General features: G+C 38.5%; 2 protein-coding genes and 1 pseudogene across 6 annotated transcripts; 1 reads left to right on the forward strand and 2 right to left on the reverse strand.

Annotated features, from left to right (window-relative positions):
* The first annotated feature begins 13178 nt into the window (after positions 1–13178).
* Positions 13179–549274, forward strand: FGF12 (fibroblast growth factor 12). 5 transcript variants are annotated; one of them, XM_058662113.1, is made up of 6 exons: positions 13179–13315; positions 13496–13634; positions 353246–353356; positions 382183–382286; positions 533078–533276; positions 546678–549273. In XM_058662113.1, exons 2-6 carry the CDS (start codon positions 13622–13624, stop codon positions 546794–546796), a joined length of 546 nt encoding a protein of 181 aa, XP_058518096.1. In that variant the 5' UTR covers positions 13179–13315; positions 13496–13621; the 3' UTR covers positions 546797–549273. The 5 variants fall into 5 exon arrangements, with proteins under 5 accessions (XP_058518096.1, XP_004577847.1, XP_004577846.1 ...); XM_004577790.3 differs by having other exon boundaries at positions 13236–13310; positions 13492–13634; XM_004577789.3 differs by lacking the exons at positions 13179–13315; positions 13496–13634 and adding an exon at positions 193949–194599.
* On the reverse strand, positions 87855–88466 carry LOC101535508 (protein lin-28 homolog A-like; annotated as a pseudogene).
* A 114564-nt stretch (positions 549275–663838) lies between the features above and the next one.
* Positions 663839–750457, reverse strand: LOC131479867 (filamin-A-interacting protein 1-like). The gene is given in 5 exon segments (XM_058661347.1): positions 663839–665978; positions 666957–667035; positions 669970–670095; positions 748732–748782; positions 750428–750457. Coding segments are annotated over 5 exon segments (1854 nt in total). The 3' UTR covers positions 663839–664410.
* Between the last annotated feature and the right edge of the window lie 388983 nt (positions 750458–1139440).

Below are 1139440 nucleotides of genomic sequence, written 5' to 3' on the forward strand. Positions count from 1 at the left end.
TATCCTGCTCCAGTTCTTCTGAATGTAGATGTTTAGACACAATTGGCACAATTGTATGAGCATTTAAATTGACACAATTTCTCATGTTCATTGTAGCAGCAACCTCTAAAAACTGAACAGAAAAAGGAAAATTTAAGATTTGAAATTGCATCAATGAAGTAGTCACAGGATATGGTTAAGAACTTGCATTTATTTTTAACATATTGGTTACTCAATTCTATGTCAATTAATTCCGTAACATTATAAATTGTTGCTGATGTTATGTTGGAGCTTTTAATTGATCGGGATGATACTCTGCTGGCTCTACCTTCAGACCAGAGAAGGTCTCCCCAAGAAGCCGTTGAACTTAACTGGACAATAAGATGCTGGACTCTATGCTTGGTATATGCTTGCAATGAAGGAGTCTCAACTGAACTTGAACTGTGGTTATGCAACAAGGTGGAGGAATCCACCATGGGGGGGAGGGTTAGGACAGGGGTAGGGGGAATCCCAGTACCTATGAAACTGTGTCACATAATACAATGTAATTAATAAATAAATTTTAAAAAAGATTTGAAATTGCAGTGGGAGCTTAGTGTTGAAATTAAGTCTATCAATAATTAGTAAATTCTGTCACATGTTAAATTTAACCATTTTTCATAGCTCTATTTATTTTGTTTTCATCTTGTGAATTTTAGGAATTGCCATTCACGAACGTGAAGATAATACATACTGAGTGTGTAGAACATAGTGTGTGATTATTTATCAGACTGCATGTGAAGTTGTCTCTAGACCTTTGCTCTAGGACAGGAGAAGTGGAAGAGGGACGCCAATGAGATTCCTCTGGGAGCTGAAAAGGCCGCATGTTCTCATTCCTAAGGTTTATTTAAGAACTCCTGGAATTAAGGAAGAGCGGGAAAAATACAACTGGAAGGAAGGTGAGGTCAGAATCTGGTCTTGCAACGTGCTGATTAAGGAGATGAACCTCTTAATTCAACTCAGGTGTGAAGTTGCCAAAGAGACAGAAAAAAAAAAAAATCCAGAGTCAAATTGCTGAGTGGGTGCAGTCAAAAGATAGACTCCAAACTATCATGTGGTCCAGATTTGTTTTTGCAGTCTCAACAACTTGGAAAGTCAAGGTTGAGTCTTTAAAAGAGATGCATCAGGAAAATCAGGTCTCGGGCAAAACACATGTGCCAGATTCAATCTTGCAAGTCAAGGAAGTAAATCTGACAGGACAAGTATGTATGAAGAAGGTCAATGTTAAGTGTAAGGGAGAGTGTGCCAATGGCTTTAATAGAAGTAAGTAAGTTATACTGGAAGGCTCCCATCAGCCTGGCAACGCTTCCACTCCAATGTTGTATTAACTATTCCAAAAAGCCCCAGGCCACTGGCACAAAAGTTAAAATTGAGCTTCCAGAGATGGCAAACCCTGTGTTCTACTGAAATTCTAGGAGTGCTAAGCTTTCGTCTTTGATCCACATTCAACACCCTCATATTGTTTCCATTCCAAGATTAACAGAATCACCTCAAATCACCCTACACTCTCTCTTTTCGCTGTGTTACATACTGAAGCTTCTACCAGAAATGGTTTTCTCTCCTTCACTAGAGGACTTACTCATCCTTTGTTATTCCCTGCTTCTTCCCTCATGAGGAGGTTTATGCACTCCCTTTCCTGAGCTCCTGTAACACAAGTTTGCACAAATATTAGTGGTAGAATATGTGTCACCTACCAAGTACTTGTCCTTGAGGAATATGCACAGATCAGATATTTAAATTCTGCAAGTAGTTGGTTGGGTTACTAACTCCACAGCCCCTTTTTGTGTATTTTTGGCACCTTTTGGAATTGCAATTAGTGTTATTATGGAAAAGGAATAAGATTGTGGAAATAAAAACCTCAACATCATGTTAAACAAAAATTGGAATGTTTCAATTGTTAAAGTCAGTTATGGAATTTATATTATAAATAAATTTAAAACAAGCCACTCATGTACTTTACACTATAGGAGCCTCTTTCAGTTTACAAAAGTAGATCATGTGTTAAAATTTCTACTGCTTCTTTGATACATTCTCTGATATTAACAATAACAACTAATTCTCTTTTCCTGAGAACTTTACTGTTTTGTCACCTTCTTTTGGCGATAAAGTAATGACCTTTTAATTGTATTTGATGTAAAACTACAAGAAAATTATTTAACTTAATTTTACAATTTTACTAGATTTTTTTCAGTATTGATTTATTTTATAAATTCTTTTTTTTTAAGATTTGTTTATTTTTATTGCAATGTCAGATTCATACAGAAGGGAGGAGAGACAGAGAAATATCTTCCGTCCTATGATTCACTCCCCAAATGACCCCAACAGTCTGTGCTGTGCTGATTCCGAAGCCAGGAGCCCAGATCCTCTTCCGGGTCTCCCACACTATTTTATAAATTCTAAAATTAACTCTATAATTGAGATATATGAACCATTGCATATTTCCTTGTTTTTAAATCTTGATTATGATCAGAATTTCGTACTTGTCTATTTGGTTGTCATCTACCAATTCCACTCCTGAATTTGTATTCAAGTAAAATGAAATCACTCAGTGGAAGAGACATCTGCAATTCCTTATTTATTGTATTACCATTCCCAATGACCAAGAAGCAGAAACAACCTGAATGTCACCTAACTGAGGAATGGATAAAGAAAATGTGGTACAAACATATGGCGAAATACAAGTCTGCCATGCGATCAATGAAGTCTAAGGAAATAGGGATTATCATATTAAATGAAACAAGTCAAAAACTGAAAGACAAATACTGCATGATCTTATTCATACGCAAAATCTAAACATTTGGTGTCAAAGAAGTCAGTGTAGAATAGCAAATACTAGAAGATGGCGAGACTAGGAGGGAGGTAGGAGAAGAAAAACTGACTGAGGGATGCTAGGCTATACTTGGACAATAGTAAGAAGTTTGCATATTCTTTTGCATAAAATGGGGACTAAAAATAATGTTAATATTTCTCTTAAACTAAAGAAAGGATTTTGAATGTTGCTACTATGAAGAAATGCTAAATGTGGGTAGACAAGGTATATTTACCAAAGTGGATATAATATGATATAAAAATGTTATTAAGTTACCACATGATGAGGTGGCACTATGGCACAGTGAGATAAGCCACAAGCAGAGGACCAGTAATTCCTAGGGGCATCAATTCAGACCCTGGCTGCTCTACTTCCTATTCAGCTCTCTGCTAATGTGTAGTAGAAGATAGCTGAAGGGTTTGGGCTGGCACCCATGAGGGAGAACTCAAAGAAGCTCCAGGCTCCTGGCATGACCTAGTTTAGCCCTCATCATTGTGACTAGTTTAAAAATGAACCAATAGATGGAAGAACCCTTTCTCTCCGTGTAACTCTGCCTTTCAAATAAATATTTTCTAAAAATATCACATGGTATTATATAAATATGTATGATTCTATGAAAAAATAAACAGAAAGCAAAATCCAAGTGTAGCAAAAGCATCATTTCTGTTGGCAATTTTCCCATCTCCATCTGTGCTGCCCAAGTATCTACTTTGTATACTTACAAGATATTAGTTCCTTGGCACTACTATCTGGAGCAAATAATGCTGAATGTAATAATAGCAAATGGTCTGGCATGTGCATCAGTGTAGAATTAAGGTTTGCAGATGCACAATAATGCATCCTAAAAGAAGACATCATCTTTAAGATGTGTTTCTTGAATATGCTTCTTTTCACTTGAGAAAACACCACATCCATTATTAGAAAGGTAGAGCGCCTCTTCATATTCTGCGAGGATTCCTAAGATAACTGATATATTTAGCCATGAACACTAACACTTCACTAATAGGGAAGAAACTAAAATATTTGAAGCATCCTTCTAGAAAGAAGAAACAATAATTGGAATAAACTAATGGAAGTCAGTAACAGGAACAAACAGTAACACTCAGCTTTATTCCAGGGTCTGAAACATGAAAATAAAGATTTATAGAATATTTGTAATTCATGTGGGGTTTTTGGTTGTTGTTCAAATCATTTCTTTTTCTCCTGACTCAGTTATAAAAGTCCATGTAATATATAAACAAATTATTCATCACTGTGTGTGTGGGGAGGCATGTGTAAGTTCTGGTGGTGGTGAAACAGGCATTTCAGTAGTATAACACCTGAAACAAGAGGGAAAAGAAAGTTAAAAGTGACAAGCTCAAGTCTGAGAAGCCACAAGTAGGAGAACTTTGTTTCTCCAACCTGGAGCTTCAGGGAGAAAAGATTGAGAATAAAACAGTGTAGAACAAGCTGCTGTTCAAGGTTCAATTTCTTGTAAATATTTATTTATTTTTATTGGAAAGCAGATCTACAGAGAGAGAGAGACAGAGGAAGATCTTCTGTCCGATGATTCACTTCCTAAGTGATGACAACAGCCAGAGCTGAGCTGATCCGAAGCCAGGAGCCAGGAGCTTCTTCTGAGTCTCCCATGTAGATGCAGGGTCCCAAGGTTTTGGGCCGTCCTCAACTACTTTCCCAGGCCACAAGCAGGGAGCTGGAAGAAAAGTGGAGTAACTGGGACATGAACCGTTGCCCATAGGGAATCCCAGCACATGCAAGGTGAGGGCTTTAGCCACGAGGCAGAAACACCCTGGGCCCTAACATTCATTTTTATTTACTCTTGGGATGCAGTGAATGAATCAACTGATTTTACAGCTCCAGGGATTGAATAAGGTGTTTGGCACAGCAGTTAAAACCTCCCTTTGATGTCCACATTCCACATCAAAGTGCCAGATTGTGGCCCAGTTTGGTTTCTCTGCTTACAACTCAGAATTTCTGCTAATGCACATCATGGAAGACAACAAGTTATGGCTCTAAGAACTTAGGTCCCTGACACTGTCCTGGGAGCTCCATTTTGGGTTCCTGGACCCTGGCTTTGGTCAGGTCCTGTCAGGAACATTTGGGAAATTAACTAGCACATGGGAGATCTCTGCCCATCTGTCACTCTATCTCTGCCTTTCAAATAAAATAAAAATAAATATATAGAAATAAAAATAAAGCTCTTGGGACAATAATGGCCTTCATTTCTCTAATCACTCATGATGAATTCATTAGTGAATAAAGATATACCTATTCAATGTATGCAGTGTAGAGAAGCACATGTTCTCTCAGTCCATTCAGCCTGCTTCAAAATTAGGCGCTGAAAGATTTGGTGTCTGGCAGGGGGTCTGCATGTCCTTTCTAGACAAAGTCGATTGTAACTTCACGTGAAAAGACAAGCAAGGTAGTACTCTGGGGTCTTGTCACAAGACACTGATTTCAGCATGATGGATCAATCACCTCAAGTATGCATCTTCAAGTACCTTGACATTTTGTTAAGATTTATTTATTTTTATTGGAAAGTCAGATCTACAGAGAGGAGGAGAGACAAAGAGGAAGATCTTCTGTCCAATGATTCAGTCTTCAAGTGGCTGCAATGGCCAGAGCTGCACTGATCTGAAGCCAGGAACCAGGAGCTTCTTTTGGGTCTCCCACGTGGGTGCAGGATCCCAAGGTTTTGGGCCATCCTCGACTGCCCTCCCAGGCCACAAGCAGGGTGCTCAATGGGAAGCGGGGCTGCTGGGATTAGAACCAGTGCCCATGTGGAATCCTGGCACGTTAAAGGCGAGAACTTTAGCTGCTAGGCTACCGTTCTGGGCCCAAGTACCCTGACTTTTGAGAAAAAGTTGTACTATGTGAATTGGCAGGGGGGTTGTGGGGAGTCCATTTGGCCAATAGTGCTGAATTTAGAAAGATAGAGATAAACAGTTGACATAAACAAAGAATGTTGAAAATGCAGTGTCTAGAGCTGATTTTTTAGAAGATGCTTCAAATGCATTTTTAAGGATTAGTGGAGTTTTTAAGACTGAGAAAAGAGTGAACCAACCCCAAGAGTCCATCCAGTTCTGTAGCTCAGTAGAACTGTTTGTCTTCCATCCATTCTTTTAAATCATGTATAAGCTTGTCACTGGTGTGGTGCTGGGGTTTGATAAGAAACAAATGGTAAAATATGAGAAAGGGATAGCAAGGCAAGAAGAGGGAGATTATTAAGTTTATTTATTTATTTATTTATTTATGAATTGACTTAGAGAGGTGGGGCCAGAGGAAGAGAGAGCAAGTCAGTGAGCAAGGGAGAAAGTCTTCCACTTACAGATTCTCTCCTCTAATGCCTACATTAACCCACCTAGAACCAGTGGGTGGCAGGAAACCAATTCCTTGGATCCTCAATACTCCCACCCAGGGTCTGCACTAGAAGGAAGCTGGAGTCAGCAGCTGGAGCCCAAGACTGAATTCATCTATTTGGATGTGGGGTGTGAGTATCTTAGTTGCTAGGTGAAAGGCCTGCATCAAAAGGAGACAATTTTGATGGGTGTATAACCCTTCATTGAGAGATTGAGTGGCATTAGTGGGCCTCAAAATCTACTGATTCTTCAATTTGTTTTTAAATTTTGTACCCAATTACTTTGTACTTGATCAATGGATGCAATCGTCAAGTGGTGAAAACATAGTATGAGATACCATGATTGAAAATACTGGCTTTAGATTTGAGTTGTTCAAAAAGCCCTCTGTCTCTAACCACAAGGGCTTCAAATAAAAACTAAATGATTTGGACTACTGCAACTGCTCTTTCAGCTCTGACAGTGAAAGGAATGGAACATTTTTTCTCCAAGAAGTGATTGTGGTCAAATACAAAAATTTCTAGTGTTAGGGATGGAGGGGGACTTACAGGCTGCTTTGTCTATTTCCCCTTCCCCACCCCCCTTTTTTGTAGAGAAGGAAACCAGGGTGATGCCTCAACTTTTTCTAATACCCTGTTTTATGTCATATCAGCTGTTAATTATTAATATCCTGTGATTCTTCAAAAAGAGAAAGATGTTTACTGAATGAAATTAGAAGAGGTAATAATGGTTTTGCCAGGCATACTGCATAGGCATACTTTTCAAATCAGATGAAAACATTTTCACCTGATTTTTTTTAATTAAGAAAGACTGAAAACGGCTCATGGGGGTTCTAGAATAATGAGCATCATTGTCTTATAACTCCAACGCCCAAAGTCCAGAAAACAAAGCAATTGCCTATGCAAAACAGCATTTGAGGCTCTATTACTAAGTATCCTTTCTGTCTTTCTATCTTAGTAGTCCAGTGGAGTCACCCCCTACAGGACCAATAATTAGAGAAAAATTGTAATGTTAAAAGTCTAAAAGGTGCTTTAAAATTCCTTTTAAAAGACAATTTTTATAGGTGATAAATATAGAATTAATTTGTCTCAATTTTGGTGTACTGAAGAATGTTAGTATTATCAGAAATAGTAGTCCAAGTTCCTGCTAATAATGCCCCTGTGCGAATACACCTGTGGGCTTCTATTATGATAGTGTATTATTTTGCTATTATTTAATTTCAGTTGGCTGAGATCACTCATTAATCTTTTCCTACCTTTTTAATAGCAGGGCTTTTGGCACCAGTAACATAGTTAATTGCTTCATTTTTGCATTTCACTTTGCCTGGGTAGCCAGAGCTGCTTTGTGAATTGAGATTTGAAAATAAACATAAACCAGAAAGATTTTCACCAAGTAAGAACAGTGCTAATGAAAGTAAGGTTTCTTATTATTCATCAGGCAAATCATACATTTGTGCCATACATTTGTGGAACACATTTAGTAGTTCTTTTTTCCTAACCCTTCAAGAACTTGCAGTTGTGATCGTGAAATAAAAGGAATGCAATTCTTTGTTTAAAGATTTATTTATTTTACTTGAACATCAGAATTACAGATTGAGAGAGAGAGAGAGAGAGAAACAGAAATCTTCTATCTGCTTATTCACTCCCCAAATGACTACTTTGACTAGAGTTGTGCAAGTTGGAAGCTCGGATCCAGGAGCATCTTCTGGGTCTCTCACATTGGTGTAGGGGCCCAAGGACTTGGACCATCCTACACCGCTTTTCCAGACCATTAGTGAGGAGCTGTATCCTAATTCAAGGAGCTATGACACAAATTGACATTCAATGTGGAATCCAGGCACCACAGGACAGAGTATTAGCGTGCTACGCTATCATTGCCAGCCTCCAGAATACAACCCTAAAACAACAGCTCGCAGCACAACACAAATAGGATAAGTCCTACAACCATCAACTGCACCCAAATGGTTACCAGATTTATGAAGTGTGTTTCTGCTGTGAAACACCAATATATACTAAGAATCCTCAGACAAACGGTATATCCCCAACACCTAGACTGCTACCTGGCACGCAGTAGGTTCTCAATGCATATTTATTCACTGAGTGGGTTAAAAACTTTGGTTATGTTTATTAGCTTTACAGGGAATAATATTCATGAACTATTTTTACCAAAAAGAGTAAGCATCCATGTATTTATTTGTTTGTTTATGTATTTATTGAGAGGGAGGGTATAGAGTGAAGGAAAAGCTTCACTAAAATGCATTCTTTTGAAGCTTCCTGTTTACAACACCCGTTCCAAATGAAACATGGAATGCATCTGGTATATTGTTGGCATTAGAACTCACGGATTGGATTGGTCATCATAAACATCACAAGTAGATTCAAAAAGTTACTTGGCATTTTATTTTGCGAGGTTATTTCCTACTTGCAGAATGAAAAAGGACACCAGCTCAGAAGTGCCATTTCCCAGTATCCTGTTTGGACTGATTATTTCTACCAGTGTCAACTTGAGACTTAAACATTAATGAGATTGGCATACCCTGTTTTAAGTGGGCATTATGCCAATGGAACAGATGGATCTTGAAACTGTTAGCTGATATCTTGTGTATAAATCCCTAATATTGTCAAGTGGACAAAGTCCTTAACAAGAAATGTCAAAAATGTTTGTCAGTTGGTGTCCAGATGCCTTGTCCACGGATCATTACTCAGCTGCACCCACTCTACTGTTCTCTTTAGACTCCTGGTAGACCTTAAAGATATCACAGTCAAACTGTGTGATCAGGTAATCCCATGGCAGTGTGTTCTTCAATGATGTGCATCTTTGTTGGTGCTTGTCCTCCTGGAGCGTACATTTCCAGCACAGTTCAGAACTGATATCCTTAGAAAAGAATGTGAGCCAAACACGTATCCTATTTGATAGTGAGTAGAGATGAATTGACCTTAGTACCATCACGAAGGAGTGCTAAATGGTTATTAGGTTTCTAAAATAATACAGCATTCTTTATCAAAGAAATAGTAAGAAAATAATTAGGCACAAAGAAGAGGTCATAATTCCTTTCAATTTTTGTTCGACATTTGGGGAAAAATTGGGGTGAGTGGAGGGGCAATTGGTTGTTGATTAAGAAGGTGTTTTAAATTAATTATAATGTGTTACATTCATGTTAACTTACCTGAATGAGTTATATTGTTTCTATACATTCTATAAAGAACTGCAGCAGGAAGAAGCTGAATATGCACACTTAGGCATTCAATTACATAAGTCAACCAGAAATAAGTGTGGAAGGTACTTTCAAATGCCTGTGCTGTATATATCTCTGTATACTATTGCTGAATCCAGAAAGAGTTCTTAATCAGGGAAGGAAGGGTATTTCAAGAATCTAATAGGTATAAAAGGGGGACAACTTGGGAAAATCAGAACGTCAGGTTACTTCAGAGTACAAAAGAATCTAGTGTCAATTTATTCTCAGCATTTTGAAAGAGCAAATTGTCTTGCTGCTGGTCTCTTTCTTTGTTACAGGATTATCCTCAAGAGACATCACTACTAGTTCTGATGATTTCTTAGGAACAGTTTTATGAAACAATTTTCCTTTAAATCCTCTCCAGCTATTGGATAGGAAAGTTTAGGTACTTTTCGTGTAAAACATAACGTGTGTATGGGGGAAGATTTGAGGTTTGCCAGCTACTGATCCTAGAGTCAAATGGGTCTCAGATCGCAATAAATGTTGAGTATAACATATTTAGTGATGAGTACTGTAGTCACTTCTAACTATGTTGGGGACGTTGCCTATAGCATTTTTGCTTAGAAGATGATCTTACATTGCTAGATGCGGAAACTAGGACCATTGAGTCATAATGGACAAGCTGCATTTAAGCCTATGCCTACCTGGTTCTAATCTCGTTTTCTTTTCATGATTCTCTCTGGTCTCTCCTCTCAGATTTCTAGCAGAAAATTCAGGTAATAACAAGAAGTCTAATTTCTTAAAGGCACTCTGGGATAGCAGCTCTGGTATCTGATCAATATGGAATATTTCTCTGCCTCCTTCTATGTCCCTCTTCCACTTTGGAGGTTCATATCTGCTGGAAAAACTTGACACTGACAATACCTACTTCTGTTCAAAAGCACTCTTTGGAGACTCATGGGGTCCCTGTCTCCGACCTCAAGCCACCCAGGTCTCAAGAGCTAGCTCAAAGTGTTTTCCTGAGGAAATGTTCAAGATCTCTAAGTGGCTAACAGCAGTGGCATTTGTACTCCAAACGTGCTCTGTCTTACACCTACTATATCTTTATAAATCATTTATGTCTCTATCACCTTTAATATGTTTTATGCTTGTGCAGGGAAGAGGTCATGTTTTATTCATACCATAAATTCTCTGTGCCTCAGATTTTTCATCTTCACAACATACATAAAGAACACTCACCTCATAGGGTTTTATAAATATAAAATTAGCAAAGAGTACCTGGCATATAGAAAGATTTTAGTGTTAGCTGAACATTGTCATCATCACTATTTGTTATCATAGTTTTTGTAGTCCATATAACATAGGAAAGTACACAAAAACATGCATGCTGGATATTCATTCATTCATTCTTTATTACTATTTCTATGTTCACAACACTCTGTAGACCACAAAGGTAACTAGGAGCCTAGTTTTAAATGAGGGTGAGAAACAAGAAAAGTATATACATATGAACTAACTATGATAGTTAGCAAGAAATACATGATATAAGACAGGTAAAGATACAAATAACTCATGTGCTGAATAGGGAATAATTTGGGGCTTAGAGAACCATGTGGGATGACAGGGTGAGAAGAATTTTTGTTGGTTCTTGAGAAAAATATGAGACTTGGATACGCAGTCAGTTGTTATAGTGGTATAACAAGGTGAAAATATTTCAGCACCAACTATGCATATAATAAGTAAGACAAGGTATGGAAAAGGAAAATCTTGAAGTTTACTTAGGAAAACAGCAACTATTATCTAGAATTTTGTTTGATATTTTTATTTATTAGAAAGAGAGGGGGAGAGAGATAGAGAGAGTCAGTGTTTTCACCTGTGGATTTACTCCTCAAATGTATGTGGTGGTTGAGTCTGGGCCATGCCAAAGCCAAGAACCTGAAACTCAATCCATTTAGGCGGCAGGGACCCAACTATTTCAGCCATCATGTGCTGATTTTCAGGACATGCCCTGGATCCCAGGCACAGCCAGGGCTCATGCCCAGGCTCCCCAATAGGGTGATGTGGGCATTCCAAACATCGTTTCTATCTATGTCTAGGAATTGAGCTTGGAGAAGAGCAGAATGGTCTTGCATGTCACACTATGGATTTTGAATTAAGTTTGATTTATTTTCTATTTAACAAAGCATCTACATTTTCAAAGTTATGAATTAAAATAAGGAAAATTCACTGGCTAGGAGGTTCTCCTTACTCTTGTGCACTGTTGATAGAGGGGAGGCCAACCTATAGGATACTGACGTGGGGTAGATGGATCACTTCAGCTTCCAAGGTAAGAGTTTGCATTCTGAGAGTTTCTGTCCCACCATGTGAATCCTCTCAAGCCAGATTCTTCCACAGATACTCAGTTTTCCCCTCTGTAAGACAATATATGTTGAGGTTATGAATAGGTACACTGTCTTTTTAAAGTTTTGAGAGAGACTGAGCATAAATCGGCACACAGTTACAAGAGCAGAAATCAACTCAATGAAATAGGCTATTCGTCTTGAGGAACATGTCTACTTGCTCACTCCTAGCTTACATTTCAATGAGATCCTGAATTTTGTGATTCTTCCAAATATTTATTAGGACATGCTTTCATAGAGATTATTTTCCTAGACATTGGCAGACCCTGGGTGGTGGCCTTTGCAATCCTACACTAGAGTATTCCATCCTCTGGTACTGAAGGATTAAAGGTTCAGCTAAACTTTGGCTGCCCATCAGTGAGAGCCCTCCCTAGTTAAGTGGCCATGTCTAGCTGAACCATCATGATTAATATTTGTAAGGCATTGGGTAGACCCAAGATGCCTTCTGCATTGCCGAAAGATTAAATAATACTTAGTATTGGGTTTTCCAGTGTTTAGAAACTGGGGCTCCAAGTTAACCATGGCAGGATCTTTGGTAATAAGGAATGTGTGACTGATCTGCTCATCTATTTTCTTATCCAGTTCAGACAACTGAGTTTCCCATTTGATTTCAAGCCCCACGAACAATGTTATTATTCTGAAGAACAGAATCTCCTTTAGGAGAACCTGGACAATGCCAATATGAAAGCAGTACTTCAGATCTTCTCCTTGGCATCTTTTTTGGAGTCTTGTATCAGAAAACCACTTCCCCTGCAACTTCCATTTGACAGTACTTATTATCAGCAAGACGCTACACCACTTTTGGGGACTTTTCTTCTTGATAGGCTGTTGGAAAGATCCCTAAAGGAGTGCCTTAAAATGTTCTCAGCGGTTGTGTCTGCAGAACTTTCAGAAACCTTGACTGGGCTGGAGGACAAAGGCACCCAGCAGTCTGAACAGCTAGGAATCCAGAGAATCTCAAGCTTTAACAGCCCCAGGGCCTCTACCCCCCCAAGCAAACAGCCAAATCAAAGAAGGAATGGAAGGAGAAATAGGAAGTCAGTGGAGAAGAAGGGGATGAGAATCCGAAGCTGAGAAAGTTATCGCTGCAACCAGGAAGGGAAACTCAAACTGTGACCCTTAAACCACAGTGCTAAATTCCTCTTGCTCTCTCACCTCTGGCTTCTGAGAACAGCGGTACCCAGCTCGAGAGCCCTAGCTCCTCTAAGGCTTCCGTAATTCTTGCTGGAAAATCGTACGGGAATGATGCACAGTTCAATCCATTTTCCAGTTTGCAGAGGCAAATCCGGTCCGGTGTTTATTTTTAGCAGCATTTCTCTGTGACCGAATGCTACAGCTCTTCAGCTGGGAAAACTGGGGACGGTATTGGGGAGCGAAGCGAAGGGGGCGGGGATGGGAGGCGGTGAGAGGCGGGAGGTGGGGGTACGCCCTGCGCATGCGTGCCGGCGCCCATGCAAATCTGCTGTACATCCAGAGCAAAGTGGGATGATCTGTCACTACACCTGCAGCACCACGCTAGGAGGACAGCTCCCGCTAGCAGCTTCCAGACTCAGGTAATGTAATAATAATAATACATATCTATAAAGGAATAAAGGAAATCGCAGCCAGTACTATGCATGCTTTTCTGTATCAGATCGGCGTCGCAGCCTGTCCTCTGTAGAGGCAATCTGCTGCTGCTAAGTGTCCTTTGCTGGCTGATTGCAGCTTCAAGGTTTAAAAAATCCCATCTTTCAGGAAGCCTGAAGGGAAGGAAGGAAGTACAGGCGAATTCATCAGATTGGCTTCCCAGGTTTGGGAATCTGAGGCGGGCCCATATCTTCCGGCCAACTTCCATTGAACTTCCCAGCACTCAAAAGGGACCGAAATGGAGAGCAAAGGTATGTGGCTGTCCCCATCAGGGGACTTCCCGCTGCATGTGCGTGTGGCCAGGACAGTTCTAGGCGAGGGGACTGCAGTGCCTGGGGAGCCAGCAACCTACCAGGTCGATAGGCGGAGGAGATGCCGTGTCCCTTGCCGCACCGGGGAAGTGTGGCAGGAAGGCGACTTCTTTTCAACTCCCACAGCTTGGAAGGCAGTGTTTAATACTCCATCAGTTGCGTAGTGAAGTGTGATGAGTTCCCCCTGCCCCCATCCAGGGGGCAGTCCCTCCTAAAATGGAGGGGTAGTAGAGATGTGTTGGTAGAGCAGTTTATTTTCTATCTAATGGATGGACTCGAATAAATACATTTCATTTGCTATAGGTTTGCTAACAGGCACGTTTGTATCTGATATTCAATAATGCATTGCTTAAAACAAATGTTTGGATTCCTCCACCCCCAGCCTTTGAAGATGGTATTTCTGGGTGTGTATGACCACATCCTACTGCATTTTGAATATGTATTAGCAGATAATTTGGGTCTATTTGAAACAGCGTGCGTTAGAACTGACCTCTAAGAAGAACAGTGTATCGGAAGATTGCTTGGCTCCTTAGCATGATGCATTTACTAGTTCTGTACGTGTAAACATTAATATTCTCCTCATAAACAGATCTGCCTGATGTATACATACCAATTGGTAAAGCAACTGTAAAAAATCCAACTTCTGGGTGGCATATTTCCTGCACATAAACAAAATGCCTGTTAGGATGGTGCGATTGGAAATCCCTTGGTTTTAACCCCCATCTTCCTCCTCCTTAAAACGCCCACCAGGCTGTGAGAGCTTTAAGGATGTGATTAGATATCCAGTAGGAATACTGGTTATTTATTTCTCGTGAAATCAGGAGAAATGATGTCAACTTTTATGAAACTATATTCATTACCCAGAACTCCAGAAGCTATATTTGAAACAAGGTCTTATTTTTAAACCAAGAATGTCAGTCATTGTGGTAATGTGCTTGGGCTTAGGGATGGTGATGGACTCCCTATTTTTGGGCTGATTAGTGAAACTGGAGTGTTGAATGACAGCAGCTGTATGCTCAATAAAAGTATTTTTTTAACTATTTAGTTACTAAGCAAAGTATATAAACCCAGTTAAGCATTTAAAGAGCAACAAAACCTGGGTTGACAATACATTAAGACTAGCATATGACTTTCATTTTACACAAATCATTCTCACGACACAATAATGAGATTCTCTATGTGTGTCAGTGATGTGCGTATCTGAAATAATTCACGCCTATGAGTATACATGAGATATACACTTACTAATTCTAGGTTCAAGTGAAAAGACAAACTTCTGTAACTCATAAAGGTATGCAATAATCTGGTTAAATATTTCTTGACCACAATGGTATCATTTTTCTATTCTTAAAAGATACTTGGTATTTGATCATTAAATTTGTTTATTTGGCAGGTTTTCCCTCCCTGCCCCAATATTTTTGCCTGCAACTTACCTGCTAATTTCTGGTCCTTTTAAAATGAGGACACATCTCTCAGCCATGAAATTGTATTTGCCTTCATTGCCCAGAATATGCCAAAAGTCACAGAGGAGTTTTATCTACTTTGCCAGTTTGGGGGAGTTCAGGAAGAAAAAAGAATCTCAGAAATAGATAAGGATCAGGACAGAAGTTCCATGTTGATCAGAAAGTGGTGGTATGGATCCCACAGCACTGATCTGTTGGCAATGGAGGCTTTTGCTATAGTCAATATGGTAGGCATTTTGCACAAGATTTATGATTGCCCTGAGCAAAAGATATGATGGAAGTTTTTATGCAGGTTTCTTTCTGGACTTCCTTTATGTAGCTGAATTAGCCAGTTAGCAATAACATTAGGCATGGCTAAGTATTTATACATTGGCTTCACTTTCTAAGTCGATGCAGATGGCACAGCTAAAAATTATAATTCTTCTAGAGCAAAAAGAGGTATTAAAGGGAATGTGTATGCATATTCCCTTCTAATTGGTGCATCTTATACACTTATGCTGTCATATACAAACATATTCCCCTAACAAATTCAAATCTAATTCTAAGAAGATTTTCTCAAGTATAAGTAAGTAGGATTATTTTTTTTATCAGAAACCTTAAAAATATAGTAAGAGTCATATCATATGAATCACTTAAGGGTTCAAGAGTTCTCTATCTTAGGAAAAAATTCAAATGATCTATTTAATCTTGAATCCAGTGATCAGCATTTGAGAACCTTCATGCTTACCTCTGGCGTTTGAAAACCTTTCTTAGATCATTTGTTCAGGTTATCTAGCAAATGGAGCTCCATTACTAGTGAATAGATTTTTTATTTTGCTTTCTTGTCACTTTGCTTTACTTTTTGTCATGTAGGTTAAAGAGGAAAAATAAAATCAATTGGTAATTCATCAGTTCAATTCACAATATAACTTTAACAATCTTTCTGTACCATGTTAGATTTGAGTTGTTGTATTGTCTGAGGAACTTTGTAGATCCCAAGTACTTGAGAATCTTAAATGATTTATGGTACTTACTATTTAGGCTGTTGTTTCACAATGTGGATGAACATTAGAATTGTCTGGTATTCTTTTATATACCTCATGCCAATTAAAATACAAAATTGAGGTGGAGGGAGACATAGATATTTTTTAAATGATCCTAGGTATAGCAATATTGGATACTACTGATTCAGACTCTTCATAATCAAAATGTGGGTTGCTTAATAGGCATTTAGAACTGTAGAATCTTTTCTTTAGATTTATTAAGACAGAATCTGATGTTTCACAGAATCTTTAGGTATTTTACATGCACCACAAAATTTGTGAAGCATTTGTATAGAGCAAAGAGGCTCAGTTTATCATCTACCACCTATCTCTTTACCTATTTATATATCTCTTTAATTTTCTTTTTTCTCATTCATTCTTTCCTACCTGTCTCAAGTCTTTCTTAGGTCCTAACTTCCATGGTGTAGCACCTGTAGAAGCACTTGTAAAGTTTTACAGCTATAAAATTTCTGGGGCCGTGCTCCTAGAGATTTTAGTTTAATTGATTCTAAGACCTAGGCACAGGTCATTTTAAACATCTTCCCAAATGATGTTAATGAACAGTCAGATTAATGATTGATTTAGGCCTTTGCTACTGGTGGTCCATGGACAAGCAATATGAGCAACCTCTGTGAACTTGCTAGAAAAGCATAGTTTGGGGCCCTATGAGTTTACAAAGTTAAATCTCAGTTTCAGCAGCTCTGTTGCTCATTTGTTTGCATGTTAAAGTTTAACAATCACTAATTTAATATTCTAGAACAAATTGTATATGGGAATAGTACCACTCAGGCACCTCAGTAGAGAAGATTTGCTAATATCTGACTATTCAATATGAAGGCTTGTGGGTATGTAATCATGTGGTAGTATTCTGGTTGCTTTTGGAAATAATGGAAAAAGATGGAAAAGAATACCTTAGAGTAGGATCAGAAAGTAGGGGATTATTTAATAAATTATTTGAGCGAGATTGAGAACTAGATCATGTCCATCTGTTCACTTCCCCAGTGGCTAGCATTGGGCCAGTCAAATGCAGGAGTTGGGAATTAAACTAGGTCTCCATTTTGGTGGCAGGGTCACAATTACTTAAGGTATCACTTGCTTCCTCCAAGGTCTGCATTAGTGAAAAGCAGGAATTTGGAGCATTGCTAAGACTCAATCCCTCACATTCCTATTATGGTATGCAAATGTTCTAAAAGAAGTTTTAACTACTATGCAAAATGGTTGTCCCTTGGGCTCACTTTTAAACACTCTCCCTACTCCTAATCCGAGTATTTGCTTTCAGTCTCCATGATCTTAAAACATTTATCCTCTAAATTCATTTTGAGTTCCTGGAGAGGTCCTGCTTATTAGACCATAATAATATAATGCTATTAGAGTGCTTAAATTGAGGTACATCTTCACGGAGTGGGTACGGCTTTACCTCTTCACCTTGTTATACATCTATGGTCAACTGTAAGAAAAGTTACTTGACATAATCCTTGCTCCATATAATTTTCTTTTGATATTCTCAACATTAACTTGACATTTTATTGTCATAATTTATATATCCTAAGTATTTGTTTGTCCTTCACATACTATACTTTTTTATCATCAGCACTGTAGTGTTATGGTATTTATTCAAACAAGTATATTTGAACACCTGCTATTTGTCAATGTGTTTAGTTTTGTGAATATAAAGAAAAAATTGGATCCTTAATATTAATGATCTAATATTCATAGATTAAATTTATTGTGGACCTTATCTGAAGCTCAAATGTTCCTACAGTCACCCAGGTGACTATCTCAGATAGAAGATATGTAAGACTGAATGGTCTTAATTAGGTTTTAATGCCATACTTATGCATCAGTAAGACTTTAAATTGGGACAGATGAAAGAAGTTTGGTTTTACTAAGAGGGCTCTCAAAGACAGTAGCTTTATTCCAGAAAGACTCACACTGGTTTTCCCAGGGAAGATTCTGTTTTTGGGCTTCATCCCAGGTATCACAGTCCAGCTAGAAATATGAAGCAACAAAGAAAGAACAGACTGTTCTTTGACGTGAGGATATTTCAATCTATGGACGAGAAAGGAAGTGACATGCAGCCATTAGTTTAGAAGAAATAAAAAGTTATTTATTAAGCAACAACAACAACAAAACAAGCAAACAATTTTGTGGCTAAGCAGCAGCAAGAACCTGGGACATTATGGTAGAATAAGTAAAATATAGTACAGTAAATTCATAATATAGCATGATGGGTATTGGGCTTAGGAGATTTATGTGTTTACCCCAGCTCTAATGGTGGGACACTGGGAAAATGACTTTCTTCTTTGGGTTTTAAGCTTCTTAAATATTAAAGGAGGTTCAGTTCATTTAATTCAAAATACTTACTGAATTGCCACATTGTTCTAGGCACATTATTAAATGCAAGGGATACAAATATAAATAGGATATTGACTTATCCTCTAGGAATTTAAAGTCTAGAGATACTTGAGCAGTCCCAAGAGCTATCAAATTCTATCACTGTATTTGTCTCCTGCATTCATCTTTCAGAATGAGAATAGGTTAACCCAGTAGTCTATCATAGCAAGTCTTGCAATAGTTAGTGACCTCCAAAGAGGTACTTTATATTCAAAAGTGACAATACTTGTTTTTGTATCATTAAGTAAACTCACTGTATGAAAAAGCATTTGTACTGAAACTTCAATGTCCTTTAAAAGCTGTTCTAATGGGCTAGTTAGAAATTGTCTGGGTAAGGTGGTTATTGCCAGGCCTATTGGTCTTAGTAACAAGTTTGGTGGCTAGCTACTTATTTGCTCTTATTTCCTTGTGTGTCTGTAAGCTCGCAAAGTATTGATGTCTTAGGTATGGTGTTTTGGACCTAGAGAGTGAGAAGCGGAAGTTTCTTGCATCTGTTAGTATGGGACTTCCCAGCTAGTCATTTATTAGCAGCCTTAAATCATATTCAGCAGATGCTTTCTGTTTTCTATAAGAGAAAGATACTAGTGTGTATTATTTACCTCATAGTCCTATGAATTATTTTCTTAGCTACATATTATAGATAATAAAAACATCTGTTCATAAAGTCCTAGTGATTTAGGCACTTATCTTTGTTTCCCAGTAAAATAAGAATACTGTTCCCACCCCATAACGTCATGTTATCATCAGTATGAAATACAACTCATACTGTTAAAGCATTGGAGTTCTTTAGAAGCCAACCATTGTTTTTCATCATTAGCTGTCAATTTATTTCTTTGTTCTGGAATAAGAGATCCTGGAAGGTAGACATTGCTGTTTCGCCATTTTTGTCATTCTAGCAGCAAGCATTCTGCATACACAGCTTAAATAATCTTCACTGACTTTGGCAATGGCTTTCATTCAGGTATTTCTTTTGTGTTTATTTTACATTTTTACAGTAACGGTTAAGATATTGTAAAAATGTTGATTTTTATTTATATTATGTTCTAAGAGAGAGAGAATCTTCCATTTGCTGGTTTGCTTCAAATGGATGGAAAAATGAGGATTGGGCCTGTTGGAAGCCGGGAGCTTTCACTGGGCATGGGTCCAAACATTTGAGCCATCTTCTACTGCTTCTTGGAATGTATCAGCAGGATGCTGGGTCAGAAGTAGAGCAGGCAGGCCCCAAAGTGACAGCCCAATATTGCATGTGTGCATCCCAAGCAGTAGCTTAAATGATTGTACCTCAATTCCTGCCCCTGGTATCTGAATGTATGTCTGTTATTACTAGAACTAGTTTTTCTCTTTGAGAAAACAGAAAACATCTCCTGAACATTATTTAAAGCTGCTAATAAATGACTAACTAGGAAGTCCCATACTAACAAATGCAAGAAACGTCTACTAGTTTGGTTGTTATGTAGCGGCTTGTGGGGTTGGGTATGAAGATATGCTGTGCCAATGTTTATGCCTTGAATGGGCTTACATTCTGGCCTACTAACGTTGCTTCTCAATTAGTGGCTCCTGTTGGAATCACAGTACTCCACAATATGAGAATCAGCTATAAAGGAAGCCCTGAGGTGATTAGGGACTGCATCTTTGATTGTAAAGGAATGCATAAGCTGCACAGAAGCTGTTATTAAGTTACAACATGAATCAGTGATCTTTATCAGGGACACTGCTGGACTCCTATGGCAGGAGCCTTACCTTTGTTTTGTTTTTTTTTAAGATTTATTTATCATTATTGCAAAGTCAGATATACAGAGAGGAGGAGAGACAGAGAAGATGATCTTCTATCCAATGATTCACTCCCCTAGTGGCTGCAAAGGACTGAGCTGAGCCAATCTGAAGCCAGGAGCTGGCGGGGGAGGGGGGCGGGGGCGCTCTTCCTACTTGCAGGGTCCCAAGGCTGTCCTCAACTGCTTTCGCAGGCCATAAGCAGGGAGCTGGATGGAAGCAGGGCTGCTAGGACACGAACCAGCACCCATATGGAATCCCAGCGAGTGCAAAGTAAGGATTTTTGCCGTTAGGCTACTGTGCAGGGCTCAGGAGCCTTATCTTTTATTATTACTCAGTTAACATTAAGAAAGTGAATGTGTAGAAAAGAGGTTTAATTCTAACACTACAGATTTGGGATAGAAAATAAATAATATAAAATAGGTGACGGTATCCAGGCTAAAATGGAATGTCATTTTCCCCCAACATCTTTTAATATTCTCATAAGCATCCTTGCATACAGGGCATGACAGGATTTTCCCCCAGGTACTGTGTAGTTAGTTCTAATTTAAGTTTCTCCAGTTGCTTTTGAAACAATCCATGTCTCTTTGTCTTTGGAGATGTGGAGCTCTCACTCAGGAAAACCATGTTAGTTCCATCAATGTAACTGATGGTGCCTTGGCAGAAGTCCCAAAGGATGCCTGTTGCCCCTGCATGGAACCGTCTATTTTCTTTATTACAGACTCTTCCTGGATTTCTGCCTCAAATAAATACTATCAACAGTGATCTGGACAGCACAGATAACTGAAAGTGAGGGTTTATACTGCATATAAGAAATAAAAGGAGACTAATTTTCTGTGGTAGGGTATTTTTTTCTTTTGTCTTGTAGGCTTTCAGCCCAAGAAGCAACTCTAAAGGAATATGCTATAAAAAAAAAAAAGCAACGAGAAACTTTCATTGAAAAGATAACTAAACATATCAAAGATTGTCTTAATAGGCAGTAGGAGATATCAATACCAATCTCTTTCTATCCCATTTATTCCTATAACTATCATCTTGTGGAAACATTAAATCCTCAGATCCTGATAAAATTCAAGCAGGTTGAACACACCTCAACACAATAGAAGATTGGACACTTCCTTTTCAGCTGTTTGGAGATGGAAAATCAAAATATTTTCTGGCTCCCAATTATGTTGATTTTTTTTCTGTCAGCCTCATTCACTTGTTGTACTGGATTTAGGTACTCTGCAAAAAAAAAATGACAGACAAAATTTAAGGTGCAATCTTTTAACTGTTAAAATGTGAAAATTTAAAAATCATTTAGCTTTCTCCAAAGGTTCTTTTATTTCAAAATATTTTCAACATTTCCAACACCATTTAAAATTGAACTTAGTTTTTGCCTCCTCTGGGACATAAAGGAGAAATATTTGCTAAGTGTCAAGATAAAGGTTGCCATGTAAGTGATATTTTATTTGAAGTCTGCGAATAATTGAAAAAGAGCTGATACGGGACTTGGTGTCTGCTTCAGTCTATAATGCTAACTGATGATGCAAAGGGAGCAATACCTCAAAATATTGAGGTGACAGAAAGAACTAAAGTGATGGTGTAAGACTCAGTCTTTACTTATTATTTTAAAATCATTTATTTCATTTTATTTTTAAAGGGAGGATAGGAGAAAAAGATTATGATAGAGAATTTGTTGTCTGCTGATTCACACTATAGTGTCTGCAACAGCTAGGTTTGGGCCAGTCAAATTCAAAGCTCGGAAGGGTAGTAGGGACCCATCACCTGGTACCTCTCAGGGTCTGCATTAACAGGCAGCTGGAAGTCTACGCCCTCTGGTAAGGGAAGTGAATATCCTGAGTTCATTCTACACCAAACATTAGTCCCAGTATTGGTGTGTTCCTTCTTAAAGATTTATCTGAAAGGAAGAATTACAAACCACACAGATACAAGAGCGAGATCTTCTATTTGTTAGTTTACTCCCCAAATGGTCACAATAGCTGGAGCTGAGCCAAACATAAGTCAAGATCCTGGACCTTCTCTTGGGTCTTCATGTGGGTACAGGGGCCCAGGTACTTGGACCTTCCTTCATTGCTTTCCTAGGCACATTTGTATAGAGCTGGTTTGGAAGTGGAACAGCCAGGACTTAACCTGGCATCCATATAGGATGTTGAAAATGCAATCAGTGGCTTTACCTGTTATATCACACCATTGAACCCCAGTATGTCTTTAAAAATAGTTAATTGGATGAATGATCCTGTAAATTATAGGTTTTAAGCATTTATTAATTTGTTAGATGTTTTTAGGTTGAACTTTTCAACTGGAGCATGCATAATGGAGGGTTTATGAAATTACATACACTGAGGCATAGAATGAGCACAATGCATGTTCCAATGAGAAAAGACCTACTATTAGATTAATTGATAGAAAACCAAGATTCTGGTTCTTATACCTCCAACATGAAGGAACATTGGGAAAAATCTTTTTCTGCTCCTTTGTGCTCAGTGTCCCAGACCTTTTTATAGAAACTCCTGTTGCTTTTTAATTTCTTATTTCAAAGAAACTGCCTTTTCAGTTTTTTATATTCTTTCTGCTTGCTTGTTAGATTTGCCTTCTATAGGAAATAAAGCAAAGTGGCCATAATTGCCACATCAACTTTTTAGATGGGATTGAGGAGCTTTTTAAGACTGTGCATTGTGTTATTAGAGATGTTGGATGTATAACGGGATTGAGCAATTAATTTGATTCTGAGTAAGAAACCAATTAAACTAGAGCAAGTTGCTACATCACTGAAAATTATAGATGGCCTGATTGCGAGTACACATAGGTCATGAGTAGGTGTTTGAACTGATGGATAGCTTCAGGGGTCTTGGGGAAAAGACACTGACTTCTGAATCTGGAGATCTGGGTTTGAATCCAGATTCTCACCTCAACTTACCATGTGAGTTTGAGCTAGTCATTGTTTCTCTGGCTTTGTACTTCACTTGTCAAAAAAGGGTGGATCAGAGAGGCAAGATTCTTCTCATTCCTGGGATTGTTTCAATTGTGGGGTATTTCTGCCAGGACTACAGTGGATATGTTCTGTTCAAGGATTTATGGTTGGCTGCCTGTTCTGTCATATCTATTTGCCTAACACAGTGGCATTTTTTTTTTGCTCAGCAGATTGTGCATTATATTTTTATAGCATCTTTTTTTCATCCGCATATGTGTCCTCTTTACAATTAAGATTAGTTTATTTATACATCAGTCGTATGTGAAGTTGATTTGGTGGAAATGGTTTTGTTCTTCCACCCAGTCCTAATCAGTACATCCTTGCTGAAAAAAAAAAAAAAAAAAAAAAGAAAAAGCTAAATAGAACAATGCCAAGCAGTACAAATGATGAATATTTACTGATAGTATAGAAAATTTTGATTTTCACTTAGTGTTTTATTAGTAATATTATTCAACATAAGTGCATTCCATCATTTTTGTGTCCACATAATTTAAAAATGAATAATACCATTTCCCAATGTTTGATTAGGAACTGGCCCTTTTAGATAGAAGACTTTTTTTTCCCAGAAGAAAGTTGTCCAAAGTCTAATTTCAAGGGTAACAAACTAAATTTATTGCATTAAGAGATGAAGGATATTTAGCATGAGTTAATATGTGTATGAACATGAGTTCCAATCAGGTGTACTTATAACACGGTAATCATTATAGACAAATATGCAGCATAGGTGGATATAAGACTGTAATAATGTGAAATAAGCATATGTGTGGACAAAAACATGGTGAAATGCAAAAATCAACACTGTCTGGAAAATGATAATGGAATTGTGAATTTTTCAAATCTTTCTCAAAATTATATATTTTTTCTAGTAAATCATAGGTTCACGAGGTGTTGGATGTAGTTTTATACAGTTCAACAGGTCTACTTTAAAAGTATCCCATGGTTCATGACTTTGTGATTTATTCATGTCAAATATTAGAAGACTAGTCTTGAAAGATTGATGTATTTTTGAAAAATAGATTGGCAGAGAAAGAGAGAGAGAAAGAGAGAGAGGGAGTTTTCATCTCTTTACTCCACAAATGCTTACACCAGCCTGAGTTGGGCCAGGTAGAAGTCAGGAGCTAGAACTCCATCCAAGTGACTCGAATAAGTGGCAGAGAGTTAAGTACTTGAGAGAATTACTGCTTCCAGTTTGCCCAAAGTTGGACCAGAAATCGAGGAGTCGGCATTTGAACTAGCCTCCCAATAAGAGATGTGGGCATCCCCAGCAGTTGCTTATCCACAATTCCCACTCTTGAAACAATGTTTGAGAAGATATCTGGGTTTTTTGAAACAAAGCTTTTGTAGCTGTTTTATTGCACAATTGGGTACCGTGCTTTCGACACATTACCTCCTGTTGACACATTACCTCCTGTGTTCTTCACGGCAAACCAAATAAGAAGGCATCATTGTTATCCCTGTTTTAGAGACTTGACAGCCCAGAACCAGAGCTTTTTAAGTAACTTGCCCAAGTCACATTGCTAGTAAGGGGAAGATTGGCTGCTGAGTCTGTGAGCTTAATCAATAGTGAATATCTAAAGCAATGCATGTTCTTGTCCAGGAAGCTAATAACCCTCCCTTGTTACTGAAAAACTAATTTAGCTGTTCTGCACACAAATTTTCATTTACCTTCATGATACCTTATCTGCGGCCTAATTTTAGCAAATGGTGGGCTCTGCAAGAACTAGACTTGGGGAGTACCTGCTTGCTATCAGATGGGTTCAAAAAGAACCGTAGATGTATTAAATTGTCTTCTAGTACCAAGGCTTAATTTAGTATGGGGATGCAGCTCTTCATTTTCTAACCCTCATGCTGAATGACAATCCTGCTTGTCTGGGAAACCCAGCGATATAATGGAAAGATCACAAGCCTTGAAATCAGATACGTAACTCCCAACTGTTTAATCTCTCTAACCTAAGCAAAAATACACTTTTAATTTATGCCTGTCTTTCAATGTTAGTGGCTCAATATAGAAAATATGCATGAGGAACCACACATGAAACCAACAATTAGTATTAAGTGATATTATTGTTATTGCTGTTGTTTTATACCCAATTCTGGTACTTACTACTATCTTTTGTTCTTCACGGAGTTGTATTCTTGTCTTAAATTCCTTACTCTCCTGTTAGTCCTCTGCATGGAACTACATGCAGATTTTTTCATTCTTTACCCCACCTCATGTGAACATGACTGATGTGTGACAAGATCCCTGTCACTGGAGGCCATTGCTTGATCTTATTACCATATTTCTTCCTTTTGTGTTGCTTCTTTTCTCTACTTTGACAGGGACAATTATTGCTCTAACATGAGCTACATCTCTTGATTCTCTAGACTGCTGACTCTTGCTGCTCTTACAACATTTCTCCTTTATTGTACCTCATTGAATGCCATATATTTTTCTCTGGATGGACTGTCAAGAATGCCATACAGCTGAATTACACAGTGAAAAACATAGTTGATTCCTACTGGTCTAAACTGTGCTGTGAAAATTAAAGAGCAATGGCATCAATGAGTTAAACCTCTAATCTTTCTGATCAAAATTTTACTAATTTTCTCTCATTTTCTGGACTAAAATGAAGTCCACTTTTCTCAGAGCTGGACTTTGACAACTGTGGCCAATAGTGATGACATTATTGGTTAGGTTTAGGAAATATTGCATTGTTTCTTCCAGGTCAAAAGAGTGAAAACTACTTTCTGCCTGGTTGTTTCTGTCAGGAATTTTGAAAGTGTGCATCGGAATAAATTATGCAGCTGTTAAAACTCTGTCTTCTTTGTCCAGAGATTCTGGTTTTTAAATAAATTTACAGAGAATGCTGGTGTTTCTGCTTCTCCGACAACATTTTGAGAACTACCGTGTTTGTTGCTCAAGCTTAATGGTATAGGACAAGAATGAATGAACAAGACAGAATTGCTGCCATCTATAATAACAGATATCAAAATATAATCTGTGGACATAGAGATAAAGCCTAGATCTGAAAAGGAGCTGGCATTTGCGTTTATTCTTGCAAAAACGATAGAGTAAAATATTGGTGAAGCATTCCAGTCTAATACACTTGGATAAACAGAGGTAGAGAGGCATTGAGGTATAGGCAGTAGCTAGGAAAAGATTAATGTGTCAGTTCATTCATCCAGCAAACATTTCTTGAGCTGGATGTTGCTTTAGGTGCTGATTCTAGTAGTAGTAAGAGTCCCCACCTTCATGTGTCTCTTGTAAGACTGACAAGAGAGTATAGGGGAAGACAAACCAATCACAAGATATCAAACAGAAATTAGAAACAAATTGTGGAAACAATAATGCAGGTAATGATTTCTTTTATGTTGAATATACTAGAAATATGTTGGAAATTAAATATATTGGGTTTTTAGGACACAATTCTACCTACAAAGCTTTAGTTATTCACCAGCTTTTCAAGAACACATCTAATGTGCAAAGCCTGCCTAGGAGTTGCAGTGCTGGGGCTAGAGGAAATGCTGGATCCCGTATTTCACTCAATGGCCTTTGCCAACCTCTGCCGCTGACACATTTCCTTTGCCTAATGGAACAGCGGATTTCATTTCTGTTCACTTTTGGCTCTCAATTCTATTCTAATACTAAAACATACAGATTGATATTTTAGGGGAAAGGCCCTTAAATCTTTAGAAATGCATCAGATTTAAAATTTTTATCCAGATTCAAACTGTAACAGGGGGATGAAACGATGTAAGTACATTTATATATATTTTATTTAACAATATTAGCAAATAGTTGCAAAAATTGTTGCATAATGCACAGAATTCCCATGTATTCTTTTTCTTTTTTTTTAAGGATTTATTTATTTTTCTTGAAAAGGCAGATTTACAGAAAGAAGAAGAGACAGTGAGAAAGATCTTTCATTTGTTGTTTCACTCTTCAAGTGATTGCAATGACGAGAACTGAGCTGAGCTGAAGCCAGAAGCCTGGAGTCTCTTCCAGGTCTCCAACGCAGGTGCAGGGTCCCAAGCCTTTGGGCCATCCTCTACTGCTTTCCCAGTCCAGAAACAAGGAGCTGGATGGGGAGTGGAGCAGCTGGGACCTGAACCAGCACTCACATGGAATACCAGCATGTGCCACGTGAGGATTTAGCCATTGAGTCATCATTCTGGGCCCATGATTTCCATATATTCTTCACCTCATTTTCTTTATTAACATTTCATATTAGTATCTTTGTTGCAACGAAGAAACCCTACCAAACTTACCCTGTTTTTAAATTCAAAACCTTTTATCTTTCCAGTTCCTCCCAACTTCTAATGATTAACATTTTGTTAACACAGATCAACTTATTTTTTAATTGGCTCCTACATATAAGGGGGAACATGTAGTGTTTGTCTTTCTGTGTCTGACTTATGGCACTCAACGTCTCTTTCTCCATTCCTTCCAATATGGTGCAAAGGTGAATATTTGATTGTTTCTATAGAGGAACAATATTCCATTGTGTGTATGCAAACCATATTTTCCCTGCCAATTCCTCTGATTACAGAAACTGATTGGTTTCCATATTCCAGATTACCAAATAATGTGAATACAATCATGGTGCAGCAATTTGATTCATTGAGTTCACGTCTTTTGGGTATATACTCAATAGTGGAGCTGCTGGATCGTATCACAATTCCATTTCTAGTTTTGAAAGAAATCTTGATACTGTTTTCCACAAGTGGGTGTACTAATTTACATTTCCATCAGTAATGTACAATAGTAAATATGTACGCAGATTTATGTAATCATGTTAAGCAAAGTCCCTCAAATTTTCTATACATAAATATTTGAAAACTCCTGTGAGGAATCTATAAACAACCTCAGTGATGCCCTTTCCATGATATCCCAACTATCTTTCCCATAGAAGATGAAGCTAAAGGTCCTGGCCCAATAGCCCAGTGGCTAGAGTCCTCACCTTGCATGTGCAGGGATCCCAAATGGGCAACGATGCTAGCCTGGTGGTCCCACTTCCCATCCAGCTCCATGCTTGTGGCCTGGGAAAGCAGTCGAGGATGGCCCAAAGCCCTGGGATCCTGGACCCACGTGGGAGACCCGGAAAAACCTTGAGACTCCTGGTTTCGGATCGGCTGAACTGTTGTGGCCACTTGGGAGTGAATCAACTGACAGAAGGTCTTCTTGTCTGTCTTTCCTCCTCTTTGTATAGTTGATTTTGCAATAAAAATAAATAAATCTTATAAAAACAAAGAAGATGAAACTAAAAAGAAAAATATGTGAGCCCAATGTTGGATTTGTGTTTTGTCTGCCCGCTTCTGAGTTAAAGACATTGGGAAGGAGTCACTTTCCCCCTAAGGTGCCTAATCTCTTTAATCCTTGACTTTCTTATCTATATACCAGAGAAAATAATGACACCTACTCACAGAATTATGGGGAGGGTTCAATGTAATAATGTACTAAAATGTTCACCACACTGCCTGGTGAGCACTTACAAAGTAAGCACTCAATCACATGTAGCTATTATTAAGTACCACACTTCAAAAGCGCCTCATTATAACTAAAGGTACAAAATTGTAGTCGTGGGATTTCATTGCATCTGATTATTTTGGGTGTGTGTAATTGTTTGAAGGAACTCCAAGCGTGATATTTGTACCCTGACCCGTTAGATGAAATCTAACATAGATCAGAAAAATACAGATACTGGTTTTGAACCCAAGTTTTCAGACCATTACAGTAAGACACATCCTGCCAAACTGGTTAGCTATAATCAAGGATTCAGACCTAGACTAGCACCAGTCATAGAGAAGTTGCCAGTCTGACAGGTGAAAGAGTTATGAGCAAGATTTTGAAAGGAAGGCTAACAGCTGATTTTTATTTAATAGCCATAAGGACCATAAGGAAGTTAGACAGATGGCAGGGGCTGCGTGGTCTTCACTTTGAGCAGCCTCTTTTGATCTCCAGTGGCCACTGAATCATGTCTTAGTAAAGATGGTGTGAGGGTGGCAGGAACACGCTGCAGCCTCCAGTGGTGCTCATTCCTTAAGACACGCTTCCAGAGCAAAAGCAGCATAAAATTTATCTTCCTTTCTTAACATCAGTGATGATTTCTTCCTTTTTCCTTTCCCTTTTGTGTACTCATTATGTTTGTCACATCTATAGAAACCATATTAGTAAACACAGTGGCTTCTCCCTTCCACTTTTCTTTGAAGATAATCACTTTCAATTATTTTGATACTTACCTCCATATTCCTTTTTTAGAAGATTTATCACATTGTTATTGGAAAGTCAGACATACAGAGAGGAGGACAGACAGAGAGGAAGATCTTCCATCAGCTGATTCATTCCCCAAGTGGCTGCAATGGCCGGAGCTGCACTGATCCAAAGTCAGGAGCCAGGAGTCTCTTCCAGGTCTCCCACATGGGTTCAGGGTGCCAAGGCTCTGGGCCATCCTTGACTCGTTTCCCAGGCCACAAGCAGGGAGCTGGATGGGAAGCGACATATGGGATCCAGGCACGTGCAAGGCAAGGACATTAGCAGCTAGGATACCGCAACTGGCTGGGCCCCTACCTCCATATTGTACTAGACTCCTGTCTCTCAGTGTCTCTGTTCTGTTTTGGATGTACCACCAATGAAATTAAGTCTTAAGCTCATTTTCATTGTCACATTCTCAGCGCATGATGGATCTTCTTGATCCACTCTCTCCCCAAGATTGTTATACTGTGATTTGACTGTATCAATATTTGGTGGACATAACATTATGATTATATAAAAATTTTTCCTAAGACAAATTAAATAGTTTTCTCAGCTTTACATAGTTTTATTATTTGGTTCTATGTCTCTGACCTTGTCCATATCTCATGTCAAGACCTTCAGACACATGGAATTCGTGGCAAGTTTGTCTTGTTGAAGTTCAGCTCCTACAACCTTATGACTGTGTGCTTTTCCTTTGTGCACTCTGTGCTTTGGGTTAATGTTGGGAATCTTCCTTTCCATAAGCCTGGATACATCTCTGTGATCTGTTTGTTTGGAATTTCTTGTTTTCCTGTATCCTCTGTATCATTTTTGGTTCACTCCCATATTTTGTTGTTTTCCATTCTCGAGTTGTTTCCTCTGAGAAAGGACATGGAACAGTTAAATTTCCTGGTCGTCTACACGTCTGGAAACATCTTCATTCTTTCCTATATTTGAAAGTAATTATTTGAAGTCGAGGTTTAAGATAATTTTCCTTATGAATTTACATAGCACCACTTCAGTGTTTTCTTTCTGATTTTGTGGTTTTGGCTTATTATTCAATTTTTTTTGTAAAATCCCCTATTTTGTCCTCTTTGAAAATTTGTACAATCTAGTCTTCTTCTTCTAAAAAGTCTGAAAATTGAAATGACTTAACCATTTTGTTTCATGTCCACTCATCTTTTCAGGGAATTACTGTGGAAACTCATATTCTTTAATTTTGCAACACTTTAATTTCTAGATAATTCAATATTTTTCTTAATAATTTCTTTTTTTACTGTGTTTTGTTCCAGCTTTCTGTAAATCTTGTTACCATAATTTCGGAAAGTAAAAATTTTCATATTTCCTGTTCTCAATCTCTGCTTTTTCTCTGTTTTCCAGATATTCACATCTGTCTTCCACACTTCCTGTTACTTTTGTATGTAATTTTTGGTTAAACATTTTAGCTCCCAAGAGCCATACTTGTCTTTCTTTGATTATTTTATCTTATGTTATGCTGCCATATTCCGTAAGAGCAGTGTTTTCTAACACCTTCTTGAAATAATAACATTATTTTCAAGACATTTTACCCCTTTCCACAGCCCATTTTCATTAAGATAGTGTTTTGTTAGCTTTTATTTCTGCTTTTCACATTAAAAACTTTCTCCAGGTTTTTGAAAAATATTGATTAATTTACATGAAAGGCAGAGTTATGGATGGAGAGAAGAAAAGAAACCAGAAATATCGATCTTCCCTGGACTGGTTCACTCCCCCATGACTACATGAATATGGGCTGGCTTAGGGTGAAGCCAGGAGCCAAGGACTCCTTCCAGGTCTCCCACATATGTGCAGGGGCCTGATTATTTGGTCTAACCTCCACTGTTTTCCGGGACCAGAAGTGAGGGGACTGGGACTCAAATGGGCACCCATTGGGATGTTTGCTCTGCAGGCCATGGTGTACATGCTACACCACAGCATCCACCCCCTGCAATTATTTTTATATTTTGTTGCTTGTTCATAATTAAGGATGATTGCAGGGGGCGCTATAAAGGTGCCCAGAATCTGTGTGCACAGGAGTGGGGTTTGTTGTTGACAATGACCTTCATCATAGAGTCATCTAGGTGAGTTTTTGCTATGAAGCTTCTGCTGTAAGTTTGTTTAGTTCTTACCTATGCTCTTTGCAAGGTTTGTTATATGAGTCCCTGCTGATCATGCCTGGGTAGCAAAGTTCTGGTTGTCAGGACTGTGGATGTCAGCAATCAGTATAAAAGTTAACTTCACTTTTTTAAAAAGATTTATTTATTTTTATTACAAAGTCAGATATACAGAGAGGAGGAGAGACAGAGAGGAAGAACTTCCGTCCGATGATTCACTCCCCAAGTGAGCTGCAACGGCCGGTGCTGTGCCGACCCGAAGCCAGGAACCAGGCACCTCTTCCAGTTCTCCCACGCGGGTGCAGGGTCCCAATGCACTGGGCCGTCCTCAACTGCTTTTCCAGGCCACAAGCAAGGAGCTGGGTGGGAAGTGGAGCTGCCGGGATTAGAACCGGCGCCCATATGGGATCCCGGAGCTTTCAAGGCGAGGACTTTGGCCGTTAGGCCACGCTGCCGGGCCCAGTTAACTTCATTTTTATCTTTCCAATGAAATACTCAGTCTACTGTCGCATCCTCTACGAAGACCGAACTGCTGGGATTGTGGGGACTGTAGTCTAGATGTTCAACAATTAAGGGAGGATTTGAGACTATAACAAACACCATCTTAAAAATAAACTTCCCATCATTCTTGCATCTTTTATCCCTTCTCTTTTTACCTCACTTCTAGAAATTAAACAAACTAAGGTTTGGAAGACTGTGCAATCTAAATTAAGATGTTCGTTGGTTGTTACCATTACTGAATTAGAATTCAGTCAGGGTGGCCATATTGTTCTTATCATCACAATTTTGATTTCCAGTTGGAAATTTTGTTGCTGTTTGTTTGATGTTTACTTTGCCTTTCAAAATTTATGCAGCATACACACCTTAACTATAATTCTTATGATGCTTCATGTCGGAATGAAAGAAAAAGAAACTGTGTGCTCAATCTTTCAGAGACAGTAAATAACTGGAAAGATCATTTCAGCATCTTGTGGGGTTTGGAGAAGTCCCTTGGTCCACTGCCTCAGTTCAACACACATTGTGATGTCAGATATCAGCATCATTAGTGAAGTCTTCCCATGAAGAGTACCACCTTGTAACTAATTTAGAAGAATTTTTGGATTCAGAGAATGATTGTCCCCAGACAATTTTTGAAGTTGTTCTGATATGCTAATTCATTTGTTCTGCTTATTAGATGACTATTGGACAATATCCTGAACTATTCAGATAGCTGAGAATTAGAAAATTGGAATAACAAATTAAGAGATGTTTCTAGACTTCAGGCGCCTTCCATGCTAGCCTGGAAGATAGACACAAGTGCCCAAGACACAATTTTATAAATGTCATGATGTAAATCCTCACAAGTGCTAGAGGCTCAGGAAGTGGGACTGATTAAGCTTTCCATCAGAATTCACAATTGGAAATTGGTTTCAGGTCTCAAGCAATAATTTCCAAGAAAAATCCTTTTACCAATTTGTAACAGGCAAAGTTACTAACTACTCAAAACTGCCGAAGAGTCTCTGTAATCAGAAGGAAACTTTCAAACTATTGCCTTGTGTGTTTTATCTGGAAAAGCTGCAGCTGAAGGGGGATGTGGCTCAATCTTGCTCTAATCGGGGCTGAAGCTCATGTTTCTAGATTCCTGTGTGAATGCTCTTTCCACCAAAGTGTTACTGAGTTCCACCTAAACCCTGGTTACCCATGAGTATGATTAAAACTTTAAGGAGTGACTCTGAGTCTTACGGGTCTGGGAGGATCAATTTTCTAAACACCTGAGGATTTCCTCAAAAAGAGTAGTATTTATGAATGAATTGTGCTTTGGACATACAAAAATATATTACATGAACCTTACAAAGTGCATGGGAAAATGAATTACAAAAACAAATGCATTTTCCACATACTTCTTGAAGCACAGTTAAGTAATCTGGTTTCAAATTATTTCATGTAATTCAAAAAGAATGGCTTAGAATTCTCATTGGTTTTTTTTATTTAAAGATTTATTTACTTTTACTTGAAAGCCGTAGTTGAATAGAGAAAGAGAGGGAGAAATCTTCCATTAACTTTTTCACCCCCCAAATAGCTGTAATGGCCACAACTGGGAGCCAGGAGCTTTTTCAAGTCTCTCATACGGCTCCGGAGAACTTGGGCCATCCTCTGCTGTTTTCTTAGGTGCATTAAGAGGGGGACTGTATTGGAAGTGGTTCAGCTAGGACTAGAACTGGTGCCCATTTGGAATGCTGGCATTGTAGTGGTGGATTAGCTTGCAAGCCACCACTCCAGCTCCCTCATTGCCTCTCTTGAAAGCAGAACCATAAAGAAGAAGGGTCATTTTATTTGGGGGGTTAATACTGAGTGAATTAAAGTTAACTCAGCAAATTTACAGGACAATTTCCCCAAAGAAGCTTTCATATGGCATTTTGAAATGTATTTCTGAGATGTTTCCATGTTTATGTTGTCTGGAGCACCCATAACAGATGTACAAATATAGAATTTAAACATTTTGAGAGGAGGAGAATGTGTCTTTAGCGAACACTTAAGAATATAATGTATTCCCTTAAATTTATGGTTTCATGATTTAATTAATGTTTAGGAAATGATATATTATAGGGAAGCTCAGAACTATAAAAAGCATATTGTTCGACTGTCAGTTCCTTATCAGCCATGTAGTACTAGTGATAATTGCATTACTCATTAAATGCGAAACACAACTAGAAAGATATTGTACACTCTTTGTCTAAAGTACATTACCTCTTTATAGCCACAAATACCTAACTTGTAGTTTCCTGATTGAGCAGTTTTCCTTCTGCAGGAAGCTCTCCTGCAGTGTTGGTTTCTCTCTAGCCTACACTGTCGTTCCTATGATCATCACTTCTTGTCTGGGCTGTGAGCTTTAGGAAGGCAAACAGATGTCTTCCTTGTAATCCCAGAGACCAGCTTTGTAATAAGAATATAAACGTGTATGATTGAATTAAAAATACAAAGCCCTCCATGTCAAGATTTGTTTATATAGAAATTAGTTTTTCACTATATCCAGGCATAAAGTAGCTGAAGACTTAGGAGAGAAGCACATATAACATACATGCCTCAACTTTGCTCTTTTTCTCTTTTGAAACATCACTCTCCTTTACCCATACTCAGGTATAAATATGAATCATATTCTACATTATGAACAATATTCACTGTGACTTAACTTCCTCTTGCCTGTGGAGTCTCAACCCTTGGGAAGTCAGGAGTAAAATTCTACCTTTTTTACCTTGGGAGAAGCAGTTTCTCAACTGTTTCTAAATGCAAGAAACAGAGCAGTCTCTTCCCAGTGGTTCTCATGTTTGAACAATAGGGAAATGATGTGATTCTTCATTGTTATCCAGGCAGTTGTCACCAGTCTTCTGGTCCTGCCTGGTGTCTGAGCCCAGATGTGCCTATCACTTGCAGGAAACCAACTCTGACCACCTCTTATATCCTAAGTGCTTTCTTGCCCTGGGTCACTCACTGCCTCTAGGGTACAGATTGTACTCCTCCAGACATTTTGTCAGTGCCTAAAAAGAGACTTCTGTATCAGATCAAAAAGGCATCACATCTGAGTTGTGTCTCACATAAACATGGCTCTTTAGGATATTCTCAAATTTCTGTTTTATGCAGATTAGTGGTAGAGGTGTTTCAGATCCTTCAGCTCCAAAGCAGAAGCTGGAGTAAGTGGGTCATAAAGCTTTTTTTGTATTTCATGTGTAAGTTGCTTTGCTGAACAAGCACATATTTTAGTCATTGTGCTGTCCATGCTTCATTTTTTCTTCACTAATTCATTGATTGCGTTTGCATGGGCTACTCATTGGATTGGTATTAAAGTTCTTTGAGAATCAGCCTCTATTTTCACAAACTCTTCACGAAGTTACTAACGAAGGCCCTTCAGCAACTTAGCTTAGTGGATGCAAAGATTATAGTAAATCCTTCCTTTGATTGTATCTGTGAAACAAAAACTGCTGCAGATTTATGTACAGAGGACTAGCTTTATAATAAGAAAGTTTGGGTTCAAATTCCACCCTGTGGCCTTTTATATATCAATATGTTTCCAAGCCTTAGTTTGCTGTAACTGGATGTAAATATCCTTTTTTGGGGCTTGGGGAAAGTTGCAAAGAGGCAAAGTATATGGAAAGTACTTTGTAAGCTATATGATCTATATAAAAGCAAGTTCTTAACAGAGAGCTGACTATTGCCAATCATTTTTGCTTGGTCAGTTAGTTTTGAATGAATACATCTGAGAGGACAGGAAGAAAGACAACAGCACCGGACTGGGAGTCTGGTGACCGGGAGTCCATCCTGCTGCTATTCAGCACTCAAGCACTGACTCAATATGACCTTGGCAGAGTGGATTCAGGTCTTTTGTCATTTATGAGAGAAGGTGGGCTAATAAGATCTAACAGAAAAAAAACACTGTATTTTAAAAACCTAGATAATGAGATCATTTCTAATTTGAGTGCCATTAAATTTAGATTATTAAATCTGAAGTCCGATACAACCATAGTCCTAAGTAAGATTCTGAAAGCATAATTTTAAATTATTTTGAAGAGCGATGATGGGTAAAATATTGTAGTTCTAACACATGAATAAGTCTAAAGCTCTAACTATAGTATAAGAACTACAGCTAATAATATTGTTGCAACATACTGGAAATTTGTTAAGAGTAGCTATTTTAGATAGTGGGAATATCAAGTGGATAACTGTGGAAATTATTTTTCCATGTGTATAAAATCAACATTTTATATTACCTTAAATTTACACAACAAAAGAAGCCTAACTTACAGTGAACAGGATTTCCATTTTTCCTAAACAACAATGAAAATTGCAACAAAACAACCAAAAAACTTGGTCTTGCTGAAGAACAATACTGGGACTTAAATTGTGGTCTCTTGGATCACATTCCATGCCACTGTACATTGATAGAGTAAATACATCAGGAAAAAAAAAAACTTCATTTTGTATGGGTGTACCAAAAACTGTCTTGATCTCTTTTGCAGATGGCACAGTAGTTTTCCATGAATTACTTTTAGGATAATGCTATGGCCAAAGTAGCTGTTATTGAGTAAAACTAACACATCATGGAAATATGTGTAGATGTGATTATCTTGTGACCTGAAATGCCTTTAAAAGTGGAATTTTTTAAGTATAAGAAGGGAGTCCCCATAGTAAAGCATCAAGAAGGCGTTGGGAGAAGTTCTATGATAGTTTTCTTAAATGAAATACATCTTTCATTTTGAGAACACATGCTTTAATTTGTGTTTTATTGACAAGTAACAATCTAACTTTATTTAGCACATTGAATACAGTGAAGCTTGAATTTTGAGAATCGTTAATGACAGTTCAATTTTACTTGTATCATTTTCTGAAATCTTGAATGTGATCTATATTATTTGTAAATTTTCAAAGTACTGTTTTCATTTTCAGACTTCAATATAAAAAATTGATGAAAAATGAGATAGTGCATGTGAAATGAATACTTAAATTACTGGCTAAGGGGATTGAAGTTACTTGCCCTGGAAAGGTGTGCATGCTCTGGAAATTTGCTCCATACTGTTGTTGAGCGTCTGGACAGATTTGATGAGGGGTGCTTGGCTTCCGTTCCCATCGAGAAAGGGAAGTTTGAGTCCTATGTGTGTTCATCGCAATGGAGCAGAACAGGAAGAAATCAGAAATGGAGACTGTGATTCCCATTCGTAAAGAGCTTTGAAGATGAGAACTGATGGTCACTGAGTTTTTAAGTTACCTTTTCTTATGTTTGAATAAAATGATTTATCAAGTTATCTTTTAGTTCTCCTTTAGTGAGTAGAAATGCAAACCCATTTGTTTCACAATAAAATGCTTAGGTACAATGAAATATCTGGCTGAAAGGACATGGGGAGTGTCCTCCAAGATTTTAACCTACACTACAGGAGCTTGGAAAAAGAACATACATCAAGAGCTTTAAACCACATTATAACCAGGCTCTTCCATCTCTCTGTATGACTTCTTCTTATTTACTGCATGATCCAAAGGGATTTGACCAGTCATTGCACAAAGATGAAATGAAAGGTCAAGCTCTGGATAAATTGAAAAATGAACTCTAAGTACTGCAGGTGGTTATTATGTCAGATTAACAGTTTTCTGACATAATACATACAAAGTAAAAATCTATTTATTGAAATTCTAGGTGATTTTGTATGTGGTGGTGGGTTAGAAGCAAGAATGAAAAACATACATTTGAAAGTTATGAACTTGCTATAGGAATTCATCTGGAAACACTGATGGCAATATTTAGGGACTAGGACAAAGTTATCATACATCTCTTTAGACAGGATGAAGGAAGTCATCTTTTTTCATGACACATAATCTTCTTACACCTTGAATATTAAAAATTTTTTCTGGGAGAACAAAGATACTAATATTTTAAACTGGAGAGAGCAATATGATGAATAGCTGAATGTTTAGAGGCTTTTCTTTGAAAAATGGGAATGATTGTCACCTTTTGGGAATAAGAAGAAAAGGGTAAGCTCTCTTTTACTGTTTGATCATCTTTGGAAAGTATGTAGCCCTTTCAAATTTCCAGAACAAACAGGTAAATCATGGGTCTACCAAGAATATTAGAATGCTCTATTTCTGCTCAATCCAAGAATTTGAATTCATATTTAATGTCTCATTACGTTTGTGTCTTTTGTCTCCCTCCTACTGGGAGGAAGTCCACTTTGTGGAGTCAGTGTCTTTGATTAGCCATCTTTACAACCTTGATGCCCACAGGATGGTGTCTGACATACAATTCACCATGTGTAATGTTGATGTTAGGTATGAAATCATTGATAGTGTTGTTTGTATTATTAAGTAATGTGGGTATTTGGAAGAGGCTTAGAATCTGGTGCAATTTCTATATTTTACAGCAGAGACCAAAGCTAAGGAAGAGGCCTATTTCAGTTTACATAGCTACATAGCTATGTAACATAAATGGAACTGAAATATACCAATTTTGTTTATCTTCTAGCACAGAGAACTAAATTTTGCTTTTATTATTTATTTATTTGAGAGAGAAAGCAAGAGTACTCTCTGATCTGTTGGCACACCTGTAGTAGTCTGCGCTGGATGGGCTGAAGTCCAGAGTGGGGAATTTAGTCTGGGCCTCCAACTTGGGTGGTAGGAATGCAATTACTTGAGCCATCACTTGGTGCCTGCCAAGGTGGATATTAACAGGAAAGTGGATATCAGGAGCAGGCCTGGGAGTCCAGTCAAGGCATTCATACATGGAAATACCAGTGGCTTTAGCACTAAGCCAAGCAATGGCCCCAGAATGCTAAACTCTAAGTAAACAACTTTATTAGAAAAACTCATAAAGATAGTTTTGATGAGCAGCCACATTAAGATTCAATAATTTAAAAATCTCATTATTGATGAGTTAATTAAAATAGTTATTTCCTTGCCAATATTTCTTGAAACTCATTATGTGAGCACTGGTCAACATAGAATAGTGATAAAGCCAATGGAATTTCTTGGTTTAGTGGCGTTTACCTTCTTTGGTGGTGGGAGGAGGGTAACACATAAGTAAAAGGTCTTATAGCAGATATTGGAGATCACCATGGCGAAAAAAATAATCATGGAGAGTGGATGCCAGGAGACATTTAGAGTTTAATTTGGAGTTTTAATTAGATAAGTCTCTAGAAGTCATGGAAGGTCTCTAAAGAGGCGACATTTCAGCAGAAAGACAGAGTAAATGCTGGGAGACAACATTCCAGGTCAAAGTATCAGCAAATATAAGTGCTCTGAGGTGGGAATGTGCCTATCATGCTTGCCCAGTGACGCCTGGGAAGGCAGTGGTGTTGGAGATGAGGTTTGGTGACGCCCTGGTGCATCTGTATCCTTATGTCACATTTGTGCTGAAGACTTGCTTCCATCACAGCCAAATCCCAGTGGTGCAAGTTAATATCCTGAGGCTAGAATATCCACCTCTCCCTGATGTTAGGTGTTTTCTTCCTCTGCCAGTGTCTTCAGATAGCATCAGAACCTTCTTCTGGCTTTAAATCGTGAGCGTTCCTGGAACTCTGAACCAGGGGCTCAGAGTCAACCTTCTATAGGTCCTTGCATACCAGAAATTCAGGATGGTACCTATAACTTACCCTTAGAAAATGTGCACACACCTACTGATGTTGCATGAGCCTCAGATTACTGGCATGGGAGAGAAAAGCAAATTGATTTGCAATAGCAAAATTCTCTCTATCCCATTTCCCAAAACAAGCAAGTCTAGCAGAGGAGTTGTTGTTGATTCAGGCTGTTTCATTGTAAGGGAGCTGTGTGTTTTTCCACAAAGCTCAGAGCCCCCAGGAGCCTTTGGGGAATCATTGCATTGCTAAATCACTGCGTTAGCCTGCTGCCTCTGTAGAAGGTTGGTCCCATTGCTTCTGTCAGCAGAAGTCAGCTCTGGGGCTGGAAACTGTAGAAGGACTAACTGAGGTGAGGGGATGGTGAGATAAATAACAAGTTCAGATCTTCAGGGTGGGAAGAGAGGGCAAGAGATCCTAGATTAAAGAGAAAGCACCTGTTTTATCGCTGCTAATCATGCCAGACTCTAAAATATGTTACAGTTGATAAAGCAGTCCCCTATTTCTTGCTGTATTTCTCCTTCAGTCTCCTCTTCAATCATCAATGGGCTTTCTATACAAAATTATATACACCAGCATATCTGTATTCCTCAGGAACTTGCTAGAAATGCTTTTCTATTACTGAATTTATTGATATTTGTATTTCCTTAAGAAGAATTGTTACAAAGTCTACAGGACAGTCATTTCTTCTGGTTACAGTTATGGAAATAGAGGATCAGAATGACTGGGTGGCTGACCCAAGAGCATCCACTCAGCAAACAGTAAATGGGTATCATATGGCTTTGTGACTGTCCAACAATGTTCTGGATTCAGTCACTTCACATTCCACAATCCCTTGGTGCTGTGCCTGTGGTATACCTACCTTTTTTCTGAACTCAGATCACCCCCTCTTTTTATATTCACCAGCTACTCTCACCTGTTTACTGTTTTTTCCTGTGTCTACTGGCTGTTACCAGCAATACAAATGTGCTAGAAAGCTCTGGAACATTGATCATACAGAGCCCCGTAGTGAGTGATCCGAGAAACATGGCTGTTATCAGTCATTTCCTCTGGGTTTCTCTGCAAAAAACTTTTCAGTTTTGCTGAAAGGAAGGGTGCCAGTTCAGCATAAGACATCTGAGCAATATGGCTGGGGCACTGTGGGGAGCACAAACAGATTTCCTGCTATTGCTTACTGCCATGGAATGCCAGATGTGATCAAGTTTAACAGTACAGAAAACACACGTGCAAGGAACTCCACACCCTGCCATTCTCCACGGCCATAGACCTAGCAGCTTTGCAATTCCCATTTTAGGGATGCTAGAATCCACCTAGAGGTCATGTTGATGGTATGCTTGCTGATTGAGGGACCCCGCATGTGGCAAGATCAAGTTGCCCAAATGAATAAGTCTTCATATACAGGAATCACTAGCTCACTGGATTCAAATGGAATCTTCATATTTCGTAAATGGTTTGCTCAGTGAAAAAATAACAGGAGACATTTTCTGTGAACTTACTATGTATATACAGACCATAAATAGTAAGTAGTAGGAAGGGTTCACTAATAAATGAGATATTTTGTAACAGGCTGCAGTTATTATAATGGACATGATTGTATATTAAAGACTATAATGGGGGGCCAGCGCCGTGGCCTAGCGGCTAAAGTCCTCGCCTTGAACGCCCCGGGATCCCATATGGGTGCCGGTTCTAATCCCGGCAGCTCCACTTCCCATCCAGCTCCCTGCTTGTGGCCTGGGAAAGCAGTCAAGGATGGCCCAAAGCATTGGGACCCTGCACCCGCGTGGGAGACCTGGAAGAGGTTCCTGGTTCCCGGCTTCGGATCCGTGCAGCACCGGCTGTTGCGGTCACTTGGGGAATGAATCATCTGACAGAAGTTCTTCCTCTCTGTCTCTCCTCTCTGTATATCTGACTTTGTAATAAAAATAAATAAATATTTTAAAAAAGACTATAATGCGACACAAAAGGACATTTCTTAATGGGTAATTCCTCTCCTACCGCCTGCTCTAAGGATTAAAGATTCAGTCTAGGAGTGGTGGGAGCTCAGAAGATGGACTTTGCAGATTTAGAGTCTGCAAAGTAGAAAATACCATCAAGGAGGCAGTTAATTTAAGAAATATATAAGATAGGGCCCAGCACCATAGCCTAGTGACCTTGCATGATCCAGGATCCCAAATGGGCACCAGTTCATGTCCTGGCTGCTCCACTTCCCATTCAGCTCCCTGCTTGTGAAAAGCAGTGGAGGATGGCCCAAAGCCTTGGGATCCTGTATCCATGTGTGAGACCCAGAAGCTCTTGGCTCCTGGCTCCTGGCTTCAAATTGGCCCAGTTCCAGCTGTTTTGAGGTCACTTGTCTGTGAATCGAAAGATTTATAGACATATCCATTCCATTATTTATTTGTTGCTCCAGATATAAACTTTGTACTTTTATCTTATATATTTCTTTTTAAAAAAAGATTTATTTATTTTTATCGGAAAGGCAGAGAGAGGGAAATATAGAGTGGAAGATCTCCTGCCTGCTTGTTCACTCCCCAAGTACCCACAATGGCTGGAGCTAAGCCGATCTGAAGCCAGGAGCCAGGAGTCTTGATTCTATCTGCAAGAGGATTCTTGTAGTATTTTTCACATATTTCACACAATTTGTTTATCTACTCATTTGCTGACAATTTGCTTTGTTTTTAATCATGACTGTTGTCAATGATGCAGTAACACTGGGGGATATGCTTTGGTATATGGATTTCACTCCCTTTGGCTACACCTCAGAAGGGGATGACTGGGTGCTCTATCTTTTAGGTTAAATAACCTCCATATAATTTTCCGTAAGGACTGTATAGATTTTTATTTCCATGTGTATAACGACTTCTCTTTCTCCACAGTCTCATCAATATTTGTTACCTCTGTGTTCTGTTTTTGGGTACTCTAATAGATGAGAGGTGATATCTCATTATAATTTTGATTTAAATATCCTTTGTAATTCATTAATGTCAGTCTTGGGTGCACGTGTGGGAGGGCCAGACCCTTGGGTGGGGCACCCAGGGAAGCAGCAACTGTCTTATCTGCTTTACATGAAACCAACCTAAATCTGCCTTTGCATTTCTGTCACTGGTAGTAAATTTACTGAGAGTCATTATTGGATCATATTCCAGACACTAGGCAGAGTCACATGCTTCCTGGGTGTTATGGGTCTTAGGGCAGTTGTGATTATTGGCCACTGTTATAGAATATGAGAATGCACTGCGGCACGAGAACCTTCCCTGCTGCCAAAAGCTATCATTCTGTTTCAGCTCCTAACGAAAGTCATTGGTTCTTTCCCTCCCCATACTGCTTCTGGTAGGCTCCATACTGATATTCCCAACTCACCCTCCATCAGGAAAGAAACATCTGTACATACTTAATCTAAAGGAAAATATTTGTCCTATCCAGGTGTTATTAAGGGATATCTTTCCCACACATGTCCCCCATTCCTCAAATCTATGTAAACTATTCAATGAATTTAATCTCTTCAAAAAGCTAAGATCTTCAAAGAACTTTTACTTTTTTCCTTAATAAAAAAAAATCCCTAAATTAAGGAAGTACTATCTTAAATTACCCACCTCAAGTTACAAATTAATAGATGAGAAACGTATCAGTTAGTATTTCAACAAAGAACTGTACCAAACTGAAAATACCTGGGGAATAAGGTTATAAATGTAGAATGATGGGTGCCCAGAATAAATACACTTGCAGTATTGGAAAGGTGACTTCAGTGAGTCCCATAAGATTTCAAAGGTCCATATTTGGTTCTGTCTCCCCGCATTCTAATTATTCTCATCATGTACATGGACCTGACTTTGTGAGTACTTTTCCCCTTCCCACTTTCTTTTTTTTTTAATGTATTTTATTTATTTGATGGTGATTGCAGGGTTGATAGGGTGGAAAGGATTAAGGATTAGGGAAAAGTGGATGAAATCATTGTTTCCTAATTCTCCATTTCTTCTTGTCTCTTGGGGAAGGGGAGAGCTAAAGGGGGAAGCCACACCTGTCTCCTTTTAAACTTGCCCACATCTCTTACCCTAGGTCGCACCACCTCTAATGTGATGGGCAATGCTGCGTCAGCATTTGCTCCAAAGGCTCTGGTGCTTTCATCTCTTTCCTTTTTGACATCTCAGCTTATCCACATGCTCAAATCTATCCTTCATAGAAATCAAATCACGTGAAAAGATGTTGCCAATGTCCAGCCCTGGCTGTCTCCTTCCCTCACAACCTCATTCTTCATAAAATTTTTGTACATGTTACTTTTGCCTCCAGGACTGAGTGCCTGAGAACAGTTTTGAAGACAGATGAACTCTCATTCACAGCACATTCTACTTGAGAAATACAGTGTATTCTATCTAAGTCTCAACTCCTTAATTTCTAAAGTGATAACATGTGAGAACAACCTTGAAATACCATTGTCACGAATTAAAGAAATGTCAGGAAAAACTTTACTACAATCCTTGTATGTATAGTCTCCATACCCTGCTTCAGGACCTGACACACTGTGTTCATTCAAGTGCCTGTTGAATTATAACTTTATTTCCAAAAACATTTTAACATGTGCTAGACAGCTTAGCAACACTAACTTGTTAATTTGTATAATAAAACTATGATGAAGGCTATTATTTTCATCCTACAGATGAGGAAACTGAGGACCTGGAGGACTAAATTGTCAAAGGCCAGCCATAGCAGCCTAAGACTGCCTGCATTGCCAGCATCTCATATGGGTGCCAGTTTTAGTCCTGCTGTTTCATTTCCAATCCAGCTCCTTGCTTAGGGAATGGGAAAGCAAGAGAGGATAGCTCAAATCCTTGGTCCCCTGTACTCACTGGGAGTCCTGGACCAGCTCAGCTCCTGTTATTATGGCTATTTGGGAGTGAACCATTGTATGGAAGATATCTCCCTCTGTCTCTTTTCTTATTGTAACTCTGCCTTTCAAATAGCAGTAAGTCTCTCAAAAAATTATCATTGGCCACATAGCAAGGACAGGAGAGATGTGAACATAGCCCGTACTGCTTTCTGGATTGTCTGCCTGGCATAGTATTATATGCCTGCTTGGTGGAAGGGTTGTTTTATTATGCAGGCATTAGCAACCTTTGTAAGCTGAAAAATGCTGAATGCATAAGGAAGATAAAATGTTTGATTTATGCTAAAAGTGCTCCAAAAGTATTTCTCATGGCAATAACTAAACACCAACCACACTTTACAGAAATTTGATTGCTATCATTACTTTTTTTCATCCTGGTTTTAAATTGCTAAAAGGAGGAATTGCTATCCTTATTTTCTTTCCCATCACAGGGAAGCAAAACATGGAAGATATTTAATGTGTCACCTCTAGAGCATGGCTCCACAGTCATTTTTCTGCACAAGGACCAGATCTACTTGTGAACAGCTGTTTAGAGCAGATGAACTTCCTAAAATGGCCCAGGAGAGAGGGCGAGAAAAACACACAGCTGCTTGACCTTTTTACAACAGAAAAAAAAATCAGTTGGTCTTGATTGGCATGTCAAGTTGAGTCAAGGAAATTTTGATAAATTTTTTTACAACAAATTATTTGTGATGATTACTCACTGCTCACCAATATCATGCCATCGATTTTCTGGTGGTCTGATTTGTGTTTCCGTTTTAGTTTCATTAGCAGTCAGCTGTGGACTGCATGAGCTGGTTCAGTGTTGGTGGTGACCTATGGAGAAAAGCCATACAGGGTGTTTCTATAGGTTGGCTGCATCAGCATTACATAGAAGGGTTAAACCAAGAACATTTATGGGATCTAAATTGGATCTACCAATTCAGAATCCCTGGAAGAGGATCCTACGTAGTTTCCTTAAGAGTAAGTGCTCCCTTGTTTTTTTTAACATACTGGTTACTCAAAACCATGTCAATTCCATAGTATTGCAAATTGCTGTTGATGTTATATTGGGACTCTTAATTGACTGTGATGATATTATACCAGCTCTGACTTCGGACCAGAAATGGTCTCCCCAAGAAACTGTTCAACCCATCTGGACAATAAGTAGCTGGACTCCATGCTTAGTATATGTTTGCAAGGAAAGAATCTTGATTGAATTTGAACTGTAATGCTGCATCAAGGTGGAGGAATCCACCAGGGGGGAGGGGAGGTGGAGGGGTGGGGGGATTCCCAGAGCCTATGAAACTGTCACATAATGCAAAATATTAATACAAATATATATATATAAAAAAAGAGTAAGTGCTCCCAAGACAACCCTTAGAGGCACAGATTCTGGGCACCACTGAGGTGAGAAGATAGCAAAGCAGAAGGAGATGGTAGCTGCAGAATTTAATGTGAGTTTCCCTGAAGAATTACAGATTTGTTCAGCTGCTGGTTGTAATCAGCTGATGACTGAACTGAGTTGGGGATGGATTGAATTGAGTTAGAACTGAAAGCTATTCTTAAATCTGTTTTGGTTCAGTTTGCACCAACTATTTCAATTTTATTTCCTGTACCTATAGGAAAGAGTAAAAGGAATGAATTTTCTGGATGACCAACATTTGAATTGCCCGAGAACAATAAAAATCAGCCCAATGGTTGTCGTAGTTAAAGGCATGATATATTAGGCAGGGTTTTAGTCAATACCTGAATAATGTAGCTGCTCCCCCTACCCTCCACACTGCAAATTCTTTTTTCAAACTTTGTAACAGCTGCTTAATATAGCAGAGAAATGTTTCTTTTTAAAGTCCTGTTAGGAGGTGCCAGTGCAGATGAGCGTGTCCTCTTTGTTATCTTGTAACAGTTTTTTCATGTCATTTATCACACCAGCATAGCATGACTTAAACATGCTGTCAGCAGCTAATCTCTTGTAATCACACAACACCCTCATGCTGCTGCCACCCAAGCAGTCCACTCACTGCACATCAGAGAGTTCTTGTAGAAGGTGTTTGGGGTCCCTTTCTTTGTCAAAGAGCACAGGCCAGTTATAATCATTGCTCAATACTTATGTTGTGTGCAGTGCTGCAAGTGAAGTCTAACACGAAACCCTTAGATTTAGCACCAACCTTATTACCAAAGAACACAGTCTTCAACTAAATTGCATTGACTTCAGATGCCAGCTGTATGTTCAGAAGCCTATAGACCACCTTCATGTTCTCACCAATTCACTACCAATGCAGTAGGGAGTTTCCCATGACCATGTAAGGTTAACTGTGCTTAGGATCACAGTTTTAGTATAAAGAATAGAATTTCGGGCCCAGCGGCATGGCCTAGCGGCTAAAGTCCTCGCCTTGAACGCCCCGGGATCCCATATGGGCGCTGGTTCTAATCCCGGAAGCCCTGCTTCCCATCCAGCTCCCTGCTTGTGGTCTGGAAAAGCAGTCAAGGATAGCCCAAAGCCTTGGGACCCTGCACCCGCGTGGGAGACCTGGAAGAGGTTCCTGGTTCCCGGCTTCGGATCAGCGCAGCATCGGCCGTTGCGGTCACATGGGGAATGAATCATCGGACGGAAGTTCTTCCTCTCTGTCTCTCCTCCTCTCTGTATATTTGACTTTGTAATAAAAATAAATAAATCTTAAAAAAAGAATAGAATTTCATACCAGATAAGGAGAAAGACAAAATGGGTGATATTGGAAAGTGTCTCCATTATGGAGCATTTATGCCCTCGTTCATGGAATTTGTGTATGTCTCCCTCCTGGCCCATCAGTGTGTTCCCCAACCAGCATGCTCACCTGAGTCTTCATGGCTATAGCTTTTTTTTTTTAAGATTTATTTATTTTTATTACAGGGTCAGATACACACACACACACAAGAGAGAGAGATTGAGAGAGAAAGAAAGAGAAAGAGGAGGAGGAGGAGAGACAGAGAGGAAGATTTTCCGTCTGATGGTTCTCTCCTCAAGTGACCACAATGGCTGGAGTTCCACTGATCTGAAGCCAGGAGCCAGGAACTCTTCTAGTTCTTCCACACCATAAGCAAGGAGCTGCATGGGAAGCAGGCCTACCAGGATTAGAATCGGCAGCCATATGGGATCCCGGCGTGTTCAAGGCGAGGACATTAGCTGCTAGTCTATTGTGACGGGCATGGCTATAATTTTTATGGGGGTGTTAATTACATAGATATAAATGAGGGAATCACTGGCTGCAGCACTGAGATCAATCCCAGTTTTCCTACCCTCCTGACCTGTTACACAGAGTCTTATCTCTAACATGATTTATCCTTTTGGAAGGACCAGCTCCCATCCAGAGTCATATGCTTTGCTTAAATTCAGGTGTGGTTCAAAGACATAATAGGAGTAAAAACAAAATAAATTATTTTTTTTAATATTTATTTATTTTTATTGCAAAGTCAGACATTTAACAGGGAGGAGAGACAGAGAGGAAGATCTTCCATCCGATGATTCACTCCCCAAGTGACCGCAAGGGTCAGACCTGAGCCGATCCAAAGGTGCAGGGTCCCAAGGTATTGGGCCATCCTCAACTGCTTTCTCAGGCCACAAGCAGAGAGGTGGATGAGAAGCAGGGCTTCCGGGATTAGAACCGGTGTCCATGTGGGATCCTGGTGCATTCAAGGCGAGGACTTTAGCCGCTAGGCCATGGCGCTGGGCTCTAGGGTTTATTTTGTTTGTTTGTTTGTTTGTTTGTTTGTTTTCACAAAATTTGAAAGTCTATTCCAGGACCCTAGGGCAAACAAAAGGCAAATTCTTTGTTATACAGTAGCCTAATTTCCACAAAATTGTACTTCAGATTGAGTCAATCAACTATCAGAATAAGATGAAGTTAAAAGCAGAATGAATTCTACAAGTAGGTTACTTCTAACAAATGATAGTAAGTGCAGAAATGAAGGCGAATTTCAAGGTGAAAACTCAGTAAACAGCAGACATAGAACTAGAATCAGATCAGGTTTAGGTTTCTGTATCTCAGGTTTTCAGATTTGGGATCAGAGTGACAACTATCTATCAATCTATACAGTCATGTGGGAAACAAGGAAGATTGAAGGAAAGGAAAGGAAGGTGTGCAACCACGATGAATGGGCTTCCGTGAGCCTGTGTGGGTTAAGGAGCTCGGGATACAGAATAGTGGACATCTGCTGTTTACGTTACTTGTACTCAGGCTGCCACATGCCTAACGAAGGGCTCTTTCAATCACTGCGGGGATAATTGCTGAAGCGTGAAACTTGGGAGGTCTGTCATTATTTTTCCTGGCCTAAGGAAAACATGTAAAAGAGAAATCAAGAGCCTGGGTTCTGATTCTGTCCTCTTAGTATACGCATTGAAAAATGATGGGAAATTAGTCTTCCCAGTGTCTCAACTTCTTCAGTTTTATGAACAGGAGGGAGAAAAATAGCATCACAATCTGGCACTATGAAATATGCTATGGCTTAAATATTTGTTCCCTTGAACTCAGGAGATTAGTTCCCAAAGGTTTATGTTAATGGTCCTAAAGTGGTGAAAACTTAATTCAAGCATGTTACTTAGAAGTCTGGTCTTTTGGACACTGACGGATTAGATTAGGTCACTAGGGGTGGTGCCATCATGATGGTGATGATGGCTTCCTAAGAGACATACATGAAATGTATTTTTATGTCTCTTGTCATGTGATGTTTTACACTGACTGTGGACTCTGCCAGCAAGGAAACCACCAAAACAGGACCTTAGACTTTGAATCTCGGAACTGGGAGCCAAAAAAAAAAAAAAAAAAAAAAAATCCCCTTTTCCTCTATAAAATTAGGCTGCCTCTGTTGTTTCAGTACAGAACTGAGCTACTGACATACAAAATACCTGCAAAACATTCTGAGGTTTATTTTTCTCAGGCGTAAATTAAAAGAAATGTCAAGTGGACAAATACAACCATGGTATGGTGACCCTGGGCATGTACCTTTTATCTGGTTCCATACTGTTAGAGAGAATATCTGGGTAGTCATCATGCTTCCTGTATTTCCATCTGCAAGACGAGAATATAGATATTTGCTTAAAATAAAAGGAGGATTTGCGTAATACTTGGGAAAGAAAAAAATCTTCCAGCTAGCTGACATTTTTCCCCCTTCATGCACTTTTTTTGATTTCTAAATCGTTCTGGCTGGGGATAAACTTTTTAAAGCAACTATCTCCTGCTGTGAGGCCTTGTCTTTTTGCAAGAAGGGAAAGGGAAGATGAGACCTCTCTCTAACCCTTTGCTCTTGGAGATATCATCAAGTCCTTGTCTTCAGTTGCCTGCTGGATTCGTCTGACTAGACGTGTACTTCTCCGGTTCAGTGCTTTTCTCTGAATTTCAGATCCCAAAGCACTTCAAATTCTACAGATAAACTCAGCTCTTTATCTTCTCCCAATAACTCCCCTTTCCCTGTTTTCTTGGCTTGCCACATGACACCACATATTACAAGCAGTCACTGCAGAAGCCTGGAGTCATCTTAGGCAACCCTTTCTCAGCTGGTTTGAGTACATGTGACTCCTCTCATCTCCAGTTAAAATGACGTAATTTTAGCCCTGCTAACTCTGTTCACATCCTGCTCATTCTTGCCTTATCTTCTTGATGGAAACCTGTCTCCCTTTCACTTGATATTGCCCCACCTCCCTTTTACCATCTATAATAAAATCAAGTTACATGTGTTGTATTATATGTTAATCCAGACTTAAAGTAAGGAAGAATATGGATGAATGAAACATTTTCCAGGTGCATGCTTGACTTGACTACGTTGCTGAACAGCAGAACAACCAGAGGATGTCTTCATCTGAACCCAGCACCAGGCCCTTACCAAATGTTTTTGTATCAATAAATTGTTTGACCTAATTTTTGATAGATCCTAAATTTTCCCATTCTCTGACTTTGGCAGCTCATGAATCCAGCTTTTCAAATGTACAGACAGCTTTATTTATTACTGGGCATTTAAGTAACTGGTAAACCACAGATGCTTAAGTACTTGTGAACTGAATGAATACAAAAATATGATTATTGAACTATAAGCATGTATTTGAGAGTTAGAGGGACCATTGGAGGAAATTTAATGGAATCTACTTGTTTACAAATGCAGATGCTCTGGCTCAAAGAGAGAAAGGACATCACATCATGATACAAAGCTTGAATAGCTCTATGTTGTCCTGGTCCTTTCTATTGCTGAGATATTTCTATGCCTATACCAGATCTCATCATATAGCATGGTCTCTTGAGCGTTCTCCCTGGAATGACTTGAATAACCCTGTAATAAACCTTTGATTAATTTCTGATTTCTACATTACCTCCCAACTATAGATCCCTGTCCCTTGCTTTACTGCCTGAGTCCTTTGACTTCTAGCTCCTCTGTCTCCTGGACCTCTAACATGAGCCTTGAGCATTATCCTAGTGCCCACTGCACCTTCTCCTGCAGTAGCTGTCTGATTTCGCATCTAGCTGTGATTTGAATCTGCTAATCTCTCCCAAGTCCTTCTAATTCTTTGTTTGAGACAGTGGGCGTTATTTTCAGGTTTGTCACAATTTCTCCACTGTCCTTGCTTTATCTTTCCTTCTGCCTTTTAAATGCACTCTCAGCATTGAGGAAGTAAAACACATGGACTAAGCTATTTTTTCTACTTAAGCAAAAAGTCCTCAGTACAGAAATCCTTTGCCAACACAGGAGCCAAAGAAAATGTTTGTTTTTGTCATTTCCATCTTCTAAAGTGTGATGTTTTACTAGCATGCATGCACCTGGTGGCAAAGGGAGTGGGAGAAAGAAGTTTACACTCCTCTGGCTGAGGAATAATCATTTTCTCTCACTCCACCACTTTGAAATGCAGCTCCTCAGCCTCCAAGATGTTCAGCACAACCGCCTTCCCCTAAGACTTTTCACAGCTGTATGGAGCAGCTGTAAAAAACAGTAATGACAAAAACTTCAGAATGATAAGGTGTTTGGAGGCTAATTTTAATGACTGGATTTTGAAGTTGAGGATCTAGGACCTCCTTGCAGGAAAAAATGAATGCAGATCTCCTAATGACATGATAATAAGATGAGCTTATATTTTGAGACAAGGTCATACTTTCCAACTTGTCTTTCCATGCCCCATTCTGTACCAGTCACACAGCATGTTTACTCAGATATTCCCCTTACCCAGGTCAGCATGACCTCTCAGGACTCCTATATTTGTGCCATACTCTTCCATTCCGTCACGAAGTTTCTTACTTGTCTATTCATTGCTTTCTTAATCAAAATAATTTAAGAAGATTTATTTATTTTATTGGAAATGCAGATTTACAGAGAGAAGGAGAGACAGAGAAAGAAACATCTTCCATCTGCTGGTTAACTCCCCAAGTGGTTGCAATGGGTGAAGCTAAGCCAATCCAAAGGCATGAACCAGGAGCTTCTTCCAGGTTTCCTATGCAGGTGCAGAGTCCCAAGGCTTTGAACCACCAACCTCCAATTTCTCAGGCCACAAGCAGGGAGCTGGATGGGAAAGTGGAGCAGCCAGGACATCAACAAGCCCATATGCTTTCAGGTGAAGATTAACCAGTTGAGTCATCATACTGGCCCCCTTAATCAAAACCTTACTGGAACAAGTGTTTGTCACTTGTTTGAGAAACCTACATTCCATCTCAGAGTACCTGGATTCACATCCTGGCTCTGCTTTCAATTCCAGCTTGTAATGTGAATCTTGGGAGGTAATAGGTGATGACTTAAGTGCTTGGGTTTCTGCCACCCATGTGGGAAGTCCCCAGATTAAATTTATGGCTCCTGACTTTGGTTTGTCCTGGTTCTGGAAGTTACACATGCTTTGGAAATGAATCAAGAGAAGAAAGATCTTCCTCTGTGTGTGTGTGTGTGTGTGTGTGTGTGTGTGTTTTAAATAGTGACAAGTCCAAATCTATTATTCTTATATTTAAGTATAACATGACATTATAGGTATAAACAATGCTAGAAAGTCCAGTATTCTTTTTTCAAGATATGTTTAACAGCTTCATTGGGAAGCCATTTTTTATTCAGAAGTAGAGAAGCAAAATGAGTATTTCCACTACACGGTATACTTGCCTCTATTATATAGTTTCTCTAGATAAATATATGTCTTTCTATCTTTCAAATGAAACCAAAAAACTAACAAAATAATTGTAGTAAACAAAATATTGGTCTTCAAAGCTAGATTATAGAGTAATGTTTCTTAAAAGTATGGTCTCTTTACTACAGAGTGTTTAAGAAAGAAAAGTAGGGCCCGGCGGCATGGCCTAGTGGCTAAAGTCCTCGCCTTGAACGCCCCGGGATCCCATATGGGCGCCAGTTCTAATCCCGGCAGCTCCACTTCCCATCCAGCTCCCTGCTTGTGGTCTGGGAAAGCAGTCAAGGATGGCCCAATGCATTGGGACCCTGCACCCACGTGGGAGACCCGGAAGAGGTTCCTGGCTCCCAGCTTCAGATCGGCACAGCACCGGCCATTGCGGCTCACTTGGGGAATGAATCATCAGACGGAAGTTCTTCCTCTCTGTCTCTCCTCCTCTCTGTATATTTGACTTTGTAATAAAAATAAATAAATCTTAAAAAAAAGAAAGAAAAGTAGATTTCTGTCTAAATCTACTGAATTAGAAATTTTAGTAAGGGCCCAGAAATATGTGTTTAAATACAAATATATAAATATATATAATATTATATATGCATATGTTATATTTTTTATATATCAAATTATGTTGTTATTATTATATATAGAGAGAGAGAGAGAGGAAGAGAGAGGAGAGAGAGAGAGATCCCTTCTATTGGTTCACATCCCAGATACCTGCAGTGGCTGGGGTTGGTTGGATTAAATCCGGGAAACAGGAACTCTGTCCAGGTATCCTACATAGGTGGCAAGGATCCAATTATTGTAGTCATTGTCAACTGCATCCCAGGGTTCCAATAGGCAGGAAGCTGGAATCAGTTCAGTAAGATGGATCCTGACCTACTCTCAGGGAGTCCCTGGATTCTACCTCATGATGTGCTGCTGAACCCATTTTTTTCTCACTTCATCAATTTTTATGGAGATAACCTTACTAAATGCTATTGGATATGGTGGATTTCAGTGAAATGAAGTATAGCGTAAAATATACACATACCTACAAGGCAAAAATTGGCCAAATGATTTATGAAGAACTGAGACAGTTTAGTGGAGGGTGATGTGAATGAGTCTGAGTCATTCAACAATGATTTTTAAGTTCAGATGACAATTGTGTAAGGCTCTGCAACTGATGTTGTGTGTCTACAGTGTAACTAGCTTTGTCCCTGAGTCATCTACTTAGCCACTGTGTCTTTACCTCAGTCCTGTACTTGCAAAGTGGGAACAATAAAGGTACGAGTACCCCAAGGTTTTTGTGAAGGTGGCTACTGTAACAGTTGATAAACATTTGGAGCAGTTAGCCTGGCACAAACTAAGTACGTGTTAAATAGTTTGTCATTATGTGTTGTGATAGTTTGTTACTGAAAACCCAGAAGTGTGTCACATGAGAGATTTGCAAAACATTCATGGAGAAGTACATATTACGAAAAAGCTATGCACAATTTCTAAAATTCAGTTGCACCAAAATCAATTTATCCTTTGATTTCATTTTTTTCTGTAAACTTTCTGATGTAGCCTTTTCTCTCATAACTACTCTTAATGCTGGTTTACTCATGCTGGCATGATTTTAGAAAACCTTTCGATCCCCAATTCATCTGATTTCAATGGAACTGTTTTGTGTTTGGTTAAGTACACAGTTCCAGGAATTAATCTGAGAATGACTCTACTGTTTTCTGTTTTGGTAATTTTCTTAGCCTGCTTCTGGCTAACAGATATCCACTGCTTCATTCATTACTTCTGAGGCCGAGAGCCTGCTCAGGTAACATCCTCTGCGAGATGGAAACCACTGAAGTCACACTGTACCCCTCCTGTCAACCATTCTTCTCAGGCACAGAACAGTGCTATTTTATTCCACTTCCAAACTTAGAGTTTCCTATTCTTTGGAATCATTTATATTTTTCCTGTTCAAAGGCAGATTAAAAAAGACAAAATAGCAAGTAAAATGCTCAAAATGTTATCCATATTTTAAAAATTAGAAACACAGCTCCAAAAGAAGAAACATTAGCTATGTGCGCCTGTAAAGAATGTCCTGAACCATGATTCTGAGGGTATCTCAGTCTGTCCTGAAGTTCATGAGACAGAGCTTAGCCATCTACAGAGGTGAGATAAGGTACAGAAAAAAGACGTGAGGTCATCACAACCCTGAAGTTCACCAGTGTCTCTGAATGCTGGGCTCAGATGGACTTACGGATCTGGAATCTACCACCTGTCACTTTGAGAGTTGGGGAAATTGACTGGAAACTAAGGAAGGAAAGAAGGCCAGTGTATGGCGTGCCATCTTTCATGTGTGTACAGGTTACAGATTTGTGACATTACCAAAGCAAGCCATCTTGCTGGCCTGTGTTTAGACTGGGATTTTGGAGATAGTCTACTGCTACTGAATAAGCATGTTCAAACTCTGCTGTAATGCTCACGGGTGGGTTCTGCTGTCTAGCCTGCCAGACATGTCTCCTAGCCTCAGCCTTTGTGTGCACCAGTAGACAGCAGGTGATGCCATTTAGCCCAGCCTAGGTCTCCCATGAGGGCAGGTACCTTGGCTTGACCCAGACATGCCTTCTAGTTTTTGCCTTCTAATCCACTCAGCTCTCTTGTCTACCTCTGAGTGCAGTGGTTGGGTGTGTGGAAGCCTCCAGAAGTCATTCTTCCTTTGTCAAACATGCCCTCAGCCAGTCCCACTCCCCTGGGCAATCTTCAGTCCCCCACAATACCCCAGTCTGGGACCAGAGTGGCATGTTCTGGCCCAGAGTTCCCCACTCTCCAACATCTGTAAAAAACGGAAAGGGGAGTAGAATAGGTAACTGTATTGACACACTGGCGTAGTTCCTACAAACTTGAAATTAACTGAAATGCTCACCATCCTTGGCTGCCTTTTTCCCCAAGAGCGTAACACTTGCCTAGGTACAAGGCAACCTAGGCCTACAGCTCTGGACTTTATTTCAATTATAGTCTTCTAAATTCTGCTTTTTCTCTGAAGCATTCCTGTCTTATCTCTTATGTTGTTTAATGTCACAATTGACCTTTTGGCTTGTAGTTGTAAGAGCTGGGGCAAGAAAAGAAAATGCCAAGAACTTATTATGAGTAGTGGGCAGATGCAGAACTACTAGTGCTTTTATTCTGAACTTAGAAAATCCTCATGTGGGATTCTTAGTAGATATTTGGTGGTTTCTGGAAGGGTTTTTATTCTCTCCTATATTTTCCACACATATACGCTGAGTCAAAAGTGTAACCTCTCCAGTATGACTTTACCAAGTATACAGAGATCTTCATCAAGTTCATGGAACATGCATATCATGAAAAAGTTATGCATGATTTGCAAGTAATATTTGTGCCAACATAAACACCCTTCAATTCCATTTTATTCATGACATTTTTTAAGTAACCTCTTATATCAACCTGAATCAGCCTGACCACTAGAAGTAATATCTTATGTTTGCAACCCCTTTTAGAATATAGACACTGATGGATCTCTCTAAACCTTCACAACCAATACAAATGCCAGTCACCCCATCCAAACCATTGTTTTAAATGATGAACTTAGCTGTTCTCAAATGCCTTGTGATGTACACCTGAAGCCAAGTTTTTAGCAATGTTTTGGTAACATTTGCCTTTCAAGATTCCTCAGTGCCATTCTTGAAGCATTTTAGTTTTTCTCTGTGTCTTCAGCATGGTGCTTCACTCTTTGGAGCATCACATTCCTCTCAGAGAAACACGTGTAAACATCTCCACTCTACTCCATTATTTAGATTGTGAAAATGGATCAAGGGAAAGGGTAGATGCTGAACAAAGGATTTCACGGATGGTGCAAGACTATGTGAACTGTCTTCTTGAAATTGTGTATCTGTGATGCACGAAGTCTCTTCCCTCTAAATTAGTAATTTTTTGCCAAAAGACTATCACTGAATCTTTTGTGGTGTGACTGACAACATTTCATTTTACTCTCAAAAAAGTCTGAGTTTTATAATCTATGACTATTTTATAAAATGATAAAAGTAGAAATTATTAATTTTATCATTCATGTCAGAAGGAAGATGATCTTGAATTCTGATTTCTTAGTCTGACTTAAATGAAAAGTTTCAAGCTTTTTTTTTCTTGGCTCAGATTCAAGAACAAAGCAACCCCCTTATTACAAGAGTACTTTAGAAAGTTTATGGGAAAATGGAATTAACATGCATGTTTATTTTTTGATACAAAAGAACAACTTTAAATTCCATATGCAGCTTTCACATATATGTGCATTTTCCATGAAGTTTTTAAATGACCCCATATCTGAATTTCCTACCTTTATCAATTAATGTAATTGACGTTAGGATGCTGATGCATTCCAGCCGGACCCTATCCCTATCCCAGGGATGGCAATAATTGGACCATCTACAGACTTAGCCCGCTCAGGTGGTTTTGCCACTTATTCTGTCTCCGAGACTGTTTACAGGGTGATACCAGTTTCTATAGTTCTTCTCTTCTTTTTTCATTACTAAAGAGAAGGAGTCAGGTGCTGTTCAATTGGAGCACAAAACCATTGAACACACTGTAGACAGCCAGCAGTAAAAAGAATAAAAACATAGACTACAAAGCATAAGGAAGGTTGCCATGTGGCTACAATGGCCCTGGTCTGTGTTTTTCTGTATTCTTGCTGTGATAGTAATTGCAAATCCAAGTGGGCTTCTGTTCTGCATTGTTGCCTGAGACCTGCACAGGTACAGATATCCCATTCCATAGATTCCGTTTTCTCCTTTGAGAAAATTCACATCCCCTTCAGTCTTGACCCTCAATTGAGACTAAATAATAGGTTCTCTGTTTCCTCTGAATGAATAATTTGTGTCTTTGAGGATTTCCAGAGTATAGAGTACTTGTTTGAAAGAAACTTTAAAATCTTTAAAATTATTTTTTTATTTATTGGGGAGATACATATTAATGGAGGGGAGAAAGAGAAATACAAAGATGGGGAGAGAGATAAAGAAAAAGAAAAAGACAAAAAAAAGTCTGTATCTGTTAGGCATGACGGAAACTCAGCTACCTGAGCCATCTTTGGCTGCCTCTGAGAATACACAATGGAAGAGAATTGCAGTTGGGAGCAGAGCTGGGGAGGACGTTAGCATCCCATCCAGCGGCTCCACTGCTAGTCCAAACGTCTGTTCCCCTCGAGACTCCATTCACCTCACTACATATTCTTAATATTATTATTCAAATTTTAAGCTGCAAAAAAGAAAATTTAGGAATTATGAAATCTACTCTCTCCTGCTCCTTTGTATAGTAAGAAAATGGATGATCAGAGTATAGTCGCTGTCTTTAATACAGATCTGCCTCCTGCAGATCTCAAGATACAGATTTCTTCCTTACATACTAGTTAGCCACTTGTTTATCCATTTGCTTTTATAAAATGTATCAGAATGTGTTTGCCAATGAGCAATTGAATCATGGGTAGATTGCCTGGTTTCTAAGTATGGTATCCTGAGAGCTAAGACACTGGATAGGCAGCCCATTGCTTGTGAGGATCGTAACAGTCAGATTTTGATGTCTGTGTTTTCAGTATTCCCAGTGTTTTGATTGGTTGTAGAGCAGCTAGCTTAAGTTTCTAGCATGTTATCATTTTTCATAGGGCACTAATAATCACATAGATTATTAGGGATTAAATGAGATAGGACATGAAAAATCCTGAGTACACATGTGATTATTTTTTCTGCAAAGCTGAATGTGTGAGTGATCATTTTATGAAAGATGTTAATCATAAAACATGCAGTGTTGACATTTGAATGATTTGGAGTCAATGACTGAGTAATTTGGAACAGTCCCTGGATGTGATTTTCATGATTTTAGGTAATTGTTGAGTATGTAACTAATCTATTTTAGTGTAATATTTTTCTTACTTTTATACCCCTAATGCAACAGGCCTCTCTGTGGTTTTTCTCTGGTTCTCCTTGAGGCAAATTACTCTCTTGAGCATATGATGCATAGATGGTATATTATTGGAGAGAGCACTTCTTGCTCAGAAGGTCCAGGGAGGTAAATCATGAACTCCACAAAACTACCCTACAAATCCTCAGTTTCCTTTCAAAGTTCGTTCAGGCAGTACTTTCCACCATGAGGCTTAACTTAACGTGCTCCTTCAATCTTCTAAGCCACTGCAGTGGTGTCTCTCTTATGCATACCGTCTTGCTTTAAAAAAAAAAAAAGATTCATTTATTTTTATTGGAAAGGCGGATATACAGAGGAGGAGAGACAGAGAGGAAGATCTTCCGTCAGCTGATTCATTCCCCAAGTGGCCAAAATGGCTGGAGCTGAGCCAATCCAAAGGTAGGATCCAGGAACTCTTCCAGGTCTCCCACACGGGTGCAGGGTCCCAAGCTTTGGGCCGACCTCGACTGCTTTCCCGGGCCACAAGTAGGGAACTGAATGGGAAGCAGAGCTGCTGGGATTAGAACTGGTGCCCATATGGGATCCCTGCTCATGCGAGGCGAGGACTTTAACCACTACACAATCACGCCGGGTCCACCTTCTTGCTTTTAAGAAGATTTCTGCAGGCTATTTCTAATTTTTTTCTGTCTCACTAAGCATGTTTTAAATGGAATCTGGCAGGATATAGGAACGAATGTACACTGAAATTTGTGCTAAGATGAGAGAACCCCAAAGAGCCAGCACTATCGTTTATTTCGAATGCCATACTTCAAGTACCATATTTTACCATAGGTCAGAAACAAACTATCTGGAACTCAAACCAGGCACTCTGAAATGGGATGTGGGCATCTCAAGTGACAACTTACTTTCACATCATATGCAAAGCACTATTTTTTTAAGATATTTATTTTTATTGGAAAGTCAGATATGCAGAGAGGAGGAGAGACAGAAGGGAAGATCTTCTGTGAGCTGAATCACTCCCTAAGTGGCCACAATGGTTGCAAGCTGAGCCGATCTGAAGCCAGGAGCCAGGAGCTTCTTTTGGGTTCCTAAGCAAGTGCAGGGTTCCAAGGCTTTGGGCCATCCTTGACTGTTTTCTCAGGCCACAGGCAGGGAGTTGCATGGGAAGTGGGGCAGCCTGGACACAAACCGGTGGCCATATGGGATCCCACTGCATGTAAGGTGAAGACTTTAGCCTCTAGGCTACCATGCCAGAGCCTCTCAGCCCTATTTCACTTAGTTTTTCTGTCTTGTGTTTCTCAATTCAGCATGGATGAGATATTTTTAACGTTTATTTTGCCATTTCTACCCATGCATCCATTATATTTTCTACCCATTTCTACCCATCCATTCACTATTAAAATGTGTCCACATTTATTAAACCAATTGCTTGTTCATAGACATTTAGGATCTTCTAGTTTCTTATTATTACAAACATCACAATGCTAAACATTTTATAGTAAAATATCTCCCTATATACATTATTGTATCAGTAATTTATGTTTTTAGAAACATCACTGCTGGAGATTTTCACTTTTTCTTTATTATACATGTCTATGTCATTCTACCTTATACCACCCCCCTTTTGTTCATTGTGTTAGGCCTGAAGTCCTAACTTAATAATGTGTTGTTATTAATGTGTGAAGGTCTAATGCCTACTGACCTTTTCAGCCTCCTATCTTTCTTTCCTACCACATTTGAAATTCTGGTGATATGCTACATTTGTTCACTTCTCTTTGCCTCTGTGCTGGCCCCTGTTTCAGGATATTTTTCCATCTGTGTAATCTCCTATGCAGTGAAACAACTACTTAGATAGAACAACTTTGTGAAGCCCTCTGTGACCTCTCCATTAATGTTAGCTCATTTATTCAAACATTTACTACATTTCTTGATGTGCTTGTCCCTACTTTTAGATTTGGGAACCCCCAAATTAGTATTTGAATCTGGCACTTGGCACAGCGCATGATATGTAGATACTACTTGCATGTCTAATTGGTAAATGAATGATATTATGTAACTTTGTGAGTTAAATAATACTGAATCATGTACTTTCTTGTAGTTGGCGCCCAAATAATAAATTTGTTTCTGATGGCAACAGGGCCATGATAGTCTGTCAGTCTACCCATGTATTATCCTACTATCTCTAACTTCAAAATGCTGTGTCAACCATGTTATTGGTACACTGTAAATATTTACTGTTTCATTGAGTATTAAGCAAAACTCCATTTTCAGTGAAGTTGAAGAAAATTTACTATGGAGTTCTGCTACATGAGACTGTCAGGATATATTCTATGAATATCTACCTTGGACAAACTAAGCCTCTTTCTCTTTCTTAATTTCCTCAGATATAAGCAAAGGCTTTGGACTTAGCCACCAAGTTAGCTTCCAGCACTAATTGTTATTGTTATTAATCATAATTACAAGCATATGGCCCAAACTCGTGCCTATGAAAACTAAGTGAAATCCATCTTTCATTACAGCACTTTTTGGAATTTTATTTTCAGAGTGCTAAGAGCCCATGCTATTTGTATTTATGCTTCTACTTACATCTTGGGAAATGACTTATCCAACTCCTGGGTAGAAGTCTAGTAAATCATTCTTTAAATGGTCTGAGCATCCACGTATGTATCTAGTGAATTTGAAATTGTTAGCAAACATTATAAACTGTTATAAAAATTATAAACTCTCTGAGGTTTTCCAGATAAAGTATTTGAAGTGAAAACAAATTCTTTTAAGTAAAACTAAAGTTTAAAGTATTTATACTCGAGAGGATCTTTAATTGGTTTTTAACTACAGTGACATTTAAAATAACATAGCTTCTTTTTTCTTTATGTTTATTATTAGTATCAACCAGAAAGCTACTATTTTGGGTTCCTTTACTTCTAAAATTATTTAGCACTTCCACTTCATGGGTGGTTTATATTATTTTGTCTTAATTGCATGGGAACTGAAGAGTATCAATTAGTACAATTAAAAATGATATCTGAAATCAGCCAAAAGAGAGGGAAGAGAGGAAAGAAGAACCGAGGAGGCATTTGATAATCAACTTAACTTCACTGTTATTGAATATTCCCTCCTTATGAGAGCTCTTATTTCATAATTAATTAAGCTGAATACTGTGAACCAGAAATGTGTTCCAGTGCTGATTCCACTTGTTTGAGACTTTAATATAGAACTCTTCATTGGCTTTAGATTTATCATGCATGGTGATGATACAGTGGTGAGTTATCTCATTTTGACTTATCTCTGGCTCAGTGTTGATTTCCTTCCCTTTGCCTAGAGCTAGTTTACAAAGCATGGCTTGGTTGATTTTTTTTCAAATACCTAGTAAATTTTAAGATGTTCTAAGAGAAATTGTACTTAGCTTATTTTTGAGTCACTGCTCACCCCTATCCTAGTACTACAAATACAGCACACACGTGGGAAATGACAGCACCTGAATTTCAGTAGAAATCATGAAGATTGATAATGCCTAAAAATCTTATTTCTTGCTCTTCTTAGACAAAGTATGGATTTTCAAGAGAAAATTCTCACTGAACCCCAGGGAGCTTTGTGAATAGTTCTTTTCCTTCTGTACTTATTTGAGTTTCCTAATTATTTTATACTGATAAGTATTAGGCAAAAGTTAAATGTTACTAAATTTTTAGAAATCAAATACATAGTTTGCATTATGTATACACACATATATAAATCTGGTGGTCACTTCAGTGCTCTCATCACAGACATAGGATCTGCAGGCAAATCATAAAACAAACAGGAGCAGTAGATAAAACCTCTTGGCATATCTGGCTCATTTAGAAAAGGCAAATGCAGGCCCAGCACTGTAGCCTAGCAGCTAAGGTCCTCACCTTGAATGCACCGCAATACCAAATGGGTGCCAGTTTTAATCCCGGCAGCTCCACTTCCCATCCAGCTCCCTGCTTGTGGCGTGGGAAAGCAGTTGAGGACGGCCGAAGTGTCTGGGACCCTGCACCCACGTGGGATATCCGGAAGAGGCCCCTGGCTCTTGGTTTTCTGGATAAGCTCTGCTCCGGTCATTGCATCCACTTGGGGAGTGAATCAGCTGATGGAAGATCTTCCTTTCTGTCTCTCCTCCACTCTGTATATCTGACTTTCCAATAAAAACAAATAAATCATTAAAAAGAAAAATCAAATACTCACATTCAGCACTGCTCAGTGGTGTTACCTGCCTGATTCACATGGTCATGATTTAAATAGACGATATATCTTCATGGTATCCTAAAGATGTGTTTTTTACATCACATAGTAAATCTGTTTGTTTGGCACAAAGTTCGTGTATGTTACAATGACAAGGATATTGCATTAATTTCATAATCCTAGCCACTTTCTTGTCCAGGTACCTTAAGAAAAGTGGGTGATTTTCTTTTAGTACTGGGAGGAATTAGAACAGCTCATGTGACTTCTTTGACTCTCAGGGACTTCCTGTCTGATGGAAGGGTATTATTGTCTGGTAGTATTATATCATGCACAAAGAATGCTAGGTTAACTGCAAAGCACATGACAAATGAAATGCGTCACCATTGTTGGAAGATCTATGCGTATGCATGGGTAAAAGTGAAATCCTTAGAAACAAGCTGGCAGTTGTTTCTTTCTTTAGCATCTCTTTTTCCAAAGACATGTATTGATTGCAGCTGGAAGGAAACCATCCCAACAAGGAAAATAATGTTGAGTAGGAGATAGCACCTGCTTAATATTCAAGAGCTTGAACATGTTTCTTTATGTCTGATGATAATGAAAATTTAACACTTCTCTGGTTTGAGAGCCCACTAAATAATGAATGTGATACATTGCTGAAAGGCTGTTTGTGGAGGGAAGACCAAGAAGGGACAAATGGAATTAGTCACATCTCTTTGCAGAGGAGCCTCATCTGCCTAAAACCTTGATCTTTAGGGAAAGACAGTTCCGCAGCACGTGAAAGAGTAGAGAACAAATCACTTACATGTTTGAAACACATTTTTGAGTCTCAACTATGTTCTCCAGCCCATCAACCAAGCAAACAAACAAAAACTTTTGACCTTTGACTCCCAGGACAAGGCTGTAAGGTGAGCATTTTTGCTTTACTGAAACTTACAGGAACGTTGATACTCAAAATGGTTACACAGTACCCAAATTATGGCCAAGTAGTATAATTCTAAATGCAGTTGCCTACCACCCCTATCGGCATATAATTGCATTATTAGCTCTGCATTTACCAAGTATTTCCACACAAACTACCTCCCTGGACCAAACCTTTCTCAACTCCCAGCCTTTGCAAGAAAGTTTTGCTTATTGTTCCTGGTGGCTTTTAGGTTCTGGTGGCTGCCCTGAAAACAATCAGCACATTTGTCTTGCCTCTTTCACGAGTTAACTTTCTGGTCTCCAGCCCTGAAACGGAAGGGGTGGTTTCCAGCATAGTTAATTGGTTTAGCAGTCCAGAGCACAGCTTGAGTTTCTTGAGCATCTGACTGAACAGGGACTGGCATTGTGGTACAATGGGTAGATCTCTCTCAGTTTCTCCATCTCTCTCTCTCTCTGTAACACTGTCTTTCAAATAAATAAATGAATCATATCTCACTTTACCTTTCAAATAAATAAATCTCTAACAAATGGGATAGGCAAAAATTCTGGTAGAAAAAGATTTATTTTAAAACTTTGATCTGACTCTGGAATAAAAACGGTACTAAGCGCAAAAGAGAAGAAGCTGTTCAAAGTTTTCATTTCTTTCCAAAGTCTTAACTATTTACACTGGATCTGTACAAAATGTAGATGAATCCCAAGCCATAATGGCAGCTGAGTATGAGGCTCCAGGAAATACCTCCCTGCAGAGAAACAGATGTGAACAGCTTTCTACACACTGTGATGCTTCCCAATAGCTATGGAGGCCAGGTGAAAGGCCACAGTACCTTGTCTTGTTGAAATATTAAGAAGGGTCTCATTGAAGAAACCAAGAAAGAAAGAATTGCCTGCACCACCCCTCCCCAGTTTAAGAGTGTGGCATAGAGAGGTGCCTTTTGCATGGGGAGCATGAATGATCTGAATCTATGACAGGCCCATTCCAGAAAATTCTGTTTGGATTGAGCCTACCAGTCCTTTTTGACAGACCCTTACCCAAGGAGTGTATATTTGGAGCTCCAACAGCCAGACAGCCTTTGCCACCACTGCTGTTTCAACCACCAGCAGAAAGTGAGGCACTCTGTAGATAGTCCAAGAAGAGGAGCTAGGGCCATGCTTTGGAACACATAGCTGGGACTCTACCACCCAGCTGGTGCTCATAGACAGAGCTTATAGATTTTCATAATGTAGGTGGATACCTGTATGCCAGAGGGTTTGGGTCATATAGGCCTATGTCCCTACCACCCTGGGTTGAACCTGGAGTACACCATTGGGGGTTTGTAGAAACCAAGGATTACAGAACCTAGATGTGCTCACCCTTGGGAGCCAATCTAGGAAGCTGCAAGGCTGCCTTTAAAACTTTCCTCCAAACCTGAGCAGACAGCAAGAGACCAAGGGACTGTGTCTCAGAAATCAATGCCAAACAGGCAATGCCCAACACTGGGCAGATCCTTGTGGTTTCCAGCATGAAATCTCAATATCAGGTAGAGATCTGCACCCTGGTGAGATAGACTTGTTTTGGTGTGTAACACAACCAGATTACACAGGGCCTGGTGGCTGTGAGACCTAGGTGTGATTCCCTTGGAAACTGCCTAAGTAGCTGAGGAGTTGACAAGTTACTAAAACCCAACAGTACATAGAGGCGAATGGTTCCTCCCAGTAGGCAATTAGCTGCAAACAAGACTTCTGGACCCACCTCACAGCCCAGTGAAGTTCTGTTGTCCTAATTGAGCAGACATACACCCTAGCCAGCATCACTAGTGGCAGATGGCTGCAGCACTGGGCAGTGAGCCTACCTCAGCAGATCAGGCTGCTTAGAATGTCTAGAAGGACAGCCGCAAATGAAATGAGAATACAAAAGCTAGTCCTTCAATGAGCAAATGATGTCATATTGCAACAAGCATCAGGAACTTCTAGGGAACCATGAGCTCACTTAAAGAGCAAAATAAGATGCCAGATAACAACAATCTAGTAATTGAAATTTCCAAATTCTTCCATGAAGATTTTAAAATAGCTGTTGCGGGCATGGTGCGGTCGCCTAACTGCCAAATCCAGGCCTTGCACACCCCAGGATCTGATATGTGCTCTGGTTCTAATCCCGAATGCCCGGGATTAAAAGAGACTGGAGCAACATATTATAGATTCTAAAACCAAAAAATTGTCGCCCAAGGATAACGTACCCAGCAAAACTTTCCTTTGTCTTTGAAAATGAAATAAAAATTCTTTAACAGTAAAGAAAAGTTAGAAGAACATGCCTCTTCCGTCTTGCCCTACAAATGATACTGAAAGTTGTTTTCTTGTCAGAGAAAAGGAATAGCAGCCACCAAAATGAAAGGCAAATGTGAAGAACATCCCAGTAAAGTAACAGAAGACTGAATCAATGAACAACCCATTGCTAAAATGTTAGAACCAAATTACCAACCATTCATATTAACCATGAATGTAAATGGCTTAAACACATTGATCAAACATCATAGATTAGTAGACTGAATTAAAAAAAACAAAACCCATCTATTTGTTGCCTACAGGAGACACATCTCACCAACAAAGATCTCATGGAAACTGTATCTCATGGATTTTGATTTTTTTTTTTTAGTTTCGTCTCACCAAAATACCTTCCTTCTCATTAAATTCTTCACTGACTCATATATCATACAGTAGCATCATTTTCTTTAAGAAGGTTCTTGATTTTTATTTCTTCAGCAACATATTAGTCATTCAGTAGTATGTTATTTAACTTCATGGCATTGCTAATTTTTTTCTTTCTGTTACTGATTTTATTTTGTGGCTTTTCATTTTAGGGGATGTATAGTAACTGTGTCATGGAGATTATCATATCCAAATATGAGAATACAATGCACTATGCATCTCTCCTTCCAGATCAAAGATGAACTGCCAATGAAACTGTTAACTATATCTTGACAATAGGGTGCTGGACTCTTTGCCACTGGCTGTGCCTGCAATGATGGACATATGATTGTTTATAAAGAGCTATACTATAATAATAATATAGGGGAACTGAGTGTGGGGGTGGGGAGAGAGATTTATGGAGGGGGTAAGGGAAATCCTGGGCCTATAGAACTGTATCATACAATGATAATAATAATAAATAAATAAATTGGAGAAAAATAATAAGAGATTAAACTATCACATTATAGAAAAATCAATAAACCACAAATGAAAATAGTAACTTAAGAACAAAGAAAGATACCACAATAAAAACACAAAATATGCGACATGTATCAGAAGTGCAGTAATAATAATTATCTTAACGTCAAAGAACTAAATTATTGAATTAAAAAGACATAGAGAGCCTGGTACAATAGCCTAGTGGCTAAATCTTTGCGTTGTATCCTCCCGGACCCCATATGAGTGTCAATTCGTATCCCGGCTGCTCTGCTTCCCATCCAGCTCCCTGCATGTGGCCTGGTAAGATAGTAGAAGACAGCCTAAGGCCTTGGGACTCTGTACCCATGTGGGAATCCCGAAGGAAATTCCTGGCTTCTAGCTTTGGATCAGCTCAGCTCTGGCCATTGTGGCCACTTGTGAAGTGGACCAGCAGATGAAAGATCTTTCTGTACCTTCTTCTCCCTGTAGTCTGTCTTTCCAATAATAATAACAACAATAATAATAACGACATGGAGTGATCACCTGGGTTAAAAAACAGAACCCCACTATTTGCTATTCACAGCATTTCTGAGTACACATGTTGACAGAAAGTGCAAGCTGGAGTTAGCTATTCTAATCAATTAGAACCCAAAAGGCAGCAGACACAGCCATACTCCTATCAGATAAATAGATTTTAAATCAAAATCAGCAAAAAGAGGCCGGGAAAGTCATTTATTATTATTTTTTCCATTATGCAGTTTTGTAGATATAGGGCTTCCCTCCATGCCTCCCTTTCCTCCCTTCCCATCATCCCCATCCCATTTGCCCCGTATTTAACAGTAGTATCTCCTTCAGCTGCAGTCATGATTCCAACGTTCAGCTCTTCACCTTTATCATGACATTGTAGGTATTGGTAATGGTAGAGAATCTAGAACCTTCTCATCAAGGTATATTTAGCAGTTTCATTGTAGTTCCTTCTTTTATTCAGGAGTAGAAATGCTTACTACAGTTCCTCCCTCCATATTCTAGTCTCTATTACACCATTTGTTGATGAAAATTTAAGCGTATACATGTTTACTTATGTATCTGTTTGTTTCTATTCTGCATGAAGTTTGCCTTACACCCGAAAGAACACAACATGAATTTGTTCTTTTGGGATTGACTTATTTTACTGAGCATAATGATCTCCAGTTGGGAACACTTAGTGGGCCAATGGTAGAATTTCACTCCTTTTGGTAACTGAGTAGCATTCTGCAGAGTAGATGTACCAAAGTTTCTTTATCCAATCCTGTTTTGACGGGCATTTGGATTGTTTTGCTATAAATATAGGGATGCAGGTTTCTTTCTTGTATGGAGTCATTTTAGAAGAGCTGTTCATCTTACATGTTTCTATTGGTTGGTACCTAATATTAACAATAAAATCCATAGATTTTTTTAAAAAGGGTTTTGATTTTTTCATTTGGAACACAGAGAGAGGCAGGGTTACAGGAAAGAGAGAGAGAGAGAGAAAAGGCAGTGTTACAGGAGAGAGACAGACACAGAGAGAATATCTTTCATCCACTGTGCTATAATTTTCAGGGCTGGATCAGGCTGAAGCTAGCAGCCAGAAACACCATTCAGGAATCCCATGTGGGTAGTAGGATCTCAAGTACTCTGGTCACCTTCCACTGCTTTCTGGGTGAAGTAGCAGGGAGCTTGCTCAGAAACAGGGCAGCTGGGACCTTAGGCAGCATTTATCTGGGATGCCAGCATCACAGATGACAGACAGCTTTGCTAGCTGCACCACAGCCTAGCACTGAGTGCAACAATCTTGTGGTGGTTTTCAAGCCTGATTCACCCTGTTGTCCTATGGCCTACTGAAAGCAGGAGGTGAGGGAACAGCTCAGCATCCAAGGTATACACTAATTCTTATAATGCATCTTTATGTGGTACTTGCTTTGTAAAGGTTCTATCACCCAGGTTTCTAGAACATGCCAAAATGTGATTTCTGGCAAGCAAACACAGAGGTACTTGAAGATATCAATGGGAAATACATTTTCAGTTATATCATCCGTCCATAAGTGGATACCTTTTTAAATATGTACCTTGTGAACTTTTTTGGTTTTAACTGCAATGATGTTTTTATATTAAATCCTCCATGGGAGAAATTAGTTCTTTGCCTTGGAAAACTGTTAAATAAATTTGTCATTTAAGAAGAAAAGCTTATTTTTTATTTCTTCATTGGATAATCCTCTATTTTCCAAATCGTGAAGTACAGGATTTTTAGGCTAAAGTTAAAACTGTCTAAAATTTCACTTACAAGTTAGCAGGCTCCAGACTGTACTGTACTCTGCTCTCCACAGCCATCTCAGTGCGCCGGCTGCAGCTTTCTCAGCTTCGCAAAGTCACTGAACAATGTCATAAAACTGCTGGTAGCAGCATTTGAGTACTCAAGGGAACATTCTTGCAAACCAGCAGCTAATCTTGAGTAGAAAAAGGCAAGCAGTGAGCCAGTGAAACAATGCAGCAGTCTGACACAACAAGTTCTGGCTCTCTGACCACTGGCAGTTTCCATATCAGCTTTCAGCCTGCCAAGGCATGGATCCAGTTTACCACCTATTTTGCTTATGTAACACTATGTAGGAAATCTGTTTCAGTGTGATTTTTACAAAACAATGGGCTGGTTGCCTCTTTCACAGATTTGTCATGGTTTATCTGCAGTTTTCAAGAATCACTGATCTGCCTTGTTGTATTATGTCCTAGCTAACTCTCACAACATTCTGGTAAGTGCACCATTTCGCATCTGCAGTTGCACAGTGCTGATAAGCTCCCTCTCTATTCTCCTAAAGAGCAATGACAGAAAGAAATCAAACCGCGAAACGGTCCCTTGGGCTTCATTGGAGAGACAGTTTTCCCCAGATTTAAAAAGCCTTTGAGTTTTTTCTTACCTGGCCACATTTATAACTTCTTGTTTCTATTTTGATCCTTTTGCTATTAAAGCAATTGAGAGATACTTATCTATAAACTAAATATTATTGCTAGGCTATAACTACAAAATTTAGTTCTATTGTACATTTCTGTTTAAGGGTCAGCAGAGAACAAAGGACACAAATCTCAGTATAATACCACCAAATGTAGGTTTTTTAAAAGTTATTATGATTAAAATATCAATTATTACAGTACTTCATGAGGTCACAGCTCCTAGCTGCAACCAACTCATCAAATAGAAGTCAGCTATAAACCAGAAAATTCAGTCAAAAATAATTTGGGACAGATAGAATTGAGTCTCCTAAGCTTATACCTGTTGTTTTCCACCGCCTTCCCCCATTCTCACATGCATGAATTTGTTTAAGATCTTATTTTGGGTAAATTTCTCATAGTCCTGATAGTGCCTATCCATTGTTATCATCCCATTAAGATTGTAAGTGTCTGACAATAGTTAGCAAAATGACTTTAGTTAAAATAGGCAATTCCAGCTCTACCAGGTAAGGCAAAACAAGAGAAAAGACAAAAAGCACATACAACACCTCTAAAAGCGTTAGGACCATGTCAGTGAAGACACTAGAAGACCTACACATTGAAGTAGATCCAGAGAACAAGGCAGTATAGGGCAATGTGGAGGTTTGTCTTAGCCATCCTGGCAAGTTAAAATTAGACTGTTCGGTGTGGTACATCAAGCAAAGAACAGAAATGTGTAGCACATTTCAGGAAGTATTGTGGGCAAAAGAGCTACTGTTTTTATGAACTTAAAGAAAAAAAAAGTCACAGCTCAGTTTGAAAAGAGTCCTTCTAAACAGCAGCTGTTCCGTGAATGCACTAGAAGCTCTCTGTGGTTAGTGCGCACTGAGATACCGTGTTAAGTGCTGCGACCTTGGACACAACCTCTCACAACTTCAGAAATCTCTTCTGTGAAACGACTGTAGTAACACGTCCCTTCAGGGATATTTTGTAGATTCAATAAAATGCTATTTGTAAAGGTGTTTTTTAATATATGCCTGCCAATTTAATAATTGTGGTATTTATTCATTTCAAACCTTGTATGAACAAGAATCTATATTGACATTGAACAATGCCAAAGATTACAAACCATGTATCAATTTTAATGATTTTACATTTTTATATATTTTCCTGTTAGATACTCTGAAATAGGTTATTTGAGCGAAAAGCCTGTCAACACAAGGGAGATTGTGCTGAACCTTTAAAGTAGGTGGCAATGTTACTGGATTTCGCAGGCTTAATTCTGTGCTTAGGGAATAGAGTGTTGTTCTGTGCTTTGCAGGATGTTTGGTCAGCAGCATCCTTGGTCTGCTTAGTTGCACCTCCACACCAGTTCTAACTACCACAAATTTTAGACATTGATGAATGTCCCTGGAGGAAAAATTAACCCTGCTTGAGACCTACAGTGTTAGAAAAGCACATGTGTGAATACAGAGTATGTAATTTTAAATACTGATCATAACTTACTACTGTTTTAAAATTTTTGTCCCTCTATACTATTGCAATAATATAGGGGAGGGCTCGGCAGCGTGACCTAGTGGCTAAGGTCCTCGCCTTGATCCCATATGGCCGCTGGTTCTGATCCCGGCAGCTCCATTTCCTGTCTCTCCTCCTCTCAGTATATCTGACTTTGTAATAAAAAAAATAAAATAAATCTTTAAAAAAAATAATATAGGGGAAATCAGTAGGGGGAGGAGGGGTCTAGGAAGGGGGAGGGAGGGGAACACCTAGAGCCTATGGAACTGTATCATAACATTAAAAAATTGTTGTCCCTTTGTGCTATGAAGTTTGATGACCAAATTTACTTTATTGCATTTATTTAAGGTAGGTGCATTTTTTTCTCTCTGATAATGTAGAATTCCTTTAGTGACAGTGAAAGTGAGAAAAGATCAGGACAAAACAGTGTATGCCATGCAGGCTTTTGAGAGGCCTCCCATACGAATGAACTTCAGTCACTTACTTTTTTGGGGGTGGAGACGGCTTTAAGTCAATATACATTTATTGGACTCCTATCCTTGGAAAAATTGCTGTGCAGGTATTGCAGAGGTTAGAGCATTTTTCTGAACCACCGGGATAAAGGAATTTGTTTTCTAATGTGTAGTATTTTCTTTCGCTCCCACATATCGGCAGACTTGTTCATCAGCCACTCTAGTCCCAAACAACTTGTCCTTCTAGATCTATGGGGTTTTTTGCCCTAAAATCATCATGCCCTGATTCGACTCTCCACCCTCTTTTCCATTTCTATCACATCATTATGCAGGGTTTCAAATTTAATCATATTTCTGGTGTGACTCAGACTCCTGATAAAGTTCCATTTCTGGTTGTCTCATTTAGGAAAAATCAACTTCTCTTTTCAGCCCACATTAATGTGGAACACTGGTCCATCTATTACTCAGTTGGTCTTCATTTTTTTAAAATGGAGGCATAATTATCATTTTCTGAATTTATATCCTGTCCATACTTGGGATAATTGTCAGTAATGATGAAAATGATCAGCTAGTAATAGATACCTGGGATAGCAGTGGAAATTTAAATAGAATTGAGGTTTTTGTTAGCAAAGAAACCGAGACAGTTTTACAGTGATGCCATGACTTCATGAGTTTCTCAGTTTTTCTCCATCCCGAGCTTCGGTTACTATTATATAGCTTTACACCCTCAAAGTCACTTTATGGTCCTGAGCTGTCTGAGCCTCCATTGCATCTCCAGACACCATATCTGCATTTTAGCAATAGAGGTGTAAGAAGAGAGGGAGGGAGATTAGGTAAGAATTGCTTGCCAATGCAATATTTACACTTTCCCTAAGACCCTCTAATAATTTTTTAATGTTCACACATGTCTACAAGGGTTTGCGATGTGCAGTTGGCAACATTGCTGCTGCCAACAATGCAGGGAATATATTAAGAAGGAAGTGAGGGCCTGGCATGATAGCCTTGTGGCTAAATCCTTGTCTTGCATGCACTGGGATAGCATATAGGTGAGGTTTCATGTCCCACCTGCTCCGCTTCCCATCCTTACTCACTGTTTACACCTAGGAAAGCAGTAGAGGATAACCCGAAGCCTTGGAAACCTGCACCACATGGGAGACCCGGAGGAAGCTCCTGGTTTCTGGCTTCAGATCATCTCAGTTCTGGCCATTGGGGTCACTTGGGGAGTGAACCAACATTTGGAGGATTTTTCTTTCTGTCTCTCCTTCTCTCTGTAAATCTCACTTTCCCATAAAAATAAAGAAACACTTAAAAAATAAAACAGAAGTGTGGCTAGATATTACATTAGTGAGGCAGCAGTAATCTGTGCAAACGGAATTCTAGAGAAATTCATTTCACTGATGGTAGTACATGTACTATATATGAAGTGGAAGTTCAGTAAGACATTTCATGTTCTGTGCAATAAACATTTCTTATTATACAATATTGAGTTATTTCTCCTAACATTTGTTTCTGTGCTTAAGTTTGCTGGAGAGATTATTGACCATCGTGCCTGAGAAAGGAGTAAAAAACTAACATTCTTCCAAAAAGTGAGAGATGTGATGAATCCATCTAATGGTCTATTTTTGTCTCTACTGATTTGTCAGCTATGGCTGACTAGCTGCAGGCTTCTGCCTATGGTTTGAGTTTATCAGCTTTAGCATCAGCAGGACACACATGTGCCTATAAAGCCGTAAACAAATTTTTTAAGTGGGATAATGACTTTATTTTTTTTTATTACATTGTATTATGTGACACAGTTTCATAGGTACTGGGATACCCCCCACCCCTCCCCACACCCTCTCCCCATGTTGGATTCCTCCACCTTGTTACATAACCACAGTTTAAGCTCAGTTGAGATTCCCTCACTGCAAGCATATACCAAACATAGAGTCCAGCATCTTACTGTCTGGCCTAGTTCAATGAAAGCCGTAGACAATTTTAACATGTAAAGGAGGGTCTCGTTTTCAGGTTTGTCAAGTAAGTCAGTGTGATAGAAACTGTGTTCAGGAAGACTCTGCTGTACTCCATCTTGCCATTTTCTTGGTCTGTTACTTTTTTTCACTAACTCTCCAAGGAAACATTTTCCTCCCGTAGAATGAAGGTGTTCTCTCTTTTCTCTAAGATGTACTGAAGGCCTACCAATGGCAAGTTACTAAGGCAGAATTACTACAGGCTCTAAATGAAATATCATATAGAAAATGATATGTAAATATAAAATGCTGCTGTTACTGAAGCTGATTCTGTTTATTCAGATCTTTATCACATTTTAGCCATCTTAGGCAACGAATAAACTCTGATTCTCTAAAAATCCTGGTAGCAATCAAATTTTTTGAAAAAAAAAAAGATGCTGCTGTCCTGCGTAATAGTTCACCACATATTACCAATTAATATTAATTAGGGAAGATGTAGCAGGGCATAATCAGATAACTCCCACTTTATTCCCAATCTTCTAAGTGTCCCCACCGACTTCCAAAAACCATTAGATTAATTTGTTCCCCAACTCCACACCTAAAATTTTGAGGTAACAAATTTTTCATCTCCTTTTGCAATGACAGAATCCTAGGATCCTTCATACATTTTTAGGCAAGATTAAATATTTGGAAAGTCTGGATAGCATGATTACCTAAGAAGTCCAAATAAGGAAGAGATATTGAAAAAAAAATTTTATAGATTTGCTTTTGTTTAATGAAATTTTAATCCATCATCTTTTTATTAATTAGAAATCATTTGCAGTAAGACTTTCCTACAGGGCAAACAAGAACTAATTAGAATATTTTTAATAATCCATATCTGTATTATCTTTCCAGAATGCCATACAACTCTGTAAGAGAAAAATAATTTATTGGTACTGTCTGAGATAAGCTGTGCTTGAGGAAGTGATGTCATTTCAACTTGGCTTTGACAGCTTTCTGTGAACACAGAAAGTGAGTTGAGTGAGTGTTACAGGAAGAAGTCAGTAAGGAGGGACAAGAGAAACTCAGGGATGACTGGGCAAATGTATGAGAATTATTTTTTGAACACACCAAACACATAGACTAAACTCTCTGAAAACACAAATTGTAATTTATTATCCATCCCCACACTTTGGTTGGTCATGGTGATGACATAGATTTGGTAGATTTTATAGTGAATTGCAATCAGTTCTAAGCCCAATTAAAAGATTGCCGAGACATGGCTGTACCCAACACCTCATCCCTATCTCTGTAATCATCACTCTTGAATATAAGATGGGTATTCCATAAACAGTATTTGTTAATTCCTGTTTGTCAGTTACTCAAAATATGATGTTATAGAATGGCAATGTTGGGACCATTCTGTCGACTTAGGTTCATGTTCCGACATGCCATATGTGTGCTGGTTTATGTCCCTGTTGCTCCACTTCTGATGCCATTAGATATTATTTTCTCAAATCATCAATGGATTCTTCAGTCTTATCTCAGTAATCTCAAGATGTGGTGACCATGAACCTCATTATGAACAGCTAGTTCATACCTTAACAGTCCATTTTACCTCTTGTCATAAGACTAACCTCCCTATTGCCACCCATCTAAACAAAGAGTTATCTTGAAGAGTACAGGGTATGAAACAGGTAATCTGGTGTTAGAACTGATATCTGAATTTTCAGAAGAGTCTATTATCACCATTTTTCCAGACATTTACAATCATCTGTAGGATTTATCAAAAAACAGATTCCTAAACTTCGTTCATCCCAGACATTTTTGATTCGGTAGATTTGGGAACAGGCCAAACAATTTGCATTTCTCCCAAATGATGCCAGTGCTGTTGATGTGAATACCACACTTTGAGGAATGTTTATTAAGGATATTCTAAAAGCAACAGTAAGCAAGCACATTCTCTGGCAAACGTTGGAAAATACAACCAAGGCAAGGTATTTTACAGCCTCAGGGTGGTGTGCCTTTCCTTAACCAATGTTGGTACCCACTCAGACTTCATCTTACTATTCTGGATAAAACAACTACTCTTCTGGGTGAGTCTTACACATTCACCTAACCATCATTCATATTCTTTTCACATTGGCATGCCTTTTCTTCCCGTGTTCACCTGAAGAACTTCTTGCTGCTCAAGGTTCTGCCAAATGCCACATACTCTCTCTGATTCTTAAAAAACACAGTGATTTGTTCAAACACCGTGTTTTCAAAACTCCCCACTTAGAACTTTAAGTCACACTATCAGAATTTGTCCATGCAATGCAGTTAGTCTTACCCAACTCAATCCCTCTTGGAGATGTAAGGGCTAGAAATCCAAGGAGGCAGAAAATTGGTGGGGTTTGATTTCTTTTTTCACAACTAGGAAAAACCACTTCCATCTTCCAGGTTGTAATGGATGGTAATAAGTCAAGGAATCTCAATATTCTGCTTATTTATCAGTCCCAAGACTGATATTTTTAGCATCCAAATTCACCCAAGAAATATGTATTTTTTGGTATTGAAGCATTTTATCTGAATTTTCCATTTGAACCCCCACACGGTTGTCTGTGTCTATGAGTATGAAGAGCAAAGATAAGCAAACTTCATCTGAAAACTCCTAGAGAATTGAAACATTCACACACAAAGTTTAGCATCTTATTCATCGTTCAGGGTTAATGAAAACGATTATTTACTTAAAAAATTTGTTATTTATATTTCTTGCATAATTCATCAGAGAGGTCCAATGATAGGATGTAATACATAAAGTAGCAATTGTCCTTTTAGACATATATTCATATGCCATGTATCATTTATCTTAAATTTTTTTGAAATTACAGCTCTTTTAAAAGAGAAAAATTTTATCCTTTGGAGCCTGACTATTTCAGCTTCATGGAGAAGTGTTACAGAAATTTTTTTAATGCCGAGAACTGTGCTGGTAATTAATAACACAAAATTTAAAAGTACACAGGATTTGTTTAGAAGCAACCTAAGAAAAAGTAGTCAGAAACAAGTTACAACTACAATATATAAGAAATGCACCAAGGGGGCAAATAAATAGTAAAGGATTGGCACATGCACACGGGAGTGGGTGGCTGTTTGGGTGGCTCTGAAAAGCCTATACAGATGGGAACTGTATTTCAGAACGAGTAGGAGTTTATCGAAGTGGTGACTAGAAGGGGTGTCAGTTCTGGCAGCGTAAATAGCAGGTGCACAGGCATGCAAATATGAAACAGTATGGCACAGCTGAATGGAGATAAGTCAGTGATATCGCTGAAACACAGACTTTGTGTGAGTTGGTGGTAGAAACTGATGATGAGAAAAAGAAATTTTCATCACTAGTAAATTTCCAGAAGACCTGTGAGGGTAATTAGAACATTTGAACTTTATTCTACAGTCAAAAACATTTTGAAAATGTATAATTTTGGAAGTGTGTAAAATGGTCACATTTATACATAAAAAGAGATTTTACTATCTTTATTGATTCTCCCATGACTCTCACTGATTCTTCTTCTTTAGAATTGAATAGCAAAATGAAAGGTGGTCTCCTATGAGAACTATGAAAGAGGACAAATAGGTTTGCACGTCATCAAATTATCAGTGATAATCTATTTTCTTCCAAGTTTTTTTCTGAAATTGGTAGAAAAATAGGAAAAGTGGCACATAGCACAGAATAATCTTAAGCTACATTGTTTCAGTCTATCATGTTAATAATTCACAAGTGAAAACATTAATATATTGAGATTTCAGTATAATTCTAATGACACAAAACAGAAAATTTATTGCAAATTAAAGTTACAATAATAACAACAGATTGTCAAGGCAATTTATGAAATAAGAATTAAAATTGTTATTAATTAGGCAGCAGAATTCTAATGAGAATATTCATTGTTAATGAGATTTGCTTCACTATGATAGGCACAATCTCATTTTGTCCATAGTAGGCATTATCATTTAAGTCCTCCTACTTACTGCTGTTTCTTCCTATCATGTGGAACCTGAGATTTTGTCTTTGGAGGTCAATGTGTTACTGATGTATGAGGTATAGATGAAGTGGGTGTTTCTGGGTCACAGAAACATTTTCACAGCTGTAATATTTTCAGTTTAACCAGATAGTGGTCCCTAATAGGTGTGCTGTGAGAACTGAGATAATTGGAATTGGATGGGTCATTTGAGAAGCCGTCAGCTTTGACATCATCCTTGTGTATCAGTTTAATACCATGCAGGAGCTTCAAAATCACAACTGTCCCTCCTCTCTTCTCAAAAAACATCTATTTTTCCTCTCCATAAATGGTAATGACTGGAAATAATATCAACAATGAGCTTATTGATTTAGTTGAGAATCCATTTTGGGTAGTAGCCTACATTTTCTTAATAAAGGGCCTGTCCTCTAGAGCTATATAGTAATGTTAGCTCATAATAAGTTGATACTCAGTTGAAAGTCTTATTTCAAGAATCAAGTATTTTACTTTCTTCAGACATATAGTTATTATTTTTCCTAGTGCTTTTTTTCCTTTGTATTGTTCCCTTATGATGACATTTCTCATTCCTTATATTTATCTTGGATTTCGTAGTGCAATATTGTGGCTGATCGTGGTTGAAATAAGTTTCCAAAGCAATTATCAGCCATATAGTTATATAATTGGAGAAGGGAAGCCATCAAAAACTGGAAACATTTTTTTACTAGTTTGTTCCAGTAACAGAGGATATATATATATATATATATATATATATATATATATATATATATATATATATATTGATGTGAGCATTTGCAATTTCAAGAGATTTTTGAAAATCTAACTATTTTTTGTAACATGGATGATTAGGACTTGAACATACAGTGGGAACATATTGATCCATCTTCAGACTTTGCTTTTCCTGATAAATAAACAAAATCAAATATAAACCTCAACAAAACAAACAAAATCAAATATTGGTCCCCAAATATATTATTTCTGAAAGCCACTAGTCAGTTTATATACCATATACTTTTTTGTTACATAGTAAAGTATCATTCATTTTCTGCCTGATATTTGTATGTTATCCCATCCAGTGACAATGAAAAAGCCATTGGCAATAGTAAAGACAATGATAGAATATTATATTATGTCTTATCAAAAATGTTGTATTAATTTCAGATTATTCGACTTGGAAAAACTGGATATGACTGTTACTGATGTAGGATAGGAGTGTGCACAAAATGAATTTTCCCTGCTAAACCTAACTTTGTCACTCTTAAATGGGCTTGTCTTTATTCAGGGTTCATTTCACAGAATGGAAATCAGGATCAACTCTGTTAACAGATTTAATAACACTTGATATTAAAATATAAATTGTATGTATGAAGTATATATGTATATATATTTTTTCTGCAGCAGTCTATAATTTCTAAATGTCAAGCTGTGCTTTCCAGATTGGTATAACATCCAGTTAAGCATTCATTATTTGATTATCAACTGTCAATAGAAAATTGAAAAATCAGTGCCTGCTTGTTTCTCAATAGTTCCTGAAAACTCATCATGTTGAAGATTAAGCATCTTAATAAGTCACTTAGCTTTGTAAGTTCAATATACATATAACCTTGACTGTTTTCAAAATACTGGATGACATTAAATCTCTTTCTGTATTCTTGATGGAAATAAATTAGTACATGAGTGCTAGAGAACAAATTGAGTGCAAAACATATCATCTGGTTATTGATAAATATTTTATGTGATATAGACTAAAAGCCTCACTAGCTTCATCTTAAGTTTCATAACTCTTCCTCATTTTTGATCTATCAAATTTAGCATTCAGGATAGTGAAAAGGCTCCTTGATAGCACTTTCACCGGGAAATAAATGCCCATGCTTTCTAAGATGCATGGATTCTGTCATCTTTATGTATTGATGTGACAGATTACTGAAAGCTTTTCCATATTTTCCCCAGTAAAAATATATTCTTATTAAACTGAACTTCCAAACACTCCCAAAGTATTATAAAAAATACAGATATAATTCATTCAGCCACCATCAAAGAGTCATCTCTAGCAAAATTTTATAGAAAAAAGTGGCTGTAGATCTATATTTTTCATACATCAGTGTGTCATCTATTGAGGTTTGTACTACACAAGATGATATCCCACAACACTAAAAACATCAGCTTTGTTGATACATAATTCATACTTCACATATCATGAAGTGTACTCTTTAAAATATACAGTTCAGTTGTTTTCAGTATATTCATAGCTACTGTAAAATTTCAGAACATTTTCTGGGAAATTGCAATAGAAATGCCTGTGTTAAGTAATCATTCCCCACTTCCCTCTTCCTCCAGTTCCTGGCAACTATAATCTACTGTGTCTCTAAGAATTTTCCTATTCTGAGTCTATAGCATGGGATCGTAGAAGCATTTTGAATATGACTTCTTTTACTGAACATATGGTTTTTCAGTTTCATCCATGCCATAATACATATCCGTATTTTATTTCTTTATTGTCTGAATGGTATTTATTGTATTGTGTAGGTATATCACATTTTGCTGATACCATGATCTCTTTATTCTCACCCAACTGCCTCATTTATTCCTCTTCCTTTGTCTCAGAAGAGAGCTCTTTGGATGCAGAAATGAGGCAAGAATAATGATTCTTTTATTTCTATTAATTGTAAAGAAGGAGATCATTAGCAGACATCTTATTGAGCTGTGAATGATCAAAATCCAGTTTCTCTTTGAGGGTTTTCTTCTCCTGTGGTCTGTGTAGTATGCTGATCTCCTGTGTCCTACATACTGCTGATTTTGTTAGCAGTCACAAGCTGTAGACTTTCCCCGGGTGAAAAGATCTGCTTGAATTTACCCTTTTGTACTTCTCACTCTCACTTTGGTTTTGTGCCTTATGTTCCAATCTCATTGACCTTGTTCCGCATCTTGAGTACAAAACTGTTTGGACTCCTACTTGGAGTGTTTGTCTCTAACTAGCCACTTACCAGGCTTCTTAGTTCTTGGTCTAAGTATCCCATTATCTCAGGGAGGCCTTGACAAAGTCCCTGCGTCTCCAGTCTTGATTATACCTTTCACGTTATTCTTTGTAATTGTTCTCTGCTTTCCCTCCCTGTTATTTAGCATCATTCATGATTGTGGATTTATCTGTGCTCTCCAAAATATAATCTCTGCTAGATTGTTGGCTCCTAGAAGGACAGACTTTCAAAAAAAAAATGTGTTTTATTTACTGCCATGTCCTCAGCATCTCGAATAGTTTCTGGCACACAATAGACAATAAATATCTGATGAACAAACAATTGTCTTTCATTACCACCTGTGCCCTGATGACTCCCTCCTCGGTGTCTCTCCAAGACCAATATCACACTTCATTCTGTTGTGCACTGCTCTCCTGACAGCTCTATATGAATGCTTTGCACGTACATCAAAGTCAGCAGTTCTAAAACTGGGTTCATTATCTTTATTCTCCAACTATGCTTTGAGCCCTGTTTAATGGCTTCAGACTCTTATTATCTAAGTCAGAAATCTAAGCATCATCTTGGGATCTTTTCTTTCTTTAGTCCTTCATGTGTAATTGATCATAAGCTTCATTTGATTCAGTGTTCTAAAATTTTTTGATACAATTAAAAATTTTTTCACTGCCACTACTATCTTCCAGGTAGCTATTTTCTATGCTGTATCATCGTGAGCTCTCTCTCTCTCTTTCTCTCTCTCTCTCTCTCTCTCTCTCTGCGACTTCTGCTCTTTCTTCAAACCCATACTTCGCACCACTAACAATTTTGTAACTGTCACTGGCCATGTCACTCCTTTGCTTTGGAGTCTTCAGTGATGATTTGTTTCCTACAGGTAAAGACTCAGCTCTGTTGCTTGGTTAGAAATTCCCACCTGCCTCTTCAGATTGTATAGTAGTCATGCACCACTCATTCTAGCCATGCCAGATAACGTTCAGCCCCACTCCCTCCAAATATGCTCTTTTAAAAACTATGTCTTTACTCAGCTACTTTGTCCTGTTTGCAAACCATAGATAACCTTTAAGATACTGCCCAAATACCATATATTTTTTCCAAATATTTTTCTGACTGTCCTTAGAATACTTAAAGTTTTTTTCCTCTATGTTTAATGACACCTGTACCTATCTGAATAGTCATTTGTACTTCATTGATTTGCATTGTGATAGATTTCTCTGATACTAGAAATGAGCAAAGCATATTCTCAGAGGATCTTGGAATCAGGTAATGGCAGACCTTCTGTCAAGGGCCTTGAGAGAATCATGCTTACATTTTAAGTAAAATGTATGTAAAATATCTAGTTGAGTATCTGATCTATGCTAGATATCAACGTAATAAAGATTATTACTTAGTATTCAAAGTTAGGGCAGCCAGTGATGTTTGGTAAAACTACCAGTGGTTGAATCAATTATTGGATAAAAGTTTATTTTATTTTATTTTGGTGACCTGATCAAGCTATTATAAAATATACTAGAGATAAGCATATATCATGAGCTGAGTGTAGAAAATGTAGGTGCACAAATATTAGTGGGAGAATTACAGCCAAAGTGGCTTACTAAAGGTTAAGTGGTTAAAGAGGGGAGTGGATAAATCAGGTTCTTCTTTATCCCAAGGCTGCATAAGGTCAGATTTGAGCATTTTATAGAATTTGGATGCCACACATGGAAAAACATTATTAGGAGAAGCAATATAATGGAATGTGAGATGTTTGGGCACAAAATGGCAGAAGACTGAGGTTATACCTGTGGGTAAAGTTCTTGACCTCTCCTAGGTCTCCATATTTTATGTACAAGGCTAGAAATTTGGCCTGACATGTTCTCTAGGTTACTGTAAGTGTAAAAATTCTGAATTTGTTTGATATACTCTTCAAGTAGGATATCAATTATTCCTGAAGATTAAGATAATCAAGAAATTAAGATTCATTGATTTCATGAAAACTAAATAATGTTGGGCCCAGCGGCGTGGCCTAGCAGCTAAAGTCCTCACCTTGAACGCACCGGGATCCCATATGGGCGCCGGTTCTAATCCCAGCAGCTCCACTTCCCACCCAGCTCCCTGCTTGTGGTCTGGGAAAGCAGTGGAGGACGGCCCAATGCATTGGGACCCTGCACCCACATGGGAGACCCGGAGGAGGTTCCTGGTTCCTGGCTTCGGATCAGCGCAGCACCGGCCGTTGCGGCTCACTTGGGGAGTGAATCATTGGACGGAAGATCTTCCTCTCTGTCTCCCCTCCTCTCTGTATATCTGACTTTGTAATAAAATAAATAAATCTTTTAAAAAAACTAAATAATGTTACTTATTGCATTGTAGAAACTCAACTTTTCATCTGCTTTTGTTCATCAAAATTAAAATATCCCAGTTTCTTATATAATAGTGTAAAATTACTTAAAATATATTCTAGCAACAAAACATGTAATCTATTCATCATCTTATTACCCAAGTAAAATGGTGAATATTAAGAGGATGAGTGGGTACAAACAAGTGCCACTGGAAATAGATAACAACAAAGTTCATTATGAACTCCTAGCAGGAAGTGTATAAAACACAATGCAGCTAGTTTGGGGCTGGGGTGAAGAACTGTGAATCCAATTTACTTTAAAGAGAGCTGATGATTGTCAGAATCAAAACGTAGGTTGAGACCACATTGCGGGCCAGTTTGATCTATACCTAACCTTTATGTGAGCTATTCACACTGGACAGAAATCACCTGTAGGTGTAGTTTCCTCGTTGGTTAAGTTATCTGGATTAGTTGATTTGTAATAGTTCATCCAACCAAAATATTTCATAGTTTTAAAAATTTTAAAGCAGGTCAAGCTCAAAAACTTATATATATATATATTTATATTTATAAAATATATATACATATATTCAATCTACAAATAGAGAACAAGAGAGAGAAATAGTCTTAAATCTATTTATCCACTTATTATCTATCCAGTTATCTATTTTTATCCATCTTTCATAAATGATATTCAACTGTTGTAAGATTGGAACAGTCTTGGTAATTTCAGCTGTAATTCTGAGTTATTTTTAAAAATCATGCTTGCCAACTATATGTTGACAACCCTTTTACATAATAATTCTTTGAAAAATATATTAATTGTGATATACTGCAAGTAATTTTCCAACAAATATAATTGACAGCATCTTATTATTAATCAAAGAATTCAGTAGTAAAAAGGAATAAAAAGAAAGACAAAAGGTGTACTCCAGATAGAATAGGCAGAATACTGTCAAACTCCACCATCATCCTGCCTGCCAGTGTTGGCATGGTGACAGAAGGCAGTGATTAGCTCCTTCATTTCTTTGTGCTACAGGTAAGTGGCCCATCAAAGTAGACTTGGTGGCAAGTGCTCTGCAGACAGATTAACATTTTAGTGGAAATTCTTTTTTCCTGGAAACTATCTGAATCATTTGAAACCTTTCCTCAAGAAGGAAAATGCAATTGCTCCTTGACAAAAATTCTTCTCGCATATCCTTCCAAAGATAACCATGAAAACAAAAGAGCACTATTCTGTTTCTGTGATGTCACCCATTGCATTTTTCACTTTTCTAATGTCAGGAGTGATGTGTTTCATCATTAGATGGATTGTCGTCCTCCTAGGAGCACCCGGGTAAGGGTGCACATCTTTGCACATAAGATGATTTCTTGAATTCTCTGCATGTGAGTTTACCTCTCTATAGAGAAATAGCAGTTCTTTCCAAGGACATTTCATACAATTTTTGTAAAACGTTAGTGAAATTGTAGATGTGAAAATGGCTTAAACTAAAAAGACTTACATAACTATGGTTTGAGAACAAAATGTTGGTTGTTGAGAAGCCAGAAAAAGCTTCAGTAATTTGATACCATCAGTGAAACACTTGATAATTTCATGGATAAATACACAAAACACACCTGAGTTGAAATAAAATTCTGAGTATCTGTAGTATATAAGAAAAGGATATCCATCTTCAGATACATAACAATATGTTACACATACATTGGGATAAATATTTTAGAGAAGTTAGCAAACTTTTCTTGTAAAAGAATCAGTTACTAAATATTTTAGGCATTTGAACTCTGATTTTATTACCAACACTCATAATATGAAGGTTTCCATTGACAATATGCAAACTGGTCAGCATAGTTGTAGCCCAATAAGACTTTATTTATGAATATTGGTGTTTCCATTTCCTTATAACTTTCAATTACCAATGGTGTTATTATTATTAATAATTATAAATTTAATTATTTATTTTTATTGGAAAGGCAGGTTTATGGAGAACAGAAGAGACAGAGAGAAAGATTTCTGTCCATGGGTTCACTCCCCAAGGTACTGCAACAACTGGAGCTGAGTTGATCCAAAGCCAGGAGCTTCTTTCAAGTTTCCCACAGGTGTGCAGGATCCCAAGGCTTTGGGCCATCCTTCACTGCTTTCCCAGGTCGCAGAAGGAAGCTGGCTAGGAAGATGAGAAGCCAGGACATGAACAAGTGCCCATATGGGATCCCAGCACCTGCAAGGCGAGCACTTTAGCCACCAGGCTATCATATCAGGTCCTCTTTTTTATTTTGAAGTTCTTGAAAATACAAAGAATGTTTTGAGCACAATCCATACAAAATACAAAAATGAGCAATAGATCTTATTTAACTCATAGTTTGCCAATCACCAGAACACTGCTTTTTTTCAGTACCAGTAAGTTTTGATTTATTCAATGTTATTTTCCCAGGGAAAGGAGAAGGGGTGGGGAAGTCAGTATATGTGTTACAAAGTGATTAAAGAACGGGAAAGTACAGCAAGAATCATCCAGTACAGAAAATAAATCAACCTTCAAAGACACTCACCCAGGGATGAGGTCCCCCAAGCCCAGGAGGCTTAGTCTCCTGCAGGTTAGTAATGAGGAAACCTTGAAAGGATACAAGCTTTCCTACCCTCCCTCCTCATAAATTCAAGATTTCACACAAAGCTTCGGTTTCTGGCAATAAACATGGAGTTACATTAGTCTGCCTCCTATCAAACAATCTTGTGGCCACTTTGACACAAGTTTCTTGCACTTGCATAAAAGTTCCTGAGTTAGAAATACATTCATTCATAGTTCCCTTCTTGGTCTCCAAACCCCACTTTCTGCACAGAAGGTCTCCAGCAGCTTCTCTTCTTTAGGATACAAATTAAATAGGCTTGATTCATCCAAAGACATCAGTGTCTTAAATTTTTGGCATGTGAATCACACACGAGGAAATGGCCTTGACTCAGGAGGTTGGGAACGAGGGATTTTCTTTAGGATTTTGGCATGAATCCGCTAGCGGTGTGGAGATACCCCCAAGAACTTATGTGTTGAAGGTGTAGGGTTTTGCTTAGTGGGTGGAGGAATGGAGGAGAGGGGAGAATAGGTATCAACTTTTAAGAATAGAAGATCCAAAATAGGATAGGGGTGGGGGAAACACAAAAGGAAAGATAGTTTGAGATCCCCACTTAACGTTTCAGAATCCTTTGGCTTGGTGCAGAACCTTCTGTTAAAGCCACTTTGGCTACTTTTCTCTCAGTACGAAAAGAAGCTTGTAAACAATTCAACCCCACAAGAACATGGAGAAAGATCAACACATTATATTTACACAAAGTAGGCCACCTAGCAATCACCAACTCAGAAACTCACTGAAGTCCTACCAAGCCCAAATAACTAAAGGGGGGCAGCATGTGGGGGAGACAGGAACCCCGGGATCAGACACACAGTCCGATGCATCCTATTGCATTTGTTCCCTTTCAACAGTGAGGTAGGCTTGTGGTGATCTCTCAGCTAGTAAACGAAACCCCCTTTTTCTCCTATAGTTACCAATAATCATCACTACTGACTTAGGGCAGGACACTGGCTCCGGATGCCACAGAGGCCCTCCCTTATGGGTCTCTCTGGAAACCAAGAATTTGGGAAAGTTAAGGGTTTTCAGTCCTGGCAGGACAGCATAGAATGAGAACAGGGTTTTGGTTTTCAAATTCATCCTTACCAAATCATTTCTTTTTTACACACATGTATGGACACATGTGCACATGTACTCTGTTGTGTGCCTGGCCTAATCTGCTAAAGGATGGATTTTGCACATAAAGCCAAAACCAGTGGTGTTAGGATCTGGTAAGTCCAACCATGGCTTTTTTCTGTGGGCTTTCCACCTGGCTCAGCCTCTGTTCTCTGCACCACCTTTTCCTGTTCAGACTAATTTCCAGTCTTCCAGAAAGAAGGAAGCGATCAAGCCCCAGAGCAACCCAATTAACATCCCAGGAAGCATTTTCAAGGTGGAGGGGCTCAAGAGGACACTATGGCAAACAAGCCAGCTCTAATTAGCAAAATGAGGTAGTTCAACAGGCTGTGCACTCCAAATAGTTGCTCTCTGTGATGATAAAAACCAACAAAACTCTTCCCGCTGTGCAGACCTGGAGCTGCTGCCCACTTATCCCTGAGCTTGCTCATGTACCTGAGAACACAGCACAGGAAGAAGGGCCTGAGTTGGCATTGTGGAGAAAGTGCGACCCAAGGTACAGTTATCCAGGGGAGCAAATAAGTAAATCACATTGGCCCAGAACAGGGTGAGGATCTGCGGCGGTTCCCTCATCATGTCCTCCCCCCACCCCGGCTTCTTTTTTTGTTTGTTTTTGGGGGGCAGGTCATCACAACCCACTACTTGGATTATGAATTAACAAAATATGGAAAAACTCTGTCTTACCTGTGAGAGGCCCCTTCCCACAGAAGGCAGAGACTTGTGGGATAGATCCCGTTATTTGATCCCACAGCCAATCTTTGCACCCTGGAAAGGGAAGTATTCTTCCATATCCTGCCTTGAGAGGAAAATAACTTTCCCATCTTGGCTGTTTCCTGAAGCTGGAGATTTTAAAGGAGGAACCTCAGATAAAGCAAACAGGTTACAGGGTGATATCCCTCCCCAAAGCCCCTTACTTGCATTTGGATACAGCATGGTTGAAATTCCTTTGCCTCACTGCTTCCTTCCACCAAGAGGGGAAAAGGGGTGATGGTCCGAACCCCAGCCTGAGATTCAAGGCAGTGTCAGCTACCCCCCAAACCACCCTATCCCCACTTTCTCCACTCTGCAGTTGATGCCTGCTCCTTAAAACTTCCTGCTAGCAGGACAGCCCCCACCCACTGGGTCTCAATTCTGGGCCTCAGGGAGCAGGGCAGGGATGTGGATCTCTTCTTCATCCTCCCTGAAGTAGGCTGGCTTTCCCTGGGAACTGGGGGCCTGCTGGGTCTTTAGGGAACACGAGGCTACCATATGGCTGATGCTCTGGCAGAAGTGGCATTTCTTGGGCTGGGATGGCAGCTTGCATTCCTTGGCATGATGGTCTAGACCTCCATAGTTGTAGCATCTGTCTCCTTTAGATCTGCGCTTCTGCAGGTTCTTCCCCCTTGGCAGCCTCTCACTCCCAATGTAGAACACTCCCCGGGGCCCAGTGACACAGATGGATCCCACGTCCTTGGCAGACTTCCCGAAGGTGAACTCCACTGCTTCCCCTTCCTTCAGGCTCCGGAAGCCCTCCTTGTGCAGCTTTCTCTGGTGCACGAAGACGTCCACGGGGGTGGGGGAGGCGGGAAGGTGGGATGGGGCGTCGAGCGCCCTGCACAAGCGGTCATGGACAGGAAGCAGAACCCCATGCGCACGTTGAACGCATGGGGCACTAACCACCTGGGCCGCGTCCTCCGACGCCTTCTCCGCTTCGTTGGTGCAGCCACCTGCAAACTGCTGGTTGGACACGGAGCCCATGATCGTCCACAGAGCCCGTGGCCCCAGGCCCCTGGTCGGGCGGCTGATGGCCCTAGAGAAGTCCGGAAGCAAAGGGGTGGTTCGAAGAAGAAGCAGCTACATCTTCCCCTGACTAAAACACTCTTATAGAAAGAAAATGAACTTTCAACAACCTAAGTTTCTCATTACTTAAGCTTTTCATATATTCTATGTAACACTGACCCAAGTTGTATAAGAGGGGGCCAAATATGTAATCTGAGCCTTGCTCTTCCTCCTGTAAATCAGGGGAGATACTATTTTTTCATTTTTTTCTGAGCTTTCTTTTGCTGACGTTTTGTGGCTTACTGGCTAATCTCTCTCAGGTGGACTCATTTGTATTTATAAAATCTGCAAAAGCTACTCTGCTGACAAGCTTTCATCTCCTGTTTTATTTATTCTTAGCTTGATTAAAATATTTTCAAGTAAATTTTATAGTGTATATTTAAGATACGTTATGATATCATGGAATGCATATAGAAGCATAAAATGTATTATGAAGCAATATCCATTATCCCACATGCTTTACCCATTGTTTTGTCTTTCTGTCAAGAAAAGCTAAAATTTCCCATTCAGCAGGAATCCTAAATATGGGCCAATGTTACGAACTGTGTAGTTCCGCGTTTTACATGAGACCTCTAGACTAATTCATTCTGCATGTCTGCTACTGTATAATCTCTTACCTATAATTCTCCTTGCTCAATTCCATCTCTGGTAACCACTATTTTATTCTCAATCACTGTACATTTGACCATTTTTAAAGGACTCCATATGTAAGATTGTGCAGTGCTTTTCTTTCTGTTTGATTTCACCTAACTGAATATCCTGCAGGTCATCCACATTATGACAAATGGTGAGATCGCCTTAAAAGGCTAATACTGCACTGTATATATTTACTACATTTTCAGTGTCTGTTCTTCCATTGATGGACACTGAGATTGCTTCTGTATATTGGCTGTAGTAAACAGCATTGCAATGAACATGGATGTGCAGCTTTCTACATGGTAGGATTTCATTTCCTTTGGATTTGTATTCAGTACGATTGTTGATAGTTTGGTTTCTTTAGAAACTCCATATTACTTCCCATAATGGTAACACAGATCTATATTCTTATCAGCATTGTACAAGGGATCCCTTTTCTCCACACTCACGCAATGTGTATTATCTCAACTTTTTGATGGTACTCGCCCAAGGGACTAAAATATCTCACCGTCGTTTTGATTCACATTTTCCTCACAATTTATGATACTGAGCTCCTTTTGGTGTATGCCTATTGGCATTTTTATATCTTTGTAAAAAAATATCTTTTAAGGTCTTTGTTTCTGGACTAATTTTTGTTCTGGTATACTATTGAGTTATATGAGATCTTAAAAAAAAATGTTTAAATAGCCCTTCCTCAAATATATGGCTTGAGTATGTTTCTTTTCCCCTAATCTGTAGATTGCCATTTCAGTTTGTTGATTATGTTCTTTGCTATTTAGGGGCTTTAAATAAACTGAGAATCAGGGATTGATTTCTGCATTTTGCTGAGTTCTATTTATTTGGACTCTCCAGTTTCTTGATACTAAATTAGATGGTTAGGATGTTCATTGATTCTCCATCTGGGTAGCACTTGCGACACTGCCATTTTGTAACAGCCCTGCCCAGTGAATCTGGCTGCCTTATTTCAGTGGAATTTTTCCAGTTCAATAAACTTATGCATGTGGACTGTAACTCACAGTAAATGAGCACATCTTATAGCGCAGAGGACAATACCTAACTGTGAACATGTGGTCAAATTCGACTAGTTAACGCTTCTAAAGAACTTTTAGCTCTGAGAATACAATGTATTACTCAGTTGCTAGGAGATATTATTGCTTATTATTTCCTCGAGTACTTCTCAGTAGGTACTTTGCTATTAGTATGTAATGGCAATGATTTTAAAATAACCTGGTATTGCAGATTATTTGCAGAAGACATGAGGTATAGATAAAATTTCAGTGAAATATTTTGCTCCTCCATAAATCATTAGGTACACACTTACTCTTTCCTTATCTTAGATGTTAATACCATTTCTAAAATTGAATAGTGACACCTGTATTTGTATAAAAAATCAAATTAAAATATTTTCAACTAAAGTCGCATGACTTAGCAGCCTATCTATGTTGATCAATTGATGATCTATTACATATATATATTGATCAATTTACTGATGCTACAGATATATGTATGAATGTTATGTATCTATGCATAGATATATAGATATAAACAAAAAAGAAACAGTAGTTTTAGTTGATGATTTAGTAATGGGAAATTGATCTATGTTGGTCAACATTGGTGACTGTAAGTCACTCTTTCATATTGTATAAATGAGATAAGAAATAGTCTTCCACTTATGTATTTAGCTCCTTTTTATTTGAAAGACAAAGAGACAAAGGTAATGGCAAAGACCTTCAATTCCCTGGTTCACTCCTCAAACACAAACCCAGGGCTGAGCCAGGATAAAGACAGGCTCAAGGAGTTCAGTATAGGTTTCTCATATGATGACAGGTACCCATGAACTTCAGGCATCACTTTCTGCCTCCTGGGTTTAGTTTAGAACGAAGATGGAATTAGAAGCAGTGTCAAATTCTAAAACCTAGGTTCTAGTGGGGATGCAAGCTTCTCACACACAAGTTAACAGCTGTGTCACACCACTGCCCCCCCCCCCCAACATTTGGAAACGGGACATATTTTAATGCACATCTAAAAACTTGGGAAAGCCAGTCAGTGCTATTAGAGCAGAAAGAGCACTAAACTGAAGAAAACCACCTTTGTAGGAACTCAGTTCTTTTCCTTCTTAACAAGTTTCCTCTCATGCTAGGGTTTAGATTCCATTTAAAGTTGGAGTGGCATTCATTTTCAAGCTTAGAATTTAAGGCTTGGAGCAGATTCTTCAGGGTTTCTACCAATCGCCACTAGTTTTCTACAAACAATGAAGATCTGTGTGTTTGAGGAGGCCCTTTATTATTTTCTCCTCATGTATCTTGAAGTTTCTTTAAACTTTGCATCCAAAGCGTTCAATTACTTCAGAAAAAATTCAACCTGGGATGCAAATACCGCTTCTAGCTCTGACTTCCTAGGATCTTTATTTCAAAAGAAGATAAATGTCACACACTCTTGTGCAAACAGGCACACACACAGCTATTAAAAACAATATTTGGGGCTCGGCGCAGTGGCCTAGCAGCTAAAGTCCTCGCCTTGAACTTGCCAGGATCCCGTATGGGTGCCAGTTCTAAGTCCAGGAACCCCGCTTCCCATCCAGCTCCCTGCTTGTGGCCTGGGAAAGCAATCAAAGACGGTCCAAAGCCTTGGGACCCTGTACCCTCGTGGGAGACCCAGAAGAAGCTCCTGGCTCCTGGCTTTGGATCAACAGTGCTCTGGCCATTGTGGTCACTTGAGGAGTGAATCATAGGATGAAACATCTTCCCCTCTGTCTCTCCTCCTCTCTGTAGTTTCCAATTTGCAATAAAAATAAGTAAATTTTTAAGAAATGTATAGTCTTTTAAAAAGCAATCTTTGAAGATTTCTATTATAGTCTCCAAGAAAGTTTAAATCTTGAGGTTTAAGAACTATAGAAGCCATGTTAAATAAATAACAATTCAATAAGTAAATAAAAAGCACTTGAAAAACACTCACTGTGAGACTGCTACTGGAATGCTTGGCAAATTACAAAGCACTTGGTAATTTATCTTTGTGTCTTATTCCCTATTAAGTACTAGGTATAGTGAAATTTTAATTTCCAAAATCTCTGGAATCAATTAGTCATGCACCTGTGGCTCAACCTGCAAAGAACTGTACCATGTCTTCTGCAGTACCTGGTGTCCTGGGGAGTAATGTAAGGTACAGAGCAGAACGAAACTGAACAATTTATTGTTTATTAAGCTCTTTCCATAAACCAGGTAGAGACTTTTAAAAAACCAGTTCCAATGTTTTTCTCTCCATCCTCTATGGAAATTTCATAGTTCCAATCCTATAAAATTGTTTTCGGAGCAAATGCTAAAATCTGGGTTTGTATCTTTCTACTGCTTCATAGAAGAGAGAGGAAGATACTTACACACACAAAAATATTATAGAAAAACAGTACTGGGCTGCAAGCAAGCTAACTTGTCATCAATTAGTGAGTAAAATGCTAAAGAAGGATTGAATGTTCAGAAATGTGTGTTGACGCTCACTGAGGTGGTGATGATCTTGTATGCTCTGCCTTGAGACTTCGCAACAGCCTTCATATTTTGGATGACACCTGAAGCTGTGTATCTCAAAGCAAGGCTTTCCTGTGTGTTGTAGGCATTGACTGTTATTTGAGGAGACGAATTGAATTCAGTGACAGTATGCCACTCTGCTACTGCTAATGGTCTTTATGATGAGTGGCTAGTACAACAAAGAGAATCCTTCACCTGACATTTTCTACCACAAAATGCCTGTGCTGAGCTCTGCAAAGGACTTTAGGCAGTTTGATGAAAAACGTGCCACTGAGGAGTTACACTTCCAGTGTGCCTATTAATTTTCTTATATATAAGATTTGGAGGTTATGCAACAGGACATTTAGGGTTTATCTTATCACCAAAATATCAATTATTAGATATATCCAAATTAGAGCAGCTCAGTTTAGTCTGTCTTTAGTTAAATGTCTTTAAACATAATTATTATGACTGTGTGTCTTCCATTGTCACTGCACTAAGATCTTTATTCTCATTATCTCTTAAATTATACCATGTGGGAAAAGCTTTTGGCCTAGTGATTAAGACACTGGTTGGAGTACCGACATGCCGCATGAAAATGCCTGGGTTTGAGCCCTGCCTCCGTTTACAATTTTGTTTTGCTAGTGTTGAACACTTTGCACTACAGAAATGATGGTTCCATTAGCTGGGTGCCTGCCAGCCAGATACCCACACAGGAGACCTGGACTGTGCTTCAATCTGGCCCAATTCATTAATGTAGTCATTTGGGGGGAGTGAGTCACCAAATGAGAGTTCTTTCTCTGTCTCTCAACATTTCAAAAGATTTAATTAATGGATTAAAAATTAATGCAAAAATCCTAATACTTAAAGCAACTTAAACGAATTTTACTATGATTTCCTGAGGGCAATGTCATCACTATGCAACAGAGAAGGGAAAGGAGAGGCAAATTAGCAAATATCAGAGTGGAAACTTAAGCCTAGGCATTCTGATTCCAGAGTCTAAAAATGCCATGGCAGTGCCAGGTTGCTGACAGACATCTGAAGTATCATACTAGGAAGTGTCAGGGGCTTCCATGACAAGTATGCTATAGTTATTATCATTCCAGAGCTTACAATTGTGTCCAAGCTAAAAAGCAAATATAAATGAAGGCATTAAGAGAAAGGTCAGGCAACTTGTACACTGGCAGCCAAAGAGAGGTGCAAAACATGGCTATTACGGGAGTCTGAGAAGAGAGTAATAGGATCTTGGCATCACTGAAGTGTCATTATAAAACCAGCCAAAAGCAGTGTCAGCATTCAGAAAGATTTCCATTTTTTTTTCAATCCAGAGAAACAGGAGAAGGAAAGAGATGCTATGAGAGGAACAAAGGAAACACCTATTTATCAGCTGTGTTCTCAGACACCTTGCTTGACTCAGCTGACAGCCTATGATAATCACGTGGAAGCTGAAGTTGCCAAGTAATGTTTTTTTGCAACCCAATTCGTCTTTGGCTTCTTGCCACCTCCTTTCTCCTCACTTTCCTAATCAGTAACACTCTCACTATTGTCATTGCCCTTCTGCTCTCTCTGTGTGTCCTAACACCTTGGCTACTCTTTATCCTTCTGCTCTCAATTCTGGATTATACAAGCCTAGACTATTCAAATATGTATCCCAGATAACATCTTTACTATTCTCCAGAGTGTATTCTGAAGTCACCTCTACTGACCAGCATGACTAGGTCATCTTGTGGTAGAAATCTCAGCCTGCAGAGAAGCCAATAATTATAACTCTTATCCCATTTCTGCTCTTATTTTCGTTCACCCACTTGCAGCCATACTCACTTGCAGACGACCAGCCATTTTCATATTCCTGACTCATGAAAGGAAGCAGGAATAATGATGTGACATATCACTTAGAATCCATTTGTGAATTTGTTCACAAATAAAAATGTGTATTTTAATTCACAAAATAAATTTATTCACAAAAATAAATTTGACCTGTCCAACTTTCAGCATGAAGAACTCATGATGTTTTATATTATTTGTTGACATTTTGCTATGCAATCTAATAGACATTTCAGCAATGATGAGGATATTTCATGAATGCATCACCATGCTAGTCACCAGCAACATGTGGTATTCGAAATATGAAGTGTACAACTTAACATGAGACAGAGGGGATGAATTTAAAATTCATTTGTTTGAAGCAAATTTATTAATTTAAGGAGTATGATAGTGATTTTTCTGTGAATTACTGTGCTTTAGTAGAAAGCTTATAGGTATATAAAAGATTCAAATTTTATGAACATTATGAGTGCACATGTGCCATTTATTCTTTAGAAATTAACCTCAGTGCGAGAATCATCCTCAGTAGAGTGTCAGGTATCCCAGGTATCGGTAGGTTGAATGTTTCTTGATAAGAAAGAGAAAACTTCTGAATCATAAAAAAAAAAAAAAAAAAAGAAAGAAAGAGAAATCTGTTTGTCTCCACTGAGGTGCCAGAGGCAAAATGTGTGATACAGGCTCAATTAAGACTCAATGATTAAATGATCTCTAAGGCATTATCACAAGGCTATATTGTTCTGTAAATTAAGACAATTCTTTTTTTTTAAAGATTTATTCATTTTATTATTTTTTTATTATTATTTTTTATTTTTTATTTTTTTATTTTTTTTAATTATTTATTATTTAACTTCAGTAATTACTTTGTATTATGTGACACAGTTACATAGATACTTGGGTTCTCCCCACCCCTCCCCAAACCCTCCCACCATGGTGGATTCCTCCACCTTGTTGCATAACCACAGTTCAAGTTCAGTTGAGATTTCCCCATTGCAAGCGTATACCAAACATAGAGTCCAGCATCTTATTGTCCCATCAAGTTCAACGGCTTCTTAGGTATACCCTCTCTGGTCTGATGACAGAGCCAGCAGAGTATCATCCCAGTCAATTGAAAGCTCCAACATACCATCAGCAAAAATTTACATCATTATGGAATTAATTGACATAGTAATGAGTAACCAATATGTTAAAAGTAAATGCGGGTTCCCAGCCACCTTCTGTGACTACCTCACCTATACTTCAATTTTAGTTTATACACAACATATAACATTCAAAACATAACATGTTATACATAACATCATATCATCTTAAATTAAGGCAAACATGTGGTATTTAACCTTTTGGGATTGGCTCATTTCCCTTAGCATTATGGTTTCCAGTTTGGCCCATTTGGCCACAAAGAACTGCATTTTGTTTTTTTAATAGCTGAGTAGTATTCCATGGAGTAGATGAACCATAGCTTTCTTATCCAATCCTCTGTTGATGGGCATTTTGGTTGTTTCCATGTTTTTGCAATTACTGATTGTGCTGCTATGAACATAGGAGTGCATGTTGGTTTCTCATAGAACAAGTGTTCTGGATATATTCCTAGGAGTGCTATTGCTGGATCATACGGTATGTTGAATTTGAGTTGTTTGAATATTCTCCATACTGATTTCCATAGAGGCTGTACCAGCCTGCAGCCCCACCAGCAGTGGAGTAGGGTTCCCTTTTCCCCGCAACCTCGCCAACAAGTGTCGTTGGTGCTTTTATTCATGTGGGCCAGTCTTACTGGCGTTAGGTGGTACCTCATTGATGTTTTAATTTGGATTTCCTTTATTACAGCCAGATATACACAGAGGAGGAGAGACAGAGAGGAAGATTTTCCGTCCGATGATTCACTTCCCAAGTGAGCCACTACGGGCCGATGCGCGCCGATCCAAAGCCGGGAACCAGGAACTCTTCCGGGTCTCCCACACGGGTGCAGTGTCCCAATGCATTGGGCCGTCCTCAACTGCTTTCCCAGGCCACAAGCAGGGAGCTGGACGGGAAGTGGAGCTGCCGGGATTAGAACCAGCAACCATATGGGATCCCGGCGCTTTCAAGGCGAGGACTTTAGCCGCTAGACCATGTAGCCGGGCCAATTAAGACAATTCTATATCTCATAAACTATCCGTTGCAGAAATTCAGGGATGAAACTACATTTGTAGATGCTGAGTGGATAATACTCTGCTAGTAATTAATTCCTTCTCTCCACAAAAAAAGCAAAAGTGTGCAATAAGATTTTTAAATAATCAACTTATTGTTTTCAATAATATAAATAACTGATGGCTCTCATTTGTTTCCTACATAATGTATGCATAGTCTCAGGCCAAATCATGATTATTGTAAAAAGTAAATTAAGGTCAAGCACTGTTAGGTACTGGCTTACCTAGAGATTCAATGTCAAGTTATCAAGAGTTGTAAAGTCATACAGCAAAGTTAAAAGGGATTTCCCAGGCTGTACTTAAAGCAGTATTGTCTGTGATAAATATATTAATGTTATCATCATAACACACATGTTTATATCTGTTTTAGAGATTTTACAGTGATTTTTTAACCACAGCCAGGATTAACTTAAGGAAGAAGAGCTATGAGTGAATGTACTTAAAAACATTCTTGCATTTTAAATGCTGGAACAGAGGTCACATGATTTGGACAGATACTAAAACTGTGTAATAACAGTTTTTTGTATCTTGGGAATAGATACTGGACTCTGCTTTGTCCATGCCCACAATGAGCTTATATTTAAAGTTGATTATGTATTTTAAATCATTAAAATTCTCTCTTCTTAATATATCAACATTTATTTAATTTCAACCAATTAAACTTTTTTTTCAAGACTCATTTTTATTGGAAAGATAGACCCACAGAAAGGAGCTACAGAGAGGAAGATCCTTCATCAATCAGTTCACTTTCCAAGTGGCCAGAAGGGCCAGAGCTAAGCCAATCCAAAGCAAGGAGCCAGAAGCTTCACCCAGGTATCCCACATGGGTATAAAAAGAGATTAACAACATGAAGTTACATAACATGCAACTGAATGACTAATATATCACGGAAGAAATAAAAAAAAATCAAGAACCTTCTTGAAGAAAATGATGCTACTGTTTGCTGAATCAGTGAAGAACTTAATGAGGAAGAAACTGTTTTGAAGAGATCAAACTAAAAAAAAAAAAAAAAACATGAAATATAGTTTCCACTGATCTTTGTTGTTGTGTCTCCTATAGGCAACAAATAGATGTGTTTTTTTTTAATCCAGTCTACTAATCTATAAAGTTTGATTGATGAGTTTAAGCCATTTATATTCAGGGTTAATACGAATGGTTAGTAATTTGGTTCCGTCATTTTAGTAACGGGTTGTTCATTGATTTAGTTTTCTGTTATTTTACTGGGATGTTCTTCACATTTGCCTTTGGTTTTGGTGGGTGCTATTCCTTTTCTCTGTCAAGAGAACAACTTGAGCCCAGCCGCATGGTCTAGCGGCTTAAGTCCTCGCCTTGAACGCCCCGAGATCCCATATGGGCGCTGGTTCTAATCCTGGCAGATCCACTTCCCATCCAGCTCCCTGCTTGTGGCCTGGGAAAGCAGGAGAGGACGGCCCAATGCATTGGGACCCTTCACCCATGTGGGAGACCTGGAAGAGGTTCCAGGTTCCCGGCATCGGATCGGCGCGCACTGGCCTGTAGTGGCTCACTTGGGGAGTGAATCATCGGATGGAAGATCTTCCTCTCTGTCTCTCCTCCTCTCTGTATATCTGACTTTGTAATAAACTGAATAAATCTTTTAAAAAAAAAGAGAACAACTTTAAATATCATTTGTAGGGCAAGACTGAAAGAGGCATGTTCTTCTAACTTTGCTGTGGAAGAATTTTTATTTCATTTTCAAAGACAAAGGAAAGTTTTGCTGGGTATTATTCTAATGAGACAATTTTGGTTTTAGAATCTGTAATATGTTGCACCATTCTCTTCTGGCCTGTAGAGTTTCCTTTGAGAGGTCTTATTTGAATTTAACTGGCATTCCTTTATATGTCAATTGATTTTTTTCCACTTGCACATTTAAGGATCTTTCCCTTATGTTCAATCGAAGAAAGATTGATTATCATGTGTCCTGGTGAAGATCACTTTTGGCCAACCTTATTGGGAGTTCTGTGTCCCTCCTGGATGTTGTTTCTCAATTCTTTCTGCAGATTAGAGAAAATTTTTCTTATTATTTCATTGAGTTCATCTTTAATCCCAGCTTCTCTTTTTGCACCTTCTGGGGTTCCCATAACTCTTAAATTTGGCCTTTTAATAGTGTCATTCAATTCTTGAATACTTTGTTTAGCTTGACTCAGCTCTGCTTCCAGCTGTTTTTTTTCCCCTGGTGATAGTAAATATCTTCCAAATCTGAGATTCTTTCTTCTGCTTAATTCGTTCTGTTTTGGAGACTCTCCACTGTGCTTTTTATTTATTTATTTATTTATTTATTTATTTATTTATTTTTTATTAATTATTTTGCATTATGTGACAGTTTCATAGGCTCTGGGAATCCCCACACCCCTCCCCACACCCCTCCCCCCTGGTGGATTCCTCCACCTTGATGCAGTATTACAGTTCAAATTCAATCCACTGTGCTTTTAATTTGCTCCTGTAAATTTCCATTTTCTGCCTGTTGTTGATTTTGTATTGTAACTTTTCAACTTAAGAGAACATATAGTACTGTGTAATGGAGACTGTCATATCCAGATGTGAGGATACAATGCAGTATGCATCTCTACTTCGAGACAAAGATGGACTGCCAATGAAACTGTATCTTGGGAATAGATACTGGACTCTGCTTTGTCCATTTCCACAATGATGGACATATGACTGTTTTTGAAGAATCATACTATAGTAATAATACAAGGGAACTCAGGGGCATGGAGAGAACTTGGGAAAGTCCCAAGGCCCATGGAACTATATCATAAAACGATAATAATAATTAAGATAAGTAAATAAATTAATAAATTTATTACAGTTTAAATGTATAAAGCAATTCATTCATCAATGGTTTATTATATACCTTTCTAGCACAAAATATGATGCAATAAACTGTCTCAGAAATAGCAAGAAATGATTCTTCATTTTTCAGTGTTTGTTTTCTACTTGTGAAGCTAGCTGTGCTTGTGTGAATATATATGAATACTTGTATGTGTGTTATACGCATGTGTGTAGTGATTACTTGTTACCAGAAGACTGCTTGCACGATTGCCACAGACACAAAATCTACAGATGCCCATGTTCCATGAACAAAATGGTGAAGTGTTGGTGTACAATCTGTGAACACCTTGACGTATCTTAAATCATCTTTAGGACACTTGTAACACCTAATACATGTAAGTACAATATAAATAATCCATATCATATTTTATTTAGTGCAGATATATTCTTCTGCATAGTTTCATCCAAAGTTATTTGAATCTACACACACAAAACCCAAAGACATACATGGCTAACTCTACATATGTACACATTAAGATGCATGCATGTATAAAAGAAGGAAGAAAGGAGAATGAGAAAGAAAGGAGGAACAGAAGGAGAATAGGAGGATTAAAGAAAGAGGGGAAAATGAGAAAAGGAAGGGAGAGAAGAAACATGGTGAACAATTCAGTTTGGGTTAGTACTAGTTTGAAGCACGGAACACTACTAAGAAAACTGAGGTGAGAGCCCAGCGCGATAGTGTAGTGGTTAAGGTCCTCGCCTTGAATTCGCCAGGATCCCATATGGGCACCAGTTCTAATCCCGGCAGCCCCGCTTCCCATCCAGCTCCCTGCTTGTGGCCTGGGAAAGCATTCGAGGACGGCCCAAGGCCTTGGGACCCTGCAGCCGCGTGGCAGACCCGGAGGAGGCTCCTGGTTCCTGGCTCCTGGCTTTGGATCAGCAAAGCTCTGGCTATTGCAGTCACTTGGGGAGTGAATCACTGAATAGAAGATCTTCCTCTCTGTCTCTCCTCCTCTCTGTATATCTGCCTTACCAATAAAATAAATAAATCTTTAAAAAAATCTGAGGTGAAAGCTTTAAAATTCTCTGAGCTTTATGGGTGAACTTGGACTTAAAATTTGCTATTGTAGTCAGAGAGTGACTTGTCTTCTCATTTCCATAAACGTAATCTTTTCAATTTGTTGTACTGTGTTATTTTAACTCAAAGAACACAATATATACTTAAACTTTTTAAACTTCATTTATCGTAAAAATGAGAATGATGGTTTTCACCTCCATGAAAATTAAATGAACCAGAATGAAACTATGCAAATTTTTCAACAATAAAATGTACTGTGGATATTTAAAATTTTAACAGCACTTTTCTAGAGTTTTGTAGTATATCTAATAATTTCTGAGCTTTAACTATGTATCAACCAGAGGATCAGACTCACTATTCCTTCTATCTCATGCTAGATTTAACATTATTTGGTTGTCTCATGTCATTTTGTCTCCTTGGCATTTGAAATTAATCACAGTAAGATTTTGTAGGATTTTACTTATTAAGTTAAGAAAATGAGTGATCAAAGTGAAATGGTTAATGCATTTTATTTTCTGACAGTTCTAATTTTAGTGTTCAGTTAGTAAAAAGACATCTAAACAAAATTGATATGATACGCTATAATAAATAAAATACATACATTGATGTAAAATAAAACTAGGTGGATTTTTGCATTCTATGTATTCATTTCCAGTCACTACTCATGTTTTCCCTAGGAAAATCGCTTCTACGTACTTGTGCTTGATCTGGATAAAATACGGGGGAGCCGAAATGAGCAGCTCCTTTTACCATGATTTAAATGCAATCTGGAGTCACAGGAGAAAATGAATGTGTAAAGCTATTTAGCTCAGCTCATTTTCAAATGATTTGGTAAATATTGGCTAATTTGTTCACATTGCTCTCTTGAGAGAGCAAAGAGTTGTGTTCTTTAGTAACACAGAAGTATAAATGGAGCAGTTCAGTGCTACACTGAATGAGAAAAACTGCTCCTGGGATTTTAGGATTCTACATGCTAGTAAGTTCCACCAGAAACATGAGAAGAGCTCAGGTGACCTTAAACCTCCTTATAACTCCTATGCTTCAAGTGATGGAAAAAATTTTCCAGACTTGCATTCCATTATCTGTTACAAAACTTGTAAAATTATTTGTCAAGACTTCCAGATTCTATTTCACGTACATGTGGAAATAAAGTGATATGTAAAATAAAGTGATATAAAATAAAGTGTTTATATATATGTATGTGTGTGTATATATATATATATATATATATATATATATAATGTTTCCTGCCTCCTGTCTTCAACATGGGAATAGAGGCAGTTGAATCATAACATGTGAAGTGACATGTTGTTTTTCAGAGTGCAGATTTAGCCACACATGTTTACTTACTTGCAGTAAATCTGCCTTTCCAATAAAAAATAAATAGATCTTGAAAGGAAGAAAGACAGAAACATATGACATTGTGAACTTGAGGATGCAAGATTGGAACTGATTGATTAAACTGCATCACAAGGCAGAATTTTGAGGGAAAACAGGATCAGAAACAAGATGTGAAACATAGACATAGCCTTAGACATGGGGTTCAGGAAGAGTTACGATCTTTATAATTAGGCTGGGCCTTGTGTGATTTCCTTGAAAAAAAAAAATAAGAAAAGTAAAGCATTTTTGAGACCTTGTGTAACACAGGATTTACTATCATCTGAAGGGTGGTGAGAGTTCTAGTTCAGTTTTTATGTTATTGAGTATATTGCCTTGACTTCTTTTTGCTTTCTGAAAAATGAAAATGATGGTACTACATTAGTAGCTCCCCAAAGCACAGCTGTGGCTGCACTGGGTTGCTAATGGAAATCATCTGAAAAACTTATTCACAAAATGGACTCCAGGGCTGCACTCTCTAAGATTGTGTTTGAAATAGTGTGGGGTGAATCTTGGAAAGGTGTGCTTCTCATAGGCACCCACTAGCATTCTGATATACATCTAGATGAGCTAATGTTAGGCTAGCAACCCTGAGATCTCTTCAGCGTTCTGATTTTATTATTTTCTTTTTCCATAATTTGTCTTTCTACCTTTTGGTGTTCATGAAATTATTTTCAGAGGTTGAATAAAAAGTTTGTTGGCACACTGTTTTCAGCAGATACTTGAAGCCTGTGAGTCAAATGTTGCACATTTTATTGCCTTCTCAGCCCCAACAGTGGCAGAAACCAGTTTGTAGAATCTGACCTCTGAGCCCATTTTTGCAGACACAACGTTTTAGCTTTTTTGAGATCTCTGCCATCATTCCCCATGCTACAAGGCTTCTCTGAAGCCTAATTAGTAACATCCACTCAGCATTTTAAATTCTTTAGAGAAAAAGAAGCATCCACAAATAGAGATAGGATGAAGTCATTATGGTGATTAGGTGATTGCTACTGCCAAGCAGGACAAATGGAAGACATTCTTGAAGTTGATCGTAGATGAAGTAAATCAACTTTCTGCATTCAGTAGGTTACTTTGGCAGAAGCCCATTCAGTATCTGATTCTCCAGAATGATCATTCCCTACTCAGTGAGTAAATGAATCAGCTAGGGAAATCTGTGCCTATCACATATTCAAATGGAGAGAATGGTTAGGAAGCTTGTAGATTTTAGAAATCATGTTCCAGAGAGAGGAAACGACTTGATCAAGATCACTCTACCATCACACAATGAGTGAATGGCAAGCTCAACTTGGTTCTTACTAAGTGACTAATAAAAATATCCCCCATATCTGTATTAGTATTCTCCAGGAAAATGAAACCATAGGCATACGTGTTTGTGAAAAGATATTTCTTTTTTATTTTAATGATTTATCTATTTTTATCAGAGAGGTAGATTTACAGAGAGAGGAGAGCCAGATATTCACAGAGAGAGAGAATCTTTTTTCTGTTGGTTCTCACCCCAAATAGCCAAAACAGCCAGAACTGAGCCCATCTAAAACTAGAAACCGGGAGGGAGACAAGACTTTCTATGTCTCCCATGTGGGTGCAGGATCTCAAGGCCATTACTTTTCCAGGTTATAGGCAGGGATCTGAATCAAGAAGCGGAACTTCCAGGACTTGAACCCATGCCTGTATGGGATGCTGGCGCTGCTGTAGGCAGAGGATTAGCCTGATAAGTCACTGTTCTGGCCCTAAAAAGAGATTGCATAGCATCAGTTGACTTGCATGATTGCAGAAGCTGACAGATCCCAAAATCTGCAGTTCACAATACTGCAGACTTGATAGTGTTGCTCGGTTCAATGCCAGTTTGTATCTCATGTTGAATTGGAAAGCAGTAAGGAAGTTCTGTTACTTAAAGTAGGGTTTGCTTCGCCAACCCCTCTTCGGTCAAGACTTCAACTAATTAATGACAACCCAGATTCTATAAGACAATCTGCTTTACTAAGTCTTCCAGTTTCAATACTAATCTCAACCCAAAATATCTCAGACACTCAGAATGATGTTTAAATGTTTGGGCACCTAGTGGTCAAGTCAAGTGGACACAGAATTAGTCATCACAGCATCTGTCAGAATGGCCTGTATAAAAAATGACAGGACCAAATGCTGGCAAGGAGGTAGAAAAAATAGATCACTCATACACTGCCGATGGGAGGAAACTGATACAACTTCTCTGGATGTCAGTGTGACAGGTATTATAAAATTAGACATCAAATTACAATATAATATCATGACTGTACTCTGGAGTATTACTCCACAAAAGTTGAAACTGTGTTCATACAAAAATGAGCATACATTGTTTACAGCTATCATTAGTAGCCCCAAACTAGACATAGCACAGGTGTTCTCTAACAAGTGGATGGTGTAACGCAGTGTGGTACACCTTTATCAGGGAATAGCACTCAGCTCAATTGAAACTTTCCGCACAGATTTTTTGTTTTTTGGATTTTTGAGAGAAACTTTTAACTTGATTATTTACTTTGTAATTTTTTTGTTATATTTTTATTTTGATTTTTAAAATTCTGTGGTACAACTTCGTATAGACTGGAAATTTAACGTTTGTGCATAAAGAATATAAGCTGATCTTTAAGAAGAGAAATGAAATGTTGAAAAACTATTTAGTGTCCATTTTGGATGAGACCATTAAATAGCATATGCTAATTGTTTTTAAAAGTATGATATATGAATACTGGTGACTAGAATTAAGAACTCCAACCTTTTACTGGGTCAGGTTATGAAGCATTTAATCATTTACTTCTTCTTGGTGAACATTTTATATGCCTTTAAAACAGTAGCTGTTATAGCAGCCAAGAGTCATTTTGTGGTCCTGACTACTCACATTAGTCTCAGAAAAGTATGACCTTGAGTAGCAAGGAGCTACAGAGCACATGTGAGGAGGCACCATCTCATCTGTCCAAAATTTCATCCAATTCATTTTATGTCACTCTCCAGGGTATCAATCTCGCTGCCTCTCTGTCGCCTTTTTATTCCCAAACTTATGGTCATAGGAAAGGTTTCTATTCATAACACTGGCAATCTCAAATTTTTAATCATTTTCTCCATTATTTAATCATTTTTGTCCACTATTCATTCTTTTCTTTTTTCTCATGTCCTTTCCTCCTTCAATATGCTTTAGATTCTTTTTTTTAACTAAAAACTTGAACATTTCCTGAAATAATGTAGAATCTGATGAGAAAGTATTCAGAATAACAAGCCTTTTTGTTTAAAGAAAAAATGTTTTCTGAAAATATAAATTGTTTCTTTTCCATTGTCTCTCAAGCTTGAAAATCTAAATTCTTGTTAGGGCTGGCACTCTTGACAACTAAAAAATCAGGGCAAAGACACTGGAATTTTTCTGTGATCTACTGTTGCTTCTTGTAAGGGAATTGGCACATACTTGACATGACCAATGTTTATTTGGTTGACCTGAACTCTGAGTGACACTGATCATTCATTTAGAGGGGACAGTTGGGCAGGCATAGGTTAGTATAAAACAAATTGACTGTATTTCTAACGTATTAATCTCCTGATTCAATCCAGAAAGGTTGGTTAGTTGCCCAGATGAGGCAACAAAGATACTTTCAAGCATGTATGTGTGTTGCATGCACACGCAAACACACACACACACACACACACACACACACACACTAAATAGGACTGAGAAGCCTGTTTAATTATAACTATTGAAGTGTTTTGCTGCTTATGAAAGCATCTTATGTTCTTCATCATAGTATTTGATTTTGACAACTGTATTAGAGTATTTCTCTAGCTTATAACTAATAACTAAAAGCCTAAAGTTAAGAGCAGTTAAATGATTTGCCTTAGTTCTCTAGTCAGTAAAGGACTGGTCCCTGGAATTTCCCTTTCCAAGAAAGGGTAAATATGATGTTCTGAGTAATCTGAAAGCTGTACACATTCCTACTGAGTGGTGATCCCTGCTTCCTTCTTCCCTATGCACTACGCCCTTGAGACAAAGTTGCAGGGAGTGTTAGATAGGGTGAGGATTCCTAGTATGGCACCTTCTGCTCAGGACATTTTCTGTCTGTGATGCCTGTTTTCTCCTACTTCAGCAGTAATTTTAAACCATGGCTAGAGGTGATGTTAGAACCGGCTCCTCACTAGGTAACTCAGCTCCAATCTGCCCTGTGTTTCTCTTTGGACTTTCCCATTTTTCTCCTTTCTCTGGGTTGTTGCATTTTGCTTGGTGCTTTGAGATGAAGGAGGGCATGCTGTGAGAAATGATTACATCCATGGGCAAGTTGGCACACAGAAAACACACTGTGCATATTTGTTTGCACCCATGCCATTTGACAACTGTAATACTTAGTGTTCAGTTTGCCTTAGTAAAGGATTGGAAAGGAGAACTTTTCCTCAGTGGGTTACCCACCCACAGCTGTAAATACCTGAGTTCCTAAGGTTGCCTGGCTGTAACTTTTATCATGTAAGTTCATGTTTTTATATAGTATAACTATTTGGGGTGGGAGAAATGTACCCATTTTCCTTATCACTCCAAAGAGAATTTACACATAAATTACTACCATTATCTTCAGTGCAGTGTAATACCAAATATCTTGCCAATCTTCCCAGATTTCATGAAGTTCCTATAAGTCTTTGATTCTTAGGGCTTGAATCAGAGGTTTTGTGAGTATAAGATCTCTCTGTGTGTGTATGTTTTGCTTTTTCATTTGTTTCTATCTGATTTTGAATTTTGCCTATGCTTTCTTTGTTTTTTTTTTTTTTTTTTTTTTTTTACTCTTAGACTGCTTGAAACTGGACACATGATTCATTGATAAGAATATCCGTAGCTTTTTATTTTGAGTTTTGTGCTTCCCAAAACACAATGGAAAAAGTGAGGAACTCCATTTGAACCCTGTTGTTTTAACATCTGTTGCTTTTTGTGTACTTTTTTTTGCACAGCTACGCTAAATAATATTAGCCTTATGAAAGAAAAACTTCCGCATAGTAGCTCTTTTCAACCTACTATCCAAGACGGAAGAATCTGAATAGGAAAAAATGTTCCCATTAAAACAAATAAATTCTTTCTTTGAAGAAAAACAATATAGTCTAAATTTATTCAGGAGCCAAGTTTAGGCTAAGACACAGAATAAGATGTCCATGCCTAAATGGGCTTTGGTGTATTAACCAGCTCTTCTACCAGCTCACCTTCCCGCTAATACAGACTCTGGGAGTCAATGTTAATGGTTCAAATGATTGGGCTCCTGCTAGTCATGTGGAAGAAATGGATGGGGTTCCTGATTCCCAGCTGTGGCCCCTAGCCTTTGTGGGAGTGAGTCAGTAGAAGACTATTCTCTCTCAAATCAATACTTACCAGATTTTTTTTGCAGAAATGAATTTGTCTATAAAAATTAGCTCACAGGAAATAAGAACAGTGTATGTATATGTGTAATTTTGGAAGTGAGTTAAAAACAGATTTAAAGCCAACAAGAGATTGCTTAAAGACAATGTGGTTTAAAGGAAGTGATGCTTGGGGCTCAGTGCAGTAGCTTTTTGGCTAAAATCCTCATCTTTTTGCACCGGGATCTCATATGGGTGCTGCTTCATGTTCAAGCTGCTCCACTTGCCATCCAGCTCTCTGCTTGTGTCTTGGGAAAGCAGTCAGGGACCATGCAATGTGTTGGAGTTCCTGAATCTACATGGGGGACCAGAAGGAAGTTTCTGACTTCTGATCGGCCATTGTAACCATTATGGAAGATCTTTCTCTGTCTCTCCTTCCCGTGTATCTGACTTTCCAATAGAAAGAATAAAAGAAAGAAAGAAGAGAGGAGGGAAGAAGAAAGAAAGAAAGAAAGAAAGAAAGAAAGAAAGAAAGAAAGAAAGAAAGAAAGAAAGAAAGAAAGAAAGAAAGAAAGAAAGAAAGAAGAGAGGAGGGAGGAAAAAAGAAAGGAAGAGAAAAAGGAAGGAAGGAAGGAAGGAAGGAAGGAAGGAAGGAAGGAAGGAAGGAAGGAAAGAAGGAAAAACAGATGCTTGAAAACACCTCGTCACATAGTCCTTCAGCTCCCTGGCCAGAAATACAGACTAGGATGTGATAGTCACATGCTGTTGGGGTCCATTCTCCCAACTTTACAGATGGCTGAGAAGTTTATGGACTCACAGCCCACAGATGTCTCTATAGACCCTGGACCTGGGGTTATTGATCTCAAGCCGGGTCCTCTGTAAGGTAAATTCACCATGTGGACGATGGATGAATGGTTTGTATCCCAACCCTGGAGACTCCCGGATCCTCACCAAGGACTAGCAGCAGTACGGGCACCAAGGAATAACTCCCAACTGCCAAGGAGACCACGGGGAATTGGAGTGCCTCCGGAGGCCTAGAACTCTGAGGTCATCCACTCCCGTTCCGAACTCCCACATGGGATGGAAGAAGCCCAAATCCTTCCTCGCAGGATCCAGTGTCATCGGAACAACAGCCAGTAGCCTTGAGTAGTCTGCAGAAACAGAATAACAGTAAACTTCCTTCGGGACTAGGGAGAGGAGCTTTCTCTGGTCCTTACTTAGTTCCAACTTTGGCTCTCCACCCTCTCCTGCAATGACCATTAGGGTCACTCCGGAGCTCCCCCCAAACAAAACAAAACAAAACAAAACAAAATTAGAATAGATAGAGTACAACAAGGTAAGCTTAGAACCAGACAGGAAATGGTCAGCGTGGACTTACATATACCTTACTAGGTAGGACAGTTGAAATTTTTAAATTTAAGAATGTAACTGAACATGTGCGAACCAAATGGGCCTCCTAAGTAACATACATGAGTGTATGAGCTAATGCTTTTAGGGAATGATATATCCAAGGGGTGAGAACATTAGGTTACAAAACATGAACACTAACTCATGTGGGCTCTGGGATCTGCACCCTGTCTGATGAGGAGCCTGGACAGTAAGTTGGTGGCTTGCCGGTTTGCTTCAACAGCAAGACGTTTTTCCTGCTGTATGGTTTTTATGCAGAACATGTACTGAGGAAAAGATTCTCAGAGAGAAGGATGCTGATTATTTCTTAAGAATGCAGCCATTGGTTACCCCGATGAAATATGGGCCCTGGAAGTGGCTTGGCAAACACTTCAATTACTGTGAGGAGTGATACAAAGAAAAAGAAAGGAGTTTTTGTTGCAATCTGCTGAAACTTTGCAATATTTTTGCTTCATGTGTGTGTCTGTGTTTGTATCTGTGTTTGCACATATCAAATTAGTGTTGTTAGGATGAGTCATGAATTTGTTTTCTTTAAATTCAAGGCCAGTATCTAATTTATTTCTTCCTCAGCTAAGGGAATGGGGGTGAGGTGAACAAAAATGGAGTGGTAGCAGGAAGCAGACACCAAAAACAGTGGGTGTGTAGATAAAATGCCCTTCTCATTCACTGAAGGCAACCACAGAGCATTCAGTTCTGAAATAATCAGTGAGATTTTCAGCAGATTATCATAGTCTTGCCCCACCTCCACCCTCAATCCATTTCAACTACCTGTACAAAAAAGGAAAAAAGTTGTTTCCTGGCTGGCTTGAGACCTGCTACTCCCTGTTGAGACACTCTTCTTCTGCCCTACTGAAAATTCTCCAAGCTGAGGATAGCTTTCTGATTTAGAACATGACACAAAAAAAGGATAGCTCTGACAAACCTTCCCAATTGCTTTCTGAAAATGGTAAGCATTTATGGTCAACTAAGTTTGCAGTAGAGCAGTATGTCTCAAACTTCTCATAAAATCACAAAAATGAACAAGCAAAATCAAAGGACTGGCAGAACTGTTTTTTCCACTTGGATTTTAAAATCTTTGCTTGGGAGGGAGGGAGGAGGAAGGAGTCATCCCCAAATTATACCATGCACAGGCTTGCCAATAAAACTTCCACCTCATGACTTCCACAAAGATGTCAGCAGGAGGGATGTTATTTCAAAGAAAACTGGGCAAAAATGCCTGCAGAGGATGTCAGTCAAGGTACAAGTGTATTGATTTAGTCTTTGGTGCCAGTTAAGGCCAACACATACTTCTTCCGCCTCACACTGCAAGGCTACACACTAACCGAGGCCTCATTTCCCAACTGCTGCTAGTGTCCTCACCTCTTTGTGTTTTTGTATATTTCTTATGACTGGAAATGCCTGTTTCTTCTTCGAATGCCAGATCCAATGTCCCTAGAGAACATTAGGAGAACGAGGAGGAATAGATTTCAAGATCATATTTATAGTTATTTTTTTAAGATTTATTTATTTTTATTGGAAAGTCAGATGTACAGAGAGGAGGAGAGACGGAGAGGAAGATCTTCCGTCTGATGATTCATGCCCCAAGTGAGCCACAACGGCCGGTGCTGCGCCGATCCGAAGTCAGGAACCAGGAACTTCATCTGGGTCTCCCACGCGGGTGCAGGGTCCCAATGCATTGGGCCGTCCTCGACTGCATTCCCAGGCCACAAGCAGGGAGCTGGATGGGAAGTGGAGCTGCCGGGATTAGAACCGGCGCCCATATGGGATCCCGGGGCATTCAAGGCGAGGACTTTAGCCGCTAGACCACGCCGCCTGGGCCCCTAGTTATGTTTTAAACCATTAGCATATTTTGCCATTTTAAATTTGGATATTTGGTCATAACTTCTGTCAGACTACAAGACAGAGCTTACCTATGCATCATCAGTTTCTAGCAAGCACGGTCTTGGTAAACATTTATTTTTGAGGCAAATTCTTGAAAGTCTGCTTAGTCAAAAGACAGGTAATCTTGCCATGTTCTAGTTTGACTTTGTGTTTTGTGAACGCTAGTGAAATAGTCAAGTTCTAATCCATGGCGGAGGAAAAAACATTTGTATTTGGATGGGTCAATACTTCTCCTTTTTTCATATGTGACTCGGATCTGAAATATTTAGCAGCTTTGACTGAGACTGCAACCAAGATTTTGAAGCCTTCAAATTCTAGCCCAGAGAGTTAGGAAGAATATTTTTGGTTCCAATGCTATGGAGAATATTCAAATTTGTCATTAACATGGTGTCATTCTCATAAATTAACTTTTCATCTTATAATATGTTCTTTAATGTTTCTTTTCTCCTTCCTCTTTCTTTCATTCACCTGCAAGTGATATTTTGCAGGAATCTATCCATTATCTTTCCTTAGATAAAACAACATTAGTGTTGTCAAAAACTGTCAAAAACTGAATGGATTCACATAAAAAGTTCTGGGACGCATATTGAGTTCAAAAAACCCTACTGTTTGGAATCCAATTCTTTGGTTAACTTACGCTAGGCTTTATTCTTTGCGATCTTCACCATGAATTTTCTCTAAAACATGTGCTTTTTTTCAGATCCTTCTGTGGGTTTTAACAGTCGAATAGGAAAGGTCCTTGACAGTCATATCAAGGGCTCCTCCAGCATTCCCGTGGCAAGGAATCACTTTGGTTCAGGATGAACACCTCCAATGAAAATAATTTTTATCTTCCAAATTAGCATATTTCTTTTTTAGTCAGATTTGATTCTTCTTTGTTAACCCTGGGTACACAGATGAAATCATGCTTTTATCAACAACCCAAAGGTATTGTCCTTTCACATACATGTATGACATTTATAAATGTATATATATTCTAAAATAACTAGAATGACTATTTCTCATATATATGTTCTAAAATACCTAGAATGGAGCACACTCAGTGTTTCTGGGAGTGTCTGGATGGTGGGTGGCGGGTAGTTCCTGAGTATTTATAAACTATCATGTGGAATTCAGATCTGGTTCAGCATCTTCCCGTTCTACCTCTCCCACACTGGCTTCTCCTTGTCAGTGTGCTTATCAGGCGAAAACCTCCGCTAAACTCATGTCATCCAGTCACTGAGTTCTAATGTTGTCAAATCATCTGAGGCCGTTTTGAGTGATGAAATCTTCAGTGCTACCTCAGATCCCCCACATTGGATCGACTTTTTAACAAGTCCTGAAGTAACAGTCTCATATTTAAGCTCGAGAGGTATTGCTTCATCTAGAGAGTGCTCTAAGAGGCCTGAGGTCTTGCTCATGTACTGCTAACACCAAAAGTAGGACAGAGAAAGATACTGATGCATGATTTCAAATCCAATCTCATTGAGCATGACCTCTCCAATTCTATGAGTCAGCTTGGTCACTCATGCAAGGAGGGTCTTATGCAGTCATATCTTGAACCCCATCGCATACAGGGACTCTTCCGTAATAAGTCTATATCTACAATGTCAAGACACACATAAAGAGAAGAATGTTGGAGCTGTGATTGCAACTAAAGAACTGTGTTATTGTAAAATATAGGGGGAAATGGGAAGGGGAGAATTGGCAGGAACGAAAGGGAAGGAATGGGGGTAAGACCTATACCTATAAAACTATATAATGAAAACTAAGAATAATTTTATAAAGTTTCTCTTTAAGTCTCCACTTTGCCGAGTTCATTATTAAGAAACTCAGAAAAGTAATGCACACCATCACGACCTTCCCAATGAGTTTTTCAAACTTTTCTGCAGATTCCTAAATACATCCCTTCCAGTCTAAAATAGGAATGAGCTAATTAAAAATCAATACATATCGATAGACATTTTTGTGGGATTCCAGTTTTCTCTCTCTCTCACACACACAGTTTGAATTCTCATCAGATCAACTGGGCCATCCCCTAGTCTCCTAGTTTTATATATTAAGCTGACATATAACTTTCAAAAACTTTCATATTTTTACAAATTTTATGAAGATTTTATAACTTCTAAAACCATGAAAAAATGTTTTTAAATTCTCTTCCATATCTGTTTTTTTAGTGTGTTTGAAGGACATTTTTACGTCCACACTTCTCAAACCTTTTTCATTTCTACGCTATTTTCATTTATCTCACATTTTTTCATCTTTGATTTTTTAATTATTTTCCCAGAATTTAATTAAGCATTCTAAAAACAGGTGCTATAGACTGATCACCAGATAAATTGATGACCAGTAGTTGGACATAAGGAAAGGCAGACAGTCATATCAGGGGTCACTCCTGGTCACTCCTGGTTGCCTCTATGGAAATGCAGCAGAATACTGCTGCAAGTGTCAAGCTGGAAATCAATACATGACTTAGTAATTCTTATGTATTGGGTGGATGAACTGTTTATATTCTCTTTTCAAATATATTGTCCATGTCACTTATTTTAGTCAGTTTTATTTTATGTTTTATTTTTGAAGAGCTTATTCCAGGAGTATTCAAACAATAAAATTCTGGGAATCTATACCTGAAAAGTTCTGTGTGTCAAGGGCTACTCGATTTACCGAATAGAAGAAACAATAAACGTAAGATTCATGAGCAAACTGGATGTGGAGATGAGATTTGTTGCTGTAGCTGAAGCTTTGGATGATGAATGCATAGCTAAGGAAACCTGAATTAAGTTTGAATCATATAAACAATATTACTTCTTGTAGAGCTTTAGGAAAAAAAAATAAAATAAAAACAGTAACACAAAAATAACTGAAGCTTCAGTGAGCTTGGAATTACCATGAAGCTGTAAACATGTGGCAAAACTTCTTTTCTTTGAGAATGAATAAAATAATTGAATAAAACTTAAGTTAATCCTTCCAGTATAATTTGCTCAACTGGAATAAAGAAAATACAGACAATAATAAAATATATTACATTTCAGTGTATTATATTTGAGGTTATATATGTCCTATTTTAAAACATGAATTTTTTCTAAGAAACTATTACAGGATTTTTAACATCAAAATTGATTATAATCATAAAGACACTGTTATTGCCTGTAATCACTTCTAAACAGATGGCATTGTTTCAGCATGCTGGTTCCCCTTTTTCTTTAACCAATGATTTATATGAACTTAATGATGCTATAATTGATGACCACACACGTTATCAGTAAGCTAGATCCTACTTGGAAGAGCCAGTTCTCAAGCCAGCACTCTCACTGATACAGAATGCAGTTATGCCAAGCAGCAACTAATTTGCAGTGCCAAATACCTATAGTTATACGAATCTCCATAATGTCTAGGGTTTCACTTTGTCCACAAATTAAAATTTCATTGCTTTACTTTTTAAAAATATTTATATAAACTGTACACATTTCATGTATTTCACATATATAGTGTTTTTTTAGATTTATTTATTTATTTAGAAAGTCAGATATACAGAGAGGAGGAGAGACAGAGAGGAAGATCTTCCATCCATTGATTTACTCCCCAAGCTGTGACAATCCAAAGTTAGGAGCCAGGAGCTTCTTCCAGGTCTCCCACGCGGGTGCAAGGTCCCAAGGCGGGTGGCTTTCCCAGGCCTCAGGCAGGGAGTTGGATGGGAAGTGAGGCTTCTGGGATTAGAACAAGTGCCCATATGGGATCCTGGTGCATTCAAGGCAAGGACTTTAGCTGCTAGGCTACTGCACCTGGCCCCACATATACAGTTTTAAGAACATATTGCTACTTCCCACTCTAGCTTACCTTACTCCTTCACTCCTCCTGTCCGATTTCCTTCTCATTTTCCTCTGATTTTTACGATGGCATACTTTCTTTTTTTGAAAGATTGATTTATTTTTATTTGAAAGACAGATTTTACAGAGAGAGGAGAGACGGGTAGAGGTCTTCCTTACACTGATTCACTTGCCAAATGGCTGCAACAGCCAGAGCTGAACCAATCTGAAGGCAGAAGCCAGAGGCTCCTTTCAGGTCTCAGGTCTGTCTTCGGGGTGCAGGAATCCAAGAACCTGAGCCATCCACTGCTTTCCCAAGCCATAAGCAGGGAGTTGGTTAGGAAGTGGAGCAGCCAGAACACGAGTTGACAACCACATGAGATGCTGGTGCTGTACAGCAGTGGATTAGTTGCCGTGTCATTGTGCTGGGCCCCCATGTAATACTTTCAAATTATTTTGTAATCACAACCTTAATCCTCCACTAAATAAAGAAATCAACAAATAGTAATCAGAAAAAATATTATTCCTTAATGAGAGGGCATTGGAAGGGTAGGTATAAAAACAGAAAATGAATTTAATGTATTCTCAAGGAAAAAATATAAATACACATGTTAGTAAATCATTTTTGACTTTAGCTATTAATTGACTTAAACACTCTAAAATGTGACTTTTACCATGGGAAATAGTCTTTTATAATTGTAGAAAAAGGAGAATTTCTAATCATCTCATTTCTTAATAGAAAAAAAGTACGTGCGTTTTAGTGTTAAGTTTTTGCACAACACTGTAATCATTTGTAGATTTAGAAGTTGCTCAAAGAAGCTCAGCATAGCATTCTTTTCCCCTGTGCCCTATCAGGAAAGACTCCAGAAGGACACAGACAGCACTGTTTGAGAAAGTTGGTGCCTGAGTCCTGTGACAGATGTTTGCAATGATGTAGTGTTTCCTTTTAAAGTAATTCTAATCAGGATAGTTTCATGGTTGTTAAAAAAATAAATAAATGAAGAAAAAAAAACCCTGAACATAAATAAACCAAGATCAGATCCTCAGGACCATTCTAAAGCTGAAGTTCTTTGAGGGCTCCAACGAGATGCATTTTGAACTAGAGGTTATCCATTTCTTAGTATTGTTCAGTTATTTCTCTTTGTTTGAAAACAAGTTAGCTGAGACCTTGCTTCTCTGTTCTTTTTCCTTATTGCAGCATGAAAAATATTCACTAGTATCCTTAGAAGTAATTTTTGAATTTCAGTCTAGAAATACTGAGAAAAAATTACCTAGACTCTTATACCTGTGGCTGAAAAGAAAAATTTATTTTTACATGTATACATATATAGTAAATGTAAACAATAGCACAGAAAAAAGTAGACAAATAGTGTTTTAATATTACATCTTTCTGTATCTGGAAGGTGGGGTGACAAGGAGAGAGGGAGAAACAGAATGAGATCTGCTGTCTGCTGAGATACCACTCTATATGCTTACAACAACCAGGAATGTGGAAATGCAAGTGGGACTCTCAGATGGGTGGCAGGACTCAAGCACTAAAGCCCTCATCTGTCTGACGCCTCCCAGTACATACACTTGGCAGGAAGCTGGTTTCAGAGGTGGAGTTTGGACTGAAATCCAGTTACTCAGTTACGAAATACAGAAATCTAAAGCGGCACTTCAATCTCTACACCAAACACCATTTCATTGCCATTAAAATATGCATGGAAGTATGGGCTTCTTCCTTCCAATTGCTGGTTAAAATTGTTCTGAATATTGAGATGCTAATTTCCTGTCTTCATTCTAGCGTAAAAATACAACGGTAGGTGAGCAAAAGATCTGTACAGAGGATCCTGTCCATAAAATAGTTAAAGGATATTGTTTTGATTTTAACCACAATGATCATTGAACCTTTGGGGAAAAAATCCATAAAATACAATTAAAAAGGAAGGGAAATAGCCAGAGAGAGAGAGAGAGAGAGAAATGAAAATTAGAAATAGAGTGACTTATGCTAGGAAAACATAGGATGCTGTCAACACACCTTCTCATGTCACTTCCTCTAGGTAGCAACACCACATATTTGGAAGAGATGAGTGACACTGTCTTTAGTGCATTGAAAGAGAAGGATAAGATATATCAGGGGATTGCATGCCAGTGTGACTTTGATCCCTAAGTTGCAAATCCAACATTTCAAGGTTGATCATTCTCATTGCTTATAAATGAATGAATTTACATTCCTTTGTTTGATGGCTTGATTACAATTGTGAATTCATAAGTGATGTTTTGGGATCTTATGCATAATTACTGAGAAAAATTTACTTGGAGCCTGCATACAGTGTTGGATATTTTTTTTTATAAATGATTCCATCTTTGTGCGCTTTTAATAATAGGAGTATTTGTGAGGTGGTGTCTTTGTGAATTCTTTATTAAGTTCATTGGGGCTAATTTATCTTCTTGACGTATCCTAATTAACAAGATGATGATCGATGAAATTGTTCATTATTTGTTTTTCTTTGAACATACCAAACTTTGGGGGAAATATTTGTAAATTTCTGCAATATTTTCCTGAAGGTTTATAGGTCAGAGTATCTGCTCCAAAGAAGACAACTTTAGGATAATTTGTTCACTTGTGTGGCATATATTCAGAACCCAAGCATGATCAACTAATTAGATTGGGAGAAGTGAAGTGGGTGGTGCATTGTTTTGTCCTTACTTTGCAACATCATCTTTGTATAGCAAACACCACCTTGTTACACTATTCCAGAAAAATAAAACACACCTAGGTAGAAGTTGTCTGTTATTTCCTCTGTTGTAAGAACTTCTAGTATAAAAGTATTCACCAATAAATAAATAAATAAATAAATAAATAAATAAATAAATAAATAAAGTCAGTCTTGGGACAGAATTAATGAGCACACATTATATAACAAAGTCACAAATCTCTTTTCACAGAAATTTTTCAGCAAGGAAATTGTGCAAAAGAAGTCTTCAAGGTATAATTGGCTTCAGCCAACGTTGTATTAATCAGCAAAACCTTTCTTGCTCGAAAGTAAAAAAAAAAAAAAAAGAATAAAATAAAGGAAAGCAAAAAAGATCAGCAAAATAGCAGTGAGAAGCAGGGATACTTACATTTTTCCAGTGGGGAAAAAAAGAGCAGAGAAAGGTCACCATTTTGCATTCTCAGAGTAATTTTTTCCCAAATGTTTTATCAGCATTAATTAGTTTTTCTTTAAGACATCTAGAAAAAAAAAACTTTAAACTCAGACCAGCTATGGCAATTCAAATCTTATTTAGGCAAGAATAAAAATGTTTCTTAGAAGTGAGGCATACAAAGTGAAACTGATTTTATTTATTCAATTTCACTTAAAAAGTAAAAAAAAACATCAGCCATAAACAATTCTGTTTTTTCCTGCCTTGCAAGTAATATATATTACAGCTTAGGAGATTTAAGAAACATAGATAAGTAAAAGAAGAAAACAAATACCCATTATAATCTTATTCCCAAAACACAGCTTATATATCTTTCCATGTATTATAAATGACTTCATAACTTCCATCCCACATTCTTCTGATAATATTTGAATGCTTAATCATGATATCTATAATTCTGCAAAAATATTTTATGATATCTATCCAACAAGTTATTTCATCAGTATCTTTATTAGGAGTTATTTCTTTTCTGATTTTAAAATTTTGAAACATAGCATCAAAGGAATTGGATGCCTTTCAGGTCAAACACAGTCCTGAAATCTATACATTATTTGATTCCGATTCCAACTTAGCATAATAAATAAAGCCAGGTTTATATTTCTTCCATATAATTTATTACATTCTAAAAACAGATAAAGGAAGCAAAACATGAACTTAATAAGGTAAAAAAAAAAAAAGCAAAATATGATTCAAGAAATGGAAGAAAAATACAACGAGGTAGATATTTAGGAGTTCCCAAGGTTCATGGAAGTTAAGCAGAGGCTATTTCATCCAATACTGTGAGCTTACTTAAAAATCCTAGTGCTATCGACCTTTCACAAATGATCGCTGTTTTGAGGAACACAGTTTGGGGACACTGCTCTGACTACAAGTCATCACTCTATTTTTTGGTACTTCCCAAGTTTTTTTTTTTTTTTTGTATGTTGCTCTTTCAGTATTTATCCCCTTTGCATTAGAATAGTGCTAATAACTGTGATACACATTAGAATCATCCAGGATGTATTTAAACATCCTTTCTATTCTTCAGATATTTTGGAAGGAGATCTTATGTGCTGGCAGACTTACCTGGGCAATTCTGTTATGCAACTGTGTTGATTCTATACTTTTCTTAATCTATTCTAAAGGATGTGTTCAATGCAGCCTCAGAACCCTTTAAAGCTATTCATGAACCTTAATCAATATTTAAGAGTAGTTCCTTAAAGTATGATAGTGCAAGCAGTACTGAAGTGTGACCAAAGAATCAAAAATTGGAAACAATCACTTTATTTGCCTTCTTTTCTTACTGCTGGATTTGTAGGTTTCACAAGCTAAGAAAAAAACCCAATATATAGTTGTAAATACTTCCTAAAGTTATGGCAATTTCTGCAGAAACCTGAAGAATTTTAAATTATTTCCACAGGTAAAGAAGATACAGGAACCTATGCTGTAGACCTGGCTTTCTGTCCTTTCTACTTTTTCAGAATTATCCAGGGCGTGATACTAATACACACTAGTTTAGGCTTCGAGAACATGAGAATGATCAAAACAGACTAACGTCTTTGTTCTCATAGAATTTGGAATACAGGTGGGGGATATAGCATAATATAATGTCATGTAACAATATAACATGATAATGATGAGAACTGAAGCAGAAAAACCAATGACTGAAAAGGAAAATGAATCAGAACTGAAAATAACCCAGCAAAATGGTCTCTTCAACAAATGCTGTTGGGACCACAAGATACCAGACTGCAGAAGTAACAAACAAGACCACTTCTGCAGTCACCTTTCACCTTTTACAGAAATCTGGATCAAGGACGTAATTCTGCACCTAGAAACCATCGAATTATTACAGGAAAACATAGTGAGCACTCTACAAAATATAGGTATTGGTAGACTTCTTAGAAATGTCACCAAAACCACTGGTAGTCAAAGCCAAAATAAGCAAACGGAACTGTATCAAACTAAGAAGCAGCCTCTGTACAGCAAAGCAAGCAACAAAAGGAAGAGGCAATCAATAGAACAGGAGAAGATATTTTCCCACTACACAACAAATAGGGGCTAATATCCAAGTTTTACAAAGTGCTTCAGAAACAACAACAGCAAAACTAACAACCTTGTTAAGAAATGGGCTTGGGAAACGAGGAGGCAACTTTTCAAAAGAACAAGTTCAAATGGTTAATGGACCTATGAAAAGGGGCTCAGGCTCCCTAGCTATCAGGGAAACACACACAAAAAAAGTCACATTGAGGTTTCACCTAAATTCAGTGAGAATGGCATGCATTCAGAACTCTGCTAGCAATACCTGATGATGTGGATATGGGGAGAAAAGTACCCTCCTTCACTATTGGTGTTTACTATACAACCACCATGGAAGTCAGTATGGAGAGTATTCATGCACTTCTGGGAATATATCCAAAGGAAATGAATATGAGAAAGTGACATGCAACCCTAGATTTATAGCAGCACAATCCATAATAGCAAAACCATGGAAAAAACCCAGAATCCCATTGAATTAGGAATAGATAAAGAAACTAGGGGGCAGTTACTCTATGGAAAACAATTCAGCCATTAAAAAGGATGAATTTTGCAACAAAGTGGAGAAGACCACTATGCTCAGTGAAATAAGCCAATCCCTAAAGGATAAATATAATATGTTCTCTGTGTTATAAGGCAACTTTCAGGCAAAATACAAATGTATGTATGTGAACAAGTATATATGTATGTTCTCATAGATGAACCATATAATTGAGTCTTGCATACCAGGAAAGTGAAACTATGTCCCGAAAGAAGGACTCCCAGTGAAAGAGTTAAATGTTCCTTGTCATTACGATACTAGATTTTCTATCCTTCTCTATACCTACAATTCCATGATATATTTAGATAACAGATTGTAAAACTTGTAACTGTCACTAAAGGACTACACTGGTGCAATAATATGGGGAAAGTGGTACTAGGGAAAATGGGGACGGAGAAAAGGAATGGAAAGAGGAAAATCCCTATATCTACAAAACTGTAATGGAAAATAAGAAAAATAATTTGAAAAAAGAAAGAGAAAATGAGCCTGGAAATGCTCTGGGAAGCTGTACTGAAGTCACAGTTTTAAGTGGATGATCTGACGTTAACCTTTCTGTCAAGGTGTCATTTGAGTACACAATAGGAACTAGTGAAATAAAGTCTGGGAAACAAGGTTTCCACGCTGAGGAAATAAGAGCAGAGGCTGTAAGGCAGGAGCACATATATGATACACTGGGGACACAATCAGACCACTAGGTGTTAGGAAACCATCAATGAAGAAATGCAGAGGCCAGGGGCCCAGCACGATAGCGTAGTGGTTAAAGTCCTTGCCTTGAATGTGCTTGGATTCCGTATGGCCACTGGTTCTAATACCGGTAGCCTCGCTTCCCATCCAGCTCCCTGCCTGTGGCCTGGGAAAGCAGTCGAGGACGGCCCAAAGCCTTGGGGCTCTGCACCCACATGGGAGACACAAAGAAGCTCCTAGTTCCTGGCTTCAGATTGGCTCAGCTCCAGCCATTGTGACCAGTTGGGGAATGAATCAACAGATGGAAACCTTCCTCTCTGTCTCTCCTCATCTCTGTACACCTGCCTTTCCAATAAAAATAAACAAATCTTAAAAAAATGCCGAGACCAAACTGAAGTGATCTCTGCATTAATGGGACAAGACTGGGAAGAACATAAAATTTCCTTCCTCAACAAGTCTAATATTCAGATTTTCCTGGAACCCTGTGTGAATTTCCAATGATTCTCTTTTATTATATTTGCAAAAAAGTAAAATAAAAATGGATTCATGTTCAAAAGTCCTCAGCTTTGTTTTCTTAGATGATGACTCACCAGTTTATGGATGACTCTAGAGAAAGGACTTTTGTATCCAGCAGATTTGACTGGAAAACAACCAAACCAGGCATGCATCTTGGGGAGTTTGGAAAAGGGGTGTTACTCTAGGTGACTTTTACCAAAGGTTGTAGTTGACTGCTGTCCTGGGACATTGCTAGAAAACATCACCAGGTCAACAGCATTTTCTAACATCCTGCAAGCAACCACACTACTCTAAAGCCTGGGGAAGGATGTAGCTACCAAGGTGCAGGCAGTGTGGAGACCAGGAAACTATAAAATTGTTGTTATAGCTTTATATGCTGCATGATTCAGACTGTAAGTGCAGAGTGTGGTCATGTAAAAGGCATTAAAATTATTTGGGATTGGTTTTGTGGCATATTGGGCTAAGCCTTTGCCTGCCCTGCTAACATCCTATATGGGTGTTAATTTGAGTTCCACCTGCACCATTTTTGATACAGCTCCTTGCTAATATGCCTGGGAAATCAGCGAAAAGTTGACCCATTTCACTGGGTCCCTGACCCCACTGTGAGACCCAATAAAAAGCTCCAAGCTCCTGACTTTAGATCAGCTCAGTTCCAGCCATTGAAAACCATCTTGAGGAGTAAGCCAGTAAATGGGAGAGTTCTCTCTGCTCCTTTTCTTAGTAACTCTGCCATTAAATAAAAATAAAACAAATCTTTTAAAAACAATAAACAAAAACCCAATTATATCTTGTACATCTTTCTTATTTCTCTCAAAACGTGAGATCTGATGAAGTGTGATCAAAATCTGGACATCACTTCATTCAGAACTTGAAACTGTTATAAGAGTATCATTATTATTCATAGTCAACACATTGCATCTCTATATTGGACACAGAGAATTGACAGAATTTCATTTTATTTGACCCATTTGACTTCGATCATTAAAGAGTCTCAGAACCAAGAGACTGATAAAAGCTTCATCCAGAAGTAACACAGAACTCTCTACCTCCCAAAAGCTAAAAAGGCATCTACAGATTCTATATCTTAAGCTGGATGCTCATTATACTTCAACTGATGTTTCTTCTTCTTTAAGCCTGCCTCACTAAGCTGGTTACATGCCAGACTATGTGGACTTGACATGCTATAATGGACTTCTTCAGCCTTAAATCTATCAGAGCTGGTAATTTAGCACAACCTAGAGAGCCTTGTTATGTCTGTACTGCTTATCAAATTGGCATAAGGGTTAGACACTTAAATCCTGGGACAAGATTTTCCCAGAGGGCTGAATTATTTAATGGTCAGCAATTTTGAGGTTCATAGTAAAGTAGAAATGATAGAATCAATCTGCATCTAAATGTAGGCGCCTCCTTAAGAGAAGGTCGGATGACAATTGCAGCTTTTCTACATGCTGGGTTATCTACACCTTGCCCAACATGAGTTGTTTATTTGACCAGGAATGGAAGAAAGTGCTGCTATAGAACTACGCTGTGTACACTCAAAAGATAAGGTCTGTGTATTGCAAATGATTTCTTACTAATGGCCAACTGGACAAACTTGACATGTATTTCTTGCATTCTGACCAATATTCATCCTTGTTGCACGGACATATGCCCTAAGCCTTGCTTTTACCACCTAGTAGACTTGAGCAGCTCCCAGACACTTAATGTTCAGTGCTGCAGTTTCCTCATCTGGAAAATGGGAGTGATCATGCTCATCTAGCTGGGTTGTTGGGATGCTGAATTCTGTCTCTTAGAGAGGTGACTTGCTCAGAGTAGAAGCTTAGGAAATATTGACTATTTTTATTTGAAGATATTGAAATGGAAAAGAGCTAATGAGAAACTTTCCACAGCAAACATTTCAATATTTTTATGTCAAAGTTTAATGAAGTCAGTGGAGAGCTGAAATACAGTTAAGGGAGTATGCACCACAGTAACCAGAGTAATCACCAACATGTTTTTGAGAGTTGATTGAAAATGAAGAGAATCTTCTACTACAACAAAAGAGCTAGTGTTTTCTGGGCATGAGCTCCACGTCAGGCTTGCACAACCACAATGATATCACACTGAGCCTTCCCCTTCCCCAATTGCGGCTTTTTGCATTTTATAAAGGTGCTAAAAATCTAGTTGGCAAAATTTCTAATCAGCTCTAGTGACTGATGGAATGAAAATTAGTCTGGTATATCTGAAATTTTTACACTTCTGCCAAACCCATCCTTCTTCCTCCTGCATGTCTAAGCCTCAGTGTTCCTATCCATGGTGTGCCGGACTCTGTCTCCATGTCCCTTTCTTCATTTTTCAGTGGAACTGACTTTCTGATTGAAGCCTGATGGCTCTAATCAGGTCTCCTGGTTGCAGGTACATTCCACAGAAATTGCTGACAGGTGTGGCAGTGGGGCATGCATTTTCAGTCTAACAATAGCTGAGTAGTAGGCCTTTAAGGTCCAATAGTCAGTGGCTCAATCGTGATTCACACGGTAGTCTCACAACAACGATGGCATTTGACAAGTTGTGAAGAAATGGTCAGAAGAATAACAAAACTGTATGTGCATTTGTGTGTTCTTGAAACAATGTCTCCACATTCTCATTGAGTTTCAATATGAATCGTTTATATCCATGTGGTTACTGAGCACAATGTTGTGATCTCTTTAAAATAAGTCATAGGGTTTTGGACTGAGGTATTTATAATTTATAGCCATGAGCCAGAAGTAAAATGGATGTCACAGAGAGAAGGTTCCTAATTAGAAGCTATTTGGTATATTGGACCTAGCAGTACTGTGGACCTTGCTCTCGGTTTTAACAACCATCGGACTTTGGATATTTGCCCAGTTTTCTTAACCTCTCAAACCTCACTTCTCCCTGGATAACAGGAGAATATCCTTCCTAATGTTACAAGGATCTTTGGCACAACCAATAAAGCAACAAGAGTCAGATACATTTCACACAGGTTAGTGTGCATTGATTTAGACAGAAATTCTCAGTACCATGGGAAGCAGTGTTTTCCTTGAGTCCCACACACTGTCTACAAATGCCCACTGGATTCTTGCTCTTCTGAAATCAAATTGCATACACACTGTAATTACAACTTAGACACACTCAGAGTGGATGCTCCTCTTTATTATTCCACTCCACTCCACAACTCAGAATACACATAACATTCAGCATACAACTTGAGGAACAGGTTTACATGCTTGGCTCTTTCTCATTGTTCAAGTTTCCCACAGTTTCCACTTACCTCCCAGGAGGGAACTTCCTAGATCAACATATCCTGAGTACCCCTCATACTACCCAGCAACTGCCAGCTACTCTCTGTCCCTTTTCTCTGCTTTGCTTAGCTATTATCTAATAATAAACTTTACTTTATAAAATACATTCTTAAAAATTACTTATTTTTATTGGAAAGGCAGATCTACAGAAAGAAAGATCTTCCATCTGCTGGTTCATTCCCCAAGTGGCCAAAATGACTGAAGCTAAGCTCATCTGAAGCCAAGAGCCAGAGGCTTTTTCCATGTCTTCACCTGGATAGAGAGTTCCAAGGCTTTAGGCCACCCTTGACTACTTTTCCAGGCCACAAATATTGAGCTGGATGGGAAGTGGAGCAGCTGGGATATGAACTGGTGCCCACATGGGGTCCCAGTGCATACAAGGCAAATACTTAGCCACAAGTCTACCATGCTGGGCCCTATAGAATGCTTATTTTTTCTGCAAAATGTGATAGTAAGTTGCCATTTATCACTCCATTTTTCCTACACACTCAATCTGTCTTTCTGGTAATATCCAAACCAGACCAGTGGATTTATCACAATGCATTGACCTGTCATTATTGCGCAAATCCATGGTTCATGTGAGGGTTCACTCTGTGTAACACTTTGCATGGATTTGACAAATACAGAGTAACCCATGTCCATGATTTCAGTGTCACACCATACTGTTTCGCTGCTCTAAGAAGCCCTTATAGTACAACTATTCACCATTCTATCCCCCTTACTTCTGCCTACCACCGATCTTTTGCATTTTCCAGAATTGTGGTTGAATGTTTTATTTTTAGAAGGAATTAATCATTGTTTTTTACTTTTTTATTGTGTTGCACGCTCACTGGAGTGTCCGCTCCATGAAGGTGGGGGTGATTTGCTGATTTTTTTTAAAGTGCTAGACTATGACAATCTCAGAAAAGCCATTAAGAGACATTTATTTGTTTAGTGCTCAGTTCATGTCCCCCATTGAAATCACTCTCATGCTTCTACTAATGTTAGAAACTGGTAATCAGATACTTATACAAATGGCAATAATCATATCAATTGTTTGTTTCCAGTTTCCAAGCAGTGTGCTATGAATTCTAAGTTTGTTATCTAACTTAAATCTAGATAGCTACTTTCTGAGGTAGGTATTTAACAGTTGACAAAGGTATTAGATAGATGGCCCAGTCATTTTTGCAGATAACCAAGTGAGGCTCACAGAAATTAACTTAGCCCATGATTGCACGAAATTTGTAAAAATTTGTAAAAGTTAAGGTTGTTCAAAGTGACATCTGTAGAATCTCAGAGCTGGTGGTTTTTTGTTTGTTTATTTGTTTGTTTGTTTGTTTTAGCAGGGTGATGCTTTAGAGTCAGATTAAACCTCATAACTAGTCCATCCCATTCTTGGAGCTTGAATATGGTTGTTTAATCCAAGTACCTCACTGCACACTCTGGTCTTTTTAACATTTATATTGCCTCCACTCCTTGCTGTGCCTTGCGCTCCAGGACATCACCTGGCTATTCTTAGAAATGCAGACTCTTCACTCTATTCCAGACCTTCTCATGCATAATTTGCATTTTCGCATCTTCAGGAGATTTGTGGGAAATATGAATGTTTGAGAAACACTGCCCTCTAAGGGATAATGAATTCCAAAACTCCGATGTCCTTAACTAATCCGGGTCCCTGATTTCAAAGTTATTTGTACTATGGAGGGGGAAATAGTCATCAGGATGAACACTTATCTTATTCTCTAGCATTTAACAAGTAAACATTCAAATTACAAACAACACAAGGAATGAAGTATCATCAGATGAAAGGACCACTTGGAGGTGAAGGTGAGCAAGCTGACTTCTAGCTCCCAGACAGAACAAAAAGATTCCCTTTCAACAATCCATATAAAATACAGTTTGCCTTTCTCTTCCTGTAAGTCTACTGTAAGTGGGTATCTGGTGACCATCAGTTTTTCTAGAAGTAGTTCAGTGCATGTCTGTAACAGTTTTAGCTGCAGCACATATGTATTCATGCAGCACAGGCACTGTGAAAGACACCGTATTTCCACAAGGATGGTTTGGCTGGTCAATTGTTAGCACAACATGAGGCTGCTGTGTTTTTACAGTAGTGAGAAAAAAATGTTGTCTGCTTTCTAATTCTCTATTCCAACCAAACTCAATCTTCATTACTCACTTTACTTGTTTATCCCAGGAAAAATGAGTTTTGCTATTCCAGGTAGGCCAGCTACCTCACAATGGTCTACATCACAATGCCAGGTGGCCATCCGGCTGAGGCTCCATTTTTCTTTGTTGTAAGTTGTAAATGAGACTGAGGATGAATTCAACACTTTAATCAGTGCATTTGTTTTCTGCTTTGTCATACACATAACTGGCAAATCTGGCCAGGGCACTGCTGTTTGCAGAAGAAATCTTCCTGTGCCTGGAATGCAGAGCTGCCAGTTCCTCAGATTTTGCTTCTTTCTCACTCACCCAGATCACCCTTTCCATTTGTTCCTAATTCTATGCAAGCTACAATTATGTATATTTCCTTTCTTGCTTCTTACAATTGTATAACATTTGTACATCCAAGATGAATGCAATTCATCTCATTTTCTCTTTTTTTCCATTTGTAACTCAAGCTGTTGCCTTGTTCTCTCTCATTGATTCCTGAACCACAATGCAGTCAAATAAAAATACAATATGCTGCACATAGCCTCCATTTCAATTGCCATAGTGCAAATAGATACTGAAGATTTCTTAGTGTAGCTGTCAATGATGAATTGTAACAGCACTGCAATAATACGCTTGTATTAGCTTCTCTTGGAATATGCTGTCATTTGATGCATGAAGAACTCAACAAAGTTGTGAGGATTCAGGAAGAACAAACAACCTACATTTACTAAACTTCATCCTTTATGTTCAAATCTTAACGATCTCAGCATATTATTTTCTTTTAAGTTTCTTTATTCATTTCAAAAGCAAGGTTACAGGGAGAGGAGGAGGGAGGGAGGAGAAAGAGAGGAGAAAGAGAGATCTTCCATCCATTGGCTTACTCTTCAAATGGCAGCAACAACCAGGGATGGAACAGGTAGAAACCAGGGATCTATAGCTTCATGCAGCTCCTACTAAGGTGCAGGTGCACAAGCATTTGTACCATCTTCCTCTGCTTTCCCAGGTGCATAAACAAAGAGCTGGATTGGAAGTGAAGTAGCCTGGGCTCCAACTGGCACCCATATGGAAGGCTGTGCTGAAGTCATGGCCTAAACTGCTGTACCATAGCACTGATCCCTCTCAGCATATTATTGTGCTTATCCCAATGAATTAGCAAGGGAAGAACTTGCTCTTACTGGGAATATTTGGTGCTTACTGCTCCAGGTACTTTATATAAGCCTAGCTAGTGGTGAAATTTCTTAAAGATTGAAATTCAGGTTGTGTCCAGGTTCCTAGTTGATCAGTGGTGCTCATGACCTTCTTTTGATTGGTTGCTGATGACACACTTTTTAAGGAAATTATGATGGCCAAGTGGGCTGCAGTTGATCTGTGGGATTACATGTGAGTGGCAGTTACCTTCTGCCCCAGACCTGGAGATTCCCTGTCTGGATCTGGAATTCCCCTAAAGAAATCCCTCAAAACAGTGCTGGCCAGCAGAGTTTTGTTCAAAAAGCAAATGACTTTAAAGTCTGATTATTCACATCTGGTTGTGCTAGGTGTATCATTCTTTCAATTCAATGAATTCATTTTGACTAAGGCAGGCAACGATGCCGGGAGCTAAGCACGATAGGGAACAGACTGAATCCTGCCATTACATTATAGGGTTCTGTGTCAAAACTAAAGGATATATAGAAATGCATCATTGTAAGTTCTTAGTTGTATACCAGGTCAGGCTATGAACTGATGAGAGGCACTGCACCAGGAAACAACTAGGATTGGTTGCCTGTCAGGAGTCTGAAATGAGTCCAATATCATTTTCCAAAAGACAAAAAAACTGTCTTTTAGTGACTTTGTCAAAGATTGATTGATCTGACTAACAATAAATTAGTTCAAAGGAGAGACATTTGTGCATTGGCCAGGATAAAGAAAGCAGAAATAAGATGAAATTCGTAACAAAGCTGCCTAAGAGCCGCTAGGGAAATAAGGCTGTTACCTAGAGGGTTTTTAATTCTACTGTACAAAAATAATTTACAATCAATCAATGTTCTACAAGTTAACAGCTAACTTTGTGATCTTAGCACTAATCAATAGCAACAGTGAATCACACCATATTGTATCCCTTAAGTTTAGGGCACAAACAATTGGACAGACAATGTGCTATTGTGTCTGGAAAAAAATAATGAATCTTTCTGCCTTTCCTCTAAGGTTTGGATAATTTCATTTTTAAAGGACAAGTGTAGCAGGAATTTCACTTTTCAAAAGAAACTAGGATTGAAATCTTTTTTAATGTTTTATTTATTTGTTTGAAAGGAGTTGTTTCAAAGAGAAGACAGAAGAGAGACCTTCCATCTACCAATTTGCTCCCCAGATGGCCAAAATTGTCAGGGTTAGGCCCAGCTCAGGCCAGGAGCTTCATCCTGCTCTCCCACATGGGTGCAGGGACCCAAGTACTTGTGCTAACCTTCACAGCTTTTCCAAGTATATTAGCAGGGAGCCGGATTGGAAGTGGAACACTCAAGACTCAAATCAGCACCCACATGGGATCCTGGCATTACAGGCAGTGGCTTAAACTGATATTCCACAAAGCGGGCCCCCTGATGTTAGGATTTAAATGTGAAACCTTTCCATGCATAAATACCAACGAAATGAAATATACTTGTGGAGTGATAACAGTGGATTGCTACCTTGCAACTCAAGTGTAAATCATCATTGAATTTGCTAACTCCAAAAATAATTCTCTTCATTACCCAGTGCCTCTCATTGGATTCCTTTTGTTCATTGTGTCCTGTTAAGCACTCTCTACTGCATTATTAAAGCCTATTATCCAGCTTTGGAAATTCGAGCTAGCAGGGCAGTGGTTACCTGATATATCAGGCCTCCAACTCCTCTGTTTTCCCCAGAGGATTTTAGCTCTCTTGCATAACTTCAGCTTCAGAGACAACAGCCTACCCTATCAATATTTAAGAAAATCCTGGTGAGACTGAAAATGGAAGCAGTGTCTTAGCAAATTCAAACAAAATCCATTTAAATCTTTATTACAATATTTTTAGGAAGAGGGGTGTGTTTGAGGATTTTTATGAAGAGGATTTTTCTTCCCACTATTTCCTCTGGCTGTTCCAGTCTTCTATTCATTGAGGTAGTTGCTTTCACACCTCAGAGGAAAGGCTGATAGAGCACAAAGCAGAGAAATCAATGATCAGCTGAGAGTTTCAAAATGAACTTTCTAAAGTACATAACAAAGGATGTAACATTGAAACTCAGTGTAGGTCTTTTCTGCACTTTTTAACACTATGGAAAGATTGACTCTGTATAAAAAAGCCAACAGTGGGTGGGCTGCTAATTTAGAATTAATTCATTAATTCATTCATTTGGACCCTTTCTTATTTATTGAACATCTACGAGTCCCATACAAGAGTGCATTCTTGTTCTAATGGAGTTAATATCCTGGTGAGTAAAGGTGAGTAATAGATACAACATCAAATAAATGATTTGTCAGGTGGCCATAAGTGCTATGGAAAGAGAAAGGCAGAGAGAAGAGACCAGGAAGATCATGGGGAAGGCAGATTTGCATTGTGGGAGTTGATCAGACTAGAAGGTAGAGAAGCAAGGCCATGCAGACTCCTGAAGTGTGCAGGGGCTTAAGACAAGAGGACTGGAGCAGTGCCAGAAAATGGGGAGGAAGAAGGTCACAGGTCAGTGCTATTACCTTGAAGTTTACTAAGACTGAAAAGGAAACCAAATGTGAGGGCTTTTAGAACAGAAAAGCAGTGTCACAAAACTTGTATTTAAAGGGATCACTGTGGCTGATGTTTTGAATATGGACTCTAGAGAAACTAGAAAGGATCCCTGAAAGACCAGTGAGAAGACAATTGGAACAGCATAGGTGAAGGATAACAGGCTCACACAGCCATGGTGATGGTAGTGATGCAAAGAATTACTAGCTTCTAGGTTTATTTTGAATGCAGAACTTATAACACCAAAAGAGGCAAGACTGTGACTGATGAACATAGAGGAACAAGTGGAAAAGCCACACATAGAGTTGTTATCTCCTGAGTCTCCAAGAAATGCTCAACAACCTTTGCTTGAGGCTATGTTCTGGAGGTCCAGAAGACAAAAATTAAGAAGATATGAAGATAAGATAAGGGGCAGATATGGGTCAATCGGTTAATCTCCCACCTACAAGCAATGGCATTCCACATGGGCACCGGTTCGGGTCCTAGCTGTTCTACTTCCCATCCATTCTCTACTTGTGGCTTAATAAAGAGGTAAAGGATGACCCAAAGCCTTACATTTCCATGTTAATCTCAGCACTAGGGCTTGAAGATTCTGATTATCAGCTGTCTTGTAGGAGTGCTAATACAGTAAAGTAATAAATATTTCATTGCTTTAATCTCTAAAACAAACACAACAATTTCACTTTTGAATAAACATTAATCTTAAGAATTTTGTGATACTTTAATTTTGTGAAACATGAACTCAAATCTGAGACCTGGCTATTAATGCTGTTTTCTGCTTTCTAGCTGTGCAGCTTTGAGTAAGTTGATTTCATGAACCCTAATATTTTCTTTTTTTATTTGGGGTAATAATCTCTAAATTCTGCAATGCTGCATGGATTAAATGTGTTAGTAAATGTAAACTAACACTGTAAAGTTTGAAGTGCCAAAGTGTTATTATAAAAGAACAGTCATTTTTGTTCATAATAGCATCATTATTAAATTCCTCTTTTAAAGATTTAATTATTTTTATTGGAAAGCCACATTTTCAGAGAGAAGGAGGGAGAGAGAAAGATTTTCCATCTGCTGGCTCACTCTCCAAATGACCACAATGGCTCGAGCTGAGCCTATCCAAAGGCAGGAGCCAGGAGTTTCTTCCCAGTCTTCCATGCACGTTCAGGGTCCCAAGGACTTAGATCATCCTCCACTGCTTTCCCAGGCTACAAGCAGGGAGCTGGATGGGAAGTGGAGCAGCTGGGACATGAACATGTGCCCATATGTGATCCCGGTGCTTTGTGTGGGAGGATTTAGCTAAAAGAGTCATTGTGTTGGGCCCCTTATTCTTAATTTCTACCACATAATGCAAAATGCAGAATTTCTTAATGTGTCTTTGTTTTTAAAACATGCTGTAAGGGGCTGGTTTTATTGCACAGCCTTTGAACCACAAGTGGTGAGTTCATCATTCAATCTTTTGGAATACTTGTTTGAGTCCCTGCTGCTTGACTTCTGATTCAGCTCCTGGGAAAATGATGAAAGATGGTCTGAGTACTTGGCATCTTGTTCCTCATGTGAGAGACCAGGATGGAGTTCTTGGCTCCTGGCTTTGACCTGGTCCCACCTCAATTGTTGCGTCCATTTCCAGAATGAATCAGCAACTGCCATCCTTTCCTCCTCTCCCTCTCTCTCTGTGTCGTTCTGTCAAGTAAAAACATAAAAAAGTTTTTAAGATAATGTTTTATTTTTATTATTTTCTTTATTGGAAAGTCAGATACAAAGAGAGGGGGAGACACAGAGAGGAAGATCTTCCATCGAATAATTCACTCCCCAAGCTGCTGCAATGGCCAGAGCCAAGCTGATCTGAAGCCAGGAGCCAGGAGCCTCTTCCAGGTCTCCCATACAGTTGCAGGGTCCCAAGGCTTTGGGCCATCCTCAACTGCTTTCCCTGGCCACAAGCAGGGAGCTGGATGGGAAGTAGGGAGACCAGATTAGAACCTGCGCCCATATAGGACCCCAGTGCGTGCAAGACACGGACCCTAGCCGCAAGGCTACTGCACTGGGCCCAAAAGTCGAAAATTTTCTAAGTGCTCACAGGCTTAAAAAGAATGAAATCTTGTGTTTTGGAACTAAATGGATGCAATTGGAAACCATTATGCTCAGTTTTATAAGCCAGGCCCCCAAAGAAAGCTATCATATGTTTTCCCTAATCTGTGATAACTAACACACAGACTGTAAGAATATAATCTATAGGTGTGAGAATGACATTCTGGTGCTTGAGTACAGCCTTTGTCCACCCAAGAACAAAGTGGGTTGTTCTATTTTGTTTTGTCTCAATCTTCTTGGGGTTTTTTAATTATTATTTTCTACTGGTCAGTGTTAAATATTTTTACCTAAATGGCACGTTAAACCTGTGGCTACAAAATGAAATGAAAATTTGCTCTTATAAAAACTAGAGGAAAATGGAGGAATCAGGGCAGTGTGCGAAGCATCCATGAGCTCCCAAAATGCAAATACATGAAGGATTTCACATAAAATAAATACAAAAAAACCTTAGATTATATATTTTTTAAAGATCTATTTATTTTTGTTGGAAAGGCAGATACACATAGAGGAGGAGAGACAGAGAGAAAGATCTTCAGTCCAATGGTTCACTCCCCAAGTGAGCGCAACGGCTGGAGCTGAGCCAATCCGAAGCCCCGAGCCAGAAGCTTCTTCCAGGTCTCCCACGCGGGTGAGGGGTCCCAAGGTTTTGGGCCGTCCTTTACTGCTTTCCCAGGCTACAAGCCGGGAACTGGATGGGAAGTGGGATCAGAACTGGGGCCTATATGGGACCCCGGCGTGTTCAAGGTGAAGACTTTAACCACTATGCTATCATGCCAGGCCCAGAAAGATTATATTTTTAAGCTAACGAAAGAAGAATTGAAAATAAACTAAAATCAAAGCTGGAAAAAAGTGCTCAGTAAAACGTATGGAAACCATAGTTTTCCAAAGAAATTGTACAACAACCAGGAATATGTTAATTAAAGGACTGGTTTTTAAAAAAGAAAAAGGGGGCCCAGTGTGGTAGCCTAGTGGCTAAAGTCCTAGCCTTGCACATGTTGGGATCCCTAATAGGTACCAGTTATACTCCTGGCACCCCTGCTTCCCATCCAGCTCCCTGCTTGTGGCCTGGGAAAGCAGTTAAGGTTGGCCCAAAGCTTTTGGGACCCTGTACCCACGTGGAAGTTTGCTTGGTAGACCCAAAAGAGGCTCCAGGCTTTTGGCTTCATATTGGCTCAGCTCTGGTCATGGCAGCCACTTGGGGAGTGAATCAGCGGAGAGAAGATTTTCCTCTCTGTATCTCATCTCTGTATATCTATCTGACTTTGCAATAAAAATAAAATAAATCTTTTTTTTTTAAAGTAACACAAAAACAACTTTTTGTAATTATTTTTCTGCCATACATTTGAAGTTGGCATCCAAGTTTTGGTACTGAAAACTACTCTCTTCGCTTCCTTTTTTCACCACTGTCTTGAGCTGATTCGTCACAGGCAAAACTAGAACCTATATTTAGATGCCACACACCAATACTGCTGTCCTACCTGTAACAATTTAAATGTGTTGATACTTGGCTTTCTTTGTTTTACGATTTGTTTATTTACAAAGGAGAATTACAAATAGAGAGAGAATTTTATTCCTCAAATAGTCACAATGGCCAGGGCTGGGCCAGGCCAAAGATACTACCCCCACATGGGTAGCAGAAGCCCAGGCACTTGGGCTGCTCTTTGCTACTTTCACAGGCAAATTAGCAGAGTTGGACAAGAAGGAGAGCCACTGGAGTTTGAACAGGTTGCCGTGTGAGGTGGGTGTCTCAGGTGGCCAACTATTGTGCTGTGCCACAAGACCAGCCTTGGTGTTGTGCTCTTTGAGAGAATTCTGAACACCACCACCTCACCAGGAATACCCTTCATGAACCCTCTAGATTCCAGGAAACTAAATGACCTCTGGGAACTTTGGTCAACACAACAGTCTGTCTGCTAATCAAGCTCATTTAGACCCCTAAAAACTAATGGGAAAGATTCTGATTATCAATCTTGTACATATCCTAATGAGGGTATGTCAGGAAGTTCATAGAAAAGAGGAAGTAAAAAATAAGTTTCTTTTGGAGTGAACATTTTTTGAAATCTCTTCATGGTTGAAAATTCCTTTTGCAATGAAGACTGAGCAGCCTCATTACTGTTAGATGCTTGTTTCTATGCATGGAGAAAAATACCACAGGGAGAGGATTTTAACTACACTTTCCATTCAGATCCATTGCTGACATTGATTGCGAGCATTTCATACTATTCTGAAACATGATAACAATGTCCGTGCAGGTATACCAAACATGCAAAACCCAACATGGATTAGACACTGCTGATAAGTATTGGAACTCCTGGTAAGCTTGGGAGTCACTTAGTCGGCCTGAAGTTTATTCTGAGAATATTCCTTATGGTCAGTGACTCTAAAAAGTGTAAGAACTTTTCTCATACTTGTTGCATCCTTTGTGAAATTATATGTTAGGTTTACAGAGACACAGAGGACATACATGCAGATGACAACTGGACTAACAACATCAAAGCCAACAGCATTTTAATGAAAACAAAAGCTTTAATACTTGAGTGATTTAAAAAAGAAGTGAAAGTTAGCATGCTCTAATCTGCTGTTGGACACAAGCCCATTTCCAACAGAAAAATGAATGTCTGTGATGTCGCTGATATTAAAGCTATATTTACTGAATTTTTTTTTGTATTGAATAGAGAGTATGAAGTCTGCTGTTTCATACCTACCCTTGGGAGAAAATGCAATTCCTACTTGTTAGCTTTCTGCCCTTACACAGTTCAAGTAAAGTCATATTTTAACAGAGGACATCTTAGATGCAACCAAGGTCTTCCTGGTAATATTAAGGTCAATGATGCAAGCATAATTTCTGAATGAATTAATAATAATAAAATCAGTAACAAACAGCTAATTGTACAGCTGCCATTTACTATGTTCTAGGCACTCTACCAAATAAGAACTTACTATTTCTCAGATACCATACCAAAACTTTCATTTAGATGGTTTGATTTAATCATCATAGCAATGCACAAGATGGGCCTTATTGTGTCCCGTGTAAATTGGTGTCAGAGTCTTAAAAATGTACCTAAATTTGCAGAGCAAGTCATTAAGTGCTAAAAACCCAATGGAAGGAAGATGCTGTATGCTACTATGTAATTTATCTACCCTTGCTTGCCTCATCTGGCTTGTCTCCCACATGCCTAACTCTTCATTGAACTTTCCAGTGGTGACTTTTTATGTGCTTGGTAAATGTGGTGGACAGTGATCCCAGCAGGAAGTTTTCCCCCTTTATGAACTACTTCACAGTCTCCAATGTTAATTTATTTTCTTTTGATGATTTACACCAATACAATATTTTCTCTTTGCTTACGATTACTGTTACTATTATACACTTTCTTCACTGTCTTAAACATGCTACTCGATTTCAATTAAATGCATATACATATATTCAGCTGGATACAAGTAAGCATCAGATTTTGTCAACAAAGATGAACTCTTGGACAGAATATTACATTTCCATGAGCAAAGTTAGTGTGCCTCCCCACCTCTACATTAGTCTGTTGACTTTAGTCTTCCTCCTGCAGCTTTCTCTGGCTGTGGACACAGGTGGGCAGGAAATAACAAGCAATTCCTTATCAGGAGATAGGATTGTGAAGAGTGCATTTGGGAATCCCCACAGTTTCTACAGGTCCAAGCTGGTGAGATAGGTATTGGAATTACTCATGGTATCTACAAACTCCAATTGCCACTAAGCCTATGTTCTTTATCAGTGGGAATGGCGAGGGTGCCACTAGGTGGTGCCAAACTACAACTGCTAGTGGAGTTGGACTTTTTAACCTGGATCCCTGAAACTGCCCCCCCTCCGCTCCCCGCCCATGCATGTATCTGGCCAACTTTATAGTGAGGCATATAAAGAATTCTTTTGTGTTTTATAGGGATCACAGAGATTTGAAATCAGACATACTTGCGTTATATTCTTTTGCTTCCAGAGTTCGTGTGAGATTTAAAACATGATAGTAAAGTCCATGCAGGTGTAATGATTGTTGCAGAACCCTGCACTGATTAGACACTCCAGATAAGTGTTGTTTGGCTTGGAAATAACTGAGTGGGCCTGAAGTTTGTTCTTAAATATTGAATCAGCTTTTACTGCTACTGCTATTACTTTTTTGAAAACATAGTAACCTTTCATCACACTTGAGGTCAACTTCAACAGAATCAGTCTGTTTCTAGAATGAGAATTATTTGTAAAATATTGAACCACGTTTTGGTTTTTAAGTCTTTGGCTTCACCAAGGTACACAGTTAGGGCCAGGCACAGACTGCTGAAAAACATGTGTCAGCCAAGAGATGTCTGCAAGTGGGAACGGCATTCATGGTGGAGGAATTGAATTTTCCGGGCAGTTTTAAAAGAATTTATCAATAGAGGGGAAGTAATAGTGAGAAAGAAGCCAAAAGAGATGTGAGTCAGAGAAGATGCTTTGGCCAAACCAAGAAACAAAATGAGTTTAGACGTTGGAAACGAGATATCTTGAAGAACAGATGGTACAGGACACTGTGGCACAAGGCAGAAAAGTAGAGGTCAGCATTATGACAGAAGGGCAGAGATTTAAGTTACGTAAGTTTAGGAAACGTGGCTGGCATCTTAGCATACCACTAAAAGAAGCCAAAGCCCTCATGTGAGATTTCTGAAAGAATCCAGGACAACAGCAAAGTGATGTCTGTGAGGTAAAGAGCCCCCGTCTCTGAATCCACAGCCTGGTTCTGGACCCAGAAGTAACTCTGGTTTTAAATGAGATCTTGGAGTATCTCCTCACCACTTGGGGTCTCTATGTTCCACATGGATCTCTGGTGTACCTTCTAGATAAGAAAATTCTTATACTTGGTATCTTCATGAGGAAGAATAAAATTAAAAATAGTATTTTTTTTTTACTTAAAATGATGCAATTTCACATAGGATAGAGGATAGCTGACAGACAACAATGGAAATTGTAAACTTTTCTACGTGGGAAATGTGGGATCTACAGTCATACCCTCAACAACTGGCTGGAAGTTAGAAAGATTACCCAAAGTAGAGGGAAACCATAACTTATTATGGCTAATCTTCCAGCCTGTTTAAAATTTCTTTTACTTCTGAGTGAAAACAAAAGAAAAGAAAAAAATATCAGGGAAAAAATAAATGTGGGATAAAGCTGGTCCCTGATATTTTACATGGTTTTGTACTGAATTCTGAGACACTGGAATCATTCAACTGCATGATTTTGTGGTAGATTGTGTTTGTGTTCCTGAGTGTTTCTTTTTTAACATCCATTTATTTGTTTGAAAGGCACAGTCATCGAGAGAGACAGAAAGACAGAGACAGAAATATCTTTCATCATTGGTTCACTTCCCATGATGCTTACGATAACCAGGGTTGGGTCTGGTCCAAATCAGTAGCCAAGAGCTTCCTCAGGGCTTGCTGAGTCTGTGGCTCATTATTCGCTGCCTCCCAGGCTGCATGTTAGCAGGAAGTTGGATCAGGAGCACAGGCAGGATCCAGTCCCCAAGACCGGAATTTAGGATGCCGCTGTTCCAAGTGGCAGCTTAACGTGCAATGCTCTAGTGCCTGCCCCTGATGTTCCTATATTTCTAAAGAAGATTATGAGCTCAGATTTTTCTTAAGTCCATAGAACCTTGTTCTTAACTGCAGCTTAGCAGGCTTTTTGAAACTAGTCAGATCAAATTTTTCACAGGATTTAAGTCACCGGATAAAAAGACAAAATGATGATTTCAGAAAAAATTCTTTAAAGCCAATTAAACAAGCTAAGCTGAAATTCCGGGTTAGGAGATAGCATCATTAAAGATGGTCAGAGAAACAGAAATGCAGTCAAGAATACCTCTCTCCTGGTCAGCTCTCTGAGGAGGGGAGCACCAGGCGAGTGGGTCAGATGGTCAAGGCTGTGACCTGGCTTTTCAGCCACAAGCATGATAGAGTGAAGCCTCTCAAACTTAAGGATTTTTGTTTGTTTGTTTGTTTGTTTGTCTCCAAGATCCATTTTACAGAGAAACAAATTTCCTACTTTCAAATATAAAACTGCTTTGGTCCGAATCCGCTATATGTGCCTAAGTATCGTGGTCTTATATTTTTGAAAATGTTCTTACGATTTCAGAAGGACTGAAAAATTAACACTCAAAGCAAAGACAGGCTCACATTCACTGCCAAAATTAGCCTTTTAAGATCCAGAGTTTTCTCCCAAAGAAAAGAAGATCATATCATAAAGAGGCTTTGAAAAGCATAAATTTTCTAAGCTAAAACGTCACTAAATAATCAACATATGCTAGTTGGTATTTTCTGATTTTCTGTGTTCTCCAAGTATGCTAGGCTCTGTGAAGAGAAGTGAGATGATGTTTACCAGTGGCTTGGAGAAAAATTAAATTTGCATGTTACTTGGGACAGTGTATACTCAGGAAACTGTTACATGTCAATTAGCAATCTGTAAAATACAGATTTGGTCTTGGGATAATTTGGTGAGGATAATTTCATGGAGACGAGACATGAGCTAGTCTTTGAAGCAAAGGGACAGTTTGGAAAGACTGGTTATCAGAACGTCTCACTAAGGCCGGGAGATCGGTGTGAGGTCAGAGAGCAAACTCTTCACTGAGGAATGAAGATCGTAGAGCACGCAGGATGTGTTGGGAAAATGAGAAAGAATAGGATGTCAGTGTGAAGGTACCCACCAAGATCTCAGGCTAGGTCAAAAAAGCTTAGCTGCCAGGCAGGTGCCTTTGAACTGATTTATATACTTTCGTTCTCACAAGGACAAGATAAAGATTTTCTTACATTAGCTATGGATAACTTTCCTTCTCTAGCTTTTAATTACTAACTGACCATCAAGACCAAACTTCTTTTAAAGCTTTTCAAGCCATTTTAGCTTCAGATCTTTAGGGCTGTCCTTGCTTCTCAGATTGTTACTTCAAGTTTCATTGGTTTCTCCATTTTGGGACTATTAGATAATGTACTCAGTGGCTGGAAGGTTTCATCTTTATAAAATATCAGCCCGACATCTTCATAATTTACTAAACTATCTATTAAGCTGGAAAAATTGTGACTCAGGAATAATAGCCTCTGATTTAAGAAGTCTAATTTTAAGAAGTTGAACTGCTGGGGTAGACATTGTGGTGATACAGATTAGGCAGATTCTTCAGATACCCACATGTTCAAATCCTGGCTACTGCTGCCAAGACTGATGGCTCAACTGGTTAATCCTTCAACTCAAGCGTTGGCATCTCAGATGGGCACTGGTTTGTATCCTCACTGCCCCACTTCCAATCCAGCTCCCTGCTTATGGCCTTGGGAATGGATAACCCAGGGCCTTGGAACCCTGCACTTGTGTGGGAGACCCAAAGGAGGCTCCTGGCTTTGGATTGGCTTAGCTTTAACTGTTGCGAGTATTTGAGAATGAAGCAGTGGATGAAAAATTATTTGTTTCTGCTTTTCTCTGTAAATTTGCCTTTTCAAGAAAAATAAGTAAATCTTTAAAAAAGAAAAGGAAGGAAATCGTCATAAGGTTATAGATATGTTTGAAAGAGAGCAGAGCTTTATCAAAAAAAAAAAAAAATTCTTGGCTAATGTGCTTCTCGTTTAGCTTCCAGGAGAGGCGTTCCATCTACTGATTCACTCTGCAAATAACTGTTCAGATTGAAACCATGAGCCAGGAGCTTCTTCTGGGTCCCCCACAGGTGTGCAAGGGTCTAAGCAGCTGTTCTGTCCTCTGCTGCTTTCCTAGGCTCATTACAAGGAGCTAGATCAGAAACTGAACAGCCACAACATGCATGAACTGGTGCCCCCATGAGATGCCAGCACCTCAGGTAGAGGTTTAACATGCACGCCATAATGCCAGCCACAGGGGCGGGGGGAGAGGAAAATATATATGTATATATTTTTATAATACATAATTTTTTATATATGCAATTTTTAAAAATCTCATGTGTAGGGTACAGATCAATTGAACCTCAGCAAGGAGAAACTAATTTGGAACTATCCTTAAGGTTCTAGATCCTGAATATTATGGCACATTTGCTTAGCAAACCTGCTTCTAAAGTTCCACAGTCACTAGGAGTTTCCTAAAACATCTGTGAGTTAGACTTTAGGGATAGCCTGAAGCACTTTGAATCGATCATACCCGCCCCCTGCTTTTTTTTTTTTTTTTTTTTTTTTTTTTAAAGATTTATTCATTTTATTATAGCCAGATATACACAGAGGAGGAGAGACAGAGAGGAAGATCTTCCGTCCGATGATTCACTCCCCAAGTGAGCCGCAACGGACCGATGCGCGCCGATCCGAAGCCGGGAACCTGGAACCTCTTCCGGGTCTCCCACGCGGGTGCAGTGTCCCAATGCATTGGGCCGTCCTCAACTGCTTTCCCAGGCCACAAGCAGGGAGCTGGACGGGAAGTGGAGCTGCCGGGATTAGAACCGGCGCCCATATGGGATCCCGGGGCTTTCAAGGCGAGGACCTTAGCCGCTAGACCACGCCGCCGGGCCCGCCCCCTGCTTTTTTAAATGGATGTTTCAGTGACACTGCAAAATTCCGAACTCTTGACACCAGGACAATTTTCAGTAACTTATTCTAATACCGTACATTGGCAGTCACCTCTGCAACCTCATGGTTTGCACCCTGGAATTTGAAGTGAACCAGTATATCTTGCACACCTAAATATGTGAATAGACAAATCGGTAGGTGGCATTATTGCATTAATATGATATTTTTTAATGAAAGAGGGAAGTGACTTAGAATTTAGAATCAGAAGGCAGAGGAGTATCTGCCTCCCTGCTCATACTAAGCTTCTTGAGGTCACAGGGTATGACCTGTCATCTCAGTGTCTCCCCTTTGCCTGTGAGTGTGCCCAGGAAATGACACACAAGCTGAACAGATGATAGAATAGCCATAAAGCCCAAAACTCAAAGAACATTGTGGTTTACAGCTGCTTGGACGTACTCTTGCCCATCCTCACCTTACCTACCCAGGTGAGATGTTTCCATGGAGAGAGATGTCATGCTCTGCCAAGGATCTCCATGCAGTCCCTGGCCTGGGGATATTGGTGTACAATTGGTTTCCAATAATCTAATCATATCTTGAGAAAATTATATAAATGCACAATTTGATCTTTTCTGTATCCTTATGCATTATTTTTTCAGTGTTGTCATAAATAAAGTTTTGTATTTTAAAAAGAAATAGAAATCCTAATTTTCTTTTTGGAAGCAGGTTTAATATGAGGCTGAAAAGTCACCATTTCCAGACAGTAACAATCTTCCTCAAAATGAAGATGTTTCACAGATTGGATTAACAACAAAATCCTGAAATCTGAATATCCTTTTATGTTATAAAACACCGTAACGATGAAATGTTCGAAATTTCAAATAGACTTAGTGAAGACTGTTAAAAAGAGAGAGAGAGAGAGCAAAAAAGAAGGCGCAGACTTACAGAAGTGTTGGAATGAAGATTTGGTGATAGACATTTTACAAACCATGGCAGCGTGGGAAGTCTTCAATTTATATTTTTAAATGTGAGCAGATGGGCTGAGCATGCTTATAGAAAGTGGATGTGTGTGTGTCTCTGTGATGAGAATGTAGTTCATTTTCAAAGGCTGTTCCTTTGCAGGTGGGAATAATACTAGCTTACTCACTTTGCAACGGTAGAAGAACTAAACTCGAATCTTCTAAGTGTTTCACATATGGTGACCCAGTGCATTTAATTTTCTGATTAATTTTTATTTTTTTGCTTTAATTTTTCCAATGTCAATTTAAAAGACAACGTTTTCTTTAAAAGTAGAGATTGATTTATTTGAAAGGCAGTTACAGAGAGATTTTTCTGCCTGCTGGTTCACTTCCTAATTGTCTGCAGTGACGAGGGCCGAACCAGCAAAGCCGCGATCTTCATTTAGATCTCTGACATGGATGGCAGGGACCCAAGTACACGTGTTATCTTCTGCTATTTTCAGTCACATTAGCAGGAAGAGAAACAGCTGGACTCTAACTGATTCCATATGGGATGATGGCATTGCAATTGCAGATTAACCTGCTGTGCCATGGCGCTGGCCCTGAAAGTTAGCATTATCTAAAGAAAGCTGAATGACAAGCACAAGAAGGTTAGGCGTGTCACGGCAGGGAATTTCTTCTGTGTGTGTGTGTGTGTGTTCAAAAGAATCCTATGATTTTTTTTTTTTTTGAAAGAGTAACACTTAGAGGAAGAGACAAAGATTTTCCATCTACTAGCTCACTTCCAAAACAAACAAAAAAAAATCCCCCCAAAACCAGAGCTGTGCTAGGCCAAAACCAGCAGCCAGGAGCTCCCCCCATTTCTCTTACAGAGGTGAGGGGGACCCAAGTATTTTGCCCATCACCCCTTGTTCTACTCCATTCATTAGCAGGAAACTGGGTTGGAAGCAGATTAGCTGAGATGAGAAATGATCCTCTGATATGAAAAAGGCTGGCTTCACAAGTGGCAGTTTAACCCACTGTGACTCAATGCCCCACTTGTGTCGTGCAGATCTGATGGTACTGGGTGTCAGAAAGATTTAAGGAAGCTACAAGCAAAGACACATTTCTTGCTTACAAATCTAATTTGAAAGGAAAAACAGCAGACTTAAGGAATCAAAGCTATTAATAAACAAACCTGGATAACATGCATAGCTGATGTTATTACTGTCAGTATTGTCCCTTGAAAGGCAGTGGAGTATTAAGAATAAGATGTCAGGATTTGAATATTGGTTCCCATACATCCCAGCTGTAGCTGCAGACCTTTCTGCAAATCACTTGAATCTCCTTAGTGAAAAGGAAGAGATGAGGAGGGAATAATTTTACCTATTGACCAAGAAGTTACAGAGGATTAGATGAATATATTCAAAGCATTTTAGAACGATGCTTAGACATGATAATTGCTGTATAAATACAATGGTTTCCTATGTGGCGATTTAGATAGTTCTGACATATAAGATTGCATTTCTCTTCCAGATATGTGTACCCAAATTTTTTGCTGTTATTAACATGGAGAACATGTTTATCATTTAAGAGCTGACTGCACAATGCTGATATTTTCCAATCACTCTCCTTTTACCATAACCTCACTTACCAGGCCCTAGAGTCTGCTTGTGTCTTGTCTTTGGAGCCAAGTATTTACTCATGTTTAATATTTATTATCAAAGAAAAAGGAATGATTTGTTTTGTTTTGTTTCAATTGAATTATCCTTTTAGGGTTCCACCTAATGACCCCACATTAGAGTTTAAGATGTATGTGGCAAATTTGTGCTTATGCAACTTGTAAGGTAAAAGGCAATTTAGACATCTACTATATGCCAATAGCATATATATATCATCCTGAGGCTAGGAAAATGAATAAAACCATGTTATTAGATACATTAAATTATAGAGGGAGTCAAGCATTCACAAATATAACACTCATCATTTTAGAAAGCTCAATCACAACCTGTTAGTACTAACTGATTTTCACTTAAAATTTAATCTTAGAAGTTTTAGTGAGCTCCTTTATGCCATACGGCAGAATTTCCTCTTCCTTTGTTCTCTGTCCCAACTTTTTCTCTAATCAGTTCCAATCAGTCTCTAATCAGTTTCTAATCAGTCTCCCCAGCATTGCCAAATTGTGTGCGCAATCCAGGTAAATCTGACAAGATCATGGTTCTACTTGGTTACAAATATTCTTCGTGAACACTTTGGTGTTAAAACTGAATCATACAGCATCATGTGCCAAATATTTCAGATAACAAAGACCCTTAGAATACTTTGTTCATTTTTTAAAATACTTTTTCTTGTATGAAGGACAATATGTGTATCTTAGTTTATAGTTAGGAGAGCAGAAAAAAAGAAAAAAAATCCACTAATAGACTCAAAACCAGAAAGAACATGGCTACTGTTAATACTTCGATGTGTGTCTCTCTGGTCTTCTGCTACTTAGCTCTGGGAACAAAACCGTTGCTCTTTTCCAAGTTAATATCTGAGCATGCACATTTTTTTTTTTGTTCTTAAGTATTCTTAAAGGAGCCAGCTGATGGGTTGTGTCATGATTGATTTAATCCTTGTGCCTTTGTGAGCAGAGGCCCCACAACATTCAAATGAAGCACTGGCCTCATTTTCCTTCCTGAGTCACACAGTACTTCTTTATCTCATGTTCTTTTTTTTTTTTTTTTTTTTTAAAGATTTATTCCACCTTCATTACAAAGTCAGATATACCGAGAGGAGGAGAGACAGAGAGGAAGCGGAGCTGCTGGGAGTAGAACCAGCAGCCACATGGGATCAAGGCAAGGACCCTAGCCACCAGGCCACACCACCAAGTCCTATCTCATGTTCTTTTTAGACCAGTCTTCCTCCTCAAACACTTGAATATTATTGAAAATGTGCAGTATTGAGAGTCAGTTGTTTCAGTGCTGTCTGTGTGGTACTTGACCAGTCATTTTGCCTGACCTACCTTTGCCCCTGAGCTGTTGGATAGAGTAATGGGCCTCTACTGTGTTACAATACAGTCACTGTGTAGAGGAGATGAGCTGCGAAATGTGACATTGCCTGATAAATCGTAAAATGAGAGCTAGTTTCTCCTTGTGCTTGAATTTTCTAACTCACAGACAAAATTGATTCTTCTTTCTTTTTAAGCAGAGAAAAGGCTGTGTTAAGACACCAAAAAGAGCATCACCCAACTTGCTGGGCTCCCAGAGGATTTATTAATGTTTAACCTTAACATAAACCTTTTTTTCAGCTACCTGATTGACCTCACACTGTACATGAAAGGTTATTTGGGTGTGAAAGTGCAGCTCCAGAATGTCAGCGACAAAACACAACTCAGTTGGTGAAATATAACTTTAGTTCTTTATAAACTTTTTAAGATTTGTTTGATTTTTTATTGGGAAGTCAGATATGCAGAGAGGAGGAGAGACAGAGAGGAAGATCTTCCATCCTATAATCCTTCCCCAAGTGGCCGCCGCAGCCAGAGCTGAGGTTATCCAAAGCCAGGAGCCCGGAATCTCTTCCAGGTCTCCCATACAGGTGCAGGGTCCCAAGGCTTTGGGCCGTCCTCCACTGCTTTCCCAGGCCACAAGCAGAGAGCTGGATGGGAAGCAGGGCTGCCGGGATTAGAACAGGTGGCCATATGGGATCCCGCTGAGTGCAAGGTGAGGACTTTAGTCACTAGGCTACTGTGACGGGCCCAACTTTAGTTCTTTAAGTATATTTCTTATCCTTAACCTAGACCACAATGCCTATACACATTAATAATACTAATAGCATAATAATTACAATCCATTAAGTACCCATATAGTGTCAGCTAGGTGATTCAAATATTACTTCGTCTGATATTTAAACTGTTACTCAGATATCACTTTAAATCATCTTAATTCTGCAGGTTATTTGTTTAGATGACCAGCCCATTTTAACACTAAAATCATTCAGAAAAGAGACCCAGAGTAGATCCCCAAAAAACATTCATAAGAGTAGTTAAACTCTTTTTAAGGAGAGATACGTAAGGCAAACCCAGTGACTAACTTGAACCAACACAAGAAAAAGGACAAAAAAATCGAAAAGGTTTCTTTTACAGAAGTCCTCTAGAGGCAGACAGATAGCAGGAGACTCTGTCCTTCCTCTCCCTGTTCTCCTGCACTTCTCCTCTTCCTCATCAGTGTTGGCCTTCTCGTGACGCTGTGGCTGTTGGCCAAGTGAATGTCCTTCACGCCAGACCTGAGTGCATTCACACAGGACAAATGCCAATGGCTTCATTAAAAAAAAAAAGTTTTTTTTCCTACTGCTAAAGTATAATTGACAGATTATGAAATATTATGAACACAGTTAAAATACAAAATTTGATAGGTTTTGACATGAAACGTTTATTGCAGTTACACCTCTGGAGTTTTACTGTATTGCACTGAATTTCTCCTTCCTTTCCTTGTCTCTTTTTCTTTCCTGGGCAGTTGCTGCCTACTTTCTGTCACTGTCAATAACACGGTCGCTCTTATGCTTACTCCACTCAGAGTTTGACATTTTCAATACAGTGCATACATCAATAATTCACCCCTTTTGAGTGGGTCATTCATGTTTCATTGTATGACTGTATCTTAGTTTGCTTAATGATAAGCTAATTTTTGTTTAATATGCATAACAAATTATCACAAAACTTGGTGTCTTAAAACAATAGCAATAGAAAATAGTTATCTCATAGTAACCAGACATTTGAGGATGGCTTAGCTGGGTGGTTTTGATTTAGGGTCTAATGATTGCTGTTTCAATCTTGGCTGAGGTCTTCAGTCATCTGATGGCTTGACTGCACTGGAACATTCCCACTCAGTGTAGCCATTTGTAGTTTCTTCCCTACCATCTTAACTACTAATAATTTATGCAAGTGTTTGAATGAAGAATGATTTGATAACCTATATTTTACACAGAAGTCTTCAATGAGAGAAGGTGGCCCATTTTAGAAGTTAACAAGCCCTATCCCAGTGGACAGCACCACTCGGAGTTTGGGGGTTTTATTTTCTTGTTTTATCATTTAGGTAAATGTCCCAGCAGTAAGGGGTCAGAATCATGGCCATTCCTACAGGGTGGGCACGGTGAACCATCTCACCACATTCTTTTGCATTATTGAATGTTTAAAGATATGCAAAGAGTTCTGTCTTCAGTACGTATATTAAAATTGGAGGCCTGCTGATGTGTGCTACATGGGACAGACAGTAGAACCTCCCTCCATGAGACTTGGTTTCCTCATGTCCAAAGTGCGCAATATTGCCTAACTAGCTTCTGCATGCTCCAGAGTTGTAGGACAATGTGTTTAATTGCAGAAGAGTTATCAAAGTGTAAGCATCCTTTATATCAAACTGCAAAAATTTAAAACTTCCCAGAGTACCTATATTGAGCATTAGTTTTGTGGATCAAAGTTAACATTTAATCTGGACAAAGCTTCTCTCTCAGTCCTGTTATTCCTTAATAGAGTATGCCTAGGCAGAGGCCTTTGCGTCAGGTGCGCCTTAGGGTAGAGAGTTTGGGAAAGAAGAAAAGTAGGTTAAACCTATTGTACTTTTGCTCCAAACTCTGATGCAGATTAAGTGAAACTTACTGAATATGCAAGAGGTAGGACTTGGTATGACAGCAACCAAACGTTGTTGACACAGCAATAATGTTAACATTTTTAAACTCCTTGCCCTAGGTTATTGCATGTATCTTTGCATATTCAAATTTGGTTGGATTTTATTTTCTGTTACAGGTATCACAACAGTAATATGTACTATAATAGTCAGGGTTCTCCAAAGAAATGGACCCAGTAAGAGCTTTGTTTGTGTATTTATTTGTTGTAGAGTTGACTCATGTGATTTTGGAGACTAGGCAGATGTCTCAGCCTGCAGACCAGCAGGTTGCCATGAAATAGAAAAAACTAGTTTTCCAGTTCAAGGGCCATTAGGTTGGACATCCTATCCTACTCCATGAGGGTCAGCCTCTTGATCTAGATACACCTTCAGCTGATTGGATGAGGCCCACCCACATTAAGGATGGTCATCAGCTTCACTCAGTCTACCTATATAAATGTGAATCTATCCACAAGCACTGTTACAGGATTGCCTAGAACAGTATTTGACCAAACATCTGATCACTCTGCAGGCAGGTAAGTTGATACAAAAAATTAACCAATGCAGGTATATGACTGACTGTACGTTTTATCTTTTAAACCATGTAGGAGCCCAGGGGTGAGTAGGTTCATGACACAGAGGGATAAGCTGCCACCTGTAATGCTGGCATGGCATGGCAGAGTGCCAGGTTGCATTGTGATTGGTCCTCTTCCGATCAGCCCCACTGTTAATGGAACTGGGAAAGCAATGGAAGTAGATCCAGCGTGTAGACCCCTGCCTCCCTTGTAGGAGTTTAAGGATCCTGGTTTCAGCCTAATCCAGAACTGGCTCATCTGGAAGCCTGGACATAGGCCATTAGAGAGTGAACCAAAAGATGAAAAAAACTCTGGCCTTTTCTCTCTCTGCCCCTCACTCTGTCACTCTATCCTTCATATAGACAAATCTGAAAACAAAACAAAATAACTACATACGGCATTACCAGCAGTCCCTTCCCTGGGTTCTGTTAAAGGCAAATGCAGAAATATATTGCATGAGCATTTGAAACCCTGATTCTGTTCAAGGGACATTTTCCCAATCTGACCACTGAGCACAGATAAGGCTTTCAATATAAGCCTTTGCTCATCACCTTGGGGCTTAACTGGATCAACAGTGAAACTGCCTGTCTTAAATGCTAGGGTTTCCTCTCTGTTGCCATATCATGATTGTCCCTCCTTACCACGCTCTCTCTATTCCTCTAGCACATTTTAAATATCTATTTTACATAAAGTAATTCCAAGGGTTAGCAAAACTCTGAGGATGATTCTGAACGTGTGCCTCTATTTTCTCTGTAGGCTTTTAAAATATTTCATAAAGTGACAGTGATGTGATAATAGTGAATCCTCCCACCTTTTAAGTTTTACACAAGGAAACCCAAATTGTTTGTCTGACTATTGTGAACAGGCCGCAAAACAGATTATATTTCTCATTAAAGCAGTCTAGTTAAATAATTCCTAAAAGAACCTTAGGGAGAGACTTGCAGCATTATGTTACATTCATTGGCATATTTTTTTAAAATGATTTGCTTTACTTTTTTTGAAACTGAGAAAGAGAGAGAGGTGACAGAGACAAAGATCTCTTTCATGTGCTGATTCATTCTCCAAATAACCACAGTTGCCACAGTGGGATGAGGTAGAAGCCTGGTGCTGGAACTCCAATTGGGTCTCCCACATGGGTGGCAGGGGCCCGAGTCCTGGGCGATCATCAGTTGCTTTCCCAGGTACAGTTACAGGAGCTAAGCCTCGAAAGGACCCTCTGACATGGAATACCAGCATTGCAGATGTTAGCCTAACCTGCAGTGCCAGAATGACGGGCCCCCCGGTACACATTTTTAGCAATGAATGCTTGGATTTGAATAAGGGGCTAAAATATTGTTCATGGCGCCTTTGCGTATTTGTGGATCATTTTTAGGGTGGGGTGTTCATTATAAGCCATTGCATCCTTCGGATGGTATGCTTTTCTTCACCACGTTCCTTTAGTGAGTTTTAATGGGCGCTCGTTTCTCCTAAATCACCTTCATGCTCATGAACATCCTTAAAGAGCGAAGCACAAACAGAACTTGAATCAGTGTATGGTCATGGTGGACTTCTCCCTTCCATGAGGGTTTTTCTAATGGGCCCAAGGAAGAGTAATCTACGTGTTCTCAGGGAGGAAAATCTAAATGTTGAAGACAAAGAAAGATTTTGACACAATTGTCAGTTTTGTGGTCTGAAAGGATGGGAGAAGAGAAAGAGCTTAATTCTGCAACTAAAAATTTTTCTCTCTTAAGAAAAAATGAAAAATAGCAAAGAAGCAAAAGCAGGAGTTATGTTTGCTAATTGTTCATCCCAAATCTGCTGGGGTCACAATGATTCCTAGTTACCTAATTCATGCTCAATACTCTTACTCATTTTTTTCACTGAATTCATTGTCTTCTTTTTTTAAGAGTTATTTTATTTTTGATGCAAAGTAAGATATACAGAGAAAGAAGAGACAGAGAGGAAGATCTTCTGACCGCTGATTTACTCCCCAAGAGGCCACAACAGCCAGAGCTGTGCCTATCTGAAGCCAGGAGCCAGGAGCCTGTTCCAGGTCTCTTTCGTGGGTGCATGGTCCCATGGCTTTGGGCCGTCCTCCACTGCTTTCCTGGGCCACAAGCAGGGAGCTGGATGGGAGGCGGGGCTGCCAGAATTAGAACAGGTGGCCATATGGGATCCGGCATGTGCAAGGGAGGACTTTAGCCACTAGTCTACCACACCAGGCCCTGAATTCATTATATTCTTTTTTTTTTTTTTAAAGATTTTATTATTGGAAAGCTGGATATACAGAGAGGAGGAGAGACAGAGAGGAAGATCTTCCGTCCGATGTTACACTCCCCAAGTGAGCCGCAATGGGCCGGTGTGCGCCGATCCGATGCCAGGAACCAGGAACCTCTTCCAGGTCTCCCACGCGGGTGCAGGGTCCCAAATCCTTGGGCCGTCCTCTCCTGCTTTCCCAGGCCACAAGCAGGGAGCTGGATGGGAAGTGGAGCTGCCGGGATTAGAACCAGCGCCCATATGGGATCCCGGCACGTTCAAGGCGAGGACTTTAGCAGCTAGGCCACGGCGCCGGGCCCAAATTCATTATATTCTTGATGCTGTGACTAACTCTGCAGAGAACAGCAGTCACTAAGATTCATGTGTTACAAATAGAATCTAAAGAGGATTAAGGACCAACAGATCACCAAGAAGTGCCCAGGAGGCCACAGGGCACTGTGAGAATAGGCTGGATTGAACTCACCGACTCTATTGGTGAGGACGGTGTCAGTGGGTCTTTGGGCATTGAAGAACCCCAGCTAGTGCTGTGGGTTGTGGAGTAGAAATGTGCATAAAGCTAAATATCCACCTTGGCAAGAAAGCCTCAAAACATGGACAGATCCAAAAGCCCTATCTGACTGTGATAGGTTCTTTGAGCAAAGCCCTGAGAATCTTGTTGAATTGTTTTTCCTGGAATTAGCCTGGTAGGAAAGGCCTTGCTTCCTTGAATGGGACAACTGGGCCCAGAGGGCCTGATGGTTGGTGGCAGCTCCCGCCTGTTGATGCAAGCTGCTCGCGTGCTGCAAGGCTCTGGCAGCAGTCCCGGAGCTGCATGAGTCAGTTTTGTGCTGAACCTCGGCATAATGGAGAGAGGTGCTATTTTGGGCGAACAGGCATATGATCAGCTCTTTTTGGGGCAGATCTCACAGGCTGCGATGTTTGCAGAAAGAGTGACTTTCCAGAACACCTCGCTTTCTGCTGGAGCACAGAGAACAATTTCAAGAAGTTGTGGCCTCTCCGCAGGAGTTTCATTTGACACCAATTTTGGTGAATTATGTGAACAGCGATATCCACAGCGCGTTGGAGTAGAAGGTGCTTGGGGGTGGTCACAGGCTGCCTTCTTCATCTCACGATAGAAGTGAACGCAGAGACTGGTTGTAGAGCACCTCTGAAGTACCAGCAAGAAAATGGGATTGCAGGGCCCTACTGGACAGAGTTGGGTCTGTCTTCCTTAGCCTTGCAAGGATGCATGGCACTTAGACTGGATATCTAGAAGGAATATGTTGGGGTTACATGCTGCTTTACTTCTTTTTTTTACAGATAGCATGAACACAACATTTTGGTAATAAGCCAGAAATAAAAAAATATTTTATGAAAGGGTAAATTTAGGAGCTGGCATGGCAGCATAGAAGATTAAGCCACCACTTCTGAGACTGTCATTCCCCGCTGGAGTGTCCCTTGCTGTCCCAGCTGCTCTGTTTCAGATGCTGATCCCAGCTAAGGCACCTGGGAAAACAGCAAGTGATAGCTCCAAGTACTAGGGTCCCTGCCAACCACAGAGAGTTATGACTGGGGTATCTGACTCCTGGCTTCCACCGGGCCCTGCCACAGCTCTAGCAAACACCTGAGACGTGATTCAATGGCCTGAAAACCTCTGTCTTCCCCTCCCCTTTATCACTTCTTTTCTGTGTGTATCTGTTTCAAACAAATACAACTTAAAAAAAGATAGATGGACTACGTATGTATATGTTGCTTTCTTAGATCATAAATTTTGAGCAACTGAACGTGAGATGGGCTGCCTGGCGCTCTGAATACGAGGAGTCGGAATCTCCAGCAATGATTTCCTTCCCGATGGTACACACTCGCATAGTGCTTTTGGTTTCATAAGCCTGTCATGTTTGAGGGAATCTTTTGGATTCAGTCCTTTATCAGATCAAGAAATCAAAGGAATTATGGTGGAGTCTGTCTTCAAGGACGCAGTAAGCGTCTGTACCCCATGAGGTTTCCCGCATCCTTCAATGCCATTTTTCCCCCTTCCTCCCTGGCAATTTCATCGTTGACATGATTTGATCTTCCACATTTGTGTTTGTAAAAAATATTTACCTTGATAGATTGGAGATACACAGGTCTAAACATCTTCTGGAATTCTCAAGAGTGGCTTTCTACAAGCCATTCAAACTCAGCCTACTTGGATTCGAACCTCACTTGTCCCCCCTCCTCCATACACTGACTGGAAACCAACAAACGCGGCTAGCCTGGCGCTTATCGCCAGCCTCGGGCAGGAGAGACAGTGCCTTCGTTCTCCCAGTGGCCCACCTGCTCATCGCACTGCTCTGTTAATTTCATCCCTTATAGCCACGTGTTTTTTTAAAACTCATGTGCTCTGAGTTTTGCTTGGTTTTTAACTGATGCCTCCCTGCAGTTCTCCCTGCCACCGTCCTATTTAGGACCTTATCATTTCCTTCCCAATAATCATCATCTCACTCTGCTCACTTCCTCAGCACTGCCTCTCTCAAACACTGCTGTACAGATGTGCTTTTGAAATGCAAAAAGGAATTGTATTTTCCACATGACAGCCTTCTACTGTCTCCCTGTGATCTGTGAGATAAAGGCCAAGTTCATGTGCACAGCAATGGGCATCTACAAAGAGAGCTGCCTTCAACCTGCTGCTCTGCCACTTCACCAACAGTGAGCCACTACGCAGCTTCTCTAAGCCTCAGCGCCCACTGCTCACTAATGAAATAATTGTAGCTGCCTGAGGTAAGGTTTACTTCAGCTTCCCAGTATTGGCTTCTCCTTAATTCTGTACATTACATTTCTCTGGCTCTTGAAAGTAAATGTGTCCCAACTGCTTGCTTTAGCCAATGAAACATGAGCTGAAGCGATATGTGTTGCTTTGGTGTGAAAGTTTTAAGCTTCTGGTACGAAGCTCCTAAGGAAAACTTTGACGAATGCAAAACACATGGTGGTATGAAATTTCCATGGAATTAAGGAGACAGAATGCTGAGCCTACGTGTAACAGACAGCCATCTTGGAGAGTGACCCAAACCCACAACAGACTGTGCGCATGAAAAATAAACTTTCACTCCACAACAGACCGTGTGTGGATGTGGAACAAAGCACTTGGGACATGAATCGGCTCAGATTTGCAGGTTGTTTAGAACCTTGATTCAACTTGGTCCACACTGAGAATCTACCACAAGGGCTATTCTGAGAAATTATGCAAGTTATAAAGGCCCTTTCTATAGAGATTGGCATAGAGCAAGTGTTCAGGTCACAGTTACCTTTCCAAACAATGCGTTTCTCCTGCCTTCCATTGGCACCTCCTATTGAAAGGCACAGATTCCCTTGCTGTTTCTCCTAATAGCCTCCTGAGGCAATTACTCTGTGTGCACTACCTGGTTTCCCATCTTTCTCAGCTGTTATGAAGCTTTACCTAATGCCTGCATCCACCTCCAGCCCAGGCTGACCATTTGGCTATCCATGCCGATACACACATAGGGTCTCTTTTTAGCATTTGACCACTGGTTGAGTGATCGTTCTGTCTCTTTTCCCTATTGGGTTGTCCCTGGGGCAGGACTCTGCCTTGCTGACTCAACAATCAAAATCTAGAGCACTGTCACAAAGTAGTTATTTAATAAAATCAAGTAAAAATAAATGTACTCTGAAAACCAAAGAGGGAGACAAGACAACCAGTCCCACCACAAAATGACGAACGATTAGCAGCAAGCACAAAGGTTCGTTTTTCTGAAGCACCCATTGTTTTCCTTTCATGCTGTTGACCTTGTTACCATTAGCTCAGCCAGCTTTCTAATTTTACAGATGGAAGAGACAAAACCCAAGGACAGGACACAGAAATCATAGCAAGAAGCTGTCAGACTGAGGAGGTGAAATCGGGCATCATGGTGGGGTTGGGAGACCACAGCATGTCTGTAAGTGAGCTGTCCACAGGCCTGTGGGGAGGAGACAACCAGGGCAGTGCAGTGGGCTGAACAGAGGCCCTCAGAAACAAAGGTCCACATTCTAAATTGGGGTACAGCGAGTGTGATATTGCCTGGAAAAAATGATTTTTGCAGATATAATTCTACAGAGGAGATGATCTTGGATTGTCTGGCTGAGTGAAAACTCAATGATAGGCGACACGTTGAGGAGGAGACCACGACAGACGGGCGTCAGCACCGGAGACCACAGCCAGACAGGCGTCGGTGCCGGAGGCCACAGACAGACGGGCGTCAGTGCCGGAGGCCACAGACAGACAGGCGTCGGTGCTGGAGACCACAGACAGGCGTCGATGCTGGAGACCACAGACAGACGGGCGTCGGTGCTGGAGACCACAGACAGGCGTCGGTGCTGGAGACCACAGACAGACGGGCGTCAGTGCCGGAGGCCACAGACAGACAGGCGTCGGTGCTGGAGACCACAGACAGACGGGCGTCAGTGCTGGAGACCACAGACAGACGTCAGCGCTGGAGACCACAGACAGACAGGCGTCGGTGCTGGAGACCACAGACAGACGGGCGTCAGTGCTGGAGACCAAAGACAGGCGTCGGCACTGGAGACCACAGACAGGCGTCGGCGCTGGAGACCACGGACAGACAGGCGTCGGCGCCGGAGACCACAGACAGACAGGCATCGGCGCCGGAGACCACAGACAGACAGGCGTCGGCGCCGGAGACCAAAGACAGGCGTCGGCGCCGGAGACCACAGACAGACAGGCGTCGGTGCTGGAGACCACAGACAGACAGGCGTCGGTGCTGGAGACCACAGACAGGCGTCGGCGCTGGAGACCACAGACAGACGGGCGTCGGTGCTGGAGACCACAGACAGACAGGTGTCGGTGCTGGAGACCACAGACAGGCGTCGGCGCTGGAGACCACAGACAGACGGGCGTCGGTGCTGGAGACCACAGACAGGCGTCGGTGCTGGAGACCACAGACAGACGGGCGTCAGTGCCGGAGGCCACAGACAGACAGGCGTCGGTGCTGGAGACCACAGACAGACGGGCGTCGGTGCTGGAGACCACAGACAGACAGGCGTCGGTGCTGGAGACCACAGACAGACAGGCATCGGTGCTGGAGACCACGACAGACGGGCGTTGGTGCTGTGCCCAAGAAGGCCTGGAGCAAGCTGACATTGCAGAGACAGGGGACCATCGTCCTGGAGCCCCCCCCCCCCCCAAAGAGCACAACATGTTCACGCTTCGATGTTGGACTTCGGAGCTCCAGCACAGTGGCTATGACAACTGCCCCCTGCCCCCCACTTGTTAAGGCTTGTTCCAACTGGTCTGGTAGTCTCCAACATGTGCCATTTGTTGATAAATGCCAACGTTCCTCTTAACTTTTCTCTCGTTAAACTTTCTATAATAATCTGAAAGATTTTCATTCTTTAGCTTAAAAAAAAAAACAAAAAAAACCCTCAAAACTGCTTTCCTTCTCTAATTTGAAGAAAAAGTCCATATAATCCTCTACCTCCAAAATGTTCCTCGGCCCATGCTAGATTTCTCTCCCACTGAAGTTGGACGCGTACTGTCCGCGTTCACAAGAGAAGCAGGAGCACAGTTCCAGCTTTGCTTCAGTTGGTCCTCTGAGGTCTTTCTGGCCTTGCCACTGAAGGTTTGTTCCTATCCCCTACAGAATTCCTGATCGGCCCACTTCGCAGAGAGCTGATAAGCAAGGGGAGGGAAGCATCTCTGAGAGTTTGGTAAAGTGTAAGGGGCTACCTAGAAATGATGTTGTTAATGTGACAACTGCTGCCCAATGTCTAGGAAGTCCATAAAATACGTGAAATTGGAAATCAGAGCGTGAACAACAGATTCCCACGGGATAGCTGATCCTGAGCTAACATTGTACTTTGCTGCCATCGTGTGGGCACTTTGGGAGTTGTCTCTGTGACTGCTTTTTTTTCTTTTTTTTTTTCAGTTAAAAAATATTTTATTTTGTTTTATGATTTAGTTCCATAGGCTCTGGGCTTGCACGTGACCTACCCCAAGTTCCCTCCCCACCATTGATTTCCCCTCTAGTTTTACAATGGATGTCAATTATGAACAGCTACAAGTCAATCATTCTGTTATTTAAGTGTTTCCTGACAGCGTAGGCATGGACATCGTCAGAGAGTCCATTATCTTACTGTTAGGATAGTTCCAGTTGTTTTACTGAGGGTCCATCTCTGGTCTTTATGCATGGATACATACAGCACTTCGTCTCCATATCTGAACAGTCCCTGTTACAGCTTTTTATGTTCAATAGTTTCTTGAAGACTGGGAATGCGACTCTGAAACTTGCCAATGCCCTGCTCTTTACTAAGTTTGGAGAACATATATTGGAGATACCATTTAAATAATTCTAGCAAGTAAATCAGTAGCTTGAAAGATTCAGGCTAGTTACAGACTGTTCATCTCAGTAGATTACAGAAATAAAACACTCGTCCTATCCAAGGGGCACTCATCAAATTCTGTTACTGGAACCTAGCATTTTCTGAAAAATTTCCTGGGATCCCTATATGTACTATATGTAGTGAAATCTTGCTGCCTTACGTCTGCAAACACTTTCGATTCTTTGTTATCTAGGTTCTATGTTACTGTTTTTTTTTGTGGTTTTTAAAAATATTTTTAGAGGCCAGAGTGGTGGATAGTGAACTAATGCTTTGCCTGCAGCCCAACATCCTGTATGATAGATGCCAGTTCTTGTCCCAGTTGCCCCACTCCCAATCCAGCTCCCTACTTATGCACTGAGAAAGCATCAGAGAATGGTTCACGACCTTGGGCCACTGCACCCCTGCTGGAGACCCATGAGACGCTCCCTCTTCATGACCTTGAATGGGCTCAGCTTTAGTCTTTGCAGCCAGTTGGGGAGTGAATCAACAGACAAAATATTCTGTCTGTGTGTGCCTCTCCTTCTCACTACCACCCGAGCTTTCCAATGCCCTTTATTTTTAATTATAAAAATAAATCAATCTTTAAAAATATCTTTAAAATATGCTTATTTTCAAATTATTTATTTGACTTACTTTTAAAAAGCTTTTACACTTGAAAGCCAGGGTTACAAAAATAGAACAGGAAAGACAGATAACAATATTCATCTACTAGTTCACTCTGCAGATCCCCAAAACTGCCAGAGCTAGGGCGATTGAAGAGGGAGCCAGGACCTTCATTCTGGTTTCCCCTGGCTACAGGGGCTGAAAGTCTTGTGCCACCCTCCACTGTTTTCTCTGGCACGTTATAGGGAGCAGGATCAGGAGCACCACATCTGTAGCTTGAACCAGTGTCCGTATGGGAGGCTGGTGCCACCAATGGAAGATTAGCTTGCTACACCACCACACTGGCTCCTTCAAAAGTGAAGAGATGGATGGAGGGTGAGAGAGAAAGAAAGAATAAAATTGAGCTTTCCTTGGCTGGTTCACTCCCCAAATGCTCTCAACATTTGCTCTCAAAGGCCTAGGTCAGGTGAGAGTGAGGAAGTTGGAATGAAACATAGGTCTTCCATGCAGGTAGGAGCGACTCAGGCGCTTATGCTACCACCTGCTGCTGTCAGGACGCACAGCAGCATGAAGCTGGAGTTGGAAGCAGAACCAGGACTCGAACCCTGGCACCCTAACATGTGATGCAGGAATCTGAAAAGGCGTCTCAGCTTTTACACAGAACCATCTGCCCTGTAATTGCATGTTTCTGACCCTGGTTACTTCTTCCTCTGAATAATTTTTAAAAGAGTTATTTAGCTTTTATTTGAAAAGCATAGTTACAGGGAAAGGTGGGGTGGGAACGAGATCTTGCATCTGCTGGTTCACTTCCCAATTGGCTCCAATGGCAAAACTGGGCCAAGAGGAAGCCAGGAGCCAGGAGTTTCATCTGGGTCTCTCTCACAGGTGGCAGGGGTTGAAACACTTGAGTCACGTTTGGCTGCTTTGTCAGGCCCATTAACAAGCACCCTGATCGGATGTAGAGCAGCCAAGACTCCAACTACTGTCCATATGGGATGCTGGCACAGCAGGCAGCAGCTCAACTTGCTAGAGCCTAACTCTGGCCTTCTGATCGTCTTAGTACCTTGTTGTCCAGCTCTATCATCTTTGCTGTTTTTGTGTCATGCACACACTGTTATACTTTAGAAACAGTGTGAAACAATGACTGAGAATGGTATCTGGAGCCCGCCTGGCTGGATTTGAATCAAACTCATCAGCTGGACTTTAATAGAGCAAACCAGTGCAAATCACATACAATTATTGCATGTTAAATTTTCTTACATGTACTATTAGTACCTATTTCATTGATTTCTAATCAAAAGAAAAGCAGTGAATTGACATGTCTGTGCCTAGGATCTAGCTATTATTCAACTACTATTGCAACCATTAGTCCTTTGTACCAGGATATGTGTCACTTTGATTACAAGGCTTTTTGCATGATCAACTTCATAACTATCTTTTAAATTGTAATAATTTGATGGCATTTTTTAATATAGAGAGGATCATTACATTGTAATAAGTGAATTCGATTTTGGGACTCATCCTCAAAAAGTGCCTATGGAAATGCCATGATTTGTGCGTGCAGCTGTATATGCGTATGTTTATGCTTTATGTATGGACCAGAAACAATGATTCATTGAGCATTTACTCAATAGCATTCGGCATATAGACGGTCGCTCTCCCTCTCTCTCCCTTTCTGTCTATAACTCTGCCTTTCAGACAAATGAATATTTTTAAAAGGTAAGGTTTGTTCAAAAGTCTTTTTATGAATACTTTTATGTAGTATTACAACAGCTTTGAAACCAGTACCCTCCCAAAGAGGGAGTGGCCAAGTCCTAGAGTGGTAGTGGAGACTGAGTTATAATCAGCACACTTTGTCTCAGGAGTCGATGTTCTGGAGTGACGTCCAAGCTATAAATAAATTCTCCTTAATGCCTGGTTGCAATTCTGAGATGCTGTTTCTGAACACCAAATCACAGAAACGTTTTTGAAATTCCAAACCTAGTAGGCAACAGACAGCCAGACTCACTGCCAACACTGATGTTGTATCAGGCCTTAACCTGCTATAGCCTATTTTGGAAATAGCACTCCATGTGATAATGAGCTGTGATCACTGCCTTTGTTGTTTATGGATCGCTCTAAGTGAGGAGATAGTCTGGGGACCACCAGGGCCAAGTTCTTTTAAACTATTTTTGCTGGGGGTAAGGCAGTGAAGCCATTCGAGCAACATATTGTCAAACATTATCCCAAGCCACCTGCTGTTTTAATGCTGGCTTGTGTTAGGAAGTTCTCCAGAGAATTTGGCTTCAAAGTCCAAACCGAGGCTGGAAAATGCAATTCTTGAGTTAGTTGGAGCAACTGAACCTGCAGATGTTCCTAATAAGAGCATGTTTGCACATGGCTTAGCTTTTACACGTTGTGTCTACCATACAGAGAAAGTGTCAGCTTCGAAAGTGGCAGACATGCTATATGGTGCGCGTGTTTTGAAAATACTGACACGCACATGCACCTTTTATCTGCTGCTCTTGAGAGGAATAACTAATCAATTATTTGTAATAATTCTATGATAAAGGTATTTTTATCATTCACACTTTTTTATTTTTAGAAAAGTCAGGAGCCAAAAGCTTCTTCTGGGTGTTCCCTTGTGGCCGCAGGGTCTCGATGCTTTGGGCCATCCTTCTCTGCTTTCCCAGGTCATAAGCAGGGAGCTGGATGGGGGCAGTCTTGTCCCTGTTCAATAATTTTCATTTATACTCCTTTTTGAGAATATTCTATTAATTTTAGCTAGATCACAATGTGTTATTTTCAATGGAAATTTCTTTACTTTTAGCTGTAATATTAGGTACCGATTCTAAAACTCCTGGAATCATGCAGATAAGTCTGATCTTTCATTGCCCATATAAACCAACTGTATGTCCAGTTTGGGTTTTCAATTCTTAGGGTCCTTTGAGTTCCTTCCCCATCACCCCATTGGGAATTTAAATGATAAGCTGTTGAAACAAAAATTTTCGTTTTATTGGAGAATCAAATGTACAGTTGCAATTGATTTTGGCTATTCCTTTTCCTTCAAATGTGATTTCTGGAAATTTTTTTTTCAATTACATAGTTTTGTCTTCAATTACATAGTTTTTGTTTACAGTTTTATTTATAGTTTTTGTTTACAGTTGTCCGTATCTCTCAATTGGGTAAAACAGAAAACTGCTTTCACATTAATTCAGTTTTTTTGTTTCTTTATTGTTGATTGGTGTTATTATAAACAGATTTGATAGGCACAGTTCCAAGAAGATAACCTACTTTCCTTCTGCCATCTCTCCCTCCCTCCTGTCTTCTTTTCTTTAATTTTTGAAAAAATAATAGTTGCATTGCATTTTATACTCACAGGCTTAATGTTCCACTAACCATAATATTTGACAGATAAAAAGCATAAAAACTATAGTCCCACAGGAGTGTAAACAAGGGCTAAAAACAAAAATCAAATGACAGGATATTCCTTTCAGTCGTATGTACTTTTTTCTCTTATTTTATATTAACTGTCATGAATCAGAGAAAACATATATTTATTTGGGGGGGACTGAACTCATTTCAGTTTGAATTTTTTTGTAATTAGAATTTTTAGTAACTTCATTACTCTTGTCATTTAGGTTAAACTTCCTGATGTGAAAGAACATTGTTTATAAGTATAAAAGCGCCCAGATTCTATGAGGGGACTTTGTACAAATTTTGATAAGAGAACATTGAAGAACACGGACACTATGTGAGTAAGACAGGGAGCTGTGTGCAAACAGAGGTTAGTAGAAGGGACAGTAAGCCTCACAGAGGTAGAATTGATGACTCGCATCTTCATCAGTTTATCTTCTGTCCTAAAATTTGGTTACTGGTTGGCATAACGAATGGTGTATGTATTTACAGATAACTAACATGTTTTGCAAAAATGATAGATAATTCAAGACTGTTCTTTATCCCCGGTGACTAGATTTTTAAAATTCTATTTATTACCTAGTACGAGCTATGTCTACTATTATTCCAGCTCATTGTGAATTTCTATTTTAATTTTAGTTTACATCGCTGTAATAGCTAATGAGATTGATCATTTGCCTACTTCTTATCTGGGTAAATGCCAAAGGAGTACATTTACTACACGATGTGGTAAAAGCATATTTACTTCATTAGAAACAGCAAACTGTCTTTTTATTTATTTGTTTTTGATTTGTTAACATTTTATTTGACCTTAAGAATTTATCTCTCATATCTAGGAATACTTTTGACCTTGCTGTTCTTTATTTGATTTAGTTTATGTATTTTATTATCCCATGATACAGTTCCATAGGCTCCAGGATATCCCTTATACCCATCCCAAACCCTCAGCCCCCACTGATTTCCCCCATGTCATTACAGTGGTATAGTAATTATATTTCACAATTGGCCATATGTCCATTATTCTGCTATTTAAGTGCATCCTGACATTGCAAACATAGACAATGGCGGAGTCCAGCATTCTATTGTCAAGATACATTCAAGAGCTTCGTTAGGAGTCCACCACTGATTTGGAAGTATCTTCATGTTTGTATGTGATAGTCCTTGCTTTAAAAAGACTTTAAAGATTTATTTATTTTCATTTAAAAGACAGATGTACAGATAGGAGGGGAGGCAATGATAAAACACGGTCATGCACTGCTTTCCCTCCAAATGGCCACCATGGCTGGAGCTGAGCAGATCCGAAGCCAGGAGCCAGAAGCTTCCTCCGGGTCTCCCACATGGGTGTAGGATCCTCTACTGCTTTCCCAGGCCACAAGCAGGGAGCTGGATGGGAAGTGGTGCAGATGAGACCCGAATCTGTCTTCTGAGGTGGGTGTAGCATTTTGCGTGACTACCAGCAATACATGAGAGTTCCCGTAGCCATACATTCTCAGCAGCACTCTGTGTTTTATAGGGGTATCTAGTTCTTTTTATTTACAACTCCCTAATCACATTTGATGTAGAATAATTTTGTATGTGCTAACTTTCCACACATTGGTGAGGTACTCTTCATGTCATCTAGTCATTTTTAATTATGTTGCTTATTAGTTTTATGGGTCTTTTATTTTTCATTTCCACTGATACAGAGAACAGGTTTCACATATTTCATATGTATAAGTCTTTTACAAATATGTTTATTAATTTTTATTTGAAAGGCAGATTCTACAGAGACAGAAAGAGAATCATCCGCTGGTTCACTCCCCAAATGGACGTAACAGCCACAGCTGAGCTGACCCGAAGCTGAAGGGCTGAGCCTCTTCCCGGTCTCTCACACAGGTGCAGGTTCTCAGGACATGAACAGTCCTTTAGTGTTTTCCAAGCCATAAGCAAAGAACTGGATTGGAAGTGGAACAGCCATGACATGAACTGGCACCCATATATGTTGCTGACACTAACATGCAGAGGATTAGCCTGTTAAACCACCATACCAGCACTCGTATGTGCAATTCTAAGAAAAATTTCTTCCCTCAAACCTCTTTCCTTCCTACTTCAAATTTTTTTCCTTGGCTAAACCATAATTTCAGTCTACTCTATCATCACAGGTTTAATATGCAACTAACCATAATATTCAACAAGGAAAAAGTAGAAACAGCGCAGTTCTGTGTGAGTCTAAACAAGGGATAACAACAGCAATCAAAAATGTAAGCTGTTTCATTTCTATACTTCTTTTTTTTTAATCAACCATTGCATATCAGAGAAAGCATAACTTTGTCTTTGGGGGACTGGCTTATTTCCCTAAGCATGATGGTTTTTAATTGCATCCATTTGGTTTGCAAAAGATAGGTTTTCATTCTTTTTAATGATTAAGTAGTATTATTTAGTATCTATGCATTTGTGTGTGTCCCATATTTTATTTATCGAGTCATCAGTTGATGAACATCTGAGTTTATTCCATGTCTTAGCTGCTGTGAGTTGATCTGTGACTCCATACAGTCTTCCATATTGGTTTTTCCAAATTGCATTCCCACCAACATTGTAATATGATACATTTTTTCACATCTCCAGCATTTGCGAGTGTATATCTGTAATTAACTTTTGGATGCATTTCTAACTAGAATAAGGTGAAACATGGGTATTTGCGTTTCTCTGATGCCTAGTGAACTTGAAAATCTTTTCATTTGTCTTTGGGCCAATTTGTATTTATTCCTTTGAAAATGCCTGCTCAGGCTCAGCACAGTAGCCTAACGACTAGGTCCTCACCTTGCATGTGCCAGGATCTCATTTGGACTCAGGTTTGTATCCTGCTTCCTTCACTTCCCATCAGGCTCCCTGCTTGTGGCCTGGAAAGAAGTCAAGGATGACCCAAAGCCTTGGGACCCTGCACTCGTGTGGGAGACTGGGAAGAAGCTTCTGACTCCTGGCTTCAGATCAGCTCAGCTCTGGCCATTGCGGTCATTTGGGGAATGAATCATTGGATGGGAGATCTTTCTCTCTGTATCTCCTTCTCTCTGTGTATCTGCCTTTCCAAGAAAAAGAAATAAATTTTTAAAAATAAATGTCTGCTTATATCCTTAGCTCATTTCTTAATGGTACTGATTATTTTTGTTGTTGTTGTTGCCGTTGGTAAGTTTCTGAAGCTCTTTGTAGATTCTGCATATTAATCAATATCAGTTAAATCATTTGTAAATGTTTTTCCGATTCTGTCAGTTGGCTTTTGTTGAGTCTTTCTTTTGCTATGCAGAAATTAGTTTTATGCAATCCTATTTGTCTATTTTTGCTTTTATTGCCTGTGCTTCTGGGGTCTTTTCTAAGAAGTCCTTGCTTATGTCAATGTCTGGAAAAGTTTCCTCAGTATTTTCCTCTAGTAATATGATGGCATCAGCTTGTAGCGTTAGATGCTTGACACATCATGACTTGATGTTGCATTTATGATGGAAGGTAGGAGTCTTGTGTCAAGGTGTTAAGAGTTCTTTACTTATTTTTGATAGCAGTTTGTAAAATATGTCTTTTCAGATTTTTTTATTTTTTTTAATCTATTTTATTGTATTGTTGTTGACAATCTTTACATAGTTAATTACAGTTAAAGAAAGAAAAAGAAAAAAAAAGGTTCAGGGGGATACGGAAGTGGGTAATACTATTATGTCCATATTGTTTCCATCATGTATCTGAGGTAAAGGGGGATATTGAGGGAGAAGCCCCACCCGGTTTCCCGCCCACCCCAAGTCCCGGATGTGGGGCATGCTCTGAGATATGTGCTCGAGTGGTGTTAATAGTTCTCCGGTTATGAATCGCTGCCAGTTTCGCTCGATGAGGTCGTCCACTGATTGATATGGTCCATCATAAAGTGTCCGTTTGCCCCATATTTCGCTGCCAACATATAGCTGAGATGAATGATTGATCTGCTCTGTCTTCTGTCAGATATTTTAACCCAATCCACAGTTTGTCTTCTTATTGTTATTTGTGGAACAAAAATTTTCAGTTTTAACATATATGGATTATCAGTTATTGCATGGATTGCACCTTTAGTATTACATATAAAATAGCATAATCATAATCAGAATTATATAGATTTTCTTCCATGTTGTCCTACAGGTGTTTAGGAGCTTTTATTTATCTTTAGACTTAGGAATTATCTATCATTTATATTTTTACATCTAGATACCCAGTTATTCCAGCTATTCCTGTTGTATATAGTTGGTTAAATTTACATAACATTTTTGCTGTGCTTTTGTAGTTAGTAATGTGTTTTAAGTTTCAGCTGCTCATTTCTGGTACTTAGAAAAATAATTAACTTCTATATATTTGCCTCAACTCTTGCACACTTGCAAGACAATTTATTTGTTATAGGGATTTAAAAGACTTCCTTATATAGAAAAGCATGTATATGAGAACAAAAATAGTTTTATTTCTCCCCCAAAATGTAGACCTTTTAAATCCTATTGTCTTACTTAATTCACTAGAACTGTTAGCTTTCTTAGAGTACCGATCCCTGTAGTGTTAGGTAATGCTGTAATATACTTTTTTATCGCTAGTAACCTTCTTGAATCTGAAATCTGTTCTATCTGAAGTTAATAAAACTACTCCTATTTTTAATATAGTTATCACAAGTTCAATTTTTTGTTGTCTTTTTGTTCTATTAAAACACTGAATGTAACAATAGTATACACTTCTGGTAAATGAATTACTCATTGCTGTATTTAAGTCTTATTTTCAGCTTTGTGTATTTCAACATTACACACGTACATATTTCTAATTGTTGCTGATTTCTACTAATTCAATCACTTATCAGTATAAAATGATACCTTTTATTTCTAACAATACTCTTTCATTTTATTCAAAAATTTAAAGACTTATTTTGAAAGAATAACAGAGAGGAAAAAGTAGAGAGTGAAAAAGAAAGCTTCCCTCATCAAATGCCTATAAGAAGCAGTGTTGAGTCAAGCAAAAACCAGGAGCTATGGCTACATCCAAATCTTTGGGCGGTCTTCTGTTGCGCACTAGTAAGAAGGTGGCTCTGAACTTCAGAGCAGTTAGGACTTGAACCTGCCTTCTGATATGGGATGTGACTGTTCCATGTGGGGATTTAACCAGCTGTTCAATGTCTACATCATAGTCCTTAATTTTAGATCTATATTCGCAATATTAATAGTTACTCCAACATTCTCCTATATAATCCCTTACATAGTATGCATTTTCATTCATTTTCTTTTAACTCATACTTATGCTTAAAGTGTATTTCTTATAGATTCTATAAAGATAGTTGTTACTTACACAAAGAAAGAGATTTGCCATGAGGAATTAGCTCACATGATGAGGACCAGGAATTCCTCAGATCTTCAGACTGCAGAATAAAGATCCAGGAGGCTGAAGTGCAAGAAATGCTAATTAATGGTATAAGTCCTGATCAGAAAGTGGGCAGGTTCAAGACCCAAAATGAGGTGATGTTTCTGTATGAGTCTGAGTTACGATGAAGATTGATGTCTGTACTAAAAGCAATCAGATAGGAAGAATTCTATTTTATTTTACCTCTCTACGTATGAATCTTTGATAGAAGGAAGGTGTCTACCACACGAGCAAAACAGACCTCCTTTACTTGGTTTACAAGTTGAGATGTGACTATCATAGAGACAAAATTAGAGATGAACCCAAAGTTTGGACAAATGCAGGATTATCTCATGGGCAAGCCAGTTTGACACAGAGTAACCGGCATGATTTCCTTTTTCCTGTTTCAATATTAGTGTATCCTCCTTTTGACTATTCCTTATATATGGTACATCATATTTCTAGTATGATTCATAATTATTCTATTACAAAATTTTTAAATGTCCAGCTGGGTCTTTCTTGTAACTTTGAGCTCCTTTGCACTTAGCATGATGCCGGGAAACTGGACGGCATTGCTTCTTTCTTTCGTTTCATATATTCTGTTACCAATTTCTGGCCAGGCATCCAAGTACATTTTGTATTTTATGTGTTTAATTCTTACTTCTTGAAAGGCCAAGAGACAGTGAGATAAAGACGTTCCACCCACTATTTCAGTAATCCAAATGCCTATCACAGCTGGTAATGTACCTGCTGAAAGGCAGCTGCCTAGAGCTCAGACTGTGTCTCCCACAAGAGTTGCAGGGTTCCAGGTATTTAAGCCATCATCTGCTGCCTCCTAATATGGGCATTAGCCAAACACTAAAAACTATGGTGGAAGCATAAATAAAACTAGGTACTGGGATGTGGAATTCAACTGTCCCAAGCAGTATCCTAGCTATTGTACCCAAAACCCACCCTTATTCTCTTCCTTTTATTAAGACAGTTGGGTCTTAATCTTTATACCAGAGCTAAAATAATCCTTTTGAATCACAAGTTTGCAGAAAATTGTGGCTTAAAATATTTCGACATCTGCAAAATGATAAAATGTCGTTTTCCTAGACTGATCATCCACTTTAAGACATGTTAAGAAAAGTCAGGCCTAGCGTTGTAGCCTAGTGGTTAAAGTCCTCGCTTTGCAGTGTGCCCATATGGGTGTCAGTTCATATCTTAGCTGCTTCACTTCCCAAATCAGCTCTCTAATTGCGGTTTGGTAAAACAGTAGAGAATGGTCCAAAGCCTTGGGACCCTGCACCTCTGTGGGAGACCTGGAAGAGACTAGTTGCTCCTGGCTTCAGATCGGCTCAGCTCCAACCTTTGCTGCCATTTGGGGAGTGAATCAGCAGACAGAAGATCTTTTCTCTCTATCTCTCCATCTCTCAGTAAATCTGACTTTCCAATTAAAATAAATAAAATCTAAAAAAAACATCATGGTGGTTTGTAACAGGAAAGTAGTGAGAGAATTTATGAAAGACTTTCCTGATGAAATTAGTCTATATGTATTTCTGCAAAAATTTGTAGGAAATTGTCACATTTTAATAAATTATTGCTAGAAGAATACATTATAAATCAGCTATGGATATTTTCTTTAGTTTTTATTTTGAGTTCTTAGGTTAATGGTTTCAATTTTTTTAAACGCATTTTAATGTTTTTGGGGAGATGAGTATCAATGTAAGTGTTGGGAAGAGTGTAACACTGCCACTCAATGAATGCGTATCTATCATTCCTTGTGTCTCATGGATCAGAAGAGAGACCTACCACCCTAATTAATAATAGAAGAGCTACCACCCTAATTAATAATGATGCTCAGACAGAATCTGACTAACACATACTTTGACCAATTTGACCCCATTGCATGTGTAACCGGTGAGTTAAGGAAAATACAGGTGACAGCCACAGTTGGTAAACAGTAGGAAATCCAGAAACTATAAGAAAAGGAATTCTAAAGTGAACAAGGTAATGAACATTCCAAGTTAGTTAACTATGTTGTTGATTGCCGTGATTCACTTCCTTTCCTAGTCCTCAGTTTTTACATTTGCACAACGAAGGCATTATACCGTATATCTGAAATCTTTGTCAATTCTAGTTTTCTTACTTGCAATTCTCACTTTATGCTTTACAATTTAAACATGCATGTCAATACTTTGAAAATTAAGATCTTGAAATTATTTCATGCTGTCTGTTTTCATCAGTGTAACTGTCAAGAACTCTAAGATTCCTGTTTATTCATTAGAAATCAAACCTCCTCCCACCATTCCCTAGCATACTGGGACACTTAGAAAACAACAGGAAATATGAATATTGGATATATTTCAAATTGATTCACTTATAAGTCTAGCTAAGGAACTCATGATCAAGCCCTGTGGTAATTTACAGATTCTTTATTTTTTTTTAATTTCTATTTATTTATTTTATGTACTTGAAAGAAAGAGTGGGGGTAGGAAGGGAGAGCATGAAGGAGAGAGACAAAAGACAAGGAGAAAAAGAGAGAAATCGATCTTCCACATGTTAGTGAACTCCCGAGTACCTATATTAGCTGGGGCTGAGACAGGTCAAAACCACGAGCCAAGAACTAATTCCAGGTCGCCTGCATGGGTAGCAGAGCCTGAACTCCTGGAGCCATTCCTTGCCACCTCCCAGGTGCATATGAGCAGGAAGCTCTTCCTGGGAGCAGAGCTGGGACCCAAATACAGTCAGTCTGATATCATGTGCAGTTGTCCCAAGCAGTATCTTTTTTTAAAAAAAAAAGATTTATTTTTATTTGAAAGGCAGATTTTTACTGAGAAGGAGAAAGCAATATAGCATTGTCCTCTAGCACGTGGTGATGAAAATGGGCCTGGCTGGTGCTAAGATGAAAATACTAATTTCAGTGGGTAAGTTCTTGAATTATAAACTGAGATGAATTTATATGATTGAGAATGTTTACTAGTTTTGGATTCCATTTCATATTAAACAAGCTGTTTGAAATCTAATTTTTCTGTAACTGATTTTACTGCAGTTTAATCAAGATGTGTGTGTGTGTGTGTGTGTGTGTGTGTATTTCAAGGTTTGTAAACTATGCTATGCCATTACAAAGACATTAGCCTATGATAAGATACAGTCTCAATTAATTAGGGATAACTTCCCTCAATTAAGTTAATATAGTCGAAGTGATGATTAGAGAGACTGGCAATTTACTGATAAAGTAATAATGGAAAAAAATCAAACCAAATAAAAAAGAGTGAATTGAGTGTCTTTGGAACTCACTGTTGTTTGATTAGAGCTTCCTGTAACATGATCAGAAACAAACCCATGGTTAATTCAGATGCCAGTGAATACATTCATTGGGGAATAGATAACTGCTTTATTTATGTTGGAAACTGCCAATCTGTTTTCCATAAAGGCTCCCACATATAGTTTACTGGTATATGTGAAATTAGCAGAGCAAGAGTTGGTTGTATCTACTGAATAGTTTTGGAGGATGTGTTTGCATTTTCGTATTTTGTCTTGCTCCAGTGACTGTGAATTCTCACAACTATTAAGTACAGAGTAGATACATTTCTTCTGTATCCATTGATTTGTGGACAAAAGTGTATTGAAAATATGGGCCCTCACTGTGATGTAATAAGTAACACTATTACCTGTGATGCTAGCATACCATATAGGTGCCAGCTAGTGTCCTGGTAACTCCACTTGCAATCAAGCTCCCTGCTAAAGGTCTGGGACAAGCAACTGAAAATAACTTAAATGTTTGGGCTATAGCCATCCACATGGGAGACTAAGATGAAACTTCTGGATACTGGCTTTAGCCCAGCATAGCTGGCCATTATGGCCATCTGGAGAGTGAACTAATGCATGGAAGGTCTCTCTCTTTGTTCTTTCTCACTCACTTAATCTAACTTTCAAAATCAGTTAATAAATATTTGAAAAATGTATTGAATATCTATTCTGTGACAGATTTGGAGTGTATCATACTTAGAAATACGCTGCTGTTTCTGCTCATAACGCTTGTCCTCCAGGTGAAGGGGCCTAGAAATTAAGCAGAAAAGTATAATAAACTCCTTGTCTTCCAGTTGTGGTTTGGCATGTTCTTTATCTGTCATAATATCCGTATTTTTTTAAAGCTGAATTTTCCCATGATAGACTGTTACATCGCAGTCTAAAATTTCCCCTCTGTGAAGGTATCTTTGCAGATATGACCCCATGGATTCTAATTAAACTATTAATGATAATAAATTCATGAATTATTTCACTTTTATTCAAGTCTAGCATCGTACTAGGTATTTCATACATGATATTTCACAGTCTCTTTAAAATACTCTTCAATTGTACGTTCTTATCATGTTTACATGAGGTAACAGAAGCTCAAAGTTTACTTCAGTTGTCTAAGGTTAGGACTGATACCTAATACAACCAGGATTTGAATCCAGATTAGACAATATCAGCCGTCAAATACTTTCCCATTAAATCACTCTATTCGTTATTTCCAAGACAAAAGTTATAGTCAACTGATTGCATCTGGTCGCAAGTTATAGAAATTACAATTCTTGGTTTTGTGGGATCCAGGCAAAACACGGAAACCCTTATGCTTTTAATCAGGCTGATTGGATCACTATATTCTCAGAATTTTTTATATCTAATCTCTCAGAAAGCACTGTCCTGTGGGCTGACTTCGTTTGGTCAAAACTTGAATATCTTCTGAAGGAGACAGGTTGGGCAGTACTAGCTGTGCTATAAGTAGACACAGGTGACAATAACTTTGGACGGATTTGAATTACTTTTTGTGGAGTTGAGAATTTCTTCCTTTAAGCAGCAGTACTTTCCCCTCAGTATGTTAGCAGGCTACCTCATTGAATGGTTACGCTTTTGTGACACAGAAGATCAGGATGCATATTTTATGTATGATTTGATTTTCTCTGGGAGCTACTTTTTCCAGCCTCGGCAATCTCAATGACGTCCCCACCTGTCCTCTGTTCATTCTTTAGGCAGAAAGCAATTGGATCTCATACGTGAAAATGGAACATTCCATAAAACCCATGCATATAATCTTAGAAGGTTTTATGTGGTAGAGAAAGATCAATATTCTTGCAGGAAAATGGTTTCCCAGACATGTAATTATCCCAAACATTGCTGAAGACTGGGTTCTTCCTATTGCTCACTGTATTTCTGTGGGAATACATAGTAAATGCCTCCTGGAATTCAGTGAAAGTGAAAATACATTTGTCATGATGAACTGATACATTTGTCTTGATAACTGAAGTTAATACACAAGCCGTTGTTGGACCAGAATCCAAGTGTTAGATTGCTATGTACGCAAGTGAGACTCCTGTAGTATTTGATTCCTCAGGGAGCAGTTCTGCTTAGAGGTACACTGTAGATTTCTGCTTCTGAAGACTGTTAATGATTCTTGTGAAGCTTTCCCTGACAGGCAGAAAATGAAGGTAGGAGTTTCTCTTGAGCATGTCTCAGTTGATCTTTGGTGAATCTTTGTGTTTTCTCATTGAGGAACCTATCCCAGCTATCCCATTTCTGGGAATATATCCAAAAACATGACATCTGCAAATAAGAAAGGGATCTGTAATCCTATGTTTACTGCAGCACAATCTACATAGCAAAGACAGAGAAACAACCTAGATGCCCGTCCAAAGAGGAGTAGATAAAGAAACTGCTACATCTACTCTATGGAATATTACTCAGCCATTAAAGAGAATGAAATCCTACCATTTACAATCAAATGGTCCCAACTAGAGACCATTATGCTCAGTGAAACAAGTCAATCCCAAAAGGACAAATACTATATGTTCTGTCTGATATAAGGCAAATTTCATGCAAAATGCAAGACCAATAATCCTTTCAATACTGTTTTTGCTATATCTCAAGGGATTTGTTATCTTTGTTATTATTTTCACTCATTCATTCAAAAAAAGATTTTGTCTTTCTTGTTAATTTCCTCACGGACTCATAGGTTACACTCTAGCAATGTTTGCTTCAGGAAGGTTTGAGTTTTTTTTCCACTTCTTCAGTGACACACAACATGTTATTTAACTTCATTTTGTGGTAAATTGTATATCTTCCTTCCTATTGTTCATCTTGTTTCATGCCTTTTCATTTAAGGATACTTATAGTAACTATGTAGTAGAGATTATCACATACAGATGTGAAGATACAATGCAGTGTGCATCTCTACTTCCAAATCCAACATGGACTCCCAATGAAACTCTTGAATGTATTTTGAGAATAGGATGCTGGACTCTCTGCCATTGTCCACTTTCGCAATATCAGGATACACTTAAATAGCAGAATGATGGCCTTATGACTGATTGTGAAGACTATACTATTGTGATGACATGGGGGAAATTAGTGGAGCCTGGGGGTCTGGGGCGGAGGGGGCAAGGGAAATCTTAGAACCTGTGGAACTGTATATCATGGAATAATAAAATAAATAAATAAATTTAAAAGAGAAAAATAAAAATAGTAACCCAAGAAAAAGCACTGTTTCTTACAAACTTTTTTTAAATGCATTATCAAATCACATATTTTTAAGACTGTGAATCTAATTTTACAACTTTTGTTGATTTTTTCAGGAAAATTGTTTTAGTAGTAACTACTGTATTTCACTGTCAAAATTTACAGTACTGCTCCAGCAGTTTGTTAAGGTGTGTGATGCTAGTTGTAGCCATAGAAAATGATGCTAGTGTTCTGAGTGCAAGTATGTGATTCTTGTTGACTTCTTTAGTTTTAGATCTTAAAATTATCTTTCACTTAAAAAAAAAAAAACGGTCTGTTTTAAGTTGACTCTGGATCAGAAGTCAGAGACAGGTAGTAAATATTTTATCCTTTGTGGACCATATGGTCTCTGTCACAATCATTCTGCTGTACTGCTGTGACATGAAATTGCCAGATAAATGAGAGTGTGTTTGTGCTCAAATAAAGCTTTAGCTGGCTAAATTTAATCTTCGGGCTGTAGTTTACAAGCCCCTATTCTAAACTAGTCATATGAAAAAGAAATTAAATTATCAAAAATGGAAATACATATTGTATAAGAATTTAATCTGACCCTATAAAAACATATGAAATTATGTGCCAAGATGTTCCAACATTCTAGATGCTTAGCTGTCTTTCCTTCCTTTTATCATTTCTTAAAATTTTCTATCAGATTTATATCTTCGCACTAGAATGACTGCATGTCTGTTCTTCATCCATAGCTAAAGTTATGTATCAGTTAATACCTAGACAGGATTGGTTTGGTCACCATTGAATGAATTTTGGTTAGCTCCATGTCTCACTCCTCACCAAAATTTTCTTTTATAAATAAATAAATATATATATATATTTGATAAATATAAAACATATAAATAAAAATAAAATGTATATATATATACAGAGAGACAGAGAGAGAGAGAGAAGAGAAGAAAGGAGAGGAGAGAGATCTTGTATTTCATTGCCCAGATGCTCACAACTGTAGGGCTGGAGCAGGCCAAAGCAAGGAACCTGGAACTTCTCTGGGTTCTCCCATGTGGATACAGGGACCCAAACACTTGGCCATCTCTCAGTGCTTCCCATGCACATTAGCAATGAACTGGATCAGAAGTGGAACAGCTGGGACTCAAACCAGCACCCATATGGGATGTCGATGTTGCAGGTAGAAATGTACCTTTCTATTCCACATCACCATTTTTTTTTTTTACAAAAAAAAAGTCTCTCAGACATTTCAATTCCTTAGACTCCAGCATCCTACCAGATTATAGAGCTTTCCATGATTCTTTCCAGAAAACATACAGTAACTCCAAATTCTTCTCATTTTTCTGTGCAAATTAATTCCATTTTCTTCCAGATTTTTCGTCTCTTTTGTACATTAAAACAAAAAAGCTCATGTATTTATTTTTATCTACTTGAAAAGCAGAGAAAAGGAGAGACAGAGATAGAGACAGATAAAGTTAGACACACACACGGAATCCTCTGTATACTAGTCCTCTCCCTGTATTTCTGTCATAGCTGGAACCATGCCAGGCCAAGCATGGAGCCCAGAACAACTTCAGTCTCCCACAGGGATGTCAGGAGTCCATGCAGCTGAGCAAGATTCTGCTTCCCAGGATGTATTAGCAGGAAATTGGCTGCACAAAAAGGACAGATCTTCTCTTAGTGAACTTCATTTTTTTTAAGGGAATTTTTAGAAGAGAATTTTTAAGAAGGGAAGTTTTAAGAAATGTTTTTCCATTTGGATGTGAAGGATGATTGATCTGATAGCTGCATTGCAAGAGACATGTTACTCACTTTTGCATATTAGAACCCATATGTCATATGAATAAAAGTAGGAAAGTCATAAAGCCCACAGTCAGCTTTTTATATATGATCTGGTGGCATCTGAACAGTTGTTTTTTACAAACCCGTATCCCCAATTCACCTAATGTACTATTTCAGTTATTACTGGGAACTTCAACTTATTTTTAGCTTATTTATTATAATTTACAAAATATCCTAATAACGATTTTCTAAAAGGGAGCCAGAAATATAGTTTCATATAATAGTGGACATAAGCAAAGTAGAGTATATGATCATAAGCAGCAGAAGATAAAAATTAGTCTTGGAGTCACCATCTTATCCACAAGTTGAAATAATAGATTGATATTTCTGTCTGGAGAATTGGTACTGAGCCATCAGCATTAAGAATAGTTATTCTTCCTTTCATCTACAATATTTGCTATTAAATTATTTATCCTTATGTAAAATGTTCTTATTTGAACACTATTAATTCTTTAATATTTAATTTTCTGCAAAGAGAACTGCAAAAATGTAACACAAGGAAATACATTTTGAATTGACTAGGGAGTTTAAAAATTGCTTCTGGAAATGGTATAAATGTCATAAAACTATTTTCATAAAATAATGTAATATGTGACAAAGTTAGATTTTTACTTACATTTCTTGAGGATTATATTAATCTAAAGCTGGTTTCTCAGAAGCCAATTAAAGTATTGAATTCAAATAAAAAACTAGTAACTATACTATTATACCTTTTCTTCAAACTTTCTGTATTAAGGGTTTGACCAGGAAAGCTAAATCCTAAATGAAGCTACTTAAAAAAAAAAAATCAAACCCTGTCATCTTGTGAAAACCCACATTTGTGAAGAGGACTAGAGCTATGACACTGAATGCTTTGCACTTGTTCTGCTGACATTTGTACTTGCAACATTCATGCTTCATTTCATTCACTCACTTGAAGGAAACAGACTGTGGAATCACAAAGACCGACTAGGCACAGAGCTATTTCTTATAGGTTTTTAGTCTCCCATGCAAGTTTAACCAGGCTGACTTCGCTTAGCTTTAAGATCAGGTGTGTTCAGGGTGGCATAACCTTGGACAAGGGTTTCAAGTCCCCAGAGGTAGCTACCCCCGCAGGCAGCACCCTGGAAGGGCAGGCTGCTTGAGTTCAGGCCTCAAGAAAGGGTTGACATTGGGCTGGCTGGGGACAGTTTTGCAAACTAGAAGAGACACAGAGGATGTTCTTGGTTAAGGAAAGAAGGAAAGACTCAAGAATTCAGATCTGTAAGTCCAGTAAAGCGTGTCTGCCATGTTTGATTCTTGGATGCAAAATCATTGCTTTTTTTTCTTTGACACTTAAGTTTACAATAAATGTAATTGGTGCCATGACTGAATCTGAATTGGCAGAGGACAGTTTATAATCTGTATCAAGACAATTTATAATGGTTTTTGTAGATTTTGTTCCAGAAATACCCATATTCAGGTTCGCGGTGCACTGATTATATTACCTGTTATAAACACGAACTTATTCCCCAAAAACTTGAATTAGAAAATGCAGCAGTAGCTGTTTTAGAAAATGGATTGTGGACCAGAAATAATTATCAGTAAAGGGATATAGTAAAGAACATGGCCCATAATCTAAACAGACTTTGTGTCTGTCCCTGATTGTTAATTTATGGTTGATGGTAATTTGACTCCATAATAGATTTTTGGAAGAAGATAGTTAAAGTATTAAAGATATTTTATCAACTAGATGTCAAAGGTATCTATCCAAGTCGTCTTGTATTCCATACTCTTTTCAATTTCTTTCCCCAGTGTTGAAATTATATTTTTCTTTGGATAAGATGACAGCGGAAATGTCTTTTTGAAAGTACATGGTCATAACTCTTTTTTGTTTTTGTTAAGTCTGTAAAACAGGGATAGAGAAAGTTTTTTTCTTTTCTTTTTTCAGACTGCAGCATGCTACGCGTTCTACCATATAAAGATTTTCACGTTTTGATGTCCCCAAATGACTCTGCTTTGAAAATATAATAATTGCTTCCTGCACGATACAGGAAACAAGCAGAAAAAAAAACATAGAAAAAACCAGGGATTTATTTCATTTTTATGTTCCCTTGCTAAAGATATCTGATGGAAAATTCAGGGTAATCTGATTGTGATGACTTTAAGGATATTGAGAAATTAAAAATGTATGTGTGTTGCTCCTGCTAAGTCTTGAAATGCTGTTGTTAGATACAAATAACAAAAGTTTGGCTCTTAGAGAACTGACACAGAGTGACCTCATCTCAGTTTCTCTCTCTACAACGAGGATGGTTAGATAGCTGGTCAAGCTTTCCTAAGCTCATCATCATTGACATTTGAACACCACAAAGAAGAGTACATTTGATTTCATCCTTTGAAAGGTGATTTAAGGACCAGGAAGCAAAAGTAGCCATATGTAATGAAATGGTGACTTGGTACATTTGGTAGCTGCCCTGGTAGCTGCCTCCTAGAAGAATGACTGCACCCCTAAAAATTTGTGCAGAAAATCAGACAGTTCCATTCAATTTGTAACTGATATTTTTCTGTGAATTTCTGCACTTTATAAGAATAGAAATAATAACAATGGTGTTAAACATTTTATGGTTTTCATTAGAATCCATAGAAGTATTTTGATACTTGAAATTGAACAATGATAATCTGAATATTTGAAATTTAATTAAATTTTATTTGCAAAATAGTTGATATTTTAACCCAATATTTTTATCATTGTTAAAATAGTCAAAATTAATTATAGAAAAATGGCAATATGTAAAGGAAGAGATAAAATTTGCTACTAGGGCCCGGTGAGATGGTACAGCAGCTAAAGTCCTCGTTTTTAACACGCCAGGATCCCACATGGGGGAAGATTTTTATCCTGGTGGCCCCGCTTCCCATCCTGCTCCCTGCTTGTGGCCTAGGAAAGCAGTTGAAGACAGCCCAAAGCCTTGGGAGTCTGCATCCATGTGGGAGACCTGGAAGAAGCTCCAGGCTCCTGGCTTCGGATTGGCTCAACTCCAACCGTTGCGGCTGCTTGGAGAGTGAACCATCAGATGGAAGATCTTCCTCTCTGTCTCTCCTCCTCTCTGTATATCTGCCTTTCCAACAAAAACAAATAAATCTTTAAAAAATTGCTAGTAATACTAAATATCCAATGAGGTTTTCAGTGGTCAGTAGGTACTACATCTCATGTTTTACATGCACAATCTAAGTTAAGCTTTATTCTATGATGTATTATTGTTCACATTTTATTGATTGCAAAAATGATAACCGCAGAAACTAAAGAACTTAAAATAGTTTAGCAGAAATCAAGGCCAGGATGTTCACCTCCAGAATGCATGCTCTGAACATCTGGAATCTACTGGTTGCCCATAATTGGCAGTTGCTATCAAACAGTCACTGAGAAATAACCAGTCATAATACCTGTGTTTATCTTTCAATATTTCTCCTATGTATATACATATATGTAAAACACAACACCTTCAGTCATGCTTTTTAATTCACATTGAAAGACCTGCACATTTTTAAAAAGATGATTTATCTATTTAAAATTTATTTATTTTTATTGGAAAGGCAGATTTACAGAGAAAAGCGGAACATAAATGTATAAGCAGCTCTACTGGCTACACCACAACTCTGGATCCAAGAACCATGAATTTGAAAACCATTGAAAGAGTGACCAGTTTGGTGCTTCTTGCCAGGTTCTGACTATGAAGCAAATAAATAAATAAATAAATAATCCAAATGGAGGTGCCCAGTATTCACATCCTTCCCCAAAGAATCAAAACAATAAATGGTTGAAACTCAAGGTGAGTGTCCCAAGAAGGTCACCATAATTCAGAGAAGGATAATGGGAACCCAGGAGGACATGAACATCTGAGATGGCAGCATTAAGAAAGGAGAAAGTTAAGCAACAACTGAAACCTCAGCCCAAAAGTTTTGAATACTTGCAACTGCAATGATGGGAATAAACAGGAAAGCCTCACCAGAGCCCTTAAGCAGAACTGCCCTGGCAGACAGTCTTTGCTACAGGAGTGATCCATAGGCACATGGTACAGAGGCCCAATAAGGTAGGCTGCCTGGATAGCTCACGATTGATTGTTTCCACTCAGAGAAGGAACTAACATTAAGTCCTTGACAGCAGCCGGAACACAGGTGGAAGCAATGTAGCACCATCTTTAGAAAGGATTCATTGGTGAAATCCTGGTATCCCTAGACGAAGAAGTCCCTGCAACTTCCTTCAGGTTCTCATAGATAACCCACCATTCATTAGGGAGGTGAAATGGAGGGTAATTAGAGGGAGGTGTGAGAAAAGAAAGAAATACCTGTGACCTCATGAATCCCACCAGACCCGAATGAGCAACAGTGACTCCAGTACTCCAGTCCATGCAGCTTTCTGCACAATAGGAAAGCCAGTTGATCCTGCCACCAGTTTCCTAGAAGCAGGGTGTTCCTGTTCTGAAGCCTGCTACCCGCCCTCAGAATTGTGCTTATTCCTCTCAGCTTCTTTCTCCTCCCCGCCACTCAGGGTGTCATTCAGCACTACTTGGACATGTGTACACTGGGGCTTCCAGTCTGGGTTCCTTTAATGCAAGCCTGGTCTGCCCACTACTTCTCAGCACAGTGTATGATCTTATAACCAGACTCAGTACTGTGCACATGACTGACCTGCTTACAGGGCCAAACTGCTTTTGTCATCTTTGGCCCAAGCCAAAAATTTTAGGGAGTGGTGCATATGCCTGATTATCTGCATGTCTTGCTCATGCAAATGCCAGATCTCACAATTTCTGTACAGCACCATGGACAGTGGCTGGCAGAACACCAGCAAGCCAACTGTACCTCTAGGGTACTCTTGACTCCTGTCATCATTACCCTCTCTTACAGCGAGAAAAGAGAAGGTAGAATACACCACCATTTTCATCTGGAACTAAAAACAGTGCAATATACAGTGCCAACACCACTAGACACATCTTCAGAAAAATTCTTTCAGCCTAGAAACCCATTCACGTGTGGAGCCTGGACTGAGTTTCTCATATTCACCCCTGGCTGTTGAAGGTATTAATGAACCAGGACATAGGAGCTCTGTATCTTTAACTCTCTCTTTTGCTGCCTCTCAAATAAATTTTCAAAAAAAGACCAAACTAAACCATCATTTATTATTAATATCTTTGAATGTAAATGAACTATGAGATACAGTCTGGCTGAACAGAAAAACAGACATGACCCAAAAGATATGTTGTCTGCTAAAAACTCACTATTAAAGGCACACAGAGAATGAAAGCAAAAATTAGAAAAAAAGATTTTCCATGTAAATGGAAACCCAAAGCAAGCAAGACTAGCTATACTAATATAAGAAAACACATACTTTGACACAAAAGCTGCATGTCTATTAAACAGTGAGATAATTCGCATTATTTATGTCAACACACAGAATGTCCTCAAGGAAACCATGTATTAGGCCAAAACCAAGTCTTCACACATTTTTAAAAACTGAAATTGGATTATGTGTTTTTCTGACTACAGAGGATTAATATTAGCAAGCAATAATGGTATTAGTAATCAACAATAATAAAAAGCCCTGTGGAAATTACATGCTCCTGAATAAAAAAATGGTGACAAAGACACACATATGTATGATACAGTATGACTCTGCTTTAAAAATTAATGCAGAAAAGTGAATAGAATCAGAGATCATAATGTTAAAGTAAACTAGCTAGACACATAAAGACAAATATTATATGTTCTCTTTTTAAAGGTATATTAACTTTCAAATATAACAGAGGAGAAGGAGAACATGTGTATATATATATGGAGGAGAAAGAGATGAGTTTAGGTAATTATTACTTAAACCCAGTTGTGTGGGTGTAATAGGGTTGTGGGGTTCTTCAACACCGTGCAGTGACTAAATCTGATGATAATACTGATGTGAAGGACTAGAACAGATAGTTGCACTGGTAGACTCCATGCGTCCCCCAAATAAGGGAACAGAAAAGCAAATTCTCTAATACAACAGTTTTTGTACTGTGTATGTTTTGAAGTATTATACGATATGCCTTAAATGCATGGATATGTCATGTTAGTCCCAAATTTACAAGTAATAACAGTTCCAATCCTCTTAAGCAAATCCAAAAGTGGACCTCTTCTTAATGAGGAGTCCCCTAAAGCAGAACTTCCTAATAAACATTTCCTTTTCTTTTCAGTCACAAAGATTCTGCAAGGGAGACTGTAAACTTATTTTGCAAGGTTACAAAAGTGTAACTAAATAAAGGTTAGAAATTTATCAGTAAATACACAGCTTATAAGTGGTAGTGCTGGATTTGAACTCAATGGGATGTAGCTCTGAAGTCTCAAAAGTTCATCTAATATTTTGATGACAATTACTGAGCAATGCTCAGTGATTTAAAATTTTAGATACACTTTGGCCACCATTAAGTTGATCCTTATAAAGTTTGTAAACAGTGTAGTGGTGTTTAGCAATCAAGCCCTGACATTTTTATAATCCATGCCCCCCAATAAACTCCTTATGTTTTAATAAGTTTTATTAGCTTTGATGAAGCAAAAACTTTCAGAAACTTTCTTCTACAAATCCAGTTTTCTTGGATTTTATTTTCAGAAGAATGGTTGTCACTTATGTAGATTCAGAAAAGGATATTAAATAACCTCCAATAGCAGATAAATCATATTGCTATTATTGAATAGGTTTTAAGAATCAAAAGGTACCAAAACTTGCAGAAGTTAATGAAATCACATTAGCACCATTTTTATAATTGAAACTGTGTTGGGGGCACCTACCATTTGGAAGGCATTACGCTGACATAGTCTATCTTAATTAATTCTGACAACAATTCTACCAAGTAATCTTTAATATTCAATTGTGCAAACAAAAATCAAAGCTTTATATAATTTACAGTTGAGAAGTAAATTGAAGTCCAGTTTGATTTGAGAGTACGATCTTTAACCACTGAAATCTACTAAAAGTAGATACTGCACTAAAAGTAAACATAGATTTCAAAATTAAAACAACACTCAAGTCTAAACAGAATATTTACACAAGTGCAGGAAGCTGAACATGGCTTTCCAGTGCTGATTCCTGGAAACATTATCCTACAGGTTAACAAATCCAAATGAGTGTCTGCTTGTGGTGTATGCTTTTTTTTTTTTAATTAGTGTATGCTTGCTTAGAACTCTAGAAACCAGCTCTTTCAAATTCCACCAATCATTATGTAATAATACCTATAAAACTGAAAATAAAAACAATTTTGAACTCTACAAGTATGAGAACCTCCAGACTGATATAATGAAAACCTCGTCTCCCAGGTTTTTTTCTGTTATTGTTATAAAAGCACACAGTACACCAGTCAATCAAGATTCCACAGCTAAATTTCCCTTGGCCTAACATTTCTGTTTTGCTTCTTTGAAAATTGCCCTTATTTTTATCACATTTGAAACCATGAATTAATCAGGAAAGACAGAACGCACAGCACATGCTATGTGTGCACATAAGTGAAATGTAAGGTAATGATACATGCGATTAAGATCTTACCATCAATTGAATGATACGCTTCCCATAGATTTATAGGGCACAAAATCATGCTGCATCTCTGTACGAAATATTTGATTACATTCAGCAGACTTTTTTTTTTGACAATTTTCTATGTTTTGACTGCCATCTGTGTATGGGGAAGCGTGGCAGTGCTGATATTTTTACTGAACAAATCTCAATCCTGTGAAAAGGAAAGAGAGAGAGAGAGAGAGAGAGAGAGAGAGTGTGTGTGTGTGTATTTCTACTTCAGGAGATTAAATGTATATAAAACATTTCTGATTAATTTTACATAAGTTAAAACATACAAGTGCCTCAGTTTCTTCTGAATCTTTTAGCTGAATTAATACCATTCTTTCTTTAGATCTTGCAGAATCACAGTCTTCATGTTTTCTGTATTTCAGTTGTAGCTATATATTAGATTTATACTGATTTAACTGAAATTTCAAGTATTATTTTGGATCCCTCATTACTCTATCAAAATGAAAGGTAATTGATAAAACAAGATTTGAGATTATTATGTGAATGTTTTATGCTGGAAAACATTATAGGTGAGCCATTAAAAGGGCATTTAACTAGTCAGCGAAGGCTTCTTGTTGCTACTGACACTGGATTCAGTGTGCAAAGATGGATGCGTAGTCACTGGAAGAAGTAAGAGGGTAGGATATTCCAAGCAAATGGAACATTATGTACAAAGACTGTGGACTTGAACAAAAAGAATAGTGTAAATCAAAGATCTGAATCAAGTTCATAAAAAAGTAAGGAAGACGGTAAGATAAATCATCATGGGTGTTATATGCTGACCTTAAATTATCTGCATTATGTTGAATTCTGTGAAAACTTGCTAAACAGAAAAATTATTCAAGGATTTGAGTTTTGATCTTGTCTTGGCAATGTGGAGGCTGGATAGAAGATAATCAGATTTTTTTTCATAAAGGTGTTGTGGAGAATGGATAATAAATAATGAATGTTTAAAGAAGGCCAATAAGGGGATGGACACTAGAAATCTTATGGAAATACTGTCCATAGTCCTTTATGGCTGATTTGAGATAAGGTAGCTAGAAGAGACTGGGATAGCTCACAGGGTTTTGAATTTGGAAACTAGATGCAGTTATTCACTGAAATCTGGAGCCTGACAGATTTCTGCTTTTTGGACAAAGAGATGTATACAGTTGTAGATATCACTGCTTTGGACATTCTTTGTAACACGTAACCTACAGAGTGATCCGATTAACAGATGTAGATCTAGAAGTCATTAAAATGGTCCAAGGATTTTAATAGGTAAAAGGATGCCCAGGAAAGGTCATTTTAAAACAGAGAGAAAGAAAGAAAAGTATGGAGTCTGTAACCTTTCAGAAGCAGCAATTCTTAGAAACTAGGCAGAAGAAAAATGATATTGGTATTAGGAAAATACAAGAAAAAGCAAGAAACATACAAACAAAAGAAAATGGTGTCTTTGAGTAGAAGGTGGAAGAGTTTCATGAAGCAGCGATTAACAATTTTGACATGCAAATTACAGTTTTGCATCTAGGACAGAATGTGTTCATTGATTCAAACACAGTCTGATTTAGGGTAATTTGATGAAAGTGAACTTAAGTGGGATTTTGTGAGCAAAAGACAGAAGTGAACAAGTTTGGGAAAGAGCAAAAAATGCCTTTGTGGAGATGGTATATGTGAACTCCTCTTTGGAAGATGTTTGTGTGTTTATGCAAATGAAGAGGGAGTGAGAACGAATGTACAACCTAGGCTGGATATTTCACATTCTTCATAATACCCTTGCTTGACACATTCATGGATCTATGTTCTGTTCAGGCATAAAATCTATGCATATATAATACGTACAACATATTTACATGTATGGATTTGTGAACACATTTATAAGTAGGAAAAACATATTGTGGCCTAAATATTCACTCTCAATTATTGCATCTTCAATGAATCCTAAGTATGTTCTGCTCAAAATCTCTTTTTACCCATTTGCTAACTGCATCCCCTAACTGTAGACCCATGACCACACACAGCAGCACAGAGCTTGCCAATATGATAGCAGGTCCAAACCATGATCTTTTCTGAAGTTTAATACAAAAGTCTCATTGTTTGCCATCAAGGCAATACTTATCTTTGTCACTGTCAAGTTTTTAAATGGATGATAGTCATATTCTTCTAAAAAGCAGAAAATATGCAGAGAAAAAAATATTCTGAAATCCTGTCTGTACATATTCTGAAATAAGTTTGATTCTGATGCTGTTGAAGCCAGATACAGCACCACTGTGTCTTTTTACAAATATGGCATGGAATGGGCTTGTCCTGGTTCATGGAATCACATCTCTACAACTTGGAGCCTCTTGACTTGTGGGGAAAATCACTGCTTCTTCCCTGCACTCTTTTGTTGTTGTTGTTGTTGTTGAAGGATAGGGCTAGATAATATATGTCTATCATCATTTGACTTGAAATTTTATTCTCATGCTCCACATCTGGGACTTGGGGTGGGTGGGAAACTGGGTAGGGCTTCTCCCTCAATATCCCCCTTTACCTCAGATACAAGAAGGAAACAATATGGATATTATAGTCTTACCCACTTCCCTACAGCCCCTGAACCTTTTTTTTTTTTACCATAATTAACTATGTAAAGATTGTCAAAAATATAATAAAAATAAAGAAATATTTACTATAGAAAATTGTATTCTCCAAAATCCTGAATGCAGTCTCCAAAAGTAAATCTGCTTTCACTCCTGTGTTTTAGAAAAAAACTACTTCTTGACAAATGTCATCATGCTGGGATACGTTTTCCCTTAATTTACATCAGTCCTATGCAAAGGAATATGCTTCCCTCATCTGGGCTCCTCTGACAATTTCTACACTTTCTTTTATCAATGTAGTTTGTATAGAAGTTTGTTTTTCCTCTACTGCACTTAAGAGTAGCGCATTAAGAGCAGGAACATCAGGATTTTCTTATCTTTTGTTCACGTACCCCTTACATCTTAGACACTAGGACTCATCAATACCAAAACCAGTTTTGTTACCAACATTTTATTATCAGCACTGAGCAAGTATGATTATCACCCAAGTCTTCTTACTCCTAGGGCATCAAGACTTAAACAAAAAGCATACATAGTTCTTAGGAGTTTCTTTCGTGTTCTGATTTTTGTATTTTAATCAGGTTTAGTAATATGCACTTTCATGCTTAATATATGATTTAAGTAGTAATATATAAAATGGTATAGGGTTTTAAAATTGTAAAATGAATTGCAGTTAAAAAGTCTGCCTTTTGTTTTCTCTGCTGTGTTCACTTTATCCCTCACCCTCTCCCTAGGCCAACATGTGATCCCAGGGTTTTGATACACTTCCAAATGGAGCCCACCAGTTTATAAGCATAAATGTAGACATAAATGTATGCATTATGTTATACATTTTTCTAGCATGCAGATTTTCAAATAATATATGTTTGTCACATTTAATAATAGATTTTACAGATCTACTTAGATTACTACATAAAATGTTGATTCAATTATTTAAAATTGCAGCACATTCATGTGTAGGCTTGTGCTAAAATTGAAATAGTACCACTGGGATCAAACAGTATTATCAGCAATGTTCTACTGCCTGCAGTTGTGCAGTTGTTATAATTATAATCTTGTGTAGTGATATCTGGAAACTACATCAAAACAAGAGTTACACGAGGGAGAAATGTTTTTTAAGTTTTTGAAAGCTAGTGATAAATTATCAACTATAAAGCCATCAATATTTACTCTTTTCAAGAAAGTATGAGTTTCCAATTACTCTATATTATCTCTAGTACACTTAGTTATCAAAATTTTAAACTTTGGTATATAACTATGAAATAGTATCTTACTATAGATACACCTTGTATTTTCCTTATCATGAGTGATTCTTATGACTGTTTAAATGCTTAGAAGTGTGTTTTCATATGTTTAAAAGTGTCTTTTCTTTGGAGTTTCCAGTTTTATAATTCTGTGGGTTATCGTTTTATAATTTAATGTGGAATTGAAATGTTTTCCCAAAATGGAAAACCCACGAAACAGTTGCCATTCATTCCATTTATATACATACAAAAATCATTGCATGCTCTAAGTACTAAGATATAAAAAATGCCAGATATGGACATTAGCAAAATTTGCAGGTAAAAGGACTCATACAGGAAAATATATATGCATGTGACTCTATCTAGCTAGCTATCATCCATCTATCTATTATCTATCTATCTGTCTACACACACATAAGTATGCAGGCAAAGTAAACGAGAGCTTAGAAGTTGTGCGTCACATGGGTTACTGGGAAAGATGGCATGAGAGTTTTCAAGAGATGTGCATGCGATCTATCACAGATATTAAGGGATATGTGGAATATTTACGATCGGAGAAGTGTTCAGAGACTAGCAAAGATGGGTGGGAGTACATATTTGAAACTGTGCCTCTAATTTGGTAATGAGTTTTGACTAACGAGCAAATGTTTTTTTTTAATTGAGAATCATAAGTATTAATTATCTTGGATTGAGTGACTTCATATTTTTCACGACAAACAGCTCAGACTTGGCTATGATGAAAAATATCTTCCTTCCATTTGTCTTGACTGAGATAATTCATTTTTAAGTGCTTCTAATAAAGACAAGAGCTCTATGTTTATTTGAAATAACCTGTTGAAGTGCTGTTAGAGAAGAAAATAATCCAACTGCAGCAGCTAGCCTTGGACATATTACTGATTTGAGGAAGAGTGGTTGGATTGGGGAAAAGAATTCCTCATTCAACTGACCTCGGTATGTTTTCTCAGGAAAGAACTACATTTTTTTTCAGTTTGGTAAGATTCAAGACGCATACCTGGTACCATATTTATTGCTCCTTAGCTAGCGATGGTGTGATGGAACATCAGACATGCTTGGAGGAAAACAGTGTCACTTCTGGGTACTGGCTCAATCTACAAGCAGAGTTTTATTACAGGTGGCTAGAAAGTAAAGTTGTAACATTAAGCTTTGGGCATTGTATATTTAAATACAGGTTATTCCCTTAAACATACTTCAAGTTTCTAAATTATTCTTTGTAGAGCTTTTACTAATAGCTTACTTCCCACCTTCAAAATGCAGAATGGACTGTTTCCTTTTCAGTTCCTTCACTGACGTCTGTAGTGAGACCAGTATTGAAAACCTGTGTCTTACTTGAATTTGATAGTTTCCTAGTTTTTACAGCAAAAGATTAGCTTTGGTTTGAAATATTTGTGGGGAGGGTGAATGCAAGGATGGGTTAAACACACCTGGACACTCTACACACTTTCTAAATGGTAGCAACATTGTTTTAACTAAAATAGTTTTAAAGTTAATTGAATACAACTTAATAACGCTACAATTTCTTTACTACTTTGGCTGTTTAAAAGAGAGTTTCATGGGGCTGACATTGTAGCACAGTCAGTCAAGGCAATGCCAGCATCCAGTATTTGAGTGCTGATTCAAGTCCTGGCTGTCCCACTTCCAATCCAGCTCTCTGCTGGTGCACCCAAGAAAACAGAAGATGACTAAAATACCTGGGACATTGTCACTCATATGAAAGCCCAGAAAGAAACTCATGGTTCCTGGTTTTACCTGGCACAGCCCCAGTTATTGTGATTATTTGGGGAGTGATCAAGGAATTGAAAATCTTTCCCTGCCTTTTGCCCTCTCTCTGTAATTCTGCCTTTCAAATAAATAAATAAATATTTATGAAAAATTACATAAAGGTAGATTTTTTTAAAAAAGCATTCTAATAGACAAACAGGAAGTGATATTAGATACTTCCCTTCCCATAACAAATTTTCCAGTGATACAATAAACTCATTAATAATTAAAGACATGTAAATTCATGTATTACAAGGAAATGAACAAAAATGACAAAGAATAATAAAGTTATTGGTGAAGCTCTGGCAAAATTAACACTGGCATGTTGTTGGTAGAAATCCAAATTCATATAAACTTTCTGGAGAAACTCGTCAATATCTAATCAAAGCATCTGGACACTTTGACTCTGTGTTTTCATTTCTTTGAATCTATCTTGAGACCACACCCCCAATGTGAAAATATTATATACAAATTTGTTTATTGCAGCATTGATGGCAATGCCATAATATCAGATACAATGTAAAAAGCCACTATAGCAGAGAGGGGAATGGCTACATGTCTGCAAAGGAAACAGTGAAAATAAGATAAAAACGTTGGTTACTATAGAAAATGCTAGGGAAAGAAACAGTCTGGATGCTCTGGGAGTAATACTTGCTGGAGAGCATATTTTTGCAAAATGTATATTTTTGCAAAGCACCATGCAATGTTTTGCATATCAAAATATTTATTAAATAATTAAAGATGTTTTTCATTTTGATTAGACAACAGACAACAAGGAGGAGTAACAAATAGAACAAACTGGATTACAAGCTTAACTGCCCAGAAGATGATGAGCAAATGAAAAAGTGACCTGAGACTCTTTACATAATAGTACTTTAATTGGACTCCCTAAAGCTAAAAGCCACAACAACTGCATAACTTCATCCTGTAGAGATTTGGTCTCTATTCCTTCCCTCTCCTTTCCCCACCACGGAAACAGAAGGAACAAAAGGAAAAAATTAAAAGAGACCTGAAACATTTATCTCCCCGTCCTTCCTCCAAACAGTGACCCTCCCCACCCTAATCAAAGGTTCAGAGGGGCATGTGTCCCTCTCAACCATGTAAAAAAACATTAAAAATAAATAAAAATTAAAAAAATAATAGTATTGATTAACAATGTTGTATATAGTAGAATTCAATAAAGTGAATAGACTTGCAAAGTGAATATATCATAAGTTATAAATCTCAGAGTTTTCATTTTAAGGAGAAAATTTTACAAATAAAGAAAAAGACAAAAATGAAATCTAAGGTCTTGGCTTGAGATTAGATGTGTCAGCCATCTCTGTCTCTATCTTTATCTGATGTATTTATCTATAGTTAAATCTGACGGGGAGAAATATAGTATATTAGCTTTCTCCATAGAGATGACCTAACAGCAATGATACCCCAATAACCATAGCTGCATTTATATCCAAGTCTTGATTCCTGGGTACCATTCTGCAACAAAAAGAACTAGGTAGGACTAATTAAAAATGTGTTGATTCAGGAACTATGAGAGAGAAAATGAAAACAAACCGGAACAACATGTGACATCAAAATTTAGGGAACTGCTAAAAAACAGATGTGATATGTCAGAAGGACATACGATCCAGCTCAAAGGAACTCGCAATGGTCACAGGTGGAGCAATTTGATTACAGAATAAATAGTAACAGTGTTGAATTACAGTTCATCAAATAACTGTCTGCTCTAATGAATAATTGAATGAGAAAAATAAAGGAGTGGGAAGAATTCTTACAACAGAATTCCCATTGTTGCAGAAAAATTAAGGATATAAAAATCATTATTAGGCTTACAATTCAGTAATAATTTTTGCAAACACGAACCACAGTGGAGGCTAAAAGTCAGTGCATAAAAGTTTGAGGAGAAATAAATCACTGTGGTGTCAAAGTTTCTTCCTTAATATATTCATCAGTTATAAAAATGAAATGCGTCTTTACATACAGAAACACAGCAGACACTACAGTAACCAAATGACTGAGGTTACTCTCACTGGTTGAAATCATAAAAGCTTCTTCCCCCAATAATGATATGCTGAGAAGGATAAAACATCACTTTTATGGAACTCTATGTACAGTAAATAACCTTAGCCTAATTATTACATATTTGAAAGCTACCACACAAAATATTTGATTAGTACCCACTGGAAGTGTGAAGGCTCTGAAACACGAGAAGGGGCTGAGCAATGTCACATATTGATTGAGACTGAAAAGCACAGCAACTAAATGTGCTCAATTGTGAAACAGAAAGGGTGTTAGAGGAAGCAGTGAAAGTTGAATCAGACTTGTGGTTTATTTTAACACAAGGTACCAGTGAAGATGGTCAGGCATTTTATATGTATACTGATTATACTGTTATTAAAAATTAAAGTGCACACATGAATTGCCTTGATTAATTTAAAATTGAAAGTTTAAGAATACATAATAGGAAAAGAGCAACAACAAATAACAATGAACAACATGAAGAAGACAAAAACACACACATAGACTGGAAAACATAATTTCTCCAGGTCATTTGTCATTGATAAAACTGAATAGCAGTTGATGGCTGGTTTGTCATACTATCTAAAGAAATTAGTATCATTGCATGTCCAGTTTAGAGTTGCAGATGTTTCTAAGCCACGAGTTGCAGACATGACTGGTCCCTTTGCAGTCAATGGATTATAAATGTGGCAAAGAGAAAATACACTACATTAGATAACAGAATTGTTTCAATCTTCTAACCTTTGTTTTGTAAAAATAAAGTTGCTTTTCATCAAGAGACACTTTAAGATTAAGATCGTTATTAAAAGTTTGGGAAATGGCAAAAGTCTTGCATATATTACAGATTCTGTGTAGGCTTCCAAGCAGACAAATTGTGCAGCTGATGCCAAGAGTTAACAGCTTCTGTATTTAATAAGAACAGAAAATAGTGTAGATAAGTCACCGTTTAAAAATCTCAGAAGTCCTTCAAATAACTATTAATTCCTGCATACAAACTATGAGTAGATGGCTCTTACAAAAAAAAGAAAAACAGAGGTAGGAGGGATTTTAACAAATTCACTCCTCGTCATGTACCAGACTTCCCATTCCTTCTTGAAAGGTGCTAAATTGTTTCATTTTGAAAACTCACTGGTGAGTCATTTGCTAGAAGTTGTCCAAGGTATCTAAGTCAATTAGAAAACAGGATGACTAATGTTAAAATGTAATTAGATTCACATAACAATTTATTTTTTTATTTATTTGAAAGGCAAGTAGATAGAAAAGGGCGAGAGAGGGAGAAGGGAGAGGGGGAATGGGAGAAGAGGAAGAGACAAATGGAGAGGGAGCTCTCGTTCTTCTGCTAGGTCACACCCTCAATACTCCAAACAGAGGGGGCTGGGCCAGGCAGAAGTGAGGACAGGAGGAGTTTGGGACTCAATCTGGCAAAGGTTTAAACACTTCAGCCACACCTGCTACCTCCCAGGGAATGAACTAAAGCAAGCCGCAAAGGCAAGCCAGAGTTGTGAAAGCGAGCGTTCCATTCTGGCATGCATATATCCCAGGTATTGTGTTAATGCCCACATTGGTGTGCCACATGCCCACACCAATAATGCTTTAATATTTAGATATTAATAATAACACACCTTACATATAAAATACAAAATATTATTTCAAGTAAAAATGTAACTGATTTGTGGATAATTACAGAAAGCTTAATTTTGTTTATATTAAAATATTGCATTTCCCTAGCTCCACGTACTCCTGATTATCACATTTTGTCTTCATTTTGCCTTGTGTTAATTTTGAATGCTTTGGTATGTGCAGAAATTAATTCATCTAAAATACTGCTGAAAAATCTGTAGGGAAACTGAGATAACTGTGCGTAACTATAAAAACAGACAGCAACCGTAGTAAGGAGTGTTTTCTGAATTCTGATAAAATTCTACTGATCATTTTGATCAGATGTCAGTAACATGTAAAAAAAATAGGTTTCAAAATTCTTTCTCATGCCAAGATCACGTTTTCCTTTAATTCTATTTTCCACAAATATTTTAACCCTATGACATATACTAAAAGCTATTTTCCATTAAAATATGTGCTCTTCTCAGTGTCACCGGAACTCTTCTGAACGTTCAGTCACAACAACAAAATCGAGTGTGATTCCTGCATTTATTTTTTTTCAGGTTCTCTGATGACCCACTTTTCCAAAGCTAAACGCACTTGTTCATAGTCATAACTGTGACGGCCATTTAAGAATTCAGCGGGCCCCTGGAATATTAATTATAACTGAGTTGACTTTCTTGCCCTGCCTTCTGCAAGCTTGTAGTCTTGCTAAGAAGTCAGAAGATTCACACTTCATGCTCCCTATAATCAAATCACAGAGCCACTGTGTTAGGTCTTAGTGATCTAACACCTAGAACACATGGACGGAAGTGACAGTATCTTCCCTTACACAGATAATTAAACCTATTAAAGAACTTTCACCTCATTGAGTCCTTGCAGCAGCCCTGACAGTTGGGAAGACAGGCTCATGATGGCTAGGAAAGTTGATGCTTAGAAAGTCATGTGTATTTTAATTTAATGCATGGACCTGTCAATTCTGCTCTAGCTCTCCTGAGGGAACAAGTGTCCTATCCTACTCCCTTTTCTGTTTTTCCAGCAACAGCACTCTCTCAGGGCAAAAACAGAAACAAACAAAATAAAACAAAAAACCAGTGTAGGCCTTACATTCTAGGGAAGGAGAGCACTACTGGAAAACTCTGTCTTCTGCTGCTGCACTAAGACTATTTTTAGATGTTTTCCTTTTGCTAATTGTCTCTCCTTCCTTTGGGAATTTTGATGGGTACGTCCCCAGATGAGCCAAGTTTCTCACTAATTCCCACAGAGGCTGAAAAGATGAAGTCTGCATGGCTCAGGTGGCCCCTGGGCCTCAGAACGTGCCTGGTGATGACAAGGTGGTGACCTTATGAACACCTTTAAGGACTGTGAAGAGCTGAGCACTTTGGTGATCCCACTGAAGAGCAGGATTACAAAGTGAGAAGAGAGTCCTCAGCTCTTTCTTGGTCTTGAACCCCACTCCAAATGACTTCCTGTACTTCAGTTCTGAAAAGGGAGTGGCTGTGGGTTTAAGCTACACTCCTGGTGCTTGGTTTTCTTTCACAGCTTTTGAAAAAGAGACTTCTTCTGGACAGTTTCAACCTTCACTTCAACCTAGAGGTGGCATCCGAGGAACTTGGCAGGTTGTAGAGGAGAAAAGAGGAAGGGGAGCTAATAGCCCTTTTTACTCCTTTGGGGAGAAGGGCTAACCAGTTCGTGGGAGGAAACCAGGAGTTAGGAGATGTGAAAAAGAGGAAGGCAGCGTTTGGCTCCATCTCTGGCTAATCCTTCTAACAGTCTTTATTCAGTGAACCACCTAGGAGCTGCTGAGGTGGGGCAATGAACTATTGAATCAGAAATTTGGATAACTGTACGGTTCAAGCCCTACAGGTCAAGACTAAGTCATAGTAATTAGCACTTAACTTCATACTTTTGTTGTTGTCGTTGTTTGTTTTTTCCTGATCCTCATCAAGGGCTGGGTAAGGCAGATGTTAGCATCACTTCTTTCTCTAAGTGCAGAAAGGAGACATGGGGATGTTGAATATCTTGTAAGCCCTCCCAATCAAGAGGAATTTGAACTTGTACTCTCTACAAGTTCTGTACTTTGAACAATGATGTACTGTTTCTTGCGTTTGCTTAAGTCCCTTTTTTCCCACTGAGATGTCATCGGGTCCTGTCCTATTCCATGGCCCTCATCCTGTGCATGCTTGCTTCATTTATGGCCTTTGGGACTCGACGGCATGATGTTGCTGATCTTAGGGGGAAACGGGGTTGCAATCGAGACTGTAAGCCCAGGGAAAAGATTCCTGATCATCTTCACCATCTGGCAAAGGTAGAGCCCAGCAGAACCCTCTCACGCTTAAGCCCGCTGCTGCTGTTGGATTTCCTGCCACACCTGTCTTGCCCTAGCTAGGTCTGTCTTCAGTTGCGGGCACATAGCAGGATGCACCCGGGCTAAGCTCTTCCAAAAACCCTCATTTCCGCAACCCTTCCACACCCAGAGACGGTAAGTGACTTAGCCAAGGTCATACAGTCCCAGCTGGAAAAGACCAGGCGTCCAGCCTTCCCTCCTACGTTCTTAAGCTCCCCTAGGCTCTCCTCGCCAGAAACCCCAGAGCTTTCCTTATTGTAATCCCTCCTCCCTGCCCAGCCCCCGCTTCCCGCGAGTCGCTTCTGACGCTCGGCAGCCTCCAGGGTCCAGTGCTTCCTGCCGGCGCGTCTCTTCCGCCCGATTCCCTCGCTGGAGCCACCCCGGCTCCGCGCACAGCCCTCGGGAGCGCAGCCTTCCGGGCTGACTGGGCCGCCCGCCCTGACCACGCGGCGGCCCTCTCCTCCCACCGCAGTTCTGGAAGGCAGTGGGCCCGGAGGCTGGAGGGCCAGCTGGGTTTCCCGCCCGTCGCTCCGGAGCCAGAGCAGAGGAGCTGCCCCAAGCCCCTCGTCCTGAAGGAAAGGGGACGCCTCGGGACCCTGTCCCTGTCCCTCCGGACGTCGACACCTGCCAGGAACCCCTATCCTCGGTGACGTCCTCCGCCTCTTCCGTCCACTCACCCGCGCGCTGACGAGCCGCCTCCTTCGGAAAGTCCCAAAGTGTCAGGGAGCCCACAGAGGTGGGGCGCAGCCTCTGGCTCCCGTGAGGGCTGGCCCCGGTGGAGCGGTGCTTCCTCCCGCCAGCCCGGCAGCGGCGCCTGCCGCGCTGGCTGCTCGCGCCGGGGCCCTGGGCGACCCATGTGCGCCCTACCCTCTGCCTGGGACGCGCGCACCATGGACTCACGACCCGGCTTCCGAAGGGAGGCCGCCTCTTGGTTGGACAATTAGCGCAGGTGGGCGGGGAGTCGAGAACCCCACGGGCGCGCTTCTCCATGAAGATTCTTGGGCTTTCTCTGAAGAAAGGAGTGCATATGCTGCAGTGCCTCTGTGGAAGGAGCCTGAGGTCCAGCCACAGCCCGAGCGGTGAGCAGAAGCCCCTTCCCAACCCCCACGCGCCCGAGGCCCCCTGGCCTGCTCCAGGCCCTTTCTCCCCGCCCCCTCGCCTTACTCAGCGCGCCGGGTGTTAGAAAGGAGGCGGTGCCCCCCCACCCCCCGGGTGAGGGGTGGCTCCACCGGCAGTTTTGCCTTGGGGGTGCTCGCTTCCTTCCTTTTTTTTTCAATCCCGGAAGTCCCTTTCGCTCCCGGGAACGCGTTAGCTGTCACCGAGCGCTGACTTGGAGTCAGGTCCCCCTCTGAGGGCGCTCGAAGCGACCTGCTTTCCACTTAACTCGCGACGCTCTGTTTGAGCCTGCAAGGGCGGCGCGCGACGTGGAGTTGTTCAGTGTCCCCTCCGAGAAGTTACGGGTATGTCTGACAGGAGAGGGGACTTTTAAAAACAGGTGGTCAACAGGACAGGTGTCTTTTCTGATTCTTGCTTGGTCCGAAAAGTAGGCGTCTGGAGGTCGTCTGGAGTGCGTTTTCCCCAGGGAGCAAGTGATTTCTGTCCTCGGTACTGAAATGGGAGAGTTCCAATTAGCCCTACGCTTAAGCAACTGGCTCCCTCAAGAGAGGCCCTGGGAAGGAAGGAAAGATAGACCCTTGCTATATTTAAAATAGTAACAATAACAATAATTATTATTTAAATGAAGACATGCCAAATTAGAACCAGACAAATGTGATTCATTTCTCCTGAAGCCTTGTAAGTGCTGGATTGTTTCACTGCGTTTCCCCTCCCTCTACTGTTCATCTCTGCAAGGCACAAGTTCCTGTAAAGTGATTGTCTATTAATTTTTCCATTGACAATTCAGCTTTTGTGTTTTTTGATATTTCTTTGGCAAAAGGGTGTGTATGTAAAGATAGGGAAGGCACATTGTGGTGCCTTTGTGGAAAAGAATGCATTGTTTTGCTCCAGAAGTTTCAAATAACTTTAATTTTCAACATTTTAATGACGTTGTGATAGATTTTGTACTCAAAACTTGGTATGTGATTTTGGAGAATCTGATTCATTTCGTTCGTTATGCCAGCTGTTTTCATTTTGTTCTGGAGCAATGAAAATTATATTTGGGGAGATTAAAATATATATAGGTTTCATCCATGCTTCCTTTAACTTTCTGGTGATCAAAATGATGCTACTTAAATAGAACTAATTAGTTTATCTGAGAATGCATCTTGGAAATGGAATGAGCAATGACATCTCATAGCTGTGATTTTATGTTACTCAAAATATTGTTTCCTTAGTTTTTCTTGGCCACCATATTTGTAAGTGTTAGCAGATATCATAAAGATAGATACTGTATTGTAAACTGATGCACTTGATGTTGGAATGTGTGTTTTTGAAAGCCAATAGAGTTGTGCTGTTTTTATTCTGTTATCCTGGCTTACATTAAATACATTTTGAGTAGGTTGTAACTTGAATGGGAATGAAAATTTTGGGCAGTTTATATGGTATTTACCAAAGGCAGGATACTGACACTTGAAAAAGAAAATAAAGTTCATTTGCTAACAGTGACTTTCCCAAATAGTCACCGGCTTAGACCAAAGGAATAACCAATGTGATTGGACAGCGTAGATTATTACAAACCTGGAAATTTGAGTTTAATTATCTGGTGATAAGGTGGTCACATTATTGTGTCACTGAAAATATTTGAAACATTATTGTTATCTAAAAATAATGGGAATGATAGCACCTATAACCTGGTCTCCATGACTGACTTTCATCTAGGCTTGAAGAAACCATTTTCAAGGATTGCACTGCATTTGTCTAATTGTGGATTTTTTTTAGTACAGTTAGCATGACCGTATTTATCAATTTATGGTTAAATATGCATGATTCCAACAATAGTACCTACCTCATAGATTGTTGTAAGGATTAGTTAATAAGAGTCAAAATAATTAGTTATGTTTTCTTTACATGCCAGGCATTCTTCTAAGAACTATATGGCTGTGTTTAGATTTTGCTATTACGTTTTATGCTATAAATATTTATCTTATATGGTGTCTGCCATTATCATGACCTTACACTCATTCTGTATATACCCAATGTGCACATGAAAAACTGTGGTGGGCTTGGCGGCGTGGCCTGGTGGCTGGGGTCCTCGCCTTGATCCCATGTGGCCGCTGGTTCTAGTCCCGGCAGCTCCACTTCCTCTCTGTCTCTCCTCCTCTCAGTATATCTGACTTTGTAATGAAAGTAAAATAAAATCTTAAAAAAAAAAAAAAAAAAAAAAAAAAAAAGAAAAACTGTGGTAAAGACATCATAGTCTTGAAAGCTGGAATAAACCACTCTAGATTTTTTTTTTAACCTTTACCTAAAGAAAAATATTTTGAAAATGTCATACATGTAGTAGCAGACTTATGCCAACTATTCCTTCCTTCCTTCATTGTGGGAGCTTGTGGGAGTGACATAATTTGTTATGAGTTAAAGATACTCCCAAACACATTTTTGAATTTGGAATCATGAATATTTCAACATCTGATTTAGGTTTTATTATGTAATTGGGGCTAGAGAACTGAAAATTAATCCTTGTTTCAACTGAGATTTTAAATAAAATATTTATTGGTCCTATTTTTCATCTGCAAAAATTGATTTTTTTTAATAGTTTATCCATGGTACTCAACAGATCCTCTGCACTACCGTGTGATGGAGACGGAATGAGCTGCCAAGTGAAAGGCAGTTTTAAACATGTCCTAGGGACTTTAGATAGTCCCTATCCCTTATGTTTTTTCACTTCTCCAAATGAAATTGTATTTTTTTAGTATGGGCCAGTTCATTAAAAACAGATTAGAAATTAAATACTAAGAAATTCAGTGAAGGATATCCGCCTCTTTTGTCAACGTGATAAAACACAAAGGTTTTACTTCAAAGGGATAGTGAAGCAGGCTCATTTGCCTAAAGATGGAAAAGTAGTGACTGAAACAACGTTGGTGCCTGCTGACTTTCTTCCTAAGATAGAGTTATGAGAAAGTCAAAGCATTCTATCAAAGAGTGGTTTAAGATTGCACAGGAAAGGCCGTTTGAATGTTGTGGAAGAGGGATTTTTGTCCTGATAATCAGGCTCTTGAGCAGGCTGAGGAACAGCAAGCAAGAAGAGAGCAATGCTGCGGTGTTAGCTCCCTGTTGTAGTGGTAGTGTAAGTGTGTAGGTGCATTTGTGCACATGCGTGCTTGTCTTATCCCTTTACATTATTCAAGGAAGCCACCTTCTTTACTTGAACATGTGTGACTTGTCTCCACTGTCAATTAGAGGTGGAGCTAAACAATAAAAAAAAAAACTCTTCAATCTGATTTAAAATGTGCAATTAAAACTCAACCATACCACTATTTTCAAGCACAACACAAGCATTTAGTTGAAAACCATCCATTACAGCCATGTTTCATCACACACTTGTGAATCTGTTCTGCAGACTGGTCAAGGAATGTCAGAGAGTGACTATACATTGCAAGCTTAATTTCCAGGAAACAATCCTATACTAAGATGCTAAACAATTACCCAAAACTGTATCTTTGCTTGTAAATATCTAGATAATAGATGCTTTCCCAAACTGGGACAAATGGAAAATTAGGATATGTTGAATTTCAATTCAGTTTCAGAAATGTACCAAATCACAATATGAGTGATAAAACTACACCTTATAAAGGAATGTACTATATTGAGTTACTCACGTTTTTGCAGTTTTGAAATATGGATGATATTAGTGTAAAATTACCTCCAATTATCCAATCTTGGATAATTTTAGTGAAGGGTAATTAGTGATATTCATAATAATCCATAATTATTAACTTTATTGTAGAATTTTTCTTTGAGTTGTTTTTATGCCATAAGCTCAAATCTTTTCATTGTTTCATGATGCTCCAATGGCTTAACATGAATATGAACATGTTTTCAGTTCCATAAATAATTAATAAAACCTTGTCAATTTTTATAAATATTGGTGTGAATGCTTTTGTGTAGAAGTAACTCAATATAACCTGTATTATTTTTAATTATCATAGCATCATGCCACATCAATTACATTTTTTATGATTTTTGTTTTCAAAGAGACTTTTGTTTTTTAACAGGAGATTTTACAGGGTTAATGTCAGAAGATTAAAGATGTTAGTGCTCATTATAACACTTTGTTGTACTGTTAAGTGATAGATTTCCTTTTTTTTAAAGACTTATTTGCTTTTTATTGGAAAAGGCAGATCAGATTTATGGAGAGAAGGAGAGACAGAGAGAAAGATGTTCCATATGCTGGTTCACTCTGCAAATGGCCTCAGTGATGGAGTTGAGCTAATCTGAAACCAGGAGCCAAGAGCTTCTTTTGGGTCTCCCACGTGGGTGCAGGGTCCTGAACCTTTGTACCATCCTCTGTCATAAGCAGGGAGCTGGAAGGGAAGAGGAGAAGGTGGGACACAAACCAGTTCCCATTTGGGATCCTGGTACTTGCAAGATGGCTTAGCCATTGAGTAATCATACTGGGCCCAAATGGTGGTTTCTACTATGTGCAAATATACTGACAAACCTCGTTTTTAAACATTGATATTATTACCTTAGAAAATTTTAAGTTCATAGAAAAATTGATAAAATGTACAGATATTCCATAAATTCAATACCCCACAATGCATAATCTGCACTATTTCCCATGGCCCCCATCTTGCAGAGCAGTGTATTTGTTACAGAATCTACATTGACACACCATTATCACCAAATGTCCCCTGTTTATATTAGGGCTCACTCTTGGTCTTGTCTATTCTACATATATTAATAATGACATATCTCTCTCATAATAGTTACATTTGGGATATTTTCACTGCCCTAAAAACGTTCTGTACTCCATCTGTTCCACCCTACATCTATTTATTCCTCCATTTTTAGCCCCTGGAAACTAATGATCTTTTTAATCTCTTCATAGTTTTGCCTTTTCTAAATATGTTATGCGGCTGGAATAGTCCTTCAAATAATTCATAGAAAGTTAAAAGATAAGTTTATTTTCTTGCAAAATAAAATTTATGCATCCAGTGTAGTTTCAGAAAGTTCATGGAAAATTTGCATTATGAAAAACTCAACAAGGATTTCAAATTCTCATACAAAAATAAGTTTGTCCAATAATCCCATTTTCCACAAGATATTTGAATTATTTTATGTAGTGTGTTATTTTTGAAACATTGGACTTTTTGTTTTGTAAGATATATTTAAATTTTCTCCATGTGTTCTTATTCATTGATACTGCATTTTTTAAGCACTTTATCATATTGCATTGCCTGAGTAAATTACTGTTTGTAATCCATTCATTCACTGAAGGGGACTTGATTCTTCAGGTTTAGAAAGTGGTACATAATTTTTTAATAGATATTGATCTGAATGTCATTGTTTAGAAATAGATTTTTAACTCATTTGAATAAATAATAATGAGTTGTTCTGTATTTAGTTTTGTAGCAAATTGCCCAACTGTGTTCCAAGATAGCTCTATGGATTTGCTTTCCCACCAACAGGGAACTCCGTGGAACTCCGTGTTCTCATCACAATCTGATGATATAAAAGTATTGGATTTTGAGTACACTGCTATCTCACTAACTTCTTAGTTCACAAACCCCTAATGGCATGTAACACTGAATATCTTCCTGTGTTTGCTTCCCAACTTTGCATTTTCTGTGGAGAGGTTTCTGATCATGTCATTTGACTACAGTTTAGCTCATTTTCTTTTTGTTGAACTTGTTTTTCACTTTTCTCCAAAAATTTTGAGTTACTTTCTTCGGCACGTTGTAGATTGTTACTATTTCACTCACTTGAACTTAGATTATTGCCACATCATTTACATTGACAGATGAAATGTGTGAGAAGTGACACTCTTTGACATGTAAGTTTTAATGGTCACAGCACATTTCATATCAAGGCTCTTTGCTGCTGCTCATGCACAAAAGCAGTGTTGAATCCGCAAGCCTGTGTTCCCGAGCGTGTGTTAAGAACACATCCTTGCCGTGTGACCTAAGATGAGCACGTCATACAAAGGAGTAGTGAAAATCTCTGCTAGTAGCTTCAATTTCTATGGTAATTCCGTATCTGGATGCCAGTTGACTGTAGTAAGGATAGACTAATTTAAAAATAATACAACTTAACAGAAGGTTTTTGTGCTGTTTAATATATTTTCCAGGCAAAGCACTCTGATTTCTCTGTTATGCCATTTGTATGTGTTGGTGTCTCTCTGTTGTCTGTTTTTGCTTATTTAAGAAGTTTAAAACACCAACAATGGTCAGAGATAGCCCTGGCGGAAACAGAGATCTGGAAACTCAATATGTGTTTCCCATGTTAGTGGCAGAGAATCAGCAACTTGAAACATCATCTGGTGCCTTCTAGAGTCTGCATTATCCCAAAACCTGAGTCAGGTCTGGGGTTGGGAATTGAATCCAGATGCTCTGATGTGGGATGTGAATAGCTCAATTGACAGCCTACACACTAGGTCATATACACACTCTGTCGTTTAGTAGTTAGTTAGCACATCAAGTTGCACATGTTTGTTATCTGCTTTCTACTAACTCGCCTGAGTCAGGTTGCCAACTTGTGCTTTAAATGGTTTTTTAAATGATGGGATAAACTTCTGTTCATGTTATTCAGCAAATTGAAATTATTCTTTCATAGTTGTGGTTTAATTGAAAGAGTGTTTAAGACTGAGTTGCTCCTTTATACTAACCCTGAAATATGGAAATTACCTGTTGTTGCCCTCAGTCACATCTGCAAAACAAAATAAAAAACTTTGTTACCTGAAAAGCAGTGACAATGTGGTAGCTCCCATAACTATTGTAGTTTTGCCAGGCAAATGAAAACGGAAATAAAAACTGCTTTTTTTTTCTTCTTTTACCTATAAAATAATAGTTGTGTTCATTGAGAAGAAAGCCAGGGTAGTCCTTTATGCTGTAGAGATTGAAATCCATGCCTGAGAAATCCACGTGTCTCACTTTTCTATTCCCATGTAAGAGGCAGATGCATTCTGAAGCCAACGGTGCTTGCATCATGCCAATTAAGCCTCCCCAAATGGCATCTCTCGCTTCTTTGTCCCCTCTTCAACAGAAAGTGGAAAGGTAGAAAAAAATATATATGCATACACAAACACACATATATGTATATCATGTGTCAGTGACTTCAGACGTTGTATTATTCAATTGAGCAAATAATCCTTGAGGTCTAATTGCATGCTAGATTAGAAGTGAGGTATCTGGAAGTAAAAGTTACAATATGAAGCAAGGTACGATCATGATAAAAGTGACGTATTTGAAAGCCTTAGCCTGTTTTGGTTTAACATATCCTTACCTGATTGAACGGTGAATGATAAAAACTTTCCCACAAAAGGAACAATTGGCGTGGGATTTATGTTCAGCTGTCTCTGAGCTTGAAAAGCACTTGGGAATTCAAAAGGATGTTTTGAGAGATGACATATGTAAGCTGAAATAGCAAAGAGGAGGACATCTGATATTTTACTGGCAAATAAAAAGAAGATAAATATGTATGTATATATGTATATATTTTTGAACAAAGATAATCACTCCATAATTCAATTCTAGTATAATTAGAATTGGTTATGTGTAAATATATAGACTAATTTTCTGTATTTTACCCTTTCTGTTCCTACTTGAATGTGAATCCATTATTCACAGCCAAATATAATGCATCGACTTCTGTGATATAAAAGTTATAAAGGAATAACCAGAGTTATCCAGGGAATAGTTACAGATTTGCTTCCCCAAAGTCTTGGAAGTATCTTAAAACAATGGAACTCTTTGGCCTTGTTCAACTTAGTGTGTTGTAATTGCTATCTTTATGCACTTTTTTTTTCATTTGACAGCGTTAATGATGTCATGTCTGAATATTTTTTTAAGTCTGTTAAATGCTGGACATTTTAATTTCATAGATTGCTGATCAAAAAGATTGTGTGAATCTGCCAAGACAATCTCTTATTGAAATTATGCTTCTTATTCATACATAAGCTAGTACCATCTACCCCCTCCACTCATTACTGTTTATAGAAATGATAGCATTGCAGTTAGTGTCACTGATTGCCCATGTCGTTGCTTCAATGAAGCCAGCTGGGATGCGATTGTGTGGTCTTTAAATAAAACTTAGTGGCACAAAATGAATCCTTTTTATAGGGGAGAGGGGTTGTTGCTGGATGTATTCTTTTCTAAGGCATTAATTATTTGCTCCTTTTGGAGGAACTTGAGATCCAGTGAATTGGCATGTTTGCTCAGGGTATGACCTTGGCACTAAGGAACTTGTGAGTAAATAGCATGGTTACAGTCTTTATGAAGCCAAGCTCACAATGGTAGCAGTGGTCTCCTTTCCAGACCATGCTCCAGCACTCTGTAAACAGTTCAGTGACTGGAGATATATTCAGTGTGCCAATGGTTGGAGCTGCTGAATGTCTCAGGCCAGAAGAGTATGTTCAGGAATTCTGGGCATATGATCTATGCCTTCAGGTGCAAGAGGACTACCTGGAAGTGAGGAGAAATAGAATTTGTTTTGTGGCTTTTCATTTAAGGGGATGTACAGTAACTGTGTAATGGAGATTATCATATCCAGATGTGAGGATACGATGCAGTATACATCTCTACTTCCAGATCAAAGATGGACTGCCAATGAAACTGTTAATTATATGTTGACAATAGGATGCTGGACTCTCTGCCATTTTCCATGCCCACAATGATGGACATATGACGATTTATGAAGAATTACATTATAGTGATAATATAGGGGAACTTAGTCGGGGGTGGGGGACTTGAGGAGTAAGGAAAATCCCAGGGCCTGTGGAACTGTATCATAAAATGATGATGATGATGATGATGATGAAGAAATTAAATAAAAGATAAAGTTGGTGATGCAGTTTAAAGTTTCCAGAACATTAACAGTGGAGGGCACCAGTTACTGCCTTTGATATTTTGATGTGAAAGTGTTCTTTGAGATTGATGCAAGGATGTCTTTCCTTACAGAACACAAATCATTAAACTAAAGATTCTCCATGCGAAGGTATCTAAGTTTATATAAACTCACTCACTCACCTGAAAAAATCTTTAATTTATCTATATCCATCTAAAAATGTTTTTTCAATGGGTAGGTGTATGATGATGGATTCCTTTTCTAGTTAAAAACAGTGATATATATGTAATGTATGTTTCAGGTTATACAGCTGTTCCATTCATAGCAGAAAACACTGAAAATGTAAAATCAGTGTATAGAAATAAAAACATGTCTTAGCCTATTCTCTGTTTCTGCAACAGACCCATATCTGAACATTTTATAAAGAACCAGTTTGGAGATTCAGGAGCATAGTGCTACCATCTTTATGGCTCTGGTGAGGCTGTCACAGGGGCATGCGTCAAAAAGGCAACACAGCTTGCAGAGAAGAAGTCACTTGGTGAGACAGGGAACAAGACCAGAACGAACTTCCAAACTTTCTCTGCTAAGAACTGATCTACTCCTTCAAGGCCAGGAGACAGCACCAGCCATTCATGAGGGCAGGGTCTCCATGACCTGTCCGCCTTGCCCTAGGCTCCACTTCTCAACCACTTCAACACTGACACACTGGGGATCCAGATTCCAATACATGAGCCTTTGAGAAGCAGGGAAAAAATACTATCTAAGCCAAAGTAATACATATAATTGCAAATCCCCTCCCCTTCTTTTTAAGGCAAAGAAATTATAAAAGCCTGTTCTTGAGAGTTCTGTGGAGAAAGGCGTGCTTTGTGGAAAACGGGAAAGGAGTTTCTTCTTTTTTAGCACACACTGACTTTATCTATAAATCAGGCTGGAGATAATGAGGAAATTGTGGAACATCTATACCATGTTTGTAAAACTTGATTGTGTTCAAAACTCTAATGAAAGTGCTGTTTTACAAAAGATTATTCCAAATATGATTTCAAAAAGTACTGTATTTATCAGTGTACTATCACTGCATATTTAGATCACATCCATTTTTTTCCCCAATGCCACAGTTTCACAGGCACAGGGATCCACTCTTCCACTCCCTCCATATCTACCTCCCCACTGTTTTTCTCCATATTATTACAATAATATAGTGGTTCGGTAACAGTCACAGTCCAACATTCTGCTATTTAAGTGTATCATGTCATGGTAGGTATCTAGTATCCTGTTATCAAGACTTATTTAACAGTTTCATTTGGCGCATGTTTGTATTTGGGAGTAGAGAGGCAACCTGTACTGTATCTTCACTTCCCAGTACATTAGTCTCCATTCTACAGTTCATTTGTGAGAGTGTGTGTTTATACGTGTTTACCTGTGTATCTAGTTATCTTTCACTTCACATGAAGGTTGTCTTGTATCAGAAAGAACATATGGCATTTGTCTTTTATGGGTTGAGTTATTTCACTAAGTATGATGGTCTGCAGATAGGACAATGCTTAAGGCCAGAAGGCCAACAGGTAGTCCTCAGAGTTTGTATTTGCAATATAGTGGAAAGCAGCATCTGTGTAAGTTATGGAAAACTTTTGCAGACAAAGTAGAAATTTACCTTCTGGCTGTAGCATGACTGTGTTACTGTGGCTTATGTCATTTTCCTATGCCTCAGACGTGAAATGGGACTTAAATGTTGATACTGTTTATAGAATTTTTCAGAAGATTAAAAGGTATCAATGTGTATAAGTTTCTCAACTTTCCCTATCTTAGTTGTAGTGCTTTAGTCAGTGCTTAGCATTTTCTGGTGTTCATTTCTTGCCTTCCTTTTTTCTGTGTTGTGAAATGCGGAAGGAATTCTTTTAGTAGTATATGAATTATCCTAATTGATTTTTTTCTGGTTTATGGCATGGAAAATGTGCACCAGTGATGGATCTTTGGATATATTTAACGTTTTCTGCCTGTTGTTTTTTGCCCATTATTTAAGGCAGTCCTTTATTCTAACAAAATGCACTAGGCGTCTATGTCTAGCCAACTTCATCTGTGACGACTCCTGCTTGTTTACATAAAGTAAGAACCACCATAACACTAATAGAATTATAAAAAATTGTGATTAGTGATGTCATGGTAAAAATAAATGTAAACTCACATTGGAGAGTAATTTGGCTGTAACAAATATTTTGAATTATATTTTAAGTGATTTTGTTTAGCTGAATTTCTCTAATTATGCACAATTAGTTCTGCTTATTATTGTATAGTGCTCACTTTTCAACTCTTATGTTGTTAGATTAGTTAAAGGATCAGGACAAGAATATAAAAAAATCATGTTAAATTTTAATGTTGTAGAATCGGTAAAACTGAAAAAATTCCTGACCTTATCAGCCCACTACTGAATAGTAAGTGCACTGTAACATTCATGTTGGGATAGCTAGGTTTATTTGGTAGACTGCTAATTTTCTATTCCTTTCCGTTGCTTCACTCATGAAGTAATTGCTAGGAAATACTAGTATTTGCACATTGCACCAATTTTTGCTTGTGTTTATATAACCTTTCTAATCAGACTTCTTTGCTCTGAACTACTGAAATATAAGAATTTTGGCACTCCTCCCAATCTTAAAAAAAAATCTAGACTCTGGGCCATTAGACTAATTTACTGGATCTTGAGGAAAACTGGAATATGCAACATTGCACAGAATGAAAATCTTAAGACAAGTATTAGCTCTATGTCCTTCCTTCGGAGAGCCCCCAGGCCACTTCTCATTAAGATCTAGTGTGTCTTTGCATAATAGGTATATATTTTTTTCTTATTTTCAGCAATCGTCCCAATGCTAGGGTTCATGAAGTTATTCCTGTTCTAATTCTAAAGGTAATTTTTTTCTTATTGCAGAACAACTGACAAAGGAGCATTAAAGTCATTGAGGAGAAACACTTCCACCACAGGTTACAACCTGGCCACTCATAGAAAACAATCACTGTAGTTATCAGTACATTTCTAGATGCTTGGGTTATGGCATATTAAGTGGTAATTAGGGAAGAGTAAGAGCCCAACTCAGGTAGCATTGTTCCCCTCTAACATCTTTCTGTAAGGTAGATTACCAAATGGATCTCACATGATCTTTTTGGCACTATATGTTCCCACACACTTTATGGATAAGTAAGACAGGACTAAGAATATAAAGATCTTCAAATAGAATTGAGTTAAGTTTGGGAAGACTTCTTTAACTCTGTATGAACTTACTGTTGCCCAACATGTATCCCATTTGAACTACTGAGCAAAATAACACTTAGGGTGGAAACATCTGCTATTGTGATGGTGGTAGTAGGATTTCCAGGAAAAAAAAAGAGTAGAAAAATGATTTATATTGGTGTGATTAGGTTGTCCCTCTCAAATAAGTTTCTATGTGAAAGACAAATTCCAATCTTTTTATAAGGGAGCAAAAATTACTTACACACACTCAAGTTGTATGTGTGTAGTTATAAGAGTTTAAGGGAATGGCCAGTGTAGTGCAGGAAGTTAAGCCACTGCTTGGGACATCTCCATTCCAAATTGGAGTCCTGGTTCAAGTAACTGAAGTCTTGCTTCTGAACCAGCTTCCAGCTAATTGTATGAAAGTCAGTGGTTAGTAATGTAAACATGTTGGTCCATGCCACTCACATGGGAGAACTAGATGAGGTTTGTGAGTCCTCTCTGTGGCCTGGCCCAGCCCCTTGTGCTGCCACTATTTGCAAAAATAACTAAACAGTGAAAGAAATCTCCCTCTTTTCTCTCTTGCTTTTTCTCCAATTTTTTGGGCTCTATCTCTCTCCTTATAAATCTCTTTCCCCCTTTCCCTTACCATCCTTCAGTGCCTCTGTCTCTTCCTCTGTCACTCCCTCTCCATCACTCTGTTTTTCAAATAAATGACTAAAACATCTTAAAACAAATTTTAAAGCTCAGGCTCTTTGGCAATGCTATTACTTGAAGAGTGGAATACTCTGTTTAGAAAAGCAAAGACATTATGGAACATTGATTCCTTTTTTTTTTTTCAGCCAACATTACTAACACATACATCATGTATAAAGTGCATAGATGAACACCGTTGTAAAATCACTAATGTTTTGGTGAGATATAAAAATATGCCCAACTGATCCTAAGAGAGGCATCAGTAGTTTCTAAAATGTGTTGTTCTTCATCTGCATTGTCATTTCTGGAAGAGACTGCTACATGTGCAATAGATTTAAATTTGCCTGAGTTTATTTTTCTTTTAGATTATCTTCTCTAATAATTACTACTGGTGACTGTGATTGCCTGCATATTTTCAGTTCAAGTTCTAAATGTATAAATTAGGTAATAGCTAGTTTCCATTACTCTCAGCTGAATTACTCTAGTAGTAGTTAACATTAGGCTCACCAGACCTAGATGAGTCATCATTTTTATTTTGTTTTCTAAGATTTCCGGAATACTCATGGATTCCATGACCTCAACTTGAAATGATGTTCATAACACTGGGATTGAGAAGGCACAAGAGGAAAAGGAGATAAAAAAACATGTAGACTATTTTCAAGATGAAGATATGGTCAGAGAATAATGTAATAGTACACTGATGATGCAGAATGAAAGAAGTAATAACTTAATAGCATTGTCATTTATATGTTTTAAGTGAATGGAACAGTATCAATACAGTTAAAATCATTGCTCTCAACCCTACTCCTGTCCCAAATCTTGTTTTTTCAAGTTACAGGGATATTGATGTGTATGTATGTCTTTCAAAGTTTGTGTTGATGTTCTGTATGTTTATCATACATGGTTTTGTTATGAACATTTTATATTTATGTAAATGTTATTCAACTATACTTCTCTAAATCTTATTTTTTCATGCAATTTTGTGTTTTTGAAGTTTATTCGTGTTCATATTAAATTAACAGTTTGAAAAAATATACTAAAAAAAAAAAAAAGAAAAGAAAATTTTGCTTTGTAGCCTGCTGTGGCGACTGGGAACGTGGGCTGTGGAGCCAGACTGCCTGGGCTGGACCTGGTTCTGAGGCTTACTAGTTTTGTGATCTTGAAGAAGCACGTTTGTTTCCTCATTTGTAAAACAGCACCTACCTTACTGGAATTGTGATGAGGAGCAAATTAAATATATCATGTGTATTTCACTTATAAATATCTATTAACTCATAGTAGGAGAAATAGCCTTGTTTAGTTGATATTTTTTGATCTTTCACATCAAGCACCATACTGACTAAAAAACAATGCGATGTCCTGGGTTGGTTTAGTCAAAGAGGCATTTGGGTATTGAATGTGGTCAAACAGGAAGTAACTGAAAATGTGGAGGTACAAGAGTCAGTAACAAAAAAAAAAAATTCCTTTCAGTTTAGGCTATTGTACAGTGCAGTAGCATACAGAAAAACTGCAGCATCTATTGAAAAATTCTTTGACTTTTTGGTGATGGAGTTTGGTTTTGCTTTTTAGCAGTTTCATAGACATGATTGTGAACAGACTTAAGTTCAATTCTGTTTGCTTTTGATTGTATCATACACCTACTTTTCTCAGAAAGTTAAATATGTGTTCTTTGTCACTGTCTTTTTTACATTGAGAGGAAATGGTTCATGCCTCAAGGGAACCAGATGAGTATGTGACAAAAAAAACAAATCCCTTTAAGGATATAAGAAGAAAAATAAATGAAGCAGAATAGGTGAAATAGAGAATGCCTTGTATCTTCAGAACTGCAGCATTTCTGCTTTCTGTCCACCTGAGCCTCCTTACACTCCTTGTGAATGAAACTAGCTAGCCCTTTCATGAAGGTGAAAGGGCATTCCAAGACAGATGTTAGGGTCCAAAGCTATGGTATGATGGATAATGCCACTGCCCGCAGTTGTAGATCTTATCTAGGTACCCATTCCTGTTCCGTCTGCTCCATTTCTGAACCAGCTCTCTACTAATGGCCAGGGGAAAGCAGCAAAAAAATGTCCGAAGTGATTGCTTCCTGCTATCCAGGTGAGAGAATGAGAGGGAGTGCCCAGCTCTGAGGGCTTCAGCTTGGCCCAGCCCTGGCTGTTGAGGTCATCTGGGGAGTGAGCCATTGGACGTAAGAGCTCTCTCTCTTGTCCCTCTATTTTGAACAAATAAATGAATTTTTCAATAAAAGACAGGCATTGGAACTGTTTTATAGCTTTGTCTTGATTGATTTCTTCATCTAGTGATGCTTTTGGCACGAACACTTTTCCACGATTTTTATATCTCTTGCTGTCAGTATCACTATAAAGACATTGGAAAGTAAAAGAAATACCCGGATTGTGACCTTCTAGTGAGAAGAGATCAACTATAATATTAGACATAATTATAATATTTGGGATCTAGAAACAATTGAAAGAATTGAGCATTCCTTTTTATTTTGTGAAGAAACCAAGGTCCAGTAAGCTTAAGACAGCTCTTCAAAGCCCCAAGTCTGTGAGGAGTGGCTAGATTTTTCATTCAAAGACTTTAAACTCAGTATACTTGGAATTTGGAGACTGATGGCCTGAATTGAAAATCAGTTCCTTCATTCACTTAATGCATAACAATAAACAAGTGTCCTAGACTCTAGGAGCTTTGCATGAAGTGATTAAAATCATCCTTGTATCATCACAGAACTGCCATTGAAGTTTAAATGAAACACTGTGTTTGTGAAGCATAAAAAATGTAGCATGGCTATAACTTACTGATTACCAAGGTTGTCATAGTGGATGCATTTATAATGAAGTCTTCATAAGAAATAAATCTCCATATTATGCTGTCTTGGAGAAAGAATTGATGGCATCAGCCAGTTACACAAACATGGATTTTACCATCTTTTGAATAGATTTTATGTAGTCCAATAGCTGTCTTCTTGCACACAATTTTTTCTGGTCTACCTTATTGTTGTGATGCATAAAAATAGCATGATTCCCATCAACTAAATGGAACTTTAATTTTGCCTTCTGAAAAGTAATAATGTGACTGAAGTTCAGGCATTTTAAAATTGACTTAAGCTTAGGTCACATTCTTCCATTGGTGATTAGTAACTGGTGTCTTGTAAAGTGACTGGTAATGGACTCCAGCCTCCACACTAACTTCTGTTGTTAAGGGCTTGTGTCACTATTTGCCAGTCAGTTATGAGAAACTATACACTCCATCAGAGTTTAATTTCTGAGACCTTCAGGCACATATATGTGGGAAGTGGAGAAAATAGATGGGCTGCTTTTAGGTTGCAGTAATCACGATAATGAATAGCACCTGCCAATGAAAATAGCATGGATATAGGGAAATAGTGAAAAACAAAAACAAAAAACCCCCAAAACATCTCACATGAGCACTAATGATCATTCATCTGTTGATGGAACTGAGTGCCTAGAACATGCTGGGCTTTGAGCATACAAAGATAAATCAACTCCTCTCTCCAAGGAGTTCATTGTATGGCAAAAGGGAAAATTGTCAGATTAAAGGATGGAAAAATTTACTGTAAAAGCAAGGAGACATTAAGGAAGTTCTCTCTGCATAGTGATGTTAGATGTGTGGGGGACAAGGGAGTAAAGATGGAGCAGAGGTGAGGGCGTGTGGGTGTTGGTGTGTACATATGCCCACATAGTCAAGGGGATTTCTCTGGGTATATGTCATTTGAGTTACATTTTAAGGAATATGCAGGCAGCTGCCTGGCATGGCAGACGATGAGAACGAGAATTGTAGTTAAATGGAAAAATACACATCAAGGCACAAAGACAAAAAACAGCATATGCTTCAAGCTAATGAATTTGTTCATTCATTCTCTTATTCATTTATTGATGACTTCATCTTTGCCAGGTACTATCCTAATTGCTGTGGGCCAGCGGTGAGCAAGAACATTGTCTATTTTGAGTGCTTACTTTCTAGTGCAGAAGTAAAATAATAAATAACTAAACAACTAGCATGCATATAATATAATGTCAAGTGGTTGTAAGAGGCTATAAAGAGAAATAAATGCGCCAAGGGATTAGAGAGTGAAAGGAAGAGCTCTTTAGCTAGAAGAATCTTATCTCAGAGAATGGCTTTTTAGTAGAGGCAAAAGGAAGTGAAGTAGCAAGCCTGCAAATAGCCAGGGAAAATTTGGTCACAGTGGGAAGAGTAGCAAAAGCTGGAGTCCGAAGCAGAAACAGTGTTTCATATTCAAATAGGAAAGATGGTAAAGCAGAATCAAAGTGAAGGGAAACAGTAGGAAGTTGTGTAAACAGTGACAAGTACTTTGGAATTTTTTTGGAGTGTTATGGGATTACACAAAGTCATAGAAGGTTTGAACAAGTCTGCAATAGCTATTCATATTTCTTTAAAGGTTTATTTATTTTACTTGAAAGTCAGAATTATGGAGAGACAGAGAGAGAGAGAGAGAGAGAGAGAGAGAGAAAGAGAAAGAGAGAGAGAGAGATCTTCCATCTACTGGTTCACTACCCAAGTTGCCACTATAGCCAGGCTGGCAGGCTGAGCTGGTCCAAAGCTGGAAACCAGGACCTTCTGGCCTACTACATGGGAGTGCTAGCATTTAGGCCATTCTCTCATGCTTTCCTAGGCCATCGTTGAAGAGCTGAATCAGAGATGTAGTCAGGAAGCAAACTAGATCCCATATGGGATATTAGTGCCTAAGGTAGAAGGATAGCCTGCTGCTCACTGCACAGGCCCCAGCATTCATATATTAAGAATGTATGCTAGTTGCCATTTGAAAATAGAGGTAATGGGAAAACCATTTGGTGAATAAGTTGGAATAATGTGGTACATGAATTCAGGATATGCTATGAAGGTGTGTTTGACAGAATTTGCTACCAAATTTGCTTGAACATAAGAATAGTACCCTGCATTCTGAACTGAAAAGCAAAGTAGACTTACTTCGATCTGAGGAAACTCAGGTCTTATTTTGAATTTGTTGAATTTGACAGAGACTGGAGACAATGGATGTGTAAAGGAAATTTTGAAATTTAGAGCTGCGGATGTGGAATGTGTGATTCATCAGTGTACACGTTGCATTTAGGTCCACACATTTGTAATTCATTTAGTGCTGAAACAGAAGAGATTTACAGAACTCGAATTCTCTAAATGTGTTAATTCTTTCCATATAGAGTTGTGAAAATCAAATAAGTAGAAATATTTCATATAAATAATGAAGATTTGCATATATATGTAATTATTGTGGAAATTGTTGTAGAAAGCAGCATTTTGTAAACACAGTTTTATTCTATTTGATGTGAATAGTTTGGGGAAATTATTCACAATTCCACTGCTTGTGATGTGAAAGTAAATTTGATTAAAACAGGCGAGTGTTGCTGCGGGTCGGGTCAGACTGCAACACCTTCTCGTGTTCTGGAGGACCATGGTAGATGTGGGATGAACTAGGCTGGGTTTCAACCATGTATGTGCTGCTATATGTGGGTATGGACGAGCCATGACTGGGCTGAAACATCCAACAGCAAGAACCAGTATGGGTTGAAGGCCAGTTAAGAAAACCAATGCTCCTGCTAGGACAGGAGGTGAACTGAGTAGGGCTGGCTCATGGACCCACTGGTAAGCACGAAACCTGACACCAGGAGGGGTTTTGATGGAGGAGCCTGAGCAACTCCTCTGACAGGACACGGACCCTACAAATAAGTGCAAAAAGCATGGAAGGAAACAGCCCAGAAGAGGTCATGGAAAGTGTCCCACTGGCATACATTTGGCATGGGTTGGGGGCGAACCAGGCTGAATCAGTTCACGTCATCCACTGGCAAATCCGAACGCCGGAGCAGAGTGCAGGTCGAGCCAGGTTCGGTCACGACAAAAGCAGTACACAACACAGAATGCCAAGGTGAGGTTGCCTGTGCCAGATGTGACCACAGCACCCAACCAGCACACGTGAGAATCAAGAAGGGAGGGGCAGTGCCTACAGGGGAATCAGGGGTGGTTCCCTTGCTGGATAGCTACTCCCACTGGAGAGCGTGAGCTGGGATGGGGACAGACCAGACTAGGCAGGGCTACAGCATGTGGCCCAGATCAGGGAAGAGCCAAGATGGGCGGACTGTTCCTACTGGTGCAAACAAAACTAGAATGGGTGAGAGCTGTTGGGGATTACCCGTAGCAGAAGCTGGCACTAGGGGCTAATACTGTCAAGTCCAACCACAGAACCACTTGGAGAGAGCATAGTCGGGGAGTGAAAGAGACCTGGGAGGGAAATAGTGGGCTCCTCCCTCTTGAGTTACCACTCCCGTGGGAGGGCACAAAATACCTAGGACAGGGGATGGGGTGGCTAGACAGAGGCACCCAACAACATCTGTGAGGGCTGGATAGTTGAGCTGGTTAGATGGAACTAAGCTTTAATACCCTTTGACATTTACGAGAGCCAAATGGGATGTGGGGCAGACTGGACTAGTCTGCTACATATACTGGCATACCAGGGTAGGGGGCGGGCCTGGTGGGGGTTATTGTGGGTCGCTCTGACTAGGCTGCAGCTCCCACTGGTTTATGTGATGGCCGAGTATGTGATGGGCAGAGCCAGGCTGGACTGCAACACCCACTGGTTCCAGTGGAAGTCAGGGCTGAAAACTGAACCAACCCAGCAGTTGCAATCACCAGCTGATTGTGGAGATGGACTGTGCCAGGCCCTGTACTTGCTAGTATGTGTAAGAATGTGGTCTGGGAACACCTCAGAGTTTCTTTGGGGATCCTCTCAACCAAAATGGCGGACTCAGAACCTTAACCAAGAAAAGATAGAAGATAGAACAGGCCAATCAACCACCACAGCTATATGTTGACAGCGAAACACTGGACAAAGGGAGACTCTATGTTGGGCTATGTCAATCAGTGGATTCTTCAACAGCCTCATTGTGCCTGGAGTGGTGAGATTGGCAGCGATGCATAACTGGTGCACTACCAAAACCACTTGAGCAAGGATTTCAGAGCATGCCCCACATCCGGGACCTGGTGTGGGTGGGAGACTGGGTGGGGCTTCTCCCTCAATATTCCCTTTAGCCCTTGTAACTTTTTACCCTAATCAACAGTGTAAAGAATGCCAAAATATAATAATAAAAAAACAGGCGAGTGTTAATGTGTATATTCCTGCAAAATCCATGCATATAATGCATTTGTCGGTATTTGTCTTTTTTCAATACTACTTTTCTTACATTTCTGCAGATATTAGAATGATTTTTGGATTATGGTTAACAAGACTGTAGAAATTATGTGTTATCCTTGGCCCCCAAATTATTTTCTCTACAAGTTTCAACATTGTAGAGAAGCTCTGGTCATCACAGGCATCTCCCTCTGCACACTACTGAGTTTCACTCTGTCCCACAGCCTGGGGAAGAAAGCTCACGTGACAAGGGGAAGCGAAGGATGCAGCGGGCTCTCATGTGGTACTGCATGCTGATCACAAAACCTTTCCATGTAGGAAAGAGACAATATCTGGCCTTGAGTACAATGATTTCAAAGGGATGTAAGCCACACAGAAATGTTCCCTGGAAATGATGACTGATGGGTTTTGAAAGCATGACTCATAAGGACTATAGAGATATGTAACCTAGAAAACAGAGGTTGAAATAGAATATGGTGTTCTGATTTCGAGGAAGCAAAATTAGGTTTGATTGATGAGTTTGAAAGGCAGCGTTGGACTCAACAGGAAGTCCAGTGACAATAATTGTAGAAAACACACAATGGATGTTGTGACTGCTTATCTCTTCCCAGTTCCTGTGATTATACAAGCAGATGTTGAATATAGAGTTATTTCAGAGGAGCTTAAGCATCTTGTGTAAAGCAGAAATGGTTGATCTATGAAATCTCTTCTAGCTGCAAAACTTGGATTAAATAAAAGATTTTGTGAGAGAAAGAGCTTGTGCGTTTTTGACCTTTAATGGAGGTTGCAAGTGCGTTAGAAAGGATATCAGTGATGTATATATAGTGTGTATATATTTGTCATATAACGACATGGATATACTGAATGGTAGAAAGAGTGTTTAGTTTAGAAGGTGGCTAAGAGTACGGAATTTGATATTGCAATTCTCATGTCCGTAAGTCACTGACTATGTGTTATTCTGCTGCCCTGTTCTAATATAAGGCATCAGAAGTATGTCCTCAGTGTATAGCTTGGTCACTTCCAGATGAGAGAAAACATGTCAGCTTCCGAGGCCTCATTGTATCTTCCTTCATGGGGTAAATTTGCTGTAAAGTAATAAAACTTTTAGCACACAACTCCAAATAAGTGGATAAATTGAGTGGAAGTAGCAATAATTTCATTCATGGTCATTTAGTTAACTATAAGTCTATTGGACATGCTGAGCAGGTAACTGTGCTGCTGATGCAGAGTTAATATTTTATGCGTTGACTCATTGATTGATGTTGCTGGAAGGAACTCTGGAGAAAATTTAGTCCTTATATAGATGGGCAAGCTGAGGTTCAGAGAAGAAACCTTCTAATCAGCACATAGTCTCAACAATTAGACTAAGACTCTGGACCCCTGGTGCCCGTTGTGAGGGACATGCTGAATTCTCTGTGTCCCCTTTTGTGTTCTCAACTTGTAATTCACATGATGATATGTTGAAGTGATTATTTTTTAGTTATCTTGAAAATAAATGTATGTATAGTTTTGGTTTTTGTCTCTATAATCCTGAAACTGAATTGGGATAGTCTTGAAGCTGACCCAGAGGAAATTATTTCTTTCGAGATTTTTCTTAGGCCAATAAATATGAGAAGAACAAGTATCTTCTGATGCAGTAGCCCAAACTAAAGGCATGAACCACCTGTATGAAATTGGCATCTCTGAATGCTCTATGTATTTTGAATTTTATTATAAATCAACACACTTTATTTTAGAAAAATCGATTTAATAGTATAATCCATTAGTAACAGTATGATGGAACTTCAAAGAGTGCTTAATGTGATTAAATTAAAAGAGAAGGTTGTCTTGGAGGAAAACAACTTTGAAATCCATGAAATTCTTTTTATAATATTCATGTCCATAAAATATTTGGAGGCCCATAATATCTGTAAAATGACAAGTTTAATATACTATTTTTAAATATAAAACTTACCTTAATATAGCTTTAAAAAGTTTCACTGAAGTGTAACCTACAATCATTTTATATACCGTAACTTGGGAAATACTGAAGAAGTGATAAAATTTCAACAAGTTTTCTGCTAATGTATAATAATAATTTTTCTTCTTTATCCTCCCTCACCTGATTACCAATTTCTCAGTAATTTAAAAGAAAGAAAACCGAACCCTTCCCTTGCATATGTACTCACACACGCAAAAACATATGCATACATACATACATTCATACATAAATGCACACATACATACATTTCTTCATCAGGGTAAATGAAGTAAGGAGGGGAAGATTAAAAATAATTTATTAGGAGCTGGTGTGGTGGCCTACTGGTTGAAGCTGCCACCTGCAGCTCTACCATCCCATATGGACACTGATTCTTGCCACAGCTGCTCTGCTTCTGATCCAGCTCCCTGTTAATGGCCTGGGGGAACAGAGGAAGATGGCCAAAGTGTTTGGGTCCGAGCCACCATATGGAAGCCTTGGATAAAGATCCTTGTTCCCAGCTTCAGCCTTGCCAAACCTTTGCTATTTCAACCATATGTATAGTGAATCAGTAGATGAAAGATCTCTCTCTGTCTTTTCATTTCTCTCTGTGACTCCGATTTTCAAATAAAGACATGCATCGAGAAAAAAATAGTTTTTTTAGAAAGTGGGTCAGTCATGTTATATTTATACATAAATTTATGATAAGAATTTCTTAACTCAAAAAGGTAATTAAAAAGTGTGACAAATATGTATTTCCTTCCTCATCTTTTGTTTGCAAATTCATTCTCATCAGGGATAGAAGTAAAAGCTACCTGAAGAATTCTTTTTGGTGACAGGAAGATACACGTCAACACAAAGTGACAGAACATTCCAAATTCAGGCTTTAAATCTTGAGCCTGTAGTATGGAGGCTCATACATGTTGGGTTCCACATGATACTTGAAGCAATATCTCTCTTAGATCTTGCCACTCTGAACTGCATTTACAAAAAAGAAATCCCTGTTGCTTGATGGTGAGAAAAATCTTGATCCCATGAAAGAACCAGAAATGTTTAAAATTATTAGGGAAAGACAGACAGAGAGAGAGAGAAAGAGGAAGACAGAGAGAGAAAGAGAGATAGAGAGAGAGAGAGGAGTGTGAACAATCCCGCTCTCTGCTGCTGGCTCATTTGCAAACACTGGCACAGACTTGACCGACGGGCCAAAGCTGGAAGCCATGAATTCAAACCAGACCTCTAATATGGGTAACATGGAGGTGATTATTCTACTGAACCCACCATCTGCTACTTCCACAAGTAAACGTTACTAGGAGTCTGAATTCAAGAGCTAGAAAAAGGAGGTGAAGCTAGATGTAATTCATGGGTCTCCTAACCAACAGCTTGACTCCTAAACAAAGCACTGGAGCCCCAGCTAGATTGCTTTAGAGAAGATTATTCCAATCAGTGAGCATTGTTTCCTGTAATCCAGTCCTAAGAAGCCTTATTTTATTCTCTTACCATCCAATAATTATGGTGTGCCAGATGTGCAGTGACATGTAGACTAGAAGACACTAGAAGACAATGAAGATCCATGCCTGCAATTTATACAGTGCTTTGAATTTAGGAAAACATCAATGTAGACCAACCTTAATGTTTTGGGAAATGTAGCATTTATGTGAGGCAAGCATTACCATTCTCATATATCAGAAGCAGTGAGTAGAGAGTAGAAGTAGTAGAAGTAGTGAGGCTACCTGTAGAAAATTCCACAGCTGAAAACAAAATGAGATAATAACTTGCAAGTAAAATTCATTAGTTCTAATTCAATGCACCTTCTATTTTGTTTTTCTGCCTCAGAATTTAAAATATTTATGTCATTAAATTATGAAAGATATTTGGTGCATTGCAGTATAAGACCCCTCCATTACAGCCTTTGGATTATGGAGAGCTGAGAGATTTCCATGTACAAACATTTTAATACAAAGCAGGAAGGTATGTGTGTTATGGGGCTTGTATGGAGAATTACATGATGGAACAGGGAGAGAAAGTAAATTTGAAACAGGAAGTTCATAAGAATAGAAATTGAATTGTGCATGAAAACTGTTGCTTTGAATAGTTATTACATATCACATACAGAGACATGCATAAATCATAAATACACAGTTTGGTATAATTTCACAAGGTAGACACACTCATATAGTCATCACAGAGGTTAGAAAAGAAAACATCACACGCATCCAAGTCGCTTGTTTTATGCCTCCTTCCTGTCATTACCTTCCCAAGGGCAGCAATTATCTTCTTCTGAGCCACGGCTTCATTTGCCTGTTTAAATGAACAAAATAATACAGCACACCTTTTCGATCTAGATAGCTTCTTTGAACATTCTGGAATTTAATTTGTTGGTGAGTACATAATAAATATGAGTTTCGGAGGGGACGTGTATTTTGAGAAGTGGGTTTGCTGAGTCATGGGATATACCTATGCTCACAACCCTTTGGATGGAGGAAAATATGGAAGATAAAGAACTTCACTGAGGGAGGAGGAATAATTTACAAGGAGCTATAATGACTGCAGAGAGGATTCACACTGATGCTCAGTTGGGGTAGCTGGGAAACGCCGTGCTTGAGTGTAATTGTGGCAGATAGTTTTGGAGAGAGACAAGGTAAGAGTATTTCTGAGAGGACTTGTGCTATTACAGAAAGACAGTTGCATCAGTTTGGCTCTCATCCAGGTACTCACCTGGCCCGACCCTGCTTCGCTTCCGAGATTAGACGAGATTGGGCACGTTCAGGGTGGTATGGCCATAGACGGTTGCGTCAGTTTGAAAGGCATTCAATTTTGTGTCACAGGAGACTTCAGTCTTATTATGATGGCCATTTTGTTCGCAAATATGAAGAAATCTAAAAGTAAATGTTTTGTTGGTTTTCACACAGAACTCAATAATCAAGACCGAAGTGATGTCTTTTTTTATTTTTCAAGATTTATTTATATTTATTGGAAAGGCAGATATACAGAGAGAAGGAGGGACAGAAAGGTCTTTTTCTGCTGATTCACTCTCCAAGTGGCACAGCCGCTGAAGCTAAGCTGATCCGAAGCCAGGAGACAGGAGCTTCTTACGGATCTTCCATGTAGGTGCAGGGTCCCAAGGCTTTGAGCCATTCTCTACTGCTTTCCCAGGCCACAAGCTGGTTGCTGGATGGGAAGTGGAGCAACTAGGACATGAAACGCTGCCTATATGGGCTCCTTGCACATTCAAGGTGAGGATTTAGCCACTAGGCTATTGTGTTGGGCTCCTAAATGCTTTCTTTTTAACTCTGATAAACTTAGCATGTTACCATTGGCATTCTTATTTATTTATGTATTTATTTTTAGATTTTCGTATTTCTATTGGACAGACAAATTTATAGAGAAAAGGAGAGAGAGAGGAAAATCTTCCATCTGCTGGTTCACTCCCCAAGTGATAGCAATGGACGGATCAGTTGAGTTGATCTATAGTCAGGAGGTATGGTCCTCTTCTGGGTGACCCAAGTGGGTGTAGGACCCCAAGGTTTTGGGCTATCCTTCTTTGCTCTTCTAGGCCATAAATAGATCTGGATGAAAAGTGAGCACCCAGGATTTGAACCAGCATTCATGTTGAATCTCAGCACATGCAAGGGGAGAATTAGCCAATTGAGCCATCATGCTTGCCCTCTCTCTCTCCACCGCCCCCCCCCCCCCATTTTACTCAATGTTTTATAACCTCAAGATAGTTACCTCGGTTATGGACACTAAAGTCTAAATTCAAAGTTGCAGGAAAGTCGTCAGGGTGACATTAACCGTATCAGTTCTTATTCATCAGAAGAGCAAAGATTCCTTATATCATTCTGAAGACTTTTTGCCAGTTTTTAACTACTAAAAGTAGAATACTCCTATGTAGAAGTAAGACGTCAAAGTTGTAGCTATGACATTATTAATTTGGGTGTGATCTGACTGATGCATTTTCTAGACCCAAGTACGTTGTTGCCCAGGGATGAGGAACTCACTGAAAAAAAGGAAATCATTATATTTCTTTGGACTATCATAACAGTGATGACCTGAGAATGAAAAATGGATTTAGGGTGGAATTTCATGTAACCTGAAATTTTACATTCATATACTGAATTAGAAAAATTGAAATTGTTATGGAGGAAATTAGTATATTCTTCAACTTGGTAGCTTATAATTTTCTTTTTATCATCATACTGTTGTCACTTTTATTGTTACTAGTGACATGCTAAACTAACAAGCAGATGTCTTGTCTTAAAGTGAGTTTGCCCCAGCACATTATCAGTTACATAAAGTGACTTTTTGTAAGCATTTCCAGAATAAAATGAAACCTTAAAAGCAGACAAGCATTGTAACCTGTTGGCAATTACAAGCAGAATGGTGTAGAGATTTCTATGATGCATAAATTAAAACATCCTATCATGACGTTAACAGATCCAGAATAACTTGAATTTCATCTTTCATGTGGTTTTATTTCTATATTTTATATGTCTGTATTCTATTTTTCTATATTTTATGTTTATTTTATTTCTATATCTAACCTGCAGTTGTTGATTTCTGTCAAATTAATGTGTTATAAAACTATTTGAGGTAATGAATAATCAGCCAGTGCATCAATTTAGCTATTGTTTCAAAGTTTCAGATGTATTGCTGGACAGAAAAAATGTTCATATGAAAGTTTTGTTTTAAGAAAAATTTTAAAATGAGGTCAGTCTATAAATTCAGACTTGTGACAATTCACTCCTGACAAGCAACAAAATAGGATGTTGGTTATTAAGCTTCATGAAATACGAAAATATCCCTGTTTCTTAATGTTCAGTATTTTATTTAGTGTCATAGGAGCTGTATTAATTTGTTAAAATATAAAATTTTTTGTTTTAAGTGGAAATAAAAGATCAAAGCCATAACTATTACCACCAGTGTGGAATGAATATATATCTAACAGAGACTCCACGGAGTATAATGAGTGTTCTGCTCAGTAAGTTTTGCTCAAGGAGAAGAAAAGGGAAGGGATTTGAATGTGGTTTGAAGACACGGATCAGACCAGAGTTCTTGCAACATTTTGACAACTGTTTTTCATTCATGGTTATTAGTTGCTAGTGCTGTATTTCCGTAATAGGAGACATTTCTCACATAGTTTCATAATTTCATGATTATTGTGCCTGTGAGTGTGTGTGTCAAGACTGTGTAAGGAATCCATAGAAGTGTAGTTAATTAATAGAGTTGGTTAATAAGCAATTTAATTATTTTGACTGATATTACAGACAGAGAAGTAATTATAGGCTTAGGAAAATAACTTGTGATTGGAAGCCATGCCTCACGCTGTTAAGTAGTTAGGTGTAATTGGGGAGGTAAGTTTTCTGTCACTTTCTGTTTCATGATGTAGTTTCACATGTCAAAATTACAATGTTGGTCTGAGAATTGATGGCCTGACTTTTTACCCATTAATTCAGAAAATATTTACTGAGAAGTTTGCCATATGCCAATGTTTTTGTTTCAGGGGTGGGGGGAGAGCAGTGGACGAATTAACATTCTCTACAGTACTTCAGCTGCACACAGTATTTTCTTTTTTTTTTTTCTTTAATATTCATTTATTCATTAATTACATTGCATTACATGACACAATTTCATAGGTACTGGGATTCCCCCCCCTTCACCCCAAACCCTTCCCCCATCATGAATTCCTTCACCTTGATGCATAACCACAGCTCAAGTTCCGTTGAGATTCCCTAATTAAAAGTTTACACCATACAGAGTCCAGCATCCCACTTGTCCAGTTCAAGTTCAACGGCCTCTTAGGGAGGCCCTCTCAGGTTTGTAGGCAGAGCCAGCAGAGCGTCACCTCGATCAATTAGAAGCTCCAACATATCATCAGCAACAGTCCAGGTATGATGAGGCTGGTGCAGAGTCCACTGATTGACATAGTCCGTCTTAGGGTGTCCCCTTGTCCAGTTTTCCGCTGCAAGCATAAAGCTGAGGTGGTTGATTCATCTACTCCATTTTCCATCTTTTTTTGATTAATGCTTTGATTCCTCCATTTTGTTCAGGGGAATCCCCCTATAAAAAACTTTGAGGCATTCCCAGTCCAGGCTCCTACATGTACTACTAGTAAGCACAGTGCCCGCCACCGTCCATCACTCCGATCAGCTGATGGTTTTAACCCCTGGATTAGTTCTCTTCTGAGCCCCGACCTCTATTTTAACCAATGAGTATCGCATCTCTCCCCGGCTCTGCCCATCACACTCTCGTCCCTCACCTAAACCAGTGGGAGGAGTGCTGGTCGGGTGTTGCATTCCCTACTAGCACAGGCCATTTCACCTTGGCATTTTGTGTTTTGTACTGTTTTTTTTTTTTTTTTTTTAATCGCAACCAAACCCGGCCAGGCCCTCACACAGTTTCAGCACTTGGGCTTGCCAGTGGATGACGTGAACCGACTCAGCCTGGTCTGCCCCAACCCGAGCCAAGTGTATTCCAGTGGGTCACATTCCAAAGCCTCTTCTGGGTTATTTACCTCCATGCTTCTTGCGTTTATTTGTAGAGTCAGTGTCCTGTCAGAGGAACTGTTCAGGTTCCTCCCTCCGACTCCTTCATGGTGTCGGGTTTCACTCATTCCAGCAGGTCCTTCGGCCAGCTCCGCTCTTCAATCCATTCTGGTTCCTGCTGTTGAGAGTTTCAGCCCAGCCACGGCTCGCCCATACCCACGCGTATCTCATATATGGCTCAGATGGGGTTGAGGCCTAGCCGAGCCCATCCAACGTCTATCCTGGTCCTCCGGAGCACCAAACTGTGCTGTGGTCTAATCCGGCATGGTGCGTCAAAGCCGAATTGATATTTGTGCCAAGGGATTACAACTGTGACCCGACCAGAACTCAGCCTCCCTCCAGTTCCTGTGCCCCTTAGTGGTAGGCTCCACGCAGCCAAGGCCTCCACCACGCTCTCCAGCCAGGCCTGTTGCCAGCCAGTGTTAACTATGCCAGAGGTTGCTCTGGTCAGCCCAGAGCGTCCTATAGACTGTCATGCCTCCTGCATAGACTCCACCGGCCCTTCTAAACCATCCAATGGGGTCAGAGTGTCAGGGGATTGGTCCACGCATGCTTCACACATTCTAGCCCCGAGTATGGTTCTTGAATGCCAGTCAGTGTCATAGTCCTGCCTTCTGTGACCCCTCTGCTGATCCCTCATCCTATCAGGTAATGGGGCATACTGCTGGACAAGCCCGGAATTTTGCCTTTTAAGTGAGCTGATGTTGGCGATCGGCACTAGAAAGTGACTACAGGTTCTTCAGAGGAAGATTAAATGCCTTTGAAAAGCTTAAGGACTAATACATATTCTCAGAGTACTGTGGGTTCAGCACGGAGCGTCTCATGCAGCATATCAGAGAAACCAAATTCCAGAACTTCCTGGCCGGTTGGCCAGCAGGCGAAGCCTGGCGCCAAATGGCGCACTGGCCACCCGAGAGCCTCGCACCCCATGTACCTGCGCAGGTGGTGGAAAGCTTGACTGTGTTAGGCTGGAATCATGGCAGGGACCCTCGCACCCGGGCCGCATGGCGGCCCGGGGCCAAGCTGCTTGGGCCCCCGCCTGGATCGTGCTAGCTCCTCCCCCACTCCAACCCCTGGCATGGCGGCTCAGAGGCGTTCCCAATCCGCTTCTCAGGGTCCTGGCGTTTTTTGGTGACTTAACCAAATTGAAAAGTTTCTTTTCTGTCTTAAACTCTTTTTATTTTTTTTTCTATCTTTTAATGATCCAGTTACATAGGCTCAGGGATTTTCCTCTCCTCATTCCCATTTTTCCTCCCCCTGAAACTGATTTTCCCTTATATTATAGTATAGTCCTTCAAAAACAGTCATAAGTCTATCATTCTGCTATTTAAGTGTATCTTGACATTGTGGTAACAGACAATGGTAGAGATTCCAATATCCTACTATAGAGATATATTTAACAGTTTCATTGGGAGTCCAGCTTTTATTCAGCAGTAAAGATGTGTATTGCAATGTATCATCACCTGGTGATGAGAATAAAGAAATACAACTAGAAATGGGCTTAAATTAATCTCAACACAAAACATTGTCTTTAAGATACAATAAGGATCATTCATTCTTTTTTTAAGATTTTTTTTTACTGGAAAGTCAAATATACAAAGAGGAGGAGAGACAGAGAGAAAGATCTTCAGTCCAATGGTTCACTCCCCAAGTGGCTGCAATGGCCAGAGCTGAGCCAATATGTAGCCAGGAGCCAGGAGCTTCTTCTGAGTTTCCCATGTGGTACAAGGTTCAAAGGCTTTTCGGCTTTGAAATCCTAGACTGCCTTCCCAGGCCACAAGCTGGGAGCTGGAAGGGAAACAGGGCTGTTGGGATTAGAACAGCCCACATGGGATTCTGGCACATGCAAGGCGAATACTTCAGCTGCTAGGCTACTGTGCCGGGCCTGGATCGTCCATTCTTTACTTTTAAATTGAGAATCAAATTATAAATAAAGCATTTAAAGCAGTATACATTTTGGCTAAAAGTTTGATCGGATAATTGTGCCCCTCCTCTGAAAGTCCCAATACTGACCTCGGTAGTAGACATACATAGTGCAGTCTCAAAGTGCAAATGAATCAAAGAGAAACCTGGTCAAAGAGGGAAGCTTGAGAGCTGGTGTGATGGTTCAAGTACTGTAGCTAAAGCCTACTCTGCAGATGAGTCAAGATTAGTCCATGTGCCATATCTGCATGTGATCTTGGAAGGACAAATAGACCCATCAGTCTGGCCTTGATGAGCTAACAAGCATCAGGTCTAGATAAGAGTCAAGTTAGGCATCATCTCTGCCAAGATGTGAGGCAGCACTGAGACAGCTCAGGGGCTGACTGTTGCTGTAGGCTCTGTGAAGAAGGGGAAAAAAAAAACAAGAAAAGAATGTTCCTAGACATTTAGTACAGATGAGAGGAGGGAACAGGCTGGTTCTTATGCCTTAGGGAGTTGATCTGAGATAGAAACTTCAGAAGGGAAATGGAGGGGCTGCTCTGGAGCTCTAGACAGTGTTTCTAGACTGGAGTGAAGGCTCAGTGTTACAGAATCTTTCAGAAATGATGTGGTCAGGCAGCAAAAAAAAATCCAAAAAACTCCAGAGGTACTGAGATTACAGATATTTTTAGGTAAAACCTCATAACTCTGAGTATTGAAAACTTAAAGCGCAGTTGTGACCACTGCCTTGGCTGTGACTGCTTTGTGGTACCTTGGGTTTACATGAAGGCTGTATCCTGGTAAGTCCGTGAGTCTTTGATATTTATATCAATTACACTTCTTATTATTTTCTCCATTTCAGCACAATTTTCTTAAAATATGAACTAGGTCATGTCTTTTACAGCTCATATTCTTCAGTGGCTTCCCAGGTAACATCTTTGGGATTTGGCTTTTGAGACCCTGAGTGGTGCATGGTGTTTACTTCTGCCGCCTGATCCCATGCTGTACTTGCTTGATACATGCTGAACACATTGCTCTTTGACTACCTAGGACACTCAGAATTTTCCTGAATTGAGTTCTAGTATTTGTTCCTATAAGCACAGTCTGTCCTATTCTTTGGTGATGAAATCCTTGAGGGTAGGAACCATGGTTATCTTGATCACTGGTGTAAACTCACTTCCTAACACAGAGAAGATATTCGATAAATATGAGTGGATGGTCACTGCAAAAGGCCACCTGGCAGATTTGTGTGTTTTGTTTGATGTTTTTGTGCTGCATTCTTTAGATCTAAATTATCTAAAAAACTGTTTCGCAAACTTAACTAAGGTATTCACATGAGCTTCAAGTTGCATAAGTCAAATTACTGACTGTGTCTGTAGACCAGTCTTGAACCATGTGGACTCCAAATAAAAACATAAATAAGAAGTTGAAATGCCCCTTAGAAAATAAATTAGCTGTCTTTGAGCTGAACTGTGATCTGGAGAGAGAATACATGTTTGACAGTTCTGGGGACACCATTCACTGAGCTTCACGGAACTGTGTTACAAGACGTTCTGTGTCTATAAGTACATTATGAATAGTGTCGCCAGGGCTGTGCGATGTGGGCTTGCACATTATGATAGGGAGGTTATAGAATGTTCACCCACCTCTCTTCCTTTTACTCAAAGAAGCCCAGACCTTTCTCAGTCTACCTGTCACAGTCATTTTCTACTTTGATGTACTGTGAGACATCCTCCTCACAGAGATATTCACACCATGAAAGTCTTACCTTGTCCATGATAAATATTTTGATGTTACAGTAATGAAGTAGAAGAGTATAGGCTGTAGTTTACTTTTTGTGGGGCTGTGTATATTGTGTTCAGCAAAAATGATGCTTTAATCACCTGACAACTGGACTGAAAAGTCTCTAAAGTGTATCGGAATCCACATTTATGTCAGATAGTAGGGCAAGGTCTAGATCACTCAAAGCTGATTTTTTTTTTTACAACAGTAGAATGGATAGCCTTCAGTTCAAAGGGAACCTTTTCCATGGAGATCAGATTTTTTATACCTCAGTGTAATAATAATGTGCCTAACAGTATCAGTTCTCCCTGTGGTACCATTTGTCTTTGATTCAATATGCCCAAAATAGAGTTTGCCATCTTCTCTACTTAGCTGGGCCACTTACAGGTGTAATTCATGCCTCTGAGGATTGTAATGTTTCCTAATTCTCTATGCTTAAATTCTTGAAATCACTTTTTATATCTAACTTAAATTTTCTTTGACACTGACAATTTATTTAAAAGTAGCACTTTTTTGGTGTTTAAAAATGTAACCCCAAAGTTAATAGAAAAAGCATATAATGAAAGAATTATGAATGGATTTCATTTTTTTAAATAAAAATAAGCCTATCTTTGTTTTTTTTTACAAATCATTTGAAGAGTCCTTATGTTATGCTTCACTGGCTACTATAAAGTGTAATTGTTCCTTCATATCCATGGTATAAAAGCCAAAAAGTATGGAGCCCATCTGGCTTTACAACAATTTTTATTTTTGGTTCCTGCCCAACAGAATCTATGTGATTGTTAGATGGATGACTTTGTCACAAATGAATTACACTTTTTCCCTAGGCTACTGCTTCTGTTTAGCCTATGTGGAGTGCATTTCAGCTTTCTTCCAATTAATCCATGTACTGTTCTTCCCTTAAGCTACACCTGCACTTCAACAAGACTTGCTGCCAGTTGACACTGGAATAGTATTCCTTGGTTTAAATTATTCCCATTTGTTTATACATGTGGCTTACAACACACATTTATCACTGCATTATAGCACACATGTACCCCTTCTGTTATTTATTATTTTCTGAGATACTTATTCGTGAGTTGTCTTATTTTAACATCTGCCATAAATGGATATGAGTTGTGCACCAGGGGTTGAATTGGAGGCAGTCTCCTTCATAGAGATGTGGTGACCTTGAAGAGGCAGGCCTGGTGGAGATGGTTGAGTCACTTGGAAGTGTGCCCTCAAAGTGGTGGTATGGTGGGACCACAGTCTCTCTCTGGCTTCCTGTCTCAGATTATGAGCTCTTGTTCTTGCTTGTTCTCCCACCATGATGACATTTGTCATGAGGCCAAACCATAAAGCTGCCTCCTCTTAAACATTCATCATCCAAAAGTGTGAGCTTTAAACCTGTTTCATTCATCAGGTTTGCCTGTCTTAGGGATGTTATTATAGAGTAAAATAATTCCTTCAGGAAGTAGAACCGTATCTAACATAATCTGCCCATGAAGTGTCCACAATCCAGTAAGTGAAATAAGACAATTTCGTGTGTGTTCATATTTCACTTTCTTTTGCTTCAAGAGTCTGGAGAATAGAAGATTACAACTAGTGCTTGTATGTGAATTCATAGGAAGACTGTACGCTGAACTGAGCTTTAAGATATAGGTAGTCAGTTAAAAATAAATAATACAGGGCCTGGTACTATTGCTCAGTGGCTAAATCCCTGCTTTGCACATGCTGGGATCCCATATGGGTGCTGGTTTGTGTTCTGGCGTCTGCCAGATCAAAAATAACAAGAATAATTTTCCCTTTAGTAAGGAGTTGTTTATTGTCTTCTGTTTTAATTACCATATATTAATCAGAATTTACAGTTTTTTTCAAATTTCATTTTTGATGATTACATAGTTGATCAGGGTGGGAAGGATTGAGGACCCGTGGAAAGTGAGTGAGACCACTGTTTACACATTTTCTTTTTGTTCTTTCTGTATCTGTGAGAGTGGAGGAACACAAGTAGAGAAGCCACACCCGGCTTCCCAACAGCCTCAGTATCCGGGATGGGGAACAGCCAGCCACCTGATGTCCTTTCAGGGTCCCCATTGTGGAGCGTGTTCTGAAGGTTCTTCTCAAGCATTTTAGATATTTCTGAGCTGCTGTTGATATCGCAACTCCAAGAATGAGGACAATTCTTCCAAGGTCAATTGGCTAACATAGTCCACCTCCATTCACCCAAAATTTGCTGTCAAATCAACTGGGATAGTTGATCAACTTGTTCTGCCTTCTTTCCTCTGCAAACCGATGGGTGCTGTAGCCCAGCCTAACCCACCACACACTAGTCCCTCACATACACCAGGGAGAGCTACAGTCCAGTCAGAGTGACTTCCAGTAACGCCCACTAGACCGGTCCCTAATTCTGGTTCTGTCTTCCAGCATGTGCATTGGATGAGTCCAGCTTATTCCACATCCCATTCAGATCTCATATACATCATTGGGCATAAAAGCCTAACTCAGTACAACCGACTCCACTTGCTTATGCTGGCAGGTGCCACCACCTGTCCAGCCAGGCCCATCCCAAGTCCTGGTTGTCCTGCTCACCAGTGAAAGTTGCAGCCCATCAAAGAGGTGCCCACAATTTCCCCACTGGACTTATACCATGCCCTAGATTTTGCACTCTGCAGGTGGTTCTGCTGTCTAGTTCCACTGGACTTGCCCCCAGCAAGTCCTGCTATAGCAAAACCCGAAGTGCTTACCTTTACTCTGGCTCATGCCTGTACCTGTCGATATAATTAGATAACCCAGCCTGGCTCTCCCCCTAACCCAGTACACATGTAGACCCATGAGTGTTGTAGCTCGGGCCAGCCTGCTCTGCCCCCATTCCCAGCTCTCACGCTTACCAGCAGGAGTAGTGGTTCAGCAGGAGAGTTGCTACTACTCCCCTACCAGATTCAACTGTCCCCTGTACCCCAGTCTTACATGTGCTGGTGGGTGCTGTGGCCCAGTCTGGCATGGTCCATCTTGCCTCAGCATTTGCTGGTTGGTGCTGTAGCCTGAGCCAAGCTGTTCTGCCCCCATTCCAGCTCTCGCTAGCCTGTTCCTCCATAATAAGAATAATTTTTAAAGGAAAATGCATAGATTTTAGGTAGGGAAATAAACAGTATTGTTGAAGTAGGAGTAATAAAAAACTGGACGCTAACTATGAGATACAAAGGATGGTTATCTAGGAATGCGAGTCTGCAGGTTCGTTGGCAAGCAGAGCTGGGAGTAGAGAAGAGTAGTGGGGAATGCAGATGGATGTAAACACCAAAGCCAAGTTGTAGAGGACTGTGAACTCTAATATCTGGATGTTCCTTTGTGTAGTTGCATTTATTTATTTGAGAGAGAAGCAGAGAGCAAGAAAGGGAGGAAGGAGAGATGGATGGCAGGAAGGAAAGATGAATGAAAGAAAATTACACCATTTGCTGAACTATTTGCCAAATATCCAAGGAACACCAAGACTGACCAGGCTAGAGCAAGGAGCTGGGAACTCCATCTGAGCACATCATGCCAGTGCCTTCGTGGGCACACTAGCAGGAAGCTGGGTCAGAAGCTGAGTAACCAGGCTCTGAACTGGCACTTCTGGGATGCCACTGTGGCAGCTTCATCTGTTACTCTATAGTTCCTACTCCTGCACACAAGGAGGAATCAGAGGCATCAGGAGGAACCTGATCAGCGTTTTACTATGCATGTTTAATCTTTCCAAAGAACTTGCCACGTTTGGAAGAACCATATGTAAATAACTGTTTATTAAACTCTTCTGGATTATTGCATGCCCTCAATTCATAGCCTGATGGGGAATTATACCATTATCATTGCTTTTCCTGCTGAGGGGAATTAGCCTCAGAAAGCTTGACTGAAAGATACAGGTCATAAACCTTCACGGCTCAAAGTCAGAAATTCAGTATGTCCGAAGCTGCATAGCCCCGCCATCCACCCTCTCTGCTTTATTTCTTAATCACAGTGTTTGTCCTGTCGTTTGAGTTTTCCTTTTAGTCTTCCAGTGAAATCTTTGATCCTTATTTAATTAGAAATCTAAATAACATATGAATACATTAATATATACTTAGTTAATATTCCTGTACTCCTTGTACTTTCTTTTTTTTTTCATAGACTAAGCTTTCAGTCTCTTCTGCTACTGAGTTTAGGTCCCGACAGTGGAATCTCTTAGTGATCCTTTTGTTGGGTGACATCTGCTTGCCATTCTCCACAGTGATGACATTGGTTGGTGTTAATAATAGAACATTAAACTTTCAGCCCCAGGAGACACCATTAGCTTCAACTTGTAAAAGCTTTCTTGCCTTCTTCATGTGACCTCTTCCTTATCTATTTCTTGTAAGATAAATAAAAGTATTCTAGTATATTCAACATTTTTATTACCTTTATTATTTTTTTAAGTGTTACCTTTATTATTATTATTTTATTACCTTTATTATTCAATTTCTTAGTTTCTAAGTATCAACTTGGTGAAGAAAACACACAAGGTAAAATTATACTGATATCTTTGAGAGGAATTTACAGAAACTGGAAGTCGATCTAGTTTTAGCTTCAGGGGGGTTATCTGATTCATGTTACCAGGAAAGTCCCACAACTTCGTCATCAAAACCTGATTTGTCTTCACTCTTATGCTAGCTACCATCCACATTGTTACTGAGTTTATTCCTGGGCTAGGTCCCCTTTTTAGCAACAGATAAGATGTTTCCTGGGGGTAAGAAACACTACATCCAGTGGTTCAATGTTAACAGGACTCAATAAATTATTGGTTCATTGATTGGCATTACCTAGTCCACTTTAAGTTGTGTAAGTTTGCCTTTGTGGATGTGGCTTAATCTTCCTCTACCTGCAGAAAGAGGTAAATCTTTTGAAACACAATGGCTGCTTCTCAGTGGATATTGAGAAAAAAAATCAAGATGCCTCAGGATCATGAACTCTGTTCAACCATTTCAGCCATTGATGTACTTTAGAATTTCGAATAACTTTCTTTAGAAAACTATGTCAACATGTTTATATCAAATCAATTTTGGCGATTGATGATGAAGCCAGACGTCTCAGAGGTGGAATCTCTGTTATTTCTAGTCCACTGAGTGAGGCATGCAACAAATGAAAAATTGCGTCTGTCAACATTTATAGTTACTCATCCTGGGGGAGGTTAAATTCAGCATGCTCTTTTAGAGAAACAAAGGAAGTATATGGAGCATGAAACAGTGCTACTTTAATCCTTGCCTCCCTGATTAAATCTAACCAATTACAGTTCAGTCTTCTTTGATTTAATTTTAACTGGATATTGAAGTGATTAATCTGTGTTAACATAGCATGGAGACAAAAAAAACATTTATCAATCAGTGGTCGTAGTTAAACTGTCACAAGATAATGCAATTAAGCTGTTTGGGATTTTGTTATGATCTTCAAAATACTGATCCACTTTTGATTTGTTTGAGGATAGCTTGTATAAGACGTTGGACTTCAGATGATTTTGCACTGTGCCATATTGGTGTGATTGGAGCTTTGGACAGGGACTTTTGTGCTGTTTTATGTTAGGGAGAGTTGGGTAAAATCTCTTGCTGTTTCCTCACTGTGGTATATTTGCTTTCTGGATTTAATGATTATTCCATTCTGTGGACAACTTCATTTTGCAGAGCATCTTGGGTTTTTTGTTTGTTTGTTTTGTTTTGTACATAGCACACATTAGTCTCAGAGACCATTCGGAGAGAAAAATCACCTTTTCTAACAACCAGCAAGCATATCCTTTACCTACTGGCCAGAAGACCAAACATTTTTCTAGTGATTATCTGGAAATAACTTTGGGTCCATGTAACAATATTGGATGTCTTAAATTTTACTAGAGGAGAACTGAAGGGTTTGATTGCTGAGATTTAAAAATGATTACATTAAGCCCAATGTTTGGGATCTAGTTTTGGTTTTATCAATAAGAGAAAAGTGTGGGTTTTATGGGCAAGGGTGCGAATGATTTTTTTCTTCTTTATTCTGTATGTTCCATCATTGACATCTAGCATGGAGGTGATTTTAGTTGGATCTTCAGAAGGCACCTTTATTCTCTTTCTTCATCATTCTTCTTTAAAGATACATTTATTTTTATTGGAAAGACAGATTAATAGAGACAGTGATAGAAATATCTTCTATCCACTGGTTCATTGCCCAAGTGGTTAGAAATGGCTAGAACCGAGCCGATCCAAAGCCAGAAGCCAGGAGCTTCTTCTGGGCCTTCCATGTGGGTGCAAGGTCCCAAGGCTTTGAGCTATACTCTGCTGCCTTCCCAGGCTATAAGCTGGGGACTGGATGGAAAGTGGAGTAGCTGGGACACAAACTAATGTCTGTATGGGATCCCAACATATGCAAAATGAGGGTTTAGCCACAGAGTCACTGCGCTGGGCCCTTCGTCTTCACTGTAATAGAGAATAATTCTGCATGCAGATGCTAGTCAAGTATTTTTGGAACATAGTAAATCTCTGTTTTTATGTTTTCGTCATTTACATGGAAACTCAAACTTTTTCTCCATTGTCTTCTTGCATTCACATTCTGTGTTTGAAGCTCCTGGTGCTGCTAGCTGTGTCACAAAAGCTCCAAAACTCTAGGATATAACAAGTGCTTGATTACATATGCTACAGTATTTTATTTTATTCTTAATCATCCTAATTTTATTTTGATTCTGTTTCATATTATATTATCATTTTATAAGTATTATTAATCTCAAAATTCTGAGAGTATGGGACAATGTGTCTTTTGGAATCAACTCTTTGCAGCAGGGTGCATTATGATGAAAGAATAACGCTTGATTTTCTCTAACAAGACTAGGACAGTAGATTTATTTTCCTTTTTTTAATCCATTTTAATCATACACATCAGTAAGAGTAAGGAATATGCCTGTGTTTTGGTTCACAGGGGAAGGCATGTGAGTGTATACACTGTTTTTATTTTCTATTTGGCTTGTTTAAAGAAAAACTGGTGATGCTTTAAACTTTCCGGAACGTTTTTTAGTTGGATACTGAAATAAAGAAATTGATTATTGTTGATAAGCCACCGTTTGTAATTTTTACTGGGTCACATATAGCAGCAACATCTGGCCCAGATGGAGGCTGAGACTGTGGGCTAATGGGCATTGGTGTGGGGACCCAACCCACTGCTCTGTCTCTCTTGAGAGCTGCTGCTTCCTGCTGGGGGAATGCAGGTCTAAATATAGATTGTGCCGATGAAGTCTCTCACCATCTTGAAAGAAACTTGGAAGTGGAGTTAATTCTCTTTAGACACTGGTGAGAAGGAGATGGGAGGACGACATATTTTACCCATTAGAAGGGGATGTGTTTGCTGTATACAGAAAACAAGTACAAGACTTGTGTCTTGAGAACAGACATCTGCATATTTCACAGTGTTTTTCAAACAGCATGTCTCTTTTAGGCTTCCACATTTCAATCAGCATGTACATCTGTAGATTTATTTTGGTTTAGTAATGTCTATTCCACAGAAAATGTGCTGAGCAGGTTCTGAGCTCAGAAAATTTGTAGTAAGGGATAACACATGTAGCAGAATACCATGATAACATTAATACTCTTTTGCATGCTTATTGGAATATAATAAACTTTTGAGTCTATGCAATTTAATGACTGTACTAAAATAGTAATTTCATTTGAAGAGTGACTGAATAAATAACTGATAATCATTGTTTGAACAGAATTTTTTTTTCAGTTTTCAAAGCTTTATTTCTCTTTCAGCCAGTGTTCACTTCAAATATGTTGTTTCATGATTTAATATTTGGATTACAGGAAAACTTAAAGTTGTTAATATTTGATAAAGACATTTGTATGAATAATGAGTAATCTCTGAAAAATTATACTTAGGTAAAGGTGATTTAATATACTATATAGAACAAATATTTGTACCTAATGTAATAGTTTACCCCTATATGGCATTTCAACATATGTTCTTACATTCAAAGATGTTTATGTGATAAAGACTTTTGTGATAAACAAGGAAGATAAATATGGTGCTTGAAAAATAATTTCTTGGGGGTAGGCCATAGTGGCACAGCTGCTAAAGCTGCCATCTACTGTGTCAGCATCCTGTAAAGGGGTCAGTTTGCTTCCAACCTGTCTCACTTTTGATTCATCTCCTTATAATGACCTGGAGAAGGAAATTAAAGATGGCCAAAGTGTTTGGGTCCTTTCTGCCTGCCTGAAGACCTGGAACAAGCTTCTGGCCCATGACTTAGGCCTGGCTCTACCCTGGCCATTGTGGTTGTCCGGAGGAAACTAGCAGACAGAAGCTCTCTTGCTCTCTCTCTCTTCCTCTCTAACTGCAACTCTTTTCAACTAAAAAACATCTTTGAGAAAGAGAAGATAAACATTCCAATGTGTGTTTTCTAGGAGAGGTTAGATAGGACAGAGATACTTGTTTATATGGATTAGAACACTTGTCCATGCTGCGAGTACTTAAGATCTCAGGCCTGTTGCCCATCATGGATACTTTATAAGTCCTTGGCAGAGATAATATAGACCTTTGGCTTACATTTGCCAGCAGCATACAAGGGTAACCAAGAGTTTTCATGTGCAAAGAAATGCCTTAATAGAGGAGAATCAAGATGGTGAAAGAGGGTAAGGACACATTTAAACAGGCGAAGAAACATTAGCTAGTGTGCAGCAGAGAGAACACATTCCAGGAAATGGGAGAGGACGCAACGACAACAGAGGGGCTCCTGGAGACTGACAGACACAGGAAAGAAGTGGACACGATGGTGTGGTGTTGCAGTGACTGATACCACAGCATCATTTAGCAAGTGGCGATCTGAACAGTACCGGCAGCAGAATTCCACCAGCAGGAAGGTGGGAGGGGTTGTTTACCGGAAGCTCAGGAGATGAACCTAGAAAAAGAACTGCCTAACTTGCTGGTCTGTTTCATTCGACCAAGAGCAGGGACAGAGCAGCATGTCCCAGATGGGCGGTGTGGGAACAGGGTGAATTTCACAGTCCAGGTTGCCATAAAGAGCCAAATTGGGAGTCATTTTGTCTAGAGAGACAAAAGCTATGGGACAGGACTGAGCATGCACTGAGCTGTGAGTGAACTCATTTCTGGCTCAGTGAACTGCAATAACGTGGCATGTATAGGTTCCACCCAAGATAGGTCCAAGTAGTCCTCAGACCTGCTGGCCAGCAGATCAAGAACTCCAGCAGTGGCATATCAGACACCATCTTGTACAGTGTGGAAAACTTTTTTTTTAAGATTTATTTTTATTGCAAAGTCAGATATGCAGAGAGGAGAAGAGACAGAGAAAGGTCTTCCATCTGCTGATTCATTCCCCAAGCGACTGCAATGGCCGAAGCTAAGCTGAGCTGAAGCCAAGAGCCAGGAGCCTCTACCGGGTCTCCCAAGCTGGTGCTGGGTCTCAAGACCTTGGGCCGTCCTCCACTGCCTTCCCACGTCATAAGCAAGGAGCTGTGTGGGAGCAGGGTTGCCGAGATTAGAACTGGCGCACATACGGGATCCCAATGTATTCAAAGGAAAGATCCTAGCCTCTAGGCTACTATGCTGGGCTCAGTGTGGAAAAACTTTAAGACTTCAGAGACAACAGGGAGCTGCGCATGCACTGAGCTGGGAGTGAACTCTCTGAGCTCACTGCATTGCAGTGGTCCCACAGGGAAAATAATGCTGACTTTGGCATTGTACGGGTCAAAAGAGGTCCGTGTGGCCCTCAGATCTAACAGCCAACAGGTTTCTGCAAGATCAGCACTACCAACAACAATCTAACTAAATAGGACACTGGTGTCTCCCTAATCCTGGGACCTGCTCCAACCGAAAGTGGGAGAAAGGTTGTGCAGACAACGGTGCAGCCTCAGCATGGGATCACAAGAGGTGGAGACTGGTGAGCCAGGAGCTGGGGCTGTGGAGACCATGGCAGAAATGTAACATAAGAACGCAGACCTGAAACTCGCTGGACAGAGTGGCACAAGTGACTGTAAATAAAGAGCCGTGTACTCACTGAAATAAGTAAAATTGAACTGTAGACCTGTGGGTGACACACTTAGAGACCTGCCTCAAGAAGAATCTGATAACTCAAAGCACAATGACCAAGAGCAAAAGAATAGATAAAGGCAGCATGAATATTACTGAAGACTCCCCTGCAAAGGAACAAAAGCCTTAGCCAACTTCAGAGTTAACTGAGGAATACATCAAGAAAACAGAGATACAGAATTCAAAACACCTGCTATAAAGCTTCTCACCAACAAGGAGAAGCATATAATACAGGAGTTCAAGAAATTTAAGGAATATGTCACAGTGGAAATGAATCAAATGAAAGCTGATGTGCCAGAAATGAAGAATAATACAGTGGAGCAAATTAAAAGCACAGTAGAGAGTCTCCAAGATAGAATGAAGCAGGCAGAAGAGAGAATCGCAAAATTAGAAGATATGCCCTGTCACTAGGTGGAAACAAACAAAAAGCTGGAAGTAGAGCTGGATCAGGCCAAAAAAGTATTCAAGAATTGAAAGACATTGTTAAAAGGCCAAATATAAGAGTTATGGGAGTCCCAGAAGGTGCAGAATGAGAAGCTGGGATTAAAATGTACTCAGTAAAATAATAAGGGAAAATGTCCTAATCTGGAGAAAGAATTGGGAAACAACATCCAGGAGGGGCACCGAACTCCCAACAGGGTTGACCAGAAGCAATCTTCACCAAGACACATGATAATCGAGCTCTCTTCAGTAGAGCATAAGGAAAAGATCCTGAAATGTGCACGTGAAAAAAATCAACTGACATATAGAGGAATGCCTTCGCTACAAAGTCATTCTGGCCAAACATGACAAGATGGCCCCTTCCTGGGTAACTATGTGGCACAATTCCTGCTACTCTTTCTCTTCTTGCCCCTGTAGGATGGAACTGCTCTGTTCCTGCCGCTTCTCCTTTCTCTAACCCTGAAATCCTCTTCTGTAATCAGTGCCTTTGTAGGCAAACCATTCTTAAATTGTCCTATTTTAAGGCTGCAATATGTTTCCTTCTGGGAATCCAACATGAACCCATTTCTAATCCTTTGAAAGCACTTGCTAGCTGCATTCTTCTTTTAAAAAAATATCATTTTATTTTTGATGTTTTTTACATAGTGGATTAGGATGATAAGGGTCAAGGACTCTAGGAAGGTGGGTAATATCACCATTTCCACAGTCTCTTTTTTTTTCTTCCTGTACCTGGGGGAAGGGGAAAGACAGGGAGAGAGACCACACCCAGCCTCCTAAATGCCTCTGCACCCTGGGATGGAGGACAACTCCCCAACACCTCCCCAAGATCCCTTATGTGGGACATGCTCTATGGGTCCTGCTCATGAGGTTTTGATGGTTCAACAGTTCTGAATTACTGCTGATCTGGTCACTCCAAGCATGATGAAATCTCTCCAAAGTCCACTGGTTGACATAGTCCATCTTAGAGTCTCCGTTTGCCCAGATTTTCACTGCCAACACTTGGCTGGGGTAGTTGATCAATTTGTTCTGTTTTGTGGTACCAGATGTTCTCTGCAGACACCAATCTCCTTTCATGAGTATGGTTCCTGTCATACAACTTCTTCCCTCTGAAAACAACCAATGGCTCTTCATTGCCCTCAACACCAACATGGTCCAAGTCCTTTAAGAATATGACTTTTTTCTTTCCTCCCATTTGCCTCCTTCGTTATTGAAAAACTAGACTTACCGGGCCCTGTGGCGTAGCCTAGCGGCTAAAGTCCTCGCCTCAAAAGCCCCGGAATCCTATATGGGCGCTGGTTCTAATCCCGGCAGCTCCACTTCCCATCCAGCTCCCTGCCTGTGGCCTGGGAAAGCAGTCGAGGACAGCCCCAATGCATTGGGACCCTGCACCTGCGTGGGAGACCCGGAAGAGGTTCCAGGTTCCCAGCTTCGGATTGGCGCATACCGGCCCGTTGCGGCTCACTTGGGGAGTGAAACATTGGATGGAAGATCTTCCTCTCTGTCTCTCCTCCTCTCTGTATATCCGACTTTCCAATAACAATAAAATCTTTAAAAACAAAAAGAAAGAAAAAAGAAAGAAAAACTAGACTTACCAATGTTTCTGTGACCCTTAGCTTGTCTCCTTAGGATCATTCCCTGTGTTCTCTGTCCTCAGAGTACACACTCTAATAGTCTCTCCTGGACGTTTCCATTGTGGGTGTGCCTGTGATGGTCATTCTGTGAACAGTCACAATGATATTTAGTAACAGCAAAATACGGGACATAGTGTAAATGGCTTTGGGGACAGAGCACACAATGCGGTTGGTTCATTCATTCATTCATTCATCACATGCTTATCAAGTACTTCCTCTGTGTTGTGACAGAATGGTGATTAATTCATCGGGGAACTGTGAAATGTAATTGTGATCAGGCATTACAGTCAAACACTTGTGTTTCTGTCTGGACTGTATCACTCGCTAGTTGAGGGACTTTTAATTACATTCTCTTCAACTCTAAACAAGTTTACACACAAGTTCTTGGACAGGATCAATTTCATGACATGCTCCATTTTTGTCTGTGAAACCCAATGGTTGAGAGCTGCTTCAATTCGAATGTTATTCAGCAGTAATTCTGAGTTCCAGATGCAAAACCTCAATTAGAATTTACTGAAAGCAGAGTGGATTTTGAGAATAGTGACAGGATTATACCTAGTAAGAAAAACAAAACAAAACAAAACAAAACAAAAAAAACCTATGTGAGTGAGGTTAGATGTAGGCTTTCAAGGACTGGGCAAAGGACTCAAGAGCCGTGAGCACTCTCTCTCAACTTGGTTGGTCTTTTGCTCTGTTGGTATTGTTCCCTTTTTCTGAAGTCTGCTACAGCTGTGAACTCAGGAAAAAAAAAAAACGGTGTGAATTTTCTCTAACCACTTTGGTATATGAAAATGTGAGAAAGGTTCTGTCACCATGGTCACATGTCTATGCATGTACCAATCGATCCCTGCAACTGAGAAAACGAGCTGCTATTGCTGGCCAAATCTGGGTCATGCACCTTCTCCTGGAGTCTGCAGTCCTACTTCCTACACTAAGAAGCCGTACGTGAATCACTTGCCCCTTAAATGGGGTGATGTTGTCACTGGAACAGAGTCTGAACCGACATAAACAGCAGATGTCCAACACACGAAGGGAGACTAATTTTTAAAGTTTTCATTGCTACAAAATTAAACAAAAGCTGTTTTGCCTTATTATCATTATATGTTAATGAAAAATGTTTGTTTAGTGCTTTCAACATGCCAGGTCACAGAAAGATGAATATGATGTTTTCTACCCTTAAATTTAATGTTTATATTTCTCCAGTATGTTGCCCAGTGTCATGCATTTCTTTCTATGTTCTTTGTAACAGTCAGTTGTGAGATTCACAGATATCTAATTCATGCTCCTATGCTCTGAGTGTTGCCAGGCATGAGTGCTAAGGTCAGTGTAATTCCAGTCACTGTGTCATTTCTTTATTGGATGTACTCTGAGAGATAACCTCTAAAGGGTTCTCATGGCAGAGTGCAGGAGCACAATAGGTTCAGGCAAACCATGCACTTATGTTAAAAAAAAGTTTAATCCTGACCAGCTCCCCTCAAAGTTCTTTAGGCCACAGCAGAGCTTATGGGCAAGACCCAAATCAGTAAGGCGGATGTGTTCTTCCGTAGAAAGTGTGAGAAGTCATGACAATGAGTATTGAATGAGAATCCTGTTAGACAGGGTCTCCATGGTGACGGCTCACAGTCTAAAGTGATACACCACACAGAGCACCTTCGGGTTTTCTGTCGATCATTTGGTAGGTGTTTGGAAATGAACAATTGGTGACTAATTCATAAGGCCATTATTCTCATATCTAGAAGGTGACATCAGAGCACAGTTGCCTGCCATTCCTGTATTTATAGTTACCATCTCATCTTGATAAAGAAATTCAAATAATCAAAGTTGGTGTAGTTGTTGGAAGCAGACACAGGAATGGATTAGTAAAAGCACATACAGACCATGTCTCAGTCGTTCCTGAGGACAAAGCAAACGCCTGCGGCTTTAGGAAGGATTGTAGTTGGAAATTTCTCTCCAAAAGTGAGTTATAGCTATTCCAGAACATACTGTCTGGCATTACTTTCTTCCATTACAGTCACACAAATATACATTCATTGAAAGAACATACACTAAGAAAAGATTACAAAGAATAAACTTTCAGGGCCTACAGTGAAAGAAGTCACAGCAAGTAGAATGAAGAATGAGTAAACTCTAGACATTATTCAAGTACAGAAATAGCCTGGAGGAGGCAGTAACCCTCTCAGGCATCTGTGGAAGTGAGGAGGGACCTCCTGAGCAGGTGAATGCTTGATCGTATCATAAATAATGAACAGAAAATATGTTAGTAGAAACTGCTTTGTGCCAAAGATATTCCCAATGTTGGCAATAGTAATAAAGTCAAAAAGCAAAGGCTTTCTTTGCCTGCTTGTTTGACAGCTGTCCTTGGATGGAGGCCACAGGGTGGATAGCAGGAAGGAGACAGGTGTCCACGCAGGCGTTAGAATGAGAGTGGGAGGACATGGGGCCGCTCCTCTTTCTCTCCTCCTCTTTAGGACAGCTGGACAATCTGTGGAAGTTTGGGTTGTTAACCATCTGGGAGATGCTGAAATATTTTTACATTTTCAAGTTTTTATTTGGAGACCCCGGATTGTGGGTTTTGCTGGATCTTTGGAGTCCTGGAGGTGGTGGAAGTCAGCGGGGAGCCTATGTGCGGGGACAGTTGGGTAGCATGAGAAGAGTGTAATCAAGGGCAATGCTGTTTGCTTCTAAACATTTGAGCCTGCGGAGTGTTGTAGCCAGAAACGGTGCCTGCAGAGGCTGTCCTGGGGCAGGTGGACATGAGCAAGCACGGGGGGAGGGACGTGTATTGTCAGCGTGTGCGGGCAAACTTTCAACTGTGCCGGTGATCACATTTTCAACAGACTTTGCTGCAGCTGCTTCCTAATATAGGTGTGAGCTCAAAGTTAGCACACTTTAAAATTACTCTCAGTCTTCCTGGGTATTTAAAGCAGGGTTGTTTATTGCATTTTTAAGGTACTATGGAATCTATAATATGCATGTTCTTGGTAGCAACATCAGGAAGAATATACTTTATACTTAATGTAACACAAAAAATAAATATTTAATAATGTCAGTATTGTCTACCTGTTGAATTACTTTTGTTTATGCTTTAAGGATATGACACATTTCCTTCACATGCAAATAAAATGAAATAACTTCATATTTAATTTATTTGTTGAAAGAGTTATAGAGAGACAGAGAGAGCAAAAGTCTTCTACCTGCTGTTTCATTCCCCCAAATGGCTGTTGGTTCATTCATTCATTCATCACATGCTTATCAAGTGCTTCCTCTGTGTTGTGACAGAATGGTGATTAATTCATCGGGGAACTGTGAAATGTAATTGTGATCAGGCATTACAGTCAAAAACTTGTGTTTCTGTCTGGACTGTATCACTCGCTAGTTGAGGGACTTTTAATTACATTCTCTTCAACTCTAAACAAGTTTACACACAAGTTCTTGGACAGGATCAATTTCATGACATGCTCCATTTTTGTCTGTGAAACCCAATGGTTGAGAGCTACTTCAATTTGAATGTTATTCAGCAGTAATTCTGAGTTCCAGATGCAAAACCTCAATTAGAATTTACTGAAAGCAGAGTGGATTTTCTCTGTCTCTGTAACTCTCCCTTTTAAATAAATAAATCTTTTTTAAAAGACATCCAAGCATGACAACAATGGAAAATGCTTGTTAAAGAGAAACTATGATGATATGAAATACTTTTAAATCAAAATGAATGTATCTTTTCATTCTATTTTCCTTGAACTTTTGGAATTAGCTTCCACGCTCATCCGAGTCTGACATCTGTGGAATATCTGCGATCCGCCAGGCTCTGTTCCCAGTGGCAGTCCGTGGAATACCATGCATTCTCTTGGGGGGAGAGAGGAGCTGATTATGTAGCATAGAATGCTTTAACATGGGGGAACCAGTGATGAAGGGGGGAGGTGGCTTAGATGCGACCACGCAGGGGACTTGTAAATGTGGAACGGAAAAGTGCAGCCAGAATGGTCAGCTGGAGCTGAGGCACCAAGAGTCAGTGCTGCCCAGGAGGCCCGGGGGACCGGCCTAGAAGTGAATACGCAGATGAAGAGACGTGGTTCCTAGTGCAGGGAAACTGACTTGTCAGCACCAAGAAGGGGGGTAGGAGCACTCTGAGGTGGTGATGGATGTTCGCAGCAGTTAAACTCTAACGATAAAGCAATGTATTACACAATAAGTGCTTTTATAGGCGTGATTTAATAATACTTAACACTTTAACAGCCCTGGAATATGCTATGAAATTCACACAGATCATGTGGAATTAAAATGTCTCCAGTGCTGAATTAAATATATATATATATATATATATATATATATATTTCTTGCCCTGTAGCTTCTGGGGCTTTGGATGACAGTAGATGTGAGTGAGCCCAGCTTCCTTTTTATACAGTTCCATTGGCTTGGCCAATGGAACTGCACCTTTGTCTTTGATGAGTGTATTTAGAAGATGTAAGTGGTACCGTGCAGCAGATACAGCCGCTGCCAGCATAGCATAAATCCTTGGGCTTTGCCACCCATGTGGGAAGACCTCGGTGATGCTCATGGTACCTGGCATCAGTCGGGCTCATGCTTCGCGACTGTGGTCACTGGGGAAGTGAACTGACAGAAGATTTCTCTCTTTCTCTCTGTAACTCTGACTCTAAAATAAATAAATGCATCTTTAGAAAAGATAACAAGATTCAACATGTCACCATACGGTTTAGTAGCTGGGCAAGCACACAGGACAGATGCGTGCGTGGACAGGTGTCAGCTAGTGCTCACAGACATCCTTAGATCCTTTGAGAGGCTCGAAGCCACTCAAGGTGCAGGGAACACACTTTGCAGCCAGATCGTAGGTCCCGCCAAGGAGCCAGGACACTGGTGGCTCACTCAAAACAGGTGCAAGCTTAGGCAGGAGCGGGCAGCTTTGCCTGGAGAGACCCTTGATGTCAACATCTGGAACTGTTTGAGCCAGAAGAATAGGCGACAATGGCACAGTGTGATTTTATTATTATTATTATTATTATTATTATTATTTTTTTTTTTTTTTTCAAAAAAATTCCTTTGTACGTTTGAAAGACATGGGAACATAAGGGAGACCAATCTTCCATCTTCTGATTGACTCTTCCAATGCCTACAAAATCCAGGACAACGTCGCTGTCTGAGCCAGGAGCTCAGAAAGCAATCGGTTACTTGGGTAACAAATCCAAGTCCCAAGCCATTACCTGCTGCTCCCCAGGGTGTGTGTTCCCACAGCAGCTGGAGTCAAACCCAGACACAGATATGGGATGATCAAATGCCTGCCCCTAGATTCGGATGAATAAATATGCAAGATCGTGAAAGAAAAGGAACGCTAGAAGACCTGCTGTAGATGGGGAAGAGAAGGAGTGACGAAATGAAAATGTGATTCGAGGCACTGGGTGTGACTCTGGAATAGGAACATGCCGTAAATGAGCAGTGTGCTGAGAACATGCCGTAAATGAGCAGTGTGCTGAGATCTGAACGAGATCTGTAGTCTGGTTAGTCCGTTACAAATGTGAATTTGTTTCTTTTAAAGAAACGTTGCTGTGCTTGTGTGAGTGGATATTGCTAGGGGAAGCTGGAGTCAGCATGTACAGGAGCCCTTCATATTCATTTTATAACCTTTCTGTAACCTTAGAATTAGACCTAAATAAAATATAAAAGGAAAATGTCACTGAACACATTAGACAAGAAACCGTGACCTCTTCTGTCACAAAACTCCACATGTTTATACGCTAATGTAAGGGTGTTGTTTGAATCTCTGTGTTAGATTTGTCCTCTCTCCAGCATGCATCCTTGCCTGTGAGGTGCCCAGTGACCACTGCAGAGGGCTGGGGCATACGGCTTACCTTGATTCCTCTTCAAGTGCCAGGCCAGAGGTGTTTGCCGGGAAAGCGTTGCTGTGTGCCCAGTTAAGGATTTTGGCCCAGGAGCCCAATTTTCAGGGTTGGACTCCAACATTTCCCAGCACTGGGGTGCTGAGCATACAGTGGGTTCTATTTTTGCAAAGTATTCATATCTTTTCAACAGGCCTGAAGTTTGTATTCAGGTGAATTTGTGATCCTTTCGTTCTGTTTTACATTTAAAAAGCAATACACCTTCTGTGCTTGTAGCTGTCAGAGTCAGCTATGCTGTGAATGCTTTCTGCTTAATTAAGGTAATTACAATGTAACCCTTCAGTGTTCTCAGAATGCTACCCAACCATATAGTAGGTAGCTAATGTAGAACTCTGCTTCCCTCTTGTGGCCAAGTGTAGGCACTGCATGGTCAGGAAACAGAGCCCTTTGGAACGTTCTTTTTTTAAAAAAAAATATTATTATTATTGTTATTGTTATTATTATCATTTTATGATACATTTCTATAGGCCCTTGGGATTTCCTGTATCCCCTTCACAGTTCCACCCACCCGAGCTTCCCTGTATCATTACTAAAGTATAGTTCTTTATACATAGTCATATGTCCATTATTGTGGTCATGGACAATGGCAGAGACTCCATCATCCTATTGTCATATAGTACACAGTTTCATTGGGAGTCAATCTTTGTCTGGAAGTAGAGATGCATACTGCATTGTATCTCACATCTGGATATGTTAGTCTCCATTACACAGTTACTGTACATCCCTTTAAATGAAAAGCCACAAAAGAAAATCAACAACAGGAAGAAAAATAGATATTTACAATGCCATGAAATTAAATAACATGCTACTGAATGACTAATGTGTCACTGAATAAATGAAAAAGAAAATCCAGAACCTTCTTGAAAAAAATGATGCTACTGTATGATCTATGAGTCAGTGAAAAGTTTAATGAGGAAGAAAGTGCTTTGAAGAGATGAAACTAACAAAAAAGATCAAAATCCATGAGATATAGTTTCCACTGATTTTGTTGGTAAAATGTGTCTCCTGTAGGCAACAAGTCGATGGGTTTTGTTTTTTAATCCAGTCTACTAATCTATGATGTTTGACTGATGAGTTTAAGTCATTTACATTCAGGGTAGAAATGAATGGGTGGTGATTTGGTCCTGTCATTTTAGCAATGGTTGTTCATTGATTTAGTCTTGTCATTTTACTGGGATGTTCTTCACATTTGCCTTTGGTTTTGTTGGGTGCTATTCCTCTTCTCTGTCAAGAGAACATCTTAAAGTATCATTTGTAGGACAGGTTTGGAAGAGGCAAATTCTTTCAACTTTTCTTTACTGTGGGAGAATTTTATTTCATTTTCAAAGGCAAAGGAAAGCCTTGCTGGGCACATTATCCTGGGCCAACCATTTTTTCTTTCAGAATCTGTAATATGTCACTCCATTCTCTTCTGGCCTGTAGAGTTTCCTGTGAGAGGTCTCCTGTGAGTTTAATTGGCATTCCTCTATATGTCAGTTGATTTTTTTTCACGTGCACATTTCAGGATCTTTTCCTTATGCTCTACTGAAGAGAGCTCGATTATCATGTGTCTTGGTGAAGATTGCTTCTGGTCAACCCTGTTGGGAGTTCGGTGCCCCTCCTAGATGTTGTTTCCCAATTCTTTCTCCAGATTAGGGACATTTTCCCTTATTATTTTACTGAGTACATTTTAATCCCAGCTTCTCATTCTGCACCTTCTGGGACTCCCATAACTCTTATATTTGGCCTTTTAACAATGTCTTTCAATTCTTGAATACTTTTTTGGCCTGATCCAGCTCTGCTTCCAGCTTTTTGTTTGTTTCCACCTAGTGACAGGACATATCTTCTAATTTTGCGATTCTCTCTTCTGCCTCCTTCACTCTATCTTGGAGACTCTCTACTGTGCTTTTAATTTGCTCCACTGTATTATTCTTCATTTCTGGCACATCAGCTTTCATTTGATTCATTTCCACTGTGACATATTCCTTAAATTTCTTGAACTCCTGTATTATATGCTTCTCCTTGTTGGTGAGAAGCTTTATAGCAGGTGTTTTGAATTCTGTATCTCTGTTTTCTTGATGTATTCCTCAGTTAACTCTGAAGTTGGCTAAGGCTTTTGTTCCTTTGCAGGGGAGTCTTCAGTAATATTCATGCTGCCTTTATCTATTCTTTTGCTCTTGGTCATTGTGCTTTGAGTTATCAGATTCTTCTTGAGGCAGGTCTCTAAGTGTGTCACCCACAGGTCTACAGTTCAATTTTACTTATTTCAGTGAGTACATGGCTCTTTATTTACAGTCACTTGTGCCACTCTCTCCAGCGAGTTTCAGGTCTGCGTTCTTATGTTAGATTTCTGCCATGGTCTCTACGGCCCCAGCTCCTGGCTCACCAGTCTCCACCTCTTGTGATCCCATGCTGAGGCTGCACCGTTGTCTGCACAACCTTTCTCCCACTTTCGGTTGGAGCAGGTCCCAGGATTAGGGAGACACCAGTGTCCTATTTAGTTAGATTGTTGTTGGTAGTGCTGATCTTGCAGAAACCTGTTGGCTGTTAGATCTGAGGGCCACACGGACCTCTTTTGACCCGTACAATGCCAAAGTCAGCATTATTTTCCCTGTGGGACCACTGCAATGCAGTGAGCTCAGAGAGTTCACTCCCAGCTCAGTGCATGCGCAGCTCACTGTCGTCCCTGAAGTCCTAAAACTTTTTCCACACTGTACAAAATGGCACCTTACAGGTCACTACCAGAGTTCTTTGACCTGCTGGCCATCAGGTCTGAGGGCTGCTTGGACATGTCTTGGGTGGAACCTGTAGGATGCCATGCTGTTGCACATTGCTGAGTTAGAAATGAGTTCACTCCCAGCTCCATGCATGTACAGTCCATAGCCCTTGCCTTTTCCTCCTTAAACAAAATGGCCCCCTATTCAGTTCTAGGGGAGTGGAATGGGCTGTGAAATCCATGCTGTTCCCACACCACCTATCTGGGATCTGCTGCTCTGTCTCTGCTCCTGGTTAAATCAACCAGCAGGACGGGCAGTTCTTTGGGTTCACCGCCTGAGCTCCTGGGTAACATCCCTTCCCACCTCGTTGCTGGTGGGGTACAGACCGTGGCTTGCTTGAATCCCACTGTATCAGTAACTGCATCACCACACCGTTGTTTTTGCTGCTTTCCTGTGTCTATCAGTCTCCAAGTACTCCTCTGCTAGTGTTCTGTCCTCTCCCATTTCCTGGAGTGTGCCCTTTCTACTTCATGTTGGTTAATGTTTCTCTATCCGTGTAAACGCATCCTTACTGTATTCCGACATCTTTATTCTGGAACTTTCTTACTGTTGGAGTTAGACAGTGATTTTCATTTGTGCTACTTGGTGACCAGCGCTAGACGTAGAAGCAAAATTTAAGCCAGCATGGTAGAGATACATAGTTCAGATGTATAAGATAAAGGCAAATAAGATTCCAAAACTGAAATTTGGCTAACTAGAAAAATTCTAAAGCTTTTTTGGAATGGGTCTACATAGATTTGCCTTCCATATTTCAGTCTGTGAAGACTAAAAGTCAAGAATTATAAATAGGAACAGCTACTATCTATTATGCATCCACGCTTCTAACTAATGGCTTTTAAAAAAAAAACAAAACTAGGACTATCTGGCTGTAGATTCGTGTTATGGCTTCCCTTTTCCTGTGTTCCACCAAGAGCTGTTCTAGTGCTGTTGGCAACCCCCCTGTGAGGGCCAGGAAGGACTCAAGTGGCCAGGAAGGGGAGGACTGGATCTGAGGCCAGCCTCTCTCCGCGCTCCAGGAATGCCACCAAGCACAAGGACTCCCTCGCCCTGGGCTTCTGTTTCTTCATTTCTATCCACCACTGCCTTCCTCACAGGAGTTTTGTGGAGATTAAGCAAGAGGATTGAGGAAAATGTGAAAATCGCACGGCACAGTGGGTGTGCTCGTTATTCTGTTGCAGCTGGGGACAGAATTGAGGTGAGACAGCAAAATGCATCTGTTGTGGACAAGGGGAGCCCCTCAAGCTCTCTGTTCCCTCCTGGCGTCTGGATCTTTGCCACTGCCTTTGACCTCTTAGGAGAAGCCCAGCGCCCCCTGAGCACTCGTACTTGTCACTGCACATAGGTGCGGCCTTCTTAAAGGTCCTAGAAAAGCCCTCTTAAGAAAAAAGGATGCACAGTTTTCAAAAAAACATCTGACTTAAAATAAATCTTGTCTTTTAATTCCATTTCACCAACTGTTTGAAGCTCCGTGATGTGGATTTATTACATGCTTAATTTTTGTCTCTGTGTGTGCTTTGGTATGTTTAAGTGCCAGTAGGAGAATCTGGAAGACAACCTACCCAACTCTGGGCATTGCTTGGAAGAGCCTGCTGTTGGCTGTGCTTCCCACAGGGTGTGGCAGGGAAAAGATTCACGGTAGTGTCTGTCGGGGGAAACAGGTGGACACCATGGGAATCCCTCTGTAGGCGTCCCATGTTCTTCCTTCTCTGGGGAGGACAGCAAATATGTTTTTTTTTCCCCAGCAGGAAAAACAAGGCAGCAACATAGGAACATGTGTGCAATGTTTTTCCTTAGGACTCCCTTTCAGCAACTGGGCCCCTGAGGATTTTACTTGGTGGGGGACCGAGAAGGGCTGGTTACACATGTTCCCTGTCCACTAGCAAAGTACAAGACCCTTAGAAGGAACGCAGGCTCTCTGCATAAGCCATGCTGCCTGTATAAACGGCCCCTGGTGCCAGTAATGGAACATCTCCAAAGCCAGTTACCAGAGGTCAGCCAGGGGCTGATCTTGCAAGCTAGCCTTTCTGGAGGTTCTAACCTCAGCGTGCTCTGTGAATTTGCTGTTCTGCACAATACTCTGAACTGAGGCAGCCTGGTCGAAAGTGTGGCAGAGGTTCCTAGAACAGAAACATGATGCTGGCATCCCAAGTGGTGCCTGCCCCTCAGCCAAATGCCTACAATAAATACCCGGCTACTGACGACTGTAAAGACGAAGGAGAAAGTGAAAAAAGAAGAAATGCAACTTGAGGTACGGCAGATGGCTCTGGAATTGGAAAAGTGTGTGACCGGGAAGCGTGGTACATTTTGTCTGGTCAGAAGGGTCGCGGTTTGAATGTTCTGGTTTAGAGACTTTGCTGTGCTCGCGTGAGTGATCATGGGGAAGCCGAGTTCCGCCTGCAAATCCCCCCAAAGGTGTTTGATAGTTTTTCTGTGACTCTAAAATTAGCCCTAAACATAACATAAAAAGAAAATACCACTGAACCCATTAGAGGGGAAGCCCTGTTTTCTCAACTTTGTCAGGCAACTTACTCATCTCCCGTGTGTGTGTGTGTGTGTGTGTGTGTGTGTGAATTTTCAGATTCTTACCTGTATTGTTTCTTGGTGTGGTGGTGTTAAGAACTTGGGATCTGGAAAAAGTGCTGTAAAATATCTTGCTGATGCTGTCGTGAAAAGCAGAGTGAAGACCTGTGAGAACTTCTGTTATTGTCCTAATTAGCTCGTATCTCCCTCGAGTGGAAGTTGCACAGTTCTGAATTTCTCCAATAACGTTTCTCAGTCGATTGGGACTCTATCTGATTTAGATGCCAAGGGCAACAAATGTTAATGTCACCCACGAAGTCATTGCTCTCTGATAGAAATTGCCTGTATTCTGTTGGTTGTAACTCCTGCGATCTCAAATGAGGAGACAGAAGTCCCTGGAGCCGTGGGGGCCTCTGCCCATGGACCCCTGGGCGATCTTCTGCCAGGCCAGGCTCTCAGAGATGCTGCACTCACTGCTTCCACTGCTACCCTTTCACTGTCTTTTCACACAGGCTGGCAGCCCCGTCCCAACCTCAGGGTCTTCTGGCCATTGCATCTTCCTCTCCAAGTGATTCCCCAGCAGGCTGAATGCTTCCAAAGCCAAGTATGCACTGCATTGACTCGGGAGGTTGTCTGAGGTTCACCGGAACCTGTTCAGGGCGACCCCTAGAATCCATGATGCTGACTTTCCAGAATGACTCAGTAAAGCACACGACTTCATTTCTCCAAAGGTAAAGCAATGACCAGTCTTTTCAGGGAAAGAAAACAAGATTTGCTTTTTCATTATGGAAACTTGATCATTTCAAGGGACAACCACCTCTTTCAGCCAGAATCCGTGATCTGCAGTACTGTACTGGATTCACTGTAGTTCCTTTGAGGTTACTTGGCTCTGCATGGCAGCATTTTACTATAGCTGCAACTTTTAAGCACGCAGCAGCCTAGGCTGACCCCGTGTTTTCACAGACTCTCCCCGGGCCCTGCAAGCTTTTCATATGCCCTTACAGTTACGTACATTCTGCAAAGTACTTTCCTTATTTAAACTGCTTCAAGTATATGTATAATTAATGTGAATAATCATGCTCCACTTTGTACATGAAGCATTTCTCCTATTTCTCCTGTAGATTTCCTAAGTCAAAAGTTTGGGGTGTTTTATGTTTAACCTTTTATTGGTTGTTAGTGATTTTTAAAACATAACTTTTTGATTTCAAAGGGAATTCATGATTTTATTTGCTTCAATCCCTTATATTCAATAAATGTTAAAGAATATATTCCCTAAAACATGCCTCTCCTCCTATGGGAAATGTACTTCTTTTAAGCTCAGTATGAGCTTTGGTATCACTTAGTTGTATAGCTCATAGAGATGAAAACATAAAATTTCATTAGGAAATGAAAAGTAAGAGTATAAAAATATGAGTTAGAATTTGGTAGACTGCTGTTTGATATTCCCTTTAGAAAGAAAATACCATTTCAAGCACTCTGCAGGCCTCACGGGAGCCTTTTGCTTTGCTTTTCCTTGGGAGATTGAACGGAGATTTGACAAGCTCCCTGGAGCTGAGAGGTTTTGGTGGTACAGTGCCAATGTCTGCTGTTGTCACTCTCATTGGTAGGTTGTACTCTTGGAACACTCCCTTTAAGCATTCTCTCCTTTTTAAAAAAGATTTTATTTTTATTGCAAAGTCAGATATACAGAGAAGAGGAGAGACAGAGAGGAAGATCTTCTGTTCCATGATTCATTCCCCAAGTGGCCGCAATAGCTGGCGCTGAGACAATCCGAAGCCAGGAACCAGGAGCTCTTCCAGGTCTCCCACGCGGGTGCAGGGTCCCAAAGCTTTGGGCTGTCCTCGACTGCTTTCCCAGGCCACAAGCAGGGAGCTGGATGGGAAGCGGGGCTGCTGGGATTAGAACCAGGCACCCATGTGGGATCCCGGGCATGCAAGGCGAGGACTTTAACCACAATGCTATCATACTGGGCCCGCATTATCTCCTTTTGATCTCAAGTCTGAGTTGTTAAGCTGAATGGATGTAAGTAGGCCATGCCCTCTACACTTCAAGTATGCTCTACCTATGTAGCTCACATTTCTTGGTATTTAAAATAAAACAAATGATTTACAGTGTTAATCTTCAAAACATCTCCTTGCTTATTTTATTGTATTTTTCCGTAACAGCTTCTGCCTATAGGAAACTATTCTTTCTGTCATTTATTTTAAAATAGTGAGGAAACATGAAATTCTTGAAGTGGAGATCAGAGCTGATTTGTTTTTTAAAAAACAACATTGATTTATTTTTATTGGAAAGGCAGATAAGATATACAGAGAGAAGGAGAGACAGAAAGAAAGATCTTCCATCCATTGATTCTCTCCCTAAATGGCCACAGTGGCTGAAGCTGAGCTGATCCAAGGTCAGGACCCAGGAGCCCACTCGGGGTGTCCCACATGGATGTAGGGTCCCAAGACTTTGAACCTTCCTCTACTGCTTTCCCAGGCCATAAGCAAGGAGCTTGATGGGAAGTGGAGCATCTGGGACATGAACTGATGCCCACGTGAGATCCCAGCACTTGCAAATTGAAGAATTAGATTTTGGGACATCGCGCCGGGTCTAGAGCCGATTGATTTTTCAACTCCATCCTACCATGCCACTTAGCACAAACACTGAAATATTGCAAGTCTTACATAAAAGTTGGCATTTTGATGGAAAAAGTTAGTGACAACTGTGTGTGCTAGGAGACACACAGGAATTAAAAATGCTTCATGCTCCAACTCTACTGAAGTGACCTCTGAAAAGTCATTTAATCTCTCTGAGCTGGGTAACCCTGACCCTGCGAACTCAGAGTGCTCTCCAAAGAAGTGAGTTCAATAACAGAGGGAAAGCAATTTCCAAGCACAAAACACTGTTGAAATGCAAGGTGGCTGCTTTTCAAGGATGAGAAAAAATGGTAGTCTTCAAATACTCAGGCAAGGGGGAAAAAACTTAGTTCCCTCTGACTTTTATCATTAGATTCCTCAGTCACTCACTGATGCTAGAAAAAAGATACTGACTTGAAATTCACAGTCCCTGAACTCTAAAAGCTCAGAACCTAGTGGGAAGGATGCAGTATTTCTGAACTTACGTTCTTGCTGTAGGCACAGGGCAAGGGGAACACTGCAGGGCTGACTGTAGGGCTGTGGGAGGAGATGAGGAGACCCTCACAGCCTGGGCCCTGCTGTTGGCAGAATGCATGCCTTGAGGATCATCCAAGCCTGGAAACCTGAGTTTTGTAATCCCTTTTCTTGTCTACATCAAGTTTTAAGTGGGCATCCAGGCCATGCTGTTGATCTGAATGGCTTGGTATTGAGCTGATTCACTGAGGCTGTTTCAGTCCTGAAAGCTTGTGCTCTTTCCAGTTAATAATTCTATCATCTGCTTGCAAACATTCCTCTCTGCACACGACAGCAGGTGGCACTTTGACGGCTGAGGCTGCTCTATCTGTAGCTACTTCTTATAGGTTTAAAATCTTATGCTATTTACCACTTGCTCCAAAACAACAGCAACAACAACCAAAAAAATTATATATATATATATATATATATATATATATATATATATATATATATACACATATATAGAGCAAAATGCATGTTCTAATTGTCTGTCATGAATATATTGGGGATTCTGAAGTTTCCTGCTGTAGCTTGTTTTCTCAATCAACTTGGCTGAAAAACTCATGTCCCAGGGATGGAAAGTAGAAAAGGCTGTTGGCAGACTATAGTGGCAGACAAAAAGAGAGCGTGTTCTCCTCTCGAACATGGTTCTACTTAACTAGAGCTTTTGTGATTACCACGCAAAACTTGTCATTGGGAAAAAGAGGTCTTGAGAATGAGGACGTTTGTTGAACACATGGAGAAGACGATGCCCAGTGTAACAGTAAATGGCAGAGTTTCAGTCCTGGCTCCAACATCTACACATCTTTATGACAAAACTGGTTTTCCTTCCAGCAGGTTGCATTTTTAGAACCAACCATTACTCAAAATATTGAATGCATTGCATTGTTAGCAAAAAAAAGCTCATATGAAATTAAAGCTCGTGGCTGCCTTGGATCAGTCTGGGTTACGGTCCCTACAATTATTTGCACAACTGCAAGTCAAGAGCGCAAGATACATTCTGGTAGGAGCTTGAAGAAAACATGGATCATCTTCTCTGATCAAACATGGTTAGAACTAACCGTACACTGAAATTTTAGCTTTGGTGTAAGTAAGTATCATCTACAAAACCTGAAATAAGACCCAAGACAGTGTTTTTCTTTGGGTCTCTTTTTTGCATATAAAATTTACTTAATGTGTCACGAGATGAAATCAAAAGTGGGTGCTTGGCCCATCTAGACTGGAGTGTGGGGGTTCAATTTTCGGCCTGTATTCTGCCAGTGTACATCATGGAGCACTTTGGTGAAGGCTCAGGTGATAAAATTCTTGTCTCCAAAGTGCAAATGAGCCAGAGGCTGGGCGTTCTCTTCTCGCTCTCTGTCTTTCTCCACCGCCCCCTGTGTGCGTGTCTGCCTCTCAAGAATGTGAATAGACATTTAAAACAGATTCAAAAGAAAGGATGAAATGCTGGGCTCTGGAGCATTCTCTGGATGACGTCAGAGGACATCCTGAGCTTCCTTATCGTTCCTCTGGCTTGGTTCCTAGGCTTCAGGCAAGACTTGGAAAGAAAATTCCAGCAGGCTTCTGGATTTAGAAAGAACTTCCTCCTTGTTTCCAACTTTTAACATGAAGTGAATGAAACGTGTGTGACCTGCATGGCTGGTACAGCCAAGTCTTTAGGAAAAGGAGGAGTTCAGCAAGCAAGAGGGTGTGGGTTGCGTTTCATGCTCACTTTTCTTTACCTGGGCCATCAAGGATTCGATGCTTGCTTTCAGTTGGTCCCTAACAGTGGTAAAAATGGCCCTTAATTCTCCTCCGAACACAAGAAAGAGTTGAATATGTTTCCTCTTACCCACACACATGTCTTCTGTTTGTATTTACATTTGCAGTTATATCTGTTTACCCTTAGGATTTGATCATCTGATTTGGTTTGGTACATGTTTGTATCTTAAATATCTAACTCAGCTCCCAACACACACACACACACACACACAGAGTAAAAGTTGTTGAATGAATGATGTTGAATCAGTCCTCTCTCTCTCTCTCTCTCTCTCTAGTTCTCACATATGAAAAAATATCTTGGGATTATTAAAACTTCCTTCTAAAAAAGATGTGTGGTTCAGATTGTGATGTTTGAACCAGCTGGGTGAACACAAGTGTCTGCACATCTTGAAAACATTCAGTTTTTCCTTTTGGAAGCTATGCAGCGATTCTATACTTGGTTCTATTATTATTCTATCTCAGTACTTGAATCCCTGTGCATTGTGGGCCCAAACAGATGGTTTACACATGATGGTAATTTTTCTTTTTGAAAACAAACACATTTTAGACATGTCTGGTGCCTATGGGAATGAAGCCACAGAGGCAGCAAGCGATGAAGTAAGAGTCACTGTTTGGTGATTGTTGCCCCTGAAGAGTATTTGCCCAACTCCTTTCAGTTTTCACGGAGCATTCAGCATCAGCAGGAATGGAACAACCTTGTATCAACAGCTTCTGTGGTCCAAGTGCTAGGTGATCCCTTTGAAATGTGTGTAGAAAATGCCAAGGATTTGGCCTTGCCGTTTAATAGTCTCAGAAATCACTGAGGCTAAACTTTCATGCCTGATGGGGAGTTCATTAACTTAGCCAAGTTATTGAAATCAAACAGACGTAGTGGTTGAGAACAGAATTCTGATTTCATATGGATTCCAGGAATCATCTGAAAATAAATCAGATGGGGCTTGTGAATACGTAGACTACCTGGCTAAATGCCTGGGGAAGATGAAGGCCAACAGGACAGCACTTCTGGCCCAGCAGTAGGGAGGCGACTCTCCTCCATGGGTGCAGCTCCCCGGGACCTGCCGAGAGGGACTGACGCTCTTGTACATTCACACAAACCTCCTCAGTACTGTTTGAGTTTTGTCGTTAAAACAGCTACCTTTGTATTTCACAATTTATGAGCAAATGGAAGCAGGCTTGACTTCGTGAATGAACACTTTGGATTTTGTTGGTAGTTTGATTGTAAACTCAGAACTGGTCTATTCTGTTCTGTTTTGTTGTTTTTTTTTAATTTACATAATTGTAGAGTCAAGTTTACGCAACACTTTCCCCAGCTGCCTCAGTGACTGGGCACTGGGAGGCCTTGGCCTGGGTTCTGGAGGACAGTGCTTCTGGGAGTTTGCAGAGTCACTTCCGGGAGAACTCAGCAAACACACATGCCTTCTCCACAGTGCAAGCCAGACGCCAGCGGTCATCAGCGGTCAAGAGATACTCACCCTGAATATCAGCATTTGTATTTTAGCGAAGAAACAAGTTTCATGGTGGGGAATTCTTTCACTCAAATTTGTGTTTTGAGGAAATTTTTTTGTTTTGTTGTTTTGTTTTTGGTAAAATATTTATATATTATAGTCTAAACTTGAGACTCCAAGATATTTATTAAGCATCTGAAACAGACAGGAGTTAGAGCTATGACTTGTAAGGCATAGTGCCTGGCTTGCAGTGGTCATTTATAAATAATTCCTAGGCGACTGTGAGAGACAAAATATAAACTGATTGATCATATAAGTTAGAGCTGTGTAAGCTCCAGGATTGAATTAGAAAGCGCATGCAAGGTGATGACCATGCCTGAGACTGCCACTGGGATGCCAGGATCAGTCCCTGGCATGGATCGGTGCAGGCTCAGAAAATGCTTGTTCTGTGTAGGGTTATTTTGGTGTGATTTTTCAATTATTTTTACTAATCAAAGAAATATTTTTAATATTAAAAATAAAATTATTTTCCTCTGCAGTTGATCTCTTAGTATCATTCTACTTACTTTAGAATTGACTGACTAGAATTTCACATTCCATAACAATTCAATAATTGATCAATTACGTTATGAAAATGCATAATTTTGAGAGAGAGGAGGTCTAGTATATAAAATGTTGACTGTACCGTTATATAACTCTCAGTGGTTCAATTTAAGTGATTTCATTGGTTTTAAGAATTTAATCTTTTAAAACTTCTAATTACAAAAGCTTTGAAGATGTTGTTATGCTTCCAGCTTGATTTATTTTCTTCAGAATTATCTTAGATGTGGTGGCCCTTCTGCAACTCTGCATGAATTTTAGGAGTGCTATTTTATGACCCTGTGAAGAATGTGATTGGTGTTTTGACTAGAAGGGATTGAATTAAAACCATGGATTGCTCTAGGCAGTGTAGACGCATTCATGAGATTAATTCTACGAATCAGTGGTCAAGGAATATCTTTTCCATCCTTTGTGCCCCTGATGACTTCTTTCTTGAGTAGATCTCTTACTCTTTGGTTAAACCTATTCCTAAATATTTGATTTTTTTGTGGCTTTTGTGAATGGGATTTCTTTTTATTTTTGTCATGTTCATTATTGATATATAAAAAGCTACTATTTTGTGTGTTGATTTTTTATCACTGTGTATAAATAAATATTTATCTTCTCAAAGTATATTATTTTTTCAAAATGATCAAATTGTGATTATACAACATCTGTTTGTTGTACTTGGGACTGGAGTTCCCGGTTACACGTCTCTGAATTTCAACCAAGCTTCACCTCCTAATTCCAAGTTCTCTCAAGGAAACAACCAACTGGTTTTTCCATTTACCATTTTGTACAGCTCTGGGAAACCAAAACTACTTTTTCTCTGATAGATGAACATATATAAATATAGACATGACAAAAACACATTTCTAGCTCTAGAACAAAATTAAATTTCAAATTTTTGATATTCTATTTAAGACACCGAAGTTTTACTGTATTTTTGACATGAGTTTTTTAAAAAGTCAGAATTAATGAGAAGTGATTGATCAGACCATGCTTATCGTGTTTTGTCTCCATGTACTAGAAGTCACTGTTGTCTCATGTTCCTTCTCTGAGTTTAGATAATGTAAATCATGCTGGATTGATGTCATATTATGGTCCCAAAAAACTAATCACTCGATGGCTTGTTGACTCTTGACGTCGAACCTGAGCATCTCACGAGGAGTTGTGTGATGTGGTTGCATCTTTGTGGTTTTTATTGCATATGTAGCAAATCTCATTTCAACTTTGTTAAGAGTGTCATGGAGGCCTGTGCTCATTCGGAGTGCATTTGCAATTATCCATTAATTTTTAAAAGAGAGTCTCTAAATTATTTGTGATAATGAGTCCTAAAATAATTTAAGTGAGTAAAAGTAGGGTAAAAGCTAAGTACATTAGAACAGCTTATTGGAATACTATTCATTTTTTTTTTTTTTTTACAGATCTATTTGTTTAAAAGATTACAGAGAGAGAGATGGGAGAGAGTGAGAGAGTGCTCTTCCTTCTACTGATCCACTTCCCAGCAGGCAGGCTCTAGCCAGGTGTAATCCAGAATCCAGGGACTCCATCCTTGTCTTCCACCTGGTTTGCAGGTACCTAGGCCATTTCCTAACGCTTGCCCAGGCTATTTACAGGGAGCTAGATTGGAAGTGGAGCAGCTGGGACACGAGCTGGTACACATATGGGAAGCTGGTATTGGAGCTGGATGCTTTTAACTACTATGCTACAATGCCAATCCTTATTCCATCATTTATAATGTTATAAAACACTTATAGTGAAATATTTTATTGCAGAATGTTAAAAAATGATAGAATGTTAGTGTGCTATCTGTTGTCATAAATACAAACTTTATAGCAATTGAGTAGAGATCATGTGAGAGGACGGTGCCAACTTTTAAAAAATTTTTTACTTCTTATTATTATTGTTATTAATATCATTTTATGATACAGCTCCATAGGTCCTGGGATTTCCCTTATTCCCTTCCCAATTCCATCCCCCTTAATGGGTTCCCCTATATTATTACTATAATATAGTTCTCCATACACAGTCATATGTCTGTCATTGCGGGCATGGACAATGGCAGAGAGTCCAACATCCCATTGCCAAGATATAGTAAAGAGTTTCATTGGGAATCCATCTTTACTCTGGAAGTAGAGATTCATAATGCATTGTACCCTCACATCTGGACATGATAGTCTCCATTACACAGTTACTATATATCCCCTTAAAGGAAAAGCCACAATACAAACCGACTAATCAAGGTAGAAATTGACTTGAGTGTGAGATTGGGAAATTAAATGCCAGCAGTTGTTTAGGTAAGAGAACTGTGTTCAAAAAGTAGAGCCTCATAAAAATGTCAGAATGGTCATCATAGGCCATTAGCATTCCATGACTTACAATGCTTTTCTCTCTAAATTGTAACTCTTCCCTGAAATAAAACAATCACAGTGAAACATCTTTAATCTCTGAAGGAATCAGAGTGCTTTCCCTTTTACCTGGTTTGGCTACAGCCAGTTTTAAAATGTTTTCCTGTTGTGAAGCATAATACATATCTTGCTGTCAGACTAGCAGTTCTAATGTTTTTCTGTTCTCTCAGCTCTCCCCCTAAACCCTGTAATTTAAAGTGGCATGACCACAAACTGTAGGAAAGTCAAAATGTGAGAATTCTGTTCCTGATAATTCTCTACACCTACTACAGTGAATTTGGGAAAATATCCAGATATTTTCATTGGACACTGTAAAGGTGGAAACCATTGTTTTAAAGGCTTTTTTAAAGATTTCTTTATTTTTATTGAAAGGTCAGATCTATCTATATCTATGTATCTATACATATATATATATGGAGCCATGACCTCTTCCGGGTCTCCCACGTGGGTGCAGGGTCCCAAGGCTTTTGGCTGTCCTCGACTGCTCTCCCAGGTCACAAGCAGGGAGCTGGATGGGAAGCGGGCTGCCAGGATTAGAACTGGCACCCATATGGGATTCCGGTGTGTTCAAGGAGAAGACTTTAACCACTAGGCCACCATGCCTGGCCCTTGATGTTTTGATAGTAAATCAGAAGACAGTCTCTAAGAGTCTTCCAGCTCACCGAGAGAATAAAGAAATGCATACTGGAATATGATGGTAAAGCAAACTTAATACTATCTTCATAAGGAAATCACAAAACATGTGATGGGGTTTCCAGAAGAGATGAAAAAAAAAATAGCTTCAAGATTGAGAGTATGTTTGATGGAAGAATAGCATTGGGTATAATGGAGCGTTGAAATAGATAGCAAACTGCAATCCAGAGACATGCATTTGATATACATTCCTGAGGCTGAAGAAACAATAGGTGTAACATAGAAATGCATATTTCACATTAGGTAGATTTCTGGAGGTAGGCCAATATCATTGGAGTTAGGTGGAACCTCAATGTGGTTTTTATTTGCATTATCCTAGTAACTCAGGAGCCTGAGCATTTTTTAATATGTACACTAGCCATTTGAACTTATTGTCTTGAAAAATGCCTGCTCATTTCCTTAACCCATTTTAAAGATTGATTTATTTTTGTTGAAAGACAGATTTTACAGAGAGAGAGGAGACAAAGATATTACAACCACTTGTTCATTCTTCAAATGGCTGCGATGGGCAGAGCTGAGCTGATACGGAGTCAGGAGCCAAGAGCTTCTTCCATGTTTCCCACACAGGTACAGGGTCCCAAAGCTTTGGGCCATCCATTGCTGTTTTCCCACGCCATAAGCAAAGAGCTGAGTGGGAACAGGGCAGCCTGAACAGACACTAGTGCCCATGTGGTATCCCAATGATTGGAATTGGAGGATTTAGCCTATTGAACAATCATGTTGGGCTCTTGTCCATTTCTTAATAGTGTTCTTTGTTTTATGGTGGTTGAGTTTCTGAAGTTCTTTGTAAATCCTGGATATTAATCCCTTATCTGTTGTGTAGTGTGCAAAGATTTTTTCCCATTTTGTTGGTAGTTTCTTTGCCTCTTTGATTGTTTCCTTTGCTGTATGGAAGCTTCTTTGTTTGATGTAGTCCTATACATTTATTTTGGCTTTGACTGTGCTTTTGTTGGTTTTTCTGAGCCTTTACTGATGTATATATCTTGTAGGATGTTGTCTATGTCTTTTACTAATGGTTTGATGGTTTCTGGGTGCGGATTTAGGTCCTTGGTCTATTTAGAGCTGGTTTTTGTATAAAGTGACAAACAGGAGTCCTGCTTCTTACTTGTGCAGGCTGATACCCAGTGTCCCAACAGCATTGTTGAAGAGACCAGATATTTTCCCTGAGTTATTTTCGGTTCTCTTGTCAAAGATTAATTGGCTGTACGTGTGTGGGCTCGTTTCTGGGGTTTCTATTCTCTTCTACTGATCTTCTCAGCTGCTGTACCAATACCAGACTGTTTTGATAAACACTGCTCTGTAGTATGTTTTGAGGTCTGGAATTGTGATACCTTCAGCTTTATTTTTATTCTTCAGGATAGCTTTAGCTATTCATGGTCTTATGTGTTCCCAGACTAATTTTTGTACCGTATTTTCTATTTCTGAGAAGAAAATTATTTGGTTTTGATAAAGATTGCAATGCATCTCTGTATTACTTTTGGTAATATGGGCATTTTGATGATGTTAATCTTGCTGATTCAGAAACATGGTAAATTTCTCCATCTTTTAATGTCTTCTATTTACTTTTTAAATTTTTTTGTGATTTTCATCATAGAGGTCTTCTATATCTGTGTTTAGGTATTTTTCAAGGTATTTAAGATTTTTCTCTGCTATTTTAAAGGGGACTGTACTTACCAGTTCTTTCTCAGCCATGTATATTAGCATCATTGATTTATGTTCATTGATTTATCTTCCCTGTTCCCCTACCAAACTCTCATGAGTTCCATTAATCTCTTGATTGAGTCGTTTGATTCTATGTAAAAAATCATATCTGTGAATAGGCATAATTTTAATTCCTCATTTCCAATATGAATTCATTTAATTTCTTTTTCTTGCCTAATGGCTCTGGAGAGGACTGCCAGTACTATTTTGAATAGTAGTGTTGAAAGTGGACATCCTTCTCTAGTTCTAGATTGTAGTGGAAAAGATTCTAGTCTTTCCCTTTCCAGTATGATGGGTTTCTGTGTACTGCTTTGATTATGCTGTAAAATGTTCCTTCCATACCTATCTTGCTTAGGATTTTTAGATTGAAGTGGTGTAGGGTTTTATCGGATACTTCTCTGCATGTATTGAGATGATCACATGGTTTTTTATTCTTTAGTTTCCCAGGATCACTCCATTTCTGCTTCTCTTCTGCTAATCCTTATTAATCTGTTTTAGCATGCCCTCACCTTATGCCCCCATGTTGTTCTCCCTGCCACACAGCAATTTAAAATGACAATGTTGAATGGCCAGTTTTATAGCATAGCAGGTTAAGTCTCTGCCTGTGGTGTTGGCATCACATGTGGGTGCCAATGTGAGTCTCCATAGCTTTACTTCTGATGACCTAAGTGCTGGGGTCTCATGTGTAAAACCCAGAAGAAGCTTCTGGCTCCTGATTGCAGATCTGCCTAACTCTTCCGTCAGATGGCTCGCTCCCCAAGTGGCCTCAACGGCTGGTGCTGAGCCAATCCGAAGCCAGGAGCCAGGAGCTCTTCTGGGTCTCCCATGCGGATGCAGGTTCCCAAAGCTTTGGGCGGTCCGCGATTGCTCTCCCAGACCACAAGCAAGGAGCTGGATGGGAAGTGGGGCCACTGGGACTAAAACTGGCGCCCATATGGGATCTCGGCCCTTGCAAGGTGAGGACCTTAACCACTATGCTATCGCGCTCGGCCCCCCAGGCATATTTTGAGAGGGCAGCATCATGGCTCATTGGCTCATGGAAAAGTCACTGAAGCACCTCAATTTGTTAGAAATGTGGCTTCTGGGATAATGATAGAGCAAGTGACTGACAAGTGTTGCACCTTAAGGCTTGCTGCAATTACTAGTGTTGGTGTTGGAGGAAGCACCTCGGTCACAGGCTCTCAAATGCTGCAGGATCTAGGAGCTGAAGAAGCCTCCCTCTGTAGGAATAGAACGTTGGAGAAACTGAACTCTCAAGAAGCTCATGCTGGAGAAAGGATAGGCATTGCAGGAACCAAGCACTGGCATGCGGACAAAGAAAGCTGGGACTTGGGAGCTTACTCACCTGTAGAGTGCCATCTGTAAACATTTTGTCTACAATGCATGATCCATTGCAAGCTGATCGTTGAGCGGGGATGAGGGCCACAGACTTCCAAAGGGATTACACATTTTTTGGAATGTGGTTAATACAGAGCAAAGCTTCATCTTACTCACAAATTGACTGCTGTCATGTAGTGGGAATAACAAACGATTCATTACAGAGTGGTAGTTCCCTGGAAGCAGAAAAAAAGATTTTGTCTAGTACCCTCTACTGACAAAACTTAATACTGCATTTGCTGCAAAGGAGAAGATGTAAAAGATTAAACTCCATTGTCACGAATCAAATGAAGATGGATGGATTTGAATTTGGATAGGAGAAATCAATAAGTTATACAGTTGAGGAACAATCTTGGAAGAAATCCAAAGGATTGAATTATGTTTAAATTGAAAAGCACCTTGCGTACACGGAAACAATACAAAATCGACTCTTGCCATAGTGTAAGCTAACATGATACAGACACACATCTAAAGAACTAGAGTTGTGTCAGTCAGATTTTATTACAGAAATTCATATATATATATATAAAGCATATATATAAACATTTAAACCATATATATGTAAATATATATATATATATATTTATTTATTTATTTATTTTCATTTCAGTCAAGCCATGTGCGTGGCCTTTGCTGCCCATGAACTTAAACTTATTTGTCCCTCCTGAGCTAAGATGAACTGTGCATTAGTGTTCCCCATGAAATGAATGTAAAAATAATACGTGTTGACATGTAATTCCATGATAGGCATTACAAATAAATTTACATCCTGATAACAGTATCTAGCCGTATGTCTTAAAATTGCATTAATTTGTAAGACACAGAGAAAGAAAGAGAATGAGGTAAGAGAGACAGAGAGAAAGAGAAAGAGAGATAAAGAGGGTAAAGAGAGAGATCTGCTGCTAGCTCACTCCAAAGAGATGAAGCAGCTGGACTGGGACCTGGTCCAGGCCCACCCAGGGTGCAGCTGGGGTAGCCTGTCCCTGCTCAGCTCCCGGAGCCACGCCTGTTTCTACATGGTGAGGGGCTGGAACTCAAACCCAGGTGTATCAATATGGGATACAGGTATCCAAATTGTGGTCTTCATTGCCACGCCTCATCGTTTTTTTTTGTTTTGTTTTGTTTTGTTTTGTTTTGTTTTTTTGCAGGCACAGAAACTTGTCATTTTTATTTGGGCAACAAAAGGTCTCCAAATTATACTGAAAAATAAATCCTAAGTATCACTGTTGTAAAAAGATTAACACATTCCTCACTCACAAATGATTTATGTAAAAGAGAAGAAAAATGCATGATTTTTATAATATCTTAAACCTTTTTATTCCCTACCATAGGCAGTAATTTTGCCTTTTGCTTTCTTTCAGTTTTCTATCATTTCCAACATGTACTGTATTTAATCTGCTAAAGACAGTAACCAAGAGCTTTCCTAAATCTAAGGATTATGTAGTTTTAGTATAAATATCTATCATATATTTTCGCAAAATTTTGACAGAGCTTTTTAAGCTTCCCTTGTTTCACATCCATGCTTCTTCCACTGTTTATATCTTAAAAAGAGAGGAGCTTCTGTGAAAAGAAGTAGTTAACAGAACTTTATAGGTTAAAACTCAAGTTTTCCTGATTCTAGAACTTGCACATGTAACTCAGAAGGAAATTACAGCTCATTCCAAACCCAGAACAGTGTTAAAGGGCTGTGAAATGGGTAAAAGGCACACTTCCTTTGGACCTTTGGTGTCTGTGTGAGGCTTATCCTCCTGGCAGGCAGTAGCCTTTCCTCTTTCTTCAGCTGCTTCTCACTAACTCACATACTGCGGATGGTAGTAGGAAATATTGGAGAAGCAGACAATGTCTAGCTCTCCCTGTAGAAAATGACTTATTTGGAAAACAGTCAAATGAACTATGCTTAGCAACAAAATTATCCACATTTTCAGTGGATTTCTGCAATCTACTTCACAGAGAAGTTTTAATGCTACGCCAACATTAACTAATTTAAATGGAGTAACCACAGAAACTTATCTGCAATATCTCCAACAAGTAAATAATCCAAGTGTCTGAACTATGGCATAGATAAAACATGATGTATTTTCACAAAGAAATACTTTAAGGTTATTAAAGTGAATAAGTTATTACTGCATATGAAAGCACAGATAAATCTTATAAACATCATATTGAGCAGAGGAAGTCCAGAATATAAGAGTGTAAAGTTCAAAAACAGGAAAAAATACTGATCATGCTATAAGTCAGAATAGAATTAACTTTGAGGGGATTGCCTAGGGATAGGCTGAAGGTAATCTAAGTTATTGTTAATAGTACTTGATCTGAGTAATAGCTCTATTGGGGTAGAATTATAAATTTCATAGAGTAGAAAAAGGAAGGCAGGGAAACTTATATTGTCAATAAAAATTTGAAATGGATAAAACCCCAAGTTTGTAAAAAAAAAAAATAGAAGGTGGTAAATAAAAAAAGTGGTATGGTAATATAGTCATTGCATAGTTTATTATCAATTTTCAAGTAAGAAAAAAATCACCCTACATTATACTGTTGAGAAGAAACAAATTAGAGTTCAAGTTTGAATGCATTCTGTTATGTGCTCTCTATAGACAAATGTTGTAAAAAACTACCAGAATGCAATATTAAAAACTGCAACATTACTGTAGAGATGATGTTTTCTTTTTATTTCAATATATTTTTTTTAGATTTTTTTTGAGTTGATTATATAAATATTTTTAACGATTAGATACAACAGTTACTTTTCTGAGAAAAAAAATTTTTTTCATATGAAGAATATTTTCAGTATAAAGACCTCACTGTTTCCCATTACAGAGAGAATAAGCAAAATGTCATTTTCTGAGTGTTCAAGTGCCCAAGCAAATGGTTAAAATGGATGTGTAGTCTGTGGTCTCCCTGTTTGTCGCTGCTAAACATTCTCTATTCTTTGACCACACTGGACTTCACCATTTTTTTTTAATTTTTTTTTTAAAGATTTTTATTGTTATTGGAAAGCCAGATATACAGAGAGGAGAGACAGAGAGGAAGATCTTCCATCTGATGATTCACTCCCCAAGTGAGCTGCAACGGGCCGGTGCGCGCCGATCTGATGCCGGGAACCAGGAACCTCTTCCGGGTCTCCCACGCGGGTGCAGGCTCCCAATGCATTGGGCCGTCCTCTCCTGCTTTCCCAGGCCACAAGCAGGGAGCTGGATGGGAAGTGGAGCTGCCGGGATTAGAACCGGCGCCCATATGGGATCCTGGGGCATTCAAAGCGAGGACTTTAGCCGCTAGGCCATGCCACCGGGCCCTTTTAAAATTTTTAAAAAGATTTATTTATTTTTACTGGAAAGGCAGATATACAGAGAAGAGGAGAGACAGAGAGGAAGATCTTCTGTCTGGTGGTTCACTCCCCAAGTGGCCACAATGGCTGGCGCTGAGCCAATCTGAAGCCAGGATCCAGGAGCTTCTTCCAGGTCTCCCACGTGGGTGCAGGGTCCCAAAGCTTTGGGCCGTCCTCGACTGCTTTCCCAGGCCACAAGCAGGGAGCTGGATGGGAAGTGGAGCTGCTGGGATTAGAACCGGCGCCCATATGGGATCCCGGGCATGCAAGTTGAGGACTTTAACCACTATGCTATCGTGTTGGTCCCAGACTTCATGATTTTATTTATTAAAAAAAAAAGAAAAAGATTCTTAAGCGTTTCTTATTTGCCAAGCATTCTGGGTATTTGGCAACAGACAAGAGCTGTCAGTGTTTCTGTTCCCTTAGTGTGTGTTCTGTCTACTGGGAAGTAGAAAGTAGTCATCTTACGAATTAGCTAGGTTGCAGATGGGAAAAGAATTAGTGTACTGTGAGATCATCTGAGCACAAACCAGGGAGACCGCGGGTGCAGGTTTGCTTCTGGTAAAGCAAGTTTGTTTCAGCAAAGATTCAAAGAGAAGGCTACAATGCGCAAGTGAGGGACTGGTGGTGGTCAGCGGTGGGGAGCACGGTGGGCTCGGGATCTCCACAGACTGAGTGTTTCTTGGAAGTGATAAGGGGAAGTGGCGCAGGGAAAACAGGAGGTGAGGCCGACTGCTTGTGTCAGGTCAAACTTCAGAGGTTGCGCAAGTCAATGGATGCGGGTCGCTGGGTGGGATGGAGGGAAGTGTCATCCCAGGTGAGGATGCGAGTGTTCTGACAGGTGAGGCAGGCTAGATGGCACCTGCGAATGTTTGCGTTGCTAGAAGGTGTTGAAGGACCAGCTCTCCTGACGGTCGTTCGTGTGATTTCCTCTGTCTCGACTACCTAGACTGCACATTGTGTAAGACTCACATACGCATAACGCATTCCTGAGACCATCCCTGAGTTGTTCCTAGCTTTTAATGGCTCATGCATGAGTTGCTGTTCAACGAACACTGGCTTAATTGAATCCTTCTCGTGGTAGAAGCAGGCATATGGGGCTGAATAAACCATGCATTTAACCTGAAAATATCATTAAGTTACAACAGCTAAGGAAAATTGGTTTGGCTATTCTGAAAGCATTATTTTTCCAGAGAATGGCAACCCAAGTCTTGTTTTTTGTGTGTGTACAGCAATATAACTTAGAGGAAAAAGTTTCCATATATTTTTGCTAAAAAGGAAGAAAACTGTGGCCTTTAAGTAGTCATTGCATGTTCTTGCTTCTGATCTGTGTCCGGCTGTAGTCTTGCTGCTTTTTTTTTTTTTTTGTAGATAAGCTTGCAACATCAAATGACTTGCACGATTTCCAGACAGATGTCTCCAATGTCTGGAATCAAGACAAATTATATCACTTGGCTGTCACAAGAATGCCTCTTTTGATGTTATGGAGCAATTTATTTAATGACACAATTGCTAGGCTGTGGGACAGATGACTGTCTCCTTTGTTGCTCAGAATTTCTGGGGCACTGCAGAGAGCCTGGCCGTAGCAACACAACTGGTGTGTCCGCGTGACAGCAGTCCCAGAGCTCTGGTAGCGGACGACGGGGACGGCTCTGTTCTCCTGCCGACGGGCGGCCTGCTGCTCCCAGAGTGGGTGGCACTGCAAGCCCTTTCAGCAGGCTGATTAGATGGCTTCTGAATGTGGTGTTGTGGTTGTGGCCATGAAAACATGAGTGAGAGCCCTCATCTGTGACCTCTGATGAAGTAAAGTAGGAACGTGTAATACGTTGACTGCTGTCGAAGGATGGAATAGGTGTGAAGGCTCGGAGGAGAAGTCATTGCTTTGAATAGTCTATAGAAGATTGAAAAAGCTTCATGTCAAAGTACTGTAAGAAACTGGGATTTGAATGGCTGGTCATAGAGCAGTTCTGTTTATAAACTGATTAATTTCTGGAGTTTAGGCAGACATAATGGGATTTCTGACTAATGAAGTAAGAGGCTCACATCAACCATCCTTGGGATTTTCAGCCCCAGAACTCCTCATTCACTTGATCTTGGGTAAAGCCCCTAAGAAGCTGCACTTTAAGGACAATTATGGATGACGTCACCACACATGACCCTCTGGAGCCCTACAGACAATTGATGATCATCAACATGACATGGTAACTTAGTTTGCAAGTGACTGATACTTGCAAGGGAAGAAGAGACATTTTCAGTAAGATTCAGCAGAGTAGTAATTAGTGCTCCATGTGGTGACATTTACTGCTCAGGTAGTATGCGGATTTTAATTTGAATGTAATATTCATAGTTAGTGCTTTTTCTTTCTTGGAATGTCTGACCGCTCTAAATCGTTTGCTAAGGAAGAGAAGCTTAAGTCGTCCTTCACCTTGTATGTTACCTGAGAAAAGATTCATTGAACAGATATTTCTGCTGTTTCTCGGAGAATACTCCGGATAGAGAATTCATAAATTCATGCTTCGCTTCAGCGACTGGAAGGTGTTCAAGCCATTTTAAAATACAATTCTCTTAAACGTGTTCTGAGAACTAATCTGAAGACTGTCTAGTTTGGAGCGAAGCAGTTTGCTCTAGAGCCCACCAGATGGCAGTCTCCCTCCGTCTCTGACCTTCCGTATCTGCCAGGCAGTCTGTGAGACCGTGATGGTAATGTCTGAAAGCAGAGAATCCGGGGAGATCCTGTCAGCATTATGGCTTGAATTATTCTTGGAACACGGAACGACAGTATTCTCTGCTGCTTCTCCATTTGTTACCGTCTTGTCTGCATGTTTGAGGTCACATTATCCTGTTCCTGAGGCACAGTTAATATCAATCGGCTAAAATGAGGAAACAAAACAGCCTGACCAAAAGAACAAGAGAAAACAGAAGGGGAAAAGAGGTCTGAAGGTCCCACTCATACAGTCACTGGGAGGTGAGAGATTAGTGAAGTGCAGCAGCTGAAGAATTCAGGTTTGGCGAACCAGATGTTTCTTTTTCTCCCCAAGGTCAGCTCTCAAGGTCATGGAGAACTAGAGGAAATGCCGGCGACGTTACAAGCGGTGGCATACTGGGACTCATTTTAGGATTTGACTAATGAATTCAGGGCAGCCAGTCTGATGGTCATTTTCAGATTTCTTCCACACAGTCATCTTGTTCAACTTCACACAAATGTCTGTTAGGCAGCAAATTCATCGTACTTTATCTGACACTCCGGGGACAGCTGGAAATATAGGATCCTGCATTTCCATCTTTGCGTTAGCTGCAAGCCTGGCCTGGCGCCAGCACTGCACCTGGCAGTACCAGGGCTTCCCAACCATTGTGTCTGAGCACTGCCCGTATGCCAACTCCACTTGCTGTTCTCCTTATGCCTGTGAGCTACAGAGCTCTACAAGTGCATCACCGAGTTAGCACTTGGCTGGGGTGGCTATTTCGTGTGAGGTACACAGATAATTGGGAGATCAAAGTCAAGTCTGGCCCCAAATTCAGACCTTGCAGAGTTAGAGATGATCTTTATTATTTTTTTATTTATGGTTTCTAAGTTTCAAAGTATGTTGGGAGACATTTTGAACTCTGGTCCTAGCCAAGACATTAAACTAAATAAAATCATTAGGTGCAATTCATACTTGTTTTGTAAAATCTTATTATAAAATTAATACTAGACCAAGTAGGCAAAGCTTTCTCCTGGTTTCCAGTTTGATTTATGACTACTGACGTGTAATACTTTGAGTTATTTATATTTTCATTAAATATCTACCTGATACAGCATTATCTGTTTTAGGATATGTTTATACAAAGCAAAGAATATTCCTTTCTGATTGTGATATCCCAGGGCTGATTCAGATCTGGATTTAGGAGCTGATGGGATAGAGTTGAGCAATGGAAATCTCATGTAAGGTTCTCTCTCGTGACTGTGGTATTTAGACTTTTCCAGAGAAGATGACTATTATTGCAAAGGCTGGATTTTCTCTGCCTCAAGTCTCTTCTTAAGTCCAGTCTTCCCAAACACAGCTCATTCTTTCAGCTTAAGGAATGACCCCATTAGTAAAGATGGAAAGCACGTGTCTTCTCTGATAAAAAATTTAAATAAAGTAAAAGTAATGGGTTGCTGAAGTAGGGCTTATCTCAATCCCCTGACACTGTGATTCTGGAATCAGCTGAATAAAATCATTTAGTTAAGGATTGAGATACTGGTTGTATTAAGGGTTAATTTAGAGTTGATGCTGCTGTATTGGCTGGATAGTCACATTTCCTTATCATCTTCTCTCAAAGAAAGTTCATCTGTGTGTGTACCCTGTCTCTTCATAGCCAGGTAGACAAGTCTGTGACTGTTGGACACTTTTAAACGACTTGTCTTCTTTAACACCTTAAGCTTACTGCACCCAGTAAAAGTCCATAAAATCTTAGCCTATCCTGAATCTACTTTGTTTTCTGTTCTAATCTTGCTGGCCATAAAATATAGCATGCATTGATTAAACAAATAATCGCAAAGGATCATCAGACAAGCATGCTGTGGCTTCCATATTACTCTTCTTGAAGAAGTCTTCATTTAAGGACTTCATGCTTAAAAATTTTCACTGTATAACCAATAATCAGTCAGTCAGATGAACATATAGGGATGCAGGGATGAATAAGAGCCTCGTGGAGCCTGCTTGTTGTTCTTCAGTGCCAGGGTGATGCCATAGATCTCTGTGGCTCATTCGCCTCTTGCAGCTCACTGTGCATTAGAGGCCTGCTCTAATATTTGTTGATTCATATTCGAAAAAGAAAACACCATTCAATATCACTCTAATTTTGATCCGTACAGTACATTGTAGGTAAAAACTAGGTTTCAAAAAATTATAGAATATGGTGCAATTAAAGCAAGTTGGCAGAAAAGGTAGATTTTTATTGTCTTTCTCAAGGGTACTTACACTAAATTGAGTTAATCTAATCTAGCGAATAAAAGTTCTGTTACAGCTGTGGGCCTCTGAGCAGGGAAATTCTGTCCTGGTTGAAGCTGTTCACCTAGAAAGCAGGCCAGTCTTGACAAGGTAATTGGTATCCGTTCCTCCCCGGCTCAAAGGGATGCAATTGAGGTAAGAGCTTCCTTCTGCGGCTCCTTGGCTGTTGGGCTATAACAACAGCGTGTCAGAGACAAGTAGCATCAGTGGAAGAGAGGCACAGGTGTGGTCCTGATACACAGAAGGTGCAGGCACTGACTCAAGCCCAGACAGTGAGTTTCAGACCTGAATCAGAGCTAGGACCCTAGATTCCCCTTCTTCCAAGCACATCACTTCTCTGCAGGACTATATCCTGCCTCAGGTTCACTCCATCAGTTATTTGTTTGCTCATGTCCTCAACCAAGGTCAGGATGGATGTCCTTGATGCTGTGATAAATGCTGATGAGATAAGTATCTCATTAGGTGAATCTTAGCAATTTATGATAGAGGTGGCTGAAGCCCAGTAAAGTGAATTACGGTATCCAATTTGATATAGCAAAGTGGCGATAGTGCTGTTAAAACTCAAGTTCTGGGTCCAGAGTAGAAGCCTTGGTGCTACAGTCCTCACCCTGCATGTGCCGGGATCCCATATGGGCGCTGGTTCTAATCCCTGTGGCCCTGCTTCCCATGCAGCTCCCTGCTTGTGGCTTGGGAAAGCAGTGGAGGATGGCCTATAACCTTGGGATCCTGCACCCGTGTGGGAGACCCAGAAGAGGGTCCTGACTTTGGATTGGCTCCAGACTCCTGACTTCGGATTGGCTCAGCTCTGGCCGTTGAGGCCACTTGGGGAATGAGTCAATGGATGGAAAATCTTCCTCTCTGTCTCTACTCCTGCTTGTATATCTGATTTTCCAATGAAAATAAATAAATCTTAAAAAAAAACCCTCAAGTTCCTGATTATAGATCATATGCCATGATGCCCTCACCAGTACCCACCCACCCACTGCCTGGGAAATGTGCAGTGTTTATTGGATCTAGGTACTTTACCCTAAGTCTTTTTTATATAGTGAGGTAGAAAAGTAAAGTATACACCCTACTGTTAGTGAATTTGCACTAAATTTTGAAAGAGATTTTATGTACTCTAAAATCTAGGGAGCCAGATTGTGGCATAGCATATTAAACCATCACCTACCTGTATCCCATGTGGGTGCTGATTCGAGTTCTGTATGCTCCACTCCAAATCTGGCTCCTTGCTACTGTGCCTGACAAAGCTGCAAAGCTGTGCCTGACAAAGCTGCAAAGGATGGCCCAAGTGCTTTGGTCCCTGCATCCCCAGTGGAGACCGGCTCCAGTCTAGTCCTATCTTGGTAGTTATGGCCATTTAAAAGGCAAAATGATAGATGGATGATCTCACTCCCTCTCCCTCTGTAACTCTACCTGACAGACAAATAAATAATCAACTTAACCAAAGTAAGACTATAAGCCAGATTTTATGGAATTGAGAAGATGTTACCCATATGGTGAAAGCTGATAGAAAAATGAGTTAAACTGTGGCTGCAGAGTAAGGTATCAGTTGTTTTACTGTCAATTTGTTGAGTGATTAATACGTATAGAAAAAGTAAATAGAGTTAGATTTTCAAATGTGGCAGATGTCTGAAAACCTCAGACCATCTGGAAAAAAGATTTTAAGAGAAGCTGTCCAATATCTTTGCACCCTTATTTTTTAATTTGTAACGATTCCAGAAGAAAAAAATTAAAATGTGCTTTTTAACTAGGAAAGAGAAGAGAGGCTAGGTAGGAAAATCGAAACTCCAATAATTCAAATTCAGACCTATGGTCTTATCTTCATGGTGTGTGTGTGAACACTGTAACCCCATTAAGTGAGTGGGGTCAGGACTATCTTATCATGTAAGAAGACTGGAGATCAGTACCTTTTGTTGGTACTGTCCCAAACCCATCTAACTAATCATTAATTGTTTAAATGCCAAGACTTCCATCTTATTTTTTTTTCCACCTGGAGTAATAAAAAATATCTCCAGCAGTTTGCCTTCCTCCACTAAATGAACTCTCCACTTGAAAATTTCCTAGATTCCAGAATGACCTCTTTAAAATGTAAGCTATTTTTCATAGTCACCCACTATTAAAACCTTTGAATAGATCCTATTGCTCTTATAAAAAGGATCCTTTCCTCCAACTGTCCTCAAAGACAACTGTTTTTCTTCCAGACTTTTAAAACAATTTCCTCTTTTAATCTACAGAGTCTACTGTTTTCAACATTAGAAAATATGTTTATTTAGTATTTATTCGCTGGTTTTAAAGTCAGAGTTACAGACAGAGAAGGAGGAACAGAAAGAGATCTTCCATCCACAGGCCCACTCCCATGATGGGCACACCAGCCAGGGTTGGACCAAATGGAAGCCAAGAGCCAGGACTTCTTCCAACAATTCTGTGTTGGCAGAAGGGGCCCAAGAACTTGGACTATCTCATACTGCTTTCTACAGGACACCATTGGGAGCTGGATCAGAAGTGGAGGAGTTTGGACATGAGTTGGTACCCATATGGGTTGCTGGTACTGCAGACAGCACCTTCACTTGCTGCGCCCCAACACTGCCCCCTCACTGAGGTCCTTGGTTCTTGGACTGCAGCTGAAACTTGCCTCCTCAATAAAACCATACCCCTCTACTTCTATTTACTTAACTTGTGTAATCCCCATGTCTCTCTCTCTCTCTCTCTCTCTCTCTCCCTCTCTCTCTCTCCTGTTAAACTATAGGCTCAGTTGAGGAATGAACATGGTTTGGTTTGCTTCATCAGTGTACTCTCAAACACTGAATAATGCCTGGTACATAGGGTGAAACTGATAAATATTAGTTTGATGAATGATCCTAGCAAAATGGAAATATTTTGAGCTCAGAAAGGGAGGATGAACTTTGTTAAAAGCATTCTCACAGGAGGCTGTGTTCTTTTTTTATGATTTATTTATTTTCTTGCAAAGTCAGATTTACAAAGAGGAGAGATATAGAGAAAGGTCTTCCATCCACGGATTCACTCCACAAGTAGCCACAACGTCCAGAACTGAACTTATCCAAAGCCAAGAGTCAGGAGCTTCCTCTGGGCCTCCCACACGGGTGCAGGGTCCCAAGGGTTTGGACCATCCTCGACTGCTTTCCCAAGCCACAGGCAGAAATCTGGAAGGGAAGTGGAGCAGCCAAGGTACGAACCGGCGCCCGTATGAGATCCTGGTGCATGCAAAGCGAGGACTTTAGCCACTAGGTTATGGCGCTGGGCATTTTCTGCTATGATTAGATTGGGCGAAACAACTCTAAATTGTGTTGGGTATCAAGAAATATTACACAAATTAGAAGCGGACACTCTGAAATCTAGGTTACTGGTGCAATGGCTCAACTGGCTAACCCGCCGTATGTAAGTGCCAGCATGCCAAATGGATGCTGGTTCATGTCCTTGCTGCCTCACTTTGCACCATCTCCCTGCTTGTCTCTTGGGAAAGCAGTGGAGGATGAGCCAAAGCCTGGGGGCTCTGCACTCGTGTGGGAGACCCAGACAGTGCTCCTGGTTCCTGCCTTCAGACTGGCCCATCTCTGGTTGATGAGGCCATTTGGAGTGGAACCTGTGGATAGAAGGTATTGTCTCTGTAACTCTTCTTCTTTTCCTCAGTTTACCTTACCAATAACAATAACAATAAATAAATAAATAAATGGTGGTAGTAGCAGGAGAGTGCACAGATGAGAAAAAAGTTGGGAGGCATTTCCTAATATTCCTATGATTGTATCTGTTAAGCACATGGAATCTGTTCCTTTATATTAACAAAAAAAATTTTTAAAGCAAATGTGTACATCTAAGGAAAAGAGCATGAAACATGTTGCTAAGTTAAAAAAATTTAATTAGTAACAAAAATTTCCCAGAATAAACTTCTTGTTTGAGTTTTAGTCTTCAGCTTGAAGCCTGGTTGTTTTTATAATCCTTCCTGTGAATGTGACAAAGGCAGACAATGTGATGTTCACGATTATGTGTTCTCGAAGACTCTGGAAGACCAACCACTAAAAGTACCATCCTTGTGGCTTCGTGCTGAAATTTTGAGGCACATGCAATCACCTTCACAAGTACTAATGTGAGCTAATTGCCATACCTGAATTTTTATTCTAGCTCGGAAATTCTGCTCAACTGACTTTAAGATGAGTATTTCCTCCCTTACTGGTATCTGCCTGATAACAGCAGCAACCCTGATATCTTCTCTGGGTACTCTGCTTTGGCATTTGCTGTAATGGAAGAATTATTAACTAGTGATCTGACAGTACTAGGAATAGTCAATAAAAAGGTCAGCGATCCCTGCTTGTGGTTTTTGACTGATAATAGCAGGCAAATCTATTTTCCAATTCCTCTGGAGTTGGCTTGTTCCAAGAATACTTAAAATCAGCTCTTTGTTGCGGCTCTTACCAGTCCACATAACTTTTAAAAATATAAACATTCGAGTTTCAGCTTGCAGATATGCAAGTAAGCAAGATAAAACCCTTCTTTTCAATTATTTTAACATGTGAAAGAAAGGAATAGAAGATAATAAGCTGTCATGCAATGGTAAAGGAAATAGACATCTCAAGATTGAGTATTCTATGGAGTTCAAACTAGAGATTCTTTAATAGAATATTTGAAACTTCTTTAAAAAAAAGAATGACACCATGTCATTGGATGAAATGAATAAAATGGTATTTTCCAGTTTAAAAGATGTCTGTGGACCAACTTGGAAAATATGTCTAGAAGAAAACTGAAAATGAGAGGTACCAAGTTAGGGTATTTGTAAGTGTTTGAGATAGGCTTCATTACCATACAACTTTTTTTAAGCCAGCTGAAGAGATATTTCTGCCAAAGGAGAATAGAATTCAGAGAATGCATTTTTTTCAGGGACAAAGGAAGGAAAAAGACAGGAAATGGAGTTGTCCAAGGCTGTCCCATACAAGGAGTGGGAGGGAGGCAGTGTCCAGGTTATAGACAGGCTGGAGAGATGGACTTGGAGCCAGGGTTACAAATTCTGTTGACTTGTACTGAACATTTCTGGGTAAATGGCCATCCTGCTATACAACTTGCTCTTTATACAACAGTGTATTGTTTTTGTTATAACCTTATAATCCATGAACTCCTCTTAGAAATGATGATTGTGTTTTCGTTTTCCTAATGATCTGGAGATTGGGATAGTCAGTGTTTCCCTGCAGTCCAGGAAGCTGTGTGGCTCTTCCGCTATGCTTCTGGAATAATGCCAATTTTTTTCTTCGAGAGAGAGAATTCTCACCTCTGATTACCTAAGTGTGAACTTTTCTTCCACCGGATTTGCTCCAAACCCCCTAATGAATCATGAACAATGCCAGTTCCTTCTCATCCTTATAAACTTCTATAGCCTTTAGTTTGAAGGAGAAAGGCCTCAGTTCTTTGGCACAGCACAGAGAACTCAAAGAATGTTCTCTTTTATATATAAGAAAATTAACAAGTTACTGAATTAAGCTTTGTGTCTTTTGGCAACTACCCAGTTTGAAACAGGTCTCCATCTTGGCTTCTGCAGCATCTAACATGATGTTGAAAGAGAAAGGACTTGTATGCTGTTAGCAATGTAACTACATTCTGGTCTTTTCTGGGAAATGTCACTTTAAGCATAAATTTACCTAGACATTTGAACCAACAGGACAAGAAATAATTTCTCAGACAAGCTACTAAAAAATACACATTATCTTGAGTATTCCCTGTAAGTACAATTAGTTTGGGAAAGTCACAACCTGCTAACTAACCCTGGAGTGGCTCTCCAGCCTGGCTGCAAATCAGAAACACCTGGGGAACTTTTTAACATCATTCTAGACTCATTAGATGAGCGTTGATGGCTGCTCAATGCGGGTGCCCACTAGCAGTATCAGCATCGCCTGGAAACTTGTTGGCGTTAAAACGCTCAACTCCACTCCAGAGCTTCTGAATGATAAACCTGAATGTGAGGCCCAGCAATCTGTTCTTTAGTGAGCTTTGCAGGTGATTCTGAAGTGTGTGAATATTTGATAGCTACTGACTTACAACTCTACACACTATAAATACCATTGCACCTGACAGGCAGACATGGGTGCACAGGAAAGTGTTTCTGTTACCTCATTACAGTAAAATATATAATTCTGATTGCTAGAAGCTTCTACTGTTTATTATTTTAAGTGGGGTCACCATCTGCACTGACAGTGAGCTAGAAGATGGGGACTATGGTTATCTTGTTCACTGGTCGTGTTTTCCTCTTTCCGTCAGAACTCCAGAACCCAGCCCAAGATCTGATGTCAACAAAGTGGTCAGGAAAGGCGAGAACAGGATAACTTCAAGAAGTAGATGCCTTAGTTATGGTGTCGTGTTTTCCCTCAATTATGTTGTCAGAAAAATATTCTTTCAAATAAATATTTTTTTCGAAAATGCCAGAGAATTATAAAATCTGTTGAAGCAAATGTTATTTATCATTTATGCTTCTGAAAGTGTGATTAAGAAGCTCAGCATGGTAACACATTGAAAATTACTCTGCACAAGGAAAACGACAGAAGCAGATTGTATCGTCCGAGCCCAAACAGAAGATCAAGCGAAGGGATGCATATTGTGATTAGGCTTGGTAGACTTTATCAGCAAAGGCTGTTCCTTATTTCATTCTTCAGAGCAAATTACCTTTTAGAATACAGTCTTTGTGAAGAGAGAGATGTAAGGAAGTGACTAGGTGGCTTCCTTTCTTCACAGATGAAGGAAGCAAGACTCACCAGCCTCCTGCCCAGTCCCCAGGCTAAGGAATGCTGTCTTGGAGTGGAACTTGGGGTTCCATATTTTCATTTGTCCTCCCACTTGGTCAAAATGGATCACAGAAGTCTTGAAACTTGGCAGGAAACCAGATGGCTAGGGCTAGGATCTCCTTTAACTAGTAATTGACTTTTAATCTGAGGACTGAAATTCTGTGTTTCCTCTAACAATAATGAAAAATTCATTCTCCATTTCACATTGAAAGAAATCAAGTTATTATTTACTTTTTAAATGCAAAAGAGTTTTGAAACAAATCCAAAATGTACCTATGACTTCACAGCCTTGGATATTTTATCTCCTGAGACTTTCTCTTCATGGACTAAAGAAAAACACAGAGACTGTCTGCTTTACCGAGCATAGACCACTGGAGCAGTTCTACAATCACTTATCTCATTGAAGAAACTGAGTTCAAGAGGGGCACAGGGGTTATCTGAAGAGACATGGACAGACTCATAAAATAAAAGGAGACCTAAGCCCTTCCTCCTAATCCCTTCATCAGTGCTCTTTGAACCTTTCAGTGGCTGTTATGTCACCACTGTAAATTTGCTCACGCGTCTGGAAAGCGATTGGATGAAAGTACAGCTGTCCTCCTAAATGGGGAAAGCAGTCATCATGAATGAATTCATCCTTCTTGTTTTGATATTCTGATTACAGGGTTTTAACTGGCGTACCATGTTCTAGAGAAAGGCTTAAGATAGGCTTTCTGATCGCTGCCGATTCAAGCTAGATTTTGTGTAAGCAGTGTCTGCTCATTATGATGCCCAACTCCAGTTTCCATTCCTATGGGCTATCACGGTGTGAAATACAACGAAGAAGGACAAAAGAAAAGCAACTCCATGTTAACTGTAAACACTTTCTTTATGATCTGATTACTACATATATGTTTACACAGAAACACACACACCTGCATGCACAAACATATGCTCAATGTCAAGGTTGCTTCTATGGCATTGTGTGCGGCATAGTAGCAAAGTGTGTGAGAGCAAGGTTCAAGCTGGCTAGGTTCAACCTCACCTATGACCTGTAGGTGGCATGAGATAGGAAGTTATTGAATCTTTGCATGCCATGTTTCCACCATTGCACAAAGAGCTTGGTGTTTGGGTAAGTTGATGCATGTACTCTTTGCAAAGTTCCACTGAATAGAGGCATAGGCTCCTGACTTACTCCTTCCAGGAGAAGCCCCAGCAATGCCTTCAGATGTTCTTTTCTTTTTTTTTTTTTTCGGTAAACTTGCAGAAGTAAGATATTTCAACCACAATTAATTAAGGTTGTTATCTTTTCCCACTCAGTTATTCTGTCATCACTCTTTCTCTGCTTAATGGGGGTAGTATGGCCATTACCATTTTGGGGCTAAGAAAAAATTGAATTGGGGATGCATTTGCTTTGGGTTCATTAGTAGTATTATTTATGGTACTGTCATTCCCTCATAAATCATTGTGAGCCTCCTGCCGTCAAATGGTCAGGAATGCCCAAATTGCCCACTGTGCAGCCTCAGTGGGGGACATGACGCAACGTGCCAGGCCAGAGAATACATTCACATATTCCAAGTGCAGGAAAAAAGTACAGACAGTCACTGGTATGAAATTTTTACAGATTTCATAGCTTCTACGTAATATGCAGTTTATTTTTAGGTTGGATTTGACACCAATTCTAACTCTTTTCAAGGCATTAACAATGAGTGGTCAAGCTGAATGTAACATTTTTCGTGTACTTTTCTGAATTAAAAACAAATCAATCAAGCTGGAGGCAAGACTGAATCATCTATTTTTCTCCTGAAAATATGGCAAGATTCTTATATAAAGAAAAAGCAAAGAAATATACTGGTAAAATTATAGCGAGAAGTATTAAAAGCTGTCTGAAAATTGTACTGATTTGGCAAGGATTAGAGAGAAAGCTCTCCCATCTGCTAGTTCAACCTCCAAAAGGTGCCTGAATTTGCGGATTTTATAGTGTTTTTGAAAATATGTGTTTTTGGTCTATCTTAAGACTTTACTTGGTAAGTCTTTTGTAGTTCTCATTTTGTACCATTCTGTTTAAAAGCAGTTTCTCAAATTGCTTGGGTTTTGAGTCATACGAAGCTTGCCTGTGCTCCCTCCCATTGGCTACTGAAGGAATATATGAAGGTGTTCTGATATCTGTTGTTTCTGCTTATAAAATAAGGGTGGAAGACTAGATTGTTCCTGTGGATACTACCAGCCCTGAAGTTCTGTGACTCTGACTACAGCGACTGGTGTGCTAGAGTCTCTAGATTGCCTGTGAAACGAGTTAATTTAGCAATGATGAATTGTTTATTTGTTTGTTTTAGAAAATGCAAGTTCTTAACCACATCCTATAACTTCATTGACATCCCAGTTTTAGTTTACACATAACCAATTGCTATAAGCCTTAAAATGGTTATAGGGTACTATTCAGCTGTCTCATGTCTTTTTTCCCCTTTTTTCCCTTCATATTTATATTTAGCAACTTATAGTATTCAAGTGTGATTTTTACTTAGCTTCATGAATTTTAGGATAGTCTAAACAGGCCCGTAACTCTAACAAGCTATATGTTAACTATTGAGGAGCAAAACAGTTTTAGGAGGGGTGTGCAGAGAAATCTTCAATACCTTAGTGAGGAATAACTGATCTTTGTGTCCTACCTAGTAAGGTATATGGGAGCCCAAGCTGACCATTTCCTGTCTGTTCTAAGCTTTCCTTATTGGTTTCTCTTTGATGAACTGATAGTTATTCTGGAATTTCCTCAGTAGACTGTATCAGGTGATTGATGGCAGCTTGATTCTCATGTTGGGGATCTGAAAGGCACCATTCCCAGGACCACGTGGGAGCATTTTTAAATTTATGTGATATTTTCAGGAATCTCCTACACAGCAGCCAAGCTCATTTCACTGGGGAAAACTATGTTTCTTTCCTCTTTTGCAAAATACATTATCAAAAATTGAGTGGCCTACTTGAGATCGTTGTCTATGGATCAACAGTGTGGGCACATCTGAGCTAAGCTATCTCTTCAAGGTCTCACAAGATCACTCTGGAGGTGTCAGCTGTGCTGTGTTTCTCACATGGAGCACATGGTCCTCTTCCAAGGTCATCCAAGTTTCTGGAAGAATTCAGCTCCATGTGTATACACGACTGTGGTTTGTTTTCTTGATGTCACTTACTGTATTCACAGCCTCATTCTCTGTCCAGGAAAGCAGATTGTATAGAGAGTGTGGTTACCAGAGGACAAGTATGCCTAGATATCTTAGAATCCTGTGAACCATAAAATGAAAGGGCAATAAATGTGAGTACTACCCATAAGTACTTTATAATTTCTTAACATAACTCTTTGGATGATTGTGTTTATGCTGTCACATTTCCCACAATAAAGATGTTGATACTTGGCATAGATATTAAAATGCAATTTGGAGGGCCCAAAGTGATGTTTCAATGACTAAATCCTTGCCTTGCACATGTCAGGATCCCACACAGGTACCAGTTTGTGTCCCAACTGTTCCACTTACCATCAAGCTCCCTGCTGGTGGTTTGGATGTGCAGTGCAGGATGGCCCAAAGATTTGGGACCCTGAGCCTACGTAGGAGACTCAAAAGAAGCTCCTGCATCCTGCCTTTGGATGGTCTCATCTCAGGCTGTTGAAGGCAATCTAGGGAGTGACCAAGTGGATGGAAGAAATCTTTCTCTTTTGTTTCCTTCTCTTGGTAAATCTGATCTGATTTTCCAATAAAAATAATCGATGAAAAATGATGCCATATGGGATGGTTGTATCCCATGTCAAGGTGCCTGGGTTAATGTGCCAATTCCACTATTTTGTTTCAGATTTCTGTGAATGTATAGCTTTGGAGCAACATGTAATCAGAGACCTGGATCGAATTTTGGGCTTGTGGCTTCAGTCTGGCCCAGCCCTAGCTGTTGCAGGCATTGGAGAGTGAAACTGTGGGTAGGAAGTCTCTGTCTTCCTCTCCCTACTTTAGCTTGTCTCTCTGTTTTTCAAATAAGATGAAAATAAATCAAAATACTTGAGTTATCTTTTATTGCCCTCAAGTATACAAAATAACAGGATTGGAAGTGGAGGACCCAGGACTTGAACGAGGCACAATAATGTGTAATATCCCAAACAATAAGTTAGCTGCTGTGTCAAACGTTCACGTGTAAAATCTAACAGACTAGTGGAGCCATGAAAAGTGCTACAGAATCATGAGGGAAGTAAAGATTATCTTTGACTTGGGAGCGTCAAGGGATTTTTTGCATAAGGTTGGTCTGTGACAAGTCCTATTCCTTTTGATTTTTTCACCTCTGATGTCCAGTGATGATGAGATAATCCATAAAGACGAGATAACCCATAAAGACGAGAATCTTGTGTCTTTTCATTACTATTATTGATCCTCATGTTTTGACTAAGTACTCTTAACATTTAATGAAAAAAAAATCATGAGCTGCCAATGATCTTACCCAGTCTTGGCAAATTAATGCTTGTGACCTTCATTCAGTGCCTCTGCTGCACTGTTGGTCTTATCTTTTGAAAACGTGGATAGAGAAGAAGTGATTTAAGTTTCAGTTTTGGCATGTTTCATTCTTTAAACCATGGCTTTACTGTCATCTCTTCTCCATTTGAATCAAGATTCCCATGGCACTTTAAACAACATCAGTTTTGGTTTACTCTGCCCTATGGAATACTTACTTAGGAGGTTCTTTTACCTACACTGTATTTTCAGCTAGTTGGATCAAAGACCATCATTCATATTTGAATCTCTGTTAGCACTTAAGGCAGTGCCAGGAATACGATTTGTGTCAGCAAACACTGACATCTGGTTGTTGAATTAAGTCCCTTGAAGAACAGGAATGAGGAGTGAGAGCAACAGACAGGCAGACTTGATCTATGCGGCGCTGCCCAAGTGAGTGCTGATCGAAAGATGGAATTACAGAGAGGAGTTAACGAGGGGTCTTGGTGAGGATAGCCATGAGCCAAGCATGCATGTGTGTGGTGTGCTTGATGTCTGTGATGGAGAGTTTGTTATCAAAAAGAATGTACAGTGTGTCCTGTTTAATGTGATTAGGGCCATAATTAGGTAAGCCAGGTGCCAAGTTAGGCTGGTTTGACATATTGAGCTCAGGGTTTCACTCACATTCCCAGATAACAAAAAGATTAGGATAAGTTATGCTTTCTAATATCAGTATAGTGCAACACACAAACATAAATCCTTTGTAAGCTTAGTAAGAAGTGAAAAAGATGACTCATTTTAAAATACAGGTGAATTAGGTAGGAGTCAGGGTTTACCTATGTGGAGGCAACAGGAAGGTTAAAACCAAGAATAGGGTTGCATATCAGAGCTCATTTTGGTAGAAGCCAGAGTGGTTCTGGAAGATTCAGCTGAGGCAGCAAGGGACATTTTGCTAAGAGACAAAAGGAAAGAGGATAAAATTACTCTCTGCCAAAAGCTGAAATTTGTCCTGTCTACTGCATGCTAGAATGCTTCTAAGTGCACCAAAAGCGTAGAAATAGGGCCAGATTGAGATGTGTTTTCTTTAATGTTAGGACAATCTTTATAGTCAGAGCTGACCGGAGATGAAAGAAGTGCCTCAGGTCACTGCTGAAGCATGAGGAGTTGGGTGACTTCGCTTCCCAGCCCCAAGATCCTGTGATCCTATCACAATCATTTTCTCTTCCACAGCAGTGATTTCTTGACTAGATGTGTCACATTGCCCTGCCATTTCGATTATAGCATGTACAATTAGAGTGTAAAAAGATCCCCTTGGTTTCCATGATCTTCTAGTCATGCTGACAATAGAAATACAGGAATAAAGTTGTACATACTTTTAAAATTCTTTAATAATTTTTCTTTTTAGTATGGATTTGTCATCAGGGACTAAAGCTATTTTGCGTCTTCCTTTTAGCAGAGATCTAATCAGACCCTTTCTATTTTCGCTTCCAAGGAAATCAATCTGACACCTTAAATTGAAAGGTTTCGCCTACTACTGCTTATGGTGCCATTAAAGTTTCTCTCTCTGTCCAGTCATCAGCCCTGTGTAAGAAGCATGAGACAATCTCTTAGATTCACTTTGCGTGGGAAGATTTCACCTTTGTTAGTGTGCACAAAGCAATTTCTCTATTCTTATCCCATTTGTATTGGAGTTTTTGCGATATCTTATAGTATTATTGATTCCTTCATTCTTTTAGCTTACAAGACTTCATCAAATAATGTCTGGTGCATGGGGGCCATGTCTTGACCTCATTTTGATTTGGGGCTGACATGAAGTTCTAAAATGGGGAATTACTGAGTAGAACTTAAAAAATGTTTTAAAAGCTTAAACTGAATAATTCAAGTATCCAGATAATACATACACTCCCCAAATATTAGATGTAATATAGAAACATTTTTTTAAAAATCTGAATCATTAGGAATCTTTTTCCTTACCTGTGCTCAGTGTCGACCATCTAGCACTGATTTTCTGATAGTAATTTCTATTTAATTCTCAATCACTAAATTATTTCTTTCATCCCCAAAACAAATGCATTCTATTAGACATAAAATGAGCTCAAGACATTGAATTCCTTCCTGGAAATGGACTTACTACTCTGAGAGTATTTGTACATTGTGAAGCAGTTGTTGGAGAGTGGTATGCAAGCTAAAAGATGGAAGTGGGATTGAAATTGTTACATTTGCTTCAGGGAAACTCTGATTTTTAAAAATGTAAAATACGTAAATTTTAGCCTCTACCATTTTTAAGTGTATAGTTCAGTACTGTTAAGTACACCATAGTGCACCCTGTTTCTAAAATGTTTTCATTTTGAAAAATGGAAACCCTTTGCCTGCTGACCAGTTCCTGCTTTCTCTTTCTCAAGGCCCTGGAAACTCTGCTTACTGTATCTATAGATTTGATATTTTAGATTCCTTATATAAGAGGGGTAATATTGTGTGTGTGTGTGTGTGTGTGTGTGTGTGTGTGGTTTATTTAACATAGGCCAGTGTTCTCAAGGTTCATCCATGCGTGGCATGTGAGAAGATTCTCCTCCTTTACAAACTGAGCACTCATTCATTGTTTTTATATACCATATTTTCTGTATTCATTTATCTGTTAATGGACATTTGGATTGTTTCCACCTTTAACTGCAATGACCATGCTGCTAAAAATGTGGTCATGTGGCTCTGAGGGAGATCTCTGACATATGTATATCCAGCTATGTATTTTTCTTGTCCTTGTAAGTAAGATCTTAAGTGCATTTCACCTCAGGTTTTTTTATAGTATTTGCTCACATAGTACACCAGTAGTATTTTGTTTTCAGAATGACATTAATCAGTATTCTTCCAAATCTGTAAACATTCTTATCTACTTCAGCTCATTTGTAAAAGTAAACAAACACTAACGAATTGGATAATTTCCGACAGAAGTATCCTACCTTTAAGCATCACGATGTGATCAGGTCTTCCTTTTTTTCTTGTTTTGCATGGTAGTCCTCATTGAAGAGCACATGGCTTTTGGATGAGGTGCAGGCAGGTGGTAGTAGAACAAGAATTATGGGTATAGACAGCAGAAAAAATGTCACAGTTTAGATTAGGACCATCAATGCTTTATCGTCATAGAGGGGAAAGGGAGGTGAAGCACATGCTGACAGAAAGGCAAAATAAGAGGAAAAAAGAAGCATTTAGGGGAGGAAACAAAGCACTGTGCCATGGATGATAAACTCTCCTTCTCTCCTTCCCGCCCAAGTGAAATCTATTCTTTCTGTGATCTTTCACAAACATGCCCAAAATAAGGCATGACTGTTAATAACTTTTTAGCCTAAAATTATTAGTTTGTGAGAGATGTTATAGACAAGAATCATATATCTGAGTCATATATCTGAGACTTCAAGAAGAGATGACCGTGGCACCGTGGCCTAGTGGCTAGACTCCCTGCTTTGTATGCGCCGGGATCCCATATGGCTGCTAGTTCTAATCCCAGCAGCCCAGCTTCCCATCCAGCTCCCTGTATGTAACCTGGAAAGCAGTGAAGGATGGCCCAAAACCTTGGGACCCTGCACCCTGTATGTTAGAGACCTAGAAGAAGCTCCTGGTTCCGATTGCCTCAGCTCCAGCTGTTGCGACCGCTTGGGGAGTGAATCAGCAGGTGTAAGATTTTCCTGACTGTGTCTCTTCTCTGTGTATCTGCCTTTCCAATAAGAATAAATAAGTCTTTTATTTTTTACAAAGAAGAGATGGACATGGCCAGAGTTGCTTCTCATGTCTGTTTTAGTGAACTTGAATTTTTTAAGTTAAATTCAATATTAATTTGTGACGTTCTGTTTTTGTGATGTTAGGTACTAGATGCTTGAGGGTAGACAGGGTACACATTTTCTGCCCATAAGGGATTCCAGTGTGTTTTGGGAAACAGCTGAGTATCACAATATAAATTAAGGAAGGTTTCAGGAAGGATATGACCTTTGAGTTGGGTCAAGTACAAAGGAGGCAATTGCAGACAGAGGGATTATCACATGCAGATCCAAGGAGCTTTCTGAAAAAGGGGATGACTTCAGACTCACTATGAAGTTGAGATGCTGGAATAATAGATTCCTAACATGTGTAAGACTACATAATTTATAGGCATTGGATTTTTTCATATATATATATATGTTTTGTTTTTCCTCTTATTTTTTCCCTATATTTCAGCATTTGTTTCAGAATTTAGCATTATCACCAGGTTGGAGAAGTGTGAGACTATTCTCATGTTTGAAGTCCTTCTACCATATCCTGAGGTACTGCTCAACTATAAGACTGACTTTCAGGTTACATACCCTTTAAGTGTTGATAGCCAAAGTGGTGCTCTTTTCTTTCTTTCTTGTATTTGTTTTCCTTTAAAAAGCTTGATCATATTGTTATTTTGTAATTTTGAAAGGAAGTCTTGTCTGAATTATTTGTCACTGCCCCTAATTTTAAAGTCAAGAACATTATTGGAGTGGTTGTTTTATGTCATAGAACCTTACTCCTTTTATTCTCATAGGAAATCCTCCACACCCCTACCTTCTCCTACTTTCTTCTTTTTGACAGCATTTAATTAGAACAGCTGCTTGTAAAATAAGGAAGTTCAGTTCTTTACCTTCAAGGAAAACATAGTCTCATAAAAAAAAAAAAAATCAGACACAACTGAGGAACAAATCAGTGTGTGTGTGTGTGTGTGTGTGTGTGTGTGTGTGTATGTGTGTAGGCAGCTTTTTTTTTTTATGACAAAGTCAAAATGTGACTTAAACATTTAGAAAAGGGAAACAATCCTGTTAGGAGTCAGCAGAAGGAATTGTAATTAGGATAGACCTTGAGGAGCTTGAATAAGGCAAGCATTTTTCCACCTGACAAATCTTCTACAATATCAACACCCTTTAGTTTTGCTTGGAAAGGCACAGGTGAGATCCTGAGACATTCTCAGTGGTTGGTATCTTGAGTGTGTTGAATCTTCAGTCTGATCTGAACAAAAACAAAGCCAAGAAGGATATTTTCTCAGATGCCCGCAGGCATAAGAAACCACATCCCTCATACCTGGTTCTCTGTAGGTGGCTGCAGTTATGTGGGCTTCTTGAAAGAAGCATAGGATACTTTCCCTGCTGCTGCAGCTTAGTTACCTTGGTGTTCTGTCAGAACAAGCCCAGGTAGTACATTTCAAGAGCTGTTCAGTATCTCCTCTCAAAATTAATTTTTCTTACTGCATCTAAAAACAAAAAAAACAAAAAAAACAAGAACTCATATACTAAGGGCCACTAATTAAAATGATATGAAATAACTGTATATACCACTATTCATATATTTTTTCCCAAATGAGAGAGATGTCCTCCACATTAATGAAAATTGACTTCAGATTTGCTCTACATTTTTCCCAATCTAGATAAGATGAATTATGGATTGAGATTTCAATGCTAATTTAACATTTCATTTATGATTTATGCTTGTTGAAATTAGACAATTTGAGGCACATAAATCATACGAAATGCTTTAGTTGATCTCATCTACTCTTAACAGCTCTCAACAAGTGCTATTTAAAAGTTTGCAACTGACTATCGTAATAAAAATAGCTGCCATTTATTCAGCACATAGCGTATGGCCTGGGCCCCAATAAGTAATTACTTTTATTTATTTTCTTACATTTCTTCCAAATAACTGTGAAATAAGTTTTTTTTAATCCCCAAACACTGGACCAAACTATAGAAAAAAATAAATTAGTAATTAACTTCAGGTTATAGGTACTTAGTAAAAAGAATTAGAATTTAAAATCAGAATTCGTATTTCAAGTCAAACATTCCTTTATTCCTGAGACATTTGGTTCTTTTGAATCTTGATACTTCTTATGTAAGTGTCTTTCTTTAAAACATAGCTAAGGATAAAAGTAAATGTACACACTGTCTCTCTAGCTCTTAATATAGTTACTGGGTGTCACCATGTTTCTTTTGTATTACATCTTTTTTAATCTGCTACAATTATCAAGGTACAAATTTAACAAAAAATTTTGCTATACATACTGGATTGCCCTTCTCTGAAATGGGGTCATTTCTGGGTTATAATGAAGCATCTGTTTAAATATCAACACAAATTTTCAAATTTAAGATAAAAGTATTTTCAAATGCAGGATTCAATATAATTCGGCATTCTTGTGTACCTTCCTGTTCTGTTGTGGCTTGATATCTTTGTTCAGTTTTAGATGAGTAAAGAAAGAGATGTGTTTTATTTTTCCCTCAGTAAATACTACAGTGCTTATCACTCAGGAACGTATGCCCTAGTGCCCTACTGCGCTGTGAGAACTGAAAGGGGTCATGTGTTCTTATTCCAGAACCCTCACTGGAATTCCGACCCCCAGAGTGAAACAAGACCATGGAGGACACCAACCATCTTCTCCTTTTATGGAGGAGAGCTTTGAAGACCAGAAATGGGGATAAAGGCGTGGGATCTTAGAGCATGTTAAGCGTAAAAGAGGACCAGATTTGAATCTTGTACTACACACCTTGTGCTATTTTTCCTGGGTGACCCTAGGAAAGCTTCTGGATATCTTTTCTGGGTATCCTGTTCAGGAAAACAGACAGGTGTAGCTACATGAGACTTCTCAGTAACATATGTATAGAACTTTAAGAGCAAACAAGAAGGGTAATATTTTAGAACTTGACTATGTCTTAGAGCTTTGTCTCATGTGCTACTTAGATTCATTTAAGAAATCTGTCATAAGACACTTCTATCGCCATATAATTTTAATGTATTGAATTGTAGTTTAACATCACTTAATTTTCCTGTAATGAATTGAATCCGATTACTACTAAGCCTATTCTACAACACTTAACTCAATCACTTTTATTATAATCTGCTATAGTACAGAACATTATAGGCTGAACTCTATGACTGTTCTTTTTCACATACTTTCAGTAGCTCCCTGTTGCCTTCCAGTGAACACAAATTCCACAACAATATATTAAATTCCCACATTGATTGTCTCCAAACTTTCCCTGAAAGCTGGTTTCTATCATGTACTTCTACACATGGTATTTTCTGAACCCAAAGAACTCTCAACACTCTCCAAGTATTGTTTGTTCACTTCTTGCTTTGCTTGATCATTTCGATATTATTAATATTTAGCTTGGAACATGCACATGATTGATAATAATGAGTAAGACTCAGTATTGCTGCCCTGGTGGACATCACAGCTTGGTAGTGCTCTGGTGTTGGACTCTGCTGTGCTTTCCTACTCTTCTGTTTAGAAGGCATTTGTTAACTTACAGGTATGCATGGGAACCAGGGTAAGGGGCAGGCCTGCTGGGGGTTTTGGGGAGTCGCCCCAACCTGGCTGCAGCTCCCACTGGTTTGCGTGAGGACCGAGTGTGAAGTGGGTAGGATTGAGCTGGACTACAACACCCAAGTGGAAGACAGGGCAGGAAACAGAACTGACCCAGCAATTGCAACGACCAGCATGTGCATAAGCTGATTGTTGCGATGGACAGTGCCGGACCCTGTACTGGCAAATTCACACAAGTATCAGGTTTGGGATCATCTCAGATGAAGTTTCTTCGGAGATCCCTCCAACTGAAATGCTGATCTCAGAACCCCAACCATGAAGGGATTGTCAGCCTGTGGATTCTGAATAGGTTTCATCGTGATTGGAACGATTAGATTGGCAGCAATTCAGAACTGTTGAACTATCAAAACTGCTTGAGCAGGACCCTTGGAGCGCTCCTCGCATCGGGGACCTGGGATGGATGAGAAGCTGGGTGGGGCTTCTCCCTTTGTTTCTCCCTTGACCCCAGATACAGGGGGAAAATGATGATATTAGTGTGTAAACAATGGTATTACCCACTCTCCTATAGCCCTTAACACTTTGTACCCCAATCAACTAAGTAAGATTATAAAAAAAAAAAAAAGAAGAAGACGTTTGTTAGCCAATTTAGGCTACAGCCTACTTACCCATGAGTAAACAATTCCTATGTTACTTCGCAATGGAGCATTGCAACAGAAACCCTTCTCTCCTGAATGTTTCAGTACAGAGATCATTATTCAATGTATATATATAATTACATATATGTATTTCATTGTTATCAAATAAGCTGTTAAGCACATCTACTACACAGTAAATGTTAGAAATCATGTTTCATTTCCTATGTCTCTCATTTACTAGGTGCCAGTGACTAAGGGAAAATAAAAGCTGTATTCATGTTAAGTATGTGTGCATGTGTGTAGCAACACAGACATATATCCAGCGTTTATGAAGCATATATATGAGCTATATATGTATACATTTTGTTGTTTTATGTGTATGTTATGTATGAATGTTTATATGTACAGAACTTTAAAATGCTAGGGAAAGGGGACTGGTGAAGGAATCTAGTTTGATGCCAAGATTATTTTATGTAAATGAAGTGAGTTGTTGCTGAGAACAAACATGGCTGTGTACAGACTCTCTTCTCTGCGTGTGATTCAAATAGCATATGCTCAAGACAAAAGCAAATTTATTTTTTCTACTGACTTTTCCCTAGGCAATAGTTATTTTTTTTTAAGTTAACTTGCTAATGAATACTCTAGCAACGAGTTGCAAGTTTTGTGTTTAATTGAATCTTTGAAGCCAAAGAAGCACAACGGGTGAACTAATTAAAGAAATTATTTATGTGACTATCAGATGCCGCAGCATCTAATACATATATTAAAGGAAACCACTGTCTTGAAATTACATGGTGGAGAGTATCCTGGGGCAAGGTTAGTGTCCCACCTTTCAGCTCCTATGTATTCTTGGCATACTACACTAGAGAAAGGTTTTGCAAGCAGTACTACCTATTGAAGAAAATTCTCATTAACATCTCAGAGAATTCAGTGTGCTGATATTTCACTAGTTGCAAAGAGAATTATGACTATTTTACTATATGCAATAAGCCAGTGAGAAGATTTTAATTGTTTTAAAACATCTTGCTGTATTTGAAGGCAGATGCTGGATGAGTAAGAGGAGGGTCAATGAACCATGAAAAAGATGACTACGTATATGCTGAATGTAAGCATTTTTGGAGAATCATTGATGGTGTTTTATGAAGGTTTGTTTATTGTTATTATTTTCCAAGATACATTTGTGTGGGTGTGAGATTCCATCCTTCTTTCCCCTTTCTCCCTATCCATTTTCTTCTCCTACCATTTTGACCCTTATTTAGTGCCGTAGTGTAGGCTTTTAATAACAGTTACTAGTTTATTTTTGTTACTTAAGTGTGTCATGGCATTATGCGCATAGCAAAGGTAGAAAGTCTAGCATCATATTGTCAAGTGTATTTAGCTGTTTCACTGGGAGTCTTCCCTTGATTTTGGGTAGAGATACTTTCTGTGATATATCTTTACTTCCCAGTATGCTAGTCTCCATTTTACAGTTAGTCTGTAAGAATATATTTATATACATGTTTACATATACACCTACTTGTTTTGTATGTTGTGTGGGTGTTGCCTTGTATCAGAGATCATATGCTATTTGTCCTTCTTGGATTGGCTTATTTTATTGAGCATGATGTTCTCAACTTAGGACCATTTTGTTGAAAATAACAGAATTTCATTCTTCTGTTTATTTATTTGCTTATTTTTTTTGAGATTTTAAGAGTTTATATTTAGAAATCCAACATGAGTCCCATATTATAGGATTCATACTAGTGTTTGTAGTTACTGCAAATTTTATTTGAACAGGTGAATGTGTGCTACCCAGAAAATCTTGGGAGGAAATGCATCGATCATATATATGCTTAGTCACAACAAAGATTTGTAATAAAGTAAGAATACTTTGATATGGAGAGACCGTTTTTTTTTGATAATCCAATCACAGTTTCATCCAGGAGCATATTTACAACTTACCCGTGACAAACCAGGAAAAGGATGCTTAATGATCAACATTCATAATTTTTAGAACAGGTTGATTTAACTTAATTTAATCTTCTCCTAAACTTAGTTATGCCTTCCTCTCACTAGTAAATACTAAATCAACAGGGAAATTTGATTTCTCTCTCCCTTTTTTTTTGTTTTTGTTTTAAGTGGTATAAGAAACATTTTATTTTAAGAGTTTAGACACAATGAAATTTTAAAACACATTTCAATTAATTCCCTGACCCTGTTAGGGATCAATCGTGGTCTAATATATTTACATATCTCAAAATACTACACAACTTTGTGACTCAGGAATGACTTCCCTTGTTAACTTTCTGATAATCCAGTGTTGCCTGTCTTTAGCATTGATTTTTTCTGTGTATTGAAGGAAAACATAAATTGATAAGTAAGAATAGCTCTCCTACTGAAATGTACTTCAGAGATGAATACAAACTGCCTCTAGTCAAGACAAACATTAGCAGTTAAATTCACAAAGGGTTCTTAATGGCTGAGTAGTATTCATCAGAATAGATGTACCACAGTTTCTTTGTGCATTCGTTTTTCGATGGGCATCTGGGTTGTTTCCATGTCTTCACCATTGTGGATCGCTTGATCTTATGCAAAATAGTACAGATTAAAAGGATAAGATGAGAATGCTCACTTCCTCAGCACTCTGTGAACTTGTAAATGCCTCTATAAATCAGGCATATAATAATTATAATGTATTAGATGGTTCTGAGGATTGAATGGGCAGTACCTGTCAGTGTAAGCTATGACATACTGTATGTATTGCTTCTATTAATCTTTTTGAAAATAGCAACAACAAAGATTAAAACATGATTTGTAATTGAAAATTAAGCTTTATAATTGGGAGACTGCTGACCTTAGAATCAAGAAGCCTAAACTGCATTTTTGCTTGAGCCACTATGAGCCATGTGTCCTGAAGAATGTCCTGCCTTCAGTTTCACAGTCTTTAAAAGGAGGCAAAGGTCTAGATGATTCTTAGTGTTCTTTCCAGTGTAGTTTTTGTATTTGGTGATTTTAAATCTTTTGTCATAAAAATCTACTACATTCATTTCCAAAATGATCCAAAGAAACAAAAACATTTAGCTGCTTGCCCAGGCTTTCTCAACAAGCTAACAGCAGTTACACATTAAAATGCAAAACTCTAGAACTCATTGACTTAATATTGAGTTGTTCCACTAAGTACATGCTTATACAGTGGTTCGCTAAGACTGAATTCTCTGAAAAGAAAATCAGAAGTTAACATTTTTATGGATAACACCAGAAGAGTTTTCTTTTTTTTTTTTTTTTGAATCTCATATACATTTTTTCAGCTTTAGAATTGATTAACAAAGCCATACTGACTTAAATTATAAACATTGTGCAACAAAGGGCTCTATAACAGAAGAAATTAATGAGACACAGACGGGATGATTCTGCTTTAGAAAGAAGGTGAGTCTTGTCTATAGGTTTGCAAGAAGGTAGAAATAAGGTGCTGTATTTTTAGATGTCAGACTGAAATTGCAGGGTGGTGCTAAAGTTCCCTTAAGATTCCCAGGCATTTAGAAGGGAAATATATATATGCCTGCTTCCGGCCTTTCCTTGTTGACAACATTCTTCTTATCAGCTTCTCACCTTGCCGTACTACATCTTCTCTTTAAATATAGGATGCAAAAGAAAGGCTGCCAAATCCAGCCTCAGCACCATTGCTGGCAACGCTTCTGCCCTCACCCCATAACTGACAGGTGACTCCAAGTGAAGGCTGCACCCAGACTTGCCTTTTCCAATCCAGATCATTTCTTTACTTTCTGTATAGCTTTAAGTTGTTTCTCTGCCCATTGATACTAATAACAATGTCCATATCAGAGAAATAAGTTGATATGTATTAAGTGCTTAGGCAGCTGTAAATTACAAGCACTCTAAAAATGTTTGTTTGACTAGTATTAATGATTTTAATTATTCAGTTTTATAGAGTTGTTTTTTCTGGTGGAAAATACTCAATCAGTTTTAGTTGCTATGGGATCCGAGGACACCTAGCCAGTAGCCCAAGGGATGAAGAGTAACTGATCATTCTTTTTATTTTGTGTAATTACCCAACATCTACTTGAGAAAAAGGAGTATTCTTGTACATTTATTTGGGTAGGGTGATGCTGGTGAGCAATGTGGTGACTACCCCAGAATTTTAGAGCAAGAGAGCAATAAAGCAATCATATTGTTCATATAGTTGTAACAATTAGCAAATGGAATCTCAGAGACTGGAAACTCAGCAAGAGGGAATAATTTTATTCACTGAGTAAGCTCAGGCAAGAGCACAAGTCCATGAGGGTGTATTTCCTCTGTGGACTGTCTTCCCTGTAGACCTCCCTTTTCGTTTTATCTGAATTATTATAGAACATTTCATCAACAGTCATCTAAGATTTCCTGACCTATTTAGAAATTTCACTCAGGAAAAACAGCTTCCACAGGGAAAGAAAAAAAAACAAACAAAGAAACAAACCTTTGAAGTACAATTACAATGGGGACAGATTTAGTTTGTTTTCTCTCATCTCCATAATTAACAGATCACTTCATTATCTATGCATTTTCCACTGGCACCTTCATTTATTCCAAGTTTGAACTAAAATTGAGAGAATTCAGCAGCTTCGCAGTCTCCTTGAATCCTGAATCAGTGCTTCTCACTGACAGCCCTTTCTGTAGTTAGCAATGCTTTCATTTTCTAACAAGCAGTCATATTGAAAATTGATTGTTATCTTTGGTTCCAGGATTCTTCCAAAAGTAATCCTACACTAGAGGACTTTCAACATGAAGAACATCAGTTATTGTCACAGTTTCCGTTTTGTAATTGAGTAAGCTGATACCCAGAGGTTGACTGATCCTCTGTACTCATCTACGATGGGATTCAGGCTTATTAACCAGTTTTTACCATAATACTGTTTAGGCAGTAAGTTAAAATTGCCAAGCTGCCTTTCAAAATCCCTAACTTTGCAACCTAGTGATTCGCTCGCTCTCTCCCCATTTTGCATCAACATTGTGCTTTATAACATGCATTTGAGAAAACACTTTGAGGAAATTTTCTGTTTGGAGTAAGTTATCTCAAATTGCTTTTGAGATTTTCAGAATTGTGATTCTCCTTTTCTCCTGCTTAAAAAAAAAGTGAAATTAAAGCTGCCATATTAAAATCTGTGAGTGTGTACATAACGTATTTCCTTCTTTGCACAATACATTGAGTCCCTGGATTTCTCCATGATTACTGTTAGTAGAAATGGAAGCTCTTGTAGCACGCAATCACAACTGCAGGCTATTTGCTTTTAGCACTTTCTAATATGAGCCTGACACTGTCTGATGTGTCAATGTGACGTGATAAAGGCATAGGAACCCTAACAAAACTCCAACGTTTGCACTCAAGATCATTTTCCTTTGGATTCACCTCCAAGTTCATCAGTTTTAATTACTTTTAGGCCTCTTGCCTCATACTGGGATCTTTCCTGCACAGGAATTAAGAAGAATCAATGACCAACTTCTGTGATTCTGATTAACACCGTAGGCATTTTAAAAACTGGGCTTTCCCACAGAGCTTTTCTCACATTTTAATGGGTGTCTAAGTTTTCTTCATTACTGTGGATCACTACATCCAGAGGAACATTATCATTTAATCTGTCAAGTGTTCCTTAGGAAGCTCTTCTGTTAGTTAGCTGTACCAGCCTTTGGAACATGCATCAGATGTCATAGAAAAGAAGTATTTAGCATGATGTTTTCTTAAGGTTTATATTAGACTTGATTTACTTTCTTGATTTTTCAGCTTGAATCTTTTATTCTCTTGTCATATTTCTCTTAGCAATCAGTTTCACCATTCACTCACCCTTACTTTTTTTTTTTTTTTTGCCATTTTACTTAAAAAGACAAAGCTTTCTCAAGAATTATCTTGAATATAACCATTAATGATTCTGATTCCCTCCCTATCCTTTGAGTACTAGAGAATACCCATCTTCACTCTTGGAATGATCTTTCGCCTTGTGTTGTTCCTGTTTTTAAAGAATGAGTATGTTGAACTTACTTCTTTAATCTGTGACCCAGTCTGTTCCATGGGTGAGCTGTCTTTTAGTATCTTCACTGGGAACACAGGCCACATGTTTCTGTTTTCAGTTAGGACTCTTCAGATGCTTAAAGGCCAACATCCCTTTCCTTTATGTCTCTGTCCCTGACTCTATTAAAGTTGTGTTTCAAATGGGACTGTGGCTTTCAAGGAACATACAGCATGGATATCTCTGACTAGGGTTTTGAATGGCATTAAAATACAGGTTATCTTAATATTTTAACTTTCAAGGATAGAAGTCATTTTCTTATAACTTGATTTTGCAGCTTTTTCCTGTAAAAATGATTAGGAAGACAGCTTTAAATTCAGTGTGATCTAACCTAGATTTAACATTTGAACGTGACCTGTATTTTATGCAAATAATTAATCTTTCTGCTCCTCAAGTTTCTCATTGTAATGTGTGGATAATAATGTTACCTTCACGGGATTGCTAGGATTTGGTGCAGTAGCTTGCATAGAGCACAGGACTGTGCTTACAACATTTCAGGTGCCCAAGAAATCTTGGTTTCCCTTCTATCTTCTAGCACTTTCTCCTTTTCATAAAACATTTATCTGTACCCTAAACAACACTTTTTTGGCATCTTGTAGTGGCTCAAAGCTAGAAGCATTAGATTTGCCTGTGATGATATAAGAGCTTAGAAAGACTCATTGACTCATTGGCTGCAATCAAATTGTAAATATCCATCAGTGTTAATGAAGAAACATGTCTCAGAATGAAGATTCTCATCCAATATGTTATTTACGCGGAACCATGAAATAAGTGGCTCCTGAATTGAGCATTGATATAAAAGTTTTACAGTAATTATAGGCAGCACAAGAGAGACTGAGCAAGAATATTAAAGAATTCACTGTTAATAAAGAAATACATGCATATTACCAAGAAATCTGCAACTGGAGAATAATCTGAAAGGAACATCAGTCTAACTAGATAGAGTTTACTCTCCAAAGACCACAGCTCCAAGTCAACTCTGGAAGATCCCATGTGAGATCATTTGTCAGCTTCTCTCTGGGAGAAGTTATCTTTCCTTGGTTCCCAGAATAGCTGTAAGTGTGGATGAACTACTCAAACTTCGGGTACAAGAGATCTAGGTGCATCTTCTTCTTGAGTTTTAGATGAATCTAGATAAAGGATTCTTCTTTTAAAAAAGATTTTATGCACTTATTTATTTAAAAGTCAGTGTTACATGCACACAGACACATGCACACACACACACAGGGAGAGAGAATCTTTCACCTGTTGAATTACTCTCCCCAGATTACTCCCCAGATGGCCACAATAGCCAACACTGGGCCTGGCAGAAGGTGGGAGCATATTTGAGGTCTCTTACATGGTTGACAAGGACCCAAGCACTTGGTCCATCTTCTGTTGCCTTTCTTGAGCCATTAGCAGGGAGCTGGCTCGGAAGTGCATCAACCAGTACATGAACTGGCACCCTAAAGAGTGCCCTCATCACAGGCAGTTGTTTTACATTGCTATACTACAACACCAGTCTCAAACATAGGGTTCTTTCTAATCTGATGCCAGAAAATGTGACTGTATTAACATTGGGTACAATCGTCCCTTCTGTAGGGTGGTATAGGTTTCCCTAGAATGGTCTGTCAGAAAGCTGCACCAGAAATGGGAGTTAAGCATCAGTGTTAGATGTAGAATGGGAATAGTAATAATGTTTTTCTAGATTAGGAATACATGTTTCTCACAAATTTTATCATTTTTTTATTATGGGCACTACTTATATGACCTATCACAGATCAATTGGCATGATCTTATTAATGAGAACATGCATCAAATTTTATTTAAAACTTGAATTTTTTCTTGCTTATTCAGAACATGTATTATTTTTCAGTGAAAATCAAATCAACAAACTATCTACTTTACTTAAAATACTACACTAGGTCTTGAAGTCAACATCCTTACCCTGACTTTTGTCCTTAGGAGTACTACAGGTTTCTGGTTACTTATATTTTAAAGGCCAACTGTGTTTATTTGCTGTCTTGTTCCTTTCTGGGGATAAGAGAAAGATTGTTAAGATATCTTAAGTGAGAGAATTTTCTTGCTTCTCTTTTGCTGTTTTTCTTGCACTCAACCAACCATGTGATAGTTCTGCCTCATTTTTGGAGAAGTCTCTTCTCTTCTCCAGCTGATATCATTGAAGTGGTCAATGCAGTAAGGTGCTGTTTGTATGGCCTGCATCCCGAATCAGAGTGCCAGCCTCAACTCTAGCTGCTCCACTTCCAATTCAGCTTCCTGTTCATGTGCCTAGGAGGCAGCATGTTGTGGATGGCTGTAGTACATGTTGAGAGGTAACGGTGTTCCTGCTTTCTGACTTTACTGGTCCGGCCCAAGCTAGTGTAAGTATCTGGGCAGAGAATCAGCAGATGGAAGATCAGAGTCTTTTTTTTTTACTGATTTCTCTAGCTATATAATTGTTAATCTTTTAAGTAAATAAAATTTAGAAAGATATATGTATGATTTAGGCTCTTGATAAGCTCATGAGATTTTTTCCTAGCTAACCACTACATGTTTAATGCGATTATCATGTCCAAACAATTTCTAAAATATTGCTTTTCCTGCCCCAAATGTTGTTAAAAGAAATATTCTTATATGATTTTCTTATTCTGCTATTTCTGGATATCCAGACACTGAAATGTGTATCTCCCTATCTAGTCTGTCTCTTTTATCTCTTTCTCTGTCTTTCTCTGTGACCCTGTCATTCTTTCAAGTAAATGAAAATCAAAAAACATTTTTAGAAAGCTGTACACTATCTAGACTGGGATGATGAACACAGGAGGTTTTTTCCCTAGCTAACACTGTGCATTTAATTACTATGAGCATCTTGTCAAAAATGTATTGTTCATTACTGCTCTAAATGCTGTTTAAAGAATATTCCTATATAATTACTTATCCTATCTTTTCTGAACATGTAAGCATTGAAAAATCTATCTCTGTCTCTTTTTGGATCTGGATAGTTATTCTACATTTAGACTTTTGATTTTTCATATACATAGCTATCTATAGTAATGTCATGTTAAATATTCTGGATTTGGTGGAAAATTAGACGCAAAGGAATATAGTTTTACATGCAAATGAGTTTGAAGTGAGTTGGAGTTTTATTAAATGGTTCAATTTACTGGTTAGAATTTTTTGTGTTTTTTTTTTGTTTTGTCCCTTCTGTACAGTGAATGCAATTTTAAATATTTAAAATCTATTTTTATTTTTTCATATTTTATTTGAGCTCTTTTTATTGACCTATATGTTATTTGTCAGTATTTCATGTTCCCAATAATCAATCAACTAACCTGATTCTCCACTTATTCCTGCATTGATTAATATTTTTCCTTATTTCAAAAAGTATTGCTCTCTTTTCAGTATATTATTTTAACTAATTTAGCTTTTATAGAATAGTGATTTTATAGGTTGGTGAATTTGGACTTAGCAAGACTAAATAGTTTTTTTTTTTCAAAGATTTATTTATTTTTATTGCAAAGTCAGATATACAGAGGAGGAGAGACAGAGAGAAGATCTTCTGTCTAATGATTCACTCCCCAAGTGAGCGCAATGGCCGGTGCACGCCGATCCGAAGCCGGGAACCAGGAACCTCTTCCAGGTCTCCCATGTGGGTGCAGGGTCCCAAGGCTTTGGGCCGTCCTCGACTGCTTTCCCAGGCCACAAGCAGAGAGCTGGATGGGAAGTGGAGCTGCCGGGATTAGAACTGGCGCCCATATGGGATCCCGGGGCGTTCAAAGTAAGGACTTCAGCTGCTAGGCCACGCCGCCGGGCCCAAGACTAAGTAGTTTTTAGTGGGGCAAAATTATTTTCTCTAATTTGTATACTCTTTCAACTTTATATTTCAGTTTTAGAGACTTGTAAAATCTTAGGATCAGAAGTAACCTTCTTAGTCACTGTGTACAAATTACCATTTGATGCCCTAATGGTTTTTTATTTGTAACAGATTATGTGTTTCCATTATTTTGAATACAATTTTATTCGGTGTCAAACACTGTGAACACTGGATCGGAGATATCTGAGCACTATGTCTACACAGAGGAAAAAATTTTGAATTTATTGCTATTTTAATAGTATATTTGTGTGTTAGTTGCTGGGTATTGCAAAAAGTTACTGTTTTAACAAGATTTAGCCAATGAAAATTAAAAACAAGAGCAACTAGAAATGGCCCATGGACAAAACAGCATATTTGAGATGGGTAACAATAAAAATGTTTGGATCATCAAACTGTTTTAAAATAATTTCAGTCATATTCTTTGACTTTTAAAATTGGCTAGTTGTTTTGCCTGCTGTTTGTGTCTGTATACTTTATTACTACATTCATTTTTTCTATGAATGCATCATGTGTGTGATGGGCAGGGGGTGGGGTTTAAAATATAGCCCAAAAAATGGAGGAAGAGGGTTGATAGTAGTAGAAATGTCAGTACCATGGACTCTCTAGGGCCATTGTATTCTAACACATAGATTGAATTTAAGCAGAGAATTTTGGGGAGACGTTAGGAAAATATAAACTTGGAATTGTGGAGTTGCCCTTGATTTCACTGAGTTTTTGTGTTTGAAAAATAAGTGTTTTATTCTTCTTTTGGGTATATAATTATTTATTTGACTGAAAAAGATGTGTGAAGATAGGCTAATTAATTATCTTATTTAAATATTATTCGAGGATCTTCTATGTGCTAAATTCTGTTGTAGACGTGAAGAGATATGGATGTCAGCAAAATAAATGTGCGAAGTCCTAAGGGATTTAATGGACATATTCTAGTCACATTGTCACATTGTGGTCATATCTCAGCCACTAGATGGCACAGGTATTGGAAGAGAGTTAAAAGGATAAGCCAGCTGAGGAACGGAATTCATAATATCCTCAAATCAGATGGAAAAGAAAATGACTAAGTACCAACCATCCTTTTGGCTGAGTATGCCAAACTAGTGTACATTTCTAGGAGCAAGAATGAGGAAATGTAAATATATTTCCTTATAAATTTCTTTGTGTTTTGCATTTGTTTCCCCACAGATTTTTTTTATGAGGCTCAACTTATGTTTATGAAAGGAAGAAAATGTTTGGAGGCTACACACTAAACCAAAGAGAAAAAATAGCATCTCATGGTCAAGAGTAGAAAAACTATCACCTTTAGCTTCCAGTTCTGTAACAAGGTTCAAGCTTTAGAAGGCGAGTACTTGTGGCACTTACATCCCTCTTCCTTCCAACACAGAACACCTTCAAGGTTATTCAAATACTGTGAGAAACCTGCTGGAAGCTACTTAATGGAAGGGCATTTTTTTCTCCATTTGACTTTAACTGGCACAAAAGAGAGCAAGGCAGAAGAGTGGGATTAAGCTCATAGATACTCATTGATTGAAGTGACTGAGAGATCATACTAGTCATCATAGTCCTAATTTGTAAAGTGGGGTTGTTATGAATTCCCTCAATTTCATCACAAAGTTGTTGCAGAGTCTTAGGTAATGCATGGAAGGTTATTTTTAAACAAGTGTAGTGATTATGTTATTGTATTGATTTTGTTACATGATTGCAATTATTCATGTGATTATGTTTTTGTTGGCATATGATATAACAGAACTCTGGGATAAATCTGAGTATGAACTCTCTAGTTTCTTAACTGGGTTACCTCCTTTTAACAACTTCTCTGCATCAGTTTCTTCATGTATAACAAGAGTATTTGACAGAGCCAGCCTCATAAGGGTTGATGTGAGGAGTCAGTTTAATGCAGGTGTGTAGGGTACTTAGTTTTGACTCACATTAGTTTTGTCTTATATTTCCTGTCAAAGGAGACATTTTCCAAACTGTGGGGATTTCTTCCTTTGGTCATTGAGGATACCACCCTTCATATATGTCATAAAAATTTATTGCATCTATTCAACATTTCGATAGGTGACCAAAACCAAAGAGAAAGATTGCATGAATAAGTAAAGATTGCCTGTGAATAAGTAAAAAAAATTGTTAAATACAGCACTATAAATGGATTTCCTATATAAACCAAAGCACAAATTTTTATAAAGTAATTGTGTATATTGTTTTTGCTAACCTATTTGAACTGACAAGCTGACAGAGAGAAGCAAATCAAAATACTGCCATTGTATAGGATTAAACTCGCGAAGAAAAAGTTCCCTTCCACCCATAAACCTTTCTGTAGCAGAGTCCGCTGATGAGCTCAAGCTCACAAGGGCCTGATCTCACAGCAGGATGATGTATGAGCAGAAGTAGGCTTCCTTGTGTTTCCAAGAGACAAGGACATTGACAATATTCCACTAATGGAAATTCTGTTTGCCATTACAATATCAAGGGTAATCATTCACTTCAAGTACGTGCTCAGCCTTTATTAAATACATTATGTTCAAAGGTGAATGACGATGTGTGTGAATCACAAGGTATGTTTTCTTGGTTTGGCATGTCTGTTTTTTTTATAGCAGTAAGGTGGTTTAAATGAATGTTTTAACATCATGCTCATTTTCATACTTTACATTATTATCACCTGTTCTTTGAGTCTCACAGGAGCCAAGTTAGGAAGGTACTTCAGGGTCATTATCATGTATCTATTTTGCAGATGTGGTTTAGAAAGGCTGACAAACTTGTTCCTTAGCATACAGCTCATGGGTTATTAAGATATGGGCCACATTGGATCATCATGCTGTGATCTCTGAGGTGGTTGAGGACAGACAGAAAGTAGAGGTTTACAGAAGCTTACAGAGTTCCTCTTGGTGTGTAAGGTTCCAGGCTCTTGGTACAATCTTTGCTCTGTGCATTATTGAAAGCGATCGTGTGAAATAGTCTTAAAGTTAGATTTAACAGCTGAAAGACAGCCTATGAATAAGTAAAAAACTATTAAGTTTTCTGTGTGCTTTTAACTTTAAAATATGGAAATGAGTAAGATTGTTCATATTTTATTTTTGGTTGGAGGTCAGAAATATAACTATATAATTATGTTTCTGATGTGTATCTGGCAAATTTCTCCAGAAATAATTAAGTCTTATTCAGTCATGATGTCTTCAAAATTGGAAAGAAAAAATTGTCAGGTTGCATAAAGCAAGAGCACGTAAAAATTAAAAGTCTAGCTATGCCTGAGTTATCACCATTTAAGATACCTGGTTGCTTAACCTAAATCATCAGTAGGTTGACCTAATTATTTTTGAAAGAAAATTTTAGGTCCTTATTTTACATCAGTGTTGAGGGTGGAAAAGAGGAACATAGAAACAGACACAGATCTGTTCATTGGTTCATTCCCTAAATGCCTGCAACAGCCAGGACTGGGTCAAGCTGAAGGAGGAGCCTGGAACTGAATCTGAGTCTCCTGCATTGTCTCTGAGATTCAGCTCTGCCCGCCTCCTCCCATCGCCTCCCAGGTGCATCTAAGTAGGTAAAGGGAATGAGAATGAGAGCTGAGGTTTGAACCCAGGTGCTGAGAGGCGGGATGCAGGCATTCCAAGCTGTGTCTCAGCAGCTGAGACACACGTTTCTTTTTAAAAAATTCATTCTTGATCTCAAAATGCAAATATTTTGAAGAATTACTGGATTAAGTGTCCCATTCAAGTTAATAAACTATAAAAATCATTTATATAGCACTTCTGAGCTCTACAGTCATGTGTTTAGGTTCTAGATAATTTCTCAAATTTGTCCTTTTTTTTAACTTACATTTTCTTCTCACTGAGGAAATGCAGTGAATAAGGCTAATGAAGATTTAGAGGGCCACACAGTTTAGAAGTGTAAGAAAGAAAAATAGTCTTTGTTGTCTGATCAAATCCAAAACACCATGTTCACTTAATAGAGATCTAAAGAAAAAAGATTATTGCTCTCAGAATGCTGGCATTGATTGTTCATGGTTAATGATGTTGTTATGTCAAGGCAACTTCATACAGCGATTATTAGTTGCTTTCTCATCTCTTCCCTAATTACCTCCTTTTTTCCTGTGATTTTATATTGGCCACCTTCTGTATCACACCATCTCAATTTTCTTCTAAGCCTATAGGAAAAAAAAAATCAGTAACTGAAAGATTAGAAATCACACATCTCCTTTCCAGGCCTTTTGTGGGCACAGGACTGCAATTTTTGGGAAATGTGCCAAATTTTTGAGTCTTGAGTTTACATCTGTCTTCTTGTTTTATCTACAATGCATAAATGTATATTTACATATATAAATCTCCATATGCATGTATATATATTCATAAATGTGTAAGCATATTTAAAATGCATATTAAAGTTTCCAATGGTGACACCTGGAGATCTTATTAAGAATTTAGATTCTGGGGCTGTAACCATAGAGATTTCTGCTTTACATTTTGAGAGCGCTTTAGGAATCTACTCTTTTCATAAGCATCAGGTGACGCTCATGCATTTTTTAAAAATAATAAACACTGACTTCATCTCTTTTACACATTTGGCATTTTCCAGTTTTTCAAACGCTTGTACATTCATACTCAGTGCTATGAGGTAGATGGAAATGATCATCTTTATTTTGAGGATAAAAAAGAGACTCCCAGTTTAGCCATGATTTCCTCAAGGCCTTGTTGTATATTCTTATCTTGCCTATTCCTCTGGATACTTCTCTTAGCTGACCCTTTTTTTCTGTTTGGGCATTGACTTGCCAAAGGCAGGGAGCTCCTGAAGCTGGCCAGCACCATCTGTGCCTATCTTGCTCAAGAATGAGACACGTCTTTTTGTAGCCAAAGAACAGAAATTCTATTTATTTGAATAATGTGAACATTTCCCTAAAGGACAGTGTCACCAGTTGATTTTCAGCAATTCCCTGATTCCATTCAATGGGTTTTGAAAATGCATTCATCTTCACTGTTGGAGAGCAGGTGTGTGTTCTCACTTGTCTTGTTCTGCGTGTTGGACTTCCAAGGGTCCGTCCACTGTCCTCATTCAGTCACACCACATTACTTCAGGGAGCGTGTGCGCCCCACTGTCAGTGGGATTCCCCCACTTGCTCAGGGTGTCTTGCCTGGTTAATCCTGCTTCCCGATGTGCTTCTGTCTGCTAGCCTGTATTGCCTGTTGACAGCCTGGAGGGTCCAAGAGAAGGTAGGGTCTTGGACTCAGTGCTAGCTTCCCATAGCCTTGCTAACCTTGATCCTTCTCATTTTCAAGTGAATCCTAGGGGTCCTCAGGGTTTACAGCCGCATCTGCAGTTCCTGATCCCCACCCAACGCTAGCACCTCGGTTTCCACAGTCCTGTGTTTTTCTTGCCCACCAGTAGGTTTTCCAACATACACTTGTCTGTACTTGAAAATCATCCAGGGAACGCTTTGGCATTACCTTTAATGCTTAGAGAAGTGCCTGTGAAGGGAAGTAGTAAGGGGTACTATGAGACTAGCAGAAGAGAACTTGTAAATCTAACTAGTGGCTGTTCTCGGACCTTTCCAGGAGTGAAAGGTGACTGCTCCTTCTGCGATGTGCATTTCTCTCTTGCGGTGTTTCAGCGTGGATGAACCTTAAATTTCTGAACTCAGCTTCCATCACTAGCACTGTGGAGACCAGGTTACACTCCAGAGTCAGCTGCTGACTGTCCTTGCTCCTGTCACTCCTTCCGCTTCCCCTGCCCCATTTACTCCACTGCGGGTCACTCACTGATCCTTCTTTTTAGGGACTGAGTAGAAATCTGTGCTCTAAGCCCAGGAAATTCCCTGTTATAAAATGAACGGAACTTAGGGCCCAATAAGAGGGCCCTGGAGGACATTGTCACTTGACCCAGTGAACATTTCCTTCCTCCCTAAACATGGAATTTGAGCTCCAGCTAATTGGTGATCTCTAACCTTTCCCAGGAGCCTGGAACCAGACCTTAGGTGTTTCTCTCTGGGGGGAGAGATCCTACATAATAGACCCAAGCTGCAGTTCTCTCTCTCTGCCTCTGAGAATTTCTCATCCAAACCTCAATCACGTAGGATTGCGTAGAGAGGAGAAAAGGGGAAAGACAGAAGATGGGATGGCGGGGCGGTGGGGGGAAGGAGAAGGGTGGCGGGAGGGAAGGCGGAGAAGTCTGAGAGCAGAGGTGGCAGGGAAGGGGGCGCCGATCTGAGCGCGCTGCTGTTTCCCAGCAGCTCAGCCCACCTGGACGCTCTCTCGCTTTCCTACGGGAGGCAGAGCTGTGCCGGAGGAACTAACTGCCGCCGGCTTCTGGTACCACCCGCCTTCTTGGTGTCTGGTGGCTCCTGCCTGGAGTTTCCTGCGGAGCTAGCTAGCGCTCCAGTGGAACCAGCCAGTGGGGCGGCGGCGGAGTGGGTGCGATTTGGCGCACTCGGAGCCCCAACCCTTGAATGGGACTCCGCCCTGAGCGCCCCCTCCCGGACCTGGGGAGGCAGCAGCGAGGGGAGCCCTGCAAACCGGCGACTCAGAGCGGCCACCCTTACCGCAAGTTGGGCGAGTTGGCCGCCGTCTGCACCTGCCTTCTCGGTCCGGGCCCCAGAGTCGGCGTACCCACCCAAGGGCTCGGGTAGCGCGCTCTGCAGCCTCCGGCTGTCGCCCAGGGCGGCCTAGGGCCGCAGCCTGCGCCCCCTCGCACCTGACCATGGTGGGCAGCTCCAGACCCGAGCCGCAGCCGCGGGGAGCCGACGTCGCCCTCAGCCAGCCCCCACCCCACCCCAGCAGCAGCGCGGGTGTTCGCGTCGCGCGGGTCACTTCCTTCCTCTGTCGGGATGGGCCGCGCGGGACGGTGTGATCGGCATCGCGTTGGGCGAGTAATCCCTATCTGATCTCTTGCCTGTGAACTGCCAACTGCCAGGGCGCATGAGGCTGGGGACTGGGGCGGTGGGGCGATGACCTGATCCGGAGCCCGTCAGGGCGCCCCTCTTTGTGCCCTCCACCTCCCTTCACTCCCTGGCTCGCTCCCTGCCTTGCTCCCTCTGAGCCTGTGCGGAGACCTGCTCGGTGCGGCGCCCCGGGCGGACCATGGCGGGGAGCTCCAGTTAAAGGCGTGTGGGCGCCGAGCTGGATAGGACACCTTCGGCTTCGCTGCCTTGGAGGGGGCTTATTTAAACGACTGAGTCATTCCAGATTTAGGATTCCCTAAATAATCACCAACTGTGCCCATCTCGTGCCGGAAAAGCCAGCGGAAAGCGAAAGAGCTCCCGCTCCTGGGACCCCGCGGATAGCCTGTCGCGCGTTTCTCCCCTGGGGTTGCTTGGCCCTCGAGGATCTCCTCCCTCCCCCTGTTTCCTCCCCCTCGCCGCCGGCTCTCTTTGCAGTGCGACTGGCGGCGAGGCGTACGCTCCACCGCTGGACACAGCTGCCTGCGCCCAGCGCGCCTTCCAAGACCCACTGGCTGCTCCCACTGGGCGCCTCTCGGGATTCCAGAGCTGGGGCGGCCAGCTCCGGAGCACAGCAGCCGGCACGATGCATCCCTTAGATGGCCTCAGCCTGCCGGGACGGACCTCCTAGTCACCAGACCTGCGGGCCGCAGGGAGTTAAATTGCTGCCTTCCTCTCCTCCTCGCCTGCGGTTGGTGGGTTGTTTTCTAAAGGAACGTTTGCTTCACTTTTTAGTGTTTCCCACCGGGGACACGCGGCCCGCCTCGGTCCACACTCTGCTTTGTAAAAGGGTTTTTCTATGTCTGTGTAAATCTACTTCGGACACCTTACAACGCTGGCGCCTCTCCCACAGGGACAAGTGCTTGTTGTTTTGGACCTTCTTCCCCTCCACTTGGTACCCCGAAGGCAGTGTGAGCAAACTCCCCACTGCCCCCTGGACGCGGATCGCCGCGGGGTGCAAGTTTGAGGTGCCAACGTCTACTTCACAAGGCCTGGGACCGCCCCGTGCCCGCCGCCAGCGGTCGGGGAAGTTTACATCTGGATTGTCACACATTCTGTCGCCACTGCCCAGACTCTGTCTACCCTTGTGGGCACTGGGTTTTCAGCACTGCAGCCTCCTCAAATATTAGCACTGCCTCCCCTCGTCTGCCCTGCCTCTCCCAGCCGCCGAGGTCCTGCCCTCGCCCCGGCGGAGTGGGATCCCGAGAGAGCAGTGGACTCTGGGCCTGGGGCGGCCCGCTCTGAGCAGCTATGGCTGCTGCGATAGCGAGCTCCTTGATTCGGCAGAAGCGGCAGGCGAGGGAGTCCAACAGCGACCGGGTGTCGGCCTCCAAACGCCGCTCCAGCCCCAGCAAAGACGGGCGCTCCTTATGCGAGAGGCATGTCCTCGGGGTGTTCAGCAAAGTGCGCTTCTGCAGCGGCCGCAAGAGGCCAGTGAGGCGGAGACCAGGTCAGTAGAAAAGCGGACAGTGGGCTCCCCGGAGACAGACAGTGTTTGCGTCTTGTTCAAAGCGCCTGAGGTTATCTCTGGCAGGGAAGTGGGATCCCTCTTTCATTCTGACCCTTCTGCTCTTATTTCTGGACATCTTGCATTTCAAGTACGCTCCGCCAATTCATAGTTTTCTGGTTCCAAATTCAGGAAAGCCCCTTTGGCTTTGATTCGTCTGTGGAGTGATGAGGGCGAGGGTATGGAGCCACCTAGTCCGGAATAGCCTGTGGAGTCCTTGAGGGCAGTGACCATCTCATTATGTATTTAGTAGCTCTCCCTTTCTCTGTCCCTCCTTCCATTCTTTCTCAACCATCAATCCATTCATGCAACCATCCATTTATCCATAAAGTACTTGCGTGTCCTGAGGACCAAAGGGCCATAGCATTAGAGGATCGGCACTTAGCAGACACTGGATAAACTTAAAGTTGTTTTTCTAACTCTTCGTTCAGCCACACATGGTGTTGCATCTTTCAAGCATCCCACTTAATTTCTCACCTCTTCTTTTTCCCACACTGCCCTTTCACTTCCTTTCCTGTAGTTCCTCTTCTTTCCATTTTCTTCTTGCTACTGCTGTGGCTTTGAAGCCTCTGCTCACCAACTTTTCTGTCCTATTACCATCTTCTGTGCATTCACTTCTACTTTAGGGACACTTGGGGAACAAGATGGCATTTGAAGCTTGACCTGGGCATTGAAAGGGAAACTGTAAGATTTCACAGTGATGCTTTTGGTCTGACCATTTCCAAGTTGATTTTCTTCGGTGGCCCTCAACTCAATGATTTGCTCAAATCTGCAAAGAGTAATTGGATACCTTGGATTTCACTGTGATGATTCCCAGCCTGAGAGAAAGAAGGCAGAATAGCCAAAATCTGGGCTTCTTCTGACTATTGATTCCCTGGGAGTGGCTGCAGGGTCATTTGCAATCTGCTGATTCTCTCCACTTACTTGAGACACCTGGCAGGAAATACTGTCTAGAAGGGGAGTTTGTTCTGTGATCCTCTGATGCATTTGAGTTAGGCTTCTGGTTTTGTTTACTGGGATGAGTGTCCTGGGTTCCTGGAATGAGGTGCTGGGACTAGATTCATTGGAGGGGTGGTAAGAAAGACACACAGGATGTCCGGACCGGAGGGACTCAAAATTAGCTTAAAATTTTGGGAGTAAGGCTTGTGAAGATACTGTATTGTTTTATTGGTATTTTGCAGGATTTTTCAGCCTGCAGTGGGGTTGTTTTGTAATTCTGCAATGATGATGAAGTAGTAAATTTTAGGGGTAAGCAAAAATAATCATGATCCCAGTAGGAAATGCTAGTAAAGTCTCATATAAACCTTTTTTCATGTAAAGTAAGAAAGATTTATGTCTGCACAGTCATTCATATGAGGGGGAAGTGAGCTCCCTTTTTTCTTATTCACGCATCAGTTCGGGGGCTTCTTCTCTGGGCTTGTGTGTGGTCCACAAGGAACTTCAAGGTTCTTAACTCAAGGGGATTCTTCACCCCAGTCTCTGAAATAGATTCTGTTCTCTAGTTGGGATAATTTTATGTTTATTAGTTGAACCCATTCAACTTACTCAGTTAGAGACAAGGTAATTGGTATGATTGGTAGATTATGTTTGGAAATGGATAAGGTAAATTCATTGGATTTTTGATGAAGTTGATTTGGCAATAAGAAGTTTGAGGGCTTATTTTTGCTTGGGAAAGAAGAAATTTCATTCACTGATTGTTCTGGCACTTAGCTTTGTATCTCACTAGAAAATTGAGAAATTGAGGGAATTTCTGAGTCTCTTGTTTCCTTAAGTGTTCATTTAATCTGCTTCTCTTTTTCATCTATTTAGTGCTCATCTTGGCTGGGAGACTCCTGGCTGGTGACTTCATTTAGCTGAGGTGTCACAGTAACAATTTGGCAGAGCTGCCGTAGGACCTGTTAAGACATTCCCAGTGCAGGGACACCATGCCTGTGTTCGTACAGCACCGACTTCAGCTCGTTCCAAAGCTGAGCTCAGAAGAATGGGAGTGTGGGGTATGGAAAAGCTTTCTGGAAAGGTGGTAGCCGGCTATTATCGTTACTAACAAAGCCAGATAATCTTGCTTTGCAGTCGGGAACCATGATTCACATAGCATGGGATGAACCTATTTATAGAGAGATAGCACCTTCTACATCTCAATTCCAGAGAGGATTCTTCAGCTGGATTGGTAGGAAGTTGCTAAACACCAAAAAGAAGAAAAAAAATTATTTAAGATAATCTGTTTTATATGTACTTTGATGTTCACTTAATATCTGAGTTATTCCTGAAGCCACTAGTCTTTCTAAGTCATGTCATTATGAATTGAATCCTGAGTCACTAAAGCAGAATGGTGAAATGAAGTCAGTTGCCCTGAAAAAGATCCTGTTCTGGATGTCTGCTATGGAGACACAAGTTCCCTTGACCAAGCTTTCTAGGAGAATGAAGCTGAGGCAGCAAGGCTGAGTCGATTGCTTGATGGGAATTGCTAGGATTGTATTTCAGGGCTGACACATCATCTCTTGATTTCTTTTCTTTGTTCACCAAGTTTTGGTATGTATTAAGCTGAAACTTTGCAGACACAGTGAACATCCTAAAATGATCATGGCAAAGCACTTCTGTTTTGGAATTATGCTAACACAAAATGAAGCCATGGAAATTGGAAAGGCAGGACCTTATACCATGTAGTTCTAGGGACTGGAGTGCATGTTATATGCTTCATGAATGCCATATATAGGGTATAAATTGCTGGTACACCCTAGGGTTGTGCTGCAAAATCCTTACAATTAAAGATGATAATAGAGCGCCTCACCAACACTGTGGTTTATGAAAACATACACCGCAAGATTGTGGCAGAACGGAGACTAGAACTAGATTCTGTTTTTTCTTTGATCTGTGCTCTTGGCAACACAGCATAGAAAATACTATTGTGAAGAAAAACTGGCTGTTCTCTGTCAAAGCATGAGAATAATTTTGGGGGTGTCCAAGTATTTACCATTTTGGAGTGATATTACTATTATCTTCACCATCATTATTTTATGATCGAGACAGTAATAGTGTTAAATGGAGAAGGTGAATTACAGGGGGTGTCACAAGCAAAGGTAAGCCCTAGTTATTCTAAAACAGCCACCCTAGAATTTAAGTAATTGTAGTAATGAAGACCAGTAGAAAGGACAGAGATAGTTAGCCTTTAGGCGCTGCATGGCCTGTGGTCCTTTGGAAATGAAATCCTAGAGACCTTAAAATGGGTTTTTGGCTGAGGTACACTTCCTAGTACATAACAATACACTCGTGAGGTCATTATTCATGTCATTTTTATGTGTGAAATATCTGTGTGAGCCAGGCCAGAACATTTAATTGAATATTGATGTACTTAATTTGCTCTATGTAGGCTGTTAGTATATTCACCTGAATCACGTGGCGTATTCCTTTCCGTCACTCGCTTTGTTTTGGAAACTCCTTCAAAAGTGATTAAGTCCCAAAGGACTGTTGTTTTGGCTTAAAAGTTATGTTAGTGATGGGTAGAATTGATGATCATGAAGAGAAAGATGTTTAACAGAATGTGATCATGTCAAAGTAGTCATGAACCTTACAGGTTTTATAGTATCACTGATTTTCAAATGAGAAAAGGAAACATTCAGAATAGTTACACATGCTAAGCAGCATTTTCAGTGATTTTGATGTTTTCTTCTTTTTCTATGTACTTTAGTTCATTGTGTTAAACTAGAAATCAAAAGAAAATCATCAATTTTGTGTTTGTATGACTTAAACATTTGGTTTTATATGCTGTTCCATCCAAAATCATGAGGAAGGGTAATAATAGTAAGTGAAAAAAAATAAAGTCAAGATTTGACTTTAATTTTAACAAATTTTTTGAGTTTCATTTATTATATTTCTCTGAATCCTTCTTTCTGAAATTTTCCTCTTGCTTTGATGAGTGTATTGTATATATTAGTATACTCATTCAGCATTTTACTATCGAATATATCCTTGAATGGAGGAAACCATCACAGAAGAGAACCTTCAAAAAGTAAGATTACAGCCAAACTGATAGAGTGCTTAACCATGTTAAATATGGAATATAAGACCCATTGTTATAAACAGAAATGATTCTGGGCAATATATATATCAAGATGGATTTTTTTATTACAGGTGACATTTTACTTCTTTTAGCAAATATTTTTATCGTATTTTCTCTTTCAAAAGTATGACTCATGTCAGAATATTACCCTTGATGTTTGTTAGAAACACACACACATACACACATACTTTTCTTTTTAACAACCCACCCCAGTGCTTAAGCTGATATTTTGTATTTTTTAATCCTCTTTTTCTCTATAAGTCTACATTCTCATCAACAAATTACGTTTCCATTGTAAGACAATTTTAAAGTAGTTGTGATCTCTTGATTTCTTTTATCCCACAGAGATCTCATCAAGCCATAATTCAGGTTTAAGTCTTTAGATTTAATGAAGTTAATATTCTTGAACAGAATTGGAAAAACAATTTGCAGGAAATGAAGCATTCTCTACATTTAAGAAAGAAAGAGGAATATTTTTGGAAGATCTTTGGATACTAAAGTTCTGCCTCATCAAATGTGTTTTAAAAAAAATTCTGAGCTTGCTAGCTTAACATTGTATTGCATAATTCTTGGTTAAAACTATTTGTGCATGTATATTTCAGTTTAGATTTGATGTGGGAGATTTGTTGATGGTGATTATTTTTTCTTATCTAGTTTTTTTTGCATAATTTGTATTTGCTATTGCTTATTCCTCCAGGAATTATTATAGATTTTATGGGGACTCTCAAAGATGACTGTGTTAGACATAGACGACATTCTTAATATGCTGTTTTTGATTTTATCTGATGGCTTACTGATGGAACCATAGTGTTTTCCCTACAGTCCGAAAAAGACGCAGTGTATCTACATGACCCTGATTCAGGCAGTTTGCAAAATTTCTATAAGTTAATCATTATAATTGAAAATTTAGGAATAATTTAAATGCCACCATATGTACAGGTTTATTTACCACTTTCACTCCTTTTATTCGTTATAACAATTGGTGAAGATAATTTGTCTAATCTTATGAATTAGTAAACTAAACCTCAGAGTGCCAGGAGTCTGATTCAAATTCATGGAATCAGAATCTGAGTAAGTTGTCAGCTGGCCTATGTTTTCCACGATACAGAACATCTGTCCTTTTTATTTACTTGTCTGTTTAAAAGGCAAAGTGACAGAGAAAAAGGGGGGATTAAAAAATAGGAGTAAAAAGTTAGGATAAAATAAGGATAAAAAATAAGAATAAGAGAGAGAAGGGAAGAAGAATTTTCCATTTGTTAGTTCACTGCCCAAATGAACTAAGCAGCCAGGCCAAAGTTGGGACCTAGGAAATGAATCCCAGTCTTCCTTGTGGGCAACAGGGAATAAAGTACTTGAGCCAGCACTCACTGCTTCCCAGATGCGTTACCATGATGTTGGCTTGGAAATGGGGTAGTCAGGACTGGAACCAACTTTCTGATATGATATGTAAATGTCTCAAGCATAACTCAATCCTCTTAATCCTCTAAGTCCACAATGCCCACCCCAGTTCATCTGTCTTTATTTCCCATCAAGCTCAACTAAGAAACAGTGAATCCGAATAATGCTGATTTGAAACTGAGAAACTATTGCTGGGAGAGAGCTGCCCAAGTGTCAGAGAACCAGGGATCATGATTACGTGTTTTGCTCTGTGTGTGGGTCAGACTTCCCAGGCAGGAGTGAAATGGAAAAGCTAAAGGAGATCTCCAGGCCAACACTACCTTGTTAGTTGTGCTCAGACTCCTGGCTGGGCTATCCTTATCTGCAGTCACAAGCCTCAGGGAGATCTGGAGATGCCGTCAGGGGCATTGAAGCAAGCCACTGGGAAATTTGAGTCCAGAGAGGCACACTTTCTTGACTGTAAACATCAATAGTTGCTTCAGATGTTTTCAGCAGTAAGGAGGTTAATGTCAAGTTCAGGAGAGCCCAGTAGGGCTTTCTAAAAGTTACCATGCAGGTGATAGTGTCATACAATGATAAAACATACAGACTTTGGAGTAGGAATGGACTTAAAATTCTGGTACATTATTTATAAGAATTTACTTAGCAAGGTGGCAAGTTTCTTTTCTTTTTTTCCTGCCTTTTGTTTAAGACCTCTCTCTCTCTCTCTCTGTCTTCATCTGTTGATAAATGTTGATCTGTCTAAAGTGCAGGGTGACAGAGAGGGACAAACACACAAACACACACACCTCTGTTTACTGATTAACTCTCCAAATGACCCAAATGTATCAGGGTTGGGCTGTGCTAAAGCCAGAATTCTAAAGCTCCATCCACGTCTTCCTCATGTGGGGGAGGGACCCAGACACTTGGATCATCCTTTGCTGCTTTCCCTAATTAGGGAGCCAGACTGAAAACAGAGAAGTTGGACTCAAATTGGCAGTGTGGTATGGGTTGCAGGGTTACATGTGTTGGAGTAACCCACACGTGGATAGTGCTGGCCTCAAACACACTTCTTGAGATCCTTGTCCCTCAGCTTGCGGACTAGTAAATGAAGATACGTTCTCTACCATTTCATTAGGAAATGCCTTTCTGAGGGGGAATCATCAAGTTGACCTTTAAAGGAAGAGACTATCAAGGAATGAGGGAAGACATTTATGGCAGAATAAGACCTGTGTGAAGGTTACCGTGACATGGAGCTTGGTGTCTTTGCTGAAGTTGAAGCAGAATAAGAGAAATGAGAACAAGAGGGGAGAGGCACAGGAGAGCCTCGGAAATCCGACAAGGGCTGACTTGTGCAGGGTAGCAAGAACCCAGTGATTGCTTTGTATTTTAATCTAGAATCCATAAAATGGTTTTCAACAGGGTTGGCGTATTGTGATTTGTGTGTTTATGTGAGCCCTTTGCTTTGAGGAAGAGAATGGGTTGCAAGGGAGGCAGAATACAAGCAAAGAAACAAGAAGGAAACTACCACCACCAACAACAATAAAAACAAAACTAACCAACAAAAAGACTAGTGCACATCTGGGCCAGGGGTTCTCAAGGCGCAGTGCGCAGATCCTGGGAGCTCCTTTTAAGGCCTTTCAACGGGTCCACATGATTAAAACTATGTCCATAAAAATATTTTAGAATAAAACTGTTTATTTGCCCTTTTCATACTTTCCATTATGGGTGTTCAATAGCTTGCCAGAGAATAGATGCTCTATTTTGTTATCTGAAAATTATTACAAAATTACCTCTCATGGGGCCAGTGCAGTGGCGTAACAAGTTAATCCTCTATCTGCAGGGTAGGCATAGCATTGAGCACTGGTTCCCAGATGCTCCACTGCCAATCTAGCTCTTGTCTTATGGCCTATGAAAGCTGTAGAGGTTGGCTTGGGCCACTTTGAGTCTCTGCATTCATGTGGGAGACCCGGAAGAAGCTCCTTGCTCCTGGCTTCAAATCAGCTCAGCTCTGGCCATGAGGGCCATTTGGGAAATAAACCAGCAAGTGAAAGCGCTCTCTCTCTCTCTCTCTCTCTGTCTCTCTCTCTCTGTGTGTATGTATGTTTGTTTGTGTCTCTTTATCTCTGGAAATCTGCCTTTCAAATAAAAATAAATAAATCTTTTTAAATATTCCTCCCTTTATAACCTTATTTGTATATGAGACTAAATTGAATGTAGAAGCAAATTTGAGATTCCAGCTAACTTCTATTAACCAGACATTTAAATATTTGTAAATATACCTATAGCTAGTCTTTTTGATAATTTTTTGGTTTTGAAAATGAAGTTATTTTATGTTAAAACACTATGTTAACATTTAATGGGCTTCTTGTTATTTCTGTTAACAGATATCTGATGTGTTCTGTCATTAATTTCTAAATGCAATAAATTTCTAGGGAATTAAGCTACAGTAAGAAAAGCTTTTTGAGCCACTCAGTAATTTTTAGGAGTGTGAAAAATGTTCTGATCCTATAAGGTTTGAGATCCATTGGTCTAGACTATAAATGATGTTGACATGAAATAAGATCAGTATGGCTATGAAAAGACTAGGTGCAAAACTTGATAAGAGATAAATGGTGAGTTCAGAGAGGAATGTGCCTGGGTGATCACGGGCTGAACAATTCAAGAGTGAGCTGTAACTTTGCTGATATAGAGGAGTGCTGGGAAAGAGGCAGAGCTGATATGGGTCAAATGTTATAATTGCCATACCATGAGGTGCTGAGGTAAGAACCCAAGTACTATTTATTTATCATTTAGTAGTTTTTCCATAAGCTGAAGATCTTTAATACCCATTTATAAAACTGTGTATTCTGGAACACTCAACGCAACGCTTATAAATACTTAAACTCTTCCATCAATCAAGAGCTACTACTTTGCAAGAGCCATCCTATCAGTAAATGCTGAACAACTTTAGAAAGTTCATAATCCTTTATGTCTGATTTTATTTTGTTGAAATAACTTTTTAAAAATATGTGAATCATTTTATCATAACACTTATCTTGATGCCTTTTTAGAAGTCCCTTCACAGGTATGATTTTTTTAAGATTTGTTTATTTATTTCTATTGTAAAGTCAGATATACAGAGAGGAGAGATAGAGAGGAAGACACCTCAGTCTGGTGATTCACTCCTCAAGTGGTTGCAGTGGCCAGGGCTGAGCCGATCCAGAACTAGGAGCCAGGAGCCTCTTCTGGGTGTCCCACTTGAGTGCAGGGTCTCAAGCCTGTGAATCATCCTATACTGCTTTCCCAGGCCACAAGCCAGGGAGCTGGATGGGAAGCCATACCGCTGGGACACAAACCAGTGCTCATAGGGGATCCTGGCATGTGCAAGGTGAGGACTGTAGCCACTAGGCTACAGCGCCGAGCCCATAGGTATGAGTTTTTGTAGATTTATTTATTTTTATTGGAAAAATAGATTCACAGAGAGAAGGTGAGACAGGGAAAGGTCTTCCATCCTCTGATTCATTCCCCATATGGCTGCAATGGCCAGAGCTGAGCTGATCCAAAGCCAGGAGCCAGGAACTTCCTCCAGGTCTCCCACATAGGCGCAGGGTCCCAAGGCTTTGGTCCAGCCGTGACTACTTTACCCAGACCACAGGCAGGGAGCTGAATGGGAAGTGGAGCAGCTGGGACACGAACCGTAGCCCATATGGGATCCCGGTACATGCGAGGCGAGGATTGAACTACTTGGCTATCATGCCAGGCCCACATGTATGAATTTTAAAGGATAGTTTTGCAACAAAATAATACTTTTTATTTTAGTTTTCCATGATTTGGGGGGGGGGCAATACTCTAATACATGGTAGGCAGACACAAATATGTTCATTAATGGAAGTAGAAAACATAAAATCTCTCCATTATTTAAAGTTGAGATAAAACATTTGGCATCTAACAGGCATTCAAAGATGTTTGACCTTATGGTATCCTTAAATGCATGTTTCAAAATGTTTTAAATGTCATGGAGAGCTGATGCCTATTTGGATTGGTAAGTTTGGAGAAAGCATATTTACTTATGCATAGCCAAGTGTCTGCCAAATTATTTGTAGTATTTATTCATCCCCAATCTTGTTTCTAATGACATATAGTACTCTTATTTGGAATTTGGATATATACAGTTCTTCTTAATGATGTTTCAGGAATCAGTAGGGAGTCTAAGACTACGAATAGGGCAAGTGGGATCCTTACACCAAACCACAAAATAGTAAAGCTTAAACTCATTTGGGTCAGTGGTCCTTTGCTCTGCCTACACAATTTAATCAATTGAGAGTCTTACATGAATATATGCTAATGACATTCTCAGAATGTCTAATTTAGTGGTCCAAGGTGTCCTTTATTGGTTTTGTTTTTAACCCCTAGGTGAATAGAATGTACAACTGTTGTTTACAACCACCAATCAGTTTTGATCCTGCATGTCCTACTCTGTGGTCTCTAAATTTAAAATATGTTAACTTATTACTGCCTTTAGGAAATACTTCTGATGGATGCCTGAAAACTGAATCTAATAAATTTATCTTTAAAATATTTTTTACTTATTTGTTAATTTCAACGACAAAGCCAAAGAAACACAAAGAGTGAGAGACAAAAAAAAAAAAAAGAGAGAGAGAGCTCTAAAATGTTGGTTCACTCCCCTGATGCTCACAATTGCTTGTGATAGCCAGGTTGAAGCTAGGTGTCAGTAACTCAGTTCAGTTCTCCCACATTGGTGGCATGGAACCAGCTACTTGATCTATTACCTTCTGCCTTACAGGATGTACCTGGCAGAAAACTGTACTCAGGAGCTGATTCATGATCCAAACTCAAGAATTCTAGTGTAAGACCTGGGCATCTTAACTACTGTGCCAAACAGTTACCTCTAATTTTATTCATGGCAATGATTCCTTTATGTTAGTGAATTCAGCCTATTGTAACAAGTTGCTATGGACTGGATAGCTTGACAGTGTTTTTCACACAGTTCTATAAAGAAGATTCCGTTTCTGATAAGAACCAAATTCCTGGCTTGTAAGTGGTTGTCTTGCTGCTTTCCAGAGGAGGCACAAAGGTGCTGGTGTTTTCCTCTTAAAGGCATTAATCAGCAGAGCCCTCGGGACCTAATTACGTTACCTTCCATTATCATCACATTGAGGGTTGTGATTTCAAAGCATGGATTTGAAGGGGAGGGCAAAGAACATCCAATCAATAGCACTTTCCTTTTTTGGTTCTTGTTGAAGTTTTCAGGAGTCTAACCTCATCCCCAAACTGAGCTGTGTCATGTGTTGTGTTGTACACATCATATTTCTGCGGAGAATGTGAGTCCTTATGTGCAGAACATTCAAGAGTTACGCTCTGCTCGGCACCTTGGTTCTCTATTGCTAACCTGTTGGCGCCACTGTGCTTCTTCAGCTGCGGTTAATCAGTGAGCAGGTGATGCACCAGCTCACTGGACAACATCAGAACAAGCAGAGTTCTGAAGCCAGTATCTTCGCTTCTAATGTAGGAATACTTAGGCTCTGCACAATCGATGTTACCCAGTTTCTAAGGTCTAGTTAGAATTAGATTCTGAATTTGAAATCAGGTTTGTTTTTCTTAATCTTAGTATTCTTTCAGCTGTGCAGGTGCTGGAAATGGATCTCAGTTTCTTTGTAAAACAAGAAGACTATATTTAAGGATATGTAAGGAGTTGTTTACCTGGGAAACCCCTTAACTATTGCTCCCTTCTCCCAAGAGATTTATTCATGGTTGAAGACAGGAAACAAATCTATTCTCTGCTTCTTACTTACACAGGAAGGGTACATTTTTTTTTCCTGGAGTTATGTTTTGGATGTTCCCAAGTACTGACCCTCGTTTAATAACCTGTAATGCTCTAGTAAACATATCTTTGTTTAAAATATACTGTCTTTATTTCTTTTGACCTCATCAGGTTTGTTGTGTTCCCTAAAGATTGGGAAGTAAATCCAATGTGCTGCAATATTTTAGGTTTCTAATGCTAAGGTCAAAAGAAGGATTGAAATGAAGTGTTAATATGATCCATGAAAACAAACTGTGGGATTTTGTAGGTTATTATAAAGAGTGACTATAAGCAGGAATTTCCTAGAGATTTTAAAAGTTATATTGTTAAATGTTGACTTTTAATTTTGGATATTCAAAAGTGCCCATGACAAAGTGTCCTCAAATCAGATTATAGTTCATCAATATTTAAGAAAAGGGTAAAATTTTAAACAAGTATCACATTCGGAACCTATATTCAAATTGCCTACCTTAGCTAAAGTATCACATTTCAACTTCAGAAAAATAGCCATAGCTGAACTATGTAAATTGTTTTTATTTGATATGTTAGATTGTGTTTAAGAAAGGAAAGGCAGAGCTGACTTATAGCTCAACAGGCTAATCCTCTGCCTTGCAGTGCTTGCATCCCACATGGGCACTGGTCCTAGCCCCAGGTGTTCCACTTCTTATTCAGTTCACTGTTTATGGACTGAAAAAACAAAGGAGGATGGCTCAAGTCCCCAGAGAGCTACTCCCACATGGGAGATCCAGAGGAAGCTTCTGGTTCCTGCCTTTGGATCAGCTCAGGAGTGTCTCTTGTGGCCATGTGGTGAAGATGAAACTAGCTGATAGAAAATCTCTTTCTGTCTCTCCTTCTTTCTAAAAATCTGACTTTGAAAAAATATATATATTTTTAAAAGAAACAGAAGACATTTAAAATCACCCACATGGCTGAAACAAAAAGTGTTTATCCAGATCTGAGTGATTGAATAATCCTGGAAAATAGAGAATTTCAAATTCTGAAGAATCCTGTTTTGTTGTGTTTTGTTTTTTCACTGTGAAGCCTGTTAAAACTGTGTTTCTACCATACTTATTGTTTCAAAGAAAGTGTGTGCTGAATTTTCACAATCAAGGGTAGGGAAAGGTAGTAATCTAGAAGCTCCAAATTCTAAGAAAGGAGGTCACATTAATTGAAGCCTGACAGTCTTTTACAGCTTACCATGGAATAGCCCTCTGAGTGACTAGAATGTTTCTTTCCCTCAGAAAACTCGAAAGCGTTCCCGGTTGCCTTCTGGCCTCCCTTATCTGTTCCTGACAGAGCCTAGGCCATATTTCTCTGCAGTTTTTGCTTAGGGTAGGAGTTGACAGATGGTGGTTGGACCGCCTCCACATTCTGCAGCTTTGATTTACAAGCAGCCTGTGTGTTCCTTTTCTCCACCTAGAGGTAGGTCATGAGAAAGATGAAGGCCAAGAAGGCAGCTTACTTTGAACTGTGCTCTGCCTTGTGTTTGTAAAAGATCTTTTTCTTGGCCGTGTTTCTATGATTCGTGCTCTGGGTTATCGTGCAGCCTCTTGGGTTAGAGTGCCATTCATTGGATTTTGCAAATGGAAACCACCATTTGACTGGGGACCTGTCTCTTCAGGGTAGTTATTGGGACTGATTAAGACAAGAGGTGGAGGTTCTTTGGTCTTATAACACTTTCAGCTACACTGCTATCTTGGTGTTTTTCTTTTTCATGCTAAGCCACATTCAGTCTGAAGTTCCTTTGTTTTGTAGTCACTACTGTGAGGATTGGGGAGCAGCCAGCTTCATGCTGGGGGTTCATTGATTGAACCCAGGCAGGTGTCTGAAGTTCTCATGAAAACCTTTTCCTAGCATTGGCACTGTGTTTAGGATCTTTGTCTCATCTCATTGTATAATCTGCACCTGAGTCTGAGGCTGAGTATCTCTAACATCAGCCCTGGGAGGTCTACGTAGTAGGAAAGACAATTTGATGATGGGCTTACATGAGAAAGTATGTTATAATCAATGTGTCCAATGCATTGAAGAGGGAACTGAGACTCTTTTTTTTTTTTAAAGATTTATTCATTTTATTACAGCCAGATATACACAGAGGAGGAGAGACAGAGAGGAAGATCTTCCATCCCATGATTCACTCCCCAAGTGAGCCGCAACGGGCCGGTGCGCGCCGATCCGAAGCCGGGAACCAGGAACCTCTTCCAGGTCTCCCACATGGGTGCAGGGTCCCAATGCATTGGGCTGTCCTCTACTGCTTTCCCAGGCCACAAGCAGGGAGCTGGATGGGAAGTGGAGCTGCCAGGATTAGAACTGGCGCCCATATGGGATCCCGGGGCGTTCCAGGCGAGGACTTTAGCTGCTAGGCCACGCCGCCGGGCTGGAACTGAGACTCTTAATGGGTAATCACTGTTGTCATATTGTATCACACTTGTTGAGTTTCTATGTATTATGTGCATGGTAGTGGGGTATGAAAAATAATGCAAACCATCCTTTTTTTATTTAAAGATGTATTTATTTTTATTGGAAGGGCAGATTTACAGAGAGAAGATATAATAGAAAGATTTTCTGTCTGCTAGTTCACTTCCCAAGTGGCTGCAATGTCTAGAACTGAACCAATGTGAAGCCTCCTGGAACCCAGAGCTGCTTCTGCGTCTCCCACTTAGGTGCAGGGTTCCAAGTCTTTGTCCATCCTCTACTGCTTTCCTAGGCCAGAAGCAGAGAGCTGGATGGGAAGTGGAGCAACCTGTGCCTATATTGGATCCCAGTGCATGCAAGATGAGGATTTAACTATTGAGGCGTCTTGCCGGACCCTTTGCCTTTTCTTGTAGGGAAACAATGCAAGATTTGCTAATTGCACAAATTTGTATTACCAACGAGGTTGTAGTTTTGCTGTATTCTTTTGATTAGTTTCTTTTTTAATGTCAATATTTCAGGAAAACTAGTAATTTCCTTTTTAAAAAAGATTTATTTATTTTCATTGGGAAATCAGATATACAAAGAGGAGGAGACAGAAAGGGAAATCTTCTGTCTGATGATTCACTCCCCAAGTGACTGATCTGAAGCCAGGAACCTCCTCTTGGTCTCCCACATGAGTGCAGGGTCCCAAGGCCTTGGGCTGTCCTCTGCTGGCTTCCTAGACCACAATCAGGGAGTTGGATGGGAAGTGGGACCGCTGGGACATGAATCAGCGCCATATGGGATCTTGGAGTGTGCAAGGCAAGGACTTTAGCCACTGGACTACTGTGCCAGGGCCAAACTAGTAATTTCTTAAAAATTAGATATATTCTATCCTTTTAAAAATGCTTATGTGGTTCAAAGCCTGGCCCAAAGCAAATGGTATCATTACTGATCAGTGTCAATAAGCTGTGCAATCAGGCACTTGCTCCAGGCTCCCCCATTGCGGTAGCCCTCCCTAACATAATTGATACTTACGGGATGTTTATTTTTTTGCCTCTGTTTCTGTTCCTTTGTTTAATAGGTTGTTTCTTTTATTCTCCAGGAGAGACACCGCTAACTTTCGCACCTAACTTGCACTTTCCTAGACAGTTGCCCTCATTTGTTCACTGTGTTGTGGTCCCACCATGTTTTTGAAATCCAGCTTAATTTCTTTTTCTTTCTTTCTTTTTTTTTTTTTATCCCTAAATCTTCTTAGATGCTGGCAGGTAGAAATGAATCACTGCCTGTCCCAGGCTTTGTGCCTTTATTATGTGCAGTTCCGTTTGCCTTGTCTTGTAAATTCTCCTACCTGTCCCTGCCACTGGCATGTCAGTTCCTAGAGGATGAAGCCCTGTCACTTCAACACGTTTTTCATAGTGGGTGATCGAAGTGATCTTATCAAAGTGAAATTAATCCCAATGGTGATTGTTGTGCACATGGCATCAGTACTAAATGAAATCTAAGGCTAAGGAATTTCTGCACACCTGTGACAATGTTCACAAATGCAAGAAATGAAGTTAGTGTTTTAGTTTAAAACTATTTTTTATTTGATATTAAATCATAAAAATATCTGGTTCATTTTCTTCTGATTTTAATTGATTAGATAGGTGTTTGGGACCCCATGTCTTCTCTCTCTCTCCAGCCAACTTCTAATTCAATCCCTGTTTCACTAAGTGTGTATTTTTCCTATTAGCTTCTGACCTTTGCTCTTTCTGAAACCACCTCTTGAGCAGGCAATGTCTCTGTGTATGTTAACATAGGGAGCACCCTCATACTGATATAATAAAAATATATAATATGGTTTAATAAAACTGATACAATTGAAAATATTTTTATATCTTCATCTAGAAACCTTAGGAAAATATGTGGTATAGTCAGTTTAGAAACGTACCCATTTCTGTATTGGCTGGATGAAATCACCTTTGCTATTGATTTACAGTATAACCCTGCCTGGTCCTTACAGTTACAGTTGAGATCAGCAAAGTCATTTTAGTGTTAAGGACTCTTATGGAATATGTTTACTCCAGTTTTGTGTTCTAGTTTGAAGCTGTAAGTGATGGGGGAATACAATATTGATTGGCTCTAATGAAAAGCTTCTTTGTGTCAACTCTTACTTCATTGGGTCTTCCTCTTTTCTTTTCCTCTTACATCCATTGATAGCTGCAGTAAGTCAGTCTTCTATGTATGCCACAGACTTCTGTGTTTTTTCCTTTGGCTTGGTTTGAAATCCAGAGATTTTTAAAGAAGCTATGGATAAATACCTTTTGATTCAGTTTAAGGCACAGTAATGTCATAGCAGTAACACTAGGCCATGGATCAGAGTGATCTTGAAGTGGGTCCTTTCTCTTTAGCTTAGTTTCCTCATTTTCAGAACAAATGATTATGACAATAAAGTTTCTGAATGATCTCTCAGTTTAATCCTTCTCCCTGTATATTTGGTGTTAATACTTGTGGAAGTTAGCTAGAAGGGTTTTAAGATGCATTGTCTTATGAAAAATAGCTTAATGATGTGTTTGACATGAAGTTCTAGAAGACTTGCTATGCATATTAAATGTCATAGTAGAATTTGGCAAATTTATTTTGTAGTTCTTTCTTTCATATTATTTATTCTTAAATTACAGAGTAGAATTAAACAAATTTAACTACTTGATTGTATTTAATTAATTTATTGCATTTCTAAGAATTTTTTATTATTATTTAGGTTTCCAGTATTCCTATAAGCATTCAAGATAGGTTTGTCATCTAATTTTGAATATTAGCGCTGAAGTGATTTAATAAAACTACTGAGCCACTTTTTGAAATTTTGGGAAGATATATTTATTTATGTACTTGTGTAGTCTCAGAGTAATGGCAATTAGGAAAAGTACTTTGTGATAATAAGTAGAAATCAGAAACATTTCTGAATAAGCTAATGTAGACCCAGTATATTCAAGGTACTTGTCAATTAGAAAATGGAGACATGGCAAGTATACTGTAAGTATACTGTAAGGTACACTAGAACAGAGGTAAGACATTCCTCAGTTTTAATGTTTCTGGGTTTGGTGGGTATTTGGATACACGGTTTAGGTATATTTAAGTATATTTATTAGAAGACTTAGAATAGAAGGATATAATTAAGATTTTCTGTGATTTTACTTATATATATTATTCATATGTTCCTATAAGTATTTGATTTTTTTCTTTATGTGTTTCTCTGTGCAGTGTGATTGTAATAATCATAGCAAAATTCAATTTTATTTTGAATCATTGTCCATGTTATTTAACCAAAACATTAGCTTGGCATTCTGTACGATTTTAGGTCTAGCATAAAGTCGGTTGCAACCATTCCATGAGAAGAGTTCTTTTTGCCTCTAAAAAGACTGTCAGTAGACTACCTCACATTATAATGTGATAGCATTGACCTAGCATGAGAAGTAATTAAAGAAACAATTGGATGGCTCTTATGTATTATTTCTCCCTGTGTAGTTAGATGCTGAGTGTGAATGTAGGATTGGCTGGCTTATGTTTTGATTAGAATATGTTTTCAGTAAAATAATTTCTTGAGATGAGTTTTTAGGTAGAACATGGATGTTAATCTCTTTCACTTTAAGATAAAGATCCTAACGTGTGGCTTGACTGATAGATGTCACATAAAATGTCTGTTGAATCAATAATATCGCTAATGTCATAAGCCTAAAAAAACCACATAAATACAAATTACTCTTTCTGGTGGAGAGGGAGAGCAGGAAGCACTCAACAGAGCTCTTTGAGCATAGATGAGTAGAGTCATCTTATACGGGATGTTCCTTTGGGAAGTTTGAATTTCTCTGATAAAATTTTATGATTCAGTTCTGTGACACACAATGGTAGCAAAGTTATGTTCCATTAACATTGTAATCTAAGAGTGGCAATATTATAGGAGACTTTTAAGGTCATGTAACTTCTTTTTTTACTTTGATCACATTGCCACTGTCCATTCACTTACGTTTTCAATTATTTAACAAATATGCCTTATCTACTTATAGTAGATCTAGTACCAAAGTACAAGTCAACAGAGAAAAGAGGTGCAGGTCTTTTTTTTTTAATGAAGTTGGGAGTTAATAAAGGTATAGAACATAAAGAGATTCATATGTGGGCCTTATTTTAGTGTTTCCAATCACTGCAGCATGCTGTCAGCTCTGACGATTGCATTGTTTATGTTTCCTCGATTCTTTTTCTTCTTTTATTTAAGAGTCAGAGAGGCATATAAACAAAGACATAGAGAAGCAGACATAGAGAGATAAAAGAAAAGGAAAGATATATCTTTCATCAGTGATCATTTTCCAAAATATCTGCAATGAACAGGACTAGGCAGAACCAAATCCGGAGCAAGAGCTCAATTCAGGTCTCTGACATGTATGGCCGGAAACAGCCACTTGAGTCATTGCCCACTGCTTCTCAAGTTCTGCACTGTTAAGAAGCTGGAATAAAGAGGCTGGAGCTCAAACCCAGGCACTCTGCTATGAGATGTGGTCAGTCCTGACAGGTACTAAACTGCTGGACCAACAGCTGCTCCATCCTGTATGCTTATTGATTCATATATTCAAGGGGAACCCAAACCCAAACTAGAAACAAAAATGAAAGGGGGAAAAAAAACAACAATTCCACTAACCCTTTTTTGCCTAATAATGCTTTAGATCAGTGCTTCTTTACCTTTAATGTGATGAATCACCAAGGGAGCTTGTTAAAATGAGGATTCTGATTCAGCAAGTCTGGAGTGGCACTGGGATTTTCTCCCAGGAGACACCAGTTTTGCCAACCTGATGACTACACACTGAGTAGTAATGCTACAGAAATGTTTAAACTGCAATGTGCTACATCTCCTAATGCTGTCTCTTCATTTTAAGTCTTAACACATTCAGATTGTGTCTTTCCTACATTCTTAGTTCTTTGATAGAATGTGGCTTCAACCCCTGCTGTAGAGGTGATATGGAAAAAGTTAACAAACTTAGAAACTGAAAACCTATAATATCTGAAACTGCAGCACATATAGGAGGTATGTTGACTGTCCTTATTAGCTACCTGTGTACAAATTCAGTTTATTAATATCACTGTACAGGGTGTATTTTTTTATTTTGAATCACACGTAATAATTCAAATTTGAGCTGCAAAACTTAGAGGGCAACACCCTCAGTCTAGAGTTGAGTTTGTGGGACGTCTTTGAGAGATCATTTTATCCTTTATTACAGTAATATTTGGTTAGCTGTCCTTGCAACTGCTGTTTATAATGTGCTGTGAGAAAAGAACTTTATAATTTCACAGTAGGGATTTTATTATTTTTATTGTTAGCCAAACTCTTAGGATTTTTTTAAGAGGTTTTTTCTGCATTCTGAATTAGGTCTTTAGTTGGTCTAGGCCTTATCTGAATTGATTCAGGCACGTTCACAGGTAGATTTCACAGCATGTGAGCTCTTTGCTTGAAAGCCTGACTGTGTTTAGCGTTAAGAGTTCTGTGCACATTGTTCGCAATTTCACTGTTACAGTCAGTGAACTAATGTAATGAGGGGATCGCATTTTGCTAATGTTGAAATAGTAGTACTCTTTGTCCTCTCTGTACTCATGCAAGTTCCTATTCATCACTCAGACCCACTTCCCAGGTAAAATACCTTACTTTGTCCTTTGTGTACTCACTTACTCAGCAGATGCTTTGTCATAGCAATTGAGCCTCTTGATTCAAGTTATTTACTCCTTACAGTTTCTCTGCTGCTAGTTCGTGCACTTGTGAGAGCTGGGCATCTTTGAAGACATTATTGCCTACTCAGTGGCAATAAAGGTATTCCCAGTTTTGTCTGGTTTTTTCCTTCTTCTTCTGAGTATTCTCCTTGGCTAAAGCTATCTGTATTAACTTTGCCTGTCACCTCTGTATTTGTTAGAGACATAAACCCTGTCATCTGCTGCTTCACTCCCCAAATACCTGCAGTAGCTGGCGTTGGGCCAGGCTGAGGCAGGGTCTTCCGCTGGTGGCATGGATTCAAGAACTTGAGCCATCACTTGCTGCCTCCAGCAATGCGCATCAGTAGGAGACTGGAATGAGCAGCAGAACAAGGACAGGAATCCAGTCAATTTGAGAGAGTATGCACATACTAGTTCAGACATCCACTCCGTCTCTGTTTCTATCCTGCAGATTAACATATGAGCTCTTCATATAACTCTCCAATGCTATGCTATATGTCCCAGGCAGTTGTTTCACTGTAACTCAAATGCAACTCTGTTCATTTTGTATTTCATTTTATCTTATTACAGATTCCAATCTGCTTTGTATCTTAAGTTTCTCTTCTCCGTAAATAGTACTACTGGTTTGAAACACTTAGTTATTTTGTGACAGCAAACTTCTGGTCTGTCTAGTTGGAACACATTTATTTTTATTTATTCCCATACCCTTATATACAGTCACAAACCACATCAATTTAATGTCTGTGTGCTTTGCTGCTTATTCATCCAGCACTGAGAACTTTCGGAAAACTGTAACAAATATAAGATGAAATAGACACAATCATTGACATAACATAGTTGTCAAACTTTGTTTCATATTGTCTGTTTTTTTTTTTTCCAACCATCCTGCCATTTTAGGTACTTGTTACAGCTGAGGTGTTTTGGAATTCCTTACTTAGCTACTCAATTTCACTTTTTTTCAATCCCTGATCATTTTTTTCCTCTCTTCCTCCCTCTCTCCTTCCTTCCTTCCAAGATTTATTTATTTTTATTGGAAAGATCACATTTACAAAGAGAAGTACAAACAGAAAGATCTTCCTTCCATGCACTGATTCACTTTCCGAATTCCCACAATGGCTGATGCTGTCTCAATCCAAAGTCAAGAGCCAGGAGCTTCTCTGGGTCTCTGACCCAAAGGCTTTGGCCCATTCTCTACTGCTTTCCCAGGCCATAGGCAGAAATCTGGCATGGAAATGGAGCTTCTGGGACGCAAACTAGCTCCCATATGGGATCTCAGAACTTACAAGTTGAAGATTTAGCTATTGAACCATCATATTGGGCCAGACGCCCTCATCATTCTCACACAGAATTTTCAAACCATACTGTCTATCATGCTAGATTTCTATCAAATAAACAGAGGTTCCAAACAGCTTACAAAAGTACCCTTAAATGACTTTTACAATGACTGTGATTCCCCTAAGATCATTTTCCAGCCAATCTCTTTATCCTCTCTCTCTTGGCATATTTATCTTCAGCTGCCCCTCCCTTCCCCTTCCCCTCCAGCCAGGTCAGGAAGGTGAGAATTTCAATAGGTGTTACATGTAGGTGGCAAACATATGAACAAGTACATGGAAATGGGAAACTCTATGGTTGTGTGACTCAGCACTTAATGACAACTTAGAAATGCCCAGCACAAAAGAACTTTTCCCTGTTGTCTCCATTTTGATATTTTCAAATAGTCTGTGATCTAGGTAGCCATTTTGGGCATGTTATGAGGAAGAGGAACTCGTGGGAATTGGAATGTGTTCCATGAGCTGATTGAACTCATAGAGTGGTTATGACTCAGCCCGCAGCACAGCTCTTTCTATATAAACCTGGGTCACCACAGGATCTCTCTTGGTTTAGCATAAGTATTTTGAATTCAAAATCAGAACCTTAAAACATATTTAAGTAGAGGAAGTTCTTTTTACTGCTCACATATTATAGATAATGGTCTTAATTAGATATATAATACTTATTTCACCATTTATTCCTTGGTCATATTCTAATTTAATTGTGGCTTATTTCTGACATCACTGGTTTATAACCTCCTACAGAAATTATGTATTTTGAAAAGTGAATTGTACAATTAGTACCTCATAAGAGAATGCCTGCTTATTAAACTTATGTAGCAAATAAATGTTTAAATGTCTTTTTAATTAGAATAGAAATAAAGTAGACTTGACCTGAATTTCTGCTTTTGGGTTTTTTATTTTATTTTTACTAAAATCTAGGACTGCTTAGAAATCTAGGTCGGGGTCAGCATTTTATGCAGCAGGTTAAGCTGCTACTTATGATACATTCCATATCAGGTGCTGATTAGAACCCTGGCTGTTCCACTTCTGAGTAAGCTTCTTGCTAATGTGCCTGGAAAGATTACAAATGACAGGTGAAACACTAGAGCCCCTGCTAGTTCCTGGCATGGTTTGCCCCAACCCTGGCTGTTGAAGCTTTTTGGGGATGGAATACCCCGCCTCAACCCTCCATCTCTCCTTCCTGCTTCCCTCTCTTTCTCCATTTCTTGGTTGCTCTGCCTTTTAAGTAAACAAGTAATAATCTAACAAATATGTAGGATAGAAAGAAGGATGTGAAGAATAGCATTAAAATATATGTGAGCGGTTTCTTATCTGCCCCTGAGAAAATTCTCAGTTCAGAATGTTCCAGGTTTCAGGGGAAATTGTACAATATACCTTGTTAGTTTTTCAAATTTTGTTAGTCATTCAATTCTATTTCATCATAAGATGTTTATCTTTCTTGACTACTTTGCTTCTTTGTTATTTTTCTCCCTTCCTACTCCCTAAATTACAATTTGGTGTCATAGTTTTAGATATCAGGAGAAAATAATAAAAATTTGACACTGCTTTGTAGTTCCTAAGGTAGAAGTGAAGTTTGTGTTCTTTTACGTATATTTCATTAAAAATTAATATTTTAAGTATATTTTAAATTTAATACTTATAATATTCTTCAATATCATGTTTATACTTCAGTATGGTGTAGAAAAATATGAGACATATTTGGAATATAGATTTATTATGATTTTAAAAAACAAGGTGTAGAGTATCTTCTATACTCTTTATTTGCAACTCTTATTCCCCTGAGCACTGCATTGAAATTATGTGCTATTAAGTTGCATATCTGTGTAGTTTGGATTTTTGGTGTATGATCTGTATCTGATATCTAATGATAACTGTTGCAACATATGAAAAAATATGTGAAATGTTATTATGTTCCAATAGACCAAGAAGAAAGGAAAGAACAAGTACACATGTCTAACGTGGAGATACTTCAGAAAATTAGTAGGAAAAATTAGGTATATATCAATCTTTTTACCTTCACTCATTTGAATGAAAATGCAGTAGAAATTCTCATTTTCTCCAAAATATTGCTTCCTTGTGAAGGTTGAGATTTAATTAGTAGTTAGATTGTCTTAGTCTTTATTTTCATAAAAAACATTTTTTGTATTTTTAATTATATAAAATAATTAAGAGCAGCTCCAATTCAACATTAAGTCATGGCATTTCTGTTTTCATTCTATGTATTAAAAATGGCTGTCATGATTTATTGAAACAGCAAAAGTATTATATAAAATAAAACTGCTCATCAAATTACCAGATATTATCTAAGCAAATGTGGCTTTCTGAATTAGTTTGTCAGTCATTTTCCTTTTTTGAATCAAAAAACAATGACTTCAAATGTCTGCTCACCTAACTAGGTAGTTAGATAAGCTTTTCATTCATTTGAGGCTTAGCATTCTGAGCTCCTTAGGCTTGCCACATCTCTTGTGTGAAATCCCAAAAGGGCCCACCATGAAGTGTCTTTTCCTTAGGTAGCATAAAATATGAACCAGTTCCTCTGCAGGGTGTTCCTAAACGCAAACATGCCAGAACATGTTGATTCACTGACAGTAATGTATTCTGATTAGAATCTCTGGATTTGCAGTACAGTGATACTATGGATGATAATGGAATACTGAGAGCCTGCCAGCAATTGCCCATTGTGTATTCATATTAGTATTATTTTGTATTGTTTTTCACAGAATATGCGTTTTAGTCACGGGGGAGTACCAGGCAGGTTAGTGCCAACCATCAATGCAAGGTTTAGCACACTTAACTTCAGAGTAAACAAAAACTCTAGCCCTGTGCCAGAAACTTATAAGTGCTTAATGAATTTTAGTTTCTTTTTCTGCCCTCTTAGTTTTTGACAATCTGGTGTTTTTTATATAAGAGATTATTGTCTCTCCCCATTGCCTTCTTGTTAGGTAGGCTGGAAATAGTTCTATTTCTGCACACACATAATGGATCACTTTCAATTTGTGTTCTTTAGACAGTTCTCTATTTCTGTGCATGAATCTCCATGTATATAGAAGGAAAGTAGAAAAAACTAAACTTACATAAATCACTATAATGATGATTTTATCAGATCTTTCAGTGAACATTTATCTTCATTTTTGTTCTTCTGGATTCCACCTGGGTGATTGAACTTTATGTTTACAGCAAATTTATGGAAACATGTGAAGTAATTTTTGATGAGATTTGAATACTGTTTTTGGAAGTTGAGTTTCTAAGCATTGTATCCCTGAGTCATACATCAGTTAGAACTGCTGATGGTTGAAATTGTTGTAGGGATGATCAAATAATGAAATGGGACTTAAAATGGTGATTTTTATAACACATGTTTACAAAGTACACTTCAGCTAACATATGACATACATGTATATGTGTACACATATATACATGATACTGTTACCAACAAAAATATAAATGTGTCACTGAATGAGCTATCAAGAGGAATATTTAAAATCAAGAAGGAGTCACGCAGCAATGCATAATTAAATCAGCCTGACACTGTGGAGTTAGATAGTGAGATGAAAAGAGAAGGCTGTTTTCATGTCTATACAATACCACTAGCTTGGAGTGTGTTATTGCTTCTTCATTTGTTTATTGTGTTTTGGAAACTCACCATAGTCTACTAATTGGGCTAGGTAACAATTGCATAGCCTTTCTGAGCCTCAATGAACTTTAATGTCAAGCAATTCAATATAGAAAGTGATCACTTTTTTACTTTCTCAGAGGGTTTTTTTCTTGGACTCTCTGCTTGCCTTCCACTATACATGTCCTTCTCCATGTGGCATTGAGTCTCCATTGAGTCTCCATTTGCCACTTTGTTCATCCTTCTAGCCTCTCTATACAGTCCCTGCTGAGTTTTTAAAAACCTAGATCAGATTATATTATCCTTAGACCTAAAACTTTTCAGTGACTGCATTATTTCTCACAAAAGTCAAAAGTAGGATGATTTCTGTCTTCCAAAATTAAGGACAATATGTTTACTATTGAAAGAACATGACTATCACAAATCATATAATTGTAGATGATAAATGCTGCATAACTGTAACTTATTTAGAATCCAACTAAACTAAATTTGATTACTGGGTCTAGGTTAGTAACAGCAATGGAAGAAAAACAAATGCTAGTGTTTGGGTAAAGTAGCTGTTTTATTCACTTGATGAGCGCTTTTCTTTTTGGTAGTGTGCTTCAGTGTTGGTATAGGCAATAGGGACAAGTGAGTTATTGAAGGATAAGTTTATGTGGTGCTATTTAGTTTTTTTAAAAAACTACATGTATTTGAAATTCTACACCACTTGGCAAAGTTTGGAACATGAGTGGATCCAAATTGACCATTGTGTCAGTGTTAGAAGAATTATGACAAAAATGTTGCCTTGCTTGCCTTTTCTATGTGTTCTGTGTGTTGTCTGCTGTCCCACCCCGAGCTTTGCAGAAGACTTTGCTTCTTCTCCTATGGTTTTTAATATTTGTAACAATCAGGAATCACCTTGCTGTCTTCCTCCATATGCTTAGTCTGTAAACTCTAGCTAACTTTCAGTTATTTGAACTAACCAAAATCTCTTTTGCTCTCGAATCTGTGAGTTCTGCTCTTGCATGCAATGTTAGTATTTTTCTCTTTCTCACATTTCCCTACCTACCCTATCCCTCAAGCTCATTCTTCCTTGCTTTCCTTAGTGCTCATTGTCTGTATTATGGCCGCGAGACAAGTAATTTTTTTCCTTCTAGGAAATGTAATATCCATCTTCCATAGAGGAGTACTCATCTATGTAAGTGATTAACTGTGCAACTACTGATTAAAATCATCTGTTTTGAGCCAATCAACCTCTGTGGGCATTGAACATAACTGCTGTAATTATGGATATATTATTTGCCATAGCACCAAGACTAGGGTATTGGTGAAAGGAAAGATTGATGAAAGAATGGAATACGTGAGGGCAGACAGGCAGTAGGCATATGATGTAAATTTTGTATTCTACTTTTTGTTGATACTTTTTTTAAACATAGATAGTCTTGAGTTACCTATACTGTGTTATTCTTAATATTTAGATTATTGTTCTGTATTGCTGGTTATTAGGTATAACTAGGAGAAATACGTTTGTTAGGATGCAGAAACATCTAGGGTTGTATTATTCATTATGATAACCACTAGCTATAAGTAACTCCTGAGTACTTGAATGTCACTAGTTCTTGTGTTTATAAAATATACAAATAATCTGAGTGCTTAACATTAACAAAATTAATGTGAAAGAGCTCAGTACTTTTTATTTTGATGAATCTTTGGAATTTTTTGTTAAAGAAAGCATTATGAAAGCAATTTAGCCTATTTTCTTTTTCTAAATGTGACTACTAAAAAAATTAAAAATCCTCTATGTAACTTGCAACTTGTATTTTATGACTATTAGGTAGTACTGCCCTAGGAATCTAATGCAGCATTTTTTTCGCCTAGAATGTGGGGCAGGGAAATAGGGTAATTGGTGGAATGGGTAAATTGCCTTCAACAAGGAGATGCTAAAAAGTCTGTGATACACTGCGCTACCGCTTTCTTGGAAATCGATGTTCCCATCAAATTGGAATATCTAGACCATTTTTTAAAATACTGTTGTTACCAGAAATGCCCGGTGGGTTCTTTCCTCAGCTTAGTATAGAAATAAAAAGCCGGGAATCTGTTGCAGACAGAAAAGTTTATTTGCGAAGGGACCAGGTGAGCAGGGAAGGGAGGGAAGGGGAAGCACCTCTGGAGAGAGAGCCAGGAGGTGGGGTGCTTCTTGAAAGAGGAGGGAGAGAGAGACACCAAAGGTTTGAGGAAGGGTCTTGGGATTTTAAGCCTTCCTTGACCCCTCCTTGTTGGGCGGGGACCTACAGGTAAGGTGTTCCCCATTGATGGTCTCTTAATTAATTAGAAAATGGGTGGACAGTGCTGGTGCTACCCACCTGAAGGTGTGGCCAAGACCTCAGCAGGCCTGGATGGTCTTAACCATCATGAATACTTTTTGTGATCTTTTATAGTTTATATCTTTTTTTTTTCTCTTGTGAATTTGTCGTCTGGTAGCCACCATCTGTATTTTGTTTACAATATTCTAGAATATGGTTTGATGTGTTTTCACTTAGGCAAGTGAAAGTTGATTAAATTCTCAGGCCTGATTTTGCCCGATAGTGAGGGGATGCTGCTGTGAACCGTAAATTATCTCACTGCCACTATGAAGTTTCAGAACTCTGAATTCCAAGAAGATGCCAGTCCATTAAACAAATGAAATATGCTTTGCCTATACATTTATCTATGGCATAATTAAGCTTAATTCTTGATACAAGAAAGGGGATTTGGGAACCTAGAACTAAATTTACTCATTACTGAATTATTAATAGATATTAATTATTATTGCTGAAAGTTGAAAGTGATTTAATGTTTTTTGAGGTTTGTGGCACTATCTATCCAACTGCTTTAACCACACATGAGAAAAATGATTCCTGCTGAGGAACGGAGTGAATTGCTGAAGCAGCAAAGCTGAGACAGTATTTTAAGCCTTTTAACTTCTAGTGCGGTGTCCTTTCTACGCATTTCTGCTCAGCAGATAGTAGGGCCAAATGGTTGTGTGTAGAAATTGATGATGAAAACTGGGTAAATAAGGCAGCATCTGTACATATGTGAAGTTCAAGAAAAAGCCATCATTATTGTCTTGTGTATATGAAGGTAGGTGTGGATGAATGTGTGTGAAGGTGAAATTTTTATGTAGTTCTGAGACCTGAGCATTTACAGATTTCAATGCTTTGTTCATTTTCAGAAGGATTTAACATTTTTTAAAAAACGCTCATTATATCTTTGTATTTCTTCCTCTTGGTGCAGAATACATAAACTTGTTTAGTGAACTTCATTTTTTAGAGTTATTTATTTATTTATATATTTATTTATTTATTGTTTTATGATACAGTTCTATAGGCTCAGGGATTTCCCATTTCCCCTCCAGGTCTCCTCTCCCTCCACTGATTTCCCCTAAATTATTATACTAGTATAGTCTTTCAAAAACAGTCACAGGCCCATTATATTCTGCTATTTAAATGTTTCCTGACATTGTAGGTATGGACAGTGATAGATAGTCCAACATCCAATTGTCAGAATTGTTTAACAGTTTCATTTGGAGTCCTTCTCTATCACACAGTTATTATACATCCCCTTAAATGAAAAGCCATAAAACAAAATCAAGAAGAGAAGAAAAATAGAAAATTTACTAGAACATGAAGTTAATGTGCTACTGAATGATCAATGTATCTTTGAAGAAATGAAAAAGAAAATCAAAAAGATTATTGAAGAAAACCATGCTACTGTATGACCTGTGAGTCAGTGCAGTAATTAATAAGAAAAAAAAAACTTTTTGTGAAGAAATGAAATAAAACCAAAATATCAAGTTTACAGTTAAATTGAAATGAAGGTATAACTTTCTTGCCCTTGCAGAGACATTTTGAGATTTTTCTAGGTTATCCCAAAACATAGGTTTTCATCTATGCTTATTAAATTTATCAAATAGTCATACGTACACATATTTATCACATACTCATAGAATAGATTTTGTTTCAACACAAATATTTCTTTTGACTATTGCCTTGACCAAATGGTGCATTATGGAATAACATTAAAACTGCAAGGACTTGGTTTCCATAACAAATGCTTAGGAGATAAACATACTTACATTGACAATAAGATAATAAAGAATAAATAAATGTTATTTTTTCAAAATTTTGAGTACCAGAAACTTTTACTAAAGAGCTGTTTGCATCAGAGTAGAAAATGAATCCTTGCTCTTTTACTTTTGAAAATCATCAATTTAACTTTACTAAAATTTATTTTAAAATAATTTAATATTTTCCTATTCAGATTTCCAATGTCAAAAGTAGTTCTATTCCATGTTTGCATTTCCAGAAAACTAGTTAAGAGAAAGAATCTGATTGGGTTTTAATTGTTATATCAGAAATATAAAAAAAAAGGTAAAATAACTTATTTTCTTGCTAGAGAGATGACGTTTCCTCATAGTAAAATAAGAAATGAGGGGGCCATTGTGATCTGAATTATTACAGAAGGACACTGCGTCCAACTTGAGATAGATGACTCTTCTGGAAAGAGTATGAATGAGCTTAAAAAGTTTGTGGAAAGAAAAAACTGAAGATGTTTTAATCAAAATAAAAAACCATGAGACCCATTTATACAAAGAATTTCTCAATAGTTCACTGGAAATATAAATTATGAGAAAAAATTGTCAATGTATTTAAAATTTTTTTCGGAGAAACTTATTTCTTAATTGACTTTTCTATGAACTTTCAACAACGAGAACTAAAATACATAGTTGAGTTGAAAACCAAAAAGGATAAATATCCAAGTGCCAGAAATGAAGAGGGAAGTTAAATTTCTGCAAATGAGCAGGAGTTCATGTTTCATGGCTCAGTTGGGACACTAGGCTTAACTCTTACGTAAATTTGGATTGAGACCTTGGTCCTATGTCAGACAGGCAGGAATTTAGCATAGAATACCCCTTAAGAAATGGTGACATGGATAGAATTCCCACCTGTTGAGCTGATCTGAGAGACTGATGTCTGCCTAGAACAGTAAATGTATGTACTGAGGGGGAAGCATTCAAGTTAGGGGTCAGTGTGAAGAACTAGAAAATCAAAGCTGGACTATTTTCTGGATGAAGTCCAATATTCATCTCTCTGATCCTTGCCATATAGAAATAAATTCTAGCTTGAAAAGTTAACATAGAAACTTTTCTGCAATTGGTTCATTTTTCTTCTTTCTTTCTTTTTTTTTTTTGAATCATTTTCATAGACTCACAGATTTCCCTTCCAAACTCCTCATTTCCCCTTCCCCCACTGATTTCCCTATATTATTGCAATAATATAGTCCTTTAGAATCAGTCAGAAGCACGTCATTCTGCTATTTAAGTGTATCCTGACATTTTAGGTATTGATAATGCTGCAAAGTTCACCACCCTATTGTCAAGATATACTTTATAGTTTAATTGGAAGTCCATCTTTTGTTCAAGAGCAGAAGTGCCTACTGCAGTGTCTTCACTTCTCAGTGATGTTTGTCTAAAGAAGAGTGGATAAAAACTGTGGTACACCTTCTGTATGAAATACTACTTAGCCATTAAAAAGTATGAAATACTATCATTTTTAACAGTAGAGACCTTTATGCTCAATGCAATAAAACAATCCCAAAAGGACAAATATCATATATTCTGTCTGATATAAAGCAACTGGACCAGATTTTGAAAGTATTACAAAAAGCCAGTGCAAAACTTTCCTATGGCATTGCAAACTCAACAACTGTATCCTAAAGAAAATCTCACAGTCCAATAATTGAAGTCATACAAGGATATCTCATCAAAAAGGAGCTCAAGACAGAAAGATGAAAGTTAATGTCTCTCATTCTGTATACTAGAATAGAAAATTTTGTGGGCAAAGTAGGCTAAACCATCCCCTGCAATACTGGCATCTTGTTTGAGGGTTGGTTAAAACCTTCACTGCTCCATTTCTAATCTAGCCCATGCTATTGCACTTGGGAATACAGTGGGAAATGGCCCAAATACTTGAACCCCTGTCACCCACCTGTAAACCTGAATTGGGTTCCAGTTTTCTGGCTTCTACCTGTCCTACCTCTGCCGCTGCAGACATTTAGGGAGTGATTCATCAGACATAGGATCACTATATCTCTTCTTTGCTGTTCCTCTTTCATTTAGTCTTTCAAATAAATGTTTTAAAAATAAACTAGTAGGAGTGGGATCATGGGTCTCTCTCCTTGTTGGGGACCTGAGGAACTATAGCCGGAGCAGAAGGGGTTCCTGGGCCCAGACGGAGAGACAGCAAGAGAGTGGCAGAGGGAGGACTGGGAGTGTGCTGCGATACCAAGGAGGACAGTGGAGGTGTGCTGGCACATCATGGAGGACAGTGGAGGAAGCGCCAACAAGAACACTGGGAGTGGGATGTGGTGGGGAGCTAGGCTGGCTTTTTTAGAGTGGGCAGTGTGGGGTACTCGCACCGGGATTTGGCCAGCATTGGGTTAACTTGCGTGAACCCTCTGTCTCCTTACTGAAATGTGGATCCACAGTATCTTGTATTGGATACAGGTTAGTTTATTTTACTGACTGGAGTAATAAAACCCGGGGCAGGTTCAAGCTGGCCTTTTTCACCATTGGAGGATGCTGCATGACAGGGACTGTTTTTGGGGAAATGAACGGTATTTGGTTAAGATTGAAGGAAACCCCAAATTCCCAGTACCTATGAAACTGTGTCACATAATACAATGTAATTAATGAATAAATTATAAAAAAAAAGATTGAAGGAAACCTATGTGGTAGTTTCGATGCCTGTCTCTGGATCCTAACTTGTCAGTTTTGTGCTGTTGTAGACCCTGGAAAAGAGCAGAGGTGGCTCATAAAGTTGGGTTCCTACTGCTTCATGTGCAAAGCCTGGACTGAGTTTTTAGCTCCCAACTTGAAACTGGCCAAGTCCTAGTTAGCTGTTGTATTTGGACAGTGAACCCACAGGTAAAAGCTCTTTCTGTCATTGCTTCTCAATGAATAGTTTTTTAAAAATTGCTGAATATGATGTGTGGCATGATACTTTACATGTAAAAATATACAGTACACAAAATAGCACCGTATTGTTGTATTGTTTTGATCCACATATCTAGAAGAAGTAAAGGCAAGTGCATGAGTGTTTGAGAGGCAAGGGAGAATGGTAATTTAAGCTGCTCTGGATCCAGGTTTCCTGGACTGAAATCTTTACACTCCTTTTATTTATAAGATGCAAGATCTTGGGACAATACATCATTCCTTTGTTGCTTAGTCTCATCTTGTGTATGAGTGTGTCACAAATGAGGGGATTTATTTATAATTTAAAAATATTTCAAAGGTAATATCTGATTAACTTCCTCGGTGTGATTCAAGATTCATTAGCTATGGATAGATCAATGCAGGAGCCTTGTTGAACCATGAAGAACGCCTCTTGCAGCTGGCCACAAGAGGAGCAGAGTTTTGGCACATTGGGGTCTACAATTGGAACAGCCACCCTTGGCGTTATTGTCTTGGTACTTGGCTCTGAAACCACTGGTTCATTTCTCTAGTCATGGGATCTTAGCATCTATGTCATGCTACTTCGTTATCAGTCCCAGTGTCAGATCTTTACCTTTGTGATTCTTTTGTTGCTGGGGCTTTCAGATAGATTTTGAGTTATAGCTAATAGTCTACATTTTCAACTCAAGTGTGTTATCCTCATTTGATGAATGTTTCTGGTTAACATTTGTGGTATGATATTAAGTAATTAATTAATTATATTAATATCATTTATGCATTTACCATTTAATTGAAGTTTTAGCAGTCTATTAATTTGTGGTGATGATTGGTATAATGTATTATAACACTTACTCTATTTTCAGTTCTAATCTACTGAAAACGCCTATGAATATCCATCTCTAACCTTGAGTGTCTTAGGTTTCAGGGCTTCAGTCTTGCAGCCATGAAACTATTCCAATATAGTCATTGTATAGATGAAACCCTAAGCTCAGAGAAACAAAAGTGATTTATTGATCAAGTGTGGCTTTGCTTCCTGTGTTGTCTTGGTAGATGCTTGTATATGATGATAGAGTCTACTGTGGCCTCATTCGAACGGATCTTGTAGTTATGGGAGGAAATTGGTAGGTGTTAAACAATAAACGGAAGCAGAGATTTAGTTACACATTGAGATTCATTTTAACATGTGGAGGAAAATGGTATGCTGGCCGAGAATATAGCTTAGCTATGTATATGAGACAAATTTAGATCAAAGGCCCAGGTAAGCCCTCTATGAAGTGATACAGATTAAGCTGTGACTTGGATTCATTTTGGAAAGAAATCTATCCAGGCAGAGGGAAATGCATGTGGAAAGGTCTTTACGGCTGTGAATAGAGAAAACACATGTGCCTTAGAGCTTAGTGAGCCAGGAGAGAGTAAATTGAGATGGTTATGGGATGCTAGGCAGGAGCCAGATGGTACAAAACTCTCCAGGCCATGCTAAAGGTTTGACGTTTTATTGTAAATGAAATGGGAATCTATTAAAGTATTTAAGCAGGAGCTTGGCATGATCCAATTTATATTGTAAAATATTACCTCAGATGCAGTGGAATTTACCTCCTTAATGAGGAGGTACCCTGGTTGAAGGAGGTGACAGGGGATGGAGATAAGATTTTAGATGCCCTGGCCCATGCATGTATCCCCCTGCACTGCATGGCTTCCCTTGAACCTGCTATGGCGGGTGAATGTGCTCCTGGAAACTTAACTGTTCTGTTGCAGAAAGTGTTATTCATACTGGACTCATCTGCTTGACTAGCAGTTTTTCTTGGTGGACACAGTGTTCTAGAAAAAAAAAAAGAATCTTATAATAATTACATTTTGCATGGTGACTTTTCTGAAGATGATTTAGAACTGTGATGTATGAGGGGATCACTTTGTCTTGTCACTTAGATGAACAGATCTCTTCTGAGATACAGGAAAGTTTCAGGACAAATCCAATATATCTGTAACTTTTCTGACAGCAGGAACTGGCATGCAGTTCTCTTCAAGATAATGTATCCTTTCATAGATTTCTGGTGCCAAATTGTGTGTGTGTCTGTGTGTGTGTGTGAGAGAGAGAGAGAGAGAGAGAGAGAGACTATTTTATGGTCAATGAGGTTGTTTTTGTTGTGGAAGATTTTCTCTGTGTGTCAATATGTTATACCCTGCACACTCCTATAGTTTTTTCTAGGAGGCCAAAAGCCATGTTTTCAACTTCCATTTAGTGCTTGCTCTTTATTTATTAATGGTACCTTCCTTGGCAGATTTCTGTAAGTTTTTCGTGGACTGAGAACAGTTAAGGAAAACAAAGCATGTAGTATCGTGTTTTGTATTAACGTTTATCCACAAGTTAAAGAGTTCATTGATAGACAGTTGATAATCAACAGTAAGAAGGTGCAAAGAGCAAAGGAACCTGGCTTCAACTCTGTGATTTAATGTGTTCACCAGTTTCCTAATCTAGGGAATGAAAGCCCATGATATTGCTTGCCTGAAATTATTTCTGTAAGAAAATCTGTAAGAAAGATTTTCCACATATTGTACCCGGGATATATTCAGAGCCTGACACTTGCTAAATGTTAGTCCAACTCAGGAGTTTATTTGCTCATTGCTATTGATCCTAACCATGTCTGCAAGCTGACTCTACCAAGTGTGGTTATTACTTCCAGTTATACATAATAATGCTTATTATAGTGTGCATTATTAGTTGTTCAGAACACCCTTTAGATATAGATCCATATTATCCAAATAATTTCACAAGAAGTTAAGTGTCAGCCCATGAAGAGATAAAGTAGCTTTCTGGATACCATGAAACAGACTTGAGACAAGGCCAGGATTTCTCAGGGATGCACAAATATCTCTTTTCATTTTAAGGAACACAGAGTAGAAAGATCATGATGTATTTTTGTGAGTTGTGGCTCCCGGGCTTGAGATGCACATCTACGGAGGCTTCCCTGCTACATGATGCTTTGTTAATGCGTCTATAAAATATATTGTGAGTTGGATCATCTGGGATAGATTTTCTTGCTTCAAAATCTTCATATTCTACGATTGCCTTCATGTCTAAACTATTTTGTAGTTTGCATTCTTGAGCTGCCAGTAAAGCCATGTTCATTATACATCTACTTTTTAAAAAAAAAAATTATGGTACAGTTATATAGGGTCTGGGATTCCCCCCTCCAAATTCCCATCCCCCAGTGATTTTCCCCATATTGTTACAATAGTATAATCATTCATAACAAGATATAATTCCTTCAGTCTGCTATTTCAGTGTGCCCCGACATTGCTGGCACAGACAATGAATCCAAAAGGACAAATACCATATACTCTTTGTAATATAAAAAAATCATCATGCAAATTAGACTTTTGTGTTGTCTTTTCATCACCCATGCATTGGTTATTCAGTGGCGTATTTTTTCGACTCTGTTGTTGTTGTTTTTTTATCTTTGTTTTAACTTCATATCTGTTGTTGACCTTATTTTGTGGCTTCTAACTTAAGGGAATGTATAGTGATGCAGTAATAGAGACTACCGTTTCCAGATGTGAAGATACAATGCAATATGCATCCCTACTTCCAAATCAAAGATGGACTCCTAATGAAACTGTTGGACATATCTAGACAATGGAATGCTGGACTGTCTGACACATCTACTTCTGATTGTACGAGAAATATCAAGCAGTTGTGTTCCAGTGAGATTTAGCAGAGTGAGAGATACTTCCATGAAGAGAGATTCTTAGGAAGTCAAGAAATTATTTAACTCTTTAGGGATATCTGCATCAAACTTTGTTTAGTGACAACATAGAATTTTGTTTTATATAAGGCTCATTTAAGAGTCTAATGGTGAATTTAGAAGGGGGAAGATCACAAATCTTGCTATAACTGAAATGAGCCCATACATCTGGCTGTCATTTGAATGACTGAAATGTTAGGGCTGTAAGGAATTAAGTCCCTAAGCTGGTATCTTTCTCTCCCTCTCCACTACCACTCTCTACGGGAGGCCTTTATTGCAGAGAATAACTTCCTATGTGACCCCACTGACAATTGCATCAGTTGTCTCAGATGAAGTTTTTTCTGTTTTTACCCATTTTAGCTTTCAAAATTTCATAATTTCATCTCCTGATTTAAGATCCCTCAAAGTCCCCCACTACCTAGTGAATACTGTGTTTTCTGAAGTGTGTGGGGGTGAGAATGTCTTTTGGCATGTGAAAAGAAAATTTCTGTTGAGTATCTCAGTTAAAATTGCAAGCTATAATATGTGCATAATTTGCAGAGTAATCTATGCATATGATTTATGCATAATCCTCGTGTGTATTTGAATGTGTTTGTATAAACTGTAGATTTAAATTTTTTACAGATATAAAATTATAATCAAAAAATTTGAAAATGCTTGATTTGAAGGATAAAGTAAAACTTATTTTTAGGCTTGTTCAGGACCTCAGATGCTCCCAGCTTTGTTTGCTTTCTCTGTCCCATCCAGCCGCTGCATCTGCCCCCTTTTGTTTCCACAACATGGCATCTGCTTGCCCAGCCCATGAACATGCTGAGCACATGTGTGCTGCTACTCCTGCTGAAGCTACTCAAAGCAAAATCCTCTAGTCTATTTCTAGGCTTAATCTAAAATGCTGCTTAATCCTCAAAGCCTTTCTTAACTGCTTTTTATCCCAGAACCCACGATCCCAGGTAAAATTAGCATCCCCACTCCGTTATTCTGTGGCATTTTGTTTGTTCCTATGTGACAGTGCTGTTCATGTTCACTGCTATAATGATGAGTTGTGTGTGTGTGTGTGTGTGTGTGTGTGTGTGTGTGTGTGTGTCTCCCTGATGAGGCCGTGGGTGCCTTCAAGGCAGGAATTACATCTTACTCATCTTTGTACCCAGCACCTAGAGTTTGTCGGAAGTCAATAAATGGTGTTTGAGTTATTTTAAATTTTCATGAGCATGTTACAGAGAAGCATCTAGGAGGGGGTAAAATTGGCTCTGTACAAAACTCCCATCCCTACTGGCATTTCACATCTGATCTCAGTTTTCCTGCACTGCTTCTCTTATCTGTCCAGCTCAGACAACCCCAGTGAAGAAGATACTCCAAAAAAGCCTGTCTTCTTTTTCCATTCAGTTTTAAATCAGCATGAAGGTGAAGGATTGCCCATCTCAAGGTCACTTGATTGCTGTTGAAATGTGAGGCATCTTGGGGCTTTGGAGACTGCAGTTTATGGAGCATGCTGCTGTGCTTGTCAGACTGTGTTCATCGTGGAAGGGGAAGAGAGGAAACACTGTAGGCTGGAGGCGTTGTATGAAAAGGCTGTAAACAGCTCCTGTGAAAGTCATAGGTGACAGTGGAAAATGCCAGATAGGACTTCTCTCATTCTTTTCTTCAGTATAGCAAAAGCTCCTTATTTACTCTGAGTCTGGTGCTGTGTTAGCTGCTTGAAAAAAGTGATGAATTATTCAAGGTCATTGACCTTGAGGAGCTTATGCCTCAGGAGCAGGGACAGACACATGAGCAAGCAGCTGTAACCTAACAGGGTGAGTCTTCTTCTAAGCTGTGTACCGCGGAACACTGGAGAAGGGTGGATTAATTTTGTTAGGGGTGTCAGTGAAAACCCTCTAGGACAGAAGAGGAGGGCAAGAGTTGTAGTTCAGATATAGGTAACTACAGAAGCAAGGGTCTAGAAAAAAGATAGGATATTGTATTTGTAAAGGAACTTGTTGTGAATATTTTAAGCTTTGCAGGCTGTGCGGGCTCTATTACAGCTACTCCTCACTGCTGTTGCATGAAGACTTCCACAGTCAATGAGCAAATGAATGGGCAAGCCTGTGTTCCCATAAAGCTTTACTAACAAGATCTGTCAGACTGAAGTTTACAGAGTCTTCACCTAAAGTGCAGATCTTCAGAGAGTCTCAGCTATAGTTGCTCCTAGCCATTGGAAGGATTGCATTGCTGAGTTTTGATCATGGACTGCTCCTCTGATAGTCATTCTTGATAGTTTCTTCATGCTTGTCCGTCTGAACACTGTGATCCTTTTGGCACACTCATCTTCTATGTACTCTGCCCTTTTTATTGCTTTAATCTTCATCATGCTACTCGTATGAAAAACTTCGTCATATGCTTGCTTGTCTGCTTATTTTGTCTTTTTTGCTAGGAAATCAGTTCTGTACTTTATTCTGTTATATCAGTGATATTCTAGAGTTGGTTATGTTCATCTTTTTCCACTTCTACCTCTGAATCTCATGATTCCAAGTAATATATAGTAAGAATATTCACATGGGAGAGTAACCTATGGAAATCAAGTTTTGGGTTTTATTTTCTTTCTATTTTGGGGGGAAGTGAACTGGTTTACCAGCATGTAACTGATTCTTCCCTACGACTAGAAGAAAAATTGCCACAAAATATGACTCTCAATGTATTTTACAATAAAGCATGCCATGAATATTTATTGATTCAGAGATAATTAAAAATCTACAGATGCATAGTCCTTTTGGAATTATCCACATTTCCTGAGCAGATGCATGGAAACTTTTGTCAGTATCCATCAATTTTCTTTAAAAGATTGGGAGATTGAAGACATCCACGATGTTAGGACTCTTTAGTCAACAGGACCGATTCTTCTAGGGTACCATAATACAACTTCTGCGTTGTACTTTCAGTCCTGCAAGCACTGCTCTGGGTATTCATACTATAGCTTATCGAGTGAAAGAGAAAATCTCAGACATGCTAGTCTTTTAAAGTGACTCTTTTCCTTAAATCTATTCACTTATTTGAGAGGCAGAGAAAAAAAGAGACCTTTCATGCTGCTGCACAGTCTGTGCGTAACCAGTTCACAGGGAACTTTGCCTTTTCATGGTGCCTGGTAAACCTCATCCTTAATTCCCTATCCTCAGCAGAAACTAAGGGACCATAAATTTGAAAACATACTTAATGAAGCATCTGGATAAGTCAAACTTTATAGGACAACAGAGTAAAAGAGGAGTTTACGTTCTCTAAGAATGTCATGGGACTTACAGATATCCATGTCCTTCATGGGTGCTGTGACCTGTAGTTTATGTTTTTCTTGCTTGATTAGATCCAGTGTAGGAAGCTCATTCTTCCCTGAGGCAACTTGTCTTTTTGACAGAAAGTTGCTTTTATCTGTTTCCCTGCGACTTTCACTCACTGGCTCTGGTTCTGACCCTTTGGAATCCCGCAGAACAAATTGGCTTCTTTTTACTGGTGTTGGCTCGCAAGAATGAGGAGCCATCCTTTGCATTCCTTTGAGTCTTCCCTTCTCTGGGCTGCATATCAACTGTTCATTCAGCCATTCTTCGTATGACAGTCCTTTCAGCCCTCTTTATTTGGTTCCCTTTTACAGGGACATGTTCCAATGTGCCGTTGTCCTTATTAAAGTGACTGAAAATGGTTAGGACTATTCTAGGCTCCTAAGCTAGATCTGCTTCTCTGTGTGCAGCTCTGTAACTTGAAGTAAGCAATTTAGTTCTTTGAATCTCAATAATCTCATCTGAAAAATGAGAAGTCTCTCACATGTTCAGTTTTTGGCAGTTGTATGTGAACCTTAGTAGAATAATCAAGAGAATGTTTGGTACATATATGGTCATCTTAATAAATTCCATTAATTCTCCAACTATGGTATCATTAGTATAGTTTTCATTATAGATTGTTGCCTAAATTTGAGTACAGATGTTGAATACTCTGGCCCTAAATAAATACGACCCAATTTCAGTATCTGTCTCTGTTAATGTGTCCTATATACAGATTCTCATAGCCGTCTTTATTTATCACTCTTTTTACTCTCATAAGTGATGCAGTACTAGGTTCTCTTTATCCTGCTGCTTTATCCGCCTCTGCCCTTTGCTCTCAATCCAATGTTTCCTCCTTCCTTCCTTGCTTCCTTTTTTCCTTCCTTCCTCCCTCCCTCTCTCTCTCTTTCCTTTCTTTCTCTTTCGTTCTTTCTCCCTTTTTCTTTTCTTTCCCTCCCCCTTTTTTTACTCCTATTCAGCTCCCTGTAGCCACCTTTCCATGTCACTGCCACATTCTAGTACATGATGCAGTTTTAGATCGTTTGTATTCTTCATTTTAACCTGGCTTCTCTGCTTTCTTTGCTCTCCCATTTCCAGTTTGAATGACATGAAAATTTGGCTTGATATACTGCTTTGGAAAGGACAGGACAATATCTATTCTGCATATAGGATGTGAATTCTTATTCTCATATGTCTATCAGCTGGCTGACTTTGAGAAAATATTTTCCCTACATGCCTCAGGGAGTTTTGCTTGTTATTTTAATCCTTGAACATGCTAAAGAGAGATCTTCCTTTTCTGCAATCTACTGTTCATCCTGAGATATGGATCAAGGGCCCTATGACTGTACGTCTCTCTGGGTTTCCATTGTATACTTAGGTAACTGCTCAATGCCATTATATGTTGACAGGAGGAATGTCTGGTTAGTTCCTGCAGGTGTGGGCTATTGTGAGTGGCTTTTGAGTCAAGCCTTGTGTTGGAATTTCCCTGTTGTCCTAGAGAGAAGCAGGGTTAGACATGAGCTCCTACCATTTGCCTTCTTTTTCACTCCACATTCTTGAATATAACATTTATTTGAAATTTTAGATGGAATTATTTTTAAAAACCCTTTTATTTTACAAGTATTTTTCATTTTCAAAAAGTTAAGATGTTACAGAATTTCTATATATTTTATACTCAGTTTTCCTCATTAACATTGTACATTGGTTTAGTACATTTGATGTCACTTTCAAAAATCAGTATCAGCGTATTATGGTTAGTAAGTGTCCATGTTTGATTCCGATTTCCTTTGTTTCTACATAATACTAGTTTCACTTCCAGGATCTTATCTAGAATTCCACATTTTGTTTTGCTGTTAGGTTTTTGTAGCCCCCTCTTTTCTGTGACATCTTCTTAGACTTTCCTTTTCTATGACAACTTTAACAGTTCTGAGGACTACTGAAAGTATTGTTTCAGTATTTTGTAGAGTGACCTCCAATTGGGATTTTCTGGTGTTTTTTTCATGGTCAGAATGGGGTTGTGGGTTTTTCAGAGGAAGATTTCAGAGGTCAAGTGCCATTCTCATTAGAGCATATGGGGGAATACTGTCAGCATGATTTAGGAAGAATGAGGCTACCCATGTCCACCTGGCTGAGATAGTGTTTGCTAGCCAACTTTTCCCTGCCTCCCTTCTTGGACTCTGCAAGGAAGTCTCTGTGTGCAGACAACAGAAGCTCTGTTCTTGTTCACCTCAATCTTAAAAGCTGTTATCTTTTCTCCATCAGCTTCACTTTGACATCCCTTAGGGCTTTGTCATCTTAATCCAGCTAGAAACAAGGAGAAGAGAATGTGGAGGAGAATGTTTGCTTTTAAAAGCCATGGCCTGAAAATGGCACACATCACTTCCACTTACATTCCATATGACACCCATTCATCTGCCAAGCCTAACTGCAAGGAAGCCTAGGACATATGGTCTAGCTGGGTGCCCAGGAAAAAAGAGGAAATGGGTTTGAGTGAAATGTTAGCAGTATTTGCCACACCACTTTACAGCACAAAAGGTAACAAACCAATCTGATCTAATAATGTAATGATTATTCTATTTTAAAAAGACTAAATGGAATAACTTCCTTTTAGAATTTAAGGGAGCTAAACAAAAGGGAAGAACAGCTTAATACAAAACTTACACCATTGAATGTTTTTAGTAACTCACTGTTGATCTGTGAACATATGCTAAGAACAGGTACTTGTGTGTCAGCGTTTGAGAAGCACTGCCCTATATTCTGCATGTTCCAGACTGCATCATCCCCAGACTCAGCCATGTTTTTGTCTGGAATGCCCTGCCTCTGGTTCCCTCCCTATGAGGAATCCTCCTCATCCTACAAGTCACAGAGGGGATGTCTTGGCCCATTTTCCAGACAGAATCTGTCACTTGCCCTTCGATTTTATCATACAGCTCTGCTTCACTCCTTTATATAAGAGCTATACCACACTAGTGTGAGGTACAAATATGCTTTGTGAATTAAACTGGGTGAGCCTCAAGGGTAGGGCAAGTTTTATTGGTCTCAGGTTCCCAAGCATAGCTTGGCAAATAACATGTGTGCCTATTAATGTACCTGATATTCTACCTGCATTAATAACAAAATATATTTTTAGCCTCTTTCGTTAAAGTACAGTAAAGCATGTTCTTTGGCTTGCTCAGTTAGGAGAGCCACACATTACTGAAGGTGGTCTTTTTGCACTGATCGTGGGAGGGTAGGTAGGGTGTGTAGATGGTGATGGGGCTACAGCATGCCAGACAGGCTATATAGATAACATCTTAGATAAGGGCCTTTATTCGATCTCCTTTGAAGCTTCTGTAACACAGGATGTTCACTTTCATAGCTCATCATATAATTAATCCTGACTCTGAGTTTACTGCAGCCCTTGTCTCAGCAGTGAGGGTTGTTATAAAAATCTGATTCTCATTATACTGAGCAGGAGTTACCAACCTCAATTCCCAGAGCCCAAACAGGGAGATACTTTCATAGTGGCGAAAGAAGTCTTTGATTACAGGTACAGAAAAAGAAGCATGAAGAAAACAATCATTTGCAGGCTTTAATGACTAAGCTGCCATGCATCCCATTACCAAAAATGTATGACTTCTTAAAGGGACTTTATCAAATATATTGGAGATTAAATATGAATGTCAGAAGGTTGTCTTGTTTTGTCATTTTTGATCCTCTACTCTTTGCTCATTGTTATCTACTTCATTGGCTTATGAGCTCACTTAACTAAAACAGGTAATGGGAGAGTCTGTTCTCAGAATACTCCAACTCACACTGTTTCTTTAATTTTCTTGGTTGAAAATTAGACCTTAGTTAGGATTTATATTTTTAGAGGGATTTCTTGTTCATAATGTTACATCAGTATTCACGGGAAAATTCTTGGTGTTTCCAGTTAGAATATGAATTAATTTTAGCATTATGAAAATACAAAAATGGAGGCTCAGGTACTAAATGAATTGCTGTGGACTACACAATATGTGTAGTTTCAAGCTGGGTCTTCTGACTTTACATGGAGAACTGAGTGTGTTCCATCAGAAGCTGCCTGCCAGCCCGGTGGCCTGGAGCGAGAGACTGTGCTTCTCCTGCATGTCCTAGGCAGTGGACTAGGATGCACCAGGGAGAAGCAGCAGGGAAAGTGACTCGGTGCCTGAATTGACACCATTCCCCGGGGTAGAGGATTCTAATGAACTCAGACTGCATACAGACCCACAGAACAATCCTGAAGAGCATTTAGTTTAATTTCTAGATTGTATTGATAAGTGACCCCACAAATTAAATGGACTGAATTTATTGAACTCATAAATATGTTCATACTTAAAAAATTAACGGGAGATGTACATTTTGAAGAATTTTTATGCACTAATTTCAAAACTGGTGTGCATTATAATATACACTTTTTTTTAAATTTTTTCCTCACACCCTTTCTGAGAAGGCTTTACTCATAACTGTTTCTCAGAATACCTGATTTCCAATTCGGTTCTTTTTTCATTGTCCTGTTTTCATGTCAATTTTTGGCACTCCCTTTGCTTGTTAGTATCACTTTGAAAAGATGTATTGATGGCATCTTATCCCCAAATGTATATCAGTTCGTATGTGCAGAAGCACAACTATAAACATTTGTTATAGGGAGCAGCCCATTCTCAAAGTGCCAAAGACATTAATCCCTTAAGAAAAATCTAAATTAGATCAAAATATCAATAAATATGCTCAACACATAATATTCAGTCTATTTTCTAATAGTATAAAGAGATACTTAAAAATAAGCATTGGTTGAACAGGTGAATGAAGAATGAGATTGACTTGAAAAAGTTCTGTAATTGTTGCTGATTTTGCAATCATGTGATTTCCAGTTTTTCTTAATTTTTATCACAATTTTTGTATCAATTTTTATCTTTGTCTTTTCATTTGTATGGAATAATTCGGTGTATAATGCAAGAATAAATTTTTACCCAACACTAGAAACAGAAAAATAGTGCATCTTGTGGAAGCTAGATTGGTGCTGGCAGCTAGCAGCACCTTTGTGAGAAAGCTTTAAATATTCATATTAGCTTATGTATAAAATTCTAAATGTGTAGGCAGGTGTTTAGCCTAGTGATTAAGATAATGCTTGGGATGCCAGGATCCTAAATCCGAGGGGGTGTGTGTGTTTGAGTGCCAGTTCCACCCTCGATTGCAATAGTCTTGCTAGCACGTATCCTGAGAAATAGCAGGTGACGGCTCAAGTACTTAGGTCACTGCAAACCACGTGGAAAACTTCAACTAGGTTCCCAGTTTCTGACTTCCATGTACCCAAGTCCTGGTCATTACAGGCATTTTTATAATGATATAGCAAACGTAATCTCCTTTGTTTGCAGGTACATAGTTGTTTTTTTTTAATGAGAACTACTTAATGTAGTCTAAAGCAGAGAATACGTGTCTTAGTTTTTTTTCCTGAAGGGATTACTTTTAGAGTGCCAGGACTTCTCTTTGATGAGGTATGTGTCAGTGAAGGCAAAGTCTGCTGTTTTATATACTTTCGAGTGACAATTTTGCTGTTGCTGGTTATTCTTGCCCACTAGACTTAATCAGAATTTCAGTACCAAGAATTTCCAATACACATTTGACATCCAGTAGAAATAGAAATTTTTTAGGACTTTATTGTGACAGTTGGAAGCTTAGAGATTAAAATAGCATTTTGGTGCAATGACTCTGGATCGAGCCCACAAACTCAGTGAAATCTTGTATTCATACAGCAGTTGCATAAGGAAGGTAAAGAACTCACTTTTTGACATTCCTCTGCCTCTGTATTTTCCAAATCATAATTAGCTTTTGTTTATTTGCATTTGGTTCCCCGCTGGATATTATTATGGCTTTGCCTGTAGAAGGAAGGAGAGTATGCATAAATGACTGAAACGCCCCCTTGTAAACACTTCTTTCAGTATTTATGTGCTATTGACATTTGTGTTTTTACTTACAGAATGTTTCCACGAAAGTGTCTTCTTATAAACAAAGAATGTTAATAATTATTTCATTTTGTTTTGCAGAACCCCAGCTGAAAGGAATTGTGACAAGGTTATTCAGCCAGCAGGGATATTTCCTGCAGATGCACCCAGATGGTACCATTGATGGGACCAAGGACGAAAACAGCGACTACAGTAAGGAAAATTAGCTTGCAATACAATTACGAATCAGATGTGTGGCCCAGCATAGTTCTGTTTTAAGGCATGGACGGATTGCCTTTTTCACTATGTAACTATTAGGATAAGCCAGTGTTTTTCCCTTTATGCTTGGTCTGATTCACTACAGCAAGGTGGCCAGATGGGAGAAAGATTAATTGGACATTGGATAAAGTATCTTCTCAATATAGTGATTTTAAAGATGATGTTGCCTACTCAGAGGAACAATATAGTGTCCAGACAAAAATGCTACACATCATGATTGTTCTACAACATAGTTTCTGAGAGAAAAATTACTGCTAAAGTAAACATTGAATGTAGGCATGTGCATCTTATAAATTACTTCTTTTAATTAAGGATAAAATTAATGATTTTAAAGAGCAGTGTATTTAAATATCATGATGATATTTTATAACTAAAAATAAAAGTGGAAGACCTGAAATAGATTCAAATTTTTTGTCAAATAAAGAGTACCAAATAGTAAGAAGTTAACAGTAATCCCACAAGAAATATTGTTCAACGAATCAATTTAAATTTAAAATTAGCCAATTAAAAAATGAATGCAGTTATCAGGATATGATAGTATATTTGCATTTTATAATAATTTTAACTGTAAGAATCTTAGGCAAAAATGATAATGTTCATATCATTTAAATTCTGCAGACCCACATACTTATACTCTGGGGAAAAGTTGTGTTACCCCAAATTACACAGGTTGCCATGTTTTTTTTAAAGCTTATATGCACTGTTAAATGTTTAGCATTGGACTCATGGTGCTGCTACATTAAATACCTATTAAATTGAGTTGTGATTCTGCTGGATATGGTTTTGTTGTCAGAATAATAGTCCACCAAAATCCATAAGGGAATCTAGGAAGCTGGATATTTTGTAGTGAAATATTTTTTTGAAATTAACAGTATGGTTTGAGGAAAGATTCATTGTCTCTAAGTGTGAAAATATTCATGCCTACTCTTTCTTCTTTCTTTTGGTAATATATTACATATTGCAAAATGTAAATTACAAAAATGAATAGCATGAAAAATTTCATTCTTTTTTTCAGAGTAGTAGATAAGATTTTCCTTGTCAGTTTGCATTGGTGTTAATGTGTTTTGTAAATAATTTGAGATTTTAATTCAGTGCAAAAAGAATTCTTCCATGTGGATATGACATCTGTTGCATTCATACTTGCATGTGGAGCTGGAGAAGCTGCACGTATACCTGGGAAACAACAGGGGAATGAATGATTGTGACAGTTGTACTAGCACTGATATATCTCTAGGTCTCAATGTTTGTCCTATAAAGTATGAAATGATGATGGTATCAATATCCTCTGGTGGCACCATCCACCCAACATAAAAATTATGAATGAAGGAAGGTAGATTCCATCAATAAGTCAGCAAAATAGCCATACAAGCAGTTTTACTGGATGCTACTTTACTCTGGTCAGTGGTCCTGTAGGTGGAGACACTAATCATTGGGTAGGGAGGAAGGTGGGAATGTAGAAATACAAATCCTTTCTTCACTGTGTCTGGAAAGAAAATTAAAAGTGCATATTCGTTAATACTGTGCCAGTATTAGTGTAAATTGACATGCAAATATACATGTATACATTTATACATGTTTGTATATGTATAATACTCATTCACTGAGGATAGTACATTTTTTCAGTGTAAGAAAATGTCTCAACCCATATGCTGAAACTGACTCATTTTTTTATTTTAAACTGCTGTATGTATTTTTCATAAATTGTTGCAAAATGATATAATTTAAGATACAAAGATTAACTCATGATCATCTGGATACCTACTAATAGATCAAAACTTAATTAAGGATATCAGGGGCCCTGCGGCGTGGCCCAGCAGCTAAAGACCTCACCTTGAACGCACTGGGATCCCATGGGGCGCCGGTTCTAATCCCAGCAGCCCCACTTCCCATCCAGCTCCCTGCTTGTGGCCTGGGAAAGCAGCCGAGGACAGCCCAAAGCTTTGGGACCCTGCACCCTCGTGGGAGACCTGGAAGAAGTTCCTGGTTCCCGGCTTTGGATCAGTGCAGCACCGGCCGTTGCACTCACTTGGGGAGTGAATCATCGGAAGAAAGATCTTCCTCTCTGTTTCTTCCTCCTCTCTGTGCATCTGACTTTGTAATAAAATAAATAAAATAAATCTTAAAAAAACTCAGTTAAGGATATCAAACATGGATTTTGTATCTGATGGAGTCCTGCTTCAGTTTTTGTATTTCGGTGCAATTTTTAAAATATCTTTAAGATATATATATAAACTTATATATAAACTTGAATCACTCATAATATTGTTTTATATATTGTTAAGCTTCATAAGGGAGGACATTGCTGTTTATTTCTTTTAAATATTCACTCCCAATATGTGGCTAATGTAGTTGATTTACTTTATTCATTTTGATTCAATATTCTGCTCTATAAATATACCCAATATGTTAGTGTATTTTTCTTTTAATTAATCATTCTCATTTCCGTTTCAAGACAATTCTACCAAGATCCTTTTCACAGATATTGAAGTCTTGACTGACCATCCTTTTTTCATAATGACTTTATTTATTTATTTATTGAATTTTAATATTTCATTTTATGACACAGTTTCATAGGCTCTGGGATTCCCCCAACCACTCCCCATGTCTCCCCCCATGTTGGATTCCTCCACATTGTTGCAGTAGTACAGTTCATATCCAGTCATGATTCCCTCATTGCAGGCATGGACCATGCAGAGAATCCAGCATCTTATCGTCCAGATAAATTCAACAGTTTTATTGGGAGACCGTCCTTGGTCTGAAAGTAGAGCTGGCAGAATACCATCCCCTTCAATAAAAACCACAACACAACTTCAACAACAATTTACAACATCATGCAGTTAATTAACATGTTATTGAGTGACCAATATGTTAGAAAGTACAAGTTGTTAACCATATCCTGTAACTACTTCACTGACATCTCAACTTTAGTTTATATACAACCAGCGTCTATACCCTTAAAAATGGTTATAGGGTACTATTCAGCTATCTCGTGTCTATTTTCATTTTTATATTTAGCAGCTTACAGTGTTCAAGCATGAATTTTACTGAACTTGGAAAACTTTAGAATAGTCCAAACAGGCTTATAACTCTAATCAGCCATACGTTGATGGGGCACAGAACAGTTTTACTCCTTAGTGAGGAGTAACTAATCTTTGTGTCCTACTTAATAAGATACATGGTAGTCCAAGCTGACTTTTTCCTGTCTGTTCTAAGCTTTCCTTATTGGTCTCTGTCTGTCTATTTGATCTAATTTGGGGCACTCTGGAGTGATCCTGAAGGTCATTGCAAGAGAGGGTGGGGAGCCAAAGTTGGAACTAAGTAAGGAGCAGAGAAAGCTCCTCTCCCTAGTCCCGAAGGAAGTTTACTGTTCTTCTGTTTCTGAGGACCGCTCAGGGCTCCTGGCTGTTGTTCCAATGACATTAGATTCTGTGAGGGAGGATTTGGGCTTCTCCCTTCCCGTATGGAAGATCCGATAGGAAATGGATGACCTCAGAGTTCTCGGCCTAGGAGGGCATTCCAATTCCTCTGGTCTGCTTGGCAGTTGGGATATAGTCCCTAGTGCAGGAGGACAGGAGGAGGTTTGCATCCTATCCCTGGAGACCCGTACCTCACCAAGGATTATCAGTATGGGTACCAACTCTTTAAAAAATTACACATCTCAACTTTTCACTCTATTCTGGGACCCCACTTTACTTTTTATTTATTTTTTTATTTATTTGTTTGCTTGAAAGAGAGATGGAGAGAGAGAGAGAGAGAGAACTCTCGGTCTGCTGGTTCATTTCTCAAGTTCCCACATGGTTAGGCTGGGCAGAGGCTGGGAGTTATAGAGCTAGGAACTCTCTTGGGTCTTCCATATAGGAGGCAGGTATATAACTGCTTGAGTCAGCACATGCTTTCTCTGTGGTTATGTATTAACAGATAAATGAAACTATTGCTGAAACTTAGACATTCCAATATGTGATGTGGGTGTCCGAACCAGCATCTTAACTGAATATTAGAGGTACTAGGCCAAATAAATACCTACACCCTCTGATTTGATTTCTATTTATGGTTTCTATGATCACCTGACATTACTATTTTGCTTATTTGTGCTATTCTTCCAGGAGAACGCATGTTCCATGAATGAATATACTTTTTTATCCTGCATTTTTAATTAGAACCTAGAATAGTCTCTAATACATTGTAAAAGCTCAGTATTAATTTAAGGAGTGAGTAAATAATGTCTTCTTACTAATATGTGTAAAATTTCTTTAATTTGTTGGCTATTTGTACCCACTGACATTTTTTTCATTTTCTTTTGAAATAATTCTAAACTTCAAAAATATTACAAAAAAAATTAAGTGAGCTCTTACATGCTTTTATCCCACATATGTTAATTGTCCTATTTTACATAACAATGGTGCAATTATCAAAACCCAGAAAAGAACATTGGTTCAATATTATTTAACAAGCTACAGCTTTCACTCAGATTATACACTTTCCAGCTATATATTTTCTTCTGGCCTTCTCAACCTCCAACACATCTGAAAACATCTAATTAAAACAAATAATTTTTATATATAGACTTTCAGAGAAAGGTTAGGAGGAAAAATATCAGAGAGAGGTAAATTCTACATAGTTAAAAATAGAAAAATTATAAGCTTCTGCGTTATTGAAATCGCTTCCTTCTTTACTTTTGTGTGTGTAGAAGTAAATGCATTTGATTATATAAAAAATATCTTGTTGCTATGAGCATCTGCCAGAAATGTGTTATTTGGTTCACTAGACATCATTAGGTCCAACCAACCTTATCCTGAAACCCTGAATAGAATTGATAAAGACACCTGTTCTTTTGTTCATGAAGAAAAGAGTAATTATATGTAATTGAGTACAAATGCAAATAGCTTTGTCACCAGTAAAAGATAAAAATCTCTGCGAATGTAATGACAACAAAAATTACAACACTGTGTTGGAACACATACAAGACATGCAGTTTGGAACGAATTAATAGGAGTAGTGAAAGGGTAAGCCAATTATTCTGCTTTATGAGTTACCAAGAGAGAAGACATTTGATGAGGTCACTGATGAGAAGAAAACAATGAAGATATTATCACCAAGTGCATTGTTCTTTTTTCCTCTGGGGGAAAAATATTAAGAGCCATTTGAGTAGGGAACACTTGATATGCTAGTACAATGGTGAAACCAGAACCGCTTTCCAGCAAGTGGTGTAATGACATGTACAGAAACAGTAGAGAATAATCAGAAAATCTATTTAGTGTGGGAATAGGAAGTAGATTGTGTTTAAATACTTTCAGTCTTATCAGTACGAGCACCAAGGACTACATCCCAACTACTAAGGAGACCATGAGGAATTGGAGTGCCTTCGGAGGCTAAGTACTCTGAGGTCATCCACTCCCGTTCAGATCTATCTACTAAATCCTTCCTCGCAGGGCCCAAGGGCATCAGAACAACAGCCAGGAGCCCTGAGTGGTCTGCAGAAACAGAAGAACAGTAAACTTCCTTCGGGACTAGGGAGGGGAGCTTTCTCTGGTCCTCGCTTGGTTCCAACTTTGGGTCCCCACCCTTTCTGGCAATGACCATCAGTATCGCTCCAGAAACCCCTCAAAACAAACAAACAAAAACTCTGGAACAGATAGAGAACAACAAGGAAAGCTTAGAATCAGACAGGAAATGGTGAGCGTGGATTCACTTATACCTTACTAGGTGGGACACAAAGATTAGTTGCTCCTCACTGGGGTATTGAAGATTTCTCTGCACAGCCCTCCTAAAACTGTTCTGCACCTAAACTGTTGACATATGGCTTGTTAGAGTTACAAGCCAGTCTAGACTACCCGAAAAAAAGCCAGGTTCAGCAAAATTATGCTTCAACGCTATAAACTGCTAAATACTTAATGAAAATAGACACGAAACAGCTGAATAGTAATCTATCGTCAATTTAAGGTGTATAAACTAAAATTGAAATGTCAATGAAGAAGTCACAGGATGTGGTAAAGAACTTGCATTTTTTTTTAACATATTGGTTACTCAATACTATGTCAATTAATTCCGTAACGTTATAAATTGTTGCTGAGTGTCCCGACCTGCAGGACACCACGCTCAAACCCTGAGGGTGGACTGGGAATGCTGGGCTGCTGGACCAAGAAACACATGGACACACTACTTGGTAGAAAAGAGTGCCTCTTGCTCTTTATTTTACTCCTCATATATATACCTTCTTCTCTAGGGGAGGAGGAAAGGGGAGGAGTTTCCTGGAACTAATTATCTTCATTGAAGCAGGGAAGGAACTAATCATCTATATTGAAGGAGGGGAGGAACTGATAATCTGAACAAGAACAAGGGGGAGGTTCTATTCTGCTTACTCTACACAGGATGTTCTAGCCTACTATCCTACTTGCTGTGGCCCTGCTTGCCCAAGGCAGGCTTTGCAATGCAACAGGCTGTCAGGTAGGCCAAGTCTAAGGCCCATAAGTCTGTGGCTCCTAACAGCTGATGTTATGTTGGGGCTTTAATTGATCAGGATGATACTCTGCCGGCTCAACCTTCAGACCAGAGATGGTTTCCCCAACAAGCCATTGAACTTATCTGGACAATAAGATGCTGGACTTTATGCTTGGTATATGCTTGCAATGAAAGAATCTCATGTGAGCTTGAACTGTGGTAATGCAACAAGGTGGAGGAATCCACCATGGGGCGGGGATTTGGGGAGGGGTGAGGGGGAATCCCCAGTGCCTATAAAACTGTGTCACATAATGTAATGCAATTTAAAAAATGATACTATTAAAATGATAAACAGAAAAAAAATAGTTTGTCTTTACTGGAACTATTGCTTTTAAGACCTTGCTTTTAATATCCCTGGAAGTTCTGAAATTACTTTGAAAATAAGTTTTAATAGGTAAGACAGGTAAATAATACAAAAATATAAAAGAGAAATGTACATAAACCTAAGAACCAGCAAAATACACGTTGGCAACCAAAAGCTGGCTTAATATTCCCAGTAGTGCTTATTGTGTGTTCATATGAATGTAATGTTTCACAGCATACAAATTAGACAAAGTCACCATGATGTGATGCATCAAGATAAAAGTAAGACCACTGTGTACTAATTTCTGAACAACAACAACAAAAAAAAAACAAGATAGTAATTCAAACTGCAAAACAATCCGATATTTCTATCCTGGATTATGTGAGTGGCGTTTGCTTCTTTACTAAATTCAGCTTTAACCTTCTCCATTCTTCCTGCCTTTTAGTTAAGAGTGACTACGATAACCCATCATAGAATAACAACTGCTTTCTTGGAGCATTTGAGTGTAGCAAGTCTACATTTCTTCACACTTTTCCTAAAAGCACTTTTAAAAACAGTCAAGAATCCCTTCAATCTTTTCTCATATTCTGTTACTAAGACTTCCAGTTCTGCAGTGGCGTATATTTCCCCTCCTTGGTGTAGAGTCATTATGTTTGACTTTGTTCAGCCAAGAGCGTGTTTCTGTTATTCCATGGGGAGAAAACAGACACAACCAATAGCAATTTTTTTTTTTTATTTGGTCCTCCTCTGTCATCTGACTTCATTCTTGTGTTTGTCCAGGTGTTTTCTTTGATTTCTAAAGTATATAATAGTACTTGCATATTAATCATATAGTTCTGTACTCCTTTTAAAATTTAATATATTTGCACATTTTTTCATATTGATGCGTATTTCAAGGGAGTTAAAACTTCTAATTTATTGCTCATGAACATTTCAGTTCTCAATATTCTGCTAACAAATACACTGCTGTAAAAATATCCTATTATGTCAGTAATTTATCGTATATACGAATGAATGTGTAGGCTAGAATAGAAGTAGAATAGCTGGGTCAAAGGTATATGCTTTGTAAAATTTTAATGATATCTGATTGTATAAATACAGTTGCATACTTTATAAATTTGTGCTAAGAATCTCTGTTCTTATTATCTACTCAGCGCAATACGTTATACAACTTTTGTCTTTATGTTATCTAAAACAATTTTAATTTTGTTGTTAAACACTGCATCCTTTCTTATCTATCAACTGTTGGACCTCATACTCCAATTTTCTTGTAGGAGGAGGAAATCTCTATGTATGACCTCACCTGTTTGTTTTATGAGTTCCAGTTGCATTTTGGTTGATTTTGTTATCTTTGAGTTATTTCCATGTATTATTCTATTCTATTTTAAATATACTTTTATCCTTTCAGTTTGCCTTTCCTATTTAGAAAGACTACTCATTGAAGATAATGAAATACAATTTTTATTTTCTGTTTTAGTAATGATTCATTTGCATATTTAATAATTAACCTGAAATTTAATTCTTAGAATCTTTCAATTCAGACTTCTAATATTTGTGTTACTAAATATAAATTAGCAATACAAATACATTTTTCAGAGTTGATGAATGTGTTAAATTCAGTACAGAAACACCTATTTTAAAATGCTCTGATCTTTAGACATCCAAACAGAAATGTAAAACTTGCTGATTAGTTATGTTTTTTATACAATACCAAACATATGATGTTTCGATTACAGTACTCTCAAGTATGTAGACAGCCAAAGCCAGCAAAGCTTGTATTGCTAAACTATGAACCAAAACATGGTCCAAATAGAGGAAATTATCAAGGAAATCTTCTACTTCTTGGAACTTCAAGGAATTATAAACATGTTTTTGCTGTAACAGGGTTTTTTTGTGGCCAAGAAGCTCATGTCTTTCACCTATTCAAGGATACACTTAAGGATACATACATTGGAGAGTGTAGAATGTGCCGGTTATAGAATTATTATTTTCTTCCTGTGTCATCTGTATTACAAGGAGTTGTCATGATTTTGCATGTGTTAAATCACACTTAGTTGGTTTGAAATAAGAAACTACATGTGTTATCTTAGTGATTTCCTGTAAGCTAGGTTATTTTCATAATTTTGAGCAATTTTTGGTACATACAATGTTATCCTTTTGGCCTATCTTTATCTGAAAATGAGAGAGTAAATGTGTGAGAGAGAGAGGAAATAAGAAACATAAAAAGAACTGCCATTCATTCACTCCCAAATGCCCATAGTCACTAGCATGGGACTGGGCTGAAACTAGCAGCTGGGAGCTGGGCTACTGTAAGAGTGAAAGGAATCCAGTTACCTGAGTCATCTCCACTGCCTCCTAGGAGTCTATATTATCAAGAATGGAACAAGGAGTCCTTAATATCAAACTCTGGTACTCATATGTGGCACATGAATAGTGTGTTAGATAGATGTATAAATGTTTGCAGTGCCATTTAATTTTTTAAGCTTTATTTATTTTTATTGGAAAGTCAGATTTACAGAAAGGGGCTACAGAAAGATCTTCCAGCCATTTGAAGATCTTTCACCTCCCAAGTGGCCGCAACAGCCAGAGCTGAACTGATCCAAAGCCAGGGGCCTGGAACCTCCTCCTGGTCTCTCATGTGGGTGCAGAGTCCCAAGGCCTTGAGCTGTTCTCTACTTCTTTCCCAGGCCACACACAGGGAACTGGAAGGGAAGTGAAGCAGATCTGATATGAACTGGCACTCTTATGATTTCCAGGCATATGCAAGGCAAAGACTTTAGCCATTAGGGTACAGTGCCAGGCCAGTGCCATGTATTTTTAGAAAGCAAAATTAATCTTTGGCTTTAGCTTTGAATGTAATTACTTTCCTTAATACTGTTAAATAATTTTAAAGTGTTAGTTTGGGGGGGGATTTTTTCATTTTTTTTTCCAAGAGAGGGCAAAATAGGGAGAGTGCCCATCTGCTGGTTCAGTTCCCGAATGTGACCCTTGCGGGACTTGGGACTAAGCTAGAGGTTAAGAATGTGATCCTGGTCTCCCACACTGATGGCAAGAATCCAACTGCTTGATCTGTTATTATTCCTCCTGTGGCATGCATAAACAGGGACGTGGATGAAGGACCTAGGGCTGGAAATTGGATCTGGGTACTGTGATATGGCACACAGTTATTTTTACTGCTAAACTTAGTGCAAGCCTTTGGCTTTGAAATTTAGATGTCTCAGGCAATTGTTAGAACTTGATTTTGTTGACAATGTTCAATTTTTAAAAGAATTTTGAATTATTTCCCATATAAGCGATGGACCAGTTTCATGTATTTCACAATAAAAATCAGAAGCATTACCATCACCTCTACCCATGTTATGCACCCACTTTCTTCCTTCTTTATTTTTATTTGTTCCTAAGTTTTATACTGGTATGTTTTTAGTTGCTTTCAAAATTACAGACTTAACACTTGATTATGTAAAGAATTCAATAAACATTAAGTAGAAAGAAAAAAAATCATGCTGTTCCTTAACATTGTAAATAAAGACTATAATCAACAAATAACTCTCAAAAGGTCAGTTTCAATAGTGTAGACTACTCTGTAGTCTCTATATATCCACAGGCTCTGTGTATTATATTCCATCAGTCACCACAGATCAGGGAAAGCATATTTGTCTTTTGACAACTTCTTTATTTCTTTTTTAAAGATTTATTTATTTTATTGGAAAGGCAGATGTACAGAGAGGAGGAGAGACAGAGAGGAAGATCTTCCGTCTAATGATTCACTCGAGTGGCCGCAACAGCCAGTGCTGTGCCGATCCGAAGCCAGGAGCCAGAAACTTCTTTCCGGGTCTTCCACGCGGGTGCAGGGTCCCAAGATTTTGGGGGTCCTCGACTGCTTTCCCAGGCCACAAGCAGAGAGCTGGATGGGAAGTGGGGCTGCCAGGATTAGAACCAGCATCCATAGGGGACTCTGGTGTTCAAGGTGAGGACCTTAACCATTACGCTATCTTGCCGTTCCCAGACAACTTCGTTATTTCACTAAGTATAATGATTTCTGGTTGCATCCTATTTGTTGAAAAAAAGAGGATTCCATTTTTCAGGTTAAGTAATATTCCATAGTGTATATTTACCACAATTTCTTCATTCAATACCCAATTGGTGGATATCTGGGTTGATTACATGCTGTAGCTATAATGAATTGGCCAGAGGTATAAAATAATATCCTCATATGATAATTTCATTTTGTTTGGGTAAATTCTTGGGAAGTGGGATGGCTGGGTCAGATGGTAGATGTATTTTCAGATTCCTGAGTAATCTCCACATTGTCCTCCATTATGGTTGTATTATTTTACATTCCCACCAACAGTGCTATAGGATACCTTTTTCTCTACATCCTCATCAGCATTTTTTATTATTATTATTTTTCAGTGATAGTCATTCTAGAGTGAGGTGAACTCTCATTGTGGTTTTTATTTGTATTTATGTGATGGCTAGTGATCTCGAGCTTTTGTGTGTGTATGTGTGTGGGTATATGTGTGCGTGTCTTTGACCTTCTGTATTTTATTCTTTAATTAATGGCTTTTCAAGTCCTTTGCCCATTTCTTAATTGGATTTTTTTTGTTTTATTGCTATTCAGTTTCTTAAGATGTTTATATTCCTGGGTGTTAATTTTCTACTATATAATTTTTACATATTTTCTTCCATTATATTGATTGTCTTCTTTACAGTGTAGAGACATCTTAGCTTAATGTGATCTCATTTGCTTATTTTTTGCTTTGCTTACCTGTGATTCTGGAGTCTTTTCCAGGAAATCTTTGCCATGTCTGTGTCTTGCAGAGTTTCCTTGATGTTTTCCTCTAGCAATTTGGTGGTATTAGTTTCTAGATTAATATTCTTGACCCATTTTGAGCTGGTTTTTGTATAAGTATAAGGTTTGAAGTTCTGTTTCATATTTTTGCACATGTAGTCTCAATTTTCCCAGGAATATTTTTTGAACAGACTGTCTTGTCTCATTGAATTTACTTCAGATGATTTTTCAAAAGTCAGTTGACTGTCAGTGTCTAGTATCTTCAAATAATATTTCTAGAAAACTTGAGCAAAGACAATTGCTTTTTTTGTATAGGTTGTTATTTTGCATTCAATCATTAGAAAGTAATTCTCCTTTATTTAACCATTTCCTATCAGTGTATATTTTTTTTGTATTAAAATTTTTGGTGTTTCTAAGATTTCTGCTCCCATGTGTGCTTATGGTCAATGAAGTGAAACATGAACCATTTACAGTTGTTCTCTTGTCTATTTGTTCTGTAGTTATTGATGATTATATTTATAGGCAAAAATGTATATTGGAGAAATGTACTTATGGGAGCTATTTACCCAAGGACCTTCTTAAAATGAGCTGAGGACCAATACTGTCTTTAAACTACTCATGACTGTGAGGTGAAACGTATACTGGCCTGGATGAGTTACATATTCTTAGGATCATGCAAGCTAAGATCATATCAAAGGAGATAAATCATCTTGAAAATTCTGACAGATTTTCCTTTCCCTTTCATATGTAAAACTATGCTTAGAACTCTTGATTGGCGGTTTCCATTTCTGTAAATACCATTTGTTTTGAAAGGTATATTACCAGCAGGCAGAATTTTTCTATCCAGCTTGCCAAACCAATACGATATTCACCAGATGTGTGTAAAGATCCTGAGAGCTATTCACTTAAATGATAGAGCCAGTATTTTAATCAAGGCTACCTGAATTGAGATTCTGTGTCTTTCGTCTGGTTACTTAGCTTATCTGCATCTTATGTGTTAAATGAGACTAATAATAGTATTTAAATCATAGGGCTGTTGTACAAAGGGCTTGATTTATGAAAAATGCTTAAAACAATCCCTACAGAAATAATAATTCTCAATCAGTCTTATTTGTTTTCCTGTTATTATCTACAGTAGAATAATAGATTGCTTGTTCATTAGGATTTCACTCAGTGCCCATCTTTTTTATTTAAACTATTTTATTTTGTTTTATGATACAGTTCCATCTTAATAGAAGTAGAGCGACTGCAGTTCTGATGCAGGAGGTGAGGGAACTGTGTGTGACACCAGCATCTCACACTAGTGTTGGTTAGAGGTCTGGCTGTTCCTCTTCCAATCCATCTCCCTGCTAATGTGCCTGGAAAAGCAGCAAAAGATAACCTAAGTGCTTTGGTCCCTGACACCCTCATTTGAGACCTGGCTGGAGCTACTGACTCCTGGGTTCAACCTTGGTAAACTCCACTTGCTGTGATTATGGAGGAGTGAACTGGTGGATGGAATATCCCTCCCATTACTCTGTCTCTAACGCTGCCTATCAGATAAACAAAATAAAATCCTTAAAAAGAAAATCAGAAGAAGAATTCTTAACTGTGCAACTATTGTTGTTTGAAAGACTTTGAAGCTGTTTCTGACGGAGAATATTAAACTCAGTCGACCACTAAATCTGTATTCCAGGAGTGGGGCTCATGTGTCCCATGGGTTGTGGAAAGCCAGAGATTTAGTGTGGCCCACTGGCCATGCCAAGTAAACAGTAGGAGGAGCTCAAAATCCAACAAATATTTAGCATTCTCATTTTGAAGTTGATACTTTTGTGTGGCTCCTGAATGATGTTATAGATATACAAATAGCCTGCAACTGGAAAGAAGGTTCTCAACCCCTGCTTGTAGTCCCTGAAAAAGCAGCATCAGTATCCTCCAGAAGCTTCTTAGAAGTGTGCTCTCCAGTTTTACTCCAGATGTGCTGAGTCAGAAACACTGGGAATGCGGTGCAGCAATCTGTTTTGGTGTAATCCTGGGCATTACAGTCGGTGAAGCTGGGGACTCTACTGTGCCGCTAATACTTGGAAAGCTCGCATTTGCTAATGAAGGCAGTCTGTGTCCTGGAACTGTGCTAGCTAATTCTGTGGTTACTTGACTCCTAAAGTACCCTGGAAGTCATAAATCTTCCATTCTAGAAACTTAAACTCTGGTATCTTCAACCTATATGGAATCTTCCATTCTGACTTATTACCTGGAGAGGTTTGCAATTTATTTTCAGGTGGATATGTGATCAAGCATGTTTTGGTGGTTACAAAATACATATATAATGATACAGGTAAGCCTAAATCACACAATTTTATGTGACTCTTTCCCACTACCAGTATTTTTTCCTTGGAATGTGTTGACCAATTTCTTCTAAAACCTTTTTCTCCCTACAGAATCCTCCTCAATATTATCTCCCTCTCTTGCTATCATCTGCCCCTCAAAACTCCATGTTAGTCATTCACATATACTTTAAAACTGCACAAATTGTGCTATACTGAAATTTCCCTGTTAAGATATGGCTCTCTTATTTATAATTTGCCTAACATAACAATGGGCATTTTCTAAGATACCAAGCTGGAGGGCTGCAAGTGTGTTTCCTTTAACTGGCATACTTTCTGATAATGTATTCAAGCATTGAAATCATCTACTTTTCCTGTATTTCCCTCCAATCTGCTTAGGATCTGAAGACTTTTCTGTTTGGGATACCTTTGGCTCTCACTCAGTAGTTGCAAAATAAAAATAACTGAACACAACATTGAAAGAACAGTATTTATCCCTTAAATATCTTTGTAAGACAATATTACCTAAGGATGTATGTCAAGCTGTCTTAGTTTGTAGTTCAGGTTCTTTCTTGAATCAATTAAGTAAAATCAACTGTTGAGGTTTTTTTGTTTATTTGTTTATTTGTTTTCTATTCTGTAAAATGAACTGTTTGGAAAAGATTTCTGATTTTCAACGGCCTTAACATACACGCCCGTAAGTTAACAATTTGTGAGCCTGTAAGTTAATAATGATACTTTTTAATTTTCCCGTTAAACACATTATTAAAAAGGAGCAAAGTTGTAAGATCAGATTGTATATTAATTATTGTATTGAATTTTAAATGGCAAAGAATTAATTTCTAATTTTATTCTTACACAAACTTGGCACATTATTCCTGTTTTTATACTTAGTCCAAGTTATTCCTCTTTTAGGACAATTGCTTGTTTACATTGCTCGTGAGTTTTATCTTTGTATCCTAGGGTAGTATATGAGGCATATTAGGTATTCAATATTTGTTGGATAAATTAATGAAAATAGCAACCCTACCATCAATGAGTTTAATTTTGTGAAGCAACACACAGCTTGAAGGAGTGATACAAAATGAATAATAGCATTTTATTTTGAGAATGATAATTTAAGAGAATTCAAAGGATGGGTGAGGAAATTAAGAAAATTGAAGAAAGTTGATTGGCCCAGTTTAGAAATGTGAATACTGCTATTTCATTTCTTCTGTGTGCATTGTATGGATTTTTCTACATTTTTAACTAAAGAGAGTGAATTTGTTATATATGCTTGACTAAATTAGATCCTCAGACTATGGCTATTAACTAAAAAGAGGTAAAAGTCATAAATTTATTGCTCATATGGATTGCTATATTTCATGGAATGCTATGACGAAGTACAAAAGAATACCTTTCTTTGAGTTTTTACCAAGAGATTTGGAAAATGAATGAGTTATCTATGTGTAAAGCATTGTTTCCTATATATGAGCATAGAACACATCAGATAATAATGGCCAATATTTACTGAATGTTGATTACACATGTGACAACTTTATAAATTTTGTCATTTAAATCATGCAGCAGTCCTACAAAATAAGTATTGTAATTATTCAGTTTTTAAAGATAAATAAACTGAGGAATGGCAGGTTTAAATATCTAGAACATATTCCAACATGTAATATTAGAGTTCAGTGAATTTAGCTGCAAAGTTAATAACCTTATTCAGGTTTTACCGTTACCCAAATTTCATTTTCTAATTAATATCTCTAAGTTCATTATAAGCATCCCAATTCAATTGCAACATTGCATTCTTCTGACAGGCTCTTAAAATATATTCAGCAGGGAATACAGTTTACTTACAAAATGTTTTATGGTGATTTTCTTTGGAAAGACTTAACATGAGAGGATTTCCTTCAATATTGTTTGGTGTTTTTAAACTGTAAATTAAAACATATTTGCAATAATAGACCACTAGATAATAATTTGAAGGTTTAAATAATTGAGTTGCCCATTCTGTCTTTGACCTGGAAGGTTGAGATTTATAGGCTGTGTGTGTGTGTGTGTGTGTGTTTATGCATCATTTAGCAGGCTGGACGGAGTGCTATTGAACAGACATTCAGCCAAGATCTAGTGAGGTTGCACTTTGTACATCTGCTGCTTCTGAAACTTTAACAGTATGCATAACACATACCCATGTCAAAACATGTCAGGGCAGCATAATTAAGTCCATTCCATTGTATTAGAATTGAACTTTAAAAAACATCCTAAGGAGAACTTCTCTTTGCTCCCTTATGTTTAGGTATTATGTTAGAAAGTACTACTTTTATTGTTCTTTTTAGGTACACAGTTATGGGTATTAATGGACACTTCTCACCAGCTGTGAAAACTTGGACGATTAGTTGCCAGTTTGAATCCATAGCTTCTCATCTACCTGATTTGCATTATGGATGTAACTCTGAAAAAGTTAACATCTAATTTATCTTCCTGGAAGGAGGTGCTCTGAAGATGCAGAGCAATCTCTGCTTGCTTAGTAGTGAACAAGAGTATTTTTGGTAAAAATGGAGAATTTGCAAAGAGCTTAGGTGAGTTTAGTGAAGCCCTTTTCTTTAACCTTGTCTACAGTATCAATACTCTTTGCACTCTAGGGCTAGTATTTTCACTTTTGGAAAAATAGGTGCAGTCTAATTTACACATGACTGTATCCTGTTACATTTACGGTTCTTACCTGCAGGGGCTGGAATGGGCACGGCTACAGAGGGTCTCCTTTTAGTCCTGGTCTGATGAGCTGAGCAGGGGAGAATTAGACCAAGATGCAAAGGAAGACAGGACACATCCTCTCACATATCCAAATTTCCTAGAACAATCATCCAACAAAACATTTTGCACAGTACAATTACCTAAGTAACTTTAATATCCTGATACCCAGGTCCTACCCAAGAACATAAAAATCGGAATCTCTGAGATGAACAGATCCCAGATGATTCTAAAGTGAAACCAAATGTAAAAATGGTGATGTTTTGCCTAGAATTTCGCTCTTCCTGCTTTAGCATGCATTATAATCTTCAGTACTTGCAAGACTACTGATTCTTGGGCCTTAAATCCAAGAGTTTCAGGTTCAGCAGGTCTGGAAAAGTGGGTGAATTTCCTCAGAAGTCAAAATTCTCAGTTCTTGCTTTAGAACTGTTGCTTTAGAATAATTCAAAGCTCACATGTCTAAGAATGACCCAGAGATCTTGTTTAAATGTAAATTTTTTCTCTGTAATTCTTGGATGGAGCCTGAGAGTCCACCTTTTCAACAAACTCCAGTCATGCATATGCTATTTACATTTAGAGTAGCAAGACTTAGGGAGTTTTGGGAAATGTGTGTACACCCAGGAGCTTGTTAGAACTATCCCAGGCTGTTGAAAATAAAATTACGTTTCATTGATGCTGCATACAGGAATCATCTGAGGAGTTAAAAAACAGTGCTGATCTTCCGTTCTAAAGATTTCTATTTAATTGGTTTGATTATGGCTTGAGCAGCAGAATTTTTTAAAACTCCTTAGAAGATTGCAGTGTATGACAGGGTTTGAGAACTAGTGAATTAAATTATCTTTGGCGTTTTTTTAAACAATTATTTTTGAAGTTTGTATTCTGAATTTGCACTATTAAAACCTTGAGACCGAAACAATAAGCTATTTATTTAAAGCACAGTACAAATCATTGTTGTTATTTCATGGAATGTTTGTTGATAGTTTATTACAAATTATGCTTTCAAACTGGAGATGACAATTAGATGGTGCAGTTACCCAATCCACTGCCCCACCGCCGTGCCATTCTTGACAGGCATCATCAAGCTCTCACAAGTTTCATTCTTGTGTAGCTTAAAATACCTTTTCAATGAATATTTTAGGGAACTCAAACAAAATGATTAGTTTTCCCATATGCATGCCACAAGTATTTGATTTATAAAATGAATCTATTACAATTCCTATCTTCTGGTTGTTTCCAGAAAAGTAAGAGACACCAGAATTTTATGGAAAACCAACCTTAATTTGTCTCTGATAATATCAAGTGTTTAGAAGAGTCACCAAGTTTCAGAGGTCAGGCACAGTCCCTAAAGCTCTGGTGCTCAGAAAAAGTTGGTTTAAAATTAAATCTTGGAGAACAGAAACAAAATACATAAGCTGAGATTAGAAGGACTGCATTTCAGATAAGAAGGCACAAAATCACACAGGTCAGAAAACCAGCCATTTTATGAAAAAAAATGAGTCAACTATTTGGATGAAGCAAAGAGATTGTGTGGAAGTGTCATGGGGGTCATATTTCAAAGTACTCAAACTCAAATTTAGTGGAGTTTAAACTTCATATTATAGGATGTACCGAACCTATGAAAGGTATTGAGGAATTGCAGTTGACTGATAGGATATATTCAGGGATTTGGAAATATTGTGTAACGCGAAATGATGGTAAAGTCAAGTTGAATGAGGGATATTATGGCTGATAAAAGTAAGGACACTGTCACTTAGTTTTAAAATTCACCATTTCATGCCTTTGTTTCGAAAAATACCATGTTTTATTCATTTGTATAAATGTATTCCTGGAATATATTTAAATGAGCCTGGTATATATTCTTCTTTTGGTTACTAATGAGGCACAAAGCTCTGAACATATTAGAACTAATTCAAGTAAGCTTGCTTATATTGACTGTATAGCTTTAGCTAAGAAAAACTAAAGGTTTCTTTGTATCTTCTGAGCAGAATACTTCTGTTTAACTGAAAAACTCTATTTAAGACTACCAAATCATTTCCCACTCTCTTCACAATTACTTAGATTGCTGTTATTATCACAGTTTTTCTTTTATTTTCTAAGAGCAATTGCATTTTATAGCCTTACAAATTCTAGGGTTTGCATCATGCCTCTTCTACTGGGAGACTTTCTGATCCCAGGGAAATCACCTCTTTGAATTTTGGTTCCATGAGCTGCAGAGCTACTTACATGGTACAGAGGTGGAATTTTTTTTTTTAGTGTGTGTGTGTGTGTGTGTGTGTGTGTGTGTGTGTGTTAGAATCTAACTGCTATAGAAACCAGATACCACGTCTCTTTTATACCACTGCAATTCAGATGCCTGGCACAGACTCTGTTATACATGTGATGAATTGATGAATAGATCTAATAGGTCACAGCATTAACTTTGGTATCATAGATAGAAGATTAGAAAAAGTTACAGACAGATTTAAGAGCTCCAAACCATGCAGTGATTTCTTTGGGGGATGGTTGTGCCCATTGATCTGAAGGGTTGACATCTGTACTACTCACGCAATTCTTCCAGTGAACTGTGAGACAAGTCTTCTGTGGAAGACAAATTGGCCACACAAGATGAATGATGATGAGCATTTGCTTTCATTATTGATGGTGATGTGCTTCATTTTTCATTTTAAAGAAAAAAAATAGTCACATTGAATTGACTTGTTAATTGTGCAAGTTTATTTTTTCAAACATATCTGAAGTATCATGGTAAAGGGTATATAATATTAGGATGGAAAGCCAATAGTAGGGTTTCTGTTAAAGTCAAGGCAAGCATTTCTTTTGTCAAAGAAAGGCATTACTGTGTTGTTCATGTTTTTCTATTCTGAAAATCACAGTGTCAGTTGATAGCCAGTGCTCCAAAGAAAAATTTTAGTCTCCCAGCCCCAAACCACTAATGAGTTCTATAAGTCAAGAAACTCAGTGGTGAAAATAAATCAGACTGTTGCAGTGTTCGACTGATTGTTTGCAAAGTAGGGCTTCAGACCAAGAAGCTGAGCCTGTTTCAGCACCACCTCAAGTATAGGTGTGTTGTTGATGTTTACATTATTACAAATTGTCTTGCTTTATTTAGGTTTTTAAATTTTATTTTATGATACATTTCCATAAGCTCTGTGATTTTCCCTGTTTGCCATTCCCTGAACCTCCTCCTGCCAATGATTTCCCCTATATTACAATAGTATAGTCCTTTGAAAACAGTCATATGTCCATCATTCTGTTATTTAAGTGTATCCTGACATGGTAGGTATGGATAAACGCAGAGGGTCCAGCATTCTATTGTCAAGATATATTTAATAGTTTCGTTGCGAGTCCGACTTTAATTTGGAAGCACAGATGCATACTGCATTGTGTCTTCACGTCTTGATATGATAGTCTCTACGATATAGTTTCTCTAGATGGCTAAATAAATATATGTGCATGTTTACCTATATATGTATTGATTTTGTATTTTGCATGAAGCTGCCTTATATCAGAGAGAACATATGATATTTGTTCTTTTAGGATTGACTTATTTCACTGAGTAAATTATCTTGTTTTAAATACACAGTTGCTTTTACTTAACTGGAATTTTTGTAAGATAAGACTAAACAACAGCTTTTTTTTCTCATCATATTTTATGAAGTCTAGATTGAAATTTGACATAATAGTGAGTTCCTTGCTGCTTCTCCTTTGTAAAAGCCATAAATCTGTAGATACAACAGCATTAATAGCCAAGTAAGCATACCAACATGATGCCTTGTGTATCTTACTTTCATAATTTAAGATATTAATTGCTTTTATTTTATTATTTTAGTTGATGTTCATAACAACTCAGTACAGCATTCAGAACAACGAAATAACACTGAGAGATTAGCTTACTTCAAAGCACTCAAGGTTACAATTATAATAAAGTTCATACCTTGGGCTCATAACCTAAAACATTATTAATTGGAGTAAAGTTTAGTATTGATTCCAGTTTACTTTCCTTGAATTGTAGTTACAGAAAATGTGGTACATATATCCCTTAATTTGTGTAAGAAATTCAGTAATAACCATTGTGAGTCTTCTACTGTACAATATATTCTGGATGCAAAAAAAAAAAATACTTTATACTCCTCAGCATCTCATAGTTTGCATGGAGATATATAAATATGATAAAGCTATGTTCTGTGTGTTGTTTATGCACTGCTGTGTGGCTGGAATAAGAGATGAATAATCAGTTTGCTTTGGTAAATATTGTTTTGCTTTGTACAATAATTTATAAAGTCGCTTTTGTATATGAGGATTTTTAAAGCTTATACCATCTCCTATTTAATACATTTAATTATAGCATTTTCTTATTGTGAATAGGGATGGTGAATAACTGATTTTAATAATTGATAAATGCCAGAAATGAATTAATTCCATAACTATGGAGAAACCAATAGAGTGGGCTTCAAATAATAACAATGTAGATATTACAATTCAAAATATTATTACAATAGACTGTAGAGATTATATGAGTAAATGATTTGGTACCAGCTTATTTTAAGATTGTGTATGCTAAGATTAGCAAAGTTTCTTAGTTAAGAACATTTTAATCTCTTTAAAAACCTTGTTTATTTTTGGCACACATTAGATGAAAGTTGGACTTGATAATTTAGGTGAGTTTCAAACCCAGACACTCCATTTATACAGGTGGATACACCAAACAGGGTTTTTAAACACCAAGAAAAATGACAACTGCTCTAGAAAAGAATGAAATGTGGGAGATGATGTTGCCTTTCTTACTTTTCATTTTTTAATTTATATTTTAGCCTAAAAAATCAGTTTGGAGCTGATTTAAGATGTGCAGATCCTAAAGTTGGTATTTTTTTTTTAACTAATCCACTGACAAATAAACCGAACATAATAAAACAGTGATATGCACACTAGGTACAAAGATGAGCATTCATAGCGAGAAAATTAATACTGAAGATTGATTGTAAAAAATTGAAAACTTCCACAAAGAATATGAAATCCAAGAGTTAAAGTATTTTAGTTCAGTATTCAATGGCTAATTTCTAAGTATACAAATTTCTTTTCTAAATGCCTTTTTAAGTACTTTATAATACATTTTTCCTGTGGAACATATGGAAAGATAATCCATTCTTTCTTGTAGTATAATTAATCAAAATTGATCCTTAAAATATTAGACATATTTACTTTAGGTCCACATCCCAAAATCATGGAGTCAACAATGACTTCAACCATCTTTTCAAATATTTATTTGTTTCTACAGGGCATATAATTTTATGCAACAAACATTTAGTGTAATGTTGAGCATAAAAAGAATACATACCACCCCACAAATACTCATTTTCTCTCCTTCTTTCCTCTCCACATCTCCATCTCATCCATATTAAATGAAGTTGGATTAGGTCTGATCCATATTTTAGAGTGTTTATCATATAGTTGTGATAGGGGAACAAAATGTATTTTTAAAGGATGGATAGTTTATATTGCTATAAATATAGTCAAAATCTAGGACCAGGGCAGCTGAACAATAAAGGAAGCAGTTGACATTTGGTGTGCCATTTCAAGCACAGTAGAGATTTTAGTGTAACAATATGAGAGAGTGACATTCCAAGCAGAGTAATATAGTACCTAAAAACAATGTAGAAAGCAGGAGGTGAAAGATATAACTACTAGAAAGAGTAAATAAACATACTAGAGTGAATAATGCTAGGTAGTAGAAATGTATGTTATGACTGAACTTTGGTTTTTCATGTAAAATGCTTTGAGGTGCAATTTTATTTCTATTAAGAAAACCAACATTATTTATCCCAAAAAGGAAACTTAAGTTATTGGAAATAATATATTCTTTCATTGCCCTTATAATCAATAAAATTTACTGTATATAAGCTATCTCACCTGACCTAGACATTGGGTTGGCTACACTGAGAGAGGAATGCAGTTAGATATGGAGGCTCATAACTCTGGTGCTGTGTTGCAAAGACTGTTATTTAGAATGTAAATTAAATAAGCAACTCCAAAAAAGAACTCTCAGCAATTAATGCTGTGTGTAGCTTAAGGTTCCCGCTGCGACCTATCGCTCTTCCAAAACCCTAAAAGCTCCTGATGTTCTCCAAAGACAAGCTGGTTTTAGTCCCATTCTAGGAAGAGATCTGATCATCACCTACTCTGTGCTAGTCCTGATCCTATTACAAGAGCAATCAATGTCTGCACAGATGGATTCAGAGAAAGTCCAGGGGTCGTGCCTTGCTTCATTTTAATGCGCACATGTCTTCTCTGGAGGAGCCTATACCTCATTACCATAACATAAATTGTATTTGGAGGATGTTTGTGCCCTGTGCTTGTATAGACTTGTACCCACGCCTATATGTGCTGACAAAACCTCTCCTCTTGCATAGTAATTTGTCCCCAAAATAACAGATGCTCATTTCTCCTGTTAGAGACGGCTTTGTAAATCATCCACTCTGACCTTTTATTTGAAGAAAATAATTTACTTTTTGTCACAACTCATTATGATACATTCACTGGGAAAGGGGCCTGTGATATTGCATAGATAATGGGGCTACTTTCTTGGATAGGTTTGGAAAGACTCACTGGAAAGTTAGAGGTTGATGAAAGTTGGCTAAAGTTAGAAATGGAAGTTAGAGTTTCTAAACAGAGACAGAATATGAAAATTAAAGATTGAGAGGGACTTGGGGAATGGCAAAAAAATAATAAATAAATAACTCTATGAGCCAGCAAAACATGTAATTAGTTGTCAATGTAGGTTGATAACATATTGGAAAGGATATAGTGCAAAAGGGAAAATTACTAGACGAGAGATGAGCTGTTGCCAGGGACTTGAAGAATGGTATGAAGTCAGTTATACAAGTTTGGACAGTGATTTTGTGGTTGAAGAATAAGACCAGAAATTCTCTCTGAGTAGTGAATTGTTCCAGTAACCTGAAGATAAGGAGAGATAACAGTAAGACAGAATTTTAGTAGACAGATGAGGGCACATTCATAAAGAATGTTTTGTTAGTTTTTAGCACTAGAAAGACTCATGCCAAATTACTTTTACTAATATTTAAATATTTATCAAGGCTTCCAAAGCATTCTAGCTAAAAGCTTGTAATTCATAAAAAAAAAAATGCTTTACACAGGTTTCTGCTTTTTGACCTGCAGTGACAAGTAAGCTGGAAGGAGTTAGTTGTGTGAAGCAGTGGCAACAGTCCAGCTTTCAGTTACCAACATCCAACTCTTATGTGAAAAGAATAAGTCCTTTTTTATGTTTTGCCTACATGAACCACTGGTTGTAACGTTTTTTCCTTAGAAGTCTAGAAAGACACCATCCAAACACAGTTTTGGATTTAATTATCCTACCTTAGGGGAATTGTCATTGAACTTGATTTACAATATATAAGCTCCTTGGGCCCAGGTGATGCCTTACATATTAATTCTGCTTTCATTAGCAGTCTGTATCACATAGGATTAAGGCTGGTTCTGCACTGCACAGACTAAAACAAGGACTTATTCTTTTCACATAAGAGTTGGATGTTGGCAATTGAATGCTGGACTGTTGCCACTGCTTCACACAACTAACTCCTTCCAGCTCACTTGCCACCGCTCACTTGGGAGTCATACTTGCTTACAGTGTAATGGTGACATCCAGGCATCACATTCTCAGCCAAAGAGCAATATGGCAAAGGTTTGAGAAGAGAACATAGGACATTTGCAAACTATCTTTAATCAAAGATTCTTCAGACATATAACGGCCTGTCTGATTGCATCCCCTTGGCCAAATTCTGAGTTCATAAGAGGTGTATCTAGCTGTAGGATATGTGGTTAAATGTAGCTAGATTGTTAGTTCGCAGAAATCAAGCACAGATATTGAGGGGCATTAAAATTTTTAAAAATGGAGGACATGTAATACAAAGACAGATAATCATATCAGTGAGCCATAAAACCTTGTTTACATAAAATTTCATCTGGGTTACCTGTCTGAATTTATCCTAAATGTTAAGATAATCTTCCTATCATCAGTTCTTCATAGTGTTTGTCATTGGGAATCATATTGAACTGATGCATTAATCAACATTTTGAAAATTAAATGATGGACAAATGAAGGTATTATTTTTTTAATTTATCATACAATTCTGTGTAGTCTGGGATTCCTCTTTCCCCAATATCCACCCCCAACTGGTTTCTTTCCATAATGTCACAACTCTTCATAAGGAGTTTCAGTTCCATCAGTCTGCTATTGGAGTGTGCTCCGACATTGCTGGTACAATGTCAGACAGTACATCATCCCATTGCCTAGATATATCCAACACTTTCATTGGGAGTCCATCTTTTGTTTGGAAGTAGAGATTCATGTTGCATTGTGTCTTCACATCTCGATATGATAGTCTCCATTACTCCACCACAGCACATTCCAATTTGCATGATGGATGCCTTATATTAGAGAGAACATATGGTATTTCTCTTTTTGTGATTGACTTACTTCACTGAGCATAATGGTCTCTAGTTGGGACCATCTATTTTCAAATGGTAGAATTTCATTCTTTTTAGTGGCTGAGTAATATTACATGGAGTAGATGTACCACAGTTTTTTTATCCACTCTTCTTTGGATGGGCATCTGGATTGTTTCCATATCTTTGCTCTTGTAGATTGTGCTGCTATAACTATAGGATTACAGATCACCTTCTCATACGTAGTTTTAATTTCTTTAGAGTATATTCCTAGAAGCGGGATAGCTTTTATCAAACTTAAGCATAACACTGAAAATATAATACTGAGATATTATATCAGTTTTTCTATCAGTGCTACGATACCTCTATTCGATGAGCAAAGAAACCAGGTATCACTGATATATATTAAACAGAAATGATCCATTTATGGTTATGAGACATTTAGGAACAGTGTTCTATACTTAGCTCTTCCCTCAACTCTTTGTAGCAGGAAAATGGTATAAGTGTAAAGGAATGACTCATAGCCTTCTTAAATCTGGATAATGGGCTTATACACTGTGCTGTCTTTATATTTCTAATACTCTAAAATATTTATTTATTGTTATTTCTGCTTTGAAAGTCATAGGCAAATAGACAGATATCTTCCATCCACTGATTCACTCCTCAAATGTTCATCTAGCTTGGGCTGAGTCACGTTGAAGTCAGGATCTGAGAACTCAAGCCAGAGACTCACAGCCCTGAGCCATGACTGTTGCCTCCTGGAATAGGCTTTGGTACAAAGCTGGATTGGTAGAATTAGAACTCGAACCCAGGCCCTCTTATGTGGGAGACATGCAGGTGTCCTAAAGCAGCCTCTTCACTGGTGTCAAACAGCTGTCTTCCTCTCACAGTCTTATAATCTGTATTGTTGCTCCATTTCTTATGTATGTCTTGGTTCCCATTTGGCCAGAGAGGCAGACTGTCTGTTGTTTGTCACTACCCTGTTTACACAACATTCTTTCTCATTTCTTCTCAATTGGAGTCAACTATTCCATCTGCTGGAGTCTTCATAAAGAGACACAGCATTCAAAAAGCTACCTCACATCCTGTCCAACTAAAAATGTCCTCTTCTTGCTTGCTTAACTGCTTCCCCTTTTTTAAGAGTTAGCTGAGTTGAGCTTCTGTGTGAGGCATTTCCTAAATGCTTCAGACCACCCAGATCTTGCATTTCTCTGAACTTCTGCAACATAGTATATACATAGTATATATTACATTTAAATATAGAAGTAAATTATGCATTCTATCAGGTTATTCCATATGTCTTAGCTTCTTTTAAACTAAACTTCAAGGTCTTATGTGAGAATTTCTTAAGCTCCTTTGGTAGCACAAGGATAATGCTTAGAACATAGGAAAAAAAAACTAAGCTAATTCAGATCTCAACTGAACCAACAATGGTCAAGCAACAACCAAAGTATAGTGTCAAGTTTTATGACAAATGAGGAAAGAAGTTCAAAGATGTACTAAGACTGAACTAATGTCCTCAGATGGCAATCAAATCCTGCTGCACTAGACTTGTGGTCTATGGCTTAATCTTCTACAAGTCTCACTTGAACATCTGACTGAAAGTTGAATAGAATATGTGTGAGTGTCTGTGTGTTTCTATCTTACTATCTAGCTCAAGTTGAAAAAACTCCAGAAAAATGAAAGAATTCCTGAATAATGGTTAACCATTAGCTTAGTTTGTGTGTATCTCATATTCAAAATTGAGAGGACTAGAACTGATGGAAATTTTACAGTAGAGAAGCAGATAAGAATTTCTAGGTATATTAAAATTACAGAAATATTCTTTTGTGTGTGTGTTCATGACATATTTAATTCATACACACATTGCCAGATCTGGGCTCTAACTATGTGATTGTTTTCCTCCCAAATGTTACTTTATTTTTTTCAGATAAGATAACATTTTCTAGTTATGCTCATTTTTTAAATTTCAACAGTAGCTGGACTTGTGCCAGGGATATATAATTTGTATAAATGGTATATGAAACAAATGAAAAAATATCTTATTTATCTTTTTTCTGGTGCATGAATTGATTTTCCAAGTGCACTTATTGACTGTGCAGTATCATTATCTATTTTCTTTTTGATGGACAGTGAAACAGATAAAGACAGGGATTGCTCTCACATTCTTGTTATTTCCCCAAATAACTACAGTGCCTGGGGATAGCAAGGTCATATCTGGGAGCCAAGGATTCCGTGAGGATTTCCTCCATGGGTGGCACAGACTCCATTGCTAAAGCCACCCCTGCTGCTTCTCAGGGAGTGTTAGCAGGGAATTGGAATCTGGAGCTGAGCCAGAACTCCAGCCTAGGCACTGGGTCATAGGGTGTGGTGAGGGAGTCCCAAGCATTGTTGTAGGAATAAGGCCAAACGTGTGTCCTGATTGTTAAGCATTGTGGGCCACACCGATACTTAAAGAATACAGATGTGTTTTCATTGCATCTTAAGTTACTGAATTAATGTTTTCTTGAATAAAAATTGTTAAGTTACTTTTTAAAAGTATTTTCTTGAAAATCAGAGAGAGAGAGAGAGATCAGGATCTTCTGTTTTCTGATTTACTCCCCAAATGCCAGAAACTGGGGCAGGGGCAGGCTAATGCCATGAGTCTAGTACTCCATGCAGGATTCCCTTATGGGTTGCAAGATCTCAAGAACTAGAACCTTCATCCATTGCCTCTCAGGATGCACATGAATGGAAAATTGGATTAGAAGCAGTGTAACCAAGACTCAATCAGGCATTCTGATGTAGGATAGGGGCATATGAAACCGAGCTTAGTCTACTATGCCATATCATTCATGCTCTGAATTACTTTTTAGTAGTTTTGTATAATAAGGCATTTTCCATGGCTATAAAACATTTCCATTATGGCTGAAGTCATTTATCTATCTTCATTGACATGCAGAAAACTAAAAAAAAAAAACTGTGCTGTTCGTGCTGTTCATGAGTCAGTGATTTTTACATGCATCTGTGTTCAAGACCATGTTCCAGGTAATGGGTAGAAGACTGACAACTAAAAGTTCTTGAAGTGGGGCCAGCATTATGGCATAGTGGGTAAAACCACTGTCTTTGTTGCAGGCCTCACATAGAGGCCGTGGTTGGAGTGCCAGCTGCTCCACTTCTGATTTACCTGGGAAAGCAACCAAAGATGGGCCAAGTCTTCCAACACTACACCCACTGGGGATACTCGGAAGAATTTCTGGCTCTTGGGTTTGTACTGTACAAGTTAGAGCTGCTGTGGCCATTTTGGGAGTGATCTCTCGCTGTCACTCTCATTCTGTCTCTGATTGTCCCTCCCTCTCTGAAAACTCTGCTTTCCAAGTAAATAAATAAATCTTTAAAACAATAAAAGTTCTGGCAGATATCTTGTTATTTTATTAAAGTTTATTTATTTGAAAGTCAGAGTTACTTACCCACACACACACAGTGAGAGAGTGAATGAGAGAGAGAGCTTCTGTATGCTGATTCACACTCAGATGACTGCAGTGGCCAGACCCATAATTTGAAGAAATCATTTTATATTACTCTGTTTGAATATGTATGTGCCCAGTAAGAATCAGGTAAATGCAAGGTAATTTACTCAAAATGGTATTGATTGTTTCCTCCCCATCTTCTTTTTCTGTCCCTTCAGCTCTCTTCAATCTAATTCCCGTGGGCCTTCGTGTGGTGGCCATCCAAGGGGTGAAGGCCAGCCTCTATGTGGCCATGAATGGCGAAGGCTATCTCTACAGCTCAGTAAGTACCCGTGTGTGTGTGTGTGTGTGTGTGTGTGTGTGTGTGTGCGTGTGTGTGTGTGTGTTGAAGCAATGTTTGTATCTTCAGATTCAGGGTTTTTTTTTTTTAGTTACTTTGATTGATTTACAATTTAGAATGTTGAAGAGCATTTCCTGTTGAATGAGAAAGTGCCAGTTACTCTCTGTGAGCTATAAATTCTCACATCTGGCTGTCACTTTAGAAGATACACTGTTTTTTGAGTCTTACCTCTCTTTCATTCAAAGAATTAGACCTTTTTTCTCTCTTATCACCTCAAATTCAAGCACAGAGCAAAATTTAAGAAGAAATTTTTTGTCAATTTGTTTGTGAATGTTGTAGGTTTCATTTAGGGGATCAAACTGTAGATGGTGATCATGTTTCTATTTAATAAATTGGTATACTACCTAATACACACTATTCTTTGAGTAATTTAAAAGCACCGAGTTTATGCAATGAGCTCTGGATTTTGAGGCAGGGATGTACAGGCTGTACTTTCATTTCAGTTACTATTTAGATAGTTGACAGGCTAATCACCTACAGTCTTTGAGTGAAGTTCTAGACCTTCGAAATGGAAATATTGAACACCACACTGAAATCATTTTAAGATCATTGGGTGTGTTACTAGCACTGTCTTGCTCTCAAAAGCATATTTAATGTATTGAAAGAAAATAAATGCACTAGATGTTATATATATGTAAGTTTTGTGTTTTCATAATGGCATGGCTTATGTGTGGTTCATGAAAAAATCCTTGAAAATAATGATTTCAGATTTCAGCCCTTAGTTTCTATGATCTCAGTAGGTAACACAAAGTTGTTTAGTAGGTTCATATGACCCTCCATTCTAATGTAGTTAATAAATATTTTTTATTAATCTGTTTCAATATTAAATTAAACAAATCAATAGAGCATTATACTTGCTTATTATTGAGACATCTGTCATTCATAACGGAAAGCTTAAGTTACTATTTTAGTCCTAAAATATTCAAATTTGAATGTGTGTGTGTGTGTATATATATATATATATTCTATATATGTACATGTACTTGACAGTTTCTTATTAAAATAACATTTAAAGATACATACAGCTTCAGTTATAGTCAAGAAGTTTCATTCTTAATTCATCATAGTTCTAACAGTTCTTAAAATATTATCATTGTCAGTTCATTTTGAATGTATATTAAAATAAGAAAAAGAGCAAGTTCTAGCTAGTCACTCTTTTACAAATTATTTTGAATGCATTAAAAATAAATCATAGAGGCAATCTTACAGTAGTATTAATTTTAGGATTGAATCAGTGATCATACAAGCAGGTAAAGACTATCTGGTATCTACTTAAATGGTCATAATTCGTGGCGTTGTGGTTCCAAACTGTAGAGTTGCAGAGTTTAGGATGTGATTTTCAGCTGCTTTCCATAAGCCCAGGAAGACAACTCTGATAACAGTATTTTTAGCAGTAGATGAGTGTGCATGTGTGTGTGTGTGCGTGTGTACGTGTGCATGTGTGTAGGGGGTGAAGCAACAAGGAGGAGTGAAGATATCTCCTCTGCAGGCTGTTTGTAGGGGCATTTTTCTGTTCTTGCCTAGAGCTGGATTTAAGACCCAGGAAGCTGGAGCTCAACAGGAAGGGTTATAAGAAACTCTTGGCTAGATAATTTTACTGCAGGAGCTCTTTGTAATTGAGATGGCACTTGTGTAAATGCATGAATCAGTTTTGGGATCACTTGTTTTGGGACTTAAATTTCTGTTCTGTCTCCATGGACAGCAATCTTGTCTCATGCCAGGACTCATCACTCTTCCCCCTACTGTGCTGTCATGAAGGCACAAGACACTGTCTTCCTATAGCTACATGGGTTGTGAGAGCCTAACTTGCAGAGTTACCCCCTTTCTGGATAGAACTAATGGATATAAAACCTGCTTTCTAATTTTAAACAAGAAGTGTAGGCCTGGAACGTTTTTTGCTGAAGGATTAAAAGAGGCCATTAGTAGGTAGACAGACCTGAAAGAGAACTGGGTGTGAGAGATACCATCACAACTTTTATTGCTGCTTATTGGGGCTCTGCATCCCAGCTGGGGAACAAAGCCTTATGCAAAGTTAAAAACCCGTTGTTACGCTCTGATTTTTAAGCTGTTTTTACATATAATAATACAATGAAATCATTTGCAAAGCAATTTTTTATTTCATGTAAAACTGTGGTTGCCAGCACATGGGTGATTTGGGTCCCTTGGTGGAAGGGAAAGTGAAGGGGCAAGCTAATGAGGTCCTAAAAAAGATAATTCAGAGTTCAAGAGAAATTTACACACAGCATCAATTACCTATTTTGTTTGTACTTAGGCTAGAAATTTCACTCCCTGTTTCTGGTTTCTCCTGATTCATCGAGAGAAAGGGAAAGAATCTTAATGATGGAATGATTGCTAGGTCACATTGAAGCTAAGTTTTTTTTTTTTTAAGATTTATTTATCTTTATTGTAAAGTCAGATATACAGAGAGGAGAGACAGAGAGGAAGATCTTGCATCTGTTTTTTCTCTCCTCAATGCGGCTGCAATGGCAGGAGCTGAGCCAATCCGAAGCCAGGAGCACAAAGCCTCTTATGGGTCTCCCACACAGGTGCAGGGTCCCAAGGTTTTGGGCTATCCTTGAATGCTTTCCCAGCCACAAATAGGGAGTGGAATGGGAAGCGTAGCCACCGGCATTATAACTGGCGCCCATATGGGATCCTGCCGCGTTCAAGGTGAGGATTTTAGCTGCTAGGCTACCGAGTCAGGCCCAAACCTAAGTTTTAAGATCTGTTCTAGAAAGTGTGTGTGTGTGTTTGTTGTTGCTGCTGTTGTTGTTTTTTATTTTTTAATCGATGTGACTTTAATCCACAAGCATTTGATGAGATTACTAATATGCTTGGATTTGTTTCTAGTAATGTAGTTTTTAGGTTTTTAAAATATCTAAATAACTTTTCTGCTGAGTTACTGAAGTTTCTATCTGTTGTGAAAACTCTTCTGCTCATTTGTAACCTTTGGTTGTAGTTTTGAAAGTCTTGATTCTTAGTTGTAAGAAACATACATCAGTACATAGTCTACTAAATATTGTTAATGCTTCTGTCTTTCTAACAAAGAGTTTAGGGAATCTTAGGCTGTTTGTTTGCTTAGTACATACTATTGCCCTTCTTACCAATCTGATTATTTGTACTTTAAAAATAAAATCAGAGGCAGGCATAGAGCCCAGTCGTTAAGGAATTCAGGTATCTGTGATCCATATTAGGGAGCCTGGTTTCCATCCTGACTTAAGCTTCTCTTAACTTCCCAGATTTTGAGTGTCAACAGAAGTGGTTCAAGTAATTGGACTACTGCCACCCCTGTAGAAGAAGGCATAGAATTCCCAGATTCTAGATTTGGCCCTATCCCAGAGTTGGCTCTTGAGAGCATTTGATATGAGACAGGAGCATGGGAATTATCTCTCATCTGTCTTACTGGATCTAAAATAAACAAACTTTACAAATCAACAATAAAAAAAAATCTAAAGTGATGAGAATGGCAATTTCATAACAATGATTAGATTAATGATATTTTGGCAGGCTGATTTATTTATATGAAAATGAGAATTACAGAATGTGAGAGAGTGAAAGAGAAAGGGAGAGAGGCATAGAGAGAGTGAAAGAGAGAGAGAGAGAAAGAGAGAGAGAAAGAGGAAAAAGAACTTTCTATTGATTTACTTCTGTTAAGGCCACAATGGACAGATCTGGGCTAGAACAAGGATGGGAGCTGGAAGCTTCATCTAGTTCTCTGTTTGATAACAGAGACCTGAGTACTAAGATCCACCCTCTGGTGCTTCCCAGGCCACTGACTGTGAATTGGATCAGGATTGGAGCAGCCAGGACACACTAGTACCCAATAGGGCTGTCACTGTAGCAGAAGGCAGCTTACCTTGCTCTACCACACTACTCTCCCCAAATTAACAATTTTTTAAATAATTCTATGGTAATATTTATGCTTGTGTTTAAAATATGGTCACCCAGAGTCTTATGTTTTCTTTTAAATTAAATGATTATTTTGTGTATAAATGTTGGCTTTATTTCATTTGGAATTCATGCAATTTTTTTCTTTCATTTGCACTCTCATTATGATTCCAATGGTTGTAAAATTCAGAGTACATCAATGTTTCCTAAGCAATTGAAAAAATAATGTTCTACTGTCTTCTCTGACATCTGTTGTTGACTATTAGAAGTTTTTTTGCCACTTTAATATTCCTTCTTTTGCAGGGAACTTTTATGGAAAGGTTTACACAATTTTTATATTCCATGTTTTGAAATACACTATAATGGCTACCTATAAATGGATATTTTCTTGTTAGCTATTTGGAATGAACTTTTAGCGCAAAGAATCATATTTCTTCAAATCTAGATGTAGTTAACTGTAAACTTTTATACATTTAATTTAAATTTCCAGTCTCTTATAGTCACATTAAGCCATGACTTCCGCATCAATATGTCTTTTACATAAAATAAATAAGCTTTTTAGAAGAAGACTATTTCAAGCTTCCTCTCCCTGAATATTACTGAAATTAGGGCCAAGGTTCAGTTACTCCTTGGGAGGCTCCTTTCTGTGGCTGCGTCTTGGTCAACTCTGACAGCATCATTTTTATTCCAGTCTAAGAGTGGGGGCAGGAAAACTCTATCTAAGCCCTGATGTCAGCAGGCTCTTCATTCTGGTCTTCCTTTTCTAATGAAAAGTTGATATTTCCATTGACCAGTGATACAGAAACTTTGGATGATACCACTTGCTTCAGAAACTTAAAGTCTGACCTGGTTCCAGTGGCAGCTTGCTCGGTGTTTTGTTTCTGTTTCATAGAGACACTTAGCTTATTTTGACCTGAGTATGTTCTATAAACTTTACATTTTTGTATTTTATTCATCATTGCTATGGGATTGAACAGAGGGAGTATATTGTAGCTGGAATCCATGATGCCATTTTTCTTTTTTACTTGTAGTAAAACAGCAACAACAACAACAAAAACAAAAATTAAAAACCACACAACTCAGAATTTATTGTCTTTGCTTTTAAACATACATTATGACAGTGGTAAGCATGTGCACTTTGTTGTTTCACACGTATCTGGAATGTTTTTCTTCTTGCAAAACTGAAATTCTGTAACCCATGAAACAGCAGCACCTGTTTTCCTACTCAATCCAGCTCTCATTTCACTTATTTCTCGGTTGGATTGGATTATATACTTCATGTGAATGCAGTCAGGTAGAATTTGTCTTATTTTGTGACTTGCTTAGTTCACTTAGCATAATACTTCAATGTTTATCCATGCTATAGTAAGTGACGGGACTTTCTTGTTTTCTAAAGCTTAATACATGCCTGTTGTATCTAAGATTTTATTTTAGTTAAAGTGCACTGTAACACATACACTGCAGTTTATCTATTCATTTTGCAACTTATATTTTGGTTATATATATTGATCACACCTTGGCTATGTGATGAGTGCTGCAATGAATAGGAGTGCACAAATATCGCAGAACTTATTTTTAGTTATTTTAGAAATATACTTAGAAGTGGGTTCGTTGGGTCACATTGTAAAACTATTTTAATTATATTTAAGAACTGCCATATAATTTTTGTAGTGATTATGTCATTTTACATTCCAGTCAGTGGTATACAATACTTAAACTTTCTCCATTTCCTAGTTCTGATTTGTTATTTTTCTTTCTTTACTTTTACTTCTTAGAAAATGATCATCCAAACTGGTGTAAGATTATTTCCCATCATGGTTTTTCCTTACGATTCAGATAGTTAGAAATTTGTGTATTTTCTTAAAAATATATCCAGTTTCTTTGTTCATTTTTAATTAAGTCATTTGAATTTTGTTATTGAGCTGTAGAAACGCTTTATAATTCTGGATATTAATCTATTACCAGATACATGATTCGCAAATATTTTATTCTATTCTGTAGTTTGTTTTTTAAATAGATTGATTGTTTCCTTTTTTGTGTGAAGTTTTTTTTAAGTTTGATATAATGCTATTTGTCTATTTGCTTTGTTGCCAGTTTTGATATCCTTTCCAGAAAATCAGTATCAGAGAGAGGAATCATGATACAATTTCCCTGTGTTTATTTTCTAGGTATTTTATAATTTATTGTTTAATATTTAGGTTTTTAGTTCATTGTGAATTAATTTTTGTGCATGATATTCGGTAAAATTACAATTTATTCTGACAGAAGTTTGATAAAATTTTAAAGATTTAGTTTCCAGGTATTAATGGAACAAGTTGCATGCAGTAATTGGACAACCTACTGTGATGATAGAGGTTAATGTTTTACTAGTGGTCTTATAAATCACTTCACAAATATTGCTTTATTTTCACAACTAAGCTCAAAAAAATCTAAAATGTATTCATCATATAGTTATTGAAAATATATCATATATGAGGTGCCAAACTATACTGAGCACAGAAAGGTACATAAAAAAGCTCCTTATCTTTTTAAAGTTTCAATTTATTATGCTAATTAGCTGTTGTGAAAGTTTGGCCAATAACAATGTTATAGAGCACAATTCTTACACCTACACTTACAACATTGACTATAAGTTTGGGAGGTTCACAAGCCATTTTCTAGTTTGATGAGTTACTACAGTAACTCCCAGAACTCACTGAAACTGTTGTTAGTATACATATGGTGGAAGTTTATTATGGGGAAAAGATATGGATTAAAATCATTCAAGGGAAGAAGCTCATGGGACAAACAATGTAGAGCTTCTATTGTCCTCCTACAGAATTGAGTTGTATTTATTACTCTTCTGATATTAGCATGTGACAGCACACAAGGAGTATTACCAACTCAATGCTCAACCTCCATGATAAAGAGTTTTTATTGGGTGATCCATTACATAGGCCCATTGATTTCCCACATGACTGATTTTAGTGTATAGATAGATTGATATTAAGTGAGCCACAGCTTTCCCCTAACTGACTTTGACTTAGTATATGTTCTTTAGGGGAAAAAAAGTTGATACCCTGAAGTAATGGCAGACCTTGCCTGTTTTGGGGCAAGGTTTAATTTTTATGTGCACACACAAATAACCAATTGAAGTAGAAGCAGTACTCCATTAATGTACTACTCTAATTCCTGTCCATATTCTCTCCTCGTGATCTAACATGTTTATTCTTGTACAAGTTTGGAAGAAGGAAAGACTAATTTAAAAAAGGTAATGATAACTTCTGGCACAGCACTTGGGAAATCAAAATTTAACCCAGTAGTTTGCACAACTTGGGAGCCTTGTTATTGCAGCTGAAGAAAAAAATAATGATACTTATAAGGAATGTGTTTTGAGTAATTAATGATGTGTCTAGAATTTGTGACTAAGCAAAATCCTTTTGCTGATTATAATAATTTGGTGAACTTTGTTTCAGTGATTTATAATAAAGTATTTTCCATAGGTTCATTTTTTGTGACTACAGCTGTTATTTGTTTAGTTTATAAACTTCCACATCTGAATTAGTTAATGTATTAACTAATGGAGATTTTTTTAACTGAAGGATAAACTAAAATCAAATGATAAGCACACATTTTTATTTGAACACTGCCTTAATCCATGCTAACTACAGTTGAAGCTAAGTCAGTGATAAAGTTAGCCATTACAGTCTAGCTATATTATTATGAGTAAGTGATATTATAAATTGTCATCAGAGAAGTTGTAACAATGACAGTCATAGCAGCAGTCTTAATGACTATGCTGGTACAAATAACATATTGTTTAACCTTTATGGTTTATGAAAGACTTTTAGACTCATACCTAGTTTTTACAACATTTCTGGGAGGAAGAATATGAATGAACTGTTAGTTATTGGTGAAAATCTAAGACTCAGAGAGATTGTTAACTTAAACCCATCCTAGTATGTGAGGGAACCAGAAGTTAAACGTAGGTCTTAACTTCAAAAACCGTGAGTTTTTCATGTCAAACTGTCCTTGGTGTTATAGATAATGGAATATTCACATTACCCACAGTTTCTTTTTTTGTTGTTTGTTTTCTCTGTACAGTCATACAATTTGACTCATTTGACTCTTGAAATTACTCTGATATCAGTTTAATGGTAATAGATTGACTGGAAATCAAGTTAATAAAATGATGTCACTTGCTATAGGTGAAGGTTCAGATAAAGGAACTTCTAATTCAACATCCATTCCTTTATTCAACATTGATTCTGTTTTTCTGTTAAAGATGAACCTCTTTATACTGTTACAGTGTTGTATCTAAAGCATATTTCTTTGGAAATCAGGGTGGCCTATCATCTTATTTGTGATGGGTTTTGTCTGAAACATCAGTGACAATATAGCGAAAATGAAGGAGGGGTTCCTTCAGTGCTGTAGTTGTATTGCACCATGTATAATTCCGTATTTTACTCTGCCCATACAGACAATGTTATGGTTGTGATACAATACTGCCTTATAATGAAAACTGAGTCAAGAGTTACTGAGAACAAGAGGCAATCTCTAAAGCAGAAGAAAGGAGAAAGCCACTAATAGGACTATCAAGAAAAACCTTTTTATACCCACCAGGTGATTGAGAGGAGTGTTTTGTTCATTTGAAAGTGAGATGAATTAAGAGATAAAGGGACAACAATTTCCCATTTCCTTTTTCCCTCCCCAAACGTCTGCAAAAGGCAGATCTCTGACCAGCTAGATCAAAGCTGGAGCCAGGGACTCAATCCAGCTCTCTTACGAAAGTGGCAGGGACCCAAGTATGTGAGCCATCATCTATTATTTTCCAGTGTGCTCATTAAGGAGGAAACTAGAATTTAAAAGCAGAGCCGAAGTTTGAACAAAGGCAAACCAATATGGTTTATGGCTGTCCCAAGCAGTATCTCACATGCCATGTCAAACACCTACCCCAGAAACTGTATTATATTGTACTTTTTAAATTATTTTTGCTTCTCCAATATCATAGATGTTCAAATTTTCCCATCACTCATGATATAATAATTTTTTTCACAATTTGCAGTAAATATAATCTAAATAGCTGTATATCCCCTTCCTTTTCATAGAATTGTTCCCATGCTCCTTACTGTTAGGGGCATGTCTAAGGTAGACAGATATCTCTAATAGCACTGGGAAATTCCCATGGAAAGGCATCTGCTGAAATTTTGTTGAATGAGTTAGTGGACGCATTACACAGTTTAATTCTGACAGCGATCCACTAGCTCTCTTGTCTTGGTGTTCTATGTGATAACTTTTATGGTCGTGACTATTTATTTTCCAATTTACTTACTATGTCACATTAAATGGGATGTGACTGTTTTGTTCCTCAGTAGTAAGTGGTTTAGTTTAATCGCACATCTTTAAAATGTAAAATGTTAATATCTAATATTTCAGCTTCAAGCTGGTTTTAATTGTGAAAATTAGCAGATGCGTTAGTAGTCACTTTTTTACTGAAAAGTAAAAATAAGATTTGGTTTCTTCTCTGAGCACACTAATGAGAAACTTTGGTTGAATCATTTGCAAATGATAACAACTTTATGCCCTTTTTTTGTTTACATCTTTCCACAAGGCAAATAATGCAACAGGTGATCATGATGCCAAAATTTTTAGGTTCTGGTCCTTGAGCAATCACTGAATCAGACAGTATTAAGCACTGTTACACAATGTGAATTTAATAAAACAATTCGAGTTTGAATCATAATTGTATAAATGAATTCTGTTGTGGAAAAATTGAAAAAGGTATTTACTATTTTAGACTCAGTTTTCTTCTATGTCAGATGGGGATAATGATGATAATGCTTGCCTTGTAAGATTATAGGGAGAATGAAAAGGAAAGACACATCTAAAGCCCTATCTAAAAAGTCAACCACATCTAAAGAATCAATCAGCACTTACTGTAAACAGCAGTTTAAGCAACAATGGATTCTGATCTTCACCATCTATCCACAAAGTTTATGTAGGGCGACCCTTAGTTTCAGGAGTGTTCGCAAATCCGTATCAATCAGGATTTGTTATAAAATGTTTCTCATCTACTTAGAGACAATTACTTTCAACCCCAAGATTCATGCTTAATGGAAGTTGCCATTTTAAAAACAACTGGGGAGAGACTCGCAAGATGGCCGACATAGGAGGAAGACTGTGAGAGAGCTCACAGACAGAGAGGGCTAGAACGCGACAAAAGCGTAAGTGGAGCAGCATAGAACTACAGGGAGAAGAACGTGAAGTTCCCTGGACAGTGTGGAGCCAAAAAAATCCACACAACTCGGAAGAGCAACCAGGGAAAAACAAAGCAAAGGACAGGGAAGACGACTTTCCGCTCCTGACCTGCTGAGTCACCTCTGAGGGCAGACGCTGAAAGCCGCCGAACCCACCCAAAGACCGACCTGAAGACGCTGTGGCCGTGAGGACCGGAGGTGATTGGGACCCGCTGGCATCTGCTCACCCTGGTCACCAGGACTCGCCAGGACCTGCCCCGCTGCGGACACCAGGACCCTGAATCACCGGGACCCGCCGGCATCTGCCCACCCTGGTCGCCAACCCCCGGGACCTGCACCAGCCGCAGCCTCCAGGCTCCATCGCGACCCGCGCGGAGACCAGCAACGGACGCAGCAGTCGGGAGACGCACTGGCGGCCAGGATTCCCACCAGAGGAAGAGGCAGACTGCAAGAACCTGAGGTTTGAGTGAGTTGGGTGGGGACAGTGGTGGGTTGGAGGCTTCGGGAGTTGGCCCCCCAGGGGCACGGACAGAGCCTGAACACAATTGGCCTCCCCGCCCCTCCCCCCCCCCCCCAGGCTCCAGCCTCTAGAGACACAGGGCGAGTGCCTTGAGACTGCCAAAACTGTGTCTGGGAGAAAGGCAAAAGGCACACTGGATACTCCCCTGTGCCTTTGCGGTGTGGCACTCAGCTGGGCGGTGCTATCCCACAGGAACCCAAGCACGCCTCTGGGCTGGGCAGTTCCCTGCTAGCGCAGGGGCGGTCGGTCCCCTGCAAGTGCTGGGGTGGGCGGACCTGCGCAGGAGGCGTTTCCAGAGAGCACCTGGAACACGCCCTATAGTCCCTTGCTCCGAGCCCTGTGATCCAGTAAACAGGGTGCGCGCACAGAGAGTGCCTTCACTCCCCCACGCCCTGTGGTAGCATACCTGTAGGGGACGAGCTGAGAGTGTGCTTTGAATCCGCTGGGCCCTGGAAGAGGCGCCCTGAGGTCCAGTGTTCTGGAGACGCACCAAAAGTGCCTTGAAAATTCCCACACCCTGCTACTCCACGCCTGCAGACTCCGATCTCTACAGGATAGTGCTTGGAGACCCCTCAGCACACTGGTGCCTAGGTCTCTCAAAAAAGAAACACTAACACAATGGGAAGAAATACCAGAAAAGGTAATGATCCAGATGAGAGTGCCAACACCCTACCAATAAAGGATCGAAAGCCAATGTCTATTTCGGAGATGCGAGATGAAGACATAGAAGATCTACCAGACAAGGAATTCAAAAAAATAATGTTAAAATATGTCAGAGACAATGAGAAGAATTGGGAGGACTTCAAGGAATTCAAGAACCACATAGCCTCAGAAATACAACAAATGAAAAGTAAAATCCTTGACTTAGAGCACAAAATTGAGAGCCTAACCAACAGAACAAATACAGCAGAAGAGAGGATCTCTGAAACGGAAGACACACAAAACGAACACACCCAGTTCATGAAACAGCTGGAGACAAGTCTGAACAAAGCCAATAAGACCATACAAGAAATGAAAGACAACCTCAGAAAATCAAATATTAGGATTATTGGCCTTCCTGAAGGAGCGGAAAAAGAATCAGGAATGCAAATGGTGCTCGACGAAATTATACAGGAAAACTTTCAAAACACTTGGAACATGAATCCAGCTCAAATCCAGGACGGTCAGAGGACTCCCAGCAGATATGACCCAAAGCGATCTTCACCCAGACATATGGTGCTCAAGTTCCACTCCAACGAAGACAAAGAAAGAATCCTGAGACAAGTACGAAGCAGAGAAAAGATCACATACCGGGGAAAACCAATCAGGATCACGGCTGACTTTTCTGAAGAGACCTTACAAGCAAGAAGAGAATGGACAAAGATCTTCCAAATCCTGAATCAGAACAACTGTCAACCAAGAATATTGTACCCAGCAAAGATCTCATTCGTATTTGAGAACGAAATCAAATACTTCCACAGCAAAGAGAAATTAGAAGAATATGCCAGCACAAAACCAGCTCTACAAAATCTCCTTAGAAATGCACTAATTCCAGAAAAAAAGGAGGTGAATCATAAGCAAAGATGGCAAACAGGAAGGTCTCCCCACTAAAGTCCACACAAGGAAGGGCAATAACACAGATATCAACACCCACAAAAACAAGTATGGCAGGGCAAAATCACAACCTCTCAATTTTAACTCTCAACACAAATGGCCTGAACTCACCAATCAAAAGGCATAGATTAACAGAATGGATTATCAAACAGCACCCAACTATCTGTTGCCTACAAGAGACACATCTAACCAGAAGAGATTCAAAGAAGCTGAAAGTGAAAGGTTGGAAACAGATATTTCATGCCAATGGACGAGAAAAAAAGGCTGGGGTAGCTGTCTTAATTTCAGATGATGTGGACTTCAATCTGACACACATCAAAAAGGACAGGGAAGGACATTATATATTGGTGAAGGGACTGATCCATCAGGAAGTAATTACCATTGTGAACATATATGCACCAAATTCAAACGCACCTAGCTACGTGAAGCAATTACTCACGGACTTAAGGGGAGACATAGATATGCACACAATAATAGTGGGTGATCTTAACACCCCACTAACAACTATAGACAGATCAACAAAACAAAAACTCAACAAAGAAACAACAGAACTCATACAAACAATAGAACAACTGGACTTGGTTGACATTTATAGAATTTTTTACCCTAAGGCCACAGATTATACATTTTTTTCAGCAGTACATGGCACCTTCTCCAGGATCGACCACATGATAGGACACAAAGCAAACCTAAATAACTTCAAAAAGATAGGAATCATACCATGTACCCTCTCAGACCACCACGGAATGAAGCTGGAAATCAGCAATTCAAACTGCCCCAGGAAATACAGAAACTCTTGGAGGCTGAACAATATGCTACTAAACGAACAATGGATCAGAGAAGAAATTAAAGATGAGATCAAAAAATTTATGGAAACCAATGAAAACTCTGACACAACATTCCAAAATTTGTGGGACACTGCCAAAGCAGTGCTACGGGGTAAACTCATCGCAATTGGAGCTCATGTCAAGGCCCAAGAGAGGCGCCAAATACAGGAACTAAACACACACCTCCAGGAACTGGAAAAACAACAGCAGAAGAGCCCCACACACAATAGGAAACAAGAAATCATCAAAACAAGGGAGGAAATCAACCAGATAGAAATAAAAAAAACCATACACAAAATCAATGAATCAAAAAGCTGGTTTTTTGAGAAGATAAACAAGATAGACACTCCACTGGCCCGACTGACAAAGAAAAAACAAGAGAAGGCAAGAATTAACAGCATCAAAGATGAAAAAGGCAACATAACAACAGACACCGCATCCATTAAGGCCATAATCAGAAATTACTACAAAGCACTGTACTCCAACAAATCAGAAGATCACCAAGAAATGGAAAAGTTCTTAGACTTCTACCACTTGCCAAAACTTAGCCCAGAGGCAACAAACGACCTGAACAAACCCATAACTGAAGTAGAGATTGAATCAGTGATTAAAGACCTCCCAACAAGGAAAAGCCCAGGCCCAGACGGCTTCACTCCAGAATTCTACAAAACATTCCGAACAGAGCTGACCCCAATCCTCTACAAACTCTTCAAAACAATAGAAAAAGAGGCAACCCTTCCAAACTCATTCTATGAAGCCAACATTACCTTAATCCCAAAACCAGACAGAGAACTAACAGAGAAGGAAAACTACAGACCTATCTCTTTGATGAACATTGATGCTAAGATTCTCAACAAAATCCTAGCCAACAGAATTCAAAAACACATCAGACAGATCATTCATCCAGATCAAGTAGGATTCATCCCTGGAATGCAGGGATGGTTCAACATTCGAAAATCTATAAATGTGATACACCACATCCAAAAACTGAAAAACAAGAATCACATGATAGTATCAATAGATGCGGAAAAAGCTTTCGACAAAATCCAACATCACTTCCTACTAAAAACCCTAACCAAGGTAGGCATAGATGGAAAAATCCACAACATAATTAAAGCAATATATGAAAAACCCAACGCCAGCATCATACTGAATGGAGAAAAGCTGGAACCCTTCCCACTGAGATCTGGAACAAGACAGGGATGTCCACTTTCTCCACTACTATTCAACATAGTCCTAGAGGTACTCGCTGAGGCCATAAGACAAGAAAAAGAAATCAGAGGAATCCAAATGGGAAACGAAGAAGTCAAGCTCTCACTATACGCAGATGATATGATTCTTTATGTAGAAGAGCCAAGAGACTCAATACAGAGACTGCTAGAACTTGTACGAGAGTTTGGTAGAGTGGCAGGGTACAAAATTAATGAACAAAAATCAACAGCCATAGTGTATGCGAACAGCCCCAAGATGGAAAAAGACTTAACCAGCAAGATACCATTCAAAATAACAGAGAAAAGTATGAAATATCTGGGAATAAATCTAACCAAAAATGTAGAAGACTTATTTGAAGAAAACTACAATCTGCTTAAAAAAGAAATTGAACAAGACCTCAAAAGATGGAGTAATATCCCATGCTCCTGGATAGGTAAAATCAATATCATTAAAATGTCTATACTGCCAAAAGCAATATATACATTCAACGCAATCCCAATCAAATTGCCCAAAACATTCTTTATGGAACTGGAAACAATGATCCAAAGGTTCATCTGGAAGCACAAAAAACCACGGATAGCTAGAACTATCCTGAAGAACAGGAAGTTAGCAGGGGGAATCACAGTTCCGGACCTCTGGACATACTATAGGGCAGTGGTTATCAAAACAGCGTGGTACTGGCACAAAGATAGAGAGGAAGATCAATGGAGCAGAATAGAAACGCCAGAAGGAAACCCACACAGATACAGCCAAATAATCTTTGACAAAAAGACAAACGACAACCCAGGCAAATGGGAAGGTATGTTCAATAAATGCTGCTGGGACAACTGGTTGATAGCCTGCAGAAACAAAAAAATAGATCCACATCTCTCACCATACACTAAGATCAGATCTAAATGGATAACAGATCTAAACCTACATCCAGAAACCTTCAAACTTTTGGAAGAAAATGTTGGAAACACACTGGAACACTTAGGGGTAGGCCCTCACTTCCTAAAAAAGACTCCAGATGCAGTAGAAATCAAGACCAAAATAAACAATTGGGACCTCATCAAACTAAGAAGCTTCTGTACAGCTAGAGAAACAATCAACAAAGTAAAAAGGCAACCCACAGAATGGGAGAAGATCTTCGCACACGACATAGGTGATAGAGGGCTAATATCCAGAATATACAAAGAGCTACAAAACAACCAAAATGTCAAAACAAACAAGCCACTCAAGAAATGGGCACGGGAAATGGGCAGACACTTCACAAAGGAACAAACCCAAATGGCAAATAAACATATGAAAAAATGCTCAAGTTCCCTGGCAATAAGGGAAATCCAAATTAAAACATCAATGAGGTACCACCTAACGCCAGTAAGACTGGCCCACATGAATAAAAGCACCAACGACACTTGTTGGCGAGGTTGCGGGGAAAAGGGAACCCTACTCCACTGCTGGTGGGGCTGCAGGCTGGTACAGCCTCTATGGAAATCAGTATGGAGAATATTCAAACAACTCAAATTCAACATACCGTATGATCCAGCAATAGCACTCCTAGGAATATATCCAGAACACTTGTTCTATGAGAAACCAACATGTACTCCTATGTTCATAGCAGCACAATCAGTAATTGCAAAAACATGGAAACAACCAAAATGCCCATCAACAGAGGATTGGATAAGAAAGCTTTGGTTCATCTACTCCATGGAATACTACTCAGCTATTAAAAAAAACAAAATGCAGTTCTTTGTGGCCAAATGGGCCAAACTGGAAACCATAATGCTAAGGGAAATGAGCCAATCCCAAAAGGTTAAATACCACATGTTTGCCTTGATTTAAGATGATATGATGTTATGTATAACATGTTATGTTTTGAATGTTATATGTTGTGTATAAACTGAAATTGAAGTATAGGTGAGGTGGTCACAGAAGGTGGCTGGGAACCCGCATTTACTTTTAACATATTGGTTACTCATTACTATGTCAATTAATTCCATAATGATGTAAATTTTTGCTGATGGTATGTTGGAGCTTTCAATTGACTGGGATGATACTCTGCTGGCTCTGTCATCAGACCAGAGAGGGTATACCTAAGAAACCGTTGAACTTGACGGGACAATAAGATGCTGGACTCTATGTTTGGTATACGCTTGCAATGGGGAAATCTCAACTGAACTTGAGCTGTGGTTATGCAATAAGGTGGAGGAATCCACCATGGTGGGAGGGTTTGGGGAGGGGTGGGGAGAACCCAAGTATCTATGTAACTGTGTCACATAATACAATGTAATTACTGAAGTTAAATAATAAATAATTAAAAAAAAAAAAAAAAAAAAAAAAAAAAAACCGGATTTGGAGCTAAGAGAATAAAAAGTCTGCATAATCATCATAACACTGCAAAGATTTGAGATTCATTCCAACATTAAGAGAATAGGAAGTCTGGGGCAAAAAAAATGGGTGAACCAGGTCTTATTCAAGTGCTTTGAATTTGTGAATGGAGACACGTTTGGAACCAGTTCCAATTCGAAAGGTTCTTGATTCAAGAACAAAAATTGTTCTTTGTGTAAGCCAGCTTTTTTTTTTTCCTTAACCTGATAAACTACTGGAGATGGTTCACTTTGTTAGTAGTTAGGCTTTTCTGAAAGCCTGGAATTTCCTTTACTCTATGTTTCCTGTTGTCCCTGACAGGAAATTATCTAATTATCTTCTAAAAAAGGTTTTTCTTTTGTTATGGATTTCTGGACTAGCTTGATTTCCAGATGACACTCCTTGTCCTTCCTATGTGTCTTACCTTCCTCGCCTCCAAAACCAATATAAAAATAAATAGATCTCATATTTGATGCTCTTGAGTTTATAGCAAGACTGTTTTCAAAAGATATGGCTCAATTACTTTTTCTTTTTTTCCCTTTAGATCACCTAGTTTTGCAAGTTCTGGCCACCTGCCTTCCTGCTATAGAAGCAGCAGGGTTTTCAGTGGAGATTTAATTTTTTATTATTATAGTTGAGTTTTGAATAGCATGGCAATGTCGTGAATCGGAGAGTAGAAGCAAATTATTCTTATAGCCCAGTGTAAAAAAAAGATGTTATGTGGACAGACAGCACTAAAAACTTTAAAGAATCAACATACATATAAGGGATTAGTGATAGGTGTCCAAGTAAAAGTATTTGCGGATATAGACTTACCACAAACATGCCTCATTATCTTCCATTGTGCATCCTGCTGTGTTTTCGGTAAGCATAAAGATTAGTTTGTATTCAAAGTAAGTTAAATCCTAGCAGGTAAGTTGAGAGAAAGGATTGTGCACATTGAAATGTGACATATATTTTAGCCAGCACCAGCAATAAAGAAAGGAATTTTATTTTGAAGACACTGTGAACATCAGTTTCCAAAGGGAGACTATACATCCTGGTCAACCAGAACAGTTATAGCTTATACCTGATGTTGCATTGTAATTAGTGATACTGTACATTTAGTTATCAAGCATCCTATTATAGGTGAGGATGTGGAAAAAGTGGACCACTTACGGATTCTTGATTTGAATGTGTAGTTCTGTGAGCATTAATGAAAACAATATGGAGGTTTCAGTAAAAAGTAGATTTGCCATATGGTACAGAAATGTCACCACCAGAGCGTATACCTGAAAGAATTGAGCACAATATATCAGAGGAAGGTGCGCCATCATGTTCATTGTTCACAATAGCCAAAATTTAGATTCCGCCAAGGTTTCCATATAAGGTAAAGAAGCAAAAGGTATTATATATATAAGGGATTATTATTTTTCTATATAAAGCATGAAATTCTACCATTTGCAGCAAAGTAGATGCAGCTGGAAGACATCATGTTGAGTAAAATAAGCTGGATCATTAAAAGCAAAGAAACCATAATTTTCCTTATATGTGAGAACTGCAATTTAAAATAAGCAAAAAAAGAAAAAAAAAATCCATGGGTATCCATATTGCTGCATATGATTTTTTAAAAATTTTTTTTATATTTTTGTTAAACCAGTGGTTAAATATGTCATACTACTACAGTTTTAATGATCTGTGATTACTTTTAAATGTACTGTTAGGGATGAAATAGTCATTTTTCCATTAAAATGTTTTTCTACCTGCTGTCTGCATTCCAACTAAACTAGAATATTTATGCTTTTTACTTGTTATACTTCTTATTCAGTGAAGTATTAAGTCTTTTTTACTGAAAAATCTATAAGCATAGAGAAAGGGAGTAGAAAAATAGGTGAGTAGGGAAGAGAGGGGGATGGAGGAACAGAATATCACTATACTCTTAAAATTCTATCTACAAATCACCTTGGATGTTTAAAAAACTGAATTTAAAATAAAATAAAAAGAAAGAAGAGTCATGCTTCTGCATTTGGTCAATAGCTATGCACATACTTACTTTGCATAAATCTTAAAAATGGTACTATATATGGGTTAGTGAAGAAATTTGAGATATAAATAGAAGTATGAAATTTCCCTAAAATGAACATTTTTTTCTTCTGATTTCCCTTCTCAAAATCAACTCTTAATGAGGAATTTCTTGATTTCATTTTTCTGTATCAGCCAGGTGTTAAGTGTTTTTGCTCCAAGTAAAGGTGAGGCCCATTGCAATAGTCACAAGTGATCAGAGATTCAAGTTTCCACACAGAATCAGAAGTGTAGAGACAGACAGTTAATGTTGTTGATTCAGTGTTTGACTTGACATGCCTATTAGGGCTAAGACATTTCTGCTTTTAAGCCTTTTTCTCATGGTGCAAGTTTGCTGCTGTTTGCCCAGCTGACAGGCACACATCTAGTCAGCAGAAAGAACATAAGAAAAAGATTGGTGTCTTTATAAGGAAAGTTATACTATCCCAGAATCTCCAGCAGATCTCCTCCTCCATGCTTGAGTACAAGGGTGGGACATAGAGAACTCTAGGGGACAAAAGAGCAAGGTCATGCTTACTTACGTTTATTTTTGTTCCCAACTTGAAACTGTATACTTTGACATATTAATTAAAACCAGGGCTGTCTTAGCTTGGACTGCTATAGCAAGTCAGTGATGTCAGGGTGGCTTAAATGACAACCTCTGTTTTATCATGTTTCTGGAGGTTAGTGTGTCAACCAGAGTGCCAGCATGGTTCAGTTTGTGTCAGACCCTTTGACTAATTTTTGATTAGTTGTTTGCTTAATCTGTCTGTATATGGTAGAGAGCAGAAAGAGAAGAAGCAAACTCCCTCCTTTCTCTTTCTATAAATTCACCAATCACATTTATCAAAACTCCACCCTCATAAACCAGTTACTTCCTAATATTACCTTTTTATTTCAAATTGAATTTTTATTTTTTTTCAACTTTTAGGAATTTATTTGTGTTTGTTTGCAAGGCTGGTTTACAGAGAGAGAAGGAGAGAGAGAGATCTTCCAATCCACTGGTTCTCTCCTCAAATGCTGCAATGGCTGGAGCTGGGAAGGTCCAAAGCCTGCAGCATGCTGCTTGCTCTGGATCTCCCATATGGGTCATCTTTCACTGCCTTGTATTGTACATTAGCAGGGAGCTGGATCAGAAGTGGAGCTTCTGGGACTTGATCATGCACCGATATGGAATGCTCACCCTTAATGGTGAGGTTTAACCTATCTGCCATGGCGCTGGCTCCCAAAATCAATTTTATTGCATCCAAAACACTAGAATTAACTGTAAGTAATAGTCTTTTATGTATATGTATACACACAGTTTAAGTTATAGGGCATAAGGCTTATTTTGGCAGTGTTAATTAAGTTGCATACATTACTAGCGTTAACTCCACATCCTTAATTAGGTATAGATGTGACTGATTTTTCTTTGCTTTCATGTTTCATACAAAACCACTACACCTAAGTTGTTTTATAAAAGTGATAAACTGACAGGTTTTTTTAAGTGATAAGTTGAAAGTTAGCATTATTGTTTTTGCTTACTCTCTGCTTCCAAACAAAATTTTCTTCGGTTTCCTTTATGTTTAGGTCCATTTCATCATCACTTTGATCCACGTGTGGATCATGAGCCAGATAAATCTACTCTAAATATCTCTTCTGTGATTGTACTTCAACACATGCATTTTGGAAAAGATAGCTTCAATTCAGAGAATGAATTAGCTAATAAAGATTGAGAATAGATATAGAATAGATACCAGAGAATATTCAACAGTCCCCTGACTGTTCCAAACCGAAAATGTAACTGTGCACCGTGTATGACTTTAGAGAAAAGCAGAGAGCCAGAGAAAAAAGGAGCAGAGTAACGCCCTGATATGCATATGTAGTCACTTCATTAGGTTACATAAGGTTTTTTGGATCCCCATAAATATTAGTTGATGAGTTTATGAACTTCTACCAGGAAGCTAAATATTGAACTCTAGAGACTAGAGGAAAGAGAGATTAGGTCTAATTTTATTCAGCTCCAAATAGATTACAATTCTTCTGGGATTTGGAGACAGAAGCTTTCTGCTTGTTGAGATTTCATGGCAGATTGGTGGATATTTCTTTTGCAGTGTTTTTCTATAGCTCAAGTAAAAATGAATTCACATTAGTACCTCTACTTTCATCCTTTCATTAGATGGGAAAACACTCTCTGGGGAATTTAGAGAGGTTGTGAGGAAACTGAAAGTCATCTTGGAGAAAAATAGCAATGAATTTGTATAGTCATGTTTGCCTGTGGTTTCACTGTAGTTGTTCTAGAGAATACAGAGATCACTAGGCTTTCCATGATTTCTTTTGTACAGTTACTTATGTCTACTTATTTACAATTAGCACTATGGTACATTTTATTTTAGATGCTGTAAATAAAATGAAAATGCATTCACTGAAGTGGGGAAGCAAAGCTGTGTGTGAACAAATAAAGACGTACATTTACTATTTGTGATGACAGCTATCAAAGAGATAATCATATTTTTGTGATAGAGAACAGCAGAGGAGACTAATTTGGAAGGCTTGAGATGAAAAGGATTAAGGAAGATTACATGTAAGTTAAACTGTAAACAGTGAATAGGAAAATGACACAGAAAACTAGGAAATCTGTGATATTAGCAGAGACATAAACAGTGGAAACGTATAGGAAAAAAGTGTTTGTGAAGCTTACTGGCGTTTGCTTCTCCTGTTAGATTTTTTAGCTCTGAAGAGCCAGTTCAGACATTCCTTTATTTTATTTTGTTCCTATGGTAAATGTTGAATATTTATTTATTCCTATTTTGTAATGATAGCTGTTATAATGCTGTAATCCTGAGAGAGGCAAACATTATGTTTTCATAACATAAAAAATATTTAATTTTTTAAAGTGTCACAAATGAGAATTAGCATCATACAAGCATAATACTTTTTTGTTTTGGAAAATTTTAAAAATTTTCCAGTGAATAGCATCATTAATTTCTATTATTTGTTTCATCTTTGTATTATGACTTATTCATAATATCTAAGATAACTCGTATATATGTATATTTTTAATTATATGATATGTAACCAAATGCTTTCTTAATTTTTAATATACTTAAAGGATTTCCAGGAATGTTTTTAGCTATGGCAATTTTAAAAATGAAGCTTTTGGCATTAGCCTGATTAGTAGTATACTGCCAAAAACATAATTCTGAGGACACAAATTTGAAAAAAAAATAGCTCAAAATGGATCATAGACCAAAATCTGAGAGTTATGATTCTAAAACTCTCAGAAGAAAACAAAGTGAATTTTGATGGCATTATATTGAGTAATGACTTCATAACGAAAACAAAAGTAATGGAAATGAAAGGAGGAATTGCCAGGTTGGATTTCATTGTATTTAAAATTTTGTGCTTCAAAAACATCATCAAGAACTGAAATGTTAACCCACAAAAATGGGAGAAAAATTTGAAATTCACTTATCTATAAAGAAATGTACCTACCACTTATATAAGGAATCCTTAGATCTCAAATTAGTTATTCTAGTTTTAAAATTTGATACAGTCTTCGTCAAATACAGCTCAAAAATTAAATGTGTCCAATGGGAGCAGGCTTTTGGCGCAGCAGCTGACACACCTCTTGGGATATCCTCATGGCTTTGTGTTGTGCCTGGAATAGAGACTTGACTCCCTTGCATTCCCAGCTTCTTTCTAAGGAGCACCCTGGGAGACTGCAGGTGACAGCTCCAGTAGCTGCATTTCTATCACCTGTGTAGGAGGACTAGCTTGAGTTCCTGTTTCCCAATGTCTACCTGCCCAAGCTGCTGTCCTGCATAATGGGGGTGTTGAGACAGTGGATAGGGGATCACTGCTTGCCTGTCTCTCTTTCTTAAAAATAATTAAAAATATCTTAAAATACTCAATACCTTTAGCAATCAAGGAAATACAACAAAGAGATTCAATCTTACACACACACTGTAATTGCTGTATTACAAAATATGTCAATTGGTCCCGGCGCAATGGCTTAGTGGTTAAAGTCCTCCCCTTGCAGGCACCTAGATCCCATATGGGCACCATTTTATGTACCTGTTGCTCCACTTTCTATCCAGCTACCTGCTTGTGGCCTGGGCAATCAGCCAACGAAGACCCAAAGCTTTGGGACCTTGTTCCCATGTGGGAGACACAGAAAGAATCTCCTGGTTCCTGGCTTTGGATCGGCTAGGCTCCTGTCATTGCAGCCATTTGGGTGTCAACCCGAGGATGGAAAAATCTTTGTCTGTCTCTCCTCTCTATAAAGCTGACTTTTCAATAAAGCAATAAATAAATGAATCTTTAAGAAAATAGGTGTATTGACTTTCATTGTCAAGAAATTAGAGCCCTCAAACACTATTATCAAGTATGCAAAATCTGTAGACATTTGGGAGAGCAGTTTGTCAGTTCCTCAAAAGAGTAATTAAAAAAACATGATCCCACAACTTTATTATTAGGAAATTCCAAGAAAAATGAAAACATATGTCAACCCATTTATATGATACAGTTCCATAGACTCAGGGATTTCCCCTCCTCACTTTCCAAAACCCCTTTCTCCACTGATTTCCCCATTATTATTACAATAGTATAGTCCTTCAAAAATAGTCACAATGGTCCAGTGTGGTGACCTAGTGGCTAAAGTCCTCTTCTTGTGCACTGGGATCCCATATGGGCACCGGGACAATGAAAGCATTCTAAAGGAGAATTAGATAATGACTCTATAATTCTGTAAACATATTAAAAAAAATTCAAGTTGTAAACATTGGATGCATAAATTGTATTCTGAGTAAATTAAGATTCCATTAATGCCAAAAGGCAGTTTTCACTTAAAATGCCAGCTTCATCTTGGTATGGTGATTGAATGATACTTTTGTTCCTTTTCTTTCTTTGTTCAATATACATTAATTGAATTGACATTTTTTGTTTTTTTAGTGTAGTGTAAAACAGTACAGCATTGTGGCATTGCAAGTAAAACGGCTGCCTGTGACACTCCAACATCACATGACGCTGCTTGTTATGTCCTAGCTATTTGATGCTGGGTTCTAGCTCCCTGCTGATGGGCTGAGAAAGCAGCAAAGGTGAGCCAGTGGCTCTTGTCTCTGGCTTCATCCTGGCCCAGCTTTGTCTGTTGTGGCCATCTAGGGAGGGAATCAAAGGATGGAATATTTCTCTGTGTCTCTCCCTCTGTGTAATATGACTTTCAAAATAAACAGAAATGGAAACAGGTATGTCTTTTAAAATAGTGAAAATAAATGAAGTGTTGTGGAAATGTGGATTTTTCTAACACCTTGGAGAGGTAAGCCAAAATTCTAACACAGTGATGTTGGAACAAACTTTGGGTGAAGTAAAATGAATATTGACAGATTCCATGGTGTGTGTGTGTGTGTGTGTGTGAAGCTATATCCATGGGCTCTGAGAAGAGAGTGTATCTAAGAAGATGAACATTTGGACAATTAATTAGGATGGACAATTAACTGTACATCCTGAATTTGAGCTTAAAAAAATATTGTGAGAGCATAAAACTGTGTATTTAATTTTGTTAATTAGGTGGTATGTTGAATGAATCCATGGTTAGGTAACAGCATTATTTTTTGCTTTTTCTTTTTAACTCAATTTACAAATAATCAATGAAATGTTTTAAAATATTTGGTACTTTAATTTTTTTGGTCTAAATATCAAAGTTTATTGAAATGAAATATAATCTATATTATAACACTATATGTGTTACTCACTGGTTCCAGTTGTAGGTTAACAAACATCCAACATTTTAATCCAGCAATGACACTATCCTTGTAGAACAACACCAAACAGAAAATTAAATGGTTAGTACTACTGAATAATTGTTGGAAATATTTTATATATTCTCATCTAAGTTCAATATGCCTTTTTAAGATATCCTCAAAAAGGGCCCGGCGGCGTGGCCTAGCGACTAAAGTCCTCGCCTTGAATGCCCCGGGATCCCATGCGGGCGCCGGTTCTGATCCCGGAGGCTCCACTTCCCATCCAGCTCCCTGCTTGTGGCCTGGGAGGGCAGTCGAGGATGGCCCAAAGCTTTGGGACCCTGCACCCGCATGGGAGACCTGAAAGAGGTTCCTGGTTCCCGGCTTTGGATCGGCACACACCGTCCCGTTGCGGCTCACTTGGGGAGTGAATCATCGGATGGAAGATCTTCCTCTCTGTCTCTCCTCCTCTCTGTATATCTGGCTTTGTAATTAAAAAAAAAAAAAAAAAATTAATAAAAAAAAAAAGATATCCTCAAAAAATAATGCTTTTAAAACTTGCTTAAGAGTCAGTTATTAGAAATAATTTTAGCACGATTACCATTTAAACTAACACAATTATTTCATAGAAATTAAGATCAGCCCTAAGCTGGCTTGATCGCCACCATGAGTGAGAGTGTTGGCAAGTGCAGCCATTATGGAATGCAGTATGTATGTGTGTCTATATATGTGTATATATATATATATATATGTTTTATATTTTGCATATATGTTGCCTTATATCAGAAAAAACAAAAATTTGTCATTCTAGAATTGGCTTATTTCAATGAGTATAATTGTCTCCAGCTGTGACTATTCTGTTGCAAATGGTAGATTTTCATTCTTTTTAGATGTACCACTGTTTATTCCTTCCTCTTTTGACAGGCATCTGGATTGTTTCTGTGTCTTCACTGTTGTAGATTGTGCTGCGGTAATATAGGGTTACAGGTCACTTTCTCATATGCATATTTCACTTCCTTTGGATATATTCCTGAAAGTGGGATAGCTGGCTCATACTGTAGATCAATGTTTACGTGTCTTAGCACTCTCCATACTGACTTCTCTGGGTATCTTCTTCCCACATCAATGCCAGCAGGTGTTGTTAGCAGATTTATGAAGGAAGACCGATCTCACTGGAATTTTGGTGGGACCTCACTTTTGTATTTCCCCAATAGCTAGGGAGTCTGAGCATTTTTTCATATGCCTATTAGCCATTTTAATTTGTTCTCTTGAAAGATGCCTGCTCATTTCCTTCACCCATAACTTCACAAAGTTGTTTACTTACTGTTTTTGAATTTCTGAAGCTTGCTTTTTTGTAAATCCTGAATATTAGCCCCCTATCTGTTGTATAGTGTACAAAGATTTTCACCATTCTTCGCTTTGCTAGTGATCTCCTATGCTGTACAAAGCTTCTTAGTTTAATGCAGTTCCATTTGTTTATTAGCCACATGTTTGAAAATATTTTTTTATTAATTACATTGCGTTATGTGAAACAGTCCCATATGCACTGGGAAAATATATTTTAAATGGGTATTAACTGAAATATGAATCCCATTTCAATATTCACAAAACGGCACATAGACACATACTTTTTAAATTATGTATTTTAATTTATGCAAACTATGATGGAATCACTTCAAGATAATTTCTAAGAAGCTGAAACTATTGAAGGTAAACAATGTGTCTTTCAGCTTAGTTCTTTCACCTTCTCTATCCTGAGACATTATATGCACATATAAAGTCATAATATGAGCCTGTTTTGTGAAATATGACTATTATTTCAGCTTGTGTCTTATGGGACTGTGACAGCTATTTCTTTATCACTTCTTTTTTTTTTCCTTAAACTGCACTCGTTTGTTATTCTGGCCAGTAGCATGAATAATCAGTATATGAGCTGGGTGGATTGCATGAAGTTTCTTTCTCAAATAAATTGCTATTTTAAACTTTCTATATATTTTATATGTAGTTAATCTTGTGTTCATGTCTCTGAGCATCTTGAGGTCAGTGGAGTCACTCCCCTTGCGCCTTGCCAAAGGCTTCTCACCCTGGGATCCTACTGTAGGGTGCAGTGTAGTGAAAAATGTTCCCAAGCAATCATACCTGAATTTTAATTTCACTTCTGCTGCTGGATCAGCTTGGATTGTTTATGCTGTCCCTGAGTTCCTATGTGTAATTTTTAAATTGTATACATTATATCTACTTTGTAAACTGGCCGTAAGGACTTAGAAAGTAGAAATAATAGGTGCTGCATTTAAACCAAGAAATACAGTCCTTTTTTTTTTTATTCTTTGTAAATGTCAAAACACTTGGTAAGATCCACATTGTTGAAGCATAGTGTGGGTGGTTTGCAAGTGACAGTGTGTTATTTATCTATTTTAATGAAGTGGAAACGTAGCAATGTTTTCTTCTGTTCATCCTCTATCTGAACTTCCTTCATTATCTTTGTTCGCTCTTCTTTCTTTCAAAACCTTGTCCCTACCATCTCAGGAAGGCTGCCTCATGGTGCTGCCTCTACCATTTTATATTTTACCACCTTAAAGATAAAGTAGCCATATATTGCCTCTGAAGACTTCACTGATTTTCTGTAGCTTACACTGTAAAATCCAAAATTCTCAAGCTGGCCTTCCAAGTCCTTTAACAGTTTGATTCCAACATAGCTCCATGGTATTTACCTCTGTTTTAATTTACCACTGAACACATTTTTTCTTTCCTTTTGAGTCATTTCATAGATTTCTTCTCTTCTCATGCACTAAGTCTTAATGCCCTTCTGCTTGTTAATCTCCTGTTCCTTTAAGATGCACTGTGTTTCCACAACATTTTCCTACATTCCCCATAGAGTAAAAAGAAGTAATTTTGTCTTTCCTGTCCTTCTGTAGCACATGGTTTGTATTTTTACCATGGCTCTTTTTTCCTTCTGTCTTAGGTTCATTTTGCACGTTGCCTACAAAGTTTAATTATCAGCAACTTGAAGGCCAAGCAAGTGCCTGATTTCTCCATTTAGTCTCATCTGCCAGCTTCCTGCAGACCCTAACCCCATCCAACAATATCTTCCCACAAGTGACAGGATTTCCTCCTCTACTTGTTTTTTTTTTAATTAATTTCCATAGTTATTCAAAGTAGCTTTGTGATCTGATTGTGGCCAGTGGTGAAACCAGATTCAATTGAACATTTGAATTTTAAGCTTAAGGACAGTGACAAAAATTCTGGTTTCTGTTTTGTTTTATTTTTGCTAACTGGTAGTCTGAATCACAGAAGCACTTAATATTAACAGACTTGCGGTGCTCTTCATTTTATCATATGCCTTTGTCCTTTATTCCATAATCTGTTATGTTTCTTGGCATTAACACAATGTGATATCTAGAAATTTAGTTGTTTCTGCATGACAAGTTGAGGTCAATTTGCACTTACCCTCATTTGAAAGGCACATTTACAGAGATAAGGAGAGATAGGCGGGGAGAGAAGTTCCATCTGCTGGTTTCTTCCGTAAATGGCCAATTTGGCCAGAATGGAGCTAATCCGAAACCAGATTAGGAGTTTTCTTCATGTCCCCTACTTGGGTGTGCAGGGAACCAAGGCTTTGGTCCATCCTTCACTGCGTTGCCTGGACATAAGTAGGGTGCTAGATCAGAAGTGGAGGAGCTCAGAAACAAATCAGCACCCAAATGGAACGCCAGCATTGTAGGCTGAGGGTTAGCTTGATATGCCACTGTGCCTATCCTGTATAAATTTGCAAATAGTAATATTTTTGTAAATGAAATATATTTAAGAGTATTTTTGTTGACAAAACATGTTTTCATTCATTATTTTATTTGCTCTCTATCCCTGTGAGAGAGGCAAAGGTAAGTGGGTGCCACACTTTTAACTGAATTTCTAATATCCACTCAAAAGTAGCTTCTGTTGTATAATGCTAGACTATTTAACATTCACATAATTTGATTTCCTGAAACCAGCAACTTTCTTTTAATGGTGATCAAGCAAAATGTACTGTAAATTCAGTAAAGTCTCTAATTTGGCTTGAACTTGTATTTGATATTTTAAGTTTTTTATTTTGCACTAGATCTGCCAGTGTCATCCTTCAGCTTGGTTTAACATCGAGCTAGTTTTAAGTGCTCTGATAATATCGGAAATATATTTTTAAGATATATGTATTTTGTTTGGAAGCTCAAATATACAGAGAGGAGGAAAGACAGGAAGATTTTCCATTTGCTGATTCACTTCCCAAGCAGCCACAATGGCCAGAGTTAAGCTGACCAAAGCCAGGATCCCAGAGCCAGGAACCTGGAGACTTTTCCAGGTCTCCCACATGGGTGCAAGGTCCCAAGGCTTTGGGCCGTCCTCAGCTGCTTTCCCAGGCCACAAGCAGGGAGCTGGATGGGAAGTGGAGCTGCTGGATTTAGAACTGGCTCCCATATGGGATCCTGTTGTGTGCAAGGCGAGAACTTTAGCTGCTGAGCTGCTGCACCAGGCCCTATTGGAAATATTTGATTGGGTGCTTTGCAAATGGTTTCTAGATTTGTGGAATCATTAATATGATCCGAAACATGTATGACTTTTAGAGCAGAGGAATATTTTTAGTAAGGATACTTTGTGTTTAAATGTTGTGGAAGTGTGCTTCCTGATCCTTACTGAAAAATCTGTACTTAAAAATAGTATATTTTTGTTGTCTTTTTCGTTATGAAATGAAGAGATTCAAAAGTCACAACTATCTAAGGTGCATGGTGTGAAAATTTAAAATGACTCTGTGCAGCTTACTGAGTCTCAGATGAAAAATGCAAAGGGAAATTCTTGGACACCTTCCAAACTCTTTTGAGAGACTGATCCAGTCGTCCAAAATGGAAAATGAAGTTTCAAAAAAAATTCCCTACAGAAGTGTGATTCATCTTGTGTGGCAGTAAATATAACTCTAAGCACTGTTATTTATTTGATCAGCTTGCTGGAATTCTAGTGTGTCCGGCTCTACAGATCAGCTTCTTAGAAAACTCCTAAACCCAACCACAGAATGTCCTCTGACCAAAAACCACTGCTTATTTTTCACATTCTGCTTATAGTAGTAAGATGCTTCCAAATCTGCCATTTCCGTTTCTCTAGCTAGTACTGTTTTCACTTCGGTTTCATTGTATTAGTTACCTGTTAAATAAAAATTATGCAGGGTCAAGTGTTTGGGGTAGGGGTTAAGGCACTGCTTGTCCTATCTCTGTTCAATATTGGAGTGTCCAAAGTTGTGCAGTACCTCTGCTCCCAATTGCAGCTTCCTGCTATGTATACCCTTTAGACAATGTTTGGAGTCAGTAGATATGGCTTAAGTAGCTCAGTGCCTCTTACCCATGTGTAAGATTCAGACTTGCAGATACTTGCAGGGCAAATCACCAATGGGAGCTTTGTTTCTCTCTCTAACTCACCAGACTCTTCTCAAACAAATCACAATTATAAAACATCCTTAAGATGGTAACTGTAGAGGTCAACCTGATTAAATCTTGACACATTGTCTAATGCCAGTTAAGCATGCCTAATTAACAAATTCAAAATTCAAAGTCTTTGAGCACTTGATGAGAAACCACAAGTGGAAAATTCTACTCCAGACCTCATGAAATGGATCTTAGCCAAAACCCTATGGAAAAGTGGGCATTTGGCCTAGCAGTAAAGATGTTTACACCACATATTAGACTGCTTGAGTTCACTCCCAGCCTTGGTTCCAAACTCCACCTTTCTGTTAATGCAGCTTCACAGGCCACAAATGGTAGCTCAATTAATTGGTCTGCCTACCCCCAAGAATGTAAGAAACCCTGAATGAATTATCAGGCCCCAAGTACAGTCTGGTCTAACTATGGAGTAAACCAGATAGAAGTGTTTTTCTCCCTCTTTCATTCTCTTTCACAAGTTAAAACAAAATGCAATTCCACTGAAATATTGTATTACATTTTCTTCAATTTGTATGTAGAAGTTGTATATCAAACATAAATGAATTTCATCTAGAATCGTATCATATTTCCAAACTATCTCATTATATATAAACAACTGTTTCAAAATACATCCAAAAATAATTTGAAATCCATAAACATTTTCATTCCCAATCATTTTGGATAAGGAACATTTAAACTGTATTCACCAAAATTAGAACCCAATCAGTCATCCCTGAAATCTGTTTTAAGATGAGGCCTTTATAACTTGAAGTGCCTATGGGGTTGATTATTGGTCCCATCTTGTTTACTGTTCCATTTTCTCAATTTTGCCTCATTGTAAAATCAGGTGACAGGGAAAATTGCTTCTCAGTTGCTTAGCATTAGCTAAACCATGATTAGTGCTACATTTCAGGTGTGGTTTCAGTGTTTTCTCTAAATGTTGTCATGTTGGAATCTTGGTCCCCAATGTGGTATTAGCAAGTAGAGATGAGATCTTTGGGATTTTTGACCTAGTGGGAAGTCCAAGGCCCAAAGCCTTTGCCTCAGAACGAGTGTGGGACACTAATTTCACTCTGGCTTCCTGTTCTGTGATGTGATTTTTCCTTCTATCTTACTTCCACCATGCTACCATTCACAATAAGATTGTCAGGGTTATAGTAAGACCAAACTAACTAATACAGCTATTCTAAATTTATTGGGTGTTGCAGAGATTAACTGATTTTGTCTATCCGTATCTTCACTTTTTTTATTTCGCTTTATGACACAGTTTCATAGGCTCTGGGATTCCCCCAACCACTCCCCAAGCCTCCCCCCATGTTGGATTCCTCCACATTGTTGCAGTAGTACAGTTCATATCCAGTCATGATTCCCTCATTGCAGGCATGGACCGTGCATAGAGTCCAGCATCTTATTGTCCAAATAAATTCAACAGTTTTATTGGGAGACTGTCCCTAGTTTGAAAGTAGAGCTGGCAGAATACCATCCCCTCCAATAAAAAGCCACAACACAACTTCAACAACAATTTACAACATCTCCAAGTTAATTGACATGGTATTGAGTGACCAATATGTTAGAAAGTACAAGTTGTTAACCACATCCTGTAAGTACTTCATTGACATCTCAATTTTAGTTTATACACAACCAGCTGCTACACACCTTTAAAAAGGTTACAGGGTATTATTGAGCTGTCTCGTGTCTATTTTCATTTTTATATTTAGCAGCTTATAGTGTTCAAGCATGATTTTTACTGAACTTGGAAAATTTTAGGATAGTCCAAACAGGCTTATAACTCTAATCAGATGACTAGATGATTGATGGGGCACAGAACAGTTTTAGGAGGGGTGTGCAGAAAAGCTTCAATACCTTGGTGAGGAATAACTAATCTTTGTGTACAAGCTGACCATTTCCTGACTGTTCTAAGCTTTCCTTATTGGTCTCTGTCTATCTGATCTAATTTGATCCGGGGAGGGGGAGGCTCCGGAGCAACCTGATGGTCATTGCAAGGGAGGGTGGGAATGACCCTGATGGTCATTGCAAGGGAGGGTGGGAATGACCCTGATGGTCATTGCAAGGGAGGGTGGGAATGACCCTGATGGTCATTGCAAGGGAGGGTGGGAATGACCCTGATGGTCATTGCAAGGGAGGGTGGGAATGACCCTGATGGTCATTGCAAGGGAGGGTGGAATGACCCTGATGGTCATTGCAAGGGAGGGTGGGAATGACCCTGATGGTCATTGCAAGGGAGGGTGGGAATGACCCTGATGGTCATTGCAAGAGAGGGTAGGGATCCAAAGTTGGAACTAAGTAAGAACTAGAGAAAGCTCCTCTCCAGAGTCTCGAAGGAACTTTACTGTTCTGTTTCTGAGGACTGCTCAGGGCTCCTGGCTGTTGTTCCGATGATGTTAGATCCTGTGAGGGAGGATCTGGGCTTCTTCCATCCTGTGTGGGAGATCCAGTAGGGAATGGATGACCTCAGAGTTCTCGGCCTACGAGGGCACTCTAATTTCCCGTGGTCTGCTTGGCAGTTGGGATATAGTCCTTGGTGCCCATAAGTGATAGTCCTTGGTGAGAATCCAGGTATCCCTATCTTCATTTTAAAACTCGTGATTCTCCATATTCACATATAGGTGCAGAGGCACACACACACACACTGTGCGTTTATCTGTATCTCTACATCTTATTTTATGTAAGATGATGGCTAATAAATTTACAGGGTTTAAAAGTTTTTTGTGAATCTGATTTTATGCTCACATTTCTACATTATTTTCAACTATTTGTTGAACACATTTTAATATCATATGTGATCATGGTTTCCCTGACAGTGTTACATTGTGCTTTCTCACATTCTTTTCTAACTTTAAAATAATAAATATTTTTAACAAATAAATGAACACATAAATAATAGAACATCAAATTTTGAAAGAAATAAGAATTGTAAGTATCTGATTCAAAGGTACTTTTTTCAGAAGGAAATTTAAATCTGAAGTTTGGAAGATTTTAATCTTTTTATTATCCATAGTTTGTTATTTTATTTATACATTCCTCTCCTAAAAGTTTGCTTTATGTAATCTCTGCAAGTGATGTTGTATTAGTTTCTTCCCTTGGCATGCTCCTGCTGATTAACTCTTGTGGTCCCTTTGGAGCCATCAGAAAACTGTTGTGGTCTGTTTATGTTAGTTGAGAATACAGGCTGATGAGTTAGTGTTCAATCACTCGCCCCTCAGAAATGTTTGTTGAAGAAATTCTCTCAGGGAAAAGCGTTGTGCCACAGCAGCGTAAGCTGCAGTGCAAAGTCAATAGCCTCTAACAGAGTGGTGGATTGAGTATCAACTGCTCCACTTACTGGCCTACCTTGCTGCTTATGGATCTTAGAGGCAGCACGGCAGAATGAAAGCGTTTGAGCCTCTTCCACTTGGGGAAAACTTAAATGGAACTGCTGGCTGCGGCAGTCTTTTGGGTAGCGGAATCAGCAGATGGAATATCTCTGTCACTTGCTGATGCTCTACCTTTCAAATCAACATATCTTAGAGAAAAATTTCTTTTGAGAATTCTTTAAAGTATTATTTAATTTTGCTTCTGAAAATAATTTTACAAGCCTTCTGATTTTCTCCAAAACGTGTGTGTGTGTGTATGTGTGTATGATTTTATGATATATAATAAACTTAAGGCAATTGTCTTCATACTCTGCCAACTCTGCCAACAACAGCCTTGGTTGTGGTAATGTTTCAGTGGGCTACGAAAGCTAGATCCATGCTGGTATAATCATACGTGGTAGCTAAGGTTTTATTCCTTGCAGAATTCTCATTACAAATGCCATTTCTTTTACTTAGTAGTCATTTTTTTTTTAGTCTAAAAGGAATTTTAATGTTATCAGTTTCCTCTAATTGACATAGATTTTGTTGGCCCTTTATATATGTGTATATTTGAGATTTCCCTTTCTTCTCCTCCATACTAGTGCCAATCTTCTTTCATTGTAATTTTCTTATTATCTTTACTTCCCAATCAGGAAAAGATGTTCTTTTTTCTCTTCTCATAAAATAATAACGTCTAACTCAGATGAGCTGGGAATTGAGACATGTAATCATTTATCTTCCAGTAGAAGTTGTAGAGATCAACGGATTAGGACTTCTTAAATTGATGAATATTCCAGAATTTTTAATTTATTTTTCTCTTCTTATATATGGCTGATATCCTATAAAGAAGAGTATTTATCCTGAAAATATTTCTAACTGATTTTTATATTCACTGCTTTTGTTTATGTTAAAGAATTTTTTGTGTTTATAAGCTATTGTAGCCACATAGAATCCCAGGGAGAGTTATATTATTGCTGCGTTAGAAACATTATCATGAATTACTCAAAGGCATTAGGACCGACTAAGGTAACAGCCAGATGTATAAGTCAGATTTCTGATTTCTGATTTAGGAGTCTTTTTAGGTATTTGTTAGCAATTTTGATATAGCCTACGTAAGTCACCTTTCCCTTCCTTGTCATAATAATAAGATAGCTGTTTCATCACATATAGGGGTTTGGGTTTGCAAGCTTCAATTTTGTTTAATTTTAATCCGAGGCCACAATTTGTTTTGAATATGTGACTGAAAGAATGATGTCAATACCCTGAAGCTGATATCCTTGGGGACTGATATGTGGAGTCTGGCTGGAGGCAGACTGGCACTGGGAAGGAGAGAGAGGAAAGGTGCCTCAACTTCTATAGTTTTGAAATCAAAACTACAAATTAAGATTTGTATCTTTGCTTCAAATTTTTGATTTTTGAGACTATGTTAAAATTGAGCCTGTTAAAATTTCATTTTCTCTAGTGCCTTATACTGGTGTTTATTATTCTAAGGCTTGAGAGATGGTATGCCAGAAAGTCAATAGAAAACAAAGTTATATTCTAGTTGATCAGTCATCCAAGGACTATGTTTAACATAGCCAACAGCCTTGAGATCTATTTCCATGCATGTTTATCACTCTTGTTTTCTTCTATTTCCATCCTTCCTTCCCTTCTTTTTTTCCTCTCTTTAGCTCTCTTGTTTTTCTCCCATATATGAATGTATCAGAAAACTGCAGGATGTAGAAGGCATTGTGTAAGCTCTCTTGGCTAAGTCTATTTTTGAGTTCTCTAGTCCATTCGTTTGGGGATATCTAGTAAAAACAATAGTAGCATCCAATTTACTCCTCAAAGTCCCGTGACACTCAGTGATGAATTGATAATGGTGATAATAATTATGGTAAGTGACATTTTTTAGTTTGTACTATGTGTTTGAGCCTCATAAATATTCATTAACTCTTCACAGTAACTCCCTAAATCATGTCCTAGTTTTATTGTCCTTGGACAGGTGAGGAAATAAAGATGAAGTGACTTACTCAAGATTATCCGGATGGGAACTGAAGCTATTAACTATACTAAATACTTCTTCTCTAATAATAGGAAAATGTCAATTAATATTTATTTACATGGTGCATGGAAGTGTCAGAGGACTTTGATAACTACTACATTTTATGATTACAGGAGGCCTCTTAGAGACATCAGGAAGATGAATTTACCTCTTTTTAAGATATGAAAAATACAAGGATGAGAAAAATGATTATGCCTGTGCATATAGAGATAATAAATGTTAAACATAAGAGTTTAACTCCAGGTCAATTTTTTCAAAACTAGATAGAATCCACTGCACCCTGATACGTGTTTATAGTTTAAATGCACATAGATCTGTCTAGTGTCAGGCACATTTCCAAATTGGCTACAATGTAGTAGTTTGCAGGGCTAGGGAATGTAAATTTTGGTCTCTAGGTAGTTATTTCCTGTGCTAGAGAGGCTTGACTGGAGTTCCCAGATAAATGAGATGTCACAGCACTTAACAGCAGGAATCACTGCTGTTGGCTTTTGATTGGCTCCATCTGTTGCTGGGAGGAGTTGCTGTGTCTCAGCAGCTGCCAGCCAGGCAGGCATTTCTGAGTGGAACTGAGCCCAGGTTGACAGTATCTAGAAAAGGAATGTGTCCGAACCTGGCAAGGACATCCTTCAAGTCGATGTTTCTTTCAACTGTGCTGAGAGAATTCCTGTTTTTGACGCATTTCCTTACTTTTGTGTGAGGCCCATTTTAATCTTTTTCCCTCCTTTTCCTTACTTGTATCTGTTTGATTGCTGACAGACCATATTCACACACCTTACAAAAGCGTAAATAAATTCCAATTAGCATCTCAAATGCAGAATTTGTTTTCAGCTCGAGTGCAGAAGTAACACATTGATTGATTAAAATAAATAAGGGCTGTTTCTTCTACATAAGGATACTGGGCACACAATTTTCCTGGCAATTACAAAAGAGATTTAGAAATGTTCAATTTAGGATTCTGGTGAAAGAATGAGAATTGCTTGCTTTGGATGGCTTCCCGTGTTTAAAATCCTGTTTGTCTGCATTAGCTGAAGTAAATGCTCAGAAAGGAAGAACGGTATGTTCACTCTTTCCCTTCTTGCTTTGTACAGCATGACCTGTCTGCCTGGAATGCGCTTTGCCTGGCTAGACTAGCTCCTCTTCACATGTTAAGATATAAATTCAAATGGACCTGTGGTAACACTGTGCATATACACCTTCTGACATCAAGACTTCTTTTTTTAATTTTACTAATTTGTATTATTATCATTTTATGATACATTTCCATAGGCCTGGGATTTCCCTTATCCCCTCCCCAATCCCTTCTCCACCCTCTGAGTTCCCTTATATCATTGCTATAGTATGGTTCTTCATACACAGTCATATGTCCATCATTGTTGGCATGGACAATGAGAGAGAGTGCAGCATCCTATTGTCAAGATATAGTAAACTGTTTCATTGGGAGTCCATCTTTGTCTGGAAGTGGAGATGCATACTGCATTATATCCTCACAACTTGATATGATAGTCTCTATTACACAGTTAGTATACATCCCCCTTAAATGAAAAGCCACAATACAAAATCAACAACAGGAAGAAAAATAGAAATTTACAATACCAAGAAGTTAAATAACATACTGCTAGATATGAGAGTCTCCATTACCAGTTACCATAAATCCCCTTAAATGAAAAGCCACAAAACCAAATCAACAACAGGAAGAAAAAAAAAGGAAATTAACCACACCATAAAGTTAAACAACATGTTATTGAATGACTAATGTGTCGCTGAAGAAATGAAAAAGAAAGTCAAGAACCTTCTTGAAGGAAATGATGCTACTGAATGATCTATGAGTCATTGAAGAATTTAATCAGAAGAAAGTGTTTTGAAGAGGTGAAACTAACAAAAAAATCGAAATCCAATTCGATTTTACTTATTGTAGTAGGTACAAAGTGCTTTGCTGTCAGTTGTGCCACTCCCTTCAGGGAGTTCCAGGTCTGGGTTCTTATGTTAGATTTCCACCATGGTCTCCATAGCCCCAGCTCGTGGCTCACCAGTCTCCACCTCCTGTGATACCATGCTTAGGCTGCACCATTGTCTGTACAACCTTTATCCCACTTCCGGTTGGAGCAGGTCCCAGGATTAGGGAGACACCAGGTGTCCTACGTAGCTAGGTTGTTGTTGGTGTTAATCATACCAGACCCTGTTGGCTGTTAGGTCTGAGGACCACACAGACCTATTTTGACCCATACGATGACATAGTTGGTATTATTTTCCTGTGGAACCAGTGCAATGCATTGAGTTCAGTGAATTCTTGCTGAGCTCAGTGCATTGTTGTCCCTGCAGTCTCAAATTCTTGCCACACCATATGAAATGGTGCCTGATGTGCCACTAAAAGAGTTCTTGATCTGCTGGCTGTCAGGTCAGAGGGCTACCCAGACCTGTCTTGGGTGCAACGTATGCCCCGTTGTTGCAGTTCGCTGAGCCAGAAATGAGTTTATTCTCAGCTCAGTGCATGCTCAGTACTGTCCATAGCCCTTGCCTGCTTAGCGAAATAGCACCCGATTCAGCTCTAGGGGACAGACTAGGTTGTGAAATCCACCCTATTCCCACACTGCCTCCCTGGTATCTGCTGCTGTCTCTGCTCCTGATCAAATCAAACAGACCAGCAGGACAGGCAGTTCTTTGTCTGGGTTCACCTCCTGAGCTCTTGGTGAAAGTCCCTTCCCAGCTGGTGGCTGGTGTAGTTCTGGCTGCTGCTGCAATTCAGATCACTGCTGACTGAATGCCTCTGGCGTATTCGTCACTGCAACACTGCACTGTTGTATCTACTGCTTTCCTGTGTCTGTCAGTCTCCAGGTACCCCTCTGCTGTTGTTCTGTGCTCTCCTGTTTCCTGGGATGTGCCCTGTTTGCTTCACACTAGCTAATATTTCTCTGTCTGTTTAAACGTGTCCTTACCCTATTCCTCCATCTTGATTTTCTCAAGACTTCTTTACTTACTTGTTAGTGTCCTCAGATACCTCATATATTCCCAGTCTTGGGACATGTAGTAGTAAACTATGTAGTCATGGTTTCATGGATACTATTTTCATTACTAAACTGTTGTATGTCTTAAACTCAAGCAAAACAAAGCCATAATTTTATATATATATATATATATAAAGATTTATTTTACTTTCCTTGGAAACTCAGATATACAGAGAGGAGGAGAAACAGAGAGGAAGGTCTTCCATCAGTTGATTCACTCCCCAAGCAGCTGCAACTGCCAGAGCTGACCTGATCCAGAGCCAGAAGCTGGGAGTCTTTTCCGAGTATCCCACGTGGGTGCAGGGTCCCAAGGCTTTGGGCTGTCCTGGAATGCTTTCGCAGACCACAAGCAGGGAGATTGATAGGAAGCGGAGCAGCAGGGATTAGAATGGGCTCCCATATGGGATCCCGTGTGTAAGGTGAGGACTTCAGCTGCTAAGTGACTACGTTGGGCCCTATACTTACAATTTTTGAAAAGATTTATTTTTATTAGAAAAGCAGTTACAGAATTGGCTCCTGTCGTTGGATGGTAGTAGACTGGTTAGCTAGGATTGTGGTGTTAGAAAAACCTATTTGGTTATCTGTCTTTAAGCTAAAAATCAATATAACATTCCCTTCAAATACTCTATCATTAAACTTTAGCTTCAGTGAAAGGTAATCTCCATCACATCCAAATGGGTGTTCAACACAGCCTTACCTGCATTTACTGACATTTAAAGTGGATCATTAGAATTTTTTTTTTAAAAAGTACCACCATTGGCAAGCTGACCCTAACCCTAACCCTAACTATGTGACAGAGGAAATTAGATTTTCCTTCTCAGGGCGGCCAATCTGGAGGTGCTGTTAGGACTAGCAGAAGTGTCTTCCTGAACAATCTTGTATGTTGCAAAACGGCTAGCCTGTGTTCACCAAGGTTTCATTGAAGTTTCTGTTTGATTTTGTGGAAGATGAACTCAAACCATGGAGAAAATGGGCCCCTATGGGACAAACTAAAGAGTGAGTGCATGGAAGAAGACTAAAGAACATTAACATCAGGGATAGCTTTGTAATTCACATGGAAATCTTAGTCCTGGACCTGGAAAACTGATGTTCAAAGGGTCACTTTAATTTCATGGGCTGTTCCATTCACGCTCTCCATATCCTAAGATCACTTCTACTTTCCTCAATTTCTAGACTTATCCGTCAGCAAGTTCCTAAGACTTTATTCAGCACTTTCAGTGTTCAGGCATTCGTTGTGAACTGCAGTGTGCTGCATAATACCTAGAACAAAATGCACACAATATGTATTTGCAAAATTCATGTAGACCTATTGCATGTCTCTATAAAAGTAATTTTGGTGTGCTGTACCTAGTCTTTCAGCCTTCTGTTCCAAAGAAATTTTTCACTTACCCATTTTTATAGAATACACATTTAAAGTGGAAATAATCTTAGGATTATTTAAAAGATCTGACAGAACAGGCAGTATCCTTAAGCGCTATAGAAGTACACATTTGCATGCAACCAATTTGTATGTAAATCACAAGTCATTTGCACCCAAAATTTGTCAGAGATACAAAATGAGCTTGAGTTTACAGAGCATAGTCAAATGATATTATAATTTCAGCTACAAATTTCCACAAATTTGTGGTAGCAGGTAAACTGTTCATTCATTTTGACCATTCTTTGGTCTATAATAGTCTTCACATGTTTCTTCAGCTTTTCTAATCTCTGTTTTGTTCGTCTTACATTCAAGTTAAAACTGAATATTTCGTCAAGCATTATTTTGAATATTCACTAAATAAAAATATTTGTTCCTACTTTTATCTTCCTACCTCTTCATCATTTTCTTTAATTGCTTTATTTTTCTTTAATGCCTATCCATCTCTAGTTAAATACAAATTCTGTGCAACTATGGCATAGGTATATTTTTCATTTCTTCTAGCTGAATTATTCCAGTGTCTTGCAAATAGCATATTTTGATGATTAATTATATGAATGAATGAAAAAATTAATGAATGGAACTGAGAGAGCATCCATTTTAGCTGTTTCAATAAATATCTTAGAAATGAACACTGGCAGATAGATATGTGCCATATACTATGTTCAGTTTCCATATATAGTGGTGAATTTGTCCCTGTCATCACTGCACTAATGCTCAAAAGTTTTATAAAATTACTAATGTCCTTCAGTGGTAAGAAATTAAATCCAATAATAATAAAAATCAGGTTTGATCCAGAAATGTATAGATTTTACAGTTTGGGAGACTATTGAACAATGTACAATTCTTTAAATATAACTTATTGAAATGTGAGCTTTTGAGAAATATACAGTGATCATAAAGAAAACAGTATGTTTCTGCTATCAGTACCTGAAACATGTAAAGATACACGAACCATTTCAAAATAACACTTCCAATTTGTTAGGGGGAGGTTGACAAAGATGCTATTTCAGCTTCAAAGCAATGATTCCTTTTGAGTTTTGTGCACATTATTTGTAGCTTGCTTCAGTTCTGTGGTCTATCACTCAGTGCCCCCAGGAAATAGTGTTTTTAAAGAACAAGTACTATAAAACACTTTGCAAATGAACGATCTGTATAAACTCTAAGTGATGTTGTTATGTTGTGGGTGTTATGCCAGTGAAATACTGACAAAAGCCCTCATTTGTTAAAGGGTACATTGAAGTATTAAACTCCTGCTGTAGAACAGTACCTCTGGGGAGCTCTTAGATACTTTTCTTTAGATTCGTGAATTGGCAATTAAAAATAATTATATCGCATTACTCCTTGTGATGCCAATCTCAAAATCTGCGTTGAACGACATGGGATGTGGCCTTTGAGTTCCAATTAGCAATGTGCACTTTGCTCTTCCCTCTCCAAGAAATGGCATTTGAACCAAACAATCCAAAAGAATGATTTTTTTTTTAAAGTTTTTTCGTTTATATTTGTAGAAAGGTGAATAAATCAGTTCCATTTTGGGGCTATGACTCATGTTGTGGGAGAATTTTAGCCAAATATTCTTTCTTCCTTTCCATCCTGGCTGACTTCCTCCCTCCCTTCCTTCATTCCATTTTAAGCAGGCACACCTATCCATGGGGTGCAACATTTGAACTGTTCTTGTTAACATGTGTTGGTAGAAGGAATTCTAATGGGCTAGCAATGTTCTTGCTATGCCAAAAAAGCAATGTAGATAATGAAATGTACACAAAGAACTTCGAAAGAAATTAGACTATTTTATTTCAGGGAATTCCACTGAATGTTGGATTTTATTTTACTTATTAATCTGTATTTAAATGTGTTTTCTCTGGGTTTGTTCTGAAAGCTATTCATGTGTTATATCAGTACAGATGAGGTAAGAAGATTAAACAATGTAGTTTCAATATTCCTTAATGGTTTCTTTTGAGATGTAAAGTATAAATAAAAAAAGGTTTTTTTTTGTTTTGTTTTGTTTTCAAATTCGACAGTGTCAAATTATCTTGACATTTGTGGAACCATTTCCAAAGTGTCATACAAAATTATGGATTACTTATGTGTAGTATCTGTATAAAGAACAGTTCATTTGTTGTCAAGGTATAGAAATGTTCTTTATAAATAACTATGAAAGTCAAAAACATAAATAGTAATTTCATGTTTTGCGATTTCATGTATTCTTACTAAATCATCACAATTTTGAAGATTTAGTTTTAAAGTAAAATGAAATATCTATATTGCAGTGATTTAAAATCAGAATTGTAATAAATGGACTGTCAAATATGGGAGTGGTTTTGACAAAAATAATCTCTGTACAAAATTTGCTTTTGACAACTATTTCAGAGAAGAAATTATTAGGTTTCATATGAGAATGACTACCTCTTAAAGGCAAATACAGATTTGCTTTTAAATATTCAAGTCTACATGTTTTATTATGGTTTTCTGTTGAAACATTTCATTAGTGTTTTATCGGTAGTGTTCTGTGATTACATTTAGCTGCTATGAGTTGGACAGAAAATTAGAAGGGACATGTGGACATTAACAATTCAAGATACCATTATTCGATTCTTCCTAAGTGTAACAATTTTCTTCTTCTTGGGTTTGTTGACCAATGATCCAGTAGAGACAGAAACTGAAAAGTCCACACTTTGGACAAGGCAATGACTAATCAGGTGATGTGTGAGGATATTCCTAACATACAGTCACATCAGTGTTAAGTCAGAGGTCATGCTGACCTAGTAGTGGTGATATCACTGAAATCGTCACATTGTTTTGTTAGGTTATATCCCTGAAATCATCACATTGCTTATCAGTAGGTGAGCTGAGAATAAAGAGATCTGATTTGAAGTTCCAGTCTTTCCAGGGCTCCTTGCATGGTTCTGTTGGAGAGATCTGCCTTTATCACTCATTGTAAGATGGGTAGTTGAGCAAAGTAGAACAAGAGGGCTCATAGCATCTTTCTTCTGCATCATTCTAAGCCTACAAGATACATTATATCATGTCATACTGATATCTGCATAGAGCTTCTTCTTGGCTGCTAGAGTCCGTTGGTATTATTTGGAGACAGAGTCTTATGTCTGATTTATGAGATTCTGTGTCCCTCAAGAGAAAGTGCCTTTGATTACTTTGTGTCCAGCAAAACCATTTTAGTGCAAGATTATATGTTTTGATGAAGAGATATTTTATTTTATCTGGCAATATTTGCCTGATCTCATTAAAGTTTCTTTGTCATTTCTATTCAGAATATTGTTCTTGCTTATCTCTTTTTTTCCAATTAATTTAATAGCTGCAAAAGTTTTTCCAAACAAAATTTGTCGGGAGACCAGGAGGAAATAAACAATATAACAAAAGATTCTTATATATTCAGAAGAGAAATTTTAAAGTCTCACAAGCTTTTGTAAGTGGAAAAACTAGTCTGTTCTCATGTGACCTGATGCCTGTAGTCCTTCAGTTTAACTTGCATTATTTCTTTCACTAAGGAGACAGGAGAAAGAGGAAAGGATGACAAGAGTGATAGGCAGCAATGTTGTATTAAGAATGCTTCTGTTTCCCCAAAATCAAATATTGAAATTCGAAAGTGAGGCATTAGAAGGTGGAGCTGTGCAGGATCATAAGGGTTGTGGTGCATCTGATTAGTTCCTTCAGCAGAGATCCTGGAGGGCTGGCTAGACGTGGCCACTAAATAACGACTAAGCAGGGGAGTGCCATCTGGGAAGCAGAACACCAGGCCCTGCTCAGTGCCAAATCTATCACCCTATTTTGGATTGCCCAATCACCAGAGTAACGGGAAATGTGGTTTTGTGTTTGTAAACCAACACGTCTAGGGTTTTGTTTGGTTTTTGTTTGCTCAAATCCATAAGACATGGGAGAACTAGGAAAAACAACACTGAGTGAAAAGAAATGGCTCAGTGGCTAAATCCTTGCCTTGCATGCTTCTGGATTCCTTATCGTTTCCCATATTGGTGCTGGTTCATGTCCTGGCTGCTCCACGTCATTCAGCTCCCTTTTTGTGGCCTGGCAAGGCAATAGAGGATGGCCCAAAGCCTTAGCACCCTGTACTCGGGTAGTAGACCTGGAAGAAGTTCCTGGCTCCTGGCTTTGGCCCAGGTTAGCTCATCATTGCAGTCACTTAGGGAAGGAACCAGCAGATGGAAGACATTTCTCTCTGTTCCTCCTCCTTTCTGGAAATCCTCCTTTCCAATAAAAAATAAATACATCTTAAAAATTTTTTAAAAAATGGAAATTCACACAAAGTAAGGAAGTTTGAAAGGTTCAAAATCTAAAAGCCTTTACTTGCACATAAATAGAAATTTAGAATCTAGCATACCCAGAAGCCCAGTTTACAGCAATTTTACTCACCAAAATTGTCCTCTTGAAAATTTCAACACATGTGGCACTTCTTTTTATTACAGAAGATTTAAAATTGATAGCAAATCAAAATACAAGAATTGTTAATTGAATTGTTCATTGTTACTTGGCCTGAGGATATGGGTTTGTGATAGTAGGGAAATTGTTAAGTTTTGTTTTAGAAAGATCTTTTAAAATCAGGTTCAAATTTGGCAGGAGAAGGAGGACCAGAGATTCCCCAGACACTCTCATTTCATTTTCTCTGCTTTTAAACATTGTATAACAAGTAATTTTTCATATAATCTTTCTTTATATCCCAAGAGAAAATATTTTTTCCTTTATACTTTATCTTCATTTCTTTAGTTTTTCTTCAGTAAGAATCAGCAAGGTCACAGACATCAGGTTAACCATAGAAAGTGTAGTTTGAGAATTTGTTACCCACTGTTTCTCATGTCTGTGAAATAATTTTGTTTTATTTTTTTTTTAAGATTTATTCATTTTATTACAGCCAGATATACACAGAGGAGGAGAGACAGAGAGGAAGATCTTCCATCCAATGATTCACTCCCCAAGTGAGCCGCAACGGCCAGTACGCCGATCCGATGCCGGGAACCAGGAACCTCTTCCGGGTCTCCCACACGGGTGTAGGGTCCCAATGCATTGGGCCATCCTCAACTGCTTTCCCAGGCCACAAGCAGGGGGCTGGATGGGAAGTGGAGCTGCCGGGATTAGAACCGGCGCCCACATGGGATCCCGGGGCTTTCAAGGCGAGGACTTTAGCCGCTAGGCCACGCCGCCTGGCCCTGTGAAATAATTTTAAATAAAATTTGAGAATATTGGATCAAAATCATCCCTAATAAGTCAGCTATTCAAATGTTAAATGTATGTGTACACACGTTTATGTAATGCAGACATACATATGTGCATAAATATGAAGAGATTTTAAAATGTATCAAAAATGGAGTTTAAGAGTATTCATGTTGCTGTACAGTTTTGAAGTATCTTTTTTTCCCAGTAAAAGGGTTTTTAGGAAACGGTCTTTTCATAGGTGCTAGGTTTTTAGATGGACAGCTACCTAGTCAGAGGGAGGGATGTAGAGATAGAAATAGAAATGGAGACAGAGATGGAGATAGAGACAGAGAAAAGGGAAAGGGAGACAACTAAGTTTTTAAAAAATGAAAAATTTATAAACCTTTAAAATATTTTCCATATTGTCTCAACCTTAGGCATTGAAACATTTAAATGGTTGTGTAAATATTTAAATAACCGTTTCTTTCAATAGCCTATTATTTATTTTATAGGTGAAAACAGTGCTGAAAAGGGAGAGACCCAGATGTTTCCATTCATTTATTAAGATGAGGAATTTTAAAAGCAACCAAGGATGTGATAAATTACTATTCAGTGTATAAAAATTGGAAACAAAGGATGGAGATTCAATAGAACATATTGTGGTTTATATCTGTGGTTGTATCATGTCATATGGCTATGTGAATACTGAAAACCAAATTGGATAGTATTCTTGATTGTACACCCAATATAAAGCTACTACACATTTTAAAAGAAGCTGGTATGATTAGATAATTCCTTGTTCAGTCAAAATGTGAATAAAATAAGTCATTAGAAAGTCACTTATACCATGCTGAACAAACTTGATTCTGAGCAACAGTAAATCAGTGGTTTTAAACTTGTAATTAAAACTAAAACTTGTTGTGAGTCATACTATTGTAATAATTTGGTTGTGTCTGAGTACGCATATTGGAGTCTTGGCTGTGAAATCCTCAGACACTCTCTTCCTATTTCTACTTTAATGACATTTTGAATTGGGTTAGCCACATGGTTTTCGGTGCTAATTTGATGCAAATATTGTTAGCCGTTGCAGAATTTTCTTTTATAAGGCAGCAAGAAAATACTTGCTTTTATCTTTTTAATGAAGATACACAATCTGTCACTCTAAAGTTTGTTTCCAATGGTTATGTAATCTTAGGATTTTACCTTAAAACTTAAAAGTAATGTATTTCTGTGACTAACTTGCTTCCACATATTTAATTTCTCCCACTTATTTTTATAGGTGCATCAAATTTATAGTTATTAATACACATCATTTGATTTCTTTTAGCAAGTCAGCAGTTCCCAGGATGTTTATTTGAGGAGTACTCAGTTTGTGGAGAAATATCCTATAAGCCTTCTCTAGTTATGATGTTCATTAAAAAGAGAAACCGGAGATCCTGAATGCTTAGTCTATGCACAATGGGCATGATAAGTTAATGATACTAAAAAAAACAAGAGCTACTGCTAATGAATGGTATACCATAGTAACTGTTTTTATGGACTCTAAAGGCTTGACCTTGAACTTTGCATGTGGAAATTGTGCTCTAGAGACAAATGTAACAGGTATTCATTCTGTGTCCCTTATCACTTTTTTTGGACTAGTCTGCTATACATACTGGCAAACCAGGGTAGGGGGCGGGCCTGGTGGGAGTTATTGTGGGTCGCCCCGACTAGGCTGCAGCTCTCACTGGTTGATGTAAGGGCCGAGTATGTGCTGGGCAGAACCAGACTGGACTGCAACACCCATTGGTTCCAGTGCAAGTCGGGACTGAAAACAGAACCAACCCAGCAATTGCATCCACCAGCTGATCTGGGTGATGGACTGTGCTGGGCCCTGTGCTTGCTAGAACATACAAGAATCTGGTCTGGGAATACCTCAAAGTTTCTTTGGAGATCTCCCCAATCAAACTGCTGGACTCAGAACCCTAGCCAAGAAAAGACAGAGGACAGAACTAGTCAATCAACCACCTCAGCTATATGTTGGCAGAGAAATACTGGGCAAATGAAGACCCTATGATGGACTGTGTCAATCAGTGGACGACCTCATCGAGCGAAACTGGCAGCGATTCATAACTGGAGAACTATTAAAACCATTTGGGCAAGGATCTCAGAGCATGCCCCATCCGGGACTTGGGGTGGGTGGGAAACTGGGTGGGGCTTCTCCCTCAATATCCTCCTTTACCTCAGATACATGATGGAAACAATATGGACATAATACTATTACCCACTTCCCTATACCCCCTGAACCTTTTTTTTACTGTAATTAACTATGTAAAGATTGTCAACAAGAATACAATAAAAAAAGAGAGAGAGAGAAAAAAAGATTTATTTATTTTAATTACAAAGTCATATATACAGAGAGGAGGAGAGACAGAGAGGAAGATCTTCCGTCTGATGATTCACTCCCCAGGTGAGCGCAACGGCCGGTGCCATGCCAATCTGAAGCTGGGAACCAGGAACCTCTTCCAGGTCTCCCACACGGGTGCAGGATCCCAAAGCTTTGGGCCATCCTCGACTGCTTTCCCAGGCCACAAGTAGAGAGCTGGATGAGAAGTGGAGCTGCCGGGATTAGAACCGGCGCCCATATGGGATCCCGGGGCTTTCAAGGCGAGGACTTTAGCCGCTAGGCCACGCCGCCAGGCCCCCCTTATCACTTTTTGAAGAGCTCTTATGCCTTATTTAAAGACAATAGCACTGTGTTAGTATGGCAAAGACATGATTTGTAGGCAGTATAATACAACCTCAAGTCTTGGAATGGACTATTCGAAGGGTTGCAGCCAAGCCCAAACCCTCTTACGAAGCATTCATTTTATCTCATTGAGCTCAGTTTCCTCATCTGTAAAGCAAAATGATAGAACTCATGTTTGTAAACTTATGGGAGAGTTGATGAGACACTGTTGGCTGGGTTATAAAATAAACTGTTAGATAGGATATCTCCAATTCCTAGCAAATCAATTGTGCTTGTCCCTGGTGGGGATAAGGAACTGATATTTACTGGGCATCATATATATATATATATACACACATATATATATAATGTTTTATTTATGTTAAGATTATGTGTAAACTAGAAGTTAGAGGCCTTCTTCCCCATTTTGCAATGAATTAGCATATACTTTAAAGTCACAACTTTATGCTTGATACAGATAATAACCGGTTGCACCAACACTCACACACTGGGCATTTCACATTTTCTTCTTTACACTTAGAGCTAGATCCTTAAAACTCAGAAAAACCCGTTCTATTGCTCGCACTTATCAACTTCAAATGATCGTATAATCCTTGTATTTGCCTGTTTGCATATGCTGGTTGGGTTTTCTTTTCTTTCTTTCTTTTTTCTTTCATATCTTCCAGTGTTGGCACTTTATAGTTTCTCTTAGTTTTCTTTGATCACAAAGCTCTTGTCTTGATTCTCCTAATCTCCATCCACTTAGGCAAGTTAGTAGTCAATACCCAAATAAACATATTAGTAATTACAGATACTTATGAGATAAGGGATTCTATCCTTTTTTTTTTAATCTTGTGGAAAGCAATTAGAATGCTGGCCTAGTAGGGCCCAGTCAATAATTGCTGAGTGAATGATGAATGAATGAATGAATGAGGTTCAAGTTTCTGTTAATAGCTATTTCCCTGTGGGTTGAAACTGATAAAATCATGTTAAATGTAGCCTTCAGTTTCTCCAACTTGTGTTTTCCCTGAATGTAGCCTAATATCCTGAAAAGATTTCTTGATGCCAGCAGATTTGAGAATAGGTTGTGATTAGCACCTGTGCTGAGACAAGTCAAAGCTCTCAAGCTTGGGCTGTACTACACCATTCATAATGCTTCTTAGCCATGATGTAAAGTTTCACATCCAAAGCATGGCATGTATAAGATCTTACTAAGTTTTGAAGATATTTGAAAGGCAGCAACGAAGCATGTATCTTTAGGGAACACTTCACAGTAGAGTGTGATTAGAAATTGAAAAATTACTTTCTAAAGAAATTGAAAAATTACTTTATAAAAATGGACCGTGTGTCATGTTAACAAACACAACTTTGGTCATAAAATAAGAAACCAAGTTGCATCTATTTTATTGTTGAAGATTCCTTGAGCACAATGAACCTTGATTCTACTTGTTAGAATGCATCAAGGATACCCATAATTTTATTTTATTTTATTGTTGAGAACAGATATGGATGAGCTTTTACATTTTAGTTGACAATATGGAATTTCAAATTGAGATAGAAGTGTTATGTAAAGATTCAAGCATATTTCAATTTCAATATGATCTATAACAAAAGCTATTACTATAACTTAGTGAATATTTTAAAAACTTAAACATAGGTATAAATCTGGTTCTTGGGGGAAGATTCGTGAATCTTTTGAAATAGATTGTATAGTTTTTCTTCCTCTTCAGCAACCTACAGATGCTTTATGTAATTGTGCTTCAACTTGGATGATATTTCTTGATAACTAGGTGTAACATGAATTAATCACTATATATTTTTTGGTTCTTTTCTGTGTAATTTTTTTTGTTAGGTAATAATATTCTGTGAATGATGGATATTTGTCACAGAGCAGTATTTCAATCCACATACTCATTTTTAATTGCCCACGTTGTACTTGAAAACATGTCTCTTCAAGTTATACCAAGCTATTCATATAGCAAACAGCCCAAATGCTCAAGTGGTTTTGGAAAAAAAAATTTATTCTAAATCAGTTTTTTGGCGTTTTCCTAGGGGCAGTAATGAATTCCTTAAAAAGGGATAATACTAATTACATGTTAGTCATTACATTTATCCAGGTAAATTGTTCAATCAAGAGTAACTTGGCTTAGGCTGAATTATGGCAGTTATATCTCACCTGTTCTCTTATAAGGTAGTTGTTTCTGTTACAATACTTACCAGTTGGCTTTAAAAACAACAGAATGTATCCTTACCACTAAGGGACAGTAAGCTTCACTACTGCTCATAACTCAAATGCTGTGCCAACTTTTGTAAGCTTATCAGGTATTAAATAGTTGTTGAATTTGAAATCTGTATGAATACACTCTGTTTTCAGTTGTGTTCTTAGAGACATAAAATTGTACAAGTATTTGCTCCTACATTGAATGACTCCCATGTATTTTGGGATTAGCAGCTTTAGGGCTTCTGTTGGCTTTCATGTAGTATAGTCACATATGTTTTAGCTTGTAGAATTTTTTTTCTTGGTGGATGCTTCTAATATCTTTTAATAAAATAAACCAAATTACTAAGAGTACTAAGACAATTAACTAAATAGCATACGCAGTTAAATTCTCAGTAACCTTTGAACAAATATATGTATTTAACATTGTGTTAGGTATATCAAAACACTCCTTTTTCCCAATGTGTCTGGAGATGTAATATATAATGTAAAAGGTGATCATGACTAGCAATTGAGATCATATATATTTAGTGATGAATTGCACAGATCAACTGAACATAAAGGAAGGCCAATGAAATTAGGTATTCCAGGAACTGAATACCTAATACCTAGGACAACTGTAGGACTAGATCTAGGTCTTAAAAACTGCAGTAAGGCTCTGTGGATAAATCCTCCCATATGGTATCCCAGCTCATGTCCCTGTTTCTCACCTTCCATTAAGCTCCTTTGTTGTAGCCTGGGAAAGTGGTAGAGGATGGCCTAAATCCATAGAACTCTGCACCAATGTGTGAGATACAGAAGAATCTCCTGGCTCCTGGCTTTAGCTCAACTTGTTCCAGCTGTTGCAGTCACTTGGGAAATAAACCAGCAGACAGAAGATATTTCTCTCTGTCTCTCCTTTTCTCTGTAAATCTGCCTTTCCCGTAAAAATAGACCTTTAAAAATTAAGAGATTAAAATTAATTAATAGAATTTGTTATTTGCAATCAAATGTCTAATACAATCAGACATTAGATTGTAATATTTGACTCTTGGGAATATTAATTTATTTTTTATCATGGAGGGAATTCAATTTATGTTTGATCATTATTTTCTATTTCAGCATTTTTTCGCATTTAGATTGCCATATCTTCTTAGAATTGAATAGCAAATAAATATTAAATAAAATATTTTCTAAGTTTAGAAAGGAAACTAAATAATACACAGTAGAATGAGTCACTGACATATGAAATACATTTCCACAATCAGCACTAACATTTCTGTGCATTATAATATGCATGGTAATAATAAAATATAATATAAACATAATAACAGTCATTCTGATGTTTTATGATAATTATGCTATATAGAATAGTTTTATAATTCTGTAAAAAGCAAGCCTTTTATCAATGGTTTAAGAGAGTTGTTATTGTTAGTTTTTAAAATATGTCAAGTGTTATTGACAAACTAAATTTTAACCTGTTTTCTAAACAAAAAAAAAGGTGTGGATGTATAGTTCTCTTTCAACCTTGTAATAGTTTGAATTGCATTTCTAGCTTTCTTGAGATGGGGCATCCTGTATTCTTGGAAAAAAAAACATTTTTGTAATACAACACAAAAAACAAAATCACTTGTTTTTATGCTTTGTGATTCAGCAACATAGTAATGATATCCAGAAGTTCTCCATATGTGGTCAGTAACCTGCTCTACTGTCATGCTAAAGTTGTATTTCATCACGAGTTAACAAAGAAGACCATTTCATTGGACGAAAACCACTATCATGAGCATAAAGTAAAGAAACAATATACTAAGTATTTTACAGATATGGTTTGTCCTGTTTATAAAAGTTACCTCTTCATTTGGCTTTTTGGATCAGTGTATTCCTTCTGAAGTTGTGTGTGTTTTGTGTGTGTAGTGGGGTGAGGACACTGGGGAGGTTGAGACGTAGGGAGCGAGGTATGAAGATTGCTTTAAAATTCCTTGCTATAAACCTGTGGATTTCCCATTCCTGTATAGGCTAAAAGCAATCACCAACTTTGGTCTGTGATCTAGAAGTCAATATAGGCTTAAGATTTTCTGAGTGAGTGAAAAATGAATACACATTTCCTGGTACTTGAAAGTTGTCATGGCTCTATAACCAGTGCTCAGCACTGGGAACTCTTCCAAGACTCTACCACTGACACATATTTGACTTAGACAATTTTGTGATTTGGGTTATATATTGAAGAGAAACAAAAAAAAAGAATTTTGGTAATGCAAAACATTCACCTCTGGCTGATACATGTTAGTGGCATGTGATGAATATCTGGTCAGACATCTGATAACAAACCATTCAAACTGATGCAATTAATTTTCCTCCTTAGTGTCTTCATGTTCATTTTGTAGCGAAAGTGTTTCTTCAAGATTCCATTCAATTTACAGCCCCCTTTTAAAAAATCTCTAACCCTGCCATTCTGAGCATTTGCCATCATGGTCAATGAATATACAATTAATTAGCTCATTTATCTCTAGTTATCAGCACCAAAATCAAAATGATCTTGAAGTAGTCTAAAATTTTACTTAAATACTACATGGCAGGGTTTCCGATAGGTACTATTTCTATCATTTACTTCATAGAAAATATTTCTAAAAGGTTCATTTATGAATTTATATTTAGCTTTGATATAGAAACAGAGTAGCAGTGGTATCTAACATAGAAGAGAATGGCAGAAAGGAAGACTTTCCATTTGTTAGATCACTTTCCAAATAGCCACAATAGTAGGGATTGCGCTAGGTCAAAGCCAGGGGTCAAGATTTGCATTCACATCTTCCACATGGGTGACAAGTGCCCGAGTGCTTGATATGGCCTCCGTTTCCTCCATGGATGCTTTAGCAGGGAATTGGACCTGAGGTGTATGTCCAGGACCTTCCATAGCTTTTGAAATGAACTGCTGACATCACAAGTACTGCCTTAACCTACTAACAGCCTAATGGACTAAATACTGAATTTCATTACTAATGACATCAAGAGAAAATTGCATTATCCGTGTCTGAAATGTGGTTCACAGAATGACACCAAAAATGAAAATATAATTAGGCTTTTTTAATTTCAGTTTTATTAGAGCAGGGTAGGAAATGAAACAAGGGCTTTAGGTTTTACAATAAATTTCAATTTTAAGGAGAAAATTATTAGTGAGACAATATTCACATAATCAATGCTTAAAAAACTGCTCATCGATTTATATAGGCTATCTTTAAAGGGGAAAATGACACCAGTGATTTTTATTTTGTTTTTGTTTTATTAACTATAAAAGTTTTTACTTACAATTTTTTTGTCTAGAAAGTACACTTCAACAAAATAGATTTGTTTGAGATCACAGTGAAAAAGATATGAGATTCATCTCTGCGAGACTTGTGTTGTAAAAACTAAATGTGATTATGTCTAAATCCGTGTATTTTATTTTTTTAGCTGCTTACATAAATTTTCTTATTTTAAAAATTTTTTTTATTAATATCATTTAATGATACAGTTCCATAGGCTCAGGGGATTTCCCTTCTCTCCTCTCCAATCTCCCCCCCCCCCCAGTTCCTCTATATCACTACTTAAGTATTAAGTTTATTTTTACAGGATTTAATTGCTTGTCACCTACCAAGATTAGGAATTGAGTAGAGTGATTTATACTATACTTTGTGTCATTGGGCACCAGTGTAGAATTCAAGACCTGAGTATCTTTTTTAGTCAGGTTACATTACAACCCAATATCTCTGTATTATTTCTCTCCAGTCACACATTTGTGGATTCTCCCTGGAACATTTCTCACTCCCAACAGTCCCCTAAAGTTGCTGAGTATAAATCTTAATAACATAGGAAACATGAGTGTCACCAAAGCTTTGGTCAGAGCCTTGTACTCACTTCTTAACACAGGGTTGGTGAGTGAGAGGTTCAATCTTTCCATACTTTCCTATGGGACTTCAATAACTCAATTTAAGACTTTCATCGTAATGATTCTATGACTCTGTGTGAGCCTATTTATTACAACAGTGTCTAGAGTTCATTGTTTTCTGAGTTATTGGGAGCTTGAGGTTTGGAATGTTGTTCTTTTACTACCTAACTGTATTGATCCGCCCTGAGAATCATGACAAACATTATTCTCTCCCTGTGGAATGTAGATAAAAGGCAGTTTTGCAATGTGACTGCTTTTCAGAAATCCAAATAGTTCAATACACTTTGTTCTTTCTCTTTTACTTTCCTCCTTCGTTTCCATCTCCTTTAGATAGCTGTACTATAACAGCATTGATAAGGCAAATTACAAAATGAATAGTATGCTTTTACAACTAGATTGGAAATTACTGGTACATTTACTATTTGGGAACAGAATAAGGGACAATGATAATTGGGGTATGTTTTAACTACAGTCTCAAAGTATTTGATTAATCAGCTGTCCATTTTAAAACATTAATTGGAGACATCATTAATGGATAACTTCCTTTATAATCATCAAGATGATCGCTTCTCGGCCTTTTGGCTAAGATCAAGTGTATAATCATCAATATGTCACCAAGGTAAAATAGTATGTGCTCCATACTTCTCTTCAACAAGAACTTTCCAGCTACAACAGATGTTGAATTTTTGGGAGATTGATTACTGATTCTTCTTTTTTAGTTTCTAGCCAATTAAAGCAAAGGTCAATGAGTATAAATGGGGGTAAAAATTTTTGATTTTGGGCCCGGCGGCGTGGCCTAGCGGCTAAAGTCCTCGCCTTGAAAGCCCCGGGATCCCATGTGGGCGCCGGTTCTAATCCCGGCAGCTCCACTTCCCATCCAGCCCCCTGCTTGTAGCCTGGGAAAGCAGTCGAGGACGGCCCAATGCATTGGGACCCTGCACCCGCGTGGGAGACCTGGAGGAGGTTCTAGGTTCCTGGCTTCGGATCGGCGCGCATCAGCCCATTGTGGCTCACTTGGGGAGTGAATCATCGGACGGAAGATCTTCCTCTCTGTCTCTCCTCCTCTGTGTATATCTGGCTGTAATAAAATGAATAAATCTTTAAAAAAATTTTTTGATTTTATGTAGATTGTTTCTGCTTAATCTCGTTGAAACAGAAGGAAATAGGGTAGTACTTCCTCCTTTGGTTTTGAATGTAAATATTCTTACTCTTTTTTTTTTTTTTGCATGTTCCAGTGAATGTTAAATTTTAACTAGTAATATTGTCAACTCTTCATACAGATCAAAGAGGAAGGTACAGCAACTATAAATCTGTTTCTTTGTCGTGGTGGAGTAGATGCTTGCTTAATACTTAGTCATCTAGGAGTAAATGAGATTCCTTTTTACATAAGGACTGGCACACATACCAAAGTAACTACTACAAATACAGTACCCTGAATTTTGAATCTTATGGTTATTTAGTTTTATTTCTGAGTGGAAACGATCTTAAATTCATTTTCATTAAATCAGGATATAAGTGATCAAACAAGTATTCCATCCATCTTTTAGTAAGTTTCCTTATATACTGAATACATGCGTGCTAGGATAACAAGTTATTCACAATGTTTTACACAGAGATAATCACAATTAAAGGAGAATATCCATACTTTTTAATGATGTTCATAAACAGTGATTAGTAGAGTTGATGACTAATGACTGCATATATTATTACTGAATGGGAAGCAAGTCTCTTTTCTAATATTTCAACAATTTAGTTACAGATATGACTTTTTCTCTATTTTTCAACATTGTGGAATATAGTGCTCAAATCAGGGACTTCTTCATATCTGTTAGGCTACATTCTTTCAGAGCTACCAATATTGTTTCTCATTGATTTGCTGAAACTGAAGAAGAAAAGCCAGATGACAGTAGGAAGCTGATTGATGTTAACTTACTTTAAGGTAGTAACAGAATTTGGGATCATTTGGAATCATTCTTCACCTTATCAGAACAGTTATTGATTGATGAGCAATAATAATCAATATTTGAATATCATGACGGCATGATACTAATATATATCTGTTGAGCCATAATACTGACATGCGGTAGCCTTTCAATAAGAAATACTGGAGTCATGACCTTCCACTGTAAGCTCATCTTGAGGACTATGTGCAGCAGCGCATACTGAAAGTGTTGGTGAGTCTACTAAAATCACTATTCTTATAGTTATTGTCCCAATATTTACCTATAACATTATAATGGGATTTTCCTATCATAACTGGCACCTTAACCTCTGGGTAGGAAGAGCCTGCCTCTAGATCTTGGATTTTCAGTGCGATATGTTCACAAACTAAGGCCATCACAGGCATCCCATATGTGGAGCCAGTTTGAGTCTCAGCTTCTCTTTCCAATGTAGCTTTCTGCTAAGAAACCTGGAAAATCACCTGAGCATGACAGAAGCACTTGAGCCCTAACAGCCTTGCGGGAGACCCAGCTAGATTTTCAAGCTCTTGACTTCAATCTGGCTCAGCTACAGCTGTTGTGGTCATTTTGAGAGTAATCCAGTGAAACGGAAGTCCTCTTCCTCTCTCTGTATCTTTCTGGCATTGTTGTGATGCCTTTCAAATAGGGATAGTCATTCCTAGCTATGGGTTTATTGTAAAGGTTCAGTAAATCAGTAGATGTAAAGCATTTAGAGTAGTATTAGGCACACAAGACAAGTTTTTACTCAGATGCTTGAGACATGTTTTAGAGATGCAGTGGTGTCATGACTTAATTTTTAAACAGAAAAAAGACATAGGACAGGAAGTTAAATTCTGAACAATATTTTGAATTACAAATAGCTTTTATAAAATAAATTGAAATATTGTGTTACTTTTCTAACCATATAGTTAGCTAATAAAGAGGCTAAACACAGTGTTTCGAATTTTATACTCTAAGTTCTTGTTACATTTGTTATTTAATGCTAAGCTATGACAAGGAAATAAATGTGTCATCTGCTCCATTAACTAAAATTTGTGTGAGAAAAACTCTCATTACATTTGCAAAGCAGGATTCACAAAACAAGCTGCCAAAACAGCTGTGCAGTTCTAAAAATAATAATAATGAATCCAACTATAACCCCATCACACTCTCAAAAAATCACATTTAAGTTTCTTAGATCTTTGGAATTATCTTACATTTTCAATCAGTTGACATGTTACAAAAAATTGATTGCATGTTGTGTTGAGACAACATTGCACTTTTCAGAAGAGTATCTCTTATATAAATGTAAGTTTATCAATGCTTCATCAGCTGTGTAGTCAGATGATAATTTAAATGGTTTACATAATTGCATATGTATTACCTGCCCACAACAGATAATACATATTACATATTGGTGCTGGAAATCAAATACAAATCTGTAAGTGACCCTAAAGACTCCGCAATCCATTTTTCTAAGAAATAGGTTGTAGGGAAGTTATAGACCCATACCAGACAGCAAGGAAGCAACAGAACTTTTGTCCTCCCTTTGCCCCAGTGGTCTCTTTTGTTTTTATTTTATGTACTCACTAATAGACATTGGGAATTTCATTGAGGGTTTCTGGTTCAGATTATAATTGTACTGCTTATTCTTTATGTCATACATCACTGGATGAGCCTGTGGGCTCTAGAGGCAGACAGAGCATTATTATTGACTGTTTCATTTCTGTTTAAGATTTGTTCATTTGTTTGAAAGGTATAATGTATGTATATATTTATTTGAAAGGCATATATGTGTGTGTATATGTATATATGTGTTTGTGTGTATACATTTATACAATGAGACAGCGAGATCTTCCATCTGCACCCCGATTCTCTGATTCACTCCTCAAATGGCTACAATGGCCAAAGCTGGGCCAGTTCAAAACATGGAGCCAGGAACTTGCTCCAGGTCTCTCACGTGGATGCAGGAGTTCAAGGACTTGCATCAGCTTCCACTGATATCCCAGGCACATTAACAGAGGGCCAAATCAAAAGTGAGACACCTGGAATTCAAATAGGCACCCATATGAGATATGTACCCACTATGCCAAAGCACCAGACCTGATTGCTGACCCTCTCATTGTTGCTTGTGTGCTTTCATATTTGCATGTCTCAATTTCCTCATCTATAAGAGAGTGCACCAGGGAATATCTCTCAGTGTTTTTGTGAGAATTAATAATGCAGAATACTTAGAAAAATGTCCAGCATTAAGTCTTTCTGGTCAAGTGAACTACTAATAGTCTCAGTGGGTCTCTGTTTCTTCAACTGTAAAATAAGAGAAATAGTTCATTTACAGAACTCTATTGGGATTAAGATGAAAGTATGTGCATGATATATATGGAGAAATATATGTAAACTAATGCATTAAATAAATGTGACTTACAAAATGAAATCAAACAACTGATTTGACTGTAAGATGACTTTTTTAAATCATGTAGCCTATACCTATTTTTTGGTGTGCATGTGGTCTCCTCAGGCTTAGCAGCGTCTAGAATGAAAGCCAAAAGGTAACTTTGGAATCAACTTATCAACTTTGCTTTCTAACTTTTCTCAGGTAGGACTTTATTCTATTTTGACATTGGTCTACCATGTTACCCATGGGACGAATATCAACAAGTTTCCTTCCAAAAGTTCTTTTGGTGTATAGAAAGTGGAAGAGTTACAAACTCCTATCCAACTTTCACACTTCCTGTCTTCTGTGTATGAAATTTAGAGTAGCATAACAAAGTTATGAATTATCTGCCTTCAAATTGTAATTTTTGCAGGTTTTTATTACATTCTAATATGTTTGTCAAGTTTTCAGTTCAAAAAAAATCCCAGTATATAAACTATGTAGTTAATATTGCTTACAACTTGATGCTCTTCAGTGTTCCAAGAATCAACTAAGGTGAATGCCTGTGATAGAGATCCCTCAAGTGCGATTCCAGCATTAGACCTTTAAGGGGAAATGTATGTGTACGGGAAGAAGTGGAGTAAATATGACAACCAGATCTCCTTCAAGATGCTGGACAGATGGCTGCTCTGCTGTGGAGGAGTAGATGGAGGGAGGAATGTTCCCTTTAAAGATCCATGTAAACAGTAGTGAGGTCTACAATGCAGCCATAGCTTTTGCAAGCAACACTCTGGGTTACAAAACCAGTCAGATATATGCTTTCTCTGAGTCAAAAGCTGCAAAAGACAAAGAGATGGCCCTAAGGCCATAGAGCAAATAGGTACCTCTAGTGGAGACTGAACGCTGTTCTGTGTTAATTCTGAGACATGCCTTTCCCTCCTCCTGTGTCGGGAGTCATAGCCATGCATATTTATAGAGATGCCTGCAGTGTGCTTTCTCATTGAACCAAAGAAGAAGAGTAGATGGTTTATGAGGATTCCTCACATTTGCTTACCCTTGCAGTCTGCTGTGCCTCCTCCCCCCTGGCTCAGGCTTCTCTGTATCTCAAGAAACTCTAGGCAACATCTTCCCTTAAAGATCATTTGTTCTCTGAAAGGAATAGCAATGAGCCATTTTGTTAATGAATAGAATCATTGAAATATGAAACACTCTCCAGTAAGTATTTCAGTTTTGTTAGAAAACGTGGGGGTTTTTTTACATTTAAAAATATTTTATCTTGTTTTATGATATAGTTCCATATATTCTAAGCTTGCCCTGCCCTTCACCAAGGTCCCCTTCCCCTTCATTTCCCCTCTAGTTTTACACAAATTTAAACATAATTTGTAACAGAACATTAGTGAATTCACAGTCTAAAACTTTCAGACCACACTCAGAATGCTGTGATTAGCTCTGGATAATGGCTGAAAGAGGTTTGATCATTTTACTCAGCAATAAATTTCAAGTGTAATCTCTGTTGCTGTGTAGGGCTGTGGTTCATTCATTTTTCCAACCCATTTTCTCTGAACAGTATGGTATTTTGAGGGCCGGGAGACCTCAGAGTTTATTTATGTACTGTGTTCGCTGGAATGAATATATTAGAATTGTCAAATCAGTTCTGCTTTCAGTGGATATTTAATTTGTATCCACAGCTTATAGTTTTATTTTGTTATTTTACTAACTCTAAGATTTAATGATGTTTATTAAATTGCTGACTTTTAACATAGATAATCAATCTAATAAATGAGTTAATTTTTGCCTTTCTCATAATAGGTGCTGTGCTTACGGAAGCTTTGTTATGTGTAAGATGCTCTTGTTCACGAAATTTCTGTTAACTTTGTATTTTAGTCAAACACAAATTCAGCACAATTTAGTAACAGCAAGGAAGAAGTCCTTAGCTAGGAGATTTGTACGTGTAATTTTCTCGAAAATGTAATAGAGCCGATCTCATGCTAGACCCTCAATGAAGTTCCTACAGAAATATCTAATCTGGAAACTCAGAAAAAAAAAAGGCATGAAGTTATCATGATGACTGACAAATTTTACTTGGAAAAAATTCTGCTTTTAGGTGTAATTTCTTCAGGATTCCGCTGTCCATGTTGTGCACATAATGGACATAAATTATGCTAATTTGAACAAATGCTTTTATATAAATTATGGGTAAATACTGGTTTGACTTTTTTTTTAAAAGCCAGACAATTAGAAGCTGTAGGTGTAAAATAATAATCTGACTAGTCTCTTCATTTCCTTCTTGCCTTCTCTTTCATGTCTCACTCTCATTCTTGAACCTTCACTATCTTACTTTACACCCAAAGGGTGGTAGGTTTTGCACGCTGTGTAACTGTTTACTACTCTTATAACTAGCTCTAGCTAGCTTCTCTAGAGTGATCTTGTAAGTATGCTTACCATGCACTTTTTAAATATCTGAAAAACATGAAGTTATTTATTATGTTTTTTCTCTGTTATTTATTTTTATATGACTTACTGTACGCATTTCATGCCCATACATATTTACTACTATATCCCTCATTATAATGTTTCAATAAGTTTGCATACTAAGACTTATTTTTATTTTTATTGGAAGGGCAGATTTACAAAGAGGAGATACAGAGAGAAAGATCTTCCATCTACTGGATTGCTCCACATGTGGCTACAATGGCCAAAGCTGAGCTGACCCAAAGCCAGGAGCTGGAACTTCTTCCAGAGCTCCCGCATGGATGCAGGTGCCAAGCATTTGGGCCATCCTCTGCTGCTTTCACAGGCCACCAGCAGAGAGCTGCATGGGAACTGGAGCAGCCAGTACACCAACTGGCACCCCTGTGGAATCCCAGTGTTTCTAAGGCAAGGATTTAGCTGCTGAGCCTTAGTGCCAGGCCACAAATTTGCTATTTTTACAAGCTACTGTATTGGTGAACTTTTATCCTTCTCCTCCTTTGCTAGGTAAAAATGTAAAAGGAAGAGTTTTCATTTAATTTCAATATCACTTTGGATATAGGAAATGATATTTGTTAAGTCAAATTTTGTCTTATTTTTGCACACTGATCTTTGAAAATGATGTATCAAAATGCTTAGAGGAGGTCACAAAATGTAATTAGGACGTATTAACCTTGAGACATCTATTTTAGGTTTATTGTTTGTAACAATCTTCTTCAGCCTGTATAATTATCAGGCTGGTGGTGATCAATCATGATGCTGATGACAGGCATTTATCATTGTTTCCAGGGATACTTTTAAAATCACTTAGTTGACATTCTAAAGACTCAAATCCTTGATTCAATCCACTGAGCAGTTAGAACGGCAACAGCTAGCAGATAAACCAATATCCCATCTTGCTGTGTCAAGGTTGTATACAGAGATCGAAGTCCTTCTTATTGTGCTTGACTGCACTTTTTGGAAAGAAAATGTTATAGATGTGGACATAAATCTCCTGAAGTGTTGACGCTTTTGGTGCTGTGTGCCTGTTCATTCATTTGATAGTCGTGGTCGGTTATCATGTCGAAAGCCTTGAAAAGAATATCATCTCGGATACTTATGTGCAGTTCAGCCAGGAGCATAGACATGCACACACCCAATAATTCCAGAAATGATGTTTGACTCCTGGAGCTTAACTTTGAATGTAACAAGAGCTATTTTTGAGATATAACTTTAATATGATAGACTCTTTTAGTGGCTCCAAAGTTTTCTGTTCTGAAGAAACATCTTCAGTCTTAGGGAGACTTGATTCTTCTTTTTCAAAAAATCATCTGTGTTAATGAGTTTTCTTCTTCTCACTACATCATAACATGTGGTGCATATTTGCATTATCTGTGTAGAATTGATGCTCTTGAATGGTAGACAGCATCTCTCAAGCTAATGCGCATGTGTAAACTCAGAATGCTTAGTTGCAAATACTTGAATACTTTTCTATATTAACTTATTTATGGGATAGAGTAGTGGTTTTGCAGCCTTTGTTTGGAGGAGAGGTGGATTTTCTTGTGAAAATAGTAAGTCTGTTCGCTAGAACTCCATGCACCACACCATGTGATGCAATGAACCAGCTCTTAAATCTGTGGGAAATATGGTGTGAACACTTCACCACTCTCCTTTTGCTCTACATCTAATCTTGCAAAAGTGATTCTTAGAATTTATTCACTACTTGTCCTCAGCTATAAGGAATTTGAAAAAAAAAGAGATGTAAGTTGAGATAAAGGATTTTTTTCTTCCTCCTGAAACTGGATGGGAGTTTCTCTGTAAAACAGGATATACAAGTGATGACTTGCCAAATCAGCAAATCACAAATCAAATTTTCATTCTCACCTACTAGTGTACTTCCCATAACTGAGGCCATTCTGATGCTTTGTTCTCTTCCAGGGATGTCGGGGGAGGGGGTGCCTGTTTTTTAGTGTTCATCCTGTGACACAGGGAGAATTCTAGGGCTGGCAGCATTGTGAAAAACAACCCATAGGTATTCCATCTCATTGATATTTGATGTATCCTTTATTTTATTCAAAAAGGGAAAAATTGGTTAAGATAGTAGTGTGGATGTCAGATTCACATGCAACCCCCTTTCCTTTGTTGAATATTTTTATCTTTTTAAAGGATAGATTGCAGTTTTCTTCTAATTAGGGTCATATTTCTACTTTTAAACTCATGCAGATGCATTTTGTGGATGATAGTTTTACACAGCGATGTTACAGAATCTGGTGATGTATGTATGTGCCCTCCTGCTGCTCCCTGCTCTCTGCCAGGGTGAGAAGGAAGGAACCCAAGGGAATGAGGCCTCTGTGAAGCTTAGCAGCCACCAAAAAGCAGTTATGGTTATTGAAAATCCCTGAAGTAAATTCTGCTTGTATGTTTTTCTTTTTCATTATGAATGTTTGGTTGAGTGATTATTTCATTTTCAGATAATACCAAGAAACTTGGGCCATTATTTTTTTTATATGGCCCTCTGAATTTTCTAGGACTCACCATCCTTTTTAATATTCATTCCGAATATCACAAGGAGCAAGGTTCTCTTTTTTCCTCCTACTTACTTGGCCAACTCTAGAAAAGGAATAAGGACAACCAAATCAGTTTCTACACCACATTCAATCTCCTAACCACAGTTTTTAAAGCCATTTTAAGGTGAATGAATAAACTAGGTCATTAGTTCGTTACACAGGAAGCTGATTTCTTGGAACATTTTTTTTTTCTCCATAATGCTGCGATACTGATGTGCTAGCTTCCGCACTTCTTCATTGCGACATACTAATAAATTGCTTTCAGTATTCCCTAATAAATTGTTTTTATGTTCTTTCCTAAAGCATTCAAATGTGATAATTAAGGTGCAACTGCCTAATCTTAGGAGGAGGGTTGTAAGCTTCTCCATAGCAGTGATGCTTGATTTAGTATCAAGGGAAATTTAAGAATAAACCAGGTAAAGTTTGAAAAGTACCATTACTGGAGAAAGGGAAATCAAAAGTTCATATGAAAAGCCAAGAATGGGGAAATGGGTAGGAAATATTAAGTCAGACTGTAGAGGTTGAATTCCAAGTATGAATGGGATAACCTGATGGAAATTTAATCCAGGATCACAAAGTCAAATCAATCTTTGACTTTTACGCTTGATCCTGTAACTTTCAGCCAATGGACTAAGGATCCTAGTCACAAGAGTTGATAAAGTGAAGGCGGTGTTCAGCAATGCAGATATTATTGTGAACTAATGAAATATCCTATGAGTGAATACTCATATATGTGGCATATTGGTCAAAAGAATTTTAAGAATTTTTGAGCATCTAAATTAGTCATATACATTTCTAAGAAGGCTCTGTCTTTTTCCTTGTTAATTCACCACAATGTGTGAAATTCCTACTTATAAAATAAGCATTGTGTTTTGTGCCCAAAGTTAATGACTTTTAGATGACACTTGCAGAGAGATTTGTGGCAATGTCTAATTGATTGATCGTGGTCCAGTTTTCTAAAGAACCATCCCCACAGCATACAATGACTTAGCTTGCCAATATCCCAGCTGAGAAACTCAGAATGGCAAGAGAAACCTATTCATCAATTCAATTTCAATTTAATTTGAGGTGTGTCCAGTAGCATTCTAATATCCCCCAGAAACCAACTGCATTTTTCCCGTTATTCTTCTCATTCGATTAGTGAATACTCTTTTTCTTTCTTTCTTCTTTTTTTCTAATTTCAGCCTAGCAATATCAATGTGTATGTAGGAGAATATGCAATTTATATAAGCATGGGAACATTTTGTAATTTTAGTTTGTCATTGCTGAAAGTGAAAAAGATATAGAGCATAAGATATATTGACTTTATAAGTTTTTTTGGCTCATCCGGAATTACTTTGCTACTTCCTGCACTGCTTTTATATCTTTATTTCTCTCCAAGTATACTTCATGAGTCCTGGTATTTTTCACAATAATTTGGATTATAGTCGATTCTTCTATCTTCTCTGCCTCTGGTTCTCCCCCCACTTCCCCTCCTTCCACTTCCCTACCTCTTTCCTCTTATATTCTCTCCTCTCCTCTCCTCTTCCGCTCCCCTCACCTCTTACACTCTCCTCTGCTTTCTCCTCCTCTCCTTTCCTCTTCCTGCTGTGTTAAATGAAAGAAGGATAGGGAGGAGACACAATTTTATAATATACTGGTATAATTGGTTAGCATAAGCAGAGATTTTAAAGAATTTTAGTGCTTTGCTCAGGATTGATTTAGAATAGTTGCCAGCTAAAGTGCAGGGAATTAAATGCCATATTACATGTGGCCAGTGGCTTCTTGGAGAGAAGAAAAATGCTTTCACTTTTCAGTGAGCTGTGGGAAATTTTTCCAAGACCATCAGGAAAGGCTTTATTTCTGTGAAAAAGGGTTCTGTGGTCACTAGAGCAAAAGAGCCTTGAATTTTACATAGTGAATGATTTCTTCTGTACAAACCATTAAGTTTCGACTTCATTGACCTTGAGATGCCAGTTATATAGCACTGAATCGAAACTGAAGTCCTAAAAAGTTGTTCTTTTTTTCAGCATACTGAAATATAAATATTCCGCGTTCATGAGTGAAACACCCAGCCACTAACTGAAATGTCTGTCCTTTCTCAGTATCACATTGACTTGGTAACTCTTGATAACTGTTTCAACTCTTTCACTCACTCTCAGCTCATCAAAATTTACCTTAATAAAAATAATTTCAGGAGTGAGCATTTAGCAGAGCAGTGAAGACATTGAATAAGACAACAGCATCCTACATCAGCGTTTGATCAGCTCTGGGTTGTGGCCAGTCTAAGCCCTGGTAGGCAACAGAATTGACTAAAGTAGCAGAATTTCTTCCACTGAAATTGGAACTACTGGATCAGAAGTTGGAAGTACTGGATCACGTTCAGCTCCTTGTTTCTTTCTATATCAGCTTTGGGTATTGGAAGCATATGGGGTGTTAACCAGCAGTTGAGAATTTCTCTGTATTTTTCTATTTCCTTGTCTCACACAAATAAATAAATAATTTTAGCAATAATTTTCAATAAGAAGAAAAAACCGTTCATTCCAGAAATCGTTGTATAAAAATATGAAAACAATTTAGATGTTCAACAGAATATAAAATATTAAGTAATGTCCGATAATTTGACATAAAGGTTAAGAATATTTCAGTACTTTTAAAACACATTAAGTACACCATGTAATTGCAGAATGTTGGTGCCAATCTTATCAGTCATAGTAAGTAAAGCTAGCATTTATTAATGCCTTGTAAATTACAGAGGATTTTTTATTTATTCATCCCCACAATAAAATGTTTCTATACTTGTGGTGTGCTCAGTTTACACGTGAAAAATTGAGCAGTGTGTGTGAGTAACTCTTGAATCTGAGATCCAGATTCAGAAAGTCTGTCTCCAGAATTCATACTTACTCTTTATGTACATATAATGAGACAGCAAAACTATGGCTGTATATAATTTGATTATGCTTGATAGTACTGTGGATGCATATAAAAATCTGGAAGATAATTTATAAAAGTAGAATTAATTAATGTTTGAAATTTAGAAGTAATTCATTTAAACACGTTAATGTTTTAATATGTATTTCAATATTTTAAATATGATTTAGTAATATTCCAGACTTTTTAAATGTAAGCTCTCCACAGCAAGAAGAGGATTTTTCTTCCTGCCTACATGGCTACTTGTTTCATTTGAAAACCCATTCCTCTGCTCTGGTATTAGATTTAGTGTTACATAAAGGCTACTAGAGAGCCCCAGATGGAGGAAGAGTAGGTGCTAAAGAATGAACCCTTTGTAGAAAATTGGAAGCAGCAGGACTTGCTAATATAGGTCAGAGAAGCACAGCTTAGGGAATTTATGTTATAATCTCCAAAGCCACAACACAGAGGAGACAAATATATAAGATAACTCATTGAGAAAAATTTTAAACATCAGGAAAAAACTCCCAAGATTTTTTTTATTATATTTTTGAAAATCTTTACATTGTTAATTAGGGTAAAAATATTCAAGGGCTATAGGACAGTGGGTAAGACTATTATTTCCCTATTTTTTCCTTAACATATCTGAGGTAAAGGGAATATTGAGGGAGAAGCCCCACCCAGTCTCCCACCCATCCCAGGTCCCCGATATGGGGCATGCTCTGAGATCCTTGCTCAAGTGGCTTTGATAGTTCACCAGTTATGAATCGCTGCCAGTCTCGCCACTCCAGAGGCACGATGAGGTTGTTGAACAATCCAATGATTGACATAGTCCGTCATAGAGTCGCCATTTGTCCAGTATTTCACTACCAACATATAGCTGAGGTGACGGATTGGCCTGTTCTATCTTGCGTCTTTTCTTGGTTAGGGTTCTGAGTCCGCCATTTCGAATGGGGAGATCCCCAAAAGAAACTTTGAGGTGTTCCCAGACCAGATTCTTGTATGTACTAGCAAGCACAGGGCCCAGCACAGTCCATCACCCCGATCAGCTGGTGGTTGCAATTGCTGGGTTGATTTTGTTTTCAGCCCCAACTTCCACTGGAACCAATGGGTATTGCAGTCCAGCTTGGTTCTACCCATCACATACTTGGCCATGACATAAACCAGTGAGAGCTGCAGCCCAGTCAGAGCGACCCACAATAACCCCCACCAGGCCTGCTTCTACCCTGGTTTGCCAGTATATGTAGCAGACTAGTGCAGTCTGCCCCATATCCCATTTGGCTCTCGTATATGTCGAAGGGAATTGAAGCTTAGTTCCATCTAACCAGCTCAACTATCCAGCCTTCACGGATGTTGTTGGGTGTCTGTCTAGCTACCCCAACCCTTGTCCTACTTTTTTGTGCCCTCCCATGGGAGTGCTAACACAAGAGGGAGGAGCCCACTATTTCCCTCCCAGATCTCTCTCAAGGCTGGATTATGCACTCTCCAGGTGGTTCTGTGGTTTAACTTGACAGAACTAGCCCCCTGTGCCAGCTGATGCTGTGGCTAAGCCCAAACAACCCTCACCCACTCTAATTTTTTTTGCCCCAGTAGGAATAATCAGCCCATCTTGGCTCTTCCCTGATCTGGGCCACATGCTGTAGCCCTGCCTAGTCTGATCTACCCCCATCCCAACTCATGCTCTCCAGTGGGAGTAGCTGTCCAGCAAGGGAACCACCCCTTATTCCCCTGCCGGCTCTGCCCGCTCCTTTCCTGATTCTCACACATGCTGGTTGGTTGCTGTGGTCACATCTGGCACAGGCAACCTCACCTTGACATTCTATGTTGTGCACTGCTTTTGTCGTGACCGAACCTGGCTCAACCCACACTCTGTTCTGGCGTTCGGATTTGCCAGTGGATGACGTGAGCTGATTCAGCCTGGTCTGCCCCCAACCCATGCCAAAAGTATACCAGTGGGACACGTTCCATGGCCTGTTCTGGGCTGTTTCCTTCCATGCTTCTTGTGCTTACCTGCCGCGTCTGTGTCCTGCCAGAGGAGTTGCCCATGCTCCTCCATCAGAACCCCTCTGAATGCCAGATGTCATGCATACCAGTGGGTCCATGAGCCAGCCCTATTCAGTTCACTTCCTGTCCTAGCAGGAACAGTGGCTCTTCCTGACTGGCCTTCAACCCATTCTGGTTCTTGCTGTTGGATGTTTCAGCCCAGCCACGGCTCATCCATACCCACATAGAGCTCATAATGGCTCAGTTGGGGTTGAGACCTAGCCTAGTTCGTCCCACATCTACCCTGGTCCTCCAGAACACCAGAAGGTGTTGCAGTCTGACCCGGCCCAGTGTGTCAAGTTCCAGTCCACACTTGTGCCAAGGGAGACTACAACTGTATCCTGACCAGAACGCAGCCCCATTCCAGCTCATGCACCCCTTAGTGGGAACCTCCACCCAGTTAGGGTTTCCCCTTAGCTACCCAACCAGACCTGTTCCCAGCCAGTGTTCAGCATGCCAGTGGTTGCTCTGACTCAGCTTGACACAGCCCATCAGCTGTCGCGACCCCTGCCTTAGACACTGTGGCTCAGCGTCCATAGTATTGTGTTGTGTGTCATGTTATGAAGTATAAGCTTTCATCATGAAACAAAACAAAATTTTTTTGAGGAAGCAGAGATGCTCATCTAGAAAGAGAAAGAATATCCACAAACCAAAGTGGAACCAAAATCTATGTTCAATAAAGAATACATAGCTTCAAAAGAGAAATTTTAATTATGTTAACTTTATTAAATATGCATTGTTGGAAATTTGTAGATTTGGTTGCAAAATTATCTTAAGTGTTCTTTGAATTTGAATAATCCAAAGTTACATTTCACAATTAAAATCAGCCATATGAATTTTTTGGTAATTGGAAGTCTTGAATAGGTTTAAATAAATTATGTAGTAGATTTATAATATATTCATATGATCATTCTCAGAGGAGAAAAATCCATGACATTTTTCAAATGATCATATCAGCAATGCCACATTTCCTGATATAGCATTTCCATATATGTTACATGTTACCAGGAAAGTTTGATGGGTTCTTTCCTCAGCTTAGTATAGAAATGATAAGTGGGAATCGGTTGCAAACAGAGAAGTTTTATTTGTGAAATGATCAGGCAGACATATAAAGAAGAGGGTAAAGGAAAGTACCTTCCAGGAGAGGGCTTTAGAGGTGGGATGCCTCTCAAAGGAGAGAGGGACAGTACAGAAGGTATACTGTTACCAGAAAAGCTCTGTGGAGTCTTGCCTCAGCTTAGTCATATCAGCTGGTCGTTACATAGAATGTGATTCTTTTGGTTTCATGTAATCCAAATGTACAAATATCAAGATTTTAAGAGTGAGACATCTTCTGGTATCAAAGTACTGGTCCCAGGAAGCAAATAACCAGTAAGAGATTTATTTTTGTTTATGTCTCAGGTTTTATTGATTTGTACTTCTTTATGGAGATGTAAATCACATTCATTGCCCCACTGCAACTTGATTTTGTGTTGCCTTCAATTAGCTTAAAAAAAAAAAAAGAAAAACAAACAAACAAAAGCTGTGTATGGGATGTTTATGTATGTTCCAGTGAGGAATATTTCCAAATAGAGTAAATAAATAGACTTTTGTAAAGAATATATTTAAAAAAACTATTTGAGTTAGTTATGTAAAATTATGTAAGTTTGAAAGTATGCTGCAAAAAAATGGAAAATGTTCTAGATTCAAATCAACATAATTATTTTATTAGATACCATTTTTTCTTCTTAATGCTGCCACCAAATTTAACAATTATTATTGCCCTGATAATTTTAAGTTTAGGCAATTAAACCTACAGTGGGATATATATCCCTGTGCAAAATATGTCAAGGTTCCAAACATGATCTGCATTTGACATTAGTTGAAGATAGCCTTTCCTTGATTATACTTTGACAGAGATTTCTAGTTTATGTGATAACTGTTATTTTGAATAGCAGTAAACCTAGTTCGTTGGCTTCAGATGGCTTTGTATTTATGTACTTACTCATATTTTCATTTGTAAGAGAATATTGCTTAACTATATCCTATGAGTAATGCGATATCCATCCTTGATATATGTGAGTTGCCAAATAAAGATACATTAGCATTTTTTAAAAAGATTCAATTATTTCCATACAAAGTCAGATATACAGAGAGGAGGAGAGAGAGAAAGATCTTCCATCTGATGAATCACTCCCCAAGTGAGCACAACGGCTGGGGCCGATGCGCGCCGATCCTAAGCCGGGAACCAGGAATCTCTTCCAGGTCTCCCACACGGGTGCAGGGTCCCAAAGCTTTGGGCCGTCCTCTACTGCTTTCCCAGGCCACAAGCAGGGAGCTGAATGGGAAGCGGAGCAGCCAGGATTAGAACCGGCGCCCACATGGGATCCCAGTGCGTTCAAGGCAAGGACTTTATCCGCTAGGCCATGCCGCCAGGCCCGGTACATTAGCATTTAATCAAAGTACTGAGCAGATTACGGGTCACAGACCAACATACAAAATATTGTGATACACACAGTGAGCAGGTAATTTAAATGGAAAGATTTTTCAGGATTGCATGTAAGGGTGACATGACATAATGTCTTTGAAGGACAGGTAGATTTTTAAGGTACAGGAAAGGAAATGATGCTTGTACTCCTCATTTGTGAAAAAATTATTTTACTGAGTGTTTTTTGCATGCAAATCATTGTGATAAATGAATCCTTTTCTCTGAGCCAAGTTTCATTCTTATCCCACTACAGAGAAAAAAATGGAAGTGTGTGTGGGGGTGGGGGGCGGTTAATTTCTTCCTTGATCAAAAAGAACAAGTAGCACCAGAGTCACAGTGATCGTTGATAAACTTATATGGGTCAGAAATTGTGAAGGCCAGTGAGTAAATAGCTACATACCTCTACAGTTGTAGCTTTGGTGTAGCCATGGACCATAAATAAATGAATAAAACAATTATGCTCCAAGGATACTGAACATTTAATTTTACATCATTCCCATGTTCTGTGAACTAGTATTCTTCTTTGAATGTTTTCTAATCATTTAAACATATTAGAGCTAGCTCTTGCTTATACCTCCCAGATCCAGATGCTGTGAGCTACATTTATCGTACTGGTCTTATGTGACAACTTATTTCACAAGAGGTGTTTCATCAATATTTGCTCTTAAAAGTAATGAAGCTAGAAACTCCATAGTCTTTGCCAAAAGTGACTGCATCACGGAGCTCCTTTGCACTCCAGTTGATTTCTAATCTATGTTAATCCGACTAGCAGCAATTGCATATCTTTTATTTCAATTTTCAATGACCTTATGTTCCAACATTGAGGAACATAACATTGAAAATAGATGCATGCCTTATAGAGGCATATGCTGAAAAATAAGTCTATAAATTCTGTTCGTACGAATTCATTCTGTTACTGTACTGAAAAATGTTACCATGACTGTTCCCAAAATAAACAAAGATATATAAGTCTCCATATTTGGCAGTCTTTAAAGATTAAAAGATTATATTTGTTTGTCCCCCTCCTTTTTTGGTGGTCTACTTTTAACATGTTTATTCTCTTTAATTTATTTGAAAGACATATAAAGTGAGGGAAAGAAAGAAAGATCAATCTTCCATTCTCTTATTCAAACCTAGATGCTTACAACAAGAAGGAAAGGACTAGAATCCAGCAGGAGCCTCACATGCCATCAGGATCTCCCTGCAGCAGAAGTGGCACAGACAGAGGGGAGCACATTCACAGCTTTATCATATTATTTTCAAAGAGAAAAATGAATCTGCACAAGGTGGCCAACTACCAGGGTGTAGACTGGACAAGCACTCAGCGGTGGCCCAGTCTTTCAGCAGACCTGGTCTTTCATGAATTTGGGGCTTGGGGATGTCTGGAAGGGTGAGGGCATTCAGAAAAATGAGGGAGTAAATAGGACTCGAGTAGTTTTTCAAGGGTATTTAGAGCTTAGTAGTCTTGCTTCCTAGGAGCTGAGTGGTTGGAATATAAAGGAAGGTCAGTATAAGGCACAAGTTATATTGGTCTTCTGCAATGCAGGATCAAGTCCTTGGTGAACTCTTTGTTCCAGGATGAGGCAGAGGGTTGTATTCTGCTCCCTCACCCCAGGTGGATCACAGGGGCTCCAGTGCTGAAATAATTATCTGCTGTCTCCTAGGTGCATTAGCAAGAAACGGCATTCAAACAAAGAGGCAAGGTATAATCATAGGTGCCATGATACGGAATGTTTGCATCTCAAGTGCCCTGACCATTAAATTTGTAGTTCTGATATTCTTAGAAAGAGTCTACGTGATCCAGTAAACTTACATGAATTTGGCAAGATCTAGTACCTTTGAATATTCTTGGTACATATCAATATTCTTTCAAAATCAAAGTAGTTGGCATCAGAAATTGGATCTGAGGGAACTTCTATGTTGACTAAATATTTTGCCATCAGTTACTAAGGCAGGGCTTCTGAAAATCTGCTCGTTAATAACCAATATCATGTTAGAGATTTTTTGTGCATATCCACCAGAAATTCAGTTCTCTAAGAATCTAATATTTACAAAATTCCACTTCAGAATTTTCACAGATGTCATGATTCTATACACAGGAGAGCTGAAAGATTCAATGAAAAGACTGTTGGAACTCATAAGAGAGTTTGGCATGGTAGCTGTGTACAAAATCAATGAACATCAATCAATGGCCTTAGTATACACAAGCAAATCCATGGCTGACATAGGACTTGTAAGTACAGTCCGCTTTAAAATAGCAGATAACAACCTTAAAAATCTTGGATTAAGCTAACCAATAATGTGGAAGATCTCTATGATGAAAATTACAAAACATTAAAAAAAATAGAAGGCATTGAAAGATGGACAAATTTACCATATATCTGAATTAGTAGAATCAATATTATTGAAATGTCCATATTACCTAAAGTAATACAGAGATTCAAATCAGTTCCAATCCAAATCTAACATTCTTCTCAGAAATAGAAAAGATACGAACATTCATTTGGAAACACAGGAGAACACGAAAAGCCAACGCTATCCTGAAGAATTGCAATTATAGACCTGAAGACCTACTACAGGGCAGTGATAATCAAAACAGTCTGGTACTGCTACAGCAACAGAGAAGATCAATGGAACAGAAAGGAAACATCAGAAGTGAGCCAACACATGCACAACAAATGCTGTTTTGACAATTGGATATCAGCCAACAGAAGTAAGAAGCAAGACCCCCATCTGTCAGCTCATACAAAAAATCAGCTCTAAATGCATCTATAACCCATCAAACTGTTAGAGGAAAACGTAAGAAATACTCTAAAAGATATAAGCAACAGTAAAAGCTTTTTAGAAAACACATCAAAAGCACTGGCAGTGAGGCCCAGGGCGGTGGCCCATCGGATAAAGTCCTTACCTTGAATGCACCAGGATCCCATATGGGCACCAGTTCGAATCCCAGCAGCCCCACTTCCCATCCAGCTCCCTGCTTGAGGCCTGGGAAAACAGTTGAAGACGGCCCAAAGCCTTGGGACCCTGCTCCTGTGCGAGAGACCTGGAAGAAGTTCCTGGCTCCTGGCTTCGGATCGGCGCAGCCCCAGCTGTTGAGGTCACTTGGGGAGTGATTCATCGGACAGAAGATTTTCCTCTCTGTCTCTCCTCCTCTCTCTGTAAATCTGACTTTGCAATAAAAATAAAATTAATCTTTTATATAAAAAAGCACTGGCAGTGAAAGCAAAAACAAACAAATGAGTCTACCTCAAGCTAAAAAGCTTCTGTTCGGCAAAGGAAATGAACAGCAAAGTGAAAAAGCAACCAACAGAATGGGAGAAAATCTTTGCTCACTAACTACAGATATGGGACTGATATCCAAGATTTATAAAGAGGTTCAGAAACTCTGACAGCAAAACTCAACCTAGGAAGAAATGGACAAAGGAAATGAGCAGGCATTTTTTTAAAGTACAGCTGAAATTGCTAATAGAAATATGAAAAAAGATGCTCAGAATACCTACTATTAAGGAAATACAAATAAAAACTAAATTGGGATTCCATTGAATTCCAGTACGATTGCCCTACATTTGGAAATATGCTAACATCATCTGCTGGCATAGATGTGAGGCAACCCAGATGCCCATCAAAATAGAAATGGATAAAGAAACTGTGCTATATCTACTCCACAGAATTCTACTCAGCCATTAAATAGAATGGAATTATGTCATTTGCAACAAAATGGTCCCGATTGGAGATCATTATGGTCAGTGAAATAAGCCAATCCTAAAAGGACAAATATCATATGTTCACTCTGATATAAGGCAACCTTCATGCAAAATATCAGACCAACTGACATATAACTACTGACATATAGTTACTGACATAACAACTGACATATTTACCTGTATATATATATATATATATATATATATATATATATATATATGTATACACACACACACACACACACATATATATATATTCTCATAGAAGAACTATATAATGGAGACTTGTATACTGGAAAGTGAAGATATATGGCAGTATGCATCTTTACTTCCCAATAAAAGGAGGACTCTCAATGAAAATGTTAATATACCTTGATAAAAGGATACTAGATTTTCTACCATTTTCTGTATCTATAATGCCAAAATACACTTAAATAGGACAGTGTTGGACTTGTGACTGTTGCTGAAGGACCATATTATTATAATAATATGGGGGAAACTGGGAGGGGGAGAATAGAGAGATTGGAAGGGGAGGTAGAGGGGGAAAATCCCTGTACATACAAAGCTATATCATGGAAAATAGTAACAATAACTAACTCCAAAAAGTAAAAAAAAATCTGATTAATTCCCAGAGATAAATCAAATTATAAATATATCTGTGATATGCAAAATATTTGCATAAATGGTAAAATCATTCTGCTATTCTAGTTATTTCATTAAACTCTTATTTACAAATATGTAAAAGGAAGTGTCAATTGTAGTTGTCAGCTTATCTTTCATATCTGTGTATCAGCTTTCTCTTCTGATAATTGGGTAACACCTACTTCCTTGGGTGGTTATATGGATTATATAAGATGATGAATTATTTTCATTCATCTGTTAGAAATTTTATGTATCTTTTGGCCTATTAAAGTGTTAAAAACAGAAATCAAGTTTTTTGGAGGTGGGATACTCCTCTTATGAACTAATGCTTTATCTCAGAACTTTTTGAATTCCACTTTGAATATATACAAATTATCTCCTAGCCTTGCTCTGCCAGCACTTCTCAGCAATTATGGTGTTCAGCCAGTTGTTTTCCTAGGCTTCTTTAAGGAAAAGGCTTCCTTCTTGAAAGTCATTTCGCTGATGGGGTGAACTAACACAAAATGTTAAATCAAGTTTGATAGTGTATAGTGGGAGAATATTTATTCATTCTGCAAGTCTTTGGATATGCTACATAGAATGATTTATGAAAACAAATGTGAATACTCTGTGTCAACTTCCTAGCAACAGTATAGCTCAATATTGGTTTACAAGATAAGAGGATTGATTTATTTGATTTTCCCCAAGGGAAAAATCATCTTTCAGGTTTTAAAAATGAAGAATGACACAACAACCACCTCTCTTTAGTCTCAGTAAAGAATTTGCTTTTATTGCAAATAACTTTGTTTTGTTGCTCATTTCTACTATGCATGCTGATTTTTAATACATGAGATAATTTGGTATCCACGTCATTGTGCAACAATTCATAAGCGTGGACATCTTTGGACTAACAAATTTCTTCAGTTGATCCTATAATCAGTAGGCTATGAAACAAGGCCTGCCTGCAGTGTCATTTATTAAAAGTTTATATCTTCTGATTTAAATTTTATTATTCAGTCTTTTGTGGTGCGAATTTTATCTTGTGCTTAAAAAGCTAGTTAGAGAGCCTGTTTGTAATATTGGAGTAACTCCAGCTGCCCACTAATGCCAGACCCAGGCAGTGGTGATGACAGTTCAAGTGATTGGGTTCCTGCCACCCACTTGGGAAACCTACAGTGAGTTCCTGGCTTCTGGCATGGCTGCAGGTCAGGGACCATTGTTGGGCATTTGGAAAGAGAGTGAGCAGGTGGAAATTCCAGGTCTCTCTGTTTCTCTGCCTGTCTCAGAGGGAAAAAAAAAAAAAAAAGAAATTTGAGTTCAGTTTTTTTAAAATTCAGTTTTGAAAACTTGGGCAGAGCCAGCATCATATTTGTTGTATTGTTTCTCTCAGTGCTTCTCAACCTGGCCGCACCTGGGAACTCCATATAGAGTTAAAAAAGGAATTCTATCCTGGGATTCATATGGCTATTAATTTGGTTTGGATCATTGCCCAGGTATAGGATTCCTTTTTTTATCTTGCTCTTCTTGTTTTTAAAAACAACAGATGATTTTAGCATATAGTTATATTAGTACTTACAAAATTTTAATGTTTAGGTAAGCCACCCTGGGAGTTTGTTAAAATGCAAATCCTATTTTTTCTGTAGTCTAGGTTAAATGTTTATGAAGCCAAGGGTGCTTTCTAAAGACCACACTTTTACTGAGAAAGGTCTAAATTAAGACCCCACTTATTTAGAAAACTTGATCTATGAATATCTTGATGAAACAAATGTGTATCATATAATTACATTTTACTTGGTTACTTAAAATGATTTCAATTTGAAGTATATTGAAGTATATTGCTTGGATCTTGGAAATTTTTAAAAATCTTTCTTTTCTCTTAATAATATCTGTGTAAGGGAAGTGGCTCTTAGAGATTTTCATCTATACTGTTCAGGCATAAAGCCAAAAAACCTAGGACAATACTTGAATAAAAAACACTTCAAAACTGTTTCTCTAACAAATAATTAGCAAGAGGTATCTGCCACCTAGTCCTTGGGAGCAGTGATTTCTGGAAGAGAAATTCAGTACTAAAGGCAAAGAAAGCCCACGCCACACTTAGGATAGCTACATTAGGAGAAAATGAAAAGCAAATGGATGAAGGACATTTGCAGAGTGCCGATTATAAATGAAGCATTTCAGCACTCTCCCAAGGGGTAGAACTTCCACTCAGCTTATTTCCTACATCAGCTACATCAATCCAGGGTGAAAGTAAGCCATAAAGCTACAGAGAAGTGCCCTGGAAACTCAAAGAACAATTTATTGAAGCATTTGTAGGTTTTATAAGTAGCCTTTGTTGAAAACAATCTACAGATGAATAGATAGATGATCATGGTATTTTTGTCAACAGTTTATACATTTTTACGTGGTCATTGATGCGAAGGTTCTCTAACTGTAACAACTTTTCCTCCAACTATTTCCTTATTTTTAATTAGTGAGTTGATTCCCTTTTTTAATTCTGTAGTTGATGTGAAGCAAATAGAATTTCCTAATGTGCACTTTCATAAGTTTATGAGGACAATAAACTCTAAATACATGTTCATGAATGTAAAAGAAGATAATTTATTTCAGATTTTATGTATTACTAGGTAACTACACAACAGTAACGTAGTAGGAATATGCTTCAGAATATTTCTTGAAAACATGAGGTAAAAGATCATGAGCATTTTGCCAGGAAACTATGTCTCCAGCCAGATACAAAAATTATTGTTGGAACTATATGAAGTTGTACATCTCTCATCCTTAACATGTGCAATTAAAGACACTGTGTCAATCACATTTTTTTATCCTAAAGTAAGAATTTTAAAATATCTTTCAAGGAATTAACAAAGTCATCTTACTTGTACAAACCAAATGTCAGAGCTAGCACAAGGAGAACTTGTAATGGTTTAATTTACATGTATGGAGTCAGCAGAAAATTAAAGCAGTCTGTCACCAAGTTGTGTTAGTTAATTGCTGGGTTTTAGTTTTAAGGAAATGAGTGTGAATTTTTAAAATGCCATTTAAGAGCTTCTTTGGAAGCCTGCTCTCACCTCTAAGCTCTGATTTCAAACCGGTTTCCAACCATGTTTTCTAATTCTTCAAGTATTATTCTTGCAGCTTCTGTTACCTTAACTGATCATCTTCCTCCCTGATAACATCAACTGCGAACATTTTGATAACCACAAAGTAGATGCTACATGAACGCCTGCTATTTTTTCCTCTTTCCACTTCGCTCCTACTTGCTTTCTTGTTTTCCTTCTTCCCTCCTTCCCTACCTCCTTTCCTTTCCTTCCCTTCCTTCCTTCCTTCATTTCTTTCCTTCCTGTATCTCTGTCTCTCTCCATTTTTTATTTTAGAGAAAGAGGGAGAAAAGTAATTGATACCATCCATTTGATCACTCTCCAAATACCCACAACACCATGAGCTGGGCTGGAGCCTGGAGGTACGAGAAACACAGCCCAGCTCTCTCACATGGGTGGCAGTAAACCAAGTACTGGAGCCGTCACTGTGTGCAACCTGGGATACACACTGCCCAGAAGGTAGAGTCAGCAGCTGGGGCATGGTATCACACTGATGTGCTATGTGGATATCTTAACCGCTAGACTAAATGTGTGCTCCCCATTTTATTCTTTGAGCATTCCATTTATCACATAGTCTAAAAATTTAGATTGCCTCAAGGTTTGCTGAAGAAATGACCTTTTCCAATTTCTAGAAGTTGACCCTACAGAAAATTACTCTATATACCGACATTTAGTTTTGCTAACTGAAAACTTAATCTGTTTGTATTTAGTATGCTAAAATCTTATTTTAATGATGTAAATAAAAAAGAATGATTTTTCTAACCATTTCCTTCTTATAATTTTTTCAGTGGGGAAAAAATCATCCATTTCTGAATATAACCTCTGGCAGGACCATGGTGTCTCTAAAGTCCTTGAGATTCTTGAAGTCACAAACACAATGCAAATCTAGTAATTAAAATTGACTCCAGAGTATTAATTTGAACTTCAGGAATTTGATTTATCAGCAGATAAATGCTTCTCCCAGTAAAGTTTGCTTTAGTATGGAAGCTCATGTTTGAAAACAAAATGACAGAATTAAATCATCTTTCTTAGACTATCTGACTTCCTCTCTTGTTTGTTAGGTATTGATTGATCCCACTTTCTTTCTCTCTGCTCTCCCTTTCTCCTCTGCTTTCCATCCTCTCACCTCTCCCAGTCCTCTTTTTCTCTCTGTGTCTCTCCTCCTGCTTCTGCCCTTTATTCCTTCATTCTTTTAGAAAATATTTATTTATTGGGTGGCGATATTGAAATCTTCCAGTCGCTAACTCATCCCACAAATGGCCATAGTAACTGAAGTCAGAATCCCAGAATTTGGACCATCTTCATTTCTTTTCTGGACATATTAGCAAGGAACTACATAGGAGTATAATAACCACAACTCTAACCACTAGTTCGAAATGGGGCCCTGACATAACAAGCCAAATTTGTTGTGACATGATATTGGCCCCCAATGTGACTTTTTAGTCATTGTATAAATAATGTTTAATAGGCATACAAAGACTATTTTTAATATCATAGATACATAAAACATAAACTTTGGCTTCATGGCACACCATGTAATTTTCAAAGCCACTGATGCTGTAAATAGCTAAACGTAGATTAGTATGCCTGTTGTAGTTGAAAAGCCTACATTAATATGGTATTTCATAGTTTGACATATGCACATAGGTGCATTGATACTTAGCAATGATAAATGATGGTTTCCAAGATGTGGGGGCAATGCACACTGTGATTTAATTTGGATGTACGGTTGAGTTCCTGATAATTATCATTGATTTTGTTCAAATATTGAGAAAATGAAGAAAGTAAAATATTCTAACAGCAAATTAGCTCAAAAAATGTTACTGAACATAAATTTATGCTGTTTATGTTTTGTACATTATGCTAAATTTATGGTTGGTACACAAGGATTTCTCTCTACAGAAATCATTTACAATGAAGGCAGTTAAGCTTTAGAGATATATATATGGGAGTATCACTGACAGGCTCGCCAACCAAATGGGCCAATAACGAAAAATTCTGACATTAAATCCAAGGACCCAGTTATGAACCCTTGATCATGGATCGCAGCACTTGACTTGTTTGCATTATCACATTCTATGCTTCAGCAAACTTTTTATTTATTACTTAGGTATTTTCCACTTCTTTACTGCAAGGAAAGTTCATTTGATGTCTTACAGGGAATTTTTCACTTTTTTCCTTTTGAGGAAAATTCCAAAATATCCAGTAGCTGCACATTTCTTTAAAAAGAAAACAGTCCCTCCCCATTTTAACTTATAAACATCTCATAAAGTATCCTTTTCATGAATAAATTATTGTTATTCATATTTAGGTATGGCATGGCAGAAATTCATTGCATTTTCTTCATCAACCGTTGCTTAGACTTCACCGATTTCAGTCTAAGTCTCTCATAGTTTTGTAATAACATGAATGTGTTCAGTTCATCAATTTTTGTTTGTCTTATTCTGTGGTTATATTGGCTCTTATTTTACATACAGAAAACACAACCATTCAACCAAAGCCTCAACTCCTACTTTATTGTAGTTTTTATTCATCCACCCAAAATATTTTATAAGTTATAATGCAACTGTTAACTTACTGTGCAGTGTTTTCATAGTTTTTCACTTATATTCACTTTCTTAGAAGAACTTTTGACACTAGATTAATATTGTCCATTGCTGATTCTGTGTTGTAACCATATTAATCAAGCTCAGTTCCATGACCTTGATGAAAGGACAAAGTAGAGGAGTTGTCTTTGGAAGTCTTGAATTGACTCAAAAAGCCAAGTGTGGTTGCATTTTAAGTGAATAATTTGCATGAATTTTCAGGAGAATGATTTTGTATCCTCTGTTAGGATGCATCCAGCTAAATCTCCTTTATATAAGTAATACACATCAGACTGGGATGCAGCACCCAGCCAGAACACTTGGAAACCAGGGAGGGAGGGGGCAAATCTGGTAGGGGGAATGTGGAGGGCTCCACTGCTGTACTGCCACTCCCACTGGAAAGTGTGAGTTGGGATGAGGAATACAGACCAGGCAGGGCTACAACATCTGTGGGCTTCATGTGAGCTAGATCAGGGAAAAGCCAGGGTGGGCTGAGTGTTCCTACCGGTGCGAGCAGAAATTGGAGTGAATAAGGGTTGGTTGGGCTTTGCCACAACATCAGATGCTGGCACTGGGGGCTAATTCTGTCAAGTTAAACTGCAGAAGCACCTGGAGAGTACATGTTCTAGGAGTGGGAGTGGCCTAGAAGGGAAATAGTGGGCTCCTCCCTCTTGGGTTATCACTCCCACTTTGAGAGCATAAAAACCAGGACAGTGGCTAAACAAAACGGCACCTGCCAGCATGTGTGTGAGCTGGATAGGGGGGCCAGTTGGGTTAAATTAGGCTTCACTGTCTAATGTCATGTATGAGAACTGAATGGGATGTGAGACAGACTGGACCAGTCTGCCGTATATACTGGCAAGCACAGGAACCAGGGCACAGGGTGGGCCTAGTGGTGATTATTTTGGGTTGCTCCTACTAGGCTGCAGTTCCCACTGGTTTGTGTAAGAGCCAGATGTGTGCTGGGCAGGATCAGGCTAGACTACAACACCCATGGGTTCCAGTGGAAGAAAGGACTGGAGGGGCCCGGCGGCGTGGTCTAGCGGCTAAAGTCCTCGCCTTGAAAGCCCCGGGATCCCATATGGGCGCCGGTTCTAATCCCGGCAGCTCCACTTCCCATCCAGCTCCCTGCTTGTGGCCTGGGAAAGCAGTCGAGGACGGCCCAATGCTTTGGGACCCTGCACCCGTGTGGGAGACCCGGAAGAGGTTCCAGGTTCCCGGCATCGGACCGGCGCGCATCGGCCCGTTGCGGCTCACTTGGGGAGTGAATCATCGGACAGAAGATCTTCCTCTCTGTCTCTCCTCCTCTGTGTATATCTGGCTGTAATAAAATGAATAAATCTTTAAAAAAAAAAAAAAAAAAAAAAAGGACTGGAAACAAAACTAACAGCAATTGCAACCACAAGCATGTGTATAAGCTGACTGGGGCAATGGACTGTGTCAGACCCTGTACTTGCCAAGCACACACAAGAAACAGGTCTGGAATCACTTCAGATGAAGTTTCTTTGGGGATCTCCCCAATTGAACTGCCAGACTCAGAACCCCAACCATGAAGAGAAATGCAGGTGTGCAAGTGTCAGAGCCGAGCCTCCTCAGAGGCTCAGATGGAGCAGTGGACAGCATATCTAGGTGCACATGGAAGATATTGCTGTCCATAGGAACCTGCAGAAGACACCTGGTACAACAGAGGATGGAAGACAGAACAAATCAATCAACTACCCCAGCCATGTGTTGGCAGTGAGAATCTGGGCAAACAGAGACTGTAGGGTGGACTGTGTCAGCCAATGGGTTCTGCAACGACTTCTTCATGCTTGGAATGGTGAGATTTGCAGCAATTCAGAGCTTTTGAAATATCAAAACCAGTTGAGCAGGACCCTTGGAGCATGCCCCATGTCGGGGACCTTGGATGGGTGAGAGGTTGGGTTGGGGTTCTCCCTTTATCTCCCCACTTACCACACATACAGAAAAAAATAATAATAATAGTAATGTGGAAAAAATAGCTTTGCCTACTTTCCTGTAGTCCATGACCCTCTGTGCCCTAATCAACTATGTAAAGATTATCAAAATAAAATGATTACAAAAAAGACCCCCCAAAATAAGTAAAACTGATAGTAGAGAAGATGATGGAGAAAATATATATACAAATAAACATAGTGCACACACATATGATAAAATCCAATTCATCAGTGACATATACTTGTTAAGGTCTCAAGCTTGATGACAGCATGTAATCTTTAAAGAATTTAGAGAAACAAAATTTATTTTTTAAGGTTTCTTGTCCACCATTTCATTTTTCTTTAATTGCAACCATGATTTCTTTGGTATATCATACAAACAGTTTTATAATTTTGCTAAAATGCTTTGAAATGATTCAAACCTTCACAAGAATTATGACAGTGCAAAAGACTATGTTGGAAAAGATATTTAACAGTTTCACTGAGATTCCATCTTTTACTCAGAAGCAGAGATGCATACAGTAATATGCCTTCACATCACAAAGTACTTGCCACCATTTGACAGTTCCTCTAAATGAATATACATATATATATATATATATGCACACACATGCATTTAGATACATGTGTGTTTACCTATGTGTTTTGCACAAAGAGTGCCTTATATCAGAGAGAACATATGGTATTTGTCCTTTTGGGATTGTCTTACATTATTGAGCATAGTGGTCTCCTATTGGGACCATTTTGTCACAAATGGTATAATCTCACTCTTTTTAATGGTAGAGTCATATTTTATAGAATAAATATACCACACTTTCTTTATTTTCTAGATTTTTCTTTAAAAAGTGTAATCAACATTAAAAGCCTCATACAATCAATAGATTTTTATTATAAACAAACCACACTGATGAATTTAAGAGTATTTAAATTTAAGTTTCATTTGTTTCGTTGTTGTTACTATGCTTTGGATTTTTCTGTTTTGTTGTTGTTTTCAAAATTTAAAGTCCTTCCACACAGTTAATTAATCTGTGTCTCTTCATTTTGATGTTATGTTAGTGCTGCTTTACATAAATGGATTCTTCAGTGGCATTGAATCACCCAGAATAGGCTAAGGATTAGAATTCATGAGTTTGATTCTCATATGTTGCTACCGTATGAATGTCTTGTAGCATTTGTAACAGATGTGTAACCTGAAATTTAATAATGAATTGTGTAATATAGTTCACTGCTCACATTAATGTTAAATAAAGTGTTAAATTTGTAATTCTTGTTATGAGATGTTAACTATTGTTTACTGTGATCCCTGGTACATTTTTCCAAGGAACTCTGCTAACAAGGTAACCTTTTCTTGCCTAAAGTTTAAAGAATTCATGGTTCAGGTGACTGAAATATTAGATTAACTCTATCAACCAAATTATTTTCTGATATAAATGAATTCCCTGTAATCTTTTAAAGTCCTAGGATGGTGAGTGATAAATTTTTCAGAGAAATTACCTCTAAGTCTGTGAGGTACATAATAACAAGAAATATATGTAAGTTGGTAACATTGTTTTACTCTTTTCTTCTCTCTCTAAAATATTGATGTTGAAATTATCTAAGTGATGGAAATGCTATGTTTTGACTACTATGTAGTAGGATTTTGCATTTAAGTAACAGTTACTCAACAAATTCACAAACAAAATTTTGATTTTGTGGTAAAATGTTAATGCGGAAATTGACAGGGGTTTAAATTCCCAAAATATTATTCCAAAAAAGTCTAAACGGTAGTGCTTATTTAATCCTATGAAACCCTAGAAATATAGAAAAGACAATAGTGATTGTGATTTTGTAATTTGGACAATGACTTAGTTCATGTGATATTACTGTGACTTAAAACTTGCCACAAACCAAACACTAGCTGGAGTTTATACTGTAGTCTTTCAGAACAAAATTAGTTTATGAATGAGTGGAAATCAGCTATGAAATTGTAAAATGTTCCTGAGACAAAATTGTTCAGATTCAAACTCAAAAAATCAAGATCAATAGAAAATCTAGCAGTAAATTCCATGTAGTCATTTTCCAAATAAACATTATTCAAATCAAAGCTGGAAAGGTTATTTTGGCTCAAATTGTCTAAGCTCACGAATGCTAGCATTCCTCCCTCCATGTCTATTTGTTAATTTTATCACAGTTATAAATACATTAATGCTCCAATTGAATTTTGACATTTTTGTGCTGTTTAACAAAGAAATCTTTTTACTTTATCAAAATGTGATCTATAGGAGTGACATTTTAAGATTGGATTATTATTTACCTATTATGTCTATTTTCTTGAGGAACTCAACAAGTAGTTTTTGTACTTACTACTTGTTCTTTTTTTCTTCAGGAAGGATTAAGCTTGTGATTATTAAAAAAAACCTGAGATTATATCATTGTAAAAATCATGGGAAATTATGAGAAATGGAGAAGGGAGAGGGGTAACAGGGGCAGGAGGGAGGGCAGTGTGGGAAGTGTTATTATGGTCTTTAATCCATACATATGAAATGCATGAAATCTGTTTTGCTTATATAAATTAGAAAATGAAAGTAGAAAGTTCAGAGGTAGAGAATTATAAGGGATTTACATAAACTAAAAATGTTTGAAAATATTTTGACTTAAAATACATGGGATATGCCATAAAATGGAATGCAAATTTGCATATATCACTCTTTTTTCCCATTTTTAATTATATTTTTGACAATCATTACACAGTTAATTAGGGCAAAAAGGTTCAAGGGCTACAGGAAAATGGGTAAGACTATTAATTCCCTAGGTAAAGGGGGATATTAAGGGAGAAACCCCACCCAGTCTCCCACCCACCCCAGGTCCCTGATGTAGCACATGCTCTAAGGATCTTGCTCAAATGGTTTTGATAGTTCAACAGCTATGAATTGCTGCCAATCTCGCCATCTAAGCACGATGAGGTCACTGAAGAATCCCTGATTGACATAGTCCATCATAGAGTCTCCATTTGCCCAGTTTTTCATTGCCAACATATGGCTGGGGTGGTTGAATGACTTATTCTGTTCTGTGTCTCTTCATGGTTAGGCTTCTGAGTCAGTCAGTTCAATGGGGGATCCCCAAAGAAACTTTGTGTGAGATGATCCCAGACCAGATTCTTGTATGTACTAGCAAGTACAGGGCCCAGCACAGTCCATCGCCCCAATCAGCTGGTGGTTGCAGTTGCTGGGTTGGTTCTGTTTCCATCCCTGTCTTCCACTGGAACCAATGGATGTTGCAGTCCAGCCTGATTCTGCCCAGCACACACTCGGCCCTCACATAAACCAGTGGGAGCTGCAGTCCACAACAACCTTCACCAGGCCTGCCCTCTGCTTTGGTTTGCCAGTATGTGCAGCAGACTAATCCAGTCTGTCCCACATCCCATTCAGCTCTGATACATGTCAATGGGCATTAAAGCCTAGTTCTATCTAACCAGCTCAACTATCCAGCCCTCACGGATGTTGTTGGATGTCTCTCTGTCTAGCCACCCCAGCCCCTGTCCTAGTTTTTGTGCCATTCCATGGAGGTAGTAACCCAAGAAGGAGGAGCCCACTATTTCCCTTCTAGGCCACTCCCACACCCGGATTATGCACTCTCCAGGTGGTTCTGCAGTTTAACTTGACAGAATTAGCCCCCAGTACCAGCTTCCGCCAGCTGTTTCTGTGACTAAGCCCAACCACCCTTAACCCACTCCAATTTCTGCTTGCACCAGTTGTAACAGTCAGCCCAGCCTGGTTTTTCCCTGATCTAGTCCACATGAGGCCCATAGGTGTTGTAGTCCTGCCTAGTCTGGTCTGTCCCCATGCCTGCTCACGCTCTCCAGTGGGAGTAGCTGTCTAGCAAGGGAACCCCCTCCATATTTCCCCCCATATTTCCTCTGCCCCTCCCTTCCTGGTTCTCACCTGTGCTGTGGGGTGCTGAGGTCACATCCGGTACAGGTTACCTCACCTTGACATTCTGTATTGTGCACTGGTTTTTGTCGCGACCAACCTTGGCTTCACCCACACTCTGTTCCAGTGCTTGGATTCACCAGTGGATAACGTGAACTGGTTAAGCCTGGTCTGCCCCTGACCCATTCCAAATGTATGCCAGTGGGAAACTTTCCATGGCCTGTTCTGTACTGTTTCCTATGTATATATCACTCTTAACTTAAGGAATTATGATATACTGGTATATCGTACTGTGAAATGTTTATTCGCATAAATGTAAAGTGTATTTATTATCACATCTAAAATGCATCTGTATTAGGAAATCTGTGAGTTATCTGTGAGTGTATGCACTAAATACTTGAATAGTGACTACAAATTATTAAGATAAATGATTTTAAATTATCCAACGTTTTATCTTGTGAATAAATACACAAGTGTAACCCGACAAATGAAGCATATTATTGAGATCAGAGTACCAGGAATCAAAGAAAATCAACAGAATACTTTACTACTATGGGATGAAGGTAGGCTCCCAATGAAAATTCTAAGTATGCTTATACAACAAAAAAATTAGAATCCCTACTATTGCCTACGCAACATTATCATGACCCGTGCAAAGAGCGAAAATACCAGATTCACACCTGTGTTTTCTGTAACAGTTTTGTAAATTCACCCGAAATTTAATCAATGTCTGTTCATTCAAGGGCATTCTGTTAAGAGGTATGAGAGTTCTCATCACACATTCTTTGCTGAATAGCATAGGATTCTAGTTTTTAAAAGTATATTGTGTTTTTTGCAGCTTTTGCGATAAAGTGTCAACATATTCATTATTTGATGATTGAAGTGGTTCCATTTTAGTAATGATTGATTTGAATTTGATAATCAAGCTCCATTTTGAGGACAAACACAGCTCCTGAAACTAAAGTATTCAAAACTGATGGCTAATCAATGAACCATCACTGACCAGTGTTGTCTAACATGAGGCTGTAGTAAATATGGCTGCTCAGATAGGAGGGGTTTAGTTGTGTTAAAAATCTACAGTATTCCATAAGGAAACATTTCAGAAGTTTCAAAATTGTTAGTTCAAATGACAGTCAAAAGGTTTGAGATCATCCAAGAAATACACACAAGAGTTTCAAGCCATGTTTCAGGGAAGGCAATAAATGTACTTAGTGTTATTATTTGTGCAGCATGAAGAGTAATGTTTTTGTATTCAGATAATTTGTCAAATCAGTATATTTGAAAATAGCTTCAGAGAATGTATTTCATTGTCAAGCTTGTTTACCATCAAGGAACTGTCATGTATTGATCATAGAATACCAAATGAGAGAGTATATTCAAATAAGATAGCTGAGTTTATTAACCATTTTGTGGATCCTAATAGGAAATGTCTTTAAATGATAATGTCAGGACTTGACTTTCAGAAGCCAAATGCTTTTCATATCAATATTGGAAAGGTCTAATTTGGAGTCAGAATCTGCCTCACTCTTTCGGCTTGCCTTTGATCTCTAAGCCATGTAGAAGTTGTTAACTAGTTCTTCTTTAGAATAGTTCTAGAGAAATTATCTTCATTTCTTCATACATTTCTCAAGAAATGTGATCAAACAATAAATATATAATGCAATAATTAATTAAACTCTTGACCTTGAGCTGTCATACCATTTCCAGGGTGCTTAGGTGTTGATTTCAGAACTCTGTGAAATATGTGTCATCAAGCAGACCCACATCACTGTAATCCTCTCTTTATGTGACAGTGAAAGTTGGCTGACCTTTAAATAGAGTTGTCTGCATGCCTGTGAGGTGATCAGGGTCCAGAACTGCTGATTGCATGCGTGGATAACTGCAAAATACAACGACCTTTATGCTAATAGACTCTGAATCAATGTTTCTGTAGCCAGATAGGTAGATAAAATCATTTATCCATATAATATATACAATGAAGAAACATCATTCTAGAGCTAAAGTCTTTTTGATGGCATAATTCTGTATGTGGAGTCTAGAAGGAGGGTGGAAACGTGTCTACAGTATTGGGTTTACAACAGCTCCTGTCTTTGTCTCAGCACTCTCATATCACCAATCTTCTATCTTCAGCATTCTAATTTGCTTCCTGAGACTTGCTTTAGTATTTTTAAAATCACTTCAACATTGATCTCAGTTAAAGCTAGGCCCTTCACAGTCAAATCTGCCTTATTTTATGTGAAAAATGATTCCTTAACGTCTTCGTAAGGCAGAGTCTGTTTCTACTTTACACATCAGATGCCTTTTTGAATTCCCTAGGCAACACTGAAGAAAGCAGTGTAATTTGTATTTGCACTAATTCTGCTTGGTGGTGGGAACCTGAATCAATATAAAGAGTTATACTTATCTGTGTTTCCCAACTTAGTTACATTTGCCAATTTTACTTTAAATATTGCACTCTTTATCTGTTTTCTGTTTGAAGTTTGTCACCTGGAGTCACAGTGCCTCTTTTGGCTTGCCTTATGATATTTTTACAAACTCAGATTTTTTTAATATTTAGTTATTTTTTAAGAACATGCACTGTGAGATTCATGTTCATAATCAGTAGTAGTTGCCTTTAATAGCAGCATGCACTTTGAAGAGCCACTTTTAACTAAGGGTATTATTTTTAAATACCTTGAAATACAGTAATGGTCTGTAATAATGCAATAACAAAGACTCTTTTATAATCAGACTCTTAGGGAACTAGAAATTCTGAACACTTAGAATTGGCTTCTCTAAAAACACTTAATATTTTGGATCCGATAACTCTTGACTCAATCCTAATATTTCCAAGAAAATTTTGAAAGTCAATGAATGGAGTTGAGATTAAATGAACATTTCCAACTATGGAATTAAACGTTTTAATCAGCCTACTAATCACAAAGGTTTACTTTCATATTTATTAATTTTTTAAGTATTCAGGTGACTTGAAGTAAGATTTCTTTTGTAATTCTTGATTCCTAAAATGTAGAAGTGGACATTCTTTTGTTTTGACGACCTTCCTAGATCTCCATGGCCAAGGCTGAGCCATTATGAAGCTAGGAAGCCAGGAGCAGGGTCCCAAAGCTTTGGGCCATCCTCTGCTACTGCTTTTCCAGGCCACAAGCAGGTTGCTGGGTGGGAAGTGGAGCAGCTGGGATACAAACTGGTATCCATATGGGATCCTGGTACATGCAAGGTGAGGACTTTAGTCACTATCCTACCACACCCACCCACCCCCAATTTATTTGTTTAATGCATTTATTTTACTTGAAAATTGGAGTTACAGAGAGAAAGCTGAAGATCTGTGCTAGTCTGGAGCTTCTTACAGGTCTCACATGTGCCTTCAGGGGCCCAACCACTTGAATCATCCTCCACTGCTTTTCCAGACCATAAGCCAGGAGCTGGATCAGAAGTAGAGCAACTGAAACTCAGAGAGGTCCCGTATGGGATGCCGGCACTGCAGGCAAAGGAGTAGCCTGGATGCCTCTGCGCTGACCACCACCAGTGCCTCAGATATACTGTTGGTATTTTTTTATACACTTACAGAAGGCATATTAACCTCTTGCAGAATTGGAATTGTCCTGGTTAAGCAGTTAGTCGTCTGTGTTCTGCAAGATGTTTTTGACATTCTCTCGGAATAGATTCCAAAAGTTTACTAACAGCATTATTTGGTATGTTTTTCTTGTGAACTCTTCTAAAGGAGATTATTTGTATACATAAAAAATAATTATTTCTGTATCTTTCCGGGTTACCTTTATTTTTCTCACTGTTTCCAGTAGTCAGTAAAATTTACTTGTTTCCCACTGAATACTTCTACCAGTAGCAAAACTGTATCTGAATATAACAATAATTTTCTCTCCATAATTCTTTTAGTAAGATTGTTTTTGTCTACATTAAATTATAGGGACAAATATAACTAGGAGAGCGGATTAATGTTTAAGTATCAGGGGTTTATCTTCTTTTTTCTGTCTTCTTTTTTATTACTATAATGGGATTTTGAGCAATCTCTATTTCTTTCTTAGCAATTCATATATTTGATTTTTCTTGGTTCCATTTTACTATAGTATTATCAACTTTATCCTGGCTTCTTATCTGTTTATAGAGTTTGTGAGAATGACATTTGATTATTTTATTTCTTTCTTCCTGTTGATCATTACTCTCTTTGTGTTTCTTGTATGCAGCGTTTGACATAGTGAGACAAAGAGAGACCTAGTATTCTGTCAGCTGGTTCACTACCAAATGTCACCGAAAGCTGGGAAAGGTTAAAGTCAAGAATTGGAAAGTCAGTCTGAGTTTCCTTCAGGAGTGGGCAGGGCCCCAACTGTTTGAGAACTACCTGCTGCTTCCCAGGGAAATAGTAGGAAGCTGGTCTGGAAGCAAAGCAGGAGCAGGAACCAAGGTCTGCAACATAGACTGTGGACGTTTCAAGTAGCATCCAAATGCTGTTCCAAATACCCATCCCTAACTTCTGTTTTTAATCATTTTGTTCTTCTTTTTTTTCTGTCCTGAAGTTTTATTTTCAAGTTGATATTTCAGCTTGAAAAGCTGAGTAATTTATCTTCTTTTTTATTGTCTACCTTATGTAAATATTTGATGTATTGACTTATTTCTTTGTGAACTGCTACTTTTATTTCTCATAGATTTGGATGTAACACAGTTTGATTATTGGTTCTAGATTTCCTGTAATTTTGGCTTTGCTCTTTTTTAAAAAATATTTTTATTATTGTTTTATGATACAGTTCCATCAGCTCTGGCATTTCTTGTCCCCCTCCCCGAGTACCCCCTCCTCCCTAATGATTCCCTCTCTAGTACTACAATGGGTGGTCCTTTCTGAATTGGCATTGCTATTTATCAACCAAAGATCACTTAAGGAAAGAATTGTCTCTTTATCTGATGCAACCTGAAAGTCTTTTTCTTTGATTTGTTAGTTTAATCCCAATATCTTTGATTTCTTTTTTTTTTTTAAGATTTTATTATTATTGGAAAACTGGGTATACAGAGAGGAGGAGAGACAGAGAGGAAGATCTTCCATCCGATGTTTCACTCCCCAAGTGAGCCGCAACGGGCGGTACGCACCGATCCGATTCCGGGAACCAGGAACCTCTTCCTGGTCTCCCACGCGGGTGCAGGGTCCCAAAGCTTTGGGCCGTCCTCGACTGCTTTCCCAGGCCACAAGCAGGGAGCTGGATGGGAAGTGGAGCTGCCGGGGTAAGAACCGGCGTCCATATGGGGTTCCGGGGCTTTCAAGGCGAGGACTTTAGCCGCTAGGCCATGCCGCTGGGCCCTATCTTTGATTTCTTAAAGACAGTTTTGCTTGTAATGAACTAAGAACTGTTGCAGGTGCTAGGGACACAGCAGTGAACCAAGTAGACTTAGGTTCCCATGTGTAACCATCACTGAAGTGATTATACTGAATCTTAATTTTTCAATATTTCACATTACACTTTATGGTCTTTTTTAAAGATTAATTTTTATTTTTATTGGAAAGGCAGATATACAGAGAGGAGGAGAAACAGAGAGGAAGATCTTCCATCTCATGGTTCATTCCCCAAGTGGCTGCAACAGCTGGAGCTGAGCTGATCGGAAGACAGCAGCCAGGAGCTTTTCTGGGTCCCAAGGCTTTGGGCTGTCCTTGACTGCTTTCCCAGGCTACAGGCAGGGAGCTGGATGGGAGGTAGAACAGCAGGGATTAGAACCGGTGCCCATATGGGATCCCGGCGCATCCAAGGCAAGGACTTAAACCACTCTGCTATCGCACCAGGCCCAGTACTTTTCGGTCTTTTAAGATTTCTGTGTTCTATTTTTCCATGCTTTCATATCAAATACTCCCAGTACTCCATTGTTTTTCCATTTTGTGTCATGCATCTCTGCATATGAATAAGAACTTTTGCAGAGATATAGATATATAGTAGAGAAATAGGGCGCTCAACTACTCATTCATTCCTCAAATGTTAGAAGCCAGAAGTGGTACACCCAGTCTAGACCTCCCACAAACATGGCCAGAACATGGTCATTTGAGTTACCATCCCTGTTTCCCAAGTTTGGCATTAACAGGGAGCTAATATTCACAACTAATGATATAATTAGTGTATTTCTTGACGTGTATTCCTCTTCCTTTTACCCACCTGATTATGGTTAGCTACATAATATTTTTATGTTTTTATTTGTGTTATTAAGACACTATCGTGCTTATTTACATTGAAGTACTGAAAATATCTTTTCATCCTTATTATTATAGATGAGAAAATAATTGCAATCAGTCTCTCTTATGATCAGTATATAACATTTACATTTTGTTTTGCTAACCTTCATCCTTACATACCTTTTAATAGTTTTCTGCCCGAAATTATATTCACATTTCAATAATAGTTCTACAATCTTCTTATATAGTTTTTTGCTTGTTTGTTTTTCTCTGAATCAAATTCTTTTCCAAGATTTACTCAGAGGCACACTATTTTATGGAATCTTGCATACTAAAAATTGAGGATTTTTTTGTTTGCGTTTGAACAATGTGGCTGGATATTAAAGGGGAATTATGCTTTTCTTTCCATGAAGATTTTATAGGTGTTATTTCCTTGCTTTCTAGAATTGAATATTGCTGCAGTGATATCTAAGGTCAGCTTAATTTTTCCCTCCTTCTAACTGACGTGCTCTTATTAGCAACTGAAAAGGATCATTTCATTTTGGTTAAGTTATTTGCTATAAAAGATTATATTAAAATCTTTCTTTGATCAACAGTATAAGAAAAATATCATCTAATAAGAAACTATAAATGATATTCAAAGTAGAGAAAAGATGCTCTGAAACATTGGAGGGAGAATGTGTTTCCTGAGGAAGTATCAGACTGAGTTTTGCATAGGTTTTAGGTGTGGTCCTGAAGAATTAGCAGGTTAGAGTATTGGATAGAACAGAATTCAGTGTGTTGGGAACAGAAACCATGTAATATAATCACTGTTCATTAGGTCTTGTATTTTACTAGAGTCTGAGAACCTTGAAGTCCACAAGTACTTCCAAGCTTCTTTTTAATTACTTGTAGTTTAGTACAATAATTTTCATCTAATAAGAACTAAGTTCATATCTGTTTCTTTACATAACCATCCTTATATGTAGTAAGTGAATATTTTTTAAATGATTTTCAATGTAAGAAGTGATGCTTGTCATTGGAAAATCATCTAATATTCAGAGACAAGTAATTACCCATTTCACCCTAAAATATACTGGATATTGAAGGAACTCAAATAAATCTCTGTAACCTTAATCTGATATTGATCTCCTTTATCTTTATTGAATGACATTTTTTTCTATACTTTTTGACGATCTTTACATAGTTAATTATGGCACAAAGGATCAAGGGCTATAGGAAAATCGGTAAGACTATTATTTCCACATTTTTTTTTCCTGTATCTGGGGTAAGTGGGGAGGTAAAGGGAGAAGCCCCACCCATCCTAGGTCTCTGATGTGGCGCATGCTCTGAGGATCTTGCTTAAGTGATTTTGATAGTTCAACAGTTATGAATTGCTGCCACTCTCGCCATTGCAAGCACGATAAGTCACTGAAGAATCCACTGATTCTGGTCCATCTTAACACTCTCTATTTGCCCAGTTTCTCTTTTTTTTTTATTAATTATTTTGCATTATGTGACAGTTTCATAGGCTCTGGGAATCCCCCCATCCCTCCCCTCCCCTCCCCTCCCCCCTGGTGGATTCCTCCACCTTGATGCAGTATTACAGTTCAGATTCAATCAAGATTCTTTCCTTTATTTGCCCAGTTTTTCACTGCCAACATACGGCTGAGATGGTTGATTTGTTCTGTTCTGTGTCTCTTCATGGTTAGGCTTCTGAGTCGGTCAGTTCAATTGGGGAGATTCCCAAAGAAACTGTCTGAGGTGTTCCCAGACCAGATTCTTGTATGTATTAGCAACTAACATGTTGTTCCTCCCAAACATGTTGTTGGAATTAGTTGGTATTCTTATCACTTTTCATGTGTAGATGCTGTCTGTGTATAATTGTGTCAGTTCAGAAGCATGGAGACTAGGAGGAGTTGTACTCTAAGCATGCTCATTGTGTGAGATTGGCACTTCAATGCATATGATTCTAAATCATCTCTTACTAGGATGTTGGCACATCTTCCCAAAAGAGGACTGTTTGTAGGAAGCATATTTCTCATCTGATTTGAGAGAAGTAGATTAACATAACTTGATGCACTTCTCATCCAGTTTGAGATAATTATATTAACCTAGCTTGATACACAATAACCAGATTCCCCATGGATTAGCACAGCATCTCGTGCAAATCCAGGCATGGATAATGAAGACTGAATTTGGAATTAATAGAGATTCACTGATTTAGTGTCCCCATTAAACTCCTATAGAACCTTGAAGCTGCCACAGGATGAAAGAAAGAGTATCTGTAACACACACTGCCATGATTAGTAGTTCCCTCTCCTGAAGATTACTCACTTCATTGCCTGACCGGCTATTGATAGTTCTGACTCGTGCAGGATTGTTATGTACATGGAACGAGGCAATTGAAATCCCTCGATTTAATGGAACTTTGTTTTTCTAGTCCAGCCATACTTTTACACAAGTAATAATAAAATGAGGTCTAGAATAAAGAAATCAATCACTATAGAATACACATCATTAGAGAAAATAGTGAGGGCTAGTAGATGAATAGATGAACTCATTCTCCATCTATTGATTTTATTGTACTAAGAAACAACAATCATATTTCTTAGTTTGACCTTCAAAGATATGAGCTTGTCAATGAGTAAGAAAAGAAATAGCTGATTAAATATATATTTAATAGTGACTTCCTTAGGGATTGCAGGATATTTTTCTGAATATATTTCAAAAATATTTATTGAAAATTAATTATGTCTGAGGTATGAAGCATTAAACAAATCCAGAAGTGTGTCAGAAGAATTATCTCTGTGTTAAGTGCTAGTAGAGTGGAGTTTGTTCTCTGGTTTCTGTTGCTCAACAGCTCATGTTGTAGGAGTTGATTTATCTGCCACTGCTGGATGGTGGTTTTCTGTGTTTACATCCGACTCTTTCCCACTCTATTAAACCTGTTTCAAGCACAGAAAATATACATTTGAAGTATGTATCTGGAATTCCACTGGAGAACTTGTCATTCGTACATTTATCTTCTCTCGATGTTGTCGGTACTCTGTGATTTCTTATTTTTACATACTACCGTAATAAAATAGAGGCCTATCACCTGTTCAAATAGCCATTTTTTTAAATTTCCTTGTGTTTCAGCACAACTGGAAGGTACATCAATATTGTATTAACAGATTTTAAAATAAAGAGAAGGATTCAGAATTCTGTCAGAGATAATTGCCTGGGCCAGAGAATGATACCGTTTTTCTCTTCACAGTTAAAATTAATCAAGGATGTTATTGCAGGTGAATGTTCCATTTTTCACATTTAATCAGATTTAGAAATGTCTAGGGACTACAAATCTAAACTTTTTCATTCAGGTGCTTAAAGATTAGTGAGGTAAATGATAATCTCAAGTAGGTCATCCTTACCTTAAAGTATTTAGTTTTTACATGCTTCCGTTCTTGTTTTGAACATTCTGAGACTGATTTGCTATCTATATACTCGACTCTAATTCTTCAACCTGACGGGTCATCTGAGCTGATATAGTGAACTGATTTCATTTGTAATCTTTTGCATTTCAAGGCATCCTCCTGTTCTGTTAAAATTACACTTGGAGGCATTTACCTTTGTGGCAGTAAAAAAAATAGATAAGACAAGGAACATGAATTATTTTCTACTTGAAATTCCAGGTCGGTTTGATCTAAGAACCCAACAGCGTTGACTGTGAATGCTCAAGAGTATAAAATATCAATTGTAATGTTTTTTCTGCTCTGATGCCTTTGTTTTCTGATAGTTTGAAATTATTGTCATGAAGCATGTCTATTAATAATCTATCAAATTAATTTTTGGTAATTTCTGCCGGATTATTTTATCATTCCCGTTTCTCATGGTTGGTGTGACCTATTTGTTTAGACATTAAGCCAAGCATCTGAAGGCAGCTCCTGTCACCCAAGGGAGTAGGTCTAGAATATCCTACAGTGTTAGCAAAAATGTAAACCTAATCGACGCATTTAACAATGTACTGTGTAGGGAAATGTTTAATGAGAATAGAAATGATGACATTATGTAACTGTGTAAATAAGCCTCATATATTCTCCAAAATTTCATATCATATAATTTTGATATCCATGAATTTTGACTATTACATAAACTTGGATATTATATTTGCATGTGAAGAATTGGTAATATTGTTAAAAGTCATGTTTTGCTTCAGTAAGTCTGAAGGCAGAGCTGGAATTCTCTTGCTCAGTTCAGTTTGGTTCTCTAGGGATGTCTGTACCTCCAATGGATGATCAGTACGTAAAAGTTTTAATATTCTTTCTCACATTCTGGTAATCTATATCTCATCTTTACAACAATTATGAGAGAAATTTAAAGAAAGACTTTTTTACTTTGCATGTTGGAAAACAGTCTAGTTGATTTTTGCAAGATGTTTACATATGTGATCCTCTAGAACTGTTTTACTCCATGAGTTTATGTATGCTTAATGTACTGAATAGTGCATGTTTGCTACTTTATATTCTGTAATCAGAATATATTTTATATTATATTTTGATATCTGTAATTCTCTTCTAATTTCTGTGTTCTCATAGAAAAGTATATTTGTTGAACTGTATGTTATTTAAAATTCATTTTCTTAATTATTAGAATCTAATTTATTTTTAAAATGTGACATTACACCATTTGATAGTGATATTAAACTTCTGGCTTGGTAACACTAGTCTAAAACAATTTTAATATTTCCAAGAAAAAAATCGATGATTACCAAAAGATTCAGTTTTATCTGATCAGCAGTTATAAGTTAGTAGACAAACCGCGGCCAGAATATCTCTACAAATATTACCTGATAACATCCTCTGCTTGTGCCAATATAAGCAATTAATTTTTTAAACATTTGTTTTATTTTTATTGGAAACTCAGATATACAAAGAGGAGGAGAGACAGAAAGGAAGATTTCCCCAAGTGGCTGCAACAACCAGAGCTTAGCTGATCCAAAGCCAGGAGTCAGGAGCATCTTCCGGGTCTCCCACACAGGTGCAGGGTCTCAAAGGTTTGGGCCATTCTCGACTGCTTTCCCAGGCTACAAGCAGGGAGTTGGATGGCAAGCAGAGCTGCCGGGATTAGAACCAGGGCTCACATGGGATGCCAGTACATGCAAGGTGAGGACTTCAGCCACTATGCTATCGCATTGGGCCCCATGTTGGCTTTTTAAAATTAATTGCTTAAGGACCTAGTGCGGTAGCCTACTGACTGAAGTCCTCGCCATGCACATGCCAGGATCCCATAGGGATGCTGGTTCCAATCCCAGTGACCCTGCTTCCCATCCAGCTCCCTGCTTGTGGCCTGGGAAAGCAGTCGAGGATGGCCCAAAGCACTGGGACCCTGCACCCGCATGGGATACCCAGAGTAGTTCTGTCTCCTGGCTTCATATTGGCTCAGCTCCAGCCATTGCAGCCACTTGGGGAGTGAACCTTTGGACAGAAGATCTTCCTCTGTCTCTTCATCTCTGTGTATCTGCCAGTGTGAAGTATTCTTTATTCACAACTGCAAGCAGGCAATTTTTTTTTAACCAGTTATCATATTATTATACAAATAAGCACTACACCAAAATGGGTGAGTAAAACTGAAAGAAATTGTAGGGTTTAAGCTTCAATCTCTGCATCTGTTAATTTTTTAAATTTAACCCTGCCAGGTATCAGTCATTTTGTTAATTTAGATGTATAATTTTGAGGGGATCAGAGATGTACCAAATGCCAGACCACTTAATGATTGGTCTAAGTTGTCTTTGGCTTCAGTGAGCTTATAATTGTGAGGTGGGGATGTCGCAATTACAAAATAGTAAGCTGTGTTACATCCTGAAATTGTTCAATCAACTATACAGGTGGTAATTATGCTACATTTGCAATTCACAATAATAAGTTTAACTTGATGCTTGTGAATTTACAGGCTTTCATAATGCCTGATTTTTCCTTCTTTGCTTTCTCTTGACATGGCATTGGAGTTATATGAAATTACTACTTAAATGCTGTAAGTGGGCCATGATGTTGTTGCTCATCAGGTTAAGTTGCCACCTCTGATGCTGGTGTACCATATCTTTGTTCTGCTGGAATCCTGGCAGCTTCCTGCCTGTGTACCTAAGAAGGCAGCAGAGGATAGCCTAAGAGCTTCTTCTATGGTAGAGACCCAGATGGAGTTCTGAGCTCTGGCTTTGGCCTAGTCCAGTCTGTGCCCTTGTAGTCATATGGGAATGAGCTACTAAATGGAAAATCTCTCTTTCTCCCTTCCATTCTCCTTCTACCTGTAAAAAATTAAAAACTAATATTTTAAGAAAAAATCCCATAACCAGTGCTCAAATATAAATCAGTGAAACAACTGTTATTCTTATATATCCATCCTGATGGTTGTACTTGCCGTAAGCAAACACCGAGTATGGATTAATACCCAGTGTAGTTTCTCTCCCAAAATAGCGATGATTCCTCATACTACAAGAATGTATCATTTGCTACTCTAAGGGGGAAAAAATACCTGAGAGAATGGTGATTGTGAGAAAGTTTCCAGTATTTTTTATGTATCTTGTCTGTGTAAGCTGTGACAAGGTGATGAGCCTTGACAGGTCGACTTGGAAATCTCGCAGAATAGATGAAACGGCCTATTCCGATTGCTGTGTGTCAGGGCATGACTAAGTGTAAGATGCTGAGCAGTAGAAGATGTGAGGACCCAGAGATACTACAGGGAACTCCGTGTAGGGTGATTCATACCTGTTCTCATTTCTAATTGGTTATTTTTATCTTTAATTGAGAAATAAGAATTTAATATAATTTTGGGGTACAATATTAGGCTTTGATTTATATATATACACATATTTATCATACTATATACTTAAATATATAAAAAAGTTATTCAATTATTGTAATAATGTACCTTCATACTTGTGATCATAATAAAAACTTCTCAACAACTTTAAAATATACGTTACTAGTTATAGGCATCATTTTATTTTTTTTATTTTTTTATTTTTTTTTAAGATTTATTCATTTTATTACAGCCAGATATACACAGAGGAGAGACAGAGAGGAAGATCTTCCGCCCGATGATTCACTCCCCAAGTGAGCCGCAACGGGCCGATGCGCGCCGATCCGAAGCCGGGAACCTGGAACCTCTTCCGGGTCTCCCACGCGGGTGCAGTGTCCCAATGCATTGGGCCGTCCTCGACTACTTTCCCAGGCCACAAGCAGGGAGCTGGATGGGAAGTGGAGCTGCCGGGATTAGAACCGGCGCCCATATGGGATCCCGGGGCTTTCAAGGCGAGGACTTCAGCCGCTAGGCCACGCCGCCGGGCCCATAGGCATCATTTTATACAGCGGATATCATGGAACCTATTTCCTCCTGATTTTTAACTCTCTGTGCCCATCCATTCCTCATATTCCTACTAAGCTCTTATATTCATTTGTTATACATAAGTCAATATCCTAAAATAATTATTTATGTAGACAACAAAAAGTAAAGAGGAAATTGTCATTTAAAAAATTCCTTCATTTACTTATTTATTATTTGCAGTTCTGATTTTTGCTGAATATGTATCCATTTCAAGCACAAACTAAAAGCAATGACTGTGAATCATGGAATGAGAAGTACTCAATCTGTATAAACTGAAATTCATTAATCTGTATTCAATGAGATTAATTTAGCCTGTACTTCTGTTATGAAGTAAAAATTGGCAAGAAAAACAAGAAAAGAAAAATAAAAACTTTTTTTCATTTGTACGTAGGGAATGATTCACATTTGTTTTTAACTGGCTAGAGTCCAAATATAGATTGAAAACCAAAGGAATTCTATATAGTTAGCAGCAGCAGCACAGTTACCACCCAGAAACAGTACTCAGGCGCTTTTTTTTTTTTTTTTCGCTGAGCCTGGACACATTGCAACATGAAATCATGAAAATATAATAACAGTTTGAATAGTTGTAATAGTGGAATTGGTGATTGGATTTCAGTAAACATTGCAGCATCTCTAAGGGTGTTTTACAATATCCCAACCCTGAGGCTGTCTCTCAGTGGCAGTTTTAGGACTGGATAGTAGCCAAGGTGACCTTGACTCTGTTACTGTCCAAACTGCTTTGTACTTGCTTGTGGAATTACAACATCCATTTGCTACAGACTTTATCTTTCTTCATTTTATAGGCTCTAGAGAAAGTTCATTCACGTTGTAACTCATTGCTTTAGGCAGGCAAATTTGGCAAAAAAAAAAAAAAAAACACAAAAATCTCACTTTGGTAAGGACAAAAGTTACAAAAGAATAGCATATTATGCTACACTTGTATTTATTTAAGTTACATTGTATATTAGCACCTCAAGAAAATAATTATCATATGACAATTTTGCATGTTCCAATAATTTTTTCAAGCAGTAGACAATTACGGCAATTGTAAAATTTATCATCTGAATCTTTTGTAATTTTTAGGCAAAATCCTTATCAGTTTTACCATGAATACCATAATGAACTGGGATTCAAATAGGGAAATTAAATGTTCACCCTTCATTAGTTAATGTTGAAAAGGCATCAGTGTTCATGCTCACAACCTCTCTAGAGGCACAGAGTCATATCCTCTGAACTGGATCAGAGTTGATAATAGAAAATATTGCTCTTGTCCCATTATCATATTCTTTAATAATTTCTTCTTTTAAGAGCAACTCAGGGGCAGAAATACAAGGAAAGCGGGGATTATTATGAGGAAGAGAAACCCAGATAAACTTAGCTGAGTGCTGATTTTTACTTGTTAACTGTTTCTTTTACCTTCCCCAAAATAGATTTTTAAAAATGGCATTCTACTTCAGTTAGAGAGCTCTGTGTTGTTGTTAAGTGTAGTCACTGTAAGTTTCCTAGGTAACCTGTAATATTCAGTAGTCAGGCACCTTTGATAAATGAGATATATTGAAAGTACACAGCTAAGAGAAACTAGTTTATCTTAGACGATTCCAAGATTTCATTAATGTTAATTTTTGTTCTGAAAATATTAGTAATCTAGGATATATTTTATTTAATTACCTCTAATCCAAGACAAGTAGAGGTACAGTGAAGAATGTTCATGGAAGCTGTGATGATTCTCTTTATCTGAAAAAGAAAGGAATTAAGTGTGGAAAAGACTTTCAGTTGCATTATAATGACAATGTTCAGTTTTAATTCAACATTCATTTTTCTGAGAAGTAATGGTTGGTTTCTGTTGCAGAAAAAGTTATGAAATTGTGTTTACAAAGAGCCAAAATGAACAGTTTGGTATACACAGTAACCAAACTGGTTTATTTCATACATTTTTTTTTCCATTTTCATACAGAGTCTCCATTCTTCCTGTTGTTAGAGGGTGGGTTGATAGGAAGCAGTGTACTCATATGATTGCATTGGGATTCTTCTCTCGTTTAATACGCGATAAAATTGTCATATATAAATGCAGCCTGTTTCCAGGACACTGGTATTATCATTGAATGCATACAAAAATATATTTTTACAATTTTACATTATCTGCCGTTTTAAACTCCCAGAGAATATTATGCTAAGGCAAGGTAAACTGTGATGTGCATGAACAAACACCATTATTCTTTCCTGTTGTGTTTCCAGATACTGGCATTTTAATATTGAAAAAAAATCTGGAATCCAATAATGATGTCTAAGGAGTATACAGAATTCTTCAGAGTATATGTAAATGTTTTTGAAATGGAAACATATTATCTGGGCATTCTAGTGAGAAGTTCTGCAAAGAACCTCAGATGACTCTTTCACAGAACTGACAATTGCAGTTGTGGCATTTCCTAATTCCTTTGGAGCATACGTAACATGAAACCAAGCTTTCCTTTTTCTGTACAACTGATCCTGGATTTTTATTCCTACATTCTCACTCTTATCAGCATGGTCGCACCAAGTTCCCTTGCCTCATCTTCAGTTTCTCTATTTTTTCCTTAGGTCTCAATGACCACAATGTAAATACACATTGTATTTGTGACATTCTTCCATCAACATAGGTGTTTATAGCTTAAATATTACCAAACAACACCCCAAACTGATTGGAGGCATTGCTGTAGAACTCCCATCCTCGCAAACCAGGAACTGAGTCTCACCCAGTATGCGGAACACCAATCACTGACATTGGAGTGGTGGAAGAACTACGTATTTAATGAAAAGCACAGAGCAAGGAGCTGGACAGCTATTGCTTAAGTTGCAGGTTCCCTGAGGAGTTAGGAGTGCAAGTTCTTACAGGCTGAAAATTCTTACAGCTTGTGTTCAAGTTCCTGATTGGTCATTGAAGCCCATGATCCTTCAATTGGTCATTGATGCCATGCTGTGTAAGGAGTCTATGATGACTCCAATTGGTCTGAGGTTACATAAATGTGTCTATTACATTCTGCCCAGTTCAGTAGTTCCCCTACTCAAACCACTCCAGAAAAATACCAGCCAGTGATGTTCTTCTATTGGAGAAGCAAATGACTCCTTGAGTACAATGATTAGAAGTTGTTAAGGTCAGTGAAATCACAGCTATAAGTCAGTGCATTCCTTTTGATAAATTGCAGGCAAGAGAGATGGACAGGAGGCTGGGTTTTGCTTTTATGATATGGGAGTTGATTATTATTGTGCCCTACCTATTCTTTCCATTGTCCATCAGCATATGTGTTTATAGCTTAATCCACTTTGAAATCCAATTATTATTATATAGGCATAGCATTTTATTCAGGTGCCATCTTCCCATAGGCTAATCTGTCAGATTAATTCATTTTCTATAAATATATAATGGAAGATGCAGAATATGTGGGCATAAGGTGGGAAGGCTCAAGAACACGAATGCTTAAAAGAAATATCCATCATGTATGAATGCAAGGCTTATTAAAAGGAAGAGTTCACCAAAGTCAAACAGGAAACAAATTAGAAAATTATGTCTCCTTGGTATTATCCATAGAGTCTTGAGTGCCAACAACTTGTTGATATTCCACATTTAAACCAGTGTTTCATAGAAGCACACAAATATATTAATTTGGTAGTTTATCTTTCGCAGGTTTGGGGAAGAGAGTTGAGAGAGTTGTGATCAGCATATGTTGAAAGACTTCACATTTGATGTTACCTGATAAAGACAGTGATGATAAGAGAGTTGACTTGAAGGTGGGAAGCAGAGGGTGTCCAAATCACCGTCTTCACTAAAACCTTGGGATATTGACCATTAAGGTTCCGATTATGTTTTAATACCTTAAAGGAACTTTGTGAAAATTCATTTCTCTCAATTTTTAAACATTTTTACCTGATGGAGAGAGAGAACTCCCATCTGCTGATTCAGTTCCCAGATAAGCACTTGTAATCTGGTTGGACCAGGTCCAGCAGCAGCAGCTAGGATTGCAATCCAGGTAAAAAATTACTTCAGCCATTATCATTGCCTAGTGGGTTATTGTTTAGCAAGGTCCTGAGATCAGAAGGTGTAGATAGGAATCAAAAATCTAATGCAGCTACTCTCATGTAGGATACAGATGTCTTAACTAGAAGTTTACATACCTATCCTCCACCCCCTCAAATTTTTAAGATGGTGTTTATCAATAAAATAAACTTACCAGTCTTCTAGAGCTTAGCGTAAAATTTTACTGCATATTGAAAGCACTTATTTTTTTACATTTTACTATAATTTTGTCAGCTAACTGAATGAATTGTAGCTTTTAAGTGACAATGTTGTGTGTGGCTATAGTGTATGTCAACTTTTATATGAGATGTGGAATAAAACTAAGGTTCTATGGAGGAAGTGAAACTACTGTAGGGATGATGAAGCAAATTTTGTGTTGTCTTCTACTTAAAAATCCTTCTGGAAACAAATAAAGGGAATATGCAGTGAAAGATAAATATGAAATATGGGCATTGGCATAGAAGTACAGCACTTCTTGGGATGTCTTTATTCTATAAGGGGGTGCCTGGGTTTGAAACCTGGTTCTACTCTAGACTTTAACTACATATTTGATCCAAGTTGCGAAAAAGCAGGTGATGAAAAAACAAAAGCAGGTGATGGCTCAAGTGGTTAGATCCTTGCCACCCTTGTAGGAGATCCCTTTTGAGTTTCTGACTCTTGGCTTCTGACCTGCCCAACCCTGATGCTGTGGGCATGTTGTAAGTAAAGCAAGTGAGGAGATTTTTGCCTTTGTGTCTTACTCTTTTTCTTTCAACTATGTAAATAAATTGAATATATAATATTAGAAATATATGAATGACTAAAGGAAGAGGACAGTGTGAGAAATAGAAAAGTGTTTACGGTTTGAGGCTGAAAGGGGAGTGTACACTATAGATGGCCTTTGATGCTGAGTAAAGTTGATTGAACTTACTTGAGGGTGTGTCATTGAATAATTCTGTTCTGAGCGTGTTCATGACCTGACTTACACTTGAAAAGATTAAACTATCAGCAAAGTGTGATGGATTGAAGTGAGTAGATACTAGAGGTCTGACAAATGATTCAGAAGCAATTTCAATAGTTAAGCTAAAAATAATTAGAGCCAATACTAAAATAGTGCCAATAAGATGATAAGAAACCAAAAATGATGGTAATACTGATAGGGTAGAATCAGCATTAGAAAAGAAACAGTGCTTGGTTAGTGTTCTTTATCATATCTAGAGATAAAAAAACTCAAAAGGAAAGTGGAAAAAAGTAAATTATCTCAATTATGAATCCTCAAGAGCAAGATATACAAGGTGAAAGAGAGACTGCAATAACTAATGGAGACTGGGGAGGTCTGTGCTGGAGTGCGATGACTCTCAGATCTGAGTTTGAGTCAGAATCTCCTGGAAGGCACGATAAAACATGCTTTCTCAAACCTATTTCTGATGTGTGTATAAAATTGTAGCCTTTGGTAGGCAGCTCTGCATTCCTCCCTCCCTACCCTCCAGGAGCCCCAGCCTCTGTTAAGCCTTTGCTAATGTGTCCATGTGTTCAATTTTGTAAGATTCCGTTATGTAAGCGAGTATATAATAATAATGAATTATCTATCAATTAAAGAAATACACACGCAGCCTGACATACACATGTATGTATATATTTTTGTTTCTCAATATCAAAACTTCTGATTGTTTACGTCTTTTTGTGCCCTAAAAATTTGCTTTGTAGTATATTCCAAAGTGGTGTTTCTCAGTGGTCTCTCTAGTGAGGACCAGGACTTGAGGTGTGACGTCCACACCAAGAAGGACTTTGGGACACAGGGGGCACACAGGCAAGATGAACCGATGCACACTATGTTGAATTTTTCTGGGCTTCTTACACCAATATTTTTTTGCAGGCTATGCAGGTTGGTAAAGGTTACAAATTAACCGAACAATGGTAAACACAAACTACTCCAACAATAAATCACGAGGGATTAGGGGAAACAATCACAGGCTCCAGGCAGTCAGAGAGGTAAACATGAGTTACAGGAATGAACAGATGTAACTAAAAAAGGAATCTAACAGAACTTCATACTCAGATACCTTTAGGCCACAGTCACTAAGGAAGAGGGAGAAAATGAAGACACCTCACACCTCCCGAGAGACCTCAGCCGGCAAGCGATGTCTGCAGTCCCAGCAGAGTCTGCTTCCTGCCGCATTCTCATCTGCTTAGAGCACTTGAGATTTGGAGTCCTCAGCCATTATAATCTATTTTTTTTTGGGGGGGGGGGCAGATCTCCATAATTAATAAACCTCAACAGATGTTGATTTTGGTCATCTACAACTTAGAACCTGCACCAGTTTACTCTGGCTAATTTTGTGTAGGTCACATAAGACCTATCGAGGTATTGTCAATTCTCAGGCTCAGACCACATCTTAAAGATGTCTGAGATTCTAAGGGACCTCAAGGGAAGCTAAACTATGAATCAGTAATTAGTTGTCATTTTTAAGGTTGTTAAAATTATTTTTAAAAGATTTTGAGGAACTAGATTGGACTATAAGATGTTGGACTCTGTGTTTAGTTTATGCTTGCAAAGAGGGACTCTCAACTGTACTTGATCAGTGGATATGCAACAAGGTGGAATATTCCACATGGAGGGAGGGCGGGGGAGGGGTGGGGTGATTCCCAGTTCCAACGAAACTGCATCACATAATACAATGTAATCAATGAATAAAAATATATATATATATATAAAATTATTTTTAAAAGATTTAATGATCTCCTTATTTGCAGGACGGAGTAGTAGAGGAAGAGGGAATGAATGGGAAACAGAGAGGGCTTACTTTCCAAATGTGTGCAACAGCCAGGGCTGTGACAGGCCCAAGACAGGCCCAAGAAACTCCATGCTGTCTCCCACACGAGTGGCAGGGGTACTAGCAATTGGGCCATCTTGTACTAATTTTCTGGGAGCATCATCAGGAAGCTAGATGTCACCCATACTGTCCCTCAAGATGAAGCTAAGTTCACTGTTTTTTATTGATCAATATATATTTCAATTTTAGGCCCACTAATACATTTTATTTTTGTGAAACAATATTGACAAGAACTCGTTAGCACTGGTAGCATAAATCGAAGATTACTGATGGAAGTTATCAGTCTAATATTCTTTTAAGATAACATTAATATTAACATTAATATTCATGCTGTGATTGATGTGGCTGTTATGAAATGATGTCAATCCGAAAAATAGTTAAAAAAATGTTCTAGATATGAGAAAAAATGTCTTTGGTATTTTGAGATTGCAATAAGCTTGTAAATTGCTTTAAGTACGATGGGTATTTTGATGATATTAATGCTTTCTATATATAGGAATTTGATTTTAACAGATAATTTTGTACTATGAATGTTTACTGTTACTGCCAGGTATGAAATATGGCTTTTTGTTATTGTTATACTTTTGTTTTCAAAAGATTAATTTTTCTGGCTGAAAGTCTTAATTATTTTAGAGATAATCTGTGACTACTTTGCCATGTGTGTGTTTTTCCTTTCTTCCTGCGTGTTCCATGAGGAAGATATTCTGACTTTATAGATGAAACATGCTTATGCTTTATTGTACAAGAAGTCTTATGTTTTTAAAGCAAATAAAGGTGTTTAAAAAAAAAAAAGATAACATTAAAACGGACCCGGCGGCGTGGCCTAGCGGCTAAAGTCCTCTCCTTGAACGCCCCGGGATCCCATATGGGCGCCGGTTCTAATCCTGGCAGCTCCACTTCCCATCCAGCTTCCTGCTTGTGGCCTGGGAAAGTAGTCGAGGACAGCCCAAAGCTTTGGGACCCTGTACCCGCATGGGAAACCCGGAAGAGGTTCCAGGTTCCCAGCTTCAGATCGGCTCAGCCCACATCCATTGTGCTCACTTGGGGAGTGAATCAATGGACAGAGGATATTCCTCTCTCTCCTCCTCTCTGTATATCTGACTTTGTAATAAAATAAGTAAATCCTAAAAAAAAAAAAAAAACATTAAAACTACATTTTTTTAAAGATCAGAATGCATTATGTATTGTTGCAAAGCAGTCCAAATCAAATCAATTTAGAAAAAAAATCTTCAAATATTATTTTACTTCTTCTCACTAAAATAATTGTTGGTTATAAGTATAACCATCTTGTAAATGATGGTACACAATTTGAGTAAAGATGAAGACATGTCCATAGATTATATACAACCTGATAAGCTATTTGAAACTTAATGTTTTGCTCTTATGAACAGCGTGAGAGAAAACTCTTATGCCTGCTTCTTCCACTGAGCCAGGCTCCTTTCCTTGACTTGTTGTTGATAACTGTGATACCAAGTGAAAAGTGTGGCCATTATTTCTGTGAGAAGAGTAGGAAAAAGTAAGTCCTGATTTTAGAAATGATGACAACAAAACAACAGTAGGCACTTGTAGTTCTTATGATACAAAGCAGGTCTATATACATCATATGGATTAACTCATTTTATTGTCATCCAAAGCTGAATGGAAGTGCTGTAACTATCCCTGTGTCCAGAAGGAGGCCAAGAGTGGCTAAAGGCACATGCTGTAGTAGGTAGCAGGAGTGGGATTCATAGACATTCATAACCATTGTCCTCACAAGTCTTTAAAAGTATAGCAAGGTTAACTCAGTATACTTGTTTTCCTTACCATCTAGATTGCAAAATAAAACAAGCATGATGGAAACATCAAATTATCTGCTTCAGTGAATTCATCTTCACACATCCTTAATATGCAATTATTGAGATGTTTATCACCAAGTGCAATCAAACACAAAATTATTGTAAAATGAACTGATGGAGTGGGAAACCAAAGTGCATCTGTGTCAGTTCTGCATATTCTATGGCAGATTGAAAAAAAATATTCATTTCCCTGGGCCTCAGTTTTGCAAAATCACTAAAAGGTTGATTTTTAAAGATTCTTTTAATACCTAAAATGTTGCAAATTAAACTTGATATTTAAGATAAAATGAACAGAGAGCAAAGAGAATTAGCTAGACATTTTTCTACCCCCAACTACTATTGACTGGGAAGACTTTATTAACTTTTTACATGAAATTTTTCACAAAAGATGTTTCTAATTATCTGGTGTTTAAGGAATTGTTTATTACAGGCTATGAAGACATTGTTACATAAAGAAAGGAGCTTTTTAGAAGTTATGTAAATTATGCAATAAGCAATGCAATCTAGAGCCCAATGTGTAAAATTCATTTACTTTCCATGCAAAAGAGAGCCTGTTTTGCATTTTAGACTAAAAGCTGGCAAAACAACTTCCATTTTAGTTTTAAATGCAATGGATAGTGAAACAGGGACAATTAGGGTTGGCAAAGAATAACTTCCATTACCTAGGTGGGTAGATAACAAATGGCTTGATGTGATCCTGTCCAATTTATAAATTGTTCAGGTTAACAGTAATTTGGGAATAGTTCTTTGTGCTTGGAAAGAAAAGAGTCACTTGGAGGAGGATAAATGTAAGAGATAAATTACAGATTTTATGTAGGAAAAAAAGTAAGGTTATTCTATCACAGAATGTAACAATACACTGCACTGCTTCTGAAACAATTGTCTGGAAATTGGTTTCAGATAGGAAAGTAAATTTTCTAACCTTCCTGTGGAATCTTAGCTTATGGTCGACTATATTTGTAGAGTCCAGAAGCTTGTCTTGAACATAATAGAGACTTGACTATTTCAACATTTTTCATACTGACAAGGGAATGGAATGTACACAGAGAACAGCATTAGAATTGGGAGACAGGCTGAAAACATATGGGCAATTAGATAAGACCTCTTAGATATTAAAAAGTTATTTTTGTGTGGCCAAAGGATAATGTCAAAGAAATAAATTTGTTTCATATGATTGATGCACTTCCCCCCACCCCAATTGGTAGAATCCCTTTGGTAGAGTTCATCAGTTCTGGAGACAAATAAAGGAGAGCCACTTAAGCTGAATTGAACTGTCTGGGGAGACTTGGAAACCTAGAGACTGGAGATCTGCTCAGAGCTGGTAGACACAAAGGCAATAGGAGAGTTTGGTGGTGATGGTAATGCCAGCACCAAATAATTTTAAATTAATTGGTTTGGGACCCTTAGGTTTTATTTAATTATATCAAGACCTAAGTTTAGGTTCCAGCCAAAGTTTATGGACATTTGTTGTGGGGTGCAAGACAGATCACACCAGACAAGTCTCAATGGGCAACACTCATTACTCTAGGAACCACCAGCATGTTCAGAGCCACACCTTCCTGTTTACTAGCTGTAGGTACTAGGTAACCATTCATCTGATGATAACAAAAATTAGGAAATGAAAGAAAGAAATGAGAGAAATAAGAGAAAGAAGTGGTCATCATTGTGAAAGCCATCCGTTAAACTGAAAACTTTAGTTTACATCCCCCAGCAGTATGAATTATCCTAATGATACACAGCAAGCAACTTGGACAAACTTACGAAACTATAAACATTCACCTTTTCTGACTTCTCTGTCTGCATCCCACTAATTCTAGGCCTCACCTCTCTTGGAACTCTTAAGAGTTTACAATCTTAGCATTTGCATCTTCACTGATTTGCCCAAGCAGTGGACAGAGGGTGAGGATTACAGATAGATGTGAGCCATGTTTAGGAGCTACCTCTCTCCTCGGAGTCTGTGGAAAGCAAGAGAGCTAGCAGGTACTGAGTAGGTCTAGAATCTGAGCAGAGAGTGAAAGAAAAGTGAGGCAAAGAGAGAGAGCCCTTCCAAGTTTTGGACTTTTATGGGGGCTTGACAGGGGAGTGGTTATGCAACAAAGCAATACCACCCTTCCCCCAGGTTCCAGGTTATGATAGGTGAGCATCATTTGATTCACAGGTGGGTGCAAGGATTACATAGATGGGGAACATGTGGCTTCCAAACTTGTGACCCTGAATTTGCTGTCTGAGGCCATAACACATTGACTAGGGAGTGGAATCTGAGTTGAAGAAGTATCTTTATTCTAATGAAATGATGCCATCAATAATCATATTAATGGTTGCCACTTGTAGCCATAAGGGAAGTTGAGAAAAGCTTCTCTGAGTTGCTGAAAGATGAGTCTCAAGTATTTCCTGATTGTCCTTTCACTGGCTCAGGTAAATAGACCCTGAGATGGAGGTCAGTGTGTAGGAGGTATTTATTATGGAGTGCGTGTATCATCAGCCTCGTTTTAAGAAGGGCATTTATAAACCCTTGTGAGTTAAGGTCAACAAGATCAACCGGCGCTTCTCCAAACTGACTAGGCACTGTTCCCTGAGGAGTGTCTACAGTCTTGGATGAAGAAACTGTATGCATACCTCTGGGAGCTGAAAACCAAAGGAACTTTTGCTGACAGTGCTCCCAACAGCTGAGGGGAATCTGAGTTGCAAGTGACAGTGTCCAAAGCTGTTGTTTTCCACCATTTAAATAAAACTGGCAGCTATTACTTTTTTGACAGAATGAAAGATTCCAAAATCATTTCTCTCCAACCATTCTTACGTGGTCACAGCTGTTCATATTATTTAGCTTTTCCTCATGTTGGTATTTAATACAATTCTTGCTTGTTGACCCAACTGTAAGCTGGATAATCTAATAATGTTTTGCAGTCTGACATTTTTAGCATGTTTTAACAAGTCAATTGCTCAATTCCTTTCTCTGTGTTGGAACTCATTCTTTTGTAAGCTAGTTGGTTATCATCACAGTAGAAGCTATTTGGAATACATGAAAACATGACTAAGCTAGAGACTAATTGGAACTCCTTTTCTGTTACCAGACACTTACTTAGAATGCCTGATGTAGTTTAGAGCTGGACTGTTATTCCCCGTTATTCCAAACCTTCTCTTAGCAAAAGTGTTGGATAGAATCATTACCTTCCTGCAAAACAGTATTTCAAATTAAGGGAAATAAAACACATTGAGATTGGCCAAAGGATAGATTACATGCTTGCTCAAAGATACGTAGTATGATTTCTAGCCTGGGTTCTTTTCATTTATCGAATATGGAATCTTGGAAAATTTCATAACTTTTTCATTCACCTCCCGTGATTGGTATGAAGAATAAACAAAGTGAAATAGTAGATGTTTGTTACACATCATGCATAGTACTGCAGATGCTTGATGAAAGTTACAGGTCCTGTAACATTGCTGACCTAAGAACAGCCAGAGGCTGTCCCAGGTCTTCAATTCCTTTGATTCTGGCTCACAGGGATAGTTGTACTCAGAGGAAGTGACAGTATGTGGCATTTCCTTGCCTGGAAGGGCAAAGATATGCTGTGTGGAACCTTCTCATGAAAGACTTTCAACACTGATTAAGGTTTGACATATCATATCCTGACAAGTTATGCTGGAAGAAGAAATCTGGACAACAATCATTGATAACACAGCACAAGACAGAGAGCTCTGACAAGAGCAGTTGTCACTGCAGACAGGATGTTTTATTTTGTGCGTTTTTCTATTTATATTATCCATTAGGGATGTTAAGCATCTTATCCACATTTATGTTCATGGACTAGCTTTTAAAACCATTGAGTAATTTGTTACTGTTATTTTTAATGTTTATCTTAAAAATGCCTGTTTCTCTGAATTTTTATATTGGGAAGAAAACAGGAAAGTACAGATCTTTAGTTTGCAGGAAGATACAGAAAGAGCTACATTATTGCGACCAGAATTGTAGTTTAGTAGATAAAGCTGCCATTGCAAAACCAGCATTTCATATGGGCACTGACACAGGTGCTGCCTGCTCCTCTTGTGATCTAAGGCTTTGTTAATGCCCTGCAAAAATCAGCAGAAGATGGCAAAATGCTTGGGAAATGAGAAAAAAAGCTCCTGGCACATGGGAAGTAAACCGTAGATGGAAGCTGTTTCTCTCTCACTCAATTTCTCTCTCTCCTTCTCTCTCTCTTTCTGTCTCTGCCTCTGTAACAACTTGAGATAAATAAATCTCTTAAAATGATGTACATTAATTATGAGTAATAAATAACAAATTCTGAAATTACCTGGGGTCCAGGCGGGATAAAAAATTGATACTAAATGTGACCTTTGAGTGTAAAGGTCTCAAGCAGAAATTGTTTTGGCTGTGCAAATTGTACTATAAATTATTGGCTCAGGGTACTATATTTTCAGTCATTGGGAACACACAGCAGCAGACAAATGTTTCTTGTCACTGTCTCCAAAAGTTAGTTTGAACTTAACCATTCTTTTCCTCACACGATTTTGATTTCATGTGTCTATTTTTTCTCCTGAAAGTGGCTGATTCATCTAAATTGGACCTTGACATTTTATGCCAAATCCTGTTCCTACCTCAGAGCTCAGTTTTCACATCTGTAAAATGACAGTAATCATCATTATACAATATCAATGTATTTGTTTCCAGTTCTAAATCTTGGCTATACAAGTATAACCTCCCTTTTTGTTGTCTGTGAAAAGATAACTGTTAATCACGACAATAACACAACAGCGTGCAGCTAAATAAATAATGTAAACAGAATAAAATAGTAGGAAAGCTCAGTATTTAAAGGTGAGCCCTGCTGTGCAAGTCTATGTAATTGACAAGACTGCAGTACAGAGAGGATGCATTTACAAAATAACTTAGGAAAAACAGAAGTTAAATTGCAAATACATGTTGCTCAAGTTGCACAATGGGCTATTTGGAGGAACACTGTAGGCAGTTTAATGTTGCTATCTTTCATGTGGGAGAGAGTTTTTAACAAGAGGCTAAACTTTTGTGTTTTCCGTTTCCTCTAAAATATATGATTATGTGGGATTGATGCTATTCTTTGCCAGAAAAAATAGATATGAGGTTATGAATTTTTTAAGATTGATTTTTTTATTGGAAAGTCAGATATACAGACAGGAGATACAGAAAGATCTTTCATCTGCTGGTTCACTTCTCAAATGAGCTGAGCTGATCCAAAGCCAGGAACCTGGAGTTTTTCCAGATCTCCAACGCAGGTGCAGGGTCCCAAGGCTTTGGGCTTTTCTTGACTGCTTTTTCAGTCCACAAGCAGGGAGCTAGATGGAAAGTGGAGCAACTGGAATTAGAACCGGCACCCTTACGGGATCCGCACATGTGTAAGATAAACACTTTAGTCTTTAAAAGTTATCATACAGTAGATCTGATTCTTCTTCATTTTTTCCTGAAGTTTTACAGATTTTCATCTGAAAAGCAAATTTTTACAGAGAAAGGAGAGGCAGAAAGAAAGATCTTGCATCCAAAGTTTCACTCCCCAAATGGCTGCAAGAGCCATAACTGAGCAGATCCGAAGTTTGAGGCCTGGAGCATGTCTGAATTTCTGAATTTCTGACATAGGTACAGGGGCCCAAGGACTTACGTCATCTCCTGCTGCTTTTCTGGATCACAAGCAGGGAGCTGGATTTGGAAGTGGAGCAGCTAGACACGAACTGGTGCTCATACGGGATGCCAGGGTTGCATGCAGAGGATTAGTGTTATGACACTGTGTTGGCCCTGAGATCCTATGCTTTGTTTTTTATGATTTTTTTATGATTTTTTTTAAAGTACTTGAATGGGAGATTTACAGAGACAGGAAGACACAGAGTAAGACATCTTCTGTCAGCTAGTTCACTCTAAATAGTCACATTGTTTGGGGCTGGGCCAGGTCAAAACCAAGAGTTTATAACTTCGTTTAGGTGTTCCAGTTGGTTGTCGGGGGTCCAAGGACTTGGATTATCATCTGTTACTTTCCCAGGTGCATTAATAGTGAGCTGGGTAAAAAGTGGAACAGTTGGAACTTGAAGTAGCACCTATTCAGATGCTGGTATTACAGACTGTAGCTTGAATTACCGTGCCGTAATGCCAGTCCTTTGTCCTTTTTTACTATTTCTGTATAAGCTGGCTTTTATGTTATCACGATACATCAACTGTTTACACATTTTCAGAATTAGTTTTATGCCCCAAATATGTTTAATCCCATGTCTTCAAGTCCTCAGTTAATGACAACAATACTTCCCTAGCTGCCTAAAAAACAAACCACAACAACCATTTTTAAATCATCCTTGAAACCTCTTTTATCATACTTTCTAAATAATGTGTTAGGAAAAAGCTGGAGCCTCTGCTTTTTCCAGATACCTAAAGATCTTTAAAAAGTTCCTGCAGCTAGGATTTATGACAAAACAATGCATAAATTCCACAACTTTTTCACCAGAATCAACACATAGTAGTTGCATTTTTCAGAAATTCTTAAAGTTTTCGTGTAAGAATACCATGACTGCTTGTCACCGTGGCTGCATTCTCTATTCAAATCCATGTTTTTCATTTGGAGTGCTGTAATAGACCTCTGTTTTTCCAAGTTCCACTATTGCCCACTACAACAATCCAAGCAGCAGAGAATCCTTTCAAACTACCTGAGATGTCATGATATACTTACATTTAAGTATTGTAGTCTCTCTTCCAGTCAATATAAAACAAAAAATAAAATCTTAAAAACATATATATTTATTTGAAAGTCAGAGAATAGAGAGGGAGGTAGAGAGATAAAGATGTCTCATCTACTGGTGCACTATCCACATGGCTATAGTGGCCCAGGCTAGGGCAACCTGAACCCGGACACCAGGAGTTTCATTTATGTCTCCTATGTGGCTGGCAGGGGTTCAAATATTTGAGCTGCATTTGCTGCTTTTTCCAGGCCATTGGCAGGAAGCTGGATCAGAAGTTAACACAAAGCAGAACCCCTGTGGGATGCAAGCATTACAGGCAGCAACTTTAACTGCTCCACCACAATGCTGGCCCCAAAGCAACATCTTTACAATGACCTTACAGGATCTAATTTGTCATTATTCTCTTCTCATCTCTATTGCTCTTCTCTTCTCTCCTCTCCTCTCCCCTCCCTTCCCCTCCCCTCCCCTTCTCTCCCCTCCCCTCCCTTCTCCTCTCCCCTCCCCTCCCTTCTCCTCTCCCCTCCCCTCCCTTCTCCTCTCCTCTCCTCTCCTCTCCTCTCCTCTCCTCTCCTCTCCCTTTACTTCTTTTCTCTTACTTTCCACTCTCTCCCCTCTTTTCCTCTAACCTCTTCGCTGGCTTTAGAACTGATTTATTTTTAGTGAATTTATGAACCACTTAAAATTGCTGCAGTTCCCAACACCATAATACCATTTATACTTTTAGTAACACTTAACTTTTCCAATGTGATGTTTATTACATTGTCTCTCCTTGGATTATAAGTTCCATGAAGATTGAGTTTTTATTTTTATCATTTTTCGTTACCTTGCCCCAATATTTAGAAAATCACAAGGTTCAGAGAAAATGACCAAAAATAATTAGGTTATTTATATGACAGATACCCAGGGAAAGCTATAGTACTACAATTGTCATTCATGTCCAATTTCATAAAACTCTAGGGTGCCATTCAATTGTCTAGTATACTTTTGATTTCTCCAAAATTTTATGAACATAAAGTTATACCCTTCTTAGAGCTCTTTCAAATCTTCATATATCACCCAATCTTTTCACCATGACCTGTTCCTATCTCTGTCTGAGCTCCAAGAAATGTTTGATTTTTCCTCATTTTCTAGTGTTTTCTTCCCCAGCCTTTGGTGGTTCGCTAAATGATGTACAGAAGGCTCTACAGAAATATAGCCTTCTTTTTTTTTTCATAAACTCTGAGCCACAAATTCTAGCCACTTTTCTTCACTGTAATCCAATTTCTACATCCTCAACTCAACCAGTATTAAGGACTGTTTAGGTTGTCCCTTGCCAAGCTGCTTTCTAGAAATTTGCTCCTGGAACAGTGCTCACCATGTGTATAGCCATTTGCTCAAGGATCACTCTTCCTCGCTGCATATTTCCCTCCGTTTGAAAACCATTGTCTCACATGTAGGAGGGCTCAATGACTTGAGGAAATTTGAATTAAAAGGTAAGTTTATTATGGTGCTAAAACATTTGAAGTCCTTGCATATTGATGAAATGAGGATTCATTCATGCATATGATTAAATGAATATTTCATCATGTTCATTTTCCACAAACTTGCTGAAGCATCATTGTGGATATAGGAATGTCTTTTGATTTCTTAGTGTGGAAAGATTAAATAGTCACTTCCTGCAACATAGGAAAACAAGAGCCCAGGGGAGAACTACTGAAGTGAAATCTTTTCCTTGCTCTTTAAAACAAAACAAAACAAAATGACTATATAAGTGAGTCAAGGAACAAATACAATACAGCAACATAATTAATTTCATGTGTAACATATACAGCTATGTTACAATGAATTTTAAGCCAAGAGTTTGATGTTGTAATTATGGTCCTTGGGCAGGCTACTCTGATCCCTAATTTCAGCACCACTGCTTTTTCATAGACTTACATCAAGGATTAAATGTGTTCCTGGATATAAAAATCCTTATCTGTAAAATCCTGCATTCACACAAGGGAATATCCTTATTCACATCAGCATTATCTGTTAAGCTAGCCAATTCAGACAGATCGAACTTTTCTCTTTAATTTTTCTTGTGTATTTTTATCCTGATAATCTATATGGTCTTTTGATATAACCTGTGTCAGTTAGGATTAAATTTCACTGTAATGTAACAACAAAGCATCTATAATGCCAGTCATTTAAGCATGATAAAATCATATTCCACATTACATAAGGAGATCTGGAGGTAAACAGGCCATAGCTAGAATTTACAGGGGTGCCCAGATTGCTACTTTTCTCCCTTTCCATCCTCAGTGACATCTTTCATCTCCTTTTGACTCAAGATGACTGCTGGGATTCTAACCATCCCATGTTCACTAAATGATGATGCGAAAGAAGACAATGATACTGCTGTAAGAAATAGGGCAGAGCAAAATGCTTTTCTTTGTTGAAACCAAATCATTTTCCTGAACGTATTATAAGACACTTTTGTTTATACCCCACTAGTCCTTGCTTAGTCAGATAACTGTACCTGGCTATCAAGAAGGCTGGTAAGATTTTCTTTCTTTTTGTCAGTGATGTTCCAATATTGAAAATACATTTTGTTACTAAATATATAAGAAAATAGATTAGTCTCTATCTCTATCACTATCTCTGTCTCTGTCTTTATCTCCCCCCCAACCCCCATGTGCCATTGCTGGGCCAGGCTGAAACCAGGACTTTCTTCCAGTTCTCTCACGTGACTGCAGGGTTGCAAATAGTCGGGCGCCCTCTGCTGCATTTGCCAGGCTCTTAGCATGGACTTGGATCAGAAGTGAAGCAGTTGGACATGAATTAGTGCCCTCATAGGATGCAAGCATTATATATGGCACTTTTTACCCTCTATGCCACACTGCCAGCCTAGAAATTTTTTTCTGCCACATATTTCTCATTATTAACAAGAATTCTTTAAACTAGTTCAACATAATTTTTGAAATACCAGACACACAGGAACAACAGAGAGATCTTCTATTCAGGGCTCATCAGCCAAAACCCAGAACTGGAAGTTCAGTCCAGATATCCCAGGTATATGCAAGGAAACCAGATGTTCCTGTTCGTTTCCTGCTTATAAGAGTATACAATATTAGGGAACTGAATCAGAATCAATGTAGCCAGGACTGGAATAAGGCAACTCAATGTGGGATGCAGGCATCCTAAACAGTGACTTCTTAATAAGACATATTATACATTTAAACTAAAATACAGTTGCTTAGATACCTGTCACATGACAAGGTTATAATAAACAGTGAATCGTCTCACTAATGACAGTTCAAAGAACATTCTGAAAGTATTCTCCAAAGACAGTTCCCAACAGTGTTGTTTTGTTTGTTTATTTGTTTGCTTCAGAATTTACAGTACTTCAGCATTTATTTCTGTTCTGGAGATGATCCTGTTAACATAAAAAAGCAACTTTGAGAACATCAGTCTGTTCATAATTCATATTGGTTTAATGTCATTACAATTCAAGAGTTTTGGTTTCATGCATGAGTATATTTAATATCTAAATACAAAAATGTTCTGGTAAGTTAAATGACAGGGGACATAATTTATGTGATATCAAATCATGCGAGGGGAAAAGTAATTAACATAAATGTAGGCATGGTATTCAGATTTAAAGATAGCAAAGTTTATTATCCATGCAATCAAACTGTTGTGCTTTGAAACAGCCTGACTAACCCAACCATTCATATTTTCGCAAATATTCCCAATGGTGTTTTGAGCAATGTGATTGAAATTTGTATCATACATTCTATGAAATGTTGTAATATATATCTTCTTTATCCTGGTTTCTATAAATTGCATCTAAATGCTTTTATAAACCAAATTCTAATTCCTCCTGATAAATGATCATTTCAAAAATGTTGTTTTTTCATTCCATCTTCAGTTTTAAGAACTCTTGAAAGTATGTCTTTGGGATTTACTTTCTCGGTTTTAGTCAAGTAGCTAATGAGCTGGAAAGTGATGCCTACAATCACTTGGATATTTGCTTCTTAAAGGAGGTTAGAGATGTGGGAATGAATCCTTTTGTGAAACCAAGAAGGTGAGGGATTTTCTTTTTGTCCTGTGATTTACACAGATTTAAGTGGGATTTTCTTCTACTTAGCTTTATGATCTGATTTCCACTGGAAGTCCTATGGGCAACTCAACCTCAGCATATCTGAACTGGTGGCAGGCAGCCCAGTTAGAAAGCTGTTGCTCTAAGTCTTGACACGTTTCTCTTGACTCTAATTCACCAAACACTCTGATGCCAGGAAATATTTCCTGGAAAACAAATCTACTCATTCCACTGCCTTTCTAAACACATCTACCAAGTTCTTATTGTGAATCCTTGTTCTCTGGAAGGGATGTCTCAAAGCCCTTTAGCAAAACATTGAGAACTCATCACATTTTGATACAAATGCTTTTCCATCGACATTTCCTGATATCCTCTGCTCTACACCATATGATTTAGCCAGACTTCACTTATTTCTACTTTCCAAATATACCAAGCGTTCATGCTTCCTTGCATTTGCCTTTGGCTATGTCTGAATGGCTGTGTACAAATACCCTTTGTGCCCAGACTTCTTGTCCTGTGAGCCTGAACTGAACAGCTAGCACTTTAGCTCACTGTGGAAACTCAGTCATCCATCTCTTTATATCCATGGCAACCCACTGATAGCTGACAATACTGATTGGATTTTACTAGAATTTTCTTTTTTTTCTGTCTGCACAACTAGCTAGAGAAATCATATGTCATTAAAACCTTTCAAGCAAATTATGAACTTTTGGTGAGTGAATGTGTGTTTGACAGTGCTAAAGAATTTTATTAAGACTACCTTGCTGTCGTCTGGATTTGACCCAGCATTTAATATCAAAGCCTAGATTTTTTTCCTAATATGACAGGATGGGGAGATAATAAGATCCTCTACAATTGTGTTTTGTGTGAAGGAAAGAAGTAAGGGATGGGCAGTATTTAACAGGAACGTCTAGGACTATTGACAGGTTATCTTTTAAAAGTAGTTGCAGCTACCTTTTCAGTTAAATATTAAACTGTTACTTCATTTCCCCTCACTATCTTCTTGTTCTAGTGGTAAGCACAGGCTTCAACAAGCAAATAATAAAATTTAGAGATGACCATCTTTGTGTCTTTTTCTAAATCAAAAGGTTATTTTTGAGATACTTATGGAAAAACAAAGATTATTTTTGGGTTCCGTTTCCAAAATTGTGATATGGGTTGGGTACATTCACATGCTGATGTAGATCCAGACTGAATGTTTCTCAAATAGACCAAAGGGAATAAACAGTGTAGAGCACAAACCATATTTTTTAAAAGAGCTGATCCGGACTTCGCATTGGTGCTGCTTGGGGAGTGAATCATCGGACGGAAGGTCTCCTTCTCTGTCTCTCTGCTTCTTTCTCTCTATATATATCTGACTTTCCAATATAAATAAATAAATCCTTTTAAAAAATTCTTTTATCTAATATGTGCAAGTGAAAATATACTTTAACATTTACCTGTTACCTTTTTTTGGTTATTGTTGGATTTTTTTATTAAATTTATTTATCTTATTAAAAAAAAGAGCTGATCAGTCTTTAATACAGCTAATACAGTCATAACCTGATAGGCATTAATATGAAACACTGTGCTTATATGTTATAGTTTCAATTTCTTTCCTTCACTGCTTTCACTTAACTTGTTAAAATCTCTTTCTTTTTTGTTACTGACATGCTGAGTAAATTTTGTTATTCTTTACCAACTTGATCAACTTTAGCATAAAACTTTAATCTCCCATTGATTCCAAATTATTACTGTTCCCTATTATGATAATTAGGATTGTTGGATATGTGGAGTGAAAGGAAAGAAGATTCTCTTTTAAAGAATTTTCTTTTGAATGAAGAGTTACACACTTAAGTTTGGGGGTAGTGGGGAGAGATAGGTCTTCCATTTACTCTTCAAAGGCCACAACAGCCAGAGCTCAATCTAAAGCCAGGAATCTGGAGCGTCTTCTAGGCTTCCTCCAAGTATGTAAGGGTCCAAGAACTTGAGCAACCCTCTATTGCTTCCCCAGACCATAAGCAGGGAGCTGGAATGAAATTGGAGTGGCTGGGCCATGAAGTGGCACCCATATGGAATGTGGTTTCACAAGCAGAGGAGTAGTTAGCTATGCCATCATCCAAGGTCCCAAAGGACAGTTCTTCAAGATGTAGATCCAAGAAACCTTCTCTCATATCTAGTATTTTTCTTATATTAATTCTGGGAAAAGAATTGTGATGACATTTTGTGATAATTTCTCTAATACTTTTAAGTTCTTTCAAGAGTTTGTGTCCTGTTTCTCTAGAAATCGTAATTACAATGTGAAGTACTTAATATTGATTATTTTATTCCAAATTTAGGTGCAGTTCTGGAGTCACAGAAAAATCTTATAAACTTATAAACATATAGATATTTTGCAAATTTTATCATTTTTCTAATAGTTGTCACTTATATCACTACCCTGTCTTAGGATGCATTCACTTTGGGAAGAGAGGTAGGTCCAATCTTAAGACAGTAGAAAACCAAAAGGAAATAATTCTATCCAAGAATAATGTATGGGACCATGAGACAAAGATATAAACATATCTCTAAGAAGTAGTAAGAAGTACTGGAATACCAGTACAACTTTGAAGTGAGTTGAACTCCTGGTGTTAGGGATTGGCACCAAAAGCAAGAGGTTAACTTCACAGATTGCACAAAGATACCAACCCTATTGCAGCATGACAAATACAGTTTTTGTTTTCTTACAAAGGTTTGGGGTCACTTCTGTCTGACACTCAGCTAGTGGAAAAGGGCAACTTTCTGCCTGTGATTGGTTCATGATTTGGATCAAGCTATCTAAAATAATGATTTTAACAGATTAGCTTTATTTTTCTATGTGAATTGATCAAATTCACTGACTGACATGACTAATCTATTTTGGCGACATAAAACCCTAGCTCTTATTTCTCAAAGGTACAGTTGGTTATTCAAAGAGGCCCCACAGACCCTTAAGGTAGAAATTTATAAGATAGCTCATTTATCAGAAATGCTGAAGCTATTTTAACTGCAGTGGGTTTCCTTGTCCTTTCAACATACATATATGTGATATTTGCAGAAGAGTTTAACACGTTCTTCTGAGTCTTAACTCAGAAGGGTTAAGAGTTAAGAAGTATTGGCGATTTTCAATAAATCTGTGTACAAACAAATGGAAATGAAGTTGTGGCTCATTAATCAGTTTCACATAATTCTAATTACTTTTAACTAGCAAAGATCTTGTTTAGAAAGTAATTAAGCTGGGTCAAGGTGGAAAATGGGTTATAGGACAAATACATATAAAGTTACTATATATCAGGAAATAAAATGCCCAATATTTCTACCAATTATCTAGACTAGAGGAAATAGTAGTTTTACCTACGTGTGTGCCCACACAATACAATATTGTGTTTTTAAAGACACTGTGTTTTTTTATCTATTTTATTGTATTGTTGACAATCTTTACATAGTTAATTACACTTAAAGGAAAGAGAAGAAAAAAAAAAAAGGTTCAGGGGGGTAGGGAAGTGGGTAATGCTATTATGTCAATATTGTTTCCATCATGTATCTGAGGTAAAGGGGGATACTGAGGGAGAAGCCCCACCTGGTTTCCCGCCCACCCCAAGTCCCGGATGTGGGGCATGCTCTGAGATATGTGCTCGAGTGGTGTTAATAGTTCTCCGGTTATGAATCGCTGCCAGTTTCGCTCGATGAGGTCGTCCACTGATTGATATGGTCCATCATAAAGTCTCCGTTTGCCCCATATTTCGCTGCCAACATATAGCTGAGATGATTGTCCTGTTCTGTCTTCTGTCTTTTCTTGGTTAGAGTTCTGAGTCCAGCAGTTTGATTGGGGAGATCTCCCAAGATACTTTGAGGTATTCCCAGATTAGTTTCTTGTATGTTCTAGCAAGCACAGGGCCTGGCACAGTCCATCACCACGATCAGCTGGTGGTTGCAATTGCTGTGTTGGTTCTGTTTTCGGTCCTGAGTTGCACTGGAACCAATGGGTGTTGCAGTCCAGTCTGGTTCGGCCCTTACATCAACCAGTGAGAGCTGCAGCCTAGTCGGGGCGACCCACAATAACCCCCACCAAGCCAGCCCTAAAGACACTGGTTTTTTACACACAAAATCCAAATTCCCAACCTAATATTTTTTCTCCAAAAATATGGATTGAGTTTTGCTTTCTTAATAGCTGAATCAGTATAATGATTTAGCACTGTGTTTTCACTGCCAAGCACCCGCCAAGCAGATTGTCATTCTCATTTTCCTTCACTGATGGAGGATGCTCAGGAAAGATAGAAGGTAAATAGAAAACTATCCTAAGTTCTTAACTTTATTTTTGCACTCACTGCTTATCAGTTTCACACATACAGCTGCTCATTTGTTGTAGTATCATATAACCCCAAAGCCTTTTTAGGTATGTTATCATTTGTACTTCTCTGTGCAATCAATTTGGTGAATATTGGTATCCTCATCTTATTGATGATGGGAAAAAGAGCCTAGTCTAATATACCAAACTCACATAAATGAATAATATGACTCCTTTTCCTGCATTCCGACAGTTCTTCTGCTACTCCCCAACTTTGAGGTGAAATTAAATATTTTCCTGATTTTTTTTTTCCTTCCAAGCGAAGGAACCTATTGTCTATAGTAAAAATTCAGTTTTCCGAATTAGCATATTCCCCTCCTCTATATGAAAACAGCACTTATTTCAACAATTACAGCATTTTGACTGCCTGATTTAGTAATTTCATATCAAAGACAAACCACAAATTATAACAAAGTTCTTAGGAGTTAAATATAGGTTCAATTATGCAGATAATGCTAATCTGTAGACAGAGTATTCTCGATCGTCCAAACTCTTAACATCAAAATTCTACTTAGGTCTCTTGTTCTTCATTAAAGCCCCACAAACCCAGTTCTGTGTGAGTGGTGGTGGGTGCCATCTATCCGATCCCTTTTTCCTCCTGGCACTTCCTGCAAGTGCATCCCTGTTAGATACTAACTTCTTTTTGCATATAGCTTTGATTCAAGAGTTCAGCTGAAATATTGCCTCCATTTGAGATATTTAGATACATAAAATACCTTTATTGTATCTGTTGCCTGAATGAGATAAATCCAAAATTTCAGCATCTGAATGATTTATGTGCTTTAGAATATTAAAATTAAAGGGATAGCCATGTACAAATTGATATTAAAGTTAGAAACTTTTAAAGAATGTCTTTTCTGTTATATTTATTAATGATAAATAGAAAAATCTTGTTTCACTATTCTGTCAAAGATTTAATTATATATATATACCGAATCTCATAATCAGTGTGCAGGAACATGGAGTTGTTGTTAACTAAGTCATTAATTAAATCCCTGTTTCTTCTTCTGTAGTGCAGGATGTTCATTCGTTTGCTGACTGACAGACAGTAATGACTCTAATAAGCTAATGAGGCATCTTATTAAATAAATATGATTTTAAGTTAATAAAAGTGTAAACATGATTTTATGGAGTTCCGGCGCTAACAGAATGTCCCTGTCTGTGGAATGATATTGGTGACAGAAGGAAGCATGAATGGTTGGATTCCAAGTGTGCACTTTCAGTGTAATGGAAGAGCGACCTCAGTGGAGCTGTCTCATCTGCATAAACCTTAGTCTGCTCTTATGACATGATGTTGTGGTGAGAATTAAGTGAAAAAACAGGCACATAGTAGCATTTTTTCTACAGTGGCAACAGCTACTTTATACATAAAAATAAAATTTAAAACTTTGTGGCACAGAAGTATGCCTGTGTTTTTTCTTATAGCTTTGCTCCCAAACCTTCACCATGTTTCCAATCAATGTTGTTTTGCATTTCCAGTCATCCATCAATACAACAAAATATGTTGGCCACATAGACCCAACTCTACAAACCAAGGCAGGACCTAAAGTACTCATTGAAGGAAGCAGTGAAAGTTACTAGCATTTTGGAATATGAAGTAGAACTTATAACCTCAAATGTGATGTATATTTCATCATTATTTGCTATATTAATTCATTATTTCATAAATAATTATTTACTTATGGCCTTCTTTAGATTAACTGTCACCTTTGACAGATTATCTGGGGACTATTAGACTGTAGCCTTTCTGCTTGGCTGTTCAAAATAGGATAATTTCACTATACTGTACCCACTCACTTTGTTTATATGAGACCCTGATTTTTGTAGTTCTGCTGGGAGCCTTTAAAGCAATCTACTGATTTATAATATAAACCACACGACTATTATTTGAGATCAAGAAACTCATGCTGAATGGGCACTGGGAGAAACAAGTGTGATACTCTGCATATTCAAGATCCAGTCTTGTTTCCTCCTGTCTCATATTAATGATTGTGAGAGAGGAGAATGACCTTTCTAAGATTTCATCACACATTAATGATAAAATTAGATCGATCACATTAAAACTCATTGGCATTATATGTATTTTGGGGGCTTTGATTATTAGCGGCATGTGCACATGCACTAGGAATTAATATACACATGAGGGCATATTGTGGGAATGTATTTGGCTTTCTATGTGGCAGTTTCTGTCTTAATGTCTAATATGTTTTCTCTTGGGTGTGATAATCTTCTGGGTTAAGGTGCATAAAAAAAAAGAACACGCTCTTTATTCCCTGCTTGATAGACATTCCCATTTTCATTGTAAATTTCATGTGCTATGTTCTTAGACATGAGTAATTTCCATTGCTCTTGGCAATGTTCTCTTAGAGCTTGGTAACCTCCCTTTCATATCTAATAAATTTATTTCCTGATCCCTTAGCCAATTCCTGCGTATGACTGGCCTTAGACATATGAAGCACTTTGGCCATCAACCAAGACAATGTCCTTTAGTCCATCTGGATTGTAAGGGTTTTGTTCTTGAGCTTCCCAGCCTCAGGACACACAATCACAATACTATTACTTTCCTTGTCACTGTTTGCAAAGTGGGAGAAGAGAACAGCTAGTTCCAGTAAATAACTAAACTATTTTTTTCTTCCCTTCCAGATTAAAAAGGAATATGGCCATTGCATTTAGTACCTCTTTACAAGATATAACTTTTTGCAGGTGATCAAATAATTCTCCTGTATTTTAAAGCTTGTTTTATTCACATTTTTGTCAAGGTTCTGAAAGAAAGCAGAATTTAGTTTGACTTTTACTATGTGCTGACTTCATTGAGTTCCTCGGCCCTTCTAGACCATGCTATTTTTTGACATAACCATTCCTTCCTCTCAGAAAGTAAAAAATACAAAATAGGAAAGAAATGTCCTCTGATCTGTTAAGGTTTGTGTTACGGATGAAGTTTTAGATTCAAATGGAAGGCCAGTGCGGGTGATTAGAACAGAAGTATAATTGGGTAAACTAATTACACCGTTTCTCTTTCTGATCACGTTAGCATTTCATTTTAGTCTACAAGGCACCAATGGTCGAACTCAGAAATTGTTCCCTTCTTTCTCTGAATTCATATTGCAGCTAAAGTAAGTGATGCCATAAGAGAAGTTACATTTCAGCATCTGAAGATTCAGTTATTATAGTTAACTATCTCACCTCCTTTCCACCGATGCATATATCTTGCATATCATTCCCTTGAAACTGTAGAGATAATCTAAATTAACTTTCAACTTTTATTTATTCTTATTTATCTATAAAATTATTCATTTATTTATTAAATCTTATTTATCTGTTATTTATCAATAAAATCTATGACATTTTTCAGAATAGAAAAGTTACACAGTTGCACATGATATGTTAATGAGCTGTTGTCCAGTAATGTAGAAACCACCTTAAAAGGTAATCAGTTGTGTCATTGCCAAGTGCTTAGAGAGAAACTGAGTAGAACCACATGCAATCTTTCTTTGACAAAGGACATTAGCATTTTTATAATATGTAACTCTTTATTAAACTAATTAAAATTGGGCCCGGCACAGCAGCCTAGTGGTTAAAGTCGTCGCCTTGCACTAGGATTCCATGTGGGTGCCGGTTTTTATCCCGGAATCCTTGCTTCCCGTCCAGCTCCCTGCTTGTGGCCTGGGAAAGCAGTCAAGGATGGCCCAAAGCTTTGGGACCCTGCACCCTCCTGGGAAACCTGAAAGAAGCTCCAGGCCCCTGACTTCGGATCAGCTCAGTTCTGGCCATTGTGGCCACTAGGGGAGTAAATCACCGGACGAAAGAACTTCCTCTCTGTCTCTCTTGCTCTCTGTATATCTGACATTACAATAAAAATAAGTAAATATTTTTTCTAAAAAAGATATTTTAAAGGGAGATATTATATTAATCTTTGGAACAGTGCTTTGCTATTTGTTAAAATTAACAAATTCTGATTTTTCCCTTTAATCAATTAAATTGAAATTACTTTAGTTGAAATAAAGCCTTTCTGAAAAATTGCCCATAAGGGTAATTGTTAATTAATGTAAGAGAATTTGTTTTGTTCCAAATTCAAAGTGAAGAAAGATTCAGGATGCCTTTGCTGAAAAAGATGAATAACTGGTGTGTGCTTTCAGCCATGTGTGGGCTATTTGTACTGTGCCTGACCCAAAGCAAGCATTCAATAAATACTCATTATGTGAATTAACTAATCTTTAAAACCTAAGAAAATCAAATATTGATTTGAGAGACAGAGCAAGACAGAGTGCTCGCATCTGTTAGCTCACTCCCCAAACACCCACCACCACCAAGGAGTCAGAACCTCAATCCAGGTTCTCACTTGTGTGATAACAATCAGGTTACTTAAACATCATCCCTCCCTCCCAGGATCCATATCAGTAGGAACCCGGAGTCTTGAACCGGAGCCTGATATCAAACCGAGGCAGTGTGGAGTGAGAACAACAAAGCTTATACAATCAATATTTTCACTTCTAATTGATGAGAAATCTGAAAAATATGTTCATAAAGTTGTCAACTTTGGGCATGCATCCCTATCAACTATGTTAACAATACTAAAAATAAAAATAAAAATTTAAAAGAAGTTATCAACTTTCTAAATAACAATGCATAAGTACTGTATTTTAGAATCTCTTTTGTTGGAACTGGTCTGGACTTTTGACATGGCAGGTAAAACCAATGCCTACATGGCTGACAATCCATATGTGCATTGGTTCGAGTCCCAGCTGGTTCACTTCTGATTCAGCTCCCTGCTAATGGCCTGGGAGAAGCGCCATGACATGGCCTGTGTGTGTGGGCCCCTGTCACTCATACTGGGAAATCTGGAAGAAGCTCCTGAGCCCTTGCAGTTGCTCCCATCTGTGCAGTGAATGAGGGAATCGGAGATTCTCTGTCTTTACCTCTCTGACTTGCTCTCTCTGTTGTTTTCTCTCTGTAGCTCTGACTTCCGAATAAAATAATCTTTAAAAAAATAAGAATATATCTTGTTACTGTTTAAAGCAAAGTAAATAGGAAATCAGGGAAGATTTACTTATTGAATTTATTTATAGACTCTTGATGGAGGTAAATTTCTAAGATCATCCTCCCAGAAAAAAAAAAGTAACATGTGCTCTGGATACATCAATATATCTGTGAATAGAAAGAAAAAAATTCACAAAGAATACAATATTTTATTTCTGGGGTGTCAAACATGTAAATGCATGAAAGTAAGTCCATGTGGGACAAACCCTGATGTTTAGAGCTGGGATGAAACACATTGTGCATAGTAGTATATAGACGCAATAGGCTTTAGCAATATTAACCAGAATCCAGGCCATGGTTTCATTTTATTATTATTACTATTATCATTATTATGTGTAGGAGGAGTTGTCTCCAAGGTTCCATAACTCCAGCTCTCTAATCATTGATTTGGGTTGTATTTTTTGTTCCACCAGATATTTTACCTGAATAAGAAATGCTAATCCTTGGGCCAGTATGCTTAAAAGACTCAATATGCTTTGAAGTTGGAGCTTTGGAAATTTGTACAGCTTACAAGAAAAGCATAGTGAATTAAATCTCTTTTTACACATTTTACAAATCTCTGATCTATTTAAATTTGTGCTTCACATACATCAACTTCTTAACATAGTAGGTGGCTATATGTCTTATAAGAATTTAGCCTATGAGTTAAAAATTCCAAGTTTATTTTTGAGAGATTTTTTTTTTCAGAAGCACATATCCAGTGCTATAGTAGTTGGGTTAAGTTTTGTTACAACCAGAAGCTGTGGTTTTTCTGTTCTCCACATAACATGCACACCTACTGACCTAGTATATACTTAGAAGAATGAGAGGAAACCCATGGTCATTGATTCACAACCCAACTCAGGGTCCTACCAGCATGAATCAACAGCAGTTATGAAGCATGTCAGACCAGTGGGAGAACTGATGATGCATATTCAGAATCTGTAAGAAGGAAGTGGATGACAGTGTCCCAGTATTCAAACGTGTTTGCTATGTTTTGAGAACTTATGCCAAGCTAAATGGAGCTGTGAAATTGACCCAGTTGTGTTGAAATTGAAGATGACATACAGTGTGAGACATAGTTTTGAATCTGTTTTTAACTTTTAACTGACCTTACTTTTATCATCCATCTCAAGAGGGAAGATGTTCTTGCTAAGAGTGTCAAATGAAAGCATTTTAATGTTAGACTGATGATAAAGAAAATAGAAGAGAACCCATCCACATGGAAACTTTCATCCATATTTGGGAATAGATCCTTCATTACTTTGATAAGAAATGAGCAGCTTTCCTGACTATGCCTTGATGTCCCACCTCTGAACCCACAAAGGCATAGTATGAGAGTGGCAGTGTCCAATCCAAGTCTTTCCCAGCTCAGTACAATTGAGGTTTTATCTGCTGTAGACATTGATTTCTTGGAATGTTATTTTGGCAGCCTTTGACAGTCATGTTTTCATAAATTTGGAGACACAGAAAAACTAAGGATGTTACAGAGATGCCACATTTACTCCTGGCTCAGAGACGTGCATTATGTCTTTGTTGTCAATAACCTACAACGGAGTTACACGCTACTTAGGACTGATGAGCTTACATTGACACATAATTATGTAGAGCCAGGGTCTACAGTTTACATTATGGTCCACTCCTTGGTGTGCTGCATTCTGAATTTGAACACAAGTGTAATGACATGCATCTGTTATAATATCACACAGAATATTTTCACTGCCACAAAACATCATCTATCCTCCACCTTGTCATTCTGCTCATCATTAAACCTTGATCATTGCTGTTAGTTCTACTCTCTCCAGAGTTTTGTAATATTCTGCTCTTGTTCTTGCAAACTTATATCTCCATGTCATGTCAAACTAATAGTCAGGACTAACGGTATCAACAAGAAAGTTATAACCTCAGGAACAAATTACTGGTTGTTATTACAAAAATCTGCTCTGATTTCACAAGATCTATTATTGCTTTCTCTGGGGCTCACAGAAGCCTAAAAAGGTGGGTAGAACTAATGAACACTCTTTTGAAGAGGTCATAATTTTTCAGAATAAAGGCCTAAATTATCATCCTTTGCATACATAATACTTTATAATTTATAACACCCTTTCAGTAAGATGATTACATTTGCATTCTGATGATTTGCATGGGGAGATCTTACCCTGCTGTGATCTTGCTCCACTGAATTGTTTTATACAAAGAGCAGGGTGACTAAATTTTGTCAGGCTCTAACGATATCTGTAGTCAAGTTATGTAAATAGTATAAACAGCCCTGTTAAATTGCCTTCTAAAATGTGATTCCTTACAATATTTTAATGAATGAATCACTTGCTATCCAAATTTTTTATTGTGTGGGGCTTGCTGAAGCCTAAAATAGAATATCAAACACAATTTGTAAGAAATGGGTTTTGTTGGTTTGTTATAGAAAAGTATATTTTTTGTATAATAACTGTAAACCTTTGAGTTTCAATAAGTGATATTGGTAGAAAAACAAAGTCTAGGTGAAAGAAATTCTAACTTAAAATTCCTTGTTTTTCAGAGTGATTTCTTCAATAACAACAGCCACCGTTGCTTTACTCTCATAAGTTATGTTCCATTCCACTAGGATTTCCATCCAGTTTTCAGCCTTCCCCACCTATTTAAAAAAATCACAGAAACCTAATACACTCCTCCTTCAGCTTTGATTCTTCATAAAATTTGCTATCCCTCTTTCTTGCTATTAACTTTCTGTAACAAAATGTGTAACATATCAACTTAAAGAAAAGAGGAATCAAGAGCCTGGATAGACAAATAACCTTCATTAGAGGATGTATTAGTTTGCTAGGACTGAAATAACAGAACATCACAGACTGAATGGATAAAATAACAGAAATTCATTTTTTTTACAGTTTTGGAGATTTGAGAAATCCATAATCAAGGTGCTGGAATACTTGGATTCCTCTCAAGCTCATCTCCATAACTTTTGCTCCCCTCTTCACATGGTTGTACCTGTCAGCACACACATCCCTACCAGCTCTCTATGTGTCCAAATGTCTTATTTTTATTAGGATACTAGTAAGATTGAATCATGGTCTAGCCTTACAGAACCCCATTTCAGCTAACTCACCTGTTTGAAGACGTTACTTCCAAATACAATCACATTCGGAGGTAATAGACATTAGAACTTCAATCTAGGACACTTTAGGGGTGGCGGTAGAAAGACAATTTACCCTATAACAAGCATCAAAGAAAAGAGAGACACTAACTAAAGTTTTATTTTCATTCCAACTTACAGATGACAGAATTCAATGGCCAACAAATCCAATTTGGAAAGGTCAAGCTTTTTACTCATTTTGTAAGTTAAAAAATGTCTGTGTCGCAAAAGAGAATATTATTCCTGTAGTAAATTAATTTTAGCTTTCTGAATTGGATTCCTCTGAGCATGGAAAATACTGTAAAGAAAGAATAACATGAATCAAGTGGAATTTGAAAAATTTAGATTTTCTAAATGTAAGACTAAGAAAACCTGGAACTGATTCATGTGAAAATGCTTGTAGATTTTTTGTTTTGATAGTAGACAAGTCTCCCAAATCCGTGTGAACAAACCTGAGTGCAGGCAGAGGAACTTAGATTATATCACTGTATGTAATTCTGAGACATGGAAAAGAAGAACCAATGTTGAAACCACTTCAGGTTTTTATAAGAAATTAGAAGTTATGAATCAGTGTGAAATTTTGTGAACTTGATGAAACTTGGTATCAGATCAAGCATTTCTGTCTGTGATGCCTATGCAGTTTCCTGTGGGCTTCCGAAATCACATTATCCCACATGGCTACATCTATGCTCTAGAAAAAATAATTATAATGATTCAAGTTTTAACTGTGATAAAACCAAGTCTCATGGAAATGAAGCAATGAGCTCTTCTCCTATCTGATAAACAGCAAGGGCAGAAATGGACCCTGGTGGTGTATGATACAAGACCGTAAGTTTCTTTTTCTGCCTTCTATCTCTCAGTAATTCAGGTATTACTTATGTCACATTTACATATTACAACTTACTATTCAATGTCATTTCTTAATTGTTTATTACAGTTTTTGAAAGAAAAATGAGCAGCATTAGAGACAAGAATCACAGGACCGTGACCCTCCCTTGTCTCAGTGGTTCTAAATGAAGGCTATGAGAAGCACATCACCACCACTCCACCTAGTGGCAACGTTCTCCAGTTGGAGGTTAATTAAAACATTAGAAAAGAGAAAAATCAAGGATAATAATATGCACCTAGTCCATAAACTACAATGTTGTATTCAAACATCACAGTCACGTTCTCCTAATTGTACTGTGTTGTGTGGAGCACAAAGCAGACAAAACTCACTCAGAATCCTAGCCAGTGGATTGCCTTGTTAGGCTGCATATCCAGTGACTCTGAACTACAGATTTCATCCACACAATCACACAATTACTAAGATACTAGATTTGTATGAATTCAATATGAAATTAATAAAGGAATGGGTTAACGTAAATGAATGTGCGACCATTACATTCCTCGGGAAACTTCTCTACTCTGTTTCACATAAATATTTCAAAAATCATGGGACTAGACCAGAAAATATCTTCACTTTCAATGCCTACTTACTCCCCCCATTCTCATCTCCTGATACATGACTGAACCAGTCTACCTTTCCTTGGCATTAAAATAAGAACTGATGTCTCAATATCAAAGGAAGCTATGATAATCTTTTTCTCATTTCTTTTATTATTATTTATGTATTCCTTTTTTCTGTTGTTTTATTTCCATTTCCTTTCTTTCTTCTGCTCCATTTCTTTCTTTCCCTTACATTCCTTCATTCTCTAACTACAGAATTCCTGTACACTGTTCAAGGATCAAAACAGAGCCTCTTGCAGGAAGCCCTTCCTGGTAGAAGCTGTTATTCAGTTTATTCAAGAAAGAAATTTATCATGCAGTCATGTACCTCACAATATCTAAACTCTGACTTCAAAGACCATTTTTTTAAGTTCTCTGTATCACTAACAATTAGAACATGAACAGAATTTCAGCAGTATCTGAAAGGCTAGATGAATTATATGATTTTTGCACTCTACTTGAAATTAGATACAAAATATGCTGTTTTGTCAAGTTCACGTTGTATTCCTTTTGTCATCCTGTCTTGTCTACCTGTACCTGATTTCCATATAACATGTGAACAGAGAATACAGATAAACATACTGTGCTTATGATTTTACTGCTCTATTTTTGAGAAATCATAAGATAAGCAATATCATTTTTTAAAAGATTTATTTATTTTTATTGGGAAGGCAGATTTACAGAGAGAAAGAGATACAGACACAAAGATTTTCTGTTTGCTGTTTCACTCCCTAAGTGGCCACAACTGCCAGAACTGAGCTGATCTGAAGCCACGGACCATTGGAGGCTGTTACTTACAAGGCGAGATTTAAGCCACTGGACTATTGCAGCAGGCTCAAATTTTTCTTTACTCTTATGAAAGAATTATGCAAGGGCACATATTAAAATTTGTGATAAACTAAATTAAATGATGATTCAATTTTGAAGCAAAAATGTTTGAAATGTATACACACTATTTTCATGTGTTTTTTCTTCTGAATTCTTGAAGACTCCGTACGTGCATAATTTCAAAATACTTTTGCACCAATATAAAATTTTCCTGTCATTTTCTAGGAAGTGTTTAAAATGTCCTCAGATGTGTCAGAAGTTATACCTTGTTGAATCTATCACAACATTTTCTTTATGTATTGCTCTGCTCTCCTACATAGTTGTTTTAAATATGGTTTTCTGAAAGTTGGATGCTGGAAGGATGGATGCTGGAAGTTTGTATGCTGATTCTGTTAGAGAAAATGGTCAGAACACAAGCTAAGTTGGTAAGATGCTGTGATACTTTGCCCCTTGTCATAAATTTGAGAGTACCGAGTCAGTGCTGAGGTTGGCTTCCAGTGCTGTTTTTTTCCGTTTTGTAAAATTATGGGGTTTTGTTCAGAAAAAAATGACAAAATTCCTTCCAACCCCATGTGTGCTAAACCAAACTAATGCTGATGAGAAATTTAAACTGCCAAACTCCAAAATATCTGAAAAGCACAGTGAAAATGTTTGAGCATGTGGGCACATTTCAAAAAGAACCAAAGTAACATAGCTTATTAACAACCAAATAGCCTATTAATAACCAAATCCCAAAATTTGAAACTGATGCTGTAGGCAGACAAAAGAATTTTAACAGGAGAGTCATTTGACTCATGAAACAATTGCTTTTAAACTCTTTTTCAACTGTCATTTTTTTTCTATTTTTTGCAAAAGGATATGGATCTCAAAAACAGGAAATGAATACAAATTATTTCCCTTTCAGATAAAAATAAATTCTACAAAATGTAATTTAGGAGAAATTCAACTATCATCTAGTGGTCTGTAAAGGAAATTGTTCATTTGAGAGTGCCCCAAAATGGCTTTAATAGAATGGATTTTTTAAGGGACATGAAAATAATTCTTTCACTAGCCAATTTAGTATGTGCATATATATATATGTTTATATGTGTGTATGTATGCATAGATATGTATAGATATGATGTGTATGAATAAATGTACATTAAGTATTTATCAAACAGCTTTTTATATGAGGCTACATGCAATGCAGTGACAATTTTATATGAACTAAAAGGAAATCTTAAAATTTTAGTGAATCAACACTGTCAATCCATTTAATTTTTTTGAGGATTTATGTATTTTTATTGAGAAATCAGATATATAGAGAGGAGGAGAGAGACAGAGAGAGATCTTCCATGTAATGACTCACTCCCCAAGTGGCCGCAAAAGCCAGAGCTGAGCCAATCCGAAGCCAGAAGCTAGGAGCTCTTCTGGGTCTCCCACGCGGGTGCAGGGTCCCAAGGCTTTGGGCCATCCTCAACTATTTTCCCAGACAACAGGCAGGGAGCTGGATGGGAAGTGGAGCTGCTGGGATGACAGTGCATTCAAGGCAAGGACATTAGCCACTTGGCCACCATGCCGGGACCAATCCATTTAATTATTTGATTTAGGATTTACTGTGAAGTTATTCAACATAACTTTCTAAGTGCTCATATGAAAAAGAAACATTGGCATGTTCCTTACATTTTTAAAAGTTCCAAAATGCCATTGATAGGCTTTTATTAATACATGTTAATGAGTTTTATCTAAATATATTTAAATTTCTTTTTTAAAAAGATTTATTTATTTTTATTGCAAAGTCAGATATACAGAGAGGAGAGACAGAGAGGAAGCTCTTCTGTCCAGTGATTCACTCCCCCAATGGTGGCAATGGCTAGAGCTGAGCCAATCCAAAGCCAGGAGCCAGGAGCTTCTTCCAGGTCTCCCACACGGGTGCAGGGTCCCAATGCTTTGGGCCGTCCTCGAGTGCTTTCCCAGGACAAAGGCAGGGAGCTGGATGGGAAGCGAAGCTTCCGGGATGGGAACCGGTGCCCATATGGGATGCTGGTGCGTTCAAGGCAAGGACTGTAAATACTAGGCCACCACGCCGGGCCCAAATATATTTAAATTTCTATACAATTAGTCTTAATCCAAAAAAACCCATGAGTGCTCAGCCTGAACCCATCATCTTTTATAAACTAATGCTGCCTGTGAAAAGGATGTTGATAATGCCTGGCTTATTCAGACACTGGATTCTTCATGAGCACGTGTGTTTGTATTTTTAATTATTTTTTTTTCACCATTGAGTGAATATTTTCCCAAACAGTAAATGCTTATTCCACTTAATATTACTACTGATCCATTGACGCTTAGGCTTAACTTTCATTTTTCTTTTAAAAATACTGCCAAAAAGATACAAATGCAAATATTTGGGCTGAATTCGGGATATTGTTTGTTGTGTTGACTCAAAGGAAGTCTAGCTCTTGAAGTTCTTACATGAGGCTTGAGGAACTGTTGCAAAGATTGTTTCATCAACTGTTGCTGACATTTGAAGCCAACTGAGGTCATTCGTTCATTTATTCCTTCCTTTGGGAACATTTACAGGTTCTGGCTACTAGGAAAGATTCAAGAACTAAGACAGACTTTGATCTCAAATAAGCTGTGTTTAGTGAGATCATAATCAAAAATGCTAGGATATATAACAGAAAGGAATCACTATGTTTAGAGTCACAGACGAATCTCTGTGGTGGGAGTCACAAGATTGTTTTCAGACGACACGATAAGAGAAGGTTTTGTGAAAGGAGTTGAGTTTTAGGTAGGTTTACAAAGATGGATATGATTTAGAATTGTAAATGCAGATGAGAGGACTTCCCACATGTTCAAGGAGCAACAATGACAAATGAAACAAAAATATAGCAGATTGTAGCCGAACCTGTGAGCAATGCGAGACAGATGTATGTCTCAATTACCCATTAAGATGAATGTGTGTATGGAGATATATATATATGTATATGTATATATATGTGTATATATGTATATGTATATATATGTATATGTGTATATATGTATATATGTATATATATGTATATATGTATGTGTATATATATGTATATATGTATATATGTATATATACATATATATGTATAAATATATACATATATATATAAAGCAATCTGTTAAAATGGATTCTTGTGTTATATGAACTGGGAATAATCTGCATAGGTTTGAATATTGATTTTAATGAGTTTGCAATCAAATACTATATAAATAGGGAGATAAATAAAACATTTTCAGATAATGATTTAATTCTACCATTTTCATGTGGTCTGAAAAGACAATTTGAGTAAAATTTATCAAGTTTTAATTTGCTACATAAATTAATCAGAATCAGATAATAAGCCCTGAATCACAAATGAACCAATCTCAAAATTTACACTACTGGAACTACTGGAAAGCAACTAAGTTTCATTGTTGGCTGGTTTTGCTCTGTCTTTTCACCCAGGTTCTTTGTCTTTACTATAGCTGACCCTGCCTTGAGCTATGACCTTCCCTCTCTTCAGAATCCTTACTTAAAACAATCTTACTATGTTTTTATCTCGTTTACGTAAAATAGGAATTGCTCCTTTGAGTTTTGCCTCTTGTTACATTACTATACCTGATTTATAGAATCGTAAGAGAAAAACACTCTCTATATAAAGCAAAGTAGCTTAAGACAGGGTGTTTGCTATAATAGGTTTGTAATATGACAACTGTTGTATCAGTGCAAGCACAATGGTCAGAGGAAATTGATTAATGGAAATGTTGCAGGATTTTACCTAAAACCCTGTTTACACTGAGCATTCTGTAACAGTGGAAGGCTATCCCAAGCATCCGCTGCAGCGCTGTGATGACAGAACCCTGGCCTGCAGGCCAAATGATAATCCTGACTGCTTCTACTCAGGCCATGTTATTTTTTTTTAAATTAATATCTATTTTTATTGGGAAGTCAGATATACAGAGAGGAGGAGAGACAATTCTTCCTTCTAGTGATTCACTCCCCAAATGGCTACAACATCTGGAGCTGAGCTGATCTGAAGCCAAGAGCCAGGAGACTTTTCCAGGTCTCCCACATGGGTGCAGAGTTCCTAGGCTTTGGGCCCATCCTCAGCTGCCTTCCCAGGCCACAGGCAGGGAGCTGGATGGGAAGAGGGGTGCTGGGACTTGAACTCGTGCCCATATGGGATCCCGGCATGTGCAAAGCGAAGATTTAGCCACTAGGCTACAGCTCCAGGCCCAGACCGTGTTATTTTGAATGAATGATTTCCTCCTGTTGTTTAACATGGCTTTCTTCATTGAGTTAAACTAGCAGATGCAGGTATAAACGTCACAAATTCTGCACACATCCTAGACACAGAAATTAAGAATGGTCTTTTTTTTTTAAGATTTATTTTTATTTGGAAGGCAGATTTACAAAGAGATGGAGAGACTGAGAGAAAGACCTTCTGTCTTCTGGTTCAATCCCCAAATGGCTGCAATGGTTGGAGCTGAGCCAATCCAAAGCCAGGAGCCAGCAACAAGAAACCAGGAACCAGGAGCTTCCTCTGGGTATCTTAATGTGTATTCAGGGACTCAAGGACTGGAGCCATTGATTGCTGCTTTCCCAGGTCGTAAACATGGAGCAGGATCAGAAGTGGAGAGCCGGGAATTGATCTGGTGCCCATATGGAACACAAGTATGCAGACAATTCGTTTGTTATGCCACCAGACCAGCCCTAAGAAACTGTGGCTCTTCTTCGTACTTTTTGTGAAATCCAGCAACTGTGGTTATTATGGTATCTTTTTCTAAATAACAATATGTACAAAACATAATAGAAATGAATGCTATTCTGTAATCAAGCACTTTAGAGAAAGGCGTAAAGTGAGCCATCGCTCTCTTTCTCTCCAGTGATCTTTAGCAGTGAGTATGTTTACTTTGAATTCATCATGCAGGAAGCATTATGGCAAACATTTGCTTTTATGCAATTTTTTTAACACGGCTCTCACATTTAAGTTCCATTAAAACTATTTATCTAACATATTACTCTTTAAATTGTAGAAACGGAAATGGATGGCATGACGGTACACCGAGGTTTAATTAAGCCTATACAGAACACACCTGTGAAACATGGATTTATAACATTTGTAGTTGTAACATTTGTAGGGATGTAATGTCAGATAAGGCTCTCTGTGCACACACGGGATACCTGCGAGTTACCAGAATTCCTTTGATCTACTTTTTTAAATTTGCATTCCCTCCAGATTAATGAAGAGGATTCATGTGGTATATGCTCTACCTCACAGTAATACCCCTGCCCTCTTTTATGACAGATGCTCAGCAGTTGTGCAGCACCCTGACGCACATTTCTCTATCTACAGTCCATCCTCACCGAGAACTGCTTCACTCACTGAAGTGATCATCATTTCCAGAAAGGCTGAACAGAATTATCTTTCATGGCTTTAGGAACATCTGATCTCACTCCCCCGCCCCCCCAAAAAACAACAAAGCTATATGCTAAATATGTTCAGGTCATTGTCTTCTGGAACACCCATTAATGTACACATCAATTTTGAATGGAAAGTTAAGTAGGATTATACAGAAGAAATTGAGTGATAGGAGGTTCTGGGATTGATTGGCTTAAAAAAAACCAAATCATCAAAACATAGAGTTCCAATCAGGATGAGAAAGTAAAATATCTAGTAAATATCTATGGCTTGAATATATCCCTCAAACTAAATATCCAAGATTATTCCAACGTGGAAACTGACAAAATGTAGAAACACTGAGTTTATTCTCATTTCCACCTTCACTCAACAATTCTGTTTTTTCAGTTCCTTATTAAATGGGCTCTCGATTTATCTTCCTTCATTGTTTTTATAGTAACATATGAAAAATCAATTTTCATTGTGTGGGGTCAGATAATCTTACAGTAGGTATCCTTGTAGTCATGCGTTTTGGGGTTCTTTTGTTATATAAAGTAATTTGCACTTCAAAATTTGAAAACTGCTTTGACTTCTGTACTACTGTACTACTACTAGAGATCTGGAGGACACGTTTAGCCAGTGTATTCATTAAAACCCTCAGTTTTTCCCCTTAAATTCATTGTTTGAAGTCATAATCCATTAATGCATACAGAAAAATAAGTCCATTTCTTCTGTGTTCTCCAACCAAAAATTTTTCCAAGGAAACAGATGTTACTACCAGCTTCTTCTGTATACAGGAGAATAAAAAACATTTTCATGATATAGTTTTGTAGGAATAAGGATTCCCTATTCTGTCCTCTTTCTACCTCCTCCCCATTTTTCTCCTCCACACTTTTATTATTATAACACACTGTTACACTGATTATTGTAACAGTATAGTCCTTTGCAGCAGTTGCAGGAATAACAGTCTGCTAATTAAGTGCATCATGGCATTGTAGGTTTGGGCAAAAACAAAATCTAGATTCATATTGTCAAGATATATTTAACTATTTCCCTGGGAGTCTTTCTTTTACTCATTAATAGAGATGCATACTACAATGTGTCTTCACTTCTCTTCCTTACCCCCCAAATGTCTTCTCCCATATTATTATAATGGTGTGGTCCTTCAGCAACAGTCACAAGTCCAGCATTCTGCTATTTAAGTGTATCATGGCACTGCATGTATAGACATGGGTAGAAAGACTAGTATCATATTGTCAAGGGATATTTAACACTTTGAGAGTCCTCCTTTTATTAAAGAGTAAAGATACGTACTGCAGTGCATCTCTGCTTCCTGTTATGACAGTCTCCATCATACAATTCATCTATGAGAACGTATGTACATACATGTTTACCTATGTATCTATTGATCTTGCATTTTCATGGTTGCCTTGTATCAGACAGAACATATGATGTTTGTCCTTTTGGGAGTGATGTACCACTGTTTCCTTTTCCATTCGTCTTTTGATGGGCATCTCGGTTGTTTCCATGTCTTCCCTGTTGTGGTTTGGGCTGCTACAAATACAGGATTGCAGATAACTCTCTCATATGCAGATTTCACTTCCTTTGTATATATTCCTAGGAGTGTGATAGCTGGGTCGTACAGTACAGCGATAGCTGGGTTGTACAGATTTCCAGTTGTCTGAGCATTGGCCATAGTGACTTCCATAGTAGCTACACCAGCCCACATTCCCACCCACAGTGCAGTACCCTTTTCTCACATGCAAGCCAGCATGTGTTCTTAGTTGCTTTCTAAACAAAATATATGCCAATATCTACTTCTGTATATATCCATAGATGTATGTGTTTAACAAAAACGGCAGAATGTAAAAATGCAAACTTATATTTTGCATGTGTGTACATTTAACACAACTGCTTCACATTTACATCTTTATTTCTTACGTCTTGATGGTATTTCTACACTGTGTCTTGGGGAACTTTTAATAATGATATGTAATGAGCCGCTTGATTGTCTTCAGCATTTAAGTGAAATAACCATATGATATAATACCTCATTAGCAGCTGATAAAAGTCTGAAAATCATCATGTCACTTACCTCTGATTGAGTACAACCTCTTCCTCTTCCAGAAAAAGAGAAATGATTGCATCCTTTGTGTCTTGGAATAATAGATGAACAAATTGTGCCTTCAGTGAGGTAGCCTTCACTTGTCTAAATAGGTAAAAGAATCTTGGAACATATTATTTAAATCTGTAAATCAAGCGACTTTTTTCAGTATACCACTGAGGCTCATCTATTCTAATTTATGATATTAATTATTACGAAAAATTTTACCAGGAGTAAGAAAAGGTATTGTACACTAGTCATCAGTATATGTAACATTCAATGTCTTAAGTATTTTTGTCCTAATTGTGTAAGTATGATTAGGCTTAGCTTAAAAATGATGAAGCTGAATTTCAGAGAATTTAAATAACTTATCCACATTCTAAAGCCAGATGAAAGTTGTGTCTATCTACTTCCAACAGTACACAGCCAGTATACCACAAGTCGGATTCGATTTACCCTGATGCCTTTCGGCTATCACAAGAAATCACAAGAAATATATTTAAAAGAGATTTTTAGAGAAATTGACTCAGTAATTTTCCAGTCATAATTACCTCAAAAGTATAAAGACATAGGTTTCTGTATCTACTGAGTTTTTTTTTTTAAGTTATAGCATTGGACTTAGTCTAACAAAAGCAGCTTTTTCTTTTCTTCTTTTTGTCTTCATTCAACATAATGTAACTTAGTGTTTTCTTTCCCTCTATTCAGGATATAAAACAAGAATGCTGTTCTGTACGTAATATTACATATCTGACAACAAGTTAACAAGGCAGTTGCCAATAGCCACATCCTGTGCATGGGAAGATACTTATGGAATTTACCAAAACAAAAACTGCACAGCTGAATACTCAAAAGTTAAACAAAAAGAAATACCTTGTCTCAGAATTGTTGAAGATTAATTGTGTTGCAAGAATCATTAATACCTTTTTTATTTTTTCTTTGTATAAAAAAGCCAAGTAAATAAGAGTACAAAGAAATTATGGAAGATGGCCTGCACATTAAGCAAATTGTAGATTTGAGTTTTAATTGAAAAGGAAAAATCAAAATCAACAGATCCTTTGTGAGCCTGAAAATCAGTCATTTCGGGCCCAGCGCAATAGTATAGTTATTAAAGTCCCAGCTTTGCACATGCCAGGATCCCATACGGGTGGCGGTTCTAATCCCGGCAGCCCCACTTCCCATCCAGCTCCCTGCTTGTGGCCTGGGAAGGCAGTCAAGGATGGCCCAAAGGCTTGGAACCCTGCACCTATGTGGGAGACCTGGAAGAGTCTCCTGGCTCCTGGCTTCGGATCAGCTCAGCTCCAGCCATTGTGGCCAATTGGGGAGTGAACCATCGGATGCAAGATCTTCCTGTCTCTCCTCCTCTCTGTATATCTGCCTTTCCAATAAAAAAAAAGAAAGAAAGAAAGAAAGAAAATCAGTCATTTCTTCAGGCTATAGGATTTATCATTTTTAATAATTAACACAACAGCAAAAGCTATTTTACCATTATACATTTTTTACATTTTTTGTCTTTTGTTTTCAGTTTTCATTCAGTTTACTGGGATGGAGAGAAAGAGAGAAAAACAGAGAGGACTCCCATTCACCAGTTCCTTAAAATGCTCACAATAGGCAGGAATTACACATGTCAAAGCCAGGGACCAGGGACTGAATCTCATGGCAGACAAAGTGCATCATCTGAGTCATCCCCATTTTCTCTAAGAGTTTGCATTAGCAGGAAGCTGGTGTCAGGAGTGGGTCTGGGACTTGAACCCAGACACACTAATAGGGAATATGAGCTTCTTAAATTGTGTCTCAACTGTTAGACCAAATGCTCAGGCTTTTTACTTTGAGTTATTTTTATTTTGTTTTTAATGATCATTTATTCATTTGAAAGGCAGGATTACAGAAAGACAAAGAGATAATTGTTTTCTATCCGCTAGTTCATTCCCCAAATGGTAGTAATGGCCAGGGTTGGCCTATGCCAAAGCCCAGAGCCTCGAACTGCAGCTGGGACTCCTACATGAGTTTAGGGGCCTACATTCTTGGACCATTTTTCTTTTCTTAGTCGCATTGGTAAGGGAAAGGATCGGAAGTGGGACAAATAGAAATGGAATCAATGTCCTTATGGAATACTGTCATTATGCATAGTGGGTTGATCTGCTATACTACATTGCTGGCTTCTTATTTTATTATTTAATAATAATATTATTATTATCACAATTTCTTGGTGGGTAAATATTGTCATTTTCTAGTATTTATATTTGTACACTTGAAAGGGAGAGGCACAGAAACAGTGAGAAAGAGAAGGTAAAATCATTCACCTGCTGAGTCATTCCCCAAATGCCCATTAGAGCCAGTTCTGGCCAGGTGGAAGCCAGGAACGTAGAACACCGTCCATGTCTCCCATGTGACTATCAGAGAGCCAGACACTTGGGCCATCATCTACTGTCTCCCTGGGTACACTAGCAGGAAGCAAGATTGGGAAGAGTTTGAGGCAGTACTTGAACTGACACTTTGATATGGGATGTGTGTATCCCAAGCAGTGTCTTCATCTGCTGTGTCACAATGCCTGCCTTGGTGCTATTTTGCAATAATACCATTTCATATGAAGTTCTCAGCTTCAGTAGATCATTGAACAAAAGTGAATGATAACGTTATCAAAGTTATCAAAAGTTTAAGATGCAGGGCCCAGCATGATGGTTCATTGGCTGAATTGGCTGGCCTTGCAAGTCAAGTCTCAACTGCCCCATTCCCCTCTAGCATACTGATTGTGGCCTAGGAAGGCAGGAGAGGGTGATAGTCCAAAGCTTTGGGATCCTGCACCCACATGGGAGACCAACAGGAGGCTCCTGGCTTTGGAATGGCTCCCCTCTTGACATTGCTGCCACTTGGGGAATGAACAGTGGACCGAAGATCTTCCTCTCCATCTCTCCTTTTTCTGTTAATCTACCCTTCCAAAACAAAACAAAAAAACAAGGTATATGATGCAAGAGATGTGTTAGGTTATTTATTGTTTAGATCAACAAACAGTTTCATTTTACATGTATAGAAAAGAGCCTAGGAAAGAAAGTAACCTTCCTGATTTAAACACAATTTGGAAGAATCCAGGGTTCATGTTGCCTTTTTCAATAAACATTAGGTTAAAATAAATCTTTTTATTTCAAGAACCGTTAATATTAGAATGTGGAAATCATGATAGCCTACCTTCATGGGCTTAAGCAGATTCATGTCCACTGTAGTATCAGTCAGAATTGAATTATGATGAAAAAGAAATGCAAGATAAACAGAATCTGGAGAAAGTGTTAAATTATATAAGCTTGTCAAGGGAGATCTTTCTGGGTAATCACATTTTAGCAGTGACCTGAATGAAATAAGGGGTCAAAGCATGTTAATATGGTAGTGAACTGTTTTTCAAGAATGGAGGACAGCAGTTGAGAAGGATTTAAAACCAAACATGTTTGTTGGTTTTTAGCAACAGCAAAGAGACCAGAGGCTGGAGGACAATGAGAGTTTGTTCATTTAATAATGTTCATTCCAGAGATTATCACAGCCCCGACAGTCAGGGGGAAATGGGAATTGGCACAGAGCCAGGTAAAACGAATCATGATTATAGAATCATTTAACCATAGTCGCTGTTTGGGGCAATACACATCATGTACTTCCTGCTTGAGTTGGAAGGCATACATTCTGCAAGTAAATCTAGGGGAAGCAAAAGTGGATGTGAATGAGTAACATTGTATTCTTTATCTTTCAAAAACTTATTTCAAGCCAACATAATCCTAAACTGTAGAAAGTTTTAAAGTTCTAATGTCACTTCTTTGTAAAGTAAGAAATCTCAACTAATTATGTATGTTCATATAAGTCTCAAAGTTTTCTTTCAGGATCCTTATAAATTCATAATTTTATAGTAGCATGTCCTCAATTAACAATGGTAGAAACCAAGTTTTATAGAAGTTAGCTGACTTAAACAAAGTCCTGTGGAAAATTGCCAGTGGATTACAACCTAAATCTGGAGCACAGGAATGATTTTTTCAGAAAATAGTGTTGCCTTCTGTAATTCTGACATTTTAATGAATATTAAATCTTTGGAAAAGAAAATGCTAAATACAGTTATAGAAGCTAGAGGAGAAAAGTTGCCTATAACCTGAAGAGACTGAAAAATGCGTTCATCATGGGCCTATTGATTGCAGAAGTAGCAAGAATTTGAATTAATTACAGTTTGAGATTTAGAACATGAGAACAAATCAAAGAATTAGCTTGATGAAAACAATGTTGGCAGGGATAACTGTCAAAAATATAGAATAGTTTATTCATGTATTCATTAACATCTGTATATTTAAAATTCTTTGCCTTTCAAGTCATTGTGTGTATGTATTTATTCCTTAGCATTTCATAATGGCACGAGGGGCCAAAATTGATACAGTAAGTTACGTTGCTGCTTATCACTCTGGTATACAATATTGGAGGCCAATTTGAGTCCCTGCTGCTTCCTATAGATTCAGCTCCCTGATAACTTGCCTGGGAAAGCAGAGGAAATTAACCAACTATAGAGTCACCCCATCACTCCTACCACCCCTGATTAGAGCTCCAGGTTTCTGTAATTATTTTTATTTTTTACTTTACATGATTCACTGCCATAGATTCAGGGGTCTCCCGTTCCACCACCTCCCTCCCCACAATATCTTCCTCCTTATTATTACAACAGTATGTTCCTTTAGCAACAGTCACAAGTCCAACATTCTGCTATTTAAGTGTATCATGACATTGCAGGTACAGACAGTGGTAGAAAGTTTAACATCCTAGTGTCAAGATAGATTTAATAGCTTCACTGGGAGTCCTCTTTTTATTCAAAGGTAGAGACATACTTCAGTGTGTATCCAATTCCTGGTATGCGAGTTTCTATTACACGATTCATCTATGAAAATATATGTACATACATGTTTACCTAAGTATCTATTGATCTTGCATTATGCTTGGCTGCCTTATATCAGAGAGAACATATGATGTTTGTCCTTTTGTGATTGGCTTATTTCAACGAAGATGATCATATCATCTCAAGTTGTGACTATTTTGTTGCCAATGGCAGAATTTCGTTCTGTTTAATGGCTAAGTAGTATTCCATGGAGTGATGTACCACCATTTCTTTTTCCATTCCTTTTTCGATGGGCATTTCGGTTGCTTCCATGTCTTTCCTATTGTGGTTTGAGCTGATATGCAGATTTTACTTTCTTTGTATCTATTCCTAGGAGTGAGATAGCTGGGTCGTACAACAGATCAAATTCCACTTGTCTGAGCATTGTTCATAGTGACTTGCACAGTGGCTGCACTAGCCTACATTCCCACCTACAATGGAGGAAGGTACCTTTATCCCACATCAAAGTCAGCAGATATTGTTGGTAGATTTCCAAATACAGACTAATTTTACTGGGTTATGCTGAATATCAATGCGGTTTTTATTTGCATTTCCCTGATAGTTAAGGAGTTTGAACATCTTTAATATGTCCATTTGCCACTTGAATTTGTTTTGAAAAATGCCGGCTTGTTTCCTTCTCCCACAGCTTCACATGGTTGTTTATTTTGCTGTTATTCATTTTCTAAAGCTCTTTGTAAATCCTGAATATTAGTCCACTATCAGGTGTATAGTGTGCGAAAGATTTTCTTCTGTTCTGTTGGTTGGTTCTTCACTTTGCTGTTCATTTCCTTTGTGGTACAGAAGCTGTTTTGTTTGATGTATTCCTGTTTCTTTTATTTGGCTTTGACTTCCCTGTGCTTTTGGTGAGTTTTCCAAAATGTCTATGCCAATGCTTACATCATGCAGAGTGATGCCTACATTTTCCTCTAATAGTTTGATGGTGTTTTGGTGCAGACTTTGGTCCTTGATCCATCTAGAGCTGATTTTTGTACAAGATGACAGGTTTCGGTCTTGGTTTTTGTTTTTTTTTTAACTTATGTAGGCTTATAACCAGTTGTCCAAACAGCATCTGTTGAAGAGACAGAACTTATTCTCTGAGTTATTTTCCATTTTCTCATCAAAGATTTATTGACTTTACATGTATGAGCTTACTTCTGGGGTTTCTATTCTGCACCATTGATCTTCTCTGCTGCTGCACCAGTACCATACTGTTTTGATTACCCTGCCCTGTAGTAGGTCTTGAGTTATGAAATTGTGATTCCTCCAGTTTTCTTTCCTTTAGGATGGCTTTGTCCGGTCATGTTTTCTTGTGTTTCCAATTTTTCCTATTATCGTTTTTACTTTTGAGAAGAATGTTGTTGGGATTTTGATTGGGATCGTTTTCAATCTGTATGTTACTTTTGTAGCACTTTAATGAATTAATCCTGCTGATCCTGGAACATGGCACATTTAGCCATCTTTTGATGTCATCTCCCATTCTTAAAAAAAATGTTGTCATTTTCATCATAGAGGTCTTTGGTGATGTTTATCCTAATATTTTAAGGTTCTCCTCAACTATTTTAATGGGGACTCTACTTACAAGTTCCTTCTCAGTCATGAAGTTGTTTGATTATACTTAGGGCCATCAATTTAGGTTCATTAATTTTGTACCCTGCTACTCTGCCAAACTGCCTTATGAGTTCCTGTAGTCTCATCATTGAGTCTTTCAGGTCTCCTATATAGTAAATCTTGTTATCTATGAACAGGGATAATTTTAATTCCTTGTTTTTAATGTGACTTTCTTTCATTTGTTTTTCTTGCCTATCAGCTCTAGGAAAGATTTGTAATAGTATGCTGAACAGCAATGTTGAAAGTTGACATCCTTGTCTGTTTCCAGAGTACTGGAAAAGCTTATAGTCTTTCCCTATTCAGCATGATGCTGGGGTTGAGTTTTCTGTGTATTTGGATTGTGTTGTGTAATGTTCCTTCTAAGTGAAGTCCAATAAGATGGGGAAAGGATGAAGGCTGGCAGGTAGAGGCTGGATACAGAAAAAGGGACTGCTTCTGGGCAATGGTGAACCCTAATAGACCAACACCTGCGTTAGATAACAGCAGTCTCCGTGTAGTGAGAACACGCAAAAACAGTCAGTATGAAAGAGGAATTGATGTAAAATATGTAGTTATGAAGTATCAGTACAAGGAGAATTTTCTGGCATTTGTAGTGAAATCAAATGGGGCGGGGAGACTGTTACTGGTCAAACTAGACAACTACTCATTTATCTCACAAAGAGAAACAAAAAGAAGACGTTTACTATTTTGGTTGCTCACTCTGCTTCCTTTGTGGTAGATTGAAGTTAAGCTAAGATTTTGTTACCTGTAACTCCCAGCCTGCCCACCTATTTCCATTATGCATGAGATTTTTTGTCATTATGAACATCATGTAATGTTAGAACATCTTTGAATATTTGTGATTTTCTGAATCTTTGTCAAACTGTTTAGATAACTTTTAATTTGTTTTAGCTATGATTATGGTATAGAGTCCAGTGTGTGGGAACAGATTTAAAGCTTTCACTAAAACGCAGAATTAAGTGTCTTAGTATATGACTGATTATGTGATTATGTTTTCTTGGTAAGGTACAAGAAGAAAACCATAAGAATAAGTTTGAGATTTTACAAATTTTAAATGTTCATGATATACAGTTTACAGAAAATGGTATTTTGGCACAGTGGATAAGTCGCTTTTACAACACTAGAATTCCATGTCAGAGTGCTGGTTAAAGGACTGGGTGCTCTGCTTCTGATCCAGTTGCCTACTTATATGTCTAGGAGGACAAAAATTGATGGCTCAAAAACTTGGACTCCTGACTCCAGTGTGAGAGCCCAGATGGAGTAAATGTCTCTTGGCTTGGGCCAGGTCCAGACTGAGCGTTGTGGCAATTTAGGATGTGCAATGGAAGCTGAAAGAACTTGCTCTGTCTCCCTGCCCCTGACTTTCAAATAAAGAGTAAAACTACATAGTTTTTGTATACAGTTAATAGAAAAGATGATATATTTCTGGTACATTTTTTCAAAATTTATGCATACCTTTTTCATAATACATTTCCATGAACTATTTTAAGATCTCTTACATACATGTTTTCATTTTCTTTAAAATAACTGAATTTAGAGCTAAAAACATGATAGTCAAAAGAGTTTTGATCACTAGATATCTATTATGTATGAAACCAGAAACAAAGCCTTGATTGGTTTGCTTCCTCCAAGTCCAAAGCTCTAATTTTTCACTTCATAAAAAAAGAAGTGATAAGAACAAATGTCATGTAAAGTCTTTGGTGACCAGTTTCAAATTGAAATTGCATACATATTGCCAAGGTTGTACATAGAGGAATTGTTCATGCTGGCTCAAGTTCCTTATAAGTTTCACCTGAGTTTCTAAAGAAGGCTGCCAATACCCACAGAAGTAACTTCACTGAACTCCTGCTGTGTCCAAACTCCCACCCAGATGCCTTGTTTGTTCAGTTGATAGCAGTTGCCTCAATTTTGATTTCTTACTCTGATAACCTCTTTGGAATGATATCTCATTGGGATTTCAATGCTGTGCATTGGTTTATCCTTTGTCGATGTATTGGTTAAAGAACTACTGCTTTTGTCTCAGAACGCAGGACTTCAGCCCCACTACACTCTCTTGGGCTTACACTATTCCATAAGGAAGATTTAAATAATTTTGAAACTAACATAATGCTTAGGAGTTTGTTACCTATTAGGCAGAAGCATTGATTTTCTTGTTTAATGACTATAGTAATTTTCATGGCTGAAAACTGAAACCTGTTTGTGAGAAGAAATGTGTGGTGTGGGAACACATAATGAGCTAGCATCTAAGCCTACTATTCAAACCCAGTGTCCGAATCTGCTTCCAACTCCCTGTCATGCTAGGAACAATTTAACTGTATTGGGCTTCAGTTATGCTGTTAAATAAATCAATGTTACAGATCGAATCAGATTCACTTTAGCTGCTGGAGGTAAATTCTAGTTCCTGATTTACACTGTGAGGGCCACTAAAATGAGGAATGGTACATCATTTAACTTATGAAACTTTAGTTTGGATTTGACCAAAGTGTTGGATGAGTGACTGAAACCTGAAGAGTTGTGTTCTTTGGAGTAAAAGTTGGCTACAAAGGAAATCTTGTTTTTTGTTTGATTTAATGCAATGAATCTTTGTTCCAAATACTGGTAAAATAATATGCGTTTGCAACATTTGCTTTAACCAAACACACTTGCCTTAAATATTTGCTAATGCATTCTTAACTACTTTTTTTTTCTGTTTTGTGTTTCTATTTTAAAAATTTTTTGCAGGATGTTTTCACTCCAGAATGCAAATTTAAAGAATCTGTTTTTGAAAACTACTACGTGATATATTCTTCCACACTGTATCGTCAGCAAGAATCTGGCCGAGCTTGGTTTCTGGGACTCAATAAAGAAGGACAAATTATGAAGGGGAACAGAGTGAAGAAAACCAAGCCCTCATCACATTTTGTACCAAAACCTATTGAAGGTATGAAACCAAACTCCTTGCTTTGGATCCTGATTTATGTCTGACCCAGTGCTGTTCCATGTGTCTTTACTCTCGAGGGCTTATTTAAAAAGCAGTAGTTAGACATTTAGAAAACACAGTACTTCTTTTCATTGCAAAACAAAAGAAAAAAAAAAAAGAAAACGAAATTCTGCTAAATATTCAGCACTTTACCATTTGAAATGTCATTTCGATTCTTGAGTTGAAAGCAGTAATTCAGTTTCTCAGTAAACACCCTTGAAAAACCAGTAATACTTTAGTACCTGAAAGGTTTCCAAAGCTTTTAGAAATACACCACATATCACCATCTCAATCATTGTCATTAGTTATTTAACATCATAATTCATTTTTCTACTAATTTCTATACTTGATTAATTTATGTAGTTTATTATTTTATTATAATTATATTTATGTATTATATTACAATCTGATTGTTATATAATACATATATTTATATTTTATAGTTACATATATTAAACACAAATAATTTGTATTTATAAATGTAGTATTTATACATGTAACATATTTATAGTTTCATAACATATAATTATACTTATATTTTATCTATTATAAATTTATTATATTACATATATACTTGTTATATAATTATTACTATATTATATTTCTATAGTCTATATAATTTATGCGGTTTATCAATTTAATAAGGTGTATTAATTTCTATAGTTCATAAAGATTTATAGCATTAATATCTTTCTCAGTTGAGCTAGCAACTCCTGTCCCTTGATTATTTAACGTTGCTCACTTATTTCAAATTTGAGCAGTTGATTAATAATTTTATGCTAAGGAGACACAATTTCACAGATAGATAGTGTTTCCTCAAAGTTACATTACTAAGAGACTTATGGCATATGAATGACCACATTTACTGATTTTCATCTATGTTCCTAACACGTGTTGAGTGATATCAGTGGGCGAAGTATTTGCATATCAATTTTTTTCTCCTCTAGAAAGTTGCATTATCATAATTTTAAAAATTGTTTCAACCTCTTCCTATGAGGAAATGGAGCACTTGAATGCAGTGACTTAGTCTTGTGTCTCTCAAGATCTCAGGTATAGCAGTCAGCCTGGATGAACCATGCAGAGTACATAGTTCTCATGGAGTACCGTCAGTAGCCAACAGATACTTGTTAAGTCCATGTAATGTTCAAATCATTGAATCAAATGGGAAATTCAGAGTTCCTTGTCCATGTCAAACTTCTCAGTTCCCTATGTTTTTAACAAAACAAAATGGAGCTTTCCTTTCCTGCACTGTATTTTCATAATGTGGGTCTCCTGTTCTCCTTCCCCTTCCCCCAGTGTTTATGTGCCATTTTATCTCCCTGGAAAAGCATATTGGTCTTTGTAAAAATTTAATTTGAGTCATAACTTCTGTGCTTATAACCATGGATTTTTTAAAATGATTCTTCCCTATTTCTTTGAAAGGTGGCATGAGAAAGTGAGAGATACCCTCCATCTACTTATTGATTCTCCAAATGCCCAAAACAGGCCCAAGTCAGGATCTAGGAACTTGGGAGTCACATGTGGGTGGTAGGAGCTCCGGTGCAGGGTCTGACCTGTGCTGCCTATCAGGCATAACAGGATGCTGGGCAGGAAGCAGCTCTCTATCCCAGGCACACCGGTGTGGCATGTAAGCCAAACAAGCCAGAAGCTTAACCACTGAAGATTTTATTAGCTTAGAGTCCTCTCTACCCAGCCCTCCCTCCTCACCTTTCTCCACCGCCTTCTTCTAAATCCCTCCCTTCCATTCTAGGTCTCAGCAAGATTCAAGAGAATAATAAATAGTCAGGTTTATGCAATCTTAGCTGAGAGGTACGAAATGAGAGGCAATAACATTCTAAGTGCAGTGCGAAGGAAATCAGGAAAATGCCTATTTTTTATGGTGAAACTGAAAGTACATAAGCAGTTAATACTTCCACGGAAACTATATTGATTTTCAAAAGTGATGTGTTTTACAAATTACGTTTTCAAATATTGCATCATTTTTGTAATTTCTTAAAACAAAGTAGGGCATGGGCATTAACTACTTTTGGAAATTCAGGAACATATAAAGGAAAAAGGAAGATATCTACATACTTTATTTTATGCATATATTTTACACACTGAATTTCTTCTCCAAACCCTCTCTTACAGCAATTATTATCAGAACAACCATAACCTGCTCTCTTAATTATAGTTGCCTTTTGTTGAATCAATTTCGGTCTTGGGTCTAGATGAATGACTACAGATTCCAAGAAAAATGTGTAAAATGGCTATGTTGCTAGCTCCAGAACTGTTTTAGTTGTGCGACTTTCTATGTACTTCAGTACAAACATGGAGACAACTAAACAGTCAACCGCAGGTATTAGAGTAGGGTTTAGTTTCTCATTTTTTCTCCCCATATGAAACTCATGTCAACAGTGGCCTGGTCATACAGGTTTTTCCCCACAAACCAAATCTAGAAATCAGGTTTCCTGAGCTGGAGTTTTGGCTTCTCGTTGTTAGGAACCTTTAGTGGATCTCTCCCTAATGTTTTACTGTGATACAGATACTACATGTAATATGCTTAGTATTTATTTATAGATGAGGAAACTAATGTTTTAAGTTACTAAATTGCTTGTCCCAGATCACACTGAATTAATACATATCTGGCATTGCAATACAGATAGGTAAACACAATGCTCTTGTGTTTAATCTCTTCACTGTCCTGCCCCTTAACCAGAAGACCAGTAATAGGTGCATATTGAGAAAACCGGAAATGACAAGGCCAGAATGCTATGTAATGATACAACTTCAACAGCAAACTAGTTCACATATTTGCAGGGTTGAGACAAGTAGGATGACACGTTAAGGAAAATGTTTTATTATTAAGTAATCAGAACGGTTAAGAGAATGCCATTTTCAGGTTAGGACTTAAGAAACTTAGAATACATTGCTTCTTTTCTGGTGAATTCTAACATATTAAATTTCTGCTGCACATGAGAATTTAGACAAAAAGATTCGTGAAGCACCCACATTGCATGGCGATCTATACAAGTATGGTAAACCACATACCTTCATGGAATCTAACATAGGATGTACATATAGGAGTACTTTAACCGTATTTCACTGTAAAATTATTGAATGAATAATGTATAATTTTATGAATTATTTCTGTAATCAGTTATTGGTGGTGGGTGTATGAAATTTGTTCAGATGAAGAGCCAGAATTTAAAAAATTTCTAGCCGTAATTCATATCTTTAAACATTAAACATTCGATAATATTTTTTGTAAGACAACGTAAGCATTTAACTGGAAGACACAGCTAGAAAAGAAATAGATGTTGCCTTATATCAGAGAGAATACATTATATGCTTTTGTCTTTTACTTATTTCACTGAGCATAATGATCTCCAGTTGAAACCATTTATACGTAAACATGTGGGAGGTGAGGATAACACTGCAGTATGCATCTCTACTGGCGATCAAGGATGGACTGCCAATGAACCTATTAAATGTACATTGACAATGTATTAGATTTTTTAATATTACCAATACCTACAATACCATGGTACATTTAGATAGCAGAATCTTTGAATTGTGACTATTGCTGAAGGACTATATAATTGTAATATAGGGAAACATAGTTATGGGGGGTAGAATTGGGAAGGACGAAGAGGAGGTAGTGTGGGCAATCCTATACCTACAAAGCTGTATCATGGAAAGAAATAATAAATTTAAAAAATTTAAGTAAATAAAACTGCAAAAAAAAGCAGCAAAATAGTGATAGTTCACAGGTTTTTCTTTTTGTATTGGGCCCCTTATGGAGTAAAAGCCAAAGTAGGCTTTTATAGTTCATTGTTTTATTTTTTATTTCAAACATCTCTACCCTTAACCCAATACAGTTGGCGATTGTATTTTGAAGTATAAGTTTTCCCAGATTTGACCGAAGAAGTTTGAGGATTTTACATCTGATCACAAGATAGCAATGATTTGCCAATCCCTCCTCCTTTACTCTTTCAGCCCTTATTCTGTGCTTAGAACACGGTGGGTGGTACTGGGGAGTTGCAGGACCATCTACTCAGACAGTCAGATAGGCTTGCTACTTAAGCCTATTGCTGTGTATATTGCATATCAACCTCTACTTATGTGGGTTGCCTGTACCCCGCCAAAGCATTGTTCACATTAAAGATAAATAACTCCCCAGGATTTAAATTCTCCTAAATTTCCACATATAGTAGCCACATGCCTTTTGACAAAGAAAAAGATGGGGTTTCTTTCTTTTCTTCTCTTTCCTTCCCCCACAAGTTCATTACTCAGCATTTACAAGTGGTTTGGTATTCAAGATCTCATCTCGTACCACTGAAAAAAATGTGTGCACTTTTCAAAGGCTTCAGCTTTTGAAGAAAGATGTTTCTGAATAAAGTCGCTGTCAGTTGAAAAAGCTACTTAAGAAATAAACAATCAATAAAGGAAAAATTGACTCATCTCAAATTGATATATTGCGAAGATTATAAAATATTCACACAAACACACACACAAACACAACCCAAGGAGTGCAGTTAATTGTTTTGTATTTTCCTTGTTAGAAATGTTGCTTTGAGAAATGTGTGTTTAAGTCATAGCAGAATATTGTAGAACACTTTTTCCAAACAAAGTATCATAACCATTTGAGTATTCTTAAAACTGAAATTCTCAGACCCTAAAGCTGATTTACTAAATCAGGATTTGAGTAGAAATCTAAAGATTAAAATCTACACAAATCATTCCTTTAAAATGCATTTATTTTTATGTGAAATGCAGATTTACAGAGAGGAGAAACACAGAAGAGATCTTCCATCTACTGGCTTACTCCAGAAATGACCCCAACAGTTGCAGCTGAGCCAATCTGAAGCTAGGAACAAGGGGTGTCTTCTGGGTCTTCCTTGTAGTTTCAGTGGACCAAAGGCTTGTGCTCTTGGTTCCCAGTCCATAAGCAAGGGGCTAGATTGGAAATGAAGCAGCTGGGACATGAATTGGATCCTACACAGGATGACAGCACTACATGGAAAGAATTAGCATGCTGAGCCACTATGCCACTGTGCTGGCCCTCAAGGCATTCTTCTCGTTAATATTTAGTTATTTTTATTGGAAAGACAGATTTAGCAGAGTAGGAGAGACAGAAAAAGGTCTTCCATAGGCTGGTTCACTCCCCAAGAGGCTGCAACAGCCAGAGCTGAGCCAATCTGAAGCCATGAGCTGGGAACTTTCTCCAGGTCTCTCAGTTGGCTATCCTTTACTGCTCTCCCAGGCCACAAAGAGGTGGATGGGAACTGGAGCAGCCATGGCATGAACTGGTGTCTGTATGGGATCCCTGCACTTGCAAGGTGAGGATTTAGTCACTGAGCCATTGCGGGTACTGGTCCCTAAGTCATTCTTATTGCAACTAAGTTTTAAGACTTGGTATACTTGTTTACAAGGCTTATTTTAATTAAATCAGACTACAACTGATTTAAATTTCTCCAAATTCTTGTGATTGATGTGTTAGAACAAACTTAATTAGGTTTAGTCTCTCTGACATAATAGAACGAAGTATATTAAATATGTTACATTTAACCTTTTATTATTAAGATAGGTTTGTTTTAGTGTTGGAATATGTTACTATACAGAGATTGGCATTAATATTAATCATTTTACAAAAATTGTTAACCAAGAAATTAACCTAAAGTATAGCAAGTGAACACTATGAAAGTAATGATAATTTTCAAATCAAGAATATGGATGTAGATTCCGAAATGATTTTGAAAACCTTTTCAACCTCAATCAATCCTGAGGATGAAGTCCAATATAAACTCTTTCTGTTTCATTGGAATCGAATATTAGAATATTAGAATATATTAGAATATATAGCATACATATAATACTATATATTATGTAACATATAGTATTCTATATTATATATACTATATAATAAATATATAGTATATATAATATGCACATATTATATAATATATACTATGTATTAAAATATATAGTGTTTTATATATTTATGATATGTTTACATACATCACATTTTATAAAATTATTTTTATATGTTTACTATAACATATATATTTAAGATTTATTTATTTTTATTGGAAAGGCAGATATACAGAGAGGAAGAGAGGTAGAGATGAAAATCTTCTGTCTGCTGGTTCACTCCCCAAGTGGCAACAATGGCTAGAGAGAACCAATCCAAAGCTAGGAGCCCAGAGCCTCTTCCAGGTCTCCCACACAGGTATAGGGTCCTAAATATTCGGGCCATTCTCAACTGGTTCCCCAGGCCACAGGCAAGGAGCTGGATGGGAAATGGGGCTGCCGGAATTAGATCTGGTGCCCATACAGAATCCCAGCACGTTCAGAGAGGACTTTAGCTGCTAGGCTACCGCTCGAGGCCTTACTATGCATTATATATACATATATATATATATATATATACATATATATATATGTGTATATATATACTATTCTAATATTTATATTTATATATAGTATACATGCTACATATAATATAGAGCATAAAACATACAGTATATTATATAATAAACAGTATATATTTATATATTGTATATAACTTCTAATATACAATATAAGAAATTCAGATATCTCTAGAGAATTGTCATATTAATTGTAAGGTACCTTTTTAATTCCCACTTGGAAAATAGGCATTCTTTTATTATTTTATTAATTAAATAAATGCTGCATGGTGTGGCACTAAATGAGGAATAAAGGTGAGGAAAAATGAATTTTTTTACAGAAAAATAGTAATCTTTCCCAAAACTACACAAGAAATCAAAGAAGTAAACAAATTTGGACTTCTGAATTGGGAAGAGAAAAATAGAAAATTTATGGGTCCGGCATGGTGGCCTAGTGGTTAAAGTCCTTACCTTGCATATACTGGAATCCCATATGGGCACGGATTCATATCCCAGCAGCCCTGCTTCCCATCCAGCTCCCTGCCTGTGGCCTGGGAAAGCAGTCCAGGGTGGCGCAAAGCCTTGGGACCCTGCACCCATGTGGGAGACCCAAAAGAGCTCCTGGCTCCTGGTTCCAGATCAGCAAAGCACCGGCTGTTGCAGTCACTTGGGGAGTGAATCATTGCACAGAAGATCTTCCTCTCTATCTCTCCTTCCCTCTGTATATTTGACTTTGTAATAAAAATAATAAATAAATCTTTTTAAAAATTTGCTTTGATATTTTAGTTTAAAATAAGTGTCGAGAGAACCCTATGATTTATTTGTTTTCTTCAGAACTCAACCAAAGTAAGACAAAAACAGAATGAAGAAATAACTACTTTTTATATCCCTTGTTGTTTTAATTACAGAAATGGTAATTGTGTTTTCCTGTCATTCCTTTTTTTTTGGTTCTTGGCCAGCCTGTAGTGCTTTCCATCTGCAATCTACTGTAATTCATTCAAAGTAGCTTTTTGTTGGTTTTGGAATTTAGACTTTCATGAAGCTCTCCTACCTCTTCCTCTAGTACCCTTCATCTAGGTTTCTTTCATAATAAATATTTAAGGCATGCTGGATGCTTTCTTGCAGGAATGCATTGCTTCCAAAGTAGCACTTAAAATTCCCGTTGGTTCCAACTGGATTGCATGTGACAGTAATTAAGGCATGAAATTGCTTCATGTTAATTCTCCATGCCCTTCTATGATCTGCTATTAAAACAATTAAATATCTTTAATGGTGCATTAGCTAACAGAGCAATCTAACCTTTCCACTTCCTGAAAATTACAGAGGGCCAAGGAAAATTTGATTAAAATGGTAGCGTTAAAAATTTTAATCACGCTTCATTTTTTATGCAAACAGATAAAAGATAACAGTTCTTCTGTAATTTATGCATTTAATCCAAAGCAAAATTCAGATCGTCTCCATCTTGAAAACAGATTTAGTCAGCAAAGATGCAATGACACCGCACACAGCCTGTCCACATATAAACAACTGAGCAGTATTAACTTTCAGATTTATAGCTAGTTTTTCCTTATTATTACCAGCACTCTCAACTTTTCGACAATTGGCCAGGAATCCAGTGGCAATAATCAGCTGGTGCTATATGGCTTCATATGCCATCTACATACTATATTATCACTGCAACTCTAATAGAAGTATCATTTTAAGAAAAAAAAATGTTGCTTTGAAAGAGGAAAAGAGAGAATGGGGGAGAAGCAAATGAGGTCTTCCATCTGCTGATTGACTCCACAAATCCAGAATTATCTCAGGTGGAAATCAAGAACCATGAAGCTTACCCAGATTTTTCACTTGGGCATCAAGGACTCAAGTCTTTGGGTCTTCATCTGCCACTTAGTCTTAAATGGCTGCTTTTCCCGCTGTGCCACAGCACCAGATTCTCTAAGGTATCATTTGATAGTCACTAAAACCTTGTAACTTTTCTGGTTAATATTTATTATCTCTTTTTTACATAAGAGGAAACTGGCATTCAGGTTGGTCTTGTAACACAGTGAGGACCTTATAGTTAGAAAGTGACAAATTTACCAGAACTATTATAGTTTAATTTAACATCATAGTATCCTTACTGTAAGTGGTGCGTGTATTTTGTGTTTTCATTCTGTGCAAGAAAATCTGAAAGTAGCACATCTGTTCTTCAGAAAGTCCATGAAAAATGTATACCGTGATTATCTGATGCATGGAACATTTTTCATCAAAATAAACTTAAATTTTAATTCCATTTTCTGTGAACTTTTTGAATTCTTTCTTTCAAATACATATAGTTTAATTGTGATTCAAATGATTTACGAACATATATTAAGGATATCAGCTGTACAAATTGTGTATGCCTCAGAAACAAATGAAGAACACACAAAAATATGTATTTTTACATTCTAACTAATACATTTTAAATCCTGTGGGTCTGTGTTAGTCCATTAATTTGCACTTCTTAAAGTTCCAGGTTCTTCACCCACAGTTGGCGAGAATAAGGTGTTACATTTGAGGGCTGCTAAATAATGGAGCCATTACATGTAATGAGCATCAGAATGTCATTCAATTACTAGGCACTATAGCTTCCCATAAAAGTAATATAGGAAAAGGAAAAAGTTACAGTTAACCACCTGCCTTTTTTCCTTCCTTCCTCCCTCCCTCCTTTCTTTCTCTTTTTCTTTCTTTCTTTCTTTTTCCTCCTTTATTTCCTTCTTTCTTCCTCTCTTTCCTTCTGCCATTCTTTCCTCCTTTCTTCTTCCTTCCATTTTTTCCTCCTTTGTTTCTTTCAACCTTTGTTTTGTTCTTTTTTTAATATGTATTTATTTTTATTGGAAAGGCAGTCAGACTTACAGAGAGAATGAGAGACAGAGTAACTCAGTTAAACACTTCAATTACATACTGGTACATTTTAGAGTATTTAATACAGTTTAATGCTTGAGACCTGGTGGAGCTTAAGGCGTTCGTTTCCTTTTGGTTGAATTTCGTTAGATTTTCATTTTATTTTTGGTATAGAAAATTCTTTTTTTTAAAAAAAGATTTATTTTATTTTTATTACAAAGTCAGAAATACTGAGAGGAGGAGAGATTGAGAGAGGAAGTGGAGCTGCCAGGATTAGAACCAGCAGCCATATGGGATCAAGGCGAGGACCTTAGCCACTGGGCCACGCTGCCGAGCCCCTATAGAAAATTCTTTTCATCAAAAGAAATAGAGTACTAAATTTTTTATTCATTCCAGGTACTGGAAAATTCAAGAAAATAGAGATTTAAAAATTTGTAGAGCCATAGGCATGCTTCCAAAAGTTTCTCCCAATTTCTTGGTGGTGTGTGATTGAAGATCAATGAAGCATTGACTATAGAATTTCGAAGTTTGTAGTGAGAGGCAAATAACACTGTGATTAATTTCACTAGAAACTGAGGCATATGTGGTTCTCATTTTTATGTGGGATTAGCAAATGCTGATTTATCATTGGTTTTTTTGTTTAGGTTTCTTTTAAGCCAAATTGAGTATTCCAGTCAATTAAGACATGCTAGGTTGAATTAGATTACCTCACATTTCAATTGTAGTCAAAGTTATGGTACTTGGAATGGGTGAGTTAGATGCGCAAAAGGCCTCATGTATGTAATGAAGCCTCGACTAAATTAGTTCATAAGAAATTGAGAATGTATTTCCAGGACACCAGAAGGAGTCATAAATTTCAATGCTGCTAACAGCTGCATTTAGAATTCATACAGCTTTAGTCTGGCTAATATTTCTCAAATAAATTAATTAGTTATATCATTGTCATGTAACACAGACATTTTCTAGTTAGAAATTGAATTAATGTCCTTATTTAGCCACATAGTTACTGAAGGCAACATCTATTCATGTACTCTCAAATTTAGACTCATGCGTGTTATGATTGCGGTTTACATATTCTTATAAGAAATTTGTTTAGCTCTTATTTAAGTTAGTTCTACTAGCCTTATTGCTCAGTTTTCCTCCAAATACTTACCAACACTTCTTATTTGTTCTCATATTTGACAGTGCCATTTTGGTTGTTATACTATGCAGCATTTGTTTTCAGTTTAGGACATCGTTAGGAATATTTAGTAAAATAGCATTGACTTGGGGCCAGTGTTGTAATGTAACATGTCAGGATTTCCCTGCTTTTCAGCATCCCATACGAACCTCTCCTTTCTGATGTGCCTTGGAGGGCTGTAGGGGATGATTCTATTGCTTTGGCACCTACCACCCACATGGGAGACTTAGGAGGAATTTTAGACTCCTGTTATATATTGTGCATTGTTTATTTGATGAATTTTGCTTTTCTGAGTCTATTAAAGTGTCTTCATTAAGAATGTGAAACCACATGATCTTAACTTGGCAATACTTACTATCTGACTAGAGAAGTCCGTTTATATTTAAAAAATGAAGTTGTTAATGTATTATCTATGTTCATCAAAGGATTATTATAGACAAAATAATTATTTTTAAATGCTTTGAATAAGTTTTAAGATTTTCATTTTAATATTAAGGGCTGGCATGATGGCTCAGTGGCAAAATCCCTGCCTTGCTTGTGCCGCGATTCCATATGGGCGCTAGTTCATGTTCAGCTGATCCAGTTCCCAGCCAGCTTCCTGCTTGTGGCCTGGCAAAGCAGTATAGGGTACCCCAAAACCTTGAGACCCTGTACCTATGTGGGAGACCTGGAGGACATTCCTCACTCCTGGCTTTGCATTAGCTCAGTTCCAGCCATTGCGGCCACTGCGTGAGTGAACAAATGGATGGATGATCTTTCTCTTTGTATCTCCTCTCTGTAAGTCTGCCTCTCCAGTAAAAAGAAATACAACTTTTAAAAAGTAAATAGATTACAATTTTATGAAAAATCATATTTTTTATTCCTTGAGTACAGTTCTCAAAACAGCCATACTTCCTTCCCTCTCTCTCCCTCTCCCAATTCCTCTTTCCTTCATTATTTGACATTACAAATATTTTAAGGGATTATTGGTTTTGGCTTTTTACTTACACTCAATTATTTTAGCTCATATTTCGTATTTATAGTACATTTTATAAAACACTTCTGCATTCTGTTTTTGTATGTGTGTGTGTTATTCATTTATTGCCTGATACTTGGGTTGTTCATTCATACGTTCTTTTTAAAAAGATCCATTTATCCTTTAAAAGGATTAGAGACACAGAGAGATATTTTACTTATAATGAATTTAGGAAAGAACAACCATACTTAAGCAACTTCAAAGTTTGAATATGAGGCTGGCACTGAGTAGTAACCTGGGAAAGCAGCAGTGGTTGGCCCAAAGCCTTGGAACCCTGTACTGTACGCGAGACCCAGAGGAAGCTCCTGATTCCTCACTTCGGATAGGCTCAGTTCTGGCCAGTGGAGAGTGGACCAGCAGATAAAAGATCTTTCTCACTGTCTCTCCTTCTCTTTGTATATCTGTCTTTCCAATAAAAAATAAATCTTTAATAATAAATAAACAAGTAATATTTAAATAAAGAAGATATCTGATTAGGATTTTTCATAAGGCACTTCTGGTTTTTATAATTTTAAAAAGCAACGTGAATTACCAACTTGTGCTATTTGCAAACTGAAGGATGTCTGAGTTAGTTTGCTTTGTATAGGCCATTACTTCATTGAAAGGTCCTCTGCAGATATTGTAAGAGCCACTCAATAAATTAATTGAAACATTTACAATTTCACTTAAAAATGTGTATGTGGAATAATTTTTGATGATGAACTGAAACATAGTCTGTGTATAGACATTGTGGGACTCAAATTGTGGTCTGTGTTTTACCAACATTAATATCAAGCTTATTTAAAATGCAGAATATGGGGGTCAGCATTTTGGTTTAAACAAGTTAAGCCACCAGCTGTGATGCTGGCATTCCTTATCAGTACCAGTAGCAGCCACTTGGAGGGTGAACCAGAGGTGCACAAGAGAACAGTGGTTCACAAGTTGAGGACTCTAACTACTCAAAGCCCAAAATAAAGAGGCATTTGGTATTAAAATAATATTTGAGCTATTATACCATTGTAGTGAATATTCAACAGTGGATATAGTTAACTAACCGGCTGTCCCTAAATGAAGAATGAAAATAATCCCTGATATTTTAGTAAAATATATTATGTAATCCACAACAGTTATATTTTTCTTCTTCACAACAGTATAAAGAAGTTGAACTATATAATCTGTATGTTGATAGGTTCTATCCTACAAGAACAGATTGGAGTTAGAAGACATTGTTCTTTGTATGCAATCACCTAACAACAGGCATGGGAGTTCACTGATGACTGAGTATTGAGCCAAACTAGAGAGCGGAGAAGAAACTGTTCATATAGATATAACTGAGATCTCAGAGTTGCATAATCACATTTACAGTTAGTGATTAAAAAAATCTTGGACTGCATTAGTTATTGCAGATGAAAGAATTTTATCCCAGTTGGAGGAACTGTTTCATTATCTTTCCTTTGTATATTTTCTCTCTCATTATTTATTACATATGGTGTTCTGAAAATTACAAATAAACATTTCTTTTGACATACCAGTTTCACAGTTCTTGTAGTCGGGTAAAGATGGGAACATGTAAGTAAATATTTTTCCTTCCCAAACCTAAAAACTAAAGTTAAAATATCTGTTTCTATTTTGAAATGCTCTAACTTGAATATCCCCCTGTAACTGGATGAAAATCTTATTGTATAGATTAGGACACCACAAAGACTCAATCCTTATCTTTAAGTAAACAGAGAAGACTCCGAGGTCTACAGTTTAAGAAGGCTTAAAAGGTTGTGACTGTAAGAACTAGAACAGAACTATGTGTGCCCCTCCAACACTTACAGAGGGCAAAACTGCTGATGATGAGAATGAAGAATTGCAAAAATGAAATCTGAGAATTTATTGTGGGTGAATTGGTACTGACTCTAATGAGTAATTGTTGCATTTTGTCTTTCCAGTGTGTATGTATAGAGAACCATCACTACATGAAATTGGAGAAAAACAAGGGCGTTCAAGGAAAAGTTCTGGAACCCCAACCATGAATGGAGGCAAAGTCGTGAATCAAGATTCAACATAGCTGAGAACCCTTCTTCCCTCTCAGTCCTACCCTTCCCCTTGCCTTCCCATGTCCTTCTAATCTACTCACCCAAGGAGAGAAAAATAAAATGGCAACGCAAGACCTAGTGGCAAAGATTTTGCACTCAAAATCTTCCTTGTGTAGGACAAAAAAAGAACAAAGCTTGCCTCTTGCAATGTAGAAAATTCACATGCTCAAATTAGTACACCTAAATCAAAGGAAAAAAATCAGAACTTCACCTTAAATGAAAATCTTATTATTAATAGTGGTTGATTGTAATAAAGACATAACTTTAATAAAGATGAAATAAAGTTATCATCTTGAAGGAAAGGGTTTTAGAATATTGGACTTTTCCATGGATGTTATAGCTAAATAGCTGAAACATGGGCTAACTGTATGCTGTCGGATATGGTTTGACTTTGTATTTTGTTTAGAAACCTGGAATCAACACTGACCTACATTCTGCATCTGGGATTTTTTTTTCATCTTGAAATTAGGCATTTATGATTATATAATCTGTTGTGATACCAGTAAGATATAGCCAGAAAGCATGCAGCTCCAAGAAAAGTTTTAAACATTATTTTTGAAGCTGTTATTTCAGATTGTTTTATGCAAAAGCCTAGTCTTACATTGAATGTAACAGCATTCACTGATTTAATTTCTCATGAGAAGTTTCAGATTCTCCCAAGATATGTCATATTCTCATCAAATCTGTGAATCCAAGATCTTCTTTATTTTGGATAATTTAGGGAATGCTAAAGTTTAGAATTCTCTTCCATTACTGTGTCCAGGCAGTGTGGTCTGAATTACTCACTCTTGCCTTTGGGTCTGACTTTGTGCCTTCCGGACACCTTTGAGGATGTAGATGTGTGGCTAGCTATTTGAAGAGCATTTTAGGCCATATTTTATAGCAGGAAGAGCTGTTACACATAAGAAATAAATCCTAGGAAATGGGTCAAAGTAAATTGTTTTATTTATATAGCATTTCCAAAATCTGCCACAAAATTGGGAGGTGGGGCTGTGAAATTTCTAACATATATATTATTAAACCAGTAGTTTATTTCTTGCTTTATATGTTCTCATTTGTAAGTCTAGTTGACAATAAATTCTATCTTCTAGAACACAGAGGAATGCCAGTAGTACACTAAATTTCCAAGGGACATAGACAAGTAGCATTAAAATAGCAGCCCTAACTTCAGGGGTTTTGCAAGTGGCGTCAATAATGAAAAAGAACTCAGTGTAAGATAAGGCAAATACAGTCAAAGACACTAAAATATTTTTTAATTAAGGAAGAGACATAAATGTTACACATTTGCATTGAAATAAATAGATCTGGTTAGTCCTACAAATCAAGAACAGAATAGAGACATCCAAATTGAAACAAAATAAATCAGAATGATAGCAAATGTTTGCAGATTTATGGATATTATCAACAAGAAGACTTAGCATGTAACTTCTCCTATTATCTCTACTGTCCAGCATGTATTGTTCCAAATATGACCCTAAAATATATACACTTTGCAGAAGCTCTAGGCTCTCACCTCAAACCTTGCCATTTGGTTGCTGTATTCCTTCAAGATCAGCATAGGTTCCCTCACTCTGTACAACCATTATTCTGCAACAGAAGTCTGTGTCCTTCACCAAGTATCCTATTTCTGTTTTCAGGGGTTTAGAGGATGAAATCAAAGATTTAGTCACATCATTTTGGAAAGATAGATGCCATGCATTTAGACAAGAGTATTGAGCACAGCTTGTCAGAGGTATTTATTTAATCAAAATATTTGGGAAGTCAAACAGAAAAACAAAACTTTAAAAGGGATGTTGCTGTTATAGGAAAATAATATCTTTGTAAAAAAAATAAAAACCTGGCTGTATATTCCTTGTCACTCTTGATTCAACATGATTATAAATACACATGTCATTTCCAGGACCAAACAAATCCCAAGCACAAAGCCTTATTTTCTTTGGAAAAAAATAATAAAATAGAGACATCAACAAAATGGGTCACTGTTCTTTTCGTATGAAATCACTTGAGCTTTCGTGGTAAAACACAGATACTAATCAATACGCTTGTCAATTTCACAAGTAATACATTTGATGGAAGTCACAATCATTAATTCCACTGATAATTTTGTGATGGGATCTACTTTCTGCAACTAAGTGAAAAATGTTAGAGACATAAATCTCAAACAAAATCTCTTCACCTTGTCAGTCCTTTGTTACCTAGGCCTACGTTTGTCTCCTTATCACTTAAAAAGCAGAGTTTCCAACTCAAAAAAAAATTGCATATTGTGTTTCTCCATATTATGTTAAGCAAATATTCATTGCAGTAAAAATGTTTTGGAAATTAGCCTTGTTTCATTTCCAATTCATTTCAAAGAATAATTTGGAACACTTGTAATTGTTCTACACATATACGAAAAAATCATACTTCAGAGCACAGGGTGAATGTTTGTGTAACTGCTGTCTGGTTCGAAAATAAATGGAAGTTTTATTTGGAAAAAGTATTTGCTGTCTTTAAAAACATTTGCAATATAAATATATATTGGCCCATTATACTTCAAAATATGAAAAAGTTTTAAAAAAGGTTTCATTGGTTTGATTTCTGAATCTTGAATTCATCCATAATTTAAGCTTCCCTATTTGAAATACGGTCTTTAAAGCATGTGTTGGAATAGTCTCAAGAAAATTATGGCTCCTAGTACACTTATGTTAAATGTATATGTAAATCAAGTCATGTTTATTCTGAGAGTACTTATTCTTACATGTTTCAAAACCCGTGGACTAAACCATGAAATCAAAACACAAGAAACCCCAAGAATGTTTTTCTGGTCAAAATCTTCATTTTGAAGCTGAAAGTTTGAGGAAGAGACAGGTGGTGTTGATGTTACGGTTGCTGATATAGAGGCCTTTGTGCTTCAGGAAAGCAGAGGGCAACAGAGCGTCCCTTTATCATTCCCACTTCAGAACACCTGTTTCGCAAAGTTCTTTACTTGAGACAATAACCGTTTGTATCTGGATGTGTGGTCTTGTTTGCCATTGCCAGGAGATGAGAGTATTGATGCAAGAGCAAAGGATGAAGAATGGCTTAATTGCTTATTGACAAGTGATAAAGTCTTAAAATAGGACCACTGGTTTCTTGGTAACAAAGAATGACTACACAAAGATTAAGTTTTTATAATATATCCAGAAAGAGCGAATTGACTATTTTATCCTCACAGATGAATCTACAACTCTGTTTGTTCTTGAAAAGGTTCTCCATGGTATTGCTTAATTTTATCTGAGCAAAATGTAACACAATGAAGCATAAAAATTCCCCACTGATTTTAACAGCACAAAAAGCTGTGATTATTTCTCTGTTATAGAAATTGTAAATTCTGTTTTTAATGTCAGAATCACTAAATAGTGATTGAAATAGAGGATGGTTCTACAAATATAAATGTATGAATATGCTTCTGAAATCAGGATATATTAGAGTTTTATTTTATTTTTGATCTTCAGTTTCAGAAAAACAAAAAATGGTTCAAATGCAAAATTTTATATATAATTGTATATTTATAATGGTAGTTATATTTGCCACTTTATAATAAAACAGAAACAGGTGAGAACGATAGTGGAAACTCAAACTTCTTTAGAACCTCGACTAATTTTATTCTCTCTTTGATGCAGAGATTATGTTGAATTTCTGAAAAAAATATATTAACTACTGTATTTTCTTATATATATTCCATGACAAATCACATTTGATTGAAATAAGAATGAAGGACAGTAAAAGAAAACTATATGCTGATCTTTACTTTCTCAAAATAATTAAGGTATGTAAAAATGACCAGTGTGTAAGAGTGATACATTGAGCTCTGTAACAGAAGCGTAAACAGGAACAAAAGTAAGAATACTTAATGTGATAATAACATTTTTTAAATGCCATAGTAAAAATGGCATCATTATATGTTTCATTAATTGGCAAGAGTAAGCTGGGTTTTCTGTCTTTGCTCCAAATCACAAGTTAAAAACAATTGCATATCTTTTAGCAAAAGAAGTTTAAAAAAATCCAAATATACTCCCATGAATTTAATGGTATTAGCTACAGTATCAGGTTAAATGCTACAATCTTATTGACACTGAAATGGTCAAGAAATGATGTATGGTAAACAGCATAAACATTTTGCACGAAAGCACAGATTATTCAGGCCATTGTTTTCTGAGATTAGATTTATAAAATGTTCATAAGTCACATCCTTCCTTGAAGTGAAATACAGTTGAAATCTTAAGATGCTGTTGCATGCAGCGCAATTACATTTTTCTAACATTAAACTACTTTGATAAGTCTTTTTTTAGTGTATTTATCCCATAGCATGCTGTTAAGACAGCATTATCCTGTTAAAAATAAAATTATTCATTAATGTAAAATAAGTCAAATTTTCGTAGGCATACAGGAATAAACATAGTTTTGCAAGCACAATGCTACATAACCTGACACATTGCTTTCTCAGGATTGAGAAGTGGTGTGCCTCATTAATTCTTTTTTTCCACAATTTACTAAAAGAGAATTGATTCATTTTAGATATTACAAACCAAATAAGAACGTGAAAAATTAGCAGAATCAAAAATAAACAAGGTGATGCCTGAAAAAGATGTCACAATATGTGTCACTGAGATTCTCATACACCCTGCATGAGGCAACAGTGAAGACTAAATAGAAGGATTGAAGAAATATAACCAGAATTCCTTCAAATAGAGAAAACAATTCAAAGAAAAAGTATAAATTATTCAGGACATAACTTTCTTGGTAAAGACTTTCAAATAAAGGCAAGAATATACAGTGGAAGAGATGGGAATCATGAGTTAGGTTAATAAAGATGAAAGGTTATGCGAAGTATTTCAATGTACTGTTTGGATTTGCCCGAGTATTCTGGATGTTAAAACACAATCAAAAGGCCAAAGTGGCAGTTCATTTAGAGTTTCCCAGCACAACACTGAGGCTGTACAGCTCCATGGACACTGACTTCCCTCTTGGAGCAAAGAATTACTTTGAAAGGGAGGGAGACTGCTAATTTGCATCACCTGTGCTCTTTCAACCCACAGAAAACATCTCCTTCCATCCCAGTGGTTTGAGAGCCGTCAGTTCCAGGAATGTGAAATATGTTCGTGTCAACTAAGGCCTTTTACAAGACGTGGAAGTGATGTTCACATTCAAAGACACAGGTGTGGATGAATTCAGCTGAATATATGAAGGAAATTCAAAGTCCTTTTATCAAGAGAAAGTGGAAGTGAATAAAGAAAACATTTTAAATGTCTCTTATCTGTTGATAAATGTGTTTCCTATTATAACTCATTAAATATTCTAAAAGTAACCAAGGAAAAGTGAATACATGAATTAAAGTTATTCACATACACACGAAAAACAAAAAAGGACAAAGACACTGTAAATTCATGTCTCCCAATATTATTATTCATTGCCTATTCAAAAGGCACTAAATAGCTACCATGTCAATGACAAGAATGTATTTGGCACATCCTCTGGTTTTTGACAGTCTACAATGAGGGCTAGAGACTGCAGCTTTGCTCTTCTGGATCGGAAGTTGATAGAGTTCTACTTTTGTTTACACATCCTTGCTTGACCATTATAAGTGTGTCTTGAGATATAATAACACAAAGAAGTCATTTTAGGTCCTAAACTGAGTGATATTTGGGGCTTCAAAATTACCTGGGATAGCCATGTTTGCCTTCCTTAAACCTCCTCTTCAGATAATCATCTGTGTGGAAACACTCAGAATGATGATAAACAAATTACAGTCCAAAAGCAGCGTATTATAGTGTGGGCATTATTTTTTTAAATGTATATTCACATCAATTTTTTTGGCTGGGATCTTTCAAAAAAATTCTTGATTTATCCTCACTTTCAGCTTTGACTGTTGCAAAAGAGCTAATACAACTGTATTTGAAAGGAATGTACATCTTCTGAGAACACTTTCTCAATTTTGTAGCAGAAAATATTGATATTATATTATTTCTTTAAACATTTGTATCATCCTGTCTAAAAGACAAAAATGTCCTGATTACTGTACCGTGTCTCTAACATACACATATGTGCACTATCCATACCTCCTTCCTGACCCTTACCATCTTTAGTTCCTGACTCAGAGGCACACAAAGACCTACAAAAGGAGCACATGGGAAGAAAAGGTCTTTAGTATAGTATGCTACTTCAAAAAATTGGCAGAAAAAAAAAAATGAAACTAGAAGTTCATTATGGTCCAAAAGAAATTGAAATCCTTCCATAGTGTTCCATGCTGCATATTTCCATGAACTGTTTAAAGACCCATCCCACGAATGTATGTCTCTTTAAAAAGCTTTTTTCGGGCCCAGCGTGGCCTAGCGGCTAAAGTCCTCCCCTTGAACGCCCCGGGATCCCATATGGGCGCCGGTTCTAATCCCGGCAGCTCCACTTCCCATCCAGCTCCCTGCTTGTGGCCTGGGAAAGCAGTTGAGGATGGTCCAATGCTTTGGTACCCTGCACCCACGTGGGAGACCTGGAAGAGGTTCCTGGTTCCTGGCATCGGATCGGCGCGCACCGGTCGTTGCAGCTCACTTGGGGAGTGAATCATCGGACGGAAGATCTTCCTCTCTGTCTCTCCTCCTCTCTGTATATCTGACTTTGTAATAAAAATAAATCTTTTTTAAAAATAATTTTTAAAAAAGCTATTTTCCAGGAATTTCTTGAAGTATCCTTGTATTAGTTGATTGACAGGCTATCCATTTTCTGACTTCTCCGCCTCTCCCATTTTCATTTCCTGAGTCATCTTCTGCTTCTTCTAGGCATTTGCACAGTCTCCATCCAACTGCCTCATTTACTAACTTAGCTTTGAGCGAGCTCATGCTTGCCCATTTTTTAAACAGTAGTTGTTCTCCTTTTTTATTTGATTTTTAAATGTGTTTTTATTTTGTATTTTGAATTATATGATACAATTTCATATAGGTTGGGATTCACCCCCAAACTCCCACTCCCGACAGATTTTCCCCATTTTACTACAACAGTGTAGTCTTTCATAAGGAAATCACAATTCCATCAGTCTCTTATTTAAGTGTACCCCGACATTGCTGGTACAGACAATGTCAGACAGTCCAGCATCCCATTGTCTACACATGTCCAACAGTTTCATTGGGAATCCATCATCCGTCTGGAAGTAGGGACGCATGTTCCATTATACCCCCACATCTGTATATGATAGACCCCAGTACTCCATCACTACACATTTGCATAATTGAGAAGCCGAGAAACAAGGTCAACAACTGGTATGAGTTGGAACAGAAACAATAACAACAAACATCAAAACAAATTACAACACCATGAAAAAATATACCACTGAATAACCAACACATGAGTGACAAAAAGGAAACACCAAAGTCTCTTTGGAAAAATGATGTAACCCATGAGCTAGTGATGAATTCAACAACAGAAAAGAAATTATTTGAAATAAATAAAACTGAAATAAAAAACATCAAAACACATGGGATACAACAGCCAATTCCCCCAACCCTTCCAAGAACATCCACTTATGAAAAGGCAGCTTCGAGGGGCCTGGCAATGAAGTCCTCGCCTTGAACACTGGGGTCCCAATATGGTCACCAGTTTAAATCCTGGCAGTGCCACTTCCCATCCGGTTCCCTGCCTGTGTCCTGGAAAGCTGTTGAGGATGACCCAAAGCCTTGGGACCCTGTACCCGCATGAGAGACATGAAAGAGGCTCCTGGCTCCTGGCTTCACATTGGCGCAGCTTTGGCTGTTGCAGCCTCTTGAGGAGTGAATCAGAGGAAGGAAGATCTTTCTCTCTGTGTCTCCTCCTCTCTATATATCTGACTTTTCAGTAAAAATAAAATAAATCTTTTGTATAAAAAAGCAGCTTATCAGTTATATTAGCTCCAACACCTGCACTTCTCAGTACCTTACCCTCAAAGTAGATTTCAATCATTGTCCCAAAAGATTTGGTCAGTTCCAGACAATATGTCCTCATGGAAGACATAGGAAAAGTCAAACAGAGATATAAGAACATAGAATAACCAGAGCTGCATTTCTCATCGTCACCTTCCACTTATGTCTCATTGATCAAAACTGAGTTTCCTGTGTAAAGGATAATAAATAAACTCATGCCGTGTAGGGAATTGGAAGTACCTGTCAGAAAATGTTATCTGCTCCTAAGATTTGTATTGAGCATAACCACAGTCTTCTCAATTGAGTAGCCATGGTTTGCTGATTTCATTGATAATAACTCTACCTAGAAAAGTGGCACAAACTTAGAATTTTTAGTTTTTCCAGGATACTTTTTCTATGACAAGCTTAGTCAGTATCACCTTTGATCTGCTCTATGGCTGGGAAAGCAACGTATTTATAAACAGTAAGCTATATTGGATATCCCCAGTAAGAAAAACAGTGAGTGGACACTGTGCATATGTGGAACAGGTTCTTGCTAAAGCACTAGCTTTTATCATGACAGTGTTGTCTAAATGCTTTTCCAAGAAATCTTGGCCCAATCACCTTGATAGAATTCAGCAAGGAAATTTATTGGCTCAGCATATCTAGTTAACTGAAGAATGGCCAGAATAAAGCCATATGAAATACAGTATCATTCACACTATCAGAGCTTACCTAGTAGTACCGTAGTATGAGCCTATATAAAAATCAAACACATGATTATAGATAAATACGATATGGACCTACTTGATTTTTCTGTTCTACATCTGAAATGCTGGAAAAATGTCTGTCCTGAATCAAAAGAAATGACTGTTACCTGTTAAAATAAATCTAGCACAATTGTCTATGGACTTGAAAGTGGTTGTCTATTTTTCTGACATGGAAGATAGAATTTTCTAGAATTCTGTTTCCAGAGTGGAAACTGGGGAGGCTAACTCCTCATTTCCCCACTGTCTTTCCCATTCAGAACTCTCACCACAACATCACCTCAATGATTGGAGCCTAGCTTCTGGTCATATCATGTGTGGATTCAAAGGGAAGATACTAAGAAGCAAAACATCAATAAGCATGCATAACACGATTTTCATATCTTTGCCATTTTTTCATGGAAATAAAAACTTGATTGCATTAACAACAGAATATTTATGTGTGTTTAACTCTTATGTTGCTTAGGGGATGTGTAATGATTCTTATCCTTGAACTGATATTGGAACAAGTTGAAGATTTGTTATGTACTCATGTATATTGAGACTCAAACCTCATTCCCAGAAATTCAGATGCAATTTGTTTGCACTAAATACAGGCGGGGACTCAGAATTGCTCCACAGATGAATCCTTCAGAAACTGTTCCTATTATTTCTTAAGTGCCTATTCAAAGTCAAATAAAGCAACTTTTCCAAAGGTCTTGTAAATTATAAATTCCCCATGAAGGGTTACAGGGTAGAAGACTCCCCTTTTTGATGAGGCCTTGACAATATGAATAACAAGTATTCAATACTAAACCTCTATTATGACCCTGTCATATTTGAGCATGTGACAATCTTCTAGCAGTGCATACTGGTGTAGTTAAAGTTTTCTTATTATAGAACCTGGTCTTATATTAAGCCTTTACTTAGATATTCAGAATTAATTTGAGCATAATTTATACTGTGTGAGTCCACAGGGATATTTAACTAGCTCCATTATGAAAGTACTTACTTATTCATAAAATATTTGAATATTGATGATGTTAGTAAGTGAGGCAGTTCTCCTGAAATTGTGACCATTCAAATCACTAAGCACCTGCATAATGAATCTAGATCTTTGTAGAAGCTCAGTAATTTTTTTTTCTTTCTTGTGCTTTCTTGGTTACAGTGTGCTTTGTTCAGGGTGCATATACTTAAACATCTCTGTTACTTAGGTAGGAGTTCACTCGTCCCTGATTGGTCAGACAGGGCCTTGACATGACTTTCAGCCATGTGGATGGTCTAAGTTTTGCTGTTGGATCTGACTACCTTTTCTCAGAAGAGAACTAAGCTATACCAGCTTTCTCCACACTTTCACACCCAACAGGCTGTCCTCTGCAGCCAAAATGGTCACCTCTGATACTTCTTTTTCTTTGTCCAGGACTGTAGTCTAGAAACAAAATGCTAACACTGAACTTTTCCTCTATTACATTGAGTGATGCCATCACATGCAAGAAGAGAGACTTGTATCTGTTCCAGAAACCCAGATGAGTCAATCGCATTTTCTTAATTTTGTTATGGAAACCCATCTATGTGGCCACTTGACAGTGCCACTTGCTACCTGGTTTAAACAGCATTTTTGAATGCACCTGTGAAAGACTTTTAGGAGGGTATTAGCATATGACTTGCAGAACTCAGAAGATTTTCCTCTCCAACTGGCTGGGCCAGGCCAAATCCACTTCTTTGAGAGCCCAGTAGAGAGCTTCAAGGTAGAGGAAGAAGACATTGCTGCATTGCTGTCACTGCTTTCTACTTGCCTCCTTGAGCTGACACACTATTTATTCTTCAATGATTGATATTTACACACTTGGCTCTCTTGTTTCTCAGATCTTAGATAATAAATACATCACCACCTTTCCTGAGAGTCCAGATTGCATGTTGTTGTATTCCTCCGCCTGCAAAATTGAATGAGCCAATTTCTCATTGTTTATGTAGTGTATTGGTTCCATTTCAATGGAGAACCCTAGCATACCTAGTAGGATCACTGCAGAATTTGATAGTTGTCTAATTTTTACTACTTTTTTGTATGGTTACGGATTTTTCCAATAGATTTCCTAGCAACATACTCCTCTGGCACATCCCCATGACTGCCAGTCCATTATCTCTTCCTCTCTTATTCTTTATCTGAACAATGTCTGAAAGGCAGAAAGAGAATACACTTCATATCCACCAGGACCTGACTTCTGTACATTTACTGCTGCTAAAATATGTCAATGTTCATGGTCCTTACATAAAATGGTAAAGCCTTCTCATATAAGCTATATAGTCTTCCAATGTATCTAGATTGCCTATAATACCAGTTACAATGCAAATTATATGTAAATAGTCACATTGCACTATTTGAAAAAGAATAAGGAAAAAGTCTATACAAGTTCAGCAAAGATAGATTTTATTTTTAAATACCTCTACTTGTGATTGGTTAAATCTGGGAATATGGAACACTTAGATACAGGGAGCTTATAGCATTTGATAAAGCAGCGGTGATGAAAAAGATTAGAGCAACTCCTATCTAAACCTAGATTTTGTAAAGCTATCAAGTGAGTTCAGTTCTAAACCTGTTCTCACAATTTAAAAGAAAAATAACTCACTGAACATACAACAACTTCATACTTGAACATTACTTATTCTTTCTATGGGTTTGTAAGGTCCTGGGTCCTGCCTGTGCATTAGAGCTGGATCCACGAACACCAGGGATTTTAGGTCCTGGGACCCTCTTATGCATTGAGAGCTGGGTCCATAAGCACCAGTGGCAGGGGCTCCAGCAGGGTACAGACCCGTTGACCCAGGTCCCTGGGCCTGTGTGTGCATTGGTTGCTAAGTCTGTGAGCATCCAGGGGCAGGGGAGTCTGGTGTGCCCCAGGTTATCTGGCCAAGGTCTCTCAGCCTGCCTGCATAGTGGATGCCAGGTTCATGTGTCCCTGGGGGTAGGGAGGGGGAACCTGTGGCATGCTTGTTGGGTGGCCTGAGGCACTAATGAGACCAGGGTAAGCTTATTGACTGCCCAGGGACCTGCTTGTGTGGACTTGGTGGATGGGCATGCAGGGGTCTGGCGATGGCACAGGTGGGGGCTCGTAAGGCCTGGATTCCCATGTCCAGAATTGGTGATCTGGAGCAGTGGGTGGCTTGCCCAGATGCATATGGAGGATATGGCTGCCCATTAGGCCTGCAGAAAACATCCAGTACCCTAACTGGACAACTATCCCAGCCCAACAACGGGCGAATGGAGACACTAAGGTCGACTGTATCAACCAATGGACATTGGAAGGCATTCCTCACCCTTGGATAGGTGAGATTGACAGCATTTCAAAACTAGTGAAACTACTTGGGCAGAATCCTCAGAGCATGCATCATATTGGGACCCTGGATTAACAACCAGTGGCTGTTCCCCATTCTCAGGTTCTGGGGTTGTTGGGAGGCTGGGTATGGCTTCTCCTCTTATGTTCCCAAACCCCAAGATACTTGAAGAAGCAATAGAAAATTTGGAAACAATTATTACACCCACTTATCCCTAACCTTAGGTTTTTCCCACCCTGATCAGCTATGTAAACATAAAAAAGAAAAACCCTGCTGCAAAGTCTCATTTGTAAACTAAACATGTTTATAGGAATTGCCTTTATCTTTCTCAACTCTTTATCTCTCAAAAACATTTTGGTACTTTTACTGTTATAATTCTATTCCACCGCACACTTTTGTAGGTATAGGGATTCCACGCTCCACCAACTCTCCTCCCTCACCACCCCTCCAACACATACTGTTTCTCCCATATTATTACAAAAATACAGTCCTTCAGCAGTGGTCACAAGTCCAACATTCTGCTATTTAAGTGTGTCATGGCAATGTAGATATAGGCAAGGTTGGAAAATTAATATTGTATTTTCAAGGTATATTTAACAGCTTCATTGGGAGTCCTCTTATTCTTTAGGAATAAAGATATATTCTGCAATGTATCTTTAATCCCAGTATGTTTGTCTCCATTATACACTTCATCTTTGTGAACATATGGATATGTTCTATCTATTTGCTTTATATTTTACATTAATGTTGCCTTATATCAAAGAGAACATATGATACTTGTCCTTTGGGGATTGGATAATTTCACTGAATCTAATGGACTCTGGTTGGAAACATGTTGTTGCAAATGATTGAATTTTATTGTTTTTAAGGTTTAGCAGTATCCCATGGAATAGATGTACCACTGTTTGTATATTCATTTCTCTTTTGACAGGCATCTAGGTTGCTTCTATATGGATTGCGCTGTTACAAATATAAGATTACAGGTCACTCTCATATTCAGATTTCACTTTCTTTGGATATATTTCCAGGAGTGGGATAACTGGGTCATACTGTAGATCAAATTTCAACTGTCTTAGCAATCTCCATGCTGAATTCCACAGCAGCTGAACTAGCCTACACTCCCACCACAGTGGAGTAAAGTATCTTTCTCCACAAAATTACACCAATAGATATTGTTAGTAAAATTCTGAATGCAGATCAGTATCACCGAAGTTAAGTGGAACCTCAATGCGCTTTTCTTTTTTTATTTCCCTGATAGCTAGGGAGCCTTAACATCTTTTCATACGTCTACTAACCTTTTGAATTTGCTCTTTCAAACGTATCTGACATTTCCTTCATCCATTTTTGTGGGAAGCCATGCAGTTTGGTTGGATAACATGAGTCTGTGATGAGCACTGCTCCTCCATTAGCAAAGCTATGAGGAGTTTCTGGCTGCGCAGCAAGACCCGGCAGAATGTCTCTGGTCACCTCACTGCTGCCTCATCCCATTGTATGGACACTCAGTCACCTCTCTGATGTTTCATAGAATTCTCCTGAGGGTGGTGTTGTTGCTTTTCTGCAAATGTGAAATGATTCCTGTAACTGGTATAACACCTCAAACTGATCAATCATGTTACAGTAAAAACATCTTTGGCAACGTAAGGCAATGACACACAGCTATAAGCATACAACAGTACAATTGAGCTCACAGTGTCTCCAAACATCCTATTATGTGCCCACCTTTGTCCTGGAGCTTGACCTAATATAGATAATGTTTTTCTTAAGAAATAGCTTGATAGTATCTTGGAACAGATGGCAATCATGGAGGTACAAAGAGTTTATTTACCATGTGCCTCAAACTATTACAACACATGAAATGACACATTTTGGTTTCTCACCACAAAATGCAGGAAGTATATGGGACATCTTCTAAAGGGGAGACAAATGTGAACCCACCTAAAAATGCCTTAAAATTTCTACCTTATTTTGGCACTCATATTTAGGGGGAAAAGCAGTTTATAAAGATAAAAGGACGTTTCTTGTGAAGGCCCTCTGTAGATTGGCTGAGTTGCCCTCATCCTTTTCACTGCTCTTTAACAAAAGAACAAAAGGCAATTGAATCAGCACTAGGTGAAGGTGGTGGTAATTAATGCATGACCAATTATAAGATTTAAGAAAGAATCTATGTTATATGCTTTTATAAACTCCTTTCCTTTATGAGCTTTTCTTTTAATCCTGTACTTTTGATATTTTAAGTAATATTAGTTAGTTTATGTTTAGTGAAAGTTGATTTTGAATATAAGTCAACCACTTGTCACTATGCAACTGCATGTGCTGCCAACCGTGGAGTTCCTGGCTTCAGCCAGGTCACTGCAGGATTGAGTGAATAATAGCTTGTTGAAAATATTTTCTCTGAAGTAAAATAATAATTTTTTAGGATTGATTTGTCATCATTCTCTTATAACGAAGTAAAAATGAAACAATTGGATGATGTGCAAAAGCTTGTGATGATTTGTGTATAAATAAAGAAGACAACTTTTCTGAGTTGTCCCTTATGGGCGTCATGCTGTAGTAGCCCATGTCTCCTCTGCTCCTTCTTAACTTCTCGCCAATCCACACATCCTTTGCAAGTTCTGGAGTCAGCTGGAGCTGGTCTCCATACATTTTCTTCACTTTTTTTTTTTTTTTTTTTTTTTTTTTTTTTTTTGCTGTTGAGTTTCTGAAGCTCTTTGTTAATCTTATAAATTAGTCCCCTACTTGCTGTGCGATGTGCAAAGATTTTCTTCCATTCTCTTGGTTGCTTCTTTACTTTGTTGATTGCTTTCTTTGCTGTATAGAAACTTTTTAGTTTGATGTAGTCCTATTTCTTTATTTTAACTTTGTGCTTTTGGTCCATTTTATAAGTCTTTAACAACACCTGCATCTTGTATCTACTTCTGATGTTTTCTTCTAATAGTTTGATGGTTTCTGGGTGAAGATTTAAGTCCTTTGATCCATTAGAGCTTATTTTTGTACAAGGTGAGAGGTGGGAGTATTTCTTCATATTTATGTACCACTTTAACAATAACAACAACAATTAGTAATAATAATAAAACTGAGCAAGATAGCAAAAATGGAGCATTCTGCAACACAATCAAAGCAATTTATGAAAAAAAAAAGCAATGCCAGCATCATATTGAGCAGGGAAAGCTTGGAAGATTCTCTACTAAGATCTGGTACTGGACACAAATGTCCACTTTTACCACTGCTATTCAACATAATATCACATGTCCTTGTAAGAGGTATTAGGCAAGAAAAAATTAAGGGAATTCAAAACCGTAAATAAGGAATTAAAATGATTCCTGTTCATATATGATATGATTCTATTCATAAGAGACCCAAAGGACCCAGTGCAATAGCTCAGTGGCTAAATCTGCCTTGCATGTCCTGGGATCCCATATGAGTGGCATTTTTTGCCCCAGCTACTCCATTTATAATCTAGCTCCTCCTTCTGTCCTGAAAAAGCAATGACAAAAGAACATCAATCTATGGCCCTAGTCTATACAAATAACTATGCCTGAGAAAGAACCTGCAAGTATAGTCACCTTAAAAAGATAGTAGAAAAGAATATGTTAGAATAAACCTTACCAAACAGAATGCCATCTGTGGGAGGCTCCCCTGCCGGGCCGGATCCGAGACTGGGGACTCAGCAGGCCAAAACCACTGCTGGAAGGCAGTGACTGAGTCCTTGGCTTTGGGTGGCCAATGCACCAAATGGTGCCAGGCTCTGCCTGCTGGCCATCCAGTGGTGAGCTCTGGGGTTTTTAGGATATGACATTGCTGCTTAGGAAACTTTCGAGTAAGCGTGGGGACTGAGACCTGATGATTTGGAGGGGCGTGTCCATAAGATCTATTTGAGCCAGACTGAATCACCAGCCAAATTAGGAATACTGAGAAGGGCTATTAGCATAGAGCATCACTGACTGAAACACACCAGTCACACACCAAAGCTATGGATGGGGGCCTGTCTAGCTGGGCACCATTACTTGACTGGGTGGTGGAACAGTGGACTGGTCACATTTGGCAGGGTCAAGACACTTACCAGCACGTGAGAGAATTTGGTCAGGGGGTAAACTCTATGGGGGAAGTGTGGGCCTAACCCTGTGGAAATACAAGTCCCGCAGGTTAGCTTGTGAGCTGTGGGGGTGAGGGGCTAAGCTAGGAGTGACCATGGCACCTGCCATCACTTATGGGGAAAGGAACCAATGGCATTCTGGGCAGGTCAAGGCAGCATCACCCGAAGGAGCATCCTAAAACAGGATGTGGAGTGGGCCAAGCTGCAACTGGAAAGGGGCAGACTGGGCAGGGCCAAATTTCAACTCACAAAAAAAAGAATAGAAATCAGGATGGAGCACATGTCATTCCAACCCAGGCTCTTACAACAACTGGTCTACAGGAGGCAGGGATACTATGCCACAGCATTGAAGGCAAAGGCTGAGACAGGAGAGGGGAATACCTGTGGGCCTCATGTGAGCTAGATCGAGGAAGGGCCTAACTGGGCTGACTGTTCCAAATGGTGCAAGAAAATTAGAGTAGGCAAGGGTTGGTAGGGCTTTGCCACATCATCAGATGGCAGAGACTGGCACGGGGGGCAAATCCTGTTAAGTTAAATGCCAGAACCACCTGGAGAGTGTGCACTCCAGAAGTTGGAGTGGCCTAGTATGGAGATAGTGGGCACCTCTCTCGTGGGTAACCTCTCCCACCGGAGAGCATAAAAACCAGGACAGGGACAGGGGTTGCTAAACAGGAAGGCACCTGCCAGTATGTGTGTGGGCTGGATAGTAGGCTGGTTGGGTCGAACTTGGCTTCAATGTCCATTGACAGGTACCGGAGCTTAATGGGAGGTGGGACAGACTGAAAAAGCCTGCAGTACATACTTGCATGCATGGAACTAGGGAAGGGAGCAGACCTGGTGGGGGTTATGGGGAGTCGCCCCAACTAGGCTGTAGCTCCCACTGGTTTGCGTGAGAACTGAGTATGAAGTGGGTAGGATCAAGCTGGACCACAATACCCACTGGTCCAAGTGGATGACAGGGCTGGAAACAGAACTGACCCAGCTGAGGCTGGTCACATGAAGCAGGGCCATGACATTAACAAACATGCTAGAGAACCATACCCAGGGGAAGATTCTGTGGGGGATGTGTGGGCCAAAACCTATGGAAATTCCAGCCCCACAGGTTACTTCAAGAGATGGGGTGGTGGTGGATGAAGCTAGGTGTGACCGGGGAGCCTGCCATCGATCACAGATTGGAGAACTGATGGCAGTCTGGACTGGTCGGGGCAGAGACGCTCAAGTGTGCATCCTGAGTGTGGTGTGGGGTGGACCGGGCTGCATCATTCACCAGCTCATAAAAGGCCAAGGGGAGGGCTGGACTGTGCCGGGCACTGGCCGAAAGCCTAGTGGCATGTATGAGAACTGGGTCTGGGAGGGGATCAAGGGGAGAAACGTGGGCCGCTCCCCTGGTGAGTCATAGCTTCCACTGGTGAACAGGTGGTCCAGACCTGGGGGTCGGACAGGCTGGGCAAAGTAGCACCAACGGCTCATCAATGTATGGAAAGGTGATGGAATGGGCACATCTGGCAGGACTGAGCAAACCTTAGCCCACAAGTAAGATCGGAAACCAGGACGGAGCACAGGACATGCCCAGGTAGGTTCTTGCACCAACTGGTGTGCATGAGCCATGGATGCTGAGCCACAGTGTCTAAGGCAGGAGTCACAACAGGTGACGGGCTGTGTCAAGCTGAGTCAGAGCAACCACTGGCATGCGTGTGAACATTGGCTGGGAACAGGCCTGATTGGGAAGCTAAGGGGACACCCTGGCTGGGTGGAAGTTCCCACTAAAGGTCACACAAGCTGGAATGGGGTTGCGTTCTGGTCAGGATACAGTTGTATAGTCCCTTGGCACAAGTGTGGACTGGGACTTGACACACTGGGCCGGGTCAGACTGCAACACCTTCTGGTGTTCTGGAGGACCAGGGTAGATGTGGGACAAACTAGGCTAGGTCTCAACCCCAACTGAGCCATGTATGAGATCTATGTGAGTATGGACGAGCCATGGCTGGGCTGAAACATCCAATAGCAAGAACCAGAATGGGTTGAAGGCCAGTTAGGAAAAGCCACTGTTCCTGCTAGGACAGGAGGTGAACTGAATAGGGCTGGCACATGGACCCACTGGTATGCATGATATCTGGCATTCAGAGGGGTTCTGATGGAGGAGCCTGGGCAACTCCTCTGGCAGGACACAGTCCCTGCAGGTAAGCACAAGAAGCATGATAGGAAACAGCCCAGAATAGGCCATGGAAAGTGTCCCACTGGCATACATTTGGCATGGGTCAGGGGCACACCAGGCTTAATCAGCTCACGTCATCCACTGGCAAATCTGAACGCCAGAACAGAGTGTGGGTCGAGCCAGGTTCGGTCACGACAAGAGCAGTGTACAACACGGAATGCCAAGGTGAGGTTGCCTGTGCCAGATGTGACCACAGCACCCAACCAGCACGCGTGAGAATCAGGAAAGGAGCGGGCAGAGTCGGCAGGGGAATCAGGGGTGGTTCCCTTGCTGGAAAGCTACTCCCACTGGAGAGCATGAGCTGGGATCGGGGCAGACCAGACTAGCAGGACTACAACACCTGTGCACCTCATGTGGACCAGATCAAGGAATAACCAGGCTGGGCTGATTATTCCTACTGGGGCAAAAAAAATTAGAGTGGGTGAGTGTTGTTTGGGCTTAGCCACAGCATCAGCTGGCAGAAGTTGGCACAGGGGGCTAGTTCTGTCAAGTCAAACCACAGAACCACCTGGAGAGTGCATAATCCGGGAGTGGGAGTGGCCTGGGAGGGAAATAGTGGGCTCCTCCCTCTTGGGTTACCACCCCCCATGGGAGGGCACAAAAACTAGGACAGGGGCTGGGATGGCTAGACAGACACCCAACAACATCCTTGAGGGTTAGATAGTTGAGCTGGTTAGATGGAACAAGGTTTTAATACCCATTGACACGTATGAGAGCAGAAGGGGATGTGGGACAGACTGCACTAGTCTGCCACACATACTGGCAAACCAGGGTAGGGGGCACCTGGTGGGGATTATTGTGGATCACTCCAACTAGGCTGCAGCTCCCACTTGTTTATGTGAGGGCCGAGTATGTGCTGGGCAGAACCAGGCTGGACTGCAAACACCCATTGGTTCCAGTGGAAGACAGGGATGGAAACAGAACCAATGCAGCAATTGCAACAACCAGCTCATCAGGGCAATGGACTGTGCCAGGCCCTGTACTTGCTAGAACATACAAGAATCTGGTCTGGGAACACTTCACACAAAGTTTCTTTGGGGAACCCCCGAATTGAGCTTCCAGACTCAGAACCCTAACCATCAAGACAGAGGACAGAACAAGTCAATCAACCACCTCAGCTTTACGTTGGCAGTGAAAAACTGGGCAAATGGAGACTCTAAGATGGACTATGTCAATCAGTGGATTCTTCAATGACCTCATCATGCTTGGAGTGGTGAGAGTGGCAGCGATTCAGAACTGTTGAACAGTCAAAACCACTTGAGCAAGACCCTCGGAGCATGCCCCACATCTGGGACCTTGGGCGGGTGGGAGACTAGGTGGGGCTTCTCCCTTAAAATAACCTTTTACATAAGATATGTTAAGGAAACAATACAGAACTGATTGTTTTGCCCATCTTTCTGTAGTGCTTGAAACTTTTTACTCTAATTATGTCAAGATTGTCAAAAAATTGTAAAAAACATTAAAAAAAACTAAGACATTAAAAGACTGAGACATTTATGATGTTCCTGGATTGATGGAATCAACATCAGCAAAATGTACATATTACCAAAAGTAGTATACAGATACAATATGATCCAAATCAAAATCCCTATAACATTCTTCTCAGAGCTGCAAAAGGTGATACAAGAATACATCTGGTGAATGACTAAGTGAACTAATGAATATTTTGTGAGGGATTATAATGCCTTAATTAGCTCATTCCCAGTTCTCAAGGAAATGTGTAATTAATCTACACTGAAAATGCTTCCCCTTATGTTGTCCAGAAATATGAAACTCTAGGAGATATGCTAATCAAGTGACTTTGTGGTTTCTCAGCACATCTCATGGATTTAGTAGAGCTAAAGACGTAATACACTCTGCTTTGTAAAATCTCACTTTTCTGCCTTTTTTCATAATTTAGCTATGAGTAATTCCAAGAATTATCTGCTAAGGGGGCACTTGGTACAGAGATTGAGATGCCTGAGAGCTTAGGTTCCAGTGCTGGATCTGCTTCTAATTCTGGCTTCATGCTAATGCAAATCATGGGAATCAGCAGGTGGTGGCCCAAGTCCTTGGGTCTCTGCCAATCATGTGGAAGATCTGGATTTGATTCTGGACCCCATGTTTTGGCCTGGCCTGACCGTGGTTATGAAATTAATCAAATTATACCCAATCCTTCTCTTTCTATTCTTGAAATAAAATAAGTACAGTTTAAAAAAAAAAAGAATACATCTGAACAAGAGAACACAAAATTATCCTAAAGAATAAAAATACAGCTGGAGGAGCACAATTCCAGTTTCTAAGATATACTACAGAGCAATGAAGATCAAAACAGTCTTGCACAGAGAAACAGGAGATCAAAACAACAGAATAGAAATCCAGAAATCAGTTTGCATGGCGAACTGATCTTTGATGAGAAAACTGAAGATAATCCAAGAAAGGAAATTCAAGCTCTTCAGCAAATACTGCGACAATTGGATGTCCTCCAATTTCAAAAATTGAAAATAGATAATAATGCCTGAAAGAGTATTTTTTTACAAGTGAGTAAGATGTGAAAACAAAATTTAACCTTGTTTTATTCCACTGATTTGGATTTAGGAATCTGGCACATAAAAATGATGATCCTTGATTAGACATGTAAAAAGTTTATGACATAAAGCCAAACCATCAGCTTTAGTTTATACCTTTGTGCTTTAAAAGAAACATAAAACCTGGTAACCTGTAGAAATTTCACAGAAGCAAAACAATTGGCCCTCTTTTCCCCAACAAAGTCCACAGCTTGCATTAGAGTAAATGGGACACTGAGGGGAAGCTCACAGTGACAGCTATTCATGCTACACTTCCTCTGTAAATACAAATAACATCTATATATGATCGTGCTAGGTACACACTGAATAGGTATGTCTGTAAAATCAGCTAACAGAAAACTCAAATATACTTCAAAAATGAAACCTTTCTAATGTCTATTTAAGTTATAAATAAAAAGAATATGCATGTACAATACTATTTTACTTAAACTACAATTTATCTCCATATGTAGGCAATTAAGACAACTTTTTTTTAAAGGTATTTAATTTTATTGGAAGCTATGATTTTTAGAGAGAAGCAGAGACAGAGAGAAAGATCTTTAGCTCCCTGGTTCACTCCTCAAGTGACTGCAATGGCCAGAGCTAAACTGATATGAAGCCAAGAGCCAGGAGCTTCTTATAGGTCCCCCACACAGGTGCAAGGTCCCAAGACTTTGGGCTATCCTTTATTGCTCTTCCAGATCATAAGCAGATTGCTGATATGGACATGGATCAGCCAGAACTCAAACTGGCACCATGTAGGCTCCTGGCAGATACAATGTAAACATTTAGCTATTAGGTTACCATGCTGGGTCCTTTTTTTTTTTAAGCTATTTATTTTATTGGAAAGTCAGATTTACAGAGGAAGGAGAGACAAAGAGAAAGATCAACAACTTTTAAATATATTTTTCCAGGACTATAATAATATTGCTCATTTGTTTTTTAAAGGAAAATGTAAATAACAGTTAGTGAAAGTGATCTGTTCCTCTCAGCCAGAATCATATTGTAATTGTGCCTTATAAATAATTTTATGCTCAAGCCATTTGTCCTATTTTATTTCTTTGTGCCCTGGTTTCTCCTATTAGTCAATGAGATTCTTCAAGGTCAGAAATGAAGTTTTCTTACGTGGATTGCCATAAAACAGAATTTAACAATTGTTCATCAAATAGTTTCACATATGAAAGATCAGTTAAAAAATTCCAGTTGCAAGTACTGGCTATTCAAAAGAAAGAAAAAATCCTGGCAAAGCACTTTTTAAAGAACATTTTTGAAAAATTAATTTTCCGTGAAGCAATAATTGCCATTTAACTACAGGATGTGGCATTCACTGCACTGCTGCTATTTTTTTTTCTTTCTTTATTCAAATCTACTTTTCTGGTAGAAAAATTAAAGTCAGTATTGTAAATAGTGTGTGGGAGACTTCTCTGAGTACCTATCTTGTTAATATATAATAGAATATGTGCATATATTTTAACTCCCACATAATCTCCTAAACTACTTTCCTGAAGTCTAGACAGCATGTAATGTAGGATTCTTGTTTTCTGCATGGCATTTTAGTTGAAATAATCCTAGATCTTAATGTAACCTTCTATAGGACTTCAATTTAACTGAGAGAAAATTTTCCTATCTTTATCATATAAATCTCACCATATCAATTTTAATATTATATGATTACTCAAGAAGTAACTATCAAATAGCATTATGCAATACATAAATTATGGAAGTTAGATATGTCGTCTTAAACTTCCTAATAGCCACTCTAACAATATGAAAAGAAATAGTTAATTTTTAATAGAAAAGATGTAAGCTAAAATCTAATATAATGAGTAACATTTTAATAAACTATTCTATTAATTTTATGTGAAGACATTGTCACCCAGGATCACTTTCATGTTTATTGCACATCTCAATTCTCTGCACTGGGCTGCTTGTAAAATATTTGCATATTCCCTTACTATCCATCATACCACCTGTTCCTTTCAACATCTGCCTTTTTCATCCGTTCTCCTGACCTTCTCCAACATTCTGTCTCCTTCTGTCTTATTCTTTGTTTTTAACTAATTTGAATTGATCACTTTGACCATAAATAGCTCTTCAATATCCATCATGTTTCAATGATTATCTAATTTACACCACAGCTTGGTCGCTGGACACTACGTTATCTACATAATAAGTTGGCCAAATCATCTTTAAACAAATAATGCCTATGCTTTTCCTGTTATTCCTCCATCAAAGTCAGCTCCCTGTGCTACACTATCAATTTATTTTACAAAGTGTATTCTCTGTAACTTAGGATAAGAAATGTTCCAACTCAAATTGGACTAAGAGGAAAAAGAATTACCTCGTCTCTCAACAGTGCTGATTCCTGGTCTTTTTTTAAAACCTTCACTTGTTGCCAGGTCTCCCATCTTACTAGATGTGAAACCTTTGGATGATGAAATAGATACGGCAAATTGGAGGAGTGTGTCAGAAGCATTGAAGCAGATGGCTTGGTCTGAGGAGTCTAAACTATTTCCTGTGACTATTTTTGAGGGCTATATGTGTTCCATGGATGTGGCCACTTTCAACAAGATCTACAATCCATCCTGGATTGTATCACTTAAATAAAAGCTCAATTTTGGCAAAATCATTCAAAGAATAAAATGTTATAATCATCTTCCTTATTAATCTCCGGGATGAGATCTTGTTTTTCTTTTACAGCTCATGTGATCAGCTGATTTCCTTAAATTGGTTTCTGTACGTGGAATTTAAAGGAACTGTATGCCTGGTACTGTTCACTACTGGGTCAGATGTGACTCTTACTGATTGGATGATTTAAGGTGTATGACACTTAAGAACCCGGTGGGGTATCCTAGTGGCTAAAGTCCTTGCCTTGCATGCACCAGGATCATATATGGATGCTGGTTCTGATGTTGGGAGCTCCACTTCCCCCTTAGCTCCCTGCTTGTGGCCTGGGAAAGCACTGGAGGACAGCCCAAAGCCTTAGGACCCTCTATCTGCATGAGAGGCTCCTGAGAGGCTCCTGGCTTTAAGATCAGCTCAGCTCTGGCCATTGTGGCCATTTGAGGAGTGAATTAGTAGATGCAAAATCTTCCTCTCTGTCTTCCTTTCTGTTTATCTGACTTTCCAATAAAAAGTAAATTTTAAAAATGTGTATGATGCTTAAACTGTTTTGGTATCTGTGCTCCATACCACAGAAAATTTGAATTATGCACTGGTGTAAGTTTAGTTTATTGAAATATTTATATCATGTACCAGTGCTTTCTTAGTTAATTGGATGATCATTGCTTAAAAATCTCTGAACATGGCTTGTCAGGGCTGCCCACCTCCTCCGCGTGTGGTACAATCAGACAGTCTACTGGCCAGTGAATAGATTGGTGAGTTTCTAACAATATGGCTCCAATTCATTTCTGGGACAGATCTGGTCAACACTCAACATTTGGAAGTCCCAGTGAAATCTATCTCAAAGTTCTAGGTACCTGATCTTTGGGGTCTTCCCTGTTGAGACTGTAGGGCGGGCACCCCAGGGGACAGTGGCTGAGAGCTATTCCTCAGCCATAGGATGTCCAAGCGCCTGTGTGGGAGTGGTTGGAATCCTCAGAGATCAATGCCTGGAATGGAGAGCTCTCCCTAGGTCCTGAAACGCTCTAGGAGTAAGGGGTTTTGGCAAAGGCTGGATACAGCACTACTTCCCAAATTCAGGCTGCTGGTAAATACTGCCCTGCACCCTCTGGTCTGTTTATCAGTGTGATTTGTTGGCCTGTGTTAATTTTCATCTCTGTTATACTTTGGTGTGGTAATATCTTAGCTGTTTTAATGTTCATCATCTTTTTTTAAAAAAGATTTTATTATTTATTTTTATTGGAAAGTCAGATATACAGAAGAAGAAGAGACAGAGAGGAAGATCTCCCGTGTGATGGCTTACTCCCCAAGCGGTCGCAATGGCTCGAGGTGAGCCAATCCAAAGCCAGGAGCCAGGAGCTCTTCCAGATCTCCCAAATGGGTGCAGGATCCCAAGTCCGGGCCATCCTCGACTGCTTTCCCAGGCAACAAGCAGGAAGCTGGATGGGAAGCGGGCCGCTGGGATTAGAACCGGTGCCCATATGGGATCCCGGCGTGTTTGAGGTGAGGACTTTAACCACTACGCTATCGCGCCGGGCCCAATGTTCATCATGATCTTTTTTTTTTATTTTTTTTTTTAGTTTTTCTGCTTTTATTTTTTTGTTGTTGTTTTTGTTTTTTTCAATGTTCATCATCTTAAAACTACTTGGTCCAACAGGTCCAGCGCTGAGATAATAACTGACAGTCAGATCTCTAATAGATGCCATTTACAGTAACACTGTGTGGCCTCAGTGCTCCTTGAGATTGAACAAGGATGACTTTGCAATCGATCTTTATTTTATGTCACTCCTTTTCAACTAGAATTGCTTTACAAAAATTCCAAAATCGTCAGCATGCATTATTGTTTGTTTTCTGGCTGGGAAATTTTACTAAGTATAAATTGGGCAAAGGTAAGTGAGCCAATGGTTTCCTAGCACCTTAACTTCTGTGAAAAAGACAATTTGGGTTTGTTTAAAAAAAGTATGCATATACATGCTTCCACAAATTTGCTGTGTACGTCAAATGATTGAAGACTACTTAAAAAGCAAGCAAGCTTGAAATTTGATATGCTTTTATGTAGGAAATGTCTTAATTTGGAGAGTTTTAGAGGGTTATTTAAAAGTGTAAATTAAAAAAATTAGCAGATGGAAAATGGTTGCCAGCCTGAGAATGTGCTCCCGGTGAAGAAGATTATAAAACAGGAACTTTTAAGCAGATGAAGAACACTGCTTGTAAAATATTTTGTCCCACAAGAGAATGCTCACATTACCACAGAATGGAAAGGGAAAGATAGGGCGAAATACTTAAAAGTTTAAGCATGCTGGAGGAACGGTGGGGAAAGCACAGAAAAGTTGAGAAGCATGAATCTTGTTTTATGTATAATAGAAAGTTAGCATTACTATCCAATGTGCTAACATGGAATTGGAATCTAATCTATTTGCCACATGATTTATGAAATGCACATATATCGATATGCTATAAATGCCTGGAAATAGGAGATCTCTAACTTTGAAATATGTTGGGATTACTCTGATTAAATAGATACATAATATTCTGTGATGATGAGGAATCTTATTTTGATTAAATTCTTTAAGGACTCTTGAAATTTTTATAGGTTTAACTCTTCTGGTTTTGAGATTTGCACAGGGCCCCTGGGGAGTTGCAAAGTAAGAATGTGGTCAAAGGCTGCATCTTTTCAGGTTAATTTCAGTGTTAGACTATGTTAAATTTCAAGCCCTGTTAAATATAATTATTATTGATTCAAATATCCTAGAAATGATATAAAGGTTAGAAAGGTGTCATGCTCCTGTTTGCAGTTGTCAGTCATGATGGTTATCTTGATCAAAACGAGGCCACTTTGACCAAGTTGGGTAAAATACTACAGGTTCTTTCAAGAAGCTATGTGGAATGAGCACAAATGGTTTTTCTTTCTTTCTTTTTTTTCAAGATTTATTTATTTTTATTGGAAATTCAAATATATAGAGAGGAGTGACAGAGAGGATCTTCCATCCATTGATTCTCTCCCCATGTGGCTGCAACGGCTGGATCTGCATTGATACGAGGCCAGGAACCAGAAGCCTCCTCCATGTCTCCCATGCAGGTGCAGGGTTCCAAGGCTTCAGGTCATCCTCCACTGCTTTCCCAGTCCATAAGCAGGGAGCTGGATGGGAAGTAGGGCAGCCGGTATTAGTACCGTGACCCATATGGGATCCTGCTGTGTTCAAGGTGAGAACTTTAGCCACTAGGATACTGTGGCAGCCCCAAATGGTTTTTCTTGACAATTAAAAAGTTCAAGTTTTTTTTTTAAAGTTTTCTGTTTTTCACTTGTGTATTTTCTATAACTTTTGCAGTCAGATTTATGGAGACAGATGTTCTTGAATACAGGTTTCTGACAGTTTTAACGTTGGTGTAATAGACAACAAATTTCAGAACTCTGAGAAAGGAAAAAAAAATCCACAGACTGTGTTTTTTACCCAACAACTTACTTGGGATGACTGCCAGCAGCTCCTCTAAACCCTGTTCACTTGGAAGCGGCTCAAATGGCCATGCAGGGTCCAGATGGGGAACCATCTGATGACTCAGTACAATTAAAACAGGCCTTCCTAGTCTCCTGCCTCAACTAGGATAACAATTCAGCAGGGGAGTAAGTATCTCCTGCCAATTATCACCATTTGTTGTTGGTGGGAGGATGGGTGGTTGCCCAGAAATCCACTAACATGTCCCATTTACCCAGCTTGTCTGGGACCCCCACGACACCTGCAGCTTGTCTTGAGTGACTTCTGGAAGCTGATGGACTTGCATCAGAACTGTCCTGGAGGTTCCAGAAAAGAGGCTCTTCATCTTGATTTTGTATTGCAGTCCACCCCAGACATGGAAGAGCGTTCAGAAAAACTATCCGAGCTGGCTGAAATATCCCAGAAGTTCTATGGTGATAGATTCTGAGGGATATAGACAAACTGAAAGAGTATCCAGATTAGTGGTGGCAGCATTAAAGCAGTCCCAGTCGGTAAACAGAGACCAAGGAAGGAAAACAGGAATCAGGTGCAAGATGCACTTCCAAGAAGAAGGGCGACAGCAGCAGTGGTGGCGGTGGCAGCGGCGGCAGCGGTGGTGGTGCAGGTGGCAGTGGTAATGGCAGCAGCAGCAGCCGGGCACCAGCCCCCCAAGAAGACCAAACTTCTGTAGCAGACACAACCCAGGGAGAAGCCCAGGCCCGGGACGACGGTGATGAGGAGGGACTGCTGAGCATAGTGAGGAAGAGCTGGAGCGCAGCCAGGACACAGATGCAGAGGAGGTGGCCTTGCAGTAAGCAGTCTGACAGGAACAATGGCTCCCAACAGGACAAGGGCATCGCTGTTCTAGGCCTCAAGCCAGGCACCCATCCCTAGGGGTACCAGAAGAGAGCAGGCAGCAGGCGCCTCCTCCCCACACACATCCCAGCCAGTGCTACGTCCTCTGCAGGTGGAGTTCCTGGCCCATGCCTTCCCCATGCCCCATCCTTGTCTGCATTGCTCAGGCCAGAGGGCAGAACACAGAAGTTTTCCATCACTCTCTCTCCTCTCCCGAGGACACTTCCAGCCATGTGGTTTTCCTGGGGGTTTGGAGGTGGGGAGCCCCAGGGGAGGGGTCCTGACAATAAAGACATTGGATCCCAACCTAAAAAAAAAAAAAAAAAAAAAACTCTGTGTCCATCACTGAACGCTTCCTGACCTGTGCCCAGATTTGACTAATGCGCCTTGGACTGATCCAAATGAAGTATTGTACACCCACGGGAGCAGCTTTGTGCAGAGCAGAGGCAGATAGTTGGAGGTGCAGTTGCTAACAAGAAACAGGTTGGACACAGGCCCTGGACTATGAAACTTCCTTCCGAAGGTTAAGCTAATTGCTCTGACCTAGACCTGCCCGTATTCAGAGGGGAGAGTGACCAACATTTACACTGATAGTCGCTGTGCTTCCATCACTGCCCACGTGCCTGGGTCTCTATCAGGACAGAGGAATACTGGTCTCAGAGGGAAAACAAACTTAAAACATTCCTGAGATATTGGCCTTGCTGGAAGGCATCTGGCTATCCAAGAAAATGACTATCGTTTACTATAAGGGCCACAAAAAAGGAAATAATCCCAAGGTAGCTGGAAACTGGATTGTGGATCTGGCAGCCTGAGAAGCTGCCCTAAGCCTAGTGGGGGAACATCAAAACTCTAACCCTCATCATGCTACCAGAACTACCCACCAAACCCAGGTATAGCACCAGCAAGCTAAAGGTAGGAAAATCTCTCGTGCAGCAGGATTTGCCTGCAGGAGGGAAGATCCTTTAAGGTAATTACATTTTTCTTTCCAAGGCCCTGGGTTGGCAATGGAGAAGTTCACAGGAGCTCCCATTTGGGTGGGACCAACCAGGATGACTGAATGATTTAGGAGAGTGAATTATATCCGGGAGCTAAATTAGATGGTGAGATCAATAGTGGCTCACTCTAAGGCCTGTCAACAGGTAAATTAGCAAGGAAAAACTCCAGACTACATTGAGACTTGCAGCAGAGGAATAAATCCTAGAGAACTATGGGAGACAGACTTTACAAAGATGAAGCCTGGCCTTAATGGGTATAAATATTGACTAGTGTTTGTGGAAACCTTCTCAGGCTCTGTGGGAGCATCTCCCACCAAGCATGAGACTGCTCACTAGCAGTGAAAAAAAAAAAAATTACTTCACATAGTAACTCCCCATTTTGGCCTACCACTAGCTGTGGGTCAGACAATGGACTCGTTTCCACAGCCCAGATGGTCAAATTAAATTGATCACCTCTGATCAACACACTTCCCCAAGGCACTGATCTTAAGAAAAGGCTGTAGCAGATCATGACTCTATAAACCATTTTCATTGGATTTACCCTATATTGTGATGTTAACCAAATCTTCGAGGTAGCATTATATGCTTAGAAATCGTAAAATTGATTTTTTTTCCCCACAAGAAAAAAAATCAGAACTCTTCTGTGTGGCAGCCGCTAAATCTGAAGCTACCCATTTGTGGCATCTCACCTATGCTGTACATTTTCTGAATAATTTTCCTAAATGAAACTTAAACTTTATGGGTTTTTTTTTGTCACCACTGCTCTGAATTTTGAAATAAAAAAGAATTTCTGCTTATTTAAATTGAGATATTAGAGAATAAAAATGGTTTGCTACGCGGTATTAGCCTAGATGAATTGACATTACCACTTACTGCTTTTGGATAAGTTTCATCTTGCAATTGTAGCTATTTTAAAGCTCATTTATTTCTAGTTTCCATGGTGAAAGCTCAGAAATTTGCTTCCTGGTGAAAAATGGTCTTTGAATCTGGATAAATTGAAAGATTGGATAGGATTATCTCAATTTGACAAACAGAAAGTCCTTTATGCAATTTAAGGAATTTGATTTCTATAACAGCGATTTCTTACTGGGTGTGAATTCTTATATTCTGTGTTAATAAAAGTTTTCAGCCTTCCTCTCTTGTCATTAATTATTGTCAACTCTGATTCACATTGCTCTTCAAGGATTTGGCTTAACAGAACCATATTTATCTAGGTTCTTTTCTGAAATTCAGAATAGGAAAAAACACTAAACACTATCGCATGAAATGTTCTTTGTTTTTTCTTTATGAAATGGATTCAAAATTAAAAGTAGACACTAAGGGGACCAGCGGCGTGGCCTAGCGGCTAAAGTCCTCGCCTTGAAAGCCCCGGGATCCCATATGGGCACCGGTTCTAATCCCGGCAGCTCCACTTCCCATCCAGCTCCCTGCTTGTGGCCTGGGAAAGCAGTTGAGGACGGCCCAATGCTTTGGGACCCTGCACCCACGTGGGAGACCTGGAAGAGGTTCCTGGTTCCCGGCATCGGATCGGCGCGCACTGGCCGTTGCGGCTCACTTGGGGAGTGAATCATTGGATGGAAGATCTTCCTCTCTGTCTCTCCTCCTCTGTGTATATCTGGATGTAATAAAATGAATAAATCTTTAAAAAAAAAATAAAAAAATAAAAAAAGTAGACACTATGTATCAAGCGCTTACAATGATGTTTAGTGAGTAAAAATTTTCCATTTTGTCCAACTTCATTAAAAGCATTTATGTGGGACCTGGTGCGGTAGCGTAGCAGCTAAAGTCCTTGCCTTGCATGCTTTGGAATTCCATATGGGTGCCAGTTCTAACCCCGGTGGCCCTGCCTCCCATTCAACTTCATGCTTGTGGCCTAGGATGGCAATTGAGGACAGCCTAGGGCCTTGGGGCCCTGTACCTGTGGGGGAGGCCTAGAAGAGGCTTTGGGCTCCTGGCTTCAGATCAGCTCAGCTTTGGCCAGTGCAGCCAGTTGGTGAGTGAATCAGTGGACAGAGGATGTTCTCTGTCTCTTGTCTTCTCTGTATCTGATTTTCCAATAAAAACAAAATAAATCTTTTTAAAAAAGCATTTATGCACATCTATTTGCATCATCAAAATACAAATCTAAGGAGAAAACTAACATTAAAATACATTTCAAAGCTAACCTATTTTACTGAATCATACAAGACAAAGGACAGGGCTTGATCAGAGAGAATGTATTAGGGATCTTTCAAAATTCATGAAAGGTTTATTATGAATGAAACTAAGTGTGGATTTCAAAATTCTTTTGCAATGAAAAACTTGCATCTTAATTCAGTCTCTCAACAAACATTTAAAAATAACCGTGTTAAGGAGAGGGCATCTCATCCATGTATAAGGCTTTTTGTCATCTTGATACGAAATCTGTCAAAAAATGGAGTAATGATTTGTGTAATTAAGAGACTCGCATTTACTTTCAACATGTTGGTTACTCATTACTATGTCAATTAATTCCATAATGATGTAAATTTTTGCTGATGGTATGATGGAGCTTTCAATTGACTGGGATAATACTCTGCTAGCTCTGTCTTCAGACCAGAGAGGGTATACCTAAGAAGCCGTTGAACTTGACTGGACAATAAGATGCTGGACTCTATGTTTGGTGTATGCTTGCAATGGGGGAATATCAACTGAACTTGAGCTGTGGTTATGCAACAAGGTGGAGGAATCTACCATGGTGGGAGGGTTTGGGGAGGGGTGGGAGAACCCAAGTATCTATGTAACTGTGTCACATAATACAATGTAATTAATGAAGTTAAATAATAAAAAAAAAATATATATATATATTAAAAAAAAAAAAGAGAGACTAAGTTACAAAGTGAAAATCTAATAAAAAATACCGAAGGTAGCTAGAAGGAACATGGTACTATATTCTGTACTTTTATTTACATAATTTCAATATAATTTAGAGAAAGCAACAAAACTATCTTTTTCCTGCATGAAATATGTCTGAGGCGAAGAAAGTGCTTGCAGGTGATACAATTCTGTACAATAATCTTCTTTTTCATATCTCTATTTTCTTCTTTCCCATACTGATAGGGTTTTTTTTTTAACTGATAACCTGTTTTGATAAGATAATCCATAAACTCTGTCACTGGATTTAGTTATATTCCCAGACACCCTGTGTTTATTTTTCAATACAGTCTTTTGGAAGGTATGATTTATTACCAATGCTTAAATTGGAAATAATGTTTAATAATGGAGACCTTCAGGGGCTTATATGATTCAAGGTCCTAATCAATTCAGTTTAGCAAACAGTAACTAAACACCTACAGCATAGGCTTTCATTTTCTTGCTCATTGGGACAGTGCTTTTGCTCAAAAAGCAAAAGCTTTTATGCTTTTGCTCAGGAGTATATCCAGCACAAGCCTTCTCTCATGGAGATCCAGTACCACAAAGATGATAGCTGCAAAAGAAAATACCAGATAGGTTGCATATTTAAGTTTTGTAATATAAACTAAATGTTAGGAAAGGAGGTGACAATTAAGTCATCATTCCAATCTGAGCATTTTAATGAAATTATAAAACCAAGAGGAATGTTCAAGGTCACTTGAAGTGTGTTCAGATGTGGCTGGATGTGCATATCTGAAGCTGATTATGGTGATATTTTCCCAAACTTCATTGTTTGAAAATGGTATTTAAATTTGTGTCCTGTAATTTTTTTTGTTTGGTTTTATTTGGTTAGGACATTCTTAAGCATATGGGACTTATACAACTGTGACTATTTTTTTCTAAATACCACTAAGCGTATCTAAAACAGTTGATACTATGAATTCTTATTGGGCCAGCATTTTGCACAGCAGGTTAAGCTCTTTCATGTATGCTCTGATAAGAACACCATTTCTGGTCTAATTTTCTCCATTTTGACTCTATCTCCCCGTTAATTCACTTGGGAATGCAGCAGAAGATGGCTCAAGAAATGAGTGGTTGGGCTTCTACAATCCATGTGGGAGACTCAGATGGTAGGCTAAGCTCCAGACCCAACCCTGGTCATTGCAGTCATTCGGAGAGTGAGCCGGTGGAATGTGCTATTTCTCTTTTTCTCTATTCATTTCTCCAACTCTCTCTCTCTCTGTGTAACTCTGCCTTTCAAAGAACTGAAAATAAGAATGCTTATCCACCTAGAATAATCTTGAATATCAACATTAATGTGTTACTATACCTCGAGAAACTCACTCTAGGGTGAAAGAGTCTTGAGACAGGAACCAGCGGGAAGAACCATTTTAAGGTCTTAGCGTTTCAAGATATGGCCTTGACATTTTGTTAAACTACAAAAAAGTAGAATTACTTGTAGTCATTAAATTTGTGCTGAGAATTTACCGTAGAAACATTGTTGTTAGGAGGTGAAGATAGAGAAGATTATAGAAAGCACAGTCTGGACTTCATTCCAGCTTGGTTCTTGGAGTCAACTTAATGTTACCTTACTAAGAAACTTGTCTTGCCTTAGCTGGGATCTTGGCAAGTTGTATGCGATGCTTCCACCTCATGCACTGGATGCTATATTGATAGGAACTGCATTAACTCTAGTTCTTTACATTGTTTTCTGCTCATCCATGAATTCCTTGCACATACATTCTTTACAACTAATTTGGCAGAATTCTTGAGTTTCAAAGAAAAACAAAGCCAATTTTTAAATGCTAGGACTAGAGTAAAGGAATAATGGGTGAAACCCATTTGCTAGTCGAAGTATTAACTGGAATAAAAATATGAAGGAATAGTTCAATTCTTAGTACATAAGGTCACAAAGTCACCGTGTCTAACTGAGTATAGCATACTATGCCTAGTGAAATGCATCTGTGTTGTGGTAGAAACCCCATCAAGTATTCTCCAGAGCAATCTATCACTTAATAATACGTGCTTATATACTGGGCACTCTATCTCAGTAAATTTCAGTTCCATCAATATACCAATAATGGTGATAATCATTTCCTTGCTTTCTTTGCATGCGTCAATGATACAACTCTGCTCTTATCACTATTACAGTCAACACAGCATAGAAAAACTAAAGTGTGGTTTTTCCTAAAACAAAATAAATGTTGTTATCCTCCTGCTGAAAAATATCAATACTGTTATGCCTTGGTTAAAATCAGTGACTTTGGGTTGGTGTTTGGTTCAACAGTTAAGTTGTTTTTGGGTTGCCTTCATCCGTTATTGAAGTACCCAGTTAGACTCAGTTACTATGCTTCTGAGTTAGTTTTCTGCTAACATGGATCCTGGGAAGCATAAGACCTTGCTTCCAGTGGTTGGGTCTCTACCACCCATATGATAGATTGGGACTGACAGTTCTGCTGTGGGCATTTGGAGAATGAATAGAAAGCTGTGCAGTTGTTTCCCATCTAAATCTCTATCTCTTTCTCTGTGTCTATCTTTAAGATAAAATGAAAAAGAAATAACTGAAAAAATTTAATTAAATGTAAAGTCTAAATAGCTTACAAGAACTATAGAGAGAACCATCACATATACTAAGACAATTATATGTTTATTTCTATTTAGTGTAGTGCCAGAAACATAGAACATGCCAATACAAACTTAATGACAATAAAACCCCATGACATAAAATGGTAAACGTTGTTGATTGTGACCTCTGCACTAATTGTTTGGCAGAGTCACCCTGTATTTCCACTATGTAGAAGCTGTTTTAATTAATTTTTTCTGTTCTTTGACCTCCACAAATCTTTGGAAAAAGTGTTGGTTTTCAGGTGGCTTAAGGTAAATGTGTGGTTACTGGTAAACACAGATTTTGCCATGCATTTGAGTTGGCATTACCAGTTCTTTGGTTCTGTGTGTTTACCTACTAATATATGTCTTACAAAGATAATGTTCACATTTTCAACATTTCATAATACAGCACTGTGCATGTATCTGCTTCTTATTCATACATTTTTAAAGAAACCTCCATTTCATATTTATTTTGATCTAATATATTATCTCAGCCCTTTACATAAATGATAAAGAGCAAGATAAAAGAGATTAGATTCAGTGTTCAAAGGTTAAATGAAACTTATTTTGAGCAATGAATATTGATTGCTCTTTAAAGACGTGTTGAAAGAATTATTGACATTGAGAAAAATATTTTAAGAGCCTCCTTACATTTATTCAACTCTAAAGACAGCACTAAGCAATGTCTGATAACCAGATGACTGGTTTTTTTTTTTTCGTATTGTTTTGAAATGTACTGTTTTTGCCTACAGAAAGATAGGCATTTCAGGGGGATTGTAGTCAGTATTCCTGCAAAACTATAAGATAGTGTTTGTGTTGGTTTGCAAATATAAGAAGGGAATTTTGACAATGGAAAAGACATCTGAATAATAAATTTGGACCTAAATCTTCAGTATTTTCAATGATTTGAATTAAGAATTTGAATTTTTATCTAACTTTCTGTGAATTGCTTGAGATGAGTTCTATTATTCAAATGTCATTTTTAGGACAAAGAAATAGATTTTACTATCCCCACATCTGACTGTCTTATACAGGCACGTACAAACGTCTTGCAATCAGTTTCTTCACTTCTATACTGAAAGAACTACACTGATCTTTAGAATTCTGAGACACTACCTTTAAATAATTAAAATAGTAATGAGTGTGAATTATTTGGCTTTATAATATGTAAACACTGATATGAATAAATGAACAGATCAAAATTGGTAAACCCAAACAAAATACACATTTGTGCCAACATATTTTAAAAACAATTGAAAATAAAATCTATGTGCAGGGTGCTGAAAGCAATGTGTATATAATTAAAGAGTTAAAAATAATTTCTCGGGGCTTGGCGACGTGGCCTAGTGGCTAAGGTCCTCGCCTTGATCCCATATGGCCGCTGGTTCTAATCCCGGCAGCTCCACTTCCTCTCTGTCTCTCCTCCTCTCAGTATATGTGACTTTGTAATAAAAATAAAATAAATCTTAAAAAAAAAAATTTCTCAGGACTTGCCTTGTAGCATAGAGGTAGCCACCGCAATGCCCACATCCTGTATGAACAGCAGTTCCTGTCCAGGCTATCCATTCTGATCCAGCTTTCTGCTATGACCTGAGACAAACATGAGGGCAAATACGTGGGTCCCTGCCACCCATGTGGAAAACCTGGAAGATGCTCCCATCTCCTAGCTTTAGCCTGGTCTAGGGTTGCCCATTGCAGCCATCTGCAGAGTGAAGCAGTAGAGTAAGATCTCTTTCTATCCCTCCCTCTCTGTAGTTCTGACAATCAAAAGAAATGAATATATGTTTAAAAAAATCTCTGAAAACCAATAATATTTGGTTAAAAGGAAATATCGAACTATCTCAGAAAAATGATAATAGAACATATTATAGTTGTCAAGATTATAGACAATGATGATTTACTCTCTTTTCAGATAAAAGATATGGGCGTATGTTTACAAATCACATTATTGTTGTCTAGACTATCATGACTGTGACATTATTGCTGATTTTTATTTTAGTAAATACGATTTAGGCAGCTGGAATGGAGATGAACACAAATGTCTTCTGTATTGAGGAGATGAAGACCTGTAAGAAGAAGAGAAACCCCTCTGTTGCCTAAATGCTAGACTATGGTAATAATATGATCATTATAGTAAAACCCAAGTGCTTTTGTAAGGAATCAAGTGGGCCAAAATATAGTTAAGGTCTCAGATGCTGGTGAAGATTTTGAAAATACAAAACCTTGATTATCTCCATCTTTTATTACCTTTCAAGAAAATGCTCCAAATCAGCCCCTTGTGGGAAAGCAAAGGGACAAAATCAGAACAACAAAGTCATCTCTGAGTCATTGTCATGATAAAAGCAAAGAGATGGTACCTGATTTTTCTTTTAAGATTTTATTTTATTTTTATGGGAATGTCAGATCTACAAAGAGGAGAGACAGATATTCCATCTACTGGTTCACTCCCCTAGTGGCCTCAATGGCTGGAGCTGAGCCAATCTGAAGCCAGGAGCCGGGAGTTTCTTCTAGGTCTATAAGGCTTTGAGTCATCCTCTACTGCTTTCCCAGGACACAGGCAGGGAGCTGGCTGAGAAATGGAGCAGGTGAGACACGAACTGGCACCCATATGGCATTCCAGTGCTTATAAGGTGAGGCTTTAGTTTGGGATCCTGGTGGCTGCAAGGAGAGGATTTAGCTAGGAGGCTATTGTGCTGGGCTCAGATGGCACCTACTTTTTCTCTCTCTTGTAAGAATGGGAGGAGGGTGCCACCAATGACAGCTTGCTGACAAAGAGCTAGACTGGATTTCTACCCACTGTGAGTCTCCCTCCATTCCTTGATTCATGTATCCCCTGTTCCTAAGATGGTACTTAAAATGCTCAACTTCACCATTTTCTCCTCCTCCCTCCCTCTTGGAGCTTCCTCCTATTACTTTGGTAGCAGATCTCTCCTTCTCTCTCCATTTCTCTGTGTCTCTTAAATAAACTTCAGTTTGCACACTGAAATTGTCCACATGAAAATTTTCATGTGAGACTCGAATTGCTCTTGTCTTCCACATCAAATTCCCCACAACACTGCACTGGCTGCCTTTCAGGCACTTAAACCGGAAGCTGGGTTGGAAACTGAAGCTCACAGTAGTGGAGATGTTACCCAGACCTTCTGCTACCTGCTGCAGCATTCCACAGGTGGCTTAATCTGCACTACAATGCTTGTCGCAGGTTCTTACCTTTTATCCACACTTTTAGAATGTTTTTGGTTCTTTCTCTTATCTTAATCTCTTGTATTTCTATTTCCATTGGTCCTTCTAATGCAATCGTCTCACCTTCTGTAACAAAAGTTCTTTTAAATTGAGGGATAATTTTTGTATACTTCATATCAGGTTCTTTTCCAGACCTGATGCTGTCATAGAAAAGGTATCTAATGAATCTGTGAATAAATTCCAATTCTGGTTAAAACCTTACATAAACGTTACATAAACCATACAAAACTTTACATAAAATATCTGAGAGTTCTTTAGGTTGAAATAACGTTTTGGAAACATTGTCATACAAAAATAAAATTTCTATTTCATCTGATTCACTTTGTACTTTCAATACTATATTTGGAAATTTTAAAAGTATTTTGGCTTACATTATATATAGGTTAGATGATTGTACTAAACGTAACCCAAAATGCTTCCCACATTTTCACTTGTTAGTGTCTAATCTGTGTTTATTTATTCATTTATTTTGACAGCTATTTTGCTATCTTCTTTGTTTTGTTCCTGGGTCACTGGATCAGTTACTATGTGTAGTTTTGTTATGTTTTTTATTCTTGTTTGACTGTTTTTTAACTTTACAGCTATTCTTCACTGTATTCTGTTAGCTTAATATAGCCCCTGATGAGTCAAATACTATGTCTTATATATTTATTCTTTATATTTGAGTTGACTCCAACTTTTTACTTTCTATTCTCACTGTGTTCAACAACTTCAGAAACTGAATTTTTCAACCATAAATTTCTTGCCACTTCAAACTATTCTATACACCATCACTAGGTCATCTAATAAAGTACAAAATTAAAAAAAAACTTATTTGCATTTTATTCCTTAGTAAAGTACAAACCCCTGGTTTTACTAGAAAGTTGCTTTTTCTTCCATATTCTTTGCATTATCTCCAGTCCACATAAGTTTTCAAGTACCGTTGTACAGAACTGGCATCTCACCTTTGACTATTGAAAACAACCTTTGGGGTAAATCCTCCTCTGCCTGTGGTGCCAGCATCCCCTATGGGCAATGGCTGCCTCACTTCCAATGCAGCTCCCTGGTTTGTTTGTTTTTTTAACTTTTTCCATTTTTTAAATTGTATTTTTGACAATCTTTACATAGTTAATTAGGGTAAAAAGGTTCAAGGGCTACAGGAAAGTGGGCAGGACCATTATTTCCACATTGTTTCCTTCACGTATCTGAGGTAAAGGGGGATACTGAGGAAGAAGCCCCACCCAGTCTCCCACCCATCCCAGGTCCCAGATGTGGGGCATGCTCCGAGGGTCTTGCTCAAGTGGTTTTGATAGTTCAACAGTTCTGAATTGCTGCCACTCTCACCATTCCAAGCATGATGAGGTCATTGAAGAATCCACTGATTGACATAGTCCATCTTAGAGTCTCCATTTGCCCAGTTTTTCACTGCCAACGTATAGCTGAGGTGGTTGGTTGACTTGTTCTGTCCTCTGTCTTGGTGGTTAGGGTTCTGAGTCCAGAAGCTCGATTCGGGGGATCCCCAAAGAAACTTTGTGTGAGGTGTTTCCAGACCAGATTCTTGTATGTTCTAGCAAGTACAGGGCTTGGCACAGTCCATTGCCCTGATGAGCTGGTTGTTGCAATTGCTGCATTGGTTCTGTTTCCAGCCCCGACTTCCACTGGAACTAGTGGGTGTTTGCAGTCCAGCCTGGTTCTGCCCAGCACATACTCGGCCCTCACATAAACCAGTGAAGCAGATCCCTGTTAATGTGCCTGGGAAACCAGCAGATTATGGCCCAAGTCCTCGGGCCCCAGCAACCCATGTGGGAGACTTGAAAGAAGCTCCTGGCTATTAGCTTCACACCAGTGCTTCTCTGGCCATTGTGGCCATTTGGAGAGTGAAATCAGAGAATGAAAGTTCTTTCTTCCTCTTCCCCTTTAACTTTGCCTTTCAAATAAAGTAAATACATCTTAAAAAACAAAGAAACCTGTTATGCATGCTTTGTCCTTTTTTTTTTAAGATTTATTTATTTATATTGGAAAGGTGGATATACAGAGAGGAGGAGAGACAGAGCGGAAGATCTTCTGTCCGATGATTCACTCCTCAAGTGGCTGCAATGGCTAGAGCTGAGCCAATCCGAAGTCAGGAGCCAGGAACTTCCTCCGGGTCTCCCACATGGGTGCAGGGTTCAGGCCTTCGGGCTGTCGTCTACTGCTTTCCCAGGCCACAAGCAGGGAGCTGGATGGGAAGCAAGGCTGCTGGGATTAGAACCGGCACCCATATGGGATCCTGGTGCATACAAGGAGAGGACTTTAGCCACTATGCTATTGTACCGGGCCCATGTATGCTTTGTCTTAAGTGCTGTTTTTTTCGGTAATTTGCCCTCATATAATCTGTTCTGTCTCAATTTTGACAATACTTCATTATTTATGGTGTTTCCTACTTTTTAACTTGTTTAGAATTGTTCTATCCACTGGCAATTTTCTACCTGAGAGATTCTTTAAGAATGGGAATCATTGTTTAATTAGGGTAATACTCATGTCCAAGTGTTACTGTGTCTACCGTGACTGGTTCTCAATATTATTTATTGAATAAACAAGAGCATGGATGATAAATGTGTAGTTATATATTTATGTCTTTCTCAAATTAAATTTTCCTTTTGGAAAACTTTGTCCTAATAACAGTAATAGACAAGTTTTGTTATTATCTTATGGTTTTTCCCAACCAACTTAATATGCAAATCAGTGACTTTAGCAAAATAAGTTTTCTTTTTACTGATGAAAACGCTTAAGACAACAGAAAGAAGACGTACTAAGAAACAATGGAAGCTGCTACATATGTATCTTTTTAACACCATCTGTTTCCCGAGTTGTTAGATGAATCCAAATCCCATCCAAATTTTTGCCAATCTGCAACAGTAAAATGCTTCCGTGGCAGTTTTAGACAATGTGAACATATTTCAGTTGGACAATTTAGTTGCACAAGCACTGTCTTGGCAGACTACCCTATGGGGATTATTGTGAATACAGCTTGACTGGTTTATCCTGGGAATCACCAAGGCCTCTTCCCTGCTGCCTGGAGGGCGTGGCTTCAGCCTAACCTTCCCCATGGCCTGAGGCACAGCATTCACGCCTGCAGGTGGAGTGGAGTGTGACCTCCAACGTGGCTAGAAGGTCAAGGGAAGTATACCTGAACATGACCTCTGACATCACCGGAAGATCTACGGAGATAGACGTGTCATACAGCCAATTACAGCCTCTTTGGTGGGTGTGGGGTCTACCCGAAGGCTCACTCCTGCCCGCCCCTTCCTTACCCTTTAAAACCTGTAACCTGTTTGTAATAAAGCAGACATTTCTCACCTGCTTGCCTCACCCTTGGGCCGTGCTGGCACGTCTCAACCGCGAGAACTGGTGCCTGAGCAGGGACCTGAATTCAAGACACAAAACTTCAGGACTTTAGAACAAGGACAATCAGAACTTGAAAACGTCCGGACTTCAGCACCTCAGGTAAAAGTGGGTGAGGGTGGGCTGAGACTTTGCGACCTACTCAGCAGGCTCTTGAGTTTTCTGCCTTTAACCAGTAGGCTCTGAGTTTTCCCCCTAATCAGTGAGCTCTGGGATTTTTTGCCCCAACTTTTGGCTTCAGCCTTCGCCCAGAGGCGGGCAACCCCAGTTTGTGAGTTTGAGGTTTTTACCCTTTGGTTTGGTTTCTGTGTTAGAGGATGTTTGCCTGTTTGTGGAGCTCCTAGCTCAGCTTTGCTTGTGTGTGGCCTTGAGGCATAGTAATTGAAGAGTCTTGGAATCAAAGTGTAGGGGCAAGCTGCGTATTCTGAATTTGAATGGGACCAAGGTGAGACCTTACTCCTTGAAAGCTTGGCTGAATTCTTTGCTCTGGTAGCAGTTCTTGGGATGCTGATTTTAGTTAGCCTTGGGATGCTGATTTTGTTAGCCTGGCCTTCTATCCCCAATAGCTGGCCGGTTTTGATTCATCCGGACTTTGTTACCTGACCCTAAGTTTTTTGTTGCGTGGTTGCTCACTTTTTGAATATTTTTATAAAATGATAAAGAAGAAGAAATTCGAGGAAAAAGAACGATTTTGCAGAACTTATTCCCTGGGCTTGCGAATTCTTCCTTGGAAGGTCTTTTGTTGTAGTAAACTGTTAGTAAACTGACTGACTTCATCTGCATGTCCGTGGCAACTTTTGGGAACTTTAGAATTCAAAGAAGATACTTGTCTCTTGTAACTCAATGTTTCATTTACTGTGTTTACAAAAATGTAAAATTTGCTTTGTCTACAAAGCCTTTTTACATGTTGAAAGTAGTTCTTGTGCTTTCGACTGGTTATCAAATTTCTCACTGCTTTAAGCTGGCAAAGGTTTTGTATTTGTTTTAAAGGTTTTTGAATGATTTTATGTCAATAATTGAAGCTAATCTATAATGTGTTATGCTAACTTCAACAAAAAAAATCTTGCTTCAGATATTTCAGCCATCCTTAAAAAAGCATCCAAGAATTCGAAAGTTTCAAATCCTAGGGCTTCCCTAGGTATTCTTACGAGGCCTCAAGAATGCCAACGGATTTGTCTCCCGTTTTGTGGAGACAGTAGATCAAGCTAATTCGATTATATTCGGATTTTTGCCAAATGGAGTAAAATTTTGTCGTGTCTATGTTGTATCTGTCCATGGAGTTGTGTAGGTTTACATTTTGAGTTTGCGCACTTTTAATGATTTAGCTCTACAGTTGTAACTGGTTGTTCACTATGTATTAGGATGGCTATATTACTGGGAAGACTGAATGTTAGTTATTTAAAAAGGTTGAGTTTTAGTTCATAGGATGTTACGATATTTTACGCGCAGCTAATTCCTGCATCCTGGTTCTTTACTGTGAGCTGAAAACACCAGATGCAACGAGTGATCTTAGGAGGTTTATTGGGGGTGGGGTGGGGCGAAAAGCCGCACCTGGGGGCCTTTTTGTCTGCAAGGTGTGGGGGGCGGAGATTGGGAGGGATTGAGGGTGGGCCCCAGGGGATTGGTGCCTGCAGGTGAATGCCTAGGGATGATTGGTGAGTGGCTAGGGTTGGGGAAAGGGCGGGAAGATTGGGGGTGGGATTTTCAGTGGAATGCCAGGTTCCATCTGATTGGTGGATGGCTAGACCGGCGCGAATTTTGTGAGCTGTGAGGAAGAGGAAATGGCACTGGGTCCAGGGTGGGATATTCGAATAACTCCTTACACTGAAATTCAGATTTTTGCATTGATGGAGGGACTTTTTGCATTGATAGTGGTGACTTTTTTCTCTCAGGGTCTTGTTTCAAGACTGTTGAATTGATGGCTTTTCACGTATTGGTTTCTAGTGAACACTATTATTACTAAGTTTGGTTGAGAATAATTTTTTTTTAAGTCTCCAAGTGTGTGTGTGTGTGTGTGTGTGTACGTGCACATGTGTGTCTCAATGCTTGTCCTTTGTACAGTGGTTTAACATTGCTATCATGTGTTACTGTCTGTTTATTGGTCAGAAGATGTTCTAGCTTTTGTGAATTAAGTTTAAAGCGGGTGAGTTTGTTAATCTGTCCCATCAGCTGTCTGGATCCTTAGCTGCAAACACAGGGCACATAGTTTGCGTTGCCTTGGGGCTATGGCAGTGCCAGGATTCCGCCTCCACTCCCAGAGCCTTCCAATAGGATTGTAAAAATGTCTAAATGATTTTAAACCGTTGCCAAAAAACTAGTTTACTTTGTCCAGGAATAATTTTACTAGTTAACACAGATTTCTTTGATTTAAATTACTAATAGGCTGTTTTCAAAATATGTTACATCATTGATACATTTATATTTAAGTTTATTGTTAACCTGTACTCCTGCCTCAATCATAACAAGCAATAGGTCTTTGGGATAAATGTTTTGTAAAGCTATTATTTGGCGGTTTTCACTTTACACTGTTCCTTCTAAGAATAGGCAACCTAATAGCTTAGATTTAAGGCTCCTGCTTGATATCCTCAAGGCAAAGGCATAGTTAGAAGACACCAAGATCTCAAGAACTTGAAAAGCAGAGGGGGGAATATACTACCCTTTGTGAACGTTTTAACTTGGCCTTATTCACCCTAAATTTCCTTCCTATGTCACGTTCTGATGAGCCACCAGCTGTACATCACTGAAAGCTGCTTGCAGGCCCAATGCCACCAGCAAACTGTATTTTCATAAGGTATATTTATCACTCTTGCATATGTAATGCAATAAGAAAGCATAAGAACATGATAAAAATAAATAACTTTTAGTCTGAAAGAAATTTTTCTATCATCAATTTCTAAATCCTCCATCTGGACAGTTAGTCAAAAAGGGATAGGCTTTCCAATCGACTGTGTTGGTGACAAAATGCAAACAGCAAACTCTTATTTCCAAAAGTGGTGGCACAAAGTAGATTGTCTACAATGACAATCAAAGCTGAAAAATTGCTTTGGGAAGCTAAAAGGAAACAAAAATAAATTCAGTTTAAATCTTCCGGACTCCAACAATTTATAAGTAATTCCATAGAAAGTTAATCATATTTTCCAGGAAAATCCCTTTTTATAATTTGAAGTAATTATATCTCTTTGTTTTATGTGTTGTGTTAGTTTGGAGCTTTTCCATGTTACCAAGAAAATGTATTTCTATTTATGCCACCATAGTAATACAAGTCAAATAAATTCAAATCAGTGTGCATTACAATGGCCTACTCTTCATAGTACAATTCTAAGCAGTGTTGGTAATATGGTACAAAAGTGTCTAATGTTTGTGCTAATACTATACTTTATAAAATGTCTCACTGTTTCTTTAAGGCTATCTACCTTCCAAAGATCCCCATTACCACCCTAACACCTATTATGTGCAAATGTAGCCCTATTTGGAAGTAACATCATTGCACACGTAACCACATTAAGGTAATGTTATTGGACTGGCTCCAAGACGATATGACTGGTATCTTTTATTTAAATATTTTTTAAAGAATTATTTTGAAAGTCAAAGTTGCAGAGAGAGAAAGATCAAGATCAAGTGAGAAAGAGAAAAAGATTTTTCAACTCAGGATTCAACCCTCAGATGGTTGTAATAGCTAGTGCTAGGCCAGGAAGAAGTCAGAAGCCTGGACCTTCATCTGGGTCTCCCTTACGAGTTTAGGAACCCAAGATCTGCTGCTGTTTTCCCAGGCCATTGGCAGAGAGCTTGCTTGGAAGTGGAACAGCCAGAACACGAACTGACATCATCTGAGTTGCTGGTGTTCCAGGCAGTGGTTTTACCTGCTACACCATTAAAGCAGCCACAGATGTAAATATTTTTTTTGGAAATAGATCATCACAGTTCTGCTCAACTAAATTCAAACAAAATGTATAACCCGGAGTTCTTGGCTCTTTTGTGCGGTAGGGAATCAGTTCCAGCAACTCGGGGTCCTTCCCATGGATTCTGCCAAGGTGGTCTTCTCTGGGTAGGGCAGGCTAGCACTTGAGTTGAATCCAGAAATCTTCCTGGCTTTCTTTTTTTTTTCTGAGCACCTCCTTGTATACAGCTCAGGAAGCTATCTATCCAGGAACTTATGGTGCTAGAGATGCTCACTAATCCAAAATGAACTATCTTGGCAAGAATTTTGTCCTTATTTGTTTATGTCTATGTCAATAATATGTAGGGCAATATTGCAGACTCTTTTAAATTTTGCATGGTAGTATTTGTGGAGCATTCTGTCATGGTATATATTCCTGTGCTGTTTACAATGTCACAGGTCCTGTAGATCTGCATGTATGCAGCCAAAGGAACAACTCCGTGTTTTCTAAAAAGTCTAGAGAACTTGTATCTGGTACTCTTCTCTTCCCCTTTGTGTTTGTCTTCTTAGTGAATTACTAAAATTGATGGCTCCTCCAGAAAGGCTGATTAGTGTCCTCATGGGGGAGGAAGAGACTTCACTGTGTCAGAAGCAAGGATGAATGCCATGTGAAGAAAGACAGATTGGAGTGATGAAACTGTGATCCCAGGGAATCCATGGATGTACAGTTAAAGCCAGGAAGAAGCAAGAAAAGATTTTATCCTGAGTATTAGAAGTCATCATGGCCCTGATGATACCGGATCCCTGGAGTTGCTAGGTCTGTGAAATTGCTGGTGCTTGAAGGTGGAAAATTTATAAATTGAACCATTGTGCAGGGCCCATAAAGATATTTTAAAAGCACAAAACAAAGGATAAATATAGTCCTGGTGATCGTTGTTGCAAAAATTGACAGCAAATAATAGCAAATTGAATCCAAAAACACATAAAAAATAATGTAAAAAGGGAGGTGTTTTGGTTTAGTGGTATTCATGGCCTCATTCCTTGCCAGAGTACCTGGGTTCAGGCTTATCCCCATTTTCTGATCAAGTCCTCAATTAGGGCACACCCCATAGAACAGGAGTCTATCACTCAGTTACCTGGGTACCTGCCATTCACATGGGAGACTCATGGGAGCTCTGTGCACGTTATTTTGGCCTGGTCTATCCCACTTGTTGTGGGTGTTTGATGACTGAGCCAGTGGATGGACAAGCTCTATTGCTTCTTTATGTCTTTCTCTATATCTGCTACTCTGCCTTTTAAATAAATAAGTCTTAAAAAATGTATTAGGAGATGGAAAGACTAAGTTACTTGAAATGATTTTTTTATACCGCAAATATGTACTGACATAGTACACTGTGATGTTTACAAATAAAGAAAAAATATGAATAAACTCAAAATATAAAGTAAATAATAAATTGTTATGCTCTCAAGAAGCTATTATCTGTTGGAATTGTCATACGCTTTGAAAGAAACTTTTTCATTCAGAGTCAGGGATGGAGATTCACAGAGACGTAAAAATATTTTCTAGCCACTGCTTCTTGCTCTAGGTGTTCACAACAGCAGGGCTCAGCAAGGACATAGCCAGTCAGGAACTCCGTCTGGGTATACCACATGGCTGGCAGGTACTTGAACTTGCTGCCTGCTTGGGTGCATATTAGTAGAAAGCTGAATTGGAGAGCATGGCCAGGGTTCAAGCCTAAGTGTTCCAAAACAAGACAAATGTATCTAAAGCCTATTGCCCCAGTTAATCCACCCGAGAAGTGCTTACAAAAGCCCATAATGTGACTTCCCAGGCAAGATTAAAATAAATTATATGTAAGTCATCCCAAAGGTTCTTAGACTTCGCAATGGTAGTTAAAAAAAAAAAAAACTGAAGCTGCCAGTTATTATTATTGGAGACCATGTAATATGATTTAAATATTCTGTAAGTAATATTTTGCATGTAGATATATTTCTTAAAACTAATTTTATTCAGGCAGAGGACGATGAATACCTTCTATAGTAAGCCTATGACTCTGAAGAATCTTATAGTAAGTTCTAATGGACAAAAACCACGCAAATGAAATTTAAAAATTGTAAGGAAAAATATGTTTTAAAAAACATTTATTTTATTTTTATTGGAAAGTCAGATATCCAGAGAGGAGGATAGACAGAAAGATCTTCCGTCTGATGATTCACTCCCCAAGTGAGCACAACGGCCGGTGCTATGCTGTTCTGAAGCCAGGATCCAGGAACTTCCTCCAGGTCTCCCACATGGGTGCAGAGTCCCAAGGCTTTGGTCTGTCCTCGGCTGCTTTCCTAGGCCACAAGCAGGGAGCTGGATGGGAAGTGGAGCTGCCAGGATTAGAACCGGCGCCCATATGGGATCCTGGTGCATTCAAGGTGAGGACTTTAGCCACTAGGCCACGGTGCCGGGCCCAGGAAAAATATATATATATATTTTTAAAGATTTATTATTAAGCCGGATATACAGAGAGGAGGAGAGACAGAGAGGAAAATCTTCCATCCGATGATTCACTCCCCAGGTGAGCCGCAACGGGCCGGTACGCCACCAATCCAAAGCCGGGAACCAGGAACCTCTTCCAGGTCTCCCACGAGGGTGCAGGGTCCCAAAGCTTTGGGCCATCCTCGACTGTTTTCCCAGGCCACAAGCATGGAGCTGGATGGGAAGTGGAGCTGCCGGGATTAGAACCGGCGCCCATATGGGATCCCGGGGCTTTCAAGGCGAGGACTTTAGCCGCTAGGCCACGCCGCCGGGCCCAGGAAAAATATTTTTAAACAAACTTTTATATATGCTTAAGATTTTAACCTACTTTTATTGGAAAGTCAGATTTACAAAGAGAAGATGAGACAAAGATCTTCCCTCTGATGGTTCATTCCACAAGTGTTTGCAACAACACAGCTGAGCTGATCCAAAGCCTGGGCCAAAAGTTTCTTCCAGGTCTCCCATTTAGGTACACAATCCCAAGGCTTCGGGTCATCCTCCATTGCTTTCCCAAGCTACAAGCAGGGAGGTGGATGCGAAGTGGAGTAGCTGGAATACTAACCAGTGCCAATATGGGATCCTGGCACAAGCAAGGGAAGGACTTGAACTTGAAAAATAGTTGACATATCTCTGGCTTTTGCAGATTTTCCTCCAGTAACTTTATTAGACTGACTTTTCAATTCTTGCAATAAGCCTGAAGGCAACTTAATGTTTCTGTGCACCTAATTGCGTGTGTGTGCTTTTGCCTCATGTGTGCTTTTTACCTCATTTGTACTTTTCTCAGCATGAGTTCTGTTCCGATTAACAGAGTGTTAATTTTGGTTTCTGTCCAGTATTCTATTATCTGAACTTCAGCATTTAAGTCAGCAAGAAGAAATGTGAAAATCACTTAATTATGCATGCTGGTTATAATGCTCACTTTACTTTTGTTTGTCCTAATATCTCAGATAATTTCAGAATCACACATAGGATGCTGGCACTGCACATAGAGCACAGTGAAGGCTAGCAGTGTGCTTCAGCATTTCCATACTTTTCAGATTTTAAGAATGCCATGTTTAACTCATCCTACTGTGTGGACTCAGCAGGTTGGGTCAGAAAGGACAAGTTGATGTAACACTTCCAAACTCTGTGTTTCGATCGTTCAATAACAAGGCATTGCACAAGGCAGGTATGCACTGTTTGATATGTTAACCCTACTTATGGTTAACTATAAGAGCACAAGCTTTGGTGGCCGAGAGTCTCTCCAACGGTACAAAAAAAGATGCATATTTAAGCACTACAACAGAAGTGCTGTCCCATTTATGATGATAATTCTAATCTCAGTTTTAGCAGTATTATGGAAGGATACAAGAGTGTCTGATTTTTTTTTTTTAATTTAACCGTAATGTTAGATTGCAGAAGAAATTTGCTCTCAGGAGATTTCACAATCAATTTTATTTTCCCTTAGGTAGTATTGATAACTCTGCAGATGCTCTTAAATATCTACCTTTGTTTTTCTGAGCATAATATGTTGAGATATTACTTATAGAAAAGATACCAGTGAGATGTAGTTTGAAGAATCTCAGACTTAAACATAAATGCTTTTAGTACCAATTTTAGGACCCTTACTCAATAATTGTAACTTTAGGACCATAATCATATTTTTGAGTGCTACACTTAACTTTCTGAGCATCATTTTATTCTTGCAATGTGACCGTAATAGACTAGATTAGATCAGTTTGACATTTTGGATGCATTACATATCTCGATGAATGCAGCATCGCATAATTTCTGTGTGTATGTCGCTGAAAACTTGCACTGGGGCACTAGTCAAAATCACAAGGAAGAGATTTTAAGGCTGTTGTGATGGGGTCAAAAGTTCTTTGCAAGAGGGGCAGATTGGGAGGAGATTGAACTTCTTTTAAATGAAAAGTAGGATTTTTACATTCTTAGTGAATTAAAGAAAAAACAGTGGAGAGTGCTAATGAGTTGGTTACTCAATGTGATCAGACTTCTTTACTTGCTAATACCATGTTATAGGAGTTTGACAACTATATTTCTCATAAAGACTGAGAGGTGAGGAGCCTTTCTTGGTGACTTCATTTCAATGACAAGAGATTGAGAGAGGATTGAGAGAGAGAGAGAGAGAGAGATGAGAGACCAGCAACTAATTACATCTCAAAGGATGCTGATAGAAACAAAACACAAAGTGATGCAATTTAGGCTCTGAAGAAACATATCTACTGATCTACCTCTCAGTAAAGCTATGGACATCTTTGGCATCTTGTGTCAGAAATGTAAATTCCATAAAATAAATTCCGAAAAGCAACCATTAAGCCAGTGTCACAAATCTTTCTGTTTCTCATTTCTGCTCACTACTGACCAATACTGAAACATCATCACTATTTTATTTTAGAGTTCATTTTTAGTGCTGAAGCTGAAAATATAAAATTATGGAAGGAAAACAGTTAAAATTAAAAAATGGCAAAAACTCAGATGATATTTCGTGGTGATAAAAAATACGCAAGTTTCACCTTTGATTCAAGTAGTGCAAATGCAGCAGTGTTGACAGTTTCCTTTAGACTGTTCTGCCAAGAATGTACCACTGTCCATGAATAGACACTTCTCTCTGGACAGCTTAATTTTTCCAAAGTACTCGCCTGCAATTCTGTTAGGGATGACATGCGATGTTTGCAAGATTTTTGCATGACTGGGTTAAACAGCACTTGTTTTAAATGATAGGCTACTTAGCCATATTAAAATTTAAGATGACAGTATTTTTTTCTTAATGATTTTACTTAGTTCCTTAGGGTACAAAGGGTCAAGGGCTAAAGGAAAGTGGGTAATACAGTTGTTTACACACTAATATCATTTTTTCCCCTGTATCTGGGGTCAGGGGGAGAAAAAAAGGGAGAATCCCCACGCAGCCTCCCACCCATCCCAGTTCCCTGATGCGAGGAGCGCTCTGAGGGTCCTGCTCGAGCAGTTTTGATAGTTCAACAGTTCTGAATTGCTGCCAGTCTTGCCGTTCCAATTGCGATGAACTCTCTTAAGAATCTACTGGCTGACATAGTCTCTTCATGGTTGGGGTTTTGAGATCAGCAGTTCAGTTGGAGGGATCTCCAAAAGAAACTTCATCTGAGATGTTCCCAGACCGGACTCTTGTGCATACTTGCCGGTACAGGGTCCAGCACAGTCCGTCGCCCTAATCAGCTTATGCTCATGCTGGTCATTGCAATCGCTGGGTCAGTTCTGTTTCCAGCCCTGTCTTCCACGTGAACCAATGGGTGTTGTAGTCCAGCCCGATCCTATCCATTTCATACTCGGTCCTCACGCAAACCAGTGGGAGCTGCAGTCTAGTTGTAGCGACTCCCCATAACCCCATCAGGCCTGCTCCCTATCCTGGTTCCTTTCTGTCTAGCCACCCCTGCCCCTGTACTGGTTTTCATGCTCTCCAGTGGGAGTGGTAACCCAAGAGGGAGGTGCCCACTATCTCCCTACTAGGCCACTCTGACTTCCGGAATGTGCACTCTCCAGGTGGTTCTGGAGTTTAATTTGACAGATTATGCTCCCAGTGCCAGCCTCTGCCATCTGATATTGAGGCAAAGCCCAGCCAACTCCCACTGTAATTTTTGCTTGCACCAGTCAGAACAGTTAGCCCAACCCGGCCCTTCCCTGATCTAGTTCACCTGAGGCCCACAGGTGTTGTAGCCCTGCCTGGCTTGGTCTGCCCCCATCCCAACTCTCACTCTCCAGTGGAAATGGTTGTCCAGCAGGGGAGCCCACATTCCCTCTGCCAGTTCTTACCCCCACCCCACCCGCGGTTTTCATGTGTGGTGTTCGGGTGCTGCAACCACATCTGTTATGGCTCAGCCCAACTGGCATTCCGTAATGTGCACTGGTTTGTGTCGTGACCGAACCCGGCCCGACCCATACTCTATTCTGGTGCTCGGATTCACCAGCGGCTGTTGGGAATGGGTTCAGCCTGGTCTGCCCCCCACCTATGCCAAATATATGCCAGTGGATATCTTCCTCTGGCCAGGTCTGGGTTGCTCCCTATCATGGTTTTTGCGCTCACCTGTAGGGACTGTGTCCCAATAGAGGAGTTTCCCAAGCTTCTCTATCAGAACCTCTCCCTGTGCCTGATCTTGCGCATTCTGGTGGGTCCATGGGCCAGTCCTCCTTGCTGGCCTTCAGTCCATTCCAGTTCTTGGTGTTGGATGTTTCACCCCAGCCAAGGCTCGTCCATACCCAGACACTGCTCACGCATGGCTCAGTAGGGACAGAGACCCAGCCTAGTCCGTCCTCCATCTGCCCAGGTTCTCCAGAGCACCAGATGGTGCTGGCATCTAGCCTAGCTTGGTGCGCCCAGCTCCAGTTCATACTTGTGCCAAGGGAGATTGCAGCCATATCCAGACCAGAATGCAGCCCCCACTCTGGCCCCTGCACTGTCACGTGGAAGCCGCAACCCAGCAAGGGTGTATTCTCACAGCTCCCCAACCGAGTCTATTTTCAGCCCTAGTTTATGTGCATGCCAGTGTTTACTCTGACTCAATTGGCTAAGACCCCCACCTGTCTCAACCTTTGCCTTTGAGACTGTGGCCTAGTATCCCTGGCTTTTGCAGACCAGTCGGTGTAAGAGCCTAGTTCGGCATGACATGTGCGCCATCCTGGTTTCTAATCTTTCTTGTGAGTTGAGGTTTGCTTGGCCCTGCCCGGTCTGGCTCTTTCCAGCTGCAGCCCGGCCCACCCCACATCCTGTTTTAGGATGTGCCTTTGGGTACTGCTGCCTTGACCTGCTCAGATTGCTATTTGGTTCCTTTACCCGTAAGTGATGGCAGGTGCAATGGTCACACCTAGCTCATTCCATTACCACCCCAGGTCTTGAGCTAACCTGCGGGACTTGTATTTCCACAGGGTTGGGCCTACACTTCCCCCACAGTCTACCTCCAGACCGAGTTCTCTTGCGTTCTGGTTAGTGTCTTGACCTGCCGAGTGTGACCAGTCAGTCCACTAATCCCAATCCAGTCAGGTATTGGTACCTAACCCTGCCAGGCAGGCTCCCATCTATAGCTTTGGTATGGACTGGTCTGTGGCAGTCAGTGATGGTCTATGCTAACAGCCCATCTCAGGATTCCCATTTGGGCTGGTGAATCAGTCTTGCCCAAATAGATCTTATGGACACTCCCCTTGGGGTCTCAGTCCCCATGCTTGCCCGAAAGTTTCATAACCCTGTTACTTACTCGGAATCACCTAGAATTTATCTCTCACCTACACTAACAGTGGCCTTTTTCATGGGTGTCCCTAGGCAGCAATTACGTATTCCCAAACCCCCAGAGCTCGCTGCTGGGTGGGCAGCAGGCACAGCCTGGCACCACTTGGTGCACTGGTGCCAAAGCCAAGGACTCAGTCACTCACTTTCGGCAGTGGCTTTGGCCTGAGTCTCCAGCATTGGGTCCAGCCTGGCAGGGGCACCCCCCACAGGCACCACACTTTTGGGAGATGCTTTTGCCCCCAACCTTAAGGCCCGAACCAACAATATTTTTTATTATAGTTATCTAGTCACATTTAGTAAATACTAAAATAATCAGAATTAAAATTCATAAAAATTCATTAAAACTAAATTCATAGCAGTGAAGAAATGAAAAACAGCAAATCTATTTGTTTAATATTAAGACTGTAAAGAGCTAACACACATTTATTTGCTTCTTTCAAAAACCTTTAACTTTTCGTGAATTTGGACCTCGTTTTACATGAGACAAAATAGTCTCAGATTATGTGATGTGTAGAAATTTACAGAGAAGGCAACACAAGATATAGGCTTGGAAATGTGTTGTGTGGAAATGGTTTTCGTTAACTTACTTCCAAGGCCAGCAATTCTTTCTTCATTTGTAAAAGAGATATAATAAAATATTGATGTGAAAATTATGATTTTGTGAGTGTCTCATTGGGAGGCTGCACCCACTTGGAAAGCCAAAGGAATCTCTTGGCTCCTGGCTTTGGATCGGTTCGGCTTCATTGCGGCCACTTGTGGAATGAACCAGGGAAAGATATTTCTCTCTCTCCCCCCTTCGCTCTGTAAATATGCCTTTATTTATTTTACTGGAAAGTCAGAATTACAGAGAGGGACAGAAGAGAGAGCTCTTCCATCTGCTAGTTCACTCTCTAAATGGGTATAATGGCCATTACTGGCAAGTTTTAAGCTGGCAGCAAGGAGCTTCTTCTGAGTCTCCTACATAAGTCCAAGGGTCCAAGGTTCTAAGGACTTGGACCATCCTCTGCTGCTTTCCCGAGCCACAAATGAGAAACTGGATGGGAAGTGGAGCAGCTGGGACTCGAACTGGCTCACATATGGAATGCTTGCATCACAGATGGAGGATTGCTTTTTTAAAATGATTTAGTTATTTTGGGCTCGGCAGCGTGGCCTTCCTTGATCCCATATGGCCGCTGGTTCTAATCCCGGCAGCTCCACTTCTTCTCTAGCTCTCCTCCTCTCAGTATATCTGACTTTGTAATAAAAATAAAATAAATCTTTAAAAAAAATGATTTAGTTATTTTTATTGGAAAGGCAGATACACAGAGGAGAGACAGAGAGGAAAGAAAAGAACAGGGAGCTAAATCCTTGCCTTGTGTGTGCCTGATCCCATATAGGTACCGGTTTGTGTCCTAGCTGTTTCACTTCCCTCTTAGCTCCCTGCTTGTGTCCTGGGAAAGCAGGAAAGGATGGCTCAAAACGTTGGGACCATGCATCCATGTGGGAGATGTGGAAGAAGTTTCTGGCTCCTGCCTTTGGATTGGCTGAGCTTCAACTTGGCAGTCGCCTGGGGAGTGAACCAGCAGGCATATTTTTTTTCCTCTCATTCTCTGTAAATATGCCTTGCCAAGAAAAATCAGTGAAAAAGAAATAAAAGTAGCTCCTCAAAGGTATCTGTTGAAAGTGATGAGAAGTTGAATAGCACATTCTTGATCATAAGAAATAATCACTCCAATATTTACCCTAGCGTGATAATGTGTTGATTTTGTGCAAACTCTTTATTAGGTTAGTATTTTTACGTTCTACTTCTGTTTTAGTGAGAGGGTCTCATTTCTTCCTTTTCATCAAGATCATTGAGTAAATCACATTTCCATTTTTAAACATGGCTTTTTTATAAAATGACATTTTTACTGTAATTTTATTTGTGAAAGGATTATATCACTGTAGTTTTGACTTTCATTTCTTTAAGAATTCATATTAAGCATTTTAAATCTATCTGTTGGAAATATACATATCTTCTGAGATACATCTGTTCAAATCATATTTTTTAAAATTTATTTTAATTGTTAAAAAAGATTTGTTTAGTTTTATTGCAAAGTCAGATATATATAAATGTAGATATATAGAGAGGAGGAGAGACAGAGAGGAAGATCTTCCGTCCGATGATTCACTCCCCAAGTGAGCGCAACGGCCAGTGCTGTGCCAATCTGAAGCCAGGAGCCTCTTCCGGGTCTCCCATGCGGGTGCAGGGTCCCAAGGCTTTGGTCTGTCCTTGTCTGCTTTCCCAGGCCACAAGCAGGGAGCTGGATGGGAAGTGGGACTGCTGGGATAAGAACTGGCGTCCATATGGGATCCTCCTGGCGTTCAAGGTGAGGACTTTAGCTGCCAGGCCACCACACAGGGCCCCAAATCATTTTTATTAATGAAAAGCAGAGTAAGAGTGAGTGAGCAATTAACCTGTTAATTTACTCCCCAAATATTAATCATGGCTGGAACTGGGATCATGTGCTTGTACTTTAATCAGATACATATTTTTGTGATGTTACCTTTTTTTTAAGTTCTTTATGCTTTCCTCAAACCAGTTCTTTTTCAGATGTGTATCTTGCAAATACTGCTCTCTTTCTGTAACTTGTCTTTGTGCTTTTATTTCCTTTGTTATTTGAAAGTAATCGTCTTAGTTTGATATAATCCAATTTTCTACTTTTCTTGTTTCTTGTGCCTTTAAAAGCTTATACAAAAAAAAAAAATTGCCTATACAGAGTTCTTGATCTGTTTTCCTGTTTTATGTTGATATTATCAGTTTTTTAATTTGTTAAATTAGGCTTTTATTTTTATTCAAAATATATACAGAGGAACAGAAAGGAACAGACATTCTATCCTCTGATTCACATTGCAAACGAGTTTAAGAGGCCAAGCCTTGGCCAGGGTGAAACGAGGAACCTAGACATCTATCTGGATCTTCCACATGGGTAGCAGGAATTCAGGTACTTTAGTCAGGATCATTGGTGGCTTCCTTGGGTGCACAATAGCAGGAAAATGGATCACAGATGAAGAAACAAGCTCGAACAAAGTACTCCAATATAGAAGGCAGGCGTCTCAAAATAGTGACTTCACGCTTGCACCATAAAACCACCCCCAATGATTTTAGATCCCATCTTTAGATATTTGATACATGTTTGAGTAGATTTTGTATATGATTAGATATAGTAATCTCACATCATTCTATATATGGATGTTTAATGGATATTTTTGCAGTACCATTTATCAAGTGAGCTGTTTTATCCAACATAGGTCTTTTTGATTCATTGGTCAAGGATTTATTGGATGTAGATGTGTGAATTTATTTCTGGGTTCTTTGCTTTCCTTTTGGTCTATGCGTCAGCTTTTATGGTAGTGTCATGTTGTCTTGGTTGTTACAGCTTTGTGATATTTTTGGCTCTGCTTTTAGGTTGCCTTAGTTTTTCAGTCTTTCATGATTGCATATGAAACTTACAAAATGCCTTTTCTTAAATAAACATTGTATTGCATTGTAAATTAATTTGGGTGGTAACAAATGTTACCAATAATAACTTTTCAATCCATAAACATGTCACTTGATTTTTTTCATTCCCCTGCAATTTATGTAATCAGCTTTTTGTAGTTTTCTTTGCAAATATCATGTTTTAGATTAAATTTCTTTCAATATATTTTGCTGTGTTTGTGTGTCAACTGACAGGAATTGCTTTCTTGTTTTTTTTTTCAGCAAGTTCATTGTCAGTGTATAAAAAAATGCTGATTTTTGCATATTGTTTTGGTGGTCTGCAACTGTTCTGAGCCAGTTTCTGATAGAATATGTTTTTCTCTATATAAAATCGTGTTGTCTGCAAACAAATGTAACTTGACTTCCTCCTTTGCTATTTGGATGCCCTTTCTTTCTCCTGCGTTACTGCTCTGGCCAAGATTTTCAATATTGCGTTGAACATGTGTGAAAAAAATTTACATCTTCTCATATTGCTTGTCCTAAAAAAATGTTACATGACCATTATCACATTGGCTGTTGGCTTGTTATACATGGTCTTTTTTTTTTTTTATTGGAAAGGCAGATGTACAGAGAGGAGGAGAGACAGAGAGGAAGATCTTTTGTCCGATGATTCACTCCCCAAGTGACCGCAACGGCGGCCGGTGCTGAGCTGATCTGAAGCCGGGGACTTCTTCCCCGTCTCCCACACGGGTGCAGGGTTCCAAATCTTTGGGCCGTCCTGCACTGCTTTCCCAGGCCACAAGCAGGGAGGTGGATGGGAAGTGGAGCTGCCAGGAATAGAACTGGTGCCCATATGGGATCCCGGTGCGTTCAAGGTGAGGACTTTAGTTGCTAGGCCACGGCACCGGGCCCAGATTTATTTAGTTTTGAAAATATCTTACATTTTCTGCTTATCTTCATGCTTTTCTTTCTTTTTTTTTTTTTAAGATTTATTTCTATTGGAAAGGTGGATATAGAGAGGAGGAATACAGAGAAGAAGGTCTTCTGTCTTATGATTCATGCCCCAAGTGACCACAATGGCCAGAGCTGAGCTGATCCAAAGACAGGAGCTAGGAGCCAGGAGCCAGAAGCCAGGAGCCAGGAGCCTCTTCCGGGTCTCCCATGCAGCTGTAGGTTCCTAAGGCTGGATGGCAAGTGGGATTCTTGGGATAAGAACCGACACCCAAATGGGATCCTGGCACATTCAATGTGAGGACTTTAATTGCCTGGCCACTGTGCTGTGCCCATCTTCATGTTTTTCTTTACATCATCAAGTGCATATATACTTGAAGTACATGTATGCTTCACATATTTATAAATAGCATACTTATAATAGTTACTGTAAATGAATATACTTATCATAGTACCTTTTATCTAAGAAATATTTGTTTCTTAAATATTAAATATTATGAATAAGTTTGCTATTAATAGTACTTTCTATTTAAGAGTGATCATGCTTTCTATCATTAGAGTATGAAAGTAGTGTTCCTGGATAGTAGAGTTGATGAGGTTGAGCCTGGCTCCAATTCCCGTAGATGTGTCCAAGAGCAGAATGGGATGCAGGACTGACTGTATGCACAGGAATCAAGGCCAAAGGTAGGCCTGCGGGAATTATTGGGGGGTCACTCTGGGCTGCCATTTCTACATGAGGGCCGAATGTGTTGTGGGCAGGGTTGGGATGGGATAGAGCATCTGTTAGTTTGTATATGAGATGGACCTGGGGAAAGAACTGGTTGTGCAACTGCAACCACCTGTGTGTGTGTGTGTGTGTGTGTGTGTGTGTGTGGACTGGTGTGGAAGACAGATTGAGCTGGACCATGCACTGCCTGGCACATATAGGAGTCAGGTATGAGACCACTTATGCCAAAGTTTCTTTGGGGATCCCCACATCTTGACCTCTAGACTCAAAACTCCAACCACAGGGACAATAAAAGGATCTGTGTTCTGTCATAACGGGCCTTTTTGGTTACTGAAGTCTGTGCAGTGGAAAGTATGCTCAGATGTACATGGGGAGCATGACAGTTCACTGAGGTCTATAGAAGATGTCTAGTACAATGGATAGCAGAATAGATTGGACAGCTTTCCAGGTCAAGCTTTGACAGTAAGTGTCTGGGTGAATGGAGACTCTAGGGTGGACTATGTCAATGAATGGATGTTGGGAGGGTTTCCTCAATCTTGGAGCAGTGAAATCAAGAGCATCTCAGACCTATTGAAATAAATTAAGCAATACCCTCATAACATGCTCTACATGGAGGATACTGGGATGACATCAAGTGGGGGTAGTCCCCAATCCCCAGGTTCTGACATATTTGGCTGCAGAGAGCAGCTCTCTGCTTTCCCCCTGCCTTCCTACTCCCAGATACATGAAGAAAAATATTAGAAATATTTGTCTCATCAACCCTCCCTATTCCTCAACCCTCCCCACCCTAATCAGTGATCCATATGAATATACATCCTTCTCAACTGTGTAAACATCATCAAAAATAAAAATATTGGAAAAAAAATTAGTGCTCAGCCCAGCATGATGGCTGAATGGTTAAATCTTTGTCTTGCATGTGCTAGGAACTCATACTGGTGCTCCACTACCCATCCAGCTTCCTGCTTGTGGCCTGGGAAGGCAGTAGAGGACAGCCTACGGCCGGAAGACCCTGCATCCACATGAGAGACCTGAACAGTTCTGGTATTATGGCCACTTTGGGAGTGAATCAGTGGATGGAGGATATCCTCTCTGGGACTCTGACTTCCAACAACAAAAAAATAGTAGTGCCCCATATTTACATTTAAATATACAGCTTCACACATGTTTCTGCTAATATGCTCCTTACTGTAATTTTGGAAGCTAGTTGTAATGAGTTGTTCCATTAAGTTTGCATTTTGCTATTTTCCATACATTTAATGGTTTTCGCTTTGATAATATACATTACTAATTTAAAGTTGCTATTCTATCAATAGTACTGTGTTCTTTTAAAAAAGTATTAGGGCTTTCCAAAAATTGTACTTGTGTGTTTTAACATTTTCAGAGTTTCTTCCAGTTGTTTTATGCAGACTCTAGAAGAACCTTTAATTCAATGTCTGTTTAGCTCTACCTAGTAGACATAGCATATCTGAGTTCTTGTTGAATTGTCCTTGTGGTCCAGCTACCCACTGTCTCAGACAGAACTTTCTTGTTCTGTGTGAGCTGTTGGATTGTTGACAGTCTAGGTGTTCAATCATTGCTCAGTCTTCAAAACTTGTTTTCATCCAACCTCACTGTATTGTTTTGTGTTCACAGACTCGGGTCATTCCTTATAGCATTTTCAAAATCTCTTTATAAATTTCTTCTTCTCTAGCATTATATTAAGAACATTTTAATCACTTTATCATTGGTAAATTCTGATTATAGTTTTCTTTGCAATCCCGAAATTAGCTGCAGGCAAAAAGGCTAGTTTATTTCAGGGTTCACCTTATTTGTTTCTTCTTATTAGTAGTAACAGCAGTGCTTCTAAAGTTTGAAAATAGGTTTATTATGTATTACAAGTAATCTCGGAAGATATAATTTCCTATTAAGTCGTTCTTTGCCTCAGGGAAAACATTATTCCAGAAATTATGGGATAACTATATTCTTTGCTTTGAGATACCATTAATTCTAAGACATGTGTGTTTTCAGAAATATTGTTACTGTATTAATGTGAAATTTTGCACAGTTTGTGCTTTTTGGAGCAAAATAATTCAGCTGAATCACTGTCCCTTTATACAAAAAAAAATAAAGAAAAAAAGCAAAAATTTATAAATTTCACTGAAATTTATTCTGGGTTAGAAGCTCCAATTTTGCAGTCCATTTTGAGTCTTTTTAAGGATCAATGATTTTAGAAACATTCTTGAACTTTCTGATGCTCCATATCTTATATTAATTCAAAGAGTATTTGTGAAAACTGTTACTTCATTGAATGTTCAGTAAGTATTAATTTTTCTCTAGTACTCTTTTTATGAGTGTAAATAGCACCATCAGTCTTAAGTATCAGTCCCCTTTTCAGAAATAATAATAAAATTGGTTTTTCTTTTTTTTGCTTTAGTATTATTGCTGTTATTATTATTATTATTATCATTTTATGATACAGTTCCATAGGCTCTGGGATTCCCTTACCCCCTCTCCAAGATGCCACTCCCACTGAGTTGCCTATATTATTAAAGCCATATAGCTCTTCATAAACAGTCATACGTCTATCAGTGTGCTCATTGGACAATGGCAAAGAGTGCAGCTTCCTATTGTCAAGCTATAGTTAACAGTTTCATTTGGAGTCCGTCTTTGATCTGGAAGTAGAGATGCATAGTGCATTGTATTGTCATATGTGGATATGATAGACTTAAAAAATTTTTTTAGTTCCATCTCTTCAAAATACTTAAATTCTTCAGTGACTCATAGCTCATACAGCAGTATCATTTTCCTCAAGAAGGTTCTTGATTTCCTTTTTCATTTATTCAGTGACACACTAGTCATTCAGTAGCATGTGATTTAACTTTATGTCATTTTTAATTCCTTTTTTTCTGCCTGTTGTTGACTTTGTTTTGTGGCTTTTCATTTAAGGGGATGTATAGTAAGTGTAATATCGTATAGTTTTAAGTGTTAAAGTCAGACTCAGAATACAGGTTCAACATACTGCATAGTGATCTCTCCCAAGCATGATGGTACTCATTAGAAATTAAGTGCAGCGTTTTAGAGGAATAATTTGGGTAGGACATATTTCATTAACAATTAAGGAACTATGACTGGGTTTCTGTAATTACCAACAAGCAAAGGGAGACCAGTCGTTTGAAATATCATATTATGAAAATAAAAAGGGAATAAAAAATAATCATTAGATGAAATGGCTGTGTGTGTGCAAGTGCTTTATCTTGCTGAAGGAAAATTGTTGTAGAGTCTCAGACTTGCATCAGCCAGAGAAGGGTGAAGCTTGTGACTATAACAGCAATTTAAGGTATGTCGTTGTAAAGAGTAAAAAAAACATTAGAGAAGGTGAAAAAACAGTGAGAATGAGCGAGCAAAAGAGGGTAGGGTAGGAAGTATAATTAAGCTCTTAAAACTATATTTTTGAGGGCCCAGAGCTCTGGCTCAGTGGCTAAATCCTGCCCTTACATGCACCAGGATCCCGTTCGTTTGTGTCCAAGCTGTTCCACTTCCCATCCAGTTCCTGGCATGATAGCATAGTGATTAAAAGTCCTTGCCTTGCATGTGCCGGGATCCGTTATGGGCGCCAGTTCCAATCCTGGCAGCTCCACCTCCCATCCAGCTCCCTGATTATGGCCTGGGAAAGCAGTCCATGACGGGCCCAAAGCCTTGGGACACTGCACCAGGAGAAGTTCTTGGCTCCTGATCAGCTCAGCACTAGCCACTGGGGCCAATTGGGAAGTGAATCGGCTGATGGAAGTTTTTTCTCTTTGTATCTCCTTCTCTTTGTAAATCTGCATTTTCAATAAAGTAAGTAAATAAAAACAAACTGTGTTTTTGAAATACATGAAGCTTGTTCCCTTTTTATAGTTTCTTTAAATGTTAATATCTTGGAACAGGAAAGATTGATATGTGAATGTTTAAAAGAAACAGTTTGAGGTAGAGTAATAGGATTTTGTAGGAGCAGAAGTTGGGTGAGAACTCACGTAGTCTATGGTCCCAATAAACTTTGTTCCTTCTCAAAAACATTGTGAGGCTGGTGCAGGAACTCAGCAGCCTAATCTTCCACCTACAAGCCCCAGAATCCCATATGGGCAGTGGTTCATTTCCTGGCTGTTCTAATTCTGATCCAGCTCTCTGCTTATAGTCTTGGTAAGCAGCAGAGGATGACTCAAATTCTTGGGCTCCTGCACCCAGGTGAGAGGCCAGGAAGAAACTGCTGGCTTCCACCTTCAGATCAGCCCAGTCCTGGTTATATGAGGAATGAATCAGTTGATGAAAAATATTTCTTTGTTTCTTCTTAATAAAAGACTATTTTATGTGTTTTTTTTGCCTAGGCCAGCAACTTCTTGTTTTTGTTTCATTTATATGTATTTGCACACACATACATCTACACGTATATATGTAATGTAATATTTTATTACATTAAAGTCCTAGGTTGGTAGCCCATTTCCAAGTTACTAAAATTGCAGAAAGCAATCAAAAGGGTTTATTGATGTTTTTCAGACCATAGAACTTCATGAACTTGTTGGTCAAGACTATTCAAACCAACTTACATGTGCATTTAAAACTTAACAATATTTTCTCTTTTTTTTTGAAAGATTTATTTATTTTACAAAGTCAGATATACAGAGAGGAGGAGAGACAGAGAGGAAGATCTTCCATCCGATGATTCACTCCCCAAGTGAGCCGCAATGGCTGGTGCTGCGCCGATCTGAAGCCAGGAACCAGGAACCTCTTCCGGGTCTCCCACACGAGTGCAGGGTCCCAATGCATTGGGCCATCCTCGACTGCTGTCCCAGGACAAAGGCAGGGAGCTGGATGGGAAGTGGAGCTGCCGGGATTAGAACCAGCGCCTATATGGGATCCTGGTGCGTTCAAGGCGAGGACTTTAGCTGCTAGGCCATGCTGCCGGGCCCAATATTTTCTCTTTTATCATACAGTTGTAAGATTAAATTGCTTACTATCTTCTAAGGTTTTCACAACTGCAAACAGGGTTGCAAAAATGTAAGACAAACATAGGAACCCCTCTGCTGGAAAATGTTTGGAATTGTCTCACATTTAATACATCAAGTATAATTTGTTTATTAATGCATGAAAGTATTGAAGCACATCACTTTTGATTTTAGAACTTAGTTAAGAACTTAGATATAATCATTCATATCATTCGAACAGATGTAATAGGGATAGGTGAAGACGTATAACCAAATGTTTCATAGCCATCATTCTTGCACATTTATTAAGATGAAGTTATCTTGGAACCACAGAAGATCTGTTGTGCGGCAGGATCAGAGTAGTGCTCACTACAGGCTTACCTTCTTGTGGTGAAGATCTTCTAATAGGTTTCATCCTCTGGGTAAGTGCATTCTTCCCTACTCTGCTACTGCCTCAGTTCATGTTAGCTTTCTATAACTTTCTAGCTTCACAACTCTGTGATTCATTGCAATGGTCATATCCAAAAGGATAAACTCACTATTCCATTAAAATTTAATTTTAAAACTCTGTATTGCTTATTTTCCTTCATATTATATCACAATTGATGAGGGTTATAATACAACAGTGAATTACAGAAACTGCTTAGAAACTACATATAGATGTAAATTATCCCTTAGACATACATAGGAAAACTCACAGCCCAGAGTAAGAAAATAAGTGAGAGGATTTTGAAATCCCTAATATTTGCAGCTTTAGCCAATGCTAAACACAGCTGAACTCCTAGTCCCATTGATGTAAATGTTAACACTAAAGTCTGTATTTTCTTATGATCCTACACCACAGATCCAGTTTTCCACAACACATGTGAGACACGTCAAAAGACAATTAAAACTATGGTGTGAGGAGACAAATTACAAAAATTAGGCTCAGATATTTGAGAGGTGCTAGAATCATTAAATAAGATATATATAATGATTAGGTATAACATGTTAGTGCTTCAATAGAGGAACAGAAAATATACAAAAACCAATGCATACATTCAGGTAGACTTTTGGAAACCCCGAGAAATAAAATACAAGAAATCAAAAAGGTGCCCAGCAATTGACACATTTTAGGAAAGAATCAGTGAGCTCAAAGACATAGATACAGGCATTTTTAAAATTAAATGCAGTGAGAAGAACAAAGAGGAGATCATCCAATAACTCTGGAGCCATCTCAGAAGAAGTTGTCATTGGAATAACCTAACAGAAAACATCGCAAAATATAATTGATGTAATAACAGTAAAAAATTTTTTTCCAAAATTAATAAAGCAAATAAAACCTTAGCCCAGGAATGGCAGAAAACACTAATCAAAATAAATTTACAAAAAAAAAAAAATAAATTCAAGCATGTGTTTAAGCTAAGAGGAAAAAAACTTTAATTTTTTTCATTTTTATTATATTTTTTACAATTATTATATTTTATTATATTATATTTTATTATATTTATTATATTTTTTACATAGTTAATTTGTGTAAAAAGGTTCAAGGGCTATAGGACAGTGGGTAACACTATTTCCACATTTTTTCCTTCATGTATCTGAGGTAAAGGGGGTTATTGAGGGAGAAGGCCCACCCAGTTTCCCACCCACACCAGGTCCCGGATGTGGGGCATGCTCTGAGATACCTGCTCAAGTGGTTTTGTGGTTTTGATAGTTCACCAGTTATGAATCACTGCCAATCTCGCCATTCCAAGCATGTTGAGGTCGTTCAAGAATCCGCTGATTCACATAGTCCATCATAGAGTCTCCATTTGCCCAGTATTTCTCTGCCAATGTATAGCTGAGGTGGTTGATTGACTTGATGGTTAGGGTTCTGAGTCCAGAAGCTCAATTCGGGGGATCCCCAAACGAAACTTTGTGTGAGGTGTTCCCAGACCAGATTCTTTTATGTACTAACAAGTACAGGGCCCAGCACATTCCATCGCCCCAATGAGGTGGTTGTTGCAATTGCTGCATTGGTTCTGTTTCCATCCCTGTCTTCCACTGGAACCAATGGGTGTTTGCAGTCCAGCCTGGTTCTGCCCAGCACATACTTGGCCCTCACATAAACCAGTGGGAGCTGCAGCCTAGTTGGAGTGACCCACAATAATCCCCACCAGGTGACCCCTACCCTGGTTTGCCAGTATGTGTGGCAGACTAGCGCAGTCTGTCCCACATCCCCTTCTGCTCTCATACATGTCAATGGGTATTAAAACCTTGTTCCATCTAACCAGCTCAATTATCCAGCCCTCACGGATGTTGAGTGCTTCTCTGTCTAGCCACCCCAGCCCTGTCCTAGCTTTTGTGCCCTCCCATGAGGGGTGGTAACCCAAGAGGGAGGAGCCCACTATTTCCCTCCTAGGCCACTCCCACTCCCGGATTATGCACTCTCCAGGTGGTTCTGTGGTTTGACTTGACAGAATTAGCCCCCTGTGCCAACTTCTGCTAGCTGATGCTGTGGCTAAGCCCAAACAACCCTCACCCACTCTAATTTTTTTTGCCCCAGTAGGAATAATCAGTCCAGCCTGGCTTTTCCCTGATCTAGTCCACATGAGATGTACAGGTGTTGTAAACCTGCTTAGTCTGGTCTGTCCCCATCCCAGCTCATGCTCTCCAGTGGGAGTAGCTTTCCAGCAAGGGAACCACCCCTGATTCCCCTGCCGACTCTGCCCCCTCCCTTCCTGGTTCTCACACATGCTGGTTGGGTGCTGTGATCACATCTGGCACAGGGAACCTCACCTTGGCATTCCGTATTGTGCACTGGTTTTTGTTGCAACCGAACCTGGCTCGACCCACACTCTGTTCTGGCGTTCAGATTTGTCATTGGATTACATGAACTGATTCAGCCTGGTGTACCCTCGACCCATGCCAAATGTATGCCAGTGGGACACTTTCCATGGCCTGTTCTGGGCTGTTTCCTATCATGCTTCTTGTGCTTACCTGCCACATCTGTGTCTTGGCAGAGTTGCCCATGCTCCTCCATCACAACCCCTCCCAATGCCAGATTTTGCGCATACCAGTGGGTCCATGGGCCAGCCCTACTCATTTCACCTCCTGTCCTAGCAGTAACAGTGGCTTTTCCTGATTGACCTTCAACCCATTCTGGTTCTTGCTGTTGGATGTTTCAGCCCAGCCACAGCTCGTCCATACGGCTCACACATGGCTCAGTAGGAAAAACTCTTAAAATTAATTAAGCGTAAAAGATGGTAGACATGCTATGCTGATAGAGAAGTAGGAAAAATGATCACAATGGACTCTTCCCAACAATACAAATGAGTTACCAAAGCCAAGGGATAATAAAGATACATCACATGCCTGTAGCTAAATGTGAGATGTCAGTCTTATTGGTCTATATCCTTTATGACCATTAGTATCTGATATCCTGGAAAAAGAAAGAATGATGATGGTAAATGATCTGGGATTGGGGTGAAGTGTGGAGGATTGGACAAGTACAGTGTAGGATATCTTAAGGGGTGATTAATCTATTTGTGTGATATTACCATAATTGATAGATGACATTGTGCTTTATTTTATCCTCATATTAATTTGTAGTAATGTTAATACACCAATAAGGTTATTTCTTAGGAGATTGGGCATATGTATCCACAAATGAAATTTTAAAAATGCGACAAAATAATTGACTTCTATTGCAGATGTAAGAATTAACCTCACTGCAAAGTATGGAGTTAAATTGATGCTGACCTAGGAAACTTCGGGGATGAATAGTGTAGAAGTCTACAAACAAGAGTAATGCAGAAGAAACTTGTGCTCTAATTGACACAAGTATTCCTCATGGAGATACAGGTTAAAACTGCTGAAAATGACCAATTAATTAAATGGATAACCGAAATGAGAACCAGATTTTTTTTTTTTTTACAGTTGGAGTGGGAATGTATATTCAATGAAAAGAGGCTATACTAACTTCTGTGCTAACAAACCTGATTCGGAAACATCAGTATAAACTTGTATTTAGTTTTCTGCAGACAGAGATATTTGAACATGGACATATTTGTATATACATCCACAAGGTTATAATGTGAGAATAGCAATCAACACCTTAGTACTCATGAACAAGCTTGTTACTAATACAATCATCCAAATTAATTCAGGTTTCTTAGAGGCATGGTTCATTTTAGCAGGTGGGCAGGAAACATGCAGGATGCATTGGGAGTATCCTGCTGTATTGGGAAGAAAGGAAACACTCAAAAACCAAAAACAAACATAACAATAATAAAAGTATGCCTAAATAACCCACTAGCAACTGAAAGTACTGCTTATGTCAAGCCTAGAATAACATAAGCAAGAAAATACACTAATTTGTTTGTAGCCCGCCATACACAGTTTGTATCATTGGGTTTATATCAATGCAAATATAAGACTGAATACAAATGAATGAATCTAGCAATCTTCCATACAAAAGTCCAGTTTATGTTGAATTTTGCCCTGAAGTAGAGGAATCTACCTCACTAAACTTTCACTTCTTACAAGAGTGAAATATGAACAGCAATGATGGGAGAAAGCTAACTGGCAGCACCTTATATGGGTCATCAAATTTACTGTTCAAAGACGTGAATTAAGTTGCCAGTTTATACTCTTCATGTGACACGGGACAAGTAATGCTTTCTCTAAGTGGTCTTCCTTTAAAAAATCCTCGCCTCAGTGTAATCTTGAAAGTCATTTCCAGCTGAAGAATATTTTACAGAAATCTTAGCAGCCATAACAAAGCAAAAATGAAGAGCTGAGAAAACATCACTGCCCAGAGGAACCTAAGAAAGCCAACGGTAGTGCCACATCTCAGATGTAATGCTGCAATAGACATTAGAATCTAAATTAAAAAAATTCAAGTGGGTATTGGTTTAATAATTCTAACAAATATGGTGCCTTAAATAAAGATAATAATAAGGGACCTCCTGGGTGTAGGCTTATGAGAACTCTATTAGCTATGTGATTTTTCTGAGTCTAAAGCCGCTGTAAAACAAAAAGTTATTTATATATATTAAAAAAGCCTAACAACTCTTGTGACATGTAATCCAAAAATGTGGCAGAATTGAGGAACCATTTCTACATTCCTTAATCACATGAGTCATCCTGTGCTAATTATTTTTTGCTTTCTAATTAATTTTTCTCCATTTATAATCTTTGTTCTAATTCTTATAAATCTCTAAAGAGCCCCCTAACTAGCTCCATTCCTCACATGCCTTAGAGTTTAGAAGTTCAATCAATGAAAAGAAAGGATCTTGGAATACATCAAGTTTTAAAAAAAATTGAAGTCTATTGATTTTCAAAGTTTGGGTATTCCTGGAATTATATTGGAAAAAAATAAGTTGTGATGATTAGAAAGAAAAACTCAATGAAGTTGTTCATTACTTTTTTTGGTTCTGTTGCTATACTTACGATAAAAAAACTTTTTGTTCTTAGAAATATTATTTCCCAAATTTCCTTGTCATGAAATAGACTGTGGTTGTTTTACATTACGTAATGAGATCTTGCTTTGAGTTTTAGAGTATATAGTTGATAGCTTTTCCCCATTCCTGCTCTTTGTTTTCTGGGTGCCAACAAACAAGCAATGCGGAGTATGCCTAATTACATATTTGATTGCCTATTGAATCTTCAAAACTATTGTTTGAGATGCTTAAGTGTTTAATATGGAGCCAGAACAGATTAATGAAGGAGTCACTAACACTATAGCTTATTTTGAAACGTATCTTTTAGTGAATGCTTAGATAACAAAGTGTCTACGATTGTGTTTTGTGGACTTCCAGCCTGAGTGAAGTAAGTGTACATTGATTACACTTGATCAAAGTTAGCCTTTATTGAACGGTATAGAATGGCCTTTCAGCTCAACATAGAGTTTCACAGTTACAATGAATTCCTGTAACAAAATATGATTCACTCCCTAAATAGATATGTCTATTCATATTTTCTGGGAGTACAAATAATGCATAAAGTGAAGTTGAGCTGCTTCGGTTGTTGTCAGTTGTCCACACCCACAAAGCTACATCTGTTTTCCAAGTCAGAGGTTCATTGATCCCTCTGTCTTCAGAAGGTTTTGTTTCTGGATGTGAAGTTGGGTATGTTTAGTCGGTCAGAAGGTTGGACTAGGCAGCCCGAGAGAACGGTGAGGAGATATTTGATTTTGTGGCTCAGGTTTTTTCATTTGAAAGGGAGTTAAAATGGCACCTAGCAGAAACTGCAGCAGCAGCAGACTAAAAAACTACAAGGCTGAAAAAGCAGCCTTTGATTCTTCTTATCTCCCTTGAAGGCATGCTTATGAGAAAAGATTCGGCGTGCAGCATCAGTGTTCCCGTGGCACTGCCTTTTCCAAAGCTTTCTTTGGTCATCTACGACAATCTCCTCTGTTACTGTGGTGCTTTAATATTGCTCCACTTACCTGCAATTTCTGAACATTCACTGTAAAACAAAAGCAAATATCTGGAACCATAGGAATCGAACACAAATTTCTGGGAAAATTATATAAATGAATTCTGAGGAAAAAACAAATGAAATAGGAGGATGTTTATAAATAAGATAATGGAAACAGAGGCGTGGATGCCAGCAAACATGCAGCAAATCATTTTGTTCCTGAAAAAGGAAAATCATTAGAAAAATAAGTCCGAATAAGGGAAAAAGTAAACACATATAAGAAAATCCTCAGAGACTGGCATTATGCTGTGATGGGATGAACCACTGCCTGCAGCCCTGGCATCCCATACTGGCACAAGTTCAAGTACAGCCAGTTCTACTTCCAATCAAGCTCACTGGTAATGTACTGAGAAATTAGCAGAGGAGGTCCCAAGTAAGTGGGCTCCTGCACCCATGTGGGATATTGTTTCTTGTTTTTAGATTTATTTTTTATTGCAAAGTCAGATATATACATGAGGAGGAGAGACAGAGAGGAAGATCTTCCGCCTGTTGATTCACTCCCCAAGTGGCCACAACGGCTGGAGATGTGCCCATCCAAAGCCAAGAGCCTGTAGATTCATCTGGGTCTCCCACACAGGTGCTGGGTCCTATGGGTTTGGGCCATCCTTGTCTGCTTTCCTGGGACACAAGCAGGGAGCTGGATGGGAAGCGGGCCACCAGGATTAGAACCGGCGCCCATATGGGATCCCAGCTGGTGCAAGGCGAGGACTTTAGCCTCTAGGTTATCGTGATAGGCCCAGTGGGATATTTGGTTTCTAGCCTCAGCCTTCCTGGCCTACCTCTTGTGGCCATTTTGGAAGTGAATCAAGCACTGGAAAATATATCTTCCTGTATCTCCTCTTTCTGTGCAATTCTGCCTTTTTTTTTTTAACATTTACTTATTTTTATTGGAAAGGCAAATACAGAGAGAGAAGAAGGAGATACAGAGAAAAAGATCTTCCATGCACTGATTCATTCCCCAAGTGGCTCCAATGGCTGGGGCTGAGCTGATCTGATCCAAAGCCAGGTGCTAATAACTTCTTCCAGGTCTCCTACACAGGTGCAGGGTCCCAAGGCTTTGGGCCATCCTCTCCTGCTTGCTCAGGCCACAGGCAGGGAGCTGGATAGAAAGTGGAGCAGCTGGGACACTAACCAGTGCCCATATGGGATTCCATTTCATGCAGGCTGATAATTTATCCACTAGGCTATTGTGCTGTGCCCACAATTCTGTCTTTCAAATAAATGAACAAATGAATCTTAAAGTACAATGTGAGGTTGAAGAAAGAGAGTACTAACTGTGTGGCAGCAACAGGTAGAAAGGAAAAGACCAACCATCAATCAGCTGTTTGAACTTGAAAGTTCAGGGCTCCCACAGAAAATGTTGAAATGTTTTTCAGAGACTGAAAAACAAAGAGCTCGCTGCGATTCCCTAAGTCGCTCTGCGCATTAGTCTCCACACGGAAGAGTGCTAACCAATGTGGTAGATTGTTAAGTAGCTTCCATGGTGAAAACCAATAGGAAGGACGGGAAGAGAGGTCAGGCTACTGCTGAGCAACCTCCAATGAAAAGTACAGATGAAGGCCCGGCGGCGTGGCCTAGCAGCTAAAGTCCTCACCTTGAACGCACCAGCATCCCACATGGGCACAGGTTCACATCCCGGAAGCTTCGCTTTCCATCCAGCTCCCTGCCTTTGTCCTGGGAAAGCACTCGAGGACGGCCCAAAGCGTTGGAACCCTGCACCTGTGTGGGAGACCTGGAAGAGGTTCCTGGTTCCCGGCTTCAGATCGGCGCAGCACCGGCCATTGCGGCTCACTTGGGGAGTGAATCATCGGATGGAAGATCTTCCTCTCTGTCTCTCCTCCTCTCTATATATCTGACTTTGTAATAAAAATAAATAAATCTTAAAAAAAGAAAAGTACAGATGAGGATAATACACTTATGGTCAACTGGCCTTAGCATTTCCTTCCTTTCTGTCCATTTAGAATATTCATATTGTTTCTGTATTACAGTAATTGAGTGGCAGCCAACCAAACTTTCTCTTCCTTTTGGCCTTGTCTTTCATTTTCTGAACTGAAGGGAAGATTGACAAGCCTGAAAAAGAAAGAAAAAAAAAGAATTGCTAACTTCCTTTTACATTTTCAGTAGGCATCCACCTGCAGACCCACAGGAAACCAGTCAATAGAAGCATTCTGCATCAGAGGAACGTAGGCCAGGGGTCAGCGCGGCCTTTCCTTTTCTCTCACTTGACCCTTTTGAAGGAAAGGCACAGCTACTGAGTCATGATTCAGCAGGGGCTGTCATTAGTGCAGGCCCAACAGCCAGGCATCACAGTTTGCTGCTGGCTTCTAGCCTCCTCTTCCAGCTGCCAGGAAGTGGAGGGGGTGGTGGAGAGGGTGGAGGAGTCTCGAGCAGCTCCCAGTGGTTGAGAGGCAGACAAGCACTTCACCGCTGGCTGAAAGCAACCAGAAGTGCTGGGCTGCAGCTGGACCCCAACACGTGGCGCCAGCATCGCTCACAGTGCAGGAGGAGGGGGCGAACCTGCCCAGGCCAAGGTTTGCTGGAACTTTGCATACAAATTTCAAGCTAGCACAAAACTATGAGGCCACTCCAAGAAGAACAGAGCAAGTCAAGTATTCTAATCATTTATGTCGATTATTGGTTTTGGAAAAAGGAACCACCAAACAAGGAAGCCGACAAATATTAATGACCTGAAGTGATTAAAAAAAAAAAACTTTGTAGATCATGTACAGCACACTGCAAAACGACCTGAACAATGAGCTATCAAGTAGGATTCCCTTTCATAAACTTTACAGATGAAACACTGCCTTAAGTCTCCCCGTAGTCCTCTGAGGCTGCCAGGCAGGGATTATTTATCCATTTATGCAAATGAAGGAACTGAATGGAATTGTTCTCTCACTACCAGAAGAGTCATTGTTCTTTCTCCCTTGCCATCCAGTCCTTCATCATCATCTTTATAACAGGATAAGAAAGAAAAGACTCACTTTTCAATTACAGGATTTTGAAGGACTGTTAGCCGTATATGAATTGCATTGCTTGAGGTTTTGATAGGCAACTAGGAGCTGCTGCTCTGTTTTTGTCAATTTTACAGATACCTCCTGGCTAAATTTGCTTAAAGAAAGAGCACCCTGGGGTCAGCACTGTGGTGTAGTAAGTAAGAGCCCTACGTGCAGCACTCATATCCCATACAGGGCTTTGGTTTGAGACCCTGCTGCTGCAGTTCTGATCCAGCTCCCTAATAAAATGCCTGCACAGGTAAGCAGAAGATGGCCAAGTGCTTGGGTCCCTGAAGCCATGTGAGAGATCTGGAAGATGCTTCTGGCTCCTGTCTGGCCCAACACTGGCCTCTGGAGTGTGAATCAGCAAATGGAAAATCTCTCTGTCTCTGTCTGTCTGTCTGTCTCTCTCTGCAACTTTAAAATTAGGATTCATAAATATTTTTTGAAACAAACAATTATTCAAGATGGGGGCTGATATCATGGCACCGTGGGTTAAGCTGCCACCTGCAAAGCCAGCATCCCTTATCCAAGCACTGAAATTTAAGTATTATTAACTTTACTTCCGATCCAGCTTCCTACCAAGATCCCTGGGAGGCAGCAGAGAATGGCTTTTTCTTCTGGAAGACCTGGATGAAGTTCTTGGCTCCTGACTTCGGCCTGATCTAGTCCTGACCATTGAAGTCATTTGGAGAGCGAACAAGTGGATGCAAAATTCTGTGTATCTCCCTCTCTCTTGTAATTCTGTATTTCAAATCTATATATTTTTTAAAGATTTATTTATAAAGATTTATTTAAAGATATATTTTTAAAGATATACAGAGAGGAGGAGAGACAGAGAAGAAGATCTTCTGTCCGATGGTTCACTCCCCAAGTGGCCGCAATGGCTGGTGCTGTGCTGATCCGAAGCCAGGAGCCAGGAGACAGGAGCTTCTTCTAGGTCAGGGTCCCAAGGCTTTGGGCCGTCCTCCACTGCTTTCCCAGAGCTCATATGAGATGCTGATACTGAAGGTGATTGAAGAGTCTTATAAGGTGTGCTCGGTCAAGGTGTCACCCTCAAGGTGAGCTAGTTTCATATATATATATAAAAAAACAGATTTAATACAGACTTCATTACCATTTGTTCGGTGCAACTGTGATTGACTAGGGATTTGGTTGCTGTGATTGGCTGAAGTTCAATTGTTTAGCTTACAAGAGTGTCCTACTAAATCATCTCTAGATTATGTACAAAATCAAATACAATGGAAATACCATCTAAATATCTGTTGTGCTACATTATTAAGAGAATGATCACAAGAAAAAAGGTCTGAATGTGTTCAATATGCACATAGTTTTTCTTGAGTATTTTCAGTGATTGGTTGAAGTTGCAAATGTAGAACCCTCCAAAATGTTTGGCCAGCTGTAAACTCAATTTTATAAGTTACAACAAATAGCTTGTTTTGTTTATGTAAATAAGTAAAGTGACAACCTTATTACATGTGAATTAGGTAGTAGTTCACTATATCCCTGTAGGTTAAAGTCATGCTTAAGTATCGCTACTTCAGGTCAATTTATTCAAATTCAGCATTGGAAAGTCATTTTTTTAAACACATCGACCTGCTTTTAGTTTCGTCACTTTTTAGTTCATGTATTTTGAAGCTGTTGTTAAATACATACAGTTTTTAAAAAAAATTAATTACATTGCATTATGTAACACAGTTTCATAGGCTCTGGGATTCCCCCAAACCCTCCCCGTGTCCTCCCCCCATGGTGGATTCCTCCACCTTGTTGCAGTATGATACTTCAAATTCAGTCAAGATGCTTTCATTGCAAGCATATACCAAGCATAGAGTCCAGCATCTTATTGTCCAGAAAATACATGCACATTCCATATTATTTCCTCTTGGAAAACTTTTTTCCAATGCAATGTCAACTTTTTTTGAAGAGTTATTTATTTTATTGGAAAGGCAGATGTACAGAGAGGAGGAGAGAGAGGAAGATCTTTTGTCTGATGATTCACTCCCCAAGTGGCCGCAAGGCCTGTGCTGTGCTGATCTGAAGCCAGGAGCCAGGAACTTCTTTCTGGGTCTCCAACATGGGTGCAGAGTCCCAAGGCCCCTCGACTGCTTTCCCAGGCCACAAGCAGGGAGCTGGATGGGAAGTGGAGCTGCTGGGATTAGAATCGGTGCCCATATGGGATCCCGGCAGGTTCAAGGCAAGGACCTTAACCATTATGCTGTCACACCTGGCCTGCAATGTCAACTTTTAACTCTGAAGGCCTCTAATTTGTTTCACGAATGTAGCTATCCCAGTTTCTGATTAATGCTTGCAAGGATATTGTTACGCATCCTTTTAGGATGTATTTGTTAGTCAACTTTCCATTACTACAACAAAATAACTGGCATAGACTCCTTAGGAAGGAAGATACATATATTTGGTTCATGATTTTGCAGTTTCTCTGACATTGGTCAAGCCTCACTGGTACAGCTTACAGAGGAGGACTTCCTGCTGGTAGAGCACTAAAATGGTGCAGAGTTTTGCATGACAAAGGACACATCCAATTCCTTCATGAGGTTCCACCTTAAAACCTTAATCCTAGCTAATTACTTTTCAAAGGGTTCTCCTTTGAACATCATAATTGGATCAATTTTCTATTCAGTACTATTACCATAAGACCTAGGGGACCAAGTCTGTAACAAAAGAGCCTCCATGTAATCTCATATTTCATCCACCACAATGTCATTTCATTAGCATATTTTCTTATATATATATAGTTACAATTTTTTTCTCATACATATATACTTTAAATTGTTTACTGTTTTTTCCTTTAGCATGATAAATATTGTAATTTAGAAGGAGAATTTACTTAATTCCTACCTGTTCTGTGATTGAATTTGTGTGATTGAATTGTTTCAGCCCACTCCAACCCTTGCCATTGTGACCTTTTGAACAGTGAAACAGTGGATGGAGGATCTATCTATCCATGTATCCGTTTCACCATCCTCAATTCCTTCTCTCTCTCTTTCTCTCTGAAAGATCCTTCAGCTGCTGTTTTACCCCACCATGTGGCCAGAGCAGCCACACACAGTAGTTTGAGGTTCCATTTTGTTTCTCTACAGAGTTGCAGGGACCAAACCACTTGAAACATCCTCTAATCCCTTGTCATATGCATAATCAGGAAGTCCATTTAGAAACAGAGCAGCCCGAACTTGAATGGGCCCTCTGTTGTAGAATGACAGTGTAAGTTACAGCTTAATTGATTGCACCATAGGGCCAGCCCTGCAACACAACGCTGCACCCATTTTATTCTTTTTTTTTTAATAATTATTTTTTATTGGAAAGTTAGATATTTAGAGAGGAGGAGAGCCAGAGAGAAACATCTTCTACCATTTGATTCACCCTCCAAGCGACCGCAATGGCTTGAGCTGTGCCAATCCAAAGCTAAGAGCCAGGACCCCACTCCAGCTCTCCCACACAGTTGCAGGATCCCAAGGCTTTTGGTCATCCTTGACTGCTTTCCCAGGCAGGGAGATGGATGGGAAGCAGGGCTGCCAGGACACGATCCGGCATCCATATGGAAGACCACAAGGCTACTGTCCTGGGCCCGCTTTTAGTCTTTTAAAATTCTTTCACTTAGTGTAGAATTCTGGTGTGATAGTTTTGTTGCAGGGTGCGAGCGAGATCACACCAGACATGTCTAAGGTTTATTAAGGAGTCTTTATTAACCAAGCTTGGTGATAATAGAGCACAGTAGAAATCACAAATCCATACAGCGATCCACCCAATCATAATCCAACCAATCATAATCCCCAAACAAACAAATGGTCATCATCCTTAAGTCCATCCAAAGCTGAAGACCTATGTCCCAGCTTCCCCAACAATATATGTTATCCTAAGAGACATGCAACAAATAACCTGGACACACTCACAAAGAACCTGGACACACTTACAAAGCTGCAGACATTCACTTTTCCCTGGCTTCTCTGCCCACATTCTACTACTGCTAGGCCTCACCCCTCCTGGAACTCCAGATAGCACACAGACCAGAAACAACATTGTAATAACCATTGTCCCATCTAAGCAGCACACAGGGACCATGCTCAGGGGATTACCTGTCCTGGGTCAGCCAAGAGTCAGGGTGCCAGAGTAACGGAAGCACCTAGCCAGAAAAGAGAGAGCTCCTGCTTTATGGGCCTTTTTAAAGGGGCTTGTGAGGGGAGTAGTTACACAAAACACAATACCGTCCCCTCTGAGTTGATAGGTGAGTCACAGGTGGGCAGGAGCGAATACTTAAGTGTTGTGGGCTAAGGAGTTGGTTAGTGCTCGGTAGGATGGACAGGAACAGGAACAGGGCTGGTAGCTAAAAATACCTAGACTAATTGGACTTCCAGTATCCTGGCTCATTTAGGATGTGGGGGAAGTGGTTAAGGATGCAATTACTATTCTATTGCTGTTAGGATCCAACTTTAGGACAGAGGTTGGGGGACCCAGCCAAATTTCATTTGTCCACTTGTCAATGGCTGCTGGCTATCACAGGCTGCACCCCAACAGTTTCTTTTTAAAAATCCATGCCATTGGGCCTGGTGGCATGGCCTAGCAGCTAAAGTCCTCGCCTTGAATGCGCCGGGATCCCATATGGGCGCCGGTTCTAATCCCGGCAGCTCCACTTCCCATCCAGCTCCCAGCTTGTGGCCTGGGAAGGCAGTCGAGGACGGCCCAAAGCTTTGGGACCCTGCACCCGCGTGGGAGACCCGGAGGAGGTTCCAGGTTCCTGGCTTTGGATTGGTGGCGTGCACCGGCCCGTTGCGGCTCACTTGGGGAGTGAATCATCGGACGGAAGATCTTCCTCTCTGTCTCTCCTCTCTGTATATCTGACTTTGTAATAAAATAAATAAATCTTAAAAAAAAAAAAAAAATCCATGCCATTGCTTTCTGGTTAGCATGGTTTCTGGAAAACTCTTTTGTCATTGTAATATTCTGTTCCTTCGTGTGCAGTGTGTCATTTTCTCTCACTGCTTCAAGCTTTCTCTGGTTTGTTGGTGGTTTTCAGCAAATGGTAATCTGCCAGTTATATATGTGCACAGCACGGAAGGGATGTTTGATGTTTTTCCCTATTGACTGTTCCTCACATGGCAAGAAACTTGCCACTTCAAATGCACAAACCAGGAAGATGGGGTGGAGCATTCCTTGTGTTGAGTGCACTTAGGCAGGCACTCTGTCCCTGAATGACTGGCGTATTCAAAGTCTTTGTCCCTTCCCTACTAAGTCCTGAGCCCAGTATACATTTACTCTTCATAAAAGCAACCCACGTTGATTTTAATGACTGTGAGTAACTTCCTGGCAGGGACCTCCATCATATTTAAAATATGTGAGACACAGGTTCCTGCAGTTAGATCTGTGAATTACCTGTAGTAAGTATGATACTTTTCCTCTTTTTCTAGCTATGGTGTTGGTCTCTTGTCAAATTATTTCTGTAGGGAATGAGTACAAGGTTGAAGAACAGATTTTCTTTTGTGCTAATACTGTTTTCAAACTAGGCAGACTGTGGAGTTCCTTTACTTTGTGAATTAGGTAATTATTTACAGACTCAGCAATTGACAAGGTCACTGTGACCTTCTCAGAGACAAACTGTCCTGTTAGACAGCCTGCTGAGCCCTAGCTGTTTGGCTAATGTGGTTTCTGGGGTTTGTGGGAATCGTGCCACATTTGTAAGATGATTCATGTTGCCTTTGCATTCAGGTACAAATATCACAGCTAGAATAAGTCACATTCCATAAACTTTCACTTCAAAAAGTATAACTAGCGTTCCTATCCTGAAAAATGGGATTTTCTTTTTAATGAACTTAAATTATTAAGAACAGATTCAGTGAAAAATGAATGTTCAAATAATGTTATCTTTAATGTTCATTTTATATTGTGAACTTTTGTTGGTATATAGAAAAATTCCAAAATAATTTTAGTGATGCAATTTTTGAAGATTTTCCACTTTATTGTTGGATCAAATAGGTTCCCCCACTCAGAACAACACTGAAGATTAATAGTGATGAATGTGATTACCTAATTAAAAAACGGTGATGTCCATGTAGTCAATTAATTTTCATCTAGCATTTTCAGAATAATTTTATTCCAGTGCTTGTACCAAGTAGTGAATAATTTTAGTTAAAAATCTAGGCTTTGATTGGAAGGGCATGGAAGAAAGATGAGTCATGCCTATTGTATTATTTTTCAGGATAGGTGATATGAAAACATTGCCCTTTTGAAAATCATATATCTTTTTCCAAGCATTAACACACAATCTGAGAGGTGTAATTAGGGAACTAGGGCCTCGTCTGTGCTGCTGTCACCAATTACAGGATCCTTTACCCTTTGCTTGGTTGCTTCAAGGTCGTCTGCTTTAAGACCTACTGCTTTATGACAGATTTTTATTTGACTTCAATGATCTTTCACTTTGTTCGCAGGAGATTGTGTTCTCATATTTTACAAAGATAAGCCTTTTTGTGGGCTTGATTTCCATAAAAATGGTTAAGCACATCAATCCATTTACTATCATTTCTGCTGTATAAACATTCTTTTTGTATCATTATTGGTTGCTGTTGCACAACGTAGCAATATTTATAGCTACTCCTTATCCCTACAGTGCCTCAAAAAACTCTTCCCCATGATTCTCTCATCAATATATTATATATTTTCTCTATGTATGTTTAAATTTTGTACTTACATTTATTGTCAATATTTATGTAAAATTCATTATAATGGGCTTAATCTTCTCACTATTCATTTTTCTTAAAAATCTATTTATTTTTATTTGAAAGGCATATTTACAGAGAGGATAGACATAGATAAAGCTCTTCTATTCGTTGGTTTATTCCTCAAGTAGCCACAATGGCTGAAACTGAACAGATCCAAAGCCAGAAATCAATAGCTTCTTCCTGATCTCCCACATCTGTGTAGATTCTCAGAGCTGCCCTTTCTGCTTTTCCAAGCCATAACCAAAGAGCTGGATGGGAAGTAGACCAGCTGGGACTAGACCCGGTACTCCTAAGGTGTGCTAGTGCTTGGAGGTAAAGGAGTAGGCAGTTGAGCCATAGAACTAGCTCCAAATTATTCATTTTCTAAGCTTAAATTTTATAAATGCTATAGTACTCAGCTTAAAGATTCACTAATGCTATCAGACCTACTAAGATGAATAATGGTCACAGGACATTCTTTTACATGCCTTCTTTTCCAGAAATAATTGCTTTTTTCACACTTTCATGCTTCTAAAGATCTTAGTATCTCTAAATGTCGCTCATATTTCAGTGTATGTTTTTCTAGGACTTCAGATCAATTGACCGCCCATTATGAAAGATGAGTATTTTTCCCTAGTCCATACCCCCAAAGGCATGTGTAAGATTCTGGTCGGGTTTTTTTTTTTTTTTTTTTTTGTAGAGATTTATCTTGATTTTTAGAGCATAATTTTTAGAGCACAAGTGCTAGAGCATGATTCTTTTGTATAAACTTTCCTTGATTATTATGTTTTTGTTTTATCCTACTTTCTTTCATGATTTTGGTTTCCCTTTTAATTTATGTCTTTAATTTGATCTGTTAGACAATTTGATTCTATTGAGTTTTATAATTTTTTTCTGATAATGTAGGACTTGTAGGATATCATGTTTTTGTATAATATTTAAGGTTTTGAAGATTGTTCAGTAGTCAAAGAGATTGGGAGAGAGAGAGAAAGAGAGACTGATCTTTCACCCACTAGTTCACTCTCCATATACCCATAGCTGTCAGGACTGAGCTGTGGTAAAAATAGGAGCAAGGAACTAGGCTGAGTCTCACATGGTTAGTGGCGTCCCAAGTACTTGAGCCATCACCTGCTGCCTTTGAAAAAGGAATTGGGAACAGGTGCTATGGCGTAACATGTAAACCGCCTGACTGTAGCGCTGGTATCCCATATGGGTGTCCATTGAGTCCTGGATGTTTCACTCTGGGAAAACAAAAGAGGACAGCTCAAGCGCTTGGGCCCCAATACCATGTGGGTGACCCAAAGAAGCTCCTGACCCTTGGGTTCAGTCTGGCCCAGTCCCAGCCATTGCACTCATTTGGGGGATTGAACCAACCAAAAGTAGACCTCTCTCTCCCTCTCTTTCATCATAACCCTGCCTTCCAAATTAATACAATAAATATTTAAAAAATGGGCATTAACAGGAAGGTTCAGTTGGGAATGGATCTGGTATTCACTCATGCACACTGATGTGAAATGCATGATTTGTGAACAGTGTTGTAAACACTGTGCCAAACACACACCACTCTTGTTTTCACGAGTTCCTTTCATAACATACTTATTTGAAAAATGTAATGTAATATTTATTTGAAATCATCAATGATAATGAAATCAATTTTGCTAGCTATCAAGCCTCTGCTTTTTTAGAAAGTCATTTTCTTGTGTTGGTTGGTTTGTGCTGCCTCTTCTGCGTTAGAAGCTTTTTTTAGGTCTCTGATAATATTGCTTGATACTTCAGAGTGGTGTGAACTAAAAATGCTAACTTGCAGCTCTGAGCATATGGATGGGTCTTACTCACTGGCGGTTTCAGTGTAATAGGATGTGAGGGAAGAGCTGATGTTCAAATAGTTAGCCTTTTCTTTTGCTAGAAGATTTCATAAGACCTTTCCACTCTCCAGTCTTGGAGAGTAAAGCCCTACCTGCTAGTTTTGAGAATGAAGGAAGAAGGCAGAGGTTTTCGCTTTTTATTTGCATGAAAGCATTTGCTTGAACGACATCAGTATTTGCGTTTTAGGTTCCCATATTTGCCTACGTGCCCTCAACTGCTCTTGTACAGCCTCATTCCTGAGAAACTCAACGGTCTAGTTGGTTATGCAAAGCGAATGTGTTTACCGGAATCTCTTTCCCTGTACTGTTGCAATTTGACTTGGCCCAAAAAGAAGCATTCATAATATTTGGAAAGAAGAAATGAAATGTTAGTATTCTCTAAAGCTTTTTTCACGATTCAATAGGTCAGAAACACATTGAAAGTTTAAATAGCTTCCGCTTGTCCTCATGGTTCACAAGTCTCATGTCCCATGTGTCTTTCTAACTGTTTTCCATGCTGATCACAGGAGCCCAGGCTGTTGGTAAGGCTCTTAGTTAAATACACTTGGAGGCAAAGGTTGCCCAAGGACTTTTCCAAGACTTTATTCCTGTGGTCCACTTTCACTATTGGATGTCTTGAACTCACTGAGTAATCATTTCACTCCTTGTCCTGTAATTTTCATTTTTATGTAACACTTAGTTTCTTGAACATGCACACAATTGCATAAGACTCATTGTTACATTGTTCCTCTGTCTGAATCTTGACTTATAGACTCTTAATTTTAACATCTTCAGGGAATGCATCTGAAATTTTCTGCTCACAGGCATTTTAAAACAGAAGAGGTTGTTATGAATGGCTTTAGAAATGTGATTCCTGAATGAACTTAACGGGGATTATTCTTGTATGTATGGGGACACACACACACACACACACACAAACACACACCCACCCACCTCTGTAGTTATACATATACCCTACCCCATACTTCACTCCTACTCTTAGAAAGTACCTGCTTGGTTTCTAGCTGTTTCAATTGTCATTTTGGGATTTGCTTTCTTAGTGTTGATCCCTTAGTTGTCTCTATCGCATCTGTTTTCTAGCATCCAAAATTATATCCTTGACGTCTGTGTTCTATTATCTTCCTCTTTGTGGACTTGTGTCTAAGATACATGATTTCTCAGTCTTATTTTTAGTGGGAATTCAGCAAGTTGTGAATTTGTGCATAAATTTAATTCACCATATTTACTGAAACACATCCATTCACTGTTTAAATGTTGACTCTTTTGAGTTTTCTATTTAATGCAGATTGTACATAATTATGAGTTACTAAGTGTTGCTTTGAAACATGTGTATGTGATATAATGTACAATCAGGGTAGAAGACTTACCACTTCAAACATTTAAGCTTTCTTTAAAATGAAAACATCTGAAATGCAATCTTTTAATTTATTTTAATGGAGAAATATTTGGGCTTTAGCTTTTTCTATAGTTACCCTGCTGTTCACTGGAACCTCATACAATCTTTAAACTGTTATTTATTTATTTGAAAGGCAGATTTACAATGGATACAAAGATTCACTGGGGGGGAGAGAGAGAGAGAGAAAGAGAAAGAAAAAGAAAAGATAAGAGAAGAAAAGAAAAGAAAAGAAAAGAAAAGGAAAGAAAAGAAAAGAAAAGAAAAGAAAAGAAAAGAAAAGGAAAGAAAAAGAACATCTTCCCTTTGCTCTTGGCTAGTTCACTTCCCAGATGGCCACAGTGGCTGAGGCTGGGCCAGGTCAAAGATAGGAGCCTGGAGTTTGTCTCAGGTTTTCTGTGTGGGTAGCAATAGTTCAAGCACTTGAGCCATCCTCTGCTGCTTTCTTAGGCACATTAAGAAGAAAACCTGAGAATTCCTGATTCATCTATCTATATCCAGGACTCATTAATTAACCTTTTCCCATCCATCCATCCTGACTTCCTTCCAAGCCTTTATTATATTTTTAACCTTTATAAAATCATATTATAATCTGGCTGCTTGTTCTCATCTGTACTAATACTCCTTCCTTATGAATATTCTAGTTGTGAAATCATAAGACTTATTTTCTCACTTCTTTTAAGAAAATATTTATTTACTTATCTGAAAGGCAGTGTGAGAGAGAAAAAAGAGAGAGGGAGGGAGGGAGAGAGAGAGAGAGAGAGAGGGCTAGAGATAGAGAGAGAGAAAGCTTTTGTTCCCTGATTCACTCCTCCAATACAGGTGCAACAATGGCTGGGACTAAGCCGGCCTGTGATTCCTGATTTTTTTTCTTGGTCTACAAGAGTCCCAGTACTTAGGCCATCTTCTGCTGATTTTCCAGGCATGTTAGCAGAGAGAGGAGTCAACAGTGGAGCAGCTGGGACATCAACGTATGCTCATAAGGGATGTGGGTGTTTCAAGCTCTGGCTTGGAGTACTGTGACACAATGCTGGTGATCCCTTTTCCACTTCATGCCGTTACTGCTCTTTCAGGTGTTGTGATGGCAATGATCATCTTGTTGCAGCATTGCTTCTCCCTGTCTTCCTCCTCTCCTTCTCTCATGCTTTTGTTGCCAGTCACATCCACAAAGCCCTCACTTTATGCCAGTTTTTTAGTTTAGATACCGCTCTATCCTTTCAGAGATGCAGGAAACTGCGACAGAAAAACTGGAGAAGAGATGAAACTCTGAAATTTAACTGTGCCTTCACAGATAACATGTGAATAATTTGTCCCACTCAGTGAGACAATGACAGGTTGTAAATTACATCACGCCACCAGGTTTTCAAGCAGACAACAGATGAGTCTGCATCAGTGCTTGCTTCTAAGTGGGTCTGGCTGTCCATCACATCAGGGTTTCACAGATCTGTGGAGCATGTGGTTAATAACATGTGGGCCTTGGTTCTGCTAGGTGGCACTGAATAGGGAGAGCAGTGAGGACATGAGGAAAGTTCTTTTCCAGTGCACTGAGAATGAGCACACTCCTTCTGAGGAAGGAGGTTCCCTACTTTTCTTTTTTATGATGAATTCTAAAGTAAAGGACAAAAGTGGCCAATGCATGAGCAGCCACACCTATTATTGTGGAAATCATAAAAACAAAGCATTTGTATTTTGGAAAACAAAAATTTTCATAACTTTGTATTTTTATAGGATAAATTAAGAATATTTCAGGTTCATCTAACTTAGAAAATAACTGAGCCTGGCATGGCGGCCTAGCAGCTAAAGTCTTTGCTTGAATGCACCAGGATCCCATATAGACACCGGTTCTAATCCAGGCAGCCCTGCTTCTCATCCAGCTCTCTGCCTGTGGCCTGGGAAAGCAGTCAAGGGCGGCCCAAAGCCTTGGGACCCTGCTCCCATGTGGGAGACCTGAAAGAACTCCTGGCTCCGGTTTTTGGATCAGTGCGCCTCCAGCCATTGTGGTCACTTGGGGAGTGAATCCTTGGACTGAAGATCTTCCTCTCTGTATATGTAATTTAGCAATAAAAATTTAAAAAAAAACTTGAAAAAAATAAGTATAAAAGCAAAAGCTGTATTTCAAAGGCACTTAAAGCAATAAAAAAATTGTTAATGCATTAAAAGAAAAGGAAGCCTTTTTATATGAGAAAAGTCAAGCAGTAGCATTGATCATTTTAATTACAAATAACAGTGTAGCAGGTGACTCAAAGTCCTGTGTATGGTGGGTGAATTAGACCATAAGATTAGTGAGAGACTAATCTGGTTCATCGCAAATTCTTGCTAGTTTCTTGATCCTCCCTGCTTTGCTTTGGATAATACCTACATAAAACACCTGACCTTTTAGAAACAAAGAAAGAGGTAGTATAATAAATCTTGTATAGTTTGGAAAAACACTGCTTGCAGGGGCAAGACAGGAGAATTCTCCTATTCTCTCCCGGATATGTTAAAACTGAAGCTGAATAGAGACAGTGCTTGGTATTCATACTCCCTGTTTGTGAATTTGTCTACACAAATCACTGTTCTTTCTAAAAAATGTATTTTTTAATTTATTTGAACAGAGTTATATAAAGAGGGGCGGTTGTGGATCAGAGAAAAGAATAAGAGGGAGAGAGAAAGAATATCCCAGTTGCTGGTTCCTTCTCCTAATGGGTGCAACGCCTGGGGTGGGGCCAGGTGTAAGCTGGGTGCTGGGTGCTTCTTTCAGGTCTCCCATGAAGGTGTGGCTGTCTGAGCATTTGGGTCATTTCCTGATGCTTTCCTGCTTTCCTAGGTGCATTGGCGTAGAACTGGAGTATCCGGTGTGATGTCCATAATTTGAACCTGCATCCAGATGGAATGCAGATCTTAGGAAGAGACCTAAATTTCAATGCCACTATATTATCCTCCTTAGAATACTATATATTTGGAAATCAAACATCAACACTTGTGCTTCTTTTCTAGCAGAGCAGCTAAAAACTTGAGTCATCATGGCATGAGTACATACACTGGACTGAGACAAATCAAGGTGGTGCTTTTTTTTATTTCACTTTTCACAGTATAAAAAAACACTGCCTCTGTGATCTCTCCGGTGCCATTTCTTTTGCATTTTGTGCTGCTTTTTGGTGATTTCACTGTTTAAAATGGATTTGAAGTATAGTGCTGAAGAGCTGTGGAGTACTTCTAAACATAATAAGGCTGTGATGTGCTTTAGGAAGAGTATAAGTATATTACATAAACGTCTCCCAGACATGATTACAGTTCTCATAGTCATAATTTCAGTATTATCATCAAAATACACAAGATTAGTTCAGCAATTCTTAGGAAATGAAATTACAGATCTATATATTTTGGTGCAAAAAATAATCAAAGCAAATATGGGATCTTTAAAATGGTTCTGGGCAGTACATATGTTGAAAACTTATGCCCAGATTACAAAATTTTTGCACCAAACCAAGCTTATGTTTAAATCACATTTTCTCACTAACCATTTTCCACTAGCTTTCATGATAAAGTAGCCTTAAGCAGAAATATATACATGTAATATATAATAAATATAAATATACTGTTTTATACATATATATATATATGTATAAAATTATGTACCCCTGCAGCTCTCATACAGGGATTGCTCTCCTCCAAGGTCTTACATGTGTTAGTGGGAGCTGAGGCCCAAACTGGCATGGCTTGCCTCACCTTGGCATTCACCAGTAGGTGCTACAGCCTGGCTCAGCCCAGCCTTCCTGCAGTTCCAGCTGCAGGATGTTCCAGTTGCTACAGCTTAGCCAAACCCAGCCAGCCCCTAGTCCCAGCCTTAATGAGTACTGGCTGGTATTGTAGCCCAGCCTAGCCTTTCCTGTAACTCATTCTGGTTCTCAGATCTACCAGTGGATGTTATGAACTGACCCAGCCTTGCCTGCCCCTAGATCTGAACCACACATATGCCAGCAAATACTGTAACCTGGCCTGGTCTGGACTTCTCCAAGCCTTGATTCTTGTGCTCACCTGCAGGGACTGCATCTTGACAGAGGAGTTCCCAAAGATCCTCTATCAAGTCACCTCCCAGTGGCTAATCTTGTACACACCAGTGAGTTCTTGGCCCAGCCTGACTTGGCTCACCTGCTGCCCTGGCAGTATAGTGGCCTTGCCTGAGCAGCCCACAACCATTGCAGCTCTCATTGTTTGTTGCTATAGCACAGCCCTGCCTGGTCCACCCCCAGAACTAGCTCTCACATGGTTCATCAGTTGCAGAGACCTAACCCAGCTTGTCTTACACTCACTCTGGTCCTTGCAAGCACAGATAGGTCCTGGAGCCTAGCATAAAGTGGCATACCCCATACCCATTCCACACCCACACTGAGAGATATTGTAGCCTTGTCCAGCCCAGTTCCCTGCCCCGAATCCAGCTCTTATGCTCATCAGTTGGAGCTATAACCCAGTCTAGGTATCCACTAGCTCCCTAACCAGAGTTGCTCCTAGCTGCAGATCTTGCATGTATGATGGTTGCTCTGATCCAGCCTGGCATAGCCCAGCTTGGCTTTTGCCATCAGATGCTGCAGCCTGACCTGGCCTGGCCTGGTTTTGTCCCAGTTCTCGCCGCTGGGTGCTGTAGCCTAACCCTGCCGTGACTGCCCCATCCCTGACTTTCATGCAAACTGGTAGGTGTGATAGCCTAGCTCAGCAAGGCCTGCAACCCATCAGCTGGGACAGCTGTAGTGCTTGAAATATGTATTTAGCTATAAAATAATGTGGATTCCATAAGGGAAAACATTACTTGCCTGCTACCTGAAAGTTTATCCACTTTCAAGATGTATAGTGTGTAAGTGAATTTTTCTTTCTTGAGTTAGTGCCCTATTTAAGTGTATGAGTGATCAGTTTATTAGCAGGAAACTTAGTGGTATTTTAGGTCAGGTTCCAAGGCACAAGATTGGAATAGAGAGTGTGCATGGCAGAGTCACAGGATTGTACCCAGTAACCAGAAGTATTAGAGAGCAGATGAAGCAGAAATGATTGATCAAAGGGAGAATTCAACCTGTAATGCAATTTTAATAGAAACGATGGCCAAATCTCAAAGCATACGGGGTAGTATGGAGCAGGGACGGTTCTTAAGTGTAGTTCCAAATTGAAACAAATATGTTGGCCTTTTTAGTCTGGCACCCACAGGTCATTCAAAGTGGCTCCTTAGACGAGAGGGTCTGAAAAGCACACATTAGTCATTTAATAACATGTTATTTAACTTCTTGATGTTGTTAATTTCTTTTCTCTCCCAGATGTTGATTTTGTTTTGTGGCTCTTCATTTAAGGGGATGTATAGTAGCTGTGTAATGGAGACTGTCATATCTAGTAACATGTCACTTAACTACAGGCATTGTAAATTTCTATTTTTCTTTTCATTGTTGATTTTGTATCACGACTTTTCATTTAAGGGAATGTACAGCAGTTGTGTAATGGAGACTGTCATATCTAGTAACATGTCATTTAACTTCATGGCATTGTAAATTTCTATTTTTCTTTCTATTGTTGATTTTGAATCATGACTTTTCATTTAAGGGGATGTACGGTAGCTGTGAAATGGAGACTAACATCCAGATGTGAGGATGTAGTGTGGCATGCATTTCTACTTTCAGACAAAGATGGACTTACAATGAAACTGTTCACTATATCTTGACAATAGGATGCTGGACTCTCTGCCATTGTCCGTGTATGAAGAACTTTATGTTAGTAATGATATAGCGGAACTGGGGAGGGGATAAGGGAATATGAAACTGTATTATGAAATAATAACAATAATAAAAAATGTATTAAAAAAAAAGAGAAACAGGGAATCATCTGCAGCCAACCTCCTCAATGGAGGATCCAAAATAAACAATGTGGATGAGGCAACGCAAAATCTTGTGGGAAAGGCAAAGTCTTCAAGGCTTCATAATGAAGTTTTCACTAGAACTCTCATTTCACTTCATCACACCTTGTTGCCGCCAAAGATGGTGTCTCTTATAAGCTGTATGTCTCTCTCCTAGATAAGGAGATACTCTGAAAATGCCTCTACTTCATGGTTTTAGGTCTGCTTTCCAGCGATAAAAAGATCTGTTTCCATTATTTTGTGCTCAAATTTGACTTCTCTTATTTCCCAGAATGATTTTTTTCTCCATCTTTGTGTTTCAAGGCTAAGACCTAATCTCGATCCTAATGTTGATTGCAGTTTTGTAGAGAATCTGTATGTGGCTCTTATGAAGACCAGTAATTCTGTGATAACAGGATTTATACCTTGTTCAATTTTTGTCAATTGTATCTCTAGAGGAAGTGGCACAGAAATCATTGCAATAAAGATCAGTGAACTCCTGACTTCTGGTTTTTAAAAAAAATGTAAATATGTGCTGTGTCCCAGCAGTTAAAGCTACTGCCTGTGATGCTATTGCAGTTACTTCACTACTAATCAAGCTCCCTACTAATGCACCCAGGGAAGCAGCAGAACAGGCCCATGTCCTTGGGCCCCTGCCACCCACATGGGGGATCTGCACGGAGTTTCAGGCACCTGACCCCTTTCTGGCCTATATCCTGCTGGTTGCAGCCATTTGGACAGTAAAATAGTGGATGACATATATATCTATATATATACTATAATATATAATTTATATAATATAATAATATATAATATGTGTATTTGTCTCTATACCTTTGGCTGTAACTTTGCCTTTCAAATGAGTAAATCTTTAAAAAGCAGACATACGCTGTGTTAACTAACACAGTATGTGAGCATACTATCACTGACTTTGTTGCAATCAGATGTGCTTGCGTAACTAAATGTGAATTAGTGTCATGTGACTACAAGAATATACCCCGTTTCCTGGATTCCTTTTGAGGATGCTTATCATGGACTCCTTGTTTGCTCCTCTCTGCTGTCTAGATATTACTTATGATTTAGAGCATAGGGGAACCCTCCATGCCAAGTCTAGATTCCGTACTTCCACACTATTGTATTAAGCAATGTTTTCAGTACAATTTTATTTTGGAATATTTTATATTGGAATTTGTTACCTATCCTCCCAAATATGTTACTTGGAGGTGAAATATACTGAAAGCCACGACTATATCTGAAATGCACAAAGTGATGGATGGAAAATCCATAAATATTGTTACTCGGGAACCGGGAGAATGTGATCATGCTGTGGGTAAATGTTTCATAAGATTAATTTTTTTCTGTAATGGAAGGCATGCTGTGGGCCTCTGAGATTTCAGTTCTGAGGAAACAAGTTGAAAGTAATTGTGAATAATTCTGTGTGCTGATTTTTCCTTAAGTCTTTAAGTCATTGATTATACAAAGGGAATCAAAGGACCTGCCTTTAGTGTGCTGGCTATTTATTGCTCGGGATGTTCACATCCCATATGGAAGTGCCCGAGTTTGAGCTTCACTCCCACTTCCAAATCCAGCTCCCTGATGCTATGCAGTCTGAAATGTGGAAAATGATGGTCAATGTACTTCATTCACTCAAAAGGAAGACGTAAGTTGAGTTTCAGGATCCTGGATTTGGGCTTGGCCAGACCCTCATGTGGAGGGCATTTTGTGAGTGAACTGTTTCATGGAGAAACATTCTCTTAGTTTTCATGCTTTTATATAAATAGAAATAATTAAAAAAATTAATTAAATTTTATAAAAATAAGTTAATCTAAAAATTAAGAGTTAGCCAGATTGATGTTTAAGAAAAATATTAGGAGACGATTGCTAAAGGATGATCTCTTTGTAGCTACAAAGTTTAAGTTCATAGATTTGTGAAATTTCAAAATCTAAGAAGAATCTCTATCACCGATAGCAAAGGATGATTACTTAAAAACACAGAGACGTAAAGATCAGACACAAGACACCCACAATCCCATTACTTCAGTTGTGTTTAAGATATTTTAAACGAGAGATATTGGGAATGGGGCTAATTAAAAGGCAATAAATAAAGAGAAAATGGTTCAGTTTTTACAAGGGTGACCTATTGAAAATGTCTGATCATGATTCCTTCTACACATGTGAACTGGAAGCAAATGAATTAGCAGTCTGATGGGCTCTGCGGGATATCTGCTGCTAATTAAATCAGACACGTCTCTTACGCTGTTTTACTTTGACTCATAAGCAAACCTGAGTCATTACCTATCACCTTCTCACAGCAAGGAGGAGGTTATGGAACTTTTCCAACTCATGTTCCTTTAGCTTTAATTACAATGTTATAAAGGACGTGGCTGCCCAGTGGATGCAGTAAGGGATTATGGAGGACAGTAAATAAGGCAGTTATGTCCTGAATGTAGAAATTAGAAAGGACTGAAGAACCAAGGATCAAGGGAAATTGTCACAGCTTTCTTTCCATCAGTCTTGTGTGCAACTGCTGTGGGGCAGGATTGTTCCCTTCATGTGATTTTCTTTTTTCTCAAGACTTAGTTTACTGTGGTTATTCTTTGGCCAAGTGATTTACGAGAGGAATTCATGTATCCGGCGTCCAGGTCATCTCCTAAAAACTGCATTGATTGGACTTTTTCTCCCTCTTCACTGATTCTGATTATGAAATGGCAAGACTATAATTATTGTGAGTGACAAGTTCAACCCAGGAAAATTTCCCTGCCAAGCCAGGACCACTGACCTTGCTGTAGATGATTGTGGCAGCTAGGTTAAGAATAGAAACTAAATTAAAAAGGATGAAAAGAAAGCAGTTGGAAGATAGTATCAGGAATCTGGGCAAGAGACAAAGACTCTGGTTAGGAAAAGATGCTAACGGTGATGGAGGTGAAAGTTTGGATACATTTTGATGTTACAGACAGAATTTTTTGAAACACCAGATACTGGGTTTAAATGAAGAAGTCCACAATATTTTGGAGACTATTTTCAGAAACACCTGCAGCAGAATTCCTGGAAAATAGGATGTGAAGACCACAGTAAGATTCCGTATGGGAGCAAACATTAGTGTTTATTTTTGGTAATGAAAGTTTGGAAATGTTTATTAAATAGCTCAATGGAGATTTTCTAAAGGCAGTTGACAATGTACAAAATGGAGTAGTCTTGTCTTGGAGTACACATTAAAGATTTGTTAACATTATTTTAGATTTGTTTTCTAATTTCCTAAAATTAATATACAGAAAAGATTTCAGGGCATGATAGCTCAGCTGACTAATCCTCCCATTCCAAGTGCCAGCATCCCATATGGGTGCCGGTTCTCTTTCAGGTTGCTGCATTTCTGATGCAGCTCCCTGCTTGTGGCCTGGGAAAGCAATGGAGGTTGGCCCAAAGCCTTGGGACCCTGTGTCTCTGTGAGAGACCTGAAAGAAGCTCTTGGCTGCTGGCTTTGGATTGGTTCAGCTTCATTTGTTGCAGCCATTTCTTTTTTCCCTATTTTTCATTAAAGTAAATAATTTAAAAAAAAAAAAAAGATTTGTAGAAGGCAGAAAATTGTAATGGATATTAACACAGTTCATGCAGAATTGATTCAAACAAAGGTGTTCTGTTATAAAAACAAAACACTGTCATCTGAGAAGAACATTTTCACAGTTCTTTTTTCGTTCAAAATTTCCCTGATACATATTGTATTTCTTTTTATTTCTTCAACGTGATTACAGTCAGAGTTCAAATATCATACTTGGTCATTTATGTATTCTCTCTTTCCTTTAAAAAATATATATACTTATTTGAAAGACAGATTTACAAGGAGAAAGGGAAAATCAGTTTCAAAGAAAATGATTTCCATGCGCTGATTTCCCAAGCATTCAGACCACCTTTCTCTGCTTTTTGAGGCCTTGCAGGTGGGGTAGACAGGAGCAGTCACAGCTTGAGCTGGCACTCATGTGGATGCCAGCATTGCAGGCGGCTGCTTAACCTGCTGCACCATAGAATACCCCTACAATATGGATTTCAATCAAGAGTTACTTCATATTTTCACCATGATATTACCGAGATTAGTCTTTGTTGTTGTTGTTGAATACTTTGTATTTCAAATTTGACTTAAAGAAAAAGGTCATCATGGTTTTTGTAACCCTTTTATGTTAAGTACTCTGAAAGTTTTGTCTAACACATGAATTCCATTTCAGTTAAATATGTGAGAAGACTAACAGTGGTGGTATATTTGATCACTCCATTTCATAGATAGCATACATACATGATTTAAAAATTATTTGTGTGTAGGTGGCTGATGCTTTGTAGCATTATAGAATGTTCTTTGTCCATTATATTTTTTCTCATAATGGTTATAGAAATTTATAATCGTGTCCAAGTCAATTACTTTAGTATAATTGCAAAATTTTGAATTTTTTAAATTGTTAACTTTTGTATAATATATCCACTAGCATTCGTATGTAAAGAAATGTTGTTCATCAAGTGCCAAAGAGTTTATTTTTTCCTGTACACACAAGGTGAATATATGCTGTCTCATGACTTCTTCAGAGTCATGTTATATTGAAATAGTCTTCTCCAGTGATAGCACACTAGTTCCTTTTAATCTACCTTTTTGATCCTCACATTTGTGAATTTTTGATTTTATGGCTAGCAACAGTAATTTCATGGTCTTTGATTTTTTTTTCAAAATCTTCTCAAAAGCAACCATTTTACATTGCTTTCATCATCCATTTGAAACACTGCAATTAGTATTGGACACTTTCCCTTTAATCTGGAAGAACTAAGATGTCTCTGGATCACTGGAATATTGTATGATCAGGTATAATTTCTTCAAGACATGTTGGTTGCATTATATGGAAATTAAAATCTGCTGCTTAATACACCCATTGCTACTGGAGTCTGTCTTAATTCTTTTGATGGATTAGACAAAGTATAGAGCAAAACATAATGACTTTCAAATTGGTATTTCCAATTCCTATTTAATATTACAGGATGTCTTTGAACTGATGAAAGCCTGTTATTGAAATTTCATAAAAGTGGTTGCACTTTAGATTTTTCTTAGGAAATAGAGCCTTGGACCAAATGATGTAAAGCTCCATGGGGAATAATTTAAATGCTTTTGTAGACTAGAATTGTCACTATACTTTTATTTGGTCAGAATTGTGGAAGTAAGTAGGATGTAGAAAAATATAGATGAATTATAATACAGTGGAGTGTTATTAGCTTGAAGATTTTTTTTTTCTAGGATGAATTTCTATCCAGAATAAGAAAACACAATGGGATGGGTACTTAGAGTAAAATTGGAGAAACATTTTTAATGAAGTTGTAATTTTGGCTATTATAATAAACCTTATACAGCCAGACACAAATTAAATGAATAGACATTGTCTCAAAATTTTGAGATTCTGTACTAACCAATCAATTAATCAGTCTAATCAATCTAATCAATCAATTAATTTTTTAATGATCCAACAAAAATATTTTTGGTAAGGTCACCAGAGTTTCTTAAATTCACATTTCCAACAACCTTCTTTTTAAAAGATTTATTTATTTATGAGCTTACTTATTTTAAAAATCGGAGAGACAGCAATCTTCCATGTAGTGGTTTATTACTCCAATGCCCACATCAGTCGGGGCTGAGCTAGAGTGAAGCGAGGGTCCAGCAAATTCAAACTGAATGGAAGTGGAGCAGCTGGCACCCATATGCTATCCTGGTGCATGTGAAGCGAGGACTGTAGTTACAAGGCTACCTCTTCAGGCCTAGATGTTTTATATGAAAGATTCTTACCTGATGTCTTTGTGACATTCCTTCTAAAGTCACACTGTTTTTTTTTTTTTACTTCAGTGACGCAACTCTATTTCCCTGTGCTTCTTTCTATTTCTTTGGCTACACTTTTCTTAAACTCTTTTGTTCAACTTCGTTTCCCACCATCCCCTTACAAGACTATCACACCTTTCGAATTCACCCATTGGCCCTCTGTCCTTAGTACATGAATCTGCTTCACTTTTTCAATACAATTTTCTATTATTTGCTGCATTTGGTATAAGACAGTCATTATTTATTGCTTCTCCACATAAGGAAACAAGTGGTAGCAAAACTCATTAGCATTTTGAACTGACCTTTTCATTTTGTGGACGAAATTTGCCCTGTAATGAATTGTCGCTGTCCTGCAGCGATGGACTTGGTGCAAGGAGCAGATAATAACATGTGTGGACTCTGATGGTGGAAAGCCAAGGTTTATTAGTGTCATCAGACTTTATATACAAAGGGTCATACAGGAGAAAGGAGGAGTTATTGAGCTTATCAACAAAACCCATCAACTGTTTGTATACTTTTGTTTGGCACTCATTTTGTTTTGTATATTCCACCAAGTGTTCTTATGCACATACTGTCCACTCAACTGTTCTCATACAAATGATATCCATTTAGCTATATGATACACACTTAGTTGTTTCCATACAAATATTTTCCTTTCACTTGTGATCCTGTGCTCACTGACCTTCTAGGGTCACGATGTCCCTCTACAATGAATTACCAGTGATTATGATGAAGCAACCAAAATTCTTGAGACCTCTAATAATCACACAAGTGAGTTTCTTCTTCTAATTCTTCAACAGGACACAATTTTATAACAATTTCACTTAAGGCAGCCCTCTTAAATACATTGCAATTATGTTTTTTTTTAAAGATATATATTTTTATTGGAAAGGCAGATACACAGAGAGGAGGAGAGACAGAGACAAAGATCCTCCATCCAGTGATTCACTCCCCAAGCGGCTTCAGTGGCTGGAGCTGAGCCAATCTGAAGTCAGGAGCCAGGAGCCTCTTCCAGGTCTCCAACATGGATGCAGGATCCCAAAGCTTTGAGTAGTCCTCGACTGCTTTCCCAGGCCACAAGCAGGGAGCTGGAAGGGAAGCGGGGCTGCTGGGATTAGAACCGGCACTCATATGGTATCCAGGGGCGCTCTAGCTGAGGACTTTAGCTGCTAGGCTATCTTGCCGGGCCTGCAATTATGTTTCTTAGGCTCATTTTGGGAACAAAAGATAGGTAGCTTTTTGTCTAATTTTACAAATGAAATGAAAACTTGAACATTGATTTTCGAGTTATATCCTTTAAGCATAATTATACTTTCAATGCAGAGAGGAGACAAGCATAGCCATTGGAATGAAAAAGTGAAGCAGATTCATGTACTAAGGACAGAGGGCCAATGGGTGAATTTGAAAGGTGTGATAGTCTTGTAAGGGGATGGTGGGAAATGAAGTTGAACAAAAGAGTTTAAGAAAAGTGTAGCCAAATGATCTCAAAAGAGAGGGATGGTTTGGAGTCCATGCCAGGAGTGAGAGCACCTTCTGCCCTCCATGGTGGCAGATACCTAAACACTGGAATTATCAATGCCATTCCCTAAATTCTGCAACAGCAAGACGTTGGTAGGAATTGATCACAGATATCGCAACATGTGATGGGTGAATCTTGATAGGTTACATAAAACATATCACTGGGTTAGCCTATCTCCCCTGAGTATTGCCACATTAAAATAAATCTTTTGAAAATTCTCTGCCAAATTCTTTTTTCATACTAAGTTCTTAAAATCTGTCATGTGTCTTGATGAGAACTAGTCACAGTTCAGATGCTTTCTACCCAGGTGATAGGTGGTGTTGGTGCAAGACACAGCTTGCTGAGTTACATAAACTGTGGGTGTGTAAACATTTATCATTGATTTGCCTATCATTCTTTTTGCAAATACCTTCTGCTTACCTTTTCATTTGGCTTGTATTAGCTCTCTGTGTTAGTTTCCCATAGCTGTTATAATAGATTATTACATAGTTTGTGGCTTAAACACAATTTTGTCTTTTCATTCTGGAGGTCATGAATGTAAAAAGTTTCAACGGGGTTTTGTATCCTTAGTTTTTACCCTTCTAAGCTCTTTATTCTTCTTGACATTTCTTTTGTACATATTGCAAGAATAACAATTTCTGAAATCATCGTTGACATGGCCGTGATAGAGCTCTAACCAGCCTAAGATCTGATCCTCCGACTGTTGCAAAGTTACTCTCTCCAAACTCTGTACAGTGAGGTTTTGCAGTGTTGTGAAATACAGTGACTCAGCAACATTGCCACTATTGGAAGTGAAAACCAAAGTCCACACTCCCTGGTGCCCTCTTATCTTGAAAAGACCTTCTTCCTCTGTTCCGGCAACCCATTCTGTATGATTTGTGACTCCTCTGTCATTCCAGATAAATGAACTGATATTAAAATGATTGGTAAAGAGTACTGCCCTTCAGAAGCAGAACTGGCAAAAGGGATATTCTAGTGCAAAAGTGCTTTGAAGTAGAACTTTATTTCTAGGTGCACATGACCGCTTGCCTCAATTATTGTACAAATGAGGAAAGCAAAAGATTGTGCATACTTTTGTGAGACAAAAGTGAGAAAATTTTATTCTCCATATGGTAGGAAGCTTTTGAAAAATTAGTGAAATTTCTTGTACTACTTTCAAATGAGTCTTGTTTTCCACAATTGAATTGGAAAGCAAAACATCTGAGCTTGCATTTAGCTTGGCAGTTCAGTGGTTGTAAGACTTTGGGCTTGGTATTCCTTCATTTCGGCTCTTAGTTTCCTAATACACAAGCAAGTTGAGTAAGATTTTTTTCCTAAGATTTATTTTATTTTTATTGGAAAGTCAGATATACAGAGAAGAGGAGAGACAGAGAGGAAAATCTTCCTTCCAATAGTTTACTCCTCCAAATGGTTACACTGGCCGGAGCCGAGTCAATCCGAAGCCAGGAGCCAGGAACTTCTTCTGGTTATCCCATGAGGGTGCAGGATCCCAAGTCTTTGGGCCATCCTTGACTGCTTTCCCAGGCCACAAGCAGGGAGCTGGATGAAGAGGGGCCACCAGGATTAGAAGGCACCCTTATGGGATCCTCCTGGTGCAAGAAGGCGAGGACTTTAGCTAGTAGGCTGCCTCGCTGGTCCTTATCAGATGTTTTTAAACATTTCTCCAGCCCTAATCATTTCGTGTTGTGTAATAATAGGTTATTCATTTGTTTAGGGCCCTAGCAAAACGAAATCTAATGTCAAAAGTGTTTTTTAGACCAATTAAAAAGAGGCAGTTTACTTAAAGGCTTAACTAAGTGCTTTTAAAATATGTTCAGTTGAACATCTGAGATTTTATTAAAATGTAGCTTCTGATTCAGCAATTTTAGGGTAGACCCGAGATTTCACATGTCTAGCAAACTCCCAGAAGAGGCTGATAGTTCAGACAGCATACTTGGAGGAGCAAATACCCAAGTAATTGTGTATGCTCCTATTATAAATGAAACAGTTAGTTACTCTCTAACACTCCTACACAGTTACAGTAACACAATCAGTTTTATTTAAAAAAATTAAAGTGTATCTCCCAATAAAGTCAACTAAATGCAACATTTAGAAAAATTTACCTTCTCACCATTTACCTGTATGTGAAAATTTACCTTTTCACATACAGGGTTAGTTTTAATTTTATTACATTTAAAATAATTGCTATTTTTTAAACTAGGTGACATTTATGCTGTTTTATTGGTAATATAAAATATGATATCCAAGTGCAAATTTCCTCTTTTCTTTCCTTACAAGAGCACATCCAAATGGTACAAAATTATAATAATACAAATGAGGATAGTCATTGCATGAGTACATTGTAGGGATTAGTTTCAATTTCCATTCACATTTTTCTTTTCTCTCAAGATAATTTATATCTGCTCCTAAACCTATAAATTTCGCGTTAATTTGGACAGCTGCTCTATGCCTCAAAGCTGAAGAGCTGGGAGGGGTTTTATTTCATCTGTCCCATATACACCTGTATAGCTAACACACCAACTCCACTGGGAAGTAACATCAGGAAACATAGGTAACATGTTGCTAAGTGAGTTATCTATGATAACATATTGTGTTGGGAAGAATTTTCAGATTTTCAGCCTTTTATTTGAGAGGCTCAGTAATGGAGGAAGAGAGAAGAGAGGTTATCCATTCACTGGTTCATTCACCAAATGGGCTCAATGGCCAGGGTTGGATCAGGCCAACACCAGGAGCCAGAAACTTCTTTCTTTGATTAATTTTAGACAAATTCTTTATCATCATCGTCATCATTTTATTATACAGTTCCATAGTCTCTGGAATTTTCCTTACTCTCTCCCCAACTTCCCTCTCTGCCACTGAGTTCCCCTAAATTATTACAGTCGTATAGCTCCTCATAAACAGTCATACGTTCATCATTGTGGGCACGGAAAATGGCAGAGCACAGCGTGTCATTGTGAAGATACATTCAATAGTTAATTGGAAGTCCATCTTTGATCTGAAAGTAGAGATGCATACTGCATTCTATCCTCACATCTGGATCTGATAGTCTTCATTACACAGTGACTATACATACCCTCAAAAAAAGCCACAAAATAAAATAAGAAACAGAAAGAAAAACAAAGTTTGCAACACCATGGAGTTAAATAGTATGCTACTGAATATGATAGTCTCCATTATACAGTTACTATAGAACCCCTTAAGTGATAAGTCACAAAATCAACAGCAGGAGGAAAAAAATTTTACAATGCCACGAAGTTAAATAGCATGCTACTGAATTTACTAATACGTCACTTAAAAAATGAAAAGAAAATCAGGAACCTTCTTCAAAAAAAAGATGCCAATGTATGGCCTATGAGTCATTGAAGAACTTAATATGAGAAAAAAAAACAACTGCGTTGAGGAAATGAAACTAAAAACAGAAGCATCACAATCCATGAGATATAATTTCCTCTGATCTTTGTTGGTGAGATGTGTCCCCTGTAGGCAACAAATAGATGGGTTTTGTTTTTTAAATCCAGTCTACTAATCTAGAATATTGATGAGTTTAAGCAACTCAGGGTTAATATAAATAGGAGATGATTTGTTTCTGTCATTTTAGCAATGGTTTTTAATTGATTTAGTAATCTTTTTATTTTATAAGGATGATCTTCACACTTGCCTTTGATTTTGGTGGGTACTATTCCTTTGCTCAATCAAGAGAACATCTTTAAGCTTCACATGCAGGGCAGTTCTGGAAGAGGCGTATTCTTTGAGCTTTTCTTTACTGTGGAAGAATTTTATTCCTTTTCAAAGACAAAGGAAAGCTTTGCTGTGCACATTACTCTCGGCTGACTTTTTTTTTTTTTTTTTTTTTTTTTTTTGCTTTTAGAACCTGGAATATGTCACTGAATTCCCTTCCGGCCTGTAGAGTTTCCTGAGAGTTCAGTGCGAGTCCGATTACCGTACTTCCATATGTCTATTTTTTTTTAAGGATTTAAGGATTTTTTTCCTTGTGTTTAATTGAAGAGAGCTTGATTATCATGGTTGTGGTAAAGATCACTGTTATTCAACCGTGTTGGGAGTTCTGTGCTCCTCTTGTATTCTATTTCCAAAATCTTTCTCCATATTAGAGAAAATTTCCTTTATTATTTCACTAAACATATTTTAAAACTTATCTCCTCCTGTGCCTTCTGTAACTACCATTAGTCTTATATTTGGTCTTTTAATAGTGTCTCTTAATTCTTGAATACTTTATTAGCTTGCCCCAGCTCTGCTTCCAGCTTTTTGATTGTTTCCCCATTGTGACAAGAAATATCTTCTAATTCTGAGATTCTGTCGTTCGATTCACTCATTATATTATGGAGATTTTTCACTGAATTTTTAATTTATTCTATTGCATCCTTCACTCCAAATAATTCATATTGGTTTTGTTTCAGTAATGCTATTTCCTTTGTGATATATTGCTTCAATTCCTTGACCTCTTGTATGTGCTTCTTATTGTTGATAAGGAACTTCATAATGAATTTTCTGATTTCTTATCCCCCATTTTCTTGATGTATTCCTCAGTTAACTCTGATTTTGGCAAAGACTTTTGCTTATTTGCAGGGGAGTAGTCAGTAATATTCAGTGTGCCTCTGTCTCTTTTGCTCTTGGTCATTGTATTTCTGGTTAGCATATTCTTTTCCTTAAGGCAGGTTTCTAAGCCGTGTCACCCACAGGTCTACAATTAGATTTTACTGTTTGTATTTGGTACTCAGTTCTTTCTTTGACGTTGCTTGTCCCACTGCCTCCATCAGGTGGTTACCAGTGCAATGCACTGAATTCAGGGAGTTTGCTTCCAGCTCAGTGTATGTGCATCTCACTGTGTCCCTAGAGTCCCAAAACTTTTGCCACACTGTACAATATGGTGCCCTGATGTGCCACTGGTCATATTCTAGTGGCCTTGAATTCTGGGGCAACACAGACCTATTTTGGATGCTACATCGTTAAAATTCACTGCACCAGAAATGAGTTCACTCCTGGCTTAGTGCATGCGTAGTCCTGTCTCATAGCCTTTACCTGCCTACACAAAATGGCACCCAGTTTGGCTTTGTTGGATGTCTGGGCTGTGAATCCACATTCTTCCTGCACCAGATCCTGTTTGGGATCTGCTGTTCTGTCTCTGCTCCTGGTAAAATCAAATAAACCTGCAGGATGGACATTTCTTTGTCCTGGTTCAACTCCTGAGCTCTTGGTGAACTCCCCTTCCCACCTGGTTGCTGGTGGAGTTCTGGTTGCCCATGCAGTTCAGATCGCTGCTGGCTGAATGCCTCTGGATATCTGTTACTGCAACACAACACCGTTGTTTCCACTGCTTTCCCATGTCCCTCAGTGTCCAGCTGCCCCTCTGTCTTCAGTCTGTTCTCTCCTATTTCCTGGAATGAGCCTTCTCTGCTTCACTCTGAATAATTTTTCTCCATCTGTTTAAACATGTCCTTACTTGGTGGGGTCCGTGCAGTAGGTGTGAATAACATGAAGGTGTGAAGAGAACAGCTCCCCTGCTTGGTAGGGCCTGGGAGAGCTTCCAGCTGTTTGGCAGGGCCCAGTGGATTTCTCTCTGACCACCTTGACACAGTTTCGCCCCCTTTTTGCATGGACACTCAACAACCCCACTAAGAATTCTGTAATCTATTGAGGCATTGTTTGCCTCTGTGAGATGGCTTTTGCAACCAATGTGAGCTTGAGAGTTAATGTTATTGATAATGTCTTGGTGAGTGGGCCTTTAACTGCACACAGGAATACAGTTAAGCCCATGCCATTTCTGGATACCTTATTTTGTGCCTACCCATTGCCCTGAAAGCTGACCCAGACATCTAGCATGGCTTCTGGGAAAGGGCTTAATAAGAATTTTACAAACTAAAGGAAGTGATGAGAATATGGGCTGAAACTACTATGACAAAAAAATGTAGCTACTGGGACCCTAAAGGCTGAGCTTGTAGGCCTAAATGGCCAACTAATGTGAATGACCCCAATCCCCAGAAACCAAGGCCCCAGACTTTTTAAGCCATACATAATTCAAGGTAGGGGTCTGATTGTCAAAGGGGGCGCCAAGGTTAGAGCCCAGACCTGAGGAGAGCAGGTGGGGGCTGGCAAGCCAAGATAAGCAAGGAATGTGGAATCCTTCCTCACTCACCTCTCAAGCTGTTGTAAATTGTGCCCCCCTTGAAGCTATGTCAAACTGCCCCTAAAGAAAACTTTGTAATTGTACTGCTTGGGGCCGCACTCTGCAGTCGAGTGGATGCAACACCATGACGTAAAAAGTCTGTGCCAGAGTTTGTGACTGCTTCTGTATAAATAAAGTGGACAGCTTTCTCACATTGTCCACAATGATCTTGGAATTATAGTGGTCCGTCTCTCTTCTTCTTTGGATGCCTATTTCACGCACCCTTCTCGAGCTCCCTACTCAGCTCGAGCTGGACTCTGGCACTTACTCTATTCTGCTATCTTGATTCTCTAGCCAGAAACTTCTTTTGGGTCTCTCATGGATGCAATGGCCCAAGATCTTGGGCCGTATTCCTCTGCTTGTCCAGGAGCATTTGCAGGACCCCGAATCAGAAGTGGAACATTCAAGACTTGAACTGGTGTCCATACCAGATGCTGGTGCTGCAGACTGAGGCTTAACCGACTGCCAAAGCCCTGGCCTTGGCTCCAGAGTATTTGTTTTCAAAGTGGCAATTAGCTCTGTTCTAAAACACCGAGTCTTTTCTGCACCATAACAAGGAACATAACCTAAAATTTACGTTATTAGTCAAGTGATTCTGACTACAGAAATACTTTCTAAATTTTGCCTCTTCTCAGCAGGGATTAAGGCCCTTGAGGGAGCTAAGCCATTGAGTTCACAAGTTAGATTCTCCTTCTAATGAATGACCAAGGCCTTATGCTGACTGAGGCTTTCAATATATTTTACAATTATTATTGCTGTTGTGTTTTTGATAGCAAAACTGACTCCAAATGCTCTGATAAAGCTAGAGAAATGAGTTTTGCAGATGGAGTCTGGAAACAAAAGAATCAGCTGCGGAATGTGTCTGAGACACAATCTTCATTTGTCATTTTCTCCTGTGTCAAGGCTGTGAGAGCTGACATTTTGATTTATTAGGTTAGGATATGTTCTACACATTCAAATTGTAATGGACATTCTATGTGATTCTACTACAGAAGTACATTGACATGATAATCATTTGAGTAATCTCAGTCACTTTTGCTTTCACCTCTTTTAATATGGAAGTGTTTGAGAGTAGCAGACGTACCATTATTTAGGCTACTGCTTTTTATAGTCTGTCTTCAAGCATGAGTACATTAAGCACAAGTTGTGTTTATCTTGTCGCTGGACACGTGCCTGTTATTCTCTCATAAGGCAGCCTATATCATATATTCAGGTAACTTGTATAATTATTATAAAATTATTCTGGCTATCAGTCTAAATTGAAGAGATGATAAATTCAAATCATTCTATTTTTAAGAAAAAATTCATCCAACACTCAGAACCATAGCAACCCAGTTAATTTACTTTATTTGAGAAAGAAAAAATTGCATCAAAGCAAAAAGAGGTTGTTTATATCTCTGAATATTACATATTTTGCTACCAAGTGGAAATTGGGCAAAACTATTTTCCACTTGCTTTAAATAAAGTCTCTTTTTCAATTATCATAACACATTAGAAATCATGCAAAAGGGTATACGCTATTTATAGACTTTTTGTCATGTGCCATTATGCAGCCTTTCTGAAAGAAGCAAAACTGAATGGCAGGAGCTGAAGGAGTTAGGAGCACAAAATTTAAGATAAACAGTAGGGACCAGGGAACTCGACACACTCTTAAATGAGCGAATGAGCAAGTTACTCCCAAATGTTGGTTTTACTAGGTTTCTTCCATTATACAATTACAAAGATCTGAAGGTTTTGTTAAAAACAAGAAAGGAAGGAAAGACAGAAGGAAAAGTTCACAGTTGCAGTAACATAATTAACAGACTTACTATTATTATTATTCTTACTGTTTTACGCTAATGGTTCTACACAGGTGGTTTGCAGGTGGAGGAACTTCCTCTCACCTTCGGGTTATCTACAAATGTTCCCTGACAACCCAGCCTAATTACCAAAGTGTAGGTCTCTCAGACATTCATCAGCACCTTCACCGGGCAGTCCTCCAGCTCAAAGCTTGTGAGTTCCCATGCATCCAACTGAGGTTGCCAAGGGGAGTCCTGTGAGGAAAGCGTGCCAAAGCTTGAATGGAGAAGAAGCCTCACACCTGCTCCCTACTTGGCATGGCTTACTTAATTCCTAAGCCTAAGCATGTGGTACTATAAAGAATTCCTGACACCTTTTAAGTGTTAAAGGAATTTAGGAGGTTATTACTAAAGGAATTTAGGAGGTTATTACTAGAGTTTTCATTCTTTCTGATACTCTTACCCTTTCTGCTTTCATCCCTCTGAGAATGGAAAACCTACTATTTTCTGAGGCAGCTTAATCTATTATGGAGCAGTAATAACTTAAAATGGTTTCCGTTATAGTGAACTAAAATATTCCTTCTGTAGTTTGCTGCTGAAGATATGATTCTTAACCTTGCAAACACAAGAACAATTCCATTTTGTTTTAAATAAGGATGTTCCTTTTGCAGGATGGATTGAATTATTAAAATGATTAATTCATTCTGATATTCAGATTCAATTAAATCTTGCACAAGGTCACCTGCCTCTTTTGGAAGATGTTACAATATCTGTTTCTGATGGAAATTAATTTCTACTTGAGTTTTCATTTATTTGGAAGTGAGAGTGTATGAGAGAACAAGAGGGAGATGGAAATTTTCCATCCTGTGGCTCACTCCTAAACTACCTGCCTCATCTGGAACTGGCCAGATCGAAACCAGCAGATTGGCTGTCTGACATGCATGGGGAGTACTCAAGTACATTAATTAGGCGCACATTAATAGGAAGTCTGAATTGGATGCAGAGCCTCAGCTTGAACTGAGGTCCTCTGATACGGACTGTGGCAGTCAGAAGCCAACGTGTCTGACATGCCTGACCTGATAGGAAACACCATTGATAAAACACCTCTGAGTTCTTCCAAACTACATCTTAAAAAAAAAAGTTCTATTTATATATTTTCTATAATATTACAAAAAGATTTTTTCCAAAACAGTATGTTTGAAGATAGCTGAGTTCCCATGCAGCTTAAGAAATAGTACAGAAGGAGGTGTGATTCCTATGCTGCATTAGCCTGTCTGCTGGAGTGGGATCTGTTCCACCTCCAGTCCAGTTCTCTTGTGATGCAGCCAGGAAGGCCATAGTGGAGAGGGCAAATGCGTGGTCTCCGGATACTCATGCGACTGATCAGGAGTTCCTGTCCCCTAAATTCTGCCTGGTTCATATGTGGTTGTTGTGGAGACTGGAGGAACTAAACTGTGGATGGAAATCAATTTGCTTTTGTGTATGTGTTGTCTCCTTGCGTTTCCAGATGAATAAATGTGGTTAAAAAAACAAAAGCACAATACAAAGAGTTTGTATTTCCTCTCCAGCCAGTCTTTCTTATGGTATCAAGTTATTTTATAGTACATTTCAGCCAGAAAAATCTACCAATAATCCATTCACCCAGTTCATAGCTCCCAAGTTCTGTATGCCCTCAGGTGTGCTTATATTTGTGCTAACATGCTCAAATTACAGCACTGTTACTTCCCAAGAGTCACTCACACCATTGCTTTATAATTTAGCTCATTCTCCCCTGTTCCCCTTTTCAAACCCCAGCAACTGCTAATCTATTTACCATTTACATTTTTTATTTTTAACTTCAAGAATGCTTCAGGAAAACATTTTGAGATGCTTTAGATATGTGATTATTATTTATAGCCCTTCGCTATACCCTTGAGTAACAGTGATTTTTCTACTTATATTTTTTAGTGGAGATTTGAGGTTGTGATTGTAAAGGAAATTGAAAGGATATAAATATAAAATTAAAAAAAAAAACTAAGAACCGAAGGAAGGGGGGTGGGAATGAAGGAGGAAAGGAGAGTTTGGTGTGTTTTTTGAAGGGGAGTATCATTATGCTCTTACAATTATATGAATGAATACATGAAATGTGTTCCCTTTACCTAAATCTAAAAGAAAAAAATTGAATTGAATTAAATAAATAAATTTCAAAAAAAACATTGGTATATGAATGGAGCTATTCAATTAGTTAGGCCTTGAGATAGACTTAAAATTCAACATAAAGATCCAAACAGATTTTTATGTGTAGCTGTAGTCCATTCTTTTTTTTTTTTTTTAACTGCTAAGCAATGTTCCTTGGTGTGACTGTCTGTTTTTTACTATTATCAATAAAGTTGTTAGGTATATTCTTACATGTTCTTTAGTATGACCATAAACTTTTATTTTTTTGAGACACACACATTAACATGCAACTGTTTTGTCACATAATAAGTGTAGATTTCCTTGTCGAAGAAACTACCAAACTTATTTTCAAAGGGCTTGTATCATTTTCCATTCCTATCATCGGTGTGTATGTTGTATTTCAGGCAGACATGCCTTCATTTCCAATGAATCTAATCCGAGAGCATTTAACTGTGTTATTATTGGCCTCGTATTCTAATTATCTGATTGCTGTAATTACGATGAACTTCTAGGATTTTACTGCCATTATACCCTCTACAGAGGACAGTGTGTTTTGCTCTCTAGACAACCCCACTCTAAATATCCAACCTGCCTTTTCAGGATCAAGATTTCCCTTCTGCAAGTTGCTAAAAATGTTGTTGGCTAATAGTCATTAGTAAAAGTCTTCCCGAGATCTGTTATGGCTAAAGAGGGCTGTCTAACCCAAGACTAGCGCCTACCTATTGGGATAGGCCACATCCATATTAAGTTGGTTAGTGAGGACGTACAAAGAATTGACCATTTACATTCAGTGTTGGGTATCCCTGAAGATGATTCAGCCCAGGTCCAGAGTCCTTCATGGGACGTGCTGAGGCTTTTGTTGTTCTTGTGTCACAATTAAAATCTTCCCATGGTTCAACTTGCATGACTCAATCCAGAGATTTGATTCTTATTTCCAAGAAACTCAGCACAACTGACACCAAGGGGTGGCACAAGGGAAAAGACAATTAAGGGGCTTGGGGAACTAAATTACTTGCCTGCCGACTAGTAGAATTGATAATATTGTCAGGATACAACAGTGCAATAAAATTCAGTGTCGCAGAGAACTACAGAGGTCGGCTAGTGGATGAGAATGTTCTTGTGCTATATAATATGTGTACAACATGATAGAGAAGTACAAGAGAAGCCATCAGTACAAGGACTATGGCATAACACACTTGTTTCTGAGTACCATTGTTACACTGGAGGAACACAGTGGAAGCCTTCATATGATTAATCATTTGTTTAAGGTGAAGATAAAAGAACAAAAAACCCAGCAACAAAAAAACAATCTAGATGAGAAATTGGCAAAGGATCTGAGCAGATATTTGTCAGAAGTGGTAAAGTGCTCAGTGACATCAGCCATCGAGTTAAATCAAGCCACTGTGGTTAAAAATGGCTATCAGTAAAAAGATAAATGCTTGTGAGGTTGTGGAAAAATAAATAGTATTCTTATACAGTTTTGGTAGTCGTGAAAATTAGCATTTGCACTATGGAGAACAGTACAGAGGGTCTTCAGGGAACCCATATGAACTCACTATTTCTCTTGTGGTATATATGCAAAGGCGATGAAATCATCATGTCAAAGAAATATTTGCCCTTGCCTGTTTATTGTAGCACTAGTCACAATAGTCCAGCTATGGAATATACCCTGATATCCAACAACACAAGAATGGAAAAATAGATGATTCCATGAGCATTGTAATATTATTCAGGCATTAAATTGATGAAATATGTCATTTGCAGAAAATATATGTAAGGGGAGAAATTATTGTGTTTAATTAAATAAGCCAGAAACAGAAAGGCAAATAGTGTATTTCTCTTTTTTGTTTTGTATATTAGGTAAGTGACACCAAAACAGAGTTGAATGGAAGTAATGGGACCTGTAGGTGCAAATCACTGTATTACATACCGAATGTATGACTGGACAATGGCAGCTGCTGTGGACCTAGGGGTGCATGTTGGTTTCTCGTGTAACAGGTGTTTTGGATATATCCCTAGGAGTGCTATTGCTGGATCATATGGTATGCAGATTTTCAGTTGTTTGAGTGTTCTCCATACTGATTTCCATAGAGGCTGTACAAGTCTGCAGTCCCACCAGCAGTGGAATAGGGTTCCCTTTTCCCCACATCCTTGCCAGCAAGTGTTTGTATTTTTTTGTATGTGTGCCATCCTTACTGGCGTTAGGTGGTGCCTCATTGCTGTCTTAATTTGGATTCCCCTTATTACCAGGGAACTTGAGCATTTTTTCATATGTTTGTTTGCCATTTGGGTTTGTTCCTTTGTGAAACGTCTGCCTATTTTCCGTGCCCATTTCTTGAGTGGTTTGTTTGTTTTGGTGTTTTGGTTGTTCTGGAGATCTTTGTATATCTGGAGATTAGCCCTCTATCACCTATGTAGTGTGCAAAGATCTTCTCCCATTCTGTGGGCTGCTTTTTTACTTTGTTGATTGTTTCCCTTGCTGTACAGAAGCTTCTTAGTTTGAAGTCCCATTCGTTTATTTTGGTCTTGATTGCTAGTGCTTTTGGAGTCCTTTTTAGGAAGTCAAGACCTACACCTAAATCTTGCAGTGTGTTTCCAACATTTTCTTCCAAGGGTTTGAAGGTTTCTGGGTGTAGGTTTAGGTGTTTTATCCATTTAGATTTGATCTTAGTGTATGGTGGAAGATGTGGGTCTATCTTCTTGCTTCTGCAGGCTATCAACCAGTTGTCCCAACAGAATTTATTGAAGAGACTTTCCCATTTGCTTTTTTTTTTTTTTTAAATATTCATTTATTCATTAATTACATTGCATTACATGACACAATTTCATAGGTACTGGGATTCCCCCCCCTTCACCCCAAACCCTTCCCCCATCATGAATTCCTTCACCTTGATGCATAACCACAGCTCAAGTTCCGTTGAGATTCCCTAATTAAAAGCTTACACCATACAGAGTCCAGCATCCCACTTGTCCAGTTCAAGTTCAACCGCCTCTTAGGGAGGCCCTCTCAGGTTTGTAGGCAGAGCCAGCAGAGCGTCACCTCGATCAATTAGAAGCACCAACATATCATCAGCAACAGTCCAGGTATGATGAGGCTGGTGCAGAGTCCACTGATTGACATAGTCCATCTTAGGGTTTCCCCTTGTCCAGTTTTCCGCTGCAAGCATAAAGCTGAGGTGGTTGATTCATCTACTCCATTTTCCATCTTTTTTTGATTAATGCTTTGATTCCTCCATTTTGTTCAGGGGAATCCCCCTAAAAAAAACTTTGAGGCATTCCCAGTCCAGGCTCCTACATGTACTACTAGTAAGCACAGTGCCCGCCACCGTCCATCACTCTGATCAGCTGATGGTTTTAACCCCTGGGTTGGTTCTCTTCTGAGCCCCGACCTCTATTGGAACCAATGAGTATCGCATCTCTCCCCGGCTCTGCCCATTTGCTTTGATTGTGAAATTTTTTTCACTTAATTTTATTCACACTTCCTATATGTCCACCATCTGCTTTTATTATCAGAGGAAAAAAAAGCATTTTTATTTGATGATTTTTTTTTTTTATGGTATAAGCACTGATCCTAGATGTGCCAAAGAAACTTGAATGATGTTGAAAACACTGGAAAGAAACTTTATGGCACATCAATCATCAGAACACATATACTCTAAATCTCTGTCAGGTGAAAAGGTAGATAAGAGCCTTACATATGAGAGGAACAGAACAAAAATAAAAATTGTATACAACTGATAGAGGAAAAACCATACAAGCATATTTGGAAGGAGAGCATAATCTCTCATGAAAATTCATCATTTTGTTAGGTGGGTGATCCTAGGAAAAAGATTACTAGAATCTTCCCTGCCCTATACCACAGGGAACATTAGATCCAGCAATATTATGCCAATAAAAATCTGGGAGGAATTTCATGAAGTCCATGCCTAGAAATTTTCCACCCACTAATTCTCCTAAAAGAAAGGGGGAAAGGAGAATGGTGAGCCATATATGTTTATTTATTTAAACTCCAGTCCAAACTAGGCTGGGATGTCAGTTCTTTTTGAGATCCCAATCTGCTCTGTCAGATTGATTTTCTTCATTCAACCTGGCTATCTTGCTTGCTGTTTCTGCTCTCATATTTGAAAGTCTTTTCTTATATGAAGGGATCTTTGATCCACCCATTTCCAGTAAAATATCCACAACTGAAATGTATGAAAGTCATATGCAATTTTCCCACTATTATTTAGTAAATAATTAAGGAACTAGTTTTATTACATAAGAAAATAATTTATTTTTAATTTGAAAAATAGTGGGGGGCCCGGCGGTGTGGCCTAGTGGCTAAAAGTCCTTGTCCTGAACGTGCCAGGATCCCATAAGGGCACTGGTTCTAATCCAGGCAGCTCCACTTCCCATCCAGCTCCCTGCTTGTGGCCTGGGAAAGTAGTTGAGGACAGCCCAAAGTCTTGGGTTCCTGCACCCTTGTGGGAGACCTGGAGGAGGTTCCAGGTTCCTGGCTTCGGATCGGCGCAGCACCGGCCGTTGTGGCTCACTTGGGGAGTGAATCATTGGATGGAAGATCTTCCTCTCTGTCTCTCCTCCTCTATATGTATCCGCCTTTCCAATAAAATAATAAATCTTTTAAAGAAAAAAGAAAAATAGTGGGACCTACTAAAGGATAAATCTGAATGTAGTAGTGGTATACTGGTAGGTTCTATTCCAAATGTACATGAAACACATGTATTTGGAAATTATTTGGACTAAGTGGATTACAGTATAGTCAGAGTAGTGCCATAGGGGAGAAGATATGTCTTAAGAAGCAATTAGCAACAACTAATGTTTTAGTTACTGAGAAAATAAAGATATGATTTCAGGAACTATCAAGACAAGTAGTACTGCTCGCTTCAAATTTAGTAATAAAGATAAGTATATTAGTAGTAGGGAAGTCTGGGAAGATGCGCAGTGACTGTCCCTTATGATAGGGTTGAAGAAGTCATTGTCTTCATACAAAAAAAAATCAGATATGACATAAAAATACCAACAAGCATGCCAGTGAAGTTTAATAAAGAGAACATACTTGATGTGCCAGTTGAGCCTCTCGGTCAGCTGAAGGCCTAGTTGGCAGTCAGAATGGAGTGTTTATTAGCCAGGAACCTAGCTTTTCTCCTGTGCTTGCTTGCTCGCTCATTCGCTTTCTCTCTCTCTCTCTCTCTCTCTCTCTCTCTCTCCTAGGATACTGCTGGCCATTGATTTTGTGGACTTATCCCCTGAACTTTAAGCTATGGAATGGTAAAAGACCTAATAGCCTCCAAACACAGGGTGGGGAGGAGCCCCTAAACTGCCTCAGGAACCTAACGGTGTTGTGAAACTTCTGATGTGCAAATGATGTTCTGCTTGTGGGGCAGACTGCTGTGCATCTTTCTCATCAGTCACGCACAAGTCCCATTTTAGTTTTCAGTCCCTCTCACATAGACTTATCTCTACTTTCCTATCGAACGGGACCAAATATCAAAGAGCTTGATATACTCTATTTATAAAATTCCATCACATCAGTGCATAATCAAACATTTAAAACAGAAATTTAAAACATAACTTGATTTAGCTTCATTTTATTAATGATTATATTTTTTCCTCTGAATCCATTGCTTCCTTCTTTCATAATTCAAAAATTCACTTTTACAAATGTAAAAGAGCAACAACAACAAAAAAAAAAACCCTGTGCTTTGAAGTGCTTTGGAATTGCAGGGAACTACAAAAAGTTCCCCAGAGAAATTTGAGACTAAGAATCTTGTGTCAGAAATGCTTTAAGGGTATTTGACAGGAGATGGGTTAATGAACGCTGCTGGACAATGACCTTACTGGATTGTCCTCCAAACAAACATTCTAGTGAGTCTGTGATTTGAGAGCCTTGCGAACAAGCTTTGCAAGTTCATGATAAAATTTGCAAAGCAGCTTATGGGTTTGCAAGGATTAGTGGGCCTCTGTGAGCCCACGGATTAGTCTTTATGTTTTAATGTGACTGCCCTCACGGACAGAAATGACACTTCTCCTTCAGCTTCAATAGGTTATATTTTGCCGATTATTTTTCTAGTTTTGCTAACATTGATCCCTCTACACTCCTCATCGGAACTGTTAGTCATCGAGGTCATATGCACTGTTGTTTGTTGGCAAATACAGAAAAAAAAAGAAGCAACTGACTTTGTAAAAAATTAAGATGTTTGTAAAAACAACCTTGAAATACATTGCCCTAAGGTTATTTAAGGTTACCTCCACCTGGATCCATACTTGATTCAGGGATTCCTTTGATCTTATCACTAGACAGCTTAGATAGACAGAGATTCCCAATAGGAGTGCCTTAGAACATTCTTTATGCTTGATCATACATAGAGCATATTTGTCCTTCCTCACACAAATGCTTATATGTTGCTAAAGAAGGAGAAATAGCTCCAAATTTCTGAGAGGTTAAGTATGTTTATGTGAAAGAAAAAAAGAGTTAAAATGATGAATGTTTAAGCACTACGCTGAACAGCACTAGTAAGAGTGTCCTACAACTACCAAACTGTAGATGTTCAAGGACTTACAATTAGTTTTGCAACAGTTCAAATATGTCTCTCTAGGAAGAGCATTGTCCCTCATTTATGTATCCTACAAACTTAAAAAGCCTGAGCAAAAGGAAGAGGAGAGCTGCTGAAAACACATTTGAGAAATAAATGTGACCTGGAAAGCAACAGTTTTAACCTCTACATTTCTTGGAGCCCTAAACACCTATTTCGCATCCTGTTGTTAGGTGTGGGATCACTTCATGACACTCAGTTCCTGGGAGGCTGTCTTGTGAGAGTATCCAGGAAAGCATTGTTGGATAATTAATTGTAAAAGAAACATACTTAGTGATAGCAATCCTGTCATACCCTTGTTGTGGCTTATGAGCTAATGAGCATCCCACAAGAATCTGTAATGATACGTGTAGCTTGTTGATAGAACTGCACAGTTGCTCCAGTTCTTCTCATTTATTTTCTGCCGCAATCTGAAGAGGCTAGGCTATGGGAGATTAGGCCCCAAGTACCCGTTGTACTGCCTTTTATAAGCAGCAAAAGAAAATTAATTGAATTCTAATTGAGTATTATTTTGACACCAACACTTATTTCCCACTTCTAAATAATCAAGGCTACTAATAGACAATTTATTTCTAGGATTATATAGCTTTAAAATTTAAATATATTGGAAATATTCTTAAAGACAGTGTCTTTTTGACTGTCAGACAGATTTGTTTTTATATTTTGTCCATTTGTAAAAATATGCCTTCATAGATTTTAGAATCTAGACCTTGGTAAGACCCACCCTTCCTTCCTTCTTTCATTCGTTCGTTCGTTCCTTCCTTCCTCCCTCTCTCTTTTTCTTCCAAGATTTATTTATTTTAAAGGGAGAGTGATACACACACACACACACACAATTTTTAATCTGGTCTGCTCTCCAGAAGGCTACAATGACTGGAGTAAAGCTTGGAACCTGGAACTCCAATTAGTGCTTTCACTTGGGTGGTCTAGATTCAAATTATTGGGTCTTCCAATGGTGCTTTTTTCAGGTGCGTTAGCATGGGACTGAGGTGGAACCACTGCGTCTCTATCTGGCCTTGTGAGTTTTGGATTCTGGCAGTGGAAATGGCAACTTAATTTGTTGTGCTGCAGCAGCAGCTCCAAGAAGATCACTTTTATTATTCCAAGGAATTGGTGCTAATATAAAAGCAATTTTTCTTTGAATTTTTAGCAATTCATGTTTTTAAACATTTGCTAAATGGGGCTTTCTTTTATTTTCTCTTTCTAGACTAGAATATTTCTAATGTACTGTCATGTCATCTTGTTTTTCTTGTATTCCATTCTGTGGCTGAAAACTATGCTGTCTTGTATGCTACAAAGTTACCAAAGTAGCATAAGTTAAATTTTGATAGAGAAGTTTAATAATGGACCATTTACAGTATCAAATATGGTAGTGCAATGATGCTGTGTATGAGCCTTTCTGTGCAGTTTATGGGATTACTCTACCACTGATAACAGCCAAAATGGCAAAATATCACTCCGTATATAGATGACAAAACTGGCTATCTTACAGCAATGACATCAGTGTTCAGAGAAAATATTAGAAATGTTGATAGAATTTAAGGGTATTGCCAGATTCTTTACTTTCTCTCTGTTGGTTTATCTTGGAAAAATTCTGAGTACTGTAAATATTCTTAAATCATATCTTTTAAAGCTTATACTCAAGGATTATTTGAAAATATCCAAAGACAAATAAGAATTGGAAATATATAGGCTTTGTCAAAAATCGTTCCAGATAGTTAGAAGCTTCTTATCATAGTCCCTTCTAATGTTGAAGTGAAAGATTTCCACCAGAACTTTATGACAGTTTTATGGTGAAATTTGCTTGATGAAGTTATTGTTTCCCCCTCTAAATAACCTTTCTATGAAATTTTTTTGGTTCGGTGTTATTTTGATCTCCACAAAATGTACTTTAGTTTGCAGAATAGTGTTTGAGGGCTCTGTGTGGAAGGATTTATCAAGGTTACTGCAGTGGCAGCTCTGAGGCCACAAGTAGATTCATTAATTTCCAAATAGATACATGATTTGTAAATGGGCAGTAGAGAGATCAAGAATAGAGGAGACTGTAGTAGGTTCAGGGAGACGCATTTGTTAAATGTGTCAAGGATCAGAATTGGTTTGTCTGCAGTTCTTCATCTTGAAGCTTCTGAAGTTGAATGTGGATAGCTTTTGCATGCAGTTTAACTAGAGACATTATTAATAGTACCTGTGGCCTTATTTTTTTCCTAACAACATTTGAGAAATAAGTGATGTCATTGAACTTGTCTGGTTTGATGCTCTAATTCGTTTGTGCTTTACATACTCTGACCACTTTCACAACTAAACGAGTTACAAGTTCTTAATAAATGACAACTGTATCATCTTAGTTGATTGCAAGAAATAAATCTGTATCTTAGACGAAAGAATGTGTTAGAATATGATAGATAACTTTGAAGAAAAATTGAATAACCAAAATGTTGTAAGGTTTTTGAAACCCGAATACTGCCGCAACCTCAAATTCTTGTCTCGCTGGAAAGAAGAATTTTCATGCGGACATAGTTTAGTTTTAAAGTAAGATTTATTAGAAAAGCTAAGAAAGGAGACTCCCGTCCTAGTGACGGGAGGGGGTTCTGAGATAGAAAAGACCCTTACCCCCTGCCATAGTGGCAGGAGGAAAAGCAAAAAGAGAGACCCTAGTCCCCTGCCATAGTGGCAGGAGGAAAAGCTGAGAGAAAAACCCACATTAATGGTGGGGAAAGTATCTTTTAAAGGTTCCCCTCATAGATGTTTCTCCATCAACAAAGGAAATTCCTGGTTTCCATGGTATCTGGCCTTGGGACAAAAGGCCAGAAAGGTGTCACTGGCCAACTTCCTTGATCCCTTTTTTTTTTTTTTTAAATTATTTATTATTTAACTTCAGTAATTACATTGTATTATGTGACACAGTTACATAGATACTTGGGTTCTCCCCACCCCTCCCCAAACCCTCCCACCATGGTGGATTCCTCCACCTTGTTGCATAACCACAGCTCAAGTTCAGTTGAGATTTCCCCATTGCAAGCGTATACCAAACATAGAGTCCAGCATCTTATTGTCCCGTCAAGTTCAACGGCTTCTTAGGTATACCCTCTCTGGTCTGATGACAGAGCCAGCAGAGTATCATCCCAGTCAATTGAAAGCTCCAACATACCATCAGCAAAAATTTACATCATTATGGAATTAATTGACATAGTAATGAGTAACCAATATGTTAAAAGTAAATGCGGGTTCCCAGCCACCTTCTGTGACCACCTCACCTATACTTCAATTTTAGTTTATACACAACATATAACATTCAAAACATAGCATGTTATACATAACATCATATCATCTTAAATTAAGGCAAACATGTGGTATTTAACCTTTTGGGATTGGCTCATTTCCCTTAGCATTATGGTTTCCAGTTTGGCCCATTTGGCCACAAAGAACTGCATTTTGTTTTTTTTAATAGCTGAGTAGTATTCCATGGAGTAGATGAACCATAGCTTTCTTATCCAATCCTCTGTTGATGGGCATTTTGGTTGTTTCCATGTTTTTGCAATTACTGATTGTGCTGCTATGAACATAGGAGTGCATGTTGGTTTCTCATAGAACAAGTGTTCTGGATATATTCCTAGGAGTTCTAATGATAAAGAGGCCAGTCTGAAGCCCTCCCCCTTGGCAATGGCTGGAGAAAGAATTGGGCAGAGGCTTCAGGTGGGGAATAGATATGTTAATGTCACCCTTGTCTCCTGGGAAGCACTCCTGATAAGATATGCATTTGTCTTGGGAGAGACCTGTTCTGGTGAATCCAAGACATGTTGGGGAAAATACCCCTTTATATTTGAGAAAAAAATGACTTGGGGACCCAGAAAACCCTAACTGCCTACTACCCAGTCTGACTCCTCTCACAAAAACACATAGAACAAAACAAAGTAGTCCAGTGGAACAAGGGATTAATCCAGCTACATCAAGTGACCTACTCCCCACAGCAGGGGAAGTTATTGATGGTACTCTACATGAAAATCAAGATTCTTATATCACCATAAAGATGTAAACCTGAAAATAAAGAACAATAGATACCTCTATTACCTAAGTCTGTAACTGAATAGTCCACTTTTATGAGAAGGACTGAACATTAATTATTATTTAAGAAATATGTGATTCTGTCTGAAATAGTATCAGGTTCTTTGCTAGATTTAATATGGTACACTATTGTGGGGTATATTTAACAATAGTGTCTCTTTCCAAGCCTCCAGCTTTATTGAGATATAGTTCACAAGAAAGAATTTTATGCTTTTAATTCACAGAACTTAATGTTTTAATATACATGCACCTCAGGAATAATCACAGCAGTTAGCATCATCACCCGACATAATCATGAACTTATTTCTTCTATATATGAGCATGCTGGTATGTGTTGATCAGCTTTCTTAGCAAATTTCAAATGTATTCAGTATTTTTAACACCAGTCATTGTGATACATATCTGCAGAATCTGTCCTCCACAACGAAAACTTTCTGTCCTTTAAACAAAATCTCTAATTTCACAGAGTTCCTTGAAACTGCCATTCTACTTTGTGCATCTGTAAATTGGATGATTTTACTTTCTTTACGTGTGATCATATGGTATTAATCTTTGTATGTCTCACGTCATTTGAGTTAATGTATTTCCAGTTAATTTATGTTGCCATGAATGGCATAATTTTCTTTTTGTTTTTGAAGTTTCAGTACCTGTGTGTGCTTTCTATAGTTATATTTTCTTTATTTATTCGTCAATGGATATTTAAGTTATATTCATATATTGGATATTCTGAATAATAATGGAAATACAGGTATCTTTTTGAGATGCTTATTTCATTTTCTTTATTTTTACATGTACTTAACATTTTCAGAATGTCTTTCTAATGTTTTCCATGGTTGCTGCACCGATTTATATCTGTGCCACTCTTTAGATATATGGGAAATGGAATAACTTGGACATGAACCAGTGCCCATATTACTATGTTTCCGTTTTTCATCCCTTTTTGACAGGCTAGTGGTGAATTTGTTTTGTTGATTTTCTCAAAGTATCAGCTATTTCATTCATTGATCTTATGTATTGTGCTTTTTATTCCTATTTGGTTTATCACCTCACTTATTTATTTATTTTTTTTGGGGGGATTCCACATTTCATTTCCATTTTATTTCACATTCAAAGTATCTTGAAAGCACAGTAAAGGCTCTTGTTTTTGCAGCTTAGAGGTCTAGCCCCTGTATTAACTATGAGATCTATTTTTCCAACACAATCTAAATTCAGGATTTGATGCTGGTAAATGACAACACACTATGTGCTATTTTATAATGAATTTTTTGAGAAATAAAACAGTGTGAAACAAAGCCTTGAAGAGCATGTTGTCCAGCCCCCACATCCTACTGATGAAGAACACGAGGCTCTGCTGGGTTCACTGAGGCATCTACTTGCTAGAAGCAGAACTGGAGCTACAGGTCAGGCCTTGCCTAAAAACCAGCATCTTCAACAAACCACACGGCAAACAGTAGTTGTGTTAATAATTAATTCTGTTCCCTAGCATCAAAACAAATGCACAAATAGGAAAGATACATGGTTGTTAGTTGGTTATTTTATGAACAAGGTTATTAAAATTTAAATTAGCAGGTGTAAGGAGTTGGCACAGACAGAGGTTTGTTTTCACAGCAGCACTAGCATCTGCACGACATACCCCCTTAGCCACTGCCCTCAGCCCTTCCTCCCTCCAAGAGAGGTAGCGCTGCTGGCTGCAGATTTCTTCAGCTCTATTTTCATAGACTGAGTCTCAGCTCGAGGCTCGAATTTGGTCAGATTTCCTGCTCCTGGGGCTGCCACTACAGGCTTTCCTGCTTTCATACCCTTTGACATAGGAATGCGGGTGGGTGTAGGCCGCTGAGTTGACCCGTCTTGTCCTGACACCGACTGTGTTCCTCAGGTGGATGAGGTGGTGACAGGTGTTATGGTGATGGTGCTTGTCACTTTGCTCGCACCAGGTCGTGAAGACACGTGGTTCCTGGGCGAGCGAAGGACAGTGCCAGTGGAAACCTCCTTTTCAGCTGTCACATTGACTGGTCGGACAGTTATGACTGGACTAACTCCTTCAGTTGAAGTCCCAGGAGATCGTTTGAACTGAGAACCTAAGTGAATGTGAATTTTATTGTCTTCCGTGGTTATAATGTTGGCATTAGAGTTGTATTTTCGTACTGGAGTTGGGACAGTCTGTTTTTCTGGGGTGACTTTGAGGATAGTCCTTCCCATGGGCATTTCCTGGGGTTCAGGAGAAACTGCCACCTCAGCTGGTGCTGCTGATGTGGACACGGTCATGATCTGAATGGGTGATGTGGGCCGGTCTGAAAAGGTGCCTCTTCCACTTTCCGGAGTCTTCTCTCTAGAAAAGGTAGTAATGGTGACAGGGGACATGGCTCTTTCTGCGCCAAGACTAGTGTCTCCACTCTTTGGTTTGGGGGACATCACATTTGGTGTTGGGATAATGGTTATCCTCGGTTTCTGATTCCCTAAAGTAGGAATGACGGTGGTACTAGAAAAAAATTCTTCAGAGGTGGGGCTGGTTATCTCCAAAGTCGCAGTACTGTTTTCGTGGTCTGGTGTCACACGAATATGCAGGGGCTGGCCCTGCTTTGGTGAAAGGACTAGCTCTCCTGGGTGCCCTGGGCTGGAATTCGTGCGGGGTCCTTTCTCCAGAACTCCTGGGGGGCCATTCTCCCGTTTTCTCATCCATGGAATCCAAGACTTCCTCATAGTGAGCTCATTCGCAGCTGGAGGGTACCTGTCCAGGACAGAGGTGCGTTCCATGGGCTTTTTCAATCCCACCTGTCGAAGGTTACTCATGATGTGATTTTCTTCTTGAAAGGATTTCCGTATGAACACGGCAGGTGTTTCCTCCTCCGCGGCTTCGCTGCTGATTGTATCTGTCTGTACCCCGGTCGACGTCACCGGGACATCCACCATTCTTCTCCCATTCACACTGGGTCTAAGAGCTCCGCTATAGCGCTTAGAAAGCTCCAACTCCTTGGTTAGACTGAGGACTTCCTGCCCCATGCTTTTGTTTTTATTTTCTTCTTCCATAAATCGTTGTTGAAGGACCGAATAGTCCACTTGGAGCTGAGAAAGCTGGTCCTCTTTGTTCATCAATTCGTGAATTTTCTCTTTCAGAGCTTGGACTTCGGCTTTTAAGTCTCGACTTTTGGCTTCTTCCAAACGAAATCTGTGTCTCAGCTCAGCCTCCTCCACCTCACTTATTTTTATAATTTCTTTTTCTCTGTTAATATTGGAATTATTTTGCTGTTGTTTTTCCAGTTTTTTCAGAACTTTGGTTAGCCTGTTTACCTGGTGCCTTTCTAGATCCTTGACATAAGCGTCAATTGAAATGAACTTTCTTCTTTATTATGTCTTGAGTGTGTACCACAAGTTTTGACATAATTGTGTTGATACCTTCATTCAATTTAAGTAATTAAAAAAATTTCCTCTTTGATTTGTTCTACAACCCATTGTTTGTTTTAGCAGCAGTTGTACATTTTCCAAGTATTTGCTTATTATCTGGGGTCTTCCAGATTCACTACATGAAGGTCTGAAAAGGTACATCGTATGATTCTAAATTTTTTAAATTTTATTTGCTGAGTCTTATTTTGTAACCTATAATGTGATCAGTCCTGGAGAAGGTTTAATGTACTGAGGAAAGAAAAGTTAATTTTATTGATAAGATGAAAGGTTTGGTAGATATCAATTAAGTTCATTTGTTCTATTGTCTGGGTGAGTTCTGTTGTTTTCTTGCTGAGTTTCTGTCTTGTCAATCTGTCCTTTGAGGTTAGTGGGATATTTAGGTCCTTCACTATTATTGAAGTTGTATATATTTTGCCTTTTAAATCCATTAAGATTTATTTCACAAAGATAGATAACCTGACATTTAGTGCCTATGCATTCATTATGGTGATTGCTTCTTTTTATTGGAAAGTCAAATATATAGAGAGAGGAGAGAGACAAAGAGGAAGACCTTTTGTTGTGGGCTGAGGAGTTGATTTACATGCCTTAAGCTGAGCACTCAGGAATTGGGCCTGAGGTGGTAGCACCTGGTCTTTCCAGACTCTTTGGCATCCTATTGTCCTGTTAATGGGCTTGGGGGAAAGAGCATAAATTAGGGTAATAAAGAGGCCTGAGGGAGAGGGCTCCCACCACCATCATGGTCTCCATGTGGCGGTGCTTTTCCCTGGGACATTCGCAGTGCCTGCCGTGCCTACTATGCTGGCTCAGCTGGCCGAAACAAATGGCGCCATAACGTGGGGCACAGCGCAAAGGACGTCCGAGGGGCCCCTGGACCTACGAAGGTAAGTTTAGAATTTAGGAATTTTGCAGGGGCATAACTGATTTAATCCCCAGACCCTCTCCCTGTGCTAAGGCACGAGGGACAATCTGAGGGACCCCTGGAACTCTGGAGGGGCATAATTAATCTCATCCCCAGACCTTCTCCCCATTCAGGGGCACGAGGGACTATCTGAGGGTCCCTGGAAATCTGGAGGCAAGTTTAGGATTTAACTCTAGAGGGGCATAATTAAATTCATCCCCAGACCTTCTCCCCGTCTTGGGGCACGAGGGAAAATCTGAGGGACCCTGGAAATCTAGAGGCAGGTTTTAAAATTTTTGCAGGGGCATAAGTAAAATTTATCATGGGGCAAGAACTCTCTAAAATGCAGGTAATTAAGGGAATCCGAGATCTGCTCCTACAATCCTATATTTATAGCAGCACTTGCTACAATAGCAAAGATATGGAAACAACTCAGATGCTCATCAAAGAGGATTGGATGCAAAGATCTATGGCTGCAAATAGGGCTGGTTGGGGGGCTAACAGGATGCCCTTGGGATGGTATCTGATGACCGTTACCCATCCCTGGCTACAAATGTGGTTAGGATGGATGGTGTGACCTCTGCTGTTCCTCTCTGACTCCTCTTTCTCCCAGATAGAGGAAGAAGAAAAAGAAAATTGGAAATAAGGGTCTCATCCACTTTCCCCTAATATTTGACACTTCCCACCCTAATCAGTGGTCCACGTGGGCATGCATCCTTTTCAATTATGTAAATATCATCCAAAAATAAAATTTTAATAATAATAATAAATAAAAATAAAAATAAAATGACCACTGGAGAGGAAAAGCAGGAGCATGTTACATTGTTCCCTTTCAATAATATGGTCTTCCTCTAGCGCCCTCTGTTGACTTGTTCTAACAAGGAAAAGCTGTCAATACGGAGCATGAGATTCTGTGCTCAACATAATCAGCAGACAAATAAACGAAGGACTGGCTCTGACACAAATTGAATCAATTGCTGCAATACATTTATTTATAATGAGCCACTTATCCTCTAAATTACTTCTTTTCTTTTTGGATTGTGGAATCTCTCATTATTGAAAAATTCCAAATGTGATCTTACTGTGCTTTTAGAGAAAGAATTCTGGGACTAGTTTGTCGGCATAAAAGGCTCTCGGCCTGTGGCACTGGCACACCACGTGACTCTAGCTCACATCCTGACTGCTCCGCTTCTGATTCAGCTCCTGGTTAGTACCCTGGAAGGCAGTGGGGGATGACAGAAGTCCTTGGGCCCTGCTGCCGAGTGGAAGACCTGAAAGGATCTCCTAGCTCCCAGGTTCAGACTGCTCTAGCTCTCGCTGTGGTCGTCATTAGGGGAATGAAACAACACGGAAGATCTCTTTCTCAGTAATCCCGACTTTCAAGTAAAAATTTAAAAAGAATTAATTATAAAAGAAAAAGAACCAGAATTCCATCAAAAATAAAAATACATCAACTGCTCCTATTGTGACTAGATGGTTTTCACTCGGTTTACTCCTTAAGACTAAAATCTGATAAAATGGAGCCATGTCCTGTTGAGTCAATAAAGCTTTTTGAGAATCAAGAACAATATATCATTACAAAAGAAACATGTCAAATCATTTTTTAAGATTTATTTTATTTTTATGTGAAAGATATATAGAGAGGAGGACAGACAGAAAGGAAGATCTTCTGTCTGATTTACTCCCCAAGCAGCCACAATGGCCAGAGCTGCACTGATCTGAAACTAGGAGCTTCTTTTGGGTCTCTTCTAGGTCTCCCTCATGGCTGCAGGGTCCCACGACCTTGGGCCATCCTCGGGTGTTCTCCCAGGCCACAAGCAGGGAGTAGGATGGGAAGTGGAGGTGCTAGGATTAGAACTGCTGCTCATATGGGATCCCATTGTTTGCAAGGCGAGGATGTTAGCCACTAGGCTACCACACTGGGCCCTCAAATTTTTGTTTAACTCAGATAGTTTCTAAGTATGAGTGATTAAATTCTGCAATCTATTAAATTTATCCCTATTTGTTAGCACAATGCTTTTTAATTGTCTCAATGCTTTTTAATTGTCTCATTCAATAAAGAGACTGTTTCAAGGTATTTGGAAAAAGAGTAAGTTATATTGTGATTTATATTCTAGAGGTCAAAATTTGGAAAGAGAAATGTATACTTTTCTAGGGAAGCCAAAGAAGGAGAAGGACATTCATGTAATGAATTTACTGAGCCTATATGAAGTGACCCCTTCCTGCACAAAGTGGTCATGGTCCTCAGCTTTTATAAAGCTTCAGACTCAATACTGCAAGTAGTTGAGATGAAGGCAAAACTACAGGAGAGAAACAGCAAGTAGTTAAAACAGAAACCAAGACATTTTTGTCCTTTTGTGTACATTTAGTCAACAAATATGAGTTGAGCATCACAAAATAGCTGTTGTTGGACCATATTATGTTGGGAATATTGTGACAATAAAAGAGATTACAATCTAAATGAGGACACAGCTCACAAAACAAGTAGTTAGGGCAAGTGTGATGAATGTTGTGAGAGGACAATGGATGATACACTTTGAGAATACTTGTCATGGGTACTGAATCTAGATGTTACCATTAGGAAGTCCTTCTGGGAGAAGGAGGTCTAGGGAGGCATGTGGGGGGAGGGGGAGAACATTTTAGGCAATGGGTACATCATGAATAAGTTCAGGAGTTTAAAAAGGACAATATTATAAGCATATTAGGCAACTGGTACAGAGTGACTGAAAGGAGAACGACTGTAGAAATAGGTGTGATAGACCGTGCAGGCTCCATGAGATTGTTATAATGTGAAGCTGTGAAGCTACTTCTGGTTATAACTAACGTACAGAATAAGCTGAACTCAAAAGGCTGGACAATTGTCATAATAGCTGAGTTGCTAATTAGGGTACTAACTCCCAGGGAAGTACCTGAAATCCATTCTTGACTGGTTTCTTGAAAACGCAGACCTCAGCAAGCTGTGGGGATGGCTCAAGGATTTCAGTTTCTGCCACCAGGTCTGGAGACTTGATTTGAATCCCAGCTTCTGGCCTCCACTGTAAGACACCGTGAGCATTTCTGGTGAGAATCAGGGAATAGGTGCACTCTTTCTTTATTTCCCTTTACTCTTCTCTCGTTAGTGAATAATACATTTAAAAATAAAAATTGGTAAGAAAAGCAAGTATGTCAACAGAATACAACTTGATTTTCTCTTATGACTGCTGTAATGTGTTGTGCAATTTTCCTTCCTCTTTGACACTCTAGGCAGATGTACCTTTTCAGAATCTTCTTCCACTCTACATTGAAAAATTCCTAAATTATAATTGGATTTAAGATTATTAAGATGTGCATTTTAACATATTTTGACATATTTATACACCCACCCCACAGAACCATAATAGAATGAAGAGAATGAACATATCCATAATTCCCATTGTCATTCTTCCTTCCTATTCGTCTCTGCTTTTTCCCCAACCCATCAATCACTGGACTACTCCCAAATTGCTTGTAGATAGAATAATACATGATGTGTTGCTTTGATCTGTTTTCATTTATTATCTTGAAGTCCACCCGTATGTTAGCATGTATCAATGTTTCATTCCCTTTTGTAGCCAAACAGGATTTCAGTGGTTAATTGTTTATCACTTATTTGAATGTAAACTTTGATTATCGAAATTCCATTTGTTTTGCAGTACTGCATTCCCAGTGTATAGAACAATTCTTGGTCTATAATAAACACACCTGTTTAATAAACACTTGTTGAGGAAGCTGGAATTTAACTTAGTAATTAAGACTTGAACTTCTAGGTTTTGAGTTCCTGGGCTTGATCTGTAGTTCTGACTCCTATACTAATTTCTTGCTAATCCAAAGATTAGAGGTCAGCAATGATGGTTCAAGAATTTGAGTTCCCTGGCTCATCTTTTTTCTTTTTAAAGATTTATTTGTTTTTATTGGAAAGGCTGATATAAAGAGAGGAGGAGAGACAGAGAGGAAGATCTTCCGTCTGATGATTCACTCTCCAAGTGAGTGCAGTGGCTGGAGCTGAGCCAATCTGAAGCCAGGAGCTAGGAGCTCTTCCTGGTCTCCCACAGGGGTGCAGGGCCCCAAGGCTTTTGGGCCATCCTGGACTGCTTTCCCAGGCCGCAAGCAGGGAGCTGGATGGGAAGCTTTGCTGCTGGGATAAGAATCAGTGCCCATATGGGATGCCAGTGCATGCAATGCGAGGACTATACCAATGTGCTATCGCGCCAGGCCTGGGATAAAGAATTTTAAAAGCTTGTTATAAAGCTTCTTAACAACAATGTGAAGCTCGTACAGGAGTTCAAGTCCCACACATGCATAGCCAACTAATCTTTGATAAGAAAAGTGAAAATAACCCAATGAGAAGTCTTGTCTTCTTAACAAATATTTTTAGGACAATTGGATAGCAGACTACAGAGGTAAGAAGCAAGATCCCCCCCCACCTGTCACCTTATACAAAAATCAGCTCTAAATGGATCATGCATCCACATATACACCCAGAAACCATCAAACTATTACAGGAAAACATAGGAAGTCCTCTGCAAGATATAAGCATTGAGAAAGACTTCTCAGAAAAGTCATCAACAGCTCAGGTAGTCAAAGGCAAAATAAACAAATGGGACTACATCAAATTATTTAAAAATAGTGATAAGTCCATCATTCTGCTATTTAAGTGTATTGTGACGATGGTGTGGACTTATGACTATTTTTAAAGAACTATTGTAACAATGCAGGGGAAGTCAGTGGGTGGGTAATTGGGTAGTGGTAGGGAGACATCCTTGAGCATGTGAAACTCTCACAAAATAAATAAAAAAATAATAACAGCTGTCACTTAAATGATCTCTGCCTATAAAAACACTTGCTTAAAAGAGTTCCAAAGATCATTTATATCTGATCTTTAGCATGTATCCAAGGATCAACGTACATTTTATTGGATAGGGGGATATACAGAGAGGAGAGAAGAGAGGAAGATCTTCCTTTCTATATTCACTCCCCAAGCAGCGGCAATGGCTGGAGCTGAGCCAGTCCGAAGCCACGAGCCTCTTCTGAGTCTCTCACATGGGTGCAGGGTCCCAAAGCTTTGGGTCATCCTCGACTGCTTTCCTAGACCACAGGCAGGGAGCTGGATGGGAAGTGCAGCTGCGGGGATTAGAACCGGCGCCCGTATGGGATCCTGGCGCTGCAAGGCGAGGACCTCAACCACTACACCACTGCACCAGGCCAAGGTCTTTAACTTTCAATCCTGATGCTTCCTTGATTAAATTCTTGCTCCCCTCAATTAAAACTTAACAGAAGAATGAAAGGTGATGTCCCAGGTTCCTAATGTTTGAACTTAAGTATCAAATATGCCAGGGCATAGATCATCCTTTCAGTGTTGTCAATTGAAACTCACTCTGGAGTCAAATCCTAAATGGAGGGTTTACCTTCCCTGATGGTGGAGGCTGATTGCCCTTGGTCTCCACACTTACTTTCTAGCAGATGCCATTCCTCTTTTTTGTTGTTTTGTTGTAAATAAAAGACAATATTATAAAAAAAAAAGAGAGGTTTTCCCTGATGCCTTTCAGTATTGAGTCTGTGTCTCTTCTGCTGTGCTCTTTGGGAGAATTTATGCTGCTTCAAGAACTTTGGGGTCCAACTTGGAATCAGAGTGAGGATTCTACACAGAGGGGCATTGCAGCCCAAGCCAATTTACCTTTATCACTTTTCTGTAGTTGAACTTGTAGTATTTATCATTTAAATGAAGTTTATGCAGGGAAGCACTGTGATGCAAAAAGCAAAACCATTCCCTGTGATGTCTGCATTGCATATGGACGGGATTCCTGCTCTGGCTTCTCCGCTTCTGATGCAGTTCCCTGCTGCTGTCTTGAGAAAAGCAGTGAAGGGTGGTGAAAGTGCTTGGGCCCCTGCTACCCATGTTGGAGACCTGGAAGAAACTTCTGGCTGTTAGCTTCAGACGTGTCCAGTCCTCTCCCCACACCATCAGAGAAGTGAACCAGCAAATGGAGGATTTTTCCATCTCTTTCTCTTTCTGTAACTCAAATCTTAAGATAAATACATTTATTTTATTAAAATGTTTTGTTTATGAAAGCAAAACATTTGGGAGGTGATAAGGATATAATAGGAATGAGAATAAGTCAGTAAGATTCCAGAAAAATATCTATGTTGTCATCAGGAATTTATCTTTCAACATAAACTTTGTTACTCCAAAGGTCTCAAGCACACTTAAATGTGATTAGCTCTTTCATTTGATTTCGATTTAAATGTGGTGTGCTTTTTCACTCAATTACCAATTCAGGAGACCAATACTGAAGTTCAAGTTCTAGAAAAGCCTACTAATAAACGGCTTCCTTGAAAGCAGCATTTTTTTTTGAAAATAAATGTGATGTATCTAGGCATGTTATACAAGTGAGAAAATTAACTTGTTCCTGAAATTAGCTATGCATGGTCGATACAACTGTCTGTCAACAAAGTTCTGCCAAAGTCACTCCTAGAGATAAGTTAAACTCATTTAGGAACATATTATATCAAAAAATTAATTTAGTTGGAATGCTTGTATCTTTATACTGATGCAGTGCATTTAATTGTGACACTAGGAATGCAAGGAAAATGGCATTGAAGAGAGGAATTAATGCAGTGAGGAAAATTGAGAATGCAGAATAATCAATCTGAATACAGATAAGGTTAAGTTTTCAGGAATCTGTATTTCAGCAGTTATCTGTTATAACACAGTGCTTAATTCAGAATCACTGTTATTCTCATGTTGTGTGAGTTTGAGAGAATATGGGTTGTGAGACACATACCTGGGGAGTTACAGAGCAATGAGCGTTGCAACAGAAACCTCTGAGTAAAGAGGGACCTGAAGGAGTCAGAAGCCAACTTTACAAAGTAGTATTGACCACAGACAATTGTCACTTTCTCTATGGGTTTGGCATTTCTATAATTTTAAGAAGTTCAATCAGTAATCTCTAATTTTTCCCTAGCTATAGCATCATATAAATAGGAAAACCTGGTATCGTGGGTATCCCGGTATATGCGGTACCCCAAAGAGTTAATGATGGAACCTATCTGTTATAGCCAAAGCATGAGTTAATAGCAGCCAGTGCATAGAGGGGAAATCATTTAAAAGTTTTAAGATACACAGAAAAATAGATTACCAGAAATTGTAACACAGAAACTCCTAAAAGGTTCCTGACATTCATGAGGAAATAGTAAACATTTCTCAAGTGATTTTTTTTTGAGGGTGCTTCTTGCCATTTAGCCATATTTTATTGACTTTTAATAACTTGGGCTTAAGGTTCACAAAATTTTAACAATATTTTATTTTTTAAGGTGTATTTATTTTTATTGTAAAGTGAGATATACCGAGAGGAGGAGATATAGAGATGAGATATACCGAGAGGAGGAGATATAGAGAGAGGAAGATTTTCTGTTGAAGATTCACTCCCTAAGTGAGCGCAATGGCTGTGCTATGCCAGTCTGAAACCAGGAGCCAGGAACTTCCTCCAGGTCTCTCACACGGGTGCAAGGTCCCAAGGCTTTGGACCATCCTTGACTGCCTTTCCTGGGCCACAAGCAGGGAGCTTGATGGGAAATGGAGCAGCCGAGATTAGAATCGGCACCCATATGGGATCACGGCCAAAATCTGTGTCATAGGTTTGCAGTGAAGATCAGAAAATAGTCTTCAGTATAGATCTGAAATTTGATGTGCATACTACACATAGAAAAATCAAGTTGTTGGCATTAGTACTACTATGTCTCAAAATATGTGTTAGTGTCTCTCAATATTGGGATATTTAATTATGGGGTAATCTATTTTTCTTTTAGATGAGATATTTTCTCATTTATTTGAAAGGCAGAATGGAATTGAGAGTAAGAGTTAGTGAGAGACATCTTCTTTCTAGGTTGGCTCCCCAAATGCCAGCATCATTTGAAGTCTGGGAAATCCATCTGAGTGACAGCAGGCCGAACTGGTCTGTGACTATAACCTCCACTGCCCACAGAGGGCAGTGGTAACCTAGGAAGAAACTAGCTGTTCTAGAAGGTTCCTTTGAGTTAGGGTTAGGATTAGGAAGCTGGGTCTGAAGCAGAGAAGTCAGGACTGGAACTGGTACTCCAATGTGAGATTCAGATGTCTAAGCAGCAGTTTAATTCTCTATGCCACAGCATCCCACCCCAGATTTTCAATTCTTACGTCACCAATCAGGACAACAGAGAAGATGAAACCTGGGACTTCTATTTTGTTAAAAGTTTATTAAAATAGTCTAAGAGGATTTATCACTGGGAATTAGAGTGGTGGGATGTCTTTCAATAAAGCTGGAACTCCAGGAAGGAATGCTGGCCACAGATTACAGGTCAACTGCTTATGCACAGAACTGTAATTTTGCTAAGTTCAGGTGGTCTGACTTTCGGTAACAACCCCAAGTTCCATGACTCTTCCTTCATTCTTCTCTGGGTGTTGAAGTTTTAATTTTTTCACAGCCATGGGCATTAAACTAGGTAGACACTCCATCCGTTAAAACAATGCATTATAATACTTAAGAGCCTTTCAGACGTGTTTTCTTGTCCTGATTTTTTTTTTGTTATGTTCTAATTTTATTTTATTTTTTTATATATATTCATTTATTCATTAATTACATTGCATTACATGACACAATTTCATAGGTACTGGGATTCCCCCCCCTTCACCCCAAACCCTTCCCCCATCATGAATTCCTTCACCTTGATGCATAACCACAGCTCAAGTTCCGTTGAGATTCCCTAATTAAAAGTTTACACCATACAGAGTCCAGCATCCCACTTGTCCAGTTCAAGTTCAACGGCCTCTTAGGGAGGCCCTCTCAGGTTTGTAGGCAGAGCCAGCAGAGCATCACCTCAATCAGTTAGAAGCTCCAACATATCATCAGCAACAGTCCAGGTATGATGAGGCTGGTGCAGAGTCCACTGATTGACATAGTCCATCTTAGGGTTTCCCCTTGTCCAGTTTTCCGCTGGAAGCATAAAGCTGAGGTGGTTGATTCATCTACTCCATTTTCCATCTTTTCTTGGTTAATGCTTTGATTCCTCCATTTTGTTCAGGGGAATCCCCCTCCATGCTTCCTGCGTTTATTTGTAGAGTCAGAACCTGTAGTCACTTTATAGTGCCGATCGCCAACATCAGCTCTCTTAAAAGGCAAAATTCCGAGCTTGTCCAGCAGGATGCCCCATTACCTGATAGGATGAGGGATCAGCAGAGGGGTCACAGAAGGCAGGACTATGACATTGACTGGCATTCAAGAACCATACTCAGCGCTAGAATGTGTGAGGCATGCGTGGACCAATCCCCTGAAACTCTGACCCCATTGGACAGTTTAGAAGGGCCGGTGGAGTCTATGCAGGAGGCATGACAGTCTATAGGGCGCTCTGGGCTGACCAGAGCAACCTCTGACATACTTAACACAGGCTGGCAACAGGCCTGGTTGGAGAGCGTGGGGGAGGCCTTGTCCTGATTTTATAGGAGCCATTTCAAAATTGTAGATTAAAATACAGCTGGATTAAAGTGTAATTTTTAAGCTGAAGGAAGTTGAGATAGGTGTTATCTTACAAGGATCACAAAATGATTTGATGAAGAGTTTGAACTCGGGTAGTTCATCTGAACAGAGAGATGAGTGCTTCTCTGCATCATACCAGAATGTCCCCTTATAATAGCCTCCATTTCACAGAATAATGTGTCTTACCAACGGAAACTACCTTTTTCTTTCTTTTATTGTTACTACTTTCTAGACTAGCTTCCCTGAATGATGAACTAGGCTAAATCTAAAGGCATTGACTTGGAGTCCATGAAGCTACTCATGATTTACTAATAGCAAGTCAGTATTTTCTGCCACCAAGAATGGGGGTTTTGTTACTGTCAATGCCACATGGTGACGTGGAAACACAAGTGTTGGTGAAGTGCTAGTTTGGTTGCCACAGACTGGTCCTTAAAATGGCATTTTATTATCTCCACATTGTAGGACAGCATTTTATTTACTTACCCAGACATGTTAAAGCCATGGGTAGTCTCAGAAGAGCCTACAGTAATAATGTCAGGTTTAACTGATTTGTCAGAATGCTCAACTCCAGATTTAGAGTTCCACAAAAATCTGTGATTTTTTCCAAAATGGTACTATGAGTTCCTGCAATGGCTTTTCTGTGCTCGGGCACTGGATTTCCTTGTACAGCCTCCAGGCTTCATGGTAAGAATTTCGATCCCCAAAGGAATACCTTTGGGAAATGCCAAGCCAACACAAATCCTAAGGCTTAAATGTGTCTGCTGTGCTACTGTTACTATGACTAGTTTTGCTGAAGTTTCCTTCATGTACTTCAAAGGAATTGAAATGTGCGAGAACACACCTAAGGATGAGAGGAAATAACAAGACGGATAACATTTCAGTAGTCTTTATTCCTGATCTGGTTCCTAGAACTTTGGACAAGTAGTGCGAGATAAAAGATGGTGCTTCCTGGCATGATAAAAGACAGAACCTTGGCTCCTGGTGCTCAGGTACAAGCCTTAGGCTGAATGCATCACTGATAAATCTTGGGTTGTCTAAGTTCTCTGCTGGTGGATACAAATGCTACTGTACATTTTTACGGCATCCAGTGAGGAGGAAAAAAATGACTTTAGGTTTATTGCCACTCTAGAGAGAGTTGAATGGGCATTAGAAAGCCTAAAGATTTTATTGGAATATTTTCCTCTATAAACAATGTGTTTCTTTTTTACTCATTTATTCATTCATTTTTATTGGAAAGTCAGATATACAGAGAGGAGAGAGAGGAAGATCTTCCATCCACTGATTCACTCCCCCAGTGGCCACAATGGACCAAACTGAGCTGATCCATGGACCAAACTGAGCTGATCCATGGCAACGAGCCAGGAGCTTCTTCATGGTCTCCCAAGTGGGTGCAGGGTCCCAAAGCTTTGTACCATCCTCTACTGCTTTCCCCGGGCCACAAGCAGGGAGCTGGACGGGAAGCAGAACTTCCGGGATAAGAAATGGAGCCCACATGGGATCCTGTGTGGTGTGAGGACTTTAGTCACTAGGCTTGTGTCAGACCCTAAACATTGCAGACAGATTCTGATAAAATTAATTTAAAATGAATAAATATTTAGGAATCATTGTGGTTGGCATTCCTACAACGTTGAAGAAATCATTTAGTCAGAGACTTGAAACACATGTGTCAGATGCTGGCATCATGGCACATTAGATCAGATCGACACCTGTAATTACAGCACCCATCCCCGTGACAGCTGGTCTCTGTCCTGGCTGCTCCATTTCGAACCTAGCTCTCTCCTAAAGGCCTGGAAAAGTAGCAAAAGAACATGGGACCTTACATTCACATAGGACACATAGATGGAACTCCTATTTCCTGGGTGTGCTGCGGCACAGCAGCTGCCGAGATCATCTGGGGAGTGAAACAGTAGATGGAGATTTTCTCTGAAACTCTGCTTGTCAAAACATGAAATTCATCTTTAAAAATACTTACTATCAGCTCATTTTCACAATTGTTCTATTTGCTGAAAGGTAGGTTAAAATGGAAAGAAAAAAGACGAGGTGAATATTGCTAGTCTTCGCATTACCATATTTCATATTGAAACCTAAAACTTTTAAAGTTTTTCTTATTTTAATTATTATTCTTTAAAGTAAAAATGTATTTCCTAGCTAAAATGGTACATTTTCAGCCTCCTGCTTTAGCATTTGTCAAGAACAGTTGGGAAAATCTAACCCCTAGTGTTTAGCAAATTGATTATTTTCCCTACCTGGTATGACTATCTGAAAATTAACTGTGATATGAATACAAATATTCGTTTAACATTGCTTATATTCTGAGTATGCTTCAAGTTTTGTTCTTGTTCATATAAACAGTGATTGATACAACATAACACATTTTGTCCTGATTGGGTACATATATTCTGGTAGTAGAATTACAGAAAAGATCAATAATACAATAAAATAATTGATGAATTCTATAAAAAGGTAAAATGCTGGAGACATGAGTTCAACTCTTAATGACACTCATTGAGAAAGTGGCACTAAATAAAAGATCTTAAAAGGTCAAAAAAAAAATGGTTTGTGGACAACTAGGCAGAAATACTTGTGAAAGCAAAGGCTGGAACGTACCACTAAGTCCAAGTGCAACGCAACTCTTGTACAATGAGAAAAGGGTTGGTTATTTAGAGATGAGTTCACAGAACCATGGTTGCTTATCTGAACTGAGCCGTATGTTAGAAAAGACACATTAGATTTTGAAGACGTAGTATAAGACTGTAAGTGATTTCATTTTTGATCAGTTACATGTTGTCATGATATTATATTGTAAAAATCATGTTGAATAGAGTCAGCAGTTAATTACTTTGCTGCTTATTTTCTATTGTAAAGGTGGCTGCTAGAATAAAAAAGCTAGCTAACTTGACATTTCCACAGGAAAAGATTTTTAGAGGGTATTATAAGGGTTTTAACTTTTAGCACTAGAGTATTACGGAGCTATTGGAATTTTGTGATCTGAAGACTGCCATATTTGAAATGGTCTTTTTATTAATATTAGTAGTAGTATTTTTTTGGGGGGGGAGGGGCAGAGAAACAGAAAGAAACACACGTAAACACAAGTGCGTAAATGCACTTCTGGATTGGCACTGAGAGGTTGCCTGTAACAGAGTTTGTCAAGAGCAGAACCGGAACTGGAATCGAAACCCAACCAACATTTCTGACATGGTTGGCAAGCATAGAATTTGAGCCATCAAAGCTGTCTGTCAAATCTGCGCTAATAGGAAGTTGGATGCAGGAGATGGAGCCAGAACCAGTTCTGAATGCTTGTATGCCCAATGTGGGATTCAGGTTTGTTAATCAGCATCATAACATTCAGGCTGAATGGCTGCCCTTGGCTTATCTTTTAATGGAATCACTAAACTCATTGTCCTGAGAACAGACCAAAGAGCAATGAAAAGAAAGGTCTCTAGCTAGAAAAAGGATTCAATATCAAGTGAAAAGGGACAAACTTTACACCACAATGGAAACCAAGGACTTTTCTACAAGTGCATGAAGTGATGAACTCAGTGTGGAATGCTGTGGAAATTTGGATGGCTGATAAGTTTTCTGACCTAGGGATATTATTAGAGTGGATTTGCTTACTTAAATAAGTCACAATCAATTATTGAAACAAAACTTCTTGGTGGAAGGGTTAGAATTTCAACTGTAGATTTACTAAGTTCCAAATGTCTAGGTTTTCATAATGTTTTAATGAATTATTTATACTTAAATGTTTAAGTTACTCAATTTTGAATTTTAGATTATCTGCTATTATAAACACTGTATCATTAACATGTTTTTGCATTAATTTTTTTATAGTTTGAATTGCTCTGCTGATGTTACTTACTGAAGCAGAAGACAAGGCTATTTTTCAGATTATTAATATATTTTTAAAATACTATCTTAAAAATGATGTAACTACTTCCACTTTGATATATACATACAGGTGTTCATTTTGTTATACTGTTGCTAGCAATGGAAAATATGCTTTGACTGAGATGCTAATTTTTAACTCATGAGGCCACATCTTGCAATAAATGCTTGTGTAATCAGTCATTTTGCACATTTCTTTACTGTTTATACAATTTTTCTAGATTTACATATACTTCAGTTTTGATTCTACTGACATTATTGATATAGCAGAATGTCAAATGACAGTATTGATTAACTTAATTGGTACAAGAGATTGTCTATTTATTAAACTGGCAATAAGCCATACTGTCTCACTTTATAAATGCAAAGTAAACCTATGTTAATCCTCATACTGCTCGGTATTAGCATTACAAGTATACTGATTGCTTAAGACTATTGTTTTTCTCTGACGCCCTGTGAGAACTTTTTTTTGTTATTTATTTATTTATTTATTTTTTATTAATTACATTGTATTATGTGACATAGTTTCATAGGTACTGGGATTCTCCCCACCCCTCCCCAAGCCCTCCCCCCATGGTGGATTCCTCCACCTTGTTACATAACCGCAGTTCAAGTTCCGTTGAGATTCCCTCATTGCAAGCATATACCAAACATAGAGTCCAGCATCTTATTGTCCAGTCAAGTTCAACGGCTTCTTAGGTAGACCCTCTCTGGTTTTTCTCTGACGCCCTGTGAGAACTTTAAAATCCTTTAAAAATGGCCAACATTTATTTCTGACTGCCTGGTTTACTTCTACAACTGAAAACTGACATAATACCAAATATTTCTCAAATTATGAAGCTGAGGAGAACTAACACTATCATACTTAGGATATCCATTTACTCATATTTTCTCTCTTTGAAACTGTATGTGTGAATGTGTGTGCATTTTCTATATTTGTGGCTCTATGTTCTTGACTTAATTGCCAAGGCTTTGTCCTTGCCTAGCACATAATGGGATCTCATTTTGGTGCCGGTTGTAATCCTGGCTGCTCTGCTTCCCATCAAGCTCCTTGCTTGTTGGCTGAGAAAGCAGTTGAGGATAGCCCAAGACCTTGGGACACTGAGCCTGCATGGGTGACCTGAAAGAAACTGTAGGTTCCTTGGTTCATATTGGCTCAGCTCTGGCTGTTGGGGCCAACTGGGGAGTGAATCATCAGATAGAAGATTTTGCTCTCTGTCTTGTATCTTCTCTGTATATCTGACTTTCCAATAAAAATAAATCTTTAAAAAAAAGTATTTTCAGGGAAAAGCTGTTTCTTGCAATGCTCTACAGAACTCACTTTCCTAATGCTGCAAAGGTACTTGGCTGTCAAAGCGTGTCAGGGAGAATTTTCCAATTTGTTCTGCTCTCTGTCTATTTTCATGGTACTAGGTATCCTCTGCAGGCCTCCCTGAATTGACATGTCCCCCATGTGCATCTGGGTGTGCTGGCTACTGCTTCATGTTTAGACCATAGGTCCTTTGGTTTTCACCATGGTTGGAGTTTGAGTCTGGCTTTCCAGTTCGGGGATCCCCAGAGGTGATGCCAGAGCTGATTCCTGTGTGTGTCAGTTGTTACAGAATCTAACTCAGTCCATCACCCACATCAGCCCACACACACTCTGGTCATTGCAGTTTCTCGGTCATTCTGTCCTGAGCACCATCTCATATGCAAACCAATGCATGCTGTGGAATAGCCTAATTTTGCCTACCACATAATCAGCCCTCACATACATCAGCAGGAACTGCAGGCTAGTCGGAGTAATCCCCAGTAACCCCAGTGAAACATGCCCCCACCCCAGTTCTTGTGCATGTTGGTCTGTTCATCAGACTGGTCACATCTATCCTGTCTCCATTTGGCTCTTCTACACATCACAGTGTGCTATAGCCTAGCTCAGCCCAACCGAGCCCACTATTGAACCCCCATATATGCTGGCAGATGCTTTCACCTGTCTAGCCAGTACCAACTCCAGTACTGGTTTTTATGCTCACTGGTGGAAACTGTAGCTCATCAGGGGTGCGACAATTTCTATATTGTGTCAACTCCCAGCCCTGGATCTTGTACTTTCCAGGTTGTTCTGTGTTCTAGCTTGACAGGACTTGCACCCATTCCTGGCAAACTCTGACAAGGTTGCACTTATTCTGGTTCATTTGTGCCCTAGTGGATGGATATGTTCACTTAGCCCAGCCTGGGTACTGTGATCTAGCCCTGCCAGGTAGGTCTGCCAGGTAGGCCTACCAGCCCTAGCTTTTGTGTGCACTGCTGGGTAGTTGTCAACTTTTTCTGATGCTAGCTAGCCTTGCTCAGATCTCTCACATGGATGGGTACATTGATCTGACCCAGAAAGGTCCTCCAGTTTCCTGCCTTGAAACTGGTTGGTCTCAGCTGCCTTGCTTACCAGCAAGTACAGTGTCCTTGTGAGTTGAAGGTCCACAGAAGTCGTTCCTCACCGGCAGTGTAATCCCTTAATGGTCTCTCCTCCTTCAGATTCAATACCCACTTCCCTGAGTAATCCAGTTTCTGGGGCCCACAAGCTTATGAGCTCCCCAGCTCAATTTTAGCAGGGTGGTGTGTTGGCCTTGAGCACTGCCCACCCATCTGGAAACAAAGGACATGCACAGTTCCCCATATGCAGTCTTGTGGCAAGCATGCTGGCCTGTGACCCTACCTCTCCAGCCGCCTGTGACCTAAGCACATTGCAGAGGACCTGAGGCCCTTCCCCTGCACCACCCACTCCCCTGGGACTCAGTCATATGTGGGAGTGTCCAGGCCTACTCTGCTGGCCCTGGTAGCAGTCCAGCAGTAGCACAAGAATGGAGCCGGCAAGATTTCTGATGTTTTCAGCAGTGAGTCCAGCCTGTGACACTTCTGATTCCTCTACATTCCGGCGAATACAAAGCATTGTTAGGTTTTCATTTAATTTCACTTTTAATTTTGTTCAGTCTAGTGGGCCTGTATTGACATCTCACTGTGTTCTAAGTTGCATTTTTTTAGTAACAAATGTTAAACACTTCTTCATATACTTATTGAATACTTAAGTATCTTTTGTAAAATAATTACTTAGGACCTTTGTCCGTTTTGTAAATCAGATTATTTTATTCTGATTTTAAAAAGTTGTTTTAAGTAATCTTTCCTACATTCCATATTGAAAATTGTATTTTCTGATTTGGGATTAGGCTTTTAAATGCTTTTATGGTGTCATTAATGAAACGACATATAGGTTTATGTTTATCATGATATACATTTGCATGTATATGAAAAGTTGGGAAGACAGAGTGTGTGTGTGTATGTGTGTAACTTCTTCTGTATTGTTCCTTTTTATCTTTATAGAAATTAATGTATTTTTTTAATTTTAGACATGTTTTTCTAAATCATTTTAAACCTACTCATGCTTTACTGATTTAATTTTGATTTTCTTATTGAATAAATACCTTTATAAGAGTGCACTTCGGGAAACAGAGATTATCAAAACAAGAAAGGAGTCCCTGAAGGTCACAGATGGATTAAATATGGAGCAAAGTTCTTACCAAGTCTTTGATTCTGTTTGATATTTGTATGGGCTTTCCATTACCAACCACTTGTAATAAAATTAGTGCATCTAAAGCAAAATGTCTTAAAAAATTATTCTGTATTTTACTTCAGCAAAAGGCAGAGTACTTAGTATTTTGATATTTTTGAATTATTTTCTGCAAGTCTATGATCTTTATCTTGACCTCACCGTCTCCTTAGGGGAAGCATTTTGATAGGACCTGACAATTCATGTCTGCCTAAAAGCACCTCCTTTTTCTTATGCTCTCAGTTCTGATTGTTTTTAATCTACTTAGTTGCAAAGGAGAGAAGATGAAAGCAGGAGAAAACAGCACAGAAAGCAGTGTACCAAAGATGACAACAGAATCTCCTGATTGCATATGGGAGACATGTTAAGTAACGCTATGATGCTATAAAATCTTTTCGTATTTCATTAGTATGTGTAAGTGGTGTGCACATAATATAAACATAAATTAAAAATCCCTAACTGAAGTATTGAAACTGTATTGCATTGGTTGGTTATGATCTCACAGATCCCTAATTCCAGCTACAATCAATACATGCACTTTAAACACCATTTACACTGTAGGTTAATAGCTGCTAGAGGCTGACAATTTCAAACAAATTTGTACTACAATACATGCATATTAATGCCTTAGAAATGGCCATTTTGGTCCTATGGCAAAGATTTCATGTACCTTGTAGTTCCTTAGAAATCCCACCACACATATCAGTCATTGTTTTAAGGAGAATATATAGAAGATAGTATAATCTTTTCCATTTCCTCATTTTTGAAACATGATATAATCTTATTTATTGTATTTCTAGAATCCAGTACAGTCAGTTGCAAGATCCTCTTGTCTTGACAGCAAGTAGTAGTGAGAAAGATGGTGCTGAGAAAGATGGATGTTTACTCCATCAGCTACTACTTTAAGGATGGCACTGTTGTTTTCTTTGAGCAACTCCGAGAGCTCCGTCTAGATTATCCTTTCTTCCACCATTCCTTAATATAATGTACTTTACACCACTTGTGACTTTTTAAAAAAAAGATTTACTTATTTTTATTGGAAAGTCAGATATACAGAGAGGCGGAGAGACAGAGAGGAAGATCTTGCCTCCGATGATTCACTCCCCAAGTGGCTGCGTTGGCTGGAAGTGAGCCAATCTGAAGCCAGGAGCCCAGAGCCTCTTCTGGGTTTCCCACACAGGTTCAGGGTCCCAGGACTTTTTGCAGAGTTGAATTTTTGTAAAAATGGGTTCAATAAAGGAAGAAAATTAAAATAGAAAAGGTAGAAAAAAATCACCTTTGTGTACTTAGGGTTAAATTCCACAAGAAGCCTGCTGGATCAGAAGTGAAGCACCTGGAACTGGAACTGATTCCCCTATGGCATGACTCACTTAGAGGTGGAGGATTAGGCAGTTGCGCCATTGTGCTGGTCTCAAACTCTTTCTTAGATAAGTTGAGGAAAACTCCAGAGAAACCAAAGGAGATCCCACTATTTCAATGAGGACATTTTACTTTTGCATAGTTCCCCTTAATTTATCATTTGCTATCTATTATAGATTGTCTAGTATTGTAATAGGCAAATTGTATTATCCAATAATATATTCATAACAAAATGTTAATGGATGTATTATATTTATAGATATAAATTGTTTTCTTCTCTGCTAAAATATCTATCTTTAGCCTCAGAGTAAGTAATATGAAAGATAGATTTTGCCCCCAAAATGCAAGATGACAATAGTTAGCTATTTCACAAGTCCTTTTCCCAGTTGAATAAAATTATCACAGTTTAATAGAGAAACGGATTGATGCCTGAAAAACTAGCTTGCAAGAAGTAGTTTGTTGAAATGCACTACACAGTGTTCAATGGGAAGAATATTCAGTAACAATCTTGTCCTCATTTTAGGTGTAAGAAAACTTAGAGGCAAGTAAATTTGTGTAGTGTAAGTGATTCCTACACCGAGGTTTTTAAGCCATTTGATCATATGTTCAATGCCTTGTATTTTCCCTTTCCTTTGGCACATTCTTGTTCTTTGGAGTTGATCTGGCACAGTGAAGATAGCGTGTAAACTCCACTAACAGTTAAAACTAAAGCTGTTCTTGTTTAATCTAGAATGAGGTAACTTCATTAGGAAGGGGTTCCCATTTTACTGATGCTCAATGAACAATTCAAATGGCCAACGACGAATCGGGCATTGAACCAAGTAGCAAGAAAAATTCATCATGATGTTCAATAACACTTTTGGGAAAAATCAGACTTGCTTTTAAACTTTTAGGTACAGAGTCATAAATAGCACTCTGGGATTGTAGATGTTTTAAAGTGAAATCATATAAAGGAAAAAGACAGCGGAAAGTATTTTACTAGACACAAGTTATTAACTGGATAAAAAGCATTTGGTTCTAAGAGCAAAAAGAGTGGTGTGATTGCAGGATTTTTATTTCTCCAGAACTGATGCATTTTCTTTGTGTTTCAAAAATAACATTGCAGTGCCTACATTTCCCAAGGAATATTTTGTGCAAAAGAACTTGCTCAATAGAAATGCCTCTTAATAGGCTGTAACTCATAAAGCAATAACTTATCTGGGTACATCAACAAAGGAGGAATAAAATTATATAGTCAAACCGTCTGGTTGGACCAGCTATCAAAGAAAATAGCTTATGGTTTTGAAAATGGAAAGTGAATTTATAGTTTGAAGTGTCAAAAAAGATAAGCTTGTACCTGAATACCTTGTGCTGAATTAACTGATAGCATGCTTCTATATTTGGTAAAACTTCGCAATAGGGTTTAGTATACAAGTATGAAAGTGTCAAATCATTGTCGAAGCCTGATTCCTACCATGACAATTTCTTTAAAATATTCTTTAGTAAATTGTATTGCCCATACAGATTGAGTACATTTTGTGTGCCATGTGCGCTATGATGCCATTGGGAATTCAACCTGGTTGCTACCCTGGACGGATTTATTGACTGTGAATAAAATATTTACTGTCACATAAGACTGACAGATTGCTGAAATAGATGGACAAATGGACATTTATTTTGATAGATGTTAGAACATCTTTAAGACAGGATTTACAAAGTTGACTGAGGTAGGAGGTGGTCAGAGGATTCCAGAGAATTAGGTCAAGGCATAGGGAAGTCCAAAGTAAACTTGAAGCCTGAGAAAGTAACTGATTGAACCTGCAAAACAAGAAGAAACTGGGAAATATAGAATGAAGGGAGACCTCTGTATGGTTCTTTCTTCCCCCCCTCTATGGGGATTCATTGTAGGGCTGCTCTAAAGACTGCACACATGAAAAACAGTGTATGGACTGTTCCTAAGAATGCAGATGAGATCATGGAAGCATTATGCAATTTTGCCTCTTCAGTCTTGCAGGTAATAAATAGCAACAACTTCTCAAAATAACCAGCAATCCCCGCCAACTTACTGTCTCTTTCTCAAGCAGCACTTACCCAGCTCGCTATCACCTAGTAACTGCTTTTGTCAAATTTCTCCCTATATCAGGTAATTCATTCTTGGAAGTCTAAGGTGGTTGCTCACAAGTTAGCTCAAACATCTTTCATCTGATTCTTTTTCTTTTTAAGATTTATTATCGTTGGAAAGCCGGATATACAGAGAGGAGGAGAGACAGAGAGGAAGATCTTCCGTCCGATGATTCACTCCCCAAGTGAGCAGCAACGGCCAGTGCGCGCAGGTCTGATGCCGGGAACCAGGAACCTCTTCTTGGTCTCCCACGTGGGTGCAGGGTCCCAATGCATTGGGCCATCCCCAACTGCTTTCCCAGGCCACAAGCAGGGATCTGGATGGGAAGTGGAGCTGCCGGGATTAGAACCGGCGCCCATATGGGATCCCAGCGCTTTCAAGGCGAGGACTTTAGCCACTAGGCCACGCCGCCGGGCCCTCATCTGATTCTTTACTCGTGTAGCAACTGCTCCTTCTTCAACAATCAAGTCAAATATAAACTTTTGTGAAGTATTTTTAAAAATATTTATTTACTTTTGTTTGAAAGGTGGATTTACAGAGAGAAAGATCTTCCATCTGCTGATTTACTCCCCAAGTGGCGGCAACGGCTGGAGCTGAGCTGATCTGAAAACAGGAGGAGCCAGGAACCTCCTCGAGGTCTCCCATGTGGGTGCAGGGTCCCAGGGCTTTGGGTTATTCTTGACTGGTCTCTTAGACCGCAAGCAGGGAGCTGGATGGGAAGAGGGTCTGCTGGAACACAAACTGGTCCCCATATGGGATCATGGAGCATGCAATGTGAGGACTTAACCACTAGGCTACTGTGCTGGACCCCACCACATATTTCTATAACTCATGTGTTAGTGTTAATAATAAATTCAGTAAAGCATATGTGAGTGGACATACTCACATAACAGACTTTTTTTTAAATATATCTTGGACTATATTTACGTTGTGAATTCTTAGAGAACAATGAATCCATTTGCTTTTCTTCCAGGACTTAGCCTAGTTAAGCCTAAGTATCCATTGGCTGAAAAATCCTTTTACAAGGAAGTGTGGGGCCCACGCTATGGCAAAGCAGGCAAGCTGAAGCTTGTGAGATTGCTGTTTCATACAGGAATATCACCTTGAGTCCTGCTCTTGTGCTCAGACCTGCTTCCTGCGAATGTGTGTGGACAGGCAATAGAAGGTGGTCCATGTGTCCCTACCACCCATGGGAAGATCTGGGGAGAGTTCCTGGGTCCAGGTTTTGGCTTCATTGGAAAATAGAAGAATGTTCATTCTTATGTGGTTCTTTAATACCTTACAAGTATATTCCCCTCACAATAGCCCAATGAAGTTCTCATGATATATTTTAAAAGGTTTGGGGTATACAATATTCAAAGATTATTCTCTTACAAGAAATACCACACAAACCTTTTTCTTTTTATTCCTGCTGTACAGTCAAGTGCCATGGTACAAATGTGAAAGGCCTACATTATGATTAACCATCTCAAAGAAGTATTTATTTGTCAATTTCCATTGCAATTTTTAAGATGTTTTTAAAGATTTATTTACTTTCTCTTGAAAGTAAAGTTTTTACAGAGAAAGAAGAACAGAAAAGAGAATGTCTTTTATCCACTACTTCACTTCCCAAATGGCTAAAATGGTTAGAGCTGTGCTTATGCAAAGCCAGGAGTTCAGGAACTTCTGGGTCTGCCACATGGGTGGAGGGTTCCACCGAACAGCCTCTGCTGATTTCCAGAGTGGAACCCATATGGGATGCCAGAGGTTTTGCCTACTGCCACATGGTGCCATTCCCTTCATCGAAGTTTTAAACACCTTTTGGTAAATAGAATGTACAACACACAGATACTTTTAAACTTTGATGATATTTTACCCACTAGTGTGCGAGAAAATCAAGACATCTTTTATCAGTAAACAATGAAAAACAAAACAAAACAAAAAAAACTCTGTGTGATGGGAACCTTTAAGACTGCCTGGGACTAAGTTGTTAAGTTAGTGTGGATACTCGAACTGCTCTCCTGCAGTAGGTATCTTAGTCCTTCAGAAATGATTTATAAAGTAAGGTATTAAAATTTCTTCTGTCTTACGCACAGGGAGTTCTGTTATTACTCTGTATTATTTGTGTGGGAAAAGAACCACAACAAAAAAATGGAAAATGAAAGACATGGGTGGTCAAGTCTCAGAATCTACTCTCATTGTCAGGCATTCAGTCACAGGGTCCTGGGCGTAGGCCCACGGAGATGACTGATTGAGGGAGTCAACTTCAGTGCATATCCTAGTTTTATCTGAATGGAGTCAGAGTTTATGATTTACCTGTTTATTTACTTTTTAAAAAAATTTGTGTGTGAATGCAGTCTGAGCTCTCACATGTCTTTTTGCTTATTATTGCTGAGATCTGCATGTAAGAAATAAAATTTTAAAATGATGGATTTACAGGAGGTGTGTGACTTGTCAATTATGAAAAAAATTGAACAAGAATTATCAAAGAAGCGCCTAACAGTGGCCCAGTGGCTAAGTCTTCACCTTGTGTATGCCAGGATTCCATACAGGCATCAGTTTGTGTCCCGGCTACGCTATTTCCCATCCAGTTCCCTGCTTGTGGCCTGGAACAGCAGTGGAGAATGGTCCAAAGTCATGTGACTCTACTGCTGGACGACAGACCCTGAAGAAGCTCCTGGCTTCATATTAGCTCAGCCCTGGCTATTGTGTCCTCTTCAGGAGTGAACTGATGGGTGCTGGATCTTTCTCACTGTCTTTCCTTTTTTGTGTAAATCTGCCTTTACAATAGAACAAAATGTTTTTTTAAAAAAAGAATTATCGAAGAACTAATATCCTAATTAAGGTAGAAGCTTGGAATGAATATTGAGTGGCTTTAAGAACATTTAAAAACTAGAGAGGTAACTTTTGCTTTTGTCAAATGCAGACAGCAATGTTGTGTGATTCATGAGATTACTGTGAGATACACTTCCTTAACAGATCACCCAGTGCACACAGCAAGCCCTGGACAATAGTTACTATTAAAGCTTGCATTGTCAGTAGTTATTATTGATTAATATCACTCCAGTGATTCAACTGTTAACATTTAACAAAACAGATACTGAGACAATTCAATCTAAATGAGTGAGATTTTAGCATGATGCCAGGCTCATTGACCTCAAGCCAGCTATGTGTGTCCAAAAGAATTTGAAATCAACATGAATTTCAACCAGGTAAGGGGATATAACTGAGTAGAAATCTTCAAATCAAATACCTATGGCAGGGAGGAGCGTTACATGGTGGCATAGAAAGCTAATCCTCTATCTGTAGTGCCTACATCCTTTATGGTCACTGGTTCATGTCCTAGTTGCTCCACTTCCTATCCAGCTCCCTGTTAGTGAACTGGTAAAACAGCTGAGAGTGGCCCATGTGTATGTGTCTGTGCACCCAGGTAGCACAACTAGAAGAAGCTCCTAGCTCCTGACTTCTAACCAGCTCAGGTCTGGTTGTTACAACCATTTGAATAGTGACCCAGCAGAAGGAAGATCTCTCTGTCTAACCTTCTTTCTGTAAATCTGCCCTTCAAATGATAATAAACAACTCTTAGAAAACAAAAAAAGAAACAAAATTACCTTATGGCACATGCTATCATTGATTTAACACATAAATGGGGCCAGATTTATCTACAGATGCTGGGGATTGAGAGGGTGTTCTAGTAACTTCATCAACATATAATACATTTGTGAGATGTGGGCAGCAAGAAAAATGATTTCATATTCGAGCAAATTTATTGTCTGAAACGGTAAATACATGCAAGTATTACTAAAGAATTCAAGGGAATCCAAGGCTGTAAGGGAGCACACAGGAGCCGGGCTTGCTCCTCGCCAAGGGCTGTTTCCTTACTTCCTTGCTGCGTGTCTCATTTTTTTCTGGCATCTGCTTTGTCATGATTAAGTAGGATAAATGTTTTGCACTGAGCTTGGGTGTGTGTGCTAGAAAAACAAGGCTGAATTACTGGGAAGAGCAGAGAGCCAGTCTAAATTACTTGGTGTTTCAAGGACACAAGTCTGTGTGCAGAGGTGAAAAGCAGATAAAGAAAAACAACCTCTTCATACAGCAAACACCAGTTGCAAAATTTAACTTTCCTCTGTTGAAAAAGCTGAAGAGATACTTGTTCATTGACTTAGACAGCCCGTTGCCATTCTACTTTTACAGATATGTGTGAGAACTAGATGGCCATTTATTTATGAGAGTCACAATGCTATTTTAGCTGTAGGATATGAAAAATAGAGTTTATTTTAAGATTATAAGGTATTTTATTGTTAGATTTATTAGGCATCCATGTGGCTCAGGGTATTTGTTTATGGTTAAATCTGTTTTCTAAAATACAGATATATTTCAGGGAAAATTTTATAAAGGGACAACAAGATCTAGATAATGAGATTCGCTAGAACTCTGTGTATACGTGTGTGTTTAGAGGTGTATAGAGTGCCAGAATCAAAGTAGTAATTTCCAGTTTTACAAGAACATTGGTAACTTTGAATTTCATGTTAGAACTTATGTCAAAATAGACAACTGTAGGGAGTAGCGTGATACTCCCTTTATGAGATGTTAGCCCTAAGTGACATTCCCTAACTTGTTAGAAAATATGCATGAAAACTAAAGAAATCCCAAACATGCAAACCTGTAACAAACAAACGAAAAAATGAGCACTTCTGTTTGGCAAAAATAAATGAAAAAAAAAAGCTATACAAATAATAGCTTATGGTCTATATTATTTTTCTTCAAGTATATTGGTCTACAAATTACAGATTGAAGCATTTTTATCTGGAACGAGCATATATAGTCAGAATTCAATAGGATAATGAGTGTGGAACTAAATAAAAGGCATTCAAATGAGAATAGTCATAACTATTCACACTGAGCTTGCAAGGGAATCAGGAATTCTCATATGCCTTTTATATGTACTCAAAGATGGAGGGAAGAGTGGCAAAGCTTCATAAAGAAGAGAGATAAGGTTTCAGATATTCCCTGAATAAGGACTATTGATTTGGGGAAGTTGATAGGAGGGTAAAAAGAGGCAGTATGTTCTTTGTGATTGGTATTGAGTCAGTATTTGGTTTGCTTTTCTTGAGCCTTAGCTGGAAGCATTGTCAAAACTTAAAGAAGCTGCTATAATCTAAGTTTTATTTGGAATCTATTACTATTGGAATTACTGTTTTACATCTTAGATGGGTGTCTAACATCCTCAGAAAAAAATAGAATTAAAATATAAGCACAGTTTGATATAAAACACAAACCTACCTATAATTTTCTGTGATATGAATTTCCCAAGTACTTTCTGAAGAAACTTTGTATGGACTAGCCATGCAGAATGGCCATCCAGAAGGAGGTAGAGAGAGCCATCCCAGTACCACAGCAGAAAACCCAGTACAAAACAGTCCAGTACCAGCTGTAGTACTGGACACATACCTTATCAGCTAAAATATCTGTCCTCAGTGGGCGGAGGGAAATATTCTTTCAGGGTTGCCTAGTGACAAAGGCATAGAATTTTTTGAATATGAGTAATAATAATTCAAAAAGCAATTAAAAAATCAGCATGAGCTCTAGGAGAAACTCCTATTGAAAAACATGAGCAGAGCATCTGACAACAAGGTAATTCAATATCTAAAAGAGAATGGCATGAATACATTTCAAGATCTTTATTAGAATTAAAGAAGGCATGGCCTCAATGAAAGCTGCTTTCACTGTCATTAGGAGAAGTTGAATTTTGATGACTGTAAAGGTTGAAGAACTGAACAAAGATGGAAACAAAGCTGAGCAGCATATACAAATTGTTAGTAAAATGTCAAATCAGTAATGCAGCTTGTAAACTTGAAATTCCCTTGGGGTGATAGAAAATGGCAAATTTCTGCAGAAGATTTAAGGTTCTATTAACATAGCCAGGGAATAAACCAAAAACCTGCAGATAATTAATATTCCTAAGTGAGAGAAAGAAACTAACAAGAACATTGCCAAATAACAATGATAAAAACAATAATCTGAAATAATTACAGATAGCATTTATTAAGTGCTTGCTATGTCTCAAGCTTTGTGGACTGTTTTATTTGTACTGTTAAATTAAAAACACACAGTAGGTGGGGAATATGGTAAGGACACATTTAAACAGATCGATAACCATTAGCCTGGGTGAAGCAGAGAGAGATCATTCTAGGAAATAGCAGAGATGAGGGCAACAGCAGGGGGCACTTGGAGACTGATCGAAAGCATAGGAGAAAGTGGTGTGGTGTTGCAGTGACCAGATACCCCATGGTAGTCAGTAAGTACTGAACTGAGGTCCAGCTGTTGATCAGCTCCACCAGCAGCCAGGTGGGAAGGGGAGTTCATTGAAAGCTCTGGAGAACTGGCCATCCTGCCCATCCTGCCCATCCAGGAGCAGAGACAGAACAGTATACCCCAGATAGACGGTGCAAGAACAGGGTGGAGTTCACAGCTCAGTCACCAGAGCTACATCAGGTGCCATTTTGTGTAGGAAGGCAATGGCTTGGGGGTGGGACTGTGAATAAATTAGGCTGGGAACAAGCTGATTTCTAGCTCAGTGCATTGTACAAATGTGGCATCCTACAGGTTCTATCCAAAATAGGTCTGGGTAGGTTCCATACATAAGATCCAGCAAATCCACAACTCCACCAGTGGCACTTCAAGCAGCATTTTGTACAGTGTGGCAAAGGCTTTGCGACAGGAAGGACAAAAGCGAGCTGCACATATGCTGAGCTGGGAGTGAACTCACTTCCAGGTCAGTGCAGCTTACTGATCCCACTGGGAATATAATATCAACTTTGGCATCCTATGATTCAAAATAGGTCCAGGTGACCCTCAGACCTAATGGCCAGTAAGTTCTGGCATGATCAGCACCACCAACAATCTAGGTATTTAAGATATCTGGAAGTTGAGACTTGAACCAGTGAACATTTGGGATGTTGTTACGGCAGGTGAAGATTTTTGTCTGTTTGATAACAGTCTATGTAACTGAAGTGAGGTGGTTTCTTTTTGGGATTTTGGTTTGTGTTTCCCTGAAATTAGCTATGTTGAAAATTGTTTCACATAACTGCTGCTTTTTATGGCTTCATTTCACAAATGTCTATTTAAATATGCTACCCGTTTTTAGAAAACTGCATTACTTGTCATTTTTCACTGAGCATTAACTATCATTGTATATGTGACTATATATATATATATATATAAATGTGTAAATAGTTTATTCATTTTATAGCTTCTGTTTTCACACTGCTGATTGTTTCTTTTGCTATGTGGAAACCCTTCAGTTGTATGAAATTCTACTGGTCTCTTTTTACTTTTTTTTCCCATTCTTTTAAGGTTTGATTCTTCCAAAAACCTCGCCTATTTTAATATTCAGATCTGTCTCTCCTAGGAAGCTGATTTTTGTACAAGATGAGAAATTGGAATCTAGTTTAATTCTGTTATGGACAGCCAGCTTTCCCAGCCTCATTTATTAAAGGACTGCTCTTTATTTCTTTATCTCAAATGTCAAATGTTAGATGATTGCAGATCTTTAGATTTCCTTCTTGGGTCTTTGTATTTGTTCCATTGGTGTGTGCGTCAGGGTTATGCCAATGATCCACTGTGTTAATCATCATACCTTTGTATTCTATGGTAATATTTTTTTTAAATTATTTATTATTTAACTTCAGTAATTACATTGTATTATGTGACACAGTTACATAGATACTTGGATTCTCCCCACCCCTCCCCAAACCCTCCCACCATGGTGGATTCCTCCACCTTGCTGCATAACCACAGCTCAAGTTCAGTTGAGATTTCCCCATTGCAAGCATAGCGTGGCCTAGTGGCTAAGGTCCTCGCCTTGATCCCATATGGCTGCTGGTTCTGATCCCGGCAGCTCCACTTCCTCTCTGTCTCTCCTCCTCTCAGTATATCTGACTTTGTAATAAAAATATATGTTAATATTTTTAAATTTTCTCAAGATTCCTAACACTATTCAGAATCCTTTGTGCTTCCAACAATTTTTAGTACCTTTTCTGCTAGTTCTGTGAAAAAAAAATGTCGTTTGTGTTTGTTAGAGATTCTACAAATCTGTGTGGTCTTTTTAGTATGGCCATTTTGATTTACAATTCTTCCAAGCAGTAAAGAGGAAGTCTCTCTGTTCATTTGCTTTCTTCAGTGAGTTATATCAGCTTTCACCTATTTTTAATCTTATTCCTAGATATTCCTGTAACTAGTAGAAATATTTCCAATAACTTGGTATTAGTACTTGCCAATATTGATTTTCACACATTGATTTTGCATGTTATAATTTGCTTAAGTTGTTTAAAAGTTTTAAAGAGACTTTTGGTGGGATGTTTGGCAGTTTCTGTGTATCATGTAATTTCATTGACAATCAATGACAATTTTATTTTTTCCTTTCTGGTTTTATATGTCTGTATTGGCTGTATTGATTACTTTTTTCCTAATTGTTCATACAAGGGCATCTATTATTATGTTGAGTAATATGATTATTTGTAGGAATGTCAATTTTCTTAATCTAGCTAAGGGTTGTCACTTTTATTTATCTTCTCAATAAGTAAGGCAGACACCTTCATCTCATTCCAGATGTAACAGAGAAAATAGTTTTCTCCCCATAAAGCATGATTTTAGCTGATTGTAATATATGGTGTTTAGTATGTTTAGGTAGGTACTTTTTAGACTAAGTTTTCTAGGAGTTTTTTCCGTGAAAGTGTTTTGAGTTGATCAAATGGCTTTCTACATCCACTAACATCGTGATATGGTTTCATCCTTCATCTGTTGATGTGCTGTATAGTGTTTATTGATTTATGTTTGTTGAGTTTTCCTAGAAGTTTTACTTGAGTCTCACTTGATCACCATGAAAAATATTTTTGATATTCTGTTGGTTTCATTTTGCCAGCATTGTTTTATGAATTTCTTTTATGCTCTTCAAGAATATTTATTTACACTTTTCTTTTCTGTTGCATCTTTGTCTGATTTTGGTGTCAAAAAACGTTGAAATTTTAAAATGAGTTTGCCTAAATTTCCTCCTATTTTTGGAATAGCTTAATAAGAATAACTTAAGACGAATTGGTTTAGTTCCTCTTAAATATTCAACATAATTTCGCAGTGAAACTGTCTGATTCTTCATTGATCGGTTTTAGTATTCTATATTTTTACGGTTTGATTTTACAAGCTGTATGCATCTCAGAATTTGTTCACTTATTACAAGTTATCAAATCTCTTGCCTTATAATTGTTCATGATATTCTCCAATAATCCTTTGCATTTCTGTGGTGTGAGCTGCAGTATAATCTTTGTTTCTTATTTATGGGAATCTTGTCTTTTTTCTATCAGGTTATACCTTTGTCAAGTTTATTTATCTTCTCAATGAACAAGCTACTCATTAACTGATTTTTAAAGTTCCTATTCATCTATTCTTCATCTGAATTTTATTTCCTTCTTTGTAGTAATTGTTAGCTTGAGTTCTCATTGTTCTAGTTTTTTCTACATTTCAGACATTTCAATCTTTTTGATGTGACAATGAAACAGTTAAATATATTTTGACAATATGATACTAGATTTTCCACTTTTGCCTATATCTAAAAATCCATGATACACTTAAAATGCAGAATGTGGAATTTGTAACTGCTACTAAAGATTTGTGCTACTAAGCCTGACATGGTGGTTCAGTTGCTAAATTCTACCCTTACAAGGGCTGGGACTCCATATGGGCACCAGTTCTTGTTTTCACTGCTACACTTTCCATCAAGCTTCCTGCCTGTGGGCAGGTGCAAAAGTAGAATAGCATGGCCCAAAGCCTTGGGGTCTGTACCCCTGTGGGAGACCCAGAGGAAGCTCCTGGCTCAGCTCCACTGTTATGGCCCCTTGGAAACTGAAGCAGCAGATAGAGGATCTGTATCAACTTGTCTCTGTAAATCTGCCTTCCAGTAAAAACAAGTAAATCTTTTTTTTTTTTAAAGATTTATTCATTTTATTACAGCCAGATATACACAGAGGAGGAGAGACAGAGAGGAAGATCTTCTGTCCGATGATTCACTCCCCAAGTGAGCTGCAACGGGCCGGTGCGCGCCGATCCGAAGCCGGGAACCTCGAACCTCTTCCTGGTCTCCCACATGGGTGCAGGTATTGGGCCGTCCTCAACTGCTTTCCCAGGCCACAAGCAGGGATCTGGATGGGAAGTGGAGCTGCCGGGATTAGAACCGGCGCCCATATGGGATCCCGGGGCTTTCAAGGCGAGGACTTTAGCTGCTAGGCCACGCCGCAGGGCCCAAACAAGTAAATCTTAAAACAAACAGAAAAACCCGCCAAAACTCTACTACTGTGATAATATTCGGGGAAAATGGTGGAAGGGGAAAACTGGGAAGGAGAAAAGTGTGGAGGAAATGCTATACCTACAACACTATTATGGAAAACTATAATAACAAAAATGTTTTTATTTTCTAGTTTTATTATAATTCGATTTCTGGTTTAATTACAATTTGGCAAGAATAGATTTCTGCTAGATTTGTTGGGACCCAGATTGTGACCTATCATATGATCCACATTCGAGAATGTTCTATATGCTGTGGGGAAGAATGTGCACTCTGAAGCTGTTGGATAAAATATTCTGTGGAGGTAGTGTTGATTTAGGGTTCAATGTACTTCTGGTATTTGACAGTTGTTCAGTTTGGATGGTTGGTCTTCTGAATGTAGAATATTAATATCTGCAATTATTATTCTACTGGGGTATGTCTATTTTTCCATTTAGGTGTATTAGTATTTTTCTGATATATATGAGTGCTTTCATATGGTATATATACATACACACACATATATTTATATTTCAAATGATGCTTCCTTCTGCTTTACTGAATTCCTTATTATACAAGGAATTACTTTTTGTCACATTTTACTTTTGACTTAAAATTGATTTTACCTGTTAGAAGTATTATTATTACTTTTTTCTTGATTCTAATTGCACAAAATATATGATGCAATTATTTTGCTTGAAGTATATTTATGCCTTTAGAGATAAGAGAAAGTTTTATAAACAGCATATATCTTTTAATTTTATTTTCTTAGTAGGAATTTTTGTAAAATCCCATTTGTTCACTTTGTGTCCTTTAATTGTATATTTTATCCCACTTACATGTAAGGTAGTTATTGATATACAGGGTGTTTCTACTGACATTATCATATACTTCCTGGTTTTATCATAGCTCATTTATTTCCCTGTCTTACAAGTTTCATTTGTGTTTAAGTGATTTTCTCAACCAGTATTCTTCGATTCCTTATTTATTATTTTTATTATTTTTTGCAAGTCTGTTATGGACTTTTATGATCACCATGAAACTTGCAGAAACTTATTTCATTGCAAAGCTTTTTTGAAATGATAAGAACTTGATATTTATTGTAAAAGCAAAAAAAAAAAAAAAAACCAAATAATAAAAAAAGAAATACATAAAGAAATACTATAGTTGCATTATATTCTGGCCTACAATTTGAATTTTTGACAGTAGAGTTTACATCTTTTTGTAATGATTGTCTCTTAATATATGAATAAAATAGCTAGTATTATTTTTAATCATTTTAGTTTTTGAACGAGATTTGTAAATTGTGCACTGTGTTTACAATATCAGAAAATCCTAGGTTGTCCTGCATAGCTATTCTTGACAGTAAGTTTTTTTACCTATGATAATTTTTTTCTAATTCTAGCATGTCTTTCAGTTTGACAAGAACCCTTCAGAATTTCTTGCAATACTGTGTTTTGTTTCCATGGGAATGCCTTTGTTTTTCTCTTGGAAGTGAAGGGTGTTTTTTTTTTTTTTTTAAAGATTCATTCATTTTATTACAGCCAGATATACACAGAGGAGGAGAGACAGAGAGGAAGATCTTCCATCCGATGATTCACTCCCCAAGTGAGCCGCAATGGGCTGGTGTGCGCCGATCCGAAGCCGGGAACCAGGAACCTCTTCCAGGTCTCCCACGCGGGTGCAGTGTCCCAATGCATTGGGCCATCCTCGACTGCTTTCCCAGGCCACAAGCAGGGATCTGGATGGGAAGTGGAGCTGCCGGGATTAGAACCGGTGCCCATATGGGATCCCGGGGCTTTCAAGGCGAGGACTTTAGCTGCTAGGCCATGCCGCAGGGCTCTGAAGGGTGGTTTTGCTGGATACAATGTTCTTAGTTGGCAGTTTTCTTCCTCCCATGCTGTGAAAGTTGCATCCCGCCCTCTCTTGGCCTCGGAGTGTGCTGCTAGGTAGTCTTCAGTCTGTAGTTTGTAGTCTGCAGTCTTGTGTATTGGGATTCTTTTAATGTGTTATTTATGTTTCTCTTTTTTCTCTTGCACCTTTGTGAATGCTATCATTTTGTTTAAGCTTGGCAAGCTTGTTATAATAAAGAGTAGATGTAATTGAGTTGAATCTGATCAGTGACTTCTGATCTTGTGACAAGTGCAGACTGCAGAACTTTCCTAAAACTTTATCACTTAGAAGCTCCTTTTAAACCACAATAATTAGGTCATGTGCTCCTTTTCAACTTTCTCTGTGCTCAAATAAGTTTTTCCCATTATTCTTGATTCCTTTGTTCTTTCATTTATTTTTTCTCTTCCATGTATGTTCTTTTGGGAGGCATTAATTTTAATTTGATTTTGCTTATCTTTGTTTATAAAAGAAGGAGAAAGACGAAGAGAATAAATCGTCCCCAAATGCCTACAACCTTCAGAGGTGGACCAGGCTCAGGCCAGTAGACTACAATTCAGTCTGAGTTGTCGGCAATCAAATCTGGAGCCAGCAATAGCTTCCTCACTTGGTGGACAACAGCAAGAGGTTGAAAGCATTAGCAGGGCAAGAGGTCAAGAAAGAGAGCCACAGTATAGGATGTGGGCATCCCAAGTGTTGTTCTGTGGTGCAAAATTCTTGTCCCCTGATTATATTTCTTTGAATCTCCCATCTTTGAGTCCCTTTTTTTTTTTTTTTTTTTGTTGTTAGATCAGTGTCACAACTTTTATTTTTTTTATTTATTTTTTTTTTTAGATTTTATTTATTTATTTTTTATTTTTTTTTTTAAATATTCATTTATTCATTAATTACATTGCATTACATGACACAATTTCATAGGTACTGGGATTCCCCCCCCTTCACCCCAAACCCTTCCCCCATCATGAATTCCTTCACCTTGATGCATAACCACAGCTCAAGTTCCGTTGAGATTCCCTAATTAAAAGTTTACACTATACAGAGTCCAGCATCCCACTTGTCCAGTTCAAGTTCAACCGCCTCTTAGGGAGGCCCTCTCAGGTTTGTAGGCAGAGCCAGCAGAGCGTCACCTCGATCAATTAGAAGCACCAACATATCATCAGCAACAGTCCAGGTATGATGAGGCTGGTGCAGAGTCCACTGATTGACATAGTCCGTCTTAGGGTTTCCCCTTGTCCAGTTTTCCGCTGCAAGCATAAAGCTGAGGTGGTTGATTCATCTACTCCATTTTCCATCTTTTCTTGATTAATGCTTTGATTCCTCCATTTTGTTCAGGGGAATCCCCCTAAAAAAAACTTTGAGGCATTCCCATTCCAGGCTCCTACATGTACTACTAGTAAGCACAGTGCCCGCCACAGTCCATCACTCTGATCAGCTGATGGTTTTAACCCCTAGGTTGGTTCTCTTCTGAGCCCCGACCTCTATTGGAACCAATGAGTATTGCATCTCTCCCCGGCTCTGCCCATCACACTCTTGTCCCTCACCTAAACCAGTGGGAGGAGTGCTGGTCGGGTGTTGCACTCCCTGCTAGCACAGGCCATTTCACCTTGGCATTTTGTGTTTTGTACTGTTTTTTTTTTTTGTTTTTTTTTTTTCGCAACCAAACACGGCCAGGCCCCCACACAGTTTCAGCACTTGGGCTTGCCAGTGGATGACGTGAACTGACTCAGCCTGGTCTGCCCCAACCCGAGCCAAGTGTATTCCAGTGGGTCACATTCCAAAGCCTCTTCTGGGTTATTTACCTCCATGCTTCTTGCGTTTATTTGTAGAGTCAGTGTCCTGTCAGAGGATCTGTTCAGGTTCCTCCCTCCGACTCCTTCATGGTGTCGGGCTTCACGCATTCCAGCAGGTCCTTCGGCCAGCTCCGCTCTTCAATCCATTCTGGTTCCTGCTGTTGAGAGTTTCAGCCCAGCCACGGCTCGTCCATACCCACGCATATCTCATATATGGCTCAGATGGGGTTGAGGCCTAGCCGAGCCCGTCCAACGTCTATCCTAGTCCTCCAGAGCACCAAACTGTGCTGTGGTCTAATCCGGCATGGTGCGTCAAAGCCGAATTGATATTTGTGCCAAGGGATTACAACTGTGACCCGACCAGAACTCAGCCTCCCTCCAGTTCCTGTGCCCCTTAGTGGTAGGCTCCACGCAGCCAAGGCCTCCCCCACGCTCTCCAACCAGGCCTGTTGCCAGCCAGTGTTAACTATGCCAGAGGTTGCTCTGGTCAGCCCAGAGCGTCCTATAGACTGTCATGCCTCCTGCATAGACTCCACCGGCCCTTCTAAACCGTCCAATGGGGTCAGAGTGTCAGGGCATTGGTCCACGTATGCCTTACACATTCTAGCCCCGAGTATGGTTCTTGAATGCCAGTCAGTGTCACAGTAATGCCTTCTGTGACCCCACTGCTGATCCCTCATCCTATCAGGTAATGGGGCATCCTGCTGGAAAAGCCCGGAATTTTGCCTTTTAAGTGAGCTGATATTGGCGATCGGCACTATAAAGTGACTACAGGTTCTTCAGAGGAAGATTAAATGCCTTTGAAAAGCTTAAGGACTAATACATATTCTCAGAGTACTGTGGGTTCAGCACGGAGCGTCTCATGCAGCATATCAGAGAAACCAAATTCCAGAACTTCCTGGCTGGGCGGCCAGCAGGCGAAGCCTGGCGCCAAATGGCGCACTGGCCACCCGAGAGCCTCGCACCCCATGTACCTGCGCAGGTGGTGGAAAGCTTGGCTGTGTTAGGCTGGAATCGTGGCAGGGACCCTCGCACCCGGGCCGCATGGCGGCCCGGGGCCAAGCTGCTTGGGCCCCCGCCTGGATCGTGCTAGCTAGCTCCTCCCACACTCCAGCCCCTGGCATGGCGGCTCAGAGGCGTTCCCAACCCGCTTCTCAGGGTCCTGGGACAACCTTCCCGCCCAGAAGGAGGCCATCAGACCAGGACCCCGGCAAATCGGAAAGCTGCCCGAGAGCCTCGCACCCCATGTACCTGCGCAGGTGGTGGAAAGCTTGGCTGTGTTAGGCTGGAATCGTGGCAGGGACCCTCGCACCCGGGCCGCATGGCGGCCCGGGGCCAAGCTGCTTGGGCCCCCGCCTGGATCGTGCTAGCTAGCTCCTCCCACACTCCAGCCCCTGGCATGGCGGCTCAGAGGCGTTCCCAACCCGCTTCTCAGGGTCCTGGGACAACCTTCCCGCCCAGAAGGAGGCCATCAGACCAGGACCCCGGCAAATCGGAAAGCTGCCCGAGAGCCTCGCACCCCATGTACCTGCGCAGGTGGTGGAAAGCTTGGCTGTGTTAGGCTGGAATCGTGGCAGGGACCCTCGCACCCGGGCCGCATAGCGGCCCGGGGCCACAACTTTTATTTTTTTATGAAATTTTCAACTTTTACCTAGTTTGGTTTTCAGTTAATTATTTGTTTTGCGAAAATTGTTTTCATGGATCTGTTAAGCCTATAAGGTTATTCTGTTGCTTTTAATATTCTCATGAAAGAGGCAGAAACAGAAGGAATGACAGTCCATCCACTGAGTCACTCCCCAGAGGGCTACGGAAGCCATGCCTAGAGCATGCCAAAACTAGGAAACACATTTCATGGTTGACCTTTTAGAAATCCTGAGCAATTCACTCATCTTCCCTAAACTTGTGAACACATCTGTGATATTAGCATTTGGCATCACCTATGCTTGGTTTACCTCAACTCTCCTCCCAATGTGCTATTGTTGCCTCAGTGACACTCTGAGGATAGATTTGTCCCCAACCCATAGTTGGTATGCGACTACATACAAAAAAACAAAGCAAAACAAACCAGAGAGATGGCCGAAACAGAGTACTGCATCCATCCTTAAAATATTCAGTCCTCGGGCCCAGAGTGGTGGCCTAGCGGCTAAAGTCCTCACACTGGGATCCCATATGGTCGCCGGTTCTGATCCCGACAGCTCCACTTCCCATCCAGCTCCCTGCTTGTGGCCTGGAAAAGTAGTTGAAGACGGCCCAAAACCTTGGGACCCTGCACCCATGTGGGAGACCTGGAGGAAATTCCTGGCTCCTGGCTCCGGATCAGCAAAAGCACCGGCTGTTGTGCTCACTTGGGGAGTGAATCATTGGATGAAAGATCTTCCTCTCTGTTTCTCCTCCTCTCTGTATATCTGACTTTGCAATAAAAATAAAAATAAAAAACAAAAATCTAAAAAGAATTTTCAGTCTTATGGCCACCAACAATGTACTGCCCAGATCAGTGTCACATGAGTGCAAGACAAAATCCCATACTGCTATGATTGATTTCCTGTTGAGATACACTCAAACTCCCAGGTTTCTGCAACAAACTACTAGTGATTGTTGCTGAAATGCAAATCCATCAGCTGAGTTCAGTGGACTCTATAAGATGCTAAGACATTCCCTGAGGTTCCACTCACTCACTGGTACTCGCTTGGAAACAGGGATCATAACGATCTAACAGATGTTGGGCTCTAGCAAACCTGCCATGAGTTCTAAGATAATTCTGTGGTGCTTGTTTTCTATCCCAGGATGTAGGAATAGTCATAGAACGCTGCCTCTTAGCTATTCTAGTTGGTACTAAGTTGGATTATGACTGGGTATCACAGTCACCAGATTGTACAGAATTTATCCGGCAAAAATGAAGCTGTCAGTGACACAAACTGAGACTACCTCAGTATAATAAAGGTCTCTGCCTGGTATACTGGCCAGAAGGCAGAGGATTTTGGGTTTTTATCACATACTAAGTCCCACAGTGGTGGGCCAGTCCCAGAGCTTCAAAGTGGAATCCAAAATTTCCTTCCTGGTCCTACTTCTCAGTGACTGGTGTCTTTATCTGCTCTCTTGGAGTTTGGATCAAGGAGGTAGAGATAGCTGCTTGCTCACTTGGCTACAGGCCAAAAAACTCACTCTGTGTGTGCAAGACTAGGGCAAGTGGCTGGGAGACCCTGTTGATAATACTAGCTCTTTTCATGGTTGGCCAGTACTGGATTCCAAGACTGAAGTATAAACTTAATTCAGTAGTATCCCCTTAAGTAGGAGGTAAGATCTTTCTCCATGTTGTGCTACTTGGACTTGGAGAAGGGGTTATGTGGACAAATCTTTCCTACATTTTTTAATACATATTTCCTCATTGTTATATTGGAGTGTCACAGTGATCTCTTATCTGGCTCTTCTGTGTCTCTGCTGGAAGGTGATCTCCAGCATCTTATTCAGAAGCCTGCTTGCTCCATCTCCCTCCAGCTGATGCTAACACATGCTTTACTATCTCATTAGTAAAGGGATGAAAGGAAGAGGGGCTACAAATAACACTAGGTCAATGCTAATTTAAATGAACAAACCAAAAATGCAACATTACTATGTCATTTGCTACCTAAAATAAAAGATACAGATTGATGTACACATTGAGAGTTTTGTGTAATTGTGTTTAAACTCTGTCAATTTTTAAAATTCACACTTCTTCTGAAATTATGGGTATATGTGTCTCAAAGTATGCATTATCTTTATATAAATAGAGAGTATGCAGCATATGTCAGGGCATACTTCCCAAAATAATTAGGTTTTTTTTTTTAACAGTTTCTGATGTTCATGTCATTGTGTAACTTAAGATAGCCTCTTATTGAGTATGATATTTGATTCAAAAGAAAATATTTGTAGAAGCATCTCCAGCCTGCTGACACCCCAAATACAGTAAACTTACCATCATTCTATTTTAATTTACTTAGTTCCATAAGTGACAAGAAATCATACTTTGAAAATTCGAACATGTATGATAATCCTGGTTAAAAGTTATTCTCACAAATGGAGAAAGACAGAGGGAATTGCTGCGGATTGTGACTGGCCATCATTATTTAAATGTTCTTTCCTGGAAGAGTATTGGAATCACTTATTTGGGAAAAAATATATGCTGCTGGGTACGCTGTAGGATTGCCTGACATGAGAGCACCCAGTGGTTTTAGGCAACCCTTCTGCTCTTGGGATTCAGTATCTCCAATATGTTTCACATAGTCAGAACTACCTTCCCTCATACAATGCTGAGTATATGTAACCATTTCATTTAGCAAAATCTCCCAAGGAGAAGGTATATATGTTTTTGTCATTCTCCTCCTTTTTTTGATGTTGTTATTTTGTTTTGTTTTGGTATACTCCAGTGTGTGTGTGTGTGTGTGTGTGTGTGTGCATGTGTGTTTGGAAGGGGACATGTTTTAGACATTTTTGGGGAACCTTTGTTTTCGTCTTCCAGGCTCATAGTCAAACATTCTAAGTTTACCTGTATAAATAAGCTTTGGTTCAAACTAAAAGTACAAGGAAAAAAAAAAGCCTTCTATACAAAGAAACACGAATTGAGAGCTTCTTTAAAATTAGTTCTTATGAGACATTCATTCTTTTCATCTTTATGGGAAAGAACATCTGTCATCTCATTTTAGAACATAATGCCACATTTATTGTGGCTTTCACAATTATGTTATATTGAAGAAGTAAAAGGTCCTAACAATGGTGTTAGAAAATTCTGCACTTGCTACTTTCTTTATGTGAGTTGGCTTGATGATAGATTGCAGGAATCTGAAAACATCTGGGAAATATTCTAATACTGGTACTTGTAAAATTTTTGTGAATATTTTTATTTCTTATTCAGGCTTGGTCAGCACTTTGTCTGATATTCACTTATGTGGTAGATGCTATGTGGCCAATAAAATCCCTTAATATTCTTTAAGCCATATGGCACATAGTCTTTAAATTACTTCTGGTGCTATGACTACTGCGTTTGAGTATTATAGAAAATCTATATAGGAATCGAAATGATTTATTTTATACTCTTGGTAAAAATGAAATATAAAATTAGCTTTTCCTAGTTTCTGTTTGACATTGCGTTTAGTTATAATAGAGAGTCTATTATATGATCCCTACTAGATGGGAAGGCCTCTGAAGCATAATGTTTGTATTGGAAAGGGGAGGACATCAAATGACATAGCGTTTGACCGTATAGTTTGTTCGATATAGTATAGACTGAAATGATACAGTGTTTGAAATTAAAAATAAAAGCCAAAGTTGATTATTTAATGTAAGATTTAAAACAATTGTAATATTTAAAAATGTATTACTAATGTGAAAAGTCGTGGTGCAGCAAAAAATGCTAAAATAAAGACAGGGTAAATGTTATTTTTCTTCCTCTCAAACCCTAACTCTTTCAGGATATGCCTTCACTATAGATGCAACGTAAGAAGATTGGCATGATAGGGTCACAAAGATGGACAGAAACAGAGGTAGAAACTAGCCGGGGGGATCGTAATTGCTGAGAAAACTATTCAGTGATAAAACTAGTGTGAATACTGAACTATTAAAAGCTTTGAAAATAGAGATTTAGGTAGAGAAGATAAAATGATTAAAATTTGCTTTTTTTAAAAAAAGTTTTTTTTTTCTTTTCTTGTAAGGCAAATTCATAAAAAGAGAGACAGAAGGAGAGATCTTCCATCTACTGCTTGACTCCCCAAATGGCTGCAGTGTCAGGGGTTGAGCGAATCTGACACCAGGGGTCAGGTGCTTCTAATGGTTCCCCTACATTCATGCATGTGCCCAAGTATTTGAGGCATCCTCCATTGCTTTTCCAGGCTATAAGTAGGGAGTTACGTGAGAAGTGGAGCAGCTGGGAAATCAACCAATACTTATATGGGATGCTAGTATTGCAAGGCAGAGGATTAATCTGTTGAGCCACTGGGCTAGCCCCTAAACTTTATTTATTTACATGAGTTTTAAATCAGTTGTTAAATAGGAACCTAAATCATGTGCCTAAATAAAGGTAATAATGGATAGGGTTTGTGGTTAAAACAAACCAGAGACAATTGGCCTGCTATACCATCCTGGGTCACTGGCTTACTAGGTAATTTTTAGTATCCATTTTTTTTAGAAAAAGGATTTATTTTTATTGGAAAGTCAGATATACAAAAAAGAGGAGATATAGAGAGGAGTATCTTCTGTCTGCAAATGCACTCTACAAATGGTAACAATGACCAGGTCTCCCACATGGGTGCAGAGTCCCAAGGCTTTTGGCTATCCTTGACTGCTTTGCTAGGCCACAATCAGGGAGCTGGTTGGGAAGTGGGGCCACTGGGATTAGAACCAGTGCCCATATGGGATCCAGGCGCATGCAAGGAGTAGACTTTAGCTTTTAGGCTATGGCACTGGACTCTATTGGTGTCCTTCTAAGCTTATCTTCAGAGCATGTTACAATGAATGCTAGAATGCTTGCTTTTGTGAGTAATGTATACCTGATTGACAAGAAAAACTGAAGCTAAACTAAGCCTCCCAGTTGCTCTTTCCAACTTTTGCTAATCAAAAAATTACTTGTCCTATGAGACAGAGAACAAATAGTTCATAAGGGGTCCAAAGTTTAAACAGAAGAATGTTCTAGGGAGGTTTCTCCAGAGGAAATACTAGGGACTTTTAAATCATAACCAAATTACCCTAAAATGATTTGTAGTTAACTTTAATCTGTAACAAGTAATTAGTGATAAACAGCCTGAAGCAGCTTTAAATATCAGATGTCATTGGCCACATGACTCTTGTGGCCATTGTAGGAGATACAACACATTATCTGCTGTTACAGGTCTGGTAGAGGTTTTAATTTTTCTAAACTATTTGTATCTGAATTTTTAAAATTTTGCTATCTTGTCTTAATTTTAGGCTGAAAAAAAACCACATTGTCATTATGGGTAAATATGGTTTTCATTGGACCTAAAATTAAATGAAAATAGCTGGGAGAATCCTAGTGGATTTATAAAGAATACTTAGTCAACTTTGGAAGGCTATTGCTTGGTTCCTAAAATGTTTTTAAAAAATCAGGAGGCTTAATCCCAGAGGTGGGGAAACCTGGCAAGGACCCCTGTGCCACTCTGGCCTGGGTGTTTTGGAGCAGGCATGCAGGCGGCAAGCTGGGCCTCTTAACCCATAGCAGTAGGCAAAGCCCTCAGGACACCCAGCATTGTACTCTTGTTCTGGGCTTGCCAGGGGTCTGGAGTCTGGCACAGGGGTTGCATGTGGGTTCTGAGGGTTCATGTCCAGATGAGGAATGATTTCTTTGGGGAAATCAGGATTTCTTTGAGGGTCCCCGCACCTGAAACACTGGACTTACAACTCCAACTATGTGCAAGAGCATCAGGACCTGTGCTCTGACATTGGGTTGCATGTGTCTGGCTGGTGCCTCCTTAGTAACTGAAAATGGTGCAGTGGACGGCATATTCTGACTCACATGCAGGATTAGGCAGTCCACTGGAACTTGCGGAAGACATCTGCTACAATAGCAGAGGAAAGAAGGGAGAAGAAATTGGTTAACGACCTCCACAGAAGCTTGACAGCAAATTTTTGGGCTAATGGAGACTCTGGGGTGGACTGTGTCAGCCAATGAACCTTGGAAGGATTTGTTCATAGACAGCATTCAAAACTATTTGTTCATAGACAGCATTCAAGAACTGAGGGTTCTTGAACAGAAGGTTCTTGAACAGAACCCTCAGAGTATGTTCCATATCTGGCATCCTGGGATGACATTGGGTATCCACTCCACATCCTAGGGTACTGTAGCAGTTGGGAGGGTGGATGTGGCTTCTACCCTTGTTTCTCTGCTCCCTCAGATATAGGAAGAAGATAAGGAAGTTGTGGAAATAGTGGTCTCACCTGATTTCCCCTAGTCCCTGACCCTTCCCACCCTAAAAATAAAAAAAAAAGACAAATAAGTAAACCTTAAAAAAACAGAAAAAATGTTTTTAAAATCCTCATGTCAAGAATAAAACATTGTATTATGTCAGAAAGTAGGTAGGAAAAAATATCCTGTGAGCAGTATGATTGGTAATTCACTTGTGATTTCAGTTTTTACAGTCATCCACTTATGTGTCTCTGAAGATACTGTTTCAGCAGTTGGCTGTACTTGTATCCATAGGAAAAGAGAGGATACTGCAAAAGGGCAGAAAAGACACAAAACATAATCAGGTTTACTCAGAAGCCGAGGAATACAGACACATGTATGCCATGTTTAGGGAAAGAGATCAAAAAAGGGAAAGAGTGAGGGAGAGAGAGGGTACTATCTTCCATCTGTGCTTTGGGAGAAGAGAGTGAGTGAGCAATCTCTTCCTTACCATGAACCTTTAAAGGCTTGAAAGGGGTCTGGCTACACAACACTGCCCACCTCAAGTCCCAGGTGACAGATAAGAACTGTTTGACTCATAGCTTGGTAAAAATGATCTCATAGGCAGGGGAAGTAGCTGCCATCCTAGGTCCATATCAAATGACTAAATCCTTGAGTCATACTCTACTGCTTTCTAGGGCCTTAAGTTGGAATCTGGATTGAAAGTAGTGCAGCTAGGGACCAGCTCATTAGCCTGGTGGCTTAATCTTTGCCTTGTGTCTGCTATGATCTCATGTGGGTGCTGGTTTTATTTGTGTTCCAGCTGCTACATTTCTCACCCAGCTTCTGATTGTGGCCTGAGAAGGTGGTGGAGGATGAATGAAAGTGTTGGGACCCTGCACACATTTGGGAGACCAGGAGGAAGCTCCTGGGTCCTGGCTCCAAATCAACTTAGTCTGGCTGTTGTGGCCACTTTGGGAGTGAGCCAACTATTGCAGCCAGTTAGGGAGTGAACCCACAGATGGAGGATCTTTCTCTATCTTCTTGCAGCTGGTACATGAACTGGCACTCATTTATTTGTATGCTGGCACTTTCAGGCAGAGGATTAGTTTGCTATGCCACCTTGCCTAGCCAGACCTTGGTTCTTATCTCATATGAAAGAATTTTCATGTGGCAGAAAGATTAAAGAAAACCCCCTGCAGCAGGATCAGATTTGTTTGTTTGTTTTCTTAAGAGCAAAAGACCCAACAGAATTGTAGTTTTGTGTCTTTAAAATACAATTTTTAAAGATCTTTTAAGATTTATTTTTTTGCCATGTGAGAGGTAGAGATTTAGAAGCATAGGGGATCAACCCTCCCTCTCCTTTCTGTCCCTCTGTATGCACCCCTCTTGTTATTTGTCTCCAAGGTATCACAATGGCATAGTCATTTATTACCAATTTTAATAAGAAAATAAAAGTAAAATCTAGAACAGCAACAAATACAGGATTGAATTTTAATCCTGTCTAATTTTCACAAAGCAAAAAGCTATTAAAATAGTATGATGCGTAGCCCTCCTGTTCCCATTCTCATGACAAGCTAAAATCTTAGGTACTGTCCCTTGCCCCATTACAGTTTATAAAAATTCAGAGATGGGGCTGACACTTTAATCTGAGCAAAGATAGCGTTTAAGCAACTCAAGAGACTTGGGAAGTAGGATTTGTACTTTAATAGGCACTCCATGTAGTTGTTATTTATTTTTTGTTAGTGAATTGGTATCTTTTATTGAGAACTTTCAAGCATCATGACTTGAGGGAGTATTTTCAGTTTATGAAAATATTCAGTTTTCCAACTAGATCACAGTAATTCTAGTTGCTTATCTTATGATAAAGCCAGGTGCCAAGAGAAAGTGCATAGGGACAAAGTGGGAAACAATTTTTTAAAAATTTATTTTTTTATTTACTTTTTAAAACTTTTATTTTTTATTATGTTTATGTAGTTGATCTGGGTGGGAAGGATCAAGGGTTAGGGAAGATTGGGTGTGATCATTATTTCCAATTTTTTAATTTCTTCTTACTATTTCTGGAGGATGGGAGAAGCCAACCTCCCAACTGCCCCAGTAGCAGGGGATGCAGAATGGCAAGTCAGTATCAACCCAGAAGCCTGATGTGCAAGCTCCAAGGGCTCTGCTCAGGTGGTTTAGATAGTTCTGAAACACTCTTGATCTCACTGATCTGGGTATGAGGAATCTCCTCCAATGTACATTGGCTGATAGTTGACCTTACAGTTTCTATTTGGCCAGATGTTTGCTGACATAATTGGGCTGAGGTAGTTTTCCAATTTGTTCTATTCTCCTTCCTACTGTGGTACCAGATATCCTCTGGAGGCCTAATTGGCTGCCACATCATCCATATGCATCAGGGCCTGCCATCCTCTGCTCTGTCTTTTCCACTGAGGAGGACCAATTCTTGCAGGTGGACCCAAGGACCAAGATCAGGCAACCTGGACCCCACCATACTTCCTACTGCCAGGGCTCATGACCACATCAGCTACCATGCAGGCAGGCCCAAGGGTCTGAGTCAGACAATCAGTGCCCAGCTGGATACCCTGCCCACAATACCTGGCACCCACTGTGCCCAGACTGGCGTGACTTGCCTCCTCTTGGTATCCTCCACTAGCAGTTGTTGCAGCCTGGTTCATTCTAGCCTGCTTCCAGTTCCAGCTCCTGCTTGTGTGTGATGCAGGCTCGTGAGGCTCGGCCAGCACCCAGTCCCATCACTAGTGTGGACTGGGTGAAGTTGCAGTATGACTTGGCCCATCCTATACCCCATCTTGGTTCCCGATCTGCTAGTGGATGTTATGTTCTGGCCAAGTCTGGCCCAGCCCCAGACCTGATTCACATGTGTGCTGGAGGGTACAGTAACTTGGCATGGTCTGGCTTGTTCCTTGCCTTGATCCCTGCACTCCTCTGCAGGGACTGCCTCCTGATAAAGCAGTTCCTGAAGTTCCTTTATCAGATTTCCTCCCAGTGCCCGACTTAGGCACACTAGTGAATCCTACGTTATGGGTGACTTAGTTCATCTTTTGTCCTAGCAGGTACAACAGTGTCATTGCACAACCAGCCCACATCCATACCAGTTGTTACTCTTGGGAGTTACAGCCCAGTTACAGCTGGACCACTCCCAGTGACAGCTCTTATGTGGTTTAGTGGGAGCCAACATCTAGCTCAACCTGTTCCACACCTACCCTGCCTCTCACAAGTACCAGTGGGTGCTGGAACCAGGCCCAGTCTGGTGCTCCACAGACCTGGTCCACACCCATGCTGAGATGTGGTGCAGCAGTGTCCAACCCAGACCATTGCCCCAATTCTGGCCCCCCACGCTCAATAATGGGAATGCCCATCCAGCCAAGGCATAGCCTTAACTCCCCAACCAGACCTTTTCCCAAGCTCAGATCTTGCACATGCTAGCCAAGATTGCACTTCCAATGGGTGAGCCTACCTACCCCTTCACAGATTCTGCCCCAAGATCTAATTCTCTCATGTGCTAGTAGGTGCCATGGCCAGCCTAACATTATCCATCCCCTATTCCAAATTTTATTGGTGGGTACTGTGATCTAACCCTATCTTGTAGACTCCCAGCCCTAGCATTAGTGTATGCCAGTGAGTGGTATTCAGTGGTGATTGAAGCTAACTGCCCCAGTTCAGGTCTCCCATTCATGTTGGTGCTTCAGTCTTATCCTTCAAGATCTTTCCATTCCCCTCTTCAAACCACTCAGTCTGAGTACTTTTGGAGTTAGCGAATTTCTGAGCTATAATGGTTTCTGATTGGGCATAATGGTCTCTAACTTAGACCATTTCATTCTTTTTGATGGCTTAGTAGTGTTCCACAGAGTAGTTGTACCTCTTTCAGTGGGCATCTGGGTTGTTTTCATGTCTTTGCTATGGTTGATTATGTTTCTGAAAATATAGAATTAAAGGTCAGTTTCTCATATGCAATCATTTCTTGTGGATAGATTCCCAGAAGTGGGATAGTTTGATCATACAGCAGATTAATTTTCAATTGTACTAGCATACACCATACTGCTTTCCATAGTGGGTATAATATGCTTCCCTCCCACCAACAGTGAAGTAGTATAGCTTTCTCTCTCCATCCATGGCAGCAGATGATGTTAGCAGGATTCCAAATGCAGGCCAATCTCACTTGGGTTAGGTTGACTCTTAATGTAGTTTTCATTTACATTTCCCTGATAGCTAGGGAGCCTGCGCATTTTTCATGTCTACTGGCCATTTGAATTTGCTATTTCAACTCCTTCTACATTTATTTAAAAGGTTTTTAATTTTGCTTTTATTGAGTTTCTGAAACTCTTAGGCAGTCCTGGATTTTAGTCTCCTGTCAATTATATTGTGTTTGAAGATTGTTTTCCATTGTTTTGGTTGCTTCTTCACCTTGTTGATCATTTCCTTTGCTCCACAGAAGCTTCACAGTTTGGTGAGAAATCACAAATCATTTACAAAAAAAATAGAGGAAGACAATAAAGGATGAAGAGATTTATTCTGTACCTTGTGGCAGTATTGAAATCATCAAATTGTTCATATTGCCATAAGTAATGCAGAGCTTCAATGAAATCCTAATAAAAATCACCCCCCAAAAAACTCTTCTCATAAATAGAAAAGATGATGCAGATGTTTTTCTGGAAACAGGAGAGACCACAGATAGTCAAAACTATCCTAAAGAATAAAAATAAACTGTTAATCTTGAAGCTAGAATGCAAGACTTTATAGTATTCTTTATACCTACAATGTCAGGATTCACTTAACTAATACAATGATGGATTTGGGATTGTTGTCAAGGGACTATGCTATTTTTATAATGTAGGGGAAAATATTGGGGGTTGAGGGTAGAGGTGTTCAAAGGGAAAACTCTGAGCCTTAGGAACACTATCATGAAAAATAAAGAATTTTTTTTTAAGCTGGAGGAATTATAATTCCAGACCTCAAGAGTTACTACAGAACAGTGGTATTCAAACCAGTCTGGGTGAAGACACAGAGAAGATCAGTGAAACACAACAGGAACCCCAGATGTGAGCCCAAACATGTGCAGCCAACTAATCATCGACATTTAACTGAGAGAAATCCCAAGCAAAAATGTTGGTCTCTTCAACAAATGCTCTTAGGACAATTGGAGAGCAGCATGCAGAAGTAAGAAGCAAGGTGCCTATTTTTCATTTTATACAATGTCATCTCTAAATAGATCAGAAACCTAAATCTGCATCCAGAGACCATCAGACTATTAGAGGAAATCATAGGCAGCACTCTGCAAGATACAGGGCTTTTAAAGACTTAGAATTCTACGTCACCAAAAGCACAGCAGTTAAAGCCAAAATAAAGAGAAGACTTGCTTTGTAAATCTTCCTCTTAATGATGCAATTCATGGAATCCCCATCTGCTCTCCCTGCTTCTGTATCACAAGACTCAGTACATCATCCTCTCTACATTCTTTGCTCAGCACTGCTTGACTAATTGAAATGTATATTAAGATCTTGAAAGAATCACAGGAATGAAGGGACACAGATGGAAATAAGATGGTCTGTTTAGTATTAGGTCATGAGATATTTCTGGAACAACTAGAGAATCGTAGTTCCCTTCCTAGGACAGTGAAAACTACTGGTCCAGTATTCTAGAAACAATGAAGTTAAATGAATGTCTTTTTCTGGCTTCTTGAAGCTGTTTACAGTATTTTGTACAGGAGATGGAGCAAATAGCTTCAAATTCCAAATTGTGTTTCTGAGTTTTTTCTTATAGTTAATGATAATTAGGGTATGGCCCATCTCTCATTTGGCACAAATTTGCTTCCATATTAATCCTGTAGTTTATTGTCATTTTTCTGATACCCATTTTGACAGCATCAAAAAAAGAAAGCTGCCAAATTCCCCTGCCACATATTCTAAAAATGTTTATAATCTAATAAATCTATATATATGCATATATATGAAATTAGCTGACTTTCGATCATGTTAATCTATCTGAAATGAATGAATGAATGAGTGATCTTAGATGCAATGAAAATTGTACTCCACTGAAATATTTATAGACATGGAAAAATGTGTATTGTCAGCATAAATTAACGAGTATAAATTAAGGAAAGATTATAAACGAGTACAAATTTATGAGTATAAATTAAAGAGTATGCTATTATGGAATGTATAAAAGCATATCAATTTGAAAAACAAGTTAAGCCATCTTCAGATGGGATAATAAGAATCTGACTTTCTTTCCTACTGAAAACAATCTAAGGAACAGACAAAACCACCAAAAGAGTTATTTTCATGACAGTGTACTTCAGCTTCCAATTTCCTGAGGCCACATGCCCAACCACAGTTTACTGTAATAAGGGAATTCCCAGGCTTACACCAGGAAGAGGTAATAAGACACAGTCTACGAAATATGTGATTGAAGAGACAATATGGGGAGGAAAAAAAGAGCACTCCAGAGTTCAGTGTAGAGAAACAGCGAAGCAGAAGTAGAGTACTGAGACAGAGGTTAATTTCTTCTTCATTTCATTATTTTATGATATATTTCTATAGGCTTTGGGATTTCCCTTGCCCCCTGCCTAGACCCCTCCCTCCCAACTCATTATTCCCTCCCCCATATTATTATCATAATATAGTCCTTCATAAACCATTAAGTCTGTCATTCTCACTGCCCCATGTTTAAATGTATCCTGCCATTTCAGGTATGGACAATGGCAGAGTCCAGAATCCTGTAGTCAAGATAGATTTAACAGTTTCATTGGAAGTCCAGCTTTTATTTCAAAGTAGAGATGCATACTGCATTGTACGTTCATTGTATGTTCATTACTGGATATAGTATTCTCTGTATACATCATTACTGTCCATCCCCTTCAATAAAAAGCCATAAAACAAAAAGGGTAGCCTAACAGAGTAGTGTTTATGTCAACTGTACTTGTCAACTGTACTTATACTACCCCTATTTACCCACACAACTAAATGATGTATTTCAGGTGTTATGACTTCATTTTATGAAATAATATACTACAGTAGGCATACTTTCGTTCTTTTATTTATCTTCTTCTGCCTCTTATATATTATTACTCTCTTGTCTCCTTAGTTGTCCTTTGCTTGCTTTATATGTCCTCTCTATAGGATTTGCTTATTCCTTGATATCTTCAATCTAACAAATATGTTTCTCTAAATGAAAAAATTCCATACATTTGGATTTCAGTACTAATTATATAGTGGAAATGATTCATGGTATTTTTTTTTCTACTTTTATCTGATATGAGAAGACAGATTGTCTTTGAAATGGACAACATTCTTCAGGCATTTCAACAGTTACTTTCCACCCTCTCTCAAGCACAGGATTTTCTCTAACCTTCAGCATGAACATTCAGGGGAAAATCCAACAGTGCCGGAGAAACTGAAGACTAGAACTGGGTCGTGAGTAAGTTTGGCTTCCAGTAATTCATTTAAATTACCAGTAACATCTTCCTGCCAGTTCCTGACTCTAACAGTTAATGATTCCGGTAAGCTGATCTTTTGTTTCCAATGAGCAAAGTGAGGTTTATGATTGAAGCGACAGAAGGGCTTACAGGTAGCTAAGATCAAGGCCCAACTGAAATGAGACAAGGGGGTTCCTTAGAAGTATACAAATACGTGTTTTTGCCCCAAAGGTACCTTTAGCAAGACAGAAATGTTACCAGCAAAATTTGGTGGAATTTTTCCTCAGCTTAGTATAGCAGTAAAAGCCAGGAATCAGTTGCAGGCAGAGAAGTTTGATTTGTGACCAAGTGAACATGTTAAAAGGGAAGAAGAAACACCTTCAGGGAGAAATCTAGGAGATGGGTTGTCTCCTGAGAGTGGGAGACACAGAGGGGCGTTTCTAGAAGCATCTTGGGATCTTCGAGATTTCTTGGCTCTGTCTTTGGGCAGGAACTTGAAGACCTTCCCCATTGGTGATCTCTAACAAACTAGGAAATGGATGGACAATTCCTGAAGGCATTCTTGAACAAATGATGAATGATAAATTTCCCAATAGTGTTTGCGTAAGCCTGGGGCAGTAGGTGATGGCTGAGAGAGAATGGCCTCGTAAGATTTGCCCCTGGACCTCACACATGATTTTAGCAGGCTTGAATGTTCTCAGACTCTGCCCCTCCCTTGGAACCCCTCAGCCTGCTTCTGTAGGAATAAGGGGCAAGGGTGCATTCTAGTTACTTCCTGTGGACTCCTAATTTGCATAAAGGGGCTCCTCAAGACATGGTCTGGGTCATCCAACTGGCTGCCACAGAAGGTGGTTATCATCAGATAAGATGACACCTGGCCTATAGTTTTCTGCTTATCTCTTCAGATTTTGAAGAGGTGATTTTTCTGTGATGTCAGTTCTTGGCTGTATCTAAGGAGTAGCTGTTGTTCAGTTTTTTTTTTTTTCTTGTGAGAAAGAGCTTGTGGTATGATTTATGTGTCGTAATTGGAAAAGTTCAGCTGTATGATTGTTTTTGATTCATTATTTGTTTTTGAATGGGATAAAAGTAGTGAGGTACAAATGAGAGAACAGTAAGAGATATGATTTACATTTAAGAAGCAGTTATTAGAGAAATCCAAATAGAACAGGGAGAAAAAAGAATAAAAGTTAATCCAAAGCCTGTTACTTAGAGCTATGGTGACATTAAACACAACCAGGTGCCTAACAAAGTAACAGTCAAATTATCTGAGTTACAGTTACTTCTTACTAGTCTGAAAGAGAATGAATAATGGATAATAACTAGATTTAAAAAGACTGACAATGCATTTATCATCCAAGGAATACAAAATAGCTAAGTAAATTTGCTGAGAAATGATATCAATATGTGATGCTGAAGCCAAAAAAGAAAATAATGTCACAGTGTCCTGCTTTCCAACAAATCAGCTCAAAATTGGTCATGGGCGAAAATGCAACTTAATTTAAACATTTTGCTGTGCTTATAACAGATGATAAAAAGGTCAACCACAGACAATGAGAAAATATTCATGAATAGATAATCAGATAAGTAACTTGTACTGTGCATTCATACAGATGGTCCATTAACAAATTAAGGAAAACTTCTGTGCCATTATGGAACTATACCTTAAAATCACATTGAGATTATCATCTACCTATTAAAATATTGACGTTCCAGGGAATCCCATCACTTGATCCATCACCACTGTCCTCCAGTGTCTGCGTTAGCAGAAGCTGAAATGTGCTGACAGAACTGGTTATGAAACCGAGCATTCTGAAATGCGATGTAGGAGCTTTAGCTGGTTTCTTGACTGCTATACCAAATGCTTGCCTTGGCAGATGCTTTTCATTTTGCCATTTTTTTCTAAAACCCTAAAGTATTAGCTCTAGTTATTTAATACAAAAATCTAATTTGAAAGAGTGACAGAAGGGAATTGTGTACGTGCACACACACACACACACACACACACACACACCACACACTGAGAAAGAGTGAGAGCAAGCGAAATAGAGGAAGAGAATCCTCTCATCCACTGATCCACATCTGCAATAGGCTGGTACAGATGGGAGCCTGGCACTTCCTCGGAATCTGCCACGTGTGTGACAAGGGCCCAGATAGCTGCACTGTCATCAGCTGCTTTCCCAAATTCATTAGTAGGAACCTGAGTTAGAAGTGCAGGAACTAAGACTCAGAACATTGCTATAAAAATGATGCAGATGATGGTGGTTTAAACTGCTAGCACACAGTGGCCAAGTTATTTTAAATACTCTCTTTGATAAAGCATAAATTAATGTAGCTGTAACAATTGTTTTTTTTTCCTTTCAGCTATGTTTACCCCTGGTTTTTGGCATGCTTCATAAGTTGTTATTGATGGCCAAACATGTTTTACAGATAATTGGGGTGTAGGTAAATAAGCATTTTGGGAGTTTTCTGTATTCTACCAAGTAAATCTTTATTTTACAGTGAGCCTAGACTCAGTATCTGCCCACATTCCTCATCTATTTGCTTGTGGCTCTGACCCTTGTTGAACTTGTTTCTACCTCAGAAGATTGGAATACTAGGGGTCACCATAATGGAACTTACTTCCATTTCCTTAGCTGGATTTATGTTTCAAAATTCAATATTGACAAATTTGCATTTGTATTAAGAGTAGGTATTTTGGGCTGAGTGCCATAGTCTAGTGACTATAGTCCTCACCTTGCATATACCAGAATTCCATAGAGGGTAGTCCGAAGTCTTGGGATAATGCACCAGTGTGGGAAACCAGAATAACCTCCTGAATCCTGCCTTCTGATTGGCTCAATTCAGGCTGTTGTGGCCACTTTGAAGATCTTCCTCTCCTCCTTATCTCTGTAATTATGACTGTGCAATGAAAATAAGCAAATCTTAAAAAAAGAGTAGGTATTTGTTATGAAAACAGGCATGGACATTTTTCAAAGCTGTCCATCTTCCTTTTTGCCATAGAATTGATAAGATTCTTAAGTCCTTATCGTTATCAATCCTTGCATTTCCAGAAATGATAGCCAGTTTGAAGTGGAAATCTTCCACACCTTCAGATCTTAAGGATTTCACATTCCTGCAATCTTTCCAAGATGATTGAAAGTTACTACTATGTGAGAGCTCTGTCTTCAGCTGTTATTTATAGGTAGACATTTGTTGCTGCACCTCTCTGTTTGCCTGCTGCGGTTGTTAACCCAGTCAACGAGGTGACAACTTCCTCTGTATGCCAGATTGTGATTGTTGAAACAAATCATTGATTTTGACTTTGTACAGCTTTGTTTTGTTGTAAGGATGAGAGTGACAGCTTCCCAGATCTGCTTACGTCAGAGTTGAAACCAAAAGTTCTGTGCTTCTGTTAAGAGAGGGGAAAACAATGTGAATTTGTGATATATTTGCATAATGCATGTCTGATGAAGGACTATTAGACATGATGTATTTGCAGAATCCTAAAAGCCCTGTGCTGAGCAATTAGAAAAAGCAATTAAGATTGATGAAATGTAGTACACCCAGCATGTCGCCGAGAAAACAACGGACTATGTGTAAGTGCTACTGTAGGGATGAATTCCTAGATAATATAGGAAATTCACAGGATACAATACAGTGGGACCTGGCATGATGGCTCAATTGGCTAATCCTTGGCCTACAAGCTCTGGCATCTTATATGGGCACCACTTTGTGTCCCAGCTTCTCCACTTGCAGCTCCCTGCTTGTGGCCTGGGAAAGCAGTGGAAAATGACCCAAAGCCTTTGCACCTTGCACCCAAGTGGGATATCTGGTAGAATCTCATGGATCCTGGTTTTGGGTTGGTTCAGCTATACCACTGTGGCCATTTGGGGAAGGAATCTGTGGATAAAGATCTTTATCTCTTTGTGTTTCCTTCTCTGTGTACTTCTTCCATTACAATGAAAAAAAAAAAAAAAACCAAACGCTACAATGTCTATTGCTCTATTACGATAGAATTCTAGAAAATTCAGATTAACCAATGTTACGTGGTTGCCTGAAAAAGGTATACAGAGAGGGGCAGAAAGTAACACTGTGGGTCATAAGAAATCTTTTGAGGCATTCTTAATTGTGGTGACGATCTTATTTACATATTCACATGATGTAAAATTAGCAAATTTTGTACTTTATGTATTTGAGTTTCTTGCATGTCAATTATATCTTCAGTTTGTGGGTGCTGGGCTTTTGACAAAGGGATTAAGATCCTTCTTGGGATGCCTGCACTTATTTTCAGAATTCTTGGCTTGACTCTTGGCTCCTCTGCTTCTAGTGCAGCTTTCTGCTAATGCACACCCCGGAAGGGACCAGATGATGGCCTGAGGATTTGGGTCTTTACCACCCTTCTGGGAAGCTTAGATGTAGTTTTGGACTCCTGGCTTTAGCATGATCCTGCTCTGGCACTTACAGTGAGCCAGTAGATTGAAGGTCTCTGTCTTTGGGTCTCAATCTTGCTGAGGCTATCTAAGTTGGTCTGTAAATTCTCTTTGTATTGATCTAAAAACAGATTTATGATTTTATAATTATAACAGGCAAAGAAACAACGAATGAGAAATAGGCCATGAGAGATAAATAGACATGGAGAGAGTCCTCATCTATTAGATAATTCCCCCAATGTCCCCAAATGTGTTACTGACTCCCTGCTTCATATCAGCAGGATTCTGGGATGATGGCTGGAACCAGGAGTTTTGTGTGGGTATGCCATTATAATATGCAGGTATTCTATGCCATATGATGACTACCTGATTAAATTGCTAAACTTTAAATCTGGTTTAAATTTTAAAACATCAGTAATGTGATATAAATCTTGGAATTTAAGACACAGCATTGAAAATTAGAAACATTATTTTGCTCTCTCTCTTTTTTTTAAAAAAGAAGATATTGTTCCAGGTTTTCATGTGGAATCATATAGTATTCATAGGTTTTTACTAAATGGTTATAAAAGGGATTATTTTCATTTTTATTGGAAAGGCAGATTTATAGAGAGAAGGAGACACAGAGAGAAAGATAACCCATCTGCTGATTCACTCTCTGTGTGCCTTCAATGGCCGGAGCTGTGCTCATCCGAAGACAGGAGCCAGAAGATTTTTTTTCAGGTCTCCCACATGGGTGCAGGATCCCAAGACCTTTGACCATCCCCCACTGTTTTCTCAAGCCATAAGCAGGGAGCTGGAAGGGAAGTGGAGCAGCTGAAACTTGAACCGACACTAGTATGGGATTTAAGTGCACACAAGGCGAGGATTTCAGTCACTGAGACAATGTGCTGGGCTCAGAACTGACCATTTTCATCTCAAGTAAATTCTAGGGAATGATCAAGGAGCAAATATTCCTTCTACAAAGCCTCTGTATTAATTTTAATATATAGGTTTTGCCTCTTTCAGAAAAAAAATGACTTCCCCGTTTGTCTTTGTGCATTTTATTTTTCTGTATTTTAGCATAATGATTCTACTCTTATTTTTATACTTTGTATTTGTAAATTCCCATCATTTTGTCCTTAGATGAAATATGCAAATTAGTGCAATGCCTCTTATTTTGTGCTTTATTCTCCGTTTGGATGGCAACAGCTTATCTAGGCAATCCAATCAATTCTCAATAATGCTTCAATGTCTCCATGTACCGATTCCTGTCTTTTACCTAAATATGCCTTCTCATTTTATACAGCCTATATGTCAGATTTTTCAAAATGTAATTTAATGTGTGTCTCTCTCTTGAGCTGTCATTAGAAGCAAAGCTATTAGAACCCCTTATTTTCCTTTACTCTGCCCTAGTTCAATCTGCTGTTCCCCACAGACTGCATGTTTCAGCAGCTGGGTTTGGAGCTGCTTGTCTGCCAATTACCAGCACAGAACATGGCTTTTGGGATTTTCATACCCATGCCTTCCAGGTCTGACTGTTTCAATTAAGACGTCATTGGTTGGGCCTAGTATATGATATTACACCATTGCAAAGTGCCCTGTGAAGTGCAAAGGTTCTGGCTGCTCCTTTTTCTTCCTTTGGATTGGTACCACATTCTCTGTATTAGGAAACTATCTCTTAGAAAGTCTAGTTAGAAATAGTTGCTAATTTTCCTTAAAGGTGGTAGATTCTACTCTGAATTATTGTTATGTATTATATATGTATATATTGATTATTTTAAACAGTAAAGTTTTAGAAATGTTTTTAATGTACTTTTAAAAGTTTTGGGTACTGAAAGAACACTTTAATAATTTTGGAGCTTGAAAAAATTCTAGGAGACAAAACTCAGGAACCTTAAGGTTAAATTGTGTCAGCTTTCCGTTCATGCAAAAAGGAAAAAGGGAACTTCTAGTAAAGTATATGAAGTTACTCTAAACATAAAATTTAAAATGTGTATTTTGGTGCAAAATCTTTTTAAAATCATATCATTTCATAATAGATGTTTTGCAAGAAATTATGAAGAATGGAAATGGTGTTTAAAAATATTTATTTTACTGGAACGGCAGAATTATACAAGGAAGAAAACACACACACGCTTTCTTTCTCTCTTTCTCTCTCTCTCTTTCACACACACACACACACACACACACACCCCTGAACATCCACCACTGGTTCAGTTCCTGAGTGACTGCAATGGCTAGCAATGAGTCAGACCACACCTAGGAGTTAGAACTTCTTCCTGAATTTCTCACGAGTGTGACTGGGGCCCAAGCATTTGGAGGATTTTCCTGTTACTTTTCAGGCTGTTAGCAGGGGCTTGAAAGAATGTGAACAGGTGGGACTCAAATGGCACCCAAATGGGATGCTGAAAACACAGGTGTTTATTAGCTCATAACATCACAATGTTGACCTCAACAATCATATACTTTAAAAAGTAATCCTCATACTGTGCAATTATTTGCTTATAATGTCTGTTTTGTTTCTATGAATTTTAGCATATTTTAATAGGTTTTTATCTGACCAACATTTTATACATAGTCTTTTTTTTTCAAGGATTTTTTTTTTTATTCATTAATTACATTGTATTATGTGACACAGTTTCATAGGTACTGGGATTTTCCCCACCCCTCCCCAAATCCTCCCCCCTTGGTGGATTCCTCCACCTTGTTGCATAACCACAGTTCAAGTTCAATTGAGATTCACTCATTGCAAGCATATACCAAACATAGAGTCCAGCATCTTATTGTCCAGTCAAGTTCAACGGCTTCTTGGGGAGACCCTCTCTGGTTTGAAGGCAGAGCCAACAGAGTATCATCCCGATCAATTAAAAGCTCAAATATACTATCAGCAAAAATTTACATCATTATGGAATTAATTGACATAGTAATGAGTAACCAATATGTTAAAAATAAATGCGAGTTCTCAACCACATTCTGTGACCACCTCATTGACATTTCTATTTTAGTTTATATACAACATATAACATACATAACATGTTATATATCACATCATATCATCTTAAGTTTGTTATAATGAACAAGTTTGTTATAATGGAAAGTTAGACTCATCCTAAAATTTGGTTTTATTATAATGAAAAGTTAAAATCATCCTAAAATTTGGCTGATTAGAAATTATAGTATATAATATAAAGTATAAGATATGCTAAAGCCCTTGGAAAAATGAGAAAGTTTCTGTTTTCAATGTATAGCACAGTTATTTGTGATACTTTAGAGGAAAATTGAATCTAGAAAACACTATTACAATTTATTGGCTACCACTTTTTCCAAAGTTACCAAAAGGATTAGAAACCTGCTGTATTGAAATCATCTCTCTCTGTCTCTCTCTCTCTATAACTATATATAGATATATAGATATATCTATATATAGTTATATATAGATATTTGGATATCTATATAGATATATATCTCTCTCTATATAACTATATATATATAGTTAGAAAATCTTAATACTAGCCACATTAAATTGATAACAATACTTACTCTTGAGGAACATGAACATGATATGATAGTTGATTTTCATTTTTATATTACTGTGTGTTTGAGGTTTTTGAGAGAGATCAGGCATTGCACATAAGAGAAACTATAACATCCTCCAGAAGAGACACACACCAGAAGTGCTATCCTCCTGTGTGTCCAAACACTCTAGCCTTTGAGACTATTCTGTCCCTCTGAATTCTAGGACTCTACTGTTTATGTATATTTGATATATGCATGTTATAGATTTACACACTATATATACTTTTATATGTATATATTCACTCTATAGACTATGGAATATATAGCATGTACACTTACAGTTTAGTGTATCATGAATATATATGTATGTGTGTATATGTATTTATATATATGGGCAATATTTAGTATTTATGTGTGTGTGTATGGTATGTTAGGCCTCTAAAAGCAGGTAAAATGGTGCCATGGAAGATTTGAGTGAACACTTGATGATTAAGTAGGACTTCATAGTGTAAAGTGGAAGAATTTCTGATAAGGGAGATAAGTAGCAAGGATTTCTAATTAAGAAAGGGGACAAAATCACTTAAGTAAAGAAAATGCAATAAAATTGCAAATGGTTCAATCTATTTCCCCTAAAGTAGCCAATTTAAAACTAGATCAGAGAGATGAAACGTGCCTCTACTGGCAAATGGAGAAGTGTATGAAGCAATTTTTACTTGGAGTAAGACGTTTTAGTATAATTATCCTATTGGGGAGATTTTGTGTGGGTTAAAGGGGAGGAAGATTTAGAGTTAGAAAATCAAATTTTTTACGAAGTCATTAACAAGAAAAAAAAATGAAGCCAAAGCCAGAATAAAGGAGAAATAGGGTATCTAGACTTAGACGGGAGAAATTTTTAAAAATTCCAACCCTATCTACATTTTAGCTAGTTTATTAAACATTGAGGTGGTTCACACTATGATTTCTACCTCAACTATTATGTCTGCAAGCAGTGTTCAGTGTCGGTGCTTAAACAATATGGCTTCTCACCAAGACTATAAGAACTCAGGCACCACCGTGCGGGAGTCAACATTGCTTACCCAATCATACCAAAGCATCAGCTTGTTTTCTGAAACTATTGGTCTCAAGAGTCTCTTTTTGATACCTTAAGAAAAAGCTAAAAAAACAAAATGAAATAATGAAAATGTTGCTTGTATGTGTAAATGAGAGATTAAGTCGTTTTTAGTGAACCATGAAGACAATTGAACTGATTAATCTCTGTATTTTGTGGCACTTGATCAGATGTGCTGCTTTAAACAGACAGGCTCGTGATAAATTTTATAGGAAATCATGGTCAATAGCAACCAAGCAGAAACAGATGGGCTGGAAATTTTCCAAATGTCTTATACAAAATATTTTTTATATAACGGCATGGAAAGAACTTATCAGAACAGATTTTAAATTTAATGCTTTGTTGATGCTTTAAAACAACAGATTTTGAATTGAAATTTCTTTCCATTTTCTTCTATATTTTCACACTGATAATGAAAAATATTCTAATTGGAGATTGTTTTTTAGTAAATGAAAGTATTGATTTCAGCATGTACAGTTGTAAGAGCAAGGTAAAGTAGAAAAGTAGAGAAAAACTATTTCAGAAATGAAACAAGTGACATGTGTTATACCTTATTTTGACTAAGTATTGGATTAGTGGATGAGACACATACTAATGAGGTTTTGCAGAGATAAGAAGGAGAATTATTATGTAACTTGACAGTGGGAAAGACTTGTCAGCTTTGAGAACACAGCCTCACATCAGTTACTTGGTTTGGAGATATGACAGGAGTTTAGTCAACTTTTGGGATTGTTTTGTATGAACTTGATAGGTGGTTCTTCCTTGCATTTTTGGCTTGTAAGAGAGTAGTAGTATACAGACTTGATTTCAGAGAAATTTTTCTTTAGGGAATACTATTGGTATATTTGGAGGAAATTTCCATGAACTCTCATCAAATGTAGATTTGGTTATTACAGATGCATGGAGTGACCGTGACCTTGAGTTAAAGTATGTTCTTGTAGTCACTAATTGCAGTAGGGCCACCTCTGAAGAATGGAGAAAAAGAAAACTAAAACAGCATATCTAAGTAATTCTGAAAACCAAAAGAAAATAAATGTAAAAAGAGGGAACATTAAGTTACAGATATGCAGAGAAAACTTTCTATCTTGTTCTGTGAACAGCTCCATTGTGACAGGTCTAATCCTAGCATGTTACTAATATAAATACATTTCAATTATTATGTCTGTTTCTCATTTATTTATTTATTTATTTATTTTTCCATGAGTATACACATGAGTATTCCATGAAGCCACAGAGCAACTTACAAGATAGCTTATCTTCACTTCAGTTTACTTGCCTCCATTATACAGTTTTTCTAGATAAATATGTGCACACGTATGCTTACTTATTTATCTATTGATGTTATATTTTGCATAAACATTAGCTTATGTCAGAGAGAACATATGATATTTGTCCTTTAGGGATTGGCTTATTTCAGTAAGTATAGTTGTCTCTATTTGGGATCATTGTATTGCAAGTGGTAGAATGTTGTTCTTTTTAATGGCTGAGTACTACACCACAGAGCAAATGTACCACTGTTTCTTTATCGATTCCTCTTTCAATAGACATCTGGTTTGTTTCCATGTTTTTTACTAGTGTAGATTGTGAAGCTGTAAATATAGGATTGGAGATCATTTTCGCATATGCACATTATTTTTCCTTTGGATATACTGCAGTGAGTAAAGATACATTTAATTCAGATGAGTCTTTGGAATAAAAGATGGACTCCCAATGAAACATTTAAATATATCTTGACAATGGAATGCTGGACTTTGTACCATTGTCTATACCTACAATATTAGGATATATTTAAATAACAGAATGATGGAATTTTGACTGTTTTTGAAGGACTGCACTGTGATTATAATATAAAGGAAAATATTGAGTGGGTGGTGGATTGAAAAATCCCTGAGCCTAAGAAACTATCATGAAAAAGAAAAATTTAAAATATGAATAAAAAAGACATTTAAAAAATACTTATGATGTTCATTACTAATCGCTTAGTTGTTGGGAATGACCTTAAATGCTATTCAAATAGGCAAATATTGCATTTTTTTTGTTTGTGTAGAGATGTTCTTTGGCCGCACATCACTATGTCGTTCCTCTTTTATCATCTTTACTCCTTATTCAATGTTGCTTCTTGTTCTGTCCTTTTCTACTGCCAATACAGCTACAACTAACCCCGTTAAGCAGATACACCGTTCTTATATAGGTGAATTACATCATGAAGCTGTAATTAGTTAGTTGAACAAATGATGAGCTAAAGCAAAATATACAAAATATGTATAATAATGATTGACATAATAACCATATTTTATGTGGTCGTAAAATTTAGTGTACTTTAGCAGTCAAAAATGTATATGGTGAAAATAGATTATATTTATTTTATGTTTTTTACACCTTATTATTATTATTATCATTTTATTATAGAGTTCCATAGGCTCCTGGCATTTCTGTTATCCCCACCTCAATTCCCTCCCCCCCCCAACTAGTTTCTCTATATCATTACTAAAGTATAGTTCTTCATACACAGTCATATGTCCATCATTGTGGGCATGGACAATGGCAGAGAGTCCAGCATCTTATTGTCAAGATATAGTAAACAGTTTCATTGTAAGTCTATCTTTGTCTGAAAGTAGAAATGCATGCCACACTACATCCTTACATCTGAATGTTAGTCTCCATTTCACTGCTATTGTACACTGTACGTCCCCTCAAATGAAAAGTCATAATACAAAATCAACAATAGAAAGAAAAACAGAAGTTTACAATGCGATGAAGTTACATGACATGTTACTAGATATGACAGTCTCCATTATACAGCTACTATACATCCCTTAAATGAAAAGCCACAAAACAAAATCAACATCTGGGAGAAAAAAGAAATTAACAACACCGTAAAGTTAAATAACATGCTACTAAATGACTAATGCGTAGCTGAAGAAATGAAAATCAAGAACCTTCTTGAAGAAAATGATGCTACTGTATGATCAATGAATCATTGAATGATTTAATCAGAAGAAAGTGTTTGAAGAGCTGATACTAACAGAAAACAACAAAACCCATGCAATATAGTTTCTGCTGATTTTTGTTGGTGAAGTGTGTCTCTTCTAGACAATAAATAGATGGGTTTTTAATTTTTTTTTTTCAAATAGATTTTAACTCAAAGGATATAAATCTTCTCTGGGAGTAGGGATCACTTGAAGCTTAAGTAAAATTAAGATTCTTGTAGACGTGGTCTCAATAATCTTGACTCAGAGTTGATCATGCGTGTTCCTAGATATCTGCATATGACAAAAGTATTACTAATGTTTCTCAATCAAGTAGTCTTATACTGGAAAAATTATTGCTATGATTTAATATTTTCAATCAGTGTTTCCCTGTTTTGAACTCAGTGACACTGATAATTAATTAATTAAACCCTTGGACAGACCTCATTGCATATCTTTTTGCTGCTTTAAACACTGGGTGATCTCTAATTGATATACTTAAAAATATATACTACAGGTAAGTTCCCTTACTAGTCCCATTTTACAGATGTGGCAACTGAAGCAGGGAAATTAAAAAACTTACCTGCCTCCAAATCACATAAACAAGATAATTTTTTTCAAAGATTTATTTATTTTATTACAAAGTCAGATATACAGAGGAGGAGAGACAGAGAGGAAGATCTTCTGTCCGATGATTCACTCCCCAAGTGAGCCGCAACGGGCCGATGCGTGCCGATACAAAGCCGGGAACCAGGAACCTCTTCCAGGTCTCCCACGTGGGTGCAGTGTCCCAATGCATTGGGCCATCCTCGACTGCTTTCCCAGGCCACAAGCAGGGATCTGGATGGGAAGTGGAGCTGCCGGGATTAGAACCGGCGCCCATATGGGATCCCGGGGCACGTTCAAGGCGAGGACTTTAGCCACTAGGCCACGCCGCCGGGCCCAAGATAATTTTTAAGATATGTTTCAATTTATATACAAGATTGCATTGAAATAACAAATGTAATTTTTATTCAACCACTGACAGTTTTTGAGCCAATACACTTTCATCATTTTCTCCTCACAATACATTTAGATAGATAGGCAAGAGTTATCCACAAAACATGAGAAAACTAAAGAACAGATGAATCAGTGGTTGCTAAAGCACACATTGAAGAAGCTGTCATCCACACTGAAGCTTAGGTTGGCATTCCAGCTGTTGTTTCAGTTGTTCCAAGTCCACCATTCTCTCCACTGTGCTCACAATGACAATGTGCCACTTGTTACTGACAATTCCCTACTGGCAAACATTCGACTGCTTCCCCATGCTTTGGATGCCCCATATGTTAGAATTTAACAATGACCAGGCCCAGTGGTGCGGCCTAGCGGCTAAAGTCCTGGCTTTGAATATGCCGGGATCCCATATGGGCACCGGTTCTAATCCCGGCAGCTCCACTTCACATCCAGCTTTCTTCTTGTGGCCTGGGAAAGCAGTGGAGGACAGTCCAAAGTCTTGGGACCCTGCACCTGTGTGGGAGACCTGGAAGAGGAAGTTCCTGGCTCCTGGCTTCAGATCGGCACAGCACTGGCCTTTGCGCTCACCTGGGGAGTGAATCATTGGACAGATGATCTTCCTTTCTGTCTCGCCTCCTTTCTGTATATCTGACCAAAAATTGTAGACACTGGTTTCTCAAATTGTCTCTAATTGTCTGTGGCAAATCTAATATATGTCAGATTTGGCATTCTCTTATCCAAGGTATAGGATTTCTTAGAATAATCTGCCAGTATGAATATTGTCATTATAGAAATTATTTCAATAAGAGTACGCAGTTTTTAGATCACCATGAGGCATATACCAATATTCCCCTTTTTGATGCCTGTGCCCAATGTGAACACAACTACAAACATTCAAGAGCTATTCCTTTGTCTAATGATCTTTTTAAAAAAATTAATGTGTTTTATTTTGTTTTATGATATAGTTCAGTGGGTTCTGGGGTTGCCACTGCCCTACTTCAACCTCCTTCCCTGAGCTCAAGTTGATTTCTCCTCTAGTTTTACAATGATGTCCTTCATGAGCAGTCAGAAGTCCATCCTATTGTTGAAGTGCTTCCCAGCAATGTAGGCATGGACATTATCAAGGAGTCCATCATCTAACTTATAGGATGTATTCAGTTCTTTCACTGGGAGCCTATCTCTGATCTGTATACATAGAGACATACAGCACTTTGTCTTCGTATGTGAACAGATTAGTCTCCACTACGCTCCCATTATATATCCCCTAAAATAGAGAATCGGTGAGCACAGTCCACATCAGGGTGAAAATAATTTTTCATTAATGTGAAGTTGTCGAACGTGCTACAAAAATAAAAATGCATCAGAAGAGTGGTGAAAACAGGAATCAAATATCTTTTCATGGGTGATTTCTGAATTCTACATAGTGGCTATTTTTATTGTATATGTTTTCCCTAATTTTCTGGAAAATATCCTCAAAATTAGGTATGAAAAATGTTGCATTGTATTATTTGTGGAGGCTACAGCTTATAAAGGAAAAGATAACTTGATTGAGATTTTCATTTTACCTTAAAATGAATTAGAGTCTATAGACTTTGATTCTTTAAATATTGATAACCTCAGACTGAAGTACCGGGGAAAAATGATAACATTCATCAGCTGTTCAGACTTCCATATGGAAATTTCTATTTCTTGTCCAATAGTATCAATTTTTAACTTGGCACCTCTCTCCACCCCTAATCAGAGGACACTGAGGCTTTTAGTGACAACATTGTTGCAGTTCGAAGAATATTTTGGATTCAAAACAAACTCTGGTTCCCTCCTCTCTTTTATATAGTTGAAACCACTTGTAATATACTCTTAAACCACATCATTTTCCCTATACTCCAGGCTTTGCAGATCTTTTTACCAACATTATCACTTTCTGACTTGCATCATGGTCATTGCACCAATGCTCTTCATTAGGTGTCAGACTTGAAACTCCTCAAGAAAAAAAAAGGCTTGTCTAAACGTCCTTCACCTTGAAATGTGAAAGGCTACACATATTCAATTAATTCAGCTGAGGCAAGAAATCAAACAAGACATGTAGCCAACTGAGGATGCTTGGATTATTAGACTAATCTAAATGGAAAATTTTTAAAAGAATGTAAATATAAAGAAACAACCAAAATCAATCCTCCCACCACATGCACACACATTTAAAATTTTCATTTAGCCTATTACTAAATGTGTTATTTCTTTAGTCTATTTTCAGATCATATTGCCATTGCAGGTGCTATTAAGACATATTTTAATTTCATTACTTGCTTGGATCCAGAAAATAAAACATTTACTTTTAAAATTTATTATTATCATTGTATGATAGATTTCCATAGCTCCTAGGTTTTTCCTTACCCCCTCCCCACGTTTTCTTCCCCCCACTGAGTTTCCCTCTATCACTACCACAGCATAGTTCTTCACGAACAGTCATATGTCCATCATTGTATGCAGAGACTCTAACCTCTTACTGCCAAGATATTGTCAACAATTTCACTGGAAATCTATCCTTGATCCAGAAGCATAGGTGTACACTGTACTGCATCCTCACATTTCGACACAATAACCTCCATTACACAGCGACCATACCTCCCCCCAAATGAAAAGCCACAATACAAAATCAACAACAGGAAGAAAAATAGAAATTTACAACACCATGAAGTTCTCAAGAGATTCTGGTAATTCAGCAGTACTGAATTATTGTTGATCCTAGCACCGCAATCTCGATGAGAGCTCTCCGGAATCTACTGGCTGCTATGGTTCAATTTATACTTTCCTTCTGCCCTGATATTCACTACCAATGCTTGGTTGGTGAAATTGATCAATTTGTTCTGTCCTCCATCCTCTGGCATGCTACTGGGGGTCCTCTGGAGGCTCCAATGCACTGCCACATCCTCCCTGTGTCTTTGAATATGCTGTCCACTGCTCCATCTGAGCCAACTGAGGAGACCCAGCTGTGACATATGCACTCCATGGTCAGACAATGGAATGTACATATCTTTCCATGGTTGGGGTTCTGAGTCCTGTTTAGTTGGTAGGAAATCGCCAGTGAAATCTCATATGAGGCCATCCCAGACCTGAATCTTTATGTGTTTGCCACAACGTCTGGTACAGTCCATCACCCAAATCAAGTCCATCACCCAGACTACTACACACACACTAGTAGTTGCAGTTGCTGGGTCAGTAATATTTCTAGTACTGTGTTTTACACAAACCATTGGATTTTGGAGTCCAGCCAAGTCTGTCCACCACATACTCAGCATTCACGCAAACCAGTGGGAGCTGCAGTCTCATGGGAGCCGCCCAGAATAAACCCCACCAGGCCTGTCACCTACCCAGGTTTCCATACTTTCCAGTATGTATAGATGACTGGTCCCATCTATCCCATATCCCATTTGGATCTCGTACATGTCAATGGGCATTGAGGCCAGGTTCATTCCAACCAGCCCCATTATCCAGTCCACACTGGTGCTAGCAGGTACTATCATCTGCCCAGCATGGCTGTGCCTGACAGAATTTGCCCACATCCCAACATTTGCCAGCTGATGCTGTGGCAAATCCCAACCCACCCATATTGTCTCTGGCTTACGTGTGTACCAGGAAGTACAGTCAGCCTGACCAGGCCTTACCCTGATCCAGCTCTCATGTAGGCCATCAGATGTTGTTGCCTTGCCCGGCCTTGTCTGCCCCAAACCTGCTCTCATGCTCACCAGTGGGAGTAGTGGCCCAACAGGGGGCCCCCTGCAGTACTCCTCTTCCACCCATTGGGTCCCTCTCACCACCACCACCCCCTGGGTTTCACATGTGCTGGTTGAGTACTGTAACCCAGTCTGGCACAGCCTGCCTCAACTCGGCATTTGCCATTTGGTGCTCTAGTCTGGCCAGGCCTGGCCCACCCCCAATTCCATCTCTCACTGGTGGGGGCTACAGCCTAGCCTAGCCCTGCCAGTCCCCAGTTCTGGCCCTAATGTGGACTGCCTGGTATTGCATCCTTATCCGGCCTGACCCACACTCCATTCTAGCACTTGGATTCTCTAGCGATTGTTGTAAACTGACCCAGCCTGGTCTGCCCCTGACCTGCACCCAATGCATGCTTGTGGGTACTGTATTTTGGTTTGGTCTGGACTTCTCCCTGTCTTGGTTCTTGCATTCACCTTCAGGGAGTATGTTCTGAAAGAGGAGTTATCCAAGCTCCTCCATCAGGATCTTTCCCAATGTCAAATCTCGTGCACATCGTTAGGTCCATGGACAAGCCCTACTTAGTCCACCTCCTGTCCCACAGGTACAGTGGCCTTTCTCATTTGGCTCTCACTCATTCAAGTTGTTGTTGGGTACTAGAGCCCAGCCAAGCCTGGTCCGCACCCAGACACAGCTCACACATTGCTCTGCAGGGGCAAAGAACTAGCCCATTCTGCATGCTCCCTGGTTCTCATGAGAACCAGTGGAAGCTGGAATCTATCCCAGTCTGGCACATCCTAGACCCAGCCCACACCCATGACCAAGTACCCTGCAGATATATCCAGACCAGACTGCAGACCCCACCCTAGCCCTCACACTCCCCAATGGGAATAATTCTCGGCCAGGGCATCCCCTTAGCACCTTAACCAGACCTGTTTCCATCAACAGATCTTATGCATGCCAGTGGTTGCTCTTACCCATTCTGGCATAGCCACTCATCTGTCTTAAACTTTGCCTTCTGATTCTGCAGCCTTACCTGGCCCAGCCAGGCCCCGCCAGGCCCCAGTGCAAACTCTCACTAGTGGGTGCTTCAGTTCAGTCTGCTCCCACCTCTGGCTGATGTAAACCAGTAGGTGTGATACCCTGGCCCGGCATAGCTTGTACTCCAGCCTGGTTTCTGCACTTGCCAGTGGGCTATAGGTTTGCTCTGCCCTGCCCAGTCCGCCCCCTTTGAAAACCAGCCCACACACTTGCAAAAGGATGGGGCTACTTTGCCCAACTCACCCTGCCCCTAGTTCTGGACCATGTGTTCACTAGTGGGAGCTATGACCCTATTGGTGAGTTTCCCCTCTGCCCACTCCCAGACCCAAATCTTACATGTGCCAGCGGGTGTTAGGCCCTTGCTCAGGATAACCTGCCCCTCCATCTTGGCCTTTGTATGAGCTGAAGGATGTTGTGGGCCAACCCGCCCCACACCATATTTTAGAATGTGCATGCAGGTACTGCCACTTGGATCTGCACAGGCTATTTTCGGCCCCAGTACCTGTGTGTGTTAGTGGGTTCCATGTTCACACGTAGTTCAGCCCATCACCATCCAAGCTCTTGAGCTTGTGCTCACTTCAGCAGCACATATACTAAAATTGGAACCATACAAACTCTTGAGCTAATCAGCAGAACTTGTATTTATGCAGGGTTGGACCCACTTATCCCCCATGGATTTTGCCTCTGGACCTCATTCTCTTTCTTGCTGATTAGTGTCATGATCCTGCCTAATGTTACCTGTCCCCTGTTTGGACACTCAGTCAGGCACTAGGATTCAACTCTGCAAGACAGGCCCACAGCCATTGTGTGGGGTGGCGTGTGGTGGTTAGCAATGCTCTGCACAAACAAGCCCACCTCAGGACTCCCATGTGGGCTGTTGAATCAGTCTGGCCCATACAAATAATGGAGTTGCTCACCTCAAAACCACAAGTTCTCAGTCCCCCACGTACCTCCAAGTACAGTAGCTTTGTCATTGAGTGTCCCTCCTGATTCATTCCTCACCTACACATACAGTGGCCTTATTTACGGATGTCCCTAGAGCTCACCACTGGGCAGCCAGTGGGATAAACCTGGCACAACCTGGCACACTGGCTGCCTGCAAGCCCAGGACCCTCCCCCAAACCAGGAGCGGTAGATGAAAAGCTAGTGTCCCCAGCAACCACCCTAGCATGGCACGGGTTCTCCCAGCCACAGTCACATGGCTGGGAGAGTAAGGTACTTTTCTGCCACTCAGACTTACTTGGGCTCTGCCCACTAAGATGGTGCCAGTGGGCAGAGCCATGGTCTTGAGCACGCCCAGAGGTTTCCGAGATTTATCCCTAGCATGGTTGCTGTGGATAGAGGAAATTCTCCCAGTTCGGCCCTGGGTAAGCCCAGTACTCTTGCCCAAGCCAGGAGCAGTAGATGGAGAGCTAGGGTTCCCAGCAGGCAGCCCGGTGTGGCACAAGTTGTCGCAGCCACAGTCACATGAGTGGGAGATTAAAGTAACCTCTCCACCACTCAGACTTACCTGGGCTCCTGAAAATAAAATATTTAAATTAAAACTGACAGAAAGCATGAATTAGATTAAATCTAAGATCATTTGAGCAGGTATTTTTTTTAAATTTCTCGCAAAATACAGAGACTGTTTTAGAGTATAAATTTATCAGCAAGTTTGAATTGCCATAAGTTCCAGTTGGCTCATGCTCTGTCTTGCTTAGAAAGTGTTAGCATTACTGGTGCTCACAGTAGATTTAAAAGCTCTCAGTCAAGGTGAATAATATGAAGTGAGCATGATTTTCTCTCTCCCCATTTAGAAATAGGTTACAATTGGAGACTAGAATAAAATAAAATAAAACAACAACTGCAAAAAATAAAAACAGAAAAACCACTTCCCTGGAGTTTAATATTGATTTTTACTGAACTCCACAGAGCATTCCTCCAAACATTCTCTTAGGATAAGTTCTTCAAAGGACAGGCTTTTCTGCTATCTGCAGAAAGTCGAACAATTCCAACTAGCAATTTCCAAGAATGTTCCCCACTGCAAGAGGCTTGTTTGCAACTGTGTCATGCATCCAACAGAGTTTTTTGGTCATGTTTTGTTTTGCCAGGAGGCAAAAATCATCAAATGCTAAAAATATTTAGAGTATATGTTATAACTAAACTTTAGGTATTCTCTTCTGCTTTTAGTTTTAGCATTTATGTACTACATACAAACATAAATTGATCTCCGTTTTTTCTCATTATTCCTAAAATAGCCCCAAGGTATTTCAGTGTTCTTGCTACTAAGGCAGGGTAGTCATTTATATATGGGACAGGTAGAACTGGCACGAACTTCAGTCTGGTTACCTCTGTTGTTTCTCACATTTGTGCCTTTTGAAAATTTTCTTGATCTCTGAAATAATAAATCTGATCCAACTAGATTTCTTTATTTAAACACACACTTTTGAATTAATGTGTGCAGATGAATGTATCTGGAGTTGCACTACAAGACTGTATAGGATAAGCAGCCAAACGTTACATAGATACAAGCATATGCTGTACCGTTAAGATGATAATTTGGAAATAATAAGGTGATTATTAAGTGTTTGAGAAAAATTTAGAACTAATTTTAAATAAGTGATTTATCTGATTAAACTAAATGTCAAGTTATCTTTTGATTTTTGCTAATTAATGCAAACTTCTTAAAAACTAATTGGTACTCATCCAGACCTTTCAAAATTTACCCTACTGTTTTTACCTTCTGAACAAATGAATATATACATATGTTTAGCGTACTATCCAATTTCAATACATTAAAATGCAAGCATACTAAGCAATCTAGTGATGAGAACATAAATGAAATCTAAAACACCTACCTTTGTGGTTCTTCATGATCTCCCTGGAGAACTGGGATTGGAATTAAATAACTCAGGCAGCAAGTACATTATAACTCAAATTAGCTTGATTTAAGTTACAATACCATGAAATCTCAATTTTTATATTGTAAAGTAAAAGCAACAATTTAACATGTTTAAAGGACTGGAAGTATTGCCAGAGACCATGGACCACTTCAAGAAGGAAAAAAAAAAGCAGATTATATTCAATATTTGTGTCCCAATGACCCATGTGGCAGACACTGATACAATTCTTGACTGCTTGCTTCAGCCTGGCCACTTACTTGTGCATTTGAGGAATGAATCAGCAGCTGGAGAATTTTTCTCTCTTCCTTTTCCCCTCTCTCTCTCACAATGCCTTCTAAATAAGCAAATAAATGAAATAAATAATACTGAACACCTTCTTCACAAATTCAAGAGCTATATACAATCTTCATGCATTGTACACGTACATGCACAGAGGCAGGCAGATACTTACCACCAGTATATTTGAAAGAGTTTCTGAAAAATATTAGCAAAATATGTACTATTGACGATTACAGTAGGATACAATCTTCCTGTCAGCAACGATACATCAATTCAGACAGCAGCAACCATTCTAGCAAGTTGTCCCATAATAGTTAACGAAGTCAAATGGGAGACCACAATTTCTGAGTTTGATTTAATAAAGGCAGGATTCACACTGAAGAAAGTGGGAAGGAAATGATAGCTTCATCATCACTTCCCTGGTTCCTAGTGAGCACAGTCTGCAATGAAATGCCTGTGTTATGAAGAAAGAGATGAATTAAGGCTAGCCATTAGACTGAGTCCTACTTCTAGACTCACACTCAGAAATGTCAAAGTCAGATAAGGCCTCATGGTCCCTGCTCCCGTGTCTGTATATTAAATTTTTAGAAATCTTACAGCTAAATTACCAAGGAGTCACCTCTGCCACCTCTCTCCCAGCTTCCAACGCAAATCAGAGCAAGACTCTATGACTGAGGGGTAACATAGAGCAGGGATCTTTGACTTCCCTTGAACCTCAGAGCTGGCCCACAATCATGAGACTCAGCATCTGTTAAACCTCATATATCTGTGCTTGAAATGGAATTTTAGACTAGTTTTGGTGCAAGATCTGCTTAAATGCCACCACCAGGTTCAAGTGAGCCTGTTGTATAACCCTGAGGCTTTTAGGCCTAGGAACTGTGATTCCCATGTGACATCCAGTATTTTTCTTCTTTAGGGCAGGATCCAGGAACCTCTTCTGGGTTTCCACTGGATTCTGGGACCCAAGGATTTGGGCGATATTCCCCCACTTTCTCAGGTGAAATAGAAGGAGCTTGACTAGAAGTGGAACAGCTGGGACTTCAACCATCACGCATATGGGATGCTGGAGTCATATGCCACAGTGCCAGGCCCATCATACTGCATGTTGATTGTCAAGGAGATGCCTTCCTGATTCCTCCTCCACCACTGGGGAGACGACAGGAATAACATTCTATCCTTGGGACCCAGAGCTAGGCTGGTCCATCATATCAACCCTGTTTTGACCCACCCACTGTCTGCCCAGGTAGCTGAGAGGCTTCAAATAAAAAATTCAAATCTACAGAAGGCTCAGAAGTCACTGGTTCAATACAAGCCAACTAAGTTTATCTGGAAATAGTCAAACAACATATTTAAAGATTAAGATGTTTCCCAAAGCTGCAAAAGAAAAGTAAAAAACAATATACAAGGTTGCACTAATTCACCTGACTGCAGAATTCTCAGCAGAAATGTTGACAGTTGTTGGGGAGTGGTTTGGGGCTTTTCAGTACTATTAAAACTATGAATAAACAGTAAGCTCCATGTACTATGTATTTGAGGGAAATATAAAAATATTTCTAGACACATGAAAGCTTTGAAGAATTGTCCTTGAGTTTGGTAATCCCGTGTCAGGAAAATTACTATACACTATATATTATCCAGACTAAAACTTGAAGAAATCAAATATCTGAACAGAATAATAATGGCTAGTGAGATTCAATCAGTAACAAAATATCTTCCACTAAAAAAAAAAATGAGGATGCTATATAGGAGTAAGATGTTCTGGGGTTTCATTACCCAGCAGAGTGAGCCACACTTTGGTAGTGTTCTGTATATTTTTCTACAAATAAAAAGTTGGTACACGGAATTCTGATGTTTTTCTGCAAATGGAAATCTTAGATGCTTAAAAAGGTATTTATCCTGATGGAAAGTATACGATGTGTATACGGGTGCAGTGTCATTTAATATTATTTATAGAATTACAATTCTTGAAAATATGTGTGATTTTATTTAGAAAAATCAAGCAACAGAGAGTATGTTTATGATTTATGGTCTAATTCTTTACAATTATCCAAACATATTTTCCAAAGATGAGCATATCCCTGTTTTAGGATCCAGAGAAATTTGTATGATTGCCATTCTATTTGTATGACTTATTATTTGTTTTAGAAGCTGAAAAATTAATATAATGGATTTTTTTCTCTAATGTTGATTAGACCAACAATTTCCCATAATATTAGTCAACAAGGGTTAGTAGGGTATGATATATAGCTTATAAGGCACATGCGTCAAATGACAGTTGTAGAAGGGTAAATTAGCATGTCACGGAACTGCTCCCTCCATATTTATTTTGAATCTCAGAGATCCTCAATTTTCAGAGCAGTACTAATGTTTTTATTTGAGAAAAAGCATGTACATTAATTTAAACAAGTATTCTTTATTCAAGATATTAATTAAAACTATATATTTTTGACTTGAATGAGAAATAGAAATATGAATAAAAGGAGAAATGTTTTGAAAATGCTCTATGTATCATTAGGCATATAATATACTGATTAAATTATATTTGCTGTATTAAAAGTTTTTACAGTTTCATATAACTAACATTCAGTTATTGAGTAGTTAATGGAAATTAAAACTTAAATAGCATTTAATATAAATGAGGCTCTTATTATGTATTAGCTGTATATATTGATATCTGAAGGTGTTTATGTGCTCCTATATTTTACCCTAACTAAATGTAGTTAGTGAGGACGTTGTTTGATTCACCAAAAACTATGCCATATCTGTTGTAAATGTGTTATTCTTCCTCAAGTTAAAAGGCCTAACGTATTCTAGTTAAATAGAGGCATATTTTAAAGGAAAATCTTAATTTTCTAGTAAGAAAATCAGTAGAAATTTAGAGAACTAGTTAGCTACTTAACACATATCTCAAATGTGTGTGATAAAACAGATAATATGTAGTTCATTTTTGTTTCCACCAGGGAGACCTAATGTAGGCACTTTGACAGTCTCTTAGTTCGGCTTCATTTTACCAGAGACAATTTATGTGTAATTATTTTTTTCCAATAGTTCCTCAATAAATCATACAGTTAACACTTCTCTGAGGATGGCTAGTCTGTATTTTTTTCTGAGATATCCAAGCAGGGTTAACAGGTTTTTGAAGGTCTCGAAGATAGAGAGACCATTTTCGAAGCCCTCTGCTCATCTATAGAGGCCAAATAAAATTTCCTACTGAAGGTTTTTGGTATTAAAAAAAATTATGTATGAAATTTACTGAACTTCAAAGTTTACATGAGCAATTTCAGTACTTGAGGCAGAAAGAATAAAACAAAACAAGCCAAAGGTTAATTTAGGAATGTTTTGGCTCATGTAGACTTAGTGAAAACATAGTTTGTAGAATGAGTGCCTGATCGTATAAACCAATTACTGTCAGAGATTGCATTAGACAAGACCATCGTGACTAGTGGTATATTCAGCCTTGGCGATCATAGGCACAGCTGTGTCAAGAGCGCAGTAGAAGTTATAGTATTTTGAACACTGAGTAGGGGATGAAGAGATAAACAACGGAATCTAAAGTAAGATCTTTAGAATTATATTTGATGAAGAGTGGCAGGAAAATGGACGGAAGGAAGTAAACCTTAGATTGAAGGGAAGATTAATATGTTCTTGTTCCTGGAAATTGTTTTATTTATCAAGAGAGAACCCAATACATTTTACTACTTGTAAGAAGGGTCCATTTGGGAGCAAGATGCTGCAGAAAGCTTAAGGAAGCAATACTCTGAGGCATAGATGGTATAGAGGAAAATAGGAAAACATGACAGGCACTGGTACACCTAAAGATTGATGAAACAGATACATGCGATTTTGAAGCAAAATGAAGCAGAAATAAGCTATATGGATATGGTTTGATATGCTCAGTTAAACCAATTCCAAAGATGTGAATTTATTTGTAAATCCATCCTTTTGTGTCACAGTTAAGTAAAAAAAGTTGGAATCAGAAATAGTAAGGTCATTACAGGAATATACTTACATTAAGGTTTGTGGTTGGAATTTGTGTTTTATCATTAGTCACAATGTACTTTAAATATTTTCAAGGAAGAATGATATGAAAATACTGAATGTATGTTTTGAATTGTCTAATTATATTCATTTCTATACACAAGTGTGTTTTCTAGGCCAGTATTCTTGAGGGAATAATAACTTTTACTGTAGAACATGAAGCCAGTTAATGGAAAGAAAGTTTTTTTGATTATTCTACCCTTAATTATCCTGTTTATGGTGAATACATGTAACATTTAGGTATGTAAACTAATCTAGGTAATTCTTCAATTACTCATGGAGTACAAGTTTCCTGTTTTAAGTTTGCATGTGTCTTCACATGAGCAAACATTAACCCCCCCCTGTCTCTTGGTGGTGCAGATATATATACTGTGAAGGGTCAAATTTCATTAAGTTAACATGGTTTATAAGCTTACAGTTTCAGAAAGAACATAAGTACATTGCTCTTGAGCAGAAAGGACCCTGTGTGATCACAGCACCTCCTGAGGTAATGCAGTAATATCTTGACATATTAAGTATGATCCAAAAACCCAAGCTAAAGCTTATATGTATTTTTGAAACTTATGCTTTACACTTAATCTTAGCCAAAAGGCCAAGAAGCAATGAAATTTTTACTTTGTAGTGATGTAAATAAGCTGTACTTTATCAATAAAACTATTTCAGTCAGTGATTATCAACCAATAGAGAATCAAACTTAGAGATAAGTTTGTGCATTCACATTGTTCAAGCTTGAGGGAAAATATGGAGACTGTGAATGTTTCCAAGAACAAACAATTCCAGAATTCCTACAGGAGTGAGGAGGACTAACGTATCCAATTACAGTTGCCTATACCAAGTTGTCCAGTAAGACAAGGGGCGATATGCTACATAATTGATGCCACATTTAAGCTCAGTTAACTTTTCAGCCTATCTATAAAAACAAATGTAAGGTAATACAGATGCCATATGTGCAAAGACAGCATAATAATGCAAACCACTTATTAAGGACACAAGCTCTGTTTTTAGGAGATTTCATCCAATATTCTCAAAACTCACAGGACATGGACCAGGGATAAAGAGTACAAAGTGTGAAATAGAATTGTCGTCAGTCTGCAGCTGAAACTTTGATTAAGTGGCTTGGCAGTTAACAGTGCTCTTACGGAAATCTTTACAGAAAAATTCAGCCTTGAGTTTTTATAGAGATTATTGTGATCTAGGAATTAAGTTTAAATTTATTAGCCAGCTGACATTAATTTTGTCTTTTAAACAAGAAGGCAGCTATGGTGCTCCTTTTCTGATTATGGTAATGAGGTTTGCATGTACACATTTGAATCCTATTTGCAAGATGTTCTTGAAATAATTGACAAAACTTACATTTGATTGAGCTCATGAGGAAATCAAGAGATTGAATTCAGCTAGACTTGATTAGGAAGGTTTATTATTATTATTTTTGAAAGTTATATTATTTAAATTGAGAAGAAGAGATAGAGAAATAAGGTCTTTCATACACTGATTCAATCCTTAAATAGCCACAACAGCCAGAGTTCAGCTGATTTGAGGCAGGGAGTCTCCCAGGTGGTTGCAGGATCCAAAGGACTTGATCATTCTCCATTGCTTTCCCAAGCTATAAGAACTGGATTAGAAGTGGAACAGCCAGGATAAAAACACGTGCCTGCATAGGATGTTGGTCCCCTTGGGCAGAGGGTTAGCTTGCTGTGTCATTTTGTTGGCCCATAAGAAGGACTTTCTAAATATATGTTAGTATTATTGGTTTGTATTTTCAGACTCTATGCATTTTCTATCATGCATTTTCACATATTGACTGATGTAATTTATCTTTTACATAGATGTTTGCAGTATGTCTTTTCATTGTTACCTAAATTTGGAACCAATCAGGATATCTCAGTAGGTGAATGAGTATTGTGTCATTTAGACAATTTAATTATTCACTACTAAAAACAACAGAGCTAATGAGACATGAAAACATGTTACTAAGGGAAATAATACAGCATGAAAATGGTGGAAACTATGCTTCCGTCTACATGGCACTTTTTAAGGATTTGATTCATTTATTGAAAGGCACAGCTAGAAACAAGGTATATATAGAGAGGTCTTTCAATCATTGGTTAACTCCCCCAATGGCTGTAATGATGGGGCTGTGCCAGACCAAAACCAGGAGTCAGGAGCTCTCTATAGATCTTCCACAAGGGTGAAGGGACCCAAGCCCTTGGGCCATCTTCTACTCCTCTCCTAGACACAGTAACAGGGAGCTACATTAGAAGCAGAGCAGCCAGGAGACAAACTGGCATCCATGTGGAATGTCAGTGTCACAGGTGCCAGAATTATTTTAACTGCAATTTTAATTTATTAATTAAGTTTCATGATACACATGCATAGGCACAGGGATTTCCACTACTATCTATCTCCCCAGTCTTCCTCCCCCCATCATTTTTATCCATATTATTACAATAGTATAGTTGTTTAACGAGTCACCAGTCCATCATTCTTGTGTTTAAGTGCATCATGACTTTGTAGGTATCGAAAGTGGTAGAAACTCCAGTATCCTACTACAGTTGCTACAGATGCTTGTGTCTTGTAGAGTGCTTCATATGCTTTCCTTTAATCGATATTGGTTTCAGGGCCATGTAGCGCTGACTTTTGTATTAAGTGAGAATGGGAGTCTTACTGTTTACACTGGTATAAGTGGCTGTATATATATGGGTTCTCCTCTGGGGATTTTATATTTATGCAACAGTGAAACGGAACTATAGGCTGAGATCTCTGATGAACATAAATTCAAAAAGTCTTAAACATACTGGCCAGCAGAATCCAAAAATAATGATTATTCACTTGGTGCAGGTGGGATTTATCCCTGGCATACAGGATTGGTTCAGCGTACACATACACAGATCAATAGAGGAGATACATTACATGAGCAAAAAAAAAAAAAAAAAAAAGCCTTATCATTATCTCAATAGTTGCAGATTAGGCATTGACAAATCCCAAAGCCACTTTACGTAAAAACCCTAAGTAAAATAAGCATAGAAGGAACATTCTACAACACAATTCAAAACAATTTATGAAAAACTCAATGCCAGCAATATGCTAAACGAGAAAACACTGGAATGGTCCACTTTCATCAGTGCTATTCAACATACTATTAGGATTCCTCAAGGGAGTGATTAGGTAGGAAAAACAAAGTAAAGATTAAAATCAGAAATAAGGAATTAAAATTATCATTATTCACATATGACATGAGAACCAAAAGACCTAATCAAGATAGAATTGATTCCAGATCAATGCAATTTCAATCAAAATACCAAGAACATTTTTCTGAGAGTGGAAAAAGATTCTAAAGTTCACATGGAATCATAGGAGATCTCAGATATCTAAAATGCAAGCAACAAAATCAAACCCAGAGACACCACAATACCAGCTTTCAATATATGTATCGGAGAAAATTTATTCAAAGCATTCTAATACTAGCAAAGCCATAGGTATGTGGACTTAATGAGATATATTAGAAAATCCCAAAATTAATCAGTGAGTCTACAACCAACCAATATTTCTCTGTCTGTCTGTCTGTCTGTCTCTCTCTCACACACACACACACACACATCTTTTAATCAAACAATATTGGAAAAATTGGATTTCCATATGCAGAAGTTGGATGGCAGTCCTGTACCTTATGTTTTATAGAATTAAAAATAAACTTTATTTATTTTTATAATGGATTAATGTACTAATTTTAGGACCTGAAGTGATAAAAGTACTGGAGGAAAAGTAAACAGTGAATGACATTGGAGATATCTTTGATGAGACCCCCAAAACACAGATAGCAAAAGGAAAAATAGGGAAATGATGCTACATTAAGCTAAAAAAATGCTTCTGGAAATGTTTTTACATCAAGCTAAGAAGCTTTTTGAAGTGAGGAAAATACTCAATGGAGTGAAGAAATAGCTTATAGAACAAAAGAAACAGAGTTGGGCAAAGGACATGAAAAGACATTTTTCAAAGCATAGAGAACAAATGGGCAACAGTCACATGAGAAGATACTCAGGATCACTGACCATGAGAAAAATGCAAATAAAAATCCCAATGGGACCTGCTGTGGTAGCCTAGTGTCTTAAGCCCTTTTGTTGCACACACTGGAATCCTAAATGGGTGCAGGTTTTTGTCCTGATTGCTCCACTTCCCATCGATCTTCTTGTGTGTGGTCTAGGAAAGTTGTAGAGAATAGCACAAAGCCTTGGGACTCTGCATGCATTTGGAAGACCAGGAAGAAGCTCCTGGTCCCTGGCTTTGGATTGGTTTAGCTGCAGCCATTGTGGCCACTTGGAGAATTAATCAGTGGACAGAGGAGAATTCTCTAAGTGTCTTCTTCTCTTTGTAAATCTGCCTTTCCAACAAAAATTAATGAATCTTTAAAAAATAAAAATACAATAAGTTCCCCTTATCTGTCTAGAACTGCAATCATCTAAAAATGCTGATGAGATAATGGAAAGGATACTCCAATACATTGTTAATGAGAATACAACCTGCCATAACAGTTATGGAAGAAAATATGGAGATTCACCAGCAATCTAAAAATAGACCAACAGCCACATGACCCAGCATCCTATTCATGGAATACAGCCATGTAAAAGGAAATGAAGTGAGCATATGAAAAGGTGTTTAAACTCCCATGTTTAGTTCTCAATTCTCAAGAGTTAAGATTCTGAATTAATTCATATGTCCATCAACTGTTGACTGAATAAAGGAAACTTTGCATATACCTAATATAATACTACACAGCAATAAAAAAATAATGAAATTCTCTCTTGAGAATCAAAATGGATGCAATTGGAGATGACAGTGCTTAGGGAAATTAGCAGGTTTCCAAGCCACAGCTGTTTTATCTGATTCATAGTAACTAATATAAAGTGCAAAGAAATTAAAGAATATGAGTGAAACTGACAACTTGAGGTTTGATTATTATAATGCTTGTCTACTCCTGAAGAATGGTGGTATTTCTATTTATTACTTTTCAATGCTGTTATTTAGTGGAGGATTAAGCTTGTAATTAGAAAATTGAAAGTGTGTGATAGCGAAATTTAAAAGAAACAAAAGAATTAGAGAGTGGGAAGCATCACTATACTCAAGTGTATGAAGTGCATGAAATCTGTTACTTTTATTTAAATACATAAAAATTATGTGAAGCAGAGAATTTGGGGGTTAATGAACTTTTTTGTTCTGTCATTTCAATGATGGAAAAAAGCTCTTATACATTTATCATAATGTGTAAAACAGACTCTGTGAACTATCCATTTTCACTGATAATTTGTTGGTGCAGATTTACCGTCCACAACAATTGTACTATTAGAATACAGGATGGAGGTTATGATGCTGTGTGTGTGTACATGTGTGTGTATGTATGTGTGTAACATTATGTGAAAACCACATTTTTTCAATTTTGTTGTGAGCCTAAAACTATAGTATATAAATAAATAAAGTCTTTTTAAAAAAATTACAAATCATGATGAGAAAAATGACTCATTTGTATTGAACAGAGCTAATAGACAAAGAAGGCGGATGGGAAAGAGAATACTATTTTTCATTTTTTTAAAGATTTATTTTTTTTATTGGAAAGGTAGATTTACAGAGAGAAGGAGAGACAGAGAGAAAGATCTTTCATATTGCTTGTTCACTCCCAAAGTGGCCACAACAGCTGGAAATAATCTGATCCGAAGCCAGGAGCCAGGAGTTTGGTCCAGGTTTCCTGTGCTGGTGCAGGCTTCCAATGCTTTGGACTGTCCTCTACTACTTTCCCAGGCCATAAACATGGAGCTGGATGGAAAGCAGATTACCTGGGATATATACCAGCTTGCATTTGGGATTCTGGCAGATGCCAAAGGAAGGATTAGCCACTAGTTTTCATTTTGAAGAACGAAAAAATACATTCTTCAAAAATATCTCTTTTTAAGTACAAGTAAAAGATGAGTTCATTTTAGTGCAAAAAAATTTAAATCCAGGCATAATTTTTGCATTTAATTTCTAACTTCAAAGTCATTATTTTACTTCTTTTTTGTGTTTAGATAAGTGTTTTATATAATCTCAATAATCTTTGTTTAATTATTCCAAGAAATTTAAACTACAGATCAAGTAAAAATGTGGGAAAGAATATACAAGTCAGGAATTGGAGTTACATAACCAGTCAAGATATTAATGCATTTCAGTTGTTGATTTTGTATTATGACTTTTCATTTAAGGGGATTACAGTAGCTGTGAAATGGAGTCAGGTGGTGAAATAGGACATGACAAGATGTGATGGAACTTTTTGTTTGAATAATGAATGTGATTTATATTGATTGTGATACGGTGTGTGTGTGTTTCTTCTGTTTACTTCGTACCTGCTTAGGAAAGTCTGAGAACAGTTGAGGTACCTGATTGTTTTAAGGCAATTGAGGCAATATGAAGCTGACAGTTTTTACGAAGTTTAATGTTAAAAGTAACTGGCTACTGAGAAGCACGTGTAATATTAATTTAGACACAAAGGGAGAAAAGATCATTGAAACACCCATCTTCATATTTTATTGAAGAATATTTGATTTGCCATATGAGTACCATGTAAATAATGTGATATTCCCAGTTTTTAGCATCGTTCTGAAGTCAAATAATGAAAGAAGTAAGTTTTTAAAAATATGATGTCTCTTACCAAAACTAGAAACTTTTCAATAGTTTTTAGGTGGAGAAAAACTTCAGAATCTATTGACGTTTAGATGGAAAAAAATTCACTATTGAGGAAGGCTCTATGATTACTGATTTGAAAACAAACTTAGAAGAGTAATGATGTTGCTAATGAATCAAAAGATATAGGATGACATTATTAATGCAATAGATTCAATAGGACTTGATCTGGCAACTCATGCAGCTGTTTAAACCCCAACATCTTGTTGTCAGTCTTTGGATTAATGCTAATGGGGACTTGACATAATTCTGGCAGTTAGGAGCCAGTTGGAAGTCCTCAGCTCACTGGGTCCTTCTCTGTTTCCTTGCTTACCATTCTGTTACCCTTGTCCTGTCTTTGCCTATCACAACACTTTTGTTCATTCTGTAACAAAAGAGAAATAATCAAACATTGCATAATTTTCTCATGACATTAAAATCAAAAACACATTTTGTTTTGTAGACAAGTTTTGTTAATTCATGGAGCTACATGTTGGTTACATTGTGATTCAATATAGTATTTTTAGTATGCTTAAAATTTTTCGTAAAAGGTCTTAGAAATTTGTAGTTATAATAGTGGTAAAGAAGACACTGAGTTTCTAGAAATACAAATCTTTAGTTAAGAATTGAGAACTATGAGAAATACTTCCCTGAAAATGGAAGCTAATTCTACAAAATTAACTGGCCAGCCACTGGGGGATGTCAAGTGCCATGTGGGCTACTCAGAGCCCAGGAAATACAAAGCATAATTAACTACCAACTACAGGAAGAATTCAAGGCCTCCAGAAACATCCTGCTCTCTGATCTAAGAGAACTGGAAGCAGCACAGGATCCAGAAAACAAACAGAAAATCACTAATTAGTCAGAACAGGGAGACTGGATTCAAATAACAAATCTATGACAGAAGCCTATTCTTTCTATTGTGACACATTCCTTAAGAGGAAATATTTTTTATGCTTTTCTTCCATTTTAATTTTTTTCCTTACAATTTGTTTTATTTCTTTTTTTATTTCCTTAAAAAATTTTTTTTATAATATTACACAGTTGATTAGGGCAGTATGGGTCAAGGGCTACAGGAAAGTGCAGAACATCATTGTTTCTACATTAATATCATTTTTTCCTCTGTATCTGGGGTCTGGGGAGAAACAAAGGGAGAAGTCCCATCCAGCTTACCACCCATCTCAGGTCCCTGACTTGGGGCATGCTGTGAGCATCCTTCTGAAGCAGTTTTGATGGTTGAACGGTTCTGAATTACTGACAATCTCGCCATTCTAATCACGAATGCCTGACATAGTCTCTTCCTGTTTGGGGTTCTGAGATCAGCATTTCAGTTGAGGTGATCCCAGACCTGATTCTTGTGTGTGCTTGCCAGTAAAGGGTCCAGCAAAGTCTGTTGCTCCAATCAGCTTATGCACATGCTGGTTGTTGTAGTTACTGGGTCAGTTCTGTTTCCAGCCCTGTCTTCCACTTGAACCAAAGGGTGTTGTAGTCCAACTCAATCCTACCCAGTGCATACTCGGCCCTCAGGCAAACCAGTGGGAGCTGCAGCCCAGTTGTGGCAACTCCCCATAAACCCCACCAGGTCTGCTGCCTACCTTCCCTGGTTGCCATGCTTGCCACTATGTATTGCAGGCTTGTTCAGTCTGTCCCACATCCCATTCAGCTGTCTTACAAGTCAATGGGCATTGAAGCTTAGTTCAACCCAACCAACCCTACTATCCAGCCCACATGCATACTGGCGGGTGCCTTTCTGTCTAGCTACCCCTGCCCCTCTCCTGGTTTTCGTGCTCTCCAGTGGGAGTGGCAACCCAAGAGGGAGGTGCCCAGTATTTACCTACTAGGCCACTTCCACTCTTGGATTATGCACTCTCTAGGTGGTTCTGGAGTTTAACTTGCCAGATTTAGCCCCCAGTGCCAGCCTCTGCCAGATGATGCTGCGGCAAAGCCCAACCAACCCTCACACACTGTAAATTTTGCTTCCACCAGTTGAAACAGTTAGCCCAGTCTGGTTTTTCTTTGATCTAGCTCACCTGAGGCCCACTGGTGTTGTAGCCCGGCATCGTCTGGTCTACCCCATCCCAAGTAATGCTCTCCTGTGGGAGTGGTTGTCCAGCAGGGTTGTCCCTCTGCCAGTTCTTGCCCCCCACCCCCGGTTCTCACATGTGCTGTTTGAGTGCTGTGGCCACATCTGGTACGGCTCATCTCACCTTGGCATTCCGTAATGTGCACTGGTTTGTGTAGTGACCGAACCTGGCGCAACCCACAATCTCTTCTGGTGTTCGGATTCACCAGTGGCTGTTGTGAATGGGTTCTGCCTGGTCTGCCCCACACCTATGCCAAATGTATGCTGCTGGGTATATTTCTCTGGCCTGGTCTGGGTTGCTCCCTATCATGGTTCTTGTGCTCACCTGTAGGGACTGTGTCCCAATAGAGGAGTTTCCCAAGCTCCTCCACCAGAACCTCTCCCTGTGCCAGATCTTGTGCATACTGGTGAGTCCATGGGCCAGTCCTCCTTGGTGGTCTTCAATCCATTTCAGTTCTTACTGTTGGATGTTTCACCCCAGTCAAGGCTTGTCCATACCCAGACACTGCTCACACATGGCTCAGTAGGGGCAGAGACCTAGCCTAGTCTGTCTTACATTTACCTGGGTTCTCCAGAGTACCAGATGATGCTGGCTTGTATCCTGGCTATGTGTACCCAGCCCCAGTTCACACTTGTGTCAAGGGAGATTGCAGCCGTATCCAGACCAGAATGCAGCCCCCATTCCGGCCCCTGCACTGTCCCATCAGAACCCCAACCCAGCAAGTGTGTACTGTCAGAGCTCCTCAAACAAATCTGTTCCCAGCCATAGATTTTGTGCATGCCAGTGGTTGCTCTGACCCAGTTGGCTTAGCCCCTCACCTGTCTCAGCCTTTGGCTTCGATGCTTTGGCCTAGTTTCCCTGGCTTATGCAGACCAGTTGGGGTAAAACCTAGTTTGGCATGACCTGTACTCCAGCCTGATTTCCGTTCCTCCTTGTGACCTGAGGTTTACTTGGCCCTGCCCGCTCCACCCCCTTCCGATTGGAGCTCAGCCCACCCCACATCCTGTTTTAGGATGCACATTTAGGTGCTGCTACCTTGTCCTGTCCAGACTGCTGTTGGTTCCTTTACCTGTAAGTGATGGCAGGTTCCATGGTTACACCCAGCTCAGCCCATCACCACCCCAGCTCACAAGCTATGCAGCAGGACTTTTATTTCTACAGGGTTGAGCCCACACTTTTCCCTCAGAATCTACCTCTGGACCTGGTTTTTCATGTGCTGTTTACTGTCTTGTCCCTGCCAAGTGTGACCTGTCCACTGTTCCATCTTTCATTCAGGAAGTGATACCTAGCTATGCCAGTCAGGCCCCCAGCCATAGCTTTCATGTCAACTGGTTGTTTGGCACTCAGTAATGCTGTATGCTGTCATCCCATCTCAGGATTCCCATTTTGGCTGGTGAATCAGTCTGGCCCAAAGAGATCTTATGGATTCTCCCCTCCAAACCACCAGGTCTCAGTCCGCAGATTTGCAAGAGCTCTGTGACCCTGTTACTGGGAATCACCTAGAATTCATTCCTTATCTACACTCACACTGGCCTTATCCATGGGTGTCCCTAGGCAGCAGTTACATATCCTTAAAACCCCAGAGCTCACTGCCAGGCGGGCAGCACGCAGAGCCTGGCACCAATAAGCACACTGGCTGCCCAAAGCCTAGGACTCGCTCACCGTGTGGCAGCAGTGACCTTGGCCTGAGTCCCCAGTATTGGGTCCGCCCTGACTGGGGCTGCCCGCACAGCCGCCACACTACAGGGAGTTGCTTTTGTTTGAATCCCACAAACATTGCTTGCACTCTTCCTGCTGCAAGATTTTAGTGGCAGGGCGGAGCCAGGGCCTCAATCCAGTTCTCAAGTTTCCCTCATGGTGTACTTACCCTAAGGGAAGAGCTCTCTTGGGCCTGGAGAAAGCCTAGGACTCTGTCACTGCCTTTCCACAGTGACTTTTACCTGAGTCCCCAGCATTGGGTCCACACTGGCTCGGACACCCCCCTCCAGGCTTGTCCTTCAACAAGTCAGAAGTCCATCATTCTTCTTTTAAATATAAGCAAGATTCTTCGTTTTCTTTCTTTTCTTGTCTTTTCTCTTTATTTTCTTCCTTCTTTCTTTCTCTTTCTCTCTGTTTCTTTCTGTCTGTCTGTCTTTCTCTTTTTCCTCTTTCTTTCTTTTTTTCCTCTTTATTTCTCTCTCTCTCTGCAACACAATTCCATACACTCAGTGATTTTCCCCTCCCCCTCCCCCCTATTCCCCTCCCTTACCCTGATTAACCCTATATCATTCTGTTTGGACGACCCTTCAAAACAGTCAAATATTCCATCATTCTCCTCTTTAAATGTATGCTGATATTGTACGTATGGACAATTGCAGAAAGTCCAATATGCTGTTGTCAAGATAAGTTTAACAGTATCATTGAGAGTCCATCTTTGCTTTGGAAGTAGAGATATATGTAACATTGTATCTTAACATCACAATATGATAGTCTATCATATTGATAAATCATATCAAAATTATATATTAATGATGAATCTATGTGCATATCTGTTTACCTATGTATCTATTGAGCTTGTGTTTTGCGTGAAGGTTGCTTTATATCAAGCTATATAATATAATATTTGTCCTTTTGGGATTGGCTTATTTGACTTTAATTTTTTCCAGGATAGCATGCTATGATTCTATGAACATTCCCTCAAAACAAAATTGGCAGCCAAAGCAGGGCAGACTTGCTGCTGCTATTAAAATTTACAATAAAGCTTGTGAAATGAAAAAAAAAAAAAAAGGAAAATGTTCTTTTTGACACTGTGCCAATAAAGATAAAGATAATTATTTGAGGTGAGAAAAGTCTTCAAACTTGCCTGGTTATTTCCATTGGAAATGACCTTATATAAGGTAACTTTTACTCCTTTACCCTAAATTATAGTAGTTTCTTTCAGTGAGTTAAAAAAAAAAAATTAAGCCAGAATCTCCATGTGAATGATTGAATTGTAAAAGCATCTGTGAGACTCTGAGGCTGCCAGAATGAATGCTGCTACCGTGGGAGAGAATTTAATAGTGGCAGTAGCAGCCCATATTTACTCTCTGATAAACTGAGAATTGTAATGTTTACCTACCCCCTAATCACTGATCCTGTAATGTGATTATAAAAAAAGAAATATGAAAATTTCAAACTGTAGCAGATGTCTGAATTTAAATTTATAGTATTGAAGATGATATTAACGTGTGTATATTATAATTTGAATTACACTTCTATGGTAGTATGGAAACTCCTAGCAGTATAGAATTTTTGTGTGTGCTTTATAATTTCATTTATCTTTTTAAAATGATATTACTTAGTTGATTAAAGTAAAAAGGGTCAAGGACTACTGGAAAGTGGGTAATACCATTGCTTCCACAGTAATAGCATGTTTTTTCCTCTGTATCTGGGTTCAGGGGAGAAACAAAGGGTAAAGCCCCACTCAGCCTCCCACCCATCCCAGGTCCCCGCTGTGAGGCACGTTCCGAGGGTCCTGCTCAAGCAGTTTGGATAACTCATTAGTTCTGAATTGCTGTCAATTTTGCCGTTCCAATCATGGTGAAACCTATTCAGAATCCACTGGCTGACAGTCTCTTCATGTTTGGGGTTCTAAGATCAGCAGTTCAGTTGGAGGAATCTCCAAAGAAACTTCATCTGAGGTGATCCCAGACCTGATTCTTGTGTGAATTTGCCAGCACAGGGTGCGGCACAGTCTGTCGCCCCAATCAGCTTATGCACATGCTGGTCGTTGCAATTGCTGAGTCAGTTCTGCCTCCAGTCCTGTCATCCTGTTGAACCAGTGGGTGTTGTAGTCCAACTGAATCTTACTCACTTCATACTTGGTCCTCAGGCAAACCAGTGGGAGCTGCAGCCCAGTCGGGTGACTCCCCAAAACCCCCACCAGGCCTGCTGCCTACCTTCCCTGGTTGCCATGCTTGCCAGAGTGTACCGCAGGCTTGTTCAGTCTGTCCCACGTCCCATTTAGCTCTGGTACTTGTCAATGGGAGGATTCAGGCCCTTAAAATTTTACCAGAATTATTTTCAGATTCCTTAAATATAGTCTTATCACAGCAGTCCCTAGTAATATGAATAGTGAGAAAATGCTAAGGAATATGTCTTTTTTTTTTTAAGAAAAATACTTGTAAACTTGGCCTTCAGTGTTACATATGACACTGCTGAATCTGTAGCTTTTGGAAGGTTTGTGGCCAGGTTATAAATAAATATAGCTTCGTCATTCCAGCTTTAGGGATTTCTGTTTGTGGCAGAACACCTAATGTAGATTCTTCAGCCCAAGATTTGATCTTTCAACAAAAGCATGTAAAGCTTTGTCCTCGTATCAAGCAAGATCCTTTGTAGTTGAGCAATACATTTTTGGGGAAGTTAGTGACGATTTTGAAGTCAGCTGCTACTCTTGGCACTGTCTTGTTTATCAGAGGATTTTCACTGTAAGACTGGAACATATGTGAAAATGCGCATGATGGTACATAGCTCTCCTTGCTGTTTGTCATTTCTGTTTTTCCGATTGCCTCAGGATGGCACAGAGCTGAGGAAAGAGGAACACAGAACTCCAAACAGCTTGACTTGAAGCAACAGACAAAACACTTGATTTCACAATCTCCTTTGACGTTGGATGGGATTCAGAAGTTAGAAGAGTGTGGAGAACGTTTAGTCTATCAAGTGCTTTCACATGCCATGAAGAAGTGAGAAAAAGAAGGGTGACTCAGTTATTGTTACAATAGGACTAAGACTAATGGAGCTATTCATTAGTTTTAATTATATGCATAAGCATATGGTGATTAGAACACAATCGTAAGTTTTTTTTTTAAATCTTCACTATCTTATTGATGATTTCTTCCAAATATTGGGTTCCCTTTACTCGTTTCTTCATTCCCCCGCCCTTCGAATACATAGCATTTTACTCAACTGTGATGAGCTCTTTGAATCTGGAATGGTGCTGTTTGCTTAGTCTCTTGGTTCTTCTCCTGGAACACAATCGTAAGTTAAGATACCTTTAAATTATACAAGTTAGACAGCTTAGGATATGCTCTGAATACTTAACTGAGAAAACCAAAAATATGTGAAAAGTAATAGAACCATTTTCTAAGGATTTGTTCCAGAATATTTAAAGAAATGTAGGTTGAATAATAAATGAAATACAACCTAACAAAGAATTGCATATATGGTTAGAGGTGTTTGGGAAGGTGGATAATGACAAGGTTTCCATATCACAAGAATTATTATTTTAAAATAGCTAAACCTGTCAATTGTGAGATATTTAACATTGGTCATTTAGGGTTTCCTATTATACATTTTTTAAAAAAGATTTTATTATTATTGAAAAGCCGGATATACAGAGAGGAGGAGAGACAGAGAGGAAGATCTTCTGTCCGATGATTCACTCTCCAAGTGAGCCGCAGCGGCCGGTGCGCGCCGCCAATCCGATGCCGGGAACCAGGAACCTCTTCCAGGTCTCCCACGCGGGTGCAGGGTCCCAATGCATTGGGCCGTCCTCAACTGCTTTCCCAGGCCACAAGCAGGGAGCTGGATGGGAAGTGAAGCTGCTGGGATTAGAACTGGCGCCCATATGGGATCCCGGGGTACGTTCAGGGCGAGGACTTTAGCTGCTAGGCCACGCCGCGGGGCCCCTATTATACATTATTAAATGAGGGCCTGGTACAGTAGCGTAGTGGTTAAATTCTTACTTTGCTTACACTGGGATACTATACAAGCACCAGTTTAATCCTGGCAGCCCCACTTCCCATCCAGCTCCCTGCTTGTTAGCTTAGGAAAGCAGTCGAGGATTGCCCAAAGCTTTGGGACTCTGCACCCTTGTGGGAGACCTAGAAGAGGTTCCTGGCTCCTGGCTCCTGGCTCCTGGCTTCGGATTGGTTCAGATTGGTTCAATTCCATCCGTTGCGGCCTCTTGGGGAGTGACTTGGGCTATGGAAGATCTTCTTTCTTTTCTGTCTCTCTTCCTCTCTGCATATCTGACTTCCCAATAAAAGAAATAAAATATTTTTAAAAAAAATCATTAAATGAATACAAAATAAAGTGAAATGTTTTCTTCATCATGCCACTATAGAACCCAAAAGGAAAGTGAATTTTAAAATGTGTCTATGCCATATGGTCATTTCTAATGGCCTTAATTTTCATTTTTGACTACTTGTGAGGCCTTTAAGCTTTCTTGGAAACATTACTAGAAAATTCATATTAAAAATTATAGGGGCCCGGCGGCGTGGCCTAGCGGCTAAAGTCCTCACCTTGAAAGCCCCGGGATCCCATATGGGCGCCGGTTCTAATCCCGGCAGCTCCACTTCCCATACAGCTCCCTGCTTGTGGCCTGGGAAAGCAGTTGAGGACGGCCCAATGCACTGGGACACTGCACCCACGTGGGAGGACCTGGAAGAGGTTCCAGGTTCCCGGCTTCGGATCGGCACGTACCGGCCCGTTGCGGCTCACCTGGGGAGTGAATCATCGGATGGAAGATCTTCCTCTCTGTCTCTCCTCCTCTGTGTATATCTGGCTGTAATAAAATGAATAAATCTTAAAAAAAATTATAGAAATGGAAGAAATGTTTTTACGCAAAAGTAAACTTACAGTAATTTTTTACAATGCACCTGAGCAGGATGTGTCTTGAGGGTCTAAAGAGCAGTTTGAAAAAAGCTCCTAATAAAGTTAAATGCATTTTTTTTCTGAAATTGATGTGAGAATAAATATCAAGTTAATGTGGAAACTTAAGTGGAATGAAAGTGGTCATTGATGCTTCAGTAATGTTTTTGGAAGAATGCTCCAAAGACATTATTAATTTGCATACATGTAACACATATATGAAGCCTGCACTGGTAGATAATCCTTATCACTTTGGGAAGAAAACTTCCTCTTGATCATGCCTCAAGTGAAGAGAGGCAATGATTCAAAGTAGAACAAATGTGCAATACTACAGACATTTCATTTATTAAATTTAGTGTATGCGAACTTTACAAAAACCTGACACATGAGTAAACTTCTAGTTTCATGGATGCTAAAACTGCCCATATCAGTTGGAGACGAGGGCCCAGTTGTCCATGGAATGTGTGACTGAGATCACAGCTGAGGTATTTCCTGGCAGGATCACATTGTAGTGTCTGCACCTGCAGGACACGACGCTCAAACCCTGAGGGTGGACTGGGAGGTGATGAGAGGTAAAACTCCGCTCTATGTACAATGTTGGCTAGCCCTGCCTTGTGTAAATGCAAACCACTGGTAGGAAGATAGCAAATTACAAATAAAATAAATAGTCCAGTTATTGTTTTAGAGAAGTGCTTCTGAAAGTCACGGCTAGTTGGGCAAAGGATGCAGGCAAAACTAATAAACCGAGCAATTATAAGCAAATAAATAAATAAATAAACCCCCAAAAGCTCTTCTTGTTGTCTTCCTGCAATAGTACCGGTTTCGCTCAGCCTCTTTTTCAATGCAGAGAACGACTGGGGAGACAATACTTTGAGCTTGCTTCCTCAAGTCCATCTGCATTAGATTATCACTTCATAGCATATTGCATAATCCTGATTATTTCTAGTATTCATGAAAAGTAGGAAATTATGTTGATGTAAATGCTAGATGATCAGTAAGATGTACTAAATATTTTTCTGATTGGTGTTAGATAATGACAGTATTCTCTGTCCACTGGTCCCTGTTCATAATGAAGGGATTCTCTAAGTAGAGCACATACTATATTATGAAATGTAACTCGATAGTGAATGAAATATTGGAAGGAATAAGTTAAGTTTTTTAGTTTTGTTACCCAACTTCAATACTGACAACCATGTTTTCAATTATTTGGTTTTCGCCTACATTTACTTACAATATACACATTATGTCCAGTTTTCCTTTATTAACTATTTATTACATTGATTTGAAAAGCAGAGCAGTAGAGAGCAAGAGAAAGAACAACAGCTTCAATCTACTATCTGACCCCCGAACTGGCTTCAACATCTATAGCAGGTTCAGGGGTGAAGCCTGGAGGTAGGAAACACATCTGTGTCTCTGATGTGAGTCACAAGCACAAGCGCATTGGCCATTTCCCCGGCATTCTTACGAGCATCAACAGGAAGGTGGATCACAAATGGAGCAATTGAAACTTGATTCTTTCAATGAAACCAATGTGAAAGCAATTTCCTTAACAAATTTTCATTGAAACATTCAAGTATAGGTCCCAGCAGGGTGGCCTCACAGCTTAAGTCCTTGCCTTGAACAGGCTGGGATCCCATATGTTCACTGTTTCTAAACCCTGCGGCCCCACTTCCCATCCAGCTACCTGCTTGTTGCTTGGAAAAGCAGTCGAGAACGGCCCAAAGCCTTGGGACCCTGCATCCATATGGGAAACCCTGAAAAAGCTTCTGGCTCCTGGCTTTGAATCGATTCAGCTCTAGCCATTGTGGTCACTTGGGGAGTGATTCATTGGATGGAAGATCTTTCTCTAAATAAATGTAAATTAAAATAAGAAAAAAGTGTAAATAGCTTGAGAAAAGAAAACAGCTTTAAGCTGTGGATGAGAGATATTTCTTTTCTTTTCTTTTTTTTTTTTTTAAGATTTATTCATTTTACTACAGCCAGAGATACAGAGAGGAGGAGAGACAGAGAGGAAGATCTTCCATCCGATGATTCACTCCCCAGGTGAGCCGCAATGGGCCGGTACGTGCCGCCAATCCGATGCCGGGAACCTGGAACCTCTTCCAGGTCTCCCACGTGGGTGCAGGGTCCCAGTGCATTGGGCCATCCTCAACTGCTTTCCCAGGCCACAAGCAGGGAGCTGGATGGGAAGTGGAGCTGCCGGGATTAGAACCGGCGCCCATATGGGATCCCGGGGCTTTCAAGGCGAGGACTTTAGCCGCTAGACCACGCCGCCAGGCCCGGATGAGAGATATTTCTAGAGGCTAGAATTAATAATACTCAGACAGTCATTCTTCTAAAAAGAAAAGTACATTAAAACGCATAAAGACATGAAATAACAATTTGCCTTAGAGAATCCCAAGTCTTTTAATCTGGCTGAGGTATTAGATGATGATAAAAAGAGTTGTTATGCATAAACTGGAACATTTAAAAACAGTTAAAATGAGCTAAGACATTCAGAAAACGTTCTCAAGGGATCTTCTCATCATTATGCATTGTAATTTTAACTTAATTCAAGTTACATGGCAAAAGTCAGGATATTTCAAACACATTGATTGAGTCAAAGCAAATATGAAACAATATAATTGGCTTAAATTGATAATGGTTTGCTGTTATTATTTTGTGACGAATAGTTCAGTCATGTTAAAATAACAAAGAGAGGGGACTAAAACACAATAAATACTGCTGAAGAATCCAAGAGACAGCACCTGAGATTGGTCATCGAATTTCTAATTTGTGACAGGTGCTGTTGGTCATTTTGGACAATTTGTTCTAAGGCTTGGAGGCTGAAAAAGCTGGCATCAAGACTGCATTGTATTGCAAATGGGGTTTGTGTAGTAAAACACTGTTAATGGGGCTGAAAAATATAGTTACAGGACAGAGAAAGCAGGATTTTCAGTGTCTGTCTACAAATTGGAATAATTGTGGCTATTCCAAATATGTTAGATGTATTTTGCTTCAAATATTTAAGAGGTTCCAATATTATTTCTGACCACATTATTACTTAGAAAACATTAAGTACACTGGAAGATCTACATAGCATTGGTCTTACATACACACACTCAGAGATCAGCACATTAACATCTATAGCACTCTCCATACTGACTTCTATAGTGGTAGTACTAGCTCATATTGTTGTTAGTTGAGTTCTGAATGTAGGCCAGTCTCACTGGAGTTAGGAGGAACCACAATGTGTTTCCATTTTTATCTCCCTGACAGCTAGTGAGCCTGAACATTTTTCACTTATCTATTAGTCATTTGAATTTCTTCTTTTGAAAAATATCTTTTTGTTTCCTTGCCCACCTCTTCACAGGGTTGTTTGTTTTGCTATCACTGAGTTTCTGAAACTCTTTGTAAATCCTGGTTATCAGTTACTTAGAGGTTGTGTTGTTAGCAAAGTTTTCTCCCATTCTGTTGGTTGCTTCTTGACTTTGTTGATAGTCTCCTTTTCTTTATAGAAGGTTTTTAGTTTGATGTAGTTCAGGTTGTTTAGTTTGGCTTTGACTCTAGGTGCTTTTGGTGACTTTTGTAAGAATTCTTTCCCAGTGCCCATATCTTCGAAAGTGTTTCCTATGTTTTCCTCTAATAGTTTGATGGTTTCTGGGTGCAAATTTAGCTCATTGATCCATTTACAGCTGATTTTTGTATGAGGTGACAGGTTCACGTCTTGCTTCTTCCCTCTTCAGGCAGCTATCCCATTGTCTTGACAGCATTTGTTGAGAAGACCAGAGATATCTCCTGGAGTATTTTCAGTTCTGCTGTTAAAATTAATTGGCTGTACATGTGTGGGTTCCCTTCTGGGATTTCTATACTGTTCAGTTGATCTTTTCTGTTTCTATACCAATATCGGCATTTTTTGATGATCATTGCCCTGTAGTATGTCTTAACATCTTGAATTTTGATTCCTCCAGCTTGATTTTTATTTTTCAAGGAAGCTTGGTCTATTCATGGTCTTTTGTGTTTCCAGGGGAATTTTTTTTATCACCTTAATTCTGAGAAGAATGTTGTTGGGATTTTGATTGGGATTGCATTGAATCTGTATATTACTTTTGGTAATATATATAAATGGAAATGGAAATGGAATCTGCATATGAGAAAAGGGATTTATAATCCTGTATTTACAGCAGCACAATCTAGAATAGCAGACATGGAAAAAATCCAGATGCCTTTCAAAAGAGGAATGGATAAAGAAACTGTGGTATATCTATTCCATGGAACATTACTCATCCATTAAAAAGAATGAAATTCGTACTATTTGCAACCAAATGGTACCAATTAGAGATCATTATGATTAGTGAAATAAGCCAATACCCAAATAACAAATGTGATATATTCTCTCTGTAATATGTTCTCTCTGTTCATGTAAAAATATGAGATCAATAGCTCTTTCAATACTGATTTTGCTGCATCTCGGGGGGGGGGTGATATTTTTGTTTTCATGAATTAAAAACATTTTTTTATTAACTTCCTCACCTACAAATAGGCCACACAATATCAACTCTTGCTTCAGGAAGGTTTTTTATTTTCTTTTTTCATTTACTCAGAAAGTTGTATAACATCATGCCATTGTAAATTTTCTATTTGTGTTTCTGTTGATTATTTAATTTTATGGTTTTTTATTTAAGAGGATCAGTATTAACTGTATAGCAGAGACCACCACATACAGATGTGAAGATACAATGCAGTGTGCATCTCTACTTCCAAATTAAAGATGATCTCCCAAAGGAAACTGTTGAATGTATATTGGTAATAGAATGCTGGACTCTGCCGTTATCCAAACCTGCAATGATAGGGCACACTGAAGTAGCAAAATGAAGGAGTTATGACTGATTGTCAAGGACAATACTATTGTAATGACATATAGTGTTTGGGGAGGGGGATGGGATTTGGGAGTGTGTAAGGGAAATCCTGGAGCCTATGGACCTGTATCATAAATTAATTTAAAAATCAAGAAAAAAAGTGATAAATGCTTTTATTGTTGATCTGGCACTTTGTTTTTTTGGATACTATAAATCATAGTGAAGATATATAGTCATGCTATCTGGACAATGTTCCTTTGTACTGTTAAGCTCACAAAGAAAATTTTGTCTTGCAAACATTGATGTGTCTCTGTAGGAGATAGGAACATTGTAATTTGTATGTACCTGCCCGGAATATGAAACTTCTGATGGTTTAAGACTAAATAAATGATTTCATTGAATCCTTATGGATCATCTCTTCTAGGCCAATTGCTGTACTATTTTCTCGAGAAAAGGACAAGGCAAAAATGGAGTAGCCAATGGCATAAGTGTTGGGACAACCCCATCCCATATTGGAATGTGTAGTTTGAGTTCTCATTCTGCTTCTGGTCCATCTTCCTGCCTATGCATATTCTGGTTGGCAGCACATGACAACTCAACTTCTTGGATCCTTGTCACCCACATAGGAGACATGACTGAGTTTTAATTTCTAGCTGCAGCCTGGCCCAATCCTGACTAATGTAGAAATTTGGGTCTTGAACAATTACATAAAAGAATCTCTCTCGCTACTTCTGTTGCTGTATCTTTAAACTAACTAACTAAAAAGTAAACTTTTTAAATAGGGCAAAAATGAGAAAAGATATGATCTTTACCCTTTGTGCTCTCATGAACTTCTAATAAAACCCAATGTTATAGATACTGATAATAGTTACAGTAGCTTTAACAGGGAATTTTTAATCCTCAATGACAAGGTGTAAACATGTCATGGGGTCACAAAGACAGTGAAATATAAGTTAGAGTTTGAGGGGTTGTTATGAATTTTAGTTTAAAATACTGCCCACATTGTAAATATTTCAAGAAATTATTTATTTTGAAAAAAAGAAAAAAACCTTCAGGTAGGAACTTAAGTAAGAGAAGACCTAAATTGTAGAAGTCCAAGTATATTTAAGAAATATAGCTGACATGCTCACACTAATTATAAGTATACTTATTAAGTTATCTTTTGTAGATCTCATAACATGTGAAGTAAAGATTATTCATAACGGTCACTCAGAACAAGGTAAAATGAGAAGACTAAATGAGACAGCATGGAACTGGCCCTATTGTAACGGCAGTGTCCATGGATTTAGGGATAGCTGTGAAGAACAAGATCAGTGTGATCGAGAGTAGCCAGCATGGGCTGATAGTCATTTCTGGTGGGTAATGACGGAATGGACTGTCCGTGACGAAGGGTGTTTGTCAAAGGTGAAAGTCAGGGATGCGTTCTTGGCACATAATCGGCTCTTGTGTAATTTTGTAAGTGATTTAACCTTCCCAAATCTCCTTTTGCCTTGTATTAAGTCAAATTGATAATATTAAGAAGTATCTCAAAGTGCTACTATGAGAATTTAAGAGCTAATGTAAAATGTTAAGCTCAATGCCTGTAACTTTCATAGACATGAATAAATATTAGCCATCGGCCTTATTAAAATTCTGTTATTATTTCTCCAGCACATTTATAAGTAATAAATAAAACCGTTTAAACTGTCTGGTGTTCCTTTAGGAAATGTAAATGTGAAGGTATATTGGTTACTAAGGAACTCTGGAATGCACCTAAAATTGTTTGATAGTTTGACATTTAGTATCCATGTTAGCAACATACCGTTTGTAACTTGGAAATCTTTCTCATTAAGAGCACATCACGATGCCAACAATCAGTTACACTGTATCTTTAATCCTCCCAGGTAGTTGGATTTTTTGTTGTTGTTGTCCCAGTTGCATGTAGCAGCCTAGGTTGCCTTGTACCTATGCAAATGTTATCCTTTTCGGTAAAAAGCAGCCAATAGTTGGCGGGCATTCTGGGTGATTCAATGCCAAGTTTGTGTTAACTTTACCAATTTGCCAGCATAATTGCTTATTCTTTCTTTCTTTGAATATGGGGAATACTGGGCCAGGGCTCACCATCCAGCCTCCCCTTGCAAGGTAGGGGGACTACAGATTCCCTGGGGAAGGGGACTATAGATATTTTGGAGTGGAAGTAACTGGAAGCATGTTTTAAAGGGGAAGAATGACTACTGGGATCTTCTACTGACTGGACCACTGCACTCTCAAGTAGGCAAGTGAGCTGTGATGGAGTGGTTTAGAGGGGAGACACCAGAGGGCGTATTTGGATCAGAACAAGGCCCACCCACAGTGGAAGACCATGGCTGGGCTAAATAGCATCACCAGCCAGCAGCTGACTCAGAGAAAAGCTGGGGTTTGTTGTGGCGCATGCCTGTCTGGGCTAATTCTCTGAGTGTCTGAGCAGGATGTGAGCCATGTATGGCTGAGCTGTAGCACTCACCAGAACATAAGAGAAACAGATCTGGGGACACATTCTATACAGGACGTGAAAGAACCAGCTCCGAGGAGAGATTCTGGAACTGGAAGTTTTCAAGGTTGGGTTAGATATTTGTATTCACTATTTAGAGCTGACCCAGGGGCAGCCTGGGCTGAGCCAGACTGCAGCACCTGCTTCAAATGCTAAGACTGGGACAGACCATCTCAAATTAGGTTGTAACCACTGATATACACAAGACCTAGGGGTGAGGCAGGCTTTGCTGGGAATCTCTGTGATTTCCATGTTGGACCACTTCTACCATGGGTGAATATAACAGTTGAGTCTGGGGGAATGCCAGTCCAGGCTAGGCTGCCATGCTCACTGGTGCGAGAGCCAGAATGGGATTGGGCCGGTCAGACGACAACACAGCAGCAGACAATTGCCAGAACTGGGTACAAGTTATTTCAGGCTAGATCACAGTATCCTGTGGCAGAGAAAAGATCTGGGACTGGGAGCATGCCTGGCAGGGGAAACATGGGCACTCCCCTCTTGGGCTATATGTATCACTAGAGAACAAAAGAACTAGATTTGGGATGGGTGGGAAGCAATCAGGCTGGAAAGGAGCTTGCACCTGTTGGCATATGTGAGGCTCAGGTCTGGGGGCAGATTGGGCTGAGTAGTGTCGCAGTACTCATGGGTGTGTGTGAGAGCTGTTTGGAGTGTGGACTAGGCCAAAGCGGAGGCTGGCATGCACATAAACTGGGGCTGGAAGTGGGCCTGGTAGAGGTAATTGGTGGTTTTCCTGATTAGGCCTCCATAATAGTGTTATGTGTGAAAACAGTCTGTGGTGGCATGGGCAGGGTGGGACTGTTGTAAGCATAAGTTTTTGTGAGGCAAAGGGTTGTAGTGTAACTGACCAGGCAGGTTGAATCCACCAGTATGTGTGCTGGCTGGTGCAAGGTAACAGATAACACCTAATTCGGCACTGACTGGCATACGTAAGAGTCAAGTTTGGGATCATTCTAGATGATGTTTCTTTTCCCATTCTTTTTTTTTTTTTAAGATTTATTTATTTTTATTGGAGAGTCAGATATACATAGAGGAGGAGAGACAGAGAGGAAGATCTTCGGTCTGATGATTTACTCCCCAAGTGGTTGCAATGGCTGGTGCTGCACCGATTTGAATCAAGGAGCCAGGAACCTCCTCCGGGTCTCCCACAAAGGTGTAGGGTCCCAAAGCATTGGGCCGTCCTTGACTGCTTTCCCAGGCCACAAGCAGGGAGCTGGATGGGAAGTGGAGCTGCCAGGATTAGGACTGGTGCCCATATGGGATCCTGGGTGTTCAAAGTGAGGACTTTAGCTGCTAGGTCATGCTGCTGGGCCCTAGATGATGTTTCTTGGGGACCTCCCCAACTGTATTGCTAAACTCAGATCCTGGCCACAGCGAACCAGGATGTATGGTCTGACCTTGTAGTGTTAGTGCCCGAACTTGGCCTCTTCAGTTGTTGATGCCCGTGGAATGGATAGAATGCCCAGATGCGTAAGGGGACATGATGGCCAGCTCATCTAGGCCAACAGGGAACATTTAATGCCTTGTCAAATGATGGAAAACAAAGCAGGTTGGACAATTCTCCTGGATAAGCTTTACAACATGTTCCTGGGGCTGAGGATAAACTAAAATGAACTTCATCAGCCAATAAATCTTGCGAAGATTATTTCATCCCTGGAGCAATGAAACCAACAATTTCTCAGAACTATCAGAACCACTCAAAAAATACCATGAGAACACTCTTCCCCATATTGGGGTCACTAAGCTACCCTCCCCCCTTACCTAGTGCTGATGTAGTTCGAAGCCAAGAAGAGTCCTTCACCTGTTTGTATCTCTGTGGGCACAAGAAAAACAAACAAAACAAAACTGAAATATTTGTCCCACCCACCTTCCTCCTTATATGACCCGTCCCACTCAGTCAGAAATACAGGGACTTGTATCTCTCAGAGTTATGTGAACAATATTAAAACAAAAGTAAAATAGTAAGACCATGATCAATTTTTATATTTTACTCAACTCTAATGCTGTTTAACTGAAGGTTTCCTGAAGTCCACATCTCTCTTGTAAATGCCTTCCTGATTGGTACAAAATAGACTTTTATTCAGCATTTGCATAGGGTCGAGCATAATGGCACACAACCACTTATGAATTTGTTGTTTCATATGGTAGTCCAGACAAGCCTGGTGTACTCCACTTCCAATCCACATCCCTGGTAATTTGCTGGAAAAGCTATGGAAGATGGCCCCGGGACCCACATGCAAAACAAAGATGCAGCTCTTGACTCCTGGCTTTGGCCTGGTCCAGCCTTGGCCATTACAGCTGTTTGCTGAGTAAGCTAACAGATACAATCTCTTTCTGTTTCTATAACTCAGCTTTTCAAATAAGTAAATGAGTCTTGTAAAATGCAAAAACCCTTATATTCTTAGGGGTGTATCTACAAACCACATTGAATAGATTAGACTAGTTAAAAAACTAAAATTTAAAAATGCAAAAACAAAATTAAAATTAAAAATTAAAAAAATGGAAACAGCAAAAAATCCAGACTCTTCCATGAATAGCACCTCCAGGTGATGACACATTATGACATTTTAGTAAGTTACAGAAGTTCTGATTTTTCTCAGATACTTATTTTTACAGAAGTTCTGATTTTTCTCAGATACTTATTTTTTTAAAGATTTATTTTATTTTAATTGGAAAGTCAGATACACCAAGAGGAGGGGAGACAGAGAGGAAGATTTTCCATCCATTGTTTCCCCATGTGGCCACAATGGCTGGAGCTGTGCTGAACTGAAGTCAGGAGCCAGGAGCCTCTTCCAGATCTCCCAAGTGTGCCGGGGTCCCTGTGATGGATGTGGAAAACAGGAAGGTGTGAGGAGCATTGCTTGCGTTGCAGGCAGGGCTGTGAAGGAACTCCCCGCTGAGCAGGGCTCCCGCGGGATGTTGCTTTGATCACCTGAATGCAGCCCGCTTTCCACTGAGTTTTTGGTAATCTACCTAGGCATTGTCTGCCCCTGTGGGGTTAACGTGTAGTATCTATGTGAGCTTGAAAGTTGATGTTGCTTATATTCGCTTTTAGCAAAAAGGTTTTTACCTATTGTTGTCACAGCTGCCTTCACTGGCAATATACTGATCAGGGGTGTTAACTCCCCCTTTGGATCCTATGCTAATCAGAGGCATAGCAGAAACCTATGCTTAGGATTTTCCTCCTATTGACTATATGCTAATCAAGGGTGTTCTGTCCCCAGGTGGTGGGAACCTGTGTTCAGGGCTTTTCCTCTCCCATTGATCTTATGCTAATCACGGGTGCTAGTCTCCAGGTATAGGGGAAACCCATTCTTTCCCTCTTTCTTTGATCTTTGGGTCCTGCCTCCTGTGTTACATTTCCTCCCTTAGCTGATTCAAGACCAGTTGTAGAATGAGGATTGTAGTAGGAATGTGTCACTGATTGATAGGCGCCAGCATGGATAACATCCTGCCTTAGGTGAAACAAGCAGCAGAATTATCTTTAGCAACACCCATTTAATCATGACGTAAAAAGTCTGAGCCAGACTTTATTGCTGTGTCCACTATCATCATGGAATTCTAGTGGTCCGTCTCTTTCTCTCTTTGCGCCGACTCCATGCACACTTCACGAGTTCCGAACCCCGGGCCGAAGCTGGACTCCGGCACAAGTGGATGCAGACTATCAAGGCTTTGCATGTGCTTGACTGCCTTCCCAGGTCACAAGCAGGGAGCAGGATGGGGAGCAGGGTCACTAGGATTAGAACTGGTGCCCATGTGGGATCCTGGCATGTACAAGGCAAGAACTTTAGCCGCTAGGCTATTGTGCTGGACCCACATATTTTTTTATTACCCATACATACTTCTAGAAATTTTTATGGAACAGTAGTGCAAACTGTTCTCAATGATTTTGAGCTCTTAAAGAGCTTCTCATTTCAGCATGTAGAAATCATGGCATTGTGTGCTTGGTTCAAAAACAATAGGCACATGTTAGGTGATGTTTCAAGTGAGGAGGACTTCAGTATATCCTTTCCCTCTCAGCTGAAATACAGGTAGATTCTCCAGTTCTCATGACCCTGTTATCTAGTGCTAGAAAAATATCAGAATAGCTTGTGTTTTGACAGATGAAGAAGATAAAGAATACTGCTCTGTGAGTCTATGGAGGTAAGATTTAAGAATAAAGATTTTTATATACATTTTTTTGTTTTGTTTTCTACGAATTGACTGAATTTTTGAAAAAGGAATATAAAATGTCATCCTGATATTTGATTTAATCCTGTGGAAGGATTATAAGGTAGATCACCTTGGTTATTTGGTGCTACAGTGGAAATGTGAAAGTAATGTAGTATGTTTGTTTACATTTCAAGGTTAAAGGTCTGGGAATTGATGATCAGTTAATGGTAATCACACAGATTTCTCAGTAGTGACAACTTAGTGAAGCTTTGAAGTAACAGATGCTATTTGTGCAATGTCTCTTTTAATGCTTCGTCGCTTTTTTGAGACTGCGCTAAAAGATTGTTACTTTCTGATAGTAATTCACTTAAGCTATTTTTCTGAGGATGAATAGGAATATTTAATTTACCACATACTGGCAGTCTGATAAATCCTATCTTACAGTAAACAACAATAATCTCCCTAAGATAATGAGCTGTTCTATTCTATCTCCTGAATCATTTGTACAATTTGTCTTTATGGTCCACTGCTTTTCCTAAAACCTGCTGAGGTGTAGAAACTACCTTAAAATAATGTTTTCAATTTAACAAAAACTTTCAGTGAACACAAAGCAGTGAACCTAGAAACAAATCTAAGCAAAATCTATCTTAATGCTTGATTTTAAACTCTTCAGTGAATTGTTTTAATGCTGTTATAGAAAGTTAGCACACAGTAAACAAATCAGGTAGTATTTTATCTGTGGTGAATAATAACAATGCAGATTCAACATGTCTTATACTGTAAGGGAATTTATAACATTACTATGGTCTAGAGAGATTGTAAGAACAAATTTAATTCTTACCCAACATCAATATCTCCTGCAATTTGACTTTGCAGTTTTATTTCCATAAGTATTTGAAATGTGTTTTCCAAACCCTTGAATTTGACCTGATTTTGCAAAATGATGCAGGACAAATGAAATTCTGTGTGTTTCAAATGCATGTCTCAGGAGGTCTTCACAATGCTTATTCCTCAGGAGTTTGGGCTCTGTCATGTGAACAAGTTGAGATCAGGCCTGAGGGGATGAAAGACACAGTGCACTAGGCCCACATCATTCCATTTGTTCTGGGCCAGGTCTCACAAGTGTGAAAGATTAGTGAAGATCAGCAAAGCCTGAGGTTCTTCGGACTGAAAACAGAAGCACCCGATAGTGCTTGTCTTAATGCTGCTTACAACAGAATTGAGAACTAAACATAGCCTTGATTTTACACCATGAAGTTTGGGAGAGTTTTTTTCATGCAAGCATAGCTCCCCTCTCCACATGACATTTTAGCACTACTTTCCTTTCAACTATGAAAAATAATATCAATTCCAATATTGGTAAATATTGCACACATCTAATATTCTGCCACATCTAATATTCTCTTTAAGTAACCGATTAATATCTCCTACTCCCCACTTAATGTTTCATGTTTGATGTCTCAAGGATATGATCACACTAAGGTGCATTCTAAATAGAAGATAAGCTCCAGGACAAATATTATGTTCTTTTAATATACTGTAATTCCCTTATATGTAAAACATGTATGCTAGTATTCAATTCACACATAATGATTTAGTCAATAAAGTGTCCATTAACTCACCGCAGGGGAACTTTTTCAGAACTAGCAAAACCTGTTTAATACTCTTAATTTTGAATCAGTGCTGACAGTTTATTTTTTTATTTAAAGGATAAACTTGATCTTGAGTAATAGCAATTGATAAAGCTTCCATATGGTATTGAAGATGATAATCAATGTGAACAAGTTTTTAGACATTATATGGAGATTTGGAAGACAGAACTGTTTATGAAAACTGGTGTTTAATTATTTCTGTAGCTCAAAAATTCTAATCTGAGATCCTGGAAATGAGGGACATTTAGCAGCAACAGGAAAGTGGAATATGAACTCTTATGTGAATTTTTAGAATATTCCCTCTAAAAGGTGGGGGAACGAAAAGGGAATAAACGAGAACCTACTGTGAAGAGCCAAAGGATGCAGTAAGGTGCGTGGGACAAATATTTTATTTTTTTTTCCCTCCTGTTTCACAGGAGTGAATAAGGAGGGGGCTGCTCCTTGTTGTCAAGCCAGATTAACACCCTGCATGTGCAACCGTCATTTAATAATCTGTTAGAGACCCCAATGTGGGGAAGAATATTCTGAGGGAGTTGGTATTTCCATGTTTTTGACAATTATGAGACACTATTAGCTTCATTGCTTCAGAGTTGAGAAAATCTTTCCAAGGCCTAGTAGATGACTAAGTCCACCTTAGTGCGTCTACAAACCCAGGAATGTGTTACAAGGATTGGCCAGAATTGTTCCACCTGTTGCATCCTCTGCTAGCCTAGATGAACTATCACATATCCCATGCGTGAATCTAGACATGCTGTCCACTACACAGGTATCAGCAACTGAGGAGACACCGTCCCAGCATACGCACTCCAAAGTGTGACTAGATATCCTGTTATTTTCCCTGTGGCTGGGTGTAAGTTCAGCCATCTAGTTGGAAGGTCCCCTGAGAAATCTCACCTGAAGTTATCTCAAACTTGACTCCTGTGTGTGCTACCCAGTGCAGTTCAGGTTCAGTCTGTTATCTGCACTAGCCAGTGAACGTACTGAGAGATGTGGCTGCCTAGACTGTCCCCAGCCCCATTTCTCATGTGAACTAATGTGTACTGCAACCTAGCCCTTCTTGGTCTTTATGCAAACTGGAGGGTGCCTCAGCCTAGTCAGGGTGAACTACCTCCAGCCAACAGCTTCCCCTGTTCAGCCCACAATCCCAATTTTTTTTCCTGTACAGACATGTGTTGGAGGCTAGCATGGTCTAACCTGCATTCCATCTGGCTCTTATGCATACCCATGGATGTGTAAGGCCCCCCAATAGGGAAAAACCTTACCAATTGTCTCGAGAGAGTGAGTTTCCCCAATGACCACCGAAGACGAGGCTTGATGCAAAAACATGAGGCTTTATTTGATTACCAGTGCGCTGGGGCCGGGGCCAGTTCCTCACGCAGGAAGCTAGGCATCGACCCCGAGTTATGGTATAGTATCCTTTTTAAAGGCTAAACCAAGGCTAAAATCATAAAACCATAAAACCATAACCATGAACAGGGAAGGGGAACCATAACCATGAACAGGGAGGGGGAACCCTAAATATAAACAGGGAGGGGGAACCCTAAACATAAACAGGGAGGGGGCCATGCAATTAGGGCGGGGGCTAGTTGCAGGTGCCCCTTATCTCTCAGGATCCCAGGCTCTACCTAAACTTAATCATGAAATATTCCTTCAGCTATTCACTGTTTTCTACTGCAAGTGAAATACAGAAAGCAAAGAAAAAGCAAATTAAATCCTTCTGTCTTTCCAATCCCAAATGTTCCCCTTCAGATGCTGCATCTTAAATCAGCTTCACCCACAACTAGACTTAATCCACACATATGCCACTGAGTGCTGCTAGCCATTCCCAGCCCTACCTCTCATGCTCACCAGCAGCAGCTCCAGACCAGAATGGGAGTGCCTACAGTTGCCCTACCAGGATCACTCATGCCCTGTGTCTTGCACCTTCCAGAGGGCTCTGTGGGTCCAACCTGACATGACTTGCATGCAATTCAAGAACTTGTTCACAGATACTGATTTAACCCAGCTCTCACCCCTTCTGGCTTTTAATCACACCCATGGGTGTGGCAGCCTAGTCCAAACAGGTCTGTATCTAGTAGCAGCACTCAGGCTCAAAAGTGGAAGCTTCAGTACAGCAAGGGATCGTCTGAAATTCCCCTTTTAGGCCTGCTCCCAAACTGTGGTCTTGCATATGCCAGTGGATGGTGTGGCCCACCTGGCATGGCCTGACTTTAGTCTTGGCACTTGCCAGCAGGTGCTACTGCATGGTTCGGACTCGCATGCTGGGGTCCGTGTAGCAGGTGTGGATGACACGAAGGTGTGAAGAGAACAGCTCACCTGTTTGGCAGGGCCCAGGGGAGCTTCCAGCTGTTTGGCAGGGCCCGGCGGATTTCTCTTTGACCACCTTGATGTAGTCTCACTCCCTGTTTCCATGGACACTCAAGTACCCCATTAGCAATTCTGTAATCTATTGAGGCATTGTTGTTTGCCCCTGTGCGATGACTTTTGCAACCTATGTGAACTTGAGAGTTAATGTCGCTGATAATGCCTTGGTTAGTGGGCCTTTGACAATTTACACACAGGGGCACAATTCAGCCCATGCCATCTCTGGACACCTTATTGGGTACTTAACCATTGCCTCAGAATCTGGCCCAGACATGTAGCATGCCTTCTGGGAAAGGGCTTGTAAATATCCTAAATATTAATGCAAATGATGGGAGTAAGAGCTGTAACTGCTATGGCAATAAATATAGTTATTGTGATCTCAAAGGCTAGCCTGTCTTTGTAATTTCCTTGGAGCATAGAAACTGTTACTGTTTTAGCCACTTGTATAATTTTTTCACTAGAGGAAATATAGGGCGATTTTATTAACAGCATAGAGATATTCTTTGGATTGTTGTTTGATTATTTATGAGGTTGTAGAGCCTATAGTTGTAGGGGATTTAATGTTTGAAACGTTTGTCTTGGATCTTTATGAGTTTTTCTTTCTTTTCTTGTATTTCTCCCACTAAGTGATAGATAAGTCATGAAAACAAAATGTCATAGGAATGTTTTAGGGATTAGTAGGCAACCATCTGTGCTTTGACCTTGGAGTTCTGGCTGTCACCTAACGGCTACTTAGAAGAATGAATAACGCCTTGCTTTATAGAAACTAATCACTGTAAATTAAAGAATGATCTCTAAGAGCACCTGGTTGACCATGAAGTAAAAATTAATTGAACATCTGTACATGCTGGCTTAGCTCTGAAGTTAAACATAGTAAAATCAAATGTTTGTGCAGAGGCTTGTGATGTATCTAAATAAATAAAAAGGACAGTTTCTTCTTGAGCTGTGAGAAGAAGACACCAGGTGACAGTGTGTCTTTTCTTGTTGCCCACTCCACGCACCCTTCTCGTGCTCCGAACTCAGCTGGAGCTGGACTCCGTCACGGGCCTGCCTCCAGGCCCAGCCCTTACCATTAGATGCAACAGCCTATCCCAGACTGACCAACCCACAGCCCTCACGTAAATTGGCAGTGTTGCATTCCAAACTGACCTGGCTTATTCCCCAACCCGGGACTCGATTGTGCTAGTGTGTGTTGTGGACTGACTCAACCCAGCCCACCCACAGACCCAGCTCACAGATATGCCAACAGATGTTGCAGACCAGCCTAGCCTGGTTCCCCTACCCCGTGCTTTTGTAACACCAGTGGGAGTTATAGCCTAGTAGAAGAGCTCCCGAAGTTGTCCTGTCAGACCAAATTTCAGCCCTGGATCTCACAAATAGCAGTAGCAGTGGTTACTGTGGCCCAGCCTCACATGGCCCATATCCAGTTTGGCAGCTTACCAGGAGGGACTTCCACCTAATCTGATGGACCTGCACCCAATCTGGTTCTCTTTAATGGGTACTATAGCATATCCCAGACAATTCTACTCACAGAACCAGATCTCATGTGAACAGTTGGTGCTATGGCCTCGCCTTGTCTGTCCCACAGTGGTTCTAGCTCTTGTGAGTGTCAGCAGGTTCTGGAGCTTAACCCATTTAGCCTGTCCCCAAAGTCGGCCCTCATAAATGCTGATGAAGGATGCAACCTTGCCCAGCTTGGTCCAAGCGCAACACCATGTCTCACACTTACCAGTGGGAGGTGCAGCCTAGCAGAGAGGTCCCCAAAGGCAAAACAAAACAAAATGTGTGATCATAAGAGAGCCTAAAAGGGAAGTTACCAGATAAACTCACACTAAGTACATAATCAGATACACTGTAACCCATAGATGTGTTACTATGGCTACTTTGTGAAAAGAAATATTCTAAGCAAGTGTAGTTCCTGTAGGTGCAGTACATACATAATGCCTAGGTAAAACTACTGTTGAAAATTTTCCGAAGAAATCATTGGATATCTAGTGTGATTGGCATCCCTTCCCTTTCCTTCTCTCCTCTCCCCTCCCCTCCCTTCTCCTCCCCTCCCCCCCTTCCTCTCACCTCCCTTCCTCTTCTGTCTGTTTTGAATATTTATTTTTTTGGTGATTTGCATAGTGATACCCATTTTCATGATGGCAATTCTTCCTTTTTGTCTATATGAGATATGTTTAAATATCATTTATACCTCAGTTTTCCTTTTCTTGTAAAATTAATTTCTCCTCTTTGTGAGTGTAGCATTTAGAAGATTTTTACCTTTATTTACAATTAGAACTTGAAATATACCTTACCATTACTTCCTGGCCTGTAACTTCTCTTAAAAAAGTCTTACAGAAATTCCCCTAGAACTGGCCTGGTATTTTGTATTGCAAATGTTACAATTGTGTCTCAGTTTTGTACTTTCAAATGTTTTACTGTAATGTGCCATGGTGAGTTTATTTTCTTCTCCAGTTTGGTTAGATTTCTGTGTGTGTGTGTGTGTGTGGGCGCGCATCTTTCTCCTTGCTTTTGAAACCCACATCTCCAGGAGAAGCAGCACTGGTTAGACAATGGAAAATGGCCAGCACTAACTGCCATAAGTGTGAATGAGTTTGAAGACAAATTGCCTATTATCTGGCTTATAGAAAACACTCAGCTCCTTCACTGTGAGAGAAATATATCAACAAGGATTTCCAGCCTTTTTCTGAATTAAAACTTACTCAATTCAAGAAAGGTAGAATGACCTATGTGATGAATATGAGAAAAATAAAAACTGTGTTTTATTCAATCTGAACTTTTTTCTCCCCAGAAGTTAAAACATAATCAAAAGCATAAATTTCTCTCTGTTTTTCCTAGGGTGTTAACCCTCTACATGACTAGCTTGTGTTGGTTCAATAGCACAACAAATTGGGGATAAGGAATGTGGTATAATGAATTAAGACACCACTTGCAATGCCAGCATCCCATCAGATGATGATTTCCTGTGCTGGCTGCTACAGTTACAATGCCGTTCTCTCCAGCTTTCCATGACAACTCAATTGGCAGATCAACCTCCTACAAGCATTGGGATCCCATATGGGTACTGGTTCAAATCCTGGCTACTCCAATTCCCATTGAGTTCATTGCTAATAGACTGGGAAAGTAGTAGAGAATGGCCCAATTGAGCTGTTGCACCAATCCTGGGGGAGCAGGATTGTATGTGGAGCTGCCAATACAGGACCCTTCACTCAAGTGGGCGACCTAGAGGAAACTTCTGGCTCAGATCTGGTTGTTGTGGCCATTTAAGGAGTGGATGAAATTAGTGGATACAAGATCTTTCTCTCTCTGTCTATTCTTCTCACTTGCAAATCTGCCTTTCTGATAAAAATAAAGAGAACTTAAACAAACAAACAAACAAACAAACAAAAAACAATTCCATCGTAAGTGCCTGGGATAATGGTAGCAGATGACCTAAGTATTTGGGTTCATTCCAGTTTTGGCTGGTCCCAGACAAAGTGGTTGAGGTCACTGGGGAAAATAAGCTGCACAGCAGAAGATATGTCCTTTTCTCTCTTCATAACTCTATCTTTGAAATAAATAAATCTTTTATCAAAGGATTAACAGCAGGCAGTGATTCATTTTTGGCATTCCAATGGAAGGACCATTTAGCTATTATACAAAGTTGTATACTTTATTATTTTCTAATTAGTAGAGGTGCTTGAAAAGAAGTCAGGCAGTGTAATATAAGACCCTGGACCAATAAAGTGAAAGCGACTTCAAGTTGTACTAGGCAAGTGTTACACTACTGGTAGGAAACAGCCAGTAGCTGCTTTTCTGGTTAATGCTACTGGGCATGGTTAATGGTAAATTTGTGTTCATTATACCAGTATGCCAGCACAGTTACCTATTTGTATTTTGAAATTTGTGTGGAGAGAATCAAGATGGCAGAATAGGGTAAGGGCACATTTAAACAGACAGAATATTATTAGTCACAGTGAACCAGAGAGGACAGATTCCAAGAAATAGGTGAGGACAGAACAACAGCAGGGTGGTACCTGGAGACTGACAGACACAGGAAAGCAGCAAATACAACATTTGGTGTTGCAGTGACATATATCCCAGCAGCGTTCAGCAAACATTGATCTGAATTCCAGTGGCACCTAGAAACTACATGAGCAACCAGGTGGGAAGGGAGCGAACTCAGACAGCGAACTTACCAACCTGCTGGTCTGTTTGATTTGACCAGGAGCAGATACAGAGTGACAGGTCCCAGACAGGTGGTTCAGGAACAGAGTGAATTTCATATCCCAGTCTGCCTTTTAGAGTCAAATCAGCCACAATTTTGTTTAAGGAGGCAAGGGCTATGGGGCAGGACTGCACATGAATTGAGCTGGGAATGAACTCATTTCTGGCTCAGGGAACTGTAACAACAGTTTATCCTGCAGGTTCCACCCAAAACAGGTTTGGGTAGCCCTCAGACCTGATGGCCAGCAAATCAGATACTCTAGTAGTGGCACATCAGATACCATTTCGTACAGTATGGCAAAGAATTTAGGACTGCAGGGACAACATTGAGCTGCGCATGCGCTGAGCTCGGCAAGAAATCACTGAGTTCAGTGCATTAAACTGGTCTCACAGGAAAATAATAATGACTAGAGCATCCTATGGGTCCAAATATGTTGTGTGGCCCTCAGATCTAACGGCCAACAGGTCTGGCAGGATCAGCACCACCAACAACCTAATTATATAGGACAGCTGGTGTCTCCCTAATCTTGGGACCTGCTCCAACCAGAAGTAGAAGAAAGGTTGTACAGACAACAGTGCAGCCTCAGCATGGTATCACAGGAGGTGGAGAGTAGTGAGCCAGGAGCTGGGGCTATGGAGACCATAGTAGAAATCTAACATAAGAACCTGGACCTGAAACTCGCTGGAGGGAGTGGCAAACAAAGAGCCTTGTACCAACTGCATTAAGTAAAATCAAACAGTAGATACGTGAGTGACACAGCTTAGAAACCTGCCCAAGAAGAAGCTGATAACCAGTACAATGACCAAGAGCAAAAGAAGAGACAAAGGCACAATGAGTATTACTGAAGAATCCCCTGCTAAGGAACAAAGCCCTTTGCCAACCTCAGAATTAATTGAGGAAGACATCGAGTAAACAGCGGATACAGAATTCAAAACACTTGTTATACAGTTTATCAGCAACGAGAACGACATAAAGCAGGCATTCCAGGAATTTAAGAAATGTCACACTGGCAGTGAAGCAAGTGAAAGCTGACGTATCAAAAATAAAGAGTACAGTGGAACAAATTACAAGTACAGTGGAGTGGCTCCAAAAAAATAGAATGAAGGAGGCAAAGGAAAGAATCTCAGAATTGGAAGATATTTCCTGTCATCAGAGGGAAACAAACAAAAAGCTGGAAGCAGAGCTGGATCAAGGTAAAAGTATTCAAGAATTGAAAAACACTATTAAAAGGCCAAATATAAGAGTTATGGGAGACCCAGAAGGTGCAGAAAGAGAAGCTGCGTTTACAAATATATTTATCAAAACAATAAAGGAAAATTTTCCTGTTCTAGAGAACGAATTGCAAAACAACATCTAAGAGGAGCACAGAACTCCTAATAGAGTTGAACAAAAGCGATCTTCACCACGACACTCGATCATCAAGCTCTCTTCACTTGAACATAAGGAAAAGATCCTTAAATGTGAATGTGAAAAAAAATTCAACTGACATATAAAGGACTGCCAATCAAACTCACAGGAGACTCTACAGGCCAGAAGATAATGGAGTGACATATTCCAGATTCTAAAAGCAAAAATTTTCTGCCCAGGATAACGTACCCAGGAAAGCTTTCTTTTGTCTTTGAAAGTGAAATAAAATTCTTCCACAGTAAGGAAAATGTAAAAGAATATGCCTCGTCCAAACATGCCCTACAAATGATACTTCAAGATGTTCTCTTGACAGAGAAATGGAATAATGCCCACCCAACCAATTCCAGAGGCAAATGGGAAGAACATGCCAGTAAAAGAACAATAGAAGAACCGATTGCAAAAATGAGAGGACTAAATTACCACCCATTCATATTAACTCTGAATGTAAACGGCCTAAACTCATCAAACATCATAGATTAGTAGGCAGAATAAAAAAAATAAAATCCATATATTTGTTGCCTACAGGAGACACATTTCACCAACAAAGATCAGCAGAATCTGTATCTCACAGATTTTGATATATTTTGTTATTTTTACCACTTCGAATCTCTTTCTTCTGATGAAATTTTTCACTTATTTATAGATCATACAGTGGCATCATTTTCTTCAAGAAGGTTCTTGATTGTCTGTTTTTTCATTTTATTTAAAAGGAAGCAATGGAAATAGAAGAGGAAGTGATGGAGTGAGAGAGGGAGAGAGAGAGAAAGATTTTTTTCAACAGATTTGCTTTCTAAATGGCTACTGTAGCTGGGGTGAGGCCAGGTCCTGAGTACCAGGCACGTGGAACTCAAGTCTCAGGTTTGAGAGTAACATGTGAGGACAAGGACCCGGGTACTGGTGTCAGCATTCACTGCCTCTCAGGGGTTGCATTAGCAAGAAGCTGAGTGGACGTTGAGCTGGGACTGAAGTCCCTGACACTCAGGACATATGGACATTCCAAGTGTCAATGCAATTACTGCACCAATTGCCAACCCGTGAGAAAACCTTATTTTCGTATGTAACAGCATTAATTCCCTAACATAAAGTGAAGAACAATGATTCCTTCTGGTGCATTCTTATAACTATCATTGCAATGACTTCTCATAGGATTTAAAATATAATCTAAATATTCCACCCTGCGTTAGTAAGTATGACTCATAGATTTCTTGTTTCTTTTTGAAAAATCAAAATACTCTTAATTTCACAGAAGTTATAATCCTTGCTATCTATTTTTTTGCTAAAATTAAGCAAGCAAATTAGAATCCCAATAGAGTGATATTTGAAGTAATACTGCTTTGCCTACCAAAGAATGTCTGTCATCCTATGTACCAACCCCAGTATATATGAGAGATAAAAACTGAAAGTAATAACTAAAATGTTTGCACAAAACAGGATACAATGGAATATCTATATGAAAATAAATTATTCTTCTGGATAGATGAAAAGCAGCTAATGCCGGTGTATCCAGTGTGTACTTAGAACATTAGGACTAGCAAATGAGAATGTTGTTTAGTCACCGAAAAGCTATGCTAAATTCTGCTAGCATATCTTGTTTCCACATCAAAAATTGTTATTTATTATGCCAAAATAAAAAAGTTAAACTAAAAATTTTCAGTATTTTAATACTATCTTATGTGGATCAGACATCTCAACTTCAGATCAATATTAATCAGGTATCATTATATTAAAATAATTCCATAAAATGTTGCAAAATTCAGTCCTGTATATGTGTTAGAAGATAAAGCACATTGTGACCACATATAGTATATCTCAGGAACAAATAAGTGTATGTCATAATGAAGCAAAGTAATTTATTATAGTAATAGATAAAAATAGTAAATAGTCATCTCAGTAGAGGAAGATGAAAAGAAGAAATAATAACAGAATAGCTATGTGTCAGAAAATAGTACTTCTTACCACATTTTCATTAATTTATGATATACTGAGCGTTTTTGAGCTAAAAAACTAAATCAATAATTTGTTCTCTCAAGAAACATTAATAAATTTATTTCTGTTTTGTACTGAAGCAGGAAATGGCAGGTATCCTTTTCTGCAAAAATGAGGTAAACTAGAGAATTTGCTTTCCCATGATGTACTCATGTGTTTATTGCCTTGGGCACTGACTAGGAAATTATAGATCTGTTATTATATTGAAAAACTAAATGAAGGTGAAGGTGAATGTTAATATTTTCCTTTTTTTTGTTCCTCCCACAGGATCCATTTTATCTTTTCAGATAAACTGGTGTACCTGAATTAAAAGAAAGTAGAATCCATGTTAAACTTTAGCTGAAGTTAGACCTTTTTATTCTTAGACACATGAAAAGCAGCTGTTATAAAATATTTTGACAGTACCTATAAGGTCCACTATGTTCCCAATGCTCTTTCTTACAGGATGCTTGTGTTCGTCTTAAGCTGCAATGTCTGAGTTGACCGTTTCAAGATCACTTCACAATCAAGGAGAGTTAGAGCTGAGAGGCACTGAACATAGTGATCTTTTCCACATCCCTAGGTCTCTAAGTGACCTTAGTGGAAAGGCTTTTCTTCATAATAACCACAAAATCGCAGTGGTATTGAATGTCCTTATCTGTAGATTGGCTGGAGCTTGGCGGAATTTCTGCTTCACGCTGCAGCAGGTGCTCGGGCTCTGCTTCTCTCAGGCCGTGGGTCTCCTGGAGCATTTTGTTTCTGTGCGTTCTGCCTGAGCCTCCAGCATACTGAGGGTATTCTTCTCACGACAGCTGCGGAAGCAGAAGACAGCAAGCAGGATCAAGTATTTGAACACATGACATGCTTTCCCTCCTACACGTAAGCTAACAGTGAATCAAGTTATCTCCTCCATCTGAGGATAGAGGAGGTCTGATCGCCTCCTCTTTACTTCCTTGTGGAGAATGGGGCCAAAGATTAAATTTAAAAGAACAATTGAATACTTGCTCTTCCCACTAGCACATTGATCATGTATAGAGTAAAGGCTTGTTTTTTTTTTGTTTGTTTGTTTTCTTTTGTTTTTTTTTTCTAGACCATGCTTTTAAAATGCATATCTCAGTGCTAGTATGGAGTGCATCTGGTACAGCTTCCTGCAAATGTGTCTGAAGATGCAGGATGTAAAGATAATACTTAAGTATCTATCATGTATGTGGGAGATTGGTCTGAAATTCTTTGCTTTTGGCCTAGTGCAGCTCTGAGTGTTTACACTTGGGGAGTAAACCAGCAGCCCTAGGATCTCCTAATCCTCCTTCCCCTCTGTCCTTCCCCCTTGCTCATCTGCCTTTTAAACTAATCAGTCTCTTAAGTAAATATGTAATAAAGGCATGGGTTAAGTTATTACTTAGACAAAAGTCAAGTGCACATTATATACTACTTCCCCACCTTACTGTAATTGTTAGTTTTGAACTTTCATTCTAAGGGTGTAACTCTCACTAATCATCTCAATCATTAAGGACAGTGGGTCCCAAATATTAGCCTATGTATCATAATGGGTTGAATCAGGAGTGATCCTGACAGCCTCTTAACAGGAGGTAGTGCTCATGGAGCAGGGGGGACCCCAGAGTGGAGCAGGTGGACAGGAGGAGGCTTGTATCCCAACCCTCAAGACTCCCAGATCCTCGCCATGGACTATCAATACGAGCAACAAGGACTACATCCCAACTGCCAAGGAGACCAAGGGTAATAGGAGTGCCTTAGGAGGCCGAGAACTCTGAGGTCACCCAACCCCATGTGGAGCTTCCATAGGGGAAGGAAGAAGTACAAACTCTGCTGTGAAGGAACCAACATCATCAGAACAACAACCAGGAGCCCTGAGCAGTCCGCAGAAACAGAAGAACAGTAAACTTCCTTCGGGACTAGGGAGGGGAACTTTCTCTGGTCCTTGCCTGGTTCCGGCTCTGGGTCCCCATCTTCTCTCTCAGCAACTATCAGGATCGCTCCAGAAACCGCTCAAAACAAACATACAAACAAACAAAAAAACCTAGAATAGATAGACAACAAAAAGGAAAGCTTAGAATCAGACAGGAAATGGTCAGCGTGGATTCATTCATACCTCGCTAGGTGTGACACAAAGATTAGTTACTCCTCACTGGGGTATTGAAGATTTCTCTGCACACCCCTCCTAAAAATGTTCTGCACCTAAACTGTTTTGACACATGTCTTGTTAGAGTTACAAGGCAGTTCAGAAACAACCATGTTCAGCAGAATCATGCTTCAACACTATAAACAGCTAAATACTAAAATTAAAATAGACACGAAACAGCTGAATCGTAATCTATAGCCATTTTAAGTTGTATAGAACCCGGTAGTATAGAAACAAAAATTGAAATGTCTATGAAGAAGTCACAGGATGTGGTTAAGAACCTGCATTTTCCTTTTAACATATTGGTTAATCAATACCATGTCAATTAATACCATAACGTTGTAAATTGTTGCTGATGTTATGTTGGGGCTTTTAATTGATTGGAATGATACTCTGCCCGCTCTACCTTCAGACCAGAGATGGTCTCTCCAAGAAACCGTTGAACTTACCAGGACAATAAGATGCTGGACTTTATGCTTGGTAAATACTTCCAATGAAAGAATCTCAACTGAATTTGAACTGTAATACTGCAACAAGGTGGAGGAATCCACCAAGGGGGGAGGGTTTGGGGAGGGGTTGGGGGAATCCCAGTGTCTATAAAAATGTGTCACATAATGTAATGTAATTAATAAAATAAAGGAATTTGAAAAAATTCCATAAATCTAATTTTTAAGATGAAAAAAATTATTAGCCTATGCGAAAGTTTTCCTGATGGTTTGTAAAATTGAAAATTATTAGATTCTAGTTCTTACAGTTGATGTTTGCGTGGGTTTACCCTGCTTGGAAAGATAACCCACTTAGAGAAATAATTGAGTCAAAACATTTAAAAGTGAATCAATAACAAGAATCTGATAGTTGGTTTATATTTTAGGAGGCCTCAGAATCCATTTGCTTCATTTTCATGACTTTCGATTTTGAAAGTAAATTGTTTTCCTGACCTTTTTACATATTTCATCTTCTAGTCACACTCTACCATAAATCTGAGGAGATTTGTACTTCAACTGACTTTGGGTGATTTACAAATGGTGGTTTTCAATCTTTTATGAATTTCAAATGAGCTTATTTGCCTCATCGGCCAAAGGAGCAAATTTAAAAGAAGGGATCAGCCTCCATATTAATTAAGAATTTCCTTGTATGTAGATGCCCCAATCTAAATACGATTAAGTTCAGCAAACAAACATTGAGCTCCCACTCCGACCTCTTATGCTGAATGAGAATACAGGCAAGATAAAGAAATCGTCTCTACTGATATTTATATATTTTAGTGTAACTCATAAAACAGCAGATGCTAAATAGCAAGACTTGAGCTTTCCATGCCTGGCAACAAAATTCATTCCTTTCTTAAACGTTTTGGAAATTGTCAAAAGATGGAAGTGATGAACGCAAGCTTTTTCAGAAAGGAAGATGTTGGCATGCCTGAGAAAGGATGGGATAACAGTGATAGGAATAAATTCACAACATGTTATGAATGTTAGAGAGATAGCAAATGTACTTAGGGGCACATCGTGACTCCAAATTAACAGTGCACTTTATGTTTCTTAATTATATTAGCATACAGAATCTAATCAGGAATAGTAAATATAATATATTATTTATTGTACAAACAGATGAAAGAAGCCATGTGAAAAATATTTTTAAGGTCATAGATCAATTCCCAAAGTGTAATAGGACTAAAAGAATTAATTTGTAACTCCTGTTAGAAAGTTTCTGTGTATCAGCCTTGGACTGTCTTTCCCCTTTAATGAAAAATAAAGGTTATTTAAGATGTTAATGCCAGTGGTATCTTTAAAAAATCATCCTAATGAAAGTAGAAATGATGTTAAAAAGGGTTCATGTTCTTTATAATTTTTTTCCTGTAAACCCTTTTTTACTGTAAACATTTATTGCAATCTGGTTTTGCATATTCTCTTTAATTTTTCCAGTGTTCTCTAATTTATTCTTGCTGTACATGTTTCCATGGTACCCACAACTGACTCTGAAAAGCACCATATATTTATAAACTAGACTCATTCATTGGAAAAATGACTCTATGCCTTGGGTTCAACCTTCTTTCACTATTTGCTGTGTCCTCTGCACTCTCTTTCTGTGAGTTCATCTGGTTTGCATTCCACTGAAAAGTGTTCATGTGATACCTTATCTTGTTGTGCCTTAGTCATTTCAGTAAGTGTAATATACTTCTTGCATATTAAGGTTGTTGTAAATGGTAAGATTTATTCTTCTCTCTTTTTTTCCTAACTTTGTACATGGCTTAGTCTGTTCCTTTTGCTTAAAAAGGAATCACATACTGGGTAGGCTACAAATACTACAAATATAACCCTTATAGTTCTGGAGGTGGGAAGTCCAACATTGAGGGTCTGGTAGGTTTCCTTTCTGAGAAGAATGGGTCTTATGAATGGTGTCTTCTCATGATGGTACTCTTAGAGGAGGAAAATGGGTGTAGGGACAAAGCCTGGCATTCCCCTGATCCTCATCAGTAAAGGCATTACTGCCATTAAAAAGCAGCACCAATATATATTTTCCACACTATTTCTTAATATCACTGTCACATTAGTCATTAGATTTGGAGAACTGTATTAAGATAATACATATATGAGTCATATTTCAAAATCTGTTCATATGCTAATACAATTGTTATTTGTGAAGTAAAAATAATTTAAAGTTATAGTCAGACAATATGGATAGGAGAAATCTATGTTTATGTTCCATTTTTTAAAAGTTTTATTTATTTATTTTTATTGGAAAGTCAGATATACAGAGATGAGGAGAGGCAAAAGAACATCTTCCAACTACTGATTCACTCCTCAGGTAGCCTCAATGACTGAGCCAATTTGAAGCCAGTGACCAGGAGCCAGGAGCTTCTTCCAGGTCTCCCAAGAGGGTACAGGATCCCAAGTCTTTGGGCCGTCCTTTACTGTTTTCCCAGGGCATAAGCAAAGAGCTGGATGGGAAGCAGGGCTGCCAGAATTAGAGCTGGCACCAATTTGGGATCCTGGCAGATGCAAAGGGACAACTTAAACCACTAGGCTACCATGCTGGTCCCTTAAGTTCCAGTTTTTAAGTAAGGAACCATTATAATATTTTATCTATTCTTTCATTTTTTCCAACATTTTACTTCTATGCTAGAGCTCCATATGCTCAGGAATTTCCCTTTTCCGCATTCCCTTCCTCTGCTGTTTTCCCCCATATTATCACAATAGTATATTCCTTGAACAATAGTCACACGTCTATCATTCTGCTATTTAAATGTATCATGTACTTACATACAATGGTAGATAGATCATAATCTTATTGTCAAGATATGTTTAACAGTTTCATTGGCAGTTCATTCTTGATTGAGAAGTAGAGACAGACTTATGTATCTTCACTTCGTATGCTACTCTTCTTTACACAGTTCATCTGGAATAATATATAGATATACATGTCTACTTATATCTATTGATTTGTATTTTGTTTAAGGTTGTCTTACATCAGGAAGAAGATATGATATTTATCCTTTCGAGATTTACTTATTTCACTGAGCATAATGATCTCTTCTTGGAACCATTTTGTTGCAAATGGTAGAATTTCATTAATTTGATGCTTGAGTAGTATTTCATAGAACAGATGTATCATTTCTTTATCCATTCTTCTTTCAATGGGCATGTGTTTATTTCCATGTCTTCTTTATTTTATAGATTGTGCTGTTGAAAATGTAGGATTACAGGTTAATTTCTCATGCAGATTTCATTTCCTTTGTACATATTCTCAGAAATGGGATAACTGGGTCATATGATGGATTTTCAGTTGCTTTAACAGTCTGCAAAGTGACTCACTTAGTGGTTGTACTAGCCTACACTCTTGATGGAGTAGGTAGAGTAGGGTACCTTTCTCCCCACATCCGTGGTAGCAGATGTTGTCATTAGAGCTCTGAATGTTGGACAATCTTGCTGGCATTGGGAGGAACCTCAATGTGGTGTTGTTTATGCTACTCTGAAAACTAGGGCTCATGAGCATTTTTTCTCATTCCTATTAGCCATTTGAATGTGCTCTTTTGAAAAATATCTTTTTTTCTTTTCTCTTTTCTTTACAAGATATTTGTCCCCATCAGCTTGTAGTGTGCAAAGATTATCTCCCATTCTGTTGGTTGCTTCTTCCCTACGTTGTTCATTTCCTTTGTTTTACAGAAGGTTCTTGGTTTGATGTAGTTCCATTTTTGATTTTTGCTTTTGACTGCCTGTGTTTGTACAATATTTTTAGAGTTGACAGAAAATATCAAACACGTAAATATTAGAAACAGAATGGCATTTTACCCTACTTAATTTGAAATTATTAACGTATAAATACTAATAATCTAACCATACAAAGCACAAACTTTACTTCTCCATCATGACTTCATCACAGAGTCAGGTTATGCCTTTAGAGTTTTCCTTACATAATGCTGCATGAATTACATTAACTAAAAACACTGAATTTTTGATACCTCAGGCCAATAAGGAATGCAAAAACGAAAGGAGAAGTCTTTGCCCTGGAGCCCGATCTTTACAAGGCAAAGTTAGGCACACATACTACTGACCTTGCTGTGTCCTTTCAGGGGGAATACCATAAATGACAATAATACAAAAAGGAGTAAAGGATGAGATATAAATGATATTCGTTTTCGAAGCACAAAACAACGAAAATGTACTAAACAGTGAAGGGAAAGCCTTTGAGGTACTCTAATTGTGCATGAAAATTAGAGAAAAATATATTTTAAAAAGTATTTGTTTTTATTTGAAAGGCAAATTTAGAGAGAGGAGAGACTGAAATCTTTATGGGTTCATCCCACAAATAACACCAATGGCCAGTGCTGAACTGATCTTCAGCCAGAAGCCAGCAGTGTCTTCTGTGTCTCCCATGCAGGTGTGGGAGCCCAATGACTTAGATTATCCTCTGCCAACTCTCAGGTTATAAGCAGGGTGCTGCACAAAAGTTGGGCAGCTGGGACATGAACCTGTGAACGAAGTCATGTATGTGCTGTAGGCAATGGATGGACTTGCTAAGCCACTCCAGCAGCCTTTAGATTGAAGGGAAAGGTTTTAAATGCACTTTTGAGTGAAATTATGCAAGCAAAAAGAGTGAGACATGTATAGAGTAAGAAAGATGATTTCTATGCCTTCTGCATAAAGGAATAACTGGAGATATATGCTGACAGACAGTTTGCAGTGTGGAAATTCTCTCACGCATCTCACCATGCCTTTAGTTGTAATGCCATCCTTAAAAATTGAGCTTAAGGTGCGGGCCTTGGAGACGGGGGCAAGTGACGCTCCTCACAGTGTGGTGGCTGTTGGGGGTGCCCCTGCCAGGTCGGACCCAATGCTGGGGGCTCACGCCAAAGACACTGCCGCAAGGCAGTGAACGAATCCTCAGCCTCCCCCAGGACCCAAGAGAGCTCTTTCCTCAGCGTAAGTGCGCCATGAGGGAACTTGGGAACTGGGTTAAAATTCCTAGCTCCGCCCAGCTGCCAATATCTTGTGGCTGGATGAGTTTGGGAGGGGTGCGGGCCTTGGAGACGGGGGCAAGTGACGCTCCTCACAGTGTGGCGGCTGTTGGGGGTGCCCCTGCCGGCGGCCAGTGCACCATGTGGTGCCAGGCTCTGCCTGCTGGCCGCCCAGCCAGGGAGCTCTGGGGTATTGGTTGTCTGAATGGCTTTTTAGGTAGCTCCAGGTTGATCCCACTGTGCTTCTGGGATCTCAGTCAATCCTTAACATTCCCAATGGCGGTAACTCTTCCTTTGAAGAAATTGGTAACGGAACAGAATGTACTGGGCAGGACTGAGCAAACCTTAGCCTACAAGCGAGACTGGAAACCAGCATGGAGCACAGGTCATGCTGAGCCATGCTCTGGCACCTACTGGGCTATTTGAGTCAAGGACACTAAGCCACACAGTCTAAGGCAGAGGCCAGGACAAGTGAGGGACTGAGACAAGCTGAGTCAGAGCAACCACTGGCAGGCGCATGATCTATGGCTAGGAACAGGCCCAGTTGGGGAGGTAAAGGGACATCTTAACTGGGTTGAGGTTCCCAGCAAGGGGTGCGTGTGCTGGAATTGGGTTGCGTTCTATCTAGGAAACAGTTGCAATCTCCCGAGGCACTAGTGTGAACTGGGATTGGATGCACCAGGCCAGGCCAGACCCCAACATCATCTGGTGTCCTGGAGAACCAGGGTGGATGTGGGACTGACTAGGCTGGGTCTCAACCCCTTACTGAGCCATGTGTGAGCTGTACGTGGGTATGGACAAGCCATGGCTGGGCTGAAACATCCAACAACAAGAACCAGAACGGGGTGAAAGCAAGTCAGGAAAAGCCACTGTTCCTGCTAGGACAGGAGGTGAACTGGGTAGGGTTGGCTCAAGGACCCCCTGGCATGCGCAAAATCTGCCATTGGGAGGGGTTCTGATGGAGGAGCCTGGGCAACTCCTCTGGCAGGACACAGTCCCTGCAGGTAAGCGCAAGAAGCATGATAGGAAACAGCCCAGAATAGGCCATGGAAAGTTTCCCACTGGCATACATCTGGCATAAGTCAGGGGCAGACCGGGCTGAGTCGGTTCATGTCATACACTGCTAAATCCGAACACCAGAACAGAGTGTGGGTTGAGCCGGGACTGGTCGCGACAAAGCCAGTGCACACTATGGAACGCTAGGGTGAGGTTGCCTGTACTGGATTTGACTGCAGCACCCAACCAGCACACGCGAGATCCAGGAAGGGAGGGGCAGAGCCGGCGGGGGGATTAAGGGGCTGGTCCCCTCGCCAGACAGCTACTCCCACTGGAGAGCTTGCTGGGAAGGGGACAGACCAGACTAAGCAAGGCTGCAACACCTGTGCGCTGCACGTGGACTAGATCAGGGAAAAGCCAGGCTGGGCGGATTATTCCTGCTGGTGCAAGCATAAATTAGAGTGGGTGAGGGATGTTTGGGCCTAGCCACAGCATCAACTGGCAGAAGCTGGCACTGGGGACTAATTCTGTCAAGTCAAATCACAGAACCACCCAAAGAGTGCATAAACCGGGACTGAGAGAGACCTGGGAGGGAAATAGTGGGTTCCCCCCTCTTGGGTCACTACTCCTGTGGGAGGGCATGAAAATTAAGACGGGGGCTGGGATGGCTAGACAGAGAGGCACTCAACAACATCCATGAGGGCTGGAGAGTTGTGTTGGTTAGATGGAACTAAGCTTTAATACCCACTGACAAGTACAAGAGCCAAATAGGATGTGGGACAGACTGGACTAGTCTGCTATACATACTGGCAAACCAGGGTAGAGGGCGGGCCTGGTGGGGATTATTGTGGGTCACCCCGACTAGGCTGCAGCTCTCACTGGTTGATGCAGGGGCTGAGTGTGTGCTGGGCAGAACCAGGCTGGACTGCAACACCCATTGGTTCCAGTGGAAATCAGGACTGAAAACAGAACCAACCCAGCAATTGCAACCACCAGCTGATCTGGGTGATGGACTGTGCCGGGCCCTGTGCTTGCTAGAACATATAAGAATCTGGTCTGGGAACACCTCAAAGTTTCTTTGGAGATCTCCCCAATCAAACTGCTGGACTCAGAACCCTAGCCAAGAAAAGACAGAAGAAAGAACAAGTCAATCAACCACCTCAGCTATATGTTGGCAGTGAAATACTGGGCAAATGAAGACTCTGTGATGGACTGTGTCAATCAGTGGACGACCTCATTGAGCGAAACTGGCAGCGATTCATAACTGGAGAACTATTAAAACCATTTGAACAAGGATCTCAGAGCATACCCCACATCCGGGACTTGGGGTGGGTGGGAAACTGGGTGGGGCTTCTCCGTCAATACCCCCCTTTACCTCAGATACATGATGGAAACAATATGGACATAATACTATTACCCACTTCCCTATACCCCCTGAACCTTTTTTTTTTTTTTAACCGTAATTAACTGTGTAAAAATTGTCAACAAAAGTACAATAAAAAAATAAAATAAACTTAAAAAAAATTGAGCTTAATAAAAGCATTCAATTAACTTGGTATTTATTTTAGACTTTTACTTTATTATTCAAAATTTATTCTGTCTTTTATAAAAACCCTGTGAAGTATACTAGGTTAGGTTGGGAGATAATAGAGATATGTATTATGCAACATTCTTCCCCAGGGTTCCTGCAACCAAGTGCAATGAAAAGGTCTACAAGAAAATAGCTGAATTACTTATTAGACACACACACACACACACACACACACACAGGGAAATAGAGAGTGAGAGAAAGAGTGAGAGACATTCCCATTTTCTGGTTCATTCCCCACGTTCCCACGTTAGCCAGAGTTGCTCCACATTGAAACTCACACCTGAGAGTTTAAATCTGATATCCCAAATATTTGAATAATTATCACCCTGACTCCTAAGTTTGCTTGGAAGGAAGTGTTAATTGGGGCTGGAGCCACAACTGGACCGCATGTTAACTACAGTTAAATATCTTAAGCAAAATGCAATCTAAAATGTATAACTTTTTATGGGCAGATAAGAAACTACTAATTTTTCCTGGGAAATTTCTGTCAGTAAGTTTTTCCTAAGTTAATGATAGAAAATGAGGCAAGAATTGTCCTGTTGGATAAACTACTTATAAAACTTACTTTTTATAAGCACTTGTATGGATAGCCAAGTGAAGTTACTATACATACTGAATGAAATGATCATAAGCAGTTAACTACCATTAATGATGAAACATTAGGAATTTGTGTATTTTCCATGATTCAAAAGAAATGTGCACACACATAAAGATCAATAAATGTACACTTTCTTAGAGATCTTTGTCTACTCCACACTACAACATTTTACAATGTTCTCCTTTATTAAATAGATCAAGTGGTTTGTTCACCTGACCTAGAGAATGAATCGTGTTCCTTCCAGTATCGTCAAACCAAGACGTTGGCATTTACCCGCTTCATGAGATAAAACACCAGCACATTTTGACTAGAGGAATTGATGGATCATGTAGGAAGCATTTTTCCGATAACTTAGTATTGAGTGTAAAATCCAGCCTGTCTTTGGGTTTTTCGGGGAGAAGAATGATCTTCAAGGCTGTGTTGGTATGAAGGCGGAAGAGTGTCCCACAAGATGAGAGGGAACCTGGCCAGCCGGGATCCTGTGGTTCTTAGTGCATTGCATTAAGAAATTGCTGACCTTTGGTTTTGATCTCTTCCTGACTTATTCCAAAATGATCAGCTTACATTTTTTTAAATTTTATTTATTTATTTATTTTAATTCATTAATTACATTGTATTATGTAACACAGTTTCATAGGTACTCGGATTCTCCCCACCCCTCCCCAAACCCTCCCACCAGGGTGGATTCCTCCACCTTGTTGCATAACCACAGTTCAAGTTCAGTTGAGATTCCCCCACTGCAAGCATATTCCAAACATAGAGTCCAGCATCTTATTGTCCAGTCAGGTTCAACGGCTTCTTAGGTATACCCTCTCTGGTCTGAAGACAGAGCCAGCAGAGTATCATCCCGATCAATTAAAAGCTCCAACATACCATCAGCAAAAATTTGCATTATTATGGAATTAATTGACATAGTGATGAGTAACCAATATGTTAAAAGTAAATGCGAGTTCCCAGCCACCTTCTGTGACCATCTCATTGACATTTCAATTTTAGTTTATACACAACATATTTTATTCATAACATAACATGTTATACATAACATCGTGTCATCTTAAATTAAGGCAAACATGTGGTATTTAACCTTTTGGGATTGGCTCATTTCCCTTAGCATTATGGTTTCCAGTTTGGCCCATTTGGCCACAAAGAACTGCATTTTGTTTTTTTTAATAGCTGAGTAGTATTCCATGGAGTAGATGAACCATAGCTTTCTTATCCAATCGCCTGCTGATGGGCATTTTGACTGCTTCCATGTTTTTGCAATTACTGATTGTGCTGCTATGAACGTAGGAGTGCATGTTGGTTACTCATAAAACAAGTGTTCTGGATACATTCCTAGGAGTGCTATTGCTGGATCATACGGTATGTTGAATTTGAGTTGTTTGAATGTTCTCCATACTGATTTCCATAGAGGCTGTACCAGCCTGCATCCCCACCAGCAGTGGAGTAGGGTTCCCTTTTCCCCGCAACCTCGCCAACAAGCTTACCTTTTAAAAAGAAAATTCAGGTGTAATGTGAAGGGAAATGGTTTTACTTTAAAAATATTAAGAGATTTCATGTGTTCATCAGATAGAATCCTCACAAGATAATCATACTTCACCCCGTCTCTATCTCCCCATCTTTCCTGAATTTCCTTCCTTTTTTTCTTCTTCTCTTTTCATTATTATTATTATTTGCAGACAGATTTTAATCCATTCTACAATCACAGGTTTAATTCGATAATAACCATGGTATTCAACAGGTAAAAAGTAGTAAGACCGTGTCCAGTGCTGTAGCCTGCTTGCTAAAGTCATGTCTTGCATGCATCAGAATGCATTATGGGCACCAGTTAGTATCCTTGTTTTTCCACTTCTGTCCAGCTCTCTTCTTGTGGTAATGGAAAGCAGAAAATTATGGCCTTTGGAACCCTGCACACATGTGGGAGACCTGGAAGAATCTTCTGATTCCTGGCTTCATATCAGCTCAGCTTTGGTCATTAAGGCTACCTGATGTGTGAACCAGTGGATGGAAGATCTTTCTATCTCGCCTTCCTTTTGTAAATCTGAATTTCCGATAAATGTCAACCTTAAAAAAAACAGTCAAAGGATCATAGTTCCACAGTATTAGCTAATGATAAAATTAATTACCATATCACAAGATATTCAATTAATTCTTATAAATATTTTTTATTCTATCTAAACTGCACCACATCAGGAAAAAAATGCCTGTTATTTCTCTTTTTCAGAATGGCTTGTTTCACTAAGCATAATGATTTCAAATTGCATCCATTGTGTTGCAAGATAATAGAATTTCATCTTTTTTCATGAAATATCTATAGCTTTTCCATAGCAGTGTATAGTTTCGAGATAGGGACTTCTGTAAGACATGTTTGAAGTTAGTCTAAACTACTTAGCTGAATGTTCCAAAGTGGATTGTGTTTGCAAATTAGAATGTACAGTTGCTCTCTAAGTGGCTTTAGTTTTCTGTAAAAGTAACAAACAAAAACACTCACCAAATTTATTCTTTACTGAACGCCCAAAATGGAACACACAGTTGCTACAGGAAACATAGCTCATCCCAGTATCACTGTTGTCCAGCTGATGAATTGTAAATTCATCTCCTTTGTGAAAAGAGCCATGAATTTCTGGATTGTCTGATTGCTACTTCTTCTGTACTGCGGCTTCCTAGGTAATATTTATTGTTTAAATGGGACTTTTCTTCAGATACTTACGTTATTACTTAGATTTTCTATCTTACTTCTGTTCTAATTTTAATTGTTTGGATCCTTTGCCAACTTTGTATTTTTAGTAACTTTGTTATGGTTGAAGTATAATTCTCTTTTGCAGTATTCATCCCTTAAATCCAAAAAATTCAGCTGTTTGTGGCATCAAATATTGTACAGTCACTGTCATTGAGTTGCAGAATATTTTCCTTATCTTGAAAAGAAACCTGTACCAAATAGTGGTGATTATATATTTACCCTTCCCCAGTGGACCCGGAAATCTCCAGGTTACTCAATGTTTCACTGAGTTTACACAATCTAGTATATGTTATGTAATTGGAATAGAGCAATATGTAGCTTTTTGTAACTGATCTTTTATTAAGAATATAATTTTTAGGCTTCTTTAGTATTTTGGCATGTAGTAAAAAATTTTATTCCTGTTTGAACACATATAATCACATGGACGTGATACATTTTTATTATTCTTTTAGCAAATGTGCATTTGGGCTCTTTACATTATTAGCTCTTCTGAATAATACTATCAGCATGTATGTAGAGTGTTTTTAGCAGGCATATACTTAGTTCACCTGGGAATATACTTAGAAATGAAATTTCCTGGTGACATAGTAATTCTGTATTTATCTTTATTTTTCACTCTCCCACCATTTCCCACCATGAGAAAACATGAAAGTTACCATAGATTATCACACCCACTATTGATTATTATTGATTAATAGTGCAATATTGTACCGTTTCGTATCTTTTAAACAATTTCCCACACATTTGTAATGTGGCTGTAATATTATTCCACTAGAAATGTATTAGAATTAAAATTTCTCCACATTCTCACCAGCATTTGTTAATATCCATCTTTTGTTTAATTAATTCTAACTTACTTATCCCTTAAGGGGTAATAATTTAAGCATCTCTTAATGGATGAGCATCTCCTAATGGATATCCTTTTTGTAGTCTCTTGGAGAAAAAAAAAATGTCTGTTCAATTCTTTGCTCTGTTTTTGATTTGGTTATTTATGTTTTGGTATCCTTTATATCTTCTAGCTATCCTAATTAGATATATAATTTGGAAATATTGCCCTGATTATATACTTTATGACCACATTTATTTTATTTTAAAAAATGATTTCTTTCTCCCTTCTTCTTTTCCTCACCTAATTCCTCCCATACTCCACTTTGTGTCTCAGCTGCTCCCCTGCCCTTTCAGCTCCCTGCTTGTGGCCTGGGAAAGCAGGTGAGAATAGCTCAAAACCTTGGGATCCTCTATCCGTGTGGGTGACTCAGAGAAAGCTCCTGGTTCCTGGCTTCAGATCAGCTTAGCTCTGTCTGTTGTGGCCACTTGGGGGAGTGAACCATCAGACAGAAGATCTTTCTGTTTCTTGTCTGTCTATAAATCTCACCAATAAAAAAAAAGAGAAATAATAGAGAACATTTGTATTGTACAATTGAAGCATGAACATTTTGTTGACCATAGTTTTATTCATAAAAACTCATATAGTATCTGTTAATGGTAACTTAATACACATTAGTGATCAATATTTTAAAAATATAGAGCAGGATTTTTAAATTCCATAATTGATAATTATTATAAAAATTCTTAAAAATATCCAGCTCCAAATATTTAGTTAGAAGTCCAGTATACTCTTTAATCAGTTAGTGTTGTAAAATGATAGCTCTTGTTTCATAATGTTGGATGTTACTGTCTCCAGAGCACACTTGGTCTATTAAATCAACCAGGTTATCTGAGGAATGGAACGAAGTTTTGGATTGAAGTACCATGTTACAAAATGTCAACAAAATTTCAGTTGCATATTAATGTTTGATCTACTAATTATTTTATACAGCCCATCAAAAATTATTCTATTATTAGCCATGATACAATAATTATAATAATTACTCAGTAATTTAATAATTATCCATAATTATTCATGCAATGATATGGTGCTTGAATAATTAAAATTTTTCGGTTTATGTTTCCAAATGAACTAATACAGTACATCTTTGAAATCTATGAACAACCCATTACAAAAATGACTGAATTACCACCCTTTGATATTAATCCTGAATGTAAATGACTTAAACCCATCAATCAAATGTTATAGTAAATAATTCTTGAGCTGTATGTGACAGAAATTTAAAATAATGATTGATTTTTGCAACCAAACTGATACTTCTTTTCGTTGTTTTTATTTTATCGCTTTCTTTAACTTCAACATATAAGGAAGGAAATGTGATATTCATCTTCGATGCTGAAGTTTTTAGAATGAAATTTAAAATTTGATGATAGTCTACTGTAAACATTGACGTACTTAAACAAAATGTGTAAAAACCTGTACTGAAAAAATTACAAGTAAATTTTACAAAATAAAATGAAGGACATATGTTCATTCAAAGGTCAGCTTTTAAAAACTGCAATGGATAAATTGTGTGTGTGTGTGTGTGTGTGTGTGTGTGCGCACGCCTGTACATGTAACTTGCTGGGGGAAATGCAGAATGCAGTTAGAGCTCTGGTAAGGTGTTTGGGGTATGTGAGAAAGGCTTCTTGGTGAAGTTTTCAGGGCATTGTCTTAATAGTTTGGAATATCCCTGCTTGACTGCGCCCAGTTTTATCAGTCCTTAGGGTTCACGCAGTGTTCCGACAGTATTGTGGAGGAACTATTCATATTCTTTTTTCATTAGTGGGCTATAAATTTATATTCGTGTTTAGATTTGTCTATGAAAATATCCCTGCCCTCATCTTCCCACAGACAGTGTGCAGTGTGTAGCACAGCTCTCAGATAGTCATAAACTGTGAAGTAATCTAGTATAGATTCTGTGCTGTGTAATTATTAGTTCCAACCTGCTGAGTCAGAGTTCATTAGAGAAACATTAGGGGGCTTCATGTCTCCTCACTGATTGTGTGTGCACCATCTACGAACTTTAATGGGATTTCCATGCCCAGTTAAGAGAGTTTCAATAGGCAAGTTTTAAAATAGCCATTTTCTAACTGCAGTAATACACTGCAGGTTTTCCACTTGTATGGAACTCTGGGGGATGAAATTCATTTAGCTTTTGACTTCATTTAGCACAGTATACCCATAGGAAACCTTCACAGAATTTTAAGTGTGTTTGCTGTCTGCTATTACTGCTTACACAAATTTACAGTTATGCTTACCAGATCAATTTCATAGGTGGTAATATTTTTCAGGTTTTATCATTGAACTCTTTTGTACTTGCTTAGAAAAGGAAAAATGTTTTGATAATTGAAATAAGACTCAAGAATGTCCCAAATCTTTTATTTTCATCAAATACAGTTTGCAGGTCTATTATTGGAATTTTATAGGAAATAAAGAAAGTGTAGTTCTCTTTCCCTGGGCATTTAGTCTTTCTAGCCGACTAAGAATCTGGGTAAAAGCTCTGGGCCTTCAGTGTCATCGGACTTTCTTGTGGCAAGCCATCGTTTTCATTTTCAGTCTGATTGCTCATGGATGTACAAAATGTCAGGATTTTAATGCCCTCCTCTTTTTTTTAAATTTTTACCAGTGGAATTAGTAAATAGGAAAGAAAAGGGCAATTATAGGGAATGCATCATTTATGAAAAGATATGGGACTACATGCATTTATCCAAAGATTAAAAAAAAACAACTCAAGACAGAATTTTTTAGAAAGATAACTCATGTTGTTGCATGTTTTATTTTTTTTTTAGAATGGGTTCATAAAAGAATGCTGGAAGTGTGAAAATAGTAACAGTACCTTTACATGAGGCAGTAATTATAGACTTGCAGATTGCTGGTTCTCAGATTTTTCAGTATAGGTCAGAACCGCTTGTAGGATTAATTAGAATACAGTTTGTATTTCTTAAGGTCTCTCTGAAAATTTGCATCTCTATTAAGTTTTCAAGTCATACCCATGGCTATAGTTTGGAGGTTTCACTTGGAGAACCCCTGAGCCTCATAAAAGCAGTAACACAGATATAATGGCATCATTTCTATCCTAGAAAAGTAACTGCATGCGTATTGTTAAATACAATTTTTAAAAATAATCTTACATTGGGAGATATTTGATACAGCAACTTAGACATGGCTTGTAAAACCTACAGTCCATATTGGATTCAGATTCTGGCTCCACTCTTGATACCAGTTTCATGTCAAGGTAACCTAGATGGTGGTTCCGCCACTGGGTCCTTGCTACCCATGTCGGAGACCAGGATTGACTTTGCGCTTCTGATGTCTGCCTGGCAGTACGTTGGCTGTTGCGGGCATTTGGTGCATTGACCAGCTGATGGCTCATTTTTTTTCCTACTTGTCTCTATCTGCCTTTCAAATAAAATGAAAATAAACAAACAGGAACTTTTAAGACAAAAATCTTCTACTGATTTTATTTCTTCTAAGTCATGTGATGACAAAAGTGAAACCCCTGTAGATACAGGCAGGTTACTTGAACTTCCACACCTTCAGAAATCATAGTTAAATAAATGGCTTTCCTTTACAAAAAAAGTCAATGAATAAGAATGGCATTTTTATTGGTCAACAATATTGCAACATTTCCTGTGTACCTCTACATAGCAATGGAGACTGGTTCCTATTATGGCTCTCTGGGCAAGCAATTTCTTTCTGGTTGTACCCCATGTCGGAAGTTTTTCTTTTTACACAGCATCACCCTCTTTTCTAGCCCTGTCTTTGAGTAGTCATTTCAGTGACTCATGCCACCTACCTCATATATTCTCTCTATATAGATGCTTTCTAATTATATATTCATTCACTGCATGTATTTATAAGGCAAACAAACAGGGTGATGTAGTGAGGGTGAGAGAGAGATATCCCCCATCTATTGGTTTATTCCTCAACGAGTTGTGACAGCTGAGACTTGACCAAGCTTTAACTAGAAGCCCGAAATTCAATCTACATCTTCTGCTTGAATGAAAGAACCATCACTTGCTATTTCCCAGAATCAGATGTAAAAGCAAGACTTCAACACAAGCACTCCGATAATAGAAGTAATGCTTCCAGGTGACATTTTTAAAACTTATATTTAATTTAAAGAAAGGTAGATTTACAGACAGATAGACACATAGAGAAAGACCTTACATCCATTGGTTCACTCCACAAATGGCCACAATGGCTGGAGCTGAGCTGATCTGAAGCAGCAACCAGAAGTTTTTTCCAGGTCTCCCACACCAGCTCACGGCCCCAAGAACCCTGGTCTTCCTCCTTTGTTTCCTCAGTCTATTACAGGTAGCTCCATTGCTAGTGGTGCTGTGAGATACCATTCAGGGTCCACATAGGATGTCAGCTCTCACAGCCCCTCATATGGTGCCTTAGCCAATGTTGCAGTTACCTCGATTCTGCATGCAGGATATCAGACTGTTTGCCCTGGCTTTCTGAAAGGCTTAGTGCCTTCTCCAATTTCTCTACTGAGTCACCTCCAAACAGAATGGAAGTTATTGTTTCTAAAAGCTGTATGATATTAACTATTGACTCACACCCTGCCACCATATATATTTTCTTTGCCTTTTTTATATTCCTTGATTAGTTGAATTTTTTTTTGTCAAAATGACAGAGGTTTATGTTACTGTAGTGTTTCTTGAAGTCTTTACATAATTTTGTTAAAGAAACGTGGGTTTGGCATTGTCAAGATGATGCTGAGCAGGCTGGAGCATCCTGTGTAGGCCAATGAAATACTCCTGCTTAGTGTTGAGTTCCACACCTTTCATACTTCTGGGTTGTGGTCTGCATTTGTCCTCCAGGAATCCAAAGAGGTGTTCATCATTCCATTTGACAGACTCTCATTTTAAGTCGAATAGCATAGTATGGGGTGTGGGGAATGTTCCTTCCTCTTTCTATAGAGGATCTCACCTTAAAAAGCAAAGTGAAGCATGCCTCATAATTCTCCGTGTAATATTCAGGACTCTGAATTGATAACATATACCCTCTTTGCGTTGGGTCCTTCCAAATAGGAGATTTTGCAGTAAACAGCCTTCTCCCAGTCTCAGTTCCTGGCATTGTGTTTTGCTTATACAGGTGGCAGATGGTTTGCTAATATAAACCACCAATTTATTAAGCAATTTCAGAGCACGTATTGTGTTTGCGACCCTTTGAATGACCCAGGTAAAAATGTAGATTAAGAGAAATATGTATCTCTTTCCTAGGAACCTATAATCTAAGTGAGGAGATGTACATGCAACCCAAAAGATGTGAAACTTTGAAGCGAATTTGTAATACATATACCTTCAGAATATATGATAGTGTCCATGATGTTGCAGCTCTTTAATTCCAGGAAATTGCGTAGAACGTTGCACAGGAGTTGTTAAAATAGAAAAATAGAAGTCTTAAAACAGGAAAAAAGAAAAAGAATTATTGGGTAGGAGGAGAAATAATATATCATCCAGAAGTGATGGCATATGTAAATCACAAAGTTGTGAGTCGGCATTCTCTTTCCAGAAATGAGAAATGTTTGTTGCAGTGTGCCATGGAATGAGAAAGATGGGAGTGCATTTCCGCAGCATCAAAAAGCTAAGAATTATTGAGTGTGCCCTGTGCGGTAGCTAGTGGCTAAAGTCCTCACCTTCCACGTGCCGGGATGCCATATGGATACTAGTTCCTGTCGCACTGCTCCACTTGCCATGCAGCTCACTGCTTGTGGCCTGGGAAAGCAGCAGAAGATAGATGGTCAAAAGCCTTGGACCCTGCACCCACATAGGAGACCCAGAAGATGGTGTTGGTTCCTGACTTCGAATTGTTCCTTGGGGAATGAATCAATGGACATAGGATCTTTCTGTGTCTCTCCTTCTCTCTGTAAGTCTGACTTTCCAGTTCAAAAATACTAATAAAAAAGAATGAGGGCCTGGCGTCATGGCCTAGCAGCTAAAGTCCTCACCTTGAACGCGCCTGGGATCTCATATGGGCGCCAGTTCTAATCCCAGCAGCTCCACTTCCCATCCAGCTCCCTGCCTGTGGCCTGGGAAAGCAGTCAAGAACGGCCCAAGGTTTGGGACCCTGCACCCGTTTGGGAGACCTGGAAGAGGTTCCTGGTTCCCGGCTTCGGATTTGCACAGCACCGGCTGTTGCAACTCACTTGGGGAGTGAATCATTGGACGGAAAGTCTTCCTCTCTCTCTCTTCACCTCCCTGTATATCTGACTTTGTAATAAGAATGAATAAATCTTAAAAAAAAAAAAAAAAGAATGAGTGAGTGGAAAATAACATTCCCACAAATCCAGAAACTATTCATTGTCACTGTCCTTAATCACTCATAAATTATCTAAGATTAAAGATAAGTCAATAAAGCTATTAGAGATTAAAAGCAATAGGCATGTATTTCAGAAATATGGCAATGCTTGTCCTTTTCATTGATACAGTTGGAACTTACAAAGGATTATTAATGTATAAGACAATGAATGGGTCACTACAGAAGACACAAAATTCAATCAGGGAGACATAATGAAAGTCAGATATAGGCAACAGTGTTATACAGCACATATTGCAAAATATTGTACAACTACATTATGCTGTTTCAAATGCTTTTTATTTTCCAAAGATTTATGTTATTTTTATTTATACAGAGAATAGGAAAAACAGAGAAAAAAAAGTCTGTCTGCTAGTTCACTCCCCACGTGTCCAAATGGTCAGAGCTAGTCCAATTCAAAGCCAGAAGCATCTTCCAGGTCTCCTGCTTGTGTGCAGGTACCCAGAGCCTTGAGCCACACTCTGCTGTTTCCCATACACTGGAAGCTGCATCTTTAGTGGAATGTCCTGGATTTAGCTAGTGCCCATATAAAATGCAGTTTCTGAAGGAGGATCAGTCTACTATACCATGGTACTGGCCTCATGTATATTCTTAAATAAACAATATTTTTAGCCTAGGATTTGAGAGCAGAGCATAAGACACTGTGGGAACAACATGGAGTTCTTCAAGAGGAAGGTGGCAATTTCAGTGAGTTGTGTATGCAGGGGTACTTTTGAAATAGGGGACTGTGGGGCAGACATTGGTGATGTAACAGGTGACACTACCAGCTGTTCATGTCGACACTGGTTCAGACTCAGCTGTTGCCGTATTCCACTGCACTGCTTCTGATCTAGCTCCCTGCTAATACACCTGAGCAAGTAGTGAAATATGGCCCACATGGGAGACCTGAAGAAGATCCTGAATCCTGATTTTGGGCCTGGCCCCTTGCATTGGTCATGGTAGCCATTTGCGGAAACTCTCTTTCCCCGGTGTGCGTGTGTTTGTGTGTGTGTATGTGTATAACTCTGTCTTTCAAATAAATAAGTAAATCTCTAATGAGAGACATAGAGAGCGAGGAGAAATAGGAGAAAGGAATCTTTTTTTAAAAATAAGATTTATTGTGCTTCCAGATGAACCTTTGGATCATTGTTTCCAGTTCCATGAAGAATGTTTTGGGCAATTTGATTGGGATTGCGTTGAATGTATATATTGCTTTTGGCAGTATAGACATTTTAATGATATTGATTTTACCTATCCAGGAGCATTGGATGTTACTCCATCTTTTGAGGTCTTGTTCAATTTCTTTTTTAAGTAGTTTGTAGTTTTCTTCAAATAAGTCTCCTACATTTTTGGTTAGGTTTATTCCCAGATATTTCATACTTTTCTCTGTTATTTTGAATGGTATCTTGCTGGTTAAGTCTTTTTCCATCTTGGGGCTGTTCGCATACACTATGGCTGTTGATTTTTGTTCATTAATTTTGTACCCTGCCACTCTACCAAACTCTCGTACAAGTTCTAACAGTCTCTGTATTGAGTCTCTTGGCTCTTCTACATAAAGAATCATATCATCTGCGTATAGTGAGAGTTTAACTTCTTCGTTTCCCATTTGGATTCCTCTGATTTCTTTTTCTTGTCTTATGGCCTCAGTGAGTACCTCTAGGACTATGTTGAATAGTAGTGGAGAAAGTGGACATCCCTGTTTTGTTCCAGATCTCAGTGGGAAGGGTTCCAGCTTTTCTCCATTCAGTATGATGCTGGCGTTGGGTTTTTCATATATGGCTTGTCAGATATACGGAGAGGAGGGACAGAGAGGAAGATCTTTTGTCTGATGATTTACTCCCCAAGTGAGCCGCAACGGCCGGTCACTTCTTCTCACACAGGACTCCCACACGGGTGCAGGGTCCCAAGGCTTTGGGCCGTCCTCGACTGCTTTCCCAGGCCACAAGCAGGGAGCTGGATGGGAAGTGGAGCTGCTGGGATTAGAACAGGCGCCCATAAGGGATCCCTGGGCTTTCAAGGCGAGGACTTTAGGCGCTAGGCCACGCCGCCGGGTCCCAGGAAGGAATCTTAACTAAGGGAATTGGAACAAAATAATCAGTGGGTTTTAATATATACAAGTTCAACACTCTAGGGAGTTTGCTTGTTTGATTTTGAGATACCCTGCCCAGGCTCTCAAGGAGTAATAATCTTGCAACATCTGGAGACTGATGAGACAAAGAATACCTAAAAGATCAAATTCAATGTCATGCAAGCAAAACGAAGACAAAATATGTAGTCAGTTTTAAAAAACGAAAAGAAATTGCTGTGAACTTCGTAGAGCAGCATGGAAACTATTCTCTGTTACTTCCACCGAGACATACATTATTTAAAAGGTTATGTAGATTGATCTTAATAAGAATAAATGAGGACATCGTTGCCATGGAATCGATTTACTGAAGGTCAAACCTCAGTTTCAGAAGCACCGAGGCAACTTGTTGACACGTCCGATCAACAGAACACTCCGATTAAGCTGACTTTCGATATTCGTTGGAGTGAGAGATTTATGAGGCTGAAGTTTCTCTCGAGTGCAAAGACTAGAGAACTGTTCCTCAGGGCCTGTCACTTATTCGAAAGTACGAGGACAAGGAACTGGGAGTGAGAAGGGCTGAAGGGGAGTTTGTAGTTCTGACAGTCATGAACTGACTGACCTAGGCCTTCAATCTCTGTGAAGTTGCAATTTCCTTTTTGAATAGGGATAATTTTTATCTGCATTGAATTCTCATGTTTTTATGAGGATGATGAAATGTACGCTTGCAGGTACTTTATATAAGACTGATAATCTCCGACTTCATATTATTGTCACTTTCATAGCGGAAAATTCAGTAAAATGAAATGTTGTGACAATCAGGTGTATCACATCTTTCTTAACTTACTACCTATAATAGTTCTACACCTAGAGAACTGGCTGGAGTGTGCTTGTTTGTATTCACATTCTCTTTATTTTTCTTTAGATCTCTTCCAAAGATAAGGCACTGGAAGTGACAGTTTCTCCCTCCCATTTCCTCAAATTGCAAGGCTTCTCACGCTGGCCCATCTGTTATTTGATGTGCTAATTGTCTTGAGAATGCAGCCACACCATTGTAATTAGTCCTTTTCCCACAGTTTCTTATTGCCATAAATAGTATTGTTCTGAGTAAGTGCTAATATGGGACTGTCTGTGTCACCACAGCAGCCCATTGTTTCCAAAAGCATGCATCTTAGGAGCCAGAAGTTTTATCTTTTGTAAAGGGCAGCAACATCCCTAAGCATTGCCTTGCCACACCCCCTAAGGAGGCAATGACAAGATGCAACCAGTGCTGTTGTTGGGGGGAATTTGACATGAAACACGGCAGCCACCTCATTTATTGTCTGGCAAAAAAGAATTTTTTCTGAGGACAATTCTAGTTTGCAAAGTATGATTTATTTAGGAAAGGTAAAAGAGGACTCCTGCAATAATGATGAGAGGGGGCCCCAAGGGAGGACAGACCTGAGGAAACGTGAGAAAGAAGGGCTCTCCTGATGTAGTGGCAGCAGGTGGCGCCAAGGAAGGAAAGACCCAAGGAAATGGTGGGAATGGTGTCTTATGTACCATCTGAAGGATGGACTTCAAATGAGTCACTCAAAAGGCAGAAAAAAAAGTAAAAAAATTCATTTGCAATGTCTAACACCTTGTCCAGAACTAAAGGACCTCAAACAAGTGTAACTGGTGGCTTTCTCCTCCCATCCCAATGATAAGCTGAGAACCCCCTCTTTGATATTAGCCAAGAGATGAGATTAGTATGGCCTAGCTCTCCTTGCTTTTGCCTTGACAATAATTCTAAGAATGAGAATTGATATGTTGATTCTGTCCTTTTTTTCTCCTTCAAAGGGAGAACATGATCTTGGAAGGGAAAGAAATAGGAATAATGGGCCCAGTGCTATAACCTAGCAACTAAAGTCCTCGCCTTGCATGCCCTGGGATCCCATATGGGCACCAGTTCTAATCCTGGCGGCTCCACTTGCCATCCAGCTCCCTGCTGGTGGCCTGGGAAAGCAGTTGAGAATGACCCAAAGCCTTGGGATCCTGCACCTGTGTGGGATATTTAGAGGAAGTTCACAGCTCCTGGCTTTGGATTAGCGGCTTGGGGGAGTGAACTGTTGGACAGCAGATTTTCCTCTCTGTCCCTCCTCGTCTCTGTATATCAGCCTTTCCAATAAAAATAAATAAATCTTAAAAAATGTGGAGAGGGAAGATTTTGCATTCTGGAAGGTAACTTCACCAGGAAGTAGAGACCCCAACTGCCTCTTATCTGATCTGAGTCTTCACTCTACAACCAGAGAGACCTGCATCTGTACAAAGCAATTAAAACGACAAGTGATAATGCAGGAAACAGCAGTACAAGTTAAATATAAATGAGTGATTCAAACATGAATGCTGAGGTAAATTGAAACGCGAACCCCCCTCCTGTCAGTGTGGCAGGAGACCTCTCTCTCCTGCATCTGCTTTCCTCGCCTTGACCTCTTCCCTGCTGGATTACCACCCCCCCCACCCCCCCACGATTACTGCATTGTCTGTTTCAGGTTTGTGGCAACAAGCTGAAAAGAGCTAATGAAGATAAGAGCTAACACTGTAAAGAGCTAACCACAGTGCCTCCAGTGAACTGATCATTGATCTTGTCTTTGTGGATGAAATTGAAACCATTTGTTTCAGCTGAGTAGCAGAGCTATCAGTTGACTGGAATCACTGGAGAAAATCTTTGTTTTTAAGGTTTATTTTTTTGCTTTATTACAAAGTCAGATATACAGGGAGGAGGAGATAGTTAGAGGAAGATCTTTTGTCTGGTGATTCAATCCCCAAGTGACCAAAACGGCCAGAGCTGAGCCCATCGGAAGCTGGGAGCTGCTTCCGGGTCTGCCCTGTGGGTGCAGAGTCCCAAAGCTTTGGGCCATCCTCAACTGCTTTCCTAGGCCACAAGCAGGGAGCTGGATGGGAAGCAGGGCCTGCCAGGATTAGAACCAGCAGCTGTATGGGATCCCAACATGTGTATGGAGAGGATTTAGCCACTAGTCCACAGCGCCAGGTCCCTGGAGAAAATATTTTTAGAAATCCAAGATAGGTGTGGCCAGAAAGAGAAAAAGGAAAAAATGTATTTAGTGATTATCAGGGGAGGATTATATGGTTTCAAAATTATTTTTCTCCAAATGACAAGGGAAAAATTTGAGGACCAGTATATCCAAAATAAAAGTGATGAATGGAAAAAGTAAAACAGAGCAGGTTGTAAAGGTAGAATGAGAGTCTTGTGATGTTAAGAAAGGTAGAGAAACACTAGGATTTCCTTTTACCATAAACAGAGATGCTGCTTACTTGGACTATGTAACGGAGGAAGTGAAGTTCCTGTGTGGATAAGTAAATGATAATGTCACGGGAAGCCAAGACCTTCCAAATATCTCTATTCATGTGCAGATAAATTTACATGTTAGGCACAATTTCTTTTGAACCCTGACTGTGATTGTATACAAAATGTTGTAAGGAGAAATGGGAGCAAGCAATGGATGATGTTGAAATGTTGCCTTGCTCACTATATTCTGACGCATTTTCTATTTTTATGTCTTGCATTTGAGGCACAAATCAAATAATTCAAATGGTTATGTTATCGCCCTCTCTTCCTGCTAAATATTCAGATCTTCACGGATTTATTTTCCTTATTGAATAGAAGGAATGGATCAAGTTCCCAATAGAGTTTGAGATAAGAGGCCTCTCTCGCATGTGAATATTCTATTGATAGATAACTTTCTGGAGATAAATCTTAACATTTTCAATAGGGGTAGAGATACATTTGTCTTCACATTAAGAAGAATGTCCCTTCAGAGAGGTCTATTGATTTCAGAGATTTCAAAAAGAATAATAGCTCACTAAAAATACAAATGAAAGTGAGAAATGGTATTGCTGTAATTCCTCAGTAGGCAAAAGAAATTAAATTAGGCATAAGCCCTAATGTTTACTTTCTTGCATGAGAAACCCCTTTTATAATACTCTCAAGAATGCCATTGCCTTTAATGGATTTCTTTTTTTTTTTTAAGATTTATTTATTTTATTACAAAGTCAGATATACCGAGAGGAAGAGAGATAGAGAGGAAGATCTTCCATCCGATGATTCACTCCCCAAGTGAGCTGCAACGGGCCCGATGCGTGCCAATCCGAAGCCAGGAACCAGGAACCGCTTCCAGGTCTCCCACGCGGGTGCAGGGTTCCAACGCTTTGGGCTGTCCTCCACTGCTTTCCCAGGCCACAGGCAGGGAGCTGGATGGGGAGTGGGGTTGCAGGGATTAGAACCAGCGCCCATATAGGATCCCAGGGCATTCAAGGTGAGGACTTTAGCCTCTAGGGCATGATGCAGCCAGGCTCGCCTTAAATGGATTTCTAAAGCCATAAAGCTTGGCAAGACGAAATGGACAAATGTTTGAAGGACAACCTGATGAGTATTTAACATATTGTGATTTTAAGGTAGAACAGAGTGACTTGTGCCTTTGTTTTTAGAAAGTAACTATAGAGAATTGAGTTAGTGATACCACTCACCTGTGACATCTTTTCATCATTGATGTTTACAATGATTTATCTATTCTTTTATTTCCTTCATTATCCTGAAGTGATCCACTCTTATTATTTCCCATAAACTAGCATGGGGCATTAATCTCTTTTCATTCTTGAAGATTTTTTTCAAAGACTTATTTATTTTTATTGGAAAAACAGATTTATTGGGAGAAGGACAGAGAGAATGATCTTCCATCCTCCAGTTCAGTTCCCAAATGGCCCAAATTTCTGGAGATAAGCCTATCTGAAGCCAGGACACAAACATCTCTTGTGGGTCTCCCATTTGGGTACAGAGGTCCAAGGGTATTAAGCCATCTTCTGCTGCTTTTAGAAGCCACAAATAGGAAATTGGATTGAGTGGAGCATCCAGGACATGAACCAGTGCCGATATAGCATCCAGGCACATAGACTACCAGCCAACTTTTGTAGTTTTTCTAAAATTCATTTGTCTTGGAAAGGCAGATTTCAAAGAGAAGGAAATAAAGAAATATCATTCTTGAAAATTGTGTGGAGGGCCAGTGTTATTGCCTAATGGATAATGCACTTCCTGTTAAGATAGCATCACATATGGATGACAGTTAATGCCCTGACTGCTCTGCTTCTGATCCAGCTGCCTGCATAGTGCCTGGGAAAAGAAATGGAGGATTGCACAAGTTCTTTTTTTTTTTTTATTGTTAATTATTTTGCATTATGTGACAGTTTCATAGGCTCTGGGAATCCCCCCCTCCCTCCCCCTCCCCTCCCCCCCCTCCCCTCCCCCCAGTGGATTCCTCCACCTTGATGCAGTATTACAGTTCAAATTCAATCAAGATTCTTTCATTGCAAACATATGCCAAGCATAGAGTCCAGCTACTTATTGTCCAGATGGGTTGAACAGTTTCTTGGGGAGACCTTTTCTGGTCTGAAGTTTGAGCTGGCAGAATATCATCACAGTCAATTAAGAGTCCCAATATAACATCAACAGCAATTTGCAATGTTATGGAATTGACATGGTTTTGAGTAACCAGTGTATTAAAAAGAAAAAAAAAAAAGGAAAACAAGTCCTTGCCACCACCTATGATTAGCTCATTGACATTTCAATTTTAGTTCATATACAGGACCGGCTGCTCTATACCTTAAAATGGCCATAAGGCACCATTCAGCTGTTTCGTGTCCATTTCATCTTAGTATTTAGCCAATTGTTGTGTTGAAGTAAAATTTTGCTGATCTTGGCAGATTTTAGGATAATCCAGACTGGCTTGTAACTCTAACAAGATATATGTCAACATTTTAGGTGCAGCACATTGTTTTTTTTTTGGGGGGGCGGTGTGCAGGAAAATCCTCAACACCGTGGTGAGGAGTAACTAATCTTTGTGACCCACCCAGCGAGGCATGAGCCAATCCATGCCAGCTCTTTCCTGTCAGATTTCAAGTTCTACTTTCTGTTGTTTATTTATTTTAGGTTTTTTTTTTTTTTTTAGTTTGTATGATTGTTTGTTTGCTGTGAGGGGTTTTCGAAGCGATCCCGATGGTCATTGCGAGGGAGGGGGGGTCCAGAGGTGGAGCCAGGCTCGGACCAGAGAAAGCTCTCCTCCCTGGTCCCGAAGGATGTTTATTGTTCTTCTGTTTCTGCAGACCGCTCAGGGCTTCTGGTTGTCTTTCCGATGACGTTGGTTTCTGCACGGTAGTGTTTGGACTTCTTCCATCCCCTGTGGAAGCTCCGGTTGGGGGTGGGTGACCTCAGAGTACTCGGCCTCCGAGGGCATCCAATTCCCTGTGGCCTCCTTGGCAGTTGGGATATAGTCCTTGTTGCTCGTATTAATAGTTTGTGGTGAAGGTCTGGGAGTCTTCATGGTTGGGATCCAAGCTTCCTCCTTACCACCTGCTCCACTCTGGAGTGCTCCCCTGCTCCACGCACATGACCTCCTGTTAAGAGGTTGTCAGGATTGCACCCGATTCCCCCCTCATGCATTGGTATAGTAGTTTTATTGTTGTTTAGTGCCGCTTTGAGTAAGATCTACATCGAAAAACTGTAAAACCTACTATACCCTCAATACGCTATGTTAACCTGTAATGGGGGGGAGTGCAGGGAAATCTTTCAGGATTGCACAAGTTCTTGTGTTCCTGCTACCCAAGTAGAATACCTAGTTGAAGCTTCTGGTTTCTGGCTTTTTCCCAACAGATCTACGGTCATTGTGGTCACTCGCAGAGTAAACTAGCAGATGGAATACTACACTGTCCCTTCCTCTCTCACTGTAACTCTGAGTTTCAAATAAATAAATATCTTCAAAAGATAAAAGTGTGTTAAGTGTTACTCTATCCTATCCTAGTCAATTTTGTCTTTGCTATTTTTAAGTTTAATAAATATTATGCTATTTTGCCATTCCTTACTTACATCAAATCCTTCATGTTAAAAAAATATTTAAAACAATAATGAAAGAGTGATGAATGAAGAAACTGTGGTACAGGAGAAATATGGGGAATCAAGATGGCAGAATAGGGTAAGGACAGATTTAAACAGGCAGAGAATCATTAGCCATGGTGAAGCGGAAAGGGCATATTCCAGGAAATAGGAGAAGACAGGCTGATGGCAGAGGGGCTGTTGGAGACTGATGGACACATGAAAGCAGTGGAGACAGTGGTGTGGTATTTCAGTGAAAAGATACCCCATTGGCAGCTATCTCAACTCCATTAGTGGCTGGAACTCCATCAATAGCCAGGTGGGAAGGAGAGTTCACTGGTAGCTCAGCAGCTGAACCCAGAGAAAGAACTGCCTGCCTTCCTGCTGATTTGTTTGATTAGACTAGGAGCAGAGATAGAGCAGCAGATTCCAAACAGGTGGTACAAGAACAGGGTGGATTATGCAGTCCAGATCCCCACCAGAGCTTCATCTGGCTCCATCTTGTTTAAAGAGGCACAAGGCTATGGGCCAGGAATGTACATGCACCAAGCTGAAAGTGAATGTCTTCTGGCTCAGCACATTGTACTGATGTGGCATCCTATAGGTTCCACCCAAAGCAGGTTTGGGTAGCCCCCAGATCTAATGGCCAAAAGATCCACAACTCCACCAATGACATATCAAGCATCATTTTGTACAGTGTGGCAAAAGTTGTGAGCCTGGAGGGAAAACAATGAGCTGTGAATGTCCTGAACTGGGAGCAAATGCATTTCCTGCTCAGTCTATTGCGTTGGTCCTGCAGGGAAAATAATACTGTCTTTGGGATCCTATGGGTCAAAATAATTCTGGGTGGCGCTCAGATCTAATGGCCAGCAAGTTCTGGCAAAATGAGCACCAACAACAGGCAATGGTGTGGCTACAGCATGTAAAAAGCTTAAACTCATCAATCAAATCACACATATTAGTAGGCAGGATAAAAAAAACAAAACACATGTATGTGTTTCCCTACGTGGGGATACATCTCACCAACAAAGATTGGAGGAGACTGACATCAGGGATCTTGATGTTTTTGTTTTTATTTTTGTTTTTTCAAAGCAGTTTTTTCTCATATTAAATTCTTTACTGATTTATAGGACACACAATAGTATTCTGTTCAAGAAAATTCTTGATTTTCTTTTTCATTTCTTCAGTCACACCTTAGTCATTCAGTAGCATGTTATGTAACTTCATACATTGTAAATTTATATTTTTCCTCCTGTTGTTGATTTTGATTTCTGTCTTTACATTTAAGAGGATGTATAGTCACTGTGAAGTAAAATCTCAGAGCCTATGGAAATGTGTCATAGAATAATGATAATATAATTATAATAATAATAAAATGAAAAAAATCACTGTGGCAATCTATCCCATAGAATACTACTTAGTCATGGCAAGACTACTTAACCATATATATATACAGTATATATACAGTCTAATGGAGGCCAGCATACCAGAAAACAATGATTTGTTGCATACTGTAAAAAATAAAAGGAGCTCACCCCATGAAATTATAAATATATCTTGATAAAATTATGCTATAGTTTGTGCCATTGTTTATATTTACAATGCCATGATATGCTTAGCAGAATGTTAGATTTGCGAATGATGCTGAAGGACTATTATAGTGATATGGGGAAAATACTGGGATTGGGAAAGAAAAGGGCGGGAAGAAGAGGATGTAAAGTGCAAAATCCATATGCCTACAAAACCATAACATGGAAACTAAAAAGAAAAGAATAACATATTACTGTTTAATAATCACCTCTACTAGTACCTCATGATGCTTTAAAAATGAAACATGCATTAAAAATCTCCTTTGGTGTGATTTCACTGGTGTAAAATAGTAGCATGCAGGGAAGTGAAGATATATTGAAGTAGGTATTTGTATTCTAGGCCATACCAGGACTTCCAATGAAGCAATTAATTATACTTGGTAGTGTAATAGTAGATTTTCTACCTTTGTTTATATCTACAATTGCATGATACATGTAAGTCACAGAACCTTGAACTTGTAAGTGTTGCTAAGGGACTATACTAATGTAATAATCTGGGGGGAAATGGTGAGAGGGGAACTAGGGAGGGATTGGGGGGAATCCCTATCCCTACGAAACAATACAAAAGTGAAAGTTTTTGTTTTTTAATTTGAAAGGCAGATTTTAGAAGAAAGAGGAGAGACAGAAAGCCAAGTCTTAGATTCACTGACTTACCCCCTAAATGGCCAGAAAGCCTAAAGCTGAGTTGGTCCTCCTCTGGTTCTCCCACATTGATGGAGGAGCCCAAAGACTTGAATCACCCTTAACTGCTTTCCAAGGCTTCAGACAGAGATCCAGAATAGAAGTATAGCAACCAGGACATTAACCAATGCCTATAGGAGATGTCAGCACCACATGGTGGAGGATTAATTTGTTGAGCCACCATGCTGACCCCAATTCCTTCTCTTCTTATTGCTGTGTATTGTTCCATGATCGACACTGACTGCTTTTTTTGAATCTAGTCTCTGATTATTGGAGAGATATTACCTAAACTTCCACGTCCTTCTCCTTTCATCACAATTAATAAGAAATTATCCATAGTTTAAGTCAAGCATTCAAGAGTCTTAAAAGTCACAAGCCACTAGAATACATAGATTTAGATATATACATGCATGTGTATAAATATGGATGTAAGGGTTCCCTTATAAATATGGACAAAAGGGATCTTCAAGAACTTCATAGAACATGCACAATCTGAAAAAATGCATGCGTTTCAAAACACATTACTCCAAAATAATGTATTGACTCCCTTTCCCCAAGCTTTTTGAAGTCCCAGAGTATAAACATAAATAAATACATACACATAGGCAGATGAATAAACAGATATAGATACATAAGATGGTACTCATTAAGGAATTAGACTTATGTGATGTGGTGTCTGAGAAGTCCCATGACAGATTATATGCATGCTGGAAAACCAGGAAAGCCAGCAACACGGCACTGTCTAAATGCAAATGTCTCAAAACTAGGCAAAGTGACTCTTGAACTCTCAGGTTGGCTCCAAAAGCTAAAGAACCTGTGAGACTGATAGCAAATGTTCCTAGGTCCAAAGGCTGGAGGACATTGAGTTCTTATGTACAAGAATGTATGGAAAAGCAGGGTGCCGCATCTTAGAAAAGCAGATGCAGTAAAGTAGAGAAGAGAGAGAATGGGCCCAACAGTGCTGAGGACGGGTCTTCAAATGCTGATCCCTTCTGTGAACACATTGCACACATACTGAGAGAAACATTTACCATGCATCTGGGTTTCCCTTAAAATAATCAAGATGCTATCAAATCTTAGCCATCACAGGAGATCTATTCCACAGTAAGATTACCATGTCAAAATCATGTGCGTGACCAAGTTACCTAAGGAATAATGGATTATTCACTAGCATGTCTGCAGTGGTCTCCTATTTCTCAGTAGTGATTGAAACAGACTATATGTCTAACACTGTGATTATCCAGTATGTTAACTTTATTAATCTGATGTGGTTAATGATATCTGATTGTAGTTTTAATTTGCTACGAATTTCCAGCATTTCTTTTCATGTTTTTTTTTTAAATGCTTGTTTGTGTATAAACATATAGTTTACATCCTTTCAGATGTTTTACTTGTACTTGTATTTCCATGTATGGAAATTCCTGGTCACAATTTGATATAGACATTCTTAATGCAATCAGATGTACAGTGACAGATCAACCAATAAGGGAAATGTAGACATACAAAATTAAATGTGATTTAGCTGTAATGAAAGACTGAAAACCTATTACCTGTCTGAAATCCTATTAGCCTGGAGAACGTTAGATCAAGGGCAGGGAATCGGGCAAGAAACACAAATGTTTGCCTAAAAGTTTAAAATGTGAATTTTAGGACAGACATTAAGGTGAAATGGGTAATACAACCACCTACAATACCGGCAGTTGTTATGGCTGTGGTTGGAGTTACGGCTGCTTCACTTGTATTTCACTGCCTCCTGATAGCCTTGGAAGAGCAGAGGAAGCAGGGAGACCTGGATGAAACTTTTGGTTCTCTGATTTGGCCTAACCTAGACTTGGCCATGGCAATCCCATGGCTTAATGCAGTGGATGGAAGATTGTCAATCGCTCTCTCTTGCTCTCTCTTTCTTCTCTCTCTCTCTCTCTCTCTCTGTGTGTGTGTGTGTATTTGTGTGTATCTCTTCTTTCTGTGCAACATTGATTTTCAAATAAATAAAGAAATCTTTAAAAAGAAACAATGAGTTTTACAGAGGTAGACAATAGCATAACGGTTGCAAGAGGTCAGAAACAGTTGGCATTTAAGGGATAAAGGAGTGGTTAATATGTATAAGGATGAAGTAGCACGTGAAAAATAACTTAATAGTTTATAATATAATAAGATAATCCTATTTGACAGTACTTAACTGTATATTTCAAAACAATTAGTAATGATTTTTAAAATAACAAAGAAATAAATACTTTAAGTCAGATATATTAATAATTCTGATATGTTCCTTACACACTGTGCACATACACTGAGTTATCAAATTATACTCTGTAAGAATGTGTAATAATTTTTTGAATTTAAAAATGACACTTTTGTAGCCATTATAAAACGATGATAATACTTCAAATGTCTTGCATCTACTGAGCTTTTAGTAGAGCAATAATAACGGTACACAAAAGCTTTTTAGTTATAAAGGTAACCTAGAAAAAAGATATACTTCAGAATACAGTAAATGTCATGACTGAAGCATTCAAAGTTTTGGTGACTGGTCACTGAAAAAAAAGTTTGAAAATATATAGGTGAGTGTTAAATAGATGAGGAGCAGCTATAAATGACTAGTTGTATTAGCAGAAAAGTGGAGACAGACGAACTCTTCCTAATCACATGAACAGAAAAATCAACACAAGATTTATTAATAGAGAATATTACTTAACAGAACAAATAAGGACATCACTATTTATAACTGTGAATAAATCTCAGTAAAAGTTGAGATGAAAATATCAAACCAGCTATGGTAAAATAGAACAGAATTGATATAAATTGTTAAAATGCATAAATCATACTAACTGGAGTTTTATATTATAGAAAATATCTGTTGGAAAATGTAAATGAGATTCAAGTAATGGAAAAGATTTGCTCTCTACTTATAGAATCAAAATTAAATTTGAAATGAAATAAAATTTTAAATTCAGGGCCAGTCCTACGGCACAGGTTATTGCACTTCCAATATTAGAATTGCATATGAGCTCTTACACTTTTGCTTCAACTCCCCGTTAATGTGTGTTGGAAAGCAGTGGAAGATGGCCCAATATGTGTGTCCCAGTTCCCACGTAGGAGATCGAGGGAAAGCTCCTAATTCCTGACTTTGGCCTGTTTTGACATGGCACAGCCCAGGATATAGTGGCTATAGTGATTATTTGTGGAATGAAGAAGAGAACATAAAATTTCTTTCATCCTCTCATTCTCTCTCTCACTCGCTCTCCTTGTCTTTCTTTCTCCCCACATCTCTATTTTCCTCTCTTTGTAACTGTGTTAAAAAAAGAGCATGTTATGTTGACTATTAAACATGATAGATGTGTGTTGTGATTTTTCTGTGTATTTAAAATATTTCAAAATTCAAAACAAATTTTACAAATAAAATGAGATTCTCCTGTATTTATTGAAACATGTTGTAGAAATTCATAGTTATGGAAATGTAACTGCACATATTGAATAGACCTAGCTGTTTTGTTAAATTCAGCTGCCTGACTCTGAAATGAGTGTTTATGCTTAAAATTATGAAAGACACACTAGAGACCAAGTGGATTAGATAGTGGAAAATATATTCGGTCGTTTTAATTGTTCCTTTGGGGAATATATGAAGGTTGGGTATTTTAATTAGAAGGTGAAAAAGAAAAGCTTAGAAGAAATTTTTCTTCAAGAATATGCACAAAGACTTGGCCTGAAGAAGAACTGTTATTTACATCATAGGAAAGCAAAAGATTATGGAGTTACATGTAATAAAACCAGGATGAGTTACCCAATATGACGAAAGAAGCATGACATGTCTACTGATTTTTGTCCTTATTCGTTTGATACATTCCTGGTTACCTCTTTTTTGCTCAAATCCCAAGCACTTCAAAAGTCGTACCATTTTGACCCTATCCTCAGCAATAATCATACCTTGATTTTTTCTGACAGTTTTGGGGAGTTTTATCTCCACCTAAACAATTCTACTGCATCATTTTAATTCTTGATCAATAGTCATAACCAAATTTGGTTGAAATAACTATTTCCATGTACTTCTTTTGAGAGGATTATTAATGTTCATATATATTACTTTTTATCAAAATTTTAGATATTATTAATGTATCGTATATATATATCATATATATATAGATATATAGGTATTGCTTATTTATCCAAATTTTAGAGAGGGAGAGAGAGGCGAAGAGAGACTCTTACATCAACTAATTAACTTCCCAAATGGCTGCAGTGCTGGGCCAAATGTGAGCCAGGAGGCATTCACCATAGTGGGGCAGAGGCCCAGGCACTGAGGCCATCTTCCACTGATTTCCCAGGGAGATTCGCAAGGCTCCACAGTTGAATCAGAAGTGAAGCACCCAGTTGAACTGCTGCCTGTGTGCTGTTGCCATAGGCAGCATCTTTACCCACTACACCACAATGATGACATTGGGAGTATTAACATCCTGAGGCTTCATACGCTGTGTACATTTGGCTCTAGAACAAAGTCAGTGCTAGTTTACTTTCTTTGTCACGTTTGTAAACACTGAAAACTCTTCTTCACAGCCTCAGCCATAACGACTTGACTAACCGCTTGCAACTTTCCACAGTAACTTGAACCTTATGGCTTGTCATCTATCCCCCTTACATCTTTAAAATATTTCCTGTTTACTCCCCCAAAACTATCTCATATCCGTTCCATTAGCTTAAATGATCCTTTTGATGTATCCACCTCAAACTCAGTATCTTAAATGATCCTTTGACATATCCACCTCAAATTCAATATTGTGAAATATTTCATGGAGAAATTACCAGCAGTTGAGAAGGAAAACACTCCATCTGACCACAGCCAGTGGTTACAGTCTCCTTTCTGTTACTAACAGGAAAGGGGTATTCCTCTTTCAAGGGGTCACCTCTTCTCTGTACTCTTGTCACTAACTTAAGTGTAAGACATGGTCATCTATTCCTGCCTTTCTGCTGTAGCTCCTCAGTGGCTTTGCCCATATCTCTTTCCACATTTTTCTTTCTTTTGCCCTGATATTGCACATGCTCTACACAAAATTTGGTGTTCTGTAAAAAAATTCTCATAACAATGGCTTAAAATGTTCCAATGGCTTTCCATCACGGTACATAATTTCAAATATTAATTTTGATTCAGAGTCTCTCTCCTTGATTATCTATTCTTCCTCACCTGTTGTCATTCTTGGGTCACTTCTCTTTAGTCATACCTTCTAGGCTGGTTTCCATTTGAGAAACTGTGTTATTGCATTTGTCAGGGATGACCGTGCGCTCCATGTTCACAGGGATCACTCCACTTTGTCCTTTGGCTGTTGGCTTCAAAAATCAACTAGACAGAAAAGTCCCCACAGGCTACCTTCAGTATAAGGTAATCCAACTTTCTGTCACAACTTTTAATGAAATCTCACTAGAAAAATATTTCTATCTGAAATCTGGAAGAAAAATACAAGGACAGTAGATCCACAGCAGCCTGTAGTCTTATGGTAAGTGAAAGATAATTCATATCTCTCACAGTATATGCCCTAAGGGAAAAAACTTCTGAATTTTGTTATAATAAGTTATTGGATGAATTGCTTTCACAGAGAAACTAACAACACATTTTATCAGTGCAACTGCCATGAAAACCTCAGGAATTATTCTTTTCTAAAACTCAGTATGCATTGAACTACAGAGACACCAAAAATTGTGCAAATATTGGAGCAAAGGTGGTTTGTGTGTTGGATACCTGAAATACACTATCCTAAGCAGAGTGTCTGAAATAGCCGGAAATCTACAAAGTAGGGAAAAGTTTGGAAGCTTATATAAGTTGTTCAGTGTGAGTTCAGCGTGAAAGCGATCCAGTAGAAATCATGAGAAATGAAGCCAAGGTAAGCTGGGTCAGGCTGTGAAGGGCTTTGGAGGTAATCTGGGATTTATCTGCAGGCTAATATAATAACCTTTAAGTCAGGGCTGATTTGAGCAGAACTGGGTATTAGAAAGTATATTCTTGAGGTAGTGTGAAGGACACAGTAAATAGCAAAAGACTGCAAGAAAATTTATGGGAATAATACTGATGAGACATTTTGAGGCTTTAGAATACAGTAATGAAATATTTTTCTTGTTCCAAAATGAAGCACCTGCACAACCAGTAGAATTTATCTCATGTTTTTTCTTTTTGTTTTACACTCACTTACTTAGTGGCTCCTGTGCTTTTCTGTCTGTTAAGTAATCAGTGACATAAAAGGAAGTAAAAATATACTGGCTAATATGATGGGAAAGAAAGACAATTTTCAGCTATATTCCATTTACATATTGTAGAATCACTTCCCAAGCTTCTCCACCTGTCACATGCGCATTTGCTTTAAGGAGATGGAATTGTTTCAGAATGTTCATATGTGTTAGAGAAAACCAGAATTAATCCCAGTGCAATCATATATTTACTGTAAGTTTTTCTATACTCTCCTGATCTACTGTTGTCCACTTTGAATGAATGCTTTTGTAACAAAGTGTTAATCTGCCAGGCTCTCTGTTACTCAGTCATCCCATAGTTCTTTCCCTTAGAGCTTCCATAACATTACCAATTCACGCAGGATCTCAAACCCATTGCTCACTCAAACATCTCTTTTGGATTTTATATCTAAACACATGTTTTTATATAATTATGATTGTAGAATGAATGATAAGTATTCAATATTCATGATACTGTACTTGATTTGTGGTCTGAAATATAGTCTACAGTTGAAAGTGTTCCATCTGTTCATGAAATGACTCTCTATTGCCTGTATCGAAAGATCTCTTTTTTGTAGAATGCTGGAAATGTCATCCCACAGAGTTCTTAATTTCCCCTATGTTTGAATTCCTTTGCTACGAAAACTGCCTACTTATTATTGGCTCTCACTGCTGATCACCAGTTTCATATGTAGTATGAAAAGATTTCAGCCTTATTTTTCCTTAAGATAGCGAAAACAATTTAATGAATTCTTTTCTTAAGACACCTTCTAAAGTTGTTAAACATAATACAATTAGTAAGAATTTCACAATCATGGTCAGTTTTGTAACTAAGAATTAAACCAGTATTGCTACACAATTGTTAGCGTCTTGATTTTTTAAAATATTTTATTCATATATCTAAGGTAAAGGGAATATTGAGGGAGAAGCCCCACCCAGTCTCCCACCCATCCCAGGTCCCCGATGTGGGGCTTGCTCTGAGTTCCTTGTCCAAGTGGTTTTGATAGTTCACCAGTTATGAATCACTGCCAATCTCACCACTCCAGGCACAATGAGGTCGTTGAAGAATCCACTGATTGACATAGTCCATCATAGAGTCTCCATTTGTCCAGTATTTCGCTGCCAACATATAGCTGAGGTGGTGGATTGACCTGTTCTGTCCTCTGTCTTTTCTTGCTTAGGGTTCTGAGTCCAGCAGTTCGATTGGGGAGATCCCCAAAGAAGCTTTGAGGTATTCCCAGACCAGTTTCTTATGTGTTCTAGCAAGCACAGGATCCGGCACAGTCCATCACCCCAATCAGCTGGTGGTTGCAATTGCTGGGTTGGTTTTGTTTTCAGCCCTGACTTTTAAGATGCAATTTAATTTTTCTCTTTAATCTTTTAAAATTATTTATTTATTTGTTTTCATTATTTTATGATTTAATTCCATAGGTTCTAGGATTTTCCTTCCTTCCTCCTTAAATGCCCCCATGAGCCACGAGTCCCCATTCACAGTCAGTCCTTACGCCATCAGTCGGGTATTTACATGTATTCTGACAGTATAAGCATGCACAGCGGCAGAGAGTTCAGTATCCTACTGTCATGATATATTAAATAGTATATATAAATAATATAATATATTTATAAATAATGTATTTAATAGTTTCATTTGGAGTCTTTCTTTGATTTGGAACTAGAGATGCACACTGCATTGCATCTTCAAATTTGGATGTGATAGTCTCTACTGCGTAGTTACTACATGTCCCCTTAAATGAAAAGCCATAAAACAAAATTAACAAATGGAAGCAAACAACGTGAAGTTAAATAACATGCTAATGAATGACCAATATGTCACTGAATAAATGAAAAAGAAAATCAGAAACCTTCTTGATGTGAATAATGTTACTGTGTGACGTAAGAGTCAGTGAGGAAACTAATATAAATTTTTTTTTGAATTCATGAAAATAAAAACAAAGATATCAAATGTGCTGAGATGCAGCAAAAATAGTATTGAAAGGGCTGTTGATTTTGTATGTTGCATGAAGGCTGTCAGAACATATGGCATTTGTCCTTTGGGGAGTGGCTTATTTCACTAAACATAATGGTCTGTAGTTGGGACCATTTGGTTACAAATGGAAGAATTTCATTCTTTTTAATGGCTGAGCAGTATTCCACGGGGGGATGTACCACAGTTTCTTTATCCATTGCTCTTTCGACTGACATCTGGATTGTTTTCATGTCTTTGCTGTTGTAGATTGTGATGCTGTGGGTATAGGATTACAGATCCCTTTCTCACATGCAGATTTCATCTGCTTTGTATATATTTCCAGAAGTGGGATAACTGGGTCATATCACAGATCAATTTGCAGTTCACTTCGCATTCTCCACTGACTTCCCAAATTGTTCCACTACCCTATACTCCAACCAAGAGTGAAGGATGGTACTTTTCTTTTTCTTTTTTTTTTTTTTTAAGATTTTTTATTATTATTGGAAAGCCAGATATACAGAGAGGAGGAGAGACAGAGAGGAAGATCTTCCACCCGATGTTTCACTCCCCAAGTGAGCCGCAATGGGCCGGTGCGCGCCGATCCAAAGCCAGGAACCAGGAACCTCTTCCAGGTCTCCCACACGGGTGCAGGGTCCCAAAGCTTTGGGCGTCCTCGACTGCTTTCCCAGGCCACAAGCAGGGAGCTGGATGGGAAGTGGAGCTGCTGGGATTAGAACCGGCGCCCATATGGGATCCCGGGGCTTTCAAGGTGAGGACTTTAGCCACTAGGCCACACCGCTGGGCCCAAGGTGGTACTTTTCTTAATGAACATAAATCAGCGGCACGAGCAAGTACAGTCCACTATAAAGTAGCACAGAACAATCTTAAACAGCTTTGAGGTAACACAACCAAAGATATGGAAGCCCTCTGTGATCACAACTATAAGACCTTTTAAGAAAAGAAATGGATGGAGAAATGTATCATATTCCTGGATCAGCAAGATCAACATTATCAAAATGTCCATATTACCAAAAGTAATATACAGATTTCTTTGTGATTCCAATCAAAATCTCAGCAGCAGACCACGAATACACAAATCTATCCTGAAAAATGAAAGTCAGACTGCAGGATCCCAATTCTAAACCTCAGGACAGCAGTTACCAAACAGTCTGATACTGGTAGAGAAAGAGAGAAGATCAATTCAATAGAAACCCCAAAAAGGAACACACGCATGTTAAGTCAACTAATCTTTCACAAGAAAACTGAAAATAATCCAGAGGAAATTTCTGGTCTCTTCAACACATGCTGTTGGGACAATTGGATAGCAGCCTGAAGAGGTAAGAGGCAAGGTCCCTACCTGCCACCTTATAAAAAAGTCAGCTCTCAATGCAACAAGGACCTAAATCTGCTCCCAGCAAACTGAAACCATCAAACTATTGGAGGAAAACATAGGAAGCACTCTCCAAGATATAGGCATTGGAAAAGACTTCTTGGAAGTCACCAAAGGCATAAGCAGTTAAAGCCAGAATAAGCAAATGTAACTAATTTTCACATAATTGAGAGGCATAGAGTTATAGAAGGAGAGGAGGAGGTGGGTGGTTGGGGGGAGAGAGAGAGAGAGAGAGAAAGAGAGAGAGAATCTTTCATCTATGGGTTCATTACACAATGTTTGAAACAGCTCAGAGTGGACTGGATCAAAACCATGACCCTGAAACTGCATCGAGGTCTCACACATAGATGATAGGAGCCTGAAAACTTGAGTCATATGTTCTGACTCAAGGGATACATAAACAGGAAGTTGAATTGGAAGCTGGTTAACCGGAACTCAAACTGGCACTCTAATGTGGGCTAAAGGGGGCCCTAGAGGTGACTTAACCCACTACTCTCCAAATATAGCTTGTATGACAGGGAAACAAAATGTTCCAGCCATTGAAGTCATTAAAGAGTAAATCAAAAGATGGAAAATTTCTCTCTCTCTCTCTCTCTCTCTCTCTCTCTCTCTCTCTCTCTCTCTCTTTCTCTCTCTCTGCCTTTGTTCCCTCCCTCCATCTCTGTTTCTCTCTATAACTCTGCCTTTCAAATACATGAACTTTCTTTTTAAAAAAGGATATATTATCTTTTTTGAAGATTTATTTCTCGTGTGTCATGTGTTTCGGTGGGCAAAAATATCTACCTAGTGATAATTGTGGGTAACAGTGACAGACCTGTGTTTGAATCAAGTAGTGAATTATATCTGAGGTATGACTGATTTAAAGTCGAATAATCTACTTGTACTGGCAAGTCTTATAAAATATTTAAATAAGGATTTGAAAGTGGAAAACATGTAGTGAGAAATTACTAAATATCTTTTACTATCACTCATTATCATATCTGCTTCATATTTTACATACATGAGGTATATTTTGTATCTATACTTATTTAACATTGCTGATACAGCTGAAGTTCCTTGCTCACCATGTGTTCTTCTCCAATCACATTCTTATGTTTTATTCAAAAGGAAATTACAATTTGCATTTATTTCAGAATGCTAAGAAATTCCAGGCCTTTTTTATATTCTTGCACAGTGTGAATGTGCTACAACTCAAAAATAAATATTTTCAACTACAACTTTATCATCTCAGAGTAGATCATTTTCCAATTTTCTTTTGTTCTTCAACATTTATATTTATATCGATTATGGATTCACGTAGTTATATATTTTTATTTTTTCTAAAGTTTTACTTTTTAAAATTTTAAAGTCAGATTTTATAGAGGTTAGGAGAGACAGATAGAAAGGCATTCACATCTGCTGGTTCATTCCCCAAATGACCAAAATGGACACAGCTGATGTAGTCCAACGCCAGAAACCTGGAGCTTCTTCTAGGTCTCCCACATTGTTGCAGGGACCCAAGGTCTGAAGTCATTCTTCACTGCTTTCCTAAGGAATAAGGAGAGATCTGGATTGGAAGTGGAGCAGCTGAGTCACAAACTGGCACCCCTGCAAGATATTACTGTTTGTAGGCAGAGATTGACTTGCTATGCCACCATATAAGCCCATGTATTTATTATAAAGCCTGAATGAATATTAAGAAATTTCCAGAAATAGTTTATATTGTATTTAAGAAGTAATTAGGATGTCTACATCCATAGTGGGCTGCTGTGTTTGAGTACTGGCTTTACTTTTTATGCTACCACACTCTAGTGTGTGTCTCAAGTACGTGTTCCTGTGATACTCAGATGGGACACTCTAACAGAGTTCTAAGAACCTGGCTCTGGCCTAACTTGATCCAAGTTGTTGCAAGCATTTTAAGGGTGAACCAATCAATGGAAGAGTTTACTTTGTCGTTATCTCTCAGTGTATCCACCTTTCAAATAAAATAAAATGTTTTCAAGGTTTTTTTAAAATGATGTGTTTTTAATATATAAATATATATTTTATTTGAAAGGCAAGACAGAAGGCAGGACAGAAGGAAACAGATCTTTGATCTGCTGATTCACTCTCCAAATGTTTACATTGATTACAATGGAACATTTGGCTGCAGAGCTTTGCAGAGGAAACTACAGAGCAGGTAGTTGATGAAGTCCCATATGTTCCTCAAGACTATTTATTTAATTATTTTGCCTCCATTCCTTAAACTTAGTAGTTTCCATTTTCTTTGTTCTGACATCACTGATTCTTAGTTCTACATGCTCAAATCTTAGAGTTCATTTAAAAAAAAATATTTTCTATATCTTTTTGTTCTATTTTGTTCATGTATAATTTTTTCTTGACCTGCCCCATGTTTCTTAGCTCCCTGATCATCTTTCAATCAATTGTTTTAAAGTTTTCATTTGCTTTTTAGTAATTAGCTACACATTCTTTTAGTTTCTGCTGGTTTGCCCTTATGTTCTTTTTGAGTGGTCCTCACTTTCCAACCTCTTTGCATTAATTGTGATTTTTTTTGTTATCATTGTAAAATCTTTGATCATTAACATCTAATGGTTTGATAATTTTGGAAGCCATATTCTCTACTTTTCTCAATTAGTGGAATTTGGGTAAAGAGGATACTCATTGACATAAAAAGAAAGTATTAACTTCTCTATTTAGATACTATTTTACTGTAAATCAAAGTGATGAAAGTTTCCATCTTTATTTCTTTTCTATTAACTTATCACTGTTTCTCTTACACAATAATCTACGATCAGGGAATCAACATGTTAATATAAAACAACATAGAAATATAATATGTGTACATAGTTTATGAATTTATTGGTGGAAGTAACCTCTGAAATATCATTAGTCTCAGAGTAATAATAAATATATTATGGCATAAACATGGCATAAAATTACTTTTGAAATCTTCACAATATAGATTTTAAGATTTTTCAGATCTCAATTTTCATTAAATTCTTGGCTCTTAGAGGCCACAAGTAACTACTTACATAAAAATTTATACGTGAAGCACAATATAGTGAACTTCTTTTGAGGAACAGGAAAAAGAGACCTCTTTACACTGTTTTATCCCAGAATACAACTCATAAGCACTTAACATTTCCTGGAAAGTATGTTATTTGCCACTCAGTCTTCACAGCCAATTTCTGAATCAGTATATCTTCTATTTTAAGCAGCATAAAATTCAACAAAATATTTAATAATCTTGAATTATAAAAGCAAATAGACAGAGAGATAATGAACTTCATTTAGTAACAGTGATAAATGATCTCCCATGAGGTCCTCCATTCACTCTTTCACACTCCAGAATGGCTGCAACATCTAGAGATGGGTTTGTCCACAGCTGGGAGCCAGGAGCTTCTTCAAGGTCTCCTATCTGGGTGTAAGGACCCAATGCCTTGGGCCATCCTCCACTGTTTCCACACGCCATTAGTAGAGAGCTGGACTGGAAGTGGAGCAGCCACAACTAGAACGGGTGTCCATATAGGATACTGGTGCTGAAGGCACAAAATTAGCATGCTATACTACCAAGTGGCCCTAAGGGTTTCCCCCACCCACCGCCACCCCCAGCAGATTTGTAGAGAGAAGGAAAGAGGAATGACCTTCCATCTGCTGGTTCACTCTTCAAATGGCCACAATGGCTGGAGCAGAGTCAATCCAAAGTCAGAAACCAGGGACCTCTTTTAGACCTCCTACATGGGTGTAGGGTCCAAAAGACATGATCCATTCTCCATTGCTTTCCCAGGCTATAAGGAGGAAGCTATATGGGAAGTGGAGCAAGGAGGCCATGAACCAACAACCATATGGGATGTCAGTGCGTAGAAGTAGAGGATTAGCCTGTTGAGCCACATGCCTGCCCTGAGGAGGTCATCTTAAACAGAAAATCTCCCCTGTAAGAGTGCAAATATGTGGAGAACAAGCTAATGTATGTACAATAAAAGAAAACTTATTTGAGAATCAAACCGAAAAAGCAGAGGGTCTCTGACCAACGGAAAAGTATCTTTCTGCACATGTGTATAAATTGCCATGAAAGTACCATCAGTATAAATTTGGGAGTTAAAAAATATGTTAGCAAGTAGGTGGAATCAGTAATGATCAGAGACTAATGTTTGTTCCTCAATGTAAGGTGAAATGTTTCTATTATCTCACATGAGCTAAGGCTTTTGGTTCCCAATTAAGAATCTTTGTGTTGGTTTTCAAGTCTGACTACAGCCAGGTTCAAAGGCTTTACTCTGAAGGATGTCCTGAGCAAAACCTGCCTTTCAAACACTCGCTCTCAGGCACTGCTCCTGCACGGAAGTCTCTGAAAGGAACTTCAAGCAATATCTTCTTCCCGTGAACCCATGGCTAATTCTGTTTATCTGCTCTTATTCATAGAACTAGCATCTTCATTCCTTGAACTCTTCATCTGAGATCTTGGGCACTCTACACCTTGGAAGATCTTCCTCCTTTTTGACTCTGTAATCAGCACATCTACCCTCCTAGGGTTTTTTTTTTTTTTAATCTTGAGTATAAAACATTAGTGTTCACGTATCTACCCATCTTTTTATTTTCTAAAGTTCCTTCAACACAGAATTGACACTTACTTCTGCACTGGTCCACATGAACTTAATTCTGAGTGCCAATCCAGTGAAAGCAAAACAAGGTTGCTTTTCAGAGTTTTAAAATCTTATGTAATTGCAGTAGGTGCTTGAAGTCATAAGTATCTCTCTCAGTTCAGTTTGTTATTTTAATCAGCTATTCCAATGGTGAGTTCCTGAAATGAACTCTCAAGGAATTTAACATATTTCAGATGAGGTTGCAGGAATTAATTTAATGTGCCTCTTTAAACTTTACAGACGAGGAAACAGAAAGATGTCCGTATGTGGACTGGAAAACCAAAAGAACTGTTTTAGCCTAAACTAAAAGGTGAGATCATGACATTCTAAGTTCAAAGCTCTTTCAAACTTATGAAACATATTTTTAGCTTTTACCTGGTTACTTCTCAGCTGTGAGATGCCTCATCTCTGCTCCCCCATGCTCTGTCAAAATCCTCTTATGCTGTATTATCCTAGCTATGGTGGTTTTGTGTATTTGAATATTTGGTTTCAGGTGAAAATGTTCTTAGTTTATTCAGAGAGCAGTGTGAAGGCTGTAACTTTAGAACCAATGTATGAGTAAAGTACAATAAGTAGACAAATCTGGCCGTACAGTATTTATCACTAAACCACTTAAAACGGAGTAGCTAGCACACTAGTTTAAGATGTTTATCTGGGTCCAGTGAGGTAGCCTTTCACCTTGAGCACTCCAGGAACCCATATGGGTGCTGATTCTAATCCCAGCCACCCCAGTTTCCATCCAGCTCCCGGCTTGTGGCCTGGGAAAGCAGTCAAGGATGGTCAGAAGCCTTGGGCCCTTGCACCCATGTGGGAGACCCAGGAAGAAGCTTCTGGCTTCTGGCTTCAGATTGGCTCAGCTCCCAGTGGTGTGGCCTCTTTTGAAGTGAATCAACTGACTGAAGAGCTTCCTATCTGTCTCTCCTTTCTATGTATCTGACTTTACAATAGAAATTTAAAAACTGGAAAAAAAAAAGTTAATCTGTTTATATAATTTTGCATCTACAATGAACTTGTTGAAAGTAGAAACTATGCTTTCTTTTTCTCCTTCTGCTAGTACTTGTTTCACTCAGACACATTTTATTGAATAAATTCATGAATGAATATAAAATTGAATAGGTGATTTTCCTTGAAGCTTTGTCTAAGTGATGTAATTAAAGGATGAAGAAGCCTTGGCAAAGTATCTTGCCTGTGTTATTTATATTGTAGGAACATGATAAAGAATACTTAAGATATGTGAGCTGGAAATATACTTTATGTTAAAATAAATTAATGACGGAGTTAACTGACACTTTGGAAAAAATTTCTTTTGCTTTTTTGGACTTTATTTAACATGTAATTGATTCACAAAATGATATTGTAAATATATGGACTTTGTTCAAGTGGCTATGTTACAAGTTGGTAAACTGAATATTTTGGTGATAAACTGACCACTTGTTAAGAGTGCTATACAAAGAATTTCTGTATAATTTTTCAGATTTGATTGCTGAATTGATGAGGAAAAAATCATAACATAAATATTATACTTTCTAATGTATTATGATACATTAAATGCCTAAAATAGCTCACAGATTATTTGAACATATGTATTAATAATGACTCTAGCTTTATTAAGTCTTTACTTGTGTTACAATTTCTTTCATGTTATTCTATAAGCCAGTAGAGCACCAAGCCTGCTGTCTTTCATTTTTTTTTAAAGATTTATTAATTTTTATTTTTTTTTGTTTTATTAATTTCATCGCATTATGTGACACATTTTTTTTTTATGCACTGGGATTCCCCCCGCCCCTCCCCAAACCCTCCTCCCCCCGGTGGATTGCTCCTCCTTGTTGCATTTCCATAGTTCAAATTCAGTTGAGATTCTTTCATTGGAGGTTTTGACCAATCATAAAGTCCAGCATCTTATTGTCCTGGTAAGTTCAATGGCTTCTTGGTGAAACCATCTCTGGTCTGAAGGCAGAACCAGCAGAGTATCATCCCAATCAGGTAAAAAACCCAACATAATATTTACAACCATCCACGACGCTATGGCATCAATTGACATGGTATTGATTAACCAATATGTTACTAGGGAAATGCAGGTTCTCAACCACAACCTGTGACTTCTTCATAGACATTTCAATTTTGGGTTATATTCAACCATGTTGTATATACCTTAAAATGGCTATAGATTGCTATTCAGCTGTCTCTTGTCTATTTCAATGTTAGTATTTAGCATTTTATACCATTAAAGCATGATTTTGCTGAACCTGGTTGTTTTTCGGGTAGTCTAACTCTGTAACTTTAACAGGACATATGTCAACAGTTTAGGTGAACGTTTTTGGGAGGGGTGTGCAGAGAAATCTTTATCACCCCAGAGAGGAGTAACTGATCTTTGTGTCCCACCCAGTGAGTTATAAGTGCATCCTGGCTGACCGCTTCCTGTCTGTTTCTAAGCTATCCTAGTTGTTCTCTGTCTGTTTATTCTAGTTTGTTTGTTCATTTGTTTGTTTGTTATGAGGGGTTTCTGGAGAAAACAGTAATATTATTTCAACCCCAAACAGCCTGTATCTCATGCAATAAGACATTGTGAAGTATCCAATGAACCAACAATTGATATGAGTCAGATTGCTTATGATCTACATTAAGAATTGTAAAACCTAGTAAACTTGTAAGGCCCTATGATACCTGGAAATGGGGAGGGAGAGCAGAGAAATCTTACATCACTGTAATAGGTGTGAGGAAGACGGGAAATATAACCTATCTGGATCATAACTGGAAACTCATAGACAGCAGACTCAAGTCAGCATTAGACAATAACAAAACTACAAAGACATGTGGGGGAATCAGGAGCAATCCTAACAACCTCTTAACAGGAGGTCATATGCATAGAGCAGGGGGGGACCCCAGAGTGGAGCAGGGGGACAGGAGGAGGCTTGTATCCCAACCCTGAAGACTCCCAGAGCCTCACCAAGGACTATCAGTACGAGCACCGAGGACTACATCCCTACTTCCAAGGAGACCATGGGGGAAATAGAGTGCCTTCAGAGGCCAAGAACTCTGAGGTCACCCACCCCCATTTGGACCTACAATGTGGGATGGAAGAAGCCCAATTCCTGCCTTGCAGGATCCAGGGTCATCGGAACAACCAGGATCTCTGAGCGGTCTGCAGAAACAGAAGAACAGTAAACTTCCTTTGGGACTAGGGAGAGGAGTTTTCTCTGGCCCTTGCCTGCTTCCAACTTTGGGTCCCCACCCTCTTTCATAAAGATCATCTTTCATTTTTTTAAAATATTTTTATTTTAAAGGCAGATTTTTTTTTTCAGAGGGAGAAGGAGAGATAGAGAGATCTTCTATCTGCTGGTTCACTCGCTAAATGTCCACAATGACCAGAAATGAACTTATCCATAGCCAGGAGGCAGGAGCTTCTTCTCAGTCTCCCATGTGACTCCCAAGGACTTAGGCCATTCTCTCACGCTTTCCCAGACCGTAAGGAAGAAACTGCATCAGAGATGGAATAGCCAGGACTCAAACCGCCACCCATTTGGAATACTGGCAATATAGGCAAAGGATTAACCATCCGCATCACTGTACATACCAGTCCCTCCATTCCTTCTTTCCTTTCTTCCTTCCTCCTTCCTTCCTTCCTTCTTCCTTTCCTTTTTTTCCTCTCCTCTTTTCTTTTTTCTTTCTTTCTCTCTCTGTCTCTTCCTTCCTTTCTCTCTCTCTCTCCATTTATCTTTATTACAAAGGCAGATCCACCAAGAGAAAGAAAGACAGGGATACATCCTCCATCTGCTGGCTCTCTGTCCAAGTGCCTGCGACTGCCTCAGCTGATCCCGTCTGAAGCCAGAAGCCAGGAGCTCCCTCCAAGTCACATGCATGCAGGGCCCCAAGGCTATGGTCCATCTTCTACTGCCTTCCCAAGTCAGAAACAGCGAGCTGGATGTTAAGTTGAACAGTGGGACCCAAACTGGCACCCATACTGGATTCTGGAGTGTTCAAGGTGAGTATTTAGCCACTGAAGTCAAGTATTTAACCACTGAGCTATAGCACCTGACCCTCTCCATCTTTCTTTCATAATAGATTCTGGGAAATAAATGTCTAAAACGTAGCAGTGGAATAACAGTCATTGTTTTTTCTGTATCAACTAAATTTTTGAAGGTCTAAAAATCCATATGCTATGAAAAAAATAAAACAGCTATTCCACAAACACCATACTCAACTATTTGGAATTGAGAATATATCACAGAAGAAACAGCATAGAAGTCAATATTATCAAGCATAAACAGCTGCCAGATTTATACAACCTCAGGAGCTGTGTGGTAAGACCAAACCAAATGGAAGGAAAAGTAACATTTGGTTTCCAGATGGCTTAACTCAATACATGGGTAAAGCCAAAAATGATTGATCATCCCTCCAAAATAGAGCTACAAGAAGGACACTGGAATACTCATTTCATGTAAAAGGCAACACATATAGAAGTGAATATTCATTCATGGGCTGTGGTCAATCCACACTAGGTCAGAAATCGGCAAGAAAAGTATTGATCAGTGACAAGGAAGCTGTGGAAGAAGCATGTGGGTAAATTAAGACAATCAACACAATCATCACAATTTTCAGACCACTTGTTAGTCATCAGCATTGCCGTTTCATTAAACAACCAAGCGACTTGGGCAGTTGACAATACCCACCATTTTCATTGCCATGATAGATATTCAATGTGGGTGTATCAGTTTGTCTCTTCCTTCCAGTACAAGACCACCTATATCTGCCTCTGAATATTGAACCTAGAGAATAACAAAAACTAACATTGAGTCCTGATATGACTTAGATATAAATCCCATTCAATGTAGATTCTTTATCTACTGGTAAAACTTGGAGTGACCTAGTGAACTGGAGCATGCTAAAATAACACGTTCAAGGTGAAGGACAAATTCCTTCATTTGTTTTCCAAGAAAAAGATGTCACATCTGGTGGCCTTTGAATTCTGGAGTCACAAGATATCTTATTTGGGCATGTTAATTACACTCTGAAAAAAGAACTAATTCCAACATTTCCAGTTTTCAGTAGAGCTGAAAACAAGAGAAAGAATTGTGATGAGTTCAGTTCTGCTTTGTCATGAATCTACCACAGCACAGACTCAGGCTTTAGTACTCGCACAACTCTATAGATAACTATTCTTTGTAAAATATCTTTAAATTGTTGTCTTGCTACTGGGCCTTATGGAAACACGTGCTTAATCATGGGACAGCATGTTTCCAGGTGACTTGGAGTGCTCAACATTAGCAGGACATTTTTTGACCTACTAAGTATAAAGTTGAGTGTTCACAGTGGTTTCCTTCATAGAGAAGACGTGGTGTTGATGAGACTTGTGTAGGTAAGCTCCACCATTGAATGACAGAGCTGCCCGGGAGACCACGTTCACTCTAAGTTACATCTGTAGGCTGAGGGACAATTCTTTGCCCTGTGACTAAAGAAAAATAAATACGGGTCTTGCAGCCTATCCAGCTCAGGCCACTATCAGGGAGGCCTGAAGAACAGTTATAATGGAAAATTCTCCCAGTAAGCATATTTCTCTTAATTGATGATCTTTAATTGCATAGCTTTACAATAGTTCAGAGTTCCCATATGCTCTCCCAAACTTTGTGTATCCTCACAAGGTATGCCTTATTGCTAATATCTTGCATTAGAATGCTATGTTTGCTGGGATTAATTAGGCTGTATTCTTCATATTATATACTTCTGTGGTTTTGACAAATGTACAGCATGTATTCATATTTGCAGTATTTTAAAGAAGTTTTACTGATTTAAATAATTGTTCACCTTGACACTGTGAACTTCTGGCAATCACTGCTATTTTATTGTCTGTAGTTTTTCTCTCTTAAGATATCATTTAGTTGGGATTATGTAATACACTTGTAGCCTTTTGAGATTGATTTCTGTTACTAAACAATATGTATCTAGGATTCAACTGGAAAGAGATGAACTGCCAGATGTTGATGTGGCCTATTAAAATAAACCCAAAATTGAAGTAATAGGCCTGTAATCACTTACTGCAATATATAATTGAGCAATTAAATAGAAAGGCAAGGACTAGTTCTTTCAATGTTCCTCTTTTCCTCACGGAATGGCACTGGATGAAGGTCAGATAGCTAAGTGCAGATGGGAGAATTATCTCAATGCCAAGGCAGCTCTGTACAAAAGGCTCCTGCTGTTTTATGGACCAGGTGGGGATGGCAGAGGGAAGCAAAAGCATTGAGAATGGAAAAGTACTGAATATTGAATGAGAATGTAGAAGAGTCTTTGAGACCTGTCTACAAGGTGATCATGGCAGAGGCGTGTAAAATGGCCTCACTAGCAAGTACTATTGTGGGAAAGCAGTGGGTCTGAAAGGAGCTGAGATCTGATAGCCTCCTAAGAAAACTGCTGGAAAACTTCCTGATGAGCTGCAAGAGTGTAGGGTTTGGTGATTAGTTGCCCTAACTGATCTGTAATGGTCACTCATCATAGCGCCAGGCAATCCATAGCTTGGCAGTCAGTACTTACCTGCAAGGTGAGAGCTTCAGCCAAGTTGCTATTGGACAGACTGGCCTAGCCCATATGCCCTTTAGGTTCACCATGCAAGCTCCCTCCCCCTTCCGTGAACCATCTAATCTCTATGCACTGTTTAGGCCAATCCTGTGTGTAGCACTTCCCTCCTTCATATTTCTGTGTGGTGCAAACTGAAATTTCCACAATGTTGCAAATATAGAACTGGAAAAAGCTGGAAATACTGAAGATTCCTGAAGGATTGGCTCCTGCTCATGACCTTTAGGTCATTATAATGTCATGATGATAAAATTAGCATTGGGTACACTTAATACTCTTAGCAAGTCAGTGCTTAAAATAGTTACAGAAATGGGTGATACTTGAGGCTGTTCTCACGACTACCATTTTTAAGTATTCAAATAGCCTCCATGCGGTCTTTTCCAGTATTGGAAGTTTTTGCTTGGTGAGGGCTATTCTTTGGGGCTTTTTTCATTTTAACTCTCTCCCTCCCTCTCTTCCTCCCTCCCTCCCTCCCTCTCTCTCTGTCTTTCTCACTCTCCCTCTCTTTTTCTCCTCCATCTCTTTCCCGCTCTGCTTCCCATCCTATTCATCCCACTCTCTTTAACTTGCCTAACTTAGTACTTGATTTTGAGCTTTTGCTTAACTCTGAATAAATTCTGCTCTCCTGCACCCCTTTATAACTCCACCTCTGACTCAATACACACATGGAAGAAAAAACTTGGAACAAGTTTATCAAAGAACCCATAGATCCTACATCAGGGAAGCCTCTAAATGGAGGCTAAAAACACAAATATGTATAACAGCATGATCAGCTGGGTGGGGATGAGAACCTGAACGTTTAACAGTAAGTGTATTCTGTCTGTCTACTGAGTTTTGTATCTAGGTTTTGGAGGTAGGGCATCCCCAGGAGGACCAACAGACAAAGCCTTGGATTTTTGGCTTGTATGGGTCAAGTGTGAAAGATAACACATGGAACTTAGTTATCAGAATCAGCTGTTCTGCTCATCTTTGAAGTCTTGTCTTGTTTTTTTTTAAAAAAATTAAAGATTTTTATTTTTATTACAAAGTCAGATATACAGAGAGGAGGAGAGACAGAGAGGAAGATCTTCCATCCGATGATTCACTCCCCAAGTGAGCCACAATGGGCCGATACGTGCCAATCCGAAGCCAGGAACCAGGAACCTCCTCCAGGTCTCCCTCGCGGGTGCAGGAACCCAATGCATTGGGCTGTCCTCAACTGCTTTCCCAGGCCACAAGCAGGGAGCTGGATGGGAAGTAGCGCTGCTGGAATTAGAACCGGCGTCCATATGGGATCCCAGGGAGTTCAAGGCGAGGACTTTAGCCGCTAGGCCACTCTGCCAGGCCCTTTTCTTGGTTTTATAACTCAATTTATCTTGAGTGACAGACATACCATTATACAGGTATACACGCATATTTATTCATTCATGTTTAAAATCTGTATTGTATCCTGTTTGAGAAATTATCATTAGATAATTTTAGGCATTCATGTGTAGGAGTTTGTTATTGTTTACTGGAAACATCATTTCAAGTCATTTGACCCAAGGAATCGATTTCTGGAGTATATTTATATCTATAACTAACCATTCATCTATTTACTAAAATGTGTTGAAAAGAAACTGCCAGACTATCTTTGGATGTGATTGTATCAGTTGTTATTTCTATCAGCAGTCAATAAGAATTCCAGTTATTACACATGCTTTCTAGCATTTTAATATTGTCGGTGCTTTGGATTTTGGTCATTTCATTTCAAAAATTATTTATTTTATTTGAAAGAAATATTTGACTAGGTGTCTCAATCCTCAAATTCCTACAACAATGGGCACTGGACTGGGTCAAAACCAGAAATAAGCCACCATCTGCTGAGGCCAAGGGTATACTGGCATCGGAAGTGGAACTCATACTTAAAACATGGCATTCCGAAGAGTGTACCCATGATGCCGTCTTAAACATCCATCCCCAATTTCTTTCATCTTAAAAGTTGCCATTAATTATACGTTTTACATTTACAGTTCTCTCAAGACATGATGTTGAACAACCTTTCGTATTCTAATTTTTCTTTCTTGTGGACATCTTTTTTGATGAAGGATCTGTTCACATCTTTTACTTGTTTTTTCTATTGATGTATTTTAGAGTTATTTGTATATTTTACACATCTGTTTTAATATAAATGTATACTTATATTATGCAAATTATTCCCCCAATTCTATCTTTTCTAATCTTAAATATCTTTATAAAAAAATAAAAAATAAAAAAATTAAGTGACAAAATATTTTTTACATACTTAGAGGGTTTCTTTTTTTAATATTTTTATTTTGAATTATGTGATACAATTTTGTATTGGCTGGAATCCCCCCCCCCAAACTCCCACCCCCATCAGATTTGCCCCATTTTGTTACAATAGTGTAGCATCACATATGGGCACCCATCATGTCCTAGCTGCTCCATTCCTGATGCAGCTCCCTGATTAAGGCCTGGAGAGCAGTGAAGGATGGGCCATGGTCTTGGTCCCTGGCCCCATGTGGGAGATTTTGAGGAAGCTCCTGACTCCCAGCGTCACATCAGCTAACCTCTGATCATTGTGACCTTTGGGGGAGTGAACCAGGGGACAGGAGACCTCTCTGCCTCCTCTTCTCTCCCTAAAAAGCATTCCTTTTCAGTAAATAAATCTTTAAATAAAAGAAATAAATAAGAAACGAAACATAAATTTAAAATTGTTGACTATGTGAGGTGACATTTGTTAATTTCAGTATCATGTATTTCAAATTGTCAAGCTGTACTCAGTAAACATATTCACCTTTTATTCACTGATTTTATCTCAGTTTAAAAAATCTAGAGTGATCACTGCAGCAAAAGCCTGATTCGTATGCCTGCTAAATGTTTTCAAAATGTGACTTTCTCAACTGCTGTTCTTTAATATACCTTGTAGTTTTTGTTGTTATTAGTAGGACATGATGTCCTGAGTAAAAATAACTCAGGTAACACCATACTTTCCTGGCAAGGGATAAGTTTTGTATTTTCCTGGCAAGGGATAAGTTTTGTATTTTCCTGGCAAGGGATAAGTTGTGTTTACTTTTGTTAGAGCTGTATGTTTCAGAGACTAAATTTTTCACTGGTGTCCTTTTTTTTTTTTTTTTTCCGTGTTGCTTTGGGTTTCCCTCAAGTTCTTCAAATCCCATGAAACACTTTGTATTTTCTGTTGTATTCCTGGTCCTATTGATGTGATGGGAGGGAGTTTTATTTTAGACTTGGTTTTGACTGTGTGTGTTGGAGTTGTGGCCTTCAAACTGCATCATAGTTTTGGTTTTCCTTTTTAAAAAACAGATTTATTTATAGATTTGATTCACAGTGTTACGTAGAGTTGGAGACAGACACACCAAAAAGATCAAGAGAGAAAAGGAGGCGAGGGAAGGAGAAAGGGAAAGAAATTTTTAATTCTGCCTTTCATTCCTCAAATGCTCAGAAACTTGAGGCTTAGCATTGTCAAAGTTCAGAGCAAGAAACTCCATCAAGGTCCCTATGTGAATTGCAGGAAGCAAAGTGACCACACTTGCAGGTAGCTGCATGGAAGGCATGCGCAGTGTTCTGACCCAGGTATTCTGATGTGAGAGGCTGGCATCCCAACGGGTGGCCTAACTCAGTGTAGCACCACAGTAATCACTGTTAGGATCCATCACTCTAGGCATATTTAGCAACTGCTGGGCCTGCATTGTGACACAGCAGTTTAAGCCTTAGGATAATATACTCCGTATTTGAGAACTGGTTCGAGTCTTGATTACTCTGCTTTTTATGCAGCTCCCAACTCGCACAGCAGTGGCGGCGTCAGATGATGGCTCAAGTGAATGCCTTCTTGCTGCTTGTGTTGGAGCCTGGGTGGAGTTCCTGGCCCTAGGGTTTAGCTTAGACTAGCCGGGGCCTTTAAACCATTTGGAAAATGAAGCAGAAAGTAAGAAGATCTCAGTTGTTGTCTCCTTCAGCCTTTTCCTCTGTCCCTTTTCTTTTTAAATAAACATCTGCTTAAAGGAAAAGGAAAAAAAAACATTTCCCCCTATAATTTCAAGAATTATTAAAATATTTTCTCTCTTTACTGTGAAAACCTAATAGGGCACTTGGTGGTAAAACTAACAGAAGTGTTAGGGTCCCTTGAACTTCTAGAGTTTTGACTTCATAAACTTGTCATTACTGAGTTTATAATAATTTTCTAGTTACACATTAGGATTTCTTAAAAATCTTTTTTTCAGGCCTGGTGTGGTAGCCTAGTGGCTAAAGTCCTCGCCTCACACCTTCCGGGACCCATATGAGCACTGGTTCTATTCCTGGCAGCCCTGTTCTCCATTCAGTTCCATATTTGTGGCCTGGGAAAGCAGTCTAGGATGGCCCAAAGCCTTGGGATCCTGCACCCACGGGGGAGACCTGGAGGAGGTTCCTGGCTCCTGGCTTCAAATTGGCGCAGCTCCAGTTGTTGTGGCCACTTGGGGAGTAAATCTTCAGATGGAAGATCTTTCACTCTGTCTTGCCTCCTCTCTGTATATCTGACTTTGCAAATAAAATGAAATAAAATAAAATAAATCTTGCCCTGTACAGTGGAATAGTGGCTAAAGTCTTCGCCTTGCGCTCGTCAGGATCCCATATGGGTACTGGTTAAAATCCCAGCAGCCCTGCTTCCCATCCAGCTCCCTGCTTGTGGCCTGGGAAAGCAGTTGAGGACGGCCCAAAGCCTTGGGACCCTGCACCTGCGTGAAAGACCAGGAAGAGTCTCCTGGCTCCTGGCTTCGGATTGGCTCAGCTCTGGCCGTTGCGGCCACTTGGGGAGTGAATCATCAGATGGAATATCTCTCTCTCTGTTTCTCCTCTGCTTTGTGTATCTGATTTTGCAATAAAATAAATTAAAAAAAATAGCAATTATTTAGAAAATAAATACATCTTAAAAAGAATCTTCCTTCCTTCTTTCCTTCTTTTCTTCCTTTCTCCTGCCCTCCCTCCCTTCTTTTCTTCCTTTCTTCTTTTCCTTCTTATAGTGTTACATAAAGAGAAAATAGAGAATTAGTCTTCATTCAGTGATTCTTTCCCCAAAGTTGTGCAATGCCAGGGTTGGACTGAAACATAAGCTAGGAGGCTAAAGCTCCATTCGGATCTCCCAAGTGATGTCAGGGGCTCAAATTCCCTGGCCATGTTATACTGCTTTCCCAGGCCTGTTCAAAGGGAGCTAGATGGGAAGTGAAGTGCAGCAGATGGGAGCTGGTGTTCCAGCAGTTCATTGATACCAGGGTGAAAAATGGTTAAGCAATGCTATAAAAACAGAAAGTTCCATTAAATTTATATATAATTGTCAAGCATTTTGGCATCTTTTTTCAATTTCTGAAAAATATAAAAGCACTGTTAAGAATAAATATTTAAACATCAGCATTTAAAGAAACTAAAATGTGGCTTATACAAATATAGACTCAAGTCATGGATTATTTAAGTCAGTAATAGCAGAATCAATACTATGTTTCATAGAGCATTGGATGAACAAAAATAATACTGTGGTATTAGGCTGCATTAGATTGTTTTTGGGTAGCAAAATCATATCATTTCACATTATTTTTATTACAGAAATGATTTTCACATACACCTTACTTAAAAAAATACAAATTAGCAGTTAATGTCTTAGAATCCAGACCTTTACAAAGAGGACAGATCCCTAAATGTGAAATAATTGCAAAGAGGTCCCATTAGCCAATGCAGCAGGATTACACAGAAATGACGTGCAATCAACCCATGCCTTGTTTCCAAACTTTGGGTTTCTGCTTTCAAATTTATATCATTGCTTCTTAGAATTATAAAGTTTCGCTTCTTTTTGTTCTTTCCAATACCTTTGACATTCTTATGTGAAATTTCTTTCTTAATTGCTTGAACAAAGAAACTGTATTTTTCAATGTGAAAAATCATTTCTGAAAATGCAAGCATCGATCTGCCTAAGATGTCGCTGTTGAGATGCTGCCCAAGTTTCTATAAGGAGTCTGATGTTTGTGCCACATGACTCAGTGGATTGTGCTCAGGAGATGCCTTCCCATGAAAAAGGCTTCAATAAGATAAGCTACTCCTCTTTGTAAGATTTAAAATGGAGCATATAGTTTCTGAGTCATTTAATAGACTCCGTATTAGGGAAATACAAGTTGTACATGATTGTAATAAAAACAAAACAAATCAGCAAATAAAAATTGAAGCTGCTCTGAACTGCAGTCAACGTGGTCATCACTGCCATCTACAACTGAAGGAACAACTTGGACTCCGTTAAAATGAGGTTCTGACTAGTTCTGCAAACACTGTGTTGTATGTCCTGTTTTTAGTCTGGCATTAACTGCTGAGCTTACCGTAGGCAACCAGCTGTTCTCTACTATAGGGAACAAGGGCAGGACTCAGTTGGAAACAATCAAAGACTAAAATCCTGCTCTTTAAGAATAAGTGAGAATCAGAGTTTCAAGTAGACTTCAAAGATTCTCTGAATCAATAAAATGGATTTTTGAATGAATAACTGGGTTTTGATCTTCCTTCTGTCAGGAGTGTATTTCAATACTATTTAGTAACAGATTAGGCATTTGCATGTGTAGAAGCTAGTTACAATTAAGTTTAAAAACATAAGAAATTATTGCTTTTTCAGAAACAAAATTAAATACCCATTTTTAAAGTGCAGAGTGAGCACATTCCAATTTTAACACATTTGTCACTGCCTAATTACACTCTGGTTGTCCCACTTTTTATTTTGATTCATATTCTGTCAACCATAGCAGTTTCTTTTTATTGTGACACTGACAACTTTGAACCTATGATGAAACTCTGGTTCCTAACCTTGGAGACAATGCATAAACACATGAAATTATACACTTGGTTTATGAGTCCCTAAAATCCTGTCTTTGAGTGCAGCTAAAATAATTTTATAGTACCTATAATATTCTTTTATCCTTTGCCTGTCAAATTCAAATTTGACTTTCAAGACTTGAGTGTTCCGCTCCTCAGCAATCTTTTCATTTCTATCCTTCCATGTAAGTTGACATTTAGTATCCCTCTATCACACTTTCTAAATACATACTATTTAGTCATTGTCTTTACATACACTCTTTCCTTGACTATGGCAGGAATTTCAGTGGGAATACACTAGAAGGAATCAGCAAGATTTATTATACATACAGCTAACCTTATTTACAGCCAGACTTAGAATTTACCAAAAACTTCCAAGCATCCACATGCATGTTGCATTCACAAGGTAGCTAATTGAATTATTGTTAACAATACAATTATAAATTATTGTTTATAATTGTTAGAATAAATTTAGAGAAATGGTAAAATTTTTGCATACAGAATAATCAAGGAAGTAATTAATGAAATGGAGATTCAAAGTAATATTGTTGACTCCAAAATAATACTTCCTGCCATTCTAGTTTGTTTTCTTACGATGGTTTACTTTAGTATAAATTGCAGTTATTTGTAGCAGCTGCATTTACTTTACTTTGTTAAATTAAAATTTACTTTATATTCTTTTTTTGCATAATTCTCAGCCAGAAAAGTAAACAAGAATATTGTTTATACTTAATAATATTTGTGCTGTTTTAAGATTGTGTTTGTTTCTAAGTACTTGATTTAATCTGTGGTTTGCAAAAGAGATTCATGAACTAATTTTATTGAGCTTCTATGATACGGTAGGCGTGGAATTGAGCCGCTTCCGCTCGTTATGCCTTTTCATTGCAATATTAAACCTACAAAGTAACGGGTTTTACTTTCTTTGTGGAAGGGTTAACTAACACACAAAAGGCTAAGTCAGTATGTTTAAAAGTAACCATTTTAAATTGCCTGTGCTAAGCATTATGTTCCAGGTTAAGAGGATGACAAACTATCCCTTTACATTAAGTAATTAACTACATTGATTTTGGTTCTGAGGAACGATGTAAACATTTTCTTTGGATGTAAACTGGAATTGGAATCAAATCTATTCATCAAATATATTCTAGATAGCAGGTATTTTTCCAGGTAATGAGGATGTAGCAATTAATAAAATGAAATATTCCATTATTTCAAGTAGTTTCTAGTCTAACAAATATAAATGATAAAAATAAATACAGAATGATTGTATGTTACAGGCTTTTAATCAATGTAATAGAGATAGAAAATGGAGCAGGACACTTATAGAGAAATTATTTTATATAGGTTAGATTTTAAAAGAACTGGAAGTGATGAATGAGATACGTTAATATACAGAGAAAGTGTTCCAGGCAGGGAAAACAAGTGTTAACTTTCTGTGAATAGCAAAGAGGCAAATTTGTTAGAGTTGAGGGGAACTTCATAAATGACACAGGCCAACGGTAAGCATCAGACACACCGGAGATCTTATGAACATTTGAGAAGATTTTCTTTTTTTCCTTTGTATTGGTTTTTGATGTTTTAGAAAGTAAAATTTGAGCCTAGTGCAGTGGACTAGCAGCTAAAGTCCTCACCTTGTACATGCCAGGATCCCATTTGGGCACCAGTTCTAATCCCAGCAGCTCCACTTCCCATCCAGCTCCCTGCTTGTGGCCTAGGAAAGCAGTCCAAGATGGCCCAAAGCTTTGGGAACCTGTACCTGTGTGGGAGATCTGGAAAAGGCTCTGGGCTCCTTGCTTTGGATTGGCTCAGCTCTGACTGTTGTGGATGCTTGGGGAGTGAATCAGCAAACAGAAGATCTTCCATTCTGCCTGTCCTCCTCTCTGTATATCTGGCTTTGGAATAAAAATAAATAAATAAATCTTTAAAATCCCCTAAAATTTAAGTCTGCTTTTATCTTGAATCAAATTTAATGTATTTCAGAAATCTGAGATTTTTTACTTATTAACAATGACAGAGAATATAAAGAGGCGCTACAGACTTACATTGAATGTTGCTTGCCACGTTATACAACAGAAATTTGATTCATCCAGTTCTGGAGGCTTAAGTTCAACATTTGGGTAGGAAACACAGACTCTGGTGGGAATTTATTTTCTAGCACATACTGCTCATGATCATCCTATGCCTTCATATCAACTCTTGATCTCTGTTATGAAATCCCAATCTCATAATAAAATCCCCACCTTCATTCTTTCGTCTAATCCTAATCACTGCCCCAACGCCATCTGCAAACATGATCACATTGAAGTTTAGGGTGCTCATTCGTGAATTTTGAAAGAAATTTAGTCCATGGTACTTCATGAAAACAGACTATCAATAAACTTGTTAGGAAACTCTTGCAGGGAAAAGAATTATTAAGCTACTGCTTGTGACGCTACCATCCCCTATCAGAGTGCTAATTTGAGCCCTTGCCACTTGGCTTCCCACACAGCTCCCTGTTGAAGGGCCTCAGAAGGAAGCAGAAGTTGGTCTAAATTCCTTTGTCTCTGAGACATGTTTCTGACTACTGAATGGCTTTCCTGGTGCCTGGCTGTCTGGCCTTCTGGGATGGTCTCTGACTCTCTCTGTATCACTCTGACTTTCAAACAAACAAATAAATAGTTTCTTATTTTTAAAGAGACTATTAGTGTACTCTGGATAATGACCTGGATTTGTTAGAAATAGATCTGATAAGTGTGATTTATTCTAAATGTGATTTAAGGGCAGTAATGACTATTGCTTATGGATTTGATGTCAGTGGTATAAAAGAAAAGGAGTCTAAGAGCATTTTCAAATGTGTGGCTCTTTGAAGCAGAAAGACTGAGAACCGCAGTTGGGTGGGTAGTGCAATCAGAAGTTTATTTTTGCAAAAATCAATTATGAGATGTCCATGGACAACTAAATGAGATGTCAAATAGGCAGTTGCATTTTACTGAATAGAATTCAGAAAAGGCCAAGGCTGTACTTAACATTCAGGAAGTTCTCAAGACATAAAGCTCATACATATGTGATTCTAAATTGATTTAATAAGGGAGGGGAGGTAAAGGGGAACTCTTTTCTTACTTATGTAATAAGACTGAAAATGAGGGGGACTGGCAACTGGAAGGATTTATTTTGTAAAGAAGGTAACTATTTTGAGTATATATTGTTACATTTACAACAGAGATGCTATTAGAAACCCAGGACAAGAATAATTGCCTTCGGAGAGAAATGAAACCCTAGCAGAAATGGGTTGAGGAGAAGGGAAGAGAGAGATTGAAGATTATTACCTGATGATGTAGTGATTTCAGATTATCAGGCTGTGAGAGTGGAGGAGCAGAGGGTGAAACTAAAGCTCAAAATGTGATAGAGCCAGAGACTAAGATTTAATGACCATTTTGTGTTTTGAATGCAAATTTGATGCAATATCGAGGCCTGTAGTTATAAAATGATCAGGGTCATGGCCACACATATGATCGTTTTCAGAAAGAACGGAAGTCATTTTTGATATGAATTTCTTTCTTTTTTTTAAGATTTATTTATTTTTTATTGGAAAGGCAGATATTCATAGAGGAGGAGAAACAGAGACGAAGATCCTCTGCCCGATGATTCACTCCCCAAGTGACTGCAATGGCGGATGCTGTGCCAATCTTAAGCCAGGAGCCAGGAACCTCCTCCAGGTCTCCCACACGGGTGCAGGAACCCAAGGCTTTGGGCTGTCCTCGACTGCTTTCCCAGGCCACAAGCAGGGAGCTGGATGGGAAGTGGGGCTGCTGGGATTAGAACTGGTGGCCATATGGGATCCCGGGGCGTTCAGGGCGAGGACTTTAGCCACTAGGTCATGCCGCAGGGCCCTTGATACGAATTTCTTTATATGCTGCCTGTGCTAAGCGAGCTGGTATGTTAAGTTCTGGAGTTAAAGTTATGAGTGAAATACAATCAGAGAACTTAGAAGAGTATATAAATAAAAACTAGCTGAAACTAACTGGAAATTATTTTCCAAATTCTGCCCACTTTTTGTTAATGACCAAAAGGATGAAATTGTATAGATTGACTAAAAAAGTGGCAAGAAAATGTAAACATTAAATGGTACATAGATGAAGTAAAATTAAAGGGGGCTGGCAGAAGCCTTAAGCTAGTGATTAAGATGTTGTAGCCCAACCCAGAATACAATGGGCTGGGTCCTGTTTCTCTTCCCAGGGATATGCACCAAGGGAGGCAGTGATAAAGGCTCAGGTAGGTCCTTGCCACACATATAAGGGCCTATATTGGGTCCCCAGTTTCCTGATTCATCCTGGTCCACTCTCAGCCATTCAATTGTGTGGGATATAAATAAGCAGATGGAAATGCTCCCTGCCCCCACAATTAATGCTGCTACTTACCATCAGTTATTATGTTTTATTCAGTCACATAGTTTTAATAACATTATAATAAGTCATGTTAAATAATTTTACCTTCAAGCACCCTGATTCTCTGTTCTTTCTTCTTGTTTCATTCCTTCTGTATATCTTAACTTGAAACCTCTGCAGCACTATTTGAAATTCATATTCTAATCATTTTTGAATATTTGAAGAATTACTGTACTGCATGTAAAAAATATCTGTAGGTCTCTGAAAAATATTGTTCACAGTTCACTTTGAAATTCCCTTCTTCACAGTACTATTTATACTCATAAGTTACATTTTTCCATTTGAAATATGAGTTTATTTTTATTCTTGATAAATGTATTATACCATTGTAATGTAGAGTTCTATATAAATAGGATATTTCAGAAGACTAAAAATAATGTGTGATATATTAGAAGTGCAATTATTCAAAATGACTAAAAGAAAGGTTTTTCATTAAATAATGACAGAGCAAACTATACTTTTTGAGTGCTTACCATGGCCTAAGCATGATGGTAAGTTGGTAAATTCATTTTGAACATGTGACCCATTTTACGCATTTAAAATTTGTAAAAGGCGGATGGATCCATAATGTGAGTCCAGGTGTGACCACTTCCAAGACACCAGTCTTTCAGGCTACTGGCATCAATTCTTACCACATGAAAAATTGATATTTAACTAGCTTTGTTCATGAAGACAAAGTAATAGACACAAATTAATCAATGCATCGAATCAAAATTGGAAAAAAAACCACAAAATTTGATATTGTTCATAATTATCTGGAGATTCAATGAATTTAAAAATTAGAGTCCTCATCCATATTCCCAAGTTTTTCACTCACTAGGCTTTCTATACGAGCTTAAAATATAATTCCAAGTTCATGTATGATGCTGCTGCTGTTAGTCTATAGATTCTACATTGACACCCACTGAAGTATCAAGTACTTCATTTTCTCAACCTTGAAGAAGCACTTCTTTATAGATCAGCTGTTTGTTTCACCTTAAGTCTACAGCCTGAGCCTCCTGTGGGAGTACTCAAGAATTTATATTTCAGCAACACAGTAGTACATAGTGGTTTTTTTCACAGTGGAAGAAAGTATGAGATTCTTAGAAAAATGTAATGATAGAATAAAAAATGAAATCAAGAAAATCTCATTCCCTTTGGGTATTGTCTTCTGCTCTTTATTTTCCTTATTCCCATTTTCTGTGCAAATTTTCAGCATGGAACATTTGCTAATGTCCTTGATTTTTACCTTTTACTTCAAGCTTCAACAGGGATAATGCATTCCCATTAAATCTATTAGGAGATAATGTAAATAATTCTAAACAATATGAATCAGAGGAATACACTTTATTTTCCCTATTTGAGTTAATTTTATCAATACCTTCCAGAAACTTGGGATAATGCAAAAAGCTCTTTGCTTTTGACTTCTTCTGGAGTGTGAACCAGTGGATGAAAGTTTCTCCTCCCTCTCCCTCTCTCTCTCTCCTATATTTCTTCCTCTCTTTCATTCTTTCCCTCTACTCTCTGTGTTGCTCTCCACCAAATAAATACAGTAAATCCCTAAAAAATATAGGGAAGTGGAATTCAGGAAACAATGCAGTATTATCCAGATCATCAGCCTCCCACTGTTCCCACGAAGAAGCTCTGCTAATCTGTTTGTTGCTGCTTATCCCAGTTCCAGGCAAAGGAATCTAAACTTTGCTACTTTTACACCAGTTGGTTATTCTAAAAGCTATCCTGCTGGTGTATATACATTTTTCATTTATTCAGAGCTCTCTGCTGTCCAGCAAAGAGATCAATGAGTGTAGTGGCACATGGGTGTTTGAGTCAAGCGTATAGAAAAAAACTGGTAAATGGGTATGAGCGATCCGGAAAGAACACCGAGAATGTTCATGGAACTACAGATCTATCTATCTATCAGTGATATTCACACTGTGCCAAAATCTTGTTGATCATGTAATGTTGACAGTGTTATCTATTAAATGCCATTACTGTTTAAATTTCCTTTGCCACTGCCGTAAATTGTAATATGTTTGCATCTTGCATTGGACAACCAAGAATGCCTACAATTTGGGGAAGTAGATCTATATGTTTCCGTATTTTTCTCAACAATAATTCACCAATTTTGCTTGACAATATCTAGATGGTTTCAAAGGAGAGTAGTCAATGCAACCATATCTCTTCATAAAATGCCAGTTTGATTATGGGATTTACATACTCAACATGTTTGTTTCTTGCCACATCTGACAGAATGTAGTCCAGTTGCCCTTTGAGTGTGGGAAAGGTTCTCCATAACCCAGAGCTGATCTGTTTTTTCCAATATGATACTGTATAACCTCAGCCAAAATTGTTATTTCACACATTTATTGTCATTCAAACCAAAAGTTCACTCTGAGGAGTGCAGGAATGCTCAAGGACAGCTGCACTCAACAAATCAGAAGGTCATCGCATTTTATGTACTGGAAGCCTAAGATATGATAGATGGAATATGGATTAAATAAATATTCAAAAAAGACTGATGGTGTGGAAGTGAAGGGGTGGCAAAATTTGAGTGCTGTCCTTTTCCATGTGCTGCTGTAGAAATCCTGGAAATGTAATGGCATTTGATGCAGGATGGAAGTGAGAATTCATAGTAATTCTATTATAATAAGCTTGTTATTTGCTAAGAGAAGCAGCCCAAAAGGAAGAGTAGAGGGAGATGTCTGGATGATATGTAGCCAGATTTGATGTGAAATACTGTTGGGAATCTTAGTGGGCCTTTATTTCAGCACCAGCCTATCAGAGTTAGATTGCCATTGGGATGAATAAAGCACTTTTCTTTGATATGGGATACAGACAGTATTGGGACTGCTAAAATCCTGCAGGATATTACTATTAAGATGGATGAGATTCAGCAGCTGCTCAGCTAGAATGTTAGCTGAAATTAATCCTCCATTACTTAGAGACAGTGTGGGATGTTATAAAATTATCCAAAGTCATAGAATTTAGTTAAAATCACTTATTAAAAGTACTTACAATTTTCTTGTTTTTGTGTTTGCTCCTTACATAGGCACAAATGCACGCACATATACATACATATATAAACATATATATATGCTATTGGCAGTTCATCAGTTTGGTTACATTTAGACAAGATCTACTCCCTGTAGCTAGATGCAAAGTAATGTAAATACAATTTATTGGAAGCACATTTACAAGATACAATCTGGTTGCATTTTCATTGTTAGCAAAAAGGTCCAGAAAATGATATTTTCAGTTCTGTGAGTTTTTGGGGTTATGATATGGCATATTACAATTCAGAAAAGCCAGTTGTCCTGTAAAGTGCAGATAAATATGAAAAGTTCACCTTGTCACTTTGTATAACTGTCACTGAGACACAGAATGTTGATCTTAGCAAGCTATGTGGCACAAGGCATTTGCAATCAATGAGAACAAAATAAAACCAGTGCAGCGAGTACTCTGCCATGAAAGACACATTGTTGAAACATCTGGAAAACTTGAAGAAAAGCTTCAGAATGATTATAGATTTTATTCAAATAATGTCAGGGTGTTGAAGGGCAGCTATGTAAAGTCGGTGATAACTAAAACAGCTTTTGGGGTGCTCAGGTGGTGATCATTGTTCTTTTAGTAATTGTTATTATGAAAATGGGTGATCCATGACTCATTTCTAATAGTGCTGACCAATCAGAAGACAACACATTCCTTTAACTCAAGCTTCGTCATCACCACTGCTTCAGCTAGGCACGCCTCAGTCCTGTGCTACTTCAACGGCCTGCTACCTTGCAGACCGATGAACCTTGCCTCGGAGGAGATCCCAATAAACCTGGTTTTCTCATCTTTATGATCTCTGTAGCCTCATTGTTTTGGTGTTGCTTTTTATCTAACAACAGGCAGCTGGCTTGGCTTGATGGAGAACTATGGCAACAGGGGTAGACCCTGGAGAATTGCCTCCCGGTTTCCTTGATGTCTCTACCCAGACTCTGAGATCAATATTTTGGAGTGAGAGAAGGGGGCCTTGAGGCTTCTAGTAATAGAAGTTCAAGATAAATGACTTCAAACAAGGCTGCTAGTGGAGTTCTATATTCTGTGGCATGTCTTATTAAAATTTGTTGTCATTTCCTCAATAATACATATTGCGTGAGAGAAAAAAGCAAAAGGGTGATTGGTTTGTTTCTGACTTCTCCCATTGAGTGAGAGCTGACCTCATTTCCGGTAGTTTGAGTCCAGAAAATTGAGTCATGCTACCCCAAATTTTTCTAACACGCTGTATGTAGCTTTAGAAATAGACATTGCCCTTTTTTATGGATATGTTCCGTTAACAGAGGCAAAGAGCAGGAAAATTTATCAGTTAATGTATTATATGAAATTCTGTGTAATTATTTCTCTAAGTATTGTTACTTCTGCCATGTCGACTAAAGTGAGAACTTTGCTGAAAATTATCTGAGTTCAAATTGCGCAATCATTCAGTTTTTCATTGGCTTTATTCAATAAAATGCATTTTCCTCCCTCCTAAAACAATAAAATGCTGGTAGACCGAAGTATGGAGGGTCTCTTCTCCTTGAATTTATTCCAGAATTTATATTCATTTCATTTGCTATTGTTTCTACTCCTTTGCAAGCATGAGCTACCTGCAGTGAACACAATTTCCATTAAGCTAGGGGATGAGTAATGAGAGCCGGCAGTGGGATGAAACCCACTCAGATAACAGAGTGTCCCGGGCATGGGCTCAGTAGTTTCTGGCCAGCCTTAGAATTCGATCTGTACCTTCACATTCTGTCCCACCCTTCAGAACTCAGCTGCATGTCCCAATCTGAAACTGAGCAGTGCAGTTGATCTACATGTCAAGAGGAGCAAGAGGCTAAGGGATTTGGAGAGTTATCAATTCTATTTTAGGTGAGATGTAGTCATTTTCTTAGGAGTCAGATCTAGAACATTCTAGGTAGGAAATATTTATTCTGCATTGGTCATTAAGTCATCACTGGCTTTCTTTCAGTAGGATACTAAAAATCCATCAAGGGTCTTCCTGAGGGAATCCACAGGATGGCAAGAGCTATACAGGAGTTCAGCAGTTTGGCATACTGTGGTTAAGAACGAACGGGGGATTCCTATTGAGAAAAGGCTGGGAAGCCTCATGAGCAGGAGAAACATTGGGTTGAGTACATGATGTTTTACTTATAAAAGTATGAGTTAATTTCCAGTTTATTTTTATTTAATTTTCAAAACCACACGTGTGTCATAGAGATTGCATGATTGTTTTAACACATGGAATTCAAATCAGCGCAGGCTGAAATTTGACATCAGCCTATCACTGATGTGCGATGAAACCAGGAAATACATGGAAACTGGATATGAATTCTCAAGTTCCCCTTCCTCCTGAAATTCTAGCTCTTGTGGCTAATTTTGAAACTGACCCAGCTCATTAAACTCAACCATAACAAAATCAGCAATCCTGTTAAAAATCGTTAAAGGAAATACAATTTTTTTTTCAAATAAATACATTTGAATGGCAACAGACACAAGAAAATAACAATGATAAGAATATTTCAGAATCATTTAAACATCAGGAACATGCAAGTAGAAGCCATAATCAAGTATTGTTATACTACGGTTAGAATGGAAATTAGGCAAAATAATTAGAGATTGTGGAGTCTGTGGAGAAAATGAGTGGATGTGTGTAATAATTATATAAGAAGTAAATGAAGAATGTTTTCTTTTTATTGCGAAATCAGATATACATAGAGAAGGCGAGACAGAGAGGAAGATCTTGAGTCCGATGATTCACTCCCCAAGTGGCCGCAATGGTCCGTGCTGCGCCAATCCGAAGCCAGGAGCCAGCAGCTCTTCTGGGTCTCCCAGGCGGGTGCAGGGTCCCAAAGCTTTGGGCCGTCCTCGACTGCTTTCCCAGACCACAAGCAGGAAGCTGGATAGGAAGCAAGGCCGCTGGGATCAGAACTGGTGCTCATATGGCATCCGGGTGCGTTTAAGGCTAGGACTTTAGCCGCTAGGCCACTGCACCAGGCCCAAGCATTTTTAAATTTTAAAGTAACAAAAAATATTTCTCAGAACAAAAGTGGTAAAAGTAAAGTGACACTGTATCCCAAATATATGTTCAAATATGGCTAATCATTTTTAATAAAAAAAATTATGGGCCCAGCACACTTGCCTAGTGGCTAAATCCCTAAATCCTCACCTTGCATGCATTTGGATACCATATGGGCACCGTTTTGTGACCAGGCTGCTCCACTTCTCATCCAGCTCCCTACTTCTATCCTGGGAGGTGAGTGGAGGACAGTGTAAGCTCTTGGACCCTGAACCCATGTGGAATACCCAGAAGAGGCTCCTGACTTTGGATTGGCTCAGCTCTTGCCATTGCAATTTCATGGGGACTGAACCAGTAGACAAAAGATCTTTCTCTCTGCCTCTTCTTGTCTGTATAAATCTGCCTTTCCAATGAAAATTAAAAACAAAACAAAACAAAAAACCGAATCTTTAAAAAATGTACATATTGAAGAAAATAAACTGGTTCAATACTGTTAGGTTTGACCAGAAAAGATTGCTTCAAATATCTACCCCCTTGCTAAATCTGAAAACTATTAAAATATGTTGCCCTTCTCATACCACTTATTTAACATCATTATAAAGAGGTCCCATTTATTTGAAATGTTTCAAAATTATATTTAAAACATCAGTCAGATCAGGGTTCTTTTATAAAAATCACGTTTGAAACACAAAAGGAATAATTTGGCTTTGTATAATAAAAAATGGCCCTGTTTTTCTCTCAGAAGCAATTCATAGCCAGGTGGCTTTCACTGTTGTTCAGTTATATATCCAGTGCTCAACTATCAAGAGAGACGGAAGGGAAGCTAGAACAACCTCTCCACAATTAGTAGAGTAGTTGACTCGTTGAATTTCTTGTTTTAGTTGTGTAGCTGTCTCCCAAATTTCTATAACAGTTCTACTTTAAAGATTTGGTTCATTATGGCCAAATTTCATTCCTTGCAAAGTTTCTGATGTTCATGCTTTCCTAGCAATGTATTACATTATATTTATGAAACTGAATATTGATCTCCGTCCCTCTTTTTTGAAATCACTCACTGTGAGCCCTGGGAGCTGTTTTCAAATTATGTTATAGAATTCTACGTGTTTCTTCATGATTTCTCTCCAACAGATGATAGCTGCTGTAAAAAACTGCATAAATGCTCCATGAAATAATTATTAATACACAGAGCTCTGGTGGCAACAGTATTACAGCTGCAGCAGGAACTCACTACTTGGTGAGACAACCCAAGTCTTAGAACACTCCCCTGCATGTAAGACTAAACTCTACCTACAAGCTAGTCTTGTCCCATTGTTAGTTGAATATAGCTAGCAAATTTCCAGCAAATGGAAGGCTAGAATCAACTGAGATTACTGTGCTTCAATTATTTTGCTATTTCAGTATTACTTATGAGTAGCCTAATTTTAAATTGAGCAAAAAAAAAAAAGGTTTGATGATCATTGTATATCCTTTGTCATATCTGAGTTTATCTTCCATGAGCTTTGGATTTTCTTCATAAATTAAACTCATGGATAGTGTGATGTTATTAAATGTGTGTTGAAAAAGTAAAGAGTGAAATGTGGGCATGGCTGCTTATGTAACACAGAGGCCATCTCTTCTCTCTTCCTGCCCTGTCTGTTGTTTTTATTCTTGCAGTTGTTCTTGTTCTGCCTTCTTCCTTTTCCTCATTCTGCCTCATTTACTGCCCTTTATTTCTGAGTACTAGCTAAATGCTTCCTTTCCATTTTGACTCAAATGCAGCCAATATAAAAATTGATCTCCACTGTACTCTACATGGTGAGTACATAAATCCATGAGTGAATCAAGAAAGAATGGATCTCGTGAAACTCCAAGCATCAGCTTCTTCAGCGGAGTCCTTCTCATTTTTGTTCTCATTTTTGTTCCAGGACAGATTTGTCTTTAAACTCAGAAAGCTTGGCAACTTATCTAAAGATCCAGACTCTATTCATGATTCCCAGTAATAAATGAATTCAGTTATTCTAGAGCTCCCATAATGGAAAACTACCCAGAGGAATGCTTTCACTGCTAAAAAATAAATTCCAGTATTTGCTAAGATTCACAACCTTGGAAATTGTCTCCAGTTCTAGAATTAGCTTTGAAAGCCAAAATATATCATTGATAACCATTTACATAAGATTCTATGATTGCTAATTGTTGTGCCTAATTTTTTTGCTGAATTTCTGGTTTACAAAACTATTGTTACCATTAAATTTTTGTAAAAAAAAATGTTTACAACACTTCTTCATCTGACACTACATATTTATGTATTGTTATGCCTTCAAAAAGAAAAAAAAGCTTGTAAGATTTCTCATAAAAACTTTTTTATTTATTTATTATTTTTAATTCATTAATTACATTGTATTATGTGACACAGTTTCATAGGTACTGGGATTCTCCCCACCCCTCCCCAAACCCTCCCACCAGGGTGGATTCCTCCACCTTGTTGCATAACCACAGTTCAAGTTCAGTTGAGATTCCCTCATTGCAAGCATATACCAAACATAGAGTCCAGCATCTTATTGTCCAGTCAAGTTCAACGGCTTCTTAGGTGTACCCTCTCTGGTCTGAAGACAGAGCCAGCAGAGTATCATCCCGATCAATTAAAAGCTCCAACATACCATCAGCAAAAATTTACATCATTATGGAATTAATTGACATAGTGATGAGTAACCAATATGTTAAAAGTAAATGCGAGTTCTTAACCACCTTCTGTGACCTCCTCATTGACATTTCAATTTTAGTTTATACACAACATATAACATCCATAACATAACATGTTATACATAACATCATATCATCTTAAATTAAGGCAAACATGTGGTATTTAACCCTTTGGGATTAGCTCATTTCCCTTAGCATTATGGTTTCCAGTTTGGCCCATTTGGCCACAAAGAACTGCATTTTGTTTTTTTTTTAATAGCTGAGTAGTATTCCATGGAGTAGATGAACCATAGCTTTCTTATCCAATCCTCTGCTGATGGGCATTTTGGCTGCTTCCATGTTTTTGCAAGTACTGATTGTGCTGCTATGAACATAGGAGTGCATGTTGGTTTCTCATAAAACAAGTGTTCTGGATATATTCCTAGGAGTGCTATTGCTGGATCATACGGTATATTGAATTTGAGTTGTTTGAATGTTCTCCATACTGATTTCCATAGAGGCTGTACCAGCCTGCAGCCCATCAGCAGTGGAGTAGGGTTCCCTTTTCCCCACAACCTCGCCAAGAAGTGGTGTTGGTGTTTTTATTCATGTGGGCCAGTCTTACTGGCGTTAGGTGGTACCTCATTGATGTTTTAATTTGGATTTCCCTTATTGCCAGGGAACTTGAGCATTTTTTCATATGTTTATTTGCCATTTGGGTTTGTTCTTTTGTGAAGTGTGTGCCCATTTCCCGTGCCCATTTCTTGAGTGGCTTTTTGTTTTGGTGTTTTGGCTGTTTTGTAGTTCTTTGTATATTTTGGAGATTAGCAATGTATCACCTATGTAGTGCGCAAAGATCTTCTCCCATTCTGTGGGCTGCTTTTTTACTTTGTTGATTGTTTCCTTTGCTGTGCAGAAGCTTTTTAGTTTGATGAGGTCCCATTGGTTTATTCTGGTCTTGATTTCTGTTGCTTTTGGAGTCCTTTTTAGGAAGTAGGGACCTACCCCTAGATCTTGCAGAGTATTTCCAACATTTTCTTCCAAAAGTTTAAAGGTTTCTGGATGTAGGTTTAGATCTTTTATCCATTTAGATTTGATCTTGGTGTATGGTGAGAGATGTGGGTCTATCTTTTTGCTTCTGCAGGCTATCAACCAGTTGTCCCAACAGCATTTATTGAACAGACCTTCCCATTTGCTAGGATTATCGTTTGTCCTTTTGTCAAAGATTATTTGGCTGTATCTGTGTGGGTTCCCTTCTGGTGTTTCTATTCTGCTCCATTGATCTTCCTCTCTATCTTTGTGCCAGTACCAGGCTGTTTTGAGAACCACTGCCCTATAGTATGTCCAGAGGTCTGGAACTGTGATTCCCCCTGCTAACTTCCTGTTCTTCAGGATGGTTCTGGCTATTCGTGGTTTTTTGTGTTTCCAGATGAACCTTTGGATTATTGTTTCCAGTTCTGTGAATAATGTTTTTGGCAATTTGATTGGAATTGCGTTGAATGTATATATTACCTTTGGCAATATAGACATTTTAATGATATTGATTTTACCTATCCAGGAGCATTGGATGTTACTCCATCTTTCGAGGTCTTGTTCAATTTCTTTTTTAAGTGGTTTGTAGTTTTCCTCAAATATGTCTCCTACATTTTTGGTTAGGTTTATTCCCAGATACTTCATACATTTCTCTGTTATTTTGAATGGTATTTTGCTGGTTAGATCTTTTTCCAACTTGGGGCTGTTTGCATACACTATGGCTGTTGATTTTTGTTCATTAATTTTGTACCCTGCCACTCTACCAAACTCTTGTATAAGTTCTAGGAGTCTCTGTGTTGAGCCTCTTGGCTCTTCTATATAAAGAATCATATCATCTGCGTATAGTGAAAGCTTGACTTCTTTATTTCCAATTTGGATTCCTTTGATTTCTTTTTCTTGTCTTATGGCCTCAGCAAGTACCTCTAGGACTATGTTGAATAGCAGTGGAGAAAGTGGACATCCCTGTCTTGTTCCAGATCTCAGTGGGAAGGGTTCCAGTTTTTCTCCATTCAGTATGATGCTGGCGTTGAGTTTTTCATATATTGCTTTGATTATGTTTTGAATTTTTCCATCTATGCCTACCTTGGTTAGGGTCTTTAGCAGGAAGTTGTGCTGGATTTTGTCAAAAGCTTTTTCTGTGTCTATTGATACTATCATGTGATTCTTGTTTTTCAGTTTTTGGATGTGGTGTATCACACTGATGGATTTCCTTATTTTGAACCACCCCTGCATTCCAGGGATGAATCCTACTTGATCCGGATGAATGATCTGTCGGATGATTTTTTGAATTCTATTGGCTAGGATTTTGTTGAGTATCTTAGCATCAATGTTCATCAGAGAGATAGGTCTGTAGTTTTCTTTCTCTGTAGGATCTCTGTCCGGTTTTGGGATTAAGGTAATGTTGGCTTCATAGAATGAGTTTGGAAGGGTTGCTTCCTTTTCTATTGTTTTGAAGAGTTTGTAGAGGATTGGGGATAGTTCTGTTTGGAATGTTTTGTAGAATTCTGTAGTGAAGCCATCTGGGCCTGGGCTTTTCTTTGTTTGGAGGTCTTTAATCACTGATTCAATCTCTGCTTCAGTTATGGGCTTGTTTAGGTCGTTTGTTGCCTCTGGGCTAAGTTTTGGCAGGTTGTGTGAGTCCAAGAACTTTTCCATTTCTTGGTGGTCTTCTGATTTGTTGGAGTACAGTGCTTTGTAGTAATTTCTAATTATGTTCTTAATGGTTGTAATGTCTGTTGTTATGTTGCCTTTTTCATCTTTGATGCTGTTAATTCTTGCTTTCTCTTGTTTTTTCTTTGTCAGTTGGGCCAGCGGGGTGTCTATTTTGTTTATCTTTTCAAAAAACCAGCTTTTTGATTCATTGATTTTGTGTATGGTTTTTTTTTTATTTCTATCTGGTTGATTTCCTCTCTTGTTTTGATGATTTCTTGTTTCCTGTTGTGTGTGGGGCTCATCTGCTGCTGCTTTTCCAATTCCTGGAGGTGTGTGGTTAGTTCCTGTATTTGGCGCCTCTCTTGGGTCTTGACATGAGCTCCAATTGCGATGAATTTACCCCGTAGCACTGCTTTGGCAGTGTCCCACAAGTTTTGGAATGTTGTGTCAGAGTTTTCATTGGTTTCCATAAATTTTTTTGATCTCATCTTTAATTTCTTCCCTGACCCATTGTGCATTCAATAACATATTGTTCAACCTCCAAGAGTTTCTGTATTTCCTTGGGCATTTTGAATTGCTGATTTCCAGTTTCATTCCATGGTGGTCTGAGAGGGTACATGGTATGATTCCTATCTTTTTGAAGTTATTTAGATTTGCTTTGTGTCCTATCATGTGGTCGATCCTGGAGAAGGTGCCATGCACTGCTGAAAAAAATGTATAATCTGTGGTCTTAGGATAAAAAGTTCTATAGATGTCTACCAAGTCCAGTTGTTCTAATGTTTGTATGAGCTCTGTTGTTTCTTTGTTGAGTTTTTGTTTTGTTGATCTGTCTATAGTTGTTAGCGGAGTGTTAAGATCGCCCACTATTATTGTGTGTGTATCTATGTCTCCCCTTAAGTCTGTAAGTAGTTGCTTCACGTAGCTAGGTGCATTGGAATTAGGTGCATATATGTTCACGATTGTAATTACTTCCTGATGGATCAGACCCTTCACCATTATATAATATCCTTCTCTGTCCTTTTTGATGTCTGTCAGCTTGAAGTCTAGGTCATCTGAGATTAGAACAGCTACTCCAGCCTTTTTTTCTCGTCCATTGGCATGAAATGTCTTTTTCCATCCCTTCACTTTAAATTTCTTAGAGGCTTTTCTGGTTAAATGTGTCTCTTGTAGGCGACATATAGTTGGGTGCTGTTTGATGATCCATTCCGTTAATCTATGCCTTTTGATTGGTGAGTTTAGGCCATTTGTGTTTAGAGACAATATTGAGAGGGTGTCATTTTGGGCTTCCATGAGTGTGTGTAAGTGTGCAAGTGTGTATTTGCGAGTATTAGAGTTTCTGATTGGTTGACTTTCCTTGTATGGATTTTAATGGGGAGGTCTTTCCATTTGCCATCCTTGATTTTGGTGTTCATTTTTTCTTTCTGGGTTTAGCGCCTTCCTGAGGAGATTTTCCAGAGCTGGTTTCGTGTTGATGTATTCTTCGAGTTTCTCTTTACTGTTGAAGTATTTGATTTCATTCCCAAATACAAATGAGAGCTTTGCTGGGTACATTATTCTTGGTTTGCAGTTGTTTTGTTTCAGGATTTGATAGATTTTTCCCCATTCTTTCCTTGCTTGGAGCGTTTCTTCTGATAGGTCGGCTGTGATTCTGATTTGCCATCCTCTGAAAGTAATCTTATCCTTTTTTCTTACTTGTCTTAGAATAGTTTCCTTGTATTCACTTGAAGGTAGCTTGAGGACCACATGTCTAGGTGAGGATCTGTTTGGATCGAATCTGCTGGGGGTTCTTTGTCCTTCCTGGATTTGTGCTGGATTTATATTTCCAGTGTTCTGGAAGTTCTCCTGTATTATCTCATTGAGCACCCGTTGCAAGCCTGTCTCCTTTTCCACTCCTTCAGGAAGGCCTATTATTCTAATATTTGATTTTTTTGAGGTTGTCTTTCATTTCCTGTATGTACCTATTGGCTTTCTCTAGATTTGTCTCCAACTGTTTGATGAGCTGCTGCCTTTCATTCTGATTGTCTTCCAATTCTGATATTCTGTCCTCTGCTGTGTTCATTCCGTTGGTTAGGCTTTCAATTTTGTGCTGTATATCGAGGATTCCCTTTTTGACTTGATTTATTTCTGGTATGACATGGTTTTCGAATACCTTGGACTCTTCCCAGCGCTTCTCACTGTGTCTGATGAATTTCATCACTAGTTTCTTAAATTCCTTATCTGGTATTTGCATCTTTGTCTTCATCTTGCATCTCAGATATTGAGATTAGTTTTTGGTTGTATTGGGAGGGAGTGCTTGATCTTTCTTCTGGGTCAGTGCTTTTTCTGATACTTCTCCTCATTGTGTTTTTGCTTCTTGTTGTTTTGGGATTTTAACATCTGAATTGTTTGTCCACAGCCTTTGCCCTCAGTGCTGTAATCTGTAGGAGGTGTGATCTAGCTGCTGCTATATGGGGTGCTGGTATAAACGTTGTATTTCTTACTCTATTGGGTACAGCAGGTGATGGTGGGGTTGTTGTTGGGTTGCTTCGTTTGCGCCTGGGTTTATATTTCTGCCACCTGGCTCTGTTGCAGCTAGTTGGTTAGGAGTTGTCCTACGTGTGCCAATAGGGGTGGAGTGTGGATGATAGAATTTGTAACCTTGGGCTTCTTGTCTTTGCTCTGGGTAGTTGTATAGCTTGCGGTTCTACACCCAGCCTAACCCTCACAAATGTTTTGCCTTTTTGGGAAGCACACTGTGGTGGCCCTGATTGCCTGTGCTTCTTCTTGGTTCAGCAGATCTGTTGGGTGGCGCCACCACCTCTGAGGCTCCAGCTGAGTAGAGCAGGGGGTGCTGCCTGAGTCAACAGCTGCTTGCTGCTCAGAGTTTGTAATCTACAGCCCTGAGCTGGGTCAGGAGGCTTTGTGGGCCAGCCCTAGTGCAAGGCCCCTTCCCCTGCGGCTCTCTCTCGAAGGCTTTGCCCCACTGAGATTCAGTCTGCCGAGCTGCGCCTCGGCTCTGGGTCACAAGGCTATCACAACGAGAACTTCCGCCTCAGTGCCGAGCCGATACACTCCTTCAGAGCTTGAGGTTGGCACCGCAAGGGCCTCTGCTGCTCGAAAGATTGAAATCCCCAACCCCAAGCTGGGTTGGAAATTTCTGCGGGCCTCAGCTCCGAGCTCTGCTCTCCGGAATTTCCACTCAGAAGTGCTGCTCCGCTGAGAGGCGCAACACCGCCTCCCGCCACCGTGCAGGCAGGCTTTTCTGAGCGGGCTCCCACTGGGAGAACCTGACTGGCCGATTCCGCTGAGCCGGCTCTGGTTTGGGGTCTCCATCTGAGCAGAGCAGGGTGTACTGCCTGAGTCACCAGCTACTTGCTGTTCAGGGTCTGTAGATCACAGCCCCGAGCTGGGTCAGGAGGCTTTGTGGGCCAGCCCTAGTGCCAGGCCCCTCTCTCTGCCCCTCCCATTCTAAGGCGTTTCCCCACTAAGGTGCACTCTGCCGAACCATGCCTCAACTCTGGGTCACAAGCCTAGCACAGCGGGGGTTTCTACCTCAGTGCCGAGCGGAGACTCTCCTTCAGGGCTTGAGGTTAGCACAGCAGAGGTCTCTGCTGCTCAAAGATTGAAATCCCCACCCTGGGTTGGGTTGGAAATTCTGAGCAGCCTCCTGCTGGGAGAACCTGTTGGCTCTGGTTTGGCCTCTCCAGCTGAGCCCAGCAGGGGATTCTGCCTGAGGCAGTGGCTGTTCTCTGCTTTGAATTCACAGCCCTGGCCCCTATACGAAGCTACTTCTCAGTTGCACTTTCTCAACGGTGGAAGTGGAGTCCTAAGAGTCACAGAGCTGTGAGGGGCACGTAGCCCTGCCCCTACTAGTTTGCTCTTCTGCCCAGGTCTTGAGGTTCTGCCGAGTGTTGCCCAGCCTCTGGAGCTCAGGCTGAGCCTAGCAATAGGATCCACTGGATTCTCTAGCAGCCAGTCCACTGTTCGGAGCTGATATGGGGATTTCTGAGCCCCAGTCCCACAGCGCCGCTCCAGTTCCCTCTGCACTCTCTCAAAGCTGCTGAGCATTTGGGAGGCACACTTCTGGGAAATCTCCCCTGCTTGTCCTCCACTTCTGGAGAGGGTGATGCCCCCTATGATCAGTCCAGTAGCCTCCTCTCGGGGCTGCTGCCCTCCAGTGGACTGGTGCCCCTGTCAGTGTGGGCGCCTATCCTTCCAGCCGCTCTGTTTTCGCTGGGGCGGTTGAGACTCTGCTGCCTTCCCCCTGCCTGGGATCGTGACTCACCGAGTTTCTCGCAGTGTGCTGTATTTTCTTTCCCACTTTTTACGGCTGTTCCTTCATGCTGTGTAGATCTTCTTGCTTTAGTGCACTCCAGTGACCTTCCCACTCTTCTCCCTACAATTTTGTGTTTCCTGGCCTGTTTCTCTGCTGGATCAGTTCCCCTCTTTCCCTACTCCACCCTACACCAGCTCTCTGTGGTCGGCCATCTTTTCCAACAAGCTTTTGTTATGAACTTATTTGGGTTTATTTCCTAAGAAATTCTCCTTAACTGTATTCTTGTGAAAATGTTGCTATTTATGCCAAGTTAATGATGTGTAATATGTAGCAATTGTGATAATGATCCATAGTTAAATAGACTGGCTGTGTAACACCATCCACGATAGTCATACTTAAGCTTTCTCTCTGGAGACACTGTTTCCAGGACACTTTATGTATTCTTTCAAGATGGTGACGAGTTGACATTTCATGTTTATCCTGAATAGTCCTCCTTCCAATTGTGCTTTTTAAAAATAAACTTCAGAAGTTATTACAACACACAAGAAGCAGTTGATTGTCTTGAGGAGTCTGCAAAAATAAATAAATAAATAAATAGGAAGAAAAACCAGTAAATGTTAAGGAAAGGACACAGAAAAAAACATATTAATGTGACATAGAAAGATTGTGAAAGTCTACCAACATTTCCAATAGTTTTAAAATAAATAAATAAATAATATCTAGTTAAACTTATGTTGTTAGGATGTGCCACCATCATTACCAATAAAACAAAACAAAACAAATCAAAATACAAAAACAAACATAATCTTAAAATAATTGTGTTATTATATCTCTAAGCCCCAAATTTAGTCCTAAGACATCTTAATCCATTACTAGATTGAAATATAAAATATGTTTTTGGGAAGGGGAGATGCAAATGGAAGTGGAATGTTGTGTTTCCATTAATATCATGACAAAGATAGGTAATAAATCAAGGTTTGTGAGCTCTATTTTTTAGATGTATTGTAAGAAGCCAAGTTGTTTTTTATTACCTATATGATTTTGAAATAATTCATCAAATCTATTAGAAATGAAGCAGCTCCACATTTAGATACAACTTAGAACTGCTGAAAATTTTATCCTGGGAGGCAGCAGGTGATGTTTTGAGGAAATGGTTCCCCAACTCCCACCTGGGAGAGCTGTGGTTCAGTACAGTTTTAGCTATTTCTTTTTTTTTTTTAATTATTTATTATTTAACTTCAGTAATTACATTGTATTATGTGACACAGTTACATAGATACTTGGGTTCTCCCCACCCCTCCCCAAACCCTCCCCAAACCCTCCCACCATGGTGGATTCCTCCACCTTGTTGCATAACCACAGTTCAAGTTCAGTTGAGATTCCCCCATTGCAAGCGTATACCAAACATAGAGTCCAGCATCTTATTGTCCAGTCAAGTTCAACGGCTTCTTAGGTATACCCTCTCTGGTCTGAAGACAGAGCCAGCAGAGTATCATCCCAGTCAATTGAAAGCTCCAACATACCATGTTTAACATATTGGTTACTCATTACTATGTCAATTAATTCCATAATGATGTAAATTTTTGCTGGTGGTATGTTGGAGCTTTCAGTTTTAGCTATTTCAAGCACTTGGAGTATTAAACCAGTGAATGCCAGCATTCATTCTCTCTCTCTCTCTCTCTCTCTCTCTCTCTCTGTCTCCCCCTCTCCCTAAGCTGTCTCTGTGCCTCTCAAATGTCAAAGACAAAAAAAAGACTTCTCATGTTGATGAATACTAGAGGCTTTCTTGAGATCAAATATTTATACCTAAAAATAATGTCAGTATAAAGTATGTGGACATCCTTACTTTAACTAGTAAATAAATCTAATCAGGATTTAGTTTTTAAAAGATAGAATTTAGGTAAAGTATATTAAATTCCACACACTCAACTCAAACTTGTAGTGATCAATTCCTGGGAAAGTTGGCTTCACTTCTACAATAATTTTCGTCTTTTTTATTCTCAGTGGCGTTTCACTCTGCCAATTATATAACTTGGAAATAAATTCTTTCAAACTGTCTTTCTGTTGTTGTGTTGCTTTTCTTTGTTTTGATGAAATAGGTTTACTATCCTTTTACAAAAATCATTGTTACAATTACAATTAGGTCTGATAAATATAGATTTATAAAATGTGTGTTTATTTAATATGGAATTTGAGTAAAGACTAGCCTCAGAATAATCTTGCCCTAGTGGAACACCTCTCCTTGGGTAGGGCAATGATCATTAACATTGCCTCCTAATTCCGTTGGTGAATACATTTAAAAGCAAATGGTAGATACATAATCATCAGAGTAAACTCAGACCCAAATACACAGAGTAGACTTTAAAGCTAAAAACACTGACACCTAAAATTTGGACATATATTTTTTAAAGATTTATTTATTTATTTATTTATTTTTATTGGATATACACAGAGAAGGAAAAACAGAGAGGAAAATCTTCTGTCTGATGGTTCATTCCCCAACTGGCCACAATGGCTGGAGCTGAGCTGATCTGAAGCAAGAAGCCAGGAGCTTCTTCTGGGTCTCCCCTGCGGTTACGGGTTCCCAAGTTTTTGGGCTGTCCTTGGTGTTTTCTCAGGCCGCAAGCAGGGAGCTAGATGTTAGGGGGAGCTGCTGGGATTAGAACCTGCACCCATATGGAATCCTAGCTTTTCCAAGGTAAAGATTTTAGCCACTAGGATAATACTATGTGTCCTGGACACATTTTTAAAACATTGACATGTTCTTAGAAAAATGGCTAAAAGTCCCTAAAGTTCTATACTTCATTCTACGAAAACATGAGAAAATTTTAATTAAAAAGCACAGGATATTCTATTGGCAATAAACTGTGTGGCTTGGGCAGCAGCGGGGAGTTAATAAATCTAATTGGAACCACAGCCTATTGAATTCCAAACTTGTAGCTTTGGATAACCTCCTATTTCATATCTAGCCAGGCAAGGCGGCTGTCCATTCTTGAAAACTTTTCTAGAAAAAGAAATGGTGCTTCAGAATTTGATTATAAATTTATGTATAGTTGAAGTGGGTTGGCTTATCATTCATGGTAACGATCAATAGTGTTCCTTAAAATCTACAAAAAAGTAGAATCACTCCAACAGAAGAAAAAAAAAAGGAAAAACAAAAACTATTCTCTTTTAAATGTATGAACCAGCAGAAACTTGAATCTCGGCAGGGAGGCAACTAAAAGACATGATTCCTTTCTCTTACAGTTGGTGTTGCAAATTAGGGAAGCCAATGGCAGGTTAGTAAGTCATTGTGAGTGGGCAAGAAAACGCTGAGAAGCAGTGAACTTCATATCAAGAAGCAAAGAGCTTTATTAAAGTCATATATGGATAAGATAAGTATCTTCATGTAATTTTTACTTTGCAATAAACTTATATTAGTTTGTGCCTAGAGTACTTTGAAGATATTTCCTATTTTATAAATAAAAGACACAACCTCCTCTGGACCCCGAATAACTTTCAGCAAACTGAAAATGCCCTTTGGGTATGAAACTATTTATGAAAGACTTAACAAGAATTGTCAGGTAAAACGAGTTGCCAGGAGAAAGGTGGCAGAGAACACTAAAATATGCTTTTAATGATTAGAAAACCTTTATTTAGAAGAAGTATTTGATTAATTATTTTCTTCTTTTATGTTATTTATGTATATAAATGGTACAGGTTTTATGTATTCTATTGACTTTACAGGACAGAGCCAAAAAGACAAACAGAAACATACAGGAGTTAAATCCGTTGTTATATGAATTACTTTCCATTTGCACTTCAAAGACAAAATGGGAAGACTTGGGAAAAAACTTAGGTTTCTATAAGTTTTATTATTACAAGCAAAATTTAGGTGACCTGTTGAGATGAATACTGCAGAGAGAATAGATGAATTAAGATGGTAGTTCAGTCAGCTTTTAGATGCCATCCAATGTTGGGAGTATGAATTAATAGTAAAAAAATAAAAAAGTACAATTTACCCAGTGTTAAAATAAATGCATGTTTTTAAACTTACATTTTTTCATGAAATAACTGTTTTCCTTTTTTCACTTGGTTTTGCTTTCCTTTTTTGGGAGAAATTTATGCAAAGATTACCCAATTCAAATCAACCTATTATAATAGCATGAGACACTGTAAATCTATTGTTCATTCCTTACTTAAGAAGAAGAAAATGTGTTTCTTACACACTAGATATATATTCCTATGGGAATTATCTATGTCCCTCAACTCCCAAACATCAAGGAAGGCTATATTTATAACTAAGTTTACTTTATCGGAAGAGGGCAGGGTGAAGCAGAACTATCTGCTAAAGGCATTCCAAAACCAGGGGGGCATGCATGAACCACCTGTACCTTTGTTCTCCCCTTCAGTGTTTTGAATCCTTACTGCTGTCTTTTGAAATTATGACTTTAATGTAGTGTTACTCTAAACTTTCCTTGGGTAGTTCAAAATTAATGGGTTGAGAAGGTTTAAGCTAAATTTTTTAAAAAAAGACACTTTCACTGTTTATACAGAGAATATTGTAAGAGAAGGTAATGTATCTTAAAAAGTCCATTAATTATATATCATATTGCTTGGTATCACCATACATGCTCTGATAATCTCATAATACCAAAAAACATCTTGATAAAATTTCTTGTTTCAATACTTCAGAGAACTCAGTTAAGTCTTTTTATCTCAATACCACCTGATCTGTGTAAATCAGATTTTAGTCACAGCTGTTAAAAACTTACTTTTAGGGCTGGCACGATAGCCTAATGGTTTAAGTCCTCACCTTGCATGTGCCTGGGATCCCATATGGGTGCCGGTTCTAATCCCAGCGGCCCCACTTCCCATCCAACTCCTTGCTTGTGGCCTGGGAAAGCAGTCGAGGATGGCCCCAAAGCCTTGGGACCCTGCACTTGTTTTTTTTTTGTTTTTTTGTTTGTTTATTTGTTATTTATTATTATTGGAAAGCCGGATATTCAGAGAGGAGGAGAGACAGAGAGGAAGATCTTCCCTCTGATGATTCACTCCCCAAGCGGCCGCAAATGATGGAGCTGAGCCAAACCTAAGCCAGGAGGCTCTTCCAGGTCTCCCAAGTGGGTGCAGAGTCAAAGGCCTTGGGCCATCCTTGACTGCTTTCCCAGGTCACAAGCAGGGAGCTGGATGGGAAGCAGGGCTGCTGGGATTAGCACCAGCGCCCATATGGCATACCGGGGTGTTCAAGGCGAGGTTTTAGCCACTAGGCCACGCCGCCGGGCCCCCGGGACCCTGCACTTGTGTGGGAGACCCAGAAGAGCTGCTGGCTCCTGGCTTCGGATCGGCTCAGCTCCAGTTGTTTGTGGCTGCTAGGGGAGTGAACCATTGGACTGAAGATCTTCCTCTCTCTCCTCCTCTCTTTATATCTGACTTTCCAATAAAAATAAATAAATCTTTAACCAAAAAACCTTTCTTTTAAAAAATAATAAATGCATTTTCTTGAAACGCAGAGAGACAAAAAAGATATCTTCCAGCTACTGGTTTCACTCCTCAATTGCTCACAAAGGCTGGTGACTAACAATAAGAAGGTAAAAGGTAGCTGCTCAACCTGCTTCATGTGGCTATAGGGATCCAGTAATTAACTTGAGCACTCACTTGCAGCAATATGGTGTGCATAAGCATGAAGCTGAAATAGTACAAGAGCTGGGGCTCCAATCCAGACACCTTGCTCTGAGATGCAGTCATTTCAACTGTGTCATGTACCTTGGCACCAAATTCTCTCCCTATTCATCCATGAATGCTTCCTGATTTAATAGTCTATTTGGCATCTTAGTTTTGTGGTCATCTGTCCATAGAAGTGTTGAAAGTTAGCCAATGAATCTATTCCCAATTTTCTTAACTTAACATTCAGATCAAGAGTTAGCCACAAAATCATTTTTTAAAAACTCTCAGCCAATAGTTTCCTACAAGTTTTTACACCTTCAAAGCTAGACATATTTGGATAGCTATCATCAATTTTAATTATATACTTCCTAGCTTCTGAAAGTCACTTTGTCTGCATGTTAAAATATTCATACCTTCTCAACAAATATCTGGAATTCACCCCCAATTCAAGCCTGAAGTCTTATGAAACGCTTTCCTATAGAATGACCACTATCACTGCCAGTAGTCACAGCATACAATGATGCAAGTTTTAGCTGAAGAGCTAGGCACGAGAAAAAGATAAAAAATACCTATGTGAAAAAGAAATATCTATACCTGAAAGAAAGAATCTCTATTTCTTTCTGCATTGAAATGGTTCTATATAGACATAAAAATACTCCAACAAAAGAGTGTTGGTTTTGGTAAATTCATTAATGTGCCAGGATGTTGGAGAGTGCACAAAGAGATGGAGCAAGAGATAGTTTATCCACTAGCCCACTTATCCACTAGCCCACTTCAAATGGCAGCCATTGCCAGAGTTGGGCCAGATGGAAAACAGGAACCAGGATATTCCTTTATTTTAGCACTTGGACATACTGTCCCAAGAGCTTAGGCCAATGTTGTTTTTCAGTTCTATAAACAAGGAACCAAATTAGAAATGAAGCAACTGGGATGCCCAACAGCTACCCCATGTGATGTTGGCATTGCAAGCAGCAGTTTAACCTGCTAGATCCCAATGAGGGCCTTGAGAAAGAAGTCATTCGAGCCATCCAATTAGTGATAGCTGTAAGACAAATTAAACACTTTGGAGTAAATCTAACAAAGAATTCTAATGAGCTATAAAAATTATAAGCATTTGGGCCTGGCCCACTGGTTCAATTGCCTAATCTTTCTCTTGCAAGCATGGGGACGCCATACGGCCACCTTTTTGGGTTATGGCTGCTCCATTTCCCATCCAGCTCCCTGGTTGTGGCCTGGGGAAGCAGTAAAGGATGGCTCAAACCCTTGGGACCTTGTTCCCACTTGGCAGACCAGGAAGAAACTCCTGGCTCCTGGCTAGCCATTATTGCCACTTGGGTGTGAAGCAGGGGATGGAAGATCTCTTTTTCTCTAAAATCTGTCTTTCTGATAGGAATAAATGAGTCTTTTTTAAAAGATTTATTTAATTTTATTGCCAAATCTGATATATAGGGATAAGAGAGACAAAAACAAAGACCTTTCGACCGATGATTTCCTCCCTAAGTGACCACAAGGGCCATAGCTAAGCCAATCTGAAGCTCTTCTGGGTCTCCCACGTGGGTGCAGGGTTCCACGGCTTTGGGCCATCCTCTACTGCATTCCCAGACCACAAGTGGGAGCTGGATGGAGAACGGGGCTGTTATGATTAGAAGTGTCGCCCATATGGGATCTCAGCGGTGCTTACAACACAAGGACTTTAGCTGCTAAGCCACTGTGCTGGAACCTAAATGAATCTTTTTTTAAAAAAGAACATTATAGGGCCCGGCGGCGTAGCCTAGCGGCTAAAGCCCTCGCCTTGAAAGCCCCGGGATCCCATATGGGTGCCGGTTCTAGTCCCGGCAGCTCCACTTCCCATCCAGCTCCCTGCTTGTGACCTGGGAAAGCAGTTGAGGATGGCCCAATGCATTGGGACCCTGCACCCGCGTGGGAGACCTGGAAGAGGTTCCTGGTTCCTGGCTTTGGATCGGCGCGCATCGGCCCGTTGAGGCTCACTTGGGGAGTGAATCATCGGACGGAAGATCTTCCTCTCTGTCTCTCCTCCTCTCTGTATATCCGGCTTTGTAATAAAATAAATAAATCTTAAAAAAAAAAAAACAAAAAAGAACATTATAAAACATTGAGGAAATAAACTTAATAAGAAACACCCCGCAAAAAAGTGGGATGTGTTGTCATGTAAATGAGTCTGAAAAATTAGTGTAATTAGTGCCGAAACTGATTTACAAATTCAACAAAGTCCTCATCAAAATTCCAAGACACTCCTAGAACTCACATAAAATAAAAAAGAATCTTTCAATAGCTGAAGAACCTGTGAACATAAGAACAAAGCTGGAGGCTCAACATAACAGATTTAAGACATCCATAATTAATCCCTCATTATCTCTCAGTCATAGCTATCTCAAATGTAAAATAAAAAGAAAATCACCTTCCAGAACTAAGAACTGATATACGATGACTTATTTATGGGATAAGAATTTAAAATCAAATTTACAATTTTATTATTTTCTACCACATTATCTTCAGAAAATCATTTCCTGAAAAAGAGCTTTAAGCTTTAACCAGTGTAAAGAATGTCTCAGTGTTTCAGTTAAACAGGTTAGAATAAAGCTCATTGCATCCCTTATTTATAAAAGTGCCTTGAACCAAGATATTAAAGCCCAGTTTCCCAGCCTTCTAACTCTGCTAACTGAAGTTTAAGGCATCCTCAGCCTTTGTTTATCATTGATAAAAGCAATTCTCTGAATTAAGGCAGTACTGCATTTGGTTAACCTCTTGATGACCAGGATTTTCTGAAGATACTTTGAAATTGGGAATCCAATTTCAGGGCGGTAAGTAACTGTCCATGTATGATGTTCCCAGATTAAGAAGCCCACATTTCCATGATTAAGAGCACACTGTCAGTAAATAATCAAGAAAGGAAACGATCAACTAATAACCTGAATATTTAGGAAACATACACTTTTATGCAACTCTGATTTGTAGGAAATTTCAGCCCTAAACTTTTGGAAGCCCAGGAATTGAGCATTACTTGTCCAGCTCCTTCAGTTGTACAATGCAATAGACCTCATTCTTCCATTATTGCATTGTCAGTGTTTGGCTTTCTACATGTAAACTCAGTTTTTCGGAAATTTACAGAAATTTCCTTCAATTTTTGATGTGTTGCTCTATACCAAGAAGATCAGTTTGACGTCTCAGGCTTTTTGTTCAGCAAGACCTGAGATCTTTTTGCAAGTATGAAGAAATTCCAGGAAGCATAAGAGATGTTGCTGAAAGACAATGAAACTAATATTTCCTAGGAAAATAAAAGATAGAAATATAGATTCACAAAGTAGATCAATTTCTTCACTATAAATTTCTTGGGAACTTATATGAGACAATAATATGACAAGTGGGGGAGGAAAAATAGACAATATGATGAGCTGTGAAATAACATGAAATTAACGTGATGTATATCTAAAGAATAAGTAGTCTGAGCAAATAAAACCTGCAAATTCTTCTCTTCTGATAAAATACTTTCTCATTTAAACAGGAAATGAGAGCTATTTCATATATAGGACCATTTATTGTGGCAAATTGTGTATCAGGCTTTTCATCAAAAGCATTCAGAAATAGGATGACATGGAGACAGAAAGAGAAACATTTGTGTGTGTTTGTGTTTCTTGTACTCAGGCATGCATGTGTGGTAAGCATTTTGTTGAGAAAAAAAAAAAAGGAAACAATTGTCTCATCCACTTTCTCCCATCCCTTGATGCTCTCTGCCCTGATCAGTGATCCAAATGGGCATACATCCTTCTCAACTATGGAAACAACATAAAAAAGTAAATGTAAAGAAATAAAATAATTATATTATAAAATTGTTTCAAAAATCTTGAGAAGCAGAATAAATAATGAGAGACTGGTTTGTGATCTTTCTAAGGCATTATTTTGAAGTGGATAACAATTTGAAAAGAGGTGCTGCAATGTACTACTTTATGTAAATTCTTCAAGATTGACACAGAAAGCATCTTTATATCCTTTTCATGAGCTCCCACAATCTATATGAAATAAATCATAGAAACAATTTATACACGTATGAAAATGGTATCATTGTGAATATTTAATAATGCCTTATTCTATGCTGGTCATTGGGGCTATCACATTGCCCCAGGGTGAACTGGCTTCTGTGGAACCCTGACCTGGCCACTTATGCACTTATGTTATGAACTGGCCGAGCCAGGTCTGGCCCCGATACACCAGTGGGTTCTTGGGCCAGGTTGACTTTGTCCACTTCTTGTGCTTTCAGGAACAGTGGCCTTATTCAACTGTCCCACACCGAAGCTGGGAGTTGCAACCCAGTTATACCTAGTCCATGCCCAGACCCAGCTTCCTCATGGTTCAGTGGGAGTCAAGACCTAGCCCAGCCCATTCTACACCCACCCTGGATCTCATGAGCACCAGTGGCTTGCTGTCATTTAGTCCAGTCTGTCACTCCACAGGCTATAGGCGTATCCAACCCAGCTTGCTGCCTTCATCCCGACTCTCATACTCACCAGCAGAAATCCCAACCCAGTTGGGGCATCCTCTTAGCTCCCCATCTAGGCCTGCTCCCATCCACAGTTTTTTCGGTATGCCAGTGGATTTTGCAGTTCCACTGGGGTGAGGCCACATATGCCCTACAGATCCTGCCACAATATCCAATTCTGTCATGTGCTAGGTATTATCATGGCCTATCATAACTTCATGCTTCCCCTGGTCCAACTCTCACTGGTGGTGGTTAATGTGATCTTGCCCTGTCAGGTAGGACCCAGCCTTAGCTTTAGTGTGCCAGTGAGTGGTGCTCAGTGATGGTTAAATCTCCAGTTCAAGTCTCCCACATGTGAACTATAAAGTGTGGTCTACAAAAGGTGAAAGGAATTTAATTTCACCAAAAGTATGAACTTCCGCTTCCTAAATGTCATTGTTAAATAAGGAAATTACAAATAAAAAATAATCTAAAAAATGTAAAAATTACCTATTTGATAGAAAAATTGCATTAAGATACACTTTCAAGGCTTCATTCACTCAAAGTAGGTTATGAAGTATGGAAATCTGTTTGGCAAGCAAATTAACCAGTGCCCATATTGTATCCCAGAGCTTTAAAGGGGGAAGATTAACAAATAGAGCCATCGTGCCATGTCCTAAAATATATCTTATGACTCATGAATTTGCTTCCTAGAATTAACGCAAGAAAATGAAGAAATGCAACAGTAATACAAACAGCAAAATAATGGAAATAACTGAGATCTTATCAATAGCAGAATGAATAAATTAATGATCTATGTATTCATGAGATGAATGTTTCAGTTATTATAAAGGGGTGAGGTATTTACATAAGCTATAGCATGGATGAATCTCAAAATAATGGGAAACTGAGTGAAAAAAAGACCGAAGAATAAAACTGTTTACAGGGTTATCCAAATTAAAAGACATTTTTAAAATGCTATGTGTTCTACAATGACATTTAAAAAACCAGTGAATGCCTTAGGACAGTGAAAGGGACAATTGAAGGAGGGAGGGCACACAATGGCTCAAAGAAATGTTTGGGTGTAAATGTTCATGATCATAATTGTGATGGAGTATCACACCTTAATGCATAGCCTCTGAGAGTATATGTCAAAGTTTTTATCACCTAACATATTTTACACCCCAAATACATGTACAATTTATTTCCTGTCAGTAAGACTTCAATAATTCTACCAAATATTAAAACTAAAATGAAATATTGTGGTGTCAGTTCATATTTCTAAAGCAGAAATTGCTAAATTTGTAGAATAATAGAAATCCTTAGCTGCTCTCGGAATATGTTGCAACCATCAGAGAAAGCAGCCTGGCAACTTGTACCACAGCTGCAAGTCATAAATACTTTATGACCCATCAGTTCCACTTAAAATCGTCTTGTCTTTCAATACTCATCAACATGTTCACACAAAAACATGATGGGCAAAAATGACTATTTACACATCATGATAATAAAACTTTGGAGGAAATTTTGAATATTCATTAAAACAAGTGTATAAACTCTAAAATGAAAAATATAGCAGAAAGAATTGATGTGCTTATAGTGAAATAAGACCCAAGTACAAATCATTTACACAAAACACTGTAGATTCTTCCTACAAACAAATGGAAGGAAAAATAGTTGACAACAATTGTGCAGAAGCTTTACCATTTGTCATTTCTTATCCTTAAATGTGAAGAAGGAATAAAATGGTATCTAGTACCTTCTATCTATATGTAGTTTTCAAATATTTTTTAACACATAAAGAGTTAATCTCTCTAAATTACTAATATGGAAATTCATGGGTAGGAAAGCTATAAGACTTGCCAAGTGTAACAGGACCATTGAAAATGTTCATTCTATACTCTAGCCCTGGTTTCTTTTGGTCTGCTGTTTCCATCTTAATATTACGAGGAAAAGAAAGCCAGGAAATGACTCATATGTCAGATTTCCAGAAGATGATAGTTCATATTTTCTCATTAACACAGGTATTAAAATACAGAGGCGATAGAAGCAAATGTGAATGATCATAACCAGCATGATACAAATAACAATTACAATAAATCTCTGGAAGTCTGAACTGCCAGCAGCTTACAGGAAAAGAAAGAAGGAACACCAGAACACACAGGCAATAAAAATGATCCTTGACATTTTGTATGATTAAAACATAATTAAACCAGAAATTGTTATGTCATTATAAGAATGATTTTTTTTTCTTAAGCAATATGTAACAGTAACATTCCTTGAAAAAATATTCCCATTGTGTCCCTGCTAAAATTTTTTAAATGTGTTAATTATATAATTCAGAATATTTGGTGGAATTTACTAAACATATACTTACATGTGACCTTTATAAATCGTTCTTCTCAACACAGAAATTAACATGTATTGATTCAATCATGCAAATGCATATATATTTGTATTTGTATACAATCAACTGACAAAATGTATACATCACATAACCAAACACCATTTAGTTAGAGCACAACTTTTTCACACAACTCAAATTATTTGATAAAGTTTCCTTTTTAAATTTAAGTTATTCTTGGTTGCTCTGCTATACCTGTCCTGCTCCAATATTAGTATACCGATCAGAACAACATGCTTTGATATCGTAATCTCAACTATTACTTCTACCTTATTCCTTCTTTGTAGATCTAATATTCTGAAAAAATCTACCCAAAACACAGGCATTATTAGCAAGCATATATAGCTATGGCCCAATCATTGCTGACATGGACATGTACGTACTTGAATGATAAACATTATATGAAATTCAGAAAGAGCCATATAAATGTTCCAGTTGTCTTCAAGATATTTGTGAAAAAGAAGACAGGACACTAGCACTGATATCCAATGAAAGGGATAATGTTTTAGAAGATATTTTTCAACAGCAGAGATTTTTACATTTTAGAAATTAGGATATCCAATGTTATTTTTTAAAATAGGACATTTCACAGCATGATATAACTTTGTACATATAAGTATTGAAAATGTGTCAGTGGCTGTCAAGACCATCATATTTTCAAACATTTATTTTTGCAGAAAGAAAAATCTACTTAGAAGTAAACACCTCATCTGTAAGTAAAAATAAACTGCAATTAATGTTTTACCAAGACTAGTTCCTGTGAAATTCTCTCTTTTCCTCACTCTGGCATGCACTGCAGCTCTCCCCTCCCTCCTCCCCGGTAACTGGTAAATAGAATAATGGTCATTCAAAGAGAGCAGCATTATAATCTTGTAATCTGTTTTGTTTTCCAAAATCAAACTTTTAATTTTAGTTTGCCCATGGCTATAAAGCTGGTCAGCAATAAGAATGACACCTGAACCCAAGCTAGCTAATTCTAAGACCTACACCATATCGTCTGTGGAATTTGTGAAACTACATTACAAAAATTACTTAAAGGAACAGATGGAATTAAGATTCCTATTCAGTTGACTTTAAGAAGGATACTGTGTTTTTGTGTGCTCAGTGTCATCACATTTGATCTTGAAGGATGAAGAAGGAAGTTCAAATGATGAAATGTGACAAATAACTGAAAATCCCATTCTTGCTCTAAAGATGGAGGAGGGAACCACAGGCCATGAAAGACAGATCCCCCCTTCAAGAGCTTCCAGAGAGGAGCATGACTTGGCCTGCTTTTAGTTTAAGAAGATGTATTTCTAACGATTGGCCTTCAGAACTGTAAAAGCAAATATCATTTTAACTGACTAAACTTTTGGTAATTTGAATTTGTTATTAGAAAAATATTACAATTTATAATTATTTCATTCTCAGAAAAAGAAATTCCAGGAACTATGCAGAAAACTCCAGTCACTGCTATTACATTTTATATTACCAAGGTTTACACCAAACGTAATGACTTGAAAGAATAATCATTCATTATCCAGTAAATGTATCAAAATTTTTTTGTTTCACTAGTCATCAGGTAAATTCATGGTAACAATTCTTGTTGGTTATGCTATTATAAAAACAAAGACAGAAAGGGTTGCTGTAGAGATTGTAGAGAAAGGCAAACCCATAAAATATTGATGGGAATGTAAATGTTTATAGCCATTATGGAAAAGAATATGATGCTTTCTCAAAATTTGTAAATAGAACTACCACATTATAAAGCAGTTTATCTTCTGGGCATATATTTAATACAAAGAAAAATTTTTCATATATATTTTGAAAGATTTATTTCATTTCAGTTGGAATGTCCAATATACAGAGAGGAGGAAAGAGAGGAAAATCTTCCATCCAATGAGTCACTCCCCAAGTGGCTGCATTGGCCAGAACTGAACCAATCTAAAGCCAGGAGCGTCTCCCACCCTGGTGCAGGGTCCCAAGGCTTTGGTGCATCTTCAACTGCTTTCCCAGGGCACAAGCAGGGAGCTGGATGGGAAGCGGAGCTGTTGGTGTCCATATGGAATCCTGGTGTATTCAAGACAAGGACTTTAGCTGCTAGGCCACTGTGCCAGACCCTCTGTTCACATATTTAATGAAAAAAAAAAAACTCTTCAATGACATACATGCATGATTTACAGTAGTTGAGAGTTAGAACAAATGTACTTGCTGTTTCACTGATAAACAATTAGATTAAAAACTTTTAGTATATGTACCAAAGGTGGTACATGTATAACATGAAATATTACTCGAAATTTAAAAATGAAGGGATACTGCCATCTGTAATAACAGGATAAATTTGAAAGACTAAGAGAAATGAACCAGATACAAAAGGACAAATTTTGCATCATCTTATTTGAGTGTAGAATCTTGGTTTATTAAAACACCAAAATTATAGAAACAGAATGTATAGCACGAGTGGTTTATGAATACACCACAGTGACTTGATATGGTAGATCAGAAATGACTGTGTCTGAATGCTTGAGTTCACAGACTGCTGATAACAAGGGCTAAGCTCAGACTTTGATCTGTGGGTGACTCAAAGACTAAGGCTAATGTCTGAGAGTCCGCAAGTTGGCAATAATCTGAAGGCATAGTACTGTGTGCTTAGAGATGTACTTGAGACTGTCTCATACTGACTGCTGTACTTGGATCACACTATTGCTTCCTGATCATCAAACTTTGGCTGATTAGCACCAATATGGGATATTGATATGGCACAGCTGTTGATAGCTATGCCTCACTTCTTATTTTCTCAATAGCACATTGTCTCTTCCTTCAATCCTGTGCATGCCAATCTGGCTGTGGTGATGAGGCAGGTTTGAAGTAGAGAGAGGTATGAAATAGAGACATGTTGAGGTATACAATGTTTCACAAATCTATGATGAACAAATTCTAGAGCTCTTACATGCAGCATGCAGATCATAATTAATATTATATTATAGATCTGAATGCTGCTAATCAGGTAGATATTAAATGTTCCCACCAAAATAAAACTAAAGCCAGTGAAGTAGGATTTGGTAACAACCATACTGATGAGAAATGTCTGAGATTTCCATTATAAACTAGAATGTTCCCTGTGGTTACTTGGGGAACTTATATTCTGAGAAGTGCTTCTTTTACCCAAAGGAGATGCACAGAGGTTCAGAAACTCTTCCAGACATGCAGCCCAGGATGCTCACTAGTGAAGTACTGGTGGATGCATTCATTGCAGGCAGCTTCTGTGGTGCCTCTCACATTGATTGTGCAGAGGAAGCATCTAGAGTTTGCTTGTTTTATCACAGGGGAAGGGAGGCAGAGAGAAGTTTACAATTAGAATTACAATTCTTTCCCCCAGAATATTTTCGATAAAGTGCTTTATAGTTCCAACATACCATATTTAATTGTATTAGATTACTTTTTGGTAAGAAAATGAAAAGTCATACATAAATGAACCCTTAAATGCAACAGGCATATTTAAACAGAAGCAACTGTTCCTGGGGTCTGAGTTAGACATATCAGAGGCTAGGTGCTGCACGATGATCACGCTACTATCCAAAATAGGCAGTAGATCCTTGGTGGGATGACCCAGAAAGTTAACACATCCTGTTCAAGAAGTGGAGCTACTTTACTCACACTGATCTTCCCTTACAATTTGCTACGTTTCTCAAGATTTTTGTTCTATGAGTGAGATGAGTCTGCCCATTTCCTCCCTTAGCCATAACATCATTGGTGCTGCTCCTAAGGACGTTGGTGCAAAAGAGGATTTCTGTGAGCTCTTGCTCACCTTAGTGTTTTTTCCCCCTCCTGACCATGCAGTGAGATTTACAGAGAAAGTTTGTTATGTTGATTATAGCTTCTTTTCTCTCCACAGTCCTTAGTGCCTCCACACTTATTGTATATCATGCTTAGCGTTCAGAAATTTATCGGATATTCTGTCTGAATTCTTGCTTATATGGCACTGCCTACTTCCCCTGGACAACTGGCTTATAGCTCATCTGAGTTTCAAATTCTCAACTTGACGAAAACTTGGATAGACTTTATTTTGTCTGGAACTCTGACTTTTCTTTCATTAAACCATTTATTATTTTTTCAAGACCTCATAATTAAAAATGATGTTTCTGTATTTCTGAGGATTCTTTTACAAAATAAAAGAAAAACAAAAATAAATCTTTCCAGTGTTGTAATGTAGAAAGGTCCTTCTGAAGTGCTGGAAGTCTCTATGAAGAGTAACCCTCAGGCAAGGACATCTCACCACCTATGTGGGTGGATACGAGCTCACCTGAGAGGACACTTTGCTCCAAGTTACAAAACTGCTTCCTGGCATAAAAATTTGAGCACTTAATTTTTCTTCAGATAAGGCCAATTAGTAAACACAGATGGTTGATAACTTTCCCTTAATGTCTTCCAGTACTTTTCCATTAACTTACCCCAGAGCTTCTATAAATCCTCCGATTCTCTATTTCCATGAAATTGAGTTCAGTCAAAGTCTGGTCTATTTCCTACAGCTACAGACTTAATGAAATCCTTCCTTAGCAACTGAGCTTTGCCTATAGCAGTGTATTGTTTACATTTTTACTTAGAAGATTCTGACGTTCCCCAAATTTTTGGTTAGATTATGACCTGGGTTACATCAAGAGATATTATTTATGGTTCTTTTTTTGTCAGAAGTGATCCTCTTTTTTTCTTTATTACATTTGATTTTATAACACAGTTTCATAGGCTCTGGGATTCCCCCAGCCCCTCCCTGTCCCCTCCCCCCATGGTGGATTTCTCCACCTAGTTGCAGTATTACAGTTCAAATCCAATCATAATTCTTTCATTGCAAGCATGTACTTTGCATAGTGTCCTGCATCTTATTGTCCAGATAAATTCAACAGTTTCTTGGGGAGACCATCTCTGGTCTGAAGGCAGAGCTGGCAGAATATCATCCCAACCAATTAAAAACCACATCATAACATCAACAACTGTTTACAACCTTATTGAGTTAAATGACATGGTATTGAGTGACCAATATGTTAGAAAATGCAAGTTCTTAACCACGTCCTGTGATTACTTCATTGACATTTCAATTTTAGTTTAGACACAACTGGCTGCTATGCACCTGAAAATGGCTATAGGGTACTACTCTATAGGGTGACCCTCTTTCCAGCTTTTACATATTAAGTGGAATCCAGAAGAATTTTAGATTTTTATCACAAGCTTTTTTTGAGTTCTACAGTGAAGAGATTTAAAATATTAGAAAATGTAATCTTTATAAATAAGCACATATACAACTTGGGCTAATAATTGCAAAAAAATACTTCATACTGGAACCACAGGAGAAATACATTAGAGAAGGTTGAAGAAGCTGTATTTTGGAAAATCCCTAGGAAAAGTCTATTTAAATTGTCTTGTTGAGATACTGTCATGGCAGTCACACAGGAAACAAATAGAAACTTAGATAAAGTATAAGAAACCATTTCTTTCAAACATTTTATAGGTGTAGTTCTGAGCAAATTAAACAATGTGAGCCCTGCAATTACTCTGGTTTTCTATGTAGAATCTTTTGCCAAAACATAGCACAAAAAGGATGAATTCAAGGCAAGCACAGATCTGAGGTAGGAAAAGTAATAAATTCAATGAAAATTAAAATAGGCTCAAATTAAAATTGAATTTAAGAAACAATAAAATGAAAATAACATGAAGAAACATTACAATGATTAAAAAATTAGTGAAAATTGATGAGCAGCAAGAAAAAAATCATTTTAATACTTCTGATGTCCTTGAAAAAGGAAAAGCAATAAATCATACATTATATTTTATACTCTGACTTAAAGCAGGAACAAAGATCAAACACACGCTTTGCAAATACTTCTAGAATCAGACTTTTGGGGCCCGGCACAGTAGCCTAGCAGCTAAAGTCTTAGTCTTCATAGATGGAGTATATCCCAATTATTAATGGTGAATGATCTTTTTGTTGCGTATTTTTTTAAGAATTTTTGCATCAACAATCATCAGAGTGATCGTCCCACTTTTTTCCCCTTATTGTTGTTATGTGTGTGTCCAGTTTTTACTTAACACCATGGAAGCTTTAGAGAATGGGCTTAGAAGGATTGCCTCATCTCTGACATTTTGGGGTCTGAACTAATATGCCCACAGCAAAGATAGATTTCATAGAGCAATTTATTTTTTAAAATGCTTGCTTTTATTGGAAAGGGAGATTTACAGAGAGAAATTTCATCCACAAAGTCATTCTCCAAGTGATCATAACATGTGAAGCTGAGCTGATCTGAGGTCAGAAGCAAAGAGCTCCCTCCAGGTTTCCCACAAAGTACAGAGTCCCAAAGCTTTGAATCATCTTCCACTAGTTTTCCAGGCCATGAGCAGAGAGCTGGATCGGAAGTAGAGTGGCCAAGACATAAGCCTGCAACCATATTGGGATACTTGCTCTTGAAACTGGAGGACTAGCCAGTTGAACCCTTATGCTTTGCCTCATAAAATAATTTCATGATTGAAAATATTTTCTACAATTATGTTGGAAAAGCTTATCAAAGAGTTTTCCCACCAAAAGCATCCTCCTGAGAGAAACAAGAGAAGTGGTAGGTAAAATATATCAGCTAGAAACTTCAACACTGTTATTACACTTCCCTAAGATAAATATATAACAAGAAAATTTCATACTTCTGAAATCCCTAATTGCCTTATAAGTTTAGGCAGAACTACTCTTTGTGTATACATTTGAGGAATCAAGAGATAAATGCTTAAATTCTGACCAGATGTAACCAAATACAAATTTCCTATATTTTAAGTATAGCAGGATTCTTAAGTAACATCTGATAAAATCCATTCCATTTTTATTGTGATTGATCAGAGTGTTTTTTCCCAACATGTTTTCCTCCTTCCTCCTTCCTCCTTTCTCTCTTCCTCCCTTCCTCCCTCCGCCTCCCCCTCCCTCCTCCCTTCTCCCTCCCTCCTCCCTCCCTTCCTTCCTTGCTTCCTTCCTTCCTTCCTTGCTTCTTTCCTTCCTTCCTTCCTATCTCTCTTTTTCTTTTCAACCAACCTTGGTTTCCTTGGTTTATAGCATGCGTGTGTACTGGGACAATTTGATTGCTATGCTCTACCAGTACTCCTGGCAATTAAACAAAGTCAATAACATGTTTTCTCTATTCGTTAATATCCAATCAAAGCAGATAGAAGACATGAGGAAGAGTTTCTCACATGTTTCAGAAGGGCTGAATAGTATGAGAGCATGGACTGTTATCCTCATGATAAGGAAGGCAGTTGAAAAAGCATGACCCTGTGGTCTCCTGGGAAAGCTCAGCTTAAGACTGGAATTGGCCTTTTAGACCTCACCCAGATATGGAGATCTCCAAGAGACAGGTAGAAGTAGACATCATTTTTTTTTTAATTTAAGAATTATTTTACGTGGGCGTGGCACAATGGCTCAATGGCTAAATCTTTGCTTTGCATTCAGCAAGATTCTGTATGGGTGCTGGTTCATGTCCTGGGCTTTCCACTTCCCATCCAGCTCTCTGTTTTTGGCTGGGGAAAGCAATAGAAAAAGCCCCAAAGTCTTGGAAACTTGCCCCCACATGGGAGACTTGGAAGAAGTTCCTGGCTCCTGCCTTCTGATCAGCTCAACTCCAGCCATTATGGACATGTGGGGAATGAAACAGTGGACCAAAGAACATTGTATCTCCTGTAAATCTGCCTTTCAAATAAAAATAAATAAATCTTTCAAAATATACATAAAATAAAATTATTTAGTAAGATGAAGAAATTTCACATATATCACAATACAGATTTAGGAGCATACTAATAATCCCCCCCCCAAGCATTCTTCTGTCAATGTTCCTCATCTGTCTTCCTTCTTTAAAGCAGTAACTGTCTCCTGAAATACATTTCAGACAAAAGAGGGCCCTAGAAAACCCCAAATAAATAACTACCTATTTTGCATGACTTTATGCACTGGGGCTTTTGTGTTTGGGTTGGAAAGCATTGATAAATACTAGTAGGTTGATATCCATGGCAATTTGCTAGGGACATGTTAATAGCATCTAACAGCCAACCTTTACCAGGACAGATCACTCTGCATTTTTACAGTAGTGAGCAGAGGAGACGGTTTTTTTTTTCAGACGGAGGAAATAGAACTAGATTACGTCCGTTTGTAACAGTATCTAGCCCAATATCTGCAAATTACAGGAGATTACCTACATTAGGGCCCTTTGTTCCAATTGGAAAGAGTTAAATATTTCTTTGAGGAATGAAATCAATTATCTCTAGATACAAAAATAAAATTTTATAAAACACAGCATCCATCTATGATTAAAAAAATAACCCTAAGATGAAGAATATCAGGCATGTCTAACAGAACATAGGTTACATATGACAAGGTCTCAGTCAGCATCGTGTTAAATGGTCTCAAAATTGGACCTAGATGTCAGAACCTCTGTTGTTTCACAGTATAATTCTACAAGATTTATATGTAGTCAAGGAACATTAGAAATGTAAATTATCAGACACTTCTGAATGACAGAATTTGAAAAAAAATACAAGGATTCTAGAAAGACACCCTATATTTATGGATTAGAATAACTAATATGATCAAAATGTCCTTATCACCCCAAATGATTTGTAGGTTTAATGCAGTTCTGGTCAAAATAACAATGATGTTTTTCACAGAATTGGAAAAAAATCATACAATTGATATGGCAATGTAAAAGACCCAGGCTACTCGAAGCAGTCATGCACAATGTAATCAAAGCTGAATATATCACAATTCCAGCTTTCAAGATACAGCACAATGCTATTGTGACCAATACACTATGATGCCATTATTAAACATTCACAGAATTTATTGGAAGAGCTACCATAGATTTAGAGCCTGAAAACTGAGTATCAGAAAACAATCTCTTGCACAGGAGTGGCACACACACACAAAGGTGATGTTTATTACAGTATGCAGAGAAAGGAGCAGGCCATGAATGCTAAAATCTCAGATATTCACAAGGGAATAATGGAAATGAAAGAAATAAATGGTCTAGTTTACATCTGGGCGTGTATAGCACTGACCAGCTCACATGTGGGCCTCCACTTTGGTACTATGTATGTAGGCTTCCTCTGTTCGGTGATAAGTATCAGGGTATTTTTATTATAGTAGAAAATATGAGGTTCCATTCTATGCCTAAGCGTAGATTGGATATTATTGTGTTTGAGTCCCGCCTTTGATTTATTGCAATGCTGTTTGAATGGAGGGTAACATTGAGATATTAACTATGGTTTCTCTAAGAGCAATTTGAGTCTTAGTTACACAGGATTTCAGGATTCCAGCTATAACTTTAATCTTCACACAGAAACTAAAAGCTAAGAGAAAGATCAAAGACACTGGGATAAAGGCTTCAGTTCAGTTCTGACATAAAAATAGTCACACAGAGCAATGAGACCAAAGGGAAAGCCCAGAGAGAGACGAACGTTTCTATAACTAGCTTATCATAGAGTAAGATAAAACAAACAAACAAATAAAACCCTTCCTGGAGAAAGGACAGTCTCTTCAATAAATCATGGTGGGGCAACTGAATTTGAAATAAGACCCTTCACCCTTGCTAAAATCAACTCAAATGTCCCAAAAATCAAAACTATTAAGACAATAGTATGATCATACTTTTTCAGATAAGACTTGAAAACCACAGACAGAAGAAAACAAAAATAAACAGAATGGACAACTGATGTAATGGAGAATATATTTGCAAATTATTCATCTGAAGAATAATTAAATTCAAGAACATATAAGTAAGAAATTCAGTACCGGAATGATGGTGCATCAGGGTAATTCTCAGCCCTGTCATTTCATATGAGCACCAGTAAATGTCCCAGCTATTCCACTTCCAGTCTAGCTCTCTGTTTATGGCCTGTGAAAGCAGCCAAAATTGTGACAAGTGCTTGAGACCCTCTACACAGATGGCCGACTCAGGAAAAAAATCCTGGACTCAGCTTCAGATTGGTTCAGGTCAAGCCATTGCTCTCATTTGGTGAGTAGGCTTGCAGGTGGAAGACCTCACCTCGTCTCACCTCTCCCTTTGTAATCTGCCTTTCAGATGAAAATGAATAAATCTTAACAAACAAAAAAGTAAACTAAGCAAATAGTTCAAGAACTGCAAAACAAAGTAAGCAGTTGAAAAATGGGCAAGCAATCTGAATGAACATTTTCCAAAGAAGCGTGAAGAAACAACATAGGAAAAGTGGTTAGTGTTGCTGGACAGAAAAGCTTCTTTTCTCAGTAACAAGACAGCTGACAAAAATAATAAAATACGTGAGTAGACATTTCTCAACAGAAAATATAAAAGTGAATAAATGGATAAAAACATACTTAAAACACATATTCATTGGAGGTATGCAAACTAAATTTATAAGAAACAATATCACAGACCAATATGAAAAGCTAGTTTAAAAACTGAAAACAGGGCCCAGTGCAGTAGCCTAGTGAATAAAGTCCTTGCTTTGCATGCACCAGGGTCCCGTTTGGGTGCCAGTTCATGTCCTGGTAGCCTGGCTTCCCATCCAGTTCCCTGCTTGTTGCCTGGGATAGCAGTGGAGTACGTTTCAAAGCCTTGGGGACCTTGCACCCTTGTGGGAGATCCCGAAGAAGCTCCTGGCTCCTGGCTTCAGATCAGTTCAGCTCTGGCCATTGCGGCTATTTGGGGAGTGAATCAGCTGATGAGAGAGCTTTCATTCTGTCTCTCCTCCTCTCTGTATATCTGACTTTGCAATAAAAATAAATCTAACAAAAAAAACTTAAAACACGTACTGCTAAAAAATTTAACAAATTCCTTATAGAAATATTTATGAAGATGACTCAAAAAGGTCACTAGAAATTAAATTTGTTTTTAGTTATTTTGATGTAAAAATTTTAAATCCTTGTATCTACATCAATGTAGATACACTAACAATGTAGATTAAATTATGAAGTCTTGAACCATTTAACACACATATACTGCAGAACCCAATGACTTTAACCATGTCATTATACCTCAAAGTTTCATATAGTACTCTCACAGATATTACTTTTTAAATTGTTTTTGTGAGGCAGAAAGAGAGAGAGATGGAGAGAGGGAGAGGGAGAGAGAGGAGAAAAAAACCCATTTAATGGAGTCTCCAACCGCTGGTTCCCTCTCCGGTGCCCACAGAGCTCCCCAGGGATGCCAGGACCTCAGCTTCCGTCACATGTGGCTGTCACTCAGAGACGCATTAACAGGAAGCTGAAGTCATGAACAGAGCCACACACCGATTTCCAAAACTCGGGCATGTGGTGTATCTTTCATGTCCTTCTAACTCCCGTCACCTTGCCCCAGCACCCAGATTCTTGAGCAGACTCTGAAATAATTTCATTTTATACAGAGCTATTGAAACCAGGAAATTACTCAATTATATGTCAACATACTGATATAATCTAGAATTGGCACACAGCAGGAAGCATCTCAAAGACCAAAAATGGAATAAAGTGGGTAGACACAAAAAACAGGATGAATCTCAAAACCTTGATACAGGGAGAAGCACTTAGGCCAAAAAGTCTGTGTGACTCTCTTACATTTTTACAACAAAAATTTTTGTAACATTTTTGTAACTGTTGAGCAGGCAGCACATTGTGTAGTGACTAAAGAAAACCAGTGGTCACTTGTATTAAGGATTTGCGAAATCAGAACATGGTGGAAGGAATTGTTTGGGGGTGATGTAAATGAAGATTGGATATAAGAATAAGTTTATTTATCAAAACCTATCTATGCACTTAGAATGAGGGTGTATTTGTTACATATACACTATGCATTAGTATGTGAATTAAAATTGGTTTTTTTGCTCGTTTTTATGATGTTGGGAGGGCCTTACATTCCCTGAACCATTTCTTTCACATACAGAACAGTGAGTTCCATATCATCCTGTGATAGATAGATGACTGTTACGGGTTATGGAGTCCCAGGTTTGGCTTATTCTAGATTCTTTCCTCCCTGTGTGAAGAAATTCACATTTGAAGCATAAGGATGTATAAGAAAACAGGATTTATTGAGGACACATAAATATGCACATTCGAGAACTGAGTAAGACTCATGAGAAAGAGGGGGAAAGAAGCTCTGACAGAGAATGAACAAACAGCCAAAACATACACCCACAGTCACGGGTTAAAACAAGGAATCCCCCAACAAAGGAGAATAACAGCCCAACAAAGCATTCCTCCCGGAAAACTTTGTACCTTCCGTTTCTACCATTCAGACATAGGGAGTGAAGCTGAATCTTCAAAAAGCAGCATTTGAGTATCACTGAATGCTGTGTTTTTATTTGGGGCTTTCAGAAGTGGCATGGTATCGGTTGCATGATGGGAATGGGAATGATCCCATAATAATTTTAGTGACATTTGAATGACCTGAATGTCATGGAGTGTGTGGAGAAGAGGCTCCTACATCACGTAGCCTTCTTGGATTTTCAGCTAGCACTTGTGGTAAGTGCCTCAAAGCAAGCACTCCAGGCTGGGAGACGAGAATCACATGGTGTATCTCAACTACTGCACCAAATGTCTTGTGTGTGTGCAGGCTTTGTTTTATAGAAATGACCATTACTTGATGGTTCATGGAAGCATGACTTGGACCGTGAGTGCACAGTATCATGCAAGGTAGGCTGGGCTGTCGCACAGCGGGTGGACTAAGACTGTCAGATCCTTGATCACCTTGAGCTGTCAGTCAGCTACCCATGCTACTGAGCAGTTAGCAGGCGCTGTCTTACAGTCAGCTCGGGCTATCAATCAGTCACTTGCACTGCTGCACAAGTGACCTGGAGCTGTCCACAGAGCTTCCTCTGTGGCTGTCAGAACTCATTGTTCTCCCTATCCACCTACCTGCCCACAGCACTACTAAATCTAAATGCCAATAAGAAACTTAAAAGTTGAACCCCTTCCTTGCAGAATGAGGACAGAGAAATGAAAGAACCTAAAAGAATAAGCACTGGGAGTTCACCAATGTAACTATTTTGAAAAAGCTGGAAAACACTGTGAGTTCATTATCTCTCACATAAAACATTGTCCAGAGTCATCTCGCTGTAGTTCATATTTCTTTGAGACACATTGGTAGATCTGGGGATAGGGCAAGCTGCTTCACTGCCAGTTATAATCAAGACATTGCTCAACATGAAGATGAATCAAACTAAGCCTATACCACAAGAAACTAAATATAAAGGGGAAAACAGACATGATTGAAAATAATTCTGGGAGATGCGATTTCCTATGAAGACATGGTAATGAAGAAATGTTGGAAGTATCATGCACTTTCTTTTTAAAGATTTATTTATTTTTATTGCAAAGTTAAATATAAAGAGAGGAGGAGAGACAGAGAGGAAGATCTTCCATCAAGTGATTTAGTCCCCAAGTGACCACAACAGCTGGTGCTGCGCTGATCTGGAGCTAGGAGCCAGGAACCTCTTCCAGGTCTCTCATACAGGTGCAGGGTCCCAAGGCTTTGGGCCGACCTCAACTGCTTTCCCAGACCACAAGCAGGGAGTTGGATGGGAAGTGGAGCTTCCTGGATTAGAATCTGTGCCCATATGGATCCTGGCGCATTCAAGGCAAAAACTTTAGCTGCTAGGCCATTGCACTGGACCCTATTATGCACTTTCATAGTGTTGCTACACTTCGCAGAAAATTAACATGTTAAATCAATTGACATGTTGAAAAGGTATCATCATTCTAAGATTTTAAAAGTAAACTTGTTTGTTTTTACTTGTTAGAGGCAGAGAAGGAGAGACGCAGTGAAAAGTCTTCTAGCTACGGATCACTTCCCAAGAGGATGAAACAGCCAGAGCTAAATTGATTCAAATCTGGGAGCCAGGTTCTTTCTTCAAGATCTTGCACATAGGTCAGAGGTCCCAAGACCCTGGGCCATATTCCACTGCTTTCCCAGAACATAAGCAGGAAGCTGGATCAGAAGGGAAGCATCCCAGATATGAACTCGCGCCTACATGCAATGCCGTTGCTGCAGTTGAAGGATTAGGGTGTTACACCACCATGCTGCCCCCAATAAGCACTTTTTTATTTTTCTTTTTTTCTCTCTTTTTTAAGATTTATTTAATCTTTTTATTGGAAAGAAGGAGAAATAGAGACAAAGATCTTCTGTTTGTTGGTTCAAGCCCCAAGTGGTCTCAATGGCCAGAACTGAGCTGATCTGGGCCAGCAGACAGGAGCTTCTTCCATGTCTCCTATGTGGGTGCAGGGTCCCAAGGTCTTTGACCACCCTTAACTGTTTTCCATGCTTCAAGCAGGAAGCAGAATGGGAGGTGGAGCAGCTGAGATAGGAGCCAGTGCCAGTATGGGATTCCCTAGGATGCAAAGTGAGGATTTAGCCCTTAGGCTATCATGCTAGGGGCTCCCCAATAAGCTTTTTTGAAAGTATAAAGCAAAGAGAATTTTCCATGCCTAAGGAGCAATGTGTTTAATAAACCCCTTTTCATATTTTTCCTTTTTAGAATTTAATGCAACTCATCTTAATGAGTTTTGCCTTAAAATCCTCTTAAACTCTGGAACAGAACAACTTGGAATTATCTTAACCTCAATCAACCATATGAATTCAACACAAATATGGTTGTTTACCAAGTTTGCAAATTTTAAGAGGTGCTGCTATTCTATTAAGAAGTTCATATGAATTCTAAATGGGGATATGTTAAAAGGGAATATAAATATCTTCCAACAATGGAAAACACTTTTTAGCTGACAAATTTTCTTTCCTCTTGGGCTTTTAGCTACCTCACTAGCTAACACGCCCGTCATTTTCTTTTCCTTAAGCACCTTTATTGATATATAAATCACGTGCCGTATAATTCAACCGTCTATTGTTATTGAATGTATAAAAGTCAAGAATTTTGAATATGACCACTCAGTTATCAATGGCCAGCACAATAGGTTTTGGAGCATTATCATTGCATGTAAAGGAAAGCTGTTACAAGTAATCATTCTCTATTGACTTTTTGCTACTATTTGTTGTTAAATCACATTTGGGTCCATAAGAAAAGAAAAAATGTAAGCAGTAAAGGAAGAAAATTATTCAAATTATATTTTGTACTTGAAACTGAAGAGTACTTGTTGTTACATAAATCAACTAAAATGTCAACTTTTAAGAATGCAGATAAATACACAAAAACAATTAGATTTTAACAAAGATGAGTTAAGCAGTGTGTTTTTTTTTCTTGTTTGACAGTAGCAAAGAAATAAATTTGCTAAGCTGATAAAAAACAGACGACAAAAAGAGCGAACATGTTTTGCAGGAGATGAAACTGCCACTTCTGATGCCCAAATCCATGTCAAAGTGCAGGTTCAGGTCCTGGCTATTTTTTCTAATGTAGCTTTCTGTTAATTCTCAGAGAGAAGAGCAGATACGGACTCAGGCGCTTGGGTTCCTGCAACCCAGGTGGAAGAACTAAGTGGAGTTTACAACTCCTGGCTTCAGCCTGGCTAACTTGACACAGTGGTCATTTGAGGAGCAGCTTTATAATGAATGACACACACATACATCTCTCTCTCTCTCTCTCTCTCTCTCTTTCAAAAAAAAAAAAAACAAAAAAAAAACAAAAAACACCTGAATGTTCTTTTCAAAATGTTATACCGGGCTTGGCAGCGTGGCCTAGTGGCTAGGGTCCTCGCCTTGATCCCATATGGCTGCTGGTTCTAATCCCGGCAGCTCCACTTCCTCTCTGTCTCTCCTCCTCTCAGTATATCTGACTTTGTAATAAAAATAAAATAAATCTTTAAAAAAAATGTTATACCTAAAATAAATTGAATGAATTACTGAACTCCAAACAAGAGCATTCAAATAATGAAGTTTATATATTTTTAACGTATGCTGTATAGAAAATACCTGGAGAATTTAGGCAAGCAAAGGGAAAAAGCACCTTCTGCAAGAAATAAAATAGAACTCTAGCAGTATATTTGACTTGAGCAAATATTGTCTACTTACATAAGCAATTTAGTGTTAATTTCTTTTAAAACTATTAACTTTTGAACTTGTACATTATTAGGAAAAGAGTAAATAAATTTATATTATATGGCTTAAATGGCAATAAAACCTTTACCAATGAATATAGAGGTTGATCCCAATTAGTTAATAAAGTATTTAATTTAGAGTTTAATGAAAACAGTGTGCTCCTACTGTAATATTGGGATATAATTAAGGAGTAGTTTTCGGATATTCAAAATGATTTTAAGACTGTATTGTTAGTTCTTTTGTACAGCGGTTAGTCCTTTGAGGCAGCTAAGCCCTCCTTTAGGGATTAGTTTCCCACAGTAAGCCAAACTACCAGAAGCAGTGAGGCGCCTTGGAGGGCTTTTGTTCCAGCAGGGTAAGGTCAGGAGCAGAGGCAGAGTGAGAGAAAAGGGGCAGGGGAAGGAACGTATCCTGCATATCTTGCCATGGTGGCAGGAGGTGGCTGCAAGGATAGGAAGACGTGGCAAGGCAAAGGACAGAGAAGTGCCGAGCTGGAGAAGGGGCAGCACACCAGCTTAAGGGACACAGATGGAATGTGCCTTGTTTTGTGCCTGGGAGCGGGTGTCACAGGGTTGTAATGGGTGGGTGCATAGGATTGTCACAACTGCAGGGAATTGGGTGTTGGGCAGGGTTAGGGGAGCGGCCACGAGGGATTGGTGGGTAGAGTCATCAGGTACAGGGACAAGTGGTTATGGCAGATCAGTGAGAACAGGGTTACAATATTACAGCAGATTGGCAGACATCAAAATTTGAACTGAAAGAGGTACAAGTCTTAAGGAAGATAACCTAGGGAAAGCAGATAATTAAATACTATCAAGTCCCGACTGGTGGGGGGATCTTCGGGGCTGATGTTCCAGTGACTCCTCACATATGTAATACTATTTAACACACTTATAGAATCAGGTTAAAAGGGTGGATAAAACTTTCAGAACGCAAAATTCAAAAGTTTATTATAAATTTAAGAATGAAAACAATCTAAATATTAATGGTCATTGATACTGTATGGTAGAACTATGTACAGTGTTTTTATTTTGTTTATTCCATATATATTTTTAGGTTATTTCTGAATATTCTTTGTGGGATGTTGATACATTATTCAGGGTTCAATATGTAAGATACTGAAAGCAAAATGAACAACAGAAAGGTCCCTTTTCTTGGACTTTCTGTTCCTTGAAGGGAGGTAGCTGCACGTGAGTGTGGGTGTTGTGGCATAGTTTATTAAGCGTGTGATTGAGACTCCTGCGTTCCCTGTAGGAATACCTGAGAAAGGGTCTGGCCTCCACTTTAGAAAAAGGTTCCTGCTAATACGTCCTGTGAAGTAGCAGAGCATGGGCCAAATGCTGGAAATCCTGCCACCCATTTGGGTGGCTTAGAAGGAGTTTCTCACTCTTGGCTTCAGGGTCCTCAGCCCTCACAGCTGCAGGCATTTGTGGGGAATGAAGCAGCCAAGGAAAGAGAGGATGATCTTGCTTGCTCCCTCTCTGTCTTTTAGATTAGATAAATGATTGTTTTGGAAAAGTGTTTGAGCCTCACAAATGTTTGGGTAGACCATTAACCTGAGAGATTATCTCATAGCAAATACAAGTCTCGTGGTGGAGATGTAGGTCCTGAATTTCCAGGAAAGATAAGAAGGCCATTAAGGGGTTGAAGGAAGAAGAATTACATGTGATGAGAATAAGATTCTAAAGGATCTCGGATGCCTTTGGAGGGTTCTGCGCTGTCAATTACATAATGTCATGTGATTGAGTACTAGTGTGGTTGCCAAATACAAACCTGTGCACATTGGATTAACAAGAAGGCAAGACAGCTCCGCCTTGAGACCAGAGATGGTCTACTGAAGAAACCGTTGAGTTTATCTGGACAATAAGATGTTGGACTCTTTGCTTGGGATATGCTTGCAATGAAAGAATTCCAACTGATTTTGAGCTGTAATACTGCAACAAGGTGGAGAAATCCACCATGAGGGGTGGGTATGGGAAGTGGTTGGGGGAATCCCAGAGCCTATGAAACTGTGTCACATAATGCAATGTAATTGATAAAAATAAATCATAAAAAAAGTTAAAGAAATTTTATATTAACAATGATAGGTAGTAACAGTAGTTCCATTGCCTCCCAGGATATAATAAAAATGCACAAAGCAAAAAAGAAAAAAAAGCAAGAAACAGGATACTTTAAGAAAATACAGTGATGGCTTTTCTTAATATGGATCATTCTCAAATAAAACATGATTCATCTAAAACAATAAAACAAAAATTAGAAAAATATTTGTTGAATTTGTAAATAAGTTTATCTCATTCATCTTAAACATCTCAAAAATTAATGATACTAATGCTATCACGTTAGTATTTAAGTTATTAAAAGTTAGTTAAATAAGAAGTCATATTAATTAAATTCATCCAAAAATGTAGGTACTAATGATGGTCAAATATAGACATTAGGACCAGCACTACGGCATTGTGAGCCAAGCCATCATGTCCAATCCCAGCACTGGATGCCAGCTTATGTCCCAGCTGCTCCACTCCACATCCACTCCCTGATAAAATACAGAGGATTTTCCAGGTGCTTGGACCTCTGCACCCACGTGGGAGACTTGGATGAAGCTCCTGATTCCTGATTTTAGCTAGACGATAAAATAAGCAAAACATTCTGTCGGAATACGACGTAAAGAAAAGAAATTAGTTTATCTGTATTTAAACAACTGCTTCCTAAGTTTATTTCATGACAAAGTTTTTCATCATGAAAAGATAAAGTTCTCAAAAAGGCCTCACTTGCAGTAATGTACAGCAATCACTCTGTGTGGAAAATTTTATTCATAAAAATATAGGCTTACCGTTTTCTGAGAATATTTAAACATATTTTAAAAATCTAGGACCTTCACTTCAGAGTTTTCTGTTAAAAAACTCTACCTTCTGTCTGAAATCACTCAGATTTTCACAAATTTCATATTTCAGTTGCTAGTTTCTGACCCAGTATTTTTGTGTGTTTAGGTGACTGAAATGTATTTACAAATCCTAAAGTTACCACCATACAGAATTGCATTAACATGCATGCTCAATTACATTCAAAACAAATGATGTTCCCTTTTCAAATACTAATTCTTCCAAATAGATCTGAATTGCTGTGTTTTGCATTCATGCAGTTAGTCTCATTTTTCCCTTATTGTATTTATTGAAGAACATGAAGTTCTTCAAAAGATTTTTTAATCTATTTTGCTGTATTCTGTAAAACCTTTGAGACCATTCAATTGATGAATAATTTTGTTGTGATGATTAATTCTTCTTGGTACATCTGAATCTCAAATTAACAATGTATAAAAAAGACAAATAAGCCATCCGAGTCACATATATACGTTAAATGAAAAACTGATAGTTGGTGTTTAGAGACAAGAAATGTATTCTGATTGAAAAAAAAAATAATGGGAAGAAAGTAGCATCGGAAACTCATGCGTGGGATCTCAGCAGGAAACCTCATGAAGATGCATTAAAATGGTACAGGAGAGGCAGAATCATCTATGAACATCTGGCACACTCCAGAAAACTCCAAATCAGTCTTTACTTGCACAAATTACAATAGGAATTCACTCCTCTGATTTCCCCATTTCAATTATGGTCAGAAAGCCAAACAACATGAAGAGAGCCCTTGAGTGGGAGGCAATGAACACGGAGGGCAGAAGACATGCCCCCGGTGGGTCCAATTTCCCACTACGACCTGCGGTAGCTTCAGCAGTACAGAGAAGAAAATAGAAAACACACTGGAATGGTTGTCATTTCAGGTGACTAAAATCAACTGTGATCATGATAGAGCTAAAGGTAAGATTTCTCCATCCACCCTCTTTGCTCAAATAGTTCTGAAACCATCATCTTACCTTGTGTACATAGCATGGGCCTGTATACTTTAGTATCCACAGTAGTTTCTGTGTTAATTCCTTGATGACCATGTGTGTCCCATTAACTCCAGGGTCTTCTGTAAAATGAGGCACCTCAGGGACTTGAACTAACAATTGAACTAATATTAAGTCCTGGGTGCCTTGATGTAGTTACCAAAGGAAAAGACAGCTTTTCCAAGGCATTGAGAGCCCTGCCAGACAAAACTGAAAATTATAAAGGATTTAAGAACTGTCTTCTTTGCAAACTTGGTAGGGAAAATAAATATATTTTAGCTTATTATATAAGGTTTTGATATCTTTTGTGTTTAATGTCCAAATAATTTTAATCTTTAATCTGTTCCCTCTCCCCCGGCGAAGTTTTATATGACATTCCTGGAGTAAATTTTCATTGTTGTTCTCTCATTGCAGTGTCTCCATGAATGACAATTTAAAGTTCAGTAAAAGCTACAGTTACATATGGAGAATAGGAAGAGAAGCATTCAGAGTGTTTACAGTTGAATACTTTTATTAAACTGCCAAAAATTAAAACTACCCATGAATTATTGATCTTTAACACACGACAGACAGTTTTGTAGTTTTGAATAGTTACCTAATTAATGAGAAGACAAATGAAGACAATAGAACAAGATACAGGAAAATCAAGTGAGATTCTATTGCAAAGTAGCTGTGAGAGATGGCTGAAAGAGAAACTGGAGCTAATGGCAATGAAATATAGACAGAGATAGAGAAAGAGAAATAGAGAGAAATCAGTTCAGATTCAGCAATTGGCTACATTTTGGCAAAAGGAGAGACTAGGTATTGAGAAGGCTAGAGTATTGCCTATTTTCCAAGAAAGATATGTGTGGATGTTCATCTAGCTACCATTTATGTGGCTATAGAGATATGGATTTAGATGTTTTCAGAGATGAGTAAGTTAGTTTTATTGAATGTATATTGTTTGAGCTACCTGTTACACTAGATATTAAACAGTCCTTTATGTTTTAGATACAGGTCCAGACACTGAGAAGAGTAATTTGTCTTAAAGATTCAAATTTGTAAATTAGATAAATGAAGTCATAGCAATAGATGAATGTGATGCTATCTGAAAATAGAAAGTAGTAACAGAGATGGAGTCAGAATTCCAAGAAGAGAAATGGTTAAGACCAGAGTTGTGGCACATTTGGTCTAATTGCCACCTAAGGCTTTGGCACCCAATATCAGAGAGCCAGTTCAAGTCATAGCTGCTCTTCTTCCCGTCCAGCTTTCTAATAATGCACCTTGAAAAGAAGCAGAAGGTGGCTCAAATATTCAGGACCCTGTCTTCTAGGTGGGAGACCCACAATGGGTTCTAGGCTTCTCCCAATTGTGGCCTATGCAGACATTTGGAAATGGAACCAGCAGAGAGATCTCCCAACTATTTCTCTCTCTCTCTCCCTCTCTCTCTCTCTGTCCCTCTCTCTCTCTCTGTAATTATGACCTTTGAATTAATAAAATGAATCATTTTTAAATGAGAAATATATAAGGGGAAATCAAAGCAATGTGCTAAAGGAAAAATGACTAGAGGAATATGTTTTCCTCATGACCTCCTCCTAGGTTTTTCTCCTAGAAATGTTGTGAAGACGACCAGAGCTGTTCCTGAACAAGAATGATTTATTTTCAGCTCTCCCACAAAGAAGCTGATTCAGCCTAATATGTCACTGCTGTGTGTTGTACAGATTCTGTCATTGCTTTGTGCCTCCTCCCACCAAGCCCAGTTAATCATCATCAATAGGCGTTCCCTACCTTGCATTTCAAAGTTTATAAAGTTGAACAGTCTCCCTGTTCCATTTGCCATTCAAAAATACATGTGAGATTATAGGAACAATAGTATAATTTGGGTAGAAACAATTGTTTAATATTGTTAAGTTAGGAAATCATTGCAGAGTGCTTCCTAACTTAACGATATTAAACAATTGCTTCTATCCAAATTATACTATACTTTAATTGAAAAGTCAATTAGACATTTAAAAAAACTGCAAAATCAGTATCTGTCATAGGCAGGGAAAATAAGCCACAATAAAATGCTAGTAAATGTAATGCAGGCACAAATAGAGAAACAACAAAAAGTAAAGCTTAGAATCTGACAGGAAAGAGCTAGCGTGGATTTACCCATATCTCACTAGGTGGGACACAAAGATTAGCCACTCCTCACCATGGTGTTGAAGATTTCTCTGCACACCCCTCCAAAAACAAAATGTTCTGCACCTTAATTGTCGACAAATGTCTTGTTGGAGTTATAAGCCAATCTAGATTATGCTAAAATCTGCCAAGTTTAGCAAAATTGTACTTCAACACAACAAATGGCTAAATACTAAAATGAAAATAGACACGAGACAGCTGAATAGTACCCTATAGCCACTTTAAGGTGTATAGCAGCCAGTTCTGTATCTAAACTAAAATTGAAATGTCAATGAGCTAATCACAGAATGTGGTTAAGAACTTGCATTTTTTAAAATTTATTTTATTATTATTATTTTTTTTAACATACTGGTTACTCAAAACCATGTCAATTCCATAATGTTGCAAATTGTTGTTGATGTTATGTTGGGGCTCTTAATTGATTGGGATGATGTTTTGCCAGCTCTACCTTCAGACCAGAAATGGTTTCCCCAAGAAACTGTTCAATTCATCTGGAGAATGGGATGCTGGACTCTATGCTAGGTATATGTTTGCAAGGAAAGAATCTTGATTGAATTTGAACTGTAATACTGCACCAAGGTGGAAGAATCCACCAGGGGCGTGGGGAGAGGGAGGGGGAGGGGGATTCCCAGAGCCTATGAAACTGTCACATAATGCAATATAATTAATAAAAAAAAATCAGTGGGGTTCATCAAATTAGCAGACCTCAAAAGAAGGAAAGAGGATGTGTTAATTTTGGTAGAAGTAGAAAAAGCTTTGTTGATTTCTATTACTGATTGCTAGTAAAAACTCTCAATAAATGAGGAATAGATAACCTCTTCCTTAACAAAAAGTATCTCTGGAAACTTGGAAGGGATATCCTGCTTAACAGTAAAACACAAACTTTTCTGTAAGATGGAGAATTTGCAAGAATATTTGTATCTCATCACTTCTACCTTTTAGCACTGAACTAGTAAGTTTCATGAATTAAGCAAATGAAACACTTCACTAAAATAGACCCATAGAACATAAAACACATATATTCATAATAAAACAAATTATCTTTATTCACTTGTTTTATGATTTTCTGCAAAGAAAATCCTAAAAATTTTTGAAAGAAATTCTTGGATTCAATAGGTGAGGTCGCAGTTAGCAGAATAGAAAGTCAGTATGCTAAATCTAGCTCTCCTTTTAATTGTTAGGAGTGAAAAATTATATTTAAAATATCATCTTGTTATCAAAACAATTAACATTTAAAGTTTAATATAAAAAACTTTGAAAATGTTGTGGCTAAATACTGCAAAGCAGTGATGAAAGATATTTTACTTATATTTAAGAATCCCTGAACTACTGAGCCACATGGCACGTTAATTACTAAAAATGTTATGCTCCGTGAAATAAATTAAACAAAAAAATATAATAGATTATTTATATAGCACTCTTAAGAAGACAACTATGTAAGCACTAAAAGAAAAAAAAAGGTCAGAGGTTATCTAAAGATAAAAGTTAGGAACAGAGTGTTGATTGACAAAGGGTTTAGAGTAACTCTACAGTGAAGTCAATGCTCTGTTTTGATTCTGGTGGTTTTTGGGCAAATTCTGTAAAACAAACAGCCAGCCAAGAAAGATTGACTATTAATGTTCTACTTCAATAGACATGAATTATCAAAAAGTGGATTTTATTCAGTTATATGATCACAGAACAAATTCCTTAAGCCTGTCCATGTATCTTAGATTTCTCGCAATTAAAATGATGGTTTTAGCTTGCTAGGTAAGCCCAAATATTTTCACTCACTCCTTACATTAATTGTTACTCAATGCATAAGTCTCATTAATTGTTACTTGTAAATCAAGAAATGCAAATAGTCATGCAAATTTTTCAGTCCACTTGTACTTCAGAGAAAATCTGCAAAAGAAATATCTTCTAGATGTATCTCTCACTGCTCATGTATTGGAAATAACTAGAAAGTGAAAAGCTCATATCTCATGATTCCGGTCTGCAACCAAACTGACTTTTGCATAAAGATGCATTGTTCCAGAGATGAAGTAAAATCCTTATCATGAGAAAAAAGTGCCCAGGCTTTGCTAAATCTCCACCTTTATAGCTTTAGGTTATCCCATGAAACTACTAAGTGACAGGAAGTATAGATAAAGAAAATACATAAAGAAGTATTACTCTGATTGCTTGCAACAGCAGTGAGTTCTATTGCCATATAAAATTATATTTCAGATAATATAAATGATTTTTTTAAAAAGATTATTAAAATAGAGAAAGTAGTGAAACCTGCACTATGGTGAGGACTGATAACCAAGCAGGAGCGTATGGGTTTAGGAAGCTAAAAACATGTGTTATATCAGAAAAAATACTATATCTGTACAAGATGTTTTTAATGCTAAAAAACTACTTGACAGTCCATCTTTCACAACTCTTTGTAATAGAAGATTCCACATTTCTGCTCTGCTTTTTCAGTATAAAGCACAGTGTCTGACATACACTGTTTATACTAACACATTTAAAATTATAGAACCCTGGAAAGTGTGAATTTGTTTTTTTCAATGAACTAGTTTATTTGCAAGGCTGAGTTACAGAGACAAGGATAGACACAGAGAGAGGTCTTCCATCTGCCGATTCCCACTCCAAATGGCCTGAAGGGCCAGAGCTGAGCCAGTCTGAAGTCAGAAGTCAGGAGTTTGCTCTAGCTTTCTGTTGTGGGTGCAGGGGCGCAAGGGCCTGAGCCTGCTAGTTCTGCCCCACAGATTCCTCTAGTACCCCATTGTTGGAAGGGGTGAGCCTACTGCTTGCCACCCGGCCTCCTGGTGTGTGAGAGACACACAGACGCTGCAGGGGTCCTGTCCAAGCAGTTCCGGTTTATTCGGGAAATAGTAATTCTTATATTGAGCACTGAACAGCCTCAGGCCAGTCATTCCAGGAGGGGGGAGAACAAGGAGCCAATTGTCATCAACACAACTGTGGAAGCCACCTCCCATAGGCCAGGAGCAGGTGAGTGAAATGGCCCTGGCCAATCAGGCTTTTTTAAAAACAACTTGACTCCAGCCCTGGTTCACGCCCAGGGCTCTGCCCTTGGCCGCCATCTTGTTCACCATAGTGATGTTGACTGTTAGTCGCCATCTGGTTGCATCAGTGACCCATTCACCCTTGAGCCCCACGTGAGCCATCTTCCACTGCTTTGCCAGGTCATAAAGAGGGAGCTGGATCAAAAGTGGAGTAACCGAGATTCAAACCAGCACAATGATGGGTTGTTGGTGCTGCAGATGGAAGCTTAACCTACTACATCATAAAATTGTCGCGGAAATTTTGAACATTTCAGCAATTAATCTTTTTTTAACTTAGCAGACACCTGTATGTAAGTATGCCAGAATTTTAATTTAGGAGCATTTAATAGCAATAATCTACATTTCTAGATGAAGCTAAAAGATAAAGTGTCAATATAGCAAAGCTTCAAGATGCAATGCAACGCTTAATTTTGATGAAGGTAGCACTTTCTGATCATTAACTAGCTGGTTTATTTCCTTAAAGATCTGAACTTTTCTCTGATTTTAAATTGCTTCTTGGCTAATTGTCATTAGTTCTGGAAATGCCATGTCTCCTTTTATCTGCCAATTGATATTAATTTATAATTCTTGTATAAAATTTAAGGTAAAGCAGGTAATTTCGCGAATCATTCACTCAGTCATTGTGACTCCTTGTATTCCTTTCATTTCTGGTATTCATCTCTGGTATTATTTTGCTAAAGCCTGACTAGGTTTACCTCAGTTCCTATCATTATTCTCAAGCTCCTTCATAGTATTGTAAATTCTGCTGGCTTCTAGCTTTATTCCCTTCCACTGATTCTGCATACCTTTTTCCCAGAATTAGTTGCTGTAACTTGAAATACCGGTGAGAATCCTATTCATTCCATATCAATGGCTCCAAATTGCCTGCTCATTCAAGAACAGCACTCAATACAGCTTTCTTGAGTTGGTCCTGCTTATTGCTTACTGCTCTCGTTGCTAGTCTCTGCCTTGAGGAACACACACACACTCACACACGCACACACACCTTTATATATAATTTTTGGAGAAATTTTATGATTTTGGCTATTTTGCTTCTATGTGTTCTCATTTATACTCCTGGCAAAGTGTCTCCTCTAATCCATAATCTAACTTTGAGAGTTGAAGAACTGGCTCCTCCAAGTTCTATCCATTGCCTCTTTTTGGGTTAGCTATTGATTTTTTTTTTTTACTTCAATGATTGCTGGTGCTAGTGTGTCATTTTGGTTTCCACAGATTATAAAAACACTGCTTCATTATTGTTTCTCCCGTGATCTTTAGATTGACAGAATTTGAAGGTTTTTGTCTTATTCCTTTTTTGTTCAGAGTACTTAGAAAAGTGTTCATCACCATAAGAACACAACAAATGTATATTAAATGGATGCTTAAACAGTCAGCTAGAATACCAGAAAGTGAAGGTATGTTGCAGTATATACCTCTACATCCAAAGTAATGGAGTACGCCCAATGAAACTGTTTCATAGGCCTTCACAATATGATATTGGATTTTCTGATATTTCCAATACCTAGAATTCCATGGTATGCTTAAATGGCAGGATGTTGTAATTGTGACTGTTGCTGAAGAATTATGTTTTTGTAATAACATGGGGGAAAATGTTGTTTTTGGGGGGAGGTATTCCTGTACTTAGAAGACCATGTCATGGAAAATAATAACAAAATTTCAAATAAAACAGCAGTTTCAGAATCAATTTTATTTGCATTTTTAAGATTTCTTCTTAACCATAATGCTTATGAGAGTCATACATACAGACACCAAAGTCTGATTCCAAGCATAACCTCTATTAAAAATTGGGCAGCAAGTGTATTTAAATGTATATGATAAGCTAGAACGAAAGACCTCAATTTTTTAAGAATTTTTTTCAATACTGTATTTATTCCAAATTGTAATACTTTGATAAATTATATTTCATTCAAATTTAACAATCTGATCAATTATCTTAAATAATGAAATTTTAATTTGGATGCTCAAGTATTTTCCTAATTTCTTAGAACAGTTTTAATGTAAAACAGACAAAATAAACAGAAAATAACTTGTAGTACTCGAGGTAGACTGTGCTTCTAGTTTTTGTTTTTTTTTTTTTAAGATTTATTCATTTTATTACAGCCAGATATACACAGAGGAGGAGAGACAGAGAGGAAGATCTTCTGATCTTCTGATGACTCACTCCCCAAGTGAGCCGCCAACAGGCCGGTGCGCGCCAGTCCGAAGCCGGGAACCTGGAACCTCTTCCAGGTCTCCCACGCGGATGCAGGGTCCCAATGCATTGGGCTGTCCTCAACTGCTTTCCCAGGCCACAGGCAGGGAGCTGGATGGGAAGTGGAGCTGCTGGGATTAGAACCGACGCCCATATGGGATCTCGGGGCGTTCAAGACGAGGACTTTAGCAGCTAGGCCACGCCGCTGGGCCCTGTGCTTCTAGTTTTTGAAGTTTTTCTGTCACTTCTCAAGATTGTGTTTCCAAGGTCAAATTATTTATAAAGAAGAACTCTGCTGCAAGCAATTTTAAAGGTACAATTTAGTTATGTGTTGTGTTAATTACATCTAAAAATATTCCAAACACTTTTCTTTAGCACTTAAGCATCTGTTGGTGCCTGTGAAGATTCTCTAAGGTTCTGCCATAAATTGGGCAATATCCTTTGAAAATAGTCTATAGTATGTTAATAGACTTGTATTATGAAAACTGTGATAAAATTTATTCGCCCAGTAAAGTGTTTATTATTGATCGATGGTCTAGAATTTGTGCTTTTGATATCTTTTTTAAAGTGTGTATTTTACATTTGATTTTTAAACAACAATGTATGAAGGGAAAAACAACATGGTGTCAATAGAATTGAATGCAAGGAAACTGTAAGAGCAATGGGAACTCAAAGCAATATTTTATGCTTTTCTCTATTTTTCTATCTGCTTTTTATACCTTAAAGTCAATATGTTTCTTAAGTCTATAAGTAAAAAAGACTCTCATAAAGTAATTCTTTGAGATGTAATCCTAGTATTAACAAGCCATAGCCTGGCTAGAATGCTTCTGTAGTGTTGATGCCACTTAACCACTTCTTTTCAAGGTGGCAGGTGGCATTAGTGTAAATATGTAAAAATAATTGTGATCTCCATTACTGTATATTAAAAACTAATTTATTGATATTTTCTATAGCATCAAGTCAATGAATTGTGCTATAATTATCATAATATCTAACTTATTCATAAGCATTCTCCAAAAAGCAAATATCTTGTATTTTCCTGGATATGTGGCAACTAATTCACAGGGTATTACAAATGTAAATTTTGTGAGTGAGATTGATATTCTGAGGTCTAATTTTTGTTTACATCCTTTATCTACACCTTTGAGAAACAGTAGGATTTTTCTTTTTCTATTTATGCTTTATTGGATTCTTTATCCAGTGGAATATTAAACCTGCATTTGTAAAGTGAACTGAAATCATGGCATTGTAAAAATTAAAAACAAGTTCCAGTACGGTAGCTAGTGGCTAAAGTCCTAGTTTTGCATGTGTGGGATCCCAGGTGGGTGCCAGGTAATATCCCTGCAGCCTGGGAAAGCAGAAGAGGACAGCCCAGGGCATTGGGACCTTATACCCATGTGGAAGACACAGAAGAAGCCCCTGGCTATTGGCTTCCGATTGGCTTATCTCCAGACATTACTGCCACGTGGGGAACGAAACAGTGACTAGAATTTCTTTCCCTCTGTCTCTCTTAATATCTGTAGATTTGATTTTCCAATGAAAATTAATAAATCTTTAAAAAATTAAAAACACAGGAAGTGAGAAAGGAGGAAGTTAGTTGGAGATTGTGGGCATCAGTGAAGATAGCAGGGAAGTATCACTATGTATCTGAATCTGTAATGTGAAATATGTGAAATTTGTGCATTATATTAATAACTTGAAAACAGAAAATTAACAGATTAAAATATAATTACTACACTGCAAAAAAAGATGCTCCTTAAAATTAATTGTTATCAGGCACTGTATAAAGCAGCAAAGGAAATAATTCTCAATAAATCCTATCCTGAAACGGTCAAATTATTTTCTAACAGTTAGAAGAAAAGGTTTTGTTTTGTTTTTGTTTGTTTGTTTGTTTTTAAAGATTTATTTATTTTATTACAAAGCCGGATATACAGAGAGGAGGAGAGACAGAGAGGAAGATCTTCCATTGGATGATTCACTCCCCAAGTGAGCCACAACGGCCAGTGCGCGCCAGTCCGAAGCCAGGAACCAGGAACCTCTGCTGGGTCTCCCACGCGGGTGCAATGTCCCAAAGCATTGGGCTGTCCTCAACTGCTTTCCCAGGCCACAAGCAGGGAGCTGGATGGGAAGTGGAGCTGCCGGGATTAGAACCGGCGCCCATATGGGATCCTGGGGCGTTCAAGGTGAGGACTTTAGCCGCTAGGCTATGCCGCCGGGCCCGAAGAAAAGGTTTTGGAGAAGACTGGCAATTAATTCATTTCTTATAAGAAAGCATTCTGGGGGTAGACATTTATTTTGTTTTACATGTTTACAGATAAACATCTAATGGTGGGAAAAAAAACAAGATAAAGATCTTCACCAGATTTATTTTCCAAAAAATAAATGTTTTTACAGTTTTTCATCAACCAAATATGTAACCAGAATAGTCGATTTTGGAATGAATCCATTTTGGTGGCATAATCTTCCGGTTTGTGAGGCTAGTATATTTTTGAGTGAATTAAATACAGTTCTAAGGTGCTGTGGGTTATGTTCCTTAAAATCCTTGTACTCCATCTGAAACCTTTGAGGCTGAATTTTAGCCTTTGAGATTCATTTCCTTAGTGCAAGAATTGTTAGTTTGAGCAAGCTGTTGTGATCTTTCCTCTCCTGTCTCTCCTCCTTTCCACCGCTTTCTCTCTCCTCCCCTTCCCTCCCGTCCCTTTCTCTTCTGTCTTCTCTTTTCTCCTTTCCATTCTCTCCTCATCTCTCATTTACTCCTCTCTCCTTCACTCACCTTTCCTCTTCTTTCTTTTTCTCTTCTTTTCTCTATTTTTTTCATATAGAATTTTTGGGTGGTCCTTAACCCCAAATAGAAAACAGTTTATCAATGGTAAAATAATAAATATACTCCTAATTTATTTTCATGGGCTCCATTATTCCTTTTAGTGAAGGCAAAGTAGCTTCATAGGATATGGAATTGTTGAAAGACCATGGGTTGTGTATTAAACAGGCTCTATAATCTTGGTAAGATCAGAACTCAAAAATCTGACACTATAAGGCTTCTAAAAGTCCTGCTAAGTTTTCTGTAGAAAATAGGAATCAGGAAAATATTTGTAAGCATATTATAGTTTTTAGTGTCAGGCTTATTTCAACATTCTTACTTGCTGTTTCTGATTATTGTTTTTTGATACAGATTCATTGGCATTGGGTCTCCTTTCCCCCTCCTCCAAGTTCCGTCCCCTGTGCTTTCTTCTCCCCTCCAGTCTCACAATGAGTATCTTTCGTGTGTTTTCAGAAGTCTATTATACTACTGCTGGGAGGTTTCCAACCATGTAGGAGACTGTCAGTCATTTTGTTGTGATTTTTTTATTGTATCATTAGGAAGGTACAATGAGGACAAGATCTTTGTTATTTATGGCCAGTAGCAATAATAGTGATAAAAGGAACATTAGCCATCTCAGGTAATTATAAACAGCCACTTAATGTATGGTTGACTAATGAGTTGCATCACAAGATCTTATTACACTTGGTACAGGTAAGTATGAAGTGACATAAGGTAAGATTCACATATAGTATGCCTAGATTTGCTTACTAGTTTTTTGAAGTTTGGCTTCCTCATAGTCTAGCTGCTAACAGTAATTTTGTTTCCTTTGCCTAATTAAATCACAGAAATAAATCTCTGTTGATCTCTCAGTTTTTTATCAGAGTCCCTCTCACCAGTGCTTTTCACTGTCATTTATATTTAAAAAGCTTAACTAGTGATATGGAAACCGTGAGATCATTTCAGGAAGACTGGCTTCTTAAAGGATTCTTGGTCTTTCAATCCTGGGCACATCTACACCTCTGTTCTGTTTGCACAAGTGTTGCTGATGCTGTTTTTCTAAGCTTTTTTTTTTAGCATAAATATTGGTCTGTTTCAAGTTATTCTCTCATCGCTGTAAGCAGACATTACCAAATTATACTTTCACTTTTTACTGATTTCACATTTTGGGAATTCGAATTAAGTGAATTTTTTTGTAAAGCCCAAAATGTTACACATTTTCATATATTGATTGTTTGCTAAATTTCTAAAACAATTTTACTGTTCTCATCAATATGACTATTACAAATTCTGCTTGAGGGTTTTACCAAGTCATGAAATGAAAACATACTTCCATCTTTGTAAAAGGAAACAAAAAAGTTTACTTTGTTGGAAAAAAAAATACATTGCAGGTATGGAGACAGTTTCAATCTCATTGGGCAGTTCTAATGTTCTGTTGAAAATATGAAACACAAATTTTATCTTAGCCTTCTTGATGTTAGGCACTCTATCCTATTGTTCTGAACAACATGATCAAAATTACCATAAGAAAATACTAAGTCTCAGGATGGCTTAGCTGTGTACTCACAAGGCTAATGTCAAGGTTTTGATCAGACCGTTCTCATATATATACTTTCCTGGGTCTAATCTGTTTCCAGGCTCATTCAGGAGGCTAACTCAATTAACTTTATTGTGTCTGGATAGCCCATTGATACTTGTTTCTTCAAACCAAGCATGAAAATATCTATGACCTCCAGGCTATCTTTTAATAGACACACATGATTATGTCAGGCTCACCCAGTATAATTATCACTCTGATTAACTTAAGGCTGACTTATTAGGGACTTAATTACACCTGAAAATGCCTTTCATCTTGGGCATGCCCTGCTGATTCCAAGCAAGATGCAAATCTCAAATGAATAGTATTATGAAACTGTGTATGTCATTGAGCTAAGTATTCTGGTTGTTGTTTGCAGAAATTCTAAGAAGAAACACATTTTGAGTCAATGACTATGGAGAATATTAGGAAAAATTAGCATTTTAATGTGGTTTTCAGGGATTGTTAAAGATTCATCTAAGGAAGTTTACATATTGCTAACAGTTTTTAAAATATTTTTTACTACCTTATTTGAGAAGAGAATAAGAGACAGGTGGGTTGTGGGAGGAAAGAGAGAGAAAAAACTCTTTCATTTGCTAGTCACTTCCAGAATGTCCGTGATGGCCAAGAGTGGATGGGAAGTTAGGAACTCAACCCAGGCCTTCCACATAGTTAGAAGAAACAGGTCCTCTTGAGTCATCATCTGCTGCATTCCTAATCCTGCATTAGCAGGAAACAGTCATCAGTATTGATACAGAACATGGGTGTCTTCACTGACATCTTAACTACTACAGCACAGGACTAACACAACCCTGTGAAGTTTACAAAGAAGGCACCAGAAAACCAAACAAGCATATGTGTGAACACAGTGCTAAACTGAATAATTACATTTGATCATTACTTCATTTAGTGAGCAAGGTATGCTTTGAGTGCCTAGTTTGTTCCACTCTTTCACGTTCTTTGGATGCAGTAGGTGAAGAATGGCAGGCTTTTGGGTGAAGGAAATAAGCAGACATTTTTGAAAGGAACAAATCCAAATGGCTAACAGACTTATGAACAAAGGCTCAATCTCCCTAGCAATAAGGAAAATCCAGATAAAAACCACACTGAGGTTCTGCTTAACCCCAGTGAGAATGGTACACATACAGAAAACTACCAACCCCACCAGCTAGCAAGGATGCGGGGAGAAAGGTGTCCTATTCCACTGCTGGTGAAACAGTAGCCTGGTGCTACCACTATGGAAGTAAGACTGGAGAATATTCAGGCAATTGAAAATTCACATATCATATAACCCTGCAATCCCACTCCCGGGAATATATCCCAAAGAACTGATACATTCACGTCAGAAAGCAACTGGCACTCCTGTTTTCCTGGTAGCAGCACCAACCATTGCAAAAACATGGAAGCAACATAGATGCCCATTGATAGAGGACTGGATAAAGGAACCATGGTACATCTACTCTATGGGATACTACTAAACTATTAAAAAGAATGAACTTTACTGTTTGCAACCAAATGGTCCAAACTGTAGACCATTATGCTAAGTGAAACATTCAAATTCCAAAAGGAAAAATACCACATGTCCACTCTAATACAAAAGAACCTCCATCAAAAATACAACACAAAAACAAAAGCAAACAATACTTGTAGACTCACAATGAAGGATGTGATAGATAACAGGAATAATAAAAAAAAAAATCTACTCCTGAATAAATGTAGCCTCCCAATGAAACTTCTAAAATATACCTAGAGAACAAATTGTTAAACTTCCTATCATTGCCTGTATCAACAGTGTCATGAGCCATGCAAAGAGCAGAAAGTTGGAGTCAAAACTACCCCTGATAGATTATTTTACTGCAAAAATAGAGGAGACAATAGGGAATGGGGAGAGAAGAGAATTGGGGAAGTGGAAAATCCCTATGCCTGAAATAATATAAAATGGAAAATAAGAATAAAAATATACATAATAAATGCAGTTTTCTTATTTATGTCAGTTGTGCTTTTTTCTAGTGAGACCCTTTATTGTTAAAATATGAAAAGATATCTGATCTGCTCTAGCTGTTAGGAAAGTCTTCTCTGACAATGTGATGCTTTAGGGAGGTACAGAATGTTAGTAGTAGTCAACTGATTATTTTGTTTGCTGTGAGTAGTGGGGGGAAAATATTCCAGATGTAAAAACACAAAGACAAAATTCCTGAGGCAAGTTTGCAGAAAACCATCTAGCAAATTTATTGTAACATTTAATTTATCCCAGATTCAATAATTAGTTTTTATTCCATCTTTATTGTCTGTGTTTTTAAAAATATCTAGATTGGTATGAGTTTTTTTATCAAAAAAAAAATTCATACATCTGTTAGATTCTCCTAGTCAGATGGCATCCTCAACCAGACATGGAATTCCATTGTAGAATCAATTTCATGTTCTTCTTTGCTTTTCTTTCCTCATGTGTTTCTCTCAGTGTTTATGGCTGTCAGTCAACTACCTTTCATTTTAGTCTGTTGTTTCATATTGTTGTTTTATCTCATCTTTGAGCTTGTTTTATAAGTTTTGTTTTACTGAATTATATTAAGAGATATTACACTGAGATTCGGTAAGAAAGTTGAATTGTTTCTTAATATAAATCTGTATCAAATTTTTTTGTTCTATCTTACCTTATTATTAGATGCTACCCATTCTTTTTTTTTTTTTAAGATTTATTCAGTTTATTACAAAGTCAGATATACAGAGAGGAGGAGAGACAGAGAGGAAGATCTTCCATCCGATGATTCACTCCCCAAGTGAGCCGCAACGGCCGGTGCGTGCCGATCCAAAGCTGGGAACCAGGAACCTCTTCTGGGTCTCCCATGCGGGTGCAGGGTCCCAAGGCTTTGGGCCTTCCTCGACTGCTTTCCCAGGCCACAAGCAGGGAGCTGGATGGGAAGTGGAGCTGCCAGGATTAGAACCGGCGCCCATATGGGATCCCTGGGCATTCAAGGCAAGGACTTTAGCCGCTAGGCCATGCCGCCGGGCCCTACCCATTCTTTAGATTGCAGAAATTTCCATCTATCACACAACAGTTGGATGAAACAATATCTAAGTGTTCAGAATCACCGAGAACCAAAGGATTGTTTGCAAACATAGAATGAGATTATCTTAGTAGCTGTGTTTTAGCCTGGTTACATGTTGTAAACATGAGGTAGAGGAAAACGATAAGATGAGCAGTGCATCACCCTGACTAGACACACAAAAATTTTATATATGCATTTTATCTGTAAAATAGTTAAATAGCAATAGGACTAGAAAAAGTTACTTAAAGTTTTATTACAGGCACTATGAATTGAATCATGTCGTTTTTTTTTTTCAAAAAGAAAAACAAATGAAAATTATGTCATAGGCAAGCAAAACTGAGGTTTCATCACCACACGAGCCTTAGAAGAATTTCTGAAAGAAATCTTATATTAAATGAGATAGCCTGAAGATATATAAAACTATCAAGTTTATTATCAGAGCTTTTAATATTAACAATACGGCATGCTATTTCTCACCAGTTAATACTGAACTTATATGTAAATATCCTTGCCTTGCACACCCAGGATCCCATATGGGTGCCGGTTCTAATCCCGGAAGCCCCGCTTCCCATGCAGCTTCCTGCTTGTTCCCTGGGAAGGCAGTCGAGGACGGCCCGAAGGCTTTGGGACCCCGCACCCTTGTGGGAGACCTAGAGGAAGCTCTTGGCTCCTGGTTTCGGATCAGCTCAGCTCAGCTCCTGCCATTGTGGCCCTTTGGGGACTGAATCATCGGATGGAAGATCTTCCTCTCTGTCTCTCCTCCTCTCTGTATAGCTGACTTTGCAATAAAAATAAAATAAATCTTTTTAAAAAAAGAATATATCGAAATCATAAGTAAACACTCATCTAGCATAAAACCACAAAATATACATAAGGGAGAGACAGCTTCCAATACAATATTGCTGGGAAATTCAAAACCTGATTATCAACAATAGACAGACACATCATGCAGACAGAAAACCAACTAACATACATTGCACATGAACTTAACAGCAATGTAGGACATTTCACCCAACAACTACAGAGTATAAATTCTTATGAGCACATGGAGTGTTTTCTAACTTTCAGAAAATGTATAAACATTGAAGATATAATTATATATTTTTGCAGACTACAAAATAGCAGAACTAGACATCAGTGGCAAGAATATTTATATAAACACATGGACCTTAACACAATTCTTAAAATGAGTGAAACAAATCATTTCCAAACATGATGATACAGCAAAAATGTTATTGAGAGAAATGTTTAAAGCAATAACAGATTCTATGAAAGGATACAAATGTCTCAAATAAAAGTTCTAACAATTCATGTAAAGGACTTAGGGGAAAAAGAAGCTTGTGTGTGGGAAGTAGAGTGCAAAACAAACAAACAAATAAAATAATCAGGAAAGAAATAAACACTGGAGAAAAATAAAAGAAATTTGAATAGCAAAATTAAAACCTTCAAACAAAAACTGGTCTTATGGCAAAGGAAAAAAAAAACTTTTATTCAGACCAAAAAGGAAAAAAATAGGAAATTCTAAATAAGTAAAATTGAAAATAAAAAGAAAACCTTATGACTTGCCACTAAAATATGATGGATAATAAGAAACTACCATGAGCTTATATGTTAGTTAATTGGAAGACATCAGAGAAATAGATAAGTTCCTGTATGTGTTTAGTCTACCAATATTAAGTCAAGTTGATATCAGATAATCAAAACAGAATCCTAAAAAGCAATGATATGGAAGACATACTTATAGTCTCACCTCAAAGAAACGTGTGGGACATGATGGCTCTGTTGAGGAAATCTACAAAGTACTTATAGAGAAACACAATCCAATTATCTTCAAACCATTCCAAAATATTAAACAGAATAGAAATTTGCCAAATGCTTTTTGAAGAGGCCACCATCATTTTGATACCAAAAAAAAAATAAAAGGATAAAGCAAACACAGAGAGAGAGAGACATGAACTACAGACAGCAGATCTTTCTATGTCCTTGACAAAATCGTCAACAAACTGAATACAACATGTTCAAGTGAGCATAGTTTGTAATAAATCAGTATTTATCTCATAGTTACAATGGTGGGGGCCTGGTGTATAGGCTCACTGGCTAAATCCTTGCCTTGCACAAGCCAGGATCCCTCATGGGCACTGGTTCATGTCCTTGCTGCTCCACTTTCCATCCAGATCCCTGCTTGTGGCCTGGGAAAGCAACAAAAGTTGGCCCAAAGCCTTGGGACCCTGTACCTGCATGGGAGACTCAGAAGAAGGTCCTGGATCCTGGCTTTAGATTAGCTCAGCTCTGGTCATTGCTACCTCTTAGGCAGTTAACCAGCAGAAGGGAGATCTTTCTGTTTCTCCTTCTCTTTGTAAGAATAATAATAATAAATAATAATGTTCCTTTTTAACAATAAAAAGATACAAGGGTGGTTTAAGTTTCCTAATCAGAAAATTTCATAAAGCACATTGTTACTTATGTGACAAAAAATAATATCCTCAATGTAGCTGTAACCCCCAAAACTTAAGAAAAGTAACAAAAGCAAAATTCAACAGTTCTAAAATGCAGAAATAAAAATAATCAGAAAATTCATGAAAAAATTTTCGGCATCAATAATCATTAAAAAAATAGAAATGCAAGCCATGATGTCATGTCAGAATAGCTATTATCCAAAACACAAACAGTAACAAGTGATAGAGTTGTTGTGGAGAAAGGAAAGCTCTTAAATACTATCGCAAAGTTACTTCCACAGCTCAGCTTGGAGAGTGGAAGACTGTTGCTTGGGGAGGGGGAGGGACAATCCAAGAGCCTATGAAACTGTATTGTAAAACACCAACAACAATAATGGTACTAGATAGAGAAGAGAGACAGATTCAGACAGAGTAAGACAGAGAGAGGCACTGATTTTACAATGTGGGTCACTCCCCAATTGTTTGCAACTGCTGAAATTGAGTCTGACTTTCTAGGAACTCTATGTTGGGTCTCCAGTGTGAGTTGAAAGAAATTCAGGCAAAACAAGCATAGTCAACTGATTCCTAGGCACATTAATGGGAAGCAGAAAGCTACATCTAAAGCCCCTTCCCTTCCCTTCCTTTTTTCCTTCTTCCTTTTTTCCTTCTTCCCTTTTTCCTTCCCTTTTTCCTGTCCTGTCCTGTCTCTTTGTTTTTTTAGCTTCTACATACAAGGGAGAACATGTGATATTTGTCTTTCTAGTCATGGTTTATTTTGTTTGGCATTATGTCCTCAAGTTGTGTCCATTTTTTTGAAAATGGTAGAATTTCATTTTACTTAGCTGAGTAACATTCCATTGTGCATGTATACATTTTCTTTATACATTTATCTGATGATGGACACTTTCAGAGATTTCAACTTGTGCTTATTGTGAATAATGTTTCTATATACATCATAGTGCCAGCGTCTTCTAATATACTGTGACCAGATTGCTTGGGTATATATCCAGTAGTGGGATTGCTGAATCATATGGCGAGTCTGTTTCTAGTTTATTAATTACTTTTTACAAGAAAATCTTATTCTGGAATGAGATCTAGCTTTTCTTTCACAGCTCACACAGTAAGCTGATTGCCCATAAATTAGTTTCTCTGCATAAAATTAGAAGGACCTGTTTGTCTGTTTCAGCTATTCACTAGATGCAGTTCTTACTGATCAGATAGTTGAAAGTACATGGTGCTTAAACTGATTCAGTGTCTGTGTATTGCATAATTAGTTGATTGGATAATTTGTATTGTGCACTGTTATAAGCTTAGTTGATCAAATGAGTCATATCACGTACCAATGCTCTCTTAGATGATTGGATGTTTGCTTAAAAAATCCTGAACTTGCCTTGTTGGGTCTGTTCTGCTCTTTTGCCTGTGTTGGAATGGAACAATCCACTGGCTGTTGAATAGACCTTGAGCTTTTGAGAGTCTGCTTCTGTTCAATTCTGGGAGAGATTAGGTCAACTCCCAACACAATGTGAGTAGAAGGGCTCAACAGCTTAAAACATTCTATGTTGTTTCCCAGGTTATTAGCAAATATCTAGGTCTGAAGCAGGTGGGGTTTGAACTGGCTTACTTATGGTTTGGTTGGGGCCGCAGGCTGAAATTTTGCATGCTATACCGCTGTGTCAGCACCATAATATCATACCTTTTATATCATTTTTACTTAATTTTACTTTATTTGATTTTTGTTGGAAAGACAGATATTAGGAGAGCAGGATTTTTTATCCTGCGTTTCCTTTCCCCAATAGCCACATTGGCCAGCATAGAGCCAATCCAAAGCAAGGAATCAGGAACTTCTTCCAAGTCTCCCACATGAGGGCAGGGTCCCACATGGGTGCAGGGTCCCAAGGCTTTGGGCCATTCTCCACTGCTTTCTGAGGTCATATGCCAGGTGCTAGATCAGAAATGGCCGATTGATATGAATGATATGAACAGGAACCTATATGGGAAGCCAGTGCTTGCAGGTGGAGGACTAGCTAATTGAGCAATCACACCAGTCCCTCTGTTTATATATTATTACACTATCTTGGATTGATCACTATTTGACAACAGAGATGTAGTATGCTAGAATTCTGTTGGGCTTAGGTATAAAACCTGAAAATCTAGATGAATACATGAAATAAGAATGCTATGATACAGCAAGTTGAACAGGCAAACGATTTTCAGTTTAAAGTCTCAGCTTCACTTATTATGTAAACTCAGCTCATCATTCTCTGAATAAGTTTCTTCTCACATGTAATAGATATGAGATCCAATTTACCTAGGATCATATAGAGTGATGAAATAAAATAATTATATTTAGAAAACTTTATAAAAGTTTTATTAGCTATTATCTTGTAGGAAATTCTCCAAAGTGTATCGTGCTGGTTTTATTAGCATATTTTTTTCCTCTTTCAGGTTACACATTTCTCCCATTTAAAATAGCATCTGAAAAGGGGAGGTGTGGCAGGCAATTATTGCACACAAAACTTGATTCAAATTTCCCCATTCGACTTGTAATGTCCAATGGTAATTTTAAAATTACAAGGCTATGTTCACCTTAGTGCATGTACTTTGTATCTTGATGAGCTAACTGATAATATGTCAAATATGTCCATTATTTTTTACTGAAAAGTTATTCATTTGAAAATATTTTAAAAAGAAAATTCTCATTGCAAACTTATGAACAAACAAATGTGTACCAATTCAGTACTGTTTGTAGAGCAACAACCATAAGCAGCTCTGGATCAGTAGTAGCACTGGCACAAATAGGGCCCAGGAGGGCTACTATTATCACAAAAAATGGTGAATCGTCATAGGGTCCAGTGTCATGTGTTCTTTCCATTATTTTTCACAGAAATATCCTGATATCCTTTATATTTTGTCCAATAATATTTCATCCACAAAATAACTAGTATTTACATTTTAGCAGCATATGGTCTCATGGAAGGTCCTTAAGCATCTTTTCCTTCACTAAGACAGAAAATGCAGTCTTTATAAGCAAATGGGAGGAAACCTGGAAATGAGCCTTATGCAAAATATTCTGATATGGATATGCACATATCATCAGCTTAGTGAATAAAACATGAGCAGCCCTTTGTGATTATTATTTTCTTCATTTCTGACTTGAGATTATCTAAATTAATAAGGCTAAGTTAAGTGACTTCTACAATGAGCTAAAGCTCCAAGCTACTTACCACCCTTTCTTGATTCTAAAACATTCAGGCAAAAGTAAATGAAAATAAGGGCCCAGCACGGTAGCCTTGCATTTAAAGTCCTCGCATTACAAGCACAGGGATCATATGGGCGCTGGTTCTAATCCCAGCAGCCCTGCTTCCCATCCAACTCCCTGCTTGTGGCCTGGGAAAGCAGTCAAGGATGGCCCAAGACCTTGGGACTCTGCACCCGTGTGGAAGATTCGGAAGAGGCTCCTGGCTCCTGGCTTCAGCTCAGCTCTAGCCATTGCAGCTGCTGGGGGAGTGAATCAATAGACAGAAAATCTTAAAAAAAAAAGTAAATGAAAATAAAAATTATTCTTCAGAATTTGTATTAAAAAGTGTGATAGAAATGCTTAAATTCCCAGTGATTTCAGACTACCATCCTTGTGGTTTCAACTTTTTTCACCTGTCAGAACTTAACCATAAAGATTAATAGGTGCATTACTTTTGGGTGCAAGAGCTAATAGCCTCTTAATTGTTTTTAATGGGACATTTTAAAACAGCCTTGCATTTTCTACATTGCAGTAGTATATTTTTAGCTTCATGCCTCTGAAATAACATAACTGAACTTTCATTAGGAAAAGCTTTGTTTTCAGAGAGTGATCTATAATGTAGAAAGGAAGTGATATCATGAAACCTATGAAAATTTCAGAATAAGAAACTAGATCATTTATTTTATCCTCTTTGAAAACACAAGTGCCTCCCTCATCAATGAGCAGGAGGAGCAAATGAGAACCAGTAGGCACGCAGAGTACATTTGGGAAAATGTTGGCCATGTCTAACCTGCCCAATTAAAATTGGGCTTGGAGAAGAATAGAACTGAGTCAACTGGCTGCATTTCCATCTCTTTTGCATTGATCTAAAGAGCTTTATGGGGAATCACTTCATTTTTGAAAGCTTTGCTCTCTCATCTAGTAAGAGGTATCAATTTCCAGCCTTTCCCCCAGCAGAACCTGTTCTTCAGCAAGCACTGACTCTGGCTGAATGACATAACCAACTCCTATTTCCAAATGCTACAATTTTCCAGGCTCCTGCTCCCCTGGCCTACTTGCCATCAGCCTTGTCAGAGTCCTGGATTTGTCACTGCACTCCAGCTGCAGTGTTCCCATCTCTGTTTCTTTGATATCCTATGTTCACTCTCATTTCAAAACTTTTGTGCTTAATTTCTCCTGCCTGGAGCACCCTTCTCCACTTATCAACATGGCTGTCGTCTTTTCATAGTTTGTTTCTAATTCACAGGGCTTTTTAAAAATTCTATTTACATGTTAAAGATTATAATTTACATAAAATTACTTATTTTAAAAAGCTACCTAGTTTCTCTACTCGAAGTATGAATTTCATGAGGACTATAACCATCTAGTATGATTGTATCCCAATGCAAAGAATATTATCAAAGACAGAGGAAATCAGTAAGTATTTTTGAGGAAATTTACCTTTTGAATTTTTCTTTGTCTCTTATATTTTCTGTGTTTGATATATATGTAGGAATGAAGGAGTAAATGGTAATGCCTTGTCTATGCCCATTTGTTGCTTGTCCAAGTGCACTTGGTGAGATGGAATCCTCCCCTGGAGTGCTATGATCACAAACACACTAGCTGTTATTGACTAACTGAGTGTTTCTCATTACCATCTTGGGTTTCCTGTTAATCCAATGGACATTGGAGTAGAAACTGTAGGGAGAACAATGAATGAAATGCACAAGAAGCTGGAATGGGACAGAAGACATAGAAAAACAATAGACCCCGTGAAGAGGGTTAACACTGGCCAAAGGGTCAACTCCCCTCCCCAAGCTGACAGCTTTGTGCTGAGTCCATGATTGACATATTTGGAGAAACAGGAGGAACCAGGTCTTACCTCATATTTCTGGGTTTTACAATGTGGAAACTGTCACTAATGATACAGAGAGATTAACAGAAAAGAACAAAATTGATTATTTAGCTAGAACAGAGCTGAAGGGTAATCTTGCCTTTTTTCCAAATCATGTCACTAGGTATAGAATCTTGAGGAAACTACACAAAGCCTACCTCAAAACTTTACACAGCGTAAACTAGAAGGAAAAAGACTGATGATATTGTGCTTTGTGTGATCAGTTTACAGCTAATGTTTACTCTGATTATGCAGCAACCGTAGGCACATTGCTAAATTGAATTTGATCTTTATGCCTGTTTGCCAATAATATAGCACTGTTAACTGAACATATACAGAAGTTTCAGAAAAGAATACTGTGCCTCCTGGCAAAACCCCAAGCCAAAATTTGCTGGAGGGAATTCTAAAATTCCAGAAGAGACAGAAAGACACTGAAGACATTCTAAAGTACCTACAAATCACATGACTGCAGGGGTACACACAGACACATCAAACATCAAACACAGAGGATATACCTAAGTGAACAAAATTTGCAATTTTATAAAGTATTAAAAAATTCTGTATATTTTACCCTTTAGGCTTGAAGTTCCATTTTAAACAATGGAGCTTTCATATTCCAGTGAAAAGGTTCTGTGTTTTGTATAGAAACATTTTTGTCACCCAGAGTTTGAAAGTCAGTAACGCATAGGAAGTTCCCAAACAATGCTTGTATGTTTCTTCATTAAGAGCCAATAGTTACTGAATGCTTATTCTGTATGGACAGACTTTCAAATAAAACACATTCAATTTTAAAAACAATCTTTATACATAGATGTAGTATTTTCTCCACATTGTGGATGGGACAATTGGGCTCAAAAACTGCATTGTTTTCTTAGGTTTACAGATCTCTTCTTGGCATCTCAGGTAAACATTTTATCACTTCCCAGGGCTGCTACATGTTAATATTTTCCCATAACCTCACAACATCCCTATGTTTGATCACCAGTACTGTAGGAATCGACATGGACTTGTTCTCAATTTATAGCTCAGAAACAAATATATTAAACATTGGCAAACAATGCTGTTTCTCTGTTCTCCATTGGGAGTGATGGGCAGAATCAGAAATAAGAGATATAATTGAATAGTTTAAATTTTCTTTTCCACAAATTTAAGGCTTAATGTCTAGAAAGCTGCCTTTCCTATAAAGAAAATCGGCTGGGTCAATGTCACAGGATTTAGAGAGGAAAAATAAATAAAATGTGATTGTAAAGTCCCAGAGAATTGCTGAACGCTGCAGTCTGCAATAGCTCTTTTCTCTTGTTGGCATGCATTCTAGAAATAAATAAATCAAAGGGACATCCTGTGTTTGTTTGGGGAGAGGAGGAGGGAGGCCGAAGCAGTGATCCATTATGCATTGTTTCCCAGGGTAGGACAGAGATCAGCTAGCAATGCCAGAACCAGATCTTAAATATTCATGAGCATGTAGGTGGCTACTTAGAATAGATAACACTCCAGGGAAAGCCATCACAAGTCTTGTCACAGGAAACATTGCACTCTGAGTCTTCAACTCTCCAAATGGGGAAATCCTGGATCCCCTTGAAACAGTCTGTGTTAGCTTTTGCCCAGGAATAGTAGCAAGGGCTGGCAGAGATGCTAGAACGGAATCCACAAATGAATTTTCTTTCGAGAAGCTGGGAAAATGATGGCACAGGATTTCATTCTGGGATGTTGGTTAATGATTCTCATAATTGTCTTTGCCTGTGAGTCTGATGCATCTCATTTAAAAACTGCATCCGTAATCATGCCAGTGCTCATGACAGTTTCTTAAACACTGTTACACAAATCAAATTCTATCAGTATGATGATTTTCCCAAAAGAAAACTTCATCTCTAAAATGATACGTTTGGGTTTAAATAACTATTTTTAATGCTACAAGATGTCACAGAAATTCAGAGAATTTCAGTTGATTCAATCATATGGGTTATGATTATATACTTCTATTTTATGATCATGCAAAAGACCACAAAAGGATCCTGTAATATATATTATGCTCAAAGATGACAAATCTTTTTATTTATTTATTTATTCTTAATTAAATTTATTCATTAATTACATTGTGTTGTAATTACATAGAATCGGGGATTCTCCCCCCACCCTGTCCCCATGGTGGGTTCCTCCACCTTGTTGCATAACCGTAGTTCAAGTTCAGTTGAAATTCCCTCTTTGCAAGTATATGCCGAGCATAGAGTCCAACATCTTATAGTCCAGTCAAGTCCAACTACTTATTGGGTAGACCCTCTCTGGTCTGAGGCCAGAGTCAGCAGAGTATCATCCCGGTCAAATAAGAGCACTAACATACCATCTGCAACAATTAACATCGTTATGGAATTAATTGACATAGTATTGAGCAGTCAACATGTTAAAAAATAAATGCGATTTCTTAACCACTTTCTGTGACCCCCCATTCACATTTCAATTTTAGTTTATATACAACATATGACATAACATCCATAACATAACATGTTATGTGTAACATCATATCATCTTAAATTAAGGCAAACATGTGGTATCTAACCCTTTGGGATTAGCTCATTTCCCTTAGCATTATGGTTTCCAGTTTGGCCCATTTGGCCACAAAGAACTGCATTTTGTTTTTTTTAATAGCTGAGTAGTATTCCATGGGGTAGATGAACCATAGCTTTCTTATCCAATCCTCTGTTGATGGGCATTTTGGTTGCTTCCATGTTTTTGCAATTACTGATTGTGCTGCTATGAACATAGGAGTGCATGTTGGTTTCTCATTAAACAAGTTTTTTGGATATATTCCTAGGAGTGCTATAGCTGGGTCATACGGTATGTCGATTTTGAGTTGTTTGAATATTCTCCATACTGATTTCCATGGAAGCTGTACCAATCTGCAGCCCCACCAGCAGTGGAGTAGGGTTCCCTTTTCCCCGCAACCTTGCCAGCAAGTGTTGTTGGTGTTTTTCATGTGGGCCAGTCTTACTGGCGTTAGGTGGTATCTCATTAATGTTTTAATTTGGATTTCCCTTATTGCCAGGGAACTTGAGCATTTTTTCATATGTTTATTTGCCATTTGGGTTTGTTCCTTTGTGAAATGTCTGCCCATTTCCCGTGCCCATTTCTTGAGTGGCTTGTTTATTTTGGTGTTTTGGCTGTTTTGTAGTTCTTTGTGTATTCTGGAGATCAGCCCTCTATCACCTATGTAGTGCGCAAAGATATTCTCCCATTCTGTGGGCTGCTTTTTTACTTTATTAATTGTTTCCTTTGCTGTACAGAAGCTTCTTAGTTTGATGAGGTCCCATTTGTTTATTCTGGTCTTGATTTCTGTTGCTTTTGGTGTCCTTTTTAGGAAGTAGGGACCTATCCCTAGATCTTGCAGAGTATTTCCAACATTTTCTTCCAAAAGTTTAAAGGTTTCTGGATGTAGGTTTAGATCTTTTATCCATTTAGATTTGATCTTGGTGTATGGTGAGAGATATGGCTCTATCTTTTTGTTTCTGTAGGCTATCAACCAGTTGTCCCAACAGCATTTATTGAACAGATCTTCCAATTTGCCTGGATTATCGTTTGTCCTTTTGTCAAAGATTATTTGGCTGTAAAAGATGACAAATCTTAATGTGTTTTTAAAATTGTTCATTATAAAACATAATGAAAACACAGTAAATTCTGGGCAACAACATGTCGAAGGAGGGAAAAAATACAGAAGTTAAAGGAAAAATTAAATCAATTTTCTTATGCACCATTATACAAAACATACTCGATATTTTCAGTGTAATTCTGACCCTAGTGAATTCTGTTTTGAAACTCTTGTTCATGACTTGTTAAGCTCATGACGTGATCCATTATTGTATTCCAATCTATATTGCTTAGAAACATGTAAAGAACACTCAAATAATTAAGAATATGAACCACATTTTAAAGATACACATGTATTTATTTTTATGTATTTGTTAAAGACCTTTTTTGTATTGGAAAGGCAGATTGACAAAGAAAAGAAGATACAGAGAGAAAGACCTCTGTCTGCTGATTCACTCCCCAGGTGAACATAGTGGCTAGAGCTGAGCTGATTGAAAGCTAAGAGGCAAAATCTTCTTTTGGGTTTCCCACGTAGGTGCAGGGCCCCAAGGCTTTGGACCATTCTCTACTATTTTCCCAGGCTACAAACAAATATCTGGATGGGAAGTGGAGCAGCCTGGAAATAAACGAGAGTCTTTATGGGATCCCAGTATATGTAAGGCGAGGACTTAACCACTGGGCCACCGTACTAGGCCCAAAGATATGTATTCATTTTTGTAAGTGATACATGGATCTGGAAAAGAGGAAAATATCCAACCATTTTTTTTTTAATTCTGTATTTTTCTTTTTTTTTTTTTTTATAATCTATTTTATTGTGTTGTTGACAATCTTTACATAGTTAATTACAGTTAAAGAAAGAAAAAGAAAAGAAAAAAAAAAAAGGTTCAGGGGGATAGGGAAGTGGGTAATACTATTATGTCCACATTGTTTCCATCTTGTATCTGAGGTAAAGGGGGATATTGAGGGGGAAGCCCCACCCGGTTTCCCGCCCACCCCGAGTCCCGGATGTGGGGCATGCTCTGAGATATGTGCTCGAGTGGTGTTAATAGTTCTCCGGTTATGAATCGCTGCCAGTTTCGCTCGATGAGGTCGTCCACTGATTGATATGGTCCATCATAAAGTCTCCGTTTGCCCCATATATCGCTGCCAACATATAGCTGAGATGAATGATTGATCTGCTCTGTCTTCTGTCTTTTCTTGATTAGAGTTCTGAGTCCAGCAGTTCAATTAGGGAGATCTCCAAAGAAACTTTGAGGTATTCCCAGACTAGTTTCTTGTATGCTCTAGCAAGCACAGGGCCCGGCACAGTCCATCACCACGATCAGCTGGTGGTTGCAATTGCTGGGTTGGTTCTGTTTTCAGTCCCGAGTTGCACTGGAACCAATGGGTGTTGCAGTCCAGTCTGGTTCTGCCCAGCACGTTCTCGGCCCTCACACAAACCAGTGAGAGCTGCAGCCTAGTCGGGGCGACCCGCAATAACCCCCACCAGGCCCGCCCCGTACCCTGGTTTGCCAGTATGTGTAGCAGAAGACCAGTCTGTCCCCCATCCCATTTGGCTCTTGTACGTGTCAATGGGTATTAAAGCTTAGTTCTATCTAACCAACTCAACCATCCAGCCCTCACGGGTGTTGTTGAGTGCCTCTCTATCTAGCCATCCCAGCCCCCGTCCCAGTCTTCATGCCCTCCCACGGGAATAGTGACCCAAGAAGGGGGAACCCACTTTTTCCCTCCCAGGTCTCTCTGTCCCGGTTTATGCACTCTTTAGGTGGTTCTGTGATTTGACTTGACAGAATTAGTCCCCAGTGCCAGCTTCTGCGGCTATGCCCAAACATCCCTCACCCACTCTAATTTATGCTTGCACCAGCAGGAATAATCAGCCCAGCCTGGCTTTTCCCTGATCTAGTCCACATGCAGCGCACAGGTGTTGTAGCCTTGCATAGTCTAGTCTGTCTCTATCCCAGCCCACGCTCTCCATTGGGAGTAGCTGTCTGGCGAGGGAACCAGCCCCTTAATCCCCCCGCCAGTTCTGCCCCTCCCTTCCTTCCTGGATCTCATGTGTGCTGGTTGGGTGCTGCATTCATATCCAGTACAGGCAACCACGCCCTGGCATTCCATAATGTGTACTGGTTTTGTCGCGACCAAACCCGGCTCATCCCACACTCTGATCTGGTGATCGGATTTGCCAGTGGGCTTGGGGATTTCCTCTTTTACCCTTTTAGAGTTTTGATTAGCCTGAAACCTTACATATTTTAACTACAGTCATTGCAGTATGCTGTGGAATGTTAGATATTGTTGCTTCTTATTGTATTTTCATTTACATCTCCCTACTATCTAATTATATTGAGCACATTTTGTGGCTTTTTAATTATTTCTTTCTTTCTTTTTTTAAAAGAAATATCTAGTCAGATTCAGGTCTGTTAGCTAAAGTGTGTTTTGCTATTGGGTTTTTTGAGTTTCTTCTACATTCTAGATATCATTTGATCAAGTATTTTCCCATTCAATTGATTTTGTTTTTTTCCATGCATTGCTTGATAACTGTACAGAAGCTTTTTAGTTTGTATAATGTTTTTTTCTCTATTCTTAACTTTATTACCTGTGATTTTAGGTTCTTATCCAAAAATTCATTGTATACAAAAATGCTGAGAAATATTTCCTCTGTACTTTCTTATGTTACATTGATAGTTTTGGGTCTTATATGTGCATTTCTGGTCCTTTCTGAGGTTTTCTTTTTTCATGTAGTGCAAGAGGTAGTTACAAGCTTCTATATATGTATATCCAGGTTTTCCAGCACCATTGGTTCATTGAGAAGGTTTGTTTTGGGGCATCTTTATGCAGATATGACAATGCAGTAAGCTGTACATGTGAGGAATCATTTATCCTATTCTGTCTCATGGGCCTGTGTATATGTTTTAGTATCTTCTAATGTTGGTTACAATAGCTCTGTACTGTAGCCAGAAAGAAGGCTTTATAATACCTCAATTCTGCCCTACATATTTACTTTGTTTATTAAGAGTTTTTGGTTCTTTTAAGTGCATTTTAGGCTTGTCATTCTGTAAATAATGGCAATATATTCTGATGTAGATTACATGGATTTACAAGTAGTTCAAGTCGTGTGGATAGTCTATAGTATTAGCTATTCTAATTGAATTATGAAATATCTTTTTCAATTCATTTCATTAATGTTTCGTAATTTTATTCTAGAGATTTTTTTATATATTTGGTTTAATTGATTTCAAAGTATTTGATTTGTGGAACCACTGTAAATGAGATTGCTATTACACTTTCTTAAAATTTTGCAATCATGCATGAGGGAGTTATAAGAGACATACCAATGGGAAAAAAATATCACATAATCCTTAACTGAAAATTACACAACTCTCTCCATATACAAAAAATTCCAGTGTTTTGTTCTGTGGGGTAATGGGTCAGGTCTCTACTTACAGTATCAAAATTTGGGGGCACCAGTTTCTGGCCCAAGTCCATGCTGTTCCACTTCATACTCAAATTCCTGCTGATGTCTCAGGAAAGCAGTAGAGATAACCTAAGTTCCTGGACTCCTTCATCCATGTGGGAGTCCGAGAAGAAGCTCTTGATTCCTGGGTTCAGGTCACCCTAACACCAGCTGTTACAGCCCTCTGGGGCATGGACCAGCAGTTGGAACATCCCTCTCTTTGTCTCTCTCTCTTTCTCTCTCTCTCTCTCTCTTCCAGCTTCTATCTCTACCTGCCTTTCAGATAAATAAGTTGGAATTACATGTGGTTAAAAATTTTTTAAAAAAATGACACCAAATGATTATTTGAAATGATAAACAAATTTCAGAAAGTTGTAGGACACACACCAATATGTACAAAATTAGTAGCATTCTTGTATGTAACTAATGCACTTGTTAAGAAAGAAAAAATAAGCCTATAGAATTGCAATTTTGATTTATTTTTCAACGTATAAATACCAGTGAATAAAGCCAAGAGCCATATGCTGCCATATGATAAAACACTGATAATTGAATAAGACTCCAAGTAGTTATAAGAAAATTCTAATTTTTAATAATAAAGATGCAATGCTGTTCAGGAAAATAAACCAATAAAATCTTACATTTAGAAACAGAATCTTATACCACTCTCATATTTTTTTTTTTAAAGATTTATTCATTTTATTATAGCCAGATATACAGAGAGGAGGAGAGACAGAGAGGAAGATCTTCCGTCCGATGATTCACTCCCCAAGTGAGCTGCAACGGGCCGGTTCGCGCCAGTCCAAAGCCGGGAACCTGGAACCTCTTCCTGGTCTCCCACGCGGGTGCAGGGTCCCAAAGCTTTGGGCCATCCTCGACTGCTTTCCCAGGCCACAAGCAGGGAGCTGGATGGGAAGTGGAGCTGCCGGGGTTAGAACCAGCGCCCATATGGGATCCTGGTGCATTCAAGGCGAGGACTTTAGCCGCTAGGCCACCCAGCCTGGCCCCTGTGTTATTTTCATACTCTATTAATGTGGAAGATTTTTCCTGTTTTTTTTTTAAATGACAGTTTATTTTTTTAGATTATTTCTTTGTGGCACTTGATTATTCAATACTTAACTTGCCTAAAAAAATGTATCTGTGATGCCTTGAAGCCTATGTTGAAGTTCAATACTTTCTAATAAGAACATCATCAATAACTATCAATTGATGTGGCAGGGAGGTTAATTGAAAACTTGAAACACTGTAAGTAATCTTTTAGCATTTTCTCCACTTACACTAGTAGCTAAATTCAACCTTCAAAACAATATGAGAGGGCCCTGTGGCATGGCCTAGCGGCCAAAGTCCTCGCCTTGAATGCCCCGGGATTCCATATGGGTGCCGGTTCTAATCCCGGCAGCTCCACTTCCCATCCAGCTCCCTGCTTGTGGCCTGGGAAAGCAGTCGAGGACAGCCCCAAGCCTTGGGACTCTGCACAAGCGTGGGAGACCTGGAAGATATTCCTGGATCCTGGCTTCAGATCGGCATAGTGTCGGCCATTGCGCTCACTTGGGGAATGAATCATCGGGTGGAAGATCTTTCTCACTGTCTCTCCTCCTCTCTGTATATCTGACTTTCCAATAAATATAAATAATTTTTTTTAAAAAAAGAAGATAACACAGACTTTCTTTTCATATGCTTTTTATTCAACACAGACTATAATAAGATTATGAAACATATGTTTCATAATAATGGCATTAAATTATAATGATGATGTTTCTTTATGTATATAAGAAGACTTAAAGACACAGAATTTCCACAGGTTAAAACTATATAAGAAATGCAATTTTACAATTTCTTTTTTTTTCTAATTTGATTTTTTATTATATTTTTGACAATCTTTACATAGTTAATTACGGTAAAAAGGTTCAAGGGCTATAGGGAAGGGGTAAGACTATTATTTCCATATTGTTTCCTTCATGTATCTGAGGTAAAGGGGGATATTGAGGGAGAAGACCCATCCAGTCTCCCACCCACCCCATGTCCCGGATGTGGGGCATGCTCTGAGATACTTGCTGAAGTGGTTTTGGTAGTTCACCAGTTATGAATCGCTGCCAATATCACCACTCCAAGCACAATGAGGTTGTTGAGGAATCCACTGATTGACATAGTCCATCATGGAGTCTCCATTTGCCCAGTATTTCGCTGCCAACATATAGCTGAGGTGGTGGATTGACTTGTTCTGTCCTCTGTCTTGTGATGGTTAGGGTTCTAAGACTGGATTTTCAATTGGGGGGATCTCCAAAGAAACTTTATCTGAGGTGTTCCCAGACCAGATTCTTGTATGTACTAGCAAGCACAAGGCCTGGCACAGTCCATTGCCACGATCAGCTGGTGGTTGCAATTGCTGGGTTGGTTTTGTTTTCAGTCCCGACTTCTACTGGAACCAATGGGTGTTGCAGACCAGCCTGGTTGTGCCCAGCCCATACTCGGCCTTCACGTAAACCAATGGGAGCTGCAGCCTAGTCAGAGCGACCCACATTAACCCCCACCAGGCCCGTCCCCTACCCTGGTTTGCCAGTATGTGTAGCAGACTTGTCCAGTGTCCCACATCCCATTTGGCTCTCATACATGTAGATAGGTATTGAAGCTTAGTTCTATCTAACCAACTGAACTATCCAGCCCTCACGAATGTTGTTGAGTGCCTCTCTTTCTAGCCACCCCAGCCCCTGTCCTAGTTTTCATGCCCTCCTATGGGAGTAGTGACCCAAGGGGGGGAACCCACTATTTCCCTCCCAGGTTGCTCTTACTCCCGGATTTTGCACTCTCCAGGTGGTTCTGTGGTTTGACTTGACAGAATTAGCCCCAAGTGCCAGCTTCTGTCAGCTGATGCTGCGGCTAAGCCCAAACAACCCTCACCCACTCTAATTATTGTTTGCACCAGTTGGAACAATCAGCCCAGCCTGGCTTTCCCCTGATCTAGTCCACATGAGGCGCACAGGTGCTGTAGCCCTGCTTAGTCTGGTCTGTCCCCATCCCAGCCCATGCTTTCTAATGGGAGTAGCTGTCCGGCAAGGGGAACCCCCCTTATTCCCCCTGCTGGCTCTGCCCCCTCCCTTCCTGGTTCTCACGCTTGTACTGGTTGGGTGCTGCGGTCACATCCGGTACATTTCCTTGAACTACTGAATGTGTTTCTCATTTTTTGAAGGTACTTTGTAATATTTTTTCTAACTCTTTATCTGGCAGTTCATCGTGTCTTTGTTATCTAATTCTGAATTTAAAAAAATCTTTGTTTCTTTGAGGAGAGGCAACAGTAAGCTTGTTTATCTTGCCTGTGCTGCTTCTTTTATGCGTGGCCATTTAAGCTCTGCTTAGTGGAATTTTCTTCTCAGCTTCAATTTTTTTAAAAGATTTATTTATTTTTATTGCAAGGTCAAATATACACAGAGAGGAAGAGAGAGAGGAAGATCTTCTGTCTGATGATTCACTCCCCAAGTGACCGCAATGGCTGGTGCTACACCAACCTGAAGCCAGGAGCCAAGAACTTCCTCTACATCTCCCATGCGGCTGCAGGATCCCAAGGCTTTGGTCCATCCTTGATTGCTTTCCCAGGCCACAAGCAGGGAGCTGGATGGGAAGTGGAGCTGCCAGGATTACAACTGGCACCCATATGGGATCTCTGCATGTTCAAGGCAAGGCCTGTATCTGCTAGACCACCGTGCTGGGCTCTCAGCTTCAATTTTTGAGCTGTATCCTTCAAAGGTCTACAGGTACACATTAATGATCTCTTTCATTGCTTTTTTCCCTGTTGGCATCACTTGTACCACTCCATCCAGCAAGAATAAGTCGTGAGATACAATGTTACCCTTCTGCCATGACCTTGGCATCCAGGGTTCCTGGGGTGTCCTCCCTGACTCTTCTGTTGTGACTCCCCTGTTGTCTGCTCAGCATTTCTCCTGCTCATTATTCTAGCAGTACCACGGATTAGGGAGGCACTAACTATGACTTGAAACTCGATCACAGGGCTGTCCACAGGGCCTGTCACAAAGATTGTATTTTCTTTCTTCTTGCCAGATCTTGATGGTAGTTAGGCTTGGGGACAACCTGGTCCTATTTTATATGGGATCCTTGCGATGGTAACTTTGGATTATTTTCCCAGTTGATAACTGCAATGTCTTGAGCCAGAAGTGAGTTCCCTGGCTTAGAGCCTGAATGGTTCACTGCTGACTGCCTGTCAGACAGGGGCCTTGCCCCAGAAGACAACATGGCACCTTGTGTGGCATTGGTGGGGTTCTCGGTGGTGAAATCAACCCTGTTCCCACACCCATATAGACAGGTTCTGCCACTCTGCTTCTGCTCTTGATCAGATTTGAACAATTTGCTGGACCCACACAATTTGCTTCCTGTGTTCCCAGTGAACTTTCCTTCCCGCCTGCTGACCAATAGTGCTCTAATTGCTGCTGGGGAGTCTGTTTGCTGCAATGCCACTTTGCTGTCACTGTTGCTTTCCATTTCATGGTTCTTCATGCATCCCTTTGCTATAGGCCTGCTCTCCCCTATTTCCCTGCTGCTTCTCATTGATTGATCCAGCCTTGTGCACTTTAATCTATCCTTAACCTATTCTCCTGTCTTGCTCTTTTTGCTTCCTGCATCCTTTGCATTTCCTGATTCCAACCGATTTGTTAACCCTTGTGTGTAGCCACTATCCTGAAATGTGAGCTTGTTTGGACTTTATTTTTACTTTTTATTCTCCAATATGCTTTTAATGGTATTTTAGCTAATATGTGTGAGTTGTAAACTTTTCTCCCTACTCTGCCACTCAATAAACCCTTTTTTGTGCTAACTCAGCTGAACTAGGCAGCATTTTCTCCAGAGAGTGATTAATAGCATTAAATAGAATACTGCGGCTCCTTAACCACCAATGGATTACTTAGATTGTCTGGGAGAGCAGCTGTCTAATTACAAATCATAGCCTGCACATCAAAGCCTGAGGTCCTTTGAATTTCAATTTTGGGGGTTTGCCTGAACTGACTGGGTGCTTTCATCTCTTTCTCCTTCGTATGTCATATCTGTCTTGTGATTAGCACACACACGCAGGAGCTTGAGTACATCCCAGGTTTAGCTGAATCATCAGTGTTGAAGTGAGTGTGTATTCTCTTCTTAAATACTAAGCTTACATGTATATTTTCCAAAAATAGCATTTGATACTTGAGTTGCATGTAAAATTTCCCATAAATAACAGAATTGTTACTTATTAGCATAAATGATACAAATGTGCATTGCTTATAGATTCCCCATAGGCAGTACCCTACAGTTAAATTATACACATCAAAGTGGCTTATATAATGTGAATGCACATTTCTCTGATACATAGGTTATCGATTGAATTTTATTATATAATATGTAAATGAATGGATGGAATGTGTGCTAATTTGTTCTTCAAAAGATAGGATGGGGGAGATAGAGAGAAAGCGTAAGCTTCCACATGCTAGCCCATTCTCCGCGTGCTCAAAATGATTGGAACTGACCCAGGCTAAAGCAGAGATACAGAAAGTCAGCCCAGGTCTCCCTGTATATGGCAAGGACACAAATACTTTAGTCATGAATTACAGCACCAATGACTGTGTTTACAGGAAAAACTTGCACCAGGAGCTCATAGTGAGGTTTGAACCCTGTTGTTTCAATATGGAATATGAGCATTTGAAAGACTTTAAGGCTTGGCATGATAACATAGCAGTTAAAGTCCTTGCCTTGCACACCAAGGATCCCATATGAGCGCCGGTTCTAGTCCCGGCAGCTCCACTTCCCATGCAACTCCCTGCTTGTGGCCTGGGAAAGCAGTCAAGGACGGCCCAAGGCCTTAGGACTCTGCACCCACGTGGGAGACCTGGAAGAGCCTCCTGGCTTTGGATTGGATCAGCTCCAGCCATTGTGGCCGCTTGGGGAGTGAATCATCAGATGGAAGATCTTTCTCTCTGTCTCTCCTCCTCTCTGTATATCTGACTTTCCAGTAAAAATAAATAAATCTTTTTTAAAAAAACTTAAATTCTAAACCACATGTCTACCTCTTATTTTAACTTTATATGTTCTATTGTGTGAACTGTCATAATCTATCAATATTTATGGTAGGGAGCACAATAAAAATTTAGTTACATTTGTAGTAAGGCTTTAAAACATTAGATGTATAAGGGTTTATGAATCAATATATTTCCTTGTGCTTTTCACCACTACTGAAATTTTTCTGAATTATGACCTTCTGTATTGACTTTTTACCATAACCTTATTGATTTTTCTTTTTATCCTTGTGGAAGATGTCCCCTGGTGTACAACTTATCAAAGATTCTGCTTATAAAAATATCTGTGTAGATACTTAGATGTTACATACCACTTTATTCTTTTCCTATTTTAGCAAACAAAAATCCTTCGTCATCCTTTGGCTTTCCACGATCATCCTGAGAATGAAGTTTCATCATTCTGTCATAAGCCTGACTGCATCAAGAAAATAAAGGTTGTTTTTTCAGTCATTTGTGTGCACAGACATTTTCTTTCTTTTTTTCTTCTTCTATTTTAATCTTGTGTATTTGCAAGTTAGAGTTACAGAGACAGAGGGAGAGGCAGGAAAATCTTGTGTCCTCTGGCTCATTCCCCAAATGATTGCAACTGCCAGCACTGGGCAAGCCACAGCACAGAACTTGGAAATTTGCCTCAGTCTCCCTTGTGGAAGGGAGACACCCAAGTCCTTGGGCCATCTTCTGCTCTTTTTCTTTATCAGGCAGTCGGATCAGATATGAAGCAGCCAGGTCTTCAGCCAGCACACACATAGGATGACGGCATCACAGTCATCTGCTTAACCTCTGAATCCCAAGGGGGCAACCCCACAACTACTTTCAATCTGAAAAATGTATATTAACACTCCATGAGCTCAGATTCCATTCTTCCTTCTCCACACACTTAAGAATTCTGGGAAAATACAAAATTAATTAGAGTTGTGGAAGATTAATATAAGTCTACTCTAGGTCAAAGGAAGAAACTTGATCAATCCCTAGCCTAAGGAACCACGAAAAGGAGCTCAAATAGTAAAAGGGGAATGCAAACATAAACTTAGAAAAGGAAATCCCTTTAACAGTATGTTTCAATACTTGTAATTCTTGACGCAACCTTTGGACCAGGTGAACAAAACACTCCTAATGATTGAAGCATTTATTTTTCTAAATTTAGTTGATATTTATACCACAACAGTAACTGACAAAAATGGAATCATTCTCCATTGGGATTGAGGGATTTCAATAGAACTCAGAGAACGACAAACACATCTTCCCTATGCTCAGAATACATAACGATATTATTCAGCAAAAAAGTGAGTGAAATGTGATATATTATCAAAGGAAAAGCCATTAGTAAGTACTGAAAGACAGTTGACTCAGATGATAATTTTAATTGTCCTCGCCTTGAACACGCCAGGATCCCATATGGGCGCCGGTTCTAATCCCAGCAGCTCCATTTTCCATCCAGCTCACTGCTTGTGGCCTGGGAAAGCTTTAGTCGAGGACGGCCCAAAGATTTGGACCCTGCACCCACAGGGGAGACCTGGAAGAGGTTCCAGGTTCCCGGCTTCGGATCGGCACAGCATCAGCCGTTGCGCTCACTTGGGGAGTGAATCATCGGACGGAAGATCTTCCTCTCTCTCTCCTCTCTGTATATCTGACTTTGTAATAAAAATAAATAAATCTTTTAAAAAAACATCAATGTAATATAGATGTATTCTTATATTCTTAACTTTCCTTTCTATTCCATTCACAAATATGTTTTTCCTTGTACCAATATCATGTAATATAGCTTTGCAGAGAGCTTAAAAGCATAACATATGGGGCCATCATTGTGGAGAAATGGGTAAATTTCTCCACAATGTTGATATCCCACTTAGCGGCTAGGACAGGTGAACCTGTGGATGGAAAATCTCTATCTCTCTTTGTAGATCTGACTTCCAAAGTAAGTGATAAACATTCCTTTCTGAGTCATAAAATCTAAGTGTCCAGTTTGTTTTCGCACTAGTGTTTTGACTATTATGGCTTTCTGTGTTTCCTCGTGAAGTAAGAGATTAGCACATTTTTTGGCATTTTCTTAGCAAAATTACAGCCATGCTCAGCATGTCACTTTCTGCATTTCCAAAAATATGGTAGCTATTCTTAAAGCATACTATGAATACTTCATTTCTCACTTTTTTCCTTTTAAGTTTTTCTGTGAAATTTGTGTTAGCCTCAACTGATAGTTCCACCTGAGCCAACTGTAATATTAGAAACTTACCACTGGTTGTTTGTGAAGACCGTTCACCTAGCCCGAGTAAATAAAGCCAGGCCTGGAAAACAGATCTTCTTCGTGAGCTTCTGGAGAAGTTGTAGAGTTAACCATCTCCAGGACTTTGGGGCGTTTTCAAACTATTCTTCATTGTTCAGTACTTACTAGATTACCAGTTACGTAATTACCATAGTTATAATCCTGTTGAATTTCAAGGCTATGGTGGAACTACAGCAGATAGAATTAGGGAAAGCTGAAATGCCACAAAGCTATGTGTAATTTTGGAAATTCATATGTTTTATTTGAAAAACACTGTTTGGATCTTTTTCAAGTTTTTGATCTCCAGAGTCCTCCAAAATATAATTGTGACAGTTTGGGCCAATTATCTCTTTACTTATATGAAAAGGCAGATGGTCTGAGGTCTTTATACTTCATTTTGTATGTATTTTTGTTTTAAAAATTTGTATGTATTTATACTAAAGTCAGAGTTACAGAGGAATGAAGAGAGAGAAAGAGAGAAAAAGGAGAGAAAGAGAGTGAGATCTTCATCTGCTGTTTACTTCTCATTGGCTGAGGGACCAGAGCTACCCTAGAGCCAAGAGCTTCATCCAGATCTTCCACATAGGTGGAGGGAACCAGGCCATCTTCTGCTGCTTTTCCCAAGCCATTAGTAAGGAGCCAATTTGGAAATGGAGTGGTCAGAACAAAAACCAATACACAAAGAAGATGCTGGTCTTGAAAGTGGAAGCTTACTTATTGTGCTACAATGCCAGACACTTTTGAAGTATCTTGATCCCTGATGGAATTTATTTAGGGGCAGGGATTGTGGCAGCGCATGTTAAGCAAAGCGTCCCAGTGGAATACTTTTCCAATCCCACTGTACTCTTTCTGACCAATCTCCCTGCTTATGCACCTAGAGAAGCAATGGAAAATGAACCAATTACCTGGGTCATACCATCTATGCAGTAAATATTTAGTAAGTAAACTAATAATATTTAGTCTATGATTAACTCATATCAATCACATTTTCTATTTTTACATGATAGATATACCCTTAAGGTTCTTTTTTTCCCTGAACAATATACCTTCTTTTAAAAGATACTTGTAAAAGTCAGCTTTCCTAACCACTTTATTATCTACATTGAATGTGTGATTATCTCAAAAACTCAAATCCACACCAAAGAAAGTAAAAGATAACCCCTGCATACTCTTGCCAACTCAGAAATTTCCAAGAAAGACTAAAATAAAAACAATTTCAGATTTTTTTTTAATTTTCTGTGAGAAAAATTGGTATCTAGCTCATTAGCCATATGATAATAGTGCCTGAACATTGCTATCCAAAAGCCAAGCTCGCTGAGATGGGAATGCAGACTGTGACATCAAGGAAATAATTTCAACTGGCATGTAAACTTAAGTAAAAATTGAATTAACTGAATTTTATTATGTAGGATTAGTGACATACCACAAATTCTATTTCTTATGAGAGAGTCTTTAAAATAATCTTTTTGTTGAAATTCAAAGAGAAATTGAAAGTTTAATAGTAAGAATCTTTTTTTTTATGAAGCAATGTTTCTCATTTTCTCATACAGTCTCTGAGGTTCTTCTGTGACTTTATAGTAGTTATTGGTTGTGCTTTATTTGCCCTTATAGTTGTCTTAATCTGAAATGCAAATGGAAGATGTTATCTCACGTGTGGAAATACATTCTTAAAAATAAAGGGCTACGGACAAGAAGAGTGGCAGGAATTTGGGATGCTTCTAACAGCTTTGACTAAAGTAATGCTACATAATTAATCCTCCAGTCAGTGAATGGGGGAGATGTAAATGCCTCACTCCATATTTGGTGAGAATGTATAACCCTTGTCATAGTCATTGTGTAATATCCTGTTATAATACCTCTTAATTTGAGTGTGAAATAAAAAGTCAAGTTTTTTTGTCTTTGCTATATGCACTATTTTAAAATTTCCAAAGCGAGAAATGAACAGAAAGCACCCAGAAACTGCCAAGCTAGACATTTTTAATATCTACAGGAAAATTTTATGAAATTCCTAATCGTGAAGGTTGGTAATGTGCGTTGATAACAGACTCCACAATTCATTACTCTGTTAGTTCTTACTTTGTCCTCTGAGAGTTTCCTTCTGTTCCATTATCGACCTTGTTCAAATATGAAGAGAGTAATGGAGAACGTGACCTCTTTGGGAATGGAACAGTTTTCTCATTCTATTTTATTACTGGAGACAATTTAGACAACAATGATTATTTCACAGCCAGTCTGGTTTTCTTCTGGTATTTAGACACACGGAAAGCTTCTACAAGAAAGCACTTTTAATCTATTTTTCTTGATCTACTGAGTTCAACTCAGTAGATGTCCTGAGCCCGTATTAATCCACAGAGGTATCTTCACAAAGGAAATCATTACTGCATCATTTTTAAAATCTATGCCTGCAGTATAAATCTGATTATTTCAATAATTTCTCTTAACTTTTCTTATATATGGAATGGCAGAAAGAATTGCAAGTCTCAGATCCAAAGTTTTGAGAATTTTGTTTTTTGTTATGTTTGTTTTTATATTACACCCCTTTGTGCAAAAGGGCCAACACTTTTCTGAGCACAAATGGTAGGAAAATGTTTATATTATTTGAAGCTAATAAAAATTCTAGAATATATTTGAATTGTAAAACCTCTTTTTCAAAATGCCTTAAATGTATTCATTATGTTGCTTTTCAATTTCTTAAAACCTTCAGCATCCAAAATGTTTACCACTATTTGATATGTAGTGCCATTTTTTTGTTGCTACAAAACAAGTTGCATCACTAGCCTACTGTATATTTTCCTAACAGGTTTTCTTAGGGTATTTTGTTAAGGAAGGAACCATTTCTGGATTTTCATGTTTTCTTTCTTTTTTTTTAATTATTTATTATTTAACTTCATTAATTACATTGTATTATGTGACACAGTTACATAGATACTTGGGTTCTCCCACCCCTCCCCAAACCCTCCCACCATGGTGGATTCCTCCACCTTGTTGCATAACCACAGCTCAAGTTCAGTTGAGATTCCCCCATTGCAAGCGTATACCAAACATAGAGTCCAGCATCTTATTGTCCAGTCAAGTTCAACGGCTTCTTAGGTATACCCTCTCTGGTCTGAAGACAGAGCCAGCAGAGCATCATCCCAGTCAATTGAAAGCTCCAACATACCATCAGCACAAATTTACATCGTTATGGAATTAATTGACATAGTAATGAGTAACCAATATGTTAAAAGTAAATGCGAGTTCCCAGCCACCTTCTGTGACCACCTCACCTACACTTCAATTTTAGTTTATACACAACATATAACATTCAAAACATAACATGTTATACATAACATCATATCATCTTAAATTAAGGCAAACATGTGGTATTTAACCTTTTGGGATTGGCTCATTTCCCTTAGCATTATGGTTTCCAGTTTGGTCCATTTAGCCACAAAGAACTGCATTTTGTTTTTTTTAATAGCTGAGTAGTATTCCATGGAGTAGATGAACCATAGCTTTCTTATCCAATCCTCTGTTGATGGGCATTTTGGTTGCTTCCATGTTTTTGCAATTACTGATTGTGCTGCTATGAGGATAGGAGTGCATGTTGGTTTCTCATAAAACAAGTGTTCTGGATATATTCCTAGGAGTGCTATTGCTGGATCATACGGTATGTTGAATTTGAGTTGTTTGAATATTCTCCATACTGATTTCCATAGAGGCTGTACCAGCCTGCAGCCCCACCAGCAGTGGAGTAGGGTTCCCTTTTCCCCGCAACCTCACCAACAAGTGGTGTTGGTGTGTTTTTTTTTTATATATATTTATTATTTAACTTCAGTAATTACATTGTATTATGTGACACAATTACATAGATACTTGGGTTCTCCCACCCCTCCCCAAACCCTCCCACCATGGTGGATTCCTCCACCTTGTTGCATAACCACAGCTCAAGTTCAGTTGAGATTCCCCCATTGCAAGCGTATACCAAACATAGAGTCCAGCATCTTATTGTCCAGTCAAGTCCAACGGCTTCTTAGGTATACCCTCTCTGGTCTGAAGACAGAGCCAGCAGAGCATCATCCCAGTCAATTGAAAGCTCCAACATACCATCAGCACAAATTTACATCGTTATGGAATTAATTGACATAGTAATGAGTAACCAATATGTTAAAAGTAAATGCGAGTTCCCAGCCACCTTCTGTGACCACCTCACCTACACTTCAATTTTAGTTTATACACAACATATAACATTCAAAACATAACATGTTATACATAACATCATATCATCTTAAATTAAGGCAAACATGTGGTATTTAACCTTTTGGGATTGGCTCATTTCCCTTAGCATTATGGTTTCCAGTTTGGCCCATTTAGCCACAAAGAACTGCATTTTGTTTTTTTTAATAGCTGAGTAGTATTCCATGGAGTAGATGAACCATAGCTTTCTTATCCAATCCTCTGTTGATGGGCATTTTGGTTGCTTCCATGTTTTTGCAATTACTGATTGTGCTGCTATGAGCATAGGAGTGCATGTTGGTTTCTCATAAAACAAGTGTTCTGGATATATTCCTAGGAGTGCTATTGCTGGATCATACGGTATGTTGAATTTGAGTTGTTTGAATATTCTCCATACTGATTTCCATAGAGGCTGTACCAGCCTGCAGCCCCACCAGCAGTGGAGTAGGGTTCCCTTTTCCCCGCAACCTCACCAACAAGTGGTGTTGGTGTGTTTTTTTTTTTATATATATTTATTATTTAACTTCAGTAATTACATTGTATTATGTGACACAATTACATAGATACTTGGGTTCTCCCACCCCTCCCCAAACCCTCCCACCATGGTGGATTCCTCCACCTTGTTGCATAACCACAGCTCAAGTTCAGTTGAGATTCCCCCATTGCAAGCGTATACCAAACATAGAGTCCAGCATCTTATTGTCCAGTCAAGTCCAACGGCTTCTTAGGTATACCCTCTCTGGTCTGAAGACAGAGCCAGCAGAGCATCATCCCAGTCAATTGAAAGCTCCAACATACCATCAGCACAAATTTACATCGTTATGGAATTAATTGACATAGTAATGAGTAACCAATATGGTAAAAGTAAATGCGAGTTCCTAACCACCTTCTGTGACCACCTCATTGACATTTCAATTTTAGTTTATACACAACATATAACATACATAACATAACATGTTATACATAACATCATATCATCTTAAATTAAGGCAAACATGTGGTATTTAACCTTTTGGGATTGGCTCATTTCCCTTAGCATTATGGTTTCCAGTTTGGCCCATTTAGCCACAAAGAACTGCATTTTGTTTTTTTTAATAGCTGAGTAGTATTCCATGGAGTAGATGAACCATAGCTTTCTTATCCAATCCTCTGTTGATGGGCATTTTGGTTGCTTCCATGTTTTTGCAATTACTGATTGTGCTGCTATGAGCATAGGAGTGCATGTTGGTTTCTCATAAAACAAGTGTTCTGGATATATTCCTAGGAGTGCTATTGCTGGATCATACGGTATGTTGAATTTGAGTTGTTTGAATATTCTCCATACTGATTTCCATAGAGGCTGTACCAGCCTGCAGCCCCACCAGCAGTGGAGTAGGGATCCCTTTTCCCCGCAACCTCGCCAACAAGTGTTGTTGGTGCTTTTATTCATGTGGGCCAGTCTTACTGGCGTTAGGTGGTACCTCATTGATGTTTTAATTTGGATTTCCCTTATTGCCAGGGAACTTGAGCATTTTTTCATATGTTTATTTGCCATTTGGGTTTGTTCCTTTGTGAAGTGTTTGCCCATTTCCCGTGCCCATTTCTTGAGTGGCTTGTTTGTTTTGACATTTTGGTTGTTTTGTAGCTCTTTGTATATTCTGGAGATCAGCCCTCTATCACCTATGTCGTGTGCAAAGATCTTCTCCCATTCTGTGGCTTGCCTTTTTACTTTGTTGATTGTTTCTCTAGCTGTACAGAAGCTTCTTAGTTTGATGAGGTCCCAGTTGTTTATTTTGGTCTCGATTTCTACTGCATTTGGAGTCTTTTTTAGGAAGTGAGGGCCTACCCCTAAGTGTTCCAGTGTGTTTGCAACATTTTCTTCCAAAAGTTTGAAGGTTTCTGGATGTAGGTTTAGATCTGTTATCCATTTGGATCTGATCTTAGTGTATGGTGAGAGATGTGGATCTATTTTTTTGTTTGTGCAGGCTATTAACCAGTTGTCCCAACAGCATTTATTGAACAGACCTTCCCATTTGCCTGGATTGTCGTTTGTCTTTTTGTCAAAGATTACTTGGCTGTATCTGTGTGGGTTTCCTTCTGGTGTTTCTATTCTGCTCCATTGATCTTCCTCTCTATCTTTGTGCCAGTACCACGCTTTTCATGTTTTCAATAGCAAGAAATTTTGCTGCATGACAAGCAGCACCAAACCTCAGTGGTTTGTAGCAATAAGCAGGCTTGTTAAGGTTAATATGTATGTTCACTAGTTGTTATGGCTTTATAATCAAAACTCCATATGAGTTTTTCTTCCTGGAAACAGGCTGTAGGAAAAGCTTCCAATTATAACACACTCAGTCTTATATCAAAGAAGAACAGCTAAGAATTATTGTAGCACTTCTTTCAGAAATCAGTGTCTTAATTTCTGGAATGGTGTGTCATAGATTTTTGTTTTTCAGACAATATTTTGTACTAATAGAAGCCCTCTGGTAGCTCACTGATAATGTTAGTGCAGAGATACTATACAATAAGCCTATATGTTTACTTCTCTTCTTTTCTTAAACTTAGATTTTCTGTTAGATATCGTAGATCTTCTGTTGCTTTGACTACAAATACAAATGGAGTAACCAAAGGGTAAATATGACTGTTAAAGGACATGGTAATGAATTATTGTCTGAATATTTTGTCTAGCATCACTTTTTGTTGCTTTTGCCTATTTCATTCTTCTTTCACAGGAAACACATATTTATTTCATAAAACCAATTGCTGCTCAAGTTTCTGTTAATACACACAATGAGAAATTTTGTCTTCTCATTTTCAGTTTCATATTCATATATAACTATCTGTCAGCTAAAGCTAAATTATGCAGCATGTCTCTGCCAGCTAATTGAAGCTAAGTTATATTATCATAACAAATGGCCCCCCTGTTTTAGACTTAAGACAGCAAAGATCTATTTCTTATGTTCTAAGATTTATTTCTCTTGCACTGCAGAGTGAATGGAGCCCTGTTCCCTGACTTCTTTCTTCCAAAGCTAAGGATACAAAAAGATGCTATCTTGGATATGATAGGATATGATAGCAATGAGAAAGTTAGAAAGCAGGGCTGCTCAATAGCTGTAATTTATTTTCCTGTAAAGTCACCCAAATAAATTTTCCACATTTGTTACTGGCTAAGCTTGATGTTAATAGATTTGATTCAATACTTCTCCTTTAAGGAAAGGTTGAGAACAGGAAAAATAGAGAGCAGGAAATGATTGCACTATCATCATATAATTGTCTTGAACCTGAAAATTTAATGTATTAATAAATGTGTTTAAAATTATAACATGATACTAATCAAGAATAACTACATAAAAAGAATAGATTATTGAAAACTGTCAGACTTATAACTGCTCTTAAAATGAGAAAAATAAAAAATTTAAATAAATGAAGATTAAAAGAATAAACATAGTTATGTGTGAAATTCTTACAATTATTAATATTTGCAGTTAGTATACAATGATAGCACAAGCTTACAGAGCTACAGAAAACACATGGAAAATAGAATTTTCAGGAACTTCATATTCATTCACCCACTCCCATTTCATAAAATGCTTAAACTAAGAATTGACACAACATTTGTGAGGCTTTTACAGCACAGTTTACACAAAGTAACAGCAAAAAAGTTAAATTTACAAGTATAGTTACGTACATACATCCCAGATTAGAAGAATCAACATTGTGAAAGTATTTTCTCTTTAAATTTATGTATAAATGCATCACACTCTTTATAAAAATCCTATGGAAAGCTCTTTAGAAATTAACAGCTTGATTTTAAAGTGTTTACAGAAGTGCAAAGGTTCTAGAATAGCAACATATTATATATTACAATATTAAATGTAAGAAGTAATGCTAAAAATTACAGTAGCACTTTAGTAATCGAGGCAATGTAGTACTGGCATTAAAATAGACAAACAACAATGGAGCATAAAGGAGTGTTTACAAATAGTAGAAAATGAGACTGTCCATGCCCACGAATGTCTTGTGTCTCGTTCAGGGTCATGTGAGGTCATTCTCCCTTGGGCCCCATCTCACTGCCTCACTGCCTCATCTTTTTATGTATTTAGCTCCTAGAAGCCCAAGACCTCAGTGAGAATTTTGCTGATTGTCAGGAAACTTGCCATTTATCAGGTGCCTGCATAAATAACACCATCAAGTAGAGAATACAAAAAATTCTGAGGCTTTCCAAAATGGTTAGAAACCATCAATGGGGAAGGTCTTGCTGAAATTGCAAGGAGGAGTCAGGGAACTCTGAAAAATCCAAGCCATGTCAAGAAACCCCAGCGTTTTGTTTCTCTAGTTTCAGCCGACACACCATCCTCCATGTTTCTCTCATATTATACATTCATGCTTCTCGTGTTTATTTGTTCACTTAAGTAAAACTTCTCGGTCTGCAACTGATTCCAAGCTTTCTTTGTCTGTACTAACTTGAAGATAGAAACCACCAAGCTTTGCCAGTAACACAAAATATGAGTGGTAAATTGATTTTCAGTAGGCCAACACAATTCATTGGTGGTTTTTTTTTAATCACACTGTTAATACTTGATGTCAGTATTGAAAGGTAATCTTCTCAACCACAGTGTACACAGCACTGTTTCAAGTGGATCAAACACTTTCATATAAAAGGTAAAATCAAGAGACACTTACTTTAGAAATTTATAAGGAGAAAAAGCAAGTGTTTGGCATAACCATATAGCAGCAACTTTGGACATCCGTATTCCACATCATAATGCCTGGGTTCAAGTCCAAGCTGTACTACCTGTTCCAGCTTCCTGCTAAGACATGCCCTATAATGCAGCAGATAATGAACACAAATATTTGGGTCAATGCAATCCACGCAGCAGATTTGAACTGAAGTTAAAATTCAGCCTATCCCTGCACAAGCTTTTCCAGCATTTGGGTAGCAAATCAGCAAATTAAAGATCTTTTATTTCTGTTTTAGTCTTTGATATTCAAACAAAAGACAAAAATACATAGATATGCTTTTTAATTTTAAAAAGAAAATGTTATCTAGGAACCATAGAAGTAGGAAAGCGTTTTTTAAATGCAATGCACATTAAAAATTAAAGGATAACAAATGAGATTGTATAAATTTTCACACTTTTAGTCTTCAGAAGACTATGATGACCCTGAAATTCATGAGGAGGATTTTTTTTACAGCTAAGTAATTTAATTTTTTCTTTTAAAAATTATTTAACTTTAAATATTTTACTATTATTATCATCAGCAGCATTTTATGATACAATTCCATATCACCCCCCCCCAATTCCCTTTCACACACACACCAGGTTACCCCATCTGATTAGTAAAGCAGTCTTATTTACATTATTTTAGGCATGGATAATGGCAGAGAGTCCATGATCCTATTGTCATATAGTAAACAGTTTCATTGGGAGTCCATCTTTAGTCTGGAAGTAGAGATGCATTCTGCATTGTATCCTCACATCTGGATATGTTAGCCTCCATTTCATAGTAACTGTACATCCCCTTAAATGAAAAGCCACAAAACAAAATCAACAGCAGGAAGGAAAAAGAAAGTACCAACACTGTGAAAATAAATAACATGTACTGAATGACTAATGTGTCACTGAAGAAATGAAAAAAAAAATCAGGAACCTTCTTGAGGAAAATGATGTTAATGTATGATCTATGAGTCATTGAAGAATTTAATCAAAAAAAAGTTTTGAAGAGATGAAACTAACAACAAGAAAAAAATCGAAATTCATTAGATATAGTTTCTGCTGATTTTTGCTAGTGAAATGTGTCTCCTGTAGGCAACTAGTAGATTGGTTTTGCTTTTTTATCCAGTCTATTAATCTATGACATTTGATTGAGCTTAAGCCATTTACATTCGGAGTTAGTATGTATGGGTGGTAATTTGATCCTGTCATCTTAGCAATGGGTTGTTCATTGATTTAGTCTTCTGTTGTCATTTTACTGGAATGCTCACATTTGCCTTTGGTTTTGGAGAGTGTTATTCCTCTTCTCTGTCAAGAGAGCATCTTGAAGAATCCTATATAAGGCAGATTTGGAAGATGCAAAGTCTTTTAACTTTACTGTGGATGAGTTTTATTTCATTTTCAAAGACAAAGCTTTGCTGAGTACGTTATCCTGGGCCAATGATTGATTGAATCTGGAATATGTCTCTCCATTCTCGTCTTGCCTGTAGAGTTTCTTGTGAGAGGTCTCCTGTGAATTTAATTGGCATTCCTTTATATGTCAGTTGATTTTTTTTCATGTGCACATTTAAGGATCTTTCCTTATATTCGATTGAAGAAAGCTTAATTATCATGTGTCTTGGTGAAGATCACTTTTGATAAACCATGTTGGGAGTTCTGTGCCCCTCCTGGATGTTATTTCCCAATTCTTTCTCTAGATTAGGGACATTTTCCCGTATTGTTTCATTGAATACACCCTTAATCCCACTTTCTCTTTCTGCTCCTTCTGCAACTCCCATAACTCATATGTTAGGCCTCTTACCAGTGTGTTTCACTTCTTGAATACCTTTTTTGGCCTGATGCAAATCTGCTTCCATGTTTTTGTTTGCTTCCCTCTGGCAAAAGGAAATATTTTCCAATTCTGAGATTCTTTCTTCTGCCTCCTTCATTCTATTTTGGAAACTCTCCACTGTGCTTTTAATTTGCTCCACTGTATTCTTCATTTCTAATTATCAGCTTTCACTTGATTCATTTCCAGGGTGACATATTCCTTAAATTCCTTGAATGCAGCTTTATGTGCTTCTCGTTGATAAGAAGCTTTATAACAAGTGTTTTGAATTCTGTATTCCCCATTTTCTCGATGTGTTCATAGTTGACTCTGAAGTTGTCACAGGATTTTGTTCCTTTGCAGGTTGGAGCAAGTCTCAGGATTAGGGAGACAGCAGGAGTCCTATATAGCTAGGCTGTTGGTGGTAATCTTTCAGGAGCCTGTTGGCCATTAGGTCTGAGGGACACACAGACCTATTTTGATCTGTACAATGCCCTAGTCAGTATTATTTTCAGTGAGTTCTTGAGAGCTCAGCACATGCGCAGCTTACTGTTGTCCCTGCAATCCTAAAACTTTTGCCACACCATATAAAATGGCACCTGGCTTGCTGCAATCATAGTTCTTGATCTACTAGCCCTCAGGTTTGAGGGCCACTCTGACCCACCTTGGATGGAACCTGTAGGATGCTATGATCTTGCAGTTTGCTGAGTCAGAAATAAGTTCATTCCCAGCTCAGCATATGCTCGTTCCTTTCCCTTGTCTTTTCCTTCTTAAACAAAATAGCCCCTGATTTGGCTCTAGGGGGACAGACTGGGCTGTGAAATCCACCCTTTTCCCACATGGCTTGCTGGGATCTACTGCTCTGTCTATGCTATTGTTAAATCAAATAGGCCAGCAGAATGGGCAGTTCTTTGTCTGGGTTCACCTCCCAACCTCCCAGTGAAAGTCCCTTCCCACGTGGTTGCTGGTGGTGTTCCACCTGCCAGTGGAGTTCAGATCACTGCTTGCTGAATGCCGCTAGGGTATCAGTCACTGCCATACCACGCCGTCGATTTCACTTCCCTCCTTTGTCTATCAGTCTCCAGGTACCCCTCTGCTATTGTTCTGTCCTCTCCTATTTCCTGAAATGTGCCCTCTCTGCTTCATACTGGTTAATGTTTCTCCATCCGTTTAAACATGTCCTTACCCTATTCCTCCATCTTGATTCTGAGAAGAAGATTTTTAATACAGTATTTTTACAAAGAATTTGCATGTGTAACCTACAATCAAAATATGCAATTCAATAGCAAAATGTTAATTCAGTGACGGAGCCAAGATGTCAGAATAGAAGAAAGAATGCTGATTTAGATTAGGCAAATCTAGCAAAAGAGAAACAGAGAAAGTGCATCCTCAAAGGGGAACAAGGAGATAAATGTGCAGTGGAATTTTATCTTTTATTATTGGTAATATTTAATTAAACTTATTTAACATATATAGATTTCACCTTTTCAAGTATACAAATTTTAAAGCATAAGATTTCTACCTTCCTTCTCTTCCTCCTCCCTCCATCTATCCCCCTCTTGTTATTTTTTCCAGAGTTTTTACAATAACATAACTATTCATTCCATAGTAGCAAGCTGAACTTTCCAAAATAAATACATTTCATGATATTGCAATTAGAGGATAGGAAAAAACAATAGCATTGCACTAAATGTACTAACAAACTAAAATAGAAATACTACCATTACTTATGGTTAGAGATGCATGCTTTGTACAGCAATCGATTTCCAGTATGTTAATCTCACTTGCAGAGAGCATGAGTTTGGTTTGGTTTGGCTTGGTTTGGTTTGGTTTTCTATATATTGGCTGTTGATATCAGAGAGATAATATGATATTTATCTTTTGGGGAGTGGCTTATTTCACTAAGCATAATTGTTTCTAGTTGGATCCATGTTGTTGACATTGTTCATTTTTTATGAGTAGAATTGCGCAGTTTATACATGCCACATTTGCTTTATCCATGTAATCATTGACAGGCATCCAACTTGGTTCCAAATGTTAGCTATTGTGAATTGTGTTGCTATGGATATGGGGTTGCAGGGAACCCATGTATAAAATTCGTTTTCTTTGAGCACATTCCTAATAGCGGGATGGCTGGGATATATGGTAGATTTATTTTCCGATGTCTACCTGAGGGATTTCTATACTATCTTTTAGTTGCATCAGCTTATACTCTCGCCATCAGTGGATTTGGGGATCTTATTCTCCAAATTCTCCCCAGCGTTTATTTTCATTGGTGTTAAGTGAAAACTCATTGTGCTTTTTTATTTGCATTTCACTGATAGTTAGAGAACCTGAGAAAGTTTTTCTGTATCTGTAAGCCATTGGATTTTTGCCTTTTGAAAAATACCATTGAACATTTGAAACTGAATTGCTTGAGGATGCTGTTGAGTTATTGGTATTCTTTTTAAACCCTGGAAATTAATTCCCTATCTATTGTGCAGTTTACAAATATTTTCTCTCAATTTGTTGGTTGCCTCTTCACTTTACTGACAATCACCTTGTAGTGTAGAAACGTCTTAGCCTGAGGTAGTTCTATTTTTTGGGGGGGGTTTAATTGCTTGTGCTTTTGGGGTCTTTCCAAGAAGTCTTTGGCAACACCTTTGCCTTACATAGTATTTCTGATATTTTTCTTTAATGACTTGATGATTTACAATCATGGAATTAGATCGTTGATCCATTTTGTATAAGGTGAAAGGAAGGAATCTTGTTTCTTACTTCTACAAGTGTATGTACACTTTTCCCAGCACCATTTGTTGAAAAGACTGTCCTTTTTCCTTGGATTGATTTCAGTTTGCTTATCAGAAGCAAGTTGGCCACAGATGTGTGTGTGTATTTCTAATTTCTATTCTATTCCATTCATCTTTATGTCTGTTTCTGTGTTAGTACCAGATTGTTTCGATTACCACTGGCTTGTAGTGCATCTTGAAATCATATATAGTGATATTTCTTTCCTTGTTTTTGTTGCTTAAGTTTGCCTTATCAGTTTTGGTTCATTTGCTTTTTTTTTTTTAAAGATTTTATTATTATTATTGGAAAGCCGGATATACAGAGAGGAGTAGAGACAGAGAGGAAGATCTTCCATCCGATGTTTCACTCCCCAAGTGAGCCGCAACGGGCAACGGGCCAGTACGCGCCAATCCGAAGCCGGGACCAGGAACCTCTTCCGGGTCTCCCACGCGGGTGCAGGGTCCCAAAGCTTTGGGCCGTCCTCAACTGCTTTCCCAGGCCACAAGCAGGGAGCTGGATGGGAAGTGGAGCTGCCGGGATTAGAACCGGCGCCCATATGGGATCCCGGGGCGTTCAAGGCGAGGACTTTAGCCGCTAGGCCACGCCGCCAGGCCCGGTTCATTTGCTTTTAAATGTGAATTTAAGCATCATATTTAGTAGATACGAGATGAATTTAATAGGTGTTAAGATTAGATACATTAAATCTGAAGGTATTTTTGTTGATATGAACTATTTGATAACATTGATTGTAACAATTCACTGACTCAGCAGATTGTTCCATGTTTTGGTGTCTTTCATTAATTTCTTTCTTTTTTTTTCACTTTTTATCATAGAAATACCTCACAAATTTGGGTGAATTTACTACAAGATACTTAAGGCTGTTTTGCTGTTTTTTTTTTTTTTAAGATTTATTTATTTTTATTGCACAGTCAGATATACATAGAGGAAGAAAAACAGAGAGGAAGATCTTCCATCCGATGATTCACTTCCCAAGTGACCACAACAGCCAGAACTGTGCTGATACGAAGCCAGGAGTCAGGGGTTCTTCTGGGTCTCCCATGCAGCTGCAGGGTCCCAAGGCTTTGGGCTGTCCTTGACTGCTTTCCCAGGCGACAAGCAGGGAGCTGGATGGGAGGTGGAGCCAGGATTAGAACCGAGCCCATATGGGATACTGGCATATTCAAGGCAAGGAGTTTAGCCACTAGGCCACCCAGACAGGCCCAGGTATTTTGCTGTTGTTGTAAATATAATTGATCCTGTAAGTTCTTTCTTATCAAAGGAAATTCTTTGTGAGTACAAAACCCATTGTTTTTTTGTGAGTTCATTTTACTTCCCACAGTTTTACCAAACTCTCTTATAAGCTCCAATAATACTTTTGGTTCCCTTCCAAAGAGAATCGTGCCATCTACAAACAGGGATACTTTGATTTCATCCTTTATATCCATTTGATTTATTTGTCTTACATAATGGCTGGCAATAAAAATATCTAGGAATGTCTGAATAATAGTTCCCTGAATGTATTAAAAGGCAGTGGTGAGAGTGGACATCTTTTTATGGCTCCAGACCTTAATGTAAATGACTCCATTTTTTCCCTGTTGAGTATGATGTGAACTTCGGGCTTTTCATATATTGCCTTGATTGCACTGAGGAATGATTCTTCCATGCCCAATTTGAAAAAGGTTTTTTTTTTTTTTATCGTGAAGAGATGTTGTGTTTTATTAAATGGTTTCTCTGCATCTATTCAAATTGGTTTGTGGGTGTTATTCTTAGTTTTGATATTATTACTGATTTGTGTATGTTGAAATGTTACAGAACCTAAGGCCTAGGGAATAAAGTCCCCTTGGTCTGGTTAAATGATATTTCTGATGTATTGTCAGATTAAATTAGCTGCTCCTTTGTTGAGAAATTTTACATTTACTTTTATCAGGGATATTGATCTATGGTTCTTCTGCCATGTGTCACCAGGGAATGAAGCAGGAAATCAAAAACTCAAGAAGCTCCATAAAATATGCAAACATTTGGAGACTAAAAAACATGCTTCTGAATGAACAGTTGGTCACAGAAGAAATCAAAAGGTAAATTAAAAAAATTCTTGGAAATGAATGGAGTTGACAACACAACATATCAAAGACATATATGTTACAGTGAAAACAGTGGTAAGAGCCAAGTTGCTAGTGAGCAGTGCCTGTTATCATCTTCCCTGACTTGCAGGGTGCTCTTTTCTCTTTCTTTGCTTACTTTCTATCATAAGATTATCCAGTGCCACAGACTTGAAAGTCAGGGATCGTTGCCCACTGCTAGGACAACTGCCCTTTCCACTGTTCTGCTGGAGATTTTGATCATCACCCTGTACACTGTCATGTTTTCCTATTGCTTGACGTTTGCTTTGTGTCTTCTCTTCACCTGTCCCTGGGTTTGTGTTCTGTCCACCTCCCCCTCACTAACTTTTCCCAGCTAAATTAGTGCATCTTTACACTATCCAGCCATCTGAGGGTCTCTGCTGTAAGAATGCAACAGAAAGCAGAGCAACATCACCAAGAAGCTTGGAAACTGTAATAAGAGGAAGATTGATGTGGCTGAAGAAGATGGAAGATTCGGAGAGAAAGGTAGGAGCAGACTGTTGCAGTCAGTCACTGGTAACATTGTCTGAAACGAATGTCATAGACCACACCAACTTTGGATTCAGACTAAAGTCAGAACAGGAGTACAGGGTTCTAGAGTGGACCAACAGGGAGAAAGTGCCATTTTGAAGGGACCTCAGACCAGCTGGGAGACAATGCCAGTGTAAGATCAGCAAAGGTCTTTGCAGCTGTGGTGGCTGAAATAGCTGTATCACATTTCTGGCTCAGCATGGGTGCATGCAATTGGTTGATTCTATCATAGGGATAAATTCACATTCCGCACTGACTCTGGGTCTGAGCTAATGGCTTTGGATGGGACTGCATGCGCATCTGGAGCCTTTCCACAGGCTCTGAGGTACAAACTACCAAGGCAGAGCCCTTTTATGTAGATGGCATCGTGAATGCCTCGGCTGTCTCTGTGGGCAGTGCAAGCTTGCAGGGCCAAGTGGGTAGTGAGCATCTAATGATGATATTAGTCTTGCAAATAAAGACCATGGAAATCTATGCAAGATTGTGTGTGGCATCTGGCCTGGGTCTCTAGGCATGTAATGTTTGATATCAGAAGTTAAGAGAGCCCGCATTGCCCAAGATGAATTATTGTAGGGTCCTACACTCACACAGAGAACTGCACTGTTCTGTGTGGTACATGTGCTGACGTGAGTGGGAGTGATAGATACTGTGGGCTTAACCCTAGGTGTTCATCACCTTGAAAGACAGATGAGGCTGTAATTACAGGTGTTCATGACTATGGCCTGCTCCACACTGACATAAAAGGAGATCCAGCATGTCCAAATTGGGTACAACCCTGTACTCTCACCACACAACTGAATACTAACCAAAGTCCCTGACCCAGAAAACATCTCTGAGTAATGCCCTCAGCACCTGCTCATTCTGGATGTTTGCACACAATATCTGTGGAAATTATGTGACTGCATTGCTGGTGGTAGTGATTAGCTGTGTTCAGTACTGTATACAGAACTGCTTAGTGAGGGTAAAGGCTACGGCTGTTGTGGCTTAATTTTGAGGACCTTGAAAGAGCTAAGGTGAGGTTATATTTACACTGATAGTTTTTATCACTCCCACTCCAGTGAAGACAAGAGAGGTGGTCCACCAGCCCCACTGAGACTGAACTCTCACTTCAAACTTGAGTACTGACCAGAATACATAACCCATGCCCAGCAATTATTGCCAAATATTGGTTAAAAAGAGCAATTATTCAAAGACAAAATATATCAGATGCAAAAACTTGTGAATTTTTATCTAAATTCCTGAGCATAAAAGGAGATACATAAGTATCTGAAATGAGGAAGACAACCCAATGGCTGCAAAGGCACTACAAAACACAGTATTAGAATGAGGAGATGAAAAGATCAAGGAATTTCCTGAAAAATTATTTTTAAAAATGATCATAAGATTATTCAAAACAAAGAGAAGCAGATGCAGGAATTAGTAAAATTCATACAAGAAATAAATGAAGTATTCTCACAGAATTGAAATATTGAAGGAAAATCAAACTTAAATATTAGAAATGAGGGCTTCACTATGCCAAGCGAAAACACAGTGGAAAGCCTAATGGCAGAATGGATGAGGCAGAGGAAAGCACCTCTATGCTAAAAGGCAATTCTTGGGTAAATTTTTAATCTGGCATAAAATGAGAAGAATGAAACAAACAAACAAACAAACAAACAAAAAACAGATCCAAGAACCATAAAATGACCAAACATGCAAGTCGTAGGAGTTCTTACATTGTGGAAAGAGACAGTGGATTAGGAAAACTATTCAATGAAATAACTGAAACCTCTCCTAATATTGAGATGAATCTTAGTACAGGAGGCACAGAGAACTTGATTAGACATGAACAGAAATGATACTCACCACAACACATTCTACTGAAGCTTTCCACAGTTAAAAGATAACTAAATATATGTTTTAAAGGTTTATTAATTTTTTTATTGGAAAGCCAGATTTATAGAGATCTTCCATCCACTAGTTCACTCCCCATGTGGCCCTAACTGCCAGAGCTGAGCCAATCTGAAGCCAGGAGTCAGGAGCTTGTGGGTCACTAAAATGGGTGTAGGGTCCCAAGGCTTTGGTCCATTTTCTAATGCTTTCCCAAGTCACAAGCAGGGAGCTGCATGGGAAATGGAGCAACAGGATTACAAACTGGCACCCGTATGAAATTCTGGGTGCATGCAAAGCAAGGAGTTTAGCCACTGGGCTACCACACTGGGTCCAAGAAGTTTTATTAAATATACATGTGAAAATGTCTAATAACCTTAAGAGGATCTCCAATTAGACTTGCATTTGATTTCTCTTCACAATTTCTACAGGCTGGGAGAGAATGAAGAGGCATCTTGCTAGTGGGTGCTGAAAGAAAGCAACTGTAAACCAGAATATTGCTCAGCTCCATGAGGCTGCTGGGGCCAGGTGGAGTAGGCTCCTTCCTATGCCTGCTATTTAGGGGTTCTTCGTTTCAGTTTACCTCTCAGGCTTGAGGGTAGGCTTCTCCATTCCCAATGAGTGCGTGCTCCCTGCTGGTTCTCCAATCTAGCCTCTAAATCCGTGCAAAACATCAGCATATTTTCTTGCTGATACCAACAGTATGCTATGTCATTGAGTCATATGAATCTATTTATTATTATTATTATGATTATTATTTAATGGAACCCATGAGATCCTAAGCCAGTTCACATTGCAGAACTATTTTCCTGACAGAATACCAGTGAAATGCATGTGGGGTATAAGATTCAGTGGATGTCCCAGTAGTGTGGTCACACCATGCCAGGCATGATCCCAAGATTTTATCATCTCAGGGATTGTTACGGTCCCATTTTAGGGTCTCTACCGCTTGAACTGTGCTTCTGCGCCACACTGATTGACCTCTAATATCCACTGAAGTAATAGTCATGCCAGCAAGTCACAAAGGCATAATTCAAATAGAATCGATCTGAGGTAAAAAAAAAAAAAAAAACAAGAACTCCAAGGAATTTCTAAAAATAATTTGGGAAATACAAATAACCAAACAAGGGAGACTTCATGATTCCCTAAAAGGAGCACAATTATTTTCCAACATTAGAATGTGAAGAATAGATTGTTGAAAAGCCTGAAAGTGTTTCCTGAAAATGAGTGGGAAAGAATGATCATAGGATTATTCAAAAGTACATAAATTACTTGGATGAATAAATCCATACAATAATACAGATGAGAACTTTTTCGGAGATTTGAAATAGTAAACAGAACCGAAACGGAAGCATTAGAAACGAAGAACACAATGGACTAAACTGAAAACCCAGTGGAAATCTTCAACAACTGGCATGATGAGACTTTAAAACCTGGTCCATTTACAAGCTACCGTCAAGCAACTGGGACTCCAAGCACAAGTTCTTACAATCTAAATGATGTCATTGAAAAACTGCAACATAGGAGCCACAAGTAGATGGATTCCTGACAAATTTTCTTAATTTACCTATTAAGGACAATTTCTATTTACGCCAAAGTTGACAATATTAAGAAGCAATTATCTCACACGGAAGGAAAAGCATGTATGATAATGAAACTGATGCTAAGCTGTGAAGCTAAGTTGTGTTTTTTCCATTGAACTAGTGACGAAGGTATCTCTAGGCAGAAGGCATCAACAGCTAGTCTTGCCATAGGTTTCTTTCTCTTTCTTTTCTTTCTTTCTTTCTTTCTTTCTTTCTTTCTTTCTTTCTTTCTTTCTTTCTTTCTTTCTTTCTTTCTTTCTTTCTTTCTTTCTCTCTCTCTCTCTCTCTTTCTCTTTCCTTCCTTCACTCCTTCCTTCCTCCCTGCCTCCCTCCTTTCTTTTCTTTTCTTTCTTTTCTTTCTTTCTTATCACAAAGTTAGATCTACAGAGAGGAGGAGAGACGCAGAGAAAGATCTTCCAACCGATGAATCATTCCCCAAGTGAACACAATGGCCGGTGCTGCACTGATCCAAAGCCAGGAGCCCAGATGCTCTTTCTGGTCTCTTACGCAGGTGCAGGGTCCCAAGGCTTTGGGCTGTCCTGGACTGTTTTCCCAGGCCACAAGCTGGGAGCTGGATGGGAAGCTGGGCTGCCTGGATTAGAACCTGCACCCATATGAGATTTCGGCAAGTTCAAGGCGAGGACTTTAGCCGCTAGGCCCCCTTCCTTAGGTTTCTAAAAGAGCAACATTTTCTCAGCACCTAGAGGGCAGAAATTCAAACAGGGAGACACTAAAGAGTTCATTCAGAAGGGATTATTTAATGCCTTTCATTGCCTAAGTGGTTTTGTTTTGTTTTGTTTTTCTGTTTTGCCATAGTTTATCTTCATTCTTTTGAAGCAGAGAGAGCCTCACAAACTGTTATTCTCAGTATGTAATAGATGTCAGGAAGCAATTTAAATCCTAGGGAAACAAGTAGGAAGGTTTTAGGTTCTTTGGATCCCAAATATCATTCTTCAAATTTATATTTTCACCTCGATAACAGCATAATGAACTTACGATTGTTTTATGAAGGATCGCCTCTTGTAACACGTGACGGGAAATCCATGGGGGGAACATCGGGACTGGGATGGGAAATCCCAGAGCCTATGGAATTGTATCATAAGAAATTAATAATCAAATTTATATTTCAGATATTCATCAGGAAGAAGGTGCTTAGGTAACTTTTATGAACCAGAATGACAAAGCAATCACAAAAGGGCATTTTGGTTCTTATTCTGTAAATATACAATTTTGACCAGTTAGTTACTTTCTCTCTCAGATTTTGTCATGTTTTTATTAACAAATACCCTTTCACAGAATGACAGAATAATAGAAAATCCACTACAGTGGCAACTGATTGCTTTGCTCTAAATACTGCTTGCAAAGAGTCAATATAATGTGAAAGAGTTTACTAAATAATGGAACAAGAAGTATATTTTGCTAAAAACAAATTCATTTACAGTTTCTCAAATCATGAAGTTTTGCAAAGTGTTTTTGGAAAGTGCCTTGTACATTCTGCCAACTATGTGAAAATGTCTTTATTAACCTAGTTATCATTGAAAAGGCTCTTTATTTTGTATCATCACACTTTCTGTAATTTTTTAAACGAAAATGACTGAAGAAAGTTTTTGCATGTTAAATATTTTGGAATAGGTCCAAGAAAAATTGCCTTTCAATATATTACTGTTATCTAAGTTTTTAATTTTTTTTAAAACTTGTTCATTAATTTGTTTCTCTTTTCCTGAAGATAAAAGTAGCTGATCCAAACTGGTGGCATTTACGGTATCATATGAGTTTTTAAAAAGTCAGGATTTAGGGCCCGGCGGCGGTGGCCTAGCGGCTAAAGTCCTCGCCTTGAAAGCCCCGGGATCCCATATGGGCGCCGGTTCTAATCCCGGCAGCTCCACTTCCCTTCCAGCTCCCTGCTTGTGGCCTGGGAAAGCAGTCGAGGACGGCCCAAACCTTTGGGACCCTGCACCCGCGCAGGAGACCTGGAGGAGGTTCCAGGTTCCCGGCATCGGATCAGCACAGCACCGGCCCGTTGCGGTTCACTTGGGGAGTGAATCATCGGACGGAAGATCTTCCTCTCTGTCTCTCCTCTCTCTGTATATCTGGCTGTAATAAAAAATGAATAAATCTTTAAAAAAAAAAAGTCAGGATTTAATTTTTTAAATGACCTACTTGGGAGGCAGGTGAGGCATGCAATTTAAACAAATTATAACAGATAGTCATTATTTCTAAAATAAAGAATTTACCCTGTATTTCTAGCATAACCAATATCATCTAAAACTAATTCTATTCCTTTCAAATTTATTTAGAAATGCTAAATGTACTTTCTGAATACTCTCATGTAGTGGGAAAGTGAATTACTAGCCAAGATTGTTTGGGTGGTATGAATCTTGAAGCCTGACTATGGTTTAATTGCACGCTTCTGGAATTTTATAAAATGTCATGGAAAATAACTGATAATATTCATAAGCATTTATATCCACAAACATATCTGTGAGCCATAAGACACATGTGCAACTATGGTAGGATTAGTTATTGCCTTTTATTGTTACTATGTTCAACTCATTTATGTTTTACTTTAATATATAATGTTTCCCTTAGTTGCTTCTCATAGGACATATATGGCAACTCTGTTGATTAAAAGTAGTTGACACAATTCTCATAGCACATATATGGCAACTCCGTTGATTAAAAGTAGTTGACACAATGTGGAAAGTAATAATTTTTGCCATTAACTCCCCTTCATGGAGAGAAAATTTCAGTATTGGAAATTTTCTTTCCTGATGAAAAAAGTTCCTACATAGTTGCTTTGGCTTCATTCATCTTTCCTCAAATGCAAATGTTTAACTAAAATTCTTAAAATTGATGTAATCATCAGACAGTAAATTTAAGTGCAAAATAAAATAGGCTTAGCAAAGCAGAATAGAAATTGCTCAGTCTTAGAACTTGATATAGTCAAATTTTTTAATATAAGATGAAAGATATTTTTACCCAAAAATATTAGTTAGCAAATTTTTGTAAGGCAAAAGTGTTTCAGTTAATTTAGCACTTTTCTAAAATGGATGCTAGACACATTGTAGTTAAAGAATTGAATTTTAATTGAGTATATACGTGCAAAATAGTTGTGGTATATAGCAAATATTATTGTATTTTTCTTTGTTTTTATCAGCCAATCTCAGAACACTTATATCTACCTATCACTATTCAACCTCTTCTTTTGCGTTCTGAACATCTTATACTTAACACATAATAAAATTTGTGCCAAAATAAACTGATCATCTTAATCCCATTTTCCATGAATGTTCTAAAACGTTCTCAGATACAAACCCAAATTATTGATTTACTACTTTCAAACTCACTTTTCCTTGTCCACCTCACCATTATAATTTTTCTCATATGTAAAACCTGAGATACTCTGAATAGCCTTTTACTCTTAGTTCTTATACTCAATAAACATGACTGTTGGCATTAGCTTATAAATACATCCAAATAACACCATTCTTCATTTTCCCTAATGCTATCATCCTAGTGTAAGCCACTAATAAGTCTATCCTGGTCTGTGAAAATCTGATAGCATTGTTTGTTCTCCTGCTGCTGAGTGATTTAAATTTCACACTGGAGCTATTTAAATCATTTAAGTCATAAGTCAGATAAAGTTATGAGTCAAGTTCTATGTCAAACCACATCACTGAACTTAGAAGAAAACCACAAAATATATGAAATGAGATACGAGATAGACAATTGAACACACCTTTACCTTTCTTTCCTTCTACTTTTGATCCTGTTTGTATCACATCAATGACATTGGATTTACTGATAGCCCTTCAAGACATCATGATCACTGGCTCAGGGAACGTGCACCTGATCATTCTGTGACCCAGGATGTTCAGTGCCCTCAGTTAGATCTGCGTTGCTGTCCAGCTTCATCCTGAGATCTGTGCCCAAACACCATTTCAGCAGAGCATGGGTTCTTAAATAACCCTGTATAATGCAATATGACAGAAATAGGAATTACTAGATTTATTAAACCACAAAAATGTTAAGGGTTAGTTGACTTTGGAAAACTCATAAATGGCTAAATGGAGATCTTAACCAGCCTACTTGTTCAATGATGAAACTTTTATTGCTACTAATAATATATATGTGTCTATATATATCCACACACATATATATTAGTTTATAGAAAGTTAACTGTGTTCGTTACATTCTTGAATTTATCTTAGACCATAAAATTAGTTTCCTCCACTGCCAACTGTCCAGCTGCACAACAAAACAACCTGCATCTCTTTGCTAATTGGATTAAACAAGCTTTCCATGTTTTTCTTTCTTCCTCACTGGTGACACAAGCTGCCTGAACTTTTCTGGAGGGAATACCCACCTTGACAAGATGTTCTTCTGACAAGCTGTCAAAGCAGGGTAAGGTCAAGGTTCTCTTACATGAAATGCATTCAGAATATTTTTCAGGATCGAAGGTATCGAAGCTACCTAATTCAGAGTATTCTGTTTTGTTGTTTTTAATCCATTAGTATTCTTGGTTCGAATAGTATTCTGGGGCTACATAAACCTTATTCTAATATTTTTTTCATGGAGCATGGCATTTTAACTATGAGGATTCTAGAATATTCCCTTTACTCTCATAGATTAAAACTTTATCTCATTTCTAATGCAGAAAGTATCACATTATACTTAAATGTTTAAGTTAATTATACTTAAATGTGAATATGTATTCGTTCCTTGTTTAAATTGTTACTAATTGTTTTCAGTATTCTGTTTAAGATGTCAACAAAAACACAGAAGTGTTGTTTTTCTACTGTATAAATTGTTATGGTGTAATAGGAGAGGTGAAAGATGGATAAGTGAAGGATGAAGAAATTATTAATTGCTATACTGGGAAAAATGTTATGTTTGAAAAGTTTGGGAAAGTGATTGCTCAGGTCGTAGATTCTTGTTTTTTGTTTGTTTGTTTATTAATTACGTTGCATTGTGTGACACAGTTTCACAGGCTCTGGGATTCCCCCAACCCCTCCCCAAACCCTCCCCCCATGGTGGATTCCTCCACCTAGTTGCACTATTATAGTTCAAATTAAGTTAAGATTCTTTCATTGCAAACATATACCAAGCATAGAGTCCAGCATCTTATTGTCCAGATAAATTCAACAGTTTCTTGGGGAAACCTTCTCTGGTCTGAAGGTAGAGCTTGCAGAATAGCGTCCCGATCAATTAGAAGCCCAGCACAACATCAACAACAATTTACAACATTAATTGACATGGTATTGAGTAATCAATATGTTATAACAGTGCAAGTTCTTAACCACATCCTGTGACTACTTCATTGACCCTTCAATTTTTGTTTGTACACAGAACCGGCTGCTATATACCTTACAGTGGCTATAGGATACTATTCAGCTGTCTCGTGTCTATTTACATTATAGTATTTAGCATTTTATAGTGTTGACACATAATTTTGTTGAACATGGTAGATTTTAGGATAGTCTAAACTGGCTTATAAATCTAACAAGGCCTTTGTCAACAGTTGAGGTGCAGAACAGTTTTAGGTGGGGTGTGCAGAGAAATCTTCCATACCCTAGTGAGGAGTAACTAATCTTTGTGTCCTATCTAGTAAGGTATATGTGGATCCACGCTGATCGTTTCCTGTTTGGTTCTAAGCTTTCCTTGTATTTCTCTTTCTATCCTGTTATTTATTTATTTTTTTAATTTATTTGGGGGGGGGGGTGCTCCGGGGTGATGCTAATGGTCATTGCAAGAGAGGGTGGGGATCCAAAGCTGGAGCTAAGCAAGGACCAGAGAAAGCTCCTCTCCCTAGTCCTGCAGGAGGTTTGCTGTTTTTCTGTTTCCGTAATCCCTCAGGGCTCCTGGCTGTTGTTCCAATGACCTTGGGTCCTGCGAGGAAGGATTTGGGCCTCTTCCATTCCATGTGGTAGATCCAGATGGGGCTGGGTGACCTCGGAGTTCTCGGCCTCCGAAGGCACTCCGATTCCCCGTGTTCTCCTTGTCTGTTGGGATGTAGTCCTTGGTGCCCATCCTGATAGTCCTTGGTGAGGATCCGAGTCTTCAAGGTAGGGATACAAGCCTCCTGTCCACCCGCTCCACTCTGGGGTTACCCCCTGCTCTGTGTATATGACCTCCTGTTAAGAGGTTGTCAGGATCGCCCTTTTTTCCCCCTATATGTCTTTGTAATTTAACTGTTGTTTAATGCTGATTCGATTCTGTTGTCTATGAATTACCTGTTATGTTTCTGATAGGTTATACTTTGCATCTTCCTCACACATTCTAAGAAAATGGAAGATGTCCCTGTTCTTCCACCCCATTTCCAAGTAGCTTAGGGTCTTAAAAGTATATTAGGTTTTACAATTCTTTGATGTAGAACATAAGCAATCTGATTCACATTAATTGTATGTTCATTGATTACATCACAATATCTTAATGCATTAGATACAGGCTGTTTGAGGTTAACATAATGTTACAATACATGGGTACTATTTTCTGGATTGACATCCTTTCTCCTTATATTAAGGCAAACATGTGGTATTTAACCTTTTGGGATTGGCTTATTTCCCTTAGCATAATGATTTCCATTTGGGCCCATTTGGCCACAAAGAACTGCATTTCATTTTTTTAATAGCTGAGTAGTATTCCATGGAGTAAATGAACCATAGCTTTCTTATCCAGTCTTCCACTGATGGGCATTTCGGTTGCTTCCAAGTTTTTGCAATTACTGATTGTGCTGTTATAAACATAGGGATGCATGTTGGTGTCTCGTGTAGCAGGTGTTTTGGATATATTCCTAGGAGTGCTATAGCTGAATCATATGGTATACAGATTTTGAGTTGTTTGAATGTTCTCCATACTGATTTCCATAGACGCTGTACCAGCCTGCAGCCCACCAGCAGTGGAGTAGGGTTCCCTTTTCCCCACATCTTCGCCAGCCAGTGTTATTAGTGGTTTTTTGTATGTGTGCCATCCTTACTGGCGTTAGGTGGTACCTCATTGTTGTCTTAATTTGGATTTCCCTTATTGCCAAGGAACTTAAGCATTTTTTCATGTGTTTGTTTGCCATTTGGGTTTGTTCTTTTGTGAAATGATTGCCCATTTCTTGAGTAGTTTTTTTGTTCTGGTATTTTGGTTTCTTTGGAGATCTTTGTATATTCCGGAGATTAGCCCTCTATCTCCTATGTAGTGTGCAAAGATCTCCCATTCTGTGGGTTGCTTTTTTTACTTTGTTGATTGTTTCCCTTGCTGTATAGAAGCTTCTTAGTTTGATGAGGTCCCATTTGTTTATTTTGGTCTTGATTTCTATTGCTTTTGGAGTCCTTTTTAGGAAGTCAGGACCTACACCTAAATATTTCAGTGCGTTTCCAACATTTTCTTCCAAAGGTTTGAAGGTTTGTGGGTGTAGATTTAAGTCTTTTATCAATTTAGATTTGATCTTAGTGTATGGTGAAAGATGTGGGTCTATCTTCTTGCTTCTGCAGGCTATCTTCCAGTTGTCTCTTATTGAATAGACCTTCCCATTTGCTTGGATTGTTTTTTGTGTTTTTGTCAAAGATTATTTGGCTGTATCTATGTCGATTTTCTTCTGTTGTTTCAATTCTGTTCCATTGATCCTCCTCTCTATCTTTGTGCCAGTACCAGGCTGTTTTGATAACCACTGCCCTATAGTATGTCCAGAGGTCCGGAACTGTGATTCCCCCTGCTAACTTCCTGTTCTTGAGGATGGTTCTAGCTATTTGCGTTTTTTTGTGTTTCCAGATGAACCTTTGAATCACTGTTTCCAGTTCCATGAAGAATGTTTTGGGTAATTTGATTGGGATTGCGTTGAATGTATATATTGCTTTTGGTAGTATAGACATTTTAATGATATTGATTTTGCCTATCCAAGAGCATGGGATGCTGCTCCATCTTTTGAGGTGCTGTTCAGTTTCTTTTTTAAGTATTTTGTAATTTTTTTTCAAAAAAGTCTCCTACATTTTTGGTTAGATTTATTCCTAGATACTTCATACTTTTCTCTATTACTTTGAATGGTATCTTGCTGCTTAGATCTTTTTCCATCTTGGGGCTGTTTGCATACACTATGACTGTTGATTTTTGTTCATTAATTTTGTACCCTGCCACTCTATCAAACTCTTGTATAAGTTCCAGGAGTCCCTGTATTGAGTCTCTTGGTTCCTCTATGTAAAGGAATTCACTATTCAGTATCTGCGTATAGTGAAAGCTTGACTTCTTCATTTCCCACTTGAATTCCTTTGATTTCTTTTTCTTGTCTTATGGCCTCTGTGAGTACCTCTAGGACTATGTTGAATAGCTTTGAGCTGTCCTCTACTGCTTTCCCAGGCTACAAGCAGGGAGCTGGATGAGAAGTGGAGCTGCTGGGATTGGAACCTGTGCTCATATGGGATCCTGGTGCGAGCAAGGCAAAAACTTTAGCCACTAGGCTATTGCACTAGGCCCAGATGTTCAGAATTTTTAAGAGTAGCATCCCTGAAGCTCAGGATAATTAACACCTAGATTTGTTTAATACCAGACAGTCTGCTGCTTTCCACATCCACTTCTAAGAATCTTCACCATCCTGTCTTGCCACATATGCCTGTAACTATTCCAGGGAAGCCCTTCAGTGAAAGAGCCTCGGGCATTAAGAAATGAAGCAAGAACCAATTCTACTCTTCAACAGTCTGCCAAACCTCTAACTCATACAGTGGACCTCAGGATTCTGTTACATGACAACTCTATCAGAAATCTTTGGTACCATAAACTTAAAACTCCTTTTATAACGTGTAAATGTCCACATCCTGACTACTATTCATCCAACAGGTAATTACACCTGTGTCTTATCTCTAAATGAGAATATAACACAAATAAAGTACAACAGTCCAAACCTGATATTGCTACTCTCCTTTGAGATCTGGATAACTTGTTTTTATTCTTCTTTCCTTGTTAGATTCAGTATCCTGTGAGAATTTTCTGGCCCTTCATTTTTATATGCTTCTCCACTTAACTATAGTTGACAAGTCTCTCAAACTGGGTGAGACATCACAATTGAAAAGTAGAGGGGCAGGATGTGGTAGCCTAGTGGCTAAAGTCCTCACTTGCATGTGCCGGGATTCCAGTGGGCACCACTTTGTGCACTGGCTGCTCTGCACGTTCCATGCAGCTCCCTGTCTGTGGCTAGGAAAGCCCAAAGACCTGGGACCCTGGATCCATGCAGGAGACCTGGAGGAGGCTCAGGGTGCCTGGCTTCACATCAGCTCAGCTCTGGTCGATGTGGCCACTTGGGGAGTGAATCAGTGGATAAAAGATATTCCTCTGTCTCTCCTTCTCTATGTATCTGAATTTCCAATAAAAATAAAAATATAAATCTTTAAAAAATAAAAAGAGAAGATAATTTAACTGATTCCATGGGATCATTAGGAAAGTCTCATAGAGCTCATTGGATGACTTTTTTTTAAATTTACAGTCACATTTTCTAAATGACACTATATTTACTTTAATTCCCAAAAGTTTAAAAATTAAGCAAGAAATACATCAGAAACATTATCAGAGTCCAAAGTGTTCGTCTTTACGCAATGGAATCCACATGTTATCGTGAACATTTTCATGTGCAGTGTCTGTGATAACTTTTATTCAAAAGCCATGAATTCCCATTATCTTAATGTAACACATAGCATTTGAATGTGCCAGGAAAATTTGTCCCTTTACCTGTGGTAAAATCATTTTTAACTGTTGAACAAATTTCATTATCTCTTCTTCCTGGTCACATAATGAAATAATCACATTTTCAAATTCACAGCACTGAGATATTACCCTGTGACAGTTTCCTAGCCAAAAAGTAAAAGTACTAATGGATCCCCTCCAAATACCTCCATAAAAATTTCCCTTAAGGAATGGCTCATGCTGTTTGGCTTGCTCTGTCTGAATTTTAACATCCACAGACGTCTTAAAATCCATTAGAAAAAGATACTACAAATTTAATCACGTGTGTTTCTTTACAACTGTCTGAAGAGCGAGACCCATTCTGCATCAGTACAATTAGACCAGAATCTCCATGGAATGGTTCGTGAGTGAAAGTAGGTTCCTGCTGCATTTGAGATACTTTGCAGTTGAGAACTTTCATGTCAGAGCAGTAAACAAAGTTGGTTTCCCAAATGAATTACATCTTTAATCAGAATAGACTAGGTTCATTCTGACATAAATCAAATGCACAACAGTTTAGCAGAATGAATATTTGGTTTATTTTTTCTGAAAACTTTGTTGGTACTTCCAGGAAACCCTCAAGTAGTTGTCCTCAATATGGGAGTCAGCCTTTCAAGTTGCTGTTTCTCTGTGGCTCTCCATTTTCAACGAAAGATTGTTGGATAAGCATTGGATGAGCGAGATGGTGAACAAAGACTTTCTCAGAGCAGTTATTTAGGCTAGAAATTAAGAAAAGGTTCGGAGGCCCACATCCATTTTAGAGTAGATTTCCTGCTCCACACCCGTTTTTCAGCTTCCTGTTCAAGTGCGCTCTGGGAGTGAGAAGGTAATAGAACTAGTACTTAGATACGCTTAACTCATGTAAGGAGAACAGATTGAGTTCTGGGTTCCTGGGTTTAGCTTTCACCAACCCCAGTCACATTTTTGTCTCACTGTTTCTCCTTCTCTGTCATTAAATAAGTTTTTTGGAAAAAAAGTAAGTCTTTTTTTTGTTTATACCAGTTCAAAAGTCAATCCCAGCTACACTTTATTTGTCATACTTCATTTCTTGTTTCTGGGTGTTTCTAAGTATTGGAAAGTATAAGATTCTGTATGTCCCAGGAACAGAAAAATTCAGAATTTGTGGGTAGCCCTCGTGTGTATGAGATAACCTTACCTTAAAAATTCTGCATATTTGCAAGCATAGTTACAAAATTTTAGATGAAGTTTTCTGTGGATGTGATTTGAAACATTGTTTTACAAATTAACATGCAAGTGTTCCCTTACCTGCATATATTCAACATGTCACTTAGTTATGGACAGTCTATCCAGATGTGTCCTATGACAAACATTATTGCCATGCGCATTATTCCAATTCATGAAAAAAAATATTTATAGGACAAATTCATACACCGAATTTTAAAGTATATGTTGTAATGATGCCTATTACATACAGATCCTTTCAGAATTCCTCACTCAATTTACATTATTCTTAATTGCTTAGCATGTTAATTGCTTGCTTTCAAAATGACAAATACAACATGTGAAAGGGTTTCACAAAATCCATAGGAAAATATAATTGAGAAAAAATTCATATGGTTGCAGATGTGTAACAATGCCTCAGCATGTTACAGGGTACCTGAATTCTAGACCAAGCTTTGGAGCCCTCCTCCACCCCAACTTCCTGCTAATGCAGAACCTTGGAAATCAGTGGTTATTTCTCTCCATCAAATAATTGCGTTAATGACACACAATAAGAGAGCATGATTGAGTTCCAATACCCCAAGTTTCGGCTCAATCCAGACCTTATCTTTCTTGGGTTTCAAAGATATTTTGCAAGACTCCAAGGCAAGTGAAATGATTTTAATGTCCAGTTGGGTGGCCACTTCTTGCCATGAACAAGAAGCACATCAAACACAGTAAATGGTGGTTTTATAGCAATTATCTATGAGAAAATCAATAGCCATCTGATATTGGGTATACACATAATGAGGGGTTATTTTGTGACATACAGCAGAAAGCAGGTAAAATATTTACAATTTTTGGGATTTTGATCCAATTACTTCAATAAAGCTTTGCAATGCAAAAGCTCAGGAGTCCAGTCCTATCACTTCAGTGTACACAGTAAGCAGCATGCCTGGAAGGTAACTGTGCTCCTTGGGAATTCTAAAAACTCCAAGGTTATTCCTGTCTCCTGTCTTGCTTCCTGTTGTTCCAAGAAGCAGGGTTTTCCCATAAACAGGGTGTCAATGCTTCTTAGGAGTTCCAGGAATACATTCACCTGGACAATTAACCCAGGTTTTGATAAGTGAATGACTGAATGAAAACCCTTTCCAAATCTCTCTCTCTGTCTGCCTTTAATTAAATATTTTTCAAGTAGTTATTAATTTTTTTCTTGAAACATGGGTTTACAGAGAAGGAGAGACAGAGAAAAAGATCTTCCGTCCACTGGTTCAAGCCCCAAGTGGCCACAACTGCCTCAGCTGAGCTGATCCAAATCCAGGAGCCAGGAGCTTCTTCCAGGTCTCCCATACGGTGATGTGATCCTCAAGGCTTTGGAGCATCTTCTATTGTTTTTCCAGGCACAAGTAGGGAGCTGGATGGTAATGGGCACCTTCAGACATGAACTGGCACCCCTGTGGCATCCTTGTGCATGTAAGGTGAGGATTTAGCCACTATGCAATTGTTCCAGACCCAGTAACTTTGTTTTTAAGGAACAAAGATTATCCATCTTTTAAATTGAATGTTTAAAATATCCTTATATTTGCAAAAAAAAAAAAAGTTACAGATTCCTGCATGCTGTGGTTTGAGCATGATTTCCCACAAAAATTCATGTAATAATTTAAATTGAAAGTCATAATTTAATAATTCAAATAGGATAGAAGCTTAATTCTGTTATGGTGTTCAGGAAGCCTGACTAAAGTGAAGTTCTTAAATCAATGGGACTATGCCACAGAGAAGCAATTCTTGTAAAAGGACTATTAGAAAAGAGCTTGGACACTACTTTTGTCTCAGCATCTGGCTTGTCATGTGATCTTTCTTACACACTTGCTTCACCATTGCCAATCTCTGCATTCCTGAGAAACCAAGGCAATGTGGCCTTCTGTTCTTAGGGACTACGTCGAACTAAGAAGCTTTTCCACAACAAAGGAAATGAATAAAATAATCAGCAAAGTGAGGAAGCAATCAACAGAATGAGTGAAAACCTTCACACACTACACAACTCATAGGGGACTAATATCCAGGATTTTTAAGGAGCTTCAGAAACTCAGTGACAGCAAAACAAACAAACGTGAAGAAAATGGGTGAAGGAAATAACGGGTATTTTTTAAAAGAACAAATTCAAATAGCTAATAGGCACATGAAAAAATACTCAGGCTCCCTAGCCATCAAGAAAAATATAAATGAAAACCACATTGAGGTTCCACCTAACTTCAGTGAGATTGCCCTGGAAAATCCCAGAGCCTATGGAACTATCATAAAATTAAAATGGAAAAGAAAAGAAAAAAGGTAAAAAAAAAAAATCTGTAAAATATTTTCTCTTTATAATGGTAGCTGCCTCAGATACATTGTAATGCTGATGAAAAAGCTAACTGATAAATCACATAGCCAGGATATTAGCCCTTTACCTTTATGTTTATTTTGCTGAATAAGTTAATTTAACTGAGTGTAGCAGTATATAATTTTATGTAGTATATATAATTATTGATAAAGTTTAATTTGTTTTAGTTATAGTACATTTTTATTTGTACTATATTTACTTATTACAATTATATTCAACTAAATCAACTTTGCTCAGCATTTGTTTCTAATATATGTAATCTTACACACACAAATATATTCATAATGTTATAATCCATTTTATTTGTTTAATTGATTTTGATTTATTTGAAAGGGAGGATCAGAGAAATTTTTCACATGCTGTTGCACCCCAAATACCAACAACTTTTTGGGTTAGCCGAGTGTAAGACACTCTATCCTGGTCTGCCCCATGGCTGGCAAAAATCAATGTATTTGAGTTAATCCCTGCTAACTCCAGCAGCTCTTAGTTGCAAGCAAGATTTTGAAGCAGAGATAGGACTATAACCCAGGGTGCCAGGTAACATCTTAACTATCCTGCCAAATACTCACCCCAAAATTTGCTTTTAGAAATGGAAATAACTGAATCTATAAGTGTGAAATAACTGAAGCTTTTGACACCTTGTCCAATTTTTTTAAAGCTTTTATCAACTTACACTTTCACTGAACTTTCACACAAGCCTATCTCACTTTGCTTCCATGAATATTGTTGTATCGCATCAACATTTTTGTCTTTCTAAACTTGCAAGCCAATATCTTGCATGTCAATACTAGAAATACTAATGTGATCCCCATATTGACTAACCCATGAGAGAGTACTATGCAGCATTCCATAATCAACAATACACCTGGGAGCATAGTGGCCGCCCTTGACAAGCATGGATGACTTGTTCCAGACTCCCACTCAACTACTAAAGTATTAAGATATTCCTATTCTTTGTATAAAATGGCATAAGATTTGTAAAAAATGTATAGATGCTTCCCTCATGTCTTAAGGTATTTGAATTACTTCTAATGCCTAACATAAGCAAGTCTCATACATAGTTGTTATGCTGTAAAATTTTGAGTAATGACAAGAAAAAGAAGTCTCTGTTACATAATTAGGGCAGATGCAATTCTTTTTCAAACCATTTCCATGTTTTTCATTTGCTATTAGCTGACTCCACGAATGAAAATCTCATGATAGGGCCAGGCATTTGGCACAACAATTAGATGCTCTCAGGTTACCCACATCTCCAGTTGGAGAGACTGTTCTCTACTACTGACTGCATTTCCAACTCCAGCAAGCTCTAAGTGGCTACAGGAGATTGCCCCAGTTCTACAGTCCCTGTTTCCCATGTGGCAGACTCAGATTGAGTAACACCTCCCAGCTTTAACCTGCCCCAGACCCGGCTATTAAAGAAAATTGAGGAGAGAACCAGGGGATAAATCTGTTGCTTTCCATCTCTCTGCCTTTCAAAGAAATTATAAATAATTACACTAACTTGAAAGAGAAGGAATGGAAGAGTAGAAGGAGGGAAGGAAGGAATTTACTGATTCATAGTTACCAGTCCAATGCTTATGAACTGTTAAAACAGTGTTGTTTTTGTATCTGATGTTCTTCCTTTCCAATATGAGGTTTGCTTTCCCTTGTATGTAGTTCTTGTGAATGTCTCCAGCATCCTTGTGCCGCAGGACTTCCCTGTTTCTTACTGCATGAGTTCCCACAAGCTGTTCTGATTTCCAATCCTTAATATTCATCTGTGGAACCTAGAATAAGAAAGTTTTTGCAATGGAAGTGCAGCATGCTAAACTGAGAGGAAATATTGGTGAAGTTGCTGGAAACCAGATTTTATTTAAAATATAATGAATGTAGCTTTGTGCAGAATGAAGGTTGGCAAAAATAAAATGAGAAAGAACTTTTAAGGCAGTGCTGTGTATGTAATTCCTGCCCTAGGGGTAGTGCGTGTGTGTGTGTGTGTGTGCGCGCGCGTGTGTGTGTGCGTGTGTGTGTGCGTGTGTGTTTCTTCCTTTTAATTTGAAGCTATATCTTTCTTCTCAGTGAGATTATTTTTTTCATTAGATAATTTGAGGGGAGATTTTTGCCATGGAAATAATTCTTGTTAGTATACTTGAAAGTGGTAGATTTTAATCCTTCTCTACTACTTTGCATTCTTTTTAGAAGATATATTTATTTATTCAAAAGGCAAAATTACAGGGTGGGAAAGTTTTTCCATGGCTTCACTGCTCAAATGGCCCAAATGGAAAGAGATGGGCCAAATCAAATCCAGGAAACAGGAACTTTAACAAGGTCTTACAAACGGGTGCAGAGGCTCTAACACTCAGACCACCGTCCAGTGCTTCTCCAGTTGCATTGGTAAGGAGCAGGATTGGAAGTGGAATAACCGATTTGGACCCAGGGCCAAACTGTAGGCCAACAATGTAGTGCTCAATTGTTCCACTGTGCCCTACCCTACACTGGCTCTCTCTTTTCAATCATATAACAAAAATGTCATTCCTCATATACATTACCTATTTCTTTAATTTCATAAAGAAAGCAATATTAAGGGCCTGACATGGTGGCCTAGCAGCTTAAGTCCTCACCTTGAATGGGTCAGGATCCCATATGGGCACCTGTTCAATCCCAGCAGCCCAGCTTTCCATCCAGTGGTCTGAGAAAGCAGTTGAGGACAGCCCAAAGCCTTGGAACCCTGCTCCCACATGGGAGACCTGAAAGAGGTTCCTGGCTCCTGGCTTCGGATCAGTGTAGCTCCAGCCATTGCAGTCATTTGGGGAGTGAATCATCAGATGAAAGATCTTCTTCTCTATCTCTCCTCCTCTTTGTACGTCTGATTTTGCAGTAAAAATAAATAAGTTTTTAGAAAAAAGCAATATTAGATCCCCAGTCACTTTCCAGATAATGAAAGAGCAACTTACTTTAATGGAGGTATATAATTTAATGTTATCTGTTTGACTGTAATATATTATAAATTTAAATTTTGATGTCCCTCAACCTATTATCATCTAAGTTTGCTGAATACCTGATTGAGAGGTTCACTATTCTGTCTGCTGAGATTAAATAGAAATCAGCACTCTGTATTTTGTGGAAGACCTAAATGAGAAGATGTGAAGTATTTGGATCTCTGCTACCCATTAGGTTAAATTCATACAACTTAATTAGTCACACAATTTTAAACAAAATGATTGACTTCAGGATCCTCATCTATAAAGATTTTCTACAGTTCCTCTAGGTTCTCACATTCTAATTAATTAAATTTCATAGTTATTTTAATTTTAAAGTAGCAAGTCTCTTTCTAATTTTGGCCAGTTTGTTTTACAGGAATAGTACATCACTTGAATTAAATACTCTACTTAAATAAAAATGGGGTAGAGAATTTAGAAGTTTTCTGCTTTTACCAAATTCACATAAGATGCAACATTTTTGTTTTGTTTTAATAACTTAGGCTAATGAAAGCACTGTATATCATTAGTGGAAGCATTGTCCTCAGGCAGAGTGATCATTCTATGGTCTGAAAAGGTCTTCAAAGAAACTTCTTCAAATACATTTTAAAACACTTGATTTATAGTCTTTGATTTATTGTGTTATATGAGTAATAATTTAAGTATTTTTTAAATAGTGTAATTATTTTCTAAGTGTTCGCCTAATAATATGAACAATCTGTTTTAGAAACGGTTACCAAGTTTTCCCTTGGGAATGCACTTGCCTTATTTTGATGTAAATTCATAAGTTGACATTCTAGAGCTGTGATATTCTGTTTTTACTTTATTATCCGACCAAGAACCTGTGAAATGCAATGATGGTACATTGAACACTGCATTTTTGAAAATAAGAGTTAGCGGGCACGGTATCATATTGTGTGGTTTATTTTTAGTCTACATTAGCAGTGACAATTAAAATCATCTGATGATTTCTGGTGTACAAGGGAAGTAACCATTTTTTAAAAAAATATTTTAAAATTGCAACAGAGACAGACTTAGACTCAGGTTAAGGTACTGTCCAACTAAATTATAAAATTCATATATACATAAAAAGAATTAATCCAGTCATTAGATATTTACTGATCATGATTTGTCTCAGGAGAGCTTTGCTAGGAGGTTACATATGCTATTCTTTTTTTTTTAATTATTATTTTAAAGGAGAAATTTAACAGGATAATAGTTTTGAGAATTTGGAACATAACTAATCAATTTAGATACACACCTTAGCAACACTGTTTCAATAGTAACTTAAGCAATGTAGTGTGATATTATAAGGAATAATGTTCTGCACTGATGTTAAAGTACATGCACACAGTATTCCCAGCAGCTAATTTCATTATTTTTAAACTCACTGAAAGAGGAAAATATTACTATATTCTATCTCCAAAAGAAAACAACAGATACAGCGTTTTTGCCATGTTTCCCGTCATTTGTTTTAAAGATAGGAAGCTAAGCTGCTTGGCTGTCTTCACTCTCTGATGTCTCACACAGTGACCTTGCTGAGGTCAATAAATGTGTCACTTGTCCTACTGAGATGACGTAATCCATATCTTAATTCTCTTCAATTTGTCTGAATTCATTTGATCACATTATCCATACAGATTGAAACCTTGATTTGCGACTAAGGAAAGCGTTCTGGATGTTGTCTTGCGCTTTCTTCCAAAAGGCCAGCAAGATGACATGTGTTAAATTTAAGAGCCGTCCCCCCTTGGTAGCTGACCAGTTCAAGTGCATTCTGATACTCTTTCATGTATTTTTAAGTTACTCATAGTTTCTTCCTGCTGTAAACTTGTCTAGTGTTTACTAGGCTGGAAGCTATCATTCACTCTCCTGTAAAGCAACAAGGCCCCAACGCCAGGAAAGCTGAGGGGGTTCTTTGATCACTCCACATGGGTGTTTGATACCTAGTTCCCTAAAATATGATTTCAAAAGATCAAGATGCCTTCAACAAAGTCTATGGGGAGTTAATGATCTACAGCTATTCTCGGTGGGCCACAAGTTTTTCTTTTAATTTTCTTTTTAATCTTTCAGTAAGACCTTGACATTCTGAAAGTTGTGCAGCTCTTATCATTGTGAGGAAAAAAAAATGCCACCACAAATCTCCCCACATGAAAAAAATAAATAAATACATAAATTTCAACACTGGAAACTAGAACTTGTGTGATAGAGTCGTAGGAATATCTGTATGATGAACTGATTCCTTATTTGACCATGAATAAATTACTTTACTTTTATCTTTCTTACTTTCTATATTATTGTTGTTCCCTATATTTTTTGAGATTTTTTTTAAAGATTCATCTATTTTTATTGCAAAGTCCGATATACAGAAAGGAGGAGAGAGAGAAAGATCTTCCGTCTAATGATTCACTCCCCAAGTACCACAAGGGCCAGATCTGTGCTGATCCGTAGCCTAATAAGCCAGGAACTTCTTCTGGGTCTCGCACGTGGCTGCAGGATCCCAAGGCTTTGGGCCATCCGCAACTGCTTTCTCAGACCACTGGATGGAAAGCTGGGCTGCTGGGATTGAACAGGTGTCCATATGGGATCCTGACCCATTCACGGTGAGGACTTTAGCCACTAGGCTACCGCGCTGAGCCTCAGATTTGTTTTTTAAAATTCATTTGGAGCAGCCAGGATTTGAAGCAATGCACGTGTGGAGGGCCAGTGTCACAGGTGAAGGCTTAATGTACTATGCCACATTGCCAGCCTTAATGCCACCTTGCCAGACTCTGTCGTTACTTACAGAGAGAATGACAATCTCTCTTCTTATATGCATTTAACTAGGTGATAAATAAGAAAAACTATTTTGTTTGGTACTCTAAGTAATAACTGGAATGGAAATTGTAATAGGACACCAAAAACAAGCAGAATGTAAAATGTGTGAGCAAAGGTGCTGAGGATAATTGTGTAGTTTTCAGCTGAGGGTAAAGTAGTTGCTTATTAGTTTTGAAATTATATAATTCAAATGTCTTCTTAATTTATGTGATTGCATTTCAGTGGATACTGCCAATCTAAGTTCTACCAGTCTTCATTAAGCATTCATAGCAGGTTTTCTCCTTCAGAAGTCTTCATATTCCAGGAAAATATTTACACCAGATATAGAAACACTCTAAGAGCTTCTGGTAAAAATTAATACCTTTAATTTGCCAGGTCGATATTATTAATCTTATACAAAATTTAGCAAGGAAACTAAGATTATAATATGGCTTTCCCTCCTAATATTTTTAGTATTTTATTAGTTATCAGGATAAAATACTATGCCAGGTACATTCTGTCTTTTTTTTTTAAGATTTACTTATTTTATTGGAAACAGAGATTTACCGAGAGAAAGAGATACAAAGATCCTCTGTCCACTGGTTAATTCCCCAACAGCTGGAGCTGAGTCAATATAATGCCAGGAGCGAAGAGATTGTTCTGGGTCTTGTGTGGATACCAATAAATAGAAATAATTAAGCATCATTTTTCATACAGCTTGTTTTAATAGAATAAAATGTTTAACAGGGTAAAAACCAAAGCAGCAAATCCATGAGGCTTCAGATGTTGGAATTATCAGATTAGGATGAAATTCTATGTATATTTAATATAATTTTAATGTCTTTTAAAATACATTTAAGTAGATTTGAAAAAAATGTAAAGCTTAAACAGGAATGTAGTGTCTAACTTTAAAAACTCAACAGAAAAACATGCAGTTTGTAGAAAGTTCTGAAGGTCCACTTTTCATAAAAAAAAGAAAAAATAGAAAAAGGGAATTAAACAGGCTGAAGTGTGTCCAAAATTACATCCAGCATTAATGATTATGACATCTGTTACTGTTAAGCAGGATCAAAAGATCTTAAATACCCTTTTATTTATTTATTTATTTTTATTCCCCAAATGTGATATGTAAGGGATAGAGAAAAGGGAATAGTTGAAACAAAGCTGAGAGTTGTGGATAACTGACAAAAACTAGCACTTCTCACATGTTTTAAAATAACTAATTCTAAACAAATAAATGTAACTTACAAATCTGAATTATATACTCCTTAGTGAAATAGCAATGGTGATATTAAAAACAATCAGTGAGGAAATACAGAATTATTAATAACAGTTTGTGGATATTAGTAACGCTGAAACCCAGAGAACAATGTGATTTTATTTTCACAAAGATGATTTGCAAATAAAAATAATAACTTAGGAAATCTATATGTGATGAAATGATCATTCAGTAGTGAGTATAGAGTAAAAATGCAGTTTCAAACAAATGAAAGCTGAGAGCAGGCTCTCCCAAGACTAAAGGAGGACACTCCAAGAAGATATTATGAATTAAGACAAAAACTTGCAAAGGTCTTAATTTCAAGAAGAAAAAAAAGAGGACAAAGAAAATTTTATTATTCCAGTAAAACAAAAAATGAAATTTTATTAGACAACATAATACAGTTCACAAAATTAATCAACTGGAGTAGACATAAATCATGGCCGAAAAAAGTGGGAATGTGGCATGTGATAACAGGAAATTGTACATAATGTTTCTCTTCTTATATTGCTTGGCAATAGATGAGCTCCATGATTTATCAAAATGTGGCACAGTTGGTTAAGCCACAGATTCAAACACTGGCATTTTATAATGGAGTGTAAATTTAATTCCTGTTTGCCTAGCTTCTAATTCTGCACCTGAGATGGTAGCAAAAAATGGCCCAAATACTTAGAAGCTAGTGGATAAATTCAAGCAAAATACATACACTGGAGGTGTGTATCTTAATCTCAGATAAAGTACACATTACTATAAAATACAAAGTATTGATGATAAGATATTGAAAAGAATTAAATTCAGTAGCACAATTATTAAGTTTCAAAATACTGTAAAGAAAAAAGCTAGAACCACAAGAGAAAACAGCGGGATAGTTCAACATGTTTCTACCATGTAATGAAGTCAAATAAACCAGTGGTTTCTGCCTCTAGTCTCAGCAACTGCTTTGAGAGACTCAATTAACTGATTTATATAAAATTCAAGTTGAACAAATGACTTAACCTTTCATAGTGATTGTAGTGGGAGAAATCTTCTAGAGTAAGTGAATATATTAAGTATCTGGAAAAATGGAAATTATAAGAAATGGAAAAAACAGGAAAAAAAGCAGAGTATCAGAAACAATATGTGAATTCTATGGAAGGGAGAATGTAATGGAAGAAATGACATTATTTTCTTGACAGAGACAAAAGATGTCCAAATAGAATACAGGAAAAAAACAATGTGGAAATAATAGTCTTACCCACTTTCCTGTAGCCCTTGAACCTTTTTGCTCTAATTAACCGTGTAAAGGTTGTCAAAAATAAAGGAAAAAATGAAAAAAAGATGTCCAAATGGAAAAGTACACAGGAACTGAGAAAGTCAAGCAGAAAAAAGGCTGATTTAATGGTTAACCAAATAAGTAAATAAAAACCTGACCCATTTCATTGAAGAGTTTTCTATATGTTTTAATGTTTATGAAAGCTTTCCTTACTAATTTAAAGAATGGTCAATCTAATAAAAGATATGCAGAAAAAGCTGGTAGTAAAAAACATCATTAATGGCAATGGTCATTTAGACATTTTGAAGTGAGAAACAAGACAAAGAGTTTTACAGTTCATGATGCTGTAATTTGTCTCTTACTCATTCTTTCACGACACAGATTATATTAACCGTTTGTTCCTGTAACTAGTAATATGACTACAAAAGACTGCATTCACATCAAGTATAGAAAACACGAATCAGGTATAGATCGTCTTCCTGCTCTGTTTTAGGTTTCTGCCAGGAAACACTTTCAGGAAAGTAGAAAAGCAGTGTTGCAGATAAAGTGTCTTTCATGGCAGGAAGTTTCTTCCGCCGAAACTTTCATCCTTTTATGTCAAGTAAGGAATCCCGACTATACTTCATCCTGTCGGAGTAGTGACACAAGTGGCATCTATTCAGCTGTTGCACTCTGAGTTATTACTTCCACATTAAGGTAGTTTTATCTTATTCTGAATATCTTCCTGAAGAATTACCCTACACTATAGTCCGTCATCCATCCTATTGATTTTGTGATCTGTGATGACATTCAGCTTCCTTCTCAAGTCCCTGGCAAATGTTATTCACTGCACTTGTTATTGACTGACCACAAAGTATTCACCATTCTGGTTTTGCATAGACATTGTTTCCCCTGGATATCTTTTTTTTTTAATATGTTTATTTATTTATTGGAAAGCCAGACTTACAGAGAGAAGACAAGACAAAGATCTTCTGTCCCCTGATTCACTCCCGAAATGGCTGCAATGGTTGGAGCTGATAAAGCCAGGAGCCAGGAGCTTCTTCCAGGTCTCCTGCATGGGTGCAGGGTCCCAGGGCTTTGCACAGTCTTCAACTGCTTTCCTAAGCCACAAGCAGGGAGCTGGATGGGAAGTGGAGCAGCTGGGACATGAACCCTTGCCATATGGGATCCCAGCACATAGATCCCTTGTGCAAGATGAGAATTTCAACCACTAGGCTATAGTACCTGGCCACTTCCCTGGATAACTTGGCCAGCACGCTTAGACAAAGAAAAATAAATAAAAGTGACAAACATGAGAAATAGGAGGGGGCTGATATGTAGCACAACGGGTTCTACAGTGGACTACGTTAGTGCAAGAACTGACTGCTCGCCCGGCACATGCCTGCTGAAGCATCAGAGGAGAGCTCAAACATTTGGACCTACTCCTGCCACTCATTTTGTAGACCCAGATGAAGATCTTGACTCCTGGCCTCGACCCAGGCAGCCCCTACTCAGTGACCATTTGGGGAATGAATCAGAGAGTGGAAGATCTCTTTCTCTTTTTGTGTTTCTGTCCCTTGTCCTCTCTCTTTTTAGCGGTTCATTTCAAATAAGTAAACAGATACATCTACAAACCCTTGGAGAAAAGAACAAACAGAAAGGAATTAACCAATATTTTTACCTATGTAAATTTATATGTGTTCATCAAATATAATTAACCGCATTATACAAATATGTTCATCTTTACCGAGTTTTATAAGATCAATCACTGTGATAAGAAAGTTAAAACTCCACAATTTAGTGCAATATTGTCTGTCTGTCCTTGACATTATCTATGCATTTTTGTTTTACATATTTCAACCTTTAATACATACGCATTTGAAACTATTTCATAGTCCATGTTTTAGTTAATTAATTAATCAATTTATTTGAAAGACAGAATGACAGATTGAGAAAGGAAAAGACAGACAGGCTTTTCATCCTCTAGGTCGTATCTTAATTGAGTACCACATCCAAGGCTGTGAGAGGCTGGAGGCATGGGCCTGCATTTTCATCCAGGTGCAATGCGGGTAGTAGAGGCCCAATGCTTGGGCCATTTTCAGCTACCTTCTCAGGCAAGTTAGCAGGAAGCAGATCAGAAGTGGGTAGCCGAGACCCAAGCCAAACCTATGAGATGAGATGTCACCATCAAAGGCAGTGACCTAATCCAACATACAGCACCATCCGGCCATTGTGAGAGTGATCCAACAGATGTAAGATCTCTTTCCTTCTCTTGCTCTCACCCACCTCTCTTTCTTATACTTTGCTGTCTATAACTTTCTTCAATATTTGAGTCGTCAGTTTGCATTTTAGTATTTCATTGATTGTGCTTTCTTCATATTTTCTCCTTTTCTTTCAATAAGTAGTAATTTTATTTTATTGGGAAGGTAGATTTGCAGAGAGGAGAGACAGAGAGGAACGGCTTTCGTCCACTGAGTCACTCTGAGTGGCCGCAACAGCCAGAGCTGCGCCGATCCAAAGCCAGAAGCCAGGAACTTCTTCCGGGTCTTGCACACGAGTGCAGGGTCCCAAGGCTTTGGGCTGTCCTCGACTGCCTCCCCATGACACAAAGCGGGAGCTGGATAGGAAGTGGGGCCGCTGGTACTAGAACTGGTGTCCATATAGGATCCCAGCACTTGTAAGGTCAGGACTTTAGCTGCTAGGCTACCATGCAGGGTGCAGTAATTTTTTTTTTTTTAATTATTTATTATTTAACTTCAGTAATTACATTGTATTATGTGACACAGTTACATAGATACTTGGGTTCTCCCCACCCCTCCCCAAACCCTCCCACCATGGTGGATTCCTCCACCTTATTGCATAACCACAGCTCAAGTTCAGTTGAGATTTCCCCATTGCAAGCGTATACCAAACATAGAGTCCAGCATCTTATTGTCCCGTCAAGTTCAACGGTTTCTTAGGTATACCCTCTCTGGTCTGATGACAGAGCCAGCAGAGTATCATCCCAGTCAATTGAAAGCTCCAACATACCATCAGCAAAAATTTACATCATTATGGAATTAATTGACATAGTAATGAGTAACCAATATGTTAAAAGTAAATGCGGGTTCCCAGCCACCTTCTGTGACCACCTCACCTATACTTCAATTTTAGTTTATACACAACATATAACATTCAAAACATAACATGTTATACATAACATCATATCATCTTAAATTAAGGCAAACATGTGGTATTTAACCTTTTGGGATTGGCTCATTTCCCTTAGCATTATGGTTTCCAGTTTGGCCCATTTGGCCACAAAGAACTGCATTTTGTTTTTTTTAATAGCTGAGTAGTATTCCATGGAGTAGATGAACCATAGCTTTCTTATCCAATCCTCTTTTGATGGGCATTTTGGTTGTTTCCATGTTTTTGCAATTACTGATTGTGCTGCTATGAGCATAGGAGTGCATGTTGGTTTCTCATAGAACAAGTGTTCTGGATATATTCCTAGGAGTGCTATTGCTGGATCATACGGTATGTTGAATTTGAGTTGTTTGAATATTCTCCATACTGATTTCCATAGAGGCTGTACCAGCCTGCAGCCCCACCAGCAGTGGAGTAGGGTTCCCTTTTCCCCGCAACCTCGCCAACAAGTGTCGTTGGTGCTTTTATTCATGTGGGCCAGTCTTACTGGCGTTAGGTGGTACCTCATTGATGTTTTAATTTGGATTTCCCTTATTGCCAGGGAACTTGAGCATTTTTTCATATGTTTATTTGCCATTTGGGTTTGTTCCTTTGTGAAGTGTCTGCCCATTTCCCGTGCCCATTTCTTGAGTGGGTTGTTTGTTTTGACATTTTGGTTGTTTTGTAGCTCTTTGTATATTCTGGATATTAGCCCTCTATCACCTATGTCGTGTGCGAAGATCTTCTCCCATTCTGTGGGTTGCCTTTTTACTTTGTTGATTGTTTCTCTATCTGTACAGAAGCTTCTTAGTTTGATGAGGTCCCAATTGTTTATTTTGGTCTCGATTTCTACTGCGTCTGGAGTCTTTTTTAGGAAGTGAGGGCCTACCCCTAAGTGTTCCAGTGTGTTTCCAACATTTTCTTCCAAAAGTTTGAAGGTTTCTGGATGTAGGTTTAGATCTGTTATCCATTTAGATCTGATCTTAGTGTATGGTGAGAGATGTGGATCTATTTTTTTGTTTCTGCAGGCTATCAACCAGTTGTCCCAGCAGCATTTATTGAACAGACCTTCCCATTTGCCTGGGTTGTCGTTTGTCTTTTTGTCAAAGATTATTTGGCTGTATCTGTGTGGGTTTCCTTCTGGCGTTTCTATTCTGCTCCATTGATCTTCCTCTCTATCTTTGTGCCAGTACCACGCTGTTTTGATAACCACTGCCCTATAGTATGTCCAGAGGTCCGGAACTGTGATTCCCCCTGCTAACTTCCTGTTCTTCAGGATAGTTCTAGCTATCCGTGGTTTTTTGTGCTTCCAGATGAACCTTTGGATCATTGTTTCCAGTTCCATGAAGAATACTTTGGGCAATTTGATTGGGATTGCGTTGAATGTATATATTGCTTTTGGCAGTATAGACATTTTAATGATATTGATTTTACCTATCCAGGAGCATGGGATATTACTCCATCTTTTGAGGTCTTGTTCAATTTCTTTTTTAAGCAGATTGTAGTTTTCTTCAAATAAGTCTTCTACATTTTTGGTTAGATTTATTCCCAGATATTTCATAGTTTTCTCTGTTATTTTGAATGGTATCTTGCTGGTTAAGTCTTTTTCCATCTTGGGGCTGTTCGCATACACTATGGCTGTTGATTTTTGTTCATTAATTTTGTACCCTGCCACTCTACCAAACTCTCGTACAAGTTCTAGCAGTCTCTGTATTGAGTCTCTTGGCTCTTCTACATAAAGAATCATATCATCTGCGTATAGTGAGAGCTTGACTTCTTCGTTTCCCATTTGGATTCCTCTGATTTCTTTTTCTTGTCTTATGGCCTCAGCGAGTACCTCTAGGACTATGTTGAATAGTAGTGGAGAAAGTGGACATCCCTGTCTTGTTCCAGATCTCAGTGGGAAGGGTTCCAGCTTTTCTCCATTCAGTATGATGCTGGCGTTGGGTTTTTCATATATTGCTTTAATTATGTTGTGGATTTTTCCATCTATGCCTACCTTGGTTAGGGTTTTTAGTAGGAAGTGATGTTGGATTTTGTCGAAAGCTTTTTCCGCATCTATTGATACTATCATGTGATTCTTGTTTTTCAGTTTTTGGATGTGGTGTATCACATTTATAGATTTTCGAATGTTGAACCATCCCTGCATTCCAGGGATGAATCCTACTTGATCTGGATGAATGATCTGTCTGATGTGTTTTTGAATTCTGTTGGCTAGGATTTTGTTGAGAATCTTAGCATCAATGTTCATCAAAGAGATAGGTCTGTAGTTTTCCTTCTCTGTTAGTTCTCTGTCTGGTTTTGGGATTAAGGTAATGTTGGCTTCATAGAATGAGTTTGGAAGGGTTGCCTCTTTTTCTATTGTTTTGAAGAGTTTGTAGAGGATTGGGGTCAGCTCTGTTCGGAATGTTTTGTAGAATTCTGGAGTGAAGCCGTCTGGGCCTGGGCTTTTCCTTGTTGGGAGGTCTTTAATCACTGATTCAATCTCTGCTTCAGTTATGGGTTTGTTCAGGTCGTTTGTTGCCTCTGGGCTAAGTTTTGGCAAGTGGTAGAAGTCTAAGAACTTTTCCATTTCTTGGTGATCTTCTGATTTGTTGGAGTACAGTGCTTTGTAGTAATTTCTGATTATGGCCTTAATGGATGCGGTGTCTGTTGTTATGTTGCCTTTTTCATCTTTGATGCTGTTAATTCTTGCCTTCTCTTGTTTTTTCTTTGTCAGTCGGGCCAGTGGAGTGTCTATCTTGTTTATCTTCTCAAAAAACCAGCTTTTTGATTCATTGATTTTGTGTATGGTTTTTTTTATTTCTATCTGGTTGATTTCCTCCCTTGTTTTGATGATTTCTTGTTTCCTATTGTGTGTGGGGCTCTTCTGCTGTTGTTTTTCCAGTTCCTGGAGGTGTGTGTTTAGTTCCTGTATTTGGCGCCTCTCTTGGGCCTTGACATGAGCTCCAATTGCGATGAGTTTACCCCGTAGCACTGCTTTGACAGTGTCCCACAAATTTTGGAATGTTGTGTCAGAGTTTTCATTGGTTTCCATAAATTTTTTGATCTCATCTTTAATTTCTTCTCTGATCCATTGTTCGTTTAGTAGCATATTGTTCAGCCTCCAAGAGTTTCTGTATTTCCTGGGGCATTTTGAATTGCTGATTTCCAGCTTCATTCCGTGGTGGTCTGAGAGGGTACATGGTATGATTCCTATCTTTTTGAAGTTATTTAGGTTTGCTTTGTGTCCTATCATGTGGTCGATCCTGGAGAAGGTGCCATGCACTGCTGAAAAAAATGTATAATCTGTGGCCTTAGGGTAAAAAATTCTATAAATGTCAACCAAGTCCAGTTGTTCTATTGTTTGTATGAGTTCTGTTGTTTCTTTGTTGAGTTTTTGTTTTGTTGATCTGTCTATAGTTGTTAGTGGGGTGTTAAGATCACCCACTATTATTGTGTGCATATCTATGTCTCCCCTTAAGTCCGTGAGTAATTGCTTCACGTAGCTAGGTGCGTTTGAATTTGGTGCATATATGTTCACAATGGTAATTACTTCCTGATGGATCAGTCCCTTCACCAATATATAATGTCCTTCCCTGTCCTTTTTGATGTGTGTCAGATTGAAGTCCACATCATCTGAAATTAAGACAGCTACCCCAGCCTTTTTTTCTCGTCCATTGGCATGAAATATCTGTTTCCAACCTTTCACTTTCAGCTTCTTTGAATCTCTTCTGGTTAGATGTGTCTCTTGTAGGCAACAGATAGTTGGGTGCTGTTTGATAATCCATTCTGTTAATCTATGCCTTTTGATTGGTGAGTTCAGGCCATTTGTGTTGAGAGTTAAAATTGAGAGGTTGTGATTTTGCCCTGCCATACTTGTTTTTGTGGGTGTTGATATCTGTGTTATTGCCCTTCCTTGTGTGGACTTTAGTGGGGAGACCTTCCTGTTTGCCATCTTTGCTTATGATTCACCTCCTTTTTTTCTGGAATTAGTGCATTTCTAAGGAGATTTTGTAGAGCTGGTTTTGTGCTGGCATATTCTTCTAATTTCTCTTTGCTGTGGAAGTATTTGATTTCGTTCTCAAATACGAATGAGATCTTTGCTGGGTACAATAGTCTTGGTTGACAGTTGTTCTGATTCAGGATTTGGAAGATCTTTGTCCATTCTCTTCTTGCTTGTAAGGTCTCTTCAGAAAAGTCAGCCGTGATCCTGATTGGTTTTCCCCGGTATGTGATCTTTTCTCTGCTTCGTACTTGTCTCAGGATTCTTTCTTTGTCTTCGTTGGAGTGGAACTTGAGCACCATATGTCTGGGTGAAGATCGCTTTGGGTCATATCTGCTGGGAGTCCTCTGACCGTCCTGGATTTGAGCTGGATTCATGTTCCAAGTGCTTTGAAAGTTTTCCTGTATAATTTCGTCGAGCACCATTTGCATTCCTGATTCTTTTTCCGCTCCTTCAGGAAGGCCAATAATCCTAATATTTGATTTTCTGAGGTTGTCTTTCATTTCTTGTATGGTCTTATTGGCTTTGTTCAGACTTGTCTCCAGCTGTTTCATGAACTGGGTGTGTTCGTTTTGTGTGTCTTCCGTTTCAGAGATCCTCTCTTCTGCTGTATTTGTTCTGTTGGTTAGGCTCTCAATTTTGTGCTCTACGTCAAGGATTTTACTTTTCATTTGTTGTATTTCTGAGGCTATGTGGTTCTTGAATTCCTTGAAGTCCTCCCAATTCTTCTCATTGTCTCTGACATATTTTAAAATTATTTTTTTGAATTCCTTGTCTGGTAGATCTTCTATGTCTTCATCTCGCATCTCCGAAATAGACATTGGCTTTCGATCCTTTATTGGTAGGGTGTTGGCACTCTCATCTGGATCATTACCTTTTCTGGTATTTCTTCCCATTGTGTTAGTGTTTCTTTTTTGAGAGACCTAGGCACCAGTGTGCTGAGGGGTCTCCAAGCACTATCCTGTAGAGATTGGAGTCTGCAGGCGTGGAGTAGCAGGGTGTGGGAATTTTCAAGGCACTTTTGGTGCGTCTCCAGAACACTGGACCTCAGGGCGCCTCTTCCAGGGCCCAGAGGATTCAAAGCGCACTCTCAGCTCGTCCCCTACAGGTATGCTACCACAGGGCGTGGGGGAGTGAAGGCACTCTCTGTGCGCGCACCCTGTTTACTGGATCACAGGGCTCGGAGCAAGGGACTATAGGGCGTGTTCCAGGTGCTCTCTGGAAACGCCTCCTGCGCAGGTCCGCCCACCCCAGCACTTGCAGGGGACCGACTGCCCCTGCGCTAGCAGGGAACTGCCCAGCCCAGAGGCGTGCTTGGGTTCCTGTGGGATAGCACCGCCCAGCTGAGTGCCACACCGCAAAGGCACAGGGGAGTATCCAGTGTGCCTTTTGCCTTTCTCCCAGACACAGTTTTGGCAGTCTCAAGGCACTCGCCCTGTGTCTCTAGAGGCTGGAGCCTGGGGGGGGGGGAGGGGCGGGGAGACCAATTGTGTTCAGGCTCTGTCCGTGCCCCTGGGGGGCCAACTCCCGAAGCCTCCAACCCACCACTGTCCCCACCCAACTCACTCAAACCTCAGGTTCTTGCAGTCTGCCTCTTCCTCTGGTGGGAATCCTGGCCGCCAGTGCGTCTCCCGACTGCTGCGTCCGTTGCTGGTCTCCGCAGGTCGCGATGGAGCCTGGAGGCTGCGGCTGGTGCAGGTCCCGGGGGTTGGCGACCAGGGTGGGCAGATGCCGGCGGGTCCCGGTGATTCAGGGTCCTGGTGTCCGCAGCGGGGCAGGTCCTGGCGAGTCCTGGTGACCAGGGTGAGCAGATGCCAGCGGGTCCCAATCACCTCCGGTCCTCACGGCCACAGCGTCTTCAGGTCGGTCTTTGGGTGGGTTCGGCGGCTTTCAGCGTCTGCACTCAGAGGTGACTCAGCAGGTCAGGAGCGGAAAGTCGTCTTCCCTGTCCTTTGCTTTGTTTTTCCCTGGTTGCTCTTCCGAGTTGTGTGGATTTTTTTGGCTCCACACTGTCCAGGGAACTTCACGTTCTTCTCCCTGTAGTTCTATGCTGCTCCACTTACGCTTTTGTCGCGTTCTAGCCTCTCTGTCTGTGAGCTCTCTCACAGTCTTCCTCCTATGTTGGCCATCTTGCGAGTCTCCTCGTAATTTTATTTCTTAACCACTAGTTTAACATTCAGCAGAAATATGTGTCTAATATTTTAGAATTTTTCTACAATTGGAAAATTTTTAAGTCATTCTAACTTCATCCACTAGTTTAGAATTTACAGCAAATTTATATCTAGTATTCTACTAGTTTTTCTGTAACTAGAAAAATCATATATACATTTCTAAACTTATCTTTTCTTATTTATTTTCAATGTAGATTACTTTGATGAGATTATTTTAGCTTTCTGAATGTAAGAGCTAATGTTTTACAAAAATCTATGGCAAGATTTTCAGTTATCATTTGTTCAACTATGAGTCCATCTTTTATTGTTCTCCTATTTTTTATTGTGTTAGGAAAAGTCAATTAGATTTGATGTTCTTATTTTTTATTTCACATTTCTAATGTCTTGTAGTTCCTATTTCCTTGTTTTTCTATGATACAGTCTGATTATTTTCTTGATTGTTGATTTTTCCAGTACATTAATTTCTCTGCACTGAGCTGAAACTACTTATAATTATACAGATGAGATATTCCAGTAATTTTATTTTTTTTTATTTTTAGAAATCTAAAATGTATTCTTGTGTCTCCTACACATAGGTCATAGTGAGAAATGTATACCATCTCTCACTCTCTTCTTTAGTATTCCTTGTTTTTTTCCTCATTTCTATACCTATTTCCCCCATTTCCATATAGTTTCCATGTTGTATACTCTATTTTGGTTCTTTTCAAACACATTTAGCTATTTTTATCTTTTTATATTTATTTATTTTACTTCCAAACTTTATTAGCACATTTTATATGGATAAATTATTAAGCAAGGTGTTTTTCCTTTCCATCCAGTGTCATATTTATGACAGAAATTTTACTTGCAAGTTCCTAATGAACTCTCCACATTTTGCAGATGTGTAATTTGTCCCTTTTCTGTCTTTCCTGATGTTACAAAACTGAAGTTCATCTCTTTTTGGCTTAGTAAATTCCCACAGATTAAAAAAGGAAGGAGGAGGGAGAGGAGGAGGAAGAAGAAGACACTGTCTTCCTATTCTCACTGATTCTTTGGCTAATGAGAATTCCTAGCTTTTTTTCAAGACGTGTGTTGTTTTGGAGGGATGGGTTTTCAGAATATTTAATCTGGCCATTGCAGTTGGCTTCAGGACAAGAATTTTCAGAGAAGACATCTACAACACTGTCAGAAACACATTTTTCTTTCTTTTATTACGTCTTTTCCCAAAGAGAAGATGAAAAGCTGTGTGGTACCTGGCCTGATTAAATCAGACTTATGTCTTGTGAAATGAGACACTTCCTAACAACACACACACACAAAAGAACTGAAGAATTAAGTAAATAGTATTTCTAGCCTATTTATTTTTACTATTTTTGTATTACATGATGTAAATGAAATGCAGAAAATAAGAATGATTAAAATCTGGGTACATTTGCAATGCTTTCATGCATTTTTCTTCCTATTCCCTTGAATACTTATTACTTTACAGTGAGAAGCATTTTTGAAGAATTGGAATAAGCCAAACAATGCTAAATATATTTCAAAATTGTAAACCAGCTAAAGAAGAATTTAATAGAAAATAGACCTCAAGTGTGAGTAGTATCTATCTTTGGATAATGGATATATTTAAAAAAATTATTAAACAGTTAATAATTTCTATAAGTGTATACTGACTTCAATAGACAAGATAATTATTTCTATTAGGTACGAATATGACATAGAAATAATTACTTTTATTTTGACTACTGCATATTGAAATAAAAATAAATCCTTGGGATAGTAGAATATTTAGAGACCCAAAAAATAAACACACACAACTTAAGCCAACTGTTCTTTGACAGAGTTTGTAAGAACACATATTAGAACAAAGATTGTACTTTTAATCAACAGTGCTGGAAAAAGTGGATATGTTTATGTAGATGCATTAAATTCTGTCTCTCACCATTTAAAAATATGAGTGCAAAATGTGATAAATATCTAAATGTAATGTAAGATGCCTTGAGTCTACCCGTATAAAATGTAAGAAAAGGTCAGGATGTGCCATTGGTAAGAATTTTCTGGATCAGATCCACAGTGTGTGGAGGGATGTGGGGATAAAAAAATATATATACAAATTGGATTTAGAAATCTAACTAGCTTTGACACAACAAAGAAAGCAATCTGCAGAGAAAAGAGACAACTATGGAATGTGGGGAAATATTTTCCAGATCTATGTTTGATAAGGAATTAACAATCAGAATACTTTAAAAAAAACTCAAACTAAATAACACAAAGCAAATAAAGACAGATAGGCAATAGACAAGAATAGTCATTTCTAGAAGGAAGTTATACAAACGACCAACAAACACATGAAAATAATGCTCAGTATCTTCAGGCATCAGGCAAGTGCATATCACATCCCCAATTATATCATGTCCCTCCAATAAATTAACTGTTATTAGAAGCTAAGAGATAAGTAGTGCTGGTGAGGATGTGCAGAAAAGGAAAGTCTTGCACACTGTTGGTGGGAATACAAATTAAATCAATCATTGTGTAAAACAGAGGTTCCTCAGAACCAAAGGTAGAACTACCGCATGATCCACTAGTCCCACACTAGGATATATATGAAAAGGAAATAAAACCCATCTGAAGCGCCAACTGTTCCTCAGTCCTTATCAAAGGAGCATTCACAATAGCTGGAAAAAAGAAACAACATTTCATTAACTGATAAATCAATAAAGAAAATTTGGTACACATGTATCATGGACATTTAGCCAGACAATGTGTGAGCTCTTTTCATTTTCAACAACATGCGTGGAATTGGAAGTCATTTGGCTATATGTAGTGAGTCCAGTATGGAAAGACAGATATCACATGATCAAGTGGAATTTATCCCAGGGATGTAAGGATGGTTCAACATAGGCAAATTAATATAGCAGATCAACAGAGTGGAAGACAAACATAGCATTTGATAAATTTTAGTATTCCTTCAAACTAAAACATCTTAACAAGTTAGAAATAGAAATGTTATTCCACCAAACAGTAAATATAACATATTCCTAAAGCCTAAAATAATACTGAGTAGGACAGATGAAGTCAGGAATAAGACAAAGAACAAGACAAATATGTTCACTTACACATTTTTAACTCATCATATAATGCAAGTCATTTTTCTTTTTTCTTTTTTAAAGATTTAAAAATTTTTTGTATTGAAAAGTCAGATTTACAGATAGAAGAAGAGCCAGAGAGAAAAATCATCCATCTGCTGGTTCACTCCCCAAGTGCTGCAACTGCTAGAGCTGAGCTGATTTGAAGCCAGGAGCCAAAAGCCTCCTGAAGGTCTCCTACAGGGGCACAGGGTCCCAAAGCTTTGGGTTGTCTTCAACTGCTTTCCCAGGCTACAAGCAGATAGTTTAGAAGGGAAGTGGAGCAGCTAGGATGCGAACCAACACCCATATGGGATCCTAGGTCATGCAAGGTGAGGACTTTAATCTCTAGGTTACCACCCGGGCCCATTATGCAAGTCTTAACTACAGCAATAAATCAAGACAATGAATCTGAATAAGAAAAAAAAAAGATTAAATCATCTCTGCTTGCAAATCATTGTTTTCATATAGAAAAGCCCAGAGCATGTTACAATGGCTCAGTGACTAAATGCTCACATTACAGGTGCCAGGATCCCATATGAGCGCTGGTTCTTTTCCTGGGTGCTCCAGTTTCCTTCCAGCTCCCAAAGCCTTGGGCCATGCACCCACGTTGGAGACCCAGAAGAATGTCCTGGCTCGTATGTCTGCATGTATAACAAGTTTAAATTTGTCTCCACGTGACAATTCACAAAGGTTTTTGAAAAAAAGAATAAAGGGTTTTTTTATCCCAATTCTTTTATCTCTTTTGTAAAGCTGTCATTTATGTCTTTTCCACAAAAATGTGTTAAGTATCACATTGCTGCACTAGGAAACACCTAGCATGCATAACCATCTATCTTATAACCAACAGAATTAATAGAATTAGTCCAACACACTGTTGGGAATATACTTAGCTAAGAGGCTGTGATTTCTGTGTCCAACGTCAGAAAGCCTGGGCTGCTTTCTAGCTCTGGAACTTGATTCCAGTCATGCTAAATGTGTTTTTGTGTAGTAGTGATGACCTCTTAAGGAATAGTCTCTGCTACCGTATGCAAGAGAGAACTACATTCCCTATTTCTGGCTGATGACAGTATGAGCTTGTGGAAAATGAACCAGTGGAAGGGATTCTCTTATTCTGTTTGCTTCTTTTAAATAAGTAAGTAAACAGATGAGTAAATAAATAAATAAAACTTAATGTTGACATTATTTTAGAACAGCTATCATATTTTATTTTATATATATATATATATATATATATATATATATATATATATATATATATGCCTTTCCTATTAAGTTTTAAAAGTCAGTTTCAGGAAGGTTATATTTTAATTTATCTTCTTTAAAAAAGATTTATTTTTTAACTTCTTTTTATTTCAGAGCATCCCTCATACTAACATATACAAAGTAGATTCAGAAATTAGAGGTATGATGGAGAAGGAGGTAAACAAAAATAAAGGCCTTTTTATCCAATCTTTTATATGAATATTTCTCAGAATTGGAGGGAAGTAATATTTCCAAAAAATTATGCTGCCAATATTGTTTAAAAATAAATACTCTTAAATATTCTTCCAAAAAGCTCACCCTGGACACTGCATTTATATTCAAGCAATTATTGAGTTAATTTGGCTTTCATCCAGTACCAAACAGAAAGCCAATGTGGATAATATCAGTTCCTATTTCATTGACCTTTGCACAGGTTCTCCTTGATAGTTATATGTGTGGAATTCCTATCATGAAAGCGAGTTTAGGGACTTTTGAAAATAAATCTGTTCCACGTGCTACATCTCAGTTGAATCCCTTGTGCTTAAGCTGATCTTTCAACCTCATGGATCAGTGTAAAAGGAAAATTGTTCTTGGTTGGACAATTGCCTTTGGTTGTCAGTCCTCAACACCACAGTTCATAACCTGAACTAACTGTGGATAATGTGCAATGATACTTCCCTCCCCATCCCCACTGAAAACAAATTTGAGCCCATTTTATAAATCTCTGCTAATATTCCTCAAAAAATCATTTCTGATGTGTCCAAACTAATGAAGATAAGCGACTATACTTCTTAAGCACTTCTGACCATCTGGAGAGTTTTGTAGTGAAACTTCAAAATTACAAACATAACTGAGACAGCTATATTTTCATGGCTTCTGAAATCAACAAATAGAGAAAAAACAACTGTTAATGATAAATCTAGGTGAAGACAGGATGGCTGATCACAGTGGGAAGGTGTAGCCCTGATTGGAGAGAGGGCAGTGGCAGAAAAACTGTTGCTGTGCCAAGGAGAACAAAAATGTTGCATTAAGTAGACAGAGTTTGCAGGAAGCCTGAAGAGGGAAGGTAGGATTGCTTGGAAGAGCAAAATCTGCTGAAAATTCCAAAGCTTGCAGCCCACAGCCAAGAGGATGGTGAACAAAAGGGAGCTATGGAAAAGCAGCCCAACCTGTGAACAGGAATGTTACAGATTTTGAGGCAACATAAGTGATATTAAGCAGCCAGAAGCGATAGGAGCAAAATGTGGTCTCAATATCTGTGACAAGAGGCAAAATTGAGCTGAAAACCACTGGCTGCAGAGTGGACCCCAGACTGTACAGCTTCACCATTAGGTGGTCAGACATTGGGGAATGAGTCACCCAAGGGAGGGAGCCAGGAGATGAAAGTAGAGTCAACTCCAAATCCAGGAGAACTGCACTTTAAATCCTTTGAATGATACCAGGGCCACCCATGAGGGCCACAGGAATCTGGCTGAACTGAATCTGGATCTGGAATAGCTATGTGGACCTGGGGAGTAAGCTAGAACCAAAGGCCAAACACAGTTGCATGGGCATACATTAGAACCCTGTGATGCAGAGTCTAGTACCTAGAGGGTGCACAAGCAGGAAAGTGGAGTGAAGGCTTCTTAGGCAAAGATAAAGAGAATATGGATTGAGTTCCTAGCACCTTGAGAGGGAGTAAGGGAACAGCAAAGACATAGAAGAAGAGTTCAACTGTGCCAGGGGGAAAAATGGGAAGGATCAAAGCCGCTGACTTGCACATGGCTCCGCAGTGCCACAGACTACAAATGGGCAAGACAGAGCAAGCACATATATATACTCAGGCATGCAGCTGTGTGACTCCACAAACCCTCTGGTGTCTGCCTCAACACCTGTCCACAGCACAAGTGTGGCCAGTACCTTAGTGGTGCAGAATCCAACAATGCATCTGACATAACATCCACCCAAGCGAAGCGAGATTTATTCCTGGCATGCAGAGATGCTCCAACATATACAGATTATAAATGTGACACAAAACAACAAAATGAAAAAAAATCTTGATAGATACAGAGAATGCACTTGATAAAATTCAACACCACTTCATGCTAAAAACCCTAAGCATGATAGGCATGCTATGAAACTTCTGTAACACAAAGCAATATACACAAAACCCAGTGCCAATATCCAATTGAACAGGGAAAAATCGGAGGCTAGTGCAGCCACTATAAAAATCAGTAAGTAGAGTGTTAAGACACCTGAAAATTTGTGGACCATTAGATTTAGCAATCCAACTCTGGGAATATCCAAAGGAAATGAAATCTGCATATGAGGAAGTTACCTGCACTCCTACATTGATAGAAGCACACTCCGCAATAGGGAAGTCTTGGAAACTACCCAGATGTCCTTCAAGAGGAAAAGATAAGCAGTGGTACACCTACTGTATGGAATACTACTCAGCCATTTAAAAGTGTGTTTACCTTTTGCCACAAAGTGATTCCAACGGGAGGCCCTATGTTTAATGAAATAAGCCAGTCCTTTTAAAAAGGGCAAATATCATAGATTCTCTCTGATACAAGCCAACCTTCATGCAAAATGCAATACTTATATATGTAGAGCAATATCTGTATCGGTATATCCTCCTAAATGAACGGTGTAATGGAGACTATAGTACTGGGAAATGATGAAGTGCTACAGTATGAAACTACTCCTGAATAAAAGAAAGACTATCCCATGAGACAGTTAAATATACCTTGCCAATAAGATACTAAATTACCCACTATTGCCTATACCTGCAACATCGTGACACATGTAAATAGTAGAATATTGAAACTGACTATAGCTGTAGTACTATACTATTGCAAAATACAGGGGCAGGTGAGGGTGGGAGAGGGAAGGGAGAAAGGGAAGAATAGGATGGATGGTTATAAGTCCTATATCTACGAAATATTATTATAGAAAACAAACCAACCAAAATAAAGTTCTTAAGAAAAAACAGAAAGGTAGGGTTACAGAGAGAGAGGTAAGTCACATAGAAGGAAAGAAGTCTGGCTTTTGTTGGTTCATGGCATAAATGACTACAATGGCTGGAGCTTGGCTAGTCCAGGGCCTGTTTCTGCATTAGTTGCTTTCTAAACTCTGTCTGTCTGAAGTTAGCCTACTAAGCAGTCATACTTTGGTGCATCTTCTCTTAGCTCAGTAAAAGATATTGTGATGAGTCATTTGATGGTACAATATACGTTTATTAAAAGAATACCTAGAAACTGAAAACATTTTAATTTTCATAAAATTTATTCAGGTTTTGTGTATGCAGATAGGAAAATGGAAAGGATAGTTATTGGGATGCTTGAAGAACAAACTTCTTTTTCCCTAAATTGAAATGCTAATTGATGGGAATTTTTATATTAATCACTCCTATTTCTTATTGGCACATGATTGTTGAAATGATGAACCAAAATAACTGATAGAATTTTGTATACAAGTGGCAAAAAGAATTTGTTGTTTTAACAAATTTGTTAAAGTAATTCTGGCTTTCTAAAAATACTTCACTATTGAAGTCAAATAGTCAAAAACAAAGTTTTAGTCAGTATTTTTCTGATTGATACACATAGCATTAAAAATTCTGGAGGCCTGTGTGGTGGCCCAGAAGGCTAATATCCTACTTGTGGCCTTGGCAATCCATATGGGTGCTGGTTCAGGTATGGAGTGCTCTGCTTCCTGTCTAACTCACTTCTTATGGCCTGGGAAAGCACTAGAGAATGGCTAAAGTAATTAGGTCCCAGCATCCGTATGGGGGACACAGAGGAGGCTCCTGACTCCTGATTCCTGGCTTCAGATCAGCTCAGCTCTGGCTTTTCTCTTACTACAATATCTGCATTTGAAATAATAGTAAATAAGTATGTAAAATTATAAATCTGTTTATTTTACAACATTATGACCATAAATATAAATTCCTGAAAAGACATGTTAAACTCTTACAAATGAAGAAAATGATGTCAAGAAGAGAGAAGCAAGTCATAAAAATATTGTTAGACCGGGGGATTCTGGTTATATTTTTCCTAGATTCTTCACTCTTAATGTTAAATATTTCAAAGATAAAGACATAGAGATGAGCAAGGCAACAGGATTCCTTTGAGCCAAAATGAAAGTACGAGCTCAAAAGCCAAGTCAAGCATGAACCAAAAATTCAACAACACAAGAAGACTCCTAAGGCGAAAAAAAAAAAAAAGCTAGAAACAAAAAAAATAACCTCTTCAAGGAAAAACTTCCAACTTGCAAGCTTCGAGCTGAAAACTTGTCCAAAAATAAAATATCTTAACAAAGGAAATAGGAACTAAGTCTTGATTGAGAAAAATACCCCGTCAACAACATACGCTTGTCCTTTATAATATGTTATTGTGGGTGACGTTCAGTATGATGTCTGATTCAATTTTCCAAACGCAACAGAGTTACATCCGTGGTTGGGACACTACTCATTTCCATGCCCCTCTTAGAAAACAACTGAAGGGCAATGATGCCAGGTGCATAATAAGGGGTATGCCCCATAGTAATTTTATTATAATGATGTTTTAATAACCTAAAGTTCATCAGAGGAGCACAGTGTATTGTAATGTTGGATATTATAGATACAGCTGATTCCAAATGAGAAACACTGTGAAACTTAGAGTTTCTGCAACTCAAAAATGGTGGTGGGGGAGGGTGCTGCTTGGGAGGTTGGCATGCACCTCATACAGACAAGAAGGCATGGTCTGTGGACAGGTAGAAGAAGGAATGTTGCATTCAGAAGGAGACCTGTGTTGTGAGTAGGACCACAGTATCATGGCAGCTGGTGGCAGCCATCTCGTAATAGGCTAGCTGTGGTTGTCAAGAAACTACTATCTGGAAAAGTCAATTTAAGACTTCCATGGTCACAGCTGAGCAGTCATCTGAAGTCTGCAGTTACCAGTTAGAGATACCTGATATCCTTCATAGCACGTGAGACTGTTAGCTTCCAGTGTGGCTCCTAGCTGATAGTCACCAGGAGCCATGCTTCTGACAAGGAGATGTGGGACATTAGCTCTGCCCTGAGCTGTCGAAGTCCTGCTCAGATAGGGCTGTAAATCATTAGCGCACATCTGCCCCCTCACCCAGCCACTACCCACAAAAAAAGCACAGTGCTTTGGAGCTAGAAAATCCTTAACGCTCTGCTAATTAAGTCTTACTTTGAAGAAAAAGAAAGCTTGAAAGAAATAAGTTGTACTGTGCTACAGAACTTATTAAATACTGTCTCTAGCACACAAACACCAATATAAATTTCATTTCTGAAATGGATAGGTTAATACATTCACAAGAGAGGTTAACCTGAGTTATACTCCTATTTGTCTAAAATCTTTGTGGTTACTGTTTCTGCTACCTAGAAATTTATTTTCTGAGATACTCCCAAGACTTCATAATTCATTTCCTTCATGTCCCTGATCAATAAATGGCACTTCTTCAGTGGGACTTCCCTGGCCATCTATTTTAAAATACCAAGACCTGTCACTCTGTGTTCTCTTTCTTCAATTTACTTTGCAGCATTTATCAAAATCTGGCATTGTTCTCTGTTTCTATTTGCTGAGCTTCTGTTTCAAATTATCACTCTATATAATTGAAGCTTCATGATTGCAGTGACTGTCCTCCAGTTGTATCCCTGATAACAGAAATTGCCATGAATCACACACTCAGTACTCACATATTAAATTGCTGGATAGTTGAATCTTTGCATAAACTCCTAAAGGTCATATTTATAATATTTTCTGTTTCTTTCTGCCCCTCATGCTACATGCATACTCTCCTATGTAAGCAAACATGCAACTACAAAAACACAGATATACACACATGGGCACAGATGCTCACACTGGTTGAAATTTAGTAAATATTACATAACAAAATTTCTACTTGGCTCTCTTCATGAAATGCAGTATGTTTTGGAAGGGAAATGCACTCAACATTGTTTTGGTCTACAAAGAACTCACAACCTGATTACCATGAACAAGGAGGTAGCTTCATCTGACACAGCATGGAGTGTCATTGAATATATCATTTTATAGTGTTTGAGGATGTAGAAAAACAGCTAGCATTTTGGTAATGATGTATTGCCTTATGATATCTTGAGAGAAGATCTGAAAAGGTTTCTAGAAGAAATTCTGGAAAGTTAAATGAGTAATACTCCTAACAATAATGGAGATGGACATTCCAGGTAGAGGAAACTACAAAAAAAAATATTTAAAAAATGAAGGCTCAAGGCAGATGCAAAGACCAGTTTAACTTTCTCAAACAAGTAAATATGCATATGTGTTTGGGGTGAAGGGGTGGGAAAGTTCACTATATAGGGCATGTTGATTCCAGCTTATAGAGAGATTTAAATGCCAGTGATAGACAAACTGAATTTACTCTTTTGCTAATGAAAAGCTCTGAAAGATTATCTTGTGGATAGCATCAACAATTTTGTAATATTTTTAATATCAGCAAATATTCTAAAAGTGAAATATGGAGCATATTGGTTCTTTTTCATAATTCAGAGAATACAACTGCAGTGTCAAGTGGCATTGCGCTGAAGCAAGTTAATCTGTCACTTGGAACACTAAACTCCTAAGTGGGCATGGGTTCAAGTGCTGTTGCCTTTGCTTCCAATCCAGTTCTCTGCTTATGTGCCTGGGGAGGCATCTGAAGAGCTGAAGTAATTGGGACTCTGTCATCCACACATGGAGTTCTAGTCTCCTGGAGTGGTTTACCTCCCACTGTGCAGTCATGTGTGAAGTAGACATCCAGATAAAATATTTCTCTCTCTCTCCTCCCTCTCTATGTGTATATTGCCTTGCTCTATGCATTTTTGCAATTAAAATAAATCTTTTTTAAGCTATAGCTTAATCTACATGTTTTCAAAAAAGACGAAAGAAAATGTGAAAATCATTATTAAATTTTAACGAATAGTTTAAAAATGGGTCTTGGGTCAGGGTTTACTTAGGGTTTATTCCGTTTTACCTCCTTTATGAAATTTTTCATTTAAAAGATTTCTTTGGAGACATTATTTATGAGACAGTTTAGTGACAAAAGTATCTAGGTGTGGAAGTCATATATGGGAACACCACAAAAAATTAATTCAAAACCCACAAAGTCAGGCAGACCTGAATTAGGAGAGGAGCTAGGAATGAAAGGACAGATGGGCTGGTGCTGTGAGGTTTTTCCACAGACCGCTAGACAATGGGGGACTTTCCCTTTGGGCTGGTTCAATTCTGAAAAAGATAATAAAAGTAAATTGCTTTCTGTTATTATTTATTTGTTTGGTCAACTAGCTTCAGGGAATAAAAATGAAAATAGTTGTAGATTGTATAAGCAGTTGCCAGGAAATGTTTTTTCCAAAATAAATAAATAAGTAGATAGATGGACACTATCTTCTCTCCTTTATCTTTTGATTAAAAAAAAAAAGGCATAAAAAGCTTTCAATGTTTGAAAGTTTTCAAATCTACCCACATACACCTGCTCAGAAACATCTGTGTCTTTGTGAAACGGAAACTGAAGAAAAAGAAAGAAAGAAAGAAAGAAAGAAAGAAAGAAAGAAAGAAAGAAAGAAAGAAAGAAAGAAAGAAAGAAAGTCAGGTAAGATTGGCATATGGTAGAGAAAGTTGTTTGCAAGTTTATTACATTTTGGTTTGTTTCTCCTATATTACTATGTAATTTTTAGAATGTTTTTTTTTTATTTATTAATTTCATTGCATTATGTGACACTTTTTTTTTTATGCACTGGAATTCCCCCCCCCCGCCCCTCCCCAAGCCTTCCCCCCCCCCAACGGCGGATTGCTCCACCTTGTTGCATTTCCATAGTTCAAATTCAGTTGAGATTCTTTCATTGGAGGTTTTGACCAATCATAAAGTCCAGCATCTTATTGTCCTGGTAAGTTCAATGGCTTCTTGGTGAGACCATCTCTGGTCTGAAGGTGGAACCAGCAGAGTATCATCCCAATCAAGTAAAAAACCCAACATAATAGTTACAACCATTTACAACATTATGGCATTAATTGACGTGGTATTGATTAACCAATATGTTACTAGGGAAATGCAGGTTCTCGACTGAAACCTGTGACTTCCTCATAGACATTTCAATTTTGGTTTATATTCAACCATGTTCCATATACCTTAAAATGGCTATAGATTGCTATTCAGCTGTCTCTTGTCTATTTCAATGTTAGTATTTAGCATTTTATAGCATTGAAGCATGATTTTGCTGAACCTGGTTGTTTTTCGGGTAGTCTAACTCTATCACTTTAACAGGACCAATGTCAACAGTTTAGGTGAACGTTTTTTTGGGAGAGGTGTGCAGAGAAATCCTCAACACCCCAGAGAGGAGTAACTGATCTTTGTGTCCCACCCAGTGAGTTATAAGTGCATCCCGGCTGGCCGCATCCTGTCTTTTTCTAAGCTATCCTAGTTGTTCTCTGTCTGTTTATTCTAGTTTGTTTGTTCATATGTTTGTTTGTTATGAGGGGTTTCTGGAGCAATCCTGATGGTCCTTACAAAAGAGGGTGGGGACCCAAAGTTGGAAGCAGGCAAGGGCCAGAGAAAGCTCCTCTCCCTAGTCCCAAAGGAAGTTAACTGTTCTTCTGTTTCTGCGGACCGCTCAGGGATCCTGGTTGTCGTTCTGATGACTCTGGATCCTGCAAGGCAGGAATTGGGCTTCTTCCATCCCACATTGTAGGTCCAAATGGGGATGGGTGACCTCAGAGTTCTTGTCCTCTGAAGGCACTCCTTTTCCCCCATGGTCTCCTTGGCAGTAGGGATGTAGTCCTCAGTGCTCGTACTGATAGTCCTTGGTGAGGCTCTAGGAGTCTTCAGGGTTGGAATACAAGCCTCCTCCTGTCCCCCTGCTCCACTCTGGGGTCCCCCCCCGCTCTATGCGTATGACCTCCTGTTAAGAGGTTGTTAGGATTGCTCCTGATTCCCCCCACATGTCTTTGTAGGTTTGCTATTGTCTAATGCTGACTTGAGTCTGCTGTCTGTGAGTTACCAGTTATGATCCTGATGGGTTATCCTTCTCCCGTCTTCCTCACACCTACTAGGGTGGTGTAAGATTTCTCTGTTCTCCCTCCCCATTTCCAAGTATCATAGGGCCTTACAAGTTTATTAGGTTTTACAATTCTTGATGTAGATCATAAGCAATCTGACTCATATTGATTGTTGGTTCATTGGTTACTTCACAATGTCTTATTGCATGAGATACAGGCTGTTTGGGGTTGAAATAATATTACTGTTTCCTGGATTGACATCAGTTCATAACAGCCACATCTATCACAACAACAACAACAACATCAACAACAGAGCATAGCACCCTGATAAAATAATGCGCCGCTGAGTAACCAACACATGCTTAATTAAAAGGAAACACAGAAGTCTTTTGGGAAAAATGATGCCATCGTCTGCTTCATGAGCACGTGATGAATTCTGTTAGTGGAAAGAGATTATTTGGGAGCAATCAGGCTGACTTAAAAACATTATCACAGTCTTGTTCAGTCTGTCCCTCCTCTCATTAAACTCTGGAAATTATTGATGCTTTTTGAAGCCCAACTCGACCCGACCAGCCCCCTACCCAGCCCAGATAAATACTGGCATATGCGTTTCTGTTTAGCAGTCCCACCCCTATCTTGGTTTCGTGTTCATCAGAGGGATAGTTACCTAGGAGGAAGATGCCCACTATTTCCCAACTAGGCCGCTCGAGCTTCTGGGTCTTAGTTTGGTTGGTAACTCAATCTGGTTCTGATAGTTCTTATGGGTACTCTCATTCAAACCTGCATGTCTCAGTCCCACTCTTGCCCTAGTGTTTATGTTTACTATTGTTGGGAATCACCAGAAATTCATCTCTGACCTACACAAAGGCTGGCCTTATTCAAGAGTGTCCCTGGGCAGCTTTTTCTGATCATAAAAACTCCGTAGTTCGCCACAAGGGTGGCCAGCAGGCAGAGCCTGGCACCATTTGGTGCACTGGCCGCCGAAAGCCAGGGACCCCCTCACTGCCTTGCGGCTGTGGTCCTGGCTTGCTGGGTCCTCGTTCTCGGGTCCAGCCTGGCTGGGCTGCTCCCCTAGGGCTGCCTCTAGCCCTGGGGGGCAGCCAGCCATCCCCTGGAATGTTTTTAGAACTAGAATGTATTACTGCTTAGGTGTTAGAATAATTAGGATTATAGTTTGGATTACAGTCCCCTTCATTGTGATTTGGACTCTTGGTCCTTCCTTGTTAATTTGGGTAGTGCGCCACCTACTTTCATTTAGTTGTATAGATATGAAACTACATATCTAATAATTTATAATTAAAGAATTTCAAGAAATTACTTATGAGAGTATAAAAAACTGTGTATTCAATAGGTAACCACATATCTAATCTAATGTTCATCATGTTACAGATATTTTACTTTATGATTTTCATTCATTGAGACTAGAATATAGTCAGGTGTAGAATAAAGTGCATCATCTCAATTCAGTCAAAATTGATTCCATGTGTTCTTTTAGCTGCCGCCCTAGTAACTCTAAGTTCTAACCTAATGCAACAATGAAATCTTAGCAGAAAATATCTGGATATGAAGATATTTAAATCAAGGAGAAAGAAAACAGCTACACTGTTACAAGAACACACTGCACACAATGTCAGTAATGAGGGTAGACATTCTTAACCCATAATTAGCCAGTGATATTCATGGATGCTAAAATGTTAAGAAAGACAATGAGGTGCATGAACTAATGAAAGATGAAACTGGAAAAGCTGGTAGAGAAAAAGATCAGGCTTCCCTTGGGCAACGTGGAGAAATAAGTCTTCTATTTTAAAATGGAATTCATTGCAGTCATTTAGTTATGAGATTAAATGATTCAATTTTTGAACTGTTTCATCAAAATTATCTCCTTATAAAGATGATTATTGAGGCCTGAATTGCAGCACATCAAGTAAAGCCACTGCTTGCAAGGCTGGTGTTCATATTTGCAAGTATGTGTCCCAGCTGCTTGGCTTCTGATCCAGCTCCCTGCTATGGCCTAGGAAAAGTAGCAGAAGATGTCCCAAGTTATGGGATGCCTACCACTCACATGGGAGATCTGAATATAACTCCTGTCATGGTTCAGCCATTGTGGACATCTCAGGAGTAAACCAGTCAATGGAAGATCTGTCTCCTCTGTCTCTCCCTCTCTGCAATGCTGACCCTCAAATAAGTAAATCTTTAAAGAAATAAATATATGAGGCTCAATTTCTCATGAATATGAGGTTTGGCTGTGAGTTTTCATGTGCATGTGCTATTTAGAGTAAATGTGACCAGTGTGCTTAGGAAGGCTCTTATCACTTTAGAGAACTGCCCAATATTTTGAATTGTGTGAACAGTTTGCATTTCCTGCTAAAATGTGTTCAAGCTGAAGTAGTGCTTAGGTATTGAGATTGTCTACCTGGAGCTCTAATGATGGTTTACTGCAGGATCATCACTATGATAATGCATCGTAATTTATCACACCTGCCATTGAAGGAGCTTGAGTAATTTCACCAATAGCCTCTCATTAATCTACTCATTTAGCACCTTTCCCCTTGAAAGTTTATAAAGCTATTAAGGAACAGTGTGATAACTTTGAGAAAGAGAAATTTCAGAATGGATAATAAAAATGAAAGGTTCACAAAGATGGAATTTTCAAGTGAAGTTATCTAGAGAAACGGCATTATCATTTATGTGACAAACTTCTTTCTGGTTTAATAAAGCGGGGAAAATCCCAAAATATTAGGATTAGGTTGGAAACTTCACAAATTGAGCAGTGCTGTGAGTTTTTACTCATCTCTTCTCCGTGGAAGTCGGTCTCTTGTTGAAGACCTGAGGGACTGTCACTCAAAAACAATCTCTTGTATTGCTCAGGGCTACTTAATTACATATTAAAAGACTGCTTCCCTTGTAACTAAAATTGATGATTGTAGATGATATATTTGAGTTTCCAAAATATCCTGAAATATCATTTCTATTATTTGATAGTAAAGCATAAACACAACATTTTTATTAAATATATTAAATATATTAAAGTTTATGTTCTCGTTGGGAAAAAATGTAAGATCAAAAACATGGACAGACAACAAGGATTAGTACTCTTTCATAAACAGATTCCTATTTATATGTGTTGTATAATTTTCCCAAAATTCACTCTGTATCAAAGATTTGTTTTAAGAAAATACATATCTTATAGCATTTTGATGATAATTAACCCCAATTATGTTTTTAAAATAATTTTGTTTACAAAAACATTCACTTTAGAATTCGATTAGGTATCACTCTCAAAATTCTTATTTATACCATCCAGTTTATGATGAGCTATTATTTAAAACTCATTCAGAGGAAATGGCTTATATTGGCAAAATTATTAGTTTTCTTTTTTCAAAAAGTAAATATATGGATACAGTTGAGGATCGCAATAGTTTATGAACAGATGTAGCCAATCAATTATGTAAATATTAAATGAAGCATTCATTTATAGGTGAAATGGTTTGCGCAGGATAAAATGACCTCTTAATTAAGAAAGGATAGTTGTGCCTAGAAGTGCCTTATGTCCATAAAAATCTCTTTCTTAATGAATAGATCAAAGTAGCTAGTATGTTTTAAAAATAATATGGTTTAATCCTACCTCAGCTGTAACATAAAGTAGGCCTTCCTTAATTTCTGTGAAGAAAACCTGCAGAATGACTGGAAACTTGAAGATGTAGGGGACTGGCGACAAGCCTGGGGGAGCTTGATCACTATGAATCTTAGTTGTAGAAAATACTATCACAATTACCTGGGTGGGTACTATTCTTAAAATTTAGTCATATTATACAGATGTTATTAAGTCAACAATTGTGTAATGATATATAATGTTAGATTTTGGGCTCTTGAGTATTCCTTTTTCACTTCATGACTAAATTTCTCAAAATATATTATATACCTAGTTACACTTGTCAATATCATTTAAATTTACATCTGTAAACCTCCTTTGTTTTCCTTCATGGAGAATGAATAACATTGCTTTGTATGCTCTAGGTCATATGTAAAAACAATTTTATAATATGCTTTTATTCATTCATTGTTAGAATTTTTGATATTCATGTTTTTTATGTACACAATTCATTTATTTTTGAAAGACAGACCGAGTTAGAGAAATAGAGAGCTTGCAAAAGTGAGACCTTGCATCCTCTGGTTCATTTCCTAAAGGCTGCAGCTTGAATGGCTGGTAAACACCTGTGCAATCATCCACTGCTCTACCAGACATGTTGGCAGTAGGCTGGCTTGCAAGTAATGTAGATAGGATTCACACTGGCACTGTAATATTGGATGCCACAATGATGGCCCCAGTTCGTTCAAGTTATTTTAAAGCATCCTGTATGGTATTCATTTGGCCTACAGTTATAGCACTGCTTGGCGTGCAGACATTTGATATCTGTGGGAGATTTCCCCTGGATTTCTGCGTGTTTGGCCTATGTAGGAGGTCATAGGCACACAGCATATCGCACTGAGACTTCAATCTGGCCTGTTCACTGGCCATGCAGGTGAGAGCGATGAGATTCACCGAAGTCTCTCTTCTCTGTTCTTGGACAAGCTGTACTGAGGCCGCCTTGATACGTGACTGTGAGAAGTTAGGTGTAGTCCACAGCCTACCTCCCAGCCATGAGTGTTGTATGTGACCTATGACATGATTGGAGTGTCTAGAAAGACAGACGTGCCTTCTAGCCAGTTACAGTGCCCGTGTTGGGTGGAAGGACTGTCAGAAGATGCCTTGTTGCCGTCCCCTTTCTTATTCAATATAAGCTTGTGCTTTGATTACAATACACAGACATGCTTGATCAGAATGTCTCTGTTGGTTCTTGTGGCTGCAGAACACCCTTGCCTCACCCCCTTGGTGGTTTCCAGGGCCTGCTCGCAGGAAACCCCTGAGAGATATCAGGATAAGTAGGTCCAAGTTTATTCTGTGCTCCCAATTTCAACTTATTGATGTGCACCCTGGGAAAGAGCAGATGATGGCTCATGCAGTTGAGTCCTGACTAATCAAGTGAGATACCTACATTGCATTTCTGGCTCCTGATTTTGACTTCTTTCAATTGGTCCAACCCAAGACATTGTAGGGAATTAGTCACTAGATATAAAATATATGTCTATAAGTTGTCTACCTGTTTATATTTCTGTCTCTCTTTCAAATGAATAAGGCAAATATTTTAAACAAAATAATTAAAATGCTGTAGATCTATAGTACATCATTTAATGAGAATGCATTATAATTTTTCATTCATTTATCTGATAATGAGGCTTCAGACTTTTTCTACCACAATGCAACAGTATTCCTTTCTATTTATATTTTAATCACATGAATATTTCTCTCAAATTTGTTTTGATATATTTAATTTTATCAAATATTGTGAAATTGGTCTAAATGCATCTGCTTCTATCTGTCCCATCAATCATCCAAGCACTCATTCTTAAATACATATATTAAGTTCATATGATATAAATGATGTTTAATTTGTTCAATATAAAATATCCTATTTTCCATGTATTATGAACACTTTGATATCCCCTATTTATTTGTCTTAGACCATTTTGAGGTATTATAATAAAATATTAACTATAGTATATAATTTATCATAAACAGAAATTAATGGCTCCTGATCCTGAAGGCTGGGATTCCTGGACTCAAGGTACAGCACTAAGCAAGTACTTTCTGGCTGCGACAGCCAATGGCAAAATAGCAAAGAATGGTCAAGAGAGAGAAAAGGGAGACAGACTTGTCCTTCTGTGAAAAATCCAATCCTGCAAAATAGCACTAATCCATTCATGCATGGAAAATCCTCTTGGCTTAACTCATCTCTTAAAGATACCACCTTCTAAACGTATCAAACTGGGTATCAAATTCCCAGCATAAAAACTTTAAAGGATACATTCAAACTCAAATCTGATTTCAAAATTCATACTGAGTGCGAAGAATTGAAAACAGAGTCATTATCCAGAAAAAAAAAATCAACCTGGATGACTTACTGACTACGATTCATGCATTACAGCACTCTCTAATTCCAGTTCCTTCTTGGAGCAACTTACCATATAGTTAGTGCCACCTGACCATTTCAGAGTTTCCCTATTCATGCCAAGGTGCAATATTCTGCTAGCTGCCATCTTTTGTCATAAAAGTACACCAGAAAAAAAGAGAAGTTTGTGAATTGGTTATTCTGGTTCTCCTCCTGTATGTATCATCCTTTCACTCAATTTTTTTTAAAGATTTAAGTTATGAAACATGTATATGGCATTTGGATAACAATAACATTGTGTAGTTTCACTCCTTATTAGACATATTATTGTATTTAAATATTTACACAATTTAACAGAATTATTTTTTTAAAGATCAGAACATCAATCTTCACAAATCCCTGTACAACCTGAATAGTGCACTATTTTATCAAGGTATGCCCAGGAAAGTCAGTTAATAGCCCAAAATATATATCAACAAAAACACTCAATGTGGGCCTGGAAGACCAAGGGCACTGACTCTAGATTTTGCCATCTTCTTTTGAAGCATACTTTCTTTGCTTTCTAAGTCTAATGTTCAAAAGTTATTTCTTCTTTCCAAATCCTAGTACATAGACTTGTTTCCTTAAATATTAGGCTTATTACAACTGACACAATATTAAAACAAAGCCTTAGTATCAAGACACCTTTTTCTATTCCTGTTTGAAAAAAAGCATGCAGCATACCAGTGTTGGAAATTGTATTTATTCAAACATTCAGATATCAAAATTTTGTATGTGTTAGTGACCTTGGCCTTCAGCCCTATTTCCTGAAACTTGGTGTCAGGGTCTGTTCATTCTGACATCTATATCCCTATTTATCTGTCATCTATTGAAAGTTATTACAATGGTCATTGGACAAGAGCCAAGGGAAAAGTTTAGTCAATTAACATAATGAAGTGCTGAATGCATCAGAATCCAGGAAGCACAATATTATTGCTTGGTATAGCCAATATGGCATCCTCGCCGTCACAAGATGAAGACAAGCTTATCTATATGTGGGCCAAGACTTGAACCTCCCGCTGCTCCCTTCCAAGGCCACTATCAGGATCCGGGATATAAACTGGTACCCATGTGGATACTGGTGCCACAAGCAAAGGCTTAGCCTACCACATTACTACATGGCTACAAATATATTAGCTATCTTTTGGGAAAATCTTCAAAGAAAATTTAAATATATTTTTTGTTATGGTCCGTTAATGATGACACAGTCACTCTTGAGAGAATAATGTGGGAATCAGCTGCCTTTGTTTTATCTTGTCAGGTGAAATCTCTTGGGCAACTTCGGAATCGTTTCTTTAAAGGCTCAGCTTTTCATTTCAGCAATGGTGGCTTATGGACTTTTTAAAAAATATCTCATGTGTTTGATATTAAAGTTAATCATTTTCTCTTTTTTAAATTTTCTGACTGCTGATTGCTATGAAGGAAAAATCCTGTGCACGTTTTCATAATACAAAATTGTAATGAACTATATGTATAGATTTCAAAAATTATTTGTAGCAAAACAAAATTGCTTTTAATCCCCATTACTCCAACATTTTTTTCAAAACATGAATTTACTTATTTAAGAGTCAGGGAGAGAAGGAGAAAGGCAAAGTCAGAAAGAGAGAGATGAGGTGACAAAGAAGCATCAGTTTCTTCAACGCCTGAAATGATCATGACTGGGCCAGGGCGAAATTGGAAGCCAGGAAATCGATCTCAGTCTGCCATGCGGATGGCAGGAATTCAATTACTTTGAGTCATCACCTGTGGCCAATCAGCAGGAAACTGGAATCAAAAGACCCAGGACTTGAACCCAGAAAATCTAATATGACATGGATTTATCCAACAGACATCTTTACAGCCAGGCCAAATTCCTTCGTATCTATATAGACCATTTAAATTATACAGCATTAACATATAATTTTTTTTAATTATTTATTATTTAACTTCAGTAATTACATTGTATTATGTGACACAGTTACATAGATACTTGGTTTCTCCCCACCCCTCCCCAAACCCTCCCACCATGGTGGATTCCTCCACCTTGTTGCATAACCACAGCTCAATTTTAAAAAATGTATCTATAGCATATGCATGTTATTTGTATGGATAGACATATGTAAATACAAAGCAGAGCAATGACTAGGAGAGACACGAGGGCCTCAGTGAAAGCAAAATAATGGCTCAAGAGGAGGAATGAGCTCAACAAGCAACTACTCCTTTCAGGGAAATAAGAATGTTTTAGAACTAGACAGAGATAGTTTCTTGACAACACTGGCAATCTACAGACTGTCCCAGAATTGATAACTTTAAACTTACTTCTTTTTTGTTAGATAAATTTTATATCACTACATTAAAAAAAAAAAGAAGAAAGGAAAAATACTATAGAAAGGCCTGGTGTTTTGACACAATAGTTTAAGTCTCCACCCGTAGTCCCAGCATCACATATAGGCATCAGTTCAAGTCCTGGTTACTCCAGTTTGGATCTAGCTCCCTGGTGATTTGTCCAGGAAAGCAGTGGTAGATGACCTAAATCCTTGGGCCCCTGCACCCTGTTGGAGACCTGAAAAAAGTCCTAGCTCCTGGCTTTGGATCAGCCCATTCTGGCCGTTGCCATTGCAGCTATTTAGGGAATGAACCCGTGGGTAAATCTCTATGTCTCTCCCCTCTCTGTACATCTGCCTTTCAAATAAAAATAAATAAATCTTTAATAAAACATGACTTATAATAATCTTTTTTTTAAAGCTTCATTTATTTTATTACAAAGTCAGATATACAGAGAGGAGGAGAGACAAAGAGGAAGATCTTCCGTCCGATGATTATAATAATCTTTTAAATTTGATCACTGAAAACTGTTTTCACTTTGAGTGAAATTCTGCCTTAAAAACAGAGAACAATTGGATATGTTTAAATATAGTATGATATCATTTGAATTTACTAAATATGGAATGAAAATTTATGTTTTTATGCTTCTAAAATCCCTACAAGACCAAGGACAAAAACGTTAGAACATATCCTCTCCTGCCAGGATGTCTGCACCAGAAGATAGGATGCACTTGATAAAGTATTGTGCCTATCGGAGAAAAAAGTGCTTCATTTCTCCTGAGACAAGTACAAAAGACTCATTGAACTGGCATAGTCACTCCCTGGTAGCTGCACTTTCAAGTGGCAGATATTGCTCATTTTTTCTTATCAGCAATTTAATAGCAGAACCACAAATAACTATGCAGAGAATCCCACTGTAACATCTTCCTTTCCAGAAGCACTGTCTAACCCAGGAATAAGTGCATTTGCAATAAGACAGTTCAGAAGGAACTTCATGTATAGGTGGGCTTGGAAGCTGAGTAACCAAATGGGTTAGAACCACAACTCCAGACTCCCTGGCTTTGTATCAAAGCATATCACAGCATCGACTATGTGACATTGGATTTATGATTTAAATACTCGTGTGACTTAATGCCTACTTCAGGAAATGAAAACAGCAATAGGAATATTATCTACTGCCAAGGTTATTGTAACATTATTTTTAAAGGAAGAGTTAACATAGAACAGTAAGAACAGTTCCTGTTATGTGGTGAGAACACAGAATATTATCGGTATTATTATCATTTGTACTACCTGAAAGCAATTTGCCTTAAAGGCATCAAATACTGCCGTATGAAATTTAATGCTATTTGAATTATGAATCAGCACAGGGTCAGAAGATACCGCAATACTAAGGGGCCACATATGTAGGCAAGCATGAGTACACACATACCTACATGCACATCATTTAGAATCAGTACTTAATTATAGGAGTTGGCTGAACGTGCCTGTGTGGTTCCTTTTCTGTCTGGTGCTAAAAACAACTCAGAAAAAGAAGTATGTATATGTGTTTGATAGATGCATAGGTGTTTGACAGAAAAATTTGCTCAAGGGGCTCCCAGTATTGATGCAAAGCACTATTTACAGCTGCCTTATCTTGATAGGGGCCAGTGGTCAGGCCAACTTCTACTGAAATTCTCTCAGTTCTGTCTGTAGGTTCCATTTCCCCACCCTACAGAAAAGCCCTCTCCTGCAAGTTGGAGGCAGGAAAATTGCAAGAAATCAATGTGGCTTAAATGTTCGTGGATCTTCTTTTTGATCACTAATTTATATTCAAGATCCATGTTTAAAAGATTTATTTTATTCATTAGATAAGATGCAGATAAGGAGAAAGGAAAAGAGAGGAACAAAGATCTCCACTCACTCGTTCACTTCCCAAATGGCTGCACTGGCCAAGGCTGTGTTAAAGCAAAGCCTGAACCCAGGAGCTTTTGTAAAGTTTTATTTTTTTCTTGGAAAGGCAGACAAATACAGAGGATACACGGAGAGAAAGATCTTCAGTCCACTGGTTCACTCCCCAAGTGGCTGCAACGGCCAAAGTTGAGCTGTTCTGAAGCCAGGAACCAGGAGCTTTCTCCGAGTCTCCCACGTGGATTTCAGGGTCCCAAGGGTTTTAACCATCCTCTACTGCTTTATCAGGCCACAAACAAGGAGCTGGATGGAAAATGGAGCAAGCAGGATACGAACGAGCACCCATACGGGATCCCAGAGCATGCAAGGTGAGGACATCAGCCAATCAGCTACCATGCCGGGCCCCACAAATAAATGTTACACATATTTATCTCTTGTCTTCCACTGAGGATTAGTTGCTAGACACCCATAATACCAACATTCGTTGAATCTCCAGTCTCTTAAATAAAATGGTGAGTATTTTCATAAAACCTACACAAATCTTGCTGTACACTTTAAATAATTTCTAAACCACCTATACTACTTCATACAATGTGTTTTGTCAACAATTGTTATACTTTATTTTTATGAAATAATGAAAAGAAAAAGAAATCTATAAATGTTCAGGATAGAAACAATTTTTGAAATGGTTTTTCATCTGTACTTGCTTTGGGTCTGCAGATGCAGAGCTGATTGCACATGCTAAATAAACATGTGCATTACATAACTATGTTATAAATATTGTATTTTTGTGCATTTCAAGTAGGATTTAGTATAGGAGTTTGACATTCTGGAAACCAATCAAGTGGTTTAAGTGGAGCTTTAATACAAATCTTGTAGTCTATTAGCCAGGAAATATTGAAGAGTGTGAAGGTGGTAAAAGCTAGGACTCAAAGTGAACAAACAAGAACAGGAGTGGAACTCATGCTGGTCCCTCCGCATCTCGAAGCCTTCAACTTTGATGCTCAAGGTGTTCTTCAAGGCACACTAAATGCCCGCTAGCCTGTAAACAATCATGCACTTTATCTAGAAATCAGAGAAGGACAAGAATGACTCAGGTGAGCTACAGTAGCATGATCCATGTGTAGAAAGGAATTTTGGAAATCATTCTTTCAGTTTAGGTAAGTTGGTGCAATGCCATGTCAATCCATCAGAGTCTAAGGGAGGAAACAAAAACTCATTCTGGAGTACAAGAGGGTTTGTTTGTCTTCAAAATCACAGATAAACTTTATATTACTAATAACCACTATTCCCCTGTAAGTCACTTTGCGACTTGGCATTGCAACTCAGTAAATTTGTGACACATGGCATGTTCCTTTTCTTAACTAAGACTTCGCCCTCTATAATTCGGAAGAGTTAATCTAGCCTCTGTTAAGTTAGTGATTGCTAGCACGAATAAATGAGATGATGGGTATTGAAATGTTCTTTAACTTTTGAAGGATAATGTACAGAATATAATGGAATTATTAAATCTATTTTGCCTTTGTGAATGAGAGCTGATGTCACCAACCACTGAAAGTACAATTGAGCTTGATCAGATATGCAGTCTCAGTTTTTGTCCATATGACATTGCCCCAACATTTCAACAAGCTGTCTGCTTTAGGTGTAACGCATTTTCCTTCCATGTGGCCAGCAGGGGGGAAAAAATTAAATCCATTACAGCCTCAGACAGGTGGTTAATTTGTTTGGAATGTCATGTAGCAAGGTCTTCCATATCTATGTGTTAGAACCTAGAGGAAAGATTTGTCCCAAGAGAGTGGGAATGATACTGTTTTGCATCAGATCACTGTCTTTTGAAGTTTGTATATACTGTGTCTTCCTAAGCAGGATATCGAGATAGCAAAATTATTCAATGCAGCACTGCATTTGATGAAATTTCTCTCTCTTTCTCTCTGTAAATCTGCCTTGAAACGTGACTGCTGAAAAAAACTATTAAAGGCTCCCAAGACATAATTAGGATATTTGGAGTTCCCCATGCACTTACTCTCACCTTCTAACTCTAAAGGATTTGCATTTATTTGGAGGATTGTTTTGTGATACAGAGGTAATTAAGCAAGCACACTCTGGGAATAGTTTCAAAGTCTCCACAGGTGTGCTGGGTTACCAGCTCACTTACACAGTCTAGGGTAAACCTTATTATATGTTAGAATTGAATAATTCACATCTTCTACCTCAAACTAAACTGCACTACCACTCAAAGATGTGCTTTCTGGTATTTGCTGTCAGTAAAGTTTTCTGTCTGATGCTAAATCAGCAGGGGAACTGATTGTAAATTCCTTATCTAACTCCCATCACTTGCTTCTCCCTTTGCTTCCTTATCCTTTTAAGTTCTGCAGACATTACATTTGTATCACCAAACTCACCTTCATTATCAAAAATCAATAATTTTACCATGCCATGTTCTTTTCATTTTGCCTAGAGTATTGTAAGCCTCCACATTTTCTGTCTGAACAACTGATATTCTTACACAGAAGTTTAGGCAAAATAGCACATACACTAAAAAATCTCAGGCTTAAATGTTTTGAAAAATATTTGGAACTGTTTACTAACTTACTGGTTAAACCTGCACCAGTGGGCTAGGGTTACACTTAATTACATATCGAATTGCAGAGATGAGTTCCTCTATATCCTTTAGCAGATACACGCTATTCCATAGCCTCCAATTTTGTAATAAACTATCGTTAGCCTTGCAAGTATTGTATTGCTTTATCCTTCACCTTATCTGTCATATTTACTTCTAACTCATATTGTTTCACAAATTACAATTTTAAAGGAATCATTTCTTTTATTTGAAAGGCAGAGTTAGAGAGAGATGGGAGAGTTTCATCATCTTCTGGTTCACTCCCCAAATAATCACAATGGCCAGAGCTGATCCCAAGTCAGGAGCCAGAAGCTTTTTCTGGGTCTCCCATGTAAGTGCAGTGGCCAAAGAACTTGAAGCATCCACTGTTGTCTTCTAAGATCATAAGCAGGGAGCTGGATTGGAAGTGGGGAGGACTGGACTAGAACTGGTGCCACTTGGCATGCCAGCACTAGAGACAGGGGATTAGCCTATCAAGCCACTGCACCAGCCCCAGAACAAAAAAATTTATATATATATCCTTAAATCACTTTTAATGTGTGATACAGTAAACATATTAATAAATATGTGGACAGATAAATAGCCTCCCCTCATGGTCTGTGTGCTTGTTGAGACAACTACTGCCTTTTGGTGACCTTTGATTTTGTTGTGGCAGGATGGATGGCATGGCATATGGCGAAAGCACTGGCCATGTTTCAGAGTTACTTTTGAACACTTTTAAGCGTACATATTAGCATTTTCATCTTAAATGATACATTTGCTCAGAGAAAGTACAGATGCTTTTAAATGTGAATAAAAGGTTATTCTAATTATGTGGATAAGTAAAATTTTTCAGATGTCTTTGTGACATCTCTAGACCAGTTTCAGGCACTCTAGCAAGTACATTTTATAGCTTCATGTTAAACGAGATGTGAGTGTGAACTGAACATCTGCTTGCATCACTTAGCCACATCCTGTTGATCACATGGCGTCTATCCTTTGTTACTGAAAGGAAAGAAATATTTTTCTATTTTTAAACTACATATATATTTGAAGCAGATAATGAAAATAGGTAAAGGATGTTTTATTTCATGAATAGCTTAATTAGGTTATAATGTTTCATGGCTGTGATTAGCACAAATGCCTGTGATGTCCTAAACAGGGTGTATATGTGCAGTTCTGTATTGGCTTTTTTTTTTTTTTAAAGTGACAGACTAGATGTTCCTCATAGCAGTTTAGTCACATTTTAGATATTTTTTTTAAAATAAAAAAAAATCCTAGCTATGGGATCCCTTTTCTGTCAGGATCCTCCTTCTTTAAAACTCTGAGATTATGAACCATGAACAAACAAGTGAAATGAATTTCCTTCCACTTAGCTACCAGTTCATCCAAGTAGGAAATCTGCAAATGAACTTGTTAGTCCATACCTGCAATGTCAGGATACATTGAAATTACAGAATGATGGACTTAGGAGCATTTTTGAAGGACTTTATTATTGTAATAATATAGGCGTGCAGATTCAGGAAGGAGGGTGGATGGGAAATCTCACAGTCTATGGAATTGTATCTTTAAATACACACTTACATACATAAATGAGAAAATAATGATACAATGAGAGTCAAGATATGCAGTGAGCTCAGTGAGCATCCTGCTGCTGTAGTTCAGCTGGTTTTAAATTTAAAGATATCTTTGGAGACACAGCATAGGAGCAGAGGAGTGACTCAGGAAGAATATTTCTTGCTAATCACAGCATCACATGTAATGACTTCCACATTAGTTGAGTGAAGATTTTCCACAAACTATCCCCACTCATTTGCATAGCAAAGGTTGACAAGACTAGGAAGGCAGTCCTGCATGTGGCAGACCTGCGTGTGATGCCTGGATGCCTAGAGCAGCCTGGCTCTACCTTAGTTGTGGACCTTTTGATGAGTGAACCAGCTGATGGAAGGTGTTACTTTCTGTCCCTATCCTTCTGTACTCCGCTCTCAAATAGATAAATGAGTGGATAAATGTTTTAATTGGCACACATAAAGGACCATCTCAAAGTGGTAAATTCTTAATATTTTTGTCATGGAGATAGCCTTTGTTTTTAACTAGTTTGTTCCTGTTTTTATTCTAAAAAATTTTCAAGGAGATATATATTAATATCTGTGATATTATGTTGTTAGTAGGTTCTTTGAAATAATAAATGCTTTCCTTTCAACATTTTGTTAGTTACCACAATTTTGAATCAAAAAATATAAACATAATGAGATAAGTATGAAATGAATAAATGTAATATAGTGAAAGAGTTAGTTTTGGCTTAGAAAACTGATTATTGAAAACTGAGAATGAATGTTTTCTTAAGGGACAGTTGAAACCAGTGGGTGGCAATAAAGTCAACAGCTAGTAGAGAAAACTTCAAAAAAGTTCACAGAAAATGAAATGAATTTAAAAATGTTTATTTTGCTGCAAAAAGTTTAGATTTATGCATATGAGTAGTTTTAAAAACGTCATGATGTAGGCTTTTTGGAAAATTGTACATGAATTTCAAAATACACAAAAATATCTTTTTACTGAAAACTTTGAGAACTGTCCTTATATATCACAATCAAGCTCATCTGACTGCCCCCACACTCCAGCAAGCCTCAGCTGTAACTATTCTAAAGAGCTAACACTGAACAGAGATTCATTGTTTGTAACAATGATCATAAAGTGAAAAAAAATCAAGCGTGTCTTCTTGATGAAAAAATATGTAGAACTGAAACTCTGAAAATGTTCAATATATCATGATAAACTGGGAACAAAATTATTTCACAGATTGATGATATGTCATTATAGGCTTGAAATATTTATTATGGCTTTAAATTCATATTTTCATCAACTATGCTAGTGACATATTAAAACCTCAGATATCTTGTACTCTAAGTAATATTGAACTGAGTAAGAACATTAAAATCAAATGACTTTTTCATGCTATTTGACCTTTTGTAATATAACAGAAAGAGTTATTCTTAAATATGCCATCATATTGGCCAGAAACTATTTTCTACTGTAGTGTGTTTTGCCCTTTCTTGCAGATTAGCAAAGATTTTCTGATTTTAATTTTGGTGTCTGAGATAATTTTCATGAAAAGATAGTCTTAAATCATTCACATAATTAAGATACTATATGCAGGATAGAGCATTCACAACAAACATCTAATACTTGAAATATCTATGCATTGATCTTCCCTGGGCTCCACATACAACTACAGGTGAAAGGAGAGATTGGGAAAGGGCTCAGTGGGTACAGAGAACAGTAAGAGAGGTCTTGTAGGTATGACTGTTTCAAGAGGAGGGGGAAGAGAATGAGAAAGACAAAGAGTAGGATACAGCATGGGCAGTTGTGTATGTACTGCGAGAACCTTCTTTGTATTTCAAAGTTCATAATGGCCACGGTTAGAAAAATGAAATAATAAATACAGTACACATGTACTGTGACATTACTAAATTTTACGAAAGAAGGTGATAGTGTCATTTACAACAATATAGATGAACTTGTAAGACATTATGCCGAGTAAAATAATCCAAAAACAGAAAGACAAATACTAAATGATCACATATATATGAGATCTAAATTAGTCAAATCAATAAAGCAGGATACCATCGTGATTTCCAGGGCATGCAGGAAAGAGAATATGAAGAGGTGATGTTCAAATGATACAAAGTATTACTATGTAAGAAATAATTCTGCAGGAATAGAAACACCAGAAGGGAACCCACACAGATACAGCCAAATAATTTTTGACAAAAGGACAAATGATAATCCAGGCAAATGGGAAGGTCTGTTCAATAAATGTTGTTGGGACAACTGGTTGATAGCCTGCAGAAACAAAAAGATAAACCCACATCTCTCACCATACACCAAGATCAAACCTAAATGGGTAAAAGAGCTAAACCTACATCCAGAAACCTTTAAACTTTTGGAAGAAAATGTTGGAAATACTCTGCAAGATCTAGGGGTAGGTCCCTACTTCCTAAAAAGGACACCAAAAGCAATAGAAATCAAGACCAGAATAAATGAATGGAACCTCATCAAACTAAGAAGCTTCTGTACAGCAAAGGAAACAATCAACAAAGTAAAAAAGCAGCCCACAGAATGGGAGAAGATCTTTGCGCATTACATAGGTGATAGAGGGCTAATCTCCAGAATATACAAAGAACTACAAAACAGCCAAAACACCAAAATAAGCAAGCCACTCAAGAAATGGGCATGGGAAATGGGCAGACATTTCACAAAGGAACAAACCCAAATAACAGATAAACGTATGAAAAAATGCTCAAGCTCCCTGGCAATAAGGGAAATCCAAATTAAAACATCAATGAGGTACCACCTAACGTCAGTAAGACTGGCCCACATGAATAAAAGCACCAACAACACTTGTTGGTGAGGTTGCGGGGCAAAGGGAACCATACTCCACTGCTGGTGGGGCTGCAGATCGGTACAGCCTCTATGGAAATCAGTATGGAGAATATTCAAACAACTCAAAATCAACATACCGTATGATCCAGCAATAGCACTCCTAGGAATATATCCAAAACACCTGTTTTACGAGAAACTAACATGCACTCCTATGTTCATAGCAGCACAATCAGTAATTGCAAAAACATAGAAGCAGCCAAAATGCCAATCAGCAGAGGAATGGATAAGAAAGCTATGGTTCATCTACTCCATGGAATACTACTCAGCTATTAAAAAACACAAAATGCAGTTCTTTGTGGCCAAATGGACCAAACTGGAAACCATAATGCTAAGGGAAATGAGCCAATCCCAAAGGGTTAGATGCCACATGTTTGCCTTAATTTAAGATGATATGATGTTACGCATAACATGTTATGTTATGGATGTTATGTCATATGTCGTATATAAACTAAAATTGAAATGTGAATGGGGGATCACAGAATGTGGTTAAGAAATCGCATTTATTTTTTAACATGTTGACTGCTCAATACTATGTCAATTAATTCCATAATGATGTCAATTGTTGCTGATGGTATGTTAGTGCTTTCATTTGATCGGGATGATACTCTGCTGGCTGGGCCCTCAGACCAGAGAGGGTCTCCCCAGTAAGTAGTTGGACTTGACTGGACAATAAGATGCTGGACTCTATGCTCGGCATATGCTTGCAAAGACGGAATCTCAACTGAAATTGAACTATGGTTAAGCAACAAGGTGGAGGAACCCACCATGTGGGGAGGGTGTGGGGAGGTGTGGGGAGAATCCCAGTTCCTACGAAATTACAACACAATGTAATTAATGAATAAAATTAATAAAAAAAGAAATAATTCTGCAGATCCACCATATAACCTAGTGCTTAGTCATGATCATACTGTATTGTATAGGTAGAATTTTCTAATTGGGTATATCTCAAGCTGTGTTTCATGTACACACACATCTATGTAGATATTTACACAAATAAGCATAATAAACAGAGAAAATGAGGGGAAGTTTATGACAATACCTTGAGTTTAGCTTCAAATGCTTTGAGCTATGTATACTAAATAGGGACACATTTTAATTTGTTAATCATGTCTCGATAAAAACGGTTTAATATGTAATGATCATAGTATCATAATACTTCAAAATATAATTTAAATTTTCATTTTATTAAGCAAACATAAATTTTCCTTATCTCCTCTATGATTTTATTAGCAGATATGTCTGAAGTAAGAAATCAACTAATTGGCCTTGAAAACTACCATATCTCACAGTTAGGTTCTCTAACTGTATCAAAAATAAATGTCAAAGGCCTGAACATAAACAAAGACAAAGAAAATCGATGACTGAAAAATCTTGAGTAAATACAGGCTAAAACTTTAAGGATAAGCACTTAAAGCATATTGATGGAATTGTAGCTCCTTATGAAGAGTCGTGATATTATGGGAAAAATCAATCAGGGGGAGGGGTGGAAGTTGCGGAGAGGGGAATCCCAGACAATGCAAAATTGTAAGATAAATTTCAAAAATAAAAATAAAAAAAAAGAAGAATTTCACGCCTGACTTAAAAAAAAAAAAAAAAAGAGATGTGTTGTAAGGTTGGCCAGATAAGCAGATATCTGATTTAAGTCTCAAAAAAATGGCTCAATTAAGAGGTAGGTGATAAGAAACTAGAGACTATAATTAACATAAAAGTTTCAAGTTTTTCTAATATTGGAATTTAGTTCAAATCACTTGGAACTGATAGTCAAATTAAAATGCATCCAATGATGACATATCACTGTGTTTTGATTTCTGAATGGCAAACAATTGGAAATAACCGAACTGCAATGCTTTGTGGATATGTGAACTCATGGCTAACTTGAGTTGTATATGGCCTTCAGAAAGATAATCCATAAAAGTACTAGGAAAACACTGCTGTGTTTGCACTTAGTTCTGTCAAAATAGTTTACAAGCACATGTGTTTGCATTAAATTAATTCAACTCAAAGTGTTTATTTTAATAGTATCTTTTATTCTATGTGGGGAAATTTTGCATGACAATGACATGGCATAATCATATTTATGTGTGCAGGTAGGTACATAGAAATAAAATTATACCATTAATTACATATAATTACAGCATTAAAGTTCAAAAAACTGAACCAAGTCATGCATATGTGACTATTGTATGGTTGTACATGTATTATTTTTTTTTAATTTTTATTAATATTTTGCATTATGTGACAGTTTCATAGGCTCTGGGAATCCCCCCACCCCTCCACCTCCCCTCCCCCCTGGTGGATTCCTCCACCTTGATGCAGCATTACAGTTCAAATTCAATCAAGAGTCTTTCCTTGCAAACATATATCAAGCATGGAGTCCAGCTACTTATTGTCCAGATGGGTTGAACAGTTTCTTGGGGAGACCATTTCTGGTCCGAAGTCAGAGCTGGTATAATATCATCACAGTCAATTAAGAGTCCCAATATAACATCAACAGCAATTTGCAACATTATGGAATTGACATGGTTTTGAGTAACCAGTATGTTAAAAAAAAAAAAAAAAAAAAAAAAAAAAAACAAGTTCTAACCACAACCTATGATTAGCTCATTGACATCTCAATTTTAGTTTATATACAGGACTGGACCAGCTGCTATATATCTTAAAATGGCTATAGGGTACCATTCAGCTGTCTCGTGTCTATTTCATTTTAGTATTTAGCCATTTGTTGTGTTGAAGTATAATTTTGTTGATCTTGGCAGATTTTGGGATAATCTAGACTGGCTTGTAACTCTAACAAGATATTTGTTGACATTTAAGGTGCAGAACATTTTGGGGGGGGGGGGGGTTGTGCAGGAAAATCCTCAACACCATGGTGAGGAGTGACTAATCTTTGTGTCCCACCCAGCAAGGCATGAGCCAATCCACGCCAGCTCTTTCCTGTCAGATTCCAGGCTCTACTTTTTGTTGTTTGTCTATTTATTTTAGGTTTTTTTAGTTTGTATGATTGTTTGTTTGTTGTGAGGGGTTTTCGAAGCGATCCCGATGGTCACTGCGAGGGAGGGCGGGGGTCCAGAGGTGGAGTCAGGCTCGGACCAGAGAAAGCTCTCCTCCCTGGTCCCGAAGAACATTTATTGTTCTTCTGTGTCTGCGGACCGCTCAGGGCTTCTGGTTGTCTTTCCGATGACATTGGTTTCTGCGCTGTAGTGTTTGGACTTCTTCCATCCCCTGGGGAAGCTCCGGTTGGGGGTGGGTGACCTCAGAGTACTCAGTCTCCGAGGGCATCGTATTCCCTGTGGCCTCCTTGGCAGTTGGGGTATAGTCCTTGTTGCTCGTATTAATAGTTTGTGGTGAAGGTCTGGGAGTCTTCGTGGTTGGGATCCAAGCTTCCTCCTTACCACCTGCTCCACTCTGGAGTGCCCCCCTGCTCCAAGTACATGTATTATTAGAAGCACCAGATTAAAAGTCAGTTTTGCGGGCAGTTTGTAGAAAAAAAAATGACACAACTTGACAAAGAAGACTGAGGTAGACTGTATCTGGACTCTTGACTTCACAGGCTACTGGGGCTGGAGACCAATATCAGACTCCATGGGCAAAAGTAAGTAGATGGACAATGGTTTAAGACCAAGGTCAAGGCCTGTGGACAAGGATCCATAGTTGGCTAACCATTAAAAGGCCACGGGATAGTGTGCTTTAAGGATATCCTTGAGTGAGTAAATACTGCCTTCTCTATTTGGGTCATGCTGCTTCCTGATCATCAAGCCTTGGCTGCTTTGGGTACTTGCCAACAAAGTTTGTGCTACATCAATTCCTGTAAGTTGATTCCCTAAGAAATCCAGTAAAAGGTTGAGTGCGTCGGCCTTCTGGGTAGACTTCCTCTCCTTAGAGAAGAGAAGCTTCCTTTTGGTTGTCCTGCTTTGATAATCCTTTTCTTGTGTCTGTTTAATTTGTATTTTCTCGGTTGCATGCTGACTCTCTCTAACCCTGTTCATGCCACACACTTCGTGGTAGTTAGGATGCCTATGGTGGAGACACAATGATACACATCACAGGTGTGGAACACTGGCTATTTTACTTATTGAGTCCTGAGTGGATTCTTTGTTGAATTGGTCAATAATAATTAATATTGCCCACAGTGATTATTATAAAGCAATCAGGCTATACTACAGGTAAGAATGTTTTGTCAAATGCTATAATTCTTTAAATAAATTTCAACATTCATCAAACTCATTCCTTTTTTATATCAAGGATTCATTCTTGAAAAAAGGGGGGAAAAATATAAGAGCTATGGTTGTTAGCATAACTTATCCGGCTTATATATACAAACCACAACAAGTATGATATTATAGGGTAATATAACCATACCAACTCATTTTTTTAAGATTTATTTTATTTTTATTACAAAGTCAGATATACAGAGAGGAGGAGAGATAGAGAGGAAGATCTTCCATTCGATGATTCATTCCCCAAGTGAGCACAACGGCCGGTGCTGTGCCGATCCAATGCCAGGAGCCAGGAACCTCCTCCAGGTCTCCCACACTGGTGCGGGATCCCAAAGCATTGGGCCATCCTCGATTGCTTTCCCAGGCCACAAGCAGGGAGCTGGATGGGAAGTGGAGCTACCAGGATTAGAACCGGCGCCAATATGGAATCCAGGTGCATTCAAGGCGAGGACTTTAGCCACTAGGCCACGCCGCCGGGCCCCCAACTCATTAATGTGAAAAATCAATTGACTGTGCTTACCAACAAAAATCACTGTCAATATGATTTGCTCACAGAAAATAATAAATTAGCAGAATTCACTGATAATACTCAGCATGTTTACTTGACAAAAGAACGCCCCACAAGTCAGACATCCTTTATGTGTGATACTTGAGCATAAAATAAACCATGCTCCAAGCAATATTTTGAAATTATGCCAACTGAATAACCTCTTCCCCAAAGTACTGTAGATAGAAATTCAACATTAGTAGTGTTAGCTCCCTAGTCAGAAAACTCCAGAATATAGCCACAAAAACTGAAAGCAGGCTTTTCTACTGCCGTAATTGTTTTTTATGTATTCAAGACTGTGTAACTAATCCTTATAGATATGAGATCAGCTCTCAAATTTTCATATTCTCATATTAGGATGGGTCAAGATGAAATCGTCAGTTGGATAAATGTCAAGAAAGCTGTATATTTGATGTAATGAGACTCTTCTTGATTAGCTGTGTAACCATGAGCATTTTAACCCTTATCCTTTCACTCCATCACTTTTTTCCATAAAATTGGAGTGTTCAACAGAATGATTTCTAAGGCCTTATGTTAAAATATTCAATCATACGTATGGTCCATATCAGAAAATTCAGTTTAGAATTAAAGAACAAAAGTTGTTAAGAAATGTGTGTCAGAGTTAGGCACACAGAAAATAATAAATAAATAATGATTGTTATTACATTTTGGCTAATTCCTTCTATTCCCTAAACATTACAAAATGATCGCTGCTTAACTATCTTTGTATCATCTCTAAGGTAAGATGTCATTAAATGTTAAAATTGAATTTGCTGGGTCACTTTTCATAAATGGAAAGTGGAAAAATTGTGTACACCATTTAGTTTTTTTTTTTTAAAGATTTTATTGTTATTGGAAAGCCGGGTATACACAGAGGAGGAGAGACAGAGAGGAAGATCTTCCATCCGATGATTCACTCCCCAAGTGAGCCGCAACGGGCCGGTACGTACCGATCCAATGCCAGGAACCAGGAACCTCTTCCAGGTCTCCCACACGGGTGCAGGGTCCCAATGCATTGGGCCGTCCTCGACTGCTTTCCCAGGCCACAAGCAGGGAGCTGGATGGAAGTGGAGCTGCCGGGATTAGAACCGGTGCCCATATGGGATCCCAGGGCTTTCAAGGCGAGGACTTTAGCCGCTAGGCCACGCCGCCGGGCCCCACCATTTAGTTTTGTTTTTTTTTCTTTGTGGAGAGTGGGACTATGTCCCAAGATGGCGCTTGTTATTGTCTTCTCACGGCACAAAGGCAGTAAACAAGTTTTAGGAAGTTGCAGAAGATTGGTTTAAGGTGTCATGCAGTTTGCATGGTGTGCGCGTGATCAGAGTTGTGATTGTTGTGTGTGTGTGCGTGATCAAGGCTGTGATTGGTGTGTTTGATGCGTGGCCAAGCAGCCCTGTTGCAATTGGCTGTTGATAGGGTTTTAACCCAAGTTTGAGAGAACAAAGAGAAGAAGAACAAAGAGGAGTAATGGTAGAGTAGTAGTAGTAGTAGAAGAGGAAGCCTGTAAATATGCTGTAGTTACTGCGCTTCTGTATTATACTTGGATTTCTTGTTATGTTATGTTATGTAATTAGTTTGTCCTTCAATAAATCCTCATAGGAGCAAGCACCTGTGTCGGAGCTTCACTCGCTGGACGAGGGACCCCGTTACTTCATTTAGCCTGAATTATGTTTTACTGTATAAATTTCAGAATGAGAACAACCTTCAAAACTTGAACTACATATGTGAATACTGATGTCCGCGGACCTATCTGTGAAAGCTCTCAGACCTCAAATGCACTTATAGAGCTCATTGTCCTCACCTTTGTAAAAAGGACAACGTGCCCCATACACAAACAGGTAATAACTATGACACAATCAACTGAAATGCTGCCATTTTTTTAGTTTGATGTGGAACTTCTTTTTATAGATAATACCTGGAAAATGGCAGCATTTTAAAATAACAATCGCTTTATTCATTTATGTACATGCTGATATATGCAGAAGCAATTTATCAAGCTTCTGTCAAAATACATTGTTATCCTAAAGCACTGAAATTTACATGACTGCGTTTTAAGAGTGCCTAAAAATTTTAGAATGAAATTTTAGATCATATACCATATAATGCTTAAAATTGCTTTCAGTTGTACAGAGGGATGGCCACATGTTTATAGAATGTTTAAGGTAACAGATACTGAAAGAAAAGTATATTCCTTCTCCCTCAGAAAATGAATACGCATAGTATGACTATGTTCACAATATTGGGAATGTCTCAGGTTACATTGCCCTTATCTGAATCACAGCAGAGGAAGGCTGCTTTGGGGTCATCAAAAGCAGGAGGAAATGCAGCTGCAAAAGAAAACATGCCATTTGTAAAATATCTATTATGATTACTTTCATTCATACTGTATTTCCTTTCATTTCCACATTAATAAATAAAAGAACTTGGGGTTCTTGCACCTGGTACATTCATACCTCTTTACCTTTGTTAAAGGGAAATTTCTCTGACTTTTTTAATGGTATGGGGGATTTTATCTGAAATTATTGCAAAAGAGAAAAGACTACATTACAGCACAGAGCCAGAGCTCAACTGCAAATACGATAAAGACAAGGGAAGAGGAGTCCCAAGGCACTGGCTTAGTAAGTTTTCGACTAAATCTGAGCTCACCAAGACAGTGAAAGACCCAGTTCTGAAGCCTGGATGTAAAGAGAAAGTTCCAAGGCACTTGAGTAAATTTCATCAAGGAGCAAGTCTGTATCACTGTCTTTACTTTGCATAAATGTTCTTAAAACTATTTGACAAGAACTCTTTGAAAGATATTGAAGTCAGTGATACAGGTTTTTCCCTCCCCTCATGATGCTGATGTAGCTACTGCTTTTCTCTTGTAACATCTGAGATCTACTCCACTGTGAAGACTTCCCTCACTCCACTTCACCTCTATCAACATCACTCACAATGTCTTGTTTCTCTAAGAAGTTTCATCTCTTGTCTATAAGAGGCTCTGCCAGCCTGGTTGTTCACTCATCTTCAGTAAATAGCACCACAGCTAGACAAACAATAATTCAGTGAATAGCTGATAAGTTTGTAGAATATAGACTATATTAGACAACATAGATAGAAAATATCAGAAACAAATGATATCAAGTGGTAACAGGGATATGCTATTTCTTAGATACAAGGGATATGGAAAAAAATCTGATGAGTGAGGATTTGGGGGCATTGTCAAAAGTGGGACTCTAAGAGACTTTTGCATTACTCAAGATCTGAGGTTCTGATCTTGATCCAAAAAAAAAAAGGACTAATATTTCATATATAATTCATTGCAACATTGTACCTGAAATTAATTCTCCAGCAAATAATTCTTGCCCCTACAGTAAACATATTTTTTTTTTTTGCAAATCTAAGTCCCTATTGCTTGGTTTAATTCATAATGTAATTCTTTCATTTCTCAGATCTCATTTCCCAATTAATAAATGGTGGCATGGGGTAGGAATGGGGAAGAGAATGCATAAAAACATAAAACAATTCATAAGGGCAATAACTTAAAGAGTCTATGATTGTAAGCCCTGTATGTGTCTTTGAAAAAGTAGTGGGTTCTCAAAAGAGCCCATGAAGAGATGGTGATCTAGGGATAATTTTAGAAACTGAAGTTTAATTTCTTTACTAAAAGTTACATAAATGCTTAATTTATTTCTAGGGAAAAAGAATATGCCATAATTGGTTGTATAATAAGCACTGAATGCTAAACTAGGTATTGCTTCACATTTTTTTGTCTTTTTATCATGATAAAAAAAGACATAAATAAGAAGTCCAAAGTTTATGTCATATGAGTGTACAGGTGACTTGTTGGGTATCACCATAGTTTGGTATGTGACTCCTTAAGTAGTAGAATTAGAGAAGATACTGATTGAAAACAAAAAGGAATTTTTAAATCATCATGAATGTATCTCATTTGCATTTTATGTGTAATTTCAATATCATTATATCTAATTATCCTAGCTTAAATGACAAAGTCTTGCACAATCATGGTGTCTGAACTATTTAAATGCCTTTGTTTTTTTTGGTTCTTCTGAGAATTTAGCTTGATGTTTCGGTATTAAATAATTCTAGTGTTTGCTAACCCTCAGTTTGAAAGGACTTCATAATTAATCTAATTTCATGGGTATTTTAAAATCCATATATTTTTTCTTCCACTCAACACATGCAATACCTGCTTGTTGTTCTTAACCTATGTCTGCTTGATGTTTTCTACTTTTTTTTATCATGGATTGTACAAAAAGAAAAAACTAGGACTGGATCAAGACAAGGACGATTTTTTTTTTTCACAACTTCCTTTCTCTAATTTTCTTCCAAATATTCATTTCAAGTTGAGAACTGTTCATCAAATTTCAAACAAACACTTAGAATTTTAAGTGCCAATATGGAACACTTGTATTCTTGAGAGCAATGATTCCAGGAAAAAATACTTGAATTGCATTAGTACTGTTTATTCTCACTCATGGGGCACTAGATATAATAATATTCCTTTAATTACTGACATTTGTATTGAACATTTCAGCCCACAAAACAATAGTTTATGTGTATTATTTCCTTTTACAATTGTATAAATTGATACCATTTCCCCTCAGTTGGTAGACCTTGAAACTAAGGTGTGCAGTGAGTCAGCAATAGATCCATGTCCAAACTCTCCCAATATTCCCCATTCTCACTGCCATCCCCGTTTTCAGTCTGTATCCTCCTAATTTGAATACCATTTTCTTTTTACTATTTATCAATGGTTCTACACTAATGTCTGGATTTCCAGTGAGAATATGTGTGGCTATATCTTGACAATACAGACGAATGAGGAACTGCTAAATTTAGGTTCTCTGACACTGTTTTTCCTGAAAAGCAACCCTTTCTTGGCTATGCATTGCATCACATCTTTAGAATCAGGGGCAATAATCAATTTCTTTGAATCTAAACCAAAAGCACTGGAGTATTGTTTCTCTGTGCACTGATGTTGTAGGAGTTATAGCTTTATCAGTAGATCAGGTAATGGAATGGCATATACAACTTAAAACAGCTTTAAAGGCCTAGAACTCCAGCAAGGTATTGAAGAGGTAAAAATTCTTAAGTCCCTCCAGGTAAGTGACTCTAAATCTTTTTGCACATTAGCAGACACACCAATATCCAGCTCCCTCCCCTTGAGAGTCTGATTTAATTGGTCTGGCATACTGCTTGAACACTGAAACCTTTAAAGTCTCCCTAAGTGATTCATAGGCGCATTCAGAATTGGGAAACACTAACTTAAGACGTAACACAGAGCAGTGCTTCTCATCACAGACCATACATTACAATTTCCTTGGGGACTATTTAAAATGCTGATGCTGAGACCCAATTAAATCATGGTCTTTGAGCTGGCTTGAGGAATTTATGTGTTTTAAAGAACAGAAAATGTTTTTGATGTGTAGTCAGGTTTGGAAATCATTCTTTATTAAGATTCATTTATTCTTTGAAAGGCAGAGTGACAGAGAAGGAAGGAGGGAAAGAGGAAGAGAGACAGAGATTCAGGTCTCTGTTCCCTGGTTTATTTGCCTGAGTAGCTACACTAATCTGGTTTGGATCAGACCAAATCCAGGAGCCAAGATGCTAGTGTCCTAAGACTGAGGTATTTGTAGAATGTGAATTAAGATTTTGTAAACAGATTAATATGAGCCAGTAAGCAATGTGCACAGTCATTTTTTTAAAAAAAGATTTATTTATTTTATTGGAAAGACAGATTTACAGAAAGAGGAAGAGACAGAGGAAGATCTTCCATCTGCTGGTTCACTCCCCAAATGGCCACAATGACGAGAGCTAAGGCCACCAGAAGCCAGTAGCTTCTTCCGGTTCTCCCATGTGGGTACAGGATCCCAAGGCTTCGTGCCATCCTCTGGTGCTTTCCCAGGCCACAGTCAGGGAGCTGGAAGGGAGGTGGAGTGGCTGGGACATGAATTGATGCCCATATGTGATTCCGACACATGCAAGGCAAGAACGCAGCTATGAGCTACTGTGCAGACATTTTTAAGAAACTTTTGACAATGTCCACTGCTGTGTGTGGTACACTCTGGGATCTTTTTCATAAGAGTCAATAGTAAGTCATATTATTTAGGAGTAACCTTTGGCTGGATCAGGTTCTTGTCTCCATTGTAAAAAGGAATTTATGGATTAGGCAGATGTCAAGGTGAATTGAATAAGAACCACTTATCTGTTAAGTGAAAATGTGTCCACCCTCAGGAAGGAGTATAGATGTTCTCAGGGTCGACTTCACTGTGCTTAAAAAGATTCTGGGCTCTTACAAATGTTCAAGAGACAGGTGGTAGTGTTTGGAGTGGGGCTCAAATGAATATTCAAAGAGATTTTTAAATGATACTTGAGTACCACCCATCTCTTTGCCCATGTCTGGAAATCTCAGTAGTGTCATAGAAAATGTATATGACAAGAGCAGGACTGTGGGCCACAGTAATTTTATTATATGATACTACAATGATGAAAAGACCATCATGGGGATATAGATAACCACCATCTTGGATATTTGTAATTATTGCTGGTTCTTATGCAGTGAAATTCTCTACCTCTAATCAGTTCATCGTTGCTCAACCAGTACCAAACAATTGTGGCACTGGGGGATTCTCCTAACTTAAACCTCATGGTACTATCAGCATGGTTTCTTTTTCATATAGAAACAAGAGCTTCTTGTGTAAAGAGGTACAATATTTCAATAGTATTATTCCCAGGCTGCGTGAAAATTTGGGTCCAAATATTATCAGAGTAAGGAAAAGCAATACAACTTTATTATTATTGTTATTAAGGCTAAGGAAATTGCCAGCATGGTCTTCAAAATCATGCAGTCTCTACTTTCTGAAGAAAAACAACACAAAATAAATGGTGGGTCAGAGAAGCAGAAAAATACGTTTCCACTAAAGTTTTAGAAGTTCCCATGATTTTGAGAGAGAACAGAATTAACTATAACAGATGGTACTAATTAATATCTCAGCATTTGTTGGAAACCATGTCAAAGTTGACTGGCTTTTTGGAAAATGATCTTCAAGCAGTTCTTTCAAAAGTAGTTTCTTTCAAAAGTAGTTTCATAAATATATTGGACATTCCACAGTATTTTATCAGTGTTGTGATATCCAAAAGAATAAGAAATGTGGCACAGCCACTGTTTTCTTATTATTTCATAAGAAAATGTCAACTCTGTCAAAGTTACTGATAAAGCATACCTCTGTTTCCTGTTTAACAACTTCAGAGAGCAATAGAAAGAGTAAGTGTCCTGGCCCCTCTAAGTAAAAACTAAGAAAGTTATGTCAAGTACATTCACTTCGTGTCTTTTGAACATCTTTTTCTCTTTTTATGTTTTCTATTCCAGATAATCCTGATAACTGTTTTATTTGCCTTTTGCTTCCTACAAAAGCATGAACATTTACTTCTGCAATTGTTTCTATTCAATGTTCCAGAAGTCAATGGAGTCAAATTACATTTTAGACTGAAAAAAAAATTTAATGGATTTATTTGAAGGACAGTCTCTCTCCTGCAATGGAGCGATTGCATTGACCCTGAACAGACGTTTCAGCAATAGATGTCAATGATGCTTTCTGAACCTAAATATATTAACAGCATGAATCTCAATTCACTGGGTTTGGTTTTGTTTGTTTTGTTTTCATGAGGCAATTCCATAGCAAGGATTTCCCTTTCCACCTTCCTCATTTCCCCAACTCTCTGACTACTACCACATTATTACAATAGCATAGTCCATGATAGAAAGCCCAGCATCCTATTGTCAAGATATATTTAACAGGTTCATAGGGAGTCCATCTCTTATTCAGGAGTAGAACTGTGTGCTGCAATGCAACTTTGCTTCTCACTATGTTAGTCTCCATTATACAGTTCCACTAGATGAATATATGTATAGACAGACAGATAGAACTTGTGCTTCGCATGAAACTTGCCTTATAACTATTTTATTTTAGATCCTTTTGCTGCAAGTTCAGAAAGTCTTTGAACTTTAGAAAACAAATCTGAACACAGATGATGAATTTAGTAAAACATAGACACAAAATAATTAGTATGTATCCAGTAAAATCCCTTGCCAGTATGAGAGGGAAAGTGAAATGCCATCAGAAGAGCTAACCCCATTATCTCCTCCAGCCTTCTCAGTGCTGATTGTTTGTCCCCATCACTGTGAGCATAAGTCTAAGAGCCACACGTTTCCTCCTATATACTGAAGTGGAACAATTTCTTCCCTCTCTACATTTTGCATTTCTATTGAAATCATGCAGTAATGGTTTAGGTAATTAAATTATCACCCAATAAAAGAATTTGTGAGTTAAATTTTAAAATCCATTTGGAAATCTAATGAATAAAACCGACATATAAAACGTGAATTAGTGCCTAAATCAAGGAGCTCAATGTGACATTCATGTATTTTCATTTTTTGGAGTCCATGTTCTTTACAGAGAGGCACTATTTTATACGCCACATGGCAAATAGCCAAGGTGCATGGTCCTGCAAGAAATAGTAACATCTGCCGGGAAGTGCTCTTGATTGATTAAAAAAAAATAGCTCAAGATGTGAAAAAAGTCATCATAAATCAGAGATAGGTTCAATACCAAAATGGTTACAAAATTATGAACTGTGGCACCAAGCTATATTCTGATTGCTGTGTTTAATTACCTTTTAAATTGCAGAAGCAACATCTAGTTAACAGCCCTAAGCCCATTTATTATATCCAGCTCCAAAATATTTTGGTTGACAGCAGTAATCACTAAAGAAATTTCTGGTAGACTTGATCTTAAACCATGAAATAGAATTACAAAGAATGAAAATTTGAGGCAATTTTTACCTACATAAGAACATGGATTAACCAAAGTTTTATTTGCAAAGCATACAACACAACCAAACACTTGTTTGGGGGATTATAAAAGTTTAGCTTTTTAGATCCAATATATTGGCTCAGTGACTAAATACTCCCCCTTGCAAGCACCCAGATCTCCCGTGGGCGCCATTTTGTCTTCAGGCTACTCCACTTCACATCAAGCTCCCTGCTTGTTGCCTGGGAAAGCAGTAGAGAATGGCCCAAAGCCTTGGGCCCTGCACCTAGTTGGGAGGACCAGTAGAAGCTCCTGACTCCCGGCTTATGATTGACTCAGCTTTGGGTGTTGTAGCCATTTAGGGTATAAAACAGCATACAGAATATCTTTCTTTATTTCCTCCGATATGTAAATTTGCCTTTCCAATAAAAAGAAAAAAAATCTTTCTTTTTAATTCTGCTTTCTTGCTCTTGTCTTATTCGTTAAGCATTAAAATATCACTCTTTGAATCTCTGCTATCCATGTTGAGTACCAGAGCGGAGCTCCTGGCCTTAGCTTCAGCATAACTCAGGCCTAGTCATTGTGGCCATCTGGAATGTGAACCAGTAGATGGATTAACTAGGTAGGTAGAGGTAGGTAGGTAGGTTGGTAGCTAGATGGATAGATAGATAGATATAGATACATATTTTAACTGACTTTCAAATGCACAAAGTAATCTTTTATAGTTATTCTATAAGCCTAAATTTATTACTTTGTGGTCTTCCCTGGGCAAGCAGCTCAGAGTTCACCATTATTTTCTGAATCTTTGAGGGAATTATCAAAACAAGAGTAATAGCCTTGCTAGATTCTCAGTCAAAACTCATGCAAGTACATGAAGCTTTTAAAATATTATTTGCAATAACTTTTTAGAAAGCTATAATTTCACCAATGAAAGGCAGCTTTTGTACTCATCCACTTTTTATGCTAGCAGGACACCATATTCTCCACTAAAAACTCATTTTTGGCATTCAGAATGAAAACTAACCAAAGCAAAACACACAGAATTGCCACAGTTGCTTCTAGAGTGAAGGTTTGTTAATGAACATGCTAGTAGGTTGGATTGTCATCCCTCATTAGAACTCTAGATCAAACTTGGGGATGTCACACACACACACACACACACACACACACACACACACACATGCAAAATATCTGCATCACAATGACAGCACTGTTTCTATCCTTATTGGGAAGTTGTTTTATTTTTTATTTTATCATTATATTTTACATATCTGCTTTTTCACTAAATCAAAAGTTGATATAGATATGTTGTTTTTTCCACCCCCTTCAGTTATGTATTGTGACACTTCACATATAAATAAGTATTTTGAATAAATACACTGTTTTCCAAGAGTTTGAACTTTCATCCCTGTACAATAGTTTGGTTCTCAATAAACTGTCTTAACTCAGAGGAGATAATTTGAAAATACGATACTTTTTATCTGGCAAAAGAGGAGTCCAGATAGAAATGGTCTTTATTTTAAAAAAAATAATTAGTAATAAAATAAGAATTTAGGCAAAATTGGTTTTGTGATATTAGACTTCAGGAATTGAATTGTCACTGTCAGTAATAGAACACAAGAGAACTCCAGCTAGAAGCCTCATATGACTCAACAACCCAGGACAGAACGCATTTTCCAAACCAAGACCATTCAGTTGTCATCACACACACACAAAAAAATCCAGTAGTAATGTCAACTGGCAGACACTCATTTTGTGAGAGAGAAGACAAATTGGCAAGATGCAATCGTCATTACTCATCTACCTTGTCGGGACCCCATTTTTTCACTTCAGTTTGTTCCTAACAGGCATGTTAGAAGATAGATGTAAGATTGTTTGCCAGATTCATTTTGAGAAATCACTGATTGGGAGATTAAAGCTGACATTTATTTTTGCTTTTAGACCTACTGAATCCCAAAATCTATTCAATAAAGTACTTTAAGAATGAATAATGCTTTAAAGCCCTGGATAATTTTCAGGTTAATTATATCTCCTACAGTTTTACCTATAATATGAATTTGGTAGATTTGTCTTTCAGTAGACAGTCTGCTCTAGGGAAACAATTCAGTTGAACACAACGTATAGAAATCAAATTGCTCTGCATGAGCATTGGAGCCTCTATGTGGGCCAGGATTATTACACAAGAGATGAGGACTTTGTTTAATGCGGCAGCCTCTGCCATCTTTAGATGCACTCACTGACAGATAATTTTTCTGAGTTGTATTTCAAGGTCAACTTCACAGGGCATGTATATTTAGTTGGCCCTAAAGATGGCTTCACCAAAAATAGTAAACCATTTTATGGCTCAGTTTTTGGTATTGTTCTAGCTCTCTAAACAGATCAGAATTAGTCACTAGATCTGCCCCTGAAAGTAAAACTAGACAGTCTCCTGTATGACAAAGTAAATACACATTTTTGAGGTTAGAGAAGTTACAAATCTCTTACATTTGATTAATTTGTGAAACTTTCGATTTTTTTCCTGGAGATTTGCATCATTGCTCTGCATTCAGTAGAATTTTCTTAGGAACAAAAACTAACTGGATATGATTCTCCAGGGAATTATCTCACTGATTTACCTTCCTGAACAGTTTTCCATCTGTTGACTTTCAAATACTGTAAATATAAAAGTTATTATGTAAGATACTATAAGAAAGAAATTGACCAGTAAGTTCTTTGAGCAGAAAGAGTGCTTATAAACAAGAATTGACTAATGTGAACAGTTGTGATGAGGTGTGGGAAACACAAATTAATTAAGATAAGAAATATTATCAAATAAAAGATTAAGAATTAGAAAAGGGAAATACGTTGTCAGATAATCCAAGTATCTGGGAAAGCTCCAAGAGAACAATATGATAGAGGAGTGAGAAATCCCCTCTTGGACCAAATAATTAGGTCTCTGAAAAATAAATAACAAAATTGCTCTCACTACTGAGTCATGACATATGTTTCTCATTTTTCACAGGTTGTGGAGCACATTACAAATGATTTGGGTACCTCAGTAGCTAAAGAATGAGAGCATTAAGCAGTGTGCCTTTCTTCCATAAATTGGAACAGATAGAAAGTTTTCCTTTTAATAACTTCAGCAACACATTCTTGACCTCCCTTTGCTACGCTGTGTGAGAGACAGTTTAAGCCATTTTCTCAGATTCACACAATCTCATCTATCATATGTACCTCAGAAAATCCACAGGGACCACATGTACCAATGAACCAAGCAACAGAAAACATCAACAAATTTTCTGTGATCAATACTCTCAGAGGCAAAGATACCAGATGTGTTAGAGAGTAATTAACAGATGCTTCATCTATGTAATATATGCCTATGATGCAGTGTATTTTATTCCTCTGGTTTTATAATACAGGAAATATATTTAAAATTTGCTACCAAGAAGCTGAAATTTAACATAAAAGATGAGGAAATACTATCTACATTTTACTTAGCATTCATTCTTTTCCAACCTGTGCCAAACACTTTACATACATTTTAACTTATGTAAGTTTCAACAAAATATATGAGATAGGTACCATTATCTCTGTTTTGCTCATAAGAAAGGCAAGGCTTTAAGAATTTAAGAAACCATTCCTGATATAAATGCCAATGTAAACATTGGTCAGAGAATTGAAATTCTATGAAGAGTTGGCATGTATTATTATAGCTGATGTTTAAAAGCTGGAAATCCAGTAATGCAGGATATACAGCTTTATTCTGCAACTAGAGGCATTAAAGCCAGGAGAGCTGATCGTATAAGTGCCAGATTGGGGGCACAAGTAGATATCCCAGTCCAGAAGTTAAATAATTGAATTCTCCCCTTCTCTACTTCTCTGTTTTGTTCAGGATCTCAGTGAATTAGATGATGCCTACCAAAGATGGAGGAAAGCACTCTACTTTTACTCAGAATATTGAATTTAATCTTATCTCATCTGGAAACGTAATTATATACACACCTAGACATAATGTATGACAAAATACATTGTTACTCACATGCTCTGTCAACATGACACATTAAACTAAACATTAGAAGAAGAACCAAACATAAACAAAGACATAACATAGATCCTGTACCTTAAGCCTTTTCCTCAATCCCTTGACTCCTCTTGTATTCTGGCCTAATACCAAATGAATTATGAATGTGTTACTGGGGCCTGGCCTGATCGCTCAGTGGCTAAATCCTCATCTTGCAAGTGCCAGGATCCTTGGGACCCCACACTGGCATGGGAGCCCCAGAAGTAGCTCCTGTCTCCTGGCTTCCGTTAACTCAGTTTCTGCCATTGATGACATTTGGACAGTGAACCAGTGGATGAAAGATTTTCATCTCTGTCTCTCCTTCTTTCCATAAATCTGAGCTTCTTTCCAATAAAATAAAAATAAAACAAATATTTTAAACAATAAATAAGTATGTCAGTGTTTGGGAAATTAACATTTGTAGAGAACTTAAAAATTTAACATGGTGATATCCACCAGTGATTTTCTCCAAGAACTGAAAAACAAAATCTGAAACTTTTCCCCCCAAATTTAAAATCTTTACTTTGTCTTACTTCCAATTCTTAGGCTTAGGGATATTTTATTTGAATTACTGATTGAAATAAAATTTATTTTTCTCTGAGTTAAAGTGCCATATGATGTGAAGCAAATTGTTCAATATGTCTTGATGAAACAGAATATCCAGCACTTGTTAATAGAATCAAAACAAAACAGTCAATATATTCTACTTAATCTTGAGGATATACACTACTTTGCTATGCTTTGAAGAAAGGTAGACAGAAATCATGAATTGGTTCTCATCTGGGAATCTGGGTGGCCTGTGACCCACACTGTGAATCAAAACAATTCTCTAAACATCGAGTAGTTCTAAAAAAAAGTTATGCTTTTAGGTTATACACACACACAGCTGTATTTTCCTCTAAGGCTTGTTTGTTCGTTGTTTGTTTGTTTAAATGGTAGAGTAATAGAGGAAGGATGCCAAGAGAAAGAAAAATAGATCTTCCATTTGCCAATTCACTTAGAGTATCTTCTGTTGCCTTCTCAGGTGCGTTAGAAGGAAACTGGTTTAGAAGTAGAGCAGCCAAAACTTAAACAGCCATACTGATATGGCATGCCAGAGCCACAAGGTACAGGTCAACCAACTGAACCATATCATTCATTCTGTTTTGACTTTTTAATGTGTTCATCTATTTATTCAGAGAGGAACAGAAGGTCTACAGAGAAGGAAAGAGAGAGAGAGTTCTCATCCACATTTCACTTCCTAAATTCCCTTGATGATCCAGGGTGAGCCAGGGATAAATTTTCAGTTGGGATCTCAATCCGGGCTTCCCACGGAGGTAGAAGAAACTCACTCAGTTTGGTATTCATAATTTCCTCCCAAAATGCATGTCAATGGGAAGTTGGAATTTGGAGCTGAACTGGGAATGAACCCTGGCACTCTGACGTGGAAGGCATGCTTGCCAACTGGTGTCTATATCACTTTGCCAATGCCCAACACCCCAATAGTTATGTTACTAACAGCTTTCTGCTATATAGACATTAACATTCATTTGATAATCAAGTAGAAATAAGAATTCAAATCAATAGGAGTTGATTCTGTTTTCACTCTATTCTTAATTGTCAAAAAGCAAAAGCTATTTGAAAATTTATATACTCCGTAAGTAGTAATTATATAACTGAAAAATATCTACTAATTTTCCCAAAAATTTAAAATTTCCTTTTTGATTTTTTATTTTTGTAGCTTACCTAACAAAGGCAATTTTCACTTAGCCATAGTTTAAGTAAACATTTTTGTCAATTATAGCATAGTGACATTTTGCATGTCAGTACATAGACTTGTAATCAGCATTTAAATGACAACTTAAATAATTACATATTAAATAATAACATATGTCTACAAATTTTTTTTAAAGATTTATTCATTTTATTACAGCCAGATATATACAGAGGAGGAGAGACAGAGAGGAAGATCTTCCGTCCGATGATTCACTCCCCAAGTGAACCGCAACGGGCCGGTGCGCGCCGATCCGAAGCCGGAAACCAGGAACCTCTTCCGGGTCTCCCACGCGGGTGCAGTGTCCCAATGCATTGGGCCGTCCTCAACTGCTTTCCCAGGTCACAAGCAGGGAGCTGGATGGGAAGTGGAACAGCCGGGATTAGAACCGGCGCCCATATGGGATCCCGGGGCTTTCAAGGCGAGGACTTTAGCCTCTAGGCCACGCCGCCAGGCCCATGTCTACAAAATTTTGTCAACTCAAATGAAATATGAAACTTTACAACCATTGTATCCAGATTTCAGATTAATTAATACTTTGCTTTGATGCTCTTCATGATTTCTGAGATGTGCATTAGTGTATATATCTCTACTTTTTATTTCTATTAGATAAGCTCAATTTTTTCCTTAAAATCTTAAAAATATACTTCATTAAATGATATAAATGAATAAATGAAGTCCACATGACTGGATTTTTCCAAGGCCAGGGATGGGGAAGACACAAAGCAGACGTAGGAGATCACTGTCCATTCAGTCCTGCAGCCTTCACTTTACTGAGGCTGCATCTCACTATGCTTACTTTCTCAAATTCAAACCTGGTAACAATCTTCCTGTCCTCGAAATATGACCCCAAAGGCACATTTTGAAGAGTTTCCTAATTCTGAAAACTCTGTTAGCACATATTATGGGAAAAAAAGGCAATTTTTTCTTTATTTACTGAAATTTGATTTAACTTTTGTTTTCTGGGACTTGCATTGGACTTTGGTAGATTAAGACACTGTGAAGCTGGGTGCACCAGTTTCAATTCAGCTCCCTGATAATGGCTCGAGAAAAGACAAAAAGGTGGCCCATAGATACCTGGGTTCCTGCCAAACATGCAGTTCATGAATTTTGGTTGGCTTTATCCAAGCCCTTGTGACTATTTAAGAGTGAACCGGTAAATGGAGGTCTCTGTCTCCAATTTTTCTCTCTGTCCCTTTCTCTCTCTCCCTTTACCTGTAGCTTAGCCTTTTGAACAGATAAATTAAAAAACAAACGAACAAACAAAAAACTCTGACCAGTGCTATGGCATGGCGGGTTAAGCCACCCATCTGTGGTGTGCCATGTAGACTCCAGTTGGATTCCAGCTGCTCTATTTCTGGCCAACTTCCTGCTATCTAATGTACCTTGCAGAGCAACAGGTTCCAGGCTCCTGACTTCAATCTGACACAGTTCCAGCTGTTGCAGCCATTTGAAAAGTGAACTGACAAATGAAAGAATTTCTCTCTCTCTCTCTCTCTCAGAATCTCTCTCAGTCTCTCTCCTCTTTATCTCTGCCTTTAAAATAAATGCTTATTTTCTTCATCTCCAATTGATTTATGGGTTTTTGTTTGTTTACAAAGATTTATTTATTTTTATTGGCAAGGCATATATACAGAAAAGGCAATACCAAGAGAAAAAACTTCTGTACACTGGTTCATTCCCCAAGTGGCCACAGCTGCCAGAGCTGAGCCCATCCAAAGCCAGGAGACAGAAGCTTCTTTTGGGTCTCCCACGTGAGTGCAGGGTCCCAAGACTTTGAGCCATCCTCTACTGCTTTCCTAGGCAAGAATTTAGCCACTAGGCAATGGTGCCAGGCCCAGATTTATGTTTTTAAAGTAATGAATTGAGAGAAAAAAAAATATGAGGAAGACAAGCGTAAAATGAAAATAGATACAAAGCTCTTTGGCTAATCATTTAAAAATTACAACACACCAGCAATAGAATGCCTTGCACAAAACACAATAAAGGTTTTAAGAGTATTCCTTTAGCAAAGCTGAGGCTATCCAAAGCTAGGAGGCAGGGTTTTCTTCTATGTCTACAATGTTGGCAGAAGGTCGCAAAGGTAGCTATCGTCAGCTAATTTTCCAAGCCATAAACAGACGCTGGATGGGACACGAGGCACCCACACGGAATTTTAGTGCTACATTGGAAGCTTAAGCTACTATACCACAGCATTTTTCCTTTAGAAGGCAATTACTCGGGCTAAAATAAACTGCACACTTTGCATCCTAGGCAACATTTTAAGTTTTCTTTGTTTTGTCTCAGATTGTTTAGAGACTTGACAAACATTCATTCATCCAGAGACTTGAATAAGACATATACATAAAATCGTGGCCATCCTCTCTGACTTTATCCTTATAATTAGGCTGAATTCTGTCCTATTGTTCTGTAGGTTGGAAGGTCTGAAAATTACTGCAATTTTCATTTATGAATGTCATTAAATGGTAATCACTTTCTGGCTAAAACACTAGAAAATTCACCTTGTACATTCTTCTAAGTTTCTTTATTTGTAAAATTTATTTATTTTTAAACAGAGAGGAAGCTCTTCCATCTGATGATCCACTTCCCAAGTGACAGCAACAGCCAGAGCTGAGGCGATCCAAAGCCAGGAGCTAGGAGCCATGAGTTTATTCCAGGTCTCCCCTGTGGGTGCAGGGTCCCAAGGCTTTTGTCCCATTTTTGAACTGCTTTTCCAGGCCACAAGCAGAGAGCTGGATGGGAAGTGGGACTGCCAGGATTAGAACCAGCGACCATATTGGCTCCTGGTATTTTCAAGGTGAGAACTTTAGCTGCTAGGCCACCCCACTGGGCCCTCTTCCAACTTTCTATTCCCTTAATGAAAGAGTCTAACCCAATACAATCGTATTAAGATTTCCAGATTTATGTCTAACTTGGGCCTGAGCTGCTCTTTTATAAATGAAGAGTAAATTCCTTGAGGCTGATTTTATGACATTTTAAGATCCAGTTGCCTGCAGCCTAACCATGCTTGTAGAATCAACCACAGTATAAAGGTTATCCATGTAAGCTTAGATACCTGTAATGACATTATAAATCATTTCTCTTCTTATGATGTCTCTCTGGTTCCAATTTGCCTGAATATTAATTTTAAGTATCTCTTTGCTCATTGTCGGTTGTCTACCTAATAATTCCAGTTATCTTTGCCCCATTTTCTTTCTCTTTTTTTCACTTTGTTATTGGTAGCTCAGCAAATAATCAATAAGTAAGTAAATAATAAATAATACTAAACATGGACTAAAATACAAAAGTCATTTTATGAGTTCTTATTGGGCAATAAATATAATTTTATAGGAGTGGTTTTTATAATGAATTAACTGAGCTATTTAAGCTAGTTCCAATCTAAGAATTTTTCTTAAGTTTGTAATTCTGGAGGACAATTTTAACTTCTCTGTATATCAGCTGTCTTGCAACAAAGTGTCTAATACAACACATCCTCCTAGGGTTCTTGTACAGATTATATTACAAATTTCATGGGGCCTCTGTGGTGATATTACATGCTAAGCTTCCACCCAGAGTGCCCACATGTCATATGGGCACTGCTTCTAGTCCTGCCTGCTCCACTTCAATACAGCTCCCTACTTATGACCTGTGAAGGCAGTGGAGGATGGCCCAAGTCCTTGTATCCCTGAACCCACGTGGGGAAATCTGCACTTCAATCAATAAATAAATAAATCTTTTTTGGAAAACAAAGTAATAGTGTTCCTGGAACATTATGCCATAACTATTGGTTAGTTTTATATTATCTGTTTCTTGTTTTTATTCTATCTGCAATTAAAGATGTAATTTGAAAGATTTACAGCTCACAGAAAATTTCTTTTTTTTTTTTTTTTAATTATTTATTATTTAACTTCAGTAATTACATTGTATTATGTGAACAGAAAATTTCTTAAAACTTAAAACTTCAAATTTCAAGGCAAAATACTGAGCTTCTTATATTTAGAAATATATTTGCCGCTTCTCACCTTGTATAGCATTCAGTTTACTATTTTCCACATTGGAATGATTTTCATGACTGTTAATGAGCATGCTCTATTTTGACTGTTGAAATTCTTGTCATATGCTAAGGCTGAGTGAAGAGAATAGCAAAATACAGAAATCATGCCTGATCTCACTGAGCCCCGCTTTCTCTAATCCTTCAAAGAGACACTTCTTGAATTTCTTATATAATTTCCCCCACTCAAAAATGACTATGGATTACTTAACAATGATAAATGTGATTCATCTGTGATTGAACACTTTGCCATACCTATAAACAATATCAATAGACATCTATTGAATTGAGCTAAACACAAAATTTTGCAATCGCATCAAGAAATACGAAAAAAAATTTTTCAAACATTCTGTGTTTACACCAGAAAAAAACCAAAATGCTATATAAATTGTCACACTACTCCAAGGATAAATAAAACTGGTGACATCACCTTCAAATAAAGAAAAATTTTCCCTGGAGCATATTTTCGGATACTGGTTAACATTTGAATTTCATGGTAAAAGTAATGAGATTATTTTAAAGTCCAGCCACATGGCCCCTTTGGCTCAATGCAATTCACAGCTAGCAAAAACTGCTTAGTGCTGGATTTCACACCTGGTCTCCAGGGACCGGATGGAGGTGCAGTAAATAACACTGAGAAAGATTATATAGATGCTGGGAACCATCTGTGCACAGTGGTATAAATGATAAACCAAGGCATTTCATCTGTCATCTCAAAGTTAACCTCCTACCTGGGGGACTAAAACATAAACGGAAGCAGCGTTTCTTTCTTTTCGGCCCTGGGGAGCTTTGCCTTCCTTTAGTGAGAGCAAATGCAAACTGTGTGTGCAAGGACAGGCTGCACCATTACCCAGCGTGCTCCAGCTGCAACGGTGTGGTTCTGCGAGACTGCCCTTTCAAGCTGTCTGCTTGAGATCCATCTGGAATTGTTTACGTGAGGGCATGTCTTGTTTGTTTACTTCTAGACATTACCACTTGTCCTCTGCCTCAACCAAATGTTGTTCTGTAGATCCAGATAAATAAAAGGGACTGCTTTAGTGGACTGAGGAAACATGTCAGCATCTGTACTCCCTGTAACTCCTAACACGTAAAACTAGCAGGACATTGAAATATTACATACTGGTACTCCTTTGTTTTGCCATTGTGGAAATAAGCTCCCCGGACACAGTAATGCTCAAACTTTAAAACAATGTGAAAGCTTAACAATTTTAATATACGCAACCTGGCTATCCCATTCACTACCGCACAATTGTTAAAACTTTCTGACTGTAGTTGTTGCTTTTGTCCTCTGGTAAGAAAAAAGGGTATTCTACTTCTAACAGCCAATGATTTTTCAAAGTTTATTCAAGTTGACGTAACACCTCTCCTTGAGGCCATACTCTTGGAGTTACTGTTTTCCTGCTGTGTGTCAATGAGGGACAGCTTTCTGTACCAACATATCTGCCTCTCTCCATTCACAGGTCATATCAGGTATGTCTGCATTTTCCCATTTTTAAAAAAATTTCTTCAAGAGAAAACTGCTTTTGCAGCACTGGGTGATTAGGTCGGAGTTAGTCATGTATATATATCTTGTACCAGTTAATATAATCTAACTCTTAAGCAAAATCCATTGTTTTCACTGGCTGTACAGTTATGCTGAAGTAGGCAAATGCTGAAAGAATATTTTAGAATCCAGATTATCACATAATCTCATGTTTTTTATAGCTATGATGAATAGTAATTCATAGTTTCTATTGAATATTTGAATAGACTGCTGCTAAGGTCTGGAAATGTTATTCTTTTTTTTAAAGATTTATTTATTTTATTACAAAGTCAGATATACAGAGAGGAGGAGAGGAGCAGGGAGGAAGATCTTCCGTCTGATGATTCACTCCCCAAGTGAGCCACAACGGCCTTTGCTGCGCCGATCTGAAGCCAGGAACCAGGAACCTCTTCCAGGTCTCCCACACGCGGGTGCAAGGTCCCAAGGCTTTGGACCCATCCTTGACTGCTTTCCCAGGCCACAAGCAGGGAGCTGGATGGGAAGTGGAGCTGCCAGGATTAGAACAGGCGCCCATATGGGATTCCCGGGGCTTTCAAGGCGAGGACTTTAGCTGCTAGGCCACGCGGCCGGGCCCTAGAAATGTTACTCTTAAAGAACCACAAAATAAGACATGGCACAATGGCTCATTGTGAGTCTGAATGGGGATTCCTCTAAAGTTAATTGACCTTTCTTGCATGCATATTTAAGTATCTTTTCTTCATGTTCAACTGAAGAATGCTTGATAAAATGTGTTGTGGTTGGGATTGCTTTTGGCTGATTGTTGAGAGTTACATGCTTCTCCTCCATTTTGGTTTCCAATTCTTTGTCCATGATAGGGAAGTTCTCAATGATTAATCCATTGATAACATATTTTACCCCAGCTTCTTTTTCGTGCTTCCAGGACCTCTCATATCTCTTATTTTTGACTCTTGATGGTGTCCCTTAGTTCTTGGATGTTTTTCTTATCTTTGCTCATTTCCTTTTCCAGCTTCTTGATTAGTTTAGCATTATTGCAGGAGGTATCTTTCAATTCTGAGATTCTTTCTTCTGCCTCATTCATTCTATTATTGAGACTTTCCAATGAGTTTTAATCTACTGTGCTGTAATATTTCTAATAAATTTTCAGATAATTCAGCTTGATTTTGGTTCAATGTTGTGATTTCCTGTACAACATTTTCCTTGAACTCCTATATGTGATTTTTGTTGTTTTCTAGCTTTATAATCATTTTTAATTTTTTTTCCTGGCAGTTCCTCAATGTCTTCGTCAGTTAACTCTGAGGTTGATATGTCTTTTGCTGCTTGGTCAGGGAGGCATGTGTAATGTCATTCATTTTGCCTATGTATCATCTTTTGCCCTTGGCAATTGCAAACCTGATTAGTGGATTCTTCTTGGACTAGTTTCAAGCTATGTCACTCACAGGTCTGCAGGTCACATTATTGATCCCTTTCAGTGCTCACATCTTTGTTTCCTGTCACACCATTCCCTCCAGTGAGTTTCAGTCCCAGGCTCCTGTGCTATGCTTCTCTCATAGCCTCTGCATACCTGGCTCCTGGGTCACCACTCTCCATCCACTGTTGTGGAGTGCACACATGCACTGTTTTCTTTTCAACCTTTCTGTTACTCCTGGTTCCAGCAGCACTTGGAATCAGGGAAACACCATCTCTGGCTTTAACTTAGATCACAGGGCGTTAGTGGCATCCTATTTTTTTTTCCCACCTTCTTGCTAGAACCTGCTGGCATTTAGGTTTGGGGCAACACAGTCTTATCATGCACGGAACTTTTGGGATGCAAAGTTAGTATTGTTTTCCTGGTAGGACTAGTGCAATGTGTTGAGCCAGAAGTGAGTTCTCCCCTGGCTTAGCACATATGCTGCTCACTGTTGTCCCATAGAGCCTTTGCCACAGAAGTCAAAATAGCCCCAATAGACCCCTGGTGGGGTCTGGAACACAAAATCTACCCTATTCCTACATCTGTTATGCTAAGGCTCTGCCATGTTGTTTCTGCTCATTATTGGATTTAAACAATCTGCATGACCTGCAGTTCCATGGCTGAGTGCACCTCCTGAGTTCCCAGTGATAATCTCTTCTCATCTGGTCAACAGTGCAGTACACTCACCTGTAAGCACCAATGATCTGTTGTCTCTGCTGCTTCCCTGTTGTCTGGGTTTGTACCTTCTCTGCTTCTCAGATAATCTTTCTCTGTTTATTTTAACCTATCCTCACCCTTTTCTGCCATCTTGCATTCCTCAGCTGCACTGAGCCAGTCACTTAGTGTTTCCTTATCTGTGAAAATGCACATAATGATGACAGGCCTAAAAAACGTTAATTATATAAATCAATTGGAACAGTACACAGCACCTAGCCAGAGCCTAGTAATCTGTGATTAATAACAATGCTGCTCTTGTATCAATTTTATGAGCTTTCACAGTTTGTAAGCATTCTTGGAGTTTTGTTTAAATTATTTCTTCAAGGAATAGGACTCATTTTAACCTCCCTATCTTTAATCATATTTTAATTTTTAATATTAAATGATTAGATACTTCATTGCAGAGTCTAACTTAAGCATCATCATAGAAACCTTGACTTTTTCCTGATGTTATTTATAATTTTTCTTGTACTTATCTTAAAATATAATTTCAATGAAGGTTTGAGATATATATTTATCAAATTTAAAAAAGTTTTCAAAGTCAAATTGTTTTCCCTCTTTACTGCCTGAAGCTGTCTGTCAAAATCATATTTTGGAGAAATCATATAGAAAGATTTCATGCAAATCCCAGCACACAATGAAGCCATCCTGTCTCCAGTAGGTAGAATTCTAGAATAGCGCTACAGATCATCACCCCCTTGTTCTTGTGCATCTTTTAAATGTACCATAATTGCCACAATTTAAACAGTGCAGTAGCTCAGTGGCTAAATCCATACCTTGCACGTGCCAGGATCCCATATGGGTGCCAGTTTGTGTCCCGGATGCTCCACTTCCCATCCAACTTGCTGCTTGAAGCCTGGAAAAGCATAGGAGAATGGTCCAAAGATGGGAGCCTACACCACCAGGGTGGAAGACACAGAAGAATCTCCTGGCTCCTGGCTTCAGATAAGCTCAGCTCTGACCATTGCAGCCACTTGGGGAGTGAGCCAGTGAATGGAAGATCTTTCTCTCTGTCTCTCCTTCTCTTTGTAAAATCTGTCTTTCCAATTACAATAAATAAATCTTTAAAAAAATAATATTCAAAAATAGACTTATGTATGGACAGTTGCTGTTAAAAAAAAAACAAAACTTATGTCGTGGCCAAACATTAAGGAACTTTAAAGATAAAATTAATGTTCTAAATCAGTTTAATTGAGTTGAATAAAGGGAGAGTACCCAACCTAGGCTTATCCTATTAGGTAAACCTTTATAACAGACAGAATCATTATTGAAAGAAACAATGGTAAGTATGAGAGACTCTACTGCCAACATGAAGCAGAAATTATCTATGTTGCAAAAAGCACTGTGAGGTAAGATAAGGTATATCTTCTAAGAACTGAGAAATACTTCTCTTATAAAAAGCAAGTAAAAAGGCTTCTCATATTTGTAATAGCATAAAATTGTATTCTGAAAATGGCTATTATATTTGAGAAATATTTCCAAGAGTTTGATGAAACATTACTTCTGGCCAGTAACTTAATTTTAGCCTGATACAACATGAGCAGAAAACTGAGTTTGTATTTGCACTCATATTTATCTTTATTGGCTGTCATTACATATTTTAAATTTCATAACTTACCTCATTTTTTGATTCCAAAAAGTTTTTTTTTTTTCAGACAAAATCAATATATTTCCAAATGTTGCCTCATTGGCATTCTTTCAAACACATTCATCTTGAGTTTTTGCGACACATATATTTGAAAATCATTCTTTTTCACACTGAAGGATACTTTTATAATTGTCTTTACTCAGCCCTACAGAGTTAATCGGTTCTATCATCTTTTGAGTTTTCAAATTTTGTACTTCTTTGTTCTCAACCTTGAATTCCACCTTGAAATTCCAACCTGAAAAGTTTATTTGCCAAATGTGTGATGTTTCAAATAACTTTCAATTGATTATATTTCAAGCTCAAATACAAAAAGAGCTAACTACATCCTTAACATGTTTAGCAAAGTTTTCTAGATGAAGAGGAGGGAGAGGATGAATATGGACATCTTCGGCAGATTGTGAAGGAAACCTAGATTAAAACTTACTAGTCGGCACAGCTGTGGTCTCTGTGAAGACTTAAAAATCTAGAAGCTGGAGTGGTCGTTTGATACACCAATTAATCCACTTCTTGGGATTCCTGTATCCCATGTTTGTGGTCTGAGTTTGAGTCCTGGCTCCGTTTAATCTTCCAGCCATGTTATACTGTACACTCTGAGAGAGAAAAGTGATAGCTGAAGTAATTGTGTCCCTGTTAATCAAAGGAGAGGCCTGATTTGAAGAAGCCTAGGCCCCTCACTTAGGCTTGTTCCAGATTTGGCTTATGTGAGCACGGTGGTGAGTGGTGAACCAAATGATGTAAGGATGTAAGGTTCTCTCTCTCTCTTTCTCTCTCTCCCCCTTTCAAAAAAATGAGTAAATGAGAGTAATTTTTTTTTACAATAATATGACAAAATAGTAGAAGGTATGATGACTTCGACTCTGCTGTATGCCATGTGAAATAAGGTTACTACTCCAGCTTACTTCTGAGTTTTGCATTCACCTTTGACACATTAAAATTTGCCTTACTTGTTTTTCTTGCAGTGACATTTTGAACAGAAAGCAACATTTGATTTCTACTGCTTATAAGAGTATGGAGGAGGAAAAAAATCTGTTAAATCAGTAAAAGATAACTGCATACCCTTCAATCTGTGTAATAGTGAAACTGATCTCGAAAAGTGCTGCACTCCTCATTGCTGTACACGGCCAATCACAGGAGAGAGGACTATCACCAAGTGGAATGGATTCAATTGCTTTTAGACTAAACGAAATTCTTAGCTCTAATGGTGTCTATCTAGTTTGTGAAGATTTCTGAGAAAGCTGCAGAATGCGCATCCTCAGAGCCCTAGCTGAACCTCCTAAAAGTTATGTAACTTTGGACCAGTCATTTTCTTTCAGTTATAGTTTCATGTCAGTCATATTGGTTATAGTTTCACCATCTGTAAAATGAGATATGGATGAAAATATCCCTAAACTTTCTTTTTATTTCTTATGATTCTGCTTCTATCACATTCCTTCCATTGGTTTTACTTAAGAAAAAATTGTAACACAAGTCTGACTACTCAACTGCTGACTGAAACACTTTTAAAATTTTTCACACCCACAAAGTATATTAAAGTGCTGGGAGAAATGTTTTTTTTCTGAGCCTTGGATTATACGTTACACTCATTTAGTGCTAATACAAATGCAGAATCTCAACATAGCTCCTCAACTTGAAAGTCTAGACTGCTGTTATACTGTTGGGCACAAAATCAAGCATTTTCTCATCATAATGTTCAGCTTACTTTGGCAAGAATATATGAGACTAATGGCTGTAAGGAAGACACCTGTTAGAAAACCACTGTGGATACTTTTTATCATAATATATTCTAACTATACATTTGCATCCATGTCCTCTAAAGGGTGCTTGGAGGCAGTAGCTAGTATTCACAAATCAATATATTCTTAGAATATGATGTCATAAAAATAATAGCCATGTGACTAAAGTCTGAACTACTGATAAGTGCTCGCTTCCTTAAAGTAGCATATTAAATTTTAACAGTATTGTCTAAACATGCATCTTTCAGACAATGTAAAAATATAAAAATCTTATAAATGATAGGACTCATAAAAAGTAAGGCTGAATAATTAATGAGCAATTTAAGTGATAAAGCAGGATTCTCATTTTATTTTGCTTGACTCTAAATTCAGAGCCCTTAATCAGTATAAAACATTAACTTTTTCGGTGAATCACCATGTAGGTTGGTAATGAGATCTCCATCAAACTTAACGTATTTATTTATTTGCATATTGTGAGGACCTTCCAGGAGCCATGTGCTTTGCTTAACAATTGAGAAGTATAAAGACTAGAAATCGTTTTCTTCATATAAAGTTAAGAGTGTATAAGAATAGGTAAGATTGAACACAAATGACTTATTTATAACTCAGAGTTTGAGGGCTTTTAGCTAAGCATCAAATGCTCTGGAGATGCTAATGAAAGGAGGACTGCATCCTCAGCCTAATGCACTTTGCAAAAGAGATGACATTTGAAAAAAAAGGACATACAAGATGTCGATATGCTGCTTACTAAAAGATATGAGGACAATGAAGGAAAAAGTTATAGAACAGAAGGCAGGGAGATAAGTATTAGTCCACTGAAGCACAGAGTTTCTTGAGAAAAGTAAGTAGATTTTAAAAAGGAAGCTGAAGCCATAGCACAATAGCCTAGTGTCTAAATCCTTGCTTTACATGCAGTAGGATCCCACACAGGCTCCAGCTCATAGCTTGGCTGCTCCATTACCCATACAGCTTCCTGCTGTGGCATGGGCAAGCAGTAGAGGATGGCCCAAAGCTTTGGCTTCCCATATCACCAGCGTGGGAAACCCAGAAGGGGCCCTGGGTTCCTGGGTTCGGATAACTCAGCTCCTGTCATTGCAGTCATTTGGAGAGTGAGTCAGTGGATGGAAGATCTTTCTCTCTGTTTCTCCTTCTTTCTGTAAGTTTGCCTTTCCAATAAAAATGAATAAATATCTTAAAATAAATAAATAAATAAAATAAAAGGAGAGCTGAAAGCAAACTTTTTTCTTTCCTACTTAACAGACCCATAGTGTCAAAATCTAACTATGTTACTTGAAGGTGTGATTCTAACTATAGCCGGGACTCAATTATTGTGTTGCAAGAATTAGATTTTCCATAATCATTGACAGCAAAATGTCAGAAAGAGCCCTCTGCAACAGCCTAGTGGTTATATCCTCACCTTGTAAACGCTAGCATCTCATATGAGTGCCAGTTGCTACACATCCCATTCAGCTCCCTACTTGTGGTCTGGGAAAGCAACAAGAGATGACCTAGAGCTTTGCAAACCTGTACCCATATGGGAGGCCTGGAAGAAACTCCTGGTTCCTGGCTTTGCATCAGCTTATCTGCAGCTATTATAGTCACTTTGGGAGTGAGTTTAAATATGGAAGATCTTTTTCTTTGTATCTCCTTCTCACTGTATTTCTGCCTTTCCTATATATATTTTAAATATGTATAGATATAGATATATAGACATTTTTTAAAGTCAGGGGTCTGGCACACTGGCCTAGCAGCAGAAGTCCTCACCTTGAAAGTGCCGGGATCCCATATGGACACTGGCTCTAGTCCTGACTGCCTCACTTCCTATTCAGCTCTCTTCTTATAGCCTGGGAAAGTCAAGGACAGCCCAAAGCCTTGGGATCTTGCACCCACGTGGAAGATTTGGAGGAAGTTTCTGGCTCCTGGCTTCAGATGGGGAAGGGGGAACAGAGTGTGACATGGTGGTTGGGTCATGGGGAAGTGCAGTTATCAGTGACACAGCAACCACAGCATGCGAAACTCTAAGACTCAATTGCTGGCTTACTTGATCCACATTGGTCCACGCAAGTCATCTACTGCCTGAGGGCAGCCAGTCAGAGGACCTCCCTGCCTTTCCCCAAGCAGGGACACAGTGAGTCAGAACCACCAGCCTCTCAGGCTACGGACAGGTGTGTCAGAAAACACCAGCACAGGACCAGAGGCAGAAAGTACGCAATTGGACAGTCTTAAGACAGCCACAGATCCGAAAGATCATGGGGAAAAGTAGAAAAAGAGGGAACACACCAGACAAGAGTGCCAGTGCTTCCCTCAAAAATTAACAAAAGGTCGCTTCAACCCTAGAGCTGCAAGACGAAGATATTGAGGAGCTCCCAGACAAGGAATAAAAAAAAAATTGTCATGAAACTTTTCAGAGACATTGAAAAACTTTGGGGAGAACTTAAGGAATTCAACAATATCAGCATCATAGAGATTAAAAAGGGTCCAAACCGAAATACTAGGGCTAAAGAACACAATAGACAGTGGATCCTGAATAGGTTTCATCGCGATTGGAATGGCGGGATTGGCAGCAATTCTGAACTGTTGAACTATCAAAACTGCTTGAGCAGGACCCTCGGAGCGTGCCTCACATCGGGGACCTGGGATGGGTGGGAGGTTGGGTGGGTTTTTCCCATTGTTTCTCCCCTACCCCAGATACAGGGGGAAAATGATGATATTAGTGTGGAAACAATGGCATTACCCACTTTCCTGTAGCCCTTGACTCTTTGTACCCTAATCAACTAAGTAAGATGATTTAAAAAAAAAAGGATTAAAAAAACACAATAGAAAGCTTAAGCAATAGAAAGAATGCTGCAGAAGAAAGAATATCAGGGGTGGAAGATAACCAAATGGAGAGCACACAACTAATTAGGATTCTGAAAGAAAACCTGAATAAAGCAAAAAATATCTATCCAAGAAATGAATGATAACATTAAAAAATTAAATATTAGAACCATGGGAATTCCCGACGGAGTGGAAAGAGAGGCTGGATTGCAGGAGGTATTCAATGAAATTATAACATAGAACTTCGCAAATACTGGAAACATAAGGAATCACCAAATACAGGAAGGGCAGAGAAAACCAAATAAAGTAAATTCAAAAAGACTCTCACCCAGACACATTGTGGTCAAGCTTCCCTCAACTGAACATAAAGAAATAATATTGAACCAAACAAGAAAAAGAGTAGATAACATTCAGATGAAGAGACCTTCAAGCACGAAGAGAATGGATTAGCATTTTCCAGTTCATGAAACAGAAAAACTGTCAATCTAGGATAATATATCTGGCAAAACTCACATCTGTATTAGAAAATGAAAATATGTTCATAATAAAGAGAAGTTGGAAGATTATCCCAACACTAAGCCAGCCCTAGAAACACTGCTCAGATACATGCTGAAGACAGAAAGAAAAGAAGCTAATCACAATCAATGAAGGCAAAGGGAAAGATCTTCACAATAAAGCTCACAAAACAATCCAAGGTTAAACAAAGACCACCACACACACACACACACACACACACACACACACACACACACACACACACAGTACAGGATTAAATCGCAACCTCTCAATAATAACTCTGAACACAAATGGTATAAATTCATCAGTCAAAAGACATAGATTAATGGAATGGATAAAAAGTCAGGACCCATCTGTCTGTTACCTACCAGAGATGCATCCAGTCAACAAAGATTCAAGGAAGCTAAGAGTGGAAGGAAGAAAAAGGACTTTCCAGGCCAATGCAAAAAAAAAAAAAAAATAGCTGATGTAGCCATTTTAAAATCAGATGATATAGACTTCACTGCGAAAAATATTAACAAATACAGGGGACACTAAAGCAAAGAGTTTCACCAGGGAGTGAAACTAGAGATAAGCAAATCAAAACACCCTAGGAAATTTTTTAACTCTTGGAAGATGAATAAAATGCTACTGATCAAACAATGGGTCAGAGAAGAAATGAAGAAGAAATTTAAAAATTCCTTGAAACCGATGAAAACACAAACACGACAAACAAAAACCTGTGGGATACTGCCAAGGCAGTGTTAAGAGACCAAAAAAAAAAAATAAAATAAAATAAACACACACACAAACAAAATCATAAATCAAAAAAGATGATTCTTTGAGAAAATAAACAGAATAGACACCCCAATGGCTCAAATGATCGCCCCCCAAAAATGAGAAGACAAGAATTAATAGTATCAAAGATTCAAAAAGGAACATAACAACAGACATCCTATCCATACAGAGAATATTCAGAAATTACTACAAGCAATTATATGCCAACAGATCAGAAGACTTTCAAGAGATGGCTAGATTACTGGATTCATACCAACTACCAAAACTAAGTGGTGAGGCAACAGAAAATCTAAATAAACCTTTAACCGAGATAGATATTGAAGCAGTAATTAAAACACTTGCAACAAAGAAAAGTCCAGACCCAGCTGGCTTCACTGCTGAATTCTACAAAGCATTCCTAGTGGAACTGACTCCAATTCTTCATAAACTATTCGAAGAATTGAAGGGGAGTCGATCCTTCCAAACTTTTTCTGTGAAGCAAGCATCACCTTAACACCAAAACCAGATAGAGACCCAGCAGAGAAAGAAAACAACAGACTGATATCCTTGATGAACATCAATGCCAAAACCCTCAACAAAGTATTAGCCAACAGAATACAAAGTAGAGCAGACAGATCATTCACCTAGACCAGATGGGATTTGTTCTGGACATGCAGGAATGGTTTCACATATGCAATCTATCAATGTGATAGATTACATTTAAAAAAAACCTGAAGAATAAAACTCATATGATAGTTTCAATCGATACAGAGAAAACATTTGATAAAATTTGACATTCCTTTATGCTAAAATCTTTAAGCAAGATAGGCATAGAAGGAACACTCCACGATATAATCAAAGAAATTTGTAAAACCCAATGCAACATCATCTTGAATGGGGAAAGATTGGAAGTGTTCCCATTAAGATCCGGAATTAGACAAGGATGTCCACTATCACCACTGCTATTTAACATAGTATTGGAAGTACTTGCAGCTACTATTAGGCAGGAAAAATGAAATGAAAGGAATTGAAATAGGAAAAGAGCAAGTGAAGCTATCTCTGCTTACAGACAATATGATTCTTTATACTGGAGAACCAAAAGATGCAATAAAAAGACTGATAGAACTTATACAAGAGTTTAGTAAAGTGGCAGTTTGCAAAATAAATGAACAAAAATCAATGGCCCTAGTTATGCAAACAACCTCAAGGCTGAAAAAGAAAAAGAACTAATTAGCATGGTATCCTTTAAGTAACAGAGAGATACTGAAATACCTTAGGAATAAATCTAACTAAAGACATGAAAGACCTCCATGAGGAAAATTATAAAACGTTAAAAATTAAATAGAAGGCCTCAAAAAGTGGAGAAATATACCATGTTCCTAGATGGGTAGAGTCAGCAAAATGGTCATATTACCAAAAGCAATATACAAATCCAATGTGATTCCGGCCCAGCGCCAAGTCCTCGCTGCTCAAGTCCTCGCCTTGAACGCCCTGGGATCCCATATGGGCGCCGACTCTAACCCCGGCGGCCCCGCTTCCCATCCAGCTCCCTGCTTGTGGCCTGGGAAAGTAGTCGAGGATGGCCCAAAGCCTTGGGACCCTCTACCCGTGTGGGAGACCTGGAAGAGTTCCTGGCTCCTGGGTTCAGATCGGCCAGCACCGGCTGTTGCGGTCACTTGGGGAGTGAATCATCTAAAAGAAGATCTTTCTTTCTGTCACTCCTCCTCTCCGTAGATCTGACTTTGCAATAAAAATAAATAAATCTTAAAAAAAAAACAACAAAAAAATAAATGCAATGTGTTCCATCAAAATACCTAGATCATTCCTTACAGAGCTGAAAAAAATGATACAAAAGTTCATCTGGAAACACAAAGGACCATGAATAGCCAGAACTGTCCTGACAAATAAGAACTTAGCTGGGGGGATCACAATCGCAGCATTCAGGACATATTATATGTAGTAATCAAGACAGCCTGGAACTGGTACATAAAAAGAGAGGAAGAATGGAGCAGAACAGAAACATCTGAAGGGAACCCACACATGAACACTCATCTAATCTCTGACAGAAAAACAGAAAATAACACAGGGAAGAAGCAAAATAAGAAGCCAAGAACATTTCTAAAGTATCAAATACATCCTAACAATTATTTAATTGAACTAATTCAAAAGAGTTAATTCCATAATATTTAGAACTGCCTATTTTATGTTTTTAAAAAGCTGCTTGTTTTGCTTTAATCAAACAAGCTGTCCATTTTTGAAAGTGTCAAGTTTGGGATTTACTCACTGTATGTTTTTGGTAGCTCTGGCATGGTGTGTTACATGTAGAAAACCACTGTCCTCTAGAATTCTAAAGAACTTTGTGACTGTAATGTATACCACACAAATTTGGAGAACATTACCAGCTCAGAGGGACCAACCACACCTGCTTCTATCCTAGGTCATGGTTGTAACTGAGCAAGAGTCACAGAATGCTTCAGTTTGGCCAGAGGTGAGCATTTCATTTAAGAAACTCAGAGTGGCAGGGATCATACTGGGGTTATGTTTAAGTAATAGAGAATAAGCAAACCATAGCCATTATTTTACAGGATCAAAATATTGTGAGGCATCTGCACTCCTGGATATTACAACATCCAGAGGCATTTAATGAAAGCAGCTTTATAGGACTGCTGAAATGCCTGGATGCTATATGTAATTGTATTTGTAATTAACCAGAAACACCACAGCTCAGTATTATTAATGGTGACACTCTGGGTGGGAGGATCAAGGAAGAACTTTAGTATTGTTTTGAGGAATGGTAAGGCAGAGTTGAAGGGAGCACAGGCAGTAGAGCAAGATCACCTGCTTCAACTCCTTGTTAAGACACCTCGCAGTGAATAATTCTCACTGGGCTGCAACTCTCATTCACAAAACAGGGATGAGGACAGTAGAACTGCAGAGAAGATTATGTGACTGTTCAGCACATAATATAGGTAAGTTGAGGCAGACATTGTGGCACAGTATGTCAAATCCATATGTAGGATGCTACACCCTTATCATGAATGTCAGTGCAAGTCCTGGCCACTCTGACCTTCAACACTGCTTCCTGCTAATGTGTATGAAAGGCACCAGACGATAACTCAAACACTTATACCCTTGCCACCCACATGAGAGATCCAGATGGAATTGTAGTTTCCGGGATTTGGCCTGGCTCAGTCCTGTCACAAGATATTTGTTGAATGAATTAGTGAATAGAAGGTATCCTCTTTGTCTTTCATGTAAATCAATAAATGTTGAAATAAGTTAATCAACAAACTAATAAGGAGGGTAGAACAACTAAAATTGTGTTGCCATAAAACAAGCACACTTTAAATGATATTTATAATAATTATTATTAGTTTTGAAAAACTCATTTCAACAAAAGCAATGGCCACTGATAGTGTCTATCATCACCATGATATACTTCAGGCTTGAAGTCTTGTGCCAGATCACTTTTCCTTTAATTCTCATTATTGTTCTATTTTTAAATGGTATATAAGAACTAAGGAGTGCATTAAGTACAGGCTTGATCTAGTTCAGATTAGGACAGCATAGATCAAGGAACAGCAAAAATCAAATGAGACACCTCATGGCTGGTGTCACTTTGGGCTGACTTCAGACAAGTTATTTTCTTTCTCTAGGGTTTCTTGGCTTCTTTTTCTACCCTGTTGTCTGCTCTAATTTTATCTTATTCATTTCTGCTTTTTTATTGGTAAAGTTTGGAAAACGTCCTGTTCTGCTGAATAAACAATAACCAGTACAATGTTCAAAACTTCAGTATTTCCACTTAAAATTTTCTTAAAATCTTGTACTGCTAAGAATGATCCTCAAAACGTCCTGGAATTTTAGTACTATCTCTCCCCTAGCTTAGAGGTTAAACAGCTGCACATTGAATGCTTAAATTCAGACATCTCACAACTCATATCAGATTTAGAATACAAAGGAGGATAACTGAGCATCTGCTAAATGATATGGAAGTGTGTTGCTCTCACCTCTGTGAGAGGATTTAAATGGTTCATTGTCTTTGTGTCTAGTACTCTAACATTCTACTTGTATATTCCAAATCATCATCATTTCTCCTCTTTTCTAGGTAAGGGGAATGAATAATAAATGAGCAAATGATGCTTGTACAACTTAACTTTAATGACTAAGTGGGAATTAATAAAAAGCAGACATCAGAGATGATCTTGCCTTTGTGGAGCTTGGAATCCAAGAGACAAGTGGATAGATTAAGCAAAGAATAGACTGTGAAAATCAAACTTGAGTGCTCCATGTAACACTTCAGGCTTGGGCAACTCTGAAAGACTCCAGCTGGAAGAAATAACTTTTGTTTCTGTTTATTCAAATGACAGTGGTTCATTGCTATCATTTTCTGAAATATTTGTTCTTTTAAAAACTCCATTGTGAAAAAAGGCTTTCTTGAAAACAGCAAAAACCACAAGAAGTATGAAGCAGTATGGGTAAGATTTGACATTTTGGGGGGCAATGTTGTGCCATAGCATGTAAAACTACTGCCTCCAATGTTGATATACTCTATGAGCCCAGATCACAGCACGGCTGCCCCGTTTCCAATCCAGCTCTCCACTAGTTACCTTAGAATATTAAATAGGAGATGGTTCAGGAATTTGGGTCCTTGTCTCTCAAGTTGGAGACATGGATGAAATCTCTGGCTCCTGGCTTAAACTTGGCACACCTTTGGACATAGCCACCATCTGGAAATTAAAACCTATTAATGCTGGTAGGGAAAGCTCAAGATTCCTGCTGCTGCAATTGGACATATATTCAAACAAATTAATATGATTTCTTTCAATAATGATTTAGATAAAATAATTCTCAGTAGTAAAAAATAATAACAACTGCAGTCATGAATAATATTTCAATGTGGCTTTTATAATATCTGGCAGAGGCCAACATAATGCAGTGACAGGTAAAACCACTGCCTGCAATTCCAGCAACTCGGATGGGCACCACTGCCCTATCTTCAAGCCAGCTCTTAGCTGACTGTCTGGGAAAAGCAGTGGAAGATGGCCCGAGAACTTTAACCTCTGTTATCCACATGGAAACCTGGAAGAAACTCCTGATTTCCTGGCCCTGATCATTGTAATCATGTAAGAGTCTGAAGCAGCAGGTTCAAGATTCCTCTCACTCTTTCTTTGTAAATCTTTCAAATAAATAATCTTTGACTAAATGCATGGCTAAAAAAGAGTCATGTTACAGTTTGATAAAGGATTTTCTTGGTGCAAATTAAGTAAATCCCATAAAATAAAAGTAAACAAAGTTACCTTTTAAAGCACATTTAATAAAAAAAAACTAGTCATTATATCATCATATTTGCTTCCTAACTATATGAGGGTGAGGGTGCTGTAGAATCCTAGAAATTTCAACAATCATAGGTTTCTATTCCAAGCAAGTCATTTCATACATATTAATCTCCAAGCCACAAATTTACAGGCATTTTTCAAAGACTGAATAATTCAACTGGATCAAACTAGGAACAGAACTGGAGTGTTTGCACTTGTACATAGGCATTTTAGAGAATCTGTCATATCCTTCATAACAGCTGTTTTTGTCCTCTCTGTCCTCACGCTTCCTTCCACAGAGGTTCATCTCCAAGCTCAGTCTACTCTGAAATGTTCTCTTACATAAATTTTCTACTTTAGATATACACAAACTACTTTCTTTTAAAAAAGACTTTCTTAAAGTTACATATCTTAAATTTCACTTCAGTTACTCAATAACCTCAGTCTACCTTCTTTTCTGTTTTCAAATGAACTTTGAAGAGAAATGGAGGAGGGGGAATGAGGGAGGAAAGATTATCTTAATGCTGCACTTTAGGCATTTTTTTTTATTGATTGTCCCTTCAATTATTCACAGAAGTCAACACATCCACAGTGACTCTATATATAGAAAAATAGAATTGCAAAGACATGACTGCACCCCCAGAAGAGCTGCCTTGACTCTGACCTGTGTTACTATTCTTTCCTGCCTATTTGATTCTCTTTTTGATATTCAGGTCTTCATTTTAATTTAGAAAATAGATGAGTAACAATCCTTTTAGGCCAAATGACCAGAACATGTCATGTAGTCATTGAAACTGGTATGGTCATTATCATCTGACAATTCTAGTTGATCTACAATACAGAATTCTTATAATGTTTATAATAACATTAGATCCAATAAATTGGGGATCTACTTTAACATAACAGAGATTCTCCTACCTGCTGGTAGCTTATGAATGAGTGTGGTATTCTTTTTTCTTTTAAGATTTATTTTTATTACAAAGTCAGATATACAGAGAGAGGAGGAGAGACAGAGAGGAAGATCTTCCGTCCGATGATTCACACCCCAAGTGAGCTGCAACGGGCTGGTGCGCGCCAATCCGATGCTGGGAACCTGGAACCTCTTCCGGGTCTCCCACGTGGGTGCAGGGTCCCAATGCATTGGGCCGTCCTCAACTGCTTTCCCAGGCCACAAGCAGGGAGCTGGATGGGAAGCGGAGCCGCCGGGACTAGAACCGGCGCCCATATGGGATCCTGGGGCGTTCAAGGCGAGGAATTTAGCCTCTAGGCCACACCGCCGGGCCAGAGTGTGGTATTCTTAAAACTGTAATAACTTAAAATAAACTATACCCTTTCAATTAAAAAAATTCCACTTGTCATCCTGTATCCTTAATCCATTCAAGCCGTGTTAGCAGGATATAACCTACTGGGTGATTTACAAACAACATAAACTTGTTTCTCATACTTTTGGAGATAGAGAAGCTAAAAAGTCAGGGTACTGGCAAATTCAACATTTGGTGAAGGCCTGTCCCTGTCCTCATTAGATGGAAAGAGGCAGTTGTTTACAGAATTGATCTCATTAATGAGAATTCTACCTCCATGGCTTAATCACCTTAAAACCCACATCCAATTTCCATCACATTCTTCTTTTGGTCTCAACATAAGAATTTTGTGGGGGATGCAGGGTTCAGTCAACAATACCTGTTACCACCACACATGTTTCTAAAGCATATTGCATAATGTAAACAGTAAGTCTAATCTTGGGCTTTTTCCAATTATGTAGATCAAGAACCCTCAAACTGGTTTGCAAGAAAGATATTTTTAACAAATTGTATGTCTGAGAAAAACGGGGAGTACTAATTACTACTAGATTTGATCTTTTTCTTCTTGTAATACTGGAAAACTAACATGAAGGAAGAAGGGCCTGGCGTGATAGCCTAGCAGTTAAACTCCTCACCCTGAACACAGCGGGATTCCATATGGACACTGGTTCTAATCCTGGCGGACCTGCTTCCCATCCAGCTCCCTGCATGTGGCCTGGAAAAGCAGTCCAAGATGGCCCAAATCCTTGGGACCCTGCACCCATGTGGGAGACCCGAAAGAGGCTCCTGGCTTTGGATTGGCTCAGCTCCAGCTATTGTGGCTGCTTGGGAGGTGAATCATCAAACAGAAGATCTTCTTCTCTGTCTCTCCTCTCTGTACATCTACCTTTCCAATAAAAAAATAAATAAATCCTTAAAAAAAAAGAAGTGAAGTAAATGTTCTGATTATTCTTTCCTTTCCTGAACATAAGCCATGTTATTACTTTAACTGAAGCATGTTTTTTAGATATAGTTCAGTTCTCTATACTCTATCTTCAATGTATTTCAATTTAAACTGCATTTGTAATTTTTGAACAATGTAGGCAGAAATATATTGAACTATAGCCCCAGAAGTAGGTAAAATGAAATCAGTGTTACTAAATCTGCATGTAGTAATTTTAGATGGAAAAAATACCATCGTTGCTATGACAATGTCACAATGCCTTTGATATTTTTCATAGAATAGCAAAATGTGCATTTAACAGAATTGTCTAATTGTTTTTCACTTTGATCTTTTCTCCCCAACATAGTAACATGCTTTGTGCTAAGCATCACAGTATTGAATTGGCTCTGCCCCCAGCTGCCATTAGCATATTTTGCATTCATGTTTAGTATAAGCTTTAGAAAATGTTTTCAGTTAAACTTCCAAACTATGCATTTAATTTATATTTAATGAGACCAAAGAATGTTAAGTAAATGTAAATTGATCAACTTAGAATAGATGTATGGATGCTTATTATCCTGACTGTGGATAATTTCATAACATTCTAAAAGTTTAAACCATCATATCTCAAGATTTTTTTCTAGTTGAATTGAAAAGTAAATTTAAGCTCTGACAGATTTAAAACAATTCAGAAATGACCCCTTCATAAAATTGAAGTTCAGAATAACTTATTTTCCTCAAATAGTCAATGATAGTTTATGACGCTATCCTTAAAACTTTCTAAGCCCTTCTAACATAGAGCTATCTTTATAGCTAAATCACTAAATGGTTAGGATCAGCAGCTGATGAAACAGTGCATTTCAAGTCCGGGGACTCCAAAACTTAACAACAAAGTCTTCATTCAACCCATGATCTAGCCAGATGTAAATCCTGGCAATCATATTGTGAAGCTCCTTATTAGAAATATTTAAGACTTTAATACAACCCTCAGGACCCTCATAAAACTGCTCTTTGGTTGACAAGTAAGTTCCAGGAACTTGGGTAGTAATCATGTGACTGCATACTATCTAACCTAAATGTTTGTATTTAAGCTTATCCCAGAAATAGTAGCATAATATTCTTATACCATAGAAGCATTTTTTGGCATTATACCTCAACCCTTCCAACATATGATCAGCCCACAATGCAGCAACAGGGACACTGTGATATGTTTCAGTACTTTGGTAAATGTCTTGTCTGGAAGTCAGCATGTGTTTTATTCTCTTACATGTGATGGTTATGCAGTGCTTTCCATCATGGCAGATTTTGGGTGGAACTAGTTACCAGCTATAAGGCTGATCAAGGGAAGGATATTTTTGGGTGATAACATATTAATATTCAAGAAATAGCCTCAGGCCCAGCACAATGGCTCAATTGCTAAATCCTTACCTTGCACGTGCCCACCAGGATCCCATGTGGGCTACAGTCCTCAATGCTTCACATCCCAATCAGTTCCTGATCTGTAGCCTGGGAAACCAGTATAGCATGGCAGAGTCCAGGGGCCCTAAACCCGCATGGGAGAACTGAAGAAGCTCTTGGCTCCTGGATTCAGATTGGCTCAGCTTCACCTACTTGAGGTGTGAGCCAACAGATGGAAGATATTTTCTGCTGTCTCGCCATCTCTCTGTAAGTCTGATCTGCCTTTACAATAAAAATAAATGAATCTATTTTTTAAAAGTAGACTTTAGAGATAGAATTTAGAAAACAACCCACATAAATTAAAAGCCAAGCTAACAGAAAATATTTCAGTACTGGAGGCGTTTGGTAACTAAAGCAGAATCGGTGGGTATATTGTGAAATCATCACAAATGGAAAAGCATAATTTATAGTGTAGTTCTAAGACTTTCGGTTCATATGTTTATCCCGTTTAATTTTTTTCATGGTTATGTAGTGTAAATCAACAACATACCTAAGATTCAAATGCTGTTACATGATCTAAGACTGTGCACATTTTATTATTATGATCTACATATATGAGAGAATATATAATAAACTGCCACATGCCAAGAAATTTTCTCGCCATACTTACCAAATGTATTATAATATGAATTAATACTGAATCTGGGACATGGAGATGTCTAGGTCTATTGTAAATTACTTAGTCTAGAGTCTCATGACAAAGGTTCTAGCAGCAATCTACACAGGATTTTGTTTTTAGGGGCCTCCATTTCATCTTCAGCTCAGTACCTTCTCGTGCATCCTCTGTGTTTATAAATGACACCACAATTTTTCCTCTCAATTCACATACCATAAAATGAGGAATCTAAAAATCATGAACTCCAGGCCCGGCGGCGTGGCCTAGCTGCTAAAGTCCTCGCCTTGAACACACCGGGATTCCATATGGGCGCCGGTTCTAATCCCGGCAGCTCCACTTCCCATCCAGCTCCCTGCTTGTGGCCTGGGAAAGCAGTCGAGGACAGCCCAATGCATTGGGACCCTGCACCCGCGTGGGAGACCTGGAAGAGGTTCCAGGTTCCTGGCTTCGGATTGGCGCACATCGGCCAGTTTAGGCTCACTTGGGGAGTGAATCATTGGACGGAAGATCTTCCTCTCTGTTTCTCCGCCTCTCTGTATATCTGACTGTAATAAAGTGAATAAATCTTAAAAAAAAAATCATGAACTCCAAATGACATTAGATTCACCTGATCCGCCATCCTGCACCTGTGTAGTCCAACCCCACTGTACTACCCAAGAAAACTAGTCCACGTGATATCTTCTACTCTGTTATGTATATAAAATTGGCTGTCATCCAAAAATTAAAGATTAACAAATGCTGGTGAGGAGATAGCGTTAAAGGTACTCTGACATCTTTAGTGATAATGTAAACTACCAACCACTGTGCAAGACAGTATGGGAATACTTCAGAAATGTGGCAATAGATCTGCCATAGGATCCAGCCATTCTTTTCCTAGGAATTTGCACAAAGTAAATGAAATCATATGAATGACTGATCTGCATTCCTGTATTTATACCAGCTCAAGTCACAATAACTAAGATATGAAATCAATCCAGAAATCCATCAACTGATTGGGTAATTTTGATAAGTAAATATGATTTAATACTATTTCACCATAAAATGAAAGACTCAAATCCTATCTTTAAAAAAAATAATAGATGAACTTCGGACCAGAAATGGTCTCCCCAAGAAACTGTTCAACCCATCTGGACTATAAGTAGCTGGACTCTATGTTTGGTATATGTTTGCAAGGAAAGAATCTTGAATGAATTTGAACTGTAATACTGCATCAAGGTGGAGGAATCCACCAGGGGGGAGGGGAGGGGGAGGGGTGGGGGGATTCCCAGAGCCTATGAAACTGTCACATAATGCAAAATAATTAATAAAAAAAAAATATATATATATATAAAGTATAGGGCCCGGCGGCGTGGCCTAGTGGCTAAAGTCCTCGTCTTGGATGCGTCCCGGGATTCCATATGGGTGCCGGTTCTAATCCTGGCAGCTCCACTTCCCATCCAGCTCCCTGCTTGTGGCCTGGGAAAGCAGTCCAGGATGGCCCAAAGCCTTGGGACACTGCACCCGCGTGGGAGACCCGGAAGAGGTTCCAGGTTCCCGGCACCGAATCGGCGTACCGGCCCGTTGAGGCTCACTTGGGGAGTGAATCATCGGACGGAAGATCTTCCTCTCTGTCTCTCCTCCTCTCTGTATATCTGACTGTAGTAAAATGAATAAATCTTTCAAAAAAAAAGTATAGTAAAAAAAAAAAATAGTAATAGATGGAACTTAACACAATTATTCTAAGTGTAATAAATTAGGCCCCAAAAGACACATATATGTTTTCCCTGATTTTTTTATTAATTATTTTTATTTTTGATGATTTTTACATAGTTGATTAAGGTAATTAGGGCCAAGGGCTACAGGAAGGTGGATGAGACCACCAAGACCACATTCTCTTTTATTCCTTCCTATATCTGGGATAAGAGAGAAGACATGCCCCTGAGATGGAGGACAGCCACCCTATACCACCCCTGGGTCCCCATTGTGTGCCATGCTCTGAGGCTCCTGCTCATGAGGTTTTGATTGTTGAGTAGATCAGAATTACTGCCACTCCAAGCATAATGAAATCTCTCCAGAATCCACTGGCTGACATAGTCCACCTCAGAGTCTCTGTTCGCCCAGTTATTCACTGCCAGTGCTTTGCTGGGATATTTGATAAATTTGTTCTGTCCTCTATGCTCTATTATAGTGTCAGGTGTCCTCTGCAGACTGCAATGTACGGCCATATCCTCCATGTGCACTTGGCTATTCTGTCCACTGCTCCATCTAAGGCACGGTGATGACACAGCTCTGATACATGCACTCCACAATCAGACCACGATTTGTAGTAAGTAATACAAAGAGTACAAAAAGTAATAAATATGCTACCAGTGTGGCAACAAAGCAGGTTAATCCTTTAGCTGCTCTACTTTCTTTTTTTTTTTTAACAGAATATTTCTTTTTTTAAAAAAAAAAGATTTATTTATTTTTATTACAAAGTCAGATATACAGAGAGGAGAGACAAAGAGGAAGATCTTCCATCCGATGATTCACTCCCCAAGTGAGTACAACGGCCGGTCTACGTCGATCCGAAGCCAGGAACCAGGAACCTCTTCCAGGTCTCCAACGCGGGTGCAGGGTCCCAAGGCTTTGGGTCATCCTCGATTGCTTTCCCAGGCCACAAGCAGGGAGCTGGATGGGAAGTGGAGCTGCCAGGATCAGAACCGGCACATATGGAATCCCGGTGTGTTCAAGGTGAGGACTTTAGTTGCTAGGCCACGCCGCCGGGCTCCAGCTGCTCTACTTTCAATCCAGTTTCCTGCTAATGGCTAGGGAAAGCAATGGAAGATGGCCCAAGGCCTTGGGTCCTGCATCCACATGGGAGACCCAGAAGAAATTGATGGCCCTTGGCCTCAAAGCAGCTTAGCTCTGGTCATTGAGGCATTTTGGGGGAGATCTCTGTTTATACTACTAAGAAAAGTTTCTACTTAACTTACTTTTTGAATTCTGTATTTAGTGCAAGGTTAGGCTTAGGATTGAAAAGTGAAAGTATGTCATAATAAAATTAAAAGAAAAAGAAGAAATGAAGGATGGGAAATAGAGAGGGAAGGAAGAGAGTAGAAAGTACCATAATTCTTTTAAAATTGTGTATATGAAATGCATGGAATCTGTTTCCTTTATGTAACATTTCAACACTAAAATAAATTGCCTTTTCTAAGAAGCTTTGCATAGTTTACAACATATATATTCTACATATTGTATATATAGAATATAGCTCTGCATGTGTCCCTAAAGGCTTCTGTGCAAGTAGTTGACATGACTGTAAGATAGTAATTTCCTTGTCATATAAAGATCTCTATGATGTCTTTTATTTCTATTTTTCAGTCTCATGGCATAATTTTATATTAATGACATATACACCGAGCTGCCACACTTGATGTTTCAATCGTGAATTAATTTTCTCACCTCCAGGCTACTACTTTTGGGCTAAGATTACTTTTGTATTCCAAGATTATCGTGTTGAATTTCAATTAATCACTGAATACCTCAAATGAATTGTAGTTCTGAAGCCTATTTTTTTTAACCCAGTTAGCTTTATATTTCTGTTTTAGCCTTCTTTAAATTTCTAAAAAGGCATTACTTAAAACAATATTATATTATATCACACATACACACACCCAACAAATTTATTCCAGATTCAACTCTTCATCTCTTCATTCACTACTGTTCTGGCTACAATATGTATCCCACACTGTACAACCTTATACCAAACAAATTAAAGTAACATGAAGAAGAACCTCTCTGTAAAATGTTGAAAGATACCCCACTGTTTTCATGGCAATATACCTCAGAACAAATGTTACAGTTCTTTGCTACAATAATAAAACTGTTTAATTTCATTAATGCGAGGTCAGAAATATGGGCCAGCTTGGTACAATAAGTATGTTCACATCATTCACACTCCCTCCACACTATTCATGTAGGAGCAGGTTATTTTTTTAACCAAGTCGCAGATGGCCTAAGAGAGAAAATGGAGGAACATCTGGCAGTTCCACAAAGGTGCTTTAAGCTCTCTCAGAAGCTCAGTTCAAAGCATTCCCATAGATTGAATAAAGCAGCGAAAGAAGAAAAATCACCTGATAATAAAGCACTTTATTTCTCGTTGACTGCTCGAATAACAATCTCTACTGGCTGTTTAGCTTTAACTTGGATGACCTGGCAGGTACAATTGCAGTGTGTGTTCCTTCAGTAATAGCCACCCATTCCTGAAAGCCACCAACAGTGATAGCCTTTAGGTGTTGCTGGCTAACTCAAGCAATGTAAGGAGGAAAAAAAAAATCCAGTGACAAATATGTAAGGATAAAGAAGATGGGAATACAGGAGAGAGCTACTTGGTTATAATACACCTGCTCAATGCACTCCAAGACACATTTTCTTGTGAAAGAAATCAGCAATTCCTTAAAACACTTTATGTCTTACAGGAATAGACTGCATGGCTCATATCTGTAGCAGAACCAAAATAAAGTAATGAAAAGTTTAGTGTAAAACCTTTTATAATTATCTAGAAAAAAAATGGAAGTTATTTTTTGTGACAGGCTTGGCCATTAGAATAATTCCCTAATTATATGTAATTCTAAATTTGGTATAAAACTTCAGCTGTATCTTCTTATTGAAAGTCACTCTAGTTGGAGTTCTGTTTTTCAAAATGTAACGTAATTGAAGCATTCATCTAATTTTCTCAGGAAAAATTCATTTACTTACTTATAAAATGAGCATCAACTGCTTACTATGTGCCAGACAATGCTTTAAATACTACAGATACAGCAGTCAACAAGAGATGCACAGTGTTTGATCCTCATAGAGTTTATTTTCAGTATCAGAAGGAAAGATTAGTGGATGGATGAGAGGAGCAAAGTATCTAATGAGACATATATTTGGGGGAATACTGAATAGTCTAAGAAAGTAAAATTAAATTTTAAAACGGGTGAAAGAGGACTGTATGTGCGTTTGGATGGAGGTTTTAATGAGAGTCGTTGAGGATGTTTCAATAGCGGCCTGAATGACACAAATAATTACATGAGAGAATGAGAGAAGAATAAGAAAGAACTTATGCAAAATTATAAACCCAAAACATTCAAAGCAAATAACAGAATATTAGCATATTTCTGGTTCAAAGTGTCCCAAAGCACAGAGATTCTAAGATGGAAATGAACTGGTATAAGCTTTCTGTATTTCCCCAGGACAGAGAAAGACACTGTGAATGCACACGGCAGAGTGGGAAGTGCTGCAATGAGGAACTAGAGCATTACCCTGCAGAGGTGCTGTATTACAGGGAATTTGACACCCTGGAAAGAGAACTGAATTTAGTCCGATGTCCATTAATAGGAAGAATTACTTTTGATGGCTATATATGGAGGAACAGCGTGACCCAATTTATCTTTTAAAAGTATAACTCCAACGTATGTAAGGACAATGGATAGTATAGATCAAGAATAAAGAGAAGCAGCAAGACAGAAAGTTATGATAGTAGTTCAAGTAGAGCTGGTTTTGATGGCTTGAGTCAAAATATTAGCAATCCTGTCTCCATCATGATCGGGTAATACTCTGAATGAACCTCTACTCTAGTCTTTCATACCGAATGATATTCCATTTTTTTCTGTGTGATCAACACAACAGGATAAATCATTTTCAGATGGATAGTGCATATTTCCCAACTTCGTAGCCTTCATCATGCAGGGGTTAATGCATAGATGGCCCTTAATAAATGGAACACAATACTATCTGTTATTGTGATTTTGAGGGTAGCATTTATGTTAAAGCCAAAAGCCAGGGATGCCAGTTTTTGTTCACTACTCACAACTCTTCACCTAAGGTACAGCATGTGGCTGTCTACCTCATCCTCTAAACCACAGCTGTTTCACCTGTCCAAGTGTGTGCCATTATTTAAGGTCTGATGGTTTTAATATCAAAACAGATAACGTGCATGGAGAAGATAAAGCTGCAGGCCCGGCACGGTGGCCTAGCAGCTAAAGTCCTAGCCTTGAATGCTCTCTAATCCCGGCAGCCCTGCTTCCCATCCAGCTCCCTGCTTATGGCCTGGAAAAGCAGTTGAGGACGGGCCAAAGCCTTGGGACGACCCTGCACCCGTGTGGGAAACCCGGAAGAGGATCTGGGCTCTTAGTTTCAGATCAGTGCAGCACCAGCCGTTGTGGTCACTTGGTGAGTGAACCATCAGAAGGAAGATGTTTCTCTCTGTCTCTTCTCCTCTCTGTATATATCTGACTTTGCAATAAAAATAAATTTTTTAAAAAATGAAGAAGATAAAGCTGCACTCTGTGATGCTGGCATTCCATAAGGGTACCAGGTCAAGTCTCTGCTGCTCAACCTCTGATAGAGCTCCCTGCCAAGGTGCCTGGACATGCAACAGAGGAGGATGGCACAGGTCATTGGGCCCCTGACCCTACAGGGGATATAGGGCAGAAACTCCTGGTTTCTGGCTTCAATCTGGCTCACTCCAGTAATTGGAACATTAGGTCGTTTGGGAAGTGAAAAGCAGATGGAAAATCTCTCTCTCTCTCCCCCCATATGTATGTTCCTCTTTTCACGCAACTCTTTCCTTAGAGTACATAAACAAATATTTTTTAAAACAGAAAGTAGAGGAAATAGGATCTTGTAAAATTATATCCCAAACTTGCATTGCAATGTAAATTACTGTCAGTTTTGTTTTCCTTTGGATAATCAGCAATTTGTGTACAAGAGGATAAAGAACCAAATTTGAGATCTCACTGAAAGTCTGTTGGGGAATCTTAGATTTACTTAGATCTATTGATCATTCAGATATGCGGAATTATCATCTGATTTGCTCAGTTTCTGTAGTGAGAGGTGTTTTACAAAGCACAGAGACTTCTTACTTCCTGGCAAGTTTCCCAACCATTTTATTATTATTATTTTTAACCTTGCAGAACACTCAGTTCAAAAGTAGACCAGACGTGGATACATAAAGAAATGCCCAATAGATGAGCAGTGGAACACAGAGAGAAGATCAGAGCATGTACACTCAGGAGGCCTGGATTCTTCGGGTAGTTTTGCCACCTTCCAATGTAGCTTACAGTATGATTTTAGGAATAGCACTTACCATGTTGTGGCTTTAAATTTCACATCAGTATTAATGATAGTAGAAGAATATGCTGTTCTGGATTTATGAATGCCAGCCTATTCTCAGCTAGTTCTCAAACAAAACTGGTGTTCAGCAATGAATTTTTATATTGATAGTAACTATTCAAAATTAGAAAAAATCCCACAGGCAAAGTGACCAGCCTATAGTATTGGCTCACATCAGATGCTAGCCACGATAAGGTTCTCAAGGTGGCTGCACTTTGGCTTGGCTCATTTCTACAGTTCATCCCTCCTCACTTTAGGCTATATAATTCACCACAGTATTCATTGAACTTATGAAAGTATTGTATTTAAAATATTCTGAAGCTCCTTAAATAGCCTACATTAAGAGCCACCTCATTAGCATAAATTCTGCAATGGTCCAAAGGTGCTCCTCATGAGCAATGGAAGAAATTCCAATTACACAATACATCTCAAGAGTTTTAGGAACTTTCACCATGAACCAGGGACAAAGACCAAATGTATTAAAAGTCTGTAATATAGAGCATGACGCACAGAGATATACGCAGGTATGACATTCTCACTGTCAAAAACACAGAATAAAGTATAAAAATAGGAATAGAAATATAATATCAATTTGGGACATAAAGGAAGGAAATAATGCAAAAAATTCAATCTTTTTGCAGATTTAATAATAATTTAGATTGTACATTAAAGCATTTTTTCATAGACAAACCAAATAGAATAGACATGTTCTTTTTTTTTACTAATTACATTGCATTATGTGACATAGTTTTATAGGAACTGGGATTCCCCTTCCCCAAACCTCCCCCCATGGTGGATTCCTCCACCTTGTTGCATTGCCACAGTTCAAGTTCAGTTGAGATTCTTTCATTGCAAGCATATACCAAGCATGGAGACCAGCATCTTATTATCCATGTAAGTTCAGCAGCTTGTTGGAGAGACCATCTCTGGTTTGAAGATAGAGCCGGCAGAGTATCATCCAGATCAATTAAAAGTCCCAACATAACATCAGCAACAATTTATAACATTGTGGAATTAAATGACATAGTATTGAGTAAGCAATATGTTTAAAAAAAATGCAAGTTCTGAACCACATCCTGTGACTTCTTCATTGACATTTCAATTTTAGTTTATGTACAACTGGGTTCTATACACCTTAAAATGGCTATAGATTACTATTCATCTGTCTCGTGTTTATTTTCATTATAGTACTTAGCATTTTATAGCGTTGAAGCATGATTTTGTTGAACCTGGCTTTTTTTCAGGTGGTCTAGACTGGCTTATAACTCTAACAAGACATTTGTCAATAGTTTTAGGAGGGGTGTGCAGAGAAATCTTCAATACCCCAGTGAGGAGTAACTAATCTTTGTGTCCCACCTAGTGAGGTATAAGTGAATCTACACTGACCATTTCCTGTCTGATTCTAAGCTTTCCTTTTTGTTCTCTATCTATTCTAGATTTTTTGTTTGTTTGCTTGTTTTGAGGGATTTCTGGAGCGATCCTGATGGTCATTGCCAGAGAGGGTGGGGACCCAAAGTTGGAACCAGGCAAGGACCAGAGAAAGCTCCTCTCCCTAGTCCTGAAGGAAGTTTACTGTTCTTCTGTTTCTGTGGACTGCTCCGGGTTCCTGGCTGTTGTTCTGATGCCCTTGGATCCTACGAGGAAGGATTTGGACTTCTTCCATCCCATGGGGTAGATCCAAGCTAGACATTTTAAGTGGGCTCCTTAAAATTTACATAAAATAATTAAACAATTAAAATGACTTGCACACTTTCACAAAATATTAGAAATGATATGCTACTTGCAACAAAACAAATTCACAAAACATCACATTAATCTAAATTTTTTTTGAAATATAATATGACTGTCATTTTCACAGTCTTTATCAATTCTATAAATTGCAGAATTCCAAGAAGAAATAAAGAAACAGGGAGGACAAGGAAGAGAAAGAAAACAAATAAAGGAGAAAAAGGAAAAAAGAAATTAAAAGAGAAAAGAAAAGGGAAGCTGGCCTTAGTTCTGATGAATCTACTACAGTGAAAACTTCCTGTACTTGTATTTTCAGCCCACCATTGTATCTGCGGGACTTGTAAGGACACATTTGTCATGATGGTGTATAAAGCCAACTATGCTAATTATTTTGTTCCTTGCTTTGAAATCAAAGTAATGTCGTACTTTTTTTGAGATTGCGCCTATATATCTGTACGTTCTCTTATAGCTAATAACAGTAATTAGAAAGTCACTGAAAATGCTTTATTATTAACCTAACTGGCAAGAAACCTTAAAACAGACGGTATAGCAAGCTAAACTTTCAATTATTTCAAAATACACAAGTCACTTTTCAGTTAAAAAAAAAAAAATCACATTTAGAGCACCACCTTGTGAAAAAATAAGGAACTGACTTGCCAAAGTAGAAAACAAAAAAGCAAGCCTTTCCCATTGCATTAAGGAAGTTGCTGAAAATATTAATCTCATTAATTATATATTTACTTAACAATATGTGTGTATGCACTTAGTTAACTCAATTTGGACTACTTTGTAAAAAAAATATTTATTTATTTTTATTGGAAAGTCAGATATACAGAGAGGAGGAGAGACAGAGAGGAAGAGCTTCCAACCAATGATTCACTCCCCAAGTGAGCGCAACAGCCGGAGCTGAGCCGAGCTAGCCCTCCGCCTGCAATGCCAGCATCCTATTAGAAGCTGGTTCCAGGCCTAGATGCTTTGCTTCTGCTCCAGCTTGCTATGTGTGGCATGGGGACGCAGTGGAGAATGGTCGAAGGCCCAAGTGTCCTTACTCCTAGGGAAAGGCTGCCTCTCTTATTAAAGCAGATCATCCAGGTGTTTTCACACCAAATAAACTGAAAGCAATTTAAGTTCTTATTTTTAACAATTCCATCTGGGCAATTCCATCAGGCTGCTTTTCCTAAATCACTTGGGATTTCTGTGTGCTGACATTTCCCCAGTCCTGTTTTCTGATTTGCTACCTCCAAAATTTAATTGTCTCTATGCTCAAAGTTGGTTTCTGTAAAATCCTTAAGTGGAAGGTACAGGCACAGCTATACTTTATGCACAGCTTTATTTGCTTTGCTGTTTGAACTTTATTAATTAAAGTGCCTACAGTTGGATATTACAAAATTTCTGCCATAAGTTTGCTTTCGCCACATAGAAGGTGAGTCTTATTTACTCCCCAGAGTTGACAATGGAAGAAGAAATAAGCCAGGGGGAACACACACACACACACACACACACACCCTCATAGAACTTCAAAAACTTTGTAGTAAATAATATGAAAATGTTAATTTTGGTGCAAATAAACTGGAAGTACATGCTTTTTTCACATTGCATATATGCATACATATATACAAATTTAATGTATGATGCATGGATTTACACAATGTATTTGCAATGTACACATGCAAATGCATGTAGACATATAAAATACTTAATGTGAGTTAGTGGGAAACATTAATCTGAATCTGGATCTCTTTGTAGCCTTTACCAAAACCCTTCCTTCTGTGGGTTCAGTTCTCATCTCCCAAATCAGGCAGTTTAATTTGATGGCTGAGGGAACTCTAAAAATTCCTTCCAAACCCAGTATCTTAGGAAGAGTCAGGTCACACAATTGTCAAATTGTTGCATTTCTAAGTGATCAAATTGCATAGGGTTAACCCTAGAATGCTACTTGTACGTAAGGAAAGATGAGAGCATAATTCTATGCCCAAACATTTCTCATCTACACTGGCAGGCAAAACGTAGAACCAAAGCAGTTGCTTCTGTCATCACTCACCTAGGGTAGGCCGGGCCCGTTCACACCTTCTTTCCCAGCCCAGGTATCTAGATCACTAAGAACTGTTTTTATGTTTTCAGGGATGTTCTATGTCATACACTTTATGGTTATCCCTTGTTTTCTGGTAATCATCACTGCTTGCTCTGTTTCTAACAACAATAAAAATATTAATTCTTCCACCCAGGTTAGAATTTCTTACAAAAGCTGATTCCAAACTCTTAGCTCGAAGTTGCCAAATGTTTATATGAAGCTTTTAAAAATTCCTTTGGATAGAGAATCCTGTCTGAAAACTACATCGTCTGAGACCTTGAACAATTAATTGCGGTGGGCCTCTATAAATGACAATTACAACACACTGCTCACAGAATTGGTGTTGGCATCTAAATAACTATTTGCAAAGAATCTACCCAGATCCTGACCCATCGCAAGCAGCAAATAACTGTGAGTGCCCCACAGCACCTTCCAATTTGTTACACTGCAAAGGTGTGCATGAGAGATAAAGTCCATTTTCTACAGTCTGCAAAAATATATTATTGTCTCTTAGTCATGTGCAAAAAACAGAGAAAGCGGTCCACGTACATCCTGCTAGTGTCATTAAGGAAGAGGTTTTAATTGAGAGATGAAGCTATGCAGGTGCACTTGATTGCTAGGTGATTTCTGACTTGTCTTGAGGGTGAATAATTTGCCCTCTCTGGCGTGTGGAGGACCCCATCTGTGAAGAGCAAGGAAGGAGCAGAGCGACCTCTAAGTGTCCTTGTCTTCAGAGATTGCAGCAGTCCTGTCAGACAGCGGCTCTGTCACAGCAGTAGCCAAGCGGTCGCTGAGCCAGCAAGACTCCCTCCTCCCCAGGAAGGGCTTCCCTCTGCCTGGGCTGCTGCAGCAGAGCCAAGGAGGTTGCAGGGAGGCGCGGGGGCGGCTCTCCCGCCAGGCTCCTTGGGGACAAGGCGAGCGAGCCCTGAATCTCGCCATCAATAATGCAGTCTTTTGTCAGCAATAAATTCTCTCCAAAATTAATGAAACAGCCCTTTTAAATTCTCCTGTCACGGCCTCGTACAGCAGGAGCCGGGCTCGGCCTCCTGCTCTCTAAATAAATGTAAAAGCCATATAAATTGTCTGGAGACAATATCTAGCTTGCTGGGCCACAATCTAATCTCCTCAACCGCCTGCAGAAAGGAGAAAGATGGAAACTCAGCACGAATATTTGATCTTTATTGCAGGTGCCAATGATTCTCCAGCACACATAAGCCCACCCACCTGGGCAGGAGACTGTTGCCGTCCATCTTCCAGATCACACCCATTTGATATTTTCTGTGTGACCTAGATGATACCAAAAAGTACAGTTCCAAAGCAACTTCCCATATTATCAATCCTCTCCACCCCCAACACAACACACACACACACACACACACACACACACACACACACACACACACACACAGTCTTTTTACAGTTTAAAAACCTGAAGCTCACAATAAGAAATGAAGGGCTTCAATCTACAGCCTAGTTTCTTACCTTCTGAAATTTGTTCTTCTTACATTTAGGTGTGTTTAAGACTCAGCAGCCCTGGTGAAAACCTAGGAAAATGCATTTCTAGACAACTCTTCTTCAGGGATGTGGATCGCACTTCCTGTAACAAGTATTCTGAAGGTCACAAGCAACCTGGGGACAAGCTCTGCAATGCAAGTTTTTTCACAAAGGTTTGTTGAACAATTAATTGGTGCATATAAGAAGCAATGTTGCACAGCAGCAAGGAACATAGATTTTATAGCCACAGTACCTAGGTTCACATCTCAGCAATGCCGCTAATAAATTGGGTGCCTTGGCCAGGTTATATAACTCCTCTGCTTCCCAGTGATCTCAACTGTAAAATCACAGTACTAACAATATTTATCTTGTAAGCTGTTATGATGGATGAAAAATAAAGTTCTTAGAACAGCAGTTGCAAAATATTTGGTAATAAGGCAAAAATATGACTTGTTAAAGACAACACGACTACTTGTTGGATCTGGAACAACAACATTGTCTTCTGAAATTTTAGTATCATTAGGCAGCAGCTGGTAGGAGAAGGACATTTTATTCAGTTTTGAGAGCTGGCATTTCCGTCCTACAAACATATAGAAATGTGAAATATTAGGACAAGTGACACAAAACAAAATAGACATGAAGTCAGCAAATAACTGCACATATAGATGTAAGTCAACCAGAAACTCACGTGAAAATGACTTAGTAATGAACACTAACCATATCTGATTTCACATATCAGGTCATCCACATCCAGAGAAAACAAAATAAACCAGTTATTATTCCAAAATACGATTGGCTCACAAATACATTGGAGAAATGTCCAACTTAGAAAACTGTGTATACAGAACAAATTGGGTAATGTATACCAGGTTTAGAACTCAAGATGCAAAAAACAATATTTATAAGAGGAATACAGTGAAAAAAGAATTGAGCTCTGGCATAATAGGATGCAGAAAATGGTTGTAATTGATAAGCAGAGCTTGAGTCTATTTCAAGGCATGAGAAAATTGATGGGGCTAAGGCAGGGAACCAGAGTAGGGATTGCCCTCATGCAAAAGACCAGAGTAGAATTGCACATTGGGGAGAAACTGGAGCTATCATATGATTTTGTGTTCTAAATCTAGGATTTTACACAGGAAATAATATTATACCAGGTGCATTCTTTTTTTTTTTAAAGATTTTTCTGTTTTTATTACAAAGTCGGATATACAGAGAGGAGGAGAGACAGGAAAATCTTTTGTCCAATGATTCGCTCCCCAAGTGAATGCAACGGCCGGTGCTGTGCCGATCCGGAGCCAGGAACTAGGAACTTCCGCCAGGTCTCCCACGCAGGTGCAGGATCCCAAGGCTTTGGGCCGTCCTTGACTGCTTTCCCAGGCCACAAGCAGGGAGCTGGATGGGAAGTGGAGCTTCCTGGATTAGAACCAGTGCCCATATGGGATTCCGCGGCGTGCTCAAGGCGAGGACATTAACCATTACGCTGTCGTGCCGGGACCAAGCATATCATTCTTAATAATGTTATAGGAATCTTTTCCAGTCAGTAGAAAGCATTAAGAAAAAATTAATATTTTCAAGAGAAGAAAGTATTATTGTTTTATGACTTTTCACTAGTAAAAGAATCTGTTTTATGTGTCTTCCGCTGAGATGAAAACTTCTTATGTGTTATCTATGTGTTTTCCTTTGAATATTTGTGATTTTCTTTACATGCTCTTGAAACGTTTGATAATATTTTTTTAAAGATTTATTTATTTTTATTGGAAAAGCAGATATACAGAGGAGGAGAGACAGAGAGGAAGATCTTCCATCTGATGGTTCACTCTCCAAGTGACCCCAACGGTTGGAGCTGAGTCAATCCAAAGCCAGGAGCCAGGAGCTCTTCCCACGCGGGTCTCCCACGCGAGTGCAGGAACCCAAGCCTTTGACTGCTTTCCCAGGCCACAAGCAGGGAGCTGGATGGGAAGTGGAGCAGCCGGGATTAGAACTGGCGCCCATATGGGATCCCGGGGCACGTTCAAGGCAAGGACTTTAGCCACTAGGCCACTGTGCTGGGCCCCCGGATGTATTTTTAAAGATAGAATGCTAACTTCATTTTAACATGGGAAAATTGAATCAGACATTGTTTCCTCTCGGAAAATAATTCATCTGAAAAAGCAAGTCCATCGGCCTATCTGAAAACATTCAAAAGTATTCGAGGGAAAACTTTCAGAATCAGATTTGATGTATAAATAGTTTATTCAACAACAAAACCTGGATAAACTGAAAATTGGTGAATTGAACTTTTCAGAGAACTGAAATCAATTGCTATCTGATTTTGAGATTTCCTATGAAGTTACACTAGTGAAGGCAACGTGCTACTCATGAATGAGCAGACATAATTCGAAGAAACAAAATAGACTAAACTATATACACACCCACATACATTTATGGTAAACTTAGTTTTTAAATCAAAACTAGAATTCAAAATGCAGAATGGAAAATACAATTTGAACAAGTGTATGTGCCTATGCAGAGTTGGTCATATGCTAGAGCAATTTTTAGTGTTCTGAGAAATCTATATACTGTCATCCACAATTGTTGTACTGATTTATATTCTCAACTACACTAGTACAGTAGCCCAAGCTTTTCTCTACATCCTAACCTGAATTTTTTCTTCTACTTTAGATGAAAACTATACTTACTTTTTAAAAGATCTATTTATTTTTATTAGAAAGGCAGATTTACAGAGAGAAGGAGGGATGGAGAGAAAGATCTTCCGTTTGCTGGTTCACTTCCCAAGTGGCCGCAACAACCAAAGCTGAGCTGAAGTGAGAAGTCAGGAGTTTCTTTCAGGTGTCCCCCACTGGAGCAGGGTCCCAAGGCTTTGATTGGGTCATCCTCGACTGCTTTCCCAGGTCATAAGCAGGGAGCTGAGTGGGAAGTGGAACAGCTGGGACAGGAACAGATGCTTGCAAGGAGAGGACTGGGCCATTGTTCTGGGTCCAGATCATAACCACTCTAACTAGGATGAGGTGGCACTTCATTATGATTTAGCAGTTTTCATGAATTCTTTGAAAAAATTGCTGCTACAATCCTTTGCCCATTTCTGACTTTTTTTTAGTTTATTTAATGACATACTTAAAATTTTCTGAATGATCACAAGCTTACCCATCTAGTAAATAGATAATTCAACAAAAAGCAAGTAGAAAAACTATTGTTTTTCAGGAGCAAAACCAGTAAAAATTTCTTAAATAAATAGTTTCTTCTTGCTGAATTTTTTTGTTTTGTTTGGCATTTTTTTAGTTTCTTAAGTTCCTTATATATTCTGGATATTAGTCCTTTATGAAATTTTTAAATATCTTTCACCATTCTGATGGTTACCTCTTCTGTTTGTTGAGTGTTTCCTTTGTTGTGCAATATTTCCTTAGCTTGCTCTAGTCTCATTTGTCCATTTTTTCTTTTATTGCTAATGCTTGGATAAGACATATTCCACTAGGGAATGCCTTGTAGTGTTTCTCTCACATTTTTTTCTCTAGTAATTTGATGTTTTCAGGTCTTAAGTTTTAATCCTTGATGCATTATGAGTTGTTTTCCATGTAGGATGTAAGAGAGAGGTTTTGTTTCAAACATTTGTGTAAATGCATTTTTGCAGATACCATATGCTGAAGAAACTCTTTCTCCAGGGAGTGATTGTAGTTTGTTTACCAAAGATTAGTTGGGTGTAGATGTGTGGATTAATTTGTGAGAGTTATGGTAAGCTCCACTGGTGTGTGTGTGTGTGTGCCAGTTTTAGGCTGTCTTGATTATAACAATTCCATATCTTAAATCAGAGACTATGAAGTCTCTGGCTTTGTTTTTACTTTTTATGATGATTTGTCTACTCAGGGTCTTTTGTATTCCCATATGGATTTTAACATTTTTTTCTAAGTCTGAAAAGAATATTCTTAATTTTGTGGGTTTTTTTTTTTTAGGTTCATTAAGGAGTCTTTATTAACCAAGTTTGGTGATACTAGTACCCACTAGAAATAGCAAATCACAAGTCTGTATGGCAATCCAATCAATCGTAACCCTAAGAGGAAAAAACAGTCTTTATGCTTAAGTCCATCCATTAAGCTGAAGACCTATGTCCCAGCTTCCCAACAATATGAATTATCCTAAGAGACATGCAGTGAGCAACCCCGACACACTTACAAAGCTGCAGACATCCACTTTTCCTCGGCTCCCCTGCCCACATTCCACTACAGGTAGACCTCTCCTCTCCTGGAACTCCTGACAGCACACAAACCAGAAATACAAAGCATCTTAGCATTACTATCTTCATTGTCCCACCCAAGCAGTAAACAGAGGGTGAGGAATACAGACACGCAAGGGCCATGCTCAGAGGATACCTGTCCTCAGAGGTACTGTGGAGGCCAAGAATCAGAGTGTCAGAGCAATGGGAGCACATGACCAAGAATGGGAGCCCCTCCTTATCATGAGCCTTTAAACAGGCTTGTGAGGGGAATGGTTGCACAGCAATGCAATACCACCCCCTCTCAGATGATAGGTGAGACTCACAGGTAGGCAGGAGGAAATACCTGGGTGGTGGGGGTGTAACGTCCAAGTGCATGACCCTGATCTAGATGCCTACCTCACTAAATCCTTAAGTGAATGGCTGGAGCTGAGCCGATCTGAAGCCAGGAGCCCAGAGCCTCTACTGGGTCTTCCATGCAGGTGCAGGTTCCCAAGGCTTTGGGCTGTCCTTGACTGCATTCCCAGACCACGAGCAAGGAGCTGGATAAGAATTGGGGCCACTTGGTAGAACTGGTGTCCACATGGGATCCCAGCACGTGTAAGGCAAGGACTTTAGCCACTAGGATGTTGCGCCAGGCCTGCAGTCTTAGATTTTTTTTAAAAAAAAATTGCTTTGTTTTATTGTTATCATTTTATGACACAGTTCGATAGGCCCTAGGATTTCCCTTATCCCTCCCCAATTCCCTCCCTCCTCACTGAGTTCCCCTGTATCATTACTATAATATAGTTCTTCATACACAGTTACATGTCCATCATTGCAAGCATGGACAATGGTACAGAGTCCAGCATCCTATTGTCAAGATATAGTAAACTTTCATTGAGAAGTTTACTATCTTTGTCTGGAAGTAGAGATGCATACTGCATTGTATCCTAACATCTGGAAATGATAATCTCCATTCTGTAATTACTATACATCCCCTTAAATGAAAAGCCACAAAACAAAATCAGCAACAGGAAAGAAAATAGAAATTTACAATGCCATGAAGTAAAATAACATGCTGTTAGATATGATAGTCTGCATTACACAGTTACTATATATTCCCATAAATGAAAAGCCACAAAACATACTCAACAAGAGGAAGAGAAAACAAAGAAATTAACAACACCAGGAAGTTAAATAACATGCTACTGAATAACTAATGTGTCGCTGAAGAAATGAAAAAGAAAATCAAGAACATTTTTGAAGAAAACGATGCTTCTGTATGATCCATGAGTCATTGAAGAATTTGATCAGAAGAAACTATTTTGAAGAGATGAAACTAACAAGAAAAATCTAAATCTGTGAGATAAAGATTCCTTTATATGTCAGTTGATTTTTTTTCATGTGCACATTTCAGGATTTTTTCCTTATGTTTGGTTGAAGAGAGCTTGATTATCATGTGTCATGGTGAGGATTGGTTTTGGGATTTCTGTGCCCCTTCTGGATGTTGTTTCCCAATTCTTTCTCTAGATTAGGTAAATTTTCCCTTGTTATTTCATTAAATACATTTGTAAACCAAGCTTCTCTTTCTGCACTCTCTGTGGCTCCCATAACTCTTGTATTAGGCCTCTTAATAGTGTCTTTCAATTCTTGAATACTTTTTTTGGCTTGTTCCAGCTCTGCTTCCAGCTTTTTGTTTGTTTCCTCCTGGTGACAGGAAATATCTTCTAATTTTGAGATTCTTTCTTTTGCCTCTTTCATTCTATTTTGGAGAATCTCCATTGTACTTTTAATTTGCTACACTGTATTCCTCTGTTCTGATATATCAGCTTTCATTTAATTCATTTCCACTGTGACATATTCCTTGAATTCCTTCTTTATGTGCTTCTCGCTGTTGATAAGAAGTTTTATAACAAGTGTTTTGAATTCTGTATCCCCCACTTTCTCGATGTCTTCCTCAGTTAACTCTGAAGTTGGCAAAGGCTTTTGTTCCTTTGCAGGGGAGTTTTCAGTAATATCCATTGTGCCTCTTTCTCTTCTTTTGCTCTTGGTCGTTGTACTTCTGGTTATCAGATTCTTCTCCTTGGGGCAGGTTTCTAAGTCGTGTCACTCAGGTCTACAGTTCGATTTTACTTATTGCTGTTCATACACAGCCCTTTGCTTGCAGCCAATTGTGCCACTCCCTCCAGCAAATTCCAGGTCTGGGTTCATATGTTAGATTTTCACCATGGTCTCTGTAGCCCAGGCTCCTGGCTCATCAGTCTCCACTTCCTGTGATACTGTGCTAAGGCTGCATCGTTGTCTGTACAACCTTTCTCCCACATTCGGTTGGAGCAGATCCTAGGATTAGGGAGAAACCAGATATCCCATATAACTATGTTGTTGCTGGTGCTGATCTTGTCAGAACCTGTTGACTGTTAAGTCTAAGCACCACATGGATGTATTTTGACCTGTACGATGCTGTATTCAGTATTATTTTCCCGTGGGACCAGTGCAATGCACTGAGCTCAGTGAGTTCTTGCCAAGCTCAGTGCATGTACAGCTCAGCATGGTTCCCACAGTCTCAAAGTCCTTGCCACACTGTACAAAATGGCACCTGATGTGCCCCTACTAGAGTTCTTGATCTGCTGGCTGTCAGGTCTGAGGGCTACCTGGACCTTTCTTGGGTGGAAACTGTAGGATGGTATGTTGTTGCAATTCACTGAGCCAGAAATGAGTTCATTCCCAGCTCAGTACATGCGCAGTCCTGCCACATAGTCCTTACCTCTTTAAGCAAAATGGTGCCTAATTCAGCTCTAGGAGGCAACTGCAGTATGAAATCCACCCTGTTCCCACACTGCCCATCTGGGATCTACCCCTCTGTGTCTGCTCCTGTCAAATCATACAGACCAGCAGTACAGGCAGTTCTTTGTCTGGGTTCACCTCTGGAGCTCCAAGGCAACACCCCATCCCACCTTGTTGCTAGTGTAGTTCTAGCTGCTGGTAGAGTTCAGATCACTGTTCACTGAATACCCCTGGTGTATCCATCACTGCAACACCACACCGTTGTGTTTGCTGCTTTCCTGTGTCTGTCAGGTACCTGTCTGCTATTGTTCCATTCTCTCCTATTTCCTGGAACGGGCCCTCTCTTCTTCACATTGGCTATTATTTCTCTGTCTCTTTAAATGTGTCCTTATGCTATTCTTCCATCTTGATTCCTCTATCCTTCAATTTTCATTGAATTCACATTTAAACTGTAAATTGCGAAAATATAGTTATAATCCTAGAATTTTATCTATGAGCACTAGCAATACATTCTTTTTGTAATAATGGTGAATTAGCATGAGAATTCATGACAATTGTAGTAATTATATAATTTCTATGATCTGGACATCTAATGAATTAGCATATTTTTATTTAAAAAGTAAATGATGTGCTTAACATGGTGGCTCAGTGGCTAAATCCTTGCCTTTCAACCACTGAGATTCCATATGGGCATTGATTCATGTTCCAGCTGATACACTTCCCATCCAGCAACCTGCCTGTGGCCTGGGAAAGCAGTAAAGGATCTTCCAAAGCCTTGAGACCTTGTACCCTTGTGGGAGACCCAGAAGAAGTTCCTGGTTTCAGTTCAGCTCAGCTCTGGCAGTTGTGGCTGCTTGGGGAGTGAACCAGTGGATGGAAGATCCTTCTCTCTGTCCCTCCTTCTTTCTGTAAATCTGCCTTTCTAACAAAATTAAATAAATATATCTTTTTAAAAGTTGAATGATGAAACACATAAAGTACACTCATATTACTATGCAATGATATTTGTTGATTAAAAATGAGCTATCAAGTTATGTGTAAAAATTGATAAATCTGAAATGTATATATGTGACAAAATCAGCCTAAAAACTGCATTTTATTTGACTGACACTTTTAAAAAGACAAAACTATATCAGTAGAAATGACCAAAAAAATGAGTAGTTGCATGGAATTCTATGATAGTTAGAGGTAGATTAAATGTGAGAAATATTTTTAAGTGGTAAAAATATTCTATATGAGACTTTAACAGTGCTTATAGGTAAGTTTGGGTTTGTCTGAATCTAGGGAAATGAATAGTACAGGAGCAAATTGTAATGCATGAAATTTAAAAAGTTTATGAGGTTGAAGAATCTGAAGATAGAGTATATTATGGTTATAGAAGTGTATTACAAATTCATGAAATAATGTTACAGAAAGGAATGGAGGAAAAGATGCTGAACTCTGAAGTTTTAAGAATAAATGGAATCTGTAAGACTGAAGCAAAAAAGAATGGTATATAAACACTGTATGAAATGTGAAAATTATTTTCAAATGGGTTTGGCTAACAATTCTGAGATTCCTTCCTCAGTATACTAGGATTGAACAATTAAATATGTGACTAGTAAATATGTGTCTTACTACTATAGTGGAAAATTACAGGTGATCAATATTAGTAAACCAGAATGATTCATGTGATAATGGATTAGAATTGTAGACACCAGCATGAAGTCACGTTTGGCTTATATTGACTTGTGTAGATACTGATCATGTCACTTGAAATATATATACAAACCAACATATAAATCAGTAAATACAAATATAGTAGCATATATGCATGTCATAGATATGTGTATGTATACTTATATTCCTATATTCTGGCAGGTGAAACTCTAAAATCAATGACATTCAAACAGTGAGTGCAGTTAGTACCTAACTCTTGATTTGTAATTCCATTTTCCACTAGGATACACCATGGATCCTCTAAGAAAGAGTTGATATTTGTACTTAGGAAGGATACTTATCAGATAGACTTAGATCATATGGTATTACCATGAAAAAAGTAAAGAAGCCCACTCATGTATAGCCAACTAATCTGTTATATGAGAAGTAAAGATAATCTAGGGAAACAAGCTTGGCATTTTTAACAAATGCTGTTGGGAAAATTGGATATCAGCCTTCAGAAGGAAGAAGCAAGACCCCACTGGTTGTCACCTTATACATAAATCAGTACTAAACTGATCAAGGACCTAAGTCAGTGCCCAGAAACCATCAAACTATTAGAGGAAAATATACAAAGCACTCACAAGATACAGGCCAGCGTTTTAGAAAAGCCACCAAAAGCACAGAAAGATCTGCAACCCTATACGCATAACAGCACAAACCACAATAGCAAAAACATGGAACAACCCAGGTGTCTATCAGAGGAGGAATGGCTAGAGAAACAATGGCACATTTACTTTATGAAAATCTTTTCAGCCATTAAAAAGAATTAAATCTACCATTTGTAAGAAAATGGTCCCAATAGAGATCATTATGCTCAGTGAAGATGCCAAACCAAATAGAATATCATGTTATCTCTGATATAAATCAGTCTTTGTGCAAACTACAAAGCAAATAGATAAGTAAACACACACACACACACACACACATTCTCATAGATGAATTGTATAGTGGAGTGTAACATACTGAGAAGTGAAGATGCATTGCAGTATGAATCTCTACTCCAAAATAAAAGGAGGACTCTCAATGAGACTACTAAGTACACCTTGTGAAGGTGTCAAAAGTCCGTCATTCTGCCATTTAAGTGTATCATGGCGTTGTCAGTACAGGCAATGGTAGAATGAACTTTTGACTCTTGCTGAAGGACTATACTATTGTAATAATATGGGGAAATAGGAAAAGAGTAAGGGGAGATGAAGGTGGAAATTTCTATTCCTACAAAACAGTATCATGGAAAATAATCATTTTTAAAAAAGATTATGAAATAAGAAAATATAATGTATGTTAAAATACATAAATATGAATAAAATATAAACTTCTGTTAACAGTATATCAATATCGGCTCTCTGATGGTGAGAAATCATATCAATATAAGATGTTAGTAATAGAGACAAGCTTCAGTGAGATATATTAAAATCCATACTATTTTCACAGCATTTCTTTAAAATTTTCTAAAATAAAATGTTCTCTACAAATAATTGGAACCCTCATGAATGTCTTTGAAAATGATAGTTTCCTAGAGGTGTTTTTATCTTTTTCACCTTAATAGGCACTGAAGTTCATGATCATATTCTGATATGCAGTTTACAGAAAAGAGAAGGAATGGATTTATTGTTCATTAATATAAACAGGTAAAATGAAGTAGGGCATGTGTAATTGTATATATAGACAGATGAATTGTTTTTTTCATTTTTACTTCTTTATAATAAGAAAAGGAAGATATTAATAAAGGGCAGAATGTTCTAGAATTTTGTGGATAGAGCAAATTAGTCCCTCCTATGTTATTTGTTCATTTCCTAGCTTTGGCTCTCAATTTTGGCATTTACTAAATGAAGAAATAGGACTATAATGCCTATGGTGCCATGCCGCTCTGGTCCTCTATGATGCCAAGAGTCTGATTCTATGGTAAACTAAAGTTAAAATAAGAAGAAGCATAGATTTTTAGGTGAATAATTTTAACTTTTGTATCAAACTTGCATATAAGAGAACTGCAGGATTATAACCATTGTGTATGATACACTGCCAGCTATTTTAAAAAATAAAGGTACTAAATTAAATTCAGTGACAACTCATTCATAAGATAATGAAAATATCTTTTAAATGGAAAAAATAGAAATTTGATTTTAAAAAAGCATAATCTATACATGGCTTATTTGTGTGGTTTGGTTGTACTTCAGAGAAACACACTCTTAGGTAAATGTATGCCATGAATTCCAACAAATGTTGGAAGCATCAAATTCTGTAAACAGACATAAATTTTAAAAAACACTGTTTTCAGAAACAGATTAATGACACACCAGGTAATGGGACAGGGAAGTCTTATTTAATATAGGAATGATAATTGATATAAGAACACACAAACCAACAAACTATTTTAATAATAAAAAATGAATAATTGTTTCAACTCAAGGCATATTTTAGAGAAGTATGACTATTCAGAATCTAATCTATAATGGGCAAAGAACATTCATTTTTAGTAATTTAAAGTTTTTGTTCCGGTTTTCTGATAGTACTGGCACTTGATGCTTGGACAATGAGAGTCATTGTGATTTATGAGAGGAACACTTTGCACTTTTAACTGCAGCATCCATAATAGATTTTAGAGATCATCAATTCAACCATCACATTTCATAATTGAGATGTGAAATAGCTAACCCAGCATCACAAAATAAATTTATACGCAGACCAGGACAAAATTCCCTTGCCAGAAAAATCTTACTTCTATGCTACTTCACTCACAGAAAGACACCTAATTCTGTCGTATGTGGAGTAAGCCGATGCTTGAAACAACATAGGATTCAATGATTTTAGTCATGTAAGTAGTTCACTTGATATTTGACTATAACCTCCAAAAAGTCAAATGCATTGAGAAAGATCCAATGCAAAACACATATTTTGATGATTAGGAGAATAACTAATTTAGTAAACGTACCAATTGGCTATTCAGTATTCTAATAAATCATCAATTGACAGTATTTTTCTTTCTCTTTTGATCTACAAATAAATCTAGTTCTTATTGGCAATAAAATAGGAGTGGATGGCCTTATGAATCCTGTTGCAACCAATTTTGCTTCCAGCTACCTTTAGAGAAGGATGAGGTTAGCAAGACAGTGAGGTGAGCAATAAATTGCTTTTTGGATAGACAGATATATTTTACTATCTATTACAAAACCGTAATATTTCAGTTCCTTAAGCACAAATTAGCTTCCTTGAAATTTATTTAATCTCACCATGTCAACATTTTAATTCAAAAAACTCCCCATACTTTACTTTTTCTACAGATAGTTCCCAAGTTTCAACATCATAATGCTTTGCTAAAAAAAGTATCCTTGATATCAGACAACTATTGATTAAATGCATCTTTTGCTATGAACAGGGACACTCTGCCCCTGTACTTTATGCCTTCTGTCAAATGGTGATAATTAAAGAAAAGAAAAACAGAATTTGTAACTCTTTTTTTTCTTCTACTGGGTTCCTAGATCTTGTAACATACACAATGGTTATTGAGTTCAATGTGTGCCATTTGTATGTTTGACATACGTATTAAATCCTCACATTCACAGTCTATATGCATCCACAAACAACTGCCATGAATTTTCAACTGTTATACATGTGCTAACAGTAAAAACATTATTTGGAATTCCATCATCTTAGTATCATTTGTTTATAAATTTTGTTATAGTTAGTATTTCCTTCCAGGCTTTGCTCATATGCACACATAATTTACAAAGCTGAAGCTAGTACCAGCATAATTTTATATTTGGCTTTTTTACATTTCATAATAGGAAACATTTCTCATCCTGCCTCATACTCATTACAATGTAAAATGCCTGCTTAACATTCAATTTCTCATGGTCAAATTTACAGCAAATTGTATTTATTCACCATTTCTTGTGCACAGGGCCCTTTCTGTGGTGCAGAGTTCAGCTCTCCTCTCCATATTCAAATTCTAAGTGGAAGTCTTCATTTAACACTTTCCTGATGACCCTTTGCCCTGTCTTCATCAGATGGGGATCAAGAGTTCTTTCTCTGTGAGCTTTCACTTACATTCCCGTTCTGCTTAGATTTCCCCCAGTTGTGTGTGAGATTATTTCTTCTACTTAGCTACACGACTACTGGGGAAAAACAGCCATGAAAATTTTTTCTCTGTGTTCTCCACAATGGCTAGTCTTTGTTAGAAACAAATAAATGCTAGCAAGTGATTCAAATGTTGTATTTACTTTTTACATCTGCCTTCTCAAAGTACCATGAAATCGATAGCTTAAAACAAACAGAATGTATTGCCTTATGGACCTAAATTCAGTTAACTCATCAACTGTCACTGAGCTAGCATCAAGGTGTCAGTAAGGTTGGATTTCTTCCTGGAAGCTCTAAGAAAGGCTATGCTTCATTGCCTCTATGCCTCCTTCCTCTGACTCTGCGGATAAAACTGTACACTTTTAGGAACCTGTGATTGGATCTAGCACACGTGGATATTATAAATTAATGTTTCCATTTCATAGTCTTCAGACATACTTTCAAAGTTAATTCTGGGAAATGGTGTGGTGACATACCTGGCGAATGCTCTGCCTGTAAACACCAGGATCCCAGATGGACACCCTTTTGTGTCCCTGGTGCTTCTCTGCCAATCCATCTCCCTGCTAATGTTCTGGGGATTCAGCGAAGGATGACCCAAGGCCTTGGGCCCCTGCACCTATGTGTCAGGCCGGGCAGAAGCTCCTGGTTATCAGGTCAGCAATTGCAACCATTTGTGAAGTGAATCAGCAGATGGAAGATACTTGTGCTTTTTTCTCTCTTTAAAAATTTGCCCTTTAAAATAAAAATAAATACATCTTAAAAGTTATTTCTCCTGTGTCAGGTACATGATAACTGGTTCCAGATCTTAATATGTAGGTGTTTCAAGGGAAACCATTATTGTACTTACCACAAATATTCACTTGAAGCTCAGAAATATTCCAAAAAATATATTTGAACTATCTCCTCCTTATGGATACAAGAACATTAATGTGTGCAAGGGACAGATTTGGAATAAAAATTCTAAGCATCTTAAACAGAGAGATTTGATGCTGACTCATTAAATGTAATTATAACTGTTCCCCATTATTCAAACCCTTATTAGAACCAAAAAAATTATTTCAGTTTGATAGACCTCAGAGAGATAAAAATGTTTTCTCAAAGTAAAGCGATTTGACAGGTTAATTTGATTTGCTGCTCAATAATATTTTGCTACTATTTGTTCAAGATAAATAGATAAAATCATTCAGAAAGAAAGAGAACAATAATTAGGTTCCTTACATTTTTTAATTCCATGGCTTTTCCCCCCTCTTCTACCCTTCTGGAAACCACTACCACCTAAGTTCAATATGCAAATACTGCAAAACTTCCAAATAATGCTTCATAGTAAGAAGAATTACATTTGAAAATTCCCAATAATAGTGAAAGATCTGTTCATAAATCTAACTCTTCTTGATTCACCTGGAGGTTGAGAGTAGGGAGTCCAAAGCACTGCAGGAGAAAATTATGCCCTTGAAAGTGTTGACAATAAGGTTATCCTTCAGGACCACCATATGTATCATTCTTGCAATGCTCGTGGGAGCACTGAAAACACTCATGGTTTGCTCAGCCTTAGAGTAAGCCAAGCCAGCTCACTGCATTGGAAAGGGTGTGCTGCTGGCATTTATCATCACTGCTCCACTGAGCAAGGAATATGAATGCTTGTCGAAGCCTCTCGCATTTGGAGGACTCATCAGGGAAGAGTACTTTTGAAACTCATTATTCTGTGGAATAAAAGCTAACATACCTACAACACATTACAGTTCCCATACAGATTTGATGTCTCTGCAGCATCTCCTTACAACACTTCATAACAAAGGAGATTCTCATATCTCCAAATTACACACTGGAAAATACAAGGTTCAACTCAAAGAGATTTATGGAAACCCTTCTTAAATATATTTACTCTGAATAAATTTCCGTACTCTTCTCCAGGATGTTATTTTGCTTGAAATAAGTGACTTTATAGCACACAAATTAAAATTTATAACATTTATAAAGACCTATGTAAGAAGTATCAAATGAGTATAATTGAGTTTTTGCCGATCTTTGCTTTTATCTCTCCCTCTTCTAATTTGTCCACACAGAGATCTCATAAACAAGGTTTTTTATCCTCTTTATAATAATCACCATTTTCCTGAACTTGTAAACAAAGTTTTCTTTTCTAGGAATTTTTAGGTCCATTGAGTATCATTGCTTTCAGGGAGTGCTGCCATTTCTCCCAGGCATTATTTAGTTTCAATAGGTATCATAGATCTTTCTTAGTACTTTCAAGTGTCCTAGGTCCATATCTACTCCTTCTGGTTAGGTCTATGTCCACTGCCTGCAGTAGCTATTTTTACTACATTCTTCCAGGTTCAATCACTCTTACATACTACTATATTAAACAACTCCATAATATCCATTGAGGCATATCGGCACTACCATTGGGTACATTTTTAACATCAGAGTGAGATATATATAAGAATATATATTAGGATAAACTTATCTCTCTATATATGTATGTGTGTATGCATAGATAGATAGATAGGTAGGTAGATAGATAGATAGATAGATAGATTGGGAGAGAGAGAGAGGCTCTAGCTACTGATTCACACCCAGATCCCAGATGTCCACAATAGCCAGGACTGGTCCAATGCAAAGATAAGAGTCCAGAACTTCATCCAGGACACCAAATTATCAACGCAGAAGAGCCTTGGGCATATATACATTTTATTGTGAATAACTATTTTAGATTAAACTTTATCATTTTAATCCTTAGAAGTCAGGCAAAAATTTAAGGGAAACAGAAACGTCTCTCTGACTATGGGTACTCTGTTGCTAGCCAAACAGTCCTGATCCAGTCCTGCTCCACTCCCTTAGACATTCTCTCTGAGACTCTTCCATCTTCAGATGAATTTCTCAAAGGCTTATTTCCTTATGACATAGACATGAATTGATCTGAATGAAGGCATGGCATTAAACAATAAATCTTTCATAAATTAAAAGCATGAATTTGTCTTTGACTTGCAGGAAATTCACTTTAAAATGACTTGTGTTTAAAGCAATTGGTTACATTTCCTTCTACTGAAAATCTAGTTATGCCTGTTGGTAACAAAGCAGATACTATTTACATAATTCCAATATTTAAATATCGTTGACCCTAATTTCTCAGTTTTGTACAGAATGTGCAGAATTATCAAGTTCATACCCACAAAGATGCTAAAATTATTGTAAAACTCCTGTGACGTGAGAGATGGAGAGAAGAAAGAGAGAAAAATGTTTATACATGAGCAATATTACAGTTTGGATTTAATTTTAGAATCAACTGCTACTACAGTTGGCAGTATAGGAAGCAAGAAACACAGTTTTTACGTTTCTGTCCTGTATCTGTGCATGGTGAAGTGCAGAGCATCAGCTACCCACCAGAGAGTTCTTATTGGAGAAGTTATTACAGAGTATCTAACAATGAAAACACAGTGAGAAGGGAGTTGACTTATTTCTACTTTTTTAAAGATTTAGTTATTTTTATTGGAAAGGCAGATCAAATTTATAGAGATAAGGAGAGACAAAGATCTTCCATCCATTGGCTCACTCCCCAAATGGCCACACAGCCAGAGCTAAGGTGATCTGAAGTAGGGAGCCAGGAGTTTCTCTAGGGCCTCCTTCTTAGATCCCAAGGCTTTGCACCATCCTTTACCACTTTTCTAGGCTATCTCCAGGGAGCTGGAAGGAAAATGGAGCAGCCGGAACTTAGACTAAAACCCTCATGGGATCCCAGTGCTTGCAAGTGGTATTTAGCCACTGATTCATCTTGCCAGGTCCTAGATGTACACTTTTAATTTTACGCTGCTCTTACCATTTTATAAGGACATTTATGTCCTTATACTGAATATATTTCACTTTAATAGTCATAAGGAATTCACGTATCAGTGATAATACCTGCAAGCCACTGTTTGGAGAACAGGAATTTATAATAACTTAAAGTAGAACTATAAAGAAGTTTCTTGCATTTCAAGTCCCTGTCAGGAAGGGAAGATCAGCCACTTGCCTCTGTGAGGGTGCATAAAATCCAGAAACTCAGTCCTGACTTCTCTGATATCTGTGAGTTCCGGCTCTTTAAGCCATGCTCTTTTGCAACAAAATGGATGCAAGTGGAAAGCATTATATTTAATAAGATAAACCAGTTTCAAAAAGATAAATATGTTATTTCTGATACATATCAGTTAATATTAAAAAACACTAAAGAAAAAAATCTTGTGATACAGTTTTTGCTTTTAACATTTGTTTATATTCCTGCAGACTTGTGATCTTCCTACTTCTTACTTGTTGTATATTATGGTTAACGGTGAATTAAGCCCATGGACCAGGGTCCGTGTTGTGTCTCAACAGGCTATCCTTTACCTGTAAGTGCCAACATCCCATATGGACACTGGTTTATGCCCTGGCTGCTATACTTGCAAACCTTCTCTCTGCTTGTGGCCTGGGAAAGCAGCAGTGGATGGCCCAAATTCTTGGACTCCTACTGGAAAAAGCTCCTGGCTCCTGGTCTTGGATTCACACAACTCTGGCTGTAGCAGATATTTGGACATAAATCAGTGAGTGAAGATTTCTCGCTCTGTCCTTCTTTTTCTCGGTAAATGTGCCCTTCAAATAAAAATAAATAATCTTTTAAAAAAAAGACCATGGATTGAAATCAGGGTCTGCAGGAGAAAGAGAGAGAGAGAGAGAGAGAAAGAGAGAGAGAGAGAGAGAGAGAGAGAGAGAGAGAGAGAGAGAGAGAGAAGAGAGAGAGAGAGAGAGAGAGAGAGAGAGAGAGAGAGAGAGAATGAGTACAACTTTATAAAGAGAAGAAAGCATGAGCTGTTTCAAAACTTGTAGGACAAATGCAGGCCAACCAAAAGAGCAGATACACAATTTTTACATCATTACCCTTTTTAATGGCCCTGAAAAAACACTGTTGGAAGAAAAAACTGTAAAGATAGAAAGGGGGAGCTAAATTGCCATAGAAAATGGTTCTTATCCCATCAAAATCACACAAACATGACAGAAGAAAGAAAAGCTATAAGTCCCATTATCTATCAAACCTTCCATCTTCTTTGGAAAGCTGGAAGGCAAAAAATATTTTTATGTCAATCTGATAATCTATATCCCATACACTTATAAGAAAATGGAATAATCTGTGTTATCAGAAATATTTAGGCAAAATGTCTTTTTAATCCTATAATGTATTGTTATTTTTCCCTGTTTGAAGGATTTTCTAAATTATCTGGACCATCTAAAGCTTATAAAGCAGCAAACTGTTCTCTTTGCTTGTTTCTTCTATTTTGGGAAATATTTCTCCCAGCAGCAAAAAAGCATTTGGGAACACTAGTGGTTTGCAGGCTGCAATGATTTTTAAAAACATATATAATCATAAACACTAACTTTTGAATGACCCTTCTGTTTAGTACTAAGGATTAATTGGATTTCAAAACTACTTACCTGAAGAGGCCCAGACATTTTATCAACCTATGTGTATTTAAAGGATGGAATATTCAAGAAAAAATGCTACAATACGTCCAAGCCTGGGTTGATCCCTAATAATTTTTAACATTTTGCAAAACAGGAAATTATTTGGCATTATTTTAAATGTCATTCCTCTGCAGGTGAGGAATTTATTCATTTAGAGTATGGGATGGAACAAACCGTGCTAAGTCACACAAGCTAAAGCCAGTTTAGTAGAATGGACTGCATTGTTGTGAAACAGTATTTGAGGATTTGTTGAATCATACAGAGGCAATGATCAAGAAAAAAAGGTTGAACTTAATCTTCAGAAACCATGCCATAAGGGGGAAAGTTTTCTTATCAGAGAGTCAGAAAGAAGAACTTGAGTCCCACTCAATTATTTACCCTGAACCTTGGCTCAGATCATCCACTCTCGTAAATTTCTGCTTAACCTTCTCTAACACGGAAGCTGACAGTAGAACTTTAGCTATTTCAAAGGTCTTAGAAACGCGGTTCCTTAGAACCGGAATTCCTCCGTTTCTTCGTTTATAAAATAGTGCTAAAATTCCATGCTTCGATAATATCAGAAGCCTTGAGAGTTCAGCTGAGAATACAAATGTGATCATTGTTTGAAAAATACAAAAAGCCACCAAAATTAAGATACTTAGTGATATATATGTATATATAAAACAAGTGTCATATGCATATAGATGACAAAAGTAATATATTTTGAAAAAAAGTTGACTCTGTTTTCCTGAGAAGTGTATTTTTGTTCAAAGTAGTAAATAAGAAAGCTATATCTGTATATTTGCTTGAATTCATATGGACAGTTCGTTTCTCAGAAACAGATCTGGAGTATTCTTCCTGGACAGGAATTCTCACAATTGAACATTTGGATTAGCTCTCGCTTAAGCCTATTTGAAAAGCTTGCAGTGTGAATAATGAAGTAAAGCTGAAATGACAAGATGCATTAGAGTTGCCAGAGACAGGTTCTTTTCTCTTTCCTTTGGGTAGTGTGACGCAGGCATCACCTGAGCAATACTGTGGTATTTTCTCTCCAAAATCAAGGAACCTCACAGTAAGAGTGAAGCCATTTTATGTTGTCATTACTCCTGTAATTCTTTAGGTTTACACATTTGGCACAAAATCACAAAAAAAATGAGTTTTGATGATATTCTCTGTGAACCTCTTCTGATAGTTCTTAAGTCAGCAGGCTCCTCCTCTACAATCTGTACAACTAACCTAATGAAACTGCATTTTTGCATCATTTCCCATATTGCCTTCTGCTTTCCTACTTGCACTTGTGTTGTTCCTATGATTGGGAGTTCTCCCACGATTGCTATATGGCATATTCTTCTCTATCCATCAACATCCATTGAAAATATCAACTACGTGATGAATATTTCTGTGAAATTTATGAAGGATTCAATGTCTCCATCCTCCAAAATTTCCAATTTGCATCAGCTGTTTCTTTTCTTTCTTTTTTTGTTTTTGGTTTCTAAACCATTTCTTTATTATTATTATTATCATTTCTCATTTTATGATACATTTCCATAGGCTCCTGGCATTTCCCTTAACCCTTCCCCAGCCCTCCCCCCACAACCTAGTTCTCCTATATCATTACTAAAGCATAGTCTTCATACACAGTCATAAGTCCATCGTTGTGGGAACGGACAACGGCAGAGAGTCCAGCATCCTGTTGTCAAGATGTAGTAAAAAGTTTCATTGTAAGTCCATCTTTATCTGAAAGTAGTAATGCATACTACATTGTATCCTCACATCTGGATATGTTAGTCTCCATTTCATAGTTAATGTGTATCCCATTAACGAAAAGTCACAATACAAAATCAAAAATAGGAAAGAAAATAGGAATTTATAATGTCATGAAGTTAAATAACATGTTAATAGATATGACAGTCTCTGTTGCACAGCTATTATACATCCCCTTAAATGAAAAGTCACAAAACAAGATCAACAACAGGAAGAAAAAAAATTAACAACACCATGAAGTTAAATAACATGCTAGTAAATGACTAACATGTCGCTGAAGGAATTAAAAAGAAAATCAAGAACCTTCTTGAAGAAAATGATGCCACTGTATGATCTACGAGTCATTGAAGAATTTAATCACAAGAAACTGTTTTGAAGAGATGAAACTAACAAAAACAAAGACATCAAAATCCATGATCTATAGCTTATGCTGATTTTCACTGGTGAAATATGTATCTTCTAGACAACAAAAAGATGTGTTTTGTTTTTTAATCCAGTCTACTAATCTATGACATTTGATTAAACTTAAGCCAGTTACTTTCAGGGTTAATATGTAAGTGTGGCAATTTGGTCCTGTCATTTTAGGAATGGTTTGTTCATTGATTTAGTCTTCTATTGTTATTTTACTGGCATGTTCGTCTCATTTACCTTTGGTTTTGTTGGGTGCTATTCCTCTTCTCTGTCAAGAGAACATCTTGAAGTATCAGTTGTAGGGCAGGTTTGGAAGAGGCATATTCTTTTAACTTTTCTTTACTGTGGAAGAATTTTATTTCATTTTCAAAACAAAAGAAAGCTTTGCTGGATATGTTATCCTAGGCCAACAATTTTTTTCTTTTAGGATCTGGAATATGTCATTCCATTCTCTTCTGGCCTGTAGAGTTTCCTGTGAGAGGTCTCCTGTGAGTTTTATTGGCATTCCTTTATATGTCAGTCATTTTTTTCACGTGCACATTTAAGGATCTTTTCCTTATGCTCAATTGAAGAGAGCTTGATGATCATGTGTCTTGGTGAAGATTGCTTTTGATCAAGCCTGTTGGGAGTTCTGTGCCCCTCCTGGAACTTGTTTCCCAATTCTTCCTCTAGATTAGGGAAATTTTCCCTTATTATTTCATTAAATATATCTTTAAAACCAGTTTCCCTTTCTGCACCTTCTGGGACTCCCATAACTCATATTTGTTCTCTTAATAGTATCTTTCACTTCTTGAATACTTTTTTTGGCCTGATCCAGCTCTGCTTCCAGCTTTTCATTTGCTTCCCCCTGGTGGCATGAAATATCTTCCAATTCTGAGATTCTTTTTTCTGCTTGCTTCATTCTATTTGGGAGACTCTCCACTGTACTTTTAATTTGCTCTACTGTGTTCCTAACTTCTAATATATCAGCCTTGATTTGCTTTATTGCTGCTTTTTCTATTGTAATATATTCCTTAAATTCTTTGAACTCTTGTATGTGCTTCTCATTGTTGATCAGAAACTTTAAAATGAGTTTTCTAAGTTCTGTGTTGCCCATTTTCTCAATGTCTTCATCAGTTAACTCTGAAGTTGGCGCAGGCTTTTGCTCCCTTGCAGGGGATTTTTCAGTAATATTCATCGTGCCTCTGACTCTTCTTTTGCTCTTGTTCATTGTACTTCTAGTTATCAAATTCTTCTCCTTGGGGCAAATTTCTAAGCTCTGTCACCCACAGGTCTACAGTTCGATTTTACTTATTGCTGTTCATACACAGCCCTTTGCTTGCAGCCAATTGTGCCACTCCCTCCAGCGAGTTCCAGGTCTGGGTTCTCCACCATGGTCTCCGTAGTTCCAACTTCTGGCTCACCAGTCTCCACTTCCTGTGCTACCATGCTGAGCCTGCACTGTTGTCTGTACAACCTTTCTTCCACTTCCAGATGGAGCAGGTCCCAGGATCAGGGAGACACCAGGTGTCGTATAGGTTGTTGTTGGTGGTAATCTTGCTGGAACCTGTTGGACGTTAAGTCTGGGTGCCACATGGACCTATTTTGACCTGTACGATGCCACAGCCAGTATTATTTTCCTGTGGGACCAGTGCAATCCACCGAACTTAGTGAGTTCTCGTGAGCTCAACACATGCACAGTTCACTGCTGTCGCCTGCAGTCCTAAAGCATTTGCCACAGTGTATAAAATGGTGCCTGATGTACCACTACTAGAGTTCTTAATCTGCTGGCTGTCTGGTCTTAGGGCTACCCAGATCTGTCTTGGGTGGAACCTGTAGAATGCTGTGTTGCTGCAATTAACTGAGTCAAAAATGAGTTCACTCTGAGCTCAGTTTATGTTCAGTCCTTTCCCTTGCCTTTTCCTTGCTTTTTAGGCAAAATGGCGCCCAATTCGGCTCTACGGGACTGACTAGGTTGTGAAATCCACCTTGTTCTCGCACTGTCCGTCTGGGATCTGCTGCTCTGTCTCTGCTCCTGGTCAAATCAAACAGACCAGCAGTATGAACAGTTCTTTGTCTGGGTTTATCTCCCAAGCTCCCAGTGAAAATCCCTTCCAACCTGGTTGCTGGTGGAGTTCCATCTGCTGGTGGAGTTCAGATCACTGCTAGCTGAATGCGGCTGGATTGTCAGTCACTGCAACACCACACCATTGTCGCTCCTTTCCTGTGTCTGACAGTCTCCATGTATCCCTCTGCTGTTGTTGTGTCCTCTCCTATTTCCTGGAATGTGTCCTCTCTGCTTCATCCTGATTAACTCGGCTATATTTTTTCAAAGTATAGCTAAGGCTTTTCTCTTGTTGCTTGTCTACCTTTGTGTCCACTCTATGGCCTTCCTTTTTTTCATCAGAACAGTTTGAGGGCCAGAAGTGATCATAACACAATTCCTCAGTGGACTTGCACATAATGACTAATTAATATTTAATTAATATGTAGAGGTTATTGATGTATAAATGCTAGCAGCAGTTTTTTCCACACTATTAATAAAAGACTACTCGATTGCATTAGTAACTAAATCATATTAGTTCTGAGTTCTCAGTCTCTACAAAAATATTCAAATACCTAGGTATTCAAGTAGGTCATTCAAGAAGTCTACTCTTATTTGCATAAGATTTTGTAATATGCTTTAATCCTTTTTCAACTAATGATGCTCCACTAGGCCTTCCATGATTATACAATTTTTCCAATTAAATGTACCTTCTCCACTTAATAACTGCAAGTTTATAGAGAACCCTCACTATAACTGACTGCACTCAAATGCCTTATACTTGCATCTTTATCACACCCTTCTCTGGAATTTTCCTCATTCCTTTCTTCTCTGGATGTCAAAATCTTAATCACCTTTGAAAAATTTCCTTCTGGATGTCATCCTTAATCTCTTTTTGAGGGTTTAACTCCAGCCCTTTGATTAGCATTTTGTATTACATTCTTTCACAACAAAAATGTTAACTCCATATCTCCCCTTTTCCCTGATCTAATGCTACATGCCTACGTATCTCAGTATCTACTCATACTCCATATATAGCTTTGTTAGAGGCAAAGAGTAATGTGCTTCGTCTTTATAATTCCCTTTTCACATGATAAATTCCATAGTATATATTTTAAAAAAAATAAAGCACACTGGCCAGAGGAAAAATGCAACTGGACCTCCAGAGTTTGTCTACCACTTACTTACCATGCCAACAGAATTAGACAAAAGCAGGTTGAACAGCCAAGGAACCTTAGGATCTTTTTTTCAGATCTTTGCTAGACATATGTCTGTGTCTAAATCTTAAAATTCTGACTAACAAAATGTAAATGATCATTAGGAATGGCTATAAAACTGGTAAGGGTATGAGAAAGAAAATTAGGTGGGGCTGGTATGGTGGCTCAAAAGCCTAATCCTCCACCTGCAAGCACCAGCATTCCATATGAGAAGCAGTTCAGGTCTCAGTTGTTCCAATTCTAATCCAGTTCCTTGCATGCAGCCTGGGAAAACAGCAGAAGATAGCCCAAGTCCTTGGGCCCCTTCACCCTTGTGGGAGACCAGAGGGTGTTCCTGGCTTCTGATTAGCTCATTTGGGATCACTGTGGCCCTGCGGGGAGTGTACATCTTTCTCTATTTCTCCTCTGTAAACTTCCCTTTAAATAAAGATAAATACATCTTTTAAAACAAGAAGAAATGGGAACAAAACCTAAAAAAAAGAAATAACTAGGAGAGGAAAGAATTTTGTGCAGAGATGAGATGAAATACTGTGAAACTAGACAGCATCAACAGAGCATATAGAAGAAAAAGAATCAAAAAGTGAAGGAATTAGGCCTTAAAACTTCAGAAATATCTACAAAGTTACAATATGAAATGCTACAAGGACAATCTTGGTTCACTAGGTAAGAATTGTATCTCCTGGATGAATTCCTGAGTGATGGAGCTGGGGACCTTTAGGCAGGGAGAGTCTCCTCAGGTCCGCTTTAGTGGAGAGACGTCAAGTTGTTACCTCTTGGAGAGAAACAAACAATGGGACTTGATTTGAACAAAATAGCTGGTATTTTCAGCAAAGGACAGATTTGGATAAAAAAAAAATCATGTATGGTTGTCTTTTACTTTTTTTCAAGATTTTGTAAAGAAAAAATTCAGCTCATTCCACAACTGTTCTAAAACCATTTACCCCGACAGAGTCAGGAAAAAAAATAAAAGAAGAAACTTTTCGTAGAAAACATGAAAAGAAAGAGACAAAACTTATTATTAGAAAAAGAAGACATACCAGACAGTTTATTGTTGGGAATGAATTGCTCCAGGATTGAAGGGAGCTCCGCAGGTAGGCAGTGAGGCCAAGGCCTCAGTTACAAGTCAGTGTGCGCTTCGTGCTGGACTACTTTATCACATCCGAAAAGATAAGAAACACTGCTATGACTGCAGATTCTTCTGCATCCAGTATTGTTTTTTCTACTGTAATTGGCTTTTGAATGAGTATGACAATGAAAGAGTTAAAGACTGAAGCTGAGACCACTTCTCACGGTTTCTAACTCTCATTACGCAGTCACGTATCCTGTGTTTAATGAGCTAGAAGAAGTAAATCTGACCGCAGTTAAGAAACTGAGAGTGATTTTCATTAAGAGTAAAAAAGACCATTTCTGGTCTGAAGTTAGAGCTGGTAGATGACATCAATAAGTAGCTGGACTCTATGCTTGGTATATGTTTGCAAGGAAAGAATCTTGATTGAATTTGAACTGTAATACTGCATCAAGGTGGAGGAATCCACCAGGGGGGAGGGGAGGGGAGGGATTGGAGGATTCCCAGAGCCTATGAAACTGTCACATAATGCTAAATAATTAATAAAAATATATATATATATATAATAAAAAAAGAGTAAAAAAGAAACCCCAACTCTCACAGAAGAGATTATTATGAGATTTTTAAAAAGTGTAGAAGTTAACTTTACTGAGTTTCTTTTTTTTAAAATTAATTATATTGCATTATGTGACACAGTTTTATAGGCACTGGGATTCCCCCCACCCTCCCCAAACCCTCCCCATGGTGGATTCCTCCACCTTGTTGCCTTGCCACAGTTCAAGTTCAGTTGAGATTCTTTCATTGCAAGCATATACCAGACATAGAGTCCAGCATCTTATTGTCCAGATAAATTCAACGGCTTATTGGGGAGACCTTCTCTGGTCTGAAGACAGAGCTGGCAGAGTGTTATCCCGATCAATTGAAAGCCCCAACATAACATCAGTAACAATTTATAACGTTATGGCATTAATTGACATAGTATTGAGTAACCAATATGTTAAAAAAATGCAAATTCTTAACCACATCCTGTGACTACTTCATTGACATTTCAATTTCAGTTTATATACTACCGGGTTCTATACATCTTAAAATGGCTATAGATTACTGTTCAGCTGTCTCATGTCTATTTTCATTCATAGGGCAGCCGATGATGTAGAAAAGCATATGACAGAATGACAAGAGCCAGAATTCATGGACCTAAATAAAAAGGCATGAGTTGCAGTAAGATCCCAGATGAAATCAAAGACAGAGTAAGATGTCTGCAGACAACCAAGGAAACAACTAGTACAACAAAAAGACTTCTGGATACAGTGAATAATGTCTTTAAGAAATATCAATGCCAGAACCACAGGGCACTTGAACACCAAAAGAAATCATTTGTAAAGTACTCCATACGTTTCAGTGCTACTGGGAGGACATAAGAATGGCAATAAATGCGTTGTAAGGATCGATTTACTGATTCATTAAGCCAACTTGATACTTCAGACTTTTAAAAACTGTGATCTGAAGTTTGTCTGTGTTAAGAGATCACTTTTCAGTGCAATACTGAACTGCTTTAACTGTAAATGCTAAAAATTTTTGACTGCATAAATTACCAGCCCCTACTTAATGGATACAATCCAGGGTATAGAATGCAATTACTACCATTGTACACTCACAGTAAAGATTTTGCATCACCTTTGCTACTATCATTCTTAAGAATTATATAAGCCAAAATACGTTATTCCTTAATGTGTCATTATCTAACATACTTTAAAAGACTTGTGTGTATTGTTATTTACTTGTGACAATTTCACTGGAAAGCTATTTGCCATAAGATAATTTATTTTACATTATTTGGTGGTAATATCCAGTAGTTTACATCTGTTGTACATCTCTATTTGAAAACTGTGTGTGTGAGAGAAAGAGAGAGAAAGAGAGAGCAATCAGAAGACAAAACATAATACAGCAAAAAGAAATCTATCATTCAATCTGCAAATTAACAAAGCAATGTTGTTATAAAGGATGATTACATAATTGAAATATAGGATTTCCAGAGAAAAGAAGTGACAGGAGGAGAGAAAACACTTACAGGAACTGTCAAATTGGGAGAAAGACAAGGACAAAGGACAGTGTGGAAAATCCAATAAAGAAAACAGAATATAAATAAATAAATTAAATAAGAACTGGAAATAAAATTATCATTGAAAATTATGATTATACAATGAAATGAAAATGGAATAAAGAAATAGAAATAAAGGGAGAATGACATAAAACACTGCAAACAGATCAATTATAAACATAATGTAATCTCTGAAGAAAAAAATTGAGACAGTGAGAGTAAACATTTAAAAATATCACTGAAAGATTTTGTTTTTCTGATACAAAAAGGCTTTAATTTACATCTTCAAAAGGTCAATGATGTACCCGGAAAAGTAACTCTGATGAACTTTGAGCTGTTCCTTATACATTTGTTTATCTCCAAACAAAAAATCCTTTGAAAAAGAGAAAAGTCACTAGTAGTGTGAAAAAGTTATGTTTGCCTCAATTGTTCCATAGTGACATTCTGCAGCTAAAAAAAAGATTGAAAAAGAAAAAAACATTCATTTAAAGAAGTAAAATTTGACCCAAGAACTTGCCATCACACCAAGCTGAGTTCCAAGCATCATCGTCATCATTATCATCGTAGTGGATTGGGAGCTCTAACTCACCATGGAATGATTAGAGCAACGTCAACAGCAGGCAGTATAGGTAGTGGAAAGAAGACAGAGATTGGAATGAAGCTAGGATATGAACTCTCCACTAATAACCAGAATAAAAAAAAAATCTAATGTGGCAGGTAAAACATTGGCATGACAGGCATCTTTTACAACAGAAAGATGGATAAAGATGGATGAATAAAGTTGGGAGAGAGGACGAAAACCAACTGTAGACCCAGGCATTTGGCTTGGCAGTTAAGCTGACAAATATCCAAGTGCCTCATTCAAGTCTGAATTCTCAGTTTTCCATTCCAACATCTGGATAATGCTCATCCCGGGGGACAACGCATGATGTGCTTGGGTCCCTTATCCTTTTGGGAAGCCTGGACTATGTTTAGGCTTGAGTTTGAGTTCTGATTTTCTGGCTTTTGTCTTGCCCAACTATGTCTATTGTGAGATTTGAGGAATGAGGCAGTGGGTGGAATATCACTCCTTGTCTCTCTGCTTTTCAAATACAGTGAAAACAAATAAACAAACACATAATGTATACTTTGTAGAGACACAGAAAACTATGAGTATGCACAATGGTAGAATTATAAAGGTGATTATGACAAAATAGCTTTTATAAAATTTGTATTACATTCAAAACAGGCAGCATAATGCCAAGTTGGTGCAGGACTAAGACAGGGCCCAGCACAACATCCTAGTGACCAAATCAACACCTTACATGACCTGGGATCCCATACGGGTGCCAGTTTTGGTCCCTACTACTCCACTTCCCATCCAGCTCCCTGCTTGTGGCCTGGGAAAGCAAAGATTGCCCAAAGCCTTGGGACCCTGCACCTGTGTTGGAGACTTGAAAGAAACTCCTGGTTTCAGGTTCTTGCATTCACATCAGCTCAGCTCCGACCGTTGCTGCCAGCTGGGGAATGAACAGGCAGATGATCTTTCTATCTCCTTCTCTCTCTTAATCTGCCTGTCCAATTAAAATTAAAAAAAAAAAACCTTAAAAAAGATTAAGAACAAATGTATCTGCAAGGCATATAAATGAGCTGAATTCTTCTATTAAGGAAAAAGATTTTAAAGTACCATAGAGCTTTATAATACATGAAAATTCAATCCTTAAGGCTGCTTCAATAAAGTAAAACCTGCCCACATAATGGAAAAAATAAAAAAGGCTAAGTAGATAATTTGGAAAACTTTAATGCAGAAGAAGGGTCACTACGTTTTAAGTTAATACAGAGAGGGAAAGCATGTGTCACAATTTAAGTATCCAGCAGAGCAAACATTTCCCTGCAATGTGATCAAAGGGGCAATGGATAATGCAGGGGCAATGGATAATGCTAAAGAGTGCAATTACTATGCAAACAGTTATGAATATTACCGTATAAACACTAGTGTTATAGTAGTCTTCATAATGAGGAACTTTCAAGTGACAAATAAAACTGAATCAAAACATAATAAAAATGGGAAACCTGTACGGAAAGCTGGAGGAGCCTTATTTGTTGTGACATTTAAAGGGTAAAGCATTGTGGAGATTTCTCTCTCTCTCTGTCTCTCTGCCTTTCAAGTAAATAAATCAATCTTTTAACATTATTTCTTTTTTTAAAATTTTTTTAATTGTATTTTTGTTGACAATATTTACATAGTTAATTACGGTAAAAAAAAAAAAAGGTTCAGGGGCTATAGGGAAGTGGGTAATAGTATTATGTCCATATTGGTTCCATCATGTATCTGAGGTAAAGGGGGTATTGACGGAGAAGCCCCACCCAGTTTCCCACCCACCCCAAGTCCCGGATGTGGATCCTTGTTCAAATGGTTTTAATAGTTCTCCAGTTATGAATCGCTGCCAGTTTCACTCGGTGAGGTCGTCCACTGATTGACACAGTCCATCATAGAGTCTTCATTTGCCCAGTATTTCGCTGCCAACATATAGCTGAGATGGTTGATTGACTTGTTCTGTCCTCTGTCTTTTCTTGGCTAGGGTTCTGAGTCCAGCAGTTCAATTGGGGAGATCTCCAAAGAAACTTTGAGGTGAAAGTGCTTTAAAAAGCATTACTGCCATCATCTCTCCATACCTCTGTTTTTCAAATAAATACTTTAAAAGTAAGAAAATGAGAAACAGAAGAAGAAAAGATAGCCCATAACCCAGCTCAAAGCCTTAGGATCTTGCACCCACATGGGAGACTTGGGAGAAGCTACTGGCTCCTGGCTTCAGATTAGCTCAGTCTCAGTCATTAAAGCCACTAGGGGAGTGAACCAGTGGATGAAAGATTTTCTCTCTGTATCTATTTCTCTCTATGGATCCACTTTTTCAATAAAAATGAATAAATCTTTAAAAAGAAAAAGGAATTGGTCCATCTGATGTGGGTTGTGACTTATCTGAGAGCCATGACATGGGCAAGAATTCAAATTGTGACATGGAAACTGAATTCTTCAGCACAATAGACTAAAACTTTTGCTGTTCATCTATATGTGTATCAGTCAGTGTAATGTATCAGTCTGTGGTTATCAAAACAGAAAGTTTCTAGTGGAGTAAAATTAGTAGGAGGAAATGAACTTTGGTATTGTCCTACCCAAATCCTGAAACTCAATAAAGAAACAAAGTCCACATCAGGAAAACGGATGCTTCCTCTATTTTTTTTTTTTAATTTCTTTTTATTGGAAAGACAGATTTATAAAGAGAAGCATAGACAGAGAAGAAGATCCCCATCCATCCACTGGTTCACTGTCCAAGTGACTGGAGGTGAGCCTACCCGAAGCCAGGAGCCAGGAGCATCTTCCAGGTTTCCCACATGGTTGCAGGGTCCCAGGAATTTGGCACAACCTCTACTGCTTTCTCGGACCACAGGTAGGTAACTAAAAGGGAGGTGGAACAGCCAGGACTCAAACCAGTGCCCATATGGGATCCCAGCACATGAGAGGTGAGGATTTAACTGCTGAGTTGTTGTGCCGGTTTCTGAACTTTTAAAGACACAAGGCAGAAACTGGGAGAAGGACTCACATGTTTCAGTTCTCCAGCTGGCTCCTGTCCTATTATGCATTTGCTTTTCATGTTAGGAAATACTACATTTCTTAAAGTTTTATATGCATTATGACAAAGAAGCATATGCAAAACACTAATATAAACAGTAAAATGAAGCCAGGAGCCAGGAGTTTCTTCCAAGTTTCCCATGCGATTGCAGGGTCCCAAGGCATTTGGCCATCCTCTACTGCCTTCCCAGGCAACAAGCAGGGAAGTTGATGGGGAGTGGAGAGCGAAGACATGAATCTGCACCTACATGGTGTGCTGGCATTTGCAGTGGAAAATTTTAGGGTTCAGTATTCTGAACCCTTTCTTCATTTTTGTGTCTTTGCATTACCCAGAATTTGTGGCCTTGCTGCTAGCATGCTCTGCAATGCCCGTAATGAAGGCACAACAGCTTTTCATGCCAAAAAATTCCAAAAAGGCAGTCCCTAAAAGTTCCTCATACCTATGCAGATTTTCTTCTTGTAGCTATATTTGTTTTTCCTCCCTTTTTAGTCATCTTCAAAATATTGTGTGCAATGGTACAACTTGGTGATATCACAAGTGCCCCAACTTCATTTATATACTCTGTAACCCTGAAATATATCACATTTCCCTAGAGATAACATGGATGACATCAGTGGTATTGATTACTTCACTCTTGATGAAATCTCTAGAGAACAAGACTTTTCCAAGGCAACTATAGGCACTTTGTCCTGATTGTGTCTGCACACGTTGGTTGTGCCCATTTCTCAAAATTATGAAGTAGGAATTTTTTTTCTATTTGGTCTTTTCTTGTAAATATCCCTCCCTTATGTATGGTCTCCGAGTTTCAAAGACTGTTTTCTAGCTTCACCAGCTATGATACCGAATAAGTGATATAGCAATGGCCAAAGAGATTATTCCATCCCTTGACCACAGAGTTGATGAGGAATAGGTCCATCATTCAATGAGAGCCAGTGAGACACAAAGAACTGTGCCAATACTATCAAGAAAAACCTCATCATTTGTTGGAGTTACAAAGCTGAAAAAATATATATAAGCCTAGAGATTCCAAGAGGCAACTTTGTTTCCACACCCAAGGAGTATCAGTAGAAATTGACATAGGGAAATGAGAGTTGAACGGCAAGACACATGAAAAATGTGTTTATGCATGTTAACTAATGCCTTACATTTCATCTATTGAACTTCCAAGTTCTATAAAAATTAATTAAAAGTGTTCCATTTTTAGCAGTTGTAGAAGCTCTATTTGAGTGTTTTAAATATCTGCAGTTCAACGACTCCTAATAAATTGTATTATTAATTTGGTTGCTGGCATATTTTCTTAACTGTAATGTTCCTCCACAAATATGGAACATTCTTTGCTTTATTCTGCATAGGTTTCATGAAAATAGAAAGATTTTACTAGTGGATTATATATTCAATACAACACATTTCCTAGTCTTGATTGTTGATGTATTTTTTAAGCAGAAACAAATAAGCATTTTAGAGAGAATTTAAAGGCTAGAAATAACAGTGCATGTAATTCTTACAAGTGGTGAAGCACATTAGAACACTCTCATCACCTTTCTACTCCCACAACAAGCCTTGCAGGTAGAATGCGTGTTATAGCTTCATTTTGAAAATGGACAAAGTTGCAAAAACCATAGTTTACTCCAAATCACCAAGTAGTGGATGGAAGCAAGAATTGAAAACAAGTATTTCCATTTATTTTTTGTCTGTTCCCATTACACTACATTTATTAAATAAGAACAAATAAAATATGCCTATTAAATTGAAACAATCTTAGCCACATCATTATTACTTTTATTTGCACCTCAAACATTATATGAATTTTCTTTCTATATTCACAGCTCAGTACGTTTTTATGTTCTACTTTTTTCTCTATCAGGCTTGCTCAGTCTCCATTCACATTAGACATACTGATTTTGCCCTTTAATATAAGGAAACGTAACTTCAAAAACTATTATTTATGAAGAGTATAGGAGAAATCTCTTTTGTTCATGAGATAAAAATAAACTTTTTTAAAACAGAAATGCCTGGGGCTGCTTTAAGGCAATTTAATTCAACTCAAACACCATTTACAGAGCTGATGCCCTTGTAAGCCCTATGAAATGCTTCTAGATACTAGCGTGGTTAAAGATGAAGAAAATGATCAGAGTATGGCACTACCCTCAACTGGGGAGAAAAAGGAAATAGCATTGTGGGCAAGAGAATGGGCTGTATTTCTGAGGGATAGAATTAAAAACCACAAAAGTCTTTCCGTTTTAGGGGGGAAAAGGAGAATATTATTTTCTTACTAGGTACCTCAAAATGTATCCGAGGAAGGCAAAAGGTTAGGGTGGAAAGATAAGCAACCTAGAAAAGGTGCAAGGATTGCTTTTGTAGGCACACTAGCTTTCCATGGGAACATTTAACTGACCTGGAATTGCTGTTTTCAAAAGCCAGACCACAGCCACCACGCTTCCATGAGCATGGGTTGTAAGGGAGCAACTGCCTTCTTATACAATGCTATGATGGTTTTAAATAGCATAATGTTAAGTAACTGTTAAAATTACTTACTGTAATAACATTGGGAAAAATAACGAAGGGAAGATGGAAAGGAGAAAAGGGAGGAAAAGGGGGAGTCCTATTAGCTGTAAAACTGTACCATAAATAATAATAACAATATTTTTTAAATCAATATGGTATAAGGACATTTCTGGTTGAAAGTGTCTAGGTCATTTGATTCTAAAACCTGCTGCAAAGAAGGTCAGTTGGACAGATTTCTGGTTTCCGTATATGAAAAATAAATGACAAGATTCAGAGAAATTATTCAAGCAGAACTACATCGAAAGGCTTCTGAAATTCTTAATTTCCTCATATGTATGAGACACACGAGAAAAATACGAACACATATGAGGAATTTTTACTGATTAAAAAAACAGTTAAGATCCTTCTCACAGAAGAATCAGAGATAATAGGAAGTAAAGAATTTTTTAAAAGATGACTTCAAGCAGAAATCAGGTAGAAAAGACACAATTTATGATACCCAAGATTCTAACCCCTCTACAAAAGTTTTCCACAACCCACAGCTCTCTAAAGCTTGGTGGTCTCAAGTAAGCACACAATGAAGATGACATTACATGTGTTCAAGGTAGCTTTAAGAAGACGAAGATATTAATATGTTAGCTTCCCGGTGATGACATAAATGCCATATTCATACAAGTGAAACTGGGTCTGAGTGTATAATTCTATTTTTCATGACTACAAAGTAATACCCCAAGGCAGAGGTTAATGTTGGCTTGTGAATCTTGCCCAGGAATCTCATTTTATAGTTGCTTTCTCGCTGGTAAGGCCCCAAACCAACATAGAACATTAAAAACAGGAGACAAGGCATCTATTTTTATAAATTCTTTATTTGTCATGATACAGTTCCTTAGGCTCAGGAATTTCCCCTTCTACTCTCCCACTTTCGTTCCCCACCACTGTATTGTAACATACACTGTATTTAACAACAGTTTAACCTCAGCTATATGTTGGCAGCAAAATACTGGGCAAATGAAGACTCTATGATGGACTATGTCAATCAGTGGATTCTTCAACGACCTCATCGAGATGGGAGTGGTGAAACTGACAGTGATTCATAACTGGTGAACTATCAAAACCACTTGAGCAAGTATCTCAGAGCATGCCCCACATCCGGGACTTGGGATGGGTGGGAAACTGTGTGGGGCTTCTCCCTCAATATCCCACTTTACCTCAGATACAAGAAGGAAACAATATGGACATAATAGTCTTACCCACTTCCCTATAGCCCCTGAGCCTTTTTACCGTAATTAACTATGTAACGATTGTCAAATATAACAATAAAAAGAAAAGAAACCAGTTTAGTTCCTCAACAATTGCCACAAGTTCATTCCTCTATTTAAGTGCATCTTCACATTGTAGGTACATAATTCAATCAGTTTTGCAGGATAAACCAACTTTAAGCTCTATTATAAGCCATGCTAAAATAACTTTAGTTGCATAAAACAAAGCCTCGCAAAGGTTAGATTAATAGCTAAACTAATGATGAGACAAAGTTATTTTACATTCAACTTTTTTTTTTTAAGATTTTTTTTTATTATTATTACTGAAAAGCCGGATATACAGAGAGGAGGAGAGACAGAGAGGAAGATCTTCCATCCGATGTTTCACTCCCCAAGTGAGGCGCAACGGGCCGGTACACGCCAAACCGATGCCGGGACCAGGAACCTCTTCCGGGTCTCCCACGCGGGTGCAGGGTCCCAAAGCATTGGGCCGTCCTCGACTGCTTTCCCAGGCCACAAGCAGGGAGCTGGATGGGAAGTGGAGCTGCCGGGATTAGAACCGGCGCCCATATGGGATCCCGGGGCTTTCAAGGCGAGGACTTTAGCCGCTAGGCCACGCCGCCGGGCCCTACATTCAACTTTTTGCAGGGATTCCCCTATATGCTGGGTCTGGTAGTCCTGAGTTGTCATGAGAACTGGTTCTTCAGAAAGCTCTTACACTTCCTTTACACATCTGGCAAACAGAGCATTAGAGACATGGGCTAGCTTCTACCAAACGACAGTCAGATGCGATTATTGGGATGTTCTCCAGGGAGGAAAACGACAAAATGTCATAGAGTAAAATTGTGGCCACTCACTCCCTACAGTTCCTTTTCAAGAAAATAGTGAACTTCCATGCAGAATGTGCACTCAGTGTATATTCAATATTTTATTTATGCTTAAAAAGTAAAACACAGAAACAACTCATACTTTGGCTTTCTGTCAAGCTTACCAAGCATACATCATTTGCATAATAATTCTATAATTTTATAAAATTCATTAACTTAATAAGATGAGCTGTAAAATAATTTAAAATGGAAAGCAAAGGTTATAGTCTGGCGAAGAAGCACAAGGTGCAAAATATGTTTAACAGAATATATGAAAAAATCTAGATGAATATCTGAAATATGAGCAAAGGTTGTCTTCAGGAGTTGGAATCTTGCTTTTGTTTTTTCATTTATTTACATTTTACTGTATTTTCCTTTATCACTTCCTTGATATTTCAAATTATCTGTAAGCTTATATACTATGCTAACAGAAAAGTAAATAAAAAGATCATTTTAGAGTATCAAAGTCACAAGTACTGGAGTACCATATAACTTATGCAATAACTTATCAGTATCTTGATTATATAAAATCTAAGGAAAACTCCTTAAGCCACTAGAGAAGTTGAACTTTCTAAACAGATATTCTTATTGGAAAAATTGCAAGAATAATATGGACTACCTAATTTTTTCTCAAAGTCTTAAATTAACCATATCACATCCACCATACATCCAATGGAGTCTATTACGTCTTACTGTAGCAGGTAATGACTCTAGATAGCTCCACTTTTAAGCCCTTTTATCAACATATTATTCCCTTATTCTGTGTGTCTGTGAGTTTTACTAGCTTTGGACATCACTCCCTAATGCCAGTTATGAGAAAATAGATTGCAAACCAGCCTCCTTTAATACTTTACCAGTATGAAAAGATTATTTACATCCCAAGTTATACAATTATTATTTATTCTGAATAATAAAATGTGGAAGGTATGTTTAGGCTAATGGTTAAAAGTCCAATGCCATATTGTAGTTACTGGGTTAACTTTGGGTCCTGCCATTAAAAATATTTCCAATGCATTCATTCTCTGATGGTAGCGAGAATAGCTCAATAACTGGGTTACTGCTCTCCGCATGGGAGACCTGGATTGAATATTTGGGGAATGAACCAGTGGATGAGAGCTCTCTGTCTGTCCATTTGTCACTTTCTGTCTCTATGCCTCACAAATAAAAATTTAAAAATTAAAATTAAGTAAAAGTTTAGACAAAAAAGCAGTCATTATTCTGCTATCACAAACAATAAACTAATGCATAAATATTTGATTTGAGGCAATATCTGATCATTGTTTTAGCATAATACCTCTTAGATTATTTTATTTACTTATGTTAGCTAGCTACTCAATGGATAGTTCTTAATTTCCACTCTGTTGGTATGTTAAGTTACCAAATACATGAAGAAAGTCTGTCAAAAAAACATTTTCTGCACTTTACTATAGTCCCAAATGGGAAAAAGCAATTTCACAAATGGCGTATTAGGACCGAAGCTTTATGGATTATACATTTAACAGTTATTATCACTAACTACATATTAAGCCATTCCTGCAAGCAAGAACAGACCATTTCTATTATTAAGTCTGTTTTAGAATAAATAAATGTCAAAATGTGCCTAGGAGATCGTATATTTTGTGTTTTCAAAATTTGATTACACTATGTGTGATTTATCATGGTTATGACACCAACAATTTTTGAAATTTTAACATCAACATTTTGAAATCCAACATCATTAAGAGACATTGGACTTACAAATCACTCTACTTCCAGTTCATTGTAAGTTTCCTACTAATTTTACATTCACTACATTAGATACAATTTCACTTCTTTCATGTCTTTGTTTAAAATGTATTACCATTCCCAACTCTGACATCTACATCAATAAAAAATTATTAGAAAAATGTCAGGATCTCATTCCATGTAACTTTTGATAGGATAGATTCATTAGCAATACCATTTCAGTTTCAAGGAGACCATCAGATATCATGTGCAAAGCAGAGTTTAAAAGTTCTCAGAAATACCACATTTCATCACGTGTGAAACTTTCCAATGGAAATTTCCCTTATTTGAAAAAGGACAAGGGATTTCTCAGGTCCCTTCTCTTACCGCACCTCTTGCCCATTAATAAACATACACAATTTATCTCTGTTCCCAACTGTTTCTAGTCTCACAGAAGAATTATTTCCCATTAAGTGTAAACACAATCCTACAAAGTTTTAAAAATCTCTAGCTTTTTTTAAAAGCAAGCTTTACGATAAATTCTATATACGTGTATGTAGGTGATTTCCTAAGGAAAAAAGTGCAAGGTTTTTATCCATAGTGATCCATTATAATATCTCTAAGTGGAGTGCATCACCTAAATAAGGAATTATCATTGGGCACAAAGAAAATAACAGAGTAGATTGTTCTGGGGGTAAAGAAGAAGAAACCAATTTAACGTAACAGACTCTGGGAGGGATTTACAAAAGGAGAGAGTGAAACTGGGTCTTGAAAGAGAGATGAGCAGGAGGGAAAAAATGCCATTTTGTGCTAGGAGAAAATCAAAAGCAAAAACATAGTTGAGAAATGTGTATCTGGGAAAAGAGAGATGTTTCAGCATCCGCTCAAAGACTCGGGCAAGAAGGATTTCTTGATGAGTAGACACTAAGCAGAGCAAAATCAGTTTTCTTGTCCTGGGAGTTTTCAATAGCTTCAAAAATAGCTTCTGACTTAACGATCACCTGAGTTCTATCTTCCCAAATTCTCCATTTTTTGTTTTAATAGAAGAGAATTCGGAGTCCCAATCCTGCTTCCTAACTGCCTTTTCATCATTCCTGGATCTCTACGGCAGGCTACAGTTAAATTCCATTAGAAAAGGTCCTCAGTAACCAATTGCTAAATGAAATATTTGTGCCTACTACCCCATTTTCATAAACCATTTAGTAATTTCTTTAATGAAACTAATCAAATATTTTCTGCTCAATATATGAATAGAACACACTTGAAAGAATTTTATGCAGAAGATTCTAAATATAACTCTTTTTATCAGGTGGTGTTAACACAGTAATGTACTCCATTCTCATTTCTTTTTGCATGTCGTATTCATTTATATACCTGAAGCATTTCCAGTGCATATTATTCAAGAAAGCTGGGTTAATGGAGTCATGTGACTTATGAGTTACATTATTTTACCTTTCTCATTGCATGTTAGCAGTAAAATTCTTAAGGAAAGATTATATGCCACATGAAAATAACTTTAGAAATTTAAGATTTACTGATCAGACAACTCTAAATTCTTCCTTGCATAATTTTATGTTACTTTTTTCACATGCATTCCCCTTTAAATGAAAATAATTTGCTATATATTTTGGATTTTGAAAAATCTAATTAATATGCTTAAAATTTGTTTCCAGATAGCTCAGTAGTATGCAGCTACATGCTAGGTATAGAGTAGGTTAAAAATCAGCATAAAAAGTGAAAATTTGAATTCCATATTACCAAATGATAATTGAAAATATTTCATGGAAAAAATTCAGAAACAAAAACTCATGAATTATAGAATAAAAAATATGGAACACCAAAAGTTCATAGTTTATGGCAACATTTAATAAAACTTCATAGCACATTTTAGACCTGCAATCAGTGATAATTTATCAGTGATAATCAATTTATAATTGTAGAGAGCATAGAATGAGAAATTGTGTTCTTGGTGTTAAAAAATGGTTGCATCTGTGCTGATTAATCATCTCTTTCCTCCAAATGCATTCTTTATTCTCATGTTTTGGGAATTCTTACATGGTAAAATGTATTTTAAAACTCTGACACCTAGAGACTAACAAATTCTGCCCAAAAGCAGCATCATAGACTAATACTGGAAAGTGAAAGGAGAGGATAAAGGGCTTGCTTTCTGCCTCACCAACTCGTCTTTAGCTCCTCCGGCAATGATCTTGGTCATGCCTGCAGCTGCTTTTTGGATTTCTAATAAAATCACACCACATCGTCATCATCACCTTCCTTTCTTTATCCCGAACTCTTCCTGAAGCTGTTATTCCAGGGCACCAGTGCTCCCATGGTGTACTTTCAGCTCATCAAAACCCCAGTCATGATATCAGAGAGCAAATCTACTGTGTTTTATGTAACTGTTGTGGTTTCCATTTCTCCAATGGGATTGTGATTGAGGCTATAAAAGATTTCCGAATGAACGGCAGTCTGTGCTTCAGCATCTTCTGCAATGAGCACAGATAGGGTGTGATGAGAAGATGCAGGAAAAGCCAATGACAATGCCTCGCCCTTTCGAGTCAAAAAATAGTGCAGACACAAACATGTACTGAATTCAGGGAACAAAAGATGTATTCTCGCAAGTCACCCAGGGCAAAAGAAAATTCCCTGGATGTCAATTGCTCAAAAGGAGGAAATGAAAGCAATTTTATGAGACTTTCCACTAAAAACTAGGCCAAAAGCAGAGGAGGGAGCAGTGAGGTGAAGAACAATTTTATTTTCTTCACTTTCGAGAGCTTTGACAATGTTTTATGCTGTTCGGCTTCAATATTGCCTTCTTCATAAAAGCTTTATGGGTAATTTAGGTACTTTCTGTAAGAAACACAAAATATACAACCAGTTTTTAACTTCAGAGGTTTTTCTCCATTGGCAATCAATGTCTGATATCTCTCAGAAAAGAAAACTCTGAAAGTTTGCTTCCTTTCAACTATTCACATTCTCATTTTGTGACGAATTAAATGATATCAGAATACCGCCGTTTTATTGTACCATGGAGAATAAAGTCAACATTATTTTAAATGCACCATATTTTAGCTCCAGAAAATAGTATGGTGCTTACATCTCTTTCAGAATGAATGAGATGGATAGCTCTAATAGGTCGCCCATTAAGGAATACTTGAGACTTAATTTCAAAGCTGCACATAATCTAAGCAAATTAGAGAGTTGGTCTAAGAATTCCAATAAGCTTGATCATACTGAACCATACTGAGTGCTGCTAGCATAAGTGAGTTAAAATTGTCAAAGGGGATCAAGTCTCACAGAGATCTCTATGTCATCCATGGTTGTTAAGAACCAGCTGAGCAGGCCTGGCACGGTAACCTAGCAGCTAAAGTCTTTGCCTTGTACATGCCAGGATCCCATATGGACATCAATTCATGCCCTGGCGACCCTACTTCCCATCCAGCTCCCTGTCTGTGGCCTGGGAGAGCAGTCCAGGACAGCTCAAAGCCTTGGGACTCTGCACCTAAGTGAGAGACGCGGAAGATACTCCTGGCTCCGGGCTTCGGATTGGCTCAGCTCCTGCTGCTTGGGGAGTGAATCGATAGAAGAAACATCTTCCTCTCTGTCTCTCTCCTGCCTGTATGTCTGAATTTCCAATAAAAATAAATAATTCTTAGAAAAAGGATCATCTGAACTTTCCTACTCTTTTGTATGAGAGACATTGTACATTAGAGTCATACCCTACAGGAGGACTATCCGAGCGTATGGTTGGTTTCCTGCTGACTTCATCCCACAAAATAGAGTAATGCCACTTCATATTTGTTTTTGAAACATGCACAGACCGCTTTTCATGTGTCTTGTCTGTTCTGATCCCCATGGAAGCATCACTCTGATTCAATGAAAAAAAAAAAAAAAGCAAGGGAATACTAATGGAAGTGGGCTTTAGCTTTGATTACAAAGATAATCAGCTCTAGAACCAATCATAAATCCAGGCAATATGGCCATCTGTATCCCCAAGCAGAAAGAGTGCACTCGTGGGTGGGGCGGGGGTTGAAATCCTTGTTTTTCAAAGTAGAAAGGTGTTACATTTTGTTGCTGGTTTGTTCCAGAGATATCGAAGATATCTACAGCTACAGTCAAACAAGATTTCTTTCTCTCCAATCATAGGGAAATACAACCCAGTTATTAAATTATATGTCTCTACACAGCATAAGTCTTTCCTTTAAAGAAAACCTGAAGAATAAAAAAATCTACCTGAATATGCAATAGAATTATCCTTTAATTACCTGCATGCTATCTATAACAGCTTCAATGATATTAATGACATTCCATATGTTAAAAGGTAATATCAACTTCAATAACTTAACTGTAGTAAATGATATTTTTCCAATAGGTCACTAGTTTTGAAAATATGGCCCCTGAACTGTGACTTAATTCAGTCATGCACCTATAAGAATGTAGTATAGATTGTTGACTTATTAACAACAAAAATGCGTTTCTCACTCTTCTGGACACTAAAAAGTCCAAGATCAGCAAGTCAGCAAATTCGGGGTGATGGTCTGCTTCCTGTTTCATAGATGGCTTCTCACCTCACCTTCACATGGTGCAAGGAGCAAAGGGAGATCTGTTTCAAGGACAGTGATACCATATATGACAGTGCAATACTGTCCCGGCCTGCAGGACATGACACTCAAACCCTGAGGGTGGCCTGGGAATGCCGGGCTGCTGGCCCCTGGGCTGCTGGCCCAAGAAACACACGGACACACGTACTTGGTGGAAAACAGTGCCTCACAATCTTTATTTTTCTCCTCATATATATACCTTCCTCTCTAGGGGAGGAAGGGAAAGGGAGGAGTTTCCTGGAACTAATTATTTTCATTGAAGCAGAGAAGGAACTAATTATCTGTATTGAAATGGGAGAAACTAATCATCTATATTGAAACAGGGGAGAAACTAATCATCTGAATAGGAACAAGGGTGGAGGTTCTATTCTACTTGCTCTACACAGGATGTTCTGGCCTAATATCCTGCTTGCTGTGGCCCTGCTTGCCCAAGGGAGGCTTTGCAATGCAACAGGCTGTCAGGTAGGCCAAGTCTAAGGCCCATAAGTCTGTGGCTCCTAACACAATACCATGACCTATATAACCCCAAATACTATTACATTGACTATTCAGATTTAATATGATTTTTGAGGGAGTCCTACCATTTGACTTACACCAGTTCACATAATTTGTGAATTTACTACAAAAGCAAATTTATGAACCACCCTGAATTATAGACACTGAGAATGAGAGCCAGAACTTTTTCCAAGTAATTTTGACTCATGTTAATGCTTCAGAGCCTCTGGCCTATGAAAGAATTTACCTTCAGGTCAAATTTGAATTTGCAGGTGGATATTTGAGATGCTTGCATATTAGAATGCATCGTATATAAAGTTTTGACATTGGGTATTCATCATGAAGGTCAGCAGGTCACACGGCTCAAGGAGCTGGGTCTTTGTAACCCTTAGAGAAGGCTGGGCTAAGTACCCAGTTCCTAGAATCTAGGTACATCCCTGCTCAGTCCTGACCATTGCAGACATTTAGAGTCAACCAGTGGATGGGAGGTCTCTCTCACTCTTCTGTCTGTCTGCCCTTTTGTTCTTTTGCTCTTATGTCTCCTCTCTCTCTGAGTCTCTCTCTCTAATAAGTGAAAAAAATAAGATAAATAAAAGGTATGTTAATTCAAAAATTTGGACTCGGTTGACTGTCTCGAACAAACTACCATAACCTAACTTCCTGCTATAAAAAATGAAAAATAATACTACCATTAATTATTTTTAATGTGAAATAATGATAAAAATTAGCTTTCTCATTCTGAAAACACAACTCAAAGGTACTCTAATGAGAAACAAGCAACCACTCCACAAAGATGTTATCTCAAAAATAAAATTCTATGGGCACCTGCTTCACTTTTAGCAGTGCTTGGACCATAAAAGTTTAAATACCGCAGAGGTTGTTAAAAGACTCCACACAGAGAAGACCATTCTACAAGAATGCTGAGCATGGTTTATGCATTGAGGTAGAATTCAGGCCTCATACATATTACATTACTCCTTTGGAGAGTGAATGTACAAGATTTCAAGCGATAAATAATTTACTTACACACCCACAGATCTTTTAAGCATTAGGGCTGTCCTTTTAAATAAGCCAAACCCTATAAAAATTTGCCAAAGACGTGCAGCCATGTTCAGAAGCAAAAACTGTTCCTTAAAAGAGGCCAAGGCCAACCACAGGATTACATTGACTTGTCTAAGTGAAGCCTCAACATTGAAAACTGGATTTCCTCATTCTCTTCCCATTGAAGTAGGAGGACCTCTGTTCCTTCACCGTGGCTCTTTTCAGTGTCTTCTGGAACAAAATCAACTTAGTCAGTGTCTAGCTTCAGGAGTGTAACCTTCCAGAATCTTGTGAATACATTTCCAACAGGTCATCCTGTAACTGTTATCTTCTTCCTGCAAGTGGAACCAAAAGGCACACAGATGCTGAGAAATGGGAAAGCCTAACCTGGTGGTTCCCAGCATGTCCAATGATTGAGATGAGCTTTTGGTGTATTTATCAGTTGTAAAAAATCTTTGTTTTCTGTTTTTGAGCTTTTTTTGGTGTCCTCAAAAAGCCCCAGAAGCTATTTATCTTCATCAGTCCCTCTCTGAAGGGTTCCAAAATCAGGGCATCCTACACTGAGAACTCTGGTAGAGTTGGGTATTCTCTCTGGAGCTCTCAGCAGGTGCTAGAACTCTGATGACTTACCCTTGGCTCTTCCGTAGAAGTCCTGTTAACCTGGGACCTACAGACCTCCTATTTTCATCCCCTCAGAGTATGAGAACTTCTGGATGCAGATTGTTAAGACTTAAGTTACCTCCAAGTACAAGAAAGATTCTGACGTTACTCCCTGGGCTGACATATTGTATCTTGGTTACCGCTCAGAAATCTGTCACTTCATCACCCCATGAGATAGTTCCCCCTTCCAGCCAGAGGAGAATGTGGACTCTAAATGTCAGAGAAGCACTGGAGTTCAAGATAGTGTTCCCAAAGCATTCCCTGGCTCTACTAGTGCAAGTGGATGCTATCATTTGACCTCAGCATAAAGCAAATGCCAGGAGTCATTGGCCAATATTCCTAATGAGTTCTACAAAGATCTGAAGGTTAGCACAAGGACCAAAGGATGAATTCTGTTGAGCTTGATGCTGTTAACAATAGAGCTTGCTTGCAATTACAGATTGTGTTCTGTCCTCATCCAGATGGCCTCAACCCTGAAAGGTCTAGAAAGCTATCCTAGCAATGACTTTCCTTGGATCGAGAAAAAAGCCCTGCATACCCCAATACCTCAACATAGACAGTTAACATCACTGACACAGAGAACCCTTCCAGGTAAAGACAGATTCTTGGAGAATATTGACCTTATCTGAAGAGACACGACATGTTTGAATCTATCTCAGTCTTAGGATTTTGTATTAGAAAGTTTCACCTCAAAACAAAAGCGCACAAATAAACAATTCCAAGTATTAAGGCTCACTACTGCTTGGGGAAATCTAAAAATTTTGGGGAAATTAGATCCACCTGAACATGTCTAAGTGTGAAGATTTGTCTGTGAAATAAGGTGTGGGGAATACATTTTGCTCAAAACTGTATCTTCTAAAGTACTGACACAGGCTTCTCTTAGGAAATTGGAAATGCAGAGCCCAGGCTCACATGAGACATTCTGAACTAGATCAATCTCTCTTGTATTTCTCTCACTTTGTCATTATAGAAGAAGTTAGTTATAACAGTTAGTTATCGTAACACAGTTTTTGCTGATTTTTCCTACAGGTCATATTGGATTAAACCTGGAAACACGTTCCAAGTTTTAAGACATTCCTAAGGAGGGAAAGAAACCACAAATGAATAAAGAGTCTTACTTCTGTACCCTTGCTGATTACACAGTTTTTCTCCATGACCAAATTCTACTCAGGTTCTTCTGAGTTTTCTTTAAGCAAGCCTAATGCAATTTGGGACTTCTGTGTTTATCTCCATAAAGTGCAGTTTTGGCAGCATTTTGCACCATTCCTCTTAAATTGGTTTAGCAACTCCATAGAAACAGCTCATCAAATTCCTCATTCCTTATACCCCTATTATGTCCTATTAACTCAAATTTATCAATAGTCCCATGTATTTTTTTTTTAATTTACTCTCAGTAACTTCCACCCACTAACTTCTGCCCTACTCCTTGGCAATAAATCTCATTATTCCCTTCTGTATCCATCACCCAACCAAATATCTCCCCAACAACAGGTCCTGATTTCAGGGTTGCTGAACCAAGCTGCCTTCATCTGGAGTAAGGTCTACCTTGCTATATTCAATAAGTGTCAAAATAGTATTTTTTCCTTGATTAAACGCAGGGTACTGTGCTTTCTAGCTAATCTCTCTGCCTCCAATCTTCCTTCTCCACTCTTTTTTGCAGATTTCTACTTCCCTGCTCAGGAGTCTTTAGTTAGCGCTTGTTTTCCTACTCCCAAGGTTCTGTCCAAACCGTGCGGTCATACTTGATTGTATACCTAGGAAATTTTTGTGCTTTCTTTTCCTTTCTTTTTAACTTAGCTTTTAACAGATTCAATGTAATTTGTAAACTTAGTTTTGAAAATATATTGGCACCCCTTACTCCTGCCTTCCTCCCCCTCTTTCCCCAACTTGTATCTCCATCCCTGCCACCCATCTTTCCTTCCTCCCTTCCTTCCTTTCTTCCCTCCTAGCTTTTATCTCTTTCTTTCTCTTGTTTTCCTAGCTTTTATCTCTTTGCTCCTGTCCTTTCTGTCTTTCCTTCTTTCCTTCCTTTCTTCTTGCCTGCCTGCCTTCTTTTCCTTTCTTCCTTCTTTCCTTCCTTCCTTCATTTATTTTTCTGATTTTTTAAAAGATTTATTTTTATTAAAAAGCAGAACTTACAGAGATAAGGGCAGACAGAGATCTTCCACCAGCCAGCTCCCTACCCAGATGACCACAATGGGTAGAACTGAATTGATTCAAGGCCAGAAACCAAGAGCTTCCTTCCAGGCTTTCCACATGGGTGCAGAGACTGAGGACTTGAGCATCCTAACGCTGCTTTCCTACTGTAACCAAGAAGGAGCTGGATTGGAAGTGGAGCATCTGGAACAGGCACCTACACCATAGGTAGACAGTTAAGTTGATATACAATTGCTTTGGACCATTGGCATAACATTTAAAATTTTAAATTTACATTACAGTGAAAAGGCTTTACTGCTTCACCAAATAAGCAATTTAACAAGTAAAAGAGCAGAACTCTAGTTTAGTAGGAATATGGGAAAAAACTCTAAACAATAATTGAAATTAAAAAATGGCCACTTCCACCAATACACAGTAAATATAAAAGTAATCTCAGGTCAATAAAACTATAATAGTATAGCAGTCTTAACCATTGGCTTAACAAAATTATAAAACAAAGTTTACAAAAGCATATTTGCAATCATGATAATGTGTAAAAGATTTTTGTTTTGTTTTGCCCTCCTATATAAGGGAGAACATGCAGTGTTTGTCTTTCTTGTCCAACGGTTTGTTTCACTCGACATTATGTCCTCCAATTTCCATCATTTTGATACAAATGGTAAAATTTCATTCTTTTGGATAGCTGAATAATATTTTTCTGCAAATGTATACCACATTTTATTTATCTACTCATCTGATGATGATCACTTTGATTGATTCTGTATTTTTACTATCGCTAACAGCACTGCTGTAAAAATGGTGGTGCAGGAATCTCTGATACCATATGTTCAGGCATTTGGGGTATTACTCAGCAGCAGAATTGTTGAGACATATGGTAAGCATAGTTTTTTTAAAGAAATACCCACACTGCATTATTTTAAAGAAATATTCCACAGTGTCTGCATTAATTGACATTCCTACCAACAGTCTGAACGTGTTCCTTTTCCAGACATGCTTGCCAAACTTCATTACTGGCTGCCTTTTGGATTTTAGCCACTATGACCATGATGAAGTCGTATTTCACTGTGGTTTCGGTTTGTGTTTCCCTGAAGGCTAGTGTTGTGGACCATTTTCATGTAATTGGTCATTTGTACTTCTCGGTTGGGAGTGATCCATTGAGGACCTTGCCCATTTCTTAACTGGATTGTTTCCTTTCTTTCTCTCTCTCTCTCTCTCTCTCTCTCTCTTTCTCTCACTATGTCTGTGTGTATGTGTGTATGTGTGTGTGTGTGTGCTTATGCTGATATATTCTGGATATTAGTCTTTTGTCAGAGAAGTAACTCACAGATATATTTTTGGTTGTAGTTGTATATATCTTCACTATTGAATATTTCCTCTTCTGTGCAGAAACATCCAAGTGTGATATAATCTCATTTGGTTAGTTTTACCTTTGTGGCCTGTGATTGTGGGCCTGTGTTACTGTCTTGGTATGTTCCTTGTACATATGTCCAGCTCATCTCACCTTAACAAACCTACTCTTGCAAGGAAGCATGAATTACTCATGATGATCATCTCTGAAATCATCTCTGAAAGGGCCTACCTTCCATCATTGCCCCAAAGGCAATCAAATTTCATTGAGTTGTGGAGGGGGAAAACCTATCTCAACTGTAGCATGGCCTAACCACATCTTAAAGGTCACACCATATTTGGAAGAGACAAACATTCAAACTACAGCATTCTACCAAAGAGAAGGATAGATTCCCATTCCAAACTGGAGCAATATAGAAGAAGGAAGGAGTAACAGGTCCCCAACAAATCCAGAATCCAAAGGGCAAATTGCGTTCAATTGTAAGGCTTGTGGATAATCTTCTTTGACTGCACAACTCACCCAGCATATACACTTGGGTGGTACTTGGACCCTCAAGGCTCCTGGTGCACAAGATCAAGGTTTAGTGACAGTACCATGCAGCCTCAGGGATGTACTGCTTTCCTAGGTTGATGTTGCATTCTGATGGTCCCAATGATTCTGGTATCTTGGGCAAGTCGTGCCCCAATAGTAGTTGAATACTCTACAGGGCCTGCATCCCTGTGGCAAGTCTCTGCTTGAACTTCCAGGCTCACAGATGCAACTTTTGAAATCTCAGTGAGTAAGCAATGCCTCTGAGACTCCTGCACTCTCTGTGCTTGCTTAATTAGCATTGTGATGACTTCTCACAATTTATCATTTGCATTCACTGGAGCAGTGGTCCAGGTTCCACCTCAGTCACTGCTGGGACTGCAAAAGAGTTTGTGCTCTTAATGAGAGTAGAGCCTTAAGGCAGCTGTGAGCAGGAAACCCATAGAGGCCATCTTGGGACTGTCCCCAGAAACCATTCTGCTCTGTATATCCCTTCTGTGATGGCTTTGCAACCCTTGAATAATTGCTCCACAGAAATGCTTTGAAGGTAATGTTTCCATTAAGAGAAATACCTCCTGGTTCTTCTGTTTGTACTAATCTGTTTAAGAAACGGTCATTTGTTCACTTCCTTGGCTTTTTCTCTAAACACCTTTTCCTATTCTTCTCATGGCCAGGCTGGGAATTTTCTAGGTCTTTATGCCTACTTTCTGTTCAACCATGAATTCCATTTTACAGTCATTTATCTATTTTTTTCATAGAGAGAGTTCCAATCTGCAATTTTACTCATCAATGTTGGAAATATCCAAGGTAGGGTTGGAGTAGGCAAGGGAAAAGTCAGGAATCTGGAACATATTCCAAGTCTCCCACTTGGGTGGAATAAACCCAATTACATGAGTTATCCCTGATACCTTCTAGGGTCTGGATTAGCAGGAAGCTAGAATGAGGAGCCACAGATGAGAACCAAAACCAAATACTGTAATATAAGATGAAAATGTCTTAACTGGTAGGCTAAATTCTCTTTCTCTGGCAATCTCTCTCTCTTGTTCTCTCTTTCCTTGGATTTTACTATACACAATGAAAGGAAACAATGCAACACCCTGAATTTTTGTGTAGATTTTTTTCGAGCAATTACTTCAGTTGATTGCTCTTAAGTTTTGCCTTCCATATACTCTTTTTTTTATTACATTGCATTATGTGACACAGTTTTAGAGGTACTGGGATTTTCCCCACCCTCCCCAAACTCTCCCCTCATGGTGGATTCCTCTACCTTGCTGCATTGCCACAGTTCAAGTTCAGTTGAGATTCTTTCATTGCAAGCATATACCAAACATAGAGTCCAGCATCTTATTGCCCAGATAAGTTCAACGGCTTGTTGGAGAGACCATCTCTGGTCTGAAGGTAGAGCCAGTAGGGTGTCATCCCAATCAATTAAAAGCCCCAACATAACATCAGCAACAATTTATAATGTTATAGAATTAGTGGACAGAGTATTGGGTAACCAATATGTTAAAAAAAATACAAGTTCTTAACCACATGAGGTTGAGATAATATTACATTTTACAGGTACTATTTTACATATTGACATCATTTCATCTTAAATTAAGGCAAACATGTGGTATCTAACCTTTTGGGATTGGCTCATTTCTCTTAGCATTATGGTTTCCAGTTTGGCCCATTTGGCCACAAAGAACTGCATTTTGTGTTTTTTTTAATAGCTGAGTAGTATTCCATGGAGTAGATGAACCATAGCTTTGTTATCCAGTCTTCTGTTGATGGGCATTTTGGTTGCTTCCATGTTTTTGCAATTACTGATTGTGCTGCTATGAACATAGGGTTGCATGTTGGTTTCTCATGAAACAGGTGTTTTGGATATATTCCTAGGAGGCTATTGCTGGATCATACGGTATGTTGAATTTGAGTTGTTTGAATGTTCTCCATACTGATTTCCACAGAGGCTGTACCAACCTGCAGCCCCACCAACAGTGGAGTAGGGTTCCCTTTTCCCCGCAACCTCGCCAACAAGTGTTGTTGGTGCTTTAAGACACAAATACAACTGTTCAAGATCTTTACCACATAGCCAATTAATTTTTTTTAAAGATTTTATTGTTATTGGAAAGCCGGATATACAGAGAGGAGGAGAGACAGAGAGGAAGATCTTCCATCCGATGTTTCACTCCCCAAGTGAGCCGCAACGAGCCGGTATGCGCTGATCCGATGCCAGGAACCAGGAACCTCTTCCGGGTCTCCCACGCGGGTGCAGGGTCCCAAATGCATTGGGCCGTCCTCGACTGCTTTCCCAGGCCACAAGCAGGGAGCTGGATGGGAAGTGGAGCTGCTGGGATTAGAATCGGCGCCCATATGGGATCCCAGGGCTTTCAAGGCGAGGACTTTAGCCGCTAGGCCACGCCGCCGGGCCCGCCAATTAATTTTTAATGTATTAGTTTTTATCTTGGAGGTGGTTTACTGAAAGAGAAGGAGAGAGAGAGAGACAGACAGAGAGAGAGAATCTTCTGTCTGCAGGTTTACTCCCCAAATTGCTGCATCAGATGGAGCTGAGCAGATAACAAAGCCAGGAGCTTCCTCCAGGTCTCCCTCATGGGTACAGAGAAACAATGACTTGAGCCATCCTCTGCTACCTGTTCAGGCCATCGGGAGGGAGCTGGACAGGAAGTGGAACAATGGAAACTTGAACTAACGCCCATATGGTATGGGTGGAAAATTAGTCAGCTAAGCCACCAGGACAGTCCTACTTAGCCAATTACAACAAGAATAATCTTTCCTTGAATTTCCAATATTTTATTCCTCATTTTCATTTGTGACTTCATCACAATAATTTTTACCTTCCTCATTCTTGCTAGTATGCTGGTTGCAACAGCTAACCTAATATCTAAGAAAATTGAGATTCTCCTGATACCTATTTTCTTCTGAGTTCACAATAGAATTTCACTTATTGCTACATTCATGGCAACTCACACTTTTTCCAGAATTCACTACAAAATTGATGTAGATACTATCTATTGCCCAGTTCCAAAGCCATTTTACATTCTATCATTCTTTTTATAGTAACAACTCCATTTACCCGAAACCAATTTCTTAGTTCATTTTGTGCTGCTTTTACAACTTATGTGAGACTGGGTAGTTTATAATGAACACAAATTCATTTCCTCAGTTTCTGGAGCCTAAAAGTCCAAGATTGAGCTGTGAGTATCTGATAAGGAACTTCCTGCTACATCCTCACATAGTGGGTGATGGAAAGGCAGAGATAAAGGAGGGATAAAGAGACCTTTTAAAAATAGTGTTTATCCCCATCAGGAGAACGAGGCTCTTAGGGTCTGATCATATCCTAAAAGTCTTACCCTCAATATTTTTACAATGGTCAGAAAATCCAATCATGAGTCTTAGAGGGAACATTTATACTACAACTTCGTTTTCTCTCTCTACTCTCTCTTTCTCCCTCTCCCTTCAAACACACACACCACACACACATATGTACACACATGTCTACACACATACATATGTAATATTTCTCCTTAGCAATTCAAGAGTCAACAGAACACAAGATACTACTAATTTATTTCTAAACCCTCAAGTGGACGTTGCCTTACATAATAAATGCAGAACTATTAATAAAATTAGGAAATTTATGTTTATGAAAATACTGCTTCCAAAAATAGGCTTTATTAGAATTTCTCTCATAATTTCATGAACTTATTTTGTAGAGCAGGGATGCTCTTTTTCTTATCCAGTACCCAATCAAGAATCACAATTTACATAAAGTGAATTGAATAAGAGCCAAATCATAGTGGGCAATGGTATGTAGTATATGAAGTTATTTTCACTTAATTTTGCCAGAAGACATTCAACAGTTTAAACCAGCTCTAAGACATTAAGCTTTTTTTTGTTTTGTTTTTTGCTTTACTTTTTTCCAAAACTGTTTTGACACAGAAAATGGTTTGGAATAACAATCTTCTTTAAGAAAAATCTTAAAGCAGAGAAGAGGGGACAAGGCTGAGACACTGTGCATCGAGAGGAGACGAATATACGAGGTGACTCAAAATCACATGTAAAAGGTGGTGCCTGCTCTCACACTCCACAGTAGGTGAAAAGAGGCGGAACTTGCAATTGCAGACTCTTATGCTTGCTCTGAAAACTTGAATAATGACTTGAAAGAGTACAGAAAAATCTTGCATGGCTTCAAGTTCATGTTTGTCAGAATGCCTGAAGATTGAGTCTGAAATAAATTGCTTATTTTTTCAAAGAAAGAGGACAGCTCAGCTTGACAAGCTTTCATGTTTGAAAAAGCTGGTGTTGACAGAGTCCCTGCTATCACACAAAAAACTAACAAAGGTCTTCTACAGCAGCTTCCACAGACCTTGCTTTATCTAATAGTCACTATGATATTTAGGAACGGTCCTAGTTTTTTACGTGGACTCAAGGTAGTCCCCTGCTCACAAAAATGCTAAGGTTTTGTCATGTAATAAATTACATTAAGGAATAGCCAACAACCTGATGGGTTGACATGCAAGGATTTTACATCATCTTAACAACCCCATATGGCATGAAGAACCATGCCTAACGAAGCAAGTCCATCAACCAGTCATCAAAGTCTCAGTGGAGAACTTAGTGCTTCAGTTTGCACATGCCTCCTCTGGAGACTGGGCTAGTTCTGACAAGGGCCTTAGTTTCTACATTTGCTCATGCTTCCATGGATACCCATGGTGCTACTACCCAGACCACATACTGAATAATAAACTTAGAAATTAGGACTGATGATCCCTAGATACTAGGGGACAAGAAGTTGGGAAGGATAAAAGGGTAGGATGAAGGATAAAGAATCTAAGAGCTCTCTGCCCTTACTTAATTGTGTGATATGGGGCACCTGATCACTGTGAGCCTCAATTCCCTCGATCTGTCCTTCTGCAGCAAAAATAAACAAACAACAAACAAATAAATGTAGGTTGATTTTCTAGAACACATCTAACAAAATCGGAGGCTTAATGAATAAACATGCTACAGTTGGTTCAATTGCAGTAAATGTATTTATTTAAGATGTTAAATGTCTTCCTGCTGGGAGTACATCCTAAATAGTTACCATCTGATTGTAAAGAAAATGAAAAACGAAATTACCTCCATGGAAAGTGACCTCTTCTTCTAATAATGATGAATAATCATTACTATATAATAATTATGAGTGAAATAGTGAAGAAGAACACAATGAACCTAGATGGAGAGCTTACAGTATTCTTTTAAATAGAATGGCATAATATACTCACTTATGGCTTTTAGCAAAATATGCCTTTTAAATTGGAAATGAAATTTTTCGTGTCATTTCAACATCTCCAATGATGCAAGATGAAGTAAAATCCAATGTTGCCTCTTACTTACTTATTCAGATTAACGGCAGCAGAGTTTCCCACAAGTAAGTGGGGTCCAACTGGAACATACCAAATCTGCAATTATACATTTTTTTCTATTTCCAGTGATTTTCATTCTTTCCTTTCTACTTTATTATTATTATTATCATTTTATAATTCAGTTCCATAGACCATCTTTAATAATCAGGACCCTGGAAAAGAGGAAATTTCAAGAAGAGAGAAATGAAAGAAGGGAGAGAAAGAGACATCATCTAACTTGGCAGAGCGTTATGAGCACACTGAGTCACTTTCTCACAATGTTCAGAATCAGCTGTGCTTCTGCGGCAGCAGCGTCCCCCGGGGTCACCTTTCCCAGCTGCTGGAGCCCTATCGTTCTGATCACTTTCTCTCTAGATGTGACATGATTGCTTTTGCCAGCCTGCTCCTTTTGAGTCTGTTAACTTGGTGCACACTGCTTGTATCTCTCCAGCAGGCCTCTCTGGGTGAAAGTGCTTACTTCTGCCAAAGGCAGCCCCCCTTTAAGGAGTAGGCCCCGTCATCTGTCACGGCCCAGACTGCAGTTGCAAAATGGTCTCAGTGTCAGATTTAAAACTTGAGCAGGTGCCAACCAGACAAGCTCTCTCTTGATTGTTATAGACCAGAAAATGCTGAGCATGTCAGTCAAAACACATCAGCAGAACAGAGCAGCACGATAGGAAAGATCCAGCTTTCACCAAGATAACATATGATTTTTTATTGGCATTGATTTTCTGCATGTCTCATGATACAGCCTGATGAATGGGTTGATTATGTCCCTGCCAACACCATGAACACAGTAATCCCGTTCAGTGTCTGTCCTGCTTATCCTCATTCTTGCTTACTTTTCTATTTGCTACTCGTTTCCTAGTGCTATTTCGTATTTCCATCAGCAAGCATCCCACTCTGGAGTCACTCCTCCCTGCCTCACACACACCAACATGTAGCTTCGTTTCTTTGCCTCCATTTATTATTCCTTTGTATATTACCCCTGAAGTCCACTTACATAGTTACAAACTTAAATGTTAGAGCTATAAGGTGGCTCCACTAAAGAGAATATAATATAACAGACAAACCTAGGCTAACAAAATTGAATAGACTTGTACAGGGTCATACAGGAGCTCTGCTTACAACCTTACTATCCCTGTGATACACAGTTCATCTCACACATTTGGTCTTCCACTGGTCACATTTCAACAACTTCACCCAAGACCTGGACAGGTAATCACACATACTAAGTAAAAGCCAAGTCCAATAGGTCACACTAACCCTGTCACTCAACAGCTTTCTCTTGTTATAGCTGTTCAGAATTTATAACAATCCCTAACTTGTAGAACTGTGCATTATGACTGTTAGAACTAGTAGATGCTCTCCAATCTAGAACACAGTGACTCCATACTTACAGATAATTTCTTAAATGGAAGTTAGTATTCAGTGGAAGTAAAATAATTGTAACTCATTCAACATATTTAATGCATCTGCTGAATTAATTAGAGACTAATGGTCTCCAAAAATTGGGCACTTCATTTTCTCTTTCATTGAGTGGGATCAACAGATAGTCAAATATTATTTTTTCCAAGTAAGCAAATAAAACACCAGTTCCATTTATTAGTACATCTGTCTTATCAACTAAAGAATAAATTCCAAGTAGTATGATGGCATAATTTGAAAACCAAAAATATCTTCCCTCTAAAGGCCCAATACTTTTGCTTCAGATGAGAGAAATTTTGTCATGGACCAGCATGTGGACCAGCACTGGAGCTGGCTAGCCATTCTCTCTGCCTCTTGTCTTCTAACACGGAAGCGTGTTACAGCCGCTGTCTGTTCCATCCTCTCCTCCCACCTTTCACATGCCAGAAGAAGGCCAGGCTTTGACTGACAGAACTTTATCCAAGGTTCTAAATAAAGCAGATGTCAATCATGAGAGCCTCGGCCAGCATTCATCAAATCTGCACATAAACCCAATTTTCCAGTTCTAAAAAAAAAAATCATAAAATATGGACAGTAAACAAAGCTAAGAAAATGAACCTGGAGGAAGGGCAAGCTCCGCCCCTTGGTGCAAGCCTTGCCTACACTTCCGGGGAAGCCAAGAAAGCAGACAGACAGTTTAATAAAAGAGCAGTACGGGCTGTAACAGTGAGAACAAGCTCATGCTTCCAGCAGTGGTCGTCTTCCTGGCTTTTGTGGCATTCAAACCTTGCCTGGAGATGCGATTTCAACGGAGCCAGAAACATACAAAGGGAGACAAGAGGGTACCATCTTAAGTGCGAAGGTCCTGGGCTGTATTGCAAAAACATGCTAATGACCATAGGATGTCTTACATCAGAGAACAGGAGGGTCAGGGTAGACAGTCTGTGTCTTCCAATGCTGAAAGAACTACCAATGAGAAGAAAACGTCGAAATGGAAAGTGCAGAGGCCAAATGATTGCAAGTATAACAGGGTTAGTCTGCATGACAGAAAAAAAAAAGCTCTTTATTTCTACAGTAGTGCCCCCAGTACTACACCCAGCGCAACCCTACAAAAAAGTAAGATGTGATGGTTTGGGGGAGCAGATGTAAGTTGCCCACACTGGAGAACCTTCCAAGAAAAGGCAAATAAAGGTTGAAGGCATTAAAGGAATGGCATACTGAGGAGTTAGGCTGGGCAATGTAAAAAATAGATCTAGTACAGAGTTTCAAGCGAGAAGCTGGGGAGGCTGACAATGCTGCCACAGGATCACAAGATGTCGGCAGGTTTGCTTTGCTGACAGCTGAGGCTATCCTGTATGAGGGACTCAGAAAACGGTCCAGTTGGAGTATGCTCTGGCTTCTATCGATAACCATGTCTGAGGTTCCTTCCCCATCATTTCTAACACCTGTTATGACTTACCGAATGTTTTCCTTGAAAATGTAGATGCAGATTGTGTTACCATCCCAGTTTTACAGATACGAAGCCACATGTCAGATGTTGGTTTGGCATGTGTCCAAGTGACCCAGTCACAGCAGACTCGAAAACATTACTCTAACTCAAATCTGTGTGTTTCTCTTAAACTGTACGGTGCTTGGTCTAAAAACATTTAAGATTCATTATTTTGAAAGTATTCTCATTTTGCCTGATCAGCCTTTTCCTCGCTGCTAAATAGCTAGAAATATGTACAAATGTTTGAATACCCATGGATTACCTTGGGGCTTATATCTGAATATTTGCTATTCTTGCTGATGCTAGTGCAATCCTCTATGGTGATGCCTTTTGTCATGTTCTGGGACTCAGCGACTCTGTAAATGATTCTTTCCATGACACATCATTGGCCCTCAAGTATGTTTGTCTCTCCCTGCATTCCTCTGCAATTATTTACTCCCTGAACTCAAGACCAATTTGGCATTGTAAATTTCCCCATTTCTGACTGGCTAATTTTGTCATTCATGGCACTGGGACCACTTGTCCTGCAAGAATATGATTTGCCTGTCTCTTGGTCTCATCCTGAAAACCCCTGTGTTTCACTCAGCATATCTGGCTCTATAACTCGCTTCTCGACACGGCCGTCAAACCCTTGACAATGGATCACTTTCAGCCATTTCTGTCTCCTGCTTGTACATATTGGCGGCTGCTGCTGCTGCTGCAAACAAAGCGGCCACGAAGATTGATACCACCGTAAATGCACAGAGCCCAATCACAACTGTTCTCCCAATCTACACTGCTCAGCAATTCCTAGTCAGTCTCCTCCATCATTTCCCTCAGTCATTTTTCTAAACTGTCATCACGCTCCACAAGTGGCCGAATTGCACAATTCTATTGCAGAATGCAATTTAGCCTATTGTAAAGTGTCCCACATCTCCAGCTTTACCCCCTCATCCTTCGACCTTACCTCTTCATTCTTAATGTGGGTAATTCTCTTCTATTACACAGAAGAAAAACAAAATAAATCGCAAATGGAAATTCCACACACTTGCTCCAACCAAGTCTAAATAGATCTTCAGTGCATTTTGTCCTGTTTTCACGATGTGTAACGTGTCCTATAGTGTGTTATGGAAGGCAAAGTGGTTACACAAATGGTCTTCAGAAGTTCAAGGGAATGCACTGTGAAAAACAGTATGTGAATTTAAATCTTCTTTCACTAAAATGTATCTTCTAATCCCATTTTCATGAACTTTTTGAAGTAATCTTTTATACATATCTATAGAACTGTGCTACACATGTATATTGCTTAATTTTATTTATGTGACAGTCACAGTGACAGGGAAACAGGAAATGACAGCGAGGAGAGAGATCCTCTATCTCCTCGCTCATCCCCCAAATGCTCGCAGAAGCTAAGGCTGGTCCAAATACAAGCCAGGAACCAGGATCCCAGGACTCCATCTGGGTATCCCATGTTGCTGGTGGGATCCCCAAGCTTGGGCCATCACCTGCTGCCCGGTGCGCATCTGCAGCAACCTGGATGGCAGCGGAAGGAGACAGGACTCAGCATCATTGCAGTAAGGGATGCAGGTGCCTCAAGTAGCAGGACAGCATGGCACAGCACCGCTTCCTGTTATACATAAGCCTAATGTACATGCTTGCATGTTGCTGTCTCCTCTCTTTATCACCAAATTTATTCTGTCAATAAGGCTCATGCTGTTTTTTCAAAATAATTTCTTCCTACTTGTCCTGTACATTATTGTTGAAAAACATTCAAGTTTCTCTGAACCACATATTTCTATTAGTAAAGCTCCAAGTATGTAGAATCAAATGCTACAAATGGGAAAGAGCCTGATATAATAAAAAAAACATTTGTGATTGGGTTTTAGTCAGCCATCAGTGATGCATTCACTGACTTAAATTATGATTATCAATATTTCAAATTTTACATGATCAATATGCTACTTTGGAGATACATGTTACTTTTCTAAGTGGATTTTTTTTTCCCCAACAGCGTTGGCTCTGAATTCTCTTGCCAGCTCCGAGCGCCCTCTGCTGACAAAATTAGAACACAACAAGCAAAGAATACGATAATCCAGTAAAAACTCAACATCATTTTTATATCAATCACTTTATGGTTTATAAAATATTTGACTTCCACTATTGTATGATTATATTTAACGTGTTAAGATGTTGTTGTTTCCGTTTTAGCTGACATAATAGTCTGATCTCTGCAACAGAGAAGCCACGAGTCATAGATCTGAGCACTTGAGAAATACCAAATTCAAATCGACAAGCTTGTAACTGTGAACTTTAAAAAGAGTTACAATGGAGGAAATGAATTTAAAATATACATACATTTTAATGCTTATTACATGTTGTAAATTTTTTTGATTTATTGCATTGGATGCTAAATTAATATCACCACTTTATATTTACCCTTATAAGTGGGGTTACTAGAAAACCTAGATGTACATATATTTCCTGCCTTGTGTTATCATGATAATATCATGCAGAAATGCCAAAGTGGGTAATGAAAAAAAATTTAAGATGCCTCCTGAAGTTCTCAAGTATATGGAGGCAGTTAAAATACTGGGAAAGCAAAACGGGAATGGAAGGATTTACCCTTTTTTAAAAAAAAAAAAAATTTATAGTCATTGATATGTTTAAGTGCCAAGAGCTCCCTCCTCCCCTCCATCACAACGAGGAGAGGATTGCCAAGGGTTTATATTTCATTTCAGGCATTTTGAAGCCTGTCTGTGACACCACTGAGTGGGCTCCCCAAGAAGCTGGCCACTGAGCCCATGGGAACAAAATAAGAGGCCGAGATCTGAGGCCAGCACATTGGGTGAAGCAGTTCATCCTTCATCTACAAGCGCCAGCATGCCATTTGGGTGCCAGTTCCTGTCTCGGCTGTTCCACTTCCAGTCCATCTCCCTGCTAATGGCCTGGTAGAGCAATCGAGGATGGCCCAATGCTCTGGGACCCTATATTCATGTGGGAGACCTGGAGGAAGCAGGTTCGAATTGGCTCAGCTCCAGATGTAGCTATTTGAGAAATGAACTAACAGATGGAAGATCTTTCTCTCTGTCTCTCCTCCTCTGCTTCTCTCTGTAATTGACATTTTCTTTCTTTTTTTTTTTTTTTAAGATTTATTTACTTTTTTATTGGAAAGGCGGATATACAGAGAGGAGGAGAGACAGAGAGAAAGATCTTCCGTCTGATTGTTCACTCCCCAAGTGACTGCAACAGCTGGAGCTGAGCCAATCCGAAGCCAGGAACCAGGAACTCTTCTGGGTCTCCCATGCGGGTTCAGGGTCCCAAGGCTTTGGACCATCCTCGACTGCTTTCCCAGGCCACAAGCAGGGAGCTGGATGGAAAGCAGGGCTGCCAGGATTGGAACCGGCGACCACATGGGATCCCGGCGCAAACAAGGCTAGGACTTTAACCACTATGCTGTCGCGCCCAGCCCTGCAATTAACATTTTCAATGGGAATAAATAAATATTGAAGAAGAGAGAGAGAGAGCTGAAATCCTTTGTCAGAATAAGGAATACACCTTCCTCAAGGCTATGTGTTCTCTGCTTACATTCAAGTGTGTAAGTTGAGGGTTTTCTGAGAGTGCTACCTAGAGAGGTCCCAGCATTGTCGCAGATGTAACTGGACATGGAGTGTTGAGTGCTGGGAGTACAGATGATTCTAGGAACTTTAGACGGGTGACCACTAGTGCTGTGGGCGGCAGTAGGAGTGGACATAACTGGTAGAAATCATAGTGTGGGGAAACTACCACCTCTCTACCAGTCTGTTTTTTCAACAACTACAGAGAAAAATAAGCAGTCTCTGAACTTGAGATGTGTGGCACTCATCTGAAATGTTCATTTCCCAAATTGGTGAAAACTGACAGATTGACACATACTAGCTAGGCCAGGCATATTCAAGGCAGAGCAAGCCACTGTTCTGGATGCCTCCACTCTGTATCTGAATACCGCAACAGAGGAATTACACTTGCTGTTTCCTATCTAATTTCCTACTAATACACCTGGGAAGCCAATAGATGATGACTGAAGTGATGGGTCCGTTCCATTCACACTGGAGATCCCAGACTGAAGTCGATGGATCCTGGTTGCAGTCTGGCTGGTGTGAGCAGCTGGGATCTGAACCAGAAGATGGCAGATCAGCAAGTCTGTTTTTGGACTTACTTTACTGAAACATGCTCACAAGCTATTTCCAGGTGGCCGTCTTTGGTCCTTGCTACTTCCTCATACTCGTAAGTTAATGACCCAGTTCTTGAGTAAGAATGCTTGGGCCCCTGCACTCTCGTGGGTGGAGCTCCCAGCTCCTGATTTCTGTCTGGCCCCTCATTGGCCATTTTGTCATCTACAGAGTGAATTAGTGCATGCAAGTTGTCTCTCTGTAACTCTTTCAAAGAATTCTTTTCAAAGTAACTGCCTTTTGTTTTATTATAGCTTTCCTTTCATGAGTTTCCATAGGTCATCATTTTTAATCTTTTATGTTCAATATTTCTCTTCCAAATATTTCAAGTGTTTTTGAGAAAAAAGCATGCAGCATGTTCAATCTGATAGCCTTTCCATCAATTGAATCATATAACCTGCAAAGATTAATTACTGAAGCATATGAGTTTAAACCTAACTACTGACTTCCCATTTATTCCACATTTCCATGTTTTTTGTATTGATTGCCATGTTACATTTCCTTCACTATTAATGTGGAAATGCTAGGCAGTTCTTGATTTGGATCTAAGCAGTTCTCCATTCTCTCCGTTGTAGATTCTGAGAATAACTGTGGAATGGGCAGGGGCTGTCATCTCCAGAAATAGGCATGGATTGTGGGATTAGTCAGGACTCTGCTCAATTTGCCTTTATAAACAGGATGTCCTTCATTGTGTTAGGATAGGCTGCTCTCCGGAGTCTCTCAGCCACAGTCCCAGTGGGCTGAGACTCTGTCTGCTGCAGGTAGACTTCTGGAGTCTTTAGAGACTATCTCATAATGTCCCTTGCCTATCGGTAGTCAATAAATCTGGTTCCTATAGCTCCAGACCCTGACGAGTCATTAGCCAGTGCACAGTGAAACTGCTTCACAGGCGATTTTTGTGTTCTTTTTGCAGTTATTACGGTTACAGCAAACATTATGTATCAGAGTCTGACAGTATTGTTACCTCTTTAATACTTCTTATTTGAGAGGCGGGAGACAGGAAAGAGAGTGAGTGGAAAGGGGGAAAAAAAAGATGGGAGGGGAGGATAGGGAGAGAAAAAGAGAGAAAGTGAGATCTTTCTCCATTAGTTTACTTTTCAAATGACCACACAGGAGAGGTCTGGGTGAGGCCCAAGCCGGGAGCCAGGGACTTCATCGTGGCCACCCATGTGAGTGCCAGGAGCCATCTTATGCCACCCTCTGCTGACTTCCAGGTGTGTTAGCAGGAAGTTGAATCAGAAGTGGAATAGATGAGACTCCAAACTGTACTTCACAGGTGAGCAGTGTTACAAGCTAGTGACCTGCTGTGCTATGCCACAGCAATGGACTTGCAATTGTACGTCTTCCAACGTAATGAAGAAACCTTGCCTCATTATACAATATGTGTCCTCAGCCTAAAAATCAACTGGGAGCTTGCTCAAAGTGCAAAACTTCTATCCCTACCCGAGACCTTTCTATAATAATGTAGAATGTAACATCTCTAGATGATAAACAAATGAACATTTTTGAGAAATGTGCTTAGAATTTTAAGCCTATATACTTTCATATGTTAAAATTTCACTTTAAAAATTACATTTAAGTGTATAAGCCATGTTTATCTAAATAGTTCTCATATATATATACATATTTTAAAGATATATTCATTTTTATTGGAAAGGCAGATATACAGAGAGGAGGAGAGACAGAGAGGAAGACCTTTTGCCTGATGATTCACTCCCCAAGCAGCCATAATGGCCATAGCTGAGCCAATCCAAAGTCACAAGCCAGGAGCTTCTTCCAGGTCTCCCATTCGGGTGCAGGGTCCCAAGGCTTTGGGCCGTCCCCGACTGCCTTCCTAGGCCGCAAGCAGGGAGCTGGATGGGAAGCGGGGCTGCGTGGATTAGAATTGGCACCCATATGGATCCTGGCGAGCTCAAGGCAAGGATTTCAGCCACTAGGCTACCATGCCGGGCCCAGTTCTCACTTAAATTAAAAATACTTTTCTTTCTGTATTTCTAATCTTTCATCCAAGTTCATTTTCCTTTTATCTGAAGAACATACATATCAAATTAATATGGTTTGGCAGGGGCTTTTTTTTTAAATTTATTTCCTTCAGCTAAAAATTCATTATGTATATTTTCAAATATACAATGTATATTGCAGCAACTGCATAATAAATTTGATGCATTCGCTCCCAACTGGTTAGTCTGAAAAATCATCTTTTCTTTGCTTCATTCACTTCACTCAGTGATCACGGATGTTGATCCACAAATGTTTCAGCTTCTCTCTGAAATACAAAGACTTTTCATTCTTGGATTATAAATTTATGCCAATAGCATTATATCTAAAATATGAGCACCAAATCCGTGATACCATCTCTGTGACGCCTGTCCGGTTATCCTCAGTCACCTTATGAACTTGATTTCCAGTTTCACATTCAAGCATCACTTTTGTCCTTCCTCTTCCTGATAGTGTATTTTGTTTTGGAGATTTTTTGGCATTTGTTGAATAGTTTCCAATGATATTGATTTTGCCATTTTTTTTAAAGATTTATTATTATTGGAAAGCCAGATATACAGAGAGGAGGAGAGACAGAGAGGAAGATCTTCCGTCCGATGATTCACTCCCCAAGTGAGCTGCAACGGGCCGGTGCACGCCAATCTAATGCCGGGAACCTGGAACCTCTTCCAGGTCTCTCACGCGGGTGCAGGGTCCCAAAGCTTTGGGCCGTCTTCGACTGCTTTCCCAGGCCACAAGCAGGGAGCTGGATGGGAAGTGGAGCTGCCGGGGTTAGAACCTGCGCCCATATGGGATCCTGGCACGTTCAAGGCGAGGACTTTAGCTGCTAGGCCACGCTGCCGGGCCCTGATTTTGCCATTTTCAATACTTCTGTTTAAACTGTTCAATTTCCTTTAGTCCCTAGAAACTGCTAATACATCCTGAAGTTGATATCCTTTTGTATCAACTCTTCATGGAAAGGATCAGTGTCATTCTATGACTTCTAACTTAGCATTCAATAATTCTATCAAGAGAAATTAACATTCAGCAATGATTTGCTTCTTGTTTTTCTAGATGGCAGATTAAAACTCAATTATTCCTCTAATTTGCCAGTTTTGGATATAATGCTTCAGTCAACACCATCTATGGGTAGACAGTAAACATTTTAAGAAAAAGACCATTAGAAAATCAGACTGTAACACATGTAAACTTTGCTCTTACTGTTGTTATTGATACAAATTGTCCCATCTTTGGTTAGGACAATATCTCATGTATATGAAATTCAAACAAAAATTATCCCTTTCTCTGGAGGGCTCCTTAATTTGGTAGTAAGAATTTTATCATGATTACGATTTGAGCTTGAAGAATGTTCATTGTCAATGAGGTGCATATTGCTTCGCAGAATTCTCATCAGAGATGATTTTTAATGTTTTAAAAAATAAATGTATATAGAAGATATAGCTATAGTCATTAGATGTATTTATCTTCTATTATAAGTGAATACAATTAAATTTGCTTAGTTAACATTTATAAAGTTTTGTTTTCTAAGTATTTCAAGCACCCTCTTTCAAGATCAAATCTATAAAATAATATTCCCGAATTTAGTACCTTCCAAAAACATGTATTTTTCCTCATCAGTAACTCAAGTATTATTTATTTTATACATTAATTTGTAAGAGGCTGAGAGAGGTGCCTTCCACCTACTGGCTTATTCCTCAAAAGGCCCCAACAATCAGGGTGGACCTTTTCAAGCCAGGAGCCAACAACTCCATCCTGGTCTCCCACAGAGGTGGCAGGATCTCTAGAACTTAGGCCTTCGACAAATGCTTTCCCAGGAACATTAGCAAGCAGTTGGATAAAAATCAGAAGAGCTGAAACTCAAGCAGGCATTCCAGGAAAGGACTGCCAGTAACCTAACGGATGAGGTCGTTGAGAGCACCACAGCGGTAGTCCGTACTCAATGTGCTTGGTGTAAGCCAGCATGCCGGAGTAGTAGCATCATCTTCTCTTTTCCACATACACAGTGGGGAACCTTCAGATTTCCTACATCTTGCTTTTCTCGTTTCAAATAGATCCTGCGGATCAGTCTATCACTAAGTCTTGCTCATTCATTCGGGCAGCTATGTAATACTCCACAGTGTATTAATACTCCCGTTTTTTCCCATAAAAAGTATTGGGACCACTTTTCTAACATAACTTTTCTAACATAAATCTAGAAAATGACACAATTCCTCTTCTAAGAAAGTGCTAACGAGTGACATGAGCAAGGAGGTCAAGTAGGCAAAACTCAGGATATTTCTTAAAAAGTAGAAAAAGAACCAATAGTACGAAAACTCTGGAAAATCGAGGATGTACAGCAACCTGGAGGACACGGAATAAGTAAGATTACATTTTAAAATTGTGAGGAACGCTTCCTGACATTCAGCTTGCCCTTGTCCTGGCCTCTGCCTGGAGTAGCCAGTGTTGATGGCAGACTACATTTGCCAATGTGAGACTTGGGCTCCGAGGAACCACAGATCTCGTTTGCAATTATGCACATTTGTTCTAATCTGACCAAGGGTTATGTGAAGCAGTGGCATAAATGCATATCTGTTTAACTTGGAACTCACTGACACTAGAAAAATGGTTGATCCTGAAAATACTCTAAGGTACATAAACCCACAGATGCCTAAGAGAGTACACTTAAGACATACCACAGAGGGGCCTGGAGGCGTGGCCTAGTGGTTAAAGTCCTCGCCTTGAACGCACCAGGATCCCATATTGTCACTGGTTCTAATCCAGGCAGCTCCACTTCCCATCCAGCTCCCTGCTTGTGGCCTGGGAAGGCAGTTGGGGACAGCCCAAAGCCTTGGGACCTTGCACCCGCGTGGGAGACCTGGAAAGAAGTTCCTGGCTCCTGGCTTCAGACTGGTGTAGCACCGGCCATTGTGGTCACTTGGAGAGTGAATCATCGGATGGAAGATCTTCCTCTCTGTCTCTCCTCCTCTCTGTATATCTGCCTTTCCAGTAAAAATAAATAAATCTTTTTTAAAAAAAAAGACATACCACAGAGCTGATGATCCAGGAGAAAAGCTGAGAATTTACAAAATCAGAGAATAGACAACCTTAGTCACAGAGAAGTTTTTTAAAGATTTATTTTATTTTTGTTGCAAAGTCAGATATACAGAGAGGAGAAATAGAGAGGAAGATCTTCCATCCAATGATTCACTCCCCAGGTGGCTGCAATAGCCAGAGCTGTGCCGATCCAGACCCAGGAGCCTGGTGCCTCTTCCAGGTCTCCCACGTGGGCGCAAGGTCCCAAGGCTTTTGGCCATCTTCCACTGCTTTCCCAGGCCACAAGCAGGGAGCTGGATGGGAAGTGGAGCTGCCGGGATTAGAATCAGCACTCACATGGGATCCAATGGAATGCAAGGCGAGGGCATTAGGCGCTGAGCTACCGCACTGGGCCGTGTCATGGAGAATTTAGAAAACCATGCACTCACATGTCAGAGCAAGTAACAATCTCAGGGAAGACCCTGGACAACCTAATGCTTTCATGTTGGATTGATTTCAAGTCGCTAATTGTTAGAATGAGGACTCCATAACCGAGCAGCACTAAGCCGCTGAGGGCAGCAAGGAAGACTTTTGGGTTGTTTTCTCCCCACAGCCTCTGGTAGTCATGCCAATTTCTACCAAGCACAGATAAGCACAAGCTACAGAACAGAGACCACATTCAACAAAGTCTCAGTAACAGGTTGAAAAGTCTCCATATAAATAGAGTTTTATAACTTTCATCAACCACAGCAAACCACCCACCTGTAGAAGGCTGGAGATTTTATTTTCAGAGTTACTATAACATTCCAATGTCTAGTTTTCAACAACCCCAAAATTCCAAGACATGCAAAAAAATAGTGAAATATGGCCCCTTTCAGGTGTGAACTAAATGAACATTGTCAATGAGGGAGTCTAGATGTTGGATTTCCAGTAATAGAATAATAATGCATTACCAAAACTGTGCATATAAAGTATATACACTGGGTCTGGCATGGTAGCCTAGTAACTTAAGTCTTCGCCTTGCATCCGCTAGGATCCCATATGGGCCCCGGCTCCTATCTCAGATGCTCTGCTTCCCATCCAGCTCCCTATTTGTGGCCTGGGAAAGCATTAGAGAATGACACAAGGAATTGGGACCCTGCACCCGCATGGAAAATTCAGAAAAACCTCCTGGATCCTGATATTGGATTGGCTCAGCTCTGGCTGTTGAGACCACCTGGAGAGTTAATCAGCAGATGGTGCTTCTTCTGTCTCTCCTACTCTCTGAAACTCTGACTTCCCAATAAAAATAAATCGTTAAAAATACAGACATGATGATGTTTACATAGTTGAGATGGATGTACGCCTATGTGGACCCCAGTTTAGGGAGTGGAAGGTCAAGGAATGGGCAAAAGTGGATGAGACAATCGTTTCCTTTTTGTTGTTCTTCCTGCATGTGGGAGAAGAGGATGGGGAGGGAAGAGGGTCACTTCCAGCAGCCCAACTGCATCAGTACCCAGGGCTGGGGATGCCTGGCTGATTTTTAAGGAAGAGCTTTCTGGTACACTATCTCTGTAGCATGTGGCCACATTCAGACTGTCATATCCCATAAAAACCAGTCTTTAAATTGATCATTTCCTATCCATGATCAAAAGGAGCTTACTTACACACTCCTTTAATTTGTCTTACAGATCTGTGAACTTTGCCAATTTTATCTAGTAACTTTTTTGAGATCAAAGCTTGAAATCAGCTTTTTCAAATAAATGTACCATGTGCACATCATCACCTCAGTAGCATCTGACAATAACCACAAAGATAAATCAGCTTCCCTATTCTGCTTTCTCGAGAAGAGTCTGAGGCCCTACTCCAAGGCAATGGACGTAGCAACCTCTCTAAAAACAGACATTTCTGAAAAAAGTTCTAATTTTTAATAGATCTGCCAAATTTTCTCAAAAGTAGAAACATTACAGCTATTACATCAAGAAGGAACAAGTCTAACGAAGATATTAAAGAAATCATAAATATCAATATATAGTTCTGAAAAATTCATTTCCCTACATGAAGTCAGGTGGTGTGCAGGAGATGTACGTGAGTATTTAGCCATTGAATTACTGTGTGAACATCCACTTACCTGTTTGTTTTTCTGGCCAATACAGCAGTCAAATGAGTTAACACTACACAGAGAACAAGCCTACATCTTTGATTTATACTTGGGTGTATTAAAAACTTGTTAAACCTTCAGCATACCTTTAATGACTGTGTGTGTGTGAAGCAGAAGGATCTGGGACTTCTAAAATTGATTTATTTAAGACATTTTAGGATTTAGTACAGAAGGAAAAACGATACACCCAGAACTTCCCAAGTCCTTAAACCTACCAAAGAAAACACGAGACAGAGTTCACTGACTTAACAAATGATGACTTTATTAAGAGTGAGGGACAAGTCAAACCATCCAGGAGAACAAAGCACGGAGACTCATTCAATACTTTGGTTTAAAAATTATTTATAATATTAGCATTAAACCTGATGTTTAAAGAACCAAACTGAACACTGCGTGTAAAAATAAGCCATGAAAACACAAGCTTGCATAGATGAACTGATGTCCATGTACAGTTGGTGGTTGAGCACCGGAGGGTACATTACATGAAGCTGACCTGCTCTGCCTCCGAAGACAGGAAAGTTATCAGCACCATGTTTCTCCTTTTCCTTAGGGAGGCGAGGAGCAGGAATAACTTGTGCTGTATGCGGGTGAAAGGAAACAGACTGCTTCTGTCAGTCTAGTCCAGATGGCAGCATAAAAAATCACCAGTGCCCACTGCCAGTCACCTGTAAGGCCCCCGTAACATCTCTGTCTCAGTTTCACTCACTCTCTGATGAGGCATATGGCTCCAGGGTCGTTTCCCTTCTCAGGCAGGCAGCTATTCGTCACCGAGCTACTGAGAGGTCCCAGGAAATGGTTATTTCAGAAGCACTGCTAGGTGTTGGCTATAAATTCATAAGCACTTGGGATATTCCTTTATAAACGTATCTATAGTCCAGATTTTCAGAGAGGTAAAAAAGAATTTGCACATGGCTGGATTTTTTTAGTCTACCCCTTATGAGAATGCCTTTCCAAATTATAAGCCAAGTAGTGGTATCACCTCAAATCTCCTGACCAATTTGATTCATATGAGTAAACTCTTCTGCTTTTTAAATTCATCACCTTTTCAAGTATAAGCATTGTGCTGGGAAAGATTCTTCTTAGTGAAAAATCTCATTACAGAGAATTCTCATGTGCAACATTATTTTTATATTTCTCCCCTCTGTACTTAATCATTAGTTACATATTTCACGAGATGAATACAGGGTCACAGGACAAAGGTGAAAAATAGTTGTTTCTGAGGAAGGGGATTAGACTTGCAAGTTTATAACAAAAGCTGATGCTAGAGCCTACAAGGATTTTAGAGGCTGATTCAATCAGAAGTACAAAACCTCTGACATCGAACATTCTCTCATCAAACTTAGTAACTAGAAACTGTCTCCAAGCAATTATAGCCTGAAATTCACTGCTATAAAAAGATACCTTAAGTATATGATCTAACTTGTTTTATTCTCTGAACTGTCTACTTTCCATTATTCCTAATTTTGTTCTTTCGTGAAAGAAATGTTACTCCAACCCAGTCTTTCCATCCTTCTGTTCTTTGTATAGGAACCTCAGCACTGAATCGCGGGGCAGTGAGTTAGGCGATTGATTCTGCTCTCATCTGAAACGCTAAAACCAGTACAGTACTGTGCTGGTTTCCTATGTTATGAAAACTTATTCAAGAAGAGAAAAAACATCTTCTAGTTTGCAGAGAATATACAAATGCATATTACACCCATTGAGAACATGTTAGTAAGCAGTGTTTGTATACACATAAGGGAAACAGAATGGATTTTACAATCAGATTTTTCAAGAAATCAACACCATTAGTCACAGGATTACATTACTTAGTGGCATCAAACAAAAACTTTGAAAACCTCTCTGGTGTCTTCCCTAACACAGCACATGTTTCCCCAGTTAATTTCCTATTAAAAGTGCTAGAAGCACTCCTCACAGCAGCAAATGTCTCATTTCTCTGCTGTGTTTGGTTTCTCCTTTCTGTTGTCAGTGGGAAGCATCTTAATATGCAAGGGTATTGGAGAAATTTCTACACAGTGTGAATGTCTTCACTGCACAATGGAACCTTTGGAATGAACAGTCACCACAGAGAGGGAGGACAGTCAACTCTGAATTATTCAGAAAATGGTCACCTGGCCTAAAGGAGATTCATAGCCAGGGAATTCTTTATTCCTTCCTATGTCTGTTCTGCCATGTTAACTGCTTATTCAGAAGCTGAGAAACAACTTGAATTGATGCTTCCAACAGTGTTACTCAGCAGTCACGGCTCAGGGAAGAGGGATTCCAAAGCCCTAGATGACAAGGATGCCTGGGAATCCATCCTCCGTGAATACTGCATCTCAATGGAGAGCTGCCATTCTCCATACAGCATGTACGCTGCCCTCAACTGCAGTCCAATTTAAGGCAATGCTGCTCCCTGCAGACAGCTAGCGCAAAGTGCAGGCTGCAACAGAAACAGGAGAAACCCGAGTCTGCCAATGTCAATTTCCCAGTTTACCTTCTCTTTCACTTCTCTACAAGTAATTTCAGCATTTCTAATTACAGTGGTTAAATGCCAGGAGTCACAGCAGCCTGACTACTCCCTTTAATAGTACTGCATACCATCATGGATAAAAGAGACTCTTCCACCAAGAACAATGATGGCATTATGTCCCTTGCAGTATTCATAGGAGTATTCCAAGCTGGCTTCTTGTGGCCCATATTGCCTACTATGGGCTAAGAAGAAGAAGAGTCCTTCATGAACATGAAGACAGGCATAGCATTAAGATGCAAAGGGATCACCAGACAAGAGAAAAGTGGGATCATTTCATAAAGTCACTGGTCTGATAGGAACAGAAATGGGCAAAATACATACTTAAAAGTTTTTCACTTTTGATGGACAATTAGCTACAATTTATGACTGTTTAGAGAAAGCTCATGTTAGGAGAGTATGGCACACTATATACATTGAAATTCACCTGAAAAACATTTCCTTTCGATGTGAATGCTTCCTGTATAACTACTGTCTTCCAAAAATAAAGGGAGAAGAAGCCTTTAACTGAAAGCTGTGCTCAGTTCTTAACCCTTCAGAAAGCTGTTTCCACAGGGTTCTCGCAGCTTTATTGTGCTAAAGATTTTAGTCAATCACTACAAGTTCTGTTTCAACAAAATTTGCACTGAATAATAAATCATCTAGGTGTCCATCTGCCAAGATGGCTTTTACATAATAGCAACACACATTAAAAGTCAAGGCTACAAAAGGTTAACCACCTGCGTGAAAAATTGAATACACCATATTTTAACCAGTAATTTGTAATTTGGCATGAGTTTAGAGTTTTAACCATATTTTAAAAATATTGTTAGTTAAAAACTCATCACTTTTAAACACTGTGACTTTGAGAAAAAGGGATGGGCAAGTGTCAGTAACAAATTAATTCATATTCAGGTCAGTTTCAGGTGATAGCATAAGCAAGAGAAATGTCAGACTTAGAATTTTCTAGAGTGAGTTCAGTAGAACACAATATCCAACATGGATCCAGGGTCCATTGTCATTTTGAAATTTTCTTCTGGGGTAATCTATCCAGATCTTTCCTAATTTTGATTTTTTCTATGATCAAACCCACATGGTTCTTTTTGCAGCTCATTAGTACGTTACTGTTTGTTGTGATATCTCTTGAGAAACAATTATAAATTGTATGCAGAGTCACTTTCTAAAATCCTCAATCCTATTTTAAAGCATGTGAGGAATATGTCCAGTCCCCTCCAAAATAATTAAAATAATTATGTCTAACAGTAGTTTGAACATCAGTCAAGGATTTTGTTGCTTAAGTTAGGACATTTAGTCTGACCCTATTACCTCACTTCCAGGCAATACTTCACAAAAAGTTGGGTGGGGGAGAGAGGACAAACATACAAGTAGCCATATGATAAGCATCTATAGCATACTGTGCTTAGTCAGCAATACTGCTGTTAATGAGGCCTGGTCTCCAGGGAGCAGAGACAGGAACCAAGATTTTCCAAGGCCAGAGTATCTGTTTGTTACACAACATTAAAGCATAATATACCTTGGACACCCAAATTAAATGGTATGTGTTTCAGTAGCAGAAAAAGTAATTGTTTATATATTTATCTTCAAATGACAAAGTACAAAACAGAGAACACAGAAAAGAGTGTCTGGCAATTCATTAAAATACAGTTATTAGTTGCTTCTATAGTCTCAAAGATAATTATTTGAATGAGAAAGAATAATTAGATTTCCTCCTCCTTATTCACAGGGAAATAATTACTCTGATATTCTTTAAAAATTTTCTGCTTTACAAAAAATAAAATAAAACTTTTAATTTTTAAAAACCTAAAAAAAGTAACACATTTTCAATACTCATGTTGAACTGGATAGCACAAGAGAATGACCAGCCCTGGTCACTCACTGAGACAGACACGAACAGTCTGGTTAAGTGGCCTGATATAATTTTGAATTAACATTTTGCCACCATAATAAATATGAGTGAACTAAGTACATGAGAGGCAAAAAAGTAGAAATTTTGAAATAAAACTGATTGTTATATGAGATAGAAAAATAAACATTTATAAAATAAAAATATGGCAAATGATGTTCATTTGCCTAATTTTCAAATAAAAATACTACTGTTTTTTTTTCCTTTAAAGTTACCATAAAAACTTTAAAAAATATGAACAGAAATCACAGGGCAGATAAAGAAAAATACAGCACTAATGTAAGTCTACCAGGACTAACTGTTGACTATTGAAATCACCACCTAGAATCTGATTTAAGGTCATGACCTCTGTATGTCCCCAGTTTCTTATCTAAATGAATAAATTCACATTTTCATACATCGATTTCATCACGTACACT

The sequence above is a fragment of the Ochotona princeps genome, chromosome 3 (genome assembly GCF_030435755.1).
Source record: "Ochotona princeps isolate mOchPri1 chromosome 3, mOchPri1.hap1, whole genome shotgun sequence".
NCBI lineage: Eukaryota > Metazoa > Chordata > Mammalia > Lagomorpha > Ochotonidae > Ochotona > Ochotona princeps.

Excerpts from the sequence above, each read along its gene's own strand:
- FGF12 (XM_004577788.4), top strand. The coding sequence starts at position 308,641 with ATGGCTGCTGCGATAGCGAGCTCCTTGATTCGGCAGAAGCGGCAGGCG. Across the intron at positions 308,840-353,245 it reads GCCAGTGAGGCGGAGACCAG|AACCCCAGCTGAAAGGAATT; the intron begins GTCAGTAGAAAA and ends TTTGTTTTGCAG. Across the intron at positions 353,357-382,182 it reads GGACGAAAACAGCGACTACA|CTCTCTTCAATCTAATTCCC; the intron begins GTAAGGAAAATT and ends CTGTCCCTTCAG.